Source organism: Mustela erminea, chromosome 14 (assembly GCF_009829155.1).
Source record: "Mustela erminea isolate mMusErm1 chromosome 14, mMusErm1.Pri, whole genome shotgun sequence".
NCBI classification, from domain to species: Eukaryota; Metazoa; Chordata; class Mammalia; order Carnivora; family Mustelidae; genus Mustela; species Mustela erminea.
In genome coordinates, this window is record NC_045627.1 from 67,573,717 (window position 1) to 68,703,888 (window position 1,130,172).

The 1,130,172-nt window shown below is 43.2% G+C and overlaps 5 protein-coding genes, 2 long non-coding RNA genes and 1 other non-coding gene across 22 annotated transcripts; 5 read left to right on the top strand and 3 right to left on the bottom strand.

Annotated features, from left to right (window-relative positions):
- Positions 1 to 13,966: 13,966 nt before the first annotated feature.
- On the top strand, positions 13,967 to 24,866 carry GSTO1 (glutathione S-transferase omega 1). Its single transcript, XM_032312911.1, has 6 exons — positions 13,967 to 14,139; positions 14,369 to 14,477; positions 17,793 to 18,015; positions 19,895 to 19,993; positions 23,796 to 23,902; positions 24,637 to 24,866. Exons 1-6 carry the CDS (start codon positions 14,109 to 14,111, stop codon positions 24,788 to 24,790), a joined length of 723 nt encoding a protein of 240 aa, XP_032168802.1. The 5' UTR covers positions 13,967 to 14,108; the 3' UTR covers positions 24,791 to 24,866.
- Positions 24,867 to 26,100: 1,234 nt separating this feature from the next.
- Positions 26,101 to 51,142, top strand: LOC116573120 (glutathione S-transferase omega-2). Of its 2 annotated transcripts, XM_032312909.1 has the most exons (8): positions 26,101 to 26,178; positions 32,263 to 32,373; positions 32,639 to 32,747; positions 35,059 to 35,281; positions 36,212 to 36,313; positions 37,173 to 37,208; positions 49,596 to 49,702; positions 50,851 to 51,142. In XM_032312909.1, exons 2-8 carry the CDS (start codon positions 32,343 to 32,345, stop codon positions 51,008 to 51,010), a joined length of 768 nt encoding a protein of 255 aa, XP_032168800.1. In that variant the 5' UTR covers positions 26,101 to 26,178; positions 32,263 to 32,342; the 3' UTR covers positions 51,011 to 51,142. The 2 variants fall into 2 exon arrangements, with proteins under 2 accessions (XP_032168800.1, XP_032168801.1); XM_032312910.1 differs by lacking the exon at positions 37,173 to 37,208.
- Positions 51,143 to 59,690: 8,548 nt separating this feature from the next.
- On the bottom strand, positions 59,691 to 79,782 carry ITPRIP (inositol 1,4,5-trisphosphate receptor interacting protein). Its single transcript, XM_032312031.1, is given in 3 exon segments — positions 59,691 to 61,805; positions 61,808 to 63,446; positions 77,854 to 79,782. Coding segments are annotated over 2 exon segments (1,758 nt in total). The 5' UTR covers positions 63,434 to 63,446; positions 77,854 to 79,782; the 3' UTR covers positions 59,691 to 61,673.
- A 3,744-nt stretch (positions 79,783 to 83,526) lies between these two features.
- CFAP58 (cilia and flagella associated protein 58) lies at positions 83,527 to 202,765 on the top strand. Of its 8 annotated transcripts, none has more exons than XM_032312026.1 (20): positions 83,527 to 84,613; positions 90,979 to 91,050; positions 91,960 to 92,535; positions 111,411 to 111,692; positions 114,083 to 114,231; positions 117,180 to 117,336; positions 118,209 to 118,403; positions 121,056 to 121,193; positions 123,167 to 123,326; positions 127,752 to 127,834; positions 130,919 to 131,110; positions 144,958 to 145,119; positions 146,048 to 146,194; positions 151,974 to 152,114; positions 152,896 to 153,119; positions 155,848 to 155,959; positions 158,001 to 158,105; positions 195,553 to 195,672; positions 197,988 to 198,121; positions 202,044 to 202,765. In XM_032312026.1, exons 4-20 carry the CDS (start codon positions 111,549 to 111,551, stop codon positions 202,153 to 202,155), a joined length of 2,475 nt encoding a protein of 824 aa, XP_032167917.1. In that variant the 5' UTR covers positions 83,527 to 84,613; positions 90,979 to 91,050; positions 91,960 to 92,535; positions 111,411 to 111,548; the 3' UTR covers positions 202,156 to 202,765. The 8 variants fall into 8 exon arrangements, with proteins under 8 accessions (XP_032167917.1, XP_032167918.1, XP_032167919.1 ...); XM_032312027.1 differs by having other exon boundaries at positions 83,527 to 84,290; XM_032312028.1 differs by having other exon boundaries at positions 83,527 to 83,887.
- A 34,487-nt stretch (positions 202,766 to 237,252) lies between these two features.
- Positions 237,253 to 302,473, top strand: LOC116573216. 5 transcript variants are annotated; one of them, XR_004278661.1, is made up of 7 exons: positions 237,253 to 237,562; positions 243,347 to 243,435; positions 247,860 to 248,001; positions 275,126 to 275,182; positions 284,268 to 284,423; positions 288,339 to 288,445; positions 298,805 to 302,473. It is a non-coding gene; the product is annotated as an uncharacterized LOC116573216 (long non-coding RNA). The 5 variants fall into 5 exon arrangements; XR_004278658.1 differs by lacking the exon at positions 247,860 to 248,001 and adding an exon at positions 266,543 to 266,622 and having other exon boundaries at positions 273,871 to 275,182; XR_004278660.1 differs by lacking the exons at positions 247,860 to 248,001; positions 288,339 to 288,445 and adding an exon at positions 266,543 to 266,622 and having other exon boundaries at positions 273,871 to 275,182.
- A 63,209-nt stretch (positions 302,474 to 365,682) lies between these two features.
- SORCS3 (sortilin related VPS10 domain containing receptor 3) lies at positions 365,683 to 959,157 on the top strand. 3 transcript variants are annotated; one of them, XM_032313390.1, is made up of 28 exons: positions 447,325 to 447,457; positions 491,213 to 491,256; positions 538,601 to 538,668; positions 615,631 to 615,730; positions 666,311 to 666,469; positions 730,972 to 731,045; positions 789,620 to 789,684; positions 812,199 to 812,317; positions 841,990 to 842,079; positions 850,066 to 850,245; positions 859,321 to 859,467; positions 860,996 to 861,098; positions 866,297 to 866,373; positions 869,436 to 869,527; positions 880,093 to 880,200; positions 905,356 to 905,473; positions 906,482 to 906,615; positions 917,685 to 917,798; positions 920,807 to 920,978; positions 923,275 to 923,461; positions 929,224 to 929,357; positions 938,395 to 938,518; positions 939,885 to 939,997; positions 947,997 to 948,128; positions 949,815 to 949,914; positions 950,945 to 951,050; positions 956,502 to 956,662; positions 957,216 to 959,157. In XM_032313390.1, exons 1-28 carry the CDS (start codon positions 447,394 to 447,396, stop codon positions 957,278 to 957,280), a joined length of 3,150 nt encoding a protein of 1,049 aa, XP_032169281.1. In that variant the 5' UTR covers positions 447,325 to 447,393; the 3' UTR covers positions 957,281 to 959,157. The 3 variants fall into 3 exon arrangements, with proteins under 3 accessions (XP_032169280.1, XP_032169281.1, XP_032169282.1); XM_032313389.1 differs by lacking the exons at positions 447,325 to 447,457; positions 491,213 to 491,256 and adding an exon at positions 365,683 to 367,017; XM_032313391.1 differs by lacking the exon at positions 491,213 to 491,256 and having other exon boundaries at positions 447,399 to 447,457.
- Positions 793,227 to 827,641, bottom strand: LOC116573322. Its single transcript, XR_004278706.1, has 6 exons — positions 827,544 to 827,641; positions 817,365 to 818,227; positions 812,215 to 812,470; positions 810,953 to 811,008; positions 794,276 to 794,422; positions 793,227 to 793,531 (listed from the first exon to the last, which is right to left on the bottom strand). It is a non-coding gene; the product is annotated as an uncharacterized LOC116573322 (long non-coding RNA).
- A 94,790-nt stretch (positions 959,158 to 1,053,947) lies between the features above and the next one.
- Positions 1,053,948 to 1,054,111, bottom strand: LOC116573820. Its single transcript, XR_004279025.1, has one exon. It is a non-coding gene; the product is annotated as a U1 spliceosomal RNA (small nuclear RNA).
- Between the last annotated feature and the right edge of the window lie 76,061 nt (positions 1,054,112 to 1,130,172).

The window sequence follows — 1,130,172 nt, forward strand, 5'->3', positions numbered from 1 at the left end:
GCACCAAAGATGTCTCAAAAAATTTTTCTTGGCCGTCAGTTCCGAATCCCAATATCTTTCCTATATCAGTCTTCACCTAATTGGATGGGCAGTCAGAGGTGATTTCTGTGTGCATGTGTCATTTTCACTGAGAGCAGAAAGATGAAGAGAGATTGCTGGGGCTGGCAAGGGTCAGGGGAATAGGATGTGCAGAGGAGAGTTTTCGTAAAGGTGTGAAGCCAGGACAACAGATTGGATGGACCAGGAAGGGTAGTGTGACTGGAACAGAGGGAGATGAAAAGAAAATACTGAAGAGCCAGCTAGAGAAGGAGCCACAGGTCAGATAAAGGCCAAGTTCCTGTTTTTCTCCTAAGAGCCAATGCAAACACACTAAATAAGCAGGAAAATGACATGGTCAAATTTATGTGTTTAAAAGATTCTGGCTGGAGGAAGATTACCAACTGGGTAGGAGGGCAGAGAAAATAGAAATAGGAAGATCTGTTAGGAGCCCATTTCATGGTTCTAACAAGGGAAGCAAAGCAGGGTTTTTAAGCTTACTGCTATTGGCATTTGGATCTGGATTAGAGGGCTGGTGTCCCTGACAGTAGCACCTCCACAGCTGGGACAATCAAAAATGTCCATGGACATTGTGAAACATCCACTAGGGGCAAAATCACTGTTAGTTGAAAACCACTGACCAGGTAATGTCTTAAAAACTATTTTAAGAGGTGAAAATCTATAGGATATGGTGGTCAGTTGATAAAGAGGGGTAAAAGAGAAGGAAGAATCAAGGATGGTTTTGGATTTCTGATGATCACAGTAAGAAATAGTGGTGCCCTTCACTGCAACAGGGCAAAGAAAGCATGGGGACAAGTGTTTCTGCTCTAAAGGTTTCTTTTTTTCTGAAATGTAAGTGCCCAACACACTCAGTGCTTAGTGTTAAAGAACTACACAGAACTGTCTGACCAAATCCCACATTTCCCACAGAGAGAAGTGGCATGAAGGAAAGGCAAGATTTCCCCTCTGGTGCTTCTCAAACTCTGGGCAGTTTCTGTTGCTACTCCCTTACCATTTGGCTCATTTGTGTTTTGACCAAGCCCTCCCTCCAAACATACCTTTAGCCACAACCTGAGCATCTTAAAGCCAACAGCAGAGAAGAATGTGATGGGGCAAGTCCTGCCACTGCTCCCAGGGTTGGTGGTAGGTAGAGGACATAAGGTAGGTAGAAAATGTATATTCTGGAAAAGAGATACTGACGAGGCTGGCATCAGCCATGATCCTGGAAACCTGAACTTGCCCCGTGCTAGAGCAAAAGAGGAACTGAATAGAACCAAACTGAAAAAAAGCCATCTTATGGCTATCTCACTTCATAAAACCCTGACTGGGGTTTAGATGAAAAGGTCTCCAGCTGGGTTTCTGGGGTATCTGTTGTTGATATTTAGGAGGAGATGGCCTGGACTCTGCACCATGCCAGTTACAGGAAGATGAGTGGCCTTTCTTAGTCTGGAGGGAGGAAATATAGATTATATCAGAGGATGGGCTGATAGGGATGATTTAGGAAAATCTGTTCCAGGGCTCACTCTGAAACATTTACATATAGTAGAAACAAAAGCTTTCTCTAAAAACAAGTTCTTTCTCTAATCAGTGACCCAAAAGGGCAGCCCTAAGCATCCTAATGTGATAACCAGTATGCTCCAACATTTTTTGGGAAGTACCCAACCCCCCTAAAAATCCACCCCTCTCAACTCTCTTTCTCTTTGCAAATCCCCACTCTACCACCATTAGACCAGTCCTGTGAAGAATAAGCCTAATACTCAGCATTAGGTTTTGTACCTTTGTAGGAGAACTCATCTCAATAACCCCCCAAAAGCAGTGATCAATTCAAGTTCATTGAATCCTAAAGACGAAACCTGCCCACAACCAGCCACAGAACAACAACAACAACAACATGTTTATGTCCCAATGAGAGATTACTTCACTCCTGGCTTCTCTTGGATCCCAGCCAAACTCCATGATATCTGAAAGATGAATTTTCACAAAGTTCTTCACCCATTAACTAGATTTTCTAGGACCATTTAAACATGGAAAAAGATGATGCGGCATACTAGAAAGCATTTCATTTAGATGAATAAATGATCTCTAGTCTATTAGCTAATTATTTGCTTTTCATGAAAGGTAGCAATGTTTATAAGATGAAAAACCAAGAAGTGAGCATTGTGTCTCTTAGTAAAAAAAAAAAAAAAAAAAGTAAAAATGAGTGTTTTTAAGGTAAAGGAGTAACCATTTACAATTGGCAATGCCTTCTTATTCTTTGGTAGTTGGCCCATTTTATAGTAGTGGATGATGATAAGCCACAATTTATTGAGCTCCTACTATCTGTTGAGAACTTAACAAAATCTGGATTCTCCCAACAACCATGGTACAGAGAAAACCGGAACTCAGAGAATTGAAGTATGTAACTCATGTTGGCATGTTTAGTTCTGCACAGATTTCTTCTTGGCTCAGCTGTAATAACAGCTGTTATGCTGCTACTCTGTGTCTGCTACACACTTATGAAACATGTATTTTATCTCTACTGCATAAAGTGGGAAACTGAATCTCAGACAGGTTGGGAATTTTGTACAGGGTATCACAATCTCAGATGGATTTGAATCCAGGGGTTTTTTTGTTTGTTTGTTTGTTTATTATTTTTTTAAGATTTTATTTATTTATTTGACAGACAGAGATCACAAGTAGTGGGAGAGGCAGGCAGAGAGAGAGGGGGGAGCAGGCTCCCTGCTGAGCAGATGACAATGCAGGGGTGCCATCCCAGGACCCTGGGATCATGACCTGAGCCAAAGGCAGAGGCTTTAAACCACTGAGCAACCCAGGTGCCCCTGAACCCAGGTATTTTTAATTGTCTTAAAGAGCCCTTCTTTCCAGAGATGTGCAGACTTGAAATGTTAAATCAAATAGGCATTTAATTTGAGTAGAACATTTTTTTTCTAGAAGAAGAGGAAACATAGAGACTCCTTCATAATTCTGAGAAGTTTTAGAATAAAGAATATGGGACTAAAGTCACATTTTTATGGAAATACTGGGACAATTATTAAAAATGAGTGAATGTTATTATTTTGTGCATTTAATCTAACATTTTTGGGCTTTACTTTTACATTTCAAATATTTTTATAGTGTATGTAGAACATACTTTATGATTACATTTCTTGTCTCAAGTTGTCTCCTTGATACTGATACTAAAATAAATACTCTTGGTTGAAACATGGAAAGGATTTGTAACCAACACCCAAGTATATAATACACTGGGTATACAGTTAGTATAAAAAAAGGAGAGGGGAGATTATCACATCAGACCTTCCCTGAATTCCAAGGCAAGTTCCAAGAACGAAAATTAAAAGATCAAATCAGAATTCTTAAATAATGCCAAAATTGTTATTTCATTTTTTATTTTAATTAAATCTTTTAAAGTATTTTATATCAAAAACTGTCATTCTAATGTTCACTATCCATCTAGTCAAGGTAAAAAAATGGTGTCAGACTCCAACATGTTTCATCGAGACCTATGTACATAAGTGAACATAGGCATAATAAGATTTTGATTCTATTGTAAAACAGTCCTCAGTCTGCTGTGTTACTATTGCTAAAGTCACACTAATTCATGAGAAGCCCTGAAGCCACAAACTGGAGCCCAAAGAGAAGTAAGAAAATAGTTACTTGATTCGACTGGGAAAGGGTATTTAGTTATGAGAGCAGCGATGCACTCATACTCTCAGAAAGGAAGGACTAGACAAGTTTGTTAATTTGTCTTTTCTCTTATCCAAGCATTTCTGCCACTCCGCTCTTCCTTACACCCCCCAAATAGTTTCCACTCTGATGTTAACAGAAGTACGTTACACAAAACATGGTGGTCAAACACAGTATGTAGTCTGGTTTCCAGGACCCAGGGCAACGGTGGGGAGATCTGGGGCACGGAGAGGGTTCGTCACCCCAGTAGATTGTCAGGGTCGCCATGGTTCTGGGGGAATGTTGAGCACTGTATCTTGCACCACAGAGGCGTGGGCCCTCTAAAGCTTGGGGTCCCTGACAGGGGCACTCCTTGCAGTGTGTGTGGATGGTACTATGTCACATGTTTGAAAAACTATGTAGTGAAAGATAAAATAATGTGGGAGAAAAACTTTATAGGAGTTGATGAAAAAGGAAAACAATGGAATTTATAAGAAATATAATTTTAGGGGCGCCTGGGTGGCTCAGTGGGTTGAGCTGCTGCCTTCGGCTCAGGTCATGATCTCAGGGTCCTGGGATCGAGTCCCGCATCGGACTCTCTGCTCAGCGGGGAGCCTGCTTCCTCCTCTCTCTCTGCCTGCCTCTCTGCCTACTTGTAATCTCTCTCTGTCAAATAAATAAATAAAATCTTAAAAAAAAAAAAAGAAAACAAATATGATTTTAAAAAATTACAATGTAACAAAAAGTCAGGAATTTCCCCTGGCTGAAGTTACCAGGTTGCGGAAAACGTTGAGATGGGTGGGCCAAGGCTTCTGAGGTCACCTGGGGCCTTTGATTCCCCTGCAATTTTGCAGAGCACAGGTTATCTATGGCTTCTAGCATGGACTTCATTTAAAGAAATCCAAGGGCCATTAATAAATAGATAAAAATGAATCAATTCGTATTGTGCCATAAATATCACTTAAAATAGCGCTTTAGGAGAGCATTAAAGTTCCAAGTTTTTGAAGACTATCGTGCACCATCATTACATATTCAAAATTTGAGTTTGGATGTCCTCTTAAAAAACTTCAAGGTTGGGCGCCTGGGTGGCTCAGTGGGTTAAGCCGCTGCCTTCAGCTCAGGTCATGATCTCAGGGTCCTGGGATCGAGTCCTGCATCGGGCTCTCTGTTCAGCAGGGAGCCTGCTTCCCTTCCCCTCTCTACCTGCCTCTCTGCCTACTTGTGATCTCTCTCTGTCAAATAAATAAATAAATAAAATCTTTAAAAAAACAAAAAACAAAAAACAAAACTTCAAGGTTCATCCACATTAAAGTCTCCATTGAACCTTCTTACAAAAGGAAGCTTAAAAGCACTAAAATCCATCAACACATTCCATTTTATATCCTTTCATCTGACTTCCCTTTTGTTTTCTTTGCCCATGGGGTCTTTCATATTCCTGCTCCCTTAAATTAGAAGCAAGGAAACAGTGCTTTCCTAAAAATAAAAATTCTGCAGCCATATGTTTACACTGGTAGAAACCTGGCAGGACATGTCCAGGATCAGATGCTTCATTGTATTCTATGACAAATCTTGAGTCCACGATAAGAAAGTAGGATGAGGTGGTGAAAATACACCTCTGAGTTCAGATTATACTCTCAGAGGCTATGTGATTTAGGGAAAAGAGCCCCTGGCCTAAGAATTCATATTCTTATTCTTACTTCTTACTGAGTATACGGTAACTAGAAAAGCTGAAACTTTCTTTTCCTTTTTTTTTTTTTTAAAGATTTTATTTATTTATTTGACAGACAGAGATCACAAGTAAGCAGAGAGGCAGGCAGAGAGAGAGGAGGAAGCAGGCTCCCTGCTGAGCAGAGAGCCTGATGTGGGACTCAATCTCAGGACCCTGAGATCATAACCTGAGGCAAAGGCAGAGGCTTAACCCACTGAGCCCCAATGAGGGGCTCGGTCCCAGGACCCTGAGATCATGACCTGAGCAGAAGGCAGAGGCTTAACCCACTGAGCCACCCAGGTACCCCAGGCTGAAACTTTCTAAATTTTAACTTCATCAGCTGTTATGTGAATCTGATATTTTCCCTGCCTATCTTCACAGGATTATTTATGAAGATTAAATGAAATAATATACCTAAAATGACTTTATATGAAAAGTACAATATAGGCAAATGGTCCTCTTAAATAGTTGCAGGTCATTTCCCTCTGATATTGAGCCTGGGAAGGAAGGTGATTTATATGCACACTGAAAGCCTGCAATGCATGGTGGGCTAATTCTAAGAGGGAAGACCATCAAGCCCCCTTAAAGTGTTCATTAGCATTGGTAGCACATGTTTGTGTTCTAGCAAATTGTATGATCTGTTTACTAAGCTGTGACCAACAATTTTTTTTAAATGAAAGAACATAGAACACAAAATTTCACAAAGCACCCCACATGGTAGGGTAAATAATTTTTCAGGTGTGTGTGTGTTTTTATATTTTGTTGCTTTAAAAATGCATTTTTTCCTTAAAAAGTCAGTAAATACTTTAGAGGTAACTGTAGAGCAAGACATACTAGATTTCATCAAATCTCAAATAAAATATTAAGGGGGAGACAAAATATGAGACTCTTAATCTCACAAAACAAACTAAGGGTTGCTGGGGGAAGAGGGGTAGGGAGAGGGTGGTTGGGTTCTGGACATTGGAAGTGTATGTGCTATGGTAAGTGCTGTGAAGTGTTGGAAACCTGGCAATTCACAGACCTGTACCCCTGGGGCTAATAATACATTATATGTTAATTTTAAAAATGAAAAAAAAATTAAGGGGGGGTAATCTACCAAAAAATTACAAAACAATCCTTGCCATCATTCAGAATTTTTATTTTATTTTTACTGAAAGTGCTCTTTAAAACTTAGATTTTTTTTTTTAAGATTTTATTTATTTGTTTGACACAGAGAGAGATCACAAGTAGGCAGAGAGGCAGGCAGAGAGAGAAAGAGAAGGAAGCAGGCTTCCCGCTGAACAGAGAGCCCAATGCGGGACTCGATCCCAGGACCCTGAGATCATGACCCCGAGCCGAAGGCAGAGGCTCAACCCACTGAGCCACCCAGGTGCCCTAAAACTTAGATTTTTTATCATAAAAGAACTGAAACTTACTGGGACCTCTGGGTTGGCTCAGTCAGTTAAACATCCAACTCCTGATTTTGGCTCAGGTCAGGATCTCAGGGTTATGGGATGGAGCCCCACATCCAGCTCCATGCTCAGCAAGGAGTCTGCTTCTCTCTCTCCTTCTCTCCCTCTGCCCCTCCCCCACTTTAGCGTGCACACATGGATGAACCCTCTCTCTCTCTAACTACATCTTTAAAAATAAATAAATAAAGGAACTGAAAGTTATTTAGAAATATATTTTTATCCTATATGAGTGTTATGGAAATATAAAAAGAAAATATAGGGGCGCCTGGGTGGCTCAGTGGGTTGGGCCTCTGCCTTTGGCTCGGGTCATAGTCTCAGGGTCCTGGGATGGAGCCCCACATCGGGCTCTCTGCTCAGCAGGGAGCCTGCTTCCCTTTCTCTCTCTCTCTGCCTGCCTCTCCATCTACTTGTGATCTCTCTCTGTCAAATAAATAAATAAAATCTTTAAAAAAAGAAAAAAGAAAATATAAGTAACATGACTTACGGTCTTCAAATGACTTGTTCACTTTTACAATCCAGCTTTTTTGAATAATTTCTCAAGTCAGAGTCATAGGTTTTCATTTACCCCTACCTCACTTGCCACCCCCCACCCCCTGCATTGTCCTCTGTGCTAACAAGAGCATTTCATTTAATAATGGAACAAAGGCACTCTCTTGTTGTCTCTGGGATTCTCTTTCAAGCCAATGACATTCATCCTGCAAGCCCAAGCACAAACAGTAAGATCCATGTCAGGACACACCCAGCCTATAGTGATTTTAAGATATAGCCCGATTGGGGTGTCTGGGTGGCTCAGTTGGTTGAACAACTGCCTTTGGCTCAGGTCATAATCCCGGACTTCTAGGATCGAGTCCCGCATGGGGCTCCCAGCTCCTTGGGGAGTCTGCTTCTCCCTCTGACCTTCTCCTCTCTCATGCTCTCTCTCACTCATTCTCTCTCAAGTAAATAAATACAATCTTAAAAAAATTTAAAAAAATAAAATAAAAGATATAGCCCGATTTTCAGAAGTGTTCCAAAGTGGAGAAATGTACAGCCTAGAATTGATTAACTATGGCAGTAGTTAAGAGATCAGACTCTAATGTCAGTTCAGAATTGAAAAACCAGCTCCACCATTCAGAAGTATGTTGCCATGGGAAAGTCGCTTAATTCCTGTCTCTGAGTTTCCTCATCCACGGGATTCTAATATTAACAGTATTTCTTATTCAATTTAATTTTTATGTAGTTCTTTGCATGGTGGGAATTAAAATTTTTTCATGTAGAACATTTAGTAGACAACTGGAAGGCAGTGTACATTCACCAGATGAAATTATCTCCTATATGCTGTTTTACAAAATTTTCTTTTAGCAATATACCTTGAACATGTTCCTGCATCACTATATATAGACCTACATCATGCTGTTGGGGAGGAAAAATTTTTGTCTACCCTTTAAGATTCTTTTGGTTGGCCTAAGAATTATATTGACGAGGGAAAGATTAATAAGATAAAATCAAATTTAATTACATATGTTTGGGGAATCTACATAAACATAAGAGATTCCAAAGACAGTCAGGCAAAATGATGTCTATGTCATCCTGAACTGAGGAGAAGGGAAGGGATCTAGGGCTTCAAATGGGAGGAGGACTATTTACAGAAAGATGAAAAAGAGCAAATGCTTGGCCAACAAATGTTTGCTGGACCATATAGGAACAGTATGACATAGAGGGGAATTTTAACAAACAGACTTTCCTAAGTTTCTTCCTGTCTACCACACCTAGTTTATATTATATTGTCATTTATGGTGATAACTCCCTTCCTTGAACAAGTGCTTTATTTTAATTCTTTTAGGTAGTTAGGGGAAAAGTCAGAGGCTCTTCCTGAGCCTTCTGTTTCTTAAAAATCAGCCTAAAATCTGCATGCCAAAGAAACACATTTTGGGGTGGCAAATTTTTCTTCCCTACCACCCCTTTCAATGGTAGTTAGGTTGTTTTTTTGTCTTTGTTTTTCACCTGTTCTTCTCAAAATCAGTGTCTTAAATTAAAAAAAAAATTTTTTTGAGATATAGCATATAGTAATAACTCAGATTATATGGAAAGGTTTCAAATGAAGACAATCTCCATCTCATTCCTTCTCGAGAGTCTCACCCTTTCCTACCTCAATTTCATTGTTCAGAAGCCACCCTCCAGTGTAAGATATGGAAGATAACCAATACCCTAGAAGCACCTCACCATGCCATGTGCCTTCTCTTTTTCTTTCTCTTCCTTGGCCCAGAGGTATTCACTCTTCTGAATTCTATTTATTGCTCCTTGTTTTTCCATTCTACCATAAATGCATGTGCCATAACCTGCATGGTTTCATTCTGCTTGTTCTTTTTTTTTTTTTTTAAGATTTTATTTATTTATTTGACAGACAGAGATCACAAGTAGGCAGAGAGGCAGGCAGATAGAGAGGGGAAGGCAGGCTCTCCGCTGAGCAGAGAGCCGCATGCGGGACTGATCCCAGGACCCTGGGACCGTGACCTAAGCCAAAGGCTGAGGCTTTAACCCACTGAGCCACCCAGGCGCCCCTCTTTTTTTTTTTTTTTTTTAAATAGGTTCCACACCCAGCATGAAGCCCAATGCAGGGCTTGAACTCACAACCCTGAGATCAATACTTGAGCTGAGATCAAGAGCTGGACACTTAACTGACTGAGCCACCTGGGCACCCCTCATTTTGCACGTTTTTAAAGCTAATATATATAGTCATGCCATATGTATCATTTTGTGACTTGCTTATATGACTTAATCTTGTGTTTTTGAGATGCTTTTATGTTAGTAGCTACAGCTATAATTTATTAGTTTGTATTGCTGGATGGTTGGCCATTATATGAATATATGAATACTCCAAAAATTATTTTTTCATTGTATTCTCAGTGTACTTTTACTACCCCCTTCCTTTTTTCTTTCTTCCTTCCTTTTTTTTTTTTTTTTTTTTTTTTTTGGTGGCCATTCAAGCTCCTTTCTTTATGGATCATTTATTCCTTTTTTTTTTTTTTTTTAAGATTTTATTTATTTATTTGACAGAGAGAGAGATCACAAGTAGGCAGAGAGGCAGGCAGAGAGAGGAGGAAACAGGATCACTGCTGAGCAGAGAGCCTGATGTGGGGCTCAATCTCAGGACCCTGAGATCATAACCTGAGGCAAAGGCAGAGGCTTAACCCACTGAGCTACCCAGGTGCCCCAGGATCATTTATTCTTATATAGCTTCTTTTTGTGAGGGTTATAATAATTTTTTTCTTCTTACTTGACCTCATTCTGGGCCCTACTAAATCTTTCACACAGTCACTCAGCCTGTATTTTTCCATGGAATCTCTTTGATGAGGGCTACTATGGACTGTTATAGAATGTTAATTTTGTAAGAAGACAAGGCCCCTAATTTTTAAGGAAAATTTAAATATAACTAATTAAAATAATAACAAGAATGAAATACTTCATGGGACTTTCAATATCCCTAACTCACTCTATAAAAGTACCTTATTAATTTAAATTGATCATATACTAAAAAGTATAAGATTATTCAAATTACAGTCCTGATGTTTATAGCAACATTATGGACAATAGCCAAATTATGGAAAGACCCCAAATGTCCATCGACTGATGAATTGATAAAGAATATTACTCAGTCATCAAAAAGAATGAAATATTGCCATTCACTATGATATGGATAGAGCTAGAGTGTATTATGCTAAGTGAAGTAGAAAAAGAAAAATAATCATTTGATTTCACTTATATGTGGAATTTAAGAAACAAAACAGATGAACATAGGGGAAGGGGGAAAAGAAAAGAAGGAAGCAAACCATAAGAGACTCTTCACTATAGTGAACACCCTGAGGGTTCACAGAGGGAGAAGTGTGGGGGATGGGCTAAATGGGTGATGGGGTAGTAAGTAGGGCACTTGTTGTGATGAGCACTGGATGTTATATGTAAGTGACGAATCATTTGATTCTATTCCTGAAACCAATATTACACTATATGCTAACTACTTAGAATTTAAATAAAAACTTGAAACCAAACAAAAGACAAACGAAAAACCAAATTACCTTTCTAAAAAGTCAAAAGAATTTTGTTATCAAGTGGGTGTATATAGTCAGTAAAGACAGGTGGTACTTAGAAGATAGAAAACTGTTTCTTGGGTGCCTGGGTGGCTCAGTCGGTTATGCCTTTGGCTCTGATGTGATCTTGCGGTCCTGGGATCAAGTCCCTCATCTGGCTCCCCGCTCCCTCCCTCTCTCTACTCTCCCCTACCTCTCGGGCTCGAGATCTCTCTCTGTCTCTTTCTCTAAAATAAGAAAGAAAATAAAACTATTTCTTTTGTTGTTTTATTTTCATTTTTTAAAGATTGTATGTATTTATTTGACAGAGAGAGACACAGAGAGAGAGAGAGGGAACACAGCAGGGGTAGAGGGAGAAGCAAGCTTCCGGCCGAGCAGGGAGCCGATATGGGCATCGATCCCAGGTGCCAGAGATCATGACCTGAGCCGCTTATCGACTGAGCCACCAGCCACCCAATGAAACTGTTTCTTATCACTGGGACCTCGCCAACTCCTGACCTTTATCCAACAGGATCAGCTCAAGTTAGCCCCCTCAGGCTAATTATTGAAAATTATAGTTGTAAAAATGTGGCATACTGTGCCCTTTCACCTATGGCTAACAGCAGTGAGTATTTAGATGGTCGCATTATGTACACAAACACAAAGGGCCTGGAGATGATCCACTATAATCCACAGCAGTACTACAGGAGAGTAGTTTCCTGGGATAATATAGTTTCTTTTCAATTTCTTTCTTCGAGCAATTAGCCTTTACTGTCAAATTGGGTCTTTGAAATTATTACAACGAGATGTTACACTAGTCAGACTAATTAGGGGACAGGCCATTACAAGTAAAAGTGTTCGAATAATGCCTCGACTTCAAATTTTTAGGTTGGCCAATCAGAGATTTACAGTTGCAGGGTTAATTTGCATGATATCATAAATGTGCTGAAAGAACTTCCAAAAGTTAGTCTTCTAAAAAAGACTTAAGCAAGACCCATGTTATAGCAAGAAATGGGCCTTGCTTTTTTTCATTTAGTATCTGTAATAATTAACATTTATTTAACATTTATTTTGTGCCAGGAACTGTTCTAAGTGGTTTCTGTATATTTACTAATTTAATACAATTTTTTTAAACAATATTTTACTTATTTATTTGACAGAGAGATCACAAGTAGGCAGAGAGGCAGGCAGACAGAGGCGGGGAAGGCTCCCGGCCAAGGACAGAGACCCATGCAGGGCTTGATCCCAGAACCCCTAGATCACGACCCAAGCTGAAGGCAGAGGCTCAACCCACTGAGCCACCCAGGCACCCTAATTTAATAGTTCTTCAAACTCTATCAGGGAGACAGGAAGTCTTTACCACTGCATTTTACAGATGAGAGAACTAAAACATAAAAAGAACTTGTCCACATTCACACAGTTAATAAGGGGTTATTATAATTCATACAGTTTCATAATAAGTTCATATGTTGAATTATTAATTCATAAATCCATATGTTGAAACTCCAACCGTCCAGTACCTCAGAATGTGAGTTTACTTGGAAATAGGTTCATTACAGCTGCAATTAGTTAAATTAAGATGAGGTCATATCAGAGTAGGGTGGGCCCCTGATCCACTATGACTAGTGTCCTTATAAAGAGGGGAAATTTGGGCACAGATGTGCACAGAGGGAGGAGGCCATGTGAAGGTGAAGGCAGAGATGGGGTGATGCTTCTACAAGCCTAGGATGCCAGAGATTGCCAGTGTAACCACTAGAGGCAAGGGGAGAGGCATGAGACAAATTCTCCCTCACAGTCTTGATCTCAGACTTCTGGCCTCCAGACTGTGATCATAGATCTCTGTTGCGGATTTGTGATACTTTGTTAAACTAACCCTTACAAATTAATACAGTGGTAGAGTCAGGATCAAACCCAGGCAGGAAGGCTGAAAGTTGGGTGCGCTTATCACCTCATTCTCTGCCTTTGCCATAACAGAACTAATCAAAATAAAAACAGACACCAATGGCCTGAGCAAATCAATGGCACAGGAGTTACTGACTGGCTTTCCAAATCTAGGCAGAGGAGCAAAACACTGACTATTCTTTTTTTTTTTTTTTTGATTAATTTTTTATTTTTTATAAACATATATTTCCCGTGTCTGTACCTTGTGCCCTGGAGCCTTTTCTCTACCCCCTTCGGTTAAGGGACTGTTTCAGCATTGGCTCTAGTCAAACACTTTCCATAGATTTACAGTCTAAATGCACTGAGCTTGCGGGACTCTTGAGCCTATGTCCCCATTCGGCTTCAAAATCCAAACCTAACAGATTTTTGAAAGTGGCACTATCATTCTGTTAGTAATAGCCACATTTGTGCAGTTTTCTTTGGGTTAAAATTAAAAGGATGTGTCCTATTGGTGACAGAAGGAACAATGCCCCCCCACCCCCACCCCCTAGTCATACTAAGCTAATACTGCCAAGGAAAGGAAAAAGCCGTGCAGATGGCTGGGCGACCTGGCACCGGGCCATGGGCAGGTATCTTTGCAGAGTAAGTTCTGATGTGTGAGCGAGCTCTGGGCCCGGGGTTACAAGCCCTGAATTCAGGGGCGCTTTGGGGGCGGAAGGAGAACTGCCACCAGGCGGGTGCCACGTGAGAGCAGCGGCTGCGGGGCGTGGGAGGATCCAGGGTCTGGGTGTGGGTGAGGGTTGGACCCGCCTGGAGGCCAGCCTGAAGACCACCATCCTTCTGGAAGGGGGAATGGCCTGGGTGCCGAGCTTCTCCTGAGCCTCTGGAGCTTCCCCTGCGCCTCCGGACATGAGCGCCTCTCTCTCCTAGTACACTCTGGCACGAGCCCCAGCCGCGGTGTTCCAGCGCCAGCGAGGCAAAACCGGGGCTGCCGGCCAGAGGTGGGCGCGTGGGGTGGGCGTCTCAGCCGCGATTTCCCTGCAGGCCCTCGGCCCCAGGGGCGGAGCGTCCCTCCTTGCAGACAGCCGCAAAGGGAGCCTGGGCGCCGCGGGCAAGGCCGCCCACCGGAGTCGCCGCGCGCCGGGTTTTTTTCTTTAAGCGCCCGGGCCGACGCGGGGCAGGGGTACACAGTCCCCGCCGAGATGACCGCGGACCGCCGCGGGCACTTGGGAGAGGAGGGCGGGGAGAAACGACGGAGGGAGGGGCGACCCACTTCCTGAATCGCCTGCAAACCCGGACAGTGAGATCAGTCTGTGCTGCGCCGCGATGTCGGGGTCGGACAGGAGCCTGGCGAAGGGTGAGGCCGGCCGGGCGCGAGAGGCGGGGGAAAGCTCGGTGGCTCACAGTCGTGTGTCCTGATGTGGCTGCTCCGGAGCCACCTGTGGGGGGGGGGGGGTCCCCCACCCACGGGGATCGGGCCGGGCCCGTAGCGCGCGCGACCTCTCGGCGGCCTGGTCCTGGGAGGCGGCAGGATGGGGGTCCCCGCCACTTTCCCGGCGGTGAGCGCCTCAGCGTCTCCCCCGCAGGAAGCGCGCCCCCGGGACCCGTCCCTGAGGGTCTGATCCGCGTCTACAGCATGAGGTTCTGCCCGTACGCCCAGAGGACACTCCTGGTTCTGAAGGCTAAGGGAATCAGGTAAGCACCCGGCAGCTGCTGCGGGGGCGGCAGGGTGGGACTCTCCCGGGTAGGGCCCCAGGGGCTTCCTTGCCTGCAAAATAAACCATTCTCAGATGTTCGGGGTCAGGGTCGGGGGGAAACAAAGCAAATTTTGAACCCACTTCCCGGGGTGAGGGGTGGGAGGAATGCCACAGATTACACCAGTTAAGGAAACCCCATTTCTATCAGTCTAACCATTTTTATGGATTTGGAAAGCTGAGGCTCTCGTAAGGTTGGTGGTGACCGGAGAGCACAGGTAATGACCAGCAGCCAGCAGCGGCTCTTCTAACTCTGGTCGATCTCGGATTCCTGGTCCGCTGCCCTTTGGCTTTACCCCCACCTTCTACATTCACGCCTGTTTTATGTGATCCTGTTTGCTGTTACTCTGATTATACAGCCCCTTCCCTAATGGTTGGCAGTTTATTTAGTACCGAGTCCAGGCCTTACCCCTCCTGGCAGAGTCCTGAGTCAACTGTACTGTGCATATTTCTGTAGGTTGGGTTGTTGAGTCAAAGTGTGCATGCCTAAAAACTCAGTCTTCTGCGAAGCCTCTTTGAAATTAAAAACCAATTTTTTTTTGGTGTATTGGTTATCCATGGGAATATGCAATAGTCACTTGGTTCCTGACACCAAGTATCCATTGGCATTGACTCCCTTCGAATGATCTTTGGAATCTGTTGAGCAGACATTGAATACCTGTGGTACAGAAGTTTAAAACATAGCTCCCATTTCTAAGAAATTTCCCATCCATGTGCTTAGGATTTATAAACTAACTTTAGTTTTCTAGGGGGAGAATTTGGCAGACAGTACTTTTCCCTAAAAGAATGTGCGATGCATTCTAAAGGGGAAAAAAAAATATCTTCAGATTAGCCATCATTTCACTAGGATTTGCATCTTACTTGGATGAAATTGATCCTGAACACATAGCAAAATGCTCAACATTTAGTACCATTTATCCAGAACATTGTATTTTATCCAAATACTTCAGTATCTGTATTAGGATTCCTTTATTGCAAGTAAGAGTAATCTTGCTCAAGTTGGATTGAAAAAAGATGTACCCTTTGCAGGAGGAAGGCACAGCTGGATTGGGGTATATAGAGTCCTGGTTTCTGGGCCCTTATCAAACTCCGATTGAAAACAACCCCACCTTACTTACTGGGATAGTTTTCCAAGAAAAACTGAACTGGTCTTACCAAAATAGTGTGTGTATGGGGGTGAAGAATGGTAACAGCCCCAGGTCCTGCAAACAACAGAGATCTATATTCCTGGATCTGGTTTTAGCTGGCCGCCCAGAAAACTTTCATTAGAGAGGTGCTAGATTTTTGCTGTATATATCACCTAACAAAGCATGGTTTTCTCTAAAAAGTACATCATCTTCCAACTTGTTGTGGCAGTAGATTGACTTGTTGGCTCCTATTGTCAGGTTAGCACATGCATGTGTGTTCTAAGAACCTTCTTTATTACAAAAGCCCAGAATCTACCTTTTGTTTTCATGGTATAAAATTTCAGAAATGTTGCTAATTCCTTGGCAGGGAGCCAGCCTTGTATTTCTTTTGATGGCTCAGACCTGAGTGTCCAATAATCTGTCAACACATGAACCACTTGATACAGAAATATTTTCTAGTGTTCAGTGTAGCCCTTCCTGTTTCCATCAGGGATTATACATTTAAATCCTCAAACTAGGGGCGCCTGGGTGGCTCAGTGGGTTAAGCCGCTGCCTTCGGCTCAGGTCATGATCTCAGGGTCCTGGGATTGAGCCCCACATCGGGCTCTCTGCTCAGCAGGGAGCCTGCTTCCCTCTCTCTGCATGCCTCTCCATCTACTTGTGATTTCTGTCTGTCAAATAAATAAAATCTTTAAAAAAAAAAAATCCTCAAACTAAACACTGTTCTAATTACTGAGGTGGATGGGGGAATGGGTTTGCATATACTATTTTTGAGTAACTAACCTGTTCTATTGAACAATTTAACCAGCTTTACAATCATATGGACCTGGCTTTAACAATTCTATGAAACTTACCTCTTATTTCTTCTACAATCTCTCAGGCAAGAAACAAGTGTATCTAATTACAATTTGAATATAGCTTGGACTTATCTGTTTTCTTCCTTTTGGGTTTGCTTAGTGTGATTTACCTATGTAACATTTTAAAAAATACCAGTGCATGGACATTTAATCTGCAACTTTATTTTATGGGTAGATTTTTTGGATTCCTTAATAATCGTGTAAAAATGAGGAACTTTCTTTTCAAGTTAGCAAAAGGAATTGAATTTTATCATGTTAATTCTCATATACTAGGTAGTGAATACAGTTGGTTACCTCAGATAATTTACAATTAGAATAAGCCCAAAATAGAGTATCTTATTCACAGTCTTGAGGCATTTCCACTTATTCATTCATTCAACAAATATTTACTGAGTACCCTGAAACCATTTTTATTGTATTCATAGCATTTATATCTGTTTTAAAAATTTCGCTCTTTTATGTTTATTAATATGAACAAGGCACACAGAATCCCTGCTTTCATGGAGCTTACAATCTAGAGAGGTGACATAATGAACATGTAAATAAATGAGCGGTGTAATTTCAGATACATATCATCAGGTCAATGAAGAAAGTAAAACAAGGTGATCATCTAGTAGAGGCTCTAAGCAACTTCAGAGAGCATAGTCAGGGAGGGCCTCTTGGAGGAGGTGGCATTTGACCTGAGAAGACCGGCAGAGATCAGAGAACAAAAAATGTATATACTTTAAGGTGAGAACCTGTTTGGCAAATTCAAGGAGTATAAAAACGCCAGTGTGGCCAGCTTGTAATGACCAGAGGGTAAATCCTGGGAACAGATGTGACAGGTAAGAAAGGTCCAGATCACATGCTACAGAGGGCTTGAAGTACTATCCTCATTGCAATGAGGAGCAATCACAGGGTTGCAGGCAGGAGGATGGCCTGATCCAGTTCACTTCTGTTGTGCAACACACAGGTAGGGAGGGCAGAGTGGAAGCAGAGAGGCCGCTGGGAGACCATTGTAGAGGTCAAGCTTAAAGCTGGTGTTTTGGACGAGGAGGCAGGCGTAAGGCTGAGAAAAGGCTCTGATCTGGAGATCTAGCTGACAGATCTTGTGATCCATTGGACTTGAGAAAGAGGGAGCAAGGGAAAAGGAACCAAGACTGAATCAAATCCTAAATTTGGGATCTGGTCAGCTGGGTAGATGGTAGGGCCAGTGAAGATTTGCTCAGAAATAAAAAAATAAATAATAAAAAAAAGTTCCATGGTCTTCATTGTCTTCTGTGTCTCTTTTAGGCATGAAATCATCAACATCAACCTGAAAAGTAAGCCTGAGTGGTTCTTCAAGAAGAATCCCTTTGGCCTGGTGCCCGTTCTGGAAAACAGTCAGGGTCAACTGATCTACGAATCTGCCATCACCTGTGAGTACCTGGATGATGTATATCCAGGAAAGAAGCTATTGCCAGATGACCCCTATGAGAAAGCTCGCCAGAAGATGGTGTTTGAGTTATTTTCTAAGGTGTGTGTATAAGAAATTTCAGCTCGTTTGAAAAAAACTTTGTTTTTTAAGCTAAATCAGTGCTGTCATTTCTGATTCAGTGAGGTGGGAAAGGAAAACACAGCTATGTTCTTATCTGCAAGCCCTTCGCCATCTGGTGTCTGCTTCTTGGCTCTCCAAAGTCAGCCCTCTTCATTCTTCAGGCACTGTTCCTGCCACACTGAATGTTTTGTTTTCCCATACTCACTGCCTCTTCCTGAACGCTTGCTGGAAGGCTCTTCCCCTTTCTCACTTTGCCTGGTTATCTCCAAGTCCTTTTTCATTTATCTTCTTACCTTCTGCTGCCTTCCAGAAGCTTGTCCAGGCGGGGGTCAGTGCCCAGCTCTGTGGTCCCTCAGGTGCTAACTTCTCCTGGTCAGTGAGTGCCCACTTTCTTACCTGTGTGTTATACCCAGACTCTGAGCTCCTATGGGTGAGGCGGTGTTCCCATCACCGCTGGCTCACTGTCCAGGTCTGTGACCAGCCCTGCCACAACCTACTGGTGTGACTCTGAGGAAGTTATTCATTTACCTCTGTGCCTCAGCTTATCACTGAGGAGACAGAGGAGTATAATAATTTCTCTCTTCTTGTAGATAAAAAACAGTTTATGTAAAACACCTAGAGCAAAGTCTGACTCACGGTAAATGCTGTGTTGGCTCTCTGGCCAAGGTGTCTAGCAGCAGGCATGTACTTTGTGCTGGTCCTAGCTATTAGCTGACAATGTCAGTGGCATTCCTGTAGAAGAACTCTTTGTATCTTAATCAGTGTCAGGGTTGTAGATAATTCAAGCAATTGATACTAACAAAGAAATGCCCAACAGTGAACAATCAGAATGGCGTGTCTGGTTATCTCTGTAGCCTGTTATTTGTCAGGATATGTGTCAGCATATCTTGTCTTCTTTAAATGGTTAAAGAAATACCTAGAAGGTGAAACTTACAGAGAGAGCACGTTGTGTAAGGAGACATTACAAAGGGAAACCAGTTGGGGAAGAAAGAGGGAGTTACCTAGCTTAGCAGACAAGAGGGAAGAATAGCACAGATGCCATGGTTGAAGTCATGGAGAGGGAATGTGACAATTACAAGAAAGATTTTGGAGGATTAAAAAAAAAAATAGGAACAAAGATTCATTATGGGGACATCTGGCTAGCCCAAACGGTAGAGCATATGACTCTGGACCTTGGGGTTGTGAGTTCAAGCCCCACATTGGGTGTAGAGAGTACTTTAAATAAAAAAGAATGAGAGAGAGATTCATTGTTGTGTTTCAAAAGAAAGTAAGCTAAAAGCTGGAGATGCCCACCATTACTTCCCAGCTCACATTCAGGGAAGAGGTAGCTTTAGGTACTGTATGACCCCACCGTCATGGCTATAGCTCAGCAAACCAGAAATGCCCCCGCCTGCATCCCCAGCCCAGTCATCTTCTGAGAAGCTGACACTGAGACACGTAGACTAACAGTAAAGGTACTGAAGCTTTGGAGATGTGTGTGTGTGTATATATATAGATGTGTGTGTGTATATACACATAAAATTGGAGACTTAAAGCCATACAAAAAATAAATTTTGTCTATTTTGTCAGCCTCAATAATTCTGTGAGTCACTCAGTGTCTTTTTAAGACACATTTGGCTCAAACTCACCAAAGTGGGTTCTGTTAATCGCAACTTATCAAATTCTGACCAAAACAGCACCTTATGCCCCCAAACTGTTTCTAAGATCAGTACCCGACTTCTGTGAACATAGGAATTGGTGCACCTTTCAGGTTTCTTGAGCACCATGATCTGGGACTCTGAGGGCTTGATCATGCTTTTCTGTGAGGGGGCCGGTGTAGTTTGCCTCACTGGTAACTAAGAAATTTTTCTCTGTGTAGGTCCCATCTTTGGTAACAAGCCTTTTGAGAAAACAGAATGAGGAAGACTGCTCTGGCCAAAAAGAAGAATTGCGGAAAGAAATCAGCAAGCTAGAGGAGGTAATCTCTTCTCCAAGGTTCTGTCAGAGTAAATGATACACTATATCCCATCCTCCTCTTCTTTCTACACTGTTCTTTATACTGCCCTTCCCCAAAGCAGTTTGTGGCCATTAGTAATAACACCAAATAAGGAATTTGAGGTTAGGACAGATTGCTGTAAGCTGTTGTGTTTAGGATAGAAACCCAAACACCTAAAAATATTTTGTCATGGCTTGCTTTTTTTTTTTTTTAAAGATTTTATTTATTTATCGGGGGGGGGGGGAGAGAGCGAGCACAGGCAGACAGAATGGCAGGCAGAGGCAGAGGGAGAAGCAGGCTCCCTGCTGAGCAAGGAGCCCGATGTGGGACTCGATCCCAGGACTCTGGGATCATGACCTGAGCCGAAGGTAGCTGCTTAACCAACTGAGCCACCCAGGCGTCCCGTCATGGCTTGCTTTTAAAATATTCTGTCATGCTAACAGTAAAATAACAAGGAAAAAAAATGCACTAACATTCACCTGTTTTCATTTTTGTATGCCTGTGTCTAGTCTTATCCGTATATTAAAACAAAACGGGAGGAAGGAAGGGAGGAAAAAGTTAACATAACTGTAATCAGAGCATACATACCGTGCTGTGTTCATTTTTCTACTTAATAGTACATATTAAACATTTCCCACCAGCGTTTGTCATGACTCCTAAAGACACTTGGAGAAGACTGGATGAGTTTTTACCTCCTTTGGGGCACAGCTACCCTTTGGGCCTATTGATCATCAAGTCTTTCTCTTGGTTTTGAGACATTAACATGCACTCTCAGCCTTGGGTTTTTACTGAAGGAAGACATAGTTCCTGCCTTGTATGGGAATGCATCCTAATATTTTATCAGTATTAAGCTTGTTGTGGATTTTTTTGGAATTTTTTTTGCATTAAGAAAGTTAACTAGTTTGCTGATTTTTTTTTTTAAAGATTGTTTATTTATTTGAAACCCAGAGGTAGAGATCACAAGTAGGCAGAGAGGCAGGCAGAGAGAGGGAGAGAAGCAGGCTCCCCGCTGAGCGGAGAGCCCGATGTGGGGCTGATCCCAGGACCCTGACCACGACCTGAGTCGAAGGCAGAGGCTTACCCACTGAGCCACCCAGGTGCCCCACTAGTCTGTTGATTTTAACAAAAATCATAATGTGATTTTCTTGAATGTTTTATCCGTATCACATCTATTGAGATGTTCATGGAATTCTTTTCTCTTTAATCTGATGAATATGGTGTTGATTTTTCTAGTGTTGAACCATGCTAGCATTACTGAGATAAAAACTCAAGAACTAGTTAATATTTAAATAATTTGCATATTATTAATAAGGTTGGATTATTTTGTTTTCATAGTGTTTTTGTTTTTTATATTAAGGATAGTCTAATTTGATAAAATGAGTTGGGTTACTTTCCCTGTATTTTTTTTAAATTTTTTTATCCATTATTAACATGTATTGTATTATTTGCCCCAGGGGTACAGGTCTGTGAATCGTCGGCTTACACACTTCACAGCACTTACCATATCACATACTGTCCCCAGTGTCCATATTCCTTGCATTTCTAATCTCTGAAATCATTTGACAGGGTTTGGCTGTTTCTGCTCTTTTACTGACTAGCTGAGGAGTTCAGTAGCTAATGCACTTACTTTCAGTTTTTCTTGGTTGTATAATGCATTAATGACCAATATATTACTTCTAAATAATACCTTAGTTATGCCCAATTAAGGTTGTTTCTTTTTTTTTTAAGAGACAGATTTTTTTTTTTAAAGATTTTATTTACTTATTTGACAGAGAGAGACACAGTGAGAGAGGGGACACAAGCAAGGGGAGTGGGATCCCAGGACCCTGGGCTCGATCCCAGGATGACCTCAGCCGAAGGCAGACACTTAGTGACTGGGCCACCCAGGCACCCCTCAATTAAGTTTTAATAGGCAGGATGTTCATTGTTCTGTTCTAAATTGGCTTTTTATGCTGTTTCCCTTGTGATTTTCTCATTGCCTAGCTGTTATTTATCAGTGTACTTGTAAGTTTCCTAAACTTTTTGCTGTTTTCTAATTTAATTACATTATGGTCAGAGAATACATGTGGGATACTGTTTCTTTGAAGATTAACACTTCTTTTGTGTTTGGCAACCTACTAGAGCCTATGGACCCCTTCTCAGCATTTTTAAATTCTTAAGTTAAAATATATAAGATTAATTCTACTGTGGTTTATTTCATTATGGAAATATCTGCTAAATTTGGGGTTGGTAGGGGAGGAGGGCAGTATATACTTTTTCCCCATCTGCCTTCATAGACTCCAGATTAAGAACTCATGCCTTACAGTGAGTAGTGCCATTTCCGTGTTTTAGCCTGTTGAGCGGATTATTTCATCCTGACTGAAACTGCCATACTTAATTTTATTTATACATAATATAATAACCAGACATTACAGTTGAAGGACAGACCCAGTTAACATTGATTAGTTGTACAATTCTGAGTGCCTAATAATTGCAAGGCACTCTCCTGGATAGTGTGAGAGGTAGAAAATAAGATATGGTCTATACTCTTCGGATGATTAGCTTGGTTGTGGACAAAAGGTAAATACACCAGTAGATACAAGCCATTAGTCTACAATGCAGAATGTTATATGGGCCCTGAGGAAAACTATGAAAGTTTTATAAAAAGTTAAGTTGGTTAGGTGTTAATTAGTTCCTCTACTTTGGCAAAACCATTAACACCAATGCACATTCTTGAATTTCAGAAACATACTCTTTGTGTTTCGTTTTCAAATAATTTTATTTGACATTGGTCTAATGGTTAACCCAGTTATTTCCAGTGTATTTTGAGTCAGTTTTTTATTGAAGTGTTATATATAGAGAAGTACCCAAAGCACGAGTACAGCTTGATGAATTTTTACCAAGTGAACATAGTCATGGAACTAGCACCCATATCAAGAAACATTAGTTTGGGCTGTTTTTATACTTTATACATATGGCATTCTATAATATGCACTCTTTTGGGTCTGGCTTCTTTCATCCAGTATCAGCTTTGTGAGATTCATCTCTGTTATATGCAGTTCTTTCCTATCCTTTCAACATATGACTGTAGCACAGTTCATCCATTTTACTCCTGATGGACAGTAAATGTTTCCACTTTGGGGCTATTACAAATTGTGCTGCAACTGACATTCTTCCAACTATCTTTTGTTGAACATGTGTTCACATTTCCAAAGAGTAGAATTACTGGGTTAGAGAATGCCTTGCACTTGGCTCTAGTACATACTGTTAAAACACGGTTGCACCAGCCTAGACTCTGACCAGTAGTGGTTCCACACCCTTGTTAACTTTTGTCTTGTTCATTTTAGTTATAACGATGGATGTGTAGTCGTATGACATTTTGGCTCTAAGCTGCATTAATGTAGTTGAATACCTTTTCACATGGTTTTTGGCCATTAGAATATCCTTTTTTTTTCTGAAGATCAAGTCTGCCCCATTTTCTATTGAGTTGTTTGCCTTTTTTCTTATTGATTCCTGGGAGTTCTCTCTATAGTCTGAATACCAGTCCTTTGTTGGATATATGTATCACAAAGATCTCATATTCTGTTGCTTGCTTTATGTTTCTCTACTTTCCAGTTTATTTTGTTGGTTGTTGGCTTCATCCCAAACCAGGAGATCCTAAAGTTCAAACAAAATGCCAGCTTGAATATGTCAGGGTAAAAGCTGCTGCTCTCACTTGCTCTACTTAACTTGCTTTCATCATTTCTGATGAGGAGTCTTACTAAATGCACCAATAACAAGTACTCTTCTGCTGTTTAACGTTCAGGTTCTTACCAATACGAAGACAACCTTCTTTGGTGGCAATTCTCTTTCTATGATTGATTACCTCATCTGGCCCTGGTTTGAACGAATGGAAATTCTGGAGTTAAATGAGTAAGACACTTGAATATTTTGTGCATAAGTTAGAATAATGCTAATTGGAAGAGGATATATTGACCTTTTTTTCTGAACAAAAATTAGAATATTTTATATAACTGGTATAAAGGGAACAGGCAGACAGGAGGAGAGTCTTGGACTATCCAGGGCATGTACTCACCACCCTTCTCCACTCCTGGAGTGTGTGGGGGACGGGTGGACAGAGAGTTCCAGAACATGTAGTAAAATCTTTCAAAAGTAACTTACTCCTTCCCTTCTGGTTAAAGATCCATAAGGAGGTATATTTTTTATAACACATCATGCAGGATTGTCTGACCAGTGTTACCTCCCATTTACCAGCAGGATTCCCACACTCTTCCAAACTCGTGTTCTGAATTTGGCAGCCAAATCGGCTTACTATCAATTCTTAGAGCTTGGAGTTCTTCAGGGTTATTTTTAGTCACAGTCTGGCTGTAGAATAAATATGTAACATTCATGGTTGTCTTTCATGTTCTCCCTTTAAAAAGTTGCTAGTCGGCCTGGACAAATTCTCATGCTAACTGAGCAAGTCACTTCACTCTCTAAGATTCCTTGTCCATAAAACAAAGACCTTTACAATATCTTCCAAATCTAATATCCTGATTATGTGCATTTTAAAGAAGTACTTAAAAGATTAGAGGAAAAAAGAAACTGCAGAGTGCTAATGATAATAGGAGCCTTGGTAATGCCTTCTACCTTTTCCCTTCCCACAGTTGTGTAGACCACACTCCAAAACTTAAGCTCTGGATGGCAGCCATGAGGAAAGATCCTGCGGTATCAGCCCTCTTCGTGGAGCCCAAGGTCCATCGAGGTTTCCTGAACCTCTACTTGCAGAACAGCCCCGAGGCCTGTGACTATGGGCTCTGATGGGGACAAGAGTTGGCAGGGAAGAAATGTCTGATATTTTCCTTCCCTAATATGAATAAAATAAGCTTTAATTTTATCAAGGGCTCTCATGTCTCACTGGATCATCTTCTCTGATTTGACATCATGGCTAAACTGTGGGGTTTCCTTAAGGCCCTCCTGCGAAAGTGGAAGCACATTTCCTGTCTCAGGATACTTCTGTGATTCTAAGGGTTTTATCGTAGTCTATGCTAAAAACCTCCTAAGTCATCATCTCTGGTGAGAACTGGACTTCAACCTAGATTTTTTATTGCCTATAGGACACTCCACTTAGATACCTTGTTTCAAGAGCTGCCCCCTCCAGTTTTCAATTCCTCATTCTTTCCTTGCCATCAGCATCACTGCCTTTTATATTCCCATTGTCACTACTGAGGACCAGACTCGTATCACCTCAAAGTCAGGTGACTAGGTGTCCTCCTATTTGGTCTCCCAATCTCCAGTCTCAATCCCCTTCAGACTTTTCCTACCAACTCCAGTGCTGGGTACCTAGCAAGCGGACCCCGTCGATGTAATTAAATACTGTGAAGACCCCATCCATCAATTCAGCGCAAGTCTGGATGAGTAATTCAGAAATACTCATCCCATCTTCCAGACGCGTCCATGGCCCACCGGGCTTCTATTTAAAATTTTGATCATCACCTCACCTCCATGAGGAGAAGGTAGGTCGGAGAGCCATCATTTCATTCTACAGATGATTTCAACCCAGATCCCGAGGTTGTGAGTCCTTAAGAGGCGGTAAGATCTGGAGAACACAGCCAGCACCCGGGTCTTACTGTCAAAATCAGGGAGCCGTCGACCCGCCCCATTACTCTCTCCGGTACTTATTCTTAAACGTAAGAGCGCATAACAATCACCTTGAGGCTCGCCGCTGGATTTCCGACACAGTGGGGCTAGGGTGAGCCGCGAAGTCCGTCTTTGAAAGGAGCTCCCCCACCCCCCGACCCCCGCCCCCACCCCACAGTGATGCAGGCGGTCTAGGGACCGCACCCTGAGAGGCAGTGAGAACCGGTTGACTTCACAAAAGGCTTCCCGCAGGCTACCCTCGGCCGCCACCAACGCCCAGGCTCCAGGCGGCCCCATCTTTGCCGCCGTCCGCCTGCCCCACCCTCCAGGCCCGGGTCGGCTGCGGGCGGATTTCAGTCGGATGTAGACCCGGGCGCAGAGGTGCCAACGACCAGCCACTACCTGGCTTCCACTTTGGCCAGCCACAGACACCCGGAGGACTCGCGACTTTGGTGTCCAGCAGCGTGTAACGCGGCCGCCCATTGGCTCAGCTTCATACAGCTTGGCCGTAGGGCATCCAAAGGCTTTCAGAATTGGCCGGAGCTGCAAACGCCGGGGCCGGTTTACGGGTAGGAGCGCGTTCTAAGGGGCGGGATCCGCCTGGGCCCCGCCTCCCTCGGCTGCCACCGCCCTCCGCTGCGGCCTCGCTCGGCGCCCGGTTCCGTCCGCTGGGCGCGCGGAGGCCCCTCGGGGCGACTCTCTTTATCACCTCCCCCGGGTGGGTCTGTCCGGTCTGCGAGGCTTCGGAAGGGAGAAGGGCTTTGAGGTCAATTTTGGATTTGGGGGTTATGTTCAGGAATTTCGGGTTTGCCAACACTTTTAAAAGAAAAATACAATGACTTATCTTCATCAAAGTTTCATCAAAGAGTTCAACACCAAGAAAAGCGCGCAGTCTTATCATTTAAAGACCAGGTCTTTAATGAGAATGCCTTTAGCTTTAAGGGGGAAAAAAAACCTCACTAAATTGTTCTAATTTTTCTGCTTTGGCTGGAGACAGGTAAAGATGACCTCAAATCAGGAATTCTCAGCCCTGCATTGGGCACCGTTAGGTTAGCTACATTGCGGGTCACTGGCAGCCAGGGGAATTCTGTCCACGGGAAAGTCCTCACTTTGTGAGTACGTATGGGACTTTCCTGGTACATTCAAATACTAATAAAAATAATGGCTAAGGTTACATGCTTACTAGATAGAAAATGCCTCTCAACCAGCATCTGAAGTAATCCTCCTCAAACCGCAGAATGTATTGGTACTATTAGCTCTAAATTGTGGAAGGAACATCAGGGCATAGAAAATGGTGTATTTCCCAAGGTCACCAAGCTAATAAATACTGAAAAGATCATTCACATCCAGCCTGAACTCTTACAGTCATTTAGAGATGAGTTTACACTTGCTTCCACCAGGGTCTTTCTGTCTTCACTAGCATTTAGAGGTTGAGTCAGGAGAGGATAGTACCCACCTTTATGACACACCACTATTATGGGTGAGATTTAACAGGAAGTGTTGGTGTTCCTTTTCCAAACATAGTATGTTTTGTTTGGACTTTACAAACATTTGACTTGGGCTGATTTCAGGATCTTGAAAATCTGCCTTTGCTCATTCAAATGTTACCATATTAAAATGTTTTAAATTTTTTTCTTTGATCCCCCAAGCTGTAAAGAGAAATCAGAATAGGAAAGCAGAATCCAGTACTTAAAAACAGAGTCTCCTTTGACTCAGTTTTCCCTCATGGGAAGATGAAGTTCCACTTCTGATAACTTTAGTAATCTTATTTGATATGTTGCAGATGTTGAGGGGGATGAGGGGTGGAAAAAAGGTGGTCAGAGGGTACACACTTTAGTTAATAAGTCCTGGTGATGTAAGGTACAACGAGATGACTTATTAAATGCTCCTGTATGGTATATTTTGAAAGTTGCTAAGAAGTAGATCTTAAAAGATCTCATGGGGAGAATTTTTTTTATATCTTTATGAGGAGATGGATATTAACTAAACTTATTGTGGTAATCATTAAACATTTTCGGTAAATCAAGTCATTATGCTGTGTAACTTAAACTCATCCAGAGTTGTCTGTCAATTATATCTCAATAAAAATGGAGCAAAAAAGTCCCAAAGGCATTAGAACACAAGATTCCCTATGATCCTAACTTCCTGGAAACAATCCTGAGTTTGGGCCTATTTGAAAACCGAGCCTTTTCCCTAACTTACCTCACTCTTTGAACTTGGTGAACAATTTTTGAACACCCAGTAACATAATTTTTCATGTAAACTAGCTTCTGAAATATTAAGAGGAATGTCCTCCAGTTTCTGCTACTGCCAGAGATTGGTGTGGCAAAAAAATTTTTTTAAAAAACTGCAAAATGTAATTTCCACTTTCTCTCCTTTTCTCAAAGCAGAGACTTGTGTAATTAAAGAAATTATTTCTGCAGTAGCATTCTTTTCCTGGAAGGCTCGAGTCATTGTCACCCATGACTGAAATTTTCCGTATTTTCAAAACAGATCCGATTATATCTCAGGTAGCTAGAAATAGATTTAGAGTAGGTTTCATGTGGTGCTATTACTATTTGTTGTGTGTGGTGGTTTTTTTTTTTTTTTGCTTGAGTGAATCAGTATAATAGAGGTATAAACATGATATAATAACATTAGAAAGAAAGTTTGCTTATAGGATTTCAAAAAGGTACATATTAGTTCCTAAAAAGGAAGTAGGGATAAGTTTAAAGGTTGTAATTAAAATCTTTCCAGGGAAACCCTAGCATTCAGTGGTAAGATTAAAAACCACATTACTGAAATGTAGCCTACAGCATTCAACCCATTCAACTGGCATTAAATTGGTAACTAGCAAAATAAGTATCCTGAGTTGAATTTCAATTCCAATGTGCTTGGCAAAGCAGAATTGCAGTGTATTTGATCTTTATAGATACAAAATTGGAGTGCATTATGCTATTAAACATGTTCTTATTCACTAATGTTAGTCATTAGTTTTCAAGTACACTGAGCTTTTACTATACTGAGGATGTGCACAATTTCATTCAATATTCAAAACCTATCCGTTAGGTACTGCTCGTGTTTTCTTTTTACAGATGAGGAAGATGAAAGTCCAAGAGGTTAGAGAGCTTGCCTAAGTGCCAAAGCCAGAGTTTAGATATAGTGCCAAGTAAGAATCTTGACACTGTATTGCTTTCCTTCAGAGGAAGAAATATTCCCATTGTTCTATTTATTCTTTTCTAACTACACCAGATATTTTAGAATGTGACGTCCCATAACCAGATATACTTTTAATACATATCTTCCAAATCTTAGAGTTGGTTTCCCTTAGGGGAAGAAAGTTGGAAATATGTTCTCTTCTGGCATAGTAAAAAGGTGATCCACTTTACAAATGGAATTCCCAGTTTGTCCATAGCTAATTCAGTCATTGTCACTGTAGACCCGGATGGGCAACCTAAGGCCAGGAGGCCAATGCCAGTCCACTGCTGGTTTTTGTACAGCCCAAGAGTGAAGAATGGGTTTTACATTTTTATTTTTTAATTTTTATTTATTTATTTTTAAGATTTTATTTATTTATTTGACAGACAGAGATCACAAGTAGGCAGAGACACAGGCAGAGAGGAGGAAGCAGGCCCCCTGCCGAGCAGAGAGCCCAATGTGGGGCTTGATCCCAGGACCCTGAGATCAGGACCTGAGCTGAAGGCAGAGGATTAACCCACTGAGCCACCCAGGCGCCCCGGGTTTTACATTTTTAAATGGTTTTTTAAAAATCAAGAGAAGAATCATAATTTGTGCCACATGAAAATTATACGAAATTTACCAGGAGTGAGCCCTCATGAAAATTATGGACTTTGGGCAATATTGTATCGGTCCAAGGTTGTCAGTTGTGAAAATGTACCTCTCTGATGGGGGATGTTGATGGTGCAGGAGGCTGTGTTTGTGTAGGGGTAGTGAGTAAGTATATGGGATAACTCCATATATTCTCGGTTTTGTGGTGAACCTGAATCTACTCTAAAAAAAAAAAAAAGGCCTTTTAAAAATATATATAAAATTTAAATTCAGCATCCACAAATAATGTTTTATTGGAACACAGCCATCCCTGTTCATTAATATATTATCTATGGCTTTTTCACTCTAAAATGTAGAGATAAGATGGCTGGGAAAAGCCTCACGTATTTACTATCTCGACTTTTACAGAAAAGTTAGGCTATCTCTGGTAATAGGTAAGATTCTGGTTGCAGTCCTGCCCTAGGAGTTGAACTTCCAGGCTTCACAGTCCTCCCTCTTTTTCTTAAACTCGTTATAAGGTTTTTGACAGGTGACTTGACCTTGCCAACGTCAGCTTAGTCATCTGTTAAAAATGAAACTATAGGGGCGCCTGGGTGGCTCAGTGGGTTAAAACCTCTGCCTTCCGCTCAGGTCATGATCTCAGGGTCTTAGGATCAAGCCCTGCATCAGGCTCTCTGCTCAGCAGGGAGCCTACTTCCCCCCCCCTCTCTCTGCCTGCCTCTCTGCCTACTTGTGATCTCTGTCAAATAAATAAATAAAGTCTTTATAAAAAAATGAAATTATAGAATTCTAATAAGACTATTTCAAGGATTAAATGAGTTGAATACACATAAAGCATCAAATACATGTAAGTAATCATTTATTTTTATTTTAACAATTTCACATTCCTCTTATGGCCCTCCCCTTTAGAATCTGGATATATTTTCTCAATTCTTTGAAATCTGCTTTCTTTCTTTTTTTTAAAAGATTTTTACTTATTTATTTATTTATTTGACAGAGACATCACAAGTAGGCAGAGAGGCAGGCAGAGAGAGAGGGGAAGCAGGCTCCCTGGTAAGCAGAAAGCCCGATGCGGAGCTTGATCCCAGGACCCTGAGATCATGACCTGAGACGAAGGTCCAACCCACTGAGCCACCCAGGCGTCCCTGAAATCTGTTCTTTATGTGGGGATACATTTGTCTGCCTGGGAGTCTTCTGCTTGTCTACCAGAAAATCCCCCATGACAGGGTTATGTTTATTGCTTTAATTTTACCACCCAGTTTGTTCCTCTTGATCAAAATTAGCTCCAGAACAGTAATCATCCTGTTACTTTATCTGTCTCCAAAAGCACAAAATTGTTAGCGTAGCAAGTCAGTTTATCTTTTCCAATACCAGATGTCTTGCTGAGATACATGTATTTATTTTCAGAGAACACTTATTCAAACATTTTTGCCATTCTCCTATTCTTACAAGGAGACAGCTCCTCAAAATCACATGAAGTCACTCTGACTTAGCAAAAAATGTAACTGAGTCACTATCCTGAAGATTTTAAAAGATTCTTATTCAGTAGAAAAAAAATGTTAACCTATTAACCAAGAATTTCTAAATAGATTGGAATTCCAAAGGCCAATAGTGACCCATTCATAATTACATAATTAGGTTCTGTCGTTTTAACAAAGCTATTCAGATTCAGCTAACATTTGAGCAGCTATTATGGACTACCACTTTTCCAGGACTTACATTCTTTCCTGTTCATACTGTTAACCATCTTTAGAGGTCAAGACAGTAAGTCAGGCTTTAGGCTTTTAAAGTTCTTTGACCCCACTAGCTGATCACGTTGGAGAAATTTCATTTTTCTGAGGCTGTTTTCTATTTTGTAAAATAGGAATAATACTACCTGCCTAACTGAGTAGTCATGGGAATCTAAGAAGGTAGTCAGTGGAAATCAATTAGTGTGAGTGGGACATAATCAGTTTTCTTTTCTTTATCTGTCAATCTTATATAGTCCATCAACAAGCAATTCCCATTTCCACTAAGTCGTGTAAAATTAAAGGAATTATTTTATCACCCGATGAATTTCAAGATCTCAGCCTATCAGGGTCTGAGCAAAGGCCAGCTACCTCTTTTATCCAAGGTGGATGGAAGAGCTCTCCAAGTGGCACATGGCTGGGCTGTTGGCCATGTTTTCCCTAGCAATCAGAAAGAGTTTTCTCTGCGATGTATGCTGCAGGTGGAAAGAGTTCACAAATTTGTTTCTGCCTCTAGGTCAAGAATGTTTACATTCATCACCTGTTTTCCATAGCTGGGGCAAAGTCTCACAAATAGGGCCCGAACTAAAGGTGAAGCAAGTGTGGGGTCTAGGGCACCAAATTTAAGGAGGCACTCACTGCCAAGGTTACGCAAGATCTCAACGCTAACAAGGTTTTCTTCCTTATCTGCTATATCCTGAGGAAATTTGGTTTTATATACAGCAAACAAACAAGGCTTACTCATTATAGAGAGGTTGCGTCCAGCTGTCTTAGAGAGGCAGGAGGGAGGGCTTAGGATGGGAAAGAAACTTTCCCAACTTGACCAGGGAAACTTACCCGGGTCAAGTTTTATTAAACTCCCTTGAAAGACATGCTGGAGTTCAAATGCCCATTCTTAAGGGATTTTTTGATGTGGAGGAGACCCCCCACTGAATGAGCTGCCCACGTGTTCAAGGCAAGGAGTACTTTTCAGGGGTTTCTTCCCACTCTCAACTCTGGGGCCTCTAGATGGGGGGGAAGTGTGTCTCTTGGTTAAATTATCCTAGCTCCTATCCCAGATCACTTTCCTCTCTAACCCTTCGCCACCGACAGCCCCCCTCACCCTCACCGCCACCTCCACCCCTGAGCTCAGTCACTCAAAAATTGAATTTGGGGCAGGAGGGGCGCGCTGGAGCGCGGCTATTCTCGGAGCCTGCGGCCTCGGCGAGCGTTCTACGTCTCGCTCACGCTGGGAGATCATGGAGGATGCGACTAGGTCCTTTGGGAAAGGTGAGACCCCTCGACCACGGTCCCGGACTGGGGGCGCCGCGTAGCTGGGAAAGTTGGTTCTGGAGAGGGGGTTGCTCGGCCTTGGTCCCCAGGCCAGCGCGGCGGGGAGGGATTTGAAGGGATCCTTGCGCAAAAGACACATACAAATGTGTCTTCTCGGACGCGGGAGGCGGGGCGGGCGCACTTCTCCTGGGGTCCCGGGGGAAGCGAGTGAGCCCCTCTCCCCGTGGGCTTACGGGCCCCTGCTTCCTCGTCTCCCCCACAGGAAGCCTCCCCCCCGGGCCGGTCCCAGACGGCCTGATCCGCGTCTACAGCATGAGGTTCTGCCCCTACGCGCACAGGACGCGCCTCGTCCTCCGGGCCAAAGGCATCAGGTGAGAAGCCGGAGGTCAGAGCTGCGCAAGCGCGCGGGGTGTTCAGAATCTGGGGCGCCCTGCTCAGACTTCAGAGGGGCTCCTAAATGGTTAGTCCTGGGCGGGTTCTGTAGCAGGCGGTCCGTAACGCCCCAGCTTTCTTCCGAGTGGAGCCGAGTCGGTGCCTGAAACTTTCAGGACAGCTCAGTGCAGACCTAACGCTACTCCTGGTGAGAAGGCTCCCTCCCGTCCCGAAGCCGAAGGCTGGGCACTGCCGGGGCTCCCAAGGCTTTCCCGGACCGCTCCAGCCAGCCAGCCCCCCCGCTTCCATCCTTCGCCCCACCCCCCTCACCCCCGCCCCACCCCCGCCCCGGCGCCTTCAGTGCGCTCGCTTTCCTCCTAGCGCTTCCCGCCTCCGACAGTTTTGCTTGTCCTTCTTTTCTCCACTCTACCCAGCCCCACTTCCACCGCTCCCTCCCCCGCGCCGCCATCCCCCAAAGGCTAAATTGTCAGTTTTTGAGGGTAGGGCTTTTGTCTCTTTTATTCATGAGTTAGCAGAGAGCCTGGTGCAAGGTAGGTGTTCAAAAATATTTTTTTGAATGAATGGACAAATAGTTCCAAACAATGACATAGAAAAACTTCGGTCAAGAGGCCTCTTTAAGGTTCTGGCATACTTGAAAAATAGATCCATTTTCTTCTAGAAGGAATTCTGTAAAACCAGCACCTGCCGGGGAGGTCTGGATGTGGGAGGCAGAGCCACTTTGTTGGAGTAGGGACTGGGTTGGGGGGAGGCAGCTGGCCTCAAAGCCAAAGTGAGGCTTTTGACTCTTGAAGAGCCCATCCTTTTAAGGGATGACTTCAGAGTTTCAGATTCATGTCAGAGAAATACTAATATAGAGACGTATTAAACAAAATTACGTAATTCTACTTTGTTGAGTGTATATGGAATGTATTTCCAGATTCTTCCTTACTGTTCAAGTCTCCTTGTCCCCAAGGTTACCTATTTAAAATAACAGTTACGTATTTCAAATAAAATTTAGAGAACAGTAGCCCGATGTTTTACCCTTAGTGACAAAATGGTAGCTTAGGAACCAATGTAAATATTTCTTTAGGGCAGGGTTTCTCGGCCTTGGCACTGTTGACATTTTGGGGCAGGTAGTTTAGTTTTGTGTGTACATGTGTTTGGGTTGGGATGGGGCGCTGCCCTGTGCTCTGTTGGACTTTTAGGAGCACCCTGGCGTCTCTGCATTAGCTGTGACAGCCGAAAAATGTCTCCAGACATTGACTTGTGTCCCTGCAGAATGGGGCAAGATCACTCCCTGTTGAAAACCACTGCTTTATGATTTAAGACCATCTCCTTGATGGAGCAAAGAATATACTCATTTGTTTCCTTTAATCTTTTAAACATAGGTGAGCACTTCTGGTAACTTTATAGGCTTGAGCCTCTAATGATAATAATGAGAATAAGAAGAAGGTTATTGATGCTCATGTACCTAGGCACTGTCCTGAGCATTTCAGACATATTCACTTATTCAGTCCTCACAGCAGTGCCAAGAGATGGGTACCATTATTACCCCCGTTTTCCAATTAGGGACATTGAGCACAGAGAGGCTAAGGAATTTGGCCAGCATCACAAGCTAGACTGTCCAGACCCCAGGCGGTCTGATGCCAGAATTCAAGTCCTAACTCAGACATTTACCATATTCTGTTGTGACCTGTTAATATCAGATGTGCATTTGCAAGTGTTAAGATGTTGGAAACTCTGGAATGCTGTGGTTAAGTGCGTGCCCTCTGAGTCCGACTCCCTGGCTCTCAGCGCGGTTCTGATGTTTCGTCGCAGTGATAATGGGCAGGTGGTTGAAACTCCTGGAGCCAGGAATCACAAGGAGCACATGAGACAAGGCAGAGAAAACATTTAGCACATCTTAACTACAGGCATGAAGACAGTGACCTTGCTGTGTATTTTTCTCTGGAAAAACCTAAACTTTGGAAAACTTATGGCAAACTTAAATTTTATAAATTGATTGCTTCTGCTTTTGGGATGAGTGTCTGCCTGCCTAAGCCTCTCTTTCTTTTTTCTTTCTTTCTTTTTTTTTTTTTTAAGATTTTATTTGTTTATTTGACAGACAGAGATCACAAGTAGGCAAAGAGGCAGGCAGAGAAAGAGGAAGAAGCAGGCTCCCTGCTGAGCAGAGAGCCCGATGTGGGGGTCGATCCCAGGACCCTGAGATCATGACCTGAGCTGAAGGCAGAGACTTTAACCCACTGAGCCACTCAGGTGCCCCTAAGCCTCTCTTTCTAGTTCTGTCTTGTTTTCCCTTTGCTTTTTAAGACATGAAGTTGTCAACATTAACCTGAGAAACAAGCCTGAGTGGTACTATACAAAGCACCCTTTTGGCCAGATTCCTGTCCTAGAGAACAGCAAATGTCAGTTGATCTACGAATCTGTCATCGCTTGTGAGTACCTGGATGACGCTTACCCGGGGAGAAAGCTGTACCCATATGACCCTTATGAGCGGGCTCGCCAGAAGATGTTATTGGAGTTATTCTATAAGGTATACCCAGTTTTTTTTTTAAAACGTTACTTACATACAGTCCATTTTACTTTGTATGTGTTTCCCAAACTTGAGTTTATTTTTGAAACTAAGTCATTGGTCTGATCATTTTGTTGCAACATTACCTGTCTCTTAGGAGGGTAACTAGTATGGAATAATAGTAAGGCTGTCCCCTCTGATATTAAAGATGGAAAGTTTAACTGATAGGCTCTTTTCTATTTCGACCAGCAGTCTCAAGAGGTATGGTTATGGCATGGTTAGGACCATGTGACTCCAGGTAGGAATGTTGGAAGAGCTGAAAACTGGTAGTGTGTTAAAGGAAATATTTCTAAAGTTTCAGGTAGAAAAATTGTTGGGGTGTGAAGAAGGGAATGCATGAAAGGGGACTGCGCTTTATTCGGAGCAGTAGTCCCAACTGTGCAGGAAATAAGAAGAGAGAAAATTAATGATGGGGAAACTTTATGATAGTTCTCTTTGAAAAGAGATAAAAGGAACTCAGGGACATCAATGGCCGACATGGCTTGAGCATTTATGCTGTACTAAGCACTATTCTACCTGCTTTATAAAGGTTAACTCATTTAATGCTCACAAGTGCCCTTTAGGGTAGGTACTGTTACTGTATCCATTTTTCAGATGACAACACTGAGGCTTAGAGAGGTTAAGTGCCCCGCCTAAGATTGTACAGCACGGAGTAGCTGAACAAGTAAGGAGCACTGGAGAACCCCTTTTAAAGCACCCTGTTTTACCATGGTGCGGTGACCGTGGATTTCTGGAACCACAGGGATGACCCTCCGAGGAGGTGGGGAGCCTAGATGTGGGCATTGGCTTGTTAAGTTGGAGTGATAAAGCTCTGGCTGCATTTTTAGGAAGAGCAGGAGTGCCCAGAGTTTCCTCAGACTGCTCTACTAAGAACCTGTGTTCTCTGATTAGGTCCCACACTTGACCAAGGAGTGTCTGGTAGCATTGAGATGCGGGAGAGAATGTGCTGATCTGAAGCTAGCCCTGCGTCAGGAATTCTGCAACCTTGAAGAGGTACAAAAAGGGGCCCCTCTCCTGGTCAGATACAGTGCAAGAAGCAATGCAGGGTCCCCAGCCTGGGCCCCCTGACAACCCTTGCTTTCACAGACTTAGTCTTTCTGCCAGTCTTTGATAAGTTCAGCTACTAGTCATCTAATTTTAACCTGTGGGTGCTTGCCCTCCACTCACCTGCTATAGAATTATTCTTGAAAATGTGGCAAGAATACAATAGCCACAGTAGGGAAAGAGCCCAGATGTCCATCGACAGATGAATGGATAAAGAAGACGTGGTACATACATACAATGGAATACTACTCAGCTATCAGAAAAATGAAATCTTGCCATTTGCAACAATGTGGATGGACCTAGAGGATATTATGCTAAGTGAAATAACCCAATCAGAGCAAGATAGTTATCATTTGATTTCACTTATATGTGGAATTTAAGAAAAAAACAGAGGGGCATAGAGGAAAGGAAGGGACAATAAAACAAGATGAAATCAGAGAAGGAGACAAATCACAAGATACCCTTAATCATAGGAAACAAACCAAAGGTTTCTGGAGGGGAAAGGGTGAGGGGATAGGGTACTGGGTGATGGGCATTAAGGAGGGCACGTGATGTAGTGAGCACTGGGTTTAATAAGACTGATGAGTCACTGAACTCTACCTCTGAAACTAATAATACATGAAATGTTAAATAATTGAATTTAAATGGAAACAGTAGTGAAAAAAAACCATACATACCAAATTTTCTTCATCCATTCATCCAACACAGAACATTTAGGTTGTTCCAATATCTTGGCTATTGTGAATAATGATGCAATAAACATGAGTGTGCAGATGTCTCTTTGAGATAATGATTTCATTTCTTTCAGATAATATATCCTGAAGTGGAGTTGCAGGTTCATATGGTAGTTCTAGTCTTAATTTTTTGACAAATCTCCGTAATGTTTTCCATTGTGGCTATACTAATTTATATTCCTGGCACAAATTCCTTGTATCAATATATTTATGTCTGGGCTCTCTATTCCATTCCACTAACCTACGTGTCTGACTTTGTGCCACTACCATACTGTTTTGGTTCCATTTATTTTTATCCTCTCTAGTTAAATTTTTTTTAAGATTTATTTATTTATTTATTTGACAGACAGAGATCCCAAGTAGGTGGAGAGACAGGTAGAGAGAAGGGGGGAAGCTGGCTCCCTGCTGAATAGAGAGCCCAATGTGGGGGCTCAATCCCAGGATCCTGGGATCATGACCTGAGCCGAAGGCAGAGGCTTTAACCCACTGAGCCACCCAGGTGCCCCCTCTCTAGTTAATTTTAAAACTGTATTTTCAGTGTAAAAATCCTGCATTTTTTATTAAATCTATTCCTAGATATATTTTTTTGTATTACTGTACATGGAATTGATTTCTTAGTTTTTTTTCAGATTTTTCATTGATAGGGTATGGACTGCAACTGGATTTTTACATATTGATTCTGTATCCTGCTCTGATATTTATTGTATATTCTTTGAGGGTTTTTTTTTTTCAAATATATAAAATCGTGTCATTTCTAGGAAAAAAAAGAAAAAAGAAAAAATCTGGCAAGGAAGGGGGAAGGGCATGTGATGAGTTTCTTCCTTTCCCTGAATCACCACATTCCTTAGGTGGTAGCTCTGTATGGCTTCTGTCTGTACCCCCTGCCAATGAGGCTAAGATTTTAGATTCCTTAGGGATTTTATTTGGCTGCTAGTAAAAGGGACCTACCTACTGTGAACTTATTTTATAAGGATTTATTCTCTTATACAAAAAAGCCAGAGGTAGTGCAATTCAGGGCTGTTTTGATGGCTTTCTTATAGTTACTAGGGACTGAAGATCTTTCTCTCCATCTGTTCTGTCATCCTGAGTACAAGTCTTTCATCCTCAAAATGACAAAATGGCTGCTTAAACTGCAGCCATTACATCCATGCTCCACGTTACAGAAAGGAGAACAGAGGGGAAAAATGGCAAAGGGCCATGCCCCTTTATTATTCACAGGCTTTTGGGGTGCCTGAGTGGCTCAGTTAGTTGAACATCTGCCTTTGACTGGGGTCATGATTTGGGGTGCGAGGATGGAGCCCCACGTTGGGCTCCCTGCTCAGTGGGGAGTCTGCTTCTCCCTCTGCCCCTCCCCCACTCGTGCTCGTGCACACCCGCGCACTCTCTCTCACTCTCTCAAGTAAATTTTTAAAAAAGGCTTTCCCAGAATTCCTACTCAATGACTACTTAAATCTCATTGGCCAGAACTTAGTTGTAGCAGAACTATGTTCAGGAGAGGCTGGGAAATGTAGTTTTTTCGAGGGGGGCACCCTGGATAAAATCAGGGTCCTATAAGAAAGAGGGGAAAGTGACTATGGGTAGGTTAGTCAAGGAGCAATCTGGCAGTAATATGGCTCCTTAGCCCTTACCTCTAGAATAATCTGGAAGGTGGTTCTATGACTTCCTTTATCTTTGTTCTAGAAACTGATACTTTCCTTTATGGGTGGGTTGTAACTCTGTTGGCAGCCATCAGAATGCTATTTCCCTCTTAAGGGAAAACCGATTATTAATACTCTTCAATTTGACCTTTGTCAAGTGGAAGCAGATTAAATTTATTTACACTTCCAGCTGCCTATCTTAGATTTGTACAGTTGCAGTATTTATGGATGATAAATAATCGTCTGTAAGAAATTACTCTCATGGGGCACCTGGGTGGCTCCGTGGGTTGAAGCCTCTGTCTTCCGCTTGGGTCGTGATCCCAGGGTCCTGGAATCGAGCCCCGCTTTGGGCTCTCTGCTTGGCGGGGAGCCTGCTCCCCTCCCCACCCCCACCTCTCTGCCTGCCTCTTTGCCCACTTGTGATCTCTGTCTGTCAGGTGAATAAATAAAATCTTTAAAAAAAAAAAATGACTCTCAGAAGAAAAAGAAGCTCTGATTTATAGTGTTTTCTGTTTCAGGGATGTAAATACTCCCACCAGAGGCTGATTTTGACCTACCAGTGTTGTGTCTCCAAGCTCAGGGTTGAGAAGAGATGTCATCGGGGGTTGGTCAGCTCTGGCACATTCCTGAAGAACACAGTTCCACTTTATCTTCAGTAGCTGAGTTCTAGAAATAACCGGTTAACTAGCCTAAGTGTAGGTAGCTTTCACGGATGGTACTTAAGGACCTCTGAGTATTCAGCGTTGTTCTAGCAGATTTGAATGTGGTTTTGTCCCATCATTACCAAGAATTATAAATACCATGTAGGCAATATAAGAATCTGAACCCTGCCCAGTTAGCTGGAATTATTTGATCCAATCCTCTAAATACAGTATATCAACTCGAGGAGATTCTAGTGAAATAGAAACTTGTCAGAATAATTTTGGTAGAGAATGTTCCCTGACATGTGCAGCTCTTTTGCATGGTTGTGTGTAATCAGGATTTTGTTTGAGCTGAAAGTGTGTTACATCTACATGGTCTTTCTGAGGGATAAGCAAGTTGAGATACCACTATGTGATCTTCTGCCGTGCAAAAGGATCTTTTGCCAAGCAAAAAGCTCAGTTTACCTTTACAGCCTTAAACTCTGACAGTTTCTTGTTTTGCCGTAAATGCCCCTGACTTTAGAATTTTTTCTTAAAAAATAGTTTCATCAAAATGAAAGGTTGATTGTGCTTCTTCTATAATGGCATTTTTCTGTAATAGGTTCACAGTTGTTTGAGATGCATGACTGCTGTTTTCATGATCAAACCGGCCTCCTCTCTGCTCGCTTTCCCGTTCTGAACATTTTCGGGAGTTTTTTAAAATGGCGGGGAGGCCATTCTGTGAGCACGCTTTCTGTTTTCAAGCCCAGTTTCTCGTCTTTACTGAATCAGTGTCAGCGGTACTCATCTTTTTGAGCTTTATTCTTTTTTTTTTAATGTTTGTGACTGATTTCACCATATCAGAAGAGCACTTTGAGCCCACTTCCGTTTTATCCGTGTGGGTTGGAATGTGCCAGACCTTCCAGCCATGCTGCTGCTGTTCTTCTCCTCCTCCTCCTTGCCAGTGTCCTCGTTCTGAGTGTTTGCGTTGTGGAAGCACTTGGCTCAAGTACAAGGGCAGGGAAAGGATTCAGCCCGATTTCTCTGATGCTTCAGAATTTTGCTCTAGTTCAAGGTTTCTGTGCATAATGGATTCTGCCTTCTGGCTGGCTATTCCTTGATCTCCTGCTAGTCATCAGCGGAAGTCCATCCAAGGAGAAGAGAAGGGCGGTGACATCGAGAATTCTGGAAAAACGCTGAGGGAGTGACAACCTGCCTGAGGCCTTTGGCTCCTGGGGGCCACAGGACACTTGATGTTGTTAATTCTTGGCATTCCCCAAACTGCCTTGATGTATCTCCGTGCCAAATTTCCCATTTCTCCAAATTTGATTCTGTGCCTTGTGTAGCTGTTTGCCTGAGGTCAGTTTGTAGAAGTTGTCTTTACAACGTCCAGGAGCGTCTCTAGTGAAATATTTTCTTGATTCCAAATTTCTCCTCTAACCTTAATTTTTAATCTGTCCTTTCTCCTCTCCAGAAAGAATACATTTGTGCCCAGTTAGATCATATTGTCTGGGTTAAGTTTTGCTATTTTTCTTTCTTAATTCTTATTAACTCCAATAATGAAATTACTTACGTGTTGCTTAATTGTTTCTCTTTAGATGTCACTAGGACAGGAGGGAAGGAAAGTTTATATCTGGCTAATTGTTCACTGAAAATAATTTTCTATAGTCTTTTGTGTACAGCAGACTATTTATAAGCTAAGTTTATCTTGTTATCCACTAACTTACCATGTTACAAACTAAATTCATTGTTGCTACCTATTTTTTAATAAGAGCTTTATTGACATAATTCACAGACCACAAATTCACCCTTTCCAAGCATACAGTTCAGTGGTTTGGTTTAATATTTACACAGCTGTGCAACCATCACCACTAGTTAATTCTAGAACATTTCTTCGTCTTAAAAAGAAATCCCTTAGTCATTAACGCTGGCTTCCCATTTCTTCAGAACCTTCCCAGCTGCAGGCAACCCCTAATTTACTTTTTGTCTTTATGAATTTACCTGTTCTGGACATTTCATATAAATGGGAACATACAATGTTAGCCTTGCATGAGCTTCTTTTATTTAACATCATGGCTTCAAGGTCCATCTTTTATTGCTTTTTATGGCTGAATGATACTGCGCTGTATGGATATGTCATATTGTGTTTATCCCTCAGTTGATGGATACTGGGGTTGTTTCCACTTTTTGACTGCTACAGGTAATGCTACCGGGAGCATTTATGTACACGTTCTTGTGTTGGACATATGTAGCCAATTCTCTTGGGTTTGCTAGGTGATTTAGCATGTCTACTAATATGCCTTTTTTTTTTTTTTTTTAAGAGTTTATTTATTTGACAGACAGAGATCACAAGTAGGCAGAGAGGCAAGCAGCGAGACTGGAAGGGAAGCTGTCTCCTTGCTGAGCAGAGAGCCCGATGCGGGGCTCAATCCCAGGACCCTGAGATCATGACCTGAGCTGAAGGCAGAGGCTTAACCCACTGAGCCACCCAGGCGCCCCTAATATGCTGTTTTTAGTGGTAACCACCATCCTTCCACACCGAGGAACCGATGACCCTTTATAGACAGTGGCTAATGGAGTGGTTTTAGTGCTATTGCAACTTGAGTAACTTCATCCATTGTCCAATTCTGACAGCTTCTTTCTAGGTAAACTAATATTTGCTGTATTTCTGTTAAGAGCTTTCCGCTATACCGTCTACCACCATGTAAATAAGAGACCAGTAATTATTCCTATTATTTAGAGATTAATTTTACTCTTTCCAATTGTGAAGAAATACTTGTTCATTAGAGAGAATATGGAAAGTACAGAAAAATACAGAAACTCAGACCAAAAAAAAAAAAAAATCATAATCCCATTACCCAGAAGTAGCTGTGGGTATCATTTTGGACTTTTTATTTCTTGTCCTTTTCGGCTATGTATATTTTTATGTCGTTAAAATTGTAGTGTATATAGAATTGGGCTACCATTATGATGTAAAGGTCTTCCCATATTTTTATAAACCTTGTAAATGCTTGTTCATATGTATTAAGAGCATTTATTAAAGAAGCATTATTTATGAGGATGGAAAATTATAAACCTTAATGTACATTAGACAGGGAATGCTTAGATAAATTACATTCCTCTTGACAAAGTTTTAGAATATAATTGAGGTTCAGTGGGATGAGGCCCGGAGCCGATGACCAAGAAAGAATTCTTGAGCTATCTTTGGTGCAAAATGGTGGTTTATTAAATCACGGGGACAGGACCCATGGGAAGAAAGAGCTGCTGCCCTAGGGTTGTGAGGAGTGACCCATTACATACTTGCAAGTTGGGAGGGGTCAGGGAGAGCGTCAGTCTCTAAGGAATTTTGGAAGCAAGGTTTCCAGGACCTTGAGGAGTTAGCTCTTGTTGGGAAAAGGTCATTTATTACAGTCTAATAAAACCCTAGTTTTGAGGCCCTTCGGTATATATCGGTGGGCCATATGCTTAGGGATGATTGCCAACATGTTATCTTGGAGGGTTTAGAGATAAAGGAAGTTTCCAAAGGAATTTTTATATTTTAAAGTAGACCCACAGGATCCTGGTGTATGTGGGGTGGTCAGGCTAGGATTGCCTTTTGCCCTTAGCAAAGTGTTAAGGTGGAAACAGTTGAGTCTGTAGAGGAATGTCACTCTGCCTGTTTCAAGGGCTTGTCAGTGGGTAAGGAAATTTAATAACTTTACTTCTGCCTCTGTTTCCCACATCGCTCTTGTGGAATTTTATACAGCAGTTAAAAATGAAAGAGGTAGAACCATGTGTACTGACATGAAAAGATTGCCTAGAAATATTTGAGTGAATTACACAGTAATACAGATGGCACGATCCCACTTTTGTAGAAGAAAACAGATGTACATATGTGTATATATATATGTAAATAAATGTCCAGAGAAATGCCTAAAGAGATACACATCACACTCCTAATAGAGACTGCTACTGGGATAGGAAAGAAGAGTGGGCAAAAGCAGGGATGGGGAAGAGCAGGTCTTTGCCATTTAAACTACTCTCTAGTAGTCTGGGTGGCTCAGTCGGTTAAGCCTCTGCCTTTGGCTCAGGTCATGATCCCACGGTCCTGGAATCGAGCCCCACATCAAGCTCTCTGCTTGGCAGGGAGCCTGCTTCTCCCCTCTCTCTGCCTGCCTCTCTGCCTACTTGTGTTCTCTCTCTCTGTCCAATAAATAAATAAAATCTTAAAAAAAAAAAAACCTACTTTCTGTCATTTGAGCTTTTTTAAATAATGAGAATGTATTTCTGTATTATGGGTGCAATCTTTAAAAATAGAATATAATCACTTTCATTCTATGTAATTCTCCATGTGTATAAACTGGAGTTATTTATCCTGCACCCCCCACAAGGAATATTTAGGTTGTTTCTAGTCGTTTACCATTGTGAATGGTGCTGCAAGAAACAGCAGTCTGTTCCTCTATTTGAGAATGTCTGAGTCAGACTTCTAGGAGTGGAATTACCAGATCAAAGGGTAAGAACTTTTAGAGGCTTGAGCTGTGTTGCTAAATTGCTTCTCCAGAGACTTGTGCTGTTTGTCCCCCACCAGCAGTATATAAAAATTCTCTTTACACTTCCCCTTTTTACTGTGGGGAGATTTCATTAAAGAAGATATTTGCCTGCTTTGGAGAGAGGCAGTAGTTTATTTATTGTGGACTTCATTTGTTTATTTTTTTTTTTTTGATTGTTAGTGAAATAGACACTTTCCCCCCAAAGTATGCCATCTCTTTGTGTGTGTGTGTGTGTGTTTTAAAAGATTTTATTTATTTATTTGACAGAGAGAGATCACAAGTAGGCAGAGAGGCAGGCAGAGACAGAGGGGGAAGCAGGCTCTAGCAAAAAGCCTGATGCGGGCCTCGATCCCAACACCCTGAGATCATGACTTCAACTGAAGACAGAGGCTTAACCCACTGAGCCACCCAGGCTCCCCCGCATTATGTTTTGTTTGTGAAAATGGGCTGTTACCCATCTCTGTCTATTAAGATCTTCCTGATTTTCCTTGTTGATTTGTAAAAATCCCCCTTAATGAGCTCCTTACATATAAAGGATATTTGGCTATTTTTCAAAAACACTTGTTTTTTGTTTGTTTTCTTTTGTTTTTTAGTCTGGCTTATCTTTTTTGTACATGATAGAAATACAACGTTTAACAATATTGTGCTATGTAGTTCTTTCCTGTTGTGATTTCTTCCACAGCTTTTACGGATAAGAAGTCATCTTCCCCTTTAGGGGAAATTAAAGACATTCCTTTATATTTTCCTTCAACATCCATCACTTTATAGGTATTTGACCCATCACGCGTTGGCCTCCTGGCTTCCCCTGCTACTATTGTACACACACGTTGACAAAAAGAGTAAGTCCATTAAAAGGATTCCAGCATAGAACTTTCAGAAAGGTCCTTGAATCCCCAAATGTGGACAAATTGCATTCTGAATCTTCATCAGGGACTCCAGGATCATACCTGAATAGCAGCGGGAGAGGCGTGTTCTGTCCCAGACCCTATGTCGGAGGCTTTTTTCCAGAGGAAAAATGGTTTTATATGTCCTCCAAGTTTGTTTCTGTACCATTGGTTCATTTTACAGGTAATCACTTCATTCTCATTAGCTCAACCTCAGTCTCATTCAGTATAACAGGGACCTGAAATCTGAAATGTGGAGAGCCTTCTCTTATCTTTCATGGACTCGGGGTTTCTGCCCTGGAGTTGGGCACTTTTCTGTTGCTTCTGGAGAAGGGCCTGCCTTGCTCACGTGTTGGCAGATGGTTTTGTGTCTGGTGTGGGTTGCGGGGTGGATTCTGCTTCTTAGGAACCGTTTCCATCAAGAAAAAACCCCACTTTTTTGTTCTCTCCCAGAAAGGACAGCAGCGCCTCTGCAAGCCACCAGGCTATCTGTCCTCCTTGGGAGGCAGTGACAAGGGGCGTGCCTCGGACAGCGGCCTCTCAAGGTTAAGCACAGTTAGTGAAGCTGATCCTGAGCTTCACTACCCAAGACTGTAGAAGGAAGCTTTCATGGGAGAAAGTCCGGGTTTTGCTTCTCTTTATTATGTTGCTGCTTCTCTCTCCAAAATCTTACAATTTCTCTTACCTTCTTCCTTGGTGAACTTCCTGGGGGAGCCAGCCAGCGCGCCTCACCATCGATGGCCACAAGGGGGAGCCCGACGCGCTTCTTCCTTCCATCTGCTCTCTCACGCGAACCTCTTTTAGGTCCTCCTGGGGGAGCCCGAGAGGCCCTCCAAGAAGACTAGGGGTTCTTCCATCCGGGCTTTTTCACGCTTAGGGGAGGGGGCGGGGAGGGAGAGGGTGAAATCTTACCGTCTTATTTTACTGTTTATCCTAAAATCTGTCGTTGGAGCTAATGGGCTGTAAGCAAGCGACTGAGTTTAGACTGAGAACACAGAACTATTTCATTAAAGTTGCCTGAAGACGTTCTTATCAATGGAATAGAACAGGAAGGAGAGAATTTTGTAAAAAATTTGAGTTTTTTAGAGCACAACGTGGTGCTTGAACTGACAACCCCCGAGATGGAGAGTTGCATGTTCTACAGACTGAGCTGGCTAGGCATCTCCCAGGAGAGAATTTGGTAATTTTCTCATTTTCTCTTTTCTTTTCTTCCTCCTCCTCCTTCTTCTAATTCTTCTTCTTCTTCTTCTTCTTCTTCTTCTTCTTCTTCTTCTTCTTTTTTTTTTTTTGTCGTGATTGTGTCTTGTCTCCCAGTGGGGCAGGTGGCAAAGCCAGAGAGAGAGGACACAAGGGACTGGGGAGGGAGTTCGCACAGGGAAGCCAGAGGCTTTCAGTTTGCTGATTCTAAGCTTTTTGCTGATACTTAAATGGAAAGAACAAACAAAGAATTCACAAGAGACTTGGCAAAGCTGCCGTGATCAGTGTCCTGTACTTGCCTGTTTGATGTTCAGCAGCACAGAGTGGCTGTGGTCTGGGAATGGGGAGAATGCTGATTTTGTCTTCATTCTGGGCTACCGGAGAGCTCCTTTAACTTCCTGGGACTGTTTCCTCTCCCGAAAAGTGAGAGTCCTTTTGTGCTTCCACAGGAGAGGAAGAATCAGTCTCAGTTCACCAGCGCCCTTTCCTCTCCCCCTTGGCTCAGGAAACTCAAGTCCAACTCAAAGCTTTATTTAAGGAACTCTGCAGGACCCCAGGTTTGACATCTCGATGTCGTTTTCCTTCCTTGTTTTGACCTTCCGTTCTAACTTTTGTTTTCTCTGGTCTTAGTGTTTTATTATTTTCCATGTTTTATATATTATGGTATACATTTTTTTTTTTTAAACACCGCATCTTTTAATTCCTTGGTACTGAGCGTGGTGCAAATACATGGTAAAATGGGAGGGGAATCCCACTAGAAGAGGTCCAGTGGCCCCTTCCATACTGACGCTATGTGATTCTCAATGGAAAGGCCACTGCCTATGTCTGGAAGACACCAGGTTTGCATGGAAGGGAGCGATCCCACTGAGGGTCTTAAAGACTTCAAGAGGGGCTTTTGGGTGGCTCAGTGGGTTAAGCATCTGCCTTTGGTGCCGGTCGTGATCCTGGGGTCCTGGAATCGAGCACCGCATCGGGCTCCCTGCTCAGTGCGGGGGAGTCTGCTTGTCCCTCTCTTTTTGCCTCTCCCTCTCTGCTCCTGTTCTGTCTCTCACATAAATAATTAAGTCTTTGAAAAAAGATGAAAGTCCGAGGGAATGTGAATATGTATTTTGGGGGTGGGAAAGGCTAGAAGAGGATAAGTGATGCCTCATCTGTTCCATCCATGTGCTCAGCTTGACCTTTTTTTTTTTTTTTTAAGATTTTTTGTTTATTTGACAGAAGACACAGTGAGAGAAGGAACACAAGCAGGAGGAGTGGGAGAGGGAGAAGCAGGCCTCCCACTGAGTAGGGAGCCCGACGCAGGGCTCGATCCCAGGACCCTGGGAACCTGACCTGAGCCGAAGGCAAACGCTTAACGACTGAGCCACCTCGGCACCCCTCATCCTGACTTTTTATTGTACCGTGTACTTTGATAGGGCTTGAATTCCTTTGAGTGTTTATATAAGAACTAATTGTATCTGTAACATGTATATTAAAGACATACTCCTACTTTGAGTAAGTAAAAAGCTTTAAACAAATACACTAATACATACCAATTACTAAGCAGTTATTCATTTTCAAAATATCGCTTTACCAAAGGACCTAGCATGGACTCCAGTAAATATCTCTGTGTGATGTGTTTTGACAAGGACTTTCCCAAGAGCACCGCTCATCTGTAAACAGAAAAGCTATACTTGTTCCAGGGTCAGTCGATTTAGATTTCATTCTGATTTGTACCATGAAGGCCAATAATAAGCTGGAGGTATATGTTTCGAAGCCAGTGGTAAAAGTTTGCATAATTATTATCCATTTGTGAATATAAAGAAGATTTGATGCTGTCTGGAATCCATAAATACTGAACGATTTGTTCCTTCCTGCTGTAAGTCAGATCTATTTTCCTTATGCCTTAAAATAGCCTGTTTTGAGTTTTCATTGGCCAGATTCCACTGGTTTAGTCCATCCTGTTAGTTTTCTTGAACAAAGTGATGCTCCCTAACATTTTTTCAGACTTCTAGGACACTCATCACGGGAATTCCTCCATGCCATGTCAGGGGATAATGAAAACTTGGACTTGAGGGCAGCAAGATTTGGTTTCTCCTCTGAGAAGGGTCGCAGGTGGGGGATCTCGTTGATTTTTTTCTGTGAGAGATGCATCTGCTATCTGTAGATGTGAGGTTTGGATGTCTCTGTGTTTTCTCCTCATAAGAGCTTTTGTTTATTCATGCATGATTATGTCACTCCCCACCATAACATCTGAGGTGGGCACTAACTTACCACCATTTTACAGATGAGAAAACTGAGGCTTGGAGGAGGTGGTGTGTAGGTAAATTGCCTCGGATTCCATATTGAATAGGAGGCCTAAGCCTGGCCTAAGATCAGGTCTGCCTGCCCCTGAGCTGATGTTCTTTTTTTTTTTTTTTTTTTTAAAGATTTTATTTATTTGTTTGACAGAGATCACAAGTAGGCAGGGAGGCAGGCAGAGAGGGGGAAGCAGGCTCCCCACTGATCAGAGAGCTTGATGCAGGGTTTGATCCTAGGACCCTGAGATCATGACCTGAGCCAAGGGCAGAGGCTTTAACCCACTGAGCCACCCTGGCACCCCTGAGGTAACGTTCTTAACTACAGCTGTAGACTACATCAGAGTCCATAAGCTGGAGAAGGAGCAGTCAGGCCTGGTGATAGAGATAGGAATAGAGAAATCCAGACAAAGGATATAGAAATCTGGCTCTGTAACTATAGGGAAGTATGTAGTTGATGAGTTCTGTGGGTCCAAGAGTGTTGTTTGCTTGACTGAATTGGGGGGTTGGCACCATACTTTTCTCTTTGAAAAGACCTGGCTTGACAATAACCTCTACTAAGCATTTTTGCTTTTAAAATTTTCCACTACTTTTTTTTTTTTTTTTTACTGTATTTTGGCTATGAAGAGTTTATCTGTTTGCTTTACGGTCTGTGTAAATTTGTCCCATTTGGAAATGAGAAATTCTGTTTTAATGCAAAGAGTTGACAGTGTTAAGTAGCCCAAAAGTGTGAAGTTTGAAGAGCTCAAATAAAACAAGAAAATAGGATATACAGTGTTGAAATTTGAGGAAATCCACTAAATAGCATTTGCTCTTTCCTGTGTTCATTTTGAATCAAGAAATAAGTCTACAAAGAGGAAGACATATGGAAACCATGGTATCCCCTTAATTAGGGATAAAGTGGGTCCTGGAGAATGGGGATCACAAGGACAGCAAGCAGGGTTTCTAATGAGGTCCCCTCCCTCTCAGCCATGGGGGGTGTGGGGCAGGGCCCCTGTCTCCAGGGACTGAGCTCCTCCTTGGAAAGCTTAGGACTCTGAGGAAATTGTTTCAAGCCAAGAGGTCGGGGCTTCGCTCCCTGTCTGGCTTTTCCTCCAGATTCCCCAGTCAGATGAGCCACCTCGTTGTTCCAGTGTTGAAAGGGGGGAAGGGCTGAGCATGGCTGGGAGTTTGGCCCTGAAGGAAGTGGAAGAAACCTCAGGAAAAGGGCAGGACGCATTGTGTAACAGATTGGAAGGAGAAGCAGAGCCTTGGTTCTCCCTCTTCGGGAAGCAATTTGATAATTGTATTTAGCATCTATAAATATGTCAGCAGGTAAGTAAATTAATTGCTTTTGTTCTGTTCAAACTTTTAGATTCTTGGCTATCAGAATACCATCTTCTTTGGTGGAGACTGTATATCCATGATTGATTACCTCTTTTGGCCCTGGTTTGAGCGGCTGGATGTATATGGAATCGCCGAGTAAGACCTTTGACTATGGGGTTGCATTGGGTGGCAAACAGAATGGTCAGCCATTCACCATGGAAATGTAGGGATGTTTAAAGTAGAAGAAATTCCCTGGTGGACTCGGGGAGACCGTGTAGGGGCCCCAGGCAGAACACGTGCTTTGTTCCCATGATGCTCTGAGACATTGAACTTGGGTGGGCACCTCTTGGGCTCCCAGACAGTCACAGGGTGGGTGCTGGACAATTCTGGCATTGGGGAACTGGGTTTGGCGGAGGCAGAACAACATCTGTACCCTCACAGATTGAGCGTGGGCTCGAACCCACCCACCCACCTTCCACTTTGACTATCTCTGATGAAAGGTCAGATAGAACATATTTATTTGTTTATTTCTAAGATTTTATTTATTTATTCATCGGTGAGAGAGAGCACACAAGCAGAGAGAGAAGCAGGCTCCCTTCTGAACAAGGAGCCAGACCTGGGACTCAGTCCCCAGATCCCGGGATTATGACCTGAGCTGAAGGCAGACACATAACCGACTGAGCCACCCAGGTGTTCCCAGATAGAAAGTATTTAGATCTTTTAAACTATGTGTCAACATAAACATGACCAAAACTTGTCTGTTCTGGGGACAGAGTACTGAGCCATGGCCCGGGAACCCTCCCCTCTTGGATTTTCCACTAACCAGTTGTACTGTCTTGAGCGAGTCACGGGTATATCCTAGACCTCCACTCCTGGTCTGTCTTGGAAAGGGCTCAGTCAGCTCCAGTACTTCAAGGTTTGATGATGGTTTTGCTGACTTTTAAAAAGTGTTTTTGGAAACTACTTGTCTTTACTTTCTTCAAACTCCCTGCAGTAAAATCTAAGAATGACAGGGGGTTGTCTTTTTTGGGGTAAAGAGGGAAGCCCACACACTTAATTTCCCCAGAACAATCAGCCCACAGGTATTTTAGCAGTGTTGTTAAAAGCAACAACAACTTCCATGATTCAAAACACACACAGATAAGATTTTCCTCCAGGACATGATCATGATCAGTGATGATAAGGTAACTAAGATAACTTTATAAACCAGCCTTTTGTGTCTTGTAAATCTAAAAAGTCACGCATGCCACGTTTCCCGATGGCCTCCCTTGCAGACGAGCTAACAGTTCTTTCCTGTCCTGCAGCTGTTTGAACCACACGCCAGCACTACGGCTCTGGACAGCAGCCATGAAGCAGGACCCCACGGTGTGCGCTCTTCTCATAGATAGGAACATTTTCTTGGGCTTCTTGAATCTTTATTTTCAGAACAACCCTGATGCCTTTGACTATGGACTAGCTTGCTGAGCCTCAGTCCATCCCTTCACCATCCAGAATTCCCAAGCATGTCGTGACTCTGCATCAGGAATTGTTTTGGTGGGTCAGTCAATCTGTTCGTTTTCTTTGAGGTTCCCAATAAACGTGGAGACAGAAAATGTATTCTTTCTGATAATCCGTTGGTGTGACTCTTCTGGCCTATACCTTCTAAAGATCCTCTAGAAATCTCTAGTGCCCAGTGCTGATGCCCAAGCACCTTTGGAAGACTGGGAGCCTGTGTGCCTTCTGGTTCCTTGGCCTTTGGCCCAGTGTAACCTCCAGATTATTGGGGTTGATGCTGATGTGGAGGTTCAAGGCCTGTCCATTGGTGATGTTCATCACCACAGATCAGCACTGTCCACAACCTCCCTGGTGAGTGGAAAGCTAGAGAAGAGGAGGAAGAAGAAAACACTCCAGGTTCCCAGTCCTCTCCATTTGGCACACAAGAGCTGCCATCCACATGGGCACATGTGTCATTCACGTTCCCACTTTGGCATGGGCCTCTGAGACACCGAGGGTCTTATGACTCAAAGAATTCCAAAGCAGGAAATGAAACACCCGTTGTCCGCCCAGACTAACGACGTCAGGATTTCGCTGGTGCTGTCAGGGCTCAGGATGGCTCACAAAATGTTCTACAGCCAACATCCTGCCTTGAAAAAACAGACACGCCCCAAACCCAGTCCCAGGCAAAGGTCACTTTGTTGGATTTGCGTCACACACACTTTCAATTTGTCCTAACAAATGCCTCTGGTTGCCTGCTGTGTACCCGGACCCATGGCGGGTGAAGACGACAAAAATGCAGGAGCCTCCTGGTCATTCTACTCCTCTTGGTTGAGGTACTTTGGAGCCACTTGTCTTGGCCCCAAGTGGTGTCTCCACTGGCTCTGCCCAGTGTTGCTCACCACAGACGGTGACAAAGATCCCAGGAGGGTGGCCGGAAGTGCTGGCAGGTACCCAAGCCTGGAAGCTTCTCTCCCTTACCCCACAGGAGTGGAACAGGCCTGTCCGATGCTATTTTATCTCAGGGTCTAGGGACCAGCCTGTGATCATTTCAGCTGTGTTCACGCCTCTTTGTTTCTCAGCCTCTCAGCCATGCAGGGCACCAGGCAGTAGAGGACGTAATGTAATGTCAGTGCCCACTGAGGTGCTGTCTCCGGCCTCTGCCTCTGACTCAGCCCAACCAGCCCAGTTTCTCCCCACATCTCAGCCTGGCCTGGCCATCTGCTGCCTCTGGGTGGGTCTTGACTCATGTAAATAGTTACCAGTGTGACTTGGAGCCAGTTGGATGGACGCAAACCTGCGGTGAGGTGGCCTGGTGCGCCAGAAGAGGTTTCGCATGACGTGAGCATCTCAGGAGGGGGCGCCCCATTGCCATGGCACTGGAGCCAGTGCAGAGTAAAGTATGTGAGTCCCATTTTCCTGGGATCGTTGCTGGGCCCGTCTCCTCTCCTAGGACTTGGGGACCCATGGGTCTCTGGGTGTAAATCCTGTGTGCTGGCCAGCATTCAGCGTGAGACCGAGATTGTTGTTGACACCACAGATAATGGCATGTCTCTGGACGACCAAAACCAAAGATGTTCGTTTTGGGGCTCTACATACTAATTTTGAAGCTTGAAGAACCAGGCTCCATGGGATGAGAAATGTGCCCGCGGGGAAAGATGGGAGCTGGTGGCACACAGCCCGGTTTGGGGTGTGGAAGCCTTTCGTCCAGGCGGGCTCTCTGCAGCTTGCCTCGGTCACCTGCGCTGCCTTCCACGTCTCCCTTCTCCTTTACATCAACCTCCTGCCCCGCCGACGACTCGGTTGTCAACCTCTGGATAAAACTACAAGGGTTTAGCCTGGAGACAAGAGGCAATTAAATCATGCTCCGTGAGGAGCGTTTCAAATCCCGTGTCTTTTATCACAGGAGACGGCAGAAATAATATATCAGGGTTTTAAAAGAAATGCAACAATGAAAAAACATAGGGATTCTTCCACCCTCTGCGACATCTCGTGTCGCAGAGATAACCACTTTTAACAATCGGTGTATATCTTACAAAAGCATGTTAAGCCTACAGATTTAAGGTGAAAGCTGTTCTCTGTCTTGCAGAGCGGAAAAAGAGAAAAATAGTTGGAACCACAGCATTTGGAAGAGCCTCGTTGTCATACTTGAGGGTGTATGTGGACTGCGACCAGAGGAGGTCCTGGGAAGCTCGCTTCCTTCAAGGTTCTGAGCTGGAGCCCATCTGCACCGAGTCCAATGACATCCTGATGCGGTTGGGGGTGGGGTGGGGTGGCTGGGACAGCTGGCAGTGGATTGGGGGAGGGGTGGTGACTCAGTGTTCCTTGAAGTTCCTTTTCGCTCTAAATTTCTCCAATCTCAAGACAACGCAGTTGTCGACTGTTCATGTGCATGAAGTCTGAATTACAGGGTCCGAGCTGGAGTGTGTTGCTCTTGCGTGTGCCTCCAGGTCGCTCTCTGGAGCTTTGATGGCAGGTGGAAGTGGTGGTGGGGGGGGTGTCCCTCTCCCTGATTCCTCACTTTCATGTCTTGCCCAGTCCACGTTTCCTTTGTCAAAGTCAATGGCCTTCTAGATTACGGGGGTTCTGTGATGCTTGGCCTTCAGAACCAAGCTTATACCTCCCGTGGTTTATGTGGGCCTGGTTCCATTTTTTAGCTAAAATCTTCACAAATAATTAAATATCCAGCTCAAGGAGGGGGCTGGTTCTTGTAGATCAGCCTCCAGTCCCTTTCTCCCTTGCCCCCACATACCGAACACTCTGCCCCCAGGAGACTCATTTCCTATTCATCTTCCTCTGCAAGTCCCTGGAAGGCTGGACATTGTTGTTTTCAAACATTTTGCTCACTTCTGGCTCCTCAGAGCTCTTGAGCCTCTACTCATGCTGTTGCCTCTACTCTGTAGTCTTTCTCAGAGAAGACTCTGGTTTTCTTTGTTTTCAACCAGCCTTTTCTCTCGCAAGTTCAAATACAAAATTCTTTTTTGTGCCAAGAGATACTGCACCAGCGTGCATAAGAATAGGGCCGTTCGGTCAGACATACGGAGTTCCAGTCCTAGCTCATTAAATTCTGTTGCATAACCTCTCTGAGCATCAACTTCTTATCTGTAAAATGGGCCCGTGAGTTTCTATTTCATAGGGCTGTTGAAGAATGATGAGACCCTCGGTGAAAGGGCTCAGCACCTGCCAAGTAAATGCTCAGTGAGTGGCCGGCAACCCTGTTATCATGGCGAGACTCCTGCAAAAGATCAAATCTGACCTCTGCGTTCATTTTCCCATCACTTCGTGGGACAAGATGTCCTACGCTGCACATGGCTTGATTCATGGTTTGGAGTGTTTTCTGGTTCCCTGCGTGTGGGCGTAATCTCAAATGACCTGCGAGCCCTTGGAAACTGGGACTTTTGTCTCTCTTCCTCCCCTTCCTAGCACCTCAAACCTAGCTGATCACTGAATCCCCAAATCTTGCCACATTGTCGATGATGGGAGCATACAGATCCTTTCCCCTGTTGTGAAGTGCTCCAAATCCTGCTTCTCCGCCCTCCTGGAGTGTGTTAAAGTAGAAGCGTCTGAAATGACCAAAGTCCTGCATGGTGATTAGTCAATTTGAGGGCTGTGCTGTGCGCAACACACAGGCGCCCCAGGGGGCGTGCTGCTCGGGGGGAAAGGACAGGTGCTCCAGGCAAGCACAGTGGAATACTCTGTCTTGTCACTTCCTCCCAAGGATCCAGCACTTCAAGAATCCCTTTGCAGACAGTGGGGTCCGGGCACGGACCTTGTCCATAGCAGACAAGGTGTGGCTGAAGATCAAGGGTCTGCTTCCTGGCTTCGGGGCAGGCTGGCAAGTGGGTTTGCAAGCCTGTTGGGCCCGTGACAAAGCAGCCGAGGCAGGCTCCGACCTACAGCTTGCCCAGGGGAGCCGGAGCCGTTTCTGTCCGGGGAGTTTCCGAACTGGGGTTTCCGACTGGGGTTTCCAAATCTAGCATGGCGATCTGTTAGCAGGAGCAGGCTTTGATAAATCTGGGTTTATGCTTCCAAAGCCGGAGAATATTGGGTTATGCTCAGGGATTTAGGAAGTCTCTCAAAAGGGTGTGTGTGTGTGTGTGTGTGTGTGTGTGTGTGTGTGTGTTTCTGTGCATTTCTGCCATAGGAGGAAGGTACCAGGGTAAATAATTAGAAATGTATAGATAGTAAGGGCAGGATTCATTTTTTAAAAAGATTTTATTTATTTATTTGACAGAGATCACAAGTAGGCAGAGAGGCAGGCAGAGAGAGAGAGGAGGAAGCAGGCTCCCTGCCAAGTGGAGAGCCCAATGTGGGGCTAGATCACAGGACCCCAAGATCATGACCTGAGCTGAAGGCAGAGGCTTAACCCACTGAGCCATCCAGGTGCCTGGCAGGAATCATTTTTTAAAATTCCGTCCTAAAATAAAATGGTAAGTGGCCATTCATTTGCTCTAGAAAGGGCCTCTTTGGGGACTTTATCTGGGACAACCTGATGGCAGCAGGGGTAGGGTAGGGGACGACGGGCATCCCAGTTGTAGTGGAGCAAGAGCTGCCTAACCCGGAAGGCAGAGGAAGGGCTGGGTGGGGCTCTGCTCAGGCTTCTGGTGTTCCGTGGAGGAAGGAACCCAAGGTAGAGTCAACAGAAAACTTCTGTTTATGGTTTTTGTTTGTTTGCTCTGTTTGTGGTCTTTGAGTTTATTGTACAAGTCCTAAGCTAAGTGCTTCCCATGTGACCTTTTTATTCAGTCTTCTCAGTGGCTCTGTGAGGTGGATAGTATCATCCCCATTTGATAGAAGAGACTGAGACAAAACCAGGGCTCATAGACATTACAAGACTTGCTGAGCTAGGTCATGGCACAGCTGGGATTTGAACACACAGCCCAAGTTCTCAGCCCCTGTGTCACTTGTACGGTCTGGAATCTCAGACTCCTTGGTCTTTGCATGGCTTTGTCATGGGAGACGCTGGGTGTCTAGTGGGTGGTACCTCAACAGGCAGGTCTCCATTTTGGATGGGTGCATGCAGTTAAGGGCAGGGGTCCCTACTTCCTTGTCTCTCTCTGGATCTTGAAACATTCAGGCTGAGCGATCTTGCTGCTTGAAGTCTGGTTCTGGATGGGTGGAGTTTCAGTAGTTTCCCTGCCTGGTCAGATTATAAAATGTTGCAAGGAGGACACAGATGTGTGGAGAGGGCTTCTAGGAATTGGTCTGGACAAAGCGAGGGATAGCGAGAGGACAGAATGCCACCCACCTCCTGGGCCCTGGATCTGGCTCTACTCGAGGTCTCTGCGGTCTCTTGGTTGGCCCAGATTCCTGGGGTAGGAGGTATGTATGGGCTGACTCATTTTCTTTGGCTGGGATATCTTGGGGCTGATTCAGCACTAGCATTGCTTTTTGGAGGAGACCCAAGACAACTGTCAACCACTGGAGGTCTAACCACTGTCTTACTAAGAGACATTTGGTCCAACATAGTCCAGTCTACCCTCCGGAAGTAAATGAACGGTGAGGCCTTGGGGGCTCTGTGCTTCATCTCTGACCAGGTGGGAAGACAGGCCCAAGGGCAGCTTATGAGAAGTGGTGGGAAGTGGGTTTTTGCTTTGTTTCCATTTTAAATAAAGTTACCTTAAGAGAGACCTGAAAGATCACTGGTAAGTGGGTTTTAAACAAACAGATGGGACCAAATTCTTCCCAACCTCCTAGCCCACCCCTGTCCTGCAACTGGTACCTGGAACTTTTAAGACCTACCTTTTCCCAGCAAGAAAAGATGGCTTTGAACATCTCTGAGGTTTGTGTGGTTCCATCTTGCTAGAAGAGTCTGTTGCTGATGGCTTTATTTCCTGCTTTCTTTGTGGGGCTGCAGAGGAACATCAAAGGAATAGAAAATGCTGCTAACGCCAGGAAAGCAGGGGTCCCGCATTGTGCGGGAGGAAATAAACCAGGCCCGGGCCCAAATGAACAGAACACATGCATTTGGGGACAGGAAGACAATCATGTTGAGTAAATTTTCTTTGGGGAGGCCCTTCACGTTTTCCTGCATGTAAGGGAGCTGAAACGGTTACAGCCCAAACCCAAAGCTGATCTGGGAGTTCTCGAATCTCCTCTTGCCGTGCAGGCCCGAGAGCCACAGTGTTTCACTTTCAATTACTTAATGCTCTTTACTGTTCTCGGGCTTACTTTTTGGCCATCAGTTTTGTCTTCCTAATAGACCCACGTCCATGGGACAGAGCCCTCATCTTGTACTTCTGTTCCCCACATAGCGTCTGATCCAGGGCAGAACATAAGCTCTTTGCTCAATACTTGATTAAAAATGCCTTTTTCTCACTCGGGAGTCATGATGGTGGAATAAAATCCAGGCTATTGTTAACTTTCATGGTAAGATACTTGGTGGTGAATCTGTATGTACCAAGTTAGTGAGTACATTTCACAGCAATTAACTGTGGTTAATATCACAGCAGTTAACAGAAGGGAGGATCACTTGGAAGCAGACTTTACGCACTGAGATGTTCACTGAGATGTTCACTGCGGTGTTGTTTATAACAGCAAAAGAAGTGGAGATACTTAAGTGTCCCTCAGTAGCGGAGGCTGGGTAAATTAGGGTACATCCATACATACAGGGAGATAGTAAGGAAGCAACTCTTTTGAAATATAGGGTAGAACCAAATGTTCAAAAATGATATCTAAGAGACGTTAGACGGTATGATGCAATTCGTGTAAAAAGGAAAAGGATGCATGCACATGTGGTACATACATAGAAAAAATTTGGAAGAATATGCAAAAAACTTTGTATTGGTTATGGCTGGGGAATGGCAAATAAGGGGTGGGTGCTTTTATCTGTTACTTTTTCTGTCAGTGGTTGAATTTTTTTTATCATGACTGTATTGTTTTTATAAAATTTTTTTAAAAAAGCAACTAGTTAGAAAAACAAGCTATTTTTGGATGGCAAGGAGAAAAGTTAACTCTAAAAGATGCCCTTCCCAGGGTGGGGATCTGGGGACGAGGCAGAGGAGGGTGAAGTGGGGTGGGGACAAGTCAAGTGGTTATTGGCTCTCTCTGCTCCCGGTGTGCCGGCCATCTCTGTCCCATGAGGCGGAGATCGCTTTGAGCATGGGAATTTTCTGAATCACAGCCTATGCAGTGACTTAAGTTAGAACTTCCAGGACATTCACTGACCCTGCCCACCGTGCTGACCACATAGTTAGGGACTTCACGGTTGGGGGGCAAATCAGCAATGGCTCACCACTGCTTATTGTATGAAGTTCACATTTACCACGGCTCAGCCTTGAAGGCTTTTCTGTGATCAGCCCCAACGTTTTCAAACTCACTGGCTACAACTTCTCAGTGTCTATCAGCATATATACCAGCCCTATGTGGCTTCAGATCCTGGGTTTGCAACTTACCCTTTTGGGGTCAGCGTCCTCCTCTGGGAAATGGGAAGATGTTGACAGCACCCACATCATCATGTGGACATGGGAGTTGAATGAGTGAATGTACATAAATGCATGTAGAAGGGTGATGGGCACCAAGTAGGCACTACTACAATGTTGCCCCGTCTATCAGGCACCCCCCTCCCCTCACTCCATGGTTCTGGCTGGGACACTTTTCTGGCTCAATCCTACCCACATTTCAGAAGCTCTGTTAGGCCGTGTCTAACCCCTAAACCCCCAGGGAGCAGTAGTTCTTGGACTTTCAGAATCATGTGGGGACCTTGGCAAAATGCAGATTCTTGGGCTGGACTCCTAAAGACTCCTCGGAAGTCTGCAGTGTGGCCCGGACACCCAAATCCGGGTGACACCCATATGTGTAGTGTGGGGCCACCACAGGTGAAGCAGACGCTAATCGGGCTTCTCCTTCAGACCAGCCAGTGGTGTGCTCCCATCTTTCTTGTGGCCCTTCCCAACCTAATAGACATCTTGGCCTTGGGCCAACTGTCCAGACATGTGGCAAAATGGAACATTTTCCCCAAGCATCAGGCAGATGCCTGGTGGGGTCAAGCATGCTTGGGAAAGGAGAGAGCCCTCAGAGAAAGGGGCCTGGGTGTCCTCACTGGAAAGGCCTATAAAATGCCCTGATGGACTAAAGTCTCTATTGAAAGACATTTTCTGGGGCGCCTGGGTGGTGCAGTTAAGTGTCTGCCTTCGGCTCAGGTCATGATCCCAGAATCCTGGGATCGATCCCCACATCAGGTTTCCTGCTCCGTGGGAAGCCTGCTTCTCCCTCTCCCACTCCCCCTGCTTCTGTTCCCTCTCTCGCTGTGTCTCTCTCTGTAAAATAAATAAAATATCTTAAAACAAAAACAAAACATTGACTTCTACCTGCAAAACATAAGGGATCTTCTGAAATCTTTCAAAGAAAAAAAAAAAAAAAGACATTTTCTTTCCTCAAAACCCAAAAGCTTCATGTTCCTAGTAGCTCCCACATTTGTTTGCACATCAAGCTCTGTGAAAGAAGGTTTGTGCTGACCTCCCCCACGTTCCCCTTCTGGAACTCCATAGGCTACTTCAAAGATGGGCTAGAAAGGTTCTATTTTGTTGTTTTTTAAAGTTTCCTGAAAGCATAAGAATCAAAAGGGAGTGAAAGCTTCTGGGGGTAAACAGGAAACCCTCCCTGCTCCCTAACTCTGCCCAGGGAACCTCACAGACTTCCTGAAGTGAAAACAAACACCGTGACCAGTTTCTACTCCTTGCAAGAATTTAATTCTTCCTTCAATATAAATAAGGCAGCACGAAACACCGAGAGTTCTGCTGCTTTGTGCTTCAGAAGCAGCTTTGGTGCATAGAAGATCCAGCAGGAAGGAGGCGATCTGCAAGCAGCTGTCCTGCTGAGTTGTCATCTCTGGATAAACAAGAGGCCAGGAGGTCATTTTTCAGTGAACTTTCTCCTGGAAGCCAAGGGGAGGCCGAGGAAGGTTCACACTTGGTCTCAGCTTCTGGAGTCTGGTGTCCGCCTGTGGGGTCTCCTCCAAGCGCAACAACATAAGGATAAGGGGGTGAGGGCAGGCAAGGTATGGGCAGTAATAAATATGGACATTCACCCCGATTCTGGAAACAAATCACAACTGAACAAGGGGCTTGGGGCTATTGCTGGGGGCCATACGGGTATGATCCTTCCCAGCGCTGGGCAGACGAAAACCCAAGTCTGCGCGGTCTGACTCCAGCTCACACCAAAGGGTTCCTACGGCCTCAGTGCCCCATCATTGCTGAGCCTCCTGCTGCAAGTGAACCCTGTCGGGCAAATCGTCCATCTTCCCAAATCCTTGGGGCCAGGTGAGAGCACCCCTGGATGAGGGACAGGATCCTCTGCAGCTCCTGGTGAGCCCGATACCCCATGGAACAGGGTATTCTGCTCAAAGGCCTGGCCAGCTTAAACCCTGGAGGGAAACCCAGGTGCACTCATTCTTGCCTCTCCCTTGGCTTGCTGGGTCAGTGAGGCAGTACCATGGGAGGAATTCCCGAAGGGACAGCAAAGCCACAAATTGAGAAGTGGCTTCCCAACCCCCCTACCCACGCCCGGAAATGGGCCAGGTCCCACTGCAGGCTCTGGCGCCTGTCCCGTGACCGCAGCCCCCAGCAATGCCGAGGTGATCTCTTTGGGGCTTGGGGGCTGGGGCAGCACTGTTGTCCCTGTGTGTCCCCAGGCGGCTGAGCCTCTTCGGGTCTTGCTCATCTGTGTGGCCAGCAAGACCCATCCAGAAACGGGAGGTTCTGTGCCACGAGGGTGCCCCCCTGGAGTGAACAGGTCTTGGGGGCAACAGATGGAGCTAGGTCTCCTCTTGCCTCCAGGCATGCTTGGCTCTAGGACTGTGACGCCGCCGCTGAGGAGCACTCCAGGCTATGGCGTCCCTCCCTCACTCCTCAGCTCTGCTGTCTTCTCCGAACTGGGCACCCGAGGCAGACCCCAGCACCCTGGGGACACGTTCTACCCTGCACCCCCGTCACCCTGTGTCTCCTGCATCTTCCGCCTTCAGTACCTGCCCTCCCTCAGCACAGGCATGGCCAGAGACCAGCTGTGGAGCTTGTCCCCACTACGGTGCTCAGGGCACAGCACACTGTGGGAAGGGGTAGGGGAAGGGAGTGTACCCTGAGTGAGACATGTAGCTGGAAAAGCGGCCGACGGAAACTTCTCTCTGCCACCAAGTATCCACTTCTGGGCAACAGACATTGGCCCCTTGGGGCCTTGAATCTCTTCTAGGTCTTTTCTCCAAATAGTTTAAAAAACGGTAGCCGCATTTGGACCCTCGTAGTGCAGGCTGTGGATGGAAGGTGGCAAATCCCCACAACTGTCCCTGCTGGTGCCTTGGCTGCGATGCTTGGGGTCAAGCCATTACTGGGGACAGGCTGCAGGGTCTTAACATGCACCCCCGCCGGCATTCCTGCAGATCCCCTGTTGATATTTAAGTCAAGCCTGGACCCGGGACGTCAAAAATGACACCCGAATTGATGTTTGCGTTGTCTTCAGCTTGGCGTCCAGAGAGGATTTCGTCATCCTCTTGGCCGTTTGTGGTGATCCAAAAGTAAGACGCAAAGGATCAACCCAACCCAGACAACCACCTCACCAGCAGGCCCCAGTGGCATGAAAGCAAACCAGCTCGGCCAGCTTGGAATCCTGTCTCCTCCATGCCGTGGGGCCTGGCTTCCCCGGTGGGCTGAGCCGTGGCGCCCTACGAAGCCCGCCGTTCTCCTGGGACGGGGCCTGCAGGTGCTCCCAGAGGTGTGGGCCCATGGGGCGCCCTGCGTCCTGGCCCCCCAGGTCCTGTCCGCCCTACAAGACAACAGCTTTGTGGGGTAGGCTGGCATGGTCCGCGGGGATATGGAGGGAGTACTCGCTAATAAGCACCGGCGCGTTCTTGAGCATCTCGTAGAAGGAGTCCACCGTCTTCCGGTAGAGACTCCGCTGCAGGACGAAGGGCAGGAAGAGGTTGAGAGGCTCGGCCCTGCGAATGGCCTCAGGGAGTCCCATGCCCTCGGGTGCCTTGCGGTTGCCGATGAAGAAGTGACAGAGTTTCTTCTCCAGCAGGCTCTTCTCTAGGAAGCGGAGCAGCTCGTGCAGGCGAGCGTCCAAGTGGCTGGCCTTCCAGTCGGCCGGTCGCCGGGACAGCAGGAGGTGCAACAAGGCGGTCTTCAGGTGGTAGCTGCTCAGGCCGCTGGGGCCGGTCAGGCGGCTCTGCTTGGACAGCAGGAATGAGGCGATCTGCAAGCAGCTGAGGTGGCAGGCCCCCTCGGGCAGCGCCTTCGAGGTCATCCGGAGGAAGTGTCGCTCGTAGACGGCAAAGGACAGGAGCCAGTCGGTGCTGGATGCAGGGGTCTCCCCGGACGGCTCCCTGGGAAGGTGGGAGACGAAGTACAGGTCCGAGTCCTCGCACTGGATCACAGGAATCAGGTTGAAGGGCATGAACTTCCCCGAGCGGAACCTGATCTTGAGGGAGCCCGGGGAGTCCAGCTGACTGAAGGCCAGGTCGAACTCATACTTGTGGGCAATGCGGTGCCAGGCTCTGGTGAGCGCCGTCTGGAACCACGTCATGACCCGCAGTGTGTCCAGGTACGGGGAGCCTCCAGCGCACAGCAGGGTCTCCAGCTCGCCGCCGGGCCGCGCCGGGCCGTTCCTGCCGTGGAGGAGACACAGCATGTCCTCCCCCAGCGTGGTCTTGCCGCAGACGCAGCCCCGCGCATCCTCCGTGGCCCGCACCACCTCGATCCGGCCGTAGCCCTGGCGGCCCAAGGGCACGGGGCGGCGGGCGCAGCAGAGCTCTGGGCGGAAGTGGTAGGGCTCAGGCGGCACGAAGGGCACAAAGAGGTGGCAGAGCAGCGGCTTGTCCACCTGCCAGTTCTCGTACATGCTGTCCACGCCGATGAAGTCCTCCACCTCCATGTCCGTGTCCCGGTTGCAGAGGCTGCGCAGGGCCTCCAGCAGGTCATCCACGAAGCCTTCCACGAACTCCCGCGTGCGGGCCGCGTCGGCCGTGGCGCCCCGAATGCAGCGCTCGGAGAAGCGCTCGAGTGCGGCCTTGCTGGGCAGGGTGAGGCCCCGCAGCTGGGCGCCCTCCAGGCCGGGCAGTTCGTCCTCGTCCCCGACTGGGCACTCCGGAGAAGGCCCGTCCTGGTGGTCCTGCCGCCACACCTCGATCACCAGGAAGAGGATCATGCAGAGGGTGCTCCACAGGTCCCAGGCCGTGCGGGTCTCGTTCTGCTGCTGGCCCTCCTCCGCCAGCCGCTCCAGGGCCTCCTCCTCCGCGGCCAGCCGGGCTGCCTCCTCCTCCAGGCGGAGCTGCTCCAGCTGCAGCTTCTCCTGGTGCGCCTGCATCTTGAGGATGATCTCCTCCTCGCTCTCGGGGACCGTGGCGTTCTCCCGCGGGAATAGCAGCGGATGGTTGATGATGGCTGTCACCACCACCAGACACACCCGGAAGAGCCCCAAGGCCATGGCTGGAACCTTCCTGCTATACAGAGACATGGATCAGGATCAATGGTCACACCCAGCTTCCGTGCACAACGCTTCCTCCCCGGACCCTCACACCAACCTCTGTCCCATGGGTCGATCTGTCCCACCCAGTGGATGAAGGTCACACGGTTCTCCTGCCTGGCCCACAGTCCCCACCCCCTGTGCTGCAGCATAGCCTTGGAAGAAAGAACTGCAAAGTCCTTGCACACAAGCAATCCTGGCTGAGTGACTCGCAGAGGCTGTCCTGTTTCTGTCTGCCCAGTCCTTCCCCCTTCTGGAAGCAGCAATGCACTTTCCCCAGGAGCCAACCCTTCTCTGGCCCACGTCCTATGGCTTCGGTGGGGATAACCCCACCCCCAGATCCAGGGGAGAACATATAACCCAGGCCCAAGCCACTCCACACCTCCGCCTCCACAGTGTGGATTCAGCCAGAAGCACAGGACCTCCCTCCGGCCAATGGGAGGGACACAGAAGTGGGATTTCCTGGGACTGATGGGGAGAAAGACTTGGTTTGCCAGGGAACAGGATCATGGCTTGGGTGTGGGGGGACGACTCTCTATACCTCAAAGGGGGGGTTTGCTTGAGAAAGATGCCAACAGACAAAAGCAGTTTCCCTGGACCCAGCTATGCCTAAAGCCATTGCTTCGAGTTTTAAAGATTTTATTTATTTATTTGACAGACAGAGATCACAAGCAGGCAGAGAGGCAGGCAGAGGGGAAGGTGGGGAGGGGGAAGCAGGCCCCCGGCTGAGTAGAGAGCCCGATGTGGGGCTCCATCCCAGGACTCAGCTCATGACCTGAGCCGAAGGCAGAGGCTTAACCCACTGAGCCGCCCAGGTGCCCCTGCTTCTGGAGTTTTAAAGTCATGGAAATCAATAATGTTTTCGCTTTAAGTCAGTTTGAGTTGTTTTCCTATACTTCAACCCACCTCTCCCCAGTGAAGTCCTTGTGGTTAAGAACAAGAAGGTGGAGTCCCAAGGCCAGCCTTGTCACTGATCAGCTGTGCACCCCTGGGCATGTGAGCACACCTCTCGGAGACCCAGTTTCCTCACTGGATGAGAGGAAAGCCATCGTACCCCCAAGGGTCACAGTACTGAGGGACGTGGTGACCCACGCAGAATGTGTTGTGGCACAGTCAATGTTACAAAACATAGGTTCACTGAAGAGCATATGTTTCTGAAGCAGTTTTGGGCCCTTGTCTTCTCCTACTGTAAACCTCTCCTTTGGATTTGTAAGATCTCAGTCCAAATTCAGACACTGACCTCCCGGCCTTCTCCTGGGTCTCTCCCCAGGGCAATCTTGGAGAAAACCAGAGTGACCAAGTCACTGGGTTAAGTCTAAACATTAAATCTGACTTTCCTGAGTTGTCTAAACATTAAATCTGACTTCTTAATTGTGAAGGGAGACACTCCATTCCTCCAGGACAAATGGATTTTTTAGCTCTCAAATGATCTCAAGGGAAGGGCTAACCCCTTACAATCATGGGAGTTAGATACATAGAACCTTGGCCCCATCCCAAACCAATGGAACCAGAAGCTGCATTTTGATACCATCCACATTAACATCTGACAGCCACAGTCTTACAGGGTAGGCCTTACAGTATACCCTCTCCTCTCCCAGGCAGGAACCTTGGGGAATAACAGGGGCCTTTCCCATACAGCAGACAGCCAAATGACATTGTGGGACAGCAGAGAACACAGAGGGCCCCCGACCCCCTGTAAGCCAAAGCATGCTGATAGGAGCTTCTCCACTCTGCTTGAGCCCCATTCCCTAACCTTGAATTTACACCCTTAAAACCATTTTTTCCTGGTTCTTACCCTAATGGTGCCAAGGAACAGGGACATGGCATCAGGTAAAACACGTCTGCAGTTTCTAGCCAGCAGGGCCAGGATGTACGTGACCTGAGTTTCCACCCGTGGGTAGAACCTGCCGCTTAGATGTGATTCCATCCCGTACACGGCTGGACTCAAAGCAGGAACCAAAAGCGGGTCCACCGGCAGCAGAATTCAGCATGCACACACATTCAGGCCTCGAACTTGAGGAGGAGACAGAGGGCAGGAGAAAGTGTAGGAAGTCAGGCCGGAAGGGGTGTGGGGTGAGGAAAAAGTCCAGGGGTAAGCTAGCCAGCGTTTCTTCCCTATGACGAGGAGCGGCTTGCTAGATAATTGCAGAAACAGGTCAGCCCTGGTTTCCACACAAGGGAAACCTCAATGAAAAATTTTGCCAGAGTGGTCCGAGCCAAAACCGCGAGGCTGGCTTCTCAATGTGGATCAGGGTTTTAAGATCAAGGCATGCGGGGCTAAGTACAGCACCAGACAGAAGTCAGTTGGGAGAGAATTTGGAGGTTCTGAGGCCCTCGAGGGCCCCTGTACTATAGGCAGCCCCCTTTGGGCCCAGTAGACCCCGACAAGTCACAGTCCCAGGCCTGGGCAGCCCCTGACCAGCCTCCACGCCAGCTCAGGGTAGGAGGCTAGCCAGTGAGGAGTGGAGCCATCGTCAAGCCTTAAGACCAGAAGCCTTCCTCCTCTCTCCCCACCAGCTTCCACAGGGCTACCTGTGGGCACCCTCCTGCCTTGTTCAAGGGCTCTAATGGCCTCCTTACACTGGGAGAGGTGACGTTCAAGTCCCCAAACCAAGTGGGGCCACTGACTCTGTATGCTAGGGGTTAAAAGGATGGATTCTGGAGTAGACAAGACAGGGCTAGAAGTCAGCACGGGCACTTACTAGCCATGTGACCTTGGACACATCACTCAACTTCTTAGGCCCTCCTCAGTCTCTTCATCTGTGAAATCCCCAAGGTTGTAAAACTTGAACAAGATGATGCATATAAAGCCCTTGGGAAAATGCCTGCCCCTGTGCAAGTTTTCTCATGAAAGAGTGTCTGTGATGGGACAGGGAAACGCAGTGACCCTGCTGGTAGGGGTTCTTGAGGGGGCACGCAGATGCCCCCACAAGGGGTTCTGGCAGGATGCAAGCAGTAACACATACACACACCAGAGCACAGAGCACAAGGGACATGGGCTGGGCTGACAAAGCGGGAGGAGCCTGGGCTCTAGAAGCAGACAAGCCTGGGTTTGAAACCTGACTCTGCTCCTTGCCAAGGGGTCTTGCTTCTCCAGGGCTCCAGGGCTTTCCCTCAGAGACAGAGCTATCAGCAGACCCTCCTTCCTAGGAAGGCAAGAGTTACGGGCGAGAATGCATCTCAGGTGCTGGGAGCAGATGCCCTTCCGTATTCGCTCCTTCCCCCCAGGCCTCCCCAGGCCTCTAGCTTCTCACCTGCTAAGCACACCAGCCCTGCCAAGTCCCGGGGGTGTGGAGGAAAGCACGCTCAAAAGTGCTTTGAAAGCACAAAATGCTCCTCTAGTGTAGCTGTTCCTTGGCACACCACTCTGCCCACCCTGCCCCCCAGCACAGGGGAGAGGCCTTTGGAGCCTTGGATCCTCCTGGAGGTGGAGCTCTGACTCACTTCTTACTCGAACCAACAACTCCCTCCCAGGGATCAGATGAACTCCCAGGTGTCTTTTGGCGCCTTTAAAATCTGGACAAGCAGGCTCTGCCTGTGGATGGGGAATGGGATGAGGCCGCTCATTGATCACTAGATCGGACCAAGCTGGAACCTCTACTTCCCCTCCCCAAACCAAGCCACAGGGAACACTGCCCTGGGGGCCACGGGGCCAGAAGAATGAGAAGGAACCAGAGTGGTGTGACTTTTATTGGAGATCACGGGGACAGACTGGTACCTGGGAGCCTCTCCTCAAACCATGGATACATATGCATGTACACACACGCACACACACACACACACCCCTTTCCCAAGGACCCCGTTCCCCAATTTCAAAATTGTCCACCTCTGCCTTGGCCCAAGGCTCTTACCCCTACTGAAGCTGCCCCATACGTGTGGCCCGAAACACCCAGTTGGGTTCAGCTTAAAAATGAACTTGGGTCACTCGGAGGGCTTTGTCTGTCTGCTTGCCAGGAAGCCGGCAGGAAACCTGCTGAGTTCCTCTCCACCCCCGCCCCTGTCCACAGAGCGTGGTGGCCCATGCAGGTCACAGCTAAACTTAGCCTGGCAAAGAGCCAGAGTCACGAGGCAGCAGGGGCTGGGCCAGAGGGCTGCAGGTGGTCAGGCCAGCCAGTGGTTTTCTCTGACCTTTATTCTGCGCCTGGCCAGAAGCCTCAGACTCTGGGGAAGAAGCTCCAGATGGCCTCTCTGTTCCCTGGGCTCTGTCCCTCCTGCATCCCCCACAGCCTCCCAGCACCCCAATCAGAGCTTGGTCCAACGAATGCCATGCGGAGTTGTCTAATAGAGATATGCCTCCATTGACCAAGCCTTCACTAGGACGTCCTGGGTACACGGTGACCCCCTATAACCGAAGTGGGTGTTATCCCTGCTTCACAGGTGGGTAAACCAAGCCCAAGAAACAAAAAGCCATTTTCTAGCCACACGACTAGAAAAGGCACAGGTGCGTTGAGATACAGTCTGTTCTGTTTCCAGCTGGAAACCCCAAGTTCTTTCCACGGTGCTGTGTTTCCAGAGCACCTACAGCATGCAAGGAACATGCTGGATGCCACAGGGCTCACGCAGCACAGGAGCCCAACAGGATCCCAGGCAGGAAGAACAGCACCATCCACACGTGGAGGCAGAGAGCCACCAAGGATGTCACAGGACTGAACGGGCTGGGAATGTTAATGGTGCACGAGCAGCAGGGGACAAGAATGCAGAGAGAGTCTCATTTCTGTTCTTTGGGGGCCCCTCTTTGTCTGTGGACCTTCCCTGTGTTCACTGGCTGGGGAGATGTGGCTGTGTGAGCCTTTGGCTCCAATCCACGTAGCCCCCTCCTTCGAGACAGAATTCCTATAGCAAACCCGAAGAGGGGAGAACCTGTGTTCATCCACACTCCCGACCCATCACCCACCTACCCCCACCCGGGGCTGGCTGGCTGTGGCCTCAGCAGCAGGGGCGCCCAGGACCCATTTCTCAGCAGCCAGCAGTCCCCTGGGACAATGGTTCTCCAGATGTGGTCCCCAGTCAGCAGCACCACGTGGGACCTCATGAGAGAAGCAAATGCTCAGGTGCAATCCCAGTCCTGCTGATCCGAAGTTCCAGGGCTGGGGTCCAGCACCTATGTTGTCCTGAGCCCTTTGGGTGGTTCCAGTGCCTGCTCAAGTCTGAGAACCAGTCCTGCCCAAGCCTGGCAGGCCTCCAGGGAGGAGGAGGGTGCGGTTCCTGGTTCTTGAGGTGTCCCAGCAGCCCAAGCCTGCAGCTGTCATATGCAATTAGCTCTGCTAATTACAACCACCCAGGCACCCTGGCCCCGCCCTGGCTCCGCCCCAGCCTTAGCATCATCTTCGGAGCTGAAAGGAACAGCTGAGGTTGTTTCCTTATAATTTTGGAATAAAGGAGTTGGGTTGATGGCAGGGGAAGCCACCTGCAGCCCAGGCCCTGGGGGGTTCCTTGGGTCCCTTCCCACTGCTTAGGCTCTGCACCCTCTGAAGAAGAAGGGGCCAAAGGAGATGAGCAGTCAGTAAGTTTGGGCTGCACCCCTACTGTGCGCCTGGTCTTATGCTGGAGTCCCCAGTCCTTGGCGAGGTGGGGTCTGTTGGGGGCAATAAAGCCACACATTGAAGGAAGTCAGAATTTAGTGTTGTACTCATCTAAGCCCCATTTTACAGATGAAACTAGAGAGACCTAATGAGGAGATGAGCCTGAACAGGAGGGTGGGGTCAAAGTGGTCCAGGCAGACGGGCCCTCCCAGGAATTTCTGGACAGACAGACAGCAGAGAAGGGGAGGCAGGTGCTTGTGTGCCCGTGAACAGATGAATGTCCAAAGCTAAGCCCTCGGCGAGTATTCTGTCGTTGATTCTCAGAGCACGAGTTAGGCAGCTGCAACATCCTATCTTGTGAATAGACTGAAGGTCAGCAAGGTCCACTGTGTGGCTTCAAAGGTTTCCTGTCTGCAGTGGGCCTGTCCCCCTCCCTCTGCACTCCCTCCACCCTCCCAGGGCCTGAGTGAGCCCTGCCACCTACCAGGCATCAGAGTCAGGAGGGGCGACCACCCAGCTCATTGGCTGTGCCCCGAGGAAACAGGACTATAAGAAAGGACAGGTTGAACAGAGTTTGACCTTGAGCCTGGGTGGAGTTTGAGCCCCATGAGCCAGCAGTCTGTCTGCAGCCCTAGTGAGGCTCTCCTCCTGCGGTCTGGCCTGTCTGATCCCTGCTCCCATGCCTCTTCCTAGCGGAGCCCACGCTGCACACCAGTGTCAGCTTCCCCGCCCAGCCCAGTGGCACCTTCATTCAGGGCCGGCTCAGGGGGCCGTCTTCCGGGAGGCTGCCCCTTGGTGCAGGCCTCCCTTGCCCTTCTCAGAACCCTTATAGGTCAGGCCACCTTCCTGCTCTTCCCTTGTGTTTCTCTGCCTACCAGTCCCTGACTTCCTAGTTAAGAGTTCCAGCAAGTTCCAAAAGCTGAACGTCCTCCTGTCTCCTCCCAGGTACCAGGCTGCCCAATTTGTCAGGCTCCCAGTACACCGGTCAGAGCTGACCTCTCACGTGTTAGGGAGGAGATGGTCGCTGTGGGAGTGACATGTCCCTACAGACTCCTTCCTCTTCACCTTACTCAGGGATGGGGTGGGTAGGGGTGCAAACAGACTCAGCATAGATGGCCCCCACCCTTCCAGGACAGGGGTCCCCCGCAGGAGAGCAGAATGGCCTCGGAGACTGGCCCAGGCCCTAGCAAGGGGATCTCTTGCTGAGGTTCCTCTCTGCCTGCAGCCCCGTTGGGGGTGGGGACAGAAGAAGGGCTGAGCAGCACTGGGGAGGGTCTGGGTCCTGCGGCTTCAGGTCTGGGTAGGAGAGGGAGGGCAGGCAAAAAAAAAAAAAAAAAAAAAAAAAGGAAGTGAGGAAAGAGGAAGGAAGAGGACCAATAAAGCGTAATTGAGAAATGGGTTGAAGGCTGAGGTTCTGGGTCCCCCGTGTGTCTTCTCCTCCGAGTCCTTACAGCCACCCCCATCGCCGTCCACCCCACCCCCAGCCCTGCAGAACCTCCATCTTGGCCTCCAGCCAGGCTCGCCTTCCTCCAACCTGCCACTCACAGGACCACTGGGCTCCTTCCCTTCCCTCCTTTCAGCCATGCTTCCTGAAGGCAGAGCTGTGAGACCAAGTGTGGGGGAGGGGATGGGGCGTAGTAAACGGGCAAGGCTGCGCATGCGAGAGACCCAAGTGATGGGCCCGGGATCAACTGGTCCCACACGCGTTATCTGAAGGGACGAGCCACCACGTCGCATGCACTGTGATTTCTTTTTTTTTCTTTTTCCAAGAGAAGCCAGAAATCTGAATTTTATCAACATCCCTCAATTTTACAAGGTCGGTGCTATTTCAAAAATTCTTTGAAAACCTTGGAAGCTGAATAAAATATGTCAGTAGGCCACTTAAGGCCTGCGGGCCTTGGTCCCCGGCCCCCTCTCTGTGCCTCCCTTCTCTTGTCCATTGGCACTCCCCACCCCCTAGTAAGCATCCTCAAGGCTGCCCTTGACCCTGGTACTCTCCTCACTCTTCCCTCTCAGCAATACCACCTCCTACTATTTCCTCTGTGACAAGAACTCCCTGAAATAGCCCCGCCCCCGGCTCGACCCTTCTCCTCAAACCCAGTCCTGACAGAATTCCAGCATCTCCCAGTCATCCCAGCAGCCACCCCCAAGGTAATCATGACCGGCATTTATGAGGGCTGGCTGTGAGCCAGGCCTGGGCTAGGGATTTACACAAAGGCTTTCTCCCAGCCTCTCCAGAAAACAGAGACTGTAGCCTAATGCGTATACATTACAGAGCACCGCTGTTACTGTCTAAGGTCTTTGGTCCCCACGACTGGACAACTGGACCCCGAATGCTCCTCCCTAGCCCAGGGGAGATCCCACACTGGGCTCAGAAGAAGCAGTGGACTGGACCCTGATCGGGGTGGGGGAGAGAGCAGAGACAACCCCTTACCCAACCCTGCCCACCATGCCCAGTGGAGGAGAGCCCATGGCCAAGTTTATGCTGTGAGAGGAAGGGCCTTCTCGCCAAGGTGATCTCTGCGGTCATGGCTCCATGGCCCCACTAGCCAGACTCAGAGGGTGCCCAGTCACACCGGCTAAAGCACTAAGTTTCCTCAAGGCCCACTTTCAGAAAGGGAGGGGTTTCCAAAGTCACCAGGATGCCAACCCACCCTCTGGTCTGGGGTCATGGAGCTGGTCAGCCCACGTGCAGGAAGGTCAGGGGCCTGGACTCCGCTGATGGGGGTGGGAGAGCCCACATCCTTCCTGTTCCCGCTCTTCCATCAGCAGCTCATACACAGATGGAGAAGGCACGGAAGCCATCCATCTCCCAGGAAGAACATGGTGTCCTCCCGTCCAGCCGTGCAGCCTGATGTCCCCACAGCATGTCCTGGGAAATCACAGTGTTCTGGGACAGACAGACAGAGGCCTGGTATCTCAAGCTAGGGAGCTTATAGGCCCCTGAGACAGGAAGGGGCTCTCCTGGCCGCCTTTTGTCTGGGTCCACATCCAGATTTCTCTCGCCTGTTCTCCCCAGCACACCTGGAATCCAACAGCTGCTGTGATGGGTTGAATGGTGACCCTCAAAAAGCTAGGTCCACAGGCTAACACCCAGACCCTGTGAATGTGACCTTTCTTGGAAGGAAGGGTCTTTTAAGTAATTAAATTAAGGACCTTGAGCTGAGCCCCGCCTGCATTCCCCAGGTGGAATCTAAGTCCAGTGACAAGTGTCCTTATTAAGAGAACAGAAAAGGAGCAAACAGAGAGGAGAAGGTCATCGAGACCAGAGGCAGAGGCTGAGGCGAAGCTGTGCTAGGGCCCAGAAGGCCTGGAGTCACGGGGACGGGGCAAGAAGTATCCACCCTCAGAGCATTCGGAGGCCACATGGCCCTGCGGGTAACTTGACCACAGATTTCAGGCCTCCAGAACCCTTTGAGAGGTTTGTTTTCTGTTTCACCACCCAGTTAGTTTGTGGTATTTTGTTAAAGCAGCCTTCAGAGACGAACGCAGTCTCGGAGCACAGCCTCCTTCCCCACCCCCACGCCCCCGCCACCTCTGAGGTTTGCTCTGCACCGAAGCAGGGGGCTCCCTAGCCTGGCTGGCATAGGCCTCTGGAATCACTTCCTCTGAGCCTTCCCTCACTCCCAGCCACGCCGGTGGCCTCCTCGTCCCTGGAGGTCTCTCTTCATCTCATTGGGTTCTAGTTTCCATGTTACACGGGTCAGAGCTTTAAGACTGAGGTTCAAGGCCTGGCCCCACCTCAGTTCCTTCCCACCTGCCCTGGCCCCTTCCGACTGACTGTCCCCTGAATGTTTCCTATACTGCACCCAATTCCCTGCACTGTGTCCACATCGCACGACCCAAACCCTACCTGATGGTCCTCACGGCAAGCCTATCTCAGAAACTGCCTCTAAGAGCCTTCCTGATCCCTCTTCACTCCCCAATTCCTGAGATGAATCCTTCTTTCTTGAAAGGGCTTCATAAACAAGCAGACGGCCTATGTATTAAGCCCTTCTGAGTGTGGGTAAGCCTGGTGCCCTGTGCAGAGGGCATCTCTGGAGGTATCCCAGAGCAGGGACCCCACCGTGCTTGCCCCCCCCCCCCCCGCTCCCGTTGGGTAGCTCAGCTCACCAGAGCAGCAGCAGTTTCACAGGCAGGGGTCCACGGAGCCAAGAGGTGGAGCCTTCACTCCGAGTCTCACAGAAAAAGAGCAGAGAAGCGAGAGGCCATGCTAGGCCCGCAGCTCCAGACCCTGCCACCCTATCAGAACGAGCCCCTGAGCTCTGGTTGTAAGCCCCGACTTCTGGAGTTGGAAGGGCTTGTCCTGACTTTCCCCAAAACGCCTGGCAGAGACCCAAGGCAGGCCTGCCTGCTCAGGGCACCAAGGATGCGTGCCATCCTGGGGACCCACCAGGGTGCTCACATCCTGCACTCGGAGACACCCACTCTCAAAAGAAGCACCGCACACGTCCTCCATTCTCAGGAAGGATGCGTTTCTCATAGCCAGGGCGCACCCCATCAACCCCCTTGGCCCCCGGATTCCCACCTCCCATTTCCGGACCTGAAATCACAGGGGCGTGTTCACAGTGGAAACCCAGAGGTAACAAATTCCCACAGTGAAGCAGCCCTCACACACCATTAGATGTTGGCTTGGCTTCAGCTAGTGTTTCTCAGACTTTCCTGTGCCGCTGGGCCCCATCTTGCCCACAGGAGTGCTGGCGAGGAGGGAACACGAACACCCACCCCAGGCAGGGATGCCGAGGCTCCCAGACCCGTCGGGCCCCTTCTCTGCCTCCTCCCTGCGTACTCTACACCCCTGCGTCCCAGGAGGGCAGTGAGTGCTCCAGAGGAGCCACATGTAGGCTCGCAGGCTGCGGGGACAGAAAGCAGGCTCCAGATAACAGCAAGTACACAGGCTCAGTGGGGAGTGGGGAGTGGGGAGGGTCTTCGAGGGGGCTGTGCAGGAAACAGGGAGAAAGTACAAAGGAAAACAAAGTGGAGACAAAGCCCTCCCTTGGCCGGCCTGGCCTGCTTCCCCTCTCACAGCCGAGCTGGGGATGGATGGAATGAAAATGAAACAGGCTGCTGGGCGCCACCTTCCTTGTGATCCTTGGAGGAGAACAAAGATGGACCAGCTCACAAAGACAGCCCGGCCTCTCCGGGTCCCGGCCTCTCCGGGGAGGCAAGGGCCCCCCAGGACTTTCCCACAGTTCCCACCCCCCTCCCCATCCTGCCCCGTCTTACTCACGCCCAGCTTGAGGGATTCTGGCCCCCACAATCCCAGCTTGAAATCCCAGACTGTTTGCCCACCCTGGTCCCCTGGGATTTGGATGGTACAGGACACAATGCCTGTGCCCCAGCTGCGCAGGGGGACAGAGAGAAGGGGGTGGGGGAGACGGGGTGGGGAAGAGGAAAGGAAGAGCTCTCAACCTCCTGTGTTTTACACACACACACACACACACACACACACACACACACTCTGCGCCTGCAAAGATCTAAAACCCCTTTCATCTTAATAAAGGAGAACAGCAAGAGAAACAAAGGGAAGAAGGAGGCCGAGCCAGCTGTGCACCGCTCAGAGCTTGTGGGGGCCTCTCTGCTGCAGGAACCTGGGGGGAGCAGCGGGACCGGAGTCGGCCTGCCCGCCCGCTCCAGGGCGCCTCGGTCAGGGCGGACTGGCTTCGACTCTACGTTGGAGAGCGGCTGGCAAAGTTACCCCTGGAATCGTCCAGGACTGCAGAGGCCTCTTCCTTGTGACTTGGACAAAATGACGACGATGACCACAGCCGACAACAGGGATGGGATGATACCTGCGCTCTGCCCTGGCTTCTGCCTGAGGCTGTGCCTGGCGCGCAGCAGGGGCACCTGAACCAATGACAGGGGCGAGCTGGTCGGCTGCGGCAGGCAGCAAGCAGGCCCTGACACCACCAGGTTCACAGGGACATGCTCCGCCTCAAGCCCACCCAGAAAGAAACAGGCCAAAATCTTCAGCTCAGAAGAGCTTAACACTTTGCAGAGGCTTAGTGTACAGTGAAGAGACCAGACTCCACTGTCAGAGGGCCTGGGTCAGAATCCCAAGTCTCTTGCTTGGGGTGACCACACTACCTCCTTCTGGGCACAGTGGTCCCAGACACGGTCGTGCTCCGTAAAGGACACGGTTATCTGTCTCGCTATGGGTGATGAAGCCAGGTCTCCCCTTTGTTAAATCCTGCATCTTAGGGACTCCTCTGGGGAGATGGGGGTGACCGACATCCCTGCAGCACTCCCGAAGCCTGGGGACTTGGCCTGGTTGTCTCCCCCACCTCCCTGTTTCTTCAAAAGGCCCCAGGAGCTGCCACAGAGGGAGAGTAGGAAGCTCAGCACCTGGGGAGCTTCTAGTTTGCTCCGCACCCCCCCACCCCTGGTCTGGCAGTATTAACACTGATGATCCTCCAGGTCTTTGGAGGACCTGGCTGGAGAATCCACAGTGGGTCCCTGATGCCTGGCATTCAAGGTGCAGGGGTTCCTTGATGCTCGCTGAGTGAATGAAGTCAAGACTGGGGGAAAGAAAAACTTGCTGCTTTTGAAATGGGGGTGTAGTGAGAGATCTCTGATGAAGTCACTTCTAAGGCTTTTCTTTCTGGGAGCCACTCTGCCATCAGAAAAGCAAAGTGCTAAGAGTGGTAAGGGCCTTGGGGAATGGGAGCAAGAACCCTTCCAGATGCAGCCTGGAGACAGACCTTGGCCCCTTCAGGTCCGGATGGTCTTCTGCTAACTACAGGCTGACTCACTACCCGTGTTTACCAAGAAAACAGCCCAGGAATGAACCCTGGCCCAAGTTTATCTGACCCCCAGATGCCTCTCCCCTTGACGGCCACTTCCTTGCTTGAGAGTCTTACAGAAATATAAGATAAGCGCAGGATACAGAATCTGAAGCAAATTCAGGAAAAGAAGCAGAGAAGCAACCCTTGGTGGAGTGGCAAGTAGGTCTCCCTTTCTGGAAAAGAACAGACCAGCCCTGTGGCCCTGATGCCCCATGGGAGAGTTTAAAAAACAGCAGCCGATGCGTGACATTTACAGAGATTTAGGCATTGTGTGAAATACTTTACAGGTCTCACCTGCACAATAAACCTCAGAAAGAGGAACTATCTGCATTTTACGGATAAAGAAACTAAGGCATAGAGTCATTATCAGTGTCGGGATTCGAACTCAGGACTTTCAAGCCTCTGATTTTCCCATCATACTGTGCTGCTCAGTGCCTGATTATCCGTGAAATATTACGGATGGGCTTTCCTGTACCCTTTGGAGCAAGGCAAGTGATGGTTTAACTGAAATCTGGGCATGAGGCAGGGAATCAGACTCAACGAGCTTTCAAGGCCCCTCCCACCCAGAGATTCTGGGTGTGTGACCTGAGATGTCGGAGACGGCTTCTCAACTGAAAGGACAGTGTGCTGGGAAAAGGAGGCAGGGCCCTTCTGACACTGGACAGTACCTTTTGCTGGGAGGCATCAGTGGAAGTTTTGGGGCGGCAAGCAAGGGTCGGGCCTAGGCATCCCCTGTTCTTTTCCCCTCCAGCCCCAGCTCCGCATGGTCCTGGCTCTTCAGCAGTCCTGCCCTTTTACTGACTCTGGAACAAAGTCTAGCAGACAAAGGACCTTTTCATGAACTTCAGGCGGGTCCCCTGACTATTACCAAGAAGGCTATTGAAACAGGCTCCCAGGAGAACATTTTGTTACGAGCACATGCTTTTGCACCAACAAGCAACTAGAATTATGACAACGCCCTCTGTACCGTCTGGCGCAGGTTCGGAGGAGACTCTTGTGTACCCACTTCAGGGAAATGCCCTGGGGGAGAAAGTAGGAGCAGCCCAGAATGGCTGCAAAGCTGAGCCCTCCTCCCAGGCAGCAAGCGCACCACTATGTCATCCACCTGTGAATGAGTCATTTGAAAACTCTGGGCTTTGTATTTCTTCCAGGACTTCCATCTGAGGATCTTAAAGTGCCCTGCATATTCTCGGGTACTGGCTGCTCCTATGCCCATTTAAGAGGCGGAGAAACTGAGCCCAACTGCTAATACCATAGTCACAGCAGGAGGGGGCCTGAGTAGGCCGTCTGCCTGTTGTCGTCTCACCTCTGGCACTCAGCCTGTGGGATTCTGTTCTTGGACAGAACACAGCTGACACTCATGCCTGTCCTCTCTCACAGCACTCCCCAAACCCTGAGTGTATCTCAACCACCTCCAAACCCCTTTATGAACTGCTAGGGAGGAAGGGGTCCCATGGCTTTAGTTTAGGCCAACTTGAAATTCTGTGAGGCATGTGAGGCGAGGGGTGAGCTGTGAGACGTTGCTTCTGTTCCCAGCTGGCACCAACTCTTGGGGCAGCACATACCCGACACTCCTCTCCTCTCTGCGTACCGTTGGTTATAAAGTTCCATGAAGCCAGTGAATCCTGAGCGTGGTCACTGCTTTGCACCTTGTAGGTGCACAACCAATACTCATGCAATGAATGAAGGCTCTCTCTTAAGTCAGTCCCTGCAGCGAGGATGTGGGCAACCTTGTTTCCCACTTCCCTTTGGCGGTGAGGATGGAGGAGCAGGGAAAGCCACTTTTCCGATTGCCCTATCACAGATCCCTACCTCCCACTGTTCCCTACCAGATTCAGGCTGCAGAAGGGAAACCCAGGACCACGGAAGCTGCCAGAAGCTACTATAAGGGGTCATGCTCCTTGCCAGTCACAGCTGAGAGAACTCAACAAGATTGCAGCCCTCAGTGATGAGCTCTATTCCCTGGGGTAAGCCCTAGCGGAGGCCCAGAGACCTACCACCAACCAGTTTCCAGCCGAGACCTCTGACCTGCAGCCCCTCCCTCTTCCCCTTGCCCAGCCCCTGAGAAACACACCTGTGGATGTCACGCCTTCCGTGCTCCCTCCTTTCAACATGGGTCTTACAGTTGGGATGGATCTTATTCCTCCTGGTCTACCTTAAGGTGGAGGTGAGGTGTTGCCGTGGGCAACAGTGATGTCACCTTCCAGGTGCTTCCATTCTGCTGATGTCATGGGTTGGGCCACTCCACCCCACTCGGATAGAAGGGGAATACGCTTTCGATGAGAAAATATCACAGGTCCCAAACTGCTGCAGAGGGCCCTACAGACCTCTTAGGCAGCCCCAAACAACCCTCTTCCGTTCCTAGAAAACCTCACCCTTCTTTTCCCTCTGGAAGCTTTGCCTGTTCAGACCAAGCCTCAAACCTGACTTTCCCTCCCCCAGTTGGCAGAAAGGTGCGGACAGCAGCTTTGTCCTCAGCTGTGACCAAACCACAGCGAGGGCAGCAAGGAGATGAGCTCTTTCCTTCGAGGACTCTGGGGCAGTCTGGGTCCCCACAGCCTTGTTCTTTGGCCAGATGTCAGTGGCCCTAAGGGGAAGGCTGGGGGCCCAATTTGGCAAAGAAGGTGGATCCTCAAATGAACTTGACCGTCTCAAAGAGCGCATAGAGGTCTGTGCCTGGCACGGAGCTCAGTGCCTTCTACAGGTGTCCTGTGAGTGGTCATCCCCTCTTTACCAGTGAGAAATCTTGGGCTTGAAGGAGTCAAATCACTTGCCCAAGTACCAAGAATACCCATCAGTTGAGCAGGGGGGAAAAGACTCAACCCAAGCCCACTCTGCTCCAGAGACCACACGGATCATACCTCATCGGCGCGGTGGCACCTGGGGACAGTGGCTGACTGAAGATGAGCCACAAGGGGCCTGGACAGAGATCACATTTAAATCCAGAGAGGCCATGTGGGTGACCAAGCTGAGCTGAGGCAGCCAAGGCAAGCGGTGCCTTATTAATACTGCTTCCCACCCATGCTGGCACAGATGCAGCCGTAAGGGGCCAGTGTGGGGTCTTCCACTTCCCCAAGCATCTGTGGTGATTAGGGACCATTTTTCTTTGTTCTGTGCTTGGCTCACTGTTGACCCATCCAGGCCACCCCACCAAATCCTTTTAACTTGCATGTAGCGTTTACCCCTACAGCTGTGCCTCCAACCCTGAAACTGTGAGTGGTTAAGTTATGCAAAGGAAACTCTGTGTAGCTGGGAGCTAATGCTTATAAAGCACTAAACAAATTAAGTAAGCAGAATAAAAATCGCTAAATTATGCAAGAGGAAATGGAGACATCCTATCAGGTTAACAGGGTCCCTGAGACACTGGCGTTGGAGACCCACACAGCCAGGCTGACTGGAGTACTGGTCTACCTGGCAGGTATTTCTCCACTGATGAGAGGGCCATAGAAGTCAAGAGAGCTCCGTGCTATTAGACAACCCTCTTCCCGTACTTCTTAGCCAAGCGTGAGCTGCCTGGATCTTTGGATTCCCACGTGGTTCCCCCAGGATGCGGGGACCAGATACCATCCAGTCTGCATGATGGTGATGGTGACAAGTGTTCCAAATTTAAAAACTAGCATTCTAATTTGCACACCCACTTCTGGGAGTTTCTTGAGGTGACTCAATGGTCCAGGTCCAAACCACTTGGAAAATTGTGGAGATGAGGTTTCAGAGTAGGCACAGCTAAGAGCTAGACTTGGGACAGGTGACAAGATCTACATAAATACCACCCTTTATGGGAAATCTGCTGGGTACCAGCTGGTTCTTCCCAAGAGATTTTGAGGCATCCTCATTAGCTGAGAAGTTAGTTTATTTAAAATACTGTTTATAGGGACGCCTGGGTGGCTCAGTTGGTTGGGCATCTACCTTCGGCTCAGCTCATGCTTCTGGGATCCTGGGGCCTTGAGATGGAGTTCCACATCGGGCCCCTTGCTCATCAGGAAGGCTGTTTCTCCCTCTGCCTGATGCTCCCCTCCCCTGCCTGTGCTTCTCCCTCTCTAATAAATAAGTACATTAAAAAAAAATCTTAAAATACTATCTATAGATAGTATGTAGTAACAAGCTTCATTCCAGCTAATTAAGTGCTAAAATGTATGGTGTGGAAAATAAGCTATCATATATATATGAAGGTGTGAAATGGAATCTGGGTAAAGCTTTCCTGAACAAGCTTAGGAAGGGCATCTGTGGGTGAACAGGGCCTGGACAGGGAAGGGAAGAGGGAACAGATGGGAACTGGGGGGTGGGCAGTGCTGGGACAGCAGGTTTGAACACTTGCCACCTTGTTCCACACTTGGGGGCATTTCTTGCCTAGGTCAGGGGCCCTGAGTAGCTGTGGCCTTTTCCCTCTGCACCACACCCAGGTGGCACCTACTCATGAACCTCATGTCAGGCCCCAAACTGGATTTGCCACCTCACACTGCCCAGCAATTAAAAAGGAAAATCAGTTGCTACTTGGGCCAGGCCTCCTAGGAGCCATCAAGGCTGAGCGTGCTCTTTTTCGCCTTTCTGCCGCCAGATGAGTTTTCTGTCTTTCCTCCATCTGAGCAGAGAGTGGGTATTTCTGCCTTTGACAAAGAAAAAAGCAATTGCTTCTCCCTTCCTCCCACAAGGGCCCTCTACCAAAGCAGCATTCTTTTCTTTCTTAAAAAAGATTTATCCATTTATGAGTGAGAGAGTGAGTGCAGGAGAGACAGCATGTGAGCAGAGGGAGAGAGAGGATCCCAAGCTCCCAAGCAGACTCCCTGCTGAGCGTGGAGCCTGCCACTGGGCAGATCCCATGACTCCCGACATCACGATCTGAGCCAAAACCAAGAGTCAGACACTCAACCAACTGAGCCACCCAGGCGCCCCCCAAACAAGCTTTTTATGATTAACTTGCTTCTTGTTCTGTAAATGCTCAGTGATTAGGATTCAGCTTTCAGGCTCCTGAACACTTCCCTGCTCTGTGCCTTAGCTATCTATACGGGGATAACAATGCCTTCCTCATAGGACTACTATGAAGATTAAATGACTTAATGAAAGTAAAGTGTTTGGGGTAGAGGGAAAGCCTGGCAAATAAATGTTAAGCCTTCAGTAATGGTTATCAGGGCTGCTGTGTATGGTTGCACAGATGGTGTACTGCTCAAGAACACCTGGCCAGAGTATGGTAAGGATGAATCCAGCTGAGATGCACTTGTCCAGCTATGTGCCTTGGCCATGTCCATCAAGATGAGGCCCCAAGTGGTATCCTAAATGTCACCAAGGTGCCATCATCTTGCAGAGAGGTACATCTTATTCTTATTCATGTAAGGAGCAGAATATGCCAGCAACAGTCTTGGCGGTTATAATTAACATCCCTTGGCATTCTCAGATCCCCAGTAAGACTGAGACCAATCTATCTGGGATAAACTGCTTTCAGCCATCAATAAGGACCGGCTCCTCAGCTCCCCAGCACTCTAGGACACTTCTCTGTTAAAACCCCACAGGGTGCTCTTCTACTTCCTCATTACTGAGGGCACTTCTCAGCCCCAAATATGGAGCCACAGTTTCGCCCCCTGAAGGGACTTTCTCCTTCATAACTGATGATGGCCTGCGGTCTCTGCTGACAGGGATGGACAGTGCATTACCAACTGAGGAGTCCTAGTTGTTGGCAAGTTACTCCTTACTTCTGAGTAAGATCTGTCTCCCTGTTTCTCCTAATCAGCGAGTCTCTGAGGTCAGACAGAGCAGGTCTTCTCCTCTTCTCAAGTGACAGTGCTGGAGATTCCTGAAGGCCACAGTCTCAACCGGCTCGCCTTCTCTTCCCTGAGACAAATATTGCCAGTTCACTCCCTCCCTTCTCTCTCTCAAGATGTACTTTGCAGAACCTACTACCTTGCCATCCCCACTCCTCTGGACCAGTTTGGCTTGGCAGTGCTGTCCCTTCCAAGAGCTGGCAAGGACCACTGAGCTGGTGCACTCCAGTGGCCCAGCACTACCATTCTGGGGCCCTGCTGGCACTGCCTCCCACTGAGATGTGTACCTCCTCCAGGAGACAGAATCCCCCACCTTCTTTCTCTTTACTGACCCCAGGGGCTTCAAGAAGGGAAAAATACCAAACCAGTTTTCTCTCTTTCTCTTTTCTTCTTTTTAAAGGTTTTTATTTACTTATTTGAGAGAGAGAAGGACACATGTGAGAGGGCACAAGCAGAAGGGGGGACAGAGGGAGAGGAAGAAGCAGGTTCCGCACTGAGCAGAGAGCCCAATGTGGGGCTAGATCCCAGGACCCTGAGGTCATGAGCTGAGCTGAAGGCAGATGCTTAACTGACTGAGCCACCCTGGCGCCCCCCAAAAAACCAGTTTTCTCCCAGGCAGTACTTTCTCAGGTGGGCAATTTTGCCAGAAGCCTCTACTGGAAGTTCTTCCCTGTTCTTGCCCTCAGATAAAAAGCTTGCCCCCATACCCTCTCCTTTGTTTCCCTTTGAGCACTGCAGGAGCTGCGAGGCATTCCTGGTAAGGTGACAACTTCTGGGTTGATGGCATCGGGTTAAAAGTTCAGATCCTGACTCCCTGAAAGCCAGAGCTTAAAATTGCTGCATCTTCGAAAATTACGGAGCGAGGGTATGGCATTGGAACAAAAGCCTTTCCATCCATCCAGAAGAGAGCAGAGAGTCAGTGTAACCACTTTACGGTTACCCACAAGTGGAAAATATGAGGGCAGAATGGCCTGGAGCAGCAGCAGGCACAGGGAATTAGCAAACAATGAAAGCCACTTAGGCACGTAGGCTGGAAAGAGGACTCCAGAGCACAGCCCATTATGTTATTAATAAAGAGATGAAAAGCAGCAATTCGACCTGTTGCCATTTTCACAGCTAACCTGGACCTGTGACTACACCGGGCTCAGACCAGCTTTACCTGGCAGCCTCTCTGAGGCAGAACTGGTTTGTAAAAGGGAAGGGCCCTGGGTCAAATTCAAGAGTAACAAGTAACAGGATAGATCTCTCAAACTGATTTAGATCCCAAAGCCCGGAGTCTAGGATCTGCCAGTATCTGGAGCTTTTAGTTTTGAAGGCGGTTCCTTCTCGCATTAGGCAGAAGATGCGAAAGGCAACGTGTGGTCCCTGAGTGGCTCAGTAAAATCCTCTCCCTTCTCTTGGCGGCACTTTGGTTTTTTATAGAGGATCACTGCGGAAAGGGAGCTTGGCCCTGGAGCTTCTGAGACTCTTCACCTGGAAGCCAGAAAGCTAGAGACTCCGTGGAGGGGTGGGGAGGGAGGGGGTTAAGGGTCGGGCGGCAGAGACTTTGTGTAGCCGCCAGAGAAAGTTCCGCCCAGCGTGGGGTCTCCTCCACTAAGAGTCGAAAGAGGAAGCTGTGCAGGCTTCATCCGGCCCCCGTAACCCCACAGCTTCACTACCTTAAACCGAGAAAAAAATAAGCTGCACTCCTCCTGCCTCCTTCCAAGGCGGGGAAGGAGGCCGGGTGACGGTCCCAAGTAACGGATCGCCGGGGCACAAGGGACCACGTTGCGGCCTGGCTTCGGGCGCCCGCAGGCAGACCCGCCTGTCGCGCGGGGCTGCGGCGAGGGGCCCCCGGGGTCCGCGGCCCGGGCTGGAGCCGAGACACGGGGGCGCAGGACGAGCGCGCGCCGCAGAAGACCACGCGGTTGGGTCACCCAGGCGCCCCCGCCCCCGGCCGAGCAGCAGCCCGAGCCCCCCGCGCCCCCGCTGCGGCCGCAGCACCGCCTACCCGCGGTCCTCCCGCCCCGCGCCCCTCTTCCCCCCACCACGCGAGATGGACGTCCCTGCACTCACGCTAGCCTTCGTCCCGCTCGGGGTCGCGGCAGGGACCGCGCCAGCCCGGCTGCGCGCGCGGATCCCCAGGGCCGGGAGGCCGCGGCTCGCGGGCGGCTTCGGGCGAGCGTCCAGCCAGGCACTTTAGGGGGACGGGGGCGGCGATACCCCGGCCGGCTCCCGCCTTCTGGCCTCCATCAGCGCGGCCCCGAGGGCTGCGGAGTTACTCATTTCCTGGATGTCACAGAAACTTTTTCCTCCTTATAAGAACAAAACACCCGCCTCTACTCCTGGCTGCGGAAGCTTCTTAAGGAGGACCAGGTGGGTTGCGGCGGGCCCAGAGCCAGGGTCGCCACAGAGGTCGGCCCATTGACCCCCCTCCAGAAACTCCAGAAGGGTCAGCATAACTGGAGGGTGACGGGGAGAGCCGGGCTCCGGCTACTGGACCCAACCGGTGCGTGTGGACAGGGAGTCGGGGAGGACGCCCTTAAAAATCGGTCTGGGCCGGCGGGATGGAAGGGGTTAAAGCACTGCCGGACGGCCGCGCGTTTTCCCGCGGCGCGTTTTACGAGCGGCGGAATTCCAGGGGCCACCTCTTTTGTCCTCGGGAGGGAAATATAAATCGAGACCCGACGCCGGCCCTTTTCTTTTTTGCGGCCTGAACGGAATGAAGTAACTCACCAGATGGAACGAGAAGCCAACGCTTCGTCGCCTTTCTCCCCGAGTAAGCCGGCACAAAGGAGCCTGGCGACCGCCCGCTGCCGTCTGTAGAGGGCGCTGTGGCGTCCGGCGCGTGTTTACGTCCCGGGACTTAGACGCTGTCGGTGAAGTTAGGCGCGAGGGCACTGGGGGAGGCCGAGAGGGACAGCGGCCGCACCCCCCTGGGGGGCCTTCGTGGCTTATGAAGTCCATAAAGTCCATAACGTCGTCTTTCCCCCTTGTGGCCTCCTCCAGTGTCAGAGCCGGTAGAAGTGGCCGGCGACGGCTTGAATCAATCCTGCGTGAAGTGGCTTTGGGGCAGTCAGACACCCCTGGGAGGACCTTGGGGTGAGATGAGGGGAACACACCGTCCAAATGGTTATCACCCCTGCTACTGCTGTTGGGTCCTAGATCACCTATTATTGGCTTTCCTCTTGGAGCCCGCCAAATAACTTCCAACACTCGCCTGGAAGACATTAAGCTGAGTCTCAAAGATAAACAGGCAGTGAGACCAAGTGCTAAAAATAGACCCCCCTGGCCCTTGGCCCAGGTTACTCTTGTTTTCCAGCGTCTGCTGTTGCTCCTAGCGCTTTCCTTACGTCGGGGACAGTTGTGGCAGAGTCTGGGCGGCTGTTAGGGAGGGGTGGGGAATGGGCTTGTAGGGGCCAAGGACAGGCTGCCCCAAGATGGGCCAGTTTGGCAGGATCGTTATTTTGAGCTAGAAGCAATCAAACCCCAGGCAGATTCAGGAAAAGCTCCTACCTACCCCCCCCCCCCCCCCCCCCCCCCCCCCCCCCCCCCCCCCCCCCGTCAACAGCCTGCCTGCACTAGGAGGAGAGCTATTAACAGGGATTCCTCTTTACCTAAGAAACTTCTCTGCATAATAAGGCAAGTTTTGTTTTCCAAACTTTTCCTTTCACTGACCTGCTCATGGTCTTTATCCCCTTTATATCCTCTGGTTAGTTCTTCTCTCCTCAGGTCATTTTAGCTCCTGTTACCTCACGGTCTTTGCAATTTCCTCATCTGTGTGGGTTCCCCTTCCATAGGAACCTAAATTTGATTTTATCTCCTGTTAAAAAATCTGTCTCATGTCTGTTTGATTCTTGGTCTTGCTAGTGGGAGGATTTTAAGGGAGCAGAGGAAATTATTCCTTCTTGACTGAGTGATCTAGGGAAACGTGTGGAAGAGCTGTTTATTTGCCAAAATGTCTGCAAATTGGATGGGTGGGGTACTCATACTCTCCAAAGTTGGCAGAAGAAATTCTTGGAGGGTAGGAACACTGACCTAAGCACCCCCACACTGCCCTGTAATCCTTGGGGTAAGAGTTCAGGGTTACGTAGGCTGGAATGTGAAGGGCAGTACTTAAGTGCCCTCTGGGATTATCATCCTGTGTGCAAGTTTGTTTCAGTAATTTCTAACCGACCGTGTATACTTATTCATATGAGGAATATTTATTAGATTTGTCTTTCTTTTAAGCTTGATGATTTCACTCTGTGTATCCTGACGGTCACCTGAGTGGGCTCTCTTCTGCTCTCAGGAGAGTCCCCTATCCTAATTGGTACATAGGCCATTTACGAATTGGCCTTGACTTGTCTCGCCAATCTCCCATCTCACTACACGTTCCCCACCAAAGTCCTTGTAGTTCCTGGAACTTGTGCTTCTCAGAATGTGATATGGGATTCATTCCTATCCCCATACCATAGATATTCACATGTGCTCTATCTTCTGCCTGCAACTGTCACCCACCTCTTTCTGTAAACTGTCACCCCATGCACACACACTTTTATTTTTGTTTTTGGTTTTTTTTGGCCTGGCTAAGTTGCATTCAGTCTTCAAAGTAGGCAATTTCTCGTCCAGGAACTCTTCCTTGAACAACCTAGGTTACAGTCTCCCTCTTTGCCATGTAGTTTCCACAGTGCCTTGTGCTTACTCTAGAAAGGGTTTTAAAAGACTGGAAAGAACAAAGATTCAGCTTCCAGGAGCAAGAGGGACCAAAAAATTAGGGACCCTCTGCTTCAAACACAGAAGAGCTGGGGGGAAAAAAAACCCGATAGCAATGATTGAAAGGAAGAAAGTGGGAGCTCTAGGGGTGAGGCAAGAAGAGAGAACTCAGAAGCACCTTGGGAGAGTAGACTTATTTTAAATAAGCATGAATGAAAAAAAAAAAAACCAAACCTCGAATAGCTGACTGGAGGTGAAGATTCACTCAGGTCTTGGGTTCTAGAAAGGCAGAGGCCTGGACCAGGGACCCCTGCCCACAGCTGGAACCCCGCAGAGGACCTTAGGGAGTAGAGCATGGGGAAAAGAATTCTCCCACTTGTCCAGGACTCCAGCGAGGAAGTTTGTGGTTTGTCCGGGGCTCTGGATGAGCTGAAGTTGTCTGCTATAGAAATGGGGTGCCTGGGTGGCTCAGTGGGTTAAGCCGCTGCCTTCGGCTCAGGTCATGATCTCAGAGTCCTGGGATGGAGTCCCGCATCGGGCTCTCTGCTCAGCAGGGAGCCTGCTTCCCCCTTCTCTCTCTCTGCCTGCTTGTGATTTCTCTCTCTAATAAATAAATAAAATCTTTAAAAAAAAAAAAAAAAAAAAAAAGAAATGGAAACCACCAGCCTGGCTACGGCATGTGTAGGTGTGAGGCCCCAGTTTACATAACCCGTGTGGTGAGGGAATCCTGAAGTCAACACAAAATATCAAAGCTGGTTCCAAAGAGATGACTCTTTTTGGTCCTGTCAGACGTGATTGCAAAACCCAGTTGTTTCGTCTGATCTCTCGCAGCATAAACAACCCCTACTGGAGATGAGCTTATAGTAAGAAATTATAAACTAGGGAATGAACCACATGAGGGATGGGAGATTGGTAGGTATAACAAACAAGAGAATTCGCCTCTTAAGAACTCTATACAATAGAACAGTTTGAAAAAGACTATGAAATAGTTATGTTCAATATAATTACAAAAAATAAAATTATTAAAAAAGATAAAACAATAGAAATAGTACTATGAAAAAATAGGCAAATTCGAAGAGTACAAATATATAGAAATTAAAAAGTTAGTCATTTACACTAAAAAAACCTCAATGGTTGGAATTCTTTTCTTATTAGGCAGTAATAATGTATCAGTCAAAAATCCAATAATAACTTATTAAAAAGGGGAAGGGAGTGCTCAGTCTGTTAGATGTCTGACTCTTGGTTTCAGCTCAGGTCACAATCTCAGGGTCCATGCTCAGTGTGGCGTCTGCTTGGGATTCTCCCTGTCCGTCTGCCCCTTTCCCTGCTCTCTCTCTCTCTCAAATAAATAAATACAATCTTAAAAGGGGGGGGCAATAAAGAGAAGTGACATTAATCTCACAAATACTCTTTCAGAAATCCTGATTCAGATATTAATACTGAATTCCAGTGGTATATCAAAATATAATTAAAGACTCCTGTAGCATGATAAAAATAAAGAGTGAAGTTCAGTCCCAAAACCAGTATCATGCTTAATGGGGAAATATTGGAAATGTCATGTTCAAGTTAGTGCAGGATAAGGATGATAAGGATGCCTTTTTTCACCTCTTGTTTGTTTGTTTGTTGTTTTTAACTTGTCAATTTGGAATGTGATTGGTGGCAAGTGACAGAATACCTGACTGTCATTTTGTATGGGTTTGAGACTACAAGAGACTGAAACAAATAGGGGGGTTATTTTTCTCAAATGAGAAGTCTGTTGGTTGAATGTTTTGATAGTTTGGGGTCTAAGCGAAGGTGATGTACATATTGCAAAAGCATCCTCCAAAGCTGTTCTCACCCATTTAGGCTCTCATTGATAAAGCATGAGAACGATTGTTTCCCCACATCCTTTCCAGCACTGGCTATTTCCTAACTTCACCTAGGGTGCTTTTTAAAAATTTTTCTTCTTTTTTTGAAACAAGCCTTTTTAAAAAAAGGTTTTATTTACTTATTTATTTTAGAGAGAGATAGAGCATATGAGCAGGGGGAGCAGGGGGAAAGGGAAACAATCTCAAACAGATTCTATGCTGAACTTGGTGCCTGATGCAAGGCTCCATCTCACGACCCTGAGGTCATGACCTGAGTCAAAATCAAGTCAAGACACTTAATAGACTGAGCCACCCAGGTTCTTCTAGTGTGCTGCTTTCATAGGTACAACATATCTCAGTGTGTTGATGTGTACTTCTTTAATGACAAGTGAGGCTGAACGGAACATGATTATTGGCCATTTTTATTTCTTCATTTGTAGATAGAACGTTACCCATTTTTCTGTTGGCTTGTTTCTCGTGTGTGTGTGTGTGTGTGTGTGAAGGTAAATGGAATTCTTTCCATAACCTCAGGTGCCAGATGTCACCTCAAATTCCACATTGAAAGGGACAATAGTCCAATACCAGACCAGCTGCAGGGCAGTCTCACACTGGACTTTACAGTCAAGAATACTAAAAAAAAAAATCCAAACCAACAGGGGGACAGATTTCCTGTTCACCCCCAGCTGTGATTATCCCAGTATGTGGAATAAAATACATGACAATGGGAGAAACAGGAAGCCAGTGCTAGTCAGAGTGACGGATGGGAAAAAAAGAGCATTTTCCTTGATTTGGTCGATCTCTTGCCATCATCTTCATGTGCAGTTTCATGAGGTGATAACAAGTTGGTTTCCAGAGCATTTCATTGGAGCAGGCTGTTTTGAGACCACAGATGAGTCCGTTGAACAGCATGGATAATTTACATTTGGCTATTTCTTTGTCCAAGGTCTGTGCTGGGAATTCCTCCCTTTTCTAGGAATTTTGGAACCAGCAGATTAGAGATTTTTTACTAAAAAAAGTGAAACCCAGAGAGACTAGGTCATGTTGTTTAGTGACAGGATAGTAGGTAAAATTTTTACCATGCGGTTATGCAATCCTTTAAGCACGTTACATATAACGACTTGTTTCATTCTTGTAGTAACCCTACACAGAAGGGATCAGTAGCATTCCCATTTAACAGATGAAGAAAACGAGGCCCACAGAGGCCAAGTAACATGCTTGAGATTGCACACTAGTAAGTGACAGAGTCAGGATTTGAACCAGGGACTAGGCTCCAGAATCTTGACCTTAACCACTATGCTATATCTTTCTGTTCAAAGTAAATCCCCTTCAAGGGTACAACTACACTGAATTTCCCCAAGAATGAGATTACAATGGTTAAAATGTTTTCTAAACTTTTTTTGAAAATATACTTTACCTCAGAACCCAATATACTCACACATCAAAGTGTGTTATAATTGAAAGACAAATTCCTTAAAAACAATCCTCATGCTTATTACATGTGAGACACTCTGATATAGTCCCCCTTCTTTCTCTACACATCTCTTATCCTTTTTTGAAAATAAAAATGCAGGCTACAACTGACGAGTTATGATTCAGAGAAAGAGAAAAAAAATGCTTGTTTTAATTTTTTTTAAAGATTTTTATTCTTGGGGTGCCTGGGTGGCTCAGTCAATTAAGCACCGACTCTTGATCTCAGCTCAGGTCTTGACCTCAGGGTCATGAGTTCAAGCCCTGCACTGGGCTCCACACTAGACATGGAGCCTACTTAAAAAAAAAAAAAAAAAAAAAATTATTCATAAGTGATCTCTACACCCAGAATGGGACTCATACTCACAACCCCAAGATTATGAGTCTCAAGCTTCACTGACTAAGCCAGCTAGGCACCCCCCAAAAATCCTTCTTTAAACCACTCTGTTACGAAAGTTGTTAGTGGTTTATACATGTCAAATTTCCAAACACACAGCACTTGGAGTGGGGAAGTTGGTCAGATAATTTCTATCAAACTTATTTCTGGTCAGTAGGAATTCATTACTCTCCCTGTAGTTGATGTCTAAAGATGGTACACTGGGGCTTCTTTTTTTTTTTTTTGAAGATTTTACTTATTTATTTGAGAGAGAGAGAGTGAGCAGGAGCAGGGGAAGAGTAGAAGGAGAGGGAGAAGCAGATTCCTCACTGAGCAAGGAGACTGGGCTTCATCTCAAGACTCTGGGATCATGACGTGAGCTGAAGGCAGATGCTCCACCAACGGGGGCACCCAGGAGCCCTACGCTGGGACTTTAAACCACCAAGCTGTAATCCTAGGAAAAAATCTGCCTTTTCTCATTCCTTAGTCATTCATTTATGCATTCATTAATTCAATAAATATTTGAGCACCTACCGCATGCCAGGCATTGTGCTAAATCAGGAGTTGGCAAACAGTGGCTGGCAGGCCAACTCCGGAGTGCCACCTGTTTCTGTAAATAAAGTTTTACTGGATCAAAACCATGCCCATTCATTTCTGTACTGTCTGCGGCTGCTTTCACGCTCCAATAGCAGAGCTGAGTACAGAGACCATGTGGCCTGTGAAGCCCACAGTATTTCTTAATCTGGTTCTTTACAGAAAAAGTTGGCAGACTCTGGTGCTACAGTCGAAAAATACAATGTCGATTTAGACTGGTCTCTGCTGTCCTGGAGGTTTGAATGGTTCTGCTCAGCTTCAGCTGGGTTTCAAGCTCCTTGGGGGGTGGGAGGAGGGGCTCAAGGCTTTTGCCTCCTTCCCATTGTTGTCTCTGAGAACACCTGTTCTCAGTAGTAGCTCAGCGGTCATGTTCCGCTGCTGAAATCGTACAGTAGATCTGGCAGCAGAGATGGGAAAGAAAGAAACCTGCCCACAGAGTAGAAAGGAGAGTTTATTCCTTTAATATAACAAATAGTTTTGTTTCCTAGGTGCTTGTCTGCAGCTATGAGAAGGGAGTTGTCAATTTTCGTTGAGAACCTACTGTGCATCTGGGCATGTGGGTAAGAAAAAACATTTAGTTCAAGCTTTGGCACTTGTATCATGGATAGGGGAAGACAGGAGATAAATGGTTTTACTGTAATCCTTCATACTTCTGCTGGGGGACCTGCTGGGTACCTGGAGATGATTTTGGTTAACTACCTTAGGATCCCAAATGTTTGTGTTCCAATGGCTTTTAACTTCCTTGAGTCACTCCAAGACTAGCTGCTGTGTGCCTGAGTGTGTAAGTGAGTTGTGTTTTTCCTTCCTTCATCAAACTTTCTCTTCTGGGTCAGCACTATATATATATATATATATATATATATATATATATATATATATAAAAGATTTTATTTATTTATTTATTTGACAGACAGAGATCACAAATAGGCAGAAAGGCAGGCAGAGAGAGAGATGGGGGGAAGCAGGCTCCCCACTGAGCAGAGAGCCTGATGTGGGACTCGATCCCAGGACTCTGGGATCATGACCTGAGCTGAAGGTAGAGGCTTTAACCCACTGAGCCACCCAGGTGCCCCAAGCACCATAAATATATTTAAAGAAAAAATACTGGTCCTTTTAGCCTGGTGGGGAAGACAGAAATAAACACATGGATATAGTATTGTGTATTGACAGTGACACGGAGGTTTTCTAGCAACACAAAGGAGGAGTTCCTAATTAGGGAAGACTTCCTGGAGGAGATGACACTAAGCTGAGCTTTGAGAAGGCTAACTGGACATGGAAGGAGTCGTAGGATATTCCTGACGAGGAACCAGCATATGGAAAGGCTAGAGGTGTTCGAAAATATGGTGCTTTCGGGGAATAGCCAGTGGAAGAGCACTGGCCCACCGTCAAAGGGATTTGTGCTTGGATTTTTAATAAAAAATTATTTATGCTCACTCATTTATTTATTCAATTTAATTATTCATTTGTAGTGGGAACAGGTTGCATGGAGCTCCTCAGTCTTTTTAACTAATGTGGTCAGCCAGTGGGTTTGCGGAAGTCCTCACTGGCTCTCAGCAGGCATCAGGCTGCAGTCTAGGCCTGGCCTCTCTGGTAGGAGCACCAGCTGCATGAGCCAGTCAGACCCAAAAGGAATCCGACTAGGAGAAGCGCAGTTGCTGTTAAGCCAAGAAAATGCAAGGCAGGTTGGGTGACAGTGATACTGCCATCCCCTTCTGGTAAAAAACGATCGCCTGCAGGGGGGTTTGGGGGGATGGGGGTGGGGGGGTTGGGGGTTCAGGGGGGTAGGGGGTGTTGCCCACTGCTCCTACCTCATGGCCAATCTTTCCATCTTCCTGATGAATCTGCCTGAGCTTCGAGCTTTGTAGCTGGTGTCAAGAGGGGAGTTTGTATGGAGACGCTTTGGGAACCGATGTCAAATGCTCAACAAATGTTCTGTGAAGTTCGGTCTACGGCAGGCTGGAAAAGGAGCAGATTAAAGGAATAAAACATAGCCCGCGCAGTTTTGGAGAGCACCGGCCAGCTGGGACTCCGTTCTGCCATCCGAGGTGAGCAGGGGGTAGGCTGATAAGTGCTAACAGTTTTTGGTTACACGTGGGCTTTTAATCTTCTCAACAGCCAGGAGGAGAAATGTTAGATCGGATGACTGGAGCAGTTTCCACCCTGCTGTTTGGGGCCCCAAATACAGTGTTTAGATTTCATGGATTCTAAATTCAAGCAACATCAGAAGAATGTCTGCATAAACAGGGTTTGTGTTGATCAGGGCTTTGGGGTTTGGGGGAGTATAGGGAAGGGAAACTAACTCCATGTAGCTTAAAGAAATGAGGCGGGTTTGTTAGGAGGTTGGTTGTATCTGGCAGAACTCAAGTAGGTATTACTGGGCCTTCCTGGGATTGTGACCTTCTTCTCTTGGGCCTGTGGATTCCCCTCCACTTTCATTTGCTTTATTCTTCCCTCTACTCAGCCTACCTTTCTCTGCCTCTCCCAGGGTTCACAGGCTCGGTTCCAGGCTCCAGCAATGAGTGGCTGGCAACTCTTGACCCCAGTTACAGATCCCCAGGAAAATGAATGGAATTGACCTCTTGTGGGTCAGGTCTTCACCCCGACCCTTTCAGCTATGGCCCCAGGGAGTCAGATAGGGCCATCTATAATACTTTGACTTCTGGGAAGAATATACTTCCTGGTGGGAGTTACTAGTCTCAGAGAAGGGGATTGTGGGCTGTTCCGACTCCCCCCTAAATTGCCTCCAGGACCTCTCTCATCCCTTAGAGGAGTAGGTTTCCTTTAGGGCCCAGTTGCTTTCCTTTAGGGCTGGTTAGTGCCACGTTAGGACCACACCTCAGTGTTTCTTTCTGCTTTTCTGGAGTTTAACTTTATGTCCTCGCTGGCTGCTATGGAGGTGAACGCTAGTATATAACTCTGGAGTTAAGGAGTCACAACACATAGCTTAGAAATCCTAGGAGGATACTGTGGGAGGCACTTATATCCAGGTTTAAACAAAGAGCTTTGCAGAGGTATTACAGTTCATGATCATATATTCAAGTTATGTGGCAGAGCGAATGGGTGTGTCTTTGGCCATCCCTCATCTTCGAGTTTGCAGGCACTTCTCTGCGTTCACCCATGCCTTCTTATCAACATTAGTGTCCACTGGCCTCTGAGAGGGACCCCAGCTTCCCTGTAGCAGGAGTTTGCATTCTTGCCTTGTTCCTGCCCAATGCTCCTTCCCATACTTGGGATTCCTTCAATTTTCTTACATGTCTCTAATCCATCTGTATCATTTAAGGTCAAGTTCAGGGGCTAAGTCTACCATATAGCTGTCCCTTTTATGCCATCCCTCACTTTTCTTTCTTATTTTAGAACTAATTCAATAGACATTCACTTAATAGTTTTAAACTGAGAGGAATGATGGCCACTTATATTAGTTTGCTGGGCTGCTATGACAAAGAACCACCAACTGGGTGGCTTAAACAACAAGAAATATCTTTTCTCATGGTTCCGGTGGCTAGGAGACCAAGATCAAGGTGTCAGTGGGTCTAGTTTCTCTGAGTGACCTGCAGATGGTGGTCTTACTGTGTCTTTTCTCTGTGTACATGAATCCCCGGTATCTTTTTGTGGTCCAAATTTCCTCTTTTTATAAGGATACAATTTAGATTGTGTTAGGCTTACCCTACCCTAATGGCCTTATTTTTACCCAGTCACCTCTTTAAAGGCTGTATCTCCAAATATAGTCACATTCTGGCAAGTGAGGGTTAGGGTTTCAACGTATGAATTTTAGGGGGACATGGTGCAGTCTACAACACCAATGGAGACAGAGCTGAACAAGATATACATGATCTTTGTCTTCTTGTTATTTGATAGTCTGGTAGAGAAGACAGACATTAAGCAACTATTTCTGTGAATATTTGATTCATTACCATTTCAGGGGGCGTCCAAGAAACAGAATACATGGTACTTGTAAAGGTAATCTGGTGTTGAAAGCTGGTCAGAAAAGATCTCCCTGAGAAAGTGAGGTCTGAAGGAAGGGTGGGTGGGAGTCAGCCAGGTGAAGAGGACGCGTCGAGTATACGGGACAGAAAGATCCGCTTCTGTGAACTCCAAGCATTGGGAAAGAACATGACATGTACGAAGAATTTAAAGAAGCCACTGGGGTAAGAAGGGAGCTGTGGGAGAAGGAAGACACTAGAAAGTTAAAGGGTCCAGATTACACTGGATATTATATTCCGACATCCTCATTTCAATGCTTAGGACATCCAACCTTGGACTGTTTTAAAAATTTTTTGTGTGGGGGAGGGGTTCCATATATGTTTTGATTTTCCTATGCTCCCATAGGAGGAGAGTCTTTCTTCAGCTCCTTTTATATTCTCCACAAAGTATGCAACATAGGTTGGGCATATAGTAGACGGTCACTAAATAAATTAAGGGGTTGTAATGAGAAATGAAATTGACAGAAGCCTTCTTGCCTAAAATTAGGGGCTGGCCCAATCTTGGCGGACTGAGTGTCTCCTTGAGACTTTCAAAGGTGAGGACTTTTGGTAATATGTTGCCACCTAGTGCTCCTTTTTATTACAACAACAGAAGGGAAACGAAGCGCTCTCTTTCATCAGCAGCAATTAATTTGTCCAACCACCCATCCTTTCATCCATTCAGCCATCCAAGTTGATGTCCACCTGCATCTCTTCCCTGTGATTTGAACGTGGCATGTTCCTTTCCACTTCCTGCGGTTCCTTGATTTCCTTTGTTTTGCTCTCTCTCTCTTTCTCTCTCTCTTTGTCCCTATGCTGCAAGTGAAGCTCTCAGGCATCAGTGTCTAGATTGCCAGAGCACCCATTGTGCTCACTATTGGCATGGCATGTTCTAGATGATCTAGACCATCGTATAGTGTTAGAATTAATTGCAGACTTTCCTTTCTCTCTTTCCCCCAAAGCCAGATCCTGAATGCAAAGGGCTGTGTCTCTGCCTTAGTTAGTTCTGTGGCTCCCCTGGGCATTCTTGTACCTACAGTATAGCCAGCGCTTTAAAAAAAACTTTCTGGATTGAATTTCTGTCACCTTGGCAGGTCATCTGCTTGTAAAATAATCCTTCAGGGGATTGTTGGGAAATGGGAAGACATATAGCACCACAACGGATTCCAGGACAAGATATGATGGGTGGCCTGGGTCCTCTAAGTCTTTCTCTGTTTTTTGTTTTGTTTTTATTAAATATTTTATTTATTTATTTGACAGAAAGATCACAAGTAGGCAGAGAAGCAGGCAGAGGGAGAGGAGGAAGCAGGCTCCCTGAGCCCACTGAGCCACCCAGGCACCCCATCTTTCTCTGTCCTTATGCACCTTCCGGGATGTTATGGGGTCTCTCTGGATCATGGTGGTCCCACAACCTGATAGTCCCACAGTGTGAACAGATCTCCTGTAAACACACCATGCAGCCCGAGTTGTGTTGCAGCCCTATGCTTGCCTCATTTCTCTTAGCTGTGCTTGCAGTTTGGTTCAGGCCGCTTCTCCAGCTTCATCGCCACCTCACCCATCACCTCCACGCACAGTATGCCTCAGCCATATTATATCACGTTTGTCAACAGCTATACAATCTCCATTTATCAATGAGATATAATTGTACGAATGTGAATTTCTCCCATGTTCAGTAATGTTCCAATTAAGATTTCTCATGAGGAACTTGAAAAGCATCCTGAAAATTATATGGGGTGATGGAGGTTCATGAGAAGCCAGTGCAGTCTTGACAGAAGTAGGGTTGGGGGACTTGCCCTCCAATCTTGATGACTGGCTACAAAACCACCATACTAAAACCTTGCGGTACTGGTGCAGGAGCAAACCAGAGAGGTCAGAACAGACCCATCTATATGTGGGAACCAAGATGCTGAAAATGGGCTCACTCCATTGAGGAAAAAATTGGATCCTTAGCTCACACCATATGCAAAAGTGAACTCCAAATGGACTAAAGAACTAAATGCTAAAAAATAAAACTATGAAACTAATGGAAGAGAACAATAGAGAAAACCTTTATGGCCTTGGGGTTGTTGAGAAGGACTTGTTAAATTATCTGAAAGGGCATATAAAAAGGAAAAAAAAAGATGAAGGGCTACAAAATGAAGGATTATTATCTTCAGCCAAGTTTCTAGTCTTTGAAAGTAGATTAATGTCCAGACTTTGCAAAGTCCTCTTGCAAATCAAATCAAAAAGAAAAAGAGCAATTGAAAAATAGACAAAGGCTATAAATAGACAATTCACAGAAGGTGACCGCATGTAGCTTATGGATATGTGAAGAAATGTTCAATTTTACTAGTAGTTAGAGAGATGCAAAGTAAAACAAAAATATGTTGACATTACTTCCATGATAATTGACAGAATTTATCAAATTGGCTAATTAGATGAATCAGGATTTGTAAGGCACTTAGAATAGTATCTGGCACTTAGTAAACACCATGTGAGTGTTTATGAATAAACTACCAAGCGCTGGCAAGGATGGGAGTGGGGGGACAGAAACCCTTATACTATGCAGTGGAGCATAGTATAAGGCAGTAATTCTGGGGTGTGATCCAGCAGTACTTGGTGAAGGTAAGTACCCAGGACTTCTTCCAGGCTACAAGGCACCATTTGTTCCATTGGAAAATAGTGTCCACCACTAAGCAGATGAATTTTGAAAAGGCATACCCACTGGATGGTTATAGTCTTCTAGGTTCATGACTTGTCTGGGAACAGAGCTTTTGTGGGAAGAAAACGGCACGTCTTCCTTCAGCAGGACACATGACATAGCAAAGATAGGAACTGTGTTCCAGCCCCCACAGGCCCCCTGGCTGGATGTCTTTGTACGGGACAGATTGCGTAACCCATCGCAGTGGCCCTTTGCATCCCCTTTAACTTTACCAGTCTCATCCCTGGACATATATTTCCTAGGAATTGCATGTAGGTCCATAAAAGATCAGGGACAAGGATGATTATCGTTCCTCTGTTTGTGGTATCAGAGAGGTGGAGGGGACGTTGGTATCCATTTGGGGAATGGAAGTCACAGTGTGGATGTCCAATATGGAATCCTAGGCAGCAATCAGAAGTGATAAGCTAGGATTGCAATAAAAACAGCAAAAGGACAGATCTGAAAAAAGAACATGGAGTGAAAAAAAGTAGAAAATAAGGTGATCCGTAAGTCCAATATCATCGTCAAACATTTAAAAAATAAACTAATAAAAGTGTATACACTTTTCAAGAATACATATCCATGCATAGTAGCCTGAATAGCTATGGGACTGAGGAGAGGTGGCAGTAAGGCTGGGAATAAAGGGAAATGATAATACTAGAGAGGGGTCTTCCACGTTTCAAGGCAAAGCTGTTTACTCCAGTTGGCGGAGAGGGAGAAGATCTGGTCTTGAGAAAAGAGCCCCAGATGAAAGGTAGCTTTTCACGGTGTGGCTCCACATCGGTTTTCCTAGAGTGCTACGAGGCTGCACCCTGTTCTTCTCACCACTGGTGACTAAACTCTTTGAAAGCAGGGTCTGTGTCTTCTCTGCCTTACTTTCCCCTCTGTGTGTTGCACACAGAAGCTGCTTCATTAGAGTTGAATTAGAACTCAATCTGAGATTATTTCTTGTTCCTGCGACCGAATCTTTGTCACAGAGAGCAGAGTGGCTGCCGGTCCTTCCAGAAACCTCTGATCTACATTTCCATCTAAGCGTTGGTCCTACGTGGGCCCTAGCGTCCCCGGGGATCTGCCCCACTGCCCTCTCTCCCTAGCGCCTCATAAACGGACCTTGAGATTCCCCCAAGCCTCTCGGGTGCCCCGCCCCTTCCCATCCTTGGTTCCGCCCCATTCGGGATAATTTGCATATGCCTCTAAGAGACCCAGCCCAGGTGCCCGCCCCACAGGCTCCGCCCCTTTCAGTCCTAGGGTTCCCTAGAGGGCGTGGCGGTTGCCAGGCGACGGGAAGACGCGCCGAGCGCCGGGTTTCTGCCCCACCTCCCGGACTGGATACAAATAACGCCGCGCCCTTTTAGACGCTGGGGGAAGTGCACAGCCCCTTCCTCAGACTCGGGCCCAGTTTCTGCGATTACCACAGCAGCCTCTGAGGCCACCCCCAGAGAGCGTCAGGATGGCCGAGGTCAGGAGTCAGTGCCCCTCTCTCTGTCGTGTCTCGCTCGACTCCTCTCCATCGTCCTTTTCTACTATCCACTTGTCCCCTGTCACATCCACTGATCCCAGCATTCCCGGCCATCAACATCCTATTCCCCTTCGGCAGCCTTACCCCACCCCTCTGTCTGGATGGTTCTGGCCCCTTTACCTCTCCTTCGGTTGGGTAGGCACACCCCACCCCCACTCTTAAAATTGGCGCTGTGTCATACATAGTATGAAATTCATGAGTTCCCAGACTCGCGCATGACAGGCGCCCACCCCTAGATTTTGAACCATTAGGCGACAGGCACCACCCAATGGAGAGAGACGCACTGACTGGGGGCACCTGGAGGAAGGCTTCACAGATACTCACTGTCACCCTTATTCACTGATCTTTGTCCACCTGTCACACCATGATTCCTTATCATCTGATCACCTGCTGTGACACATTAAGCTCTTCACTCATTGCCAATGCCCTGTCATTGACCACTATGTTAAATCTTGTAGCGTCATACATCCCCCCACTTTGTAGTACACCCCATCTTCAGCCTCATGGATGAGGGGTCATTTCTGCAGTCCTTTATTGACCATTTGTCCATTAACACCCTCATTTGTAATTTGGACAACCTTCAGTCCCTGTCACCACATGCTGGTCACAGTCCCCATTCACCATGGTCCCACCCTATTCCTCCATCACCCCGTTAGAGTTATAGACGAGTCCTCCCTCATCTCACCTGTCACAGGCTCAGTCCCAACCAGGATCAGCTACATAATTGGTGCGGCTCAATGAAAAATGAAAATACAGAGCCCCTTGTTAACAAATTAAGAATTTCAAAATGAGACAGCAGAGTATTAAACCAAGGGTGGAGCTTATTGGGAGGGGCCCTGTGCACCCTCACAGGTTGTGCACCCACCAGAAGCCTGGTTCCCGCTTCTCTCATCGCCATCATGCCCCCATTCTATTCTACTTCCTTCTATCTCTTCTACACCATTCACGTCCCTCATCATTCCATCTCCTCTCCCACATCTATTTCCCCCTTATAAGCACCATCTTCCTTTGGGCAAATCTCCCTCCTTCCCTTAATACACAATCCCCTTCCCACCCTCCTCCTCTTCACTCCTGGGTTCCTCACTCTCCTGTCCCTCTCACCTCCACACAGTGCTGGCCACCACACTCACCCTGTTACCCTCACTCATTCATGTCCCTTTCCTCCTCATCTCCTCCTCCTGTTCCTTCTAGCTCTCCTTTATTTGTCCCTTTAAAAAAATTAACATATAATGTTTTGTTTGCCCAGGGGTACAGGTCTGTGAATTGTCAGGCTTACACACTTTACAGCACTCACCATAGCACATACCCTCCCCAGTGTCCATAATGCAACCACCCTCTTCATACCCTCCTCCTCCCAGCAACCCTCAGTTTGTTTTGTGAGATTAAGAGTCTCTTATGCTTTGTCTCCCTCCCAATCCCATCTTGTTTCATTTTTTTCCTCCCCTACTTCCCAACCCCCCCCAACTTTGCCTCTCATATTCTTCATATCCGGGAGCTCATATGATAATTGTCTTTCTCTGATTGACTTAATTTCACTCAGCATAATTCCCTCTAGTACCATCCATGTCGTTGCAAATGGCAAGATTTCATTTCTTTTGATGGCGGCATAGTATTCCATTGTGTGTGTGTGTGTGTGTGTGTGTGTGTGTGTGTGTGTGTGTGTGTGTGTATACCACATCTTCTTTATCCATTCATCTGTGGATGGACATCAAGGTTCTTTCCATAGTTTGGCTATTGTGGACATTGCTGCTATAAACATTTGGGTGCATGTGCCCCTTCTGATCACTACATTTGTATCTTTAGGGTAAATACCCAATAGTGTGATTGCTGGGTCGTAGGGTAGCTCTATTTTCAACTTTTTGAGGAACCTCCATACAGTTTTCCAGAGTGGCTGCACCAGCTTGCATTCCCAGCAACACTGTAGGAGGGTTCCCCTTTCTCCGCGTCCCCGCCGGCATCTGTCATTTCCTGACTTGTTAATTTTAGCCATTCTGACTGGTGTGAGGTGGTATCTCATTGTGGTTTTGATTTGTATTTCCCTGATGCCGAGTGATGTGGAGCACTTTTTCATGTGTCTGTTGGCCATCTGGATGTCGTCTTTGCAGAAATGTCTGTCCATGTCCTCTGCCCATTTCTTGATTGGATTAGTTGTTCTTTGGGTGTTGAGTTTGTTAAGTTCTTTATAGATTTTGGATACTAACCCTTTATCTGATATGTCATTTGTGAGTATTTTCTCCCATTCTGTCAGTTGTCTTTTGGTTTTGTTGACTGTTTCCTTTGCTGTGCAAAAGCTTTTGATCCTGAAGAAATCCCAATATTTCATTTTTGCCCTTCCTCCTCTTGCCTTTGGCGATGTTTCTAGGAAGAAATTGCTGCAGCTGAGGTCAAAGAGGTTGCTGCCTGTGTTCTCCTCAAGGATTTTGATGGATTCCTGTCTCACATTGAGGTCTTTCATCTATTTTTGTGTGTGGTGTAAGGAAATGATCCTGTTTCATTCTTCTGCATGTGGCTATATAATTTTCTCAACACCATTTGTTGAAGAGACTGTCTTTTTTCCAATGGACATTCTTGACTGCTTTGTCAAAGATTAGTTGACCATATTATTGAGAGTCTATTTTTGGGCTCTCTATTCTGTTCCATTAATCTCTATGTCTGTTTTTGTGCCAGAACCATACTGTATTGATAATGACAGCTTTGTAATAGAGCTTGAAGTCTAAAATTATGATGCCACCAACTTTGGCTTTCTTTTTCAACATTCCTCTGGCTATTCGAAGTCTTTTCTGGTTCCAAATAAATTTTAGGATTATTTGTTCCATTTCTTTGAAAAAGATTGGTGGTATTTTGATAGAAATTGCATTAAACATGTAGATTGCTTTAGGTAGCATAGACATTTTCACATTTGTTCTTCCAATCCATGAGCATGGAGCACTTTTCCATTTCTTTGTGTCTTCCTCAGTTTCTTTCATGAGTACTTTATAGTTTTCTGAGTACAGATTCTTTGCCTCTTTGGCTAGGTTTATTCCTAGGTATCTTATGGTTTTGGGTGCAATTTTAAATGGGATCGACTCCTTAATTTCTTTTTCTTCTATCTTCTTGTTGGTGTATAGAAATGCAACTGATTTCTGTGCATTGATTTTATATCCTGACACTTTACTGAATTCCTGTACAAGTTCTAGCAGATTTGGAGTGGGGTCTTTTGGGTTTTCCACATAAAGTATCATATCATAAGTTTGACTTATTTGCCGATTTGGATGCCTTTAATTTCTTTTTGTTGTCTGATTGCTGAGGCTAGGACTTCTAGTACTATGTTGAATAGCAGTGGGTGATAATGGACATCCCTGCCGTGTTCCTGACTTTAGTGGAAAAGCTCTCAGTTTTTCTCCATTGAGAATGATATTCTCTGTGGGTTTTTCATAGATGGCTTTGATGTTATTGAGGTGTGTACCCTCTATGCCTACACTTTGAAGAGTTTTGATCAAGAAAGCTTGCTCTACTATGTCAAATGCTTTTTCAGCATCTATTGAGAGTATTATATGGTTCTTGTTCTTTCTTTTATTAATTTATTGTATCACATTGATTGATTTGCGGATGTTGAACCAACCTTGCAGTCCAGGAATAAATCCCACTGGGTCGTGGTGAATAATCCATTTAATGTACTGTTGGATCCTATTGGCTAGTATTTTGGTGAGAATTTTTGCATCTATGTTCAACAAGGATATTGGTCTCTAATTCTCCTTTTTGATGGGGTCTTTGTCTGGTTTGGGATCAAGGTGATGCTGGCCTCATAAAATGAGTTTGGAAGTTTGCCTTCCATTTCTATTTTTTGGGACAGTTTCAGGAGAATAGGTATTAATTCTTCTTTAAATGTTTAGTAGAATTCCCCTGGGAAGCCTTCTGGCCCTGGGCCAATCTCCTTACTGGTTATGGGTCTGTTCAGGTTTTCTATTTCTTCCTGGTTCAGTTTTGGTAGTTTATACGTCTCTAGGAATATATCTATATCTTCCAGATTGTCAAATTTGCTGGCATATAGTTGCTCATAATATATTCTTATAATTGTTTGTATTTCTTTGGTGTTGGTTGTGATCTCTTCTCTTTCATTCATGATTTTATTATTTGGGTCCTTTCTCTTTTCTCTTTGATAAGTCTAGCCAGGGGTTTATCAGTCTTACTAATTCTTTCAAAGAACCAGCTCTTAGTATCGTTGATTTGTTCTCCTGTTCTTCAGTTTCTATTTCATTGATTTCTGCTCTGATCTTTATTATTTCTCTTATACTGCTGGATTTAGGCCTTCTTTGCTGTTCTTCCTCCAACTCCTTTAGGTGTAGGGTTAGGTTGTATATTTGAGACATTTCTTGTTTCTTGAGAAAGGCTTGTATCACTACATACTCTCCTCTCAGGACTGCCTTTGCTGAGTCCCACAGATTTGAAAACACAGTCGTGTTTTCATTATCATTTGTTTCCATGAATTTTTTCAATTCTTCTTTAATTTCCTGGTTATACCATTCATTTAGTAGGATGCTCTTTAGCCTCCATGTATTTGGGTTCTTTCCAACTTTCCTCTTGTGATTGAGTTCTAGCTTCAGAGCATTGTGGTCTGAAAATATGCAGGCAATGATCCCAATCTTTTGGTACCGGTTGAGACCTGATTTGTGACCCAGAATGTGATCTATTCTGGACAATGTTCCATGTGCACTAGAGAAGAATGTGTATTCTGTTGCTTTGGGATGGAAAGTTCTGAATATATCTGTGATGTCCATCTGGTTCAGTGTGTCATTTAAGGCCTTTATTTCCTTGTTGATCTTTTGCTTGGATGATCTGTCCATATCAGTGTGGGAGGGTGTTAAAACACCCTAGTATTACTGTATTATTGTCAATGTGTTTCTTTGATTTTGTTATTAATTGGTTTATATAGTTGGCTGCTCCTATGTTAGGGGCATAGATATTTAAAATTGTTAGATCTTCTTGTTGGGCAGACCCTTTGCGTATATATAATGCCCTTTCTCATCTCTTATTATAGTCTTTGGCTTGAAATCTAACGTATCTGATATAAAGATTGCCACCCCAGCTTTCTTTTGATGTCCATTAGCATGGTAAATTATTTTCCAGCCCCTCACTTTAAATCTGGAGGTTTCTTTGGGTCTAAAATGAGTTTCTTGTAGGCAGTATATTGATGGGTCTCATTTTTTTAATCCATTCCGATACCCTGTGTCTTTTGATTGGGGCATTTAGCCCATTTACATTCAGGGTAACTATTGAAAGATATGAATTTAGTGCCATTGTATTGCCTGTAAAGTGACTGTTCCTGTATATTGTTTCTGTTTTTATCTGGTCTACTGCTTTTACGTTCTCTCTTTGCTTAGAGGACCCCTTTCAATATTTCCTTCAGGGCTTGTTTGGTGTTTACAAATTCTTTTAGTTTTTGTTTGTCTTGGAAGCTTTTTATCTCTCCTTCTATTTTCAGTGATAGCCTAGCTGATACAGTATTCTTGGCTGCATGTTTTTCTCATTTAGTGTTCTGAATATAACATGCCAATTCTTTCTGGTCTGCCAGGTCTCTGTGGATAAGGCTGCTGCCAATCTAATATTTCTACCTTTATATGTTACAGACTTCTTGTCCCGAGCTGCTTTCAGGATTTTCTCTTTGTCACTAAGAGTTGTAAGTTTTACTGTTATATGCCTGGGTGTGAGCCTATTTTTATCATTTTGAGGAGAGATCCCTGTGCCTCCTGGATTTTGATGCTTGTTCCCTTTGCCATGTTAGGGAAATTCTATACTATAATTTGCTCCAATATACCTTCTGCCCCCCTCTCTCTTTCTTGTTCTTTGGAATCCCAATTATTCTAATGTTGTTTCATTTTATCGTATCACTTATCTCTTGAATTCTCCCCTTGTGGTCCAGTAGTTGTTTGTCTCTCTTTTGCTCAGCTTCTTTCTTCTCCATCATTTGGTCTTCTATATCACTAATTATCTCTTCTGCCTCATTTAACCTAGCAGTATGAGCCTCCATTATTGATTGCATCTCATTAATAGCTTTTTTGATTTCAGCTTGGTTAGATTTTAGTTCTTTTACTACTCCAGAAAGGGCTTTTATTTCTCCAGAGAGGGTTTCTCTAATATCTTCCATGCCTTTTTTGAGCCCAGCTAGCACCTTGAGAATTGTCATTCTGAACTCTAGATATGACATATTACCAGTGTCTGTATTGATTAGGTCCCTAGCCTTTGGTACTGCCTCTTGTTCTTTTTTTGGTGGTGAATTTTTCCACCTTGTCCTTTTATCCAGATGAGAATATATGAATGAAGGAATAAAATACCAAAAGGGTGGCAAAGACCCTGAAACATGTACACTAACAAAATCAGAAGAGACCCCAAATCAAGGGCAGAAGAAAAGGGGTAAAAAGAAGTTTAAAAAAAGTTAAAAATATATATATATATTAGACTGGTGAGTAGAACAGAGCCACCCACTTGATTTTGGATGTATTTTGGTCTCTTAGAAGAAACTACCTCCCAAAATTTTAAAGAAACACACACACAGGGGCGCCTGGGTGGCTCAGTGGGTTAAAGCCTCTGCCTTCGGCTCAGGTCATGATCCCAGGGTCCTGGGATCGAGCTCCGCATCGGGCTCTCTGCTCAGCAGGGAGCCTGCTTCCTCCTCTCTCTCTGCCTGTCTCTCTGCCTCCTTGTGATCTCTGTCTGTCAAATAAATAAATAAAATCTTTAAAAAAAAAAAAAAGAAACACACACACACACACACACATAAAAATAAGGGTAAACACAATGAAGGGATGGAATATGACTGTAAAGATGAAAATTTAAAAAAAATTATAAAAAAGGAATTGATAAGATAAGTTGGTTGGAAAAAGAAAGAAAAAGAATGTGGAGAGAATTTGCTGAGGCTGAGACTAGAACACAGCCCTGTGCTAGATATAGGGTATATTTTGATCCATTAGAAGAAATTGTATCCCAGAATTTTTTAGAAGAAAAACCCTATACGTATTCAAAAAATAAAATTAGATACAATGAAGGACAAAATATGACTATAATAATGATGGTTTAAAAAGTTTTTTTTTAAGAAAGGTATTGTTAAGATAAACAGTTAAAAACATTAAAAGAGGAAAGAGGAAAAGTTAAAAAAATAGAATAAGAAAAAAATAAAATTCAAAAAGTTTAATTAACTTTGTAAGACTAAAGAATCATGGGGAGAAAGCCATGAATGCCATGAATTCCATGCTTTGCTTTCCCCTCCTCTGGAACTCCACTATTCTCCTTGATCAGTGAACTTGGTCTTGACTGGATGTTCTTGCTGATCTTCTGGGAGAGGAGCTTGTTGCAGTGATTCTCAAACGTCTGTGACCGAGGCGGAATTGCACCGCCCTGGCCAGAGGCTGGGCTAAGTAATTTGCTCAGGTTCCCTCTCAGGAGCTTTTGTTCCCTGAGGGCTTTCTGTAGAGCTCTGGAGGACAGGAATGAAAATGGTGGCCTTCCAGTCTCTGGCCCAGTGGGGCCCAGAGGGGGAGCTCAGGGCCCCACTCCTCAGTGCAACCTCGGAGAAAAGTGCTCAGTCACTCCCGTCTCCCTGGTCTCCGGCTGCTCACCTGGCCTGTGACTGAGCATTTCTGTCTCTGGCACACGGCCCCATTTATAGTCTCCAAACCCAGCAGATTCCTGCTGCTCTGCTATTCTGGTGGAGGAAGGTGGGTCTCCCCAGATCTGCCACTTGTGGGGTCCCTGCTCAAAGAACAGTGGTCCAACTGTGCCGTGGATCATGGTTTAAGGTGACCCCAAGCTGAGAGCTCACTCCTCGGCTCTGTCTCTCTATTTGGCTTCTCCACTTCGATACCTGGGAGCTCTGCTACACTCAGACATCCCCTATCCTTCTGTGACCCCACAGGACCTGAGACCACAGTGTTCCTGGGAGGGCTCCACCCCTGCTGAGCCTCTGGAGTGATGTCCCTCAGTGGAGCAGACTTCTAAAAGTCTGGATTTTGTGCTTCCTTGCTCTGCCGCTTGCTGGGAGCCGGCCCCTTCCCCCGCAGTCTATCTTCCCATTGCTTTGAATTCACTTCTTCACATGTCCTGCCTTTCAGAAAGTGGTCGATTTTCTGTTTCTAGAATTGCTGCTCTTCTTCTCTTCAATCTCGTGTTGGGTTTGTAGGTGTTTGGAATGGTTTGGTAACTATCTAGCTGAACACCTGCTGTCATCTCAGTCTGCTACTCGTCTGCCATCTTGACTCTTCTAGTATTTGTCTCTTTATTTGCTTTTGAGCATTCCCTCCTTTTCTCCCTTGCCAATTATCTTGGTTTATTTCATTCTTTTTCATTCTTCACACATAAGCCGTAGATAACAACATCAATTATTATTTCCCGGTTTCCCTTCCCCTTCATGATCTCTCATTTCTTCTCTTCTTCTATTTTTCTTCTCACTCAATGTCAGTTAGGTTTTCCTCATTTCTGCTTCCACAAGCCTCTATTAACACTCTGGCCTCATTTATCACTGTAGGTCTCCTGTCTTTTTTCCTTGTTGTTGTCCCACTGATTGGTATTCCCGGTGCCTAACACAGTGCCTGGTAGATAGTAAATGCTCACAAGATAGGTAAAGCCTGTAGGAGGCAGCAACGTAAGGAATGAACAGCCCTCCCACAGGGAATTGTAGCATTAATAGTTGATGGGTTATGTTTTCAGATAATGCAAGTAAGGAATTTGATACCTGCCATAAAATGGGTTCAAAATTCTACAAGGGACCTATAGGAAGATGGAATTACTCCCAGCAGCCAGAAAGAAAGCAAATTTCCTTAAGGAGGAAAGCAAATTTCTTTGATTAGCGGTAAAGTGTTGATGTTGAAGCTCTTTTTAAGGTAGAATACCAAAGTATAATGTTGCATACATAAATAAGGCCTTTCAAACTTTATCAGTTCCAAAGTCTTGAGTGGGTCTGTGTGGTCTACAGATTAATCCACTCCATTGCCTTTAGAATTCCAGTCAAGGACTCCAGTCCATCCTTAATTCCATGTCTAGTCTTCTCTTTCCATCTCCCTGTCATGGTTCTTACATGTTAGCCAACTTGAAGGAACACCATAGTTCATTTCTGACTGATTCGTGTTAAAATGGTGCTTCCAAAATAGATACCATTAAATTCTCTGACAGTCAGACACCACCTGGTTATTGGTCACAGCTCAGAGACTATTTTTGCTGTGCTTTTGGTAATGGTATATTTTTGAAATGACAATATGAACAAATCTCATAAAAATACTTTTTAAAAACTTTTCTTTCTTTGATATTTTTTCATTCCTGTGCTAAGTGCCAGGTGTACAGGGAAAACCTAGTCTGAAAACAAATCATTAGCTAGCGATCAAGTGTTGACATTAATACCATTTACAGGGATAGAGTTGAGAACATGGCCGTGATACATTTTGGTGTGTGCTCATGTTTAGCATCAACAAGGGGAAAACACAGGGCAGCAGCAGCACCACATTTTCTTAATACAATTTTTCTCTTCTTTGTGGAATTGCTATATTGTGGTATTGGCAATAGCTGTTTCTAGTTAGGAAGAAAGCCACTGTTGAGTTTAACGTTAGTACTAATGTTACTATACAAATTGTAATAGATTTGCTTGTTACTCCATATCTATTTTAAGATGTGGATTCTTTTGCTTGGGTGTCATCTTTGGAAATCAACAGTACAAGTGTTTTTGAAAACCAAAAATATGGGGCGCCTGGGCGGCTCAGTGGGTTAAGGCCTCTGCTTTCGGCTCAGGTCGTGATCCCAGGGTCCTGGGATCCAGCCCAACGTCACGCTCTCTGCTCAGCAGGTAGCCTGCTTCCTCCTCTCTCTGTGCCTGCCTCTCTGCCTACTTGTAATCTTTCTCCATCAAATAAATAAATAAAATATTAAAAAAAAAAAGAAAACCAATAATATGTAGACTTGTAACTGTCCGTCAGAACAATGTACTGACCAAACATGCTTGAACACGTAACAACAACAGGCCTCTGGGGGAGAGGATGATATACACAGTCCTTGCAGCCGAGCAGCTGGGAATGCCCGGCCCCCTCAATTGGAGGCAGCCTGCTTCTTTTTTCTGTTATCTCCCCTTCTCCAGAGATCACCTGTAGTTAATCAGATGATTCCTTAAAATGCGTTTACCAATCCTATACTGCTTGATCAGGCATATCTTGTTTATCTATAATCTCCTTCGACTCATTTGTTGATTATTATCTTGTATCTAATAAATACAGGACTGAGGAGTTGTTCTGGGTGGCAGTTTCCTCAACTGCCGACCCCTGCTCCCATTCTCTTGAAGCTGAATTGTTTGTACCTCATTCTTCTCCCGGGTGCTGTTGGAAAGCAGCATAGGCTTTCTCTATATTGGGCAATACAGGCTTGTCAAGGCAGAACGTAAACAAGATTGCTTACCCTAAATCTGCAGGATGAATTTAAATTTTACTTTATTTTGGGGATTAGAGAAATCATCTCAGTTGATTTCTTTGATTAGCGATAGAGTGTTGATGTTGAAGCTCTTTTTAGGGTAGAATACCAAAGCATAATGTTGCATACATAAATAAGGCCTTTCAAACTTTATCAGTTCCAAAGTCTTGAGTGGGTCTGCGTGGTCTACAGATTAATCTACTCCACTGCCTTTAGAATTCCACTCAAGGACTCCAGTCGGTCCTTAACTCCCTGTCTAGTCTTCTCTTTCTGTCTCCTTGTCATAGTGCTTACACGTTAACCAACTTGAGCTTCTTAACCAGTCTCAAATCCTGGATATTTGCTGGGCCCTGAGCACTTGTTCAGGCTTCACAGTGGGCCAGGCATAACTTTTCTCTCCATATTCACTTGTGAAAATTTCGCTCTTCCTTCTGGGGCTGCTCAAATAACACCTTCTTAAGGAAATTTGCTTTCATTCTGGCTGCTGGGAGTAATTCCATCTTCCTATAGGTCCCTTGTAGAATTTTGAACCCATTTTATGGCAGGTATCAAATTCCTTACTTGCATTATCTGAAAACATAACCCATCAACTATTAATGCTACAATTCCCTGTGGGAGGGCTGTTTATTTCTTACCTTACTGCCTCCTACAGGCTCCCTCATGCCAACTTACACACAACAAATGTTCAGTAAGCATTCGCTGAATAAATAAGTATATTAACCATCCCCATTCTTTGTTATTATTGTGCTGCGCCTAACAAGAAGAAGGTGTCTTAGTCTGCTAGGCCTGTACAGAGTGCTGTAAACTGGCTTAACATAGTTGAGAATTTTCCTTTCGCAGTTCTGGAGGCTATAAGGCTGCAGTCAGGGTGTTGGCAGGACCACGCTTTCTCTGAGACCCTAAGCAAAATCCTTCCTTGCCTCTTCCCTGGCTTCTGATGGTAGATAGCCGTCCTTAGCTTTCCTTGGCTTGTAGCTGCCTCAGTCTAATCCCCATGTCTGTCTTTGCGTGGTGTTTTCCTGTGTTTGTGTCTCTGTCCAAATCCTACTCCCTACTTTTCTTTTTAAAATTGAGATATAATTGACATGTGACATTATATTAGTTTTAGGTATACAATATAATGATTTGATATATATATACACACATAGATCTCTCTCTCTCTATATGTATATGTGTATGTATATATATTTTAAAACAATTACCACAATGAATTTATTTATTTATTTAAAGATGTTATTTATTTATTTGACAGAGAAAGATCACAAGTAGGCAGAGATGCAGGCAGAGAGAGGCGGGGGAAGCAGGCTTCCCGCTGAGCAGAGAGCCCGACGTGGGGCTTGATCCCAGGACCCTGGGATCATGACCTGAGCTGAAGGCAGAGGCTTTAACCCACTGAGCCACCCAGGTGCCCCTACCACAATAAATTTAGACATCCCTCACTATGCAGTTATAATTTTCCCTCTTTTTATAAGGAGGCTTATAGGGCCCACCCTACTCCAGTATGACTGCAAGTTAGTGGATTACATATATAATGACTCTACTTCCAAACAAGGTCACATTTATAGGCACTGGGGGGTAGAACTTCAACATAACTTTCTGGGGGACAAATTTAACCCTTAACACTAGAGAAATGAAAATTCTGTCATAACTGGTTCCCAGGTTCTCCTTAAAGTCATAGCCACATATGTTTGAATTACATCTGTATGTCTGGGCTTTAAAAAAAAATGTTGTCTAGCTGAGCGTGGGAAGCAAATCTGGAGAAGGCCTGTGAGCGTGGCATGGGGCATCTCAATACACCTGTGGAGGGCACCTCCTTATTTATTTTAAAAGATAAGAACGATGGAATATCTTTTTGGAGACTACTCCATATTTCAGATGGGGTTCATTGTCAGTGTGTGTGATTTCATGGGATTGACACCAAAATCTCCTTATAACTGACCAGGAGGTGCCATGGCTTTCTGCTGCAGTCCTGGGGGCAATAAGAAGCAAGATGAAGTGAAAACAAATCAGGGCTTGGCGTAATCATAGTAGCTTTCAAAATTTATTGCGTGCCTCCTGTTTGCCAGGCATGTGGTCAAGTGTTCAATGTGAATGATCCTATTTAATTCGCTCTTCGACACCACTATTTTATATATATATATATATATATATATAATATTATAAACATTATTATCCTAACATGTGTACATATATACATGCATCAGGGGATGAACAAGATGTCTTGTCAGGGGCTTTTATTTTCCTTTGGTGAGGTCTTGTATTCATAGCTAATAATAGCACTCCCCGAATAGGAATGGTGTTTCACGTTGCAATACTCATTCCTCTCCCTGATCTTGTGCACAGGAAAAGAGTGAAAAGCTAGCGCTGGAAGAAACTGCCTATGAAGAAATCGAAAGGGATTTTCAGGATGTTCTCAGTGAACTTTCAGGGGACAAAAGTCTGGATAAATTTCGAATTGAATATGAGAAGCTTCATGCTGTTATGAAAAAGTCTTATGACAATGAAAAGCGTCTGATGGCCAAATGCAGAGAGCTAAACGCAGAGATTGTGGTTAATTCCGCGAAGGTCGCCACTGCCCTGAAGCTCTCCCAGGATGATCAGACCACCATTGCGTCCCTGAAAAAGGTTAGTGCTCTTGTAGAAACGAGCTGAGGCTGAGCTGCCACAAACGCATCCTATATTTAAAACGTCTTCCTTTCCTTGTATTGGCAGCTCTAGGCTGGTAGTAAATGAGTTATTTAGTAAAAATTTACATGATTTATGTATTCATTAAGCCTAGGGAATAAAGTTCATTTTCAAAGGAAATAATTAGCCTGGGTGAATTTCTCGATGCAAAAATAATATAGAACCTTCCTGGCTTGGTTTCTAAGAAATACTGGGTTAGCAAAAAGAATTAGCGGGAAGTAAATGTAATATTAGGGAGCTCTGTATGTCTTGTTTGATATAAGTAGAGTAATTAGATATCTCATGATGATAGCTTGTTAAGGATTTTTTTTAAAGGGATGTTTTAATGTTTTTGCTTTTGTCACTGCTTTAGGAGAAATTACCTTGAGAATTCTTAGATAGTAATTTTTATGATCTTGCTTTCTCCTTGATCCTCCCGGTCCTCATAATGGGAGACCAGGGAGTCAATCTGGGGGATGTTGAGGAACTATGCCTCCATTTTACCCTTTATTTTTTCACTCTCAAGTGTGTTACATTATTTTGAGAGTAAAATGTCAATGTTTCTTGTTGATCTCAGGATGATAAAAGGTTGAGAGATTTTAATTTATAATTAAATTATACACCCAAACCCTGGTGATGAGAAATAACTCATGAACTTTTTAGTTAAGTCCCTCGATATCATACAATGAAACATCACCCGATTTAAATGAATTTCTAAGACCAGTGCAAATTATGACATCTGTTTTCTTAGAAACGACCTTTTTAAAGTGCCATTTTCTCTCTATTGTCATTTTCTTCTTCTTTTTTAAAGATTGTATTCATTTATTCAACAGAGAGAGAGAGAGAGCGAGCATAAGCAGGGGGAGAAGCGGCAGAGGGAGAAACAAACTTGATCCCACAACCCTGACATCATGACCTGAGCCAAAGGCAGACTTTGACTCTGAGATCATGACCTGAACCGAAGGCAGACTTTAACCTTCTGAGCTACCCAGGCACCCCTCATTTTCTTCTTTTTTGCTGAAATCCAGTAAAAATAGACTTTAATTCATCTTATGATGAGATAAAAGTCCCATTTTTTAATTGTAAATTAAAAAACTGGAAATGGAAGTCATGAACAGATAAAAGTATAATTGATGGTTGATGGGGACAAAACTTCATATAATCATAGTTTCATTTAAATATCCTTCATTTGTTTTGCTGAAAATAGTACATATGGTTGCTATAAAAAATACCCCATAAGACTCCTCTCTCTAATGTGATAGCATGAATTTATAGAAATCCTCTCTTCCACTCATTTTATGCCTTGTCAACATGAAACTGGAATATTGTCACCTAGAGCTTATAGGTTCTTACGTGTATAAAGGACTCACATTCCACTGGACAAAATTTTGCAAGAAAATTGAGGGGCAGGGTAAAACGCAAGGCTGTTGCAACATTACTATACTTTGTTTGTTTATTTGAATGGCTGCAGTTCCCTTCTAAGTACTTATGTTAATATTCCACATTGCATTTCATAACAGTAAGATGCCCCAAACTGCATGAGTTGTTTCCACTCCACACAGGGTCATTGTTTTTCCCCTGTAAGCATTTGAAGAGAAGGCCTGGGTGTGGATTTGGGATGGGAATCACCAGGGCTGTTGTGTACAATTTCGTGACAGTGAAGACCACCTTCCTCTGAATTATTCTAAGGCTGACATTGCCATTCAGGACTGCTTACTTGGGACCTGAGATCAAAACAGGTTTTTAAAATTTGGAATCTAACAGGGGCTCCAAATTTAGGACTTGGATCCAGGGCCACTCCTAATTTTTTTTTGCTCCAAAAATATCTGGGCTTGGATAGCACATAAAATTTCATTTTTTTAAAAAAGATTTTATTTATTTATTTGACATAGAGAGAGATCACAAATAGAGAGACAGGGGCTGGGGGGCGGGGAAAGTAGGCTCCCTGCTGAGCAGAGAGCCCGATGCGGGGCTCGATCCCAGGACCCTGAGATCATGACCTGAGCCGAAGGCAGACGCTTAACCCACTGAGCCACCCAGGCACCCCTAAAATTTCATTTTTAATTTCATAAACCTATCTTAACATATTTATTAGAAATATCCTCCTAGTCATAGCGTCCTTGTAGGATATGAGCCAGGACCCCTCCTAAACCTGCTGTTCGGTATTGACTAGTTAATGTTGAGCAATTCAGTAAGTCAATATCAATGAAATGCATAATGTGTAATGTGGAATCCTCTTTTCCCTTAAATGACTACTCTGTTGGAGTTGTTTTATTATTCTCTTTGCTCAGTGTATCTTGCATCTGGATCCTAGTTTGGTTTTTCTCACTGATGTCCTGTGACCCATATAGGAAATTGAAAAGGCCTGGAAGATGGTGGACTCGGCCTATGACAAAGAGCAGAAGGCAAAGGACACGATCCTTGCCCTGAAAGAGGAAATAGTGAACCTCACCAAACTAGTGGAGCAGGGGTCTGGACTGTCCATGGACCAGGATAGCAAGTAGGTGATGGCTTCTTGATGGATGTTGAACTTGCTCTTGTGGAGGCCCCCTTCTTCAGCAGCTGGCGGGGGGCTTGCAGAGTCATCTTGAATGTTCTTTGTGATATAAGAGTTTCCTGCTGTGGTGGTTTCCTGAAGATTGTTTTCCATATAGGGCTTTTTGTTTGTTTGTTTGTTTTTATTGCTCCCTTTCTCCATACCCAAGAATCCTAATTTGTGGTTCCATTAAACTTCTGGCTATGCAGACTTAAGTACTACAATTTCAAAATGAGTAAGTATTTTAGGTTTCGTTCTTTCTTTTGAACTTGTGTGGAATGGTTGCTTTTCTGCTCTGATTTCCAGCTTCTTCCCCAAGCCCCCAACTCCTGTGATTTGTCCCATCACTATCTTTCCTACTTCTCAGGTTCTAGGCCACGCCTTTATTCCTTAAAGCTTCACCTTGTTGATTCTGTCTTCTAAGCATCACTTCTGTCTTTCCCTGCTCCCTAGCAGCAATGCTAATGCCTTGCTTTGGGCCCCATTCTCTGCTGGATTTGGTGATGGATGACTCAATGGTCTCCCCGCCTGTAAGGAGATATCTCCCCTCTGCACCATTTTCCACATATCAGATTTAGGTTGCTGAAACATGTTACCTGTGTGCTTCTACTTCCAGCACATGTTCCAAACACCTTCAATATTTTCCCGTTCCCAAAGGATGCAGTCCAGTCTTGAACATGTCTTTCAGGGCCCTGCATAGATCTGCCCGTCAGCCTTGCCACAGTCCTGTCCAGAAACACCATGCTTGCTTATGGCTCCACACCTTGAACATGGTGTTTTCTATGCCACAAATGCTTTTGCTTCCTTTTGCCACACCAGAAACAACCATGCACCCTTCAAGACCTACCTCAAACACCGTCTTAATTTCATCACTCTCAGTATCTCTGTCTCAACCTTCTTCCCACTCCCAGAACCAATAACTAAGCACAAGAGTCACTGTGTTCTCTGTTGCCATGGAACCCAAACAACATCTATCTCAAGTATGGCACTGGTCACATTTTATTGAAATTATTTGTTGATATGCTTCACTACCCATTAGGCTGTGAACTCCTTGAAGGAAGATGCCTTTACCTTCCCTTTAGGAGGCTAGCACTGTGCAGGGCACGCCAAACCTTTAATTAATTAATGAGTCAGGGATGAGCACACCCACCTCCTTAGCCATTTTTAACCATATCTAACTGCTGCCTAGGTTTCTCATGCTTTCTAGGTGCATTTATCCAATGTTGAGAGATGGTTCTAAGTGGAGGCATTGGGGGAGGGGACAGGAAAAACTAACAGAAGGTGCAGTGTCCATAATAATGGGCTCTATTGTCTCATTAAAGAAGTCAAGCATTATCAGAGCAACTACTGAAGAGCAGTGTGAGGGAACTGATCAATTAAGAGGAGCAGTTTTGTTTTGTTTTAAAGATTATTTATTTATTTATTTGAGAGAGACAGAGAGAGAGAGAGAGAGAGAGCACAAATGGGCAGAGGGGCAGAAGGAGAGGCAGAGGAAGAAGTAGATTCCCCAGAGGTGTGGAACCCGATGCAGGGCTTGATCCCACCACTCCAAGATCATGATCTGAGCAGAAGTCAGATGCCTAACTGACGGAGCTACGGAGGCACCCCAGTTAGAGGGGGTATTAATGAGAATTGGAACACGGCGAGGAGGAGAACTGAAGAAACTATCCAGGCCAGAATTTCATCTTCAACAGTGAGCTTAGGTGTAACTGTCTTCATAGTAACCTTGGAATTCAAGGTTTTGTTTCTGGAGAAGAAGCTGAATGCAGTATTGAAGTCTTCTTCTTCTTTTTTTTCTTTTAAGATTTTATTTATTTATTTGACAGATAGGATCACAAGTAGGCAGAGAGGCAGGCAGAGACAGGGAGAGGAGGAAGCAGGCACCCCGCTGAGCAGAGAGCCCGATGTGGGGCTTGATCCCAGGACCCTGGGATCATGACTGGAGCTGAAGGCAGAGGCTTTAACCCACTGAGCCACCCAGGCGTCCCAATCCTGAAGCCTTCCTATTAAATAGTTATGTTCTATCAAAGTTATTGGTAAATAAACATTGTCAGATTGCTGTGCTTCCAACAGTCATTTGATGGCTAACAATGGGAAGTGCCTCAAGTTCAAGTTCTCCGCTTTCTTGGCTCTCACATAGCTGCCTTGCTCTAGACCTTAATTCCGCTGCACAGGTCAGATCAGACATAGTCTTTCTACTTTCAAAACACTAATTCTGTGGAAAATCATGCCAGATCATATGTAATGGTTTTTGAGATGTGGAAGTAACTTGTTTAGAGTTCAAATCAACAAATATGATCACATACTCTCTAAAAACCAGCATCATGAATGATTTTCCAAATTTTGTTCTTTGGAACATTTTATCTGGGTTGCATCCCTTTGGAAGAAATTAATCTCTGTGGTTGATGGATAGAAAACTGGCAATGTGTATTATTTGTTTATGTTTATGCTTCATTTTAGACATTATGGCTGTGATCATAGCCCTCCACTGATATATTAACCAAATAATGTCTTCAATTAATACCTCCTTAGGGTCAATTATAAGAATTGATAATAGCAAGTAGTCTTGCTTTTCAGAGATTACCAGTTACCAGTGTCAATCGACTTTCTGGACTTCTATAAATATGCCTATAAAACACATACACACACGTATACACAGACACTATAATTATTTAAAGATCAGAAGAGGGATCATATTATATATATTATTATTGGAACTTCTTTTTCAGTTAACAGCTCACAAGCAGCTACCATGTCAATGGTCAGGGCATAAAGATCTTTCTCTTTCACACCTGAATAGTGTTAGTCCTTGACCTGGAGTCTTGCCTCTGAATACAAGCTCAGAAGGTGATAAGGAGGACTCCTGAGCAGGATGGCCTTTTAGTCTGACTCCTGTGTTCTTCTTTTTCCAGTATCCGAGATTTACTGAAGTTCAAAGAAGAAGTGACCAAGGAGCGAGACCAGCTCTTGTCAGAAGTGGTGAAATTACGAGAGTCCTTAGCTCAGACCACTGAACTGCAACAGGAAACAGAGCGAAGCAGAGAAGAGGCGGAGCAGACCATCAGTCAGGTCTGCTCTGCCATGGAGGGCAAGAGGAAAGATCGTTACCTTCCAGAAGTCTTTCCCATCTTGCTCCTCTTTTAGATTTACCCCCTGGTGTCCAAACAAAGCATCCACAGTTCTGCTTGTTTCTCTGGTTTGTTTTTGCAAGAGCAGTTTGACGTGCACATTTCTTCTCAACATTCTGTGTCTGAGAAGTCACTAAGACAGGGCACTGCTTACAATTTTGGTCTAAGAAGGTGTCCCTGGTAAAGGCCAGGATGCCCTTCCACCATCTATCTGGGAATGGTGGAAGTAGTTTCCTGAGCTCTTCTCCTTTGTAAGGACCCTTTCTGAACCCTTTTATATAAGTCCAGAAGTCAAATAGATGATTCACATGTGCAATCTCCAGGACAAAAACACGAGACTCCTTTGAGCATGAGATGACAGAAAGATTTTTCAGAGATTTTGGCCATCATGATAAAACTATAATGCTTTGTTTAGTAATATCCAGGACTCATGTGAGACAGAATTTCATATTTGGGGTAGCCGGTGACATTTTTTTTAGAGCCTATTGATAGAGAATTGGATGAATTCTTTCCATGCTTAACATCTCTAGAATTCTGGGCTTCCATATTTAATTGGATTTTACACCATTCTTTGTGGATTCATTCCCACAATCTGGGTGGATGTTTGGTGTTTAGGCTCTGAAAAACAATACAGAATATTCTTACAAAGTTTAAACATTGGGGTTCAAAGATGACCATCCTACAGGGCAAAGGCTACTACAAGGTGACTGTCCTGAAAATATAAGATTTGAGAAAGGGAGAAGTCCTGGCTGGTTGAGACGTGTCCTGGCGTGGGCTTCATCTCTTTCCTCCCTACCCTTTCTGCACCCCTAGTTCCAGCAAGAAATCCAGCAACGTCAGAATGAAGCTTCACGGGAGTCTCGGAAGAAGGAAAAACTAGAGAAGGAGCTCAGGCAGGTCCAGATGGACATGGACACCAGGCAGACAGAAATTAAGGCCCTCCAGCAGTACGTGCAGAAGAGCAAGGAGGAGCTTCAGAAGCTGGAGCAGCAGCTGAAGGAGCAGAAGGTGTGCTGGGTGTGGGCTGCATGGCGGTCCCCGCAAAAACAAGAAGGGTGCCTTTGGAGCTCTTTGAATTTTCTTTGGAAAGCAGCAAACTCTCTTCACGAGAGATGTGGGTAACACAATGCTTAGCTTTGCCTTGCTCTTTGAACAATTCGGTTAAGTAGACATGACCGCCTTTTCTTTTCTTTTGTATTTTTCAGCTCCAACGTGTTAATTTCGTTTGAACTTTCTATTGATGTGTATAATAAACACATAGGAAAGCATGTAAGTCACAATTACATGCACATACATGTTCTCCCTCTCTCCCTGTCCCACTCTGTCTCTAAAATAAATACATAAATCCAAATAAAACAAGTACAAAATACAGCTGGATGAATTTTCTCCATTTCAACACATCTTGGTCACCTGCACCCGACCCAAGAAACAGTACCCCGGATGTCCCCTTGTGGCCCCTCCCAGCCATTCTCTTTCCCAGAGTTCACCTCTGTTCTAGATTCTTAGCTATTTAGTTTTGTCTGCTTTTGTAATTTACAAAAATTCAGTCATAAAGGGTGTACTCTTGTGTTTAATGTCTTTGGCTCAATATTTTGTTTATGGGATTCATTTGTGTTGCCACCTAGCAATAGGGGGACACTGTCCTTCGGTAGCCACTAGCTACATGCAGTGATTTAAATTTAAGTTAGTTAAAATTAAATACAATGAAAACCTTAAGTCCTCAGTTGCTCTAGTGCCATTTCAGGTGCTCACTAGCCTCAAGGGCTGGTAGGTAGCCCATAAGACAGCACAGCTAGAGAACATTCATTGTCATGCAGAAAGTTCTGTTGGACGGAGCTCAATAGGCCAGTCACACTCATGGTATTCATTGTGTGACCATTACATGATTTATTTATTTATTTATTTATTTAAAGACTTTATTTATTTATTTGACAGATAGAGATCACAAGTAGGCAGAGAGGTAGGCAGAGAGAGAGAGAGAGAGAGAGAGAGGAGGAAGCAGGCTCCCTGCCAAGCAGAGAGCCCGATGCGGGACTTGATCACAGGACCCTGAGATCATGACCCAAGCTGAAGGCAGAGGCTTAATCCACTGAGCCACTCAGGCACCCCATATGATTAATTTTTAATAGGCTTATTTTTAAATCTCAAGTTTAGAGAGCCATATTCAATCTTTATGCATTTTAAATATGGTACTATTTTTAACATTTCTCCTGTGATAGCAGTTTAAGGTAACTCAAATAATTTTAATTCTGGTCTGTCTTTTTTCATTTTTTTAAAAAAAGATTTACGTACTTATTTTAGAGATGGAGTGGGACAGGGAGAGAGAGAGAACGTGTGTGTGCAAGCTGGGGAAGGGGGGGAGGGAGAGGGAGAGAAGCAGGCTCCCTGCTGAGCCCAGAGCCCTGGGCTGCCAAGCCTGAGGCAGGGCTTGATCCCACAACTCTTGAGATTGTGTCCTGAACCAAAATTAAGAGATACCCAACCGACTGAACGAAGCAGGCCCCCTTTTTCTCTCATTTCTTAAAGAAGCAATTCATGTAATTGAGAAAAGTCACTCCCTGAAAATATTTTCTCTTAGGAAGGTTCCAAAGAATTGACAAGCCATACAGCATTTTGCCACTTAAAAAAATAGATATTAGAACACACTTCTTTTCCAATGGCCTCATTAATTTCGTTAAAGCCAGACATCAGATAGGTACTTTATAACGTGCAAGTATCCACCAGAAAAACGTGAGACATCGTGGAGCATGGAATATGAGAGGTTTTTAATATCATGATCAAACTACAGTGCTTCGTTTAGCAATACCCAGGGCTCATGTAAAAGACAATTTCTTTTTGGCAAGGCTGGCTATATTTTATTTAGTCCCTATTGATGGGAAATTGGTTGGATTCTTCCCATGTTTAACTTCTGCTTACATCAGGTTATATTTTGGAATAATTGTCTAAAGCATCTTCTCTCTTTTCCCTTCAGCATATTTGCTATCCCTCTGTCCTCTCACTAGTCTGCCAATAGAAATGATTCCCCCCACCCTCAATATATTCCTTTTTTTAAAAAAAATAAAACTGTGTCTGCTCAGGATAGTCAAGGTAGGGAAGAGGAAACCTGACTGACCCTGAAGTCAGGCAGACGGAAATCACGGCTCTGCTCTTGCATGGTTTTGACTTCAGTTGGATTTAAGGGGAATTGTCTCTGTGTTGGGGCCTGTGAATTTCTGCTCATGAAAATGTGGTAGGCATGTGAATGCAGGATTTGCTTCTGAAGATGTAGCATCCCAGCCCCGCAGCGGATAAAACCCGTTTGAATCTCTAGCTCATTTGCAATGATTATAGCAATTGTTGCGTATGTGAAGCTTGCCAAACGGCAAACAGGCATTAAAATATTTATCCGCCACCTGTGAACAAGACTTCCCAAGGCTCTCCGGAAAAAAATTATGCTCTCTGTGTTATTCATTAGAAGGCTTCGTTTTCCTCAGCCATCTAACGTTTGTCATATTTGAGTGCATTAGTGCTTTCACGGGGGATAAAGAACAATTTCTACAAAGACAAAGAGAGTGTGCTTGCTGTGACTATCCCAGGAGGTTGGTGGGGGTCTCCTGTGTGCATATGCAGATATTGTAATCAGATTAAAAAGCATTAACCGGCTCGTTCTGCGCCTTTCAGATATTGAACGAAAGAGCCGCAAAGGAACTGGAGCAGTTTCAGATGAGAAATTCTAAACTTCAGCAAGAGAATGAACAACACAGTTTGGTTTGTGAGCAGCTATCCCAGGAAAACCAACAGAAGTCTTTGGAGCTCAAAGTAAATACCAAGTGACCTATCTGTTCCCCAGCACGTGTTCCTTCATTCCCTATTAATATAGGTTTGCCTTTGTGGCTGGAGCCCTTGGTTAGGTAACCTGTACTAGCCTCAATATGTCAGAGGCAGGCACAAGCTTTCGGTGGCGGCTTTCCGCCTGGAAGGAAATACTTTGATGACTTCCATTTTTCTAAGACCACAAACCTGAATGTTGATCATATGATTATGCCAAGTGTTTTCTAAAATGAGCTCAGATGCTCATCTCTGTAACTTAGCCTTGGCAGTAACTAGTTGCCCTCAGCTAGAAACCATTTACGTGGGTGAGTAGCAAAGAGGTCAGGTTATATTTTACAATTTGTCCGGAGAAGGTGGAATGGGAGCCGTCGGGAATGGGTTGGCACTTTCGGGAATGGATTGGCTCTACTGTGTATCTCCTTCCAGGAGTGTGGAACCATGATTCTTACTTTTGTCCTGCAAATTTCAAGACAGTCTCCATTCTTCTCCCAGGACTCAATGAAGACTGCTTGCAGATTATGTTAGATAACAGTTTTTTCTTGGGTACATATTATATACCTACATGCATAATACAGCAGGTTTATGTTTATCATTGATTCTGAAAAAGAATCCATAAAGCCTCCGGTTATGTTTAGGATACTAGGCACAAAATGAGTGACCAATCAAGAATGATACATGGATTTGATCAGTGAATCATAACAATTTTTGCATCACAGGCCCTTTTGACAGTCTGCTGACAGCATGCACATGCACACACACACGCACACACACACTTATGCATACATCTTGCATCTTGTTTTGAATGCTGTCTCAGGTTTCCAGGACTTTTCCGACTTCTAACCATGGGGTCTGGATTAATAACTACTGAGTTAGAACATTCTAATGTTCTAATTGGAAAGGGCCTTAGTTCAGCTAATTTAGACCATGTAAATCTGAGACAGAGGAGCATTTAAAGCAGTCCAGAATGGTTTGCTTTGAAACCATTCTTTATGAGAAAGCTGTAAATGGAAGCAGAAATGAAATGGCTACTTAAGGAAAAATAATATATTAGCCCCTAAGGTGAAATTAAAGTAAAAATACTTATGCCATTAATTCTCTTCTTTGATAACAAGAATGGGGGCACCTTGAAAGATGGAGTATTGTTGTTATCAGATTCTGAACTTACAGAATTCTATTTCCAGCAAGAATCTGAGAATAACATGCCCAGCTCAGTGCAATTTCTTCCTTGTCAAGAGCTGGGATAATTGCTAATGTTTATTTGAGGAAGAATCACCGGTTGCTTTTCTGGTAATTTCTAAAAATGGCAAATTTAAAAAAAATGAACTTAAATTTAAAGAAGTCACAAAACTCAAAATCCATTGATGAAAATCTAGTGCTTTCTTTTGCTAGAAGAATTATTTTGGTACTTTTCACCATTATGTAGACTTGCCTGTTTGTGTTGCCCTGTCCGTTTATCTCTAGGTACACCCACAGACCCACATCTGTTGAGGAGGGAGGGCCCTTCCACTAGTGTATGTTATTGTCCTATACTGGCCACGTGGGTTCACAAGAATATTTGAATACGTTATAATATGTTAGTAATCTTCTGAGAGAGATCAGTCTGCGAGTCCATAAAAATTGTCCATCAAATACAGCATTTGTACACAAAATTCACACATTTATGATACATACAACTCAACATTCTTATCCTGTTGGATTCAACAACTCAGTGGTGCCTTGAGCCATCAGGTCTGATCAGTCTTTTCATTATTTTTTTGCTTATATTGCCAACTATTTTATTCAGAGAATAGTTTTTCAATTTCTCTCAAGACCAAACAGTGTGTGTGTTTTTTTAACCCGTAGAGCAACCTTGCACTGACACAGGAACAATTTCGTTTTATTGGTTCTGAATTTACCATCGTGAAATCACTGGTCCTTTATTTACTGAGTGTTCCCGGTTAATGCTGTCTCATTAATTACAGGCCAAAGAGGAGGAAGTCCATCAGATGCGGGTTGACATTGGGAAGCTCAACAAAATCAGAGAACAAATCCATAAGAAACTGCACCAGATTGAAGATCAAAAGTTAGAAGTGGAACAGCACAGGGAAACTCTAAAAAATCAGATCTTGGGATTAGAGAGAGGTAAACCAAGAACGATTTTGTGCTTTGTTTTATTCCTTTGTAAACATTTCATTGATGGCTAATGGCATTTGGTGACCAAGGGCTCTATGCATACAGACACAAACCATGCCTAATATAATCAGTAAAACAGCTTTCCAGCTGGTGAGCAGCCAATATGCTGGGGACATCATTTTGAATATCTTTAACTTTTTTACATTAAAAAATTCTTCAGCAGGCTATATTGGTACAATGTAAATCCAGCCAAGAGTATTGCTCTGTACTTGTCACTGGAATAAATAACATCTGTACTCATAGTTCTTGGTTCTCCATGACCTCCTGCTTTAGCTCCTTTTCTCATGGAAGATAGGAGATAGATTAAAACAAATGTCCCCCACTAGCAATATTTGGAACAATATTGTACCAAGAATCTAGAAGGCTCCTAACTTCTTTCCTCTGTTAGTACTTTACCATGTGGTGAACACTTGTTTAACCTGCTATCACATTTCCCTGTGCAGGAATAATTTAAGTGCCATGGAAGGCCATTATAGTCAGAAAAATCATTAAGGATACAAACTATAGGGTCATGTCTAACTGGGTTCGGATCCCGCCTTTGTCGTATTTACTCTTGGGGAATGAGATGGACTAATATCCATAAAGCACTTGGAGATAGTACTTAACACATTGAAAGTGCTTACTAACTGGCATCAGTTATTCTCCAGGTTTATTATTATTAATATAAGTAGTAAGATAAAATGCCATCTCATTCTGAAAAAGAATAGAATTGAAAATAGGATTTACTAGTCGAATTTGGTGTGGGAGAAACTGCTCCAAACTTGAAGACGGGGATCTGGGTTTGAATTTAACTACACCAGAGTATGTGAGGCAGGAACACGTCATTGAACTTAAGTGGGCTACCGTGAGTTGTAAGTCACTGGCTGAGGCAACATAGATCAGAACATAAACATATACACTGCTTCACTAAAAGTTAGGTAAAACCTAGATCTCTAAGTAAGGTTTTCAGAAATCCACTTGATCCTAAACAACATATGTTTGAAGTGTGTGGGTCCACTTATATGTGGATTTTTAAAAATAAGTATAGTACAATATAAACGTATTTTCTTTGTTTTCTTAATGCCTTTTCTTTTCTCTAGCTTACTTTATTGTAAGAATATAGTATGAAATACGTATAACATACAGAAGATGTGTTAATTGACTGTTTCTGTTATCAGTAAGGCTTCTGGTCAGCAGTAGGCTATTGGTAGTTAAGTTTTGGGGGAGTCAGAGTTTTATGTGGATTTCAGCTTCATGGGGGATGGGCATCCCTAACTCCAGTGTTGTTCAACAGTCAACTGTATTTGTTATGTAAGACTTTGAAAAGTACAGATATTTTTCCTTCTCAGACATGAGGAAATAATCTTTTATGGAGGTACAGTTGTGGCTTATCTTGACAATTCGTCCATTCATTCCCTCAATAGATTGGGTGCCTACTATGTGCAGGAAGTAAGGTTGGCATTAGGTACGTGAAGGTCTCTGCCCTCAGAATGCTGGTGGTCTTGCATGAAGTTTACGATCTAATGTCTTCAGTGACGGGAAGAGAAACGGAATTACTAGACCCTATTTTGTGACTGGCTTAGTGACTTACAAAATATTCCCACATTTACATTTCTATATTTTTGCTTGCAATAGTTCTACGTTTTGGAAAAAAATTATTCATACTGTGTTGGACCCAATCCTTCATCCTTAAATCATGTTCAGAGAAATCATCATGCTCTCTCCTCTGGTTATTTTATAGATTTTTTTTTTTTAAGATTTTATTTATTTATTTGACAGAGAGAGATCACAAGTAGGCAGAGAGGCAGGCAGAGAGAGAGGAAGGGAAGCAGGCTCCCTGCTGAGCAGAGAGCCCAATGCGGGCCCCGATCCCAGGACCCTGGGATCACAACCAGCTGAAGGCAGAGGCTTAACCCACTGAGCCACCCAGGTGCCCCTATTTTATAGATCTTGTTAACATTATTATTTCTTCTTAGGTTACTCTTTCTTTTAATGTGCCTGATCAAAGAGTGGCATTTCAGCCCTTACATCTCCAAGTTCCTGAAGTCAGTCTGGTCCAAAGCTGAGGGAGGGGTTGTGGGAGCTTAATCCCTGGAAAGCCTCCATTTATGGGAGGACACTGACCCCCACCCCTTTCTTCTCCAGACCAGTCCAGAGGATTCCTTCCATTGACTGTCACTCTTAAGAATTTAACTAGTTCCAAGAATTTAGGGTAAACTTTCCTTGGACAAAATAGTTAGGAGCTCAAGTCCTCCATGTGTTACGATTTTCTGTCACAAAACCCAAGAAACTAACTGATAAACTGCCGGAACTAATGAGAGTTCACTGGGGTGGCAGGTTATAAAATAAATATATACATATCTTTTGTGCTTCCTTTTGTACAAAGAACTGGTTAGAATATATGATGGAAAAACCCCTTTTCACAATAGCAACTAAAGTAATAAAATATCTATAAATAAAGTTACCGGGATACCTGCAAGACATGTATATAAAACATGCTACAGAATTCTATTGAGGGGTATAAAGGAAGACTTGAAAAATGGAGAGATACACAGACTTCCTGGATGAGAAAACACAATATGATAAAGATATAAATCTACCTAAATTAATCTATACATTTAATATTTCCAATAAAAATTTCAGTAAGTTATATTGTTGGGACTTGAAAACTAATTCCAGAGATCCTCCAGAAGAATAAACAGGTGACAGTAGCTATAAAATTCTGGAAAAGAGGAGTGATAAGGGAGCATTTGCCTCACTGAGCATTTAATATTATAAAGCTTCAGTAATCAGGGGCACCTGGGTGGCTCAGTGGGTGGCTCAGTGCCTTCGGCTCAGGTCATGATCCCAGGGTCCTGGGATCGAGCCCCGCATTGGGCTCTCTGCTCAGCAGGGAGCCTGCTTCCTCCTCTCTCTCTCTGCCTGCCTCTCTGCCTACTTGTGATCTCTGTCAAATAAATAAATAAAATCTTTAAAAAAAATAAAAAGCTTCAGTAATCAAAGACTGTGGTGAAAATGCCTGATAAACAGGTCAGTGGAAGAAATTGGAACAGCCACAAAAAGACCCAAGGTTAGCATCAAGATAAAGGTGTTTCACACCAGCGTGCAGTAGAATGATTCTTAAGATGGTAGTATGACAATAAGTTACTTTTTGGGGAAAAAAAAGTTAATACCTACAATGTAGAAACCAGAAAGCCAAGATCGAGAAAATTTAATGAAATAAAAGCTGAGGGTTTTTTTTTTAATATATCAAAGTTTCTCTATATAAAGACAAATTGATGAAAACATTGCCAAAGAGTTAGTATTTTTGTTATATATAAAGAGTTCTTACAAATCCACAAAGGGGATAAACAATTTGTGAGAAAAATGGACATAGGGAAAGTGTGGGCAATTTTAAAAACAGAAATACAAATATATGGTCATTAAACATGAAAAAGTAATAATATTACTACTAATCAAAGAAATGTAAATTAAATACAGAGATAGGGTTTTAATAATCTATTGGATTGTTAAAGAGATCGAAGAGCATGATATTACCCAGTGGTGATTTGGGTGTGGATTTAAACTGCTATTAGTTTTCTGGAAAGAAATTTGGCAGTAGGAGAGAAATGCCTTTTTTTTTTTTTTTAAATCGCCTTCGATCCAGGACTTCCTCTTCTAGAGTAACAAATGAACAAGAACTTTCACAGAATTATGGCTTATAATTGCAAATAAATAAGTAAAATGGAAGCAATTTAAATGTTAAGGTGGGGCATTGGCTAAATAAATTATGCATTTTCATATAGTGAAATATCATGGGGCCATTAAAATTCTGTTGTAGATGCACATTTATAATATAGAGAGGCATTTATTTTATGTTAGTTAATTATAAAAGCAAGCTACGAAACAGTATGTGTCATATAATTCACTTTTGGTATATATATATGAATGTGTATATATCTGTATTTTTATGCACACACACATTTGCATAGGAAAAAGTCTGGAAAGACATATCAAAATCTTAAGTAGATTCTGGTTGACTTGAATTTTTTTCCCTTTTGCTTATTTGGATGCCTCATTTGTTTCTGTATTCATAATTACTTGTATAATTAAAAAGATTTAAAAAGAGCAAGGACTTTTGGAGTCAGAGAAACCATGCTCCCAGCCTCAGCCCTTCTTGGTTGCAGATGGGTAGCATGTGTCTCAACCCCGCTGAGACTCAGTTTCCCTGTGTTCAGTGGGACGGGAGACCTCCTGTACTGAGCTATAATGAAGATCATGGAACACTCAATAAACAGGAATTTTATAGCTGCAGATAAACCTGTAAAGCAGTTTCTCTATTGCATTGGCTTTGCCCTTGACAGATTCTTTCTTGGGTCGGCTCCATATTTCTTCTTCTTCTCCTTGGTCATTTAGAGGTGGAGGCTTCAAAGAAACAAGCAGAACTTGATAAGAAAGCGATGGATGAGCTTCTGAGAGAAAGGGACATATTAAATAAGGTAAGTATGTTCCCATAGTACCAGTAAATAAATGTCCTTCTTTAATGCTATGATATCTGCCTCTAACCGGCTGTGCAGGGTAAAGAAAACTCTGAAGCGAACAAAAGTAGATTAGAAATAAATAATCGTGCTCTGTTTTCTTCCAAGCTGCCAGGCACAGTTCACCATTCATGGGCTGAGAACTGAAACTGCGTTATTACCTGTGAGCACAAAGGGATGTGGGGGGAATTATCATATAAACGAGCAGGGGATTTAAGAGCGTTTTGTGGATTTTGATTTTATTGCTGGTGTATTATTTGGCATCCTAAGCAGTTGATCAAAATTTCTGAATTTAATATCTATAATCTGCAACTTTGGCTAATCCAGAAGATACAAGTGAGTGCTGATACAATATTACCTTCGAGGAATTTGGTGTAAGAAAGCCCGGTTGATGCCATAAAACTTCCCTCCATCTCTTGGGGACTGTTGTAGGTTTTAATTTTTGTTTTCAGCCCTTACATCTCCTAGTTCCTGAGCTCAGTCTGGTCCAAAGCTGAGGGAGGGGTTTCAGGAGCTTGAGGCCTGGAAAGCCTCTATTTATGGGAGGATCCTGACCCCTCTCTTCTCCAAACCGGCCCAGAGGATTCCTTCCATTGACTGTCACCCTTCGAGTTCCAAGAATTTAGGGTAAACTTTCCTGCTCAGGGATTTTCTCCAGGGAGGAAAAAAATCAAAAGGCCAGATGGAGAGTGAGAAGGCTCCTTCCAGAACAGTCTATGGCTTTTGGCCAAGACAGTCATCTCATCAAGTAGAAATAGCCTATATTTTTTTACTCCAACTTTCATTATTTCTTTAGGTTTTGCAGAATCGAACAAATATTGACAAAATGGACCACTCTGGAAGCTTGAAGAAGACTATTTAAGGATCCTGGGAAATAATAGGAGATTACCTATCTTTACATGCTGAGCGCTCCTTAGAAAACCATTGTTTTTTTGCATAATCCTGAAAACTATTCCTTTATTTAATAAATTTGCACATGCAAACAATGTTGTTGGATTTAGAATTTTAAATGTATTTTTAAGACATGCCTTTAACCTGTTTATATTTTATGAATACTGGTGGCCAACCAATAGATTTTCTGCCATAATAGGACACGTAGCACAACATTAATTTCACTTTTATTTGTTTGATTTGACTAACATCAGTTCCTCTTCCAAGACAGGGTATAGTTTTTTCTTTTCTGGCTAGTATGCCTCCTTTCTTAGTGCTTTGCCCAGCCAGCGTCTGACCCTCTGCAGGTACGCAACCCACCATCACTAATAATACAGTCTTGCCCCACTGACTGGAAATACCCCATACCCCCTTCATTAAATGAATAGTGACATGGTTTTGACAGGCAGCAATGTTAATACATTCTCATTCTTTCAGTGTCATGTTAAAATGGCTTTGTCTTTTATAGAGTGGATGTTGAATTCAATACTTGAAAATCAAGTTGACCTTTTCTATTTTCTGCCTCATCACCCATCTGAGGTATAGTGTGTTTATATTCCAGTGGTTTTCAGACCTGGCTGGGGGTCTGTGTTGCTTAGAGATTTGGGAAGGGACAACAAGGAGCCTTGTGGTACCCGAGGATACTTCTGGGCCTCGGGAACTGATAGGAAACTGACTGACATTCTTGGGATACACAGAAAGCCCTCTCTCACCAGCACTGGATTTCCTGCTGAGTTTTTGCTTTCGTTCTTCTCTTTTGGGGAAGAATGCCTCCCAGTTTCCTGGTCTGTTTGGCAAAAAAAAGATGACTATCACCACCAGCTCCCAAGTTTACGTCCTCTATTGAGTTGCAGAAAGCTAAAGGCCCTTTTTCAAAAGTTGCAGGTCCATTCACCTGCGGCCAGAGAACGGAACCCTCCTGGATGAGCTTGCCTGCCACAGCAGCACTCCTCTGTTGACTCCTTGTTTTCGGGGCACAGGCTGGCTTCTGGGGCAGCCAAACTTGGAATTTTCCACTGAATTGGAATCTCTAGAGATGGGGCACAGGCATCTGTATTCTTTAAGAAACTGGGCTCGTTGGTGTGTTATTATGGTAAAATAAACACAAGACAGAATTTATCCTGAGTGACCATGAGTACATTGACGGTGTCATGTAACTGTCACCAAACTTAGCTGCAGAACACTTCCTTCATTCCAGAAGGAACCCGTGTACCTGCAAAGCAGTTATTCCCCCCACATGCCCCACTACCCGCCCCCGGCCCCCCCGCCCCAGCCAAGGACCACGAATCTGCCTTCTTCCTCTGTGGATCTGACTCTTTTGGATATTTATAGAACTGGAATCCCATTATGCATGAACCTTTTATGTGTGGCCTCTTCCACTCAGAATAATGATTCTAGGCTTCAGCCATGCTGTACCCTGTATCAGGACTTTGTTCCTTTTTGTGGCTGATGAATGTTCGCCTGTGTGGATATACATTTTGACGACCTGTTCATCAGCTGATGGACTTTTGGGTTGTTTACCCGTTTTGGCTCTTGTTACTGGTGCTGTTGTGAGCATTCGTATACTGATTCTTGTTCGATCACCTGTTTCCAGTGCTTCTGGGTTAGGTACCCTGGAGTGAGATTTTGGATCATATGTTAATTCTAGATAGTTGCATTTTTAACGAGTTGGTTTTATTTTACTTTGTAGTCAAAGCCCTGTTAGGTGAGTAGGTTCTGTTGTTCTAGGCTCCCAGGAACAAGACTAGACCTGGGATGGAGGTTATCTTTGGGGTCAGCTGGACCTGGACTCAAATCCTGGCTCTGCCACTGCCCTGTTGATTGAACTTGTAAGCAAGCACCTTAACTTCAGAGTATCAGTTTCCCACCCTTAAAATGGGAGCAAGATAGTGCTTACTTCCTTGGGATGTTGTGGTCACGTAATGTACCTATGCATGTGTTTGCCTTGTGCAAAATTAACAGATTAAGCTCGAAATAAGCTGTAGAGAATATGATTATCTTTATTTATCCAAAAAACTATGTGTCTAATTATTTTAGGGATGAAACGGGGTAGATTTATCCAGAAATCCCCACACATTTTGAGTAGCGTGACTGCTCTGTTGTCCTTATTTTTAGAATATGCTTAAGGCGGTCAGTGCGACCCAGAAGCAAATAGACCTGGTAAAGCTCCATGAGCAAGCCAAGAGGAACCTGGAGGAAGAAATCCAGAACTACAAAGATGAGGCTCAGAAGCAGAGAAAGATCATCTTTCAGCTGGAAAAGGAGCGAGATCGGTACATCAATGAAGCCAGTGAGCTTACCCAAAAGGTAAGAGCACTCCTTGATGATGTGAGTGGAGACCTTCTCTCTGAAGGTCACACACTGTAGCAAAGAGGATTGCTTCAGATCTGAGCTGGTGGTTTGCATGAGAATTTAAGAGGAACAATGTTGATGGAAGAAAAGCTGTCCTGGGGCTGATCTGGGTCAGACTATGAAACAGACAAGGTCAGTGTTTTGAGGGTCTCCATTTCCCCTTCGAGGGCCCTCCCCTGTTGCCCTGCTGTGCAATTTCCCTGTGTTGGATGCTTGGGTTCGGGGTGGTGGGGTGCTGTCAGCATCCCCATCTCTGTACCCTTTGTTCTCACCCCCCACGTCTATCCCTGAAACCCTTGTCCCCTCAGACTGAGGATTCCAGTCCTCAGTTAGGAGAAAGGCTTCTAATTAAATGACTTCAAATTAAGATGTGAGTGACTCCTGGCATCAGGTAAATAGTCACACATTCTAAGGGCATTTAAAAAAAAATTATTATTATTATTATTTTTAAAAAGATTTTATTTATTTATTTGACAGACAGAGATCACAAGTAGGCAGAGAGGCAGGCAGAGAGAGAGGAGGAAGCAGGCTGCCTGCTAAGCAGAGAGCCCGATGTGGAGCTTGATCCCAGGACCCCATGGAATCATGACCTGAGCTGAAGGCAGAGGCTTTAACCCACTGAGCCACCCAGGTGCCCCTTTAAGGGCATTTTTATTTCCCAACTATTGGGAACCTGGAAACCTCACCAGTGGTAGAAATTCACAGGTTGAGTAGCTAAGTCCCAGATCTCTACTTCCTGTAAACTGCGGAGAAGGGAGAGTGCTCATGGCAGCGTCTTGAAAATGACTTCAGGGATTTCAGATCTGCTTTAACCCATTGTCTTAGCACATGGTCAGCATTTAGCATGAGTGGTTAGACTCGACCGCCTTCAGTGTATTCCCAGATGGCATAGAACAGGGGGTTTCATGGGGTCAGGAGGCAGTGTTGGGGAAAGAAGGAAAGTTTTAAGTATGAGGCTAAGAAGAGGGTTCGGGGAAAAAAGACTTGTTTAACGAGACTCTCCCCACCCCCACCCCGGCCCAGCCCCTTGGCAAAATGTTATCTGCTCTGCGGTGTAAGCCCTCTCTTTCATCTCCTCAGTGAAATCTACAGTGTTTCCCCGCGCTCTTGCGTGTTTCACTCTGTTTTGTTTTGTTTTGGAGTGGAATCTCAGTGAAGATGACAAGGAGGACAGCCAACATTTGAATTATAAACATTAAGAAAGAGGGAAACAAGCTTCACTGTTGGGAAATCATCTTCTTTCCGCTTAGACTAAATAAACGCTGAGCAGATGTTTGTAGCATGTAAGTTTGGACTGGGCTATGCTCAGTCTAGCCCAGGCTGAACACGTCTTCCGTGTAAAAGATCCCCCCTCCCCCCCCCCACTCTCCCCACACCCGGTGATTTTCACAGCCCTGATTGGGGGCCATTGGAATACAGTGTGTTTCTTTTCTCACTTAATCATCTTACAAGCACGGTTGATTGATTTCCTGACTCCCAGAAAGCCAGTGGTCGGTCCAGGAACTCGTATTCTCCAATCATATGCTCCAGCCTGGGCTAGCCCATCAGGCTGCACATTCGTCAGCCTTGGCTGTAAGAAATAACCCTCAAATCTTAGTGGTTTATAGCAACAAAGATTCAATCAGTGGCCTTGGGGGGCTGCTGGTGCCCTGCTTTGGGTCCTCTTCATTCCACACTGATTCTGTTGGGATGTGCTGGCCTCTTTGAGAGCGAAAACAGGGTAGTAGTGGACCTTGTGATGCTTTCAGAGCTTCTGCTGGGAAGAGGAAGGCACAGGGCTTGTCCACACATTTCCCCTCAGCCAAAGCTAGTAACATGGCCAAGCCCAGCATCCCTGGGTAGGAATATAATCCTAGTAAGGGGGAGGTGCTGTATGCCGAGACATGTATCTGAACGTGTGATCTTCCTGCTTCACCTTCCTGGTCATCAGTGTCCTCCACCTCTGGCTGCCATCACACTATCGAAGTTCACTGTTAAAAATCCCAGCGTGGGGGCGCCTGGGTGGCTCAGTGGGTTAAGCCGCTGCCTTCGGCTCAGGTCATGATCTCAGGGTCCTGGAATCGAGTCCCGCATCAGGCTCTCTGCTCAGCAGGGAGCCTGCTTCCCTCTCTCTCTCTGCCTGCCTCTCTGCCTACTTGTGATCTCTCTCTGTCAAATAAATAAATAAAATCTTTAAAAAAAAAAAAAAATCCCAGTGTGATACTGGTATCACTCCTGGCCTTACAAACCCCACTTCTCACTTCTCAGCAATCTGGGTCTGTGCTTTCTAACTTTTTTTTTTTTTTTGCATCCTTAGCACATATAGAAAATATGTCTATAGCTTATGGGAAATAAGGGGGGAAACTGTTCAGGTGTGGGAGGCCTCGCTTGAGACGAGGACCCAACCAGGCCCTGACTTGTGCCTCCTTTAAAATCCGAATAACCTAACAAAAGGTTTAGGATGGGAAAAGTTGAGTAGCACTGAGAAAGGGTCTGTGCTATGTGTTGCGCGCTCGCCTACGTGACTTCCCACACGCTTGCTAAACAAATGAGAACAATTCGGTTGGGGTCATAAGTTCATGGCTGGTCCTTGCTGCCCTAATACTGCTCATAAATTACTTTCAGTTTTGCTGTATCAATACAGCAAAACTGCATTGTACTAGCATCAGCCGTTTGGCATCACGAGGTCTGCTTATAGTTAAATGTGAAACTTATTATGGGAACTCGTGGTTGTTCAACTAGACACAGGTGTATTGCTTCTCCTATTATCACTAGATATATGGCCTTAGTGCTTTGAATAAACTTAGCACTGTTGGACATCCTCCTCAGTGCTCCTCCTGCCCCCATCTCTTTGTCTCTTTAAGTTCTTTTCACCATCCTCTTACCCTCACGTTCCTGGTCGATTTGTCGCGCCGGCCGCAACACTCAGGGTTGCAGGGCACTAACCTAGGGATGCTAGCTGCCCTGGTCCCACCTGATAGAGTGAGTCAATATTTGGGTGCATACCTATAATCCACACAAGACGATGCAGTGGTCGACTGTGATTTATGGGACAGAGTCCAAGCCCTTTGTTCTCCCTAGAAGGTCCTTCTTTTCCTTTTCTGCCTGGAAAATTCCTCTTTATCCTCAATACCCCGCTCAAAAGCTCATCTCTGAGCTCAAACCTGCTCCGACTCTCTTCTTTATGGCTTTGTTTGTATCTTTGCAATGGTACTTACCATCCTTAGAGTAATTATTTTCTTTACACATTTGTTTTTCCAACTTTACAGTGAGCTCTTGGGAATAAAGTTTTATCTCATTCATTTCTTCATTTCTAGTGTGCCGGTAAATAGTAGGCACACTAGAAGTGTTTGTTAAACAAATGGATGGATGATGTGTGGTATAAAGGAGGCTGTCACTGATTTTAATATAGGATTATTGATTTTTCAGTTTCCTTGTAAAAATGTAGACGTACCAAGTTTTGCTGGTAACTGTTTTTCATAATTCTGATGTTTAACTTCACAAGATTGTATAATGTGTCACTAAATCATTTAAGCATAAGTTCTTAACAAATTCTTTATCAATTGTAATTTTTCTATTTCTTACTTAACCCCTGACAGCATGTATCAGTTGCTACAGCAACCTGGGTTATCTCTAGATGAATTCTTCTTCTTCTTAACTATTTTGTTTATTTGATACACAGAAAGAAGGAGAGAGCAAGCACAGGTAGGGGAGCAACAGGCAGAGGAAGAGGGAGAACCAGGCTCCCCACTAAGCAGGGAGCCCATGTGGGACTCTATCCCAGGACCCTGGGATCATGATCTGAGCCAAAGGCAGACACTTAACTGACTGGGCCACCCATTTTAGAGAAAAAAAAGAGAGAGAGAGGGAGTGAGCTCAAGGGGAGGGGCAGAAGGAGAGGGAAAAATTAAATCTCAAGCACACTCTGCAGAGCCCGACTTGGGGCTTGATCTCACAACTCTGAGATCATGACCTGAGCCGAAATCAATAGTCCAATGCTTAACCGACTCAGCCACCCAGGCACCCCTGGACCACTTATTAAGGACCTGCATGTCATTTTTTTTTTTTTTTAAGATTTTATTTATTTATTTGACAGAGAGAGAGATCACAAGTAGGCAGACAGAGAGGCAGGCAGAGAGAGGGGGAAGCAGGCTCCCTGCCAAGCGGAGAGCCTGATGTAGGGCTCGATCCCAGGACCCTGAGATCATGTCCTGAGCCGAAGGCAGAGGCTTAACCCACTGAGCCACCCAGGTGCCTCTGCATGTCCTTAATACATATCAGAAATATGTCCTTCCCCATATTTCTTTCTTTCTTTTCTGCTACACACACACACACACACACACACCTCATTCCCATAAACAGAACATTCCCTTTCCTGAACTCTATTTGATATCAGGGGCTGGGGATAATGTCAGGATACTGATGTTTTCATCAACTTCTGGAGTAAGTATATGTTGTTCCAAGTTTTAATCCAGCAATTTCTTTTGTAAGAACTCAATCTATGGAAATAGAAGAAATGCAAAGCTTTTTATAAAAGGATATTCTTTAAAATAAATTGTGCTACACTTATCTGATACAATATTATGTACCATAAAGACCACGTGTTTGAAAAATATTTTTTAAAATGGAGAACGTGTTCACAATATGAATCTGATAAAGACAGAATGCAAGACTCCTTCCATGGTTTGCACTAGTTTTATCTCTGTGCACAGGAGAAGGATTGGTATTCAATTTTGAGCTCTTCTTATTACTTATTTCTTAAATAGGTATCAAATATTTTTTGAAAGAATGAATGGAAAGTATAATTAGAGATCTGAATTAACCACTCAAAGACTTACTTTTAGGTTTTTACATTAAATTCTTCTTCACTAATGTATTTATCATTATGGGTCTTACCCCATTTTAAATTCATTTGAAACATGTTGTCATAACGGACAATCTTATCTGAGTTATCCTCAGTGATTTTAGCTGTGGCGTGGGGACTCGCGGCGTGGTCTCTTCTGCCTTCTGGGCTGCAAAAACAGTGTCAACATTTGCCTTCTGGTTCTTTCTGTTTAGAGAAAGAAAGGTGAACTCTCAGAGACCGAAAGCCCTACGTTACGTTTTATTAATTTAACTTCGCATTTGCAAATGAGGAAGAAGATCCTTTTCTGTGCCAGAATCGGTTGGCTCAGAATCCTAAACCTTTTCTTATGTGCCTGTCTCAGTCAACACTTGCCATACTAATGCGGCACAATACACAACCACCAAATCTCACTGGCATGCAGAAATAAGCATTTTCTTCCTTCCTTCCTTCCTTCTTCCCTCCCTCTCCTTCCTTCCTTCGGATTTTATTTATTCATGTGAGAGGGAGAAAGTGCAAGAGAGAGCACAAATGGTGGGGAGAGGGATAGGGAGAGAAAAAGGGAGAAACAGACTCCCTGCTGAGTGGGGAGTCTGACATGGGCTCTATCCTAGGACCCCAATATCATGACCTGAGCCAAAGGCAGACACTTAACCAACTGAGCCACCCAGGTACCTTGACACTTAACTTCTCACACCTGTGCAGTTGGGTGGAACTCAGGTGATCTAGGTTAGGCTTGCTTGCACTTGGCTGGAGGCTGAGTTTGGTCTGGTTTTGCTCTACGTGTTTCTGGTCCTCCAGCATGCATGGTGTTGTCATGGAGGAAGAAAGGAAACAAAGGAGAAACCCAAGCACACAAGCACATTTCATGGCTCTCTCCTCTGACATCCCATTGGCTGTGGCAAGTCACATGTCCAACAGCAAGGGGAAGGCTCTTCCCATGGAAGTGGTACTGACAGGAGAGGGAGTGAATATTTGCAGAACCTTAACATAATCTAGTAGAGAGATTCAGCGCTTTTTATCCCATGCTTTCTCCTCTGCTGCACTCAGACTTTCACTCTGAGGCACCAGGAATGGCATTATAAGTTGCAGTCCACCGTATTTACTCAACTTCTGTAAATTCTGGGTAAAACTATTCCTGGTTAATCATTAAATCTGAGGCACATGTTGCATATTATGCACTTGGCTCATTTTAGAACCCCTCCATTCTCATTCTAAATATTAAACTTCTGGCCATTGCCTTTCCAGACATTTTATACACCAAAAAGCATTCTTTCATAATGAATCCTTACCTTCATGTTCCTTAGCTCTCTGCTTATTTGCTTATAACAGTGGCAAGCAAAACTCTCCTAGACAAAGCTCCCAAGAAATGAATAATAATGTGCTTTCGAGGGCTTACAAGGAAGTGAAGAAAGAAAGTTGATCAGAGAAGTATTGATTGAACTGGTACTTCATAATGAAATGGAGCTCCTGTTTCTTTGGTCTTAATTTGAAGTTTTATACAGGGAATCTTTCCTAGACAAATTATAAGCTTTTTGTGTTATTATGAAATTACATATGTCTAGGGATTACTCTTTTCCTGCCGGACGGAATTTGATCCATAGAAAACTTGAATTGATTTGTTAAGTACTAGTATTATATAACATGACAGAATACTACCTTATCATGATAATCTATTATTTAATAACTGATAAAAGTATGATCTGCTAAGTACTTACATGATGGTGCAAATATATGTATCTTCTCACTTAAATCCTCATAATAGCCCTTTGAGGTAGACATGATTATATCCCTCATTTTATAAGATAATGTAATATGTTATTTATTATTTTTTAAAAATGTTATTTATTTATTTGACAGAGAAAGAGCAAGTGCACAAGCAAGGGGAGCTGCAGGCAGTGTGAGAGGGAGAAGCAGGCTGCCTGTGGGAACCGGACACAGGGCATGATCCTAGGACCCTGGGATCATGAACTAAGCCAAAGGCAGACACTTAACTGACTGAGCCACCCAGGCACCCCTAATGCAATAAGTTATTAAGAACAGAAATACAGTGGTGCCTGGGTGGCTTAGTGGGTTAAAGCTTCTGCCTTTGGCTCAGGTCATGATCTCAGGGTCCTGGGATCAAGCCCCACATCTGGCTTTCTGCTCGGTGGGGAGCCTGCTTCCTCCTCTCTCTCTGCCTGCCTCTCTGCCTACTTGTGATCTCTGTCTGTCAAATAAATAAATAAAATCTTAAAAAAAAAAAAAAAAAGCACAACTAAAGAAGAGAAATACAGAGGTGCCTGGCTGGCTCAGTCTTTTGATCTTGGGGTCATGAATTTGAACTCCATGTTGGATGGAGAACTTACTTAAAAAAATACATTTTTTCGGGGGGGAGGGTGCAAAATGGTGGTTTATTAAAGCACAGGGACAGGACCCCTGGGAAGGAAGAGCTGCTGCCCCGGGTTGTGAGGGGTGGCAGGTTATGTACCCTGTGGTTGGGGGAAGGTGAGGGGAAGAGAGAGGGGAAGGGAGGTTTCAACGGAGTTTTCATATGCTAAAGAGGGCCTACAAGGTGCCAGGATGTCCGAGGCCTACCAGAGGCCTTGCCCTTGTTGCTTGATCAATGTTGTCTTTAGACCAACCATTAACATTAAGATAGTTGGGAGACTTTTTGGTGGGGTGTCACAATCCTGTTATCAATCGTCTTCGTTAGTAAGATTTAGAACATTTGTAAGCCAAGGGAGACTCCTGTCTAGCATGATTGTGAGCTCTGCAAGTTAACTATTTGCTCAGTCAGGGCTGCCTGAGGGATGCTACACGTATGACTGAGGGGGAGCGGATGGAGAAGGGGGTGCAAGGCACCAGCTTTTGCTTTGTCTTCAGCCAGCCTCGTGCTCCCTCATCATTCCCCCCTGAAAAAATGCAATCTTAAAAACCGCCCAGAAACATAGATATGCCTTTCTAAATTTAAGGTAGGGAATAAGATAAAAAAGCAAGAAAAATAGAGAAGACTTAAAAATCTCACGTGCCTGGCCACATAGGTTTTTTTGTTTTGTTTTGTTTTGTTTTCCTGAGAGTGAGTTTTTCAGTTTCATTATGAAGGTAGAGGCATTGTCAGCATTCAAATCATTGACATTGAGTCAGAAAAACTTATTGGAGGAGTTTATTATACTGATATTTCATCAAATGTAAGTTAAAGGGCTCCAAATTCAGTGACCTACTTTCTTATCCTGCCTTAGTTTATGTGATGTTTTGACTATGCTGCAGATTTCCAGCATGCATTATTGATTTTTTATCTCACTCTTACTTCTATTGGCAGGTTGTTTTAACAGAAAAAGAAAAGGTAGTAGGTTATAAACTGGGACTGTACCTCAGACTGCTCTGTAAGCATTTTCTCAGTTAGTTTGAAGGGGGTTTCTGAAGGCTGGGGTCTCCAAGTCTCCAGCTCTAACAGAGCTTTTCATGTTTGGATATGACTTCTCTCATGAGTTGGTTTGAGGTATCTAAAGTATAATCAGTTAATTAAGCTCCAGCCCCACAGCTGGCATCCCACATTCTCTGATATGCCATTTTCAACAGGGGACTGTTGACTAAAGGTTTTGCTCCTACTCAACACCCCACACATTTTATGAATTTTCAGGATTTGACATTGGTTTGAATGAGTTCCACTGAAACAAATAGAGTTCCGACACTTACAAATAAATTGCTTCGTAGATTGTCTTTTCCCTTAGTTTCAGTATTTTTTTTCATTGTCCTGTAACTAAAATACCTTTGATCTTCTTGGTATCGTGATGAGTTCTTATTATTCCTAGTTTCAAGAATCCAGAAGCAAATGCACTGTGATTTCCTGCACTGTTGTGTGCACAAAGATAGACCCTACTAGTTGGATGCCCCCCAAAGAAATGCCCTTGGCTGCATCCTTTCTCCCGAGCATTATTCTGTCTATGCAAAGGATGATTCTTGTTACAACATCTCTCAGAGTGATTGAACAAGCAATTTTTTTCTTTTCTCTGATGTACTGCTTGATATTCTGAATGCTGATGATGCTGTTCAAAGTCTTTTCAATCCATTCATTTCACTGAGCCCAAAGAAGTGTGATCGTGTCCATAGAAAGGCTAAATTTTAGTCAGAGATAGTGCCTTTCTTTTTTTCTTTTCTTTTTTTTTTTTTAAATTAAACAAATACCAGATCCAGTAATAGATATCTTATTTAGGTTTTACATTTATTTTATTTTTTTAAAAAGATTTTATTTAGGGCACCTGGGTGGCTCAGTGGGTTAAGCTGCTGCCTTCGGCTCAGGTCATGATCTCAGGGTCCTGGGATCGAGTCCCGCATCGGGCTCTCTGCTCAGCAGGGAGCCTGCTTCCTCCTCTCTCTCTCTCTGCCTGCCTCTCTGCCTACTTGTGATCTCTCTCTGTCAAATAAATAAAATCTTTAAAAAAAAAAAAAAGATTTTATTTATTTATTTGAGAGAGACATAACACCAGCAGGGGGAGTGGGAGAGGGAGAAGCAGGCTTCCCACTGAGCAGGGAGCCCAATGTGAGGCTCGATCCCAGGACCCTGGGATCATGACCTAAGCCGAAGGCAGCTGCTTAATGGGTGAGCCAGCTAGGTGCCCCTATTTTTTTTTTTTTTAAGATTTTATTCATTTATTTGACAGAAAGAGAGAGAGAGCACAAACAGGGGGAGCAGCAGGCAGAGGGAGAAACAGTCTTACTGAGCATGGATCCCTGCATGGGCTATCTCCCAGGACCCTCTCCCCCATGACCCATGACCCGAGCTGCAGGCAGATGCCTAACTACTGAGCCACCCAGGTTCCCACACTTATTTCTGACTTATAAATTTTAGTTTGTGGTGGTGGTACCTTGAAAGACTGCCTGCTACTCATTTTTAAGGATTCTACAGATATGGAGAGAAGAAATGATGGGAAAAGGAAGGGGTTTCTTTTCATTTCAGATCTATGCAGATGCCTTTTCTCCAGACCTCCTTGTTTCAGATTTTCTAATTTTGTTCCTTCTAGGCCCTCAATCAACCATCCAAACCATTTCCACAGTCTGTATTTATTCTTTCTTTGGGCTGTTCTCTTTCCACACAAAGTAGATGATCTCAGTTAATAATGATAGAACAGTAAAAAAGCATGTAAAAATACTTTGTACAAATCTAGTGGCATAAATTTTAAAAATTGGCTGAATAGGTAATTCTCTCAAAAATATGTACGTACATCAAGGTTTGACTTGTAGAGAAGTAGTAAACGTAGGAAGATCAGTAACTATGGAAGCCACTAAACAAGTTGAGGGAGAATTAAATCCAACACTCACAGGGCCAAATAACTTTAGAATGGAGTTTCTTCGAACTTTTGAGAATCAGATAAGTCTCAGGCTATGTAACTTCAGAAAAAGTGCTGCTCCTGCACTTTGCATTTTTTTTGGGTAATACTGATTGACATTCCAGCACTGATATATATAACCCATTCCTTCTGCAGGGATAATGAGTAAAGACTCCAGGACTGGGAGAGAGCTTGGGGTCCGATGTGAGTCCTTGGTTGGGATGGCTGAAGCATAAAAAGGAAGAAGTAGTTTCCATAAATGGTGCAAATCCCAAATATCAACGGCTTACATTGTACATGTAGGACCGTCCTCAGAAGATACTATCCGTTAGCCTTCCAGTGTTTGCTTCTCCAACACCCAATACATGCATGAGTTTCCTGGTTCTGTTTATTCCTTGATTACCTGTTGCGTGCCACCATCACTCCCTAGAGGTGTACTTGAGGGCGGGAAATGTGTCTTACTGTTCTTTACATCACTAGTGCTTGCTTATACAGTGCCTGCCAGTGAGAAGTCCTCAGTACATGTTCATTGAGCGAGTGAATAAATGGGTGAGTGAATGAATGGGTGAATGGAAAGGTACTCTGTTCGCTTTATGAAGCTAGCAGAAACCTTGATGTTGAAATAGAACGGAAAAGAAAGTTATTGACTTTGATCACTTGTGAATATGTGTGCAGAATCCTAAATGAAATTCTCGCAAACCAAATTCAACAGTAAATTAAAAGAATCACCCAGTATGGCCAAAGAGGGTTTATCCTGAAACCGCAAGGATAGTTTCCTAGTAAGAAAACTATTGCGGGCGCTATGGGAATGTAAAGTGTTACAGCCATTTTGGAAAGCAATCTAGCAATATCTATTAAGGTTGAAAATACATATGTCTTTTGAGCCAGATAGTCCGTTCCTGGGAATCCATCCCAACAGAAGTGAACGCAAACCAGGACACATGTACCAAAATGTTTCGTGGAGCAGGGTTGAGAATGGCAAAAAATGGAAACCAAGCTAATGCCCATAGAGGTGAAGAGCCGAGTCTGTGATGACTCAGCCACACGGTGGTGTGCTAAACCACCCTGAAAGAGAGTAAATTCGAGATACTCCATATGATCCCCCAAAGTATTACTGAGTGATTAAAAAGCAAGACGCATACAAGCATATATAAGATCACATTTGGCTAAAAAATAAAAACAAAACCTAAAAAGCAAGACAAAAAGAGACAGACAAATCCCTGTGTCTGTCTATTTACTGGTTGAGGGGGTGTGGATGGTATTACTTTCTTTGACTGAGATTCCTTCTTTGTAAAATTTAGGTTATTCATAGCGCACATCTCGTAGGCGTTTTGTGAAGATTAAATGAGTTAATATATATAGGACGCCTGGTACATAGAATGTAAGAACTATTAGCTGTTATGCCAGAAGACTTGAACTGAATATGTAGAATTCAAAGGAAAATGTGGATGAACACACACTAAATTGTTAACCTGGTTGCTGTATGGGTCGATGAGGGGTTGATATGGGTAGAAGAGAGAAGGAAGGTCGCAATAAATAAGTAAGAGAAAAAAAAATATTTCACGCTGATGTGTTTATTTAAAATGATGGCACATGGGGCTATGTATAAAGAAATAAAATTAGGGACGCCTGGGTGGCTCAGTTGGTTAAGCAGCTGCCTTCGGCTCAGGTCATGATCCCAGCGTCCTGGGATCGAGTCCCGCATCGGGCTCCTTGCTCCGCAGGGAGCCTGCTTCTCCCTCTGACTCTGCCTTCCACTCTGTCTGCCTGTGCTCGCTCTTGCTCGCTCTCTCTCTGACAAATAAATAAATAAAATCTTTAAAAAAAAAAAAGAAATAAAATTAAAATGCTTGTAAAGTGAGTCATTTATTAATAAGTATATCAAATCAATAGGCGTAATAAGGAAAAAAATGCTACAAAATAATATATGCCCAAAGGGAATTTACTATGATTTAGTTCCATCCCTTCTTAAATGTGTCTTGGAAAATTTTGAAAGCTGTTTACTTAAAGATATAAAGGATAATTGGATGCCTGGGTGGCTTAGTTGGTTGAGCGACTGCCTTTGGCTCAGGTCATGATCCCAGAGTCTCAGGATGGAGTCCCGCATCATGCTCCCAGCTCCACGGGGAGTCTGCTTCGCCCTCTGACCTTCTCTCCTCTCATGCTCTCTCTCACTCTCACTCTCTCAAATGGATAAATAAAATCTTAAAAAAATATATAAAGGATGAACATATTAAACACTAGCTATTATTACCTCTGATGGCAAAACTTTAGAACAGGGTTTTCTTGGAGTGTACTAATTCCACAGGTGGAAGAAAGGATTGCGTAGGGCAATGATTTGGGAACGTGCTGCTCACAGGTAGCCCACAGTTGAGAATAGTAGGAGCATGGCAAAGGTCTAAGTACTTTCTGACCGTTCAGTTCTAGGAACAATGCCTCTTCTTGAGAGGAACCTTCCCTGACTGTGTTAGTGCAAGGACCTGCCTGGCCTTCTGTTCTCTGTTTACCCCCGCCTTAAGCTGTAAACCATTAAGAGAACATCACCACGATGCAGTAAAACTCTGAAGAATTTTCTCCTTGTGTGTTCCAGCTTTTGTCCAGACCATAACTCCATTGATTCAATCAATGCAAAAGTTTTTCTTCTTAAGGAATTTTCGAAGAAGTTTGTCCTTAAAAAATCAATTTCTGTGGACACTGCAGCTGAGAGTCATGATTATGTAATTTCAGCTGTATGGATTGCTTGTTGAGAAGTATTGGCTTGCGGTGGAATTCTGTGCCTCGGTTTTTCATACTTGCAAAAAACAGGCAGTTATTCTCACATCTCATCTTGCCTTGAAGTGTTTGGTGCACAATAGAATGCATTTTTATGAAGTCCTTTGAGTTTCCCGGATGGAGCGAGTTTGATATTGGCGAGACAGCGTTTTGATTGCTATCGATGTCCAGAGGCCCCTTTTCTTTCTCACGGTTAAATTTCCAAAGCTATGAAGGTGGCCAAACAGCTAAGTTATTTCTTTTTTTTTAAATTTATTTTTTATTTGTTTTCAGCATAACAGTATTCATTATTTTTGCACCACGCCCAGTGCTCCATGCAATCCGTGCGCTCTATAATACCCACCACCTGGTACCCCGACCTCCCACCCCCCGCCCCTTCAAAACCCTCAGATTGTTTTTCAGAGTCCATAGTCTCTCATGGTTCACCTCCGCTTCCAATTTCCCCCAACTCCCTTCTCCTCTCTAACTCCCCATGTCCTCCATGCTATTTGTTATGCTCCACAAATAAGCTAAGTTATTTCTTATCTTTCTTAGTGCTCCTTGTGAAGATCTGTTTAAACTGGTGCCTTTTCTTTTTTTTTTCTCTTTTTTGCTGGGTGGGTGTTTGGGAGAGGTTTTCAGAACTGAAAGAATTTCTTTATTTTTTTCTTCTTGTCATCACAAAATAACTGCACTAAGCCTTCATGCTTGGGCAGAACTCTAGCGTAGATCAAATGTATGTTTGCCCCTAATCAGCTGGGCTGAATTTCTGTGTTGTACCGCAGTGATTATAACCACAGTAAGATTTTCTGATTGTGAGCATTTCTACCAGCTACCCTTAGATCAAAATCTCTGTGTGTCCCGAACTGATAAAAACAGATCGGCTCTTTAACCATTTAATATACTTGTTTCTTCTCCAGGTCCTCATGAACATGGAAGACATAAAAATCCGGGAAATGCAGATTTTTGACTACAGGAAAAAAATCGCTGAATCAGAGACTAAGTTAAAACAACAACAGAACCTGTATGAAGCCGTGAGGTCAGACAGAAATCTGTATAGCAAAAATCTGGTTGAGGCTCAGGTAAAGAATGTATTTAGTCTTTACGTTTGGACTCCTCCCCCCTTCTGGGTTTCAAGCAGTTTCTGTTTTTCTAATGGCAGAATTTAGAACAGGGCAAACCAGAAATCTCATGGAATTCACCTGAAAGAGAAGATCAGTTTGTGCTGAACTATCAGCTTGTTTGAAGTGGAAATGACACAGCTTGATGGGATGTGAAGATCATGGTCCTGCTTTAATTATTATGTAGAATTGTAGAATTGCTGTTCTCCTGTTTCTAATTTTTAGAACTGCTAATAGCGACCATGACTCAGAGGGGAGCAGCAGGCTCTTGTCATTTAATTGCAGATCTTTGCTTTGTGACCTTTAGTTATAATGTTTGTTGTGGGGCCAATTCCTCCCTTGTAAAACAAGGAATAAAGCTTGTGTGTTGTATGTGCATGTTTGTTGTATGTGTTGTGTGTACCTGCTGTGTTTGTTGTATGTGTTGTCTGTGCCACGTGTGTTGCAGGTCACGTGTGCTGCATATGCTGTGTCATGTGTTGTGCACATGTGCTCTGTGTACTGTATGTGTTATATGCATGTATTGTGTTGTATGTGTGTGGTATTGTATGTGTTGCATGTGTTGTACATCATACGTGTGTCACATGTATGCCACGCCTGTACGTGCTGTATATATGTATTGTGTGTTTTGTATGTGTGTTGTGTGTGTGGCATAGTCATTTTGCATACTTTGTGAATATTGCATGAGAGTATTTTGAGAGTTAAGGCTAGGAAGGACTTGGAGGTTGATGGGCACAAGAGACAAAGGAATAGCCCAGTGGTCATTGTTCAGGAGACCGCTGTTTGGAGAAAGCTTCCCTTAAAAGCTCTTGAATATGGATGGAACTTTTATACAAATGGTGTTGTCTATTTAATTCACTTTCAAACATTTCTCCTTTTATTTTATTAGGATGAAATAACAGAAATGAAGAGAAAATTGAAGATTATGACCCATCAGGTAGATCAGCTGAAAGAAGAAATCTCAGCCAAAGAGTCAGCCCTTGTGAAGCTGCACCTGGAACAGCAGCGGATAGAAAAGGAGAAGGAAACTCTGAAGGTATAGAATTGGCGATAAAAATGGTGGTGGCAGGACTCTGTCTGTCTGCCCCCCGCCCCCCACCCCGTGAGGCAGGCTCCGCGCTCACTGAAGGAACGAGGTGCGGGGAGAACAACAGAGGAACCATAGGAGGAGCCACACCCCCTCCAGGGCAGGTCTCCTTCTGGGCAGTGCTCCCAGGTAGAAGTGGGGAAGAGGCTGGTGGAGACGCACAAGCAGCTAGTTCACCAACTGCTGTCATCCCATCAGCAGAAGAGAACGGAGCACGTTGGCAGTGCCCAAGAAGGCCTGGGGCTTGCTGGCTTGCCACGGTCCTTTTGCATTTACAACTTGCATCCAACACCCATGCCCAACCCACCCAAACTCCTCCCTGGGCCTTCCATAAGGTGCTGTTGGCAAGACCTTTTGTCCCACTGCCCCTAATAGGTGATTGCTTTATGTGCACCTGACTTTTCTGCCTGCACTCGCCTTAGCCCCTCCTCCAGGGAATCACCTCTGTCTTCCTGTATATTCCTAAGACGTACCCTTTTAAATTTACCAACTTGGCACATCATATATCTACTAATATAAAGACCTTTTCAAAGAATACATACCAAATAATTATACCATTTCAAATCCTCGAATGAAATGTGTTTTATTATACACATTCACTAAACCTGAAATATTTTTCTTTTCCTATCCAAGCCAATAGATTTCCCTTTTAATCCATTTGACCAAGGAGTTAAAAAGGAACTAAGGGTATGCAAGTATCACTTTCACTTGGGAAATGTATATGCAGAATAGTCATGGGTGTTTATGAGCCACTTGGAGGAAGTCTCTATAGCAAATCAGAGACTGGGTGTCTCTGCATTTTAGTTTTCAAAGATAGTTCCTGTCTTGAAAGTGTGTAGCTCATGTTGGACAGCTTTAAAGCCAAATTTCCTTGATTCCAAGATGCCATAGATTGAAATATGCACTCTCAATTTCATAATAGGTTTTGTCAACTTAATGATAGGTCTTCATGGAAATAAAACTACTACATGAAATCAAGGCACATTTGGTTTGAGAAAGATTAAAATATAACAAAAGTGTCTGTACAGAAAGGATATGATAATTGATATTTACCTGAGACTTTCATCTCCCCACTCTAGCTTATGATAAAAAAAATGAATAAAAAATTCTTCATTAAAATTTATTTCCATATAAAGAAATATAAATACATAATTTTAAATTAGAAAATATCCTGCATCTTTGCCCCTGTTTTCCTTGTTTGAAAGAATCATTTTGTAGATGATAGCAAAGCCTGTAGTGGGATGAGTTTATTTACCATTGAATGAATCTGAAGAATCTTATTATAAACATTGCTTCACCATGGGCCACATGGACCCATGTTAGCAAGGCTTCAGTACAACTATTTGGTCATCTCTTTCTTTTTATAGGATGACATCGATCTTCATCTTTTGCTTTCCCGACTAATGTTCTTTTCCAAAAGATTGTTATCCCATAATGAGGTCCAAGGTAGAACTACCCCCTTTCTTCAAAATTCTGCTTTAGAAAAAGCAATGTCCTAGGCAAAAGATCAGTTATTCCTAACTTCCTAGAGTTTGACTTTGGTTAATATTTGTTTCAATTATGCCTTCCATCATCACGCATATATAGCTCCAAAGAAGCATCAGAATAAAAGAAAAGAAAGGGCAATAGGGCTCTGTTTTTTGGTCCTGGACCAGTAGAACTGGCAGCGGGTGAACATGGAAGATTAGTTTAAAGGGCTTCTGCCCTAGAGAGCTTGCTGTAAGTGGGGAATCCTAGGTCTGGAGAGCTTGGGGCTATCGATTATAGAAAGATGATTGCTTTGGACTTACTGTGAAACCAGGATGACTTTTTCCCTCAGCATTTCCCATGGAGGTAAGAATGAGGAACAGAGAAAGGATGCCTACTTGATTTATTATTTGAAGTTATCCAAGGGTGACTTGTAATGGTGCTTCGACTGGATAATTTTGGCCTATCACGAAGCTTGTCTGACATTCTTTAGAAAAATATGACAGCGCAAATGTTGAGTTTCAGCCTCTTGACTTTTTTAGCCTCATATTTGAATCACAATTCGCACAGATCTCTGGATATCATGCATCTGAAGTTCGCAAACCAAAACCCAGGAGGGAAGGGCAGATTTTCTAGTAACCTTGCTCCAAGAGACATTTAGCTTATTATTGTTGTGTTCTACAAAGCTCTGTGGGCACGGAATGCCTCTGGAAGGGCAAGTCCCCTCCTGTGTGGCAGATTGAGGGACACCTTTAGACAGGACCACCCAATTGACTACTTCTCCAAGATGACAAACTGTTGTCCTTAGTAGATCATCTTCATCCTCATTCATTCCCATCAGAAGAAACCTCTTGCTCCTTCCATGTTTCTGTTCCTCTCTCAGTTGCTACCAGGCTCTACTGACTCCTCAGTATTCTAGACATCGTCAGCACATTATGGTTATGACAGAATGTCAATAGTCCTTGTAGATATTGCCGCATGTGCGTTCATCTGCCCATTCTGTCCCAGTCTTGTCTCATCAGCGCTGACGGAGCTGTCTCATTTGGAGTGTCCTAACAAGCCCCTGATTCTGCCTCATCACCTCCAAATCATCCCACATCACTGTGACAGCGCTTTGATTCCTGGTGAATAATTCAGTAGCGGATTCTCTTTGTCCAGAACCCGGCATCACATTAGCACCTGGCTTCAGGGCACCTTATCCTTTTACTAGGATGACCTGGCTGGGAGCTGCCACAGAGAGAGAGGGGAAGCCCAATTATTCCCATGGCTGGAAAACTTTGGGTGGTCCTATTTGTTTTAGATGTAAACAGATGGTTTCTGTGACACCCAGTGAATGTCGGGATCATGTACGAATGGGTGAAACACCGGGGCGTATGGTTCTTGAGTTGCGATGTGTACCTACAGCCATATTGGATGATAAATATTCTGTAAACCCCATCACAAAGATAATTGCGGAGGCAGAGACTAAAGAGTGTGTCCTGTGAGTGTATTACTACTTCATACCACCAGCAATGCTTTGAGAGATTAGGATACCTCAGATCCCCTCTAGAACATTGTTTGATGGGCTTTTGGGCACATAGCAGTTACCATCTCTCCTGGGTGAGACAGCTCAGATTTATAGCTGCTAAATGCATTAGACTCAAGGTATTTTGTTGATGTTAACATTTGCTGCCATAGTCTAATGCCACATCTTGTTTACAGCCCATAAATTTATGACATAAGGAGACCACTCAGAATTTTGATATATTGTGGTAAAAAAAAACACAAACACACAGCAATGCCAAACGCGTGAATGGTTTTACATCTCAGACAGATACCTTTACACACCGTTGATTGCATTTTAATATAACGGGGGTTTCATTTTGTTCTGCTGATGGATTCTGATCAGCTCTTGGCACTTAGGAACAGGGAAGTGAATGTTGCACATCTGGGAAAATAAAAGTTTTATTAAAGAAAACATGAGCCACGCAGGTATTTTATGGCTGTCTTCACTGTCACCTTAACTGTTGATGGAAAGAGAAAGGCTGGTTCTTTGCTCTCTTCCCCAGTAGGCAATCCCCCAAAGTGGTAAATACTAGACCAGATCTTGTCTCAGAACACCTTTCCTTTCGCTTATTCCCAAACCAAAATATATTTCATGGGTGAACGAACCAAATGTCATAAAAGAATCCTTCGATTTTACAGTAGCCAGAGGCATTTAGTCTGTGACATTACACGTCTATTACTAGGCGTGCAGTATCTTCTACTATTTGGACAAGATTGAGGTATGAAATTCATGACTCTTGGTCTCCATGAGTCCAACCCAACTCAAGTTGTGTTGGGCACTTTGTAAGTAAGAGGTTTTCTATCATCCTGGTCAACTTTCTGGGTGGGTGGGTGGTGGTGGGGGTGTCACAATACTTCCTTGAAGAAAAAAATGTATCACTTTTTTTTTTAGTTTTTTATTTTTTATAAACATATATTTTTATCCCCAGGGGTACAGGTCTGTGAATCGCCAGGTTTACACACTTCACAGCACTCACCAAAGCACATACCCTCCCCAATGTCCATAACCCCACCCCCTGTATCACTTTTTTTTACTGTCATTTGCCAACTTGCAGGTCACTGAGCCTTAAAATCATCTTGTCATCTCCCTTGTGTTTCCAGGCATGGGTGAAATCAGAGCTCTCTTCTCATTTTCTGCTGACCTGGTCTGTGATAAAAACCTGTCCTTCCCATGTGGGCATGGAACCTCTCAAAGACATACTCTTCTTCCCTTTAATGAGAATACTTCTGTGGCTCCTTCTTGCATACTCTGTACAGTGTGTGGCATATAAAGCCCTTCCCTGTCTGGCTCAGTTTTACCTCCTGCTATTCCCTACCCCACACTCCAATAATCAGCCACACCAGATGCTCAGCTGTATGGTGAACATACTTTACAGTTTGCATGCTTGTCTGGTTAATGCCTTCCCCCAACACAAGCCTCTTCTCTTAGGAAATATCTGTCAGTTGCCAAGGGTCTCGCTATTTCTTCCCTCTAACCCCTAGGCAGGCAGGAATTAGAAACTCATCTCTGGGTACTCCCATGTCTTTTTTTCCACAGTAAATACCATTTCCACGTCATAACATAGTTGGTTATATTTGCCATTTCTAATGGATGATGAGTCTTTCAAGCCTTACTTTTTGTATTTTGCCTGAAACAATTGGGTGGTGCTAGCCACCCCTGCTAGGAATCAAAAGATTCCACAGGCTTTGGAATCAAAAGATCTGGGTTGCAATCTAAACTCTGCTCTTTACTAGCTGTGTGACCTTGGGCAAGCGAATTTGGTTTTCTTTGTCTCCTACACATTGTATTTGTAAAATGGGATGAGAGTAGCTATGCAAAATGCCTGGTATCATGCCAGAGATACTGTAGGTCACAAACATACTCATGGGGTTGAAGTGAATGTGTCCTTTGATGAGAGGTATTTTCCTTCTGAAACTGACCAGTCCATGGCACCTCGTCCCCATCACTCTTACCGTTTCCATGTAACCTCAAGAGCTTCAAGATCTGAGCTCTTCCAGGAAGCCTCCCTGACAACCATAGTCCTTTGACCTCCTGTAACATCAGTACTCTGTGTGCTAATAAAGATATTGAAAAAATCACTGCCTAGAATTGTTAATATTCACATAATACTTGTATATCTTATCTTCTCATCTAGATTGGAGGCGTCTGAGGAATAGAATCTATATATCTTTTTATGTCATGACATCTCTTCTGTTCCATCAAGATAGACACTTGGTCATTCTCTTTGTTAATTTATTCTTTTCTTGCAACAGGCTTTATCTTTATGGTTGATGTGCTGTTTATGTTGGGACATTACAGGAGGTAGTGCATACAAAGGCCCTCCCCTATCCTCACCCCTACATCCTCCTCTGCACTATTCTTTGTGAATTCTCACCTTGTTTAGCTGGGAAGAGAAGAGCTGCTGAATGCCAATGAAGCCTCTGCTATCCGTATCTAGAAAAAGGATGGAAATCCCTCAAGGGCACAACACATGGAATAAACATGATCACTGTGATGTACACTGTTGTTTCTTTACAACACTATTGCAAGGCCTGTGTGTGTGTGCATGTGTGTGTGAGTGAAGCTGGTTTTGCTTGGGAGAGTGATCAAACCACGCTAAATGAAACATCAGGGGGTCAGTGTAAGAAGAACAACTGTGCATCTAAATCTGGGCCCGACGTCCAGGTCTGTATTGCCACAGAGCGAAATCTCTCTGTATCTTTCATTCTTTGTTAGGCTGAGCTGCAGAAGCTAAGACAACAAGCTCTGGAGACCAAACACTTCATTGAAAAGCAGGAAGCGGAAGAGAGAAAACTCCTGCGAATCATCGCTGAGGCTGATGGGGAAAGGCTGAGACAGAAGAAGGAATTAGACCAGGTAGGAACCCCTCCTCACCAGACCTGCAGGTCTCCTCTGCAGACACAACTGTTTGCTTCCACTTTTCATGAATCCTCATTCTTTTCTAGGCTTTGCATTCCATCTGTTGGAAGAACAGCAGTAGAAACCCATCTTCTGTTGATAACTTATGAAAGTCATTCATTATTCAAGTCATATTTATGAGCACTTACTATCCTTTAGGCATTGGGGATACCCTGATCAATGGGAAAATAAGGTCCCTGTTCTCAGGGACCTTATATTCCAGTACAATATAATTGCTCACATGTAATTGCAATGAATAATTATATAATTCTGGAGTTAGAAACTCAAATGCATAATTAGGGGGTTAGGAACTTAAATGCTTTCAGAGATTTGGCAGGTTGAAAAAAAGAGAAAGTGGCTAGTGTAAGACAGTAAGGACTGCTGGAAATGGGCAAGAGCTAGTCCACCATAAAGTCATTCAAAATCTAACATTTATAAAATAATGGGTTGGGAAAAAACCCAAACACCCAGAGGCCAAGAAATGTGGGATGATGATGATGATGATGGATGATTTGTTGTACTCTTTCTCTTTCCGATGGGACTGCAAACCCATGGGAGGAGCTGTGCTGAACGTCTAGCAGGATCTTTCCAGTGCCCTGCCCACTGGATGCCTAGTACACATACATGGACATTTGAGGGATGGATCCATACATGGATCTTTGACAGGATGAAAGAGGCTGCCATGATGAAAATGAGACTTTTGTTTCCCTAATGGCCATGCTTTTCCCTGTCTTTCTAGGTCATCAGCGAGAGAGATATCCTCGGGTCTCAGCTTGTCCGGCGTAATGATGAGTTGGCTTTGCTCTACGAGAAGATCAAGATCCAACAGTCTGTGCTAAATAAAGGCGAGAGCCAGTACAACCAGAGGGTGGAGGACATGAGAATTCTCAAACTTGAGATTAAGAAACTCCGCAGAGAAAAGGGGATTCTTGCCAGGAGTGTGGCTAATGTCGATGAACTCAGGTAATAATAATAATAATAATAATAGTAACAGGCTAATGTTGATGAACTCAGAGGTAAGGGCACCATGGTCTCGGGGGACCTCCTGAAATGACCTTACATGTTCATTGCTTATTGGTTGTGGAAGGTCTATATCAGGTTGTATAAATCAGTTTTCTCATATGATGAAATTATGAGCAAATAATGAGAACAAATTTTCCATAATTGAGAATCTACATTGTGCCCTTTCTATGTCACCAAAAAAGTGAACTAGTTTGTCCTCAAGGAAATATAAGTGAGTGCAAAAATATTTTTTTAGAAACGTATTCTGGCTTTTAAAAAAGAAAGTTGGGGCACATGGGTGGCTCAGTGGGTTAAGCCCCTGGCTTTGGCTCAGATCATGTTCTCAGGGTCCTGGGATCGAGCCCCACATTGGGCTCTCAGCTCAACAGGGAGTCTGCTTCCCCCTCTCTCTGCCTGCCTCTCTGCCTTCTTGTGATCTCTCTCTGTCAAATAAATAAATAAAATATTTTTTAAAAATTAAAAAAAAAGAAAATAATAAAAAAAAGAAATTTCAGGGCAGATCACAGACACAAGCTAGATATAATTCAGAAAACCATTTCCCCCAATGAACTTTTCAGAATTTCTTTAAGTAGGCAGCATGCAAGTGATCGAGCAGCAGTATTTAAATTTAATCCTGGTAACATTTGCACATCTTTTTCTTGGAATTATATACAGAATGAAAAGAAGGGAAAAAATTTAATTTTATCACTATTTGAAAACTCTGTTTCCTTAGAAGGCAGCCAAATTTTATATCTCACTCTTGATTTATCTTCTGCAGCTTTTACTTTAACTTAGTGGGCCTTCTTCCGGCCTTAAATCTTGTATTATACAAGATCTACTTCCCCTTTGGGAAAACCTCACCATGTTTTATATAGGCAATTGCAGGAAACCAAATAAGAGGCTTGGTGTTGTCTCTGGAGCTGTCCTTATTCCCTTTGGACTTGTAGATGAACAGTATCCTTGACCACCTTGGGACAAGGACAGGGGCCGCATCTGCTTCTTAAATGAATTGAATTAGAAGATAGTGTTGATATTTAGATGCAGCGATTATATTCAGGAATAGCAAGGGAAGTTGCCACCATCGAGGAGGGATCAATACTTTTTATTTTTTTCTAGAGTTGCTTGTATTTCAGATGATGAACGTAGAACACACTCACTGTAGAAAATGTGGCAAATGCAGAAAAAAACATAAAGGAGGGTTTAAAAAATCACGCATGGAGTTTACTATCCAGAAATACCATCACTGACATTTCTAAGACAAACACGTTCATTCTAAGGAGCTATTGAGTGATTTCGAAGATCATCACTAAACTTGCCAGCCATGAGTTATTTCTATTATATATACAAAGGACCATATTCTACCCATTCCTAGTCAGTATCACTGGCTTGTGGATAACAGCTTATATTTTTCTCTTCAATGGGAAGACAACTCACTGAAGATACTGGAGGCAAGCCAGCATGAATTCCAATCTCAGCCTGGCCACCCACAAGCTGTGTGACCTTGGGCTAATCTCTTAACTTCTCTGAGCTTTCAACTTGTAGCTAAACATCAAAACCAACACAATGTGCCTAGCGCAGAGCCTAGAACAAAATAACCTGTCCATAACAGTAGCTAACACTCCCTCCCGCCCTTCTCTTCTGACAACATTCTAGAAAATCGAAGTGTTAAAAATATGCTTTTAATTCTAAGCAGCTTGTGCTGAGCTCCCTGTTGAGTGAACATCATGCATTTAATTCTAATGGTTTGTCTTGCTAATGAGGGGAAGTTGTATTATTGGTTTAAATGAAGCAATTAAGTAAAAGAGATGGCTTGGTATTAGTAATCTGCACACCCACAACAGACGAGGACAGATAATAATATCCTTATTGCCCATGTCAACGTGAGTGTTTGCCTCTTCTCCGCCCCGCAACAAAGCGCCTTGTTCCATAGGGTGGCTGCCAGCTCCCAGGGTCCTATGAATGGCTGATGTGCAGGCCTATTAACTAGAGATTCCCGCAGATTGGAGCAGTAGGTCTGAGCCAGAGCTAGTTCTTCAGGACTTCTGCAGCCATCTGTGTAGTTAGTTGTGGACCATCAAATAAAATATCACAGCTAACTCTATCTTTCTCCATCCTGGCTGTGGATTAGAATTATCAGGAGGACTTTACAACCTATGAAACCCAAGTAACATGCTTGACCAATGAAGATTTCGGAATCCCTGCAGGGGTTGGGTCCAGGCGAAGGTGGGTTGTGCAGCTCCCCAGGTGACTCCAGTGCACAGTCAGGGTGAAATTCACTACCCTGATTGGTGTCAGGTCATCACCGGAGCCTCGGTCTCCTGCAGTCAGGTGGCATATTTGGTGGTAGAACATACAAGATAGATTGTTCTTTATGTAGAGATATTTAGAAGCATTGAAGAGCATATTGAAATTCTCATAATTCACTTCCACCATGTTCTTCTTATATACTTGTAAACTCCTTGGGTATTCAGAATCATGTTTCTGAAGCTCCGGTACTTTCATTAAAGATAACGCTGAGGTTTTGTGCCCTGCAGGGACTGGTAACATCTGTGTCTGGCTGGAGGCTGGCCTATGTTCACAGAAGTCTCCCTAATGCCAACTTTTTATGTATGGTGTAGTGGGTCTATAGCCACATAAATTCTCCAAATGGTGGAGAATTTCTTAATAAGACAAAGCTTGTCTTACTCAGGCAGGAACTTTTCCACATGCAAAGAGAATTCTTGAAGGAGAGGACACGATGTCGAGCCCTGGAGGAGGAGCTGGAGAACCCCATGAACGTGCACAGATGGAGAAAGCTTGAGGTAACACCTGACAGAGCCTTCTTCTCCTACCCCACACAATCTCCTACCTAAAGCACAGGAAGAAGCTCGGTTTTATTTAATGCTATGAAAATTGTCACCTAAAATGTAAGTCTGGATCAAATGTAAATTGGGTTGTTCCAGAACCAGATGGTTTACTTGGGTTTTGTTTAAAAAGTCTTAGACAAAATCCCTTCCATTTAAAGAAGACCCAGGTGAGTTGTGAGCTGGCCTCACCAATTGAGATTTTTCCTGGTAGGTAGTTTTTGGTCAACCAGTACTCCTAAAGCTACCTGTCTCAGATTGTTGATTGCCTTTAGCCACCCTGGCTACCAGCAGCTGTACCTTCTTTCAGCTCGTCTTTGCATTTTTTGCTGCAGGAAACAAGGCTTTTTTTTTTTTTTTTTTAAAGACTAGCATTGTGTGAGCCAAACCCTTTCTCTGAGGATCTGGGGACACAGCACATTCCTCACTGGTAGCTGATGGATAACAACTCTCATATTTTATTTTAGGACTTCCTGATAGACGTTACCACCAGCCCTACAGATAACAGTTAACGATAAACTCTGCTTATTCAAGGAAAAGATGGCCCTCTCTCAGAGTTGTGGCCAGCCCTGTGGGTGCAAGGAGGAGCTTTGACGACACCACCAGTTAGGGTTTGGGGAGGGTGAAAGTATAGGACATAAGAAGGAGCCATCAGCCAAGTCAGTTTTTGGTTTTCATTTCTACCTTTTCCTTTTAATGAAGAAAGCATTAAAGATAATGCATTACAAATTGCTATGTAAACATGAGGCCTGCATTTTAACAACGTCCATTCTTGCCAGATGAATGTATGCCAGATCTAGTCCCAGTATGTGGATGTCAGTTGGCACTGCTTAGTATTTCTTAAGCAAAGTCAAAGTCAGTGGAATGTTTTCTCTCCGTGGTTTTGACCCTAATTTATTCCTCTTTAAATGCCAAGAGTGGTGTCATTTACTAAACCAACAATAATATGGATGTGTCTGGGAAAGTAGAGCTGAAGACTTAAAATTCATTTACTGTCGCGTTAGTTTATTCCATGTGTTTTCAAGCAGATCTTTAAAGTTTCCAATTCCGTGTCAATTTCTATTTAAAAAATTAGAAAATATTGTGGAAGCAGATGAAAATATTTAGCTGCTAGATTAATTCAAAATGTCAGTACAGTTGAAAGCAGAACTTTGGCTCAAAGTCGAGAGGACAGATTATCAATTTATAACTGTAGCGTTTGTTTGAATTGTACACAGATAGTTATTGAAGTTGCCTCAGAGCTTAACGGATTGATAACCCCATTTGAGAGCTAAATGCCATGGTCGTGTTTTGCTGCCAATTATTAGCAGAAGTCTACATCCTAGAAACCTTCCCCATCATAAGCTATAATGAATCTTCTTGTTGGCAATTACCAAAGGAGAATCCTGAGTTTGAATAAATTAGGGAAGCCTGTCTCATTCATTCGGAAACAGAGGGCATAGGAGGAAAAGCCTCAGAGCATAGTAATGAAGAACGGTAGACTTGAGAGCCGGGCATATCTGAGCCGAATCCAGCTCTGACTCTTACCAGTGTGGGTGGACGACTTATTCCTCAGAGCCTCAGTTGCCCTCTCTGTAAGAGGGGAAGACCAGTGATGTCTCTTAGGACTGTCGTGGGCCTAAAACTTGATATTGTATGAAAAGCACTTAGCAGGGTGTTGGGACGGTGGCAAAGAATCAGGTATAATGCATAGTAGCTATCATGATTGTTATTATTAGTATTATCCTTGTTCCCCCCGGCAGAATACATGTGTTCATTTTCCATTTATTGGCCAACTAGAGCCAATAGATGAGACATTAGCCAAACTTCAGCTTTTTTTGATGGCCATCGCAATCTGTTATGCTCTTTTATTTTTATTTTTATTTTGGTTTTAATTCTCTCTGTGTGGGGTCTGCAGGTTTATGATACATTTTAATAAGAAAAGAATTATTTTACATAGAGACTTCAGTGCTTTGAACTGGGGATATCTCAGCTGCTTTATTTTGTTCCCTTTGAACAGGCCAGTGACCCCAGTACCTTTGAGCTGATACAGAAGATCCACACCCTGCAGAAACGTCTCATCAGCAAGACGGAAGAGGTGGTTGAGAAAGAGCTTCTCCTGCAGGTAGCGTCTTTCTTTTCTGGACTCACTGAGCAAGCGTGTTTTCTGAGCATCACCATCTCTAGGTGCTTTAAGAATGAGCTCTTTGGCAGCGCTGCATGGCCCCATCTTTAACTGTAGATGGCAACAGTGACTCACACACAGAGAACAAACAACATGATTAATTGGTCTTTTATGCTGCCATCACTGATATTTCAAGAATTCTGGAAAATGAAGTTGAAGGCTAGACTTACTGCATTGGGTGATGTGAGCCTTCACTCCCCCCCCACCCTCACCCCCCCCACTTCTCTGCAGTTTTATTTGTCAGATTCTTTTAAATGCTTTTCTTTATGTCTTTATATGGTGGGAAATGCTATGATCTTGATTTTGAAAATAAGCTTTCACATAGAAAGCACAGATGATCTGTCCTCTTGAAGATTTGTGAGATGAACTGGAAGGAAAGGCTTCTTTTTGTGGACTTTATGCATTCAGTTATTCTGGAACAATCAGGAATGGTAAAATCATTTTAGGTCCGTGTCTTTGCAAGTGTCAGCTGTCACCACCATTACTGCCATCATGCCAGACTGTGCTTGTGGCTTTCCCTACCTGTCTCAGTTCCTCTTCAGAGTTTGGGGGGTGGGGTGGCTATTGTCACCCCCAATCAGTGGATGAGGAGGTTGGGCTCCCGGAGTGAAGCATGGATAAGAATGTAAGCTCTGGGGACACCTGGGTGGCTCAGTGGATTAAGCCTCTGCCTTTGGCTCAAGTCATGATCTCAGGGTCCTGAGATCGAGCCCCGCATTGGGCTCTCTGCTCAGCAGGGAGCCTGCTTCCCCCGCCCCCTCTGTCTGCCTCTCTGTCTACTTGTGACTTCTCTCTCTGTCAAATAAATAAATAAAATCTAAAAAAAAGGACGTAAGCTCTGGTGTTCGGTGGACAGGATTCGAATCCTGCTTCTGCCAATTTATACCTGCGTGAGGTTAACTTCTCGGCACCTCAGGTTCTTAATCTGTGTTATGGGACAATAACAGAACCTGCAGAAAGGGAGGTTGTAAAGATGGAAAGAGCTTAGTATTATGCTTGGTACATAATGTTTAATAAATATTAGCAACCGTTCTTATTATTTCTAACTCCAAAGCCCATGATCTTAACTGCTGGGTTACCGTTAGGAAGAGCAGGAACTTCTATACCCAAGCAAGGGACTTCTATGCATTTACCCCTTTTCTTTTATGTTTTACCTTCAAAGACGTTGTCTCTGAGGTTGGGTATATATAGGAAGTAACTTTCTAGAGCAGGGCTAGGCTGAATGACCCTTTGGGATCGGCCTCTTCTCTTACAGATAAGCCTGGTGGTTGGGAGGGCAGTCTTTGCAGCCAGAAAGATCCCATCTTGAGCCAGCTCCAGGGTCTTATATTACATGACTTTAGGGAGATGTACATAAATTTTCCAAACCTCAGTTTCTCCATCTGTTCAATGGGGACAGTAATCCCCTGTTTCTTTATAGGAGGAAGCCACTCCCATCAGAGTATAGAACTTGGAAGTCCTGTTGTAAGGGTAACCAATCCGTGCATGGGCACAGGGGTCTGGTGGGTAGTCCGGGCTTTAGGCTGTAACTCCACCAATGCTGCCACAATTCACGTCCAAAGGCCACGCCACTGGGAAGTGGCAGAGCGGGGACTCAAACCAGACCCATCACCTCCAGAGTTCACACTTTCTATCAGTGCAATACCTTTATGGTTATTATCACATTGTTTTCTTTTAAAAAGAAGGAGATTTTGTTATAAGTTTATATTTCATTGACTGCTTTAATTTTATTACTTCTTTCCTTCTATAGGCTTTGGATTTATTCTACTTGTTTTCTACCGTCTTAAGACTGAAGCTCAGCTCATTAATGTTAAATCTACTTTTTTATGAGAAACATCTACAGCTATAAAATGTCCTTTAAATGATTTCTTGAGTTCTTCCCCACCGGGTTTGAAATATGGCATTTTCATTTTCTTTTAGTTCTAAATATTTTCTGTTTTCAGAAATATTTCTCCTTTGAGAGTAAGTCTTAAAAATATCTGCTATTCCTCTTATGGTAATTAAAAGTACAACTTTAAATTCCCCAATATATATGCATTTAAGTTATCTCTTAGTTATTATCTCTCATATTTTTGCACTGTGGTCTGTATTCTGCTGATTCTTTGGAATTTGTCGACACTTGCTTTGGGACCAATGAAGGTAGTCAGTTTTTGTAACTGGTGCCTGTGTGCTTGAAATTGTTACGTACTCTCTAAATGTTGAAACTTCAGGAGTCTCTGTGATGTTCATTAGATAAACCTCGCTAATCGTGTTGTCCAGATCTATATCTTTCCTAATATTTTTTGTCTGTATAATCACTGAAAAAAAGTTTGGAGATTTATCTATTTCTCGTAGTTCTGTCACTTTTTTTGCTTTAAGTATATTTTAGATTAGGTTCATAAGGTAAATAAAAAGTTGCAATTGTTATTTCTTCCTGGTGAATTGTGCCCTTAATATTACGTGAGAACCTTCTTCAGTCCTTAATGCTTTTACTTACAAAATAACCTGTTATTAATACAACTCTATCTGGGATTTTTGTGCATAAGTTCTCTATACTTTTAAACTTTTGATGTCTTTATATTTTAGGTGAGTATCTTGTAATTAAAAAAAAAATCCAATCTGATATATTTGTCTTTTGATTGGTATATCTAGTCTATTTGTATTTATTGATAATTTTACTTATTTTCTATGATTAACCCTGATTATTTTAATGCTCAAAAAAAGCCTGTTCCTGCTTTTTTGTTGGACTGAGTTTTCTTTATTCCCTTTTTTGTCCTCCACTGGTTACTCTCTCCTCATTACTCCCTATTCTCCTTTTCCTGGTTTATCCAGTTATTTTCTGAAAAGCTACCACCATTCAATGTAATTCTCACTCTGTCTTATAGATTTCCTCAAAAGTTGAACACACATTGTAGACATCATGTCTAAGCCAATCCACAGCTGATCCATATGCTTATTCTTAACAACATAAGGATCTGATGTTTTTAACTCCAAATACCACCGTGATCCTGTCAGCAATCATGATTTTTATAGAGTCAATGAATATTTATTCAGATTCACCAAGATGTTTACCAGCTCTTTTGTTTTCTTTGTTTTTCAATTTTTTTTATAAAGCAAGCCCTATGTCCAACATGGTGCTTGAGCTCACATCCCTGAGATCAAAAGTGACATGCCCCACTGACTTAGCCAGCTAGGTGGGCTTGGTTCTTTTGTTTTCTATTTCTTCATATCCCCAATTCCTTACATCTAGGTTCCATCTCCTTTTAAAAGTGTATCCTTTCATAATTATTTCAGCGATACATTTTTCAGAGGCTAATACGCTTGTTTGTTTACCTAAAAATATTTTTATTTTTGCCACACTCGTAAGTGATTAAGTTGAAATTCTATTTGTACTCTTAAGTGGGCAGAACCCCGTGTGAGCACCTAGTGGCGCCGTGGAGAAGTCTGCTGTCAGTCTCGTGATTCTTGCTCCCCTTCAGGCATCCTGCCTTTGCTTCTGTTTGGTTGGTAGAGCTTCCCTTTGTCTTTGGTGTCCTGGAGTTTTAGCACCATGCATTTGGTCTGAATGTAGTTTTGCTGACTGTGCTTAGGATTTGCCATTTCCTGAATCTGAATCTGAATTTGTCTTTGAATAGTGTCTCCTTTGTCAGGGCGCCTGAGTGGTGCAGTCACTTAAGGGTCTGACTCTTGATTTTGGCTCAGGTCATGATGTCACGGTTGTAAGATCAAGACCCATGTAGCCTGGGGTCTTCTTGAGTTTCTCTGTCCCTCTCCCTCTGCCCGCCCTCCCCCCCTCGACTATGCGCACGCACGCTCTCTCTCTCTCAAATAAGTAAATAAATCTTTTAAAAAAATAGTCTCTCTTTTACCTTCTTTATTCATTCCTTCTGGAACTCTTAACCAGATATAGGTTGGATTTTCTCATTCATTCTTCTTTATCTACTGGCCTCTTTGATATTTTCTTTTTATTTCTTATGTTACATTTCTGTAGCTTTGTCTTGTTACTCACTAAGTCTCTCAAGGTGTGCTTATCTGCTAATAGCCAATTGAACAAGATTTCCTTTTCAATGATTTTATTTTTATTTTATATAGGTCCCCCCCCCCCATATGACTGGTCTTGTTGCTAGTATCCTTTTTAATTTTTTTCCTTCCCTTATATCTTCAATTATTTTATTTTTATTTTTATTTTTTTAAAGGTTTTATTTATTTATTTGACAGAGATCACAAGTAGGCAGAGAGGCAGAGAGAGAGAAGAGGAAGCAGGTTCCCTGCTGAGCAGAGAGCCCAACGCAGGGCTCTATCCCAGGACTCTGGGATCATGACCTGAGCTGAAGGCAGAGGCTTCAAACCACTGAGCCACCCAGGCGTCCCTCTTCAATTATTTTAAACATTTATTTTATAGTCTTCATTCTATTGGCTGAAGGCCTTGGCAATCTTTCCTATCATGTACTGTGACTGCTGACTTTGATTCAGGCTGGATCTTTTTTCTTTTGTGTTGTAATTTTGGATTGTGGACTAATTTCCAGAAAGGCTTTATTTCTAGGACTCTGGAATGGTTCAGGTTCATTTGTTTCAACCAGGTGCCCAAGGAGATACCACTTGCTTAGGATGATTTTTTGTATTGAATTCTGACCTTGGGGTTTCTTAGACAACTTGGTTCATGTACCCTGGAACCCCAAACTCTTGTGATGGAAGAGTTGTCAATATAAATTCTCCAGGCAGCCCAAGTGTTTTTCCTCACTCAAAGCCCAGGAGATGTTGTTAGATTTCCTTTGGGTCTTCCTGTCCCAGTGATTGGACTTCTATCTATCATCTCTTTTCACTGAGGGTGTAGCCCTGTTGAGTCCTAAGTTTATGTGGAGGAGTCTCAGTACCAGTTATCCACTTCACACAGACCTAGCACCTCATTGTTTATCCTTTTATGGCTATTAAAGCCCAAGAAACTTGTTCAGTGAGTCCAGCCACTTGTCCCACTCAACCCCCAGATATTTCTCAACTTATCTAATCCCTAGTTTTTTCATCCATAAAAGGAGGACAGTGATAGTACTTACCCACAGAACTGAATGTGTTAAGTCTACATAGAGATTTGTAGTGTGCTTGGTTATCCTTAACAAAGTTCTCATTAACATATTAATACCATTAATGTTATTAACCACAAAACAATACAATGTTTTATAGTTCTCCAAGGTTTAACATCCAGCCTCATTCCTCTTTATTCAGTCCTTCGTTGAACCTTTCTTTGGGATGGTTGGGTTGCCCTGTCCCAGCTGTGTATTTCCTTCTGAGGCTTACATATCCCCATACAACATGCCTTGTTATCTCGGGGAAGCCCCAGGTGCACCATGGGCTTTCACAGTTTCTCAGTGTCATCTGTATTTTTTTTTAAGTATTTGAGAAATTCTCTGTCCTTAGAACCTTTTGGAATTAGGAAGATTTTTGGTTGAATTTTTCTGAGCATCAGAACATTTTTGAAATGACTATTTAATTTGTTACATGGTGATGGAGAGACCCTGTCATTTCCCAGCAGCAGATAAGATAGAAGCCTATTTACTCCCAGTAGACTATGAGTTCTTTTCGGAAAGACACTTGATAATTTATCTTTCTAACCCTAATGCCTGATATGGTAGCAGGACATGTAGGAAGTGCTCCATAATGATGGACAGGCTCTTTGCCTGGGCAAACCCTACTCAACCTTTAAGCCTTAGCTTAAATGCTATTTCTTTGGGGCGAAGTGTCCCTGTTCCTAGGTTTGGTCTCCTGGTACATGTTCCCATATCTTGACTTCTCTTTCATGCCCTCCTTGCACTTATAATTAACAAAACAATTGTAATTATGTGTTTAATGACTTCTGCTAGACCATAAGCTTCACAAAAGCGGTGCCTGTGTCTGTCTTGATGATCATTTCATTCCTAGTTTCTTGCCCACAGACAGATACTTGTTTGGTGTCTGATTAGATGTTGGAAGAATGGTGGTCATTCAGTAAGTGGTAGGTCTCATAGCTATTTAAGTTCTGTCTTTGAGCTCTGAGAGGTTATGGGAATTATTCTTCCTGTTGTCTTTGCATTTTTGTTACTAACTTCTAACTTTGTAGGAGTCTGGTATTTACTGTGGGTTTATGGATCTATAAACTTAATGCAAACTGTCAGTGTCCTCTTTTTGTGCCAAGGCATGCTGATTCATGGGGTGTAGTCAAAGTTCTGCCCTTGCTCGGGGTTAAGGTGAAATGGTTCTTGAGCTTGACTTTACAACTTTAGTGGTAAGATGAAGAAGTCTGCGTTCTTGCGAGAATTGGAATCCAAGGTGTGGATAGGAAGGATTTCTTTTTTTTTTTTGCCTACCAGTCTACCCTTCAGGGGGGCAAAGATAATGCAATCATACCTGAGACGAGCCTCTTGGTATACTCTTCTTTGTTTTTAATGCATTTATTCCTCATCTCTTCTGAATCCCTCTGTGTTAATGACTTCTTTAAAAATCAGAACAGCATCTGTAGGATTAGGCAGGCATATGTGCTATGAAAGACTGCCATCCATTCATTCCCCAAGTATCATTACAACATCATCATCATCATCATCAAGATGGTATTCCAAATAATGGTATAAGGCATAATGGCACTAGAGTAGGAAGCCTTAACCTTTTGCCAGAGGCACTTAAACACACAAGAAACAGACACAGCAGTTGGGACTTGTTTTTTTCCAAGTGTTTAAATATGGAGTAGCAAGCTCAAATATACTCACACTTAAGACTAGACAGGTAACAAGAAAGACCACAGTAAACGGTGTGTCATGATCAGAAATGGCAATATGAAATGGACAGGAACCTCCAAGTCAGAGGCAAAAGGGAGTGCTGGGGACTGCAGGCCATGGGGGTCTGTGGGTCCCATCTCTAGGAAGCAGCTAACCCCACCCTAGTTCATTGTCCTCTCATGTCATCAGATCTTTAATTTTTCAAGAATAACTTGAAATGTGGATTTTTATGTTTCCTATACTAAATTTTGAGTATCGGTGACTTTAGAACATTGTATGGACTTCCCAGAAACACATCTACCACCCTTAATCCACAGGAGGCTCGTTCTCAACCCCTAGCTTCAAGGCCTGGGGGAGAAAGAGATTTAAAGGAACAGCAGCAGCACAATTAGCTTTATTTGTTTCAATTTCTTTGATCTAGTCCTTTGTTGTGATTCCTTGATGGAAGTACAGAGCTTATAAAAATCAAAAGAGAAAGAGGAGATGAGGAGGGAAGAGGAGAGCCTGCAGGTGGTTTATGGTGATAGACAGAGGTGAGTGGAGCTGGGTTCTTTCCGAGGAGGCAAGCAAAAAAGATGGAGAAACCTGGGGTGTCTTTCATGGGGCCAGCCATGTCTGGATGTAATAGAAGTGGACCTTCTTTTTCTTTTTAAAAATATTTTTATTTGTTTATTTCAGAGAGAGAAAGTGAACACACAAGTTGGTGGGGGCAAATAGGGGCAGAGGTAGAGGGAGAAGCAGACTCCCCGCTGAGCAGGGAGCCTGATGCAGGGCTCCATCCCAGGACCCTGGGATCATGACCTGAGCTAAAGGCAGATGGTTAACTGACTGAACCATCCAGGCTCCCAGAGATGAACTTTCTTAAGATGTCCTTTCCCCTGCTGCTGATGTCTCTGTCTTAATTGCATTTTATAAGCTTTTCTAAAATAGAAGAGGAATTCCCTGAATTGTTAGAAAGACCAGGGGTTGCCTCTTGAACATCTGATGCACAGGCAGCAGGTGTATTGCCGGTGTCCACTCAACTAATAGTTTCTGAGCGCCGTCTATGTGCAAGGGCACCAGGGGCTCCAGGTTTCCATTTGATCTTCGCCTTGGAAGACCTTGGGGCTCTGCAGCCACAGTGCAGTATAACAAGGGCTGTGATTCTGTCCAGGATATTACAGGACTCTGAAAAAAACTTCAGTGTGGTCAGTAGTCCCAGTGTGGATTTCCCAAATCAGAAAATGAAACATGGCGAGGGTTCCAGTGGTTTGGGCGGTGGTCTCAGAAGGCTGGAATGAGGGAGCAGGAGAGTGAGACTGGGAAGGAGGAAAAGCCAGTCGAGGGAGGGGACAGCTGGTCACCTTGTGGACATCTGAATTCCAGTGCTACTGGAAGTTCTCTGAGGATCCTCACTGAAACTACTGCAGAGTTGTCTTGTCAAAGGAGGGGAGACTGAGACACTGTTCATCGACTCCCATTCCCCACTGGTTGAAAGTCATCCCCAGGGGCACTGGGCTCCTTCTGAAAGCAGATTGAAATCCTTTAGTTGTATCCATGCCCACGTCTGAGGAAGCCCTGGCCTGAGGCAGGAAAGCTGACTCCATCTGCACTTGAGGCAGAATCCACCAGTGTACTCCAGGAAATGAAGGACGTGCCGGTGTGCCAGGCCCTTCATCCATGGCTGAAATTTTGAGATGGTCTGAGAGGATGAGACTCGGGGCTGCTGTAGGGGATGAGGTTTCCTGACAGGTCCTGAAGACCAGCAACTAGTAGACCCTCTTCCTCCCAGTCCCTTACTCACTTAGCTTCTCACTGAGTGGTAAATTGCCAGTCCAGCTTCAGGAAAGGCAGTGGCCATTTCCCCAGCCAAGTTCCTGCTTGGCCTTCCCCCGTTCCACAAACCTCCTGGCATTTCAGTTGACATCCAGGAACCAGACGACACGGTCCTACTGTGGTTCATTTAAAAGATGGTGCCCTGATTATGCTCTAATCACAGTCATCTTTTACTGCATGATTCCTGTGTGCTGGGCTCTGTGCTTTTCCTTAACACAGACCTTTGGTGTGGTTGAGCGCACAGTGAACAACAGCTGGCCCGATGGGAGGGCGACATAATGCGTGATTCACCTGAGGAGGAGGTACAGTTTGGGGGAAAGGAAATAAACTCATCCTTCACACCATGAACATTGGGTTATCTTACCCAGAACACTCATTGTACAGATGAGAACACGGAAGCCTTGCCCTTGATAGGTAGATTGGAAGAGTTAATTACTTCAGGGGGCTGTGATGCATGGGAGCACACCCCCTGCCAAAATGACACACTGAAATGACCCAAGTGAGCAAGGTACTTTGGTAACGTTCAGGTTTGTGTGGCTTCGGGAATTGTCATCTGCGTTCTCCACTGTTTCCTCTGCCTAGCAGTCTGGGGCACGGGCCTGCCCCTCAGTTAAATAAATAAGAAGCCGAACTGGAAATTGCTGCTTCTTTGTTGGCATCTGGGTCCTGCCCTTTCAAGGTGAACTTTCTCCCTAAGTTAATTTTATGACTGACTAGATGCAAGTCTGGTTTACTTAACTGTAAAATGGACTGAACGGTAGGAGGGTTTGAATAGATCAACACAAGTCCCTAGCTGTACAGGGGAACAAGCCACCTACAGTACATTTTAAGATCATTCTTTGGTAAAGATCTTTATTTTTCCTGATCTTCTGATTATCTTACATTTATAGGACATTTACAGTGTGTTAGGCATTCTTTTAAATGTTTTATATATGGATTATTTCATTTAATCATCCTCATACCCCTATTAGATGAGAGCTGTGACCTTGCCCCTTTACCAGCAGGAAATGTGAGGCACAGGAAGGAAGGTTGAGAGACTTGCCCCCAAGGCCACACACCTGGCACCTGGTGGACTTATGAGTCTGACTTCAGCAGTCTGGCTCCAAAGGCTCTTCATCATGGAAAACCATGGCCATTGATTCATCCCACATAGACCACTTTCGTCACTAATGGGCAAAATTCACATTTCTCACTGCATGTAGAGCCTGACTACTCCAAGCCTGGCCCTAGGACCAATGGTATTGCAGCATCTAAGAGATTTTTAGAAATGCAGACTCTCAGGACCTCGCCAAGCCTAATGAATCAGAATCTGGATTTTTAAAAAATTAATTTATTTATTTTCAGCATAACAGTATTCATTATTTTTTCACCACACCCAGTGCTCTATGCAATCCGTGCCCTCTATAATACCCACTGCCTGGTACCCCAACCTCCCACCACCCCCGCCACTTCAAAACCCTCAGATTGTTTTTCAGAGTCCATAGTCTCTCATGATTCACCCCCCCTTCCAATTTCTCCCAACTCCCTGAATCTGGATTTAAACAAGATCCCCAGGAATGCAGGATACTGGTTCTTTGTAAGAGCTATGGTTCGGGAAGGAGCCTTATGACTCCTGGTTTTTAGGTGCGTGGTCTTGCTTTTTGCCTACGCTTTCAACACTTCAGATCCTCTCTGAAACCTGAAAGGCTTGAGGCGTGTTTTAGGGTCCCATAAACTCTCGATGGCTAGTGTTGTTAGTACAAAAAGTCTAGAATGTGTCTTTGTTGATAGAGACGTGAAAAACCTTGATCCTGTTTGATGGTAGCCTGGTTGGATTTGGCAGAAGCTGCAGAGAGCTTTGAAGAGTGGAGGGGAATGGCAGTTGCAGCTCACGTTTATAGCACGCTGAGTATGTGCCCAGCTGCTCTGCGCTGAAGCATTTTGCTTTCACCGTGACCGCAGGAAGCCCAGATGAGCTGGTGTTCTTACTGTTTCTGTTTTACAGAGGGGGGAACTGAAGCTCCACAAGAGAACTTGCTTAAGAGTTTATGGCTAAGAATGACCAGAGCTGTCATTATAAACCAGGGTTTGGTAAGCGATGACCCAACAAGGCCCACACCAAGAATGTTATTTATACATCTAAGGGGTTGGGAAAAAAATGGAAAGAATGATCCCATTCCTTGACATGTAAAAATGAAATGAAAAGCGCCTCACATTTCTGTGTCCACAAACCCATTATGGGCGCATGTCACATTCATTCATTTCTGTATCTTGTCCCGTTCCTTTTGTGCTCGAGCAGCAGAGCTTCCGAGTGTGGCCCACAGAGCCCATGAAAGTTACTCCCTGGGCTTTTACAGAAAAGACTCATCAACTGCACTTCTAAACCTTCGTCACCAGAACCAATCACCACGGTTCTGCGGGGCCTCCTGGGAAAAGCCCCCGAGCATTTTATTTCTATGACTACATCCCCCTCCCCCAGTTCCAAAAGGAATTGTTCAATTAGGAAAGAACTTCTTTAAGATCTGGAAGGCAGAATTTTACTATCGCGGCGCAGTTGCTGCTGGGATAGCCTGCACCAGACATAATTCTCGCCTGCTCCGTGGACAGATAACGAAGTGCTTATCTTCTGCAAACCCGAGCTGATGGTGTCAGAGATGCTCCCTCCCCAGCCAGGCTGAGGGACAGAAAGGCACGGCGAAATCTGGCTGAATGCCCACCCGCAGGGTTTTGGTCTATTTCAAAATTGAATGGAAAGAGAGTAAGAGGAAAAAGGGAGACACCTTCCACCAAGTCTTGCTGACCTCGCCAGAGAATAGTGAAAGTGTTGGTTGAGGAGGCTTCTTCCCCAGCCTGCTCCTTGCGGGCTGCTGCCCTGCCATCCCCTCGTCCTGGGACTTCCTGGGGGATGTCTGCTGTCCTGCACCTGCTCCTCATGTGTCAGGGAGGTTGGGAGGAGCAGCGGGAGATGGGCTGTGCAGAAAACAGAGTGCCAATGCCAGCCATAAACCGAGATGTGCATACATCCCTGTTGGCTGCTTGTGGGGCGCTGTATGCCTGCCTACATCAGGTGTGTGTAAGGGCATCAGTGTGAACACTCGAAGAGCTGGCTTCCTGTGTGGCTCGTGTATGACCGTCTAGCACTACGGCGACCACGAATGTCTGCTGGGCACGTTCTCGAAGTGCTTTCTGTGCTTCGTGTCTCCGTAGTTCCCAAATGCTGATCTGGGGGACCAGAGAATGTGTATGTTCCCAAACATCAGTGTTTCATTGGTTTGTAATGTAACGAGCGCAATGACGGAGTAGCATGAGGCCAATTTTACTTTTTAATTTTGGGGACTTCATTGTTCACCCGCCGCGTTCTTCTTTCTCTCTTTTGGAGATGGAAAGTGTTACGTAATTTTTGAAATGGCATTCTATTTTTGTACATTCCTTCCCTTTATGAAGTGCTTGGTGAGTGCTCCTAAAATTTCCTATTTGTTGAGAGCGTGGATCCTATTGCTGGAGGACTACGGTTTGAATCCTGACTCCACTGTGAGCTCTGAACCCCTGGCTGGGTTACTTAACCTGTCAGTGGTAACTCGGTTTCCTCATTCATCAGGGAGGGATAATCATAGCTATCTCATGGGGTTGCTGGAGGGATTATATTAATATATGTAAAATATTTAGGGTAGTCCCTAGACCAGAGCAAGCACTGCATTAGAATTTTCTAGTAGTCTTTTTCTTTTTCATGTTAAAATTTAGCAGCAGAAGAAATTAAAAAGACTATGCTGGTGTTTTCAAGAGCTAAGCCGGGGGGTGCCTGGGTGGCTTAGTCATTAAGCATCTGCCTTCAGATCAGGTCCTGATCCCAGGGTCCTGGGATCGAGCCCCATATTGGGCTCTCAGCTCGGGGGGAAGCCTGCTTCTCCCTCTCCCACTTCCCCTGCTTGTGTTCCCTCTCTCTCTGTGTCTCTGTCTGTCAGTTAAATAAAAAAAAGAGTTAAAAAAAAAAAAGTTAAAAAAAAAGAGTTAAAAAAAAAAAGAGCTAAGCTGAGGGGGCGCGGTGGAGTTATACGCATCTGAGACATCTAAAACGAAGGCGTTTATCTCTTCATCTTTGCAACAACCCCATTTAACAGATGAAGGAGTTAAAGGCCAGAGAGATCTACGGGCCTCAGAAAATGTCTGCCAGCCTCAAAATAGGGCAATTGTGCAGGACCCGCTGGTCACTTTGGTGGGATCAGGCTTTTCTTATGCCCATGTTTGGGGCTTTTCTTAAAATTGTGTTCTGCTTCATGTAAGGTGAATATGGTGAATATGGTTCTAACCTGTGTCCCTTCACGCTTGCCTAGGTCTACTTAATGCGCTCAGTTATCATCTGCTTTCTATTCCCTCTCACTAGTTCTCTATCAATGTGCCAGGAATAACTTCCCCGGGCATTAGAGTCCTGCAAGCATTAAGAGTTTCTTAAAAAGAGATTAGCTCTGGTAGGCTCCATTAGGCAGACAGAGGTTAAAAACCAGTTTATACCTTTAGCCACGAGTCCCTTAAACACTTGTGATTTTAGCCAACCCAAGGAGATACTCAGCTCACGCGTGTACTAGAGCTTTGATTGGCTTTAGGAAGGGTTTTGTTCATGTTACTTGCTTTGAAACAAGTGGTTTTCAAGAGGGGCTGTGTGGATGGATTCCCTTCTCCTTGCTCTTGTTTTCTTCTCAGTATTAAGAGGATTGAGGCAGTTTAAATTGTCAGGAATCCAAGAAATAGCGGGCCTGATTCCAGAGGTTTCATTAACGAAGGACAGACAGATACTTAATGTGCAGCAGACATCAAACCTCTCTCCTCTCCTCAAGGGAACACTTTCTCCACCTGCAGGAAACAAGGGACTTCTGCCCAACCATCCACCTGTTTTTCCAGCCCTTCCATGACTCTCTTCTCCCCCGCACCCCACCTGCATACCCCTCAAGACCAGGAAGGGAGGCATTGCTAATCTGATGGGCACGTAATCACAGGAGGCCTGGGCCATATATTGCTGGCCAGGCCACGGTGTGTTACAGAGGCCCTGCCCATGTGCTGAAGCTCCCTTACTCTCCCAGTCTCTGTCAAGGTCTGCGGGCCAGAGCAAGACCCACCGTGTCCACCGCCCATTCCAGTTCCTCTATATTTTTGCCTAGGTGGGTCAGCATCATTGAGTCTCTTCTCGCTGGTCCTCTGGGATTCAAGAAGAAGAGAACAAGTCTCTTGGTGCAGGCAATTTCTCAGCCCAGTGGACTGGAGAGGCCTTTCATGGGGGATGCGGTTAGGGAGATATCATGTAGAAAAGCCTACTGATTAGGAGCTCGGACTCTTGAGCAAATCAGGTTTGTGAGTTCAAGCTCCTTCCTAATACCATGCAGCCCTGAGCAAGTTGCTTAACTTTCTTAAGCTTCAGTGTCTGATTTGTAAAATACAGATGGTAATAATCCCTTCCACATGAGGTTTTGTATAGATTAAATGAGATGGTCTTGACCAAGCCCATAGGCCAAGGCTTACGCTAAATAAATGTTAGCTGCCAATGTCATGGCGTCACATTTTGGATGAAGATTTTGGAAGGATCTCCCCAGCAGTGGCTTATATAAGTGGCTTAGTATAACAACTCAGCATCTCACATGTGACCTCACTTTCAGGAATAATTGCTAGAGCCATCTATCCTTAGGGCAGCCTTTCATTTCTCCTCTATGGTAAGCAGGCCATAAATCGGTGTGTTCATGGAATGGGTTCTGTGGTAACCTCAGGATCAGTTAGCTTTTGCTGTACAACAAACATCTAAAACTTAGCAACTTAACTTAGACCATGATTCTATCAGTTGACCGTTTGGACTGGGCTCACTTAGCCAGTTCTTCTGTTGGGCTTGCCTGGGCCCACTCATGTTGCCATGTTGGACCCATTCAGGCAACAGGATTTTGGGAGCTGGTTGATCTAAATGACGTCATTCACATGGTAAGAGGTTGGTGCTGGCAGCTGGCTGGGATGATGGCAGCAACAGGACCATGTCTCCATACTGCTAGCTCAGGTTTATTCTCATAATGACAGTATCAGGTTATCTAAGGGCAGCAAGAAAGGACAAGCCCCAACATGGGCTTTGAGCCTCCATTTCTGTCAACTTGCTCATGCCCCATTGGCCAAAGCAAGTCACATGGCCAAGGTAAATGTGGGAGACAACTGTCTAAGATCATTGATACATGCAGCCATTATTGCAGCAATATTCCCCAGTTTCTTATCTTTGGTGAGTTTGAGTGGAAATATGTTGCATTTAAGCATTCAAGTGGTTCAAGATTTCTTTTTTTCAATCCTTTGTCAGATATGGTATTTTAATGTGCCTGGCATCTGGTTGCTATCCTTGGATTTTATTGCTGACATGCTTTTCTTTTCTTTAATCTTTTATTCCCATTATTTGGGAAATTATAGTTTGCTGCAGGACATAGTTCTTTTTATAGGAGGAACAGCTGTGATGTCATAACTGAGCATATTTCCTTAGGGATATGCATTTATCCCCATGCATTTGGAAAAATGATCCACAATCAATTTGTTCATTTCTATTTTGGTGTCTGACTTCATATTGAATTAGAGCAAATATATGAGCTAAAAATGTATTAGTTGATAAATTAATCTCTAAAGAATGTTATTTACCATTTTCTTTTGATTTCTATTATTGAGCTCTAATAGGTGATGGGATTTTAAAAAAGAATTAATTTTCTCTCTTTTATAAGGGTCAGTTGGCAGTTTCATAAAACCAATTGAGAAGGAGAATAAGGAGTTTCTGATATCAGAAAGTATTCAAGTCTTTTCATTAGAGGAGTGTTTAAGCAGGATTTTTTTTTTACTAAAAAACCAAATGCAATAATATGACTAGTAACTGAAAATGGAAATAAATAGATTACTTAGAGTCCAAACAAAACATTTTCAATAAAGAATTTCTCAGTGGAACATTTAGATTCTTATTGAATCTGTATATAATTATATTTTACTCCCCAAACAAAACGGATTTTCAGTGATAAATGTTTTTGGACAGCAGCAAGATTCAATTCAGTTGATTTCAAGATGCAGATTTATTTGTGAAATTAGAAGAAAACAGGCGCCCACCTGGGGGGAGTCCTGTCTATTTTAGCTACTCCGTTGGTGTTTCACCCAGAAATACCTCAGAGATAGAGGTGTTTCTTACAAGGGTGAGAAAAATTGCAGCTGGAGCAGAAATTAATTTGTATTTATAGTCCAAACACCTACATGAATCCTTAATCTGCTTTTTTATGATTTTAGGGGAATTTATAGAATCGTTTAGATTGGAAGAAATCTCCAGTGGGTCATCAAGTTTCCTCTCCTTATAATGGCAGCACTGATTTTATTATCCTTAAGCAGCTCTGATAGATGGGTGTCAAGTCTGGCTCATGTTTCATGCATTTAAAAATGTATATTCCCGAGCCTGAGTGTATTTAATGTGTAGGAGACAGACCGAGAGCTGCCTATATGCCCAGGAGACCTTTTCTGAGTTCCTGACACATAGTCTTCTCTGGAACAGATGCCAAATATGTAGCATATTAAGCATTATATTGATGCCATCAAACTAAGTTTGCTTTTGGCTTCTGACAATGGGAACTATTTTTCCCAGTGTGGATAGGCACTGAGCATGCTATCTGTTCTGAGATGGGAATAGAAAATCGTTCCCTCTTGAATGCTTTTTGTCCTGCATAATCCAGGGATCTACCATCCCCACAATTAAGAGAGCCTTTTTGGAAGACCAACTATGAATTAAAAGGTATTTGGGGGTGTTTCTAATGTCTGACGATGTCTGTGAGACACAAAGGAATATGGGACATGGTCCTTACCTGCAAGAAATTTATATTCTGGTTCAGAAGATTTCTGAGGTATATCTGGGGAAAAAATGAGACTGGTCTCTATGAGCAGTGTCTAAAAAATCCAGACTCTCACTTTGCGGTTCCCCTTAGTGAACAATGCCCAATTATGCATCATTATGTTATACTGGATACTGACAATAGTCAGTGTCCAATTATGCAGAAGAGACACTGTCTGGGAGAAAATATGATGTGGCGTTTGTTGTTTAAAACAACTGTAAGGCCCAAAGGGGTAACAGTAGGGGAGATGAGTAAGAACTGGCTTCCTCACGGACAAAGAAGATATGATTGGGCCGGACTTTGACCTGTTAAAATTACTTATCCAACCATTTCCTAAAAATATGTCTTGAAGAGGAATGGGGTGGCAATGGAGAGCTCAGACCTAGTTTTGAGTCCTGGTTTTGCTGACGTCCAGCTTTGTGACCCTGAGCAAGCAACTTACTCTCTCAAGGCCCAGCGGTAGAATGGTCAGAGTAATTGCACCAGGTTTGTCGGGTTGTAGTGAGGACGGAATGAGAGAACTCATTCAAACTCTCTCGGCTAGTCACGCAGGGTAGTAAGAGCTAACTGCACATGACAGTGATGGCTCTGGTATAGGAAAGTTTTCTTGAAGGAGGCATATTTGGAAATAAGTGAAAGGGGCATTTTGGGTGGAGGGAAAAATGAAGAGTCATAGTTCTGAGATGGGTTGACTCTGTTTGGGGTGTGGACGTGGGGTGGAGTAGTAGGGACGTTCAGCTAGCTATTTGGTGTCAGAGTACCTTTGACTATGTTAGGTGGGGACCAAATATGTGGTCTTAGAGAACAAGGACAGACGTTCAGCCTGCTCCCAGAGGCAAGCATGGACTAATTGTGGTAATGACCGCAGCTCCCGTGGCAGAGGGTGGTAGATTTTAAATGTCTGTTGTATTATGGCTGTGTCCAATCCTGTGATGGATCCTCTAGTTTATGTATTATTTTTAATTCTCACAATAATTTTTACTATTTGTGTGTTAGGCCAATTTTGAAAATGAGGAAACGGAGGCTCAGCATGATTAAGTAATATGGTCTAAGTCACAGAGTTAACCAGTGGCAGAAGTGGGTCTCAGACCCGTGGAGTCTCTGGTGAGAAGTGAATCTGTATTCTAGCCCAGCTCGGTTAGTCTTCCAGGCCTGTGTTCTGCTGGACATTAACTAGTCAGAGGAGTGACACAGTATACCTGACCGGAAGGAAAGACTGAAAGGGACAAGGGACTGGGCTGAAGGAGCAGCCAAGAGGCTGTTGTAATTTGGACCCAAATTACTGAGTATATTGGTAAGAGACAGGCATTGACAGTGAAGAGAAAGGAATAAATCAGTGAGATCTTTAAAAAGACCTACTTAAAGAACTTGACCACTGAATGTCTGTGAAGGTCAAGGGAGAGGAGTCAGAAGTGGTTTTCAGTTTTCATCCTGGTCAGTGAGAACTCCAAGGGGGCTGCCGGTGACCCCCTGACTTGGGGCCCAGTGGCTACACCACACCACCCCTCTTGCTCCTGCTGCACCCCCGCCACCCCACGGTTGCCCAGGCTGAAACTTGGACCGGGAGACTCTTTGACACTTAAACAGAAGACGGAAATAAAACAAAACAGGGAAGAACACCTGTGTCACACAAAGGCCGCAGATAGTCCCTCTCACAGAGAAAGAGAAGACATCAGTAGTCCTTTAATCCTGTTTCACTCATCCTGATTATACTTCTGGTAGGGATTGGCAATTACGGGCAAGAGAAATCTTCCCACCATTATGTGTTCCAGTTGATTACTGCTGCCATGTTGGAAAGCTATTGATTTTTACCCACTTATTTGTAACTAGTCCATCCTATCTCGTGGCTTCTCAGTTAATTTCCTGGGGTTTCTAGTTATATAATCCCATCTTCTCTAGTAAGTGATGGTTTTCCTTTTCCTTTCTAATCAGTATTCCATTTGCTTTTATTTCCTGACTCATCACTTTGTTTATAATTTAGTTATTTTAAGAAATTAATTGGAATAATGAAAATGATGTTGGGTTATTGGGTACCTGAAGGAAGGATGGGTTGGAAATCATAGAGGCTGAGATAGAGTGAAAGGCCCAGAAGCTACTTCAGTGGAAACATGAAGTTATAATGCCCAGGGAGACTGAAATGGAAAAAAACTGAAAGTCACAGGAGAAAATAGAATGGAAAGGACATAAAAGACGACTTTCAGGCCTCAACTCCCAAGTCCATGGTCTAGTTAACAGTCGACAGAAGCTTTGACTCTGTTGTTAATAGAGTTTGAAGTTTATTGTGATCACTTCATTTGAAAGGAGGTGAGAAAATGGAAATTAATTAGAATTTGCAGTTTTTAAACAGCTCCAGGAATGTGGATTTAAAAGAAATTAGCAGGTATTTTAATTTTCTTCAATATTGCCATGGTCTGACTCTTAATCTAGCCTGAGGCAAAACATCACATAATAATTACCATTTAAAAATGCTTTTTCCAGTTGACAAAGCAATTTTACATATATTGTCTCATTTGGTCTTCAACAGCTCTGAGATGGATGATGATGGAGGCATCTAGCCTTTGTCCAGCAAGTTACATTTTGCACAGAGTCCCATCTACACCAGCTCGTTCAAAGCTTACACTCACTGATTTCCAACATGCACTCAAGTGTTTGTCTCATTGTCTCCACACAGAGATATTCTTTTCTGTTCCTAAAAATAAAATCCCTCAGAGAATGTCTGTTCTTGCTTTGTCCCTGCACTGAACCCCTCTTTGTTTTTAGAAATCCTGTTCAGGGTGTGCCTGGGTGGGCTTGAACATCGGACTCTTGGATTCAGCTCAGGTCATGATCTCGGGGCCATAGGATTGAGCCCTGAGTTGATTCTGGCTCTGTGCTCAGCAGGGAGTCTGCTGGAGGTTCTCTCTCTCCCTCTGCCCCGTCCCCCACTCTCTTTCTCTCAAATAAGTAAATAAATCTTAAAGAAAAAACAAATCCTCTTCAGGTAGGAAATGGTTTTTGCCCTCTCCTCACAAGAGAGAGTTAAGAGACAGAGGTGGAGTGGAGAGAGGCTGAACCAATCAGCTCAGGAAGGGAGGACCCAACCCTGTGGCCCATGTGGTGGGGGTGTATGTAGAAGATGGCTGGCAAGAAGTCCCCTTGGAAGCTCTGAGGGTTATGGGTGACATTTAGGGTCACCTTCTCATCTTTGGCTTTTCCTCAAAGTGAGGACAGTATGGAGGGTGGCTGTGTGAGAGTGTGTAGTGTGTTCTTTAGAATATAACATTTGGTAAGCAAACACACATACACACATTTAGAGGCTCCCCATTCTGCAGTGCCTGTCACGTCCCTCAACTTTAGAAGAAAAAGAGGCTTGTTTGGCTGTTTGCAGGGTCTTTCAGTGAAATGTGTCCAATTTTGCAACAGAACTGAGGGCAGTCTCACAGAGGCCAAGAAAGGAGAGAATTTCAAGGAGGGAGTAGGTTATCACTGTTGGCATCTGCCAAGAAAGTTAGAACTCAGGGAAGGATGTGGCCACTGGTGCCCTTTGAAGGTCCAGTTCTAGGAGGTTTTTGGGCATGAAACCTGACTGCTGGGGCCTTCAAAGGGAAGAGATGGCATGAGAGTGGGGTCAGTAGACTTAGGCTACTCGTGTAAGGTATGTAGCTCTGAAAGACCAGAGGAAAAACACTAAACACGTATAATTTAAATACATTTTTTTTGTTCTAAAAGATTCAAGGTATCGAGAAACATAGAATAAAGAAGGCAAGGCTTCTGTTCTTTTTTGTTGCAGCCCCACTCCTCTAGTGTAATGGAGTGATACGTGCTTTTCCAAGCCTCGGTAAACATTTTATTTATTTATTTGACAGACAGAGATCACAAGTAGGCAGAGAGGCAGGCAGAGAGAGAGAGAGAGGAGGAAGCAGGCTTCCTGCTGAGCAGAGAGCCTGATGTGGGGCTCGATCCCAGGACTCTGGGATCATGACCTGAGCCGAAGGCAGAGGCTTTAATCCACTGAGCCACCCAGGGGCTCCCTTGGTAAACATTTTAAAGGCAGGGTGAAGGGGTGCCTGGGTGGCTCAGTGGGTTAAAGCCTCTGCCTTCGGCTCAGGTCATGATCCCAGGGTCCTGGGATCGAGCCCCACATCGGGCTGTCTGCTCCACAGAGAGCCTGCTTCCTCCTCTCTCTCTCTCTGCCTGCCTCTCTGCCTACTTGTGATCTCTGTCTGTCAAATAAATAATAAATAAAATATTAAAAAAAAATAAAAATAATAAAAAAAAAATAAAGGCAGGGTGAAGTTCATGTCGATGTCAGGCAATGGCGGGCATGAGTACAGGGGAAGCACAGAGGAGAGGAGATTCAAGGTGGGCATGTGTGTTTGCGCGTGTGGGGGGTTGTAGAACGGGTGGGTTTCTGCGTGTGGGTGGATGCCTGCCTATGTTATTCCTGTGCACAGACCAGGAAGGAAGATGTAGGCCTCCAGTTCTTCACTGGATATGGACAGGAAGGGAGAGAGAACTTATGTAGCACTGGTGTCTTGTGAGGATGATTGGGGTCTCTTAAGATCCCTTCTGTCTGTTCAGATCAGGTCATCTGGTGAGAGTGAGGGTGACCACTGTGAAGCCAGGGTCCAGAGGAGACAGGTCTGAAGAAGCTGCTGAGCAGATGATATCTGGGTGTTCACAGAAAATAAAATGAGAACTTCTGTGAGGAAAGAAGGACCAAGTCAATGTGCCTAACTTGAACTTGTAATGGCTCCGCTCAGTACCTCCTGCGTTGCCCTCCCGCAATGTAGCACTGCTGGGTGGCCCGGGAGCTGAGAAGTGGTCGGCAGGAGAGAGGTAGCACTAGGAAGGTGCCTAGCGGGTGTAGCAGAAGGTCAGGGAGGAGGGCTGAAAGTGTTGTGGAAGGCGCTCGGGAGTATTTGACTCTGGGGTAGAGGAGAGGGAAGCAGAACCATAAAGCCAGGAGGAAGCTAATGGGCCGAGCCGTTTGGGAGGGTTGAGTGATTGCAGGTCCCAGGGCAGGGTGAAAGAGGAAGAGAAATGGTGAGCTAGTAGCCTGCATTCAGAGAGGGGAACACCGGCTTAGGGCATTTGAAAGCCAGCTCTGGAATTAGCGGCATTCAAAGTCAATTGGTTATGGAATTTCAGGTAGCCTATTTCAATCAGATAAAAGGCAAACAAAATAGGTAAAATCTTTAAAAAAAAAAAAAAAAGCCAAACAAAAAACCACAACCACACCAAATAAACAAAAAACCCCAGGGCCCTTTGTACTAAATCTGACTCTATCTCCCAAACTTATAAAAAAAAAATTCCTTGTTATTACAGCCCCTTTCTAAATGTCATGTCCGAAAATCAGTATGTCTCCGAATGGCAGCTATTTGAAGACGACTTAATTCCTCTTTAATGTAGACGATTACTGGTGTTCTCTGACTCGTGAAATCCTTCCATGCTGCAGGGCCTGATCCCACTTGAATTACTCCTCAGTAAAACTCTACTCAAGGTACATTTTTGTACCTCTGCTCACCCCACCCCCACTTTTGTTTTATAAAATCTGATCTTTTAATCAGTTGCTCTCCCCATGTTGAACCTTCACCTACACATAGATTTTGAACTCCTGGCTTTGGCTGGTTGGGAAAGGACACCAAATGTAAAAGTGGTTTTTGTTATTGTTGCTGTTTTTATTGCAGCTTTTGCCAATTCTGTCTGCTAGAGGTGCTTCTGGCTTTGTGGTCTCCTATCGGCAATCCCGCTTCCACTCGGGGGAGAGGTCTGCCCTTATCAGAACAGTTCTCCTGGCTTTTGAGATACACAGTTGTGACAACAATGAAGGAAGGACTAGGTGGGCAGTTCAGGAAGGAAGTTCCCCTAGGAATTTTGGAGTTGAGGATGCGAGAGCAGTTGGAGGTTATGGGAGAGGAGGGGTTTAAGTATCCATGTGGATAATATACCCCCTTTACAGTCTTTGATGCCAACGAAGTACTAAAACTAGTCTGAAATTACTTTTTGGTAGCTTTCTTTGACCAAGATACTTCTCCATGACTGGTCCATGCCTGGATCTTAGCGTCAGTACGGCTACACTAGAATCATCACTGTCTAGGCACGAGGAGACTGTGTTAAAAAGAAAGTAACCCCAGGACCACTGAGTATACGAGCTGATTCCGTGGTGGTCCATGAGGCAGTAAAAACATTAGGAGACGGACAACAGAATGTCATTTCTTTCTGGTAAGTATACTTCACATCACCTTCTCGCCTTATGGTTTACTTTTTGGAAATGAGCCTATTTTGTATTATAGAACTTAATAGAAATTTTTCCACTTCCCTAAAATTTTATTAAGTGCTTTATGGAACAATTTGTGTAAGGTCTAATTTTCCAAGTTGTCGGCTGTGCAGCATAATGACCTCATACTTTTTCATCTAGTTTCATACCATTATTTATATAAAGAGGTGGCTGGTTTGCATTCAGATTAGGCATATGTGAAAACTGGGCATGTTTTTTTCTTCTACAATTTTAGATCTAAAGCAACATTGTTGCTCTATTTTAGTGTTATCCAGTAAAAAATAAATAAAAAGCCATATCTGTAATTGTAAATTCTCTAGCTGTCACAGTAACAAGGTAAAAGGAGTCAGGTGAAATTAACTTTGATAATATACATTGTTGAATGTAATTTATCCAAAATAATTATTATTTTCACATGAAATGAATTTTAAGTTATTAATGTGCTATTTTCGATTCTTCTTTTGTACTAAGTCGGTCATATCTGGCATGTATTTTACACTTAGAGCGCATATCAATTCAGCCTATCCACATTTCAAGTACTTGGTAGCCACATATGGCAAGTGGCTACCATACTGACTGGGGCAAATCTACTTTTTGGCCGTGATTACTTGAGTATCAGCTTGACTACTAAATTCTCTCTGATTTGCTGAGTCTGTTTATGTAATCTGAATGATGGCACTCATAGAAGTGACAGAGAATTACTTAGTCATTAAGAATCATGTATTCATTCTTCTTTTCATTTATTTGCTCATTCACTCACTCATTTTCATCCACTCATTCATTCATTAGGTTGGAGTTCTACTTCATACCCATACCATACCCAAAATTTTATGACATATTGCAAAAGTTATAGAATAAAATAAGAATAAATTTCTATATATTCTTGGAGGGTGGAGGAAATCTCCCCTTTTTCATTTGGGGACAAGTTATAATGCAGAAAAGTGAAGTGTAATACAACGAATACACCTGCCACCCATCCAGAATGGTGAATATTAATGTATTGGTACATTTGTTTTAGACTAAAAAAATAGAGTAGGTCTTTCAGTTTAGGTGGACCCCTTGAAGTCCTATTTCCTTTCTACCTTTTCTAGGGGCAACAACTCTCAGGAATTTGATGTGTATTCCTTCAGTATATTTTTATACTTTTATTGCAAATTGATGCATCTACAAACAATGTAGAGAATTACTTGGTGTACTTTACATTTACCCAAGTGGTGTTACAGTATCCATATTAATTTTGTTCTTTTTCCACACTCAACATCATATTTTGAGAAATATCCATGATGATATACATGGATACTATGGATAGTTCTATTGTATATTTCATTCTCTCTCTTTTTTTTAGGGATTTTATTTGCTTGAGAAGGGGTGAGTGAGTGAGAGAGAGAGAGAGCTTGAGCGGGCCAGAGGGAGAAGGAGAAGCAGACTCCCCACTGAGCAGAGAGCTCAATATGGAGCTCTATCCTAGCACCTGGGATCATGGCCTGAGCTGAAGGCAGAGGCTTAAACCAACTGAGTCACCAGGGCACCCTCTACTGTATATTTCTACTATATTTACCTATATTTTAAGTGATGGATATTTAGGTATTTTCCCCCAAACTTTCACTACGGTAAAAGTATTTCAATGGGCATTCCTATAGAAGTCTCTTGTACATACATATAAATATGTCTCTAGGGTATGTATCTAGGGGAAGGGCAAAGACTTTCTAAGTATAATATCAAAGGCAGAAATCACAAAGGAAAGGAGAGATAGTTTCGTTGTCTACATAAAGAGTTGAGAACATCCTCAGCACAGAAGAAAATACTTTGAAAATGGAAAGGCAAAAAAAGTATTTGCCACAAATATAACAGAGAAAGGGTTAGTATCCTTAATATGTAAAGAATTTTTGCAAACTGATTTGAAAAAGATGATCACCTCCATGAAAAAACTGGTAGGGGTCATAAGCAAACAATTCACAAAGAAAAAAATACAAATAGCTAATAAACATATAAGACATGATTACATTACTAGTAATCAAAAGAATGAAAATTAAAAGAATAATTATCCCTTTTTTTTGGCCTATGGAGTTGGCAAAGATGAAAAACAGATCGATGATGCCTAGTGCTGGTGAGAATGTAGGGACAATAGGCACTGTATACACATTATATATACTGTGGGTAGAGTTTGCATTGATGTTAATTTCCTTTTTTAAAAAGATTTTATTTATTTATTTGTTTGTTTATTTATTTGAGAGAGAGAGTGGGAGAGAGAGTGGGAGAGAAGGGCAGAGGGAGAGGGACAAGTAGATTCCAAGCAGAGTGTGGAGCCTGATGTGGGGCGTGATCTCACAACCCTGAAATCATGGACCTGAGCTGAACTCAAGAGTCAGGTGTTCGACCAACTGAGCCCTCCAGGCGCCCCTGCATTGATGTCACATTTCTAGATGAGAGTTTGGTAATATATATTAAATATATTAAATATATAAATAATGTGACTCAGAAATTCTACATTAGGAGTTAATTCGGAGAAATAACTCAGTTGTGCGTAACTATGCCACACTGACATGCTTATTGTGGTGGTATTTATGTTGTATGTAAAGTTAAAGAGGAACAAGTGACGATAATGCACCATCAACTGAAGAGTATAGTAGTTTCCCCTGATGTGCCATTTCACTTTGTGTGGTTTCAGTTACCTGTGGTCGGCCAGGTCTAGAAGCTAATGAGCCTCTTCCTGACATGTAGGAAGAAGGTCGGTATTAACCTAAGGCTACGTCACAATGCCTGCATCATTCACCTCTCTTTGTCTCTCTCACATCAGCACAATAAGATGTTTTGAGAGAGATCACATCCACATAACTTTTATTACTATATATTATTGTCATTGTTCCTTTTTGTTTTTAATCTCTGTACCTAATTTATAAACTCAACTTTATCACAGCTAGGCATGGATGGGAAAAAAACACAGGATGTATAGGGTTTGGTATTATCTGCAATTTCAGGCATCTCCTGGGGGTCTTGGAACATATCCTCTGCATGAAAGAGAGGACTACTCTGTGACTAAATCCACCCAAGGTTAAAATCCCTAAGAAGGCTGTGGTAACACTAAAGATATAGTTAATTCGAGGAAATTGGAAAAGCCCCCCTCCCCCAATGGAAGTTACTTTGAGCAGCATTGTAAAAGCTGAGAGGTGTTGGACAAGGGTTGGGGCTGGCTTTTGGGGAAGGGCATTGCGGAGGAATGGGTGGCTGGTGCAAAGACAAGGAGGCTTAAAAGAATCTGGTGGATTAGGGAAGGAGAGTGACTTAGTGGGATGCGCACACAGGAAACAGGAGCGGAGCAGGACAGAGCCCTCTCTACTCTGAGCCCGTTCTGTGATGTCACAATCTTATGACTACTTGGAAGCTCTTTAGGTTTCAATCACAAAATCCAAATTACTTGGAGTTATTTCAACTTGAGTATGTAATTCCATCAGAGTATTTCTTGTTTTAAAATTTAATTTGGCTTATTTGAAAGTATGTACTACCCTAAAGAATTTTCCAAGTTAGCAAGATTTCCCTCAGCTGCCTTTCATTGGTCCCACTGCACATTTTAATAACTTGATTGTGTAAGGCCCTTTCTTTATGCAGCTGTCATTGTCGATGTATAGTTACACAGCTGCTCTATTCTCTCCTGATTCCTCTCTACCTTGGCTGTCCCTCTGGTTTGGCTGGTGACTGAGAATGGTGGAGGCAGGGTGCTTGGTAATGGGTTGGAAGAAGCCAAGAGGGTGCCGGTCCAGGCTTGGAGTCATACCATCGTGGGTTAGAATCCTGGCTCTGCAGTTTGTAGGTATGCGGTCTTGGACAAATTCCATAGCCTTGCCGAGCCTCAGTTTCCTTAATACATGTTTGTCAAAGGGATGTCCTCCATGTAAGGAGCTCTCCATCTGCTTCCTGAAGCCAGCTCCTTCCCTGGGTCAAGTAAACTGCATCTCCCCATGCTTTTGCGTCTATTTCTAATCTTATGTGTTTTGTCCCCTGCCCACTCTTCTGATGTAGATCCTCACTTCTAATATGTTAGACCAGTGTTCTCCAGTGTAGAGCACCTAAGACCATCCACTGAGTGTTGGAAGAAAATATCAGAACTTCTACATATATGTGCATTTTAATCTCAGTCCTTAAAATCTTCTATTTTATATGTGTCTTATAAATTATTATAGTAGTACATGGATATGATATATGATAATATATTAATGTTATTAACATATTACTCACCAAGAAACCCACCATGGTTTCCTCCTGCCTATTAGGTTGAAAACAAACTCATCTGTCTATCATTCAGGACACATACATTCTTCTTTTCTAGTCTAGTAAGATCATCGCTTGCTACTTTCCTTACTGCAGGCTTACTGGATGCTTTTATACTCTCACCTCCTGACCTTTATACTTTTGTTTATATTTTCCCCTTCTTTTACTTTCCACCTGCTATAGGAAGCAGTGTGAGTAATGCTTAAGAATGAGGATGGAGGTATATACACACACGCATACATATATACACACGTATTTTACATATCTATAGATCTGTGTATCTCTATATACACACATATAGGTATAATACATGTTCATCTCAATCTTTGAAATGTTCTATTTTATATAGGTTCAAATCTTGGTTCTGCCACTTTCTAGTTGCTTTATTTAGGTAAGTCACTGATGCTTCCAAGTCTCAACTTTCTCATCTGGAAAATAGGGATAATAACAATCAATTCTCGGGTTTGTTGTGATGAGTTTTTGAAATTTCACATTTCAGGGGGTGCCTGGGTGACTGAATTGGTTAAGTGTCTGCCTTCGGCTCGGGTCATGACCCCAGCGTCCTGAGACTGAGCCCCATGTTAGGCTCCCTGCTCAGCCTCCCTCCTCTTCCTCTGCCCTTCCCTCCCATTAGTGCTTGCTCTCTCTCACTCTCGCTCTCAAATAAATAAATACAATCTTGAAAGAAAAAAAAAGAAATGCCACATTTGAGTTGGGCACCATGCCGGGCACATCCATAGTACCTGCTTTATATGTGAGAGCTGCTGGGATGACTTCTATTATTCTTCTCCAGTATTTTCTGCCCAGTTCACCCAAATTCTGAGATCATGCAAGAAAGTGAATATTTTCATAATATAAATATATTCCCTAAAGAACTTGCCATTTATATGACTGTTATCTATCCTCAGACATCCCAGTCAGCATCATGTGACTAACTCCTGCCCATCTTGATATCACTGGTCTCTTTTTCAGTAGGATTGTCCAGTGTTAATATCAGCCAACAAGAAATGCAAATACAATGCAAAGTAATTATAAGCTTTGTAAAAGATGCCAGATCGCTTGAAGTCAATGCAAGTGATTTTAGAAAAATTCTAGAATCATATCAAAGGCAATGGCAAATCAGCATCTGGTAGGAAAAGAGAAAAGTCAAACAATTCTAAGTGTAGCTACCTCAAAACAGAATGTTTTAAATTATCAAAGGATTAGGAGGGGATTTGGGAGAAATTAACGAAGGCTTTGAATATTTCTGCTAACGGAAGTCTTTTAAAAATAATTGGCCTGAGTACTTAACTAAGATACAAAAAGCATCAACCATAAAAGAAATTATGGATAAATCTTACTACATTATCATTAAGAATGTCTGCTCCTCAGAAGGAGTCATAAAGAAAGTAAGGCACAAATTTTATATGTCTTAATCCAGAATATATAAAGAATTATAAATCAGTAAGAAAAAATCAACGGTAGAAAATAGGAAAACAATGTGCGTGAAACAGGCATTTCTCAGAAGAGGAAACACAAATGATAAATAAACTTTAAAATAAAAATGCTTAACCCTACTTTGTAAGAAGGGAAATAAAACATATGTCCACATTGAGATACTGTCTTACTATTTCTAGAGGAATGACAGTTATAATGTCTGTATTAGTTATTTATTGCATTGTTATAAATTACTACCCATTTGGTGGCTTAATATACAATATTTTATAATTTCAGTGTATAAGACTCTAGGTATGGCTTTAGTTACATCCTTTGCTTAGGGTTGCCTGGTGACACTAAAAAAAATAGCAAAGATGTGGATCAGAGGGGATTTTTGGAGAGCACTTTGGAAAATCATTTAACATTCTCTTCCAAAGTTGAACATTTATATTCTTTTTTTTTTTTTAAGATTTTTTCTTTATTTATCTGACAGAGATCACAAGTAGGCAGAGAGGCAGGCAGAGAGAGAGGAGGAAGCAGGCTCCCCACAGCGCAGAGAGCCCGATGTGGGGCTCGATCCCAGGACCCTGGGTTCATGACCTGAGCCGAAGGCAGAGGCTTAACCCACTGAGCCACCCAGGTGCCCCGAACGTTTATATTCTTTAAGATGCAGCAATCCCACTCCTAGGTCTACATGGTGGGAAGACTTAAAACTGGGGACTAGGGAACACGCATGAGAATGTTCATGGCAATGTTGTTGATAAAAACAAAACCCTGGAAATAACTCCATGGACAGGAGAATGGGTAAATTGGGGAATTTTCACCCAACAGAGTATCAGATGAAATACATGCATAGAGGCACACAACAACATTAATCAACCTTTTATTATGAGTTATGTTGAGTAAAACAAGCAAGTCAAAGAAACTAGGTATGCTTATTTTTATAAAGCTCAAAGCAAAGTAAAATTAAATAATAGATATATGTTCAAGCTATATGGAAAAAACTAGGGAATGACAACCGCAGGATTCAGATGGTGCTTCCCTCGGCTGATGGTGGCAGTTGTGTAGGCACAGGGATGGGATGGAGAAGGGTCTGCACAGATGCTAGGTATTGATGATGATCTATTTCATAATATGGGTGATGGACTTACCATGAGCCTTCATTTTATTATTATGCTTTATAGTTATTTTTACTATAGATTCTTTTGTATGGTTGTTACATAATAAAAAATTTAAAAACTGCTGTACTGCAGAAGTCAGATATATGCAAGAAGTCAAATTGCACCATAATATTGTCAGCCATGTAAAAAAGCCCGTAGGGTGCCTCGATGGAACAGTTGGTTAAGCATCTGCTTCTTGGTTTTGGCTCAGATTGTGGTATCAGGGTTGTGAGATCAAGCCCTGTGCTTGACTCTATGCTCAGGGCAAAGTCAGCTTGGAATTCTGTCTCTCTACCTCTGCCCCTTCCCCCCACGCCTCAAATAAATAAATGCATCTTTAAAAAACCCAATAACTTTTTAAAGTTTATTAAGTAATCTCTACACCCAGTGTGGGGCTTACATTCATGGCTCTGAGATCAAAGAATTGGGTGCTCTTCCAAAGGAGAGAGCTAGATGCCCCCCAAACCCAGTGATTTTAATTGATCCAGTAATCATACATTATTACAATTAAAATGCGAATTTTAAAGTGATAAGGTAAAATACTCAAAAAAATTAAACTCTTAAAATGAACTTTAGATCGGGGCACCTGGGTGGCTCAGTGGGTTAAGCCGCTGCCTTCGGCTCAGGTTATGATTTCAGGGTCCTGGGATCGAGTCCCGCATGGAGCTCTCTGCTCAGCAGGGAGCCTGTTTCCTCCTCTCTCTCTCTCTCTGCCTGCCTCTCTGCCTACTTGTGATTTCTCTATGTCAAATAAATAAATAAAATCTTTAAAAAAAATTAACTTTAGATCTGTTTTTCAAGGAAAAAACAATCTCAAACTTTGTTCTGTACTGTTTATTATGAAAATTGATCCCATTTTCAGTGGATTGACTTCAAGTGGCTTTGTCTATTCAATTTGTCCTTTGGTAGTGAGGCCCTTCTCTGATTCATGAATACAAATATTACAGCTATGACTACTATTCCCACTGAGATCCATCTGAAATACTTCCCTCTCTGCAGTCCACCAGATGAATATCATCTCTCCTTCTAGATCTACCCACACACTGCACAATACCCCTAGCACCTCTTTGGGGACCTGGCAATAGTCTGTCTTATTTTATGACTTAGTTATTTGTCTTCCTTCTGCTGGAAAGTGAGCTCCTTGAAGTTTGGACCTTATTTATCTTTATATTAAACTAGCACAATCGTATGTGTCATACTGGCACTAAAGAAGAACTTAGTGGACTTGAATTTTTCTAGACCTGTTTCATTATAGGTTTTAAGAACAGCCACCACCACCATGACTTACGTGCAAATTCTTCACATATGTTAGGTTGGGAGGTAAGGTGCAAGGGTAAAACCAGCCAGCAGTCTTGGTAATGAAGTTCAGGCCAATCTAGGCAATTATGTACCCTGTCCAGGACTTCACAAACATCTATTTGCATTGGAGGACAAAACCCGTTGCAAAGAGATCTCCCAAGAAAGTTTGCGTTGTTTATATCAGAAAGTACCAGAAACATTTTTCCTATTATTACAAAAATGGTGAAGGTTAGTGTGTGCAGATTTCTCCTATGCCTCATAAAACACTTAATCATCTACATCTAGAGCCAAGAACCACTGTGTAACCAAGCAGTTTCCTGCTCACGAGGAACTCAGCTGTGTAATTCTGTTTCATCCCCCAGTCCTGCGTGTCTCAGCCTCTCTAGGGGGCTTTACCACTTCATGACATCATAAACAAGATAGGTCCAGAGTTCAGGTTAGCTGACATTTTCGTTATAAAGCTAATAAACAAGAAAGCCCCAAGGTATCCACCATTACTTTCCCTTTCCTAAAGCTAGATAGAAATGTAATATGTTTACAGTGTTTCTAATTTATTTTCCTACTAACGAAAAGAGTCATTTCTAGATAAATTGGGGATTGCTCTGTAGTTGCCTTCATATAAAGAGGGAAGCAGTTTTGTTTAAAAATTTTAAATTTGGCTTTAGTCTTTTGTTAAGGATTATGAGTGGGGGTGGGAAGGTGGAAAGGAAACTAAAATTAAGCAAACAGGAAAAAATGTAATGCATTTTTTTAATTATAGAAAAGAGTTATGTGTGCTATTAGAATTCTTGTGTTTAAGGAAGCTGTTTAAAAAGTGCACACATTATTTAATTTAGGAGTTAAGCTTGCATTTTCATGTGTCCGTATGCACACGCACATGTAAGCAGGGCTTCAGAGCCAATTAATGTGAAGACATTTGCTAGTCTTATGAATTAAAAAAGGCATTTGAAACCACTTGCCCTATCAGAAACTGCTATAAACATTTTACTAAGAGATCAAGGTTGTATATCAAGTATTTGCATGAGTTTGACAAAATATGCATGGTGCAAAATTTCACTCAAAGATATATGATTTATAGGAGCAACTAGCTCATTAGGGTGAATTATATAAGCTCTGCTAACCGGGAGTTGTTACAGTGATCTAATTAAAGCGAAAGTTCTCAACATATGCATATCTCACCTCTGCTGATGTGCATTACTGAGATATGATGGGCATAGTTTGCTGACAATATAATCGCAAGCAACAAAATTATCGAGCATCTAGAATGAGTAGAACACAGTAGCAGGTATGAGGGACACACAGAAAGATCCAGCATAATTCTGAGTTTAAAGGCTCATAATGCAACTGGAAAGGATGGATTGATAAGGAATAAATACTGAAGTAATATAAATGGCATCTTGCTATTTTGGAAAAAAAAAAAAAAGATTTTCTGTGTATTCTGGGAAGTTGGCTCTCCCAGAGGTAATGATTGGGGCATTTTCTTTTCTTTCTTTCTTTTTTTTTTTTTTTTAAACCAACTTCATCTTGAACCCATCGGATGAGCTAGAGTGAAGATAAGGTGGTGTCTCTTTCTTTGGAGTACATCGTATCCAAGCATCTCAGTGCGTGGCTTTCACCCTGGTGGGTATAGATAAGCATGTGACTCTGGATCAGGAGCCAAGCTGCCTGATTCACATGAATTAGCTGGTTCCCAGGGTGAAGTTATTATTTGCAACACTCGCCCAAGCAAATTGATGAATCCAGGGTGAACAGAATCAATGCACTGGCATTTGCCAAGCACAGATTCAGATTAAAACAGAATATATTAGTTCCTCTTAGTCAGTTATTGCCTCAAGTAGGCGAGCTGAGGAAGAAGAGGGGTTAAGGTGCACGTTGAATGTGAACTACCTTCTGTTTTCAGTTGAAGATGCAGAGCTTAAGACAGGGAATATAAACAGACAGTGAATATAAAATTGTAGCTCGGTGGGGAAAGGAGTTCTGAGAGCAGCTTGGTTTCTTCCTCCATATTGTACCCAGAATAGCACTGACTCCTATTTGCATAGACTGTTCAGAATGTAGACTTTTAATTTATTGTCAGATAAAATACAAACACCTGAAGGTCTAAGTGACTTCGTGTCTGGAGTTTCCAATCTGGGGTTACAGATTGTCACCGTGTAATGATGGCATTATTTGAAGCTAATACTGTAATTAATTTTGTACCACTCTACTCAGCCGGTGTTAATAATGAGCTGTGCTCTTATCCAGAATAACTTGGAGACTCTTGCAGCAAAAGAATCCATAACCATGTCTGATAGTCTATCCGACTGAGAGGATGGGATGTCTAGCCAGGGAGCATCATTGCGAGGATGGACATAATAAGTTTTATGCTTGCAAGTCATGCTCAGCCAAAGTGGGAGCTAGTCTCCTGATGTTAAGAGTCTAGTTTTTTCCAGTATAGCTGTTCACAAAATAATTTAGAGAGTGAGGCATGGTACGAAGTAATATTGATGTGCATTAAGAACAAACTCTGAATAAATAAAGAAATGTTAACCTGAAGATGCAATCTTTTGTTGGTGGGGAAGTAATAAACTATTCATGATTTTCTTACAACCTTTCATTGACATATGGTGCTTCTAACCCAGTGACAAATTAATTGACTTGGTTTAAAAAGAAATGAATGCAGCTTAACGAAGAAGGACAGGGTATGTTTTACAAGGCAGCTGGTTCTGCCACTGCTGGCTTATGGAGACAATGTACACCGGACAGCCTAATGAGTCTCTCTGTTGCATAAGATAGATTCTCTTTATAATAGAATTGCACGCTTTGTCTCTAAATGGGGTTATTATACACACCATTGCACAATGTTTGAAGAGCTTGGTTGGCCCTTGTAGAGGGTTAGGAGAGAAATAAATTGGAAAACAATCGTACTTAAGACCTTCAATCCATCAAACACTCCATATTTATCTAAATTACCAGAACGCTCTCCCAAAATACAAATCTGTAGGATACACACAGCTAGAATGTTAATGTTGACCGGCCTTCACTTTGGTTTTATCAGTTAGGTTTTCTATTGTAAACACAGACCAAAATTCATGCACACTGAAGCCTGGTAATGCATTTCAGCCACTACCCCCCAACTCCTTTTCCCTCAGCTCTTCCCATTCCTACTGTCTCAGTCCCTGAAGTTTCACTTGGTGTTCTCTCAACCCACCAGGAATACACATGCATCGCTTGGCCTGAGTAGTCTAACTCTTAGAACTTTTTGACTTTGAATATTGCAACCGTTTTAATAGTAGTTCACTCAACTTCTTCACTTTTCTCCACACTTATGGGTCCTCACTATTCAGTCACTCAGTTATTCTTTAGAATAAATCCATTTTGGTTCCTTTTATAGCCTTGGGAAAAAGAACAGGAAGTGGAGACAGGGGAAGATGGGCTAAATGGTGGCCTGGTTCACTGTTGGTGAAGGTCACATGTCCTGTCAGAGGGGGTGGGTGGAGCCCTTTCAGCAGGCCTAGGTCCTGAGAGCTGGGAGCTGAGTCATGCTCTTACCTCTGCGTCAAATCCCCTGGCTGCCAACCCGATTTTACCTTCTGGCTCCATTCTACTGATAGTATCATGTAGCCTTTAGGAATTACATAGCACAATTTCCTCCAGATTCTTTCAAGGTTATAACATGTCTTCAAACCCCAGAGGAGGTGTTGCATGGGAAAAATGATTCTCGCGTATATCATGACTGGGTTTTTGACTTGTCACATTTTGGACTTTGGGACACACCATTCATTGCCGCTGACCTTGGGATTCTCGCTTATGAGCCAAGGTAGCAATATTTGCTTCTTCCAGCCTCTCTCCTCTGTGTCTCTTTCCTCCCTGCCAAGAGCAGTTGAAAAGTGTTCCGCCTGGGAAACATTCGAAGGTTCTTGGAGTAAGATGATCTTTTCAGTTTAAGACGTTATTATATCCCAAACCAGATTGCTTCCTCCTTGTCTTCATGGGGTTCTTTACTTTTCACGTCTACCCATATTCTGGTAGAGAGGAAGGGGAGCTGAAAGAAATGGACAAAACGGTTTTGTGGGCTTCTCCACATATTTATTACCCTCTCCAAATTGAATCTTGAAGCCTTGTCAGAAGTGTTATTTCTCCAACAGAGCAGGCATTAAGTGGCTATAGAAAATAAACTCACCTCCTGACATCTTTCCCATTGCTTGCTACATCCATTTACTGGGAAGATTATGTTGTAAGGTGTGACGGGAGGTGTTGTACAACAAAGGAAAACCACCGCTTTGTAATTCTATTTGTTCAAGTTTTCTTCTTTTGCACGGGCTTTTGGATTTCCTTGTCGTTTCTGGAATTATTTCTTAAATGGTGAGTATTGTTTGTGGATACATGTTTCTCCAGAATCTTAATCCATCCAACTAGTTCTTAAGTTACATACATTCTTTTGAAAGTAGAGTCATGTTATTTGTGATAAAATTTCTGTAATTTGGCCAGAGGGAAGAAAAATCTAAAACAAATGGTGACAATGAGTAGTTAATGAATTTTCTTCTACTGATTTTTTTTTTTTTAGTGATTCTCATGTTCTCTGTCAAAAACACTATTTGATGACAATGCTAAGAATACTTAGCTCTAGGTAAAAATTTGTTTCCATTTGCTTGGCCATGTCATTTATTAAGAGGGCTTTTACTTATTTTTTCTCTTTAACATAATTACCTTAAGGAAATAAATACATACAGAGACAAATGAATAGACACACTAGTCTTTATCAATGTTTGTTCAAATTGTTGTAGTTTAGAGAAATGGGAATCCAGAACTGAGGTGCCTAAGAAATAAATCTTCCCTTGTATGTAGTTTCCCTAGTTCAAGAATCTGAACACACATTACAAGCAATTAACCTTTAGGGTACAAATGGGAATTCTATATTGTTTGTTGGTAAAATTCAGTTATGAAATTATGATTTGCTGTGGGTTCCTAGCAAGCCCTTTCTTTTAGTTCTATGAATGTGCACATCCTAGTTTTCTTGGCTTTTTACCTGTTCTCTCAAACTACTTCCAGATCTCAGTTCTACCCATGTCATATTTCTTAAATGACTTGCTTTCTTTACTTCCTACTTCTGATTTGTTCTCTAGCCTCTGTGACTTCCGCTCCCCCAATGTTATTGCAGTGGTATCATCCTAAAAGGCCTTCCCCAAGGCCATTTTCAATACCCCTTCTGTTTCTTCTCTTAGCCTAGTGGATATCACTGACCACTCAAATCATGCTTCCCTTTGTAAACGCTGCCATTTCCTAGCTGGGGGGCATTCAGTTACTCTCCCTTGTTCGTTTTCTCTCAGTCTTTCTTCTTTCCCTCCCCCAATACATTGGCTCTCCCAAAGATCTCATTGTTCTGGCCCACCCTAAAGGCCATCCCTTGTTGAAGGAGCCATTTTCATGGCTTTAGCCATGACCCACCACCAGTTCCAACTTGCTCTTTATATGTTTTTTTTAAAAGATTTTATTTATTTATTTGACAGACAGAGATCACAAGCAGGCAGAGAAGCAGGCAGAGAGAGAGGAGGAAGCAGGCTTCCTGCTGAGCAGAGAGCCCGATGTGGGGCTTGATCCCAGGACCCTGGGATCATGACCTGAGCTGAAGGCAGAGGCTTTAACCCAGTGAGCCACCCAGGAGCAAAGTGGGGGAGGCCTTGCTCTTTAGTTTGAACTCTGGGACCTCATTTTCAACTCCTCAATATTCCACAACACCTCAAGCTCAACATATCCAGACCCCACTGATAATCAGAAGGGAATATGGAAACAGTTCTTTCCCCCCCTCCCCACACCGCTTCTTTCCTAGCCTCCCTGCTCCATTACTATCACCCTTCAGCCCCCAAGGTGTCCATATTAGAAGCCTTGGAGTCTTTTAGGTCCTGTTCCTTCCTTCCTGGACTGATCTTTCACCAGATCCCACTGATTCTATCTCAGGAATGTCTTCACATCTACCTCTTTTCCATCCTAGTTGCCTTAGGTCCATCTGTTTTCATCTTCTGCTTATCCTAGTGCCCTGAGCACCTCACTCTGTTCTCTGTCTTCCTACTGGAGCTATTCCTCTGAAGACAAACCCAGACACAGCTCATCCTTTCCTCCCAAACTACACAGCCTAGAACCTACTTATGAGCCCAGCCTCTTCTCTCCACTTCTCCCTCCTTTGGTCCAGTGCTCCTACTGAACTAGAATCACTTCTCCCCTGTCCTGACTCTGAATCTTGGCCTCAAAACCTTTCTTTTCTTGCTCTGGGGAAAACTCCTACTCACTCTTCAAACAACAGTTCAAAGGACATTTTTGCGAAAACTCCCCTATGTCCTACTTTTACTGGCCACAACACATGTCCAAATCTTCCATCACTGCCCTTGTCTCTCAGTCATGTGATCCTAAGTTTAGGTAGAGAGAGGCTTTCCCTTGCTGGCCCAACCTAAGCCCTTGACCGGGGTTGTTTGGACGCACTCCTGATCAGATCTATGGTGCATGTGATCAGTGTGGCACTCTGAAGTGTCTTATGATGGTCCCAAGTTCTCCTGACCATGCTGGTAAAGGCACTTTTCCTGACTTGACGGGGCTGTTTATCTCCTTTGTGGTTTTGCTTTCTGCCAGGAAAAGGAGAAACTGTATGTGGAGCTGAAGCACATCCTGGCTCGACAGCCTGGTCCCGAGGCCGCCGAGCAGCTACAGATCTATCGCCACACGCTGCGGGAAAAGACAAAACAGCTGAAAGTAAGTGGGAGCCTCTGCCTTTTCCTGGCCACACGTGAGGGACCCAGACATGTCTGCTGTCTCGGTACAAGGAGCCGGTCTCCCAAACGTCACACACCATAGAGGTTGGCTTTTTTAGAATTCCAGTCCCAGGAGGAGCAGGACACATCCCAGAGTGGCCCTCCTGCAGCGAGACTAATAGACCCCACAATTCTCTGTTTTCTGAAAGAGGGAGGAGAGCAAGGGAAGAGTTGGAGAGAGGATGGTGGCACCTGAACGGAAATTTGGGGGACAGGTATATGGCGATGATCTCAAAATGAGTGAGGGCACTTGGAATGGGGGGGAAGAAGAGAGGAAATGTTTTAAAACCATCATCTCCCGAAGCAAACCACTGTGCCAAGCAGGTTTGTGCTATTCGGTTCCCCCTGCGAAGCACAGGTTATTCCCCCGTGCCCAGGGCCTGCCTTCATGACCATCTCTTGAGTTAGTCACTGTGAAAGGAAAGTAAAATCACTTTAGAATTCTGTTAGCATAAACTCCCTTCTAAGTGACTTCAGAAACTCAACTGGGGGAGATAGAATGTTATATTATTACGTGTGCCTTTTAAAAGTTTTCTTGGAAACGGTGTGTTACCATTGTATCCGGAGCTCTACCTCCTAAGTGAGTCCTTAGGTATTCTGGGCATGTCGGGGAAGTCTTACACACACGCAAACACGGAAGGTAGCACACGCCAGCTGAATTCCGGCACTTACCAACACAACGAAGGTGATAATCATTGCCTTTCTGCCTGGGGTAATATAGATGCCGTGCTCCTCCTACGGTTCTGATGCTTTCACAAATAAGACATTGTAAAATCACATCCTTCTACTTAAAAAAGGCAGATGAAACAGACGTGTAATTAGAACATTAATTTTCAACTTATCCCTCAATGTTGATTTCACCAGAGTATTCTGAGATGTAGTTCGAATTTTGCATGAGGCATAATCTTTTTGATTATTTTCATCCTTTTAAACAATTATATATTCCCAACAAAACAAAAGCTCATTTTCTCAGGAGTGGGTATAGATTAGAAAAGTACATGTCTGTCTTCACACTGCTGTCAGCCACATTCTGCTTTGGATTGCATTGCATGGCTCGCTGGCGCTTTTGGCATTTTAACCCTTTAACTCAGGAGATCCAGAATTTTGCTCTGATGAAATGTGACCCCTGGTGGAAGAGGTTCAGAGGTGGTGGTCTCAGCCTGTCTCGTCTGCCAGTTTGTCCTCATTATCTGGGCTCTTTTAGGAAATGTGATATTCGTTGTTTGGAAACAGACCCTTTGTTCCTAATTGTTTAGCTATTAAGGCAGGTTTTCTCTCAACATGTAGTTCCTATTCTTTAGCTCATGATAGCATAGTCAGAATCGTTTTCAAAGCAATGAAGGGAACACGTTCAGAAGCAGATGAATACCTAGAAGACAGAGATGTCCCTTTTGTGCAAATTTTTCAAACAGTGAGCGAGAGGGAAAATGAATCTTTCTGTTGCATGCCCCTTAGAATGGTAACCTTCTTTCCTTCCCTTTGGTTTCTGTGGGGTGCACTCCTCGCTTGGGCATGCTTTACGCGGCCTGTTCAGATGAGAGAATGCCCACTCTTCTCGCTCGAGACCAAGAGCATCTATGGGACACCAGAGTGGAAGAGGCAGCTGATCAGGGCTCCTCTCACACAGGCTTGAGACTCTCCCATGCGCATGTCGGCTCCCTGCTTCGCAGAGGGAAACACTGCGGTGCTGGGAGAAAGAGTGAGCCTGTGAAGAGTCCCAAAGAGAACAGCGAAGGGGTGATAGACATTAGCAGAACAGCAACCTAGGAAAACACATACACTGAAGGCCTACTTGGTGGTGGTGATGGCGGGATGATTCCAGAATAATTTTTAACCATAATCCTCAAATGAATCACTCTCCCTAGTGATGACTTCCCTAAAGGCTCTTTAAAAAGGCTTTAAGTGCAGTTTGATACTGTATGCCTGAGCATATTTCTGTCTCTGCTCACAATATACCTGAAACCCATTACTTCATTCATGGGCGAGCCTGCTTGAATATGGCCCAAGAGCTCTTCCAAGCAGAGGATTCACCACATTTGCCCCTGGATTAGGAGTCTGCAGACCTCAGTCAGATTTTTACCTAGACGAGACCTTGAGAACTGGCAAAAGCCAGTTAAAGCTGTTAAACTGGGGCAGGGTTTTGTATTACTCACCCCATGGAGGTAAATGGCAGCAGATGAGAGAGAAAAAATTTCAGGAAAGGGTATCGTTTCACTGTGTCTCTTTCTGCTAATGCTATTTTATTTGTCATGTTAGGTTTTGTCTTCAGAGCTGAATATGTATGAATCACAGAGCCAAGAATATAAATACGAGATCGAGAAACTTACCAATGAACTGATGAACTTGAAGAAGAAATACCTAGCCCAGAAACGTAAAGAATACATTCAGAAGTAAGAATTAGTCAAATGTTCTTCTAATCTTGTTGTGCCTATTATCTGCTGATAAGATAATTGGCAGACAGTCACGGAGTCATGGAGTCCATGGGGGTAAACTGAGGCATAGGGTGACCAAATGACATTCTACACATCCCCACTGGTTTGTGTCAGAGCAAGTTGCATGTCTCATCTGATACAAAGGCCTCTCCTTAGGACCCGAGCAGGGATCCATTAATATCTGCTCATTGGTGGACCTCATATGGAGCAGAAAAAACATAGTAGGATTCTCCCCATCTCCCCCCACCCCCGCCCTACCTCCCCCACGCTGTTCTCATGGCTTGGAGATAATCATGCCATAACATTGTTTGCAACTGAGATTCAGTTGCAAGATTTCAGGCTTGAAAGCACATCCACATTTACAAACATAGGTAATTCTGCAAAGGAGTGGAGGGTGGGAAAGCTGTTCTTTCCAAGAACACAGCTGTGATGAGTAACTCGCGGATCATTTTTACCTATGTTTAGATAATCTGTCTCTGAACCATCTTTACGTCTAGCACTAGCTTCAGCATCTGCCGGGGGCGTGACGTGAGCTCTTACTCTCCAGGTTAACATTTTGGGTTTCAGGATGCCTACACATGGAAAGACAAATGTCTCTCCACTCGGGTATCATCATTTGCCTAATGCTAGGGTGAGAGAACGGGCCCCAGTGAATCAGTGGGTTCGAACCTCGGCTTGGCTGTGGGGCATTGCCCAAGTCATCCAGTTGATTCTGTAGTGGCTCACATTGGGGGTTTAAGTCAAGTTGGATGTTTCGTCCACTTGGGCATTGCAGTGACCTGGTGAAAGAGGGGTATCTGCCTGTGATTCTTGAGGGGCAAACAACAACAATGAAGTAATGGGATGCAAATAGATTTGCCAGGAAAAATTTGCCCTTCTTGTAAATCAGAATAGTCCCCCATTCCACATTCAGAGGGCAGCTTCTTGGTAGAGTCAAATCCTGCCAAAAATTAGAGCTGATTTCAATGGGTCTGTCTTGATGTATGGGACTGGCAACCATCTGGTTCAGAACCATTGGTGGGATTGGGTGAACATGTAGGTCTCCAGGCCCCATTCCCAGATGTTTAGATTCTGCGGGCTCTGAAGAATTTGCAGTTGAGTCACTCCTCACAGAAGCTGGAGAATCACTGGTATTAATGGTGTGAATCAGTGCACGATCGGTGGAAACACAGTGGTTTTCTCTTAAGACAGTATGTTCGTGCCGATGGCTTGTTCCAGTGCGAGGCACACATCCAGTTCAATGGCTTTCAAACATTTTGATTACAGTTTCTTAACAGTAAAACACTTTTGAACTTGTAGCTGCCCATATATGCATGCATATTAAGTACATATTTGTTTTAGGTATTAAAATGAAATTTTTATTTTAAAATAGTTTTCTACCTCCAACATATTTTAACTTGTCTACATTGCATGCAAAATACTATTGTCACTTTGTTGGTAACTCTTAGTAAACTGAGATTTTTTTTTTAATTTTGAAAAACAAAATATGAATAGAATCTTAAATATCTTCTTTGCACTTCCCAGTGGGTCAACTTAGTCATCTTATAGAGTACATGTAACCATTCTGGAGAGCAGCAGTCTGGTTTACACAGTTATGAACAACCAGCTTAGCTAAGCAGTTGCTTAATTTTCTAGAGCTGATGAACTTCCCCACCTTGGTCCTGTTAGTTTGGTCTGTTGTCCTGTTTTGGTCTTGGTCCTGGAGTTTGGCCTGTTGACCTTACTGATCCCCCTCCCAAACACCCTCCATACAGTTTCCTGGACACAGAAGCCTGTGGAGCCAACAGAAATGCCTCTCTGTTGGCTCAGCCCCTCCCAGTGGTACATCCACTAAAAGGACCAGTAGGTCCCTTGTAGATGCTTAAATTAAAATGGATTATAGCTAAGTCAAATTAAAAATTCAGTCTCTTAGGTACACTAGTCACATTTCAACTGCTTAAATAGCCACATGGAAGTAGAGGGCACAGCACTGGTCTCTAGATAGAGAGCTTTGCCACCATCGTGGAAAGTTCTATTGGATAGCACAGCTCTAGAATCCTTGCTTTTACTGGTCCTGTTCTTGCCCTAACATACTCATAACTGTAGCCACTCTGACCTGGTGTGGGTGTCATGGGTGGTTCCATGTTGGTGGGGATCTATACACTGGAGGTAGACAGAGAGAGGGGTTCGCAGGAGAAGAGCAAAGGAATTAAGGTGCTGAAGGAAAGTATGCTGAGGCGAGAACAAGGGTGCGGAGGGGGTGTGGACTGGAAGGGAGGAGGCTGAAGGGGGCCACGGTGATGGTCTACGAATATATTACAAAGGTGATATAAGGGAGGTATCATTCCCATCAGTCACCTTTGACCAAGCCAGTGTTGGTAAGCTGAAGTTCCTGCAGAGAGGGAAAGTTATGTTACTGCAGGCAAGAGAGGGATGGGGGAGCGGGCTGCCTTCATCCACCAGGCATCAGGTGTGTGGGTTGCCAAGTACTAGAAAGAATCCTCTTTACCGGATCCAGTCATGGATTGTCCTACTTATGGAGGATGATTTTTTTTTTTATATAATAATGAAATCAGTCCTTCTAAGAGACTGCTGGATTGATTAGCCAATCCTCTACAGGTTCTTTCCAAATGGAATAATTTAGAGTAGTCTCTGTGGATGATTTCCCTATACTTGCCCTTTATAAAATAGCAACTCATACCATTTTTGTCTTTATGCCTTCTTTCACTTTTCTCAAACATGTTTTTCATCATATTTCCATCCGGATCTGCACCCTCACCCACCAGCCTCTCACTGCCCTGTCCCAGACCCCCAGGCTGGTCTTGAGTTTGCAGAACTAGTCAGATTCTTTCCCCAAAAGTGGAATTCTCACCCCCTAAGGTTAATCAGTTCTAGTTGTCAAGTCTAATTTGAGTTTGGTCTTAGAGGTTAGCTTGATTTTTATTTTTAAAAAGGGATTCCAAAGATGTTTTCTGTAAGACCCTTAAATACACAATAAGGAATTTGTGTAATTTAAGCTACCTCTGCAGGAGACCTGAATGTGTATGTGTGCGAATGTGTGTGTATATGTACGTGTGTGTATTTTAAGGAGATATATTGTAGATTTTCCTTTATTGCTGAAGGTGCTATCTTATCCATCTTTCTTAGATTTTCTTGTATCTTAAACTATTTCTAATAATAACTGCTGCTTGTCTAAAGTTACGGGAAAATTTGTATTTCATAAATATCCAGGTTTGATGAAGATAAGTCTGTGGTAAATATTTATAAGTTTCCACTGAAACTTTGGGATATAGAAGTTGATAAATGATGAATTAGTCATTATAACTAATAAATAAATAAAGCCAAGAGAAAGATTCTTCTGACTGATTTTGGAGCTAAACAAATGTTTTATAAAACAGGATGATGTTACAAGTCAGGAGTCTCAAGTCCATAGTGATTGAGTTATAATGAGGTCTTATGTCCACATTTAGATCAACATTAGGAGGGCACCTTTAACTGTGTCTTTCCCTAATTCTTTGTGTTATCAGTGAACACCTAATTAGATTTAAACAATCACTTTGTCTAAAACTGAAAGCTTTTTTTTTTTTTTTTAAAGATTTTATTTATTTATTTGACAGAGAGAGATCACAAGTAGACAGAGAGGCAGGCAGAGAGAGAAAGAGGGAAGCAGGCTCCCTGCTGAGCAGAGAGCCCGACACGGGACTTGATCCCAGGACCCTGAGATCATGACCTGAGCCTAAGGCAGTGACTTAACCCACTGAGCTACCCAGGCGCCCCTAAAACTGAAAGCTTTAATCAAAGCAGTTTTCAGTGGCTAACTCACCTAAGGAACTTAAAGAACACCAAACTTAGAGGAAGAAAAAGATGCTAAGGAAGTTAACTTTTCCTTCCTGTCTTGCAGAAATAAGGACAGAGTACCCATGGATAACACCTTCTCAATGGCCAAGCCAACTGGCCCTCGTTTTACTGGGGGTGGATTTCCCCTCAACAGACCATCCCAAGTGAAGTCCTAGCCCGAAGCTCTTGGCTGGGTGCATTTGAACAGCTCATGACATTCGCTTTGGAACATTTTGGAGGAATCTCTTTCAAATGTCTTGGATCCCAAATATTTAGAGAAATCAGTGCTCAAATTCCAGGATAAAAAGAAATGCAAAACTATCATCGTCATGTCCATTTTAGAGTGATGACATTCTACTTGGTCCTCATGGCTATTAACAGACTGTAATTATATCATTCAATTAAGCTAATGCATTGCAAAAAGCCAATCTTTTGTGACTACCACACTGATTGATTTGAAAGGCACCACATTGCCAAGCACTCGGTAGAGATGAAATTTTGGATCTGAATTTCTCTATTATAAACATTGGTGTATATGCTTTACATTTAAAAATATTTTCAAAATGCAGTGCGTTTCTTATTAATAAGAATCTATTAATTATTCCTCATTAACAAGTCATGGCATGAGGTGAGAAAAAAAAAGGACAAACTCTCAAATATTTAAAACGTGTTTTGAGAATGAATTCTATGTGGAATTTCTTTTCAGGCCTGGGGTATGAAAATCTATTCCAAAGAGACATACTAATAAATACTTCATCATAAAAAATAAAAAAGAACCTTTGTAGAGATTTTGGTCTTTGCTTTGGTAGAGTATGTAATTAAAGTTTAAAAACTACTTTGAGAAATGTTTAACATAAGGATCAGATTCAGAGGAACCAAGACTTTAAAATGAAGGGTTTCGGCTGGCTTCCTCTGATGGCCTTGTGTTTCTTAGACCTCCCACTTGGAAAACGGAGTTATGTTAGGACAAGGGTCTGTTTGGTTCAGGCATCAGGTCAACATTTAGGGTCATTGAATCCACTGTATTGTCTTTCTGGTGAAGCCACAGTTATGTGCACTTCAGTTCAGAGTTGTCCTACTAAGAGAGTTCCTTCAGGAATGTTATGTGAGGACACTCCGGTCATCTCTCTCACAAGAGCTTGACCTCTGCGATGTTTTAACCAAAACAGAGTAAACCACTCAAGGATAAGGACAGTATAAGTGGATCATTCCATTTGTGCAATGCGACCAAGGCTCCCACTGCAAGGAGCAAAAGACTTAATGACCCCAAGATGCTTGTTCATGTTATACAGAGGGGTGGGATTTTAGAGCGATCACCTACCTGCATGTTCTGCTGTCCTTCTCAGTTCATCTCCTGCAGCAGATCCAAAGCAATGAGGACTGTGAAGCGATTTATTATGAAATGATCCCAGGAAACCCTCTAATAGTGGGGAAGTAGGTCAGAGAAGGGAAGGAAATCAAGCTCGGGTGCAATTTCAAGTCAAGTTCCATGGTGGGAGACTGGCTGCATTTTGCAGTGGGCCCTGGAGACCATGTAATCACAGGTCAGAGTTGTCCCTGTTGGGGGGGTAAGGGAGCTAGAGTATTTATGAGATACATGCCGGCGGTGGATGGTCAAAGACTGCCCTGCAGGGGGCCCTTCTCCCTGCAGGCAAAGCAGGGTCTGGCAGCCTGTGAGCATCCATGAGTCAGAAATGGCATTTGTTGACTGTCAGCGGTGGAAATGCTAAGGGCTGGGGCAAGAGGGTTAGGCTGTGCCATCCTCTGTTGCTTTTCCTGCAGGGTCCCAGGAGAAGGACAGATGGGACTCACCCTGCACTGGAGCTGGTGACCCTGTGGTAAGGGGTGGTCATCAACTCTTTGTGTACCATATGGGAGGGTAGAGGATAGGTATGGACCTTAGAGAATTTGCCAAGAGAACCTTAAACCTGAAGAATCACACTGGGACCATATCCATTATTGGAAAATCATTGGTGATATCTTACCTCAGCACCATATTTTTTTTAGACAAAGGACATTTGCAGGTAAGGTCAAGCAAAGTAAAGTTATGACACATGTACAACACTGGAGATTTTCCTGTCCATTCAGGGACATTTTGCAGTCTATCCATAGCCACTGTCCTTCCAAGCCCTTGGGTAGCTTCATAAGAGGTTCACTTCTCTGGGAAAGGGGGTCTATGATTCTTGATCTATCCCAGTATGGCAAAGACTTAGGAGGCAGATGCTGAGTTTGAGTTCTGGTATACCATAACAATGAGTTGTTTTGAGGATTAAATGAATGAATACAGAGGTAAGATTAGAACAATATCAGGCATATGGTGACTGTTTAGTAAATATCTGCCATTATTATTATTACATAGAAATAACTGATGTTTTGAAATTAGAGAATAAATGATGTTTATGACACTACAATGTTGAGATGGAATTGGACTTGGTAGTGTGATTTATAGTTGAATATCTTGCAGAAATGCCTCATTGGCCACCTCGTGAAAAATTCTGTATATTTCTTTTGTAACCGTGATTTGCAGGCAGATTCTCCACCTTCAGAAATCAGAGCTTCCAGAGGGAAAGATCCTGGTGGCCTCTAGCTGCCACTGTCTTGTTTTTCCTCCATGGGATGGAGGAGGACAGTGAGTTTCTGTGGATGACAGAGGTCCCATGAACCAAGATGGCGTGGGCTCCGGGAGATGACAGGGCAGCTCAGGATGGCTCAGTATGCTTATGTTCAAACATAGGAGGAGTAAATTAAGGCCTGAAAAGGTGGAAGATACTGTCGCTGCTTTTCATTTCCTGCACACCCTGACAGCCCAGGGTGTTAGAAGCAATAACTATTTAGGTACAGGTGTTCCTTCCATAGCCACAGTACAAAAATGAGTGGTTAAAAACACTGGGATTTGCAAATCATTAAAGATAACTGTGAACTCACAGTGGGCTGAGGTGCTTTTAAAATCACAAATTTGAGCTGCATTGTAAAGCAACATTAGGAGATCATACAGTAGCATCATTTTACCCTGGGGTTTTCAGAGTTTCATAAAGAAGTCATGTTGCTAAACCAGCCACTGACTCTCTACTGGGCTGATGGGGAGCTGGCATGGTTTCTCTGTGGCTGGAGAGAGACATGATAAAAGGGACTCCCTGGTCATTATTTGCTGATCAGAGCTTCTCAGTGACTGCTCTCATGGACAGGTTTTTATTGTGCTTACCTCTAAAGAAATTGCCCAGAGCAAAGGTTTGTTGCTGTGATAAGCCCTAGAGATGGAGGTAGTTATGCTAAGAGGAGGCAGTAGCAAATCTCTGGTCATGGGCTGTAATTTTGCTATAAAAATTTGTCCAGGGTTGATAATTATCGTTTGATCTCCTGGCCGGCTCAGTCAAATTCTGAAGTTTGACCTAGGCCGGGATACCAATTGGAAAATGCTCTAGAATGAATTTTGAGCAATGTGGCATTTCAGAGTCTGGGCTATTTGAGGAAAGATACTAGGCCTCTTAGGAAACACAATCAATTATATGGAGATCTAGCTGGAAGAGGAGCAAAGGGAGGGCATTTTAAAATATTAAAATGGTAAACTAGTTTAAAAATATATCTCACTATTTTCTTTGTAGTGGATGGGAAATATTTTTATGGCATTATCCATTTTTAACTCCTAATTCAATGCTGTTTTAGTACACCATTTCTCATATCTATTATTTAAAAGTTCCATTAGGATTTTGAGACCTGTTAGAATTTTATAACAGTATGAAATGTGATACCAATAGGGTACCATTTTTCTTTTTTATAATTAAAGACAGGGTTTTTTTTCCCCTTTATTTTAAAGTACCTGATTGAAAATATGGATAGAATGTTAGAAGATACGAATGAGCAAAAAGAAGAAAAGGGTATCAACCATCTCACCATCTGTTGGTAACGTGTTTCCTGGGACCAACACTCCTCTCATTCCCATGGGTTGGCTGTTCCAGTCGTCCATGCCCACCATTTCTTCTGACCTACTGGTGCTTATAATTCCCAATTGTTAAATGTTTTGAATATTACCTTTGAAATACTACCGTTTTATAATCTTGAGTGTGTCTTCCTGGACTTCTAAAATGAGTATATATAAATCTATTTTGTTTCTAAAAATCAAAGACAAAATTGAGATATAATTTACTTATAACAAAAGCACATATTTAAAGTGTAAAAGTTGAATAGCTTGTGACAAACGCAAATACCCAAATAACTACTGCCACAATCACCACCTTTCAAGAATGCCCTTATGTGGGGCACCTGAGTGGCTCAGTGGGTTAAAGCCTCTGCTTTCGGCTCGGGTCATGATCCCAGGGTCCTGGGATCGAGCCCCACATTGGGCTCTCCGCTCAGCGGGGAGCCTGCTTCCTCTTCTCTCTCCCTGCCTGCCTCTCTGCCTACTTGTAATCTCTGTCTATCAAATAAATAATTAAAAAAAAAAAAAGAAGAATGCCCTTATGTCCCTTGGCAGTCTATGGTCATAGCCCCCATCCAGCCTAAGCAACAATGGATCTGTTTTTCATCATTATATGTTAGTTATGTCTTTCTTAGAATTTCATATAAGTGAAATCATACCCTATATACTCTTCAGTGCCTGACCTTTTCTCATGTAGTATAATTTGAGATTTACCTATGTCGTTGTGTATAATAGTAATTTATTCATTTTTATTGCTGAGTAATATTCCATTACACTGGCATTATACAATTTATCTATTAATTGACCTGTTGATGGAAATTCAGATTGTTTCCAGGGCTTAGTTATCATGAATCAAGTTGCTATGAACATTTATGTACCAGTCTTTATGTGAACGAATAATTCATTTCTCTTGGGTAAATGCTGAGGAATGAAACTGCTGGATCCAAAGGTAAGTGTAGGGCACGTGGGTGGCTCAATGGGTTAGGCCTCTGCCTTCAGCTTGGGTCATGATCCCAGGATCCTGGGATCGAGCCTTGCATCAGGCTCTCTGCTCGGCAGGGAGCCTGCTTCATCCTCTCTCTCTCTCTGCCTGCCTCTCTGCCTACTTGTGATCTCTGTCTGTCAAATAATAAGTAAAATCTTAAAAAAAAAAGGTAACTATGGAGTATTATGCCTCCGTCAGAAAGGATGAATACCCAACTTTTGTAGCAACATGGACGGGACTGGAAGAGATTATGCTGAGTGAAATAAGTCAAGCAGAGAGAGTCAATTATCCTATGGTTTCACTTATTTGTGGAGCATAACAAATAGCATGGAGGACATGGGGAGTTAGAGAGAAGAAGGGAGTTGGGGGAAATTGGAAGGGGAGGTGAACCATGAGAGACTATGGACTCTGAAAAACAATCTGAGGGGTTTGAAGGGGCAGGGGGTGGGAAGTTAGGGTACCAGGTGGTGGGTATTATAGAGGGCACAGATTGCATGGAGCACTGGGTGTGGTGCAAAAATAATGAATACTGTTATGCTGAAAATAAATAATAAATAAAAAAAAAAGGTAAGTGTACATTTAACATGATAAGAAACTGTTGGACCGATCAGACCATTCTACATTCCTACCAACGATGTGTGTCAACGGTGATTACCCCAATCCTTGTCAGTATTCAGTATTGCCAGCATTTTTTAAGTCATTCTTTTGGATATATAGTGATATCTCATATTTAAATTTATATTTCCTGGGACGCCTGGGTGGCTCAGTTGGTTAAGCAGCTGCCTTCGGCTCAGGTCATGATCCCAGCGTCCTGGGATCGAGTCCCACATCGGGCTCCTTGCTCCGCAGGGAGCCTGCTTCTCCCTCTGACTCTGCCTTCCACTCTGTCTGCCTGTGCTCGCTCTCACTCGCTCTCTCTCTGACAAATAAATAAAAAAAAAAAAATTTATATTTCCTGATAATAATGTCCAGCATTTTTTCATGTACTTTTGGTCATTCGCATGTGAAGTGCCTTTAAAGCTTTTGCCTATTTTTTTTATTAAGTTGTAGAAATTTTTTGTATATTCTGGATACAAAACCTTTGTCAGATAGATGGATTGCAAATATTTTCATTCAGCTTGTGGCTTACCATTCCATCTTCTTAACAGTATATTTTGAAGAGAAGACATTTAAAATTTTAATAAGGTCTAATTTATTTTTATTTTCTTATGTGGTTTATACTTTTCTAATTAATTTGTGCCTCTTCCAAGACAGTAATGATTTTTTAATCTGTGTTTTTCTTTAGAAATTTCAGCTTCTATGTTTGTATTTACGATCTATTTGGAGTTAATTTTATGTTTGGTGTAAGGTTAGAATAGAGGCTCATTTTTGTTCCATATGGATATCTAGTTGTTCAACACCATTTGCCGAAAAAACTATCCTTTTCCTATTGAATTATCTTGGAACACTTGTAGAAAATCTATTGACTATTTGTCTAGTTCTGTTCATGAACTCTCTGTTCTGTTCTGTAGTTCCGCGTTTGTCTCTCTTGATAATAATAGCTTTATGTTAACTCATAAAATTAGATTGTGTAAGATCTTCAACTTTTTTCTTCTTTAGAATTATTTTTATTATTCTAGATCCCTTGCATATCTGTATACAACTTAGAATCAGATTGTCGATTTCTCCAACAAAGTCTGCTGGGAATTTGGGTGGAACTGTGCTGAATCTATAGATGGATTTGGGGAGAACTTTCATTTTAACAATATTGAGGCTTTTTTTTTTTTAAGATTTTATTGATTTATTTGACTGAGAGAGCACACAAGCAGGGGGAGCAACAGGCAGAGGGAGGAGAGGCAGGCTCCCTGCTGAGCAGAGTACCTGATATGGGGCTCCATCCCAGGACCCTGAGATCATGACCTGAGTCAAAGGCAGATGCTTAACCGACTGAGCCACCCAGGCACTCCAATATTGAAGCTTTCAATCCATGACTATAGTATATGTTCTCATTTGTTTAGATAGTTTTAAATTTCTCTCAGCAACTTCTTGTATTTTTCAGTGTACGGATATTGCACATATTTTATTAAATTTATGTCTAAGTATTTTGCATTTTCTGATGTTGCTATAAACAGCATTTAAATTTTTATTTACCATTTGTTATTATGTAGAAATGCAACTAGGTTTTTTTTTGATACATTATTTTGTATTCTAGGACATTGCTAAATTAATTAGTTTCATAGCTTTTTGGGGATTATGTAAAATTTTCTATGAACATAATCATGTTTTCTACAAATACAGATAGTTTCTCTTTTTTCCAATAAGTATTCTTTTTTTTTCATAATACTATACTTGTACTGGCCAGGAATTTAATATAATGTTAAATTGAAGTGGTGAGAGCAACATCTCTGCTTTGTTCTTGATGTTAGGGGGCAACCCTTCATCATGAAGTATGTTAGCTGTAGGATTTTCATAGATGCCTTTTATTGGGCTGAGGAAGTTCCCTTTTATTTCTTGCTTGCTAAGATATTTTAATCATGCATGTATATTGAATTTCATCAATTTTTTGTATGTATTGAGATAACCATACTTTCTTCTATATTTTGTTAACATGGTGAACCACTTTGATTTTCAAGTGTTAAGCCATTTTTGCCTTTTTTGGGGTAAAACCTACTTTGTCATATTAATGTATTCATATTTTGTTGAATTAGACTTACTAATATTTTGTTAAGGATTTTTACAACTATACTTATGAGGTTCATTGGTCTATAGTTTTCTCATGATAGCTTTTTATGGTTTTGGTGTTAAGATTTTGCTGGCCTCATAAGCTGAATTGGGAAATGCTTCTCTTTCTCCTGAAACAGTTTGTGTAGAATGGATATTATTTCTTCCTTAAATACTAAATATAATTTGCCAGCTAAAGTCATCTGAAATTATAATTTTTCTTGTGTGAAGGTTTTTTTTTTAAAGGTATATAGATTTTTTAAATGATTTTATTTATTTATTTATTTGATAGACCGAGATCACAAGCAGGCAGAGAGGCCAGCAGAGAGAGAGGAGAAAGCAGGCTCCCCTCAGAGCAGAGGGCCCGATGTGGGGTTCAATCCCAGGACCGTGGGAACATGATCTGAGCTGGAGGCAGAGGCTTAACCCACTGAGCCACCCAGGCATCCCTCTTGGGTGAAGGTTTTTAAATAGACATAATGTTATTCAGTTTTCTCTTTTACCTTCTGTCACTTTTTATAATTTGTGTCTTTGAAGGAATTCATGTATTTCATATAAGTTGTTTAATTTATTGACATAATATTGTTCAAAAATATTCTTATACTACTCCAAACACTGATAGGATCTGAACAAATGTTTCCTATTTCATTCTGGATATTGGTAATTTGAATCTTCCCTCCTTTTTCATATTACATTACATTACATTATATTATACTGTATGTTGGGGGTGGGGAGGCAGAGGCAGAGAGAGACGCAGGCTCTCCACCGAGCAAGGAACCCGATGTAGGACTGAATCCCAGGACCCTGGGATCATGACCTGAGCTGAAGACAGACATTTAACTGAGCCACCCAGGCATCCCTCTCCTTTTTTCTTTGTGAGAGTCTAGCTAAAGTTTATCAACAAACTTTTATTGATATTTCTAAAGAACCAGCTCTTTATTTCTTCAATTATTCTCTAATGTCAGTTTTTTATTTCATTGACTTCTGCTCTAATACTAGTATTCCAGTCATTTTGGGTTTAATTGGGTTTAATTTTCTCTTGTTCTTATAGCTTCTTAAAGTAATTGATTTTAGCCCTTTCCTTTTTTTAAAAAAATAGCCTTTAAAGCTTCACATTTTCCTCTAAACTCCACTTTTAATGCATCCCACTCATTTTAATATGTTATGTTTTCATTGTTACTCAGTTTAATTAGTTTCTACCTTTTTTAATGACTATTTCTTTTACTCATGGGGTGTTTAGAATCACGTTTTTAAATTTGCAAACATTTAGGTACTTTTCCAGGTAGCTTTTGTTACTGATTTTTAATTTAATTCTGTGGTCATCAAAGAACATGTTCTGTATACTTTATTTCATTTTACTATTTTATTTTATTTATTTCCTGTGTAGTTGACATATAGTGTTGTATTAATTTCAGGTGTACAATATAGTGACTCAACAATTCCATATATTGCCCAGTATTCGTCATGACAAGTGCCTCCCCTTAATCCTTATGACCAACTTCACCATTCCCTCACCATCCTGAAACATTTGAATCATTTCAAATTTATGGGCCAGAATATGGATTATCTTGTTCCTTTTTCTATGTGCACTTGAAAAGGATATGTATTTTGCTTCTTCTTCTCTTCAATCTCCTGTTGAGTTTGTAAGTGTTTAGAATGGTTTGTTAGCTGTCTAGCTGAACTTCTGGGTCCTGATGATATTTTAGGTCCTCCACCATCTTTCTCCTCCACCATCTTGCTCCTCTCTCCTATCTTGAACTTTTAATTGGAGGAATTAGACCTATTACATTTAATGCAATTATCAATATTTTTTAGGTCTACCATCTTACTATTTGTTTTGTATTTGTCCCATCTGTTTATTGTTTCTCTTTTCCTGTTTACTTTGTGTTGAGTTTTCTTTTCAGCTTTATTGAGGCATAATTGACAAAGTTGTAAGATATTTAAAGTATACAATATGATTATTTGACATGTATACGTTGTGAAAGGATTGACCCCATTGAGTTAATCATAACATCCCTTTTGGAAGGGATGACAACATTTAATTTCTACTCTCAGTAAATTTCAATTATACAATGCAGTGTTATTAATTACAGTCATGTTGTACATTAGATTCTTAGACCATATTCATGTTATAATTAAAAGTTGTATCCTTTTGCCAACTTCTTCCATTGCTTGTTGTTATATTGTTTTCTTGTTTGTGTTAGACTGCAAATATTCTTATATTTGTTCCCGTGAATGTAATGTCTTTTGCTTTATAAAATTTGTCTTTATAATCGGTTTTTAGGATATGACTATGATGTGCTTTGGTGTGGTTTTCTTTATGTTTATCCTGCTTGGGGGTTATTGAGATTCTTGGATCTACAGATTATAGTTTTCATAAAATTTGGAAAAAATTTGGCCATTCTTTCTCAGATTTTTTTTTTTGTGTGCACACTCTGGAGTTACTATTATTTTTATGTTATACAGTTGGATAGTATTGAGTAGGCATTAAATTCTCTATTTTCCCTCCTTTTTGTTTTGTTATTCATTTTGATTAGTTTCTTTTGCAGTGTCTTAAAGTTTTGCTAATATTTCCTTGGGCAGTATGTATTCTGTGGTTAAACCACATTTAATAAATTTCTTATTTTAGATATTATATTTTTCAGCTTTAGAAGTTTCATTTGGTTATTTTTAGGTCTTCTTTCTCTCTCTTTCCTCTTTATATTCATTCTTCCTTTACATCCATGAGTGTTTTTAGCATGGCTGTTTTGAAATTCTTATCTACTAATATATCATCTCTGTAATTTGTGACAATTTCTATTGAGTAAATTTTCTCCTGGTTTGGGTTGCATTTTCCTGCATCTTTGCATGTTTGGTAATTTTCTATTAGATGCTAGATAATCTGAGTATTACATTATAGAGTGTCTAGAGTTTGTTGTCTTTAAAAAGTGGGCAAGTTTGTTATGGTAGATAAATTGCTTGTGGATTACCTTAGAGGGTTATCCAAACAATTTTTTAAAGGATTTTTAAAATTTCTTCTTGCGAGTGAGAGAGGGGCAGAGAGAAAGAAAGAGAGACAGGGGGAGGGGCAGAGGGAGAAGCAGGCTCTTCACTGAGCAGGGAGCCTGATGCAGGACTCAATCCCAGGACCCTGGGGTCATGACCTGAGCCGAAGTCAGGTGCTTAATCAACTGAGTCACCCAGGTGCCCCCAAACAATTTTTTATTCTTATTTTTTAAAAAGATTTTATTTATTTATTTGAGAGAGAGAGTCCTTAAGCAGGGGGAGAGGCAGAGGGAAAGGGAGAAGCAGATCCCCTGCTGATCCAGGAGTCTGACTTGGGGCTCAATCCCAGGACCTGGAGATCATGACCTGAGCCAAAGGCAGATATGTAACCATCTGAGTCACCCAGGTGCCCCAATTCTGCCTTACTTTTAGAATTACAGAAAAGTTGCAAGAATAATTCAAAGAATTCATTGATATTATTCATCCAGATTATCCAATTTTTTTATTATTTTATTTTATTTGCTTTATTCATTTATCTATGTTTTTTCTGAACCATTTAAGTAAATTGTAGAGATGATGTCTGTTTATTTCTAAATATGTCAGAATGTAAAAATAAATAACTCTGTTACATAACTCTAATAAAATCTCAAAAAATTAACATTGATATAACACTATTTTTCTAATCTATAGAATTTATTGAGATTTTTACAAGTTGTCCCATTTATGTTCTTTATAGCAAATGAAAATTCAATATTGTATCTCTTTAAACTCCTTTAATCTAGAAGGGATCTTTAGTCTTTCTTTGTAGTTCATGGCACTGAAGTTTGTTTTTGTTTTTGTTTTTAAGATTTTATTTATTTATTTGACAGACAGATCACAAGTAGGCAGAGAGGCAGGCAGGAAGAGAGAGGAGGAAGCAGGCTCTCCGTGGAGCAGAGAACCTGATGCAGGGCTCGATCCCAGGACCCTGGGATCATGACCTGAGCCAAAGGCAGAGGCTTTAACCCACTGAGCCACCCAGGTGCCCCTGTTTGGTTTTTTTTTAAACTCAATTTGATTTTGTTTAATTTTTTTAAAGATTTACTTATTTATTTGAGTGGGAAGTGGAACAGAGGGAGAGGGAGAGAGAAACTCAAGCAGACTCCACACTGAGCAGGAAGCTAAGACGGGGCTCTATCTTACCACACTGAGAAGGTGGGATGTGTTTTGGCTCAATCCTTCCACCCACGCTAGTATACAGCAGGTGACAGCATGAGAGAGGGTGGATGGGCAAGGCTGTGGGGTTCTGCACTCGGAGGCTCTCGCCACTCAACCCCCCCCCTTGGCCAGCATCACCTTGGGCCCCACTCCCTCCCACCCTCTGAGGCCAAGTATGGGGACACGAGTTGAAATCAAAAGTTAGATGCCCAACCAACTATGCTACCCAGGTGACCCACGTTTAATATTTTCTTATGGCTACATTTAGGTCATATACTTTTGGGCAGAATATCACAGAAGTGATGTTGAGTTTTTTTCAATGCATCATATCAGGAGGCAGATGACTGGTCTCATTATTGACCATGTTAACTTTGACAGTTTGCTTAAGATGGCATCACCTTATTTCTCCACTATAAATTTACTCTTCAAGTCTTGTGACTAATAAATATCTAGTAGGTAAATAATCTGAGACTATGTTAATATTCTATTCCTCCTAAACTGTACCTACTAGTTTTAGTGCCATTGATCATTCTTTCCTTAATCAACAACAATTATATTTCGTCAAATGGTGATAGTCTGTCATTCCTTCTCCACTTATTAGCTGGCTTTTTACTGGTAGGAAGAGCCCTTCCTTCCTCCTTCCCTCTTTCCTTCCTTCCTTCCTATACTTATATTTTCTAAGCTATTTGCATAAACAATATGATTGCAATAAATATGAGAATTTTTAAGATGAACAAAAGCTCTCAGAATGTGAGCCCTTTGGCAAATCAACTATTTCCATTAATTAAGATTGCTCATTTAATATACAATGACAGTTGAAAGAATATTCAGTCAACAATATGTTTTGAGTTTCTATTGTATATAACTTATTATTTCTAAGTACCTTAGGAAATATAAATTTTTTTTTAAAGATTTTATTTATTTATTTGACAGAGAGAGATCACAAGTAGGCAGAGAGGCAGGCAGAGAGAGGGAGAGGAGGAAGCAGACTCCCTGCCGAGCAGAGAGCCCGATGCGGGACTCGATCCCAGGACCCTGAGATCATGACCTGAGCCGAAGGCAGCGGCTTAACCCACTGAGCCACCCAGGTGCCCAGGAAATATAAATATTAGTGACCTTGTAAACTTTAGAATTTTTAAATTTTCTCTTCACTTCCAAATTCCTTTATATCCTTTTCCCCAGATGCCTGTTCTCTATTTTATTCTGTCAAGTAAAAGTCTCCACTTTTTATCGAAGGCTGATTCCTCCATTTTTGCCACAACCCTGTTCCCTTTTATGTCTTACAGAATCTTTTAAGTAGACAAGATGGCATGGTGTTTAAAAGCACACAGATTTTGGGACCAGACTAACTTTTTAACTTGAATCCGTATTCTTCCAAGTATAGCTTTTTGATCCCAGGCAGGTTAAATAAGTCCCCAGACTTTGGACTCTCATTTGCAAAATGGGGATAATAACCCATCTCAGAATTATTATGAGGATTATAGGGGACCACATGTGATATTTGCACAGTGCCTAGCATATAGTAAGTACTCAATAAATGTCAGCTTTAATTATTATTATTTAAGAATCATCTCTTTGGCCTAATAATAGCCTAGAAAGTTTTAAAATATTGTTCTATGTGGTCAGGGGAATGGATAATAATTGTGAAAACTGCTTAATGCTGTCAGAATGGATATGGTCAAGAATCCTCCCTGGATTGTGAAGTCTTCTATTATGCTCTTTAAATAGGTATTAGAGGATTGAATGGCTATTAAAGTATATTGTGCCAATTCTGTCTCTTTCACATAAGTGATTAGTCTTTCTTACACTTAATCTGAGACAGAATGCCAGGAACTCTTTCCTGTAGTTCCATAATAACACTGTTCTTTTCTATTTAAACAAAGACAATTTCTTTTCCTCCTTCCCATTATGATGATGCATGGGAACTTATTAAGTGTAACAATAGTTGTAATAGCTGCCATCACAAAGGCTTTTAAGAACCCTAATGCTGAGGCCAGACCCCTGACTCTTTGGGAGAGGAATTCGTATTCTCAAACCTGGTTGCACATGGGAATCAATTGGAAACTCAGAAAAATACTGATATCTGGGTCCTTCCCCAGAAACTCTGATTTCACTGGCCCAGTATATTGTGGACATTGGAATTTTTTAAAGCTCTGAGGTGGTTCAGATGTATAGCCAGACTTGAGAATGCCTGCTTTACATACAACATCTCCTCCTTGAGAGAAGCCCATTTTTAGACCCACATGGCCTCTCTCATGAGATAGGAAGCAACCTCCTGAAACATGGCACTTGATTTCAGAGGCAAGACTTGAACTGATAAGTTTGACTAATTCTAGTGTGTCCCCCCATCATGACATTGGGGTTTTCATCAATCTCTGATGAATGCACAAATACCTGGCCATTCTATTCTCATACTGCTCAAACTGACACAATCCCTTATCCATTCTCTCCTTCATCACACCCTCTAAACTCTGACCTATGACCTGCAAACTTCCTCCATCTTCAACCTTTTATTCTAAATGGAAGTTCTTTCATTCCCTTGTCCTGACGCACCCTTGCTTCCCCTGCAGCCCTCTTCAATGGAAACTTTTCTTAAATCTCACAGAAGTTTGTGCTCTTTGTTAAGGATATGGAGTATCCTTGCTCTGCCTTTTTACTTTAATTCCTTTTTTTTTTTTTTTCTCCTTCAAAATATCAGTGTGTTTGAAGTTGGGCCATCCTACTATATCACCCACCCGCCCTCCGAATTTCATTCACTATCTGCCCACTTTCTGGGTACTTTCCTTGTGCCCCAAAGGCCTTAGCTTGAGTCTCATTGTGTGATTAAAAAAATATATATTTTATTTATTTATTTAACAGAGAGAGAGAGATCACAAACAGGCAGAGAGGCAGGCAGGGAGGGGAGGAAGCAGGCTCCCCGCTGAGCAGAGAGCCCAATGCGGGGCTCGATCCCAGGACCCTGAGATCATGACCTGAGCTGAAGGCAAAGGCTTAGCCCACTGAGCCACCCAGGTGCCCTACATCTCCTCTCATTGCTTCTGGTGACTTCGGTAACTATGTGCATGACTGACACAATGCCCTGGAACCTCAGTTCCTTGAGTTCCTCACTTCCAGCAACTTTTCCTCCCTTCCATCTCAGGTCACTATCCAATTATTCCACCAGTCTTGAAATCTTGATTTTAAATATTCTGTTCTCTGACAGCAGCTTCCTATTCTTCCTGATAATATAGGAAAACCAATGCAACAGTTTCCCAACATCATTGAGCTCTTTCAAACTTAAACTCCACTGCTTTGTCATTTTTCATCTCTTTTCTTCCTTTCCCTCCTTATGTGGTTTAGATTTTATGGCCCACGGTTACGATTGTTTCCTCACCAACACTATCAGCTCCCTTGACCCTCTCTCTGTCTCTCTCTCTGCTGCAAGGCCTCTAGTGGCAAGGCCTCTAGTGAATGTGTGCACCCATTGCCTTCTTTTTACTACCTTCTTCACTCCTTACCTTCTTACTTTAAACTCATGGGTTGCCTCATACTTAACTGGGACCATAGACGCCATAATCTTTCCACCAACAAATCTGGACATATACTTGGAGTTTTACCTGTCTCCAATTTTCTCCTGTTAGGAGGTAAGAAGTATCTCCACTTCAACCAAAGCTTACCTCTCTTTTTGTGCTCTGGATCCCATTTCCTTACTTCCTCAAGGACTCATTGTTTCAGGAAGGCTTATTACCCCTCCCCTTCATCATCGGTCTGTCCTACTCTACCTTATCATTCTCAATAACATATAGATATTTACGTGCATGGCTCATTAAAGACAAATAAAAAATCCTACTTGATTTTACATATCCCTTTAGCTTGTATCCCAATTTCTCCTCTCTTTTCCGGAACACCCTTGAACCCATTATCTATCCTTGTTTCCACTCACTCTTCAGACCTTCAACAATGAAATCCAATCTAGTTTCAGTCTCCAGCCACACCTCTGGAAACACTCAAGGCAGCAAAACTTTCCTGTCCTAATCTTAAATAGTCCTTCAGCAACATTTGACCCAACTGGCTACTTCCTCCTCCGTAAACACAATTCCAGAGATGTCCTCCAATATGAAATTGTCTAATATTTTTGTCATGATTATATGGGAATTATGGTTTTTGAAAAAGAGTACCATAGAGGTGCAGTGCCCTTCTCATCCCCTCATATCATACCAGGTGGTAGATGATAGCCACATGGCATCACAGACAATGGGCACCTTTAATATTTGGTTAAGGTAGTGTTGGTGAGGCTTCTCCACTTTAAAACTGCTCTTTTTCCCTTCCCTTCCTTTGGAAGAGAGTCACTAATTCTAATGCAACATCAACCTGTGAAGGAATGGTAATAATTAAGTTCCACCAAGAAAAATATATTTATCCCAGTTTTCAGATGAGGAACTTGAGGCACAGGGAGGTTAAATGAATGTCCTAAGGCCATACATGAACGGATGATGAATGATGTTGGCTAATTATCTAAATAACTTAAAGCTATCCAACTCGTATTTATGCAGCCCAGCTTGCGTGAAGGATGAGTTTGGTTGAAATTGTTTAAAAAAAAAAAAAAAAAAACCTCTAGGTAATTGCAAATAAATGTGCTTAGCAAGACACTTAATCATTTCTGCAGGCCAGTGTGTACAACAAAAATAAAAAGGGATAACAAACAACATTTGCCATTGTCATCTAAACCTCCAATATGCCTAATTCAGAGAAAAGAATATTTTAGAGAAGTGGTTGCAACTTGTCTTGTGTGGTTTGGATCTGGCTCGCATATGTGTTTCATTCGGCCTGCATGGTATTGAAAATTATTTTTTCTTTCGGTTGTCAACTTTTAAGAATCGAGAAAACTGGGAAATTTCACATACAAATACAGATTTCACACTTCTCTCAGAAATTTGAAGGATTTGGCAGCATTGGATCTTCATTTACTTATGACAAGGGTCGTGTTGTGCCACGTCACTGACAGTCCGCTTGGATGATTCTCTCTCTGGTTCCTCAGGGTCCCATGTAACCACCTACTGTGATTTTTGGCTTTTGCAGCTGTCTGAGCCCAACACTCCTGCTAAGAGATTCCAAATCACAGTCTCTAGTTGACTGAGGGGTTACCAAGATAGAAGGGGAGCTGACATCTTCTGTGGAGCTCCTGAGAATGGAACCAGAGTCAATTACCCAAGCTATAGGAGACAGTCTCTAGTGAATGTAAGGCAGAATGGTCTGTAGGTGTCTGCAGTCTGGCAATGTAGCAGGTGGTCCCAAATATGCTGACTTCCTTTTCCCCCAAGTGTTTAAGCAGAGGGGAGAAGATCATGACTCAGGGCTCTCAGAGACAGGATTTGTGCATGGGAGAGAGTTTGGAGCAGACACACTCGAAGAAGCCTAACTCCAATAGAATGCAACCTTGTTTTCCTAAAGAATTAATAGAATGGATGGAATGGCAATTCTACTCATGAAGATGTATATTATACTTTATAACTGATTATACAGGGAAGACCACATTAAAGCTCCCAGTTATTAAAAAAAAATAATAAAATGGGGCACCTGGCTGGCTCTATCAGTAGAGCATGTGACTCTATCTCAGGATATAGAACTTACTTTTAAAAATATGGGAAACAAAAGGTACAATGAATGACTCCCATATATAAGCTACAGGGGATGGTGAGCAGGACAGAGATGTAGGGAGAAAACTGGGCAGTGGCACAAGGTAAAGGGACTGGCAGCAGATTGTGTTTTGTTGTAGATGGAAAAAGAGGGTTGAGGATGTGATGGAATGATGCAGGTAAAGGTGTAGCATGTTTATCAGTAGGCAAGCTGCATGCTGGATTTTATTTTCTGATTGAGCAGCTTTGGCTTTCTTGAAAGAAAAGGAGAGCCAGATATAATATAAATAATTTGCACAGTCCCATCTAAGCACAGCCTGCTAAAGGTAAGTGTTTTGGTCTTTTTTTGTTGTATGGTCTTATGCAGAGGGCAGAGCGGGTTTTGGTTAGGTGGCTGGATAACAGGGGACTCACTCTCTGGTTTGTTACCAATAGAGATCATTCTAGCGTGGCCCTGAGTTGCAATCACCCATGGTCACATGGCTTGTAATAAGGCTGTTTATGTTTACAGATGGGAAGATTTTCCTGGGGAAGTATTTTGCCTCTGTGACTCTTTTCATCTATAAAGAAATCACTCAGAAATTAATTTGGGGTGTGGTGTTACCGGATCAAGACAAGCGGAGCGCACCTATCCGTCAGGTGGGCTTATTACCCGAACGGTGATATAGACATTAATCTCCTTGGCGTCAGTGGTGTTTGAGATGAGAAAGAAATGCTTGTGGCAGCTAATTATACCTCCCTGTATTAATTACCATGTTAAGTGACAGTTTTGTTCACACACTGTTGTTTGGCTGAGGAGAAAGGAACAGAACAATTCTGTGTCGCTCTCCGAAGATTTAGAACAGGAACCCTGGCCCTCTGTTCAGAACAGAATTCAGGTCGAAATAAGGAAAGGAGAGAACTATTCCACTTGTGTTTGGTGGCTTAATAGAAAAAAAAATTAATGACTTTCATCTTATTTTGACTCAGACGCCTACCTGAGATATGATTTGAAATGAGTTTCCTGTTCCTGACTCCCCTTGTTGAAGACCCAGGGATTTATCAATACCTCACAACAACAAAGAACATTGCTCAGTACAATTTGACACAGATGCTGCTTCCTGCTCCACAGAGCCAACCACACGTCTTCTTAACTTCTATAGATTTAAGCAGGATTTATTCTTCATGAACCCAAGTGTGTATCCAAATCCTCTTGTTATTATAAAGAATGACAACAAAGAAGCCATCCTCTGAATAAGCCAGTCTTGTTTTCTATAAACCTCTAAAGAAAGATTTGTACTTTCCCCAGTCTTAGCTTTAGAAGAAATAAACCCTGTCTGGCCAGCACCCCTCCCAGAAAGCAGCATCCGAGAACAGCCCCTTGGGCCCTGTAACTTTGCAGGCACTAATAGCAAGGACTTGGCAAAGTAGCTAAACTGAATTTGTCACTAGCTCTTCTTTTTGTAAAGTAGGCAGCAACTTATGTTTATGTTTGTCTTTCTGGAACATTGGCACGCCGTGCTGTTATCTAGTCAGAGACATTTTTATTATTTCTTTATGGGATTTATGACCAGTAGGGTTATTTCCCTGCTGACGTGTAGCGTTGCATTTTAGAGTTATGCCCACCTGACACTTCAGGAAATTTCCTCTGAAGAGGTTGTATTTAAGACAGAAATGGCCAATCTCGTCCAGAGCCCACTGCTCAGTTGCTACTTTCTATGCAGCGGAAGAAGGACTCTTTAAGTTAGATTGATTTTACTCATTCAGAGTTAACTCTACCATCTCTTTTCCTTTCTCATTTGAGTTATTCTCGGTTGGCATCCTTGCCTGCATATTAACATGGAGTCAAGGCAGAAAATGTGGCACCTGAGCATTGCATGAGCATATCACACACACGACACCCACAGATGTGCACGCTGTGTGCAGGGATGGCTGGGGGGCTTGCTGGGAAGGGCACAAAGGTGTCATGGAAAGAAGAAGAGCACAGAACCGAGTTGAAAGATGCTTAGATTAAACTCTGGTTCTTCCAGTTACTAGTGCTGTTCATTGATTTCCCACCTTCCAGACATTGGAGGGTGATTGTAAGGGACTTCTTAATATATATGTATAAATCATAGGAGATGAATAGTAAATGTTAGCTTATATCTGACTGATAGTTGTTTTCCTTGGGAATTATATTGGATTCAGAGTCCATGTGAATATTATATGTGAAGCTTGCTGTTCAATCATTTAATGGTTTCACATCTCAGAAGCACTAACATGCTTTCAAAAATTGTATTTCTTATTTGATCAGCAATCCTACTTTTTCCAAGATGGGTCTGGGTATAAAAGTTTAAAATACTTTTGACTGGCATATATGTATATTTCTATACCTGGGTGACAAAGCACTCCATGAAAAGTACTGTACTATCCCAAGACGTTTTGATCCTATTCAAAATATTAAGATCTAAGTTTAAGCTATTTCAAAGAGCTGATAATTTCCACTTTTATTCCCAACCCAGAAATGACTCTTTATGGGGCCCCCAACCCCAGCGGGAACCTTTCTGCTGCTGTTCGCAGGAAGGGAGCATTCCTTTCATGCTCAGTGTGGACAATCGCTGATTGCATCAAAAGATTACCCCCTGCCCCAGTGTAGATGATAGAAAGTACACTGTCTTTTACTTAGCAGCTAATGAGTAATGGCTTTGTGGCCAGCAGCCTCAGTGGCTGGCCACTGCAGGGCTATTGTGAGTAGGCAAACACTTTTATCCTCCAGGGTCTTGGGTGCTGCCTTCGGGTTTTGCCAAGAAGAGGCTGGGTGTTGGGCCAGCATCTTGTGAGCAGTCTGAGGTTCAGGAAAGACTTGCTAAATTAGCATGGCTAAGTAGTAGTATTGTGGAAAGATATAGCTGCTGGGTGCACTGGAGGATCATACTGTTCTGTCTTTTGTAGCTAAGTTGACTTGGGAAACTGGTCTGTCTCAAAGGGTTGCTTGGTACATAGAGAATCAGAGGAAAGAGACTGAGAGGTTTTTAGCATTACTTTTTCCTTTTTCAAATTATGTAAGCAATACATTTTCATTACAGAAAGACTGGGTAACACAAAATACAGCAAAGGAAAAAAAGGAGCCACACATACCACCTTGAGATAACCAATGTTAACATTCTGTTTTGTAGTCTTCCATACTCTTTTGGGCATCCTCATTGCATTTTGCACATTCCAGGGCTGGAGGATAATTCATCCTTTTGGAGACTTAGACCTGGGAAATAGCATTTGGTTTTGTTTTGTTTTGTTTTGTTTTGTTTTTAAGATTTTATTTTGAGCAGGGGCAAGAAGGAAAAGATCTTGTTCCTATAAAACCAGCTCTTGCCAGATAAATGGATGAATGGGCAGGAGAAAGGAGGGATGAATAGAGTAATAAAATTTGGAATGAAGACACCTTAAACTAACTGGTTGAGTGCATTTCGATGTTGGATAGCTTTCTTTGGGTGGCAGGATTTTGTCTGCCAGCCTCTTGACCTTGTGGGAATCTCCTTTCTCTCTACTTGATGTGATCTGGCTAATTGTCAAATATGTTGGTATGCTCTCACTCTAGACCTCCTAGCCATGGGTTGGGGTGGGGAAAAGCATGTGACCCAATCTGAGAAATCCTATTATTGTAACCTCATGGATAAAATGATTGGTTCAGGAGGGGTGGTCGTGTGATTCAAACAGGGCTAACCAAAGTTTTGTTTTGTTTTCCTGGAATTGATATGTGAACATTAGGAGAAAAAGTTCCTTTATAGGGAAGTGGCTTACTGGGGAAAATGGGCAACAAGGGCTGCCTGATGCCTTCTTGCCGCCATGTGGCAGAGAGCTTATCCAGGAGGAGGGACCAGCAGTGCAGAGACAGACAAAGATCATAGGTAGGTAGGTAGGTAGGTAGGTAGATAGATAGATAGATAGATAATAGGTGGACAGATGATTGATTGGTAGATAGATGAGAGAATAATGAGAACTTTCTGTCATCAGTGAGTTGACATTCTTTGAGCCCTTGGATCCAACCATCCTTAACATTTTGTTGTGTATGCTAACTAATTTTTCACTTTTACTTAAGCTAGTTTTAGTTGGTTTTGGTTAATTATAACCAAGAGTCATGACTATCATATTTCTCCAGCTCTTTGGGGACAGGGGTCTTATCTCTAAGCATACCACTTGGCACATAGCTTCCCAACTTGCTGAGTTATCTCTTCTTTTTTTGTGTTCAGCATGTAGTTTTTCCTCCTTTGAAGACTTCAGCTTCTAGCTCTGCATTCATGGTGGTGATGGGCCAGTCTCTTCTGGGGAAATGAGGAGCCCCCAAACATCCTTTTGGCAATCAGCATAAGGTGGGACCTGTGACTCCTCTGACAGCTGACGGGGTCAGATGGGGAGGGCAGGCCCAGTTTTGATTAATATGCCTATAAAATGGAATTCTGGGACTGACCTCCACTCAACTCAAGCAATGCAAAGATAATTGACCTTTGGAAACTGCCTTTGTCAGTCTTTTTATTATTTTTATAGGAAAGTCCTGCAAACCAATTACATCTCACAATGGGCCTTTTATAGTGCTATTAGTTTAATGCAGCTTTCAGAGAAATTAGTCCTCAGGGAGCCTGAAATTCTAGGGGAAAAAAAAAAAAAAGCCCTCCATGGACTTATTTGACTTTTGGATTAGCAGGAAAGATGGATAGGTAGCATGATATCCCCTATAGTAACTTCTGACATTTGAGCCATCTGACTAAGGTACCAAATTTCCATTTGGGGCCTCTGGCGACTGCCCCAAGCAACAGGAAAAAATAAATTTAAAAGAGGACAAGCTGGCTCTTTAAAAAATCCAATCTACAAATCAAAAAGGGTTTATTCCCCCACAGTCTGAGGTTAAGGAAGACCAAAGTAAAAAAATTGAAATAGAGCTTCTGCTCGAAGGTTTGCGTTTTTCCAAATTTGCAATTATGTCTGTCTCAGAGCCTCACATTGGCTTCTGCTCTTCTTGCCCTGGCCACAGTTATTTGCAGAGTGACAGTCCTGGGGCCACTGTTACAGAGTCATGCTGGGCTGATAGAGAGGAGGTCTCATCTCAGCGAACTCACTTTGCCCTGGCCCAGGGATCAAGTGTATGGGGGACGGTGGCTCTAAGAGCAGAGCAAGGGTACAGAGAAAGCTAATCAATGGCAAGAGGACCAAGGACTTACAAGGTGTCCTTTCATTGCTCAGGGTCTGATCTGCATGTTGGTTGCCCAGCTTATCTCTAGGACAGGCAAGGAGTCAGACGATATTCCCATCAGCCCAGCCCTCACCCTTGAAACCCCAGCCTTGCCTGTCCCTGTGTTGTGTGGTCATTAGACAGGCTACACTTAGGAGCTCATAGTCCTTCTGTCCCCTGTACCTTGAGGACTTGTGCTGTGTTCTTATTCTCTTTCCCTTCCAGTTCCTATGTGTTCTGGCTTTGACTTTGTCATATGCTCTCCGCATACCCAATCAGAGCTTTTTTTCTGCAAGTGTCTGTCACTGTCTGCCTGTGGGCTTCCTCTGGTTATAGGGGGAGCTTGCCTAGCCTGAGGAGGTGGGGCAGGCTGAAGGGCTGTGAGTCATGTCCCATGGGAGTTCCCCTTAACTATTTATGTGAACGTGTTGGTGGATGGATACCCCAGCTCCCTAGCCTCTTAGATGGAGAAATTTTGAGGTATGTTCCACATCTTCTCCTGGAGTTCCCTGGGGCAACTGAGCTTCAGTTGCCCCAAATGGTAAACTTTTTTTAAAAAATTAACATATAATGTATTATTAACCCCAGGAGTACAGGTCTGTGAATCATCAGGCTTACACACTTCACAGCACTCACCATAGCACATACCCTCCCCGATGTCCATAACCCAACCACCCTCTCCCAACCCTCCTCCCTGCAGCAACCCTCAGTTTGTTTTGTGAGATTAAGAGTCTCTTGTGGTTTGTCTCCCTCCCAATCCCATCTTGTTTCATTTTTTCCTTCCCTCCCCCCAAGCCCCCCACTTTGACTCTCAAATTCCTCTTATCAGGGAGATCATATGATAATTGTCTTTCTCTGATTGACTTATTTCGCCCAGCATGATATCCTCTAGTTCCATCCCGTCATTGCAAATGACAAGATTTCATTTCTTTTGATGGTTGCATAGTATTCCATTGTACATATATGCCACATCTTCTTTATCCATTCATCTATTGATGGACATCTAGGTTCTTTCCATACTTTGGCTATTGTGGACATTGCTGCTATAAACATTTGGGTACATGTGCCCCTTCAGATCACTACATTTGTATCTATAGGGTAAATACCCAGTAATGTGATTGCTAGGTTGTAGGGTAGCTCTATTTTCAAATTTTTGAGGACCCTCCATTCTGTTTCCAGAGTGGTTGCACCAGCCTGCATTCCCACCAACAGTGTAGGAGGGTTCCCCTTTCTCTGCATCCTCTGTCGTTTCCTGACTTGTTAATTTTAGCCGTTCTGATTGGTGTGAGGTGGTATCTCACTGTTGTTTTGATTTGTATTTCCCTGGTGCTGAGGGATGTTGAGCCCGTTTTCATGTGTCTATTAGCCACCTGGATGTCTTCTTTGCAGAAATGTCTGTTCACGTCCTCTGCCTATTTCTTGATTGGATTATTTGTTCTTTGGGTGTTGAGTTTCATAAATTATTTCTAGATTTTGGATACTAGCCCTTTATCCGATATGTCATTTGCAAATATCTTCTCAAATTCTGTCAGTTGTCTTTTGGTTTTGTTGACTATTTCCTTTGCTGTGCAAGACTTTTAACCCTGATGAAGTCCCAATAGTTCATTTTTGCCCTTGCTTCCCTTGCCTTTGGTGATGTTTCTAGGAAGAAGTTGCTGTGGCTGAAGTCGAAGAGGTGCTGCTTGTGTTCTCCGCAAGAATTTTGATGGATTCCTTTCTTATGTTGAGGTCTTTCATTCATTTGGAGTCTATTTTTGTGTGTGGTGTAAGAAAATGGTCATTTTCATTTTTCTGCATGTGGCTGGCTGATTTTCCCAACACCATTTGTTGAAGAGACTGTCTTTTTTCCATTGGACATTCTTTCCTGCTTTGTCAAAGATAGTTGACCATAGAGTTGAGTGTCTATTTCAGGACTCTCTATTCTGTTCCATTGATTTCTATGTCTGTTTTTGTGCCAGTACCATACTGTATTAATGACAGCTATGTAATAGAGCTTGAAGTCTGGGATTGTGATGCTACCAACTTTGGCTTTCTTTTTCAACATTCCTCTGGCTATTCAGGGTCTTTTATGGTTCCATATAAATTTTAGGATTATTTGTTCCACTTCTTTGAAAAAGATTGGTGGTAGTTTGATAGACATTGCTTTATTAAATGTGTAGATTGCTTTAGGTAGCATAGACATTGTCACATTTGTTCTTCCAATCCATGAACATGGAACATTTTTCCATTTCTTTGTGTCTTCCTCAATTTCTTTCATGAGTACTTTATAGTTTTCTGAGTATAGATTCTTTGCCTCTGTGGTTAGGTTTATTCCTAGGTATCTTATGGTTTTGGGTGCAATTGTAAATGGGATTGACTCCTTAATTTCTCTTTCTTCTGTCTTGCTGTTGCTGTATAGAAATGCAACTGATTTCTGTGCCTTGATTTTATATCCTGGCACTTTACTGAATTCCTGTATGAATTCTAGCATTTTTGGAGTGGAGTATTTTGAGTTTTCCACATAATGTATTATATCGCCTGCAAAGAGTGGTAGTTTGACTTCTTCTTTGCTGATTCTGATGCTTTTTATTTATTTTTGTTGTCTGATTGCTGGGGCCAGGATTTCTAGTACTATGTTGAATAGCAGCGGGGATCGTGGGCATCCCTGCCTTGTTCCTGATCTTAGCAGAAAAGCTCTCAGCTTTTCCCCATTGAGAATGATATTTGCTGTGGGTTTTTCAAAGATGGCTTTGATGATGTTGAGGTATGTACCCTCTATCCCTACACTATGAAGAGTTTTGATTAAGAAAGGATGTTGTACTTTGTCAAATGCTTTTTCAGCATCTATTGAGAGTATCGCATGGTTCTTGTTCTTTCTTTTATTAATATATTGTATCACATTGATTGATTTGTGGATGTTGAACCAAGCTTGGAGCCCAGGAATAAATCCCACCTGGATGTTGTGAATAATCTTTTTAAGGTAATGTTGGATCCCATTGGCTAGTATTTTGGTGAGAATTTTTGCATCTGTGTTCATGAAGGATATTGGTCTGTAATTCTCTTTTTCGATGGGGTCTTTGTCTTGTTTTGGGGTCAAGGTAACGCTGGCCTCATAAAATGAGTCTGGAAGGTTTCCTTCCATTTTTATTTTTTGGAACAGTTTCAGGAGAATAGGTATTAATTCTTCTTTAAATGTTTGGTAGAACTCCCCCGGGAAGCTCTTTGGTTCTGGACTCTTGTTTGTTGGGAGATTTTTGATGACTGCTTCAATCTCCTTACTGGTTTTGGGTCTGTTCAGGTTTTCTATTTCTTCCTGGTTCTGTTTTGGTAGTTTATGCATCTCTAGGAATATATATGTATCTTCGAGATTGTCAAATTTACTAGCATATAGTTGCTCATCATATATTCTTTGGTGTTGGTTGTGATATCTTTTCTTTCATTTGTGATTTTATTTATTTGGGTCCTTTCTCTTTTCTTTTTGATAAGTTTGGGGGTTTATCAAAGAACCAGCTCCCAGTTTTGTTGATTCATTCTACTGTTCTTTGGTTTCTATTTCATTGGTTTCTGCTCTGCTCTTTATTATTTCTCTTCTCCTGTTGGGTTTAGGCTTTCTTTGGTGTTCTTTTTCCAGCTTCTTTAGGAGTACAATTACTTTGTGTACTTGAGAACTTCTTTGTTTCTTCAGAAAGGCTTGTATTGCTATATAATTTCCTCTCAGGACTGCCTTTATTGTGTCCCACAGATTTTGAACAGTTATGTTTTCATTTTAATTTGTTTCCATGAATTTTCTCAATTCTTCTTTAATTTCCTGGTTGACCCATTCATTCTTCAGTAGGATGCTCTGTAGCCTCCATGTATTTGAGTTCTTTCCAACTCTTCTGAATGGGAGTTAAAGTCCCCTAGGACTATTGTATTATTGTTGGTGTGTTTCTTTGATTTTGTTATTAATTGGTTTATATAGTTGGCTGCTCCCACGTTAGGGGCATAGATATTTAAAATTGTTAGATCTTCTTGTTGGACAGACTCTTTAAGTATGATATAGTGTCCTACTTCATCTCTTATTATAGTCTTTGACTTAAAATCTAATTTATGTAAGATAAGGATTGCCATCCCAGCTTTCTTTTGATGTCCATTAGCATGGTAAATTGTTTTCCACTCCCTCACTTTAAATCTGGAGGTTTCTTTGGGTCTAAAATGAGTTTCCTGTAGATAGCATATTGATGGGTTTTGTTTTTTATCCATTCTGATACTCTAAGTCTTTTGAGGCATTTAGCCCATTTACAGTCAGGGTAACTATTGAAAGATATGAATTTAATGTCATTGTATTGCCTGTAAGGTGACTGTTCCTGTATATTGTCTCTGTTCCTTCTGGTCTACTACTTTTAGGCTCTCTCTTAGCTTAGAGGACCCCTTTCAGTGTTCCCTGTAGGGCTGGTTTGGTGTTTGCACATTCTTTTAGTTTTTGTTTGTCCTGAAAGCTTTTTATCTCTCCTTCTATTTTCAATGATAGCCTAGCTGGATATAGTATTATTAGCTGCATGTTTTTCTCATTTAGTGCTCTGAATATGTCATACCAGTTCTCTCTGGCCTGCCTGGTTTCTGTGGATAAGTCTGCTACCAATCTAATATTTCTGCCATTGTATGTTACAGACTTCTTGTCCCAAGCTGCTTTCAAGATTTTTCTCTTTTTCACTAAGACTTGTAAGTTTTACTGTTAGATGGGTGTGGACCTATTTTTATTGATTTTGAGGGGGGTTCTCTGTGCCTCCTGGATTTTGATGTTTGTTCCCTTTGCCATATTAGGGAAATTCTCTATAATAATTCACTCCAATATACCTTCTGTCCCCCTCTCTGTTTCTTCTTCTTGTGGAATCCCGGTTATTCTAATATTGTTTTGTCTTATGGTATCACTTATCTCTCAAATTCTCCCCTCATGGTCCAGTAGTTGTTTGTCTCTCTTTTGCTCAGCTTCTTTCTTCTCCATCATTTGGTCTTCTGTATCACTAATTCTCTCTTCTGCCTCATTTATCCTAGCAGTACAAGCCTCCATTTTTTTGGTTGCCCCCATTAATAGCTCTTTTTATTTCAGCTTGGTTAGACTTTAGTTCTTTTATTTCTCCAGAAAAGGCTTTTATTTCTCCAGACAGAGTTTCTCTAATACCTTCCATGCCTTTTTTGAGCCCAGCTAGACTTTGAAAATTGTCATTCTGAACTCTAGATCTGACATATTACCAATGTCCATATTGATTAGGTCCCTAACCTCTGGTACTGCCTCTTGTTCTTTTTTTTGTAGTTAGTTTTTCAGACTTGTCATTTGATCCAGATAAGAATATATGAATGAGAGAATAAAATACTATAGGGGTGGCAAAGACCCCAGAAAAATGTATGCTAACCAAATCAGAAGAGAACCCAAATTAGGGGCAGAAGAAAGGAGGTAAAGAAAGTTTTTTAAAAATTAAAAGAACACATATATATTAGACTGGTGAACAGAACAGAGCCACCCACTTGATTTTGGGTGTATTTTGGTCTCTTAGAAGAAACTACCTCCCAAAATTTTAAAGAATGAAAAACTTATACATATGCAAACATAAGGGTAAACACGATGAAGGGATGGGATATGACTGTAAAGATGAAAATTTTTTAAAATTCTAAAAAAGGAATTGATAAGATAAGTTGGTTGGAAAAAGAAAGAAAGAGAAAGTGGAGAGAATTTGCTGAGCCTGGAGACTAGAACAAAGTCCTGTGCTAGATTTAGGTAGATTTTGATCTATTAGAAGAAACTGTATCCCAAAAAGTTTTTAGAAGAAAAAACCCTGTATGTATATAAAAAATAAAGTTAGATACAATGAAGGGTAAAATATGACTAATAATAAAGGTTTAAAAAGATTTTTTAAAGAAAGGGATTATTAAGATAAACTAGTTTAGAAACACTAAAAGGGGAAAGAGGAAAAGTTTAAAAAGATTAGATTAAGAAAAAATAAAATTAAAAAAATTTTTTAAAATAATTTTTAATTTGTTTATAAACATATAATGTATTATTAGCTTCAGGGATACAGGTCTGTGAATCGCCAGGTTTACACACTTAACAGCATTCACCATAGCACATACCCTCCCCAATGTCCATAAAAATTTTAAAAATTTAATGAACTTTGCAAGATTAAAGAATCTTGTGGAGAAAGCTATGAATTCTATGCTTTGCTTTCTCCTCCTCTGGAATTCTGCTGTTCTCCTTGATCAGTGAGCTTGGTCTTGGCTGGATGGTCTTGCTGAACTTCTGGGGGAGGGGCCTGTTGTAGTGATTCTCAAATGTTTCTGACCGAGGCATAATTGCGCCACCCTTGCCAGGGGTCGGGCTAAGTAATCTGGTCAGGTTCACTTTTGGGAGCTTTTGTTCCCTGAAGGCTTTCCGTAGAACTCTGGAGGACAGGAATGAAAATGGTGGCCTCCAATCTCTGGCCCAGAGGAGCCGAGAGCTCAGGGCCCCACTTCTCAGTGCGCTCTCAGAGAAAAGTGCTCGATCACTCCCATCTCCCTGGTCTCCGGCCATGCTCCAAGCTCACCCGGCCTGTGACCTTGCGTTTCTGTCTCTGGCACACAGGCCTGTTTGGAGTCTCCAAACCCAGCAGATTTCTGCCTCCCGAGGAGGAAGGTGAGTCTCCCTGGATCTGCCACTGTGGGGTCCCTGCTCAAAGAGCAGTGGTCTGACTGTGCCACAGATCACAGTTTAAGGTAACCCTGAGCTGAGAGCTCACTTCTTGGCTCTGTCTCTGTAGCCAGCTTCCCCACTCTAATACCTGGGTGCTCTGCTACACTCAGACACCCCAATCCTTTTGTGACTCCACTGGATCTGAGACCACACTGTCCCTGTGAGGGCTCCATCCCCACTTAGCTTCTGGAGCGATGTCTCTCAGTGGGGCAGACTTTTAAAAGTTTGAATTTTGTGCTCCATTGTTCTACTGCTTACTGGGAGCCTATCCCTCCCCTCCGTGGTCTTTCAGTCACTTTGGATTCACTTCTCTGCATGTCCTCCCCTTCAGAAAGTGGTTGATTTTCTGTTTCTAGAATTGCTGCTCCTCTTCTCTTCGATCTCCTGTTGGGTTTGTAGGTGTTCAGAATGGTTTGATAGCTATCTAACTGAACGCCTGCTACCTGAGGTCATCTCCGTCTGCTACTCCTCCATCTTGACTCTCCCCACAAATGGTGAACTACTTATTAACCACCTGTATTTGCTTCCTTTCTCTCTTGTCTCAGCCCTCACTTCTCTCCCACCACTCCTCAGAGTCAGATCCCAGATAACTCTCAAACTCAGTCTTGTCTCAGAGCCTAGCACTGCGGCTCACACCCTAAGTCAGACCTCACACCATATTTCCCATCTGCTCTGACTCTTTCCCTCTTGGTCCGAGATCCAAAATGCCTTGTCCCGTACTGTCCTGGGCTCTTTCTTGCTCCCCTCCTTACCCTGAACTCATACAACTTCTCGGATCATATCTGTCTCCAATTCCCCCACTCCATGACCAGGCTCGAGTGCAAGGACACTCCCCTGGGAGTGGGGCTGGTATTCATGCTGGTTTTGACCCAGTCCTTAAGTGGAAAGAATGGAGTCTCATTTTTAAGGGAGAAAAGAGTAGAAAGAAAGAAAGAAATCCTGAAAGGACCACATCCTGGGTAGGCAATGTAGGGATGGGTCTCTAGAGGAGAACAGGCTAGATGGAGAGCTGTGTTCACCACTCACTGGTCCTGTCAGTCTCTGGTCCTAACACCTGAAGTGGCAGATGGATTGGCTTTATTAGCAATGGGGCTGTGTCTTCTCTTTCCTTTCTTGAAAGTGCTCCCTTTGGAAGCAGAAGCCTCTTGCTCACAAAGCAGCAAGCTCTGGCTGCCACCACAGCTTGTGTGATGCTGGGCAAGTTTTTAATCTCACCCATAGCTCAGTGTCTTCATCTGAAAAATGAGGCTCATCACACACACCTCATAGGATAGTTGCGAGGAGTAAATAAGAAGATGTGATGAAGTGCTACGCGGAATGCCTGGCACGTAGTAAGAGCTCCGTTAAGTGCTAGCTGTTCTTATTAACCTGGCATGGACTGCCTGGCTCTGTTCATTATCTTTTGATTTTTTTACCTCCCTGCAGGCAGGAGGCATGCAGGAGCAGCTTTCTTCCTCGTGGTGTCTATAGGGTGTTTATGGAATAAACATGTAAAAAGATAAAGGTGTAGGGACCAAGTAGGGTCACATCCTAGCTGTCTGATCCTTGCTTTTTCATCCTGACCTCTCAGGCATGCCACAGCTTTATCCACTGCAGAAACATCCAGTTGCCTCGAAGACAAGCTGGTGCTAGAGGGTTTCTGGAGTATAGTCTCTGCCATGAGGCCACCAGGAGGTTAGGGAACATGGAGAAGTGGTTCTGGCTGTGAGGACGGGCTCGGTCCCATGCAAGTCCCCTGCACTCCTAAGAATGCAGCCCAGTTATGATGCAACGCTTCCGTCAGCAGCCTCTCTTTATCATGTTTAAAACCCACAGACAGTGGGGGGGCTCGTCCCTGTCCCCGGGGGAAGGCCAGTGCAGCAGTGAGGGTATTTCACACTCTGAGGTGCAAAAGTATTTAAGCTGAACAAGTCGCTTAAATAATAGTGTTATCTGTTGCTTTCCCTTCAGTGTTCCGGACAGATAAAGATAAAATAGCCAAGGTAATTGTGGAGATGGAGTGTCGCTGGCAAATGATCTAAGCACAAAGACCATTTCCAGAGACAGATGGAGCGGAGGCTCCGGTAATTTTTCTTGAATCATGTTTAAAGTGGCACAGTCTGAAAAACCAATTCGACAGGAGGGCCGCTCCGGGGTTCCAGGGCCCTCCTGAACTTTGGAAATATTAAAGTCCAGTGCGGTTTACTGGTAACAAAGAAAACACACGTTCCCCCAAGCAGCCTGCTAGAGGGGTGGGTGGCTACGGGGAGCTCAAGGGTCACCCCCTGGAGAATTCCACCCACACGGCGCTGGGGGCCAAGTGCCACCCGTGTGATCACTGGTGGGCCTGGCAACACGGCCATCTGGGCTTGGCTCGGCTCCAGGGCCAGGAGAAGTGATTTCACAGATAGGGGTGGGATCACCCCAGTGTCCTGGGAAACTTCCTCCCACACAATTCAGTTTGTTTGGGGGCATGGAGGCAACAGAATCTAGGAACCGGGCTCTGTGCATTCGAACATGCTGGGAGCATCCTTGGGCCCAATGCCAGCCCCGCAGTGGAGATGAAGCAGGTAGGGGACTTCTCTTGACTCACTCCCAACCTGCTAATGAAGGAAGTAATGGGCTCTGAAGGTAAAATGACAACTTCTTATGGAACACTTTGCAGCCATTGAAAACCATGTTGTAGAAAACCATCTAATGATGCAGGGGAATATTTTGTGATATATTGTTAGGGGGAAAAAGTAGAATATGAGACAGTATGCAGGTATGTGCTAGGAACCCATTTTAAAAATTACAGACATGCACCCCATGTAAGGAAAAATGACGGAAGAGACAGCTAACACAGTACGTTATTTACAAATTTGTTTTGGCTTTGAATCTTTCTACATTTTCCAATTTTTCTGCAATGGGTGTGCATTTCTCCTGGAGTGAGCCAAAGAGATACTAAAATTATACCTTACGTTCATATAGTATTTATAGTCTTCGAAGTTTTCTAAATACAGACTTTCCTTTGACCCTCATAACAGTTCTGTGAATTAGATAGAACCATTGCTCCTGTTTTACAGATAAGCAAACTGAGGCTCAGAGCAAATGCAGGGCTTGAATAACACACTGCCCAGTGTGTGTGGCCCTGTGCCAGGGCTAGAACCCAGATCTCATGTATTCTCGCTGTAGTGCTCTTTCCACCACGTACTAGGGGTCTCGAGACTGGACTGTGCCACCTCATGTCACACCCCCAGGAATGGGAATGCCCACCTGCCCACCTGCTCCCCTACCTGAGACCAGCTCCTCTGTTTCGTGTTCTCAGATCTGAGTTCATGTTTCTCTATACCATCCAACACAGTAGCTGCTAGCCACCTCTGGTTATTTGAATTTGAATTTCAGATAATAAAAATTAAATAAGATGACACATTTGGCGTTTCAGTTACATTAGTGACATTTTCAGTGCACACAAGTCATATGTGGCTGTGCTTATGGGTATCCATCACCACAGGGTGGGCTGCTGGGCTATTTTGGATTGTTTATCTCCCATCATGATTACGCATTGGTTTATTCAGTTACTTTTGGATTCTTGTCTCTTCCCTGTGTTACACTGAAGTCCATGAGGGCAAGGATCACCCCTGATTGGCTTCCTTCCATATCCCCAATGCCAAGTCCAGTTTTTTTTTTTTTTTTTAAGATTTTATCTATTTATTTCACAGAGATAACAAGCAGGGGGAGTGGCAGGCAGAGGGAGAGGGAGAAGCAGACTCGCTGCTGAGCCAGGAGCCCGACACAGGGCTGGATCCCAGGACCCTGGGATCACGACTTGAGCTGAAGGCAGCCATTTAACCGACTGAGCCACCCAGGCGCCCCTGAAGATCGGTCTTGACACATACAAGATGCTAAATAAATGTCTGTTAAATGTTCTCCATGGCTTTAGGATGAAGTCTACTCACCTTAGTGTGGCTTCTGAGGTCCTGTGTCCAACGGTCTGCTCCCCCTTACCAGGCTCTCTCCAAACATTCACCTCCTTGTCTCCAGCCATCTGGTTCCCCAGGTCTCTTTCTGTTCCTTTGAGGTCCCATCCTGTCTTGAACCCAAGCCTTCACAACACTCTTCCCTCTCTGCCTGTGGTCCCCTCCCCATCACCCACCCTTCTCCTGGATGGTTCTTTTTCCTCCTTTGTGTCTAAGGATTAAAGATTGAAGGTCCCTGCCTCCAGGAAGCCTTCCCTGGAGTCTGAGTTAGTTGCTTCTTCTGTGTGCATTCTTAGCCCTCTGAACTTCCCCCAGCCACCACTTAGCATGCCATAGTGTAATGGTCTCTTGAGATCTTTATCTCTCCAGCCAGATTGTAAGCTCCATGGGACAGAGGCTATGCTTCTTTTACTCTCCATGAGGTCCCCTCAGGCCTAGATCAGTGCCTGGCACAAAGTAATCATCTGGTCAACAAATGTTTATTAGCAACCCACTAGGTGCCAGGACCATGTCAGGCACTGGGCAGGCATCAGTGGATGAAAGAGACATAGTTCCGACCTTGAGGGGCTTCCCCAGTTTTTAGAACCCTGCCAATGTGTGTTGAATGACTACAGGACTGAGGCTGTGTCTCGTGAGACTGGCCTAAGGCGCCAGCTATAGGGACAGCATGTCAGGCCAGAGCCGTTTGATGGGGATTGTGGACAGGGGACATTCTGGTTGTGGGCACTCATTTTCCTAGAGCCTGCCTTGGATTTCAGGTGAGGTCCAGGTGTGAAAAGACGGCTCCAAGATCTACTTCTGTGTGCTGCTGTCTCTCTGCCTCTCCATCTCTCTGTCATTCTCTCTCTCTCTCTCCCTCTGGATCTCTAGCGCTTCTACTTTGTTTTAAATCCCTGTTCAAGTACTCTCAGTACCCCACCCACTAGCTTATTAAAACTGCTGGGGCTTGGTTCCTTTTTCAAAGCATCTCAGGTCTTTTCTCTTGCTCGGTGAGATGAAAACAAAATTATTCTAGTGGAACACTTTATGTTAGATGCAATCTAAGAAAACAGCTCACAGACCTGAGGGCTCATTTGGAAGCAGCCAGGGCTCCGAGGGGCGGGTGGGGAGAGGGAGCAGACAGCACATTCTCTGCAGGGCAGGGAGGGTGGAGCCTGGGGGGAAACCGTGGCACCAGGTGCCAGCTGGGGTGGCACTGGGATAAGTCACGGCACAAATTGACCCTGTTTACTGTTTTTATCCCCCTGGGATTTAAATCTTATTTTAGTCCAGAATTACATGCCCCTTCAGCCAGGAGCCTCTGTCCCTCTCTTCCTCCTTTTATCTCCCCATCCTCTTGCCTTTAATGTTTTTTTTTCCTCCACTTCAAGTTTTTACTGTGTGCCTGGCCCCAGCCAGAGCCTCCCCTTCCTCTGACACCCACCCACCAGGCGTCTTTGGTGGTAAATGAAACGCCCCAGCAGGAGACAGAAATTTCTAGCTCTTCTCCTTCCTGCTGAGGCTCCGCGGCTGGGAGTTCTCAGCGCAGCCTGTTTCTTTTTCTTTTTTTTTAAAGTTTTTATTTAAATTCCACTTAGTAACACACAGTGTAGTGTTAGTTTCAGGTGAACTACAAGTTTGTTCACACAGCGTACAACAGCGGGTGCTCACTCTTTAATCCCCATCCGTGATTTCCCCCATCCCCCCCCCCCCACACCTCCCCTTTGGTCACCATCAATTTGTTCTCTGTGCTGAAGAGTCTGTTTCTCCATCTGACTCCCTCCCTCTCTCTTCCCCCACCCCCTTTTACTCATTTGCATTTGTGTTGTTTCTTAAATTCTACATATTTAAGAGTGAAATTGAATGGTATTTGTCTTTCTCTGATTTATTTTACTTAGCAAAAATGTCACTGCGAATGGCAAGATTTCACTCTTTTTATGGCTGAGTAATATTCCATTGTACACACATACCATCTCTTCTTTAGCCATTCCTCAGTTGATGGACACTTGGGCTGGTTCCATAGTTTGGCTATGGTAGATAACGGTGCTATATACATCAGGGTGCATGTATCCCTTTGAATAAGTATTTTCATATTCTTTGGGTAAATACCTAGTAGTCCAATTGCTGGATGGAAGGATAGTTTCATTTTTGACTTTTCAAGGAACCTCCTTCTGCTTTCCAGAGTGGCTGCACAAGTTTGCCTTCCCGCCATCACTCGGCCTCTTTCTGATAGGACGAGCTCTGAGCTCTGAGCCAGGTACTCAGGGATAGCCTGGGGCTCCATCCCGACTGAACCAGACCATCAGTGACTCTGCATTATGACAAGGCAGCGCCAACGTAAATCTCCGAGTCCCACGTATCCAGGTGTCCCAAGTCACAGGAGAGAATGAAGTCCAGAGAGGTGAGAGGGGAGGATGAATTCACACACAGCCCAGGTGCCAGACTCCCCACCCAGTGCCCTTTTCCTATGGAAAAGTCTGGAGGGCAAAACACGGTCCTTCCTCCTGTGGCATTGTGCTAAGGACTTCAGGAAGCCCATGCTGTTGGTCTTCTTACAGAACAGAAGACTTACGGAGGGTTAAGTATGCAGCTCTGACCCCTACATGGCAGATACCTTGGGGCCAGGCCAGCGATGGGAAGCAGCAGGGAGCAGTGAGGACTGTGGCAGAGTGGAAAGTCCTTGCCTCATCTAAAAGAGGAAGGAGAGCCCAGCACGGCCTCTTGTCTGACTTCTCAAGAGGTACCAGAATTCTGGGCTTTTAAAAACAGACAATCTGGTTGGTTGCATTAAAATAGGAGACCCAGAGTCATGTGACCTGAGTTCAGGCTATTCTTAAGTGGACCAAGTGCAGCCCGTGCTCTAGGCACAGCGATGGACCTGGGGGACTTGACAGGGGACCGGGGGGTAGAGGCAAACGATGAACGTCAATGAACGCTGACCCGTTGCTTAGCACTTCCTTTCTGGCTGCTTTCCTTGGACAACTTGCGTAGATGAAGACAGGAATTATAGCAGAAGAATGCTGTGGAGTTTCTGTTTTAAGAATAGAGGGCTAAGGTTAATGCGGGTGGGACCTTCTAGCCTATGCAGACAGTGAGGAGTTGGGGGAGTAGATCTTGTGGTAGAAACTGACAGAATCCCCAAGTCCAGTTGAATTAAAAAAAAAAAATAGCCACAGTGAGTGCTTACTATGAGCTAGGCATTACATGTTAGGTCATTCATTTAACCCTCACGATGACCACATGGGGTGATTTATCTCTTTCTTTTTTTTTAACGGGTGAAGAATTTGAAGTTCAAAGAGTTTAAGTAACTTGCTCAAGGACACACTGTAAATGGCTTTTTCTAGCATTATGCTTTCCCTTCCAAAGAGTTCTCCCTGTCCCCCACAAAGCCCACACATGTGTGCACATAAGCACCCCCACTCTAGATGCAGACACATAAAATTTTGTAAGTCATCCTAAGACCCCTATGAAAAAAACCATGACTTTCATATCTTGCACAGTTTTTCATTAGTGAAAACCGCCTTTGGATGAGCTTACCTTTCCCACGAACTGCAGTTTATTGGCTTGGCAAAGGCGTCAGTGAGGGCTTGATTGTGGTTTATTTCCCAGCTCCCGGAGAAGTGCTCAGCCCGGGAAACAACCCAGCCCATCTTTGTGGCAGCCAGCAAGCTGGCAGCGGGCGAGGGGCAAGCACTGAACCGAAGTCGGCTCCTTTTCCTTTCTTTCCATTCCCTTTGGGGCTAAGCCAGGCTTTCTGCTCTCACTCCTGGCTCTTCCCTCCATGATGGAATAGGACCAGCCTGCGGCCCCCCTGCTCTCTCTCCCTTCCTCAGCCTCGGCCACATCACTGGGTGTGTGCCGGGAACTCAGCACCTACCTGCCTTGGGAGTTTGGTTATAGTCTGTGCATGATCGGAAGCTCTGAAGACACTCTCTGTCATAGTCCTGTGAATGACGTGCATTTCATTTTTGGGGGGAGCAAAATCAGTTTATCTTAGAGAAGTCCCTGGAGTTAGCTTAAGGAAGGGCCAAGGGCCTGCTGGAATCCAAGTAGAATCTGAAGCCACAGGAAAGGCTCTTCCCAGGCATACGGTGGCAGCAGAATGCCCTGACCTCACATTAGTGCTTCACCAGGAGTGTGATTCAGCTCAGCTCCACTGCTGACCTGCTCCCTTCTATGGCTCGATCTCAAAGTTTCCATTTCAAATTCCCAGAAGTGACAAGCCAAAGGCCATCATCTGGGCAAGATGGCCATCACGGATGGAATCAGCTGTGGACAGCGTGCCCCCAAATGTTTTGTGCCCCCTGTCATTTTTACTGCAATATTATTATTATAGCAAAGATGACTTCAGAATGCCCAGAAGGGGTGAAGTCATCCTTTCCAATACCCAGCCTCAAATGCCTCTGCTGTGAATTTTTTAAAATTAAAATACATTTAATTAAAAAAACTATGATATGCACATGCCTGTACGAAAGCCAAGTGATCCTTCCTCCATGCCCCCCCCCCAAAAAAAAATGAACATGGGAGGAAATCAGAGGAAATCAGGAAGTCAGGGCTCTAACCTGTCAAGAGCAGGTGACATCAGGGTTTAGGTGTCAACTCAGACTCTGCACTCTCCTAATTTCTCTTGGAAAGAAAATGATGAAAACAATGTAGAATGAAGGACATTTTGGCAGTCAGTTACCAAAACCGGAATAATAATGCCCCTGTACTGAAGCAGTCAAGAACATCCAGGACCGTGACTGGCACATAACAGATGTTCAGTAAACGGCAACTGTGATGATCAACTCCCGAAGGCAGAGCTCGGCAATGGCGTGGGACTGAATAATGAAGTTGTTAAGGGAGTAACTGATGACCCACTGTGACCCACAGAGTGGAAGTGGCTTGTGTGGAACGGACTTGTGAAGAACACAAAGATAGTCTGGATTGGCAGAAAGAAAGCTGGAAAGGAATGACCGTGGCAGCTTTTCAAAAACACTTGTAGACGATAACCAATATGCTAAGAAAGAAGAGAGAATAGAATCATATTAAATGCTCAGTTAAAATCACAAGAGACCAAAAAAAAGAGTAGAAAGCAAAAACAGGAACTAAGAATGAGGACAACAAATAGGAAAACAGTAACAAATGTGATAGATATTAACCCACTTATATCACCTTGAACATCAGTGGTTTAAAAGAAGCAATGGAAGGGGGCACTTGGGTGGCTCAGTGGGTTAAAGCCTCTGTCTTCGGCTCAGGTCATGATCTCAGGGTCCTAGGATTAAGCCTCTGATCAGCGGGGAGCCTGCTTCCCGGCTCTCTCTGCCTGCCTCTCTGTCTACTTGTGATCTCTGTCTGTCAAATCAATAAATAAAATCTTTGGAAAAAAAAAAGCAATGAAAAGACATAGTCACAGCAAATGAAAAAACAACACTGGACTATCGATTAAAAATGGATAGAGGAAAATAGACCAGGCTAACACGACTCAAAAGAAAGCAGGAGTAGCTACATTAATCTCAGAGCACTTTTCCAGACTAAGGAAGGTTGTCTGGGCTAATGTCCGGGCTAGGTCATGAGGATTGTGAGTTTGAGAACCCTCAATGTGTCTCCAAACTCAGAGCTTTGGAAGCACCTTCTCAAAATGTTCGAAAGAGCCATTTTACAAAAATCTGAAATCACAGAGAGCATCTCTGAGAGGCGGTTGGGCCGATTTCACTGTCTCTTGTGGGGAGCAAGAGGACAGGTGGGTGGTGGGGGGTGGGTGGGAACCGAGCAGGCTGGACCGGTTTCCACAGAAGACTCAGAAGATCAGATCCCTCCAGGCACCTGCCCACTCTCCTAGGAGCTTGGAGAAGGCAGGTACCTTCGGAAGACATGCTGCTGGGAACCCCAGCTCCCTGGTGGAGAAGGGCGGCAGTGACAGGATTTAGGGGCTGAGCCCAAGTTCTGCTTCACTCCCACGAGGATCCAAGAGAGCCAGAGGTAGGTCTGATGGGGACGAGGGCCAGGTCTAGCTCTTCTAGCCCCAAGGTTTCTATAGCACAGAACAGGGGTCAGGGAAGAGGACCTCCCACCCCTGACCCGTCCCTGCACCTGATGAGTGTTGCCTTTTAGGCCCGCACAGGGAAGGATGAGCTTGCCTCCTTTGGAGACAGACAGGGCTACACTCCAAGCTCCGCTCTACCTCCAATTATCTGCATGGCCTTGTGCATGTTTCCCTCTGCATCTCAGTTTCCCTCATTTGTCGGATGGAAATTGCAGCATGAGGTTGGGGTGCCAGTAAGTGTGCAAGAAACATCAGTCATTATCATTAGCCAGGAAGCCTCACCAGAGCAGAAGCCACATCTCCTTCCTCAGCTGATCTCTCTAGGGCAGCTTGGCCCCAAACGGGCTCTCTGGCCTGATGGGCTGAATGACATCCGTCTGTTTGTCTTCAGACCTCAAATCCATTCACCCGTCTCTGCTCGCTGGTGAGCTCACCCATCAGTTTCTAGTGTCATGGTGAGGATTCTAGAGTTGGAGGTGTTTTTGTTTTGTTTTTTTAAGATTGGTTTTATTTATTTATTTATTTATTTATTTATTTATTTATGAGCTATAGGGAGCATGAGAGAGTGTCAGAGGGAGAGGGAGAAGCAGAGTCCCTGCTGAGCAGGGAGACCCCAAGCCAGGGCTGGATCGCAGGATCCTGGGATTGTGACTGGAGCTTAACCACCTGAGCCACCCAGTGCCCCTGGAATGCCCGGGTCTTAATCCCGGTTCTGCTACTGAATAGCTGTATGACCTGAGTCATATTATTTAATCTCTTTGTGCAAAATGACATTCTCACTTTTTTAACATTCTTGCCAGCGGTGAATGAATTCATACAGGTAAGGTGCTGAGAAAGGCTCCAGGTGCTCTTCCCCTCCGAAGGACGGACGGCAGGGGTTGGGAGCTGCGGCCTGGCAGGGAAGTAAGAGCTTTTCCTGGGAGCCTGCTTCCCTTCAGACCGGCCCCTGCAATCAGTCCAAGGTCCTACATCCCCAGGTCTTCGTCCTTGGACAGGTGGCTGGCTTTCCGGAGCCTGGAGGTGTGGACTGCCCTTCACCGGCCCCGTGGGGATTTGCTCAGCCTTCCAGATTCCCATCCAGATTCCCATCCAGATTCCCATCCAGGTGTGAGGGGAGTGCAGTTGGCTAATTAAGCTGAAAGCAGCGTGAAGGTGCCAGGGAGGAAGTGGAGACATCTGTTCTCCTCTGATTGTCAACTGGCTCCTTTGTTGCTTCTTTGTAAGAACGGCTCTCTCCTCCCAGCTGCAGACTCCCTCCCCCCCAGCTGCAGACCAGTGGGAGGGCTGTCAAGGGGAGCTGTGATGAGAGATTTTCTCCTCCTGTGTGTGCTTTCCAGGCCTGGGCTTCTTACTCAACATCTACCTTTGGTGGAGTGGGTTCCATTTCGCCTTGAAGATAGCATGTGGAGCTGATTTCCTTTTCACTCAGTTGACATGTTTCTGCTGTATCCCCCCCCCCCCGCCCCCCGCCCCGTTCCCTGGGCTCTGTGTATTTATTTTTATCACGTAAGGAGAGCTCTGTCTATTGCCCCGTCCAGTGGGGGAACGCACTGCCACCGTGTGCATTATGAAGGGTGATAAAGCGCTACAAAATTTGAACAAAACCCTTCGTGTGCCTGGGTGGCTGAGGCCAGCATGGTTCATTCAGAGGCAAGGACCGCTCGGCTCCTCTCGGGGACAATGGATCCACAAACGGAAAGACATTCAAAATCCTTTGCTTCTTTGGTCTGTAGCGAAGTCAGAGATTGGACACACGGGTTCATCAACATTCATCATGTCCCCAGCACGCTTTGGTCACGTAGATGAGGAAAGAAAGAGGAGACTAGAGGAAAGGTGACTGAGGTTCATATACTGGATGCTTAGGAAGTACTACGCAGTGAGCAGTCGCTTCTAGATCCTCCCTAATCAAAGCTCAGACTGATGGCGTGGTCCTATATGCCAGATGTTGTCCTAGCACCTTTCTCTGCAAGCCACCAGATAACTGACTTCGGAGTCATCTTGAGCTCAGGTCTCTGACTCCAGCCTGCATCGTTAGCCCATGCTACACTGTGTTTTCTATTTTACGTATTTTATAAATTTTTTTTAATTTTATGGATTTTAAACTTGTTAATTATCCTAGACCTCACACTTAAAGGCGGTTACTACCATCTTCATTTACAGGCTGGGACACTCACTAAGACCCGGGAAGGTGAACTTCATCAGTAGCGGGGGAAGAATCCGGTTCCTGGGTTCCTAGTGCGATTACTCAGGTAATATCAATACGCATTGGAGAGTGTGAATTTGCCTCAGTTTCTGCTACTCATTGAAAGCGCTGTTGTCTCTGCTTCGATGTTGTGTCTCCAGTGCTGAGAGCAGGTGGCCCGATAACTACCTGTTGAGTGCCTAAATTCCACAGCCACCTGTGTCCTGCTCCTCCTCCCGACTATAACCTGTGAGTGGGACTGTGCAGGCAGGGAGGCTCTGGTCCTCCAGGATTGCCGGCCCCAGCACCCTGGCAAGGTTCCCCTCACGGGGCAGCCTGCAGACCTGCCTTTTTGCTGCTGTGGCATGTCATTCTATTTGGAAGATATGCAAAGGAGTAAGTGAAATAAAGATATGCCAGTGAAATAAAAACTCACCCAGGCTTTATGAATTTCAACCTTCAGAAATACTTAGAAACCATGATAATGTTTCCACCAAGGTCAGAAAGTGTGTGAATATATCAAATTGAAATCAGGTTTTCACAACTGGTGGGGTTCTGTGATGTCCTCAGTCACAACACATCAAAAGAAAGGTGTATTGCACTAAGTGAGGAAGAAACATTTTGTTCTCATAATCACCCAGTGTTGGCCACCCTCTGCCTACAAGGGAAGGGGCAATCGTTGCTTATTTCAGGGTTTCCCGAGGCTCTGTCAGGGGACCTGCTCCGTCCGGGTCTGGCCAGTTCTTTTTCTAGATACCCTTCTCTCCCTGCCTGCCAGGGTGTGCTCTGTGCTCTCAGAGAATCTGGGAAATAGTCGAGGAGCCTCCAGGATCTACTTGTGGTCTGAACAGGGTTTTAGGTTCACGCAGTCAGGTGGTAGAATCAGGCACACTCAGCCTATGCTTCTAGCTCAGTCATGAGCTAGGTGAGGTTGGGCAAGTCATTAAGCCATTATTATTATTATTTTTAGAAGATCCTGAAATGTAACCCTTAGAATTGTTAGATAAAGACAAAATAAAGATATGTTCTGTTTGTCCCCTGATGAACCCCAACTCTAGATGAGACTGAGCTTGTGCCCTGGGGTCTGGGAGTGTAGCTCTAATCCTATAGTTTTCTGCTGTTTTAAACATTCTTGGGGGGCACCTGGGTGGCTCAGAGGGTTGAGCCTCTGCCTTCGGCTTGGGTCATGATCTGGGGGTCCTGGGGTAGGCCCCCACATCAGGCTTTCTGCTCGTCGGGGAGCCTGCTTCTCCCTCCCTCTCTGCCTGCCTCTCTGCCTGCTTGTGATCTCTCTCTCTGTGTCAATGAATGAATAAAATCTTAAAAAAAAAAAAAAAAAGTTCTTGGGGCACCTAGATGGGTTCGCCGGTTAAGCATCTGATTCTTGATCTCCGCTCAGGTCTTGATCTCAGGATCATGAGTTCAAGCCCTCCCTTGAGCTCCAAACTGGGCATGGAGCCTATTTAATTCCCCCCAAAATGGAATTAAAAACCTTCTGCAGAGTTTGCATTGTATTCCATAATATGCCCATACTCTCTGCTCCTGCACCATGGGATAGAGAACCAACATTCCAGGGTTAATAGTGTATTTTGTCCCTTGTGCTAAGCTCTGGGACTTTTGGCATCATCCGTCTGTCACCACTCCTCCCCTGTTTCAAAGGCACGGGTGTCTGAGGAAAGCATGACCACAGTGCCTCGTGCTTGGTAAGACATCTTCATTTTTCAGTTTGTTTTTAAATCATACAATTCAAGTTTCCAAATTATGCTTCCTTTTTAAATGGACGTAGAGTTGACCCACAATGTTGCATTAGTTTCGGGTGTACCAGGTAGTGATTGGGCGAATTCCCCATGCTGTATCTTTCATCCTTCCCGACTCCTTCATTCTGTAACTGGAAGCCTGCAACTCCCACTCGTCTTCACTCCTTTCTGCCCATCCTCCCCGCTGGCAAGCACCAGCGTGTTCTCCATATTTATGGGTCTGCTTCTGGGTATGACCTCTTTAATGTTGCTTGAAAATTATCTCTGGAATAAAGGCTGAAGAGGTCAGTAGGTAAAGGGCTCCTTGGAGAGCACCTGTTTGTCCTTCCCCCGCCCTCAGAACTGCTGCCCCTCTGTTCTGATATAGTTTCACCCCCCACCCTTGGGGGCCAGGCACTTGCTGCTTATTGAGTTCATCAGCATTTCCCCCATGGATCTCAGACTGACTAATTAGCCTACCCTGCCTGATGGCTGAAGCCACAGGGCCGTGCCAGGCCAGCACTTTTCCACATGGCATCTGCTGAGAAAAAGCAGAACCTTTAACCCTGTCTTGTCTACATGGTATGGGTACGCATGAGCTCGTGTGGAGGTGGATGTGGGGATATAACCCCCCCTGGCTTGAGGGATCGGGGCTGGGGGTTCTTCTCCTAGAGCCCGTAGATATTTCCCTGCATGGTCAGAGAGGGTCAGAATGCTTGGAGAGACTTAAGCCAAAGATTCTCATCAATATTGAGGATGATTTAGGGGGAGAGTGGCATTGGGTAACTGAAACGATTACCCTCATTTTGAAGCACATTTTATTCAATTAATTTTTTTTTTTTCCCATCTAACTTAGCCTTTTGTTTTGAAAGAAATCAGGATCAGTCAAAAAAAGATCTGATAGTTCTCTCTTCCTCTCCCTTGGGTTGACTAGATGAGAAAAGTGGGTCATATCACCAGTGATCTATGCTTTCTTGGCTCACAACCCCTCTTGCTAATGCAAGACCCCAGTCCTTGCCAGAGCCCCTCAGGTGTTCCCAGGAAGTTTCTTATGAAGCTTATAAGCAAGTCGGGTCTTATAAGCTCATAAGCAAGTCGGGTCAGCTGCTGCAGGTTTCTATTGGACTCTGCTGTCCCTGGGCCATCTGTGCCTGTCCACCTCTGCTGGACATGACCACAGGACACTGCCTTCTCCCCACCTCCACCACCTTCCGCCACAGAGCATCCCAGTCTCCCTCTGGGAATACCTGCCCTTCCACGGAAGCATTGGTAATGCCCAGAACCTTCGAGGGACTAGCACATGGCAGCCTGTGGCACAGTTTGAGGGAATAGCTGTCTCTACTTTGTGCTTCCCAGAGCAGCTCTGCCCGAAGCTCCTGCCTTAAAAAACAGCCAGAGGTAGGGCTCTTTCATTTTTTTTTTTTTTAAGATGTTATTTATTTATCGGTGGGGGGGAGAGCGAGCACAGGCAGACAGAGTGGCAGCAGAGGCAGAGGGAGAAGCAGGCTCCCTGCTGAGCAAGGAGCCCCATGTGGGACTTGATCCCAGGACGCTGGGATCATGACCTGAGCCGAAGGCAGCTGCTTAACCAACTGAGCCACCCAGGCGTCCTGCTCTTTCATTTTTTATTGAAGGCCCTCTCTCCCCAGGGGATCGGGATGGTGTGAGGTTAGAATCTGGGTAATGGGTTCAAACTGATTAGGCTTTGAAGCCTCGTTCTCCCACTGGGGAGTTGTCCATGCTGGAGCAATTTCTTGATTTCTTTGAGCTTTAACACCATGATTTGTGAAGTAGGACTAAAACAGTGGTACCTGATTCAGGATTGTTTAGAGGCTAAATAGGCGAATACACCCAAAACTACCTGTTTCCCATAATGCTCTCTAATGCTAGCTAAGAGGGCCCAAGTGAGACCACTAGGGGCTGGGCAAGGACAGGGATGGTGACATTCTGCACTCTCAGCAGAATCATGCCTTCTCTCTCACCTTGAAGACTTGACATTAGGTCAATCTTCTCCTCATCTCCCTCTTCCCTCAGGAGATTCCTTGCTGGAAACTCCTCAGTTCTCCTAACGACCAATTTGTCAGATATTCCAAAACACCTGTGAGTCCCAGCGGTGATACTGCTTCGGCTCCACGTGGGACCATGCTCCCCATTCATCTGCTTGTATCTTTTTATCTATGCATCTAAGCAAATGGGTATTTATATGTTGCCATTTGCTGTATTTGTGTGTGTGTGTGTGTGTGTGTGTAGCTTCTGGCTGTACACACACATACACCCCCACACACATTTAATTACAGCTACCCAGTTCCTTGATGTGGTGGTCTAAAAATCTCCCCCGTGAGCAGAGTTGCCTCGTGGACTCCATGAGAACATGCTAGTGAAGGTGGAAGGGACTTGCCATGGTTCCTCATGTTCAAGAAGCCTTCTCTGAATGGGGCATCAGAGGATGTGGACTTGCCTCCAGGAAGGCCTGTTCTGATAACAAAGGCACAGCAGTGCATCTCAGAAGAGCGAGGTTTCCCAGAACAATCCGCGAGAGCCACTGTGAAATACACTGATGTTCTCTGAAAGCAGGCATCTCCAGCAGACCCACTTGGCTCCAACATTCCTGGCAATGAGTACATATTCTATTTCCTTTCCTCTCCCACCTCCTCTGCCATATGACAGAACTTTCTACCATCTTTTTTTTTTCCTTTTTTTATTAACATATAATATTTTTATTAACATATAATCTATTATATGTTATATGCCCCAGGGGTACAGGTTTGTGACTCATCAGGCTGCGTTATAGACACTGGCGGGGGTATGTGCTACGGTGAGTGCTGTGAAATACATAAGCCCGGAGATCTTTCTACCATCTTGATGTCCTGTGATGCTCATGAAGGAAGTCTGCGCAGGTTAATAATGAACCCAGATGGGATAGAGCTTGGTTTGGGGTGTGGGATTTTGTATCTCCTGGGGTTACTTGGGTTTCAAAGTCTTCAGTGGTACTTGGGCATAGGAAGCAAACCCTTCCTTGAATCTCTTCCTGTACCTTCTGCTCAGTTCTCGCCTGAAGTTCAGATGCATTCTACCTACAGAGACTGACAGTTCTATGTGAGGTCTGATCTGAGTCAGGACTGGTCCAGAGAAGAAATCGTGTCTTCTGAAACCCATTTCCAGCCCCTTTTCCACGTTGGGTGATGAGGTATGGGTGCTTACTACTCCCTTATAGGCATTCTAGATCTTATGGGCTATGGCAATACCCACCTTTGATACTACATGTACTGTTATTCCTTCTCTCCTACTCAAGGAAGGATGTGGGTAGGTGTTATGAAGGATCCTTGGGAAAATCCTATAAAGGATTTATAAATCCCCAAACCCCCCACGTTGCATCTCCCCTTCCTTGTATCAGGGAGATCATATGATAGTTGTCTTTCTCTGATTGATTTATTTCACTAAGCATAATACCCTCTAGTTCCATCCATGTCGCAAATGGCAAGATTACGTTTCTTTTGATGGCTGTATGGTATTCCATTGTATATATATATACCACATCTTCTTTATCCATTCATCTGTTGATGGACATCTAGGTTCTTTCCATAGTTTGGCTATTTGGACATTGCTGCTATAAACATTCAGGTGCACGTGCCCCTTCAGATCACTACATTTGTATCTTTAGGGTAAATACCCAGTAGAGCAATTGATGGGTGGTAGGGTAGTTCTATTTTCAACTTTTTGAGGAACCTCCATGCTGTTTTCCAGAGTGGCTGCCCCAGCTTGCATTCCCAACAACACTGTAGGAGGGTTCCCCTTTCTCTGCATCCTCGTCAGCATCTGTCATTTCCTGACTTATTAATTTTAGCCATTCTGACTGGTGTGAGGTGGTATCTCACTGTCGTTTTGATTTGTATTTTCCTGATGCTGAGTGATGTGGAGCACTTTTTCATGTGTCTGTTGGCCATCTGGATGTCTTCTTTGCAGAAATGTCTGTTCATGTCCTCTGCCCATTTCTTGATTGGATTATTTGTTCTTTGGGTGTTGAGTATGATAAGTTCTTTCTAGATTTTGGATACTGGCCCTTTATCTGATACGTCATTTGCAAATATCTTCTCCCATTCTGTCAGTTGTCTTTTGGTTTTGTTAACTGTTTCCTTGCTGTGCAAAAGCTTTTGACCTTGATGAAGTCCCAGTAGTTAGTTCATTTTTGCCCTTGCTTCCCTTGCCTTTGGTGATGTTCCTAGGAAGAAGTTGCTGTGACTGAAGTCGAAGATTTTGCTGCCTGTGCTGTCCTCAAGGATTTTGATGGATTCCTTTCTCACATTGAGGTCTTTCATTGATTTGGAGTCTATTTTTGTGTGTAGTATAAGGAAATGGTCCAGTTTCATTTTTCTGCATGTGGCTGTCTGATTTTCCCAACACCATTTGTTGAAGAGACTGTCTTTTTTCCATTGGAAATTCTTTCCTGCTTTGTCAAATATTAGTTGACCATAGAGTTGAGGGTCTATTTCTGGGCTCTCTATTCTGTTCCATTGATCTATGTGTCTGTTTTTGTGCTAGTACCATACTGTCTTGATGATAGCAGCTTTGTAATAGCACTTGAAGTCTGGAGTTGTGATGCCACCAACTTTGGCTTTCTTTTTCAATATTCCTCTGGCTATTCGAATATGGCCACTATTCATAAACATGGTAGCCAAAGCCACTGCTTCTTGTAAGTCACCTGCTTATCTGCTTTGAGGGAGAATGTGGAACTTCTATACACCCTGGGCTTAGGGCTTTGTGTTTAGGTATATTTTTATACAAGGACACACATGAGCATGCACACAAATCTTCAAATATATTAAGTAGTCCTTTTGTAGCTTTTAAATAAAGCAGAATGTTGTAATATAAATTCACCATGGGGTTGGGTTTTACCTGGGGGCCCATAATCTTTTACAGGGATCTCCATAGGACATCGATAGGAGTTGAGCAAATGACTATTGTGTGAACAGTGAATCAGACTGAGATCAGATCTCAGGGATGGTACACGTTCCACATGGAAAGGCAGCCAGAATCAAACCTTAGGAAACCGCTGGCCAAACATGTATGGGTTCTTCTGAGTGGGGAAGAGCCGTGTGCTTGGACCCTGACCTTGCCCTACTACAGAGCACCCTTGGCCTCTCCCACCCATGATCTCTCCCTCCTTGGTCCCACTCGTGCTGGTGTCTGCATGGTCTGGTTCTTTCGTCTATTATTCTGTATGCTTACCTCATTGTTCAGTTAGGTTTTGAGCCCTTCAAATGCTGGAGCAGGCAGCTGTGGCCTTCAGTTTCAACTCTACCCATTCCTATATGCTATATGGCCTGGCTGTTTCAATTCTCTGAACATCAGTTTCCTGATCTGTAAAACTGGAATAATAATGCTTTCTTTGTGGGCTAAGGAGAAAAGGTAATAGATAGCCCTTAGCACAGAGCCTAGCATCTGACGTGGGTTTAGCAAATGCCAGTTTTTATTAAAGTTGTTATTAAGATTCAGCACTCATTCACTCATCTGACATTATCCTCTGTGTCTGTACCTCCTTGTTTGCTGACACAGAGTAGGAGCACAGCATGGGTTAGCTGAATGAATCAAGTCAAGACCTTGTTTAAGACCTTCCTCCTTAGGTCCTGGGATGTGGCAGGAGTCAGTGCGGTCTGTACTCAATGGCAGGGCCCAGGAGAACTTGGAGAGTCCAAGAAGGAGCTCGGATTTGGGGAGCAGGCATCCGCTAGGATGTGGGCTCCTCTGGTTCCCTGGCTCCATTCTGAGTCTTGGCTTGACTACTGTTTGGATCATGGAAGACCTCTCATGTCCATGGATGGCATGGAGAGGGTCAGGGTCAACTCTGCAGACCCCTGTGCCTGCAGGAAGTGCTGCCATACGACCCTGAACATCGGTATGGAAGACAGAGACCCTAGGCATTTGAATGAACATTCCAACCTCTTGCCTTATGTTTGTGGAAAACCGCGGAGGGATGTGAGAGATGACCAGCTCTCTGCTCCTCCCTTGAGATGTGACCCGTGGAACCTGCTCCAGCTTTTGATTTCCGTCTCCTCCAAAATGACCTTCCCTTAGCAGCTCAACACCTCTCCTTTCAGCCCTCCCCTTTCCTTCTTTCTTTCTCTGCTAATGATTTTTGTAGTTAATGAGCCCCCCCCCCCCCATTCTCTATGTATGTGACTCTGCCGTCAACGTTAGTAACCATCAGCCATCTATTTATAACCACTGGGCCTCTCAGCTCTCCTCCCCAAATTCTTCCACGGCCTCTTTATTTTTTCACAACTGCAGCAAACAAAGTATGTCTCGGCGAAGATGGTTATTTCTCTAATAAGGCGTCTCAGTATGGGAAGAGACACTGCTGTCGAATAATTAACAACAACTTTGCTGGGACCCTTGGCCTTACGACTGAGTGTTCGGCAGCTCAGTTAATGCTCATGTGAAGGCATCTAATATTCTATGGAATTTTCTCGCGATTACAATGGAACCTGATAATAATGATGCCTGCAAGGAATTGTCCCTCCCTGTCCATCATAAGGATCACAGAACTCTGCATCTCTATCGATTGATTAAGTCCCTGTTGAACATATGTTGAACTCTGTGTTGTGCTGTTTGCTCCAGGGAAATGGCTGGGAGAGCTCTAAAAGGATAGACACTTGAGGCTCCCTCCAGCCTCTCTGAGCATCCGAAGCTGTGCCTCAGACTATCCTGTGCAGCCAAGCTTGAAAACCAGGTCTGGGGGAGCAGGGGAGAGCAGGTGCTCTTCAGTGTCTGGAAGATTTGCGGTGTATTCAGAGGGTAGCTGCTGGGTGCCTGAATAGGGCTGAGCACTCTCTCGGCTCCCCTTCTCAGTTCTGTACCTTAATTGCTTATGTGTCTTAAATTCTGAGCACAGATGCTGATTTCAAGATTCAGAATCAAAGTTGAACAGCCGGCAGGTGCAGGGCGCATCTCCAGCCTGAAGCTCTCTGGCTACCAAACCCACACCTTTTGCATCACTGTCAAGTGATTTATGCCAGGAAAAGACTCAAGGCCATATGTAATTGAGTGCTGGCTCCTTGATTTGGTTGGTCCAGTAGGCACTGAGGAGGGAGAGGGTGCGAGGCGTGGTATTTGGAGAACTCCACCATTATTCAGCTGAGGAGGTTCCTTTATAGTGGGACCAGACAGAGCCTCTCGATGATCTTGGAATGCGTAAGCAGGCAATGCTTCTTCCGTTCCTGGGCAAAATGAGAGCATTTCCTATGTTTGACTTAACACTTTCATTATAAACAGGTGTGTGTTGGGGGAAGGAGGTGGATGGCATTGACAATTTACTTGCCAGGCTGGGGGATCCTGGAATTTGGGATCCCCTAGGGGGTCATTTGCTTTTTTCTGCTTTGCAGGTTTAGAACTTCTGCTTTTTTCAATTGGTTTGGCATATGACGTTCTGGGGAACAGATCTGTGGCGGCCAAATAGGACTCTGCTCCCAGGGGAGTGGAGCATGTAGTGGAGTGTGGAGTGTTGGGTGTAGAAATTTACAACAGAAAGCTTCCCAGCCGCAGGCACTGCGGGAACCAGGGCCTCCTGGGGACAGGGGGAGGCGAAGGGTGTTGCCTGAGAAAGCCCCCACTGTAGATCAGAATACTGTCGGAGAGCCCAGAAAAGAAACAAAGGGTGTTGGCTATGCACCAGGAATATTGCTTCCTATTTATCCTGAAGATCTTTTGCCTTATTCAGTATATGCTATTAGAATCAGACCACCCATACAAGTGGGCAGAGATATCGCGAAACAGTCTCTTCGGTCTTTCTGCACTCCATCCAAAACCTTTTGACAACATCAAGAGGATAACTTGTAACTAATCAGATCCAACTTATCTCATTGATTGCACGTTTATCTTCTTGATGGGTCTTTATTTTTTTTTAATCATTGTCAGGTATACGTAACAGAAAATGTACCACTTTCACCATTTTCAAGGGTGGAGATCTGTGGCGTGGAGTCCATTCCTGTTGTTCTGCATTCATCATCCCCAGCCATCTCCAGAACTTTTTCATCTTCCCAAATGTCCCAATCTTCTGATTGCATGAACCACAAAGTGCCCACTTGCCCTTTGCCTGCCCCTTGCATCCTTAAGGACACTGGCGTCACCCCAGGGAGGAACTCCTTAATTGCGCAGCATTCTGAACTGGAATGGTGTGTCCCCAGTTGCAGAGCGCCCCCTCGCAGACCCTGATTCTGCAGGTGTGGAGGGAGGTCTGAGGGCCTGAACCTGCTGTGCTTGTGAAACAAAATCGATCACCGGATTGTAGAGCTGGAGGAAGAGGTTCTTTCGAGCCCGGTACACTGACAACTCCCTATCCCCAGTCCCCAAAGCCCACTTCCGCCTCAAACTTCTCCCTGGCTAATGCATTCAGAAAATGCGTGCTTCCTCTTCCTCTTCTCCAGACACTCCCAGGCTTCTTTCTGGTCCTATGAGGAACACCAATTTCTGAGCCTTTGAAATATTTATCCTTTCCTCTCTGCTTTCCTTTATAATCACTCTGCTGCAAGGCTGCTTTCTTGATAGCCCTTGGAGACCTGTAGAAGGGACAGTTTAAAATGATTTATAATTTCCATTGACTAAAAACTGGGAAAATTCCAGAAAAATCTGAATTCATGTATTGTGTGTGTGTGTGTGTGTGTGTGTCTATGTACGGATGTTTATGTTTAAGTTTCGCCTATGTTATGTGAATGGCTTTCTAGGTGTGGTCCCTGGGCCACGACCATCAGTATCATCTGGGAACTTGTTAGCAGTGGAATTTGGGGGCCTCATTCCTGACCTACTGAAACTCTGGGATGAGCTCCAGAAATCTGTGATTTAGCAAGTCCTCTAAATGATTTTGATGTGCAGCAATGTGTGAGAACCGCTACTTGAAATACATCACCTAATTTAACTTTCAAAAAAGTGCTGAGAGAATCTCCATAAAGAGAAGACAAGGGAACTTAGAAAAATTCAAGATATGGGGGTGGACCAGGTCCCACCTCTCCCCCAGTCCCATTGTCAACTGATTTAGGGACTCCAAAGATCCTGGCAGATGGCACTCTTATACACTCCCATGTTTTCCAGCAGCCACTTGCTGCCTAGAAAGTTCCCTCCGGCTCTCACCAACATAGACAGGGAGGGAAGGACAAAGAGACCAGAAGAGCTTGCAAATGGGAATCAGAAGCTTGGTGTCAGGGGGCCGTTTGTGCAAAAAGCAGCCAGGAGGCATCTTCCTGCACTGTTTCCCTTTGTCCCCTATGTAGCCAGCTTGTGCACCCTGGAGGGGACCCCTGGCTTCCTCTGGCATCAGCAGCTGGCTGTGCTCTGCAGGAGGTGGCCGCTGAGGGTCTGCTGGGGAAATGTCCTTTCTCAGGGTGGGCGAGCTCGGAGCGGAGCGCAGCACGCTGGAAGGGAGCACAGAAGGCCAGCTGTTGGCTCCGGGACTGTGCAGAGATCAGGCGCGGGGGCCATTTGGTCTCGGCTGTTGCGTCCCGCGACCCCTGGGGAGCTGCAGTCTTGCTGCTGCTCGAAAGCCAGCTGTTTCTGGTGCTTCTGAACAAGCATGAAACTCCTCACTAATGGTTTTTCTTTAGCCTTTAAAAGTTTGCTCGGATGCGTGCGAAGTTTGTTAATGGACAATCAACACGTCTTCCTGACTCTCCCTCTGGCAGCATCAGCTCAAGGGCATTGGATTCTTAGCTTACATTTTCCCCGGTCCAGCCTGAGGTTCAGTGGAGGGGTGGTGAATTCATTCAGCCAATACTGGGGAGCTCTGGCTCTGTGCCAGGCAAGGCTCAGCGGGTGGGGATGCAGCATAGAGCAACCAGCCCCTCCTCCCGGGGAGCCTACCTTCTAGAGGAGGCGGTCAGAGACTTTCTGTTTCTTTGTAATAATGGCATGAAGAAGGTGAAACAGAGGGATAAGGTATCAGGTATCAGTTGGTGTGTAACACACTATCCTAAAACTCAGTGATTTAAAATACCACACCTGGGGCGCCTGGGTGGCTCAGCCAGTTAAGTGTCTGCCTTTGGCTAAGGTCATGATCCCAGGGTCCTGGGATCGAGCCCACTGTAGGGCTCCCTGCTCGGTGGGGAGCCTGCTTCTCCTTCTGCCATCACTCCTGCCCCTGCTCATGCTTTCTTTCAATCTCTCTTTCAAATAAATAAATAACGTCTTAAAACACACATACACACACACACACACACACACACACACCCTGTTCCGTTTGCTTACAGTCCTACAACCAGGGCTGAGCTCAACAGGTTGGGCTCCTTTGCACATCCTGCTGAGGGTCACCTGTGTGGCTACATGGCTGGTGGGTTGGCGGAGTCTCTCTTTCTATGTCGTCTCGGGGCCTCTCACTCTCCGTGCGGCACCTGCACTTACTCTCTCCAGGAGGGGAGTTGGACTTCCTAAATCAGGGTCCCAGGCTTCCACCAGCACAGAAGAGGGAGCTGCCAGGCCTTCCTAAGGCACAGCATCACCTCTGCCATGTTCTGTGGTTTAAACGGGTCTCAGGAGCAGCCTGGAATCCAGGGGAGAAGACCGTGTAAGACATTTGGACCTGGAGGCATGGTAGATCGGGGAGCATCATTGAAGGGCCATCCCAGATAGGCCAGACGAGGCTAGACTGGCGAGGTATCAGGTGGGCTGGTCGGGTGAGACCTGCCAGAAGCGATGACATCTAGCTGAGGTCCGCCTGGCCATGTGGAGCGAGCCAGCCAGGTGACGATCAGGCGGTGAGCTCTCCATTCAGGATAGTCCGGCTTTCTCTACCGTAATGCTCTCCATGCCTTCTGTTTCCCAGACGGGAGCACCAGGCACCCTGTTGGGCGGGGATGGAGGAGATGAGGTACGTCCAGCTCAGGGAGCTTGGTCACCACTCGGCAGGGAGGGACCAGCTGAATGGCTTGGGAACCTTTTCCCAGACTGCTTCAGGGGTGCCTCTGGAGGACAGATGCCGAGTCCCTGGCCCTTTGCACAGAATGAATGGAATATGGGCACTCAGCTCTGAAGAGGCTCTTCATGGCTTTTGGTGGCACCACTGGTGTCAGGAGTGGGTAGTTTGCTTCTTGGGAGGGGACGCCCATGTGGAGGTTTCAGGAGTTGTCAAATGTCAAGTGTCTTGTCAAGTATCTGAAAGCAGCCCTTAGGATTTTGTTTTGTTTTGAACAATACAGATAGAATCAGGAAGGATTGCACCAGTCCTTTCTCAGAATGTGGCCCGCAGGCCTACTGTCCCCGAGTCGCTGGTGAGCCTGCTAAAATGCGGATTCTCAGTCCCAGTCCCAGATGGACCGATGGGACCCTGTGAGAGATGGGCTCCAAGAATGGACATTTTATATGTGCTCCCCAATGATTTGTGTGTTCAGAAAAGCTCAAGGAGTGTTGCTTTAAACCCTCTGTGGCCCCAGATGGAGCTACAACTGAATTGCTTGGAAATGAAATACAGAGTCATTCTTTGAGGCCCAACTGAAATGTCACCTCTTCCAAGAAGTTGTCCCGATTCACTTGGAGTGAACCTACTCATATGTGTCTTGCGATACTTAGAATCCATCATTAAGATGATCTGGCTGGGGTGTCTGGGTGGCTCAATGGGTTGGGCATCTGCCTTCAGCTCAGGCCTTGATCTCAGGGTCCTAGGATCAAACCTTTCGTGGGCCTCTCTGCTTAGCAGAGAGCCTGCTTCTCCCTCTCCCCCATCCCTCTCCCCTGCTTGTACACACACTCTCTCTCTCCTCTCTCTCTTTCTCTGTCAAATAAATAAGTAAAATCTTAAAAAAAAAAAATAAAGATGATCTTGTTACACATTCTTTGCTCCTGGCAAACTGAGAGCTGCTGATTGTGGGAACAAGTTTTAGTTGGGTTTCTGTTCTTAGTGCTTGGCACACAATAGGTAGAGGAAGTGCTTGTAGTGAATGAATAAATGAATAGAAGGAGCCTCACCTGGTCCAATTGTCTCTTCTCACAAGCACCTGCAAGGAGAGGCGACTGGCTCCAGACACAAGGCAAGTAGAGTAGAGCCAGGACTGGTGCTTAGGCTCCCGGACTTTTCTTCCAGGGCTCATTCCTCCCACCCCAGCCAACTTCTTCCTTCAGGGGACAGACGTACCGATGCCACACAGAAGTTAATCCTGACAGTTTCCACACCTTTCCCCCAATTCACTATACATTTGATCCAGATTCTTCTTTGCTGACCTGGGGACAGGGCCGGGACTATTGCTAGAAGAGCTCTGAGGAGCACCCCTAGACCCCCGGCCCTAACTTCAGCAGGACAGAGATTTACTTTGCTCCCCTCCACTTTCCTTCAGTTCACAGCCTGCAAACCCCATTGGGGTGCACCCATCTGGGCCTCCTCCAGATGAATGCAAATGACTGCTTAGGGCGCCTCCCCCTTCATTGTGGGCAGTAAAGGGCTCAGGGTGGGATTTGCATATTGCTAATTACTGTTGATTCCAACTCCAGAGGAAATCATTGATCCATTTATAACTTACAGTAATTTGGAAAGCAATTACCTTCTGGCATCTCCTTGCTTGCTAAAAATGTGTCATTATTTTTTTTTTCCTCTGCTTTTTTGAAAGAAAAAAAAAAAGTGTCTGGTCATTATCCATGAAGGTCCAGTATCTCTGTGTGCCTGAAAGAGGTACATACAATCTTGGAGGGCTAGAACGGCAACCAAAATGTCTAAATCTCGTCCAGTTCCCATGCATATAGGTGCAATCAGGCTTGGATGGAATTGGAAACATCTTTGTGTGGTATATGTAATTAACACAGATGTTGTGGGTATTTGCTGAATCTGGGCTCTTTCTCCTCTCAGTGTATGGTGTAGTGATGGTGGGTATAACCTCTGGAGGCAGGTTGTTCTATTTGGAATTTGAGATCTCCTCTTTACTGACTTTGAGACTTTAGACAGATCGTAAGTTTTTGTACCTGGTGTATTTCATGTGTGGAAATAGAAAGGCCAGCGGTGCCTCCACCCCCAGATTTGGTACAAAGGTCAAATGAAAGGATGTGGTTGGAGTGAGCCTCGGAACTGGTAAATTTAAATTAATGTTAGCGGTTGCTTTCCCTTGGTTCTAGTTATTAGGATTCATCAACTTCTTCCAAACTCCTATCAATGTTGATATTTTGACCTCTTCCTAGAAATCACGGTATCTAGAATGGTAAATCCTTTCCAGAAGGTTTTCAGTGGACTTTGCCCAGATCCATCAGGGGAATCACCATAGATGGCAGCTATAGTCTCACAAAATATATTTCTAAAATAATAAAACTTGAAAGTCCAGATGATCCCTTGATCTACGGAACGGCTACAGAATGGATGCTGCATCGGCAGGCATGAAATCAACATGAATTTTGTACTATATCTTCATCAGAGCTCTTGGGTGACCAGGTGCATTGTCAATGAGCAGTAACACTTGGAAATAAATCTTTGCTGAGCAGTAGTCCTCAACAGTAAACTTAAAATATTCAGTAAACCATGTGGTAAACAGATGTGCTGTCATCCAGGCTTTCCTGTTCTTTTTACAGTGCACGGGCAGAATAGACTTAGCATAACTCCTAAAGGCCCTAGGATTTTCAGAATGGTCAAAGAGCATTGGCTTCAGCTTGAAGTTTCCAGCTGCATTAGGTCCCTAACAAGAGAGTCAGCCTGTTCTTTGGAGCTTGGAAACCCGGCACTGACTTCTCCTCTCTAGCTATGCAAGTCCTAGAGGGCATCTTCTCTAATAGAAGGCTGTTTCGTCTGCATGGAAAATCCGCTGTTGAGTGCAGCCACCTTCGAGAATGATCTTAGCTGGATCTTCTGAACGCCTCGTTATAGCTTCTAAAGCAGCCCCTGCCGCTTCCTCTTGCACGTGCGTGTTGTGGCGACGGCTTCTCTCCTGAAGCCTCAGGAACCCGCCTCTGCTAGCTTCAAGCTGTCCTTCTCCAGCTTCCTCACCTACCTCAGCCTCCCCAGAACTGAAGAGTCAGGGTCTTGCTCTGGCTGAGGCTTTGGTTTAAGGGAATGTTATGGGTGGCTTGATCATCTATCCAGACCAAACTGTCTCCGTATCTGCCATCAGACTGTTTTGCTTTCTTATCATTCGCGTGTTCGCTGGAGGAGCACTTGTAATTTCCTTCAAGACCTTTTTATTCACAGCTCGACCAACTGTTTGCTCCAAGAGGCCTCACGTCCACACTGTCTCAGCTTTCGCCAGGCCTTCCTTACTGAGCCCAATCATGTTTAGCTCTGGATTTAAAGTAAAAGACCTGCGACTCTTCCTTTTACTTGAACACCTAGAGGCCGTTGCAGGGTTATTAATCACCCTGATTTCAATACTGTTGTATCTCAAGGACTAGAGATGCCTGAGGGGGAGAAACAGAGGAATGGCTGGAGTCCAAACACTTACTTTATCGGTGGAGTTCTCCATCTCATATGTGCGCAGTTCACGGTGTCCCACAACAATTATAGTAGTAACATCAATGAACACGGCTTGCAGACCGTCATGACCAATATAATAATAGGGAAAGCTTGGAAATATTTCAAAATGTGGCACAGAGACATGAAGTGAGCAAATGCTTTTAGAAAAATGGTGCCAGAGGACTTGCTCAATGCATGGTTGCCACAAACCTTCAATTTGTAAAAAAAAAAAAAAATGGAACATCTGCGAAGTTCAATAACGTGAAATGCAATCCATGAGGCACGCTCATGGGATATAGAGCCCTCTGGACCATCTGTGGTCTCAGACAGCCACCGGGGGGCTCGGGCGGTATCCTCTGTGGGTTAGGGGGGACCACCATAGGTTCTGAATGAACTGGAAATAGAGCTGTTTCTTGCTGGCAAGGAGCTGCAGCAAGAGAAGCCACGATGCAATGAAACTGGCTCTGCTTCTCCAGGCTTAACGCCGCGCTCAATTGTCTTTAATTTTCCTGTCAGAGCAGACAGTTTAAGTATCCTGTCTCGTTCGCCCACCGCCCGCGTGGCCCAGTCTGCGACACTTGTGCTGCGGTTAGGTAGGTTTTAGCTGGAGCGCTTTTGTTTCTTTTCTTAAAAGATCCAAGTAAAGAGTAAACATGTTATTTCTCCTTTTTTCCGTTTAAGTAAATATACCTCTTTCATTTCCAAAAAGCTCCTCACTCCAGTAGGTTCGCATCCTGGCGTTTATTCTATCAGCTCAGAATTCTCGTGCCTTCAGAAGAGGCGTTAGGAAATCGGCTCTGCCTCTTCCACTCTGCCTGAACCCTCAGCGGGTACGACTAAAAGCCATATCGGCACAAAAATGCAATCATCTTTTGGTCCCACGCATAGCTGGGAGCCTGTTTGGTTGTTAAAATGCAACTGGTTAATTTGTATTATGCCGTTTCGTTCCTTTCTCGGTCGACAAAGGCCCTTTTCTCTATCGACAGCGCTGCCCAAACACTATGTTCTGTGTCTGCGCTAATACTGCAGCCTCAAGCCACAGGTGAGTGCTTGAAACATGGCTTGTGCAACGGAAGGGCTGAATTTTAAACTTTATTTAATTTTTAGCTAACTTAAATTAAAAGTAGAAAGAACCCATGTGCGGCTGCTGGTCACCACTGTGGACAGTGCAGGTCTGTGAACAAGATCACTCTTGGTTAGAAGAGAACCCCGGGACACCTGATAAGGATTTCTGTTTCCACTGGGGGTGGGGTGGGAAGGAGGGGTGTCACAGGCATCTCCCAAGGCCTCCCTGAACTGCTTCAGACCCTCCCCCGCCTTCTACCAAAGGTACTCATTATTCTCTGCTCAGTGGTCTCTGAGCACATCTGGCCACTGGGGACCCAAACACATCTGGAGGCGAGTGGTAGGTCTGCTGAGCCATAGGTGGGGAGCGCTGGAACCGGCTGTTCAAATCCCTGGGATCATAGGATGTTTGAGCACCTTCCTTAACCACTCAGGGTTCTTCCTCTGGAGCACAGTCCTGTGGATGAATTGCAGGGCAAGTAATAGACCAAAGCAGTCTTAGCCTTTGCCTTCCAGGCTCGACTAGGGAGCCGGTATCATGAGGAGGAGTCCAACCAGGAAAGTAGACATGACTGTGAATTTTCACAGGGCTGGACATTTAACACAACATGATGGAGAAGCTTCAGGCCAGAAGGGATAGTGAGGCAACTCAGAGCTGAGCAACAGCAGGAAGTAGCTGTCCCGCTCTAGGCTGGAGGGTCAGAGGGAAGAGGTGGTCTTACCAGAGCCCAGGGGTGGGGACAGGCCTGCCATCAGGTGGAAATTGGAGCCATGGGGCAGGTGTTTCTGATGGGAGAGGGAGCCAGTTAGGAGAAGCGTCTGGTGCCCTAGACACCTCCTGGGAGACAGAAGGAAGAGGAGAGAGCTTCTGACTTCTCCCTTTTGCCCACCCTCCGGTTTCCTACTAATGCTTCCCATTGGGTCAACCCAGCCAGAAGCCAGCTGATAGAGGAACCTGGGAGCAGCTCCTCCAAGGTCTCCAGTCTTAGAGAACAGAGCAGGGGAGGGCCGAGGACAATCTGTAGTCTCCGTGTGTGTGTTTTAAATAACATGAGGCTTTGTGTCCCCAGCACAGTTACAGAGGGCAAGAACCACCCATGTCTATGTTTCCCCTGCCCCCTGCCCCAGTCTTCCCTTCCCTAGCACCACCCACCTCCACCCCAGTGCCTGGGTCAGAGCATAACTGGAGTGAGGGTCAGTGGTATTGATGGGGTATAGACCTCTTAGAAAGGAAGCCGAGGAGTGGAGTTGACTATTCATGGTGGTGATGGTTTGAATGGAGTTATGTTTTTTGTCATGAATTACTGTTTTTTAATTTTACTTAAATTTAAAAAATTTTGCCACAATTTAAAAAAGCACAGCATACATTTTAACCAAGTTCAGGGTCATTAAGTACATTTGCTTTGTTGTGCAGCCAATCTCCAGAACTCTTTTCGTCTTGCAAAACCCACGCTCCCTGTCCCCAGCCCCTGGCCACCACCATACTCATCTGTTGCCATGAGTCTGACTGTTCTAGAAAGTTCTGAACCGGATGATTTCTGAAGTGACTGCCATTCTGGAGATTCTGTGATTCGATCTTAAAAAAATCTGTGTAGTAGAATGTGCTTGCAATTTAGAACAAAACAAAGGAGAGCATCTGGGTAGGATTGCTGTGGCTGGCCTGTTTCCCTTCTGACATATGGAAGGGACAGAAGTTCAGGAAAGCCTGTGCTAGGGGCTGGGTCATTGCTGAGATCCCACCCCTAGAGAAGAGATGACAGGATGGGGGCTATGAGGAATTTGGCTGAGAGTATTTGGAGTGAAAAGTCAAAGGCAAGGCTGTGTCCCCAGACACTGGTCTTTCTGATCCACAGCAGGGTTCGGACACAGGCAGGCCTGCCCCTCAGAGGCCCCATCATGTCTGAAGAGCCTGGGACTGTTTGAGTTCTGCTGGTCTAGCCCTATCACTGCACAGGCGGGAAACTGAGGCCGACCTGAGGGGTCCCAGTCCCCTGATGGCAGAGGTAGGACCAGAAGCAAGCATGTAGCAGCTGAAGGAAGACAGGCCAGCCTGCTGTGGAGGACAGTTTGCTATCATAGAAACTCTGGGTAACCTCTCTCTGCTAGTCTGGACTGACGCTTTCAGACACCTTGTTCATTTTGACCTATTTATTGGGAATTTACAATCAGATGGACCTGGAACCCATAGACCTTGCTGAGAAACAGGGTGAAATAAGTCACACGGGTTGGTAAGTAGTTGGCATGTAAGTAGAATATACTGGCTTAAAGTGGATCAGAGCCAGACTGCTCTGCCTGGGGTAAAACCCGGCTCCATTGCTCACTAGCCCTCTGACCTTGAGTAGGTCCCATCATCTCACTGAGCTACTTTCCTCATCTGTACAATGGGGATTCTAACGACCCCAACCACCTGCTACTTAACGTTGTTCTGAGGACTAGATGAGATTGTGCACAACGCCTGGCCCATGACGAGTGCCCATTGTAAGTATTAAGTAGGATGATTATGCATTAAGAAGGACTTATTATTTTATATTGTGAAGTTGCAATAATTTGCCTCATTTAATGTATCACCATCAGCTGGTTTCCTTGTGGGAAATACATATTAAAATGCAAACTTACGCCACGTACCATCTCTTCCCCCCTCCATAACTTTCTGAGGTCCTAAGGGGTTTTAAACAATTACCAGGCATCTGGAGGGCCAAGTAAGGCTTGGTAATATTAATATTTATAATAATAATAGTTAATAAGAATATTAACTATTAGATAACATTTAAGGAACTTTTTAAAAAAGATTATATTTATTCATTTGACAGACAGAGATCACAAGTAGGCAGAGAGGCAGGCAGAGAGAGAGAGAGGAGGAAGCAGGCTCCCCGCTGAGCAGAGAGCCCGATGCGGGGCTCGATCCCAGGACCCTGAGATCATGACCTGAGCCAAAGGCAGAGGCTTTAACCCACTAAGCCACCCTGGCGCCCCAATTGCCAGACATTTATTAAGTGCCTCTTACATGCTTGGCTCTGTGTTGAGAATCGATCCATGAAGTAAGAGTAAGGGAAGACTTGTTTCTTGACTTAAAGGAACTTGAACTTCCTGGGGCACCAAATGGTAGTGAGAGTATGTGAAACTGTTCTGCCCTGAGGGGTGTACATGTTAGCAGTTCAGGGTGGGTGGTGCTGGGGGCCCAAATCCTTCCATCACTTTTAAAAAAATAATCTGATTTTCAGATTTACAAAAAAAACTGCAAAGACAGTATGAGAGAGTTCCCGCAGACCCCACATAGTTTTCCTATTGGTGTGTCTTGTATTACTGAGGTGTGTTTGTCCTGAGCAATGAATCAGTGTTGATACCCAGACTTTGTTCAGAGTTCCTTATTTTTTTGCTTAATGTCCTTGTTCTCATCCAGGATCCCACTGAGGATACCCCATCCCATTTAGTCATTGGGTTTCCTCAGCAGCCCTTGGTTGTGACAATTTTTCAGACTTCAGTTGTTTTTGGTAACTTTGGCAGTATTAAGGGGTACCATTCAGGTGTTTCAGACATTGTCCTTTGGGGGAGAAACTAGGGAAAGATGCCCTCTCTGATGGGCTGAAGTCAAAACATGAATGAAGGAGAGAGACAGTTTTGCCTTCTCTGCAGGGTAGTCAGAAGGTTGCAAAGGCCAGAGGAGGAAATGGATTGGATGGGGTGGGGTGGGGGGGCTGAAGAATCAGGGAAGCCTTATGCGGGGGTTGGGCTGTGGGTTGGGCAGAGTTAAGGCGGTGGAAGGAAGCACTAAAAGGACCATACCAGCATTTCCCCAAGGACAGAGCCTGTTTTCCTACATGATTTTAGCAACCATGTCCTTGCGCCTGCGATGGCATTGGGCTGCCTCATACTGAACTTGGCAGAAATGTTTGTGTCTCCAGGGTGGTTGGAAGAGGAGGTTGCTGGCTGGGCTCAGTGTAGGCTGCACCAAGCCTGGTGTGACCTGTTGAGGGCTCAGAGGGAGCTCAGGGGGACAGGCTGCCCAGTGCCTGGTAAAGATTCAGGGTAAACTTGAAGGGACCAGGAGGCCAGAGAAATCCCCCCAGAGTAAGGTCATCCTGTCCATACATCCATGTGTCCATGCATCCATCCAGCCGGCCAGCCAGCCAGCAAGGCATCATTCCAAACATTCACCCATCCTCCAGCCATCCATTATCCATTCCCCCCGCCAGCCACCCATCATTCCATCCATCTGTCTGTCTGTCCGTCCATCCATCCGTCATCCCCTGTATGTGTAGGCAATGGCAGACCACGTTCTCAGTACACATTGAGTCAGTCCTCCCTTGGCCAAGCCAGTGGACTGACTGTTCTGACCACAGGCCCCTCCCACCTCCATGATCGGGCGGTTAAACACCTCTTGCTTGATTCTGCAGCCTGTGCGTTCCCCTACCAGATCCCAGAGGGGATCAACAGTAAGCATAAAGGCAGCTTCGCCCTCTGGACTCTGTCCCTGTAATTAAGGAAATTCATATTCTGAAAAGAATATGAAACGATTTGATGGCACAACAGAGGTTTGTGCACAGTAAGCTGTAGTCGCAGAACCTAGGAGGTAGAGGGTAGACAGCTGAGCTCTCCACGCAGGGGTGAGCGGTGAAAGAGTCGCGAGAGGGAGGGAAATAATGTTCTGCTGTGGCTGTGAATATCCGCATTTTACAGATGAGGCAGTGGAGGCACAGTGGGAGGAGAACAACAGGCCTCATGCCACAAGGGCTGGTTTGGGGCCCAGGGACTCAGCCCGCAGGGCTCCTGTTGGGTCCGCCACTCCGGCTCCCGGGCCACGCCCCCTGGCGATTCCCTCCCTCTCCGCCCCCCTCGGAGGCCCACGACCACGCACCAGATGCTTAGTAAGTGTTCGTTCCGCTGTGGACTAAGATGCCATTTCCGAGTTGTTTGTGATCCCACCCGACCGATCTTTGATATCCATTTCCTAACACCCACCCTTTTGCAGCAAAGAGGAAATGAGGTGGGGTGGGAATATCGGGGCTATCGTTATTTCGGTGGCTCTCTGAGAGAAAGCAGGGTCCTTTAAGTGCAAGATAGTCATCCTGCCCGCAGCCGAGCCCCCTGTGGAAACTGTGAGAGCTCCTCTGGGATGTCTGCTGTGACCCGGGTGCCCTGGTTTCTAGGTAAACTGAGTCTCCCAGAGGTGGTGGCCTGAGTCCAGATTTGCTCTTCTTCTGGCCCCTCCTGGCCCAGTCCCTGCCCACTGGGGTGTAAGTGTCCCTACCAAGTGATGCTTCCCTGGGGTCAGGGGCCCTCGGAAACCACTCTGAGCCTTCTCTGGCCTCCATGGCCAGCCCCATCTGACCCCGGAAGGGAGTGAATGTCTCTGCTACACGCGTGACATAAAATAATGTTGGTTGTCTTAGCGAGAAGAGACAAATAAATCACTGGGAAGAGTTTTTTACAGGTCAGCAGGTTTGGGACTCAGATACATGAATATGGAAAGTTCCTTTTCCTTCTGAGCGGGGGCTGGGGGTAGGTGGGCACTGGGCTTGGGCTTCCCTGTCCAAGGGGCAGGATGGACCTGCAGCCCCCGTGGGAGCCCTGAAGCCCGCGTCAGCATGACCACAGGGAATGGAGGAGTGATAAAAAAAGAGTGAAAGTTTTGGGGTCGGAGGCCCCCAGCACTTTCCCTGCAGGCCATTTGGAAACTGTGTGGAGAGGCTGAGGGTCAGGCCCCAAGTATCCCAGTGTCAAAGCTGGGCTCGGCCATAGGGGAGCTGTACGAGGTCGGGCAGAGTGCCACGTGTGACAGTGTGTGCCTCCATGGATTGGTCAGGGACTGTGACAGCACAGGGCAAGCATGGTGCTTGCTTAAACCGGTGCCTGCCCTGGGAGCGCCGGCAGTAAGGAACGCACCCATTGTTGTTAACAAATGCAACCTGGTTTCCCCCTTCGCTATGGCTCCCGGTACTGGGTTCCCCTGTTAACTCCCACTTTGCCTCTCCAAGGTCCCCCGCCCAAAGATGTCTGTGCCTGCAGGAGCTGGGAGGGCAGAAATCCAAGCCTCCCGCTCTGGAATGGACAACAGGTGAGCCCTCCCTCAGGCCCATGCAGGTGGTCTCAGGATGAGACCCCCGACTGTGGGGTCATTCAGACGGAGGGGCCGGGTAGGGGGTGGAGGAAGAAAGCGAAGAAATACGAGTGCGGAATCATTCTATTAGCAAGCCAACAGCTTCGTCTGCCATCTTGTTGAAGAAATGTATCAGTTTCTGGGCTCTCTGAAAGGAGGGAGACTCACAGTTGTGGCCACAGGGATGACGGTGTCCATTCGCCAGGCATTGCACAAGCACCTTATCTTGGTGCCTGTCCCCACAGTTCCATAGGGTCAGCACTTGTGTCGTTCCTGTCTCCCCAGTGGGTGGGGAACTGAAGCACAGAGAGGTTAATTGAGCATCTTGCTGGATTCTTATCACTCTCTTCTGGAGAGTCAGAATTTGGACCCAGGCAGCCGGACCCTTTACAACATATCCCACTGCTTTGCTCTCAGGATGCTTACCGATGCCCTGGTTTTTAAGGAAGGGAAATCACAGTTCAGAGAGGCAAAGACACCTTCCCTAGGACACAGAGCAGCATCAGGACCCTGGTTGCCCAGTTCTAGCTTGGCCTGGTTCTGTTTCAGAATCAGAATGGTCTCCTGGGGTCCACCAGCCCCCAAGCGAGAGGGAGTGCAGGGCTGTCCTCAGGCAGGGTCTGCAGGGACGGGCCAACCCTAGCGGCCAAGCTTGCTGCGGCTGACGATGGAGGGGCTGAGATGAGGGTCCCGGCACCAAGTCTGGGCGTCCTGCCAGAGCCGCCGACACCCAGTTGCATTTTGTCATCTGCTTGCTCCGCCTGATTTAATACAACCTTAAATAATACGGGGCAGGGGGGCAGGGGGGGATGAGGAAGGAACAGCCCAACCAAGAGTCGGTGTAACAACCTTATCAAGCCTGGTGTTTTCCCTTTGCTGTCTGAGAAGCAATTTCTCCTCTGATGTAAACATTTTTTTTTTTTTTTTATGATGATTCTGGGCTGAGCAGCACCGGGGCTGCTGCTCGGTGCTTTCCTCCTGCTCCCTCTGGTCCTCAGATGCAGGCAGAATGGGGCCTGTAACCATGGCAATTCTCTAATGTTCTCTCTCCATAAACCATAAACATAGGGGGAGTCTCCATTATGGCTTCTTCAAGGAGAAAACAAAGCTTTCCCCTGACTGGGGCAGGGCAGGGTGGCCGGGAGAGGGGCGGAGAGGAGATGACGAGAGGTTTTCAATTTTTTTTTTTCTTGTCATAGAGATGAATTGCCTCAAAATTAGCTCAGTCCAAACCACAGTTTCAGTAATTAAACAAGAACAGCCAGGGCCAGGCACAAAACTTGGGCTCCTTAAATATTCTTTGAAGGGATGAAGGGACGGAGGGAGAGAGGAGGTGGGGGGGAGAGGGATTTGGGAACAGTGAGGAAGGATGTTGGACATAAGGAAGGGGTATAAAGTGCTGCCAACATGTCTAACAGACTTCTTGGAAGATGTAGATGATGTATAGATGGTCCTACCTGCAGCCTGGGGGGATGTCTTGCCTTCCTTGTATTCCTATGCTGGGCACATGGTCTCGGGGGGTGGGGTCAGCATCAATAAGTATTTGTTGAAGAAATGAGGGAAGGAGGGATCAAGATTTTAACTCCTTGGGGGGCAGTCCTAATTGTACGGAGGTTGTAAATAGAATGAAAGCTATGAAATCTTGCTCTAAAAGCTAAGAATTCCTGCTCACTGAAAATGTATGTCTCCTATGTCATTCAGGGTGTTTACAGACTCATCCCTGGCCATCTCTGGACCCAAACAGGGAGAATTCCTGGCTATATTAACCTCCAGGTGCCCTTGAGCATTTGTTAGGTTCGATCATCCGTGAGAGAAGCGTCTACTGGGCTGCCTTGGTTTCCTCAATGTGACTGAGAATAAGTGGGTCTGAAGAGGCAATTTTACTTTCAGGTGTTTTTTAGAGATTTTATTTATTTGAGGGAGAGAGAGCATGTGCATGCATGAGAGAGAGCAAACACTGGCAAAGGGGAGAGGGAGAAGTAAGTTCCCCCCAGAGTAGGAAGCTAGACACAGGCTTCCATCACAGGTCGCTGGGATCAGTACCTGGGCCTAAGGCAGATTCTTAACCAACTGAGCCACCCAGGTCTCCTGCTTTTAATTGCTAAGTTCCGGGAAGATCAACAGGGTTTGCCATAATGCTTTGGATCCTAGGGACCTCAAGAGAAATTCTACTCCAGACACCTGTGCTCAGGGAGAGAATTCCTCTTCCAGGAAGTCTCAGAATGTGGACCTTGAGCTGAAGTTCGTTGGCATTTCTCTTGTTCTTAAAGCTGCCACATTCATCCTCTCCCTGCTTTGTGTGGTTGGGTACCACAAACTTGTCCTGCTGATTCCTCTCAATCACAAGCCATGCACCTGTCTGCCTCTGTGCTGAAGGGAAGACTGGCTCTTGTTCATCCTGGTGTCCTCAGGGCTTCGTGGCATGGGATCCTGATTAGATGACCCACGAATCCTCTACAGCACTCTCCTGCTGGCAATCTAGAACCCTCCATGTCTTTGGGATCCACTATTATGAAAGCAATTTACAATCCAAAAGAATACAATGTTAGACATCATGGCTCATCTTGAATTTCTTCCCCTTGGCTTGAGAACTAAGGGTTCTTTCCTTTTTTACCCAACAAAAGCATTCTTGTACCTAAAGTGTTCCCTCCCCTGCAAAGTATTCCAGGATGTGTTACTTCCTCCCCTGTTCCCCAGCTCTTTGCTTCATATTCAAATGTCACCTTTTTATGGACTCACTTGTTTCCTTTATTGTCAATTCCTGGAGGGTGGAGACTGGATCCAATTCAACTTGGTATCCCATCGTGCTTTGCATGTAGCAGAAACTCAGCAAATGGGGGACCTGGTGAACAGCAGGAAAGCAGTCAGTTCCTTAGGACAAGGGGTGGGCTTCCCCCTCTCCAGGTCCATGCCCTGTACTGTGTCACTTCGCCGTTCCTTCCACCAAGCTGGATCACCTGTCCCTGCCCTTCCATGTTAGGCTTTGCAAGTAGGATGTAGTGGGATGTGAGCGGACCAGATGTGCAGAGGCTTGGGATGTGCTCCTGCACTTGGTCTGACCTCTTGTGCCTCGACCGTCACCTGATCCGACTGGGTGCCACGATGAGGATGGGAAAAGCATGGAACCGAGCTGCCCAGCCCACCTGCAAACCTGTGAGTGAAAGATCTGCGTCGTTTCTGCCACCGGGATCCAGAGGATGTTCGTTATGCAGCAACAGCTTTTTAGTACAATTGCTAACCTAAAATACGGGCTGAGAAACATGGACGGCTTTGAGGCATTCGTTCTTTTTAAGGGATGGCATGGACTTTTTAGGGGGAAAAAAAAAAGGAACATCAAGTAGCAACATGAAGACCTGGTTGGTTACGCCCCCAGGGGAAGACTTGCTGGGTGGAGGAGGAGGGGTAAGATTTCCCGCAAACATCTTCCTTTCTAAGCCAAGCACATTGCTCTTAAAACCTGAACGATGACAGCTTTTATGGGTGAAAAAAAAAAAAAAAAAAAAAGAAACCAGGCTTCTTTGAAAAGCGGCCCATTTCCCCCACCATTACAAAAGGTGTTGTTTACTGTTGCAGATGTCGGTGAGTGACTCTGCAGCTGAAGTGATGTCCACGTGTGTGCACGAGGGCGTGGGTTTCAGACAGTCTGACTTCGATGCCTTTTAGAAAATTGGGCTGCTCCATCATTCTGTCACGGGGTTCCCTGGCTGGCTCGTTGCATTACCAGCGACATTAGAGATGGGCCATGAGAGGTGAGGGAGCCTAATCTGGTTTATACCCTTGCCTGTGGCTTGGGGGTTTTCACACGATGCGCTGTCTTCAAAACCTGCAGGTGCCGGAGCGTGGCTATGGCCCAACTTCCCAGCCCCTTCTAACTCACAGCAAGTCTCCAAGGAACTGGATCACGGTGCTGGAGAAAGCGATGGGGGCCCAAAAGTCATCCTGCAGAACTTTGTGGTGACCCACAGCTGGGACAGTGGTTTTCACTTAATAAACCTTGGCTGATCATTTACTATGTGGCAAGCACTGCTGGGCACCAAAATAACCCCTTGCTCCCTGCTCTCTTGGAGAACGTGATCCAGTGGGAAGACAGACATTGATAAATATTCATACAAATAGATGTAAATTTGTAAATGTGACAGGTGCTACACATGGGAGCTACTCAGGCTATGAGAACTAATAATAGAAGGATTTGACTTTGGAACATCAGAGATGGGAGACGATTTCTGAAGCAGCTTAAAAGTCTGTCTTAGCAGGGTCCTAGCTACTCCATATGAAGCCATTGTGCAAATTAGGAACAGACTTCCTGGCTCCCAGAAGCCCTTGCGTGTGAACGACCCACAGGAGTGTGCACCGTCGTCCCGCAGCTCAGCCCCATCCCCCATTCGACCTCAATCCACAGCTATGCTCCCACAGCCCTGAGATGCGGGTCTGGACCTGCCTCCCTGCCTCGTGTAGCCAGGGCATCCCGAGCCCCATGTGTTAGACCCAAGGGCGGAGTTCTGTTCCATGTGCAGGGGATAAAAGGTAATATTGTAAGAGCGTCACCTTCTCTGGTACAGAACTAGAAGCTTTTCCATTCTGATTATCATAGAGCTGACACTCTGATGAGCGGAAAACGTACTTTCGGTGGTCTGATCTGGGCTCTTTCTCATTTCTCTTCTTCCTGCCCTGTCCAAATGGATGCTGGGAAGTATGGGGGGCCTCTCTCAAAAGATCAGGCTACAATTTTCAGACCTTCATGGTTTCCATGATGTGACTAGCCCACCGGATCACAGCTCATCTTGCTGGCACTCGAGGAGGCGGAAGGCAGAGACTAGTAGAGTTCCTAGGTTCTGGAGCCAGTAGACATCCTGACTTGGCCTCCCCTTAGCTCTTCCTACCACGGCATTCTGCGTCCTTGCCAAGCCCTCCATCTGCCCCCAGCCCAGCTGGTCTATTTCCAGCCTTTGCAGCCTTTCACCTCTGCCTCAGTGGGCCCCACAGAAGGCCAAATAATTCTTGACTTAGAGCCTGTGCCACATGCAAACTGAGAGGCTTGGGAGGCAGCTCCCAGCGGGTTTTCTCAGCTCAGAGAGAGCGCGCCTGCGTTCCACGGGGTTCCCTGCACAGCGCTCTCTTGCCTGCACCCCCCACACAAACCCATTGGCTCCACAGCATCGCTGTCAAAGTCCTAACATGGGGTGTGTCCAGCTTGCAGTGGCCTGGGGACCCGGCTTCCTGCTTCTAATCTCCTCCCTTCCGACCCAGCCTTCCACACTGCGGTCACTTTCCTGATCATAAAACAAAGCTCTGGTTCTAATATCTCCTGTTCAAAAACTTTCAGCAGCTCTTCACTGCCTCTTAATTAAGCCCAAACTTTTCAACACGTGGCTGACAAGGTCTTCGCTCCTGGCCCCAGCTCACCTCACTGACTTTGCCTCTCATTCCACTGCCCCTGCATTCTTGGTGCTGGACCCTGGAGCTCCCGTGGGTCCCAGACACACCAGCAGCTTTCATACTGCTGGGCCTTTGCTCTCCCCGTGTCTCTCGGCTGGGATTCCCTTTCTTCATGCTGCCTGGAGACATACTTCATTCCTTTCACTCCTTGATTCAGATGCTCTCTTTACTAGGAAGCCTTCCTTCACCGCTTCCCTCTGCCATGGGAATTAGTATGTTGCTTCTGTGTGCGATAGCCCGTGTCCGTTCATTTCTTTTCCTGACTGTTTTTCTTTCTAGGTTGAAAACCTTGATTCCTCGAGTTCTGGGAAAGGCTCTTGGTCCTCTTTGGGACATTTGTCCCAAATGTCTTTGGTCCTCTTTGGGACATTTGGTCCCAAATGTCTTTGGTCCACCAAAGACATTTCAGAATGTCTTTGGTGGTTGGTAGTGTCTCTCTACAGTGGGGCCTCCATGAATGGTCATTGCTGTCAAATCCATAGGCCAGAGAAGGTGTTGTTCTTGCCCTGGAGGTACTGATTTTCTGGATGAGGAACCATCACGGGAACATGAAATGTCATGAAAACAACGCCGACCAATGAGTCAGCAATGGCGGGAAAGTCAAAGCGTGTAGCCGCTATGGAAAAGTCGGGCAATTCCTCAAAAAATTAAACAGAATTATCATATGGCCCCACAATCCCACTTCTGGGCACATGTCTAAAAAAATGGAAAACAGAGCCCTGAAATGCATTCTGTACCCTTGTTCCTAGCACCATCATTCACAATACCCAAAAGGTGGAAGCAACCTAGGTGTCTGTCTGTGGAGGAATGCAAAGCTGAAGTGTGAGGGAGGAGATTAGATTATACGTATAGTGAAATATTATACGTATAGTGAAATATTATACGTATAGTGAAATATTATACGTATAGTGAAATCTAGTCCATCTTAAAAAAAAAAAAAAAAAAAAGGAAATTCTGGTATGTGTAACAAGCTACATGCATCTTGAAAAATTTATGCTAGGCGAAATAAGCCAGCCACAAAAGGATAAATGTTGATGATTCTACTTCTACCAGGTACCTGGAGTTGTCCAAATAATAGACACAGGAAGTGGGGTGGTGGTTGCCAGAGTCTGGAGGAGGACAAGTGGGGGAGGGGCAGACTGGTGGGAGGACAAGTGGGGGAGGGGCAGACTGGAAGGAGGACAAGTGGGGGAGGGGCAGACTGGAGGAGTTGTCCAAATAATAGACACAGGAAGTGGGGTGGTGGTTGCCAGAGTCTGGAGGAGGACAAGTAGGGGAGGGGCAGACTAGAGGGAGGACAAGTGGGGGAGGGGCAGACTGGAGGGAGTGCTAATGTTTAATGTTTAATGGGGGCAGAATTTTAAAATACTTGGAAAGGGATAGTACTCAAGATAGTTACACAACAATGTAAATATACCTTATGCCTCTGAACTGTACCCTTAAAAATGATCCATTTGGTAGATTTTATGTTATGCATATTTCACCACAATAAAAAAAGGAAACACAACCACAAAAAGAATCAGCAAGTACAAATAATTGTATACGGATTGGCTGCAGACTCAATTGTCTTTGATTGCAAGTGCTGAGGTGGGTTTCAACGGCAAAGGGTAGGGGTTCCAGCAGAAATGTTATGAGCTATTTGGATCCTGCCTAAGGGGGGAGTAGGTGAGGGGTCTTCTGGAGTCAAGCCTGCCTTGGTGGTAGGTTGCCTATCTGACTCCCAGGGATCAACTACTAAGGACCATGCAGCTCAAGTCTTCTCTTTTCCAGGTGCATCTGGCAAACGGGAGAGATGAGCAGGGGATAGACAGGCAAGAGAAGAATGAGGTGGCAGGGGCTCTGGTCCTCTCCTGCCAGCGTATCTTAGTACCAGGCAGCAAATGGGAAGAAGAGAAGGAGAGGAAGGCTTACTGGAAGTTTCCCAACACTCTTCTGCTACATTTCCTGTGGTCAGAACCCAGCTGTCTAAGGAGTCTTTACTCCTGGGTATAGGGGACAGTGTATGGGCATAAATGTCAGGCTTCTGTGTCTAAGGAAGAAGGGGGGACAGATACAGGTGGTCTGCTGGCTGGCTTTGCCAAGGGCTGCGAAAGACCCTTTGGGATGGGGGTGGACAGGGTCAACTGAGTCTTTTTACTTCTCCCACGATCAGGTATCTCGGCTTTGGTCTTCTTTGGCTGACTTGGCCCCTTCCCTGTGCTAAGTGTAGAGGAGGGCACCTTGTGCCTGGTATCAAGGGAGGTGGTAAAGAACCAGAACAGAACCAAGCACAGACATCTTAGATCAGGCACCTGAAAGTGCTGTTTCAAACTTGCTCCGCCCACCTGTCCTCTTAGTTGTGTTGGGATATAGGTTGCTATATTGATAAGATAAGGGAGAGGATTGTGGGTGCTGAGATTGCTTTCACCTACACATAAAACTTTGTAAAAATTTCCTCCAAGGAGCTGGATCTGGCATAAGGCAAAGCCTCTCTCTAGATGCCAGAGAGCGTCCCCACGTTTCTGTCTACCAAACAGGTCTCGCAAGAAACCAGTGTGTAAACTGGGGAGTCTGGCAACATTCCAGGAGGGATAATAATTCTGTGCAAATCCTAAAGCTCTGGGATGAGCTGAGAAAGCTCTCCTGCCTTGGACTTGGGAGTGAGGGCAAGAAGAGCAGTGACCAGGAGTGCAACCGGGGAAATGGCCCCATCTCCTGGGTGAAAATGGACAGTGGTGGCATGGAGCCAAGGCTCTGGCATTTCCCAGGGTTGGGTCCTTCCTCGATCACTTTTTTATCCTATGACCTTGGAATAATTTCTTTCATTTTCTGAACCTCTGCTTCCTTACCTGTATGGCATGGATAATACCAGCTCCTGAGGGAATTGCATGAGGGAATGCACACAGCATGCTTAACCCAGTGTCAGGTGCCTGGTGTGGGGTCTATTGGTGGTTGTCTTAACTGGCATTTCCAGGTGATGAGAGCCTGTATACTTCAGTGTGTAGAGAGTTACAATCTTTTTTTTTTTTTTTTTTTTTAAATCAAGAAGTGCTCCAGGAGCGAGGAAAGGATTAGAGTGGAGGAGGGGTGCTGTGGCAAGCAGGTAAGGAGCCCCAGCTTCTTTGCTCCTGAATTATTCATGAAAACAGGCTTTGAATAATTGGAGGCCATTTTTCATTATCATTATTACCCAGAGAAATGATTCGGTAGCTAAATTTTGAGGCCAGGAAGTACACTTGATTCCGTTTAGATTGCTTTCTTAAAAACTGCTTAGGGATAGCCCCAAACCAGCACCTCAGTTTGGGATGTGTGAATGCAAGGGCAAATAATCCCACCTTGTCAATTACTTCCAAAAATGTAAGTGGTTGTGGGGGGATGGGAGAGGACTGAGGGGGATGGGGGAGGAAGAATGGCTGTGGGGCTCTCGAAGGACCTTGGGCCTGATGGACGTGGGGCAAGCCTGGGCAGAGGAGTAGTTCTCTGTGTCTGTACCCAGAAGGGCTCTAAGGAGGCTGTCTGGCATCTGTCACCATCCCCACTCCCATGTTTTGTCCCCATCAAGGGATAGAGTATTAAAAAATGCCTCCCCTCCACCGCTGGGTCACCTGGGGCAAGCCCTGTTCCTGTCTCCGTGCCTCCGTTTCTCTTTCCGAGAAATCAGACTGAGAATGTATGTTTTGCAGAATTGTTATGAAGGATGAAAAAGATGATGGACATGATTTGCCCGGGACTGTGCGTGACCTAAAGGAGACTTTTAAAAACTGTTGGAAAGGGGCATCTGGGTGGCTCAGTGGGTAAAAGCCTCTGCCTTCGGCTCAGGTCATGATCTCAGGGTCCTGGGATCAAGCCCCGCATCGGGCTCTCTGCTCAGCAGGAAGTCTGCTTCTTCCTCTCTCTCTGCCTGCCTCTCTGCCTACTTGTGATCTCTGTCTGTCAAATAAATGAATAAAATCTTAAAAAACAAAAACAAAAACTGTTGGAATTCCTCTGCCTCTCGCTCTATATCCCACCTTTAGAGATCTAGTCCTACGGGAGAAGCGTTGCCCCCTTTCAAAATGTAAAGACGAATGCTCCCGTAAGGTAAGAGCTTATGCCTTTAATCATAATAAAGCAGTTATCTCTGGGCCTGGAGGGAGGCCACTCGTTCTTCTTGTGTTGTGGGTGAGCAGTAGAGGAGGTGAGGGTTGGGAGGTACGGGGTGTTGAGGAGAGGGGGAGAAGGCCACTTCAAATGGAGGCAGGGACAAGCCTGCAGTTGGATGTTTTGGGCAAAGGCCAGTCTGAAGATGTTCACACATACGCACGCCCCCCCCCCCCCCCCCAGGACCCACGCACATGCTCAGGCACGCGCATGCCCACACACCCACACACACACGTAGTTGCCGAGTCTGGGTGTTTTATGAAGACTTCTTGGACCGCCCACCTCCACCCCCCTGCTCCAGCCCAGCTGACGCAGTTCAAGGCGGACACGTTCATATCTGACAGATGAGATGTGAACAGAGGTGTCCTGTGCTGGTTTCTGGGACCTGCCTAAGACAGCGGGCATCTGCCCTTGGTGGTCATTCAATCACTGTCTGGGAGATCTGTTAGGATTACTTCCGTCTAATGAGTTAGTAGCTCTCAGAGAAAGGAATACCTACCTCTTCTCTGTCATGCCCCTATCTCCCACCCAGGGTCAGGCCCAGGGATCTGCGTGTCCTCCGTCTGTAATACTCCACAGGCTGTCGATTGCCTGACTGATGGAAGCAGATGCTGCCCACGGACTGGTTTTGAACCTGGTTGAGCATTAATCCTGGGGACCCTCTGAGTGAAGAGAACCCAGCCCAGAGTAGAACAATTGGATCCGGTTTGACAAAAAAAAAAAAAAAAAAAAAGTAAGCAGGGGCCCACCCTCGCCCCACTCTCAGAGAGAGCCCTCTGCGGATCCTCTCCATTCCATTCCCTGTGATGACTTCATCTCTAGGTTCTCCAGCCCTGCTCCCCTTCTCTGCCAAGGAAGAAGGTGAAGAAGCTGCCGTGTACTGAGTAGCGCGGGTGTTGTCCCCTGGTCATTCCCAGAGGTCTGCAGAAAGACAAAGCCTTAACCCAGCAGGATAGACCCTGGGGTACCACTCAGCACCTAGAGGTCCTCTCCAGAGCCCCTGCTCTAGAAAACCATGCAGGGGCTGTATCTTCACACTAAAGCAAGGCCTTCGGGGGCTGTGGGTTGTGCGTGTCTGGATGCTTTTGCTCGAGGCAGAGGTTGTTGTACTTTCCCTTCCCTCTGTCAGGCAACCGAGATGTCAGATGTCACACCCAGACAGCCCCGAGTCTGAATCCCAGCTCTGTTGCTTCCGAGATTGTCACACAACCCCTGTGGGGGTGCCTTTTGTCCATTTGTGAAACCAGGGTGCCAGGAGAGGCTTCTTCCTGGATGATCCTTCTTGCCAAGTGAATCCTTTCCTCTGCCACTGTCTCGGACTAGCCTAGCCTCTTTGTGGCTGCCCGTGCATGGCCAGAGAGGACGTGTGGCAAGTGTAAGTGCATGGTCTGTTTAAACTTCTTATGACTTATGGCAGAGGTGACAAGTTGTCCTCAAATACGTATTTTTTTCCTGTCTTCTGTAGAACATCTGATTTTCCTCTGGGCATGTGGCCAACCCTTAAAGATCATATTTCCTAGCCTCCTTTGTGGATAGGTGTGACCGACCATATGACAAAGTTCTGGTCAATGAGCTGTGAGTATAAATGTCATTTGTCAGTCTAGGAGCACCTTCATTAAAGAAGTGGGCACATGCTCATTGCCCCTTCTTTATTTTTTCTCTTTCTTGTTGCCTGGAAGACATAGATGTGATGGCTGGAGCTCTAGCTGCTATGTTGGACCATGAGGACGAAGCCATACTCTAGGGAGATAGAGCAATTAGATGGCAGGAGCTTTAGTGTGTGAGGGGTTTATGGAGCAGAACCACTGTACCACCCTTAGATGACTTACCTCTAAACTTTTATGTAAAGGAGAAATAAACTCTTATTTAAGCCATCTCATCTAATCTTAGCCTCATAGCTGAACCTAGTGAGGACCAATCCATTAAGAACCTCAACACATTCTTACCCTTAGCTACATATTTTAATTGCCTGGAGGACAGTTAAAAAAAAAAAAAAAGTAGTCCCATCCAAGACCAAAAGACCTAGAACTTCTGGGGGTCGAGTCTGGGCGGTAGTACATTTTTAAAGCCAAGGATGAAAAATCGCTTCTCTCCATCAACTAATGCGTTTGTTTCATATCTCTGCTCCCAGCTCCCCAGAGGGAGGGGAGGGACCCTTTGAAGGAGCTACCTAATATGTGCTGGTATTAGAAGGGTTCTGAGGATGGCAAGTCTTATTTCTGTTTACCACTGAGAAGCTAAGAGGAAAGTGTTCTGTGGTCAAATAGGCCTAGTTACACGTTAGCCTATTAAAGGCTCTGAGAAGTACTAATGCAAAGAAACAGAATTAACTTTGTTAAATCCTTTGTTTTCCAAACCTATTTCCCAAAGTTCACCCTCCCTTTTTCTTTTCTTTCTTGCATAGTCCATATTAAAATTTTGCAGAAGGATTTTCATATGTTGGTTTGGGCAAAAGCCAGAGATTGGCCAAAGCAAAGCTTTGCTTTGGGGGTACTTCTGGGATTTTCATAGTTGGGATTTTCCTAAGACTCCTCCATTAGAATTTCTGGTTATAGATTTAAAAAGATACGTCTTGGTTCTAGGAAGGAAAAGGAAAGAACCTCTACCTCAGGGATAGAGTAGGAGAAGCTGTCTTAGAGGGTTTCCAGGTGTCCAAAGCCTGCTCTTGCATTGCAAGGGGAGGCTTAGGGCAGGGTGTCTGAAGCTGTGTGGGTGGAGGGTATCCACAGGTAGGTGGTGGGAGCCCATAAATCCTGTGAAATTTGCTTGTTGGCTCACCATCTAAAGGAGAGTAGAACACTCCAGAGGGTCTAACACTCAAGGAACCACGGACTCTGACAAAGCCAAGCTTCAGAGAAATTCAGAAGGCTGAGCTGATTAAATTCAGCACAAATAATCCACATGCTGCTCTGAGGTTGTGCCGGGGAAGGTGAGTGGGTCCAACGAGGGGACAGGCCCCTGTCCTTGGTTTTGACGGGGCCACTTTTGATTCTGGGAGTTCCCCATGTGGGGGTGGGGGAGACAAACCCTGGGCGTCTCCAGCGGTGGCGGAGCCAGGATGGTGGAGGACTGAAGAGCAGCTCGCAAACCAGGGAAGCTTTGTCCCCAAGACAGCCTCCATCATTCCCATCCTTATTTGGAACTGTGCTCTCCCTCACTCTGGACTTGCTTTGATTCCCAGAAAAGAATTCTTCCAACAAATCTCATCTGTGTTTGCTGAATGACAGAACTTAAAGAGGTTTCCAGAAGTGGAATTGGAGCAGGTAGGCACTCATGTGGCCCCAATGGCCAGATGGGCTATAAGGTGGGTTTTTTTGAGGTTTGATTCTGGTGTAGAGAAGGGGCTATATAGGTCAGGGGACAGGAGGGAAATGGAAAGTCAGGGCAACGGCTGATGTCTCCCAGCTGGGCCAGTTTTATGAATGGGTATGTCCATGGAGAAGGTTCCGTACACAGGAAACTGGGCTTTGAGGCATTTTTGAAGGGCCCTGCCAACCTTTCTTCTACTTGCACGATAAGGCACAGACCCTCTGTCTGACTAGCAACCCCCCACGTTGTCTGGTAGCTGTGTCCCCTCCTGTCTCATCGTGCTCCCTCTGCCCCTGGTGTTCTCTGATTCAGCCACGGTGGTCTTCCTTCAGGTCCTGCAAGACCCCTTGCTTCCTCCTGCCTCAGTGCTATGGCACAGGCTGGAATATTTTCTTCTGCCCCTTCTTCTGGTTGACTCTTACTCATTCTGTCACTCTTGGCCCAGGTTACCTCCTTCCCAAAGCCTTTCTCAGGCTCCTGCATTGCTCGGTTCCAGGGGGAGGCATTGTGTGAGTGGTCTTTTACATGAGAGGCAACCCCTGGGGTACAATCCCATAGGAAAGGCTCTGAATAAGGGCCCCTGAGCTGTGTCCCGCTGCTTGCTTGCCCTTCCCAGAGAGGCCTCTTATGGCCTCTGTCATAGTTATAATTTTATAGGTCTTTGAGTTAATCATTAAGGTCCATCTTCTCTGCTACACTGAGGCACCAGGAGGCTGGGACTATGCCTATCTCGCCGTGGCACCTAGTCCAGGGTCTGGAGCAGAGTACTGCTGACAGTATATGAGCGAAATAACTGAATGATGAGAAGGGTTGCAGTGCTCTGTGCAGTGTGGATCCAGAAAAGCAGCCTCTGCCGGCCTCCCCAGAGGCTTATCTCTGCTCTCCTTCTATGAGGAAGGCCTCAGATGCGCCTAGACCGTGCATATGTATGAGAGGGGATGTCGCGGGAGGAGTGTGTGACTGTGTGTAAAGAAGAGTCGATGGGAAAAGAATATTAATATTATTTAATTGTATTAATATTAATTAATCCAAGCAGAAAAGCCCATCCTATGCAATTTTTCTCCTTTTTTGCTCGTTCATTCATTTATCAACTACTAAGGGCATATTGTGTGCCAAAAAATATGCTGGACAATTAGAGGGATCCCAGTAGGAACAAGACATTGTCCTGTCCTGAAAAAACTCACTCACAGCACAGTTAGAGAAATAGAATATTTATAGTAACACCGCCCCCCCCAACAGTGATAACACACCTGCTGGTTTTTAAGCAGTCACTCTATGCCAGATATCGTCATATATACTTTAAGATACTGGCCCATTCATTTTTTTCAGCAACCCTCTGAGGTAGGAATACTATTCCTATAGATTAGAAAATTCAGGCACAGAGAGGTTGAGTCATTTTCTCAGGGCCACACAGCATACTTTTATTCTAAACTCCATGCCATGCTATTGGAATACAAAGCAGAAAACGGGAGGAGGGGTGTCCACAAATGCACCAACAGTGCCGCAGGAGTTCAGAGGAAGGGCTCCCACATGAGCTTGGGTACCTGGGGAGGCTTTGTGGGAGAGTGATGTTGGAGTTTGCAAGTTAGGGATAAGCTGGGGAGCTGGTGCTTCTCGGTGAGGGATGGTTGGGGGAGGAGTCAGGGAGTGCAAAGACCTAGGGATGAGGAAGGGCATCTGGGGAAACAGAGGGCAGTTCAGTGTGGCTGGAAGTAAGTCTCTATGAGAAGGAGGGACAGGAAGCCTGAAGAAGAAGGTCCAGCATGGGTAGGATCTTGGGTACCACTGAAGCCTCATCATGGGCCATGAGTAGGGGACAGACAGAAAGACTGTGAGGACAATAAGGACCGGGTCTGCCCTGTGCCTATGGTTGCTGTGGTGTGAGGGGTGGAGAGGGGGCTCTCACTCAGTGTACGAGGGCTCTGTGAGTCCCAGGTAAAGCTGCTCACTGCGGGAGGGGGCAACACTGACCTCAGTGATGCTCCTAGGTTGCCCCCAGGAAGTCCCGGACAAGGTTCTCCATTGCTCAGGGGCCCCACCCAGCCAGCCAGCAAAGGTCACTCATCACATTGAGCCATCCCTGGAACCTCCTGGACCAATTGCTGGCAGAGTGGGCAAATCCCTGTAAGGATCCTTGAGTAACCATCCTTTCCCTCCACACACACAGAATTTAGCCCTGCCAAATGATTTCCTTGCTTTGACCAAGAGTTTCCAGCATGCACCAATTAGAGAGAGCTCTAGGTGGGGGGCAGAGGGAAAGAGGAGATTGTGAACATATCCGCTGTGCGAGCGCCTGCGGGAGAGGTCTGGGGAAGGAGGCTCGGTGGGGGCTGCCGAGAGCAGCAGAGAGAACATATGAATTCTGTCATTGTAAGTGAAGATTAAACAGTGAAGAGAATGGGGCTTCGCTGGCAGCCACCGGATTAACAGCTTGTAGATTTCAATAGTCAGTTTAAAGCTGAGTTTATCACGCATGCCGCGAAACCTGGCTCTTTAAGATGAGCTATGCCGTTGTCGCTGGAAGTGGTGAAAGTCAGAGGGAGGGCGATTTGCAGCCTCAAGAGTCTGCCCCTCCGAGAGGAATCACGAATCACGCATGGCTCCCGCAGCAGCAGCCAGGGAGGAGAGATCCTGCCGATTTCCTAAAACTGTGAATTCGAGTTGCTACGCCCCAAGGAAAGGCAGATGCTGTTTTCAGGGTAGTGAGTGAGAGGACCTGGCTCAAGAAGTAACAGGAGAAGGGAGTTGAGGGAAATTGGAAGAGGAGATGAACCATGAGAGACTATGGACTCTGAAAAACAATCTGAGGGTTTTGAAGGGGCAGGGGGTGGGAGGTTGGGGGAGCCAGGTGGTGGCTATTATGGAGGGCACGGATTGCATGGAGCACTGGGTGTGGTGCAAAAATAATGAATTCTGTTACGCTGAAAAGAAATTAATAATAATAATAAAAAAAAGTAACAGCAGTGCCCCAGGGCCAACAGAACAAAGCTCTAAATCCTTGACCCACAAGCCTGAACCTTCCCCCACCTCCTCAGGGGCCTCCTGAGCCCGTTTAGGGTCCTGCTTCACAGGCCTGTCCTCGCAGGACACACCCACCCCACCCTCCCCTGCAGTGTAGTCTTCCTGCCTAAAAGGCTTGTGCTTGTTTTCACCGTCCAAACTCTTCCCACCCACCAATGCCACGTGGAACACATAGTCTTCTTGTTAGAGACTTCTGACGCCCTGCTCCTCCCTAGGTGGGAAGGCATCCTCTGTTGCTGCAGGAACATCTCCCTCGTGTCATAACATGTGGATGGTTGTAACAAGACTTCTACTAGTTTGTAAGCTCCAGAAGGCATCCAGCCTTCTCCATGTGTCCATAGTGTGTAGACCAGTTGGCGAGTACCTTTCCTGTGGCCACCACCTCACATGTTGTCTGTCCGTTCTTGGCTTTCCCATCGCATTCTTTGACCCACAGTAGGCAAGTCACTGATCACCAATGCACTGTGAACTTTCATATCTCTGGGCCACTCACTCATTCATACATTCCATGTTCCTTTTTTGGAGTGCCTACTGTATGCCAGACTCTTCTACTTCCAAGACTCAGGGGTGAGCACATGACAGACCTGGCCAATTGGAACATTCTACTGTCCTTGTCACAGAGATTGGTGACATACAGATGGGCAAGCGACACACGTCACACCACTGAAACTCAAATCTAACACTGGTGAGGGCACTCTTGGGAAAACAGCTCGTACTTTCCTCTGGAGTTGTTTAGTAACAGGTACCAACCTGAAGCTTCTGGGGGCTGCCCATGAACCATAACAATCAAGTTCCACAAGGAAAGCAGATCTGAAAGGCAGAGAGCTGGAGCTTCCTGGTGATGTCCATTGAGTACCTAGATCCAGCTATGCCTGAAATACCCCCAGAATTTTCAGTTTGATGAGCCAGTCAGTCCTGTCTCAGCCAGTTTAATATGGAGGCAGGCAACTAGTTGTTCTCATTAAAATAAAGGTAACACGTTGGCCTTCATGGTTGTGAAAAGCAGTCCTTTATTCTCCTGGTTGTTCTGAGCCTGGTCTAGGTCATCCTTTGTTTTCTTGCTGCCAGGAGAGCACTGGGTGCTGGTGGAGGGGTTGTTTGGTTGTGTATCACCGTCTGAGTCTGGCCTTCAGGATTCACTTGGTTGGAGCCTCCTGCTTCTTCTAGAAGAAGAGGGGGCATGGGCCCCCTCTCACATCTCCTGGAGAGCATGGGATTAGTAGCACACATGAGATGCGAGATGGGCTCTGGACGGTGGAAGGAAGCTGATTCAGAGGCCATAGCTCACTCTGGCTCATCTTGATTAGTAACTAGGTGTTAGTATCCCATAGGATTTGAACGTGAACGGTTTGGGGTTACTTTTTGTATTGGGTGTATATTTTCGTCATTACTGCTATTGTTCTTACACTGGTTTTACTCGAGCTGCTGTTCCTCTTCTGCCTCCTGAGATCCTGAGGTCCCATCATTGCCCCAGGGACTGAGAATGTTCCCGCACATTTAACGAAGTCTGCAACGGGTGTATTTTTAGTTGGCTTGTTTGCATCTGTTCTCTCCCTGTTCCCGGCCTGATTGACACCTGCTGGGTGAGAGGCACGGGAGCAGAACTTTGCTCTGGGAGCGATTTGGCTACAGTGGCTGGCTTCACAGCACCCCTGTTTCTAGCCTGTGAGGGGGCATGGAGATTTCCATCTCTAAAGCTTGCCTGTTCTTTTGTTCAGATGGACTGCCAGGAAGTAAACTGGGCTTATTTACCATTTCTCCATGGCTGGTGGATGAGATAAATGAGAGGCATCATGGTTCGGAACCGCCACCCCGCCACCCCTCCACCCCCCCCCCAGGTTCAGGACAGTCTGCTGGAGAGAAGAGTTTCCAAGGTGGGTGTGTCTCTGGCGCAGAGAAGTTTCTCACAGCAGAGACCAGGTTTGCAGAAAGCCCTTGCTCTGTGTTGGAGCCCCCACAGCCCTTTGCTGGTGGCAGAGAGCTGGGGAGCTTCTCAGAGTCCAGGCAGGAAGCGGATGGCACATCTACAAGAGGGGGATGGAAGAGAGGATAGTGAAGGGGCGGCTGGCCATGGCTCAGGTTAAAGGAACCAGCAAGGGATAGAAAGCCCCTTGGGGTTAAGAACAGTGAGAAACAATTTGCACACCTGTCCCCCACCCAACATGAGGCCCAAACCACACCGAGGGCAAGTAACAGCTGCAAAAGGAGCTGGCGTTTTCAGTAGAGTAATACAGCTGTTGTCAAGCCCGGGCTGGGCTGCTCTGTCCTCTTGCTCTCGGGTCTCCTGTTGGCTGAGCCCAACCCATCCAATGCATGGATGGCCGCCTCTGGGGGCCCTGAGCAAACTGGAGGGGAGGGAGAGCATTCCTGGGAAGAAAAACAGCTCTCGAGTGCCATCTCCCATTTCATACAGGGCTCTTGGGATTCAAGAATCAGATCTGCTCATGGTGCCCCCAGGGAGAAGCGAGGGTTGGGATGGAAGCTCAAAGGTAGCAGTGCAGGGGGCCATGGAGTTCAGAAGAAGATCTGGGGAGACCGTGTGTGGATGTTGCATGAGATGGTAGGGGGAGTGCATGATCTGCCCGGCCCCTCCGTACCCCGGCCTTGGCCATCAGCCTCACAGGAAAGAGGCAATGTTCTGTGGGTTAGTGCAAAGTCTGACGTAGCTGGGCTTCGTACTGTTTGTACCGCTTACAGACTCCCCTGCAGAGCAGAAAGTAATGAATGCTCATTTCAACACACTAAGCAGCACAGAGCCCTGCAAAGGGAAAGGCTGACTCCTTCCTCCATCGCCCCCTGACCCAGAAAACAAACGTTAATGGTTTGGTGTCTATCCTCTTCTCTGCACTCACACACATTTAAATGTTAACAAAATACCCGGGCCAGTATTTTTCTTCAAACATGGGGTCACACAGTGTACATAATCTCACAATCAATTTTTTCCCATTAAAACTAAAATGGGTCTCTTTCCAGATAAATCGATATATATAGCCCCAACTCATCTTTTTAAATTGCTTCCTAATATTTCATAATACCCATATATAAAGATTTTGCTAGAAAATTGCACTTCTCTTTCAATTAGCCAACATAGAGTTCTTGGTGACCTAATGGGTCAAATCGCCATAAATACCACTCGTTTTTAGTCTTTGTGTACTCCTAGTCTAGTCCAGGCTCTAAGGGTAGGTGTGGGATGGAACTCTCAGTTCAAAGGAGCCTGTGCATGGCACACAGTGGCCCAAGCTGAGGCTGCTTTAGGGGAAGTTGCGTGGGCTGAGAGGTCCTGGAAGGCCCCATGCAGAGAGAAAGGAGGGTGATTGGGTTGGACCTCGGAAGGAGGGAGAGTCGCCATTGCTATTTTAAGCAAGTGTAACAGCAGGGATTAGCCACCAACAACGCATTAGGGGGCGGAGGGTCTGCTGGGTCTGTGCTGAGCTGAGCAGCAAACATTTGTTAGTGACGTTGTTTGGATGCAAAGAGAGAAGAGCTAATATCGGTCCAAGTTCCTGAAATCAGTGGTTTTTTTCCAAGTAGATTAATTATCCCTCTTGCCCATCGCCCTTTTCACATTCTCGATTCGTGTAAAAACTCTGTTTTCATTGAAAGCTCATATGTCAACTCGAGTCTCGTCTCTGTCCAAATGATCACAGATTTGAAATCGGGCATGTTCCTGTTAATGAGGTTTGACATGAGGCCCATTAACCAGCGAATACCACTGGCCCCCCTGGGCTGTGGCTCATCCCATGGGCATCTTAGCACCAGCTGCCATCAGGTCCCTGTGTAGCAGAAAGAGCCTTCGCCGTCTGGGTGGTGTGGGAGAGCGGCGACCATGATCCCTCCTTTCCACATAGTGGGTACACCTGTCTTTGGCCTGGCCTCCCTCTGGCTGTCCCCTTGCCTTGGCCTTCACCCCTCTGCTGCCCCCTCACAGCATCCTGGAGGGTAATTCCCTCTGCTTCTAAGCCACCAGTCATTCTCTTGGACTGGCCATTTGCACCCTCTTCCTGAGCACTCTCTTGTCTACACTTCCTTTAGGTTTCTGACCAGCTCACAGAAACCTTGCCTCTTAGAGTCCTTATCGAAGGGTAGAGCACTTTGACCCAGCCCCAGTGTATTTCTCAAGGTCTCTGCCCTGGGGACACCCACTTTCTCTCCACGCCCCGTCCCCCATCTCTGAACTCCTGGAACACTCCAGAATTCCTCACCTCCTTACCTCTCTGTTGCTGTAACTCTTGACTCTTCCAAGGTTTGTGGGCATAAAAATTCACCACCCATCTCCAGCGCAAAGTTGCACTTTATGACTCTTCATTCAGAAGCCTGAGGACTCATTACAAGCTCTGATGAGGAATGAAAGAGAAACGGAACTTGATGCAATCCCCTTTAAATGGGAAAAACTCCCAGTTATGAACCATGCGGGGGAGGCAGACTCTCGCCTTAAAGAGGTGGCACCAGGAATTGCTTTTCCTCTCACGGCACACTCCGAGCTGCTGAAATATCTCCCCTCATTATTGGGAACCTATATAAAAGTCGGTAAACTTTTATTGCAGACATATTATAGCTTTACTTCAAAACACTGCCTACCCCCCTGCACTTGGCAGCACTGAAGGATGGATTTCATAGGCAATTTGCAGCTCCCATCCAGGCCCCCTGTGAGCAAGGAACGGGCTGGGGAATCACTCTGGGAGCCCCTCAGACAGCCTCATCCGGTCCAGGCTCACTCACCCCAGAGTTTGCACCTGACCGAGCCAAGCCTCTTCCAGGGCCCTGTGTGAAGGTCATGGGACCACTTGCGTGGAAGGAAGAAAGAGCATCTTCAGGGTGAGAGAATGGTTCCTAGCGGTTCTCAATTTGGGTAGCTGCAAGCAGAAGATTCTAGAAAGAGTTGGAGACTAGCTAGAGTGGTCCCAGTCGAAATGGAGATTGTCCAGAGGAGAGGGGCCGCTCTCTGGATTCGACTCTCGCAGGAACAAAGCCCCAGCCCTGCGAAGTGACTCAGGTCTTAGAATACGATGGCAGTCGGGGAGCTGGGGTGGGGAGCCCAAGCTCTGGCACTCAGCTCTTCTCTATTTTCATCTCGATTTCCCTACTCATTGGCTTCATGTCCTCAGGCAAAGACTCCATTTCTCTGCTCATGTTTTAGAGTAATATTCTGCTGGAGGGAGAGGTGGGGAGTAATAAGAACAGTAACATAGGTGGGTCTCCCAGTGCTGGTCCGAGCATGAAGTGAATGCCCACTGGGGCCAGGCCTTCTTGTACTGGACTCACGCTGCTTCCAAGGCAGTCATGGTTTGCTGCCTCATTTGGTTCTCAGTGGTCTACTCTTGTTCATGATTATTGGAAATACTTCTACTGGGTGAAGCCCTAGGTCTCTTGCAAAGCCAACTCTAAGACACTACATGTCCATGGTTCTCTTTTCCATATATGTTTCTAAATCATTAAAATAAAATTTTTTTTTTGCCTTCTCTTGGTCTTTTCTGTATTCTCCACTCATCGGCTTGGACTACCTGGGCTGTCCCAAATGGATATCTGGCATAAAGGCCAGAGTGGAGGTTCAGGATAATGAAAGGTTGAACCAAACCAAATGAAAGGTTTGGTTCTTATATACAACCAAATGGGGTCGTGTATTGGGTGTATAATAGTGAAACTTTGTCTAGTCCTACCTAAAATGATTTGCAACTGACCTGGGGTCAGATCAGGGGTCAGTAAACAACAGCCCATGGGACAAATCCATTCTACTGTCTGTTTTTGTAAATAAATGTTATTGGAATACAACCATGCTCACTTATTTACAGATTGACTATGGATGATTTTATGTTATAACGACAGCACTGAGCCTGCAGAGTCTAAAATATTTACTTATGGAAGAATGTTGCCAACCTCTACTCTAGATCATCTGCTGGTATGTTTCAAGGTTCCTGCCTCAACTCCAAAGGGATACTGAGGAATTACCTCCATGCAATCCATTAGGCAAGCTTCCCAGCAGAACCAGTCATTTCCTGGGAAAACACATCTTACATGCAATACACGTATGTGGCCTGGGTGCCACACCGCATGTATGTCTCATGTGTATTTTAGGCAATTTGGACCTATTCTGACAAATTCTTTAAATCTCAAGATTCATTTCAGGGGTAAGGCCAATCCTGGAAGACCCCACCAGCTGAAGAAAGACCCAGAAAGCAGTTAGCTCAGCTGCCAGCTGTCCTTGATGGTGATCTCAAGCCCTGATTGAGTCTAATACCTTAATGAGTAGCATCTTATGTTTGTTAGACATTTAATTGTCTTCAAAGGACTCTAAAATGTGTTTTCACTCGATTCTGCTATCGTTTCTGGGAGATAGAGAAAACAGAATTTTGTGTATGCTAATGGTAGGTCCTGGAAGAGTTCAGACTCTTTCTACACCGTGCCTTAGCTATATTTTCACAATTACAGCTTGATTTTCAACCTCTCATTAAGCCTTATTCTGCCTTGCCTGCAGATCTTGACGGGCTTTGCTGGAATGACAAGATCTTTTGCTTTTATTTCAGTATTCATCTTGCCCAGACCTACACTTGACTCCTTGAGCTCCTTAAGTCCTGGGCCAGGCCCTTCCATGACCTCCTTCCCTGTCTGCCCTCTGCTCAAGAATTTGCCTTCTTGTGCTTCCTGCTCAAGTTCCTGCCATTTGCTCAGTGTTAGACAACTTGCTCCCTATTAATACATTCTCTGGACACAAATTATAGCCTTTAGGCAGTTGGTAAGTGTTCATCTTCTTTCATAAAAGGTAGTCCTGAGGTTAAGGATATTTACTTTTAAAGAGAAATGATGTGGTCTTTAAGATCCTATGAAACTCCAGCTCCTGACTTCCCATTTTGGAAGATACTTCAGGGTCTTTGCACTAAGGTTGATAGGTCACTTTCTGCTACTTTCACCCTCCGACCAAAGCCATGGCTTCATTCCCAGGATGCTTGGAAATGACTGATTTGTAGCATGTTCCATTCTGCTGCATACAAGTACCCTGATGTGGACCAAGATAGCATATGATGATATGTCTTCCTGTATTAGGAGCAACTGCAGCTTGGTGGTGGGGGTCTAGCGACCTTGTGGACCTCTAGGATTATGCCAACTAATAGTCATGCAGCATGATCAGTTGGGGTAGACATGGAAAAGAGACAGGAAAACAAATAATCAGATACAGTAACCAGAGTTTTCCTTGAGTTATAGAAGTCAGTGCATCATTTGTGGTCACACACCCCAAGCTCTTCAAGGTAACATCTTCTGATTCATCCTGCACCAACAGATCCCTAAGGGTTTGGAGGCACTCGGGAGACCCTTCAGGAGAGAAGGGGACGATGGGACTGGTTTTATCTATGTGATTTATTTTGAGGAAAATATTTTGCTCCCTAAAAAGATTTGAAAGTCACTGCAGCAAAACACGCTGACTCTTGGTTTCGGAGATTAAAAACCCTTAAAGGAAAACTGAAAAGTCATTAAACAATTGGCTACCATTTACTGAATGTCTATTGTGTTCCAGGTACTTGACACTCGGTGGCTCATTGAAGCTTAATAATATTCCCTTGAGGCAAATATTATGATCTTATTTTAAGTGGGGAGACTGAGTACTGTACAATTTAGGACTCTTGTCTAAGATACACAGCTAGTAAGGGGGAGGAATTGGATCGCAGACTGAGGTCTTTCTGATTTTAAGCTGCACTCTTCCTCATGACCCTCAGACTTCACGTCATCTAGTCTCTTCCACAGCCAGCTCCCCGGTGAGAGTCCAGCCTGCCCATGCACCTCATGTTCCTCTAGTCTGGGGAAGACGCCTCCTTTTGTTTCTTCAGTAGCATTTGCAAATTGGACTGCAGCCATTCCTTCTGGCTCACTCTCTTGGCTCTTACCCTCTCCATCCTCATCTCCCTCCTGAGTGCAAGCCTCTCCTGTTCTGTAGAAAGGATAGTGAGCAGCACACAGAAGTGACACATTCACCAAGAATGTAGCTGGTACTAATAGAGGATATGAATGAGACAATATTTTGAGATAAGAATCTATTGTTTTTCTTTCAACATCACTGATTTTTTCCCTCGAACAGTCTTGCATTTCCGTAGACTGTGGAGAGGGAGTGAGTCTGTAAGCATGGGGAGAGAGAGAGGCTTCTGGGTGCTATTTGCAGATAGGCTGATGGCCTAGAGATCTGTCTCCTCCCCTATATGTCATCTCTTCTTTTCTGAAGTTAGGTGTGACTATACTGAGGCTCTTCCCTAAGAACTGCTAGCCCTGCTGTGGCTGGAGGTTTCAGATGGTATTGACACTGGAATAGAAGCTCTTCAACCAGGATCATCTCCCAATGGCAAATAAGCTTTTGTTTCTGGGGAAAAGTTGTAGCCATGATAACCTGCCCGTTGTCAGAGGAAGGGACAAAGCCTGCATTAATAGCAGGAAGTACACTGGTAATGGTATCCAGACAGATGGGGAATGCATGCATAACCAACGTTTCATGGCTCCAGAGGCTCAGGGTAAAGTCAAGATGGGGGGAGAAGACCCATTAATGTGCAGGCTCACTGATCCTTCCAGTACCTGTTGTCAGTCGCCACCAGAAATGACCTGTGTGAGGTCCCCCAGTAGTAGAGCTCTCGGCAGGAGAGAGTAAAAGAGATTTGGGGTCTGGTCCTAACTCAGCTGCAGGCTCACTGTGATCTAGGGCAAAGAGAAGTCTTCTTACTAAGACTCAGTGTCTTTTCACTTTGTAAAAAAAGAGAGTTGGGTCAGCAGGTCCTTTCCTGCTCATGCGTTTTCACCACAAAGATGGCATCCATAGCACTCAGGGGCCAGAGCTGCTTCTGCTGTGTCTGGTGTATTTGTGGTGTCTTCTGTGGTTGTCTGGGTTGTGTATGGTGCATGTGTGTCTAGTTATAGGACATAATGAGGGCAGGGAGAAAATGTCAGAACTCTAGGAAGCCAAATGAGTAGGGAGAGATAGGAAATAAAATTTTACCTCTTCTTACTGGACCCCTGAACCACCCTTGAGTGGGGTCCGAGATGCTGTTTAGAGGAAGCCTCCCATTGCCCCAGCCATCCCTCTATCACTTTCTTTCCCCCAACGCTTTCCCCTACACATGTGGTCTGCCCTAGAGAAGGCAGGGCTAATGCCGTTAAGCCTTCCTGCTGTTAGTACCATGTTTCCCTGCACACGGAGGGAACATGTTTTCCTTGGATAGAGGTGAGAAAATGGTGGAGATTTTGGCTGGTTTATGCCTGAAGATTTCTCAAGGAGGGTCAGCTCATGGAACTCACTATGCCGATGGGGACTTTACCCTTAGTGGTAGAGGTGGTAGCTCTAATTGTAGGAGGACTACTTGTTGGTGGGATGACTGAGACAGAGATGCTCCTTTATGCTGTTACCCAAAGGGAAACTCTAAGTTCAGGAATAGGGAGTTAACCAAATCATATATCTGCCTTGAAATTCCTTCTGGAACCTCCTGGTCCTCTGATACTGCAAGAGCAGGGCTGTCCCCAAGTTGGGCATTCAGGTTTCTCCCTTCATTTATTTTAAAAACACCGAACTGCCTGATCTGGGACTGTGCTGGGAATTCCAGTGCTAATAGTCCCTTTTTGCAGAGACATTGCTATCTTTAGGTTCCTTTTTAAAGAGCAAAGTTCTGTGCCTTTAAAAGAATATAGACACGGGGCGCCACGGTCGCTCAGTCATTAAGCATCTGCTGTTTGACTCAGGCCATGATCCCAGGGTCCTAGGATTGAGCCCTGCATCAGGCTCCCTGCTCAGCAGGAAGGCTGCTTCTCCCTCTCCCACTCCCCCTGCTTCTGTTCCCTCTCTCACTTTGTCTCTCTCTCTGTCAAATGAATAAATAAATAAAATCTTAAGAAAAGAAAAAGAATATAGACATCCATAAGTCTGTAACACCTCCATATAAATTAGATTATCAAATACCCTCCTTCCAGTTTCCTGAGAATATACCCCAAAAGGATGAGAGAAGTAAAGAGTAAAATGTCAGAGGGCACTGTTTTCTTTGAAGCATGAGATGCTGCCTTGTGCCAGGTCTGAGGGATGTGCATGGAAGGATCTGGGTGACCCAGGGTAGCATTCATAGAGTGGGCATAGAATGAGATGTGTATCGCTGGGTGGGCTCTGGAAGGTAAGGTGGGCAGGAGTCAAAAGCAGATACTAATTGCTAACATTTGTTGAATATGGAGTATGTTCTAGGAACTCACATATGCATTAGCTCATTTGTCCCTGGAGCACTCTGTGAAATAGGGGTTATTATTATGAGCTTCCTTTTATTGACAAGGATCCCAAGGCACAGAGAAGGTAAATTATTTGCTCAAGGTCACACAAGTAAAATGTGCCAGAGCCAGGATCTGAAATCACAGAGTATCACCCCAGTGCCCATACTCTCTCTCTCTCTCTTTTTGGCAAAGTTCACAATGTAAGGCTGTGAAAGAATAAATGTACAGAAAATATCTATGACCCTTAAGATTCTATTTGAGGTTTTTCTCATCATACAGCAATGATGATTCTTTGCACAGCACATCTCTTTACTCTCTGCAAAGTACTTCCACTCACATTAGTTTTGTGAGATGAGCCGGAGGTGGGGAGGGTCTGCAGACTGACCGGTCAGAGCCTTTGAATACTGCTAAGAGGGAGCATCTTGACTAGGGGAGAACCAACCCTCTAGAGTGACTGTTACCCCATCCTATAAAATTTTAGGCAGGGCTTCCACACCTTCTCTTCAAGCCTTATTCTCTGCTACTCTTCCTGGGATTCATCCGTGAATGTTGGGGCCACAGACCCTGGGGTTCTCTTCAGATTAAAGGGACCCCAACTGGTTAGCAGCCATTAAGACTTGGGTGAATTTTGAGATAATAGGTTAAGTTTTCTTTTTTAAAGTCACGTCCTGTTATTTGTGAGCCCAAGCCTGAATTTCACTGGGTCAGCTTGGGGTGGGGGTGATGAAGAGGGGCGGAAGGGAGCTGGACTCTGTGTTTTCCAGGTCTGGCTTTAGTCCTTCCTTGTTCATTTGGTCACTCATTTATTCATTCAAAACTGTTTGGAGTGGTCATTCTGGCCTGGTCCCTGATGGATATGTACAGGAGACAGGGCAGGGAGAGGAGACCATCCCTGGCCTCAAGGAGATCCTAAGCCTATTGGGGAGAGAAGATACCCACCAGAAACAAAGGGTCTACATCCAGAGCTTAAGGCAGCAGAGGTGGCAGAGGGCTCCCAGAGGTGAGAGGATGAATGCTGCTAGACAGTGGCAGGGACCCTTTCTAAATATTTCCTCTCCATACATCCTTTAGCACCCAACCCAAAGGCTTCCTTCTCTCCAAAGCTTTTAGGCTCTTGTATTTACATGGATCTCCCTCCTTTCTGGGACCAGACAGCATTTCTATCCTTTTACACTACTTGACATTGTTCTTTTCTTGAGGTTTCCTTGTATTTCTGATCTGGACCATGGTAGACCCTGCTGTGATTTCCATCTTCTGTCCCATCTTCTCTCCAATAGGACTTTTCCAAAAGTCATTGTCAAGTAGAATCACCTGGGGAACTTGTTAAACTGTATATTTGGATCTAATAAGTCTTGTGTGGAGCCTGAGATCCTACATTTCTTAACAAGTTCCCAGCTGTTACTGATCCCAATGCTATAAGCACCTCACATTGAGTAGCAAGGTTGTACAGTATTAGACGCAGACCAAACGCTTCCAGCTACCTTGTTGATATACTGACCTGGCTAATGGCCATGTCACTTCCTTTCTCTGGCTCTCTTTTTCTTATAAGCCTGATGAAGAAATTTTTTGAGGCCTGACAAGTGCTCAGTTTCAATACCACCATTTCTCTCTTCTGCTTTCTTGGCTGGCATTGATCCCAGAATATGGTATATTTTCCCAACACATCCTGTTAAACTTTCTCTATACAGTGCCCCAGAGAATGACTTCTGGTCCAACAAAGTTGGCTTGAGGATGAATCCTATTTGCAACCCTGGATAAGATGTGCCTTAAGGTATTTTCTAACAGAATGATTTGGGGTGTGTGGGAAAGCTGTCGTGGGGACCATACACAGATGCCTCAGGAGCCGTTGCCCACTCTAAGAGATGAAGGCATTGCTGCCACTGGAATCTCTCATCCTGCAAAAGCCCCTCAGCACAGGTCTGGGAACTGAGAGGAGGGATGGGAAGACAGAGAACAGGTGCTGGAAGTGCATGATTAAGCTAGTGGTTCTCAACCATGACTGCACATTAGAATCAGCAGAAAGCCTTAACCAATAGTGATGCCTAGGCCGACTCCTAGATACTACATTTAATGGGTCTGGGACATGACCTGGGCAACAACATGGAAAAAAGTCTCCCAGGTGAATCTAATACTCAGTCAGGGCTGAGAACCACTGATTAAGCCCATACGGTGGTGCTCAGCAAGTGGCAAGAGATTGAGATCCGGGCTTAACCTTCAACGATGGGCTTGAGAGAAGGAGAGCTCTCACCTCCTTCCCCCAACTGGCCATTTCCAGGCTGCGCTAAGATAAGCTCTTAGAAGTAGCTCTGTTTCAAGGGCCTTCTGGTTAGAACAGATCCCGTCTCAGAGGCCAAGTCAAAGGTAAAGGATTTGAGAGAAAAGCAGCAACTCCTAGCATTTTTTTTTTTTTTGCTTAGAATGGATCCATCCTTTAGAAAACAAGGTAAGGGAATCCCTTTTGAGACGATTCTCTCTTGGTGGGATGTTGTTGTTATTGGCCCTGTTAAACTAGATTGGCTTTTCTTGTTGTCTAAGTGTGATGAGGGGGCCTCTTCTTCTGGGCTGGGGCTTGGCGCTGGGAGGTAGTTTTTTTCCCATTGCTGTCACTTCCGGTCTGCCCTTCTCTCAATTTCCTCTCTGGCACACATACCCATCTCCTCCACCCCCAGAGCTGCAGAGCTCATCAGCTCTTTGTTCAAGTGCAAGGACTGGATCAGACTGACTATGGTGTAGGGGACTAAGCCCTAATTCCCACTAAGGGTAAGGGACTAAGGTGTAGGGGACTGAGCCTTGCCTATAACCCAGCCCCCTTGTATTTTGAAAAGACGCTGCTTGCTGTCCTAGAATACCTTTAGTTTCTAGAATTCCAGGCAAGAGATGAAGAAAACTGAAGTACTTTCCCCATTACCGTTGGGAGAGATTGGCTGGTTTTTTAGAGGGGAAAGGGATGGTGTTCCATGCTCTTCCATGTCTCCTCTAATGGTGAGAACAAGGCATTGTTTGGAATAAGCCAGATACCTGAAGAAGAGCAGTACCTCTTCCATCTTAAAAAAAAAAAAAAAAAAAGACAAAAGGGCGTCTGCTTTGGGCAGCTTTGGCATCGTTCTAATTATACTGCCCATTTGTAACCAAGACTTTGGCCATCCAAGAAGGCTTGATTGCAACATTCATAATTCATTGGCAGTCAGTCTATTACTGATTCAATGATTTCTCCAGCCAGGGAGAGAATTTTGATCCTTTAAAAACTGATTTTTCACATTAGAATAGCAAAAGCAATTAGCTTTATTTTTAGCTTGGTTAAGCAAGAGCTCTAATGAAGCTGAAAGGAGGTTTATTCCCTTCTTTCTTTCTTCTGTTATTTCCCCTGAGCTACTTTGGGAGAATTCAACACAGAAGTTTGTCCCCTGCTGCTGCTGCCGGGTCTTTGTGGGATGCCTCTGGCTGCTTTAGAAAAAGCTACAGGTGATGAGTTTGTGAAGGTGGAAGGTGGTTTCTAGAACTTTGTATGTAGCCCTGTATCTCCTGAGATCTAGACACTACCTCCACTCGTTGTGAAGGTAGGGGGTGGAAATGTGTGTAGGGGTGAGCTTGGCAGCTTTTGTCCCTAAACCCCACGTCGTATCTGGAGTTTGTGGTATGAACAGCTGAGAATAATAGTACTTGGCATTCAGGGCCCTTGTTCCAACAGTGTGAGCTCAACTTATCACTCCCTGCTTGACTCCCCCAGCTCCCCTGTACTAGAAAAAATGGTTTGCATGTGGACTAAAAGTAGGATCACACACATTTCTAACTCATTTCCTTGACCCCTCTCCCTGCCCAACCCCACACCCTGGAGTTCTCTTTCCTCTGAATTGTGGAGGCCAGCTTCTGCCTATCAGTGTAAATTCGTAGCAAGTGGTGGGCACAGCTGCTGCAGGCCACTAGGTGATCTGGTCAGACTTTTACCCACTCAGACAACTACAGGGTCCAGAGAGGTGGGTTAAAAGAGGAAAGCTGATGGTGGTAAGAAGTGTGGTGACCTGTAGAAGCCGGACTCAGTCTCAAGGGCCCAAACTATTCTTCAAGCCAATCTTACAGAAGACTATTTTCAGGTTGAGCTTCTGCTCTGGTGTAATCAGATTTTCTATTTTTTAAGAGCCGCTGAAAATCCAGATTTTAAAATGTAAGATCTCCTTGTTTTAAAATGTTCAACGAATTCACTTTCCTTTAAAACCCTGTGTGGCCCCCACACCCATATCTGGGGACCACCACTTTGTTTCCTCAGCTTCAGGGTTTTGAGAGCATAACCCACAGATCCCAGGTCAGAATCTCTGTTTTAAAGCATCGTGGAGGGGCACCTGGGTGGCTCAATCGTTAAGCATCTGCTTTCAGCTCAGGTCATGATCCTAGGGTCCTGGGATCGAGCACCGAGTCGGGTTCCCTGCTCAACAGGAGGCTTGCTCTCCCACTCTACCTGCTTATGTTCCTTCTCTTGCTGTCTCTTTCTCTCTGTCAAATAAATAAATAAATGAAATCTTAAAAAAAAAAAAAAAAGGCATCTTTGAGCTCCTGCTGTCTCTGGTATCCTGATAGATGGGACAGAAGACCCAGCCCTACACACACCAAGCTCCGAGCTGTAGGGGCTCCACGGTCACACGGGGACCTGAGGGCAGAACCAGCGCTTACTGGTGACCTTCAGGCCAGAATCCCCTCTGCTGGCACCACCCACACCCATGGTGATGTTGTCTGATGTGTCGTATCAATTTCTGTTGCATCCTTCCTGTCGTCCGGCTTCAGTGAAAAATGAGAAAAACACTCCCCTCGAATGGATTAGACAAAGAAAAGAAAAGAAGACTTGAATCCTGTTGGCTTCTGTATAATTTTTTGTGGGACGAGAGCAACTGAAACTTAGCACTGAAGGGGCACCACGGAGTGGGCTAGAGACTGGGGAAAAGCCACAGGACAGAGTGAGTCCCCCAGACCTAGTTCTGGTTGCTGGTTCGATCACAGGACTCCCAGCCCTGAGCACGCAATAGAGAATTGATAAGTTGAATTAGAGAGCAGGCAACCCCAGGGAGACCCAAAATGGAGAGGCGAAACAAAGCTTCAAACTAAACTAGTCACACTGTTTCCTCTCAATCTGGGGATTTTATTTCCCATGAGTCTAGTCTGCTCTTGCATGTCACGACATTATTTTCTCTTGGTGGGCAACATTCCGATGTGACCAACTCGCATCTCAAACTGATATGGAATAATACACCATTATTCAAATTGATATTGCCCGGAACACCTGAGTCGGGGCCAGGGAAGGGAGGCAGTAATGGCAGAAAACAGGCAAAAATCCACGGTTGATAACATTCCTTCTGAGTCTTCCCCTCTTTTCCCTCTTTGTAGTTTACCCTCCCCCCGGCCTCTAAGCTAGTCCCAGGACAAATGAAGCACTGCTGTGTGTCTCCCCATCTCGAGGCCCTGAAAAATTGCCTGCCATTCTCCGGGAGAGAGTATACAAATTGGACTGCAGTGGAGGCCAGCTCAGGGTGTTGGATGAGCCTCTGACAGAGGACATGAATCTGGGCCCCGGGTCCCCGTGAAGGATGGCAGGGCTGACAAACCTGCGTCAAACATGCCTCCGTTCTGGGGGAGCCATCACTCACCCCTCGGAGCTCCAGTGGCACATGCTAACGAGGGCTCCGCTCAGGTACTATCCCTGCCTGAAAGCTGGGGTGGGGAGGGAGCTCGGCATCCGGGCAGACCCTAGAAAGGGCAGCCTGTGGTGGAACTGGGAAGGGGACAGCATCTGGCGCTACCCACTTGTAAGGGACCATCTCTGCCTCTGCTTCAGCTTCTCATTTATCCTTCCTTGGCATGGACCCCTCTCGAATGACTAACGGATGCTCTTCAGGACTCTATCCGTTACTCATTCCTCTCGGTGGCTTTGTTGTTCTCCCGGGGATCCTGGGCACAGAACAAATACTTCACCTCAGGAACAAGTGGCCCATGGTCACATGGGTGCTCTTGAGAGCCCTTGAGGAAACAGAGGTTCCCTTTTTACCAACAGGTGGCCCTGTCAGCCGAGGTGTAACTGAACCCACGCGGTGACCGTGGTGATGACGGAGGATGACATGATGATGGCAAGTGAACATCTCTTACATGCCTGCCACGTGCCAGGTGCTGTTAAGACTTTCACATCCACAGACGCACTCACTCCTCCTGCCGTCTCCATGGTGGGCACTATAATTACTCGGAAACAAAGAAACCAGGGCTCAGAGAGTTTAAAAAAAACTCACCCATGTAGCTAAGAAGCATCGCTGGAAGATGCTCCAGAAATCCTGCCTTTCCATCATAAAAATGTGGAGGCTTTGTCTGTCCGAATGCCACTTCCTTTGTGAGGCGTTCCCCAAATCCCATCCGCTCCCCCCCGGTGACGTGGCATGTAAGGGTGTGGGACGTAAGACCTGAGTTTGCGCTGTCTTTGACGAGTCGAAGCTGTGTGGTCCGAGGCCAGTGGTTTAACTTCTCTGTCTCCCACCTGATGACAATGGGACAAGCTGACCTGGCGGTTGTGAGGGTTAGATAGGAGGATGCAGGCAGAGCCCCTGCGGGGTTCCAGCACCTACAGCCCCGCTCCCCCCATGTGTCTTCCCACACTGCATGCATTTGTCTTCCTCATATGACTGAGTATCTGGGGGGGCAAATTCCATGTGTTACTCCTCTCTGGAAGTATTTCCTGTGGAACTTTGGATAAAGCCAGTCGATCAGGTGACTAGAATTGGGATAACAGCAGCTAATGCTTATTGCTGTAGACCTCCCGCTGTGCTGGGCTGAGTCCTTCCAGCCACCCAGCTGCGCAGGTATCCTCAGGCTTGTTTTGCAGGTGAGGGGATTGTCTGTGGGTCAGTTAAGTCATTTCCTTGGGATCCCACTCTCGGGAAGGGGAGGAGTCAGAGGTGGACTCAGGGGGTATGGGTCCCAAGTTGGTGCTTGTAATCACTATCCCAGAGGGTAAGCTGCTTCCTCCCCATCAGGCAGATGATGTAGCCGTGGAGCCGGAGCTGGGGCCGAGCTCTGGGGACTGCCAGTCCCGTGCTCCTCACGGGAGGTGTGCCCTGTCATATGACGCTGTGATTAATTGGGAGAGAAGCTGTAGGAGGTTGACATTTCCCAGCCTCATCTGTGTTTCCTGCCCACACACCGGGCCCTGAATGTCAAAGCCCCCCACGCTGCTTTGCTGGAGGGGAGGAGGGAAGCCCACTCACTATTATTAAGCAATTAAAAATATGGGCTAAGCAGACTGGGACAACCCCCCTTCCCTGGTATGTCGGGCAGCAAGGTAGCTGGCTGTATCTTGCTCACGCTGAGAGACATTGCAGCGACTGAATAGAAAGTGGCTCCTCTCAGCATTCAGGGGAGGCGGCTCTGAGCAGCTCACTCATCACCTTTCCAGGTCTGTGACCCAAACAGCCTGGATGTGTTGAGGAGTGGGGACTAACGGGTGTACCCAGTGACCTCTGAAATCCGTGGTTATATCATTATTTGCACAAAAGTGAGGCGGAGTCTAAAATCTTTCTCTGGATCTTTGGGTCTGTTCCCCAAATGAATGTGTTCCTCATCCCACTCCCCTGCAATGGTCTAGAACCTCAAAAGTCAAGTTCATGTCAAGTTGGACCCAAATCCTTCCTATGTTTCATTTCCACCTATAAGGATGAGTCTAGGACTTAATCTATTACAAGAAGAAGTAGGGACAGAAGAGGTTGGTGGTATGGTCTGAGTGCTTCAGAATTCATATATTGAAATCCTAATTCCAAGGGGATGATATTAGGAGGGGGGGTCTTTGTGAAGTGATTAGGTCATGAGGGCCTAGCCTCATGAATGGGATTAGTGTCCTTATAAGAAATGCCTGAGAAAGCTCCCACAAGGAGCAAAAGCTTCTAAAAAGTTTTTATTTTGAATTAATTTTACCCTTACAGAAAAAGTTGCAAAATAGTCCAGCTCTTTTCTGAGCGTCCCCTGATGTTAACAACTTCTGTAACCATAGAGCAATGATCAAGATGGGGAAATTAACATTGGGCCAATCTATTAACTGAACTACAGGCTTTGGATGTTCTACTGCTGCTGTCCCTTGTCTACCCCAGGACCCTCTGCAGCATCCCACACTGAGTTTAGTTGCGATTTCTCTTTCATCTTCCGCAGCCTCTAACAATTCCTTAATCTTTCCTTGCCTTTTATGACCTTGACCCTCTCAAAGAGTATAGCACTGAGGGCACAGCTTCACTTCCGTGGAAAAATACCACTTCTGTGGTTATTTTTGCCCCAAACACATAACCTCAGTCCAATCAAGAGAAAACATCAGACAAATCCAAGTTGAGGGGCGTTTAACAAAATAGCTGGTCAACTGATACTTTTTTGAAATAAACTTGAGCCTCTGCTTTCATACTCTGTTGATCTCGAAATAGGTTTGGGGACACTGCTCCCTGGGGTTAGAAAAATAGGACACTCAGTTGGAATTCTAACATGCAACCTTGTGAGGGAGCAGTGGGTCTTCTCTTGGGTGATGGGGATAATCCTTGACAAATGGTTGGAGCCATGGATTCTGGTCTCAGCTCTCTCCTGACAGTCAGATGCCTCCTAGATATCTTTCTGTGAAATGGTGCTACCTCTTCTCCAGCCTCAGAATCCAATATGATCATGCAGAAGGGCTTTTTGATTCTCCAGGGATGATGTGCACGGAGCGCCTTATCATCCCTAAACTTTGCGGGGACCCAGTTAGGTGAGAAGCTGGAAGCTTGAGCTTTGTTGGTCAATCAACTTTCCCACCCTCCTTGTTAGCTGTAATGTTGGGGGGGGGGAACCAGGAAGAAGAGAAGAGGCAATGTACCAGATATATATACCCTCCAACTTTTGCTTGAGGGACGTAAGCTTTATAAGAGATGTAGTATTTCTTTCAATGAATACTTCCAATCATCTACTGTGTGCCAGGCAGGTATGCTAGGTGCTGGTCATATGACCTTGAACGAAACAGCTGAAAATCTCTGCCCTGTGGAGGTAACATGCTAGTGGGGGAGCCAGACAATAAGCAAAATAAATAAGTAAACATTAGAAGGTGATGAAAATCCATCTTTGAATTGATAAAAGTCAAAATGCCTTTGGATAAAATCTATGCTGGGGAGGCTGACAAATTGGAATGGTTATAAAATAACAGATAGCTTCCATTAGGGGTGGGAGAAAGGGTATTGCCAATGTCTCACCCACTTAAGCTTTCTCACTTCAAGTCTCAAATCAAACTCTTACTTTGTGTAATTAGACAATCCATGTAGCAGTGGAAGTGTCATTCCTTTGACCTGGGAAAACGCCTCCTGATCATTCCCTTTTGGCCCCCTGCATCTTGGGAGAGAATATGAAGGATTAAAAGCACCAGGAGGCATTCATCCTTGGAATAGGAACACCAGGATAATAACTGAGAGACGGATTACACACATCATTTGGGGGACATTTGAAAGAGCATGAAGAAAACGGTGGAAAGATGTCCCAGACTGTCAATCTGTTAATATCAGAAACCTGGTGTTTTAGAAGAATGCAGGGTGGCAGTGTTGGGGGCGGGGTGCGTGAGGTGGGTAGGTGGTAGGAATACTCAGGATACTTGTCTGTTTGGCTTGTAGAAACAAGTGAGTACTGCTTTTATCATTGAAAAAAGAAAATCGAAGGAAACATTTTAACGGACAAATAAAAAGGGTGAATGAAAGGTGAGAAAGAGCTTATGAGACTTCTGAGTCTCCAAAGTTTATAGCTTTTCTTCAAATTATTCCTTCATCCAAGCTGAATGTTCATTGTCTTTCTACGCCCGCCTGTGCTAAAGATCAGGGGGATGAGGGCACATAAAGATGAATGGACTTGATTTCTACTTTCGGTAGCTTTATTTTTTAATAAACTGCTTCTTATTGGTTTATCTGATTTATTCCTTCTTTAACCGAGGTGAAATTCACATCATATAAAATTAACCATTTTAAAATGAGTAATTCAGTAGCACTAAGGACATTTACAATATTGTGCAACCACGACCTCGGAAACATTTTCATCATTCCCCAAAGAAGGCAGTTACCTTCCACTTTCTTTTCCTCTCTAGCCCCTCGCAGCCACCAATCTGCCTTCTGTTTCTGTGGATTTACCACCTCTTCTATTTCATATAAATGAAATTGATACAGTCTGATCTTCTGTGTCTGGCTTCTTTCATTTAGCTTATTTTCAAGGTTTATCCTGTGTGTAGCTTGCATCAGTACTCCATTCCTTTATTTGGAATTCCTAATTTTCTTTTATATATATATCCATTCATCGTGGAAGAACATTTGGGGTTCCACCTTTTGGATATTGTGCTGCTATGAACCTGTGTGTCCATATATTTGTTTCAGAACCTGTTTTCAATTATTTCAGGTATGTACCTAGGACGGAATTACTGGTAAATACCGTAGCTATATTTAGTGGTTTGAGGAACCACAGCAGTTGAATATTTTACATACCCACCAGCAGTGTAGAAAGGTTCTAATTTCTCCACATCTTTACCAACACTTGTAATTTTTTTTAAAAATAATCATCCTAAGTGGATACGAAGTACTATTTCATTGTGGTTTTTATTTGTATTTCTAAAAACGTTGCTCATCGTTTGATGTGCTTGTTGGCCATTTGTACATCTTCTTCTGAGAAATGTCTGTTCATGAACTTTGCCCATTTTTAAATCGGGTTTTTCGTCTTTCTGTTCTTGAGCTCTGACTGTTCTTTGTCTGTTCTGGCCCCCAGACCACTACATGATTCGCAAATATTTTCCCCCTACCATGTAGCTGTCTTTATACTATCTTGATGATGTTCTTTGAGGTTCAGAGGTTTTTAGTTTTGACGAAGTCCGGTCTATCTTTTCTTTGGTTGGTTGTGCTCTTGTTGTCATAATTAAGAATCCATTTCTCAATCCAAGGTCATGAAGATTTGCTCCTCTTTCCTTCTAAGATGTTTATGCTTCTGGCTAAGTTCATTTTTCTTCATTTTTTCCCCCTGTTTCCTTAGACCGAATAATTTCATGGGCTTATCTTTAAGTTCACTAATTTTTCCTTTTTCCTGCTGAAATATGCTATTGAAACCCTCTAGTAAGCTTTTTATTTGCTAGAATTTTTCAGCTCCAGAACTTGCTTCGTTCTTTTTGATAACTCCTCTTTATGGATATTCTCTGTTTACTCATGCATTATTCTCCTGGTTTTCTTTAGCTCTTTGAACATATTTAAAACAGTATTTTTAAAGTCTTTTTCCAGTAAATCTGAAGTCTATGTTTCCTCAGGGACAGTGTCTGTTAATGTTGTGTGTGTGTGTGTGTGTGTGTGTGTTTGAGTGTGTAGCATACTTCCTAAATTTTTGTGTGAAAAGTGGACATTAAATATTATAATGTGGTAACTCTGTAAATCATATTCATCTTCAGAGTTTATTTTTATTGCTTGCGGTTAAGACTAGCTATTTGTTGCTTAGAACTTTTTCTAAACTATTTTTATATATTTTTTAAAGTGTGGTCTCTGAAGTTTCTATTCCTTTTGAGTTCAACTAGTGTTTTGACATAGATTCTTCTGAATTCTAGGAGCCAAAAGGAGAGCGTGTGTGAGGAGGAGTGAGAGAGAGGGTAGGAGGGAGAGAGAGAGAGGGAAAAGGAAAAAAAAACCTCAAAGAATCAAATATTAAAAATGTATCCCAGTCTATGGAGATGTGCTCTGTACAGGAGTACTCCCTCAGCGCTCAATTAGACCATTAAAAAATTTGCCTTAACCTTCATTTCCTACCTGCACTGAGCTTAGAAATTAGCCACGGGTCAAAGTGTAAGGTCTTTTCAGGTCTTTTCTGAGCTAGCATTTCCTACCCTGAACGTATGTATGCATGGCTTTCTTAAATCCCCAGTACACAAGGGGACTTCTGAATGCCCTAATTTCTCAAAGAAACTTCCTCCCCAGCTTTAGTTCCCTGGCTTTGTCGTTGTATGTCCCAACTATAACCTTTTGCCTTAGATGGCTTCAGATTTTTTTCCTATGCTTCACAGTATCTCTAAAGAATGCACACTGCCTTTTCCACCCTGAGTGGGTTCTGTGTTAGGCTAATGAAGGACTTGCAGCTTGCAGCAGCCCTGTGGAGAGCTCCTAATAGGTTACAACAGAAAAAAACAGTTCCATGTGAACAAACCCTGTTCAAAGTCCCTCAGAACCAGGGAACCCCATGGGTAACATAGGCTAATGTCTTTTTTATTTTTCAATTTATTTTTTTGAGAGAGAGAGAGAGCTTGATGAGGGGAAGGGCAAAGAGAGAATTGGGGTGCCAGCTGAGCAGGGACCCTGATGTGGGACTTGATCCTGGGCCCCCAGGATCATGACCGGAGCCGAAGGCAGATGCCTAACCAACTGAGCCACCCAGGTGGCCCTTCACAGGCTAATGTCTTCAAGACCACTGTCAAGTTGGGTCAAAGGGTAACTAAAAAGTCACAAGGCTTTCTTACTATTTTAAAGTTGCTCTTTGTTGCTTCAGAATTCACTTGATTGTTATAAACTTTGGCTTGTTTTCCAGAATTCTGACGAAGTTGATTCTGAAGGCCTTTCCTTGATTTTTTAAAATATTTCTGTGGAAGGATGGGCTCTTAGAACTACCTATTCCACCATTCTGCTTCTTAATAAACAAATTCATAGTATACAGCTAGAATTTTCACAAGGCATACACATCTCTATATTCACCCTCCAGCACTTTTTGTGTTTTAAAACATATTTATATCTGCTCTCATTTCAAAAATTGCTTGCAGAAACTTATAAAGATGCACAGCATGTCAATGAGAGAAAAAAATAATCTTCACTGAGGAAAGTGGGGGCAGGAGAAGTGATGAAATAAGAAGGAAAACAAAACCAGGAGTAAAATGTTTCCCCAAGTACATGGAATCCTGTCTCACCCACTTAAGAGAAGCAGGATAGAAACTGGTCCCCGAGTTCCTAGTTGGGGAAGCAAAAAGTAACATGCCATCACTTGTAGATCTTGCAATGTCTGCGGGAAAAAAATAAACCTGTGGTTCAGCAGACATGCGGCTATATTAGGTCCTGCAGCTGGAAGAAATATCTCTTGGAGTTACTATTAAGAAGACCTTGATGGAATTCATCAGAGGTGGGACCTTTAATATCTTCTAGAGCAAATAAATCCCACAGTCCAGATCCCAGGACTTCCTGTGTATGCACAGCAAGGGAGGCCAGCGCCACAGTGACCCAAGGGAAGAGAAATGCCAGCAAGCCTATGAGGGGCCCAAATGTTGCTGATTGGATGGGTGGGGAAGAGAGCTATGGAAATAAGGGGGTGCAGTGAATTAACTGCCCTAAGCCTCAGTTTCCCTCTCTGTAAAATAAGAATAATAATAGTATTCAAGTATATAGAAGAAAAGGAGAAATTATATATGTGTCTGGTGTGTAGAGAGTGCTTGCTCGATCTAGTGATGATTATTGTAATTCTAAAGACTTGTTTTGAGATTGCTGATGACCTTTGGTTGAGTCACTCCACATCTCTTTCCCTGCTCCTCGATTTCTAAGCCCTGAACCAAGCAACCAAGGCTTTCAAATGGTTAAACTGTACTCAGAGCATTTGATCCTAAGAACCTAAAGGATGGTCAGGGTGTGCAAGTCAGGATGTTCCTAGCTCTGGAGCTTCCAGTCCTGCAGGGGATCAGTCCCAGGACTCAGTGGAGGCAATTCTTTTAATGGAGAGGAGGAAAAGACGACTATGTCTACCCCACTCCGCCCAACATCTCAAGGCCAGCTGCTTGAAGTATGCCTCCCTCCTTGTATACAAATCTGGTTCAGAAAGGTACAGAACAAGCGTATCTCCTTGCCATGGATAGTAAGAATGCAATTCTTTATGTCAGCAGCACAGCCAGTCGTTGCTCCTGGGTTGTGATAAATGCACATGGCTTTTGTCCTTTTCCTTGGATGATGACCACAGCCCAAATGGGTGTGACTTCCATGGCTCTGCTGTGGTACTGCCCGAAGGGCAGCGAGGTGCCCTCAGACCTCTGATAGGAGGAGCATCTGTCTACAGTTACAGTCAAGTCCCCACTGGTGTCTTAGGGAGAAGCACCTCTTTAGAGCAGGTCATGAGCCTTTAATATATGACCCCTAAATCATTTAAAACTGGACTAGTCGGAGCAGCAGTGAATATGCCAATACAGCTGGGAACAATCTCCGGCAGGCCCAGTGAGATGGCTGAGATGATCTAATAGATCTTGCTTCATCTCCAAAAGTCTATCACCCTGCCTCTCTCCTCCTTATTAAACCAAAGCTCCCCACTCACAGGAAATAAAACTGCTACCCGATATTTATATATCTTCAGAGAGCAGTGTAATTCAGAAAGCAGGGGGAATGGTTTAAAACTATTTATTGAAAAGGAGACGTGTTCTTGCATGAAATAATCTTATTGGAAAAGTTACCTTCTCTCTTCTACTGCACTTGGAAAATCCAGACCATTTGTAAAGCAAAAGGCAAAACAGAAATTGATTTTTGTTGACATGAGGTTAGCTTTTGTACTTTTGATTAGTGGTTTGAAGCTGATGAGTCATGTGATGGCTCCGGTATTTTGGGGAGGGTATTTGGACTGAGATCATAATAGCTATTTCTAACCTTGACTTTGAGCAGAATATTGCGGGAAGTCTTATGTCACCCCAGGTCTCCAGCTATTTGCAACCTTACGATACTTTTTGATTGGTGTTGTGCATCCACCAGGCCCCTCCTTTCCATCACTGTGACATTCCTAGACTTTAAAGTTCTGAATGGATTTACACCTCCGGGTAAATTTTATACTCATTGTTCTAGCATTCGTGTGCCTCTGAGGTTGGACCCAATCTGACTTGACTTCTAGACTTATCTCCCTCCTGCCTCCATGGAGTGAACCCTCTGCCACCTTCAGTCCTTCTAGCTCAGCACATCTGCACACACACCCTGGCCACTCCACCCTTCATGAGGCCCTTTGCCCTAGTCTCTCTGTGAGAACATTTACTCCTTTCCAGGGTATCTCTTCAAAGATACTTTCAGAAGTCACACCCCCTTCTTGCCTATCAGTGGACCTTCTCGGTTCTCCATGAGGTCACGATCCTCTGAGCTTGATATATTTACTCTGCTTGCCATCCATTCAGTGTGGATCTTGAACCTAGAAACCTCTCATGCTGATGGCCTGTGCATTGACCTTATAAAAATTCAACTCTACCTGCTGGAGAGGGAGATGTCATCCACTCCCTCCAAAATTCATCAGTTGAAGCCCTAACTCCGGTACTGCAAGATGTGACTGTATTTGGAGGGTTAAAAAGAAAACCACAGGTCCAAAATGGTGTCACGTAGGTCAAGGCCCCCAAGTCAGCAAACCAAGACTAACCTAATTGCAATTTCAACCCCCACAAATGTAACCTTCAACCAGTCACCATGGGATTTCTTGGTCAACACTAGGAAATATATTGATAGACCCTTTCCACTCCCCTTGGGAGGGTCACCTTGTCTAAACAATAAATATCTCCTTAACAAATTCCTTTCTTTCTTTTTAACACCCTATCTTTGCCTTTAAAAACCTTTCTTTTGTTTAGCTCAGCCAAGCTCCCCTCTACTTGCTAGATAGGATGCTGCCAGATTTATGAATTGTTTAATAAGGTCAGTTGAATCTTCAAATTTACTTGGTTGAATTTTGCTTTTTAACAGGACATAGGGTCCTTAAAGAGGTGATTAAGTTAAAATGAGTCTGTCAAGGTGGGCTGGAATCCAGTCTGTCTGTGGTCTTTGTAGGAAGAGGACATTAAGCTACAAAAAGGGCCACCAGGGACATGCACATATGGAGAAAAGCCCATGTGAGGACATAGCAAGAAGGCAGCATCTGTAAGCCAAGGACAGAGGCCTCAGGCTTCTGCCAACACCTTGATTTTGAACTTGCAGCTTCCAGAACTTTGAGAAAATAAATTTCTGTTGAGTCCCCTGATCTGTGGCATTTTGTTAACATTAAAAACTCACCGTGAGCCTATCCTGGAGGAAGGGTGAGGTCAGAGGAGTGAATTCAGTCTCGGCTCCTCAGCCTTCCAGGAGGGTGAGCATCTCCTCAGGCTGGATGGACAGTGAGTATTTGAGGATTGTCTATGTCTGTCTAGTTTCTACCATCTCTCTTTTTGGCCATATGTTATCAAATCAATTTCTTCTAATATTCCCCCCATCCAAGCACAGGTAACTGCATAATGCGGGGCTCCATCGAAGAATTGGTGATCTATTCCAAAACTGGGTTGGACTTGCTGTCTCTCTAGCTCCCTGGAAGCATCACCTCAGTAAGGTGGGGCACACTGGCTGGAATGGGCTCCAGCAGAAACCTACGGACACAAAGGAGCAGGAAGGTGGTGTAGGCTGTGTCCTGATCGATCTGCTTCCCTGTGGGGGGTGCCATGCATGGGGGGCCCTGGAGGGGAAGCTCCAAGACGGAATTCTTGGCACATTCCATGCAACACGCTGTTCCATTATTCACCGAACAACATTTATCAAAAGCTTTCTGTGTGTGGGTCTCTGTGATTCTCTGCTTTTAAGGTCCCTCTTCCACCAAAGAACAGGGTTCATATAAGAAACACCTCTTAACGACAACTTCTGTTCATATTTTAGGGAGTGGGAAAAGCCCTATCGAGACTAATGTTTCAGATTATGAGCTTATAATGAATGAAAGTTCTGAGCAAAAATTCTATAGAAGAGGAGAATCTATCCTAGATTTCCTTCTCTTCTGTCTCACAGGTTAGCTCTTAAATGGAGGATTGCTTATGTGGTGTTTGGGAATTTTATTACAAATATTGACTGGATGTTTTTTCTGTGGCAACCACATTTTGAGGAGGGGGGTGGGGAGTGCGGGTGGAGAGGCAAGAGGAAGTCAAGGCTTTTAAAAAACATAGACTAATTTCCTGCAGATCCCAGGGGATGGGCCCTCTGAAAACTAAAGTGAGTGGTTCTAACTCATTTTCCATGGAAGGGCAGGGCAGTTCACCCCCAAATGTGCCACTTTGGCCTATTGATTATTTTAAATAAAAGTTACTTTTAATTATTTTAATAGACATTACAGTCTGTGCAAGAGGGGCACTTGAACCCTTTTCTGTCCCCCCGAAGGCAGGAAATAAATCTCCCCGTGAAAGGTCCCCTCCCTGTAGCAGGAAATAAAGACCTCCTTGTCACCAGTGATGGGAAATTCAGGGCCCAGAGTGCTGTACAAACAGCACTTGTTGCTTTTTACTAATTCACTTCTGCAGCCCAAATTCTGTTGAAAATTTCTTACGAATTGAAGCTCCCTATGTTAAGCTTTCCACAAATATTTATTGCCTCTTTATCTAGAAACTATGAAAACTACCTTGTTTAGGTGTTACTGGGCCTCCTTATGCACTTAATAAAACTTTGGGTTTTCTTCTGTTCATCTGCGCATGTAAATGTAATGCTTAATCCAGCTGGAAGATCTTCAGAGCGGAAGAAGAGTTTTTCCTTCCCTATATCCACTATGGACTAAAGTGCCTCTTGAAGGCCCCCGCCCAGTGCAAGACGCCCCAGGTTGGCAAGCACAGGGCACCTGCTTGGAGCTATCTGATGCTGTCAAGATCAATGCCAGTCTGCCTGCTGTCCTTTGAGCCCGTGCCTCCCGATCTCTGGGCTGCCAGTCAGCGCTGCTAGCCGAGAGCCCTAAAGCATGGCCCTCTCCCCCATGTATCCCTCCAGACACAAAGGGCCCTTCTGGTGATGCTTCTGTCCATCAGTGACAAGCAATTGGTACCCCACGTCTGGGGTGGGACTTCTGATCTCAGCTTGGAGCTTGTTGATGAGCGGATGACTGCTGTTCTCACTGAGAGCCAGCAGGACATGGTCAAATCACCGTTTGAACGTGGCAAAGTGATGGCTCGTGCTCATATTTAATCCGTGCTTTCAAAGGTGGCCATCTAATGTTTAAGACCATGGAGACATTAGAGGAACAAACAGCTGGGTGGAGAGTGGAGGAAATGGACAAAGCCATGATTTACTCCTTAATATACAAACCATCATAAATGGCTCGGGTGCATAGCTTAAAAAGACCCCTAACCTGTAGGTAAGATTTTAAAGTCTCAATCATGCTGCAGATTTGGGAAGCAGTGCCTTATGCTAATGACAGTTTTTGTAAGAAGATGGTCTTCTTTCTGTCACCAGCTTGTCCCTTCAATTAGTTGAAACCTGAGGCCATAAATTAAAAAGCCAGAAAATACAATGCAGCAGATTGAATTTAGGTTAGTGTGCTGCATTTGAAATATATGAGTGGCTGCTGGAGACATCATTGAAAATCAATGGTGGGCTCCTTATGCAGAATCCCCTTGACTGTGTGGGTATTTGCACAGGAAACCCAGTTTCTGCTCAGCACCGTTAAAGTAGGATCTCCCTCCCCGCCACCTTCACCATGACTATAGCTTGCTTTCTAGGCTTCCTTGAGTAGGCAGGCATCTTAGACTTTGCTGATGCCACTACACTTGTGGGAACCTGCTCCTGGACTGCTGTCCCTGCTCAACCTGGAGGAGGCAGATCTTGCTTGCGGTCCTTCTTCCCCTCTGCCATCAACAAGAGAGGTGCCCAAAGAGGAGTGAGGGCTGGAACTCTTTACCAGCCCTGGGCTCAAGATCCTTTCTTCCTGGCCTGGCTCTCAGGGTGTGTGGAAGGTAACATTATAGCCAGCTTTTGCTTCATGCATAATTGGCGAGTCTCTGCTCTCTGGGCAAAGGCCAGCTCATTTGCAGCGGCTCTTAATCCTGGATGCGTGTTAGAACAAGCTGGAAGCTTTGGTAAAACACTGATGCCCAGGCCCTGACCCCTAGAGATTTTAATTTAATTGGTCTGGGATAGGACCTGGGTATTGAATGGTGGGTATGTGTGTATGTGTGTGTGTGTGTGTGTGTGTGTGTACGCTTCTTAGTTTATTCTAATGTTTAGCCAGAGTTAAGAAATACTGGTTTGGAATTAGGCAGATTTTTTTTTTTTTTTTTTAAATCAGACTAAGGCAGTGTGATAGGCAGACAATGCAAAATTAGCTGTGTAGAGAGAGGGAATTAGACACTCTGGGCATGCATGACAAAATTAGTCATGTACCCTCTTCACTATACTCAAAATAGGAGATGGGAGAAGGCTCTGGAAAGGCTCCTCAGGGCTTGGATAGGACTAGGAAGTAAGCAGCTTCAAAGCTAGAGGCTACCCATGTTACAAATATTTGCTCAATCAAGTTATTTCTTTCATGCATTCATTCATTCATGCCTGCGCCTGTGCGCTGTCTACTTACAAGGTGCTGTTTAGTGTCAAACACTGTAATAGGCTCCAGGTGGCAAAGAGAAATATCTTTAAGATAGGAGCTCTAAGGGGCGCCTGGGTGGCTCAGTGGGTTAAAGCCTCTGCCTTCAGCTCAGGTCATGATCCCAGGGCCCTGGGATTGAGTCCCGCATCTCTGCTAAGCAGAGAGCCCGTTTCCTCCTGTCTCTCTCTGCCTGCTTCCCTGCCTACTTGTGATCTCTGTCAAATTAAAAAAAAAAAAAATTCTTTAAAAAAAAAAAAAAAGATAGGGGCTCTAAAAGTGTTAGAAACCCAAGAGATTAAGGTTAGTTTTCTTAGTCGTAGATACTTGACTTTTCACCTGGGCTCCCCTTCCCTTGCAAAGGCTGGGACCCAACCTTCTGCCTCCTGGAGGTGATACCACCCCTCCCCCCTTTCTGCTTCCCCACTTGCGAAGTCTTCCCACTGGCGTTTTCTCCAGGACATCTTTGTATGACGATGAGTGGCATATGGGCACGTCTTTGTCAGACACACATTATCTTAAGTACACCCTCATTCCCTTTCGGCTTGATTCATGTGGTGATTGCAGAAGGTTTGTATTAATAGGCAAGTGGGCAGACGCAGAAGGAGTGGTTTAGAACTGATCAAGATTGAGTACTAGAATATATGAACATGTATAATATCTGTTTCTATGCCTTTTTTTAAAAAAAGATTTTATTTATTTATTTACCAGAGGAAGAGAGAGCACAAGCAGGCAGAGGCAGAGAGAGAGAGAAGCAGGCTCCCCACTGAGCAAGGAGCCAGAAGCAGGACTTGATATCAGGACCCTGATATCAGGACCTGAGCTGAAGGCATCGGCTTAACCGACTGAGCCACCCAGGCATCTTAATATATCTATGCCTTTTTCAGCAACAAAAAAGTACAGATGATCTCATGGTAGCTTTGCAATACACTAAGTAGAATGTTGGGCAGGAAATTACACCTATTTTACCCAGCAGGAGGCTGAGAGGCAGAGAAATTGACTGGCAAGCATCTTTTTCTGGATTCTTCTCCCTGTGAGTGGCGGACATCTATGTCTAGGCTCGGCATCTGGAAGTACTTCCCTTTCCAGCTTCAAGCTCCTTTTGCAAAGTCCCCAGCACAACCTTCTCTCCACCTCCCAAATGGCAAGAGCAGCTCACATTCTAGGGGCGCTCCTCCACCGGCGACTAGACATGACCACAAGGGGGCACCAAAGAGTTTCCATTACTTCTTTGTGCTGGGCCTCGCCTGCGTTTTCCTGGGTGTAGGGAATAGTGTGAACTAAGAAGGGATGATGTTTGAACATAAAGCCTGTGCCCCAGCTAGAAAACCGTGCCTAGATAGCTGAGGCCATGCCTTTGGTTTTTACTGTGGTCGGAGAGGTGGGGGAATGCTCCTGGGTGGGGTGAGGTTCTAGGGCTCTCAGGAGCAGAAAGACCTGCTGTGGATGTTTTGCTTTGCCTTCCTAAAAGAAGACAAGGTCCATGAAGGAGGTGTTTGTTCAGCAGGTCTTCCCCGGTGTGGGTAGCACATGAAGTGTGAAAGGTAGACTGTGGGTTATTAGGGCCACATGGATGGTGGAAGGCAGTCTGGATTTTATTCCAAGTGCCACGGGAGTCTGTGGAGACATCCAGGCCACGGGGTGCTTCACCTCTGACTGCTCTGTGAGGAGCAGACAGCAGAGCACACAGCAGGGACACAGGGGAGGCGGTGGTGAGGATGGAGAAAAGCAAAGAGAGGGGCGCCTGGGTGGTGAGTGGGTTAAAGCCTCTGCCTTCAGCTCAGGTCATGATCTCAGGGTCCTGGGATGGAGTCCCGCATCGGGCTCTCTGCTCGGAGGCGAGCCTGCTTCCTCCTCTCTCTCTGCCTGCCTCTGCCTACTTGTGATCTCTGTCTGTCAAATAAATAAATAAAATCTTAAAAAGAGAGAGAGAGAGAAAAGCAAAGAGACCCAGGACAGCTTTTGTAGTCAGGATTGGAGTCAGGACAGCAGTTGGAGTCAGGACAGCCGTTGGACTGGTAGGATTTTTTGGCAGACTCCCACCAAAGGTGTGAGAAAGAAAGGTGGATGGTGTTGAGATTTACTGAGGAGAAGGGCTTTGAGAGCACCAGGAGGGAAGGAATCAGTGTTCTCTTCGGTCATGCGGAGTGTGTAACACTACCACATTCCCACATGGACATGTCCAGTGGGCAGCTGGAGTTCTAAGTCAGAGCCCCGGTGAGAGGCATCGATTAACAGGATAATTAGCACACTCAAGGGCAAGAGCTAAATGCCTAGAGGCCAGGTGGAGATCTTCACCCGTTTGGAGAAAGCAGGAGGTATATGGCTGGCCCCTGGGATTCCAGAGATGGCCGCCATGTTTCCTGGTTGGAGGGTTCAGGGTGGTGGAGGCGCAGGGGTTGGGGTTGGGGTTGGGGTGTCCATGAAGGCAGGACAGGGCTGGTCGGAGGACCTCATTCAGTGCTAAATCTCATTACGGGCTGAGAGTCAGGAGAATGAGTGAGAGCTTTTCTTGAGAGGGAAGAGCTGGCTAGAGGGAGAAGTGTAGACGTCCAGAAAAGCAACCCGGGGAAGGAAAGTAGTGATAGACGGAATCTAGGGAAAGCTTCCTGGGCCTTTTCTGTCTGCAGTGTCGCACTCACCCTTCTCTGTCTTCTTCAGGAACTGGCCCTCTGGGGCAGAATAATGTAATGTGTGAGCGCTTGTTGGGGAACAAGGAAGCCAAGCCCTGGACAGCCACCCAAGCAGCGTCTGAGGGATGAGGGAGACTTTTTGCTGGTGGGGAAGCCCAGGGAGGTGCTAAGGGCATGAACCAGCACGGGCTCCAGAACACAGGACAGGAGAACATCTGAGGCCGGAAAGCAGGAAGCCAAAGCTTGGGGGGGCCTTGAGCTTTGCAGAGTGGCTTCAGAAAACCCTGGCATGGGACTGGTCATTTTAGAGAAAAATTGTGAAAAGAACAGAGCCTGGGTAATTTCTCGGTATGGGCAGGTCAGGGCATCCTTAAACCAAGCTCCCCTAAGACCTCTCCAATCAACAGGTAGGGCATGTCTCCGGGCTGCCCTGGGCTCATTCTCTGTGTCCGTTGCCCCGTCCTGCATGGAAGCCCCCTGCCCTCTGAGCACCTGGCTGGCTGGGTCAGCACATTGGTGGCACTGGCCCTGGGTGGGTCCGATGGCAGCCAGGGCAGTTACCCGCTGCCCATCGTAGCCCCTCTCCTGGGCTGGCTGTGGGGATTCGCACTTGTGTTGTTCCTTTGCCTTACGTCATTGCTGAGAGGCTGTTGGAAGAACCGGAGCCAGGAACTGTACTTTGTTTATCTGAAGGACGCTCAGTAGTTTGGAAGCAAGGAACAGAACCCCTGGGAGATGGGAGGTGGAGGCCCGGCAAAGAGGGAGAGGGGGAGGCAGTCCCGAATAGAGAGCAGAGCCACCAGCAGCTTCTAGAGAGATGGAAGAGTCGGGGTGTCTCTGTGGACACGCGGGGGGGCTGGCCCCTCCCTCCTTTCATGGTCGCATTGAGACAGGCTGGACTTCGCCCACCCCAGTGCAACAGAGATGGAGAGGAAAGGAAGCACCTGAAAGGCGCTCTGGGGACTCAAACGAGCCGTCCCGCAGCCCCTCCAGGTGTGTGGCCCTCGCCGGATAACGGAGAGCGCGCCGCACAGCGAAAGGCGTGTTTTCAGGAGAAGGCTGTCTCCCTTACAGCCGGCGAGGGCTCACTGTGTACCAGAGAGGAAGCAAGATAGATAAATATTTGGGGGAATGAGTGTGTGGGAGAGATGCGCTGTCAGGGAGAGTGAACGTTAGGTGAAATGGATTGCGTCGTCTTGGTAACTTTCCCTTCGCTCAGTAACCGGATCCTCCTCGCTGCTCCTGGGTCTGGGCTCCTGGGCGAGCCCCCCCCCCCCCCCCCCCCCCCCCCCCCCCCCCCCCCGCCCGCCCCGTGCCATTCCTATTCATCGAGTTCCTTCCGATCAGATCAGCGTCACCTGGGGAAGGAAAGGAGAGCACAGAGGGGGGACGGGTGGTGCCAGTTTCCTCCAGGGAGAGGAGCTGACACCCCTGTCTTCGGGGCTCGAGGTCAGCTGTCCCCACCCTGGGACACGGAGCAGTGGGGTGAAGCGTGTCTTTATTGAAGGAGCGGGGCGGGGTCAGGCGTGTTTGGCCCAGACTCTAACTCTCAGACACTGGGGAGGCTCCAGCCCGGGTGTGAATCCATCAACCATACTTCCAGAACCTTGGTAACTCTCCTGTGGTGGTTATTTGTTCGTATCGAAGCATGAATTTCCTTTTCGTGAAAGTCCCTCACTGTCCGGCGGGTTTTAGTAAACGTGTGGGGTCGTACCACTGTCACCGTGACCCTGTTTTAGGACAATGTTTGCTTTTATTATCCTGTTTCTCTGACTGATTCGCCTGGATGGTTATGGGAGGAGAGGCCATGTAAGACATGGAGATGCTGGAGTGGCTGGGAGAGGGACGTGTAGGGCTGGTGAGCTGGGGTGGTGCGGACCTCGTCGAGGGAGGGACCACATGTGCTTTCGACAGGAGCCCAGGGAGATGGGCAAGCCTCTTATTCCCATTTCACAGATGGATAAATGGAGAAAGGAAGCTAACAGAGGTCCAGTCACTTGGACCTGGTCTCACCCCCAGAAGGTGGCCGAGCTGGGATTTGGATGTATACCAGTGGGCGGCGTTCTCCCCCAGTACAGCGTGGGGCATCTGGAGGCTTTGGTCTAGAGCGAGGACCTCCGCAGCTACAGTCGGATGACTTTTTTTTTAAGGATCTTATTTATTTATTTGAGAGAGAGTGAGAGTGTGAGAGAGAGAGAGAGCACAAGACAGAGAGGCAGAGGGAGAACCAGGCTTCTCGCTGAGCGAGGAGCCTGACCTAGGACCCCAAGACCCTGGGATCATGACCTGAGCCGAAGGCAGACGCTCAATGGACTGAGCCACCCGGGCGGCCCAGTCGGATGACTTTAAATGTGACAGATCCTGACGGCATGCTGTAGTCCTCTGATTTTGTGACACTTAACTGATTTGAGTTTATGAAAAATGGAAAATGCATTCCTACCCCTGATTGATTCCGATTCTCACCCGGCCCTGGGTTCACTGTCCTTCGGCTTTGACAGCACCTGGGAAAATAAGCTCCAAAGCTGGGTTTGTTTGCTCTCTGACCCTCAGCAGGAGGCAGCAAACACAGGGTGCCTTCCTTGTGCCCAGGAGTAGGGCCCCTGCACACACGGCCTGCCTGCCACCAAAGTCAAGATGTTTGACAAAGCCACGGTGTCTCTCCCTTTCAGAATCAGTCTTCCAATTGTAGGCCAGAAAACCAGGCGCCTCCGTCTTCTGATGTCATGCCAGGGCTTAGAAATGAATGCTCCCCACCACATAATGTGTGAAATATGATCTCTCTGTCTGGGCATATATGAAAAGGAAGAAGGAAAGAAACACCCAACAACAACCCTCTGTTGAATTTTGAAATGTAAATGTTTGCTAATGCTTTGCTGGAGACAGCTTCACTTGGGCTGAGAGCTATGTGTAAAGAAACATTAAAATGCATCATTTGCTCAGGGCTAAAAGTCATCAGCTTGTGATATTAATGCCCTTTAAAAAATAATTTGTCGGCATGAAATCAGAACATGCCTTGTGCAAAGGATTGGCTCTTGTCACTTTTCTCACGGATCTGCTGAGTTAGAATTGCATTTAGATCTTGCCAAAAATGAGTCCCCCACCAATCTCTCTCTCTCTCTCTTTCTCTCTCTGCTAGAAGAGAGGTAAAGAGGTTGACTTTGACTTCATGGAGTGTGTAGGGCCCCAGTCCCGCAGTCTGGCACTACGCTGGTCAGCTGGAAGGTCACTGGGTCACATGCTGGCTGCTTCTCTAGCCTCAGCCCAAGGGTTCCAGTCAGGGCTGGTCTAGGCTTAGGGACGTCTCAGTACCTACAACATCTAAATTCATCTAAATTTTTCAAGGCCACGATAGCCTCCAGTGGCCAACACCTTCCTCAAACTAGCTTATGCAACATAGCAGGAAATCTTGCCCGGTACAGGGCCAGGTTTTCATCCCCCTGGATGCTGGGGCTCAGTGCTCCTGACCCCCCCTCTCCTGGGCGTGCAGGGTGGGTCCATGAGAGGAGGGGGGCCGGAGTGTGGCTGGAGGAGAGCCGAAGAGGTGGATTCCAGGGAGCTCTGGTCTTCCCTTCCTGCCTCTTCCGGAGCAACCCCGCTTTCTCTCGCGCTGGGTAGTGGAGGATTCTGTTTGGAATAAGGATTCCGGCGTGAAGAAAGAAACTGAAAATGCCTGGACTACATAATTCCTTGGCTTCCTCACCTGCTCTGCTGCCAGGAGATTCCCGTATGTGATTTATCACCTAAGGCATCTAGGCTTTCCTTTTTAATTTCTTCCTTTGAAAAAATTTCAAACACTTTAAATAGATTCTTTAAAATACATGCATTTTATTCATCCAGTCATTCACGCGTTTGTTGAGTGCCTCACAGGGGTTCTAGGTTCCGGGGACAGAGCGGTGAACACAGCAGGAGGCACCTGCCACCCTCCCGGAGCTTCTGTCCCTGCTCGGGAGCAGGCGAGGTGGTGGCAAGCATGTCTGTGCTCCGCTCAGCCGGTGGGCCGCGGCCGGTCCTGCTCTTTCCTCCGGTGCGAGGGGCTGCAGCCGTGGATGTTTTTCTGGTCCCAGCTCTTCTATGAGGTCTGGGGTGGGCGTGTCTCCCAGCTGTGACCCCAGAGCTCAGGGAGCACGGAAGATGGTTTGGGCTCCTGGAGGAGGCAATCCTGTCTCACACCCTCGAGTCCAGAGTGGGGAGCGATGGGCAGCCAAAACGCCTGGCCAGTTCCCACAGCCACAGCATGTTTCAGAGAGATTCCTGGGGACCGAGGTGCCCTCTCAGCCTCCCTCGAGGAGTCCCGGGAGTGCCGAGAAGGGCAGGGGTGTGTTATGTCGTGAGTTCCAGCTGCTGGGCATCTCTGTTTCCAAGCTGTGGAGACCAGGTGATCTTTTATGGCTGGATCCTGGGCAAGGTGCACGGAATACAGGAAGGGGGTGAGGAGAGCCCATTACACTCCTGGGGCTGCCTCCTTTCCTAGGTACAGGGCAGGGAACGAACTTAACAGCAGAGTGCAGCCATTAAGAGCTCAGTTTCTGGAAGGAGACTAGGCTCCCAACTGGAGCCTGGGCTCTGCTTCCCTGGATATGGCTACTTCTGGAAAGGAGCCAGGGGATGTGTCAGGGAGACATGAGAGAAAGGCAGAAAGGAAAGGCAGGGCCAGCAGAGCTGGCTGGACCGAGGCTCCTCCACTTAGCAAAGCAGGCATGTTCCCCCCCGCCGGCTCTAGGATTTTCTCTCTTGCCTGGTTTCCCACCCACTTCCCCGACTCGGAGCAACAGGCAGGCCCAGCGAGGGGTGGGGAGAATTTGGCCAGGACTGGGGATGAAATGAGGTGGGAGACTCTCTCCCTTTGCTGTCACCTGCCAGAACGCCCTGTCCCATGCTAAGCTCCTTCTTATGCTCTGTGAGCTGGGGACCACCTGCTGGTTAGAGCTGGGGACCACACTGGCTGGAGGTACCTGGGAATGTGCCAGCCCGAGCCTAAGAGACCCATCCTGCCTTCCCTCTGGGAAACGGCAATGAGATGCCAGAGAAGAAAGTCCTGGAAGAGAGGGTAGGACCCTGGGACGGCACCCTAGGGGGCTTGTTTCCCTGGCACTGGGCAGAGAGTGCCTTGCAGGACCAATGACAGTTGGATGGAAGGACAAATGGCCAAAGCTTGCGGGGGTTGCAGTCAGGCTCCCGGTGCCCACTTCCCTGCCCAGCGCCCTCTGCACACCAGTGCACTCCTGCTGAGCCCTGTCCCTCCCATCCGCAGAGAGCTGTCCGCCAGCCCACCTGCCGGGAGGGTGTCCTGCTGAATGTGCTGCCTTCTGCGGAGGGTATGAGTTTTAAAAGGAAACCAGAGAGGGGCGCCTGGGTGGCTCAGTGGGTTAAGCTGCTGCCTTCGGCTCAGGTCATGATCTCCAGGGTCCTGGGATCGAGTCCCGCATCAGGCTCTCTGCTCAACAGGGAGCCTGCTTCCTCCTCTCTCTCTCTCTCTGCCTGCCTCTCTGCCTACTTGTGATCTCTCTCTGTCAAACAAATAAATAAAATCTTCAAAAATAAATAAATAAATAAATAAATAAATAAATAAGGAAACCAGAGAATAATGCTTTCTCCAGACTGGTATTCTCAAATGCGTTCTCCTCTCCCTGTTTGCTCAAGATTTTAATTGGTGTTCTGCAAAACTTTTTATTAAATCCCTTGTCAAATGAATTTGCCAAACTTTGGACATTTTAGCTCCATTTTGAAGATTTAAAATGCACCTCACCATATCCAGGGTTCCAAAAAGTCCCGTGGTTTAAAACGACCCATCTGATTTTTTTAAGCAATAATTAGTCTTCCTGAGGGCTGGCTTATAGACAATAGAATTCACTTATTTTAAAAGTGCAGCTCAATGAGTTTCCACAAATATATACACTCAGGGAACTAACTCCACCGTCAAGACATAGGACATTTCCAGCTGCCTGGAAGGTTTGCTCATGACCTTTTATGGCCATTCTCCCCCAACTTGCGAGCCTTGGCAACTCCAATCTGCTTTTAATAGCTTGAGTTTTGTCTTTTCTAGAGGTTCCCATAAGTGGAATCATACCGCGAATAGGCTTCCGGGTCCCTGGTTTCTTCCCCTTCGCACAGTGTTTCTTGAGGTTCAGCTGTGCTGTCTACACTCGGCTGCTGTTCACGGCCAAGCGGCAGCCCCTTGTCTGGACCACCCCCAGCTGCCGCCCAGCCCCCGGCTGACGGACGTTAGGTGACACAGAGTAAAACTGCCTGGGCATTTGTGTGTAGGCACTTCTGGGGACATAGATCATCATTTCTCTTGGGTAAACAGCTGCGTGTGAACTTGTGTCATTGTATTTGATCAAGGAACATTTCAACTGAACATCTGTGAGTAAATGTTCTGAAGATCTGTTTCGGAAACACAGCTCATGTTCGCTCGAAGGCTGGGCCTGTCTGCGCCCCCGGGGCGGCCCTCCTCACGTCCACAGGCAGAGCCGAGGTCCCTGGCCCCAGGGCCCTTGCCGGGCAGACATTCAGGTGACCCTGGGCCTGCCAGGCAGAGCTTGCCGGAGAAAAGTCCCCTTGAGCTGGGCATGGTGAGTCACCCTTAGAACCGCGGCAGCTTCTCTCCCGTCATTGCAGTAAACTCAGCCCCTGGGTGTGCTTTCTGCTGTCCCTGCTCTCGCCTGGGACACTTGTCGTGGGGGCGGGGGGCAGGCTCTGTGTTGCTTCCCCCTGGTTCTAAGAGGAACAGGAGCCACAGTATCGTGGTGGCAGAGGGAGGAGAAGAGGCTAATGGAGAACCCCGGGAGCATATAGAGCAAAAGCCAGCTAGAGGATGCCGCCAGGTAAATGATAGCATTACCGGGTGCGTGAAGGAAGCAGCATCCGTCCCCTGCCGTGGCGGGAACCTGGGGACCCGGCTCCTCAGCACACGTGCTCCTGCTGGTCTCCCCTGAGGAGAACACCACTTGGGGAGGGCTGGGTAGTCTGGATTTGAAATGTTTCCCGAGCAGCCTGATTGCTTTTGTTTGTTGTCACACTGTCTTAACAGACTCTTGTGACTTTCCAATTTGGTTGCTCAGTTAAAGTTGGAAATGGCGCGTTACTTCTCGCACATCATGCCTCTGGCTGGGGTGTCCCAGGCCACATGGGACAGGCTTGGCTGGCTGGGCAGCTTCTCTGACGCGGGCGCCGCAGCTGTAGGAGGCACAGGGCGTTTGCCGTCAGAACCAAGAATGTAGCTCCTTCGTTTCCCTATAGCTCCTCTCACTCTCAGGCCCCACTGCTATCTGGAAATATTCCGTAGGCATTCTGTGGTTCTATAGAAAGAGCACAAGATTCTGGAATCCGACAGACCCTGCTTCCAGTTCTGGCTCCGTTATGGGCCACGTAGCAAGGCCAGGCCTTAGTCTTGTCTCGTCTGTAAAACGAAGGAATATACCTCTTCAGTGGTGTTAAGAGGACTACATGAGATACAGTGTCTTCTGGAGAAGATAGACCGGCCAGTGCCTGGTGCGTGGCAGGGGTATAATAAACAGATGTTCATGACCCCAAACTCCTGGACCCACATCGCCCAGCCACGGTGTATGCCTGACCATGACGGGGAGGGGGAAGGTGGGGAGTATGTACTGAGAGGGCGGAAAACAGAAAGCTCACCCAGCATCCTAGAACCCTAAAATCCCAGGCCCTGTGGGTTTCCTGAAAAGTCTTCCATCCACCTGCCCTCCCTGTGCTGGAGACGGCTTCCCAAAGCCTTCCCCGTGCTGAATGGACATACGACTTTCCCCGGAACGTCAGTGGGTGAGGACGTGGTCTCTGTCACCTCTGATCCACAACCCTGGGCCAGTTCCTTACTCTCTCCCTGCCTCAGTTTCCTCATCTGTAAAGTGGAACTGAGTGAGATTGTCACTAGGGTGAAGTGATGGAGGTAAATTCCTTAAAGCTGTCCGTGGTGAGGGAATTCCCCCAGTAAATGCCAACTCTAAAAGCTTTCCATGGGGTGCCTGTCTGGTTCGGTTGGAAGAGCCTGCGACTTGATCTCAGGGTGATGAGTTTGAGCCCCACGTGGTGTGTGGAGCTTACTTAAAAGTAAAAAAAAAAAACCAAAGCTTTCCTTATTGTGCATAACCTTCTCTGTGATGAGGAACTTGCTATGGCCAGTTTTACCCCATATCCTTCCTGGCACCTCAGGCAGCTTTGTGTCCAACAAAGGAGGCTCTCCCTGTCTTCTGGAAATTTCCACTTGGGAGTCTCTTTATCATCCTTCTCAAGCTTCCTTCCTTCTTTCCTTCCTTCCTTCCATCCTTTTTTTTTTTTTCTTCAGAAAGCTATCATTTCTTCTCTTCATCTTTTCCCCTGTACTTTCACTCAGGAAACTAGCATTAGGTTGAACCATATGAAATTGCCAGTTTGTGCATCAAAAGCAGCTGAATGCCAGTGATTTCATATGGTTTGACCTAACAGTAGGTTAGCCCAGCAGCGCCATCTCTGGGCCCCTAGAACCACAATCACCACCGCCATGTTGAACACCTGTTGCTGGGGCCTGTCCCAGGTCTTGTTGGGGGCTGGTGCCCAGAAGTCTGTATTTCTAAGGTCTCCACTGACGCGGCAGGAAAAATACTGGCCTCGGAGACAGGACACAGACGGGGGATTGTCCTATGTCTAGCTGACCATGCAACATTGGGCAAGTCCCTCTCTGTCTCTAGGCCTCTGGTTCTCTAACCTCCAGGATGGAGATTCCAGAAGGTGATCTCTCAGATCACTTCCAACCCTGAACTCCTATGGTTTTATGAAATATTTCTTAGGGGCCCACTAGGAGCCGGAGGTTACAAAAAATACAGCCCCCACTTGCAAGGAGATTCCCAGGTGGGGGCGATCCCGGCCAGGGCAGCGGGGCTGAGCAGTGTCATATGGAAGGTAACGCAGAACAGCAGCGCTGAGGAATGCAGGCCTAACCGCAGCTGCAAACGGAGGGTGAAGACATGGCGGATGGGCTAGGCTTCCTACTGGAGAGGGGGCTTTGAGGAGGGTCTTGGGTGGAGAGAAGAAAGAGGTACCTTTCCTTTATTTCTCGTCGGTATTCCCAGCACGCTGGCTCCTACCATCTCAGCAGCCTTAAGGTACTTCATTCGCTCCCTTGCTCATTCATTCACCCCTCTATCCATTCCTTATGTCCATAAACAGATACTGGGTGCTGACAAATAGTAAACAAGATAAAATCAGTGTCTCCCCTTATGGAGCGTTTCAATGCGCCGGAAGGATCAGGTAAGAAACGAACACACAAATCAACCAAAATGTGAGATGTAGTGTTTTGCAGAGAATTAAAACAGGATGAAACCTTAGTGACCACATGGGGTCTTGAACTGGGGCAGGGATCAGGAAAGACCTCTCCGAGGCTGTGGCATGTAAGCGGAGATCTGAAAGTCAAGAAGCAGCCGCCAGGGCAGGATCGGCACAGAGGACTCTAGGCAGGTGGGTTGAGGTAAGATTGAAGGGAGGCGGCACATGATATATCTGGTAGAGTAGGCAGGGGTCAGCACGTAAAGGGTTTTGTAAACCAGGATAAGGATTTCATGCTTTATTCTAAGTGCAACAGGGGGGCCATTGAAAGGCTTTAAGCAGAGGAGCATAATTTGACTTATGCTTTTGAGAAATCTCGCTGGCTTCAGAATGAAGAATGACCCTAAGGAGGTAGAGTGGAAACAGGATGCCTGGTGAGGTTACTGCCGCGGTCCGGATGGGCAGCGGCGATGGTGTGGACTGGTGGAGTGGTGGACAAACAGTGCGTTGATATTTAAATACCCGGGGCGGACAGGGTGTGGTTGGGAGACACAAGGAGGTAGGGCACGTTCTCCATAGTTAAAGCAATGTTTCTCAAACATCTTTTTCCTGCTCTTCATGTGGGAAATGTTGTACATTTGCACCAGAAATAGTGCATCTGGGGCGTCTGGCTGGCTCAGCCAGGACAGCGTGTAACTTGATCTCAAGGTCTTGAGTTCAAGCCCGACGCTGGCATGGAGCCTGCTTAAAAAGAACAAAAAACAGTGTGTCAGTTCAGCAGTGATCATCAGCTGGAATCTGCTGGAGCTGGTGAGAGCTCCGCCCTGGGGGAGGACAGGGAGCACGTCCGAGCCCAGCATCCCACCAACTGCCACATGATTTTGTGGCCTGATGACTACACAGATCCTAACTGTGAGTGAGGCCTAGGGTAGCTGCCCAAGTGATGGGCAACATTTATAAACACCACTTGGGGTGACCTCCAGAAAGCTCGTTCCTTGCCATTTTGACCCCCTGAGAACATTTTGATTCCTTGTGTCTAAATAAATCATGTTAACAATAATTTTTGTCAAAAAATGATTTTCGAGAGTAAACTCCAGTAAGTACATTTAATTTCCTCATAATCTTCTGCCATGGGATGAATCTAAAAATATCTAATCATTTTAGTTTTCATTTCCATTTTTATTAGGAGAAATTCTATTGCATATATACTGTACAATGAATATTTGGTTTGTCACTCAGGGTTTTTCTTTTTCTTTTCTTTTCTTTTTTTTTTTTTTTTTGGCCATTATAGTTTTTGCCATGATGACTGATTTTACTTTTTTCGGGTCCAGTGTTCTCAGGCTTGATTTTGCAAATCTCAATTGTGTCAGGGAGATAAGATTCTTTCGTTACATTCTCATTATAATGAAATTTATTATTACAGTTTTAGCCACTGTCAGTTCTGTTTTCCATTCTGTGTTTTCCTCCAGAAGTATTCATTATAAACTGAGAAAAGCAGGAACACCTGGGTGGCTCAGTCAGTTGAGTGTCTGACTCTTGATTTCGGCTCGGGTCATGCCTCAGGGTCCCGAGATGGAGCGCTTTGTCAGGATCTGGGCTCAGCAGGGAGTCTGCTTGGGATTCTCTCTCCTTTTCCCTCTTCCCCCTCTGCACCTACTCTGCCCTGCTCATACGCTCTCTCTTAAAAATAAATGAAAATAGAAATAAACGGAGAAGAGCTGATGGTTATATTTACATTCTAGCTCATCCGTGAGGATATGATGAGCTATTATCTCAGGTGTATCAGAATTGTTCTCAAACATGGGCTGCCCAGGCTGCTGGTGAGTGCTCGGGCTCCAGAGTCAGGCTGTCTGGTTTCAAGTCCTGGGTTTACCACCTTCAAGTTGTGTGGCGTTGGCCCCAGTTCCTTCACCTGAAAATGAGCATCCACCTTCCAGGAGGCTGCTGCCTTGCATCACGGAATGCACGCCAGGCACTTGTTACTCTGCAGCAATTAGCGGACCTGATCCATTACTCTGATGAAGGCAGAAGCCAGCCCCTATTAGGAAAGCGGGAGTGGGTGGAGTTTATGTCAATTACCCCATGTCCCCACTGCATTGTCTTCACCTGTTTTACTATCTGCTTCTATCCCCCTAGAAGCCTCTTGGGTTCTCATCCTGACTGACTAAAGTTTCTCAAAATGCGATCCATAACCCGCAGCAGAGTCAGTCTGGAAAGTCGTTAAAATGCAGATTTCTGCTGAACCAGAATCTTTTAGGGCAACCTCCCACGTCCTTTTTCACCCACTCCCAGTGATGCTCCCTGAGGTATGAGAGACTTAGGTCCTTGGACCCGATGCCTCCCCAAGGGTAGATGGCGATCTGCTCTCCCTGCCAGGCCAGGCGTCCACAGCAAGAGAGCCCCGAGCTGCCCTCTGCCTAAGATTTTGAGCAATAGTCTCTAATCAGTGAGCACCCCAGAAGGGTAGGAAAACTTGGCTACCTTTCTGCAACTCCTAGGTTTTGAAAGCCACCATCTGTGTCAGAAGAACAGGCTTGGCCCCGTTCATAATTGTAATTGAAACCGAAAAGAAGCAATTCCATCGTTTTTAGCTGTCCAAGGTTAATGCCGTAGAATGACATGATGACCAATGAGTGCCCTGGTTTCACGTCAACAGGTCACTGGTGGTGTAAAACACATCAGTGTAACCACACCCAGTGTGAGTGTGTCTTTGGTAATCCTGTCAGCTTTCTTTTTGTATCCAGTCAAACGCGCCAGTGCCAACAACCGATGACCACCCCACCTCCCCCGCCCACCAAAACCCCAAGGAGAACGCAGATTTGCTAGGTCAAGTCTGCAGGCAGGGAGAGAAAATGCTTCACAGGATGCTGAGGCAGAAGAGGCTAAGAGGCTAACCCATCGTTGCCACTTCCCATGAGCCTGCGGGACAGACAGAGCCAGCAGGCTACCTGGAATCAGGTGGTTTAACCATCTTCTGCAGCCAGTGGTGATGAGTTCTGCCTGCAGACTCCCCTTGTGCCTGTCCGCACTAAGCCAGCAAAGAGTGAGCATCCAAGCCAGCGGGGGACCTGGAAGAGCCCAGAAGCCCAGGGTTAGGGTCAGGTTAGGGGGCTGTAGAGCCAGCGCTAGTTTGGCAGCTGATGTTTGTGCTGATTGGTGGGTTCTTAAATCTTTTGAACATCACCCTGGGAAACAGCTTAAAATTTCTTCTTAGTACAAGGCTGCAGGCAGTCCTTACCAATTATCAACTGTTGGTAGTTTAGAAGAAACTTATTTACCATCTGTGGATTAAGATCTTTCTTCCCCCAAGGGTGTTTGGTTTTCAACCGTGTGCTCTGGAAGTTAAAGAATGAGGGTCCAGGACTGGCCCTCTAAGGCTGTAACTTCTGTACTGGAATTGGAAGGAAGATGGGGTGGGGGAGGTTGTCAAATCTCATGTCCTCACGGGCTCTGACCCTTGAACCCAAGTTAGGGCAAACGGGACAGACAACAGAGAATCCCCCAAGCCCTCAGCCCCGTGCCGGCTTCTAGCAGAGCAGACACCGCCCGTCCAGGTCCGCATTCAGCCTCCGCGTCCTCCCGTGTAGAAGCTGGAGTTGGCCAGGGTTTCTCTGCCATACGTTTTCTTTTTTGCTGCCTAGAGATGGCAAAAGTCACTTAGCATCTAAACAGTGTGACTTGTGCCCTACATAGAAGGAATATTGCCACATTCATAAATTTTTTCCATTCTTCTAAGTAGCAACATGCCCGATTTTAAGAAAATTACAGTCACGCTACCCTCAGCAACAACTTGGGCAAACGTGGAATGGCTGCGGGGTAAGGCTTCTGGGGAGTGGGAGCAGAGAGGAAGCGGCGGGATGGCATCATTGGAATAAGCATCTAGACACAGATCGGATGGTCCAGCGGGACTACATGGCCACCCTCCACCAGAGCTGGTGACACTGGGGCGTGCCAGAATAATCTTTCTCCAGGATTCCTCAGTTTGCTTCTACACTTGGCTTTTCTGACTTTCAGAGTTGCCATAACCCTCATTTCAGCAGGGAGAAGACTGAGGTCTAGAAGCGTTAGCCGACTTTTCTGAGATCACACAGCTAGCCCAAGACCAAGGCAAACGCAATAGGGTCCTGACGCACCATCTATTCACTTTAGACAACGTGTCAGTGTCATTTATCCCTTTCTGGATAACCCAGGGCGATTGTTACGAGGGCCAATTACCATGTAACATTGCAGTGCAGGGCTGGCTGAGGTGCAGGGGTCCATCTGCTCCTACACTCAGATGCTCACGGAATGTTACTTTGTTGTTTGCTTTTGGTACTTCTTAGGTCTGTCTTCATCATCGTCAATCCCTTATTGTGTCTGCTTCAAACAAATCTTCCAAAATCTATTTCCCCACACGCTGTTGGCTGTGAAAGGACATTTGTAATTTAATTTTGCCTAATGTTTCTCCCAGCGTGGCTGGTGGACATCTCAGCAGGGCCATCTCGTCTCCTCCCTCTTCCTTCTGTCCTTCCCCTGGGCCCTCTGCACCTTCTTGGCCAATGCACGGTGCCAGGAGCAAGAAAGATCAGGGTCCAAATCCTGACCACAAACAGGGTGACTGTAGGGAAGTTTCTTAGCCTCTCTGAGCCTGTGTTACCCCTTGTGTCTCTCAGGCAGAATGTGAGGACTAAAGGCCCACATAGAGTTGTCTTTTAGCAAAATCTAGTTTCATCCCTGCACTTAGAGGCACATTCTACCTTCACTGTAGATTATGTTAAGGGCATGTCTGTGCTCTTTGAGGGGAAGAGAAGAGTCCTTGAGCTAGGTGACCGTGTTCGCAGATTCCGAGTTCCCTTGTGCAGAGCGGAGATTTCCCGCAGTCTCTCCATTCATGCCGGCAGAGTGGGGACTATTGTAAGACACTAAGTTCTGTTGAGGCAGTTTGCAATGGCTGTGTTGTCACCCGCAGTTTCAGGGACACAGGCCTTTTCCTCTTCTCTGTCTCCTAGGCGATGTAGTTACCGAAGCCCAGACATCCACGGAGATGGAGTATCTTTGTAAATGACAACCCCCTCTTTGGAAAGTGGCCCCATGGCAGAGGGTCCTGCTCCCAAGACAGAATCGGATTCAGGGAACCAGCTTCAGAGCCCATGGGAAGCGAGCTGGCCTGCTCCTTCCCCGTGGGTACGGAGTCTTCAAGGTGGAACCCCTTTCCCTTGGAAACCATGGTTTTGAGGGGCTCTGAGTGTTTCTCTCGAGCAGTCTCCGGATGGCCTCACAGCTGGGTTTGGTTGTCACATCAGCCACTCTCCACATGCCTGGCCCTGCGGAGGCGGAGTGGCTGGCAGGGAAAGGCGAAGTGAGAAGAGGCTGGAGAATGGAGATGAGAGTGTGAACCGGGGGTGCCAGGGAGGAGGAAGGGACGGGAACCGACTCGTGACGCTGCTCTTCCTGCCAACAAATCTCCCTCTTTAGCTTGGGTTATTTCCTTGGGGGCACTTGGGCTTGGATCTCCCTCAATAAATAAGCCCCAAGAAACTTCTTCTTTCAATAAGCCAGGGTGTCACATGGTAGGTTTCTTTTTCTTTTTTTTTTTTTTTAAAGATTTTTATTTATTTATTTGACAGACAGAGAACACAAGTAGACAGAGGCAGGCAGATAGAGAGGAAAGGAAGCAGGCCCCCCACTGAGCAGAGAGCCCGATGTGGGACTCGATCCCAGGACCCTGAGATCATGACCCGAGCCGAAGGCAGCGGCTTAACCCACTGAGCCACCCAGGCGCCCACATGGTAGGTTTCTTGAGGGCATTTTTCTTTTCTTTCTTTTTCTTTTTCTTTTTTTTAAGAGTGTGGGGCTGGGAGGGGCAGAGGGAGAGAGAGAGAGAGAATCCCAAGGAGGCGCCACACCCACACCCAGTGTGGAGCTGATCCCACCACCCTGAGATGATCTGAGCCAAAATCAAGAGTCAGATGCCTAACCTTAACTGACAGAGCCACCCAGGCGCCCTGGGGCATTTCTATTCTTATCTTTCCCTCCATGTGCAATATAGGGCAAGGCAAGTAAGAGATGCTGGTGGACAGTCATTGTTAGTTTAATGAATGATGAGCCTGGGTAGCACCAGGCTGGGCACAGGGAGTGTGTTTGTCCCCGGAAATGTCAACAATTATCCAAACATTTCAGGCAGAAAGGCATCCTCCCCAGCCCCCAGCCCGTTCCCCTCTAGAGCGTGAGTGTGTGTGTGTGTGTGTGCTTGTGTGTCCATGAGTCTGGTGCTCTAAACCATGTCATAAGTCCCATGTATGGAGTGTTCTGTTTTTGAACACTTGAATGTAATATTCTTAGATTGCCTGGTTCATTTAGTAATTAGAGTATGTCACTTTCACAGATTACTTGAACGTTATGCTTCCTCGGTTTTCAGCCCTCTCTGAGCCTCCTCCAGACCACTGCTAGTGAGACATTTGGACAAAGTTGTAAATGCATTTGCTGTATCTTTCTATCTAAGTTATTTGCAGCAGGTTTTATGAACCTTGTAAATATGAACTGATTTTCTGTTACATATGTGAGTCAGCCTTATTTTGGTCTTAAGTGGACTTTATGAACCTGCACGGATTAGAATAAACAGTGAAGCCAGCAATCAGTTTTATATTTAGCTCTTACACAGCTAGGATTTTCATGTGTGTGCACACATGCGCGTGCTGAATATTAAGGGGAAAAAAAAACTATATGTGAGTATTGACTGTGGCTATGTGTGAGGCTAGTTGACCTGGAGATATGCCTGGCAGAATTCCTGGTCAGGTGGGATCTGAGCTGATAGCTGAGGAGCCTCTCTCCTGAAAGCCATTCTTTGCTTACCTGCAAAATGGGGAAGTTACTGGGATATATCCCCAAGGGGGATATCCCATATTGGGCTGGTTTTGCAGATCAAACGGAACAGGGGATGCAAAAAAGACCCAGCACAGGGCTAGGGCCTAGCTGGTACTGAGTGAATACTACTTCCAGAATCTCAGCTTTGAATGAACTTCAGCGTTCCAAAGGACAAACGTATGTGTCCTCTGCTGTGTCCCTGACAGTTCCTGGGAAACTCTGGTCCAAATAAGAATATTTGGTTTGTGTCTCAGCTCAGGCCATTTAAGAGCTGTGTGACTTTGAATGTGTCAATTAGCCTCTCTGTGCTTCAATCTCTTCACTTGTTAGGAGGACACAATAATACGAATGTTCTGTGATCATATATAAAATGAATACACATAAAATGGCTAAGTTGCTTGGCACACAGTGTGTCTGCATCATCATTACCTTTATTATTGTTGTTAGTGGTTAAAAGAATGGATTTCGGTGGCAGAAAGATCTGGGTTTGAGTCTTGACTCTGCCACTTACCTGCTCTGTGAACTTGGATAATTTTTGAACCTTCCTAAGCCTCCGTATCCTCCTCTCTTATTTTGGGGTGTCTTTTATCTCCTGGAGTTATTTTGAACAAGATGTCTAAAGTACGTAGCATCTTGCCTGTTGTGGAGAAAGCACAATCAGTGTTTCCTTCTGCATTATCTTGAGAATTCCCCGCATTTACCACCACTCACTCGACACATAATAGTAAAGCCTGTGCTACGTGTGCACTCAGTAACGGAATAAAGTTTCCTCCTTCCTTAATGAGGAAGCACACCCATCTCTTCTGTTTCAGAGGAATGTTTCCTTCTTCCACCCGAGTCAAAACACTGTAATCTTGTACAAAAAACTCTGGAGGAGAAACTAAGGTATGGCCACTTAAATCCCCAAGGGGGACTTGGCGCTGGCAGTTGGGTTTCTCATGGGGAGGCCCCAGCTACAAAGCAGTTGCCCCCCCGGGGACCTGAGAAGGGAACTGGCCTGAGTAGACCGGGTATTAGGGCGTGGCCGCTCTGTCCGTCTCTGCCTGCTTCCTGATGTTATTGGTACCTGCGCCCCATTCCGCTGAGCTACACAGTACGTGAGTGCTTTTCCATTCCCGATCTAATTAAGAAAAACGCCTCCTTCCAGCTCAAACGAGTGTGGTTGAAGTACCACTTGGCCACCTCTGGCATTTGGGAAGGATGGAAAAGGCGAGAGGGCCTCTCTCGTGTAGTCAGGAAGGCCACAGGAGCAGAGGACCATGGCCAAGACCTCTCTTTCCCTCTCCTGGAAAAGTTACAGATGTTTATTTTTTTCCTGTCTTTTTCCAGGTCAGTACACACTCTAGGAACTTTGTCATCCTCCTAGATTCTGCAGGGGAGGGGCTACTTGCCAGAGGGAGACGAGGCAGAGAGGCCAAATTGAAATGACAACTGAGCAAGGACCCTCAAGTGAAAGGGCCAGGCAGGCCGCCTAGAGGAAGACCCTTCTGGCCTTAATTTGAATCCTGCTGTTTCTGGGTTGTTTGGCTGGTGTTTCCGTGTTGTCATTGGGGGAGGGGAAAGTGGTGGGTGGACAGTGCACAGCTGGGCTGGGGTTCTCACCCCTGTGTCCTCGCTCAGTTATTGGGACAGCTGGGAGGGAGGACAGGGTACCACAGGGAGGAGGCATTGGCTGAATATTTTGGAGCATTGTTCACCAAGACTCTTATTAAAAAAATAATTAAGTATAAAGAGCAAAATAGGGATGTCCCAGGGTTTATTCAATGCTGATGTGTTACTTTCAGTAGCAGGAAAAAAATATATTTTGTAAAGAAAGATAAGACTAATAGTAAAGCTCACATAGTGATTACTACATATCAGGCTTTTCTTTTTCCCCCTCCTAAGTGTTTCATGTGTCCTTTGGTGTGGGAAACAAAGGCAGAAGAAAAAGTATTAAATGTCCTTACTACCTACAGCCCATTGACAAGTCCTTGAAACAGGCAGAGTGACCTTCCTCTAGGGACTCAGCAGCCTTGATGTTGATACTTTGCTGAGGGAAAAAGGGCAATCTTAGCCCAACCCCCAGGACCCTGTAAGTCTACCCCCCAGGACCCTGTAAGTCTACTTTAATACTTAAAAATTCCTTTGGAAACTTCCTTTATCGCTGGCCTCCTCCCCCCAGACAATCACCCTCCAAGCCTAGGACCCAAGACCCACCGACATGACACACATCTGAAGGGTATCATAACTGAGGTTTTGACCAAACAATAACAAATGACCTTTCCCAACAATAGCTAGCCCCCTCAGGATCCTTGAAACCTTGTTTCCAAAATACCTGGGAGGCTTACAGTATCTCTAGCCCCCTCCCAGCTTCAAAGTATTTAATGGGCCCCTCACGGCCCCAGGGCAGCTCTCTCTGCCCAGGGGTCCTGTCCCCTTGCTTTACTAAAACCACTTTTTGTGCCAAAATATCTGAAGAATTCTTTCTTGGCTATTGGCTTCGAACCCTAACATCTCTTCTTACATCAGACTTATTTGTTTAATCCTCACAATTTCTGAGTTGGAGAGATTCTCATTATCCCCAGTTTCCAGAGTCAGCAACTAAGGCCCCAAAACATTAAGTGACTTGCCCGAGGTCAAATGGCCACCCAGGGGCAGAAATTCTACCTAGGCAGTCAGATGCCAGAGTCTAAACTCTTAATCAAGCTCTATTTTACCTCCTTGGCTGAAAGTCAGCCTAGGATTAGGAAATTGAGGCACAGAAAGGTTAGGTAATTTACTGAAGTCACACAGCTAGGAAGTGAGAACAGGACTCAAACTCAGTCAGCTAGGCAGACTAGCTCCAGAGACTCTACCCTTTAGTTACACTTTTCCTCGTTCCTTGAGTTCCTTAAAAGGATTTTCATGAAGATCAAATGAGACAAGGAGGTGGGTGTGTTTAGACACCTATAAAGCTCCCTCAATCATCAACTAGGTTTGGGGGCTAGAGGGCAAATGGAGAAACTCACCTTGTGTTCAAGGGAACCTCAGGCAGAGGCTGCAGAGAAGAAACACGCACGTTTTCAGCGAAGAGGTTGAACAGTAACATGTGTGAGGGTATCTTAAGACCAGATGGGAAGGAAGAGGGGAGCATTTCTCTCCTGGTGCTAAGTGTCAAGGCCAACAACCTGGCCCTTGTTACCTGAGACCCTGGCTCAGAGAACCCGACTCAAATAAAGCATCCTCATCCATGACAACAACAAAAATGTCCTTCAGTGGATGAATGGATAAGGAAGATGTGGTCCATAGACACCATGGAGTATTATGCCTCCATCAGAAAGGATGAATACCCAACTTTTGTAGCAACATGGACGGGACTGGAAGAGAGTATGCTGAGTGAAATAAGTCAAGCAGAGAGAGAGAGTCAACTATCATATGGTTTCACTTATTTGCGGAGCATAACAAATAGCATGGAGGACATGGGGAGTTAGAGAGGAGAAAGGAGTTGGGGGAAATTGGAAGGGGAGGTGAATCATGAGAGACTATGGACTCTGAAAAACAATCTGAAGGTTTTGAAGGGGCGGGGGGTGGGGGTGGGAGGCTGGGGTACCAGGTGGTGGGTATTATGGAGGGCACGGATTGCATGGAGCACTGGGTGTGGTGCAAAAATAATGAATACTGTTATGCTGAAAATAAATTAATTTAAAAAAATGTTCTTTTAGCCAGAAACCTTCCATCTCCCTCCTGCCAGCCCACTTTTCCTTCCTCCCGGTTGCTTCTAAGTATTTCCCCAGGTTATTGACTCTTTTCAGACACCGCCACAGAGGGGCCCTAATTTGCATCTCCAGATGGAAATCTTTACCTGGAGCCATTACCCCAAGCCCCACCAACTGTAAGGCAGATCCAGAGCTGCCCTTCCTAGTGACTGGAAGTGGGACAGAAACTGCAGCTCCTTCCCTCCCAATCTTTTTCCCCCCTCCAAATCCCGGCATCTCCGGAAGTCCCAGTGTCTTCCCATGGAAGGGCGCATGCGCCCGTCTTTCTTTTCAAGTCCACGTACCGCACATTTCCTTGCATCTGCTCAGAATTGACTTAAATGTGGATCCACGGATCACAAACCCCAGCCCTCAGAACAGTAACTTTGTTAAATTTTGCTCCATCACAACAGTTGTCTTCTTTTTCTTGTCTGCTTGTGGACGTCCTGTCAACAGAGACTAAAGGACAATGTTTGGAAAGCTAGCAACTTTAATCTCATGGAAGTGATTTATTTTTAACCCACCACACTGCAGGCTGGCCCCTCGTTATTTCTGAATAGGTATCAAGCCCAAACTTTGAAATTTTGGTAATTGGTTTCTTACAATTGCATTATTTCTCCTTTTCCTCTGAGTCTGATGTGTGTGGAAAATTTCCCAAGTATGCATTCAGTAAATGAAACCTATATATAAAGATAGGCACAGTGACATAAAGTTAAATAAAGCCTTAGTTACTCCTTTATTTAGGGAGTATTGATGGCACGTCTTCCTTGTGTCAGGTGCTGTATGAGGAGCTGGGGACGGTGATGGACATGGTCAGCGTCTGTCCTCAGGAACTTACTGGCTAGTGGAAAACAAGTCAATGAAAGAGCAAAGAGATGTTTCACATATTGTAATGAATCCTCAGAGTGAATCAAGTATGGGTATCGTGAAAGGAAAACATGGAAGGAAAAACTCATGAAGGGAGTGTTTTCTGATCACCAAACCCAAAGACCTCATTTTGCAGATGAGAAAAGTCAGGGAGGGATGAGTAATTACCCCCCATCCTATACAAATGACTTCTGGCAGACCCAGAGCTAAAGAAAGGTGCCGCCTCTCGGAAGGTAGATGGTTAGATCTATGGTGAAATGCACTGTTTTCTTGTGATGAGTTTTCTAGGAGGATTTATATCAAGAACATGTGAGTATATATAGTTAATCCATTTCTGGGGAAATGCTAGGAAGTATGCTGGTATTTCTCTTTTTTCACAATGCTGAGGGCAGGATGCTGTAGAAGAACGAGTTATTCCCTCTCCTTCCAGACTAACTCTGAATTCTTGGGGATGAAATTCACTCCCCTGCATTGAGCAGAACAGGCCCTGAACTCTGGATTCAAGATCTGTTAGGTCCAAAATCCAGGTGGTTTGTGCCGAGAAGGAATTGGAAGAAAAAGCATGGTCTGAGAGAAAAGGAGCAGAGAGTTGGAGAAAATAGAAATAAAGGTGGTACCAAGAGAAGAAGCCAGAAACCAGGACAGCAAATAATTGGCATATTAGGGACAAGTGACCCATCATTTGGTTCAGCATGTGTACCAGCCCAAGGGATGATAATCCCAGTTCACTAGTAAACATCACCCCCATTTGTTTGTGTCCCCTATTTCTGCCTGTGGTCCCCTTTCCACAAGGTCATTTTTTTATAAGATTTATTTATGTGAAAAAAGATTTATTTATTTGAGAGAGAGAGAGAGAGAGAGAAAGAGCAAGCATAAGTGGGGGAGGGCCAGAGGAAGGGAGAGATCTCAAGCAGACCCCTGCTGCATGGGGAGCCCAATATGGGGCTCGATCTCATAACCCTAAGATCACAACCTGAGCTGAAATCAAGAGTTGGGTGCTTAACCAACCAAGTCACCCTGGCACCCCTCCACATGGGAATTCTTGAGGATGGAACCAACATGGGTTATCTTTGTGGTCAGGTCTTCCTGACAGGTGGGAGGTAGCAGCTTATTACAGACCTGGAGGTGTCACCTCTGAGCTTGTCTTAGCGGCCACCCACCCCTCTGTTAGCAACAGAGCACTTATCATGAAAGGCAAGGTAACTTCTCTTGCTCAAAAATCCCTAGTCTTTCCCTATTGAATATTATACTAAGGTCAAGTTAGCCATCACACACATTCTGATTTTCTATTGCTTTGTAACAGACTGTCCCCAAACACAGTAACTTTAAGTGACTATTATTACCTCTCATGATTCTGGGATTGATGGGCTCCTTGGGAAGATTCTTGCTTGGTGTACCTCATATGGTAGCAGCCAGAAGTTGTCCAAAGTCTTCCTCACTCTCCTGTCTGGTGCCTGGGCACGGATGACTGGACCAGCTGGGGTCTATTCAGACTTCTCTCCCTGTACATGGCCTCTCCACATGGATAGCTTGTGTTTCCTCATGCCTGATGGACATAGTGTAGGCACACTTCTCACAAGCCTACTGGCTTTGCCAGAAGACTGGAAGAAGCAGCTGCCAAGCTCTTAAGGTTTGGGCCTAGAAATGGGCACAGTGTCACTCTGCCATTTTCTGTTGATCAAAGTAGTCACAGAACCATCTACATTAAAAGAGAGGGGACGTAGATTCCCATCTCTCAATGGCACAAGTAGCAAAGAAGTCATGGCCATCTTTAATCTGCCACAAATCTGCTGTTCCTTCTATATGGGAATGCTTCATTTTTATAATGAAAGCAAACATATCTCCATTACTTTTTTTTCTTTACAGGTCGTCCTTGTGAGTTTCTTTAACCTTCAGATCACTCACACGCTTCCTAAACCCCATAGGAGTCCAAACTGTGAAAGAGTTCCTTTAAGACAGGAGGTCCAGGACTTGATTCATTATCCCAGATATGGCTGTCCCCCTACAGAGTGCAGGGAACTGATCAATATCTCTCTTCTGGGAAATGTAATTCTGTGTATGCCGCTTAAGTCTGCATTCTTTTTTGTTCTTATCAGCCATGTTACATTGTTGATCCATATTGAACTAAAATGGCATTTTTATTATAAAGAATAATTGCGGCAAATGTATAAAATATGAATCAGCACAAAGAAGAAAATAAGATCACCTATATTTTCACCACTGAAAGTTAACTGCTGCTACCTTTTGAGTCCTTTTTCTACTAATATCTGTGTGTGTGTATTTTCAGTAAACTGGTTTTTATCCACTGAAGAAAATGTAATGAGGATATTCCCCACATCAGGGAATTCCTTCCATATTATCGTCCATAGTGATGATGACATATTATACTTTGAAAATCACCTGTATCTTTTTCTTAATGAAATGTGGTTAAGCCAGGTCTTCTCCATTCTGTTGTTCTGGTGGTTTTTTTTTTTTTAAGCTTAAGTATAGGACTAGCTCTTTTTATTTTATTTTATTTTATTTTTTTAGATTTTATTTATTTATTTGACAGAGAGAGAGAGATCACAAGTAACCAGAGAGGCAGGCAGAGAGAGAGAGAGAGGAGGAAGCAGGCTCCCTGCTGAGCAAAGAGCCCGATGCAGGGCTCAATCCCAGGACCCTGGGATCATGACCTGAGCTGAAGGCAGAGGCTTTAACCCACTGAGCCACCCAGGTGCCCCTACTACCTCTTTTGTTAAAAGTTATCTTGTTGCTTTTAGGGCAAATTATTGTAGCCTGTTATGATCTTTTAAGTCCTGGTTTCATCAACCCATATCTCCCAGGTTTATATGATTTTAAAATCAATAATATGAAAATCACTGATATATCATTTTAAATAGGATAGATCCTCATAGCATTCCCTTGGAATCTACTCTCTACGTTTTCATTACTCCATTAATCAAACCCTCTCTGGCTTTGGTAATTAATCATTTTATCTGTACTAACATATGGTTTGTTTCCACTTTTGAAAACAAGAATTTTCAAAAACAGGGGGAAAAAAAGACTGCCAACCGCTTTACTATTTGGATTAGTTATGTCTGCTATGGTCCTGTTTATGCCCATATTATCATTTTATTAAAGAAAGGAGATTGGAGTGGTTTGGTGTAACTTTTCCATAGAACCCATGCTATTGTTCTGGAGGAAAAGAAATGCATCAACTACTAAAATCCAATTCAAATCTCTTACAATTCAGGACTGTATGGGTTGGACCTAAAAGTCTCATCCTGAGATATCTCTCAATTTGGAGATTAAAAATAAATTTCTTTTTCAGATTAAGTTTTTTTTTGTTGTTGTTACTGTTGTTTCTCTCTGTCATATGTAATTGTTGGTGGGAAAAAAATGGGACTAATTAGTTCCTTCAAAAAATATTTAATTGAAAAATGAACACATTTTTCTGTGTTCAAAAACCAACTATTTAATTTTCCAAGGATTAAATACAACTCATTAGACTGTAAATAATAAAAATCCATTTTTAAAAATCCAGATTACTTCGCAGTTCCCCGCAGTCCTTCCAAGGGTACCCTCAGGGGCTCAGCATTCTCATCTTTAAGCACTGGAAACACACTTCACCGTGTCTCAGTTGGGAAAAGCGATTTGGACTCATCAAAGCAGTGATGAGCTTTCTTCTTTTTCCTCATTTGTCTCAGATTTCTGAACCCCGAGAAAACATTTGTTCTGCCCTCTCTGTATGAAGATTAGTTTTCCTGAAATAATGGAGGCAAAAGAGAAGTGGACTAGTTGTGCTTTCTATCTGCTGTTCTCATTACATCGTCTACTTCAACTGATGGACCCATTTCTTTCCTTTGTAAACTACCCGAGAGCTTGCTCCTCTTATGACCCTCCACGGTGCCTAATGCAATGCTTTACCCGTTGTAGGTATATTTATCAGAACTCTTGGTTGCAAGGGATAAAAATCAAACTCAAACGTCTTTAAACCAAAAAACATAAAATTAATAGACAATCCAACAGCAGGCTAAGTTCAGATACAGCTAGACAAAAAGATCCCAATTATGCCATCAGGACCTGGATTCTCTCTATCATCTCTCCTCAGTGCATTTCTCTCTGAGGCAGTCATCCTCCACGTGGGAGCTTAAGGTCTACCTCTTCACAGCCCTGAGCTGGGGGGAAAAGGACATTCTTTCTTGGTTGCTCAAGCATAAGTCTCAGAGTCAGCTCACTTTAACCTGATAGGCTTGGATTAGGTCATGTGCCTATTCCTGAGTCAATTAATCACCATGGCCGTGAGCACGTGGTACTCCAGTTGGACTTACCCGCATCACGTGACTACCCATGGTGCTTGGGGTGTGATCAGCCCTACCTGAGGGACAGTTGGGAGAGTGTGGTGCTGGTGCTTCCTCCAGAGGAAAGTCTGAGTTTCATTATCAGGAGAATTTAGGAAGGACGCCAGATAGGCAGAAAAACACCTAATCATGACAAGTTTTTAATTAAATATTTGTTGAAGAAATTAATTAGTTCCATTTTTTTTTCACCAGCGGTTGACAAAGAGAAGCAACAATAATAAAAAACTCAGTCTGAAAAAGTTTATTTTTAATCTCCAAACTGAGAAATACCTCGGGATGAAGACCTTCGGTTCCAACTTTATGACTGGTAAGGGATTGGAACTGGGTTTTAGTATTTGACTAATTTCTTTTCCTCTAGAATATGTGAGTTATTTTTCATCTCATGAATTTTCTAGACACAAATACAGCACTTCCTATCATCTGCCCTTTAAACAAATGAGATTTCTCACTTCCAGCTAAAATAACAATGTTACAGCAGGACCAGGATACACATTGGAAAAGATGGGCTCCTTGGTTGTGGTGGTCTTAGCCAAGTTGGGACCTTAAGGATGACATCTTGCTAATGCACTGCGGTCCCTCTCTCGGTGGTTTGATTTTACCTTCCTGAAGTGCCACCAAAAATAGGAGTCCAGAGGCTGGTGTTCTGATGATGAGATAGCCTATTTGAAACAGTCAATATCCAGTCTGAAAAACAGAGAAATTGATTGCAAAGGCGTTTGGAGAACTCAAGAACCTAACAGGACCATGAAGCAACCCAGATATTAACAAAGCAGGAAGCCTCTACAAGCTCTAAGGTGCAGGGGATAAAGGGAGGAGACGATGTGATGGGATTTGGGGTGCTGGGGCCATCTGCCCCACAGGAACTGGATCTATGAAAAAGACTGCCTGATGTGAGCTGGAACCAGAGTGGAGATGCCAATCGAAGCAAAAAGAAGGGGAAAAATACCTTAATTTCTTTCTCTCATTTGCCCTTCAGTCTCCCAATATGGTCTCTCCCTGGCTAAACCAGAAGGGAGCTAGCAAGGCAATCAGGGAAGTGTAGCTTGCAGGGCAAAGAAAGGAATGCCAAAGCAGTAAATGTGTGACGCAGGACTTGTAGCAAGATGTGAAGGCTGGGGCTGTTTACACGTGACAAAATAACAGCTTTCTTTCTTTCTTTCTTTATTTTTTAAGATTTTATTTATTTATTTGACAGACATAGATCACAAGTAGGCAGAGAGACAGGCAGAGAGAGAGAGGGAGAAGCAGGCTTCCCGCTGAGCAGAGAGGGCCATTTGGGGCTCGACCCCAGGATCCTGGGATCATGACCTGAGTCGAAGGCAGAGACTTTAACCCACTGAGCCACCCAGGTGCCCCAATTAACAGCTTTCTTATTAGTCATTTTCTTTATTGCAGTAAGAGGATTTGAAGCCTTTCTGCTTTGAGGAAAAGGAAACTCATATTTGCTGATTCTAACCATGGATCTACTAGACTATAAGGGACCAAAGGATGGCGGGGACAGAGAGGAAGCAGGAGTTTAGCAGAGGAGGGAATTAAAAGAAAATGGGGTGATTCATTGGTGTGACTCCACACAGTGGGGAGTGTGGAGATTTCCCTCCAAACTGGAAGTGTAGGGGAAGAAAGTGAGTATTGTCAATGGTTTCTTTTCTTTTCTTTTTTTTAAATTTTTTTAAAAGTTTTTTTTTTTAAGTTTATTCATTTGACACAAGATCACAAGTAAGCAGAGAGGAAGGCAGAGAGAGAGGAAGGGAAGCAGGCTCCCTGCTGAGCAGAGAGCCCGATGCAGGGATTGATGCAGGGCTCGATGCAGGGCTTGATCCCAGAACCCCAGGATCATGACCTGAGCCGAAGGCAGAGGCTTTAAACCCACTGAGCCACCCAGGTGCCCCATCAATGGTTTCTTAATCGGATGACTCCTGCTTGCTACTTCTCAGCCCTTCTGCCTGGAGAGTGAAGAGCCTGGGGGGTGTATCTGTACTGTTGGGACCACAGTGTGCCTTACACAAGGCCCCTGAGCCCCAAGCATGGCATGAGATCAATAGAAGACAACCAAGAGGGGACTCTTCGGAGGGACTGGAGTCATTCTCGGTAAACTCAAGGGCAGGTTGTAATAGGTGACCCTTCGGTTATTCTGTTGAGGATCCTACTAGATTTGCCTCTCTCTAGGGCGGCCCTATGGAGGAGCTGCTCCATGGTTTCCCCAGACTTGCTCTCCTTTCCACTCACCCTCTGTGGGCATTGCCACCTGCTGGGTAAACCCAAGAGAATAAAGCTCAAAACTGCAGCTCTGAGTACTTAGTTTGGGTACAGAGTTTGAACAGTGTGCGTTTAGGTAGTAAGTTCAGATCACAAGAGCTGAACTGTCTGAATGTCTGTGGTTTCAGACTTTTGGATAGTGAGGGTTTGGACAAGAGAGCAAATCCTCTATTTCAGTATTTTAACAGCTGGCACAATCAAACCACTGTGTTCTAATTGAGTGTCAGCGCTGGCCATGACCCTCCCTCCTCCAGGAAGCCTTGGGAGGTTTGACCACCCACAGGCAGTTTACCAGATTCATGGCTGCTCTGGAAAGGCAGTTGTGGTAGGAAGCCATATAGAGATTTCAATTTGTGCCTTACGTTGTCGTTAGAAGCTACAACATAGATTTCAAAAGCTTGTCCAAGAATACAGAACACAGACAAACCTCTGAACTCCTGTGCCTCCGGAACTTGTGTGTTGCCAGGCTACAGCAGACTTGTCCTCTGCTTTTGAAAGCCCAGGCTTTGTGAAAGGGGAATGCCAGAGCCGTTGTGTCTCACAGAAGCACAGCCCAGGGCCAACGTCAGTGAAGAGATGTGTCTAGTGGAGTCTGAACAGGATTAGTCGGTACAGAGTTTGATGGTTGTTAACATGTTTTAAATGGAGAGATTCTACATCCAAACCCGGATTTCAGGCATTTTCTAGAAAATTGAATGTTAGTCAATAGTAGCTCCACATCTGCAGTGTCAGCTATGGTTGTGTCCCCTTCAGAAGGCACATGTGTCTGGTTGGCCATGGTCCCTACACTGCCTTCTTGTTGTCCTGACCCAGACTTGAGTTCTTTGCCATTCTGTCATCTTCTGTCTGTGAGGTACCATTCATTTGCATGACCTGTTGGGCTTCCTAAGTCATTGAGCCTCTGACTCCTGGGCTACATCAGGGCTTCTGGAGTGAAAGGCAGAGGCAGCTGGAGGGGAAGCCAAGCTCAGATTCTCTGAGCCTTGGAGACGACTGGCTTCTTTGGGTCTTGTGAGGGGAAGAGGCCAATTCCCCATGTTAGGACAGGTGGGAGGTAGCTTGGGGATGCCTGGGTGACCAGAGAACGTGCCCTTTGTCATGGTGTCAGAAGAGCTCTGGGCTCAGGCTTGGATCTGTCACCTCAGATGACCAGACGAGCTTAGACCAGGATCATCCAGTTGTAATTGTGAGGACTGAAGACAAGGGGATTTTCATCTGAAAATTTAAGATGTACAAGAACCCTGGAAATTCTGAACAGCACTTAAAGAAGGCCCTCAGGATTACAGAACTGAATATCCTCTGGTGATATGGGAGAGAGTTCAGCACAGAGTATTGATTTAGACACAAGACATCAACTGTTATATATTAGCCTTGGGGACGTCTGGCTCTATCTTCATGTCTCCCTGTATCGAGAACTGGGATGAATCCCATTCTTCTACCTGCAGGGCTGGATTTATGTGGTTTGCTTATGCGCTGTCACCAAGGAGCACTTTCTCTTTGTTTTGTCATTGTGTGAAGTTGCATGCCTGAAATGATCTGGTGATGATTTTTCAAAAAGCCCCAAGCACAGAGCTCAGTATTTTTTTTTTTTTTTTCTTAACAGCAGATGTTCTAATAGCCTGTCTCCTTCGCACGGAGAAATATAAAGAACATTATGGAGCCACCACATATCTCTGAGCATGAGCTGATGTTCTTATGGGATATTGTGGGAACTTCCTAAGTGACTTCCCATATTTTACTTTTCCAGTGCATTCCATACGCCAGTCTCAGAGTTCTTTTCCCAGCTCCTGGGAGACTAACCTGTTGATACTCAGTCTTTTACAGTCGATCTCTGGATCCCTACACCTTCATATGAAGCCCAGTGTCTTTAACAGAGCTTTTAAGACTCCTCCTGGATGACCAGTTTTATCCCTCCACCACGATGTGCTCTACCCAACTTCCTGAATACTCCATTTGCTGCTTCTCTCCAGGCTTCAGCTCAGCCTGCTCCTTCAACCGAAGGTGTCCTTTTCTTTACCTTTGTCTTTGAACCTTTTAATTCCCGTCAAACTCCTGTTCTATCTTCAAAACCCATCTTGAATGCTGCCTCTCTCCAAAGTCATTTCCATTTATTCCAATAGGCATCACAATGCTTTGGATCTCTGTCCTAGCACTTTCCCTAAATTACTGTGTTTATATCCCCTATCCCCTGCTTCCTCATTCCCATACCTGAAACACTTTAAAAGCAGCAGAGTAACGTCCCTCAAGAGAATTTGGACAGAAGGCAAATGAGAGGAATCTTCTGATAATTAAATTACAAAATAACCTAATGGGCCAGGAAAGTCACATATAAAGACAACTTAAGTGGTCAGAATGATTCCTGGTTCAGAGCGTAACTTGATTGAAGCTGTTCTTAAAATAGCATTAATCGGACTGTAATCTGGGGCTGGTGGGGAGGCATGTGTGCATGGGAGAATCCACTGTCATCTTATATCTTCCTCTGGATGGTTTGCATCATGAATCAGCATATTTATTAAGGTTCTAAGAAGTCCTATACTAATGATCCCTTCATTCACTTTGTTGGATAGAGTATTTCTTGAATTTATATGACATATTTTTCATACAATTTTACAGACCATTTTTTCATAGAATACTATTACTATCTGCTGAACTAAAGAAATGATGTAACACTCAGAAGGGGAACTGGCCTATACTGAAGCTGGAAAAAAGACAAACAGAAGGACCAATGGTGTCAGTGTCCATCTGAGGGCATTTGAAGGAGATGGGTGTCTTGGCCCAAAGCCTGGTCCGTTGTATCCTGAGCTGATGGGCTCTTTCCAGGGAGATAACACCATGTGTCCCCTTGACCTGATACCATAGGGTCATTTGAGTTGGACAACAAATTTCCCTTATTCTCACTTTATGGTCACCAGACAATCTGATTATTTAGTTTCCAAAGTAAATGACTTACATGAAAGAAATAATCTGGCCTGAGGGCAGAGCACTTAACCCCCTTGCCGGTCTGTTATGGTAGTAAATTGGCATTCTGGGCTCTACATCAGTCCCTTGTAACCTTGATTCATGACAGTCCATCCTTGAGATGGTGATTTACTCTCTCTGGAATAACACAAGATGCCACTTCAGAACCTACAAGGCTGTGGATGATATCCTAGTGCTGTGGTGAAGGACACGGTCAATACTCAGCATTTATGAGGCACCATTTCCATTATCTTTTGCTGTGTAACAAAGAACTACTTAGTGGCTTAAATCAAAAGCAATCATTTTTGCCACCCAGCCCGACTCTCCCACCGTTTCGGTGGATCAAGAATTTGGGAAGACTTAGCTGAGCAGCTCTGGCTTGGATTGTGGTCAATGACTAGAACATCTCGGGGTCAGCTGGCATGTCTCTGTCTTCATGTAGACTCAGGACTTCTCTGTTCTCCAACATGAGCTGGTTGGAGCTTCCTCACAATATGGCATCCTCAGGGCTCCAAAACAAGATTCTCAGTGAACCAGGTGGAAGTGCTATCAGCTTTTCTGATCCTGCCTCAAGAATCACATCTGTGCCACTTATCTGATATTTACAGAAGAGTTACAGGAGAGTTGCAGAAGAGTTACAGAAGAGTTACAGGCCCATCCAGATTCAGGGTGAAGGGAACTAGACTCCCCCTTGGGAAGTCTAGTTGGGAAAGTCTAGATGGAAACATGGCACGGTTTTAAAGAGCACGTGGGATGGGAGATAATGTTGTGGTTTCCTTTGGAAAAGCAAAGTTTTCTTTTGATGTAAGGTCTTACTATATTCAGTGGCTTTGCTGAATCTCTCCCTCTCTCTCTTTCTGTCTCTCACTCTCACACAGCCCCCTTGTTTATTCCTCACAGCAAATCCATGAGATAACTCTTATCATTCCTCATTTTTACACAGGTTAAGCAATTGTCTAGGGATCTATGGTTGGTTAGTCATAGGGTTGGGTGTTGAAACCAGTGTGCGTTCTTAAACAATATGCTCCACCACCTCCTGATGAACCAAGGTAAACGGCACCTGAGGAAGAAGTTCCTGGCAGTCTGTCAGCCAGCCTTCCTAGCAACTCCCACCTGACTGTGCACGTTAGGTGTGGCGGGAGGGTACTTCATGGTGTTGATCAGAATGGCTTCCTCCTTAAACCACCACATTCCTTTGCCTGTACCCTGAGGGTCTTCCCCTCATGGAAACCCTGACTGCTCCTCACCACCTCTGTCCAAATAACTATGGACAAGTCCTCCCTTCACGGATCCAGAAAACAAAAGGCTACATTATTAGGTTTTTGAGTTTTTGTTGATGGAATAAAAATGTCCCAGTACTTGCGTGCCTCAGTGGTGGCTGAATGGGTTAAAGGCTCTGCCTTCAGCTCAAGTCATGATTCTAGGGTCCTGGGATCTAGCCCTGCACTGGGCTCTATGTTCAGCCAGGGAGTCTGCTTCTCTCTCTCTCTTTCTCTCTCTGCCTACTTGTGATCTCTGTCTGTCAAATAAATAAATAAAATCTTTTAAAAAAAAAAGTGTCCCAGTACTACTGACAATGTTGGTGCTCTGCCCAGGTCCCCCTGTTGGTATTCCTGAGTTTCTTACAGTCAGCACCTGTGGCTTCTTTTCAGCGGTCTGCCCTTGCCCACCCTCTGCCCAGTCATATGAAGAAAGAGAAGAGAACTTATGCCCCCCAAGTTGGTCCTTGGCCAATGCCTAGAGTTTGGATTGTGAGGGCCAAACCCTCTGTTCTCGGGTTGGGACAACCGTGAGGAGTAACTTACCCTCCAGAGCACCACTGAGGAATCAAGGCCAAGGTGTCCTCCACAGGACTTTCATGAAATTGCGCCCTTGGCTTCTTTCCCCTTTTCTTTTATTTCCCGCACTTCCCTGAAAGCACCACCTTTGAAAATCACTCCACCTGCTTCTGGGGAACCTGACCCCTCAAATGGGAAAGGAGAAGGGGAAGGAGCTAGAGAAACTTCTTCAGGACAAGCCCCGTCCTTTGCCAGATCAGAGAGCTACAGGGAAGGTGGGCCACCCTGGCTTGTCTCTTGTTCTTCAGAGCATAGACCCTCCCCCTTAGCCAAATAACAGGAGCTGTGTGGTCTGACCGCCACAGGCATGGTGCTCTGGACCAGCAGTCTAACCTGCCTTCTTACCACATTCAATGAGACAAGCCCCCTAGAAGGCGGCTTAAAGGAGTGGTGGTCATCTAAGGGACCGTCTCCCATTATACTTGACCAGGGTGATACTGGCTGGAACTGACATGCCACTTAGCCAGGGAGGGGTTGGAACCCATATGGAACTAGGTGTTAGACATCTTGAACCTAGCTAGCTCAGCCCCCACATAGCTCTGTGACCTGTTTTTTCATGTGCAGTGTAGTCTTTGTGATCCCTCCATCTCTAAATGTCTGTGCTTTCAGACGATGGGTTCAGTGCCTCCCGAGAGCTTATAATCTTGTTAGGGAAACACGACACAATTAGAGAACCGTGTATGACAGACTATACTATAAAGCTGAAATCAGTCCAATTAAGAGGAAAAAGGCATGGTGCAGAAAACAAGTACAGGGCTGATTAGGATGGTGGGTCTCTGTGAGACAGTCTTCAGCAAAGCGTTCAAGGAAGAATCTGAGAAGGGCCTTGGAGGTTGACTATTGCTTGGAGGAAGGAAGGGAAAAGCCACCATAGTCTTAGTACCTGTGTGTGCAATGAGGGAGAGGCAAGAGAATGGAATCCTAGTTATCATCTAATTGCGGTTCCAGCTCTAAGTGAATAGAACACACACACGGCTCCGGTTATAATATGCTAGTTATTTACAAGGCCGTATTTCTATTCTCCCTGGCTGAACACCCATCACTGGAAATCTGACATTCAGAATTGGCTTTTCCAACCCCCTAAATTTTAATTAAAGTAATTATGTTACTAACAGAAGCTGTAATTTATCTTTTCCCTGTGTTTACAAAGAGGAAAAAGAGACAACTTTGGCCAAGCACATTTTCCCTGCATCCTATTGCTGGTTTGATGGTAGGGGAGGGAGGAGATGTCTTTGTTTTGGGGGCCCAGAGACCATGCTGCTCACTGGTTTCTTCTCTCTGCAATGCAGAGGACCCTGTTACAACTGTGTGGACTGACTGTGCTGGTGAGAGCCTTAGAATGCGCTGAGCTCTGTCATTCAGAAGCAGCATCTGAGCTAATGGGCAAGTCCATGTTCTAGCAAAGTCCTCTTGGCACAAGGCACTCTGTGTGAGTGCATGCATGTGCATTTCTGACATTGGTGCGAATAAGGAGCTCGGTGATTGAGATGAGAACTTTCCATGCAATTAACATCTTCCATCTGAAAGCAGGTGCTGAAGGTTGGAACCACTGGGGCAGTCTGCTTAGTAAATACCCATCCCCAGATGTAGAGCAATTCAATGGAAATAATTATACTGGGTCAATTAAGCAGAACTCAGACCTCCTCCTGTTAGTCTGTTTGAATTTTCTATTTCCATGAGTCAGGTTTGCTCAGGATGTAAGCTGCTTTACCTTTGGGAAAGGGAGCCTCTGGGGACACATTATTGATTTGTGCTGTGGTGGTGGTGGCTAGAGAAGGTGGTCCGGTTCCCAGGCAAGAGCGCTTGGGCTGGGCCTCAGGCAGGCCTGGGCTGGAGTGCTAGCTACAGCCCTGAGCAGCCCTCTGAGCTGAGACACGTTACTTAGCTCTCTGAACCTCCGTTTTCTCATTTTAGAAGTGGGGATGGGAAGACAGCTTCTGTCCCCGATTCATGAGGATGAATTGAGAAAATGCTGGCCAAGCTCTGAAAAAAAGGTCCTGGGATATAATCAATGCTCCATAAGCAGCAACTGTTGTTGTTATTGTTATCAACAGAAAAACTGGGTATTAGTATAACTGGGCCACCTGTGATGACCCAATGGAAAATCTTCATAAAGGCTGGCATGCGAAGACCTAATTATGCTCATCGCCAAACATGCTGAATTTAAAGACACCAATATGTGAAGCTGTGAAATGGGACAATTAGGGGCTGATGTAAGGGCTGGACCAAAGAAGGAACACCAGAATTCAATGAATTCTAAAGACCATTGGCTGCAGAGGCCGTCAGTCCATTTGTAGATTACTGATGGCCTGTCACAAAGGCTGGGAGAGAGGCTGGGAGACTAAGTGTTGGGGACCATTGTCAGGTTGAAAATGAATCAGAAATGAAATGACATCACCTCTAAAACGATAAGGCAAATCAGTAAAAAAATGCAATCTAATGGAAAAAATTCTGTCTTTTGCACAATAATAGTATTTATTGAGAGCTTACAGTTTGATAGAGGGATTTATATGGATTCCTTATTTAATCCTTACCATAACCTATAAGGTGGGTTCTATGATTATCTCAGTTTTAGAGACACATAACCCTTCAGAGATGTGCTTACTACAGAAAATGAAAGGTCACTTACTTCTTAAAGAGGTTCCTCTATAGCCTAGGAGAGTGTGGACCCACCAGAAGCTTACATGTGGGAGGGGTTTACTTCAGCTCTGAAGAATGTGGATTTAGTTGTGTTCATACAATCATTAAACAACCATTTATATAGGCTCTACTACAAGATGCTAGGAACTGAATTTGGTGTGGAAGATGTAATGATGAACAAAAAAGTCGGTGTGATCAGCTTCCAAGAAGATGGAGCAGGTATACTTTTCCTCATACCTCCTGCTGCTTTGTACAACAAAACCCCTAGACATTGTATGTAAAACAAACATAAGAAGACTTTGAAAGGTGGGAAGAAAATTGCAAATCAGTTAGAGACTTTGGGACCCAAGGAGTAACATGTGAGTTCTCTGTTTTTGTTTCTGGCTCTTGGTTTTATTTTTTATTTTTTTTTTCTTTGGATTTTAGGGTTTGTTTGTTTTGCCTCATGGATCCCAGACTTGGAGATGAAGAAGCCATCAACTTGCAAATGCTCATGCACACAGTATAAATCCCATTCTCCCTAGCCAAAGGACTAGAAAAGGGGCAGTTTAGCAAAACAGAGAAGTTTTAGACTATAACAGCTTTACTCCAGCCAAATACCACAGAAAAAACTCTGGCCTCACTTCCAACTGCAAAGGCTGAAACTTCCAACTGCAAAGGCTGAATGGGGATCCTAGACTCCTACCCTCCTGAGGCTGTAACAGGGCCTCCAAACCCTGCAGGAGTAGTGTCAGAAAAGGCCATAGAGGAAGCCAAGACTTTCATCTACTCTAGGTGATAATGAGCCCCCCCCCCCCACCAGTGGAAACTACTTTCACCCTCACACAGCAGTAATAAGCCACCCCTGTTGCTCCCTGCTAGAGTGGTCCCAGAAGATGCCTAGTGGGAAGTCAGGATTTTTACTTCTGCCTGTGGTAATGAAGCCAGCCCCCTCCCCCATGTTTTTATATTAGTGGAGGCCACAAGGGAAGCAGTCATGAGACAAATTCCTAACCCCTCCAGCCAGAGAGGTATCAGTGGAGGTTTGGGGGGGGAAAAGGAAGCTCCCACCCTTGCTCAGCCCCACCCCTCAGGTACCAATGGAAGCCAAGAGGGAATGTGAGCTTATTCCTCTACCTGGCGGCACCAGTGTACCACCCCCCTTCTTCCCCTACCAGGGCTATATTAGAAGCCAGCTGAAGCAGAGGTTCAGATAAGATCCAGAGTCCCAAAACATATAGTCAAAATAGCTGGGTTTCAGTAAAAAACAAAACAAAACAAAACAAAAATAAGAAAAACAAAATGAACAAACAAAAAAAAACACTTGTTATACCAAGAACCAGTAAATCTCACAATGTCAATGTATAAAGACAACAGATACCAGCATAGAGATGACAGATAAATTAGAATTATCTGATAACAATTTTAGAGCAGCTATTATAAAAATACTACAATAATCAATTAAAAACAAGCTGGAAACAAATGGAAACATAGAAAGTTTCAGAAAAAAAATTAAAGATATGAAGAAGAACCGAATGGAAATTTTAGAACTGAAAATCATAGTAACTAACAATAAAAATCTCAAAGGACCAATTCAACAGCAGAACAGAGGAAACAGGGGAAAAAAAATTAAGTTGAAGAAGATAGAAAAATAGAAATCATCCAATCTGAAGAACAGAAAATAGATTGGAAAAATAAAAAAGAACAAAGTCTTTGGGGTTTGTGGGACTGTAAGGAAAGATCTAACATTCACATCCTGGGACTCACAGATGGAGAGGAGAAAAAAGATGGGGAAAGAAAAGTGCTAAAAGAGATAATGGTTGAAAACTTCTCAAATTTGTCAAAAGACATACATCTACATATTCAAGAATCTGAGTGAACCTCAAACAAACAAACAAACAAACAAAAAAAACAAAACAAATCCACAGCAAGACACATTACAATCAGACTTTTGAAAACTAGAAACAAAGAAAAATCTTGAAGGCAGCAAGAGAGAAATGACACATAGTCTTATAGGGGAAAATAATCCAAATGACAATGTATTTCTCATCAGAAACCATAGAGGTCAGTGCTGAAAATAAAGAAATACCAACTCAGAATCCCATAGCCAGGGAAAATATCTTTTAAGAATGAAGGGGAAATGAAGAGATTCTGAGATGAAGAAAAACCAACAGGATTTGTCACCAGCTGACCTACCCTAAATTGAATGACCATGGGAAGTATCCTAAAAAAGAAAGAAAGGAAATGATAAAAGAAGGAACTCTGAAACTTCAGGAAGGAAGAAAGAATGTGGTAAGTCAAAATAAAATAGGCTTTCCTTTTCCTCTTGAGTTTTCTAAAAATTTTTGATGGTTGAGACAAAGTTTAGAACACTGTCTCATATGGTTCTAAATGTATGTGTAGGAAATTTAAGGCAATTATAAATAAAAATTATAAAGAATAATAAGATATTTATACTTCACTCAAACTGGTAAAAGGAAAAATGGATAGGCTATGATAAATTGTGTATGTTTAATGCAATACCTAAAGTCAGCACTAAAAATTTGTCCAGAGATATATTAAAAAATGCTATAGATGAAATCAAACTGGAATTTAAACAATGTTCAAGTAACTTACAGAAAAGCAGGAGAAAACAAACAGATAAATTAAAAACAGAGAACAAACAGAAAACAAAAAATAAAATAGTAGAGTTAAGCACTAATATACCACTAAACACATTAACTGTAAATGCTCTAAATATCCAAAATAAAAGACAGGCAGAGTGATTAACAAACATGACCCACATACATGCTGTCTAAAGGAAGCATACTTCACAGACAGAGACCTTCTATAACGATAAATGGGTCAGTCTAACAAGAAGAGATAAATCTTAAATGTGTAAGTATCAAACAATAAAGCTGTGAAATACGTGAAGCACAAACTGACAGAACAGCAGGGAGAAATAGAAGAATGCATAATTATAATTAGAGAATTCAGCACCCTTTCCAATTGTCCCTTGATAAAACTAGATAGAAAATCTATCAGAATATAGCTAAGATAGACCATATCCTGGGCTGTAAAACAAGCCTCAATATTTTCATATTTTATTATTTTAATAAAATTATTTAATATTCTAATAATAAAAAAGTTTAAATCATGTAGAATGTGTTCTCCTAACAAAATGGAATCACACTGGAAATCAACAATAGAAAGATACTAGGAAAATCTCCAAAAAACATGAAAATACAAGAACATACTCCCAAATAATCCATGGATCAGAGAACTCTCAAGAGAAATTTCAAAAAAATAATGAACGTAATGAAAATAAAAACAACATATTGAGATTTGTGGGATGCAGCTAAAGTAATACTGAGAGGGCAATTTATAGTACTAAATGCATATATTAGAGAAGTAGAAGAGCCTGAAGTCAATAATTTAACCTCCCACTTCAAGAAGCTTGGAGTAGATTGACAAAGTAAAAAGAAAGACCTTAGTAATCAGGAATGGAGGATGTCACTACTTATTCTGCAGATATCAAGGGATGATAAAGAAATACTACTAATAATTCTACACACACAAATTTGACAACTCAAACAAAACAGAGCAAATTTTTGAGAAACACCAATTACCATAACTTATTCAGTATGAAATACATCATTTGAATAGCTCTATAACTATTAAGGAAATTGAACTCCTAATTTTAAAAACTCCCCCAAATAAATTTCCAAGCCCAGATGATTCTACTGGAGAATTCTATCACGCTTAAAGAGGAATTAAAAGCAATTCTACCTTCTCTCTTCCAAATAATAGGAGGGAGCAATTCCTAATTCATTTTATGAAGTTAATATTATCCTGATACCAAAACCAGATGGGTAGTACAAAAAAAGCACCACTGTCCAATATGATTCATAAATATAGACACAAAAATCTGTAACAAAATATTAGCAAATAAAATCTGGCAACGTACAAAATGAGTTTTATACCATGACCAAGCAGAGTTTATTGCAGGGATGCAAGATGGGTTTAATGTAACAATATCTATATTAACAGGCTAAAGAAGAAAAATAAACTGATCATTTCAATTGATGCAGAAAAAGCAATTGAAATTTAATACCTGTTTGTGATAAAACCATAGGAATGGGGGAAACTTTCTGAATGAAGAGTGCTACAAAAAACAAATAGGGAACATTGTACTTAATGATGAAATACTGAATGCTCTTTCCCCAAGGATGTACTTACACTCTTACCATTTTTCTTCAGCATAGTTGAATTCAAATGGAAGTTCAAGCTAGTGCAGGCTCCATGTCCAGCATAGATCTAAATGTGTGGCTCCATCTCATGACCCTGAGATCATTACCTGAGCGGAAATCAAAAGCCTGACATTTAACTGAGTCTCCCACATACCCCCAGCAAGATTCTTTAAGCTATAGATAAGGTTATTCTAAAACTTATACCAGAAGACTAAAGCTTTTTATCAAAAGTATTAAAATAGCTGAAACAATTTTGAAAAGAAGAATAAAGTAGAAGAAATCAATCTACCTGATTTCAAGACTTAATATATAGAAGCAATCATGAAATCTGTATGGGTCTGGCACATTTGATGGGTCAGTGGAACAGAATAGAGAACTGAGACACCAACTAGCAATATGCCCAACTTATTTTTGATGAAGCTACAAAAGCAATTCATTGGAGAAAAGGTAGCTTTTCAACAAATGGTGCTTTGGCCGTAAAAGTGAACCTCAACTTGTTTCATACTTTATACAAAAATGACATCGAAATGGATCATTGACTAACGTGTAAAATGTGAACTATAAAACTAATAGAAAAAAATTGTAGGAAGAAATCTTCAAGACCCAGGGCTAGGCAAAAAGTATTACTGACACAAAAAACATGATTCATAAAAAAATTGATAAATTGGATTTCATCACAATTTTTTTTTATTTTTTAAGATTTTATTTATTTATTTGACAGAGATATAGAGAGTACAATAGGCAGAGCAGCAGGCAGAGGAAGAGGGAGAAACAGACTCCCTGCTGAGTAGGGAGCCCTATGCAGGGCTCCATCCCAGGACCCTGGGATCATGACCGAGCCAAAGGCAGCCGCTTAACTGACTGAGCCACCGATGTGCCCCGATTTCATCACAATTTAAAAATTCCACTCTGGGAAAGATCCTGTTAAGAGGGTGAAAAGACATGCTATAAACTGAGAGAAAATATTTTTAAATGACATGTTCAATAAAGACCAGTATCTAGAATATGTAAAGAACATTTGAAACTCAGAAAACAAACCAACCCAAGAAGAAAATGGGTCTAAGACATATTTCACATATGTGGACATATGGTTGGCTAACAATACATTAAAAAGATATTCCAGGGGCACCTGGGTGGCTCAGTGGGTTAAAGTCTCTGCCTTCAGCTCAGGTCATGATCCCAAGGTCCTGGGATTGAGCCCCGCATCGGGCTCTCTGCTCAGTGGGGAGCCTGCTTCCTCCTCCTCTCTCTCACTGCCTGCCTCTCTGCCTACTTCTGTCAAATAAACAAATAAAAATCTTTATTTAAAAAAAAAAAAAAAGATGTTCCATTTCCAGGCATTCATACTCCTTGTCTTTGGGATCTCGGTTGCACGGTTTTGATGACTCTGCTAGGATGAAGCTAATGAGCTTTTTGATGAAACTGAGTCACAAAACCATAGCCACTGAATTATAGAACAGAACACAGATCCATGGCACAATCAGGTATAGCTGTCAACATGAATATGTATCTCAAAGCTGTAAAAATGACTTTGAAGAACAGAGAACCAGGACAGCTGGAAACACCAGGTAATTGAGGAAATAACATTCGATATTTTATTCTGCCAGACAGCTTACTTCTGGACACACTACTCCTGGATGTTAAGCTGAAGGTGAACTTTAAGAAAAGGAAAGCTGTTGCCGGAAGAGACTGAGGAAGAGGAAGAGGACGTCCTAGCTGATCATGTCTCTCAAGATTACTATTTCAAAGTGATATGTACTTTTTGTACAGGTTTTGTTTGTGCCAGTTTTTGACAAACATAAATGTAGAAAAAAAATAGAAAAAGAAGATGTTCCACATCCTTAGCCTTAGGGAAGTATGAATTAAAGTCACAAGGAGATTTCATTATGTATCAACCAGATTGACTAAAATAAAAATAGTGATAATACTAAATGCTGGAAGGGATTCAGAGAAACTGGATTGCTCACACATTGCTGGTGGGAATGTGAAAGAGTCCAGCCACTCTAGAAAAGTGTAGCAGTTTGATAAAACACTAAATACATGGCTATCATGGAACCAAGCAATGGCACTCCTAGGCATTTATCCCAGAAAGATGAAGATTTATATTCACAGAAAAACCTGAACGTGAATGTTTATGGCAGTTTGATTCATTATAGTCCCGAACTGGAAACAACTCACATGTCCTTCAAAGGATTAAACAAACTGTGATACATGCATTCTGTAGAACATTACACAGCAACAAAAAAGAATAATTACTGTTACCAGTCACAACCTGGATGAGTCTCCAGAGAATCAGGCTGAGTGAGAAAAGCCAGTTATATGCTATATGATTCCACATAGAACATTCTGGAAATGACAGTTACAGTAATGGAGAACAGATTAGTGGTTGCCAGGGGCTAAGGGGAGGTTGGAGACAGGATAAAAGTGGGTATGGCTATAAAATGGCAACATGAGGATCCTTGAGTGATGGATATGCCCTGTAGCATGTCTGTTTCAGTGTCAATATACTGTTGATATTGTATTGTAATTTTGTAAGATGTTACCATTGTGGGGAGCTGGGCAAAGGGTACATGGGATATCTTTGTGTTATTTTTTTTAAATTTTTTCTTTTAAAGATTTTATTTATTTGACAAAGAGAGTGAGAGAGCACAAGCAGAGGAAGCAGTAGAGGGAGAGAGAGAAAAGCAGGCTCCCCGCTGAGCAGGTAGCCCAATGTGAGGCTCTATCCCAGGACCCTGAGATCATGACCTGAGCCAAAGGCAGAGGCTTAACCTTCTGAGCCACCCAGGTGCCCCTCTTTGTGTTATTTCTTATAACTGCATGTGAATCTATGATTACCTCGAAATTAAAAGTTTAATTAAAAAATAGGTATGACCCCTTTGCTGATGGAGTTTATAGTACTCTGGAAGAGAGAGTCATTCATTAAATCTCTATGTGAACATATGTGTAAACATATAATGCATATGTAAACACATAGCATTCTTTCAAATGTTTGAAAGAAGAGTTGTCTAGTCCCAGGAGAACGTGTAATAAGATGGGTGATCACAAAATTTAATGCTCAAACTGGGACACTTTTGAGATTGAAAAGAGGTGCTATTATTAATTAGTCTGGGAAAGTAAGCCCAAGTTGGGGCTCATGGTCACCCTAATAATGGAGGGTCCTGACGTCGGGGGGCTCCTTGAGGAGGTAAAACTAGACCTAAGATCTGAAGGAAGTTTGAGAGTGAATTAGGCAGGTGGTGAGGGGAAAGGCAACATAGGTAAAGACCTCCCAGCCGGAGAGCCTGCAACTGTAGGAACAGGAGCACCCAGGGTGCTGCCAGGAGTACAGGCAAATCCCTGTGTGGTTTTTGGCAGGAGACAACTCATCCGGGCTCTGGTTCTTGTGACCTGAGCAGCACTCCCCCTTCTGCCTTCCTGATGCTGAACTTGGGTGTAAACCACATGGTTGTCTTCAGGCTATATTTAGTTCCCTGGTTTGCTCTCTCTGCTGTGCTTGAACAATTTTCCAAGAACTTCCAGCTCTCTTAGTTCTCCTGTGATGCTCCTCATTCTGAGCGTGAATGGGTGAAAGAGTCATGGCCCAAGTGCGGGGGTGGGAGGGCCCCAGGGCACCCATGATATGTCATCTCCTTCTCCTCTGGCTGCAGCTAAGTGGCCTCAGGCCATTCTTGAGGGCGTCCACCCTTCTCCCCAGTGGGATGCTTCCTCTGAGGCTCAACATGGTCTTTGCTCTTTACTTCGCTGTTCTTGCTCCTCTGGAAGCTAACCCCTGCCTCTTCTTTCACTCCACATTTTTGCTTCTCTTGTATCCACACTTGCACTCAGGAGATACCACTGTCCATGGGCTTCCCTTATACTGCTCAAGCTGCCCCTTCCCGGCTCCTCTGTGTGTCCTCCTCGTTCCCAATCTTACCAATGTCAAGGGTCTCAGCTGGATGTTTTCTTGCTGTCTTGAAGAGACCACCTTTTCTCTAGAAATTTAGCATCACTTTGAGAGTCATTGGGGAGAAGAGTAAAATAAGAACCTTTTTCTTCCAACCTTCTTTTTCATTGCACCCCCCTCATTAGATTGATGCCCTTCTTTTCTTTTGGAGACATGAGTAGGGGGCAAGTGTTGACAAAGTTGTTGATGACTTTCAGCAGCTCAATGAGTATGTTCTTTCCTGGAGGTTGTTAGGTTTCCACTGTTGGCTTTACTTCTTTTTCTTCTCCTCCTCCCCCTCCTCCTCCCCCTTCTCCTCCCCCTTCCCCTCCTCCTCCTCCTCCTCCTTCTTCTTCTTCTTCAAGATTTTATTTATTTATTTGACAGAGAGAGATCACAAGTAGGCGGAGAGGCAGGCAGAGAGAGAGAGAGGAAGAATCAGGCTCCCTGCTGAGCAGAGAGCCCGACACCTCGGGGGCTTGATCCCAGGATCCTGGGATCATGACCTGAGCTGAAGGCAGAGGCTTTAACCCACTGAGCCACCCAGGCACCCCCCCCCCCCACCCCGCAGATTTACTTCTTCAATCTCAACTTGCTACTTGAATATAGGCCTGGAATTCACCGATCACAATTTTCTCTTCCTTACTAAAAATGTCGTTTAAAGATAAGGATGTCACCAATTAAATCAACCACCTTCTTCTCAACTGCTAGGTATGTTTTGGGAATGTGTGCCCCATCAGAACCACCTACCGGCGTTAGTTGTCATTGTGTGTCCTTGTGTGGGGACAGCAGAAAGAACCCTGGCTTTAGAGCCAAAGAGACCTGACTGTAAATATTGCCTAGGTTATGTTTTATGATCCAGAGCAGGAAGATAGTATAAACCATTGTGTAAGAACTTAGCTCTAACATCAGACAGATCTGGATTCAAACCCCTAGTTCTGTCACCTACAAGCTGGGCAACCCAGCCTCTCAGCATTAAGATTTCCTCATCTGTAAAATGGGGACAAAGTACTGACCTCCTCAGGACTGTAAGAACACTTACAGCCAAATTTACCTAACTCTTTATCTGTACCACACTTTGTTCAACTGGCATTAATTTATTTAATATTTACTATGACCCTGTACTGTATTTTACCATCCCCATTTACAGATGAGGAATAGAAGCACAGAGAGGTTAAGTAATTTGTCCAAGATCACACAGCAGGGGTTGGGATGGTTGGCATTTGAACACGGGTAATTTAGCTCCAAAGTATGGACTCTGTTTTCTTTTTTGAAGATTTTATTTATTTATTTGACAGAGAAAGACCATGAGAGAGGGAACACAAGCATGGGGAGTGGGAGAAGGAGAAGCAGGTTTCCCGCTGATCAGGGAGCCCAATATGGGACTTGATCACAGGCCCCTGGGATCATGACCTGAGCTGAAGGCAGACGCTTAACGACTGAGCCACCCAGGCGCCCCAAAGTTTGGACTCTTAATCACTCATTACTACACATCTGGTCTAGAGTTAGTGTTCGGGGTATGTTAACACTTATCATTAACATCGACGTGGTGGCCTTTATCATCACAGCTTCACCTGCATGCATTTTTGTTTCTCAGTCTATGGACTGGAACCAAGAAAACCTACTTTGGCAGAATTAAATAAAGCGATGGCATAGAAGGATGCTGCTCCTTCCTTCCTCTTTCTCTTCTGCTTTTCCTCATTATAAAGTCTTTGATGCCTTTGTGGCCAGGCTTATTTTTTTTTTCTAAATTTTTTTTTTGAAGATTTTATTTATTTATTTGACAAATACAGATCACAAGCAGGCAGAGAGGAAGGCAGAGAGAGAGAGAGGAGGAAGCAGGCTCCCTGCTGAGCAGAGAGCCCGATGTGGGGCTCCATCCCAGGACCCCAGAATCATGACCTGAGCCGAAGGCAGAGGCTTTAATCCACTGAGCCACCCAGACGTCCCTTTTTAAAAAATTTTAATTAAAAAAATTTTTTTTAAACAATGACCAAGCTTCTTAATGTTACGTCCTATACCTGGGTGACTGGGTGGCCCAGTTGGTTAAGTATCTGACTTTGGCTCAGTGTCTTGGGCTCCAACCCCTCATTGAGGCCCTTGTCGAGCTTTATGCTCAGTGAGGACTCTGCTTGTCCCTCTCCCTCTGCTCCTCTCCCTGCTTGGGTGGTCTTCTCTCTGCCATAAATAAACAAACAAACAAACAAAATAAAATCAAATCTTAAAAATAAAAGTTATACCTTATACCTATAACTGCTGGGCATATTGTCCCTGTGGAAAGAAAGAGCTTCAATCAAATCATAGAGCTTTTCCTCTTTAGAAAGTGTACACGTGCTAAAATGAACAGACGACTAGAAGCTGCACGCAGAAGTGTTATTATTTATACTCATCTGTTTCACCTGTGATTGTACATTTATTGAGGGTCAGGGCTGCGCCCAGGACTGAGCAGGTGCGGAGTTTATAGAGAGGAGCGAAACAGACACTTCCTGCCTTCAGGGATATACAGTGGTAGGGAGTTCTGATTCCAGTGGTCTTCTGACTGCTTTCATCTGCATTTCAGGGTTTGTTTTATATTCATTTACCTCTGTAGAAATTCAGAGAGTTACAATGTGAACTGCTGTTTTGATGTTAATCAATTAATTAATTTCCTAGTTAGTTCCAAAAAGGATGTGGAGTGGCTTATCAACACTGCACAGCTATAGTAAGACCGGAGAGTATCAAACAATAAAAGCAAACAGTATTTAGTAAAAGGGGAACAGAGGATAAAGATCTTGTTCTGAAGACAGTTAGAGCAAGTGAACCTGGTACTCAGCTTGACTGTGGAGACAAGAGGAAGACAAAGTGAGAAGACAAAGCCACTTTAAGAAAGTCTTTAAAAAAAGGATGTCAGTTTCACAGGAGAAATCCACTTTCCTGGCTCTAAGTTGTATGAGGAATTTGTGTTTAGATCCTCACCGAGGGGCACCTGGGTGGCTCAGTGGGTTAAGCCTTTGCCTTTGGCTCAGGTCATGATCTCAGGGTCCTGGGATTGAGCCCCGCATCGGGCTCTCTGCTCAGTAGGGAGCCTGCTTCCCTCTCTCTCTCTCTCTCTGCCTGCTTGTGATCTCTCTGTCAAATAAATAAATAAAAATCTTTTTTTTTTTTAAAGATTTTTATTTATTTATTTGACAGAGAGAGATTACAAGTAGGCAGAGAGGCAGGCAGAGAGAGAGAGAGGAGGAAGCAGGCTCCCCGCTGAGCAGAGATCCCGATGCGGGACTCGATCCCAGGACCCTGAGATGATGACCTGAGCTGACGGCAGCGGCTTAACCCACTGAACCACCCAGGCGCCCCATAAATAAAATATTTTTAAAAAATTCTAGATCCTTACATAAGGACTGCTGAACATGTTCTAAAATATGAGAAATGGGCATAATTGTAATACTTCTCTGTATGTGCTGGCCCTGGGTGCTGACGACAAACTCTGTTAAAATATTAAAGGTTTGGGGGTACAGGACATCAGGGAGAGATAGAGAGATACAGGGAGAGAATGAATATGAATGAGAATGTATCTGTGATGTCAAGGAGAAGAACAGTATTCCAAAGTGTTATTTCACTGCGATGGTTTAAAAAAAAAAGAAACCAAACCTGAAGGAAGTCACATTAGGGTGGCAATGGTGTAATCTCATGGGTAACTTAGAAGATAGTGTTTGCTTTCTGCAGTTGTTTGTAACAGGGACAGGAGCCTGGAGGGAAGATGCATTCTCAGGAGGGCCTTCTTTGCTCTCCTCATTGGACCAGGGTGTGAGGGCTAATCCTGGCTCCAGACATGCCTTTCCCAGCTGAAGTAGGCATTATGCCAGCACGGGAAATGACAGTCCATTCTAACCCTAGCCTCTTTTTTTTTCTTCCTTTTTAATTTTTATTAACATATATTATTTGTTTCAGGCGTACAGGTCTGTGAATCATTAGTCTTACACAATTCACAGCACTCACCATAGCACATGCCCTCCCCAATGTCCATCACCCAGCCACCGTATCAGTACTCTACCCGCCACGCCCCCCACCCCCCAGCATCCCTCAGTTTGTTTCCTGATATTAAGAGTCTCTTATGGTTTGTCTCCCTCCCTGGTCCCATCTTGTTTCATTTTTTCCCCTCCCTGACCCCTAGACCCCCCCCCCCCCCCCGCCTCTCAAATTCCTCATATCAGAGGGATCATATGATAATTGTCTGTCTGATGGACTTACTTCACTTAGCATAATAACCTCTAGTTCCATCCACGTTGTTGCAAATGGCAAGATTCTGTTTTTTGTTTTGTTTTGTTTTTTGTTTTTTGATGCCTAGGTTCTCTTTTAAATTCCAAATAGATACTGGACAGCTCCCACCTTATAGCAGTAAAGTTTGGAGATGGTGATGAGGATGGTGGTGGTGACAATAATAGATTCAGTATCAGGTACCATGGGATAGTGGGGACAGACTTTAGCGAAGAGCTGCCATTTAAAGCAGGCCATAATGGAAACTGTGGCAGAGGGCAGATTACAGACTTAAGGAATATGGTTAAGAAAGTTCAAGGAGGTAAGGCAGGGCATGGAGCCTTCATACCATTATGAGAAGCTCAGACTTTATGGACAGTGGTTGGTCATGAAGAATTGTGAGGAGGGCAAGCCATGACATAACCTTCCTTAAGTTTTAGAAGGCATCTATAGGGACACCTGGGTGGCTCAGTTGGCTAAAAGTCTACCTTCAGCTCAGGTCATGATCCCAGGGTCTTAGGATCCAGTTCTAGATCAGGCTTCTTGTTCAGCAGGGAGCCTACTTCTCCCTTTGCCTGCTGCCTCCGTTACTTGAGCTCTTTCTCTCTCTGACAAATAAATAAATGCTATCTTAAAATAAATAAATAAATAAATAGATGGAACTGTGCTGTCTAAAACAGTAGCCACTAGTCACATGTGGTTATTGAGCTTGTGAAAGGTAGCTAGTAGTTGAAATGTCAGTGTAAAATATACACTGGATTTTGAAGACCTAGTACAAAAATATGTAACAATACTTCAATAATTTTTATGTTGATTATGAGTTGAAATGAAACTATTTTGGATGTATTCAAATCAAGAAAGTATATTATCAAAATTAATTTCATTAGTTTCTTTTTAATTTTTAATGTTGCTACTAGAAAATTTAAAATTACCTACGCAGCTGACTTTCTGCTTTTATTGGACCGTGCTGGTGTAGAGGCTGGCTTGAGGAAAGAAAGAACTGAAGACCAGGAGAAGCCAGAAAGTTAGAGTAAAATCCTGAGACAGAGGAGGATGAGGATCAGATCTAAGGCAGTGACTCTGGGAATAAGCAGGAGACAACAGATGAAAACGCTTCTAAAATAGGACTTTGCAATGATTTTTCTGGATGTAGGGATCAGAAAGAGGGAAGAGACAGGGTTGCATGTTAAGTGTCTCGTCTGGGTGACAGAGAAGATGAGGAGGATGGTTTTTGCTTATGGGTTTCAGTGTGGACCTGCATGAGTAGGAAGCAATGGAGAATTCAGATGAGAAGTTCCAGAGAGAACAGAGTTGATTCAGGAGTCAACAAGCAAGAGGTGACAGATGAAGCAGAGAACCGGGTGAGATCTTTTAGCTCACTCACTGAGGGAATGAGAATGAAGCACAGGAAATTGGGGTCATGACGGAGGTTCGTTCTTAGAATTTAAGACATGGGCAGGAGCAGAGAGGTTGGCTGATCTTGACTGAGGCTTGTCAGGGAGGACCCAGGAGACCCTGGTACCACACAGACCAAGGGAGATCTTTCCAGATGGAACACGTTTACAAATTCAGGAAGTGGAGGTTCTTGGCCAGGCTGTCTCAAGGAAGCCACCAGGTGGTGTTTGTTGGGAGTAAGGCTTTGATGAGTCACCTGAAGGCAAATGCTAGCAGGGAGTGGCAGCGGAGGAAAGGGAGACTCCTGGGGGAGGGGAGAACACTTTGAAGAGGTTTGCACACCAAAGAAGGCTGGTGGGGACTGGAACGGTGCCTAGGGAGAGCCGGCACAGGGCTGAGGGCAAGAATTGTTAGGCAAAGGGTGAAGGAGGGAGAGAGTGAAGACAGAAGGAGGAGTGATAATTGACAGAGCAAGGCCAGGAGGATGAATTGGGGACAGGTGTGTGAAAATAGCACATGTTAGTCTTCCGTTTTTCTCCAAATTCTTAATAGCCATATCTTCCAGATTCCACCTGGAGGGTCCAACCTTTCCGCAGGCTCGGTCCAGGTCCAGGTCAGATGGGAGAGGGCACAGGCAGGCTCCAGCATTGCTCTTGCTCTCAACTGTCCCCCAAGGGCTTGGACAGCACACCTCCCTTGTAGTCCTGCGACTTGGGAGGCCTTCCGCTCTCGGGCTCTGTGAACGTCCACTCCCGAGGGCCTGCCTGAAAGCCCAGACCTCTTCTACTCTGACATCTGGCACCTCTGCCCAGAGCCCACGCAGGAGAGAGGCCTCGCGTCCCTCCCGAATCCCGAGCTTGGGTTCGGGCTGCAGCGCCCGGCCTTCCCCGGCAGGGGCGCTGGGAACCCGCGGATGGCCGGCTCCCGTCCAGCGCCCGATGCCCGCGCCCACTTCAGCCTTTGGTGCCACAACTTTTCTTGGGGCGTTTCGCCGCCAGAGGTCTTTGGAAACCCGGACTCCAAGACCCGCCTCACTCTGGGCTGTCTCCGGCTTGGTTCTCTGGCCCAGCCTCCTCGGTTCCCAATTTCCGAATTGAGCTCCGGTTGGAAAAGCCTGTTCGCCAGGTTCGGGGCTCCCGGGGAACCGGCTCGGATTTCCAGGCCGCCTCGGCCTCCTCCATCCCTCTTGGCCCTCCCCTGGCGCATTTTCGTCTCTTTTCTCTCGCCTTTTTCTTGGCCCAATATCTCGCCTTCCCTCCTCCATCTAATGTTTCCTTTCTTCTTCCTTTCCCTTTTTACTCTTCGCCTCCGTTCCCTTCTTAGCTTCGCCGAGCCTTTCTCCTCTCCACTCTTTCCGCGTTTCCCTCCCTCTGGCTATGCTTTAACCGTCACCCGCAAAAGAACTCTTTCTCTAATCCCGAGGAGGAGAGGAAGGGGTTTCGGAACTCACGCTCTCCAAGCCCCCTTTCCCTATCCTCGTTTCTTAAGAACCCCTTCTCCAGCTCCGCGCTTCTCGCCTTTCCAACCGCCAAGAAATCACCGGAACTTCTTGGAGGCGGCGGGCGGCACTACGCGCCGGGGCCTACAAACCACATCTCCTCGTCCTCGAGTTTAATTTTCATCTCTCCGAAGTCTCCCTTTTCCTACAGGGTCCTCGCCCAGATTGCGCCCAGGCTGCGCTTCTGGTACGGCGTGGGTGGGGAGCGCTGATAAACCCGCGCTGCGCCGGGGGTCCTCTCACTGGCAGTCAACGCTTTGAAGGAACAACTGAGCCCGCTCAGAAATGAATCTAGGAAGAGTGAGGGCACGACCTCAGTCCCAAGCTAGAAGATGGGAGCTGGATTCCGCCCCCGCAGTGGGAACAACCGATCGCCACTGCTTTTCCTAACCTCCTACCAAGGGTCCCAGGAAGGAGAGCCGTGGATCGGGGTAGAGCTGGCAAACCCCTGACCCTGCTGCCGGCGCCTCCCTTTGCTCTCTCCTCGCCCTGCAGGAGGCTTAAGGAATAACCAGGTTCCATCCGCCGGTGGTGGGGGAGCATGGGTACGCGGAGCGCCTGGAGGAGGGGGCTCTCCAGGGCGGTCGCCTTCTCAATATTGCCTTTCGGAGGACTCGCAGGCTCAGGAAATGCAAACACAGCCTGTGCGTGATCGGCGCGCGCCCACGGCCCGAGCGGACCCCTCCCTGCCCCACGCCCCGTGGCTCACACTAACACGCACACATACGCGTGCAAACGCGCACGCACGGAGCCGCGCGCCCCCGCACACCGAACCAGCCCCGGGCTCTGCCAGGTGCCCCCACCCTGCGGCGCCCTCCCGCTCGCCCGCCCGCCAGCCCCTGGCGCACCCCTGGCTTCACCCTCTCCCGCCTGCGCGCACGCACGCGCACGCACGCAGTCCCCGCGCCCCCGCACCGGGCGGAGGCGCAAGCCGTGAGGGGCTGAGGGGCGGGGGGGACGGCGGGGGGGACGGCGGGGGGGGGGGCGGGCCCGGGAGCAGCCAGCGGAGTCCCGGGTCCATCCCGCGCTCGGCTTCCGCGCGCTGCCTCCTCACGCGAAGGCTCTGGTCTCCCCCTCGCCTTCGGAACCCGAACAGTTGGCGCTGAAAACACTTTACTCCTCCTCCTCCTCCCTCGAGACCCCCCCCTCCCTGCACGCCATCTCCCGTTCCCCACAACAGGCCCGAAGAGTAAACCCCCAAACGCGGCCAGAAGCGGCTCCCAACTCTTCGGCGGGAGCAGGTTGGAGGCTGGATTTCGGAGAGACTCTGGATTGGGGTCCGTCGCCAGCCCCTCCTCCTGGATCCGGCTTGATTTTCATGTTTTAAAAGAGGATTTTTCTCATTACCTTTGAACACTCCTTTTAACAAAATTTCTGGAGGAGCTCGGTGAGGAAGATTTGGGGGGTCTTGTTTTAAGGGGGAAAAAGCACCGAGGGGGCATTTATTAATTTTTCCCGGGTGTTGGAATCACCCTTTTTCGGAAGAGAGAGCGAGCGATCGAGAGCGTGGAGGGAAGAGTGGAGAGGACCCGCGAGGCGCGCCAGCCCGAGCCACCTCCTTCCCGGCCGCCCCCTCCCCACTCCCCCCGACACACACTCGCTCGCTGGCTCGCCGGCGCGCGCACACCCCCCGCTCCGGACCCGCACCTCGGCGGGCGCCACACTCTCGGCAGCCCGAGCCGCGGCAGCCGCAGCGGGATGGAGGCAGCGCGCACGGAGCGCCCCGCAGGCTGGCCCGGGGCGCCTCTCGCCCGGACGGGGCTCCTGCTCCTGTCGACGTGGGTCCTGGCCGGCGCCGAGATCACTTGGGGCGCGACGGGCGGTCCTGGGCGCCCCGCGGCCCCGGCTTCGCGGCCGCCGGCGCTTCTTCCTCTCTTCCCGCGGGCAGTGGTAAGCCAGTGGCCCGAGGAGCTGGTGACGGCGCGGAGAGGCGCCGCACTGGGGCGCCGGCCCGGACCAGAGCCTCTGCCCCAGCCAGGCGGCGGCAGCGGCAGCGTTGGAAAGAAGCAGGGAGAAGCCGGGGGACCATCGCCGGTAGGCGCGCGGTGGGGACCAGGCGCCCCGGCTCCGGGCAAACCTGGCGGCGCGAGGAGAAGTCGCCGGGAGCAACCCTCCAGTGGCCTGGAACGTGGGGACGCCCGAGCCACTGCCTTGGCCGATGGTTCCAAAGGAAGCCGCCCTGTGGCCAAGGGTCTCCGGGAGGAGGTGAAGGCGCCGCGGGCCGGGGGGGCGGCGGCCGAAGAGCTCCGGCTGCCCAGCACCTCGTTCGCGCTGACCGGGGACTCGGCCCACAATCAAGCCATGGTGCACTGGTCGGGACACAACAGCAGCGTGAGTACCCGCCCCGCGGCGGATCTGTGTGTCTCCTGACACCAGGGCAGAATGGAGGGCGGGAACCGGGGACAGATAGTTGCTCGAGGGTCGAGGCAGAGGCGGGGGCGCCCTGACTTGTAGAGAGAACAGATTCATCCGGCTTCCCCCACGCCCCCAACAGGTTAGTGGAGTTTCTTGTAAGATGGAGTGTACGTTTGTTTGCTGGAGACCCTAGATTTGGGGCCGCCCGGAAGGGAGAGGGGACGTGTTTTAAAGATGAGCAGGGGAGGGATCTGTGGTCCCTTTCCCTGGTACTCGGCTCGGGGAGTCAGTTTTCCGGTCGGGAGCTTGGATTCGTGGGTGAGGACGCGGCCTGAATTGGCGAACTGACGGATTCCTGCGACCGCCAAGCTTCCCCCCTTCTGCCCTCCACTCAAGCGAAAGGGAACCCAGGAGCTGGAGGCCGCTCGGACACCCAGACTCCTGCCGGCCTTACGGTCGCTGCTTTCTGCTCCAGGCGCGCTTTCTCCCAGCCCGGGGGGAGGCTGCGCCTAGTCCGCCCGAGCGCGGGCCTTCAGGTCAGCTAAGCCCCCTTCGAAACCCAGGCAGCTGCTTGGAAATCTTGGAAAGAGGCAGTTTAAAAAAAAAAAAAAAAAGTTTAAAGCGTGAAGTGAAATTCACCGCCCATTCTTCACCCCTCACCCTTACGCATGCACAAGCACACCTAAGTCTCTGAGCAAAAACAAAAACAAAAAACAACTCGCCTCGGCTGCTGCGTCCCGCAGCACAAACGGCTCCGGGAGAGGAGTTGGGTCCGCGTGCTTTCTGCGCACCTCTCCACCCGCTCTCTCTCTGCGGCCCGGTTCCCCTGAGAGAAACTGTACCGACAGGTGGCGCCCTTGAGTCCACTCCGGCGGCCCCGGCGCATTGGCGGCCGGGCGTGGGGCTCGGAGCACCGGCGGCCCGGGCAGCTACTGCAGCCGGCAAAGCCAGCCTCCCGCCGGGCCCCAACGCCGTGCAGCCACGCCAAGAAACGGCTGGTAACGCGATCTCTGGCGGAGGTGGTGGTGGGGGGCGGCCTCCCGCGATCTGCCCCCACTCCCCTCCAGTCCACGGCCCCCACTTTCAGCCTGTCTTGCAAAAATCCTTTCCGCTTCTCTGGCTCTCCGGATCAAATCAGAACCCGGCGCTGGGCAGAGTCTGGAGGGTGATGGATGTCTATAGGCAGCTTTGGGGAACTCATTTGATCGGAAAGCACCGCCCCTCCCCTTTGTGTTTCTCTTATGACTGGCATTAAAGATTTCCCTGGAAAATTCTAGCCTTATTTTAAAAGGGCCTGGGGGTGTCACAGGGGTAAGGAGTGGATAACAGGAAAGGCACGAGTCCGCAGAGCGTAGACGTCGGCGCTGCTCATGCAGATTTCCTGGTTCTTAATGACACACAGGACGGAGCGGGCAGCCCAGGCAGGGTACAGAGGCGGGGGTGGAAGGATGTGTGCGGTCTGGCTCCCCAGCGGTGCGGTGGCTGGCGTCATCTGCCTCCGGCGAAGACCTCCATGGCTTCGGAGCGCACAACTCTGGGCAGGGGGAGGGGGTGGGTATGGCGTGCCCTGGCAGGGATGGGTGATTGAAGACTTGCAAGTCCCCAGAGGAGAGAGGGAGAGGGAATTCTCTGACAGCAGGTGGTGTGAATCTCAACTAAGTTTTAGTTTGATAATGAGGAATTGTGTGTGTGTGTGTGTGTGTGTTCACGTTCACACTGGGCAAGAAGGATGAGGAGAATGTGTGGAAGTGAATGTATGTCTAGGAGGAGGAGGTGCTGTCCTCACGTATCTATGACTTTATTACTGTCACATTTGGACAATATAAATTCACTCCGCCTAAAGAGTTTTCTTCTGTCTGTGCTTTAATTTTATGGATCATTTTTTCGTATGTTGACTTGTCGATGGCACTTTAGAGAGGATCCTTTTTGCAAACAGTAACATGTGCATGACCTTCTCTGGTCATTTTCCAGGCAGATGTGCAGCAGAGGAAGTGAGGGGACAAGTCTAGTCCCAGCCACCCAACCAGGGGAAATAGCTTGTAGGTGAAAGAGGGGCAGAAGCTCCTGGGGGTGGGGATGGACCTGTTGGCCTTGGAGCCCTTAGGGGCAGCAGTGAGATTTGGGCAATCCAGGAACAGCTCTCAGGATGCTTACTGGTTGTGTTCTTGGCCAGTCTTAACTGTTCAAGCAAAGGACAAGGCAACACACGTTGGGTACAGGGACCCCATCTTGTTGTCCTGTCCTTCCTTTCTGGGGGAGAGGCACTACTACCTCCTGGGACCATACTGTACAGACAGTATCAGCAGGAAAGGCTTCATTGAGGATCAGGTCTGTGTTGCTCTGAGGGAAGAGGGGGAAACATGTTCATGTGGTTCTGTCTTTGAGAGATTTTTAAGGAAATACCCTGTGGGAAGAACGGGGAAACCAGTGTCTGCAACATTACTAGGTTGGTTTTATTCCCCATCCCCCTTTCCTGAAGACAACGAAAGAAGATGCTGTAAATAAAAGCCAGGGTGAGCAGCGAGGAGGATGATGAACTTTCTGGAAGCTTCCTTCATCATTGGTTTCAAAGTGGAGGGAGATGTCCTGGCACTAGGCTCTTTTGGCATGAAAAGAGAATTCCCTCTTCTCTTCTGACTTTCAAAGTACTAAACATGTCCTTTTCTGGGAAGGCTACCAGTTTAATTGTGAACATACTGGGGTTTCCTGGCCTCCTTCCAAATGCCTTTGGTGGACCTCATCCTTGACTTGAATTCCCACTGGGGGAGGGTTTTCAGTCAGTCTATATAACTGAAATCAAAGTCCACTCTGACATTTTGGCGCCAGGCATGCAGAGCTGGACATGGTCTGCGCCATTTGTCCAGGTGTGCCCAGGGATGTCAGGGGGCAGAGGGAAATCCTTGTCCAAGGCTGTAGTCATGGATTCACTTTGGTTCAAGGACTGTGGTCAGATAGCTTGGGGGCAAAAAAGGAAGTGCACAGAAGGCTTGAGCCACGAGCTGTCAAGAAGTTGCTGGAGACTGTCCCTCTCTGACCCTTACTGCCCTGCCAGGGGTTCTGGGGAGATGTGAGGGGACTTGGGCTTGGAGCCTCTACTCTAGAGGGACATTTGCCACCCTCTCTCTGGCAGTCTCCAGCTGGGCTCCTGGTGATTAAGGGGCAAGAGAGTGTTTCACAAACACCCAGAGGGAGTTCCATCCCCAGGGCTTGCAAGGAAACAGAAAAAAGAAACATCATTCTCCCCTTCTCCATCCAATGAAGGAGAATGCCTTCTGTTTGCTCTGTGAATTGGCAAAGCATGGCTCTGGAGACTGGAAAGTTGTGAAGGCGACAGTCCACTTCTCCGTGCCCCCTCCTCCTTGGAGTAACCCTGGCCGGGGATCCCCCTTCCTGGTGCTGAGCTGAGAATGCTGATGTCTCCCTCGTTCACCCCCCTTTCTTGCCAGCAGCTCACTGGCAGTGGAGCGCGATTTGCAGGCTTCTACCCCTGCAGTGTGTGTCTGGTAGGAATGACTTGCCAGATACTTTTCAATTAATGTGCCCAACAATGCACCTTGGTGAAGAGAAGCAGGGAATGCTGATGATTCCCGGGTCCTCTCCGGTCCTCTCCGGATCCCCCTTCCCTAGCACTCCAGGAGGTAGAACACACAGATGTTCCCAGGCGGGATTTCATACCTTTAACTAATTCAGCTGGACTGTGTTCTAAAATATTTACTCCTAATGTGCAAAATAGTGACAGCTTTGATCAGATTAATTGTATTTCACTCACTGGAGCAGCTAATTGTGGCTCTCAAACAGATTTTTCAAATGGCTTTTGGCTGCATTGTCTTGCCTTCATCCTCTCTGTTCACAGTTCTCGTGTCACAATATCTTAATGCATTTTGCCTTCGCAGAGGCTTAATAAAGAAGTCTGCCACTGAAACTGTTCTTCTGGGGTTTGCCAAAAAGAATCTGTTTTTAATTAATATTACAAGGGGAGCCTCTCCTTTGGGATGGAGCTGGGACAGAACAGTCACCGTTGGCCTGGGGTTGGGGGTGGGGGGGCGAGGAGGGGTCTGGACTCAGGCTATTTGTCTCTATTTGTCTGCTCTGCCTTTCTTCTGATGGCTGGGTTACAGGGTGTGATTTGCTTCTCAGATCCTGCGGTGATTTCCAAGGTGAGCAGAATTTGCAAACTCCTTAATTGGGAGGTCTGATTTAATGATTGCAGAGTTGCAGTGGTTGGAACTTGCTTCGTAGTTGGCAAAGAAGGAGTGCTGGGAAGTGGCTTCCTCAGTTGTGTTGGATTTAAGAGAAGGGGGGGAGCAGGTTGTGGCTCCAGTGGCTAGAAGGCTCAGGGGGCACAGGGGAGAACTGCTTTTTCCTCGGGCTGTGTAAATCTCTTATTGTCACTGGGGAGTTTTGGAACTGGATGATGGGTGGGGCCTGAATCACCCCTTAAGGAGCAGAGAGATGCACAGAGCCAGACCTGCTGAGTGAGGGTCTGTGCCAGGGGTTCATCCAAGGCTAGGTACATCTGAGGGCTGGTGGCTTGACTCACCTGTTGATTTCCTGCTTTCTTTGGCCTCTGGGCAGGCTCGAGACTTTGCTTATTGCAGGAAAACGTTGAAGGGTCATTTTTCAGCAAGCTCTGGAGGAAAGGGGTCTTATGGAGTTGGAGGTGGAAATATGGGAGGTGAGCATCAGCCTGCCACCTTGGGTGGGAGGAACCGGCATGGGGGGAGGGGGTGGGTGGAAGCTGACAAGCCATGCTCACCTGCTGGTGTGGGGGGTGACAGAGAGAAGGGTCTGCATGGTGCTCTGGTTTTGCCCGCAGTGAGTGAAGATGAGAGGGCTCTGCCTCCCATGCAGGAGGGACTCAGCCTTATTCCACCAAGTGGGTGAAGAGTGACAGCCTCAAGTCTTCTTGGGCAGAAGCGACCAAGGAATTAGAAGTTCTTGTCCCTTGGGATGTCAGTGATTTCATTCCTGGGTTCTCCATCACTTGACAGTTTCTGTAACCAGGCGTTTTTCAGGGAGTATGTCTACTTCCCGGCTCCAGTGCCTTCCCTTCTTGGATTCAGACCCAAAGTCCTTTAGCCTGGCGTTCAGGGCCCTTCACTGTGTATGTCCTGGGTTTACTTCTCTGCCTCTCTGTCTGACTCTTTCATGTTGAGTTCCTTCACTCTAGCCAAGGGAGCGCCTTCCTTGTCCCAAACTCCGCTGACTGCGAGCCTTTGCCCATGAGGTCTTCTCCACTTGGATTGCCCTTCTTCCTCTATTGAGATGCCCCTGTGTTTCATAGCTCTGCTCTAGATTCAAATGCGGTGTCTCTACAGAACTTTCCTTAAGAGCCTTTGTTTCCCTTTTTCTTGATTGGAGAATTTAAAGACTGTACCACACACAGAATTATGATTCAGTTGAGTACTTGTTTATTTTAATTTTGTATTATTTTGTTAAGTGTTTTCGAGGTGAGGGATGAGGGGTGAGGATGAAATAACTACAACCACCCCTCCCCCACCCCGCAGCGTGAGTTCTGCTCTTCTCCTCCTGGCATGTGGCACAGGCCTTGTCCATGGCTCAGTATACACTCGCTGAACTGACTTCAGGGAACCAGGCAATGCCTTAGCTGCATGGAAAGGACAGGCTGACACTGTCTCTCAACAGCATTGAGTTTATATACCTGATTGATTATTTCGTATATAAATTGTAGCCCAAGATCTGGAGGCATCTCTATGCCACTAAGTGAGAAGATAGAAATAGGGACTAGACAGTAATCCTGGCTGCTTCCTCTTGGACGTCGGAGATCAGATGGACTTACAGAAGATATTCAGCCATTCGCTGAGTGTTTCCTATGCATGCGGCAGTGTTCTGGGCAATGTGGGGCTGGTAGGGGTGCAGTGGAGGGACAGACAAACAAGGATCAGACAGCATTTGCCTCAAGGTCCTTCCAATATGCTTTGGATGTGAGATTGCTCTCAGTAAAGTTGAATAACACATGACACCAAGATAGAAGCCATGGGGGGTGTGTAGTTAATTGTCAAGCCGTCATTTCAGGCTATGAGCTCAGAGGACAGAGGGTCCCTGGGGGAGGTACTACAGCACTGAGACTCACAGAATGTCAAGGATACAGGTGCACATGGGTAATTGTCTTCATCAACTCATTCTGCATAGAGATGAGGGTTGAGAGGCTCAGACAGAAACATGGCATCCTGTCGTCTGGACTCTACTCTTCCTTTTCTCTGTATAGCCATCCCTTACTCCCAGGTTTCTCCTTTCTCCTGGGGCTTACAAGCCATTTTTCTTCTAAGAGGACTTATGCATTTTTGCTCAGGAGAGGTAGGATGCTGTCCATTTTATAGGTAGGATAGACTGAGGCTAAGGACAAATATATATGAGGCTACCCAAACAGGCCCAGGATTAGTGTGTCCCTCTGATTCCCTGACCATGTCCTACATCCATCCCGCCCACCCGCCACTGTACACCATAAATACCAAACTCCTCAATGTTGGACAAGCTGTATCTTCCTAACTGTCGTTAATGGGGGCCTCTTATGAGTCACCTCGTTATTCGAGTTAGTGAGTGAATCAAGCCTGGTTGCATCACCAGGCACATTTTGCTCATTTATTTTGATCAGTGTAGTTGGGGTTTAATTATTTATGGAAATGCTTTTCTTTAGAGTACGCTAATAAATGTGCTGTAGTAAATTTGGAAAAAGTAATGGAGTCTAAGAACTTCAGGATTGCGCAAATAGCTTTCTGCTGTTAACTCCTTGCTGGGGAGCAGAGGAAACCATCCCCACGGGGTTGAGAAGAGAGGAACTTGGAGCACAGGGGGGCTGACCACACAGGACTGTTGGCCAGCAGAGCTGCCCGCTGCTCCGTGGGGGGCCTGTTGCTTGGCACCCACTGGATAAGAACCCAGTTTAGGAGGGAAACTGGAAATAGAGCTAGATAGGGCAATCCAGGATCCTTTTAGGCTGCACATTGTGGGTTACTTGGTCTGGGTGTGAATTCATACTTGGGGAGTGTATTCTCACAAATGCAATCTTCTTCAGAACTTTGGGGGAGCAGTCGCATAGTAAAGAACAGCATGGGTTCTGGAAACAGGTGCCTGGGTTCAAATCTTGCCTCTGTCTCTTCCTAGCTGTGGAAGAGCTGGCAAGTTGTTATTCTTTCTTCACTGTTTGTTCATCTATAAAAAGAGATGGGTCCTAATAGTCTCCCTTGTATTGGGCTGTTGGAAGGATTCAGTGAGATCATGAACATGGCAAAGTGCTTAAAAGAGGTGTCAGGCCCGTGGTAAGCCCTCCATTTCGGCGGTTTGCTTTGGTTGTTATTTTTATATGGGAAACAGCTTTCCCTTCCTTTTCAGATGGAAACATTGAAGTGGAGGAAGGAGGTTCCTGCTCCAGGTTTTCCAGGGAGCCGGTGGCAAAGCCGTGGCCAGACCCTCCAGGAGATGCTCACTTCAGGCACCTCCCGTTGGGGTCCTCAGGCAGATGAGCCTCTGTGATATCTCTCTGAGTTGCGCTGACACAGACAGTGGAAGAGATAGAGAAGCGAATGACTGGGGCCTTTGAAACTCATTTTCAGAATTTGTAGTAGAAATGGTTAGAGTCACATAGTTAGAACAAGGTTAAAGATCACGCTAATAATTCTGGTACACTGAAAAGCAATGAAAAAAATTAAAAAATTTTTTTAAAAATCACACTAATGAATAGCTTATTTCTTGGCCATTTAGGGCGGGATTTCATTGAAGGGTTAAGGAAGGTGCCCAGACAGGTGAAGAGTAGCCTCTCTTGGCTTGGGCATCCCTAATTAGGCCTCACAGCCAACCTTGGAACACTTCTTGAAGGAAGCAAGTGAGATGTGTAGCTTCAGGAAAGTAGGAGAACCGTGGGCTGCTGGCAGGCTGGGTGGCAAATAGAGCCCGCAGGGCCAAAGACTCATCTACATGGAAACCATAGGATAGACCTCAGTGTTTCAGCTTTGCTCCTCCTCTTGATCTCCTGGCTCTCTCTGCTTCATGCCTGGTGTAAAGTGGGACTAGCCATGACCAGAACTACCTGCAGAATATCTGCAGCCTCCTTCCCAGAAATATCACACTGACCAAGCCACTAGTTATCTTGTCGTGATTTCTACTCATCAAGATCAGGCTCGAATTCCCTTCCCGCCTGCACCCTAGGTACCAAGACTGGAACCCGAGATCCCTCCACAGACACTAGAGGGAGTGTTGTCCTGGGAAAGAAGTGAAAATAAATAGGACGAAATAATAAAAAACAATGCGGCACAAGGAATTGTCCCAAAGGAGAGAAGAGGAGAAACGGCATCCTGCAGGTGCATTGTGGGAGGGGGTGTTTGCTGACCCATAGATGCGTGTTGATCGACCACCGGGCATTTCAGTCCTGGGAGGTTGATCATTCAGCCGCTCTCCGCAGAAAACAAGGAAATGGGTGTTTTGTTCAAATACGCCCATTCTGCAGTCATTCAACCCATCCCTGACCCAGTGAAGACTCTAGAATTATATTCAGCAGGAAGTGGTGCTCAGGCTTGGTTCCCCTGTCTCTGTGCGTTTTCTCCCTCTGGGTCCCTTTGCTTCCTGTGCCTGCGTGATGTGCACAGGCTGCTTCAGTCAGTAGAAGCCTACTGAGTTGAACGGAATAAATACTTTCTTAAACACTTAAAGCTGCCTGGGTAAAGAATGAGTGTCTTGAAGGGGTGGGGAGGCCTCTTCTTGCTGCTCCCCAGTCCTAGGACCTGCACCCCTGGGCGTCTCCGTTCTCTCTCCCCAGGGCTCAGATCCCACGTGCCTGATTCGGTAGTGCCCAGGTCTTCTTGGCGTCTCTGGTGAGGTCGGCACTTTCTCTTCCAGATGGTTACAGTCAGGTTAAGGATTACACTGCTGCCTCAGAAATGAACTTTTTCTTTCTCAGATCTGTTCTCAGTGGGAGACGGAGAACAATTACTGAGTTGAACATTTTTCAGGGCTCGAAAAGTAGCTGAAGGCACCATATCTGAATGTGATTACATGTAGTGGAGGGACTTGTTACAGTAAGAGTCTCAGAACCAGAAAACTGGAGATGCAGAGAAATGTGTTTTCCAGGGTGGTGGTAGGTAGAGGAAACTATTTTGAGAGGCAAAAGAGTGGCGCATATCACTGTTCCTGTCAGTGATACTTATACTCGAAAGCAAATTTTTGATTGGAAGATTAATCATGACCTTGAAATGTCTTTTGGGTTATGAGAAGGTCCCCCAAGCAACAGTGACTTTGAACAGATCTCCGAGCCTCAGTTTCACTGGCTGTTAATTTGGGATAATGGTGAACTATTGGATTGTTTGTAAGCTTAGAGACAGTGCACATAAAGGGTCTAGTATTGTAGGCTATTATGTTGGTTAAGAATGTTCTCATGATTTGCCTAGGCAGGAAGTGGGATAGGTTGAGTGTCTGTCCATTTGCGGCAAATCTGTTGGTTCCCTGCCTGTATCCTTTTGGCACGCGGTGTTTATCTGCATGCTGGCCTGACTTCTAACCACCAGTACCAGCGGCTGTTTGCCTGCTGGAGCTCACTTTGATCAGTGTCAGGGAATTTATTCCCATCAAGGGATACAGAGCAGCCACTTATCAAAGATCAGGGGAAGTTGGTGGATAAACACCCAACTCCCTTACACTTCGAGGTGGAGTAAATCTGAGACTTGTTTTCCACTGGGATTAAGCCCCACTTGCCTACTGTGGTAATTTATTTGCATTATGAGCTACCTTCCCATCCCTCTCTCATGTCCCTACCCCCCAACAGTATTTCTTGGGGTCACCTCCCAGAAAACCTCCTTGAATTCAAGTCTTCGTTTCAGGGTGTGTTTCTAGAGGAATGGAAATGAAGATACCAAGGTTATTTCCAAGTGTGTTAGTGTGGGCTTTCTAGAGAAAGAGAAGCAATAGGATATGTGTGTGTGTGTGTGTGTGTGTATATATATGTAGGATATGTAGCAATAGGATATGATGTATATGTAGGTAAAAGAAGTTGCTATAAGGAATTATCAGACACTATAACGGGAGCCAAGTAGTCCTAACTATAGGTGGGAAGTGGGAGACCCAGGAGAGTTGATGTTGTAGTTCCAGTCTGAGTCTGAGTTTGAGGGCAGAAGACCAGTGTCCCAGTTTGAAGATAGTCAAGCAGAGAGAAAGAATTATTTATCACTTAGCCTTTTTATTCTAATCAATCCCTCATGGCTTGGATGAGGGCACTCACATTGGGAGGGCAATGGGCTTTATTTACTCAGTCTACTGATTCAAATATTAATCTCATCTAGAAACACTCTCGCAGATACACCGAGTCATGTTTGGCCAAATATCTGGGTACCCCACTGCTTAGTCAAATAGACACATAACTTTAACCATCACACCAAGCCAAGAATTTCCCTCAGACTCTTCTAAAAGCCTGCCCAGGGCTCTCCCATGGTATGTATTGGATGTGGGGAGGGAGATGAAATCATTCACCCTATTTCTGTGAGGGTCCTCCTTTTGAGTTGGCCCCTACCAGAGGAAAGGGGCCCATACTTGAATTATACTGAATGGCAGGAACATGGTGCTGGGACTCTGAGGAGGGGATGACATCTCCAAATTAGTGTTCCCTGTCATTTCTCAAGGATGAGGAGCCTCATGTTACCGCAGAACCTGTGTGGGGTCTTCATAATACACAGAGGCTTCCTCTACCATCATCTTGGCAGATGATGTCCTGCCTGGGAATGGGCGCAATTCTTCTTTTTCTAAGATATGGTCAGGATTTGGGCAGGGAGCAGCTGAGCTTGCCTTTATTATGTTCCTTTCTAAGATCTCATCAATGAGGGGCATCATAATATGTTGGAAAGACTGTTGCCTTGGAGCTGAGACCCCTAGATTTGGGTTTCTGATGTACACTAATTGTCTTCAGCCAGGTCACCATTTCTTAAGTGTAAGGGAATAAAGACTCTTCAGTATATGTCTATGAATACAAATTGTGTGTGTGTGTTTTTAAGATTTTATTTATTTATTTGACAGACGAAGATCACAAGTAATCAGAGAGCTAGGCAGGGTGGGGGGGGAAGCAGGCACCCTGCTGAGCAGAGAGCCTGATGCGGGACTTGATCCCAGGACCCTAAGATCATGCCTGAGCTGAAGACAGAGGCTTTAACCCACTGAGCCACCCAGGCACCCTGTTTTTTTTTTTTTTTTAAATGGGTGCATTAGTAAGGAAAGAGTCTAGAATGATGATAAAAATATCGGAAAATGTTTCTTTCAAGGGTGCGTAAATTTGGTCTTACCCAGGCAGGTGAGCATGCATTCATTCATTCATTTCTTTCTTTGTATAGTGTGATGCTAATTAAGGCATTGAATTTTCTGGGATTCTGATTCTTTATCTACAAAATGGATAAATTGCATAAATTGAGGCAGGCCCATCTCAGCACAAGGTAGATGTGATATTAGGTCAATCATTTCTTTACGTGCGAAATGGGGACAATCCTGCTTGCTCTCTTTATGTCACCATTAAATAATGACATAAGGCACCTGGAAGCACTTGAAAAAGAACACTTCTCAAAGCAATATGAACAGGGGTGATATGCATTCAAGGTGTTAGTTCACCTTACCTCTCCTTTACTAAGCAGCCAGACATCTTCCCACAACAGATTTGAGACCATGTGCACCAACCACCTTGTTTTGCCTTTTCCCAGCAGAAGTGATCCACTTCCATTAGTACACATACCACGGTGTGAAAAAACTCAGGCTTCTTATTCCAGGCATGACGTACAATTTATTTCAGGTCACATCTGATATAATAAAATTCTCAGATGGGAGTGTCATTTGGATGTTTAAAAAAACATTTGTTCCAGGACTTGACCTGGATTGATTGCTCAGTCTTATTCCTTTCCGATAATCTGAAGTATCTGGGGAGCATCTGCTCTAATATCTGGTGATGCAGACTGGACCCCCCAAAAAGCATGTAGTCTTGAGTGTGGGAAACCCCTACTGGGAGAATGTTAGAGAAAAGAGAATAGTGTGAGATGCTTAGGAAATGCATCAGATATAATCTAGACCACAGTGAATGAAAACCAATAAAATATTGAGAATATTGAGATTATTATGCTTGTTTGATTATTGACAAAACAGTCAAATAGCCTGGTTGACAGTTCTCACAACCAGATCTGTGTGACGTGATGAGACGCGTCCCGAGCTCTGAGATCAGGAAGATGATTTTATGTTCTGACAGTTGCTCAGGATTCTGCCACATGAGTAGTTTGGGCCATAACTTTGTCATATAGCTCTGTTTTTGTCTTGCATTTCTAATTGTTTTATCTTCCTCCTAGACAGAAGAGACATCTGCTTCTTTACCATTGTGCTAAGATATTCCAGCATCTTAGTTGTATTATTGGATGTTCTAATTTGTACTGATTTCTTTCTCAGTCTGCCTTCCTGTTGCCATTTACTCTTTTCTATTTGTTCTACTCCTGCATTAGTTGCTTCTGTTTCTTGGGCTCCATTCCTCTTTTCTTGGGGTCTGATTTTCATTTTCATTTTCTTTTTGTAGACAGGGTACAGTAATGTCCTGGCTTATTCCTGTGTCCTGATACAGATATAATGATTTCTTTTAATTCTCAGAAGATCCTGGCTTGGATGATAAATTGTATGGCCACCAAGTGCTTGAGCCTTAGTTTGTTTGTTTGTTTCCTCATTCTTGACATGTCAAAAATGTATTTGGCTCTCACACTGGTTTGATGGTTTATCTAGACATAGAAATCTAGGGTCAAAAAAATTTCTGTTGGATCGTTGAAGGACTTAGATTACTTGCTGGTTTTGTATCATTTGCTAATTTTGGAGTTATATGTGTCCCTCTCCCACTCAGGATGGATGAGGGTAGGGAAAGGAGGTGTCTAGCATGGGCCACCTGTGGCTTTGTTCAGGTTAGTGATGCACAACCTTTAAGGAGACCTGATGCATTACAATCAGATTTATCCAGAATCAGCAACAAGGTTTGGGGGATGGAATACTACAGAGCAATGTGCCATAGACACTTATTGTCTGAATACCTTTAATATAAAACTCAGCCCCCAAAGAGTAGTGTTGGCCACTTTTCATTTTAAAAATATAAGATAGATTTTAAAAATGTCATCAGAATTCAACAAGTATTTGTGGAGCTGTGTGCCAGGTGCTGCTGGGCTCTGAGTATATAACGGGTGATCAGTGCTTGGAGGGAGAGGTTCATGATATTATCAAGGATTACACTAGGCACATTTAACTTGGAGAGGACAGAGAGGCAGAAGCAGATGAGCTGGGATCTCAAAAATGCACTGGGTTAATTAGGTGAAGAGGAGAGGGGAGAATGTTCTGGGCACACAGCTTCTGGGACACGAGGGAAGAAGGTATATAAAAGAGACAGAGAGAAGGATATTGTGGCTGGGGTACAGGATTTGTGGGCTGGAGAGAGAAGCAGCTAGACAGGCAGGTATGGGGATGGGTCCAGGAGAAGGAATTTATTCTATAGCCCAAGAACAAGGAGGTAAGCCCATTGGGAGGGTTTAAAGTAGAAGAGTCATATCATTAAATTTGCTTTAAATAAAACTACTCTGATCACCCTGGGGATTAGACAGGGAAAAGGAGACCAGACTGTCGCTATAGTTAGAGAGGGTGACGGCTAGCATGGTTGCCATGGAGGTGGGTGAGGGGAAGCCAACCGAAGAAGTATTTAGCAGGTGGAGTTGATTGTATTGTTGGTTTCTCTATAGAATTCTTCACTCCTCCTTATAATTCCTTTTGTACTGGGCCCTGGGAACGCCCTTTCTCTGGGGGTGGGGCCTTCCTTCTCCGCCTCCTAACTTTGGGTTTGGCCTTGTGACTTGCTTTGGTCAATGGAAGAAGGGCCAGTTCCCAGCTTAGCTAGCAAGAGGCCTCATGTGTCTACCTGCTCCCTCGTGCCTCTGCAGTAGCCATGAGGAAACGTGCCCAGGTTAGTCTGCGGGTCCTGGGAGAAGAACGTGACAAGTCCTATACAGTCACACCCAGCCAAGCCTTGCCTACATGAGCCCAGCCTAGCCAAGAGCCACAGAACTGCCCAGTCAGGCCTAGCTGTGTCTGCCAACCTCCAGCTGCCTATACAGTTATGAGCATAAGTGATTCTTGGGAGAATAAGCTGTTGAGATTTGAGTGGTTTGTTTTGTAGCATTTGTGCCGCAAAAGGAACTGATACAGCAGGTAAAATCATCAGAACTTGATAGATCGGATGGAGCAAATTTGTGCAAACATAACTAGAGTATCAAGGTATCAAGATAGATACCTTGTGCAAATTTGTGCAAACATAACTAGAGTATCAAGGTATACTAGAGTATCAAGTATCACCTATATTTCAAGGTCATTAGCCTCATACGTGCTCAGGGCTATACTTAGGTGTGTCTGCAGTGGTTTCCTGCCCCTCACCTCTCTTTATAATTCATGGCTTTTCCCACAGCCGCATGAGGTAGGTCAGAGGTCATGGTCCAAAAGAATTAATCTTCCCCCTTTCTCCCTTCTCTCTCTTTCCAGCAGCCTGCTCTGATTCCAGCAGAGCGTCGGAGCCCAGGGGTTCTCAGATCCCTCAACAGGGACCTTCCAGCCACAACACTTAGTATCTTCTTGTTGGCTGAAGTCAGTTTCTGTTCTAGCTGTGAAGATGGGATTTCACTTCAAGTGGGGAGAAACGAGGGGCCGGGGATTTTTCTCGGTCTTGACTGATTATTTAAACTATATTAGTTCTGATAAAATATTTAGCTTTTAAACAACAAATTTAATATAGGGAATTGTGTTTTATTTATTAATTGCAGTTGCAGGGAGATTGGTAGGAGTTGTGCTAAAGTGCACTGTTGTGATTTTGCAAAGTATAGTAATTACTGTAATATTTTGTTGAATTATTAATATCTACTATGCCTACAGGAACATAAGCTTCTGCAGTCAAATTCATTTCACGATTGCCTTTTCCCCCTCTGGTTCTGTTTTGTGTTTTCTTCTCTTTCTTGGTATGCTTATGAATTTTTTAAGAAACAGAGTTGGAAGGGCAGGGTTGATTACATGGTGTGAAACACCATTGTCACACCCCATAACTGAAAGTAGGCAGGCAGTGGAGAAAGCCTGTGGTTTCCTGTTGGTCTCTGGCCCTAGCCAAACCTGTCAGCAGTACCAGACTGAGGGATGCTGAAAGGGCCATGTCTGGAAAGGAAGGACTCGCCAGTACACCTTTTCAGGAGTTGAGACGAGGAGAGGAGAGAGCCAGGAGGCCATGTGTATGCACATGGGGATGTGTGCACGTCTCCAAGCAGGACTGATCTTTCTTGTGGGTGGAGTTGGCAGGGGTTTGGATGCAAGTGTGGAAACAGCACTAGCCTCCTTTATTAATTGTTTCAGCCACTATTACTTACTGTCTGTTATATTCTCCAGCAAGATCATTGTGGATGATAACGGTAACGATGCTGATGGTGATCGCTTAGGTGTGTGGATGGGCTTCTGCTGCGGTAGGACTCCAGATCCAATCATGAGGCACTTATAGGAGTATCCCTTTGGTTGTGATTGTATTGATGTTGGAAGACCAGCCTTCACATCACCATCTCCCAGCTTTTTATAATGGCCCAAGTCAGTCAATAACCCAGACTCAAGTTTCCTTATCTGTTTCATAGGTGCAGGAATCAAAATTCAATCATATTTGAAAGGGTGTTTATATACTCTCCATTTCCAGACATATTTAAGGGAATGCCTTTGTTATTAGATCATAGGAGAAGTTGCCTGTACTTATGGCCTGATTTCAGAGGGACAGCAGGAAGTAGTCTCTGCTTGATTTTTGTTTTTGTTTTTGCTAGAAACTGCACAATGCAGAGTCATTCCTTTGGGTTAAACATTATCCTCTGCAAGATCCTCTTAAAATACCAGGATTTGAGAGACAATATTTGAAAGCTGGAAGGAACAAATAATGATCTGACCACTTCCTTTTCCAGATATGGAAAGCATGACCAAGTGAAGGTGCGGAGTGATCAAATTCACCAAGATGGTAGAAGCACTCACACCCATGTCCATCTCTCTGACTCCTCATCCAGTGCTCTTCCTACAGCACCTTGAGGCTTTTCTATTCTCCATGAAGTTCTCAGTACAGTTTAGGGCTCTTTCTCCCAGAAGGGAGCCTTGAGCAGAATGAACACATTCGGTGACTTTGGGGAGACCCAGGGGAAGGGGTGCTCTAGATAGCATAGTAGTGTTTGGGTAAAGTAGACCTCACGCCACCTCTCATTGGCTCTGTCATGTTGGGCAGGTTACTTTTTTTTTTTTTTTTAAAGATTTTTAAAATTTATTTGACAGAGAGAAATCACAAGTAGGCAGAGAGGCAGGCAGAGAGAGGGAGAGAGAGGAAGAAGCAGGCTCCCTGCCAAGCAGACAGCCCGATGCGGGGCTTGATCCCAGGACCCTGAGATCATGACCTGAGAAGAAGGCAGAGGTTTAACCCACTGAGCCACCCAGGCACCTGGGAAGGTTACTTTTCTGCAACCTTTATAAGGTTGGGATTATAAACCTGGGATTATAATCCCTATTTTATACTGGTATTATGAGGGATTAGTGAACTCAAAAGGCTTGGCACAGTTCCTGCCCTGTGGTGGAGGGTACTGGAAGGTGGTTTTTAGATGGTAAGAGGTCCTGAAGATTAACGTGGTCTACCTCATAGTTGGTCTCCTCCTGAGAACCATTTTGGCCACTGTGAGTGTGTGTGTGAAGGGGAGAGGGAAGTTGCACTTTTCAACCCTGCCAATTGCCCTTCCCCAGGGTGTCCCAGGAGAAAAGCCTGTCATGGCCAGGGGGAGGAGCTAAGACTTACCAACTGGCCCTTCTTTCTTCTTTTGTCTCAGACAGCGCAGATCCAGCCCCATTTAGATGTCCCCCAAAAGGAGTGGGGATGGTGAGAGGTGAGGATGACCATCTTCAAAGATCCGCAGGTGACTCAGAAGAAGGGACAAAAGGACTTGTATCTACATTTTGGATGTGGTTCTGTGTCATATGGGGCTCCTGTCCTTGGTTTAAGTTACTAGCGTGGTTTCCTGAAAATAGGTTTCAATTTTTTTTTTTTTTTTAAACTGAGAGTTTATCTTGCTTCTAACAAGTCCATCCTGAATCCCTCGTGAGCTGGGTAGGACCTGTTGTTTCTTGTGAATTTATGGCAAGTCAAGCAGGGACCCCCAGAGGTTAGCCCTTGGGCAGAGGATGGAATTTCCAGAGACAGAAGGACATCTGAAACACCCCAGAGACCATGTATGCTCGCAGGCCCTGGGGCTGGTCCAGCATTTGCCTCAAGTGAAATAGGAAAAGAAAGGGACCAGGGAAGTGTGTTCAGGTCCCCTTCCCTGTTCTTTTCCTCCCCTCTGCCCAGTGCCATCCACTGTCTTCCTTCTCTCCGCACTGGGATAATAGTCTAACATCAGTCCTGCGCTGCTTCAGTTCCCTTTCCTGAGGCCTTTGTGTTTTATTAGACCTTTTTCCAGCTTTACTGAGGTATAATCGAAGAATAAAAATAGCATGTATTTAAGGTATACAATGTGGTATTTTGACACCTGTATACATTGTGAAATGATCAGCAAAATCAAGCTAATGTATCATCACCTTGTATAGTTAGAATTTTTTTTTTTTGTTGGTGGTGAGAATGTTTAAGATCTATTCTCTTAGCAGATTTCAAGTATGTAATATGGTATTATTAACTATAGCCACAGTGCTGTGCATTAGATACCCAGAACTTATTCATCCTGTATAATTGAAACTTTGTACTCTCTGACCAAGCTCTCTCAGTTTCTCCTACCTTCTAGCCCCTGGCAGCCCCCTTTTTACTCTCTGCTTCTAGGAGCTTGACTTTGAGATTCTGCATGTAAGTGAGATCACACAGGATTTCTTTCTGCGCCTGCCTTATTTTACTTAACATCGTGGCCTCCAGGTTCACCCACATTCTCACCAATGCCAGGATTTCCTTTAAGACTGAACAATATTTCATTATATATATATACACACATATACATACATACATACATACATACCACATTTCCTTTATCTAGTCATCCTCTGACGGGCACTTAGGTTGGCTTTATATCGTAGATATCGTACATAATGCCGCGACGAACACAGGAGTGCAGTCTCTCTTTGAGATACTGACTTCTTTTCCTTTGGTATACCCAGAAGGCGTTTTAGGGATAGGGACTCCTGAAATCTTAGCCTGTACTATTTGTCTAACTTTTTCACCTTCAGGACTGGGACTGGCCTCAGGAGAGGGAGTCTGGTGCCATTTCTAGCCAGAGATACTTGTTTCCTTTCTGATCCCCCTGAGCCTCAGAACACTACTAGGAGCTGAGGGGGATGGCTCAGACCGGAGGCTGCCTTTCATCTCTCTGCTGGTCACCTGCTGCCTTTTTTTTTTTTTTTTAAAGATTTTATTTATTTATTTCAGAGAGAGAGTGGAGAGAGAAAGCATGAGCTCGTGGGGGCAGGGGCAGCAGAAGAAGAGGGATAGAGAGGAGCAGACTCCCCGCTGATCAGGGAGCCTGAAGCAGGGCTGGGTCCCAGGACCCTGAGATGATGATCTGAGCCAAAGGAAGACGCTCGACCGACTGAGCCACCCAGGCGCCCCTTGGTCACATGCTTCTAATACTGTGTTTTCTTTGGTTAAGGAGGCAGGGAACTGGGGAGAGATCTACTGTTTCCCCTCCCCCTCCTCAAATCTTATATATTTAAAAATATATGTGGAATATAACAATTGCCATTTAAACCATTTTGAAGCAGCATTGCTGAGCTCCTTTCGCCATTATTCACTCGCCGAGCTCTCTCACTGCCCAGACAGAAGCTCTATACATATGGACCCTTGACTTCCAGACCAACGAGAATTGGTCTGAATTCTCGTTGTCAATATCTGAGCAGGTATGGGGGCTTCTAGTTCATTCCTTGATTCTGCCTTCTACCCCATCTCCAATCTCTCTCCCTTTTCTCTTTTCCTCCACCACAGGGGCCCATGTTGCTGGGGATGAGAAGAAGGCTTGTAATATTCGGGGCTGAGAGATGGGTACTATCGCCTTCTCCACCCCCCTCATTTGCCATGTTCTTTATTTATGAAAATCATCACAGTTCTGACTTCCAGAGGTCTGTGCCTTCTTCCACCTCCAGCTTATTCTTGGCACAGGGGCATTATGCGAAATCACTGACAGGCTGACCCCTGTGTCCAGTGCAGTCTTGTTCTTGGGACTTTGTCTCAGCGAAGCCTTTTTTATGGGAGTCTTGTTTCTTTACAGCTGAGATTGGAAACAAACACACTCCGTAGTTGAGCTGTTACCGCCTGTATTCTTTATTATCTTTGTCATTAGAAGTAGTGAATGATGATGAGCAATGTGGTTTGGGCACTTTTATGTGTTTACAAATAACGTATATCATCCTGCAACAGTTCAGAAACCACTGTGAGCAAATTCCGAATTGCGCTCCTGCACTGTGAACAGAGAACAATTCAGCTTTGATCTGGTCTTCTGGGAACTTTAAACCTAGGATAAGGACATGTAAATAGAGGCAGAGGAAAATGTTAAACCAATACTGGCACCCAAAGCGAAGCCTTTGGGGAGGCGATGTAACAATTACCAAGGACCTACTGTGTGCCAGGTGTCTGTCTTGGGTGCTTCGTAAGTGCCGTCTCCTTTCCCTGTGCCAGTGAACGATGAGTTGGGGCCACTGTTGTCCTGGTCCCTTACAGATGAGGAAACCATGATGGAGAGAGGTTGCACAGATCGCCAGGGTCACGCAGCCAAGAAGCTATAGGGTAGGTAATGAAGTAGAAGAATGTGCCTTTTGACAAGGACAGCCCACTGAGTCTGCTATAGTATCGACATAGAAAGGAAGGGGTGGTTGAGTTTGGGTACAGGATGGACTGAGAGAACCACAGCAAATGGCTGGGTGGAGGGGTAGGGAGGCACTTCTATTTCATTCTAGAATGATATAACTTTATAAAAATCACTGACAACATCTAGTGTATTCCCACTGTGTGCCGAATGCTGACTTGTGAACCCTGCACTCAGAATTGCATTTAATCCTCACCTTTCGGAGGTTCTACTATTATGAGCCACCCCGTAAGGATGAGGAAATAAAGGCACAGAGGGGTTACATTCCTAGCCCAGGTCACACAGCTTCTGAGTGACCTTAGCCACAATTCCTGCATGGGCCTGGACTGCTTACAGCTGGGCCCAGAGAGCCTTGCTTTAGTCCCCTTCTCTGCCTGCTCCCAGCAAGGAAGGCCAGGCCTCAGGACCCTTAGGTTCAGCGACGGATCCCACCAGGGCCAAGATGCATTTCCAACTCCTAAACCTTTCCCCAGTTAGACCATCCTGTTCTTCTGTAAGCTGAGCATTTCTTCTTAAGTTCTGGCGTTTCTAGGTCAGGAGCAGGAGGAATAAAGACTCAGAGGTAAAAAGTAACATGGTGTGTGTGGGACCCAGGAGAGAGAGGGATAGGGTGAGGTTAGATTATGGAGGCATGGCACGTCCTCCTGGCTTTTTTGGCTTTATTTTTGTTGGCAATAGGCAGCCCTTAGTGATTTTGAGCAAGGGCGAGATGCAATTAGCTGTGGCATCAGTCCTTCTCATTCCGCCACAAAACCCATCCTCCTCCTTGGTGGGAGGGAAAACAAAGGCCCAGAGAGGCGTGGCAGCTTGCCTGGAGGCTCCCGGGGAAATGTTTCAGGCACAGCAAAATGAGAAGCCCGCAGGGCTGTCTCTCCTTCTCGGAGACCAGAGACCGGGGCACCGGGAGCTGCTGGTCCCCTTCCCCCGCTTCTGCTTCCTCCCTTCCCACCAGCAGTGCCTCGGGCCTGCTCCCTGCTCTCCACCAAGAGCTCTGCACAGTCTCAGGGCCCTCTCCATCATTAGAACAACCAGTGGGGTTCTGCTGTAATTAAAGGAAGCCAACAGGAGGAAGTAAAGCAGAGCAAGGGGAAAAAAACAATCACCAACAAAACATCTTATTTCCCACACAAGCTCCCCACAACTAACTGTCTATGGGCTTTCGTGGGAACCTGCCTGCTTTAAATACAGCAAAGGGAAACCCCACGGGATGATGTGGGAAAGCAGGTTGTTAAGATACCTTCAGGCTGCCAGAGTTGGGATTTACTCCTTTTTTTCTGCCCTCCCTACCCTGCAGGGCAAACCCCATCAAAGGTTAGTGTTGAAAGAGACCCCATCTCCTGCCCCTCCAGGGACAGCATCTCTGACACACTGTCACCTCGCTCCTACTCTCCCCTGGTTCCCCAGATTTGCTGGACGGAAAGCTCAGGTAGGGAGAGGAAGACACTTCAGCTATCAAAAAACTGGCCACCCACGCCTGTTGTCATTTACGGCCTGACTCCGGAAATGTCTAATTAATTCATTTATCCAATTAGCCCCTTGCTCTCTGAAATGCTTTTTCTTGGTTGCTGAGCAACCAGGATAGACTTTGAACACATGCCTGCTGCTGCTGAATGAACCAGTGGTTCCTTCTTCACCCTGCCACCCCCCCCACCCCTCTTTTCTCCTTTTATTTTTCTGATGCACAGTAGTGAAGACCATCTCCGCCAATCTCCAGCCTTCTTACCTTCCCCAGGCCTCTGGATGTGTGTGCTGCCCGACTTAACACATTTCTGAAGGTAATTTTGATATCAGGCATTTGTCAGGGACAAGGAGAATGACAGAATATACAGGTACACAGAGTTGCGTTTGCAAAATAATGGGATTAGCCTGGCTGGGGGAGGGCCCAGGAGAAACCGGGCTGGTGCCTGGGAGCTGGGGCTGGGGGCGGGGACCCTGGCCAAAGGGAGGCTCAGAGGTGGTTGCAAGAGGAGGGGCAGACTGCCTTTGGGGGACCATGCATAAACAGGGCTAGCTGAACGAGGCAGGTGTCCCATTGGTTCTACAGGCTGACCTTCATGGGGTGTTGTCATCCCTCCCCAGCCGGGAATGCACAGTGAGCAGTGAACAGGAGAGGGGGGGGTTGGTTAACGGAGGCAGAAAGGGACAATTTCAACCTAGGAGGGCAGTGACACACCTTGAGGAATCACGCTTGAAGCCGACCGTACTCCTGCTTCAGGGTGTGAAAATGCCACGTCCCGTTTCAGTGAGCTAGAACATCAGAACTGGACTTTGGGCCCCAACATCCGCCCTTCCCTGTTTCTACAGAGGAGCACATTGGAGCTTTGGGAGGATAAACTGTCTGCTCAGAGCCAGTGTTTGGGTCTCTCGAGTCCCAGGCCTTCTTATTTGACCACACTGCTCTTCTCTCATCTTATTAAGGGACCTTGTCCATAACATTAGTCACTAGAGTCACTGAAACTTTTTAAAGTCAGTTTTTATTTTGGCAGAGCTGAAGATTTGCAGGACACAAGGATCTTGGCATTGGTCCCACTGTTCACCTTGGCCTAGGTCTACTGCAGACCCCAGGGCATATGATCCAGCCCCATAGTCAGTATGAATAGGTCTGGTCCTCGCCCTCAAGACGGTCCCACCATAGTGGAGGAGAGGGATGAGAGAGGGACGAGGGGCTCCTTCTTAGAAGGAAGCGTTTAGAGAGGATCTGGGCCATTTGACCTAGACCCAGATCTTATGGTTGAAGGGGTTGTTGGGGGAGAATTGGGGTGGGGGGGACTGTTCCCCACCAAGCAGCAGCGTGGGTCACAGTCAGGAGGTGTGAGAGACTATGACGTGTGTGGGGACTGGAAAGTGCCTTAGGAATGGAGCCTCTGGGCCATTTGGCTTTTCTGGGATTCACAGTAGATGGCTTGGTGCTGCCCATAATGGCATCTGGAAAACATCACCTCCCTTTCGCCAGAATAGTGAGAAAGCAGTTACCTTCTCTTCTCTATGCATGGATGGGGATGGAAAAGCATAGGTCAGGTTTTCTGGATGGAAATGACTTCCCCTGGAGGTGAGTTCATAAATAATGACGAAGGCCATAAAAGTACACGCGTACTGCACATGTATTTAGCTATCTACGTGGACCCAGCTCGCCAGGAGCAGAGTGTGCAGGAAAAGCAGCAGCCTAGAGAAAGAAAGAGCTATGCGTTGTCTCAAGCACTGGCTCCCAAAGCCTCCTGCAGGTGGGACCAAGGGAAACTTTTTATTGAGAAGGACCTGTTCTTTGGCACTCACAATTGTGGCAGTTGCTCAATCTGCAATATCAAGAGCTAGTCAGCGAAGGAATGGGCTGCGGACAACAGTCAACTCGATCAGGTTCCTCCAGTTAGCAAGTGCTTTTGTGCTTCCAAGCATTGCTCATCAGGGTCAAGTTCTCATTCCTTCAGCCATCCAACCAAATTCCCCTGGTGTCAGGTTTTCTTCCCCCCCTCCCCCCCAAAGGCTGGGCTTGCTTTTAGAGAACCTAGAGATGACAGACAGCATTATGGGATGCTCTTTTGTATAAAACATCCCTGGGGATTTTCTTAACTAGGTGGTTGAATTCCTCTAGGAATTAAGCTGGGGGTGACTGCTGTTTTTCTGGGAAGACTTGTTCTCATAAAAGGCATGCTGGGCTGGAAATCGCATTGGTTTGTCTTTGGAGCAATGAGACGCACATGGTAATCTAAGGCTTAGGTAAGAAAGAGTCTGCGGCTTTTTACTCAATAAATATTTGATTCACTGAGGCTTTGCTGGATGAAGCCACTGTCTGCATGGATGGATCTTCCTAGACTAGAAGGTGGAGTCTCCGGTGGTCACTGCCTCTTGTTCGTTCCTTTGATTTTCTTTGGTGAAAAACGACTCTTGTCTTGGTGAGGTCTGTGAAATCCGTTCTTTTCCAGATGGGGCTGCTAGTGTGTGGAAGGGATTGGAACTTTCTCTCCCTCTGGTCACCCCTCGCCATCCCTTGGGTGATTCGGTTGCCCATTTTCTGGGACGCGTCCACAGGGTTTGTCCCCCGCCCCCTACTTATATAAGGGGGCAGGGTGCATCTGGTGCCAGATTTCATTCAGCCCCATAACAATCACTCCTTTATGACATCACTGCTCATCGCCATGGAAACAACCTCCGAGTCACAGAGACTGGATTGTGGCATCATAGCCTCAGGCAGGAGGAGGGGGAGAGGAGAGAAGAGGAATGAGACTGCCCAGTGGGATGAAATTCCAATAAAATACCATGTGATGGCAGGAATGTAGGACTTTCCTGTGTGGATTCTTGAATGGAGAGTCTGACCATGGCTTGCCAGAGTAAACCTCATCTAACAGAAGGAGGAGGCACTGTTAGGGAATGCGGCCCCTGGACTCTTAATTCTTGCTCAGTGTTAGGGAAAGTTAAATAATTTTAACGAGAGCTATCCCAGGTTTTATATGTATTTCTGATTTGATCCTTCTAAAATATTCATGAACCCTTGGACCAGAGAGGTCACGTAACCTGTCTAAGGTCGCACAGCTGGAAAAAGCAAAGCCGAGAGTTGGAGATAGAAGCCCTAGTCTGTGCTCTCACATGGCTTGAAGTTTTTTTTGCATGTGTGCACATAGGCAGTTATTAAATAAATAAGATATAGTTAAAACTGTGTGGTAGATGTGGAGAGAATAGACACGGTGCTTCAGTGAGGAGGTATTAGAGACTGAGCAGAAATTAACTCTTGTCTATTACTAAATTTGGAACATGGCTCTCTATCTAGCAGGTGTGCGCTTAGACACAAAAGGCACTGTCCTCACAGAGGTTCTCCCTTGCCTGAGCTTGTCTGCTGGGTCCTGTGGCTATTACCCTCTTCCCTGGCTGCTTGCTTCTGCCTCTGCCCTGCTTCTCCATTTTCCTGAAAGATGCCTGCCAGCCCTCCTCCCTTGATATGCTGTGTTCCACTACCAATTCCCCCTACCTTCTCTTTCTCTAGACCATAAACTCCTCGAGTTTATGGTCTAGAGAGAAGCGATTCTCATCTGATATAAAAGATCCTTGGTTTGCCCAAGGATCAAGCTAGAAGATCTGTTGCAAAAATGAATGAGCAGTGGCTCTTTCTATAGGAAAAAAAATATGGCTAGGTTTTACATGGTTAAAATATATTCTTAGAGACTTATCACATTTTGGCTACTAAATGAATGGATAAGTAACAAATGAGCATTAAAAGAGAACTCCCTCCCCCCAGTGAAATGGCCAGCCACATTTAGTTCAAGATTTATTTATTTGAGAGAGAGAGAGAGCGCCAGCACGCAAGAGCAGAGGGAGAGGGAGAAAAAGAATCGTCAAGGAGATTCCCCACTGAGCGTGGAGTCTACCACGGGGCTCAATCCCAGGACCTTGAGATCATGATGTGAGCCAAAACCAAGAGCCCAACCAACTGAGCCAGCTAGGCACCCCTGTCCTGTTTAGTTTAATACCTTGTTTGTTGTTGTTTGCAGGGTTCAGGCTGATTGTGATTTCATATTGTATTCATGTGGTCCAGCAAGATTTTCTGTTAGTAAAATTAGTCCTAGGCTGTAAGATGGTGACAGGTCACTTAATCCTCTCCAGGTTTCTACAAGCTGTAGGTGCTTTGCCACGGGCCACCTCTGAGCACTCCTAGCCTTGTGCCCCACTTGGGCAATAGATGGTCTAAGAAGTCCGCTGCTCTCCATTTGTGCCACCTTGCTGAGCTTTTAGGAATATTGCTGCTTGAGTTCAAGTCCTCATCATTGCTTTCCTAGGACTTAGGGTAGACCAGTCTCTGGTTTCCAAAGTTCAGGCCACCCATCTAAGCTGGGCATCTTCCTGATTGGAGTTCTGCGGTTATACTTCCCTGTGACAGGTGTGCGTGCACGTGTGCACATGCATTTGTACAGTTTTTAATTAGTAAACCATATGAAATGTGTTTCTAATCTGTTTGTTCTTTCTAGGACCTAGGCTATCTGGGTCTGACTGATAAGGGGTCCCTTTGTCAATTCTATCAGAACCATTTATGACTGGCATGTCACAGAATGAGTAAGTGGCTTATTTTTTTAAGTGATGCATGAAGAGTCATATAATAAATTAGTTAAAACCCCAGACTTGGGGTGAGATAGACGTGGTTTGGGATCCTGGTTGGACCTCTTACTTGCTAAGTGTTCTTGGGCCATTGACTTAGAATCTCTAGGTGTAAATGTCTTCATTTACAAAACAGGCATGAATCTTAGTACTTACCTGAGTTGATGTTCAGATTCCATGAGCTACACCTGTAAAGGCTTACAGCATGCCTGTCTGGTCAAAGTTAACTGTAATGAAGTGGGTTAAATATACTCTTGGGGCACCTGGGTGGCTCAGTGGGTTGGGCCTCTGCCTTCGGCTCAGGTCATGATTTCAGGGTCTTGGGATCGAGCCCTGCATCAGGCTCTTTGCTCAGCTGGGAGCTTGCTCCCCGCTCCCCTTCTGCCTGCCTCTCTGTCTGCTTGTGATCTCTCTCTCTGTCAAATAAATAAATAAAATCTTTGAAAAAAAATACTGTTTACATTTTCTCCAATAATTTGTTAACACTTTTGAACTCAGTGCAAAACTTTGACTATAACCTAGATCGCATCTAGATTTTTCAAATATTGCATTAGAAGGATCAGAATAATTGGCTTTTTTCCCCCCCATCATTAACAGTCTCCATAGGTGAAAGGGACCCCAAAAATGCAACTCCTGGGATGGAACTGATTTCCAAGAACTGTGTCATATACTAGAGATGGTTTCCCAAGTGTGACCTTGACCTTGGGGCTATCAGAGCAAATTAAACAGGTCTAGTCCTCTGCCTGCAAGAGCAAAGGGTTGTCTTCACATGGTGCTGCCAGAGGAGAAATTCAGCCGGATGTGTATGTGGATTAACATTAACACACTGACCGGGTGAGAGAGGTTACTCTGACCTTCAGGAATTGAGGTCATCTTTCCATATCCTCAGATATAAGAGTGGAGAAGGTAAGGGCTACTAGATCCCCCCCATGTATTTATTGATGTGTAATATACATGCACTGAGTGCACAGATTTTAACCATACATCTAAATTTTTTTTACATATGATTACACTGATACTACCCCACCAGGTAAATGAGATCAAGCTATAGAACTTTCCATTTACAGCACCCCAGAAAGCTCCTTCATTACCCCTTCACATCAATAGCCTTTCTCCCTAGAAGTAATCAATATTTTGATTTCTATCAAATTTTGCCTGCTCTTGAAATTCACATAAATGGAATAATATAGTGTTGTAGGCAGCTTCTGCGATGGCTTCCAGGAATCTCTGCCTCCTGATATTCGTGCCTTTGCGTAAAATCCTCCCCTTGGGTGTGGACTGGCCCGTGCAGCCTGCTTCTAATGAATAAGGTATGGCAAATGTGCTGGGATATCACTTCCAAGATTAGGTTACAAAAGACTAACATGAACGCTGCTTGCATTCTTTCTGGTCCTTCTCTGGCTCTTGCTCTGATGAACCCACCTGCCGTGCTGTGAGCTGCTTTCTGCGTAACAGCTGGTGAATGGAGGCCCTTGGCCCAACAGCCCTGTGGCTGATCCTGGAAGCACATCTTCCCCGGGCTAAAGGTTGAGATCACCAGAGTCTGGCTGGCACCTTGGTCATAGCCTTGAGAGCAACCCTGAGCTGCAGGACTCAGCTAAGGTGCACCGGGATTCCTGACCCACAGAAACAGTTGAGACAGTAAATGTCTCTTGTTTTCAGCCACTAAGCGTTGGTTCAATTCATTTATAACAGATAACTAATATGTATAGTATGTTCTGTTTTTTATACTTTTTTTTAAGAAAAGGTTTTATTTATTTATTTGACAGACAGAGATCACAAGTAGGCAGAGAGGCAGGCAGAGAGAGAGAGGAGGAAGCAGTCTCCTCAGCAAGCAGAGAGCCCGATGCAGGGCTTGATCCCAGGACCCTGAGATCATGACCTGAGCTGAAGGCAGAGGCTTTAACCCACTGAGCCACCCAGGCGCCCCTTGTTATACTTTTTCATTGAACTTTATGTCTATGAGGTCTATCCTAGTTGAAGTAGATAACTGCAATTTGTTCTCTTCTATTTCTGTAAAGTATTACATTATAGGGATACACCCCAGTTTTTTATCCATTCCTACTTGATAGACATCTGGATCATTTTCGTTTTTCGGCAGTACGAACACTTACTTATGTGCGTGTGTGTGTGTGTGTGTGTGTGTGTGTGTGTGTACGCTCTACTTTCTCTTGATGTATATCCAAGGGTAGAATAACTGGATCATAGAATAGAATTCAGTAAATACTACCAACTTTTCAAAATGTTACACTGATTATTCTCCCTCTAATAATGTAGGGTATTTCCAGCTTTGCCACTTCCTTGCCAAGGTCTGGTATTTATAATGTTTTATTTGAAATTTTTATTTTAGCCATTCTGGTGGGATGTGTAGTGGAATATCCCATGTGGTTTTTAATTTGATGACTGTGGATGTTGACCATTTTTCATATGCTTAATGGTCATTTGGATATCCTCTTTATTGAAACACCTGTTCAAATATTTTGCTCATTTTATACTAAATTGTCTATTTTAAAAAAATGGGTTTGTAGGAGTTCCTTATATTCTGGATATAAGTTCTTTGGCTGATACATTTATTACAGATACCTTTTTCTGGTCTGTGGCTTGCTTTATTATTCTATTACTGCCATTTTTAATAAAGGGATGCTCTTAATTTTCATGAAGTTAAATTTGTTAATTTTTTCTTTTAAGGTTATAAATTCTTTGCTTGTTCCTGTGTCAGGAACATATTTTCCTTTGTTTTCTTCCAGACATGCTGTGTTTTAATTTTTATATTAAGCCAGTGATCCAGCTATAATTTTTTTTTTTATCTGCTGAGTGTCTAATGTGAAGAAGAAGGTCAAATTTATTTCCTTTTTTCATATGTAACTCCCAATGACCCAATGTCATTCACTGAAAGTGTATCTTTTTGCAAATTAGAGGTCTTTACTAGTGTGCATCAGTTTTTGAGTACTCTATTTGGTTCCATTGCCCCCCACACCCGTTTTTCTTTTTGCAGTTGTAACACCAATGTTATCTGTCTTGATTCTATAGTGTTATAATCTATTTTATTATTTGGTAATTTAAGTTCATCATCTTGTTGTGTTTTCTTCATTTCTATCTTGGCTCTTGGCGCTTTACATTATGTATGTAAAATCCATATTCATTTTAGAATCAACTTGCCAATTTCTATATTAAAAAAAAGCCTGGTAGGATTTTTTGGCTAGGGTTACATTGTATCAATTGGTGAATTTGAGGAAAATTGACACTATTTGGTTTTCTTAATTTCTTTTAGCAGTGTCCCACAGATTTTAGTGGAAAGGTCTTGGAAATCTTTCAATAGTTTTATTCCTAGGAATATCGTGTTTTTTGATGCTATTTTAAGTGAAATTTTAAAAATTTAATTTTGTGTTATATTAAGCTCTTTTAAGTTTTCCTTGCATACTGGATGCCTGGGTGGCTCAGCCCTTTGAGCGTCTGCCTTTGGTTTAGGTCATGACCCAGAGTCCTGGGATCAAGTCCCAGATCAGGCTTCTGGCTCAGCGGGGAATCTGCTTCTCCCTCTATGCTTCCCTGTCTCGCTCGTAATCTCTCTCACATACACATTCTCTCTCAAATAAATAAATAAAATCTTAAAAAAAAAAGTTTTCTTTGCATACCATCATGTCATCTGTAAATAATGAAATGGTTTTTTCTTTGTACCTTTTACTTCATTTTCTTGTCTTATTACTCACTTATTACTAACATCCCTACAGTGGGGAGTAGAAGCAGTGATGGCAGACATCTTTCTCTTGTTCCTGAGTTTAGTGGAAAACATCGAATATTTCCCAGTGAGACATCGTGTTTGCTGTGGGTGGTTATATCTTTATTATGTTAGGGATAAAAGTCTCTTTTTTAAGTCTAACATTTGATGATTATCTCTGCCTATATGAGAAAAGTAAAAGCTAATCTTTAAGAGGGAGTAATAATGATGACACCATGAGTAAGAATCAGACAGGCCAGGGAGAGAAGGAGATGACGTATGCTGACAAGAAGAGTAAAAGAAGAATTTTCTAGATGCCTCCTATGTTTCAGGCACTGTGAGAGCTGAGCTGAGTTGTGATTGATAGGTCACCTGGCCAAGAAGGGCTGGAGGTTGGATGAGAACTCAGGTCTTCTGGGAACCAGGGCTTACTCTGTCTGCTGGACCCAGAGTGAGAGTAAACTAAAGGAAGACCTGTAAGCAAGACAGCAGCTACTGTAAAGTCCTCCTGTGGGTTTAGGACATTGGTGTTCCTTGCATCTCTCCATCTTTGTTTCTTTCTTCCTGTCTCTTTAGCACTCTGTGTCACTACCTCAGTTCTGATCTTAATCATGGACTCCAACTCAATCTCGTGCTCTCTACAGTGAGGAAAGGTGTTATGTGTCCTCCTTCCTTTTCCATCCAGATCATAGGAGGCTCTTCTGCTCCTGGCTACCTCTTATTTTAAATCAGTTTTTACATAATGCCAGTTGACCTGTCGCTCAGATCACAATGGCTGGGGCATGAGATTAATGCCATGGTTGGTGCGTCCCTGGTGTCTTGGTGTCCGTGCTCTGCAAGTATGGCCATCCAGCCTTCGCTGGGAGTAAGAGGGATGAGCAAGCTTCAGCCTGGAGTGGAGACTGCACCCACCATTCCACACCCCAGACAGGCCCAGACTTTTGTGGTGACAAGCTAAGCTTCTCTGCAGTGGCTAAGGCCTCTGTCTTGGACCTGACCTAGCTGTGTTTGCAAGCCAGGCTGCTTCTGTGCGGCTCCAGCTTTCCATAGCTGGCCCCGTTCTCCTGTCGGGTTTGCCTCCCCTTTTGCAAAGTCTATCCCGAGGCAATTGTTTGGTTTTCTAGTCCTGACTGAATTAGGATGTTTCCATTTAAGGTGAGAACAATACAAAACAGCCACCAAAAAAAGCACCAAAGAAGAAACAGAATAAAGAAGTGTTTTTTACTCTTTGAAAGATGAATGCAAATGCGTTTTTGCAGTGTTTTAATATGTTCGAGATGCTCCCCTAACATTAACCAGTCTACCGTAGCCTGCCTGGGAATCTTGGAACATTCATTAGATTGCAGAAAATTTTTTAGAGGAAGAGGCTGAGGGTTGGGCTGATAAGGTACCTGCCTGAAGGCTCCTAAGTCATCATTTCCGTTCCTGAAACAGAATTACCTGATGGTCCCGCAGACTGGTCATTGGAGAGGAGGTTCAGGGGGCAAAGCGTGGTGGGAATGAGGTCATTATCTGACATTATCCTGTTGTTCTGTGCAGGCGTAACCTTTATCCCATCCCCGGGCTACAACCTGTTTCCTCTGAGCATGACCTCCTGGGGAAAGTGTGGATGAGTCAGTGCTGTCCATTTCTGGTTCCTAGACACAGAGCATTCAGCGTGTGTATGTAGACGTGTGTGTGTGTGTGTGTGTGTGCGCGCGCGCACGCACATGTGCATGCTTGTGTGTATACTTAGCAAAGAGGACCATTGAAATTGCTTCCAACTCGGAGGTTTTTCTCACTTGTTCTCTTAAGTGCAACATTTTAAGGTAGGAGAGATGGTGCATGACCAGACATTTGTTTAAAGTAGGAGGCACTCTTACTTCCTAGGAACATTCCAGTGATATAATGGACATCAGTTGTAGACAAACGCACACGGTCTTAGAACAAAAATGTGATGATGTCAAAATTAAAGTTCTTACCTGGACATCGATAGACCCTTGGAGTGTGCTTTAAGAATGAGCAAGGACAGGTCTTAACATTTTCACGCCTTCCTGCGTTCTGCCCCCAGGGTGTTGAGTTCAGGATGGTGGGGTGTGACAAGGGCATGAGGCTTTAGGAGTAGTGACCCCTAGTGAAGTGAGGGGACTCTTTCACGTGGGGTTGACTGGTTGGGTGGACTAGACCCAGTCTGTACCAGGGACTTCCAGAGGCAGCGTCCAGACTGGCAGAGGCTGCTGTTAAATGAGTTCATACGTGTGAAGCTGTATCTGGCCCGTAGTAAACCCTCCATCAATATTAGTGAACACAGGGACGCCTGGGTGGCTCAGTTGGTTGGACAACTGCCTTCAGCTCAGGTCATGATCCCAGAGTCTCGGGATCAAGTACCGCATCCGGCTCCCAGCTCCACGGGGAGTCTGCCTCTCTCTCTGCCCTTCTCCTCACTCATGCTCTCTCTCACTGTCTCTCTCTCAAATAAATAAATAAAATCTTAAAAAAAATTATTTAAAAAAAATATTAGTGAACACGAATGCTATTGCTTAACAGCCATCTGGACAGGGAGAGTCAAGGGCTGGGGGCACGATCGCCATTTAGGATGAAAGAGGGTATTCAGTGCTGGGAGGTATGCACTGAGGTTGACAGTGTTTACCTGCCCCTGCGGGGTTTAACCTGGGTGGGGGGGTCATGTGCGCTCTGGAGTGTGTCCCCACAGGTAGTCTTTTGAAGGTAGGGGCCATGCCCACTGCAGCAGTCTCTGGGCTGGAGCACGTGCTCAAAATATGTTGTTGGAAAAATGATGCTCGTAATGCATATAATGACTCAGCAGTGAGCTGTGCTAGCCCCCGGAGGTCTACATGCTCCGAGATAATGGCCTTGTGTCCACAGTGAGGTCCTGCCCTGCTGCTGTCTCCACCTCGGGGGTGTCTGCCGTGTTATCCTCGGGGCTGGGGACTCCAGACATATCAGAGCATCATGCCCGAGAGACAGGGAAGGATGCCCAGGACAGGGAAGGATGCTGGAACCCTACTGTAAAACAAATTGTTACAAAGTTTGGCTCATTTAGCCTGGAGGAGAGAAGCCTTGGGGGTCTGGAGCTCTTAATATTTGAAGGGCTTCTGGGCAAAAGGAGAAGAGTTGTTCTTTTTAGCCTTACGGATGAAAGTTAGACGGGAGATGAGAAATTGCCAAGAAGCTGCTTTTGTTGCTCTGGAAGGAGGAACTTTGCCCCGAGGAGAAGTGGTTAGCGCAGTCTCAGGGGAGCTTTTCAGGTAGCTGTCTTGGAGTGTACGGAGTACTTTGGAATCTACGTTCGAATTTCCTTCCAAAGGAGAAATGAGATGGGATGAGAACTGGCTTCTTTTAATGCTGTTGGGCTGGCTCATTTGAGCCAATCAGGGTCGGTGAGGACCTCATCCATCTTGAAGGAGGAGTGAGGGGACCCACGATTTACTGACCACTTCCTCTGCATCGGGAGCACTGCCAGGACCTTCCTTCCCATGACTTGCTTGTCTGGGAACACAGGTGAGCAGTAGAGAAGGGAGCACTCTGGCAGAGTAAGTTAGCCAAGGCTCACATTTTCCTTTCCTCATCATCTCCTGGAACCCTGTGCTGTTAACTTGATCCTTTTTTTTATGCTAATCCTACCTTTTCCTCACCTAACTAAATGATATGCATGTAGAACAAACCTACGTCTAACCCTTCAAGAACTTTCTTCAGTGGCTTGGGTGGCCCTCTAAGCACGGACTTTTGCCTTGTCAGCCAAGACTTTCTTTTTCCTGCAGAGTCCTTGCCCAAGGCTCTCGATTGCAGTGTCCCATTTCTCCCCCTTCCCCTTGATGGAGAGTTCCAGAAAGCCTTCTGTTGACCTTCTTTTAATTGCTAATAATTATTCAATTTTATATAGCCCAGAGTGATAAATATTCATGAATAGCACAGTGCATCAGGATCCAACACTTAAAGCTATTGTGTTTTTTTAATTAAACTGAAACATGGAATTAAATGCAATAAAAGGGAAAAAGGGAGAGCCTATGTATGTATCTATTTCAGTCCTGCTGTGGGACTGTGTGGGCGCCAGATAGGAAGCTTTGACCTGGATGTTGTGATCTTCTGTCTTAAAGTTTCTAAAGGAGACACCTAAAATATGTGGACGTGGCCAGGTCCATTCATTCATTCACACATTGTTTCATTAATTCACTCAGCACATATTTACTGTGATGAACCCTCACAGTGGTTCTCAGTGGGATGCAAACAGACTAGAACAGGGACCTCAAGGAGCTCCTGGCCTAGTCCTGGAAGAGAGAGGCCCATAGACCAGCCATGCTGGAGCTGCTTGGTAACTGTAAGGCAAAGGCATGAACTAGAGCATTCCCAGAGGAGCCGCGGGTACCTGCCTGGGGTGTTCGATGAAGTAGCTTAGAGGTGGTCCATCCCTCTCGGGACTCATTAGTTGGTCCTGCGTTTAAGGCTTCTCTCCTCAGCCCCCTGAGTCTCATCTCTGGCCATGTCCCAGAAGAGGGTGGGCCTCCTCCCTTTCTCTAGAGAGGCTGGGCAGGGTGTGGACTTGGAAGGGGGACTGTGTGGGTTCCCATAGCAGCTCTGGCACTTCCAGTGGGTAAATAGGACTTGGGGTGGGTCATTTAACCTCCCAGGGCCTCAGTATTCTTGTCTGTAACATGGGAATTATCACAGAACCCACTTTACAGGGCTGTTGTAAGGACTGCACTGCTGGATGCATGGGAGGGGTCCAGAATGGTGCTTGGCACGCGGAATGCTATCCTCACCACACGCCCGCTACTGTTGCTCGTTGCTCTGAGGCCTTGGTCCGTGAATGCCTGGGGCTTTTGTCCTGCTGTAGGACTTTGAGGTTCTCTAGAGGCCCCATAGAAGGTCTGGCTCCTTGAGGAGGCAGGAAAACCACAGGTGAGCCGTTGAGAGTTCTGAGCTGCTCCGCAGAACCCACCTGGGGGCCTGCGCCAGGAAGGCAGAGGCAGGGCCCTCACAAACATCTTCGAGAATGTCCCCTCAGAGATACAGCGGGTGCCCCGGTGGGCACCCTGGGGATCAGAGAGCAGGGGGGACAGGGCGAAGGGAAGGTAGCACACCTTCCTGCAGAACCTTCTCTCGCTGGGGAGGAAGACGTGTTCACGCGTGGGAGGAACACATGCTGCACTCCGTGGGTCGTGTTTTCCTGCTTTAAAATGGGAAATGTGAGTTATTTATTTGTAGCACACGCATGGGGGAGATGCTCATGAACCAGCCTGGGGATTTTCTCCAAGTAAACAAACCCACTTTCTGGAGAGGCGGTTTCTTTTTACAGCCGGAGAGATAAAGGAGCCCGGGGAAAGCGCACCATTGCCAGAGAGTCGCCAGCACCTTGGCGTCCCTTCCTTGGCTCCCGGAGGCCCCTCCCTGCCGTCCTCCCCCGCCCCTGACTGCATTGTCAGCCCTCCCACTCAATACCACCCAGCTTGCCTTTTTGCGTCAATTCATCCTATGGCTGTTTTAAGTCGGGTGGGGGTGCCAGGTTCAAAGAGGTAGTGGGCATGAGGAAAAGGCCCTGGGGTCTCTGTCTGATGGGATGGCCTGTTAGGGTTGATTTTGTTTCAGAGCCTTGGTTTAAACACCAGCTCCGTGTGGTTTTTAACAAATCACCAGCCTTCTCTGAGCCTAATTTCTTCATCCATCCCAGTGGGACTGATCCACAGTCAAAGCCAGAGTCCTTTATTATAACCTCCCAAGCTGCATGATTGGCCCTTGTCAGTACCCTCACTTTACCTTTTACTTGTTCCCCTGGTTCACTCAGTCTGGCGGTTCTCTGTTCCCCAAGACACCCTCGGGGCTCCTGCCTCAGGATATTTGCACTGACTCTTCTCTCTCTCTTTCTGTCTGGAATGTTCTGTCTCTAGCTAGCTGCATGGTTCATTCTCTCACCTCCTTGTTTTTGCTGAAAACTACTTTCTCAGTGAGTCCTGCCCTTGCCCCCTAATTTAAAATTGTGTATCTCTCCTCACATTTACCTCCTTTCCATGCTTTAGTTTTCCTCAGTAACCCTCTTGCATATTACACATTTTAATATCGGATCTTCTTTATTGTCTGTCCTTCCCATGGGAATGCAAGCTCCATGAAGACTGAGAATTTTCTTTTGTTTCCAGCTCCCATGAGGTGTAGCCGGCAGGGGGCGCTGGTAATGACAGCGATGGGGAAACTCAGCTAAGCAAGGTGGTAGAAACAGTTTTGTGATTGCAAGCTTTCTGGCTCTTCTTTATCTCCTGAGATGTGAAAAGCAATGGCCTCTCCAGAAAGCAGTTTGTTTACTTGGAAAACAAAATCTTTGTGCTGATTCTATTCCTGATTTTATTGGGTGCCTAATAGATGTTTGCTGAATGAGTGAATACGAAGCCAGGCCTCGGGCGACGTGGCCAGGATTCCTCTGCTCACAAGCTCTGTGAATGTGGGCCAGTTCCTTAGCCTCCCTGACTTTGGTTTCCTTTCCTGTAAATGGTGTAACTGCCTTGTGGGGTTTCCAAGCAGCCCATGCAAATCTGAAGAATGCCTCCTTCTTGTCCGTGCTTAGCAGGTCAGCTATTGCTTTTATATTTATTTTTTTAATATTTTATTTATTTATTTGACAGAGAGAGAGATCACAAGTAGGCAGAGAGGCAGGCAGAGAGAAAGGGGGAAGCAGGCTCCCTGCTGAGCGGAGAGCCTGATGCGGGGCTTGATCCCAGGATCATGAAGGCAGAGACTTAACCCACTGAGCCACCCAGGCATCCCTCAGCTATTTTTTTAAGAGTACTTTCAGCTCTCCCATTCCAGGTCCAGGCAGAGGGATGGCTTCTCTTGGGTTAAGGGTCTTGATTCAGGCCTCGGGAACCAGCTCCTGCAGGCACTGATACGGTGAGCACATTCTGCCTTTCACACCGCCTGGGAAGCGGGGGTGGTGGGGGTGGGGAGGGTTTGGACAGACTCTCAAGTGTCGCCTGGTTAGGAAACTCGGATGCCCTAAGTGCAGTACCTGGAGGGAGGTTGGGATGGAGGGACCTTGTTCTGGGCCCTGGAACAAAGTCAGGAGCTGCTTTCAAGGGTGGATGTGGGCAGCTCTGGTCTTCTCTTTTCTTCTCCAGACTCTTGCTCAGTCTTCCTGCAGGATCTTACCCATTCAGATCCTCCCTGGCATCACCGCCAGTCTGGGGGGTCTCTGACTTTTAGGTAGTGTTCTAGGGACTCTGTTTACCTGTGATGTTGAAACGTGCTTTGGCTCAGGTCCTTGCAGAGCTCAGAGGAAGACCACGAATGTCCCAGTGGTAGGGATAGTTACGCTTGCCCTGTCTACCGCATTCCTTGCAACGGATTTTTCAAATCAAGGTGACCTTGGAGCTGGGTCTTGATGGGTCCAGAAAGCTGAGGAAGACTTGGAAAGAGAAAGCCTTTTTTGTCTGGGCACAGTGATCAAACGGGAAGCTTGAGCATGGACCTATGTTTGCCCCTTGGTCTTAGACATGTACTTCTCTGGGCCAGAATGCCCGAGAGTCTTAGGGCCCTTGATTCAGAAATAGCAGATGCTTTGAAGGGTGCCCCAACTGCCTGACCCTTGCTGACCTTCCTGCTTGCTTGTTTATGGAGAGGTGGAAGAGAAGGGGCCAACCAGGAACCAAGGCCTACAAGTCAGGGAGACTTCCAGGATGATTTTGTTGGGATCACCGTGAAGCTGGGAGGGAGAGCTGACTCAAAATGGAAGAGAAAGGTCTTTTTACCCTTTTGCTGTTGTGATGGCTCATTGTACTGATGCTGTGGGTAACGTTTGGTGCCAGCTGGTGTTTATCACCTCTTTTACCGACCGAACAGCAACTCAGAGAGGGATGGGCCGCCAGTTAGAGGCCTGGTCATTCTAGGGTGGATCAGCACCAGAACGCTGGCTTAGTATTACCAGTGGCCAGTGAGAGCTGGAATGGGCCTGCCTTGGTCAGCTTGGGTGGCCCTAGCAGAGGCCATACACTGGCCCTTGTGCACTGGCCACTGTGTGGCAGTGTGCCATGGTACTCCCTCCCTAGACTTCTGTACTGGCCAGCCACGCTCCCCACTGACCACCTGTGGGACCTCTGGATGGTTTCTGACTCCCTTGGCAGCTTATCGGTAAAATGGGGATGCTGGGGATACCTATCTTATGGGAGTTTTGTGGGGACACGCACAGTACCAAGCATTTCTTTAGAAATGTGCTCAGGAAATGGCATGGATTATGAGCTTGAGAGATGGACGGGGTATGGAATGGCCATGCAGTGAGGGGGGGCTCTAGGGAAGAATGTACTGGGCATTGCCAAAACACGGAGGAGGCCCAGAGGGTGTCTGCGAGGCAGAGAGAAAGGGCACCACCCCTTGTGTCCAAGCATGAGCTCGGTGCTCATCCCTGGCGTCGCCTCTTAAAGTCTGCAGCTTCATGGCCCCAAGGGGCTCCTCTTAGTGGGCAGAGGCTGCTAGGACCAGCCACCATTGTCCTCCTGGAGTGAGATCACAAGGCCACGGGCCTGTACTCTGCCTTCCCTATTCTGCCAGCAGCGGGAGGCAGCGGCTGCAAGGGTCACGTGCACACTGTAACCCGCACATCCAGACCCACAAGACATCTTCCTTCTCTTTGATACTCAGCCCTGAGGCCCGGAAGCCCAGTATGGCTTCCCCCAGTTTATTGGAATTCATTATCCTGCTGACTCCAGCCCAGGCCTAACTTCTGTGCCTCTGAGCCCTCCCCAAACCTTATACATGCCTGGAAATAACGCACGAGTCCATGCAGTGTTTTCTCAGTAGGGGGCACTTTGATTTTTTGGGCAGAGAAAACATTCTTTCTGGTGCCAACGATCCTGCGCATTGAAGGACTTAGCATCCCTGCTTCCTGACCCTTGGGGCGCTACCCCTCCCCACCCCCAGCAGTCATGGACATTCTCCCATCCCTCCCCCACATGTGGCCTCGGAGGCTGGCACCTAGCCCAGTGAGACCCACTAGTGTGGACGTGGGATAGGTATTTGCTTCTCCTCTTGTGGATTTCTTTGCTGACTTTCCTTCCTGTTTGGCGTTGGCTGACCCCCCCTCCCCCTCCCCCTCCTGACCTTTGTTTGCTCCTCCTTTGCCTGGTGGCAGTGAGGCCTCGCAGCCCCCGGGGTGGGAGGGAGGTTGTGCCAGGGAGGAGCCCAGCTGGGGCAGCGAAGCGAATGCAGATGGAGTGAAAGTAGGCAGGCACAGGTGGGCCCGCGGCACAGGGCATCCCTGCAGGGGCCTCTGGCTCTGATTTCTTTCGCAGACCCCACTTGTCAGCTTTCCTGTGGTGAGAGGAAGTCAGAGAGGAGGGTACCATGTCTTGAAGTAAAGCTCTGACAGGGGTCCGGCTTTCTCTGAGGCCACAGGGGCTCTACAGGAGTGCTCTCCAGGTCTCAGTTCTGGGGGGTGGTGGGGGTGGTGGCAGGTGCAGTGGTGACCAGGTGGCAGGTGCAGTGGTGACCAGCTTGGGGTTGGGGTCCGGAGTATGGGAGACACCAGCTGCTGCCGACTCAGGCTGTAGAGAACGTCTGCTTTACTCACCCCTACAGCCAGCCTCCTGGGCAAACAAAGTGACAAAAAGCTGATCATCGTGAGCTCTAGAACACCTACACTTAGTAAATTGCAGAGATGAAAAGCTGGGGTCCCCACGGGGCTGGCTCTACCCTTGTGTAATAAGCCTGGAAGGTTCAGGAACCTTGGGAAGGAACCAGATGAATTCGCAAGGACGCGCAGTTTTTCCTTCTGCCCTGTTTTCCTGCCTCGCTTTCTCCCTCCCGCCCTCTCCTAGTTAGGCTGTTGCCATCCCTTATGTTTAAAGCCTTTCTCCATACCTGATGGAGAAGACCCGGGTCTTTCTCGGAACCACAAACCCACCCCTCTCATGCTCTGCGTTCATCCGTCCACCCACCCACCCAACCTTCCGTCTGCCCATCCGTCTGTCCGTCCGTCTATCCATCCATCCATCCGTCCGTCCCAGTCCTGCTTAAAAGCCTCCCTCCACCAGGGTGGCCTCTCTTTCCCAGCTGGATAGTAAACTCCATCAATCAGAGCACAGGACTCACACTTTTAAAAAAACCACCTAGCCTGTGTGGCCTGGGGAATGAAGTGCTGATTGAGACGCTTGGGAACTCTCTGGGTCTCTTGCCTGTTCCTGCTGCCTCCAGGCAAGGAGTGGCTGAGTAAGCAGAGAAGCCCTTTCCTGATACCGGCTGTCACCCTTCAATGAGCCTTTTTTTAATGGTGCACATCTTTATTCTCTAATATGAGACAGCCCAAGTTCCTATGTCTGGGAGAAGTCACAGCAAACAGAAATTCACATCAAGGTGTAAGTGACTGGTGGGAAGTTCTCCCTGGAGTGTGCTTGTGCACTGGGAGCAGGGGCTCAGAGAGAGAGAGAGAGAGAGAAAGAGAGAGAGAGAGAGAAACTGGAGCGTGGATGGGAGGGACCTAAGCAAGAGTGAGGCCGGAGAGGAGAAGCCCTTCAGGATTCTCCTGGAACAGTGGTTTCAAACTGAAAGGTAGCAATTTCAGCCGATCAGTGCTTTGGCTCACTGGTCTCTCTGGATCCACTGTGAGTCTGCCGGGGACCACGGGGTGGGGGTGGGGGTGGTGGCAGTTTAGGACTGGAGGTCATAGACTTTGGAGCCTGACTTTCCTGTTTCCAGTCTTAGTTCCCACTTCCTAGCTGTGTGCCCTCAGACAAATTCAAGGCTGAGGTGGTTCATCTGTGCAACGGGGATAGTAATGACACTGATCTCATAGGGTTGTGTCAAGGATATAAGGTTTGTACCTGCGCCTGGCACGTACCATCTCAAAACACAAGTCCCCATCCTCCTCCTCTTCCTCCGTAGCTTTGGGATAGGAATTTGGAGGAAAAAGTAAGAGGAACTCACATAGCTGAACCATCGGTCAGAGCATTGCTAGGTTTAGCAAAGGAAAAGTACAAATACATTGATTTGTGACTTATTGGAAATTCAGATTCTGCTGAATGCCCTGTATTTAATCTGGGAGCCCTAATGAGTCAAGCCTCCCAGAAGCCGGGTCTGGATCCCCTCCTGCCTCTTGGTGCCACTTAGATTAGCCACAGAAGTGATCAGGGAGGAAGTGGGGGGGGGGGCAGCGCTGCCCATCCTTTCAGCAGCCTCTGGAGGCTGGGGCAGGAGGGGTCCTGGGGGTGAGGGGCTGCCAGGCAGAGGCACTGGCGCTGTGAGTGTGTGTGTGTGTGTTTGTATGTGTGTGAGTCTGTGTGTGGGGGGGGCACTCAGCCGTGACGCAGCACTGCGTGCTTGGTGGAGGCAGAGGGCGTTTTGAATCAGAGCGCGTAGACTCGGGCGCCTGCCAGCAGGCCGTGGGCAGAGGGAGTAGCAGCGCGTGCGGAGCTGCTCCCCTGCCGGAGCCCAGGGGCTGCAGCGCGGCGGCGGGGACCGCTCCTGTTTTCTTCTGGAAAGCAGCAGCCCGCGGAACTCAGGGTTTTCCCACCCTCGTGGGTGTGTAGCGCACCTCATTCCTCTCTTCTCCGGTTCCTGCTCTTTTTCTCCTTCTCTGTCCTCTTTTCTATCCCCCAACCCCCCTCTCCCCCCTCACTCCCCCCCCCCCATAGGAGCCTTTTTGAGAGAGCGGATGTGGGTGGGATTCTGACGCATTCTTGGTTACCTGCTGTTCTACACCCACAGGCTTCTGCCCCTGCGCGTGCTGACTCCCTGACTCCCATGCAAGGGCGGGTGCTTTGTGACCTGGTGGGGAGGAGCCCTGTCCCCACCGCTGCAGGTGGGCCTGGGAGGCGAGGGTGTGACAGGCAGAGAGGCCTTCATTTTTTGTGTTAACTAGGAGGGTCCTTTTATTGGGTTAATGTTCTGTTGGATCTATTTAGAGGGCTCAGAACTCTGGCCCCCATTCTTTTTGCCTTGACATAAAAGACTTTTCCTGACCCTCCCATTTCTCCCCTTCTCTCACCCCAGCTTCCAAGTACATGGAAGTGCTTTTAGTTCTAAGAAAGCTCTGTGCCCCTCATACTTTGAGGCCTTTGTCACTGTATTTTTTTCCTGTTTCAGTGAGATCTCATCCTTCAAAATTCAGTTGAGGTACCTCTTCCTCTGAGAAGCCCTCCTGACCAGCCTCTGGCAGACTGTACCTTCAGGGCTGTTTCTGTTGTCTGCTTTGTCCGTGGTACCTATGACACCCTTGTTACCTTGAGAAATTGTGATTGCATATTTGTCTCTTCATCCACATTGAAAGCTTCTTGAATAATGTCTTATAATTATTCCTGCCTCAGAGCCTTTGCACGTGTTGCTGGATCTTCATGTTAACACCCTCATCCTGTCATTGTTCATGCAGCAGTCCCATATCAACCCTCAGGTCTTGGCTTAAATATTACCTTGTCAGAGAGGCCTGCACTGACTCATCATAAGCTCTAGACAACTATTTTGTCGGTCTTCACCACCAGACGATAGCACCTAGGAGGGCAAGGTCCCGTTAGCTGGCTCACCAGTGCGTCCCCACATTTAAACTCAGCCCCATTTGCTAGTGGACTGGAGAGTGAGAGGCATGTAGAGCAGAAGTCCTGAAGGCCGGGAGAAAAGGAATTTCAGGTCAGGATTCCCTAGATGTGGTTCATGGAGGAGGGACCTGGGGGCCGATTTCTCTATAGCTGTCCAATTCTGTCTTGTCTGTGACTACCGCAGTTAGATTTGGAGCAGCTACCTCTGGTGTGTGCCATTATCATTTCTTTCCCTTTGCACATTTTAATTTTAATATATGTGACTTTGAAATTCTTTGGTTACTATGTAGCCAACAGAAGGTTCTTCTTCTTCTTCTTCTTTTTTTTTTTCCTAAAAATATGTAGGATGTTTGATGAAGAACAGCTACAGTACCTGGGTCAGCCTGGGTCTTAGCACACCGAGGGGCTCGAGTGTCCTTTGTCGCTCGCCCGCAGGTGGGAGATTCCCTATAATTATATCTGGCCCTGGGTGGCAGCATTCACAAAGGCCCATTCTTGGTGGTGAAGCCATTCTCTGGAGTCTGGAAGTCCTCCAGACAAGGGGACAGGGAGTGGATTTGGGGATCCGGAAGTCCAGCCCCTGGAGCCCCAGCTAAGCGTGAAGCCTGGCCACCTGGGAAGGAACCCGAGGTTTCTCTGCTCAGAGCCTTACGCTTTGTGCTGGAGGAATCTAAAGCTCATGGAGAAGAAGTGCTTTGCCAAGTCACAGAGCTGAGGCAGGACTAGAACCCAGGTTTTATGTCCCTTGTCTGGGGCACCCCACCCTCCTCCAGTGAGACCCTCATGTGACACTGGAGGTTAAGTCAGGGGTGTGCACCTCTGTGCAGCAGGGAACTTTACCTTTATTTTCATCACGCAGACATACATTTTTCTACTTTCGCATTCCTCCTCTCCCTCCTGTTCAGCAGTGGAAGCACACTGTGCAGATGAAGGCATAGTCTTGGGTTCGAGGCTAGTGGGCGGGCAGCAGGTGTTTCCCTGTGATCCATGAACCAAACAGGCCCTGCTGACCCCTCGCTGTGCCTCTTGGGACCAGACAGACTGTGCCGAGGGCTCCCTACTGTTAGCAAGGATCCAATGGTTTCTTGATGGAAGAGAGCACCTACGTGTGTTCAGAGCACTTTGTTTTTTCACGTACAGATTTTAAGAGCCCTTTCCATGTAGTGAAACTTCTGCGGGGCCTGCCGGAGAATTCTTTGGCGGACTGCTTTGGTTCAGGTGCGTGGTTGCAGCTGGCTCTGACCACGGCGTTCTTCTAGGCCACTGTCCAGGAGATGGGCTTGGCCAGCAGCCCGTGGACAGCTTGCTGCCAGTGCCGTTGCCCTCCTGACATGCAGTAGGGGACGGGGAAGGGAGGATTCCATGGTAACGGGGCTGGAGGGCCCTAGCACCGTGGTGTCATGGCAACCAAAGAGAGGAATTCCATCCACATCGGGACAGAGGGACCCCTGGACCTCTTGCTCTCGGCTGGCCCACTGCATTAGCAATCAGGCTGCAGCCTCCTATGACAGGAGCTGGTGGGAGGATGGTGAGAACCCCTAGGATGGGAAGGTTGGAAGAAGTTGTTTTGTGTGTGGGTTTAGAAGACTAAAAAAAAAAAAAAAATTATTAAAAAAACAGAAATAAAGAAGGCTGTGCTGGATAAATACCAACAAAAAAGAAAGAAATCAGGACTGGATTTACATGGCATACTTTGGGAAGTGTGTCCTGATTCATCCCCCTCCCCACTCTGGCCATTTCCTTTTTCTGTTTCATGTCTGCTCTGGAGCATTTAACCCTGGCCTTGGAGACAACACTCATTTCTGGTTTTCCTTCTCTCTCTTGTAACGTTCTTTTTCTCTGTTCCTTTTGCTAACTCAGGGTCTGGGGTAGATGCCGCGTAACAGTCATTGGCTGTTCTGTCCCTAACCGTGTGGCTTGTGATGTTTCCATGTGTGTCAGTTTGGGTAATTGCATGGACTATGGCATCTGGTTTCTTCCTGGACAGTGTGGACACAGGCAGGTGTTTGTGAGTTGATTAGGATCGGATTTGGGGTCAGGCGATTGAGTGCAGCCTCTCGTGCTGGGGTCGTTTAGCATCCTGGCAGTCTTTTTGAGATGGGACCAACTCAGCATGGATCCGAGGAAGGATGTGAGCCTTCATTCTCCTTCCTCATCAGTGGCAGAAGGGTAGGGAAATTGGAGGAAATAGGAGAAAAAATTGGAGGAAAATGTGGAGAAAAAACAGAGGGAAGCGTGGGCTACAGCAGGAAGCAGCAGAGAAAGGATATGTGGTCTGTGACCTTCCAGCTGTAAGTCTGGATTACATACAGGTGCCTCAGTGGTCAAGATGCAAAGTATCTTTGAGGCTGTTGGGTGTGATTGGTCGAGTTTTCTGTGTATACACAGTGAGTTCCTGTAAGGTTAGGCCGTGACTTAGTCTTCTCTATCCCCCATGCCTCCTGCACAGGGGTGGGCCCCCATTTGGATGCCTTGTATTTGTTGAATGAGCTCTTGTTCTTGTCCTTGTCAAGCCTGCACTCTACCTAAGAAAATGAAATATCTATTCATGGATTACCAAATCCAGGGACATTAATAGATTACCCGTTTTCAAGTGTAAAATAAGGATTTACTGACTACTGGGTGAATGTTTGGAATATAGTGGGGCAAGGGTTAGAGATGTAGAGATTGGGGAAGTTCAAAAAAAGATCACAATCACCAAGGCTGGTGATCTAGGCTGAGGGGGAAACCATGTCTGTATCCCAGGGGGCCTCAAACTTCAGTTGAATCAGAATCATATGGAAATCTGTTTGAATACGCAGCTTTCAGGGTCCTGCTTCAAAGATTCTGGTTCAGGCATCCTGGGAATCTTCATTTTTAAGATAGTTTGGTGACTCTGTTGGAGGTTGGCTGGGGACCACACACCTTGAAACGCTGGTCTAGCTCAAGGGCGGTCCTTATGCAGCAAAGCCTCTTTGACCCACTTGAGCTTCGAGGTTTACTCTCTGTAGGGAATTTGCAAATAGGTTTAACAACAGTAAGATAGCGTCTGTAGGACTGGCAGATCTGGGAACCTTACCATCTCCGGTAGAGGAGAAAACATCGATTCAGCCTTTCAGCTGGTGAAGCCAGGCAGCAAAGGCTGGCGGGTTGAGCTCCAGTGTCGACAGGGAAGGGATGCAGCCCTCGCTAGGCGTGTGAGCTCCCCACTGAGGCAGTGAGGGTGAGCGCCTGTTGTTTCATGGGCCACACCGTGGGAGCTGTGAAATGCAGGAGAGGATGGAGAATTTCGGGGGAGGACTTGCTGTTTTAGGGGGTATCTCTAAATAGGAAAGCCATTTATAAGTCAACCTACTTCACAGAGGTTCAGAAAAACCCAGTCCATCCACCACATTCCATTCATTCTGACTTTTCCTGCTGCAGTGGGTTATGTTCACAGCCATGATTATGTTCACAGCCCTGACAGTGATAACCGAGAGCGAACACTTGCCAAGTGCTTTCTGTACATGCACAGGACTCAGCACTTCACGTTCGTCATCCCATTTAATCTTCACACGGACCCTCTGAGGTCTGTGCGTCATCAGGTTCCACTTGACAGCAGAGGAAACTCAGGCGGCCAGAAGGACTTGCCTCATGATTAGAGCTGGTGATGGATGGAGCTGAGGTTTGATGCCCATCCCTCGGTTGGAAGTAGTACACAAGGAGATACTTTTTAAAAAGATTTATTTATTTATTTATTTGAGAGAGAGAGAGAGTGCGCGCGCACTCATGTGCGTGCACACAAGTTGGGGGGGAGGGGCAGAAGGAAAGAATCCCCAAGCAGACTCCCTTGCTGAGTGTGGAACCAGACGTGGGGCTTGATCTCATGATCTGTGAGATCATGATCTGAGCCAAAACCAAGAGTTGTATACTCAGCCGACTCTCCTCTTAATATCTCCTCTCATGTGCCAAAACATGCATTCTTGTCTCAGCCAGTTTACCCCATATAGCTTCTAGTCTTGATCATTTGTTATGGAACACGGAGAGCAGAAATGAAATAGAATGAATGGGTTTTTTAAGCATGAGTTTGGAACAAAACCTTTCGGTAAGACACACGGTGCCAGTGGGATGAGCACAGATTCTGTGGGAGGTCATGGGGATTTGAAGTGATTACAGAGCAACAGGGCCTTGATTAGCCATGTGGTTTTTAGCGAAGCCCCTCTTCTGTGCTTGGGGCAGGTATGCTCGGCTTGACAGATTCAAAATCCAACCCCCCCACAGTCCTCTTGGTGGGTAGATGGATATGCTCATCCGCATAAAAGTCCAAATGATAAGGGTCTGATACAGAACCTGAAATTACCCTTGTCTGAGGCAGATGTCCCAAGGGGCTCCTTGGTTTGGGGAGGCAGCAGGGTGTTAGGGAAGGAGTTTTGGAAGTAGATGGTACAAATTCAGCCTTTGTGTTCACCTTGGGCTAGTTAATTGCTCTTGGTTGCTGTGAATATGGTTATTCTAAGTGAAGGCAGTGGATATTGTACCACGTCACCAAGACTCCCCCTTCTGGATGAGCCTCTGTTTCCCTCTGTTTCCCCACTCCTGCCATGAGTGTGGGCAGTTGAGTCCTCCCCAGGAATGACCCTCGCCCAAGAGAGCTGCTTCGCCCAAGGTCACACCAGTTCCTGCAGGCAGCCTGTATCCTCCTCAGAGGTATAAGGGCCTGCCATCTTGACCTAAGACTGGATGACTCCGGACTCCTGTGGACAGACTGAGTCCCCTGTTGGGGCTACATCATCTCTCCCTCTTCCCAAAGACAGAGACTTCTGCCCAGTCCTCAGACTTCACTTCTACCTGAGCTTTTGTCTTGGGTCTCTCCCCTGAAAATCCTCCGGTATGCAAATCTCCAGTTCAGAGTTCAAAAGACCCAACCTAAGACCCTTCTGTTTTGTGATAGTTAAATGAGATCGTTGATCTAAGTGCCTAGTGTGGTGCTTGAAAAGCAGTAGATCCTCTGTAAATGTGCCTTTCATGTTATTAGCTTTAACATTTCATAAAATTTACAGCTGTGCGATTTCAAGCCACTTTTCCGTATTTTGCAAAAATATTGAATATGCAGTTGTGATCAGGGCTTAATAAATTTCAGTGAAGGTAGGAATTCTTTGGAGCTATGAAGGAAGCCTTCCTATTGATTCATGTTAAACTTCATTATAAGAAGCGGTTTGGGACATTTGGATCAGCTCTGTGTAATGAAATTTTATTATGGTGATTTTTTTTTTTTAATTTTACTAGAAGTTGTATGCTCTCTGAAAGATCTTCCCAAAGATATTTTTGCTTTTAGGAACAGGTTAATCAAACTCAGTCTTTTAGTGGGGAATTAATGAGGAAAAGAAGTATTATAAACCTGGTAGGGAAAGAGGGAATGTTATCACATCTGCTCCTTCAGTCTTCCCAGTGTGTGTGTCTGTGTCCTTAAGAGTATATTTGTGGTTCCTTATTTGCTGGAGCATTAGGGAACTTAGCTGATAGTCATCAGTGGGAGTGGTTATTGGGATACTGGAGGCTCCATTGAGGGAAGAGCGTCTAGTTTATTGTTTTGAAATAAACTTTTACAGATGATTATAATGGAAGTAGAAAAGGACTGGAAAAGAGTGGAAAGAAATTCATGCATTACTGAAATGTGTAACATAAACAGTGAAAGGCCTTTTTCCATCCCTGCCTCTCAACACAAATTCCATTCCATAGAAGTAACCAATATCATAAATTTGGCACCTGTCTCCCTTGGATGTGTATGTGTATGATCATATTCATATAGATTTATAATGATATTATGTGTGTACATATATGTATGAACGTGTGTGTGTGTGTGTGTGTGTATTTTCTAAGGAGGTCCCATCATAGATTCTCCTGTGTCATTTACTTTTTCACTTCCTCTAATTGGGCATCTTTCCAGATCTGTATATACAAACCCCCTCCAGTCTTCCTGATATTTGTGCACAGTGCTCCACTGATGGCTGCCCTAACCTTTATTTAAGATGACCATTGGTAGGTATTGAAGTTGTTTCTCTATTTTCAACATGGTGAACCAAGCTGCAGTGAACATCTTTGTTCATACATCCATTCCACCATTGGAACAAAAGACCCTCAGCTTTCATAGGGTTGGATGCACGATAGTAGCTGAGTCAATAACTGTTGAATTGATTCCAAGGCTCAGTGCAGTTTGAAGAGTGATTAAAAGGCTGAGCTCTCTTTAGGACACAGCCAGAAACTGACTTTTTGGGGAGATGTTGACTATCAGATATAGATTAGGACAAGAAAGAGTGTGGTGCCCCAAAGGCTTCCTTGTTGAGAGTTTGTTTTGGCCTGATTGTCCAGGCCTGGTCCTGCCAGCCATTCGTTTTTATGTCACAGAGAACCTTTCCTGTACGGTGCTGAGCCTCCAACATGTAAATACACTTTGAAAATGATCCCCTATGAATAGTTAATTTTCAAATGCATCCCAAACACACTCTGTGACATAAATAGTTGATCTATAGCCCCATTAATGCATCTAAGTGAAGGGTCTAGGTTTAATGATGCCATTGAGCTTATTCATGGGCCTGTCTGTGGTTTAATTCTATCACTCAGGAGCCCACGCAAGCCCAGGGCGTCTGATGCTGCCTGCCCCGTTGTGCTTTCACAAAGGGTGACTTTTTAAGGTGTGTTTATACCCTGTATTCCCTCCAGTTCAGCAAAGGAGGTTTTCGCGAGGGTTCCTGATTGGAGCATCTCTCCAGGAAGTCAGGTACCGTGAAGATCCAGTATCCAGCACCATCGTTTTGTCAGAGCATTCTCTCATTTCCTCTTCACGACACTCTTATGGAGCGAGGTGGACAACAGCAGCCCCATTTTACAGGTGTGAATCCTGAGGGTCTGAGTTTACCTGCTTATGCAAGGTCCCACGGGATCAGTGACAGGGCCAGAACCTTAGGCCAGGCTTCCTGTTTTGAAGTCGCTGGACTCCTTCTGCAAACAATAGCCCACTGGACATATCTAAGTTGTGTACACAGACTGTGTGCACTGACACACTTCACTTTGAGCACTTTGAGAATGGATTCAGTGTGTTCAGATTCCTCAGCGAGAATTTTTAGGGTTTCATTTACATTCGATATTCAACAGACATTTCCTGCCCCTCCCCCGGTTCAGTGTATTGCTGATCTTTAGTCAGGAGCATATGTGCACATGTGTATCAGCTCTCACAAATTACATATAAAGCCATTTAGGAAGAGATACGAGTGATGTAATCATAAGGAGACTTATTTAGATCTGTCACAAAACAAATGGCTATTGTATGCCCACCCTGTGTAATTCTGGCCTTCACACAGGGAAGGAAAATAAGCTGTGCAAAGAACTGACCCTAGCCCCAGGAGCTTGCAGTCCAGGTGAGGAGAAGAGAAGACAATTAAATAACCCAGGGAAGTGTGTATCAGTTGTCCATCCTGAGTCATGGAATTCCTCCCTTCCCTAGGATTTTGGAGGAAGTAGGGTCCCTGTGGGAAGGAGGAGTCAGGGAAGCAGCATGGGTGCCTATAGTCTCATAACAGAAGAGTCTTAGAGGCTAAGTAGCACTTAGATGAAAGGAATGGGAAAAGGAAGGGTGTTCTAGAACCCTATGAATGCCCAGAGTTTGAGGGTCAGAGGAAATGTCAGGTTCTCTAAAAAGAGATGATGCATCATGTGACTTTGGATCATGTTTGTTAGCCTCCAGGGCAGCCAGCAGAAGTGGCTGAATCACTGATTCCCAGGACTTATTTGCCCAGGAAAAGGCCAAGGGTATATGTGTAAAAGAGTAAATACTTCGAACTACAAAAGTGTCTTTGCAAACTGAATACTTTGGGCTGTAACGTTGATGTCCCTGATGACTTGGTCATCACCCCTATGTCCTCACCTTATCATGGTCATCCTTGGATGTGGGGGCAGAGGTCTTGAAGGGGGGGGTCATGCTTGTCTGGGGAAGATTTGTCCTCAGGGCCCCTCCTCAAGCTTATAAAACAAGTCCTACATCTAGATCACTGTTCTACCAAGTGTGTGCCAGGTGGCAAATAGGTCTAGACTCTGAGGAAAGAGCGTGAACTTGAGGCTAGGATGTCTGCTCTTGTTTCAAAGAGGAGGTGGGAATTGACTGTGGAAGAATGGCTGGGATCAGGGTGACTGGATGGGTGAGTGGGATATGGGTGGAAGACCATTCCGGGCCAGAAAAGCCATCTGCCGAAATGCAGGGACAATAATGTGATGGTCTGTTTGGGAAAGAGTGGGCCCATTTTTCTGGAGGATAGGGTCCTTGCGGGGTATTAGGAGAAGGAGAAAATCCCTCTAATGTGGGAGTCTTTAATATCAGCCTAAGAGATTTAAGACTTTGGGTACCAAGTATTACAAGTTATAATCTGGAAAAAAATAGATAAAAAGATAATCAGGAAATTCGTGATTGTCAGAACATAACAGGAGCTAATAGATTTTTAAAAATATGCACGATTTTAAAAGATGGATGGTTTACAGTTACTCATTAGGATAATTGCATCTGGGTGCAGTGTGAGCTTTCCTCCAGAAATAATATATTCCAAGATTCTTTTAAATTATTTTCTCACCCGGTGTTAAATAAAAATGTAATAAATAACCATGCAAGAGACTGTTGACATATTGCAAACATAACATGCTATGGAACAGAATGAAGTCAGAGACCGCCCAAGGCTATGCCTTGGATGTATGAGTGTGGGGGCAGGTGCTGAGCTGTGATTTTAGGGGTGGGGTGGTCCATGCAACTTCTGTCCCTTGAGCACTTCATGAAAGTAAATGAGATGTGCGTTCACTGTACTGGTCAGGAAGCTTTGGGTGGACAGTGATGGAAACTCAATTCAACAAGTCTAACCAAACCTAAAAATTAACTGAAACTCCACCAAGAAGTCTGGGGTGGGTGTTGCTTCGGTTGTGGTGGGACGCAGAGGCTCAGTTGGGTGAGTCTGTCTTTTTCTATCTCTACTTCTAACTCTGCTTTCCTCATTGTCAGCCTTCAGTTTCCAACAGGCACTCTTGATGTGTTGGGTAGGGTGGTAATTCAGAGCTTGGGTGGACGAAAAGAGAGTTAGTCTCTTCTTATTCCCCTCCACCTCCTCTCCCTTTCTTTATTTGTGTTTCTGAAAAAGTTGTTCCTGCTTGATTCATGGGTCCACTGTACCACTGGACCAATCACTGGTCAACTTGAGGAGACAGTGCTCTCTGATTGGTAGCCTCATCAGAATAAAATGGAGTGGGAGAAGTAGTTTCCCGAAGGTAAGTATATGGACCATACTAGAGAGAGAGAGAGATTAAAGAAAGAGAGGGAGATTGAGAAAGAAAGAGGGAGAGAGGAGAGAGAGTCTCAGATCATGGTGATACCAGCTGATGGCTGCTGTCATGGGTTGGGACCCTATGGTCCTATGGCCTTAGGTGCTCTCTGCTCCGCACCATCAGCCTCATACCTGGGGACATTGCCTTAGGTCTGAACTGCAGCAAAGGAAGTGGCCATCAGAGGCAGGGACCTAGTGAATCTCACAGCTAACAGCAAGCCAAGCTCTTTGGCTGGAGAAAGTGACTTAACTCTTTGAATTTCTGCCCCAAATTCCAGAAAAAGCTATTCATATCGATAGAAAGCAATACTTGCTGAAAGGACAGAGATGTTGAAGTTCTTCTCTTAGAAGCTATCACAATGTAATCCATAGAGAGTTTTCCATTGTGCATTGCCATCCTTGGAATAAGGCTCTTGTAAGAGATGAGTTAATAGCTCATTTGCTTTTGACACTCTTGTTCTACTCTGTCATGTTCCTATTTACCGAGCTTCACCTCCCTGGAGAACAATCTGAGCTTAGAGAATATACACGTAACGATTAGCCTTTCCCTGTGAGGGCCTCTTAAAAAGCTCCCAGCAAACTGTTTTGTGCGTCCTTTCCACATCACTGGTTGGGAGGAGGGAGACAAGGGGTAGGAGACGGGTAAGATTTTCTCCATTTGGCAGGTTAGGAAAGTAAGACACGGGGTGAGCTAAGAGATTTGCAAGGGAATATCAGTGGCAAAGCCTAAAGATGGAAAATGGCACTCCTCATTTGAAATCCGTTTTCCTGACAATTGGTCGTCGTCTTTTCTGATTTCAATATGCCATTTCCTTTCAAAAGAGTAGCACCTTGCACATTGTTTCACTGGAGAGCCTATTCAGACCCATTGGTGAGCCCAAAGGATAATAGCCAAGAAATCATTTAATGAGATCTAGACCATTTTACAAGGCATGCTGAGTTTCCATTTATTTGTAGCATTGCATTCAATGCGCTGTTCTCTGATTTTTCTTTTCAAATAAAGTAAAAAGTTTGTTTTCTGTAGCTTTCCCAATGAGTGCTAATCCTCAGGGGGGTGGTAATGAAAGGAGGGGATGTCTAGTTCAAAAGTTTAGGTAGGAGTAGATATTATTGACAAGAGGCTTCTAAGCAGGTATCAAGTGCAGAAGTAATTGCTTTGTGATTTTTCTTTAAATTTTTTTTAGGTATTGGGTGAAAAATGATCCTTTCCAGCTCACCGAACATGGTAGAACATGTGTAGCACTTTGTTTCATTTCTGCAGCGGCTGCTGATGGTGCTGGGGGTGTTGTTCCTAAGTGAGTCTAGTACCCCAGGAGTTGACAGACTGTTTCTGTAAAGGGGCAGGCAGTCAGTAATCTCGGGTTTGTGGGCCACAGGGTGAACTGCTCGACACTGCTGTTGTAGTGGAAAGCTGCCACGCCCAGTATGTACATGGGTGGGTGAGTCTATGCTCTAATAAAACTTTATTTACAAGAACAGATGGAGGGCCAGAGTCAGCCCACGGACAGTAGTTTGCAGATCGCTGGCGTGCACAGCCTGATGGAGCTTATGTGGAACTTCTCTGCCTGAGCACACCTGAGGCACGTGGTGTTCTCACACTGTTTCTGTAGCCTCCGTCCCACTCCCTTCCTGTTTCCTGTGCAGGTGTGTTACAGGATTCAGTTTTTTTTTTTTTTTTAAAGATTTTATTTATTTATTTGACAGAGAGAGATCACAAGTAGGCAGAGAGAGAGGAGGAAGCAGGCTCCCTGCTGAGCAGAGAGCCCGATGCGGGACTCAATCCCAGGACCCTGAGATCATGACCTGAGCCGAAGGCAGCGGCTTAACCCACTGAGCCACCCAGGCGCCCAACAGATTCAGTTTTAAGTGGTGTTTTCCTAAAGCCCCTTATCCGATCTCTGCATTTCCATCTTAAGAGCAGCAGACCTTGGACTGGATCCAGGGGCTTGATTTTAGCTCTGTAGAAGCCAGGAAAAGTCTTCCAGTTCTAATGCTGGAGTTCAGGCGCCGTGGTCCAGTAAAATGGCTCTAGACAAACGTTGATGACTTCTAGGCTGTGTGACCCTCAGCGAACTCCCCAACCTTCATGAGTCTGTCGTCAACTCTAAGAATATCTACCTTGCTTACTCCATGGGGCTGTTGTAAGGATGATACTTGATTATTCCATTTCTCTTTACTGAGCACCTACTTTCTGCCTTCACTTTTGCTAGGCATTGGGGATATACAGGTGAACAGAGCATTACCAAGCTTACCTTCATGTGATCAAATTCATTATGTTAGAGGAGACGATCAATCAAATTGATTGATTACACAAGAGTTTAAACTTTCCTGATCCTTTTAAACAAAAATCATCCCAAAGACCAAAGGAGATTTTTGGGCTTCTTGTTTAGAAGCTAAACTCTAAAGAAGGCCAGTGGGAGGGTAGTTGAGATAAAATGATAAGGGTTGGAGGTGAGGGCAGGGAGAAAATGAAAGTGAAATGTGTTAGAGTAGCCTGATGGAGCTGCTTCCTACCAAAGTTCCCTTCTGAAAGAAATCAACAAGATTTTCAACTCCATCTGGGCTCTCAACCTGAGGAGATTACCATTAAAGTCAGCTAGTCGAGGGTAAAAATAAGAGTGTAGGAGGATTCATTTTGAAATGTTGTCAGCAACCAGCTGGAAAAGATAGCAGTTGCTGTGATTACTAGGAAATTTCTTGGAGGGTGTAGAGGTGTTTATCAGGTAATCTAATCTGTCATCCATTTCAGTGGCATTTGGGTAGTTGGGTAAGTGTTTCAGTTTCAAAGGAAATAGCGCCCAACAGGAGAGAAAATGACGTGGTTATTTTCAACTCTGGGTCATCATGGGCTGTGTGGATTCCTTGTCAATCAGAACTGATAGCCTGTTTCATTCAGTTCACTTCCGTGCTATTTTCTGAGAAAGAACTTTGGGCCCGGCATGGGTTTGGAAATTGAGGGTGGGGTGGGTACCTAAGCACAGGAAGACCCCGGTTCCAGCCCTCTGAGGATCTGCCACCTGGGGAGAGCTGGCTCCCCATCTTCACACAGCTGTGTTAGTTGGGATGGATCACCTTCTCCCTTAGAGCAGCGGGGACGCGAGCCTCATGAGTGCAGATCCCAGCACAGTCCTGGCAAAACCAAGAGTGTACAAACGGGAATGAATGCCACTGTTTGTTCGGTCTTCCAGTCATGCCAGATCATGCGAAGATTCACAGATGCCCCATGTGGCTTTGTCGATGGCGCTGTGTGTGTGGGATACCCTTTACCCCTGACTTTGCCAGGCTAGTTCTTCTTCTTCAAGACTCTACACTATGTTTCTTCTCCCTGAAGGTTGTTTCTCTTCCCTTTTCTCGCCTCTTCCACCACAAGCCTGGTTCAGATGTCCCACCTCTTACCCCCTCTGCCTCCATTTTCCCATCCCACGTGCCTCCATGATTGCCCCGTGACTCACGGGGTTGACGTTGCTTGTACTGCAATGGAGACCAGTTTCTGGTAATTAAGAAATGTGTGTGAAATTTGGGGAATCATCAACAAATACACATATAGCCTGAACGTAGTATTTTGGTGCAAAACTGAGAAATGTATTTTTTTTTTTTTACCCTTTTTTAAAAAGCATAGACAAGTGTATGTCTTTGCATGTTAGTCTGCTGGTTAGTGTTCTAGGTCTTTGTTTTTGTTTAAATTGCACCTGTAACACATCGACTCTAATTTCCAGTTCCTAATTTTATTTTTTTTAATGGGGTAAGCAGACATTGGAAAAGAAATTAAAAGGTTCTGGAGCCTTCCCCACACCCAGTATTTTATATTTTTACTGTTCACAGCTGATTCAATCACATTTTTAAATGACTCACCTTTACCAAGTCTTGGCAAAACATCCAAATCAACTTCTATAGAAAATGAATTTTTTTTGGTATTCATTCTCTCTTGATTTACACATTGTTTAATAATCTAGTTAATATAGGTATGACAGCTATACATGGTTTTGGGAACAAATGCAGTTAGCTCTCAGGGGAGAAGTAACGCCTGGGTACACGAGGTGGGTGTGACATGTGACTCCGGTGGCAGGCCTTGAGGGAGGTGGGCATCAGAAGCAGTGAGAACAGCAGTCAGTCCAGCAGGGCGGGTCAACAAAGTTTGGTTGAGGGAGCATGTTCTTGATTGAGTTAGTATGGTGCCTGTTCAAGTAGGAGTTCAATAATTTGTTAAATGAATGCATGAACGATCCAGGAAGGAGAGAACTTGTGGGGATAGGACTTTTCTAGGGCCACTGGGATTTGAACTCATAACTGGCCCTCTCTAACAGTAGGAGTGCTGAACCCATATCAAAAGGCTAGAACTTTCCCCACCGCCTTTGAGATGAAGAGGTGAACAGAAATCTATCTCCAATGAACAGGGCACAAATTTCTGGGTGTGCCTGTCGGTGGGCTCCCCAAACTCCTGCCCCACGTTCCAACACAGCGGCTGTCTTGCTGATGAATGATGTGTGTCCTTTGCTCCCTGGACACTCTCTCTGCTATGACTTCTTATTTAGGCACCTTCTACTTCGGCTCTGAAACCTGTGACCTGTTTAGGGACCAGGGTTTCTAGAGAGATAGACCACCACAGGAAGCCTTTCTATTAAAATTCTGTGTGTTGTAAACCCTTTAATGAATCTGGTTTCAGTGCAGCATATGGGGCATCAGCTGGCGAGGGAGGTTGCATGCACATCAGGGCCTTATTTCTGATATAGTCCCGCTTCTCCGTGGATAATTTTCCCTTCCCTGGAAGGAGACATGGACATATGGGTGAAACATATACCCCACCCCATCTATCTATCTATCTATCTATGTATATATATATATTATACATACATACAGTCATATGTCTATATAAAAGTATTTTTCCCTTAAACATGAAACAGCTAAGTATGGGTACATAGAAGATTGCTATGGAGATAGGGGTCACCTCTTGAAAATCAGGGATCATGGAGAGACAAAGACTAAAGCTTTGAGAAAGAGAGAGAGCGAGAGGCAGCGAGCGAGAGAGAGTAGTGGTTAAATTAACAGAAAGAAGCAACATCTGTCTGAGCCATGGCATAGAGATAGGACACTTCAGGGCTTATCCACAAAATGCAGTGGTCTGAAGTTAGCTCCAAGAAGCAGAAAAAGGTGGTGATGTGGTGGCTAAAAGCATATATGCTAGTTTCAGATAGTTCTGGGTTCAAGTTCTAGCTCTGCCACTTGCTAGCTACGTGGTTGGTCACTTATCTTACTGCTTGTGTTTTAGTCTATCGAAAGGAGATCTATCTTCACAGAGCTGGTGGAATGATTAGAGTTTTTAAATGGAAAGTAGTTCACACAATGTCCTCTCCACAGTAAACCACTTAAAAATGTGATATTCTGGGCGCCTGGGTGGCTCAGTGGGTTAAGCCGCTGCCTTCGGCTCAGGTCATGATCGCAGGGTCCTGGGATCGAGTCCTGCTCGGGCTCTCTGCTCAGCAGGGGGCCTGCTTCCCTTCCTCTCTCTCTGCCTGCCTCTCTGCCTACTTGTGATCTCTCTCTGTCAAATAAATAAATAAAATCTTTAAAAATAAATAAATAAAAATGTGATATTCTTGGGGTGCCTGGGTGGCTCAGTAGGTTAAAGCCTCTGCCTTCAGCTCAGGTCATGACTCCAGGGTCCTGGGATCGAGCCCCACATTGGGCTCTCTGCTTTCCTCTCTCCCTGCCTGCCTCTCTGCCTACTTGTGATCTCTGTCTGTCAAATAAATAAATAAAATCTTTTTAAAAATGTGATATTCTTCTAAATATTAGTCGTATCTGGAGACAGCACCATTATGTCCTGCTCTCAGGGGACTCTTTTGGGCTGCTTGGGATCAGGAGACCTCCACGGAACTAGACTCTCTCTGATTAACACTGTGGGGTACAAAGTGTAGTGCTAGGTATTTTGGAGGTGGGGGATCAAAGACGTAGATTTCAAGATCGCAGGATATAGATTTGCTCTATAATAGGAGAGGGGCCTAATATCCATAGAGAAGGGCAGAATCACGTTCAAAGAAAATGTATAAATGGGTATTACTGATGAGCTCCTATCCCATGCAGGGGTCAAAATACCTTAGGCATTTTGTTTCCTCTGCTTTTAATCTCTGATATTAACACTCAGGGACTGAGAGCTGGCAAGGATGTATCTGCTTCATGTCTGTTTCAGAAACCAGAATAGAATGCCTGTTGCTTCCCCTCCCCCTCCCCAGTTCTTCTTTATCTCTTATATTGGGAAAGATTCGCCTATGACAGTCTTGAGACCTAATGTCAGATACACTCGGGATGCAATTCTTTTATTACTGAGAAGGTTGGGACTTTACACGTGAGAGAGGTTGAGATGAATGAGTTTCCATTGTATTTATAGAAACTCAGTGCAATATCTCCCAAGGTATAAATAGAACAATGGAGTGTTGACAAAGGAGCTGGTTTTCTGTAACTGTGAAAAACCTGCAATTATTCCTGGAACTATACTCATTGTTTATCTGCATCTGAATTTTAATAAACAGGGCTCTTGCTGCTTATTCATGAATTTTCAAATGGAAATATATCTCCCATTATTATCCCCTTCTTGTGAGTCAGGCCCCATCTTGCAAATTTGCAGCTGAGTAAATATACGGAACATTAGCAGCAATTAGATAATTGGTGCCCTGGATAAACCCACCCGCAGCTGTGAATGAATATGGACTGTACCAGTGTCACCTGGTGCAGCTTCCCGATGGCACTGCGTGCCACCACAGGCTTTCAATTAAGAATAGAAACTTACCAGCCCGTGCCCTGGCCATCCTTCCTCCTAAGAGACCCAAGGTAGCAAAGTAAGGGAGGTTCCTTGTTGTCCACGTGAATCGTTGTATGTTGAAAGAGGAGATGCTAGAGACTTTAGTTAAAAAAAATAAAAAATAAAAAGGAGAGTAGGCCCCTTTCTCTTTGCTTGACTGATGCGTAATTGCTTATGGTGACTTGTTTGGTGCATATAGACAGCAAAAATTCCTGCTTGCATTCCAGGTTAGGAAGAAAGGAGGTTGGGTTAGGACTGTTTTTCTGGAAATCTCCTCAAACTTGCTGGGTTTGGGCTGGTCATTTTTTTTTTTTTTTTTTAACCCCATCCTTGTTTGGACTCTGCCATTGATTTGAGTTCCCTTTCCACCATGATCTTTTCCTCTTTCTTCCCTTGGGATTCTATTGCTCCCAGGCTGAATAAGATACCTTTTCCAGCTCATTCTTTACTCTTGCTCTTCAGGCAATCACAATAACCCTTTTGAGGTGGTTAAGCTGCCTTTTTTTTTTTTTTTTTTTAAATTGCTAGTGACTCCAGGGAGACTTAGTCATCTTACGAAGGGGAGAGTGTCAAGAGGGCTTTTCCCTCCCATCGTATCACTATGATGGAGGCTCCTTACGGCGTGGTGGAGCTCACCCTTTCGTCCTCCTTTTTCTCCCCCTTGCTTGCCTGTCCCCTCGCTCTCGTTCGTGGTTTGAGAGCAATTCCCTGTAGACTTCCAGTCTCGTTCTCTTTCTTGTTCTGCAGGCTAGCAGCCCTCCGCACCTCCACGCTTTCCCAAGTCACTGCTCTGCTTTTGTGTTGCGGGTACCTTCTGTGTGTTTGGAAGGAAGGGGTTGCAGTGGGATTTGAATGTCCCAGGGTAGTGGGGGAGATTTGGACTGGGTGTTTGGGTCTATGAATGAATCACATGAAATGTATTCATCTCTTGGGGATCATTCCAGGCCATCTCACTCTGTCCCTGCTTAGAAAAGGAATGCTGGAACAGAAGGGTTGCGAGGAAAGCTCCAGGAGAGGTAGCAATCCTGGTGGGATTTGTTGCTAGTCCTACTCTGTGTTTTGGTATGTACCATCCCCCTTTATAAACTTAGGTAGATTATCTTTTATGCTTCCTATTGTCATTGCTTTCTTAACATTGCTAATATTAGATGCCATTCATATAATAACGGATGTATATTTCCCATAGGGAGCACCCACTCTGCCTTATATATAATACATACTGTATATCTACATTATTTCAACATTCCATGAGATAAATTTTTATTATCCTTACTTTATAGACAAAGAATTCAAAGTTAAGGGAGCTTGGCAAATATCTCAAGGTCACACAGCTAGTAAGGGGCAGGGATGGAGTCCAAACCCTGGCTTGTCTAATTGCAAAGCCCGTATTCTCAAGCACTGTGCTAGATGGTGGGATTCAAGTCATTGGTGGCTACAACTGAAGTCTGAATTCTCCTCTGCTTGAGAGTGAGATGGTAACTGTATAGCTTTCATTGTAGCTCCTTAAATCATTTGTCCATTTTGGAGAAGACATTAAAAGCATAGACTTTAGGCAGCAGTGCTTGGTGATTGTGTGTGTGTGTGTGTGTGTTTTCATACCTTTGCTGAATTTTCCCTTCCAGCTAGAAACTAGTTTTCCCAATACTCTCCTTTTTGGTTCTCGTTGCTGCCAACACATCAGATGCATCAACCACCTGAAACTGGGCTGGAGGGGTAGAATTTATTTGCAGACATTTTAATTTCCCTGGTGATAAGCAAATTAATTTTGTTGCAACTCTTTAACATTCTAATTGAATGATGGAATGTCTCTGAGTGTGTTTTCTAAGATAAAAGGCAGTCAAAGTCTTACCATCCACCAGAAATAACACAATTGGGACCCAGATTTGCAGTTTCCCTTTGCCCTACAGCCCAGCCCAGCCCATCCTCCTGGGACAGCGAAAAGTCATTTAGCAGAAGGGTGTCAACGCTGTGATCTAGCCAGATGGCTGGCGGTCGCCTCTGCTGGGGAAGACCTTTATTTTGTTCATTCATTGATCAGGTTTTTCTTGAGTACCTACTAATATATGTAAGAGGCACTGTCTGAGGCTCAGTAGTGAACAGAACAGACAAGTCTCTGCTGGTTTTTGGAAGCAGATGATAAACTGATGAATAAACGTCAAATAAAGTCCTATGAAGAGAAAGTAAACCAGGAAAACAGATACATAATGTTGAAAGAGCTGTTCCAGAAGACACCTCCCAGGAGGCAATAATTGAGAAAAGCTGGAATGAAGGGAGGAAGGGCATTATTGTTGCCAGAGGGAACAGCAAATCCACGAGTTGTGTCCTCATCATTAGACTAGATTACCCCCCCCCTGCCACCACCACCACTCTATTCAGAGCAAAGAATTGACCTGAACTGGTTCTTCCGTAGCAGCCCTTTCTTGTGACCCTTGTGGCTTCCTCCAGACCTGCTCCTTCAGAGAATGCTTCTAACATCTGTGTCTCGCACTCATTAAGAAATCTGTTGGAGAAGTAAGCAGCATCCCCACCAAAAGGCAGTAGGCAAAGCATTAGGTCGAAGTGATAGTAATGTGGGTTCACACTTTCTGCCTTTTTTTGGCTAAGAAACACAACCTATGAGCAGATTGAACATAGCAGTGGTGGGAGGTGAGGCGGATGTCACCAGGATCGTTCACTGGACGTGTTTGTCCATTTTCTATTATGTGCAAGAGGCTATGGGATGGGCTGGAGCTGCTTTGGTTTTCAAGTCTTTCAGCAGTAATTTCCTATTATTATTATTTGCTCTTACATATTTGCTCTGATTATTGGGCACTTACAATATAGTAGACACTTTTTAAAAACACTTTACAGGGATTAATTAATGTAATCCTCACAATAAGTCCAAGAAATAAGTTCTTTGATTGTCCACATGTTATGATTGAGAAAACAGAAGCATAGAGAAGTTGGTCATTTGCTCAGGGTGCACATTAGCTAAGTATCTCATCTGGGTTTCAAACCTGGGAACCTGGGTGGTCCAAGTGGACATCTCTAGCTTACTGTGGGCCAGACCCTGTGGTCAGAGCTGTAAGATAAGTGCTCCTACCATCCTCATATAAGAAAAGCAAGGCTCAGAGATGTCAAGCATCTTAGTCATGGGTACATAGTGGGGTAGTCGTGTAGAGGCTATACTCTAACTTCGTCTTTCTGACCCAAAGGCTGTGTTGTTAATGGCTTTGCTAAGCTTCCCCTCCCATGGCAGCCCAGCTAAGGCCACACTCACTTTCTGGGATCCAGAGAGGACCAAAGCTGGTGCCAGCCTCTGTCAGTTTGCCAGCACCAAGCTGTACTCTCCGCTCAGCCCAACATTTCTTCAGGAGTTAGGATCCAGCCTCTGACTATGATGGTAGAGCAGTACTGGAAGGATTTTTGGAAGCATCACAGGCTACGGAGTTCAAGGAACCTCTTTTTCACCTAGGTGTGGTTCTGGGAAACCTTGAGGATAGTTCAGAGATGGGGATGTTCAAGCTAAGGTGGTACCCTATGAGTTCTGTAACCAGCGGAGATGCAAAGGGAGACAGGAGCTGGCTAGCTACCCCTGGCTTTCCTGCCTTCCCACGCTTCTTGTGATGTGCCCGTGGTCCAGTTCAAACAGCCACGTTTTTTCATCCGTTGTGAGGTCTTCATTCTCCCTGAAATGCATCTCCAGCACCTGGAAAGCCCTCCACTTTCCTTCCCTTGTGATTCTTCCAGTAGTAACAATAATAAACTGAGAGTAACAAATAGATTTCAGTAGTGCTTCCCACTTAACGAGGAAGAAGCAGATGTTCAGAGAGGGTCTTGTCCTGCCAGAAGCCACACAGCGACTTAACTGTGCCAGAACCCGGTCCTCCTTGCTTGACTCTTCCCCACCACTGCCCCTCGCCCCGCCGCCTCTCCAGATCATTTCCTAATTAGTCTACTTAACCGTTCCCTGTCAAGCTGGCTTCAGTTGCCCTTACAGGGACAAGCCTGAATGAAATCAAACGATTTTGCTGTTGAATGAAAACGTTCACACGATGCTGTTTTCTAGGCCATCCGCCCATATGGTTCTCTTGGCTCAGGGAACCACTCCAGGTTCGGGGAGGGCTGCGGAGGCTGAGGATGGATGGGATGTCCTTGCTACAGGTGAGCCAGCTAGCGACTGTGGAGCCCGGCAGTCCTCTCCCTGCAGGGTGGGTGGGTCCGCGGGAGGAGGAGACGGGAGGCCTCCGGGGTGTGGTGCCCCTCTCTCTGAGCAGATGCCCACGGTGGCAGGATGGCTGTTGTCCTTTCCATCCCCACCCTGTGACCTCCTTTCTCAGTGTTCTTGGCCCCTGTATAACCTAAAAGATCACAGAGGCCTGAACGGGTCCATTCACTCAACAGAAATAAGCACACACCCACTGTGTGGGGCTGATACGGTGGTTAATAAGACAGCGACACCTCCTGCCGCCCATTCTCGTAGGTGAGAGGCAAGAAGCTAGATTACACAACACCGCGGCAGGTGCTAAGAGCTGTGGAGAGCACACAGAGTGGAGGACATGCTGTGGGTCGGCGTCAGGGGCACTGCTGTGTCACCCTGCCTCATCTCAGCACCCCACCCCCACAGTGAGGTCATCATCCCTATTGCAAGCGAAGGGATGGGAGCTAGGAAGGAGCCCCAGGCCGCCTCCTCGGCCTGCTCGAAACCTCGGGAAAAACGTCCCCTGTCACTGTCCTTTCCTCAGGATTCTTTTCTGTTTTCTCCTTAGCTTATGGGATCCTATTAGCAGTTGTTTTTTTGGGTAGATACGCTTTATGAAACTGAGGAAGTATCCTTTTATTTCCAGTGTACTGAGGATTTTTATCATGTATGGCTGTTGGGTTTTCTGCACTAATTGATATTATCATGCAATTCGTCTTCTTATGTCCACTCTTAATTTTTTCTCCTTTAAGTAGGCTTCTTTCTGGGCGGGGCTTGAATTCATGACCCTGAGATTAAGACCTGAGCTGAGACCGGGAGTCAGAAACTTAACCCGCTGGGCCACCCAGTCGCCCCTCTTCTTAAGTCTATGAATGTGATGACTTTAAGTTGATTAGTTTTCAAATGTTGAACCAGCCTTGTATACCTGAGATAATCTCATTTGGTTGTGTTGTAGAGTTCTTTTTATACATTGCTGGGCTTGATTTGCTAATATTGGTTGAGGATTTTTACATGTATGTTCATGAGAGATATTTGTCTGTAGTTTTCTTGTAATTTTATTTTTCTTCCTGCTTTCGACATTAGGGTAATTTGGGCCCCATCAAATGGGTTAGGAAGTACACTCTTCTGTTTTCTGGCAGAGGTTGCCAAGAATTGGTATACTTTCTATCTTAAATACTTGGTAGGATTCTCAGGTAAAACCATATGGACCTGGTGATTTATTTTCCTTTCTTTTTTCTGGTGGGGGATGGTTATTTTTTCTTTTTCTTTAATAGATACCGGGCTCTTTAGGTTACTTCTTTATATTTGTGTGAGTTTTGGTAATTTGTGCCTTTTTTTTTTTTAAAGATTTTATTTATTTATTTGACAGACAGTGATCACAAGCAGGCACAGAGGCAGGCAGAGAGACAGAGAGGAGGAAGTAGGCTCCCCGATGCGGGACTCGATCCCAAGACCCTGAGATCATGACCCTAGCCAAAGGCAGAGGCTTAATCTACTGAGCCACCCAGGCGTCCCTTGTTTGTGCCTTTTGAGGAGCTGGTTCATTTCATCTAAAGTAACAAATTTATGGATACTTATTTATCCTCTTTTTATAAAGATTTCATTTATTCATTTTAAAGAGAGAAACAGAGAGGAGCAAGCAGGGGGAGGAGCAGGGGGAGAGAGATAAACCGACTCTACACTGACTGCAGAGCCCCTCTCAGGGCTCGATCCCATGACCCTGAGGTCGTGACCTGAGCTGAAATCAAGAGTCAGATGCTTAACAAACTGAGCCACCCAGCATCCCAATTTTTTATTATCTTTTTAATATCAGTGGGACCACTAGTGATGATTATTCTTTCCTTTCCAATATTGGTATTTTGTGTCTTTTCTTTTTTTCTCGGCTATCCTCACTAGAAGTTTGTCAATGTTATAGATCTTTTCAAAGAAGCAGCATTAGGTTTTAATTAATTTTTCTCTATTATTTTCCTGGTTTCAAGTTCTTTGACTACTGTTCTTATTTTTCTTATTTCTTTGCTTCTGGCTAGAATTGCTCTTCTTCCTCTACTTTCCTAAGGTGGAAGCGTAAGCCATTGATTTTAGATCTTTCTTGTTTTTAACACATGTATTTAATATTCTATAAATATTATAAACTTACCTCTGAGCACTGTATTTGCTGCATCTGATGAATTTTGATCAGCTGTATTTTAATGTAGTTCAAAATATTTAAAAATTTCTCTTGAAACTTCATTTTTATCCAGTGTTATTTAGAATAGAAATATGTTGTTTAATTTCCAAATATTGGGGTATTTCACACCTATCTTTAGGTAATTGATGTCTCGTCTGATTCCACTGTGGTCTAAGAACATACTTTGTATGATTTCTATTCTTTTAAACTTGGTGAGTTGTGTTTGTTTGCTCAGAATGTGGTCCCTCTTTGGTGAAAATCCCATGCTTCCTTGGGAAGGATGGGCATTCTGCTGTTGGACAGAGTATGATGCCAGTTTTAGACTTAGGCCAAAAAACTCCAGGGTTCTCCATCTTTTCCTCCCAGCCCAGAAAGCATTGCCTTTCCAGGTGGGAACCTTTTAGGATTGGTGAGAGTTACACGAGGGTGATCTTCGTCAGACAAGCAGCCAAGTCATAGGCAGCAGCATCGGGGGGGCCGAGGCAAGAGGATGGTAGGGCAGGAATTCATAGACTAAGTCAACTAGGGGTTGGCGCAGGAGGGACCAGTGTAATTGAGTGTGTCCTATGTTCTTACACCTGTACTTGGTATACTCTACACATATTCTTCTGCATCATCTACAGGGCTCTCTAAAGTGGGGTTTATCCAGGGAGTGGACAAGGTATTCCACTGAGTGGATGGAACACCATAGTAGATCTTCCATTTTTATTTTTGAACATTTTCCGTTTATTATTTCTATTTTGGGGTGTATTTTTAAATGTCTGTCACACATTGGTGCAGAGCTACAAAGTAGATAAAATCTGCTTCTCCCCACCACCACAGCTAAAACCCTGTTCTGCGCCATCATGATCTCTCGCTAGCATCAAGGCAGTTGCCTCAGATCCCAGATCCACTTTCCTTGTTTCTGCCCTTCTCCCTTGTGTTCACACCAGGTGATCCTGTTACACATAGAACAGCACCCCGCTCCCCCAACTCTGGGCACTGCCAGCTCTGGCTTCCTGTCTCATTTCAAGCAACTCCAAAGTCCCTACCACTTACCCTCTCTCCTGCCTCTCACCTTGCTCACAGCCACGCAGGTACAAGGCCCCTTGCTGCTCTGGCCTCACGATTTTGCCGTGCTGTGTGCTTAGCCTGGGTGCTCTTCCCCAAGCCTGCTTGACCTGCTTCCTTTGTTTCAAGCTCTTTAAATCTGTACCCACTGCATTTCGGTTCCTCCTCCCTGCTTCATTTTTTTTCTTTACAGAATTTTTAACTGCCAGAATAAGAATTTGTTTGTTCATTGGTTTCCTGATAATCTTCCTCCAATTAGAATTTAAAATGCACAAGGTCAAGGTTTTGGTCAGTTTGGGTAATGCTCTATCTTCCACATTCAACAAACATTGGAGGTTCTCAGTAAAATACCTGTTGAATGCATGAAGGCATAAATATTTCAGGGGGTGTTAAATTTTGTTGACTGTTGGGGTACAGAGTGAAAACCTGTATCCTCAGAGAAGGGAGGCCGAGCCATGCCACTAGAAAGAAGTAGAGCCAAGTGTCAAATCCTGGGCTTTCTGATGCCAAAGCCCACACTTCCTAAAGTTGCTTTTCAGGAAGAGAGTCGGGGGAGGGTGTGGAGAGACGAGAGTGGGTTGGAGAGAGTGGAAAGAGGAAGGTAAAGAAATAAGGAGAGAGAGAGAATGAGATTTGAACCTAAATAAGAGAAATGATCAGAACTAAGGAGAGCAAACATTAGCCAGTTCTTTTGGGACAAGAAACTATGTTTGTTCCTCCAGGCCCTTGATGTCTGGCCTTTGAAATGTTTTTGGAGCAGGAATATGGTTCCTTTATCTTACCCGAGTCCTCTGAAGTTGAGTCTCAGGTCAGTGGAGCCAGATCCTCTGGTTCCTCTCCACTCTCATCCCCTCCCCCCACTCCCCCCCCCCCCCCATAATGGACCACTGTCATCTTTACGTGGAGGGCTGTCCTCCGTGAGATAGATGCCAGTTGACTGCAGTTCTGCCTGACTAAAGTGGGGAGAAGGATTCGAAGGGCTTCTCTGGCCTCGGAAGAGGAGCCATCCTCCTCATCCTGTTCCTCACCAAAGAAGAAATATATTCTGGCCTTAAAGATGGCAGCACATAGTAAAATGGGAAGAAATAGAGGTCTGTTTCCCTCTGTTCTCCGGTCCCTTTCTCTTACCCAGAGCATCGTTTTTCCCTTCCAGCCTGTCACCGGTACTGCTTTGTTGCCTGCTGTCTGTGATCTGGTCCTTTCCCCTGAGTGAGAGGGACCAGGTGTCTGTCTTTCTCTTCCTCCCATTGGGTTGCTGCCTTTGCTTATGAGTATCTTCTCTTTGATGATCACATATAAAAACCCAGGGGCAGTGGCAATTAGGAGGCCCTTGAGGGCACCACCTGCATATTATGCTTGTGAAATGGTCACATTGTCAACCGGAAGCAATTTCAGTGGGAAAACAGGAGGCCAGAGCTGGGCAGGGTGATGAGGGGAAAGGTACACCGTCTTGGGATGGTGAATTTTGTTACCACAGAGGAAAAGTTCAGGAGGTCACTCTGAAGTACAATTAGGGTCTCCCAGATCTGATCGTGCCCTAACCCTCTCCCAGTGACTTCTGCTCTGGGGAAGAAATATGGAGGCCAGGAAGGGAGGGACTCTCCAGCCACAAACTCCCGCTCTGAGGAATCAGGTATGTTGAGTGTGGCAGTTCCATCAAAGACTGTAACCCAGAAAACTCTGATTGTTCCTGAGAAGTGAGTCAACCTGATGGACAAACTAGGCCAGCGGCACTGGGAGAAGTCCAGGAAAGTGGGACAGATGTCAGGAAGATGGTGTTCTGGAACATCTGTTTACCTGCTATTAAGAATGTCAGAAAAGCAGGACATTTTGGTTTTATTCCATAAAGATAATGAAGAAAACTTTCGAGAACAGGGCTGGCTGATAGAAATATAATGTGAGCCATACATGTAACTTAAGATTTTCTTTTCCTTTTTTTTTTTTTTTTTTTCCTAAAAGTAGGCTCCACACCCAACATGGGGCTTGAACTCATAACCCTGAGATCAGGAGTTGCATGCACTATTTTCTGAGCCAGCCAGGTGCCCCATGTAATTTAAAATTTTCTAATAGCCCAGGTAAAAACCAAACCAAACCAAACCAAACCAAAACAAACCAAAACAAAAAAACGTAAAGAAGAGATGAAATTGCTTTTAGTAATACATTTTATTTTACCTGATATCTCCAAAAAGTGTAATTGCAACAGGTAATCTATCTAAAATATTAATGCTGTTTTATTATTTTTTCATGGGAAGTCTTTGAAGTCAGGTATATATTATATACCTGCAGCCCATCTCCATTCTGCTGAGCCTCATTTCTAGTGCTCAGTTGTTACACCTGGCTGATGGCTACTGTATAAGGCCATGCAGATCTAGAAAATCCTTCTTCTTTCTCGAAAATCTCTGTTCTTTTATTTCTTCATCATTATAAACGTTTCCTGTCTTGCTTCCCTTTGATACAAGAGCGTCTCCTGGATGTGCGCTCACAAGTGGGTTGGGTTAACTTCAGGTCTTTAGGTTTCATTAGCGTCATTGAATGTGAAGCTGGAATATCTCCCTTCACTTCTGTATTTCATGACTCAGGCCCTGAGGGAACGGGGAGTTTGTGGAGACTGGATGATGGTTGCAGCAGAGAGAGAGACACGATTGTGTGTCATTGTCTGATCTGAGGCTAAATCATGCCACCTCTCCATTTCTCTGTTTCCTTCCCCATAAGATGGGGACAGTGGGGTCATTTATACCTGCCTGGGAGACCGCGGTGAGGATAAAGGCACAGCGGGTTAGAGGACACTTGAAAAGGTACAAATATCACATGCCCATAAGACAGGATGTTTTTATCATTATTATTATTATTTAAGGTGATTGAAATTAGCTTGGTCCTCTCTTCATTTTGCATGAAGATAACCTTGTTGGCAGCAAGAAACCGTGGGAATTATTCACTCATGTTGATATTAGAGCAGTTTCTTTGTGTATGTGTTGGGGTGAAGGAAATGTATGGAATTGGGTTTTAGGATTGAGGAACCTGTGCCTCCGTCTCCTTCTGCTTGGATGTAAGACCACGTCAGGAAGCTCTTCAGCCAGGTGAGTGTCCTGCTCAGGGAGGTCTCTCAAGTAAACAAGTCAGCCAATTTAAGCCACCAGAGGCAAATTTACCTTAATGTTCATTGGCTCTGAATTCCAGAGACCCCCTGCGTTGGGATCCCATCCTCTGCTTAAGAGAGCATCTTGCCCCCAGGAGAGGTTGCACACATCTTGTCGCGTCCTCTCAGAAGGGCTGGAGCCTGGCGTTTCGTCATTGCTGCGAAGACACTTGCGGAAGGTGTTTTACTGTGTTGGACAGTGTGTTCTTGCTTGGAGTGAACACTGGGTTTATTCATTTGAGTTCTTGCTTTAGGCAGATGGCAGCTGAGTTGGGTGGAGCCCAGAGCCAGAGCCCGAGCCCTGAGGAGCCTCTCCCCCCTCAGCTGTTCTGCACATTTGCAGGTAAATGACGATGGTGCCATCCCGCCATGCTGCCTCCCCGGAGGGAGTCTCTTGGTACCTTTCTGGCGTCTCACTTTTATTCCTCATCTCTTCATCTAGCTTTCCAGGGAAACCGTGGCCAGGTTATCCTTCCAAAGTTGCTCTTCCTGTAAAATCCTCAATAGCGCTCCATTGCTGCTGGATTAAATCCGTTCCTTGTGTCTAGACTTCAGAGCCATTTGGGGTTTGGGTCCTAGTTATGCTTTCTCCAGGTGGGCTGCCTTCCTTCCGGGGGACAAGCCTTGCCTCATTCTACCACCTTCACCTTTGCTCAGCCAGAGTTCCCCTCAGAGAGGGTGACCAGTAGTCCCCATTGACCTGGGCCTGGGGATTCCTGGGATGTGGAACTTTCAGTGCTCAAGCTGGAGAAGTCATGGGTGAACCAGGGCCAATGGGTTACCCCCTTCCCACACCGTCTCCACCTATTGAAATTCTACCCACTTCCAGGGTGTTGATCAGTTCCTTGCTGGGCCTCCGAGCTTGGGCACTCATGATCTGAACATTCATATGAAACTGACTGTTTCTGTTGTTGTTGTTTTTTTCTTTGTCATACATGTTTGTGCTCCCTTGTTGCTTCCCCTTCTAAGTGTAAGTAATTTGAGGGCAACATCGTGTCTCATTCTTGACACACTTTGGAGGACCTGGCACAGAGCCTTTCACGGGGTAGGTGTTTAGATCTTGTTTGAGGCATGAGTGAGGGAATGAATTCTATCCTTGAAGTGAACGTTTGTATCCTAACTACATTGATTTTTAGTTTTATCAGTTACAAAATAATAAATATTCATTGTGTTTTTGTAGAAAACATGGAAAACAATAGAAAAGCACACATCTGTTGTTTGAAAACCCACTATCCAGAAATAACTACTGTTAATATTTTTCTTTACTATCTTCCCTCCCTCCTTTTCATCCATTTATCGAATCATCATCTGTTTATATATCTTTCTTAAAATACTCGGATCTTATGGTACATATTAGGATTGTTTCATAAATTTTACTCTTGTGCCTCTGTCATTCCTGATTATTTCCTTAAGGGTAAATTCTTAGAGGTTGAATTTCTAGGTCAGAGCCTTCTGAGTGATTTTAAAACTTAGGAAGGGTGAAGCTTGTTTCCAGGTTATTCTTGCTTGAGGAAATGAGCTCTGGTGGTTAAACCTTTAGATCTCAACTTTGGTTGCACTCTTGCCCATCAAGACCTGAGGGGTAGAGGTGTGAGGAGACAGAGTTCTGTTGCAGGGCTGAGGCTGAGAGATTCCAGGTGAGGCTGAGAATGAACCGTGTTCTTGGTAGGTCTGAATTCTGGGACTCTGGTGTGTCTGAGACAGTAATAGGAGGGTGGTGGTGGAAGCTAGGGAAGGCTTTGGGAGTTGGGTTAGGGCAGTGCACATGGTTAGATTAGGTCAGATCAGGTCAGAGACCCTTGGCTTTGGGGATGTAGTACAGTAAACCAGAGGACCTCCATGCTGCAGCGAGTCCTGCCTTGGGCACGAAGCCCTTTTATGCCTGTCCTACTGGAAATTGAGGACTAATTTCTGTGATGGGGCTTTCCTGGGGGCTGCAGGCTCAAATAGCATCTCAGTATAAGCCCTGGAAAATACTATCTGGCTGATCTTTCCTAGCCCCAGCTTGTCTGAGCTTAGCAAGTAACGGTGGAAGTCCAGGCTCACCTGGAGGCTAGTCCTGCAGGTCACAAGCCTGTGGTAGATCAGCACTAATAAGTGTGGATGACCAGGTCTGGTGATCCAATTAGTAAAGAACTCCATCTGCCTTAAATGTGCTCAGGCCTCTTGATCTTGACAGTTACATCCCAGGTTAGATGTCAGACTTTGGTGTGATATCCTATTGCTGGCGATATTTGAGGAAAACACTGTGGAGTGAGAATGTTCTAGAAGATGGGAGACAGGAAGTTATTCTTATTTTCCAAGTGGTCTGTATGAGCTAGTTTATAGATTCATGAGCTGGTTTAAAATCCTGGGCAAGTTTCTAAAATAGAACCATTCAAAAGATGGTTTGTGTAACCTTGGAAAAGCAAAGAGTCATCGCTAGTAATCATTGTGTGCTAGACAAGAAGCAAGTCTTGTTCAGCTAACTTCCTTCCCTTTGCAGTGGGCATAGTGTATCCTAATTTGAGCAAGGTATTAGATAAGCCTCTCCATTAACCTTGGGCTCAAGGCAGAGGGCTTTGGGGTAGATCAGTTATTCATGGAATATATTCAGAGTACTTTTTAATGAAGCATTCGTAAGCCAGAGATAGGTTTCTAGAGCTACAAGGTTCTATTCTTGATCTTGCATTGTTAACATTTCCTTTAGTCAATGACAGAGAAAGAAATATGTAGGTGACATGAAGATGGGAGAGATAATGGATATGTTGGATAAAAAGATTCAGATCCAAAATGATTAGTTCAGGCTTGAAAAAACGAACTTAATTTATCAAAATGATGGTTAATAGGGTCATATGTTAGGTTTTATCCTTGCATTAAAAAAGTAAAATAACTGCTCAAGCACAGGATGGAGAGGCTTGGCAGACTCATATTTCAGGAGATACGAAGTGTCAAGTTCGATACATGTCAGCTGATGTGAGTGCAAGTACAGAGCTGTGGCAAGGATGGAGAAAGTCCTTCTTCTCCCTTGGCACTGGTTCTGCCACACCTGGAATGAGGTGATTTGTTTTGGGCACAGCCCTTTGAGAGGGACACAGCAGAAGGCAGATGGTGTGCTAGAGAGGAAAAACATGGCGGCCTCCAAATCTGACAATGACAGACTATGTGTACCTCAAGGCAGGTGATGAATCTCTCTGAGCCTCAGTTTCCTTGTCTGTCAAGTGGAGCAATAAATAATATAAGCAATAAATAAATAAGCCTTACTAAGTTGCGTAAGGATTACATACCTTGTGAACATCCCTTAGAAGAGGACTTTGTTCAGACTCGGTGCTCAGCAAATCTTGGATTTATTTTTGTTGTCCCCGCTAACAGAGGGAACTCAATTCTAAGAAGAGTTGAAAGTCCTGTCTTCAAGTGAAGATATGTAGTCTGGAGAAGAGTCAGCTTGGAGGCATGTGAGAGGGATGTGTATTATCTGCCAGACATTGTTCGCTCATGAGTGCTTTGCTTGAATTAATTCATTTGCCCTTCTGGTCAGCCCGTGAGGTACGCATACTGTTTTGTTGGCATTTTACAGACCAGGAAAGTGAGGATCAGGCAAGATGTGTTTAGACCAAAGCTAACCCAATAACTAGGTTATCAACCTAGTTAGTCCATCTGCCTCCCTGGCTAAACTACTTTGTCCTATCTCTTGCGTTCTGGAACACTGAAAATTGGCAGGGCATTAAGGGAAAGCATTTCGGGGTAAATGGAGGATCCATCTACACTGGGCACCAAGAAAGAGCAGCCATAGTCCTCCCCCCCCCCCCCCCCCGCAGACCTCCCCCACCTGCCTCCCACTTTTCCACCATGGTTTCCTCAGTTGGGTCCTTCAGGCATTTTTCTGGGTGATCACCAATATCCCTCCTGGAATGAAAAAAGTAGGGCGTCCAGGCTTGTCGTTCTACCCTGTGGATGACCCAGAGCCAAGGAGTATGTTTAGTATGGTTGGGAGGGCAGGGACTCGGTGGGGTTTGACCATGGGTGAATGAATTCCCAAGACAGCCAGAAGCTGTTTGCTTCTCTGGTCTCACCCCCTACCCTGGCTCCTGCTGAGCCAACTGCCAGGTAAGAAGGTCTGGAGGGGCCTTTGAGAAACATCATCACCCTCCATACATTCATGTCTGCGACAGACAGCTACTTCTCTGGGATGGAACATAACGAATGATCCGTGGGAATATCTCGGTGACCTTTTCAAAGGGTGTTCTTGGGTCCCAGCCAGAGGCAGAGATGCAAATTGATGTGTCTTCTTCGTCTGCATCTTCATTTACTGAGTCATGTTCCCTCTGTGACAAAGAGTCGCGCTTGGGGACTAACTGTAAATCCTCTCCCTCCCAGGAGTCACTGCTCAGGATTCTTCCAGAAAGCGCTGCCTGATTCCTGATTCTTCTTCCACTCTGATCTTGGGAGTCTCAGTTTCCCTGTGCCCTTGACTCCAAATGCCAGGCTCTAGGACTTGCCTCCCATTCTTTCTCCCACTGTGATGAGTGCCTTATGCCCCATGTATTTTTCCAAGTTTTCCTCTATAGTGTGCCCCCTCCCTTGTTTGGCCCAGGTTGTTAAGCCCATGAAGATTGACTGGACTGAGTAATGGAAGGGAAGGGACATTGATCCCTGTACCTGGAATGTGCCTGGCCCTCTGAAGAGGGCTCAGTAGACCATTGATAGAAGGAGAGCAAAGGAAGGGAGGAACACAGGTGGGTACCATTTGGCCTTTTGGAATTCTCTGGTAGTTTCACATGAGTGATTAATTGACACTATCTTCAAGTTATGGCCACAGAAGTCAGAGGCCTGCATTCAAATTTTAGCCTCTCTAACACAGGGAGATATCTCATACGGTTGTTGGGAAGCTGATATGAGATTATGGACATATATATATTTTTAAAGATTTTAATTTATTTGAGAGAGAGAGGAAGAGAGAGAAAGAGAGCATGAGCAGGGGGAGTGGCAGGCAGAGGACGAGCAGACTCCCCACTCAGCAGGGAGCCTGATGCAGGACTTGATTCTAGGACCCTGGGATCATGCCCTGAGCCAAAGGTAGACACTTAACTGACTGAGCCGCCCAGGTGCCCCTGGACATAATATTCCGATTAGTCATAGCAAGTGCTCCAGAAATCCTCACTGGCTCCAGTCAACGTATTGGGAGGGCAGGACCCCACCTTGTATCACTACTGTTGATTTGGTGTTTAATTGGCCCCCAATCAACCCATCTTGAGTGCTTATTGGATAAGGACCCAACATACAAAGAAAGCAAGAAAGGACTCAGCAAAGGAGTCTGACGCATTTATAATAAAACACGATATTGTTTTACTCTCACAGAATTGTGCTAGCACACGGAGGCTTAATAGCAGACATTATGGGAACAAAGAGAGAACTAGAGAACCATGAGGTCAGGGCCACTGTTACGTCAGTGTTCTCTGTTGTCTCCGGACACAATGTTCCTAAACTGTGGTGCTTGGACACTTGAGAGGCGAGTCACTCCAGCGCGACACTGCTTTTAGAGATTATGATAGATCCTGGTGAGAGAGGAATACTCTGAGCCAGGCTCTGCTGCAGGAAGTTAAAAATGCCAAGTGCCTTTGCCATTCAGTCCCCCAAGGGGGCGGGTGGGGGTGTCGGTATCAGATTATCAGAAGGATGGTCTCTGATCTCAGGCTCTTAGCTTGGAGCAGCCTCTGCATCTGCCTACGTGCTGCTGTCCCTTTGCAGATGCCTTTGTCTTGAGCTAGCCTGCATATCCTGGAGCAGAGATATCTCACCCCTTGCTTGGAAAGAGATAGCCATGCTAATAAGCAAGAACAGTAAGCGGGGCGCAGGGTCCTAGCAGTGCTTTGTCTTCTAGAGGGGCTGTTTGGCTGGGGAAACTTGGTGTAGGTGTTCTGGGTGTAGCCAGGAGGACCCAGAATGGAGGTGGATATAGAGGGATGGGTGAGCAGACCCCATGCAGGCAGGGGCTGCTGGGGCCAAGGAGGCCCTTCTCCAGGCCCCTTTCCTGGCCCTGGTATCGGAAAGGTAAGGGTCTGAGCAGTAAGCAGTGGAGGACAGAGCTCCAGAGCCAGAGTGGGGGCAAGTCAGGCTACAATCAGCCTGCAGTAAACAGGCTGATTAATCAGGGATGGATTCAATTTCCCTACAGGGACTGCCAGGGATTGTCACGGGTGTCTACCGAAGAATGGTAACAACCCTTGAACTTGATGTGTGCTCTATGCTTCTGAAAACGCTCTGGAGGTCATGAGCTTCTCTGATGCTCCCAGGAGCCCTGAGAGGTGGGGAAGGGAGGGCCAGCACTGCTCTCCCCTCGGCAGGAATGCAGAGGGGCCGAAGGACTTATACAAAGCCACCGCCTAGACCAAAAAGCGGGGGACCTGATGCCCACCTTAATTTCTGTTAGGTTACGAACTTGTTTGTTCCTTCGTTCACATATTCACCAACCCTTTGGGCACATTTTGTGTGTGTGTGTGTCAGGCATTGAGTTTGGTTTAAGATATAAGGAGATCTGGAGACTTGCCTTCAAATAATCCCATTAACTTATGAGTTTAAAAAAAGCAGCTTTGCAGTGTTTCCCTTTCAGTTTCTCTTGGGAAGCACCAGGCTTGGCACTTTGCTGCTGTGTCCAAAGGTTTCCCTTTTTCAACATTTCCTCAGTCCCTGTTTTGTGGTGGGTGAGAACGATGGGAAGCCCCATGTTGAGCAGGTTTGCAAACTAATGCCATTGAAACCAAACAGCTGAGCTGTCCTATTCCTCAGCAGCATCTTCAGATGCATGTCTGTCTCTAAATTATAAGCCTTTCTTTTTTTTTTTAAGATTTTATTTATTTATTTGACAGAGAGAGATCACAAGTAGGCAGAGAGGCAGGCAGAGAGAGAGGGGGAAGCAGGTTTCCTGCTGAGAAGATAGCCCGATGCGGGGCTCGATCCCAGGACCCTGAGGCCATGACCTGAGCCAAAGGCAGAGGCTTAACCCGCTGAGCTATCCAGGTGTCCCCCTAAATTATAAGCTTCTTAAGGGTCCTGTTTAACTTTCCAGTCTGCCCTCATACTCTCACCACAGTAGGAGGCACTCAGCATATAATAATTGGATTGAGATGGTGGAGATGATAAACCATTTTTAAGGTGTCTGTGTGCCTACATGCATGTTTTTGTGTTGTGAGTATGTCTATGTTAGGTTGCTTTAATCTAAAATGTGAAAAAATTGTCTGCTTTTGGTTTTCAGGGATGCAAGGATCTCCCCTAGAAATAAGTCCCATTTTCTATTTTAGTGTGCAATGGTAATTTTTATCATGAAAAACACACTTCTTTACTATAAGGATGAACATCTGTAGTCCTGTACACTTTAGTATGAATTAGTGGTCTTTTCTTTTAGCTGTAGGAGAAATGAGAGTAGCGAGAGGTAGTTTGGAGCTCCTGGGGATGAAGAGGAGACAGACGAGGGCACGAGGCAGAAGAGGTAGCGAGAGCCCAGGCACCAGACACAAAGTGCTGCTTTTGTAATCTGGCTGAGAGCTCACTTTGGCCCTGTCTTCCAAATAGATTGAAAAACCTTCCTAGCAAGCATTAACTAAGCAGTCAGATCACAGGTGACATGGTGTCTGTGCACAGGAACTCAGGAAAGGTGGGTTGCAGCGTACAGGCGTGATGGCCTTAGCCACTGTCACTATGAGAATGAGTCATGGTGGGGGACACCTGTGGGCAGAGAGGCACACCTCTGATATCCACCTCCATAGCCTGCACTGGTAATGCTAGGACCACTTGACAGGAAAGACTTGACAGGAAAGACAGAAAGGATTTTGACAGAGCTGGCCAGACCTGAGTCTGATCCCACCTCGGGCACATTATACCTTTGTGACCTTGACTGAATGATTTAGCCTCTCTGGTCACCAGAGATAGAAACAACACTGACCTTGTGTATGCGATGGGAGTCTAAATGATGTGTATGTATGCAGGGCTGGTTACTAACTTAGTATTAATAGGCCTGTCAAGGGAGGTCTCTTTTCCTTAAAAATAAGCATATATATATATATATATATATATATTTTTTTTTTACAGTTAATTAAAGAGTGTATACTTTTAGGTATTCAGTTTAGAAATTCTTTCCCTGGAAGGGGTGGAATACACATTTGAGAGTCGTTGAAGAACATGGAAAAAGAGAAGGGCTCCCGGAGGGGGCTGTCCCCCTGCTGCTAGTCTTTCAAGTGTTCTCCTGCCTGGTGAATGTCTGCGGGCAGGGGGCGGGCTGCTCCTCCTCGGGAGCCGTGCCACTGCATTGTTCCGGCCACTGATGCCAGCCATTCAGGGCTCTCCAAAAATTGGCTTAGGAAATAGTTTGAAAGTTATTACTTAGGATTCAGGAAACTCCAGGTGGCTTTTGAGAGCTGTCCCCAAATGCAGCCAGAGATGCATCCTCAGCTGTTCACTTCCAGGACTTTCATTATTTTTCATGTTTGTTTCTGGCTGGAGCCCGCGCTGGGGTATTCATGAGCTCTCACCGTCTGGTTTTCTACCAATCCCTTTGTTTCTTTGGGAGAGAAAGAAGCTTGCTCCCTATCCCCTCTGCCCCATGGTAGGGTTCAAGGAAACTGGCCCTTGTAATTGTAAATTACGTATGAAAAAGACAAAGCCCTTGGCTCCCTTCCTGGCTAAAGCTTCAAGATCAGCGGTGATAGCAGAAATTAATGAAAGCTGCTGCTGAGCCGCTGGCCCGTTGGAGGCTTCAGAGATGAAAAGGCAGCCCTGGAAGCCGGCTTTGGGGATGAGCATTCTGATAAGGATTTCTGTTTGGGATACGGTTATTACACATGCCACGGGCTCCAGCCAGGCCTCAGCTTTCTTGGAACTAGTTCTCATTGCTCTCTAATAACCAGTTTTCTTTTCTTTCAAAATGTGACCTTTCCTCACCTGGCATCTGACCACCACCTCCCCCAGGAAAAAAAAAATGCAACCCTCCAAACACAATAGGGTAGTTGCTCAAGGTGAAGACAGCCATCTGCATCTCTTTTCATCTCTTTTTCTTTTTCTTTTTCTTCCTTTTGAAACCAGAATGAAGCTTGGTGGAACTCCCTGTCCCTTTCATTTTATAGTCCCCTTTGGGCTGGTGTTAAATAGCTGTCATACTTGGGCTGCCCAGGAACCCACTTAGGAAACAGACCATCTAGCCTTCTTAATTGTCCTCTTGCATTGGGACTAAAATTGTCATTCTAATTTTTGAACACTTGAGTTCCTGGGCCTCAGGTGTCATCACTGAACATGGCCCATCATTTGTCCTTGGCCTGATGTGAATTGATTCGATGTAGTGCAGAAGCCTAGTGGTTGGAGTCTGACTTCAAACAAGGATGGTTGAAAAGGAATGAGGCCATGGAAGGGGTGTGAGCTCGTTTAACACAAAGTGAAGTTTTGTTCATGGGCGAGGGATGGTTTCTTGTCACAATTCTGTTATCTTTCTAAGAGAAATAAATACTCGAATGGAAGGTACCCTCTGGGGAACATGCATGCACCCAGTCCTGGTATGTCATACACATGTACATGTGTGTTTTGTTGCATGGGAGGGCTGTGTTTCAGAGCGCACAGTGACACTATGTTATTCTGTCAATTTAGAAATCTATTTTGGGGGCACCTGGGTGGCTCAGTGGGTTAAGAATCTCACTTTTAATTTTGGCTCAGGTCCTGATTTCAGGGTTGTGAGAACACACCTTGTGTTGGCCTCTACACTGGGCTTGGAGCCTGCTTAAGAGTCTCTCTCTCCCTGCCTCCCTCTGCCCCTCCACCCTCCCTCTTGTTAAAAAAAAATATATATGCATTTTAAATTGACGTAGATGAAATTAACAGTCATGGTTTTGGATATTGTTGTCGGCATCTGCAAAGAGCTATGTGTAGTGTGAGCCCTGACAGTTTTTTGTTTTTTGTTTTTTGTTTTTTGTAATATGAGTGCCTCACTGAAGTTTTGATCACTGGGCATTCACTTAGAAGAGGCATCTGCTTCAAAGACAGATGTCTGAATAAACACATTGGCGGTAACAGGTCACCTCTACCCACTGAGGCTTCTTTGTTTTAGAGAGAGTGGTTGATTTCTGTAACTGACCATGTGGACCACTTGCTTTTTTCTTCCTGCTCTTAATGTTTTAAATTCACCAAAAAGGGGGAGCCCTCAACACCCTAGGTCCCCACCTTGAAACCCCAGTGAAAGCAGCACGCCTGGCCTGTGTGCTTTCTCTCTCTCTGTTTGCGATCTCACTCCAGGGCCCCTGATGTGTTGTGTAATTCCAGGTCTTGTAAGTAAAAAATTTTTATTTTTTCCAAGTTTCCTGATGGTTGTTGCTGAAGGACATCTGGCAGTCATAAGAATGAGAAGGGTCAGTCCACAGCATTCTTAAGTGACAGGCTGAGACCCATACCAAACACTGTGGCATTATATTCATTTTTAATGGCTTTGATAATTGTGCATATTATTCAAATTATTATATGTTCTGTGGAGAATGAGCCCTTCTGAGGTCTGTCTCCCTTGCACCCTTTGCAAGTGAATCTCTTCTTTTCTTTTCAAAATGTTTCTGGGTCTGAGTCCTCCTTTGGCTTTTTCAATTGAAAACTTGATTCAATTATTTGTCATCTTTCTTGCGTGGTGTTCAGACTTTTAATGTGATGACTTTTTCTTTGTTCACAACTCACCCACTTATCATGACATTTTACACTGATCCAACCCAGACACTTGCCTGAAACAGGTCCTTGATGCATTTTGAAGCAGCAATTCACAGATGTAGCCTCTTACAAACACCTGGTAATATCAGAAGAATTAGGAAATATTTGAACTGGGAGTATTCTCCTGCTTGCTCTTTCTTTCTGGACAGAGGTAACATTCCTTCTTGAGGGGCCTCTGGCCGAATTGCAATATTTGTTTCCCAGTGACAGATTTTCATGGGTTTTACCTCTCTCTTCCTCTCTCTCTCGGGACCCCAAAGCAGAAGAGTGGATGTAAAGACTCAGGCAGACACATTTGTGAGTGCACGTAAATGGAAAGAAACTATCAGAGACATTGAAAAATGAAATGGCTTTTAGGTCATAGTCCAGGAAAATGCTCACTTTGTGTGAATTTTGATTCACATGAACAACAGTGTACAGTTTGGAACTGACAGCAACTTCAAGTCTTCCCGGTAGACTCACAACCCAGCACCCAGGTCTGAAGATACAGAGGGAGTTCTCCGACAACGCACAGATGCCCTGCAAGATTTATTTATTTGGCAGATTGAGTTTACAAGTAGGCAGAGAGGCAGGCAGAGAGAGACAGGGAAACAGGCTCCCTGCGGAGCAGAGACCTCCGATGGGGGACTTGATCCGGCGACCCTGAGAGCATGATCTGAGCCTAAGGCAGAGGCTTAACCCCACTGAGCCACGCAAGCGCCCTGGAGACCGGCTTTTGTTTCTGGAGAAGGTGAGCATCCAGCCGCGCATGCTCAGTACAGGCAAAATCGCCATTACCGGCTGCCGCGCGGCCATGTTGACCTGGATCTTCTGTGTCTGAGAGATGTCAGAGCACGGGTCACAACGGAGAAGACCGTCTTGGCTCTCTCCCCGAATGCCCGAGACAGGTGAGGCAGAGGCTGTGTTTGCAGAACAACCAGCAGGGGTCTTTAGAGTAGTTCAGGCAAATGGAGGCAGTCTCTTTTGAGTTTGGCCGCCACAGTCCCATGGAAGTTCGCCATTCCAGGGTCAGTTCTCAGGCCTGGGCTTGTTATTGGCTCCACTCTGATGAGGATGACCACATTGCCCCCTGGCCAGGTTTGCCTGAATTCTTCTTCTTCTAGGAGGACTGAAATCCCTCTGGGGCCCATGTGAAGTCTTTTATCAGTGTCCATTACTGAAAAAGGCAATTCACCTGAGACCTACACAGTGTCAGTACTTCATAGAGAAGGGCTCTCAGAGTTGTCCCCAGAACAGGGGTCGTCAGTGCTTTCCGGACTCAGTCCTAGGTGCTCCTCAATGAGGTCCTCTCCTCAGGCTTCAATGCCGAGGGCTCCCAGAGTATCTAGAGAGATCCAGAATCACTGCTGCCCGTTTATTGCGACAGGTGAGATCACCCCTTCCTCCTCCAGCCTGCCACACCTATTTCTCTTGTTGGATTGTATTTCCGCTAAAAGCCAGTCAGAATAAAACATGGCGTTCAGGCACCTCTGTAGGACTCCAGGATTCCTGGATGGTAATTTGCAGGTTTTGTGTTTGTTCAACTATCCAGCAGCGTTCCACTTGGTACCTCCTTTGTGTAGGAAGTATGTAAGGAGATGCAGTGTGTATGTGGTCAAGAGGAAGACCTTGGACCACAAAATGGTAGTTAGTATTGCTTTTGACAAGATGGAAAGTATTTCCTTTAAGTTTTTTTTTTTTAAAGATTTTATTTATTTATTTGACAGAGATCACAAGTAGGCAGAGAAGCAGGCAGAGAGAGAGGAGGGGGGAAGCAGGCTCCCTGCTCAGCAGAGAGCCTGACGTGGGGCTCGATCCCAGGACCCTGAGATCATGACCTGAGCCGAAGGCAGAGACTTTAACCCACTGAGCCACCCAGGTGCCCTGGTATTTCCTTTAATTTATGTAGAGAATTTTTTTGAGCATGATTAAAAAATATAAAATATTTCATATTTAAAATTTTGCAGTATATCCTAACAAAGAAACACTGAGTAGTATTTTCATGACATGAAACTAAATAATTAACACTAATTATAGCAAATTCCTTAAAAAACGTCTGCCTGTACCCTATAGTCCTGAAATCTGCGAGGCCTTCTTTCCTTACTCATGTATCATTGAATCAAATACTTGATTCATAAGTTGGTGTCCCTTGGTACAATGAAGGGTTCCTAAGATGAGGTAATTTCCTAGATCAGATAGTGATCAAGATATGTTGAATACCAACTCTCTGCTTTGCCTTACCTCTTCCTTCTGCCTCGATGCCACCTTTCCTTGGAAGTCTTAGCTGATCTCCCAGATGAAGGGGCCCCTTGTTTATGTTCTCATAGCCTTGACCTAGTTTCCTGCAGCTACTTCTCTTGTCACCTGCTTAGGGTCTGTCTCCCAGGTAGCTTTCATAGCGGTATGGACCCCCGTTTCCTTGTCAGGTGTGGATGCCTGTGTCAGGGTCACACAGGTGCATTGCTCCCTGGAAGAGCAGATGATTAATGTGCATCACACAGAGCGTTTATAAAGGAAGGATACCTACTGTTTTTTAGTTCATTGTTTCTGTGTGGGCAAATGGTTTGTATGGAAAAATCACATAAAAAGGGTGCAGTTTTTTGATTTGAGGCTTAACTTTCTTCCAGGATCTTGCCAACTGCTTGGCCTCATTAAGTCAGGACAAAGTTTACCTTTCCATCCACACAATAATATTAGCTTCTCCTCTTGACAGTCCTGGTTTCAAAAAATAAGTAAAAGCCTTTCCTTTGTTTAATTACTAGAAGGCAGTACCAGTATTCACTGTCCAGCCATCATAGTAGTGTACTTGCCCTCCGGGGTCCTAGTGGCCATATTCATCTTGTTATGTATCCAGACTTGATTTTTACTTTTTACTTTTTTTTTTTTTTTAATAACTAAGCATCCACCATATGTTAATGTAACATGTTGAGGATGTAAAAATCTTTGTTCAAATGGTTTCCCCACTAAGGGGTCTCATAGTCCAGTGTTGGGCTTGACGGAAGCTCCTGGGAGGCTCTATTAAGCTTAAGTTTAATGCTGGAATGGTGTAGTTAGAAGGCAAGGTTGGAGGGAGGCTGTGACAGGCACTCACCCTGTGCTAGAGGTTCTTGACTGGATGGATCCTCATGGGGTTGAGGTGTGTTACGAGCTGGGTGCCCCAGAACGGTGCCTGATTATAGAAATTTACTCTCTAAGTGTGTGTTGGGAGAGTGGGCTCCCAGGACAGCCTGTGACCCGAGTTTTTCCTCCTGCAGAGCAGATGAATTTCTTCTGAGCTATCCGCGTGCCCTCCTAAGCCCCTCCGTGTGCATGAGTGTGATTCTGTGAGCTAAAGGCCCAGGGCTGGAAAACACAGGCCATCTGCCTGGTCTGTACAGATGTGTACGTGAAAGCTTGAAAGAGGTTCCCGAATGGGAAAATGAAAAGTACCCGTGATTTAGGCATATGTGGAAAGGCTAGAGCTTCCAGAAAAGGATTTCTCAGTGAGCTTCCCCAAACCTTCGATCATTAATAATGACGCTGCTGCTGCTGATTATGCAAATAATAACCGCTGTAAGCTCCCGTAGCAATGCTTTCAACTTCACCCAGTTCATCACCTCAGCTGTCCCTCACAGTGCCATGACATGGACCCTCTCATCTTCGTATTGCAAGTGGAGAAACTGACCCTTACAAGCTTGCTGGGCCTGTGCACAGTGTCTGGCTTTCACCGCGGAGCTCTCCCTGGCCTCGTCATCACTCTGCCCTTCAGATGCCATCTTCTGAAGCCGTTTCTTCAACAAAACAAAACAAAACATTGAAAATGAATAGACCATCAAAATATCTTTGCCTTCCCTCCTCTCCTCCCCCTGGGACCCCTTGACACTCTGGGCCTGCTTGGGTGATATTCATGCAGTGCTTCCTGTTGGATGAGAGTCCTAGCTTGTAATAGTAATTTTTCTATCGCAGTAATGATGATTACTAATTATGGTAGTGTGATTTTTTTTTTATTAAAACATAAAATATGTGCCAAGAATAGTGCAGCATTTGCTTTTTCTTCTGTAATCCTCTCACAAGTCCTGTGAGGAACACATTATTATCTCTGCTGTTCCAGACAGAGGAACTGAAGTTTCGAGAACTGGAACTAAAACAATATGGCTAGTGAGGAGCTGAGCCAGCCTTTGGGACCAGGTCTGTCTCATTCCAGAGCCCAGGCTTTGGCTTCCAGACCTGATTTTTCTTCCTCATGAATGTTTCCTAATGCTGGATTTGCAGAGTCTGGACTCCCCCTGCAGCCCCAGAATGCATCACGAACACCATGAAGTGAAGGACAAGTAGAATTTTCTCCCTGCAATTTCTCTCTTGCCTTTTGCCTCTCTGCAGGCTGCGGGTTTGGTGTCGCATGCCTGGGACCCATTTTAAGGCTGTGCTGCCCAAGACGTGAGTGGCGTATTAAAACTGGAGACTCATTGTTCACTTCACGGGTGTTAATCAATGGCAAATTAGAATGGAATTGATATATGCATATGACATGCACATTAATTCCAAATGTGTTTATCGTAATTAATGCTATTACAATGAATACCAAAGGAATCAGGGAATGATTAGCTACACTTAGTATTTGTTACGGTTTGTTTAAAAAAGTTAAACATAAAATTAGTTGAGGTTTGAGAAGTGATGTTTCATTTTCACGGTGAACATGGCTGCAAGCCTTGGGTTTTTGCAAGATAGGAGGTTATCAGGGGGGCTCCCCATGCAAGATTTTACAGCAAACTGAGTTAATGAGGCTATCATCCTCAATTAATGCTGTGGTTTTCCTTTTGAATCATTTGTATCTCACAGCTGCTCCCTGTTGTCTTACCTATATTAAAAAACCTACCAACACAGAAAGACGCAATTGGAGGAGATAGAAAAGTAGCCTATAAAACATTAAAAAGGATCAGTGTATACTTCTAAAAGATGTATGCTCTATTGGTGGGGTGGGCTGTTCATATCCGTTGACATCTGTGATGTTCCTGCACTTTTGTGTGATTTCCCATCTTACCCTCAGAAAGACTCTGAGGCAGATATTAAAATCAGAAGACTCAGGCTCCGAGAAGTTGACTTGCTCCAGGTTACGTGACTGCTGGGTGGAAAAGCAGGGATTTGCCGTCAGGTCTGCATGAGTTCAAATCCATGCTTGCTTCACTGAGAGTGGCATACTTCCTCCCAAGTGGCAGGTTTCCTCTGTCTGTACCCCTCGTCTGGTGGACCACCTTCCGGTTGGCTAGAACTGGTTATAAAGAAGACAGGAGGAAAGAGAATGGTTGGTTCAGAGGAAAAGAGAATGGATGGTTCAGGACAAACCCAACTCTGTCAATGGACCAGCTGCTCAAAGTGTTTGTCCTACTGTGACTCTTATTTTCAAAGGATGGGCTTTTGAAGAAGAAATAGGTCATATGGAGGAATCTGTTTAACAAACATTTGTTGAGCACCTACATATGCTGGGAATTCTTCCCAGCCCTAGGGAGACAGATGAGCAGCATGGTCACACACACAAATAGCTTATATTATAGGAGAGTAAATTGACACACAGATACTTCCAAAGTGCTGTAACAAGTCTGTGATAGGTACATGCGGTTCCTGGAGCATCAGTGAGGAGTGCTAACCCAAGATGTAGAGTGTAGGGAGGCAAGAAATACTTCCCATATGTGGTGTGTGGGTTGAGCCTTGAAGATGACAAAATAAACAACCATGCTACTCTCTATGCATCCTGTAAGCCTGGGGACTCATGGTCTACAAGAAGGGTACTGCTGGGACTGTTCTCAGTGCCTAGCACAGTGCCTGACCGGAGGCTTCAGTAAGAATGAATAAGTGCACTGGTAATTGCAAAACAATTCCCCCAGACAGTTTCCTCTCTTTTCCTTTCCACTTCTACACTGAATATGCCAGCAGCTGGAGGAACACAACTTACTGTACATTGATAAGAGCTGTGGGTTTGAAGCCTGAATCTGTTGCCTTGGGGCCATGAGACCTTGGGAAAATAGCTCATCTCTTAGTCCCTGAGTTTCCTCCTCTTTAAATGGGACTGATCATAGCTCCATATCACATGGTTATTGTGAAGATGAAATGAGCTAATGTGTGAAAAAGCCCGTAGAACAGTAGCTAGAGCATAGCAAGCCAACATTGGCTCTTCACTTTGCAATGACATCATGATTCCTCTTCTCAGACAAATCTCTCTTTTGGCAAATGCTGGCTTTTCTTATCCTGTGGTCTGGTTCCAAAGTCTGTAATCTCGTGGAATTTGATGATACTTTTGATGACCCGATTCCATGGTTTTTTTTCTAAGTAACTTTACCATATCCCATTGTGGCTGATTTTACACATAGTAAATGATGAGATACTGTTTTGGTTGTTTGTATCAGTCAGAGCAAGTGTGGCCATGGGGAGGGCCGGGATGTTGAAACCAGTGGTCTCTTTTCTCATTTTTCTCAGTATATTTGTTTAGGTTTTTGTTCTTATTGTTTTTTAGGATTTATTTATTTGAGAGAGTTAGAGAAAGAGCATGAAAGCACAGCAGGGAAGGGCTGAGGGAGAGAAAGTCTTGAGCATACTCCTACAGAGCGCAGAGCCCAATGTGGGGCTCGATCTCAAGACCCTGAGTTCATGACCTGAGCTGAAACCAGAAACCAAGAGTTGGACACTTAATGCTGCCTACCTTCCTGCTCCCTATCCCTCTCTCTCCCCCTTTGGCATTAAAGGCAACAGAAACCAGCTGGAATTCACTTAAGAAAAGGAAAGTTGGGGGCACCTGGGTGGCTCAGTGGGTTAAAGCCTCTGCCTTCAGCTCAGGTCATGATCCCGGGGTCGTGGGATGGAGTCCCAAATCGGGCTCTCTGCTCAGCAGGGAGCCTGCTTCCCTTCCTCTCTCTGCCTGCCTGTCTACTTGTGATCTCTGTCAAATAAATAGATAAAATCTTTAAAAAAAAAAAAAAGAAAAGGAAAGTTGTTGGAAAGATACTGTAGTACTGTAGGTGTTTCAAGGAACAACCAGGCCTCAGAAAACGGTGGGGCCCAGGAAATTCCACAGCCTCAGGGGCAAGAGTTTGTAGACCTTTCTTATGGACGTCTACCAATAGTGTAACTAGATTGTTTTTGTAATATTTATTTTTTTATTATTTTTGTATTTTAAAAAATTTTAAATTTATTTTCTCACCATAGCACATAGCCTCCCCAGTGCCCATCACCCAGCTACCCTATCCTCCCCACCCCTTCCCCTCCAGCAACCCTCAGTTTGTTTTCTGAGATTGAGAGCCTCTTATGGTTTGTCCCCTTCTCTAGTTTCATCTTGTTTCATTTGTCCCTCCCTTCCCCTATGATCCTCTGTCTTGTTTCTCAAATTCCTCTTATCAGTGAGATCGTATGATAATTGTCTTTCTCTGAATGACTTATTTTGCTTTGTATAATGCCCTCTAGTTGTTCCATCCATGTTGTTGCAAATGGCAAGATTTCGTTTTTTGATGGCTGCATAGTATTCCATTTTGTGTGTGTGTGTGTGTGTGTGTGTGTGTGTGTGTGTGTGTGTATGTGTGTGTATGTGTGTATGTGTATGTATGTGTATGTATATATGTATCACATCTTTTTTATCCATTCATCTGTTGATGGACATCTAGATTCTAAACAGATCTAAACAGATCTCTAGAAGAAAGAATCCAGTTTTTCAAGGTCTGGCCAGGTGTCCACCATTAAAATATCTGCTGTGGCCATCGGGGCCAAGGGTCATGAAGCAAAAACAGGAGTGTGTGGAGGCCACTACTTCATGTGGGCTGGGCAGTTCCCAGGAGAGGGTAGACCGTGTATTTGCAGTTAATTTCTGTGTAGCTTGAAGCATTGTTAATTTCCTTCTTATTTTCCCAGTCTGGGAGATCACTGCCCCATCAGGCATGGTTACTGAGCACCTACTGTGTATCTCACTCTGCAGGGCCCGGTGTTTGTGTGAGCAGGCGTGCACACATGTGTGCGCCTGGAGGTAACAAAGAAACCTGCGTTGGGAACCTTGTTCTTCAGGAGGTTACAGCATGAGGCCAGAGCCAGGCTGAGAAGGTTTTGTCAATTTGGACATGATTATGACCAGTTGTTTTCCTGGTTCCTTTTTTCCTAAGCTATTTATATCTACCCCATATTTTGTGCACCTTACAAATGGGGACACTTTTGGCCCAAGTGTTTAGCATTAAGGGTAGATTTCAAATGAGAACACAAAAATTAGCATAGAGTTTAATGAGTGCTTGTTGTATGTCAGTAACTGTACAAATTCGTTATTTCTCTTTTCTCATAGAATTCTCTCAGCCCCCGAAGTGGCAGGCACTAGGGTTATGCATGTCTCTGAGATGAGGAGCGTGAGGTCTCAGAATAGTTAGCCATCTCAACTATACCTAGTGTGAGCTAAAAGAAAGCATTTGAATAATTTCAAATGCAAAGTTTCAGCTTTGCAAAACACAAGCCAGCATTCTTCACCAGTATATTCTCCTAGCTTTTACTTTTTATAGGATTTAGTCAATTATTTTGCTTACTTTTCACATTTTGATGTTTTCCATTTTTTCCCCTTATATTTCCACATGGGAAGATTCCCCCCCCCCTTTTTTTAAACTGTAATCTTATTGGTGTTTCTTGAGCCTTTCTAATTATAGGTCCCTTGCAAAATAATGGAGTTGAATGTTATTCTTTGAAAATCCAACACATGAAAAAAAAATTAAATTTATTTTGCCTTAGTCAGCATCAGATACAATTCTATTTTGTCTTAATCTGCATCAGACATAAGTTTTAAGCAGTCTGTTTGAAAATATGTTCAAAGGTAAGGTGTGTGTGTGATATAAACTAGTAGGTGGCATTGAACTAAAAGAACACTTTGGAAAGAATAACTTTAGACTCTTTTATGTTTAAAAAAAAAAAAAAGAGAGAGACCCAAGGACAAGTATGAGATTTTTGTAAATATTTGGGATGGTCCTTTATTTATTTATTCGTTTATTTATTTAGTTTTTTTAAAGATATTATTTATTAGAGAGAGAGCACACACATGTGCAAGAGCCCGTACTGGGGAGAGGGGCAGAAAGAGAGGGAGAAGTAGACTCCCCTCTGAGCAGGGAGCCTGATGTGGGGCTTCATCTGAGAACCATGAGATCATGACTTGAGTCAAAGGTAGATGCTTAACCGACTGAGCCACCCAGGCGACCTAAAGGAAGGTCCTTTAGAATGATACATTGCAGAGAGGAAGCAGAGCACTTTAGTTCCCACTTCACTTTTGTCTTCTGTGTCAAGGAAAATGATCTCTGGACTGAATGAACTCTGTGGAATGAACATGTATAGATGAATATAGATACATGAGAAAAGCCACAAGGTGTGTGAAGAGACTTACAGAAGGGGCATCTGGGTGCATCAGTCAGTTGAGCTTCTGGCTCTTGATTTTGGCTCAGGTCATGATCTCCGGGTCGTGAGATAGAGCCCTGTGTTGGCTTTTGCACTGGGCATGGAGGCTGGCTTGGGATTCTCTCTCTCCTCCCTCTGCATTCCCTCTGCTCCCATCCTCCTCACACTCTCTGTTTCAAAAAAAAAAAAAAAAAAAGACTTACAGAATATTGTATTGATCTAAATAAATCCAAGTCCTCTATCGTGGAGATTTAGCCAAGGCTCTGAAAGACGTTGCATGGGAGATCACTGTTAAAGATTGAAGAGTCTCAAGAATGAGATAGACAGATGTCAGATGATGGGTGTCACAACCCTGAAGCAGTCAGCGGGCTTAATGAGGAGGTGGTGATGATCACTGGAGTGTCATGAGGCTTTGATGTGACCAATTCATTCTAGCATAAATCATGCCTTTTTTGGTAAGGGTCACTGATCTTTTAGGTGAGGAAAAAAAAATAACATGAGCAAAACAATCTCCATAACATATCTGAACACCGTCCTTGTGAAATCTTTGTGATCAGTATGGATATGTATTTGTATGTAAGGGGAACTGGATGGATGAGTAACTGTTCACACATCATTCTCCATGGATCCTGGCCTATGTTGGAAAGTTAATCTGGAGATAGTCTCCTAGTAGCCTGCTGTAAGGGGCTGTCTTTGGCTCTGTCATCCTGTCTACCTAAGAGATGCTGGCATTGTTTCCCTCGGTTTGGAGAAGTTATTTCCCAATTCATCCAGTGTGCGAATAATACAAAGACAGGAGGGACAGTGAATACTAAGACAAAAACAGGATATAAAATGATATTTATAGACCAGAGATCTGGGCCAAGTCTAACAGAACAAAATGTAGCAGGGATAAATGTAAAGTTCTACAAATCCCAAAATTAAACTGCACCAAATCGGATGAGCTCCCTCCTGTTTCAGAGAATTAGTATCATGAGTGAAATATTATTAAATGGCTGGGGAAACAGTAAGCTCAAGGATCCCTGTGAGTCAACTCTGATATGATAAGCCAAAAATCACAAAACCATAAGCTACGTTGATACATGCATGGTGTAGAATGAGAGCGGGGATGACTTGTTTGTACTCCGCACTTTTTAGTTTGGAATATTGCATTTGTAGTATTTTAGTGGGGACTAATTTTTCTCTTTGGGTAAATACTTGGTAGGATATGGACACATTGGAAGACGTGTAGGAGAGAGAGAATCTGATGATGAGGAGACTTCAAGCCATGTCCTATAGGGGATGTTTGAAGAAACGGGGACTTCCTTATATGAAAAGAGAAAGAGAAGGCAGAGAAGAGACATGATAGCAGCCTGTAGATACAGAAAGCGGCATCATGTACAAGAAATATTAGGGCTGCTTAATATAGTCTCAAATTGCAAAATAAGGAATGAATTCCTAGCAGGAATGCCTGGTCATGAGATGAGTTTTCTTAAGAGGAGGTACTGAAGTTTCTATTATGGGAAGTTAATCCTTGGCTGGAACACCAAGTAGGGTGAATCTCAACAGGCATTCCTGTAGATTGCTGGTGTATCGTGCAATGCGGGGACTAAGCTTTTGAGTGACCTGGGTTCTCACTGTTCTGCAAGAGGTAAGCTAGCCTGCAGTCAGGGAGACTAGTCAGGAGGCACTTGCTATTGTTGAGGTGAAATGAAGCTTGGCAGCTGTTTGGATGTAAAGGTTAAGTAGATGCGGAAGAGTCTAGGATATATCCATGGTTCCAAAGCCCTTGTAAAACACAGTGAGTGAATCCGATGTGGCTCCAGCTTGCTGTGTGATCTGGGCCAAGTCATTAAATGGCCGAGGTCTTTAGCTTCCTCATCTGTGAAATGAGAGGCTAGAATCAGGATCCCTTTCATTCATGACATTCTGGGATGAAAACAAGCTATAAGAATCACATTTTCGGAAAAACGCATTAATGGCTGTGTGGTTGCCCACTTTTTTTTTTTTTTTAAAGATTTTATTTATTTATTTGTCAGAGCAAGCGAGCGAGCGAGCGTGCGCACAGCAGGCAGAGTGGCAGGCAGAGGCGAAGACGCCTGGTCCCTGGTGATCAAGGAGCCTGATGCAGGACTGGATCGCAGGACCATGGGATCATGACCTGAGCCTAAGGCAGTGGCTTAACCCACTGAGCCACCCAGGTGTCCCGGTTGCCCACTTACTTAACATGATTTGAGGAGGCAAGTGGAGGTGGCTCCTGCCCAGATAAGTTTTCTCATATTTTCCTGCAATGACTTTATATAGTGACTGGAATTTCACCATTTAGGTTTTATTCAATTGAATTAAGACCTCGTCTTCTCTCTTAAAAGCTAAAGGAATGCTAATGGAAAGACCATATGTTAAACCACGGTTAATGGTTTAATTCTAGCAGGAATTAGGTTTTTGGTTCATTTTCTTTAAAAGCTCCAGATTAAACAGAGGCTCCTAAGGAATTTTTGGTATTAAGAAAAGGAAAGACCATTGTGGAGCCTGGGGCAGGGTATGGATTGCAGAGTTGAGTGTGGTGCTGTAGATGATAGATGGAGGGTGGTAGGGAATCACCGTTGGGGGTAAAAATGGAAGGACTTCAAGGGCACACTTAAATCATTTTAGTTTTGCTGTGGGTTTGCCGGCTTTCTGGCTGGGTCACAGATTTATTTAGCTCCTTCCATTTTCTTGAGAACAGCGCTCAAGGACGTGAAGTGTGTTCCGCGGTCATTGTTCTGTCTGCTCCATCACTGGATACCACCTCCTCCCACCAGCACCTGAGCCTGTGATGTGGAATTAATTATGCTCTTCTGAATATTTCCTGTTAAAAATCAAAGATCAGAGAAGCCTGGGTGGCTCAGTCAGTTAAATGTCCAACTTCGTCTTGGTTCATGATCTCAGGCTCCTGGAATTGAGTCCCGCGTCGGGCTCCCTGCTCAGTAGGGAGTCCGCTTCCTTCTCCCTCTGCCTCTCCCCCTACTTGTGCTCTCTCTCTCTTTCTCAAATAAATAAAAAAAGTATGAAAAAATATCAAAGATCAAAGAGTGGTCTGAGGTAGTATATAATAATGAAGTTACTGTTGGGTTTCAGATGGCTACTGTGGGCTTAAAATAGAAAGTTTAAATATTTTCCAAGTATCTTGAATACCTATAGACAGCTGCTTGTTTTTGTCTCTTTAGCAACCTTGGAAAGAGTTTGCTGGTGGAATTCAGTGACAGTTTGAAGAAAAAATAAAAAACCTTCATGGAAACAGGGACTTTGGCTTCAAAAATAATTTATTAAACTCTTTCTAACAATTAACTACTCAAGTAGGAGTATATCTACTCTATTGACTGACCTTTTTTTAATTAAATGCTGTACCTGGCTAGGTATCTTTTTAGAATCTGGCATTGACTTTAGACAACCATGGGGAATCTATCCAAATAAGATTTGCTTAGGTGTCCCCCATAGAAAAAGGTTTAGGGCACCTTCTAATATTTTAAATTAAGAGTGAGGAATCCATTTGATGGATGGAACCAGGGCCACCTTCACTGTATGAGAAAGGTTAAATGATATTTACTAGCAAATTTTCTTGCCAGGAAGTATAAAAGGAAAAGTGATCTACATCCACGTAGAATGATGGGCCAAATCATGTCAGGGGGACTTGGGCACTGACGTCCTGCCTCGGTTTTCATTAATGCTGGCTTCTGAAGGGCTGCTCAGACTATAAAATGGGTGTAAGAACAAGAATGGAAAGAATGCATGTATTTGCTGAGAGTAACACTTAACTTCAACCCAAAGCCCATTTCCTAATACTATAGGAATTACTGACTTTAGTAATAGAAGCATAAGAAGGTTCTAAATGTGTGAATTTGTTGATGGCTTTTCCCTCTATTCCCTGTAAATGTGGTTTTAAAAGACTTTCATTATTCTAGGGTAGAGTTTTCAAAGGACTTCCGGGTCCATGATCTTATTTCCTAGTGTGACATTGTCCTTGGGCTTTATGTTGTGGCACAGTGTTACTGTGCATAAGAAGGCAGCATTATCATGATACTTACTCTTCAGAGATCAGTAGCTTAAAAGTTCAAGACTGACTTAGAACTAGGGAATTTTATGCCACCTGTTATGGTAACCATATTTTCAGAAGCCCCGAGTATACTTTTTCCTAATTATTTATGTATGTGGAATGACTAAATCATATTTACATCCTGAAATAGAGCCTTCATTTGATAGACCTAATATGATTAGTGAAATGTAGACTGGGCCAGGCAGTCTGGGAGGTAGGAGTTCAGGCTGTATTTGTTCAGGACAGTTCAGGACAGTTTCTCTTTACTAAAATTCCACTGTGTGCCAGGCCTTGCACTACTGATTTTGTGTTATGTGCTTAAATTCCTACAACAGCTCTTTGAAGAAGCTATTCTTACCCAGAGGTGAGGTGACTTGCTTTGGTTTACCATAAATGATGGTGCTGGGATTTCCTCACTGTTCAGTGAGGCTTTTCTCACTGAACAGCACATGCGGTTTTTTATTTATTTTTTATTTTTTTGTATAGAAACTTCCTTTATTTTTTAAATATTTATTGACTTATTTATTTAATTTAAATTTAGTTTATATGATGCAAAGCCTCCATGTTGTTTATCAGTAAGTCATATGGGTTGGCTACATTTGAATCATCTGGGACCCATGTTAAAAATCAGACTGTCAGGCCTGTCTCAAGACCTACTAAGTCATTATCTCTCCAGCTGTTGTTGGCCAGCTCTGCAGATGATTTGGAGTGTGGCCGGACTTGGGTCATGGCTCTTCTGCCTTAATACTTGCCTTTGACAATAACCTTGTAGAGGGCAGGATTTTTGCTATGTACTTAATACCTACCAGCAGATGGTAGAGACAAAGTCCAAAACAGTGGGGGAAAAAATGCTCTATCCACCAGCATTTCTGGTTTTTCAGTGCTGCAATGGGAGAAGTCAAGAGACACTGAAATATTAGCTTCCCTGGGCTTGGTGGTTGAGCACAGTGTTTGGGCTTGTGGTCTTGCATGCTGTGCTATGACACGGAATTTACCTGGGAAATGATTCCCATCCAGCCCGCCTGTAGCTTGGGATATTCATAGAGGAATGAAAACCGATTACAGAAGTCAGTCCCTGCTGAGGCCTCACCAGGCTGGGCCGTGACCTCCATGCCCATGTATCAGCATCTCGTTTATTACCATCAATAAAGAGTTATTCCCCTCATTAGTGGATGGCAGTTTGAACCGCAGAATTATACCCCATTCCTGCCAGCCCGCTTTACTCATTTTCTCCTTTTCCCCAAGCACTAAAAAAGTCCAGATGGAGTCAGGGCGGGTTGGAGGGGGAGATGCCAGAGAAAAAATTAAATTAGAAAAGGTGCTATTGAAGTAACCTAGCTAATCTTAGCAGAGATCTGTGGCTAATGCATTCCAGGTGAACTCATTCTGTTTGACTGAAAATAGTATCATATGTCTGTGTGTGTTAGTGTATAATGGGGAGAAGAGACACCCAGAGGACAGATTTATCTGGAATTGTTGAACAACAACTGCAAGCTGACTGTTGATGGGGCAAATTCATTCATTCACTCATTCCTGCCTTCATTCTGCAAGGAGATATATTGACCACGTGCTGTGCACCAGAGACTTGTCCATGTGTGAAGTCTCTGCATAAGAGAACTTGGACCCACCACTAAGGAATTTAAAAATTTAGATCAGTAACCAGTGTGCATGAAAGTTAAGTAAGGTCACAAGAATTGGACAAGAAATGCCATAAGAGGCCAAGTAAATGTTGTTGCAGAAAGCGAGTGGTAAAGTAGTTGAGGAAGAGCCTGGATGAAAGTAATAATCCTAAATAACTTAGAATTGAACTTGAAACTTGAGTTGCAAAGATGAGTGAGATTTACATTGGAAACAAGGACATTTTGGGCAGGGAGAATGTATGTGGAGGTGTGTTGGGGGCTTTGGCAAATATTCATGCCAGTCATGGTGTGTTCATGGGGAACATGTAGGTGAGTCAAGAGAGAGAGGGATAGATTTTCCTTTTATGATCAAGAATGATACTCCTTTGCCTTTTCTCTGTCATTACGCTTGTCACATGGAGTCATCATGTTCTGTGATCTTACCTGTCCCATTAGATTGAAACTCCTCAAGAGCAAGGACTGTCTTATTTTTTTGGCTCTCAAGTGCCATCCTTTATACAAAACTGGCAAATAATGTGCACCCAGTTAGTGTGTGGGAACTGAGTTTTGATATATCTGGATAAGGGTATAAGACCTGACCCTTCTCCCTTCCTTGTTGCCTGCTACGTGCAGGATGCCAGCCAGAGTAGTGTGCTCTTCTATAAAATTACTAGGTTATTATGTGGCTCCTCATCAGTGTGGTTAGAGGAAGTCAAAGTTATTCTGAGCTCCACAATACTATTATTGGAGTTAGGTCATTAATAAACCACAGAACAAAGTGTCCAGTGATGGACAGATATTTATGAAGGATCTACTTCTGTCTGGTCCTATGTTAACTACTATGGGGTTATATAGAAGATTAACATAGAATAATACAGGAGCTCTGCCTTTTGGAAATATATAGTCTACAGTCTATAGACAGACGAAAGTCCAGGACATGAAACAGAAATTAGCAAAAGAATGTCTGGATAAGCCAAGTAACCTAGCCTGGGCCTTGGTTTATTGTTATCTCTAACCTTGGACTGGGTGATCTCTAAGTAGCCTTTGAGTTTACAGTTGACTGGGGGCTTGGGGAGTGTAGGAGGGGTAGAAAACTGTGGGGGCAGCCAGTGCTCACTCAGTACCTTCTTCATGAATGGCCTTTCTTGACAGGGTAAGGCTGGAGTCAGGTGGAGCTTGGAAGGTACCAAGTGGGGTTTGAGTGGGAGAGGGGAGGAAGACAGAGCAAAAGGTTGGAGGCCAGAGAGTGGAGGCTTCCGTGGAATCAGAGTGGAAATCCCTTAGGAGGTTAAGTACTTCCTTCATCAGCGGCTGGCAGAACATCAACTAGGATCCTTGGTGTTCCTGCTTGGTGCTGGTGCCTAGGAAATCTTCCCAACTTTCACATTAGTGATTTCTGGGACTGAATGTTAAAGATGTGACCTCTTAACAGTTCCACCTGCTTTTAGGACCCCCTTGAGATAGTCACTTGGCTTTTCCTGAAACTGGAAGTTCTGTATCCACGTTCAAGATCAACCATTGTCTTCAGACATCTAATGCATTCCAGCATGGAATAGTTGCTATTGTCCAAGTTAAGGTGGTTTTTTTGTTTGTTTGTTTTTGGTTTGTTTGTTTTTTTTTTTTTTGGCTCAGTTACAGCTCACAAAAGTTTGTGCCTGCTTTGTCCAGGTGGGTGTGCCAGAAGCCCCCTGACCCAAATGGTCTGTCCCCACATCATGTGGCAGCACAGCCCAATTACAAGTGACCAGGGCAGCAGCCCACTTAATTTTATGCAGTTAACACCTAACCCTTGGTTTCCTTGGCAAAGCAAAGGCATTGGCCTCTTGGCCTCTGCTGGTCTGGTCAGCAATTACCCAGTTATTAAAACTAAATAATTGCCATTAGTGCCTGTCCTCAGTGCATCCCAAGTCTCACTGCAAGCTCATTTCCATCTCATTTGCAAAGTTCTCAGAGGTCAGCTTGGAATGCTTGTCCTTCAGACACCAGGCAGGTGCAGCAGCAGAGTCGGAAGGGGGGGGTGGTGGCGAGGGGGGCTCCTCACGCCGTGTTTTGCTCTTAGAGGTGGCACCCTGAATTTTGTGCTCTCCTCCACGCTTCAGCTCCAGCCCCCGCCCCGCGCGTCTGTGCTCCTGTTGTCTGGCGGGCTGGGGTTTTATTGTCGGGGGAATAGGTTTTCCTCTTGCATTTTCTCGGCTGGATGTTATTACCCTGTGGTGGCAGTTTGAAATTCAGTCTGGGGCACATGAACTTTCTCTCTCCATTTCTTTCTCTTTCCCTTTCTTTCTTTTGAGTTCTCCTTTCTGAAGCGGTGTCTCTTCTTAAACTCTGGCGTTAAAGGGAGGCGTTTTCATTTTCTCTGGGAGATGACTCCTACAGGTGTGTGCCTGATTCTTGCACTTTCGACTTTCTCCTCTCCCCCAACCCCCCACTGCCTTGATGCTGGTCCTGTTGTCTGAAGTATAAAGGGGAAGTCAGGATTATAGTTTGTCCTTCTCTTGGTTGTATTCTTGGCTGTAGTTTCTCAGCGCTTTGCGGGAAGAACTCACATCAGGCTGGGACGTGGAAATGGGAGAATTCTCAGCCCCTGAAATAAATGCTTCTCAGGGCAGATTGCTGGGGAACCCTCATGTCAAAGAATGTATTTAGACTGAACCCAAGCAACTGCTAGGTTCTGGCGGGGGAGAAAAGGTCTGAGATCCATGTTGAGGCAGAGAAAATTTTGACAGGGCCAGTGTGCATATGTATTCAGAAGTCTAATTAGGCCCTCTGTGTTAGCCCTACTCTGTTGCGGTGGCTACAATATTATTCTATTTTAACTACTTCCAGGGGGCAATGATCTTTGACCCAGATTCATTCCTGGTCTTTTTTTTTGTTTGTTTTTGTTTTTGTTTTTGTTTTGTTTTAGGGATGTTAACTAAAATGAGGGTTACTGCATCTTATCCTTCTGGTTATGGGCTCATTCATTTATTCCTTCCTTTCTTCAGCTATTTGACGATGACTACCGGGTGTGAACTCTGCCACAGCTAGGACCTGATGGTGTAGATCATGATGACAGGAAGGGTCCAGAGGCACCATTGTCCAGCATCTCATTTTGCAGAGAAGAAGCTAATCTCCCATTTCCCCATCTGTCCAGGCTCTCTTCAAGGCTCAACCTCCAGGATATATTTTTCCAAATGCCCTGTGCCTCATCACTTTAAAATGACAGTAGGACTTTATGGGACTTATGAGCTGATCATGTGATCTGGCTGGCACTCTTGGTTACGTGGCCCTCCATGAGTACAAGTAGAGCGCTCTCTCTTGTGGTTCTTTTCCAGGCTGCTTCTTACACCTGAGGGGCCTGTTCTTTTTGTATTCCCTCTTGGTGCCCTGATAAGACCAGGGGTTCCTAGGGTGACCCTGATGTGACTTCGCCTTGCTGAGGCAGCCCCTGCTAGGGGAAACTGATTTTAGCTTATTTTTATTTTTATTAAAGTTTATTATTTTTAAGTAATCTTTACACACTATGTGGGGCTCAAACTCATGGCCCCAAGACCAGGAGTTATATGCTCCTCCGACTGAGCCAGCCAGGCGCCCCAGGGAAAACTGATTTTAAATCTTAGGCTTTGTTATGGATTCAGCTGTGTCCCCCTAAAATTCACATGTTGAAGTCTCATGCCCGGGACCTCAGAATATGGCCCGATTTGGAAATATGGTCATTGCAGATATGATTAGTTGAGTTCATATTGGAGTTGGGTGCGCCCCTAAAACTAGGTGACTGGGGTCTCTATTAAAGCGAAGTTTGTACACAGACAGAGAGGACACGCTGTGAAGATAAAAGGACACCAGAGATTGCCAGCCAACACCAGACACTATGGGAGAGGCACGGAGCTGACTCTCTGAACTCTCAGAAGGAGCCAACCTGTCCACACCTGGATCTTGGATTCCAACCCCCAGAACTCTGATACAGACATTTTCTGTTGTTGAAGCCACCCAGTTTGCAGTACTTGGTTACAGTAGCCCTAGAAACCGAAATGGGCTCCATGCAGAGTGACAGTGAGGTCTCCAATTTATGGAGGGGACAATCATCACCTGCAGAGGGCAGGGACAATGGAGTGGCTTCTGTCGCCTTACTGTGATCCCTGCAGTGAGGGATTCTTGGCTATGAAATCGTGGGGCTGAGATTTTGTATAGGGGTTATTTTCATAGATATTTTTGGTCTTTCGCATGTGACCTCTTCTCTGGGATGCCACTGCACTCTCCTTGCCTACATGCTAGAGGCACTCTGTGAGCTTCAGCTCAGAGCTCATCTTCTTGAGATCTTTTTCTCCTCCCAGGCTTGGGTGCATGTTCTCTGCCCTCCTTCCTCGTAACTTGCCTTGTATTCTAACCCCGATTTTAAATCTTAGGCTCTGTTATGGATTGAGCTGTGTCCCCCTAAAATTCATATGTTGAAGTCTCATGCCTGGGACTTGCCAGTTCAGCAGGTGCTCCACAGAGGACCTGGTGCTGTCCTGGGGAGTCAGGGCTGGTGGCGGCCAAGTAGGAGGCCCTGTACTCAGGGAGCTTATCTGCAGTGGGGCAAGCAGGCATTAAATATGTGAGTGGATCCGAATATTAGCAGATCATGGAGGGTTGTATGAAGAAGATAAGCCAAAGTAATGCAATAGAAGGGGGTGGGGAGCCTTGGACACAGGGAAGTTAGGGAGGCTTCTCAGAGGGGTATAGTTGAGCTGAGACCTGAAAGAGCAGAAGGAGCCAGCCAGGCAAAGATCTGCAGGAAAAGTCCTGGGGTGGGGGGAGGGCAAAGTGCACAGCTCCAAAGGGGGCAGGGGGCCTAGTGCACTCTTGCTGGAGTAGTTGGAGAATGGCAGCTCAGCAGGAGCAGAGTGGGGGACTGAGGTTGAAGCACATGGTCAGTGTGTGTGTGTGTGTGTGTGTGTGTGTGTGTTTATGAAAAGCCATAAATACCTGTATGTACACATGCTCATTAAAAATCACTAACCACCAGTAGTCACTAGGCATTTATTAAGGATTGCCTCTCACGCAAACTCTGCTATCCAAGATGTGTCAGGAGACAAAAAATACATAAATAAATACGGTTTAGCAATGTGAAGGCAAGATGTTGAGAGTTTTAATGTGCTCAAGGTCACATGGTTTCCTTAGCCAACACTGCCTTTGGCCCTTGTTCAGAGCCTATTAATTCTCTTTCTACATAGTGTTATAATGATGTTGGTGGTTGAAGTTTCCCAAGCCCTAGCACACTTAGAGCAACAAATTATAATTGGGAAGCAAGTAAGGGGGCGAGTGGACACTAGAGGCAAACAGCATGATGGGGGCATGACGTGACGGCAGGCAGCCTGGCTGCAGGAAAGTTGGACAGGTGTGAAGAAAAAAAAACACAGAACCGTGAATCCAGAATGCTCATCCGTGTGAGGCTATTAATTCAGGGCAAGCAGCCCTATGCATCACAATAAGCCGAGACACCCTGTATTCCAACGTGGCAAAAATGCAGGCTGTTCACAATAAGGGTTCTGAAGCACTACAAAAAAGGTTACATTTTGCTCCATGTATTTGGTCTAAGAAAATAGGGAAGTGAGTACCATTCTAGAATAATTTCCATTTGAAATGGTTCAAATTCAAAAACAAATCTGCTGCTTAAGGGTAAGCTTCATTTATCTGGAAAATGTATGTCTGTGGAATTCTACCTGCTTGAAGGATGCCAAATAAATGAAAATGTGATTGTTTAGCCTTTTGATCTTCAAAAACCTTCGTACAAGTGGTAGATGATTTTCTGTGACCTCCCAATCAGAGCAAGGAATTATTATTTCTGGTTTTCTCCTCCCGAAGAGCCAGGTAGAAAATGACGAGCAAACAATGACATTATTATAGTGGCACTTTAATGGGTGTTCAGGGAACTAAAGAGTCAGCAGAGGCACTGCATGAAATATTCATGGGTATTTTTCTTTTTCTCGCCTCTTCCTTCCCCAGACACAGGAGTGGAAAGCTTCCAGGGCAAGAGTTCTGGGTCCAGGAAGCTGGCAGAAGTGGCCTTGCAAGCCTGTCTTTGACCTGTAGGGGGAGGGAGAGACGGAGCTCTTCCTCTCCAGTGCCAATTCTCTTTTTCTCATTCTGACATCTTGGTTTTTCAATAAACTGAGATGCACCTGCTTCTTACAGAGGCTCCAGGATCCTGAATGGATATTGACAGTTCCATCTCCCCTTGGGAATGAGTGCAGGATTTGGAAGATGCAAATTTGTCCCCTAAAGTCTTCTGGGAGGAGGTGCACAGAATCAAATAGACTGGTATATTAACGGGAGAATATGGAGGGTGCTTCTTAGGCACTGTCTGCAAGCTGTTGACTAGTACAAAGTCAGGGGGTCCTCAGGAAGCACTGGTAGAGCTGGATAATTACTCTCTGGCCTGCTTTTGTCTTAACGATCCTTGCAGAAAGTATGGCCAATCTATGATCCTCTACTGCGTGTATGCACTTTTCTATGGAAACCCATTTTGTGAAATTCTAAACTTTGGAAGTCAGTTTTTCAGAGAAACACTTTTCTGCAACAAGAATCCTCACTCTTCCCAGAGGTGCCTTGCCCTGTCCCACCTCCAAACATATACTCCTGTTTTCCTCCCCAGGCAGATGGCCTTCTTTCCACACAGATCCTATCCATCTTCAATGGTCCACCCCCAGCCTCACCACCTCCATGAAGTTCTCCATAACCACACTAGCCCAATGGCATTTCCTTTTCTTCTCATCTTTCTGGTATTTGTTGTCTGACTGTTCATCTGGTGCCTGTCACATGTACCTTCTCATCAGTGGTGTGCTGGTAGGTGTTTAAGTATTGGTTCTCTAGGGATGCCTGGGAAGCATAGTCGGTTGAGTTGCTGCCTTTGGCTCAGGTCATGATCTTAGGGTCCTGGCATTGACTCCCGCATCGTGCTTCTTGCTTGGTGGGGAGCCTGCTTCTCTCTCTGCTTCTGCCTGCCACTCTGCCTTCTTGTGTGTTCTCTTTCTCTCTCTCTCCGACAAATAAATAAATAAATAAATAAAATCTTAAAAAAAAAAATGGTTCTCTAAGGAGAGGGGGGAAAGCCCTGATTTGTAGCACTTGCCAATTTCTGAAGTGTAAATACCCCCAGAGAGTCCAGTTCAAGCCAGTGATGTGATGTGACTCAATTCAGAGCTTGGAAGAGGTGCGCATGCTTGGCTTTCTCCAGCTGGTATCAGCTGCTTTTGGCACCCGGTGCCCTGGGACCCCCTCTTGCATATCTCTCTTACCTTCCCAGCTAAACTCTAAGGCTCAGGGGTATATAAATCTGACCTCACATTAGATATACCTGGGGAACCTATAAAAAATTTCAGTGCCCAGGCTCCACTCCCAGAGATTTTGATTTGCCTGGTCATTGGAAGGAATCAGGCATCAGTATTTTTAAAAGCTTCCCAGGTTATTCAGATATACAGCTGAGGTAAGAACCACTGTTCTAGAGGCAGGGAGGATATTTAAGTCCGTTCTTCCCAAAGTATGATCCTTTGGGAAGTATGACCCATCATCCTGGGACTTGTTAGAAATGCTAATTTTTGGTCTATACTCTAGACCTACTGGATGAAAGACTTGGGGAAGGAGGGTTAGATCTGCAATCTGTGGTTACATAAACCCACCATGTGATTCTGGTGTATGCTAAACATGAAAGCTACTGTCTTATGTCTTCTGAATCCTTATTAGAACTAAGAACAGTTATAGGCACACAGCTGTGCCCAATCAACACTTGTTGATTAAAATCTATCAAGGAGAGTACATTTTTATGAAGCAAGCTTTTTTTTCCTCCTCTCTTTGTGAAAGGATTTAGTGCAGAGTACCTTAAAATAGAGATTTCTTCTTGCACACTGAGTCATGTGGTTCACAAATATTCAAGGATCTAAAATTTAATGTTCATTCAGCTCTGCAGAAACCAATTTCTTACATAAAACTAAGTACAATGATATTCATCCGTTCGTCCACCAAGTATGTGTTGATGGGGGGAACTTCGTGCAAAGTACAGTGAAACTCATTCATTCATCCATCCTTCCAATATCCATCCATCCATCCAGTATGTTGGCTGGGAGCCTCATGCTAGGCATGAACAATTTGTTATCAGTTCTTCTTCACCTGTGATGGGAGGCCAGCACGAGGGCAGCAGAAGTATGGACTTTTGTGCTTGCTCTGTTACTTACAAGCTGGCTGATGGCAGATACTTTAACTTCCCTAGACCTTTAATTTTTTCATAGTTTTTAGAATCCCATAGAATTTTCTGCCTTAATGGACATAGGATGTCTGTCAAAAACTTAAAATAAGCATCATAAATGATGTTGAAAGAAGAGACACATTCTCATTATAATCAGAATAAGAATCAGGATAGCTTTTACTATTTTTATTTCTCAACTTTAATGTGCATGAAGTCACCTGGGGATCCTACTAAGATGCAGATTCCTCGCAGTCTGAGGTGGGGCCTAAGGTTCTGCATTTCTCTCCAGCTTCCCATGAGGCCAGGGCTGTTGCATCATGGACCATACATACACTGAGCAGCAAGGCTCTGGGCTTCTGGTTGATGCAACAATAGGAAAAAGAAACGAAGGGAATGAGAATTGCAAAGGTGATTCCCTACTTAAGAAATTGACAAACCACTAAAACTAATAAGGGATTTATGCTTTACACTTTATAAGGCGCCAGTCTGCCTAGTGAGGTGGTTGTGAGAGTCAAGTGATGGTAATTTGTAAATCATAAAGTGTTCTAGAAGTTTCAGCTGGGATAGCAATGAGTTATTAGTGTCTGAAAGCATAGTTAATTGTACTGCATTGCCTAGACTATTGATTTTTTTTTCAGACTTCTTAACTAAGAATTACCTAGGAAATTCTAAGAATATATAGTATTACTTGTTTCTTGTGTCCCAATCATTCCTTAAGTAGATTCCCCATCCTTTGAAGACTGAGTGCTTCTTAATCTCTTTTTGACAGCATGGTGAAGAGAAAGGATGGCAAATAGATTTTATCTAGTAGTCAACCCTGGTTGATTGGCAGGGCTTCCTGGAGTGTGAAGTCTGGGACTACTTCCAGACCTGAAGGCATGAGGGCTATGATCGATTATTGATGTCTGCCTTTGACAGAACACAGGAGAAGTGATGTGCTGGTCGTTAGAACAAGATTGACTTAGGTTTGAATCTCTACCAGGAGTCAGACCCTGCCAGAAACTCTTCTAATTAAGCTGTAGTACCTCTTCCTAGGTCCATGTCAGCCCCCTAGTTTTACCTTTCTTCTGGTCCCATGAAACCTTATTTTTTTCCTCTCTACCTCAGACACACACACACGCACGCACGCACGCACGCACACCTCCCCCTGCCCATTTCCTGATTTCTCTCTCCACAGATCTGAACAGAGAGAAGTGATGTCTCCCCAGCTCCACTCTTCCTCATAGACCCTGTTTCCTTTTGGAGTCAATTCCTGATCTTTCTGTAGAAACAGACAAATGAAGAATTTAAGAGGTTTATGGACCGTTCCAAAGCTTTATAGTCATGGAGATGGTCTCTAGTTTCTAACCAGGTCAGAAGAATTTTTGCAGCTCTGTTTCCTTATCAATAAATTAGAGATAAAGATTTTGACATCCCAGAATTGCTGAGAGATTAAGTGATGTATAATACATGTGAAAATACTCACAACTGTGGCTGGTCTGCAGTAGGCAGGCAGTCGAGTTGGTTCCCTCCTCTACCTGGCCCTCTGCATGTGGTGGGCAGTGTGTCAGTAATATTGACATAGGGTGGGAACTCTGACCTGACTTGCCGCACACTCTAAATGACCTTCATATATGCTGTTTCATGGGAAGAAAGAAGAAATTATTTTATTGAACAAAAATTTCCAAGGCTCTTACTCTGTTTCAGGTATAATTTGAAGTGCATTATAAATATTGCCATTTAATTTTCATAGTAACATAGTGAGTCAGGTCCTTGTTTCACACATGAGGAGACCAAGCCCCTGAGAAGTATTTCTTTTGTCTAAGGTCACCAAGCTAGTCAATGTCAGAGCTCAGGTTGTCACCAGGGAGTCTGGTGGCAGAGTTTGGGCTTTCAGCCACTGTATGTGCAACCTCATTTAGGCCCAGGGTGGGGGACATCCTGGTATCCACAGCCACCAGCTTGCATTTTGGAGCCAGGGATGGTGGCGATTTGCTTTGTTTCCTGGAGTAGTCCTTATCTTCTGGAGTATCTGGAAGCAGCTCTTCTTTTTGATGTTGGCATTATCCTGCTGCTTTCAGGAGAAATGACCCAGGAGAAAGTCCACATGGGAGAGAGGAGAGTGAGACAAAGTCTGGGGAAGACCCACTAAAGCTATAAAGTCAGGCTGGAGAGAACCAGGAGGGTTAGGCTGATGTCCATGAGAGCAGTGGAGAAGGTGGGTCACAGAAAACTGGTGGGGTGGAAGACTTCACCAGATCTGGTGGATATTTGCTTCGTTGTCCCGGTGCTGGAGCCCCATCCTGACTTCCCTGCATTGAGTGAGGAGCACTGTGGGAAGTGCTGGCGGACCTTGTGGGCATCCTTGCATACCTTTCTCCTACTACATTGCATTCACAGGGCTGGCTTGTCTGTGTCCTGTGTAGGCTCTGTGGGAGAGGTAGGAGTTTTGTCTTGCATCTTAGGCACAGACACAGTGCTGGGCATGCAATAGGTAGATAAAGTTGGATGGATGACTTGTTAAAGGCAGGGTCCTTCAGACTGCTGGCGATTGGGGGAGTCTGGTTTCCAACCTAGCGGCAAGCTGGGCCTTCACCTTGGCTTTCTCTTGCTGCTGGTGTTAGAACAATGACAAAGACAGGATTTGGGGAAGTTGTAAGTGGAAGGAGGAGCAAATGTTATCCCCTGAGCTCAAGGAGATGTGGGGCCAGAATACACAAAGAGCATTAACTCTGCATTATAACTTGAATGATACTTCCTTCCTCTCCCCTCCCCAGATGTCCATAGTGGCTTTCTGTGACATATTCTTCCATCATTTTCTCCACCATAACTGCCTATGGGTTTAATTTAACATAAATATTACTTGTACTCCATTATGGTGGGTAAGACTCATTATTACTTAGGTAACAGATGTCAGATTTCTGGTTTTAAGGGGTTTTAGAGGAAGGATGGGAAAGTGGCCATTCTTTGAGTTCACATTCCTCCAGGTGTTTTTTTTTTTTTTTTTTTTTTTTTTTTTTGGTGGATAGCTTCATGTCCAATCCGCCTCACCCCCATAAAATGTGGTTCTGATTCTCAGGGTCTTATTTTCCCACCTCGAGTGTATGCCTTCCAAGAGCTGGTTCTGTGACTTGTTCTGATACAGCCCATGATTTCCATAGAGAAGATGATCAGCGACTACTTGTTGAGTTAGTGGTCAGTGTTGGTATATGTACTCTATGCTGGAGCAGCTGAGGAAATGACCCTCCCAAGAAAGTTGGTGAGGTCTGCTTCCTGAAGCAATGATTAAATGAAAAGCTCTAAGGAGCCCTGGGATCTCTAGCCTATATGCTAAAAAAAATTTCACTTTAAGATGTAGGTGCAACTAGCTCCCAGGCCTGTAGAAATAATACCTTTTTGTAAGGCTGACTCTAGAGGACTTGACTGTGGCAAGCCCTTAGGTTCTGCTCTGAAATCTTAGTGTCCCCCTTTCTTTAGAACTGTGGCCCTTCCCACTTTCCTTTGAATCTTCCTGATTTACAGGTCTTTTAGAGCTTGGCTGTACTATTGACGATGGCCAGTAGGTGCCACTCGCTAAATTCCTTTACTGCAGGTAAAGTGGCATCAAAGCTCAAGGCGGTCCAGGGCAGGACAGATGCAGGGAAGGAGAACCCAGGGCTTTAACTGGATAAAGCAGAATGAACAGTCGAGTCACCTATCTTCTGAAAAGGAACCTCTAAGTAAGTTCTTGTGACCTGATCACCTAAAACTGTTGGAGCAGAGCTTTTCACAGTGTGCCTGACTTGGTACCAGAATGGCTTCCTGAGCTCTAGAGCAGATGTGCAGAATCAGACGTGTAGGGAAGGCACCAGGAATCTGCTGTTTCATGAGCTTTCAGGTGATTTTTATGTGCACCAAAGTTTGAGAATCATTTGGTGTAGGCACTCTCCCTCCTTCCGGAGGAGATAAGTAGGCATGTCAATTGGCATTCAGTAGTGAGGAGGTGGTGAACAGGCATCCTTTGGAGAAATCTGAGAATTTGTTAGATTAAAAAAAGAGAAAAAACCAGAGCCCTACTTTTTCTATCTGTCAATTGCGTTCTATAATGCAAGGAATATTTGATGAGAGGTCGTGCTCGAGATGGGGCCAGGAGAAGTGGATGGAGGAGAGGAAGTCTTGATACACAGGAAAGGAAAAAAGAAATCCTTCTGCTAATCTGATTTTTTGTTTTCCTCGACAGTGTGGTATCCATGGCCACCACACAGAGCACCTATAATAAGCCGCTGAGGTGCTTGAAGGCAATGGTGAAGTTTTGTTCTCTGTGGTGCTTATTAGTCATTCAATGCTTGTTGAGCTTCTCCTGGTGGGGAATTTGCTGCGCAGGAGCTTCTCGAGTCACCCCTTGCTCCCTCCAGTCCAATTTTCTATGCAAGAAGCATCTGCTTCTCTGCCTAATTGGAGGCCCTCCTCCTCCTGAGCGACACTGGAGTGACCTGACGTCGGAGGCACACTGTGAGAGCACAGAGCGTGTGGACAAGCGTGTAAAGGCCTGGGCATGGAAGGAGGTTCTGGGGCAAGGGCAGCTCACGGAGTCCTCCTCCCTATGGGGATGGAATCCGAATGGCTGCGGAGAGCAGCTCCACCCTTGAGCACCCTCCTGCATCGGTCGACATCAGGCCTCACTCTGTTCTTTCCCCACTGCCGTGTCTCCTGGCCTGGCCCTCTGTCTCTCAAACCTCCGGTCTCCGCTGTGTTCACGAGAGTCAGAAGGAAGGGTCAGAGAACCACCAGTTCTCTTGCACGTAAGGAAAAGATCTATGTGTGAGGGAATCCAGATGGTGGGCTCCTCACAGCTCCCCAGGGAGAACGCAGAGAGGGAGAGATGAGGCACCCCCAGGGAGCTTCTAGACGGCTGTGTGTTGGGCTTCTGTTAGCTTACAGCCGGAGGGAAAGCCAGGGTGAGGCCAATTCACAGAGTTTGGGTGTGGAGGCTGCTTCAGGCACCGTGTCCAGAGGGGCGCTTCTGGCTGTTTCCGTTTTTGGGAGAGTTTTAGGACATAAGTATCTGGTCAGGTATTTGGTATGCTGCAGTGGACATTCCCACCACCCCTTGGGGCGAAATCAGCTTCTGTCCTAGCTCTGGGAATGTGCCCGGGTGGGTGAGATGCCTGCTGGGAGCTGGGGGCCCAGGTGTAAGATTCAGTGTCACATGGAAGAGGATGGCAGGCATAACCGGGGTCTCATTCTGGTACTTAGAGAGGGTGGGAGGGGTCTTCAGGAAGTCTTGTTGGAACTAATGGATTGCCCACCAGGACCTGGCACCTGGCCTCTGGGGGGAGGGGCGTCTAGGAAGTCTGGTCAGAGTCACAGGGGCATTTTGCTGCCAAGGTCTGAGGCAGGGTTCTCGGGGGTGAGCACTTACTTGGAGTCTCATGTCTACTTCTGTCTGCATGTGTGACCTTGAGCACGATTTCCCGTTCTGCGTGTCTTAGCTCCTTAGCTGTAGAAGGAAGAATTTGGCTTGGCAAGCTCTCAGTCCTGACTTGATCTTATAAGTTATGATATTATAAGTTTATATGATCTTGTAAGTTTGGTCAGATGACTTTTCTTTTGGGGACCATTTAGGGTAATGATGCTAGTGATACAATATCACCAGTGGGTAATAGCTGTTACAATAGAGTTATCTGCCGAGTAGTGAAACAGGCTGCCTTGAGAGGTGATGAGCTCCTTGTTATGAGGGGTATTTAAGCAGCAGTCAAAGATCCTTTTAAGTGGCTCCAAGGAAACTTCATCATAATCATCTGATCATTAAATTAGATTCCTGGACCCCACCCCCAGAAACTCCAATGTGGTGAGCTTGGGATGGGACATGGGAATTTGCCTGAAAAGTGAGTCTGGAATAGTTTGCTGCCGTAGAGAGGTCAAAGCAGTTTGAGAAACCCCAACTACACTGTAGCCTTTGTGGGAAGTTCACAAGGGGCAGGAGCTAGAGAAAGGTTCTGAGAAATCTGCTAGAGAAGGAATCTATTTGATTTTGATGAACTCAGCGTTTTCAGAGTTGAGTGTGGGTCCTCATTGTACATAAGAAGAGCAGGGACTCCTATGATGAGGCTGCGGTACAGTTCCATGGGACTCTGTGGGGATGCTGCTTTGTGGGGTTTACTGTGTTTCATGGGAAGATCTGTGACAGCACTGTTCCGTAAAAATGTAACATGAGCTCCATAGGAAATTGAAAATTTCCTAGTAATAACCATATTTTAAAAAGTAAAACAAAAAACAAAAAACCCCCAAACCCATTAAATTATTTTTCATGATTTATTTTATTTAACCTACTATATTCAAAATATTGTTATCTCTTTTTAAAAAAATTTTTAGAAGATTTTATTTGTTAGAGTGAGAGAGAGAACCCATATGAAGGAAGGGGGCAGAGGGAGAGGGAAAAGCAGACTCCTTGCTGAGCAGGGAACCCAATGTGGGACTTGATCCCAGGACACTGGGGATCATGACCTGAGCTGAAGGCAGATGTTTAACTGACTGAACCACCCAGGTGCCCCCCAAATGTATTTGGTATCTTTTTTCCCTACTAAGCCTTTGAAATCTGGTGCAGACTTTGTACCTGCAGCCCGTCTAACTTGGGCCTGGCCATGAGCCAAGTGGTCAGTAGCCACAGTACTTGGATGGGCATCATACTGGACAGTGCAGATCTGGGAGAGCTTTGCTACTCACCATGTGGTCCAAAGCTCAGCAGCATCAGCATCACCTGGGAGCTTAACAGAAATTCAGAATCGCAGGTACCACCCCTGACCTACTGAACTGGAATTGACATTTAGCACTATCTTGGGATCCTGTGTATATTCAAGTGGGAGGTTTGTCAGACGACCTGCCTTCCTCTTCCAAGATTTCCTGTCCCTCAGATTCCTTGTGATGCAATTAAGTATAGGTATACCTCACAGGAGAAATGGGAGGCCTGTGCATGCAAAAGTAGGGAGGTTTGCCTCATGGGATAGCTGCTTGACCCCCGACCCTGTAAAAGGTCCCAGGAATCCCTGGACAGAGGATGGACACATCACATAACACTGAGTTATTGTAGTTGGAGTCTTGATGTTGTGAGAGTGTTTTACGGAGAAACCTAACCTCAGAGAAGACTTCCCTAGAGAAGCAATGTTTAGGATGAGAAATGAAGGAATAGATGTCTAGGCAGTGGAACAGCATAGGTGTGAGCCCTGAGGCTTCCGGAGGAGGTCAGGAGCCTGGAGAGGTGGCTGGCGGGGGGTCAGATCCCTTAGGACCACTGAGGCCTGGCCCTTCATCCCAGCATGCCATTCTCTCACAGGGCATCACCGGGCTGTGAGCTCCGGGCAGGCAGGCAGTGCGCGGAGAGACCTCCTGTCCCTCCCAGCAGTGGTGTGCTGATGCTAGTGACTTTGAGGATTGACTGATACATTTTTAGGAATTTTTTGAACTGAGTAATGCACATGAGTTGCTTGAAATTGGCCGTGATGACAATATTTACACTATGGAAATTAGTGAATGCCATAAATCAGGGCTCTTTTATTTTTTCTTTCGGCGAGCCGGTGTTTAAACATTTACCAGTGCATCATTCCAGCTGACACAGTGCGGGGTCTGCAGAGTAGGAACTCAGATCTGGGAGCTAGACACTAGCTGCGTGTTGCCGGTCAAGGTCTTTCACCCTCTGAGCTCAGGTTCCTCATTTTCCACATGGGCATATTGAGACAGATTTGAGAAATGAGTGAGAAGAGCTGCTCAAACTGCAGGCCTCAGCTCACGGCACACAAACCAGACCATGCTGATTTCCTCCATCTCTCAATGATCTGAGTGTCTGCAAGAACTGGAAATGCCTGTTCTCTGCTCCTTTTGAATGGTTTTTTGATTATAGTTTTAAGTTTGACCTTATAAAAGATAATATTCTATGTAGTGTTTAATTTCGTAAGCCAGTTCCCATCCCTTTTGGGAGAAGGTGGGATCTGTGCCTCCCAGTAAAGCAGAAACTCCATGAATAATTGGCCCTCACAGACCACCCCTCCCTCCCACCAGCCCCTCTGCTAACCCTTTTGCTGCCCCTGTGCTCACAGCTCTCGGTGGGAGAGCCACCTTTACTTTGGACTGAACGGATGGTCCCGACTCTTCCCGTGCCAGCAGGAAGAAGGCTCTCCTGGTCCTCAAGGCTCCCTGGAGTTTATGACTTGATTTTGCGAGGCTGTGTTGTTAACCCCCATGTCTCAGAGGCTGAGCAGCCTCCCTGTCTCTTTCTGTAGCCTGTGCTGATTTTAACATTTCCCCAGGAAAAAGGAAGACGGTGTTGTCCCTCGCGGGGTGTCTGCCGTGTATTGATTATTTAAGGATAATATTTCTGGCAGTGGAGCAAACGAGGCGGGAAATAGCTTTTGCGGGTGATTAAATGCTGAGATGATGTGGCAGCTTCTGTCTGTGGCCTTGAGTCCCAATTACCTGACAAGGAAGGGGGATTTGGCCAGCAGTCCCTCTGCGAGCCTGGGTTAAAGGCTGTGGGCAGTGAGAAATAGCAGCCAGGCATTCAGACTCGGGATCCTGGGATGCAGAGGGAGCAAGGAGGGACAATCATGGATTCTGGTCCTGTCATGGCTGCAGCTTGATGGGTGACCTTGAACAAGTCATTGTCCATCTGCGCCTGAGTTGGCTTCTCTGTGCAGCATCGACAGGAACTACATGATCTCCAGCATCCCTCTGAGCATGGCAATTGTTTGATTTTACGAACTTCACCAGCCAGCAGAGACATTCCTATTTAGGCTTGTTTTATGTCCTAATTCCCAAGGACATATTTCTAGTGGACTGTACTCCAGAGACTCTAATTATTTCTTGTTAGCCAAGAATAATTTTAACAAGCAGCAGTAAGCTATGAGGAGCCTGGTCTGTGTGTTTCCATCAGTTTCAGAGTGTTCTGGGTGTTTGGTTCAACTCAATGAGCATTTATTGAGTGTCCGCTCTGGAGATGAAGTATGGTGCCTTGGACGCAACGTAGGATTTAGAGCTGAAAGCCTGGGTCTTGATCTGTGATTTGCTATTTGTTTAGCTGTGGCCTTGAGCATACACTAAAACTCTCTGAGTCTCAGTTTCTCCATCTGTAAAATGGGGATAGCGAGAGCTCCTCCATCACTGAGGAATAAATGAGAATGTGTTGAAAGTGGCTAGCACAAAGCTTGAGGCCTTGATTAGGTGTTAGGAATACAAAGATGCATGTAAGTCAGTGGATTCTGCAAGACTGCCACTGAGCTTCAGGCAGACAGACACTGAGTCCGTGATGAGGCCTCCCTCGGTACTTGATGTGGGCATGTACTGATCGGGGGTGGGGGGTGCACAGAAATGTTCAGCTTGTAGAATCATGACCTAGCAAGCCAGTGGTCAATGAGGAGATGCAGTCCCAGTGCCCCTGGGACCAGTTCTGTAAAGACACAATGACTGCCTGCAGGGCTGCCTTGGCCTTGGGCATGGCATTTAGACTGCCTCCCTCTTGGTGCTGCTGTCTTCTGGACAGAAGGGCTCTGGAGTTTCTGTTTCCAGTGCCGGACTAGTACCGTGGGAGCAGGATGGGCTTCCAGAGATGAAAAGACGCAGCCCTGAAGCCAAGAATTCTCACTTAGCTTGGAGACAAGGTGTGCTCCCCTGAATAGCAAGAAGCTGAAAGCAGAGCTGAGTCGTTGCTTCTGACCCCGGCAAGTGCATGATAATGTAGCACTTCCCCTCCTGCCCTTCTCGCCTTTTCTTTCATTAAATAAGCAGATATTGAACACTTGCTGGTGTCAAGTGCTAAAGGTCCTGGAGTTAGCGAACCTAGTACTTGGCTCTGGAAGATTCCAGTCTGACTGGGAGACAGATACATAAACAAGTAGCTCAGCAAAGTCTCATAGGTGCTGAGGATTTGGGGACAGAGCTGGGGGCCAGGTAGGGGGTATAAGGCCAGGATCTACCTGGCTGTGAGGGGCCTGCGGTTGCACCAAGGCATGTAAAGAGAGGGTTGGTAGGAGTCCATAGTGGCGGGGGGAGGTTTTCTGGAGGGAGTGAGCTCTGCATGGTTTTCTCAGGTCTCCTGTATGCCATGGAGTGCCCTTTTAACACTCCGTGGACTTCTCTGGCACTCCCCTGGGCTGGGAAATTCTTAGGTCTGTTTTGGGTTCTTTCTGCTAGGCCAGCCTGAATGTTGCCAAGACGTTGCAAGGGTAGTTAGAGTTGGCATGAAACCCTCATCTGAAAGTCAATTGCATTTGCCTATTGAAAATGGGACAAGACATTTATGCTTAATATTTGGGTATTTTTGTTGTTGGCTTTTTAAAACATTTTCTTTTTCAGGTCACACTCTGCTAGTGAAATAAGATTAATTTGAAATGGAATTAAGTGGCCGCTCTGTGTAGGACATCCTTGCCAAATAATTACATCAAATATAGTTTGCACGGAAGGTTGTCTTTTTATCTTTTCATAAAGGACAGTCCAGAATTCAAACAGGCACCATGCCTGCCTCTGAGAACCAGCCTGTATTTGGTTCTTTACCTAAGATCGCTGTATCAGCTCATCCTTCTCCGAGAACCTGGGTCAGGCGAAATAGTAATAATCTTATATCTCAGGACTCAGAGAACTTTTCTGTACTGTCTTCACTGAAGGTATCAGCTTTAATCAAAATAAAAGTACCTGGGCTTACTCTGCAGTGGGGGAAAAAAAGAAAAAAAAGCCTCACAAAGCCTTGATTAGTTCCTTCATGTTATATGGCACTGGAGACACAAAGAAAAGCCTAGAGGGAGGGAGACATGGAGATGCTCACAGAGTGAGGGAGAGAAATGGGGGTACCAGGGAGCAGAGACTTTGACTCACTGCACACGGCCAGGCCTCAGTGGAGCCCTGGGCTTGCAGGTGTCTGCGGCCCTGCCCTCCTCCTGGGAGCCCTGGGGCTGGGGAGGGCGCTCCTGGTATCTAGTGGGTGGAGGCCCAGGGAGGCCGTCACCTATCCTGTGATGCACTGGATAACATCACGGAGAGTTATCTGGTCCCAAATGTCGATAGTGCTGCTGTTAGAAATTGTCTGATTGTGTGTGTGTGTCTGTGTGTGTCTGTGGGTGTCTGTGGGTGTGGGTGTGTGTGTTTGAAAGGGATGAGAGTTGACTATGACTGCAGAGAGTATACTGTTATTATTTTGGGGGTGGATTAGGCTTCTGTTTTATAAACTTGCCCAAGCATCCAAATGAACATGGTTAGCTTGTGAAAAACACACACACAGTTGATGGTTGAACAGTGTAGGTTTATACTGCGTGGGTCCACTTACATGCGTTACCCCCCCTCCCCCCAGCAAGTACAGTATAGTGCTATAGACACATTTCCTTTCCCTTATGATTTCCTTAAGAACATCTTCTTTCCTCTAGCTTACTGTATTGTAAGAGTACAGTGTATAGTAGATACAGCATACAAAGTATGTGTTAATTGACTAAATTATCCATAAGGTTCCTGATTAACAGTAGACTGTTAGTAGTTTTGGGGGGAATAAAAACTTAAATGCAGAGTTTTGGCTGCACAAGGCATTGGCATTCCCATGCTGTTCAAGGGTGAGCTGTCTCTCCAGGCCCCGCTCCCTCTATATGAAATCAGGATCACCAGTGGGGGTAGGGAGCCTGATTTGGTAATATAATGGGCTGGGTAACAGTGCCACTTGAACATTTTTTATTTGCCAATTCAGATCAATCTGGAACTTAACCTTAGCTTGGCCCTTTGTCAACTTGTTGTGAGCTTAGACAAAGCCACATACTCTCGAGACAAAGCCACATACTCTTGAGCCTATTTTCTCATCCTCGAAAGAGGGCCAATCACATACATCTCGCAGCAGGCAGTGAGCATACAGGGAGATAATCTGCATCTGAGCTCCTGGTCAGCAATGGGTGTTCAGACCTGTCCCATGAGTTCCCTGTGTTTGGTGACTGGGATGCTGACCAGTCATCCCCAACCGATACGCCAGGCTCCCTGTTGAGTGTTTTTACAGTATCTTTTCCACTTGGCTTCACGGTGACCCTGTTTTATAGCTGTGACCCATTTAAGGTACTCTCACTGTGGTGGGCCAGCCCTCGGCCCCCCAGGGTCACATCCTCATCTTTGGAAGATGTTTATGTTATCCTACGTGGCAGAAGGAACTTTGCAGAGCTGATTTAGTGAAGGGTCTTGAGATGGGGAGATTATATGGGATTATCTGGGTGGGCTGGACACCATCACGGGATCCTTATAACAGGGGAGAAGTAGGAGACAGGACAGTGGAAGCTAAAGGTTGGAGTGATTTGAGGAAGGGGTCACTGGCTAAAGAATGTTGCCGACCTCCGGAAGTTTAAACAGGCAAGGACTCAGATTCTCCCCTGGACCCTCTAGAAGCCTGGCTGGCACCTTTACTTTCATTCAGTATGACCCATTTTTGACCTCTGACTTTAAGAACTGTAAGAAAATAAATTGGGAGGTTGGTGCCTAGATGACCCAGTTAGTTAAGCATCTGACTCTTGGTTTTGGCTCAGGTCATGATCTCAGGGTTGTGAGATCGGGTCCCACCTTGGGCTCCATGCTTGGTGTGGGGCCTGCTTGAGGTTCTATTTCTCCCTCTGCCCTTCCCCTCTCCAAAAAAAGAAAGAAAGAAAGAAAGAAAGAAAGAAAGGAAAAGAAAAGAAATTGGTGTTTTTAAGCCACCAAGTTGTGGTCATTTCGTAGAGCAGCCTTCTGGCACTATTATACTTAATATGTTCTCATATTCAGAAATTCTCAGTGATAGAAGTGGAGGGGGGGTCCGGCGTCTGTTGTCTAAGCAGTCCGAGGAGACACACACAGCTGAAAAAGCTGGGAGAATGTGCATCAAGGAGCACATAAAAACATCTGAGAGAAGGAGAATGTTAAGAGCCCTCCTAAGTGATACTGTCAATCCAGGAGAGCACCCCCGAGGGCGTGGGGTGGCTGCCGGCTCCTGCGGTGTCCAGTTGCTGTCTCAGAAAGGCATTTGGGGATCTTGGAAATGGCTTCTCCCTTGCCTCGGGATCAGTCAACCCCTGAGATGTTGATCCTTCCTTCTGGTCGGCTGCCTTCTCCTTTCCTGCGGGGGCACAGTGACCCCTGCTGCTGGTTGTCATGTTCCTGAGCAGCTTTTGCCTCCCGGGTGTCTCTGATTAGAGAAGATAGAAGGGGAGGCCCTTTGCACGCCTTGTCTTTCCCACTCACAAAAGCTTCACCCTGCACTACCCTGTGCCAGTTGACGAAGGCGGTGTAAGTGCTGACTAACATGCTTATTAGGAGATGTGCACATCATTAACCTGTCATTCGTCAGCGGGAGGCTTGGCGGGCATGTTAACCTTATGCACATTGCTAGTTTGCGTGTGGGAAGGAGAAGGGAGGCGGGTGGTGGGATGGGGTGAGGGAGGTACAAAAAACTGGCTGTGTCGTGGCACATGGGAAAGGGTTGCCCTGAGTACAGAGGCAGAGGGGAGAAAAAGCCGAGCATAATTTGATAACAGGAGTACTTTCGGCTGGAGTCACTGAATTATAGACGCAAGAGAAGCAGCATGTCACAGGTCCAGCAGCATCTGTGAGCACACACACCAGTACGATCATTATTATAATAATCAGTGCCCTCTCGGGCTGTGACTTGTGGAGGTCACCCTGAGTTGACAAGGCAACAAGAAAGAGGTAGAGAGGGAAGCATTAATAACTTTGGGCACGACCCTCAGCTCTCTCACCCTTAACCCTGAACCTGTCCGTGCTCGGTTTTGCCCAAACATGAATGACATGCGCGCCCATGCCACATAGGGTCAGGGGCCCTGGTGAGCTTCTCTGGTTTCCAGATGGACCAGATAGTTCAATGAGATGGCCAGGTCTGCTTCTTTTTCCTCTTTGGATCTGGAGGGGCTTCTGATCCAAAAGCCCGTTTTCCTTTTGTGGGGTAATAGGCTTGGACCTGGCTCTCCAGGTGGGATGGGAGATGAGGACTGTCGGCCAGTATATGCTGAAGGGAGGCTCTCGGACTAATTCCCTTCCAGGGACCAGGCCCACAGCCAGCCAGGTGGTGTCCTCCAGGAGTTCCCTGTGACTTTTGTCAGTCACACATTTACTGAGAGCCTGTCAGATGATATTCATCTTATAGGGTACATGGAAGCGTCAGATAGGATCTATGTTCAGGAGATCAGTGTCTTCTTAGGGAGAGAATAGCAACAGGTGGGCACAAGCTAGAGAATATTGTGATTAGTACTGTTGCCAGCACTGCTCAACAAAATACCCTCTAGTATCAGGCAGCAGTGGCATTGCTGTGAGAGATGGTATGCAGCTTTATTAGCTATACACACTAGTACTAGTAGTAATAAATGGAGAACACTGTCGTACAAACATAGATGTGTTCTGCACAGAAAATGAGTGTCCCTGGAGATTATAGGTAGTAGGAAACTCTATAGGCAGGTTCAGCTATAGTCCTGACACCTAACATCTGTAGAAGTTTCCAGAGCTCATATGCATGTTTAGATGTCATGGGATCTCCCAGTAGTCAACTGTAAGTCAGCTGAAACCCAGAGATGTTAAGTAGCTTGCTTATATCACACAGCTGCTAAGTGGAAGAGCTGGAGTTTGAAACCCTTGTGAGGCTGGGAGAGGGGACTTGTCCCCTTCACCACAGCTGCCTACCCCACAGAATGTCACCTGTTTGTATGTGGTACGTGTGACCCAGAACTTGACATTTCAGAGGCCCTTACCAGGAGCCCTCTCTGAGGCTCCCAGAGAGGGAGTGCATGACGTGGGGTTGGCTGTATTGTGGTCCTTTCAGAGGAGGGGCTTTGAGTCACCCACTAGCTTGTGTTAGGAGAAAACATGCACACACACACACACACACACACACACACACACACACACCATGGAAAAAAGAAGACAAACACACAGAGTGAACCAAAAAACAGTCCTAAAAGCCATAACAACTAAGGACATTTGGCTATGTCACTTTCGCTCGCTGATCACCCAGTATCAGGATTCCTTTCCTATCTTCCAGAAGGCAACAGCAGATGATTGGTAGAGTTCATCTGGGGCCCCCATTTCCTTTTGCCGACCCTCAGGCCTGGTCTGGGCACATATAGTGGGCCTGGTCTTTGGTCTCGGGGCAGATCTTCCTGCTTCTCTTCCCTGGGTCTGCCTCCTTCCACTGCCAGCTTTGCAGAGTGGGGTCTCCTAACCTCAGGTGAAGGAGACGCACTGCTGGTGGTGTTTCTTCAGGTGGACAGGGTGCTTGTGTGTCTCGGCCTGCATGAGTGCCCATAAAAACACTCCGAAGCACATTCGGGCTGAGCTACCCTTCCACAGCTCGGTAATCTGGAGCAGTGGCTGCCATCTTGTTCTTGGATCATTTTTATTACGAGTTCTGAGGCAGCTTTATTAGTTTAAACCTCCCTGATGATATTTCCTGTGACTGACAGTCATTGTCCTATTTCTGCCTTACACGCACTGAGCCTGGAGTTGTTGACTTGGCTTAGGGGTGTGTTACCTGGTGGTACACCATCGCTCACTCACACCGCACACACTGTTCATGTCAGCTGGCCTGCTTCCATCAGAAGGCCATGGCTTGGGGGCCAGGGAGAATGGGCAAGGGCTCCCCTTGGTGTGGGGCTGCGTCGCTTCTTAAGAGTGGGTTTCCTTGGGTATCCTGTGACTCCTGTGAGGTAGGAGGGGACAGTGCTCGGAAGCCTTTGAGAAGAGACCACACAGATGTCTAGCTCCGCACACCAGTGAGGCCACCAGACCTTGCACGTGGCCTCCAGTCCCTCCTGGCGTACCTGCAGAAAGGAGATCACTGCATTCTAAGGCAGCTTGTTCTCTTGTGGGGTTGGTTCTCTCTTTCTTACATTAGTCAGCATGTGGTGAGATGAAGAGAGTGTTAAGAGTCAGTTCTTCTCCTGACTCTTACTGAGAAGTCTTGGGGTCCCAGACAAGTCACATAATTTGAAGAGGCCTCCCTTTCCTTGGCCTGTGAAATTTCCAGTGTTTCCAGTGTTCGCTGGGGACCTTGGGCTTTCTAAAAGGTTCTTCAAGGGAGGATAAGGTAGGGGTTAAGGGTTGGGTGAGACTCCAGCCCATACTAAATGAGAATATTTACAATTTTGTGTTTTATGTATTTGACTTTGAGTAAATAGCTGTTGTTTAAAAAAAGAATAGGATCAGGGGGAATCTGGGTGGCTCAGTTGGTTAAATGTCTGACTCTTGGTCTTGCCTCTGGTCTTGATCTTAGGGTTGTGAGTTCAGGCCCCACCATGGGCTGCATGCTGTGTGTGGAGCCTACTTAAAAAGAAAAAAATAATAATAATAGGGTTAGATAATCCAAGGTCCTTCTCAGTTTTAATGTTTATGATCTCTGAAATGTGTGGAAATCACAAGGAAATCTGTTTAGTAGAATAATAGTATTTTAAATCTATTTTACAGAGCACAAATCTAACCCCTCTTACAAGACACCCTTCCCACTGAGTCCGACCTTTCTGAAGGCTGTGCTTGTGGGCTGTGAATGTGAATATTACCCCAGCGGCAGCCCTGGCCAGAAGGGTGAAGTAGGAGAGGTTCGTTTCGGTGTCCTCTTCCCTTATTTCTTTCCTCTGTTACTCTCTTTCCAGCCCAAGTGCCTCTGGGGTTTCCCATTCCCCATAGACCTTCGGACATAGTCATCTGTCACTGTGGGGAAAGTCTTGCAACCTTACCTGGGTTGCAAAGTGTCAGCTAATGGTGATTTATCGCGTTAGTATCTTCCAGAATATTTGGGAACTTTTGAAGACTGAAGGTCTAAATTGGTTCTCAAAAAATTAATCTCTAATGATGAAGTCTGGAGTTGTGAGATAAATTGTGTTGAGGAAAGTTCAGTGTCCGTAGGCTGCTCCTGGCTTCTTCATGCCTTCCTCCAGGCATGTCTGCCTCAGAGGTACATTTCCAGTTTTGCCTCACAGGAGTGTTTCCAAAAGTAAATCCCTTGGAATACTAATCCTAAATGCTCTGAGATAAAAGGACTGTGCAGCCAAGTGTCTTTGGGGAAATGCTGGGTATTATGTTTTCCACTCAGATTCTTGGTACACCCTGATCTGTTTCAGACTCTGAGAAATCCACCAAGAAAGGGTCCTGTTTATCTTTGTTTAATACTGTGTTTCCCCAAACTATTGACAAGTATCCAGTTTTCCTCTAAGTAACACCTAACATTCCTTCCTACTGGTGGTCCCTGAGACAGAGTTGGCAGGTCTTAGAGCTTCTGTTCTCAAGCAGTTTTGTTCTTTAGGGCACCTTTGACAAAGGCTGGAGACATTTTTGGTTGTCACAGCTTGGGGTTGGACAGGAAGTGCTCCCAGCATCTTGTGAATGAAGGCTGCTTTATTGATAAAGGATGCTGCTATGTTGCCTAAATGCCCAGGATAGCCATCCACAGCACAGAATTACCTGGTCCCATGCCGGGGCCGCTCAGTCAGTTAAGCATCTGCCTTCAGCTCAGGTCATGATCCCAGGTCCTGGGATTGAGCCCCACAAGGGGCTCCCTGCTCAGTGGGAAGCCTGCTTCTCCCTCTCCCTCTGCCCCTTCACTCTGCTCATGCTTGACCGTGTGCTCTCTCTTTCTCAAATAAATAAAATCTTAAAAAAAAAAAGAAAGAAAAAAAAAGAATTATTTGGCCCGGGATGTCAGTAATGCTGAGGTAGAGGAGCGCCTGGGTGGCTCAGTGGGTTAAAGCCTCTGCCTTTGGCTCAGGTCATGATCTCAGGGTCCTGGGCTCGAGCCCTGCATCGGGCTCTCTGCTCAGCAGGGAGCCTGCTTCCTCCTCTCTCTCTGCCTGCCTCTCTGCTTACTTGTGATCTCTGTCTGTCAAATAAATTAATAAAAAACTCTTAAAAAAATAATGCTGAGGTAGAGAGATTTTGTTCTGGAGATAGGCAGGACAGGGGCGGGGGCCAGTTTCAATGTGGGGCAAGGCCTTGCTAAACCAGGTACTCAAGCCAGGCCTTTTATGATGAGAAATATTTTCTGGATGATGCCGAAGGAGATGCATGCAGGGGCTATTTTTCTGAACAGAAACGCAGAGCTGAGGGCTCCTTCAGGCTCAGAGGCAGCACCCTGCTCCCCTGAATTCCCCTGTGTGAGTTGGGATGAAAGGCCCCTTCTCAAAGCAGAGCATCTGGGATCAGGGCTGACAAGGGGCATCACCTTGTTCTTCTCCTCCCTTCCCAGAACCAAGCAGGTTAGTACCATGATAGGATGAGCCTGATTTCCCAGCTTGCAGATTGTACTTTATTTATTTCTTTAATCTTGCTCCAAGCCTCTTTTCTTTTTCTTCGACAGGGCTTGGCTGCTCCTTCTGGAGATGTTGACTTGGTAGAAAAAATGTGCTTGCTGTCAAGCGCAAGAGCGTTCTGAGGACTGGGATTCTTTAAATCCTGGTGATTTATCTGTTCCCATAAAGCAGAGCAATGATGCTTGTTAGTCAGCAGAACTCACACCTGCAGTGCCCCCGCCCCGCTCCGTCCTGCTCGGTGTCAGGGAGGGCAGAGGAGACCTTTTCAGGTCTCAGGTTTTCTGATTCTTTAAGTCTGTGAATGTAGAGCTTTTGGGGGGGCCATGGATCCCTTTCAGAATCTGAGGGAAGTAAAGGATCTTCTTGCAGAAAGGGCCTGCAGATGCATGCACAGTTTTGCATGTGATTTGTTGTGGTGGATGGACTGCTGTGTTGGTGAACTCAGAATCTGACATGAGTAATTTATGAGACACTTCTTGGAGACTGTGGCTCTGTGTTGAGCGTTGTCTTTCGGGAGGACAAGGAAAGCAGCCACCGCAGTGCTGGACCCCAGAGAGTTCTTGGGGAATCAAAATCACCGCAGTGAGTTAGTGACTCCTTGTCTTTTCGTTCACTCATTCATGCGGCACATATTTTTTAGTTCTTATATATCAAGTACAGGATTAACTGCTGGGGAGTCAAAGATGAAAAAAATCTTTCTCTCAAAAGTAAAGGATATAGGAATTAAAACACAGAAAATAAAGAAAATGGCAACTTGAAGACAGAAGCTGGGGGGAGTGGCTTCAAGCTCCGAAGGAGAGTGTGAGCTGGGTGAGAGCAAGCCAATGAGACCAGCGCTTCTGTTCAGTGGGCACTGGCTCTCCGGGTCTAAGATCCACCTGCCAGGATTGATGAACTGTACAGCATCAGGTAGGGTCTGCCTGGGTGCCTGGCACTTGGTCCTGGACTCAATCTTGGCCTGAAAGGCACTAAGAAGTCAACCAGAACTTCCTAGCACTCCAAAAGACCACTGCCCACGTCCCCTTTTCAGCAGTCTCTGCAGAACTGGGGCCACTTTTGTAACTTTCCATAGTGGTTCTAGGCAAGAACAGAGGGCATAGGGTCTTCACTTTGGGGTTTTAGGACTTGTCTCACAAGCTATGATCCACAGCCCTCACGGCCTCTCCCGAGCATAGCAGTGAGCATGGTACAGGATAAGGCTGGCTTTTCTGATCTCAGTATCCTTAGTGGTGGGGGTCACTGCTGTGGAAGTCTCTGTAGAGAAAGAATTCTGCAGAATGATGGACACCTTTGCAGTGAATCCTGTTAATGCCATGGGTTACCTCTGTTTGGTCTGCGTGGTTTGGGCTCCATCATGAATTGTAATGAATCCAATAAAACAACTAGACTCCTCACTTCTGGCTAGGACATGTACTTTGGGCAGCCTGGGAAGAGGACGAGCTGGTCTGTTTGCTTTGAACTGGGGTGTGCTTGATTTCAGCTATGATCCAGCCTAAGCAGCTGATGCCCCCGGGATGGGCAGCTGGGATTTCTTTTTCCCTGAAACAATTTCTGCTTGTATCAGGTTGTGATAGTCTCACCTGAAGGGGGGACAATGAAGTTCAGAGCAGTTGAATTCAAAAGGAGAAATCACTTTTCCATAATTGGTACCTTTCCATTCTCCTTTTAGAAATGCCTAACACCACTCTTCAGCTCTGAATCCCCAGAAAACTGCAGTGTAGGGAAGGAAAAAGACCACACAGAAATTACAGTTGTAAGCAGGTAATGAGAACCAACTACAAGCAGGCAGCATTCCGTCGTGAGAATGGGGTTGCAATTACAGATTTATATGGCTCCGTTCTCTGCTTTCAATATAGCCTGTCGACATCTCAAACCGAGAAGCCCATCGCTGCGGCTTGGGCAGCCTCCTCCCAGCTCCTGTGTCAAGAGAGATTTATTATTCTTCCAGACTCTGCTCAGAGCAGCACCCTCCAGATGGGCCTATGGAGGGAAGATTTTATTTTATTTCATTTTGCTGAGAACCACGGCTCTGCAGAGATGTTTGTTCTGTCTCTCAGGGTAGGCTCCTGAATCTAGGTGAAGAAGGTGGGGACTTGAATCAGGCAGTGGCTGCACTGAAAGAAAATGGAAATGGAGCCCAAGGACCACTTACTGCCCCATTGTGGGAGCAGAAGTGTGGAACAATAACGGTAATACCTGTCAGCTGGGAACTGGTTAATTATGGTCCAGCCACAAACTAGAATACTATGCAGCTGTTAAAAGAAGTGGGGGGGGTGCCTGGGTGGCTTCATGGGTTAAAGCCTCTGCCTTCGGCGCGGGTCATGATCCCAGGGTCCTGGGATCAAGCCCTGCATCGGGCTCTCTGCTCAGCAGGGAGCCTGCTTCCTCTTTCCTCTCTCTGCCTGCCTCTCTGCCTACTTGTAATCTCTGCCTGTCAAATAAATAAATAAAATCTTAAAAAAAAAAAAGCGGGGAAGATTTATTTCTATGGATGAGGACTGATCTCCATGTTACAATGTGAAATGAGAAGAATGAAGGGCAGTGCAGTGTAGTGTAGTGTGTTTCCAGTTATTCAAAAGTATGAATGATCTCTGAATATGTGCTTAGTGTCTAGAAGGGTGATCTCTGGGAGATTACCCTTCTAGACACTGTGATACTATTCTAGACTTCTACATTTCTACACTTCTAGACCTGTAATATTATTTGCTACTAGGGAAGGCCTTTACTGAGGAACAGGGGAGGCGGGAAAGTTTTTTTGTAGAAGACCTTTTGTGCTACTGGATTTTTTTTTTTCCCCCCATGTGCTTGTATTACTTTCTCAAAAATCACTTAAGGCTAAAAAATGAATTTTAAATCTAGTAATGCCTAGCAAGCTTTGCTTTTGGAAGGATGAGCAAATTGTGGTTTGAATGTGACTAACCGAAGCTACCCAGAAATGTAAAGTTGTCTCCAGGAACTCCCATTATTGTGTGGGATTTATCACTGCTAATGATAAATAAGAACTAGAACCTGTCAGGTGAGGTACGATTTTACCTTCATTTACGGGGATGAATTGAGTACATTATGGTCCCCATAAACTGCATTTATACCACACCAATTTGTTATGTGCCATCTATTAGAAACTCAAACTTCCTTCCTAATGACATCATTGTTTCCACCAACAGGTCTCCCTGCCTTTTCTGCCAGCATCTTGTTACTCTCCAGCAAGGTTGGTGTGGACAGTCTGTTTCTCAGGGCTCTTAGAATTTTCTGTGAATCTAAGGGGTCAGAGAGGTATCATAAGTGTTTGAAATGGCCAAGTACTAGGCACTGAAAGTGGTGAGGCCCTTGGCAACCAGAGGGAAAAAAATTAAATACAGCTTGAAAATAATCTTTGGCCATACCTTGTTCGAGGATCGGCGGTGGGGGGGCATTCTATAATCCTTTTCCTGAAACTTTCTCTCATGTCCCATCTTCCTCCTTCAGAAATGCCCAGGCCTGCACATTTGGTTGTCAGAAAGTAACCCCCTGAGCGTTGACATTGGGAGTCTGTAGGGGAAACCTAGCCAGCTACCTGGAGGTAACCCGACTCTTTACATCTCCAGGCATTCTGCCCCAAGTTATTAAAAAAGGCATCTTTTCTTTTCTCTTGGTTATCAGATTCCTGGGGGTGAGGACTTGTTCGTTTTACTTGGGGCAGAGGCTAACACATCTTGCCTTGGGCTTTTCTTCGAAAACCCGGGTCATGCAGGGTGTTATTGGGATATAGTGTTGCAACTGGGAGGCTCTCTTCCCGGAGCATATCTGTCTGCCAGGAAGTGTAGAAACCAGAACAGAGTTGCTGAGAAAATTAAATAAATCACCAGAATCATTTTTAGCACAGTGTGAATTCAGAACAAGAACTTGATAAGCATTAAGAAGAAAATGGTTGCCCTTTGAAAGTGTAGCTGTATGTGGAGGTGAACACGTGGTCGGTCCCACTCTGAGCCTTCTGCTGCCCTCCCACTCCATACCCCATAAAAAGAGTATATGGTTGTGTGACTTGTGGAGCGATGTTAAGTCTATCTGGCTTTCTCTGGCTAGTAGGGGTCTTGGCGATCCCAGTTCCTAACTTTGTTGGATAATTCAGGATTTTCTCTCTCATCCTGTCTCTTTCTAATGGGTTGGCATGACTCGTGGATTCTGTGCCAGCGCTGCCATAACTCTTCTCAGTAACTCACCCGTACAGGAGTTGCTTCCCCAGAACAGGAGAGCGAGAGCCCATCCAGGTTCCATATAACACTGCTTCTGTCCTCCACAGAAGCACCACTGTGCAGACTATATTCGAAAGCCATCCACAGTATTAAATAACACAATGCAGCAGACAGCAGTTCCTATAAATTACTGAAAATGGTGCTGAAAAGACAATGTAGGGTGCATAAATTCAAGTATTTAGCCAGAAGCCCATTAACTTAGGGCTGACAAAAAGAAAGGAAGAACATTAACAAACCACTTCCCGGTAGGAGTTTGCAGTGGCTGGGGAAGTAGGTGAAGGGGGAACAAAAAATAAGCTACATTGGAAAGAAGGCCAGAGAAAAGGAAAAGAAAAAAGGACAGAGGTTCTTTTTAAGACAGCAGGAGAGAAAAATCTCTAGTCTTGAGTTGGAATCCCCAGGTAGACTGATTGCCATTGAAAGGTCCCCTTGTTCTCACTGCTGGGACAGACCTTCCCTGTCTCTGAGTGTAATAGTTTATCCATCTAGAGCCTCATGTGCTACTTCCTCCCTGAAGCTTTCCTTGATGTTTCAAATGAAAACAATTTTCCCTCTTAGGATTTAACTCTGTTTCATTGCTCATCTCTCCCTCAGTGCTGCTTTTCTATTCTGTGATGGTTATTGGGTTATTTGTGTCCATTTTTTCCTTACAAATGTATAAATACTCAGAAGGCAGAGATTATAACTTGGTGGTTGACAGTTTAGCAATTCTTTTACTGATTGCTTACTGTATACTATTCCCAGTGCTATTTGGGGATACTCAGATGAGCAAAATGTGGTCTTAGCACTGGTGACATTTACTTTTAGCAGAATCAGTATGTTCTTTGCATAATGCATGTGGAATCTCTACTGAGTGAACCAAATTCAACCCTCTTGTCCCTGTTTTAAGGATGAGGAAATCGAAGTCGAAGTCCCTGGCTACCTGGTCTTCATAAGATGACACTTCTGGTTTGCATAAAGATGGAGACTTCAGCAACTCCATTCTTACCTCCAAACAACATCACTCTCCTAGCCAGTTGTGTGATAGATGAAAAGTAAGAGTGGGAGAGTCTGTAGCCGTAGCCTCACCTCAGATGGGAATAAAACACTGAGATCTAAAGAAAGAATATGCATGAGCTATTCAAAGCAAGGTCAGTGGGTGTGTCTGAGAAAGGCTAAGACAGGACTTCCTAAAGTAAGGGGGAGGCTGTGGTGGATTGGAAGGCTGCAGGCAGACCATGGGCTCAATGACACAGACACCTTCCTCTTTAACTGGTCATTTTGCAAGTGTTTGTAGAGTACTGGAGGCAATATGGACTTAGAGCCCTGCAAGTCCTACAAACAAACATATATATCTACCCAAACTTGGCATTAAATAGTCCCTTGTCAAACTTGGAAAACAGCTTTCCCTTTTCCTGGTTGTTATGTAGACGAGTTGGAACTGGGAGATAACTTCAGAAGCCAGCTGATCTAGCCCCCTGCCTTTATGCTGTTAAGATACTGCCTCCATTAACAGAAGAGTTAAAAGAGGCTCAGTGGAGTTTAAAGTTCTTAAACCACCCAGGAGAGATGCCTAGCCCAATGGTAGCCCAGTGGTGATCAGTGGTATGTGGAGTGGCCATTTTGTGAACATTCTTTTCAGGTTGGATTTGGGTGGAATAAAGCACTTCATTCTTTTGAAATCCAGGCTCCTCAAGGATGGACTCTAAGCCACCCATTTGGTCCTCAGCTTGGAACACGTGACTCCTGGAGTCTAAGATTTTGCATTCTGGCCACTGTGTTTTGGTGACATAGGAAGATTTGGAAGGGCATTCATGCTGCCGCGATGTGGTCGGGAGCTGCAGGAGCTGCTGCAGACACACAGGGTGCCATGCCAGGGTGTCTCCCTTAGTTTTTCTCTCATCACTTGTAAGCAGAAAAGCTCTTCTGTTGATGCATAACGGATTTTCTAGAGTTTTCTGCAACTCTGGGAGAACTGGAGCTCTCCAAATTGGTAACCTTTAGGTGGCTGTGATCAGAGCAGATATTCATATTTTCTACACCTCTTTCTATAACAAAGCCAGAGATTGTAATCTTCTGCTGGGTTGTCGTATTTCTGCTTTGGAATCAAATCAGAAAGAAGGGAGGGGAATAGATTAGAGGGATAAGCCTAGAGAGAAATCTGGATCAGTGTCTACGTTTCCTGCAAAGATAAGCTCATGTTTTGGGGATAGTTCAGAACACAGGGCCCAAGAAAGTCAGAGTTACCCTAAAACATCATAAGCCTATCCTTTAGCGGTATGTAGGCAACAGGGCGTAGAGGGAAGAAGTAAGGTAGAGAATGTGTGATGGTGTGTTCACACTGACCCGGCTGGCTGCTGCCCTGTTGTCAGGTGTGGTCTTGTTGCCTTGGAGTCTCCTCCCCCTGTGGCATGTGATTGCTTTCTCTTTTCCACTGTATCCCTTTCTGCTTTTCTTCACTAGGTAAACATGCTACCAGCCTTATAAGACCATTTGGCCTTGAAGGCAGTGAGTGTTTTATTCCCTGTGGGTTGCTCATAGCATTTGTGCTGTTCCTCATGGTGAGAGGAAATGCAGTGAACGTTTGTCCAGGTGATGGACTTGGCAATATTTCCTGCTGTAGAAGGTGAACTTCTTACAGTTCTTCTTCACAGTTATTATTTCCTTCAAAAGAATTCTAATGACTGTGACTTACATGGCCTACCTTTCAAAATTTTTACATTTTTGTAGGTTGTGTAGTGTGTTATCCTGTGGGTTTTTGTTGTTGTTGCTGTTGTTGTTGTTGTTCTTCTTCTACCCTCAGGTAGACTGTGGGTTCCTTGGGTCTTTCAGAACAGTTGTGTCCCTCCTCTGAGACTGAGTGATTTTGGGTCATTGATTTTCCAGGTTTCTCTCTTAATAAGGAGTTTTCCCACATCAGTATCATGGTTAGGCAAAGGAGGAGAGGAGCCTTGGAATTAGTGCTGGAATATATGCACATATACCTATATACACACATAAAATGTATATGTGTATAAATGTGTACACATTTACATATGAATATCTACATGTATGTGTATATATGTAGTATGTACATATGTAGAAATGCATATGTATGTATATATGTGTATATACTGTATATATATAATTCTAAATAAATGTATGTGTACGTCTATAATATATATAATTATGTAAATAGTGTGTATGCAATATATAATTACATATAAAAGTATATGTGTATATATGCAAAATGTATATGTAATTATATATAAATGTATATGTATATATATGTATATATGTAGCAGGCATATATATTTTCTTTTTAATCCTCACAACAAACCTGGGATAAACATCATTATTATCTCCATTTTTGATAAAAGAAGAACTTTTTTATCACTTTAGAAGTGACTCATTTTGAATATCAGATAACATAACCCTGTCTCCTACAGATGCATTTTTTTTTTTTTTACATAAAGTGGCTGAATAAGAAGTTGAACTTTATATACAATAAACACAGACGCTACAATTAGGATAATTAAAATAATGAGTCTACACTCTTGTTCTTGTCCAAGGTCACACAGCCGGAACTTTGAACCTATAATTCAACCTCAGATCTGCCTGATTCAAGTGCTTCTAGTCCTTCTCAATTGAAAGGAAACAGTCATGGAGGGCCGTGTTGAGGAACTTGGATTCTGCACCATGGGTGACTGTTGAAAGCTTGGTAGGGAGTGAAGTGTGAGATTTGACTAGATGCTATAATAGGATCATAGTGTTAGGAATTGGGGGATGGGTGGGAGGCTCTGAGGAGGAAGAGCCATCAGTGCAAGTCCATGGTATCACCATATTCCAGGGGAAAAGTGAGAAACATCTGGACTGACATCGTGGGAACCAAAGATGCAGTAACACATTACCATTGCAAAGATAGAGTTCTTAGGACTTAGCCGTGAGTTTGGGGAATGGTTAGGTTAACAATATGGCAGTCAGGTTTCTGTTATGGGTGCTGGGAAAACAGTGATAACCATTAATTGAGATAGGAATACAGACAGGAAAAGGGACTTGATTTAGTGGAGTGGGGGAGAGGAGAATGTGTATGATTTTGACATATTGTGGTTGAAGTACCAGTGGTTCAAAAGGTTGGATTTTTCTGGGAGGCAGTTAGATTTATAGGACTAAAGAGCAGGAAGGAGGTCTGAATGGGAGAGGGAAGGTTTGGATCCATTGGCACTTAGGTGGTAATGAAACTGTCATAGTGATTAAATTTCTCAGGAATGGAATGTGGAGAGAGAGGCGAGCTGACAGTGGACTCTGGCAATAACCAAATTTAAGGGGTAGAGTGAGGTAGGGAAGCAATGGCAAAGCTAGAGAAGATGCTGGCAGAGTGTTTGGAGGGATCAGGACTGGACCTTATGCTTCCATTCACAGGCCATGGAAAAGTAATACGCAGCTGCTGCTGTTTTTGGTAGCTACCTCCGAAGAGCCCTCATCTTCCTTTCTGGATCATTCATCCTGGAGTTTCTGGAACAGTTGTGATTCTCATACTTTAGTTCTGCTGTCAGACTTCATGCCCATATTTTCATCAGGTGTTGTGTCCGGGATATTGGTTTAGAAGATGTCGTACGTGTGTTGCTCACCAGCTCTCTGGAATATGGGCTATGCCCCTGTGTACCTGTTTCCCTTTAAGGGTTGATGGTAGAACATTTTCTATCATGAGGCAAAAGTGGTGAAGAGCCAAATGGCTGCTTTTGATAGGAAAGACAAACAGTGATAAACGGGGCTCTTGGGCTCAGAACAGATGCTACAGTCTGGGGTGGAGAGACGTGGGAGCTCCAAGTGAAATAGCGACAGGAATGTAGGGGATATGGACCAAAAGAGCCTCTATCAGGATTTAAACAAAAGATCCAGGAAGGATACCCAGGTAGTGTGTGTGTGTATGAGAAAGAGGGAGAGAGAGATATTTATATTATCTAGCATATAGTTGAAGAGGAGGAGATTTGGAAAGTTACTTCAGTAGACAACACCTACCAACATACCTTCTTATAGATTTTTCTGCCAGGACAAGAAGGTTGCTGTGGGACTTAGGAGGGACCATACTGAAATTGGACTCCTTGCCTAAGTACCCTGTCCTTCTGGATGGCTTAGCCTAACACCCACATAGGACTTGGAAAGGATGATGAGCCTGTTTCTCTCTTCCCTAAGGAGGGTCCTCCATGGACTTGGTGGGAGTTACAGAGACGATGAAGACAGGCCACAATGGGGCTGATCACTGAGAACAGTATTCTCAGGCATATCAACCCGTTTTCCCCTTTTTATAACAAATATTTTGAAACACTCACTTTATAGTACTGAAATGAAATTCAGAGATAATGTAACCTGCCTACACACATAATTAAAATCAACATAATGCCCTGACTCTAATATAAAGGAGAAATAAATGGAGAGTAATTTATAACAAAATAGCATGTATTTCAGTAAATGCTTGGGTATGACTACACTGAAGATATAATGAAGTCATCAGCTGTTTGCTCCTATACCTAGAATCACTGAGAGGCAGGTACAAAAGCAGGCTGATACAAGTGTGTGGTATTGGCAATACAAACACTTGTGTGGTGTTGCCGTTGACAACATGATTAAAAAATAGCAAATATCTTTTTTGTAAAATCCTTTATAAATCAAATGGCAGTCTTCTTATAACCTACATGGTTATATGTGCTTAGAAAATTCAGTCTGTTAATACTGTGCAAACCTGCTTGTATGTAAAATGAATTTAGTTTCTAGGTTTGGTTAATGACAAATAGGTTCTTCCTTATAAGAATGTCTGATGGCTGTTTCAAGCTGTGTGAGATGATTTTCCATGGTACAACCCAATTCAGAGTGATCAGCATTCCTGTTTCTGCCCACTAAGTCCAGTATTGATTGCCTCATATCCCCCAATTTTCAAAATGCTAAGGGCCAGTAGCTGCCCTGCTGATACCCATATGAGGTACCCAGTAAAATGTATATATATGTTTATGTATGTATATGTATTTTTTTTGCAACTTTTTCTTTTATTCAGCTTTATTATGCAGACTTGGAAAGTGCTGTGATTTTTTTAATTCAATTTGGGATCCTGATTAGGATAAGAACAGTGTGAATTATGCCTTACAACCATTGCATTAGTACTACATCATTGTGATATGGCTTCAAATTGATTGTATATAGAGAAAAAAAATAACATTGGAATTAAGGCAGTGACCACATTTATATATATATATATATATATATATATATATATATATATATATATATATATATATATATCACACACACACACACACACACACACACACACACACACCTGGTGGTAGCCAGAAAAAGACCAGTTCTACTGGGAACTGAAAAACTATAGTTATCTGTAATCAATCCTTGGGAACCACAGGAGCTGTCCCTGGTGCTGCTTAGCCTTTGGTGCAAGCAGCACCAGGGACAGCTCTTGTGGTTTCCAAGGATTCACTACAGAACCTAAATGCAGCTTTTTCACCAATTCCTGCAGCTTAGACCAATTCCATGTCTTACTTGCCACCATAACACTTCTTTGACCCTGGCTTCCTGATTCAACGCTCCAGTTACCAGCGTTAGCTTTCTCCATGATGTAAGTTGTGTGTCTAACGACCAGGCCATCGGTCAGGCCTCCTTGCCCTACTTTGGACAGAGAAACATCCTGAGTGATGATGTGGCTTTGGCTGAACCTTTTTGGTTGGACCCAAAAGAGGAAAGGAGCAAAAACTAAGATATTTCCTAGTAATGTTCTTGGGCGGGGTGTGTTCCATGACTTGTCTACCTTTCAGCTAGGTGGAATATTGTTGTTTTCTCACATTTGGATTTAGCAGGCTCTGAGATTCCCATAGTTTGTTCTGTGTTTGTGAAAAGCCTGTCAGTGCCATACTTTCTGTAGCTAGAGCTCTTAGTAGCATTTTCTGTAGTGTGAGACTTGTGGGAGTTCATCTAGTGCATGGATGTGGCTGTGAGTAGCGGTTGGCTCATTTGGTGAGATACTTAATTCTTTTCAGTTTGCTTTTGATCCCTTTAGGACATCAAGGAGAGAATCTCAGTTTGGGGCTTGTGTGTCTTAACACCTTTCTAACACTTGATAATCCCCTATTTTAACCAAAAAAGGTGGCTTCAGTCTCAGAGCCCACAGCAGGGGACAGTATTGACTAGATTTTAATGGCCTTGTTTTCCTTGCTTAGCAATTATTTTCACGATTCCTCTGCATTTATGGCAGGTGATATAGATTTTCCATTTTGGTAGCAATACCAGGTTTTCTTTTGAAATCAATTAATTTTAGTAAGAAGAGCCAGTTTAAAGAAATACATTGCATTTAGTACAACTGTTACACTAATGTAACTTGCAAAGAAGGTAGGGCAAGAAAGATTGAAGTTTAGGAAACACTGACATTTTGTATCATTCAAGGAGCAGGTGCTGGGTGTAAAACAAGTTCTAGGGCAGAGGCAGGCCACACTTTGAGGATATTGGCTGGTTGTCAGGTCATTAAATTATGGTTTCTTGCACAGACCCACTTCAGACTATTTACTATTCTTGTTGCTGTCTTTATCCCTGGATAGGAAAGCAGCATGTTAATGCCTCATATAATTGGTGATAGATGGCCCCAGCCTGTCAGTCTCTGACACTTTGAGTGTTCAGTAATTTCATTATCTGCCCATTTCTCTACTCTTTGCAGCCTAGCACTTATGACAAGGTGGCACTCATCCCTAATAACATGGGCTGTGCTGGGCTGGGATTCCCAAGAATCATTTTGTCTTTAGGAGGGGTGAAATTCTTTGAAAGAGGCATTCCCCCCACCCCCTTTTTAATTCCTCAGTTTAGAACAAAGCAAGAATCTGGGCCAAGAATATTTGCTGCTGTAAAAATAGAAAGAAAAATAAATAGCATAGGTAAGAAGGCTGTACAATGAAATTTTAGTGGCCGATGACACTGCTTGAATTAAATGTTCTCTAATTCAAAATGGAGTCAAAGTTTTTTTTTTTTTCCTTCTGAATGCATATTTTAAAGCAAACATGGATGTGGGTTGGATGTCCACTGAATAAATAAGATCAAAGGAGCCACATTTGACATTGGCTTGATGGAGCCATACTGTTTGCTAAACATACTGTTTGCCAATTTTGCTGCTTATGGAAAAGGTACCAAAACCCTGAGTTTGAGTCAAGTACGATTTTTTTTTTTTTTAAATTGAGAGACAGTCCACAAGTGAGCTAGGTACTAATGATGTTGAGTGTAATTGTTGGTCTTACTCTTATGGGCCACATACATTTATTTCACCTAATCTTTACAGCAAACTGTAGCTATGGAGAAGTAAGGCTTCATACAGGTTAAGTCAATTGCCCAAAGTCACATAGCAGGCAAAGTAGGACTAGGATTTGAATTTCACATCTCTCACTAATGTTTCTACAATCAAAACCCATGCTTTTGGGACTTACCTGCCTTTTTCTTAGAAGAATTTTTCTAGCCTGGGTGGTGGAAATATTTCTCCCCATTGCTTTTTTTGTTTTAATTGGAAAACTCTCCCAAAGATAAGAATTGCCCTGGGAGACCGAAAGACAAAAACAAAAATGAAAACCCAACACCTTGGATGTTTGAATAAAAGAAGAAGGAAAAAACAACATATATGGGTTTCTGGGCCCCAACCCAGATCTAACTGAATCAGTGATTCTGAGTGTGGGGCCCGATTGTCTAACAAGTCCAGCAGGTGTTTACAGTTATCAGGAAAGTTTGGAAAATGGTGTATAAATTCATAGGGTAATCCCAGCGGTTATAGTTGAAATATTTAATAACCTTGAAGAGACTAGGCCTGATCAGTTAGGAAGGACACTTGCTGTCACTGGAGCATAGTTCTAGAGGTCTTCTTAGGGTCAAGCCTTAGCTCCTTGGATACAGGATGTGGGAAATGCTGGAAGATCTAAGCAAGTGGGTTTGGGGCTACATGGGTGGTGGCGAGGCATGGGGAGGGCTTGCAGCAATAGCACTTTACTAATGGGCCTAGGACTATGTCAATATTTTAACTGGCAGGGCTGTGCCGGTGAGCACCCGCTGAGTATCAAGCCTGGTAACCCTCACATGAGAAACTGCAAGCTGGCAGTAAAGACTTCTTTTTCTTTAAGGTTCCTATTTCTCAACCCTGAGCCATCTGCAGAAGAATCATGGGAAAGCTCTTTTTAAAAAAATGCATCTTTGGTGCTACAACACACCTATCAGAATGATGAAAATCCAAAACACTGACAATACCAGCTACTGGTGAAGGTGTGGAGCAACAGGAACTCTTGCTTACTGCTGGTGGGAATGCAAAATGGTCCTTCCATTTTGAAAGGCAGTTGGGCGGATTCTTAGAAAACTAAACATACTCTTACCATCCAATTTAGCAGAATTTGGTATTTAACCAAATGAGTTGAAAACATATGTCCACACAAAAACCTGCATATGGGTGTTTATAGCAGCTTTGTTCATAATTGCCACAATTTGGAAGCACCCAAAATATCCTTCAGTAGGTAAATGGAAAAATAAACAGTGGTACATCCATACAATGGAATAGTACTTGGTGTTAAAAAGAAATGAGCTACCAGGCTGTGAAAATCCATGGAGGAACCTAAAAGGCATATTATTAAGTAAAAGAACCCAATCTGAAAGGCTGCATACTGTATGATTTCACACTATCACATATGATTTCACACTATCAATTCTGTGATATTCTGGAAAAGACAAAACCATGGAGACAGTAAAGAGATGAGTGTTTGCCAAAGTGAGTGGGGAAGGAGCAGGGCACAAGGGATGTTTAGGGCAGTGGTAAGATGCTGTATAATGTTGTCATGGCGCATACATATTATTGTGCACCTTTCAGAACCCTCTGACTGTATGACACCAAGAGTGAACATAAACCATGGGCTTTTGGGTTAGACCTAGTCAGTCGCTGAAAGAACCTGCACGTATATATATTTCCTTCCTCACACCTGGTTACTCTAATAGTGAGGCTAATCTTTATCTTAAACTATTAGTTTCAAAAAACACCTCTGCTATGAAGCATTCCCTGATTCAGCTAGCCAGGACTGACTCCTCTTTCTCCTAACTTTGTAGAAATTGATGACCATGCTCATTTTTAATTTGTGCATTTTCACTGATTTTAGTAGAAGGAGGCAGCTTTAATGTAGTGGCAAGGGGCATAGCCAGATGGCCTTGGGTTCAAATTGCATTTGAGCCACTTATTGTTGGTGTCATCTGGGGAAGTCACTTCATCTGTCCATACCCATGCTTCTTCATCTGTAAACATGGGGAAATTAAAAAGACCTGTCTCATTTGGATCTTAGGGCTACTAGGTTAAGGCACCATTGCTTTTATTGTTCATTTTCCATTTTATCTCCTAAACTGGAAGGAGATAGTGTGGGGAATGGACAGGCTCTGTAGCTAGACAGGTCTTTGATTCTGACCTTGGAAAAATTCTTTAAACTTTTCAAACCATAATTTCTTCATTTGTAAAATGGAAATAAAAATGCCTACCTCTGGTATATATGTATAAATAAATATAAAAAAATTTATGTATTTATTTGAGAGAAAGAGTGAAAGAGAGACCATAAGCAGGAAGGGCAGAGGGGGAGGGAGAGAGAATCCCAAGCAGACTCCTCACTGAGTGCAGAGCCTGACAGAAGGCTTGATCTCATGACCTTGAGATCATGACCTGAGCCAAAACCAAGAGTCGGATACTTAACCAACTGTGCGGTTCAGGTGCCCTTCTGGGTGTACTTTTTTTTTTTTTTTTTTAAAGATTTTATTTATTTGATAGAGATCACAAGTCGGCAGAGAGAGAGAGAAGGAAGCAGGCCCCTGCCAAGCAGAGAGCCCATTGTGGGGCTCCATTCCAGGACCTTGAGATCATGACCTGAGCCCAAGGCAGAGACTTTAACCCACTGAGCCACTCAGGCGCCCCCTGGGTGTACTTTTGAGAGTTGAAAAATACACCAGTAAAGGGCCCAGTTCTGTGATTGGCTCAGTCTGTGCTAATATCTCTTTTGTTCCCGTCACTCATGCTGCCATAAAGACAGTATTGTGTATTGTGGTGCAGTGCAAATGGAATCTTGGAGGGTAAGATACGAATCTGCTGCGAAGATAATTTTTACATCTGAGGACTTTCATCTGGGCATGTATGTTTTGAAGCAGAGCCTGAAAGGAGGAACTAACACACCGAGGCATACGTTTAGTTCTAACACCAGAATTGTACATGAATTTACAGATATGTAAAAGCTTACAGTGTCATTGTAGTATATGGCAAGGGCAAGCTTCAGATCCTGTTTAAAAATTTGAAAGTTTCACTTCTGAAGGTCTTAAGTTTAAAGACGGATAAGAATAGAACGTACAATGATTTTGAAAGATCCTGGCTTCTTTGATGCTAAAATGGGATTTGTATTCTCTGAGATCTACTTCCCTTTGCCAGCTCACTAAGCAATTGCTCACATTCTCTCTTTTCACTTTATTATGTTTTAAGACATTTTAAATATTTTGGTGAGTCATTCTTCTTGGTAATTAGATGTAGTGATTAGAAGAGCTTTTATATTTCAAGGCATTAAGTTTCTTTTATACACCTCAACATCATCATTTTCAGTAATGATCTAGTATTTAACAGTGGTTTGACGAAGATTCTGGATCTCTGAAGCCAAGAGAGGGTGAGTCTGTCAGGTGATGGGAACAGAGGACGAAAAATCTCCCGATTCTGGCTATATTTAACAACTGAATCATCTAAGATGAGAGAATAGAAGAGAATAGAAACTGAGTAGCACTTGCAATGAAGTTAGGACTTAGGGGTTTATACAACGGTTAGTTTTCAGCATCTTGTAATAGTTCTTGGGATTGAGATACCACTTACAGCCTGAGCTGATAGATCTCTTTGGGATTTAAAGAAAGAGATACTAGGCTGAGGTTTTCCCCAGGAAGCAGTGGGCTTATTCTGGGAGAGGTCTGGCGGCAGCAGTGCTAAAACATAGAAAATGTATAGGACTGTGACCTCCCAGCTCCACATCTGAAGTCCAGATGTAGGAAAGGCAAAGAGAGGGAAAGAACTCTGTGTTGCCATAGTCCAGCCCCAGGACCCATTTAGGACCTACAGAGCATCTGCATAATGGTTTTCCCTAAAAAATGAAGCCTAAATAGAATCTGTTACCATTCAAAGCTATGAACAACTTCTGGTCATTCGAAGAGGTTGTCATTCTGGTGTTGGGGGCAAGTTGGAGAAGATCTTGGAGGTGGGGTAGTAGGCATGAAATTGAGGGTTTTGTTCCTTCCCTTTTTCTCCTTCCCTCATACACACTTGATTACTTAGGTCATGGGGGATCTGTAGCCATGACACTCAAGAGTGCTGAGCGTTGAACAAGGTGGAGATTTGTTTCTCTCCCATGTCCAGCTGTGGGTGGATTATCCAGGGAGGGGGAGGGGCTGTGCTCCGCAAGTTCATTCAGAGGCCTAAGCTTCTTTTATCTTGTTGCTCTACCTCTAAGTTTGTCCTTCCCCCATGGTTGAAACTAGCCATTGTCATGTCCATGCCCATAGTGAGTGAGAAAGGGAGCAATTTCATTTTAAGGAAGTGACTCAGAAATGGCACACACTGCTTCTACTCACATTCCACTGGCAAAAACCCAAGTTTCACGGTCACTTCTAGCTTCAAGGGAGGCTGGAGAATGAAATATCTAACTGGGAGGAGACAAAAAGGTGGTAGGAGAAGTTTCAGCTTTAAAGGGAGAGAGAGAAACGGGAGTTGGTCATCTTTGTCACAGATCCCATCCCTTAAGTCAGTGGCTCTCTGATTCTACTGTCAGATTCCAAAGGTTTCCTCACATTCCTTGGTGAGTCTGCCTTTGGGGGATGGAAGGGCTGTGGGGCTGAGCATTCAGGCTCCAAACCTTTCCTCACCTAACTTACCTTGATTTTACTTTGTATTAAGCATTGGATTTCCACATCGATTTCCTTTAAAGAAAGAATGGGCTAAAATATTTTTATAAACCACTGCTGTAAGCACTTTCTGTAATCCTCTATACTACCCATCACTGGCATGTTTTTTTCCTTCTACCTATCACCTTTCTCTCTTTCTGGGTATCTCTGGGTTGCTGTTTATAAGGAATGCATTTAATGTTCCTGCGTGAGTTCCCCAGGCTCATTTACTCACTCAGGCTCTTACTGCAGGTGAGTGACCCCATTATTGCTTCTGAATTCTCATGAAAGGCAGTATTTTGTTCCTGATCGTTTTCTCCTTTAGCTTTTCCTTGGAGGGTCCTCCTTCAGGGCTCAAGGTCTCCCTTCTTGACTAAATTTACTGCTGTCACAGAGATCTTCAGCTATCTCCTAAAGCTGGTTTCAAACCCCAGGGAAAGAACCATCTGTCCTTGCTTACCACACAACACTGGGACCCAGATCAAACCTAAGGAATTAATTTTGGGGGTCAGTCCCCCAGTTGGTGGGTGTACATCTCTCATTTGCCTCCAACGATGTAATTACCTTGTTGGGATCAAGCAGTCTATTATCTTACTAATAATACCTAGAAATTGTTTAGTGCTCTATGGTTTGCATAGCTTTTCCACATGGGGCGCCTCATTTGATTCTAACAAGCACTTGGGAGAAGGGATTTTCCTCATTCCTATTTTAAAGTTGAGGAGACAGTTGATAATCAAAGGTAAGGGGCTTGGCCCAAGGCAACACAGCTCCTAAATGACAGAATCAGGATTTGGACTCCATTCTTCCAGGCTATCCCTTCATGAGCATAAATTCTTGTTTATACGGACTGTAGAGAGGATGAAATAGGTTGTTGAAAGTTTCTTTCATGGTTCTTGTTTCATGGGAGGGGCACAGAGTGAATAATTTCCTTCCTTCTTTATCAGACCTGGTACTTTTATGAAGGTGCCCTCATTTACAGTATTTTGTATGCTCTTATAGCCCTGGAAATAGGCAGAATATGCATAGTTATGTCCAATATATAGATACAGAGGCTAAAATAGACGAAGTGGCTCTATCACCATCACATAATTAGCAGCAAAATCCACCAACTGAGACTTAGTGTTGTCCCTTTCCATGAGCTTAGCTGCATCTTGGAAGTGGGATCCTAATGCACTTATTTAATTTTTCTAAATATTTATTTATTTATTTTAGTGGGGGAGGGACACACACACAGAGAGAGAGAGAGAGAGAGAGAGAATATCCTTAAGCAGACTCCCTGCTGAGTGCAGAGCCTGACATGGGGCTCAGTCCGAGGACCCTGAGGTCATGACCTGAGCTGAAGCCAAGAGATCTACGCTGAACCTACTGAGCAACCCAGGTGCCCCTAATGCATTTATTTTAAAAGTTGATAGTTGATATTTAGAAGTTAACAAAGCTCCTGGTAGAGGTAGAATAAGATTTGGCAAATTAATACCAATCAGGAAGCCAGAATAGATGTCACATCATATGAATTGGGCAGACTTATTTGATTTCTACCAGAAATACTAGAGGTGGACTGGGTGGTAGGTGTTAGCTTCCTGTGTGCCTTATGAAAAGATCAACTCTAGACACTCAGAAGTTTCATTAACTCATTCCAACAAGGAGGGCTTAAATAGGTAGATAAATAGGGGAAGACAAACCATGAGTTGTCATCCTTGGCTGATTCTTAGGTGCTGCATGGGACTAATTTGGTTTTCCAGTAGAGCCCACCCAAATCCAATGAACACCTGTTCTGTCTGAGTCATTGGGGTCTACAAACTATGGTCCCTGTGCATCAGTTTTGTACTCTTGAATAGAAGAAGAGTAAGGCTAGGGTTCTAAACAGAATATTTATGACTAAGTCCAAGTCATTCCTCCATTTTAGGTTGTCTCCTCTGAGTTGATTTTCTGTGTGCCCAGAGGTTGAGTCTACGTGTAGAGAGTTTAGGAGCTTAGTTAGAAATGACACAGTAGAAGTATGGATAAATGCCCTCAAGTAATATCAACACTTGATTGTGACTAATGAGGTTGGGGTGAAACTGGAATAATTACTTCTTCAGTTGGGGTGAAACTGGAATCATTACTCTGGTGGCATTGTAAATCACAAGAGTTGCTTTAGAAATCAGTAGGACAAGTTGTACCCAAAGCTACAGCATTGATCATGGCTTTTGATTCAGTAATACCACTCCTTGGAATTTATTCCTAGAACTTGTCCTAAAATGAAAAGAGGCTACATCCATGGCAATAAAATCCCATTTAAAACAAAAAGGAAACATAATAAGATATATTCTTATAAAAATAATGATCAGGGACGCCTGGGTGGCTCAGTTGGTTGGACGACTGCCTTCGGCTCAGGTCATGATCCCGGAGTCCCGGGATCAAGTCCCACATCAGGCTCCCAGCTCCATGGGGAGTCTGCTTCGCTCTCTGACCTTCTCCTCGCTCATGCTCTCTCTCACTGTCTCTCTCTCAAATAAATAAATAAAATCTTTAAAAAAAAATAAATAAAAATAATGATCATTTAGAAGTCTTTGTGGAAAAATGAGAATACATTTATGATAGATTAGGTGAATACAAAAAGGTAGCTCAAAATGGTATAGGTTGATCACATACAGACTTCATCACAAGTCTGTACAAAGGTCTACATTTCATCCGACCAGAAAGGAATCCTAAGGCTAGGAGAGGTAACATGATGATGGATGGCTTTTTTTTTTTTTTCTTCCCAGAATTGTCTTTGGTGTTCTGTGGTTTTCGTAATGAAAGCATATGGCAGAGAACTAAGAGATGTTCACCAGAGTAGGATTTGCCCTCAACTGTTGAGACCGCTCCACTTTAGTTGATAACAAACTCTGGAAAACTCCATGGATCCCGGGGCTCTAGGGGCAGAGCCAGTTTCCATAGAACTTGTAACTGGACCCTTTTCTTTTAGCATTCTGAATGCTTCCAGGAAAACATCCCAGGGCATGCACCTCAGGGAGCATTACAGACACTTCTGGACTCTTACTCTTTTTAAGAAACTTTTACATTTTTAATTGAAATATTGTTGACATACAATCTGAACTATTGATCTTAGGAAGCTATCGCATCCTAAAATCTCTTCACTAAGTTCCCTGTACTGTGTGTGTGTGTGTGTGTGTGTGTGTGTGTGTGTTGGGGGGGGTTTGGTTTTGTTTTTGGAGGCTTCAACCTACCACTGCTCATTTTTTCAGTCTTTTTTGAGGGACAGTGTAGAACAAATTAGCTTTTGGGGTTTCTTGATCCATGGTGAAGTTTTAAGGGATCCCTGTACAGCCTGATACTGAGTGGAAAATTATGCATTAAGTGTACGTTTCTGTGCAGCGAGGATCCATCATTTCATCATTTTCCTTTAGAACTCTTTGAGCCTCTGAATTAAGGTGAACTGAAATGAAGGCTCAGGGCAAGGAGGCAAGTAAAGAGAAGAGCAGAAGGAGGCCACATGAGCTGCCTTCTAAAAGTTTAAGAATCGCCCATTCAGAGCATCTCCCACTGGTGGGGGTGGGGAACAGCGTCTCTCTGCTGAGTGCCTTCTCCATCTCTCTGATCCTTATTTTTTTTTAAACTTGAGTTTGATTTTTATAGCTGAACTTGGTGAATGTGAGGGTGACAGCCCAGAAGTTAGAATCATTCTGTGGCTTCCAACACTTGCTGTTCTCCCAGCTTGTAACAGATGGATTTATCGCTATTATTCCATAGAATATGATGCATGATGAGGTCGTCCTCACACCAGAAAAAAAAACCTTCATAATTTACCTTCAAATCTGGGTTTGAATGAGTACTGGAAGGCCTGACTCTGCCATGGTGTGAAATGGATTCCCAGGAAGGGGTATGGCTCAGTTTTCTGACCTTTACAGCATATTTAAATACATATTATGGTGTTCACGGTAGTAAATAATATAGCTAAGGTTATGCACAGAGGAGAGCCGAGGGAAACATTTGCAGTAAAGCTGTGGGCTGCCCTGGCGGGGAGACAGGCACTTGGCTTTGAACTAGAATTTGGAATCTGGGTGGGGGAGTGACAGCAAATATTTTCCACATGGGTGCCAGTTACTTTGGCACTGAAAGAACTAAGACTCCCAAAGCTTCTAGACAAAGTTGGTTTCATTGATTCAGGGTATGTTCTGCTTCTACGAGGTGCTGGAGGACATAAGAGTGGATCTTCATTTATTTTGCAATTCGCCAAGCATCTGTTTAGCACCTATTGTGTACTTGGCACTATTTTACATGCCTGGGATATAAGGGCATGGCTTCTACCTTCAACTAGCTAACAGTAAACAAGATGGATAGAAAGAAGAAAGTTATGTTAATGCACAAATCAGTGGAAGCACATACGGAGCATGAAGATAGCATGAGACTGAGTAGAGGAGTTCTTAGCTCTGTATGGAGGACCCAGGGGGAGGTGAAAGTACAAAGGTAAAAATATGACTCAGGTTTTGAAGGATGGATAGGAGTTCACCTGTAATGGTGGGTGGGAAGGACATTCCAAGTAGAGGACAAAGCATATGTAAAGGCCTGGAGGCAGAAGAGAGAATGGGACAAGGTAGTTTCCATTGCTGTTAGGCTGAGTGAGATGGTAGGAACTGTTGGCAAGTGAGAAAACTGGGTTTCCTCATGAATAGGCCTGGTGTGCTGTATTATGAAGGGAAACAAACTAACATTTACTCAGTGCTTACTTTAGACCAGATCTTCTGCTGAGCGCTTCAGATGCATTATGTCATCAAGAAGCAGGTGCTAGTATTATCTCTACTTTACAGTCAAGGAGACAGAGGCTCAGAGAAGTCAAGTAATTTGTCAGAGATCACACAGCAGAAATGGGCTGATGGTAACTTAGGGAAGTGTTAGTGATAAAGGCTGAGAAGTAAATGGATTGGAGAATATTTAGGTGAAAAAAATCAACAGAACTTGATGCTTTGGATATAGAAACACGTGGGAGAAGACGAGGAGGGGATTTGAAGATGATTTCTAGATTTTTGTCACACGCAATGGGAAGGATAATCATGTCATTCCCAGAATACTAGAGGTTCCGGGAGGGAGCACAAGAATTCCATTTTAAGTGTGCTGGGTTTTAGATAGCTTAAAGATATATAGAGATTCAAAAGCTGAAATAAAGGTCTATGTGTCACACATCTCCCATGACTCAGTGGCTTAAAAAAACATGTAATTGGCTTAGGGCTGTGTGAGTCAGCAGTTTGGGCTGGGCCCAGCTGGTCAGTTGTTCTGGTCTTGGCCAGGCTTCCTCACGCATCTGCTTCCCGACCACGTCGGCTGGCCTCCTGGGTGGTGGTCGGCCGGGTACCTCCGCGCCCCCCTCCCCCCACCCCTGCAGCAGGCTAACCCAGGACTGTGCTCCTGGTGACAAGGCAGGCAAGGATCTTAAAGGGCAAGTTGAAATGCAGTGTCTCTGGGGGCCCAGGCCCAGAACAAAGGCACCATTGCTTCTGCCATAGTCTTTGGGGGAAAACAAGTCCAAACCAATCCAGATTCAAACAATGGGGTCATATAGCTTCTGGTTCTCAATGACAGAAGCTGCAAGTCACAGCTGGAAATGTACGTGGGTGCTGGGGTGCGTGACAGGTGGGGCCATCACTATGGGCAGCCACCCTCGTGTGTCCTTCAGGAAAGCAAGACCCTTCTGTACTTTCAGAGCCCACTTCCCTCTTCCACCTTCCAGCTCTTACTCACACCTCAGCCACCCTCCTCTAACAGGCATTTTGTGGCTGGCTGTTGTGTGGGTTGGCCACGCTGTGAGCTGCTGGGGATGCAGAAGGGAAGGAAGCATGGTCTTAGCCCTTGAGGCTTAGGGCAGTCAGGTACCTGTTCACGGTGAAGGCGAAGCCACTCCATGTATCCCAGACCCTGCCTGGTGTCCTGTATCCAGTGTTCCTCTGGTGTTACCACCGTGGCAGCCTCGGTCCCCTGGCACGGGGTCTGCTTCCTGTGGGGGTGCAGGAAATGTGTCACCCACCAGTGGGCTGGGTTATTTCTGAACAGGCTTCAGACAGAAAGCACACTCTCATGTAAGCAGAGCCATATGCCACATCTTGAATGTGAAAATTTAGCCACCACTGAATCATCTAGAGATGAAATAAAGGTTATGAGACTTTTAAGGCAGAAATAAAGGCCTTTCAAGTCTATTTTTGTAACATTTCTGATTATAAAAGAAATAGGAGTATTGGAGTATCTATTATAAGAAATTAGAAAATATAAAACATGTAATGAAAATAAAAATCCACGATCATGCACTGATGATTATGTGAACTTATCTGAACATTCATTTTGTAAAATGAGGTTAATATCATAGATAAAAAAAATTTTGTTGAACATTATCTTTATAGAGAATGTACATATATGCATATGCATTTAAAAACCTTTGTTGGTATTATATATTGTGTTTTAGAAGTTGCATTTTACACCTGACAGGGCACAATTATACCTTCCATACTTTAAAATAAGAATGTGAGCCTACAATTTTACCTTGTCACCTGGAAGTACCAGAATGGACCTTTCCTTAACTGTTGGTGTTTATGCTGTGCCTGGTAGTTTGTTGTTGTAAACAATTGCTGTTGTGTCCTTCCTGGTCCCTAAACTGTCCTGGGCATCTGATTGTTTTGTCTGGACATTGTCCTAGAAATGGACGTAGTGGACCAGAGGCTACAAACATTTTTATTTTTTTATTTTTTTATTTTTTGTAAACATATATTTTTATCCCCAGGGGTACAGGTCTGTGAATCACCAGGTTTACACACTTCACAGCACTCACCAAAGCACATACCCTCCCCAATGTCCATAATCCCACCCCCTTCTCCCAAACCCCCTCCCCCCAGCAACCCTAACATTTTTTAAAGATTTCGCATCAATGTTGAGGAATTGCTTTGTAGAAAGGTGCTGGAGCAGTTACAATGTCTGGATTCGCTGTGATTCAAGAACTCTCTGGGTGGACTTTGTAGAAGCTTTCCCAGAAAGTATTTGTTTATCATTTCCTTCCTTAAGGTTTTGTTCACTTATTCGGTAAATATTTATAGAGAGATAAAGTAGGTAGAGAGAACCAAAAATAGCAAAGGTGGGTCATTATACAACTTGATGCATTTGTTAAAACTCAAAAGACTGTGCACCAAAATAAGCATGTTTTACTATATGTGAATTTAAAAAAAATAAATAAATGATTAAGGTATGTTCATCACTTCAAGGAACTTAAAGTGCAGTGAAAGACAAAAAAATGCAGTGAAAGACATAAGATAGGCACACAACAATTCCAATACCAGACAACATATTAAAGTACCATATAAGGAGGGAAAAGAATACTGGCACATTTTGCGTGCTAGGGGCTGGGCCAGGTGTTTGGCACATTCCTTTATTTGCTCCTTTCCTGGGAACACAGAGATGGAAAGTCAGAGTGCTTGCTCTCAGAGGCCCCAGCTTCCTGAGGTCAGACCTGCAAACAGTCACCACCGCCACAGGATGGTCATTGTAGCAGGTGCGTACACACAAGGGAGGAGTCTGCCTGGGACAGTGGAGGCTGGCTTCTGAGAAGAGAGGCAGTCTGATATGAGACACAAAGGAAGAATAGTGCTTCACCTCATTTCTTGCTCACAGTTGTTTGAAAGGCAGGGACCTCCGACTTGGTGTACAGAGGAAGAAACTGAGGCTTATTGCAGAGGTTAAGGGACTTGCCCAAAGCCACTGAGCTTAAAGTGGTAGAGCCACACATTCCACCTAGATCCATTCTTTCTGTCCTAGTCACTGGGTCCCTAGAGAGGGACTGGGGTTGAAGATGAGCCTTGTGCTGCAGGGCAGAAAGAGTTAGAGCTGGACGGGGCTCTGTGGCCGGGAGTCGATGGGAGAGCAGAGGTTCATTTACGGGAGTAGTGCGGGCGGGTAATGGGGGAGCCAGACCTCAGAGTGCATTCTATCTAGATGGAGGGCTGCAGGCCTTAGGTGGTAGGTAGGGAAGCGATTGATACTTTTAGAACAAGGAAGTTGCCTGCCTGGGAGGTGTGCATCAGGACAGGTGAATCTGCTGGTAGTGGCCACAAGGGTTAGATGAGGGGGAGCGGAGACTTCTGTCTCTCTCAGAGAACTGTCCTGCAGATTTCTGCTGTGCTGGGGAAGGTGGTGCCTCCTAGCCCAAGCTCAGTTCCACCTCTTCCAGGATTTTGTTTGCTGTAGAAATTCTTTTACTAATTTACTCAAAACAGTGAACTCGGACCTAGATTTTGTTGTATTATCTCAGTTAAAATAGCAACGAAACAAAACCTCTTCCACTCACATATAGATTTCCTTTCTATTTTCCTTCTCCACTCCTGGTTCATGATTCCAAAAATAAAAAATTTTGTTTTCTTAACTGATAACAACACATGATGTTGAAATACTCTGGGAGTCATGAATGCGGTGCCCGGAGTGCATAAGAAGGGGAGAGGCTAGGCCTGTGAGTCCCAGGCCCCAGCAGAAGCCATTTAGGTAAGAACCAGATCCGTCCTGTCAGGTGGTCTCGGTGAAGCTGGAGCCAGTGGGTGCCCTGGGAGGACATAGTGGGGCAGCGCTGTGCTGCTCCCCAGGAATCTCAGGTGGGAAACGGGAACATGGATAGCTTCCCAAAGTATAGTCAGAGTTGTTGGCTGTTGGGAGGAAATAGGGGCCAATTCCACTTCCATTTCTCTGTTGATGAGGGTATTTTAGGTGGGTGGTGGGAATCTGAATTCCAAGCTTTTTTTTTTTTTTTTTTTAAGCAACAGAAAGAAGGACCCACCTTTTTCTTTAGTGCTATGGTTTGCCTCTACCTTTAACTCCGGGACACCGGCAACTTGGTCTTGAGCTCCAAAATCATCCATCGGAGAGTTTTTGTTTTCATGTTCGACAAGGCCCCTGCCTGTTTCACCCCCTTGCCAGTTTCATCTCACTTTGATCTGCCACCCTCCAGCCTTGCAGACTTTCCTTTGGTCTCATAAACGTGCCAAGGTCTTTTCAGCCTGAGGGCTTTCACCACTACTGTTCCTTGTGAGGGCTGTGACTTTTGTTTTTCCCCCTGCAGTTCTTTATGCCGCCAGCTATCTCTCATGGTCTGTTCTTGATTTAGAAAAGGCAGTTCTGATCTCTGGATGTGACAGATAGCCCCTTTACTTTTTTTTTTTTTTAATTGAGAAAACTTCACTGTAATTTGTAATTATACATTCATTTCTTTGGTTAGTCTACAAGTATCATCTTTATTATAGATTTAATACTCCCTGAGAATGGGGATAGCATATTTATGCACTAACATATATGTGTGTGTGTATATATGTGTGTGTGTGTGTGTGTGTGTACACACTAATATAACATATATACACTAATATATATTATATGTAATATGTGTGTGTGTGTGTGTATAAACATACATACGTAGTTCAGTGGCTCCAACATAAATGTAGCAATATAAAGGAGTGTCTTTGATGTCATGAGCGTGATTTGTCAAATGATTGAACCTGAGGTATTCCATTTCTGTGGCCCCACTAGCTCATTTCTAGAGTGAATGGGCGTGAGCATTACATATCTCCAGAACAGGGAGGCTTTCTTTTGAAGGTTGGGCACAATGGATTAGTCCTTCCTTTACCCCTTGGTCTCTCTCTTTGTGGGTGGGTGGCACTGATGGCCCAAATGTGATTATTCCACTGAAGACCCTTGGGACTGGCAAACAATTATGTTAAAGGGAAATAATTCAACTCTGCCATGAAACAAAATTTGGAACTAGGACGTGTTTCCATTGGTTTGTTGAGGAAAAAAAAAACTATTTTCCTTCTATCATGATCAATATTTTAGACCCTCTAAAACCTGTTTCTTCAAGCAGGAAAAAAAAAATTCTTTCATTGATCAAGTATATCTGGGTGAGTTAAATTTTTTTCAGGGGGGAGGTTTCCACGAGTAGTTTAGGAAAACATTTTTTTTTTTCCCCACCATATTCCAGAGTAACTTTGCAAGTTACCAAGTAGAAATCCGTCTGTGTTCTCTCTCAATCACGTGACATGCCGCTAGACTCTCTCTTGCCTGAAGAGCTTCCTGATGCCGGTCACTCAGTGTAGTGGGGGTGGTGGTGTTCTGAGTCTCAAGGCATATTGACGAAGCAAAACCAGCTTTCCTTTCATGTTGGAGACGGCGTTCAGATGCTTTTGGCTGTCTCTCCCGACCCGCAGTGATGGGTGTTGCTGGCCTCTTCCGTTCTCCCCTCCCATCTTCCTGCCCTCCTTTCCCATTCCAAGGACACACACCACCGGAGTAATGGAGCGAGAGCCTCCTCCAGAGCTAGGCTGTTACGGTGTCCCAGCCTCAGCTGCCCCCACTCCAGCCCTATGCGTGAGATCATCTTGCTCTTCCTGACCCTCAGGCCTCTGCCTTTGTATGTGCGGTTCCCTTTGCCTGGAATGCGGCTCCCTTCCTCTCCCACCACCAACCACTGTCTCCTTATGGCTTCCCCTTTTCATCCTCGGAGGGCCCAACTCAGATGTGAGTCCTCCTCCCGGAAGCCTGCCGAGAGAGAGCCTTCTCTTTACTGACAGCACTTCATGTGACGCCCATCAGAAGCACTCTCTGTATTGCGCTCCTATGTTCCTCTAACTCACCACAATGTGAAACGCTCCGTGGGAGGCGCAGCACCGGCTTTAACAGACTCACCTACTAGATCCAGCGTATCAGTGAATATGCAGACTATTTTATTTGCACCAAGACCTTTGGCAAAATAAAACACAAGTTAATTATTCGTACCTAGCTCCTATTTTAAGTATTTCAGCATTATTACGTCTTGTAAATATAGTTGGTAACTATTCTTCCTTTTCTCTTTATCTTCATCATTAAATCCAAATTGGGCTCCGGTCTGAATGAGAAGTTCAGAGATACTCTCCATGGATACATTTGAAAGAAATGGGAAGATACAGTCCCTATTTTCAAAAAGCTGGCAGTCTCAAGGAAGAGACAGGACAAACAGATGGTATCAGGAGAAGGATATATGTGCATGATGATCGCTGACAGGTCACGTAATCCACACAGAGATTAATAATGGCCACAGCAGTGAAGAACAATGCGGAAGTCAGCCACGGGGGATCCTGTAACATAACATTCTCAGATAACATTTAAATGTAAATAAATAAAGATTTGAAATTGATATACAAAGTAGATTCATCATGATCATTCATTTAAAAATATTATTCTGCCTTGATTGTCATTTATGACCGTATTTAAGGGGCATATATTTGTATTGCCACAATTACATATTAAACAGACACACTTTTTAAAAGGTAGGCCTTAGGCTAAGTCAATACCTAAAGCAAAAACAGTTTTTCATTATGTATATAACTTCATAGAATATGATCTCATTAATACCAAACAGGTTTCTCAGTGGATATACATATTTATAGGTAGCTATAATAAGCATCAGCATATTCTTTGCTCTAATTTGTGACTTAAGTATGTTTCTACATTTTCCCCCTGTATTAATAGAGGCATGTAGTTTCAGTGTTCAATTTGTGGGAACAATGTGGAATCCATCATAGAATATAATATTAATTGCTTGAATATGTCTGTGCTGTTGGGTATGTAGGTTGTTTAATTGTTTTTTCTCCCCCCTGTGAGGGATGGCAGTGTTAAGAACATTTCCATACAAATAGCTTTTTTCTTTTCTACTTTTGAATGATTTCTTTGGAATGTAAAAGTATATTACCGGAAGTGGAATTAGCAGAGTAATGGGCATAAATAGCTTTGTCATTCTGCTAGAATGTTCCCAGCTAGGCCTGGGCCAGCACAGGGTAGAGAGGATTCTTGTTTCTTTAGACTTCATAACTTCAGAATTAATTTTTACTAATTCAAATCGTATCCTGGCATTTCAGAAAGGAGTTAATTTGCTTTTCTATATTCTGTTGGAATTGGACTGCTGGGTAGTTGTCCTGCCTTGGTTCACTCTATGTTCCTTTATGGAGAAACTACCTGTCTTTCGCTTTCACATATCCTTGCTCTGGTGCCTATAAGCACAGCTTTGGGTCTTAGACCCAGATGGTTATCCTTTCCAGTATAAGGAAGAATAGAACTGAGCTGTGTCACTTTGTTAATTGTTTCTCTTGTATTTGTCCTTTCCCTCCCAGCTATTTTCCACATCACACTAATGACACCTGTCCCAGCTCCCATGTGCAGGAAGCTTGTGAGCTTAGTGGATTCTTAGCTAGGCCCATGGAGCCAGGAGGGGACTGAAGCAGAAGCTCATTCACCTTCCAGACCCATCAGAGGCTTTTATAAATTGCCTTGTGTTGAGTAAAGAGCAAAGCTTTGTGGTTCAGCTGGACTTGAATCCCAGTTCTGCATTGTGTGACTGATGGAGGCTTCTTGGCCTCTCTGAGCCTGAGCTTGCACAGCTGGATGCTGGGGAAAACAGAACCTGGTTTGGGGGGTGGTTTGGATCATCCGATTAGTACTGCTTAGAGTGGTCTCTCTATCTACTTTCCACCTCCTGGCCCTTACATCTCATCCTTCTCTCTTCTTCTACCTTTTAAGAGAAGTGGAACCTTCCAGAGCTAATTCTAATACCAGCTAATGTTGCTCAGTTTCTTTCTATGTGCCAGCCAGTGGGTTATTGATTGGTGATTTTATTCTTTGTTCCTTACTGCGGGCCTGTGAGGTCGGGGTGCCTGTGGACACATGTAGAGACAGGGGTTCTTGCAGGGGAACATAGCAAGTCGTTTTGGAATGTGAATCCAGAGCTGTTTGTTCTCAGGATTTGGGCTTTAACTACTAGACACTTAGTCCTGAGGGCATTTCTCTGTTAAATAGTATATACACCAGAATAGACCCCAGGAGCTCAGGGGTGCGTTGCTCTTTTCTTTTTTTAAAGGGTTGCCTTGCTGTTGCATGCATACAACCAACAAAGGTTTGTTGAGAACTCCCATTAGCCTGGAGCCCTGCCATCCTTAGCCTCCAGTTGAGGTTCTCCTGCAATCCTTGCTGTCTGGTGAAGATGAGCAGCACTGGAGTGTCCTGTCAGTGGTGGTTTGTGGGCTCCACTGTCTGCCCATACTGGGCAGCTGGGTGTCCCATCTGGGATGCATTGTGCTTCTGTGCTGTACCTCGTGCAGCTCAGGGCTAGGGTCATCAGAGACTACTGGAGAATTTGAGTGATGCGCACTAGTAAAAAGGAACCTGGGCTCCTGCTGACCCACAGATCTCACTGCAAAAGGCCCTTAAAGCCAAAAGGCTGCTCGTGGAGTTCTTGATTAGCTTGAGTCATGGGCGCTGCGGAAGTAAACCTAGCTTTCCAAGAGGTGATTGTACCATCTGGTCTCCTGGAGGTTCCTGTAGATGATTCTGGTCTGCTTGGGAACAGAGGCCTTGAACAACTGTCAGCCCCCTGCAGTTTTGGAGGGAAGACCACCTCTAGACATAGATCTCAGTGCACGAAGGGGAAGAGGTGGAATCTGCATTTTTTCATACATTTCTTAAGAGAGTCTGATTCCTGTGATCCACGAACCACTCTTAGGTATGTATGTTACACGTGTATGTTGTATATATGTATACAAAGACACACACACACACACAATACAACTGTATCTCCATCTCGCTTTCTCTCTCTGACCTTCCCCCCACTATATCTTCCTGCCCTCAGCTTTCCCTTCATTCACCTATCATATGTCCATAATACCTGAGAAGCCCTTGGCACATTTTAGGTATTGAGTACATGCTGGTTGGTTGAATGATCCCTTTCCTGTAACTCTGGGCTTAAGTCTATGGAGTAGAACCAAACCTGTACTGTCCACCTGGACCCTTCAGTGTCTTGGATGGAGGAAGACAGGGGTGTGTGTGTTCCTTCCCTTTCCCCAGATCCCCTGTGACCCGCATGGAACCTACTCTTTTGAGTCAAAGTTCTAATTTTAGAAGAAAAACCAGAGCCTGCCATGGGAGCCCTGCAAGGCAGGTGGCCTGGAGGCAGAAACTGAAAGTGGAGTGTGACTCAAAATGTGGAGGTGGAGCCTGGGTGTTAGGAGAGTAGAGAGGCGGGAGGAGACGGTACAAGGAGTGTCAAGGTCCTTGCTCCCAGGGAGCTGATGTCACACATGTGGCCATCATGCCAACCTGCACTTTCTCGTGTCTTCCTTAACCACTGAGCTTGGAAGAAAGAGTTGGCTTGAGGTTGAATGTGTGGTTCCATCTTGAAGATTTTGTTCAGTTGCCTTTGAACTTAGCTTTGAGAGGCTTAGCCAGCAGAGAATTTAGTATATACCAAGCTGCCCTGTTGCTGAAATTGCTGAATTCATTGACACCCTTAATCAGGAGGGAGGGGGGGATATGGAACATTGAAGGGAACAGCCACATTTTTTAGTTAGAATATATCAAGTGCTGTCATTATGTGTCATGGGACTTTGCTTAGTTATGTAATCTTCCCAAGACTCTGGTTGATAGCTAAAAGAAAAGGGAATAATGGTTGTGACATTTCACAGGATTGCTCTGCGGGTGAAATGAGGTTAGTGGAGGTAGATGGTCCTACTACCATTACTGTTATTAACTGAAATTTATCAATTGGCTACCATTTACCCTATAAATATTTACATCTTAATAGATACTTAGAAGCATCTAGTATGTATCAGGTAGGGTTGTATTTTTTATTTACTTCTTGGTAAGAAAGATCAAGAGGCTCAAAACTTGATTTCAAGCATTTTCACAATGTTATATATTATCATCCCAATTCAGTAAGAAGTTGCTGTAATACTAGGATGCATCAAGGGTCATATAAAAGGAGTGATGGTCTGTTTGGAGGTCAGGGTAGGCCCTTGTGGAAGATCTCACTTTGACCCGAGGCCTACAGGGTGACTGGAGTAGTTCAGGTGTAACGGTTAAGAACATGGATGAATGCAGACAGGAAGAATTTACTGACTGATTTGACATAAAAGACTAGAGATAGTAGCTTCAGGTCAGGCGTGATATAGCAGCTCAAATGGTATCATCAAGGACTTAGATTCCTGTAGTACTTCCACTCTGTTTATGCAGTGTTGGCTACATCCTCAGGCTCCATATTGTGTTCCCTCAGCAGCTTCAGGCTCTCCTTTCAAGATTGCAGAATGGGGTGGTATTCTAGTACTCACACCTTCAGTCCATATTATTTAGAAGACAGTGGTCTCTTCTGATGTTTCCTGAGGAAGGAAAGGGATGCTTCTATTTCCCAGAAGCTTCAGCAAGACTCATCTTGGTTGTTATTGGTTCTAGTTTGGTAACACATTTTTCCCTGAACCCACCACTGTACCATAGGACTGGTGTGGATGATTGGCTTAGGAGAAATAGTGCCAGCTCTTCGAGCTGAAGATAGGGTCAGTGCCATGGTCCATGCCTCCTGAGCAATATGGCTCATCATAAGGAGAAACTGGTTCCCCAAAGGGGTATTACCTTTCCCAGGAAAGGGCATGGATTCTGGGCAACATGGAGAAGTCAGATCTCCACCACACAGGTAATAGGGGATTTAAAGTCTGCATTTTCAGCGAGAAAATAGAGAACTATGTTTCAAGAACAACTCTTAGTTGAGAATCTCGGGATCAGCACTATTCAGCAGAACTTTGTGCAACAATAGAATTGTTCTGTGCCCTGCTGTGTCCAGTATATTAGTCACCAACCACATGTGACTGCCGAGTGCTTAGAATGTGACTAGTGTGGCTGAGGAACTGAGTTATTAATTTTTATTTACTTAATTTTATTTATTTATTTAATGTTAATTATTTAAATTTAAATAGGCATGTGTAGCTAATGCGTATGATTGGAGAGCACAGCTCTAGACTCTAGGGAGGCTTCTACAAGATCATTCAGCCAGGAGACTAGACAGAAACAGAGACAGAGAGACCGAGAATATGAGAAAGAATAAATTAAGCCTGAATGCAATCTGGTTATGCACCATTGTGAGGAGAATTGAAAAAAGTCATTCAAATCATGTTCTTGGTTCTTTGGTTCAGATGAGTAACCCAGAAAATAGAATCCAAGGGGAAGGGCTGGTGATAAGAAATAAGGATAGAGACAGAGAGACCTAGGTCAGGGTCAGGTGGGTAAGGCCCTTGTTCCTTGCCAATCACTGTGGATTCTACCCTGGAGGCAGTGGGGACTCAGGGAGGAGTCTGAGAATGCTGTATCATATTTGGATGTTGGGAAAGCAGCCTGGCACTTTGCAGAACAGAGGCTTGTGGGCTAGAGGCCGGTAGACCAGAAGGAGATAGTTGCAGTAGGACTCATGAGAGGATGAGGGTTTGATCTTGGGGTGAAGGAGTGGGCCTGCATAGAAAGGTGGAAGATGAATATCAGCAGTGAAGAGTAGGGGGTAGGGTTGCATGTCGTGCGGGGAGGAATACAGCAGGGTTCCTGGCTCTTTGGCTTTGAGGAAATGACCATACACTCTTTGAGATGTGGCATTCCTCAAAGAGGGCATAGGCCAGAGGGGTTGCTTGAGGAATGCTCTGCAGGGCATGTGGTATTTAGTACGCCTTTGGGAAGATGCCTGCGAGGTTCTAATGCATTCTCCAAGGAGTGTACGTTCTGCCTGTGGAGGTTAGGGCTTCATGAATCAAATCATTTGAAAAATAATTCCATGTGCCTAGTGAGTGTCTGCCTTAAATGCTGCGTATGTTTTTTTGGAGGGTGTTCTAGGTACATTTTCTGCATAACAAGTCACTCTGAAAGTTAGTGATGCAAAAGAAGAATATTTCATTATGTTTTTGGATTCTCTGTGGGTCAAGGAGTTTGATAGGGCATGAAGTATGCAATGTCTGGAGCCTTAGCCAAATGAATCAAAGACGAGACTGACTTGTTAGCTGGGGCTGTAGTCCTCGGAGGATGTCTTCCCAAATGTCCATCGACTGATGCTTACTCTTGCCACCAGGTCCTCGGTTTGTCTGTGGGCTGTGACACTGTGGCTCCTGCATGTGGTCTGTCCTTTTGTGGGCTGAGTTGTACTTCCTCATGTGTGAAATTTGGACCTGAGAGCGACCATCCTAAGGGCACACAGTGTAGCCTTGGAAGTCACTTAGTATCACTTCCCCTATATGCTATTCGCCAGGGCAGTAATAAAAATCTGTCCACTTTCAAAGGGAGGGACACAAACTCCATTACTCAATGGAAGGAGTGTCAAGATCAAGTTGTAAGAGAAGTTTGTGAGATGGGAGAGAGTGAGAAATAACTTGGCCACAGATGGAGAGATGTGTGTCCCCTGGGGTAATGGATGATTCTGCCAAGTGTGATAGGCTTGAGCTGATACTTGAAGAGTGGGTGGGGGGATTCTGGCAGGCAGAGAGAGACAGGGAGTGGAGAATACATGACAGAAGGCAGAGTTTGTGGTTTTTTTTGGTGTCTTCTAGACCATTCTCCCTTATGCCAACCGCCACCAAATAGGCTAAAGGTGGAGATCTTATTACTACCACATCTCTGTGGGACACCTAGGGATATAGCAGTTTCAAAGCCAATGGCTCTTTTCTACATGATTACTCAGCACATTCAACATTTGGTTTGAAGTTTTCTGTGCCCATCCAAGTTCATCAGCCTTGTCAAAGTGCAAAACCATTTCTTTCTCTCCACTGTTTTCTGTTCTATTCTGGAGTAGGAGGAGCCTCTACACCATGGGATTATAAGGTTCACAAGAGTCCTTGAGTTAGTGCAGTTAAGTACCCTTGATAGTGCAGAAATCACATTAAATTCTTGTTTATTTGTCTGTCTCCACCCCTCCTCCCCCATTAGATTGGGAATCTCTGGAGAGAAGAAGCTGTGTCTAACCTCTTCCAGTTTCTGGAGCAGAGCCAAGTGCATAGTAGATGCTCAATACAAGAAAGTTATTCATTCAAGGTTAAGTGGAAACAATACTGAACACCTGGGCATTCTTATGTCACCTCAGTCTGTCATGAGGTCCATACTTGTTTCTGCTTCTCACTTCCTGTTTCTTCTCTTTGTCTCAGAATCTGACCAGCTTCTCTGTGCTCTTTATTCCTCTAGAGCAGGAATCTGATCTGCTCCCAATTTCTGTTTCTATATCTGACAGTTCCTGTCTGAAAACTGAGGCTTCAGTTCCATGCACACTTTCTTCTTTGTATCGTGGAGAGAGATTATTTAGACCAGAGTGAGGATACACGGAGGACTGCCAGCTACCTTTCCCCTTTCCCTTGGCAAGTCTCCCTGGCTGGACTCTTCTGCCGTAGCTAAGATATGTGAGGAACCTATTTTTTTACAGAGATATTTTACAAAAGATAAATTTCTCAAGACTGTGGCCATGGATTCTTAGCAAAAGGAAGGACAAGGAGATATGACCAAATGTGTGCTGGTGAATCAATACAAATAAATTATGTGTTCTTTGTTATTATGTCTGAGGCTACATGAGAGAGGGCTCTTAAATCATCCACCACCAGCCGCTGGAGGTTCTGCTCCTTTCCAAGGAGTTATATGGAGACAGTCTAGACTTGTGTTGTTTTAGGCAATCCAGATAACTTTCTAGTGGGGACATTGGTTTGGCTGCTAGGGCAATGCTGGTGACTGTGAAAGACCAGAGGGGAGCAGTTCTTCTCTAGGTATGGTGTGCGGTCCTGATTACACACTAAATATTCTCTACCTCTAATGTCTGGGATTTATGAGCGCTCTCTTGCTTGAATGGTTGGTCATTTTACTAGGATATATGGTATAGACCTCTGGACAATGACTAAGTGCTTGTCTAAGAGCTTAAACAGATTAAAATCTTCTTCCCCTTCCTACTTCCTACCACATGGACTGGGCAGCTCTTCATCTGTTATGTCTTGAGATGTGGCTGCCATGACCCAATTCTCAGCCATTCTGGGTCAAGATCTAGAACAAAACCAACTCAGGAAGAGCATGGAAATCCCTGTTTTCCTGAGAAACCAGGCATTTGGTTTGTGAATGTGCTCAAGAGAAGATGAGATATGTGGGTGAGGCCAAGAAATGTTGATCTTGGGAGGGAAATTCTTAGAAATTCAGGCAGTTGGTCAGGCAATAACAAACATTCCCATCCATCTCTTAGGTAGATGGACAAGAGCAAGAGTGGGCAGAGGGAGAATTTTGGTCATAAGCATGTATCCAAAGAAAGGGAGGGAAGATGCATAGATTCAGACAGTTAGATTGGAAACTCATCCAACCAACCTGGGGTAAGAAGTGGGTGTCAGGTTATGGTAGCATGCAAGATGGTCCTCTAGTAAGTGTTAGAGCTGGATTCAAGTACAAACCTTCAAATTACAATGAAACACACTAACTTCTGGGAGACCTTTGAGGCATCTTTGACTTCATTCTTTTCTATTGTGCCCCATTTGCAGTCCTTAGCAATGATTTTCATAGGTTTTTTTCCCTCCTTCTTTTCTTTCCCATTGGCATTGCCTCAGTTCAGATCTTTTATCTCCTAGATTTGGGCTATTGTAGCATCCTTTTCAGTGGCCTCTCTGTTTTCCCTCTTCGCTGATCCACCCTTCATATTCTGGACAATTTTATTTCCAGAATATGGTGCCAACAAATCATTCACCTGCTCAAGCACTTAGACATCTCTTTACCCTGGTGCAGTAGGCAGCATAGTGTCCTCCCAAAGATGTCCATCTGCTAATGCCTGAAGCCAGTGACTATGTTAGGTTACATGATGCAGGGGAATTAAGATAGTAAAAGGAAATAAAGCTGAAATCAGCTGATCCAAATATAAAGAGATTGTCTTGGGGTTATCTGGGTGGACACAATGTAATCAGAAGGATCCTTAAATAGGGAAGAGGAAGGCAGAAAGAGTAAGAGACTGATACAACATGAGAAAGAGTGACTAGCCATTTCTGGAAAGGAGCCACAAGAAAGGAATGTGTACAGCCTCTGGAAGCTGGGAAAGGCAAGAAAATGGTTCTCCTGGGATGTAGAAACACAGCCCTAAATGGCACCTTGATTTTTGCCACTGAAACCCATTTTGGTCTTCTCATCTCCAAAATTATAAGATAATACACTGTATTATCTTAAACCACTACATTTGTGGTTATTAGTTACAGAAACAATAGGAAATTTACATTCCTTGCTTTTAAAACCATTATCAGACTCTAGTCTGGGTCTTCATCTCTGTGTACCTGAAGCAGACCACCTTCTGGTCCTGAAACGTGACTGGCAATTCCTGCCTCCTTTTGTTTTCTTGTGAGGGTTCCGTAGCCAAAAACAAAACAAAACAAAACAAGCAAACAAACAAAAACCCCGTGTTCTTTGCCTACTAAAATAAACCAGCTCAAGTGTCCCCTTTTACAAAAATTTTCATGGAGGGTAATCCTCTAGTTCATCCCAGTTTGGAAATCACATTACTATTGTATGTCAACTTGTTGCAGGGTTACTACAAGACTCACCTGAAACGTTAGGTAGAATGCGTCTAGCCTGGTGTAAGTTAGGCCATTTCCAATTTTCACCAGAGGTAGTTGTATAAATATTAATCTCTCTTCTTGCACTGAAAATGCCTTAGGTCAGGAACTTTGTGTCTCTTGTCTTTCCATCTCACAATAGTTAGTGCAGTGAAGAGCCCATGAAAGTATTTTGTAGGTTGGATAGGAAACATGTTGTGATAAATGCCAGATCATGGGTTGGGTGATGGATCATTTACTCCACCATTGTGTACATGGGATGGGGGCGGTGGAGGGGTGGGGGGCGGCGTCGTCCAGGCCCTCTCCCAGGTGCTGAAGTTACAGTAACAAATAAGACAGTTGTTGTATTTACCCAGAGGCATCTTACAATCTCATGGAATCCCTGCTCTTGGTCTCTTTTGAAACATCTCAGTCTGGTAGCTACTTCCAATCTGGGGAATTGCTGATTCCCAGAAAATCCACTGGGGTCAGCAGCTAAAATGGTTTGGCTGAGAGCTCGTTCAACTCCTGAGACCAAGAGGAGATGATGCCCCTGACTAGAGTGGCAGGAGGGAGGGGGAGTGTGTGCGCCTGCAGGCGGGACTCGCAGAGACAGACCCTGAAATGAAAAGAGACAAGTAGGTAGGATCACACACCAGGCAAAATGGACTTGATGGACCTATGATCTTTCCATTGCTGAGGCTGTCAATGTGTGTCCACATAAAGCAAGCACCAGCACTCAGGGAATGCTCTGGGCTTTCATCTCCACATCAGTGAGAGGCCTGGCGAGGTTGCTCTTTATTTTGTAAGCTTCAAGTTGTCATCACTAAAGTAGTGACATGCTCCCTCTTGGGACATGGCATTTTTCTACTCTGGTGGCAAATGACCTGGTTTGCTTAGAGACAAACCAGGATGGAAGGGACCTAATGCATGCTGGGGGCTTTCTTTTTCTTTCATCTAATTCTCAGAACAACCCGACGAAAGAATTGATATTGGCTTCATTTTCCAGATGAGGACACTGAGGCTCCATAGACTCAGTCTCTTGTCTAAGGTCGCGGAGAGTAAGTGGCAGAGCATGGATTCCAATGAAGACTGGTTTAGAGCTTGTGCTCCTTTCCCAAGGAAACGGATTTCTTACATTTTCCTTTATGCTGATGATTATCTCTGAAAGCTTCACTTTGGAACCAGCATTTCATCTTTCATCTGTTCATATCTGTTCCTGTCCTCGGCCTCCTCCTCAGGGGTTACTGGTGGTGGTTGGATGAAGGGAGTAATGGACACACAGAGAGAGGTCTGAACTTGGACTCCTACTTCACGGCAGACCTTGGGCTAATGAACTCTGGTTCTGGTGAGCTGTCATCATGGAATACAGACTTCGGCAGGGAATTCTGGGGTCATTTGGCCCCACCCCTCTTACTGGACTGCATGCTACCTAAATCGTTTCCAGGAGATGGCTGTCTCTCTCATTTTCACAGTCCCTCAGGGAATGAGAATGAATGGATTTTTAATTAATTTTTAATAGCTCGTTATACAAAACCAGAACAACCCCCTACTATTCAACAGCCATTTTCCACAAGCTCCTTGTTTCAACAACGCTGTATTTCCATTTCCTTGACCTTTTGCTTACCTTATTCAGCAACCAAATTCTGCAAAGTACTTTCTTAACAATAGCCCTGTTTTAAATGGGGATGACTAATGCTTGTTATTTTTTAAATCTCTTATCCTGTACTTGGATCGTGCAGGAATAGACAAACCTGTGTTGAGTGCTGACCTGGACAGTTTCCTCATTTAGATAATGTGGATAATGGTATCTACGTTTTATTGTGGTTATTTTCACTATCTGTGTAATGCACATAGAGCACCAAGCACAGTGCTAGGCACTTAGTAGGTGCTCAGTACATATTCATGTTCCATCTTTGGGTTTTCTGTATTTGTTCTGTTCTTATCTAACTACTGTACTTGAGCAAGTCCTTTTTTTGTGATTAGATCTAATATCTTTATTAACCTATATCCCATCAGGTATAGGTATATACATTTGTCTTTCTAGAAGTCCCTACAGAATAACAGCTCTTGAAAATTTAATACAGTCATATTTAGAAGATTGTTTTCACTATCTTCCTTCTTGCCCTTGTGTCTCCTTTCTCTTACCCTCTTGTGGATATTGGTGAAGTTCTCTCCTAAACTACCTTGAATTCTCCCTCCTGGAGAGACTTGCAGACTAGGTTATCTAAGGAAAAGACACCTTTGAAAGAGTTTACAAAATACTCCAGAGTGAAGAGGGCTGGAAATGTCCATTTTCCTCCCATTTCTTAAGAACTGCACTGATACCTCTCTTTCTCTCTGAGGACCTTGATTACACCAGTCCAGACTCATCTTCTCCTCATTTGAACACCTGTGGCAACAGTTTCAATGCAGTGAATGTGCTGTATCTCTGTTGGTTATAGGTGCCATGTCAAGGAATCATAATACTACTCTTACAGCATAATAACGAGACAAGCAGGGTCCCTGTCCTGAAGGAGCACGTAGCCTAATGGTGGATACGCAGATGCAAATAGAAAATTACAATATAATCTGGTGAGCAGCATCATTGGAAGTATGTGGAACAAATTAGGAGAGTCTTAGAAATACAATTCTCAGGGTCCTGGTTACCCACAATACATAGGCAGGAAAGAGATCAGGGGGTACATGGCATAATCCGCCCCCCACCTTTGCTATGGTGGGCATCCATTTCTATCCCCTATTCTTTTTATTTTTTTTAAGATTTTATTTATTTGTTTGAGAGAGAGAGAGAGAAAACATGAGTGTGGGGAGATTCAGAGGGAGAAGCAGGCTTCCCACTGAGCTGGGAGCCTGAATGGGGTTCTCTCAGATCCTGACGTCTGTGAGACTAGGGCCTGAGACAAAGGCAGATGCTTAACTGACCGAGCAACTGAAGTGCCTCTCTATCCCCTATTCTTTTTTTTTTTTTTTTAAGATTTTATTTATTTATTTGACAGACAGAGATTAAAGTAGGCAGAGAAGCAGGCAGAGAGAGAGGAGGAAGCAGGCTCCCTGCTGAGCAGAGAGCCCGATGCAGGTCTCAGTCCCAGGACCCTGGGATTATGACCTGAGCCGAAGGCAGAGGCTTTAACCACTGAGCCACCCAGGCACCCCTGTGTCCCCTAGTCTTAAATAAGCCCTTTTTCCCTTCTTTTCAGTGGTAGCATGAGAAGCTCAAAATAGATGGATATTAATTTCTCCTTCCTATTCAGTGGATCAGGTGCTTTGTCTCCTTTTTGATGATTCCCTCCTTAGGAAACAAGAGTTCTCTCTCAACACAACCAACAGTTGTGGGGGCATGAAGTTGATACAGTGTGATGGCTTACTGGGGACCATAGTGAGAGGCCCATTACCACGTTTGCCCCTTGATTCTCAGACTGTTGTATTTTGACCTTGTATTGGTCAAGTGCACATCATGGAAGACAGCACCACAACTTCATAGCATTGGCTCCCAGCTAGGGTGCTCACTCAATCTTTGAAAGTCCATTCAACCATTGCACCCAGCCAGCTGCTTCTGGGTGATGAAGTTTGTAGGAAGACCAGTGAATTCCGGGGACATGCTCATTACTGCTCTTCATTTGCTGTGAAATGAGTTCCTTTGTTGGAAGTAATGTTGTGTGGGATACCATGGCAGTGAAAAAGGTATTCTGAAATGGGAAGATTTTGATTCTGGTGTAAGCACTGCAGGTACGGAATGCAATTGCAGAGAAGAAATCGCTCCGTGTGTGTGTGGTGGGAGGGGCGCAGTGTAATCAACCACCAGGTGCTATAATGATGCTCAGCCTTGGTTTCTGATGTTGGCAGGTGGGGAGTGTAGCAGTGGGAATATCCGCGTCATCTTGGTGAGAGGAAGTCCATGTCAAGCCCAGGCAAGCCTCCATCTTTGCCATAGTGGTGGCCACAGCAAACACTGGGGATATGCGAAAGGAGTTTAAGATGTTTAGATGGCCTCAACTGAAGGCCATCTAATTTATTTGATTACTGAGAGTCTGCCCTGTAGTAAATACAATTTGGTGAGCATTCAGGCAGAACACACATGCCCAGTGTGCCAATTTTGAAAGGTCTGAACACATGCTGGTTTCCTCTTTCTCACTTCCCTGACCTCTGGATGCTGGAACACCCCAGCTTTCAGTCCTCATGTCTTTACTCCATTCACACTCCGTCTCCTGGTGATCTAATCTAGTCTTGTGTCTTTAAATATCATCTAATTACAGACAGTTCCCCAATGGATATTTCTGTCCTAGATTCTCTTCCCTCAACTCCAGACTCATTTATGCAGGTGACTATTGGACTTCCCCATTTGAATTATCTTAGGCACCTCAAACTTCACGTTCAAAGTTAAACTTCTAATCTTTCCTCCAAATCTCTTTCTTCTATAGTCTTCATCTCATAAAACATCAACTCTGTGCTTCCAACTGCTTAGTCCTGAGCTCTGAGGGTCACCCTAATTCTTTCATTCATACCGCAGAGCCAATTTGTCAGCTCTTCTGCCCGACATTACCTTCAGTTTATATAAACATCATGTCCCTCATGTCCCTTGCTGTAGCTCTGCTCTAACATACACTGTGGTTCACCTGATGATTACAACCGGGTCCTAATTCACTTTTGTCCCCTTCCTGCCTTTTTCAATCCCGTTAAAAGTAAAGTCCTCTATGAAAATCCTTCAGCAGCTCCACATCTCACTCAGTAGAACTGGAATCCTTATAATGGTTCACATGTTCCAGCAAGATCGAAGTCTCCCAATACCTCTCTGACCTCCTTTCCAGCTCCTCTCTGCTCCAGCCTCGTTGGTTTCCTTGCTCTTTCTTTCTTTTTTTTTTTTTAAAGATTTTATTTATTAACTTGACAGAAAGAAATCACAAGTAGACGGAGAGGCAGCCAGAGAGAGAGAGAGGGAAGCAGGCTCTCTGCTGAGCAGAGAGCCCGATGCGGGACTCGATCCCAGGACTCTGAGATCATGACCTGAGCCGAAGGCAGTGGCTTAACCCACTGAGCCACCCAGGCGCCCCTCCTTGCTCTTTCTTGAATATACCGGGGATACTCCTGCCTCAGGGTCTTTGCATTTGCTGCTCCCCTACCTATAATGTTGATTACCCAGCTACCACATGACCTAACCTCTCGTTTCATTCAAGCTTTTGCAGGAGAGCCAGTTTTTCATAAAGGATGTTCCTGGGCTCTTTCATCTTCTCCTTTTCTTTAATTAGTCCCCCATCATGTGACTATGTCATTTACGGACTTATTTATTTATCTCCCCTGCCAGAATGTCAAATATATGAGGGCAAAGAATCTGGCTTATTTTCTTCAGTGCTGAATCCACACTACCTGGCAAATAGGAAGCATTCTATATGTATTTGGTTAGTGAATGAGGACAATAATTATGAGGACCGGAAGTTGGGTGCTACAGTGCACTGAAACATATTTCAGAAGATTCAGTGTTTGTCTTGCTGTGTGTGGGATGAGGATCATGCTGAGGTTCTGTCTTGAGTGACAGAGTTTGTAAAAAGGCCCTTATAAAAAGCAGGAAAGGGAAGAACAGCTTTGTCGAATTCCACACATTATATATGACAAAGTTGCTATATTTTGTAGTATTTCCTTGTTCTCTTAACTAGATTTTAAACTCATAGCAGGTAGGGACACTCTTTATGTCATTTTTTTTTTTTTTTTAAATAGCAGGTGGATTGGGGAAGAAATCAACATTTTTTTTTTAAGATTTTTATTTATTAGACAGAGAGAGAGGCAGCCAGAGAGGGAACACAAGCAAGGGGAGTGGGAGAGGGAGAAGCTGGCTTCCTGCAGAGCAGGGAGCCCAATACAGGGCTCTATCCCAGGACCCTGGGATCATGACCTGAGCTGAAGGCAGACGCTTAGCGACTGAGCCACCCAGGCGCCCCTCTTTATACCATTCTGAATTTGGCATACGTCTAGCACAGTTCAGGCTACCAGTTGGTGGCAGACATCCTGGTATTGGAGATCAGTCAGACTTTGGACTGCAAGGCCTCAATTTCTGTTTTCTGGCTGGGGGGCAGAATGCTCCTGGAGGTGTGAGAAGGACCCTGGGACTCAGACTCTGCTGGAACTGAAAAGTACACTCTTGTAGGTGGTCCCAGAGGGGTATATTTTAGCATCCTTGTTAGGTTCCCATAGTCAACTACTTCTGGTAAACAAAGCCACTGTTCTTCCTGTCAACAAAGAACTACTGGGCTATCAGGTAGGGGCAGGAATGAAGGGGTGGGTTGTGGGGGATGTGTAAGGAACTCCATGGATTTAAAGGCATCAAGATTTCAGGAAAGCTTAATGAACTAAAGTAATTTTCCTTCAGAGTAAAATTTTACAGGCATTAAAGGTCCTCCCTTCATTGAATGTGCTCACGGGCGAGAGCGTCCTAGTGATTTATGAATTTGCAGATTATGCATTATCCTTTCAGAGGACAGGAATCCCCCCGGGCTGCCTGCCTGCCTTCTGAAGCTGAGTGGTGGTGGTTGGGGGGAGGGGCGCGGGCAGGTGCAATGCGCGGGCTCTGATCTGTGGCCACCTGTATTGCAGTTGGGGTCTAGAGTAGATGAGTCATTTTTTGGAGGAGCTTAGCAACTCTAGAATCTGAACTTCCCCTTTGCCCCCACCAAATAAAAATCACTTGGAACTCTTCGCTCCTAAAGAATAATGATCATATTAATAACTCATATAGCCATAGTACAGCTTATAGAGCAAATCAGCTTTCCTTACTTGATTTGAATCAACAACCCTGTGAGGTTGGCAGGGACAGGTGTCTTTATCCCCATTTAAGGAAATTGGAACAGATTCCAAAAACATAAGTAAGTTGCTCAGGCTCACGCAGTAGCATATGGCTGGGTTTGGGGGAAGCCCTCAGGTTGCTCATGTTCTGTTATTTCCAGGCTGCCATGCAAATCCCATCCAGAGGACTGATGGCTGGACCCAGAGGGCAAGTGAATCTAGACACAGGGACATTTGGAAGGGTTCTGAGGTGGAATAGGGGCTGAGACTTCTTTCTTTGTCTGCAGTTCTGAGTGTGGGTACCTCCTCTCTCATAGGAAGTTGGTGGGAAGAGGGTAGAAAGCTCCCTTGCCCCCACATACCACTTTCTCCAGCTCTGCCAGAGACTTGGACTCCTGAGTTCAAATAAATGATCCTGGAAGCAGCAGGTTGAGGATGACTCTGCCTTTCATGAGGACAGAGGTATTTCTCTTTTGGTCACTTTATCACCAAGAATCTTATGTTGTGCTTGGCGTAAGTTGGGAATAGATGAATGGAAGAGAAAAGGGAAATGGGAAATAAAGACATTAGTTACTGCTCTTTATGTGTCTAAAGAGCAGGTCGTTAGCTGAGGGCTGGCCTGAGCATCTGGGGACAGCAGAAGACAGTAGATGCCTGGGGACGAGAAAAGTGTAGGTGGATGGTCACCGAAGATGGCACCAGCTGATTTTGTAAAAGGCTAGCCATGTCCTTTATTGTCACCTTATCATGTAAGTCCCTTATGATAATATAGTCCCTTAATATATTATGTATCGTAAACCTCCTATTTTAACTAGCCCCCTTATATATATTATTTATTATATATATATATATATATATATATATATTATATATACACACATAGTAAGTCTCTTGGTATAATATATTCCTCCCTTGATATCGGCCTCTTCACTCTTATAAAACTTTCCATCTACCCATAGTTGACCTCAGGTTGAGTTTCCTCTCTCTTTCCTGCATGATCCCATTGTCCTCTGTGCCTTCTTTCCCAACCTGGCGTTGCGCATGTCTCCAAGTGGCTCATGTATACATGACATTGCATTCAACCCATGACTGCTCCTGCCCCTAATGGCCCATGCTGCTGCTCCACGCTGCTCCTGGTAACCCCAGTTACTCCTTTCCAAAGACACTCCTCTCCTTTTTCCCCATCTATCTCTGTTCAATTAAAAACTTAAAGAAAGGGAACCAGCTCCATTTTAGTAGATCCAAATTCCTACCATACTTGGAGTTCTGGCTCATGTAATCTTTCCTTTGTGGAGACTTTTCTGGTCACATTCTATGGACTTAATTGCTTCTTTTCAACTCTTATAGCACATTATCTGTACCTCTCAAATACATTTATCATCTCATCTCTTCTTTTATTGTCCTGCATCCATAATTCATTCGGTGGGCCGTGTGTGGCGCCTGCCAAGTGTCAGGTGATGTGCTGTGCATTGGGGATGCGGAGTTGAAGGAGACCTGATTTCTAACCTCAGCAAGGCCACAGTCTAACAGACAAGTTCAGACATATAGAAAAGTCACATTGATCCTATGCAATGGAAGTTATGAGAGGAATAACTGGAGTGTAATTCCAAAGAGATCAGATGCCAATTTAAGGTTGGGTGTGGTGTGTGAGTACTCATTCTATATACGTAGGCCTTTGTAGCTATATTTATACACACACACACACACACACACACACACACACACACACACATATCTAGGGACTTCTCTCCATACTCTCTAAATGTGTGTGTCTGTAGGTATATGGCTTATAAAAAAAAAGATGCTATTTACTCATGAATTATTCCTATTTATTTTCATTTCTTCTGCTGTCTAAAAGCCCCCAGGACTGTAGCCAGTTAGGTCAAAAATGAGCTCATTTGACAAGCCTGGGTTTCCCAGCAGTTTGTCTAGTTCTTTTCTCATTCCATATCTCTGTTTCCTATTACCTTCTCCAAGAACAAAGAAAACAAGTTACCTTCACCCTCGGGCCTTGAGCTCTGGCTCTCTCCCTGAGTCTCAAAGTTTAGCAGGTCCCTTTCTAATTCACTGAAGTGGAGGCCAGTAAATATTTGTGAAATTCATTAGTAAATGCTCAGCTCCTTGTGGTTAGGGATGTGCTTTTCTCCTCTGTGTAAGACTGCTCATTGCCTCACACACGACCAGCTCACATCAACATTTGCAGAATGGAGGAGCATTGCATTAGAGCAGGGCAAGTGTGCTGTGTCCCATGGGCGGGAATGCTGGCTCTGTCTCCTATTAGTGGTGTGCCTTGGGAGGCAACTTGCTTAGCTCCTGGGACTCAGGTTTCTCATCTGTAAAACTGTGATATTATGTTACACTTGCAAAAGTTTGTTGTGAGGATTGAGAAGCACCTAGTATAGTGTTCATTACACGTAGGGGTTCAGTGAAGGTTTGCTCACTGCTTTTCCTTTGTTGGAAAATTTCCTGTTGTTCCTTTGTTGGAAAAGTTCCTGTTGTTCCTGTTGATGCCTCCTCTGGGGGCATCTGCTGGAGAGAAGTCAAGTCAGGCTTTGCTATGGTCCTGGATTAGCCCTGCTACCCCTCTGTGCTACGTGCCATCCACTGGTGATCCCTGTGGCACGCACACTCATGTCTGCCCCTTCTGATCTGTGTATTTGCCTAGCAGTCTGGAGCTTAGTGGGTTTACTGTATCTGCTTTCAGTTTTCTTCCCTGCGAATTCCCTCCCCTCTGGAGGCCTTTGGAAGGCCCTCAGTGATGAGAGAAGCCAGGGATGGGCAGGTGTTGTTTCATTCTTAGTTTTGTTTGCTTGGCACTGAGTATCTTAAGGCTAAAACTTACACGATCATCTCCTCATAGCTCTATTATTGTCCTTCTGTGCTGGCTCCTGGGGAAAGAAAGCTTCCAGCCCCTAATTCTCAGTGTTTGGGACCTTTCCTCTAGGGAATTCAGGGGTGTTTTTGCTGAGACATCTTCCTCCTGTATCTCTTACTGTGTGCTTTCTTTGTAAGGTTCAATTCAATTTAAAGGAAAGGATCCTTCTCTAAATGAGGATCTCAACATGGTGGAAGGGTAGGGTCACCGCAGCACAGAGTTGGGAGAGGAATCATGGTGGGATGGAACCTTTCTTGTGTGTGATTCTCCAGTTACCACAGGAAGATATCTGGACCCTAGCCAGGACTCGCCAAGTCAAACCTGCTGGAGTGGGACTAGGGAGTCTGAATTTATAAGGCTTTCCAGTGACAGTTAACCTCCAGCTCTACTTATAGAATGGGAGAACAGTGCTCTGGCTACTTGGTCAAGGTCACACTTTATTAAGACTAACTTGTGTCCCGTCATCTCTCTGAGCATCATTTCCCTCATCTGTACAATGAGGGAAATAGACTAAATGAATACTATCCCCGTCTGAAGACTATGATTTACCACTAAAACTCCATTATTCTTCATTGACTCAAAAATCATTATTTTTAGGAACTTTTGACATGTTGAGCTTACCTGTTATGGAGACACAAGAACAACACCCAAACCCTGCCTCAATCTAGTTGAGAAGGCAGATCCTGTGTGATCCAGAAAGGATCAGGATAGTGTTTGAGTAAGTACCTAGTTAGGTCATTCTGTTTTAATTGCAATAGGACTTCAAAAGAGCAAGAATTCTGATGGCTGGGCTGGTCCTGGGAGGCTGCCTGGAGAACGTGGGCTTCAGGTTGTTTCTTGAACAATAGGTAGGTACATGCAGGTTAATAAAAGGCTGAGGCATAGATGATACAGTGCAGCATGGAAGAAAGCAGGCGGAGTTGTGAGAACAGGTATGGTTTATTTGCAACCCCTTGAGAAACTCGGATTATTAAAGCAGAAGACAGCATCTCGAGAACTGTAGGAAAGTGGTTGGAGGAGTATGTGTTTGTGTATATGTGTGTACATCTGTGCATGTGAATATGTGTATGTGTAGTGCCTTACATAACAGGTCAGGAGTCTGGAGTTCATCCTTAGGCAGAGGGAACCAGCAATGATTTCTGGCCAAGAAAGGGCACGAATCAAGACGCAGAATTGCGACTGCCTACCACGAAGGCAGAAGTAACAACCATAGAGGTGTGGAAGGATGAGTCTGTCTGGATCCCCCAAGAAGCAGACACCAGCATGAGATTAGATATACGAGAAACATGAGGGACAGGGAAGGTGGAGGCAGGGAAGAAGAGGGTCTGAACTTTAAGTAAGGAGACTGATACAATAAGAACAGCCCTGAGTTCTTTCCAGGGCTTTCCAGACCCAGTTGTTTGTTAGAAGCTCTATTGGTTAAATGGAACTCTTACCCCCTACACCTCTTTCTTCTCTCTATGTGGACTTTGTACTTTCTGGAGATTGTTTGATGTCCATGAAGGCTTGATATTGGGAGAAAATGAAATGGCCTGATTTTCTCCTGCAGAGCTTGGGATGGGTGTTCTGACCTATTTCTAGAAGAGTAGTTTGGAGTTTGTTCGTCCAGAATTTGGGTTCGCCAGCACATAGCCAACCCACATTTTTACCTCGTGACTTTGAGAATGCCTTTGTAGACGAAAGAAGGTAAAATGAAGGGGAGATGAAGTCTGCTGTGTGTGTAGGTGTGTGTGTTAATCCAGAAAACAGGAATTATCAGTGCATTCCTAGGCATGTGGTTGGGGAGGGTGGGCTTAAGTTTTTTGCTTTCATATGCCCATGAATTTTGTAAATGAAGAAGCTCCCTGTGAGTGGGAGAGGCAAGGATCACTGAGTGCCTGTGGGGAGCAAGTCTCTGAACTGGGTACACAGTCCTTGCCATTGTGCTGTGTTAAAAGGACAGGTAGTTGGTAGATTTTCCTGTCCTACAAATAGCCATGTCATTGATGTTTTTCTTGGCTGTTTCTTGCCCACCCATCACTCTCCATCAAAGAGGGCACTTGGAGAAGAGTCCTCCAGTCATGGCCCTGCAGAGAAGTTGAACATCCCAAACCAACTTCGTCAGGGACTTTCTCTGACCTATAATGGGTCACATCCTTGCCTCTAATTTCTTCTTAGCTTACATAAAGGGAATGGAAATGGTGCTGACCGACCCCCTGGGGTGTTGGATGAGACTAAATCTCAAAGTGAGCGTTCTGTTGTCAGTGAAATGCCATAAAAATGTTCAATATAATGGCTGATTATTTTTCTTTAATCTTAAATAGATACCTAGAATGGGAAAGTTCCATCTTGGTAGCAGAAATTCATTATCTTGGAAAGAGTCTAATGGCTGCTGTGCAAATGAACTGGAGGAAGTTAAATTGTGGAATGGGAAGGAGCTGAGAAAAGTGAAATGAGTTGTGCATTAAATTTAGATAAACACAATTATGTGTAACTGGATTATCACGTGTGCAGGCAGGCGCTGTATATTAGGCACCTGCGTTTTGATTAAAATCGATTCAGGTGCACGCGCTTGAAATCCTTGTAGATTCTGAGTCATGCCTGAGCCACTGCCCAGGCACATAAGGGGCAGGCAGGGAAACGTCTGGTATCCGGGTCCCCTGCTGGAGAAATTTAAAGGCATAAGACCAGACCGAGACCATTTCAGGAAACTGCTAAGACTATTACAGATAGTCCCACTCCCTTTCATGTACAGCTTCCTTCTGGGTTTCTTCATTTCAACGGAGTCAGGAAAGTGGTCCTGGAGCCCAGTGCAGTCCAGTGACTTGTTTATTCCACGACGAGGACAGATGGCTAATGGTAGATGGCAGATGACATCAGAGGATGTTGGGGACTGGGCCTGCCTGCCGTTCACGTTTCTGTGGCTGTTGAGGCCTTAGTGATAGAAACACAGAATCTCTTTGAACCTCTCTGTAGATGGGTAGAGTTAGGCCCAGTTCCTTCTTACCCTTTTAGGTCCAAGTCTGTAAGTCAGAGTCATCTTCAGATCAAAAGCGAGCCCAGCCTCAGATCCCTGAAGGGCCCTAGGAGTGATCAGAGCCAGCCGGCCAGTCCTTGCCTTGAAGGAGGACAGATGCAGAGAGACAACTGTCGATACCCAGTTAATTCCTGTTGGCATGTTTTATTTCAAATGCAAAGCATCATCAGGATTAAAATAAATGCTACCAGTTACAGGGATGCGTTAAATTAATAATTGTTTTTCCTTGCTTGATCCTATAATACCTCTCCACTCAAAGGATAAGCACTAAGCCCTCCTCTGGGTGGTTTGAGATGCACTGTTTATTGTTACACAAACTAAAGGAAGCTTCCTTTTTTCTCCCCTTTTGTTCCTCTCCTCTGCCCTCCTCCGCATGCCCATCGCAGGTGATACTCATCCTGACGAAGTTGTATGACTTCAATCTGGGGAGCGTGACTGAGAGCTCGCTGTGGAGGTAAGTGGATTACAGGTTCTTAACAAGCTACTCTGGCCCCACTCACTTGAAGAATGCCAGCCACACGGTTGGGAAGCATGTTTTGGAAGAGACAGAAAACAGCCCTCCTCCTGGAAGGCCTCTTTAATGCCCAGGGTGGAATGGATGGCCCCACCGGCGAATTCCCCTAGCGCTCTGCTTTTCTCTTTTGGGGCCTGTCACACCTTCTTCTGGGCATCGCCATTGCTTTTGCATTCCTGCCGTGCCTTGTTCTGCTTGACGAATGCACGTCTGATTGGAGAGATCTGACGAGCCTGCCCAGAACAAGGAGAACCTGCTGGAGGGAGGATTCTTGCCTTGGGTGTGAGTCTTGGCCCAAGGACCGTTTCTAGTCCTTTGCATCTGTGAGATGCTGTGGTGCTTACCTGTGCTTGTGGGAATAGACACATGTGGGGATCAGGTCCACACGGTGGCCCTTGTGGGCTCCTTTGGGGGGGAAATATATATATATATATATATATATATATATATGTTAGTAAATTTAATGTACATATTTAATAAATATTTAGTAAATATTCACCAAGTTTATGTATTTAATGAATGTTTACTATACATTTAATTTCATATATATTAAAATGTATATTGGTAATACATATGTTTTAATATAGGGAAAAATGTATATTTTACAACAGCATTGGTATAAAGATAAATGTACTAATATAGTATATGAAAACTTTTTTCAGCCTAAAAGTTCATCAGAATCTTGCCATTTACAATGATGTGGATAGAACTAGAGGATATTATGCTAAGTGAAATATGTCAGTCAGAGAAAGACAAATACCATATGATTTCACTCATACGGAATTTAAGAAGCAAAACAGAAGAACGTAGGGGAATGGGAGGAAAAATAAAATAAGATAAAGACAGAGAGGGAGGCAAACCATAAGAGACTCTTAACTCTCAGAAACAACTGAGGGTGGCTGGAGGGGAGGTGAGTGGGGGATGCAAGGCTGGGTGACAGGCAGTAGTAGTGAGGGTACGTGATGTAAGGAGCAGTGGGTGTTGTACGCAGCTGATGAACCACTAAAGTTTGCCCCTGAAACTAATATTAAGCTGCATGCCCATTGCACCTACTGGTTAAGTCGGCTCCGGTGGCATGCTGGTCACAGGGGACAGGGAGGAGGGCGTGGGGGGTTCGATCAGAGAGAGCTTGAATGAAGCCATGACATGAGGCATTGCTCTGGGTGGGAAGTATCGGCACACTAGCCCTTCTGTACTGCGCACACGCACCCGCACACACGCATATGCACACGTCCTCACTGCCAGCAGTCACACAGGGCAACAGCCAATGGCATCAGTCGCCATGAGTCGGCTCTTCACACTCTGGAAAGGCTGTGTATGTCCGTCCTGTTTGCTTCATCGTTGGTGAGCCCTGGGGAGGACTGCTGTCCCCAAAGGCCATTCACCTGGTGGCATCATCATCCCAGAGTCCTGTCCTGAGGGTTTCCTGTGGTCTTGGAACCAGAGTGGGCTGGGGCGTGAGTATCTCTGTGCTTCGCTGCTTCTCTGTCTGAAATGTTTGTTTGCAGAGGACTAGCCAGAGTCTGTTTCTCAGGGAGGGGAGCAGTCAGAGCATCTATTAAATATTTAGGGGTTAATTGCTCACATCGACTCAGGCCTGCCTCCGTTTGCACAGGACGTCCAAAACCTAATTTGGCTGCTCAATGAAAATTGGCAGAGATATAAGTAGTGGGGGGTTGTCTAATAGATGAGAGCACTCCTATTTCCAGTCACATGGGACTCTCAGCGAGTGAGAGCCTCAGAAACCTTCCCCTCAGGTCTAGTGACAGTGATGCTATGCTGATACCTTAAGCCCAACTCCCATGCTTGCTTCTGGGGGCAAGTAATAAAAAAAGAATCCAGAAAATCCTGTTCATACAGTGGGCAAGAGCTCTACCTGGCAGCCTGTGTTTGGCTAGTTCTAGGGGTGGGCCAGCTGAAGCCAGGGATCCAAGGCCTTTAGGCATTGAGGCCCTTATGTAAGGAAGTGTGGCCCTTGGTCAGACAAGCCAGTATATTCCCTGGTGTACGGCAGAGACTGCAGATTGCCGAGTGGCCCCCAGGGCACCCTGATTGTCTCCTTGCCAGGATTCAGGTCATACCTCGCCCACTCCAAGAGCTCTGTAACTGTAGGAACCTTGCTTAACCTCTCTGTATCGGTTTTCTGGGGCTTCTGTTGCAAAGAACCCTGGACTGGGGGCACAAAGCAGCAGAAATGTGTTCTCTCCCAGGTCTGGAAACCAGAATTCTGAAATCAAGGGGTTTTTAGGGCCACACTCCATTGGGAGGCTCCAGAGAACACCCTTGCCTCTTTCAACCTCAGGGGCTTCCGACAGTCCCTGTGGCTTGCGGGACTCCCTCTCTGCCTCTGTAAGCCCCCACGGCCCTCTCCTCTGCACCCATGACTGCTCCTCTCCTGTTCCTTTTGGGGACACTTGCCGTGACATTTAGACCTCCAGGATCATCTGGGATGATCTCATCTTGAGATCCTTAATTATACCTGCACAGAGCTTTCTTTCACACAAGGTCCATTTCAGGCTCTGGGGATGAGGATGTCGAATGTATTTTTTGCTGGTGGTCACCATTTAACCCATTTCTCTTACCCTGAATATAAGTTGGAGATGGTACAGAAGCTACCTTTGCCCCAACCATTTTATATTTGCTGTAGCTGACTCAGGCCCCCTTCTCCCCTCCCATGGCTCTTTCCCTTGGCTCTTCCCACTTCTTTCGGCAGGGCTGCCCAGCCCCTCTCTTCTTCCCCTCTCTGTTCACCTAGTCAGGAAGGCCTTTCCCAGGACTTCACATTCCATCATTCAGCTTGCATTTTCCTCCTTAGTACTTACTACCATCTGGCATGCTAAATATTTTACTTATGGATTGATTTATTTTCTGCCTGCACCCACTAACATCTAAGGTTTAGGGGGAGAATTTTTGTGCATTTTAATTCAGGACTGTACTCTTAGCACCTAGAACAGTATCTGGCACACAGGAGATCTTCAGTGTTTGCTCAGTGAATGAATTAATGGATGGATTGCAAGGATTAAGTGAAATAATAAATGTACAAACCCTTAAGACAGTGACTCACATGTAGAAAATTCACTTAATTGGAATGACTAATGATTACTGTGACTAATGACTAGTGATTAACCCTCTGTGTTTGTATGGTGTTCGTTCCATTATTGTCTTTGTTTATGAGGATCCACTGATGTCAGGGTTCGTGTGGTGGAAATTGTAGGGCACCAAGGAGATGTATTCTGTTTTATGGATAAGTTAGCAGAGATCCCCAGGGGACTAGGGAGGGATGAAGAGTGATTTGGATTCTTGTTCCTTATGCTGATTGGAGACAATTGAAACATCAATTTGTAGCAACCCAAGGATGTTCTTTTGTAGAGAAGATACTCTGAGCCAAGTGTTGGCTTGACCAGTGGGATATGATTTGGCAAATGAGAAGAGGAAAAATGTCTCTAACAGAGGGAAATGGCCAGGTAAGGTTGGGCTGCAGGGGAGAGGGAGCCAAGCAGGTGACAGAGCCGCTAGTCTTGGACCAGGGAGGGAGGGTTTGGGGTCTCATGTTCACAGGAAGGGGCCAAACCAAAGTGGGTAATGCAGAGTGTAATTTACATATGATAGATTCATGCGGTGTGATTTGGGATTTGGAAACCTGGTGGATAAGGTAGGTTTTCCCTCTGGATAGTTGTTAAATACAAATGCATTATTGTGCTGTGTTTCCAGGGGTCTGTAGATCTGATAAAACCATGATTGGCAATCCTTGGGTAGGGCTGCAGCGAGAAAAGAGGCTACTTCTAAACTTTGGGGGAATTGTGCTGGGGCCTCCAGTGTGCTGGGACCTCACGGAGTTTTTCAAACCTTTCATTGTCTTCCCTACTCATCCCCTAAAGATCTGTGTCTCCCATCCTCTTTTTCTGTCCTAATAATGATGATGTATTTTGTAGTTAAAGCCTAGAGCACTGTGATCTCCCTTACTAATACAGTGTGCAGAGAAAAGAAACTAAATTAAACACACACCCTTTCAGTTTCATGATTTGGCCCAACATGCTTAACCAAGTTGAAATTGAATTTGGGGATCCTTCAATTTTCTGTACAGCGGAGGAGCCTGGAGCAGCAGCTGTCATGACAGGATGGCATTCCCTGCCAGGTTACAGTGAGATAGAATTATTCGCCTCACTGGATTAATAATTCAGAGGCCATCCACTTCTAAATAGACAAAAGACTGTTTAAATGCATTCAATTGGGGGGCAGTACCTTGTGCCCTTGTGACATTCTTTCTGAAACTCCTCAGTGCTGTTACACTGAAGGGGGTCAAACTGTTTTCTCTGCCACAAGGATGGCTGTGAAAGTTGGTTATTAGCTCAACTATCTGTTGTTTTCCCTTAGTCAATGGACATTTTCCTTCTAGGGTTCAAGCTTCTAGACTAGTGAGGTTGAGGACTGACATTTTTTTTTTTTTTTTTAAACCCAGGGCTTCACAATCAAGGCATTTTCAGCCCATAATATGTCCAGTCTGGAGGCTGCCCATCAGTGAGGAGGGATGGTGGCACCTAGCACTGTTAGATTTTCTAGAAGCCTGACCCAAGGTGGAGAGATGAGTTAAAGGCAGGGGTCCCAGCATCAGTGGGTTGGTCTCCTCCTCATCAGAGTGATTACAAATGTGGCTGGGACTGATGGCCTCGGTTCAAGTCCACAATCCTCCTCTTAGCCACTGTGTGACCCCGAACACATATCTTCACCTCTCTGTGCCTCTGTGCCCTTAGTGTACGATGAGGATCCTGGCTCGCACCTCACTGTGTGGGAATGATGTTTTGCATGAAATAAAATGCAGAAGTTGCCTAGAAAACGCCTGGTGTACAGTGACTACCCATGGAAAACATGCAGGGAAAGTTGGTCACCACCATGTCACTTGGTAGTTGAGCTGCTTCTCTCTGACAACAGTGGGAGACACACTGTGCTCTTAGAAAAGCAACCAGCCTGGGGCGCCTGGGCAGCTCAGTGGATTGAGCAACCGACTGTTAATTTTGGCTCAGGTCATGATCTCAGGGTCATGAGATCGAGCCCCATGTTGGTCTCCGTGCTCAGTGCAGAGTCTGCTCCTCCCTCTTCCTTAACTCCTCCCCCTCAAATAAATAAAATCTTTAAATTAAAAAAAAAAAAAGTAAAGAAAGAGGAAAAGGAACAACTGGGCTTCTCAGCCATTTCTCCTGGGGCCCACGGAGCCGACAAAGGGGTTCCTGGTTAAGGTAATTCCAAAGCTTACCACTTCCTATGCACATCCTCCCGGGTGCTTCCCTGCCCCACCTCCCTGAACGGGGGATCCCTCCTCTGCTCACATCTAGCATCACTGATGCTCCAGCCTGGGAGCCGCTCAAGAGCAGGGCCCGTGTGCGTTTCTTGTTTCTAGATCTACAATGCGGAGCCCTTGGTCTGCATTAAAGAAGGGCTTAGAGATGGGGAACTGAAGCACTGTGTCTCCAGATCGTGTCTCAGCATCAGTCTGCCTCGGCCCGTCGCTTTTCCTGTATTGAGTTGTCTCATCCTCCTGCCACTGGGGAATCCCATGACTTTTCATCTGGTCTGCAAGCTGTTGACTGGACCATTTACTCTTTCCTCCCCTAATTGTTCCATCAGTGACCTTTCTGGGGGATGCTGGTTTTTTTTTTTTTTTTTAAATAGAAAATGGAGACCTTTGGATTTATTAATTTTTTGTTTGCCAAGAAAACCCTGATAATAATTGCTAAGACTTCCCAGAAGTTATTAGTTTACAAATTCTAATGACACTCATGATTTATTTATGTGTTTCCCTCCCTCTCCAGCTGCTCACCCCAATTCCTTAGTGGAATTCCTGCTGAATCTGAGTGAATTAATGGAAACAAAACTGCAGATTGGAATGACATTTTTTTTGGTTAGGCTGTTAATTAAAAACTTTCTGTCCTATTTGCTAGGTTCTTCATATGCGAAGTCCCGAAGGCTGGGCTGATGATACAGGCTGTGAAATCCTCTCTCTAGAATGGGGGCCTCCTCCTATTTGCTTTTGGTAGTAATAAATCTAGTGAAAGCTCCTGAATGGGTCACAGAGCATTCAATTGGACAGATATTAATTGAGCATCAGTTATATAAGCAGCGTGTGCTCATTGCTGGGGGATGCAGGATAATTATGTCATGCTTGTTATCCTCAAGGAATGTTTCATTTGGTTGAGAGGTAAGATTAATGTACTAGGAAACAACGTTGGGCATATGCAAGAATAACATGTATATACAAAATACAGTGCGCTTGGCAATGAGTGGCCTTGCTACAGCAATACTTCTATCTTCTATGTTTTTTATTATTATCACCTGCCTCATTCTATAAAGGCTTTAAATAATTCTAGGAAGGAATTAGAGAAGTGATCAATGGACATCTATTTTGTTTGTTTGTTTGTTTTGATGTTTAGGATAAAATGTCTTATTTCCCTGCTAGTGTGTAAAACTCCCAAGAGGAAAGACTATTTCATATACTAGTGGTTCTCATGTTTCTGGGAAACACCTGCTAATAGGTGGGATTGAATATGGGTAGTGGTTACAGGAGTGGGTCCTGGATTCCAGTTGCCTCGATGTGAATCCTAGTTCTAATGCTTATTAGCTGCACCACCTTGAGCAATGTTTTAATTTTCTAAGCCTCATTTACTCACCTATATAATAGGATGAAAATAAGGGAGCTTTGTGGGAAGTTAGTAAGATGGAATATGGAAAGCAAAGTGCCTGCAATCTAGTTATTACTGAATAGAACCATTACTGTTTGTTCGTAGGTCCACATCTTCCTAGCCCAGCAGCTTCTACCAGGTTCTACATGAGTGTGGTGCTGGCATCTTTAGGAAGGTGGCATACAGAGGACATCTAGAATCCTAAGGGTATAATGCCTGGACATGATACACTTCTTTAAAAAAAAAATTATTTATTTAAGAGAGAAGAGAGGGGCAGAGGAAGAAGCAGGCTTCTCGATGAGCAGGGAGCCCAACGCAGGGCTTAACACTGGGACCCTGAGATCATGACCTGAGCCAAAGACAGATAGTTAACCCCCTGAGCCACCCAGGTGCACCTGGACAAGGATACACTTCTTCTGAGAGAATAATTTGGAATCTTCTTTAGATACTCATCTGTGCTTGGCAAAAGGGGAAGGTTAACACCTTTCTTGGTTTTTCTACATGAGGTGCTGATAATGATGGTTTTGGGGTACAGGACACAAAACACCATCTGATTTAAGTTCCCCTAACATAGTGTTGAGTTAACTCATCCATTATTGGTCACTTTCTTCTGTAATGCAGCTATAAGGGAATCTAAATCCATTGAAAAGTTTGGTTACCTCCCAGGTAATCAATGAAGGTGAGATTGAGTGTATGCCTCAGACTTGGCACATCCTCAGAATTACTTGTGGAATGTGTTAAAAGTCTAGATTCCTGGGCCCTATGTGAGATTCTGGTTAAGTAAGGCTGGGGATTACTCAAGATGTAGAATTTCCAATGCTCCTTAGTGGCTTCTTGTCATCAGGTAGGACCAGGGGCCAGTGAGTTCAGAGCAAGCTGAGGCTCTGGGCAGATCTCCGTTACCACTAAATTGGATTACTCTTGGCATCCTTTTGTTTCCTCATAAATAGAGGTGTGAGATAAAGTGATCTCTCATGCCTCTTTTAACTCCCAGGTCCACTGATTCTTCCAGCCTGGGAAATCAGACAAGAATCACACTACACTGGGATTTATGATGTGCATAACCGCTTCGGCCCTGAGCACAACCAGCTCCCTTCCCAAACTGGGCAGCGTCAACAACACAGACAGAGCTCCGCCACCGTGCTGCTTCCCCGTGGACAGCGGCCATTTGGCGGCTGTTAGCTAGAACACCTCCCCAAACTACTTCATTTAAATTCATTAAGCAGTGGGAGCATCGTTAAATCTATGAAAATCTTTGTTTCAAAAAACAGGATGAGAAAGGGGTTTGCCCTAAATATTGAGCCCTCAAACATCTTCCTGTGTTAGAGAATAGAGAAATGAGAACACAGGAGAAGGGGGTCTGGATTACAGATTTATTGTTTTCCTATTTATTATGGGAAAGAGGGGTTCTTTTTATGGCCTAGTCTTTTTCTCTTCCACGAGGCAGGACCCAGACATGTATAAATCTTGATTTTTGTCCAGTGGCTGAGAGAATGTAACACTTTTCTATGGATCGTGTCTGTTGATTGTTATTTTATATCGTTTTCACTTTCATCCAAATGCGGTGCCACTTTATCACAATCATAAATAACCTCACCATTTGGAGAAAGGGTGTGAAATTCTGCCCATCCCTTTCCCCAGCCTGGGCTCCCTCTCATTTTCTCAGCAGTAGATTCATTAGCCTTCTAATGAAGTTAATAAGTAAACAGGATCAGACAGTCCCTTCTAAAATAACGTTTATAAATGGATGCATTTCCCTACTCTCTAAGGTAAGCCTTAATTTATTTCCCTGCCATATGTCCATGTGTGTAAAACTATGATAGGTGGGTCCTTGGAGTTTGGTTTGAGGCCAAAAAGGGGGAAAAAAGAGAAAATTTTCAATTCACACAGAGCCTATATCCAAGTTTACAGGAGAGTGGATTTTTACATACCCCATTCCTGCTTTTATATATATAAACACCTATAAAGATAAGCTAGTCAAGCTTCATAAAGCTTCATAGTTACTTTCTCATCATTTGGTAGTCAGTTACTTTGTTGGACATACACTGTAAATGTCTTTAGGAGGCTTTTGGCAACTTCCCCAAAGACCACTGCCCTAGATATTATTTGGGAAGCAGTAAACTGTTAAAAAGGCCTCTGCTTTTCTTTCGCATGTTGTGAGGTTTCTTTTCAGGAATTGCTGAACTTAGAAAGGAAGCATTTCACATCTTGCTATTGCTTCTAAATGCTTTGTGCCCAAGTTAAAGCTAAAGTCAAGTCTTAAAATGCAATACATAGCGTGTATCTTTTAAAAGCTCCCCCTTTCAGTGGTACTTATCTCTTAAACTGTTATTATAGTTGTAGTCACTGCTCACATGCATGCCTGGCACGTCTCCTCTTTCTGAGGAATGCGAGGCCTGCTTATTGAACATTTCATTTTATGAATGGATGAACTAAGGTCCTGAATGGGTTGGTGCTCAGTGATTTCAGATCTGGGACCCAAATCTAGGTCTCTCCATTCTCAGCAGCCCCTTGCTCCTGCTGTTACATTAGTAATCACTCATTCCTGGCCTTTCTAGCTCAGCCACCATTCATATTTCATAAGAGATATATAGCCAAGTGACTGCCCTGGGGACTAGGAATGGGTTTCTTGGATATTTGTCTAAGTGATTTTCAATTCTGGTGGATCATGAGAATCACCTGGGAAATATAAGAAAAGCCAGTTTCCTGGGCTTTATTCCAAACCTCTTGAGCCAGTTTCTGGGGTCAAGTTCTAGTTGCTTATAGTTTGAAGGTGCTGCCCACTTGATTCTGATGTAACTGCCAACTTAAGAGATGTCATGGCCGTCTTTGCTTCTGAAAGGTGCACGACAGCTTCTTTGGGGGAATTTGTTCTCAGCATAGCACTTTTCGCTGTTACCTGTAGTCTTTATGGCTGGTTCAGAATGAGAAGCGCAGTCATTCATGCGAAAATCCATAGTTGCACTCTTGTCTTTATAAATGACAGCCATAAAGGTTAATAATTAGAATGAGCTCTGGCACTTACTAATTAGCTCACATTCTGTCAGCATCAAGCTTGTTTAATTGGCAATTAACATTGATTTTAGAGAGTGGTGCCACAAGAGGTTGGTTACAAGGTGCTGCTGTCCATGGAATTGTGCTTGAGGTGAACCCTACTAGGGTGAGTTGGTGGTTGGGAATCCAGGTTTCCTGGGGGACCGGAAGGTACAACAAATGAGAAATGGTTTCCAGGTGACTTTGGAAGGATTTCTATTCACAATTTTTGGTTGCAAGGCACAGAAGTAATCAGTAATGTAGTCAAGTAGTAGGATTTGTTGGGAGGATACTGGGATCACTCAGCATTTGGTGGAAGAGATAACAAAAAATTAAGGAAGGGATAACAAAAAGACTCAGGAAGGACAAAATCTTAGGCATCTTGAGGGACCATGGTATGTCATGGCTCGATTCTCTACGTCTCCAGGGACCACGGCAGCTGTATGTCACAGCTCTGTGCTCCAGTGAGCCGCCATCACACGACAACAACCTTCCCTGTGATATAAGTCCTGAGAGAGGATTGAAAGGACCACTTGAGTCGAGCAGTCGAAACTTTAACTATGTTTGGGGGTGAGACTTTCCTGGCCTAGGCTATCTTTCTTGTTCACTTCTATGCATAAGGAGACTGGGACCACCAGAAAAAAGCTAGGGAATAGCCTTCAAGGGTATCACATATTTTCTGATGAATTCTAATGTAAAGAAGACTTAATAAAATACACTAAATTTTAAAGAGCACGCCTTCACTTTTACTACTGATTTAAAAGACTCATTTATAACGTGTCAGGGAATGTGCTAGGAGGTTATGTATAAAGATATCTCTTGTAGCAGCCTTGCAAGGATTGTATCCCATTTTGGTAGAGATGAGTGTGAGGTTTTTACAATCAACAGGTAATGGAGATGAAGTTTGACCTCACGGCTGTAAAACTAAAGTCAATGCTAGTCTCATTTGGCCATACTGTCTCCCCAGATATTAGGGTGTAGTTAGTACTGTCTCAGTTTTTGATACCACATTTCTGTGTCTGTTCTCTGGAACTTTAGACAATGTATTGTAGTCCCCAAAGACTTTATAGATGATGGCATGTGATTGATTAGGTATGTTGTCTAAAATTCTTAATATTTGGAACTACCCCTCCCCACAATTGCACTCAGGGAGGCAGATAAAATGCTCTTAATCATCTGCAAATTCTCACATGTTCCTTTTATGAAGGATGGTTGTTGATTATAGAATATTATTTGGAATGAGTGCACCAATGCAGTCACATACATTTATTTTTTGTCACACACATTTTAAATTAAAATTTTTACTGAGACCAATTGAAGATTCACATGCACCTTAAAGAAATAATACAGGGAGAACTTGTGTACTCCATACCTGGTCTCACTAATGGGGATATTTTATCAAACTATAATATAATATCACAATAGTTATTGATACTGTTACAGTCCACCAACCTTCTAAGTTTCCTTTGGATTTATTGTCCTCATTTGTGTGTGAGTGTGTGTGTGTAGGTTTGTCTATCCATCACTGCAGTGAAGATACTGAACACTTCTATCACAAGAATCTCTCCTATTCCCCTTTTATAATCACAGCCACTTCACTTTCCCCAGACCCTTTATTACTAAACCTTGGCAACCACTAATCTGTCCTCCATTTATAAAATGTTTCATTTCAAAAATACTGAAGAAATTAAGTCATACAATATGTAACTTTCCAGGGTTACTGTTTTCACTTAGTATACTTCCCTGGATACTCACTCAGATTGCTATTTGTTTCTATTTGTTTCTATTTATTGCTGAGTAATATTTCATGTGTGTATGTGTGTGTGTGTGTGTGTGTGTGTGTGTGTGTGTGTGTATGTATGTATGTATGTATGTGGTTTAGCCTTTTACCTCTTGAAGGACATTTGGGTTGTTCTCCATTTTAGGTTATTGCAAATAGTGCTGTTATGAACATCTGAGTACAGGTTTTTGTGTAATCATGTTTTCATCCCTCTGGGATAAATGCATAAGAGTGTGATTTCTGTGTCACATTGTGGTTGTGTGTTTAGTTTTAGAAGAAACTGACAAACTTTTTCAGAGTGGCAGTACCCTCTTATATTCCTACCAGCAATGTATGAGTGCTCCAGTTTTTTATAGTGTTGCCAGCAGGGATGTTTTCACTATTTTCAATTTTAGCCACATTAGGAGGGAGGCAGTAATATCTCATTGTGGTTTGAAGTTGCATCCTTGGTAGGTAATGATGTTGAACATCGTTTTATGTGCTTACTTGTGCAATCTGTATATTGTCTTTGGTGAAATGTCTGTTTATGTCTTTGGCCCATTTAAAAAATGCTTTACAGATATTATTGAAATACAGGAAGCTGTACTTATTTAATATATACAACTTGGTGAGTTTGGAAATAAATGAAACTGTCACCACAGTCTATGTCATAAACTTATCCCTCACCTCTAAGCTTCCTGTTGCCCTCTTTATTCATTATTATTATTTTTTGTGATAAGAACTCAACATAAGATCTACGTCTTAGCACATTTTTAAATCTGCAGTGCAATATTGTTAACTATAGCTTTATGTTGTTCAACAGATCTCTGGGACACAATTATCTTGTATAACTTAGAACTTTGTACCGTTTGATTTATACCTAACCATTTTCTCTTCCCCCCAGGCCCTGACAACCACCATTCCATTCTGTTACTAAATGTTTGACTCTTTTAGATTCCTTGTTTAAGTGGCATCATGTATTTGTCCTTCTGTGTCTGGTTTATTTCAGTTAGCATAATGCCCTGCAGTGTCATTTATGTTGTTTCAAATGGAAGGATTTCCTGTTTTTAAAGACTTGATAATATTCCATTGTACATATATACCATTTTCTTTATTCATTCTTCTGTCAATGAACATTTATGTTGCTCCCATGTCTTGGCTGTTGTGAATAGAGATTCAGTGAACATGGGAGTAAAGATATCTCTTTCAGATTCTGATTTACATTCCTGTGGATGTGTCCCCAGAAGTGGCATTGTTGGAATATATAGTAGTAAAAGGACCATGCTGGTTTCCATAGTGGTTGTACCAGTTTACATTCCCACCAACAGTACTTTCCACCACATACTCACCAGTATTTACTGTCTCTTGGTTTTTTTTTTCCTTAATCTTCATCCTAATAGATATGAAGTAATACCTCATTATCACTGTGACTTGCATTTTCCTGGTAATAAGTGATTTTAAGTAACTTTTCATATATTTGTTGACCATTCTGCATGTTTTCTTCTTTGTTTCTTCTTTATTTTCTTTTCTTCTTCTTTTTTTCTTTCTTTTCTTCTTTTTTTCTTTCTTTTGCTATTGGGTTGTAAGGCTTCTTAATATATTTTGAATATTAACCTCTTATTATGATGTTACATGACTTACAAGTATTTTCTCCCATTCCATAGGTTGCCTTTTCATTTTGTTGATGGTTACCATTGCTGTGCAGAAGCTTTTGAGTTTGATGTAATCCCACTTGCCTATTTTTGCTCTTGTTGCCTGTGATTTTGGTACCATACACAATAAATCATTGCCAAAGCCAACGTCAAGACACTTGTTGCCCATTTTTTTTTTTTCTTCCAGCAGTTTTATGGTATTAAGTCTTAGGTTAAGTCTTCAATCCATTTTGAGTTGATTTTTGTGTATGGTATAAGATAAGGGTCTAGTTTCATTCTTCTGCATGTAGATATCAAGTTTCCTCTAAACTGTTTATTAAAAACTCTATCCTTTCTTAATCCTGTATTTTTGGCATCTTTGTTGAAAATAAATTGACTGTGTATGGTCTCTACATGTCTGTACCATATGCCAATACCATATTGCTTTGAATACTGTAGCTTTATAATGTATTTTGAAATTAAGAAGTGTGATGCCCCTACCTTTTTCCTTTTTGCTTACAGTTGATTTGGCTGCTTGGGGTCTTTGTGGTTTCACATGAATTTTAGGATTTTTTTTCAATTTCTTTATAAAATTCCATTGGGACTTTGATAGGGATTACATTTAATCTATAGATCAATGTAGTAGTATTTTGAGTAGTATGACATTTTGACAGTGTCAATTTTTCCAATCTCAGCATGGCTGCTTTTCCATTTATTGGTATTTGCTTTCGTTTCTTTCATCAATGTTTTATAATTTTCAGTGTATATGTCTTTTACCTCTTTGCTTAAGTTTATTCCTAAATATTTTGTTCTTTTTGATATTACTGTAAGTGAGATTGTTCTGTTAATTTCCTTTGTGGATAGTTCATTACTAGTGTGTGGATGAACCTTGAGGGCATTCTGCGAAGTGAAATAAGACAGAGAAAGAGAAATACTATAGGAAACCTCAAACAAAGAAGCCAAACTCACAGAGATAGAGAACAGATTAGTGGTTGCCAGACATAGGGGGTGTGGGGGAGGGTGGACAAAATGGGTGAAGGTGTTCAAAAGGTACAATCTTGCAGTTATAAAATTAATAAGAACTGAGGATATGATGTATAGTATGGTGACTATAGTTAATGCTATATTGCATGTTTGAAAGTTGCTAAGACTGTAGATCTTAAAAGTTGTCATCAAAAGAAAAATAGTCGGTAACTGTGCAGTGATGATTGATATTCACTAGACTTACTGTTGTGGTCATTTCACAGTATATACAATATCAAATCATTCTGTTGCACACCAAGAAAATTTTTTTTAATTTATTTATTTTCTTCAGCATAACAGTATTCATTGTTTTTGCACCACACCCAGTGCTCCATGCAATCCGTGCCCTCTATAATACCCACCACCTGGTTCCCCCAACCTCTCACCCACCGACCCTTCAAAACCCTCAGATTGTTTTTCAGAGTCCATAGTCTCTCATGGTTCACCTTCCCTCCAATTTCCCTCAACTCCCTTCTCCTCTCCATCTCCCCTTGTCCTCCATGCTATTTGCTATGCTCCACAAATAAGTGAAACCATATGATAATTGACTCTCTCTGCTTGACTTATTTCACTCAGCATAATCTCTTCCAGTCCCATCCATGTTGCTACAAAAGGCGGGTATTCATCCTTTCTGAGGGAGGCATAATACTCCATAGTGTATATGGACCACATTTTCCTTATCCATTCGTCCGTTGAAGGGCATCTTGGTTCTTTCCACAGTTTGGCGACCGTGGCCATTGCTGCTATAAACATTGGGGTACAGATGGCCCTTCTTTTCACTACATCTGTATCTTTGGGGTAAATACCCAGTAGTGCAGTTGCAGGGTCATAGGGAAGCTCTATTTTTAATTTCTTGAGGAATCTCCACACTGTTCTCCAAAGAGGCTGCACCAACTTGCATTCCCACCAACAGTGTAGGAGGGTTCCCCTTTCTCCACATCCTCTCCAACACATGTTGTTTCCTGTCTTGTTAATTTTGGCCATTCTAACTGCACACCAAGAAAATTTATATGTTCATTAGATCTCAATAAAGAGAGAAATGCAACTGATTTTTTATATTGACTTTGTATCCTTCAACTTTCCTGAATTTGTTTATTAGTTCCAGTAGTTTTTTTTTTTTTTTGAGACTTTAGGGTTTTCTTATATATGGCATAATAACAGCATGTCATCTGCAAGCAGATAATTTTGATTTTTCCTTTGGGATTTGAATGCCTTTCCTTCCTTCTCCCCCTGCCCCCCGCCAATTGTTCTGGATAGGACTTCCTGTGCCATGCTGAATAGTAGTGGTGAGAGTGCTTTTTCACCATTGAGTGCAAGATTAGCTATATATGGCCTTTATTGTATTGAGCTAGGATCCTTCTATGCCTAATTTGTTGAGAATTTCTTTTTTGTGTGTGAAAGGATTCTGAGTTGTAACAAATGCTTTTTCTGCATTTATTGAGATGATCATGCAATTTTTATGTATTATTCTGTTACTGTGGTCTGTCACACTGATTGATTTGCATATGATGAACCATCCTTGCATCCCAGGGATAAGTCCCACTTGGTTATGTTACTTGATCCTTTTAATGTGTTGTGAATTAGGTTTTTGTTCGTATGTTGTTGAAGATTTTTGTGTTTATGTCCATCAGAGATATTAGCCTGTGGTTTTTTTTTCCTGTTTTGCCATATGTGCCTGGCTTTGGTATCAGAGTGATACTGGCCTCATAAAAATGAGTTCGGAAGTGTTTCTTCCTCTTCTCTGTTTTGGTATTGATTGGTATTGATTCGTCTTTAAATGTTTGGTAGAGTTCACCTGTGAAGCCATCTGGGTCTGGTTTTTTTCTCTGTTTTGGTATTGATTGGTATTGATTCGTCTTTAAATGTTTGGTAGAGTTCACCTGTGAAGCCATCTGGGTCTGGTTTTTTTCTTTGTTGGGAGTTTTTTGATTATTGATTCAATCTATTTGCGATTGGTCTGTTCAAGTTTTCTATTTTTAGGGGGTTCAGTCTTGATAAGTCATATGTTTTAGGAATTTATCCATTCTTTCTGTTTTTTCCAATTTATTGGCATGTCATTTTCATAGTTGTCTCTTAACAATCTTTTTTATTTCTGTGGCATCAGTTGTCATGTTTCCTCTCCCATTTTAGATATTATTTACTTGAGCTTTCTTAATTTTGTAATCTAACTGAAGATATTTTTCATGTTTTCTAAAAAATCAGCTCTTAGTTTTACCAATTATTCAATTATTTTTCTGTATTTCAATGATTTCTCCTCTAAACTTTATTATTTTTTTTGCTTCTGCCAACTGTAGGCTTAGTTTATTCTTTTTTTTTTTCTAGTTCCTTGAGGTATAATGTTAGCTAGTTTGAGATTTTTTTTTACGTAGGCACTTTCTGCTATGAACTTCTCCTTTAGTGCTGCGTTTGCTTCATTCCATAAGTTTTGCTGTGTTCTGTTTTTGCTTTTCTCAAGATACTGTCTCTCTCTCTCTCTCTCTCTGTCTCTTTCTTTCTTTTTTTTCTTTTAAGAGAGAGAGAGCTCATGTAGGAGCAGAGGCGGGGGTCAGAAGGGGAGGGGGAGAGAGAATCCCAAGCAGGCTCCACAGCCAGTGTGGAGCCTGATGCAGGGCTCAGTCTCACCACCTGAGATCATGGCCTGAGCCCACATCAAGAACTGGATGCTTAACTGACTGAGTCACCCAGGTGCCCCATCTCAAGATATTTCCCAATTTCCTTTTTAAAAAAAAAAAAAAGTGTTGATACATTTGTGAATTTTTAGTTTTCCTTTTGTTATTGATTGCTAATTTTATTCCATTGTGGTCAGAAAAGATAATTGGAATGATTTAATCTTCTTAAGCTTGTTAAGACTTGTTTTGTGACCTAGCCTGTGATTTGTTCTGGAGAATGTTATGTATGGTGCTTTTGGGTAGAATGTTTTTTATATGTCCATTAGGTTTATTTGGTCTGTAGTATTGTTAAGGTCTGTTTCCTTATGGATTTTATGTCTGGATGATCTATCAACTATTGAAAGTGGGAGATTGAAGATTCTTACTATTATTGTATTGCTGCCTATTCCTTAAGATCTGTCAATATTTGCTTTATATATTTAAGTGCTCCAATGTTGGGTCTATATAATGTTTGTATCTTCCTACTGAATTAGCTCAGTTAAAATTATGTAATGACATTCTTTTTTTTCTTGTGACAGTTTGGGCTGGTGTATACATAGCCACCCTGATATTCTATTTTGGCTACCATTTGCATGCAATATAATTTTTCATCCTCTGCATTCAGCCTGGTTGTGTCCTTTAAAAAAATATATCTTTTAAAGTTTGTTTATTTATTTGTCAGAGAAAGAGAGAGAGAAAGCAGAAGCAGAGGGAGAAGCAGGCATAGGGAGATGCAGTCTCCCTGCTGAGCAAGGTGCCCGATGCGGGACTCAATTCCAGGACCCTAGGATCGCAGGATCATGACCTGAGCTGAAGTCAGCTGTCCAACTGACTGAGCCACACAGGAGTCCCACCTGGGTGTGTTCTTAAATATAAGGTTGGTCCCTCCTGGACAGCATATAGTTAGATCTTTTTTTTTTATACATTCAGCTACTCTTTAGCTTTTGACAGTGAGTTTAAAACATTAAAGTAATCATTGATAAGTAGGGTCTTATTATTGCCATTTTGTTATTTTTTTCTGTTTTATAGTTCTTCCTGTTCTCTTTCTGTCTTCCTTTCTTATTTGATGATTATTTGTACTTTGTAGAATCAAATTATCCTTTGATTATTTTATTTTTGTGTTTATTAAAGGTTTTTTTCATTGTCCTTACTTTGATGTTTGCATAATACTTTTTATCAAACTTTTATAAAACTTTTTACAGCCTATTTTAAGCTGACAACAACTTTTATCTTTTAACTCTTATACTAGGGTTAAAAGTGATTCATATACCACCATTATAGTTTTGAATTATTCTGTATGTTTACTTTGCCAGTGAGATTTCTATTTTCATATTTATGACATCTTTTGTATGTTGAGTCTTTTAGTACATGAACATGGTACACCTCTTTGTTAATTTAATTCTGTGATTGTTAGCGTTAGCATTTAAAAATTTTTACCTGCATATGCTTTGTTTAAGTATGTAAGTATTTCATTTTCTTTGTAGTGATTGTAAAAGGTATTGTGTTTTTAATTTCAGTTTCTACATGTGTATTAGTGAATATAAATAGAAGTGAATTTGTGGTTTGTCTGTTTATCTTGTACCCTGTGACCTTGACCAACACATTTAGTATTTGCTTTTGAATGCTTTTTGTGGACTCAGTGCTCTGCTCTGTGCCCTTTCTACATCATGGGATAAATACATCATGGGACAGAGTGAAGTTCCCCAGTAAGGGCTCTGAGTCCAGGAAATTTGTTCCTTCTGTGACCAGGCATTGGATCAGTTAATTTAATGAGACTTACCAAATGTAATTTCTGTGCTAAGCTCCATGATGGACCCTGCAAAGATGTAGAAGAGATTTTCCCTTTTAGGAATCTTCAATTGAGAGAGACAGAGCAAGGTAGAGATAGAAAATACAAGCCTTCCATATTATTATTTATTGTAAGTAGTAAATAGAATAGAAGTTTAAAATAGAGGCCTGAGAAAGGAAGATACTATTTCTAGCTTTGGGAGATCAGAGGAAGCTTAATGGAAAGAGCAGCGTATAAGGTGAGTTTTGGAGGAGAGAAGGACTTTGATAGGTGATGTGAGGGGATGGGCATGCTGGATAAAGAAATAGATTAAAATCTAGCGCAGAGAAAATGACCAGGACAGGTTTGGAGATTGTTCAGGAGACCGGGAGTTAAGTGTAGATGCCAGGCAGGGAAAGAAGCTGAGGAGGAGGCTGGACAGGAAGTGAATGCCACACTGGGGGAGATTTGGGTGCCTGATTGAGCAGTCTGGAACCTTTCCTGTAAAGAGGAAAGAGTATAGGCGAATGAACAGCAACTGTAGATAAGAGCTGTGCTTTAGAAAGGGTGATTTAGTGTAGGGGAAGTTGTAGCTCGGGAGGATCAGTTTTGATATGGTTAGAACATTTGTATTGTTTTTTTTCCTCTTTTTTTTTTTTTAAATTTATGAATCCACCTATGTGTTTGATTGTGTTTATTTGTCTTACCCTCGTAGACCCTCCGGTTATCTGATGAATCTGTTTAGTGGGTCAGGAATGAGGAAGGCAGGTGTGTAAACTTCAAGCCCCTTGCTTTGAAGGAAACCAGAAACTTCCTCCCCACACCCCTCACCCCTGCATCTCTGACTGGCTTTCAGATGTAGGAACGTGGATTCTATACCACTGAGGTTAAGATGTGGTGACTGGCTTACGTGTTGGGACTGGTAAGGGGGCCATCAGGGACACGGCTTGCTTCACGGCCTTCCTGAACTCACACTAAGGTCAGACTTCAGTATTCTGAGAGCGTCTGGCAGAGGATAAAGAAGGTGGCCAGACTTCGTAAGATTATTCCATTTAATTCCTCAACATGTACTCACTGTGGGGCTAGGAGAAGGGGGGAGTAACAAGGCAGACTGTGAAGAATTTGGAATTGCACCTAATTCTGATTTACTTTGATAACTTACAGTGTCATTCTCTTTAAACTTATCTGCCCAATTTCTCTAAGATTTGAGAATTGAGATGTTATAAAAAATTGCCTCTGGCCAACAGGGAAGAAAGAGTGAGTTTCATAAGCTAGTACTCCCCCCCCCTCATTTTTGCATATTTAAATTTTTAGGCAATAATTTCACTAATAAAAATAATTTTCCAAAACTTGAATAATGAAGTGTACTTTAAAGTAATTGTCACCATCTATAATCCTGTTCAGAAATATTGTTGCTTCAGGGTACATTTACCTGTCCCTGTTTTACCTATCCATTTTCCCATAATTGAGATCCTCTTGTATCAGTGATTTTGTTTCTTATTTTCATATAACATTTGAGTAAGCATATTTCTATGTTACTCAAAATGTTTTGCAAATATAATTTTAATGTTTGCATAATAGTGTATTATATTGCTGTTCTGTAATTTACTTAACTATATTCATTCATCTATTTTTGGAGATTCAGATCATTGTACAGTTTTCCATTATTTTAAAAATGTTGTAACGAATAACTAGATACATAAATCTTTGTTTTCGCCTGCATTTTATATTATTTCCTTAGGACAGACTTCTGCGGGAGAAATTTTGAGACTTTAGTATACATTGTCAAGTTGGTGATGAGAAAGTTGCCTTTCTGAAAGTCTCAGTACTGGGGAAAAAAACAACCACAGCAACTCTGAGACTGAAAGAGAGCAGTTAATGCACTGCTGTGTGTGTATACGTGTGGGGTATGTGTGTGTGCTGTGTACGCACATGTTCACACCGTTTGGGGGTAATGAGTAGGCCTAAAATTATTGTGGAATTATTGGAACAAGACTTGGGTAATGAGATCCTTGAAAGTGATGTATCCCTAGAGTCCAAGAAGAACATGGATGTCTCCTGCGGGCTGGACATGTCCAGGCTGTTCTGAATGGATCAAATGGCAGCGGAATAACCACATCAGCACGAGCAGCCGCTCACCCTTGCTGAGCACTGATTATGTGGCAGGCACTGGCTGGAGTGCTTCCCATGTGTTTAATGTAGCCTTACAGTCCAGTGCGGTGAATACTGCTGCCATGCCCATTTGACAGCTGAGGAACCCGAGAGTCGAGAGTCGGGGAGTGGAGAGAACTCTGCCCCAGGCGGTGCTGTTGGTAGGTCATAGAGCAGGGATTTGGATCCAGGCCCTCAGATCTAGAGCCTGTGCACTTAACCCTCTGTGGACAGTCCTTCACTTAGACCCGACAGAGGCTGGAAGTTGTTTGGGGGGTTCCCTTTTGTCAAGATTTACAGCCCCCTGGGTGCAAGACTCACGCAAAGGAAGGGTACCTCGTGGATTAGACCCAAGGCCCTATCTGTATGGGATTGTCAGGGGAGCAGCATGGGAGGGTCTGTTCTCCTCCTTCTACGAGAGTTTGGCATAGTGTTTAACCTCTTCTCTCTCCCTCTCTCTCTTTTTATAAGATTTTATTGATCTGTTTGAGAAAGCACAAGTGGCGGGTGGTGGTGGGGGAGAAGGAGAGGGAGAAGCTCCCCTGCTCAGCTGGGAGCCTGACATGGGCCTCGATCCCAGGACCCTGAGATCATGACTGGAGCCAAAGGCAGATACTTAACCAAATGAGCCACTCAGGTGCCCTTCAGTGACTTCTCTTAATAACCCCTAAAGGACTTGTTGAACAGAGCTTACCTGTTACCTGTACCTGCCTACCCGTACACTCCTGAGAGTCGCTGTGCAGACAGGTTCAAAGCACAGATGCTGGGTTCGAATCCCAGCTCGGCTGCTTCCCAGCTGTGAACATCAGGCACTTCTCTTGGCCCCACTTTTTAATCTCTAAAGGAGTGAGGAGAGTTACCACCTGACTGGGCAGCTGAGAGGACCCCGAGTTGGTAATGGTAAAGTGTTTGGAACAGTGCTGGCTCCCAGTAAGCATGTGCTTTTTTTTTTTTTTCCCCAAAGATTTTACTTATATATTTGACAGAGAGAGATCACAAGTAGGCAGAGAGGCAGGCAGAGAGAGAGAGAGAGAGGAGGAAGCAGGCTCCCTGCTGAGCAGAGAGCCCGACGCGGGACTCGATCCCAGGACCCTGAGATCATGACCCAAGCCGAAGGCAGCGGCTTAACCCACTGAGCCACCCAGGTGCCCCAAGCATGTGCTCTTTATTGGCTTCCATTCCTGTTGGGACTGCTCTGCCTTTTGTCCTAATCCCTCAAGGTTCCAGTGAGGGCTCCTACCTGCCAGGGCTTCTTCCCGTGTTCCCCAGATAGGATCAACACAGGCTTACGGAGTGGTCCCACCTGCTCGAAGCCACAGGTATAGTGGGGAAGCAAACAGACACGCTGCCTGAGCCCTTCATTCCTTCCATCCAAAGTGGAAGTAGACATCATGTAATATCTACAGGGATTGAAGGATAGTGCAGTTTCCATAAGACAGTGAGGCAGCAGGAACTTTCCCAGTGGAAGGATTAGGGAGGGCTTTCCTGGGTGTGTTAGTTCCTAGCAGTTGCTGTAACAAAGTAATTAGTAACTGAGTGGCTTAAACCACAAAAACGCTCCGACTCACAACTCTGGAAGCTGGAAGCCCAAAATCAAGGTGTCAGCAGGTTTGGTCCTTTTTGCTACAAGAAAGGATGTGTCCTATGCCTCTCTCCTAGCTTCTGGTGGTTTGCTGGCAATCCTTGGCATCCTTGGCTTGTAGAAGCATCACACCACCTCCGCATTTATGTTCCCGGGGTGTTCTCCCAGCGTGCACATCTGTGTCCAAATTCCCCCTTTCCAGAAGGCTGTTCCAGTCCAAGGGGATTCGGGTCCCATTCTATTCCAGTATGGATTCATCTTAACTAATGACGTTGGCAAAACCTTGTTTCTAAAATGGGGGGGGGGTTTGCACTGGGGGTGGAGTATGAGGCAGAATTAATCAACAGATGAGGGTTTGGGAAGAGAGAGGGAGAAGATTCTATGCAGGTCTGTGCAAAGATCCTTGGGTAGAAGAGGGAGGAGTTTACCTTTTCAAGGAGCCTAAATGAGCTGAGTAAAGCAATGGGTGCAGCCTGAGTGGTCTCCAAAGGGAGGAAAGGGGCATGTCCTGTGGTGTCTTGTTAACCATTTTAAATAGTTTGGGTTTTACTTGGGGCACAATGGAAGACAATTAAAAGGCTTTAAGCAGGGGTGTTTCATCTTATAATGAATGTTTTAAAGATTTATTATTATTTAACCTTAATTAAATTTTTATTACAGATTCTGTATTAGCAAGAATGGAACTTCTTTTTTCCTTATTTGTTATCTACTTGTAGCTCCTCAGTGCATTTTCTTCCCACACATTTTGTATGGTTATCTACTGGTGACTTGTTTTCCTTATCATTCTGTACATTTTTTAATATAATACATAAACTGAAAACATGGAATCTGATGCCAATATTCCCCCATTCTATTTTTTCCCCGTTATCATAGTTTTATTTTTCATAAAGCAGGAGTTTCACATTTTGTAAATAATCAAGTCTGCTAATCTTTATTTAAAATCACATTCCTTCTTACTTCTGTTTGTTAAGATTGAAGAGCTCTCACCTTCTTCGTGTATCCTTACACAGCAGCAAATCTATCCCTAGGTGGGAAATGTGTGCTGAAAATTGTTGAATAAGCTGTGACATTCATTTGAGGAAACATCTGCTTGTTTTGTTCTCAATTATCTCATTAAATCCTCCCCCAAACCTTATGAGGCAGGTACTATTGTACTTTTCCTTTTTGCAGATGGGGAAACTGAGTTTTTAATAAAATGAGTAGTTTGCTGAGGTTCACACAGGTGGATTTGGGCTTCTTACCTCGGATAAGCAGCCTCATGACTTCTTTATAACCAAGGAACTTCTCAGCTGGAAGCTCTGAGTTGTTTCTTGGGCAGCCTCCACCCAGTCACTCTGGACCTTGGTACTTACCTTGCAGATGGAAACGAGAAAGTTCCCAGTGGAGCAAATGCTAAGTTCCCAGCGAGGCTGGGTCTCCCTTCCCAACAGCCCTGCCTTTCCTTATGCCACTTCCCATTCTGGAATTCTCTCTTCTCCCCTCCTATTCAGTTTTTCTGATTTCTCCTGGAGACTTTCTTGAGCACCCTCTGTCTTCTTTCTTTTGAGTCCTTTAGAGTCTGTTCTCCCACCTACTCTCAGCTAGTTGGCCTCATCTGGCCGGAGATCACTCCGGGCATCTGGCTGCGTGCGCTGGATGTCCCATGTGCTCCGTAAACGTCTTTTGGGGAGAGGAAGAGCACGATCCGGCTGAGTCTCTTGAGTCTTCATACTGGGAGTGTGTGGAAGGCCTGCCTGGGTCTAGCAGCCTTGGGTCCTGCGGGCACACTGAGTGCCAGGCAGCCTCCTCTGGACCCTTGGTTCTTGGTGTCCCCTTTGCTCCTGCCACCAGCCTCGCAGAGGCAGTGTTTTCTGCTCTGTAGCTTGTCCTCTGTCACAGTTACATGGTGTAGGTTGGGACAAATGGATATTTTGGAGTGACAGCAGAGTTGGAAGGCAGCCAGCTGATAACTGAGAATGGCACACATGGAATGCCACGGTTATCGAAATTCACCGGCTGTTGTGGGGCATTTGTCAGATTGCTTATCAGGGTTGACAAAAGGAACATTGCCAAGAGGGTGGGGGTAAGTGGGGGCAATATGTGCTTGGGGGCAGTTATCACTGTTAGCACATGCTGAATGGCTACTCTGTGCCAGGATTAGGTAGTTCCTGATATCCTAGTCTCTAATTGAAACATCCTGCTGGCAAGATGTTTCGGGAGGTGCTGGGTATCAAACGAGCGGTGTAGGATGGCATGTGTGTGGGGCTACTGCATGGCTTTCTGGCTTTGCTCTCTTGCCCAGGTATGTCAGGAGTCATTACATGTTTATAACAGCCTGAAGATTAAAGAGGAAAAAAACAACAAAACAAAACTTTGAGACATTTTCCTCCCATAGGAGCCCATCGGACTGAGGGAAAGTTTAGTGTCATTGCAGCCAGAGCCCAGAGTTGGGCCTCCCCTGGGATCACTGGGTGAGTGCAGTCCCAGAGGGACCCGTCTAGCCTTGGACTCCTTAGGACACCTCACTGACCTCTTCATACACACTGTCCTTTCATGGTTCTGCTTATACCTGTCACCACTGTGCCACTAGAGTGGTACCCAGTATCAGGCTTTAGGAGTTTTGTCCATTAGGGTCTCCCTGAGTGATACCATCCTCCTGTCATGGCCCTTTGGTGCGTCGTGATGGGTGGCATCTGCCGGGAGCGCCGGACCAGAGCGTACCCGACATCTTTGCATCAGTGATATCATTAGACCCACCATGATGCTCCCTGTGGTCCACTATGAAAGTGTCAGTGATAAGGCAAACACACCAAGTTCATAGAGAAGCAAAGTTCCTGTAGGAGCGGATCCTGGGGTGCTGATGCATGCTGCCCCAGGTCCCCAAAGGCAAGCTGGTTTCTTTCAGTCTCTTTGGAACAGACGATACTTTTTCCTGCCTGGGGTCTCCACATCTGTCTGGAATGTTCTCCTCTCCATAACTCCCCTTTTCCAAAAGGCTGCCCCCCAATCTTATTTTTCACAAGCTTCACTCTTTTTAATTTTATTCTTTTATTTAAAAAATGTCTTCAGTCTGAACATCTCTTGCCCAGGGAGGTGTTGCCCAGCCGTGCTGTCTAACTGAGGTTTCCGCACTGGCCCGTCTCTTGTCTCTCATAGCACAACGTAGTGTACCTCTTGCAGTCATTTCATTTTATGTCTTATGTGGGGATGTTTATTTCTCGATTCTTCCACCTTCCCCGCTCAACAGATTCCCTGAGCTCAGGGTTGTGTTTGTCTCAGACATCCGATTCTCATGGTCTCTTGTGACCTTTTCTCACCACCAGGCACTGCTGGGCACATGGTAAGAGCCATGTGATGGCAGAAAGAAGTAGGGGGAGAAGGGCCAGGAGGCAGGCAGACAGGAATCCGCAGACAGGAGCCAGAGGAGACAGGTAGATGTGTGACTTCCAGTTCCCTGGGTGGCACTTCTTGAGTGAACCCCTTGGACACTCCTTCCTTTATATGTTCTCTCACTCAGATTGCTGATATTTTGTACTAAAAGAGACAGATTCCATCACCGTCTTCCATACATACTACAGAGATGAGGACAGTGAGACTCACAGAAGGGAGAACACTTGTTCCTTATCACTTAGTTAAGTTAGTTAAGGCAAGAAGTTGAACCGAAAGTAAAACCTGTACACTTCAAATGGGAAGGTAGACAACCCTGAAAAATCTCAGGACTTGTGACTCAACCTTTTGCCTTTCAGAGGAACAATAAAAATCATGGGAAACTTAAGACATGGAAACAATCAAATGCTGGGCTTTTACCCAGAAGCAGTTGCTGAGTCTGAAAAGCCTTTCTCTGAGAGGGACCTTGAAAGAGCAGGGCTTTTTTCTGTTCCCTACAGGGAACCTACAAGTTGCACACAATGGACCCGACAATGAGTCAGGCTCTGCCTCACAACAGTCCCTGGGGGGTGAAGGCTCGTGCCCCTTTGGCCTTATGTGCAGGGCAGGGCTTCCCGCCGGGAGGCTGACGCTAGGGTGCCAGTCCTCGGCCACGGGTCTCCTCAGGAGGGAAATGTGTAAGGGATCAGACAAGAGTCCTCTGTTTACTTCTCACGCTCCCTAGATGTGGCTGACACCTTCCTTCTATGTATTATCCCTTGAAAGGGGAGGGAGCGAGGAAATACAGGTAGAACCTTGCTTCAACAGGAAACAGTGAGTTTCGACAAAGGTCTCAGAGGGCAAAGGGAGGCTGTGGGGTGGTTCCTTCGAGGACCTGTGCTGAGGCATGGCTTTCTGTGTTCACAGTCAGGGACTTGAGGTGTTAAGGTCTGAACAAGAAGACAGATTCAGTTAAGGGAAATGCGTTTCTGTAAGAGAAGTTAAGGCCTTTCGGTGTGAAAGGGGCAGGGTGGTCCTGTAAAATATGTAAAAAGACATGTGTTTCTGAAAAGCAAATTTTCTAATTATGTTGACTACTCTTCAAGGATAGATTTGTTGGGTGTGTTGGTCTAGGAATTCTTGGGAATAGCCAAAGTTGGGAACAATGAGTCGTGCCCATCAGTCACTGTTAGGTTTATAGCCCAAGTCCCTGAAGTGAAGTCTGTCAGGTGCTTTGTTAGGTCACATGAGAGAGCAGTTTCGGTGCTGCAGAAACCAGAGTTTGAGTGCCGGCTGCCTCAGTTATCTGCTGTGAAATCATGGACAGGCTATAGAACCTCTTCGGTCTCCACATTGATGTCTTCATCCGCAAACTGGCGACAGAGTTGACTTCTGAGGGTTCCTGTGAACGTTAACTGAAATAACCCCGAAGCGCCTGTTGTAAGAGGGATTCATTCATTATTTATTTCCCACTTCTCTCTCAGTGATTTGGGGAAGGTGTTCCTAACGCTTGTGGAGTTCATATTTTCTGAACTGCTCTTTAGCACATCAGGGGCTCTTTTGGCCCCAGATTTCTTTTGGAGTATCTCACTCTTGTACCCGTGACACCGGTTCGCTCTGTATACTTTAATGTAAGTAGGAAGAATGAGGGCTTGGGAGGATTCTGTTGGGCTGTCCGGGGTCACTGGACATCGTTCTCTGTGGAGGTATTCCCATGCTGGTTTTATTCCCATTCAGCACACCGTCTCCTGGGCGCTGGCTGTGTGCTGACACCGTGGGAGGTGGTGGGGACTTCAGGCAGGGGTGCGGGGAGATAGATCACATTCCTGCACTCATGCAACTGACAGAATATGATAGACAGTTGATGAATAACCAGGTAAGCAGGTGATAACCAATATGGAGAGGGCCGCAGGGTTGTGTGATAGGTACTCGGTGGGCATGGAGAGGAATTCTGGAAGGTGCCCTTATTAGCATGGTCGGGGGAGATGGCCCCTGGGAGCAGAGACAGGGGGAGGCCAGGGAGGCCTCTGGGGTGCCTGGGTACCATGTGTAAGGAGATGCTTCCTCCGACGATCCCACAAGGGCCTCCTTAAAATTTGGGACCTAGACACCCTGCTTGTCTGTCTCCTGCTAGTCCCAGCTCTGCCCAGGAGGTAATAACTGAGCTGGGACCTAGAAGATGAGGAGGAGCCAGGCCTTCAAAGAGCCGTGTGGTCATCAGCTAAACAAGAAAGTGAAGCTTGCCTTTGCTGTGGCTCATTTCAATGTGGTGCAAAGATATCCACGTAAATTCTAATTGCCAAAATTGACCCATCAATGTTAAAGACCCTTTTTAAGTGGATCATTTTCTTCCTTTTACACAGCCATCAAATGCAGCACTAATGAGGGGTGGTATTCATCTTGTTTTACAACCCCAAGCTCCTCTGTATTCATTAGCACGCAGGAATCTGGCTGTGCGTGGTTCTTAGAAACGCCCCTCCCCCACTCGTGTTTTCATGTGTGGTTGTTTTTAATTGCCGAGGAGCCTTGTGGTTCAGCCCAGGTGACTCCTTCCACTTCCTCCTCTGCTCTGACTTCGCTGTGCAGTGGGGTTTGTTCTCTGACTCAGGGATGGTGTCTTGGCTTCCTTCTTGGGGAAATGTCTCTTTATCAATAACATGTATTACTAGAGATCATTAATTAAAAGCATGTCCATGATATTAACCCATCATTGAGAAATGCCACATTGCAACGTTCCAAAGCTGCGAGCAAAGTTCTGCCTCCTGAGCTGTGTCTGATGCATCGCTCTTTCTAGTATGGTCTGAAGGAGCGCGTCCCTCACAGAAGCTTGCACTGTTGCAAAGCTGTGCATGGGACTGCCCGCCTGTGCAGCAGGCTTTCCCCTCCCCCTGCTTTCCTGATGGCATCTCTCCGACCGAACTCTCTGGGCCCTACCACCAGCTATGTCTTTCTTCTCAAACTCAAAACAGAACACGCCCTGGGCCGTGTTTAAATATGTTGGCATGAGTATTGGAACCCAGCACTCAGTCGGCCGGTCAGGAAGCACACATGGTGTGGTGCTCACTGCCTGTGTCTTATTAGCTGCATGTCAGTGTCCTCATCTGCAGAATGGGCATGCCCGTGGTAGCATGCACTACAGAGTTTTTATGCGGAGAAAAGGTTTTGTTACGGAGAGAGTTCTTGAGATAGTGCCAGTATATAGTAAGAGCTCTAGAAATGCTGTTGTTATTATTATTATTTTATCACACAGTTGATGCATATTCTGAATGCCAACAGCTCTTAAGGGATGGCACATTTTACCCTATTTTTATCTTGCAGATGAAACTAAACAAAAAAGACACAGTTAAATTGATATTTATTGTTTCTATCATTGGTCCTATGTTCTAGAACTGTCCTTGACCAATCTAAATCCATGGGAAAGAGAAACACTGGGTCCCCTTTAGTAAGTGGCGGTGAGCAGGAATCATGCGTTCATTCATTCACACTCATGTGCATCTATCCTGCAGGTATTTCTGAGCCCCACTGTGTGCCAGGCTCTAGGCCAGCCCCTTGATGAAAGTGACATATTATTATTATACCTAATCAATGTGTTTGTTCTTGTTAAATGCTGTTGTGACCCCCTTTTTTTTTTAAGATTTTATTTATTTATTTGAGAGAGAGAGATTGAGAGAGCATGAGAGAGGAAAAGGTCAGAGGGAGAAGCATACTCCCATGGAGCTGGGAGCCTAATGTGGGACTCGAGGATCCTGGGACTCCAAGATCATGACCTGAGCTGAAGACAGTTGCTTAACCAACTGAGCCACCCAGGCACCCTGCTGTCTTGACTCTTCAAAGAAAAGTCCCATCCAGAACTGCCATAAGTGCCTGGCGCATCACCGTGAGATGGTTTTGAGAGGGACTTTAGACAGGAACCTGGGGAAAGGGGGAAGGTTCAGGTTGCCTTGGACCTGAGGACAATGGAGGGCATAGGGAGCTGGGCAGGAGGGCAGACTCCGGGTTGGCCAAGGTGTGAAGGGAATGAGAAACAAGTTCACTCCAGAGAGGGAGAGCCTGACTCTGGTAAAGCTGGCATTTTGCCATGTTGAGAATGACTCCACTGGGCCTGTGCCCAGCTTGGTTTGGTTGGGACAGGCCTGTCATATACTCTTCTCCAGCCATTGTTCCTCTCCCTTCCCTTGGATATCTGCCTTGGAAGGAATGTTGCAGTGAGCCCACCTTGGAGGCATCTGTCTGCCTCTCTTGTCCATCAGTCTCCTCCTGAACATGAGGTAGAGTGCGAGGCCAAAGGCTTTAAGGCTGTGGGCTCTCAAGGAGCTTAGAAACCAACACAAAGCTCAGGAATGAGCAGAAACCACAGCAGGTGGAACAGCTCTACATGCTCATGTGAGACTCTGTGGGTTTGGATGTGAAGATATGATAAGTCTGAGAAGAAACAAGCCTGTGGTTGTCATATATGGTGAATGATCACTCCATGCTGTGCGATGTTCAGAAATGACACATAGATTAACTTTTAAATTCTCACAGCTATCTGAGGAGATGGATACTATAATGATCCCCATTTTGCAGATGAAGAAATAGGGACACAGGGAAGGCTTCACAGAGAACTCCATTGTGGATTAGGCCTTGAAGGACAGCTAGTGTTTAATTATGCAAAGAGAAAGGAGGGAGCTTTTCCAGGAGGGGAGGAGGGAAGGCACACAGTCTTATCTACAGCATCCCTATAACTAACTGGTGCCAACCAACTTTTCAGAGTCCGTATTCATCAGTGGTCCAGTGTCGTGTTTAGAGTTCTGCTTTAGAAAAGCGGAGGCCCTGCCCTCTGCCCCATTGTGAGCACTAGCTCTGGACCTTTGGCTATCCAGGTGGACCTTCAAATGCAAATTTCCATAAAGAGAAATGAGAATTGGCAGCTGTATTTAATTATGCAGCCTTCTGCAACATGTCTACAACAGACATTTTTCTTACAGAGAGTAATTATTCTTAGCATGCCCATCTGAGTGAGGTTATGCTTTGGTAATTGGTTTTGAATCCTTGATCCATTTTTATTTGAGCTGCCTTGCTGGAATCCTTTCTTGCAATGTCTGTAAGGTGAGGCTACTGGGCTCCTGTCTCTGAGACCCAACTTAATGGTGATCTGGTTTCTGCCCTTCCTGGAAACCTACAGAGGGAGGGCGGGAGGCCCCAGGGCGATGGGCAGACTCTACTCTGTAGGATATGCTTGCTTAGTACTCTCAGACCCTGCTGAGAGGTCTTCATTTGGCCCCTTTGCCTTCCAGTTCTGATTATAGTCTTGACTGATTTGAACACTTGTGCTGTAGGCAAGGAGGTGACTTCTGCTCTGTCTCACGTTCTCAGGCTGCTCTGCTGACCCACTGACTCACAGATTTAGGTGGACACTCCTCTACTCCGCTGAATAAAGACATGAACCTGACACCCTAGTTGACCAGATCCTACTCCAATTCTCTGTACCCATGTCCGTCATAGAAATATAATAATTGCTGCATGAAACTCGTAAGATGCCGGGAGCAATGCATGTGATAATAGTCAGAAAATGCTTTTAAATTAGATGCTAAATTATAAATGGAGCTATTGTTACTGGACTGAATTCTACTGGTGACTCCTGCGTGACCTTTGGCAAGTTGGGTTTCCTTCCTGGACTTTCATTTCATTGTCAGGAAGATCAGGGGGTGGTGACTAATGATAATGCTGATTAAGTATTTTTGAGAATCTATCTGCATTCAGGGCCTTGGCCCTAGGGAAGCAAACAGAGGTTCCGTTCTCAGACTGCGGGGGAGTCCCATTACCTGCCATAGCAGAATGTAATCATGCTAAAACACCAGCTTTGGGGGACCCGCCCTCCTGGGACTGTGGTTCAGTTCTGAGGGATAGGAGTATGGGATCCTCTCTCTCTCTCTCTCTCTCTCTCTCTCTCCCTCTTTTTGCAGCCATCCCAAGGGATTCTGCTGCGGTTTTTCCGCCAGCCATCCCTGAGGAATTCCTGCAGCACAGGAAAAGCAAGGGAGAGTGAAGCAGAAGGCTACTTCCACCAACCCTCCCTTCAGGGTGTCTGGGTTTCTGATGAGCTTCCTTTCTTGAGCTCCCGGTCCTCATGTGTGTGTCTCGTGTGCTCGCCCAAATGTGCGCAGGCACGCCCACGCCACACACCATTACAAACAATATGGGTTGAAAAGTTTGTTTTCTGAAAAGCACAATATGCTGGAGTCTTGGCAGAAGGAAAATGGTGTTATGTACTGAACGCATTATCATTTGCCATGCGTGAAAGCTTATGGCTAGAAGGGCTGATACTCAGCTTGCAAAATGTGATTTATAATCACGTGCGCGCGCGCGCACACATACAGACGGACAGACACACACACACACACACACACACTTGAATATGTTCCCACACAACAAATGTGTTAAGAAAAGAGCAAAGAAAGATCCAAAGAATCCTTACCCTCTCTGCAGCATCGGCCAGGGGACGCCAGTGTGTCAGTCATTCTCACAAGAAGAGCTTTGGCTTCTTGTTTTCAAAACTGGCAGGAAATAGAAACAGCGACGGCTTCTGAGACGGAAATGCAGTCAGGAGTGTGGAATGCTGGATTTCCTTGTCCCGGACCCACTTTCCCTCAGTGGGATGAGACCCCTGGTTCTTTGGTTTTCCTTCATTGCTGGCCAGATTCCTTCTTCCCTGGAATCTGTCCATTCCTTAACGGGGTGGGCGTCCTGTACTCACTCCAGAGCCCCCCCTGCTGCAGCGAGCAGGATTTGAGCAGCGGGGCCTAGTTCTGAGCCTAGAGCTGTCAGTCCGCAGCCCCATTTGGCTTTCCCCGACCATCTTCAGAAGCACTGCCCCACCTATCCAGAAGGAAAGTGTGCATGCAAGGTAATTCCTCCTCCTCTTTTGTAGCAGAAACAATTGCCTTCGGTGGTAGAGCCTCACTGTTCTCGTTTGGATGCAGAAGTCCTACAATCACCGTTTGCAGATGCACGATCTCTCATTTTTATTATAATTTTGGCATATCTTTAATTTGCGTGGCCTAATGCACTTAATCCATAATTATAAAATATGCCCCTAGCCCTTGGCTTCATTCTGCTCTCCCACCACAAAGGCAGCTTGGTGGTTTTATTAATTTAACTTTATACAAGCTAACACATTTGCCATAAAGGAAAACAGAATTTCTCAACCAGTGCATCTAATAGCTTCAGGAAGGGCCCTGTGGTATGTGTGGAACCATAAGTACCTCTCTCTAGCTCTCCTTGCAGTTTTTAATTGAATTTCCATCCCATGGATATCATGTTGGAACTATTCATCTGCTCCACTAAGTCTTCTGATGCTAAACAAGTTCTTCCAGGTTATTATTGTAATACAAATACTGTTAGACAGTTGATTTGCATTAAAAATTCACTGCCGTGGTGAGGCTAACACAGTGAAGGGAGTTTATCCTGAACATGGCCAAGCAGAGAAATCCCATTAATAGGGGTGAGAATGTAGCCTGCTTATCTTGTTTGCTTCCTTCATACCCCCCCCCCCCCCCCCCCCCCGTTCTTTGTTTGCGTGAGAGGATTTGGTCATGCTGACAAAGTTTGATAAATGGTAAAATACCAGGCATTTTCAGATAGTGCTTGGTTTGGTTTTAGGTATCTGCCATTCAGATCTGCCACTAAGAGGCACATACATTCAACTGGGTTTCTCTCTTACCTCCTTTCTCCTTCACTATCTTGTCGCTGGCACACGTTGCTGTTTGGGTTGGCGTTAGGACTATCTGCCTCTGAGAGCTATTCTAGCTGTTAGGAGGAACATTTTAAAAGGCCTTATTGTCCCCTGAATTGTGTGTGCTCTTCCCTTTCCAGCATTTGCCAGTTATACTTCCTGATTTTTGTAGACTAAGAAGTTCACTGAAGTTTCAGGACATTTAAACTCTGGGGACCTTCTGAAAAATGCCAAGACGAATTTTCTTAGTAAATGGAAGGAAATCTTACATGTAATCAGGATGGTTGAAATTAGGAATGGCTTTACAGTGTTCTCTAGCTTTGTGAAGATGTCACCATGGAGGACAGCTATCTTCCTGCCTGCTCTTGTTCCTTTAGATTATAGCACCCGACCTCAGGAATAACCCACCATGTTCCTTGTCTTGTCCCTAGCTTACACCTGTCTTCATCATTATGTCCTTTAACATCCTTTGCAGTGTCTTCTCCAACCACGGTAGAAGACACCTTCAGTGCTCTGGCCTCATTGTGTTCCGCTCTCTTCTTCAACCACCTATTAGCCTCATCAAATCTTGATCTTCCCCTCATTTCCACTGCCTGACCTATGATAACTTGAACCTTGAAATTCCCCTATCTGATCACACATTCACTTATTTCTTCAGTTTTCTCACACTCTTACGTCTGCTGAATTTGTTTTTGAGTCTATAATGTCTTCCATTTTCTCAACTACTCCTTACCTTCAAGTTCTGAAGTCATATGTCTTCTCTTCCTTAAAAGACTCTTTTCTTCAAAGGCAGAGATCAAGCTTTCTATAGACAGTGCTTTGCTTGGAATAGATAGATGCTCAGTGAATGTTTGCCAAGTGGTAGATCTTTTCAAGTCAAGAGTGTTTGACCAATCAATAAGAAAATTACACTCTGACTTCTATTTTGGGATAGGCATTGGATCAAGAATGCCATCTTGACACAACACCATTATTTGCACTTTTGTTTCACAAAAGTGATTTACATGAACCATCAATTCTTACTTCAAGTTCTCACTCTCACTAAATAGTTGTGTGACCTTGGGAGAGTTACTTCTCTTAACTTTAATTTTGTCATCTGCAAAATGGGGCACAACAATAGAGTCCACCTTATACCGTCACTCTGATAATTACAATAATTAACGTTCGTAAAATGGTTAGCATTTTTCCTGGAATTTAGTGAACTCTTAAAAAAAAAAATACTGATTGTTACTAGGAATCATTGGCCTGCCAAAGTTTTAAGCCTGTAACTGGAAGATGAACCTCTGAAATTTCAGGTTCGGCTCTGAAGTGTTGGAGAAATTTGAGTCTATAAATTGTGGCTGAGACTCGGTTGCTCTAATGAAATTCCTAGTTAGTTATTGCCGCTGGCCTGCCCATGTCCATGAGAAAATAGATGGTCTCACGGGCTCAATGGTGCATATTAGAAATGTTTCTAAATTGTAAAACCTGCATTCCTGTCTGAGTGAATAAGTGCTAGGCTGACGGTCAATGCAGAGCTCTACATTGGACATAATTATTAGTGTTTTTGAATCTCTAGACACTGTAACACTGATAGGAAGGCCTTAGAATGGCTAAATAGACTACTGTGGCAAAAAAGTGACTCTTTTTCACATAATACAGCAAATGGGAGCTCACAGGTTCCTAAAAAGTTTATTTGGGAGTTTTGAACCATGTCTTTTCTCGCTAGTTAGTATTACACTGGATGTCAAGGTTAGATGCCAATAAATAGCAAATTGTATTTCTCACCTTGGCTTGGTTGTTAGACCTGATCTTTCTTGAGAAAAACAGCCAAGCCTGCTGATAGAGGGGGACTGTGACTTCAGCTCTAAGTCACTAAGGGCAATAAACATTTCTGAAAGAGATTGTGTTCTGAGGATTGTAATCATCTCTTTTTGTAGCTAGTTTGTCTTGGATAACTGTGTCATCAGATGTTAATTACTTGTTTTGATTTTTTTTTTTTTTTTGGGTGTCGGAGGGTGGTGCTTATTTTTAATACCATTACCCTTTATCTTTGGGTTTCTGTCCTTTATATTAGCTGTTAACAAGTTAGATTCCAAAATACATTATACTTAGGCAACTTCCAAATTAATCTGTAGAAGCATAGAAGCTGTAGATCAGTTACAGGTCTGTTTCCATGGGTGTGATACCAGAGACCCCAGAAGAACTTTTGGTCCTTGTAGGAAATGATCCTACCTCAGTGTGGTCTAAAAGAGAGCCTGAGTTGGAGGTGAGGGGGTTTGGTCAGAGTTTTTCATGGCTCCCACGCTTGTTGACCATAGAGTGGAAGGGGTATCTCAACCAAGTACCACGCAGTGGCTCCATGCTCACACACCACATGGCTCTGCACCTGGGCCGGCTCCCTGTTTCTGTCACCATACCTACCATTCTTGGTAACCTCCAGCCCTGCTTTAGCTGGTCTGTCCACTTCCATCCAGCATGCCCTGGGGTCCCTCACATTGTTGTTTCCCCTGAGATGTTTCCCTCCTCATTCCTTTCTTAGCCTTTTCTACTTACCACCTTTCAAAGCCCAGCCCCAGCAATTTCAACCCACAGTGATCTGTATGACCTTGAGCGATTTTATTTACCCCTCAGAACCTTTCTTCATCTATAAGATGGACACAGCTGTATCATGTCTGATTAGGATTAAGTAAGTCAGTGGTTAGTGCACAGGTATTTGACCCATAAAACATGTTCAAGAAATATAATTTCCTACCAGGATTAATTTAGCGTATCATTGTTTATCCCTTCAAGCCTGTGTGGAGGGACCTGGACTAAGCACTGGGGATAAACAGGGTAGAGCACTCTCAAGGGCTTGGAATCTAAACAAGAGAGGTGTCCATTAATAGTTTCCAAGGCAAGGCCTTGGAAAGGATGCCACAGGAGAGAGAGAAAATAGGCTAAGAGAGGAGAGGAAGGCTAGTTTTATAGGGGCATGAGAGGGAGGGTCCCTGGGAAGAAATCAGATACCACAGAAGGTGTTCTTGCTGTGTTGTTATCTGTAATTTTCCACAGTTCTAAAACATATGCAGATTGTATTTTTAATATTTTGACTTTGAAATTCTTTTAATTTTTGTGTTACACAATTTGTTTTCTTAAGAGGTCTTTGAGATAAAGACATTTGTTTTTTGAATAATATTTATTTATTTTTACATGCCTTTCTATTTTCTAGAAAGGATTTCAGGTGGCCCAGTGGTATCTCGACTGTCTTCCCAGTGCCTCTGTTAACTCCAGATTCTAGGAAATACAGAGTTTTTTCAACTGCATTTGTTTATGAAATTCTTCTGTCTCTGTTGAGCATTAGCTCAGGGACAAGGGTATAACCATGGAGAGCTTTATGGAGAACTATGTGTGTCCACTTACTCTCCAAAGGTATTGTATCCATATTCTGGGAACCACTGTGCTATGCCATTGGAGGTCCACATGGATAAGACATGCATGGCATCTGCCCTTGACAAGCTGACATGCTAGTGGGAGAAGCAGCTAACAACAAGATTAGTTAATAAACAGTATAGTTATAGCTGATAGTCAATCCTGTGAAGGAAATAAGCAGGTATCATGATAGGGAAAGGAGAGTGAAAGGGCAGAGAACTCCATTTTGGCAAAGGACGTGGTTTGTCATGGCAAGTACTTGATGTTAGAGAAGATTAACTCAAAACCTGCAAAGACTATGAACTCTCATCTCCAGTGTTTCTTGTCTTTAACTATAGATGTACATGTGTGTGTACACATGGGTGTGCATGTCTCTACTAGGAAAAGATGTTCACAAGAGAAAAAAAATGAACTCTTCAGTTCAGAGGATGGTTAAGTAATTTGTCTTATAGGCTGAAATACTATGTTACCATTCAAGTGATTTTTTTACAAAGGTTTTAAAATAACGCGATGAAATACTTTTGTGAAGAAGTTTAGTAAAATGATGTAGGTTGGAATGTAAGTACATAGAATTATACCCCTCAGTCATGCTTTAGTCTCTGGGGAATACACTCTCTGTCCTCCAAATATGGAGGGATTTATAAAGGGATTAGAGAGAATTGCATCATCTGCTGGAAGGGCCAGGAACAGAGGTGGGGAATGCCCCCCTGCCTGCAGCCTGCAGCGCTCTGATGATCTCTTTTAAGGGCTCAGCCTGCAGCTCTGACAAATCTCCAGGAACCTCTGGGAAGGGCCAGCCTGTTCCATCTGTTTCCATCAGCAGAACTGGTGGTTTTCAAGGATGGCTTCATGTTACAAGAGACTGTTCTGAACACGTTTTTCCTGAGACTTCTGCTGCATGTGATGACTCCGTTTTGGTGAGTTTTCAGATGGACAGGCTTTGATGGAGAGTCATCATATCCATCATGTTAATTTCCTATTACTGCTGTAACAAATTACCCCCAGTTTAGTGAATTAACACAAGTTTATTATTTCACAGTTCTGTGGGAGAGGTTAGACACAGGTCTCACGGGTCTCAAATCAAGGTGGAAGCAGGCTGTATTCTTTTCTGGAGGCTCTGGGGGAATCTGTTGCCTTGCCCTTTCCAGCTGCTAAGGCTGATTGTATCCCATGGCTCATGATTCCATTCCTTCAATTTTAAAGGCAGCAGTGACAGCCAAGTCTTTCCCGTGTTGTATCTGTGAATCTACCACCGCTGGGGAAGTTCTACACTTTCCAGGACTCATCTGATTAGGTTGGGCCCACCTGGTAATCCGGGAGAGTCTGCCTATCTCAAGATCTGTGGTGAACCACATCTACAAAGTCTCTTTTGTGGGTGATGTATTCCCAGATACTAGCGATTAGGATGTGGGCATCTTTGGGGACCATTATTCTACTTTGCCATGTACATAAAAACAATGGTGAACCAGGCCACCACCAGCCTACTCTCTAACACATGCGTTTGTCTAACTTGCACAGAGGCACCTCCTCCAGTTGGACATGGCCCCTTGATGAGAAGATGGAGCCTACATGTGATTTTGAGAATTTGCCCCTTCTGCTGAAGGACTGTGGCTCTGAGCCGGCACTCCCAGCCTGCCTAGCAGAGTACAGATTGGGTTTCAGACCAGTTTTTCTCTCAGCAGGATGTGTCTAAACTGTACAACACTGTATTGAGGCCCTGGGAAAGGTCAAGGAGTAGAAACATCTAGAAGGTTGTGGAAGTCTAATGAGTTTCACCTGCCACTTCTTTCTCAGGATGGTGGAGGTGGTGGTAGTCAAATTGACGGATACCTGGGGGCAGGTGAAGATTCCACAGCCCATTCCCCAGGGCTCAAGCCACTCTGCATTCACTTCTTCATACTTCCATCTGTACTTTTCAATCATTACAAGTCCCTGCCTCAGCCAGACTGTAAGTTCCTGGGGGACAGCAAGCCTACCTTGTCTTCTTACATTCCTCACAGCCCAACCTGATTATTAGATGCTTAATGACACATGTGGCCTAAATGAGCCAGTGACTGAAATAAAATGTGATGGGGGTTGTAAAAGATCTCTGAGGCTTACCAACACATGCTGCCATGCTCTTCTCCCTATAGTCATACAGAGAAGACGTATCAGACATCAAAGTTTATCTTCCTTCCCTGAGCACTTCTTTCTTCCGTGGCGTCTCCCTCACTCCCTCCCCTGTGGCTGCTCCTGGCTCTCTGCCTTGCCTTTCCTCTGTCCACATCTGCTGGCTGGTATTGATGCTCAAGTGTGACTGAATTTATGACTGTGGTCTGCCTTTCAGTGACACATGCCTTCAATGCCTAGTTACAGAAATTTACAGAAGTAAAGATCATTCATTGTCTTGCGGTCAGGGGCTTCCTTGATGCCTCAAACATCTTGTCATATGGGTTTGTCACCTCCTTCACTCCTGCCTCTATTGGCCACCCTTCAGCCCCTACCCATGGGAAGGAGGCAATCTTGTAGAACATTCGAGTACATTCTCCAACCCCAGATTAGAAATTCTGCCTCTCCCCAGGTGGGCCTCCCTGCCTTGCTCTGTAATGTTATAAATGCAGATAAGCAGGGAGGGGGTCCATATTGATGGGGATATTACTGAAAAGATCACCATCACAGACGATTCACTCTGCAGCAGAAATGTCATGATGTGAGCCACAACTGGATTTCAAAACCACATGTTTGGTACTCTACATTCAGGGGAGAAAGAGATTAATATTTCAAAATTCCCAAGATGGTTTTCTGAATCTGACTTGTTAAAATATACATGCTCTGTAGTCCAAAAGATAATGCCTTGAAGTTGAACATGATTACTTATCTGCTCCAACTTTAGTGTCACTTATGCAGCAAAGTGTAAAAAATGAGTTACACTCTTCAGCAACGTCACTAAACCCGCATTTAATGCAGGTTTCAAAGGACAGCTGCTAGTTTACTGGTCTCCCTGATCATCACAAACACACGGAGGGTTAGCAGCTCTGCAATAGCTTTGTGTGGAGTACAAAAGAGATACGAGTATGGGTGAGTGCCTATAGATTGTGGTTTACTCTCCCGGAATATTTCTACTGATCAGTTACTGCAGCATAATGGCACACAATTGTCCTCTTTAAACCAAAATGGCCCACCTCTTTGTGAAATCCAGCTCTGTGGCTTGCTGGGGGAAAGGAGTGGGAAAGCAATGTGTTAGAAATGCATAGAGAAATACTTTGTAATCAGAATATTAACATTTTGATTGAATTGATGGAGCATTTAAATGGAAATACTCAATTGCAAAGACCAAACTTGGGAGGGAACCTACAACATGCAGACTGAGTTTGAGTCTTTTTTCTTGATTGAAGTGAATTCTCTTAATAGAGAAAAAAGAGTAACAATCTAGAGAACTTCATATGAAGAATAGAAGGGCGGGCAGTGTTCATTGTTCAATTGCTTCTATTTAAATATAGATAAGTACACACATTGGCGGCTCTAAAGGCACAGTCTTTGATTTGGTGACGATTGAAGAACTGTATCGTAATTTTATCAAGAACCAAGCAGAGTGACGAAGCAGAAAGACCCTGGGATGTGGGGTGTTACCAGGTTTGGATGCTCACTCTGCCTCCATTCTAAAGGAGCTACTGTAGTGCGAGCCAAAAGCACCTTGCTGTCTGAGCTCAGTTTTCCTCACTGGTAAAATGGGAGCAACAGTACTTACGCTAAGCAATGCGCACGTTTCTCATGGGACCGAATGGGATAAAAGCTGTTTGTATCTTCAGCAGCTGGCAGCCCTCTCTGTTCCTGGATGGGAAAAAGTCAATCCCCAAATGGAATCTGAAGCCAGAGGTGCTGAGTTGCTCAGGGGATACACAGTACATTTAGAAGGAAGATTCTCCTTTGAAATCGTAGATACTCCTTTGAAGGGTTTTCACGGATCACACTCACCTATCAGTACACCAGGTTTTTTAGAGTAGAGGAGAAAAATCTGAAATTTCCTTTGCAACAAATTGTGGACAGAGATCCACCTGATTCTATTTCTACCTCTCCTTTATTCTCAACCCAACTTTGAAACACCCAGATTTATTATAAAGGTGGTTCCCAAGTCACTTTTTTTGGGGGGGGGCTTCAATGCATGATTGCAGGTAGGACTATATCCTGAGTCAAAAGAAACCTCCTGGCTTTAGACACTTTTAAAACAGAACCTCTTATTTGGAGTGAGAAAGAAAAAAAAAAGTGGCAATTAGAGCATCAGCTTATGAAGCAAGTATCCTCAGAATACTTTTGAAAGTTTTGAAATGAAATCCTGGTGAACATGGTCTCCTTCTTTGTGATGAGGAAGGAACATGATCTTCTAGAACTATAGAATTCTACAGAATCATTTTACAAATAAAGAAACCAAGGCCCAAAGGAAGAAAGCACATTCTATTTAGGGAAGAAGCATCCAGATGGCCACTCCCTTGCTCATAACATACACTGTGATTTGTATTTTTCCTTTGACAACCTTCCAGTTTGGTGCTGCCCCCTTCCATATTATCGTTGCCTATTCCCCCAGCCATGGCCCTCTCCCAGCCACAGCTTGGGATGAGAGAATCTTTGCCAGTATCACAAGAGCTAGTGAATATTTGGGCTAGAGAAAATAATGCTAATCTGCTATTTCATTGTCACCCCTTGTTTCTCCTCTTGACTCCTCTCTTCCACTTCAAAGACAATGCTGCTGATTCCAGAGAAAGCTGAACTATAGAAGAAGGTGTCCTGGTCCTCAGGAGACCAACATCATGGAATTACTTGGAGGAAGGGCACAGTTCTTAAGGTCACAGGAGGCTGTACCATCTGCTTGGTTCATTCTCAGTAGATAGCATAGGGGCTTCATTTTTCTATTCCAGAGGAGAACAGTGGGTGTGGGGGAACTTTTCGGGACCTCATTCAATCTGACAGCCACAAGGTCTGGGGAGCCCAGGAGTCTCCACATTGGGGTGAGTGGGTTTGACAGCAGAGGCGGGGAGGGCATCTACGGGAAAGAGCTACCTAATTAATCACAAGCTATCAGTGCCTGTTGGCAGAAAGAGTCTCTGAGGTCTTAACGACACCCCTCAGTAATGTTAAAAACCAGCTTGGTATGACTTCATTTTCTTAGAGACACATGATTGATCTGGCTATTGGTGAATGGAGACACTGCGGCTTCTTTCCGTAGATGGTGTCATTAGATGAGAAGATTAAGTGCTTTGTGCAGAGGCTATGAGGAGACTGTAAGTGATTCACTGGCAATGAAGGGAAGATAAAGAAAATTCTGAAATATGTATTTTTAAAGGCAGAACTTTAGACTTTACCTCATTTATTAGCATCATGCAAAGCTTGGTGGAGAGTCTGAGCTAAGACAAATGGCTTTTTAGGTCAGGTCTTTCAGGGATATTGTATAGAACAGCCAACTGGGGCTAGTCTTTGTGGGGAATGTCTTATTTCTTACTGGTGGGTGATTCTACTGAGCTTTTCAGGGCTCTGAAAAGAGGTGGGGTCTTTTTACTTGGAGCCTCTTATGTATTATGGGGCCATATTGGGACAAGTCAAGTTCTTTTATTCCAAGAAGGCTGGGAAGTGGGTTTTTTAGTGTAGTCGCTGAGACTGATACTCTGCCTTTCCCAAGAGTTCCTGGACTTCCTATGGAAGGTATGGCCCCTTTTCTTCAGGTGGCCAGCAGCTACACCTTCAGTTCCTTCTGTGTGTGAACCACGGGGAAGAAGCCTCTTTATTCTTTGGTAGATTCTATTGTCTGGTTGGGGATAACGGCTGACACTACTTAACTATGAAATGCATAGCACCAGGCCCATGGTGTTGACTCCTGGATTGTGTAAAATGCAGTACTACATGAAAAATACCTAGAACATGTTCTGGATCAAGTAAATATTCAATAAATGTTAGTTATTATTATGATTAAAATGTGTTTTGGTTGAAGTCAAGGATTACAGTGTCAAATGTACAGAGAAGAACAAATGGGTAAAGCAGGATAAATACTGGGCAGTGGGGCAGGGGTGGGCCTATGGTCAACAGAAGCATTTGTATCCCCTCTGAAGTCATTCAGGTTCAAATTTTTACATCCTTGTTAGGAGGACTTAGTTCATAAGCTTCCAGTTTGCAACCCTACAGATGTAGATCTTTAGTGAAGAGATGATTTAGTGCATGTGTGCTTTCATCACTCCATTCATTCATTCATTCATTCATTCCTCAAACATGGAGGGATTACTACCTACTGGGTTATGCTAGAGGAGATAAAACAGATAAATAGGACCTAACAAGGGGCGCCTGGGTGGCTCAGTGGGTTAAAGCCTCTGCCTTCGGCTCGGGTCATGATCCCAGGTCCTGGGATCGAACCCTGCACTGTGCTCTCTGCTCAGCAGGGAGCCTGCTTCCCCTCTCTCTCTGCCTGCCTACTTGTGATCTCTGTCTGTCAAATAAATAAATAAAATCTTAAAAAAAAATAAGACCTAACAAGTGATACAAAGCAACCCAGCATTTAGGATCTATGATGTAAAAATCAATACGTTTGGGTGCCTGGGTGGCTCAGTGGGTTGAGCCTCTACCATTGGCTTGAGTCATGGTCTTGGAGTCCTGGGATCAAGCCCTGCTTTGGGCTCTCTGCTTAGCAGGAAGCCTGCTTCCCCTTCTCTCTCTGCCTGCCTCTCTGTCTACTTGTGATCTCTCTCTCTGTCAAATAAATAAATAAATTCTTAAAAAAAAATCAATATGTTCTGTGAGAGACCTTGAGATATAATACTGTAAAGTCCAGAGAGAAGGTAGGACACCATTTTGGACACCAGGTTAAGGAAGCAGTCAGCCGACTTTAGGGAGCTGTCAGAAGTTTTGAGCTGGCTGTACGAGGACTAGATATAAAAGCTGGGAAAAATAATCAGGTGATACTGTATGAGATGTTGTGATGCGTTGGTCTTAGAAAAGAGGGATGAGTTTCCATTGGGTATAGACAGAATGTGACCCTTGCAATAAGTGATATAGTTACAAAATCCATCACATTTCATAACACCTTCTGGTGTAAGGAAAGTAGACACTTCCAAAATCAAGTACTGCATTTCCATAAGTAGTAATTTGGGTGAAAAAAAAAAATCATGGTGCCCATCAACAAAACTCTCCAGAACTTGGTCCCATGTACCTTCTAGCTTTTCTTTCTTCCATGTTCATCCAGGCATTCTTGCTACCAATCACAGAAGACCTAGATTGGCTTCTTCTTTGCCAAGTATCTCTTGTGTTTCTTGCTTATAGATTGTTTTCTTACACCATTTCTTCTGCTTCATGGAAGTTGGTAGGAGGTTGGGAAATTGCGGGTGGACTAGTAATATATTTCTAAGTCAGTATTTTTGACAGAGTTCCCGAGAATCCACTGAGTGCCAGGCACCATGCTAGGGGCTGGAGTGCAGTGACCAGGGTGATCTCTGCTCCAAAGCCCATCTGACGCCTAGGGGACTGATGTGCGGCTCACCCACAAAGGAAAGATCATCTCCGTGTCCCCTTACTGATGCTTATCATTACTGTCAAGTGGGCTGCAGTCTCCCATGTCAGTTGTGTCTCTTCACTGTGCATTCTGGAATCACATGTTAGGGTCACTTTTATCAGGGTCTTGTTAACAAAGATCTCAAGGACAGCAGATTTCAGCTTATGCTGCCAGGGAGACTTTGTAGCTTTCTGAGGGCACACACACTTGAGTTTCAAGTGCACCAGAAGCATTTTAAAGATGTTCAAAACATTCCTTTCTCTTCCACAGACTCTGCTGTGTAGGTGGTCCTTGTGGCAATAGAGTCTTAAGTACTCAGCGGGACTTTTAAAGTATATTTTTATGTACTTTAATTCTGTTAGGATTAGAAAAATGTTAATGGCCACCATTTTTGAAAATGCTTGCAGGGTGTTAAGGCTCAGGAGAAAAGGGTTCTCCTTCAAATATAAAATTCATAACTGAGAAATGATCTTTTTTGCTTCTTTTTCTTCTCCCCATTCCTGTGCTACCCTATTTACTTGAGGGGTATGAGGTAAAGCTGATGGCTGCATCAAGCCAGCCAGAACATAGGAAGGATGGATAGCCCATCATTCTGGGAAAGTTTTGGATACACCTTAGTGTTCTCTGAACATTTTAGGATTTCAACTTTTATTCTTAATCATTCTAAGAGTTTCTTTTAGCTCATGGGATCTGAAGCCAAACAGTAATGGAAGCAATGTCAACAGAATGGTTAGAAAAGAGGGAGCAGGGGCGCCTGGGTGGCTCAGGTGGTTAAGCTTCTGACTCTTGATTTCTGCTCAGGTCATGATCTCAGGGTCGTGAGATCCAGCCCCGTGTTGCTCTGTGGGCTCCCTCTCCTCCTGCCCTCCTCCATTCCCCATGCTCTCCCTCTCTCTCTCGCTCTCAAATACATAAATCTTAAAAAGAGAGAGAGAGAGAGAGAGAGAGAGGACATAGTTTTAACTATTCTCTTTTAACAGGTTATTTTGTAATGTTTAAAGTAAAGCAAGAACCTCAAAGCCAGTGAAGACAACATAGGTGTTCCTCCCATTTAACAGGTTGAAAAACTGAGGATGATGGTCTCACAGATACCCCAGCTGGATTGCAGTTGTGTGAGGACGAGGGTTTATGTCTTTTGGCTCCCTGTTTTATACTCTTTAAATACATCTTTTTTTTTTTTTTTAAAAGATTTTATTTATTTATTTGACAGACAGAGATTACAAGTAGGCAGAGAGGCAGGCAGAGACAGAGGAGGAAGGGAAGCAGGCTCCCTGCTGAGCAGAGAGCCTGATGTGGGGCTCCATCCCAGGAGCCTGGGATCATGACCTGAGCCGAAAGCAGAGGCTTTAGCCCACTGAGCCACCCAGGTGCCCCTTTAAATACATCTTTAATAATTTTTTTCCGGTAAAGGTAAGTTAGTCCATAGTTTTATACAATGCAGTTGGGGTGGGGACTTTTATTTGGGGACATTCCTGTAGGGAGACAGTAGAATCTATTTGGATCCCTTTCTCATCAGCAACTCTAAAATTCTTATTCAAGTGCTGCTTCTCTCTTTTCAGTATTCCTGGAAATTGAATTTGAATACCTTTGTTAAAATGATAATTGGTAAATTCATTCCATTTACTTTATGGTCTTAATTTTCTATATATTTCCATTTGTTTAGAATAGACACATACATAGACTATGCCCCGAGGCCATGTAAGTATAAATTATATATATTTATATGTGTCTAGTATACATTATATATGCAATAATGTATACATTACACAAAAATACTACATGTACATGTATGTGTGTGTATACATGTCTTTTTTCCCTAAATGTAGATTTGAAATTGTAATCCCTACGTAAGTCAGAGTAAATAGTCACTACATGTTGACTGGAAATGGCACGTGATTTAGAACCTATTTGCCATTGTGTTATTTGTTTAAATTAATATGTACAATTTTTAACATAGGGGAGAAAATTTTTTCCCTAGATTTCCTGAATAAAATGTTTACTTTTATCTATGGTGACAGCTTTCAGTCTCACTTAAAGAGTTTCTTTCTTTCCTTCCTTCTTTCTTTCTTTCTTTCTTTCTTTCTTTCTTTCTTTCTTTCTTTCTTTCTTTTTTTCCCCTTCCTCACAGTCACCTACCACCTTCTTCATCCACTTTTTCGAGTAATCTGACTGGAACACAGGCAGGTTATTCACTTCCCTGTCTGTGAGCTCAGTGGCCGTGCTGGTTGACAGAGATTTTCAAAAGGAATTTGGGTGGGAGGATCCGGGTAACCCTAACGACTCAGATTTCTTCGTTTAGCAATTAATTTAATGAATACCTCACTAAGCATAGTAGGGAAAATATTTATTCTAGAGTGTTTTATAGGAATTTAGGATTTTAGTTGGGTAGATAAAGGACTCACATAAGCAGTAATTATAGGAGAATTTAAAGCCCTGTTTGAGCAAATGGTATAGACACTCCATTGTTTATAATAATGCCAAAGGACTTCAGAATAGAAAACATTCTGGGTGGGCTGGTTGGGAAAGTCTCCCCAGGTGGGTGCAGCTTGAATGAGAGCTGAAAGGGTAGGCCAGGAAGAGCTGGGCAGAGACGAGTTATGGAGAACATTCTAGAAAGACATATGGCAGAAGCAAGGGAGCCATGTGGGAGAATTGGGCTCATTTGGTTCTGCTGGTGTGGAGAGGAAGTGCAGAGGAATTGCCAGACATACATTCACAGACACGTAGGCTGGGAAGATGGAGATTTTAGAGGGCTTTCAAATTTCTGGTGATGAGTTAGAATGCTCCTGTGGGCTTGTTACGTAGAACGCCACTCCTAGACAGGAGTCCAGTTATAGGCGGGGGTAGAATTGCCACTCAGGGTCACATAGTGGGCTGCTTACCTGAGGATTTTCCCTCTGCCCCAAGACCTCTGGGTAGTGATATGATGATGTGTGACTCCTATCCAGAATTTTTTTGGATCCCATGGGAACTGGGGATTGTTTTCAGATGGTACCACTTTTGATCATCATGCTTACCTCCTCTGTGTCTTTGTTACTTTCTTGTTTTCCTCATGTGCCTGTGGATGTTTTAAGTTCTGCAGCTGTCAGGATTAGTGGTGGCCAGATCCAAGGTCTGGGCTGTCCAAGCACTCATGCCTGCACATTTAATGCCAGGCGGACCTCCTCTCTTATCTCCTTTACCTTCCCAGCAGCATGGGGAGTGTGGCAAGCCCGCGGACACAGCAGGAGACCAATGAGAGTGCTTCTAAGAGTTTGAGTTTATGGTCTGCTTTTTTGAAGGTGGCTGGGAAGCTGTGCTTTCCCCCAGGACCTCTTTTCCTCTTGCTTGCAGCATTGAGACATCATAGATTTCTTTTAGTGAGCATTGTAAAACCATTCCCCTTCCTTTCACTTTTTAGAGTCTCATACAATTGTAACAGTTAACCTCTTTTAAACGATTTTACTCTGACTTTTATCCCCCTGCTTCTGAGAATAAAACTGAAAATTAAACATTGAAATCAAATCCATAAATCCCTAGCCACCACTGAGCAAAGTGGCTGAGAGGTTGGTCCAAGAGCCTTGTGGGCTGGTTGAGCCCAAGGATTGCACTTACTTGAGTTTTCCTGCAGAGTATCAGACCTTGTGGTAGTCAGTGAGAAATGCAAAAGGAAGAAGCCCTGTTTTCTGTGTTTTCCAAACACGTGCTCTACACCTACTACCGAACCTAGTGAGGACGTTGTCCATTCTTGTTTTTTTTCTTTTAAATACCCTTCTACCACTCAACGTTTTCTGTGTCGAGTCAGCTGGAATAAATGCAATGATAAAACCTTGTAAATGGCAAGGTATTTGGAGATGACCTTTATCCAAGCCCAGAGGTTATATTTAAAATACTGAAGAGCTGATAGCAATCAGTCTGTGTAGATAGAGGCTATAGGGTTGGAATAGGGTAAGGAAACGCTGTGGTGTACAGATGTTACTCTTTTAGTTTCTGAGATGGGGAAGATCCGAGGGGAAAGGCTGGGGTGGCTGGGAGATGTTTGGGGGCCTAGGGCATCAGCAATTTACCAAATTCCATTATTTTAACATTATTGTGGTTGAATACCAGCTCTGCCTGTGCCTCATTATACTTCATATATTTTGCAATTCTACTAGAAGACGTAAACATTAGGAGTGATCTATCTGCTGGAAAGATTGAGTACTCTGTCATTATGAAATGGTCTTCTTAATCTATGGTAATATACTTTGCTCTGAAACTCACATTTCCTGATGTCAGTGTAGCCACTGCAGATCTCTCTTGATTGGTACATGTTTTCCCATCATTTTGCTTTGAATCTATTTGTGTCTTTATATTTAAAGCATTATTTCTTGTAGACATCGTAGCTGGATCTTGCTTTTTTATCCAATCTGACAGTCTCTGCCTTTTGGAATGTTTAGACCATTTCCTTTTTTAAAAAATGTATATTCAATTAGTCAACATATAGTAGACCATTAATTTCAGAGGTAGTGTTCAATAATTTATCAGTTTTATATAACATCCAGTGCTCATCACCATTTAGTTTTCATGTGATTATTGATATGTTTGGATTTAAGTCTATCACCTTATTCTTTATTTTCTATTTGTCCCATTTTCCCCTTGTCCCATTTTTCCTTTTTCTTCCTCCTCTGGATTGAGTATTTTTTGTTTATTTCATTGTACCTTCTTCTTCTTCTTCTTCTTCTTTTTTTTTTTTTTTTGCTTATTGGACATAACTCTTCGATTGTCTTATTTTAGTGATTACTTTTGGGTTTATAGCTCATGCCTTGAAATGTTCGCAGTCTAGACTCAAGTGGCATTTTACCATCTCACATATGGCCTGAGAACCTTTTGACAGTATACTTCCATTTCTCCCATTCTAGCCCTTGGACCATGGTAGCCATGCATTTACCTCTACATATGTTATAAACCTCACAACATGTTGCTATTATTTTTGCTTTAACAAAGTGATTTTTAAAAAAGATTTTCTTTATTTACTTGAGATAGAGACAGAGAGAGCACGAATGGGGAGAGAGGCAGTGGGAGTGGAAGAGTGGCAAGCAGACTCTCCTCTGAGCAGAGAGCCCACTGCAGGACTCGATCCCAGGACCCCGAGGTCATGACCTGAGCCAATGGTAGATGCTTAACCAGCTGAGGCACTGAGGTACTGCTTAACAGAAAGGTTTTTAAAAGAGATTTAAATCAGAAGAAAGATTTAGCTTTATCCACGTAGCTGCCATTTGTCTGTTCTTCATTCCTTTGTGTAGATCCAGATTTCTGTCTGGCCTCATTTTGTTTTGTTTTGTTTTTTGTTTGTTTCTTTTTCATTCAGCACTTTAAAAATACTGTTTCACTTTCTCGTCTGCTGTCATATGTATCTTTACACCATTCTTTGTGATATATCTTTTAGTCTATTTTTATGTCTTTGTTACTGGTATTAAGCACTTTGATTATGATGTTCTTTGATGTTGTTTTATTCATGATTCTTGTGCTTGGGAATTTCTGTACTTTTTGGATGTTGGTTTATAGTTTTCATTAAATTTTGAAAATTTTCAGCCATTATTTCTTCAAATATATTTGCTTCTCCCTTTCCCCTATCCCCCTGTTCCCTTTGGGGACTCTAATTACATTCGATGTTGTCCTGCAGCACACTGATGTTCTATTTATGTTTTTCCATTTTAAAAAAAATTTCATTTGTACAGTTGCTATTATTCTGGTTTCAATTTCACTTGCCTTCTCCAGTGTTGAATTTGCTGTAAATCTCATTTAGCTCAGACATTGTAGTTTTCATCTCTGTAAGTTTGATTTGTGTCTGATTTTTAAAACCTTTCAAATATGTAATTAACATGTACACCTTTTTCCTGGCTTCTTTGACATACGGAATCACATTATAATAACTGTTTTAATGTCCTTTTTACTAATTCTATCATTTGTGTCATTTCTGAGATGGCTTTGATTTCTCAGCAGTTGCAATATTGGCATCTTGGTTTGGCCAATTTTTAGTTAAGGGGGGGTTTTCTTTCCTTTTTAAAAAAATTATTTTTATTAACATATGTATTATTATATTATATAGTGTATTATTATATTATATAGTATAAATATTATATTATTATATATAATCTATAATATATTATACAAAATTATAAATATTATATATTACAATATATTATTTGCCCCAGGGGTACAGGTCTATGAATCATCAGTCTTACACAATTCATAACACTCACCATAGCACATACCCTTCTCAGTGTCCATCACCCAGCCACCCTATCCATAACCCCCAGCAATCCTCAGTTTTTTTTGTGAGATTAAGAGTCTCTTATGGTTGTCTCCCTCCCAATCCCATCTTGTTTCATTTTTTTAAGGGGGGACTTTCTGTGTGCTGTAGGATATTTAGCAGAATCCTTGTTCTCCACCCACTAGATGCTAGTAGCATAGAAATTTCTCCAGACGTTGACTAGTTGGAGGTTGGAGGGGGTGAGAAATCACCCCTAGCTGAGAACTAGTCATTTAGATTGATTTTTTTTCTTCTCATTATGGTTTGCATTTTTCTGCTTTTGTCATGCCAAATAATTTTTTATTGGATGCCACCTGTTACAATTCTTACCTTACTGGGTATTAGATGAATTTTTGAATTCCTGTAAATATTGTTGAACTCTCTTGTGGGACACACTCAAGTCACTCGGAAATGGTTGAATTCTTTCAGGTGTTGATTTTAAGCTTTATAAGGTGGCATCAGATGGCAGTTTGTTTAGGGCTGTTTTCTTCCCGCTACTGAGGCAGAACTTTTCTGAGGTATTTTCTCTGATACTCCATGAAGAGCATTACTCTGGCTCTTGGGAACATGAACCAGTGTTGACCCTCTGTGACCTTCTGGGAGTGTTCCTTATCCTTTGAGGTGATTCTTTCTCCAACGTTGGGTGGTTTCTTCACATGCATGAACTGATTACTCTGTCATGTCCAGATTCAGAAGTGCCTGTACCTTATTTTATATGTGATAGAACCAGGGTCAAAAGAGGTGAGTATTTACCTGAGGTTCACTCATCCAGTTTTGAGGCAGAACTGGCATTGGCCCCCAGACTTCTTTCTTCTGTTTGTGCCCTTTTAGTCATTTCATGCCCTGCACCTGCAGACTTCAAAGGCAAAGGCTTGGCTTCTAGATCCTCAGTGACAGTATTTAAATCACAAACAGAGTGAAGCTTCTGGAATTTCCCTGCCTCTTCCTTGCTCCTTCTTTGTTAAATGCATTTTTCTGGAGACAGAGTTGTGACCCCCTGGGAAGAAGATGTAGACTCTGTGTCGGCATGACTATTCTATGAAGATTCTCATTTTAAGTTTTACAACTTTATATTGTTTGACGTTGTAAAGATATGTACGTGTTGTTGAGATGTCCCTTTAAAAAGATCCTAGTTTGATGGTTAAGATGTCCATCCATTCAGGGTTCTATCTGTCTCTAGTGTGAGGAAACCTGGATTTTAAGTGGAGAAAAAATAATAATGGACTAGCTGAGCACCATGCTGAGGGAGATGAATCAGGCTCATTGGGATTAAGTGTTACTTTGGCTGAGGGACAGTGCAAAATGATACATCTTACCTGCAGACTCTTACCAAATCAAGATTAATAGAAATATCATCAAAATGACTGACCATTCTCTCTTTTTAAAAAAATACTTTCAAGTACTCTCTACACCCATTGTGGGACTTGAACTTATAACCCCAAGATCCAAAGTCACATGGTTTACCAACGGAGCCAGCCAGGCTACCTCATGGCTGACCATTCCATCCTGTGTGTGTTAGTTCTCTCTGTAAGCTTCTACAGGCAAAAGCAGAGGCCATGGTTGAAAGATCTCTCTCCCCACTTGAGACACAGGTGCAGTCACTCTGTGTTAGTTCCTCCCTTCTGTTTTGTGTCCTTCGTGTGAAATGCAAAGCTGGGCCACATAGCTTGCTTTTTTTTTTTTTTTTTAAGATTTTATTTATTTATTTGACAGAGATCACAGGAGGCAGAGAGGCAGAGAGAGAGGAAGGAAGCAGGCTCCCTGCTGAGCAGAGAGCCCGATGCGGAGCTTGATCCCAGGACCCTGGAATCATGGCCTGAGCCAAAGGCAGAGGCTTTAACCCACTGAACCACCCAGGCGCCCCCACATAGCTTGCTCTTACCACGTGTCTTTCACTCCCTTGTTCACTGCCTTTCTTAAACTGGGCAACCTCTTTCCAGCTTCAGGGCCCTGACTCCTGCCTTCCCCACTACAGGGCTCAGGTGCCATACGTGCCTCTCCTCTTTAGATCCAACCTCAATGGCATCTTCTCTTAGAAGCCACTTGTCCCCACTAGCCTTGGCCTTAGTTCCTTTTTATTTCCTTCGGCGTGCTCCTTAATTCATTTTGTATTTACTTATTAGTACTCTTGTTCACTATGTATCTCCCCCTCCCCGCCGACTGTGAGCCTCACGTGAGCTGCAATTTTGTTTGCTTTATCGCTCATGGAGTGGCTGATTCGGGCCAAGAACAGTGGGAAGGTGTATGCCTCCCACTTTGTTTATGACAGAGGATCTCCATGGAAAGCTGATGGGATACTCGGTACATCCGTGGGGAGCTGAATCTCTAAGGGCAGTGAGTCAGTTCCCCGGGCATCGCCAAGTACAAAACACAACTGCATTCGGAGTAGAAAGCATCTGATGGCAGTGGCCTCTTCCACCCAGTCCCCACGCTGTCTGCATTGTCGGCTCTGGCACTCAGAACGAGGGAAGACACAGCTCACCCGAGTCTGATGTCACTTGAAGTGTGATTTCCTGACTTTAAAATGCTGTCAGTGGTAGGTACTGCTTCTTTTCAATGCCCTTTGCCCCTCCTGCCCCCTTTTGTACCTTGTCTGACATTTGGTCCCCCAGGGCCCTGGTATGGGACCTTTCACGAGCACTACTATAGGGTCTGTTTCAGTGAATCAGGGCTCATTTCCTCCCAGAGGCCCAAGCCTCCTTGCCCTCCCTGCTCTGCATCCTGAGAGGCAGCCAGAAGTCTCCATGGCTGCATGAACAGCGGCTCCTTGCTTTTCCAATTATTTCTTTCTCAGGCAAGCCCTGTCACACTTAGTAGTCTGGTCGTCCTGCTGCTCTTCTGAGACTCTCCTTCACCCATTCTGATAAGGGCCTCGGGTTTTCTCCTGTGGCAAATTTATGCCTGTCTTCAGCACCTGTACCCTGCTACCTTTCTGCAGCACTCCTAACCGACTAATTCATTTCATTGTTTAGCTACGTCTCTACTCCTGGTCCATAAATTACTTTTCCCTGGCTCACCTGGGCCCTTCTGTTTTATTCACAGCCCTTTCGGGGTCATCCTCCTAATTTTTCTGGCTGCTCCCTGACTGGGCTTCCTCCCTGTTATTTGTCATGAACTCCACTGTAATCTCCTTTCTTCTCTCCACCCTCTGTGTTCTTATCATTGTTTTACACACTTGTAACTGTCAAATCAGTTCAGTTTTAGAAGCCTACAGGTTCTCTCAATGGCAGCGTTCCTCCCAAATAGCCACAGAGGAAAAGAAAAAAACAAACAACATACAGTGCTTCTCAGCCACCAACCACTTCAGCCTCAAGCAGTTACCGAGGTTGGACTGTGTGCAGGCCCTCCTGGGGTGGGGGTGAGTCATGGCGGAGGCGAGTGCAGACAGGGTAGAGAAGACCAGGATTCCACTGTACAGCGAATATGGAACCATTCTGGTTCTTGAGCTGGAAAATGACTTTGTGCTCACAGCTAAGCTTTAGGAGGGCAGTTTAGACACCATTTTCATCCCTGGCCCAAGGAGGAGGCTGTCTGGAGGTAGACAGCAAGCTTGGGGAGCAGGCCAGCAGCCCAGGCAGCCTATGATGTGGAACTTGGAGTATTCAGAAGGAAAGACCAATGCAAGAGGTGTTTCTGATGCACAGTTGACAGGACCTAGCCAGGATTAAAAGTGAGGGAGAGAATATTCTCAATGATTATAATGCTTCCAACCTGGGCAAGTCAGCAGGTTTGGTCCTGTTGTAGAAGTGGGGAGTGGATGAAGACAAGGAGGTGGGGGGCGGGAAATGGGTACAGGCGTGCTGTGGTGGGGGAAGTACCCGGCTCAGTTCTAGCTTCTTGAGATTGCAATGGTAGTGGTCCTTCACACGGCATTTGGGATGTGGGACTGGAGCCCGCAGGAGGGACCAGTGCAGAGTAAGTTTTGGGAGTCATCCAGACAGAAGTGGGATGTGAACCAGAGGAACAGCCAGCCATATGTGTATGAAGAGGCAGCTAACAATGCAGGCGGCAAGCATGGAACCCCGGGGTGGTGTGGACAGGTCCTGCGGGCTGTGGACACTTAGGTGGGGGGAGCACCATGGCCAGACGCTGTCAGCAAGGACTTTCTCAAGGAGCTGGGCTTTTCCTCTGTCCTCACCTATCATGTCATTTGTATTTTTGTTTTTCTCCCTTTTCAGTGCTTTCCCAGCTCTGGATGCTATTTCATTGGTATTAATAGTCTTCAACCTCAGTGTCTTTCTTTCTTACCATTTGTCATCAAGTCTGAAAGTGGAAGGGAGAACATAAAGGAAAACCATCAGGTGCAAACTTGTATCTTTTTCTTAAAGGCGGTGAATGATTGCCTTCTTTTGCAAAACATGCTGGGCAGCAGAAACGGAATCAGCAATTCCTACTTCTTTCCACAAACATCAAGAAGGAGGCGAATTGAACAAAAGAGTTGTAGGGGCCTGGGTGCATTTTGCCTTCCTAAGAACTCTTGGGTGCTGTGTGTCTGCTTTCCTTGTCCAGAGAACTGGTTTTGCTTCAGGGTCTCTGGGCCCTTCTCCTCCTTTCCGGTCTGATTCTCTGTGTCTGTGTCTCAGTCTGTTCGAGAATGGAGAAATGAGTCCCCTTCCTCAGCTGGTCTCATCAGCTGTTCTCATTCCCGCCGCACTGAGTTGTGGCTTTGCTGGCAAATGAAGGGCTCCCTGCACTCTCTGCATGTGTGCCTCCACGTCTGTACACGCTCATACATGTGTTGGAGGTAGACTTTGGGATGCTCTCTCTGCCTGCTAGCTTTGCCAAGGCCATTGAATTAAGCAGGCAATTTTCTCTCACTTTGTCTCTCTGTAAATTTCCCAACCATATGGTATGAGGAGAGTTCTTGGCTTATAAATAAACAACACTGCTCATGAATCTCAGGGTTTTTGTTTTTCCCTCCAATGGGAATAAATAGAAACCATAGATTCGTAACTTCAGAAAAATGTGTTGGAGAAGAAGATAATGTCTTTCTTTCTCTCTCAGTACATAAATATTCCCTCCATCTCATTTCTTACGCACAGTCTCTTTTTACCGAGAGTCATCTTTTTGGCTGGATTCCATTTATTTTTTATTGCTGCCATTTTCCAACCTGGAAGTAAACTGTTGCTTTAGGCAACATGAATGTAGGCACATGGGCCTGACCGGACTGCACTGACCAGATGGGTTTGGTGCATCTTTTTCTCCTGCTGAAAATGTCAGTTTCTTTCGTTACGGGACACGTACTTCCTCACTGGTCTTGTGGCAAAAATAAAGGAAGTGGTAGAAGCTTCCCATTCTCTTCTGGAAGAAGCCCAACTTGGGCATCTTGCACGTCCTTCCATTGGGTAAGCTGCAGCTTGGCCACTCCAAAGCTGCACATCTTTTTAAGGCATGAAGAGCCACAACATTTGGCAGCCCTTTTGTTTGCTTTCCTATTACTAAAGCTACGGTGAATCACATGGACATACCAATGACCAGACCAATGCCAGGATAGCTTCCTGGGACTGGGGTGGTTCAGGTAAGGGACAGCTCAAGGAAGACATGGCTCCAAGTGTGAGTGCAGATCTTGGTCTAGGAGAAGATCTGAGTGTCAGTGCTGCTAGGTCAGCCAAGGGTAGTGGGAGCTTCTAATTGGGAGGGGACAGGTAGGGGGCAGAGGTCAGCAGACTGTGACCCCTCAGCCAGATCCACACTGCCCCCTGTTTTGTAGAGCCTGTATGCTAAGAATAGCTTTCACATTTTTAAATGGTTGAAAAACAAACAAACAAAAACCTAATACTACATTGCAATATGTTAAAAATAAGAGGAATTTGAATTTCAGTGTCTCTACATCAGGTGTTATTGGGACTTAACCATGCCCATTGTTTATGGGCTGTCCAAGATAGCTGTGGTGCTAGCATGACGGAGTAGAACAGCTGCCCCCTAAAGCCTACAGTACTTGCTCTCTCACCTTGAACAGAAAAAGTCTACCATCCCCTGGCCTCAGGTGCTAGGAATTAGGATCGGAATGGTGGAAAGCACCTTTGTTGGGCGTTAGGAAACTACGGTTAATTCTTCAGACAGAGTTTGCCTGAGAGGAAGAGAGGTCTATGAGTCCATCATATTTCACTATAAACTTGGTCCTTGTTTTATTTGAATTGTTTGATATCCGACCCAAACAACTTCAAATAACATAATTCATATAAAGGCGTTGACTATCCCAATACCTTGCCCAGGATTTTGGCTTTTTCAACAACGATCTCAGTGAATGTGTTTTTGCTTAACTCAAACAAATGAATGTCTGAACATAGAAATAGAAGGAGTGGACAGTCTGTTAGGGGACATTTTTGAGATGGAGATACTTCATACATCATAACATATCCTGCCATTAAGATCAGTTCTGCCATTAAAATCTGTAAGATTCTTCAAAAGGCAATTCATAGATAGTGGATGTTATTCATTTACTTTTCTTGAAGGGAAATAACTTTTTGTACTCTGGAAAGCTGGATTAAATGTCAAGATTTTAATTTCTTTGGTATTGTTCCCCTACAACTGGCTTAATGTCTTCTCTCACCTGTTATTTTATGGTCTGGTAAACTATGAGATGACAGGGCTCAGTGATGAAAGTTAGGGAGAAGACTATTTCATCTTTCTCTTGTGAGTGAAGAACATAGTCTTCTTGCCGGTGAGGCTATTGTTGGGAGGTCCTGGGAATGCAGTGCTTTGAGAAAATCCTGCTCTGGTCTCTAGGCACTGGAGTTGGTTGCCTCATGCATGCCAGCCAGCCATTAACACACACCCAGAAAACGGCAGCGCATACTGACTTCTCATGCTCAGTCTGGCTGGTTCTTCTAGTGGAGTTGGAAAATAGGGAGCTGAATCTCCTTGGATGCACATCTCTTTCACATGGTTGAGAAGCTGATTTAGAATTGGGTTGCAGTGGCCTGTGTTGAAGGAATCTACCTGTCTCTTTGGCTCAGAGAAGTGTTTTATTGAGAGCTAGTATGGCATCTGGAGAAGAACCATAGTTCCAAAGTAAAGTTCCAAAATAAAGCAGACCTGGTTTCAAGCACCCACTTTGCTACTTACCAGATCTGTGAATTTGAGCATGTCACTTGGCCTCTCTGAGCCTAGTTTCTTCCTTTTCTTTTATCTTTTCTTTTCTCTTTTTCTTTTCTTTCTTCTTTCTAATGAACATTCTTTTATTTTGACAGAATATGCATAACACAAAATTTATCAATTTAACCATTTGAGGCTATAAATCATTGGCATTAAGTGCATTCACAATGTGCAATAATCATCATTATCCACTTCTAAAATGTATATAGATTTTAAGTAGAAGTTTTAACCTGTGATAAATCCGCAATTTTATCATTTTTTGAATTTTTTATTTTGTGGTGGGAATTCTTAAGTTGTACTCTTTTAGTAGATTTCAATTACATAGCACAGTATTACCAACTGTGGTCACCATAATATACATTAGATCTTCAAATTTTATTCATCTTCAGACTGAACGTTTGTATTTTATTACCAGCTTGTCCCTATTTTCCCTACCCTACTGCCCCTGGTAACTACTCTTCTGTTCTCTGTTTCTGTGAGTTTGACGTTAAATTTTTGTTTGTTTGTTTCTGTATTTAAGTGATACGGTGTAGTGTTTGTCTTTTTTTGACCGCTTATATCACTTAGCATAGTGCCTTCAGTTTCATCCTGTTGTCACAAATGGCAGTATTTCCTTCTTTTTAAAAAATTGAATAGTATTCTGTTGTGTATAGAGACCACATTTTCTTTTTCTGTTCATTGGGCATTTGGATTGTTTCTGTATCTTGGTGATGCGAGTAATGCTACAATAAATACCCAGTGGGAATCCTGATTTCAGTTCTTTCAGGCTGAAATGGAGTTACTAAAGTGGAATTACTAGATCCTATGATGGTTTTATTTTTAATTTTTTAAGAAACCTCCATACTGTTTTCCATGGAGGCTGCACCAGTTTCTTGCCCACCAGTGGCGCAAAAGGGTTTCCGTTTCACCACATCCCCACCAGTATTTGTTATCTGTTGTCATTTTGTCTATTATCATTTTGATAATAGACAGCCTCACAGGTGTGAGCTGATATCTCACTGTGGTTCTGATTTGCATTTGATGATTAATAATGTTCATTATCTTTTCATGTACATGTTGGCCATTCATATGTCTTCTTTGGAAAAATGTTTATTCAGGTCCTCTGCTGGACCTGGATAAATAAAAAAAATAAAATATTTTATTGGGTTATTTATTTATTTATTGACTTATTTGCTACTGAGTTGTACGAGTTCCCTATATATATTTGGATATTAACTCATTATTTGCATATATTTTTCCCCTTTCATAAATTTCCTTTTCATTTTGTTGTTGGTTTCCTTTGCTGTGCAGACATTTTTCAGCTTGATGTAGTCCTACTTGTTTCTTTTGCTTTTGTTGACTTCACTTTTGGTATCAAATAAAAAATCATCATTGCCAAGATGATGTCAAGGAGCTTTTCCCCTATATTTTCTTTTAGGAATTTTATGGCTTCAGGTCTTACATTCAAATCTTTGGTACATTGGCACTTGATTTGTGTGTGTTGTAAGAAAATAAATCAGTTCTATTCTCTTACATGTGTATATCCAATATCCTCAGCACCATTTAGTTAAGACTCTTCTTTCTGTCATTGTATATTCCTGGTTCCTTTGTTGAAAATTAATTGACCTGGATGCCTGGGTGGTTCAGTCAGTTAAGCATCTGCCTTTGGTTCAGGTCATGATTCCAGGGTCCTGGGATCCAGCCTGCCATGAGGGAGCCTGCTCCTCCCTCTCCCTAGGCCAACATTCTCCTCTCTCCCCCATCCCCCACCCCGCCCTGCTTGTGCTCTCTGGCTTTCTCTATCTCTCTGTCAAATAAATAAATAAAATCTTAAAAAAAAAAAAAAAGAAAAAGAAAACTAATTGACCATGTATGCACAGGTTTACTTCTGTTCCATGGATCAGTGTATCCGATTTTATGCCGATACCACACTGTTTTGATTGCTATAGTTTTGTAATATAGTTTGAAATCAGGAACTGTGATGCCTCCATCTTTGTTTTTCTTCAGATTTCTTTGGCTGTCTAAGGTCTTTTGTTTTACTTATTGACACAAACTTTAGTTTTATTTATTTTTTGAATTTCTGTTCAAAGTGCTGTTAGAATTTTGATAGGGTTTGCATTGCATGTGTAGATTACTGTGGGTAGTATGGACATTTTAACAATGTTAATTCTTCCAGTCCATGATCACAGAATATCCTTCTGTGTATTTAGTGTCTTCAGTGTCTGTCATCAAGATACTGTAGTTTTCAGTGCACAGATATTTCACCTCCTTAGTTAACTTTAGTGCAAAGTATTTTATTCTTCTTGATGCAATTGCAATGGGTTGCTCTCTTACTTTTTCTTTCTGGTCGTTTTTTGTTGGTTTATAGAAGCACTCCTGATTTTTGTATATTGATTTTGTACCCTGCAAATTTACTGAGTTCATTTAGTATTTCTAACTATGTTTTGGTAGAATCTTTAGAGTTTTCTATATATAAGGTTATGTCATCTACAAAAACCGTTTTACTTTTTCTTTTCTGATTTGGATGCCTTGTATTTCTCCTTCTTGCCTTATTGCTTTGGCTAGGACTTCCAGTACAATTCTGAGTAAGAGTTGTGAGAATGGCTGTTTTTGTCTTATTTCTGATCTTAGAAGAAAATGTTTCAGCTTTTTACCATTGAATAATAATCTTTGATGTCATTAGCTTGGGACTTGTCATACATGACCTTTATTATGTTGAGGTACATTCCTTCTATACTTAATTTGTTGACAGGTTTTTTTCATTACTATTTTTATTTTTTTATCATGAAGGGATGTTGAAAGGACCTAGTTTCTTCATTTGGAATATTGGACTAAAAGTACAAATTCCTGTCTTAATATGAAGTGCCTGACACTTGCCTGGTTTGCTTCTCCTATAACGGGGTGTTTTGAGAACCTAGAATAATAGTATCTGGCACGTCATAGGCACTGCATGAATATTTGTCAAATGAAGAGGTATCAATACGTTATATTCCTGTTCTTTTAGTGAGTAGGTTGTATTTCTGGGTGTTTTAATAAAGTGAGCTCAGACTCTCCTTAGGAAAAAGAAGTCATTAACTGGTCAATCATTTATGTGAAAAGACAAAATACTAAATTCAAAATTCTGAAACTTCACCATCATCTTCTGGTGGCAGAGACTGAATGGGTAGATATTCCCTACACCTATCTTATCTTCTTCCAGGACAGACAACTGGACTACATTCTTTCATTTACATGTAGGCATGAGACTGAATTCTGGCCCAGAGAAGCAGGCTGGAAGTTGATAGGTGCCCCTTCCATACCTGATAAAAACACTTATTACAGCATTCTCCATGCTCACTCATTTCTTCTTACACTAGTTCAGCTGAGCACTCCTAAGATCTGTAAGACAGCAGAACCTTGATCTGAAAGGATCTGGGTCTCTTAATCATTGCCCTAACTCATAGCCCCCTCTGGCCCCTTACTTCCCTGCCAGTCCATATTGCACTATGATGTGAGTGAAGAATTCACCAACGTAGTGTTAAGACACTGAAATGTGACTAAATGTCAATGATGTTAGCTCCCTCGATGCACACAGACTCTGAAAGGCTTATCCACTTCTTCTCCTACATTACCTTTGTTCTCTAGCCATTATGTCTATTTACTATTCCCAGGATATGCTGTGTTTTTACAGCATCTAGCATAGTGCCCTTCACACCATCAGCACTCAATAATAAACATCTGTTGATTGATTTGGGGGTCAAAAAATGAAACAGCAGCTTTCTATACACTGAAAGCGTGTTTTATATTAGATCTGATACTTCAGAGGAAATATGCCTTCGGGTGTGATTCTCTATTGTAGGATTTAGTATGCAGCTCTTAAACAGGGTTCAGCTTACTTGTAACATTAAAACTAACATAAAATTACACAACACTTTCAGGGAGATTCCTGCCATATGAAAGGAAAATGCAGCCATAGTGAATCCTGGAAGTGGTAGAGTAGCCTTGCAGATAGGCTTCAGCCAAGAAAGAGCTTCTTTGACTAGAATATATAAACTAGCAGTGAATGGGAAGGGCCCAAAGAGATAGAGCATCTATGCCAGCTTTTTCCATCCATATTCAAATGTTTAAAATAGAAACAGCCTATCTCTTCCACCTTTTTAGAAAGCCTCACCTATAACTTTGCTTTTGTACTTGTGATGCATTGCATGGCCAGTGTTGAAAACCCAGAAAATGACCAACTGCTTAGCTTTCTGCTGATTACACAGAGCATATCAAGAAATGGAAGGGAAGCAAGGTATATTCCAGGGTAGAGGTTGCACAGGGGCGGAGAACTGGAGTTGCTCAGAGTTGTTCTCTTTCATCCATGAGCTGTTGGACATCTTGCCATCTTCTTCATGCTAGAATTTATAACAATAATAGAAAACATTTGTTGAGTCTTATGTGCCAAGCCTTGGGTCGACATTTCCTTTATCCATCCATCAGCTGCTGTGGGAGCAGTGGTCACCATGTGCAAAGGGAAGGCATTACCTGGATCAGGCTTTACGTGGAACCACATCTTTGCTGCTTTGCCACTCCTTGACTATCTTGCCTTCTTATCTTCTGATAGGTTTTGTCTAAAAGCACTCCTTCAGTACTTTCTGAGCTTCCAAATCCTAGACGCAGGCTCTGACTTTAAGGAACTCAGCCTAGAAATGTTTTTCTTCTTTCTCAAAGTCCATTCATAATCTGCACCAGAGGTGTTAGCTCCTCTCTTATTTCTGCCAAAGGCAACATGATTCTCTTAGGCTCTCACGTGGCTTGGAATCTTTAAGTCACCACCACTAGCCCCTTCTCCTTCATCTCTGTCCCCTGTCTGGGAAACAGATTATGCTTCTTCTCTGTGCCCCTGTTTCATTTCTTACAATCTACTGCCATCAGCTAGTGAGATGGATTGCTAATAACTAATTTCTTCCTCCAGGAGGACACGCTTCACTGATCCATCATACACATCACCAAAAGATTAGGCTTCCCAAACAGGCTTCCATCATGTCCCTGCCCTATTCAAAAGCCTTTGGGGCCCCCATTGCTTGTAGGTAAGGTTCAAGTTCTTCAGCAGATATCTAAGACCCTTCACAAGGTCTTCTTCTACTAATCTATACTAAGACCCTTTTGTACCTATGTAAGAACATTACTTTCAGGCCAGGTTCATCTCCCAATTATCTTCTGACAGTATTTACCTGGTTAAGGCTGGGAGCCCTTGGGCATGCCCTTTATCTTGCCTTGCCTTTCCATACTTCACCCTTTCCTCAAGGGTCCCCTTTCCCATGAAGTCTTTCTTCCTTTCCACTAAGATCCTTTAGCGCTAATAAATGTCTGTGTCTTCACCATTGTAGTCATCATCATTGTATTAATAATGGCACTTTTTAATTAAGAACCTGTAGTATCCACACTGTGGTAAGTGCCTTATGTGCATTTCCCCACTGAGCTCTCAAACACCCTGTGGGTAGTTGCCTTGGATAGTTTTGCCTCTTTTATAGATGGGAAAACTGATGTGCACAGAGGTAAAGTGACCTGCTCAAGACCAAAGAGTCAGTCAGGAGTGTGGAACCAGGCCTTGAAACCATCATGTCTCTGACTCCAAAACCTGTGGTTTAACCACACTGCTATCCCACTGCTTTTGTTCTAACTCCTTCCTACCCATTTGTCTCTTATTATGTATTAAAACAGAGGGGTGCCTGAGTGGCTCAGTTGGTTGAGCATCTGACTCTTGGTTTTGGCTAAGGTCATGATCACCCAGTTATGAGATCAAGCCCTATCTCAGGCTCTGCGCTCGGCATGGATTCAGCTTCAGGTTCTCCGGCTTGCTCATGTTGTCTTGCTTGGTCTTTCTCTCTTTCTCTTTCTCTTGATCTCTCTCAAATAAATAAATAAAATCTTTAAAAAATAAAATAGTGATTGAGTACCAGGGAGTGGGCACTAGGGACTTAGGAGGGTCCTTGTGCTCACAGTGTTTTATCTAATTTCCTTCTTGAGCCCTTTTCCTAATCACCATCTCCCTCCCCAAGCTTCTCCTCCTCTAATCTCTCCAGGAGAGGAGTTTTTCAGAATTTCACCTATGTGCTGCATCATTTTGCCTGTTATTTTCTAATGGTTCAGGTGTTGGGCTTTATCCCTTGGCTTTCAGTACTCACTCATGCCCTGATTTCTAGTTATTTAATGAGAGATGATCTTGCCGCCCCAAGACCATATGCTTCTTTCAGACTGCTGTCCTGTAGGTGCCTAGAATAGGGGATCCATAGGCTGCTAGACCTTTGGGAAGCTGAATGCTTACTTCAGGCACATGTTTTCACTCAGGCAGATTTTGCAGGACTTCAGTGACACATTTGCATCCTTAGAGCATAGATCTGCATTTTGGAAGCAACCGAAAGCCGTTTGGAGCTTGGTCAGATGCACAGAAGGTTGGAGATGGCAGGAGCTTTTGAGATCATTGATTCCAACCCTCTCATTTTATAAAAGAGAAGAGTGATCAAACTGTGATGCGTTGTTCTGGGTTGGAAACAAGAAGTGTCTGTAACAAGATTCTGGAAACCCAGTAGACCAGAACTTATGGTGCTGGCTGAATGCTTTAGTTTGAGCCACTGGAGACACTGAGTACATCATGTTGCTGCCAGTCCTAGTGTTTGTTAATGTGCTGGGAAACACTCCGTTCCTAATCAGGGCGCTGGCTCCTCTCTGCATCTTGACTTGTCCAGTTGAGTACTACCTTTCCCCCATGGGAGAAACTCATCTCAGCAAAGATACTGACTTCCAGCGACTCAGAGCGAACATGGGCCTGACGAATGAATGTTGAGGGGGATAGGCTGTGGCGGCTGGCTTCCAGAGCCCAAACCCCTGCAGGCTGCTGCAGGAATTGGCAGTGAAGGTCTTTTGGTAAAAACCACTGTCCTCTCTTTCCAGCCGCACTTTTGGCCTGGGCTTCTGCAGCTTCCCTGTTCCCGAGACCCCAGATCCAGGTGTTCAGGATAAAACGTTTTTCTGTTCAATCAATTGCTCAGGCTGTAGGAAGTACCTGCTTTCATTTCATGAAGTCATTCTTTGTTTTTGAGAAGGGAAATAGGGAATGGTGGGAAGATGGCTTTAGGAAGGAATGGGAGGATTTCAGGGAACTCAGCTGGTTCTTGCACTGTGCATTATGCAGATTTCTCATTTTACACAGAGGGTCACCAACGACTCTGCCTGGTGGCAGTTGTTATGCCAGCATTAGAGATGGGGAAACCGAGGCCCAGAGAGACAAGGCAATGTGCACATTGTCATAAGTGGAGTAAGTGGGAGAACAAGGCCCCTGACCAAATTTTGACTCCAGACTTTTTCCTTTCCTCTTTAATACCTGTAATGCCTCCTCGTAAGCAATGCCTTTGGAGATCCCATGAAAGGCTAAGTCAGTGAACCCCCTACCTCGTGAGACTTTGTGAAGCCTATGCTCCCTTACCACAGCTTAGGTAACTAGCCTAGCACTCGTGTAGAGCCCAGGGGATTTGGGATGGGTTGACCTTGATTGCCATTCCGACACTGTTGTTTACTGAGTCCCTTCACCTCTGAGTCTCTATTTCCTCACTTTATGACAAAGATAAAAGACAAAGGAACTTCTTGAGAACTGAATGAAATCTTTCAAGGGAAAATGTTTTGAATAAGGCCACATGCACAGACATTTAGAACCTAAATGCCACAGTGACTTAAGGTGGTACTCTTCTGAGAAATCAATCACTGAGCCCAAGTGTGTGCCAGAGGCTTGGTCTGTGACCTCAAGAAGCTTCTAGTTTGGATGGGGACACATACAGTGAAATCTAGAGGGTAGAAACCAGGCGGTGCTATAGTGACCCAAAAGCAGCAGAACCTCAGAGAAGGGAAAGATCACAGGGCAGGGTGGAAGGGAAAGCTTTATGCAGGAGGCTGGAGCTAAACTTGAAAGGGTCTAGGGAAGAAGAATGTGTGAAGAGGAGATTTTCAAGAAGTCCATGGCTTTAGTTTAAAAAACAAAACACCCCAAACCATCTTTTTCTGTGTTGTGGTCCCTTTTGGGACACTGCCGTCCTTTGGCATAGGGCCGTGGCTCTCCAAGGGTGACCATGGAGTCCCTGGGGAATGTCTGTGACCCTTCCAGGGGATTAATGACATCAAACTCTTTTCTAATAATAAAATATGATTTGCCTTTAATTTATTCTCATTTTCTCAGTGGTGTGCTGTGGGGTTTCCTAGAAGCTGTGTGATACCATAACAGATTAAATGCAGACAAAAATAGGAGAATCCAGTTGCCTTCCAGTAAGCCAAATATTGAGGAGTTTTGCAAAAAAAAAAAAAAAAAGTGTAGAATGCCACTCTTCTCCCCTAAATTGTTTTTGTTTTGGAAACTGTAGTTGTTTTCCATAAAAATGTGGTATTTCTGTTGAATCGTTTTTATTTTAGAGTGAGTTAATAAGTGTAAAGTTTTATCAGATGTCATTTCTAATACAGTACATATTGATATAATGTGTGAATTAAATCTCCTTGGGTCTAGTCCTCAACAGTGTTTAAAAGTCTGAAGGAATGTCATAAACATTGGAGAGCAGTTGTTAAGGACATGGTATTCTGGCATAAAGATGCAAACAAGGTCTCATATTTTCACAGTCCTTTGGTGTCAAGATGTAGGTTCTCTAGTATCTTAGAACATGTATGTTTGGAAAATTTAAAATGGTAATGCCCAGTGTTGGCAACTATGCGGTGAAACTGTCCTCCCATATATTATTAGGGGAAGTGCAGATTGGCCAGAATGTTTCTAAAGGGCAGTTTATAACAAGAACCTTAGTGATAATTTGTACCCTTTGAACTAATAATTGCACTTACATGAATCTATTCTAAGGAAACAAATAAAGATGCACACAAGGATTTATGTACAAGGATACACACTAAAGTTCTATAATGTAAAATAGTTGGCCAGAAACTGACCAACTGGCCAAGAAGAGTCAACATAAATTTTGATACATTTACATATTAGAATGTTGTGAGGCCTTTAAAATGATTTTTGAAGAATAGTTAACAACATGGGGAAATAGCTTAAATTATTATGGTAAATAAAAAAGGAGGACACCAAACTATGTGCAAAGAATGACCCCCGATTTTTATAAATGTACATGTGCACATAAACTACAGAAAGAAGCACATCAGATGTTCACTGAGGTTTTCTCTGTAGAGTGTAGCTATAATTGATATCTATGTTATGCATTATCTTTTCCATATTTTATATTCTACCATAAATTTTCAGTACTTTTAATCGCATAATCTTTATGCGACATAATTGCTTGCATGTCACAAGGACCCAACCTGCTGCATTTATTTTTTAAAACAATTTTTTAAATTTATTTTCAGCATAACAGTATTCATTATTTTTGCACCACACCCAGTCCTCCAGGCAATCTGTGCCCTCTCTAATACCCACCACCTGGTTCCCCCAACCTCCCACCCCCCGCCACTTCAAACAATCTGAATTGTTTTTCAGAGTCCATAGTCTCTCATGGTTCACCTCCCCTTCCAATTTCCCCCAACTCCCTTCTCCTCTCTAACTCCCCTTGTCCTCCATGCTATTTGTTATGCTCCCTCAAGAAATTAAAAATAAAACTTCCCTATGACCCTGCAATTGCTGCATGTATTTTTAAAGGGAAATGGTAAATATCTACTCTCCAGACAGAGATGCCTTGCTAAAACTGTCCAGCACCTTCTAGTTCATGCCTCATTATTTTTTTCCCCAGGAAAAATTATTAAAAAAAAAAAAAAAAAAAAAAAAAAAAGAAGTTGATTCTGTTTTCCCTAGACTTTAATTTGCAAGTGTTGGCCACCTCCTGGAGGCTATCTCTGATGTTGTATAGCAACCCCTCCATCTTCCCATGTGCCTTTTGGTAGCTTACTGCAGATTTGGTGGGAATGGGCTGGCACTTGCCCATCCGTTGGTGACTTGTAACTTGGCTGCTGTTTGCTCAAAGCTGTACGGGACAGATTCTCCTCCAGTGATCATTGCTCTACCGTGGGGTCTCCTAACGACTGACAGTGAAGTGAGCTGTGTGATATTAGGACTATTTAAGCTTCACAGTAATCCTGGGAAGGCAATATTTATATTCTCATTGAGTGGATAGGAAACACAAGACTTATGTAATTAGCCTGAGGTTCCACAGGCTGGATTTGAAACCAAATCTGCTTGACTCTGAAATGAATCCTCTTATGATTATGTTGGGCTGTCTTTTTGAATGCAAATGATTATCTGTAATAGGGTTCCTCTACAGATGAGTCACAATTTACTAACTACATTGTAACTGCTCAGTAACAAATCACTTTATTGCTGTTGTTTTTACTTATATGAGTGATACATGGATACCTTTTTTATTTCAAAACATTGCAATGTTACAAAAAGACTCCTGTCCCAGTACCCAAGGACCCCTCCCTAGTCTTTTACTCAGAGCTAACTTCTATTACCAGTTATTTGTATTTTGCTCTAGCATTTTTAAAATGCACTGTGTACACACTTATAAATTTAATGGAAATATATTGTTTTGTTTTGTCTGGGTGTACCATTTGTGTATTTAATATATTATTCATCAGTAGCCCTTTGCATGTAGTCATATATATTGGGTACTTTTCTAGGTCAATCACTTTCAGTTCTGCTATATTCCTTAATGTCATTATATTGTGTGTGTGTGTGTGTGTGTGTGTTGTGAAACACGCTATATCTTCATGAGTCTTTCTCTTAATGATTGTCATTTCATTATAGTCCCATGAACAAAGGTGCAGTGAATAATGAACTGTCACCTTTGTGGGGGGGTCTGCTCCTGCCTTTTTTCTGGAGGACTTCTTTCCTTTCCTTACCTGTATGACATAAACAGGCCTCTTGGCCGATAGGATTGAGATTGTCCTTTTGAATCCTCAGAATAACACCCCGGCAACCTTAGTGTCTGAACTGAGGTTCTTTAGTGAGAACCAAAGTGCTCACACAGTGAGAAAGACCAAGGATCTGAGCGTTTGGCCAACCCCACACTCTTCAACCTTCCTTCCTAGATCTGTGTGGGGATGGCGCTGCTGTTGGGTCTCCATTTTATCTGATATAAACCATGAATTCTGCATGATCTGGTCTTCAGGGTCAGCTAACCCTCAATTTTCTGTATTTGAAGCCTAGTGGTGGCTCTCACTGAAATAGCCAGGGCAGAAGGACATAAAGATGAATTAATTATTCTGTGTCATTGTGCCTCTCTCTGAGACTGGATAATGCAGCTGAGGAGTCAGATAACACGAAGAGGTCACTGAGAGCTTTGTGAGCTTCTGCTTTGGCATCAGCCTGCCTGTGATTTTTTTTTAAACAGAGGATGGGACCAATACCCACTTGGAGAATGAAGCTATTTAAATCACTTGCTCTTGGCTTGAGGCCTAAAATTAGTTATATGACTAGTTACTTGTGGTCAGGCTGGGCTCCTGCCATTGCAAAGATACAAATTAATATGGCTTGGAGCAGGGGCCTTAAGATGAGAAGTGGAATAGGCCAGAGGGGTGCCTCCCTAGCTTTCCCATTTAAATCATAAAGACTCTCTGGGCAGCCATTGGTCTGGAGCTGTGCCGTGGAAACTCCTGACCTTGACCCTAGAATGCTCTGTGGTTCACCACACACCAGAGCACCTAATTAATTACCTGTGGCTTTTGATTGTTGACTCTCCTCAGGGTAGTTCACTGGAACATACTCAAGGGGAATGGCTGGTGGGTACTTCTCCGAGGCATGGCAGTCTGAAGCTTGGTTCTGTCTTCTGATTTCCCAGACTGCTGGGCCAGATTGTCCTTTCATGGTAGCAAATTGAAACCGTGGCCAAAGATTCTTTAATGCTTTACTGGCCATTCATACGCCTTAACCCTCGTTAGTGTAAGGAGTGTAAATCAGAGAAAAGAAAACAAGGTGATTGCCCTTGAGGAAAATACAATCTGGGGCATTGATAAAAATGACAGTCATAAGCGTTTATGGAAAAAAGGGCTTTTATCAGATCCTAGACTAGGTATCTCCCTCCTCTTCATTGACACAGCAACCGCTGTATTGTCTGAGCGGAGCTTTAGGGGAGCAGAACACAGCGAGTTCTTCCAGCTCTGTGCCTAGTGTCTTTGCCTCTATCCTGTCTCCCTTGTTTTCTCTCTCTTAACATTCAGAGACTCAAAATTCATTCCATTTGTTATTTTTCTTTTAAGGAGCTTTTAGCAATTGCTGAAAAGAAAATTTGCCCATTTGGAGAATAAATAGGGAACTTTGAGGTGCCGTTGATATAAATGAAGAGGAGGGTGTGGGCTGAAATTGTAGGAAAAATCCCCAGCATGTAATCAGCATCAGGAGAGCTGAGTGTCAGAAAAGGGGCGAAGTCTGGATAGTTGCCAGCTGTCCACTCACTGGGAGAGTGGAAATGGAAGATTGGCGGGGCAGACCATGAAGGCCTGAACACGGGGCTCAGGCAGGCATTTGGACCCGATGGGGCAGCTGGGCTGGGAAGGGTGAGTTAGGGTATCAGTGGTCCTGGCTGGATGTCTCAGAGAGAGAAACATGGTAGAAGTCAGGCTGGTGGTGGGGATGGTATGGGCTGATGCTTTGATCAGCTGCAGCAGAGGCCATGGAATTACACACCACCTGGGAATAACGTACTGCGTGCCCTTGTAAATTCAGTCGTATGGGCACGCAGCCACACCCACGCGTGGACTCGCTGTGTTTGTCTGTTTTGGCGCTGAAGGGCAGAGTTGAGTGGTTGTGACAGAGATCATGGAACCCTAAAATATTCACTCTCTGGCCCTTTTACAGAAAAACTTTGCTAACCTGAGCTGGAGTGACTTGTAATTATCTGAGAGGGGAAGCAAAGCCCAGTGATTGGCACACGGCAGTGGCCACAATGGATAATAGATAGATAAGTGTTAAGAAATGAATAAAACAAAATGAACTTGCTAACAGGAAAAGGAACACTCAAGCATGTGATCGCTGAATTTGGATGACCTCACAGAGAAAGGAGTCCATGGAGGAGAAAAGAGATGGAGAAGAGAATCCAGGAATGAAAGACTTGTGGTCTCCCCACAACTTTGCTTTACAGAATCTGGGGCAAGGGTTGCAGGTGGCAGGAGAAAGGAGCAGAGGAGCTGGGTGGTAAACTGGAGAAGGCGGCTGCCTGACTGAGGGAAGCGGTGTGCCCACTGGCGGATCCTGAACATCTGCCGGGCCAGTAAGAACTGGCAGGGTGCCTTCCAGAGTCCTCTTACCTCTGGCAGGAACGTGGTATTGGAACCGGAGGTGTTGGGTGGCAGCTCGGCTCTCCCGGGAAGCTGACTTGGCTGTGTTGGCTGAAAGTTTTTCTTTTCTGTTCTTTTACTTTTAAAATAGCAGCCCATATGCTTGTTGCCACCAGCCTCTCCCCCAGAAGCTCACTAGAGGAATGGGAGCTTGCTGGGTGGATGAAAGGATACCGTATTCTCAACTCAGCTCTGAAGTTGTCCTGGAGAGAGGGGCCCAGGCGAACAACTGGGGTTCTGGGAGATGATGCTGGCTCACACGGAGCTCTGCTGGAGGACTATCAGGATAGGACAAGAGACCCTGCATAGTCGAGGGACTCCGACCGGGAGTCAGGTCCGGACACAGACCCGACTATGTCTGAGAAGTTAAAGACAGAGGGCATCCAGCCTGCCGGGCAGCACTGGGTACCTGGGGGGTGGCATGAGTGGTTGACAGCGGGAGGCCCTGCTAGATAACAGGCAGATCCCTGGGTGGCTGAGGGAGCCATGGAGTGGGGGACCCGCTGTGATACAAATGGGAAAACCAGGGTTAGCGTTAGTGGAGCCAGGATTCAGGGCCCCGGATGCTAATTCAGTTCAGGTGCTCTTGAATTAGGACTCTGGAGTCAGAGATAGATGGGACGAGAGATGTCAGAAGCTCTGGACTTAGGCCCTGGGAATAAAGAACGACTTAGTTGTTGGAGCTGGAGAGTAGGTGATGATCTGCAGCCTTCTTGGAGAAAATTTTGCCAATAACCAGCAAAATAGAAGTTATGCATAGAGTATGTTACAGTAATTGCACATCAGGATGTCTCCCCTGAAACTTTTCTTCATGAATATGTGAGAAGCCATGGACAAGAATGTTCATTGAAACATTACTTACTCTCACAAATTTTAAAGGAAAAAAAACCCAAAATATTTGTATTAGTGGTTGAAAGGATAGACAGTGGTTTATTCATAAGCTATAATTCTCTATAGCAGTTAAAAATAGATGAATTTGGTGCACCTGGGTAGTTCAGTTGGTTAAGTATCTGACTTTTGATTTCAGCTCAGGTCAAGATCTCAGGGTTGTGAGATCGAGCCCTGTTTTGGGGGCTTGGGATTCTCTATTTCCTTCTGCCTCTGCCCCTTCTCCTGCTTTCATGCTTTTTCTCTCTCTCAAACAAATAGATATATTTTTTAAAAGGATGAATTATGGCTAGGTGTGTCAGCATCAATAAGTCCCAAAACTTGAATGTTGGGCAAAATAATCAAGCTGCAGGACATACATCCTGTATAAGGCTTATGTAAATGTGAAAAGCTCCAAAATATCCTGTTTATGAACACAAATATCTGTTAAATCTAGTAGTGGGCATATGATTGACCTCCCATTGTATTTTCCTGTGTGCTGGAGATAATTCATTAAAAAGACAGGAAGAAAGCAGGAAAACATAGTGGAAGAGTCGGTTGGACTTGGATAACCTGAGCCAAGGCATAGAAGCCGAAAGCCTGTGGCCTTGCGCCTCTCACCTGTTGCCTTCCAGGTCAGCTGTGTGTTCGGAGCAATTCAAAATGGTAACTGATATGGCACCAGGCTCATGGCAGGGGCTCGCTGCATATGTTTGATGTTTCCTGCTTTCTGGATATTTCAGTATTGGAACCCTAGTGTCAAGATTTGAGAGGCTCGCTTTGCGATAGGAGAAAGGAGCCTGTTTCCTCCAAGTGACCCCACTGGAGGGTCTGGAGTGACAAGGTGGATGATGGTTGGCTTTCTTGTGACAGTAAGCTCAGCAGGTGCAGCTGTCTCTGGCAATGGGGTGGAGGCCTCTTGGCAAGCTGCCCCTCCCCCCAGGCAAAGGGGCCCCCAGAGCTCTGTGGTCAGTGTGTGTAGCATCCATGCTAGGAAGGACAGAGTCCAGGGCACCTTTCGTGCCACAGGTGTCGTGGCTTCTTGAGGTGTCTTCATTGAGTGAGCCCTTTTCGGTCAGTTTGAATGAGCAGAGGAAGTTAACATGTGGAGAATCCTTTGTAGGAAATTCCCTGCACTGGGTGAAGCAGCCACTCGTAGGGAAGAGCGGAGTGGCTGTGAATCTTCAGGGCAGCCTGTGGAAAGAGACCATGTGTGGTGCTAAGCTGACTACCTTTGAGGAGGCTTATTTAGATTCTGGGAGGAAGTTTGTTGTGACATCAGTCATGCAGGGAGCCCTGAGAATTTAGCTCTTTATAAAAGTAAGATGTTTGCTCTGTACAGAGTGAGGAAATGTGCTGCTTGGAGAACAGCTTAGCTCCCTGTTGGTGGCATAAGGATATTTGAGGTCCAGATGGGCCCCATGATTTTAGGAGTTAAATCTCTTGTGTTCATGATGGAGAAGGGCTTGACAGACTCTCTTCTTTTCCAAACTCTAGTCAGGACCCTCTGAGCTCTTTGTCAAGTAGGCTCTGCCCTTGGGTGAGTCCTCAAAAGCCCAGTTGTCCCAAGAATCCTAAGTCAGTCTAGCCAGAATCCCCTGCCCTCGATATCTGACTGATCTCCTCATCCCCTACCATGCCCTGGGTGGTATCTCATCACACTGTCCTGCCTTCAGTAAGGATCCGGTCAGGTCCGTTTATAAAGGAATTACTCTACCCTCTAGTAGTAGTCCATCCACTCACCCCACCATTCTCTTTGGCTATAAATTCTCTGCTTTTCCTTGTTTTCAGTTGAAAACCCGATTGTGGTGGTCTCTCTACATACTGCCTTTGTCCCATATGAAGTCTGCCTTATCATTTTAACAGGTGTCGGGGTAACTTTTTTCTTTAACAGGTGTGAGGAATTGGTTTATCCAGGGTAGCACTTTGCGTATGTTTCAGAGTCAGGATTCCTAGACTCCAAGTTCAATGTTCATTCTCCACACCATGCTATCTTTATGCCTTCAAGAGTGCAGAATCAAGAAGGGATTCATCCTGTAAAACCTTTTATTTGGATTAATAAAAGTATGCAGCTGACTGCCTCTAGAGATTAGGCTCTCTCCTTCCCTGCCTTGGAGAGGATAGGAGATTGGAGTGATTGGTCACTTAACCTTGATGCTAGTGTGAGTGAACGGTAGATCCTTCCCTGGGGCCAGAAGCTGCTAGACCTTTTCTTGTGTTCTAGCAACCAGTTAGATGAAGTGTGTTTTCTAGGTGTGGCTATGTGTCGAATGGCCAGTAGAATTTAGCAGCTGGTCAAGAACTTGACCAACCAAGACCAAGGATGACCATTCATTCATTCTTACAAATGAGGACAAAGCAAAGTGGAATAATACACAAACCAGTACGTTCAGCGCTTGCTTTGCATGAGACGTGGTACAAGGCATTGGAGCTGTTAGAAGGAATGTTTCTTGCCCTTAGGGAGCTATAGTCAAGGAGGAGATCCCAGAATAAAAATAGTATGACTGAAGCAATTGGATGTATGCTAACATAGAAACACATACAAGGTGGTATGGGAATGGACAGGAAATCACGATTAATCCCTGTGGGGAAGCTGGAAGGAGGGTGATATTGGTGGTGTCAGAGGTTGGAGAGAGATGTCCCAAGCAGAGAAAGTAGCACAGGGATAGTTCAGGTAACGGGAATGATATTAGTAGAAATGGAGGGAGTGAAAACATAGGACATTCAGAAAATTTGGGTGAGGCTGGAGAGAAAGGGGCAGGGAACAGGTGGCTGGAGATGAGTCTAGTGAGGAAGACTGAAGCCATATTTGACAAGACTAAGCTTGGAAGCTACAACCTCATTGTGTGTAGGCAGAGGTAATTACTACAAGGGATGAGGTGGAGAGACCCGGAGGTTGAAATACAGCCTGATGACAGCATGGGGGAAGGAGGGAGGGGGAGAAGGCTGGAAGAAGAGCATACAGTTGGGGAACTATTGCAAAAAATAATGATGCATGAGCCACAGCATTGGCATGAAGATGGAAAGACCAGGGGTCCAAGTTATTTAGGAGATAGAATCATTAGGACTTGGAGACTGAGCTGGGTTTGAGAGATAAAGGCAACAAGAAAGATTGGGAGTGATTCCCTGTGCTTAAAGGTAGACAGGATACTGAAGATAAGAAGTCAGCTTTGGGGGGACTGGTTATAAAAGTTACCATAGACACTGACCATGTGGAGCCAGTAGCCTAGGGAGGGATTTGAAATACTGATGTTTGTTTATTCAGTAAACATGCCAAGTGTGTATGATGTGTACAACCTGGTTCTTTACATTTTGGGGAAAAGAGAAGTGCATGTCCTTTTAATTTTCATATATATTTTTTAGCATTTCATTATATCTCCATCCTGTCAGGAGGTTTCCCACGTGTCATATTTTTGCATCCTTAATGAATGCCTTGTGAGATCAAATCTCCCTGATTTTTTCAGTTCAGAAACCTGAGGTTCTAGGAGGTTAAGTAACTTTCATGTGGTCATGCAACCAGAGAGCTGCGGATCTAGCAATGAAATAGAGATTTTGTGGGGCACCTGGGTAGCTCAGTTGGTTAAGCATCTGCCTTAGGCTCAGGTCATGATCCCAGGCTGCTGGGATCGAGCCCCACGTCAGGCTCCCTGCTCAGGGTAAAGTCTGCTTCTCCCTCTCCCTCTCTCTCTATATTTCTTATGCTTCCCCCCCCCCCTTCTCTCTCTAATAAATAAATAAAATCTTTAAAAAAAAAAGATTTTTCTGTAACCAAATTTCCTATTCTTTCATCTCACCATAGCACTCTCTGTGCTCCCTTGTCCTTCAGGAGCTGATATTGTCCTACGGAGACCAGAACTTACAGAAACTAATCACAATGGTATCAAAGAGCCAAAAGGAGGCATGTGCAGTGTGCTTTGGGCACACCATGGGCTGGGAAGCTTGTTTCAGGGCAGAGAGGGGGTGAGGGTGACTGGGAAGAGGGCTAGGGAAGCCTTCACAGGGGTAAGGGTGGGCATCTCAGCTGGTGTGGGGACATGGAGTTTGCTCAATCAGAGGGGCCATCACACGTTATGAGCCTTGACTACTAGGCTTGTGAAACTGATCTGTGGGCCTGAGCAGGAAGGTGGGGGAAGAACCCGGGAAGAGGGAGGAACGGGCAGGTGGTTACTGGGGAAGCACCCAGCTGGAGCCAGACCCTGGGATCTGAGGCAGCACACAGGCTCCCATGAGGTCAGGTGACCACAGGGAAACTAAACTGACCTCAGACTTTCGAAAGCCTAGGTGGGAGACGTTTCGTGACCTAGCCAAAGAAGGCAATGGAAGAAAGACAGGGCGCCGAGCTGATGATACTGGTGGTTTGGAAGGGGAGGACGGTACGTGTGGAGTCGGGTTGGGGAGTGAGGCACAAAGCGTGGCGGTGAGGCGGGGCCTCCCTGTAGCCACCTGCTCTCCCTCCTCCACCGTGGAAAGGTGGGCCGGAGTGGAAGGAGCCTATGGCTTGGCCTGCCTTTGCTCTCCGAGTCCTGACTTGTGGTTTTGGTACAAAATCAGAACCCTGGAAACTGGGCCCAAAGGACAAGCCGGTAGCCAGCAGGATGGTTGGAATGATAAACTGTTGGTAGCACTTCCACAACACCTGCTTTGACCCTGACACACCACAGCTCCTATGTAAAGCCTCCCACCCCCTCCTTGCTGTGGCCCAGTGCTGCCGCTGCACCCTCCAGCCTCCTGCAAATGGGGCTTTCTTCCACCCGGAGCATTCCCCAGCCTCGGGCTCTGTGGAGGTGGTATGAGGTTGGCTGGACTCCGGCGACCTCAGGAGACAGTCTAGCCTGTCCCACAGCTCCTGGCTGGAACTTGCGTCCATCTGCAGCAGCACGTGGAGGACCCTGGGCTGAACCTGGGGGCAGGCAGGCCCTGGCAGCAGCTTTCACAGACAGCTTCACACAGGGCAGAAAAGTAGATCTCTGAGAAAGGCAGGGAGCAAAGGGGAGTGAGGTTAGGTAGTAAGCAGATGCACTAGTCTAATTGCTCTTCTGAAATTAATGGGGCCTTTTATCTCTGAATCACTCCTGTGATTTGGGAAAAAAGGTACAAGTTGAAGGAGAACTTGGCTCCCCTCTGAACATAATCCACCATTTGGTAAAACAGTCTCTTCCTTTCTTTCTCTCTTACCTGCAGATCAACGGATTATGGCACCACCTATGAGAAGCTGAATGACAAAGTAGGATTGAAGACTGTCCTCAGTTACCTCTACGTCAATCCCACCAACAAAAGGAAGGTAAGACTAGGGGTCAGCCGTGCTGAGCAATCCCCATGGGGTAGCAGGGCTGCCAGGAACCAGGCATGAAGAAGAAAACCAGTATGCGTGGAATCTGTTAGAGAGTGCCTGCTTTCTGGGCCAGGAACATCACAGATGATCCTTGAAGCTCTAACTGCCTCGACACTGGCAGTAGCACTAATAATAATAATTTCAACAACAACAGTAAAATGATGTAGCTAGTAAGGTGTTCTCTGTGCCAGAGATGCCTTATCTCATTTATCCTCACAGTGAATCTGTGCGCTAGAAGTCACTGTTGTCCCCATTTTATGGATGAAGAAACCGAAGGTCTGAGAGATTAAGTAGTTTTCTGGCCTAAAGGCAGACAATGGTAAGTAATAACTCTGTGATTTGAGAGTGGCTCTGCTTGTCTCTGCAGTTGAGTTCTTCCAGCCTCCCTCGTGCTGGTCTGTTTTCAGAGAACCCCTTGTAAACAGAGGTCTGTTTCTGCCATGGGAAGGATAGGGAGTTCTTGGATTCACCAGCTTGATCTAGAGCTACCGTTGGGCACAGAGAGCAAACCGGCTGCTGGCCCCTCTGCTGTCTGACTTTCCAGTTGACTTAATAGCCAGGAGGTGGAGGAAGTCATAGAAAACCACCTTGTGGTCATGGAGGCCCCCTGGGAGGAGGGACCTTTGAGTCCCCGGAACGACGGATGGTTTTAGAAAATAAATACTGTGTAATATCTTGGTTCTGGGATGGGTGATCTTTCTGCAGCCAGAAAGGCACTGCTGTTTAGAAACTTAGGTAGGCCTAGCCCCTAGAAACACACCAGGAATCTAAAAGGCCATTTTAGTGTTTCTCAAAGTCTGACAGTGGCACTCCCTAGCTTTCCTCTTGCAATCTGATTTGCATTTCCTTGTAGGTGTCTAGCCCCCCCCCCCTTTTTTTTTGTGAGAACAAGTGCAGGGGTGGGCTTCAACCCACTGTTTAGATGTCCCTGACCTCTGAGTCCAACCCGGTAGAGGCCAAGCTGGGATGATGATGATTTATGCCGCTCAGAGCAGAACAGCTTTGAATCAGGCCCATAGCAGGAGTGCCATGTCCCACTGTCTTCTCCCTCCCACCTCTGTCACCCCTAATCCCCAGCAAAGGGAGGAAGCAGAATGGATGACTTGTGGTTCATCGTTGATGATTGGATGCCCAGTGATCTAGCTAGGAGGCTCCAGACCTGAGACTCTGCCCACCAGTCAAGAGCCAAAACCCAGGTGATCATCAGGTTGGCCTTTGGGACACTTGTTACTCAGTGGAGTAGTTTCTGTTTGCTTTGCCCTGAAGTGCTGTCATCTCCATAGTTTTCAGTATTGTCATGTGACTTGTTGGATGTCAGAGCAGGAAGGAATCATAGATTTGTATCTGTAAGAGTAGTTCTTATTCAATGATTCTGCAAAAGTGAGTAAAGCTCTAGATGTCTTCTCTGGAAACATACCCCTGCCCACAAACTGTAAGTTTAGCAGTTTGTGAACAGCTGGAATCCCACTCACGGACCCAGGATGTCCATGGAGTCTCAGTTAAGAATCCGTTATCTGTACCAGTAACCTTGTTTTACAGAGGAGAAAACGGAAGCCAAAATAGCCCACAGAGCTGGGTGAGAGGTCAGGACTCTGGAATCTCAGTCCAGATTTCTTTGCTGCAGACCACAATTGGCACATTTGCCTCCTATACAATCACAGCCTAGTAGTTCACAGTGTACAGTCTAGCCCTGTCTTGGAAGCTTGAGGAAGTTGTTCTTGACCCAGAGGAAAGCTAGGTGCCATGTCCATGAAGGACCCTTGATAAACCTGGACTGAATGTAATCAACAATGGTCTGTCTCAGTTCTTCCTCTGCCCTGCCCCCTTCATTATGAAGGAAGCTGAGGTCTGCAGAGGACAGATGTCACCGGTGTCACTCAGCTGGTTGGTGGTGATGTTGCCAGTTGGTCTCATGACTCTCAGTATAAAGCTTTTTCCATTCTACACAAGTGACTTGGGGTCAGATGGACCCATGTCTTGGGGTATATGCCCTGTGGGAAAAGCAGGTTTTTGACCTATGGCAGAAGCCCTTCAGCATGGTTTTTGACTTTGGACCACAACAAAGTTGATGTTATTTTCTGAGACAGTAGGTCAGCTGTCTTTCTCTGAAGTGGGATGTAAAGGGTCACAACTATTGGCATCTGTTTTGGTGGCATTCTGTCATGTCTGTTTCCTGTTGAGCTTTTACTCATAATGATGTCACTTTTTTTAAAATAATGAAGTCTCCTTTGGTCTTTTGCTGTTTTTTTCTACCCCTGACTTCTTTATCTTTCTGTGGTATAACCTAGATGTGATTAGAAGTGCAGGAGGGTTGTCTGGGTCGCTCAGTCAGTTTAGCATCTGACTCTTGGTTTCAGATCCTGACCTCAGGGGTCATGAGATCGAGCCCCATGGCAGGCTCCATACTCCATACAGAGTCTGCTTGTTCCTCTCTCTGCACCACCCCCCTGCCCTGTCTCTTTCTAAAATAAATAAATGGAGTCTTAAAAAAAAAAAAAAAAAGGTGCAGAAACAAAGGCTTGGTTAACACAGATGCTGAGGGTCAGAAAGAATGGAAAGCTGGGATTTAGAGGCCCCTGGTGCAGAAATTCTGTCTCCATTTCTCCCGCCTAGTGGTGATATCCACACCATGGGCTCTCTGGAGCAGTTTCTCTTGGGAATTAATTCCCACTTAACTAAAGTGGAGCCTATTTTGTCTGTCTTTTCTGAGAAACACCATCAAGGCAGTTAACTCTTACTTGGGAGTTGCTGCTACCCAGCAAGTTAGACATAAAAGCATAGACGTTTTCCCATTCCGATTGGGGAAAGACAAAGTACAGACTATTGCCATGTTGTTGTTGTTGATTTTAGATTTTCTTTATTCATTTGACAGACATAGCGAGGGAAGGAACATAAGCAGGGGGAGTGGGAGAGGGAGAAGGAGGCTTCCTGCCAAGCAGGGAGCCTGATGTGGGGCTTGATCCCAGGACCCCGGGATCATGACCTGAGCTGAAGTTGGACGCTTAACGACTGAGCCACCCAGGGACCCCTATTGCCAGTTTTTTTTTCTTTTAAAGATTTTATTTATTGAATATATAGAGAGATCACAAGTAGGCAGAGCAGCAGGCAAGAGAGAGAGGGGAAAGCAGGCTCCCTGCTGAGCAGAGATCCTGATGCAGGCCTCGATCCTAGGACCCTGAGATCATGACCTGAGCCGAAGGCAGAGGCTCAGAACCCACTGAGCCACCCAGGCGCCCCTGTTGCCATGGTTTTATTTATTTTCTTTAATAGGAGTAGAAATTAATTCATAAGGAGACTGTGTGATCCTGAAATGCTTTCTGAATCATCCAAGGAATGATGAAATTAGATTCTGTTTCATTTTATGGTAAATGTGTTTGATTGTCTTCTGAGCCTCTGGGTGCTGACAGTTCACAGATACTCTACATGATGACTTTTCTTTTAACTGGACTGACTGGTTTACTACAATGACCCTTCTCCAGCCCCTTATGCGAAATGGCAGTTAGATATAAATGAAAATCCTCAGTTTGTTGCTCTATTGCTTAGTGCTCTGGGTCATCATGACCTTGTAATTCAACTTCTATGTTGCCTTCTTAACTATCTCTTAAAGTTTAAACCTGTGGTCTCCAGATTCTTGTCTCTGCTTGCATTATGCCAGATCTTCGGCTCCTCCAGCACCCAAATTATCTGTAGCTGCCCATGTTCATTGACAGCCAGTGAAAAATCCAGCAGATTTTCAGTTAATCTTGTGGAAACACTTGCTTTTTCCTTAATGAGTTATTTATTTTAACAGATGGCTACTACTGTCCTTGGAGGCTATGAGAACATCAGAGATCTCTGGCCTCTGGTGAAACAGTAAATTGTGCTTGTATTTATACAGTAGCTGGGTTTCTAATGCATTTTTGACAACATAAAATCTTCAAATGCAGATAGCCAGTAAGCCATTAGGTTGAAAATAGAAGTGTTAACATGGGTATATGTTAATTAATTGAGCGCCTACTATGCTAAGCTGTCTTTTAGGAGCTTAATCTATATAACCTCCAGTCCTCCTTGCCACTTTAAAGGCAGGTAAGATTACCCCGTGGCTGTATTACTTGTAAATGATGAGTCTGCAACACGTTTCCCGTTGATGAGGGAAATGAGTGACAGATTTGTCAGGATACATCCCGCGATGCTGGACTCCCTTACGGAAACTGAGATTTGCACTGGCCATACTTACTGGTCTTTCCTAAATGAGAGTGTTGATATGAAATGCTGGGAGCTCCCACTGAAGTTGTTCTAGACTCTCCTTTGATGTGGTGGTATCAGTATTATTTTAATGACCTTGACCTGCCCTGACTGTATTTGATGTGAATTCTACATCCCTTCCTGTTTGCCTTTCTCCAGCCGTTGGCTGAATGGTTCATTACCGGGGTGATGTCTGAGCCTGGAACTTTGAACATGAAGAGTAGTGTGTTCGTTTTAGAAGCAGGTGTATATGAGGTTTGTGTCCCGAGGAGGGGCTCTGCTGCGGTGGGAGTGGGGGGTCTGAGTTCCCTCTCACAGCTTCTGCTCACAGGAGACAAACATCTCTGGGTTCCTAGAACTCGTTACTGTCACCCAGGGCCTGCCCTCTGGTCCAGTCAGAATGGCACGTGCCAAGGTCAGGCTTGCATTTAATGGAACTGTGCTTTGTACAATACAAACATGCTGAGGGCTTTGTGCCCTAGCAAGAGAGGGGTTTGGCTCCTACAGGAGCCTATTTGGGAACAAATCTCTAGGTGGGTAGGGAAATGCAGGCATGCTATGGCCTAACTGCTTTGGCTCAAAAGTGGCTGCCACCTGCAGATTTGGAAAGAGTGCTTTGGAAGTGGCAGAGAGCATAGGAAATTCTGACTGCCAGGGAATTGGGCTCAATTACTGCAGAGTAGAGGTGGGTGTGCCTGTGTGCATGGGGGCGGGGGTGGGAGGCTGTACGGTCTGCTACCAGAATAGGGTAATTAGTTCTTATCGAGCTCCTCACAAGTCCCAAGTATACCCTATTCTAAGTTCCAGTCCTAATCCCCTGAGCCTGGTACTTTTATTCCCATCTGAGAGGTGAAGAGACTGAGGCTCAGAGATCTGAGCCATTTGTTTCTTGTCAAGGAGGTAGCAAGCGTGGCCCAGGATCCCCATTCGCCTCCATCTGCCCACAAAGGCCACGCTCTCTGCCCTGGTCTATAGGTTGACTGCCTGTGCACTGACAGAGCAGGTGCCTGCAGTCAGCACCCTAATCGTGTCGGTTGCTTCAGGTTTTCTGCCCATTAGTAGTAGAGAATTCACCGTTTCTTGGAAGAGGAGGGGAGTGCCAGATCTTCCCTTCCTAATTTACTTACCGTTGCAGAGAAAAATTATTTCCAGGCTCCCCTGCAGAAATACAGTGGGAACCGCCAGTCGGATTTCTCTGGCAAGGAAGCCACTTCTGTCCGGCTGTTGAAGAGGCATTGTCAATGTGTCGGATGAGGGTTGTTCCCATAACGTTCTCTTAACTCAGCAGCATAACCCTGAGCTCTGTGACCCATGGGAATACCTTGTAACAAAACAAAACACAGGATTTTAAACTACCTGCCTCCCGTGTTCCCTGACCGTGTCACCTGCAATTGTTGGAGGATGAGGGAAAGTCCACTTTCAGCTCACAGATCGTAAAGCCTCTTACACTAAAACAAAGCAGTTACAATCATGAGAAGGAGGAGAAGGAGGAAAGATAATTTCAGGCCCTTAAGCCGTTAAATGTCTAGCTCTGAGCAAAGTCTTTTTGGGGGTGGGGCGGTGTTTCCTGCTTTGAGAGATGTGCAGTCGGCTGGGGCGGGAACTGCTGGTGAGTGATAGGGCCCGGCGCAGCGCAGACAGTGATCGCCACTCCGGAAAGGGGGTTTCTCCTGATGCGCTCCAGAAGACTGTGGGCTTGGGGGTGCTGTGACGTCACTGTCATCATTTCCTCATTTTCTCTGCCTGTTTCCATATGAAAATTTTGTGTTCTGAAATGTTTTAGAGGGGCTAGGGAGTGGAATTTAGAGTGTGGGGCCTGGCAGGCTATTCCCAGATCCTTTTCAGTGCCTTGCGTTCAGGTGGCCTTCCGTTGTTCTCCAGCCCAAAAGTTGGTATTTGCAACGTGGCCTTTGGGTCCCCAGTATAAGGATAGTGCTCAGTGGGTGCTCTTACTGAGAGCCGACCACACAGTGACACCTCTGTGGCCTGTGTGACCTATCAGCTGAGTGTGGCTCACGAAGGCTTTTTTGCTTTGACTCCAAGGAATCATGTAGTAGGTCCTACAATGCAAAGGGACCTTTGGGGTCATTGAAGGGAAAGACCTTTAGAATAGGGATAGAAGGCAGACCTCTGCTTTCTGGTCCTGGTTCTGCCCCTGTGCAACTGTGCGTTCTTGAACAAGCCAGACCCCACTCAGAGCCTCTGTTTCCCTCTGTATAATGGCAAGCTTGGCTCCTGTACTCTTTGAGGTTCTTTCCAGCTCAGTTTGTCCGGATGGCCACCATTCGGACAGTGCCTCTCAGAGGGTTACATCATAATATGTGGTGACGTATGGACTTTGGGTTCATGCCCAGCCAGTCGGGTAGTCCTTGGAAGGTGTGATCTCCATAGCTCTTGGTTTTAAGGACACCTGTTGGCCAATTAGGCTCTTCCATCAGGCTAGAAGCTTCTTTTCTGAAGTTACAGCATCCTTCTCTGTGGCCCAGCAGTGGGCTTCCATCAGCATGAGGTGATGCAGCTTCCCATGAGCGTCCCTGTCCCTGACCAGGCATGCACATTTCTCCTCTTGCAGGAGAGGGAACTCAAGGTGCTGTCAGAAGTGTGCTGGCAGCCCAGGTGTGAGAACACCAGGGGGAGAGTGGGCCGTGGATCAGCTCGGCTGCATCCCAGTTCCTCTTTCATGTCTGCCTGCTTGTTGTGTCCTTAGCCAGGCAGCGCCTCGCTGTGGGCCCTGATTTCTCCCTTCACAAAATCTGCATAAAGCCATGTGTCCAAGAGCAAGTAAGACAAGTCCCTCCTCGTGCAAATAATCACTTCTGTTTCCAAAGGTGACAAGTGTCCGGGATATTAATGGCAGTGGTGTTGCTAATACAATAACGATGACAAGCAGCTAGCATTTTTTTGAACAGTAACAATGTGCCCCCAAATTATTCTAAATGTTTTCTGTGAATTGACTCATTTACTACTTCACCAGCCATCCTGGGATGTTGGTACTATTGTTACTCCATTTACAGATGGTGAAAGTCTGGCATGAAGAGGTTAGTGATATGCTTGGGTTCAGTTGTTGATAGTCCCTTGGTCTAATGTGCTCACCTAAGTCACTCCTGCCCATATTTAATTTTAGGCTTGATGCATAGAGGGGCTGAAAGGGCCCTCTGAGACTCTCTGTGCAGGTGCCCACTTGGCAGAAGAGACCACTTCCGGGTCGGGGAGTCACTTGTGGCAGAGCGAGGGAGGAACTGGGTCTACTGACTCCAAATCTGGTGCCGTCTACAGGTCTGTAGGCTGTCGGCCGCCGGGGTGCTCAGGGCCGATCGCGAAACCCGGCTACGTGTGAACGCAAGTAGGGGACGGAGGGGAACTGGAACTCCCTTCCCTGTCTCACTGAACATGTGTCATAGTGGAGGGTCATACAAGCTTCCATAGCTTCTCAGCTCTCTGGTAGCTCCTGCTGGAATCCCATTTCAGATGAACCTGGCTGAGAAACCAAGGGCCTGAAATCCAAATTGCCTTTTGCACAAGACAGAAAGGTTGAGTAACGTGCTCCTGGCTAAATGAGTGTACTCAGGCTGGCACCCCTGGGGAAGAGATGCTGGGAAAGGAACTAGGTTTTCTGGTCTAGGTCTTTCTCTTAGCTGTGGGGATCAGGAAAATAATTCAAATTCGCTAAGCCTCTGTTACACCAACTGTAAAATGGGCATAAAAGATCATTGACATATGCCCTCTGTTGGGAGCAAAATGAGGGTAAAATGAGAAATGTAATATTGGCTTGGAGGAAATAAGCTACAGAAAGGGGAGAGAGGACTGTATCCGCTCAGATGGAGCTGGCATTATGATCACAGACTGGAATCAGCCTCCCTGTGCATAGCTCCTTGGTTGTGCCTCCCTGCTGACCACGGGGGCTGCCAAGCCTCTCCTGCTGGGCTGCCTGCTTCTCCACTTCCTGGGGGAGAGGCTGCAGGCCCCAGAACCCGGGGTTTCCAAGGGCCCCACATCCTGCCCTGTCCAGGAGGCAAACTGCCACATTTCCCCCTGCAATCTTCCTCCCTGTCTCTTAAAACCAAGCTTGCTGACAGCCTGAGGGAGATGGATTATTCCGCGCATGGAGAGAAATGGTCCCTTCTTGTTAATTTGCAACCACCTTGTTTTTCTTGCCTCATAAATTAACAGTTACCAGGAGGCTAGAGCAGTGTTTATGGGAAAATGTGTGAAAGGAAGGAGTGAAAAAAGGAAAAAGAAGAGAAACCTTCATTTATGGATCCCATGTCCAAACCTTTTTCCTCTTAGTATATCTGGAAAGTGATCCAGAGAGTAATGCCCCACCCTCCAGAAAATGAAAGCATCAAACTTGTTGGGGGTTGGGGAATGCCCATAAAGGAGAACTAGGACATCAGAAGAGGGTGTAGGTATTAGGGACAAACCCTGGTTTACAGGTGTCCACCTGCCTTTGCAAGTGGGCCCAGTGATGGAGTGGATGTGAAGTGTGGTTCAACTCAAACTAATCACTTAAAGGAAAGAGAATCTAAAGTAATTCTTGGAAATTCACTCTTTAGTCACAAAGTCCCTTTCTCAGCAAATATATGTATGTGGTTCCCCGTATAAATTACTGCAGTGTGCTCTAGCCAATAATTTATTTAAAGGCTCATTAAAATGATTACTAGTTTTTTTCTTTTGCATTTTATTTGAAAATGGGAAGAATATAAACCTGTAGCCTGGCTTCTCTCCAAAGTGCCCTTTGGGGTTGGCATTAAGTATATCTTATATTTTTTTTAATAAAGATATGATTTGCAGTAAGATTATTCAGGCATTTAAGAGGAATAATAAAAATTAGCCATTTGCTGCACTTTTTAGTGGCTTGTTTGTCTAACCTATTTTTTAAAATTTGATTTTTATTGGATTTGGGTTTTGTGTGTGTATTTGTGCCCCTCTGTGTTCAGAAGATATCAACAAAGAGCATTATGGGAACTTTGGAGTTAAGAAATAAGAAAAAAAAAGCCCTTTTCCTATTCTGGGTGAACTTTGGTTTGGCATGCACTCAAGGCCAAAGGAAAGCCTGTGTTTCTGGGAGTTCATATGAGATGCTGGTTCTGTTTTGCTGCCTGGCTTATCCCAGGGATCCTGGGACCACTGTAGTTGCTCTGTGAAGCCTCTGAGGAGGGATTCTGTGCAGGGGGAGATGCCAGGCAAGGGGACAGGCGAAGGCAGAGCCACTGATAGGCGTGGAAAGGCTAAGGACTCAACCCAAAGGAGAGGGCATCAGACTGGCACATGAAGGAGTCTCGTTGGGTATGAGAAAATAACACGATGGGCTGACAAGGTCTTCCACACCAGGCTCGGATGACCTGTGGAGACGGTGGGAATTTTACATGTTGAAGGCTGTTAAAAAAAGACACAAGGTAACCCTATCTCCCAGTCTGAAAGACTTAATAAAGCACCAAGCTTTGAGGAAGCTATCCCCCTGTGGCATAATCAGAACCATCGAAGAGTAGAGGCAAAACCCGGGCCAAATTTGGAAGAAAGCTCGCATCTTGGACAATACATTAGGGGAGGCCAGCCGTGGGGGTTTTAACAGACGGGGTTTAGCAGTTGCAAGTCAAGAGAGAGATGGCCTGGGTTTAAATATTGTAGACCCCCCCCAAAATCTCAGGGATGGAGGCAGGACTCAGGAAGGGGTCCTGGGGAGTCCCAGCAGGTGTTTGAGCAGGGGCCAATGGCGTGAGAGCTGTCTGTGTGCCTGAGGGCTGGCGGGAACCCACGGGCAGATGAGGTGCCTGTGTTAAGTGTCGCACGCAGCTCTCCATCCTTGCCCTGCCCTCCCCAGACCTCTGGGAGTATTTTCTGAGCATCCCAGGCAAGAGCAGTTTTAACAAAGAGCTTGGGATGGCAGGGTGACGTGTTCTTCTTATTGTTCCGACGCACAGTTACAGGGCGAATGGATCCTGCTGCCCCCGAGGTAAAGATAGCTGTAACAAAAACCGCCACCACCAGTGAGAGAAATGACTCTCTTTTTTCCTTCCTCGGTAAGCTCAGTCAAGCAGAGAGATTGCTCCTGGCATGTATGGCTTGCCCCCCACCCAGCCCCCCATTGCTGGCCTAAGGTCAGCACGACAGACGTCCGTGCTCCGTGCACGCTCGGTTGGTGAGCGTGTCCGGGTAATGAGGGGCGAGCCTCCTGGGATCCTCGGGTCTGCCAAATGGCCCCGGGGCAGGTCTGCAGTGAGGAAGTAGCTGTCCTGGCCCACTGGGGGTCTGCGCCGGCAGTGCGGAGTAAGTCGCTGACCTCCGTGACAAATGGAGGCCGAACTTGGTGCTGGCAGTTCCATGTGGAGGGCCCCCCGCGAGCAGATGCGGACAGTCAGGACTGCCATCCCGCAGCATGAGTCTAACTCTGAGAAATGGCTCGGGCTGTCTTAGGGTGACCACAGAGAGGAAAGAAATGAGCCAGAGAGGAAGCAGCTCTGAGAAATATGCTTGAGGGTCTCCTGGCTTCCAGACAGGGAGAAAGATGTGTTGTGTGTAGAAACTTGCTACCTGTTCCTGATTCTTCCCTGGTGCCCCGCAAGGCGAGTGATTGCTGGGGGCGGGGGAGGGGGGGTGGGAGGCCGGAGGGGAGAGGAGCTTCACAGCACAGCCTGAGCCTGACTGGCTGGGTGACTGTGCACATGTCATTTCACTTTTCTGCACTTTTCTTTTCTCATCTGTAGACAGGGCTCCAAAGAGAATTAAAAAAACACTTTTAAGAATTAAATGAAATCTGCATGCCATGCACAGAGTAGGGGCTCACACTGTGCCCTTCTTTCCCCCAGTTAAATGAACGTCTTTGGCTTTGTCCCATGCTCCGTGATGCTTCCCACTCCTCATGGACCCGGTGCCCATCTAGCTGACCTCGCTATCCTGTGAAAAGGCATCTGTATTCCTCGAACATGAGGCAACATCCTTTCAACTTCTAAAACGAAAGAATCGCCTCCTCGGCATCCCTCCTGTTTTTCTCTCTCCAGCTACCTGCCTGGCATGTCTTCTCACTGAGGCATTGATTACTTCTACCTCCTTTAATGAAGTTTAAATTAAAAGTGATGGTTGCCACCCCTGGTCCCACCCATTATCACCCAAGCCCAATTAGGCAGATGGAGCTGGTGGAGCTGGGATTTGGATTAAGGGTTGCCTGGCCTCAGAGCCCCTCCCCAGCCCTGCCAGCATTGTACCCCCACGAAACACCACAGCTGTCCATGCACATCAGACGCATTGCTTCCTCTTAGTGGCGCTCAGATGGTCCGTCCCTCCTCATGATGGTGGATATCCTTGCTGTGTGGCGCCAGGTCCAGGAAGCACACAGGCCCTTCAGGCCTTGGTCCACGCGGGCAGACATTGTGTTTCCGTGGCACTCTCTTTTGGGACTGAGCTGGAGAGGAGGCGGTGGCCTGCCCCTCAGAGACTACAGTTAGGGCAGCGGGCCCAGGTACCCGCGGACACCCCCTAGAGGCTCAGCCTGCTGCTCGACGTCAGGAACAGGGTCTTAGTCTGACGTGAGTGTTAGAAAGACAATGTGTGCCATGCCGATGGTTTCATGTGAACATTTTTCTCACACACACAAATATGTATGGTAACACAGTTCTCTGTGTTTTTGGAGGAGGGCATGGGGAAAGGGAAGCAGAATGACTGCTTCACGAGCGAGCAAGAGAGAGACTGTGGGGAGAGAGAGAGAGAGAAGATGAACACATTGAGGCAAAAACACTAAGTTCTCCTGGGTGGACAGTGGTCAAACCAGATTTCAAACCCACATTGTTCTTCAACTTTAAAACATAAGGTCCTAAGACAGTGTTCTTTTGGCCTTCTAGGCTTAGAAGGGCACTTCTAGAACCTTTCTTTGCTGTCTACAAAGGAGTATAGATATGCAGAGAGATGTGTTTCCTTCTAGTTCAACAGTGCCATGGTCCCATGCTAAGAAGTTCTAAAGAATGTTCTCTACTGAAGTGAGAAGTTAGAGGAGTGTAGGGTTGCTGAGTTTTCTTAAACATGAGACAAATGATAGGCTGGGGTGGCTGGGGGCAGGAAATAGCCTGTGGCAAATGCCTCAGCATTCAGTCCCTCACAAGAGCAAGCAGCAGGACCAAGCTCTAGCATTCCCATTTGGAAGCCCCCAGAGGGTAGGGACTGACCAGGTTCCTGAGGGGCTCCTTCCACGTAGGCAAGGAGCCATTTTGTTCAAATCCTGACTCTGCCTCTTAGCAGCTGGTGGCTTGTGCACATTTTTAAATACTCCAAGCTTTTGTTTCCTAGTTGTAACCAGAGTAATATTTGTATTTTCCTCAGAGGCTGATAGAAGTATTAAATGAGAAATGTTTACAAATGCTTTGCCTGTGATTGAACCCTGGTCCTTAGTTAGTAATTACTGTTGATTATTACTCTTATCACTGCCCTACTTTCAAGACAACTGGCTCCTGTGGGGTAGTTTCCTGTTGTGTCTGCCCCTTTATGAATGGGCACTCAGTCGAGCTGGGTACTCTTGGCCTCTCTTTCTCAGATATTGGGTGCTCTATTTGGGGATGAAGGTGGTCAGTAGCTCAAAGGTTGTCTGGTTCAAGCGTCTCATTAAACTGGTAAAGAAACCATGTCCTAGTTAGGGGAGCCACTTATTCAAGGTTATACAGGCACTTAATGCCAGAACTGTGGTTTTTGAAATTAGATTTCTGGCTTCAAGCCCAGTGCTCTTCCTATGCAGTTCCGCGGAAAGACCCTGCATCACGCAGGCAGACCTGGGAAGACATGTAGTTACTGAGGATGCTGTCCAGTATCCTTTGAGATGTTCTCTGTCCTTGTCCAATAAACCTGGAGTTTCCAGGGCACTGGGATTGGAAGAGGCCAGGTCAGTCTTTTAGCTCAGTGGGGAGCCATGGGTCATGGGTAAGGCCCCCAAGGCTAAGGTGAACCCAGAGCAGCCAAAGGCAGCAAAATGAAAGAAGAATCTGAATCAAGACTGAATAAGGAGAGAAAAGGTTAAAATTGGAGAAGGTCTGTTAGAGTCCAAAAGGTGAGAAAAGGCCCCAGATGGGAGGACCAGGCGGAAGGGATGAGAGCAGGAAGATAGGCTGCTGAGTACAAGATGACCTTGGACGCAGGGACCTGGACTCAGACTGTGAGGTTGGTAGCAGCTCATTTTTTAGGGTACCTTTCGCTTGTCGGGGGGATGGTAACAGGGGAGGCACTTGACAGATGAAAGCAGTCAGCCTGGGCCAGAAAAGAAGGACAGTCACACAGAAGAGTAGCAGAGAGATAGGATGCAATTATCCAAAGTGGTCTTTGGCCTGAACCTCCAATCTTCAATCATCCCCGGGGAGGCAGCGACGGCATATGTATGCGTGGAAGGCTTCCTGACTGCGCTGGACCTTCACAGAGGAGCGAGAGGATGTCAGGGCGGCCTCTTGCCCACAGGTTAGCTCTGCAGGGGTGGCTTGGAATAATAAACCGCCGGTTTCCTGGTCTCAGCTGCCCCACCTCGATCGCGACACACGGAGCATCAGCGTCCAGCAGCTCAGAGCGCAGCAGCCTCGCAGACACAAGGTTGTAAAAAGTTATTTTTCGGAGAAGATTCCCTCAGCATTAATCATTAATGGCTGTGTGACGTGGCTGTCTGGGGGAGCTGTCTCGCCTCAGCTGGACCCGAAGCCAAGTGTAATTGGTTTCAAGTGCTCCCTGTCACCCTCTTCTCTTGAGCAACTGTAAGAATCATTTCTCTTTGGTCTCACAGATGCTTGCTTATGAACTTCTGCATGCCGAGCTTCCCCTGAAGTCTTAGGGCAGGTACTTGGGGCCTGACCTTCCACCCTGGAGGTAAGGGAGGAGGAGGTGGGAAGGAACCAGACCGTTAGCACAGTCATCCTCTCAAAAAATGATAGAACTTTTCATTTGGTGTCAGGTATCCCCCTTTGATCTGGCCAGTCTTAATTAGAAACTTTCAAGAGCTCCCTGGTGTCTGGGGAGAAAATCTGTATGCAGGCGTGTTCCAGCATGTGTTGCTGAGCTGACTTGTCCACTCTTCTCTGGGTCCCTCTCAGCCCTGTCAGTTCTGTGACCTCGGACAAGTTCTCAATGCTCCAGCCCTCAGGCCATGATCCTTAAAATGGAAATCCTCACATTTGCCCCTGTCAGTTAGGATGCTAGGGTTCTCATGGTCACAGAAAGCCCCACCTTGCCCTGCCATAGGATGGGAGATTTATTACTTCCTGTGACGACGTGTAAAGCTGTGGTACTTTCCAGATCCTTAATTCACTGGTGCCGTGACCTCGTCAAGGGCCAGCTTCTTGAACTGTTTCTACTTTGCCATCTAGAGTGTTGGTCTTTGTCCTCAGGCCACTTTCCTCATCTTGGGAAAAGATAGTTGCAGTTCTAGCATCACATCCAGACATGAAAATGTCCAGAAGAAGAATAGGAGACAACAGGTTTTCCAAGTGAGGGAACCGCTGCTAGATACTCCCAGCTCCCAGCACCGCGTCCCTGGCATGTGCCTGTTCCCAGGACTGGACAGGCCAGGGGAGCCAGTGTGCAGCTGGTCTCTTCAAGCACATGCCCCCACGTAGAGGGGGAGCTCAACAGAATTTGTTAGGTGGGAAGAAGGAGAGGCATGAATGTCTGTTGTGTGGCAAGCAACAATGCCTGCCTCACTGCCTCACAGGGGCCTTTTGAGAATCAAACGAGATAAGCCAGGTAAATCATATAGGCGTTAGCACCCTTCCTGCTTGCCATCCTTCCCATCTTTATGTCCTGGCTCTCAAGGATACAGGTCTACTGCACCTACCAAAACCTTACTACTCTTATAAGTTCAGCCTGTACCTTTTTTCCTCTGGGAGGTTTTCCCTGACACCCCAGTATCTCACTTCCTCTTTCCCCTTTTCCACCTCACTTCCTCCTGGAGATTCTGATTCCATAGATCTGGGGCATGTTGGGGATATGCCTGGGGATATAAGTCTCCCAGGCATTCTTGATGGAAGGTCAGGCTTGGAAATAATTTCTGAACCTTAACATCAGGGCTTCATCACCCACTGCAAAGATGGTGGGTAAGTTTTCCCAAGGCTTATCCTTGGATGGAGGGCAGGAAACCTACGTCATATATTTTTGGGTGCTGCTTAACACATGGCCTGGGCACAGGTATGCTATAAGTAGTTTTTAAAGTGTGTTTTCATGGAGTGTTTTGAGTGAGAGGAGTTAAAAAAAAAAATTCTGTAGTTCTTCTAGATGTGTGGGTAAGCGCACTCCTTTCGTCTCTACCTCTAGTATCCTGAGACTCACAACCAAAAAAGGCTTGCTGGTGTGTTCCTCTGCCCCTGCCTGCCCAAGGGATAGAGGATCTTCCAGCTCACACCCTATTCCAGTCTCCCTGCTCAGCCCTCCTCTCTTCCTTCCAGAATTATAACCAGTTGAGAAGATCTGACTGTGGTTGCCTTTGTAACAGCGGAGGCAGAAGTCAAAATTGACTTCACATTATCTCTGAAAACAGCCAACACTGGGAGAGGGCACTTTGCACTGCTTCCTTGTCACCAGTAATGATCTCTGCAGCAAGTGACAGCTTTAAGTTTCCAGTTGGAGTTCCAGGGAGCTGATGGGGACCCTGAGCAGCCCAGCTGTGGTCTGTTCCGTGGGCCTCCTCCACCTGCCTGTGGTGCATTCTGGCTTGCTTTGGGCCTGAGGAGGACTCTGAGGGGATAGCAGGTCGCCGCCCATAATGAACTCACTGGGTGCTGGGGCGGGAATATCCTCATAGGCATGGTGTGATTCATCCTTAAAACTGCCCTTTGACTCTTGTGAGTTAGGCGCTATCATTACTCCCATGGGGCAACTGTGGGAACGGAGACTGGGAGGGGTTGAGAAATCTGCCCCACTAAGAAGTTGATGACCTAAGTTTTGAACTCAGGTTTGAATGACTCCAGACTCCAGACTCTGACCCGCTCACTGTTCTGAGTTCTAGAAAATACATATGGCCGCTTTCAAAGGGTCTGGAGTCACTGCCATTGATTCTGAACATTCTCTGGCCGCCCTTCAGACTTTCTGAGGAGCTGGCTGTAAAGCCGCACACACCCAGGCATCAGCTCAGGGACTGTTAAAAGATCTAGGGTGAAGCTCTGGATTTTATATATAAAGTTTTCTAGATAATTCCAGTGTGCTTCTAGCATCAAGAACTGCTGGTTTAGTTGGAGTGAAGGAAATTTAATCCATTGACTATGTTGGAGTGTGTCTTATGCCCTGGGCCTTTGCTTTCATGGAGGCAGGCCCAGGATGGTGAGAAGGGCTGTGGGGCACAGAGGAGGGAGGCACTGATTCTGCCTAACAGCTTCCGGAGGGCTCTGAGTGAAGCTAGTATTTAAGCTGAGTGACCACATGAGTAGGGCTTTACTGAGGATTGATGGTGGTGGTGTGAGGGCTTTCTGGGCAGGAGGAGTAGCATGAACAGTGGCAAAGATGTGTGCCGGAGGGAAATGTGATCAGGAATGCACAGGAAGTCAGTGAGGTAGGGTGAAAGCACACGGGAGGGGGCAGCAGAGGGGAAAGAGTGGTGGTCAGGGGCCGCATGATTAAGGGTCTCCTGTGTTGGGCTAGGGAAGTTTTTGTTTGTTTGTTTGTTTGTTTCCCTTGATGAAACAGGGAATCATATGATCTGATCAGTGTCTTAGATCACTGGGGGCATAGTGATTTAAGAGGATGGGGAGGCTGACAACAGAGTCTAGGATGATTTTTCCTTACAAAAGCAAAAAAGGATTAGAAGCCACCTGAATGCCCAACCATGAGAGATACATTAGTAAATTAAAAACATTAGTATAGTGGAATACTATATGGAGATTAAAGATTGTTTTTGTTGATATGGAAACTTTGTTATCTATAGGTTTTAAAAATGTGATAGAACAGAGCAAAAAAAAAAAAAAGTTCTAGGCAAAGGCTGACATGGGCAGGGACTTTTATGGTGGTTGAAGGATGCCGTGGCAGTTGGCCATGAGAAGTGCTACAGAGGTAAGGTCAGCCTTACCTAGTGCTTGCTTGGATGTGTGGGTGCCAGAGAAGAAGGTCTTGGGATTTCAGTTGAGTGGCCAGGTAAACGCTTGGGGGCTGGGATACTCATAAGCCATGCATGGACCACAGAGCAAGAGGCTTTGAACCACAGATAGTTTGATTGGGGTACATTGAGTTTGATACTCTGGGACATTCAGGTAAGAAGGCTTTTAGGCAGTTATATTGATGAGTCCAGATCCTGGGAGATAGGCTTATGCTTAAGAACACACACAAGTCTTGGCAAACAAAGATAAATTCAATAATACCGTCTGTTTGCAATTCTTGTTGTTGAACCTAGGATTGAGTGCATATTGGCCCAGCTAGCCATCAATTCAGCAAACATTTATTGAAAACTTACTCTGTGCTCAGCACGATGCCAGGCACTGGGGTCACCAAGATGAATGGGACTTGGTCTCTGTCCAAGAAACATATTATAATAGAGAGATGTATCAAACGTGTTGGTAACACCAAGGAACAGGCAATTGATTGTACTGTAAATAGTTAGAAGAAGAGAGAGCAGAGGTCACATTTGACTAGGCCTGAAAAGATGAGTTTGGGTTTCCCAGTGGACAGTGTTTTATGGATTGCCACTGCAGCTGAATTTCACTTTAGAAATTAAGCATATTTGAGAAAAAGTGGGTATTAATTTGAATGCCAGGAAACAGAATATTAAATCCATTAGAAGAGTCCACTGTAAAATTCAAGAAGTTACTTTCTAAGAAGATAGCAAACACCCGCTGTGTTTTGCAAACCATTTTAAGTTCTCTCTCAGGTTGGCTGAAAGGTCCTATCGCTTGGACTCAACCACGAGGCAAAGTGACATTGAATATCTGATAGGTTTTCCTCCAGTCCATACTAGCCAAGTCAGGGTTGGGTCTTGGAAGGACAACCCTTCCCCAAGCTCTAGGCAGATGCCCATTTCCCATGGCTGCTTAAACAGGAACTGGTGAACCAGTTCTTGCTCACCTCAAGGGGCCTTACTGAAGGTCATACAGCAAAGTGGTGGCAGAATCCCACTGATGTATGCACCTTGCCACGCCATTGGGCCCTTCCAAATGATACTTCCCCACATGTTGGCTGCTCTCCTTTGGCAGTAGTTTTGTGTACTCTTACCTTTAATTACAAGGCACAGCAGCGAGTAGTGGTTTGCATTCAGATGCCAGTGGGGATGGAAGCCAGCCAAGTGGTAGATGCTTGACCTGGTGAAGGATGACTGATTGGCAGAGTTCGGACTCCGGGCTTTCCCTTTCATTTTGCTGCAGTTTAATGTGTTTTCTGTACTTCCAGGGCTCTCTGTGCTTTAGGAGCCCATTCAGCCTCAGCCTGTCTTTTTCCCTACTGTTGTTCATGACTTCAGTTTTTGACTGGGAAATAAATAGAGTGCAGAGACCCAAACCGTCTCAAGCTGATCTGGCTCTGTTAGTTGGCAGGTAAATTTATAACCTGAGACTAGTCCGCGCTTTGACATCTTCCAATTGAATGGCCTTTATTGGTCAGGGAGGAATGGTTTTTAGGGAGAAGCGTTATGTGAGGTCATTTGCTTGTGTGCAGTCCCTACCCTGCTCCAAATCGGCCAGCAATTACCCATGATCTTAAGGATTCAGGCCAGACTCCATAGTATAAAGCTCCCCTGTAACCTGCACCAGGTGTTTTCTCCTGTCTCGTGTCTTTTGGACTCTCTTATGTTCATAGGATTCAGGCTCTCCATGTTCTCATTCAGGTCCCCAGGCAGCTCGGGTGCTTATGTTCATGGTGTCTTCTTGGAATGATCCTTCCCATTCTCTCTCTGCTACCTAGATTCTAACCATCTTCGGGGCCCCATGCAGAGGTCATCTCCCATAAGAGGCTTTTACTGACGAACTTCCTCAGTACTTCCTCCCACCTTGCATATGATCTCTTGACATTTCTGTCTGTAAACATATGGCTTGCTGTCTTGGGACAGACAGTGAGTTTTTCCCATTCTTGTACCTATTGTCCTGCCTGGTGCACCATCTTGCAGGGTTTCAGAACACAATGTCCTTGTTGCCTTTTTGAGGGAAACTGTGGTGCAGGTGTTCAAGGCTGTTCCAGGATAGCTGGATCTTAGCCACCTATAGATGGTTCTCAGTCTGTCCCTAGGCAAGGCCCATGGAGGGCTAATGAATGAAGGGGGCTTTTGCTTCAGATTTTTATCCTAGCTTCCCAGATTGGCTTTCCTGGTCCAGATGGCACCTGAGTTTGGCTGTTCCATCCTGGACTCACCTTCTGTGTTCAGCATTCTGTTGGCCTCTCCTGTCATTGCAACAGGACTAATGACTTCCAGCTGTAATAGCTTATAGTCTTCCTCCAGCATCTTCTGCCAGAATCCAAAGCCTAGCACCTTCTGCTGGAGGGAGAGAGCTGAGTAAGGGGGACATTTATGGTGGAATTGATGGCTCCCTCCTTGGTGCTTTTACAGCATTCTGTTTATCTTTTGTCTAGCATGTATCTCCCTGCAGCTCAGCCATTTATGTTTCTGTCTTCCCTGCTAAACACTGGATGCCCTAGGGCTAGAACCATACATTATCTGTTCAGGTTTCCTGGTACCTAACACAGTGCTTGGCACTGGGTTGACATTCATCTCAACTAAGCTAAAATCAAGAGCAATTAGTAACTGACAATGGCCCAGAGAGTGCCCAGTCCAAGCAGTGAACCATCTGAACCCCATACTGTGTTCCTGCCATTCTACCTAAAATCCTGAGAGAACCCCTTAGACTTGATGCTTCTGTATACTGGATTTTTATGGGGCTATTTTCTGTCCTTGAGTGGAAATATCATGGGGGAAGAGGGACATCAAGGCAGGCCAAACTGTCTTTGAGGCTCTGTGAAGTGCCTGCCCTTCCTACTCAAAAAATGAATTTACCTGTGGGGTTTCATCTTAACCCTATTCTATAATGTCCAAAGAGATGTGGGCATGGATTTCTCTTGTTCCACAACACTCAGAGGGTAGAAGGTAATCCACTTGTAAAAAAAAAAAAAAAAAGAAAATGTCCTTTTTTTCCTGTTAAAAACGAAAAAAAAGATAATGGGAGATTGAGTCCTTAAACACTGGACTTACTGATGCAATACATAGCAGTTACTCTTTCTGGCTATCTCTCTTGGGTTGTGCAAAATGCTGGATTTTTGATAGTCCAGGGAAGAATGAAAAAATCTTTGACCTCATATGGTGGTGCTCCTCACTACAGTTGGCCCTGGACAAGTGTATGTCTGGTCCATGCTGAAGTAGCTGACTTTGAAGCCATCTCTACTCCCTCTGTGCCTCTGTGTTGAGTTGGGATATCCACCCCTTCTCCAGGGTTCTTAAGGTCACCATCTTTGTTCACAGTTTATGTGGGCACCCAGAACCACCCTCATAGGAATTTCTGCCACTCCAGATATTGCTTATCAGACTCAGAGGACCTCCACCTTTCTTACTGCTGTTGACCAAGAGTCTAAGGACGTGGACTCTGCTCTTTTCAGCCAAAGCACCCAAACTCAACAGTCTTGACTAACTTCACTGGACTGGACTGGTCTAAACTCTGGAGAAGAAAGTAAAGATGGTTTTAGGGTTGGCTTCCAAGTACAAGCTTCTTTCTCCTCTTTCTCTGGCTCTGAAACCAAGTAGCAAAAAAAGTTGTAACATTCCCACTGGGAGAGAAGAGAGTCTGGTCCTTGCAGACAAAGACCTAGCTGTCTGTCTAGCAGGGTTTATGTGGGGAATTGGGACTTCGCTTTTGTTTCATGCTGATTAGTCTGAAAGAAGACACAATTTTATGTCTTAATAGTTTATTCTGCTGTGTTAAATTCTCAATAAATTACCCTGCTATAGGGACAGGGTTTTTTTCCTTAATGGAAAAACATCTTGCATTCATCAGAGAGGCAATGCAGGTAAAGGACGAAGGCTAAGAGGATCTGTTTGAGATATGAGGACTGTGGCGGAAGATTCATGGGTGGAACCTACCCAGTGAGGTATGGTGCAGCATTTCCCAAGGACTGCTGGGAGGCTGACACCGGAGCTTCTAGAGCAACTGTTGAAATATTTTGGAATACTGAAAATTTGAAGAGTCCAGTATCTATTAGAGAAATTGAATTTGTATTTAAAAATCTTCCTACCAAGAAGTCACTAGGCCCAGTTGTCTTTACCAGTGAATTCCTCCAAATGCTAGGGAAAAAAATAACACACGTCTCAGAGAATTCTTCAGAGAATAAAAAACTGGGGTGGGTGGAGACTTTCCAACTCATTGTGAGGACAGCATAACCTTAATACCAAAGCCTGAGGATGACATTAAAAGAAATAAAACTTACCTATTAATTACTGTCAGGAACATAGATGTAGAAATCCTTAAGAAAACATTAACAATTCAAGCCAGTAAAATATAAAAAAGATAATACATTACAACTAAATTGGGTTTATTTCAGGAAGGTTATTGCAGGGTTATTTTAATATTAAAAAACATGCAATTTAACACAATTGCATAATAAAGGAGAAAATCATATGATTATCTCAACTGACGGAGAACAAGTATTTGGTAACACTCAACATCCATTGTAGTAGTAATTTTTAGCCAATCAGAAAAGAAGAGAACTTCCTTACTATGATAAAATATATTTTTGAGAAAAGCCTACAGCAGATGCCAAAATTTTGAATGTTTTTCTCTAAGATTGGGAACTGGATGAGGATGTCTACTGTCTTCTCTCTTACTCAGCATTATAATGAAAGCTCTAGGCAGTGTGCAAAGTGCATGGAAGAAATAAAATATATAAGGATTGAAGAGAAAGAAGTGATAACATAATTATGTGGAAAATTCAAGAGAGTCTACAAACCACTAGAATTAGTAATTAATTATAAAAAGGTCACTAGATACAATGTCAATATATAAAAAATTGTGTCTCTCTGGTTGTGATGACCAAATGTAAAATTAAAAAGATATGAAATTTTTCTGTTTATAATAGCATCAAATATGTGATAAATATATATGTAATATAATAACATATTAAATAGGCAATAAACAATGAGGAACACCTTAGTACAAAAGACTACAAAACATTGCTAAGAGAAATTAAAGAAGTCCTAAATAAATTAGAGAGAAAGCAATGCCTCTGGATAGAAACAATATTATAAACATGTTAATTCTCTCCCATGGTAAGTCAAAACAATCCCAATAAAAATTTCAGCAGATATTTTCTGTAGAATTTGACAAGCTGATCTCAAAATTGATAGAAAAATCTGAAAGGCCAAGAATATATAAGACAATCTTGAAAGAAAAAAAATGATATTGTCAGATATGCAGACTTATTTCTAGCTGCAGTAATTAAGACAGCATGGTATTAGCACAAAGATAGAAAAATACAGTGGTGGAATAAAGCCCAGAGTACTTAGATATATATACGTGTACACACACACATACGCGTGCGCTTGCTTGATTTATAACAAAAGTAATGTGAAATGTGGTGATAAGAAGGTGATCTTTTAAAAAATGTAATTTGATCTGCTGAATATCCCTATGTATTTTTTAAAAAGATTCTTAATTCTTGCTTCACTCTTTACACAGACCCATTCCTAATTTATTAGAGAAAGAAATGTGAGAGTGAAAACCATAAAGCATCCCCAGAACAACATCAGAGATGGTCTTCATGGCTTCTGGATTGGCAAAGATTTCTTACACAGGCCACAAAAAGTGTTGACCTTAAAGGGAATATTGCTAAATTGAACTTTAATGACATGAATAACTTCTGTTCCATAAAAGCCTTGTAAGAGAGTAAAAAAGGCAAGTTACTTGAGAAGAGAAGATATTTGTAATACATTTATATGACCAAAAACTCATATCTAGACTGTATAAAGAACTCCTAGTCATTAAAAAAAGACTGACAACTTAATAGAAAAATGGGCAAAAGATCTGAACTGACTTTTCACCAAAGAAGACATCTAAGTGTTCCATAAACACATGAAAATATGCTGATCAGTCATTGGGAAATGCGAAATAAAACCACTCTGTGATGCCTTTATATAACCAACATACTAGCTAAAATGAAAAAGATAATATTGAATGTTGGCTGGGATGTGAAGCAACTAGAATTTCCATACACTGCTGAAAGGGATGTAAACTATTATAACCATTTTGAAAAACTGGCAATATCAACTAAAGCTGAACATATACATGGCCCACCAATTCTACTCTGAGTTGTATCATAGAAAAATGAATGCATATGTACACCACATGGCACACAGAAGAATGTTCATAGCAATAAAAGCCATGATCTGGAAGTAATCTAAGTGTCTATCAGTAGTAAAGTGGATAAATAAATTGTAGAATTTTCATAGAGTGGAATGCCATGCATTAAAGAGAAAGAATGAATCACTGCTATAAGCAAGTGACAAGATGGCTTAATCTCATAGAACGTGGAGCTATACCGGCAAGACAAAAAAGTAATATGCTGTATGGCTGTGTTGATATCGCATTTTAGAATAGTCAGTACTAGTCAATGTTGGTAGAAGAAAGAATAGTGGTTACTTTTGGGAGAAAAGGGACACAAGTTGGGTTTCTGAGGTCTTGCTAATGTCCTTTATCTTTATGTTGAAAGGGAATGCACAGGCACAGTCACCTGTAAAAATTCATGAGGCTGTGCTTTATGATATGTGAACTTTATGTATTTTGACTTTAAAATACATATTTGTTTACATTATTTTATTTACATTATTTTGCAAAGATAAGAAAATGACTGTTTACATTATTTTGTTTACATTATTTTGCAAAGATAAGAAAATGACTTGTTTTAAAAGGGGGCCATGACTGCCCTATTTAAGCAGCACATACTTGTTTCACAAAAATAATCACACACATGTACACACACCAAAAAAAAAAAAAGGATGTTTGCTCTATGCTGTGCTCTGTCTTCAGACCAGCATGTCTTCAGTCATGTTGGGGATGTGGGGTGGCATAGCTGACCCTTCAGGGTACTATGGGAATGGATTTTGACTTAAGTTGTTACCATATTGTGGCCATTGGTGTGGGTTTTTTTGTTTTTTTAAGGATTTATTTATTTATTTAGAGCATGCATGAGTAGGGGGAAGGGCAGAGAGAGAGAGAGAGAATGTCAAGCAGACTCCATGCTGAGCATGGAGCCCAACATGGAGCTCATTCTCAGGATCCTGATATCATGACCTGAGCTGAAATCAAAAGTCAAACACTCAACCAACTGAGCCACCAGGCATCCATTTCTGTGGTTTTTAAGAGCCCCCATGTTGGCTTCAGGCAGACCTGAGTTCTAGGATCTGCTACTTTTTAACAGTGTTATTTAGAGGGAGCAGGTTGAGTTCTGAAAACTTTAGTATTGTGGAGGAAGAAATAATTTCCCTCTGCCTTCTGAGATTCTTCTAACTGGACTAGGAATGAAATAGATATAAGACAGATTAACAGAAGAAAATAAAATTTATTTTTGTATTCAGGTGGAATCCACATAGCCATGAGATTGCAAAGACAGGCTTAATGAAGAATATATGTCATTTTGAACTAAGGAGAAGGAGATAAGGGTCTTGGACTTCAAAGAGGAAGAATACAATGTACAGAAAGATGAAAAAGAGTAAATGTTTGGTAAACGAATGTTTGCTGTGCCACTCAGAAACAAAGGAACATAGGGGGACTTGGATCAAGCAGGCCTTCCTAGATTCCTGCCTACCACACCTAGCTAGTTATTACAATGTAGTTAGTTGTGGTGATAGGTCTCTTCCTAGAGCAGGTCCTCTGTCCAAATTCTTTCAGGCATTTCTTGGGGTGGGTCAGGGTGTCCTCCTGAGTCTTTTGGGCCTTAATTATTTTCAGTTTAGCATAATCTGCCTGCCAAAGGAGCCCATCTTGGGGAGCCTGCCTTTGGCCTCTACACTTCTCTTACCTGTAGAATGGGAATAATATTAATGCTTACCCTCTAGAGTGTTACTGAGTATCAAGGTAATCCATGAAAGTGATTTGCACAGTGACAGGCACATAGAATATCTCACAAATGACAGATTCGGTGGTGGTGGCAATAACTGTGAGTACTGGTTAAGGAGGGGCTGTGGGGCTATTGATGATACCTTTAGGGGACGGAGAATAGAATCGCAAATACAGATCTTCCTTCTTGTGGTGCTCAGTTGCCTGTCTCTTCCTTTGGGGCCCCATTTTCACAGTCTCTCCTGAGCTCCAGCTACACTGCTCCCTGTGTGGCTCACACTGCCTTTCTCTCCCCAGGGCTGTGTGTGATTATTGTGGAGGTAGTTGTATACAATTTATCAGCAGAAACCGAAATGGTTTGACAAATGCTTTGTCGTCATCAGACCATTAAAGGGGTTTGGATGTGGGGACAGGCCACTCACAACTCTACAATTGGTAGGGACCCATTTTTTGCTTTGACATGATGTTGACTACAGGTTGGTAGCCTTGTTGACTTTCTGACTTCATGGTTTCAAAAGGAACCAGAAGCTCCATTCCCACTGCTAGAGAGTGTTCATTCCCATGTTCAGGGACTGTGCAGCCTTGTGCTTCTCACCTGTGCCCCACTCTCTCTCGTGGACCAACTTAGCTGAGACATTCTCCATCCTCTTCTCTTTCTGTGTGAGAACCAGTTTTTAAGTCCTTCCCCGCAAAAACAAAAAATAAAACAGAACAAAACAAAAAAAACACCAAACCAAAACAACAACAATAACAGAAGAAGAAAAAAACAGGAATGCTCACCTCCTCTGAGCTCCCAGCCTATTCCTTGGGGCGGGCTTAAAGGAAGGCACATGTTCCAGCAGTGGAGTCCTCAGGGGATGAGTCTGTGCTGAAGTTAAACTCAACTCTGGGGGTGGCGAGTTGGGGTTGTTTGCGATCCCAAGCATGGTAGCTCCCATCCCACAAAAAGCAGTCCTGTGTCCTATAACAATTAGCACTGCTACCAGTTCTAATCTGCTACCCCCATCCTCATTGCCACATCACTTTTCCTCTTTCTTCTGTCAGGAGGGAAAATGTGATTGACCAAGGAAGGACTCTATTGGAAAGAGGGGCACTTTGACCAAAGAAGGTTCTATGGCAGAGATCAGCAGTGAGATCCATGCCTGCTGTAGTTTATGCAGAGTGGGGAACAACTTTCTCTTCTCCGTGGATACTAGAAAGAATGACTGATACCCTTAGGGATCCCATACTCCATTCAGGACAGAGGGAAGCTCAGAAAATGCTGGGATTTAGAGAGAAGAGGCTCATTCTCTTTCCTCTCAAGGGATGCTCAGTGTGTTCAAAAGCACAAAGGCTCTGCCAACACACAGGGGCCGTCCATTTGTGGACAGTGAGGCAGACCTCTGTGGCTGTGATAGGCCATCCCCATGGACTCAGAGAAAGGCAGCGCTTACCAGGACCCTCTTCTTGACCCAACACTGGCTTGTATGGCTTTTACTGACCTTGGACATACACATTCAAAAAACAAAATTACCTTTGCCAGGACACCAGAGCTATTTTTGTCATTGTAAAAATGAATGAGGATGTTTAAGGGACTCTTTATAGAGGACTCCCAACAGGGCTAAGAATGGGCTTGGCACTGAGGAACAGACAACACATATACAACCTTCTCGCTCTCCCCAGCTACACTGTCCACCTCTCCGACTGATCTGGGATATTGATCTGTCTTGACCTATCTTGAGGACCCCTGGGTTTTGCCTTCTCCCAAAGGGTGGGTAGCTGTTGCCCCCGCAGCCACAGGGTTCTGCTGTGCCTCATAGAGGTTGCAGAGAATGGCCTAAAAAACACAGAAATGAGGACTTTACCAAATTAGTGAGTTATTACCAATACATTCTGATGTGGGTGCTTGCCACAGTGATGGAGAAACCAACATTAAGCGACTGGGAAACCAGCCTTACCTACCACATAGGCATCCAGTTGGGCATGAAAACCTGAAAGACCCGGCGAGTATGAGGGTGATTACAGAGAAATGGGCAGTGGGAAGGGAGGTGGAATGGAATGAAATGAGGAACTTCTCATGGGGGAAGTGGCCCAGCTGGGAACTGAGTTGGCATGTGGAGCAGTTCATTTCACGGCATCTTCAGGGCCAGGCCCTGGGGGCATAGTAGCTAATACCTAGATAAAGCCCTGCCCTCATGTTGTTGACTTTCTGGTTTGAAGTCTGTCAGCAGCTACCTTTTCTTTGACCCTGACATGCCTTAAACGCTCAGAGAAAGAGTCTTAAATGAAAGGGAGCTCCTCTAGAGGAAGAACACACAGGACATGCATGAGCGAAGATGGGATGTTCCTCTTCTTAGGGGTTATCAAACTGGACAGACAGCTGCAAACCCAGCATGCCCTCCGTCATGCCAGGGTTGATAGATCACGGTGGTGTCTCTGGGAGAAGTACCTAGTTATTGGCCAATGTTTTCCCAGCCCCATGGGCAACCACCCACATTCCTTCTGGCCACCCATTAAATATTTGTCAAGGAAGGTGAAATCATGCTAATCGTAGCCCAAGCTAATTCAAGCTAATATTTTGCAGAAAAGACCACCATTGAGGATATAAAGGAAAAAAATTGCTTAGATTAGCCAGTATTTGGTATCCCACAGCCCTCCAGGTCGTCTCTGTGGTATGAATATCCAAGCTTTGACGGTAGAAGCCCAGTTTGTTTTTTCTCCCGTGTTTACAGAAATCAGTAGATCCCTTTAGCACACATAATCTTCGCCTCACTCCAGAGGCAGAAAATTGAGAGTTGGCTTTATTTAAAATTGCTATGTTCACTTTGTCTTCAAATTGCTGTGTTCTCCACAGATACTATGTTTGTGTTTGGGCATCAGTGGGGAGACCGGGGTGGGTGTGTGGAAGGAGCTTTTTTGCTTATATGCCATAGGAGAAGCAAAACAGTTTTGAATGTAGCAGAAAGCTGGCAAGTTAGGCTCTTGGTTTGAATTGGCAGTTCAAGAGAATGATAGACATGCTGAATTATTTCTCTCAGTAAGAGAGTGAAATGCTTTAACAGAGAAGGCTTTCTCTTAGAGATTCAGCATGTGGAGTATTAAGAAAAGAAGTTAAATGTGGCTTCCATCTTTTACTTCTTAGGAAATTTGATGCTGTCTCTTGGAACTTCTTTGCAGCAATGCATACATCGATTATATTTTCCTTCACATAGGTGGCCTATAAAGAGATCTTAGGGCAGTGATCTGACTTGGTCCAGGTTTTGGATCTTTTTTCGTTGTGGCTCGTTGAATAGAGCAAAGTGCATTTTAAAATTTGTATTCCCTTTAAGAAAACTCACTCCATAAACATCTGAATTGTAAAATACATAGGCTTTGAGTTTCTGCGCACCTATGGAGGAGGGCAGGGTGGAGAGAAGAGTGAATTTATTGGTCAGTTCCTTGGTGTATTTCACTGTTCATTTGCAGATCATTAGCTACTTGGCGGAGAACTGAGAGGAGAGAAACTTTAAATTGCACATTGAATATCAATTTGAAGTGAAACGGTAATGAGTCAGTGGAGGAATAAGATTCGATTTACATGAGTTCAATTTCTTCAGTTTTTGTTTAAGCTGCACACGCCCGCCAGTACCGGTGTCAGGTGAGTCATGGGAGGCATCTGTCTAAGATGCAGAGCTAGAAGCCAGGATCAAGGGAAGGCTGAGCAGAAATAAAGGGTAGCAGCCGGCAGAGTAGGACTCCTCTGACCGTGCCCACCTTTATACCTCTGTTGTCCTCTTTGCCACACCCTTCTTCTTTCCTGTGAACCTTCTACCCCATTCAAGGTCCTTTTCAAAACGTCACCCTCTGGAATGAAGCCATGTGTGATCACTACCCACAACCCATGAGATACTGCAAATTGCTTGTTTTCATCCAAGAAAGAGAGAGAGAGAGAGTACGCACGCTTATTTTAGGATTGTGCACAATAGTGAGTTTGGGGGCTAGAAATATTGGATTTTAGTTCCTGTGATATTACCTACTAGATCTTGGTTTCTCTACCTTGCTGGACCTTTCTCTGAACCACTGGATAAAATAAAGAGTCTTAATGCATGAGGTCTTTGCAAGGGTTAAATGAAGTGCTGCCTGTAAACAGTTCTTAGCATCCAGCTTGGCTCATAGCAAGAGTGAGGAATATTAGCTATTATGATTGTAATTATGATTTTAAGGCTATTTTTATAGATCTGGTTTAGTTACAAACATGCTTCATAAATTGGTTTTGGAGAAAACCTGCTGGAAATTTCCATTTGAATAGGAGGGCTAGTCCAAGTGGCTTGGGGAAAAGCAATCATTTCCTCTGGCTCAGACAGGGGAAATGCTGTCTTAGAAGAGAAGGGGAGTGGTGGGGAGGTAGGTACCTGCAGCACAGAGCTCCAGAATCAGCATCTCCAGAGCAAGGAGCATGGATTTTGAATGTTCTGTCAAGCTCTCCAGGTAATCTTATGCACAATAAAGGTGAAACCTATTCTCTCAATGGCCTTGTAACTAAAAAGCTGAGTCCTAAATGTATATAATTTCAGGCAAGTGGTGTTATAACAGAACCATCTCAAGTTGAATTTTTTTTTTTTTTTGGTGAATATTTTTTTTAAAGATTCTTTTAAAAGATTTTTAAAGATTTTATTTATTTATTTGGCAGACAGAGATCACAAATAGGCAAAGAGAGAGAGAGGGGAAGCAGGCTCCCTGCCGAGCAGAGAGCCCGATGTGGGGCTCGATCCCAGCCCCCTGGGATCATGACCTGAGCCTAAGGCAGAGGCTTCAACCCACTGAGTCACCCAGGCGCCCCAAAAGACTACTTTTTTAGAGGAATGATAATTCCCATTACAGAGCCTATCAGATATTTCTAGTGGGCTCTGCAATATATTTACATTTTCTGGTTATCTTTGCTATTTACAGTAGTTTCTTTCTTTGCCTTCACTAATGCTGTTTATACGTTCCCTATGAAGCGTCTAGCATATAACAGCCCCTTAGTGCATGCTACTTAGTACTGACTCTCCCCTTCTGTTTAAGATTATGTTTCTTGAGGACAGAAGCCATCTTGGTTAGTTCCCGGTTTCAGATGCACCATTCACACTGCCTTGCACATCTAAGACTCAAATAAGTACTGCGCAATCAGGTTCACCTGCCAGTCCATGTATCAAAGGTGGAGGTCAGAGATGGGCAAATCAAAGCAGACACAACATACAGATTCATGATTATGGAATCCTGGACAGGTATTCTTGTAATTCATCCAATCTTCATTTTGGCTAATCTTGACAATAGTAAGGAAGCTCGTTATTGTCCATTTTTAAGGTCCTAACAGGTTGTGCTAAATACTGTATATACATTATCTCTTTTTAAAGATTTATTTATTTCTTTGAGAGCGAGAGAGTGCGAGAGTGAATGAGCCCTTGATTGGAGGGAGGGGCAGAGGGAGAGGGAGAGAAGCAGACTCCCTGTTGAGCATGGTGCTCCACGTGGGGCTCAATCCCACAACCCTGAGATTACAACCTGAGCCTAAAACAAGAGTCAGATGCCTAACAACCGAGCCATCCAGTTGTCCCCTTTATATACATTATCTTATTTAACCTGCACTTAAGCCAACCAACCAACCAACCAACCAACCAGTCAACCAACCCGTAGATCTTATCTCCATTTACACCAGGTTCAGAGAGCTGCACAGGTGAGCCCCATCATGAGATCTGAATCCAGTTCTTCCTGGTGCCATGTCTGGTGTCGTTCTGCTACACCAATATTTCTCAATGTGGTTCCTGAAACAGCAGCTCATACATCTTGAGAACTCATTAAATAATATAAATTCTGAGACCCTACCCCAGATGTCTTGAATCAGACACTGTAGGGTGGGGTGCAGAAATTGGTGGTTAAATAAGCCCTCCTGATGGTGGTTTTGATGTACATGAAAGTTTGGGAACCACAGCAGGAGGCCGGCTATGTCTCACAGTCCCCATGACTCTGAGGCCTTGCTTCTCCAAGTGTGGTCTACAGAAGACCACATGGGCTTAACTTAGGAGCTTGTTGCAAATGCAGAATCTCACACCTCTTACTGCACCTATAGAGTCAGAATCTGTAGATGAGTAAGATTTTCGATGATTGGTGAGCATACTGCAGTTTGAAACACACCACTCTAAACTGTATCATTTCTCCTCTTAGCCTGAAATTGGCCCTTCCTAGTCTAGATGTCTAGGATCCTTGGGGTTTGCATTCACTAGCGGTACAGGACCAAATGCTGAGGGACCTTCCATTTTCTGTCATGGGACTCAGCTGAGAGCCGTGCGTGTTCTTTTCTGATCAGGTTCAAGTTTCCTTCTGCATGTGCTTGCCTCCTAGCCTAAATGTATGCATATACTGACACCCTTTAATATCACCTTAAGCTAGGCACAACAGCCAGGGAGTAGCTAGAGTGATGTTAACATGTTGTCAACTAGCAGGAATGGCAACGCTTGCCTATTAATGAGGAAAGAGAATGGCTAATTCCTGCTCATTTCTATTCTGGAATCTAAATGTAGAATCTGAGAGCAGCAGCTCATTGCTCCTCGGTTGATGCTAATTACTTTCCAACCATGGTATGAGTAAATAGGTGATGTTTAGAAAGCCTAAAATGTAAGATCTTTAGGGGGAAAGACACACACCTTCTGGGGGCTTAGTGTGTAGTTATACAAGTTACAAAAGGAATATTTGGGGGCCCCCACCTCTGATAGTAGTGGGGGTTAAAGGTGATTCAAAGAAGGATATTAGCAAATGGTGCCCTGATTCCCTTGTTGTAATTAGTTCTGTCCCTGTGGCATGCGGAACCCATCATTCTCTCCTACAGTCCTTGATTTCCTTTTGAGTCCGAGGAAACTGACCCATCATGGTGAAGGCTGCATGTACATTTCACAGTCCATTTTACTTGTATGAGTCCTTCAGACTCTCCACGGCCACATCCTTGATGAAGGACTATCAGGCACTAGCAGTTTATTTCCATTCTGCAAGGAATTTGAGAATTGTTTTCTTGCTGCAAACACCTCACAGGCGTGATGCCCACACTCGTGTATTTGTTAGAATAATCTCAGTGCTTGTTAGAGGCCGCATTTCCTTCTCCCTGAGGTAGAAATTCCAAGCCAAGATGTCTGAGGTAGGAAGACCCAGTGGTTAGCAAGCTTTTTAGGCGATTCTGATGATCTTTTTCATGGTGCCACTGCTGGCTAACAATGATCTCAGTGATAACTATGGGATTTTAAGAAGATGGCTGAATTTCTCCAGTGCCCTGTTGAAATCGTTGGAATGGATGAGCTTGCTCTGTAAGAGTTTTCTCAGAGTTAGTTAACTATTATTTCACTCAGAGCATATCTGTTAACATCTACAGTGTAGCAGATATTGTGCTGAATACCAGGGATAAGAGTGATAAATCAGATAGAGTCTGTGTTCTCAGAGATGTCACAGTTTGCTAAGGACACAAATATACACAACAGTGAGTGGCACCAAGCAGAGTACTGGATGGTAGTGATAGGACATTGGACCCAAAAAGATGTAGAGTTAGGAATAGTGACATAGAGGGAATTTCTACTGTGTTTTAGTAGCTTTCTGTATTGGGTTCTCTAGGAGTATCTCTCACAAGGTGAGACCAAGAATCTTGGGGAACTAACTCTTGGTCATATGGGAAAAGCAAAGTTGCCCTTAAAAAATTCCAGTCTGATAGAGAGGGCAGGTCCAGATATTTACCTAACTGATTTTACCCCAGCTGATAAGGGTTTGGTCACTAAGAAACAAAGGCAAACAAACAAAAAACTCTTAAGAAAAAACTCATGTTGCCAAGAGGGAATCTTAAAAGTGACTTTGGGGATTTGTGTCACTTCCAAAAAATATGGTGGTCTTATTATTAAAAGCTTAGAGGAGATGTGGTTCACTTCATTGCCTGGAGTTTTGAAGGCTATGTGTCCCATTTTTCATTATCCAATAATAAATATCATAGTGAAAGTCACCTTTAACACTTAAATATTGCTTGGATTTTATGAGATTGGATTGAATGGACTGCCATGGTATTAAAAAGCCGTATGGGTGAGGTACTTTTATCACACATGCTTCATAAAGCTGTATATAAAGCAAGCACCTGTATACCATCCTTTAAAATGAGAGCATTCAAGCATGGCATTTAGGCATGAGGGGCCTCTGCTTGTGGATTAAACCTGTTGGTAATGCTAATGTTTAAGAAATAAGAAGAGGAGGCTTGAGGCAATTAGAATAGGATTTGTTGCCTGGAAGGGTAATCCACCTGGAATGGTGGCTTCCATAAGCGGGACTTGTGGATTGTAGCCCAGCTGGAACGTGGGCATCGTGGGAGGCAAGCAGATCTGTAACAAGACTCACTAGCCAGTAGCTGACTGTGAGGTCCGTGCAGCTGTTCCGGCTGTCCCGATGGTGGTGGTCTTGGCACCTGTTTAGACCAACTGTACTATTATAATTTTCCATTCAGCACAGGGATTTACAGCAGTGTCACTGTGCAAGGGAGGCAGGGATTAGTCTGGTGCTTCCTAGCATCTTTAGCTTGATATTGTCATCCTAGCTTTTCTTGCCAGGCAAGGGAGAGGCAGAAGCTGACCAACTCTAGCCACAACTTTCGTATTTTATTTTTTTTTATTGAGGTATAATTCACATAATTTAAAATTAGTCATTTTAAGGGAACAATTCAGTGGCATTTAGTCCATTAACAGCGTTGTACAAATATCATCTCTGCCTAGTTCGAGAACATTTTCATCACCCTAAAGAGAAAGCCCAGAATCATTAAGCCATCACCTCTCCCTGCCCCTGGCAAACACAAGTCTGCTTTCTTCTGTCTCTATGGATTTACCTGTTTTGGGCATTTCTTAAAGATGGAGTCATAGACTATATGACCTTTGTGACTGGCTTCTTTCTCTTGGCATATTTTCCACGTCTATCCATATTGTAGCCTGTATCCCTACATTGTTCTTTTTATGGCTGAATAATGTTCCATGTGTACGTCCCATAATTTCTTGATCCGTTCATCTGTTGATGACTGTTTGGCCTGTTTCCACATGCTGGGGCCACATTTTTTGAATAGTGCTACTATGAACATGAATGTACATGTAATGGAGTATCTGCTTCCAATTCATGCACATGTAGGGGTGGAATTCGAGTATATTGTTTGTATAAAATACTCCTGGCCTCCACGCTGCCACTGGGGTTCTGCCCTGGGGGGATGGTACCCCTCCCCTCAATGGGAACAGGCTTGTCCACACAACTTGTTTGGGCCAGTGAGTGTGGTGAGAGCAGAGGTGACTAGCGCCCCTTGTGAAGAGAAATCTAATGAGCTATTCTGAGGCTCTGGGAGACTCCTTTCCCTCATTTGAGAGTTCTGTAGGTACGGCAGGCCTCACGGGGTAGAGCAATAGGTCTTCAGAGCTCCTTCTGTAAGATACTAAATTGGACTGTGTGGGGGACTAAGTAGATGTGGGGAAATCTTTCTGCCTTGAAAAAGCTTACAGTTTAACTGTAATTTAAGCAGCTAGTTGGAAGCTCTACAAAGCACTACAGAGTGAAGGAGGAGGAATCCGCAGAGCTTTCTAAGAGGACTTTCAGTATGGCCGTAAGTGAGAGATCGGGTTGAGGTGTACAGAGTGCAAAGAACATTCTAGGAAGTAGGATGGCCTCAACAGTGGCTTCAGGGTGGGCTAGCAAAATGCCTGAGGAGCAGTGAATTGGGTGATCCTTTTCAAAAGTTGGGCACTCTGGGGACGTTGGGTTGGAAAGTTCTGTTGGAACTGGTGTGTGAAGCACTGTGGCCTCCAGGCTCAAAAAGTAGTTCTCTGTAGTCTGCCACTGAAGAGACCAAACATGGCACAGCACGATGGCTGTCCCGCTGTTCCTTCCTTGTGCACTAAAGGCTGGACACCTCCTTCTACCACAGTGGCTATCAGTCTTTGCGTTTTTGGTGTTTGCTTTACATGCATCTCAGCTGCGCAACCTGAGTGACCCCTCTTCTTCTACAAATGGATTATCTGTTTTTGACCCCCCTCTCAGATGAGAACATCTGTTCTCAAATGTCTTGGGGAGCAGGTGGGAAAGAAAGGCCCTGACATTTGCCAAATGCCAGTATATGTCAGGAGGTTTCCGAACATTAGTGCTCTCTCATCTTCTCTAAACCCACCACTGTGTTGAGGGTGGGCAAAATTCCTTTTTTTACCCCCAGAGAAAAACTGAAGTTTTGCCCAATAAATGAGCTAATAAATGGAGATGGGCTATGACTCTTGCTCACTCTCCATGCCTGTCCTTAGAATCTGGCACATGGAGTCTCCTGTGAGTGATGAACCGATTGGCATCATGGCTGACTGACTAAATAAAAAACAATAACAATAACGTCTATTCGATTCCAAACCTAAAAGGGATGAGATTCTGTAAGGTGTTGGTTCCAGGACTCTTTTTATCTCATAAACACTAAAATAAATACTAAGGAGCTGTGGTGAATGTGGTCAGGGGCTAAGATGACACAGCTTTGGCTGAAGGAAGGAGAGAGGGGCTCCGCGGGTTCCTGGATAGAGTTGGCTCAGCTAAGAGTGTGTTCCCATTTATCTCTTCTCCTGCTTCTCTGGACAGACTGCTGGGTGCAGGAAAATCCGTGGCCTGATCCTTTTCAAGTACATTGTCAAGGACGTTTTCTGGCCCTTTGCTGTGGGATGAGAGCTTTTTGAAAACCCTAGCTAGAAAGGAGGGAAAAGTGAAGAAAACAAGGTGAAATGTAATTTCCTCTTTAATACGGACTGTCATCTAATCTAATATTATGGAAAATGATTAGATCTTAAAAACCTATAAATTACGTTTGACAACTCTCTGGTGTGCCTCTGCTTTCCCTCTCGGCAATTATACCCTGCAACAGTGGGCTGAGGAGGAGCTGGGCTCCTGAATGCAGTTTGTTTATTGGCTCTTAATGAGAAGCAATTAATCTAAATCACCATAGGGGTGGATCCTTTGCCGAGCTTTGGAATCAGAAGTGGCAGTTGGACCTTTTGACAAATGTGCTGCTCTATCCTGAACCACACCAGAAAGTTGGTGAGGGGATGTGGGGTGTTTGTTTTCTTCCTCTGAGCCCTGAGGAAAGAAAACACACACACACACACACACAGAGCAGTCACAGAGGGAAGAAGAAGGCCAGTGTCGGGCACCTCCATGTCTTCCCCGCCATCTCTCCCTCTCTCCTGCCTCTGCCCACCCTCCCCGACTGAGGCAGCTGTGGCTCCTCATGACGTTGTTCGCTGTGAGGCCCTCCACTCCGCTTATTGCTGTGATTGTGGCTTTCTCTCTCCTGCCTGCCTGGGGGCCACCTGGCACAGGATGAGGGGTCATTATGGAGAGGACCTGCCTGGCGAAATTGCTACCTCGCTGTCCCCCCCCCACCCCCACCCCCTTCACATGGGGAAAGAGGAAGCATCGCCAGCAACCAACAGGAACTCTTAAAACCCCTACAGGAAACAAAGGCACGCAGTACTGCCCTGGCCTCTTTTGTTTGGGGAGGAGGGGGCCAGATTTGCAACTGAAAGGACGAAAACAAAAGGGGGAGAGGATGGTGGAGGAAAACCTTTCCAGTAAAAGCTTCAGTTTGATTGTTTTCTGCCTTTGTTCGCCTGCACTCTTTGTCATTGCATTGCTGTGTCCTCCTGCTCACTTGTACTGTGCCTCCTGCGAAGGAAGGGCAATGCAGCAAGTGAATTCAACTTGGGAGGTAAAGTTCTGAGTTTGAGCCCAGTTTTCCCACTTGGTAACTAAATGTGACCTCCAGTAAGTCACGCAGCACCAGCTGGAGTGGTTCCTTGCCTACAGAATGGGGTGTGAGGGGCAGGATCCTGGCCTCCCAAAGATGTCCTCACCCCCAGAATCTGAGAATGTGTTAGGTCACATGGCAAAGGGGAAATTAAAGTCTAGATGGAATTACAGCTGATGAATAAGATCTTAAATTAAATCTTAAAAACCTATAAATGGCTGATGCTGAGTCAAGCCAACGTGTCAAAATAAGGAGAGAACTCTGGATTCTCCAGATGGACGATTGTACTCACAGGATTCTTTCCAGTTGGGAGAGAAGGAGAAAGCAATCAGAGGGAAGCCATAGGACAAAGACTGGCCTGGCCATTGGTGGCTTTGAAGACGGGAGGGGGCCAGGAGCCAAGGAATGTGGGCAGCCATCTTCTAGAGGCTGGAACAGGCGTGAAAACAGATTCTCCCCCATAGCTTTCAGAAAAGGGCTGAGCCTTGCTGACCCCTTGGTTTCAGCCTAACAAGACCCATTTGGGGCTTTTGACATCTTAATTGTAAGATACAAAATTGTATTGCTTTAAGTCACTGAGTTTGTGGTCATCTGTCCCCAGCACTAGGAAACGAATTCAGTAGGTAATAGTACCTGGCTTGATTTTCCCAGGGAGGAGAGAGAGAGGATCAAGGAGAGGATATCTGTGGAAGGATTTGGCAAACAATAAAATGGACAATACAGCCCAGAGCCTGTGATCTTGTTTAGCCTGTCCCGAAGGTGAAGGGATGCAGAGCTGGGGGTAGAAAGGACAGACCAAGTGCTTCAGGGGTCTCCCAACTCCTTTCATGGTCTGGCTCTATTTTGTTTTCTCTTTCTGGTAGCTGAATGTGCCCTCCGTGGGAGAGTGGGGTTGGTGCCCCCTTTCCCTTTCCTTGGGCCCATTCCCATGCTGTCAAAGGACTGTAAGGTGCCATCAGCTATCACGGACTGGCTCTTATGTGGGTCATTGGCTCAAAGGGCTGTTACCTTTAAAAGTTGCCTTGTTCATTGTTGATCACATCCAGCATTTAGCTGTATGTGAGTCCCCTCCTGCCCTTCTGAAGTGTGGCAGTGAGTGGGGGGTGGGGGCTTGAGTTCTAAGCTGTGTTCACATGATCAGCAGTGCTATAGAGCAAGGTGGGGCTCCCTGAAAGCAGTGAGCTTGCTGCTAGGACCAGTGATGCTCTTGACTGAACAGTTTCTTCCAACCCGACCAGGACATGGGATATTATCTATATCCCATCTAATAGTTGTCTTCCCTCTCCTAAGTAAAATAATCTTTCCCAAATATCTGGGGTTAGATCCCTGAAAATTGCGTAGGTCAGGGGCTTCTCATACGAAGAATAAGATCCATTGTGGGGAAAGGGAGGGGAAAAATGAGACAAGATGGGACCATGGAGGGAGACAAACCATAAGAGATTCTTAATCTCAGGAAATGGACTGGGGTTGCTGGAGGCAAGGGGGTGGGGAGTGGGAGGGATGGGGTGGCTGGGGGTGGACATTGGGGAGGGTATGTACTATGGTGAGTGCTGTGAAGTGTGTAAGACTGATGATTTGCAGACCTGCAACCCTGAAACAACTAATATATTATATGTTAATAAAAAAAAAAAAGACCCAAAGGGAAAAATACAATTAGCAGGTGAATTTACAAAAACCCTGTTCCCCCCCGGCTATTTTTTAATATTCGCCAAATTAAACAGTAAAGATAGCACACTAAATAAATACTATATCAGTGACAATCTGCAATTCTTAAATTAGTCATAATGGGTACTGTGCAATTACTTTCCATTTACCATCCTTTGTACCCTGGAATCTTTTCAGGATGTCCTTCCCACGCAGATTTAACGAGATGCTTATGAATTAGGGTTTGTTTTGTGGCAGACAGTATGCGTGCTGGTGGGCATTATTTTCTGTGTCTCTTCATATAGACGTTGCATTTGTGATTTTAGGATTTGAAGCAGTGAGTGACTCTTCACCCTGGGGTTCCACCCTTTTCCCAGACATGCACAGTAGCAACTTGGATGCTTGAAACAGTAAACACCTTGGATGATCTTGGTGCAACTGATTTGATATCTATCAAAAACTCCCCCAAAGCACCTGGTTATTATCTGTGCCCATGACAACGTTGTACCATATCTCATATCTGCTCCCCATCTAAGCCGTGTCTCCGCACACTCCATCTGAGGGCGGGAGTCTAGGGGTGGGTTTGTGTCTTTAGTGTTCCTAATGTGGCCAGAGACAAAACGAGGCAAATCAAAACCCCTTCATTGAAACCAAAACAAAACCTTAAAAGTAATTCACCAGAAATAACGAAAATTACTCCTAACCCCAATTCTGTAGACTTTGGTTTTATTATTATTATTTTTTAACTGTGAAACTTCTTTGTCCTTCTTTCCCTGAGGTGGGCTTGCTTTTTAAAAAAAATCGGAAATAAACACGCCGAAAAATTGTACAGCTACTGATGCGTTTAATTTGTCTGTATTTCCGCAGACAAATTTGTCTGTCTTTGTCTGTATCTCCACTCCACTGGAGTGAAGAGGGGCTGCTATCCTGGGTGGTGATACTGTAGGTGGGGCCGGTAGTGCCTGGGCCGCCCGCAGTGCTCCCGATAAAGGTTTTGGGGATGACTTTTATTCAGGTGGAGTGAGCTTCTCTGGCTAGGGCACTGGTAAGCCACAAACAATGCATTGATAGTTGGTCACGCAAACTTGGAGACCCTTGGATGACCTTCTCCTGGCCATGCATCAGATGTTTATTGAACGTGGGCTTTTCTGAGTCCAGCAAAGAAAATCAGAGTATGAAATGATTGATGCTTTCTGCCTTTGAGGAATGGAACATCTAGGCGGTCAAGTGAGATGAAGACAAGGGAAACAAAATGTAGCTCATGTTTTTAAATATATGAAAATACTTAGAAATTTTCAGGTTTTTGTTTTTTTTTTTAAAGATTTATTTATTTATTTTAAAAAGAGAAAGAGAGAGAGTGAGCATGATCAGGAGGGGTAGAGGGAGAAAGACTCTCAAGCAGACTCCACGCTGAGCCTGGAGAGCGGCCCGGGGCTCGAGCTCCTGGCCCTAAGATCACGACCTAAGCCAAAACCAAGTGTTGGGCACTTAAGAAACTGTTGCTACCTAGGTACCCCAACATTTTCGGATATTTTAAACATAAGACTGTAGTTCAGTATGATGATAGATTTGCCATCAGAGTTCACGGAACACAGAGATTGTTCTGTGGGTGTATTCAGGAGGCTTCATGGAAGGGAAGGAATGAAAATGGGCCTTAAAGGAAAGAAGAGGCAGGGAGGATGCTGGGTTTGCCAGGCTCACGAGTGGCATTAGCAAGGATAGGAATGTTAGGGTAAGGCACAGTGATTTGAACAAAACTTTCTGGGGAGTGTTTGATAGATCATGTGGTTGTGTTGTTGTGGTCAAGCCTGAGAACAATATGGGAACCCAGTTGGGAAGGGTCGTTGGTGCCAGGCTTGGTTTTCATGACATAGAAAGTGTACTGGAGTTTCTTCTAGAGAGGAAACCTCATGTGGTGAGCGGAACTTGGGGGGGACCCATGCTGCAGTGCAAGGTGGGATGGATGGTTTATAGTGTGGAGAGAAGGTGGGCACCAGGGATTCCTGCTCCAGAGAGCAGGTCGGGAATACCAGTCCTGAGTTGGGAGATACCCTCACTGCCATTTCTATTGATGTCCCCTCACTATCCTGCCTTCCCCCCAACACTTTTCCTGTGCTCAGAGCAGTGCTTACGATGTACACAGATAGTTAACCAGCTCCCCAGTTTTTTCAAGAGCAGGCAGTGGGTAGCATAATCCTGCTGAGACTCTTTAAAGGGCTGTAATGGGAAAGACTGTGTGTGTATGGAGAGAGAGAGGGAAAAATATTATTATGAAGATAATATCAGCTCATTGCAGAATATTGGGGAAGAATAGGAAGGTGTAAAGAAAATATGAAAATTACTTATGATCTTGCCCCACAGTGGTAACTACCGACATGTAGTGAATATTCCTTCAAGTTGTTTATGCATAAATATAGGCATGAGATATAAACAACATTTAACAAAATTGAGATTATGCCTTATGTGTTTTCAGCCTGCTTTTATACACACTGCTTAAGCATCCGATTATTTTTCAAGTGTCATAAAACTATTTGAATTCATACTGAATGGCTGCATAATATTCCATTGAATGGGTTTGGCTTACTTTGTTTAATCATTCCATCAGATATTTGTGTTGTTTCCAGTTTTTGATTATTATAAATAACCCTGAGATGATCGTATAGGTGCATTAGCCTTTTATTGGGTCCCTGATGGTTTCCTTGGACAGATTCCTAGAAGAGAAATGACAGGATCAAAGGAATGAATATTTATAAGAGTCTGGTTCCATTTTGCCACTTTGCTTTCCAGAGCAGTCATGCCAGCTTCTACTCGCATCCACACTGATTATCTGCATACTTCACTCCACTGCCTTTGCCCTGGTCAGCGGTGTCCTCCAGGTTGCTGGAGTCAGTGGTCAGTTCTTGGCGCTCATCCCACTTAATGGTCAGCCTCATTGCCACAGTTGAATACTCTCTTCCCTGAGAGCCTCTCTTTCCTTGGGTTCAAGGTTTTGAGGACACCATACTCTTTGGGGTTTTCCTTCCTTCTCGTGCCTCCTTATCTCTTTGACCCTTCAGTAGGGCATGAGATCTCAGCTTTCCATTTGCTGTTTGTTGATCTGCAGATGCCCATCTTTCAATGCTATTCAAACAGAGGTGCCTTGTAAATTTGTATCTGGAGGCCAGCCTACTCTGAAAATGAGCCTTGTCTACCCGTTGTCTCCTTAACAGCCCCTTTTGGATGTCTGGAAAGTGTCTTAAATCTAGCCTTTCCATAGCCATGTTTCTTCTTTCCGCAAGCCCCCAGCCTGCCCTTCTACTTGCTTTCCTGTCTCATAAATGCTAATTTTGTCTTCCCAGCTGTTCAGGCCCAAACCCTATCAGACAACTTGAGTTATTTCCAACTTTTGATTATGATAAGCAACACTGAGATGAACATATAGGTAGAAAACTTGGTAATGGGTCTCCTTACTTTCTCTTATACCTCCCATCTATAAGCACACCCATTTGACTTCTCCTTTAAAGCATAACCAGAGGGGCGCCTAGGTGGCTCAGTCAGTTAAGTGTCTGCCTTTGTCTCAGGTCATGATCCCAGAGTCCTGGGATAGAGCCCCACATTGGGCTCCCTGCTCAATGGGGAGCCTGCTTTCCCTCTCTCCCTCTGCCCCTTCCTTCCCACCTAATGCTTTCTCTCTTGCTCCTCTCTCTCTCTCAAATGGATGAATGAATGAATGAATGAATGAGTCAATCAATCAACCTATCTTTACAAAAGAATAACTGGAGGCGGAGACAGAGCACATCGCAGTACCTCAGCACTCTCCTCTCCCTCTGGATCATTACAACAGCCTCCACCTGGACTCTGACCCTGTCCTTGCTGTGCTCTCCCTCCAGTGATGCTACATGCAGTCAGAGTGTAGCTGGACTGAAAGGATCGAGATACAAGCCATGGCCTGTCAGTGCCTTGCTCAAAGCCTGCCAGTGCTTTCCACATCACGGGGGACAACGCCAGGGCGCTTCTATCGCCCACAGTCCCCATCTCCAACACTCTGCCCCCATCCCTCTTACCCTAGCTCACTGGACTCCTGCACCCTTTTCCTAAGGTCTCCTTCTCAGTGAGCCTTTCCTGACTGGTAAAACTGTGGGCCTTCTTCTGTAGCACTTCCTGTCTCCATTCCTGCTTCATTTTGCTCGGAAGGACTTGCGCCATCTGATAAGTGACATATTATACTTATTTGTTAGCTTATCGTCTCTTTTTCCCCCACTAGCATGTATGCTCTCTGAGGGCGGGGATTCTCCTTTGGTTTGATTATTGCTCTTATTCCAGTCCTTATAATAGAGCCTGGCATGAAGACTCAGTAAATAATAGTTGAGTAAATAGTGTTTCTGTGTGTGTTTGATTAGTTTTAAATCTTCCTCACACATTGCTTTGTGTCATGTCATGCCTTATTGTATATTTTTATTTTTGTGGATTTTTCAGAAGGTTTTATTTATTTATTAGAGAGAGAGAACCAGTGCAAGCAGGGAGGACAGAGGGAGAGGGAGAAAGAATCGGAAGCAGATTCTGCCCTGAGCAATGAAGCCCAATGTGGCACTTGATCCCATGACCACGAGATCATGACCTTAGCCAAAAAGAAACCAAGAGTCAGATACTTAACTGACTGTGCCACCCAGCACCCCTACTTTTGTGTTTTTAAAAAAATTGTGGTAAAAGACTCATAACATAAAACTGACCATCTTTAACCATTTTTAAGGATACATTCAGTTAAGTGCCTTCCCATTGTTGTGTGAATCTCCAGACTCCTCTCATTTTATAAAACTAAGAGTCTCTAACCATTAAGCAACTCTTCATTCCTCATTCCCCTAGTCACCCATCATTACAGACTCAGTCTCTATGAACTTGACTACTGTAGGTATCACATGTAAGTGGGCTCATAGAGTATTTGTCTATTTGTGACTGGCTTGTTTCACTTAACATAATGTCCTGGTATTTCATACATGTTGTAGTGTGTGTCAGAATCACCTTCCTTTGTAAGATAGAATAATAGCTCATTGTGTGTATTTGCCACATTTTGTTTATCAATTTCTCCATCAGTGAATCCTTGGCTATTGTGAATAATGCTTTTATGAACATGGGTGTACAAACATCTCTTTGAGACCCTGCTTTCAGTTCTTTGGGGTATATATATCCAGAAGTGAAAATGCTGGTTTGCTTGAAATTCCATTTTTAATGTTTTGAGGAACCAGCATACTATTTTCCATGGTAGCTGTACCATATTACATTCCCACCAAAAATGCATAAGGTTTCAATTTCTCCACATCTTCACCAACATTTGCTGTTTTCAGGTTTTAGTTTTTATCTTTTTAGATCATGGCCATCCATCCCAGTGGTTTTTACTTGCATTTCCCTAATGATTACCGATGATGAACATGTTTTCATGTACTTTTTGGCCAGTTTTTATATGTTTTTTTGGGGAAAATGTCTATTCAAATTCTTTGTCCATTTTTTTTTTTTATCCAGTTTGTTTCATGTTATTGAGCTGTTGTTTCTGTGCTTTTTCCGCCCAAAAGGCCACAGTGATTGTTGCTTTTTTGGTGATGCTTATGTTAAATTCTGAAGGACAAGGAGAAACATGCTGAATACAGTGGGTTAGGGTAGAAAGACAGGGCGTCTAATCTTGGCAAAGTGAGCGGCATGTATAAATGGTAGTAGATGAAAGAGATGTGTAGAAGCATAAATATGCATTGATGCATATCTGTAAAATTTGTATGTAGTTTACATATTTTTCTCAAAAGGATTTATATGTATATGTATATTTATGTGTGTATATGTGTGTGTATAATGTGTATATTATGATAAGGTTTCTCAACAACAGTACTATAGACATTTTGTAATTATTGGGTAATTACTCATTACCCAATAAAAATTGGGTAATTATTCATTGTGAGGTGCTGTTCTATATATTGTAATGTGTTTAACAACATCTCTGGGCTTCATCATGAAATTTCAGTAACACCCTTGCCTGTTCCAGTTGTGGCGTTTAAAAATGTCTCTATACGTTGCTCAGTGTGCCCCTGCGGGCAGCAAGGCCTCCACTCCTGTCCCAGTTGAGAACCACTGATACAAGAGATGTTAGATAGATGGGTGGGTGGATGGATAGATAGATGTACAGATGGATGAGGGTGGTGGTGAATGCTGGTATATTGTTAAATCATGATTAAAAGGCTTATCTATAGCAGGCTCTATTTATGTGTAAGTCAATACTCAACAACCTATCAATTATGTCAATTGGTTTGGGGGTCAGCTTAAAGAGCATCTTCTTATATTCTTTTGTGAGCTTGTATTGATATTATTGTTATTTCTTATTGAGCCCTAACTGTGCTAAGCATCTCCCATTAAGACTCAATTATACAGTAAATTATAGTATTTCTCCCTTTCTATTCAGAGTTTTGCATTCTGCGACCATTTTCAAAGCATTGAACTACAGTTTATTCCTTTGCATTTCTGAGCTCCCTGGCAGAGTGAGAGACGAGAAACCTTTAGCTTTCACCCATTTTATAGATGACAGAGCAGAGAGGATACAATTGACTAAAATAACATATTCCTCAATGGTTTTGGAAGACATGCCAAGCAACAAGAAAGGGTACATTGTAGAAAGGTTCGTGAGAATGATTTTGAACTCTTCAAAATTAATTTTGACTGGTTTAGATACAAATAAACCTAACAGGCTTTTAAAAGCATAAGCTGACTAAGCACAGCCCCTGTCTGATTCCTGAATACCTTGTATGACCTTTGAAATTTGCAAAACCCCATTAAAATTAGGGCTGCTGTTGTTCAACTTTCCAAGGAATTTCCTGCAAAAAAAATTACATGATTAAAAAAAAAAATCCAAATGTTGGTAAACTCTAAAACTTGTCCATTTCTAATCTGAGCTACAGACAATTCGCATACAGTAAATAGCCAAATCGGTAGAGACTGGTCGTATGAGGTTCTCACCCCTACCTCAGTGATGCATTTAATTCCTTCAAGGGTTGGAATCTTTGAAGAGAGGAGAGTGGTCATTCAAATCACAAATACATTTAGCAAATTGACAATAATCTACTGATAGGTGTTCATGGTGGCAGTGTTTGATATATGCAAATAGAGTGCATTTTTCTTAAAATATTCCCAGCAATGTAAAATGCATGTGAAATGTAGCTTTTTTTCCTCTTTTATCCTTTCATGGTTTTTCGAATTGTGTTTAAAAAACAAAACAAAACAAAAAACAGCTCCTGGGAGATCTGCTCTCTCATCCAACTCTTCAAATGGTACAATACAGTATCATTAACTCGAGCATGATTGTTGAACAGCAGCTCTCTAGAACTTGATCATCTTGCGTGTCTGCAACTCTGTTCACTGAACACCAACTCCCCTTTCCTCCACCACCGATCCCTTTCATTTTTTTCCACAAAGCTCAGGAATGATGGGAGCCAAGAGGGAGGCATATAATCCCCAAATTGCTTCAATTTGTCTCCAGCCTGCTTGGCATCGCTTCTGACTTCAGCTGTGCTCTTACCCGGGGTGATTTAAAGATAAAGGTTAATGTTTATTTAGCAGTTATGCATCTCTGCTAAGCTCTTCGAATCATTATCTCATTTAATCCTCTCAACAGCATTGTGAGTTAGATACAGTTATTAACTTCTTCTATTTTAATAGATGAGGTAAGAGACTTGGAAAAACTGAGTGATATCCTCACCTTCACACACAAAGTAGTAGACGGAGGATTGGACCTCAAGTCCCGTGCCCCCAGAGCCTATAGTGTTAGTAACTCTCCTAAACAGAATGTGAAATACCCTTTCCCCCTCCCAGTACACACATATACTCCCACTGCAGATCTTAATGTCAGGAAAAGCTGGATAAAGAATCAAAATGAAAAGAAAGCAAATGCAAAACAAAACAAAATCTCCAATGGAAACGCTTCCCCATTCACATGGTGCAAATCGCACAAATGCAGAACTCACGGACATCTAAAGGCATCACTGTAGGTTTTATACTATATACATGGAACTAAAAATTAAGGGGCAAAGGTTGTACATTTCTTTGTTTCAGTAGAAACAAACTATCATAACTTCATAAGCATCACCTGCCTAGTTCATAAATTTGGTCCACAAACACATTTAATTTGGGTACAATTAAAAAAAAATCTAATTCTACATGTTTCAAGGAAAGGTGTGCGCCTTTCGTGTTGGCAAATTCCTCGCTACTCCTTGTCTTGCCTTTTTCTCTTCATTCACTTATTTTACCTGCTTTGCCCTCTTAAGCATTTGCATTTGAAATCTCTGCTTAATAGTAAAAATTGGAATGGATGTGGGATGGTTTTATTTACATATGTCCTGTATTAATATACAATACCTGTATTTTACCTTAAGAACAACTTCTGACGAGGTATTTGCTCTCATATTATATTTGTCTTAATATTATGCCCTCCCCTTTTTTTTTGCACTAACATTTTATTTCCTCTTTGGATTCCTATTTATTTAATTCTTCTTAGTCTCTAGGCCAGGGGTGGCTATGAATGAGAGGAAGAGAGGGGCTTTCTTGAAGCTGCCTTTTCTGTGTGTGTGTGTGTGTGTGTGTGTGTGTGTGTATTTCTCAGAGATGCTTAAAAAAAGGATGAAGCCATCTTCTCTGACTCCTACTTGCCCCTTGGTAAAGACAGTAAAATGCTGTGGTTTCAAGGTCCAGGAGGTGTTAGGGTTAGGGGCAGGTGGTGGCATTTGGGCCATTCAGAGGAGGTAGTCAGCGAGTTGCTTTCCTCCCTTGGTCCTCAGTTTCCTTGTCTATAAAAGACAACTGATGATAGTTCACCTGATCTGTGTTGAGGGTTTGATAAACTAGCCAGTGACCTGCCCAGGATGGATCGAAATCCAGAACATACGGGTTTCTATTTCAACTTCATTTCATTCTTCTCAGAAACTGGCATTGAATACAGACACCGCCAGTGACATCAAAGTATATAAAAGGATTTCTGATGAGAATGTCAGAGAAAGGTTGCAATAAAAATGTGCTCTTGCCAACAGAAGCTCTCTAAACCCACCACGCAGTGTCAATATGCCTTATGTATGAATTCATTAATGTCTGCGTGTGTGCTACTATATGTGGCATCCGTGTATGTGGTAGCGTGTATTTTGTGTGGCACACATACACGCGGCATTTGTGTGTGGATAAATGTGCCTGTGCGGGGTGTGTGTGTGTGTGTGTGTGTGCGCGTGCACCTGGAAGGAAACCGCTGGCAAGAGACTACATTGCACTAGATACTTGATGGTACCCCTTATTCAGTATATAATCACTCATCGTATATAAAATGAAGTCCGTTTATGATGTTGGTCTTATCTTCTAATTAAAATCATAGGCATGAGGCTTCTTTATACCTGCATAAAATAAGCAGTTTAATTTCTCTACTCCAGGGGAAAAACGATTTCATTGCCTGTTATGTATCCCATCAGCACATGGTGGGAAGCAAGTCAGGGTGGTGATGAAAGCTTCATTCCTCCTCAGTGTGTGTGTCCTCTCCGACTTGGGGAGGAGCACAGATGCATCCCCTGAGGTGTTCTCAAGGGTAGTGGGGGTGCTTTTATCTGCTGTCCCTACCCCTTCACAGTCTCGGGGGGGGGGTTGAAGCTATTCTATGAAAAACCCATCGTAGAACATTTGCCCCCAATTATTCACATATGAATGAAAAAAATAATACTGCATCCATTTCTTAAAAATTTGCTGATAACTAGTAATAACTTATTTCAATGAAGCCAAAGCAAATATTTGAGAAAAAGCTTGTTTTGGAAGCTATAAAGGAGTAAAAGAGGAAAAGGACTACGAATCCTTGCAGTGAAAGGGATTGAATCTGTTTTAAAGCTTACTTTATAATAGTAATATATACTATGGGTAACATTTTAAAAATCCTGCTATTTAATAATTTTATTTTATAAGGTATGGGAATGGTTTTTGGCTTTATTTTGTACTTTGGGGCTTGTGGTTCCACCATGTGTAGAAGTACCCTAACGATTGGTGGCAGTATAGCCAAAGGCAGGAAAAACTCTAAGAGGAGATAAACTCATTTGCTCATTCAGTCGGTCAGCAAACATGAGGTACTCGAAGGAGCTGGGTCTCACTGGATAATAAAGGTCAAAAGGGCAGTGATGCTGATGAAGCCAGGACAAAAGTAGGGGGTAGAGTCTGTTAGGCTGCTTTAGGGTTTTTAGAATATAGGAAAAGCCATCTAGTGCTTTTATGTAGGGGATGTTGGAATAAGATTTGTTTTATAGGATAGCTGTTTTGGCCACAGTGTGATCAAGTGGATTGAGGGGCAGGAAGGGACAGCATTGAGACTGACTAGGGATGTTTTACAGTAACCCAGTGTAGAGATTATCACGTTTTGGACTATGGAAGTTACAATGGCAGGAAGAGAATGGATCTGATTTTAGAGCTAATTAATAGGTAAAATACATGGGGTTCAAAGACTAAGTCATTTTCAGAGGTGAGTGGGAAAGTAGAGTCAAGGATGACTCTCAGGTTTTTGGTTTTATGTTGAATCATTTGTAGAAACATGAGCTGAACCAGGCAGGATGTGGTGGGAGAGGGATAGGAGTGGGATCAGGTCCATTGTGGGGCATGGTGAATTTGAGGTGTTTGTGGACTTCCAAATAGAAGAATCTGCCAGGAAGCTGGGTCTGAGACGTAGAGGAGACCTGAGATCCAGATTGAGTTTTTGAGTCATCCCCAGAAAGATGGTAATTAAAAAAGAAAGAAAGAAAGAAAAGCTTGGAAGAAGTCACTGAGGAACAGTGCTTTGGATAAAAGAAAAGAGGGTCTAAACTGATGGGTTAGCAATATTATACAAGAAGATCCAAGAAGGATCAAAACAAATCTAAAGGAAGACAAGATGAGTATGGTGCTATGGAAGCCCGTGGAAGAAAATGCTGCAAGAAAGATGGAATTGCCATTGGTATTAAAGACTGTCAGGATTTCAACTGTGGGAAAGGTCTAAGTGTCTAAGTTCTGTTGGATGAAATACTGGAAAGTCAGTTGCGTGTTTAATGAGACCAATATCATTGAGGTACTATAAGTAGAAGCCAATCTGCACTGATGGGAGGGAGCTTTTAGGTAAATACTGAAAGGTCAATGATAATTATAGCGATCACTTGTAAGACTCTGTTATGCCAAGTACTCAAAGCCATTTTCAGATATCAAGATACTCAATTGTTGCTGTGGAAACTGAGGCCTCTAGAGTTAAGTAGGTTTCCAAGGTGACTCATGATGAACAGAGAAGCGTTGAGTTTGAATCTCCTTCCCTGGATGCCAAAGCCTTTGTGCTACACCATTCTGTCCATTTGGCTTGGGAATGATGCACTTTTTGGAGCAGCAGTCTTTGCCCCTGGGGCCTTTGAGGATATGGGCTTTGGAAAGTATGTAGAACAAAGGGATCATTGAAACCACTTAAGTCAATTAAATCTCTCAAACAATTAATTCAGAAAGAACAAAACAAACAGTGGGATAAGATGGGGATCCTTTTCAAGACTAAAGGGCAGTAAGAACAATAGTGTGATGAAGAGTGCCTTGGAGAACTGAGGGAGGGGGCAAGGGAAGGGGCTGTGTGTTGGTCTCAAGGTCAGGGGACAGAGGACCCTAAGAATATGCTCCCAGTACTTAAAAGATGGACATCAACAAGGAAAGTACCTGTAAGACGGACATCACAACATGAAGCCTCATTTGTATGCAGACCTAACATGCATAATATTCCAGCTCCATTCAGCAACGAAGGACTAAATCAGGGGAAAAAATGCCAATATTTCAAATAGAGACCCACATACCCCTTTCTGTGCTGTGATATACAAGTACAGATGACTTTATATTTATGCTTCAATTTCTTGTATTTATTCTCTCATGCTAACTCCATCTGTATTTTCTCCCCTCTCCTTTCTTTAGATCATGCTTCTTAGTGATCCTGAAATGGAGAGCAGCATATTAATCAGCTCAGATGAGGGGGCCACCTACCAGAAATACCGGCTCACTTTCTACATCCAGAGTCTCCTCTTCCATCCCAAGCAGGAGGACTGGGTGCTGGCCTACAGTCTGGATCAGAAGGTGAGCATACACGGTTTTTATTCACATCTTGTCACCCAGGTACCACCTGGTGAGAAGCTCTTGTTTTCGTAGTCCTAATTTTGGAGGGTATTCAGTGACGTTTCATCATTCCCGCCAGGCTCCTTTGGTCCACGGCAATGAACTTTCCTTCCTGCTGTGTAGTATCAAAATATGCAGGCAGGTATATGTCACTTATTGGCAGTGCTGTTTATCATTTCATAGGCTTAAGATGGTTTCCTCCATAATTTTAGTCATTTGACCTGAACAACCCTGTGAAGCAAGTAGGAAATGTGTATTCATAGCGATTTTATAGTGATTTTAGTCAATGCAGGTGTCGAAGGGCTAAGCTGTCTGTTCAAGCCTGCCCAGCCAGTAGTTGGAAGAGCCAGAGCTGGAATGAATGTTGTCAGATTCCAAGTCTAGGGAGTATTCCCACATACCACATTGAGTAAAATTTGAATAGACCATTGTTCGTAGCTTAGCAAAGGAAGGAGTCTCAAACATGTCCATTTTGTTGTTTTCTACCAGTACCTTTAAGATATAACAATCCAGTAAGTCCTCCTTTTTGAGCTCAAGATCCATTTATCCATCTGTGTACTTGACTTTGCCTCTTGTATGTATCCAAAGGCTCTTAATTCAAGGTTTTCCTAAAACGGACTTCTGCCCTCCCTTCAACAGAGCTGGTTCTCTTCCAGTGTTCCCTGGTATCCATTTGGTTGTATCCATTTGGTTGCAAAAGTCCAAGACCAAGGAGGAATCCCTAACACTTCCTTGTTCTTAACCTAGCATCTGTAACCTATCATTCTGTCTCCATCTCTTAATTCTGTGGACTTCTGTTTCCACCACCACTCAAACATAGGTCATATCTGTCATTTGAGTAATAACCAGAGTCTCTTCTAGTGTGTTGGTACTATAACCCGGATGATCTATTTCCCAAATGTAGATCTTTGGATCTCCGCATTTTTTCCTTGCTCACAGAAGAAAGACCACAGTCCTCTGTAGAAGACCTCATTATCTGGTCCCTCCTCTGATTTGACTCACTTTTACAACTTGCCTTTGAATGGCCTTCTTTTAGTTCTCCCCAGTTGCCTCCCTGGCTCCATTTCCTGGGCCTGGAATCTTCTTCCCTGAAGGCACCTTCATTGCTGTCAGATCTCAAATCTAATATCACTTCCTCAGGATGTCTTCCCTAGAGTCCCTGACAAAGTTCAGTGCTGGATGGTGTAGTGCCATCCACTTCCCCTTCAAAGGTGTGTCATGCATGGGATTTGATGTTGACTTACGTGATCTTCGAATTATCTGTGCTTCTCCCCAGACTACAAGCTCCAGGAGGGCAGGACCAGGTCTGGTTTTGCTCTGATGTAGCACCGGTACTAGCACAGTGCCTGGTACTGGATTTGTGAGGTGAACGGATTAGTGGAGGAGTGCAGAAGTGCTGTGGTCACGAACCTGGTCAACTTGTACTTAAGAAAAGGGACTTTAGATTATCCTTCTTTGTATTTCCTTAGTAGAGAACCTTAGTACAAACTATTATGTAATCATGTTCAGAAATCAATCAGGGGAAGAAGATAGATAATTCTAAGCACTGCCTTGTGTAGGGATATCCACAGATTAACCTTAATTGAAATAGCTTTGCTTTTTCTCTCTTAAATCCTGAGACAGTGGCTCTTCGGTATGTATTTGAATATGTGATTGCAAGTGTGTGTGTGTGTGTGTGTGTGTGTGTGTGTGTGTGATAGAGATAGAGAGAGAGAGAGACAGAGACAGAGAGACAGAGAGAGAGAGAGATGTCAGCACCTTTAAACAATAATTTCACCATAACCTTTATATCTCTCATTAATGGAGCTTCATGGTGGGTGCCGGGTGCTTAACGTAATCCCCTGAGGACAGCCACATGACATTTGCAAAGTACAGCCATTGCAAATACATTTCTTTCATGGCATCAAGTGGATAGTGTTTGAAAGACTTAGTCAAATGTCAGGTAGTCTGTGATTTTGGATGTTTTCGTACTGCTATGAATTTTGAAGCTGTATTAAAAAAAATGGGGGGCTCTTGTTAGAGGCTGGATGGTAATTTATGGAAATGACACTCAGAAGTCCTAAAATATGTTTTTATTATTACAGAGACAAGCTAGATTAGACATCTCATGCCAAGAGGTTGATAAACCAAGTGCAGGGGTGTATCTAGAAGGACTATCTTTTTCCCCCATCTCCATAGCACTGAGAACATCTGGGGTATTGCTCATGAAGTAGTCTTGTGGGTATAACGCCTTCAAAATACTTTCTGGCTTGGTGGCTGCTTTTTTACATAGTAAAAATATTTGGAAATGTGGCAGTGGGTGTTGATGGATTTTCCTAATCACACTGCACATTTCTGGATGTATTATTCCTTAGGTACTCTTTCTTGTTGACATCTTTTGCATAAAGTGGCTGAATGTTCTTCAGGCCCATAAAGTTTCTAGCTGGTGCCCTGCCATTCTTTTAAATAAATGGTGTGAGGAGGCAGACGATGCCCCTGGCAACATTTGCAGAGTTGGCATAAAACACCTAGCCTCGATCGTCCAGGGTTTAGAGGAGTTTTTCTTTATTTTGGAATAATTTATTGGTTTAGACTCAAGGAGAGGGATGTTATGCAGCAGCGGATGAAGAGTCAAGATTGATACACCAATGTCTCATTTGAGACTGGAACCTTCTCTGATGTGCATGCATTGAGGCAGCTGGTTTCTTCTAGAGAAAATGAAAAGTGTTAGTAGGAAGGTAACTGCAGCATCAAAGGGAGATGTTTGTGGTGAGGAGTGAATCGATGTTTCCATTATTGTGCCTTTGATGAAATGCACTAGCAATTTCTTTAGAATCGGTAAGGCTATCTCGTTATGTTGTATGTATTACAAAAGACCTAATTGAATGATATTTTAAAGGGACAATATCCACTTGCTTTACCTTCCAGATTGCTACCTCAAAGCTGCAGGAGACTTGCCAGGAGATCTCACTGGGGAAAGGCACTGCTGGAGAATTAAGGAAATACCTTCTGCATAGAAAAAAATTATAGCTAGAAATTGAGACATGCATATAACATTGTGTTAGTTGAGAAGCTGGATGGCAGCCTGTGAGTCCACTAGGAAACATGGCTACCTTGTACTGGTCAAGGTCAGGTTCGGGAAGATCACCCAAGCCTCCAGCCTCCAGAGCTGCAAAGGGGGGCGGGGTGAGGTAGAGACCAATGCACCTTGCACATGACCCTTTGGAGGGCCATGGCTCTCCACCTTTGATGTGTCATAATATAACAAAGTTATTCTTTTTTTAAAAGGTCTTATTTATTTATTTGACACAGAGAGAGAGAGAGAGAGAGAGAGACAGAGCGCAAGAGAGCACAAGCAGGGTGAGTGGCAGGCAGACGGAAAGGCAGAAATAGGCTCCACGCTGAGCAGGGAGCCCTATGTGGGCCTAGATCCCAGGACCCTGGGATCATGACCTTAGGTGAAAGCAGATGCTTAATCAACTGAGCCACCCAGGCATCCCTAGCAAAGTTCTGTTTCCTGTTCAACTTGACTTGGGATTTTGACCAAATCCTTCATTCTGGCTATCACAGGAGTTTCCCAGTTCCTGCTAATTCTTCTGCCGGCTCCTCTTCCATCCTACAGATTCTCTTGGCACTTTGCATTTTGGTATAAAGGAGCTCAATACTTACTAAAGACGAGAAATTCTTTCTTGGCTATATGAATCTTTGAAAATGCTTTATGAGAATCTTTGCAGAACAACCGGCAAAAGTAATAGGTTATGGTTGATCAAACTGGAATAATAAAAGAAAAGCTACTCCTCTCCTCTCCTCTCGGAATCAAAGCCCTAGACCGTCTTTGGAGGGCTGTGTATTTACAGTTATTTAAGAGGCAGGATTCTCTTTTGTTTCCATCAGGCTATGGCCTCAATGATGACTGAAACGACACTGTGATGTTTTGGATTAGCTGGAGGGCTCAATAATATTATTCCAACTGAGATTTTTTTAAAAAAGACTTTGAGATTGGTTTTGAGGATGTTACAGTCCTCTAAATGGATAGGTGTTGTTCTCATTGCTGTAGGAAGCTGGATTTTTAAACATTCTTCATTTTGACAAGAGACTTGGTGTAGTTTTTTGTTTTTCTCCTCCTCTTCTTTTTTCTTTTTTTAAAAGTGGGTAGGTACATGCTCATGTGTTCATGGATACATCCATACTGGCACAGCGGGGGGCCTTCCACAGGAGACAGTGTTGAAAACAGCTATTTTTCTGCAAGAGAGGTGGAGTTAACAAAACTCTCTATTATCATTTATCTTCTTGGCAAAATGAAACTTTAACAGATACAACTGGCTTTGGAGATCAGAGATGAGGAACTCCATGGGATTTCAGACTGTTGTTTTTCAGAGACTTCTGGGCTAGACTGGTCTAGGATTAACAATATTTTCGATGTAAAAGCCACTTCCTGAAACACTAGCACATGTAAAGAAGGGTTGCTCTTGTAGAAGTTGGGTGGAGTGGGCTACGATGTGTGTTTTTCTGTCAGTTCGTTTTGCTTTGTTTTTGATCACCTGCTACCAGCGAGTTCAATAGTAGCTGACAGACTGACAAGCAGGTTGAGGAGCTGATGCAGTTTTGGGCAGGGTCACTGGCCAAACAGAGTCCACAGCTGAGGAGGTGATGGTGGTTCCATGCAGGCTTTGCTGGCTGGACCCCATTTGGGGTCCTATATGAACAGGGCACTGGTGAATTAGAGTATCTGGGGTGTGTAGGGCCTGAAAATTCCAAAGGAAGTTTAAACCCGTACTTCGGGAATGCTGGATACCAATGATGCTGTTCCTTTCATTTGTATTCTCTGGTAAACCCTCAGATTAGAAATGTAATTGTATTCAGAGCTCCAGGATTAGCAGGTGATGACAACGTTCCTCAGGAACCATTGGCAGAGACACGCTTTATATCTCCCCACCTGGTGGGGATAATGCTTCTGGGGATTAACTAGGGATGACCGTGGTTTTGAAGCGTATCCTCCATAGAATGAGAGTACTACTGAAGGGCACCTTCTGTTTAAAGAAAAACATTGCAGTTTCATTAGGTCCCTTCCATGCCTATAAAGCCATTTGTGTATCATTGAAGGAAAAGAAAATCCAGAGCCCCACTCACCTGTGGCAAGCTGACCATGCTCTTGAAGAGATCTCGTGGGTACAGTGGGGGTGGGCTGTCTCCATCACCATAGAAACACCAGTTTCCATGAGGCCACTTTCATGGAGGTAAGAACAGACCCAGTAGGCCAAGAATAGCCCTATTTCTTATTAAGGAGGTGGGGCGACCTCTGGGTTATTCAGATAGGACCATTAACCTGTCTGAGCTGGGTTCTGAATTTCAAAACAAGTGGAATGTACAATAGTAACTTGCATACAGTGAGGGTTGTGCAGTAAAAATCTCTCCCCGTGGCAACTTGGCTCATGAGAACATTAGCTCAAAGGAACAACCTTCAACACAGTTATGGATCTGGTGGCCTTTGTCTTCCCAAATCTGCTTCTCTGTATCATGTCTCAGAGTTTCAACGCTCTACCTCGACCTTCTAGGTGTCCATTTTGGTAAGCTGACACATTTCTGTCAGAGAAAAGAATATTTGCTAGAATAATTAAAGATGATGCAGCATATATGCATATTAGCTAGGGTATTCATGACCTTTTCTCAACACCTTTCCCAAAGCAATTAAGCTCTCATGGTAGAAGTTCCACCAAGATGGTATTTTGGGGAAGGAGGTGACTGCAGCTTATAGGTGGGAAGGATGTGGAGCAGCTTCACAGCCCTCTCTGCCTTTGTACACCCATTTCCTGTATGGAGTGACTGTGTCTTTACACATGTCCTGATCCTTTGTGTCCACACTGCTGCCTCTTGTCCACAGTTCTGAGCCTATGTTTCCAGTTTTCCTGTTGGACTCAGGACTTCTGCTTGTCCCTTACTGGACAAGCCTCTCTAGACTTAGGAACATGTCTGCCTGACCCAACTATACCTTCTATACTGCCTCCGTAGTCTGCCTCCATTTTGGCCACTCACCTTGGTATGATAGCTCCTGACCATTTAAGTCAGGGTCTGTCTCCAGACCTTTGAAGGCAAGGTATAACATATATATAGGAAAGTACACATTTCATGGGCTTGATGAATTTTCATAAACTGAATTCTCCTATCCTATGAAACTTGCAACCTGATTAAAGGAGCATGTGACTGGCTTCCCAGAATCCTCTTGTGCACTGTGCAGTCATTATCCTCTACTCTCGGGGGGTCACTATCAGTCAGGGTCATTTTTTTAAAGATTTATTTATTTACTTGAGTGAGAGAGAGAGAATGAGCAGGGGGAGGAGCAGAGGGAGAGGGAGAGAGAGAATCCTCAAACATACTCCCCTCTGAATACAAAGCATAACCTCAGCTGAAATTAAGAGTCAGATGTGTAACTGACTGAGCCCCTGGGGTACCCCTGTGGATGTCTCCTGATACATCTTGTGGAGATTCTTCCAGGAAGGTAGAGTCACTTGCATGACCATCAAAACTATGTCAAAATATGGGTTTTGCCTCAACTTTGCCAAAATGATATTTTCCTTATGGCACGGAAAGGAACACGTTTTTGGAAATGAAACCTGTGAAATTAATATCAAAGGGGCATTTTTGAAAGTTTCCTTATGAATGCTCTGGATGAATTGGGCTTATTCAACATCATTGGAGTATTGTCTTTGGTTCAATCTAATTCTCTAAAGTTAATATTTTTGAAATTCTCCTTCTCTGTCAATTTCCCTCACCTGCCGTCTCCTAATCTTTCTTCTAAGGAATTCATCTTTGTCTTTTCCTTCACCAGTTTAGCCAGAAATCAGCTGCATGACATTACAAATGATGCTGACTGGGGCAAAATATACACAGGGACCTGGGTGGCTGAGCATGTTAAGTGTCCAACTCTTGATTTTGGTTCAGGTCACGATCTTAGTGTTGTAGCATCGAGCCCTTCATCAGGCTCCTCATTCAACTGGGAGTCTGCTGGAGATACTCTCTCCTTCTCTCTCTGACCGTCCCCCAACCTGGCACATGCTTGTGTTCTCTCTCTCTCTCAAATAAATAAATAAATCTTTTTAAAAAAGGAGATCTACATTTCATAACTTTGATCCAGAGATTCATTAACTCCAGTTCTGAGGCTGTACCACAAAAATCATACCAAATACCACAGAGTTTTAGGTAAGATGATGTTTATTACAGTCATTCATAGTGGGGAAAAAAAGCTATGATTCTTACTGAATGCCTAACAATAAGAGACTTTAAATCACGGTTCATACATACCAGAATGCTATGCAGACATCAAAGTGATGGTTATGATGACCATGCAGCAATGTGAATACACATCAGCTCCCATTTGATACATATATATCTCATATTACATGGATAGTATATATATACATATATATTCATTCTTGAGAGATGTTAAGTAGTACTATTTTTTTTTAAGATTTTTTATTCATTTATTTGACAGACAGAGATCACAAATAGGCAGAGAGGCAGGCGGCCGGGGGGAAGCAGACTCCCTGTTGTGCAGACAGCCCGATGTGGGGCTTGATCCCAGGACCCCAAGATCATGACCTGAGCCGAAGGCAGAGGCTTAACCCACTGAGCCACCCAGGCACTCCTAAGTAGTACTATTTAAATACAAATGTGCAAAAAATAAAGTAAGAGAAAGGGAAGAAGAAAGAAAGGAAGCAAAGAAGGAGGGAAGGAGAAAAACTTTAAAAGGAATGAAATTTGGATTATTCCCAAGTATTTCCTGCATTCTCTTCAGATGATGGAATTATGTTTATTTTTTTCCCACATCATTTGTTTTCTAAATTTTCTGTTATTTCATTAGATTAATTTTATAATGGAAAAAATTCTGAAAAATACTTTAAGTAGCTTACATTCAGTCCCTAGTTATAGGATAGTGCTCTTAAAAAACATTTTAGGTGTGAATAAGATCACTTTAGGTAAAACTGTCTCAAATCGTTATTTAAATACCTTTTTAAGAGGCAAAGGGAGGTGTGGAGCAGAGAGGGAAGTTTCCCTGAACTCGGAACACACTGAGTCTAAGATTTCTCTTTTCTTCAGCTTCACTTTTCACTCTGGACCCTTTTAAACTATGAAGCTCTAGGAATTATGTTTTCTCTCCTCACAAAAAGTGCACTCTTGTTGGATAGAACCTCCATCTGTGTTATTTACAACTCCGCGATAGATACAGGTTTTATTATTTAGAGGCATCCACTATAGATAGATAGATGTTAAGGAAGTGACTCATTCTGGTAGTTTTTCAGATGAATTTTGTGACTATACCCCAAAATTGAATTAGTATTTGGTTATTTGATTTGACAGCTGTAATGGAAACAGATACTCTGGAGGCAAGGGGTAGAGTCATACATGGTGAATTAGGTCTGTGCTGAGTAACTCTGACACGCCCGTGTTACGTTATTCAGTGCCAGACACGTAGGTGCTTCTCAGAAAGGGAGGCCTGTGTCTTTAAATAACTCCTCTGCAGGGGGCAGTGACAAGTGCTTTTATGTACATTATTATATTGAATCCTTGTAGGAGTCTGCAGGGTGGAGTATTATTTCCAAGTTACAGGTGAGCGTGTGACTCTTGAGAGCAATGTTAACTTGCCCAAGGTCACATAGCCAGTGAGGGGCCTGGCCTGCTCTCTATCCTAGGCTTTGCTGAGATCCCCCACTACGACTCACCACCACACCTCATCCTCCCTAGTGGGTAGACAGATTCACCACCACATCCGGACAGAAACACATATGGGCCACTTCACACTGAATCTCAGCCCCAGAAAGTGCTGTAATAATGAGACAACAAAATCAGCTATGCCAAGGTTCGACCTTCGGAGGAATCCAGTGGTTCTTCTGTCACATCCCTCAGCTGATGGCACTTTGCAGGATGAGACCTTGAGGCCGGAAGCCATCAAACTGCTTACTGATGTTAGGCCATAGGACTAATTAATTCTGCCTTCAGCAGAAAAAATAAACAACAAGGCAGTTGTGTTTCTTTTTCAGGTTTTGTCCATTTTTACTCTCTTTTTATTCCAACATGTGGGTTAATATGTAGATTAAACCAAAGAGTTTGCCATTTAAATAGGTAATACTATGATTTGAAGTTTTTTAAGGAAGTTTATGGAGACAACATCTTTAATATGGTAATGAAGATAGAAGTTGAAATCATTTAACTTCATTTACAAATCATGAATATGTATTATGCTTTAAATGAAAAGAAGGGCTAAAACAGATATAGTGTTTGTTCAATTTACTAAAGAGAAGACAATTTGTCAAGATTTTTTTCCCCAAAATTCAAGCAATATGCAAATGTAAGAAAATCAGACCCCCATGTTAATTCCATGGCATGATGAATATTTTTATAATCCTAATTAGTACCAGTCATTTAGTCTAGCAATTTCCCCCAATCTAGCCAATTTGAAATTAAAATAGATGCCTTGATTACAAAACTCATTAGCACAGAAGCACCCTTCTCACTAACCAGTTCATTTAAAATGCACAAACTGAATGAAGTGTGGAACACTTGTGTTGTCAATTGGCATAAGTGAAGTGAGTCTTAATTGGAAGCATTGTGAAGTATTTGTATTGCTGCATGTTTCATTGCAGTATAATATATCATTCATTAAATGTAACAAAAGCAACTTTTAAATGGTTTAATTAAGCGGAGTTGGTGCACTTGGTAATTTTTATAAAGTCGAATGTCACAATTGTTTGCATTTGAAGTCCTGATGGGTATTAATGTCAGGAAGACGAAGTCTGACTCTGCATTCATCACTCCGATTATGTGAAGAATGGCAGGTTTAATGTGAGAGGAGAAAATTAAATTCTAGAACATTGACTTCTTACTTAAAAGTACCCACATGCGTATTGTTGTCATGCATGTGGCTGTGGAAACTCCCAAAAGTGCCTGATTTCTGGCCGGGGTTGGAGAAGGAGGGCTGAGGATTAAGAGTGAAATGGAAGGCGCAAATAACAGTTGGAGATTTTTCTTTTTGTCATTTCTTTTTTAATTTTCTTTTTTAATCAAGGGAGGAAGTAGTAGGTGGAGAGAAACTCTACCCAATATATTTTCATCTACTCAAAAGAGCAATAGAGATGTGTGGCAGTGCAGATTGACGTTCTGTCTAAGCCAAATGTGGTGGGAGGGGGACCGGTGGGGGAAACTGGCTCCAGACCAGGGAAATGCTGGAAATGGGGACTCCACAGAAGTCCTGAGCTGGAGCCAGATAACAAGGAGTATGAGGCTTCTTTTTGCGTAGAAGTTTACGGAATGAGTTGCCATAATGGTGGTCCTGGATGCTTCAGGTATAAGACAAGCACAGATGCCACTGCTATGTTGATATTTTTTCTCCGTGTATTCCTGATGTCAGCTGTTACCTCATGTTTATGGACTATTTCAACCCCACATCAATAGGGATGCAAAACTCAGCCATGTCATTGGTCTAATCTAATTTTAACAGACACTGTTGATGTCCTGCCCACATGCATTTGGTATTTCCACTGACATCTGACTGCTAGGGTTTGCATTCCTTGCTGGAAGCCTGTCTCCAGACCCTCTAGAGGCTACCCCACTCCTCTGCACGTTATGCGGCAGAAGGGCCAGGGAACCAACCTGTGGGAGTGGGCCTCAGCCAGTGACCAACAGAATTTGGTATGTAGATCCTCTTGTTCCCTCACTTCTCCTGCGGGACAACTCTGAGCCAAGTGTTCTACACCTTTTTTTTTTTTTTTCCCAGAATTTCCCACTGCACGTAAGCCTTGGTTGCCCAGAGTTAGCTGGCTTTATAATATACTGTGTATTGACGGCCTTCCATTGCTTGGGTAATTTCTCTACTCCCGTATTGTCTCCCAACTTAATACTTGGGTCATTGACTGCCCCCAGAGGGAAATAGAACCAACTATGCCAAGTTTTTTTTTTGTTGTTGTTTTGTTTTGTTTTTTAAAGATTTTATTTATTTACTTGAGAGAGAGACAGTGAGAGAGAGCATGAACGAGGAGAAGGTCAGAGAGAGAAGCAGACTCCCCATGGAGTTGGGAGTCCGATGCGGAACTCGATCCCGGGACTCCAGGATCATGACCTGAGCCGAAGGCAGTCATCCAACCAACTGAGCCACCCAGGCGTCCCCAACTATGCCAAGTTTTGTGATAAGGTGATGGTAGCTGAAGAATTCTGGAGTCAAGGATTGTAGCCCATGGGTTTCCACTTAGGAAACTCCCTTCAACATTTCTGCATCCCTAATCTCTCTTCTGTCATGACACCCTCTGCTGAGGAAAACCAGAAGCTGAATGATGCCCCCTCCCCCAGTGAGCTCCACTTCTCAATCCCCAGAATGTTTCCCGACAGGGCAGGAGGACTGGGCAGATGTGATTAAGTTAAAGACCTCGAGATGGAGAGAGAATCCTGGATCACCCAGGTGAGCCCAGTGTAATCACAAGGTTTCTTATAAGAGGAGGTCAGAAAAGGAAGAGTCAGAGAAATGTGACTGTGGAAACGAAGTTGGACTGATGCTCTTTTTAAAGATGGTGCCGTGATGGGACGCCGGGGGGCTCGGCCAGTTAAGCAGCTGCCTTCTGCTCAGGTCATGATCCCAGGGTCCTGGGATCGATTCCCTCATTGGGCTCCTTGCTCAGTGGGGAACCTGCTTCTCCCTCTGCCTACAGCATCACCTGCTTATGTGCATTCTCTCTCTCTTTCTCTCTCTGACAAATAAATAAATGAAATCTTAAAAAAAAAAAAATCATGCTGTGAGGGCAGGGAATGCAGATGGTCTGTAGAAGCTGAAAAAGACAAGGAAGTGGATTCTCCCCTGGAGCCTCCAAAAGGAATTGCAGCCACATGGATACCTTGATTTTAACCTGAGACTGATTTCAGATTTCTGACTTCCAGAGAATAATTATAATTTATATCCTATAAATTCTATTTATATTTATAAATTAAATGTATTCTGTAAATTATAAAAAAATAATAAATTTGTGTTGTCTTCAGTCACTAGTTTTGTGGTAATTTGGTATAGTAGTTATAGGAAGCTGATACCCTCACTGACCCTTCCCACAGCCTCAGTAAGTCTTCTGTCCTGCAGCAGACAAAATCCTCAGCTTGTCTGCACCTGCTTCTTGGATGCCCAGGTGTCCACAGACCCAGACTCAGGCCATTCAGGCTATACTTTGATTCCTATCTACATTGGCCCATGAAGTCCTGAAGTAAGAAGAGATCCTCCTGAGAGGAATTGTGGTGGGAAAACAAACAAACAAAATTCTTTCTCTTGTCACATATTGTCTTATTTTGCTACACTTATTATTTTGCTTTGCCTTCATGGGTATCATAGGCTAGGTGGATTAAACAATAGAAATATAAGGTCTCATGGTTCTGGAAGCTAGAAGTCTGAGATCAAGGTGTCGGCAGGATTGGTTTCTTCTGAGGTCTCTCTTCTTGGCTTATGGATGGCTATCTTCTTCCTGCTTCTTCCCATGGGCTTCCCTCTGTGTGTATCTATGTCCTGGTCTCCTCTTCTTATAAGGAGACCAGTCATAGTGTATTAGGGCCCACCCTAACAACATCTTTCTAAGTTAACGAACTCTTTAAATGGCCTGTCTCCAAATACAGTCACATCCTAAGGTACTGGGGTGAGGACTTCGACATATGGATTTAGAGGGAACATGGTCCACCTATAACATATACATGTCAAGGTTGGTGAGTGATGGATGTCTTATTGAGCTTTGGGTCTCTACTGTCCTGTGTGAGGGAGAGTAGGAGTCCCTTCCTGCTTTGTAGCCTGAAATGTTCCTGAGACATGTGGAATGGAACCAGTCACCAGGAAGGATTTTCAATGGTGGGGAGGGCAGTAATGAAGTAAGGGTTGGCCTTACCCCTAAGGTGAAAATCACAGCCACATGAGAAGTCCTGAGACTGGTCAGGAAGGTTTCAAACTGATCTTTGGGCTTAACTCTGGATAAAGTTAGGAAATCATAAAGGGCACAACAGAAAAGATGGTGCCCAGGCCAAGGAAACCACTGAGAAGAACTTTGAGGAAACAGAGTCTGAAAGAAATCTGAGATGGAAACTTATCCTTTAGAATCATAGCTATGTGCTTGTGTAATCTAGATTTGTTTAGTTTGGTTTTATTTTGGTATTTTATTTTTATTCTTTCTTTGCACTTGAAAATGTCAGTAGATCTCAGATGTGCCAGAAGTTACAGAAAGAGGTTTGGTTGACCTTAATGTGTTACAGATCTTCCTCTTCCTCCTCTGCCTCCTCCTCCTCCTCCTCTTCCTTCCTCTCCTCCACCGCCTTCTCCTCCTCCTCCTTTTTCGTCTTCTTTTTTGAGTATAGTTGACACGTGACATTACATTAGTTTCAGGTATACAACTTAGTGATTTGACAAGTTTATACATTATGCCATGTTCATTACAAGTGTAGCTACCATCTGTTCCATTACATGGCTATCATAGTATCATTGACTATATTCCTTATGCTGTGCCTTTATTTCTGTGATTTACTCATTTTCTAACTGGAGACCTGTATACCCCTCTCCCCTTCACCCATTTTACCCAACTCCCTACCCTTCCTCCCTCTGGCAACCATCAGTTTGTTCTTAAAATTGATTGTTAACTTCCTTGAAGTTTGGAGGATAAATTTAGCTTAGCACATAGACCATCAAAGTTTGGATCCTGTTTAACTTCCTACCCCTCTTTCCTTAACTCATGCCACAGGGCCCTCCTGTTTCACACCAGAATACCTTGGCACATGTGCTTCCCTTTCTTCATCTAGCTAGTCCTAAAACTCAGTGCAAATATGACTTCCAGAGAAAGCTTTCCCTGGCCAACATTGTCTGTGGAAACATAACTAAACTTACCAAATTTTTGAGAAAAATCTGGAAAGAAACTCTTCATTTCAGCATTTGGAAAGCTTTTTATTTTATGGTTTTACATAAGTACCTAAGAGATGGAGGGACTAATGTTTTTCTTGGTGTTTACAACACGCAGTGATCTTAAATTGTTCCCAGACAAGAAATAAATAAGACTTGGATGAAGGTAATCATTGTGGGGTTGAAAAGAAAGGGGACAAATGATACAGTGATTTGAAAATAGCAGCAGACTTTGTGACTGCATAAAGTCACAGGGAGGAAGAGTGCCTGATGACTCTGACCATGACAAGAGCCAAAAGGACACCATCGATCAGATAGTCTGATTGCCTGAAAAAAAAGTCTAAAGCCGAGGGCTGTGCCACAGCATGTTTTATTCTTGACAAAGGAGATGCCTGTTTCTCAAAGCACAGGGTGGTAGAGGGGAGGCCCCGGTAGGCATGGCTGCCAAGGTTTACCATGGAGGCGATATTGACCTTCCTTTGTGGTCGCTTTTCCCGTTAGCTGCTTTCTGACATTTTGCCCCAGTGCCTCCCTCAGCTGCTAAGAGTGCCAGAGGCAGCAGCCAGCACTGTAGCTGTCTAAGTTATTGAAACAAGGTTCTTTAAAATGGAGACTTTTTAATTTAAAGTGCTTGGTAGAGATACCAGAGGTTGTAATCTAGAAGCTTTGTAATAGGCAGCTGGGGAATGAGCAAGGGAAAAAGATGTATTAACTTTCCTTTCTTCAAATACTGTTGTACTAATATTGGACTTGAATGTTTTCATAATTAAGATGTGGGAAGGTGGCTGAGGAACGCACTTTCCCCTGTCTATCAGTCCTGGATGGTCTCTGAAAAACCTTCTAGCCCAGAGGCTCCAAACCCCGAAGGGAGCTTTTGAGTTTCACCAGTAGCTCATTACTTGTGATATAATCTGTATACCCTAAAGTTTATAGTCTCTTTCCCTTTTTTGATGCTGACAATGCCAGTTTAATCATCAGGTAAAAAACTGATATTCTTTGTGTAATCTCCACGGGTGGTATCACACCATTAGTCATTAAAAGTCACTGAAATTATGCCACAATGTTTGTCTTTTTTTCCTTCCTGGTGACTTACTAACAGAGACCAGAGCGTAACAAACCCCAACAGATCCCTGTTTCAAAATACTGAAAAAGGCTTTTTTTCAAGTGAAAATATAAGATAAATGAGAAAATGAAATGCATAGAGAGCAAAACCCATTTCTTTGCTTTTAAGTGTATGCCATTGAAGGTATCCACAATCTGCTCTTTATCACACAGACACCAGGTCAAAGATACTACATTCACCACATATTTACTGAGAACTTACTTGGTGCCAGGACCTAGGGATTCAGTAGTGGAGGGTACTGATACTAGCTCTGCAGTCATGGAAGGAGAAACATTGATCAAATAAGTAATTGGTGGCAGTTCTGACAAGTGCTACAAAATGGAAGTATTGATTGTTACAAGAGCATATATTGGGGGAAGATCTGACCTAGCCTCAGAAATGTTTGACATTATTGCTGTACTCAGAGAGTTAAGATAATTCTTTTGAAGTAAACATTTTTAAGTGCTCATAAGCAATATTTAACATAAAGCTAAGACCATTGTACGAGCTGCCTTCACATTTCTTTTTCTTTTCTTTACTTTTTTTTTTTTTTTTAAAGAGAGAGGGTGATGGGGAGGGGCAGAAGGAGAGGGAGAGGGAGAATCTTAAGCAGACTCCATGCCCAGCCTGGAGCCCAACACAAGGCTCAATCTCACAACCCTGAGATCATGACCTGAGCCAAAATCGAGAGTTGGATTCTCAACCCACTGAGCCATCCAGGCACCCCTAGATGCTTTCAGATTTCTGTAAAAACTTTATCTAGGTACAATGACATTCAGTAACCAACTAGTTAAAGTGTACGCACTGGACGAGTTTTGACATGGATATACCCACACAGCTATAACTACAATCAAGAAAATGAGCATACCCATCACCCAACCCCACTCTGGAGTTTCCTCGTGCCCCTTCATAATTCCTTCCTCCCGCCCTTCTTCATTACCCGACTGCCACCATAGTCCCAGTTGGGGATTTGCTCACAGTGATGATAGAATAGTTTGCATTGTAGCATTTCTGTAAAAGGAATCATACAGTATATACTCAATTTTTTGCATGACTTTTTTCTCTTATCGTTATTTTGAGACTCATTCATGTTGCTGTGTGTATGTGTATTTATTTATTTGCTGGGTAACATTCTATTTTATGGATATGTTAATGTTGGTTTACTTACTAGCCTACGAATGGACATTCGCTGTGAATCAAGGTTTTGGCTATTACAAATAAAGCTGCTGTGACCATTCCTTGCCAAGTATTTCTATGGAAAAATGTGCTCTGATTTCTATTGGGCAAATGCCAAGTGTGAAATGACTGAGTCTTATGGTAGATATAGCTTCCAATTTTTATGAAAATGGCAAACTCTATTCCAAAGTGGTGGTACCATTTTACACTCAACGAGGAAGAAATGCAGTCAGTGTTCAGGTGCTCCACATCCTATTGATACTCATTATGGCCTGGCTTCTTCTCAATTTTAGCCTAGATTCTAATAAGCGGGCAGTTGTATCTCACAACTTTCACTCTCTTAGTAAGTCAGCTATTGAGAGCATCTTTTCATGTGCTTGAATACAATCTCTGTATTTTCTTTGGTGAAGTCTCTGGGCAAATATTTTGTCCAATGAAAAATTGTTTTTGTGTTATTATTGAGTGTTGAAAGTTCTTCTATATTCTAGATAAAAAGTCCTTTATTATATATGTGTTGCAGATATCTTCTCTACTATCATAGCTTGTCTTTTAATTCTCTTAACAGTGTCTTTCACTGAAGAGAAGTTTGTAATGTTGAAGTGTAATTTTTCAGTTATTTATTTTTGGGTCATGCTTTCAGTGTCATATCTAAGAAATCTTTGCTAAGTCAAGGTCACAGGGGTTTTTTTCTTCTCATTTCTTGAAGTTTTACAGTTTTATGTCTTATATTCAGAACTATGATCTATTCTGAGTTAAATTTGTATATGGTGTGAGGTATGAGATAAAGTTTATTATTATTATTATCCATTGAATTGCATTTACACTTTTGTCAGAAATCAATTGTCCATATACATGTAGGTATTTTCCTGGACTCTGTTCTATTCCATTCATCTAATGTTCTGTCTTGACATTAATAGTACATTATCTTGATTATCATAGTTTTATTAAAGTCTTAATGTCCAGGAGTGTAAGTCTTCCCAGTTTTTCTTTATGGAAGTTGTTCTCATCATTTTAGGTATTTTGCATTTTCATATGAGTTTAAGAATCAGCTTGTCAATTTCTACCCTCAGAAAAACCTTCTGGAATTTTTATTGAGATTACATCAAGTCAATAGATCATTCAGAGGACAATGGACTTTTTACAAACGTTGAGTCTTCTAATTCATGGCCACATTATAGTTCTCCATGTATTTAGGTTTCCTTTAATTTAATTCAGTGATATTTCATAGTTTTTAGTATAGTTTAGTTCTGTATATTTATAGATTTATATATAGTTCTATATATTTATAGTTTAGTTTTAGATCTCATACCTCTTTTGCTAGACCTGTCCCTAAACATTATAATAAATGTGATTTGAAAGAAAAAAAGTATTTAAAATTCAATACTTTAATCTTTATTGGTACTTTATACAATAAGTTGAAAGAAAAATCAGTAAGGATGTGGAAAAATTGAACAACACAATCAAGTAACTTGACCTAATTGATTTTGATAGAACATTTCACCCCAAAAAAGCAGAACACACATTCTCCTTAAGTGCATATGGAGCACTTACCAAAATCGGCCATATTCTTGTCCTTAGTGACTGACTACACTTACCATAACTCTTCACTCATAAAATGGAACAATTTTGACTAGTTTGAGAGAAGTATGAAAATTACCTAATGTGTGAAAAAGTATTTTGAAGCCATTAGAGAGACTTTGAGAATCAAGAATTAATAGTAGAAAAAAAATCCTTACTACTAAAATGTGACTTTAAAATGTCAAGTAAGTACAAACCTCCGCCCTGACATCCCATTGTGTACTTTAGTTCAGTGGAGAGAGACTGAGACAGCGCAGTGGAAGATGAAAAAAGTGGCTTTGGGGAGGATGGTTCTTGGAAAAGGTGTCATATTAGTACACGGAAAAGATACCCTCCACACTGCAAACAGCAGCCTAAGTAAATTTATGAAGGTGGGGAAAAATAAGTACAGCTAAGATGAATGAGTACTTTAATTTTGCTGGGGTGCAGAGTGCGTGATGGAAAAAATAGGAAGTGTGGTCAGAAAGTGAGTCTGCGGTCAGTCTGGGTGGGGGGTGGACTCGGTATTGACCTAGAGAGTTTGTGCTTTATTGTATTATAGATGGGAAATTATTCCTTTTCTTTCTAACACAGTCCATGTGTGGGGGTGGTGAGAACTGTCTATTTAAAATAACACAGGGTATTTGAATAAGTCATTTCTTGACCATGAACTAACCATTAAAAAACTAAAGAGAACTTCAGTTTTTGTCTTTAATCAGTGTCATGTGAACCTCCAATTTGTTTCAGAATTTCAGATGCAAAGGTTTTTTTCTTTGTTTCTCTGGTGTGAAACTTATTTTTCCATCGATGGTCTTATCCCAATGAAGAAATCAATTTTAGACCAGGTGATAACCTGCCTCTAACACCCCTCTAGTGTTGTCACCAGAAACAGCCCTTTGTGGATGCTTCCAGTCCTTGAAAGGAGGAGAAAGCACATCAGAGATTGAGGACAGGGAGATGCAGATGTGTGTTATTTGTTTTCTGGGGATTGTCCCTTAGAGATTAGTTCTATAGCGATGAAAATCCAGTACACAGTTTAGCATTTAATAACTTCCCATTCTTCAGCATTTGTTTCATGTGTACATCTTGGCTCTGTAACAGAACCCTGACTTCCTCATGCCAGAGCCTACTTCTCCATTCTGCAGACCTTTACAGAGGACTCGAAGGGTTTAAATAATTGTATGCAATGCTTATGTGGCTATAATGATGAATCAGACTCAGACCTTCCCTGAAGTAGCTTGGTCTGGTGTGAGGTAAAAAGTCATGAACTGTTAATTGTGTCCAGTGCCTTTGGAACCATAGGAACTTTCTGAAGTCACCAGTGGGGGAGGGTGTTTGAAGACTACAGAATATTAGGGGGAGGGAGGAATCTGAGTTTTAGAGGATGAAGGGGATTTCACCAAGGAAAGGAAACTGCTAAGTGTACTTAGGTACAAGTATGCCCAATGCATGTGGGGTGAAAGGCCAGTTATGAAGAAAGAGGTTCAGTTAAGAAGAATCAGTCCTTAGGGGACACCTTGGGGACACCTTAGGGGACACCTTGCACCATATGCAGCTGAAAATGGGCCTCCTTGAAGGAAGTAATCCTTGGCTCTGGGCAGAGAATTGGACTCAGAAATTCTGAATTTCATCCTGTGCTTCTCTTTTTCCAGATGCATTGCCTTGAGTGAATGGCTTAGCCTCTCTGAGCCTGTTTCCTTTTCTGTAGAATGAGAATAATGGTGGGGAACTCACGGGTGTGTTCGAGAGTCCTATGGGAGAAGGTGTTATGGGTATGGGTATGTTAAGTCCTTCCTCTGTGTGACATTCTGCCTGCTGCCAGGCCCCAGAGCTGAGTAGATGACATCACTTTTCATATGATTTGGTGTCTGAGCTGGCTGAGCTAACTTTGATCTTCTTCTCCTTGGGGCAGTTATTTGCTTCTTTTTAAATCTCTTCTTTTGCTACTTTGAATTTTAACTTCTCTAAGACTTTAGGGGGTATGTTTTCTTGGGTGAAGTTATCTGCCAAGATTCTTTGGAACTTCAGTCTCCTCAATGCCTGGTTGTCCAGACTCAAAACTAGAAAGGCCAGAGGTCTCAGGCAAAGGAGGCCGACTGGGTAATAGTTGACTAATAGGACTATATATCATTGAGGACACTTTCCCAGCAGAAGTCATCAGCCATTGATTAATACGGAGTGTGGACGTCTGTGACTGGGCTGTCTTTGCTCGTTAAGTCACAAGCTGGGCTTCTGACTCCATTTGCAATTCATCAGGGTCCATGTTCTCTAATTACAGAGTTGAAGACAGCAGTCCTCAGATTATCCAGCTCTTTCTCTTTATCATGGAAACATACACAGAGGAGGAAGTTTATGACAACGTGCAAACTATGACCATTTTTAGCATTTCAATTGTGCCACCGTCTCTTGGTGGTGTTCTCTTGGATGGCTTATGTGTGTGCATGAACTCACACTCTGCTACAAAATGAAATGGGGAGAGAATAAAAACCATACTTACCGTTTCTTTAATTAAACTCTTTTGTTTTTATTAATTCGTCTAGGTGTAGGAGTTCACTGTACATAATCTCACTGGTAAATGTTTTGTTGTAGTAGTAGTAGTAGTAGTGGTTTTAACTTCTTTGCTTTTTATTTTCATAATTAATTCTTATAGAATTTTGAGCTGGATAGGCCTTGAGTCCAGCTCCCCAGTCCTCCATATTTTAACTCTGGCCAGCAGCCACACAGCTTCTGCTTACATACCTCCAGCTTCAGGGAGCTCAGTCCCTCAAAGCAGCCAGTTCTGGTTTTGGAGAGTTCTGATTACTAGCTAAGGCCTTACATGCAAATATTAAAATATTCTTGGGGTGCCTGGGTGGCGCAGTTGGTTGAGCATTCAACTCTTAGTTTCAGCTCAGGTTGTGATCTTGGGGTCGTGGGACCAAGTCCCATATCTGACTCCATGCTCAGCACAGACTCTGTTTGGGTTTCTCTCTCTTTCTCCCTCTATCCCTCCCTACCATGTTCTCTCTCTCTCTTAAATAAATAAATCTTTAAAAAAATGAAAATATTCTCTCTTTTAGTTTCCACTGGAAGTAGTTTCTTTTTATGTTCTACTTTGTTCAGATACTCTGTTCTTTGAAACTTCAAAGTCCCCCCATCTCCTTAAGTAAGTCCTCCAAGCCGGTGACAGAGCTCAGGACTTGCTTTACTCCTGTCCTCTAAAGAACTATTGTCTCTTGTTCTACATAGTAACATCTGAACATGCCAGACTATGGCCCTGTTGGTAATAAGTCTGGAGGGTTCATGTCCCAGTGGTCCAATGTTGGCCTTTGAAGCACACACAGAATTTTTGGAAGAATGCCTTTTGCACCTAAACTTTGGCTTCAGGTCATGGATCCAGCCCATTAAAGTCCACTGGCAGAGTTGGGCATTCCTAAATGGTTCTGAGCTCTTTCCCACTATGCTACTTCTCTCATCCTTTTTTGATTTTTTAACCACATGGCCACCCTCATGTGGTAGGCAGAAGAATTTCCTTTCCCTTGGACCTCCCTCCCTTTTGTTTGGTCCTTGGTCCTCTACTATTGCTTCTGATTTTTTAAAATATATATATATATATATATATATATATATTTTTTTTTTTTTTTTTTTTTTTTTTTTTTGCAGTAGTGAATCAATATGGTGATAGCATAAAGTAGAGTCTTCCTGAAATTCAATTCTGGTCTTGCACTCCCCAGCTGAATCAATAAATGAATGAATGAATGTATCAATCAATCAATGAAATGCAACAAAGCCAAAAATAAATGTCTAAAACCAAGAGGAGACAAGGACAGAATCTTGGAACCAGTATTTAGGGTATAGAAGAAAAGATAATGGGGAAAATTAGCTAGTGAATACCTAATATATACTAAGCTCTGTGCTAAGGTGCTAAGTATTTTACATAGGCTAGTTTTACTCCTCCAGCCTCTCTCTGGTCCATTCATTAATTCCATTAATTTCAACCTCATAGTAGTTTATGTGTATGTGTGGTTGTGTCTGTCTTTCAAGGGTAAGTTCATCTTGCCTAGTGTGCTTTGTTACAAGCTGCCCTGGATTATAAAATATCCTCCATAGGTGGTTTCCTTTTGTTTCAGCTTAAGCTCTAGGAGTATCAGTGGACATAGACAAGTTTACATATATTTGTCTACGGTAGATTTCTGCATCATGCAGGTCAGATACGTTCAGACTTCAGATTCAGCGCTGTAGCTAACCATGGGTTTTGTTTTCTCTCAAGTGACTCTTCCCATCTCCCCAACCCTAATTCAAGGCTCTGGTCAGAAGGCAGTTTGTTTCTACTTCCCTAGATAGTGGCTGACATATTTCAAGGCTCCATGTCAGATATCTGATAATACTTCATACTTCATATATACACTGTTTCCAGCCATTTACCTTGTAGGGCCTAAAGACCAGAATTTTCTCCTTGTGTAGATATTAGAACCCTCCCCTTGGTTCCCAGAGCCTGTATTTGTTTCACGAAACACCACGGATCACGATCGAGATTTACCACTTTGGTTTTGAGTTCCCAGTTTGATTCTGACATGCAGGGATTTACTTCCAAACTCAGAAGTTATTTAAGACTTAGAATTTTTCTTTATTTACTATGTCAAAATGTTTGTTAAGAGATGAGGTCCCATTTGGTTGTGGCCCCTCTCTCTCCTGTATAATCTTCAAGCTAACCCTATGAGGTAGGTATCATTACCTTGATTTCATGAATGGTACCAAGGTTCAGGATGGTTGGAAGAGTTTTCCGAGGTTACACAGCCATTAAGTGGCAGAACAGAGGTATACAGCAGCTAGTGAAGAAGACAAAGGCAGAATGTTGGTAAAAGCAGGAAGAAAACTAGGAAAGAGCAATGCCATGGAATTTAGGGAAAGAGAATGGTTCAAGATTTGGAGAAGAATCGAATGCTATTAGAGGGATAAGGACTAAGAAAATCATTGGGGTTAGCAATTTTCTAAAGAGAACAGATTGTGTTTAAGTGACTCTTTGAAGCGGACCTGGAGGGCAGAACTGTAGTTCTGTCCTCTTCCTTCAACACCACCAGCACTCCAAAAAGCACTTAAGTGCTTTTTGATGGTGATGGTGATTATCCAAAATTCTCCTTGAAATTGCTCTTCCCATTTGAAAAATTTATGCAAAAGTGTGAGATCAGGTCCAGCCTTGTGCTCACCCTTTGAATACATGTTTTCTTTGGGAATTGCCTACAGAACCCCTTCAGGAGAAAATCACTCAAAGGAAGGGTCAGTTAGGACTGGCCAATTAGAGGCAGATAAGGTCATTGTAGCCTTGTAGGGGGAGGCAGAACATTCTTTAGGAACACAGACAACACATTGGGCAGTGCACAAAGCTCTTCATACTCAAGGTCTCAACCCTTTGGTAAAGGGCACTGTTAGTCTAATTTTATTTATTTTTTTATTTGTTTAATTAATTTCTGGGGTGCAAAATGGTGGTTTTATTAAAGCACAGGGACAGGACCTATGGGCAGAAAGAGCTGCTGCACTGGGGTTGTGAGGAATCGGCTGATCATACACTTGGGAGTTGAGGGTAGGGAAAATGGGAGGTTTTCAAAAGAACTTTCTGATGCTAAAGAGGACCTACAAGATATGGAAAGCCTTTGCCAGTGTCAAGTTAAGGTGGTTTTTCCCTCCAGTAAAGCATTAACATTTAGGATGGTTGGGAGCTTTGCCCTCAGGAGCGAAGTTGAGGGGTTGGTTTGCAGGGTATCACTGGTGCTTTGTCCTCAGCTAGACTTCTGCTCCCTCATCATTTCCCCTCCTGAACAATTTTTTTTTTTTTTTTTAGATTTTATTTATTTATTTGACAGAGAGAAATCACAAGTACACTGAGAGGCAGGCAGAGAGAGAGAGAGAAAAGGAAGCAGGCTCCCTGCTGAGCAGAGAGCCCGACGCGGGACTCGATCCCAGGACCCTGAGATCATGACCCGAGCCGAAGGCAGTGGCTCAACCCACTGAGCCACCCAGGTGCCCCCCCTCCTGAACAATTTTGACCCTTCTTTAAGGTCGTTGAAGGTGGAAGGTCTCATCCTCTGTAACTTCCTCCTGCTGAACAGGGGTGTAGAGATGTCCCTATCTATGGGTCAGTCTTGGTTAATTGCGGAACCTATAGGGGAGTTGGAAAAGGTGGAGGCAGCTGAATCCAACATGGACGACATATATGAACCTTCTTGAGCAGAAAGGATGATCTGTCAGCTGGAAGGTGTGGCAGCGAAGGAGTCTTGGCACCAGGCAGGGAGACTCTGGAAATGTCAACAGAATAAGGTTAATACTATAATGAGACAGAGAAGCCTAAATAAAAGACCTCTGATAGTTGATCTTGGATAATTTTCCTCCTGTCCAGGAATTTAAAGCAATCACTAAAGGAAAGAGAGAGCTTTTAAAGCGCCATGTTAGTCTCATTTTAAAGACGAGGCGGCTAAGGTTTTAGAACATTGAGGTGGCACAAGCTTACAAGAGCCAGAAGTGATAGAGTTGGGATTCAAACAGAGGTTTCAGGTACTAGAGCAGGATCTGTTTCAAGTGGTTCTTGAAATTTCAAGGGGCACATGGGGGACTGTGACTGCCAGAATCAAAGTGAGAGATTGGGGAGTTCCAAACCGTCTTCTAGATGTGTGCCCAGGTGGAACTTAGGTCACAGGGGATTTGGGACGTTTATGGCCTCTGAGTTTGGCTCAGTGGTCTCTACTTAAGAGTAGACAGAAGCCAGAATCTGTAGGCTGGGTGTCTGCCTCATGATGGAGGAAGGGAGATTGGGAGATCCAGCTGCACCACATGGAGCCATTTCTCAACTGAGCTGAGGTGAGAGTTTCATTCATCTATTTATTCAATCATCCTACAGGCATTTATGAATTCATCTGAGGTGAATAACCCTTTATTGAGGACAGACTTGTGGAGGCAATAAAATCAGAAAAATGGGAATGAGTGCTTATAGCCTGCAGAGTGACACAAGAGTACCTACCATATGCTAGGCACTGAGCTAGGGTAAAATGACAGCAAAATGGATAAGGTAGTGAAGAGGTGAGCTGTCCAATGTAGTAACTGCTAGCCACAAATAAGATAAAATTCATTACAAATAAATAAGACTTCCATTTTTTAAAAAAGAGTTACTTCTTTATTTATTTATTTTAGAGAGACTGTGTGCATGAGTAGGGGAAAGGGCACAGGGAGGGAATCTCAAGCAGACTCTCTGGTGAGCTTAGAGCCTGATGTGGGGCTCGATCTCACCACCCTGAGATCATGACCTGAGCTGAAATCAAGAGTCAGATGCTCAACCCACTGAGGTACCTAAGCACCCAAAACAATTCCATTTCTTAGTTGTACTAGCCACATTTCAAGTGCTTAGTAGCCACATGTGACTGATGTCTACCATATTGGTTAAAATGGCTTTAGTCCATGTCCATCATTACAGAATGTTCTGTTGGATGGCATCAGTGAGACCAAGCCTTGGTTCTGGAATCAGAAGGCCTGGGTTGGAACCTGGTTCTGTCCCTTTGCAGTTGTGTATTTGTGTGAGTTCTTGAGTAGGTTTAAAAAAAATCTGCCTGCCTTTCTTCCCTTATCTGCAAAACAGAGAACAGAGTACAACAACAAACTAGGGAATGTCTTAATAGAGCACTCACTATGTTCTAGGCATCATTATAACTGCATTATGTGTATTAATTAATGTCATCTTTACAACTGCCCCCATGAGATAAATGTTATTGTGATCGTCATTTCATAGATGCAGAGACAGGAGCAGAAAACTCTTGCAGCTCATTAATGGTGGAGCTGGATAGGAACCCAAGACAGTAAGGATCCAGAATCAATGCTCTCAATCTTTATTGCAGTTCCTTAATAATGGCATCAACATCACAGTGATGTTGGGAGAATTAAATCATTTATTCCATTAAGATCTTAGTATCTTCCTGGCATGAAGTGAAGGCCCAGGAAACGTTAGCGGTTACCATTCTGGCCTTCGAGGTAGTTAGAGAAATTCTTATTTTCTTCAAGAATCCAGGAGGGGTGGATACCTTGTTCTCCCTATTCATAGAAAATAACAAAATATGGCAGAAAAAGGACTGTCGTTGGAGGTGGGTCCGGAGCCCTTGCTCTGTCCTGCTTTGGACGTGTCCCCTTTCTATGCTTTAGTTTCCTCATCTCCAGCACGTGGGGGTTGAGCTGGAACGCCCCTGGACTCTGCTTCCTTTTCCAAATCCTTCGATTCTATGATAAATGGGACCTAATTTGCGTGGCACGTTGCAAGTCATGTATAAATATTAGCTTATGCAACCGGTTAATCACTTAATGTCAGATAAATGAGCAGAGCAAGGTGTTTAGTGTGTTTACATACACTGTACAAACCACTTTGTCATTAATGGTGCTTACCCGGCATCCTTGCGTGAGCGCGTGGAAGCCTGGAGCTTGGCCTGGGTGCACCGCCCCCTACCTAGCCATTCTGACTGGCCTCTGATTCATGCCGGGGGCTCCTGCCTACACACCTGGGAGCTAGGGTTTTGAAAATGTTTGTGCAAACAGCGCAGCCCTCAGAGTTGGAAGTGCAGATGGCGTTATCTCTGTCTTCAGACTGGCTGAGCTCCTCGTGGGCACTTCATTTTTCATCCTGTCAGGGAAAAAGAGGGGAATTACCACCAGTGTACACGTGGATGTCAGACCTCCCCCCCCCCGCCGCCTCCCCACCCCCGCCACCATACTTTCCTGAAGTTTTACCACAGGCGATCCAGGACAATTTCAGGGCAGTTATGGGAAATTTCTCAGGTGTGATAAAGATTCTCTGGGTTTTTGTTCCATTGATTTTTATGGGACTGTGGATGGCTATAAAGTCAGAGCAGGCACGAGGCTGCAGGCTGCCTGATGGCCTGGACTGTGTGCAGGATGCTGGGAGGGGTTGGGCCGGAGCAGATAGATGCGGACAAGGGATGCACTTTGACCTTGTACCCAGAGAAGATTGGTGTGCCTGAGAATTTTGGTGAGAACTGAGTGAAGGGACTCTATTTCAGAGAGACGGGCAGGGCTATGGGAACCAGCACAGCGTGGCCTGGCGCCCAGACCAGCAGCACCAGGAGGCAGCGGTAGCAAGCTTCGAGGACCTGACATCCAAAGGACCCAGGACAGGAAACCGCTCTGAATTCCTGGAGTGAGCCCAGGTGGCTGCATGGAGGCGGGGGCATCTAGCAGCTGACATCATAGCCTAAGTTGCTCATGCAGAAATGTGGGTCCCCTGCAGGCAGGCAGGCAGTGTGGAGGAGGGAAAGGAGGTGGTGACTTCTCTTTCTTCTCACCTGCCGAGCTCCGGCTAGTGCCTCCATTTGCCTGAACCCACCCCGGGGAGCCAGGGAAGCCAGGTGGGCTGATGCAGCCTATGCAGGTGAGCCCTGCAGGGGTGAAGGACAGGCCAGAGAGGGGCCGACAGTGGCTGTGGAGTGAGGACAAGTGGAAGATAATTGGCACAGACAGATGGAGACAGTGGTGGAGTGTGAGTGTGAGGTAATAGAATCCACGGGGGGGGGGGGAGGAAGAGGGGTGTCTGGGAATGTGAGGCTCTAGCTTACCAAGTCTCCTCCTTCCGCTGTTTGTAATCCGCTGCCCTCTGAGCAGCCCTGCATCCGGTATTTACTGAGCTACTAACAGCCAGGACGGAAGGGTGTCTGCCTTAACTTAGAGCTGGCTTTTCTTTCCACTACTTACTGTACTTTCTCAGCTACAGTTTTCGTATGTGTAAAGTGGAACAGATCCTACAAATGTCACAGTGTGGTTCTTCTGTTACAGTTAGGTAATGAATGCAGGACACGCAGCCGGGGGCCGGGTGCACCCTGGGTGAATGGAATCCATGGGACCCTCGCATGCTGGTAGCACCTGAGTTGCTAAAGACAGGTATGCGCAGCGTGTACGTGCGAGCAAACACGCAGCGCTGTGAGTTGCCGTGTGTCATGTAGCAGTGTGTGCAGAGATTTGTATCCGAAGTGTTAAGGAGGCAAAGACCAATGTGATACGACAAGGGGGGCTAGTGTTTGTATTAGGGATTGGGGAAGTCCTCTCTGAAAAATTAGTACAAAGGCTGAGATTTAGAAGATGAACAGAAGCTGTCCAGCAAAGCCAGTGAAATGTGTTCAGGAGAAGGAAGAGGAGGGGGAAGAGTAAGGGGGAGGGGAGGGGAGGCGGAGACGAGGGGAGGGGAATTATGTGAAAGAGGGAATGGCTGTTCTCCTTGGTGTCTCTCCCTCCCTGGGTCTTCCTTCTCAGAAGCCTCTCATGGCTCTTCCTCGTCTTCCTGAGCTCTCTGCATGTTGAAGAACCCATGGGCAGTGTTCTTAGGCCATTTCTATGTCTGTCCTCACTCGTTTATTCCTGTTATTATTATTACGATCTCATCAGGCTTGTGGTTTTAAATGCCATTCGTTCACTGTAATTAGTATCCACCTCTCTCCTCTGTACCCCCCTTGCCCATCTCCAAATGCCTGTTTAACTGCGCAATATGGATGCCTCCGAAATATGCCAGATAGTCCGTTCTAAAATCCAACACCTGGTTTCTGTTCACTCTCCTTTGCAAATTTACTTCTCTCACAGATTCGTTCTTCTGGTTTTTTAGGAAAAATACTTCGGAATGTTGGCTCATCCCTTTATTTCACACTCTACTGTCAGTCCCTAAGCAAATCATTTTGGCTCTATTTTTAAAACACATCTAGAATCCCACTACTTATCATTCCGTCTCCCACTGCTCTGGTGGGTCCTGCCACCATCGCCCTTCCCTCCCATGGCCTGGGCTTACAGCCTCTTCCTCCCCTATCCACCTACTCTCGATTCTCCCTAAAGCAGCCCAAATGATCTGCTAAAATGTGAGGATTATGTCATTCCTGTTTGCAAAGCCACCGGTAGATCCCAGCACACTCAGAGTAAAACCTTCACTGTTTTCTGTGGCTCATGAGATCATCTGTCATCTCCCCCATGTGCCTGCCTCCATGCTGCTTAGACCCTGTCTCCCATTGCCTTCCTGTGTACTCACTGTGTCCCACCCACTCTGGCTGCAGTCACCAAACATAGCCCTGTCCAGGCCCCTTCACTAGCATGCTGATGGGGATGCAAGTTACTCACTTACCTTGGGTTCTCACTGCCCTCAAGTTTCTACTCAAACACCATCTTCTTAGCAATGCCTTTCCCAACACCCTGTGTAAAGTTCAAGTTCTTTCTGACCCATTCCTGGCACCATTTATCCTACTTTGTTTTGATTCATAACAAGTTGTCACCATTCGACATGTTGATTCTTGGGTAACATGTCTGTCTCTCCCACTAAAATTAAAGTTCCAGAAAGACAGGGACGTGGGCTTGTCAGTCGGAATGGGACATCAGTACCTTGAACAAGGCCTGGCATAAGACAAGTGCCTTAGATTCACCTGCTGACCAACTGTGTCAGTGGGCCTGAGAAAGTCCCATACACGATCCTCATGATTGTGACGAGCCATCCTTGACAGCTTGTTCCCCAAGAAAGAAAAGGAAGTTACTCCAGTCTGGAACTGAGGGTTCCCATTCATCCCAAAGTCCTCACTAGGGGCTGGGCTTTTAAACCAAGCGGTCAACTAATAATTACTAGTGATCAACTTTTTGTGCAGCTCTTTGTTGGGTGCTGTGCGAGACACCAAAAATATATGATATAATTTCTGTTCACAAGGATCTTTGTAGTCTAATTGAGGGGAAACACACACACACACACACACACACACACACACACACACACACATAGAAGTAATGAATGATACCAGGTGATGCCAGTAAATACTAATAGCTGTGTTCTAGGCCCTGTATCAAAATCTTACATTCAGAATATCATTTAATTTTTATAACACTATGAGAAAAGTACCACTGTTATTCCTACACCTGCCCCTCCAGCCCCCTCAAGAAAGACACAGACAAACTGGTGAGTGAATGGATGGCTAGAAGGCATGCGTAACTTTTCCAGGGTGAGTGTTGGGTGTAATTCCTGAGGAAGGGCAAGTGACTGAAGCAGCAGAAGCTGGATTCAAAACCACCCGCCTGCCTGTCAGTGGTATACTTGCTAACATGCTTTCTGAACCAAAAACAATCATGGCATAAGCTCAGTTCGTTACAGGTACACTGTTGGGATAGTTTTTCACTGGTTGTCGATTTATACAAGTGCTACTGGACAGGTGCTTTGTGCAGGACATAAAAAGATGAGCAACCCCAGATGACAATCTTGCCTCAAGGGCTCAGAAGGTCGAGGGATGTAAACTTGAACTCAGGATAGCAGCCAGGAATCTAGAAGTACGGTGATCTCCTTCCAGGGAAGAAGCCCCTCTGTGCCGAGATGATTGGCAGTGTCACAGAGAAGGAGAGATTTTAGGCTGGCCTAGAAAATAGAAAAAAGAAACCGAGAGGGATGGAGAAGAAAAATAGAGAAGTCAGTGGCTAAGCATGATTCTGGTTGCATAGTATGGTTTCTGTTTAGCAAACTTTCTCTCAGCTGGTATATCTGGGAATCCTTTCTGATCCCTACCAGACTGTCCGAGGTCACTTCCAGTTGTTGCAGATACTTGTCCATCTGAGCATCTACCACATCACACTATAACCATTACTTTTTGCTCTGTGAGCAACAGGGAAGAAGACACCTGTCTTCTCTTGTGTGAATCCCCTAGTGCCCACCACATACTAAATACCCAATAACCAGTTCTTGGATGAAGGTCCACATTTCACTGATGTCTTCTAGAAATTCTCCATGAAAGGATCTGTTTCTGTCAACATCTCTGATCAAGGAAATATATTCAAACATGGCAGAATGTGAAGGCTGTCACACCATTCTGGATGCATCTAGCTCTCTGATGTGGCTTTAAGCTATGATCTGATGCATGATCTATGGTTTTTGTTGCATCTGTGTTCTCAGAAGTGGTGGTGGTGAGATACCTCATTGCCAGGACATTTTTTAGAGGACGCTGCCTATCCTACTGAATATTACTGACAGAACAGTGTTGGGTGGTTTGGAGAAGGTAGCATTGAAGCAAGTTTTGACTGCATTTTTTTTTTCTTCTTCTCCTTACCCCTTTAATTCTACGAGGGTCTACCAACAGAGATGTATTGTTCATATTCTCTCATCTGGCACGTATTCACTGAGCACCTTCTCTATTCCAAATACTGTGTTAAATGCTTCCAGGTGCCTTGTACATGGAAGGTACAAGGGCAGGTATCTCACAATAACCTGATAAGCTTGGTTATTTTTTCTATTTGGATACTGAAGAATTAAACACATGGCACGGAGAGGTAAGTAAGTTGCCACTATATGGAGAGCGAGGTGAGAACCTAAATGAGAAAGGAATTCTATGAGGAGAATCTGAAAAAAGAAGGAGAGTTTTAATTGTGGAAAGACAAATTCAAGGAGGAGAGAAACATACTATAAATGTGTGTCAAGTCCTTCTATACTTCTAGCAGGGAACAGTGAATGCCAAGGAACATCCAAAGAGGTGACATTTAGGTTATCTGTCCTCAAGAGGCCTATAATCCAGGTGGAAAGGAAAAGTTTAGCAGGATGTACAATTTTAACCAGAAAGAAGAAGGAAAGGATGTATCTTATTCCCTGTCAAACAGTAGTTAGATGACATTGGACATGAATAGATGAAAGTTGGCAAGGCCTGACAGAGATCATGGAGAATTGAAAACAGTGATCTCTTGGAGTTATTGATTAATGATTGATTTTTTTTTTTAAGTCTGATACTTTTTTGGTGACATTTTTTTTTTCCCCCCTCAGGATGTTTGAGAGAAAACCCAGAAATGATGCTAACAGAAAGGCTAGCCCTGGCTAGGAAGAAAATTAACCAACCTTCCGGGTGATCAGTATATGAAACCCCCTTTCCTCTGGTTTCCCATTTCTCATTTTATGGAAGCATATATAAAAGACTCTTGGAATTTAAGAATTGAAGGAATATTAAAAAAAATCATCTCTGTTTACACTTATGGAGACTGAAACTCAGAGAGTGTTCCCTAAGTCAGTCATAACTCTTGGCAGAAGCAGAACAGTCCTGTATGTCAGCTTTGTGCTGGTGGAAAGAGCACCAGCCTCAGAGTCAGAGGCGTGGATCTAACGCATCTCTGCAGGTTTCTGTGCAACGAGGGCCCTCATTTATTCTCTGAGCCTCAGTACCTAAGTTGCTAGGGGAGGTTATGGTACTGACTTCATAAGCTCCTTAAGAAGAGTCCAAGAAGAAACATAAAGGTGTTTCAAAAACCATAAAGTACAATATGAATGGCCAAGATTGCTGATTCCACTTCCCTGTACCACTGTTTGAAGATGGTAGAAAGTATCCAGCTCCTGCTGTTCTCTGCCTGGTGTTCAGTGTTTCTTTCTGGAAGTGAAGGATGCAGTCTGAGATAGACAACAAGACAGAACCAAGAAAGGGATTTGGAAAAAGAAATTGGCCTTTCAGACCAGACCTATTCAAACTGATAGAGGGCCTCTTATCATACTCGGCCACGAACCAAAATCACCTTGAAGATTATCTACTTCTTCGAAGCTCAAAAGATCAGGGAGCTATCGCTTTAAGTTCCACACCAGCTAATATGTGAGTTTCTACCGCATTGCCCCAGCTACTCTTGCATTCAATAAACATGAGGGATTGCACTGTAATAGCAACCAATGCACCCAGACTCACACTTTAATTAAAGGAATACATCACACAATAAAGTGCATTTAAATGAAAAATCTTTCTGTTGGAAGTACACTTCCTATTTTTTTTTTCTTTCTGTGGTACTTTTCTGACATTTAAACACTTCTAAGAGAATAGGAAGGGCAGGCTAGGGTCAAAGTGAGATTCTCCATAGAGATGTTGGGGGTTTCAGCAGCCTTTGCCCAAATTGTGTTAGGTCAACCTTCTGTGGTGACACATGGTACAAACAGTGTCAATTGTGGCCACACAGTTAGCGGGATGGACGAGTGAGTGGAGCTGGGGCATGCATGGGATACCGTTAGAGAATTTCTTTGTTTCAGGGGGAGGAGCCACAGCTGGCATAAGAGGGAGGATGGGGTAGAGAAATTGACAGAGTTGATATCGCGTGTTGTAGATGTCTAGCCTGATGACTATATACAAAGTCTAAATGCCCGTGCTGCTTGGATAGGAGACTGAGTGGGAAAGCCATCTGCCTCTCTGTGTGCCCATTATGGCATTTTTCCTTATCAACTTTGTTAAAAAATAATTTAGGTGTAATAAACCACATTTATTTAAATTATATAGTTCAATGAGTTTTGACAGTTGTAAGCTCTTGTGAAACGATCATCAAGATATAGAACATATCCATCGTCTCCACCAGAGATTTCTTATGCCCCTTTGCAGACCATCCTTCCCTCATCTCTGGCCCCAGGCCCACACTATTCTGCTTTTTATCATTATTGATTAGTTTGTGCTTTATACAAATGGATTCATACAGTGTGTGCTTTTTATGTATGTCTGGCTTCTTTTACTAAAGCACAAGGACTCTGACATTCCTCCTTGTGGTTGTGCCTCTCTGTAGTTCATTCCTTTCTATTGATTATGGTATTTTAAAGTTAACACAGTTCTTAACCTTTGTTACATGGCTGTAATCGCTAGTTCTGTATCTGGAAAATTCTCTATGCATATCTGTGCTGAGGTCATTTGTCACCACATTTTAGGGGAAAGGGAGCTGCTTCAGTGACCAACAGTGGTGGTCATCATTTTCTAGTCTGGTTTGTGCGGTGAGGGATGGAGGCCAGCGTCCCCTCCTTCCCTCCCTCCCTTCCAATTACCCCTCCTTCTCCCATCAATATTGATTGCACACTAACTATGTCCCAAACACTGCTGGAGGCACCCGGATAACCAAGAAACAAACCAAAGAAAAACACAGACAGCTAGAATCTCTCCTATTATGAAGCTTGCCATATCTGTCAAAATAAAAATAAAATTTTAACATTTATTGTTATAATTGGTTTTATGTAGTTGGCCAACTATTGCTGTAGGTGGTCTAACAATAAAATATGTTGTTCATTGGCCATGAGGGCCATAAGGAAAATAGCACAAGGAAGGGAGTAGGGAGAGCCAGGATGAGAGAATGGCAGCTCAGTGTGGCCAGAGAAGGACACATCTAGATGGCTGTCTGAGAGAACTAGAGACCCAGAGCCAGCACTGTGGGTCCACAGTACAAAATGAATATTCAGAACATGATCTCTTGAAGGTGGACAGGCTTTTTAACAGCACATAAGGGATGAATCTTCATGACATCCATTCTTGAGTTTCCCTGGAGTTAGGTATTCTTCCTACTTCATTTAAGTTCTCTATGGTGTTTGGTTCTGGTGGCTAAAGTTAGAAAAAGGATGTGGAGAGGGGCACCTGGGTGGCACAGTTGGTTAAGTGACCGACCATTGATTTTGGCTCAGGTCATGATCTCAGGGTTGTGAGATCAAGCCCCGTATCAGGCTCCACATTCAGCGGGGAGTCTGCTTATTCTTCTCCCTCTGCTGCTCCCCCCACTCATGCTCTCTCACATAAACAAACAAATAAATAAATTTTAAAGAAAGTAAATAAAATCTTTTTAAAAAGGGATATGGAGAAACGAGCAGGCTGAGAAACACATGTTCAATGTGAAAACTATCCTTGGGAAACAATCAAATGGACTTTTGGACATTGGATGGTTTGGGAGAGCTTGCCAGTATTTTCTGGTGAATGTCCTTGCAACCTGAAGTTAAGTATCGAATGACTGACAGTAGTGAAGGCTGGAATGAAGGAAGTGTGAACTCTAGAGCTAGGTCTGGGTAAACAGATTTGATACATTCACAAGTCCAGACGGAAAGGAGGTAAGGAGGCCCATTCCCATTAAGATAGGAACTTGGAAACTTCTAGCCATTCCCCGTAATAGTCCTAAAAGACATTTCAGTCATCATTGACACCCATGCCTTCTGGTCTTCAAGCATTTTAGTGTCAGCAGTTCTAGCCTCTTCCCTTTACACACACACACACACACACACACAAACACACACCCCTACAAGATTGACTTTCAAGGTCTGCCAATCAAGTGTAGTTACATTAATTGGTGGGGATTTTATTCTCCTAAGAGTAAAAACTTGGACTAGATGCCTACTAGATCCTACAAAAATGTATGTTGAGATTTTATCATGACTTGTCAACTTCAGAGTACCCAGAGAGCTATAGCAAGTGGTTAAAATCTTGGAGTTTGGAGTCATACAGGCTTGAGGTCAGGTTGTACTGTTATCTATGGTCACACCACTAGTAAATGACACTCTATAAAGAGATTATAAGGCACCTATTTCATGATGTGAAGATTCAGAGAGATAAACTGAACCCAGCCATGTATGCACAAGGGACTATATTGAGATTGAGTTTGGTTTATTTCTAGCATGCAGATCACTTAATGTTACAAAAATCTAAAAATGTAATTCACTGTATTAAAGGCTTACGGAGAAAAACTACAGTGACATCTTAATTGACTCATAAAAAATTCTTGAGTAGAATTCAAACCAATTAGTGATTTATAAAATGAAACTAGGAAAAGAAAACAAATTTTAAAAAACCTTAACAAGCAAAAGAGGAGTGCTTCTTTAACCTGATTAAGATTATTAATAAAAGCACTATTTTTAATTATAAAATATTAGAAGCATTTCTTTTAAAATCAGGAGTGAGACAAGGATACATACTGTAGCTTCAAGTCAGCACTCTGGTTGGAGTCTTAATCATCATAATATGAAAAAGAAAATCATTCTCTGTAGATAGATACTATGATTCTCTACATAAAGACTCAAAAGAAACTACAAATTATTAAACTTAATAAAGCCTGGCAAAATCAAATGGATTTTTATTCCCTAGCAATAATGAGTTAGAAAACAATTTAAAATGTAGCTTTTTCTACTCTACAGAAGGAATAAAGTTGTACAAGATCTTTACAAAGAAAACTTAAAAACTTTTTAAAAAGACATGAAAGGAACCAAACTAAGTAGAGAAATATACCAGGCATATTTACTGGAAGCCTCAAAAGCATAAAAATGTCAGTTCTATTTCAATACAATTCAATCAAATAGCAGCAGGTGTTTGTAGGAACTTAAACAACCTGATTTTCTAATGCATAAAAGCAAAGATCCAGGAATAAGATGGACCGAATGGGAGAAAGTGTGTGATGCTGGGCTGGGATGGAGAACGTACCAGATGTCAAAATTTGTAGTCAGGGATGTCTGGTGGCTCAGCTGGTTAAGCATTTGCCTTTGGCTCAGATCATGATCCTAGGATCCTGGGATTGAGTCCTGCATTGGGCTCCTGCTCAGCAGGGAACCTGCTTCTACCTCTGCCTGTAGCTCCTCTGCTTGTGCTCTGTCTCTCTCTTTCTCTCAAATAAATATAATCTTAAAAAAAAGTTATAGTTAAATTTGCATGCACACACACACATATGCACACACACACACACACACACACACACACACACACTCCCCCAGAGGCATAGGCAGATTGGCAACTGGTACAGAATGGAGAGCTCAGAACAGATCCAGAAAAAACAGGTATGGAAACTTGATAATAAAGTTTGCATAAAGGAATAGTGGATATAGGGTGGACTCTTTAATTATTATGTTGAGACAATTATTTATGCTTGAGGACAAAATACATTTAAAGTACATAAAAGTAAAATTCCAATGTATTTTAAGACTTAAATATAAAGAAAAATATTACCTTTTTGTTAAAAGATTTTATTTATTTGAGAGAGATCAGGGGAGGGGTTGAGGGGCAGAGGGAGAAGGAGAAGCAGACTCCCCACTGAGCAGGGAATCCTTCATGGGCCTCCAGTCCAGGACCCCAGGATCATGACCTGAGCTGGCAGGCAGTTAACAGACTGAGCTACCCTGGCACTCCAAAAAAGATTAACTTTTAAGGAGAAAATTTTGGAAGCTATCCTTTATACCCTATGATAGGTAAAGGATTTCTTTTTTTTTTTTTTTTAAAGATTTTATTTATTTATTTGTCATAGAGAGAGCACAAGCAGGCAGAGTGGCAGGCAGAGGCAGAGAGAGAAGCATGCTCCCTGCTGGACAAGGATCCCGATGAGGAACTTGATCCCATGACCCTAGATCATGACCTGAGCCGAAGGCAGTGGCTTAACCAACTGAGCCACCCAGGTGTCCCAGTAAAGGATTTCTTACTTAAGACATAAAAAATGCTAACCAAAAATTGAATACATTCAAGTTATATTAATTAAAGTTCATAATAATGAAGAATAGTTGTTCATTAAAAGATACCATGGGGTGCCTCATTGGCTTAGTTGGTTGAGCATCTGACTGTTGATTTCGGCTCAGTTCATGATCTCCGAGGTTGTGCGATCAGGTCCCATGTTATGTTCCTTGCTCAGTGCAGAGTCTGCTCAAGATGCTCTCTCCCTTCCTCTCCCTCTGCCCCTCCACTACTCTCTCTCTCACAAAATAAATAAATAAAATTTTTACAAAAAAGATACCATGAATGATTTGTGCAAATATAAGCCATAGACTTGGAGAAGATATTTGCAGTACACATCAGAAAAAGGATCTGTTTTGTATAAGAAATATTACAAACTTATAAAGAAAATACAGCCAAATTAGCCAAATAATTGCCAAAATAAATGAAAAGGCATACAATTTAAGAGAAAACATAAAATAATAGCAACCCAATATGAGAAAACTACTTAGTCTTATTAATAATCAATGCCATGTGCATTAGAATGACAATAAGATACTATTTACTACCCACCAGACTGACAAAATTACGATACCGTGTAATTTCAAGTATGAGGGCGGTTGAGGTTTAATGGGAATCTTAGTACATCCTGGACAGCAGTTGAGATTTGAACAATCTCTTTGGAAAATGATTGGCAGTACTTTTCACTCCAACTAAGTGCAAATCCTACAACTGAAAGATCTACTCCTGGGTATAAACCCCAGGGAGATATTTGCCAGGAGACATATGCATGAATATTCTTACATAATTCCTATGACGTCAAAAAAGCTGGAAGTAGATAGGTGAATGGATGAATAAATTGTGTTACAGTGACGCAGTGGACTATTATTCAGCTGTGAAAATTGCATTGAACATGGATGGATCTTGGAAAAATAATTCTATGTGGAAAAAAAAAATCCCATCCAAGTAGGGCTTTATACCAATATATCATTTTTATAAATTTCAGAAACAACCAAGGCCTAGCAATAGTGTGGATAGAGTTACAGACCTATGGAGCAGAATTATTTTTAAAAGCAAGGGGTCCATAAAGGGCCAGTTCTGGGGAGGGCTTACCTTGAGCGCTCAGGGGAATGAACCCACAGAGAGCGTCAGTGGAACCGGTGAGGCTGTACTTCTTAACTTTTGGTGCTGGGAGTACAAGTGTGTTGCTCCACTTCTTCACTTTCTGTTACATATTACAAATATCACATATATATTATAAGAATAAAACTTATTACAGGAGTTTTTTAAAAAGCTGAAACCCAGTGTTGGAGAAGGTGAGAGAGACCTAACAAACTCAGTACCCTGTCTACGATCCAGTCACTGAAGAAGAAAAAAAAATAGCCATGCTTATGGTAGCGGTAACTCTTTTGTCCAGTGAGGATTGTGCTTTTCGAGTTCCGCCTCCTGTAAATTGAAGGTTGCCAAGCGCTCTGTTACGTTGACTGGAAGGCCGACCCTGACAGAAGTCAGTGTTAACCTGCCGGCCACTCCCCTTGCCTGCGGTCCTGGAGCAAGGTTGCCATGTCCCTGCACTCAGCATGTGCATGGGAAGTGGATGGCTGGCAAAGCTTGCAAAATCAATGTTATTCTGAGTTGCAGGGGAAAAAAAAAAAGCTTCCTAAAACAACATATACAATATTATTCATCTTGAACATTGCCTCGGGGGAAAGATGTGTTGAAGCTGACTTGACTCTTGGAATCAGGAAAGCCGTGTTTTCATTTGGAGGACAGCATTTTTAACAACGACTTTGATGCAGTGCAAGAGACTCCATTACGTCTCATTTAAAGATTAAGTTGTGCTTGTTCTCCCATGCTGGCAATATTTTTTTTTTCTGCCACTTCTGGGTAATTATCGAGGTTATTTGTTGTTGGAACAAGGGGGGTTTTTTTGGAGGGAGCCATCTGCTTCTTCTGCAGGTCTCTGTGTGAGATGGTTGTACGGTTAGGAGACGTGTAGCCTGGGGCAGGTTGGGGGAGTCTGACACAGAGGTGGTCCTGGGGAGCAGGGTAGAGAGGCTTTCTCTTCAGTGAGCAGTCCTGTACCCCAAGAGGCAATCAAAGCATAGGAAGGTAGTTTTCTACTTCCAGCTGATGTCGAGCAAATGAAGAATTTTCTCTGCAGCTTCAGGGCTGAGTAAAAAGATCAGTTACCCAGAAAGTCCATTTGGATCAGCCAGACAGTGAGAGGCTGCTAGGTTGTATAGTATAGTGGTAAAGGTGTGGACTTTTAGATTATACAGTCCAGTTTTTAAAAAGGGGGAGAGAAGCCATCATGGGCTTTATGGCTTTTATTATTATTACAGTTGCTTTTGAGAACACAGCTACAGAGATAGTGAATGTGAGTTCTGGCACATAGGACGTTACTCAGTAAGTGCACACTTAAAGAAAGAAAACAGTCCTTCTTAATTTCATTTGTTTCACAAGCACGGATCCTTCCCTGTTAGGCTCCACTCTTCATCCCCTTCAACTTGGTTCACCCATTGTTGACTTTGGCAAACAGCTGCTTCCTACGTGAAATCACGAGGTCCCTGACTAGCAAGAGCTGCACTGAGATCATTTTTTATATTCCCTGCAGTGCCAAGGAAAGACTTTCTTAGTCCAAGCACAGGGAACCAGCCTCCAGGAACTGGCCTCTGGCTCAGAGTGTTTTTGCAGGCTTCTGTAGCTATAGGGCATGTGCTTCTCTCTAGACTTAGCTTCTCCAGGATGCAGTGTGACATCTAGTTATGGGCTGTGTATGGTAGCAGTATTTTGGATGAAAGGACAAAAATCCTGTCTCAAAGTGGCATTAAGTGAAGGGGAGTTTTTGGGTGAAAATAGCTGTGGCATTTAAGGGAAGACCTATCTTCACACATGGTTGGGTCTGAGAGCTCAGACCATGCCAGCAGCTATTTCTTTTTTGGTATATTTCAGCTCTATTTTTGTTAAGACACTGTCTTTGTTCTTGGGAAACTTCCCCCGCAGAGTGGCATGGTGGGTGCTGGTAACTTCAGGCTTCTGTCCTAGTGTTTTAGTGACCTTGGTGGAAAGAGGGATCCTTTAGCAGAAAGTCATGGGATTGGTTCTGATTGCCTTTGATTGCTCTACCTGCCCACATTTTCAGCTAATTGCCAAGGCCACTGCTTTTGGTCTAGACCTGGATGGTATGCTGACCCTGATATCAGGGTAAAAGTGGTGCAGGTTCCACACAAATTCCATGAACTAGTTCTAGGAGGAGTGGTTGCAAGGAAGTTCAATGTTACTGGGAAACATCAAAATGTAGGGAGTAGGAAACAGGTGTTCAACACAGAGGTTCTTATGCTGTCTTGTGAAGAAACATGGGTTTGGCCTTTTTTTTTTTTTTTTTTTTTTTGCTGCATTTTGAGGTTATTACCTGTGAGGCTATATTTTCTTTTGTTTCTCTCCTAACTTTTAAAACAGAATGTACAGTAATGATTTGAGACAGACTCAACATGATCAAATTAAATTGTTTCCCTCAGGAGAGTCTAGAAGAAGCCATAGCTGCTCATCCAGATTTTCCCTTGATTAATTATAGTAACTTACTCTAAAGTCAGTTTCTCTCTCTCTCTCTCTCTCAAACTTATGTTCATGGGGGTATGGAAGAAATATTAAAACTCTTCCACCTCATCTGTCAAACTCCAGTCTGATTTTTTTCTACCATCTTCCCTTGTCCTATCAAAGACCCATCCATTCTTCCTGCCACGTAAGCTTTACCTTCTCTCCTTTCTCACCTGTGTTGAAATCTTGTACCTTGGTGGTCTGTCACTGACTTCACCTTCTTTCCATTCCCACTGTTACCACCTCAGTTTTTGTGTTTATTGTACAACACTTGTTTTGGCTTCCTAAACATGCTTTAGATCTTGTTCCAAGTCTCTTCCTTCTCTAGGCAGCCCATGCCAAGCTAACATTCCTAAGAATGACATGTTTGATCATCCTCCAGATGTCATCCCTTTCCTTATTTTACACATGATACAACTGAAGAGAGATTGAGATAACTGTTGACTGTCATTCAGTCTGTGGATTCTACATGATGTCGTATGCCATCCCCACATGGAAGAGTAACCAGTTGTTCTCCATTGTTCATACTTAGAGTTAGCATTTAGGTCTTCCATTCTAGAAGAGACTTTCTGCTTCTACCATTTCTGCTTCTCCTTTTTACATGCTTCATGTTCTAGACATGTTTGAGGCATGTTCATGTCTATAAATATTTATCATTCTGCCTCTTTCTCCCACTTCTTTCATCTCTCCAACCCACCTGCTAACCTACTTCAGTGATCATGCTGCTTTTCCACGAAGCTTTCTGAAGTCATCCAACAAAAAGTGATCACGCTTCCTTTGAGGCTTGACATTTCTTTCTTCCTTTCATCAAATGCTAAGTGGAGCTATCTATCAAGTGTATAGTATGTGCCGTACCCTGTGTTCAACACTGATTTTGTCTTGCTCAATGATGTGCACTCCTTTTTAGCATCTAAGAAACATGAATGGTTAGAATGAATCCATCTCATCATCTTTGTTCTCCTTCGAGCATCCAGAACAATACCCAGCACACAGAAGAGCAATGATAGGCATTTGTTGAATGGGTGAAAAACTGAATAAATGAGGGAATGTACTTACTTCTGAATTAAAGATCAACTTGTTACAGGGGCCCACTCTTCCTCACTGAAGTAGCAGCTGATTTTTTTGTTCTGTGACAGGATACTGGTTACCATAGAAATGCCTTCCTTTCTCTTTCCTTCTCTTCCCTGAATTTTGCACAAGCAGTAACTACTAACATTTGAATTTTGAGGCCTTGGAGCTCTAATACTTTATGACTGCACTTAACTCAATTGACTAAACTAGAGTCCAAGTCTGTCTTCTGAGAATTCTCGTGTCTGGTTTCCAAGACCCGGTAGCATGCTCTTGTTACTGCATCAGGGACCTTTGTGGCTTGTCATTGGCATCCATGGGGCTGCCCATACTTACCTGTTATTGAATATCTTTAGGGAAAGAGAATCTTTGAGGGCAAGGGCCTTGTAAATATTGACTGTATAAGATAGTTTCTTCCAAAGTTGTCAAATCTTCAGCGGCTCTCCCTTGCTATCAGGGTGAAGTACAAGCTTGTAAACATGGAATTCAGCCTTTCTGCAGTTTGTATCATAGATGCATCCAACCTCTGATTCTCTGTTCAAATCCTATATCCCAGGTTTATCTCAGATGCACATTAGTGAGGGGCAGATTATATGTAAGAATGATTTTAGACTAATACATTGGTGTTGGACACGCCCTCACTAAAGATACTCAAATTCACTAAAAATGCTATTTTAGTAAAAGAAGAAGAATAAGGAGGAGGAGGAGAAGAAAGCAAAAGCAGCTCTCCTTTAAAAAAAAAAAAAAAAAGGCAGGGGACACCTGGGTGGCTCAGTCAGTTAGGCATCTGCTTTCGGCTGAGGTCATGGTTCCGGGGTCCTGGGGTTGATTCCCACATCGGGGGGTGTCCCTGCTCAGTGGGGAGTCTGCTTCTCTTTCTCCCACCTCCTCTACTTAGGTTCCCTCTCTCATTGTCTCTCTCTGTCAAATAAATAAATAAAATCTTTATTTAAAAAACAAAAAGGCAAATAACAAAAGCTAGATTTAAATCACAAAGCTGAGAACCTGCACCAGAACCCCTCTAAAATGCAATCACACACATACAAAAACAAACCAGATACCTGATCTTCACCATCACCCTCATCTTCCTTATGCTGTTCTGTCATCATGCCATTGTTAATGTGTGACTTTTTGCCCCTCCTTAAGGGCTCTGAGCTCCCATATCACCCAGTCAGAAAGGGTTTCCTTGTCTGAGCTCTCATGACACCTGTGATGTGTACTTCCCCTAGCTTCAGCACTCCATGTCTAACACTGTAGTGGTTACTGCAAGCATCATACTTAACCAGATCGTATGCTGCTAATGCACAGGGTGCATATCCAAGATATCCTCTTGCCCAAAGTGCATTGCACAAAGCCTTGTCATTACTAAATTATCAGATAGCATCTACTGGCTGGTACTTGATCCATCAGCATGTACCTACACTAAAATGGAATTAACCAATTAGTTGAATGAATACCTCTTCTGTGCTGTTTTTATAGAGTTCAAATACTCTTTATTTTTTCTACCTGAACTCTGGCACATTCTCATTTTAATAATGAATAATTCTAACAACTAGTAATTATAGTAATGTTCCCTGAGATGGGATAATTTGGGTTGGCTTACTTGACATATTTATAAATATCCACCAGAGAGTATAAAATGAATCTTTGTGGTTTTGCCCTTACAAGTATTAGAAAGAACCAAGCTTTTGTTTGCTTTTTCATGACGTCCCCAATCTGCTTCAAAGATTACCGTTGAGAAAGGAGAAACTTGGGAGATGTTTTACAAGTGACTAGTTTCAGGCCTGGGCTTAAAAGTTACTAGTTCTAGCAAACAAACAATCAAAAAACAAAAACCAGTTCTTCCACAAAAAGACCTGGAAGAAAGTTAAAATGAATGTTGCTAAGTGAAAGGGGTCAATTTGTAGAAGCTACATTACATTTCTTTCCAAATATATGGCATTCTGAAAAAGGCAAAACTATGGCGATTGCCAGCAGCTGGAGGAAAAGGAGGGGTCGGCAGGTGGAGCACAGAGGATGTTTTTAGGGTGTTTTTAGGGTAGTGAAACTATTGCCTCTCATACCGTAAGGGTGGATGCATGTCATTGTACATCATAGAAATGCCATACATTTATCCTTTGTCTAAACCCATAGAATGAACACAAAGAGCGAATCTTAATGTAAACCATAGACTTTAGTTAATAATAATATATCAGTATTGGCTCATGCAAGACCTTAATACTAGGCGGAGGTGACAGGATGTATGGCAACTCTCGGTCTGTACTTTCCACTCATTTTCTGTAAACCATAAACTGATCTCCCCCAAATAAAGTATATTAATTAAAATTTTTTTTCATTTAAATAATTAAGACAATAAAATACATCCCAGTTGTCAAGAGATGAATTCTTAGATATTTTACCCAGAAAACCGTCTTGGACATTTTGGGAGGTTGGTGAAAGGCCATGGCCAACAGTATGCTGGTGAAGTAGGTGGAAAGGACCGTGAGCAAGCCAGAAATGCCAGTTTATTCCTCTGAGCACTCTTACCAAGCAAGGAGCTCCTAAAACAATAATTTCTAAGATGCCGTGAAGATCGCTAAGTCTATAATAAAGAGATTTTAGTGGAGACTTTTAGGATTAAAAAAACCAGGATTGGAATGTCTGGGGAAGATAGTCCAAGAATGACCTGGTTTTTAACCTGCTTCCCCTTCTACCAACCAACAACATGTGTGAGGTTACCCCAGGCTCACTCCTGATCAGAGCGCGGGGGTGAGTTATTCCCCAAACTCCCGTGCTTGGTGAAACACTATTTTGGAGTTTCCACCAGTTTCGAATCAACAGAATAAAAGTGAAGCCAAGGACAATAGATAAACGATTTTTTTCATTTTATTTATTAATGTTAAATGAAAACTATTTGTTTTCATTTTAGTTACTGGTTTCATGTTTTTACTATGAATAAACAAGGGCTGGAAATGGAAGCACATAGGCAGACTTAATGTTTAATCCCCCAATTCCTATCTGCTGGCGGTTCCTGAAATTGCTTGGCCCGTAGCAGTGGCTGCCTCTCAGCTCCCAGCCCTAGAAGAAAGGGAGCAGAGAGTTCCTAGTGTCTGTTGGAGAGGAAAGTTGCAGTGGGGAGGCCACTTTTCAGGGTTAGGAAAACAGCTCCCGGTCTTGCCTTCTTTGGCACTGATGGATTAAGTCATTGTTTTTGGCACAGCGGCTTCTTGTGTGTGTGTGTGTGCCTGGGGCTGTCGGCAGAAAGCTGTTTGAGTCGGAGTCTGTGTACCGTGCCATCTTGGCAATTCTGTATTTTCAGCATTTTGTCAATGCAAGGAGTAAGAGAAATTGTAATTGAGGCTGCCTTTCTATAAATCATGCCACAGAGAGTGAGCACATCCAAGTGATGAATCCAATAGGAACTTTTGTCCCTTGCCTGGAGACAGGGGTGGGGGGTGTTGGAAAATCAGTCTGAGGTACCTCTGGAGTTGCTGAGCAATGCAGGGAGAAAGAAGTGGAAGATAAATTCTACATTTCTTGGCATATTATGAGCTGTGCATGGGGATAGGCTGGGGGAGACAAACAGCAAGAAATGATCAACTCCTTGAATTCAGGTGAAAATGGAAGGGCCCGCTCACATGAGGAGCAGTTCCAGGGCGCCTCCCCAGGCAGGCAAGGAGCCGGGAGTGCCTTGGACTGCTGTCCTTCACTGTTCTTGGAGTGTGAAATGCCAGCATGGGAGGGTTGTAGGACCACTTTATGACCAGATGAAGATACCAAGCCCATCTTTCAGGGTTACTGGCTTCAAAGGGGATGCTAGCTAGCATTGATCATGTGAGCCTTCTCAGCCCTGGACTGCAAAATTTTCCTGAAACAGGGATGCAGGAGGGGCAGGGGAAAAGGAAAGAAGATCAGCTCTTGGCCCAACCCATGTCTTTGTGGTCATATGCCTGAAGAAGTATGAGTTTTGCATTGTTTTCCTGGGGAGGGAGGACTTCAGTAACCCCAATACGCATACATTTTCTCTGGAAACTGCCACTTGTCTGGAGTTTCCACTCCAGGCATTTATCTAGAAAAGAGGCAGCCAAAGAGTGCGTCAGCATGTCTGTGTGGGCACGAGCTGCCTCCTTAAGAATTCAGCAGGTGTTTTCCGAACCCGTTGCTTTCAGACAGGATGTGCAACGAAACGGGGCCTGTGTGCCTGGTAAGTGCCAGCTCTTGTAGGGTCAGGAACCTCTGTTTGGTGACAGCGGTGCTTTCACCCTTCTCACATTTTCTTTATTACCCTTTTGTATTTCTAGAGTAAGTTCTTTTTGAAAATGCTGGTCTTTAACAGCTGTCCTGAGGGGACTAGGGAAAGAATTGTTATCTTATTGTTCAGTTTTGTCTCTTTTGCTGGGACCAAAGGAAGAAGCAAACGCAGAGGAAAAAGTATCCTGCCTTCAACAGGGATTTTCCTCAAGAGAGCTGTCTCTCCCTGGCTCAAACCTTGGAGGAATTTGTGTTTCATTTGTTTGTGGAGGCAGTTCCCTTGCTTAAAGGCTTTTCATTTTGTTGGCAGTGCTCCCTGAGAATTACTCTTGGTTGTACATTAAAAGCAACAACCACATCTGGAGATACATCCAGAAGGTTGAAAGGAAGACTGTGCAGATGCTGGTCCTCAAGGCTGTTGGCTGTCGTCTGAGTGGAGGAGACATTTCTGTGACACTTACTGATGTCATGGCTTGTGGCCTGCCCGCTTGGGTTTCTCATAGACTTTCCCCAGGTAGTCGTCAGCTCAGCCACTTGGGCTGAAAACTTCCAACAGTGTGTTTCTGTGACCAGCAGAATCAGCCGGCCTCCAGTTTTCCTTTGGAGAAATTGGGAGTTTCTGCACATCAGGATTTGAGAATCTCTGTCCAATGTTCTTTCTGTGTAGCACTGGGCATTGCCTGACATTCTCCGGCTTCAAAATCTATATTGAGTTTGTTGTTGTTGTTGTTTTAATAATCACCTGCAGACTTGTGTGTTTCCCCCATTAAGCTCCTGGCTCCTCCCGGGCCGCTGTGTTTTGTTTCAGTGTAATCCTGAACACTTAGCAGAACATGCACGATAGGTAGTTTATCAATATTTGGTGAGTTCCTGTTACTTCCTTCTAATTCTCTCTCTCTGTCTCACACACACATACAATCTGAGGGCTGCGTTCATGCAGGCAACTCCTGACACACTCACAGACTCATTTCCTTCTCACATTTGAGTTGCAGTAAATGACACCACTTCCCATGCACTCCCGGTCTTGGAGTCGTCTCTTTCTCGCAAACCCACCTCCAATATCGCAGCAAATTGCTCTTCAGAATATATCCTGTCTGTTATCCATTGCCTCATCTTCCTCCACAACTCAGCGGACCGAGCCCCCAGTCTCAGTTATCTGCGACTCTTTGACTCTCAGACTTCAGAGTCAAGCCGTGACCAGACCTGCCTGGCATCACCTCCAGCTCCCCAGCCCCAGCGCCCTTCCGAGCCGCCTCTCATTCCCTGGAGCACCGCCGCCATCCCATTGGTCTCCAGGCTTTCCCGTTGCCTCCACACTTCTGCTCTCCACTTAGTAGCCAGTGAGCTTGAAAACTTAGATCATGGCCACCTTCCCCTCAGACACCTCTGGTCACTTCCATCCTGCACAGGACACCTGGGTCCTATCGTAGGCAGCCATGCCTTGGCACATGATGCTGTCCCTGATTTTCTCTCTCACTTCATTCCCCCCACCGCTTCTCCCTCATGAACATGCTGCAGCTCCAGAGGCCCGGCCACTTCACAGATACACCTCCAGGGCTGCCACTTCCCAGTCTTCCTCCTCGCTCTTCTGCTGTCTTAGGTCACTCCTTGTCTGATGGTCACCTCACCTGCTCCAGCATTTCATTCAGCTTTCTGCCCAGATGTTCGCCCTTAAGAGAAGTCTTCTCTGCCCACCTTAACAAAAATGGCACGGCTTGTCATGCTCTGGTTTTCTCCTTAGCTTTATCTCTGCGTGACATTACTCAGCAAACCCTCGTAACATGCAGATTCTATATTTGGGATTTACTTACGCACTAAAATGAATAGGAATCTGGGCGCCTGGGTGGCTCAGTGGGTTAAAGCCTCTGCCCTTGGCTCAGCTCATGATCCCAGGGTCCTGGGATCGAGCCCCACAGCAGGCTCTCTGCTCAGCAGGGAGCCTACTTCCTCTCTCTCTCTACCTGCCTCTCTGCCTACTTGTGATCTCTGTCTGTCAAATAAATAAATAAAATATTTTTAAAAAATGTATAGGAATCCCCAAATGAACACTCAGATTATTTTCATGGTCATCTGTGGACATGAGCAGAGGAGCAGAAAAGATGAGTCGCCCCATGTACATGTTCTCAGCTGAGGTAGAGGAGACACTCTACTTCCCTTCTAGTTCTTACACTGCAAGCTGTTGTCCTTTCTGTAGTCTTTTTTGTGCCATGGTTCTGGTCATTTTTGTGCTCTCCTGTGGTGGTTCTACCCTTTAAAATGGCCTGCAAGTATGGAGCTGAGTGTCTGGCTGGTGTTTCTAAGCAGAAGGTGGCTATGATGTACCTTCTTGTAATGGCATGGCCATGAGTTCAATGTTAGTGGATCAACAATATGCATTTAATAATGTGTCTTTAATTGGAGACACATTGATGAAAATGTGACCAGAGATTCCCCCAGGAGCGATGGCTTAGTATTTGCTACAACAGTGTTTGTGATGATTTTTTTTTATAGTTATGAAAGTTAGTTTTTATTGAGAATTTACTATGTGCCAGATATTTTACTAAGCACTTAAATTCTCTAATTTAACCCCCAAACAACTCTATGAGTTAAGTATTTTTATTACTTTAATATTTTATTTAAATTAAATTTACAGCATAACCAACATGGATGAGAAATATATTTATTTAATAAATTAATAATACAATATATATTATTTAGTATCTATATAACATATATATATTTGGTTATTTATGTATATATAAATATCTTTCCCCCACTTCCATATAAACCCCATGAAGTCAGGAGCTGGTAAACTGTGTTTTTTAGCATCTTGTTCTTCACTATATGTTTAGCACCAGAAACCACACGTGGCCTGTGGGAGGTGCTCACTAAATTATTGAGTTCATTAAATGGATGCCAAAAAAAGGAGTGAAATATAGTCAGTAATGTCTGGAGAAAAACATCCAACAAAAGAATAGTTTCATTGTGCCAGACATTCTCATTTTATTAGGCATCATGTTATCTCTGATCTTACCATAGCCCTCTAAGGTAGGCATATTAGAACCCCCAGCCCCACCCCTTGAAGTGGCCTGCCCAAGTTCCCAGTACAGTGTGGCTCAGAAGCTCTGTCTCCATGTTGTGAACCTTGGCTTGTATGGTTACTGAGCACATGGGCCAGAGAATCAGACAACTTGGTCTGAAGATAACCTTCACACTTGCTGTTTTCAGGAAGTGACTTAGTTTTGTCCAAATCTCTGTTTTCTGTTTTTTAAATGAAGATAACCAGACTTTTTCTACTTGGTAGTTGTAGGGATAAGGTAAGATGATGCAAACCACTTAACCTAGAGCCTGATACATACTAAGTGCCTGTTACAATTATTATAGACTTTGAGCTCCTGATATTGGAAAAATAGGTCAAAGGGATGTGAAACCAAGCCAGGACGTACTCAAGATAAAACTCCTGTCAGGACCTCTTAACCAGTATTAAAGATCAGTACCTAAGAGCAAGGTTGGCAAATGTTCTGTAAAAGACTGAATAGTAAATATTTTAGGTTTTGCTGGCCATATGATCTCTGTTGCAACATCTCCATTCTCAATAAATGAGTGTTCCAGTTTGCCAACCTCTACTTTAGGTCAATAGTACTTAGCCGTGTCTGCACATTGGAATCACCTGGGGAGCTTTAAACAGACATATACCCAGGTGGTATATTCCCAGAGATTCTGTTTTATTTGGGTGAGGTGGGGCATAAGCATCAGTATTGCTTAAAAATCCTAGGTGACTGTTGCAGAGAGGTGAACCACTGATTTAGATCACTGAAGCCACGAGCAGAAGATCCTCAGAGCAGTCCCTATCTTTCTGCCCCTATCCTATCCCCCTCCTCTCCAGGGATCAGCACTCTTTGAGAGCTTTGGGCGAGGGTTGGCTATGCTGTGGTAAATCTTTTTTGCTTAGTGCATAGACCATATCACTTTTGTATCTAGAGGGAAGTCTAATTATCTGTGTAATAAATGGATTGTACTTTCAGGGAACACAGTCCAGCTGTTACTGTGCATTTTAGCTGAAGATATGCTTTTTGCTATTTAATTGTATTGCAACATTGGCAGTTGGACAGAATGGTATTTGAGTGGAAATACTCTGCCTTTTCCTTTGTCAAGGCCACGGTTTCTGTAATGGAGCTAAGAATAGGTTCCCAAGAGTCGAGAGGTATCTGACTTAGGGTCAAGTCACTCTTCTCTTACAGGTCCCCAGAGCAAGCTTATATTTCTGTTTCTAAGGAGCTCTGAATTTTCAGCTGGACATTGTCTTCCTGTGATGGGGTAGAGCTTAGCTGAAGACAGAAATGAGTGTAGTTATAAATGTTTAAGTTTTCCTGAGAATTATCTGGAGCAGAGTTTCACAATGTGTGGCTCCTTAGCACATACATTAGAGTCATCTGTTACTTGGTAAAATGCAGATTTCTGGGCTCCACTCTTGACCTCCTGATTCTAGAGTTTTTGGAGGGGTGCTTGCCTAATGCATTTTTAAGCAAGACATCTGGATAACTTTGAAATTTGAGAGCTACCCTTTGGAGAACACCCTTCCTCATACTTACATAAGACTAAGCTTGGGGAATTTAAAGTCATTCTCCAAACAGCCCAGTGACATCATCAATACAGCTAAGACTTGAATCTTAGTTCTTTGTATCAGCTAGCTAATGCTGAACCAACTCTTCCGAACATCCAGGCTTAAAAAAACAGTAAACATTAATTATTGATCACAACTCTTTGGTTTAGTGGATGGTTTTACTGTCTCAGATTCATTCAAGTGCCTGTGGTCATCTGTGGTTGAGTAGGAAATGTACTGATGTCAGCTCACTCTCTCTCTCTTATGTTTAGAGGTCAGATGGCTGTGCAGCGATTTGAGATGGCCCCCACTGGAATACCTAGATTATCTTCTGTGTGGTCTTTCAACCCCCATCAGGCCAGTGTCACTTGGGTGGTGATAGCACTCCGAAAGACTGGAAATATTCATGGCTTCTTAGAGACCACATTCAAAACTTGAACACTGTCACTTCCACAGCATTCTGTTGCCAAGATAAGGACCAAGGACAGCCTTAGTTCAGAGGGTGAGGAAATAAATTCTAGTGCTTGGGGGGAAGGGCTGAAAATTGCTTTATAAAGGTGGTAGATACAGGGATGCTGAATGAATCCACCAAAGCCTGCCACACAGAGTCCTGGGCATTTCTCATCACGTTTAAGTGCCTTCAAAAGAAAGTTTATCTGCCAGCTTTTATAAATGTTTAGGGAGCATGAGTAGTAATATTCTCTTGGTTTCTATTCCTAGGATAACCGTTCTCAGATGAAATCCTATATCTTAAGGGACCCACAAAGTCATTGCTTTAAACGCCATCTGGCACTTTAATTTCCTGATAGTATCACCTTAGTCAAAGTGCTCATCCATCTTCTACTCAAACACATCCCATAAGGCCCTAGAGAACTTGCTGCCCTGTGAGGCAGCTTTTCCACCCTCAGAGAGTTCTTTCCATTAGAATATGATTTCTTACGTCAAGCCAATATTTACTTCCATTTAGATTTGGCCTTTAGGTCCTACTTCTGCCCTCTGAAGCCGCATAGAAGAAAGTTCCATTGTCCTTTCATGGAAGAGTGTTTTCCCACATTTGAAAACAGTTACAAAACCTCTTTGCTCATTGGTCAATTTTCTGTGCCAACAATCCCAAGTTTCTACAACTTCTCCTGGGATGTAGATTGAGCTGCATCACACTTCAGGATATTTCCTTGCAAACACTCTTTCCTCAATGACGGCCAAGTAATTTAGAATGAATAGTGGTTAGGGACCCTGAGTGGCTCAACTGGCTAAGCTTCTGACTCTTGGTTTTGGCTCAGGTCATGATCTCAGAGTTGTAAGATCGAAACCCATGCCAGGTTCTGCCCTCAGCGGGAAGTCTGCTTGAGAGCTCGCTCCCTCTCCTCCCTTTCCCTCCCCCACCCCATCTTTGTAAATAAATAAATAAAATCATGGAAAAAAAAAAAAAAGAAAGAATAGTGGTTTGGGAATCAGATGTTCTAGAATTTGCTTTGAGATTTAGCAACATGGAAGGGGGACAATTTGAATTAATATGGAAAGAAGGGTTAACTCTAGACAAATTTGGCAAGGGAAATGTGGGGCTTTGGGGTGGGAAAAAGGCCTTCAGGTTCTCCTCCCAGATGAATAGACAGAAATAACCATCAAATTGGTTTTTTTGTATTATTTAAAGTAGAAAGCATATACAAAAATGCTGGTCGGGGCAAATCCTCTATAAATGTTAGTCACCCCCCCCCATTCTTCTGAAAGAATTGAAGTACACACTGTTTTTCCTTTAATATCTTGAGTTTGAATGAACTTTAAAATTTTATGGCTGTATATTAATACTAAAATCATGCACATGTTGAAATGTCTACCTAGAGATATGCTTGAAATGGTGTTTCATATGTTAGGGAGAGTGAAATCTTCATTTCTTCCAAACCGAAGGCAAGTATTATTGTTTTCATACTTAGAGAAGGTAAGTTAAATTAACCCACTAGGCAACCCAGGTGACCTGAGAAGGTAAGTTAAATTAACTAAATGACCTAAACTAAGAGATTTAAAAGTGTTCTTTATGCCTTTTTTAGACTCAGGCTTTTAGGACGGAAAAACAAACCTGAACTTGGAAAGGAGTTAAGGACAAATTGGATGCAGTGAACAGGCCAGGAAAATAGGTGACCAAGTGCATTTAATAATAAGCTATGGTATGAAACCAAAATCGTTAAGGAGAGAGAAAACACAGGTAAGGGTGGAGGGATGTGAGTCAGAATAACAAAGCCAGCTCACAGAGGAATACCAACATTTATGTTCAAAGGGCACTGCTTAATATGAGATGTTTCTGAATCAGAATGTATAAAAATGAATAGAATCTGATTGCAAAGGAAAATGGTCAGGAGGGTAGGCTTGTGGAGACAAAAGAATGGATTTAGGTAAATACTATGTAAATTGCTTAGAAGATTGTTTTATATGACTGTTGGCTCAGAAAATGCTCGTTGGTATGGAAGAGGATAAAGTGAATTGTGAGAACGAGTTGTAAATAAAAGTGCTGGATAGAGTCAAGCTAAGGAGTCATTCACGCGTGGTGCGCCCAAGTGAGCCATTGTTTCTGTGAGGCAGTGCTAACTTGTTTTTCTTTTAAAGTCTTGCAGTTAATTTAAAAAAAAAAAAAAAAAAAAAAGATAGCACATGCAGTAAAAAAGAACATTGAGACAGGAGTCAGGACCCTGGGTTTGAATCCCAGTTCCACAGCTGAGGAGGTGTGGGACCACGGGCAGGACACCTAGGTGCTCTGCAACGTCGCTTCCCCGTATGTAAAAACAATTGTCCAGATGATTCAGTCTCAGCTACAAAAGTTTTCCATTCTCTGATTCTGTGCTGTCAAGCAGCCCAGGGACAGTTTCTTTGAAAAGGGGTCAGATCTAGATTTCAGAAGGGATTCCTGTCATCCAGCAACCTCTTAATCAATGATCAATTTGAAGAGACTACCCAAAGTTTTGATGTGTAAGTGAATGTGTGACTAGATCCCTGTTTGACGGAACTAAATAAAAAACAATTCTAGAACTTTAAAGAGAAACCTGTTATTAGAATCTGGTTGGACACTGGATTTTAAATATGGGAAAAGAGATAGCGGTTTATGGAATATTCTTTCTTTCTCCCCAGAATCTTATAGCAATGAGTTGTATGAATTTGCTCTTCAAAGTAGTTTTTCAGTTTTTTGTTGTAATCTTGCCTCTTTTGGCCAAGTGTGGCCACAGATGGCAACATGGAAGGGAGACAATTTGAATTAATATGGAAAGAAGGGTAGACTTTAGACAAATTTGGCAAGGGATGTGTGGGGCCTTTGGGTGGAAAGAACAGAACTTTTATAAGACTTGGAAAGGAGGGGTGCCTGGGTGGCTCAGTGGGTTAAAGCCTCTGCTTTCAGCTCAGGTCATGATCCCGGGGTCCTGGGATCGAGCCCCACATCGGGCTCTCTGCTCAGCAGGGAGCCTGCTTCCGCCTCTCTCTCTCTCTGCCTGTCTCTCTGCCTGTGATCTATCAAATAAATAAATAAAATCTTAAAAAAAAAAGACTTGGAAAGGAATATTTATGGATTCATTCAGCGAATATTTATTTATATGAGCATGTAACTTCCTGTACTTGACATAGTGTTAAATAGTTAGAAGTATTATGGTAGCAATACCCACTACCTACAAGGAGAGACAGACATCCATCATATAATTACATGAATATGTAATTCCATATACTTTTTAGCATTTTAAAAAATATTTATTATTTATTTGAGTTGAAGAAGGACAGAGGGGCATGGAAAGGGACAATTAGACTCCACTGAGCCTGGAGCCTGACACAGGGTTCATTCTCATGACCCTGAGGTCATGATCTGAGCCAAAACCAGGAGTCAGATGCTCAGCTGACTAGGTGGCCCAGGTGCCCTTGTAATTTCATATTTTGATGAATGTTATGAAATAAGAGACTAGAAGCCCATGGGGGCAGGTACATGGGCAAGAGGTAACCAAAGAGGGCTTCCTCTAGGAAGTGTTATTTCTGCTGATACCTGACGTGAATAGCAGTTCAGTACATGAATGGAAAGAGAGAGAAATGCAGAGTAGGAGGAGAGTATTTTAGGTCTCAGACGGGACAACATATTCAAAAGCCCTGAGTCTGGACAGCCCACAACATGTTTAAAAAGCCAAATGGAAACCAATGTGGCTGGAACTTAGAAAATAAGGGGGAGAAGAGAATCCTGAAGAAACAGGCAGGGGGAATATGAACATGGCATCACTGCTTTGACAGAGTGTAGACATCAGTCCCATTATAAACTAGTTTCTACCTGCCCAGTGGGAGGAAAGCACTCTGTCCTGAGGGGTGAGGGGGCCCTGGGGGAGAATAGGGGTAAACATCATCTGTGCTTTGTGTTCTCAAATGGACCTTTAAGTCGCTAGCACTTCCAGCAGAGAGTAGGATACTGACTTGGGAAATATAGAAGGCTTTGGTTATTTATATGTACATGTGACCTCTGACATTGGAGAATAAGTCTGAGGAGTCATACATGTGCACCCGACGGTCTTGGTCTCCCTTCGCCCTCTTTTCCAAATTTGGCTCAGCAGTGCACCCCTGGGGGACAGTGGTGAAAAGGAATAAGTATGATGAGTATAGAGTGTCTTTCTAGAGGGTCCATTTCACCTGAAGATTTGTGAAAAAATTTATCTTGCATTCTAAGCACAGATATATGGCATCGTAGACTACAAAATGTCCATGGAAATTCAAAGTAAGAGTTAAGAGATTTGATGATCTTAACCCTTCTATCAGATTGCTTAAGGCCAAACCCTCAGATTCCTGGTGGGATGCTCTGTTCTCTTTGGCTGTGGGAGATGTTTTGATGAACAACTTTGGGAAGCATCAAGTCTTAATTTGTAGGTGATGCGGTTTATAGGCTTTCCTGTGCCTTTCTCACCAACTTCCTACAGTAGTGAATTTTATGAGCTCGCTTTTTGAAGTAGTTCCTCATCTCCAGTGTTTTAATCTTGCCCCCCCCCCCTTTTTCTTTTACTCTTGCCCCTTTTAGATCTTGAGGGAGGGAATTTTCAAATTCAAGGAATGGGTGTGTATCTGTCTCCACTTCCTGCTCTTACAGACCTCACTGTTTCCGCTCATCTTGAAGTCTTCATTTTACCCACACCCCACACTCTGATGCAGTCGTTTCTTCCTCTTCCTCTTCCTCTTAAATCCTTTAGATGACCTTGTTTTGCTCCTTTTCCTTCTCTATTCTTTCTCCTTCTTGATGTGGCACTTAGACCAATGTGCACTGATCCAGGGCCAAGCAAATGATACTTTTGGAGGAGGATGAGATAATGTTTCTGTTTTATTTCCAACATCTTTCCTAATGACCAAAATTTTTCACCTTTGTTAGCTGCAGTGTTTGGGGGGAACTTATCCTTCAGGCCAGCTCCTACTCATTCATTATGACTCAGCCCATGGCATAGCGCCCGACCCAGCAGCACTGACCACTCCTTCCGTGCATTCCCCTAACCGTTGTCTACCTTTGTGGGTATGGGTCTTGTTCAGTTGTGTGCCATTTATCTGTTGACATGTCTGTCTTCCCACCGAAGTTCTGAGTTTCTGGAGATCAGGGAACTTGGTGTTACTCATCTTTCGATCATCACACCTGGCACTGAGCCTAGCACATGCTAGGTGCTTAAGGAATACTAAATAAGTTGAGTAAAGAGATGTGTTAATAGACTACAGGGATTATTTACACTCTTTTGTTCACTTGGGGACATCCAATGTCAAAGAACAGAGACTCATAGCATAAGGGGGTATATATCTCATGATCCAGATGCTTAGAAATGGAATGGGGAAGACTTCAAGGGAGGGCTGCCAGATAAAACACAGGACACATGGATAAAGCACAGCTAAATTCAAATTTCAGGGAAATAACAATTAAAAAAAAATACACACAAGCAAATTCCTACTGTTAAATGGGACATAGTTACACAAAAAATTATTTTTCATCTAAAATCAAATTATCTGGGCATTCTATATTTTATTTGCTAAATCTGTTAACCCTCCATCAAGGTCAAATAGTCACATTCAGTCCTATAGACATCCATATGTCTACTATGGTAAGAATCAGGTCACAAGTGGTGGCCCTCAGGCAACCCCTGGCCAGCTGGATCAAGACATCTTATTAGTTAGCCCTGTAATACATTTTAAACTTTTAAATTTTTTGCCCAAACTGAAAAATACAGAGATTTCTCACACAAATCTGAACTTTCAGTTCCCTTGAAAAATTACAGAGCCTGACCACATTAAATTAGCTCTCTTTGTCCAGCTAAGGAACAGCTAAGCCCATTTTTAGATGGAGCATTAGCTTTCCGGAGTCCCTGTTTCTCCCCAGTGTTGTGGGGAAATGTCATCTGCCAGATAATTTATCACCCTTGTACCAGTTTTCCATAGAGTTGAGAGAAAAGTAACATTTTTTGAGCTTGTGTCTCTATCAAAAGCAGGAAAACAAAAGATAACCCTAAAGTGGTATTTTAATAAAAATGAGGAGAATCATCTTCTTGACTAAATAAAGTTGCTTCATGTGTGAAGTGCTAGCAAAATGATCACGTGTCTAAAACACACAAACCATGGTGCCATTTTTCCTACACGCCCCTCACACATTCACACTGCAGACTTGAGGACTTTCAAGTTCCTGACCTCCCCTGGAAAGTAAGATCCCTGCGGCCAGAGAGTTTTGTCTGGTTCACTGATGTATCCTAACCGTGAAACAGTGCTTGGTTGTTAATAGACATTTGATCAATATGTGTTGAACAAAGGAATGACTGGTGTAAACCATTTGAGAGAAGGAAAACCTCAATGGTTAGGAATCTTCAAGAAGAGAAGAAAAATGTTGCCTTCTACAAAAGTATGGCATGACTAGGTGAATTCCTGGTTGGTTGGTTTGTTTATTTGTTTCCTTTTTTAATTTTTAACTAGTTCTTTCTTTCTTTCTTTTTTGTTTCAGGGGCACAGGTCTGTGATTCATCAGTCTTACACAATTCATAGCATTCACCATAGCATATACCACCCCACAATGTCCGTCACCAGCCACTCCATCCCTCTATCCCCTTCCCTCCAGCAACCCTCAGTTTTCTGAGATTAGGAGTCTCTTATGGTTTGTCTCCCTCTCTGGTTTCATCTTGTTTCATTTTTTCCCTCAGCCAAACTGTGAATTCCTATTTTAAAAACAAATATTAAAAAAAAATTAAAAAATTAAAAAATCAATATATTTATGGTAGAGATGCCTTGTATCTATCAAGGGCAAAGGAAAAAGGCTGCTGAGGATGGAAGTTCTTATCTATGTACCCAGGGCTTAGGGAGACATTGGATGGGGTTGTCACTACCAGTTATCAAGGGAGGGGTTTTTTGGAGACTATCTGAGGAAGGAACCAGAGGCTTATGTTGGGAAGGACTCCTTGTTACAGTGTGATCCTTATTTTTCTACTGCCTACCATAAATACCACCACAACCTAGGGGATTCTCCCTGTGGTCCTATGTAGCCCAGCCGAGCCCTACTACCCCCTCTGTGGCTACCAAGGAAATAAGTGAAGAAACCTTATTTTTACCAGGAACCAGCCTCATTTTATTTGAAAGACATAGACCATCAGGACCACGATTCAGCAGAATGCTACCAAAATTCCATAGGCTTTGAGAAAAAAAAAAATCAGGACAGCTGTACATTAAGTTTGAATTTGCTGCAGGGGAGAGCTTTTATATAAATGTGTTCCAAACCATTCTTCCCTCTTTATGGACAATATGCTGGCTCTAGGGAATCTGGCCGTATCACCAAAAGCTCCCATAAAACGCATAGTTTTTTGCCTCTTCTGAGTATGTCTGGCTACCGCCATATGGTCATTATTAATTCATATTTATTCTTAGAAAATACTATCCTTAGGGGTGTGGTGAAAATGTATAGAAGAGGAAAATATAGGCAAATGAGATTTTGGCTTTTAATCACAGATTCAACAATCTGGTCATACACTGGACTTTTGGTCTTACAACTAAATGCCTAGGAATAGAGACCAGACCAGACCAAAACAAAACAAAAAATAGAGAAATGTAGCAAGATCTGTCTTTATTACTCTTGGTGGTAGGTATAAGGTGTTTGTACAGTTGACTCTTGAGCAGCACAGGGATTAAGGACACTGATCCCCTGTGCAGTTGAAAATCCATGTACAACTTTTGACTCCTTCCAAATTTAACTACAAAAGCCAATTGTAGACTGGAAACTTACTGATGATATAAACAGTCAATGAACACATATTTTGTATGTGACGTGTATTAGGTACTGTATTCTTTCAATAAAGCCATCTAGAGAAAAGAAAATGTTATTAAGAAAACCATAAGGAAGAGAAAATACGTTGACAGCACTGGACTACATTTATGGAAAAAAAGAATCTGTGTGTTAGTGAATGCACACAGTCCAAACCCATGTTGTTCAATTATATAGTTTCACACGGGCTGCTGTACGAGAGTACCTCAAATTAGGTGACTTAGCACAATAGAAATTCATTGTTCTACAATTCTGGAGGCTAAAGTTCCAAAATCAAGGTGTTGGTGGGGCTGTGTTCCCTCTGAAATTTAAAGGGGAGCCCTTTTTTGCATCTTTGTTGTTTCTGGTGATTTGTCCTTAGTCTTTGACATGCCTTGGCTTGTGGATACCTCACTTCAATCTTCTGTCTTCACATGGCCTTCTCTCTGTCTCTCATGTTCTCTTCCCTCTGTTCCCGTCTGTGTGTCCATATCTATCCTTATGAGGGCATCAGCCATATTGGATTAGGGCTCACCTTGAACCCATTTTAACGTGGTTACATCTGCAAAGACCTTCTATCCAAATAAGGTCACATTCTGAGATGCTATAAGTGAGGACTTCAACATATCTTTTTTGGGGGACACAGTTGAAGCAATAACCTCCTGATACAATCATATCATTCTTTGGACTTAAGCTTTCCATATACAACTTGTTGTTCCTCTTGTGGAATATTACATTGATTAAATTGCCTCTCGTTCTTCAGCTATCAGATGCTTTTCCCTGGCAGGCTGATGTAATTAGGGAACTAATAACTGGATCAATAAGGAAAAGAGCCATGTTAGTTCATATTTTCCATCTGTTCCAGTGATTCACTTAGGGCTTTCTGTGTGTGTGTGTGTGTGTGTGTGTGTGTGTGTTGCTACTGAATACGTGGTTGTAAGAAATAAGAGACTACGACACACAGGGGAAGAAGGGAAGGTAGAGGATCTGGATTGTTCTCTGGTAGAAATCCAGGTATGTCATCCTTGCAGGAAGGGGGCATCCTGAGGCAGGATATAGAGAAGTCTCATATATGTAACTTTGTATAAACAAGAAGTTTTTTTTAAGATTTTATTTATTTATTTGAGAGAGAGAGAGCACGGGGAGAGGGACAATCAGACTCTGTGCTGAGCACAGAATCTGACGCAGGCTCCATCCCATGACCCTAGGATCATGACCTGAGCCGAAGTCAAGAGTTGGATGATTAAAACGAACTGAGCCACCCAGTTGCCAGATCTTGTTTAGAAACAAGAAATGTTTCTAAAGATGTTTATTGTTTGGAAAATCTACTTTATTTTAGTGTTGCATGAAGCAGGTTGGGTTGAAGCCATGCAGGACTATTTAAAGAACATGTAAGCTAATATGTTGTTTTTCCTAGGAAGGATTCACCACTATCCTTGATGATCTCTGTGTAATACCACTTTGTGGAAAATCCCATATTGCCTTGTCTGATTCCAGGTCCCTCATGAAAAAATTGCAATTTTAATTTTTTGGCCTTTTAAAAGGTAGTTTTAAAGGTAAATATAATGTATACTTTATGATTAGAAATTATTATTATAAGAATGCAAGTAGAAGAAAACACTGGCTTATATTACTATTAAAATATTATATCCATTGTAAAGAAATCTGAAAATGATGGAAAGCTTTGAAAAGTATGTGTTACCCATAGTCCCACAATTTAGAAATAACCCCTGCTAGTGTTTTGCATATTTTCTTCTGATGTGTTTCAAGTTTTTACAATACTTTAAATAAAATTAGTGTCAATGTTTTGCAATGTATTTTAAAATAAATATCATAAACATTTGGATATCATTAACTGATCTTGTAACACTACTGAGTGGTTATCTAAATTCTTTATTTCTCTTTGAGTGTCAGAGCTTTTCTAATTACTAAAGTAATGCATGTTGCTGGTAATTTCAAAGATCCAGATAACCAAAAGAAAAAATACTGGTGGCCTCCAATTCTACCCTTGCAGAGATAAGTAGTAGTAATATTATGACATAACATGCATGGCAGTGTAATTTTCTGAATTTCTGTCATCCACTGTTCAGGCATTTTTAACCTTTGTAATTCCAGCACTCATTTCAGTGCTTAAAGCATAGTGGTTTCTTGATACACTTTTAGTCAGTGAATGAAGAGACGGAGAAATGGATGAACACGTATGTGAATGGGGAGGCTGCAAAGATGCAGCTTGCAGTAGAATAAAATTCATTTCAGACTCAGCAACTTCCTGTGGATGGAGAGACAAGGTAGCTAACCAAAGGCTCTTAATGAATAGGAGTCTGCTCTTTCTGTTCATCTGAATCAGCCTCTAGGCAGAGAATTCAATTTAATTTTTCTCCCATCAGTCAAACAGAAGAGCTGAAAAAGCAAAACCAGAGACAAGGGAGGCAGTAGGTGGAACAGACTTGGATGAGGAGATCATCAGCTGATCTCTTGTTCTTTCTCTGTTAGGAAGAACATGAGAGGGGAGGAGCAGTGCTTCTCCCAAGGGTGAGTCCCAGCCAGAACTGTGGTGGAGGCATTCTGCCACTACTGGATGCTCCAGTGTGGAAGGACGGATGATTTCTCTGGAGTACTGGGACTCCAGCAGTGTCATTGTGACCCTCCTGGTTCTTCCCCAGCTTTTGTCTAGAGTTTGCAGCAGAGAAAGATGCAATCATGCTGGGTTTTATTTGAAGGGATTTGGGGCTCTGCTTTTATATTGGTATCTGGGCTGACAGAGAGTCTGGTATCTTTGCATTATGGAAGGCTCCAACCAAAGTCTCTTCTCTATTTAATTGGCAAACGTGTCTTCAGTCTGAGCATCTGTCTCTCAGACACCTGCCATGGGAAAGAGAGTGACCCATTTCTTAAAACTCTGCATGGAATTCTCAGTTCTTGCAAAAAAAATTATAAGGATATATTCTTTCCAGTGCAATGATCTGGTCCTTACCAATTCTCTTCTTCCTCCCCAAACCCTCCCCAATATAAATATACATACAGATAAATATAAAATCAGCCACAAATAGTTGGGTGTATGGAAGGAGAGACAGGAAAATGGACAGGCACTCCCCACTTCCTTTTAGCCAGTGACTGTCATCACATCTCTCCTTCCTTTTAAAAGCCTCCCCATAGGTCAAGTGCAAGATCTTAACCATATCAACACTTTTGTTCTTATTGTTTTCTTCATGCTCTAATATCTCTACCTATCTTCTCTCCTGTCCATACCACCTATCTTCAAAGGCCTAGCTCAAGCTGTGTTGCTCCAGGAAGGCTCATTGTTCCACGTCTATTCCTGTTGATCTTGTCTCTTTCTCAACTTCTAGAGCTCTAGCCTTTGGCCCATTTTCCTCCTTTGGTGTCGTGTATGTATATCTGACAGTCATCTGTGTTTAAGTTGAGAGATGGGCAATATTAATGGGTATATATATTCAACACACACATGTACATATTTCTTTGCTATTTTACTGGACAAAAGATTTTTTTTAAAGATTTTATTTATTCATTTGACACACAGAGAGAGAGATCACAAGTAGGCACTGAGGTAGACAGAGAGAGGGGGGAAGCAGGCTCCCTGCTGAGCAGAGAGCCCAATGTGGGGCTCGATCCCAGGACCTTGAGATCATGACCTGAGCTGAAGGCAGAGGCTTAACCCATTGAACCAACCAGGAGCCCCAAAAGAGATGTTTTTATGTAGTTCATGTTGCCAATGTCTAACATATATTTGAATTAAATTGAAATGAGCTAAAGCTTCTTTAAGTTCCCCACAGCTTACTTGAGATTACCAGAAGTTCATTAAAAAATTATTTCTAGGGGCACCTGGGTGGCTCAGTGGGTTAAGCCTCCACCTTTGGCTCAGGTCATGATCTCAGGATCCTGGGATCAAGCCCCGCATCAGGTTCCCAGCTCAACAGGGAGCCTGCTTCTCCCCCCACCCCCTACCTGCCTCTCTGCTTACTTACGATCTCTCTCTCTCTCTCTGTCAGATAAATAAATAAGATCTTAAAAACACATTTCTATATGAGTTGCAAGATTGTGGACTCAGAACATTACGGATGGCAGCTGTTACCTGGGTGTGGTATGCCAGACAGCACATCCCTATAGCGGAGCAGTATTGAGGATATGATAATGGGGAGCTCCTTCACCTGACCCCATTTGTATAAACTTGAGGCCCAACTACTTCTGCTTTTCCCAGTTTCCCCAGCTGTGGAAGTGTGGAGAACATAAAAGTAATAAGGATTCTCCTTATAAACTCGGCACCATGATTCCATGGAAGAAGAAGGGAGAAAACTTAAATACTTGTTCTTTTGACCAAAACTTAACTTCCCCAAGACCAAGTTTCATTAACTGTGAAATAGAATTGTGTGCTTACCTGTATATGTATTCTGTAACCACAGATACACAATGGTGAGTTGGGCATTATTCCTGCCCCTTTTATTACTTACAGCCTAATGGTAGGAGGGGCATACCAACAACCAGTATTGTCTTGGTGTAAACAGCTTCTTAGAAGCAGACAGTAAAAATAGTGATGATACCTGGAGGGAGTGGTTGACTCTACCTGGTAGATGAGAAAATACTTGAGAGCAGGGGTCCGAGTAGTCATAACTGCCTTGCCTTCCTTTCATTGTCCTTGTAAGTCTCAAATGTATGTGAAAGAGCAGTGTGGTCCACTTATTATTATTATTATTATTATTATTATTATTATCATTATCATTGTTTCCGTAAGTCAGAGCTATTATGCTTCCAGGCATACAATTAAAAATAAGCTCCTTACTCTTGGCTAGCCTTTTATAGGAATGTTGGCCTTTCCCTTATGTGTTAAAAAGGGGTCAGACTCTACATCTGTAAAGTAAGTGAATGTGGAATCTGACTTTATTAGCTATGCTGGGGGTCTCTTTATTTTTCTGAAGTCTTGAGGCTCTTCTAGAATTTTTTCTTATTCCATGAGTTACTATCCATTCTTATGTGCCCATTTTAATTATTGATATATTCAACAGATATTTTAGTGAACACTTTTTTTTTTATGTACTAAAGGAATATAAACGCGGCTAAATAATACAGACAAATCTGAAAGACATGGCCACATATTACTTCATGGTAAGTGCCATGATGAGTGCAGTGAATTGAGAAGGGAGAAAGATGAGTGGCTTGAGGTGATTGGATAAGGGTGTGTGGAGGGAACCACCCATGCTTGTGTAATGTTTACCTAGGCATAGATATGGCCTTATCTCTGTGAAGACTTGAGAGTATAAACAAGTGTGGTATCCTCCTGGTCAGTGAAGAGTCCATTTCACTTAGATTATATATAGGAGAGATAGATTTAAGATTATATATATAAGAGAGAGAGATTTAAGCAGTGAGAGATAAAACTCAAATAACACAATATTTTGTGCATAAGATTGGCTCAGATACCAGCTGATGAGTATTTTTACCTGTGTTTTATTTCCCTGAGAACACAGAATCTACCTCTTCTTTATCTTCGTATCTACCAGAGTGCCTTACATGTAGGAGCTATTCGGTAAATAAATTTTAAATAAATTTTGCTGAATTGTTTTGAAAGGAGATTTACACTCAGCTCAAAAAACATCAGTTGATTGGATATACGTGGAGCACCTCCTTGGTTCCAGAAGTCACCACGATAAGCACAGTACTATCATATTCATAGAGTTTTATCAAGATAAAATGGATGCCAACTTGGTTGTGTTAGGCACTCTGGTGTGCGAGAATGTCCTTATCTAGGGCGATGCCATGTGTATTTATATTGACACGTGTCCTTGATGCTTATGCTTCCTCATTTCATTGTTTTGCAGCTCTACAGCTCCATGGACTTTGGAAGACGGTGGCAACTCATGCATGAACGTATCACACCCAACAGGTTTTATTGGTAAGCCCCATCTGCAGACCTGCTACCCTCTTGGATAAAAGAATTATTGGAAAGCATAGCACTTGGGATAATACTGGACATCTTCAGCGCTTGAAGACACGTGTGTTCTAGTGCTTTGCTACTTGGTGTGATTCATAGGACCAGAAGCATCAACATCACCTGGGAACTTGTTAGAAATGCAGAGTCTCAGGCAAGACTTCCTAAGCAGGAGTCTGCATGTAACACGGTCCCTAGTGATTCAGTGTGTACATTCAAATTTGAGAAGCACTGGGCTGGGGTGCTCCAGGAGAAGGTCTCTTGGCTGGTGCTGTTTGCTGGGTGCTAATCTCCCTTTGTTGGGGCAAAGTATATATTTTGTGTAGCTATTCTAAAGCAGTATTTCCTTAAATGTACTCTTAAGTGCACTAGTTCCATAAAATACTTCACCTCTCTGAAGCATTTCTATGGTCAAGCAATTTTAAGTAATGATTATTTAACTCTGCCTTACTCGAGATGCAGGATTCACTTTAGGATAGTTAAGGCTCTGGAGAAACCCAGAGACTGAAGAGGCCTCCCAAACTTCTTTCACTAAAGAATCCTTTTCCCATGTCACACATATAAATGCTTCAGAACAGCTTCTGTGGAGCACATTCTGAAAAGCCTTTTTTAAGAGTGAGTATACGTGTTCCAAATGGAAACTTAGCCCTCCCCCATCAGAAAGTCTTTTTTTATTAATTGGTGTTCCTTTGTATGTGAGTGCTATTTTTACCTGGGTTGTAGCAAGCTGAGCATGGTTTGGTGTAATTTCATATTTTATTCTTTCCTGCTGCAATGTGAAAAGCTTCTTACTTGCATCCTGCTTTCATCAGCAGAGGTATGGCCAAAGGAATAGAGATTAGGAAGCATGCACCCAAGTGTTCAATGTGCTTCATTATATGCTGAATTAAAACAAAACCCAAATTAATCTTTGGAAGTAGTCCCTATTTCCTCCCTCTTTTTAAGCACCTTAGTTCAGTGCCTTTAAAAAGTCATGAGATGGCCATTTTTGTCTTCTCTAAGGTAGGGGTGGGGTGTGTGTGTGTGTGTGTAGTGGGGGATGGTGATGAGTACTTTGTGTATATATATATATATATATATATATATATACATATTTTTCACACCAACATCTTTGAAAGCAGTGTCTCCACCCAGTCCCCATCTGTATGCACAAAACTATGACCACCATCCAGAAAAATAATTGCAGAAGCATCCTATAAAAATGCACTGTGTACCAACCTACTGATTGCACATGGTCAGTGGGGGGTAGTGCTGTTGACTCAAAACCTGGCCTCTCCCCACTTATTTTGCCCTTTTCAGACCAACTATTATTTGGTCTGTACTGTTAATTACACTTATTACTGGATCTGTATTTAGAACTATTAAGATTTTTAATAGACTAAGGCAGAAAAAGGAAATTTGTTTCTCTGATACTCCAGCTCTGTGACTAGAGCCTTCTGCTCAGCCAAGAGAGACCAGTTTCTTGGTGTGCTATCACTCACAGGTCCCTTGAAAAGGAAAAAAAAAAAAAAAAAAAGCCCTCTGCTATTTCTGGAACAAAGTCTTGAGGTGGCGAGGCTGTTGGCTGACTAGGAAGTCAAGTTGATGGAAAAGGAAAGTACAATAGACTGGATAAGCCTTGTCATCGTTTCTGAGGGAAATTAAATTAAGTGGATGAGGGGCAGCATTTTCCCATGTTTTGCAAGAAGAGAAGTTTCCAACTGTGGTCTGCCCTCCCCTTTCCTTTGTGTAGCAGAAAGAATAAATCCCCAGGTCCTGATAATTGTGTTTCATCTCTCCTGCACTCTGTGATTCTTTCATATATGCCCCCATGGGGAAATATAAAAGTTAGTGTCCTTGCTGGCTAGCCAAGTGGTAGTTGGCAATTCCATCTTCATAATTATCACTTCTTCGTTTCTGATGTATAATTGCCATGATTATTCTTCTAGGCATCATAGGAGTTGCAGTGGAAGAGCTCACTTTACACTGACATTTTTTTTTTTCCCTAATGACAAAATCCATGTCTGTCTAAAGCTCTAATCCATTTATGTTGAAGAGACATGGCCTGTATGGGTTAGGAGTAGAAACATTTACTCGGAACCTCCTTGAGAAAAGACAAAGTGTACACCTGTCTGGTGTAGAGCCTTGCTCTGGCTGACACAAGGACTCTTGAAGTTGTGGTTCCCTCATCTGTAAAATGGGAACAAGATTCTTCTTGTCAATTTTGTAAGAGTCTATAAAGGACCAGATATGATCAGTTGGGCACTTGGCAATTTCATCTCTTCAATTTCATATCAGATTTATCAGTTGCACATTATAAGTCTTTAAGAATTATGCTTATTAGCATTTCTAAAGGCCATGAAACCTAAGTGATTTGTCATTGTTCTGGGACACAAAATTGTATCCCATGCGAAATCAGATTTGTATAACTGTAGACATCTGATTACAATTGATTGGATCTGATTTATTAGGAAAGACCCACTACTTAGCCTAACCTCTACTGCCTCCTACTCTTTATTGAGTCATAATTCTTGTGAACTGGTATAGCCAAAACAAATCAACAACAAAAAGCCCTGAAACTATTTCTCTTGGAGAGAGGATGCAGTGAAGGTGTGTTGGGGACAGCGTGGACACACGGGAGGGAATGCAGTCATGCTAAAAACAAGACATTGAGGTGAGGATAGTTGATAATATTTTAATCTTGTATGCAGACAAAGAGAGTGAATGTGCAATTCACAAGTAATATCACCCATATATTGTTATCTATAATTTGGAGATTTGCAATTGTCTAGGGATAGATCCTTCGTGAATGTAAACTTTCTTCCTCATGCTGCCTTCAATTGATGGAAAATAGCCCCTGGAGGGGATTTGTGAGAAAAACGCTGTGATCCAGAAGTGGTTTTTGCCAAGGGTGCAGGGGAAAGAACTGACCACACAGGCTTATATTTGCTGTAATGGCTGTGGACATGTGTTGGGAATAGAAAGGGGCTGCTATTATTTACCATTTCCTCCTTAGAGCCCCACAGTGCCTTTGAGTTAGGCAGGACATGGGGCATAATCTTCATTAGCAGCAATAACAAAAGCTTCATCTGGAGGTAAAACTTTCTATGTGAATTCCAGATGCTCTAACCCCACCAAGAGGGGTCACCTAGGAATCTTATATTATGGACTGATTCAGCTATCCAGTGCATGCCCCAATAGTACTAACTGACTTGAAAACTCCTTCTTTATATGTGACTCTTTCACTCATTGATACCTGGTTAACAAGCAGATCACCAGGCCTGTCCCATGTTACCATTTATCACCCCAGCTGCTTTAGCAATAATAATTTGCAAGCAGAGCACAAAAGTGGAATGTGTTTCTTAACATAATCCCTTTATTGTATGCTTGGGCAAAGCTATCATGAGGAGAAAGTATGTGTTTTCTTTTCTTTCTTTCTTTTTTTTTTTTTAATATCCTACTGAGCTGCAAATGAATAGTATTTCCACTCCTCCACTGGGAGGTATTTAAGAGGCAGGAGCATTCTGCAGTGGGAAGATTGTTTTCTTTGCACATCCAACGTGAATACTTGTTGTGGTTCACAGCTTTGCCTTCAGGGCCCCTCTTCCTCCCTAGGTGTTCAGCTTTTTCGGGTGTAACTTGGCTGGCCTCTACATGCATCTGGTCTGATGGCATTTGCTTGTATAGCATTGTGAAAGAGAGAAGTAATATCTACAATATCTCTTCCTTATTAACTTCCCCCTCATTATGCTGTCTCCTGAAAGATCAGGGTCTTTTTTGTTCTTATTTCTTGCCATCACTGCAGGGGAGTGTGTTGATAAAGTAATACACCCTAAGGTATCAGGGACTTTAAACTCTTAATCCTTTTCTGGGATGTTTGGGTTGCAACAAATGACTGGTCTTGAGAGTAAGAAACACTGTAAGAAGTCAATAGATGTAGTACTGGTTTAATTTACTTTATTTTATTATGATTTTTATTTAAATTCGACTAGCCAACATATTAGTTTTTTTTTTTTTAATTTATTTATTTGACAGACAGAGATCACAAGTAGGCAGAGAGGCAGGCAGAGAGAGAGGAAGGGAAGCAGGCTCCCTGCTGAGCAGAGAGCCCGATGCAGGGCTCGATCCCAGGACTCTGAATCATGACCTGAGCCGAAGGCAGAGGCTTTAACCCACTGAGCCACCCAGGTGCCCCCATATTAGTTGTTGATGTCATGTTCATTGATTCATTAGTTGTGTAACACCCAGTGCTTATCACATCCTGTGCCCTCCTTAATACCCATCACCCACTTACCCAATCCCCCCACCCACCTTCCCTTCTGCAACCCTCAGTTTGCTTCCCAGAGTCAAAAGTCTCTCATGGTTTTTCTCCCTCTCTGATTTCTTCCCATTCTGTTTTCCTTTCCTTTCCCTATGATCCTCTGCACTATTTCTTATATTCCACATTTGAGTGAAACCATATGGTAATTGTCTTTCTCTGATTGACTTATTTCACTCAGCTTAATATGCTTCAGTTGCATCCATGGCAATTTTAAGTGGTAATATTTACAATAAATGGCTGTGTAATATTCCACTGTATATATGAACCACATCTTCTTTATCCATTCATCCGTTGAAGGACATCTCAGCTCATTCCACAGTTTGGCTCTTGTGGACATTGTTGCTATGAACATTGGGGTGCAGGTACCCCTACTTTTCAGTACATCTGTATCTTTGGAGAGAATACCCGGGAGTATAATTGCTGCATCATAGGGTAGCTCTATTTTGAACTTCTTGAGGAACCTCCATGCTGTTTTCCAGAGTGGCTGCACCAGCTTGCATTTCTACCAGCAGTGTAAGAGAGTTCCCCTTTCTCCTTACATAGTACTGGTTTTAGATCAGCCCACTTTAGAGGAGCAGGAAGAGGGCCCCTTGAGGACTGCTCATTTGAGCTACTATGATGCCTAGGTGCAGGCTGATCAGTGGCTGGCATATAGGGACAGTCAGGGTGGGCTCCATGTCTCTCCTGTACTTTGATTAAGGTCAGTGTACTCACTAGATTTCTAGCGGTGGTTTGTGCCAGCAGCTTTTCTCTTTTGGTTTTCAGAAAGGCAATGGGAGAGGGTAGGAAAAATGGAAAAATACACAGGAGTTCCTGAGAAAATGCCTTTTAAAGGAGAAAGGGATGGCATGGAAAAAGATAACAGATTAAAAGTCTTCTCATTACAATCTTGCCTTTTCAAGCTTCTATTCTTCTTGTTTTCCCCAGTTTCTTTTTGTCTGCATATGCTCATTCATTTGTAGCCTAGCACATTACATGTGAATTTCTACAATCTACTGTTTCTCCTCTTAATGTTCTATTATAGCAATTTTTATGTTATTATAAAATCTTTATAACCATCATTTTTAATTGTTGATGTAATACTTTATTATATAAAGATACATATTTTATTACTGTGTTTTCTTTTTATTGGGCATTAGAAATTTTCACATTTTTGATTACCATAAGTAACAGTTTCATTATTATTTTGTGCATATCTATTTAATATCTAGAGTTGTTTTCTTGCACCAGTGTCTAGGTAGCCCAAGTAAGAACTTCATGTTTTTCCCAATCTCAGCAGAGTGTCACATTTACGTGATTATGACCCAAATTCAATACGGAAGGCATTTCAGAGCAATGCTGCTTTTTTACTGAACATTTTCTTAGATGCAAAGAAGCATTATATCATAGAGCACACAGTGAGTCTTTCTAAAACTCCTTTACTGCTATTTGTCTCCTAAAGTTCTGATCATCTGGGTTACTTTCTCATCTCAGTCACAGAGGCTTGTTGTCAGAGCAGTACTCTGCCAGAGCCCCCCTCCTCTCTCCACCTACACCTTCCTCCCCGAGTATCATGGGCTTTTCTTATGTATGGTGACCTACCCTCTGTCCTTCACTGCTCCACCCATCACTCTCACCCCACTCCTCTAGCAAATCAATGTAATATTTTTAAGACATACATCCCTTAGAATGTGGAAGAAGGGGAACTGGTTATTGTTAATATTTTTGGTTTGATCACCACCAGAAGGGAAATAATTATATCAAAATACCTAAATTTTGAATATTTTTAAAACCTGTCATTAAAAATATTACACATTGGGGCACCTTGGTAACTCAGTCAGTTAAGCATCTGACTCTTGATTTCATCTCAAGTCATGATCTCAGGGTCATGAGATCGAGCCTTGCATTGGATTCTGTGCTAGTTGTGGTACCTGCTCAAGATTCTCTCTCAGCCACTCCCTCTGCTCCACCCCCTGCTCATGCTCTCTCTCTCTCTCTCTCAAAAAAAAAAAAAAAAAAGATCAAAGTTGTGTGCTAACATACATTCCCACCTATAACATATGCAAAAATAAGTATTTATAGTTAATATTTCCTCTTGTGGCAAGCAGCCTCCAAAATGGTCCCCAATGGTCTCTGTCATCTGGGGACCATGCTATTGTGTAGTCTCCTCCATTTGAGCTTGGCTGAATTTTGTGACTTGATTCTAGTGAACAGAATGTGGCAGAGGTGATGAGGTATCCCTTGAGAGATTTGGATACAAAAAGACAGTGGTTTTCATCTTAGGTGTGCTCTCTTGCTTGCTTGGCCAAAGCAAGCTGCCATGTTGTAAGCTTCACTGCGGAGAGGCCCATGTGGCAAGTATCTGGGTGCAGTCTCCAGCCAGAAGTCAGGGAGGAACAGAGAGCCTCAGTCCAACCACTTAGTTCCAACAAGGAACAACTGACCCTTGCCAACAATTGCATGAGTGTGCTTAGAAGCAGTTCCTTCTCCACTCATCCTTCAGCTGAGACTACAGCTCTGGCCAGCACATTGATTGAAACTGAGTGATGGACCTTGAGGCAGAGGTACCCACTTGAGTGACGTCCTGATTCCTGACCCACAGAAACAGGAAGATAATAAATATTTGCTGCGTTTAGCCACTGTGTTTTATGGTAATCTGTTACACAACAAGTGTGCATGTGCTCTCTTGGACAAGTGTTAATTTCACTTAAGGCAAAAACTTCCATGTGTCTGAGTCCTAGACCTACCCATCTCAGTGTAGTAGCAGCTGTGGGTGTAGAAGACATTGGGCAGAGAAGCAGGAGGTAAAAATGGGGAGTGATTACCTTGAGATAACATGATTGGTATGAACTCTCTTGCACCTTTACCTCTATTTTAAACTTGGTAGATCTCCCCTGGCCTGGAGCTGTATCCTGTTTTCCTTCAAATATAGGCTCCTTTTATTCATCCAGGAACTCATTCAGACCCTAAACTATGATTCCTGAAGAACCACTTGGCGAGTCCTCTTTAGGCTATTAATACATTATCCACGACAGAGCCAGAGTTAAGGAACAGGCAGAATGACCTGAGATTGCTTCCTGGAAAATCAAGGTCTTTTCAAACAAAGTTAACATGATGGGCTGAATTTTTGAAGCTGCCTCTAAATGTGCATCTACAATTTTGCAAACACAGTCATTTGCAATCTCAAGTAATGGGATTTAGGCATCGACCTGATATAAGAGATCAGATTTAGAGGCCCTTTGCAAACCAGGGTACGCCACAAATAATATTTAATTCAGCTCTCCCTTACATTTTTAAAATGGTGCGGCAATTTAAAAATGCATTACATTCAAAATAATACATGCAAGGTCAGGAGGGTAGATGTGAAAACTCAGCTTGCAAGCAGAAATCAGTTTCTACTTTGCTGGTGGGGGCTGCCCATGCTGTGTGTCTGGTTGCATCTTGGCCTTGGAAGAGCTATGTTAATGCAGAGAGCAAGTGCAATGCTCAGAAGCTACCCATGGTAGTCAGCCGAGGCACTGAGGAAGACAGAATGCTCACCAGTTTGAATGAAATCGGGATGTGTTAGACTCTTGTGATAATTATTCTTAGCACATATGTGTTCTATGAGCGACAGGAGATAAGGGGACATACAGAGCTATATCCTTAATGACTTCTCTGTTATGAGGAGAAGACCTCATTATTTGATCAGGCCTTGGGATATCTGAAAATACTTGTATGTGTTAAGCAGAATTAAAAAATAGCCACATTATTCACCTAATCCAGTGTAAGAAAAGTCCAGGACACGGCAGAAGTACCATTCCTCTTTCTTTCCTTAGCCTTGGCTGGTGTCTCTGAAATGAGAGATAAGTTATTTCCAAATGCTTATTCCACCCTGATGGTTACGCGGAGGACATGAGAATATCCATTCAGCTCAAAGACCGTGGAATCTCACTGACAGATAAACTTGCAGAGGAGAGCAAGTTTGATTGTCCTCACAGTGGGTGAGATTTGAGTCGGTTATTGTCCTGTGAAGGCCGGGATAGGAGAGCCCCCGCGAAGAGTAGAGCACCTTGACCACTGTAGTCTTCCCAAAGCCCAGATTGCTCGTGCAGGACCTATTCCTTACATGAAGAAGTGGGGAAAGTGTATATATGGAAAGTAATGAACCAGTCTGCAGCCTCAGAATAGGGGGTATGAGAATTGGTGGCTCAGGAAGAGGCTTAGGGAGAAAAGGAAGAGAAGAATGGTAAGCCAAATAGCCCAAGGAGAAAACACCAAATGGAAAGCTTGGAGCCTATTGAAATGCAGGTTGGATGCAGGGTTGTGAACTGGAGGAGTCACCCTTTTTCTCACTGAGGAAATGGGGGAATTTTCTGTTCCAGCTTGGGCTAGGGGAATGTATTAGTTTGCTGGGGCTGTCATAAAGAAATACCATAGACTGGGCAGTATAAATAACAGAAATTTATTTTCTCACGTTCCTGGAGGCAGGAAGTCTGAGAGCAGGGTTCCAGATGCTCAGTTTCTGAAGAGAGCTCTCTTCCTGGCTTGCATATGGTCACCTTCTTGCTGCGGATGGAGAGGGAGAGCAAGCACTGGTCTCTTCTTCTAAGGACACTAATCCTTAGGGGTTAGAGCTTTAGTATCTGAGTTTGGGGGGTGGGAGGGCCATGGTACAGATCAGTCCATAGCAAGGTATCAAGCTGGGAAGAGCTTGGAAAGAAATGAGAACTTTCAAGAGAACCCCTTACCAGAAGGAGTTCTGGAGCAAAAAGGGCTAGACATGTGAGGCAAGATGGAGAGGCAATGCCAAACCTACACGAATAGTTTTAAGAAGAAACACATTTTACTTTTTTGTTTCTGATTGTAGATACAATGAAAGCTTATTGAGGTATTTAAGGAAAGGTCGGAAAATAAAAAAGAAAATAATTATCTGTAATTTCGCTGTCCAGAGAATACCACTTAAAAAAATCAAGTACTTTTTCATAGACTTTTCCCCCATTATAATATATTTTTGAACATAAATACTTAAGTTTTCATCATAAGTGAGATCATGTTGTTTATAAGATTTTGTGTCCTTTAAAAAGTACTTCAGCATTTTCCTGTACTATCCTCTACACTTTCCAAACACAACTTAAAACTCGTAGTATTGGGCGCCTGGGTGGCTCCGTGGGTTAAGCCACTGCCTTCGGCTCAGGTCATGATCTCAGGGTCCTGGGATCGAGTCCCACATCGGGCTCTCTGCTCAGCAGGGGCCTGCTTCCCTTCCTCTCTTTCTGCCTGCCTCTCTGCCTACTTGTGATCTCTCTCTGTCAAATAAATAAATAAAATTCTTTAAAAAAAAAAAAAACTCGTAGTATTGTATTCTAACTGGTGATATATAATAAATAATCATTCATTCATCATTTAACATTGATCTTGCTTCTAAACTTTTACTATTAAAAAAGGCATTGGAATGTTGTTTTGAAAACTTTAAGTAATTATTTGTCCAAAGTCCAATTATTAGAATTTTTAAGGATAGAGTACCAAAACAATATATATATAATATTGTCATGCCAAATTATTCCCCAGAAAGTTTATGCTAGTTTCCACTCCAACTAGTAAAATAACACTTCACTACACCTCATAAAAATTTAATTTAAAAAAGTAATCTAATTCAATATGCAAAAATGGATTTTCCTTGTTTTAATTTGCATTTCTTATCAGACCGGTGAGTTTAGACATGTTTTCAAGTATTTATTAGCCATTGCATTTCTTTTATGTGGCCATCTGTTTTTTCTTCTTCTTTATTATGAGTTCTTTATATGGTCTCTCATTTTGTTTCAATATTGTATCCAGTTTGTTCTTTGGGTTTTAACTGCCTTGTGGTTTTTAACATACTTTTCAGTTTAAAAAACTGATCAAATCTTTTTACTTTTCCCATTGTAATATCTTCTATTCCTTCATGTTCAGGTAGTGTCCTCAACCTGTGACCATGTGAACATTATTATGAGGTTTTCTGATTTGTTAATACAGCTTTATTAAATAATATGCACAATATATTTTTATATATTAGATATATATTAGATATAATCTATGCATAAAGTATTATACTATATACTAGTATATAGTATATAAATTACATAATATATAGCATAAAAATACTGTGCTTTCTTTGACACTATGCTTCAGAAATCTCATATTAATAGTTGTCCATATCATCTTGTGTGACCGTATTATAATCAGTTTAATAAATTAATCATTTTATTCATACTGTTGGATAGTTTGAGAATTTATAGGCTTTCTAGTTTTTTGGAGTAAAATCAAATCCAACAAACATGTTCCCACTTAGTTCTGTGCCCATGAACTCTTTCCTCTTATGATTTCCCTCAAGGAAAGCTCTCGTCCATGTTAGGTACTTTGATGTTGGTGGCATTAGCCAGCTTTTATTTTACTGGATTGGTTGGTCCTCTGTGCCCTGAGCTGGACCTTACTGTGTTTAATTACTGTTTATAACACAGCATAGTGCCTAGCTGGGCAAGTCCTCTCTTCTGCAAGACCTAACAAAATAAAACAAAAATAGAACCCTGACTTCGTTTTCAAAATATTCTTGGCTTATCTTACTCATTTATCTGTCCCAATGAATTGGAATCACTTTGTTATGTTCTAAAATCTCCCACTCCCCCTACCCCACCAAAGCAGCTAATTAGACTATTGATTAGAATTGCAGCAAAGCTATGAATTCATTTGGAGAGAACTGGATCTTTTTCGATATCCAGTTTTCATTTTTGGCCTCATGATTTGTCTCTTCTTTTATTTCACTTGTCTTTGTTCTTCGGGAGAACTATATGATTTTCTTCATATGGGTCATACGCATTTCTAGTTGATAGTTTTTCTAGGACTTTTCACTTCTGGTGCTATAGTCGGTGAAGCTGTTTGGCACATAGCATCTCTCTGCAGATTGGCATGATTGAACTGGGTAACCGTGATGCTTGGCTGTAATCTGCCTGCATGCTATAGAGTTGGTGCCGTTAGATACTTTACATTGTAAAGAAAATGGGTCTTTTAAACTTTAAGTGATTAAGAGAGTACAGTGGGACTAGAGATTGATTCTTCTGGGGGGTTGGGGATCTACATAGGAGGAGAGCTCTGCCCTTAATAGCCATGTGACAATGGTACTTGATCTCTGACAAATGCCCCATTAGTCAGAAAGGGCACCAACTGGTAGACCCTATTATCGCCTTCTGGCTGAAAGCCAGTCTTCTCAGCCTGGCACATAATAAGTACTTAAAAATATTAGCTATAAAATTAATAATTAAAACAACTTATAAGATAATCAGATAATTGAAAGCAATGACCTTCCTCATTAGTTTGGCAGCAAATAGCACTTAGCATCTCTTTGAAACTAAACAAGGTTGGGTGTGTCTGAATATCTTTTTTTCCCACATTCAACTCTAGTTGAAGTGTCTAATAGTTAATGTTTGCATTTCTGATCTGTTTTTCTGGCTCTCATCATATGTCTATTATTATAAGTGTTAAAACTATTTTTAGAGAAAATTATTTCTGGCTTGATGTTAACAAAATTAAACAAAATTTGTAACACCATAAATTAAAGATTGTGCTGTATCAGATGATGTGCGCTTTAATGGATGTGATGCTGATGTTGAGACAATTCCATGAGGATTGCCCAGGGACCATGGCCAGAAATGGAAAACACTAGAAGATTATTAGAGCGAGTGTTATCCCTCAGAGGCTTAGCCTGGTATGCTCAGCATAGGCTTCTTTGAGGTGTCGGGATTGAAGAATCCCAAAGAGTGGGTTGAACTGTGAAGAAGAAAGGGAGGCAATTATTCCTCTCTGGTAAGGAGGAATAATTGCAACAAAGCGGAAGTCATGATTGGAGGCCATGTTTGGAGAGCAGTTAGTGGATCTTCTAGAATAGGGTTTCTCAACCTCAGACTTGTGGGTGTTTTGGTCTGGATGATTGTCCTGTGCCTTATCAGGGTTTACCTGGACCCCTGATCTCTGCTCCATCAGTGCTCCCATCACCCCTCCCCAAGTTGTGACAACCAGAAATGTCTCCAGCTCTTCTGTTCTCTGAGAAGCAGAGACACCTTCCCAGGCTGGCCCCTGCCAGGGATAACCACTGAGCCAGAACAACAGGATTTGCAGCGAGAGGCAGTGAGATATTAAACTAGAAGTAGACTTGATTCGGATTGTGTAGGGCCTCACATACCGGGAAAGTGATTTAGACTTGTCACTCTGGCTAATGGAGGGCATTCGTCTTTTGTGTAGGTGAATGGCATGTATACATGTTTTATGAAGATTTATTAACATATGGTACTTTTTTTGAGATGCTTAAGTGCATTTCTGTGCAACTCACTGTCAGTAGATAAGCTATTGGTTTTTCTCAGGACTGATGCAAATCTTCTCAAGTATCCTGATCCCGAGTTCCATTCTGCAGTGAGAAATTAAGGAATTGTAGACTTTAAAAAATATGTATATCTTGTATTTGTTTTTTTAAAAAACCACATTTTTATGTATATTTTAGTTGATACAATGACATTAAAATTTTTATTAAAGATTTAATCATTTTAACATGACACTTTTTATTCATGTCACCTTATAATTTTTGTATAGATGAAAGCAATTTCTCACAAAATTATAGTCTAATATGACCCCCATTTTAGGTCTTTCTCTTTTTTTCTTCTACCTAATCAAAACAGTTTTCTGTATGTATACATAATTTCATAAAGATCATTTTGATGGTGACAAAATATTCCAGTGAATTAATGTACTCTTGTTTAGACTAAGGAATTATAGAAAAATTATAGTGGAAAGGACCCTGTAATGTTACAGAGTTTTTCTGATTTCTCTGACAGTGCTCTTGAAAGCTCTATAGGGGCTTCCATCATTTGCCCCAGGGGCTACATGATTCACAGGAAAACCTGTAAGGTGCTTAGTGATCAGGTCTTTGTCCCTCCCTTTTTTGCTTCAGCCAGAAGAACTACTCAGCTTCTTAATTAGTTTTATATACTAGGCTTCTGCATACAATTTCCTTTGAAGGTGGAAGATCATTTATTAAAGAAAAAAAATGTTTACAAAATCATTGATGTAGACCGGTCTTTTCATTTTACACCAGCTGCACATGGACAGAAGTCTTCTAGATATCTTTCCTCAGTGCTTATAATATCCTGACAAATCAGGCTTCATAGTGTAGCCACTGTTTAAATGGTGGCAAAGGACTTAAACCATTGTATTAGTGAGGACACTCCCTGGTGACCCTCTTACCTGTCAATGGGTGTACCATGTTTTAGTGAAGAGATAATTGCGCACACTTACAGAAACATGGTTTTGTTTTGTTTTGAACTTTTTTTTTTTTTTTTAAGATTTTATTTGACACGCAGAGAGAGAGAGAGGGAGCACCCGAGCAGGGGGGAACTGCAGGCAGAGGGAGAGGGAGAAGCAGGCTCTCCACTGAGCCGGGAGCCTGACATGGATCTCAATCCCAGGACTCCGGGATCATGACCCGAGCTGAAGGCAGATGCTTAACCAACAGAGCCATTCAGGTGCCCTAAACATGGTTTTGATGAGTGAAGTGCCAGTTCACAGAGCTGGGTGGTTAGAGGAGGGAAGCCTGTGGGGACTAGATTGGAACAGATAGACCCTTTCATCTCTGGGGGCAAATCGCCCTGAGGATCATTCATTCAGTCACACCCTAACTTGTTTTGTTCTTTATTTATTTATTTATTTATTTTTAATTTTTTTTTCTGTTATATTTTATTTTATTTTATTTATTTTTTTTTAATTCTTATTTTTTTTTCTTTATTTCCAGCATAACAGTATTCATTATTTTTGCAGCACACCCCGTGCTCCATGCAATCCGTGCCCTCTATAATACCCACCACCTGGTACCCCAACCTCCCACCCCCCGTCCCTTCAAAACCCTCAGATTGTTTTTCAGAGTCCATAGTCTCTCATGGTTCACCTCCCCTTCCAATTTCCCCCAACTCCCTTCTCCACTCTAAGTCCCCATGTCCTCCATGCTATCTGTTATGCTCCACAAATAAGTGAAACCATATGATAATTGACTCTCTCTGCTTGACTTATTTCACTCAGCATAATCTCTTCCAGTCCCGTCCATGTTGCTACAAAAGTTGGGTATTCATCCTTTCTGATGGAGGCATAATACTCTATCCCCAGGGGTACAGGTCTGTGAATCACCAGGTTTACACACTTCACAGCACTCACCAAAGCACATACCCTCCCCAATGTCCATAATCCCACCCCCTTCTCCCAAACCCCCTCCCCCCAGCAACCCTCAGTTTGTTTTGTGAGATTAAAAGTCACTTATGGTTTGTCTCCCTCCCAATCCCATCTTGTTTCATTTATTCTTCTCCTACCCACTTAAGCCCCCATGTTGCATCACCACTTCCTCATATCAGGGAGATCATATGATAGTTGTCTTTCTCTGCTTGACTTATTTCGCTAAGCATGATACGCTCTAGTTCCATCCATGTTGTCGCAAATGGCAGGATTTCATTTCTTTTGATGGCTGCATAGTATTCCATTGTGTATATATACCACATCTTCTTGATCCATTCATCTGTTGATGGACATCTAGGTTCTTTCCATAGTTTGGCTATTGTGGACATTGCTGCTATAAACATTCGGGTGCATGTGCCCCTTTGGATCACTACGTTTGTATCCTTAGGGTAAATACCCAATAGTGCAATTGCTGGGTCATAGGGCAGTTCTATTTTCAGCATTTTGAGGAACCTCCATGCTATTTTCCAGAGTGGCTGCACCAGCTTGCATTCCCACCAACAGTGGAGGAGGGTTCCCCTTTCTCCGCATCCTCGCCAGCATCTGTCATTTCCTGACTTGTTGATTTTAGCCATTCGGACTGGTGTGAGGTGATATCTCATTGTGGTTTTGATTTGTATTTCCCTGATGCCGAGTGATAGGGAGCACTTTTTCATGTGTCTGTTGGCCATCTGGATGTCTTCTTTGCAGAAATGTCTGTTCATGTCCTCTGCCCATTTCTTGATTGGATTATTAGTTCTTTGGGTGTTGAGTTTGCTAAGTTCTTTATAGATTCTGGACACTAGTCCTTTATCTGATATGTCATTTGCAAATATCTTCTCCCATTCTGTCAGTTGTCTTTTGATTTTGTTAACTGTTTCCTTTGCTGTGCAAAAGCTTTTGATCTTGATGAAATCCCAATAGTTCATTTTGGCCCTTGCTTCCCTTGCCTTTTGCGTTGTTCCTAGGAAGATGTTGCTGCGGCAGAGGTCAAAGAGGTTGCTGCCTGTGTTCTCCTCAAGGATTTTGATGGATTCCTTTCGCACATTGAGGTCCTTCATCCATTTTGAGTCTATTTTTGTGTGTGGTGTAAGGAAATGGTCCAATTTCATTTTTCTGCATGTGGCTGTCCAATTTTCCCAGCTCCATTGATTGAAGAGGCTGTCTTTTTTCCATTGGACATTCTTTCCTGCTTTGTCGAAGATTAGTTGACCATAGAGTTGAGGGTCTATTTCTGGGCTCTCTATTCTGTTCCATTGATCTATGTGTCTGTTTTTGTGCCAGTACCATGCTGTCTTGATGATGACAGCTTTGTAATAGAGCTTGAAGTCCGGAATTGTGATGCCACCAACGTTGGCTTTCTTTTTCAATATCCCTTTGGCTATTCGAGGTCTTTTCTGGTTCCATATAAATTTTAGCATTATTTGTTCCATTTCTTTGAAAAAGATGGATGGTACTTTGATAGGAATTGCATTAAATGTGTAGATTGCTTTAGGTAGCATAGACATTTTCACAATATTTATTCTTCCAATCCAGGAGCATGGAACATTTTTCCATTTCTTTGTGTCTTCCTCAATTTCTTTCATGAGTACTTTATAGTTTTCTGAGTATAGATTCTGTGTCTCTTTGGTTAGGTTTATTCCTAGGTATCTTATGGTTTTGGGTGCAATTGTAAATGGGATTGACTCCTTAATTTCTCTTTCTTCTGTCTTGCTGTTGGTGTAGAGAAATGCAACTGATTTCTGTGCATTGATTTTATATCCTGACACTTTACTGAATTCCTGTATAAGTTCTAGCAGTTTTGGAGTGGAGTCTTTTGGGTTTTCCACATATAGTATCATATCATCTGCGAAGAGTGATAATTTGACTTCTTCTTTGCCGATTTGGATGCCTTTAATTTCCTTTTGTTGTCTGATTGCTGAGGCTAGGACCTCTAGTACTATGTTGAATAGCAGTGGTGATAATGGACATCCCTGCCGTGTTCCTGACCTTAGCGGAAAAGCTTTCAGTTTTTCTCCATTGAGAATGATATTTGCGGTGGGTTTTTCATAGATGGCTTTGATGATATTGAGGTATGTGCCCTCTATCCCTACACTTTGAAGAGTTTTGATCAGGAAGGGATGCTGTACTTTGTCAAATGCTTTTTCAGCATCTATTGAGAGTATCATATGGTTCTTGTTCTTTCTTTTATTGATGTGTTGTATCACATTGACTGATTTGCGGATGTTGAACCAACCTTGCAGCCCTGGAATAAATCCCACTTGGTCGTGGTGAATAATCTTTTTAATGTACTGTTGAATCCTATTGGCTAGTATTTTGTTGAGTATTTTCGCATCTGTGTTCATCAAGGATATCGGTCTATAGCTCTCTTTTTTGGTGGGATCCTTGTCTGGTTTTGGGATCAAGGTGATGCTGGCCTCATAAAATGAGTTTGGAAGTTTTCCTTCCATTTCTATTTTTTGGAACAGTTTCAGGAGAATAGGAATTAGTTCTTCTTTAAATGTTTGGTAGAATTCCCCCGGGAAGCCGTCTGGCCCTGGGCTTTTGTTTGTTTGGAGATTTTTAATGACTGTTTCAATCTCCTTACTGGTTATGGGTCTGTTCAGGCTTTCTATTTCTTCCTGGTTCAGTTGTGGTAGTTTATATGTTTCTAGGAATGCATCCATTTCTTCCAGATTGTCAAATTTATTGGCGTAGAGTTGCTCATAGTATGTTCTTATAATAGTTTGTATTTCTTTGGTGTTAGTTGTGATCTCTCCTCTTTCATTCATGATTTTATTTATTTGGGTCCTTTTTCTTTTCTTTTTGATAAGTCGGGCCAGGGGTTTATCAATTTTATTAATTCTTTCAAAGAACCAGCTCCTAGTTTCGTTGATTTGTTCTATTGTTTTTTTGGTTTCTATTTCATTGATTTCTGCTCTGATCTTTATGATTTCTCTCCTCCTGTTGGGCTTAGGGTTTCTTTCTTGTTCTTTCTCCAGCTCCTTTAGGTGTAGGGTTAGGTTGTGTACCTGAGACCTTTCTTGTTTCTTGAGAAAGGCTTGAACCGCTATATATTTTCCTCTCAGGACTGCCTTTGTTGTGTCCCACAGATTTTGAAACGTTGTATTTTCATTATCATTTGTTTCCATGATTTTTTTCAATTCTTCTTTAATTTCCTGGTTGACCCATTCATTCTTTAGAAGGATGCTGTTTAGTCTCCATGTATTTGGGTTCTTTCCAAACTTCCTTTTGTGGTTGAGTTCTAGCTTTAGAGCATTGTGGTCTGAAAATATGCAGGGAATGATCCCAATCTTTTGATACCGGTTGAGTCCTGATTTAGGACCGAGGATGTGATCTATTCTGGAGAATGTTCCATGTGCACTAGAGAAGAATGTGTATTCTGTTGCTTTGGGATGAAATATTCTGAATATATCTGTGATGTCCATCTGGTCCAGTGTGTCGTTTAAGGCCTTTATTTCCTTGCTGATCTTTTGCTTGGATGATCTGTCCATTTCAGTGAGGGGAGTGTTAAAGTCCCCTACTATTATTGTATTATTGTTGATGTGTTTCTTTGATTTTGTTATTAATTGGTTTATATAGTTGGCTGCTCCCACGTTGGGGGCATAGATATTTAAAATTGTTAAATCTTCTTGTTGGACAGACCCTTTGAGTATGATATAGTGTCCTTCCTCATCTCTTATTATAGTCTTTGGCTTAAAATCTAATTGATCTGATATAAGGATTGCCACTCCTGCTTTCTTCTGATGTCCATTAGCGTGGTAAATTCTTTTCCACCCCCTCACTTTAAATCTGGAGGTGTCTTCGGGCTTAAAATGAGTTTCTTGGAGGCAACATATAGATGGGTTTTGTTTTTTTATCCATTCTGATACCCTGTGTCTTTTGACAGGGGCATTTAGCCCATTAACATTCAGGGTAACTATTGAGAGGTATGAATTTAGTGCCATTGTATTGCCTGTAAGGCGACTGTTACTGTATATGGTCTCTGTTCCTTTCTGATCTACCACTTGTAGGCTCTCTCTTTGCTTAGAGGATCCCTTTCAATATTTCCTGTAGAGCTGGTTTGGTATTTGCAAATTCTTTCAGTTTTTGTTTGTCCTGGAAGCTTTTAATCTCTCCTTCTATTTTCAATGATAGCCTAGCTGGATATAGTATTCTTGGCTGCATGTTTTTCTCGTTTAGTGCTCTGAAAATATCATGCCAGCTTTTTCTGGCCTGCCAGGTCTCTGTGGATAAGTCAGCTGCCAATCTAATATTTTTACCATTGTATGTTACACAGACTTCTTTTCCCGGGCTGCTTTCAGGATTTTCTCTTTGTCACTGAGACTTGTAAATTTTACTATTAGGTGACGGGGTGTGGGCCTATTCCTATTGATTTTGAGGGGCGTTCTCTGAACCTCCTGAATTTTGATGCTCGTTCCCTTTGCCATATTGGGGAAATTCTCCCCAATAATTCTCTCCAGTATACCTTCTGCTCCCCTCTCTCTTTCTTCTTCTTCTGGAATCCCAATTATTCTAATGTTGTTTCGTCTTATGGTGTCACTTATCTCTCGAATTCTCCCCTCGTGGTCCAGTAGCTGTTTGTCCCTCTTTTGCTCAGCTTCTTTATTCTCTGTCATTTGGTCTTCTATATCACTAATTCTTTCTTCTGCCTCATTTATCCTAGCAGTGAGAGCCTCCATTTTTGATTGCACCTCATTAATAGCTTTTTTGATTTCAACTTGGTTAGATTTTAGTTCTTTTATTTCTCCAGAAAGGGCTTTTATATCTCTCGAGAGGGTTTCTCTAATATCTTCCATGCCTTTTTCGAGCCCAGCTAGAACCTTGAGAATTGTCATTCTGAACTCTAGATCTGACATATTACCAATGTCTGTATTGATTAGGTCCCTAGCCTTCGGTACTGCCTCTTGTTCTTTTTTTGTGTTGAATTTTTCCGTCTTGTCATTTTGTCCAGATAAGAGTATATGAAGGGGCAAGTAAAATACTAAAAGGGTGGCAACAACCCCAGGAAAAAATGCTTTAACCAAATTAGAAGAGATCCAAATCGTGTGGGGGGAGAAAGGGGATAAAAAGAGGTTCAAAAAGGAAGAAAGAAAAAAAAAAAAAAGAAAAGAAAAGAATTAAAAAAAAAAAAGGAAAACACCTAAGAAAAATGTAAAAAAGAAAATATATATATATTAGATAAACTAGTAAAAAATCATTAAAAAAGAAAAAGGTAACAGTTAAAAAAAAAAAATTTTACCCGAAGACGAGGAAAAAAAAAAAAAAATGAAAAAGAAAAAAATTAAATTAACTGCAAGACTAAAAAAAAATCACAGGGAAAAAGCCATGAGTTCCTTGCTTGGCTTTCTCCTCCTCTGGAATTCTGCTGCTCTCCTTGGTATTGAAACCGCACTCCTTGGTAGGTGAACTTGGTCTCGGCTGGATTTCTTGTTGATCTTCTGGGGGAGGGGCCTGTTGTAGTGATTCTCAAGTGTCTCTGCCCCAGGCGGAATGACACCGCCCTTACCCGGGGCTGGGGTGAGTAATCCGCTCGGGTTTGCTTTCAGGAGCTTTTGTTCCCTGAGCACTTTCCGTAGAGTTCCGGAGGACGGGAATGGAAATGGCGGCCTCCTTGTCTCCGGCCCGGAGGAGCCGAGAGCCCAGGGCCGCACTCCTCAGTGCGCCCTCAGAGAACAGCGCCCAGTTACTCCCGTCTGCCTGACCTCCGGCCGCGCTCCGAGCTCACCGAGCCTGTGACCGGTTCAAGGTAACACCGAGCTGTGAGCTTACTGTCGGCTCTGTCTCTGTAGCCGGCTTTCCCGTTCCAATACCCGCAAGGTCTGCGACACTCAGACACCCCTGATCCTTCTGTGACCCTGCGGGACCTGAGGCCACGCTGACCCCGCGTGGGCTTCGCCCCGGTTTAGCCTCTGGAGCGATGTCCCTCAGCGGAACAGACTTTTAAAAGTCCTGATTTTGTGCGCGGTTGCTCCGCCGCTTGCCGGGAGCCTGCCCCTCCCCCCGGGGTCTATCTTCCCGTCGCTTTGGATTCACTTCTCCGCTGGTCCTACCTTTCAGAAAGTGGTTGTTTTTCTGTTTCCAGAATTGCTGTTCTTCTTCTCTTCGATCTGTCGATGGATTTTCAGGTGTTTGCAATCTTTAGATAAGCTATCTAGCTGATCTCCGGCTAGCTGAAGCAGTCTCAGCCTGCTACTTCTCCGCCATCTTGACTCCTCCCCCCCTAACTTGTTTTGTTCTTAAAGGGAGGCCTAAAACAGGCAGTTCTCCTAAGCAGTTATACTATTTTTTTTTCAGCTGTCAGCATAATGCCTTTCAAAAACAGCAGTTTTCTGCCTGTGTACATGTTTGTGCGTTTCTGAATCTAGCAACTGGCTTATTCTACCACCTTGATCCCCTTTGCTTACAATGAGGGACAAAATTTTGATTCAAGAATCTATGCTGTTTCCCTTCCAGTTCCCCCACTCAGGATACGTCATCCTGCTTCAGGCATCTGACTCACGTTTGCTCTTTGGGAAGACAGCCTGGATGATGAATTAGGGGCAGGCCCCGCCCCTTTTCATCTCCCCACTGGCCAGCTCTGTCCTATTCAGATGTTCTTCAACCTTTTCCTCCAGCAGTGTTGAAGGGAAGCTGTCAAGTAACTTGGGCAGAACTGTGCACAGTGGAGGCCAAGAGTGTGCCCCCCAGGGGAATCCCTGCTCTGCCCACTCAGCATTTGGGATGGATGCAAGGAGACTCAAGTGTTGAAAAGGTCAGACCCTGGATCCAGGCTGCTCTATAAAGGGCACCAAAGTATGCAAGGATTGTCAGAGAGCCAGGCCAAAAGCATTGTGGGGTAAAAATGGGATGGCCGTGCACTTGTCCACATGACTCTGAGGACAAGAGGTCCAAGATCCGGCTTCATACATTTCTTAGCATTATTGCCCCTTCTTTAACAAGTGTCATTAAAAGAAGCAATGGTGAAATAGAATGAATGGAGTTTGGTTTCATGACTATTTTCTACTTTCATGGAAGAGGAGATTGGAACATGGATTACATAATTGGGAGAGCCATGCCTCCTCCCTCCTTCCTTCCTTCTTTCCTTCCTTCCTTCCTTCCTCCCTTCCTGTGAGATTTGTTAGGATTTTTCCAGAGCAGAAATAAACTCAGTAAATTCGGCAGAGAAAAATCTGTGACTTGTGAATATTGCGGGAAGAGGGTTTGAGTAGGAGTTAGGACTTCTGCCCCTGGAATGGAACCAGACCTTGGTTGTGCTCAGAGATTTCTCAGGTCCTCTTGTCTTCATCTGTAGAATTCAAAGGGCTGACCAGAAGGCCTTGGAGGCTTGGCCCAGTGCTTTCCCTGGAGGAGTTCATGATCCTCTTGCACCCTGGGTATTGGTTTCCGGCATCAGGTGGTGACAGAAGAGAAAATCCTGTACACTCCTTTGACTGTTAGGAAGAATTTTCTCAGTTGATGATCAAGGGAGAACCTGCAGTGGAATGACCTGAAGTGCTTATTAAAAATGCAAATGCTTGGGTCTCACTTGAGAACTCTTGATCTGAATCTCTAGACCTGGACTAGGAAATTGATGTGAATTGATATGATATGAATCTTGATATGAATCTCTAGACCTGGACTAGGAGATTCCTGGGAAATTTAGGAATCTCCACATTAGTTCTGTCTCCTGGCAACTCCTTTGCACCTGAGGTTTTCAAAACCAGAGAGGGTCTTTAAGAAATGGTTTTGAAAACTGGGGAGGCCAGTTAATGGACTACCAAGTGTTGTGCTTTGAATTTTACAGACTGGGTCCCCCTTGCCAAAAATCTCCCCCTTTCTCTGCGGCACTTGCCAGCCCCAGGTAGTGAGTAGTTCCAGCCAGTGGAGACAGCCACCTTTGAGCATCTTTGGAAATGCACGCGCTCCATGCTAAATGAGATAATATATTTAGGCACGCTTTGAAAGCTGTAAGACATTACTAAAATGTTTTGTAACTGTAAAATGCTGTCCTGATGTTAGTCATTATAAAAATAATGCCTCTCGTTTTTATAAACACTATGGCACGAATGAGGTTATTGATTTCTCTCTATGTCCATTTAGATGTACTTACTGAGCAATTCTGTTCAAGGGATGGTTTTGCATACCTTCTCTGTGAACTCTCTATCCATCTAAAGGGACATAAAGGGCCATTGATGTGGGTTGTTCCCATTCGGAGCTCTCTGAAGTAATAGAATTATACAGCCAAACCTGCTGCCATGTAATTTTGTGGTACATGGCAAGTACTTCCTCACCCCTTGATTGTGGGTTCATCCATGTGACTTGCTTTCTCTAAGCTTCATAAATGTGACATAAGTGGAAGCTTTTAAAGTACCTGCCCTGTTGGCTGTGCCTGTCTTACCCGGGTCTGGGCATGGCCGCTGTGGCTCCCCAGCCCTGGGCTCCATAATGAACAGAGGATGCATTGCCTAAGCCCACACCTCTGAGAGGAGCCAAGCTATGTTGGATTCGTAGCATGGAGCAGAGCCTCCCATGAAGCCCAGTCAAGAGAAACCAATCCTCAGATGGCTCCTAGATGTATGAACACAATGGAGAACAACTGTCGTGAGCCACTGAATTTGGGGATGGCTTATTATGCGGCAAACGCTAACCAATACAGTAGGAAAAAGGAAAGTTGAGACAAAGGGACAGATATTTGATACAAAGGACAATGGTGAAGTGGCTGAGAGAGGTTCAGCTTTGACAGAGGGTGGCAGCAGTGAAGTCTTCAGCGAGGAGGTGTCATTGGGGAGGAACCTGGAAAGATAGGCTTCGTTCCAATAAGCAGAGTTTGTGTGTGTGCTCCTGGACTTTCTGGTGTAATGTGATGGTTGGAATTTCAGGCAGAGGAAGGAGCAAGGGGAGAGCTTCAAAATGGGGGAGCATGAGATGTGTTTAGAAAATTGTTAATGGTTGAGAGTGTCAGGAAGTTCACATTCTGTGCTTATGGGAGAAGAGGTGCTGATAAGGCTGGAAGAGAAAATTAAAGCCATCACTGAGAGGCCCTAAATGGCATGTGGAAGACTTTGCCGTTAATACTGTACACCTTGAAGGGTTCTGCTCAGGGCCAGGGCATGCTCAGAATTGGCCTTCAGGAAGGTCATTCTTACAGTGGGATAAAGGGCAAGTCACTGGAGACCAGGTGGCATCTTAAAAGGCTATTACTTGGAGTAGGGAGCACTAGAAAGAAGAGGCAGAACTCTAGGAAATTCCAGAAAATGTGCTTTGAAATTAAAAGAGGAAATGAAGGGAAAAAGAAATAAATAAATGAGGAAAAGAACCTCCTGAAGAATAGAAAATAAATCCAAATCCTTCTTCGGTCCTAGAATACTGTTTCATGGTTTCTTAATGTCTAAAAACTCAAATCATACTTAGAAGTAAATGGACAAGTTATGATAACCACAGATTTATAGACATTAGAAATAAATCTTTTAATGCATGACATCTACACACTGTGGAAAGCCATGCTCTAGATTTGGGTATGATTTCCCCCAACATAAAAAGGCACCGAAACAATGTTCTTTGAGTCGTTTTGTTTGTTTCTGTGGTTTTTCATTTTCTTTTTTTCTAATTTTTTGTTTTTTGTTTTGGCATGGGTGGATGTTGTAGATAGTATTCCCTTGGTAAGTAGACTTTACAACAGAGGTTTGTGGCATGTAGGAGGTTTCTTGGGAGCTCTGAGGTACAATGTTCCTTTTGAGGATAAAGGGAACATGGCAGGCAGGGAGGGGGTGGGGCCACTATGCAGTTGCCACAACTGATCCCAGGGGGCTAAGTACCCGGGATGGCCCTTCAGACACAGCCAGTCTTGGGCCAAAGGATTTGGCCTTCCTACCTTTACATTGGCCAGCCGTAATGAGGGCTGCCACTCAGGAAGGGGTGTGACCCCATTCCCAGACAGCAGCGGAGCTGGGAATCATCAGCCACACATAGGTTTCCAGCACTGGGGAGGGAATGCCTAGGACAGAGCAGGCTGTGGACCATACACCACTGTGTCAACTTCAGCAGGGAGAGTGAGGTGTACTCCTCATCCTCCTCCTTGTTCCTATGAGGGAAATTTATTTTGATAATAGCAATAAATAACGGTCCAATAATAAAAAATAAGATAAGAGAATAATAAACATGTATGTAAACACCAACTATAACAACTTACCGTCTAATATTGTGCTAAGTTCATGGCACCCGTTAGCGAGCATGCAGGCAGAATAACATAGTAGGCCAATGTTGGGTTGGCCACAGACTACTTAGGTTGGACCTGTACTTGTCCTGGTTATTAGGTGTGTGATCCTGGGCCCAGGGCCTCAGTTTTTTTGTTCATAAAACAATGGGATTAACACCAGGGGAACTAACACCAATAATCTACTCCCTAGGGTTGTAATAAGTGTTCACGTCAACCAGAAAATCGCAGGGCTGGGCTTTCCTAGTTCAGAGCTGGTACCATCAAGTTTGGTTTCTGGTGTTTGTGGGAGGGTGGGCCAGAAAAGCGTGCTGTAACAGGGACCCTGCTCAGCGAGGGGGTGTCAAGTACTTTGAGGATGGGAGAGTCAGGGCTAAAAGCGCAGGGAAGGGCAGAAGAGTGACAGGCAAGAGGGTGCAGAAAACTCTTAAGCTCCCAGTGTTGGTATGCTTCTCCCTGTAAGGGTGATGCAGTCACACGAACAACAAAACCCAGGGAGTCAATCCCGGTACCGAACACCCACCCTTGGCAGTTTGTCCAGGAAACTCCATGCTTTCTGACTTTGGTCCACGCTGTGGATTGTGTTAATTTCAGTGGTTCCGTGCAGCCCCACCACAGTGCCAGGCCCTGCTGGACACTCTTTGATAGAGGGGATGGTCTTTTGGGCTCAGAAATCTACCCCAAATATAAAAAGACACTCATCACTCCAGGTACAATCGCCGCAATGGGAAGTGGGTGAGACCAGAGAGAAACAGCAGGGGGGAGGTGACCACAGAGAAACTTACCGTTGTATGTCGTTAATCACTAATTGCTGAATGATTTTATTATATGGCAGCCATAAAATATCACTTGGGGTTTTACAGCCAATTCTAGCTTTAAGAAAACAATTCCTTATGTCAAAATGACTATTAAATTAAGTGATTCCGTATTAAACATCCTATGGACTCCAGATGATTTATGGAGCTGGGTAATGAATAGGAACCTTTTCCTTCCGGCTGCTCAGAGGAAATCAGCAGCCATTTCAGGAGCAGCCATTGACCTTGGCACCCAGGAGAGACAGGCTGATTCCTAAGAGACACCTGGATGATTAGAAGGTTGGGAGTCTAGAGAAAGCAGGCCTAGCATGCTCATTTCACGGATAAGGAAACTGAGACCGGGAGGAAAAGTAAGTTACCCACAATCACTATGTAGACATTGTATGTACTTTAGACATTGTATGTACTGTGCTGCTGTTCCTAGTAATTATGTAGTTTTCCTATTATTTCCAGCTGTCCTATTGTCCGCATTATATGTATGTATGTGTGTATTTACTATACCCATTTTACAAATGGCAAACCAAATCTTGGAAACCTCTCCTGTGTGTTAGCTCCACGTAACCATTGCTGAGGGAAGGCGCGATGCCTTTCAGTGACGCTGTCTGTATTTGTTGCCTTGGATTTGCTTTTACGTGTTCTAGATGGGATAGACCAGGAAAATGGCCTCAAACGATACAGTTTCGGCCTGCCAGCATGTTTCCACGGAAGCGTTCACAGTTGCACACTCGGAGCCCTGTGGGGTCACCGAATACATACCAGCCACAGTCCCTTCCTTCAAAGAGCTTATAATCCAGCTGGGAGGCCTGACCACGAGTGTCAGACGCCCTAGCGTTCACCTGTGTGCTGCAGGTCGTTTGTGCCCCAGGAGACCGAAGCAGAGTCTCCCAGGTGATGGCACTTGAGCTAAGTCTGGCAAGGTGAGACCTAGCAGAGCCCAAAGAAGATGAGGGGAACGGTTCAGGCAGAGCAGCAGCAGGAGCCCGAGGTTCAGAGACAGAAGCCACTGTGATGTCTGGAGGTGCTGAGAAGTTCGGGCTTTCTGAAGCACGTCAGCTAAGCCTTGACCAGGCCGGACACGGTCTGACTGTGAAGGGCTTACGATCCTGGCAGAGGAGTTGAAACTCCTGGAGCTCATGTTGTCTCGGTGTTTAGTTTTGCTGACTTCTCTCATGACCTGCCCACGGCACTTGCCTCTCTCCGCTACTAGATGAGAAACCTTTTCTAGGCAGCAGTCGTGCTAGGTTGTCTCTGTGTACATTGCCTCCCACAGTGTTAGCTGCGGGGATAGTTACAGAGAGGCAGGAAGGACGAAAGGAGGGAAGTAGGGAGAGACAGGACCAGAGGCAGGGCAAGGAGGGAGGAGGGAAGTGACGTCCTGCCTGCTGTATTAATGAAGGGCCATAGAAGTGACTAGATTTGAGGAGCTACCCTGGAGAAAATGTAGCAAGTCAGCCAGTAGCTTGAAGAGCCAGGCTCTGCTCTGTGACTTTGCTGGTGTTCCTCACCACGGCAGCTCTGGGCAAGCTGTTGCTTCCCTGGTGCCTGCACATGGTTCTGGAGTGCTGCCCCAAGGGCTTCTTCCCTCACTGGTTCTTTCAACAAACATGGGTTGTATGTCACTAGGAGCCAGGCACTGTACTAGGCACTGGGATGTAATGCTAGGTCAGCCCTGCTCCCTGAGTACGTTCCTGTAGGGAAAACAGACGATAACCAAATAATCAGAGAATTAAAGATGGGTTTGCAGACTGCGCCAAAAGCAATAAAAGACAGTTAAAAGGTTGCCATACGATTGTCAAAATGATAGACTCAGCATAATCTGGGAGTCTGAAAGGCCTGCCTTCACAGTGTGTGTATGTGTGTGTGTGTGTGTGTGTAACCTAACATAGTAAGAGACACAAATAAACTCAACAAAAATCAAAACATGTGGGTGCCTGGGTGGCTCAGTAGGTTAAGCCGCTGCCTTCGGCTCGGGTCATGATCTCAGGGTCCTGGGATTGAGTCCTGCATCGGGCTCTCTGCTCAGCAGGGAGCCTGCTTCCCTTCCTCTCTCACTGCCTGCCTCTCTGCCTACTTGTGATCTCTCTCTCTCTGTCAAATAAATAAATAAATAAAATCTTAAAAAAAAATCAAAACATGTACAGTGTAGGTAGGGAATCTTTGGGCTGGGTCCATCGGTCTGAATCTATACGTGAGTGACTATGACGAGGTTCAGTAGCTCTGGCCAACATCAGTAGTCCTGGTACTAAGCTAATTCTCCAGCTAAGAAACTGTGTGTTTGTGGTTAATTGCCTCCTCATTCACATCAGCTTCTTTGCCTGAAGAATGAGGAGTTGGTACGAACATCATCACTACCCTAAGTGTGGTCCAGGGACCAGTGCTGATCCACAAACTGTCACTGACCTGTGATGAGATAAGTACAGATAAGTACATCCAGCGAGAGTTTTTTAGAAACTTGTAGAGCAATTTGACATTCTGTGATATTTTTATTGCATTTACAAAAATATCAGTTTGCAGTAGTTTAGGGAAAATATATTCTTCTCAAGTAGTTTGAAAACCAACCGTACAAGATGCCCTCTGAGAACTCTTCCAGCACGCAGAGCCTTTGTATTTAATTGGGTGGGTTGGAAACTTCTAGGTCAGCATTACAGAATACCCAAGGTGAGATCTAGGGCCTGGAGTTGAGTGATTATAAATGACAAGATGTTATTCTGGAAAACATTCTTCTTCAGCCTGGGTCTCTGAGACATTTGGCAGGTCAACTCTGGTGTACGGACAGACCCCAGAAATCATGGTCTCATCAGAGTCAAATGTTGGTCATTCTAAGAAGATAGCCACATGTCCTTTTCTGGCAAAACATCTGGTCTCCAGGCCAAAGATGAACACACCAGACCTAGCTCAGAGCATCTCCATTATAGAGGTCAAAGACAAAAGATTGAAAAATCTGGTAAACTCAAATGACCACATATATATGTACTTGTTGATTGTTCTTCTTAATCCATTTCACTCCCATCAAATTGCTCAAAAGCTCCTTTGATTTATAAGTGGAATTTAGGAAGTGAGTAGTGTGCGATGTAAGCAATTTAAACTTTGAAAAGTAGCTCCCAGGAAGCAGAGTAAAGGTACTTAAAGGATTTCTATTTCCCAAGACCCTAGAATACAATGAATTAGAGCATCTCTCTTTAACTGCTGTTATGCATGGTCCCCTGGGTAAATATTGTACTTTATAAAAAGCTAGTACTCAAAAGGGTTTTTAAAAAATTAATATTCATTCATGGGCTCATCCGGTGGAAAATCCACAGCTGACATTTTGTGATCGTATTGCACAAAAGACGTGCCTTAGTACTAAGAAGCAGCCCTTCCCCCTGTCCCCCATCCCGTCCTGGCTGAAATCTTTCCTTATGAACAATTCTTTGGCTTCCCCTTCTTCACTGTTCAAGGCAGGAGGATCTGTTCTGGACTTGATCTTGCTAGGAAACAGTGGATTTCAGCAGGTGGAGATGGGAGGAGAAGGATGTCTGGGTTTACAGGTTGGAAGAGCTGGAGACAAATTAGGGACAGATTGGGGCTGCCACCTCACTGGCCACAATAGGCTGCTGCTCCTTCCTTGCCAGGAGCAAAGCCTCTGTGGGATTGGGGATTTGCCACATTGAATTTGGATCATCATGTCCAAAGATCTAATTGAATTTGTCCTCATTCTCTGCCACTTATTTTGTGGGCACCTACCGCATGTCTCTCCATGCTTAAAGAAAGAGGATCGTGATATATTGCCCAATACCAGTCATGACCTGCTTCCTTCCATTCTCTTACGTGATGAGCCAGATGGCCCTTGCTCTTGCCACAGTGTTTTTCTCTAATTGGCTCATCTCCTGTCCTTTGGTGGGTTTGTCCTCATCTTTACTGGACCCTCAGCACTCACCTTTGCCCCTCTTTTCCCTGTCCCTTCCTTTCAGGGATCACTGAGCCTCTGTCTCACCAAAACAAGAGGCCATGGCATTTAAATACACCCTACTTTCCTTTGTCCCTCCCTCCCCAGAGTTCTCTGTTTGGCCCTATTTCTCTGCTATGTTGACAGACTAGCTGTCCCTTCCAAGTCAACTTAAATTCCCAGTTATACTTTTGTCCTGTCTCTTTCCCCCATTTTAGGGACTTTGCTTCATCAGTTACCTTTTCTGTCCAATAAATTCAAACTCTTTATTCCTTTCCACCTAAACACATCGTTAATTCTCTTCCATCCTGAAAATGAAAGGAAAAAAGGAAAGGAAATTGTCTGGTCTTCTATCCAAGAGACTTCCCTGTTTGTCTCCTTTTTCCCATTGCCAAATTTAATGAAATCATTATAATGAGTATACTTCTTTCCCTTCATACCACCTTTAAAACCCCTCCCTCTGGTCTCTGGACCACTGCTCCCCTGGACTGTGATCATCAGGGACCTCCTGCTGCCAAATCCTGTACTTCCTCTTCATTCTTCCTTCTGCCTGACTTCAGCAGGGGTTCTCACTGCTGTCTGCTTCCTTCCAGAGTTGTCCTTCCCTGACCCTTGTGATTTTCTTGTTTTCCTTTCTGTCTTCTTGACCATTCTTTTGCTGCATCCTTCACTAGCTCTTCCTGATTTGGGGACCCTGTAAATGTCAGTGTTTCCAGGATGCTCACGTCATGGTTAGTTTTGAAAAGTTCCCAGAGAAGCGTACCCACTGCTAGTCATCACTGCTGTTAGTTCATGTAAAGACCACCAAACCCTTCCCCCACTCTACTCTCTCTAGAATTTCAGACTCTCTCTTCCCACGCCCCTCTAGCCATCTCCACCCCAGTGTTGCTCAACCACGGCCAGGCAGCTCTACTGTGGTATTTCTTTTATACCTCAAAGCCCAAAGTATCTATCACAGTACATTTTGCATTCCCCAAAGGCACAAACATCTCATCCCTCCCTCAAATGGTTAAATTATTCCTCCCAATCTCACAGATTATCCGGTGACAATATCATCCTCCATCTCCTTGTCTGACTTAGAAATCTCGAATCACCGTGCACCCCGCTTCACGCACCTTCGCAGCCATCCCACGCCCTTGATCCCCATGCCATCTTCTGCCATCTGCAAGACCTTTTGCTCTTTTTTGTCCCTGCTGGTGTTTTCTTACACCAGGTGCTCCTCATCTTTTGCTTGGACCAGTTTCTTCTCTGCCGTCAGCTTTGCTACCACTTGAATCGGTCCTTTGTATCGTGTTGTAAGTTGTCTAAAATGCAGACAAAATGATGTTATCTTCTGGTTAAAACCTGATGTTGAAGTCAAGAGAGAACCATGAAAGAATTTTAAATAAAAGTGTAATGACACACTGGTGAGTCCTGATGACTTGTGAAGTGTGTCACAAAAATCTTGTGGCCAATAATAAATACCTGATGTTGATGGGCGCGCTCTCTTCTGATTTTTTTTTGAGGGGGGGAGGGGTTGGAAATTTGAGACAATTCAAGGTTATCAATAAAATTATGTCATTCTTACATACTTGCATTCCTAAATGAACAGAAATTGAAAAACAGCTAATGTGTCCCTGTCCTCTTCTGTCTCTCTTACGCACTGTAGTAAGCTGCCTTTCTGTGCAGGACATCAAGAGGTGTAGTGAAAGTCTGTCATTGCTGCTCAGGGTTTCACTAAAGATGATCTGAGATTTTCAAATCACGGTATGCTCACCTGATTGTGTCTTTTTGTTTTTTTAAGATTGTGTGTATGTGTGTGTGTGTGGGGGGGGAGCACATGCACGAGCTGAGGTAGGGGCAGAGGGAGAAGCAGAGAGCCCGACGGGGGACTCCATCCCAGAATTCTGGGATCATGACCTGAGCCAAAGGCAGATGCTTAACTGACAGAGCCACCCAGGCCCCTGTCATCTGATTGTGTCTTATATGACTGGCATCCAACACAGATTTTTCAGGGAATCAAGGTTGAGAACTACCCTACACATTAAATTCTAAACCCTTTAGCAGGCTGTAGAGTGCCTTCTCACACCAGACACTTTGGGGAACTATTTCCAAATTCACAGTGATTACTGCTCCTCACCTCCCACCTGCTCTCTGCGCCCATCACTGCTCTGCGCACATGTTCTGATGCTGTTTCCCTGCGGATCTTCAGGCATGCCTCCCTTTGCCAGGGCAATGGAGGCAGGGTCTGGGGCTCCAGGCAAACTAGTTACTATCTTCTCAAGTTTTTCTCTGGACTTACCTTACTTTTGCAATGACCTGAACCCCCTCTCACACTGAGGTGTTGAGTGGATCTTTCCTCCAATAGACATCTTCTCTCCTGCATTAGAGGCTCTAGTATTTGGGGCCAACTTTCTAAGCCTCAGTTTCTTCATCAGCCTAATACCAATAATAGCGCTGTCTACCTCAGAGAACTGCTGTGGAGAGTCTCTCGGGAAATGAACCATGCGTGTGGCCCTTCCATGCATTCGGCTGGTTAATATCTGCCGCTCATTCAGACAGTACACGGTAATGCCACGCTCAGCTGGGGTCAACCTCACTTTGCATCTCTCCACAGCATCTAAGCTGTGGAGTAAATTAATTTTCAGCAAGTTAGATGTTGTCCCAAGGTAATTCTCTGTGATACTTTCCAGCAGGGAGGCTTTGAAATGCCATCCCTCGTATAATTAATACGTTGTACTGTGCTGCACCCATCGGCAGATGGTTTCTCCTTGCACATTCGGACTTGACAGAGGTCAGCCATCAACTCTCTCCAGGTGTCCTTGTGTGCCCCCAGCAAGCTGGCCTCTTTCTTTCCCTTCTTTCCTAGCCCTCCCCATCCCAGCCTGCCTCCTAGTCTAGCCAGATCCTTAGCTCACTGGATGAGCGTAATTATGATGTCAGGCTGGAGTTTTGAGGCTTGGAAAGGCTCCACTGTCTGTTTAGATTTCATTTCTGACTGGAGTCACTGAGCCATCGCACTGTCAAACATTCTTCTTTTACTCCTTCCAGACTGTGGAGGACATAGGAGTCCCGCTCTTCCCAACCTTCTCTCTGCCCCTCACACTCATTTCTGGGTTCCGTTTCATTTAAAATCTTCTCAGAGGTGTGATTAGCATGAATAGTGTGAGCATTTATTAGTGTTGTCAGCATCTTTGGTTTCCGTGTCATGATTAGACGTTATTTTCACAGACGAAGAAACTGACATTGTCGGAGGTTACCATAGCAGTCTGGGTTCACACAGTCAGTAAGCGGCAGAGCTGGGATCCCAGCGAGGCTTGCTCCAAAGCGGAAATCTACCACGCACAATGCCCTACCATCTCGTGGGTCAAATGAGCATCTCCTTCAAGGCTGTTTTCAGATTCATCACCAAGGAGATTGCTGGATTAAATAGACCAAATCGGAAATACCCACATCATTAGAGAAAGGGAGACATCCCAAGTTGTCTGTCAAAGAGCCACTTGCCAGCCTGGGATCAAGGAGACTCACATAATTTCTTTCAGGGGAACCACCATCCTCAGCCCTTTTGTGAACTCTCCATGGGAGGGAGGCAGCTCAGATTTTCTCCACAAGCCATGAGACCCTCCCTTGATAGTTAAGCAGGATGATCTCAGCAAAGCTGACAAGATGTTTCCATGTTTGTTAAACAAGAACCATTTGTTTAGCTCAGGAGCATCTGTTGAATAAACAAGATATCTGATGTGCCATTTGCTCATTGGAAATTAACAAACCCTTTAAAAATGGCAATTTGTCAGGAGTTATATGAGGCAGAATTCATTCTCAGCAAGTGAACAAATTGAAACTTCCTTCCCAGCCTTTCTAGAATCCCCCAGAGCCAGTTGTGCAGAAAAAAAGTTCAGTTTAATTCTGCCATCATTAAGGAAAATATGCAGACAATGATGGGGGAAGAGAAGCAAGTGTCCTGTTAGGGAAATTGAAGAGTCCTGGAGGATGGATCCTCCAGAACAAGTGGTATGAGCTATTCCCCTTCTGGGCTGTTTCCTTTCGGAGAATGTAGGCCTTCTGAATGGGAGGCTGCTATTGCTTCTTCCATGCTGTTTCCAGGCATCATTTGGCAACACTGTCATCAGCCAGCATTGTTCCCGTCTATGGCTTCCTGTGGGGAGGGATTGGAGGAGGGAGGGTTTAACTTACTGCGGGAATAAAGGAGATCGGGGAAAATAATAAAAGGAATCAAAAGGCTGTCACTTCTCTCTAGGGAAGCAGCAGCTACTAGGGAGCTAGCAAAAAGGAAGTCTGATTACAGTCCAGTTTTCCCTGTGAAACATGGGAGCATCCTCGTGCTGGTCCACTTTTTACTTACTCTCCAATGAGCCCAGGAGACCGGCCCCAGGTGGCCCCAACATAATGGACAGTGATGGTCACTGGCATTTATTAAGTGCAGGTGCCATGCTAAGCACCTAACTGACATTATTTAGTTGTGGGCCCACAGAGCTCTGTTGGGACTCGCATATACAGACAAGGAAACCACGGCCTAGAAAGACTAGAAGTGGGATGTAAATCCGTGCATCTTGAGAGCTCAGTGACCAGATCATGATGATGCATTGCATCAGAGAGCCTTCGGAGGGGCAAGGCCCCTGGGATCATAGGTGTGAAGACTGAGAGAAGCAGGCTTTGGACTCACAAGCCCATCCTAGGCAGAAGCCGAAGCATGTGAAGTAGGATCTTCCCGAGGTTCCTGGGAAGTGCAGGCTGGCCTGGGGCTGATCTGCTATTCTTGCTGGGTTGCAGTTCAAATTCTTTATATAAAGGAAGATTTGGAATGGGAGGGTGATTGAGTGAGGCAAGGCAAGTTCTCAGGCTTTATATAAGTGGGTCCCTGGGGGCTTTAGTTAGAAACTAAGGAATTAGCTGATGCTGGGCCCAGAGAAACTTGCTGCCTCATCTCCTCACATTAGCCTGCTTAGCAATTGATCTTAAAAACCTTCTGAATCAGAGAAATTAAAGATGAAAAAGCGCCCATTAAGTGATCTTGCCCCCGCCCCAGGCTTGGCTGAATGACTCCCAAGAGAGGATTCCAGAGTGTCTGGTTCAGTTGAATTTTAATTGTCCCGGAGGGTCTGACTTCTTGCTCTTCCCTTGGGCAGCCCTTCTCCGGGTACGGGTTTCAGGTGTGAGTGGCATCTCAGAGGACCATGTTGTCATCTTGGACTCCGATTTCCAGAGCCAGAGAATGTTCACATGTTGCCTCTGAAATGTGCTGGGGCCCCAGGGAGAATTCTTTTGGGGGACAGATTAAATAGCTCTACCCGTAGATAATGTCTACTGATTTCCTCTACTCCTCCTCCTAGCCAGGAGAAGTGGCCACAGTGGTGACAGTGCAGGTACAATGTGGAGATGGGGGTTCATGACAGTAGTGAGGGTCAAAGGCTGGTCATCCGTGAGGAAGGCTAGAAACACTCATGGCTGGAAGGTGGGGACTATTCCTAAGCCTGAACTAGACATTTCATTCTATTATCGAGTTTAATTCTTATGACAACACTCTGAGGTAAGGATTGTTTTTATCCCCCCTTCAGAGATGAGATTCTGAGGGCTCAGAGGAGTCAAGTGCATGTCAAGGTCACTTAGCCTGGTGCGCAGTGGGTCTGGGTTTGAACCCAGGTCTCTGAGCATGAAGCGCATGCTTTACCCTAGTACCCTCTGTCACTAGCTCATAGTAAAAGGTACTGAACAAGGTTGGAGTGAGACAGAGGCAGGAAGGGACCAGTGCTGACTTTGAATTGAGGACAGCTGAGCTTCAGACTTTGTTCTCAAAACCTGTGGCGTGAACTCTTGTGCAGGCCCCAGGTGTGGAGATTTTGGGCTGTTAGCCTATGTGTGTGCACCTAGGCTGTGATCCCTTCTCGGTGCGGACAGAGGGGGCATTTCAGTCCTGGGTCCCCTGCATAGAGAGTGATGCTGGGCAGAAGGTGTTCGATGTCTGCCACTGGCCTCGTAAATAGAACTGATTCTTGTTGTTTGTTGTGCTACCTCCCAGGAAGACCTTGCTTGTTCCTGAAGGAGGTCTTTACATTCATTTAGTTGCTTTCCTTTGGCTGCTGTTGCCTGAGGGCCTGGGCATATCCGCAGGCTACTGGTGGCTGATCTTAGAGCTGAGACTATTACCCACGAAGGTCAGGCCTAAGTGGGGGACTGTCTTAGGTCCTGGGGCAGGAGAGGGGCGCATGAGGGTGAGAGGCAGGAGGCTACTGGCTGTAGACGTCGGAGAATAGAAAGCGGGGTTGAGTCAGGGATGGAGGGGTTATCAGAGAATGATCTACAGCAAAATTTGTCCCCAATTTGTTCTAGAGGATTTGTTTGAAGGAATGGGAAGCCATACAATTTTATTTTCTTCCTCTCAGTGCCTGGTGTTTTTAGGATGTAATTTTGTCTGTGTGGTGTCACTCTCTGGAAAGCCATGAAGTAAAGGGGAACTCTGTGAAGGTTAAGTTATGGAGTCATTTGAATCTTCCCTCTTCTCCTTTGCTACCTGAGTCTTCTTAGACAAGTCACTCAAGTAGCTGGGGCCTCTGTTCTGCCTTTACAATCTGTGGGCCATGCGTGCTGCATAGTTCCTTCTCAGGATTAAATGATGTAAAGAAATAAGTTCCCTGGGGCAGAGTAGCCGATTAGTACGTGTTGGTCATGTTCTGGCCTACCTCCCTTGGTCTGGTCAAGCAAGGTGGCCTCCATGGTGCGTCACAGGGTGTGGTCCAGAGCTGGCTCCACCTGACCTGGGTTAGAATCCCAGGGCTACCATTTATTAGCTGCGTGACTCTGCTCCCTGTTAGTAAAATGCAGATAAATACTGTACCTCCCTTGTAGGAGGTTTTTTTTTTGTATTGTTTTGTTTTGTTTTTTGTTTTTTCTTCAAAGATTTTTTTTCTTTTGGAAAGAGAAAGAGAGAGAAGGGGCACAAATTAGGAGAAGGGGCAGAGGGAGAGGGAGAAGTGGCTCCACGCTGAGCCAGGAGCCCAACGATGCTAATCTCCATCCCAGGACTCTGGAATCATGACCTGAGATGAAGGCAGACACTTAAAGGACTGAGCCATCCAGGTGTCTCCTCCCTTGTAGGAGTTTGCTCATTTGTTCAACTAACATGACTGAATGCCAGCTTTGTGTTAGAAAGTAAAATGACTGTCGTGGGCAGGCAAGGCCCCCTTCCTATAAAAGAAGCTTACAAACCAGAAGGGAAGGGAGGCAGACATTATTCACATAGTCACACAGGTTATTGTAAGTGTTAAAGAAGATCACACACACGAAGCAAATATAACAGGGACAGGCAGCCACAAGACAGCATAGTGCACACATACTAGCTATCATCACATCATCGCTGAGGGTGCTGGGGGCTTACTGTCCTCTTCATAGGGCCTGCACGAGATTGCAGCCTGTCCCGTCGCACGCTTGCCCGTTGCCCTCCCCACCCATCTGTACTCCTGAACCCCTAACACAGATGCCCTTTTCCTCACTACTTTCAACCCCACTTCGGCTGGGACAGCGGCGGGGAGGCCTCCCCAGGCCAACTCTGGGCAGGCATCTCTACACTGGTCTAGTATCCCCGAATGTGTGCCCCAAACAGTCCTGAGGCAAAGACTAGGAAATTCTGTTTTTATTCTCTTCAGAGCTAAGATACAATTAGAAATGTTACCACAGTAATTGGCAACATCCATTAACTTGATGAGAATTGCCAGGGGTGGCGCATATTTCCCCTCTCTTGCACATTATTAGTCTATAAATACACCTGGTTCCCTTCTCTTTCTTCTCCAGAACTTCCACAGCACATTCTCCCAAGTCCTCTCCTTAAAGCCCTTTGCCTTTTTTAATTAACTCTCCGAGTTCTTCCCGCACTGCCAGTCAGCAGCTCCTAACCCCCGTCTAACTCCCTCTGGTCTTGGGGCTTAGCTGAGGGGTGCTGGGGAGCACTGGGCACAGAGTCCGCAGGGCCGGCGGGGAGCCCCAGTTCTGGCTGGTAATTTCCAGCGACATCAGCCTTCTGAGTATGCTCCTCTGTGAACTGGGAACCATGACATCCACCTCTCAAGATTAAAGCATTAAAATGTAGCGATGTTGTGAAAGTGCTCTGTGAACCATCCAGTGTGGGGAGCCTCCGTCACTAAAGCCCACGGGCTCCGGAAGCTGCCAGGCCTTGCTCAGCCTTTACGGCCCCATGGAGGTGCAGGTGCAGGCTATCTCTGGCAGCACGAGGATGCCCACAGAAGCCCTCCCCAGCTGGCTATGGGCCCTGCCAGGGGTGGGCAGCAACTTGGGGATGTCCCTAGCAGACTTCTCTGCCTTGCAGGGCACTCACCTTATTACAGAAGTTCTCCCTTGGGGGCGCCCCAGTGGCCCAGTCAGTCAAGCATCCAACTCTTGATGGCCCCACAGATCATGGTCTCAGGGTCGCAAGATCAAGCCTCTCATCGGGCCCCATGCTGAGCGTCAAACCTGCTTAAGATTTTCTCTCCCTCTCCCTCTGCCCCTCTCCCATCCACTTCCTTTCTTCCCCTCTCTCCTCTCTCAAAAAAGAAAAAGAAAAGGAAAGTTCTCCCTCAGAGAAGGGTCAGGGTGGGGTGGAACAAGAAGGAATCTGACAGGAGTGGAAGAGCTGTCTGTGCAAAGAAGGAGCTCATATCCCTGAGTCCTCGTCAAGTACAGAGTTGACCCAACCTGAGAGCCCAGAGACCAAAAGGATCCGAGAGCCCCACAGCCCCGTCAGCCCTTCCAATCTGCAGAGCAGGAGACTGCCCGGGGAGTCAGGTGTTGAATTGGGTCAGTGAAGAGACTAGGACCAGAATCTAGGCCTTTGTCCTTGATTCAGTTCAGGGGTCTCTCTGATACCTTCCAATGCAGATTTCTGTTAGACCTTTTCTACATAGTCAGTAGGTGTTGAAATGAGTCTACGTGTGCATCTTTGTCATGCACGTATGTGCACATGTGTGTGTCCCTCCCTGGATGCTTTGTAGGATGCCTGGAAGCTAGTATGCACATTTATGAAACATGTGCATTGGTCAGTTCACCCTCATCAAAACCAGATGAGGAAGTTTTGGTGGTTTTGGAGAATGGAAGGCTTAGGGAAGTTAACTCACTTGCCTAAGGCCACCCAGGTAATAGGTGTAGAACCAGAATTAGGATCTAGAACCTATGGCTCCAAAGCTCCTGTCTTAACCCCTGGAATATTGAAGAGACAAGTTCTTGTCCCCAGAACACATTATGAGTTTAAAATAGTACTCCATTTGGCCGGTGGAACCCCAGTAAGCACTAAGTGTGTCATTCCAAACTCTAGCTTGGGAGATGCGGGGCATTGAGGGCTTTGTTCATTTCTAATTGTTTTGTTTAACTGATCTCTAAACCTTTGTAAGTCTATTTCTCTGAAGTATGTCATGCGCCACTTGACCAGTCCCTGCCCTGCCTCTGGCCCCCTGACCCTCATTTTATCTCCATGCTGGATGCACAGGAAGCTCTTGAAAAGACTTGTTTTGGGAACCGCGAGGTCATACTGGTGGACCAGTTAGGATCTGTTTGTACCTCATCCATTTGTACCTGTCTCTCCTTCTTACTTAAAAACAAAACAACAACAACAAAAAAACCTACCCATTTGTGGACTCCCTCACCATTCTGCTAACATTTCATGTAATTTCTCTCTGCCTGTCTCTTTCTACACATCAGCCTGGGCTTCCAGAGAGCTGGAACTTTATCTTATTCATTTCAGCATCTTTCCTCCATCATCTTTTTGGTACTGGACTTATAGTTGGTGCTCAGTGTTTGTGTGTGATTAGGAGAATGAAAAACTTAGTTTGGTGCTCTACCTGGAAAAGACCATATCATGTGACCTTGGTGATGATTGAGAAGTGTTCCTTCTTCTTTTTTTTTCTTTAATTTATTTATTTGACAGACAGAGATCACAAGTAGGCAGAGAGGCAGGCAGAGATAGAGGAAGGGAAGTAGGCTCCCTGCCGAGCAGAGAGCCCAACACAGGGCTGGATCCCAGGACCCTGGGATCATCACCTGAGCCAAAGGCAGAATCTTTAACCCACTGAGCCACGCAGGTCCCCCCAAAGTGTTCCTTCTTAATCCAAATTCCTGCCAACCAAAATGTCCTCTTCCACTCTTCTCACAAGGCAGACTTTGGCTGTTTTGGTGTAGTTTGGTATGCACTACTTTAATTCTGAGTTTACATTTCTTGCTCTTTGGCTTGCATCCCACCTGAGTGGCCATGGGTATTGACTCGGGCCCTTGGCAAAGGAAGGAGTGAGACGGTCTCCACAATCACCACTATTTGGGAATCATACTCGCTCCAAGTTATAATATTTTAAGCACAATACGAACACTGAAAAAAGAAAGAAAAATTTTAAAAAGCTTGGACTTTTCTAAATCAGTTTACAAAGGTGTATTTGTATGAATTCATTTCTAAAGAAGTAGAATGTGTATACCTTCAGACACAGGAATTTGTTCAATGATGCTATCAAAATGTTCCAGACACTTAGTTTGTAGGAACCAATAGGAACCAATCCATAATTCCTGGAATGTTGGCTTTTCATTGCCTTCCAGTTCTTTCTTCTTCTGTCTCCAGACTGATCGCTGATGACCTCTGCCCAACATTCCACTCCTACAGCATGTCCATTTCCCCCACTGTGCCTGGCATCATGTTACCCCTTTCTTCTTCCTGACTTTCCAATCTCACACATTCTTCAAGAGTATCCCTTGTTTCCCTTTATCTATGAAACCCTTCATGATCGAATGCCTTTCCAAAGGTTCCTTTATATATCACCCTATTAATACCTATTAAAGGAATAGTATACAGTTAGCTGGCAGTTCCAAAATCAATTGTCTAGGATAAAGGACTTGACCCATTCTCTCTGACCACTCTGCAAATGTTGTAATGCACTTGGACTGTTTTATAGGATTAATAGGTCTTCTATGAGAAATATTTATCTTTTTGGGCTGTGTCATGTAACAGCATCTTGTTTGGAACTATATGGCTATTCCCTTGAGCTGTGCCAGGCTATAGCCACGCATATGCAGCAAACACATGGTCCAAGTGGTGAACTGTCTGGCAATTCCATGAATGCTCGCATGTAGTAGGTATTCAGTAAATACTTGCCAGGGGATTATTGTTTCATTTATATTTAGATAAAGCCTCATGAATTGCCACTACATTAGCAGAATCATGCCTCAATGACCAAAGCTCAGCTTCAAATTACTCCCGCCAGCATATAACGTGGTGTTGGCTATGCTTGCAGGAGACTCTCCAGTTAAGTTCAACCTCCTTTTGGAGGTTGGAATGACCTTTTGGTGTGTGTTTGCCTTGTCCTGAAAGTGTTTCATGGGACTGCTAGATTTGGTTCCAAATATTTATAGAACTTAAAAAAATATATAGAATTGGACCATATTGGTTTTTTTCTTCCCTTTTTAAAACTGTTTCTCTAGTAGGCAATGTTATTCTTATGATCCATTATAACCCTATGTCTTTTTATGTATCTTAAATTTACATAAAAAATACTCAGTCTACCACATTAGGTGCTCTCCAATATTTCCTATCCCATTTCATTCTATTTGGTAAAAAAACTTGGGGTAGTGATCCACCAAATACATTTTATGACCCACTAATGGGTCATAGCCCATAGATTGAAAGACACTGGTCTAGTAGTCAGGTCCCTTTCTGCTGGGAGAACCAGGAAGCTGGTTCTGGTGGCGTATTGGTAATGACTCTCGGGTTGCAAGAAACAGTAACTAACTTAAGCTAGCTTAATGAGAGAGAGAGAGAGACAGATGGACAGAGAGAGAAAGAGAGAGAGAGAGAGAATAACAATAAAGGAGTTATTGGGATCCAAGAAAATACATGCATTCAGATCTTAAAAGGGACTCTATTCCAGATCTCACAGAGTGCTCTTCTTCTGTCTCTTATTTCTGTTCCTCTCTTCTTCCTGGCAGAACAAGTAACTAAAAGTGTCCAAGACAGATTGCTCCAAGTCTTATGTGGAGTCTCTCACACCAATCCCAAACTTCGGGAAACAAATATGTTTGACCCAGCTTGGGTTGGGTGTCTCTCCTTAGTCTAATGAGCTGTAGACCAGGGATGGAGCCATAGAGTCCAGGCGTAAGCATGGGGGTGTGCACCTAGAAATCTATGAATATTGGGGGAGGTGGGATTATTGGTGATTTGAGAGGAAAGCTCCCAAAGTGCTCACAAGGGGGGGTCGTTGAGCTGAGCTGGATGAGAGCCCTCTTTTTGCTGCCTTAGCATTTTCACAGGATGATCACATTTGTCAAGCAAATCACAGATGACTGTGTTTGACAGATCCGATATTGCTTTGAGGATGAATGGTAAAAAATAGCAGCATAATAATATAAAATGAAGACTTTGTTCACTTAATTGCCTAGAGATTAATTAAATGAATGAAATCTGCTTCGCCATATTCTGGAGCTATTTTCAACATTTATCTTATATATACTCCCCGGGTTCTTGTTCTGATTTGTATATTTATTTATCTACTCAGATGATACTTAGAAAGTAAAGAAAAGGAGCGCCTGAGTGGCTCAGTTGGATAAGTGTCTGCCTTCGACTCTAGTCATGATCTTAGGGTCCTGGGATCGAGCCTCATGTTGGGCTCCCTGCTCATGGGACGCCTGTTTCCCCCTCTCCTTCTGCCTGCCTCTTCCTCTGCCTGCTACTCCCCCTACTTGTGTTCTTTTTCTCTCTGTGAAATGATTTAAAAAAAAAAAAAGAAAGTAACGAGCAAGGCACAGTACTAGGCACTAGCGGAAAACATGATTTAATCAGCTCTAGAGCCTGTCTTTGAGGATGGAACAATCAAGAAAGAGAAAAAATTCAGGCCTACAAATAATTGAAGATGGAGTAAGAAAGACCATGTCTGAATCCAAGCTCCATCTCTTTCTTACCCTGTACCAGTGGCTAGGTGATTTGACGTCTGAAAATCTCCATTTCCTCCTCATCTGGGTGTGTATGTGTGTGTGTGTGGAATATTATATATTTCCATCCAGTCTCAAAAGTTTGCTTAAGGATTAAGTGAGATAACATTAAATTGGTAGTATAATTCTTGGTCCATTAGGCACTCAATAAATATTAATTGTACTTAAGATAATGGGAGCAGTATAATGGTAAGCATTATACATGGTGTTAAATGTTAACACATACCTCTCTCTCTTCAGAATGCTTTACGTGCATTTAATTCATTTGGTCCTCATAAAAATAATGAGAAGGGTGCTATTATTATCTCCCCGTTGTGCAGATGAGACAGTTGAGGCACAGAAAGGTTAAATAAATGGCCTATGATTCCACAGTTAGTACCTGGTAGAGCCAAGACTTCACCTCCGAGTCTAATTCCAAATTCGTCCTCTGACACATCAAAGGAAGGGGCTGTTTCAGGTTGAGCTCATGGAGGCTGTTTTGAGCTCTAATGAGAGATTCTCAGCTCCGACTGCACATTTTTTATCTCCTGGGAACATCTAAAAGCTATTGATTCCTGAACTATACTCTAGGCTAGTGGTTCTCAGACTGTGACCCCAGACCATATAATGACATCATCTCAGTATTTCCCGAGAATCCAGATTCTTGGGCCCCACTCCAGACCTCTCGAATTAGAAGTTCTGAGGGTGGAACCCCAAACCATGTTTTAACAAGGAGCTCCTCGTATAACTAAACTCTGTGAAGCCCGTGGCTCCAAACCAATTCAAACAGAATTCCTGGGGTAGGGCCCATGCACTGAAATTTGGTATTTTTAGAAAGTTTTCCAAGAGATTATACTATTCTGTCAGGGTCAGGAGCTTTCATGGAAAGTAGGTATTGAACTGGGCCATGAACAGGGAATATGCAGAGTGGAGTGGAGGGAACATTCCAGCGGGGGTGGGGGGTGGTCTGAGCAAAGACATAAAGGGGGAGAATGTGATGTGAATTAGAGAAATCTTTTGAGATAAGATTGTTTTTGTAAATTTAAAGGTATAGCTGACCAGTTCGCAAAAGCATTTGTACTTTGGCCTTACCACTGTTTTACCCTCGGTACCATCCTCCTGAGTCCCCTGTGTCTAATTTTCTTCTTTCTGGTGAAGACTTTGCTCTAGGATTCACATCCACAAAGAAAAAAACATGCACAGAAGTCTAGCCTTGTCGCTTCCCCCGGGCACCTGAGTATGTTAGGAGAAGTTGGACTGAATGAAGTTCCAAATTGGCATGTAAGGCCACAGGATGCAGACTTGCTGTATCTTTGGACAGTTGGGGAGGCTCAGTTTCCTGTGAAGGGGTTGGACGAGATCGGAGTGTCTCCAAGGTGGCTGCATTCAGCCCTCTCAGACACTGTCGCATCTGGGGGAGCAGCTAACAGTTCCTGAGGAGTCCTTGTTTGACCAGCTTATATGTTAGGACTCGGAGACTGCCTTTGAATAGATGGTGTAGTTGCCAAAAATACATCTGAAAGCTACTTGACCTTTTTCAAGTGTTTCCATCAGTAATACCTGTGAGTATATGGGTCCTAGGCCCTGAAGTGGGTTCCTTCCCTGGAGGTGTGGCTCTGGCCTGGCTTCTTACTGCCTTTGTTCTCTGTGTCCTTGGTCTTGGCTCAGAACTCAGAAGACTGTCAGTTTGGAAGAATAACCATAACCCTTCCTTTCACATGATCCTTGTGTGCTGATGTTAGGCTTATTAATTTTAAGAAAGTTAAATATCCTCAGGAGGATGGCATCATCATCAAATGATCCTTACACATCATTCATGCCTCATAGATTCTTTTCTCCTCTTTAATACCTGTTGAGAGATCTACATGATAACCATTATCTGGGGCACAGGCAGGAGAGTGAAATCTCTTTTGGCCTGAAGAGAGGTTGGCCTTTAAGACTCAAACGTGATCTCCAGGCTTACAGAGGGCCTTACAAGGTTTGTCTGACTGAAGGGGAATGTTGTCATCATTCATTCATCAAATATGTAGTGATGGTCTACCATGTGCCAAGCACTGTGTTGGAAAATACGAACAGAAGATCCAGCAGAAGCCCATGAGATCAAGCATTGGGTCTCACAGGCAGAACAAGGTGACCATAGTTCGGTGTCATGGTTTCTTCCCTGGACAGGAGAGCTGGCTGTTAAAGGGACCCCAAACAAGGCTTGGTCCCCAGGTTTGTGGTGTATAATACATCCAAAGAGAGGGGGCAAGGGGGGAAGATGCTTACACTGAATCTCCCAGCAGGGCCTTTCCAGATCTAGTGCCTGGAACAATGCTGTGTTGTTCAGTGCTCCACAAACGTGGAGCTGAGGTCTGAGGGCACGCAGGAAAGCAGATTCGTTTATCCTGCCCTTCTAATGAAAAATAATGATAGCTAAACTGTGAAGAATGCTTTCTGTGTCAGGTACTGTTCTAAATGTTTACTACTTAGCTCATTTAATCTTTGTGAAGTCAGTGTTATGATCTTCCCATTTCACAGATGTAGAAACTAAAAGTCATTACTGGCACATATGTGCAAGAGGAAGATTGCAGAAAAGGGGCCTGATCTTACTTCTCTTGAGGAAGAATGGGAAGATCCACTGGAAAAGATGAATTTTTCCTCAATCATGGGTGTTAAGTTTCAGGAAAACTTTGTGATAAGAGAATTAGCCGTTGAGGAATTTTTACATATTTATAAGGGCTTTCATAGATTCTTACCTCTTCTTGATACTGGTTTGTTCTTTTAAATTCTGTTTTGTAGTCAATTCATTAAAATCAGGAATACATATCACTAGATAGATGCACTACTGATGACTTGTTTTCAGTTGACATTGGTAGTAATCCACACATAGATAATTTCTCTTTATTGTCTATCTTTATTTTTTGACTTTCAAAAATTTTTTTTATTAATTACAGAAGTAACACATGTTCTCTTAAAAACAAAATATTTCAAAAATTTATGGTAGAGAAAAAAATTAAAATACCCCATTTTTGCACTTCCTGGGGATAATCACTGTTAATATATTGCTTCATATTATCTCTATCCCCCTCAACACATATTAGTAAAAATATATTATTGTATCTTTCACAAGGTGAAAGAACATTATTTATACCATAACTTGATATTTTCAGAGTATATCTTAGCTTTATTTCCATATATTTTGATTTTTTAAAATTTTTTACTTTTTTAACATATAATGTATTATTTGCCTCAGGGGTACAGGTCAGTGAATCATCAGTCTTACACAATTCTCAGCACTCACCATAGCGCATACCCTCCCCAGTGTCCATAACCCAGGTATTCTATCCCTCTGTGCCCCCCCAACCCCCAAGCAACCCTCAGTTTGTTTCCTGAGATTAAGAGTCTCCTATGGTTTGTCTCCCTCCCCGGTCCCATCTTGTTTCATTTTTTTCCCCTCAATTCCCCCCACAACCCTCTGACACTGCCTCTCAAATTCCTCATTTCAGAGAGATCCTATGATAATTGTCTTTCTCTGATTGACTTATTTCACTTAGCATAATCCCTCTAGTTCCATCTGTGTCATTGCAAATGGCAAGATTTGGGGGGTTTTAATGGCTATATAGTATTCCATAGTATATATATACCACTTCTTCTTTATCCATTCATCTGTTGATGGACATCTAGGTTCTTTCCATAGTTTGGCTGTTGTGGATATTACTACTATAAACATTCAGGTGCATGTAGCCCTTAAGATCACTACATTTGTATCTTTTGGGTAAATACCCAGTAGTGCGATTGCTGCGTCATAGGGTAGTTCTATTTTCAACTTTTTGAGGAACCTCCATACTGTTTTCCAGAGTGGCTGTACCAGCTTGCATTCCACCACTAGTGTAGGAGAGTTCCCCTTTCTGTGCATCCTCACCAACATTTGTTGTTTCCTAACTTGTTAATTTTAGCCATTCTGACTGATGTAAGGAGGTATCTCACTATGGTTTTGATTTGTATTTCCCTGATGCCAAGTGATGTTGAGTACTTTTTCACGTGTCTGTTGGTCTTTTGGATGTCTTCTTTGCAGAAATGTCTCTTCATGTCTTCTGGCCATTTCTTGATTATATTATTTGTTCTTTGGGTGTTGAGTTTGATAAGCTCTTTGTAGATTTTGGATACTAGCTCTTTATCTAATAAGTCCTTTGCAAATATCTTCTCCCATTCTGTCAGTTGTGTTTTGGTTTTATTGACTGTTTCCTTTGTTGTGCAAAAGCTATGATTTTGATGAAGTCCCAATAGTTCTTTTTTGGCCTTTCTTCCCTTGCCTTTGGCAGTGTTGCTAGGAAGAAGTTGCTGTGGCTGAGGTGGAAGAGGTTGCTGCCCTCATTCTTCTCATGGATTTTGATGGATTCCTGTCTTACATTGAGGTCTTTCATCCATTTAGAGTCTGTTTTTGTGAGTGGTGTAAGGAAATGGTCCAGTTTCACTCTTCTGCATGTGGATGTCCAGTTTTCCTAACACCATTTGTTGCTGAGACTGTCCTTTTTCCACTGGACATTCTTTCCTGCTTTGTCAAAGATTAATTGATCACACAGTTGAAGGTCCATTTCTGGGCTCTCTATTCTGTTCCACTGATCTGTTTTTGTGCCAGTACCATACTGTCTTGGTGATTAAAGCTTTCTAATAGAGATTGAAGTCTAGGATTATGATGCTGGCATCTTTGGTTTTCTTTTTCAACATTCCTCTGGCTATTTTGGGTCTTTTCTGGTTCCATATAAATATTATTTGTTCCATGTCTTTGAAAAAAAAAGATGATATTTTGATAGGGATTGCATTTAAACATGTAGATTGCTTTAGGTAGCATAGACATTTTCACAATATTTTTTCTTCCAATCCATGAGTATGGAATATTCTTCCATTTCTTTGTGTCTTCCTTAATTTCTTTCATGAGTACTTTATAGTTTTCTGAGTATACATTCTTTGCCTCTTTGGTTAGGTTTATTCGTAGGTATCTTATGGTTTTGAGAGCAATTGTAAATGTGATTGACTCTTTAATTTCTCTTTCTTCTGTCTTGTTGTTGGTGTATAGAAATGCGACTGATTTCCATGCATTAATTTTATATCCTGACACTTTACTGAATTCCTGAGTTCTTGCAGTTTTGGAGTGGAGTCTTTGGGGTTTCCACATAAAGTATCATGTCATCTGCAAAGAGTGAGAGTTTGACTTCTTCTTTGCTGATTCGGATGCCTTTAATTTCTTTTTGTTGTCTGATAGCTGAGGCTGGGACTTCTAGTACTATGCTGAATTGCAGTGGTTATAGTGGACAACCCTGCTGTGTTAGGGGAAAAACTGAGAGTTTTTTTCTCAGTTTTTTTTCTCAGTTTTTCCCCATTGAGGATGATACTCTCTGTGGGTTTTTCATAGATGGCTTTGATGATATTGAGGTATGTACCCTCTATCCCCACACTGTGAAGAAGTTTGATCAGGAAAGGATGCTTCACTTTGTCAAATGCTCTATCAGCATCTAATAAGAGTATCAAAAGATTTTTATTCTTTCATTAATGTATTGTATCAACAGATACAATAAGATATTGAACCAACCTTGCAACTCAGCAATAAATCCCACTTGGTTGTGGTGAATAATCCTTTTAGTGTACTGATGGATCTTCTTGGCTAGTATTCTGGTGAGAATTTTCTCATCTGTGTTCATCAAGGATATTGGTCTGTAATTGTTCTTTTTGATGGGGTCTTTGTCTGGTTTTGGCATCAAGGTAATGCTGGCCTCATAAAATGAATTTGGAAGTTTTCCTTCCATTTCTATTTTTTGGAACAGTTTCAGGAGAATAGGTATTAATTCTTCTTTAAATGTTTGGTAGAATTCCCCTGGGAAGCCGTCTGGCCCTGGGCTCTTGTTTGTTGGGAGATTTTTGATGACCCCTGCAATCTCTTTACTGGTTATGGGTCTGTTCAGGTATTCTATTTCTTCCTGGTTCAGTTTTGGTAGTTTGTGCATCTCTAGGAATGCATCCATTTCTTCCAGATTGTCAGATTTGCTGGCATATAGTTGCTCATAATATGTTCTTATTATTGTTTGTATTTCTTTGGTGATGGCTGTGATCTCTCCTCTTTCATTCATGATTTTATTAATTTGGGTCCTTTCTCTTTTCTTTTTGATAAGTCTGGCCAGGGTTTTATCAATCTTATTAATTCTTACAAAGAACCAGTACTTAGTTTCGTTGATTTGTTCTACTGTCCTTTTCGTTTCTAAATCATTGATTTCTGCTCTGATCTTTATGATTTCTCTTCTCCTGCTGGGTTTAGGTTTTCTTTGTTGTTCTTTCTCCAGCTCCTGTAGGTGTAGGGTTAGGATGTGTACTTGAGACCTTTCTTGTTTCTTAAGAAAGGCTTGTATTGCTATATACTTTCCTCTCAGGACCACCTTTGCTGTGTCCTACAGATTTTGAACAGTTGTGTTTTCATTATCATTTGTTTGCATGAATTTTTCAATCCTTCTTTAATTCTGGTTGACCCATTCATTCTTTAGTAGAATGCTCTTTAGCCTCCATGTACTTGAGTTCTTTCCAACTTTCCTCTTGTGGTTGAGTTCTACATTCAAAGCATTGTGGTCTGAAAATATTCAGGGAATGATCCCAGTCTTTTGGTACCAGTTGTGACCTGATCTGTAACCCAGGATATGATCTATTCTGGAGAATGCTCCATGTGCACTAGGGAAGAGTGTGTATTCTGTTGCTTTGGGATAGAATGTTCTCAATATATCTGTGATGTCCATCTGGTCCAGTGTGTCATTTAAAGCCTTTATTTCCTTGTTGATCTTTTGCTTGGATGATCTGTCCATTTCATTGAGCAGGGTGTTAAAATGCTCTACTATCATTGTATTATTATTGATATGTTTCTTTGATTTTGTTGTTAAGTGGTTTATATAGTTGGCTGCTCCCATGTTAGGGGCATAAATATTTAAAATTGTGAGATCTTCTTGTTGAACATAGCCTTTGAGTATGATATAGTATCCTTCATCATCTCTTATTATAGTCTTTGGCATAAAATCTAATTTATCTGATTTAAGGATTGCCACCCCAGCTTTCTTTTGATGTCCACTACCATGGTAAAATGTTTTAGAACCCCTCACTTTAAATCTGGATGTGTCTTTGGATCTTGTTTTTTTAATCCATTCTAATGCCCTGTGTCTTTTGATGGGGGCATTTATCTCATTTATATTCAGGGTAACTACTGAAAGATATGAATTTAGTGCCACTGTACTGCCTGTAAGGTGACTGTTACTGTATATTATCTCTGTTCCTCTCTCTTTGCTGAAAGGAGCCCTTTCAATATTTCCCATAGGGCTGGTTTGGTGTTGGCAAATTCTTTTAATTTTTGTTTGTCCTGGAAGCTTTTTATTTCTCCTTCTATTTTCAATGATAGCCTAGCTGAATATAGTATTCTTGACTGCATATTTTTCTCACTTAGTACTCTGAATATATCATGCCAGTCCTTTCTGGCCTGCCAGGTCTCTATGGATAGGTCTGGCAATCTAATATTTTTACCATTGTATGTTACAGACCTCTTGTCCTGAGCTACTTTCAGGATTTCCTCTTTGTCACTGAGACTTATAAGTTTTACTATTAGATGATGGGGAGTGGGCCTAATTTTACTGATTTTTGAGGGAGGTTCTCTCTACCTCATGGATTTTGATGCTTGTTCCTTTTACCATGTTAGGGAAATTCTCTGCTATAATTTGCCCCAATATACCTTCTGCCCCCTCTCTCTTCTTCTGGGATCCCAATTATTCTAATATTCTATCATCTTATGGTATCTCTTGAATTCTCCCCTCATTTTCTGGTAGTTGTTTATCTCTCTTTTTCCGGTTCTTTATTCTCCATCATTTGGTGTTCTATATCACTAATTCTTTCTTCTGTCTCGTTTATCCAAACAGTAAGAGCCTCCATTTTTTATTGCACTTAATTAATAACTTTTTTGATTTCAACTTGGTTAGAATTTAGTTCTTTTATTTCTCCAGAAAGGGATTCTCTAGTATCATCCATGCTTTTTTTGAGCCCAGCTTGCACTTTGATAATCATCATTCTGAACCCTAGTTCTGACATATTACCAATGTCCGTGTTGATTAGGTCTCTTGCCATTGGTACTGCCTCTTGTTCTTTTTTTTGGAGGTAATTTTTTCTGCTTTGTCATTTTATCCAGATAAGAACAGGTGAATGAGAGAACAGAATACTAAAAGGGTAGCAATGACCCCAGAAAAATATACACTAAACAATTTGGAAGAGACCTAAAACTGGGGGGAGAAGAATGGGAAAATGTGTGTGTGTGTGTGTATTAGACTGATGACTAGAACAGAGCCACATACTTGATTTTGGATACATTTTGGTCTGTAAGAAGAAACTCTGTCCCAAAATTTTATAGAAAGAAAAGCTTATATATATACAAAAATAAGAGTAAACACGATGATGGATGGAATATGACTGTAAAGATAAAAACTATAAAAGATCTAAAAAAGGAGTTGATAAGGTAAGAAGTTGGTTGAAAAAGAAAAAAAAAAAGAGGAAATAATGTGATCAGGCTGGAGACTAGAGTAAAGCCATGTGCTATATATTTTGATCTGTTAGATGAAACTGTATCTCAAAATTTTAAAGAAGGAAAAACCTATATACATACAAAAAATAAGGTTAAATACAATGAATGTATAGAATATGACTATAATGGTGAAAATTTGAAAAGATATTTTTAAAAATTATTGATAATATAAAACAGTTAGAAAGGTTAAAATAGGAAAGAGGAAAAATTTTTAAAAATAGAACAGAAAAATAGAGTAAGAAAGTAAGAAAATTTTAAAAATTTAACTTTGAAGACTAAGGAATCATGGGAAAAGAGCCATGAATTCTATATGTTGCATTGTCCTAGTTCTGGCATTCCGCAGTTCTCATTGATTGGTGAACTTGGTCTTGGCTGGATGTTCTTGCTTATCTTCTGCGGGGAGCCCGTTGCAGTGATTCTCATGTGTCTTTGCCAGAGGTGGAATTGCACCATCCTTGCCAGGGGCCAGGCTATGTAATCTGCTTTGTTTTGATCTCAGGAGCATTTGTTCCCTGAATGCTCAGGTTCCCTGAGCCTATCCAAACAGGCTCTTACTGTTTGGGTAAACGAGACAGAAGAAAGAATTAGTGATATAGAACACCATAGAGCTCTGGAGAATGGGAATAAAGATGGCGGCCTCCCAGTCTCTGGCCGGAGGGCCGAGAGCTCGGGGCCCACTCCCAGTGCACCCTCAGAGAAAAGCAGTCAACCACTCCCATCTCCCAGGGCTCCGGCGGCACCTGAGCTAACCCAGCCTGTGACCAAGTGTTTCTATCTCTGGCGCATGGCCCCGTTTGGAGTCTCTAAACCCAGATTCTTGCAGCATGCTCCTGACCTGCTCCTCGGGGAGGAAGGTGAATCTCCCTGCATCTGCCACTTGTAGCGTCCCTGTTCAAAGAGCAATGGCGTGACTGTGCCTTGGAGTATGTTTTAAGGTAACTCCAAGCTGAAAGCTCACTCCTTGACTCTGTCTCTGCAGCTGGCTTTCCTGCTCCCATACCTAGGACTCTGCCACCTTCAGACACCCCTGCTTTTTGTGTCCCCACGTGTCCTGAGACCACACTGTCCCTGCAAGGGCTTCACCACCCGCTAAGCCTCTGGAGCGACATCCCTCCATGGAACAGACTTCTGAAAGTTCTGATTTTGTGCTCTGCTGCTCTCCCCTTTGCCAGGAGCTGCCCCCCCACCCCCACCGCCCCCGTGAACTCTCTTCCTATATATCACCTCATATTCACTTCTGCGCACTTTCTACCTTCCACAAAAGTGGTCGTTTTTCTGTTCCTATAATTGCTGCTCTTCTCTTTGCTCTTCTGTTTAGTTTGTAGGAGTTTGGAATGGTTTGATAACGGTCTAAGTGAACTCCTTGGATCCGAGTATTTAGGTCTCCTATTCCTCCACCATCTTGCTCCTGCCTGATAATTTCTCTTTATTATCTATTCATTTTAGAAACTTTCTGGTAGTTTCCCTTCATGTAACTTTGATAGGGTGCTTGCAAATTCATTTTTACATTGTTGCAGACATTAAACACAGGCATTAAGTTTGATGTGTCCCATGGTTAGTTCTGTACCTCACGTGGGTCCTGGAAATGTGAAGGAGCTTGTATGGTTGCAATGGAAGAGGTGTTGGGGGCTATGTTTAACCTTGTGGGCCTACCTGAGCAAGTATGCCTCTCACCCTCCGCTCCTTACTCATGGCAGTTTCATAGTACCTCATATATGTCTTGGCTCATTCCATCCTCTTAGACCCAAAGGAGACTCAAGCCCAAATGCCACATTTTCTTTTCCTCAACTGTATTTATCCTCCTGGGGCTTCTGCAAAGATCTCCATTTATTATTTCTCTATTATTGACCCAACCTCCTTGTTCTGTTCCCAACATTTCCTTCTTAATTATTATCACCTATAAGAAGGACTTCTGGTTCATGTCATCTGAAATCAGAATTTTCTGAGACACTGTATTGATAATTTACACAGAGTGCATGTGTATTTCCTACAGTGCTGCCATAAAGAACTTCATATGGGAAGAGAGGAGGCAATGGGGCAAGATGTTTCTGGTCTTTTTGATTCTGGGAGAGATGGTTGTATCCAAACCTCTTACCAGCCAGGAGAGGCAGCTTATGTGGGAAGTTAATCTTCTGGCTCAAAACCACCTAACTGCTTGAGTCTAGGTTTTTCTTCTTATTACTAAATTCCATGCCTCTTGCCAAGTTGCTTAATCTCTAGATGCCTAATTGCACCCTCTTAATATGGAAAATATGGATATGGATTGGTTCAGGACTCTTCGGATTGATATGAGGATTCAAGATCAACATTTAAAATAAGGTTTGACCCATAGTACTAAGTCTATCAATTGTTATTATCATATGACTTTAGGCACGTTACTTAATCTCTCTTATTATCCCCATTTACCAAGGGTGAGAGTTCGATGAATGTTACCTTCCTTAAAGAGTCATTTTGAGGATTTTTTACAATAATATATTTAAAACACCAAACAGGATGCCTGACATATGAATGGTCTCATTGCCCATTAGCATTTATCCTTATTACCATATGCACTTTTCCCCAAATTTTCCCAGATTTATCCCTTACAACTTCTGTCTACCCTCGGAAAAAATCACAAAATATATACATCTAGTATTTCTTTTCTTGCTGTATTTGTGTGCACTTTTCTTACTTTAAGTTTTTAAATGCAGGGTTTTTAGGGGGCCTTAAGATTAGGGACTGGATGATTGTCAGAGAGTTTCCTGATAAGATGATGTGGCCCTAAATAATAGTAGTTCATAAGCATCTCAGCAATGTTAGGACTAAGGGAGGAAGGGAAATCTGTGTGTCCTTATTTTTGCTGCCTTGTTAGCAGGGGAGACATAGAACCCAGGCAACAATTAAGTGTGTACAGGTAAGGCACTTGTTCTCAGCTGGGGGCAGTTTTGACCCCAAAAGAGAGTAGGCAATGTTTAGAGACAGTTCTGGTTGTCAGGCCTGCAAGGATGTTACTATGTGTAGTAAAGGCCAGTGATTTTGCTAAATATCTTGCAATGTCTAGGATGGCCCCCACAACAAAGAATTATCCAAGCCAAAATATCAAGTGTCAGTATTGAAAAACCCCAGGCTAATGCCAGCAGTATGGCTGAAAGTAGGCAGTGGCCTTCCTCTATTGCTGGAAAAGGGCAAGAGGATTCTTACTGATAGTACCCAAGGTCCTCTCCTCCACCTCTATCCAGCTGAGCCACTTAATCCCTTCTCCTGTGGATTCAGATACAGAGCAGCTTTGAAGTACGAATTTCTTATCCTTATCATTTAATGGAAGGTACCCCTAATCTTGAGCTGTGTGTGGTAGTAAGTATTAGACAAAGATAATTAGGGTCTCTAATAGATTTCAGGAAGCCCACCCATATTGGAAGGGCAATCTGTTTTACTCAGTCTACTAATTCAGATGTAAATTTTTCCAAAAACATCCTAGAAGACACATCCATAATAATGTTTTGCCAGATATCTGGGCATCTCATGGCCCAGTCCAGTTGACACACAAAATTAAACATTGCACAAATGGATTCAGATTGAAATACCTTCTGATGCATCTAGCTGCCAGCCTTCTATCTCTCAGTGCATTTCTCGGTTTGTGTGAATCCCCCAGCTCCACATTTTATGGTTTGATGTCACAGTTTGGGTCTTTTTCCATGTATATCCATTAAAAAATTAATTATAGTTAATTTAATATTTTTTCTTTTACCATTTGTACTAGGCTTATCAGTGATTTATCTATCACCATTACAACATTATTCTGAATTGACTATATATTTGCATTTACTAGTGAGTTTTATACTTTTTTTAAAAAATGTTTTCCTGTTACTAATTAGCATCCTTTTGTTTCAGCTTGAAGAACTTCCTGTAACATTTCTTTAAAGACTGATCTCTGCGATGACCTCCTTTTGCTTTTGTTTGTCTAGAAAACTCTATCTCTCCATCAATTCTGAAGCTCGGTTTTGCTGGGTAGAGTATTCTCAGTTGACTAGCAGGGGTTTTGTTTCTTTGTTTGGTACTTGCATATGTCATCCCATACCCTTCTGGCATGTTAAGTTGCTGTTGAAAAATCTGCTCATAATCTTATGGGGATTTTATTGTATATAAGAAGTGTTTTTTCTCTTGCTGTTTATAAGATGTTCTACTCATGTTTAACTTTTGATAATTTAATATAGTGTGTCTTATGTAGTTCTCTTTGGACTCCTCTTTTTTGGAACTCTCTGGGCTTGCTGGGTCTGGATGTTCGTTACCTTCCCCAGCTTAGGGAAGTTTTCAGCCATTATTTCTTCAATGTCCCTTTCTCTCTCCTTCTGAGACCCTTACAATAGGAATATTAGTCCACTTGATGTTTTCCCATAAATCCCTTAAAATATTTTTACTTTATTTTTTTAATTCTTTTTTCTTTTTCACTCTTCTGGAGGAATTCCACTTCCATCCTAGAGTTCACTGATTCTTTCTCCCACGTGATCAACTCTGTTATTGAACCCCTCTATTGAATTTTTCAGTTCAATTATTGTACTCTTCAGATCCATGATTTGTCTTCAGTACTTTTTAATATTTCTATCTCTGTTGAAATTCTCATTGTTCTCATGCATTGCTCTTCTGACCTCAGTAAAGCATCTTTATGACCATTATTTTGAACTCTCTATCACGTAGATTATTACCTCTGTTTCTTTAAGCTCAGTTCCTAGATATCTATCTTGTTCTTTTGTTTGGAACCTATTTTTTTCTGTGTTGTTTTGTTTGTTTTTCACTTTCCTTGACTGTTTGTGTTGGTTTCTGAGCATTTTTTAAGTAACCACCTCTTGCAGGGGCACCTGGGTGGCTCAGTGGGTTAAAGCCTCTGCCTTTGGCTCAGGTCATGATGTCAGGCTCCTGGGATTGAGCCCTGTATTGGGCTCTCCCCTCAGCGGGGAGCCTGCTTTCCTATCTGCCTACTTGTGATCTCTCTCTCTGTGTCAAAATAAATAAGTGAAAAATCTTTAAAAATTAAAACAAACAAACAAACACCTCTTCCAGTCTTGACAGAGTGATCTCATGTAGGAGAAGAACCTCACAGACCAGCCTGATTGAATTCTTAGCTGTCTCTCATCTCTGTGATTGTCCAGGTGTTCTTCTTTGTTCTTAGTAGCATTTAGTAGTTATGGATGTCCCTAGACCTGTCCGTCAGGATTGCAGTCAGCATCTAGAGACAAGCTGAGAAGCTGCATCCTCAGATACAAGCTAGGAAAGTATAGTTAAGCTTTCAGGGAGAATCTTTTTGGCCATCTCCCTCAGAGCTGGGCCCAGGCAGGTAGCCACCAGGTACTGGGGGTGCTCTTGTGCCCATTAAGAACTGCCTCTTGGCTTGCTGCAGTCTTGCTTGTGTCTCATTAATGCAAGGCGCATTGACTGCTAGCACCAGGTGCTCCAGGGGCCTATCCCTCAAGTGTTAGCAGTAAAAGCTGGGGTGCCAGATATGTGTATAACTTCCTTTCAGGGAGGTACTGCTGACTTGATTTTATTATTGGAGTAGGCTGGTGGGAGAAGGGTCTGCTAGCTTCCCCAGTCTGTAAGGAGGGTTACCCATAGCCTCCAGGTATCTGCTAATTTAGCTGCTGGGCCCTCAGGTGGTGACTTTAATGTATGCAGATGAACTCCTTTCAGGGAAAGACTGAGAGATGGGTGTTGTTAGCTTGTTGCCTCTGCACTGAACCTTGGGGAAGTAGATGGTTAAGAACTTCTTCTTTGTTTGCTGCAGTCCTCTGGGACTCATGAGTGAATCCCTGTTGGCTATCAGAGCCCAACGATCTGGGGACCCATTCCCTGGGGGGCAGCCCTAAAATCTGGGGTGTGGTCATGTGCACAACTCCTTCTAGAGAGCTACTGGCAACTTGGAGTGGGCTACAGAGAGAAGACGAGAAAGGTGTCAGTGGGCTTCTTAGGTCTCTCGGTAGGATCACAGTCAGCCCCTTGAAGCCTGCTAAATTAGAAGCCTAGCCATTAGCTAACAGCTTTTAAAGAATGCAGATAAAGTACTTCCAGGGAAAGATGAGGAGAAGGCGCTCTGAGTTCTAGGGCATCGTTGCAGTGAATGCTTGTGCACCCATGATAAATTGCTTCTTTGTTTGCTATCCTCTAGTGGACTTAAGCCCCATTGGCTTTCAGAGCTAGGTGTTTTGAGAGCCCTTCCCTCTGGTGCAAGCCTTAAAAGTTGTAATGTTGATGTGGAGACCAAAACCCTTTGCTCATGGGTGAGAAGCTGGGAGTTGGACGTTCCCTCCTGGTTGTGTGCCACTATGGTGGACAGGGCATGGGGAGTATTATTCATAGTGAGAGTATGCCTAAGCCTTTTCTACCCAATTTGATGGGGGAATCCTATTTTCCCCCTGCTTCCTGTTTTCTGTGCCTTTCTCCCCTCAGCACAGGTGTCAGATACTGAACTCTGCTTTAATATAGTAATGGCCTCAGTGCCAATGAGAAGTGTAGAGATTTATGGGGTGGAAGATTGGGTTTTGAGTTCTTAGGTCTGTTTTTCATAGGTTTTTCTATGTTCTTGCTGTATGGGTATCCGCAGTTGGTTCTCACTGTTTAAATTCTACTTTTCTTTCTGATTTGCCACTTCTTACCTCCTGAAGATAGGAAAATCAGAAAGCCCTACTTAGAATATTTAAAATAAGAGTAAATAGATTACAAAAGCTTGCTAAGAGAGTGGATTATGTGATCTCTCTAGTGCATGAATGTTTTAAGGTCTATGTTGCCTCTTTTAGCTGACTGTTTGGGTCATCCTCTGGCCTGGATATCTCACATGGGGGATGGCTGACTAGGCTTTATGTGTGCAAGGTCAGAGGGCCACGAGAATTAGTTTGTAAGGATTCTCAGCCTGCATTCTTTTGGCTATTAGCCATAGACCTTAAGCTTTCCCACCCTCATCCCTAGGAGATTTTTGTTCTTGTCAGATCAGATTTTAAATGTTTTGTTACCATACATTCATTGTTTCTGGGGCAGGAGGAAGGAAGGGCAGACAGCATTGAACTCAGGAGGGCAACAGTGCCCTAAGGCAAACAGTCGGGAGTGGAGTCTAAACCACCCTCCCCAGAGGACAGGACAGGGAGGGCAATAGCACACACCCAGAGGGAGGACAGAGCGGGGCAGTATACTGGAAGGAGTCAGGTGCAGCAAGACCTGGGGGAGGGAGGATGTGGGCGGTGGGAGTTGGGGGGAAAAGGAAGGTGGTGGGAAGAGAGAACTTCTTAGGTGCCAGGTGGTGAAGAAGAGTCAAGGCCAGAGGTTTGGTCCTATATTACTATGGACTCTGTCCTCTTTCATGGTTATTTTTTTTAGAGAGTCACCAACTCCCTGACACCATCCCAGGGCTCCTGAGTTGTGAGCATTACAGGTGACAGCTGTATCTGCCCGGCTCACCAGTGGCCATACTCTGTGGGTCCCCCCCTGGAGAAAGTGGCTTTCTGAGTAATAGTCAGCCCTGAATGCTTTCCCGCTTTTGCCATCTGCCATCCATGTGGTCACTGAGCTTCTGTGTCTCCTTCCTTCCCCAGGTCGGTGGCTGGATTGGATAAGGAAGCGGACCTGGTGCACATGGAGGTGCGGACCACCGATGGATGTGAGTGCTGAGGCCGTGGGTGAGGCCAGGGGAGAGCTGTGTGCAGGTCCCTCTCCTCCCCCAATTTGCATTTTAATGGCTTGAGAAGATGAAAAGCCCTGAGCTCCATTACTGCCAGATCCATCCTATTTCCCAGAGTAGGGGGAGAGGCCTCTGGTCCTGAGGGAGACGTTTCATTGAAATAAACCCTCAGGAATGAATTTTCTGGGGATGTGAGTTAATGTGATGAATTTTGAGGCTCCTGTTAGTAATTTCCTGGCATCTTCAGTGTAATTCGGATAGGAGTGTCCATAGCTCATCGTGGTACTTTGCATTCACACAACGAATTGCAGGGGCTGCTGGCTTTAAAAATGAACCTTACATATAGTCAAGCTTACCAGAAAAAGTCACTGGGAAATTTTTTTTCAAACTGTTTATTCATTCATTCCACAAATATGTATGGACAGACTACTGTGTACCAGGCATTGTTCTAGGCCCCAGAAATACAGTAGTGAGCAAACCTTTATTGTCCCTACAGACAAGCAGTAGAATCCCAGGATCTTGAACACATGACCCCTTTGTACATTGTTTACCTGTGTACTTCTGACTGAATTTTACTGATAGTATATCATTTTGCACTGCTTTAAGCAATTTATTCTTCCCAGAGTTGCTCATATTATTATAAGGCTCTTCCCTACCCAGGAAAAATCAGCTTAAAGTCAATTTAAACATACATGATATATGTGAAAATATATGATCTATATGAAATAGCTAAAAATATAATTAACATAGGTCAACAATAGAGCCAAATAATCTATAGAAATAGTAGTGATGGAGGAATGCAGCAGAATAGGCCTCTGCTTGGGAGTTGGGGTCTTGGGTTCTGTCACCCACTAGACATGGGGTCTGGGCAACTCCCTCTGATCTCTGTGCTAAATCCCTCCATTATTTGAGAATACTTAGCCTTGCCCTTCCCACCTCAGAGAGTTATAGGCTGACCAAGTAGAGGATATTATAGAAATTATAAAATGTAAAGATGTGAGAGAGTTCCGTTTTGACTTGGCTGTGGGTGATGGGGATTTTTCAGAATACTTTAAGTAAAACTACATATGCTTTGTCCATGAAAAATCTACTGGTTTTGATACCAAACACAGGTACCTGCCAGAAACATGCATTCTGGGGAATATTTCATTTGCTCTGTTTTTATTTCTAAAAGACTTAGAAGATAGTCATATTTGTTACTGTATGTCTGACATTCTGCTGAGTACTTGATTTTTGTCTTTTTCTGTACTCACTGTGTGAGTACATGTGTGTGCACGTGCGCGTGCGTGTTTTAATTGGTCTTATTTGGTTCTTGAATAAATGCAAGTCTCTGAAGCAGGCAAGAATGAGGGGTGGTCCACACTCTTAAAAATAGATTTTTTTTTTTTAACAGAAGAGCTATTTAAGGCTTAGGAAAATAGAAGCACCTGGCTGGTTTAGTCAGTTAGGTGTCTGACTCTTAATTTTGCCTCAGGCCTTGATCACAGGGACATGAGATCAAGTCCCACATCGGGCTCTGCACTCAGCCTGCAGTCTGCTTGAGATTCTCTCTCTCCCTCTCCCTCTACCCCTCCCACTTGTATGCATGTTCTCTCTCTCTCTCTCTCTCTCAAATAAATACATAAATCTTAAAAAAAAAAAAAGACTTAGGAAAATAATACCACATATTCAAATTCACTGGTCATAAGGGTAAAACTTGAGCCCAAAATTATATGCTCTGACTCTTACTGCTGTGAGAGAAACTGGGGGAAGCGTGAGATGTAAGGGTATGAAGGAACAAGCCAGGACAGCAGCAGGAGAGCAGATAGTCGCTCTCAGATGACCCACTGGCCAGTTTTTGGTATGATTTCTGCCTTGGCATTGCTTCCCATGTCAAACTTGTTTATGCCTTATATGTGATCTGTGCTGACTATAGCATTTTAGAGTTGGTAATACTTGATAGGATTGTCTGACCTCCTACCTGGTATAGGAATCTCTTCCCTGAAAACTTCTGACAGTCTGTCCTCAGGTTCCCTGGCTTCAGCCTTAATTAGACACATCCTTTTCTGCTGCTGGACAGCTCCCATGTTTTGTTTTATTAAGTTAATTTCTTACATTAAGCTTAATCCTATTTTCTGAAAGTTCTAGAATTCTGATCCAAATTTGGATAAGCCCTGTGGTGCAGGACTGCTGCAAAATTTTATGAGATTAAAAATGTAAAACACATAGAATAGTTTCTGGCCTATTGTCAAGAATCAAAGAAAGCAGACAGAACTAAAACAGGGATAAAAGTCATGTGCCACACCTAAGTTAAATTATAGTATATATGTTATGTTCCACTTTCTAGGTTTTTTTAAAATCAGAGATGCATAAATTTAGAGATGCATATAAGAAGACTGCATTAACCTGGAGACACTGTATTTTACATATCCTAATGAAATGCATGATGTCTTTCATTGGTGATATGTGGTGAGAGCTTTCTTACTTATAAACTCACACATACACACACGTCTTCATCTTTTAATCATCACAAAAAGGCATGGCATGTATTTTAATTCCTCCTTTTTTTCGGATATGGTAGTCTGAACTAAGATTTGCCCAAGTTCATGCAACTAGCAGTGACAGAATAAAAACAAAAACACAAAACTCTTAATACACTAGAAATAGAAGGGAACCTCCAACAAAAGATGTCTACCAAAGACCTACAATTATATTTAGTGATGATATACTGTATCCTTTCCATATAAGAAAAGGAAGAAGGAAGGATGTTTATTTAGTCTTACCACACATATTCAACATCATGCCAGAAGTCCTAGCCTGTGCAGTAAAGAAAAATGAAATGCAAATGCACTTCATATAGATTGCAAAGGAAAAATTAAAACTCTTCTTATCCTCATTGACGTAATTGCCTATGTAGAATATCCCAAGAAGTCTACAAAAATAAAAAACTCCTAAAACTAATAAGTAGGTTGAGCAAAGTGGCAAGAAACAACAAATTCAGTGGAGAAAGGATGTAATTTAACAAATGGTATCGAAAAAAATTGGACAGTCATATGGGGGGAAAGTGACTTCAACCTGTGATTCACAACTTATACAAATTTAACTAAAAAATAGATATTTCTAAATATAAAATATAAAATTATGAAACATATAAGAAAAAACATAAGAGAAAATCTCCACAGCCATGCGTTGGCATCAAGAGCAAAGTTGACAAAATAAAGAATTGATAAATGGACTTCATCCAAATTAAAAAAACATTTGCTCTGCTGAAGACACAGTGAAGACACTAGGAGAAAATATTTGCAGATTACATATTTAACAAGGGGCTTGTCTTGGAATGTATAAGGGACTTTCAAAACAGCAATAAGACACAACCAATTTTTTAAAAATAGGCAAAAGTTTGAAGAGACCACTTACCAAAGAGGATCCAAGAATGACAAATAAGCACATGAAATGATGTTCAACTTCATTAGATGTTAGGGAAATGGAAATTAAAACCATAGTGAGATATCATTACATACCTATTGGAACTGCTAAAATGACAAGACTGGTAATACCAAGTGCTGGTAAGGATGGAAAGCTCTTAGAGCTCTCATATATTCCTGGTGGGGATACAAAATAGAACAGTCACTCTGGCAAAACATTTTGGCAATTTCTTATAAAGTTACACAAACCTTATGATTCAGCAATCTCACTCCTGTGTATTTACCCTAGGGAAATGTTATAATCACACAAAAACCTGTACACACAAGTCTGTAGCAGACTTAATAATCACCCAAAACTGGAACAACCTAATCATCCTTAAATATCCTTGAATGGGTGGCTGGACAAGCAAGCTGTGATACATCTGTAAAAGAAAATAGATGAATTTCAGAGGCATTATACTGAGTGAAATACGCCAGTCTCAAAAGCTTACATACTGTATGATTTCATTGATATGATCATATGGAAAAGGCAAAAGTGTAGTGATGGAGAAATAGATCATTGGCTTCCCTGGTGAAAGGAGTATTTCCCAAGAAAGCAGCCTGAGGGGATTTTTCAGGATGATGTAAATATTTGGCATCCTGACTGTGATGGTCACATAAATCCATATATCTGGTAAAACTTAAGAACTGTACACCAAAAAAATTACTGTGTATAAATTGAAGGAAGTTTGTGTTAAAAAACAATACTAAAATAAATATTTAAGAAAAAAAGGAGGATGCATGACTGGCTTGGTTGAAAAAGCATGCAATTCTTGTTCCCTGGGTCATGAGTTCAAGCCCCATATTAGATATCAGAGTTATTTAAATAAATATTTTAAAATAATACTAAAATAACCTATAATGAGGAAAAACTAGAACATAGAGTTCTTGACTTTTTGTTCTGTAGAACTTCCTACCTTTTGGGGCACCTGGGTGGCTCAGTCGGTTAAGTGGCTGCCTTTAGCTCAGGTCCTGGGATCGAGCCCCACATTGGTCTCCCAAATCAGCAGGGAGTCTGCTTCTCCCTCTCTGTCTGTCTGCATCCCCCTCCCCCCGCTTGTGCTCTCTGTGTCAAATAATTAAAATCTTTAAGAAAAAAAAATTATATATAAAAAAGAACTTCCTACCTTTTTTACTTAGTCAATTAGTCTCTTGATCCATTTATTTCTTCTTTTATTCAACCAGTATTTATTTAAAATCTGCATATTCTGGTCCCTGAGGGGGAATAGAGGCGAATGTGATATTATCTTCACCTCATGGAGCTTGTAGACTGGCTGGGGAAACATAAGCATTTGAGTAATTCTAGCACAAGCTGACAGGAACATTCATAGAGTTGGACATATGTTCAGTTACAAATGGGAGTATGGCTAATAGTCTAAGAAAGTTGGGGGCACCTTCTCAGAAAGACAGAGTGATCTGGCACTTCAGGGATTATTAGTAGGAATTTATCATAACATTCTAGATAGAGAGGAGAGACTCACATTAGCTAAGAGTTCACCCATAAAGAGTGGTGTGTGCAAGGTTGTGAATTATGGTCAGTGGCTGTCAGAGATGGAGAGAGAAAAGGCCAGTACAGATACGCTGGGGTCGTCCCATGAAGGAATGGGTAGGTAATGTACTGAGCCAAGCACACGAATGCCATTTTTACTTTTATAATGAAATAGCTTTCATGTTACAATTATAATTTCTTAGCTGTGACCTTAGATATGGATTATACTAGACAGTCCCACGTGGTTGCTTCATGTTTCTTTCTCTCTGCCTCTTCTGTTTGTGTGTTTAATGTTTAAGCCGTAGCAGCTGACAGATGAAAAGCAAGCACCCATTTCAGCTTATTCAGAACACAGCTCTGAGAAGTTTCTCCCAACACTTCCCCTGCCTCTGTTGGGAGCACAAGGCGGCTTTGCTATGTTTCCCTAGTCCCCCATGCTGCCTAATTTGGCTTCTAACTCAGGAGTGGTGCTGGGAGAGACAGAAGGGCTGGCTTGTGCCTGATCTCCTTGACCCCGACAGGGGAAATGAACAATGAGAGAATGGCATCTTCGATGAGCCCAGATGGTATCCTGCACCCTGCTTCTTGGGGTTGGTGCATTGGTCAGAGAGACTTCTTAGTCATTCCCTAGCTCTGTGTCCAGGTCTTCTCTTCTCTGGTGACACCATGGTTGCTGAGATAGCTAGTGCTTTCTACTTGCCAGAGAGGCAGGTGGGCTGGAATGAGTACACTCTCCATGCCCTGGGAGAGGGTTGAAAGGTCCTCGACCAGGGGTGGGGGTTGGGGGCAGAGGGATGAAGAAGGCACCAGAGGCACTACATCCCTCCAGCTCTGTCTCCATGGGGACCATGTGTGCAATTTTTGTTTATCCTTTTGAGAAGCAGGGAGAAATGGTCTTTCAGATATTCACAGGCAAGCAAACTGGGAGAATAGAAATGTAGATCTCAATTTCAGGTTTTCCACCGAGAGGCTGTATTTCCAGGAAGCAATTAAAATTGTTGAGGTTCCTGATTCCTCATTGTAACATGAAACAGGATTAATACTTTATTCATTTTTCTTTCTAATTCCTTTATAGGATATTTACTCAGCATCTACTGGTTGCCCAGGGAATAAGAGGGAATAAGACCTGGTCTCTGCCCCCAAAGTCTGTATTCTAAAGACGGATGACCCAACAGTTCCTGGATAGCTGAGAGCCTTGTAATATTTACACACAGGACATGTTAGAAACTCACAGGAGAGGTTACTTCTTTATATATGATATATTTGAAGTCAGTTGAAACTTAGATTTTTATAGCCCTTTTGTTTTGTGATTCATGTGTTTAAAAGGAAAACTATTCTCTGAAAAAACTTAAATCAAAAGAATTAGTAGATGTTAGATAATTGTTACTTTCCATTCTCTGACTTTCCTTTGTTATTCTCCCTTTTTTCCGCCCCCATGTTGGAGAGCCTGTTCCTTAATCAGCCCCTTTCAGGCCATTTACCCCGTGTTCTGAATTTGCCAATTACTATTGAGCAAATTACCCTCAAAGGTGCCTTGAGCGATAAAATTCCATTCTCTGTTTCTTCTTGCAACACAGTTCGTGTAGCTGTTTCTCTCAGCTTCTAACATTCATAATCCTCTGGCAGCCTGGTTCCTGGATTCCTGGGATCCATCCCAAAGATTTGGGTTTAGAGGGTCTGCTGTGGGAGTCTGTGTTTTGTTAAGCACATCCGGACATGATTCTGATCCAGGTGGCCCATTCAGAAACACTGCTTTGAGGATCCCTGACCTCAGCTGGTGCTGGGATTACGCACAGCACAGTTCCATCCTCATAAGCATAAAACAGGAGCCTTGATGTTGGAGTCTGGAATTACCCTGTTGTGGAAAATGCATGGGCTCACAGGGCTGAGTGAGATGTGGAAAGTGCATGGGCTCACAGGGCTGAGTGAGAACACGCAAGTAGGGCAAACATGTCTTTCTTTGCCTTCTTTCTTTCCCTTTTGTCTCTCAAGACAAAATCACAATAAATCTTAACTCATTAGAAGTGCTTTCCAAGTCAAGATAACTTGCATGTGTCTAAAACCATGTTACTGGTTGGGGTGAGAGGGAAAGATTCATAAGTAGTAGTAGAAATGGTTTGAAACCTGTAAGAATGTTCAGAGAAGAGAAACAAGATATGACTATGAAACAACAAGTAAATGTTTACTCTCCGTAATTCCCAGAGTGAGAGAGGCATGTGGGCATTCATACATGTCATAGAAATGTGTGTTTCCTGTATATTCTCTCTCTCACATTCAGTCCAGTGAAATGGAGGACTTTCCCATGTGTAGAAGACAGCTTTGTCAAAGCCTAGCATTATTTATAATCATTGGAGAACTTACATGTGTATGCACCACACATGCACACACACACATACACAGAAGGTCCTGGGTATTGGCCTTTTACAGTATTGTTCTGGTGACTCCAAAATGCAAGCAGGACTGCAAACCACTACACTAGGTCTGAGCTTCCCTAAATGTAACATTTAATATATGGCCATCTGGAGAGCTTGTTAAAACACACATTCCATATTCTGACAAGCTCCCAGGTGCCACTGCTGGTCTGTGGGCCCCACTCCGATCAGCACTGTGCTGTGCTAAGCTGTGGGGGATATACTGATGAATAGGACATGATCAGGACTGAGAAGTGCACAGTGGAGGGGAGAGACAGAAAGATACACAGATTGTTATTATGCTTTAATGTGCTTAAAGCCACTGTTTGTTTGACTTAAGTCTCCTGAAGAAAGTGCTACAGGAAGCAAAAGGAAGGCTACCTCCCTGTTGAGGAGTGACCTTGGGCCACACAGAAGAGGCTGTGGTGAAACTCCCTCTCTGGATAGCAGTTGGATTTTCCCAGGAGGATGGTAGAAAAGGGGACAGGGACCTGTCCTGTCCAATGTAGCAGCCACATCATCACAGGGAGTTGCTGAGCACTTGAAACATGCTGTCTGGATTGAGATGTGTTGTGTATGCAAAACACACACCAGATTTCAAAGACATACTATGAATTCAAGGGTGGAAAATAACCCATTAATAGTTTTTATATTGATTATATGATGAAATCATATTTTGGCTATTTGGGGTTAAATAAACTGTGTTACAATTAATTTCACTCTTCTATTGACTTTGTAGGAACGATTATTTGTGACTCACATTGTATGTGTGTTGTACAGCCTTGTTCTAGGCTGGAGGGTCTGCTGGTGCCACAGGACAGAGGGTAGCTCTTCTGTACCATGTGTGACATTGAGCATCCTCTGTCAGCCTGGCTCCCACACACCAGAGAACAACCAGTGTTAAATTGGTCCCTGTTCTTGTTTTGATGTAGGAATTTCCACTCCAGCCCAGTCCTGTCCCTTCTTTATGGGAGTCAGACTTCCAGATTATGCTGAAGCCATTGAATTCTCTCTTGCCTTGGCAGGGCTTAAACAAGGCAAAGCCAGCCAGTTTGGTTAACAACAGTGTGAAACCCCATGCTGCCATGTAATTCAGGATTCAAATGACTTTTAATTCCATTGTCTTCTGGAAATCATTTTTCTCAGAATTTCCCTCATGAGTTCTCCTTACCACCCTCAATATACACTCAGACACAAGCATGTGCATGTGCACACACACACACACACACACACACACACACACACACGTACACCCTGCATCCTCCAACCAAAAAACAATTAGGTGTCACTAAAAAAGCATTGGCTTGGTGCCATAAGAGTTGAGCTAGAGAATTAACTCAGTTATTTAGAAGCTGTTTGACCTTGGAGAACTTTCTTAACTTTCTTTTTTTCTGTGATCCTTTGTCTTCCAGTGCTTTATATATTTGAAAAAAAAAATCCTAACAAATATAAGAAGTGTTTTTATTAGGTATTAGTTTTTTCATCAATGAGCTAACAAAGGTATTACTAGTAGAGTAAAATTTACAGTGAGGCATATCTCAGTTCAGTGAACAAAAGAGCAACAGTTAAGAGTGCCCAAGGGACTCCTCGGTGGCTCAGTCTGTTAAGTATCCAACTCTTGATTTCAGCTCAGGCCATGATCTCAGGGTGATGAGGTCAAGCTCTACCCTCAGTATGGAGTCTGCTGGAGATCTTCTGTCTTTTTTTGCCCCTGCTTGTGCTCTATTAATTAATTAATTAATTAATTAATTAGTAAGTAAATAAAATCTTTTTTAAAAAGTACCCCAGAATGCCAGGGGCTGCAATGTAAAGTAATGAGTTTTTCTTCATTATAAATTCTCAAACATAGACCATTTGGATGTATCATAAGGACACTATAATAAGTGAACCTGGATATAAACAGAAAGTTTTTGACATCCAGGCACCCTAGAAATTTCTAGAATCAAAATTTGGAGTACATATGCCACTATTTCTTGTCCTGGTGTCATCATCACCTGTCATTAATCCATCACTGCACTTTCTCACTGAGCTGAGATAAAGCCCAGCATTTCTTAACATACCCAGGGAGTCGTAAGTAATCAAATGGGTGTGGTGCACAAGGCAAAACTATTAATCTGCAGCCTAAACTTCGGGTTCTAGACACATAGAATATTGGCTTATAAAGAGATAGATATCAGAAGATAAAAGGATGGGGGAAGGAGCCTCCCAGTTCTTGTGTAGGAGCACAAAAACCTCCCATGCCAGGGAATGGGCATAGACTCACAGACCAGTAGTGGTAGGGAAAGGACTTTAGGGCAGTCCCCCAGACTGAAACCTGAAGGTACAAGGGCACGTGGGTGAACCAGGCAGCTGGTGGTTTTAGAAGCACAAAAGGCAGAGTCGTGCCTGGACCTGGAAGGATCTTGCTGCTGTGGTGGGGTGCAGAACCCAGTAAGATGCGGTTTTTAGCAGCACAGACAGAAGTAGAGACGGTGTGGCCTGGAGAGCTCAGTGAAGAGCAGACAGTGATCTCTCTATCTGGGACAGAGGGTTGGATATAGTCACTTCTGCTCTGACTGTTGGAAGAGACATGGAAAGCCACCAGGGAAAGCCAATGGAGGACAAAAGCCCACCAAAACTGGTTTTCACTGAGCCCATCTCCCCCCTGCCCCCCCTACCACCATGGGGGGCAGGGCAACTTGGCCAAACAAGGTTGCCTAAGTAACAGTGCAACAGGCACTTACCCAGAAGACAGGCTAGAAGAACAAGAGGTTGACGGTCTCTATAAAGTAGGTGCATCTTGCTTGGGTTGTGGTCAATAATATGTACTCTACATTGCCTCAACCACCCCTCAACAGAATGACTAAGAGGAGGAACCCCCAACAAAAGGAAGAACCAGAAAATGTGACCTCTGCCACAGAACTAATGAATACGGGTATAACCAAGATGTCAGAAATAGACTTCAGAATAACAATTATCAAGGTAATATCTAGGCTTGAGAAAAATATTAATGGCAATATGGCCATCTCTAAGGGCAGAAATGAGATCTAATCAGGCCAAATTTAAAAATGCTATGAATGAAATGCAATCTAAGCTGGATACTCTGATTGTCAGGATAAACAAGGCAGAAGAACAAATCAGTGAGCCAGAGAATAAGATGATAGAAAAGAAGGAAAGAGAGGTGGCATGGGAAAAACAAATTAAAAACCAAGGAATCCAACTGAGAGAGATTAGTGACTCAAGGAAACATTCCAATATCAAAACTATTAGGATCTCTGAGGGGGTGGAGAGAGAGGTCTAGAAGGTACATTTTAGCAAATTGTAGCTGAGAACTTCCATAATCTGGGGAAGGAAACAAACATTTATGTCCAAGAGGTAGAGAGGACCTCTCCCAAGATCAATGAGAACAGACCAATGCCAAGACATATAAGAGTACACTATGCTAATCTTTGATCCAAGGAAACATTCTTGAAAGCGGTGAGGGAGAAGAGATTTCTTACGTAGAGAGGGAAGAACATCAGAAAATTGTCAGACCTGTCCAGGATACTAAATGAGAGGAACATGCAGCCAAGGATACTTTATTCAGCAGGGCTCTCATTCAGAATGATGGAGTGACAAGGAGCTTCCAAGACTGGTAGAAACTGAAAGAATATGTGACCATGAAGCTGGCCCTGCAAGAAATATTAAGGGGGGTTCTACAAAAGGAGAAAGACTCAAGGGTGATACAGAAAAGAAATCAACAGAGACAATCTATAGAAACAAAGACTTCAAAGGCAACATCATGACAATAAAATTGTATCTTTCAATAATCACTCTCAATATGAATAACCTAAATGCTCCCATGAAATGGAACAGAGTTGAAGACTGGATAAGAAGACATGACCTATCCATATGCTGTTTATAAGAGACTCATTTTGAACCTAAAGATACATCCAGACTGAAAGTGAAGGTATAGAGGACCATTTTTCATGCTAACAGACCTCAAAAGAAAGCTGGGGTAGCAATTCTCATATCAGACAAATTAGATTTTAAGCTAAAGACTGTAGTTAGAGATACAGAAGGACACAATATCATTCTTAAAGGGTCCATACAATAAGAGGATCTAACATAGATGTAAACATAGAGCAGCCAACTACATAAGCCAACTGTTACCAAAATAAAGAGATATATTAATAATAATATGCTAATATGCTAGGTGACGTCAACACTCCACTCTTGGCAATAGGCAGATCATCTCAGCAGAAAATTAACGAAGAAAAGAGCTTTGAGACACTGGAGCAGATGGACTTCAGAGATATATACAGAACATTCCACCCTAAAACAACAGAATATTCATTCTTCTCATGTACACATGGAACTTTCTCCAGAATAGACCACATACTGGGTCACAAATCTGGTCTCAACCAATACCAAAAGATTGAGATTATTCCCTGCATATTCTCAGACCACAGTGCTTTGAAACTGGAGTTCAATCACAAGAAAAAGTATAGGAGAAATTCAAACACTTGGAAGCTAAAGACCATCCTGCTCAAGAATGTTTGTGTCAACCAGTAAGTCAAAGAAGAATTTAAAAATCATGGAAACCACTGAGAATGAAAACACACTGGTCCAAAAATCTATGGGATATGGCCAACGAGGTCCTATGGGGGGAAATACATAGACATCCGAAGCTCACTTAAAAGCCTAGAAAAATCCCAAGTACACAAACCATCTTTACACCTTAAAGAGCTGGAGAATCAACAACAAATTTAAGCCTCACTCATGCACAAAAAGGGAAATAATTTAGATTAGAGCAGAGATCAATGAATTAGAAACCAAAAATATAGTAGAACACATCATCAAAACTAGAGGCTGGTTCTTTGAAAGAATTGATAAGATCAATAAACCAGTGGCCAGACTTATCCAAAAGAAAAGAGAAAGGATCCAAACTGAAAAAATTATGAATGGAAGGAGAGAGATCACAACTAACACCAAAGAAATAGAAATACTTATTAGAGATTATTATCAACAACTATATGCCAGTAAATTAAGCAATCTAGAAGAAATGGATGCATTATTGTAAACCTATAAACTACCAAGACTGAAACAGGAAGAAATTGACAAACTGAATAGAGCAATAACCAGTAATGAGATTGAGGCAGTGATCAAAAACCTCCAAAAACCCCAAGAGTCCAGGGCCTGATGGATTCCCTGGGCAATTCTACTAAACAGGCAAAGAAGAAATAATACCTGTTCTCCTGAAGCTGTTTCAAAAAATAGAAACAGATGGGAAACTTCCAAACTCATTCTATGAGCCAGCATTACCTTGATCCCAAAACCAGGCAAAGACCCCATCTAAAAGGAGCATTTCAGACCAAAATCCCTGATGAACATGGATGCCAAAATTCTAACAAGATCCTAGCCAATAAGATCCAACAGTACATTAAAAGGATTATCCATCACGACTAGGTGGGATTTATCCCTGGGATGCAAGTGTGGTTCAACATTTGCAAATCAAGCAATGTGATAGGATAAATCAATAAGAGAAGAGAGAAGAACCACATGACCCTCTCAGTTGATGCAGAAAAAGCATTTGACAAAATACAGCATCCTTTCCTCATTATAACTCTTCAAAGTATAGGGATCAAGGGAACATTCTTCAACTTCATAAAATCCATCTATGAAAAACCCACAGCGAATATCATTCTCAATGGGAAAAGCTTCCCCATTAAGATCAGGATGACAAGATCAGATGAAAAGGATGCCCAGTCTCCCACTATTGTTCAACATAGTGATGGAAGTCTTAGCAACAGCAATCAGTCAAGAAAAAGAAATAAAATGTATTCAAATTGGCAACTAAGAAGTTAAACTCTCTCTCTCTTTGGAGATGACATGACACTTTATGTGGAAAACCCAAAAGTCTCCACTCCCCAAATTACTGGAACTCATACAGTAACTCAGTAATGTGGCAGGATACAAAATCAATGTACAGAAATCAGTACCTTTCCTACACACTAACAATGTAACTGTAGAAAGAGGAATTAGGGAATTGATTCCATTTACAATAGCACCAAAACCCGTAAGATTCCTTGGCGTAAACCTAACCAAAGAGGTAAAGGATCTATACTCTAGAAAATACAGAACACTTACGAAAGAAATTGAAGAGGATGCAAAAAGATGGAAAAACATTCCATGCTCATGGATTAGAAGAATACACATTTTCAAAGTGCTGGACCAAACAATCCTAAAATTTGTAAGGAGCAAGAAAAGACTGAATCACCAAGGAAATGCTGAAAAAGAAAAACAAAGCTGGGGCATCACGTTGCCTGATTTTAAGCTATATTACAAAGCTGTGATCACCAAGACAGCATGGTACTGGCACAACAAAAGACATAGATCAATGGAACAGAATAGAGAGCCCAAATATGAACACTCCTCAACGTTATGGTCAACTAATCTACAAATCGGGAAAAAATATCCAGTGGGAAAAAAGACAGTCTCTTCAATAAATGGTGCTAGGAAAATTGGACAACTGTATACAGAAGAATGAAACAAAGATAAACTCTAAATGCATGAGGGACCTCAATGTGAGACAGGAATCCATCAAAATCCCAGAGGAGAACATAGGCAGTAACCTCTTTGACATGAGCAACTTCTTTCAAGACATGTCTCCAAAGGCATGGGGAACAAAAATGAAAATGAACTTTTGGGACCTCATCAAGATAAAAACCCTTCTGCACAGCAAAGGAAACAGTCAACAAAACAAGGAGGCAACTCATGGAAGGGAGAAGATATTTGCAAATTACACTACAGATAAAGTGCTGATATCCAGGATCTAGAAAGAACTTCTCAAACTCAACTCCCCAAAAATCAGATAACCAAGTCAAATATGGGGCAGAAGACATGAATAGACACTTCTCCAAAGAAGACATACAAATGGCTAACAGACACATGAAAAAAATGATCAACATCATTAGCCATCAGGGAAATTCAAATGAAAACCACATTGAGATACCCCTTTACACCAGTTAGAATGGGAAAAATTGACAAGGCAAGAAACAATAAATGTTGGAGAAGTGTGGAGAAAGGGGAACCCTCTTACACTGTTTTTGGTACAGCCACTTTGGAAAACAGTATGGAGGTACCTTAGAAAGATAAAAATAGAGCTACCCTATGACCCAGAAATTGCACTACTGGGTATTTACCCCAACAATAAAGATGTAGTGAAAAGAAGGGCCACATGCACCCCAGTGTTCATAGTAGCAATGTCTACTGTAGCCAAACTGTAGAAGGAGCTGAATGCCTTTCCACAGACAAATGGATAAAGAAGATATTGTCCATATATACAATGGAATATTACGCAGCCATCAGAAAGAATGAATACCCAACATTTGCATCAACATGGATGGGATTGGAGGAGATTATGCTAAGTGAAGTAAGTCAGCAGAGAATGTCAATTATCATATGGTTTCCCTTATTTATGGAACACAAGGAATAGCATGGAGGAGATGAGGAGAAGGAAATGAAAAATGAGGAGGTGGCAATCAGAGGGGGAGTTGAACCATGAGAGACTGTGGATTCCAGAAAACAAACTGAAGGTTTTAGAGGGGAGGGGCGTGGAGGAATGGATTAGCCCAGTGGTGGGTATTAAGGAGGGCACGAATTGCATGGAGCACTGGCTTTTATATACAACCAATGAATCATAGAACACTACATCAAATCTAACACTGTACTGTATGGTGACTAAAATAATTATTTATTTATTTATTTAAAAAAATTTTTTTAAAAATATTTTGCTTATTTACTTGACAGAGAGAGAGAGAGAAACTATAAGAAGGGAGAGTGGGAGAGGGAGAAACAGGCTTCCCATTGAACAAGGAGGCTGATGCATGTTTTGATCCCAGGACTCTGGGATCATGACCTGAACCAAAGGCAGACACTTAATGACTAGGCCACCCAGGTGCCCCACATAAGATAATAATTAAAAAATAATCATTTTATAATGAAATCCTCACATACCATCCTTGATGGTAAGGAATTTTGGTGTTCTAAAAATAATAAAATGAAGTTTTTAATGAGGGAGAGAACGCACAAGCACAACCCCGGGGGAACAGCAGGCAGAGGGAGAAGCAGGCTCTCTACTGAACAAGGTGCCTGATGTGGGACTCAATTCCAGGACCCTGGGATCATGACCTGAGCTGAAGGCAGATGCTTAACTGACTGAGCCACCCAGGCATCCCAGACTGATTTTTTTTGGTTCAAATACGTAATGGTTGGGATCACTAGTTCTGGTGTCAGTATGCCTGTGTATCAATCCCAGCTCTGTCATTTCCTAGAAACTGTGGAACTCAGGCAAATCACTTAATTGTTGTGCCTTAGTTTACTCATCTATTAAATGGGGATGGTAAAAATTTTAACTCCTTATGGCATTGTTGCCACAATTGAATCAGTTAATACGTGTAGATCCTGCAATACTGGAAGACACAGTGAGCATTCAAAAATATTAGTTCTTATTTTCTCCATCGTCATCATTGTTGTCTTTATCATCATTGTCATCATCACAGTCATCATCTGTCATCATAATTGTCACCATTATCATCAGTATCATCATTACAGTCGTCATCACTGTCATCTGCATCATTCTCATTATTGCCACATTGGCATCATCTATGTCATTGTCACTGTAATCAGTGATAGAGGCTTATGGTAGCTAAATGACTTTTCAAAGTTTCCTGGAATCTGTTTGTTTGTTCTTATTTTCATCAGAGAGTTAATGTTATTATTCAAAATAAATAGCACCTGAGTATTTCTCTAAGAGATCTAAGGAGCTGATTTGCTTTTCATTCATAATTTTAATGCACTTCTTCAAATTTTGACAAAATGTATATTACCTAAAGGGATGGAAGTTGAATGATTCATGGAAAGTTTTCTCTGAAGTGGTAAGAGGCAAGATGGCTAGGAGAATTTGAATATTTAGTAATCTCAAAGGTAAACCATTACCACAAGTCACAGTATCATTCAACATAACAAAAAAGTTTAGGTTTTTAATGTAAATCAATTCAATTAACTAGCATTTACTGAGGCTTTATAAAGTTAGCTTAGGAGACAAACAAAGATGACTAAGACTCTATTCATGCTTCTAAGGAGGTGTGACCCTTTTGGAAAAGTTTGACAGAGAGAAATGCTGGATGTAAATGGATGAAAAGTTTGCCTTGCTGGTTGGGTGAAGTTTGAGACTGCCTCCCTTGGCCTTATAGAACTCCTGGCAAAAATATAGTTCCTTAGGAAGAAAAGAAGGTGAAAGATGCCAGATTATCTCCTTCATTCTCTCTGTGCATATTTTCTGTACATGTTCTCAGATCTTCCTCTGTCCAATGCAGACCTCAAGACAATGTTCACTTGGGAATATTCTGTTTCTTTCCCTGGTGTGGGATTCTTCTGAGAATGTTCTCTGCTTCCTGGAACTTCAGGGACTGCCTGACACCTAAAGTTTCATGTACACCTTGACCCACTACAAAAAAGAATGAATCAAAGACCACCTCTTTTCACTATATGAGACCTTTGGCTCAGCATCTGCTACGTGGGAAGGCATGGAGACTGGATACACTAGGGAAACGTTCACACTTTTGGGTCCCCCCAAAATGGGTACCCCAATAATGGGTCCGTGATTAAAGGAGTGAGATTGATACAAAGTGAAAGTCAAGCAAAGCTTTATTTCACGCCAAGCATCAAGAATCAAACCAACTGTCCAACAAACTAGTCGGGTCCGCCCCTTACAGAGAGGAGACCCCTCCCTGCTTTCCAGACTAACTTTTATAGAGCAAAGGCCATGTGGTTGGGCCTGGCCCCACACAGTTGGCCAATTAAATTGTAACACACAGAGAAAGCTGCACAGTCATGCTAGGTGACCAATTGAATTACCCTAGTAGACATTTGAACCAGCCTATCACCTTATTCAGAATTGGCACCCAAAAGGTGCCCAAAGGGCAGGGCCCATACTCCTTGGTAGCTAGGAGACAGGTTGCGCCCCCACTGATTGAATACCTCCACCTGGCCTGACCCACCCTTGTATTTGGATTTTGTTACCTGGGACTGGTTTCTGGGACTTGTTTTTAAGTAAGTTCCCCTTGGGGGGGGGGCAAGGTCAATTTAAGTTTTACAACAAAATGGCAGTTCAACCGGGGTGGGGCCACTCTGGCTGAATAGGCCCTTACAGCACCATCCCTAAATTGTCTTCCAGTGCTAGAGCTAGTTCCAGCAGGGCCAGATATTTCTAAAGTTACTGAGTAGATCCCTCTATTTGCTTGCAGGGAACAAAGCTTTTGACTTTTAACTCTTGTAAGTGGAGCAGTGAATACACCAGCTCTTTGAGACACACTAGGAAGACATCTGACATTTAGAAATACATTAATCATCAGGGTAATGATTGACTCTCAACCACTGGGGAAATCACTCTCTAATTTTCTTACAGAGGTATCCAAATGAGTTCTTCATTCAATCTGGTCTTTCTAGTTTTTCATTTGAAAACATTTCAAAGGAGAGGATAGAAAATAAAAGTTCAGAATATGGATTAGTCAAAGTTAATCCATTAACATGTGATTATATAGTGCTTTCCATGAGCTTTGCCTACCTAAAAGACCATGTGTAGTTTTTACTCCCTTTCCAGGCATTCCCTTCTCATGTACTATACTTCTCCACCTTAGCTGAACACAAAGGCTGCTTCCTCCTTTAACTCCTTGGTTATTTGAGCTCAGACATGTTTTTGTTTTTGTCTTTTTCTTATCTGCACACCCAAAGTACTTCAAGAAATTAAACAGTGGTATAATTTCAGAATATGACTTTCCTAATACAACCTGTAATATGACCTTTTGATTCTCCATAGTCAAACAGAACATTGCCTGTTATTATTTGAAGGTATGAGAGATGCCGAGTGTTAAATTTCCTTCTCTTTTCATAATAACAGAGGGATAACATTCATTAATCTCTTAAAATGTATCCAACAATGTGCTAAGCATTTTTCTTACATGATCTTATTTAATCATGATGACAGTTCTTGGAGGCAGATGTTGACTTGTGAAGAGCTGTGCTACTTAGTCAAGGGTGACCAACAAGAAGCAGGTTCAGGACTTGAACTCAGCCCATTCTAGCTTCAGAAGTCTTGCTCTGAAACATCATGCTATGCTCAAGAGATCTGGCCTTCTGTCATTTTATCATGCATCTGGTGTTTTTATTAAAAGCAAATGAAAAGGCCACAAGTGTTAGAAGCCTAGTTTGGAATTCAAGTGAAATGACAAGTATCTTTCAGTTTCATCTTTGAATGTCCATGGCTGTATCTGGCCTCATATCATGATAATGTCCAAAGCCCAAATTTGAGAACTTTCACAAATGTGAGGTTCTTGGTGTCCCCTTCTCACCTTTGACACCCATAGTCCCTTGTCACCCTCAATCACTTCCATCTGGTGGTCAGGTCTACCTGCTAATTTACTCTCCCATCCCCCACATTCTATGTTCTCACCAGGCAGTGGGTGCCATTATGCTTACTATCATGTCTCTGTGTTTTGAAAAATAAAAGCATTGAGACTTCTGAGTCTAGCTAAAGACTGCAAGGCCCCTGAATTTTAAGTGGATTTGAAAAATTCATTTTAGAGCTGCTTTCCTGTTAAATTGGACCTTTCGTTTCATGCTGGGCAGTAGCAAGCAGGGGAAGAGCCAAGAAGTAAGATGGGTTTGGCACAATAGCTCACTTGCTGTGGGCCAAGGTTTAGGTAGGTTTTGATTTTGTTTGGGGTGGCCTTGAATACACTTGGTTCTTTTTTTTCAAAGTGTCCAAATGTGAGAGTGAATAGGAAATAGACAGGGGAAAATGAGCCTGTTGTGGGGAGGCGGGGACAAGCAGATGTCTTCCTATGTGTACCTTTGATTCGTGGTGTAAGGAGCTTTCTGGGACGTTGGCTGGCAAGAAAGAAGCAAGTTGTCATGTCAACACTTGTGGTTTCCTCATATGTGTTTACTATAGCTTTTTGCTGGGTTTTAGTGCCTTATTCGAGGAGAAAATTACTCTGGCTTTGTGGGTCCAAGAGTATTCCTGGTGGCAGGCAATGGGCTGCCCTGCCCAGCCTGGGCTCCTTGCCTTCCTTTGTCCTCTCAGCCAGAAGTGGAAAGCCTGGCCACTCCTGGCTCTTTCTGTGAACGGAGACAAAGAGGACGGCATGTGTAGGCTGTACGTACAGAATGGCGAACAAGCTGGTCTTGCTAACAGGTCAGGAAAGGTGGGGAGAGGGTCTGTCTCTTCTCCAGAGAGGTAGGGAGGAACAAAATTACAGATAGAGATGGGGAATGAGTGGCTCCTGTGGCAGCTTGTTTTGTTTGGCTTTTTGGTGTTTGAACTGCACCCTGTTTTGATTTAAAATAGCTGTTCATTTTTTCAAGATGTTATTTGTCTGAGAGAGAAAGAAAGTGAGAGAGAGCAAGTGCACACGATCCGGGGAGGAGCAGAGTGAAAGGGACAAGCCAGCTCTGCACTGAGCACGGTGTGGGGTTTGATCCCACAACCCTGAGATCATGACCTCAGCCAAAAGCGAGAGTGGGACACTTAACCAACTGAGCCACCCAGATGCCCCTAGCTGTCCTTTTTTTTTTTTTTTAGATCAGGAAATTTCACCTTAAAAAAATAAGGACAGTGGATTTATAAAACACAGAATGTCTTATTCCTGCATGTCAACAATAAATGGACCCTGAGCAGCCGCTTCTCTTTCAAAAGTCTGTGTTGGCCGTTTTGCTGCAGTCACCAGCGCTCCTCAGTGACCCCTGACACCGAGGCCGTGCGCCAGCTGCCATCTGTCATATTCATCCAGCTCATTTTATTCCTACACATGATTTGTCTGGCTCCTTGGGCATTTGATTTTATTAGGCTTCTTGTAAAAAGCCTTCCGTTCTATAGCAAGATGTCTGGGCTTTGTCCCAGGGCCTTCAGAACTGTTTGGAAGCCAGGAGAGATGAGCTCAGGTTTGGGTTTTAGAGATGACTCTGGCTCCTTGCCTCGAGCCTGTCCGGTTTCCAGTCCGTCACACACATGCAGGCTAGTCGTGAGACAGACGCAACAGGGCCACGCGGATGAGAAGGTCTCATCCCAGGCAAGCAGCAGGGCTTGTGGAGAGAAGGGGAGAGACTCTGGAAGCACTTCAGGACAGAACTGTCAGGGCTAGGAACCGTCTGCGGTATATGGCATGTGGAGAGAAGTAAAATGAAGAGGCTTGCGCTCGTGGTCAGGGGATACGAACGCAGACGGAGAGAAGGAGGTGGATGTTTGACGTGATCTGAGTAAAAATAGCAACAAAAATAGACTGTGTTCAGCTCTGGACGCTCAGGAAGTCACAATGTAGCCCATAATAAATTCATTTCTTACCCAAATATGTTTCCTTGTTAAAGCAGCACCATCTGTATAAACGAATGTGTGTAACAGCTGGCGACAGGTGATGTGATGATCCCTCTCCGAGTCAGCAGTGGCCCTTGTCTCGCTCACCGCTGTATTCCTGATACTGCGCAACCCCAGGACATTGTGTGCACACAGGAAAGATGCAGTGAAGCCACCAGTAAATTAATTAGTTAAAGATCAACAGAGATAATTTAAAGTGTACTCATGGTTTAAACTCAATTGTCACAGGTTTTTGCTTAGTTAAGCCTTTTGCCTTTATCTCTGCTTCCCCTGAGCCCCCTCCACTGTAGCTTGTGACACCTGGGCACACCTGGGCACACATCCCAGGTTACAGTCGCTTGAGATACATATAGTAATGAACGTAGTTTTAGGTGATAACGAAGACCTCTCTGCTTTTAATACTAACATGATTCCTAACTTTTAATTTTGGTCATTTACTATTTTTAAATACTGTTCAATTAAAACTATTTTAAAAGCCAGTGTACACGCAGGTGTCTTCACAGAGACTCACCTGTACTTCTTCCTTAAGGAGCAAACAACTGAGCGGAGTGCCTTTCTGGGATGGCCCTGCTATCAGAATCAAAACCCATTTTATAGTCAAAGATTCAGCTACAGCTTCTGCTATCATGTTCCTAGGTTGCTTGAGGGGCTGTTCACCTGCTGAGATTTTCAGAAGATTTGACAAGTAATCATACAAGTTTTATAGATTTTATGCAGGTAATAGGTGAATACATTCTTGCTGTAAAAACCATAAAGGTGTATATAATATAAAAAGCAAAGGTCCCACTTCAATACTACCTCCTCAAGTCCTTTCTTTTCCTCCACAAGTAATCATAGCTAATTTTTAATGGGTTCCTTTAAAACTTTCTACTATGCACAGAAGCGCCTGGGTGGTAGCTCAGTGGGTTAGGCACCTGACTCTTGATTTAAGCTTAGGACATGATCTTGGGGTTATGGGATTGAGTCCTGAGTTGGGCTCTGTGCTCAGCGTAGAGTCTGCTTGAGATTCTTTCCCTCTGCTTTCCCCCTGATCTCTCTCTCTCTTTCAAATAGGTAGATAGATAGATAGATAGATAGATAAAATCTTTCCAAAAAAAAAAAACCAAAAAACCCCAAACCTTTTTTCTATGCACTATGGCACAAACCTATACATTTATAAAGACAAAGCTTCTTGGGGACTTGAGTTCTATCATGCTATCATATTGGCAAATAATTTGTCAAAGGTTACTTGAAAAGGACCAGGGATCTTAGAGAAATCAGCATGTGAATGTGTTTCTACCTACTTCTTTTAATTGCAGCTAGCCCTCTGTAATATGTGCACCTTGCTTTCTTGAAATGTTCAGGGACATTTAGCTTGTTTCTGATTTTTCACTGCTGTGAACAATGCCACAATGAGCATCTTTGCCCTTGACTCTTTGGGAAAATATATTAGTATTTCTCTAAAAGACATTGCTTGCTTTAGAATTGGTGGTATAAGATATGCGCATTTAAAATTCTGATAGATATTTCCAATTTGTTCTTCCAAAAAACTATACCAGTTTACCCCTTTGCGAGTAGGATGTAAGATTAACTCTTTCCCTACTCCACGCCTCATCTAGACTTTGCCATTTTAAAAATTATTATAACTCGTGTGAACATGAATGAAATCTTGTTGTTTTAAGCTGCATCGTTGCTTTCCTGTGAGGTAGAGCCTTGGGTGCTGATGAGAACTTTGTCACCATATGCCCTTGTATCTAAGTGTTGCTCTCCTGTTTCAGATGCTCACTACCTCACCTGCAGGATCCAGGAATGTGCCGAGACCACTCGCAGTGGGCCTTTCGCCCGTTCCATTGACATCAGTTCCCTGGTTGTTCAGGATGAATATATCTTCATTCAGGTGAGTCCAGAAAATGCAGTCAGTGGTAGAGAGGGGATGCTCAGGTGATGTCAGGAAAATGAGGGTGGCTTTCCCGCGGTTGTGAAGATGGGCTGGGGTGTGGTCCCTCATTTGCTGCTCTGGTGACCTGTTCTCTGGGGGGATCCAAGACTTCTGGTGAAAGGAGAAGGGATTATGTGTCAGTAATATGTAGAGGGGTCTTCAGTGGCCCACTGAATCCTCAGTTGGGTTGCTGTTTTATTATACCAAAAAGGGTCTGGAAATGAGTAGGACTCAGTCTACGGTTTGGAGGTTACTTAGAGCCACATCTCCCATGGGATCTGGGTTTAATTAGTTTATCAAAGCTCCAACCCATTTCTGTCCAAAGTGACCTGTCGAACTTGGGAATGAGAATCCCCAAGAAATGTGGCATCTCTAGGATTTTCTTTCTAGAACAATCTAGAATTCACTGAATTTTGCCCTCCCTTTCTAGCACTAACTACTCCCTAATATGTGCCAAATCTAAAATCCTACACTCCCAAAAACTCTGACTCAAAAAGAAAGCTAGGTGTGACTCGCATTTATAGACAAGCAAGGGCAGCTTTGTGTTAGGTCTTGAGTTTCTCTGGAAGGAGATGCAGAGAAGAGCAAAAAAGAGAAAAAAATGAAAGGTGATTCTCCATTGAATGACTGTGAGTGTGTGTGTGTGTGTGTGTGTGTGTGTGTGTGTGTGTGTGTGAAACCGAACCTGACCTCCGACTGAAGCTTTGAATTCCCCCCACTCTGCCTTCCTACCCTTCCGCTGTCCATTCCTTTGCAAACTGTTTCCTACAGAAACCTTGATCTTTGGACTCTCCAAGAGTTTGCTCAGACCTAAGCACCTGAATGATACTCTCTGCCCCACTCCTGGTCTCTTAGTCCAGCTCTGCCCCACTCCTCCTGAGCTGGGCTACCTCTCTTCCTCTGAACCCTTGCAGCTCTTCTTGTCTGCCAGTCCTCCAGCACATGGACTATTAGGAATTGTTACTTAAATCTTTGTGGATTTGTCCTCTTTCTCAATTGTATTTTATACCATCTGAGGATAGGGACAATATTTTATACCCACATTTTACTCCTCATCCTTGGTCCTAACACGAAGCCTTTGTAAATCCAGGGTGCTCAGTGACTGCTTGTTGTATGGATAGATTGTAGACAGAGAGGTTACTTCTGTTGAAAAATCAGTTGTATAGACTTTTGAGGGCTTGTAAAATGTAGGAAAAGTAAACAGCCACTCAAAAACCAGCTTGAAAAAGGGAGGGAAAGAGAGGTCTTTTTGGCTCAAGAAAACCAGCAGCAATGGCCACAGTCACTAAACTGTGGAAAGAACCAAGATGCCCTTCAACAGACGAATGGATAAAGAAGATGTGGTCCATGAATACTATGGAGTATTATGCCTCCATCAGAAAGGATGAATACCCACCTTTTGTAGCAACATGGACGGGACTGGATGACATTATGCTGAGTGAAATAAGTCAATCAGAGAGAGTTAATTATCATAGGGTTTCACTTACTTGTGGAGCATAAATAATAACATGGAGGACATGGGGGAGATGGAGAGAAGTGAGTTGGGGGAAATTGGAGGGAGAGACAAACCATGAGAGACTGTGGACACTGTGAAACAAACTGAAGGTTTTTAGAGGAGAGAGGGGTGGGGGGTTGGGTGAGCCTGGTGGTGGGTATTATGGAGGGCACATATTGCATAGAGCACTGGGTGTGGTATGTAAACAATGAATTCTGGAACACTGAAAAGAAATTTAAAAAAATTTAAAAAAAAAGGAAACCCCCTATTTCTTAGTTCAAGTAAATGCCAGAATCTCAGACTGTTTTTTCCCTAAATCTTGGCAGGTCATGGGCACCATTGTTTCCTTAATCATGAGTATGTATTGAGCATATACAATGCAAAATAAACAATGTTAGGCACAACCCTTGGTTTTTCCTAGCTTTGGCCCTTGGCTTGCTTCTCTCTGCACCTGGTACTCACTGTCTGGGAGATCCTGTGATCTTAAGTACCATCTCTATATTCCCATGACTCTCGAGTCAGGGAGTGGTGACCTCTACCCTGTACTTTAGATCTTTATGTCTCATAGTCATCCTGGTATCTCAACTTGGATGTTGTATGGCTAAAATAAAATCAGCATGTCCCCCTTGAACCTGACACACTGGTGGCACTGCCCTCTACCAGGTCACTCAAGGCAGAAAACTAGAAGTTTGTCTATGTCGCCAAATTCAGTGAATCAAGGCTCCTGTTCTTACCACCCTGACTTATTTCTCAGCTGTTTCCTTTCATTCCATTTGCATTGCCATGGTCCCAGTTTAAGGCTTTATATTTCTTTATCTATATTTAATTTTTTTTCAAGGTAGAAGCACAGAGATGATTTATGAATTTACCAGTCTGATTGCCCTTTCCTTAATGCTAATACTGTATATAATGATGAACATGGCAGAATCGTTTCTGGGAAACATGATGTAGAATTTTTAAATGTTCAGATTTTTTAAAAAATTCATTTTTCCTTTTATTGCATGAAGTTTTCTGTAACTCTGCAGGCAGACATCCAGGGTTTTTTTTTTCCTAACTATTCTGAAATATCTTTTATTATTATTAGACTGGAAGCCAGTAGTAGTTTCTTCGTTCATAAGCATCAATTTTTATTTTGTTTGAAAGATATGAGTTCCCATTAGTCAATAAAGTTTTATTGATTGCCGGCTACATTTCAAGCCCTTGCTCTAGGAGCTGAGGTTAAGACAGTGAACATAATAAAGTTCCTGCCCAAGTGGTGTTTGTATTCTAGTGGGAGAGGGGGAAATATATATATAATATATATAAATATACATGTTATATGTATTTGTAATTATATATAAAATATGCATATTTTATATATATGTAGATATGAAAGCCTATAAAGAGTGGTGGTTGAGATCCTGTAGTTTGAAATCCAATGGCCAAGAATTATTCTAACCTCTGCAGGCTCCACTTCAGCTGCATGACCTTGAGCTGTGCCTCATCTATAAAAAGAGAGTAATTACAGTTCTCACTTCATGGGTTGCTGGGCAGATTCTATTTGTTAATTACATCTGTAAAGTCCCAAAACAATGCTATAGAAATGTTGCTCTCTATCTTTCTATCTATCTTGTTCTATTATCTATTTATCTATTTACAGAATATGTCAGGTAATGATAATGGGCTGGCTGAAAACTCATGAGGAATGTGAATGTTAGGTATCAGTAGGTATTGTTGTTTTATTTAGGATGACCTGAAAAGGACTCATTTGGTGAGTGGCAAACCAGGAGTGGGCAGCAGAAGTCAGCAGTGAGAGCAGGACATAGAGCTGGGTGTGTTGGGCCCTGTACTTTCTTGATCCCCACATGAGGACATGGAGTGAACAGGAGAGATTGGAGTCTGGCTTTAGGAGCAGAGGTGATGAGGAGACCAAGGCTGAGGGATATACGTTGGGAGGATGTCAGCATATCCATGTTATTTTTGAATTACAAAATTGAAGTCACCAAACGAGCAAGTACAGACAGAAAAGAAAACAATGCAAAGACCGCAGGGCACAGGGCACTCTAATATTAGGGATGAGAAAGAAGGAGTAAAGGAGACCTTGTCACAGAGTTTATAGACAGCCACAGGAAGACCTAGGGTACTAGATCCCACAGGACCTGGAAGGCTGTTTTAGGATTTTTTTTTTTTGTAAACCATGAGAGAGATGGGAAGCATGGAGTAACAATTCCCCCAAATAATGCAAAAGGCCAATACTCTTGAGAAAAACATGGAATTTCATCAATCACTAAGTAAACACAGATGAAATGTGATTATTTGCAACTCTCAGTTGACTAAGTTTAAAATAAAGTGAAAGCATGTCCGTGGGTTACACATGGACAACTGCGCACATGACAGGTACAGATGTGTGTCGTTCGGCCAGCAGCAGCTAATGAGTCCCTGCCTTCACATTGATCAGTATATGTCTTAGTTCTGACAGTGTATGCTTAGTCTTTAGTTAAAATTGCTTCTTTAAAAAAAGATTCATTATATGATGTTTTCCTTGCTTTTCTGACACTGTGTTTCTTTGATGATTTTGAATACATGTTCTAGCTACTTTGTGAATATAACAGCAGATCTTCTAACTTTTGGATAATATCTGTTGATTTCCTCTATGAGCAGTGACACAACTAATAGATTTCCATGCATTTCTCTTTCCTCCCCTCTCTCTTAAATTCCTCCCCTGGTTTTAGACGGTCATATTATCTCTTTGTTTACTTTTCAAACTTAAAATATAATGCTGTTAGACTTAAATATTTTATGAAGCATGGCTGAACAAAGATAGAAAAAAATAACCTGTGTTTATGACCTGTATCCAACTCCAGTTTTGTTAATTAAATCATTCAGAGCATTTATATACTTCTGTAAACCATGATTCCTGCATTTATTTTGATTTTAGTTTTACAGGTAAATCTAGGCCCTTTATTGTAGTTTTCCTATTTGTTTCTTGGTTGTCTGCAGTTTTTCCTTCAGTAAAGTTTTCAGGAAAGGTAAGTTTTTGAATGTTGAAAATGTTTGTCTCTCCCTTTAGGCTATAAAATATGTGTGTCATTTGATTTCCATGAGAACTTTGCTCCATTAATTTATTGAATCTTATGATGTCAGGCCAGTCTGATATTTTCCCTTTTAGGTGTCCTAAGTTTTTTTTTTTTTTGCCCTTTGATACCTAAAAGTCCTTTTAAAAATATATATTTGAATACTATTTGCTTTGTTAGTATATGTTTTGTGGTTGGTCATACTGTGTCAATTCCTTTTCCTGAAATGTAAGTCTCATTCAGTTGGTTCAATTTCCCCTTACCTTTTAATTTCTCAAAAGTTTCTGATACATATTTTGAAATATATATTGTATTTCAGTTTCATTATTTTGGTTCTCATCCTCTAAAACACTTAGGATGTATACAATAGACAGGATAAGCAAAGGAGAGTCATCATTTTTTCCCTTCTAATGTTTTAATTCCCTAAGCAAAATGATATTAAAAAAAAAAATCTTACCCACATTGTCCGTGAATGAGTAGTTAGCAGTGTCCAGGCTTCTTTTTGCATTTTTTTTGCTGTTATTGTTGAACTTATTTCCTGAACTTTGATAGCTTATATTTTATGACTTTATGTTGTCTCAACATAGCTACCCTTAGCTCTTGTATTTCTACTTTGAATTCTTCTCATACAGAGGTGATCTCCTCATCATACAGATTATTCTTAATCAGCAGTATGGTCACAACTTTCGTTTGCTTCATGGAAGCAGTTTTTATTCTGTTTCTGCTATTTATTTTTTCTGTCCCTTACCCTCTCTTATTTTGCCATATTATTTTATAATTCCTGTGCTGTTTTCTTTTTATGTTTTTCACCATTATTTATTTATTTCATAACATGAGCTCTTCCTGGACAGACTGAGGAGGTTCCTCTTGGTGATGGACCAGAGCTCTATTTCAGCATAACAAAAATCTTCCTTTTTTCTCAGTGAAGTTCCATATAACTCCCAATAGTTTGTGTGTGATAGGGTCCTTCACATAAGGTAAAAGTGCCTGGCTGTTCTTTATCCGGCCACACCTCTCCAGCTTCTTATCACCACCGAGTTCCTGGAAATGACCCACTGCCAATTCCTGGGGCACACAGTCCTTTGGTTTCAAATAATAGATTGTTAGTTTTGTTCCTGGGGAAATGTCTCTTTAGAGAATGCTATTTCTCTGACTTGATCCATGATTTGTAGTTGTAGGCATTTTTGCCTGGGTGCCTGTCTGTTCCCTGTTTGTTCTTCACTGAATTTGGCTTCCTTTCCATGTATATATTGTGTTTCAGGGCTATATTTTCATTGAGAATAGAGTTTGTACTTTTAGTTCTTGTTTTTCTTGTTGTTCCTGGGTGATTTATGAGAGGAAAAAAGGAAGCACCATTATTACTTGGCTATTTAAAACCGTTTATAAAGCTTTATTATGTATTTTCTGAAATGTTGCAATATCTTCCTAACTGATTTTCTTGTTCCTTGACCTGCAACCCCCACCCCCAGTCCACTCACAGCACTACTTCCAAAGTAATTTATTTAAAACAAAGATCAATGTTCCTGCCTCCAGTGGCTGTTCACCACCTGTAGGTTAAAATCTAATTTCCTTAATATTAGTATCCTGCATACTCCCATCAGCCTCATGGGAATTCTTTAGCCACTATGGCTCCCTGTATACCTTCCTTATTATATTTTACCCTTTCATAAACAAAAAAGCCTGTTCAGTGTCCATACATACAGGATGTCATTTGTTGCTTAACATGCCTTTCTTGAATGACAAACCTGCTTGGAATGTCCATTTATTAGACAAACTTATCCTTAGATTCAACTTAAGCATTGCTAGCTATAGAAAATCTTCCTTGACATCCTCAATTGGGGCAGCACAAAACTTCTTTGCTGACTACTTAACCCGTGTGTATTATGTCTTGCCAGCCAGGTCTGTAAACTTTAAGAGGAAAAGACGATGCCTTACCGTACATCAGTGTTTCTCTTGCATAGTGTAATGACTGGTTCTCAGTACATGTTTGTTGAACGGAACTGAACTGAGAAGATAAGACACCATCCTTATTCTCAGGGAATGCAAGTTATCTTTTTAAAGCAAGGGAATCTTGTTTCTCCAACTAACAATATAAGACAACTTAGGGTAATTGGCAATTGTTCACTGCATAAGAAATGACCATATGTGGAATGTCTCTGCATTTTTATAAAACTGCTGTCCAACAATTATCCATTATGTAATTCAGTACCCTTTTTATATTCATTCATTTAAATATATTAAAATACAATCAGCCCAGTGGGGAACACAGACAGCTAAACAATTATAATGTAGCTTGATGAGAGCTGTATTAGTGCAAAGCACTGTTGCTCTTGGAGTAGGCAGGAAGAGCTTCGGGAGGCGGGTTAATACGAGCTTCCTGTCAAGGGAGATTAGGAATCCCAGTTAGGGAGGTGAAGGAGAAAGATCATTCCAGGTGGGAGAGAAGCAGGCATAAAGTTAAGAAAGTGAGAGAACTTAATACTTGGGGACCTTTATCCAAGGACAGGTGTAGTTGTGGGAGGGAATTAAGTGGCAGGAAAATCAAGTAGAAGATTGTCTAGGTGAGATGAGCCTTTTTTATTTCCTTCCATCTGGGTAATTTTGTGTTTCCCCCTTTATAGGGCCGAGAAGCTCAGAACTAATTTTTTGCCCATTGCAGCACCTTCCTTTCTCCTACTGGCCATTTGTGATCACGTGGCTGCTTTCTTTTCCTATTTATTTTTTGTTGTTATTTATTGCTTTTTTTTTTTTAAATTATTGGAAGCCATCTCAGAGCAATTTCTGCAACCAGTGTGAATTTTTAATCTTTTTTGGAGGATCTGAGTTTTGAAAATTGAATTGGAGCTCAAGAAAGGCTTTAAGGGGGGACGCCTAGGTGCTTAGTGGGTTAAAGCCTCTGTCTTTGGCTTGGGTCATGGTCTTGGGATCCTGGGATCAAGCCCTGCATGGGGCTCTCTGCTCAGTGGGGAGCCTGCTTCCTCCTCTCTCTCTGCCTGCCTCTCCACCTACTTGTGATCTCTGTCTGTCAAATAAATAAATAAAATCTAAAAAAAAAAAAAAATGGCTTTATGGAGGTCAGATTTGTACTGCAATGATTAATGTCCATCTCAAAAGCAAGGAAAAGGCAGGGATTCCTCATTCTGTTCATTGAAATAAAGCTGCCTCAGAAGGCTTTTGTGAGGGCAGAAAATCCTCAGACCAATAGTAGCTTCTCCTCCAGGGTTTAAACCCACAGATTGATATCTGCACAAGGAAGGCATCTGGGCATCAGAGTAGGTAGTATCTACCTCTCCTGCCAATGTCTACTGAAGAATGATCCCAAGAGAAGAAGCTAGAATGTGTCAAGGCTCATGTCCAGCCCAGCCCTTATGGGAGACATCCCCAGAGAGCACTGCTAAGGCAGAGCTGGGCTCTGAGGACTATGTATTTTCTGAAGGATGCTTGCTGTCACTCCAGAATTTGGCTTTTAAAGGGGAACCTTATAAAGCCACATTATTTTCTTCTTTGCCTACAATCTGAGCAGCTGAATAATAGCTGAGTGGGCATAAAGGGCTCTGGTGGCTTTGGTTTTTCATAATTTTAAGGGTTTTATCCATTTGAATTTTTTAGTTTTGTAAAGTATTGATATCCCTTATTATTAGTGCCATCAGAGACCTACAACTGGAAAAAAAAAAAAATCTTACAGGAAAGGATGCCAGTTGATCCCCTCATTCTTACAGGGTTTTTTTTTTTTTTTTTTGGCCAAATGTGATTTTTGGCAGGTTTTATTTACATTGAGTGTTAGGGAACTTGTTTCAGGAGCTACTGAAAAAGATTCTTAACCTCTCCTTAAATAGAGTCACTCAGTTTTTGTTTGCTGGGTTCTTTCTCATTTGACAAAAACAATCTGCTGCTAAGATGTGTTTGAAAACCGATGACTTTCTGTAGCACAGTTGGTTCCATGGGTCAAAGGTCAGATGTTTTTGCATGCAGACAACTGAACCACCAGGGAATCAGATGACATGCAGTTCCGTTTTCTTTCTCTGGAAATTAATAAATATTATGTATGTGTGTAAGGCATACTTATTTATCCACGAGTGAGCCATATACAAATGCATATGCATTCGAGATTAAAGTTTCAATAACCAAAAACCCAGTAACCTCTGCATAGTAAACTTCCCATGACATTGATTTTGCATGAAAAATTCACCCTCAAAAAAATTTGTCCTTCTAAAGGAAAGCTCCCATGCCCAGTTATTTCTTTTTTCCTAAACATGATTAGTTTTGATTCTGTATCCTGTGTGTGCTTGAAGGGTCCATCTACTACTCACATGGCTCCTACAGTTTAGGAGAGACCCCAAAGGTTCTGCCTCACCTTTTATTGTTCTGTTGACAAAGAGGTAAATACAGTCATCTTGATGGTTTTGCTTGAGGGGACCAAATGTTTGATCTCCTGCTTTCAGCTGAGCTGAAGATATACAGAACACTGTGAAATTTGTTAATCTGTCAATGCCTTTTCTATGCAGGGGGCCCCAGGGCCTGGGGTTTCATAGTGAAATCAAAAGGAGCTAATCCTTCCCAGAAGAGCCCTTGTTTTAATGGGAAAGTGTCTGCCTGAAATGTCTCCGTTCCACATGGATAAAAGAGAAATCTGCTTTCCTCTGTAGGGGCAGGGGGATAGAGATAAGTTGGTTTCTGTGTTCTGAGCCAAGAGGGTTGGAAATCCTGCCTTTTCTCCTTATGGAGTAGCTTTTTTAGTGATTATCCTGGAGAGTAGGTGGTTCAAGAGTGGTAACAATGCAATCCCTTCAGGGATAGGATTCATACCCTGGCTATTAGGGAGTGTGATGAAGAAATATGAATAGAGCCCTAATAAGTCATCTTAAGAGAATTGTGTGTCCCTGCTGATCTACGTGGAGCCTGGCCTCATTCCTTCCTCAGGGCACAGGAAGTGGCCCTCAGTGAAATAAAGATTCATTACTCATTGAACAGAGTTTCACTGTGAGTACAATTGTACTAAATGATACAGGTCTATTACAGATATCTAAAACACAAGAGAAAAAACAGATCTATAGTTAAAATACAAACAAAATACTCCAGAGGCATGAAGAAAGCAGAAAATTCAAAGGGAATGCCATCCTCATTCTGCCCAATCCTTAACATCCACAACTAGACCAGTATCAGTGTATAGATCCACACTTTCAGCTCCTGGTAATGTTGTGTAGATGTAGTCCAAAGAGGTGTCCCCTCTGTAGCAAGGAATCCTGTGGGCAGAGCAATGATATGCAGAAGCGGGTTCCTGGGATGATTCTAGTATTAACAGTGGAGCCGCTCAGTCAGTAATTCGGATACAAGCTGTTATTGTTCGGAGTTGAAAGGTATTCTAGATGTATTAGCAATTAATAAGTACTAGTAGCTAGTTAACAGGTATTTCTTGATGTCCTAGAAGTATGCCAGATACTATGGAGCATGGCAGGCTGGAAGGTGTTGTCCCTGCTCTCAGGCAGTTTATGACTCAAGTAGCTGGTGGTCTGATGTGGGGCAGAGGATCCTGAACTTACGCACTTGGGGTGATAGGGTTCTGCCACCTACCAGCCAGGGAACACGGGACAGTTCACTTGGGACTTTGAGAATGCTAATTTCCTCATCTCTGTAGAATGGAAGGATGCCCCTTGCCCTGCCTAAATTGAAAGGTTTTTATGAGGATCAAGGGAGATGATAATGGCTTTGAAATCCTCTGAAAGCTACAGAGCCCTATCAAATGCAAGAATCAAGAGATTAATCCACATGCAAAAGTCAGCCTCCCTACTTCTGTGTATGCACATTCTCTTTGAAGAGTTTTTATAAGCCGGTCATGGAAAGGATTTTGAAATCTTTTCCCCAAATTCATTTTGTAATCACTCATGGGTTCAGCCCATGTGTCGACATATGTGTGTGATAAAACCTTCCCACATGCCTTCCATAGTGCTAGTTATCGGAGAAACCAACTTCTCATGATAGATATGTAACTGTAGATATGCTGGGGTTTAATTCTCTTTCAAGACTCTTGAGTGCCTTCTTGTAGATGTTGGTCCCTAGCTCTCCCAGGTGTTGATAGTTTAAGTTCCTGGTTTAGGCAAGAGAGTGGGAGTTAGCAAAGTCTCTATGGCATGTCTACTGTATCCCTAATAGTTATCTTTCTGACAGAAAAAAAGCCCTGAGGCAGAAATTAATAGAGTGTAATTATTCAAAGAAAAACTATTTGGCAATATTTTAAATGATGTTAATTTGGCCTTAATGGGAGAGATTTGAATGTTAAATAAATAGCAATTTCATCATTAGGGACACATTTACAACACAGGAGTTTAAAGGAAAATGAAAGAGTTGCAGAGACTGTCTTCAGAAGAAATTCAATAAAGACATCTTCAGGTGAATATTCTTGAAGCGCTTTCAGAATCTTAAGTGAGGTGTTTTCAACAGCCAGCACTAATGGAAGTTCTTTAAATAGCATGTTGCTGGGATGTATCTCCTATACAGGCAATGATTTTAGGGCCTTATGCTACTAGTATTTGAAATAGTTCCATGAACAACCACAAATTAGTGTAAGTCATGATGTTTAGTTGATCCTGGCGTTGAAGAGGTCGCACCCCATGTCCTTCTGGCTCATGTTTGCTCAGTTGCCAGCCCAGAAGCAGAGGTGACCTAATATCACCGTGCCTCTACTGCACTGTGAACCTCTTGCTTTTTGTTCTGATTTCTGATTTGGGCTGATTTCTCCCAAATGAGATGCTTGCGAGAGACCCTATTGCCATCGTGGTGGAGATAAACAAACCTTGAAGTACCAAGGTGTCAGGCTCTTCTGGGCTAATTTTGCCTCTTCCTATGTCGGGAGGGCGATGCGGAGCCTCATTCTCCATGGGTCTTCATAGGGTCCCCTGTGGGCCTGAACTATTATTACTCATAGTAATTACCAGTTCAGTAACTCTCCTTGGGATGGCTTTTCCTCCCTCATTTCCTACTTTCTAGTTCTACCTCTTTTATTCCTTCTTTTGTTGAGAAATTGATCATTTCTCAAATGCAAACAAACAAAACAGCCCCCCACTGAAAACTGAGCAAAACAAAACAAAACTACCTGCATAAAACCCCTCATCGCAGTCTCTACATTTCCAGGCAGAGGGAACCCAACTCAAGGAAACTAAGAGACTCTCAAATTTATTGAGCGCCTATTATGTTTACAGTAATGTGATCAAATTGAACCATCCAAGAAAATTAGAATCAACTGCATGCCCGTATCAAATTTCTCAATCCAAACCCTCAGTCCCATCCCTTCTAACTTTTCAGGGACTGGCTTTACCTATTAGCCTTCTTCCCCTATGTCTTCAGCATGTTCATTCCTATTTTAGACTTCCCATCAGTATTGAAATACTTTAAAATATCTACTCTCCTTAAATCAAAAAAAGAAAACAAAAATTTCTTTGAACCCCATGTTCCTCTCTATAAATGTCCCATCTTTTGTTCACAAGCAGATTTCTTAAGAGCTATCTATGTTCTTTCTTTTTAAGATTTTATTTATTTATTTCACACAGAGAGAGACATCACAGGTAGGCAGAGCAGCAGGCAGAGATAGAGGGGGAAGCAGGCTCACCACTGGGCAGAGGACCCTGAGATCCTGACCTGAGGCGAAGGCAGAGGTTTAACCCACTGATCCACCCAGGCTCTCCAAACTGTCTGTATTATTTATCCTACTTTCTCATTTTCTTCTCTTTAACCCACCTGAGACTGACTTCTGCCTTGTCTACTCCATTGAAAGTACTTACACCAGTTCATCAAGATGTCTTTGACTTCCGTCCAGACTACACCTCTCCATCACTCACTCAGCGGACCCTTCTGCAGCCCCAGGGTCTCTAGCTGCAGCGCATCCCTGAGCACACTGGGCTTTGCTCCTTTCACAGTGTGTGCTTCAGCTCCTCCTCCTACCTCTCCGGCATCTTCTTCTTCCTCTCCTACTCTCTGGGCTCTTCCTCTGCCCACCCTTTCAATATGGGCTGTTCTCAGAGCTTTTCATCGGTTCCCTTTCTCTGCTCACTTCCCAGGCTCTCTGAGCAATCCCATCTCATTGATTCTCCAGGCACCAGTTCCCATTCAGATGCTGATAAGTCCTCTGTGCCTCCTGCTGAGACAGAGCGGCTCGCGGAGGGGCTGTTCCTTTCCTGAATGCCCAGCAATCCTTGAGGCTTAGTGATCTCTTCACGCCATTCAGGGCTTTGCGGTTCATGTCCCTAATGAATGATGAAGACTTGTTTTTCCCCAAGAGATCTGCAGAAGCTCCATGAAAGTTACAATACTTGTTACTTGTGAGGCCAGCATTGTACAGAATCTTTTCCCTTAATCTCCGAGAATTGTTCTGTCATTTGCCCCGTTATTATAGCACAACTATTTGCTTTTCTAGTAGTACATGAATGGGATATGTCTGGCTTCAGGGTGTCAAGTTGTTTTCGTTTTGTGTATCACCTTTGGGTAATTAGTAATAGCTGCATAGAAGGCTGTGTTGTTGTGGTTCAGTAGGAAAGACTGCTGCTGTTAATTAGTGGTGTCTCCATGGGCTTGAGAAGGAAGAGTAGTGGCATGGATTCTGGGCGCAGTATATTTTATAGGATGGGTGGCACTCGTTGTGTTTAATTATCCAGGAGCCTCATGATTAGATGCGGCCTGTGCATTCTGGTCTGGAAATTAGATATGTTGTCCGGGGGACCACGAGTGTTTCTGTAATTCAGCCCAAAGGAGGCAGATCAGCCGCTCTCAATCTCTTCCATATTGGAAAATATGCAATTTCCTGTTTTCAAAGCAGTGATGCATCAGAATGCTCTTTCCAGGTAACCCCACCACCAGTTTTTAACCCACCCATCAGCAAACTGAAAGAATGGTTGTCACAATTGATTTGTGGTGTCTCATATTTATTTCCTGCTAAATGGTTGACTGCTAAGCTTGCATTTTATTTTCTTTAATTCTACTTTAATCTTCACAGGATCTCGGTGTGATGGACATTATTCTCTTTAGTGTTCCATGGAGAATTTCAGAGAGGTTCAGAGAATCCCCCTTTGTCCTGGAGCTCAGTGACGGCAGGGTTGGGATATGATATCAGAGCTGCCTGGGTTCATAAGGAATGACAAAAGAGGACAGTGATCTATTTCTCATTTTGTTTTCCCAGTCTGAAGAATCTTCACATTAACCCTGCATCGCCTGTTTTTCCCAGAAACTTTTCCAGATGCTGTAAAAGTGGAAGAGAGGTAGCTGTTGCCTCTATGGTGGTAGACACCAGGGGCAGGGAAGCCTTCCTCCCTCCTGGTTCTGTGGATTGTTTGTCAGGATCTGTTTCAATTTTGTTTCAGATCAGAAACTTTCTGCACCATTAACCCAAGAAAGTCTTAATGGGATTCAGTGCAATGCAATCATGCCTGTACCTCTGAGAGCTGTCCCTCAGAAGCACTTAGAGGATTATTCAAAGACTCATCGCTAGGGTGGGGGCGGGGGGGGGGTGGCGGGGTGAGTGGCAGCATGGTTAATCTTCGTTACCATCTGGGGCTCCACTTTCTTCAGCTTTCCCCACTTACCTTGTACCTCTTGCCATGAGTTACCCAGTTTCCATCATGTGCTTCTTGGCACAGCTTCTCTGGAGTCCCATTCCTGGGTGCAGAGGAGCTACTGAATCATGACCCAGCTGGGTCTCCCCATTGTCTTTCCCTTCCAAGTCCCAGTAAGTTCCCCACACCCTCTCTTCGGAAGCATAGCTCCCAGGAAGATGCCTTTCCTGGGGCCTTCCCCTATTAAAGATAATTGTATTGTAAAAACGACAGTGCTGATAATAAAGGCATTTGGGCTCTGGACTGAGAAGAAGACTATTAAGTCCACTCCTCTCCCCATTACCATTCTAACTAGGATACAGATCTATTTATTTCAGAGTTTCAGCTTTTAAAAATTTTAATTGCTCTGCCTTTACCTCTGTAGCTAGCTAATGGGGTAAACAAATGCTTTGGATTTAGCAAGCAACTTTTAAGAATCTGATTCTGAAACCCATCATAATCATCGGTTAAGAACTAAGGTCTTTTTAGAGTTTAATAGTGGCAGAGCCAGTGGCTGATCGATCTGCTTAATTTGATTGAGCACCTACTGAGTGCTCTGGGCAGTGATAGGTTCTGAGACAGAAGGATTAATAGTTTGTTCATTCATCCATTCAACAAACATTTGTTGAGCACTTAATGTGTCCCTGTTATTCTAAATGAAGGGCATATATATATATAATGGTGTCTTCATTTTGTTTCAGACTAGGTGAGTGGGTGGGACTCTATGGCCGGACTCTTACCCTAAGCAATGTTCAGAAGCTCTTGAGAAAGTGCTGGGCTTTTTCTCAGGTTAAGAGAGACTCATGAGGCTTGATATGATCAAAGATACTTTTCTGGAGAAGGTAAGGCTCGAGCTAGACCTCCAACTGGAGAATTGACTTGAGGAGTCTAAATTTAGGACCATCCAGTGCTCGAAGGAAGAGACCATTCTGTGGTAGGAGACAGTGCGCCACAGGATGGGCTGGGCAGGTCGATGGAGGAGAGGGGTGGGCAGTACAGCATTCCTGGGTTTAAGTCTGGTCTCACCATTAACTCCCTCAGTGACCCTGGGCCCTCACCTTTATAAACCAGATACAGGTGGAATGGATCCAGTTTCAGGAGCGTGAGGGACTGGACGAATTCTCCCAGCCACTCAGCCTCTTCATCATCCATTGTGGACACCTCCAAGGTATCACTGTAGGATTCCAGAACTTCATGGAATCCAGTGTGGAAGGCAGTGGGGTACATGACTCCAGAGTTCCCTCCTAATGCTACTGTTCCACAAGTCTGCTCACTCTCCAAGATGCTCCGTTTAGTTAAACATGGCAGGGATGGGCAGGGGACTATTATTCAGAAGTATTTCCCAACTTATTTCTCCAATGTCAGAAGCAAAACGAAAGATATTTAGGTTGTAGCTAATCCCTTAAGAGAGCTGCTGAACCGGGATGCCTGGGTGGCTCAGTTGGTTAAGCACTGCCTTCGGCTCAGGTCATGATCCCAGCATCCTAGGATCGAGTCCCACATCGGGCTCCTTGCTCGGCAGGGAGCCTGCTTCTCCCTCTGCCTCTGCCTGCCATTCTATCTGCCTGTGCTCACTCTCTGTCCCTCTCTCTGACAAATAAATAAAATCTTAAAAAAAAAAAAAGTTGCTGAACGATTCTTTCCTCCTTTCCTTTCACACACATCTACTGAGGGCACAAGGTGGATAGTACAATAGATCAAAAATTAAAAAGCACAAAAGTAAAGGTTCCTAACCTAGGGGGCCTTGTAGTCTAGTGAGAGAGAGAGATCATACGTATGCAGAACCATGAAGAAGATAAATAATTACATGCTGTGATCCAGCAATGAAGAAATAAACATAATTGCAAGAGCCAATCAGAGCGAAGAAGGGACTTCATCAATTCATTTATTCTGTCAGTCCCTTGACAAGTATTTCCGGAGTTACTGCTATCCACAGAGCATGGGACCCCACGTCGGAGATTTGATAGTGAAGGTGATAAACTCCAGCCCTTTTCTCATGGGAGTTTATGATTCACATGATTCCCATCTCTGATAGGTATTAAAAGGCAACAATAAAATAAGAGCGTAAATTAGAAAACTCTGTGCATGCAGACCTGTGTATTTGTGTGCATACACACCTGCATATGTTCATGTAAAATACCTCCAGATTCTGCTTTTGAGATGGGGACATATGAAATGATTTCATGACAGGTGGATCCGTGCACACTCTTCCCTCCCCCTTTCTAAACTGGGAGTCGGAAGGTCTGAACAGAAATCAATCCCAGCAATTTATTTTTAACTTCTTTCTCCTTAGCCGGGATTGATTTTTGTCTTTGTGATCAATGGCACAGAGAAAAGCTCCATGGCCCGAGCAGCTGTTCAAGCACTTGGTCTGGTCGGCCCCACATCTATCGAACAGAACATTAGAAGCCGATTATGGAAGTAATAGAATGAAGATGTTTGAAGGATGGGCCTGATTACCCCTGCCTTCCTGGGAGGAGTGCCTACAGGCAGGGGGTTGCCTGTGCTCCAGCCCAAGAGAGCGGCAGGGCTGGGAGACAGCAGGATGCTGCTATCCCCAGTGGGCAGAAGCCAGTAGGAGGAAGCCAGGAAGGGCAGGAAAGCACTGGGGATTCACTCCCCCTTTGCCAGCCTGACTCCCTCCCGCCTTTCGCCTTTCATTTTTAGCACTCTTTTTCTTCCTCCAACTATTTCATCTTTACTATACCAACTGCTGTTAGGTTTCGGTCTGCAAGTGAATCATCTGTTGCAAAATAGAAAAGAGAGAGAGAGAGAGAGAGAAAACTGCTTGGCTTTTTCCCTCTCCCTGCTTTAAGATTTTTTAAAGTTGTCTGATTCTTTCATCTCCATTCTCTCTGTCCTTGTTTTCTCTAATCCAGTGTGTATGTGACAGGACCGTGAATTTAGCCGCTTCCTTTCTCTTCCTGGCCTTGTAACCTCTGGAGGCCAGGCAAGATTGCTTCCACCTTGTCCCCTGAGAAATGTCCTCGGGAGGGGTGCACACCTCATTGCAATGCACAGTGGTAATGGCAGCGAACGCAGTTGGCGTGGAGAGCCTTCGAACCCCAAGGCCTTCTGTCCGAGGCTCCGGAATAAACGCCTGCGGTTTTGCTGCTTGCCCCAGGTGGCGATTGCTTCCAGATTGCAGTAGGGAGAAATGATCAAAGTGCTCTTAATATGATTGTGTTTATTATTTTGCTCTGCTGTGTAATTGGTTCTTAGGTATTCCATGTGTGCGTGGGAGGGGAAGCAAGGAAGTGGAGGCTTCCTTCCTTCCTCTGAAATGTCTGATAGGAGTCCTTGTGAAGTTGATTGAACAAAACCCTTCCATAGATAAAACACTATAAGCCTCATCATTTTCTTATTTAAGATGTGTTTTCTGCCTTCCTCTGTGATTTTTACCTCTTGGCTAATTTTCTTATTGAATAATCTGTAGTTCTTGCAGAGTCAATGTCATGTAATAGTACTAGTAACACCTGCTGAGTGGCTGGTGTGAGCGAGGCATGGTACTAAGGCATTTTGTTGTCATGATATCCTAGGAGGGAAGTCCTACGCTTACCTCCGCCTCACAGAAGAGGCACAGAAAGGTGAAGTTCTTTTCCTAAGGTCACACAGCCAGTGAAGAGTGGAGCAGAGATTTTGACCAAGGCTGTCTGATACCAGTGCACTCATTCTGCTTTTTAAATGAGAATCCCAACCTAAATACCCTTATACTTTGAGCCAATTAGGTCAAGGCATGTGTAAGGGGCAGTAAGTAGGAGCAGAAACCCTTCACATGAAGTAGCAGCACAAAACATGTTTGTGGAGTTATTGAATGACAACAGAAGAAACTGACAGCAGAGAATCTTGGGATGTGAATTGAAGAAGATGCTCGTGCTGAGGAAATCAGGACCTGGGATATGAAGGGATACGGAGCAGAGGGGCATGAGATTCTTAAGTCCCCACTTTGTATCTGGTGCATGTTGGACCAGTATGTTGTGAGTGTGCCCACTCATGGGAGGATGAAATTGAGATCTGGAAGCAGTTAAGTGCTTTTCCCAAAGACCCATGGTAGCCAGTAGGGAGGGGTGAGGAAGGTACAGAATCCATGTCTAGGCTTCTGATGCAAGGCTCTTTGTGAATTTTCACAACAAAGAACTAAATAAGTAACCAAAGAGGTCCAGAAAGATAAATTTCTGGTAATCCAGCTGTAACTCTTGGGCATTTTCTTGAAGCAGATCTACATTCTTGATATGAACCTCTGCAACGAGAAAAAAAAAAAAAAATCGTAATAAGGTTATTGAGCAGAGTGGTGTAAACTTTTTATTGGAAATGTCAAGCAAGAGTGAAGCATAGTGTTTATGTCAGATACTACACAGCAAAAACCCATAATAAAACCTACACACACCCCCTGTTTCTTGGCATACTTTCTTGAAGCAGCACTTTAGGAACCAATAACCAGTGACCCACCGTCTTGCATCTCACTTCCTGCAGTTTCTCCAGATGCGCCGCGATCTTTCTCTTCCTTCAAGATCTATCCCCATCATATCCCCACCTTTTCTCTCCATCCCACCCTTGCTTATGTAGAACACTGTAGTGGTATCCTGGTTAATCCATTGCTCCATCTTCAAATCCATCATCCCACTCAGCAAACAGAAAGTCCTTTAGTGGTGAGAACCCATTCTTCTCCAAAGGTAGTGGGACTGTCAATAACACTACATCCATATATATAATATGTATTACACATATATACATGTATATTATACATACATGCACATGTATATTACACATATATCCACATATATATGTATATGCTCTGTATTACAGGGTATGTGTGTGCATGTGTGTCGTGTGTACACTGATTTTGGTGATCTTAGAAGGAGCATGAAAATAAATATAGTCAATCGCTTCTCGGCCTTTTGGCTAAGATCAAGTGAAAATAACTAGAGTCAAATACTGTGGCTCTGAGGGGTCACTTGTCCAGCACCCAGCCTTTAACTGGCTCAGGGTACCAGAGCACTATCACCGGTGTTATGTTGTCATTTGTATATCTTATATGTTAGGCTTGCTTTTACAAAGAAATGGTAAACTCCTTGAGGTCATGGTTCTATGACTCCCATGGTAACTGATATAGCCTGGGCACAAGAGTGCTGGATAAGTTTTTGCTCATTGAATGGTATGTGCAACATATAGTAGAATTGGGGCCAGGACCCATCATGAGATGTCTAAACATGAGCAGTGTTCAAGGAATGATGGGGATTTGGCCAGATCCTTAATTAACATGTGGATTCAGCAGTAGGTGGAGAAGATTATCTTGAAATCTGCTTCCGTTCCCCACAGGAAAGCACACTCTCTTATCGTCATGTTATGTCGCCAAGCACTCAAAGGAGTATTTGATGTAAAATCACGACCCACTTGCAAAACCCATGCAATTATCACCACTTTGTCTTTTTCTGATCTTGACTCAGCAGACACAGACTGAAGCAGCCTGGCAACCTGAAAAGAGCCTGGGGATTCAAGGCAGACGTTCTGTGGTTGGCTTTGAGCCTCACCTTTTAGTAGCAAGGTGACCTAAAGTCAGGCCCCTTCATTCTAAAATGGGGATGTAATTAGACCTCCCTCACAGGGTTGTGCCCTGACCAAATGAGATTCAGTCCAATAGTAAAAACTAATGGCAGGGAATAGAGTCCTCTAGAAATATTAGTTGTTATGACATGGGTGCCAGTTACTAAGAGAGGGCAAAATGGGAATATAGCACATTATCTACCATAGAAAATAGTACAAGAGAACTGAAAGGTACCAGTTTCCCATAATTTAGAATAGCAGCTGGTAAGTGCAGTGAGAAGGCGACAAACAAAGAGTTCTAAAAATCAGAGGAAGAAAAGATGAATTCCCACTGGGAAATTGGGGTGGAGAGGCTTCCTTAGGGAGGTAGTTTGTGATGCAAGTCCCTGCGATTTCAGTGATGCTGCGGGCTTCTCGTGATCTGGGTCATGGTAAGTCCCTCAAGGTAATTGGTCCTAAATTAACCATTCTTTAGAAAGGCTCTGTAGGAGACACTTCAGGTTTGTTCGGGGTTGTAGTGTTAGTGGGTGTCGTCAGGATTTTGAGAGCCAAGTTCAAATCCAGGCTCGGCCACTTTGGAGCTGCGTGATCCTATGCAGTCAGTGAACTCACCAACAAAGTGGGACTGCAAAGGATCTCCTCCATGTGGTCATTGTGCATGAGAGCAGAGAGCACAGAAAGAGTGTGGGTGCAGAGCCTGACTCGCCAGTGGTGCTTCCGCCGATGGAGGACCGGAAAGGCCTGACACGAGGAGTACAACGGGGAGGCTCCAAGTAGCAGTTGGCATTTCACAAATATTCACGGCTCTCTTGGGGAAGTGGTGGTGTTTCCTGAGAAACAGCTTGACAGATGGTTTAAATCTGTCCACTGCTGTCCCAAAATTCACTCATGAGGCATGCGAGTCCCATGTTGAAGTTTTGCTGTCGTATCTAGCAGCCCACACATATTTCCCAGGCCGCCTGGAAATCCCAGGTCCCGAAGAAGCATCCCTGTTTCTCTAGAAAATTAATGACTTTGTTTGCCTTGCCTTTTTAGGAAATGGAAAATATCTTGAACATATCGGTAAAATTAATCATTCTCTAAGTGGCAGTATAGGGCCACCATTCATCTTGGGTGGCTAAATACACGTCTCCTCTTTATCTCAGCCTATCCATTTCCTGCTTCCTTTGTGACATCCTTATGGCCCACCAGTCTGTGGATAGCTATAGCCCCACTGGAGAATTTAAATTCTTCCTGCCCTCCACCCCCGCCAAACAATCAACAGAGTGGACCCGTCTGGATCATTGGCTTGATTTTTGTCTTAGTCTCTTCATACTGCTAGATACAGCACACAACAGGATCCTACATACAGATAACAGAATCTTTCCCACAGTTCTGGATGCTGGAGGTCCAAGATCAAGGTACCGGCAGATTTGGTGGCTAAAGGGAACCCATTTCCAGGTTCATAGACATGGGGCAGAAGGGGCAGGGGAACTCCACTGGAGCTTCTTTAATAAAGGCACTTATCCCTTCCCTGAGGACCCCACCCTCCTGACCTAATCATCTCCCAAAGGCTCCACCTCCAAATGCCATCACACTGGCGATTAGGTTTCAACATAGGAATTTGCGGGGAACACAAACTTTCCATCTACAGCAATTTTCCAGTGAAAAACTTCTAACATCTTAGGGTTTTTAGGTACATACCATAGGTCAATTATAACCTTCTGGTCATTACATTGTAGAACACTTTACAGTTCCATGAAAGCATTTTATTATCTCATTTACTGCTCTGTAAGAGAAGGGTAATTATTTGTTCCCTTTTTATGGAACAATAGCCCTGAAACTCCAAGAGATTAGTTACCATGCCAGTTGCCTCTCTGATAACCAGTGGAGCTGAAACTAAAAGCATGGAGGTCGCGCACACCAGGACCGCACACCCTTCTTCCTTCTTCTTCTTTCCCACTATTTTGTATTTATTTTCTGAAATTCTGGAAAACTAGAGAAAAGACAGAGACTGGTATCTGGCTTGGGAAGATTTCAGTCACTGAGCTAACTTCATAACGTCAGCCTATAGAGAGGAAAAAGGCTGTGAGAGGTCTCAAGTCAAAGAGAAAACTTACTTAGGAGGAAGAAGACTATAGATGCTAGACTCCTTGCAATATCTGCTCCGGCCTCCTTGGCCCCATCTTTCCTGAAGCCACATGAAACTTGCAGTCTACCTAGACCAGGGCCATTTCTGAGAGGGGGAGCGAGGGGATGTTTTGCTGATGAATTTTTAACATGCCACTGTAGGGTTTCCATGGGTAGTGCTCGCTTGTTTGCTTGCTTTTTTTTTTTTTTTTAAAGGCAGCTCTGGTATCCTGATCTGGAACACTCAAAGTAGACTGTTTAGGTTTTGGCTTTTTAGCTATTATATTAATTATATTAAATATAATTATACATAGGTAGGTAGATAGATAGATATTCAAGGGGCTCCCACCTTTTGTGCTCCGAGATGACAATTCAAGTCCTTATCTGTTCTTTTTTATTTCTCTACTCACCTTTGCCTTTTCTGTCTCCCTGAACCCTCCCCCCCCAAAAAAAAAGAATGTTAGGAGAGGGAAGGCAAGGACTTCCATTCTGAAGGGTCAAATGTACATTCCAAGAACTTCTTCCCCTCCCTCTAAATCATGAAAGCCAGAACACAAAGATAAGTCTTGCAGCCATTAATGGTTCAATCTCTAGCACGAAACACATTGGCTTCATTGGGTTCATAGGTGTTGTCTCCATGAGATCATCCTGCCCAGAGGCCCCAGAAAAAATTTCAGTCCTCTCTCCCTGGTCTCTTCTGACCAGGTAGCCCATGTGGCGACACCAGCACTTCCTAAAGCCTCCAGTTGGCATATATAAACTGCCACCGTGGTCAGCCCCCAGTCAGCCCCTGGTCAAGGGGTGCAAGCAACTGCCTTCTATCTTGGCAGGTGCATGTTCTATGCAGTGAGCATGTAGCATGTGGCAGTTTCAGATCTAAGGCTCTTTACATCGGTACTGTGTTTACTCCTCATGATAGCATGTTGTTGGGTTGAATTGATGTCTCCACTTCCCAGAGGAAGAACTGGGAAGGTTAAAGTAATTACCTGTCCAAGATCACCAAACCAGCAAGTGGCAAAAGCAGGACTGAAACACAGGTCTGGGATCCCAACCAATGTACTATAATGCTAAAAAATCAGAGGGAGAGCCTTCTTTGAAAAAATGTAATTGGAAATGTACCAAGTCTGGACCTTGATTGTATTTGAAAAAACAGACTCAGAATCAGGCGACTGATTTTTCTCCTAGGGCCGTGGGTAGACCTGACATGAGTCTTTCCCCCTTTGCTTTTCTGACTCGCCACCTTTACTCTCCCTTCCTACCAATCCGAGTAGGCAGTGTAGGTTCCAAGAAGTCTTGGCAAGGGTCGGCCCAGGTGACAGTTCTTTGTCAGTATGTTTTGGCCAACCTTAGTATTCACCTTCTCTCCAGCACACCCCCGCCCCCACACATACTACAGATTGAGAGAACAATATTGGCTTCAGTGTCAACCATCTTCTTCCAAATCTATTCTTGGTGAGGTTATTTTGGGGGTGGTTATGTTAGGGCCCCAGTTAAATATTTTATTGTGTTAGGGCCCCAGTAAAAGATTTTATGTGCAAATCTGTTCCAAAGAGGTTTCAGCCTCAGCACAGTGTACAAGTGGTAGGTAATAGATAGACCCACTCTTTCTAGAAACAGGCAGATAAAACTGCATATTATGTTAATATCACACAGCCTCCAGGACATAAAATGAACAAACATCAGTTTGACAAACACTAAATTCAACATCAAGGAATCTAGCAGAGGAGATGGCTTGCTGGTAAGATGTCATGTGGTTCCAGAACTCTAGTGTGGTGCCTTAGCAAAACATTTCTGGAAAACGAGCGTAAGCTGGCAGGGGCAATGTAGCCTGCTGTGGAGAAGCCCCCAGGACCATCCCAACACTTAGAGCAACTTCCTAATGAGACCGATGGTTATTTATTGACTTTGTGGTCCAGCAGTGAAATCCTGCTCCTTTGTTCTTGAGAGAGAACTGTGATCTTTGAAGGAATTATGTAGGTGGAGAGGAAGAGAAAGGCCTAACAATGTCAAGATTTATTTTAAATAATCTGAATAGAATTAATGAGCAAAGAAATTGGAAAAGTTAATTGTGCATCCTAACAACTGTGCGGTTCCCTTTTGTTTCTTGAAGGAGGAGGGGCTGCTGCAGGGGCTGTGTGGGAGTCGCTAATGGAGGCCTGTACAGGTGGCCACTTCCCTTGTGTAGGCAGATTATTCACATCATATTGGGCCCAGCAAGGTCCTCTAGCTAGAAAACCTTCTAAATGTCATTTCCTGCTTTTCTTGTGCCAGCCAGAATTCTTTCCACTCTGGTCCCTCTTATTCACAAATGCTAGTAGGAGCACTGTTCACTCCCGTGCAACAATAGAGCATTGATTTCTGAGGGCTGAGGAATGGATATGATTCCTCACATAAAAAGATTGGCTTTGCTCATAGGCATCTTCCCTGGTGAAATGGGAAGTTGAGTGACACGGGATCCATTCTCCTCCACAGAGGTCTGGAAACCCGACGTAGCCTGAGGGACCAGCATAAGCTTTGCAGTCAGACAGACTTGGGCTCAAATTCCAGCTTCACCATTTACTTGCAGTGTGTCTTTGAGTATGTTGTATAACTTCTTGAGGTCTCAGTTTCTCACCTGAACATAAAATAGAAGGTTAGTGTGTGCAGAGGAACAGGGTTTGGTATATACTAAATACTCAGAGTATGTTATATTATTAATATTTATGCTTTGTAGGGTACTGCTAATGTTACTAAAAATAATAATAGTAATAGTAGTCATTACTAGTGTGGATATTAAATAATATCATGAATGTAAAGCACTTAACATAATAGATACCTGAAATGTTAAGTTTTGCTTCTCTTTTCAGATTACCTATGCCCAATTACAAGCTCTAGAGATATTACAAGTTTTCTTCTCTCTATGGCAGAAACAGACTCAACATGACTCCAGGCACTTTGGTTCCATCTTTCTTTCTTTCTTTCTTTCTTTCTTTCTTTCTTTCTTTGGCAGATTTCTCTCTCTCCTCCAGGGCAAGCCATCTTCCAGAATCAAGGAGAAATTAAAATAAGTAAATAAATAAATAAAAGATATGTCAGGTTAGACTTGGTTACGGTAAGAATGAGAACAAGTCAGAAGAGACAGATGTGTTTAATGGTCAGTGCATTTGTCCAAAGGAATCATTTTCACTGGCCAGGAGCCCAATTAAACCTGTAAAATGGAAATCCAGAAAATCAGATTAACGAGCCAGTCATTAGAGAGGAAAAGACCCAGCTAATTCAGTATTTAGCATGACGGATGGACCCAGAGCAAATAATTGGATGACATTCATCATATGTAAAATAAAAGGTGTCACTGAGAGGGAAAGTGGTAATAATCTCTGGGATTTACAATGCCAGCGGATTTGCTTGTGAGGAAGAGAAAAGTTCATCAAAATAGATTAATAGTCACTAAACTTTATTCTTTCTTTGTGTGTTGCCAGAGAGTTACACAAATAACAGTGGAGAAGCAGCAAAAGCATCAGCTTGGTATCCTTCCAACACTGTAAGGATTTGGTTTCCAAGTGGGGAGTGCTAGAAACAAGTTCCTGTGACCATCTAGGTACTTGGTGGGAATGGAGAGTTCTTCTCTCCATCCATGGATTAGTCTCTAAACAATGGAGGAAATCAAACTCCAAGGATCTCTGGTTGAGTGGATTAATCCTCACAATTCATTATTGACAAGTTAGTCAATGAGTGTTGAGCCCCTGCTCCGTACCTGACATTTTGGGGTTGCACTTATTCCTCTTTAAGGGCTTAGACATGGGGGAGAGTCACAGATGGGCTGTAACAATGAAAAGCTGTGTGATATCAAGCAAATTAGTTGACCACTCTCAGCCTCAATTTCCTGACTGGTAGAGGTATTATGTATTATATTATGTATAATTAGAATCAAATGAAGTATGGCGTATAAACTGCTCATTGTCCCATTTTCTGTGTAATCAGCTTTCATTGCATAGTAGCTATTATAAATCTAGTTATTACCTCGCGCTCTCTCTTCTATGAAGATTTCATTTTTAAGATACACCATCAATGTCATAACAGATTTTCTGGAATATGAAGAAAGGTTATATACACATGCTAATTACAGAGACTTTTATATGTTTTTTAAAAACATCTTGGAGTCAAGAAAATGTATTGCTGTTATAGTGAGATGAATGAGGTGAATGGAGACCCTTCTTGGTCATAGGAGGGGGAGAATAGGTCTAGAGCCAAACTTTGCTGGGTTCAAATTTATCTTATCTTGGGCAAGTCACTCAGTATCTTGTAGTCTCTGAAGGGTTGTCATGAGGATGAAACTGGATAATTTATATAATGGCTACATGCAGTTCTGGAGCATGGTAGATGAAACTCAATCAATGACCGTTGTGTCATTACTTTTATTATTATGTATTCACCAATCACTTGGCCATGAGGCCAGCACTTCCTAAGAATCAGGGAGGTTGAAACCTTATAAGAAGACATGGAGGAAAGATTGAAGGAATATGTGTCCCACAAGAGTGAATGTTGAGAGGGCTGTAGGAATAGAGAGAACAGAGGCCAAGAGTTGAGAGAGAAATTGTAATGAATTGGTAGCATCCAAAAACCCATCCATGAACCCATTGGCCTTACAGTGAGGTTAAATCATGAATTAGATGGTAGAAGATACAGAGAAGGATACAACCAGGACCAAGCAGAACTATGGGAGCCAGGTTGATATCACTGGGAGACACTCTGATTCTTAGATACTGGAAGAACCTCTAGCCTCCTGGGGCTTCATCAGCCCCTTAGTAGTTTGGATCTTCCCATCGTGTACCTGAAGTATAATCTCCATCTTGATTGCTCAAGCACAAAGTCTCTCACATGTGTGTGTAAGCGTGTAAGAGAGAAGGTCTGGGCTCTCTCACTCATTAGAAAAGACAATTCAGGTCAGGCATAGCTGGGCTGAGTTCCCAGATTGGTGGTGCCCATCACCCTGTTGAGGAGACCACTCTGTTCTGCTTTGGCTCTTGGTGATTTGGAAACCCCAAGGGACACAGTTTTGTTTGTGGAGCTGGTCAGATGCTCAGTGGTGCTCTTACCTTGTTCCCTATGGAACCTACTAGGTCTTCTCAGGAGAAGTTTCTTTTATTTGCTGTACTCTTGGCCAGCATTCACTAACAGGACTAGCCTTCTCTGATGCTGCTTTATTTCCCCAAGGCAAGCTTGGTGACATTCAGCGTGTCCTGTAGAGAGCTATTTTTTAAGCCTATGATAAGTGACTGGAGCATTTACTTTGGGATTTAAAAACGTTATCACTGGGTATGAAATCTCCTTTACGGGTGATGAAAATTGTTTAGAATTGGGTAGAGATTACGTAACACTGCAAATGTGCTAAATGCCACTGAATTTTACATTTTCAGATGGTTAATTTTATATAATAGGAATTTTGCCCCAATTAAAAAAAAAAACCACTTTATCATCATTTTCAACACAAAATCAGGAAAATAACTATATCTCAGAGGGAGGCCAGGGTCAGGATGGGTGTAGGGCACGGAGGCACAGAAGTGTATGTCAGTTGTCTTTAAAGTTCTAGTTCTGAGCTGCTCGGATTGGGGTCCCTGAACCAGCAGTATCAGCATCACCTGGAAACTTATTAGAAAAGACAATTCCTGGACCTCACCCTAAAGTGATCAACTCAAAGACTCTGAAGGTGGGGCCCAGATGTGTGAGTTTTAAGCAGCTTTCCAAGTGATTCTGATGCAGCTTAAGTTTAAAACTACTGTTCCAGTTCTTCGGTTGACAGGCGTGCATGTGTTGGTTTTATAATTTATAATTAAAACACTAATTCAAAAAGATGATACGCATGCCTATGTTTATTGCAGCATTACTGACAATAGCCGAATTATGGAAGCAGCCCAAGTGTCCATCAGTAGATGAGTAGCTAAAGAAGATGTGGTATAGATCTCTACAATGGAACATTACTCAGCCATAAAAAATAATGAGATCTAACCATTTGTAACAACGTGGATGGATCTAGAGAGTATTATGTTCAGTGAAATAAGTCAGTCGGAGAAAAACAAATACCATATGATTTCAGCCATATGTGGAATTTAAGAAACAAACAAATGAACAAAGAAGAAAAGACAAACCATAAAACAGACTCTTAACTATAAAGAACAAACAGATGGTTCCCAGAGGGGAGCTGAGTCGGGGGAATGGTGAAATAGGTGATGGGAATTAAGAGGATACTTATCTTGATGAGCACTGTGGAATATATAGAATTGTTGAATCCCTATATTGTATTCCTAAAACTAACATAACACTATATGTTAACTAAACTGGACTTAAAATAAGAAAGAGAGAGAGGGGGAGGAAGGGAGAGAGGGAGGAAGGAAAGAAGGAAGGAAATTAGACAAACAAATAAGATTAAGCAAGGACTGGTGATAACTGTGTATTTAGTACCAAAGGTTATATTTTAATCTGATTCTATGCAGTTGAAATTTATTTTAAAAAGAAAAAAAACTTCTGAGCAACTCATTGATCTTAATGTGAATGCCCCACCTCTAAGCCAGTGCAGAATGATACAGATTCAGAATAGATGTTTTATCAAAAAACAAAAACCAGGGGCACCTCAGTGGCTTAGTTGGTTAAGTATCTGCCTTCGGCTCAGGTCGTGATCCCAGGGTCCCAGGGACCAAACCGGTCTCTCCTCTTGATTCATAGCTTAAGTCTTTGCACCAAGTTTTTTCCAAGGTTCTGCCTTCACTCGGACTCTTAACATTTTCTCTGCCTGGCAGTCTCTGTGCTTCCAATCTGTGCAGAAATACAGGGAGCCATAGGAGATGCCATCTCTTGGAGGGAGGAGCAATGGGTAGCTTTCCATAGATGTGGCACCTCGCCTGCTCCCCGCAGCCACTGTGGATGGCCACCAGGTTTGGACTGGTGTGGGAGGACTGGCCTGTCTCCAGCAAGTGTGTGACGAGAACAAAGAGGGGGCCTCCAGCAGTTGCCTCCTCAGTATGGCAGCCAGGTTGCTGTTGTCCTGCTATTTTCTCTGAACAGGCTATGGTGACTTCCCTGGTGAATATTAATGTCCCCCCAAGTTAGGACGATTGGGCTGAAGCACCATCTGCAGAGCTGTGCCATGTTGACAGGGCTTTTCAACAAGCCCAGACCAGAGGACCATTTCTTGGAGTGGTTTCCAGGTTCCTATAAGAATCCATCCTTCCCAGGATTACAGAGCTTGACTCCCCCAGCCATCAGACAATAGAGCTGGGACTCACACTCAGGATTTCTCACCTTCCAATCCAGAGTTCTTCCTCTGACCCTTGATTCCTTTAGATCACCTGCACATGGAAAGGAACAAAAACTACCTTCTCAGTGCATGGATTTGTAAATATGAAGGGAAAAAAATGTGCTCAGAACAGAAATGAAATTAATTTCAAGTAACAAGAGCTTTTGAGCAATAGTAGTTATTCTGATTCAGAAAAAAAAAATTTCACAATCATGTCATGATTGCAATGGAATAGAAAATTATTTTAAGGCAAAATAAATTGATCATAGGTACATCTCACGTGAGTAGTTTCTGTTTGCAGTTGAAACTATGTATTATGTGTGTATGTAGGCAGAGCACAGTGACCAAATTCTGAGTGTCAACCATTGGGAAAGACTGTTGTCATTGCTTATTTGTTATCTGAGTGTTGTGACTTGGGAATACCTCAGTGCTGTGGGACTGGAGGCTCAGTGCCAGCAAGGGATACTCTCTGAAAGGTTATCACAAACCTATTGTGGCTGTTGATGGAGAAGCTAATACCTTCCAACTTGGCCATGATCCCTGGCCCCATCTGACTTCTCTGTGTTTCCCTTATGATCCAGGTGACAACTGGTGGAAGAGCCAGCTACTACGTGTCCTATCGGAGAGAGGCCTTTGCCCAGATAAAGCTGCCCAAGTACTCCCTGCCCAAGGTATGTCCACGCAGGGAGAGACTGCCATGTTAGACTGCAGGGAGGTTTGACCTCTGCCTGGGGGACAGCTGGCATTGAGCCTCACTTGCAACGGTGGGGCTCTGGCCTCTGCTGATGGCCCAGCCTGGGTGCTCTATTCTCTTCTCAGCGGGGCATGTAGGCAAGAGCTTTGATTCCCTGTCTCATACATCCTGTATAGTCTGGAGTCATTTCCCAGTGAAAGGAGAGCTATCACACAATCCCTTCTGGGAGTCCCTCCCTCATGCAAGGGCCTTACTGCCAAATAGAGGGACAGGTTCAGAAGGGCCCCGACAGGAGTCCAGACGCTATAGGTGTGTATGCACAAAGGTGCCCAGGTGAGTCTTGTGGAGTTCATGCTTCTCTCTACATTTTAATGCAAAATGTAAATGCACTGCCTATGTTTCTGCTCCCTTCTGCCATTATGAGTAATTAAAAAGGAATAATTTACTATAATGTTAATATCAAATGATGGCATTTTAACTCCTTTGTTGGAAGATCTTAAAACTTATCCTGTGGACTCCATCCCTTGTGAACAATGACTTCCTGGAGAAGAAGGATCTTAGAACTTCAGTCTAAACATGGACAGGATACAATTGCATCACCTAAAAAGGCTCCAAAAAAAGGCGAGGTTCTGGTTGGACACATATCAAATGTAATGTTGTAAAGCATCGGGTCTGTAAGCTGGTGCTGGGAAACAGCATGAAAGGCTGAATGACCACAGAGGTGGGAGGGATTATGGGACAAGAGGGTGGGTAATCATCACCCCTGGTTGTTTCATTCATTCATCATTCATTCATTCATTCATTCATTCATACATGCACACATAAATCCATTCATTCGTTTGCTCCTTCTTTTATTCAACTATTGAACTGTTCTTTCTCCCATTTTGGCTTTTACTCTGTGCCAGGCACTAAATTAAGCTCTATGGAGAGAGTACAAAAGAAGCCACAAATGGTCCCTGCCTTCGTGGAGCTTATATTCTGGTAGAGAAGAGAGACACTGAACAAGCAATTGTAGGTGTAGGGAGTGTTATAGGTATAGAAGTTCAAGGACCATTGTGACATAACGGGTAGAGCTTACCTATACAGATACTGAGGTCAAATTTCCTAAGAAAGTTAGGTTTAAGATGATGTAAGAGGATTAAGGAGTTAACCCTGCAAACATGGGTTGGGAAACCAATAGAAAAGGCACACATAGGCCCTATTTTAAGAGAGAGAATATGGTCCATTCAACAAACTAAACACCATCTCAAGAGGCTGGGTTGCAGAGAGAGGGGTAGAGAGGCTGATGGGATGAGCAGGGACTGCATTAAGTAGCCCCAGGGGCCATGGGATCAACTCCTCATTTTCTCTCCCCTGTCTGTGACTGGCTGGTAAGGGACCATTCTATAACATCGTGGTTGCAGGATGTCCCCATCAGATGTTCTAAACCCAGGCAGGAAAGCAGTATCTCTGCTAAGAAAAAAGGAGGATGGAGAAGTTTGTAATCAGGCTTTTTCTGAAGGAGAAAGACCTCTTGCAGTTAACTTGATGATTTCCACCTATTGGCTCAGGAGAAGTACTTCGGGAACTTTCCAAACCATATCCCCAGCGTAAGGCCTTTTCTGTCTCTGCACTGTGTGCATATCTCATGTATTTTTAACCTTCCAAGATAAACAAACAGTTTGCTCCCCTGGGCAGTGTGGCTGCAGGTGGGGACAAATGAAGCCTGGGATTGATCACAACCCTGGAACACTCCATTAACGGTCAGCAACCCCATGGCAATTTATCGTGGCAGAGTACCATCCGCGTGGCCCCTTTTATAGAACTCCATCCAGAGCAGCTTCATTAATACGAGGGCTGCTGTGAAAATAGCTGGATGGTTATCGATCCCCTTTATTAGCCAGCATTGGCTAGGATTTTCCCCAGCCTAGGCCAAGGAGGTGAGGACAGAGTGGGTGGGAGTGTTTAAAAATGGAAATGGCTTTTAAGCAAGTAGTTGCTGTTCCAGGAGCTGCCTCTGCTGTTGGGCGTCTTGCTTACAAAAACAAGGAGAACCCCCCTGTCATCACTGCCCTCACACACCTCCTCCCAGCCTGTCTGTTCAGAACACGCTCCCCTGGGGTGCTCTGTGGCTCGGAGCGTTTTGCAGAGAATGAAATGAACACCATTAATAATGAGTGGCATTATTAGGAGTGACAACCTTGTGCTGAGTCCTCCGTAACCAGTCCCTGGGCATGGGGGGAGGCAGGGAAGGGGCATGGAAGCCATGCACCAGCAGGGGGTGAGGGCACAAATGACGGAGAGCCGTGGTATAGCCTGGCTGAAAGGCAGTGGAGCTTCTGAGCAAGAAACCCTGAGCTTTCTTTCTAGCTCTGCCACTTGCTTATCCAGGAGCCCAGGTCTTTTTACCTGTGAAATGGGCATCATGATACCATTGAACTTTACTGAGCCCAGTGCTTCTGGAGAACAGCGAGATTTAAGAAATAACCAGCTCTTTTGTGTTCCTAGAAGTAGCTCACTGTAAAAACCCACTCTTCCCCAAGCCCCTCGCTAAGATACAGAAGCCTGCCTGTTTACCTTGGATAAGACCAAATTCTCATTCCTTATCTATAAATGGTTAACTGAACTCTTTGTCCCCACTGGGGGACAAACTGGACAAAATGCAGGCTAATTCAACTTGACCAGACTTTGGCTGGCTTTTCACCTCCTCCCCACCCCAGCCTCCGAACTTGGAGCCACTCTTGGGCGCTTAAGCAGGCGCTAGAACTCAGGACAACCCCTATTAACAAGCCTTCTGAAAATCGGCTAAGGAGGATGGTTTCCTGTTCAATGGCCCCTCTCCCACCACTTGCTCACCCTGCTCCCCATATCCAGTTCTCTCTAGCCTTGTTTTACTTTCTGTCCATAAAAATAATTCTCCCCTGCCATCACCCGGAGGGACTTGCAGATAGGATAGTCAGAGTGTTCTCCCTGTTGCTATAGTCTTGCACATAAAGGCTCTCGCTACCTAAGTCTGGGTTTGCTTTTAGTTGACAGTAGAAGATGTTTTATCCCATTTTGAATAATAAAAGGAAAGAGAGGGAAATATGCTTGAGAAAATTTATTATAATGATAATGACAGTGATATTAACCTTTTCTTTAATTTCCTTAGGACAATTTCCCTTAATTTTTACATTTCCCCAAATACTGATTTATCCTTCTTTGCTGTGTCACAGCCACACTTCTTAAAATGTTATCTGTAATTCTAATTTCTTTTGGTGCTTCCTATCTCCACTTCAACTCACTGTCAGCTGTATTCTGGTCTCCCACACTCCTCTCTCCTATTCCACCAAAATCCTCTAGCCATTGCTACCCGGGAACACCTCCAAGCCAAATCCAATGAACATTTCTACAACTTTTCTTTCTTTCTTTCCTTCCTTCCTTCCTTCTTTCTTTCTACTTTTCTGGAGCACTTGACACTGCTAGAAAAAAAAAAAAAATCCACACCTGATGCTCCTCCTCGTGGCATATTTTATTCTTTTTTTTTTTTTTAATGTTTAAGTGTGAGCCCCTCTAACCTCACATTTCATCTTTTTTTTTTTAATATTTTATTTATTTATTTGACAGACAGAGATCACAAGTAGGCAGAGAGGCAGGCAGAGAGAGAGGAGGAAGCAGGCTCCCCGCTGAGCAGAGAGCCCGATGTGGGACTCGATCCCAGGACCCTGAGATCACGACCCGAGCCGAAGGCAGCGGCCCAACCCACTGAGCCACCCAGGCTCCCCGTGGCACATTTTATTCTAATTCACTTTTCTGATTCCCCTTCTCCTGCCACCCTTAAATGTTGATGATCCTAAGTTCTCCTGGTGTTCTGCATGGTTCTTGGGTGACCTCCTCCCTTCTCGTCATATCGGTGACATCTATGTTCACAGTCCCATCTCATACCCATTGAACCCTGGACTACTTTTTCGAAGTACTTCCCCTGAAAAAAACCATTTTAAAACTCTAGACCTAAGCTCAGTATCTCTACCTTATATTATATCTCCAAAATTTCATCCCTTTCCTGTGTTTACTTACTCTACTCATTCATACAAAAACTTTTATTAGATATCCCCCATGTGCTACGGATATTTAGTAAGTGCTAGAAATGCAGTGATACATAAGAAAGACACAGTGTCTGCTCTTTGGGAGCTTATGAGCTAATGAGAGAGTGATGTAGAATAAATAATTATGCACATTAATTATGAGTATTTAATTATGATTGTATGAGCATGCTAATGAGAGAATTTTGTAGGTCACATACCTGACATATTAAAAATATGCCTTTTTCCTTTGTCGCCCTGTGGGTTCTGCTTCCCTGATATCTCACCAGTCCATTTCATAGGGTTCTCATAGAAAACCTGCTTCCTTAGTCCAGGCCCTCATGTATCACTACTGAGATGTTGCAGCCACCTTGTAAGCCTTCCCCCTGCCCCACTGAAATCCACCTTGGACTTTGTGATCTCACAGTTAAGCTGGCTTAGTGTAGCCAAATCTTTGCACTGGGCAGTTCTAATTATCCCCTTTTCCTCCTCAAAAATCTTGTGCTAGTTTTGTATTTCCTTCTGGGTAAAACTTAGGTGGGCCAATGCAGGGCCCCTTATGGTGGGGCCACTCTGTCCTCACCTCCCTCAGGGAAAAACTGCTTTCAAGCAAATCAGGTTTCACGCATTTTGATGGATGCCCCCTTGACCGCCCCCGTCTATAAGCCTTTGTATTCCCATCAGTACCCGTACCAGGGACCTTAGTCAGATTCACAGAAGGCAAGGAGGGCATGACATTCCCACCACCATTGGGCATCTGCTTGAGGTCATGTTGTACATCTTGGTTCTCTCTGTATTTCTATTATAATGTCTGGCGGATGGCAGATGCTGAATAGCGTGTGTTGTTATAGTGAATGAAGTTACATTCAGCCCAGATTACATGAAATGTTTCGATCACGGGGAAGTGTTTTCACCATTGTTTACCTATGAAGTCTCACTTTAGGTTTGCAAAAGGCAACTATGATTCTTCCAACTTAATGGGAGGGTATGAGGGAGTGTTATTTATAATTGTTCTCCAAATAAAAACATGATTGTGGTTATGTCTGATGCTGTCCAAAGTCCAGTTTATTGAAGTGCCAACCAGAATTTACTTACTGCTTTTCCCCCCTCTTCAGTCTCTCTCTTCATCACCCGTCAGATCTCGCTCTGCTTGTTCTCAAGAGTAGCAAGCACATCTTCGTTTTCTTCGGAAGGAGGTGACATATGCTTTGGGGTTAGATTGAGGTTGCAGGATTCAAGAAATATGGTTTATTATCATTCAGCTCTCTATTAGACCAGTATACTGAAAATGAATCATTTGTTCTTGAAGACATAATATTCTGGTTATTATTGGTTGATTCGTATTCAACTAGAAGATCTATTTGGAGAGAGGACACATAGCTCAGAGCTTTTTCAAGGAGTGATGACCCAGACTGCATGCACCTGACTTGTCTGGAAGGCTGGTCCAGATGGTAGGACTTAAGCCTTCCCAACCAGACACATTGACTCAGAACCTCAGGCAGTGGGACGTAGGAGTCTGCCTGCTTTTAAGATCTCCAGGTCATTTTGATGCATATTGAGTTATATTCCCACTGATAACAGAGTTCAGATAGTCTTGGGTTTAAATATTAGTAATGTCATTTATTAGCCAAGTGACTTAGGGAAATTAAGAATTTTTCAAGCCAACTTCCCAGGGTCCTGGTTACTAGCGAGCACCCTGTCCCCCGAGCCTGCTGTACGTGTAAGTCAGGTGATACACCCCACAGGCACAACAAGCCTGGCTGCCTTCCATCCTGACCGTGCCCCAGTGTTTTCAGTTTTTTTTCCCCCACTTCTTTTACATTAGTTTAGTCTAAAATAACTTAGCTCATTCATTTTTATAACCAAAACATCTGGGAAAAGCCCGGCATTTCTATTGCATTTTTAACAGGGTAAGTGAATTTAATCTGTATTTCCTGCAGCTGCTATTTCCCCTCCTACTGGGTTCTTGGGCTTTCATTCCACACCAACACAACACAATTTCATCACAGGGTTTTTAAGAGGAAGCCTTATTTCCATTTTCAAGCAGCTCAGCGGGATCCTGTAATTCTATAAGGTGTGTAAGCACAAATGAACTAGAGAAGTCTCAGTCAAAGCGACCTAGGGAGTTCAAGGCCAGATGATGAGATCTGGCAGATCCTCCAATAAAAAGAGCCAGAGCGCTTCTCACTTTTCCCACCTCCTTGTTGTCCAAATCGAATGAGCTTGCTCCTTCCAAAAAACGTCCTGGAGAAGTGCTCCACGGTTGTGAAATCCAGAAAGGATTTCAGCAATAAAAGAAGACATTGCTACCCTCTTTTATTGCTGAAATCCTTTCTGGGAAAGATTGGGCAAACAAAGTAAAAGCTAGACCCGGCCTGGTGATTTACTGTCAACTTCAGTTGCCTGAGCCCCTACTACAAGAGTTTGCCACCACGGTGACCAGGGTCTTCTCCTGCCTTCTCGGGTTGCCATTACTTTTTGGCGTATCTACCTGTGTAGTTACGCATTTTTTAACTCTTACATTATGTCCAGCATTTGTTGGTCTGTGCCAACAGTTCCTCCAGACAGCATGAATTCCTTAGCAAAGGACTTGAGTTTGTGATCATCTTTGTATAGCGCCTAGCCATGTATGAAAACTGGCTTTTATAAACTCTTCTGAGTTGTGAACTGATTAGATTTGATTGTAGAAATGTCCTAATCCAGGTATACAAACTAAAGTGACTTCAGGGACCAGGGTGTTAACATGAATATGTAAGGGGCAGGTCATAAGAACATTTGGGCACTTAAGGCTGAGGCTTCCTGAGTGCTGACTTCACCTAAAAGACTACACCGCTCAGGTATTCGGTAGAGGCTATGGTCAGACCGAACATTTATGATTCCCATTCATCTCATGGGTCATAGGGTTGCAACTTCCAATCCAGAGGCTTTCTCCCTCATATATATCCAGGTGGTTAGAAGCTCACAAGTAGGTTAGAGCTGTATGACAGGCATTCAACACTTGGTTCTGCCACTTACTGGCTTTATAATGGGAAGCAAGTTGGCAAACCCCTGTGTACCATATTTTATTCCTCAGTAAAATGGGACTAATACCGCCTCTATTGTAGAATTATTTGGATTTTTAACTGAAATAATACATTTAGATGACTTAGAATAGTGCTCAGATTGTAGATATTTTTAGCGGTAGCCCAACCTCTTCAATACATTGGTGAGAAAGTTGAAGCTCAGGGACACAGACACATTCTACACCATAGAGCTAACTTCTAGCTAAGACCCAGAACACTAAATTCAAGGTTGAGTTTCCTTTTTGGTATTGTCAATGATTTTCAAATATTATTTTATTAGTGGAAACTCCCTCATTACTCCCCAAATATCATGCAGAACTCTAGGATAAAACAGATTCAAGTGGTGCCCCTCTGGTTGAAACCGAGGTGGAAGCCAAAAGCCCTACCCACTGGCTCTGCCTCCCTGCCACCCTTCTTGCAAAGGATGACTCTGAAGATCCCAAAGAGAAGTTTTGCAGCCACTACACTAAAAAGTTTGAAAACATAAATGAAGATCTAAAGAAGGGATAAAGCCCTGTCTTCTCTTCATGTGTAAGTTTCCTGCAGCAAGGCCGTATGTCTCCGTTAGTGCTAACACTAACTTTCAGATATAAAAATAAAAAATGAAAGTGGATGAATCCCTTGAAGCCATGGAAAATGATACCCACCAAAGCCCCTTACACCCATCTTACTGTCACTTAGCAAGGAACAAAAATCACAAAGCTCTTAATTTATAGCCTTGGTCTGACACAGAATTGTTTAACATTGCCTATAACTCAGGCTTTTTCTCCCCCATTCATAAGTCATGGTAATTACCCTGGGCCCCCATGGGCAGAGGGATATGGAGATCTGCTGCCTTATAGGTGTTCCATCTTCTTCCAGGACATGCACATCATCAGTACTGATGAGAATCAAGTGTTTGCAGCCGTTCAAGAATGGAACCAGAATGACACGTACAACCTCTACATCTCAGACACACGTGGCATCTACTTCACTCTGGCCATGGAGAACATTAAGAGTAGCCGAGGTCTAATGGGAAACATTATTATTGAATTGTATGAGGTAGGTAGCCAAGTTGGTCCTGCACCAGGGTCTGCCTCTCTTTTGCAGGAGTTTTAATGGGATAAACATGAGCATTGCAGTCAGCCAGTCCTCCGGCAGAAGGCAGCTATACCCTTTATCAATTGTATGACTTTGGGCAAGGGACTTAGTTTCCCTATGCCTCCATCTCCTCACCCGTAAAAGGGGATTAAATATTTGCCAATGAGACGGTTGTGAGAATGAGAGAGAACATACGTAAAGCATCTAGTATGGTGGGTGACTCAGCAAACTTGAATAGATGGTGGCTGAAGTGGACATTCTTCTGTGGATGAGCACGATGACGAGCCAGACACCCAAGTATTTGACCTACATGGGCTCGCTTGAGTCCCGTTCTCACTTCTACGGACTCTGAATGGAGGTACGTATCTATTAGTAGATCTTCAATTGTTTGGAAATTTACCTCTCGTGAACAAGTTTTACAGGAAAAGAAGAGTGAATATCAGTGCTGGGGATGAGGGTTTCCCCGAAATGCCACCACATGCCAACATAGGTGCAGGGTGAAGAACTGACCTTGACTTACATTGAGTTGTTTAATATGATCACTGTACTGAGTTTTCAGTTAATATTGAGGTTTTGTTTTTAAATGTGATCACCAGTTAAAGAATAATTTCTCTAGGAAACCAAGTGACTGCCCAGAGGCACTAAAGAAAAACGAATTGTTTCAGTGACCCTAAAGCTGGGTCACTTTTTGTGTCTCTAGTGGCTGTGTGTGACCTTTGATGGCCTGGCCACAGTCCTCGCCTTGTTGGGATGATGGATTGATTTGAGTAAAGGGGTGTATTTCTTTATCCAGCAGTTATCAGTGATTGATGGTCAACCCTACACCTGCTGTGCTGGTGGAGATCATTCATTCGTGGAGGGAGGAGTTGTCTGTCATAAGTGGTACCCCCAGATGGTGTGGTGAGCTGCTCCCTTACTAGTTTTCATCTTTGAGGAGTGGGAGCAGCTTTCAGAACAGAAGGATCAGTGTAGGGGTTCCTGCTTTATAGTGGTGTCTTCTGAGCAGTGCCTGGCAGTGTTCTAGCATCCCTGCACTGGTGTCAAAGTTACTGAAGAGTAGTGAAAACATCAAGTTACTTTTTTAGGTAAGAGGACCACACAAAGGTCTGGGGGTGAATAGAAGTCTACTAAAAAGAGAGAGAGAGAAGTGAATGGCACTGGGTATAAAACAAATCCAGTAGAAATACCGTAATTTCCTAGGAGGTTGTTGCCAAGTGCTGATTCCCTTAACAAGATCCCCATTTGGGAAATGGCCCAGATTTTTTCTTAGAATTACAAAAACTGGTAAAGATGACTAAGGTGTGTAAAGAGATTTGGGAAGCTTAAATTTCCTTGACTCTAATCATACCTGGAGGCAGAAATATACTTTGTTATTGGGCAGTAAGTCACCTCTGGTTTGGATGAAATGTTCTTGGGACTGAGGTCATTGTAACCAGGTTCCTGTTCTTATAAGTGAGGCTATAGAGATGAGAGGATTATTCATACTTCTGTGGTCAGACTTCAGGAGAACAGGATAGACATTTGCAGCAGATGACCTTTCAATTTAGAGATCCCTGTGTCTCTGACCCTATTGATAAGGCAGGTGCATTTGGCACTGTGCTGTCCCTTTTGTAATAAAGAGTATATTGGTTTGCTCTGAATAGACACTCTGATCTGAACTGGAGCATGGATAAAAATGAAGAATGTGCCTAAATATATGTATATTTTGGTCTTGATCTAGCCAGTCTTGCATTCTTAGTCTTTTGGTGGAAAAATGCATGGTGTCATTTCATCTCTACAAAAGCAAGACAGACAACTTCTCTAAAACCAGTTCTTTTGTGTTTGTTCTCCATTTAATTTTATCAAGTTTCATTGTGCCCCTGCTTTGTGTTAAAGTCCATGAAGAAGGCAGGAGAGAGACTGATTCTTGCCCTGAGGAAGCTTGCAATCTAGTTTGTTGGGCTTTGAAGAAGTCGATGAACAAATTTCCTTTTTTGACCTGCCCAGATTGGAGTCAGTTGAGAGAAAGAAAAAGAGTGAGACAAATGGAGATCAAATGTCAGTTTTAATGCTTTGAAAAGTTATGTAGAAGCAGGTGGGCTTCCTAATCCTGCCTGACAGACCTGGATATACCCTTTTAGTCATATGCTTAAATAGCAAATCAAAAGCTCTCCCGTGGAAGCTTCTTCCTAGAACACCACTACAGTGGGGTACAGAGTATGTGTTCTTTGCAAGCAGATTCCCAAAATAGTGGACATGGGGATGAGTTGTATATGCCCAGTTCTTTTTTGCAATGTTACCAATCTGATCATCAGTCTTTTTGCCCTACAGAGGAAGAAGTGGAAGGTATTCCATATTTTAAGACCAGTGTGAGTCAAGAACTAGATGGATGGTATGTTTTGTAAGACCTTGACCCAGCCAATATAATTGCATAGAATAGATGCTCATCAGGTACAAGAATGAGTGCCAGATAGGTGGTTGGAGTTCAGATTCTAGAAAGCATTTAACACCAAGAGAATAAATTGTATCTGGACACTCTCTAGACCATGACCATATTGAAGGCTTTTAGAGGGTGATGCTATTTTGCACCTGGAGATGCATTCTGTGATTTGGAGATAAAGCTGAATTTAATTGGTCTCTAGGGGTCATTGGTTTTAACCTCCTTCACTAGAGATTCTCATAGAAACTGAGATTGTGTACCATATGGCCAGTTAGCGAAGAGACTATAATTTTTCTGGACTCTGAATGCCCTTGAGTAATGCAGCTGGGAAAACTAGTAAGCTTTCACATTCAATTCAACTAAATTAATACACTTCCATAGAGTGTGTTTTGCTTGATGAGATGAAGCTGGTGCGTGAGACTCACAATCTACTGGAAGGAAACATGACCCTATTAGGGTAAGACAGTGATCACTGACTAACTTGTATTAAAGCTGTGACTTTCTGTGTTGTAGAATCAGTAAAAAGGAAGGTTAATTCTAACTTGAGGAATTTGCGGGGGGTGGGAGGGACTTGAAGATGAATTGGCTTAAAGGATGAATTACTGGAACTTGGGAGAAAGGCATGTCTGGTGGAATCCCAACGTGATATGAGAACTAGAGTCTGATGAGTAGATGCCCATTTTTATGGAATATTCAGTGACTTTCGGACACAGTGGGGATAAATATTGCAGAGATCCTAGTAAAGAGCTGGATTGAAGAATTGGGCATTTTCTGATGGGCTCATATTTCTCTCTCTTTTTCTCTTATATCTACATACCTAGAAAATGATATTGGCTGTATCATGCAGTACCCTACGCCAAGTTAATGTATAACTTTATAGTATGATGTGATAGAATATTATACCTGTTGAACATTGCTGAAATGTCAGAGATGCTTTTAGGTCACACAGATGTGAATTGGCTTGGATGAGCACAACCACTTAAATCTACTTCCTAGTGTATCACTCCATCTTGCATGTGGCCTCCTCAAGCTTCTACTTGACCATGGGAAAGGGGCAAAGAAAATTAGAACTTACTTGAGAGCTCATCTTACAGTCTTGGCACTAAAAGACCTTGGAAACCATTGGATGGGAATCCACCACCACTGAACTCTCATTAAACTGAGTAAAGCAAAGACATTGTCTGTTTCCTGGTCTATTGGAATAGTCTCCTGCTATATAGAGTCCCTTCTCATTCTTCCTTTAATCCCCCTTTTTTTTTTCTCATTGTGGTTTTTTTTAAATTTTTTATTTTTTATAAACATATATTTTTATCCCCGGGGTACAGGTCTGTGAATCGCCAGGTTTACACACTTCACAGCACTCACCAAAGCACATACCCTCCCCAATGTCCATAACCCCACCCTCCTTCTCCCAAGCCCCTCCCCCCAGCAACCCTCAAGTTTGTCTTGTGAGATTAAGAGTCACTTATGGTTTGAATCCCTTTTTTCAAGTACAATAGTGACATGGATGTAATTATATAATCAGGTGAGAAAATAATTCTTGAAGTCCAAATAATAATCTCTTTTTTAAGGTGTCAGAGACTGTTCCATCAAAACAAGTCTGATGAGGACAATGAATATAATCTATTATGTGTGTTCACCATTATTCTGTGAAACTCTTTTCACACAGAGCTTTGTCATAGTTTCTTCATATCACTAACTCCAACCTACATTTCTTCTTAGTTGCTTTCCACTGATAAATCAAGAAACAAATATTCTTTCCAACACCCTCAATTATATTATGGAAACATACTCTGAGCTGCTGGTCAGGTGCATTTTCTTCAATATTTTCAAGGATATGAAGCACCCAACTCATACCTCATTATAACGATAACAACAGTGAATCAGGTAATGCCCAAAACCAGCGATGTTGACTAAATATATGAAGCCAACCACAGATGCACTTCTAAATGTTCCACCACCCACATTTTTTAAAAGTAGAAGAAAATGGTGAAGTTAATTGTAATAATATATTTTATTTAACCTAAGTATCTAAAATATTATCATTTTAGTATGTGCTCCATTTGAAAGATTACTAATGAGATCTTTTACATTTTTCTGTACTGAATCTCCAAAATTCTGAGTGTATTTTATACTTCCTCCTCATCTCAATTCATATGCTAAATTTTCACCAGAGATACTTGATCAGTATTTACATTTCATAAAATTTACAGTAGAAAAAGTAGATTCACATACCCAAGTTATTCCAAACATATTAAAAGTTTGCCAATAATAGAATCGGGTATCAGTTTTTAAATTGAAGTTCAAATTGATTCAAATAAAATGCAGTTAAACTTCAGTTCCTTACTCCCACCGGCCACATTTCAAGTGCTTGGTAGCCATATGATGGGTAGGCCATAGTATTGGTTTGGATAACTCTAAATTTTATATATATATATATTTTTTTCAATCATTGATATCATTGAGATATATATGTGTATACATATATAGTCAATCATTGGTCTCTCTCTATATATAGTCTAAATTTTATATATAGTCAATCATTGATCTATTGCCATATCTTTTTTTTTTTTTAAAGATTTTATTTATCTACTTGACAGAGATCACAAGCAGGCTGAGAGGCAGGAAGAGAGAGAGAGGAGGAAGCAGGCTCCCGCTGAGCAGAGAGCCCGATGCGGGGCTTGATCCCAGGACCCTGGGATCACGACCAGAGCCGAAGGCAGAGGCTTTAACCCACTGAGCCACCCAGGCGCCCCAATTGCCATATCTTTTTGTGGCAGGTATCATTCCCCCTGGTGCCTATGAGAGTACAGCGAGTACAGAGAATTTAGTAACTTGGCTTAGATCACGGAGATAGTAAAATGGTAGAGCTATGTTTGAACCAGTCCATGTATATTTGAATAAAAAGCCCAGGCTCTTCCCACTATGCATTTTTTAACATTAATTTTTTTAATTGAGGTCAAATTTATGTATAGTAAAATTTACCCTTTCTGTTATGCAGTCCTGTGAGTTTTGATAGGGGTATGCAGTTGTGTAACTACCACTATAATAAAGATAGAGAACTATCACCTCAAAATATTTCCTCTGATGACCTTTTTGTAGTCAACCACTCTCCCACCCCAAATCACTGCCAGACCAGTCTGATTCCTTTCTCTCTCCTATTTTGTCTTTTCTGGATTTTCATGTGATTGGAATTATACAATATGTAGTCTTTTGAGTTTGACTTCATTTACTTAGAATCAGGCATCTGAGAATCACCCATGTTGTTGAGTATCCGTACACATTCCATTTTTGGTTTTTAATTGCTGAGTGGTATCCTATTATGTGGATGTGCCCTAGTTTGTTTCCTCATTCACCACTGAAGGACATTGAAGTTGTTTCCAGTTCTGTGTGACAATAAATAAAATGAATATAAACATTCACGTGAACACAAATTTTTCTTTCTCATGGGTAAATACCTAGGAGTATGATTGCTTTGTTGAATGTGAAAGGCTTTGTTTATAAAAAGCCACCAAGTTGTTACTAAAGTGATATTCTCATTTTGTATTCCCACCAAAGATGTATCACATCTTCACCATCACTTGGTGTTATCAGGGGTGTGTGTGAGTGTGTGTGTGTGGCCACTGTGAGAGGAGCCTAGTCATGCCTTAGTGCCTTAGTGTGGATTTAATTTGAATTTCCTAATGACTACGTGGATCTCAGGAGGATGGGTAAAATGAGATTCTCTGAATCATCCTTAGTGTTCTGGTTTCTTTGCCCATCTTAGCGATGTTCCCTTGCTTTCTCTATCTCTGTTTTTGCTCCACACCCTTGCTTTATCATGAACTCGAGTGACCCATCCTTGGCCAGATGGACAGCTGCATACAGACTCCACAGGGATATCTTTCCGAGACTCACCTTCATTGGTTCCTCACCACCGGTTCCACTCTAGGGACAGCCCAAGGGAGACTGTGGTAATTGCTTTTCTCAGCAGAGCTCTGGTTTCTTTGTCCTAAGGGCCCAGGAAGGTGAGCAGCAGATGCCCGTGCCACCTGGACTCAGTGCTCTGCCAAGAGGCTGCTTTCAGCTTCCCTTCATACCTCAAATTGATTCCAGAAGGAAAGTGGGCCATGCAGACCTGTACTTGTGGGTGCCATCCCAAGCTGGTGCCCTTCTCTTTGAGCTGTGGGGCCCGCAGCTGCAAGCCATGCTTCTGATTTCAAACAACAGTAGGAGGAAACACAATCAGAGTTTATCAGATGCCTGGTACCTCCTGGGTGGAAGAGTTAAAATGGGTGTCTCATCCTCTAACTGCTTCATATCGTATGCAGTGAGGCTCAGTAGTGTTTCATGATGCTTTTGCTTTAGAGACATACATGTGCTTCCATGTGCACACATGCATGGCTACCTGGGTATGGGGACTAGGTTGAGGCATACATAACGTGCATTTTGTACTGGGGTTGCAGTCAAGAACTGTGAAAGCTGTTGGCCTAGGGCACACAGAAGCAAAGTGCCCTCTAAACTTACAGCCTATGTAAACATGATATGGACCCAAGAAGCAATATGGGTTTTGAGCAATCCGAATACAAATCAAAATTGTTCTGGTTCTCTTGGACTGGAGGGAGATGGCCGTGGCTCATATGCAACTTCAGGAGAAAGGCCTTCAGAGCTGCAGAAGGCTTCCTTGGAAATCTCTCCTTCCTGTGTCTTTTTAGACCCCATTCTCCAGATTTTGCTCTCAGAATATGTGGGGAATGCAAAAAATGCCCATCTGAGTGGTGTGGTGCTCAGGGAGAAAATATGGTAGTGACCATTCCGTTTGCCAAAGACACGCATCTGGAAGAACACAAGAGGCAGCTGAATGCCTAGTAATTCATGCCAGGAGGCATCCAGGGAGGAGGTAGTGGATGGGGGTGACAGGAGCCCCACAGGCGCAGGCTCAGAAGTCTGAGTTGGACTTGTGTATATTTTCTCCTGGGAGAGAGACACCAAGGCCCTGGGTATGTTTTGGAGGGGACCAGTTGAGTCAGCAGAGAGAGTTCTCTAGAAACATTATCTGGTGGTCCAGCAGAAACTGTACCAGCTGTGTCTAAAGAAAATACCAAAAGGCCTCCATCAGACAGACAGTTTGAAAGAAATACAGATTCCATTCTCTGTGAGGAATAATCGGTAGTCAGGTTTAAGAGAAATGCTTCTGTGGTTAGTTTTAAAGACTGAGGTGATGAGAGAGCCTCAGAGTCCCCAGATTACCATAGAAGATCCCAGTCTTCCTGAAATGACACTGATTTTAAGCTGCCAGGGTAGGGAGGGGTTTTCTGGGAAAGGACAGAACTCTGACACCAGTGCCCCCCCTCCTTGGCTTCTGTCCTTGCCCACCCTCTGTTCAAGTTAGGAATCTAATCAATTCCTTAGTTGGCCCTTTGTCAAATTCCCCTGGTGGTGTCCTTCCCAGATAACTTCTGTTCTCCACTTGACATTCTTTGTCTATGTTTTGCTTGTTTGTTTGTTTTTATCTGGGTTGGCATTCTTTTTCAAGGGCAGTCAGGTTACTTTAAAAAAAAAGTGAAAACAAAAACAAACTTCTCATTTCACCAACTAAATTATGTCATTAAAAAACAGTAAAAGAGCTCACTTCCACGAAATTCTTTTCCACTGGTATTCTATCCGTTAATTACTATCCTCAAAGAATGGAAAATAAATGCACTTAAAATTCTGAGTTTATATACATTTAAGTGATTTGACTTGCCTTTTGGCTTTGGAGCACGCTGGAATTGTACAGGAAGTTAGGGAATTTCTTTGACGTAGTACTGTCATTCACAGTATCTGTTCTTACTGCCCAAAAGGTAGACATGGAAGGAATCAAAGTTTGATTTGAATCTGCACTTACTCTAGAACTTTTCTGGATCATAAATTTCTTTTAATTCCCTAGCTTCTTGTTTCATGGTGATGATCTTCTCCCTTCTAAACATCAAGGGTATGCAAATTCATTAGATAGGAACTCTGGGAAGAGGGCTCTGCATCATCTCATGTAGCCATGGTTAGGCAGCTGAGGAAAAAGAGGAAGGGCAGGTTGATTCTGTCTGTTTCAAAGTGACCATTGGCTGAGACACAAAGATGACATGGAAGTTATGCAGGATCCCCCAGAGAGCCAGTGGCACAGCCAAAGATGGATGCCAGGTCACCAAGCTGGGTTAGCTGCCTGAAAACATCTGCTTCACTACTAATCAAGAAGTGAAACTTCCGGATTTAAGGATCAGAACTTTATGCTTCCAATATCTACCTACAAGCTCCTCCTGAGCAGAAGCACAATGCTCCCCAGAAAGGGGTAACTCCTTCAGTTGTTATAAACCAATGCCACCTCAGAGGGAATGTTAATAATTAAGGATAAGATCCTATGAACAGAATGTGGAAACACATAAAGTGGGAAAAAGCAGATGGGTAAAAGGGCGGTGGGACATCTGGGTCGGGGCAGGTGGTAGAGGGTGCAGAGATGAACTTAAACTTCTCTCAAAGACCACATGGTATATGGTATGTCTCACCATGTTCCTCTTCTCTTCTTTTATACCCCCAACACCCTGTCCCAGCACTTACCAGCATTTGGCCCAACATGGTTCTCCATCTCTTGCCCTTTTTCCTAGGTAGCAGGTATCAAAGGGATATTCTTGGCAAACAAGAAGGTGGAAGACCAGGTGAAGACATACATCACTTACAACAAGGGCAGAGACTGGCGCCTACTTCAAGCCCCAGATGTGGACCTGCATGGAAGTCCAGTACACTGCCTGCTGGTCAGTCGCCCAGTCTCACATGAAGTCCACAGGGCAAGCTGGTCACCTGGGGATGTCCCATCAGGGGCTTTTTTCTATCAGGCGGTCTTAGGAACTTAGCTGGTACTGGGCAGGGATTTCCCACAAGTCCCAGGGCGATGATCTATGGCCTCAGACTGCCAAACCACTTGGATGGAAAGTTCAATGGAAACTCACAGGCTTGTACTTAGAATACACTATGTTCTCTAATTCTTAGTACAATAAAGACATGTTTAAGAAATAGTGCCTGAGTTCCAGGGTTCTAGACAGAGCTCAGGAGTAGAAAACACACCTGCTAACTGATACTGATATGAAATAATTTGATGAGTGTGTGACAGATGTCAAGGTAAGCAGAAGTTGCTTTGCAAGCCCAGGAGAGATCAGGCTGGGGTGTCCCTGTGGGACAGTGGTTAATCCGTCAGCATTCTCAGGGTGTCCAGTATGTGGAATATTGGGGTAGGCACTCTGGAGGACATAATAAATAAGTAATTTCCTCTGCCCTCAGGTGTGGCAGCTCTAAGGTGGGGAGGGAAGACAAATCATTAACAGTGAAATTCGTGACCCTCAGTGCTTACAGCGGACCTATGTGAGAAACTCTTCCAAGGTCCCAGAAATGGTTACATTTCTCCTGAGCAAAAAAGTTGCCTTTTGCCATCGCTAAAAAGCTTTATTACCAACTTACCATACTGTAGACATTATGTTAAAAACCAGGAATATGGGGACAGATAGGGCCTTTCCTTTCCTTTCCTTTTTTTTTCCCCCTGTAGATTTTAATCTAACCCCCTCTTTTCTGCTGGTGTTCAGGAAGATCAGAGACAAATGCACCTCCAGGAGCTGGTCACAGTGTGGATTTCCTTTTTTCCTAGACCTTACCCATGGCTTCATCTTATTTTCTTAGCCTTATTTTCTCCTTTCCCCAATATCATCATTCTCTTGTATTTATTTATTATATAGGATACATCTCTATAAATCCCTCATCCTTTTTAAGAACACCCAAATAAGGATAAATAAGAAAATATATTTCTATTAGTTTTAAACAATGTCTTCAAACATTCTAGGTAAAATTCAAGTAACATTATAAACAGGAATCAGATAATAAAGGAGAAAGAGAAGCAATCTGGTTGAAGAATAGTATGGGGGCCTGGAGACTGTTCACTTAGCTTCCCCTCCGCATCCCTCCCAGTGGCCGCCTATAGCTCTAAAGAGCTGGATGTCATGGTCAAGATCAGAAACAAGGGAAGGTCAGGATCATTCTGTGGGAAGGAATGGTCAGGGAGGCTTCATGAGGCTGACTATGGACTGGACCTTGATGGATGGGGCGGAGATGAGGAAGGGAGGCCTACAGTTGGGATGGAGGCAGCTTCTGACATGAGCATACCCGCTGCCTCAGGCAGAAATGTCTCCTACCCAAATTTTAGTGGGCGGCTCTTTCTGGAAGCCTCATCTCTGGTGGGGCAGGATTGTGGGTCAGAAGTTTGCTGGAATGAAGCTGTTTTCTTCTCCGTTTCAGCCCTTCTGCTCCTTACACCTGCACTTGCAGATCTCTGAAAATCCATACTCCTCAGGAAGAATCTCTAGCAAGGAGACAGCCCCGGGACTCGTGGTGGCTACAGGTAAGAAAGACATTCCCTGTGCTTCTTCCTCCCTGATGCCTTCTGGAATACATTTATCACTTCTTTGGACTCATTTGAGCATTTTGGTGACAGTGATGAGCACTCTCCCCAGGAAATAAGCAGGGTCATGGCACCCCAGGGCCAGTCTTGTGACCCAGGAAAAGAGCTCAAGACACTTATAACTTCTAGGTTACCCGCTTTGCACACAGTCACAGAGCTGTCCCCTGTGCTTATTTAGCAAGAAGCGAAAGGTTTTCTCAAACTAAACTGACTGATCAGAAAGCTTGTTTGTCATGGGGAATTCTCACTTTAAGACACCTTTGGTATATGAACTTGCCAGCTCACCAAATATAAGTTGGGGTCGTTTTCTCTTTAGACAGAGGATTCTTTGCAAAGGCTTTCACCCCAGAGCTGTTTTTAATCAGGAGGTCTCTGGTGCATGTAAAGGTTTGTTTACACATGATTAACCACTTGGCTGAGAGCCTGGGGGAAAGGGCAGAAGAAACCTAAGGTTGCATTGTTGGAACCACTGTCCACTGAACATCAATCAGAAATGAAGATGAAGCAACTCTGAAATGAAAATGAAGGTGCCCGGGGAATGTGCTCTGATTAGCCTGCGTCTGATTTCTAGGCACCTTTCAGGAATACGTTGGTGGCATAAAGCAAGGCGGGCTTCTCATCTCCGAAGTCAGAGCTCTGGTGTTAGGCTTTTCTCTAATGAAAGCAGATAAATTCACATTGACTCCCTGAGATGGTACATTCTGTCTTGTCTCGTTAACCTGAAATTCTGGCTCCTAGAGTCACCACTCTCTTAGACACGACTTCCTTCCCTGTGCCGCCAGTGGCAGGAACTTTGAAATGCCACTGGGGACTCACCATGTGGATGAGATTTGCAGTGAGCATTCTAGGTCCTTCTGTCAACCCCGTAGGAATTGAATCCCCATATTGAACACCACTGGCTTCAGGATAGGCTTCAGCCCTGGTTAGTGAGAGATGAGGGCAGGTTCTGTTGCTATTCTGGCTTGGGGAGTGATCCCCACACTTCTTAATTGGTTCGGACCTCCCAACTTGTGGGTTGGACACCCTGGCTTGGAGTAGAAGCAACATAGAAAACAGTAATCAAAAAAAAAAAAAAAGAAAAGAAAAAAAGAAAGAAAAAGAGTAATCAATAATGAAAGTTAATATTATTTACTATTTAGTATGCCAACTGTATAGCCAGGCATTGTCCTGTGTGACTTAACCACTCTGAACTTCAGTATTTTCAGTGGCAAAGTGTGGTTGACAGTACTGACATAACAGAATTGAAGGGTTAAATGAAGAACTGCATTTAGGGTACTCGGACAGTGCCTGGGACGTGTCGAATGCTCAGTACACATTAGCTCTTATCATCAGTAATATTACAGAAATTTAACCCTGGTCGTCTCGTAAAAATCAAAGATAGGAGAGTCCACAAGATCCGGAAGAGTGCTCAGAGCATAGTGAGGTGGGATTAGCTGTAGATTTACCTGAGACTATCATGTGCCCTTAAATTAGTCAAATATTACGTCTTTATAAATGAACAAACATGGATACGTTAAATAAACATTTGTTTTTGAAAGTTTTTGTCCATGGACACCCGACCCTTGAACAATGTGGGAGTTCAGGGTGCCAACCCTCCTGTAGTCAAAAACCCACATATAATATTTGAGTCCCTGAAACTTTACTAATAACCTGCTGTTGACCAGAAGCCTTACCAATAATATAAAGAGTCAATTAACACATATTTTATATGTTATATGTATTATATACTATATTCTTACAATAAAGTAGACTAGAGGAAAGAAAGTGTTATTAAGAAAATCATGAGAAAGAGAAAATCCATTTACAGCACTATACTGTATTTACTGAAAAAGAAAATCACAAGTGGACCCACAGAGTTCAAATTCATGTTGTTCAAGGGTCAACTGTATATCAGAATTTACCAATGCCTTTTACTCTGCGCTTTGTAACTCTCATAACTTTGTGTGGCTCCTTGCCATAAAAATGTCGTGGGGGCGTTGGGAGGGGTTTAACACAGCTGAAGCGATCCCGATGAAAAGCCAGCCCTAGATCGCTGGCACATGCCTCCTCATGCCTGGCTTCTCCTTACCCTGCTCACCAGCTCTCCCTGAGAGGTGGTTCGCTCGTAGGAAAATAATTATGAAGTCAAGCAAGGATGTCTTCAGTGGCCGGCATGGAGCCTGTCTCTCCAGGGCCCTCTCAAACATCCGGTCATTTCACCTGCTTCTGGGCGTCCGTGACCCTGGGCTCCCTCCCTTCTGCTCGCGCCTCCAGCTGCTCACCGACCACCTCTTCCCCTTCACTCTGAGGTGTGGTCTCAGGGGAGCTGCGCGGAGGCCAGGATTCATCTCTAACTCCTGTTGAGGCCGTCTCAGAAGGCAGATGGAATTCTGGTCCGGAGAGTCGGACCGTTGCTTTTAGCCAACAGGTGCACGAGGGTTCTAAATATTCTTACCACTGTGCTTTGAAGCTAGGCATTTTCACAGTGCCTTACAGTGTGCGGAGCTTTCACTGTGCCTCAACTACACAATAGCTCTACGACGCCGAGAAGGTGATGACTCTTCTCAGTCTACAGATGAGGAACTGGGGGATGAAGAGGAAGTGGTGTTGGGCCCACACCAGTCCTCACTCGGACTCCAGTTCTCTTCTGTCCCGCCAGCCCTGGTCCTGAGTCCCTTCATGTGCCTGCCCCATGCTACCCCTGGCTCCCTACCGGGCTTCCCAGAAACTGAAGCTCCTCGGAGGCACATTCCTCCCTCCAGGGCATTGTGCACTGTCTGCTTCCTCTTTCCCCAAGCCCTTAATCCCCTGAATGGGTGTCTGGGCTGGTGAGAAAAACATCTCTTACTCTAGAGGACTCCAGAATTCTCTCCCTCTCTTTATGCTTTTATTTTTGCCCCCAACCCATGTCTTTAACTAAGGAGCAGAGAAGGATAGCCCTGAGAGGAAATGGGAGATTTTACAAGTTGTTTAAAGTTGCCAAAAAGGATAGTGGAACCTCCAGGATTTACCAGCTAAGCCACTGGTGAGAGAAGCTCTGTGTTCCTCCCTGTGTGTCTCCTTCCTCTCTCTCATTGTACCACGTAAGTGGGGAACAGCTACCTCTTCTTCCAACCTGACCAGAGACTGCTTCGGGGAGCCTCCTGGTTTCGAATTTTCCTTCTCTGACACCAGAAACCAAATTATTCCTATCCAAGATTCCCCATGGGGCCACTTAAGGACTGCCCACGTTCTAAGAGCCAAGTGTCCTGCATACATCTTTTCTGTTCCTCCCTCTGGGAATGAAGGTTCTGGTTTCTGTGGTCAGCAGCATTTCTTTCAGGGCTCCTTTCAACTGACAGAAGATATGTCCAAAAACAGACTTCACTGGGAGCCTTAGATTCTCATTACCACAAAACCTCCAAAATCAGTCTGGTGAAACTTTGAAAGGGGCTTAGGGAGTTGACCGAAACAGCTTCTGCAGAGGCTACAGGGTAATGAGACAGGCCCTAAGAAGCCATGATGAGGACAGCAGATTCCAGCTCAAGAGTGACTCTGCCCCTGCCTCCGTCTCTCGCTCTCTACCGTGTTGGTAGACATTACTGATTGATCACCATGCTCTGTTCTTTGGAAACCAAATCTGGCTTCAGAATCCTTCTTAACAGGCAGCCATCACCAAACGATGGGAGTTGACATTTTCTGCCCCATCCCTCTTTTCTTTCTTCATCTGTGCCTTCCAGAAACTGTTCTGGAGAGTTGAATTCCAGATTCCAGACAGATCTCCACAGAGCTGCTCTCTGTGCCTCTCCCGGCTCCTCTCGTACCTACTGCCTGAGCTGTGAGCCCCGGGGTTATTTTTGGAAGCCTGAGTGTCAAAACAAGTTGGCTAGCTGTGTGCGCCCTGGTGCTGATGGGAGCTTGACAAGCTGTAGCCTGGCTTTAATTTCTCATTTTGAAGCATTAAATGTCAGGAGCTCAATTAACATTTTCATTATTGCATTTTTATTGTGCTCTTATTTAGGCTACAGATGTGTGGGAGCTAACATTCCCTTCCTGCTATTTTTAAAGAAAAAAAATATCAGCCAAAATGATAAATTCTTACATCTTTAGGGTACTTTCCTTGTTCTTGATACCTCCCCAAATGCTCATCAACATCGGAACATGATGTAATCATTTGTTGATTCATTCATCCATTCCACAATTATTTATTGAGCAAATGACTACTACATTTGGGGCACTGTTCTGGGCTCTGAGGTGGGGGAGTGCTCATGGGGTATCATTGGGCAATGTAGGTAGACTAGAAAATCTTGATCACTAACTTTTTTTAATGAACATAATCACAAGGTAATTTTGTGCAAGGGGAAGAAAAAGAATGGGAAAGATAGAATGAAGGGGTGATACGATGGAGGCATTTAGATTGGCACAAACCAGGTGCCACCTTCTCCTGTCATCCTTGATGGCCGTGATCTGCTGAATATTTTCATTTTATTCTGGGCAACCTGTAAACTTGCTTACATAGTCTATAATATTGGGTCATACAACTGCCTGGTACTCAAGGGACAAGTGGACATGTTTAAGTTCAATACAACTCACATGTATACGCATGGACCCACACACAGGCACACACACAGACACACACCAGTTTTCCTTAGGTTACAGTTATACATGAGGAGGAGGGTGACCTTAGGTCCACCTTCTCCGTGCATGTTTACTGTTCCACTTTTTGCCACCTTCAGGGAACACCTATCACAATCAATTTTAAGAGACTGTTGGTAAGAGCATGAATTGTTCAAGAGATCCAAGCTCATTGATATCGAGTCTTTGAGTCTTAACCATTTAAAAATGCATTCCTGTCCTATTATTTACTTTGGTTTCCATATTGTTTTTTTCTTCTTGCTGTGTTTTTGATATGGCACCAAAAAAGCACTACACACATCAACTTTATTTTCATTTATTTTAAAGAAATTCTTAACAATTAATTAATCATTGTTTTTAGTAGTTTCTACACCCAACGGGGAGCTCAAACCCATGACACCAAGATCAAGAGTCACATCTTTTCTGACTGCGCCAGCTCCACAGCCCCACATCAACCGTAAACATAACTTGGAAAACCTTAACTCTCTGCCACCTTCCCCCCAAGTCCCAAATCAGCGATTACAAACAATCTGCTTATGTTTCAGGCAACATTGGCCCGGAGCTCTCATATACTGATATTGGTGTGTTCATCTCTTCTGATGGGGGCAACACATGGAGACAGGTAACTGGGAGAACTGGGGCAGGGATGAGGCATTTAGGGCAAGTTCTGCCAACATCTCTTTTCCTGTAAATTCTCAGGCTCAGTATGACTGTGGTTGCAAAAAAACATGGAAGAAGCTGTTCAGTTTGGTCCATTTTTGCTGACAGATGGGCAGTGGGGTAAAATGAAAGCATTGGGCAAGGAACAGAAAGAGCTGGAATTTTTTAATTTTTTTCCATTCTTTCATTCAGTGTAAGTATGGGACAGCCATTGGATGCTAAGTACTCTGCTGGTCCTGGGGATACAACTGATGAAATGATGTGCTATGGATCTGGGTAGATGGGACCCTTTACCTTGCTGGATCTGTTTCTTTATTTACAAGATGAGTAAGTTGGAATATTAAAAACACAAAGCTGTGGAAGTCTCTGGTGGGTTAAGTATTATGTAGGCCCAACCTAAAGGAAGTATGAAACAGATTAACAGATACATATCTACATGAAAAATTAATTCAGTTTTACAAACATTTGTAGCACACTGTCCAATAGAACTTCCTTCAAGGATGGAAATCGTTCTGTGTCTGTGCCATCCCATGTGGCTATTGAACATTTGAAATGTGGCTAGTGTGACAGAGGAACTGAATTTTTTATTTTATTTTAATCAATTTAAATTTAAATAGTCTCACGTGGCCACTGTATTAAACAACACAGATTTATACAATGTCAGGTAGGTGTCAAGTACAAACCTGAGGAGGCAATTGAATACTTTGGAGTCCCTTTCTTTAAGGAGTACAAAATTAAGTAGAGAAAACAGCTTCATAAATAACTAACTATAGTTTAGAATGATTTTTTTTTTTTAAGAGAGAGAATGCCCATGAGCAGGGGGGATAGGCAGTGACAGAGGGAGAGAATCTTAAGAATTTTAAGAGAGTCTTATGTGGGGCTTGATCTCATGACCCTGAGATCATGACCTGAGACCGAATCAAGAGCTGGATGCTTAACTGACTAAGCCACCCAGGTGCCCCTGATATTTTAGTGGCATTTTTAGCCTGCAGGGAAAAGGGAGGAATTGATTCTACTTGAGGAAACTGGGAAAGACTTCACAAGAAGAGTTGACTTTTCACTAAGTCTGAAAGGTGAGAAGGTTTTCAGCTGAGGAAGATGAAGGAGGAGCACTGAACATCTTGATGCAGGTGCGACCACCGTCTACTATCTAGTTGGACAAGTTCCACTTTTGGATCTCTTAGTGAAGCTGTCATCACCATCACCAGCATCACCAGCATCACCCCCATTGCTACCACTGTCACCACTACCACTATCAGAAGAAAAATCTACCAAGCCCACCAGATGCAACCAGCTATTTTAAGTACTATAAGGCATACAACAAAAAATAGTTAAGGTTCCTACCCACGGGCCATAATTAGGTAGATGAGGAGCAGACACATCATTCAGAACATATCTTCAGAATATAAGATAATCTCTTAAGTGTCAAATGAGGATGGAAACTGGAACATCAACTCTTCTGGTACGGAAACTCCCAACAACAAACCATTGTCTCTCCAACTCAAGAAATAGCTCACCTGGCCGAGTGGCCACTGCAACATTCCTTCCTTATGTTGCCACTACTTTGGTTTTCTTTTTCTTTTTCCTGTTAGCTAGGGATTCCAGTTTCCACCCCAGTTTTGCACAGGGCAATTGTTAGCAGTGGCCAGAGTGATCGAGAGGAAAGTGAAAAGTGAATGGTGTCCCTGTCTTCCCCATGCTGAGACTCTGAGACTCCTCATCCACAGACTTCAGTCCAGCATCTCCATTATGTGTCTTATCACAGAGCCCACATTTGAGCTTTGGAGAGAAAATGCTGGCTTTATAGGTTCAGAGTCCCTGTTTCTATTTGATATACAAATGAATCACCCTGAGGTCCTTTTTGCATTAAGACTACCATTAATGTGGACATTTTTATTTCCTTGAAAGGCAAATGTGAGAAAGGAAACCAGTTGAGAGGTTAGGCCTGAGAATCCATTTACTTTTTCTCTGTGGTGTTCCTGGGGGCATATGTACAGGGGACCCCATTCCTCCTAATCTCTCTCTTTTAAATAGACTTCCTTACCTTTTCTACTATGGTTCACTTAACCCACCATCCCAACCTCTCCATCCAGTCTATAGGAAACACCCGTAGTGGTTAAGAGCCAGAGGAATTGTCCAATTCCAGTTTCCTCTAGAAATCTAAAGAAGGGTTGGTTTTCTGCTGCAGAAATGTTTTTTCCTGTTTCAGGTTGGAGATATGATAGTTGTATATAACAGAAGCATCGATACATGTGGGATTACATTTGGAGTTCTCATTGCTCAGAGCCTAGCATCATAGTAGGTGCTTAGGAAATGCCTCTGGGTAGATGGATGGATGGATCTCTGAATGTGTGAATGAATGAGTGGATGGATGAATAAGTAAAGGACAAAGAGATGAATCAAGAGTGAGTAACTCTAGGTCTCTTGAAGCACTGTGTTGCAATGTACCTTCAGAGTAAAGATCCTCAAGGGTCAAACTTAGGCCTTCATCCACCTTGCATGGAAACCTAGGAGGTGGTGGCTCAGTGTAAGAAATTGGTCATAATGTATACATTAGTGTCTACAGAAATTATCTTTACATTCCTAGACAGTTTATGAACAACACTGTAAGACACAGACCAATTATAAATTAGCAAAAATCTGCTTAGATGCAAAAGAAGAAAGAGCTGAGTAGTAACTTACTTGGATGCAAAGATGGGGAAACATTTTTGAAGTCATATTTTCTTTTGTGTTATCTAACTGCACATCTTGTTATCTCAACTCTTTGTAGCATACTGGTTCATAGTACTAGTGGAGGGAGCCCTGGAAATGCCATTTGAGTGGACTTAGGAGAATTATTTGTTCTCTCCAAAGCCCATGTCTTCATCTATTAAGTGGGGATGATAGTACTTGCCAAACTACCTGATAGGGTTGTTGAAAAGCTCAGAACCTAGATGAAACAATGTGAAAGATTTTGTAAACTGTCAAGCACTATGCAAATGTAAGGTGTTGCTATGATTGTTGTTGTTGTTGTTGTTGTTCCAGATCTTTGATGAAGAGTACAATGTCTGGTTCCTAGACTGGGGTGGCGCCCTCGTGGCCATGAAACACACACCTCTACCAGTCAGACATTTGTGGTAAGGACAGCTCCCTACCCTATTAATGAGCAATTTTTTAGTGGAAAGTGTTGGAATAAGTTTTTCTGCATGACTTTGTACCCATTTACCGATTTCCTCTTTCATTTATTCATCCATCCTTCCATTTAATATATCTCCCATCATCTAACTCTTAGGTAGCAGTGATAGGCCTGCAGATAACTTAGATGGGAAGTGTAACGATTAGAGCGAGGTAGTAGGAATGGGGACTCATATAAGCAGAAAAGACCAGGAATAGCCTGTGAGTTCAAACAGCTGAAATTAGGAATCCAAAATACAGGAAATGAAAATTGCTGCAAGAAGAATGTTAGGTTCATATATATATGAACCTGTTATATAGCAGACACAAAATTCAGTTCTAGGTAAGTTGTGTTTGCAATGTCTGTGAATGTTCAAGCAGAGATGATAGTTTCTCAGGTATATTCATCTGAATGTCAGTACAGAGGTCTGGGCTGACACTCCAGATTTGGAGTCATTAGTCATTAGATGGTAGGTAAAGCCATGGCAGTGGGTTCAATGCCTCAGAAGAGTGGGTACAACAAGGAGAAACCAGTGGGACATAGTTGAGTGTCAGCACAGAGGACAGAAAATAAATTATGGAACAGACCAAGAAGAAGTAGACAAAACAATAAAAACACAGGAGAAATATTTTCATGGTTGCTGAAGAAAAGGATGATCAATTCTATAATCAGACCAAATTAGTTATGGAATGAAAAACAATATAGGATTAAGCAATATAGAGGAGTAAAGGAGGTCATTAGTGATCTGTGTCAGAGTAGATTCAAAAGAGAAGTGGGATTGAAAGGTAGATTACAATAGATTTATGAATGATGAATGAATGAATGATAAGCAATGGAGTGAAGTGGGAACACTGTAGATAATTTTCAATAAAATTGATTATGGAATGAGGTTGAGTGTGTATGTGTAAGACCCTCCAGTGAGGACAAAGATCTGTGAAAATATATTTTGATGGTGATGGTGAGAAATATCTGTGAGAATATGTGATGATGATGATGATGATGATGATGATGTTGATGATGGTGATGATGTTGATGATGATGATGATGATTCTGTTGTTGGTTTTTTTTTTTTTTTTTTGGCTTTTGGCAGGGAATGAATGAGTACAATATGTGTTTATATGCCGAAGGGGAAGAATTTCAGGCTTCCAATGCAGCAAAGTAAATATTTGAGAGTGAATATTTGACAGTAAGGGTATGCCAGCTAGAGTGCTGTTGTTGGGATGAGCCATGAGCTGGAGGATGGACTCTGGCTTAACTCCCAGATCCTTGATTTTGGGAGACTAACACTTTTAAAGTCAGAGGTTTACTGGGAAACATCAGACTGTAATCAGGAAAAGCCATAGGACTTCTAGGTGCCAAATTCAAGCTTCAGTCACCTTGGCAAGGACTCAGGAGGGTTTCTCTCAGTTATTAAGTTAAACCATATCATCTTGCCATTTTTTTGGTCAAAAATGGTTAAATACATCAGTTTCTTAGAGCTCAAGCTAACATAAATCCCTGTGGTTTTTATCTATCACTCTGTCTTCAGAGAGATAATGAGGTTAGGGGCTCCAGTGGCGCAATCGGTTAGCGCTCCGTACTTATACGAGATAATGAGGTTAAAGTTTTTTAAAAAGTACATGGAGTCACTGGAAGGAAAAGTGCTCTATCAACTCAAGAATAAGCATATACAAGTTCTCACTGTTATTCTTTACCATCCTTTTACTACTGATTATATACTTTTTGGGTAGAATCAGAAGTGTGTAATTACTTAATACTAATGATAATCAGGAGTTTTTGAGGAATTATATTCCAGGCACCATTCTAAACCCTTTACATGAATTATCTCAGTTAGTTCTTTAACAATCCAACAACCTTACGTGTGTGGATACTCTTTTTAATCACATATTTATAATGGCATTGAAATGCAGACATAATAAATTCTTGGCTCAAGGATACACAGCTAGTACCTGGCGGCACTAAGTTGGATCTCTGTTACAGATGTTCTTTTGTTTTAAATGAATTTTCCAGATACTTTAATGAGTACTCAGAGGCTTATCACATGGCCCCAGCTCTCTGGGAGGTCATAGTTAAGATAAGGAGCTTAAGTAGTCCACATATCACCAGAAATCCAAACAATGCCTGCTAAAGGATGCTGGCCATATGTATTGCTGGGATCTTAGCAGAGGATGGAGTCCTGCCTAGTGTATAAGGGGGTCTTCAGGTAGCTGCTGACATGAGAGTTAGTTCTTGAAAAAGGCTGCCAGGAGTCAGAGGGCTGATGAAAGGCAAGCCAAGGGAAGAGAAACTGTGACCAAAACCTGTGATTCAGGAAAAGTAGGAAGTGTTCAGAAAATATAGTTGATTGGAATCAAAGGTGGGAGTAAATTAGGGTGCATAGGACTCAGAAGAACTTAAATGCCAGGTTGAGCCTGTAGGTAATTCCTTCTTCTGCAAAGACCTGCCTCCTTGTGGAGGGAAGAGCTTCTCTATTGAGGACTGAATAGCACTTGTACTCTCAGACAGGATAACTTGACTCTTAAAACAAGTTCAGTTGTTTGTTTTTTAACCAAGAAAGGCAACATTTTTTAGCCCTTATCATGACATTCTAAGAACTTCCATTGATGTCTCAATAAGAAAATTGGTAGATGACCTGAGGACAGATATAGCTGAGCAGAATTCTTCCAGTTATGTCTCAAGAGAAGGGTGTGGCAACCTCATCTCACACTTGACCATCACCCTCCTGCTCTTTCTCCCTCATTATGGTAGGAAACTGGTACTTACTTAGTGATTGATTTCTAGAGTCTTTTGCACAAAAGTTTCCTTGTTCTAAGGAAAAGAGGAATTTGGTGGTGTTATTTCCTTCTGGGGAGAGGAAAAGCAAGTATATCTGGCATGGAACAGAGGGACTAGAGAGTTTTGGTTTTGGTTCATCTTCCATCCTTACACCTGACCATTCAGTCTGATCTGTAGTAGTTTCTCACCCAAGACCTGATCACTTCCAAAAGGAACATTTGTCTGGGAATTTCTGGAGGGTAACCATCCAAGCTGTGAGAATTGTTTAAATTTCTCTCAGGGATATCTAAGTAGGATAAAATTGTGCCTCTCTAAGTCAGGAATACAAAGCCTTGCTCCATGAAATCTTTTTTGTTGGTAGAAGATGTTGGTAAAGCTCAGAAAAAATAGCTACATTCCCATTCAACTTCCTCTTACGATAATGTTAACACCTCCCTCCCTGTGTTTGCCTACTCCAACTTACAAAGTATTAAACGTGATTTTTCACACTAAGCTTTTGAGATAGAATTTTCTCCATTTAATGGATGTCGACACTGCCATTTGTCATAAATGCTACAAATGTTCCCTTGAACTTAACCACCACCCATGATTTCTGCTTACTTGCCTACCTGTGAATGCCATTCTCTGAAATAATCTCTGCGATGGTTAAAGCCAGCTCTCGAAGCTGTGTGTTGGAACACAAATAACCCATTCAAAAATTCTCCTTTGCACTTCTCTTTCAAAGGCTAAGTAAGTGTTTTGGAAGGATTTGACCATACCATTATCACCAGTGTTCCTTATGAGATTCGGGACTGATTTTTGTCTCATGCATATAAATTGCAAGCTTGTGAAACTCAAGCAGTTTCTTCATCACCAGTGACTTCTAATTAAGTCACAACCTTCAATGTAAACAAATAGCTCATTTTAAGTGAGAGAAAAGTTATCAGTTCATTGTTATTTTCTGGGTAGGCCTCAAACTGACATTATATTTAACACAGATGTATATATATATATATATATTTGCATAGAAAAAAAACCCACACCAGCCTACCCACTCTTACACAAGGGTATAGTGGTTCTCGAATTTAAATAATAGCTACATTGCCTTTCAGAGAAAAGAGGAGTCATAATTGAAAAGCTGAGGAAATGTTAGCTAGACTAATAAGGCATGCTGTTTCCCATAAATTGAAATGATAGGTAGCTAGATACACATGAAGACAAAACAGCATACAAATGAGCCCATCTATTTGTGACCGTGTACATTTGGATGCATAGAGATTAGAGCCTAAGTGCTGTTTCAGGTAAGCCTCCATCCAGTGTTATCTTTAGACCATGAATGCATTAGGGTGAAATGAATAATGGAACCCTATGGAATGCAGTGCTCTAATGAAGACTCACAATAGACAGAGCTACTAATTGGCAGGTAGATGGGGGTCCTACCACTTACTTAGCCTTGACAAGCTGTCAGTGTCTCCTTTCAATAAGATGTTCTTGGAAACAGGAAATGAAATATCACCTGGCCCTTTGTGTTCCTTTGGTTTTCTATAACTGGTGGTGAGCATTGGTGTCTTGTCCAAAGGCACATTCTGTAAACAGTAGTCATAACCAATACATGCCTCTGAAAAGGGAAGTGCATGTGCTGTTGTGAAGAACTTCCAGGTCTCTAAAAAGAACTTCCAGGTCTCTGATCAAATAAGACCAAGTGATGCAACTAACCAAAGGGAGGAATACTGATTCACCGTGACCACTATAACTCTATTTCTGTGCTAGAGACTTCTGGGAGGACTTGGTTATTCTTGGAAGATTCTGTTCCTTTTAGTGGATTTGATGTCAATGTCATAAAGTCATAGATGCTGGAATAAGAAAGGGTCTTAGAGAGTGTGTAGTTTGGCTTCACACCTAGCGTAGCAGATACTTCCGTGACACCCAAAGGATCACCCTCCTTCACCACAATGGCGCAGGGCTGAACAACTCGCATATACCCAAGACAGAGTTCCCATCTCATATAATGGCTGTAGCTGTTAGAAAGATTGTTTTTATGCTGAGCAATAGTGAATCTACTTATAATTAATGTCCATTAGTATCTGTTCGGCTACCCAGAGCTATGCTGAGTAAGTCTGATCCAGCATTCCACATGATTTTTAGAGCTGGAAGGGACCTCAAGAGATCGCTTTGTCTAATCTTCTGAGTTTTGGAAAATGATCAGATATGCAACTCAAGATCAGTTTTATGCATTTATGCATTCATTCCTAACACACTGAGCATAAATTATCTATCCAGCATCAGCTTAAGGGCTGAGTTGTAAAAGTGAACAAGACAAAAAACTTGGAAGCTTAAATTCTTGTGCACAAATATTTGTTCTTTTTAGAACAGTTGTGAGAATGGAAATATTTTCTCCTTTATTTTATCTGTATTTTTCATTAATATCTTTATGCATCCAATGACTGATTTCTTTCACAGACATTTCCCCTTTTCAGTTGTTAAAAAATAGGTTTTTTTATATGTTTAACTACATTTTTCCTACTAAAGAGAATTAAAAGGCAATGGTAATTAATTCAGCTCTGTTCTTCCTTTCCCTAAGCTCTCTTCAATTCATATAAACCATTTCTAGAACAACCTGTTTTTTACCTTTAATCACATTGTTTGTCAGTTTTTCTACAATGATTGTAACTAAACATAGTATTTAGGATTTAGTAGAAGGATGATTTCTTCTATTATGCATGTTATCTATCTGTGAACACACTAGATTTACAGTGGCTTGATTACCTCTCACAATAGTGTCATTTTTAGAAAAATAACTTAATGATTGACAGTGACCCCAGTTGTTTTCAGCTTGAACTTACCATTAGTTCCTCATTTCTCTTCTCTGGATGTGGGGCTTTTTTTTCTTTCTAGTTAAACATTCTGCTTTAAGTTGGTCCTACCTTATGAGTAACTTCGAAATCTTTATTCCCAACTTTGATTACTTCCCAGAAATTTGGATCCCTCCATCTAAAGTTCTTCTTGACAGTGTGTCACAACATGCGAGTCCAAAAAACATCTAAACCTTGAAGTGGACCAATAAAAACAAGCAAAAAGCTTTGCTTCTCGGGTTCTTCCCATTTCTCCACCTCAACTGCTTAATCATGAAAATCTGTGTTGTCCATGATTTCTTACTTTTGCTCAAACAAACCAGTGTACATTTTATTACCAAATCCTATTGACTTCACTTATAAAAATATTCTTTCCATCTCTTTCTTTTTAGACTACTGTAACCTTTACCCAGACCCCTTTCTCACATGGTCTTTTACAATTGTTACTCTCCCCCAGTTCATCTCCTTGTATTCACTTTGAATCTTGAGAATCTATTCCCCATAAAGAAATGAAAATTGTGTTTTAAAGTTTAAATCAAAACATACCTCTTTCATTTCATCTGGAAATAAGGTCCCTCATATTCTGCCCAGCCTAATTTTCGGACTCCATTTCTTTCTCCTAATCTACTTTCCCACTGATCTACAGCCACTGACCGTCTTTCTGCCCTTCCCACACAGCAGCCTCCTTTCATCCTTTCCATCTTCCCTCTGGAATGGCTCTCACCTGGGTCTTTGCATAGATTGTTCCTTATTATCCTTCAGATCTCAGTTTATTTAGTTATTTATTAGAATATTTTATTTATTTGAGAGAGAGCATGTGAGTGAGAGAGCAGAAGTAGGGGAGCAGCAGAGGGAAAGGAGAAGCAGACTCCCTGCTGAGCAGGGAGCCTGATGTGGGACTCAGTTGAAGGATCCTGGGATCATGACCTGAGCCAAAGGCAGATGCTTAATTGACTGAGCTACCCAGGTACCCCTGATCTCAGTTTAAATGTCACCTCTTAAAAGACGACTCTCTTGAATTTTCAATACAAAGTAGTTACTCTCTATCACTATCACATCACTCTGTTTTAATTGTCTCATGATGTGTATTTATAGCTCATATTTTCTATTTCTCATATTTTTTAAATAAGTATTTTCTTCTTTTTTTTTGTTTTTTTTTTAAATTAATTAATTAATTTTCAGCATAACAGTATTCATTATTTTTTCACCACACCCAGTACTCTATGCAATCCGTGCCCTCTCTAATACCCACCCCCCCCACCCCTTCAAAACCCTCAGATTGTTTTTCAGAGTCCATAGTCTCTCATGATTCACCTCCCCTTCCAATTTCCCCCAACTCCCTTCTCCTCTCTAACTCCCCATGTCCTCCATGCTTTTTGTTATGCTCCACAAATAAGTGAAACCATATGATAATTGACTCTGTCTGCTTGACTTATTCCACTCAGCATAATCTCTTCGAGTCCCATCCATGTTGCTACAAAAGTTGGGTATTCATCCTTTCTGATGGAGGCATAATACTCCATCGTGTATATGGACCACATTTTCCTTATCCATTCGTCCATTGAAGGGCATCTTGGTTCTTTCCATAGTTTGGTGACCGTGGCCATTGCTGCTATAAACATTGGGGTACAGATGGCCCTTCTTTTCATTTTCTTCTTTTTTAAGATTTTGTTTATTTTTCAGAGAGAGAGAGCACAAAGCAGGGTGAGCGGCAAGCAGAGAGAGAATTAGACTCCCAGCTGAGCAAGGAGCCCGATGTGGGACTCAATCCCAGGCCCTTTAGGATCATGACCTGAGCCGAAGGCCGATGCTTAACCAACTGAGCCACCCAGCCTTCCCACAACTCATATTTTTTAATCCATTTGTCTGAATGTTATTTGTCTCCTCAAGTTAGAATATAAGTTCCACTTGAGCTAGAGCCTGCCCTTTCCTGTTCACCACTAGATCCTTTGAACAGAGGCCACTGCCAGACCAGGCACATAGGCATCAACAAATATTTGACAAAGGAAACTTATTTTATTTTGATATTATAGTCTTGTCTTGCCACTATTCAGAGATCCATTGGAACTTTACATCTGTCTCTCTGAGTAGTGGCAAACCAATTTCACCTTCACCTATGGACTTAATAAAGAATTCCCAATTCCTTTGTCTCTGCCCTCAAGGGGCTACTACACTGAAATGGGGGAAAGAAGGTGCATCCCTTGGGGATACCATTCACTGTAGTTACTTCAGAGCATTAAAGAAAACTTCTAGCAATCAGAGAAGACTAGCTCTCACAAATGGCAGGTCGTGCAGACCCAAATTTCTGATACCTAAGAGATTAAATTTTCTCATGTCATATTTTGTGGAGTTTGTTTAGAGAGTTTTATTTGTTTTGTTTTTAATAATTACCTCAACTCAAATATTCAAGAGTTAGAAATTACTGATCTCATAAAATCACCTGATTTTATGAAGCACAGTCCTGAGCTTCCAAGTTGTTGGTTGACCGTAAGTGAAAACCATGGGATCCATTCTCGCCCTGGCTCTGTAGGGCTGTCCCCTTGCTTATGCCTTTAAGCATGGGTTATAACAGACATTGGACTTCAGTTACTGTGTATGCTAGCTTTCCCACCTGGATTTTGGCATTTCTTAGTTTTTCTTCTCATCTCATTCTTCTATCTAACCCATGCTGCTTCTCCTTCCATATGAGTTCATTTCATACAACAGACCTTATCTTCCACTTTTTCTTTCTAACTTGGCCTTGGCTTTTCCTTGGCACCTCCATCTCAGAGCTAGAAGGCTGTGATGGTCGCTCCTTGTCTACTCTGTGGTATTTTGTCTTTTCATTGTACAAAGTAACAATGACTATCTTCTGCCTCATTCTCAATGGCAGTGGCATGAAGGCTTCTCCTGCCCTGGGATGCTCCTAGTACCCACTGCTCTTTACTCTCAGAAGAAAGGACAGAGGCCTTCAACTCACTTTGGCTTCTTCCTATCAATACAGTAACTAGTTTATCCCAAGTGACCCACACAGAAAACTAAACAAATGATTTCTTGTCTCCTAGGCTTCTCTCGTAGTTAACTATTCAGTGGCCACAGCATACTAAAAAAAAAAAAAACAAAAAAAAAACTGTAATTATTTTAGGAACTAAGCACGTCCATGGCAAGAAAGGTAAAGTCCATTCCCAGTCATGCTTTTGTTTTCCCTTTTACTATAAGAAACTCATTTTTAAGAAAAACCATTCAGATCTGCCCAACATTCTCTGCGTCAGCTTGATGGTCATGTAAGCTTCAGCCTATAAAGAAAAAAGTCTGAAATGACCAAATTCTTTAAGAAGTTAAGACAGTATTGTTAACTGTCATCATGTTGTACATTAGATACCTGGAATTCGTTCCTCTTGCATAACAGTAACTTTGAACCCTTTGACCAACGTGTCTTCATTTCTCCCTCCTGCCCCTACCCTGCCACCCCTGTTTGATCAAACCAGTTTGATTGTGGTGATCTTTTCACAATATATACATATATCAAAATATTAAGTTGTACACTGTAAATGCATACAATTTTTTCATGTCAAAAGTAAGTCAATAAAATTACTTTAAAAAAGTTAAGACAGACACTGATAATTTGTGAACTCATAAAACCTTAGTGTCCGACTGTCTGCTTTCTTTTTTTGGTGAATATAGACTTAGGTGTGCCACAAATTTAAAAAAAAAAACCATATTGAGAAAGTATAAGATAGAAAGCGAAAGCATGCTTCAAAAAAAATGGATGGATTGGAAGGGTGTGGTAAATCATTCTTTTGTTTATTTATTCATTTAACATTTATATAGTGCCAAGGAGGTTCCCATTTTTCTACTAGGTACTAGGAATGCAAAAATAAATAGTATGACCTTTGACCTCAACTCAAAGTTTACTGGAAAAATCAGACCTTTATTTATTAAATATCAGGTAAGAAACATTATAATAAAGATGTATGGGTGGTTTTAAGGAGTCATTCGAAAAAGCAGACATATATGACCAGTGAACTCCCAAGATTATACTTTCGAATGGGTGGATTTAAAGTCCATTAAGAAGTCATCATTCAGCATTATTAAGGGGAGAAGCCTCAGAGTTCCTACAGTTGAACTCAGAGAATCCTGAGTTATGGAGTCAGGGAAGAATGAAGATTTAATTTAGCCAAGAAGGATCGCAGCGACTGAAGCAAGTAAAGCTGCCTTGGGGAAGGAGGAGGGTCAGGTACTCGATAATATCAACAAAGGGAAAAAAGCCCGCACTCAAAATTGCCCCAGTCTCCTCCACTGGTAACACTTCCCTTTAAAGAGTTTCAGGTGTTACAACCACAAAGGGCTGGACCTTTTCTTGCCATTGGACAAAAGTTAGCACAGCATTGCCTGGTTCATCTTAGACACTCAGCACTCATCTCTAAAAGCTCCTGAAAGTAGCACTGGGGAGGGAAAATGATCCTAGCCTTCATTCTGAACAAATAGGAAATTTTTTTTTTTTTTTTTTTTTTTTAGTTTGATCTGAAAGACACACACCTCCCCTCCCTTAGGGTACACCCTGCACTACTCAATTTATCTGTGTCAGAAACTCCAAGGACTGAATTGATTGTGCTGTAAATTGAACCTCGGGTTCTATTCTGAGTACTTGAAACGTGACACTATCCACTCAGCCCTCATGTTTGGGCTGGTTTTTGTTGTTTTTGATTCTAATATGTTGAAATATTTCTGCATCTTTGGTGCTGTCTAAGACTGGGCCAGGAAATGTAGTTTTGATCAACTCTCATAATAATGTGGGGAGATGTTAAAGGTGAGTATCTATTGATAATTTAGACTGCCAGAAAGTGAGAAGCAGAGGAGACTTTAATAACCTGAAAAATGGTTGCAAAGGAGTGTGGTTTGATTTTCAGCTGTCTCTTCCCTGTATTTGTTTCTAACCCAGGGTGAGTTTTGACGAGGGCCACTCCTGGGACAAGTATGGCTTCACTTCGGTTCCTCTCTTTGTTGACGGGGCTCTGGTGGAGGCGGGAGTGGAGACCCAAATCATGACGTGAGTACTTATTCTGCTGTGCTGATAGGAGCCTGAGACATGGGTTCTTTCTCCGCTGAGGCCACAGGTTTTCCTGGGGAACCCCAAAACATTCCAGTCTGGTCCCTGGTTTCCTCATCTGTAAAGTGGAAATATATGTTCTTATACCCACCAACTCAGAAAGCTACCGACAACATCTAAAAAGCTAGGCTCTTAAGTGACCAGTTGCTTCTAACAGTATTTAGGATATTCTTTTTCTTTTTTTTTTTTAAGATTTTATTTATTTATTTGGCAGACAGAGATCACAAATAGGCAGAGAGGTAGGCAGAGAGAGAGAGAGAGGAAGAAGCAGGCTCCCTCCTAAGCAGAGAGACCAATGCGGGGCTCGATCCCAGGACCCTGGGATTCTGACCTGAGCCAAAGGCAGAGGCTTTAACCCACTGAGCCACCCAGGTGCCCCTTTAGGATATTCTAGCAAATTTACATGTATCCCAAATCCAAGCAAACAGAAAGCTTCAGTCTTTAGACATGTCCTGTTTCTTTCCAGAATGGTCCAGTAGGGATCAAGGGACAGGGACAGCTATAGCAAATAAAACAGCCAGCATACTGGAATAAGGGAATATTTTAAGGGAAATTCCTGGAGTCTGTGACACACATATACACACACACACACAGAGTTGTCATTCTGTATTTTTCTCTGTTCCTTTACACCGAGAATAGATGATCTTTAAGTTATAAAAATCCTCAGAGTGCTTTCTGAATATTAAAGAAAAATTTAATGATTTGGTACTAGTTTTTAAAAGTCTAACTCCATCTCCCTATGTCCTCCATGTTATTTGTTATGCTCCACAAATAAGTGAAACCATATGATAATTGACTCTATCTGCTTGACTTATTTCACTCAGCATAATCTCTTCCAGTCCCGTCCATGTTGCTACAAAAGTTGGGTATTCATCCTTTCTGATGGAGGCATAATACTCCATAGTGTATGTGGACCACATCTTCTTTATCCATTCGTCCACTGAAGGGCATCTTGGTTCTTTCCACAGAAAGAACCATTGCTGCTATAAACACTGGGGTACAGATGGCCCTTCTTTTCACTACATCTGAGGGTAAATACCCAGTAGTGGGGAGATGGAGAGGAAAAGGGAGTTGAGGGAAATTGGAAGGGGAGGTGAACCATGAGAGACTATGGACTCTGAGAAACAACCTGAGGGTCTTGAAGGGGCAGGGGGTGGGAGGTTGGGGGAACAAGGTGGTGGGTATTAGGGAAGACACATATTGCATGGAGCACTGGGTGTGGTGCAAAAACAATGAATACTGCTACACTGAAAAGAAATAATAAAAAAAAGAAATGTTATAAATGTTATAAAGTTGTTCAATTAAAAAGTTAAAAATAATCTTGAAAAAAAAATAAATGGTTTTATATCTGTAAAAAGAAGGAAAAGAAGTCTGTCTAACTCTAATTCCTAAAGAGCTAATCACCTATGTGTGTTTGTGTGCACATGGATAATGAGGGGAATATGGGGGGATGGTCATGGTAGCCCTCCACCAGCCAATACCACCATCACCTCCTGCACTTTGAAGTGACTAGAACATTGTACACCTTCATCTTCATTGAGCGGACTGAAGGGAGTCACTTGGCAAGATTAAGGAAACCTGCCATGTTGTGGGGTTGACACAGAGGCGCCCACAGAACACTTCTCTGCTGGTTTGAGGGAAGAGTGGTAGTCTTCTTCCCCTAGGGAATCCTGCTATTCTTTGGGAAGCTTTGCGTTCATGAATGTCTTTATAGTTTGAATCAGTCTTTTCCTGAATGAGACTTACGGGCTTGGAGGAGGAGGCCAATACAGGGCAAATGGCTAGTTTTGTACTTTCTTTTCCTGAGAGTATCAGTTTAAAAAAGTCTGTGACAACTGCAGCTGTGTGTCCAAGTGTCATAGTCTGGACCCCAAATTGACTTCTTTGCCATGTTCCACCTCTTTAGGTCCATTCTGACACCCAGAGTGTTGACTGGCCAGTCCTCTGGGCTTTCCAAGTAACAGAAAATACTCAGCTGTGTTGAAAACTGGTGCACAAATTGGGAAGAACAAAGGGACAAAAATCTCACCCCCCGTTTCGGGTACCCGAGCTCAGATTCTGTGCAATCCAGTAGCTATGACTTACCTGTCTGGTAGCTAGCCATGCTGGATCTTCATTTCTAAGATTGAATCAATCCTTCTGCTTCTTTTTAAAATGTTGAAATCCTAAAAATCTCCTTTTTAGCAAGCTTAGCAGAAGCCTGCAAGGATCTCATATCTATAGGACTTGTCTAGAGAAAAAGTCCAGGATTCCCAGTGCCCTCATTATTACAAAAAAGGTTTATAATAGAAAACCTGAATGGTTACACAGAATGCCTTTAAAACACTTAGGACAGGTGCAAGAAAGAGTGATTTTAAATTCTCTTCTTTAATTCTCTCTGAATTTTCTAAATTGCCAGGGAAATATTTTCTTTGAACTCCAAGGGTGGTGAACGTGTCTTTTACAGACTTAACACTCATTTTTGAGCATCTGCTATGTTTTAGGTGCTGGGTTGGGTCCCAGAGCTCTGTGGTTGAAAATGGAAAGATAGGATATCAAGCCCTAGGAAAAGCTGCTCTGATCCTCCCAAGGGGTATATTGCATTAGTAACTGATATCTGTAGATGTGCACCTGTGTTATGGGAAGACTTCTCTGGGCAGTTCTGTTGTAAAATGTGAGCAAGGATGTCCCATAGAATTTGCTGCTCAGGATGTAAGGCTGTTTTTTGAGTTTTGTCCAGTACTTTCTTCCCATTTTCTTAAAATACACCCTCTATAGAATTGTCTCACCAACTCATTTCTAGTTAAAGTTTCTGAACAAACAGACTCTTATTGTTAGGCTGAGAAATCACTTTATTAAGAGTTAACAATACTGTATGCAAGTGTAGCCATATAAGCATACACAGTATTTAAGATACAGCATATTATTACTGATGCTTAGAGCCTAAAGTTTCATCATTGGGCAGATACCCAGCAATAATGTGTAGCCTAAGTTCTGGATGTTTAAAGCAAGTATTGTAGTATAAATATTATTTCTAAAATAGAAGCGATTTGGTAAATATATAGATATACCTGTATCATAAGTATATATATGCAAGTGTATGTGTATACTGATGCACACACACACACACACATACATGTATGTATATACAGAGATAGGTAACAGAGATACAGTGAAAGAGAAAGCACAAGGATTTAGGGTCCTGGCAAGATCTTTGTAAGGTTATACTGTAAAAGAATAATAATAATAAACCTTAAAAAATTGTTACCTGTATGGTAGAGACTGTTCTAGAAGGACAAATCAGAAATTCCTGTCTTCGTAAAGTTTGTGTGCTTGTGCATTAAATAAATGTAAATACAAATGACTCTGTTATTTTACCTAGAATACTCTGCCAGGAGATTAAGATGTTTTCTTAAAAATTCTGGGATGCATATGAACTACTGGGAATACCACCATCTTTGTTCAGGAGGATCTCTGACAGGAGCTAACTTTGGCAAATTATTTCCTGTCCTTTGTTTGGTCACTAGCTATGAAAAAGAAAACCTTCCTCTTTTCTAGGACTTCCTGATACTGCCATCAAAGAGTTAAAGTATTGAATTCTAAATTCCATAAGGCAAAAGGTATACACATTCAAGAAGGTTGTATAGTTGGCCTGAATTTATTAAACCAGATGTGGCTGCTCATCACAGTCAAACCTGACATGGTCCTAGAATGCCCAGTACTTGGGTAGTGAAGAGATATATATGGTTCTAAAGTAAGGTATTCCTTGATTTTGTGTGAAAGACACATACTGGTCCCTCCTTTTTTTTTTTTTTAAGCTTTCTCCTCCTCCTGTAATAAGACTTATCCTGCATCTTCTTGGATGGAACCTCTTTAAACTCATTGCATGCTTCTCTTGGGCATTACTTTGAATAATATCCCATGTACACCAACCTCTACATGACCGGGCATTCCCTAGCAAGTCTAAGGGTACAGTTTAAATTCTGTGTTCATCTAATCTTAAATGGTAATAATTTTTTTCTCAGCTTCAGATGGAGTTTAGCTGGTCACATGGATACGAGGGAGATTGACCTCAGGGCCAAACCATTTACTGAAAAGACGAGATAACACTCCTATTTTCCTTTCCTCCCCACTACAACTGCACAAGAGCAGGAAAAGCTTCTGCCCCCTCTACCTTCTTCATCAAGATACTTTAAATGCTAGCAAGTAGAAAAGGTGCGAGGGTAGAGCATAACTGTCTTACATAGAATTTGGGACAGACAGGTACTTGTCTTCTCATGAAATTAAGATGAGTTTGGATGCAGTTGTCCAACCAAGTATAAGCAATTCAGGCTGCCTGTTTTCAACTTTTTATTAAATCCAAGTGTCTCCAGTATGAAAATGATCCAGATGTTGTCAGGGCTCTTCAGACAACCACAAGTATGAGCCCTGGAAAGACTGTCATGAGGCGATTTCTGTCTCTGCCTTAGATTTGAAAATGACTTTAAAACGAGGTGACCCAATAGGGCCAAGCAGAGCTTTTACCTCGTGGAATGACAATGACATGGATTGAAGTAGGAGTTCAAAAAACTTGCTATATCCCCTAAGCACTATGAGGGCAAGGGGCCCATTTGGGGACAAGTATGCTTACTCTTGGCCATTTAATCAAAAACTCGCTCATGATGTAGGCTATTTGACTCTGTATTTTTCTCCTCATGGCTAACCCTGACTCTCTGGCTCAGCTATGGTCAGGGAGGAAGAAAGGCTTGCTCATTCTCACTAAGGTTTGATTGGCTTATCTCGTTACCTTCATTTGGAGGATTTAAATATTTATCAGTTTAGAATAGTTCATTTTATATGTCCTCTTGACAGGGCTACAGGGTACCTAGATATTTGGTCAAACATTATTCTTCATGTTTCTGTGAGCGTGTTTTTGGATAAGACTAACATTTAAATCAGTAGACCTCCTAAAGCAGATTGCCCTCCCTAATATGGATGGGTCTTATCCCATCAGTTACAAGTATGAATAGAACAAAAAGCCTGACCTTTCCCTGAGCAAGAAAGAATTCTGACTGCCTGGCTGCCTTTGAACTAGGAGATGGCTTTTTCTGGCATTTAATTCCAACTAAAAAAAAATCCATTCTTCCCGGGTTTCAAGCCTAGAACTACTCTTATCAGCTCTCCTGGGTTTCTAGGTTGCAGACTCACCCCACAGATCTTGGGACTTGTCAGCCTTCATAACTGTGTAAGCCAGTTGCTTATAGTAAATTCTTTTTTCTCTCTATCTATATATATTTATGTACACACACACACACACACACACACACACACACACTTGACCTTTTAACAATACAGGTTTGACCTGCATGGGTCTAGTTACACATGGATTTTTTTTTTTCAATAGATATGGTACAGTACTATAAATATATTTTCACTTTCTTATGATCTTTTTTCTCTAGCTGACTTTATCGTAAGAATACGGTCTATAATACATATAACATACGTAATATGTGTTCGTTGACTTCATGTTATCGGTAAGACTTCCAGTCAACAGTAGACATACTAATAGTTAAGTTTTGGGGGAGTCAAAAGTAATACACAGATTTTTAGCCATGCAGAATCTTGATGCCCCTAATCCCTGCATTATTCAAGGGTCAATTCTATATACATATCTTATTGGTTCTGTTTCTCTGGAGAGCTCTGAATAATACACAGTTCATTATTGAAAATTGTGTAAGAAGATTCTAATATCTTTCAGACTCTGTTAGAGAGAATTAAAGAGGTAAATACCATTCTTTTTACCTACAGGGATCACTTGGGCCAATGTGTTGGGGGAGAGAGATGCACCAACCATCAAAGAACCCTAGTTGTATAACTGGGATATGAGTAAAAGGAAGTGAAGACTTCACATACACAAAAGAGTGTCAGTTGAGTTGGTCTTGAAATTTCAATAGCAGTTTACCTGAAAAGCCAATCAATGGGTATAGAATGAAAGCTCAAAGAAAGCAGAAATTTTTCATCATTTTGTTGAGGACTTTGACTTCAGTACTACTCCTGAAAGGGGAATTACCACATTGTAGGAAATCAGTAATTATTTGTTGAAAGAATTACTGATTTGAAGACAAAGAACAGAAACAAAACAATGAGCCATGGAAGAGCACATGGCTAGGTGTCAAGGGATTGATACTGGGAGGGTTCTTAAGTTATGTTTAGGTATTTGGTCTTATCCAAAGTGATGTTCTTGAAATTAAAAATGTGGTAATGCCCTCCTCTTCTCAAAACCCATGGAAGGCTCTCCATTGCCTTTATGATAAAATCCAAACTCACTGAATGGCCTAGAGATATCTACACTGACCACATGACCGGGACCTCACTTCTGGCCCCACACTCTGATTGCCTTTCTCTGATCCATTTGCGCCTTCCTGCCCCAAGATTTGTGTGTGTGTGTATCTGCCTGGAAGTTGCTTGCACTCCACACTTGAACAACCAAACTTCTAGGTATCTTTCAGGTCACAGCTTAAGGGTCAGCTCTTCTAGTGTACCTTCTTTATCCCATTAGATCACACTGGGGACCCCCTTCCTATATCCTGTCTTACCCCTCAGTAGTTTACCTTCACAATGCTTTCAACAATAAATATTAATGAAAATGGCATTTTTGTAACTTCCTCCTTCACCTTCAACTGCCCTCAAGACAGAGACAGACATGCATGTGTATGTGAGTAAACACATACATGACTTTTAAACTTTATGAGGGAGGATCTTTGTGTATTTTGTCCTGTGGGTGCCATATGTTTATCAGCTTTGTGCTTGCACTAAGGATTTAATGGCATACATGTATTGAATGAGTAAATGAATGAATTAACAAGCATATTTTATGGTCCCCAATAATCTTTTTTTAAAAATTGTATTTATTTGAGAGAGAAAATTAGAGAGAGAGAGAGAATGAGTGGGAGGAGGGGCAAAAGGAGAGGCAAACTCCCTGGTGAGCAGGGAGCCCAACTTGGGACTTAATACCAGGACTCTGGGATCATGACCTGAGCTGAAGGCAAACACTTAACCAACTGAGCCACCCAGGTGCCCGGTCCCCAGTAATCTTACCACTGTTGTGATTGTAGAGATCTCCCGGGACTCTGAAGTACTATGATTAGAATCTAGTAGTTGCAAGTTATGAGGATGTAGGGGTTGGGTCAGAGTCAGAGTCTTGTGTATGCAGTCTATGGAGGATGGTGATGCAGGGGGTGGAATGATGCATGGGTGCAACAGGACAGCTGGAGAATGGGGACCCTCCTGGGAGTGATCCCTGATTTCCTCCACCTTTCACAAGAGTCCACCGGCTTCCACTTCACCTGGAGACCAGTGCTTGGGCAGCACAGTACCTTCCAACACTAGCTCGACAGGGGAATTTGTGTGAGAGAGACGGTCCCCGGCTTGCAGGCATGAGATTTGCTTACTTTCATTGCTCTTTTCTCCACTGTCTTTTCAAATGTTATTATTTCAACATTTCCTTGGTAACCTTGACAGGAACCATCTAGTCTAGCCTAATTCATTGTGAAATGTGACCATTCATATTACTTCAGGCTGAGAATAGGGCTGGATGATTGACAAGCCAGAGGGCCTATTGCCATCTCAGGCAGTGGCTCTCTAGTTGCTGAGATCCTATGCTGCTGGGGCATTCCAGCATCTTCGGTGTATTATTTGCCCCCAAAATAGTCCTTTAAAGAAAACTCTTTTTGCTGTGGCTTAGATGTGGAATCAGATGGGAAACACTGCTTTCCTGCATCCTCAAAACTACATTTGAAATCCTTTCTTGGTATGAAATATTTGACCTCATGGGCTGTGATTCAGCTGATCTTTTATAGGAGCCAGGGACCACCTGGCAGCCTCTCAGAGTGGAAAAAACAAAAAAACAAACAAAAATAAAACCAAGGAAACCAAGAGGGAAGTCCTGCCTCCCTGGAAGAAAGTGGACACTTCTTGCCAAGAGTAAGAAGTATCTTCTTACCAACCTGTGTCTGCCCAACACCCACTTTTGTGCCAGGTATCTGAGCACTTTCCCAAATTTAATTGCATAGATTTCTCCCAACAACCCCACCAGATACAACAGATTGTTATCACTGGGCAGATGTGCTCTGAGAAATTGAGGCTCTGAGAAATTCAGTGCTCAGCTCACACATTCAGGAAGAGGCAGATTGAGAGCAAGGAATGTGAATTTCAAACATCAGGCTCAGAGCTGAAGTTGGAGGAAAGATACTAGAGTTCACCAGTGTTTGTTCAGTAAAGGGGCATGGTGTGTGGGGCTAGAGTGGCGGGACGTTATTCACGAAGTATGGAGGGATGGCCAGTGTGCTTGACACCAAGTCACAGCAGACTCATTCAAACACAATCTGTTTGAAAAGATATGATGAACATGTGCTAGACATGGAGAACAATGAGATTGGAAGGTATGAGACTAATTGTAGTTGTCATTGGATATCAAAGAAGGGATTGAAGATAAAATAGCTAGAAGAGGCTTTGTGGCTCTGCAGTGAGGAAGGAGAGAGGGAGAATTATGAGCAAACATGGAACAGTAGACCATGCCTGGCCTGCAGATGGGAGAGTGAGTGGTAAGAAGGTTAGAGATGCTTATGGCAAATTGTCTAGGCCAAATGCCTTGTTGACTCCTTGGATAAATGCAGTTCTAATTGGCATAAATCTCTGATCCATTGTTCTACCAGCAGAACTAATAGCCATAGTGAAGGGAGAAAGAGAGAGAACATTTTGCCTAGAAAATTATGCACATCCTGAAGATGCTGAGGTTAAAAAAAAAAAAAAATGAAGACCTTCTTTCCACCTAAGAGACTGTGACCACATGCTTAGCAGGGAACGTGCTCTCAAATCTAGCCTTGGCGCCACACCAAGACCCAACTCTGAGCATAAATGCATTGTTTAGCCTCTGGTAACTGCATCCGATAAAGTCATTGGAAATGAACTAGCGCTGCTTCCATTGATCTGTTTTTCAATTCTCTGTTGTTTGCTGGAAGAGTCCGATTTTACTTTGCCCAAAGTAAGTCATTCGAGTAATTGGTAAATCCAGTGGAACTCTGAAGTCATTGCCTCTCAGGCCGGCTGCTGGGTTCACATCCTTCACATTGTCAGCTGACTTCCATCATCCCACAAGCACCCTCCTGTGTGTGCCAAGGAACACAAAAGCAGCATGTGTGCCAGCGTGGGGATTTTGGGGGTGTCCCTGGGATGGACGGGAGGCTGGCTACAGCCTGGAAGGAAAAGCCTTATTCTGAGTAACAAACTGCTGTGTGGGCTGGAGTGGCGGCCAAGAGCTTGAGTGTTGGAGCACCACGCTCTGGGGAGAGGGCTCAGGGTACCACTTACCACCCATGTGACCTTAGAAGCTTCACTTGCTCTCCCTCTGAGCTTGGCTCTCCTGACATGGATTTGGGAATTAAGTGAAATAATCTCCTCAGGGGGACATTAGAGATGTTTATAGTCTCTGTCTTCTAATGAGCAAGAAATGGTTCATTTTCAGGGAAGAATTTTGGCCTCCTAGACAGGGGTTGACAGAGATTTTCCCTAATGATTTTCGCTTTTGCTGGTCATGGGGTCTTTGATGCACCTACTTGACTCCCGATCTAGGGTAAAAAAAAAAAAAGCCACTCACTCATAGCCATTGATTTGGTCAACAGTGTGTTCCAATAAAACTAGAGAGGGCACGGATTGCATGGAGCACTGGGTGTGGTGCAAAAACAAGGAATACTGTTATGCTGGGGGAAAAAAAAGAAAACTTTATCAGTGGACACTGAAATGTGAATTGCATGCGGTTTTTACATGTCAAAAATACCATTCTTCATTTGCTTTTCTTTCCCCAACCATTTAAACTGTAAAAACCATTGTTAGCTTGTAGGCCTTCCAGAATGGAGAGCAGGCCAGATTTGTCCCACAGGTTGTAATCTGTGGACCCCAAATGAGAAGGTACATGGAACTTAATGTATTGTGACTTGTTACAAATATAATTTGAATTTTTGACCCAGTTTTTACAAACTGCCCCCGCTCACAACCTATATCTCCAGTCATACCCCTTTTTGAAAAGATTGAACAGGCAGATCATTGGGAATGCCTTAGAAGTTGCCTCATTTCTTACCCTAACCACACAGGCAGGGCACCTCTTTCAGGAAGCCCTCCTCAATTCCTTCAGCTCTTACTGCTTTTCACTGGATTTCTTTCTTAAGCTTCAGGGTTTGGCTCACAGGTATGCTTAATTTGGTCTTCACTTTTTTTTTGTTTTAATGCAGCCCAAATTTGCAAATTTGGAAATATCTGGCAGCATTGAATCCAAATGCCTGTAGTCTGACAATTTTCTAGAGCTGCAGAAAAGTTGCCCGCTTTGGTCTGGGCATACCCTACCTCTCACCTGATGTACAGGTGTCTACTCCCATGCTTCAGCTCACTCATGGTCCATTTAAGCTGCCCTTCTGGCTCCTGTGAGATTTTCAATTTGTGATTTCCACAATAGATGTAGCCACAGTTTCATACCTATATTGTTTCTTGCCGTTCTCTTTGAGAGTTTCATACATGCCATAATAAAGTATAAAGAGTAATTTCATAAGCATCAGTGTACTAACCACCTGGAATTAATAAATATTAACACACTCTGACCTGGGATTCGGATTTTTTTTTAATGAATATGCAGGGAATTCCCAGGAGAACCGGTCTTCTCATTATTGTTCCATTTGAGATCCTTTCCCTTTACTCCCTACAGAGATCAGTGACTGCTATGAATTTGATGCATATTCTTCTAGCGCATTTGTTGGTACATTCAGTACGTATTTAATTATCCACAGAAATATATGTAGTGTTGCTTTATGTGTCTTTAAAGTGTATAATTTATTTAAGTGCTGTCATTCTCCTACAGGGGTCTGTCACTCAATATTATCTCTCTTGGGGCATATCCATCTGGTCCAGACACTTTTAATACTATATGGCATTCTTTCATGATAGGAATACACACAGTTTATTTCTCCATTCTCTTATCAGTGGACATTTAGGTTGTTTCCAGTTTTGGACTGGTTTCAGCAGTACTGTTCTGTCTCTGCACATGCCCCCAAGTGCCTACATAGAATTCTCAGAACCTTATACCTACAAGTGGGATGGCTAGGTGATGGCGAATTGCCATTGTTTTTGTTTTTGCACTGTTATCTGAGTGTTTTTTATATTGGTCACCTCTGCAGTGGGAGTCTGTGAGAATCATAGGGTTTGCAACTGTCTTATTGGTCATCTCTCAGAGGCCTGAACATGGAGACTTGTGCACCACTGGTGCTCAGCAGATACATGGTGAGTTAATAATGCCATTGGACCACACTCCAAACATTTAAGGGCAAGGGCTGAATTTTATGTCTGTAGGGTTCCTTTCATCTCTTGCTTTGGAACTTGACATGAAGTAAGAGATTGGGAAGTGTAATGCCATGGGGAAACCAGGTCGTTTTCCTTCTCCTTTCTTCGATCTCTTTTGATTTCCATATATTTCCTCCTGTTTGGAACGTCCACCTTCTCCCTCTGTGTCATCTCTTAGATTCCCCTTCTTACCCCAACTCCTGACTCTTCGTCTAGTTTCGCAGACCACAGGTTCCATAGCCCACAGTTATGGACTTCTAACTTTCAAACCCATTGAAGGAACTTATTAAGATTTGAGAAAAGAATTGAGGTTGTTTGGACATAGAATGATTCTTTAAATTCATTGTAAAAACTCAGCTTTCTTTCCTATGCCTTGTTGTTGCCTTTTAGTTTCTTTCTTATTCTCCCCTCCACTCTCTGCCTCTTCCAGGTCCTATTTTCAAACCTTCTATGCCCTGCCTCTGTCTGCCATCTCACAGATCAGAGCATTTTGCTGCAGGGACCAGCTCTGCTCACAGGATCCCTTGCTGCTGGTCCCCTGCCTATTTCTATTAAGGTCTGGTTCATGTCTCACTTTCACTCAGTGCACTCCCACTGCAGCTGTTGACCTCCTTTAGTGCTAAGCCCATCTACACCCTAATGGGAGAACAATCAGGTGACATGTACACACACCAGTAGCCAAGGATGCAGCCTGAATTTCTGGAGACTGACAACTGTGGGCTGCTGATGGCTGGCCTTCCCAGATCACGGCTTTCAGCTTTGATATGAAATCGGTCCTCAGCAGCTGCCTCCGTGCAAGCAGAGAGGAAGGCTCATGGAGCAGGAGGCAAGAGGAGGCCTGGGGAGACTTGGCCTTCCAGGGAGAACTAGGTATTTAGAAAAAGGACTCAGGGATCCACATGTATCAAGCCCCTGTTGCAAGAATATTTATTACTTCTTTATTCAGCAGGGTGCCTTGCATGCCCACTACAAAGCAGACACTGTTCTGAGAGTTCCAGGAGCCGGGCTAAGGCATACACAAGACAGTCAAGGGCTCTGCTGATGGGACGTTTATGTTCTAAAGCCTCTTCCACACTCTAGAGAAGAAAGATAAGTTTTGTATGAGGTTTATTTCAGGCTAGGGTTTGTGGAATATGTTCTATAATCCAGTTAGGAGCTTTTAATGGTGTGATGGTGGTGAACCACATGGTGGCGGGGGGGAGGGGTAGAGAGAGAGAGAGAGAGAGAGAGATTGCTATAAACCTCAGGGAAACTCTAACTTCCAACAATTCCAACCCTGGTTTCTGATTATTGCTTACATCCTAGTCTGAGAAAGGACAACACTGTGAATGAATAGAAGAGAACCTCGCAGAATATTAAAAAGAGTGGTTACCTCCAGTGGAGCTTTTATTTTCTCATCTATACATTTTTATAGTTTTCGATTTTTATATAATGAGAAAAGGGAAATCATTTATCAAATTGTACATGTGAGAAAAAATAAATATCTCCCAGATAAATAAAGGGAGGAGCTGCATTTAAGTATATTTAGGTGATTGTGTGAGTCACACTTACTCTATCTTTGAGGTTATGACCTACAAGAAGGGAGAGTCTTAACTACCCACTGTCACTTCCCAGTGCTAACTAATGCTCTGAGCAAATTAATACAAAATCATTTCAAATAAACAGGCGACTGGCATCCAATCAAAGACCAGAATGGAAAATAGACAAATCCTACTCATAAAATGAAAATTCAGGAAATTGCTAGATAGTGGCTTCTGATGAAGCGGTGCTCTAAATAATTTCTTCAAGGTCATCTGGTTAATTTATGATGCATTTGTAAGTTATTGTGTATTTAAAAATTAATGAAAGATTTAATTATAGCAGGGTTGCCTGTGACCTTTTCTGAAATGACTTCATCATAAATCTGCAGGCATTTCAGAACTGTTTTCCAGGTTTCTAATAATTTGCTCTCAAATTAATGACATCCAGCCAGTGAAAGGAGTCAAGGCTGAGTAAAAGGATTGAGTTGGGATTTGTGGTTTCCTAGCAATGGCTAATTCTGAGTCCTGGACGGAGGTGGCAGAGAACATGGTTTGTGACTCACCGGAATCCACAGCAGGTTTAACTGTTTACTTAGAGGAATGAGAAATAAATCCAGTGTGTCAATAGGGGAAATTGCAGGTAGCCAGACGAGGTCATTGCAGAAGATTTGATTTGGGGCACATTTATCTACATGTCAGTGTGGAGGTAGTACCTGGATTGGTGGGAGAATTCTTCTTCCCTGAAACCCATGGGGGTTCTCCCTCATTTATAAATTGAAGGCTTATGCCTGCCCTCCAGCTTACCAGCCCCCTGTGAAGCTCAACTTAGACTCCATCACCCTAGTGTCTCTGACCTTCCTCAATCTGACTGAGACCTGCTAAATGGTCTTTGGAGAGAAGCAGGCTTACTTCCCTGGAAACCAGGGACATCATTGTCTCCTGTTATTCTGATGATTCATTTGACTCAATAAAATATACAGAGGAAAATGCTAAACCTTAACAAATCAAAGAAAATCCTCTCTCTTAAAAGAAGCTGGGGTGTACATCTGTAGTTCTAGATTAGCAGGCTAGACTTTGGAAAATCCAGAGCATCCTTTAGACACAGAAGCCTGAAGGAAAAGCCAGCAAAATGTAGAAGGTGAGCCTTGGCTGAAGACTTCCTTTTTTGCCATAGCCCCAGATACAATCTCTAGTCTACTCTGAGTTGCACCAAGTAATGACTCACAGCACTACTGTTATACATGGCACACCATGACTCAGCCTGCATCCTGCAAAGGTTTCCCATGAAAAGAAATCAGTGTGGGAGGAAGAGTTGGGTTTTTGGAGACTTGGGTCCTAGTTCCTTGTGTTCTTGAGCAGGCTACTACTTTGTTTTCCCCAGCCAACTTGTGGAGGGGTTGGGTCAGATGTTCATCCCTAAGGACCCTTGGATGACTAAGACTTTATAATTCTGTTTGTCTTTTTCCATGCCCCGTAGACTCCCAACTAGAGTTGGAACCAATAACAGTGGTCATAGTTCAGGTTCAAATACATAATTGCCCACATTGTAGATGCTTAGATCTTGAGACAAATTGGGTCATAATTGAAGCTCTCTGGATACATCTTCTCTGCAGATTTCTCTTTTCTTCCTTCCTCCAACTGTGCTTTCAGTTTTATATATTTCATAGGGTTTCTGCCTTTTGTGCAGGCAGACTATAATGAGCTGGTACTAAGAGGACCCCCATGCCCATATCTCAGTGCCAAACTGTGCAGTCAAATGATTTCTAATGAATCATGAAACACTTAAAACGGTGTATGAGCCTTGCTAAAAGTATAGTGCTGAAACTGTGTTATTATATTAGTAGCAACTGCCTAAGTTGGACTGGCCTTGACACCTACTTGCTGTATAATTCTTCTTGGGTGAGTTAATTAACTTCTTTGAGCCTTAGTTTCCCTTTCTATAAAATGGGAATAATAAATGAAGGAAGGTAGTCTATACAAAGTAGTTAATAAATTAGAAGTGTTCAATAAATTACCACTATTATTAGTATTTCTAATTATTATTGTTGTTATTTGATTGTCTTTCCTAGGGTACCTACTGTTCATAGTCTTGTAGAGATCATGGGGATATAAATGCATTTGGCATACTATCTGCCCACAAATTTCTCAGGCATCCAGCAAAGGACATAAAGTAAATTATCATAATTAGGTACTAATATATAAAACTATTAACAGTTGGTTAAAATTATTTACATCTTCACTTATATAAAACACTATATATGCCACATATTTAAACCTCAGATCTCCATTAGGTACTGTTATTATCCTCATTCAGGAAACTGAAGTCTAATTAATCCAAGTAAGGAACTTTCTTTAGGTTTGGGATTGGCACTCACATCTTGCTCTCTATCATGCCAATATCTTTGTGTTTGATTACTTCATCCTACTGGCTCTCAGACAATAAATATATGACAAGTACTTACAATGTGGAAGGTACGGTGTATGTAAGTTGCAAACTTCCAAGAGTTTAAAATCTAGCAAGGAGGATAAGACACTTAAGTATATAGTATATGTATTTTGATCCCTATTGGAAGTACTAAGGCTAATATGCAAAATACAGGAAAAAAAATGCTATCAGAATTCAGAGGAAAGATAATTTATTTTTCTTCCTAAGGAAAGGATTGCAGAAAGAGGGAAGATCAGGGAGAACATAAGAGAAAAGCTAGCATTTGAGAGGCACCTGGGTGGCTCAATTGGTTAAGCATCTGTCTTCAGCTCAGATCATGATCTCAGAGTTTGGAGATCAAGTCCGGCATGGTGCTTCTTGATCAGCAGGGAGTCTCCTGTTTCCCTTGCTTTACACACACACACACACACACACACACTCTCTCTCTCTCTCTCTCTCTCTCCCCCTCTCTGACAAATAAATAAATAAATATAATCTTATTTTTAAAGTTAGCGTTTGAGTTAAAAGTAAAAAGAATAATCCATCGAGAAGATAAAACAATCTCAAAACCTGTATGCTGTTGTGATTACATAATACAAAAAAAAAAAAAACATAAAAAAACTCAAAGAGAAATGGAAGATTTGTAATCTCACAGGGAAATATTTTAAAAATTTCACATGGAAACCAATAGACCAAGCAGTCAAAAGTTGGTATGATTTTGATAAATAATACTACTAGCAAGCTTTATTTAAAAGACCTGTATATGACCCTCCACTCAACAAATAGAGAATATGTATTTTTTAAACCAACACTTAATTTTTTTTAACTGACCACACACTGGGCCACATGGAAATTCTGGACTAATTCCAAAGAACTGAAATAATTGAGATTATGTTCTCTCTAAATGTTATAATACTCCATAGTGTATATGGACCACATCTTCCTTATCCATTCATCCGTTGAAGAACCAAGATGCCCTTCAACAGACGAATGGATAAGGAAGATGTGGTCCATACACACAATGGAGTATTATGCTTCCATCAGAAAGGATGAATACCCAACTTTTGTAGCAACATGGATGGGACTGGAAGAGATTATGCTGAGTGAAATAAGTCAAGCTGAGAGAGTCAATTATCATATGGTTTCACTTATTTGTGGAGCATAACAAATAGCATGGAGGACAAGGGGTGTTAGAGAGGAGAAGGGAGTTGGGGTAAATTGGAAGGGGAGGTGAATCATGAGAGACTATGGACTCTGTAAAACAATCTGAGGGGTTTGAAGTGGCGTGGGGGTGGGAGGTTGGGGTACCAGGTGGTGGGTATTAGAGAGGGTACGGATTGCATGGAGCACTGGGTGTGGTGAAAAAATAATGAATACTGTTTTTCTGAAAATTAATTTAAAAAAAATTTTTAAACAAAACGATAAGGAAAATAAAGCGAAAAAAACCTCATAAGTTTGGAAACAAAATTCTGGGTTATTTAGGATTACTTTTATTTTTTAAAGAGGAAGTCAGAATGGCTGCTATGAAATATTTAAATTTGAAAAGCTCTTCCTCACCGTCTTCCACCCTAACCCATTATTTCCCATCACCATGCCCATTATTTGACTTGAGACTTGTAGAATGAGTAGGATTTGGACAAGATAAGGTGTGGGAACAGCGTCCCAAGTGGAGGAAAAGCAGGCACTAGGAAATCCTGCTACTTTTGGTGAAACAAATGCAATTCTCTTTGAGCACAAGTAGCTTTGGAGAGTAGCAGGAGGCAATACTGCAGAGGTGTCTGGAGGCTATTGCAGCGTGGCTTTTGAATCAAACCCAAAGGTCTTAGCATGATATTCATGACTATGTCTTATGAGAGTCCGAGGACAAGAGTAAGTACCTTGGGAGTTTTCTGCATAGAGGTTGAACTTGCCAAAATGAAAGGATGGCCATGGTTAAGTGTAGGAACTAAGAAAAAGAAGGCTTAAGTTACAACATTCAGAGATGGGAAAAGGATGAGGTGGTTAGAAGTACATTTAGAGAAGTAAGAGGAAGACAAAGAGAACATGGTGTCACTGAAGCAGAGGGGTAGAGAAACTGAGGAAAATCCTCTGCCTTTGTAGAAGAAGGTCACCATCTGCTCACACAGGAAGTCAAAATGTAGAAGGACAGATCACTTAGCCTTGCAATATCTAAGGAATGCTTCTAAGAGGAGGTAGCATTTAGAATGAGCTTGGGACAGGCAGAGAATGGAAGAGTGAAGAGCATGGCAAAAACAAGGTGTTGAATTAGGTTTCTAGCCTGATGACTGAGAACTCAGTTGAGTCAGCCACAGGGAGAGGAAAGTCAGGAAGGAACTAGCCTTGTTCTCTTTCTTAAGATTTTCTTCAGGCAGATAGAAGTGGGGGAAGTTGGTGATTAGAAGAGTTTGAAATTCAAGTGCAGGAGTCTCTGAGAAAAATAAAGGAAAGGGCAGGGTGGTTCTAGGGCAGGTGGAGAGCAACACAGTATTGTCCTAGTTGAGTTCCATCAAATGTTCTCTCAAAAATTAGTCCTCAGTAAAGTACAAATCTGATTCTCTAAGCACCATTTGTTCTTTCTTTTGCACCTGTCTAGTGGTTTTCTAGTAATACATCCTTGTTCTTTTCCTCTCTGAAGGACTGTGATCCACCACTCTCTCTTAGAAACTTGTGTTGGCTTTCACAACTATGTATGAAGGTTGGTATAATTGGAGGTGGGGAGAAAGAACTACACAGGAGAGAATCAGGTGACCCAGAATTGCTTTCCCATAAAGACAAAAACATCTTTACAGGGCCTGCTCTTCTAATTACATTTAGTGTGGCGTTGTTTCTACCTAAATTATAGCAATTATATACCAAGATCCCCTTTGAAATCATTTAATTAATGAGTAGCTAACCCTTGGTGTGTATGGAATTCTAATGAAGTTTTTTTTTTTTAATTTTTGTAAACCACTTCCCTCCCTCAGATTAATCACTCACCTCCCCAAAAATCTCACTCAAGTCTGGATTGTGGATTAGACAGAGTATGTTAGTTAGGGCTCCAGAAAATCATAGTTGTTTGTGGAAATACACTCACAGTCCAGGATAACAAAGACAGAAAAATCACTGCTGTTTCTCTCTTAAGAAGGAGAGAAATATGTTTTTGTCTTTCTAAGCCCCAAAGGACATGCAGCTCAACCATGTTCTTTGGCCCAGAAATAGGGGCAGTTAAAGCTATTACCCCAATTTTGGAAGAAGTGAATGACTTTGATAGATTAATTCTATCCATTAATCAACCCAGAACTATTTAATGAGCATCTGTTATATGGAAGAAGTGTCAGCGGAGACAAAGATGAATGACTCTAGTAGATAAATCCTTTGTGTATGGGGTCACCAGGAGATAGATGACTTATACACCTGGAGTTAGATATAGGGAGTGAAAGAAAAGAGAAAAAAAAAAACTCTTGGAAATTATCTTGATAGTGTCCTATTCCACCTGGATTCTTCATCCCATCCCTGGGAGTGTATGTGTCACTGATTAAAGTCATCTTCCGTAAGGAAGCTGAAGGCTTGAGAGATTAAGTGATTTGCTCAAGGTCGCCAAGCTAATTTAGTGGCAGACCAGAACTAAGGAAAGATGTCTTCTATTTCTTTGCCTCATAATCTTGCCACCATGACCATCTATATGCTAGAAGTCAAGTAATAGCATAAGAGCATAGGAGGACACTGTCTGACCCAGAGTCACATTTGTAGTATAGACAGCTGTCACCAGAGGAGTTTAAAGAAAGAAAGAGGTGGTCTCTTAGGTTTATACAGCCCAAGAAAGTGAATCTGAAGTGGAGCCAAGATCTCTCATGAAAAATCCAGGTGGCAAGGTAAAAAGAAAAAAAAAAAAACAGAAATAATAAATTTTAATTGATTTTTCCTGAAAATCCATATAGTGAGAAAATGGCTTAGAGAATTCATCAATTTTATTCTGTGGTTGGGAACAACCTCTTCAAGGGATCTAAAGGGATGGCTACCTGTTTCCAGACAGTCATTTGTATTTATGTAGGAGGTATCTACTTTCTCCTAGGCTCTGTATCAAATATCACACATGCGCCCACGTGCGCGCACACACACACACACACACACCACAAAGCCCTGCATTTGAGGTTAACACATACCTTGAAAAAAGGATATTGAGCCCAAACCTATCAAAAGCTCTTGATGAGCAGGGCCTTGGTTATGAGTGTGGGGGAGTTCCAGCAATATGCTGGTGATGGTAATGAACATTTGTTGTCCATTGGAATTTTCAAGATTTCCCATACATTATCTCACATGATAGGATTTTGTTACGTTAGTGAAAATACACTTCAAGTTAAGATGGGGGTCTAGGAATGCATTTCCATAGAAGAGGCTGAAAATAGTTTATCTCGGTAATTGCAAGGAAGTGGAACTATGGAAGATAGTGGATTTGGGCATACTGGAAATTACCTTTTTTTTTGCCAAAGACTTGAGAATGAAACCACACTCTCAAATTCCTTGTTCCTCAATAAACAATTACCATTCTTTGTCAAGCATCTACCATTGAAAGGCCATATGGCATACAAAGAAGTAAAGGAGCATTGCCAGCCTTACGGAGCTTTCTAATTGGTTGACATATACTAGACCAAAGATGGAATTAAATTCTAGTTAAGTGTTTCTAGAGGTGTGTTTCTTAAGGTTGGTCCTGGGACCAGCATGGGCATCACCCAGGGAGTTTTTAGAAAGGCAAATAATCAGGCACTCGAAACATACAAGTCTGTGTATGAGATTATCTGTATTTAACAAGCCCTCTAGGTGATTCCCATGCAGACAGTGGAGATCCTCTGGTAGAGACGTAGTAGGACTATTTGAGCTTCTGAGGAAAGAGCTGTTGTTGCTAGAACAGTCACAGAAAACTTTCTGAAAGAAGTAGCATCTGATTTGGGAATTATATTATCCTTTTAGAGATATTCCATGTCTTTGGTTCCTCCACCCTGCCTCTCTTGGGTTTCATATTAAACTGGTGTATAAACCACAGTACTCCCCCAAAGCATACCATGAATGAAAGGAGTATGCTGTGCCTACTTTATTGGCGATGAGCTTTGTAACTTTAGAGAAACATTTCCAATGGGCAAGAAACTATTATTTGGGAAATTCTTTTATTATTAATCAGAAGTAATCTGGGCTTTCTCTATCCCTAATCCACCTTGTAGGTGCTTATCAACCCAAAATGAGGACATAGTGATGGTCACCTTGGTTTCTCTGCTGGGTTCTCACTTTGACAAATCCTATTGTGAATGTTAACATCTGTTCTAAGAGTAGTTATGAAAAGGGACGAGAAATGCTTGAATTTAAATTAGTCCTTATTTTTATCTCCTGCTAAGTTTGCTGCATTTCTGTCATTTCCTTGGCTTCCATGGGCTCTAATCAGAAGAGCTGTGAATGAATGTGTATTGGGCAGAATTAGGGAAGCCAGATAAATGCAAAAGAGAGACCGTGTATCAGTTGCCTGTCCCCTACAGGAGAGGACCCATGATGAACATTTTTCTTCCCAGAATTGATCATGGATGGAGAGATGGGGAGTACATTAATGTCTGAAAGTTGCCAAGGGGTTTTAGCAGGTCTTCCTGACCATACTTGGGGTCCAATGCAAAAATGAGCAAAGCTCATAATCCTAACACTAGATATTTAAATGGCATGTGAAAGTGATCACATGGAGGAGCAGATGAGCACTCACCCAAGTAAAAATATTAGCGTATCAATTTACAATTTGGGGAAAGGCCTGGGAAACACCATTGATCATGGATGGAGAGATGGGGAGTACATTAATGTCTGAAAGTTGCCAAGGGGTTTTAGCAGGTCTTCCTGAACATACTTGGGGTCCAATGCAAAAATGAGCAAAGCTCATAATCCTAACACTAGATATTTAAATGGCATGTGAAAGTGATCACATGGAGGAGCAGATGAGCACTCACCCAAGTAAAAATATTAGCGTATCAATTTACAATTTGGGGAAAGGCCCGGGATAGACGCCAAAGAAATCTAGATGAAAGGATATGCCTGGCAAGACTGCAGGAGAGAAGAGACTAGATTACACATGTCCTAACTGGGCCCCCATTTTTGTGTTCAGTTCTGAAATGAGCTCTCTGAGCGCAGAAACAGATAACCCAAAGAGTTGGGAAGACAACATCATGGACATCCATAGAGGGTCTGGGTCAGTGAGGCTGGACCCCTGAAGGACACTTGCATTCTGCTCAGTAGCAGCCCTGGGAAATGGATAAACCTGAGTTTGAGGTTCTGTGTTTATTCAGTCTGAGCATTCCTTTCCTCTGTGGGCAATTTTGTCCATTTGAAAGCTCTCTCACTTTTTGTAAATGTTTGCAATTTTCCATTTTGTTAGTTTTTTATATTCAAGCGATCTCCCCAGGGTGCCCCCTTGTTGGTCTTCCTTCCCCTGCCCCTTCCTGTGTCATCTCCTGGTTAACTGACCAGTGTTTTCACACCACTCCATAGCTAGGTAGATGAAAAGTGGTCTTGAATCATATCACCATCTGTACGAACTTCCTGTGGCTGCTGTAACAAATCACCACAAATTAGGTAGCTAAACAACTAGAAATTAATTCAGTTCTGAAGGCCAGAGTCCAAGTTCGAAGTGGCAGTAAGGCAGCACTGCCTCTAGAGGGAAGGGAAGAGGTCCTCTGCTTCGTCCATCTTCTGGGGGTTCCAGGAGTTCCTCGGCTTGTGGTCACAGAACTCCAGTCCTCACTTCTTCTTCGCATGGCCTCCTTCTCTCTGTGTGTCACCTTCTTTGTATCACTTACAAGGATGCTTATCCTTAGGGCCCACCTTGATAATCTAGGATGATTTCCTCTCAAGATCTTTAACTTACTTATGTCTGCAAAGGTCCAGATAAGGTCACAGTCACAGTTTACAGGGAATAGAACATGCTCATGTCCCTTGGAAGAGCCACTCTGCAATCCAGTACTCTCTTTTCAGTGGTCCTTAAGCTTAAGGAACTATGAACTCCTTTGAAAATCTGATAAAATAGATGTAATTTCTCCATAATAAGTACACATGGGCCAATAAATGCATATTTTTATTTAAGATTTCAGAAGATTGAATGGTGACATCCAAAACTAACTACCATTTTTCTTTGCGATCTAGTTAATATAAAATCAACCTGGATATTGCCTGTTTCATTCTTGGTAATATACAAAATGTAGTAATTAATGCATTCTAAGATCATCTTAAATATTTATGGTTTCTCTGAATTATTTACTTATATTAATCAAATTATATATGAAAAACCTTAAGCTGCCCCATTATCATTATTATTATTGTTGTTGTTGTTATTTTTTATTATTATTATTATTTAACCTGAGTTGCATCAAGCATTATTGTTTCCTTTATTCAATACTTATGTAGTTGCCAGAGGGAGGACCTGACATCTCTCTCTGTGACTCCACATGTTATTCAATTCAGCCTCTCCCTTCAGTCTGTCAAGATCTTTCTGTGTCCTGATTCTGCCATGAAGCATATTGACTGTTTCTTCCAGCTTTGTGTCATCAGAAAATATGATTTCCAATGATGACCATTATTTTCATGTCTTCAAGTCATTAATAAAAATGACGAACAGGAAAGAGCAGACAGCAGAATCTTGTAGCTGACTACTCACGCCTTCCCTCCTGGTTGATTGTAATGCTTTAATTAGGTACCGTTCAGCCACATAATTTTACTGGCACCTGGCTCATATTTTTTCATCTTTTCTTTAAGACTATTACGGCAAACCATGTCAGATGCCTTGCTGATATCTAGGTAAATCATGTGCCTCATATTTCCTTCTTCTGTCTGCCTAGTAATCCTTTCATAGAAAGGAACAGGATTAATTGGGCATGATGTATTTTGTGATCCATGAAATTTAACTGTAAACTATTTGGAGTAGGTGAAAGTGTTTCGCTTGACATCACTAATATTCTTCTACTCAGAGTGTACCAATCAGGGAAGACTTACTAGAGGAGGAGGCATTTGAATGTGGGAGGATGGGCTGGATAAAGACAGAAGAAGACATTCATCCAAGTCTCCTCCCCCTGTTTTTGTTTGTTTGTTTGTTTGTTTGTTTCTTCTGATGGTCTTTCAATATAACTCTCTCTTCAAACAAGTAGAAATTTTTAAGGTATAACTGCTTTGTTAGAGATTTAAAAGGCACTGACTCCTGTCATCTTCATGAAATGAATTGAGACTAACAGGTGAAAGTACTTCAGTGGTGACCTGGCATGGATGTATTGGATTTGGAGACCACTGGATACAGCACGAATGAAGGAGAACAGAGAGAACCCAGGGAGGGGGTGCTTCCATTCACTCTGCTTCACACGATATTGGCCACAAAACCCATGATACTCTAGCCCCATGGCCTCTGCTACTCAGTGCTGAGCTAAGATTCCTATAAAGACCATATGTTTTTGGTTTTGTTCTTTTAGAATAGTTGGCACACAGTTTGCGCTAGTTTCAGGTGTACGACATAGTGATTCAGCGTCCCCATACGGTACGCTACCATCTGTCACCATGCTACGTGATTATGGTATCCTCGACTGTATTTCCTATGCTGTGCCTTTTATCCCCATGACTTATTCACCTCAAAGCCTGTTTAATCTTTTAGACAAAACTCTGAAAAATTGTATTTAACTTCTAAACTGATAAAACATTAAAGGCATTTCCCAAGGTGTAATGTAAGCTAAACAATCCTATTTATTTGTCCATTTCACAATTTTCGTCCACTCTTACCCCTCCCAAAGTGACTGAACTCATCCTTCAGATAGCAGCAGGGGCTGTCCCTTGAGGAGAGTTAGTCTCTTAGGTGTCACTGTGGGAACATCTGGCTGTGGGGAGAAGAGAATCCAGGGCTGGGAGCGTGATTAAGATTTGCTCACATGGAAGCTGTCCAATGCCCTGAAAGGCTCCTGTTGGTTCAGATTCCCAGAGTGATTGGTCTCCCCTTCATAGCACTATGATAGATGTCTTGTGTCGTAATTATAAGATGTGCCACCCGAGTGGAATACAGATGATCAGTCTTTTTTTCTATTTTTCTAGAAACAATTGATCATTCGTATGTACAGGGCTATCAACTTCTGGGCTTTGAAAAGGGCAGTATTGATCATCTAAGTCACACAGATGGTATGCTTCTTTACCATACATAAATATGAGATCCTTTCACGAGGCTACTGTGATTTTCCAGGGAAGGAGGAAGGAGTGATATTCATGTGAATTAAGCATTGGAGATTTTAACTAAAACACACTTAGATCTAGTCAGAATTTTGGAACTGGCATCCATGCTTGAGATTAGCTAACTCACCCCCCTCCAACGTACATATGTACAATTTACTTTGCAAATGAAAACTTGAGTCCCTGTTAGTAGACATCAGTAGATAAAACACCTGTGCTTGCATTAAGGAGAAAAAAAAAGGCTACATGTCAAATTATGCACAATGGTTCTATCTGGGTAGAAAATTTTGAGCTATTGGGTGAATTTTTTCCTTCATATCTTTCTGTGTTTTCCTTCATATTTTTCTGTGCTTCCTATAAAGCACATATATTACTTTTGCAATTGAACAAATGGCCAGTTTTAAACTCTCTGTGAATACCATGTCATTTGGCTAGAGTTATAAAATAGTGCGCTTTGCCCTCGGTGACCCTCAAAGACCTCGTTTTGGAAGAACCTGTTGAATCCAGACTGCAATACAATCCTCTCTCCCTCTAGTCTTTGTGCATTAGTGACTGACTAGGAGGCTCTCTCTGCTTGTCTCTCCCATGCCTCCCCTAAACACTTAGAGTTTTTGGCCACTTCAGCCTCCGTTCTGAATGGCAGTTGGTGAAAGTGGACTACAAATCTATCTTCAGCCGGCGGTGCACTAAGGAGGACTATCAGACCTGGCACCTGCTCAATCAGGTACACCAGAGGGCAGGGGCACACTGGCTTCTAGGGGGAAGAGCTACTACAAGCCCTGTTTGGTCATTTCTGGGCCTTCCTATTCGGAGGTGGAAAGTAGCGTGCCATCCAAAGATAATAGTAGATTTGGGGGGAAGGGTTGGAGTCCACATATCCAGGTCCAGCATAGACAGATGGTATTTCAGGACCCCTTTTCACCCTTGGATCCCCATCGACCCATTGCAGTCACCAAATCACCTAGGAGTGAGGTAACAATGATAAGCTGGGGCTTTAGCTCTATCCGTGGAGAAATAAGCCCGGACAGCCGGGAGACCTTCTAGTAGTTTCACCATCTCATCTTTCAGTGGGGCGATGAGAACATCTGTTAGGCCAGCCCCTGTAAGAGTCCCTGAAGCACTGGAAACAAGACCACAGAGAAAGGGTGAGGGATGGAAGTGAGTAGCTCTAGGAGTAGCAGATATTTGTAGCTATGCAACATAAGCAGAATCCTACATTCTCAGAACAATTAGGTTCATGTAATTTGTACCAACTTCTCCTCTTTTTGCACTTGCTTAGAAATAAGGACTTGGGCATGGTTGCTTATCAGAGAGAGGGAACTTTTGGGACCAGCTTTAATTTTACTCTGAAGATGGTGTAAAAACTATGCCGGAAGTAGGTTCTTTTCCACTAGAATTTATGCTGAGGTCATTTAGGTAATTTGGAGATCTGTGAGGATGGCTTAGAACCTTTGCATTCTCTCTGAAGGTGGAAAAGAAACAAGAGGAAGTAGACATCATTGGCTAGGTCGGGTGAAGGGTAGGGATGGGACAGCTCCATGGTCTTCCTCTTGAGTGGTAGTAAAAGACTGGCCCCTTTGCCCTTGAGGCTCCTAAATGGTTACTGGGAAAGAGATTGCTACACGGTGTAACTAAAAGAGAATTAAAAGGCTAATGTTTCTTATAGAGAAGCTGGTTTATGTCATCTCCTTTGTGTTTTCCTGCCTCTCTCACTATGGACTTTCTTTCCAAGGGGGAGCCCTGTGTCATGGGAGAAAGGAAAATATTCAAGAAACGCAAGCCAGGAGCTCAGTGTGCCCTGGGCCGAGATTCCTCAGGGACGGTGATCTCAGAACCCTGTGTCTGTGCCGACTGGGACTTTGAATGGTGAGTCTCTTGGCATCTCATTGTCAGTTTCAGCCAGACATTAACTTGTTGCGGGATGGAGATGAGGATGGAGGTTTGGGAGAAAGTCATGACCCAAAGGTGAGAGGTGTGTTTGCTGGCCTGTGGGTCTGATGGCTCCAGTTCCTGGGTCAGACAAGAAGTCCACATCCCTGGAAGGAGGACAGAAGGAGACATTTTCACAGGGAAGCTCAGTGTTCTATAAGAGCAGCATGTCCAAGGGATCTCATTTTCAGTTAGCAGCTCTGGGAAAGTACCAGAGAGGTTGGGTGGGGCACTGACAGAGCTCTGAGGGCTGCCGCAGACAGCTACCTCCAGACACATTAGCTCAAACAGTGATTTTTCCACAGGAACTCTCTCTCTTTTCATCATTTTCCCCTCTAATGACAACCATAAAGACCAACTAAATCGCACGTACTAACCAAAGATTCACAAATTTCCAAATTTACCTCCAGCTCTGACCTCACTGACCTCTAGGATGGAGACATATGTGTTCATGTTCGTACTCAGTCACCATGTCCCCTGGAATTTGCTAGTAGAGATTTCAGACTCGGTGTGGCCCAGGGTGAGATCTTCCTGAACCTTTACTATTGGGAGAAGTTTTTCAGCTCTTGTTTGGACCGGTTTTCCAAACTCTATAAAACATGCAGTTGATAAAATCAAGATCCCAGGAGAGCTTGATTTTTCCCTTACCCTCAGGTTTAGGCCATCTGCAAGTCCTTGTGAGTCTTTATGTCTAGAACACATTCATTCATTCATTCATTCATTCATTCATTTGTATTTATTTATTTACTTGTGAGAGAGAGTGTGGGCAGGGGAAGGGGTAGAAGGGACATGGAAAAGGAGAGAGAATCTCCAGTAGGCACCCTGCTGAGCGTGGAGCCCAAAGCGGGGCTTGATCCCACAGTCCCGAGATCATGACCTGAGCCAAAACCAAGAGTCAGACACTTAACTGACTGAGCCCCCCCTGCCCCCAAGGCATCCCTCCAGAAAATATTTTAACCCAAAGCTCCTCTGGCCATATCTACCGCAACCTGGCCACTGCAACAGTCTGTGGTCTCTGTTTCCACCCTCATTGCCCTAAAACCTTTCCTCCTCACAGCAACCAAAATTAGACTGTAGAAACCCAAATCAGATATTATCACTCCTACACTTAAAACATTCCAGTGGCTTCCACTCTTGCTTAAAATATCATGCCATCTTCCTTCCTTGCCTTGCTCCTCTCTAGCTGATGTGGCCTGCTATCATTGTGCCTTAATTTCTCACCATTCTCCCCTCATTCACCATTTTGCAGCCACATTACCATCTTCTTTCTGTATCTTAATTAATCCAGGCTCATTGCTAGCAGAGACGACAGCAACTGTAAGGATTTCTTCCAGATCTCAGCAAGACTGGTGCTGCTGGATAGCTCACATCTCGACAAAAATATCAGCTTCAGAAATGCTTTTTTTTTTTAATTTATAAATTATTTTTATTAACATATAATGTATTATTTGGCCCAGGGGTAGAGGTCTGTGAATTATCAGGCTTCCACACTTCCCAGCACTCACCATTTTCAGAAATGCTGTCTGAGACCACCTGGTCTCACCTACACCCTGTCACTCTGACACCTCCCCCAATTTCATGGTCTCCGTGGTAATCATCATGTGGAGTGATCATGTTTCCTGATTGCTTTATTATCACCTGCCTTCCCCTGACAGAATGCATGTGCCATGAGGGCGGGGACTCTCGACTCGCCCATAGTAGATTAAATAGTTGCACCATGTTCCTAAATGTTGCTCCTTTTAGGAGAGTCAACAAATGTCCCAAGTCTGGGCATGGGTGATCCCCTTGGTGATCCCACTCTGATCCCAGCTGGGTGAATTCCTCTTCTACATCACAGTCAGAAGTTGAAATTCAATCTGGATATTTCCATAAACAGTTCCAGGTTAAAAGACAAAGCTAAGGGCTTGGGCATCAGTATATAAACACAGCAGGGCAGTGACAGAGTTGCATTTGGGCTTTTCTGGTGTTGAACGGCAGAAGTAAATCCAGATGGGTGCAGAACAGCTACTCCTACCCAGCAACCTCATCCAGCCTGTTTCTGAAGCTTGCTTTGTGCTGGAAGCCATCCGTGGTTCCCCTCTTTCTACCAGGGCCATAACTGGTCACTGCAAGCCAGCTAGAAGACTGTGGCTGCTCCCCAGCTACACTTCATCCCTGAACTCATGCCTTTGAAAGCTTGACCTCACTGAGAATCATTCCAATGGGATACGCTAAATGGAATTAAATTTGAATGTCAGCGTCCTATCTGTGACACTTCTGACCCTTTGGAGACAGAGGATGTTTTCACACTTGGGAAGACTAATTTTCAATTATTAACCACAATCCAGCAAAATTGTCATAGCAATGTACACAGTAGGTTCCTGCTAATTATGCTGCATGACATATGGATGTCAGCTTGAATATTAAGAATATGAGTTTCAGTCTTCCTTGTGTCCCTTCTGTCCCTGTGCCTCCTGGAGGCACACTGTCTTCACATGCCTAGCTACGTTTTCTCCTGTGTCTCTCTGAGCTGTAATAGATTCTCACCTGCTGTTGGGAAACCCCAGAATGGAGAAAGAAGAATTGTAACATATTTTTTTTTCAGGAGTTCCATTAGCATTTACTAGTCTGGAAAAAAAAAAAAATCCCAGCTCTGATATTCACAGTTTTTGACCTTGGGAAATTTTCTTAATCTCTATGATTTCGCCTTCTTGGCTGTAAAGTACAAATACAGATCATGTATCCTACTGGTTGCTAGGGATCTCACTGGTTGCTAGGGAGGAGTCAGTGAATTAATCTGCATCATTAATGTAGGTAAGGGGTCCCTCCTAGTGGTGTAAACATCCATATGGTAGCTGTTGTTGCTGCTGTTGTTAATCTTGTATCCCAGAGTTAAGTGGTCCCCATGGTATTTTTACCAAGTAAACCAGAGCTTATAGATCCAAATGGGTCCTGTCTACAAAGTAGTACCTTTGGGTGTCATCTATTCACTCATTATTGGCGGCATTGCTTAAAATATTTCTGATTTCTTCCTTGGGAACTGCTATCAGAATGCATCTGTGAGGAGTGCCTGGTGGCTCACTTGGTTAAACGTCTGCCTTTGGCTCAGGTCATGGTCCCAGGGTCCTGGGATCAAGCCCCACCTTGGGTTCCTTGCTCAACAGGGAGTCTGCTTCTCCCTCTCCCTCTGCTGTTCCCCCTGCTTGTGCGCTCTCTATCTCTCTCTGTGTCAAATAAATAAAATCTTTTGTTTAAAAAAAGAATGCATCTGTGAGTGAAGCAGGAAAAAATAAAAAGGCTTTGCAAGGTACTCTTTGGTTCTCACACTTGTATTGGTAGAGGTACCAACTGGATCCAACACTCTGTAATATCAACATTGTTACTATGGCATTTTAATGAGAAGAAAAGGAGCATCTGGAATGAAAGTTACTTGGCTAAGATCACCTAACAGAGAAATCTGGAGTTTGAATGCAAGTCTAGCTAATCCTATGTTCTCTCCCATATATCATACTATTTCTTAAGAAATCAAACAAGTCTTTGTTATTAGAGTCACCTATGTTTCAGAGGAAACAGTTCCCAAAGTTTAGTTATTCTAAAGTTACAATTCATCCTCAAATGACTTAGGTTAACTGCTGTTGATACAAATTAATCTGGAATGTCCTGTTAACTTTAACACAATCTCAGATAAAGTAGTTTTGACCATTGGTACTGAAATTCTAATAGGCATATGGTGTTCAAGAAGACTTTATAGAATTTTGAGGGGAGGTGGTATTTGAAGTATTATATGGTAGGTAGTCTTTCTACTGTCAATTGTATCTCATGAATGTAGAAGAGAATATGGAGGTTCCTAAAGAAATTTTTTTTTTAAAGATTTTTATTTATTTATTTGACAGACAGACATCACAAGTAGGCAGAGAGGCAGGCAGAGAGAGAGGAGGAAGCAGGCTCCCTGCCAAGCAGAGAGCCCGATGCGGGGCTCGATCCCAGGACCCCGAGATCATGACCTGAGCCGAAGGCAGAGGCTTTAACCCACTGAGCCACCCAGGCGCCCCCTAAAGAAATTTTTAAAATAGAATTACTGGGGCACCTGGGTGGCTCAGTGGGTTAAAGCCTCTGCCTTTGGCTCAGGTCATGGCCCCAGAGTCCTGGGATCGAGGCCTGCATTGGGCTCTCTGCTCAGCGGGGAGCCTGCTTCCCCTCTCTCTCTGCCTGCCACTCTGCCTGCCTGTGATCTTCATCTGTCAGATAAATAAAGTCTTAAAAAAAATAGAATTACTATATGATCCAATAATTTCACTACTGGATATATAACTGAAGAAAACAGATAGAAACACTAATTGAAAAAAATATATATATATATACACACACCCCTATGTTTATTACAGCATTATTTACAATAGCCAAATTATAGAAGCAGCTGAGATATGGCCATCAATAGCTGAATGGCTAGAGAAGATAGAGGATATATATGGGATATAGGATATATCTAGGCCTATATATCTCTGTCTATATAGATAGATAAAGGATATCTCTATTTATAAGACTATTACTCAGCCATAAAAAAAAGAATAAAATCTTGCCAGTTACAACATGGATGGACCTAGAAAGTATAATGCTAAGTGAAATAAGTCAGTCAGAAGAAGACAGATACCATGTGATTTCACTCATATGTGGAATCTAAGAAACAAAACAATGAACAAACAAGAAAAAAAAAAGGCAAAAGGACTCCTAAAAATAGAAAAAAACTGGTGATTGCCAGAGGGGAGGTTGGTGGGGGGATGAGTGAAATAGAAGATGGGGATTAAGAGGACACTTATCTTGTTGAGCCCTGAGAAGTATATACAATTGAATCATTATATTGTGCACCAGAAACTAATAGAACACTGTGTTAGTTTTACTTGAATAATAATAACAAAAAAGAACCACTTGAGTTGGAGGTAGGATAAACAGACATACAAGACTTGAGGCTGGGTTAGTGGTCAGAATCTGCGAGTAAGAGCAAAAAATAATCATGTGACCTAAAGAGTATTTTTGCACTACTTTTGAATATGGAAGAGACAGTTTCATTTCTGAAGTTTCTGTTGTCTTTCTATAGTGGTTTTTATAGACAATAGAACTGAATATTTGAGATTGTTTTGTTTTTAAGTGAACGTCAATAAGCATAGGTATTGATTTAATAATACAGTTTTTCCATCAAATATCGTTTGTTTGTCTCCAGTGTCCTTGCTGGAAATCGGTGCCTAGCAACAATCTCATAGCCTTGTGTCCTTTTCAGTGGTCCTTCCTACTAGAAAGTATTATTAGCTAAAGAATCTGAAAAGCCTGGCTCAGTTAGTGTAAGTAATTATGACGCACATTCTACCTACTTGTTTGCCTAAGCCAAATCAGGTCATGTTCCTTTGATTGGTTCAGGCAACTTTTAGGTGTCAGAGACAGCAGGGAGAGGGAGTAACCTACTTTGATCAGATGGATGGAGGTAGGATGAGGGGATGAGAAGGAGGGAGTAAATGTCTTCATTTTGGTGGAAAAGTTAAAGAGTATAGCCTGGGATCCAGAAAGGGAGGATATCTTTCTTTTTTTGAAGAGGGAAGTTGTATAGATTCTCAAAAGCCTTTATTTGTAGGATAACATGCACCCTTCTACCCAGAGTGCATGTCAGAAATAAGCATGACTTTTGCATGAATAGTGATGTTTCTGGTCAGCAGCTTCATGCTTATTCTAGAGTGCCACTTCCATTGTGGCTTTGGTGAAGAGCCAGGGATAAATCCGCCCTGAGAATTAAGTTTGTCAAGGACTAGCAGGTAGTCAGAAAAAGGAGCTTAAGGGTCCTGCTCTGAAGTCATATGAAGCTCCTAGAAAAGAGCTGCCTTCTGAGAGAGGCAAATACCTTTCTTCAGCAAGAACCAGGTTGAACCAGAAATTATGCCTAGTCATTCCTTTTTCTTATTCATCCCACCACTCACTCAGCAGTAACTCTTGCTCAATACCTACTATGCACCAAGTCCTTTAGATGGATTATCTTACTTAATCTTCTCAACCAGCCTCGGGAAGGTGAGTCTGTTATGGTAGGCCTTTTATAGATGAAGACTTGGAGACACAGAGAGGTTAAGTAACTCCTTCAAAATCGTAATATTCTGACCCCAGAGTCCTAAGTCTTGGTGTTTCCTTCCATGGGCAGTATGGTTCCAGATCCACATAGTGAGTTTATCCTGTGGTAATGCAGAAGAGAGGGGGAAGAGATAAGGGAATGCTATTGTCCATAAGTGCAGATGTGTCTGAAATCCATCCAACAACAAGTATTCTGCATATAGAGCCCAATTATATGTTTTTTCTGTAGACGAGCATTGTAGAAAAGGCAAAGATGAACCAGAATTTTGAACTCAAAGAAAACATAACAGCAAATAATGATATAACTAGGTACTAAATTGTACAATCCAGGCCAATCCTGTCTAATGTAGTAGTCACCAGTAACATGTAGTTATTTGCATTAAAATGAAATAAAATTAAACGTTCCATTCTTCAGTTGCACTAACCACATTTGGTATTTAGTGCTCACATGTGGCCAGTGGCTACCATACTGGATAGCATAGATGTAGAAGAGGTGGTTGTTTCAGACAGCACTGGTCCTATCTGTAAGTGCCAGGGATGATGCAAGCAAAGAGTGTTGAAGACTGGAGTAATGGTGGAAGCCTTCCTGTAGCAGGTGATGTGTAGACTTGCTGTCAAGTATAAGGAATAAGGGCAGCACCTCAGAAAATGCAGATGTATGAGACTGTTGAGTAGAGGAATGAGTTGAGGGTTGAGTTGTTGATGAGTAGATGGATGGGGGAAGATGGCCAGCATGGGGTTTGATAAGGAGAAATATCTGAGGGGTGTTTGTTGGGTTATTCAAACAGTTTCTGAAATAGTTTGGATGTAATCATCTTTCTCTATGCCTGTATTAGGCTTATGCCCTAGTGAAATGCTGATGGTGTTCATTATTATTCCATTGTTTGTGCTGATGTTTTTGTTGGGGTTGCTCCAGTTTGTTGAGTGTTCACTCTGCACCTGCCAAAAATTTCTATCTGTCCAATCCCAAACCAGCAGGCGATCCTGTCTCCCAAAATGAGACAGAAACACCCGAGGATGACTATTCCTGGAATCTCAACTGCCAAATGGGAGAATGGAGGAACTGGGGGTCCGTGAAGCAGTGATAGGGCTGCGCATGGTCTGAGAGTAGGACAGCCCCAAGAGGTGGGCCAGAAGAAACCATGACTTCTGGGCGGCCTCAAAGAGTCTCAGAACGTCTTTCCCAGGGACCACGTCCTCCCTTATTAAGTGGGTGCTCCATGAGTGTGTACAAATGTTTTTCGAGGGTTGGGAGTCTCCATTATCACCTCCATGTGCCATTGTAAGCTGTGTACAATCTTGAACATATCACCTCTCTTTTGCTTCTCCCTTCCAACCTACCAACTAAGAGGATCAGGACCAAGGAATACCAGCGTGGCTCCCAGTTCTGATATGCAGAAGTTTTGTGATTTCTGAAGTTTTCTGTTCCTTCTTTAGACCGTCTAAGGTTTTTCCCTGAACGGGATTTGAAGGACATACATCTCCTGGAAATGGACACGTTCCCCCCTAATTTTTTAGAAGTTCTAAACCCTTTTATAGTCAAGAAAGATGCAGAGGTGACTTATTTCTGGAAGGAAACTGCTTATGTGTTTGCAGAAGCTGTGGCAGCATACTTCCCTGAGGCAAATCAGACTTTCTGGCACATTCTTTCCAAATGTCACAATTCAACAGAAAAACACCTTTTCCCCAGGAAGTTGGAGCAGCAGCTGGAACTGCTTATTTGTTGAAATCATGCAAACTCTAGAGCTGGGGGGTAGGTTGGGCAGTATGAGATTTTAATATACATTTAGCAGAAGTTAATGAAGAAATCCACAGCTCAGGGGCAGCCAGTGATGTTTCTGTTAATGTTATTAAATATTAATGAGTTGCTTTTTCTCTTTGGGGCTAAACAGCATGCCTGATGCACCTTTTTAAATTACTGCATCCCTAACAGGTAGCAGAGCTGAACAGAACTGCTTAAGATGGTTACATTTAGGAAGGAGCATTAAGACATTTCTCTTCTTCCCAAAGCTGTTTAGGAGGGCACCCTTCCTTCAAAGGTTACTAATATTTCTTAGGGTTAGCAGAACATTCAATAGCTTTAGCTCATAGAGCAACTGGGGAATTTTCTGGAAGAAGTGCAGATAACACCACAGCCCAAACGTTTCTACAGATAAGCAATGTTTAGAAATCAGATATTCAGTGCTGTGCTGGTAAATATTTAACTACAGGCTCTCTTAGAACAAATAAATAAGTAAGCCCTCATTAGTAGCATTTGCTGATTGTTATAAGTATCCCCAAATGTGTCCGATTTTGAGACACCAATGTAACATTAGTGAATACAGAATTGAGAAGAGCTGTCCAGTAGCACAACATTATATAGTATTTCTACCATACAGGCACATAAATGTAAATAACCTCAGGAGCATAGATAAAATAATAATACATAATGTTTTATATATAACAATATTTTTATAATAATAAATGTAGCAAAATCATGAGGCATCTGTGTGTTCACTACCTTTCAAATATAATTTATTTAAAATGTGAAATAACTTTTAAGTTTTTTTTTTTTTTTAAGATTTTAGTTATTATTTGAGAGAGAGAGAGTGAGAAACAGCATGAGAGGGGAGAGGGTCAGAGGGAGAAGCAGGCTCCCTGCTGAGTGGGACTTGGTTCTAGGACTCCAGGATCATGACCTGAGCCTTTGGCACACACTTAAACAACTGAGTCACCCAGGTGCGCCCCCCACCACCTTTTCTCAAAAATATTTTATTTATCTACTTATTTGAGAGAGAGAGAGTGAGAAACAGCATGAGAAGGGAGAGGGTCAGAGTGAAGTAACTTAAGTTTTGGTACTGGCTGTGTTTAACAACCATCAATGATCTTGCAAAATTCCTGAACTTTTAAGTCCATTCTCATGAGCAGTTACAAGCTGCTACAAAGTCCCCAGTGAACTTGCCAGTTGGGAGATCTGTAATCATTGATCAGGACGCACGGCAAAAGATTTGCTTGACAGACCTCTCCCTTTCTTCTTTTCTTCCAGTTTCGTATAAACATGCCATATCTTGAGATACGGTCTTGAGATTAATGGTCTTGCCTGCTACCTTTCTAGCCCAGGCCTCTGTAGCACACTTGGGATGCTTTCTCTGGTCCACACTGGAAGGTCAACTATGGGCTCATATCTGCCTGCAGAGATAGACCCAATGCAGAGGCATAATTAGTGTGATTACTTTTAAGCATAATTGGAGTATTCATTCACTCAGTAAATATTTAGCACCCCAACATCCTAAGTACTGTTCTGAACTCTTACATGGGCAAACAAAATGAACAGAGGTCTCTGTAGCTTCAATGTTTCCAACATGCTATGGTCACAAATATTTTGTCTGGGAAATCAGGGAAGGCCTCATCTGACCTAGATATTGAAGAAGGATACTTAGCAAACTACTAGACACAGACAAGGTAGAGTGTTTCAAGGCCAGAGACTAACACATGCAGAGGCAAAGAGGGTTGAAAAGTTGGCCTCGATTGTTCAGGTAGGTGTCTGGTGTGGAGGAAGATGGTGAGGAGGTAGAATGTGGTGACGCTGGGAGGACATTTTATATAATCTCATCAGTGAGGTGGTGCTTCTTGTTGGTACCACTTCATACTGTATTACCATGTTCTGCTTCCTGCTGTATGTCCTTTGGTTGGATTTGAGGCATGTTGTATCCCTCTCCCCAAAGACTTGAAGTCCTTGAGGGCAAGGACTGTTGCACTTCTTTCCCAGGACAGTGCACATATTGAGTAATAAATAAACATGGACTTGAACTTGTATTCCTATCTCCTTTCCATTCCTACCCTAGTCACACACATAGACCAAAATTTGCCTCCATTTTCATTGGGCTTTAATTAAATCTTGGCTCAAAGAACATTGGAGCAGAAAAAGAAAGGAGGGGTAGGTCTGGAGAGAGTGATCTTCCTTGCTGTTTTATGTTTCATTAACACTCAGTGGATCAATATTCAAATGTCCAGGCTGTTCTGCCTGGCCTGTGGGTTTCAGGAAACCCTTGGATGCTTAACTTAGAAGCATGAATTCTCCTGCCAAGTGAAGCTACCCTCACTGACCTCTGGTTGGTTTCAAGAGCAATAATACTTACTTTATTACCTTTTTTCTACCCTGACATTTATGCACCTGGGAGCCTTATGAAACTCCCAAGAAGTAAGGAAACACCATTCGCATTTCAGATGGGGGCCCTCCTCTCTACACTGGTCTATTACTTCTTCATTTTGAAATGGGAGGGAAGAAGGGAAAATCATACCTGACTTTCTTTTTTATTATAGCGAGGCTTTTATGAAAACACAGAAAAGAACCATGATTTTGTGGTGTTCTTATAGGGAAACGGGAGCTGTGTTATATGTATTTGAGACAGTTTGAATGGCTGTTTGTTTTACAGGAATGCAAATGTATATATTTGTTTGAGGAAGAATTTGTAGGAAAAGTTAAAATAAAAACTGTGAAATTAATTTTGGAATAACACCTGTGGAATCTTACCCAGAAATGAATCTTGACCTTTAAAATCATCTTGGTTGTCATTATCACTTACTTCTGTCAGTAATTTTACTGTGATCCAGAGGATTCTTTTAAGCTTCTAGCATCCCTGATACCCAACGTCAGCCACTGTACCTGCTATAGGATATACATCAATACCTTTTTTAAACCTGGAATCTTCATTTGATAATACAGTTCTGCACACTGGATTTCCAATGATTGAGGATTATTTCTAAACCTCAAACTCCATTCACAAAGTCTGAATATTTGCTCTTTGCCAGGAATATTTGAAAAATGCATTGTAGCTTTTTGGATGGCTGTAGGATGTATTTGTGTTTGTGTATGGGGGGGGAGGGTGTTTTAGCGTTTATGCGTCTATACCAGTGAGCAACATTCATTTTCTGGACAGTGACTATGGCTATGAGAGACATGGAGAGAGCCAGTGTGTCCCAGCTTTCTGGTACAACCCAGCATCCCCATCAAAGGACTGCAGTCTTGGTCAAAGCTACCTAAACAGCACTGGGTAAGTAAAACACCTAAAGAAACTCTACTCACTATTCTTCTGTTTCCCTAGATTGCCATTAAAGGTAGCATTTCTGTTGAAGCGAGTTGGAGCATAGAGAGTTTGTTTACAAGGGGCTTCTGAGAAAGGCTGAGGAGTTCTTTACCTTTTTTGGAAATACCTGAAGAGATTTCTGACTACTATATTCAGTGCCTTTTTCCATTTGCCTCTGACAGACCATAGCTATGGTTTTGGTCAGGCCTTCTCTTCTGGAAAGAGATGCCACTTTATTTTGGGGGCCCTGAGGGAAATAAATTAATACAAGTGGTAGCCACATATTACAGGGCTCTCCAGGGATAGATGGACTAAGGCTCTTCTTGGCTGGTGCTAGAAACTGAAACTAAAAATTCAAAAGTCCCATTCTAGGGCTCCCTGGGATAAGAAGATCAAGCCCCACACTTTCTCTAATGGCCCAATGACGTGTGTGTTTCTCTTCCTGCTGACTTACAATTATTCAGGTGTTTGAAAAAATATTGCCTTAAAGACTTGTTGTCTTCTGCTCTCCTTTGCTGGAAGAGAGTTGGAAAATGGATCGGTGGTCTGAGACAGCATTTTTCAGATTTTAATGTGCTATGAATCACCCAGTAGTCTTGTTAAAATGCAGCTTCTGATTTGGTAGATCTGGGCTGGGACTGAGATTCCTCATTTCTGAGAAGCTCCAGAAATGTTATCATTGGTGTCCTGGGACGACTCTTTTGAGTAGCAGAGGATAAAGGTGTTCTGGACTCCGGCCTCAACTCCTTCAATGGGTATTCTGCCATTTCACGTCGGTTACTCACCATCTCAGTACTTTTACCTTCTCTGGTTATAAAATATTGGTTGGTAGGTACTGTCTACTCAAGTGATGTCTAAAGAGGGTTAAAAAAAAAAGTGATGGAAGAGATGTACTGAGTGGTGTAAGCTACCACCAAGAATTTTTAGCTCAATATTTGGTTCTAGGGGACTGTTGCTGGGCCTTGAACTGGGGCTTAAGCACTTTTAATGTAATTTTATTGTAAATGTCGGGTTCAGGCATTGAAGCCATTCACATTACAGATCCAGCAGCATGAACTTAGAGATACAGTATCAGAAAACATAGTGTTATGAACTTTGAGGAAGAGGAATATGATGGGCACAGGTGGTCAGCTAGGCCACCAAATTACATTTCAACATCTCTTATGATCATGTGACACGTTTAGGTATACCCAATTTGAAGTGACTTAGGTATAACTCCAAATAAGGTAAAATCCCAAATAGCCAACCAAATAAATCAGGGAGCTTAAAAAGAAGGATAGTTTGTATTTTTTCAAAAGACTCACAGCAAATATCTACACACATCTCTAGTTTGCTTAAATGTTGGCTTATATGACTTATATAGTTGTCAACTATAGTTGACTATAGGCTTATAGTTGTCAACCAGCTGGCCAATTGAGGTTGAAGAAGAAGAGTAGAGGATATCCAGTTTGCTTTAGAATATGATACCCACCAAAATACCTGCTAGAAGTAAAAATTAAATATCTTGAAAATTACTGGAAGTTAGCAAAAAAGTGTATGTTGATCACAGAAGTTTGATGTTGTAGAGTAGTACTGACCAAAAGAACTATAATATGACCCACAGATGTAATTTAAAATTTTCTAGTAGCTACATTAAAAAAAAAAAATTTAAAGGCAAAGTTGATTTTAATAGTGTATTTTCTTTAACCTGATATGTCCACGATAGTATCATTTCAACATGCAAGACTAACCACATTTTAAGTGCTCAGTAGCCACAGGTAGAAAGTGGTTAGTGTATTGGACAGCACAGCTCTAGACCCATTATGAGTTCAGCAGGCAATTAAAAATAATATGTATCTACAAGGGGATATGTTGTAATTCTATCTGAGGCAGTTACTACACACAACATTTGCTTAACATCCTCCTGAGATCTTGGGATGGAGATGTAGGGCTGGTAGTTCAGCAGTGTTTGGGGGGTGGGAAGTGGAGAAAGGACCAGGAAGAATATCAGGTATAGTGGAAGATAAATGTCATTCATAAAAGATTTTGTTTTGTCTGCCTTCAACTGAAGGGCTATCAGAAGAAGGCAATGTGGATGGTTGGGTTAATTACTCCTGACATATAGGGTAAAAGAAGACGGGATATGATGATGGTGGTGGTGCATTTATATTATGCGGGTTTACCAGAAGGTTGATTACATGACGCCTTATAGATAGTGGAAATAATGTCCGTCCTACAGGTCAGGATGGTGGACAAGCCATTGGCTCAACTTCCCATGCTCAGATCAGTGGTCAAGTGACGTGATGTGTCATCACTATGCACAAAGAGGCCCTTGTCCTAAAAAGCCACAGTGCTTTGTGGGGAGGTTTCCCATGCTAATAACTTCTCTGAGCAACGTCCTTCGGATCTGGCATTTGTGGGAAGTGAAATATTAGCAAGAAGAGAAAAGAGGCTATAAAATAGCCCAGTAGCTCTGGAGCCAGGACTAGTATGTACGAAAGGATGGGTTGATGTCCTGGGGGTAGAGGGAAGGCAGGAAGAGGCTTCCCAATGAATCAGAGTGAGGGGTCTGACCTTCTCGCTGCTGTCGAGCTACAGAGAGAGCTGGAGACGGCCTTAGGGAAATACCAACAAGGCCCTCCCTCACAGAAAGGAACACCTGCTTTTCTTGCTCCGCTAGTCCAGTGGCTTCAGCTCCTTCCAATGCACCTGTGAGTCAGGCATTGATTTTTCTTGGCTGGTTTAGACACTGATCTGATCCGTGGCTCACCAGGTGGGATCAATAATAATGTTGAAAGAGCTGCTCTTCCTCAGATGGAGGGGTAACAGTTCCTCAGCTTTGTTAGTTGAGACTCCGTTTTTAGGAGCCACTGTGTGAAACATCTCTCAGTCTGGTTTTCTTGCACTCTTTTTCTAACCTGTGCACATGTACACACGCACACACGCACACACACATACCCCCCCCCCCACCACGGACAACTGTCAATACTCCTCAGGTACCGGCGGATTGTGTCCAACAACTGCACGGACGGGCTGCGGGAGAAGTACACGGCCAAGGCCCAGATGTGTCCCGGAAAAGCCCCTCGTGGCCTCCATGTGGTGACAACTGACGGACGCCTGGTGGCAGAGCAAGGGCATAACGCGACCTTCATCATCCTCATGGAGGAGGTTGGTGTTGTCCTGGGTCTCTAAGGTCATAACTCACTTTCCAGAGAGGGAAGAAAAAGATCACGTGTCCCCATAAGGCCCAATTCCAGAGTCAACGGTGAGAAGACACATGGAGTGAAAGAAGGCTTAGATATTCAGGGACCTCGTCCCTTCATCCCACATCATGGACCTAGGCTCCAGGTGGCCCATTTGTGTCTGGAGGATGCGGGTCTGGATATATTCTTTGAGGTCCTCCCTAAGGGTCTGCTTTGTTGAAGGAATGTTTACCACCAGAGGACCATATAGTCTAAATCTGCCAGAAGAATGGAATTCTTTTTTCTTTTTTTTCTGTTAGTTCCAGAGCCTCTTTTGCTTTATTCTAACGCTTAAATCCCCCTGATTAAAAAAGCCCATAGGGCTTTCAAAGGGTCTTGAAAGTATGAGTGTGAGTGTGGGGGAAGATCATTGCCATCCTTTAAACTTATTTGTATAGAGAATGTCACATTAGTTGCTTTTTCCATCAGCTAGTTGCTCCATTATTTCACTTTTTTGTGTCTTTTGCAATCGGGGCAGTAAAATCAGCCTGCATTCATTCATTCCAGGATGGAAATAGCTCTGTCTTATGCTTCTTGCTCCCTACATGAGCTATTTCATCTCTTTCCCAAACCAAGGAGTTTTTCAGGCACTCCTTGTTGAGGTGGTGGGGCAAGAAAGCTTGCCTGATTTACAAAGCCCTCTAAATTTGTATGCAAATTGCTCTGTGCTCTTCAGATCTTGGAAAGAGACCAAAGCAAGCCAGTTTTTTTTTCCCCAAATGTGAATACTTTAGAAACCTTTAAAGTCTGGCCCATACTGAACAGGATGGTGAAGGTTCCTTATCCTGGGTTGACAGATTCTTCAGTAGTAACCCACACTGGGGGCTTGAATTAAAGGACTTTAAGATTCAGAGGAGGTCATTATCACATTTCCACTAGGGAGTTTCCAGGACCAGCATTATAAAAACCTTCTCTTGAATGGATGTGAAAAGCCACGATCTTATCCATTTGAATTGCCTCCAGTTCATTTCCACTTCAATTTATATTCATAAACTCAAGGGTAGTCAACATTGTGCAGGGGGCAAGGGAGCACATATCAATATTTCACTCACATCTGGGTTTCCATGGGGGATGAGGCAGAACATGAAACTGTGATCAGTGCACATTCACTGGACGGGAGGATTGGCTCATAATTCCAAAATGATGTGTATCCCTTTTTAGTCCATCAACCCTCTTTGTAAATAGAGAGAGCTGATTCTTCTTTTTTACCTAGGATCCTTGTTTTGTGGTCAGGTTGAATTGCATTTATTCAAAGTCATTGACCTACTATAGTGGGAGGAGGAACAAAGAAGGGTGGAGTTCAACATCACCTCTTAAGAAGCCAAGTATTAGCTTGGGATGGTAAGATGTACTCACCTGAACCCATGCCCCATGCAGCCAGCGGGCTCTTGGTCTTCCAAAAGCAGAGATGGGTGAGCTGTGATGGTGGAAAAAGCTTCAGGGAAGAGGGGCGTAGGCAGGTTTAGGGAAATCCAAGGTCAACAGAGTACAGATGTAATTTTGACTGGTAAGCAGGATTCATGTCTAGACTGGGAATAACCATCCTATCTCACAGACTTATTTTGAAAGTGTTGTATAGCGTATGTGTTAAGTGATTAGCATAATGCTTAGAATAATAAATCTCAAATCATGAAACAATTATAATTATAGCAATATAATTGAGAGCATCAATGTTGAAACCAGACTGCCTGGGTTCAAAACTTGTCTCTTCCACTACTAGCTGTGTAACTTGGGTCTACTTACTTAATTTCTGTTTGTCTCCAATTGTAAAATGGGGAAGTAATGCTTTTTGCACTATAAAGTTGTGAGCTTAATTACTTGGAACTGGAAAGAAATTTCTTAAGTGTCAGCTGTTACTATTATGATTTTGACACAGGAGAGAAGTAATTCAACCAAGTGTGTGAGGGAGCCAGGGAATGCCTCGGCCTTCCCACTCCAGAGCTCCCTAGAGGCTTTATGCTATCCCCTAGTGCCCATTCAACCAGCTCAGGCTGCCCCAAGCTTGGGTATGCAGGGATAACAGGTCCATAGTACTGCCCATAGTGCCTGCTAGATATCAGATAAGGGTCTGATTGCTAATTGTGTTGAGGGTACTTCAGCCTCCTGGGAGTGGCTCTGGGTCCCCAGAAGGGTGATGCTGAAGACACAGGACCAAGCATCCAAAAGGAGTCAGACCTGACCATGTCAATGAGCTCTGGCCAACTGCTGTTCCTCCCATTCAGGGTGATCTCCAAAGGACAAACATCCAGCTTGACTTTGGGGATGGAATTGCTGTGTCCTATGCTAACTTCAGCCCCATCGAGGATGGCATCAAGCATGTCTACAAGAGTGCAGGAATCTTCCAGGTGACGGCCTATGCAGAGAACAACCTGGGCTCGGACACTGCTGTCCTTTTCTTACATGTGGTTTGTAAGTAGTCTGACCCATCTTCTTTCTTATGCTCCTTCCAGGGGACAACTCCCGCTGTCCACAGACTTCTAGGACGCAGAGTTGAGACTAGATTTGGCGTGACTACTACACCAAGTAATGACCCAAATTGAAAGACTGAGATAGATGTGTGCTCATCCATGTTTCAGTTTTCTGATACTGAAGTAGATTATTTTGCAAGTTGGGATAACATTGCCAACTGGGCCCTTCTTTTCAGTTTCACTGTGTACTGATGGAAGTGTACTCAGGCAGATAAACATTCAGGTCAAAGTCCCTTCCCTTTGCTTTAGAGACTCATAAGGATCTAGGAAGAAGAAACTCATCTGGTTCACAGTCACAAGTTCACTTTCAATCTGCTATGAGTGAAGGCAGCCCAAATCAAAGGAAGTTTTTAATCTCTGTTGGAAGACCCAAAGAAGGATTAAAGAGACATGTTTAGATTTTTTAAATGTGGTACTGAACACAAAAAAGAGCTTAATTCTTACATACAAGGTTACTGCAAGTTCATTCCTATTATGAACAATTCTAAAGACTCTCCATTTTTTTTTGTTTTTGTTCTAGAATATATTTCACTGCTATTGACCATTGCTTGGCACAAACCAAACAACAGCTGAAGTTCTAAACTACTTTGTTGGAGATACATTTTGTGTATCTGCTATCCTGGGACTTCAGTCATGTACACTAAAACTTAAATAGTATGATTTTAGAATGTTGGGTCAAGACATATGCTTATGAGTCTGGTATTGATTTCCTATGTCTTTATCAGTGATATTCATGAACCTAAGGGATTCCATAGTTATAATTTATATACCCCATGATGTTTTGGGAGTAATATGCTACTTATGGTGAAATGTATATTTAAAAGGGTCTAAGTGAATACAAGGAGTACTTCTAGCTCAGTGACGACAAACTCCACTATATAAACAACCCACATTTAAAAGGTTTCTGGAAAACTGTAAACCACCTAGTCTCCTAGCATTTTGATCCTAGTTGTATCACAAGGATGGTGGGAGGGGATATGCATAAGAGGACACCCAGATTATAGATCAGTTCTGTCCCTAGAGATGCCAGGCTACATGGCCATGAGATAAATTTTTTCTTCTGTGGGTCTTATGAACTCCAACTTTAAAATGGCTTAATTCTAACTGGTACTTTGCCTCATGGAGCTCTTATTACAGCAAATAGGGACTATAAATAAAACACCCAATTATTTACTAGTTTATTCAACAAGTGTCTGTTGATATATATATGCACTCTGCAAGGACCTGGGGAAGCAACAATACATACATGAATGGCCTGGGCCTGGAAGAGCTTGCATTCTGGTAGGGGAGGCCAGGTGCTACTAGAACTAGGGGCCACGCTCCACCAACTCTACTCATTTTGTGTAGGAAACACCAGGTCAAAAACCCAGGCAGGTGGTGTCCCAAGTATTCATAAGCCAGAGTTTAGAACAACAGGACCTCTGTTTGAAATCTGATCATATGCCTTTGTTAAACATATAATATTGGTCAAATTTTGTACTCTTTACAAACTTATGATTCCTCATCTTAGTACTTAGGTTATAAGAAAGCTATGAGAATCAGATTGGATTATATGTATGGCTCAGGGGTCCCCAAGATCACACCCTCATGTTTTTGCTTCACTAAAAAGACTCATAGGACTCTACATATAATAATACTCAGACTCTGATTTATTACAGGGGAAATAGCAAGATCAACAAAGGGAAAAGGGCCATGGGGCAAAGTCTGGAGGAAACCAGTTGTGCCCTCTTCCCCATGGTGTCACACAAGACATGTGTAATTCCTCTAGCAAGGAGTTCCAGGAATATGTGAGGAGGGCTATTTACCAGAGAAATTCCTTAGAGACTCAGTACCCATGTTTTGTTTTTATATTAATTAATTTTTAAATTTAAATTCAACTAGCCAAGTTATAGTATGTCATTAATTTCTGATACAACGTTCAATGATTCATCATTTGAGTACAACACCCAGTGCTCATCATGTCACGTGCCTTCTTTAAAGCCTATCATCCGTTATCCCATTCCCCCTACCCACATCCCTTTTCTTAATCCTCAGTTTATTTCCCCAAGTCAAGAGTCTCGTATCATTTGTCTCTCTCTCTCTCTGATTTTTTTCCCATTAATTTTCCCCTCCCTTCCCCTATGGTCCTCCGCACTATTCCTTATATTCCACATGTGAGTGAAACCATATGATAATTATGTTTTTCTGGTTGACTGATTTCACTTAGCATACTACCCTCCAGTCCTATCCATGTTGATGTAAATGGTAGATATCCATCCTTTCTGATGGCTGAGTAATATTCCATTATATATATAAACCACATCTTCTTTATTCATTCATCTGTTGAAGGGCATCTCAGTTCCTTCCACAGTTTGGCTATTGTGGACATTGCAGCTAAGAACATTAGGGTGCAGGTGCCCCTTGTGTTTACTACATCTGTATCTTTGGGGTAAATACCCAGTAGTGCAATTGCTGGGTCATAGGGTACCCATGGTTTGTATTGAGGACTAGTCAAGTAGGCATTCTCTGCCAAGTGTCTGCCAGAATTCCAGACATCTCAAGGAAAGTATGTATTTAGAATAAACCATATTGTTGATATAAATAGTCTAGGCATAGTGAACCACTCTTATCAGTTAAATGTTGACTGGAAATACTCTCAAAGCCAAGTTTCCAGGTGCTAGCAAGGACCAGTCTTGCATACAAGACTTTCTAAGGATGACAATTTCAGGTCTATGTTAACATTTTCCTGCACAGTGTACAAAATGCCACTTACACCCAGCTTGGCTCATGATGAATGTGGCCTGTTATAGTAATTACTAAATACTACCCACTAACTTTCTGTCTGATGCTACTGCTGCATTTAAAAATGAAGACAAAGAGAGAAAATTTACTTTCCTCTCTCCCAACCACCTTCCCCACCCATATTCCTAATTCCACCAATAGTGGACCTGCCTGACGGGTGTAAAGCCCAGTGTATCTTAGTGGCAAAAAATACAACAGCTAGGAACCGATTTATACTGTGGGTTATGTGCTTGAAGGAGGAAATGTTCCTTGAAACTTTTATCATGCTCATAATTCCCTCCACATCAATCATGGCTGCATTTACCAGACAGTTATTATAGTGGAAACTGCTCTTGGCCTCACCTTGGGCCATTAGCTAACAAAAGTAGTTGTTAGCCACCCATAATAACCAATCTCACACAGATTATTAGATTTTTATCAAAAAGAGCACTATTTGACAGGGTTTTAGACATTTTCTATGGTCTCTCTTGAATCCCCTCAGCTTTCTTCTCCCTGTTCTATGGTGTGTTCGTCCCTAGGTTGAAACCTGGAGCTTCTGTCTCAGGTTCTTTGCCCTAAAAAGCTGTTACATGTTGTTGTTCCTTGAGATTCTATTTAGCCAAACACGCTTGTCTTAAAGCTGGAATACCTGTTTGTATGGCGTGCCAATTCATGGAAGCCATATCCTTTTGTTTGGCATGAGTCCAGGCAGAAGGAGATCTCATTTTATCTTTTTGGGCATAGGTCCCTGACAATGTGTGGCTGGACCAAGGCCGCTGAGTGACAGAAAGCTGAGAAGAATTTCCAGGGCCACAAGACATTAGCAGCATCATCACTTAACTGAGGAAAGGCCCAGGGTTCTGAAGAGCTGGCAGGGGAATGAGCTTCATGCATTTTGAGAAGAGAAATAACAGGAATTTTCACTTTAAGGGTAAAGCGCCCTTTTCCCAGCAGGGGAAGAATGAACTCTGCATCTGGGCACCAAGAAAGTCTCTGAGGTGTTCTTGTAAGACACAAAGTTCTCGCCTTCCTGCCAGGACATGGCTGGTCAGGGGCTTCTTCCTGCTGTCTTGTTCTCTTCCTCACGGATCAGCAAAACACGAACAACAAAGAAAGATAAATCACATAATGTCCTACAAATGAGTAAATAAAGTCACAAAAGGAGCCAGTGTTTACTCATACCTTGTGTTTCATTTTTTATTGTTTCACGAACAATCAAATCATAGAAAAATAATTGAGCAGACTTTCTTATTGAAAATAACTAACCCTTCAGCCAAATGTGTTTCTGAAGCAACAAGGTTAAAATGATTTGCTAAAAGAAATTATTTGCTGGGAGAAACCTTCAGGGTCATCTGTCTGTGGTCAGATAGATGTAGGCACAGATTATTCCCAGGTGGTAATTACACAGATTCTCAAACACTTGCTGCTTGTTCTGAAAAATGCAGTGTGGACAGGGCCAAGCCGACCAGGCTGCTCCCTTCACTTAAACATCAGTCTTTGTCCCAACATCTTCTCCCCCAGCATATATTTACCTACAACACAGCGAGAGTCAGACGAACTCCCACTGTCTTTGAGGGACTTCCACCCAATGATACACGGAGACAGTGATAGTGGCAATGGTGATGGTAGAAACAGTGACAACCCAAATCTAATGCTATAGTACTTTTAACATCCGTACGTCCTAGTCATACGTTTTTATTCTTATAAGGAAGGCAGGGGATGCAGTAATGGGCTGTGTAGTATCACGGCTCTGGAAGATAGAGGAAAAGATCATACAGCTAAATTTAAACCAGACCAGAAACGAGAAGAAGCCATCTGTCGTCTTCCCTTTAAACTGAGCTGTCCCCGGAGTGACCCATGATGTAAATAGTGAAGCCTGAGTGGTCAGGAAAATGTCCCACCTGTGAGAAGAACTAGGGGCCCCCAGGCGAAGGAGACGTGTGGACTTCAGTCTAGACCTTTAGCCATGTTCCCACATCAGCGCTATCATAATGGAAACTATGTACTAGCAGCGTGTGAACAGCTGATTCGAATACTTTAATTTGATTTGGTTAAGTAGGAGGGATATATGAAAAGTTAAGAAGGGAGAAGGAAGGAAGGAAAAGAGAGAGAAAAGAAAGGGGAGAAAGGAGAAGTTGAAAAATCACATCTCATCTCCCTCCCAGAGTGTGACACGGACATGTTAATGTTTCACATCAGCATTTTCTTTCCTCTTCTCATTTTATTTTGGAAGTGAGTTAAATGACAGCCCTCATTTATTATGGGTAGGGTATGTTCATGCATGTTCTCTCCCTACTTGTATCGGTTTTCTAAGGGAAAAGGAGATAAATTTGGTCACCTTTTTGCAAACAGCTTTTTTATTCTTTGGGAACATGGCCTTTGTTTCTCCTTTGATTTAGAGAGATACACATTTTCCTTTTTGTAAAACAGCCTTGCCAGCTTCTGAATGACACCCACTGAGTATTGCAGATGACAGGCACAATGGCGGATTGTTGAAGAGGATGGAACCAATTAACAATCAAGGATAATGGAAGAGCCCTCCACATGATGCACTGACCCCACATCACAATACAGGCTAATTGTCAGAAATGAAAGAGACTGCTGTTTTTCTTCCTATTTATTGGCTAAGTGTCTAGTCAACTAGCTTTGTCCTTGGATTGGAGGTTCATAAGCATTCATGGCTGGGCACATCAGATGTAAATGAATTTCAGATGTCACTCAAAAAGTCTGAAGGCTGGTTTGAGTTCCCTATTATACAAGGTGATTTGTTTCAAGCACACACACACACACACACACACACGTACTTCAACATTTGTGAGTTTGTGATCCTTGTTTTATTATAGTTGATGGTAATAAGGGTTAAGATTAAGAATCTGGGGGTGTGATAAACTTTGTTTATTCGAGGAACAGAAGCATTGACACTGTTTCCCATTGTTCCCCCAGGTCCCGTAGAACATGTTCATCTCCGAGTGCCATTTGTCGCCATAAGAAATAAGGAGGTCAACATCAGTGCAGTTGTGTGGCCCAGTCAACTGGGGACCCTTACCTATTTCTGGTGGTTCGGCAATAGCACAAAGGTTTGGCCCTTTCTGGTCTATGTCTGAGTAGATCTGTACTGATATCTCCTGGGCTCCAGCCGCCATGTTGATGTTGGGGGCACCAGGGATGGGAATAATAGGGCACACTTAGTGAAGCTATGAATCCACAGAATTGGATACCACATTCGTCTCTGTACTAGGTTCATTATTATAATAGGGAAAGTTCAAATGATCCGAAAGAAGAAAGAGTACCTTGAGAAGCTCCACAAACTTGCTTCCGTAATCAATATTTTTAAAACTTCATTTATCTTATATATATATTTTTTTAATCCTGGGCTTTCTCCCACTAGATATATAATGTTAAGGGAGTCACTTAGCATCTCTGGACCCAGCGACTCCATCTGGAAATGTGAATTCTTTCTCTAAATGCAAGGCTATGAAAATCAAAGGGGGTAATTCATACAAAGAACCCTTCTTCAAGACCTACTAGGTGATCTACAAGGCCAAGTTTCATTTAAGGAATGGCAGGGGATGCTGACAAGTCTCGAAGAAGGAAACTCAGAGGGCCAGACTCTGAACTTGACACGTCCTCCCTACTGGTGATGGTGACATTTGTGTTAACAATGCACAAGCTGATATAAAAGGATTTGGAAGCAGTTAGGCTGAGGGTCCCTAAATGTAATGGCTTAATGTTTTTCTCTATTCCTGGTTTTGTCTTTACATTTTCCTTGGCCATTCTTGATGTGATTGTCATTTCTCATCTTAGACTTTTTATCTTTAAAAACTATTTTATTTATTTATTTATTTGAGAGCGCATGTGGGAGGAGGAGCAGAGGGAGGGAGACAAGCAGACTTGGTGCTGAATGTGAAGCCTGACATAGGGCCTGATCTCACGATGCTGAGATCATGACCTGAGCTGAAATCAAGCGTCAGATGATTAACCAACTGAGCCATTCAGAAACCCCATGATCTTTCATTTTTGAAAAATAATTTAAGAAAGATATCATATCAGACTTGGAAATGCTGGACATCTTGAGAAAAATGAAATAAATACTCAGTTCTGGTATAGTAATTCCTTTGAAAAAGGAATGAACAATGATGGTTTTGTTTGTTTCAGGATGACTGAAGATTGAAAAGAACTTCAGGCCCTGCATGGTAGGAGTGGGAGAAGGTTCACCCCTGCTCTTTCTTAGGGAAGCAATGATATGGTGGTGTAAACATGGACCTTGCAGTCACAGAGACACTGCTGGTTTATGTGAGCTTGAGGAAGTCATCTGACCTAAAATTTAATTTGCTCAACACAAACTAGAATGAATAATGCCGTTATCATCTTGACTGTTGTGAAAGCTAAGTGAAATACTATATAACTCCCTGACACACACTAGGTACTCACTAAATGGATGCTTTTCATTTTGATATAAAACCTAGGAGTTAGGATGGGTTGAAAAAAGAACTACACTTATGGACACAAGGGACCTTTTTTCTATTTGCATTGTTCATGCTATACACTTTCAAGTCAGTTTCTTAGTATAGGTTACAAAGCTTTTGCATTTCTGGAATTACTGTTCACCAGGAGAAGAGATACAGAGGTTGGTTATTAAGATCCCCATTTGGTACGTTAGAGAAGTAAAGCTCCCTGTGTGAGAAGAGCATCCCAAGTTCAAACATCTGGTTAATTGTAGAGCCAGGTCTCCTAACTCCCTGCTACCATGTTCCACCCCCAGTCCCAGGATGCTTTAGCTGCATCAGTCTGTTTGTCTTCTGGAGGTTACAGACCCTAAAATCCTAGTTCAGTCACTGGCAGGCATACATGGTGAACGAGAAAGAGAAAATGATTTGGGAAGAGAAATTAGAACTAGAGAATTTTAAGTTCATTTCTCTGCTGAGAACTTTGGCTGTCCAGCCAGGGAATTCTTTTCTGTTAGTGTCATTTACCTGGTGATCTTTACTGAGGCTGCTGTGCACAAAGAGGGTAGTTCTTGGTCATTGTTAACACAGTGATTTACTCAGAAACGCCGCGGAGCTAGAGACACAGCATTTCTCTACCGTGCCATTTTTCCCCTTTCATTTTTTTCTCCCTTTGAGTATTCTAAGATCTGAATTTGAAGACCCTTACTAGATTAGTATCTTTGATAAATAAACACAGAAGTGGATAAAGGGACTGCAGAGTCAAGTTTCTGCTTCTCTAATGATTATCTGTGTTCATTTGAACAAATCACCTGATCTAAATCTCAGTGTTGTTGTTGTTTGTTTGTTTGTTTGTTTTTTTCTGTAGAGCAAGGATACTAATGTTGAATCCATGAACATCACTGAGTTATTATTTCAAATATCTCTCTAGCTTATCTATATTATGCCATATTAAAACAGAAAATTTTGAATTACTGATTGACATTATAGTTTGTTTTTGGTTTGGTTTGTTTTGGTTTGGTGTGGTGATGACCTGAATGTTCCTTCAGTTAGGAATTTCCATCTCTAAGCTTGAGCATGAAGTGTTGCTCAAATACCCAGCATAGAGTAGTTTTGAAATAATGAATCTGGGTTGCAGTCCAGACTCAGATTCCTTTTTGCATATGGCTTTAATCAAGTCATGTAATTTCTCTGAACCTTGGTTTTGGTCATTATAATGCTAGAATAATAATAGCAGTAACTATTAGTAACTAACAGTAAGCAAATGATAATTAGGAATAGTAAATATTAGTAACTTAGATGTGCTTAGAATCTAAGCACTTGAAAATATTAGTCACTGTTGAGCTCATCATTTGCATCAATGGCATCTACATCTCAATGGTGTGTCTGACTTGGGTTCCATAGATTTCTTTCCCACCTCTGAGAGTGGTCATTTGGTTCAGTGAAGGAGGTATATTTTCAGTGTTCTTTGCCAGCACCATACCAGATACACATTGAGGTGATTTCATTGCCCAATAACTGGTCCAATGAGCACCATATTTGGCTGGCAAATTAATGAGTATCTTGGAGTATTCTGGTGAGCTCTCTGATTTTGGAGCTATTTTAGTTCCCTTTGACTAGCAAACTGATCTGTAAAAGGAGCTAATTTGGAGCATTTATTCCTACTTCTGCTTTGTAGAAAGCTCTTCGTACACATTATTTAATTTAATCATTAAAACATTACTGATGGAGAAATTATCCCATTTTTCAGAGAAAACACTTAGGCTAATAACCTTGGAAAGTAATGTTTTATGAGTGTGTGTGTGTCTTGTGACTAAGAGAATTGGGCAGGTTCACCCAGATGGTTGAATTAAATCAAGTTCTCAAAAAGAATTAATTTACCCAAACTGTTATATCGAGCCCTTTACTTGGTGCTCTCCAGACTAGAGGAGCTCATACAACATTGTCCCTACCTTCAAGGAGGTTATAGTCCAAATAGAAGGCATGATGGACACAAATGCAAGGATGATGAGCGAGTGTGACGTATAAGTAAACAGAAGAAAGTGAACATTCCTAAAATTCAATAATAGTCTCACATGCCAACAAACTGATCAGGAGAGATGTGAATTTGCATCAGTAGCTCTGTGGATCTTTTTCAAGAGCCCATATTTTGTGCTAGACGTTGTGAGAAATACAAATCAGGGTAAATTCCATTTGTTTCCTTTAAGAAATAATCTGTTTGAGAATCTGAAGTTGTATGATGGTAGGAATGTAATGTTACTGGCCCAGTCAAGCTGCGTCAGTGGTGATGGATGCACACCTTGCTGATCATGGAGTGAGTCATGGATGAAGTTGGTCTTAACCTGGTGTTGAAAAACATTTGAATTGAGACAGAGGAGGGAAAAGAGATTTGTATGGAAAGGTAAGACATGGTTGTGTTCTGTATAGACAGATACAGACAAAACTGAGGATTCATTTGGGCATAGATTTAGAGAAAGAAGAAAGAACTGGAAGGTAGGGGGGACACATAACAGGTGGCTTTGAATGGCATAAATGATGCTTTTTGTTTGAAGTTCATATTTATGATGGGGTGACAGAAGATAGAACCAGATTCACCGACAGTGATTCTTTAGACTTTTGAGAGAGCTTTTGATATGTCTGTCTGTGTGTGTGTGTGTGTGTGTGTGAAGGTTTGAGGGGATTTTTTTCCCTATGAATTTTCCAGTTAATCCCATAGCCATAACACACCTATAGATCCTCTTTTGCTTTACTCCATTTTGGTCTTTGTATATATTTCAGGTTGTTTTACATAGTTCTAATCATAGTATATCTGCCACTACGTATCCTGCCTTTTCCACTTCATCTGGTAAATGCTTTTTTACATGTAACTGTATAATCTGCTGAAGGCTTTAAGTAAGGCAAGCCTAGTGATTGCATAGTCTGTCCAATTTGGGAATGGTAGCTTTTATCAAGGTATACATTTAAATTGTGGAGGTTTTATAATGTTCAATATTAACTTGACTTACAGCGTCTGGGAAACTGGTGTAGGCTGCATCCAAAGATTTCCCTGAAGCTCCTTGTTCAATTAGTCAAGTGGAAATCTCATAACTAAATAGTCACCCTGAGCTTTGTTGATATTTCTCTGGGTTCAGTGGATAATATGTGACCTGTTGCAGTAAGGGAGTTTGTGGGCAAGGATGTAACCCACAACCTAGGCAGGGAATGAGGTATATTATTCCAAGGGGTCTTACCATGGGCTGGCCCCGCAGCTTGGACAAAGCACAGAGGCAGAGAAGTCAATCAGCTGCCTGTTGGATTTGTCGAGCTCTGAAAGGCCAATTTGCTTGGATTAACAGAGGTCTGGCTTAATAAATGTGTCTGCTTGCCTAATAGATTTAGTAAATGAACCTTACAACACTTGATTTAATTTAGCATTACACCCTAGATATTGGTGGCCAATGAAGAATTCAGGAATCCTGTTGAGTGTTCCAGCTTTGCAAGGAAGGTGAAATCAGCCATGGTAGCATATCAATTGATGAAAAACAAAGGCAATTTGGAAAACAAAATTAGCTCCTATCTCTTCCCTAGCATGGAATCCTGTGGCCTGCCACCTGAGAACCGTGTGTTCCCATTCAGCACTATTTGGCATAACTCAGAGCCTTAACTGTCTGATTGGATGACACACTCCTTCCCACCATAGAGGCACCCCCTTTGTCTTACCGCCCTGTACCCTTGTGTTTGGCTCCTGGATCTCCTAGGGAAGCAGCCCAAGGGAGAGAAGTACAAATCTTCAGGGACAAGAAGAATTCCACTCCTGCAAAAGAGATTCCTTTAAGGGTGCCTGGGTGGCTCATTGGTTAAATGTCTGACTCTTGATTTCAGCTCAGGTCAGGAACTCAGAGTTGTGAGATCAAGCCCCGCACTGGGCTCTATGCTTAGTGGGGGTGTCTGCTTATGATTCTCTCTTTATCTCTTGCTCTGCCCCTCCCCACCCCACTCTCTCTCTTTCTTTCAAGTAAATAAATAAATTTTTTTTTAAAAAGTGATGCCTTTGCCTAGAAGAGTACCAACTACCCAAGTCTAAGGCTACAAAAGCGTGTAAAGAACGGGAGGCATATGGACCAGTGAGAGCTGAAGAAGATGTCATGGAATTTGTGAAGGTTTCATGAAAAGATAACTGTTAAGGGAGAAAAGCGCCTGGTGGTGAGAGGTGTGACGATGACAGCAGGGATGGCAGGAGACCAAAATGGAATATAGTCATGGTCAGAGTCATTCATGGAATCAGGAAAAATGAAATCACATTGATTACTTCTTTCATGTTTCTGTCCCAACATTTTATTATGGAAAACTTCAAACATACACTAAAGTTGAAATAATTTTACAGTGAACATCTATATACGACCTGTAGTCTGCCATTAACCTTTATTATTTTTGTTTTATCACATGTCTGGTTATCTGTCCTTCTGTCTATCCATCAGTTAATCTTAATTTTTTTCACTCACTTCAAATTTTAGACACCAGTATACTTGGCGCTAAATGCTTCAGCTTGCAAATCATTAACTAGGGTTCAGTATTTCCTATCACTTTTTTCCCCATGGTTGTATGAGTGATTAAATACATACATCTGAAGTATGCACTTTTTGAGTTTTGACAAAGGCATTCACGTGTAACACAAACTCTTGTCAAAATATCTATACCAAAATAAATACTACTGTCACTCCAGAAAGTTCTCTCACTGCCTTTCTCAGTCAATACTCACCCCCAAGCCTCAAAATCAACCACTCCTTTTTTTTCTATCTTAGATTAGATTTGACTGTTCTAGAACTTCATATATAAAATCATACCACATGAATTCTTTCATGTAAGCCTTCTTTCAGTTCTTATAGTTTTGGGATTTATCCATATACATACTGTTGTATATATCATTTTTTTTTAACTTTTATGTTCATTGTATGGATATACTATTCTTTTTCCCGTTAATGAATTCCTGGGCTATTTCCAGTTTGGGGCTGTTATGAATAAGCTTCCATGAACATTTGTGTTTGTTTGTGGACATATATTTTCTTTTCTCTCGACTAAATTCTCAAGACTGCAATTGCTAAGTCATAAAATATAAGATGGTACTTTTTGGGGAAAAATTATTGCAATTTCTTGTAAAACTAAACTTCTCCCTAAGTTTATATCCCACCAAAAAACATATGAGAGCTCTAGTTGCTCTGCATCCTTAGTCATATTTTATATTATCATTTTTAAAGAAAATTTAGCTATTCTGTTGGGTATATAGTGGCATCTCATTTTTATTCCAAAGAATATGACTAGATAGTGAAGCAAACGAAGGTCTCCTAACAGCTAAGATTGAATGGGTTGACTAGTGGAGACATAAGAAAGACATAGGACATTCATCAATCCTGTATATTCTGATTGCTGAATAAAGTGCTCAAAGATTTTCCAACCCAGACCTTTCATTTAACAGATAAAGAACTGAGGTTCAAAATGGGAACTAACTTTGCCAAAGGTAATTTATTACACTAGCAACTAAATAAAGCCAGAATTTCAAGTCTTTGTTCTTACTACACTAGAAATGGCAACTCTGTGTTACGCATTATTTCATTGCCATGGCCAACATTGGTATGCTGAACCCAACTTGATTTTAGCTTCCTTCTCAACCCAGGACACTAAACAGCCACTATCAGCTCATGGAAGTTGATATACATCATAGAACCTATTTGCAACTCATTCATTATTTAATTTAGAAGGTCACACCCTTGTGTGTATTGTCACTGAGCCTTAAGAATACTTGAACTCTGGGGTCTGCCCTTAGTTAAGTGAAAGAGTGTTTCTCTTTCTTTCTTTCTTTCTTTCTTTTTTTTCAAAACTTTATTTAAAGGTCCTGTTAGTTTACATGTAGTATAATAACGATTTTAGGAGTACAACTTACTGATTCATCCCTTACCTATAACACCCAGTGCTCAACACAAATACCTTCCTTTCTACTCACATCTTTCTTTCATATAGCAAACAAAGAAGAAGGTATGTCACATGCTTACAGCAATGTCTCTCCTCTTGCCCAACTCCAGCTGTCAGCCTGGTCAAAAAAAAAAAAAAAGGGAACTACAGAATTTTATTTTATTTTTGAATCCCAGTTAGGTAACATACAATGTAATATTGGTGTCAGGTGTACAATACAGTGATTCAACACTTCCATCCACCATCCATTGTTCATCACAGCAAGTGCCCTCCTTCATCCCCATCACCTGTTTCACCCAGCCCTCCCGCCACCCCCCACTCCCTTCAGGTAACCATCAGTTGCTTCTCCGTAGTTAAGAGTCTGTCTTTGTTTGCCCCTCTCGCTCTCGCTCTCTTCTCTTTGTTCATTTGTTTTGTTTCTTAAGTTCCACATATGAATGAAATCACATGTATTTGTCTTTCTCTGACTGACTTATTTCTTTTGGCGTAATACTTGTGGTGCAACGGTAGCCTGTCTGACTCCAGAATTTTAAAGAAGAAGAAATCAAATTATGTTTCAGAGGCCCAGTTGGAAATTCTGAGCTAGAAAGCAATTCTCGTTTTGCAGCAGGGACGCTGTCAGAGAGCCACATCTGTGAGTCTCTGCAGGGCTCTGACACACATATCTAGACCATGTTCAGTCAGGAGAGCCTGAGTGTGCTGTGTAAGGGCTGGCCCACATGCACCCCCTTCAGGAACTGCTCTCTGCCTCCCCAACTGGCTGCCTTCTTGGTCTCTGTCCCATGGCTATCCTGACATACAAAGAGGAGAGGGAGTCTGCTCACCTGTGCTTGTGACATCTCTTTGAGAGCTGCCTCAGAGCAGCTTGCTACTACTGGGTCCTACCTTGCAAAACAGCAGGAACTTGGAAGGACGCAGGCCTTAAGATGACCACTGAATAATGACTCTTCAACCTCAGGATCTGCATTCTTCTCTCCCAGAAGCACCTGCTTTCATCAAGTTCCAAATTCTCAGGAAAGTAATAGCCTCTGTTTCTGTCTATCCTTGGAAAACCTGTATATGTTGTGATCAGGGAAATAAAGCAGAAAAAAGAAAAAAGGAATTCAGATGGTCACAGATATGTGTGTTTATTATTTTCCAACTTGTTTAAAATGTTAGAAATGCTTTGCAGTGGAAAACACAGATATAATAAAATGTCAGTGATTGGACCATGCATCCGACTAACATGTGTATTCTACTACACAAAAGTAATATGCCAATGATAGGTGATACAAAAGTAAATAAAATGTGACCACCTCTCTGAAAGGTCTTACACCCCAGTGGAATACAGGAGGAAATGCAAGTGACACAGAATATTGGAGGAGAAGAGAAATAAATGATCTATTCCCAGAGCCAGCTGAAATAGGTTAAAAATGTTGCTTCTACTTTGCCCCAGGAGAAGGAAGAGGGTGACATGCAAAATCCAGAGTGTCCAAACTTATCTTCATCTTTCGGGATTACACTTTACAGTGTATTTTAAGGATATTACTATTCTTCCTGGATACTGGGTATAATCACAGTTTTTGGAAGCTACAAAAAGTCATTCTCTCTTTTCTTGTTTCAAGTTAGGATCCCTTGGGGACACACAAATACCATGCAGATTTGTGACAGTCTGAGATTTGTAAGAAAGGAAGAAAGTTTGATATCCCACAGAGGACTAAATGGGTATCTTTCCTTCTTTTAGCCTCTCATCACCTTGGACAGCAGCATTTCCTTCACATTCCTGGCCGAAGGCACCAACACCATCACTGTCCAGGTAGCTGCTGGAAATGCCCTTATCCAGGACACAAAAGACATTGCTGTGCATGGTAAGCCCTGAAAATTGTTCTGTGTTGCCCCCTCCTGTCCAATCAATGCCATCTGCCTACCCTTAGGGCAACCCCTGACCGCTTTGAAAATTCCCCACACCAGGGGGAAATTATGTAGGTCAACAAGAGATTTATAAACGTATCTTCTACCTTGTTCCTGAATAGACACTGAGGCTGCAAGAGAAACTGGCACAGATGGACATAGACAAGCATCTATTATTCCCTAAGATGATCCTGATGGGGCTCTCTTTAGACAAGCACATATCATAAGTTGAAGGATGCTAAACTAGAAAGACTGTCATAGAGGCAGCTAGATCTGATGTCCTGCTGAGGTATCTACAACATGTGTGCAGCCCCAACCCTTTGTGACCATGGGGACCAGTGATTTCAAAAGAGGAGTCATGGTTCCCTATCCTTGCAGAACTCATAGCTGAGTTACTGAGATGAAGTCCATATAACCAATTGTTGAAAAATTCTAAATCCTTGGCTGCAAAGGCTCAAGAATAAGGCTAGGATGGGAAGGTAGAACTAGAAAAAAGAGTGGATAATAAGGCTAACTTCCTGTTCTCAATCCTGGAAAACCATTCCCAATTATTAAATCTATTTTAAATCAAGTTTTGCTTTCAACACCATCTCACACAACCTCCCCCAGGCCCCTAAAGCTTGCTACTATACCTGGGGCTTTCTAAAAAGTCCTCTGACTCAGAACATACTTCTTCAGCCTCCGTTCAGGTAAGCACCTTTTCCTACATCTATGCTAATTTGATACTCTCTCATCAGGCACCTGGAGGACTTTTTTAAGCAAGCATTTTTACTAAAGTGTAAATTTAATGCAGAAGAGTACACACATAACACGTGTTTAGTTTCATGACTTCCCACAAATTAAACAGACCTGTGGACCCACCAACTGAGTCAAGAAACTGAACATTACCCACACTCTACACACAGGATTTTGATCTAGTCCCCTGAGATGGTTTCTAGGAGGAAGGTCAGAGGAACTAAGGGGAAGATACTTGGCAAGGCCTGATTCCAACCAAGCCCAGCTTGTTAATGCTTTATCATCGGCACTGCACAATACCGCCAACAATAGTAAATACTTTCTTCTTCTGGGGTTCATAATTACCTTTCGTTTCAAATAATTTTCTTTTACCAGAAGAAGGGCTTAAGATGCTAGGAATCCTACATGGTAGGAGCATAAATCCCCTTCCAGTCACCAAGCCCCACCTTCTTTCAGAAGCCAATTAAAAGGAATTGTAGCTGAGGCCACATGGAAGAGTGGACGATTTCCCTAAAGCACAGTGATGACAGCATCTGCTAGTCTGCCATCCCTCTCTCAGCCCTACTCACACACCTTCTGTCCCTGCAGAATATTTCCAGTCCCAACTATTGTCATTCTCTCCAAACTTGGATTACCACAACCCTGACATTCCTGAGTGGAGGCAAGATATTGGCAATGTCATCAAGAGAGCTCTGGTTAAAGTAAGTTGGCTTTATCTTTGCTTACAGGTTAGTGTGTAAAGGAAAGAACCAAATGATCTGGTCCAGACTAAATTTTCATGGGTTAAAACCACCATTCTACAGTTACGTAAGGATTCTCTCTCTGTTAAGAGAGAGAGGAATGAGGAGGGCAAGGGAAGATGGAGGGAAGGAGGGGTGGGGGAGAGACAGAGATAGACAGGAGGAGGGGAATTGGCCCTATCTTTATACCGAATTTTCCTAGGACAAGAGGTGGACCTCTTTAATGAACTAATGGAGGGAGCACTCATTGAGTCTATACAGATCTCATTCACTAGGCTTGTTCTTTGCCCACCAAGGGGGTTTCTTAACCAGGTATTCAGACTCACAAGACTATTGGCTTGCTGTGAGTGTATAGCCAGTGGCTATACATGACAATCCAAAGGCTGCAGGCCAGAAAACAGAACATGCCATCAGGGTAGTAGAGTTCTAGAGTTAACTCAAGGTCAGATTGGCCTTAGAGAGCTTTGGAAGGGTTTTGTTAATGCATTGCTTAGAACAAAGTGCTAGAACATAATGACAAATGCAACATGGGTTTCCAAATGTAGAGCTAAGTCTAACATGTGACTCGTTCTATGAAGGAGGCATGGCCAGCATTTCAAAAGAGCCTGGAGAAGAGTATAATTCACTCTATCCAGGGAAAAGCAGGCTTAGCACATTATTCGTGATTCGTTAAATACTTGTGAGCTGTTAGGATGGCCTTTGCAGGGAATACTTGAGCTCGGTTTTATTTATTTATTTATTACATTATGTTAGTGACCATACAGTACATCATTAGTCTTTGATGCAGTGTTCCATGATTCATTGTTTGTGAATAACACCCAGTGCTCCATGCAATATGTGCCCTCCTTTATACCCATCACCAGGCTCATCCATCCTCCCCACCTTCCCCTCTGAAACTCCCAGTTTGTTTCTGGGATTCCACAGCCTCTCATGGTTTGTCTCCCCCTCTGATTTCCCCCTCCTCATTTTTCCCTTCCTTCTCCTAATGTCCTCCATGCTATTCCTTATGTTCCCCAAAAAGTAAAACCGTATGATAATCAATGTTCTCTGCTTGACTTATTTCACTTAGCATAATCTCCAGTCCCATCCATGTTTATGCAAATGGTGGGTAGTCATCTTTTCTGATGACTGTGTAATATTCCATTGTGTATATGGAATATATCTTTTCTTTATCCATTCATCTGTTGAAGGACATCTTGACTACTTCCACAGTTTGGCTATTGTGGACATTTCTGCTATGAGCATTGGGGTGCAGTTTTCTTTTTACTACATATGTATCTTTGGGGTAAATACCCAGTAGTAATTTCTGGGGCATAGGGTAGCTCTATTTTTAATTTTTTGAGGAACCTCCACACTGTTTTCCAAAGTGGCTGTACCAACTTGCATTTCTAAAAACAGTGTAAGAGGGTTCCCTTTTCTCCCCAGCCTCTCCAACACTTATTGTTTCTTGCCTTGTCAATTTTTGCCATTCTAACTGGTCTAAGGGAGTATCTCAATGTGGTTTTGATTTGAATTTCCCTGATGGTTAACAATGATGAACATTTTTTTCATGTTTCTGTTAGCCATTTGTATGTCTTCTTTGGAGAAGTGTCTGTTCACATCTTTTGCCCGTTTTTTTAACTTGATTATTTGTTTTTTGGGTGTTGGGTTTGAGAAGTTCTTTATAAATCTTGGATTTTAGCCCTTTGTCTGTAGTGTCATTTGAAAATATCTTCTGTCATTCTGTGGGTTGCCTCTTTGTTTTGTTGACTGTTTCCTTTGCTATGCAGAAACTTTCTATCTTGATGAAGTTTATATTCACTTTTGTTTCCCTTGCCTTTGGAGACATGTCTTGAAAGAAGTTGCTGTGGCCGATGTCAAAGGGGTTACTGCCTATGTTCTCCTCTGGGATTTTGATGGATTCCTGTCTCACATTGAGGTCTCTCCTCCATTTAGTTTATCTTTGTGTTTGGTGTAAGAGAATGGTCAAGTTTTATTCTTCTGTATATAGGTGTCCAATTTTCCCAGAACCATTTACTGAAGAGACTATCGTTTTTCCATTGGATATTTTTTCCTGATTTGTAGAATATTATTTGACCATAGAGTTGAGGATCCATATCTGGACTCTCTTTTCTGTTCCATTGGTCTATGTGTCTGTTTTTGTGCCAGTACCATGCTGTCTTGGTGATCACAGCTTTGAAATATAGCTTGAAATCAGGCAACATGATGCCTCCAGGTTTGTTTTTTTTTTTTCCCCAACATTTCCTTGGTCATTTGAGGTCTTTTCTGATTCCATACAAATTTTAGGATTGTTTGTTCCAGCACTTTGAAAAATGCCACTGGTATTTTGATCAGGATGATATTGAACGTATAGATTGCTCTAGGCAGCAGAGACATTTTAACAATGTTTATTTTTCTGATCCATGAACATGGAATTTTTTCCATCTTTTTGTGTCTTCTTCAATTTCTTTCTTGAGTTTTCTGTAGTTTCTAAGGTATATATCCTTTACCTCTTTGGTTAGGTTTATGCCAAGGTATCTTATGGTTTTTTGGTGCTATTATAAATTGAATCAATTCTCTAATTTCTTTTCGTACAGTTTCATTGTTAGTGTATAAGAAAACAACTGATTGCCGTGCGTTAATTTTATATTCTGCCACATTACTGAATTGCTATATGAGTTCTAGTCATTTGGAGGTGGAGTATTTTGGGTTTTTCACATAAAGTATTGTGTCATCTGAGAAAAGAGGGAGAGTTTGTCTTCTTCTTTGCCAGTTTGAATATATTTTATTTCTTTTTCTTGTCTGATTGCTGCTGCTAGGATTTCTACCACTCTGTTGAACAAAAGTGGCAAGATTGGGCATACTTGTGTCCCTGATCTTAAGAGGAAGGCTCTCAGCTTTTCCCCATTGAGAATGATATTTGCTGTGGGATTTTCATGGATGTTTTTCATGAAATTGAGTAATGTTCCCTTTATCCCTACACTTTAAAGAGTTTTAATCAGGAAAGGATGCTGTATTTTCTTAAATGTTTTTTCTTCATCAATTGAAAGAACAATGTGGTTCTTCTCTCTTCTTTACTAATGTGTTCTATCACATTGATTGATTTGCAAATGTTGAACCAGCCTTGCATTCCCAGTATAAATCCCACCTGGTCATGCTGGATAATCCTTTAATATACTATTGGATCCTACTAGCTACGGTCTTCCTGAGAATTTTGGCATCCATATTCATCAGGGATATAGGTCTGAAATTCCCCTTTTTGAAAGGGTCTTTTCCTGTTTGGAATCAAGGTAATGCTGGCCTCATAGAAAGAGTCTGGAAATATTCCTCCTGTTTCTCTTTTTTGAAACAGCTTCAAGAGAATAGGTATTACTTATTCTTTGAATTTTTGGTAGTATTCCTGAGGGCATCAGTCAGGTCCTGGCCTCCTTGTGATCGTTCTTTTCTATCAGTTTGTCTTCTAGAGCACTAATTTGTTCTTCTGCCTCATTTACCCTAGCTGTTAGAGTATCTAGATTAGATCGGATCTCACTGATAACATTTTTAAGTTCTGCCAGATCAGCTCTCACTTCTGCCCTTGGAGAATCTATATTGCCATTAATGTTTTTCTCCAGCCTAGCTATTGGCTGCATAACTGTTACCCTGAAGTTTATTTCCGACATCTCGCTTCAATGCATACACATTAGTTCTGTGGCAGAGGTCATGGTCTCTGAATTTTTCCTGTGTTGGGTGTTCCTCCTCTTAGTCATTCTGTTGAGGGGGCATTGAGGGAATGTACAGAGTCCAAACTATTGACTACAACCCAAGCAAGATGTGCTTGTTTTATGGGGACATTCGGGTTGGCGGCCTCTTGTTCTTCCAGCCTGTCTTCTGGGGGATGGTCCTGCTATGCTGTTACTCAGGCAACCCTTTTTGGGCAGAGTTGCCCTACCTCCTGTGGGGGAGATGGGCTCAGTGAAAACAAGTTTTGGGGGATTTTGTTCTCCCTGGCTGGCAGCTTTCTGCATCACTTCCAAGAGTCAGAGCAGAAGTGATAGTACTCAAACTTCTGTCTCAGAACAGAGAAATCACAGTTTGTTCTCCAGAAAGACCCTCCAGGTCACACTGACTTTGTTTTTGTCTGTGCTGGTAAAAAAAAAAACACAGCGTCCTGGGTTGTGTGCCCCACAGCAGCTCTCCCAGCCCTTGCTTCTAGCTCCAAGTACGTCTCTGCCCTTTGTGCTTGCAAAACCACCAGATGTCCCCAGTCCACACACATGCCCCCACAGCTCCAGGATTCAGCCTGGGGGGCTGTCCTAAAGTCCTTTCCTGCCACTGCTGGTCTTCAAGTCTGTGCCTGGTCTGCAGCATGGGAAACTTTTACACTCCTATGTTACTTCATCTTCCCAGTGCCAGCACTTATGACAGCTCCCTTCCCCTTCTGTTTGTCTTCCAATATCTGCCCACAGAATTACGGCTCTCTGCTTCACACCTCAAAACCAACCATCGGAGATATTCTGTTTGTAGAGATCCATATATATCTTCTTATATCTCAGGCTGATTGGTGAGGGTTCAGAGTGGTCTAATAGATATACAGCTCAATTCAGGGAACTCATTGAAATAGGGTCCCCTACTCTCCACCATCTTGCCCTCCTCCCTTGGAGCTCAGTTGTAAAGGATACATATGGTTAACAGAAAGGTTATGGTGTCATTCAGGTAGAAGGAACAGTATGCACAAAGCCATGGACTATTGAAAGAGTACAGCATATTGGGGAAATGGCAGAGTTTAGTGTACCCAGTCTACAAGTTGTAAGGCCATTGTAGCTAGACTTGAGCTAGCATGGTTAGGGCAGCTCAAGAAGTATTGGAGAAGCCTGCAGGGGTCCAACAGATACCCAGTGGGCACAGGAAGTTGGAAAAACTCTTTCTTCTTCAAGCAAAAAATGCTGACAATAGATTTATATTCAGACACCCATTCTGGTAACAGTACAGAGGATGGGCTGTAGGAGAGAGAAGTGAATAGGTGGGGGAGAAATTTCACAAAAGATGACCAGTTAAAACACTATTGCAGTTCTCTAGACCAGAGGTAACAAAATCTTGATGAGGAAGGATTCAAAGGTTACTTGAGAAATTGAACAGTAGAATTGGTGACTAATAGTATGTAGTGGGAATAAGAGGAAGAGAATCTTTCTGATTCCAGAGCAGGGAAGAGATGGTCTTGTCCTTAGTTGGACTATGTCAGATAAACATGCTTGAGGAACAGTAATGGTGTGATTGATTGATTGATTGATTGATTTGAGAGAGAGAGAGAGAGAGAGAGCAAGCACATGGTGGGGGGAAGTGCAGAGGGAGAGGGACAAACAGACTTCCCACTGAGCACAGAGCCTGACATGGGGCTCCATCTCATGACCCTGAGATCATGACCTGAGCTGAAATCCAGAGTTGGACGTTTAACTGACTAAGGCACCCAGGTGCCCCAATTATGTGATTTTTTTAAAAGTGAGTTTGGAACACATGAGGAACAGTTGGGTGAAAATAACCAGGGGGATTGAAAATGTGGATCTGAAGGTCAAGTGGCTGTACCCTGACTGAAGGCAGAGATGTGGGAGCTGCAAGTATGGAGGTGATTAGACACCCCCAGGAGGTGGGGGGCAGGGCACATGTGAATGCTGATGCTCCCTAAGGCAGAGGGGGATGAGCCAGGGAAGGACTTCAAGAGGGAGCCAACAAAAAAGAAAAAGAAGAAGGAAAAGAGAATGATTCAAGAGAGCATTCCAGTGGGACATTGTCTACTGGATGATCTTCATCTTAAATCATTTTACAAAAAGATTATTCATAGAAAGGGATGGAAATGTGACTGCTCGTGCATCCCTGTGACTGTGAAACATCCAGAATTGTGTATATTTTGCATGATTGTGCTTATTAAAAAAATACTAGCTTTTTAATAAATAACTTAGTAATTGTAATAATTATACTAATAAATAATAATCAGCCATGTCAGTTGATGGCTGGGCCTTAAATCTCACGAGGACCTGTCCCTCAAATATCCCTTCGGATGGGATTAAGTGACTCTAGACACATAGCCGCAGAGTCTCCCCAAGGTTACTAACTGATTGACACCCACCGCACCCCCCCCCCGCCCCGGCCACTGAGACCGCTGTTCCCTGGGACAAACGGTCAGTGCAGCAGTGGCACTCACAGGCTTACCCTCTGCCCTCCATTGGGTGATTATGTGTGCTTTGCCCTTTGGAATGGTCTCCAGAGACTTACTTCCTCTGGTTGGTTAGGATGAGGGATGAGACCTTTTTGCCCCATAGGCTTGAACACAAAAACTTCCAGCTATTTGGGATCATGCCTTCTAGCAGGAAACCAAGGCATTTGGCAAAGCCAGTTCTAAGGATTCCTCTGTGTTTGGTGGACTTTTCAGGTCTGAATGTTACTTATTAGTTTCCTGCAAGTTGGTACTCTCACTGTTATCACATCCCTGAGAATGAACTCCAATCTGTGAGCCTAGTCCCAAATAGGAAACAGAGCTGAGCCAATGCGAAACAGCCCCTCCATTTCTATTCAATCCAGCAACTCTTTATTTGGTCTCTACTCTGTGCAAGCATCTTCAGAACAGTGATCTATCCACAAAGACCCCCAGGAATGTTTGAGTGAACATTCATAGGAACCTTTCAGAGAAGAGATTATATCAGCCAGATACATTCATGTCACAGTCAAAATGATTGAAGTCCTTGAAATGTGGTAGACATGGTATCTGGAAGTGCTTGGCATGAGAGGCTAACTTGGAGGAGGTCACTGCAAGTGGCGATAGTCAGGGGAGACTTCTTGGAGGAGGCAAAGTTTGTTTTTTTGTTTTTTTGTTTTTTTTTCCAAATCAGAAACTACCCTATTTGAGTTGGCACAAATTTGAGTTGTTCAGGAGACACTTAGGGAAGAATAACCATACTCTACAGCAGGCGGTGTGTGACTCAGCGTTTTGTTTCCTTTAAGAGTTTACCTCCAGACAGAAGCTTCCTTTAAGTTCTAAACGCTCAGGCATAGGAAAAAACTCACTCATAATCTCAGCATCTTAACACAACTTTTAGTATTTTATTTTGCTTTTTTACTCTTACACATTTCTATTTTTATAGGGCTGTAACCAAAGAAATGTAAGGAAATAGATCAGAATGTAGTGATCATAAGTGTTTTTCCATGTTGGCTGACTGTACTAATTATCATCATAATGGTAAAATAGCATTCTATCTGGTGGGTGATCATACCATTATTTACTTAAGTTTTTGCATATGTGAGTTTTCCCCATTTATTTGTTATTATAAATAATGTTTTTCTTCCTGTTTGTGGCTTTTTCTATATTTTGGATCATTTCCTTAGGGCAAACACTCCGAGTTACAGTTACTGAATAGGTCTGAATATTTTTATGGCCTTAAAGTAAGTCTTTTGAAAAGCAAACTGGCAATGTGCATTGATTTTTTGTGCTGCCAGCCACAAATGAGAGAGCTCTTAACTGAAGCCTCACCAATATCAGCGATTTTAACTTAATACAAAAATCCTGCTTTAGTAAGTGAAAATTGTGCTGCTTGTCTTGTTCTTTTTTAAATTTGCATTTCCCCATGTTTGCTTGTAACCTCCTATTCCTTGCTCGCAGCCGGTATGTTCATGTTTTTACCAAAAGCTCTCGCTCTCTCTGTGCAGAAAAAAGAAGAAAAATATGGGAGGAGCTTTAGCCAGTGTTCCAAGCAAACAATATTTTAAAAACCGCTGTAGTAATATTTTAGTTTTGGTAAAAATGTGTGTAAGAGCCAGAGGAGGTAGTGAGACTAACCATGGCACCTCTAATGGGAAACAGAAAGGAAGCCTGGATATATCCTGGGCTCTGTGTCTCCCATGTCGGGTAAGGCAGCATACACGTGAGCCTTGTACGTGGGTGTATTCCGCTCCTTGTGATGGGACTCCGGGAGGCTGGCTGGTCCACAGCCTCACTCTGTGGTCTCTGCAGGTAACCAGTGTCCCAGAAGACCAGATCCTGGTGGCTGTGTTCCCTGGGCTCCCCACTTCAGCAGAGCTCTTCATCCTTCCCCCCAAGAACTTGACGGAGAGGAGGAAAGGCAATGAAGAGGACCTGGAACAAGTAAGTAAGAGAGCGCGTGGCTGGGGTACTGCGTGCTTGCACCTCCCAGTCAAAGGGCACACAACCTCATCTCCAGCCACAAAGGGAAGGGAGCTTCCTCCCATTGGCCCAGTGGCCTGTCCATCTTTCTGGAACCTGGGGCTGTGAGGAACAGCAGGCTTGCCCAGAAGGTGCCCAGGTGCACACTGACTAGAGCATCTGGCACACAAGAAGGGAAGGCATTCCAGCAGTTGGCATTCCTGCAACTTCCTCAGGTCTCCTGCCCAGTGACCTGCCCCTCCCCCCCGGGGATGGAGGGGGGCGGACACTGGAGAGAGAGGGAGGGATTTGAGTGTCCCTGTCTAAATCTGGGAAAATAGGCTTCTTGTCCTTAAAGATCCTGGTCAATCTAAGTTCCTGCTTTAGGAGAGAAAATGAGCTGCTTTTAAACATGCTTCTGTGGAGAGAGAGGGACTGCATCATCGTGTTTTGACTAAGGATCCAGCATGTCCAAAGGGACTGTGGTTCACCATCCTCGTCAAATGAGCATGTAGCTCCTGTGATGGGCATGCCGTCTCTGAAGTAAAGGAGCTTCTCTCACTCCTAGCTCCTACTGGGCTCTCCTGGGCTGTGCTCTGCCTCACCTTTCCCTGCCTGCCTGTGACACTAAGTCAGAGAGGTAGAAAAAAGTGAGTCCGCACAAAGCACACATCTGCTCCCACATGAGGCAGTCGCGCAGACATCTTCTGTGTCCCTTCGGTACTCACCTGGCTGTCACCTCATCCCTATGGCTGTCCACAGCCATCCTCGGGCAGCAGAGATGCCAACACAGTCTGCTCCTCTGGAAAATGAAGCAGATAGTTGTAGTGCAGGGCTGCATATCCAAGTCAGCCAGAAATAAAATCAGCTTCTCAATGCATGCATCACTTTTATAAGACCTCTTTATTCTGAAATAGCAAGTGGCATGTGTGAACTATATTTGGAAGCTACAATATCCATTCGTTTAGATAAATAGGTAATTACGGTGATGAATAGCAGCTGTGATGTTAAGGCGCGTCCAGCCAGATAAGAATTAGGGACCACAGCCCAAGTCAGCCTCGGCTTTCATGTGGGAATTACAGAGTGATTAAATCGGTGTTATGTGTTCCGAGACTTGCTGGGGAAAAGTAAAGAGGAAAAATTATCCCATAAAAAGAAGGCAGCTTCTGCCTTGATGTCTGCCTCCCATTGTCTCCAAAAGAGCAAAAGCAGAGGAGTGGGCTGAGGACCTACTTCCCCACTTTAATCCTGGCAGGGGCCGCCCTATCCTGTGTGTGTACTTCATTCGATTAAAGAACCAATGACGGGTTGATGTCCTTTCATTGGAAACCACAATAGGTTGCGCTACGGTGAGTTATAAAGGCGTGGATGAGAAAGCCCTGATCCAGGGACTGAATGAGACATGGAGGCCTGTTTTCAACTATAATTCACCTTTCTCTCCACTCTCCATAAGCAATAACATATAGCAAATAATACCAACTGCTTCCTTGGCCTCGCAGGGCTCCGAGAGCTGCGAGAACCAGATGGATGAAGATGTCCCAGTATCCTGTCTCCTGATTGAACTTGGTCACTGTTTGCCTCTTGACCCTGGTTTCTAGCTCCATGAGGGAAGACTGTCTCATGGCATGTCTCCTGTGCATCTCTCCCACTCTCTCTCTTTTTTTCCAGATTGTAGAGATGTTGTTTAATGCTCTAAACCAAAACTTGGTGCAGTTTGAGCTGAAGCCAGGGGTTCAAGTCATAGTGTATGTCACGCAGCTGACATTAGGTGAGTGCCTGCCGGGTTCCAGGGGGAAATGGGGATGTGATCTGTTAGCCTGGGGAGAAAAGGGAGGAGATCACGATCAGACACTTCTCCACAAATGCCTGAAAATAGCTGTGTGGGCAGGGCTCTTGTGTGTAGTGATGGTTACGAAAGATTAATCACATCTTTCTTGGGGCTTCCTGTTGTGGTAGCAAGAAGACTTCTCATTAGAAGTGGCTTTGCTCTTGAATCCCTGGATGACCTTGGGGGGAAAAATATACAGTTTCCTTGGGCTTCAACTTAATTGTTTTTTGTTTGTTGTTTGTTTGTTTTTATCTGTAAGTTGGGATTATAGTGGGTAGTCCTCGGGGTCTCTTAATTTCTCCAATTCTCCAATTCTGTGAATCTTGGTTGGGAGGCCACATGAGATAACTTGAAAAACTCCTTTTGATTTACAACAGATGAATCTAAATTGATACAGAGATCAGCTCTAGTGATTGATTTGTAAAAGGAATTTGAAAAGGTATGTCCCATTGGGTGTCCCCTACTGGGTCTCCAGGAGTGACTATTTGCTAAATATATATTATTAATCTAAGACTTTTCAGATTGTGGAGGTTCTAAATGTGCCCACCCAGCAGTGTTTTAGCAGAACTGTCTAAAGGAAGAGAATGAAACACTGCATGACTATTGGGTCCAAAATTCCCAATGGATAAGCCATAATTATGTTGGTTATGTTGGCAGGCACTCAGGCCATCCAAGAGAAAGAGCACTAGAGCCCCTCTTCAACTCCCCCTAGCTAGATCCACATTACTCAGTTTACACCAAAAACAGTAGGTTTATCCTGGCAGAGCAGAGGAGTTTACTTGCCCTGAGAGGCTGTGATTGAGGGCACAATCTCCATTATTGAAACCAAGCTTCCTATGCCCAGGTAGCACACAGCACAGGAGAGGTGGAGACTGGATTTAAGGATGGGGCATCAGCTGGCCTCCTTTCTCTGATGAGAACTTCCTCCATTTAATAGCTTCCAAGTGAGCTGTCTGCTTTTTCCACCTAGCTCCATTGGTGGACTCCAGTGCTGGCCACAGCAGCTCAGCCATGCTTATGCTCTTATCAGTGGTGTTTGTCGGCCTGGCTGTATTCCTGATCTACAAGTTTAAAAGGTATGTGCTAATATTGCTCAATTTTGATATCAGGGCTAGATTCTTTGGAGCTGATTCTTCCTTTAGCCACCATTCCTAAACTCATCCCACATATGTGAAATTAATTCTCTTTGAAGCTCTGTTTGGCATTGGGGGAAGGGGAAGGCAGGAATGCCTATTCTTTGAGGATTGAAGAATAAATGGGTTTAAGAATCTGAACTCTATCCAATTTATAGGTATATTGAGTCAAGAAAATAAAGGATAGCTTATGAAATCAATTTATTCTCTTTAAGAGAAATGCAAAGAATTTTCAGACCTTACCTAAATTTCTAAAATAAGGTCTTAGGTAGTCAGGAGATCTTTTCTACAGCTTACCACCCATTCAGGGGGGTTAAATAGAGGAAATACAGCTGAAATCTAGTGCAAACATGGACACACATGTGCGCATGCACGTGCGCACACACAGACACACACAGACACACACACACACACACACACACACACACATATTTTCTTATACTCTGTGGCAGCTACCTGGTCTCTCTTGTGTAAATTCGCATGCTAAAAATATTCCACCTTTATCCCTTTCCCTCTGTTTCCTATTTCTAAAGGGCAATTGATCAGGAAAACCAAACTTGGCATGTACTCAGATTATGTTTGAAGGCCACAGAAGGGGTGAAATAATAGGATACTTACTAAAACATGGAGTTGAAAGCAATAATTCTGGACCATTAAGTACAGAATAAGGTCATACTTCCTTCTAGAGGTGTCCTGGTTCAGAGTATGACCTTTGCAATGAGACAGACCCCCAATTTTAACTTAGCATTTTTAGCTTTGGGCAGTTGAATCTGTCTCCCTACGCCTTCATCTCTTTATATGTAAAATGGAGAAAACAATACCTAATAGGCTTGCTGTGCAGTTTAAATATGGTCCCATCTGTCCCTGGTACATACTAAGTAATCAACAATGCTAAGCTATTATCGATAACAGAGAACATGAGTTCCCAAGGTGCCTTCTGTATCACAACATGGCACGTGGTAGGTTCTCAAAAGATCTTATGAGTGGCATGGAAATGTGCTTCATACAAAGACTGGTTAAAGTGAAAATATCATTAACCATTCTGGAAGCAAAACTTGGTCCTGGGAGTCTTTCTAGACATTGAAGGTAATGCTTTTAGATTGTGAAAGGGATCCATGGTAAAGGCTGTGCTCCTCCCCCAGGACTCATTAGCTGCCCTCTCGTGGACAGCTCAGGCTTCAGAACACTGGTTTTCCTCAGTACACATCTCCGCATTATGTAACTAGCAGGAAGCCTTCAATACCCTCTGTATCAGGATGCAGAGAGAGTTACCTTCCTACTCAGTTAATAGACCAGTATGTGAGTTCATATCCTTATGGATCAAGACCAGTGAACCCACCTACCCATTTGGCCTTTGGAGATGGGAACAAACCCTCGTTATCACCATCAGAGAACAAAGATTCCATATAGAAATGGTTTAGTCAAGGCAACGCCCATTTGTGGATGTACTTCAGTTCCATACAAAGCACACTTTAATTCAACCAAGGATTTGATTGTGGGGAAGCCCAGTGGTTGCTGGAGCTTGAAGAGCAACTAAACCAAATGTGTCACCTTCTGGCTTCTAGATCCTCATGGTTGCTGAGGACAAGGGCCAGTAAAAGTCCTACAGAAGGGTATTTGTGTCAGACATCTCTTAACAAGGCATCCCTGAGACTTGGGAAGTTTTCTGTTCTCTTGCAAATGCTGCTAAACTCTCTAGACAGTCAACCTATTAATGTAGGCATCTTTAAACGTGTACACTAGATTTCTTGAATCTCTGCCAGGTAATGACATCTCTGAATTATTCTACCTCTGTCATTTCCCAATATCAGCCTACTCTTCCTGCATCCCTGACAGTGAATCGTGTAGCTACGGCCACAGGGAACAAACACGACTCAAAGTGGGTAAACAGGAGAGTCAACTAAGTACACTTACAATCATCTGTTACCTTTTCTTTCCTAAGCACATTTTGTGGAAGTTTTCTTCCCATTGCTCAAGCTCTTTGGTCGAGGTCCTGTTGGATCTTCTTTTATTTCTTCGGTCTTTTTTGCCCTCCCCATCACCTGGAACTCTCGTGATGGCTTTATGGAGGGTGCCAGGCTTGCCGATGAGTAAAGGTCAGGGTCTTATCTGTGCTTCCCAGAGGCTCCGTTGTTTCTTTAATGACTGTCCAGTAGAACTTTCTGCAGTGATGAAAATGCTCTGTAATCTATACTGTCCAATGCAGTAGCCACTAGTATGACTGAGGAGCTGAATTTTAAATTTTATTTAACTTCATTTAATTTAACCTTAAACATCTGCCCCTGGCTAGCAAACAGGCAGAACATCTAGAGAACGGGCAGCTCTGTTTCTCTTTCCGGATCACTGGCGACCGTGAGTTTTCAGACCCAACACTTTCTCTGTGTAATCATCAGCATCTACTCATTAAACCAGTTATTCACCCAACAAACATTTCCTGAAGGCTCAGTATGTGCCAGGCACTGAAAACAATCTCAGTGCCCCAAGTAGTCAGGTAACAGGGGAAAAAGAAGAGAGCTACCATGAGCCCCAAGATTCCTTTATGTAAATACCACCCTGTTTCTCGTATTTGATCTTATTCTTGAATAGTTATTTTCTGAAGTTTTAGACAAGGTAATTAGAAATCATTATGACTTGGCTTTTATTATCTGCCCCAAAAAACTTCTATTTTCTATTCTGCCCAACAAAACTTTCCATCTATACTGTAGATCTTTTTCCTTTTTTTTCTTCCTGGCTGTCCAAGAAAATTTTTGAGCTTTTACATGTTTTTTCAGCCTTTTCTTTCTTTCTTTCTTTCTTTCTTTTTTTTTTTTTTTTTAGCAAGTCTTTCATTGCAGTCTGAAGCCTACTTGCTTTAGAAAAATTTAGAGAGACCTAAATTTCCTCCCACAGACTCCTAACACTTAGAGCTGGAACAAACAAAAGCTAAAGTTTTTTTTGGAAAACTCGGTTGATCCATCTTCCTTCTCTTATTAAAACATATATAAATGTGTAGGCCAAGAAATGCCTCTAAATCTCTTTATTTCCCACGTTTCTTACCTGCAAAAGTGGGGCTTAGTCTGATATTCTCCCATAGTCCTTCAAGTGCACATGTTAGGAGATGTAAAATAACTTGACAAGTTTTTAAAATGTGCACATGAGGATGTAAAGTGGTATCCCCTCCACCCCTCTATGAAAAATGTTAAAGAATTTTCTGCCTGTTGTTTAGAGATTGAAATAAAGTGAACAATCTTTGTAAGGGCGGATTTATTCAAATCCTCCCAGGATCGCTGGGAAAGCAGCAAGGGGGAGGCAGTGAACTCTGGCTAAGTTCTGAAATACACAAACTTGTGGGATCAGGAAGAGTTTAACCGCCTCTGACACCTGATAACTATTACAGCTGATCCTACCATTCATGAGTAACACGTACTTTTATGATTAAAAGAAATCTAAGTCTGTAGGTTGCATTTCTATTTAGATGAGAGGGAAATAAGGACCAGCGTGAATTTTTAATTATACATATTTAGAGAGCCTGGGATCTGCTGCCTCACATGCGATCTATTCATGTAAGGTCCTTGTAGATTATGTTAAGCTGGTTTAGACCAGTAGGAGTCATGAGGACACTTCTCTCAATGTATGAAAAGCAACCATTAAAGAAACAAAAACTAAATGTGAAGGAGTGGTAGGAACCACCCATGTTTCCTGCCTCTTTTGGGATCTTTCATAATGAATTAGCTACAAACAAACCTCATTGGATGCCCCATACTGTACCTCATTGGGGTTGGATTAGGGAAAGGAATGTAGAAGCTTGAAAACACCACTGGTCGATCATAGGGAAACAGAGTGATTCTTCTTTAGAAATGCACAGAATGTTCTGGATTGAGGAAGGTGTCAGATACCTTAAGTTTTAATAATACTCTTCCTAGTGATCAGCTTCAAGAAATGTCTGGATTCCTTCTCATTTAGCGGGGTAAGAGAGGTCTCTTCTAGAGATAATATTCCAAGGTAAAATTGTGGTCTTTTTGTTTGAGAATCTAATATCTGAAAGTAGAAAGAGCACGTGTTTTGAGGTCATCTATTCATTCACTCAGCAAACACTTGCTGACTATGAACCATGTGCCAAGCATGGTGCTTCGTTGCATGTGCAGCAGAGAAGACAGAGAATATAGACCTGGCACATGTGGGAAGCAAAGTCAGCAGGCTTGCCTCTGACGTCATCCTTAACCCAGCATCCTATTCATTTATTCCATAAACACTGTTCCATAATTCTGTATTTTTCATAGGAGAGGTGGGGTGGCTAGGAGAGGCTCTCAGAGCTAAGTTCTGAAGGACAAAAGGACACCATCATGAAAAGAGTAGGAGGAGGAGTGTAAAAGAGGGCACAGCTGGTTCCAAGTCTCCAAGGTGGGGACAGGTTTGATGTACTAGGTTCCTGCAACTCAAAGTTTGGGGCTCAGACCAGCAGCCTCAGCATCACCTGGGAGCTGGGCAGAAATGCCCTATTTCACTCCATCCTGTCCAGACCTATTGAGTCACAAATGCATATTAGCAGGAACTTGGGTAAGAAATAAGCACTTAAAGTCTGAGAAGCACTGGGTGAGAGGAATTCACAGGAGACTACAGGCCTGAAACCCAGTGGGTCAGGGGATATGAAGAGGGGTCAGAAGATGAATCCTCTGAGAAAATTCCAGTCCCAACTGGCTGGTCCTCCAAGTCCTCCAACCTTAAGTCTTTCTGTCTTATTTCCAAACCTAAGCCTTTGTGTCTTTGAAGGAGATTATTTAGCTTCTCTTAATCCTCGCCTTAATCCTCTCCAAAATCATACAAGGAAGTTATTGTTAACTCCCATCGAGCAGATGAGGAAACTGACTACCCAGGTATTTAAGATCTTTGGCCCACAGGTGGTATTCTGACGATAGTAGCAATGGCTAGAAGCCTTTTCTTTCTTGGCTCTTCATAAAGGAAACCAATGTGAACTGATTAAATTGATGCAAACTTAGAAAAAGATGTCTTTTCACTGTGATATAACCGTGTGCATCTCAAAGTCCAGCTCCTTGAAAAACCTAATAAAGGATAAGTATTTTAAGGGTTTTAATGCCTATCTGCTCAATGGCATTGCCCTTCTGTTGACCCCAATTTGGTTTACCCCAGGTAAACCTCTAGGTTTACCCCAAACCTATTTTGGTTTACATCAGAAGAAGGTGCATTCCTTATAGAGTTCTATGGTTTACATCTGCCCTGGGCATCTGGTGTCTGGCCTTGTGTTGCTTGGCCTCACAGCTACAGTGTCTGGGTAACCAGCCCCTTTCCTAGATGTTGGCCTGTCCTGCAAATAGCTTCTTCCTCCCCCTTATGACCCAGAATCTCCTAGTGGCCCAAGTTTGGCATACCCTGTGATCATAATCTGATTTTTTAAAGGAAAATCCCCTGGATTAACATCTATGCTCAAGTGCAACACGACAAGGAGCAGGAGATGATTGGGTCAGTCAGCCAAAGTGAAAACGCCCCCAAAATCACACTCAGTGACTTCACCGAGCCCGAGGAACTGCTGGACAAAGAGCTGGACACCCGGGTCATAGGTATGTGTGCTGGTACCACCAAGCTCCTGTGTCCTCTGTCCTCCAAATGCGAGGGCAGTCAGCCCATGTGGCCTGTCCTTCAACTCGTGCCAGACTGGAGGGAGGGCTGGGAAACAACTGGCTACAGAGACACGATTGTGTTTTAAAATTTGGCTGCCCACTCTGGCCACATGGAAGTGTCAGATTTTTTTTTTTTTCCTCAAAAATAGACCAACATCAGAAGTGCTAGAGTCAGAGTCTGGGAGGTTTGAGGCCAACTCTCCATTGCTGGCAATATGCATTAGCTTGTTCTTACTGTTGTCGTCAGTGGCGTGTAAGATGACACACCATTGCTCCCACCTCGTGCGCTGGTGTGGGAGGTAGCAAACTTTCAAACACAGGTGACAGAAGCCAGCGAGCTGGTAGGATAGACTAGCCAGGTGTCCCATGTAATGAAAACCTATTAAGCACCCATTCAACGTGGCCTTGGTCTATAGCAATAAATAAAACACAGAGTCCTGCCCTTGTGAAATTGACATCCTCTTTCCATCTGTCTGTCCTCTCTCCCCCGCAGGAGGCATTGCCACCATTGCAAACAGCGAAAGCACAAAGGAGATCCCCAACTGCACTAGTGTTTAATACCAACCAGCCACATGGTCAACCATCTTTCTGACTTTCTTTTTGATGATTACTATAACTATTATTATGGAAAAATGAAAATGTCTTTTTTACCTTTTGTTTACCAAGGGCCCCTTCATAAATAGCAGGCAGATGCTTAGCTTTGGGAGGCAGAAGGCATTCTTAGCTGATTAAAGTGAGACAAAAAGAACAAATAGCTGCATTTGTGCTAAGGGCAAAGGATGCATCTTCCCGTGGCCTTTCTGATTTATTCTGCCACTGACCGTGTGAGGACTCTCTTTTTCCTTGTGGTCTCTGTTCTTCTTTTTAAATTTTATTTTCTTGTTTACTTTTTTAAGTTGGGTTGGCTTCTCATTAACCTCCCATGCCCCCCTCCACATCACCCACACCCTACCCCCAGCACACACACCCTAAAACACAGAACATTTCCCAGTCAGATGTGCAGGAGGTGGGTTGGTGGGGAGTGAAAGTAGCTGCAGAAAGCGTGCACACCTTTATGAAAGAGGCCCCGCCTCGTGCATGCCAATAGCGAGGCTACAGATGGCTTACTGTACATAATTAAAATGTAAATAGCTTTTTATTTCCTAAGAAATAATTTAATGTTTAGTAAAAAAGAAAACAGAAAAAAGAAAGATGCGTGTGTTGGCTTATGCACTCACCCTCAGAGCTGACCAACCCCCAGGCCTGCTAGATGTGTTGGGTTCTGGATGCTCTCCAGTTGTCTGTCACACTTAACTCTTGCATCTCCGTGTCCATGCCATAGCTGGTTTCTGCTTCTGTATATAAAGCGGGGGGAGGGCTTCTTTGGGACAAGTCATCAAGGAAGGACTAGAGTGACATCCTAGAACATGGGGGGCTCTCTGTGCCATCGGTGATCCGGATGAAGGTGCGAGATGAAACCCACCAGGGACTTCAGACTGCAGGTGAGGAAACAAGGCTTCCCCTCCAGAAGGAAGGCATGGAGGAGATTTATCAACCTGAGAAGATGGGTTTTCTCTAAAGAAGCTTGGCTGCGGATCAGATAAGGGGCAGTTATTCTTTCTGGTTGGAATCCATGGAAAGGTATAATCCTTCTGGAGAATTCTGGCGCTATTTTGAGCTCAGAAAAGTCCCCCAGTCACCAAGTGAGGCCTAGTGAGTGCATCTCAGCCCAGGAGGAGTGAGAGCAGTCGGGAGGGGTGTGGCATTTGTGGCATCCCAGATCTGTGTAAGCCCTTGCAGGCCAAATAGGGGGCTAGCCTTTCACGATATTAGTCAAAGATGATTTTAGCAAAGCTGTGCTATTTGCTTGTCAGATGTACACAACTTCCTTAAAGTCAAATGTCTGCCTTCAGTTCCCTTAAGATAGTTCTTGCCTCTGGGGCGAGCGGCTTTCAAAGCCAGCCCTCCTGTTCCCAGCACCCCGGCCCCTCCGCCCATTCGCACACACCACTTCTGTTCCGTAGGGTCACTCGGAGCCATGCCGTAAGCATTGTTTTCTTTTCAGGCTCAGCCCGAGTACACTTGTTTTATAAAACGATATACTGTATATATATATATGGGAGGAAAGGCCGGATTTTGTACCTGTTAACTTTGTGAGGTATCATTCGCCTTCTCTGGGAGACCCTGAGAGAGTGCAACCTAGAGAACTCTGACTGGCTACAGCATAGATAAGGAGTGCTTCTAAAGATCCTGCTTTTTCTGTTTCAAGGGTTAAATGGGGCAGACAATTGCAATACTTGTACTAAATACTGAAATACAAATGCATGAGTCATGTCTATATATACAGTATATGTACATATACTGTTCTTGATTTTATTGTTCCATTTGAATATTTCTACTGTAAAAAAAAAAGACAGTGGTTTTGAAATTGTTGAAAATAAATGTATTTTTGTACATCAAAGCTATATACCTGCCTGAGATGTTTCTCTTTGGGCTGTTTTCTTCACCTATTGCTATCCATCAGCTATTATTGAAATAATGGGGGGGCCCAAACCCAAACCGAACAAATAGCTTATACCCAGATGTTTATGTTTTACTCATGGATCTCCAGGTTGGTTGTGGTTTGACCGAATGCCATTGAAACTGACCAGGCTCTCCTGAACTACTCCGGATGCTAGGTTCAGCTGGGGTCCAGGCTTGCTTCATAAGCTGTCATCTTCCAGTACTAGAAGCCACCCAGAGCATGGTTTTCATGGTGGATTGCAGAATTCCAAGTGAGGCCAGCAGGATACTCTTAGTCTGTAAGGCCTTGGCTCAAAATGGTCATTCTGTTTACCATCATCTCCATTCTGTCGACCAGAGGAAAGCACATGGCCATGTCCAGCATCCATGGGTCAGGGAAGTAGGCTCTGCCTCCTCTGGTGTAAGGCACCACTAAGTTGTATGGCAATAGTGTGATAGAGGATTCGGCTCTAGCGAAGGGCGTGATGTGTTGAGAACAGTAGTAACAATAGTTCAATCTACCCATTCATTTCCTCTGGTCCTGTGGCTTTCATTAGATGGTCCATTTTCAAGTTTCCCACCAACACTTGTGGCCAGGACTTCTGATCAGAAGGCCTGGTTAACACAAGGCCTTAGACTTGGTGTTGGATCCCACTGAATGGTAGATAGAACTGCAACGCAGGCCTTGTAGCCTTTAGCAGGGGAAATGAAAAGAGGAGAGGGAACCAAGAAGACATGTATTCTTGTTTTTTTCACTATTATTACTATTATTATTATTAACCTTCTTAATACTGTTTGACTCATCAAACCAGCAATAGCGCTGATCTTGCCCGCTGCCGAGGAAGGAGTTTGGAAGGATAAGTGACAGGCTCTTCTCCACCTTAGATAATAAGGGAACGTGAATAAGGGCTGTAAGTTAGATGTTTTAATCTTTGTAGTGTTCAAACTGTGTAATAAATTACCATGGATCCCAGAAACCCAAGAAACCAGAGAGCTTTGGTCAATAATTTGCTCCTGTGTTTTGAATGCTAAGCTGACCATTCCAGAATCATATTTTCTGAACTCAAATAACTAAGATATGGGATGAAACAGAGGTTTTCTTTTGATTTGTGAATGTATCTAAAAATTAGTATTATTCTTGGTTGTAACTGTTCTTGGGATATACTCACCTTTTAAAAAATTATAATATATAATCAACTTCTTCAAATATTGAGGCTGTCATTTATGGTACCCCTAAAAGAAATAGGGTTTTTTTTTTGGTCCAACTAGTGGTTTGTAACATCAAGTGCCTACACATCCTGCAGGGGTGTGTAACGAGCTTCCCTGGTAATGTAACATGTCTAATATTCTGATCGCACGTCAAAAGTGATTTTTCTAAACGCAGTAGTTGTTGCTTTCCGATAGGATCTGAGTTCTTCCCATGTTTGTTTACGTCGGGGTTGATAAAAATCACTCCACTGGATTAGAAAGGACAGGAGTGAAATACGCGGTAAAGCTGCATTAGTCAGCTGGTTTGTTTGGGCTAAGCCGTGGTGGGAATAGAGCCCGTGCCTCCCCCACCAGCACCAGTCTGCCAGATTTCTCGTAGCAGACAGGCAAAGGCAGAAGGCAGAGAGAGTGATTGGCTTTGTGGTTATTCTCTCCCGGGTTTCTCATCAGAATGTCTTCCTCTCTCTGGAGATTCTAAACCTGATAAGCAAGCCCACAGCAGTCCTCAGGGTGGGGCCCAGCTATCAGCACCTGAAGCGGAGCTTCTGAGGATTCTCCTGTCAAAGTTAGAAAGAAACCGTTCTATCCGCCACTGAAATCGCTCAGGGAGAGTTCCTGGGGAAAAGGTACCTCCCCTGGTCCGTGTTACCCTGATACAAGGCACCTTCATCTGCAGAAGTGAGAAACACTTCCAAATTGGCTCATTTCCTCCTGGGCAACAGCTGCAGCTCTGAGAGAGCCACCCAATTGAGTTATCTGGAACAAAGACACACTGCGAGTCAAGGTGGTGATGGATTATGCCTTGGGAAGAGTGGTAAGCCAGGAGTTAGGAGATCTCTGACTCTCAGCAAATCACGCTGGACCACGATTTCTTATTTGAAAAAGGCAACCACTTTATGGCCTGCCTCACCGGCTACTTTTGATTTTCAGAGGGGCAAGGAGCACATTGCCGATTCCAGAATTGACAGATGACTATGGCAAGCATACTTAGGAGACCTCTTTTCTTCTTCTGTAGACGGGTCAGCTGGGAGGCAGAGAGCAAAGTGACTCCCTAAGTTAGACAGCAAATGAGTGTGGAGCTGAAGACAGAACCCATGTCTTCTTGCTATTAGGGCAGCGCTCTTTCCACCACATACCCTCTGGATAAAGGCAAAATCGAGCCACGCATCACGGAACATCAGCAGACATGTCCCCTGATGGTTATGCCAGCGTGGCTCCTGTATTTCGAGGGTCTGGAACGGTTTAGAGTCTAACTTCCCAACTGTGTTCATCACCCAGTGGCTCACAGCCCTCCACTTGTCATTGCCCCGCTGACCCGCTTGCATAGCAGCCCATGGCCTGACGCCCTTGCTTCCCTCCCTGGGCTGAAGGAAGGCTGCTCAACAGACAGCTGCCAGACCCCAGATTCCCAGGCTGTGCCGCTTGCCTTTTAAAGCAGTTGGCCTCGTTCAGAGGGAAGAAGGCCAGAGAGCAGACTTAAGCAGTGGGAATGCCGCGTCCTGACACATACACCAGATCCTGCCAAATCTCCTGTCTGCTCCAGCGGCACTGCCGAAAGGGACCAGATATAGCCCAACGATTACCTCCCAAGTACTACTACATCTCGATGTCCCTTAAACTTGGTATAATTACCATTAACTTTATAGGAGCAGAGTGCCCTTTAAAATGCTCTTTGCTTCTGTGTTCTCGGGCCGTATATCATGAGAAGATATACGTTCATTCAGAGCGGAATCAAGGAGACCTTGTATACAAAATCAGGAGGAGAGCCTCAGCCAGAGTTCAGTCTATTCAAAGACTAGAAGTCTCAATAAAACTCCCATTACTTTTTCATTGTCCGAGGCCGAAAGGGGTATAATGACATAATCAGGGTCCAATTTCCCTATCTATAAATTGACAATAATGACATCTATATACCTCACAGGGTTGCAACCCAGATCAAATGAGATAATTTGGGTAAAAAACACACAAAATAACTAGGGCTTGAAAAATAATGGATTGAAGCTGAGAGGCCCAAGTTCTTTAATGCTGAATCTCCTTTCTCTGTCCTCCCTGGCCTCAGGTTGTAAAAATTATCTGACCAGTCTCTTGCCTACTCTCACCTAGGCCTGCAGTTTCAGGGAAAGAATCAGAATTACCTGGTCCTCCTCAGGTCCCCCTTAGAAGGAAGAGAATTTTCGTTAAAATCAACTATTTACACCTTAATCCCCAAGGTCACAGCTCTTTTTATTGCTTTAAAATATAGATGATAGATAGATAGATAGATAGATAGATAACTGATCTAATTTTCCTTGTGAGACAGGGACCATGGGAGCAAGCCCCAAGTGAAAAACATCATGCACCTGGGGCATTTTCTATTGGCTGTTATTGTCAAAAAGTTTCTCCTGCGAGCAACAGAATCAGGACGCAGGCCCAAACGCAAGCCAGACTTGGTTTTGATTCCAAAAACCACCAATGAGCTGCCTGCGTTGCCTGTCAATATCGACCAATCAGGATGAGGCCCTTCCAGCCAATCAGGATAAGGCTTTTTTTTCTTTTCCCTTATTAGCATATTGCACCAGAGTGGGAACTTGGGTGGGGACTTGATTTAGGCAGGGCCTCTGCTATTCTCTGGGAAGTTAGTCTAAGAGGGTTGGGTGTATTTCTTCTTTTTGTTTTTAATTATAAAGGCGGGGGGGGGGGGGTGTTGCCATAGCTCCTGTAAAGCTTTTCCAGTACCTTTGACTTTTGGATCTGGCCCTAGTTGCTCTCATGGTGGACCGAAGAACCTGACTGTGGTAACATACCGTATAGAAGGGCCAAGAAATGGATACTTCTAAAAAGGGCTGCCAAGAGCACGTCATAAAATTAAGGACTAGAGGCTCTCGGGTTCTGAAATAGGCTCTGTCTTCCCAGATGTGGTGATATCCTTGAGATAGCCATGCTGCCGGGACCAAAATAATTTGGCCTTGTTCGTTCATGGTGGTTTTGGGTCCAGAATTTATAACCTAACTTCTTGTTTATTCTCCCTTTTGTACAAAGCTTGTGTGAGGATGTGTGCTGTTCCAGGTTCTTGGGTCCCTCAAAGCTTCTCTGAGGGTCACTGACTTGAATTCCTTTATTGTCACACATTGGAAAACAAATGAAACAATTATTTGTAAAAATATATATTTTATATATCTGAAGGAACCGAGGACATGTTTCTTGCCTTCAACTCCAATCACGGCCCAAGGAGAGCTCTTTCAGAGATGGAGTGCAAGATGCAGATTCTTTTCAGAACATCAACCAAAGACAGAGGAAAATAGATCATGACAGGCACACATGCCATCTGTCATTATGGCTCAGTATCTGGGGAACAACACTGTTTGCAACTCAGAAATGAACCAGATAAAGTGGGGCCTTCAGTGATTTGCTCCTGAGAAAGTATGTGGTCTGCTCCCTAAGAATAGAGACTTCTTGTGCTGAAATATCTGTGCCCTAAGTGTCCCATGGGCTGGAGTCTGCTAGGCTCTAAGGATTTCTCCCCACTAAAGTCCTACTTCTCCCTAGAGCCTCTCACAGTAGCCTCTTCATATGATGCAGAATCTTTTGTTGCTTATTCTCCCTTGCGGAGGGTTATTGCTGTCAGTACTCCAGGAAATGGCTGCAATTAAGAGTATGTCCAAACATGGTGGATGGAAAGAGAAAGGTGGCCATACAAAAAGCAACAGAGAACAGAATTGTTTTTCTTGTCACTGATCTATTTTCCTTGGTTTCTGGGTAGAATCACCTGGGAAGCACTTAATTGTCTCCATAAACACACACCTGGTCCTTGGAGCGCCGGAATGGTTTTCATGCACTGACCTTCCAAAATCTCATGGTTCAATTAGAGAATTGCTGGGCTGCTTCCATTGGCAGCTGGGATATTTTGTGGGAGGGGCACCGAGGGAGGAAGATGAGAGAGATGAGTCTAGAGAAATAAAGTTAATCTTTGTCAATTACAAAGCTTTACTTGACACATTCTCATTTCAACCTGTCAATTTCAGATTCTCCTCTGTGAGGGGAAAATACAGATGCTCCCCAGATTTCTAATCTATTTATAATGGTAACAAGACAACTCTAGGCAGTGTGTGCTCATCATGAGCTAATCATCCTCTGCTATGCCTTGTGCCTCCTAATTAGTGGCATGTTGGTTGCCTACTGATCAGGTTGGAGCCTCATCCAGGCAGTAGGGAGGGATTGTAGGGGGAGATCGAATTCTGAGCCCAGTGGAGCTCAGATCTTGGCAGACTTTCTAACAACAGGTGGGCTTCACACCTCGCCTTGCAATGTGTCCCATTTAAAGAGGCAGCCACCACTACCATGGGTGCTAACAGGAACATGGCAGGCTTCCAAATGTGTCTCTAAGAACCCCCTGTAGCAAGAGGCAGTCCTTCCAAAACTTCTTGGCTTAATGTTACAGACACAGCAAGTGACATCTAGTAGAAGAAAAATAAATAATTAAATGTGCATCTATAGATGATAATGGGGCAAGATCCATTTTGTTCGTTCATTCACTTAAAAAGTATTTATTGAGCTCTATAGTTAATAGTCTCATGGTTGCTGGAGTGGAGGTGGGCAGTGGTATAGGCTAAATGGGTATTAAGGAGGGCACTTGTGATGCGCTCTGGGTGTTATGTATGAGTAATGGATCTCTCATATGTGAATAATGAATTCTACTCCTAAAACCAATATTACAGTATATGTTGAAAAAACTAGAATTTAAATAAAAACTTTTTAAAAAAGAAATTAAAAAGTTTTATTGAGAACTTGCTTGCTTTCCAACAGACTCAGCTCTGGATACTGAGGACAATAAAAACACACTTAGTATGAGGTGATCATATCATTTTTTATGCAAACTGGGACATAGTTGGGGATGAATGGAGTACTGTTCTTAATTACTCTGGGAAAACGAGCATGATGCAGGACTGTCAGCAAACCAGGATGTTCGTTCACCCTAACTTAAAATTCAGAGTCAGAGATGTGTCAACGTTCCACTCACCCCTCCCTTTTAATTCCTGACCCAGGGATAGAAACCCAACCTCTGAGCCCAAAAACTATGAAGATCTACTATCCGCTTTTCAGCCTTTTGAGGGCCTCTCATTGGGGTGGTGAACCCCGACATGGTCAGAGGTCAGTAAGCAAAGCCTTAGATGGTTTTTTAAAAATTATCTGAGGGGTGCCTGGGTAGTTCAGTCAGGCGGCGAACTGTTGGTTTTGGGCTCAGATCATGATCTCAGGGTCCTGGGATCAAGTCCTGTGTTAGTCTCCTTGCTCAAGTGGGGAGTCTGCTTGGGATTCTTTCTTCCTGTCTCTCTGCCCCTTCCCCCACTCATGCACACACAGTTTCTAAGATAAATATTTAAACATTTTTAAAAAGATATTTATTACATTATATCAATTAGGTTTCTTGGTTGCAGAAAATAGTCACCGCTCCTGACTAATTCAAGCAAAAAGAATTTATGGGAAGGTTATTAAAAGCCAATGGAATCAACTCAAGTTTGAAGAACATAACTTGGAAAGAGGCAGGAGGTAGGACAGCTTTGGAGGAATGGAAATCAGGAAACATGGATAGTATCCTACCAGGGGCTCCTGGCATATAGTATCTTACCAGGGGTTTCCTCCAAAATGAATGAACTCCAGTGATCTCTTCTATCCTCATGTTACTGAAAATTTAAAGTTGCTGATAAATTTCCCAGTTGGTGAAGTTTTGTTCACATGCTCACTGTATGATCCACAGACTGAAATGTGTCACCCTGAAATTTATATATTGAAGCCCTATCCTCCAGCCCCTCAGAATGCAACCGTGTTAGGAAATAGGGCTTTAAAGAAGCGACTAAATTAAAATGAGGCTGTTAGGATGGATACAAGTCCAATTGATTGATATCGTCGTGAGAAGAAATTAGGACACAGTTTACAGAGAGCTCACCAGGTGAAGACACCAGGGGAAGGCAGCCATCTGTAAGGCAAGGAGAGGGGGCTCAGAAGTAACCCACACAGCTGACCGCTGAGCTCTGACTTTTAGCCTCCACAGTTGTGGTAAAATACGTTTTTGTTGCGTGAGCCACCTCACCTGTGGTGCTTATTAGGACAGCCTTAGAAAACGAAAGGGGAGGGAAACTAGCCGGGGAAATAAACCTATAGATACTGCTCTGGCTTTTGAAGTGAGATTTCGAGACAGTCGGATTTAGCCTTCCATGAGGACTCCCCACACCAGGCGACACGTCCTTCCTCCCCCACGACCGGGGAGAGTAAGAGGATGGTAACAAAGGCAGAACTGATGGTGGTCAGAGGATGAACATTCCAGTCATTTTAAAAGTCACTCTTCTTTCCTCATTTATTGAACACAAACCAAGGAATGAAGAACGTGGCGCTGTAGCCGCTGGAATTTCAGGTATGAATCTGTGGCCCACATCCTGCCCTGATGGAACTTAGAATTTAAGCAGCAGTCTTGTAAGTATTTATTCAACTTCCTTATGCTTTGGGGGAGGGAGAGACAAAGTACTTGGATCATTTAGAGAAAAGTAACGGGTAGGTGGGACCATCACCCCCCGCCCCAGGGGAAAGCTGGTGGTGAGGTGAAGGATGAATTCTCAAAGAAAATGGCAGTTCCACATGTTGGGGTTTACACCTTCTTTTCCACCTAGAATATTCCTTTCCCTTCTCTCCTGGCACAGTGATAGCACTCCAAACAAGGAGGAAATGGCAGAACTGAGGGATGAATAGGAACACAGAGATGGTGAGAAATGGACTTGGAAGGCAGCTATAAAACCAATTTTAAAGTTAGAGATTTACGGGGCTCCCTGGTGCCTCAGTTGGTTAAGTGTTCGACTTTTGATTTCTGCTCAGGTCATGATCTCAGGAGTCCTGGGATCTAGCCCTGCATCGGACTGGGTGCTCAGCGACGAGTCTGCTGGAGATCATCTCTTCTTCGCCCTCTGCCCTCCCCCAACTTGCTCGTGCTCTCTAAAAAAATCTTCAAATTTTTTTTTAAAAGTCAGATTTGGATTTATAGAAATGTGGACCTTCTAATCTGCACACAAGTTTGTATTTTCCATTTTATTCCAAATTCTTATGATGAGCATATGTTCATTTCATAATTTTTTCAAAAATAGGAAAATTAAAAGTCATATCAAATGTCCATAATGTGGAGTCCTGGGATTGAGCCCCACTTTGGGCTCTCTGCTCAGTGAAGAGTCTCCTTCTCCCTCTTCCTCTGCCTGCTGCTCTCCCTGCCTGTGTTCTCTCTCTGTCAAATAAATACATTAAAAAAAAAAAAAAAAAAGTCCACAATGGTTTTCCAGATGTAGCAGGTTTCTGGGTATTTTATTCAAGTTCTTTTAAATAAACTTTTAAAAAGTGTAATAAGATTGTTCTGCAATGCCAGTTATTAAGCATAGCTAAAATAAGAATATTCATAGGTCAAAGATGGACAATAACTTCAAAAGAGACTTGTGGAGGCATAATATCTGCTTGAGAATGGTATAGTGGTCTTTATAAATGGAAAAAGAAACTGTAATTACTTAGGTCCTTCACAATGAGTATTAAAGATACAGGAAATCATTACTCAAGATTCTTGGCAAAGGAAATGGCTCTTATGTTGCTCTCTGCTACTCTTTTATTTCTTTCACAAAAGTAGAGAAACTTCTCTGCCTAGCAATTTTACTGGCGATGTCCCATCCATAAGTAATTTGCTGTTGTTAACAAATGTTGGAACAAAACAACACCAATTAAGGTTCTGAGTGGTTATCAAACGTGGCGAGAGATTGTGCATGAACTGTGGGATGAAGAACTTAGCTTAGGGAAGGCATCGCCTGCTGCTGAAAGACATTTTAAACAGAAAGGAACCTAGGACCCAATTTCTTACCGGAGCTGTAAGCACACACCTGATGCTCTGATACAGGGGGTTAGCTAGAGGGTTCTGAACTGGAATTCTAGAAGCCGTGGGCCTGGGTGAGATCACCCGGGGAAGACATGGAATGGAAGGTGAGCACGTTCAGATGGGCCCTGCCAGCTTTGGAAAAGAGTCTGTTCTCCAAACGATTTTCCATTTACAGTATATGCTTTTTTTGTTGTTGTTGTTAACATATAATGTATTATTTGCTCCAGGTGTACAGATCTGTGAATCATCAGGCTTACACACTTCATAGCACTCATCATAACACATATCCTCCACAATGTCCATAACTCAACCACCCTCTCCATCCCCTCTCCCTCCGGCAACCCTCAGTTTGTTTTGTGAGATGAAGAGTCTTTCATGGTTTGTCTCCCCTGCAGTCCCATCTTGTTTCATTTTTCCTTCCCTACCCCCCAAACCCCCCACTTTGCCTCTCAAATTCCTCATATCAGGGAGAGCATATGATAATTGTCTTTCTCTGCCATTGTGTGTGTGTGTGTGTGTGTGTGTGTGTGCGCGCGCATATATATATATACATATATACACACATATATGTATATATATACGCACACACACACACACACACACACACACACACAGGGATCATGACCTGAGCTGAAGGCAGAGGCTTTAACCCGCTGAGCCACCCAGGTGCCCCTTCTTTGGATGTCTTCTTTGCTGAAATGTCTGTTCATGTCCTCTGCCCATTTCTTGATTGGATTATTTGTTCTTTGGGTGTTGAGTTTGATAAGTTCTTTATAGATTTTGGATACCGGCCCTTTATCTGATATGTCGTTTGTGAATATCTTCCCCCATTCTGTCAGTTGTCTTTTGGTTTTGTTGACTGTTTCCTTTGCTGTGCAGAAGTTTTTGATCTTGATGAAGTCCCAATAGTTCATTTTTGCCCTTGCTTCCCTCGCCTTTGGCGATGTTTCTAGGAAGAAGTTGCTGTGGCTGTGGTCGAAGATGTTGCTGCCTGTGTTCTTAAGGATCTTGATGGAGTCCTGTCTCACATTGAGGTCTTTCATCCATTTGGAGTCTATTTTTGTGTGTGGTGTAAGAAAATGGTCCAGTTGCATTTTTCTTCATGTGGCTGTCCAATTTTCCCACCACCATTTGTTGAAGAGACTAGACTGTCTTTTTCCATTGGACAGTCTTTCCTGCTGTGTCGAAGATTAGTTGACCATAGAGTTGAGGGTCTATTTCTGGGCTCTCTCTTCTGTTCCATTGATCTATGTGTCTGTTTTATGCCAGTATCATAGTGTTTTGGTGATGATAGCTTTGTAATAGAGCTTGAAGTCTGGGATTGTGACACTGGCATCTTTGGCTTTTTTTTTTTTTCAACATTCCTTTGACTATTTGGTTTTTTTTCTGGTTCCATATAAATTTTACAATTATTGTTCCATTTCTTTGAAAAAAAATGATGGTATTTTGATGGGAATGGTATTAAATGTGTGGATTGCTTTAGGTAGCATAAACATTTTCACAATATTTGTTCTTCCAATCCATGAACATGGAACATTTTTCCATTTTTTTTGTGTCTTCCTCAATTTCTTTCATGAGTACTTTATAGTTTTCTGAGTACAGATTCTTTGCCTCTTTGGTTAGGTTTATTCATAGGTATCTTGTGGTTTTGGGTGCAATTGTAAATGGGATGGACTCCTTAATTTCTCTTTCTTGTGTCTTATTGTTGGTGTATAAAAATGCAACTGATTCCTGTGCATTGATTTTATATCCTGACACTTTACTGGATTCCTGTACAAGTTCTAGCAGTTTTGGAGTGAAGTCTTTTGGGTTTTCCTCATAAATATCATATCATCTGCAAAGAGTGATGGTTTGACTTCTTCTTTGCTGATTTGGATGGCTTTAATTTCTTTTTGTTGTCTGATTGCTGAGGCTAGGACTTCTAGTACTATGTTAATAGCAGTGGTGATAGTAAGCATCCCTAGCTTAGGGGAAAAGCTCTCATTTTTTCCCCTATTGAGAATGATATTCACTGTGGGATTTTCATAGATTTCTTTGATGATATTCAGGTATGTACCCTCTATCTCTACACTTTGAAGAATTTTGATCAAAAAAGGATGCTGTACTTTGTCAAATGCTTTTTCAGCATCTATTGAGAGTATCATATGGTTCTTGTTCTTTCTTTTATTAATGTATTGTATCACATTGGTTTATGGATGTTGAACCAACCTTGTGGCCTAGGAATAAATCCCACTTGGTCGTGGTGAATAATCCTTTTAATGTACTGTTGGATCCTACTGGCTAGTATTTTGGTGAGAATTTTTGCATCTATGTTCATCAAGGGTATTGGTCTGTAATTCCCTGTTTTGGATGGGGTCTTTCTCTGGTTTTAGGATCAAGGTAATGCTGACATCATAAAATGAGTTTGGAAGTTTCCTTCCATTTCTATTTTTTGGAACAGTTTCAGGAGCATAGGCATTAATTCTTCTTTAAATGTTTGGTAGAATTCCTCTGGGAAGCCGTCTGACCCTGGGCTCTTGTTTGTTGGGAGTTTTTTTTTTTTTAAAGATTTTATTTATTTATTTGGTGGAGAGATATCACAAGTAGGCAGAGAGGCATGCAAAGAGAGAGGAGGAAGCAGGCTCCCTACTGAGTACAGAGCCCGATGTGGAGCTTGATCCCAGGACCTTGGGATCATGACTGAGCTGAAAGCAGAGGCTTTAACCCACTGAGACACCCAGGTCCCCTCATTGGAAGATTTTTGATGATTGCTCCAATCTCATTGCTGGTTATGGTTCTGTTCAGCTTTTCTATTTCTTCCTGGTTCACTTTTGGTAGTTTGTACATATCTATAAATGCATCCATTTCTTCCAGATTGTCAAATTTGCTGGTATATATTTGCTCATAATATGTTCTTATTATTGTATTTCTTTAGTATTGGTTGTGATCTCTCCTCTTTCATTCATGATTTTATTAATTTGGGTGCTTTCTCTTTTCTTTTTGATAAGTCTGGCCAGGGGGTTATCAATCTTATTAATTCTTTCAAAGAACCAGCTCCTGGTTTTGTTCATTTGTTCTACTGTCCTTTTGGTTTCTTAATCATTGATTTCTGCTCTGATCTTTTTGACTTCTCTTCTCCTGCTAGGTTTAAGCTTTCTTTGCTGTTCTGTGTCCAGCTCCTTTAGGTGTAAGGTTAGGATGTGTACTTGAGACCTTTCTTGTTTCTTAAGAAAGGCTTGTATCACTATATACTTTCCTCTCAGGACCATATTTTCTGTGTCCCACAGATTTTGAACAGTTGTCATTTGAACATTATCATTTGTTTCCATGAATTTTTTCAATTCCTCTTTAATTTCCTGGTTGACCCACTCAATCTTTAGTAGGATGCTCTTTAGCCTCCTTGTATTTGAGTCCTTTCCAACCTCCCCTTGTGGTTGAGGTGTAGCCTCAGAGCATTGTGGTCTGAAAATAGGCAGGGAATGATCCCAGTCTTTTGGTACTGGTTGAGACCTGATTTGTGACCCAGGATGTGATCTATTCTGGAGAACATTCCATGTGCACTAGAGAAGAATGTGTATTCTGTTGCTTTGGGATGGAATGTTCTGAATATATCTGTGATGTCCATCTGGTCCAGTGTGTCATTTAAGGCCTTTATTTCCTTGTTGATCTTTTGCTTGGATGATCTGTCCATTTCATTGAGAGGGGTGTTAAAGTCCCCTACTATTATTGTATTATTGTCAAAGTGTTTCTTTGATTATGTTATTAATTGATTTATGTCATTTGCTGCTCCCATGTTAGGGACATAGATATTTAAAATTGTTAGATACACTGGCTGGTCAGAGCCTTTGAGTATGATATAGTGTCCTTCCTCATCTCTTACTATAGTCTTTGGCTTAAAATCTAATTGATCTGATATAAGGATTGCCACCCCATCTTTCTTTTGCTGTCCATTAGCATGGTAAATTGTTTTCCACCTCTTACTTTAAATCTGGAGGTGTCTTTGGGTCTAAACTGAGTTTCTTATAGACAACATATTGATGGTTTTTTTTTTTTATGCAATCTGATACCCTGTCATTTTTGATGGGGGCATTTATCCCATTTACATTCAGGGTAACTACTGAAAGATATAAATTTTGTGCCATTGTATTGCCTATAAGGTGACTATTATTGCATATTGTTTCTGTTCCTTTCTGGTCTACTACTTTTAGGCTCTCTCTTTGCTTAGAGGACCCCTTTCAATATTTCCTGTAGGGCTGGTTTGGTGTTTGCAAATTCTTTTCATTTTTGCTTGTCCTGGAAGTTTTTTTATGTCTCCTTCTATTTTCAGTGATAGCATAGCTGGATATAGTATTCTTGGATGCATGTTTTTCTCATTTAGTGCTCTGAATATATCATGCCAGTTCTTTCTGTCCTGCCAGGTCTCTGTGGATAAGTCTGCTGCCAATTTAATATTTTTACCATTGTATGTTACAGTCATCTTGTCCTGAGCTGCTTTCAGGATTTTCTTTTTGTCACCGAGACTTGTAGTTTTATTATTAGATGACAGGATGTAGACCTATTTTTATTGATTTTGAGGTGGGTTCTCTGTGCCTCCTGGATTTTGATGCTTGTTTCCTTGCCATATTGGGGAAATTCTCTACTATAATTTTCTCCAATATACCTTCTGCCCCTTTCTCTCTTTCTTCTTCTTCTAGAATCCTAATTATTCTAATGGTGTTTCATCTTATGGTATCACTTATCTCTCAAATTCTCTCCTCATGGTCCAGTAGTTGTTTATCTCTCTTCTGCTCAACTTCTTTATTCTCTGTCCCTTGTTTTCTTCTATATCACTAATTCTCTCTTCCTGCCTCATTTACCCTTGCAGTATGAGCCTCCATTTTTTATTGCACCTAATTAATAAGGTTTTTTTTTTTTTCCAGCTTGGTTAGATTTTAGTTCTTTTATTTCTCCAGAAAGGGCTTTTATTTCTCCAGACAGGTTTCTGTAATATCTTCCATGCCTTTTTTGAGCCCAGCTAGCACCCTGAGAATCATCAATCTGAACTCTAGATCTGACATACTTCCATTGTCTGAATTGATTAGGTCTCTAGCCTCGGTACTGCCTCTTGTTCTTTTTTTTTGGTGGTGAATTTTTCTGCCTTGTCATTTTATCCAGGCAAGAATATATGAATGAGAGAATAAAATACTAAAAGAGTGGCAAAGACCCCAGAAAAATATATGCTAACCAGGTCAGAAGAGACCCCAAGTCAGGGGAGAAGAAAGGGGGTAAAATGAAATTTAAAAAAAAGTATATATATAATATATATATAAATAAATATAAATAGCAATATAAAGAAATCATATAAATATAAATATTAATAAATTTAATATATAAATATTATATGTAATGTATAAATATTAACATATATTTATAATGTATTATAAATATATTTGTGTAGTAATATATAAATATTAATATAAATAAATATTTATATAAATAAATAAATAGTATATGTGTATAAATTGTGTGTGTGTGTATTAGGTGAGTAAAACAGAGCCACCCTCTTGATTCTGGTTATATTTTGGTCTCTTAGGAGAAACTACCTCCCAAAATTTTAAAGAAAGAAAAACATATATATACATATATATACACACACACACACACACAAAAGTAAGGGTAAACTTGATGAGGGGATGGAATATGACTGTAAAGATGAAAATTGAAAAAAAAATTTTTTAAAGGAATTGATAATTTGGTTGGAAAAAGAAAGAAAAAGAAAGTGGAGAGAATTTGCTCAGGATGGAGAATAGAAAAATGCCTGTGCTATATTTGGAGTATATTTTGATCTATTAGAAGAAATTGTATCCCAAAATTTTTTAGAAGAAAAAAATCCTATGTGTATACAAAAGAAAAAGTTAGCTAGAATGAAGAATAAAATATGACTATAATAATGAAGGTTTAAAAAATATTATTTTAAAGAAAGGTATTGTTAAGATAAACTAGTTTAAAAACATTAAAAGAGGAAAGAGGAAATGTTAAAAAAATTAGAATAAGAAACAAATAAATTTATAATTTAATTAACTTTGCAGGACTAAAGAATCATGGGGAGAAAGCCATGAATTCCATGCTTTGCTTTCCCCTTCTCTGGAATTCCACGGTTTTGTTTGTTTGTTTTTTTGTTTTTTAAAAGAGCTTGGTCTTGGCTGGATGTTCCTGGTAATCTTCTGGGAGAGGGGCCTGTTGTAGTGATTCTCAAATATCTTTGCTGGAGGCAGAATTGTGCCACCCTCACCTGGGGCCAAGCTACATATTCTGGTCGTGTTCACTCTTAGGAGCTTTTGTTCCCTGAAAGCTTTCCGTAGGGCTCTAGAGGATGGGAATGAAAATGGCAGCTTTCCAATCTCCCACCTGGAGGAGCTGAGAGCTCATGGCCCCACTCCTCAGTACACCCTCGGAGAAAAGCTCTCAATCCCTCCTGTCTCCCTGGTCTCCGGCCACCCTCTGGGCTCACCTGGACTTTGATCAAGTGTTTCTGTCTCTGGTGCATGGCCCCATTTGGAGTCTCTAACCCCAGCAGATTCCTGCCTCCAGAGGAGGAAGGTGAGTCTCTCTGGATCTGCCACTTGTGAGGTCCCTGCTTGAAAAGCAGTAGCCCGACTATGCCTTGGAGCACAGTTTAAGGTAACCCCGGGCTAAGATCTCTTTCCTTGGCTCTGTCTCTGTAGCTGGCGTCCCCACTCTGATACCTCGGAGCTCTGCTACACTCAAACACCCCTGATCCTTCTGTGACCCTGCAGGTCCTGAGACCACACCGTCCCTGCGAGGTCTCCACCACCGCTTAGCCTCTGGAACAATGTCCCTCAGTGGAGAAGACTTCTACAAGCTTGAATTTTGTGCTCCTTTGCTCCACCACTTGCAGGGAGCAGGCCCCACCCCCCTCCGTGGTCTATCTGCCCATCATCTCGGATTCACTTCTCCACACATCCTTCCTTTCAGAAAGTGGTTGTTTCTCTGTTTCTAGAATTGCTGCTCTTCTCTTCAATCTCCTGTTGGGTTTGCAGGTGTTTGGAATGGTTTGATAACTATCTAGCTGAACTCCTGTGACCTGATGTCATCTCACTCTGCTACTCCTCCACCATCTTGACTCTCCCTGCCAGTACAGTATATACTTTTTATGAGTGTTTATTGATGTATTACACAAATGTCCTTCTTTTGAGTGGAGTCTCTTCTGCTCAGTTCTCAGAATTAAGGACTCCCATCCCATTCCAGACTCATCTAGGGCACCGCTTCCACCAGTGGGGACAGGCTCATAATGTTGTTCCAAGGATCTTGCCTATGAAAAGCTATGGATCCAAGTTCAATGTCAGCTTTTTCATTTATTAGCTGTGTGGTCTTGGGTGAGTCTCTAACCTCCATAAGCCTCATTTTCCCTTTTGCTCTTTTGAAGAAATTGAACTAGAAAACATCTAAAGCCTCAAAGGTTCACCATAAAGGAGCATTTCCTTCATCCCCACCCTTCCTCTGAGCTTCCCTGGAACACCTATGTAACAGAGGAAAGAGACTCCCTCCCAGAACAGCAACAGGGGATGGTTCAGACATGCCAAAACATGATTCTTGTCCCCCTAAGCCACATGTGCCCTACTCTAACCCATCTGACAAACCCAGTGTTGTCTCTTCTCCCTTCTGTAGGAAACAATGGAATACATTTAGAAAAGACAACCTCTAAACCATTCCCACCCTCCCATGAATGTTTACACCTGTTCTTTTGTCAAGTCTCAGAATAGAGGCTTGATACCAATAATTTTGTAGGGGGGTGGGGAAAGGGGGCTGGGAGGGTGCAGGAGACAAGTAGCCAGCTCCAGACGTGGCTGCTAGGCTGCTGGGGATGAATGCCAGCATTGCTAAACTCAGCTGAATGGCTCCTTTTCTTTACAACAAATCTGAGACCAAGGAGGTCCTTCGGAAATCCTATCATTAACTTTGTTATTATGGTTATTATCAACAATGTGCCAATTTCCCTGCATCTTTCAGGATCTTTCAATTACTACATGCTGAGTTTTTCCTCCCCTTCTTTTTCCTGGTCTCTCCACCTCCCCCCACTCCCTACACCAAGTGCCCAAATTTCTTCTCTTTCTTTCTCCCTGATTGTTTTCCCTACACAAGGATGGCAGTGACAGGGATGGAAGCTCAGCAGGATTTGGAACATCTCTGACTGAGGAAAGAAATATTTGTGTATTATTCAACATCCCCCAAGTTATTCATCAGAGGTTTCATTTTTCACCAAAGTCTTTTCCTTATCTTAAAGCCACTGACATGACTATATATCATGAAGTTAAAAAGATCGAATTACACTTCGGTAGCTACTGCTAAGATTCATGGAGGCTCAAAACCCAGCTAGTCCCTGGGTGAACCAAGTGGTGGCATTTTACGTTTGTTTTGTTTTCTTTCTCTGCAAACACATGCTAACAGGGTTTGTCTCTTCATTGTGATATGGGAATGATTGAAAATATACTCTGCATCACTTGATAAAAGACCTTTGCCAAAAAGGAGAACGGCTTTGTCATTTATTTGAACATATTTCCCAGGAGCCCAGAGAAAAGCTTAAGCCTGGCTTAATGGGGTGTTCTTGAACAAGGATGCTGGCTGATGGGCCAAAGGCAGAAGCTTCTGTGTGGGGTTCCTGGCCCCAGGGGACTCTGGAAACCCCCATGTTTCAGTGCAGATTACAATGCTGGTTGATAGGTTTCTCCCTGGTAGCTGAGGTCTGGGGGTGGGGGGCAGTCTGGTCGTTCATCCATCCATATGTTGCTAAGAGTGGTCCTGAGACAGCACCTAACAAGCTGCAATCTGCTACAGTCACTACAGCAGGAGGCTGAAAACAACCACAATTTATTCCATCACAGTTCAAAATGAAGGTGTCAGTAGCACTGGTTCCTTCTGAAGTTTCTAGTGAAGACTCCATTTGCCACCTCGCTCCTAGATTCTGGTGGCTAGTTGTTCGGGTCAGTGATGTGGCCTTCCCACAGCAAAAAAGAGTTTTCTTTTTATGCATTCTTGCAGCTTTCCATATTTTCATGGACTAGACTGAGCCGGATATCTTGGGATTCCCCTGGAGCTTGGAGCAGGGTGGGTGATGGGAAGGGAGGCCATCTCAGTGTTTAGGCTAGGCCACATGGATCCTGCACATTTCTCACCACCTTCTTCATTATGTTTTGTGGTCCAGGCCTGAGGAACAAGAAGGTGACAATTTGATTCCCTTTGTCTTTTTCCTTGAGACTCTGGGGAACATTTTGGATAGGAGTGTTTGAAGCAAAAGTGGGGCATTTGAATACTTTGACCTCATCTAAACCATGTTCATTCTATGATATCCTATCTTGACTGCATAGAAACTGCATGTTAAGTTTTGAGGGCTTTCTTCTGCTTCATCTGATCATGGAAAGCAATTTCACACCATTCTCTGTAGTCTCGGGCCAACTTATTTGGGACTAAACATTCAGAAACTACAACTGAATTTACAAGCTGGAGAGGGTGTGGGATGCCACATGGAGAGACCCTGTGAGATAAATGAGCACGAAGGTGGGATTCCAAGATTGAGGACCCACTTTCCAACACACACAGGGTGCAACATTGCTTATGCAAATCCAGCCCCTCCCCAGAAAGACTCAGAAACTCTACTCTGGCTGCACACTGGATAATTCTAGTCTCTGGACCACCTGAGCCTGCCAAGCTCTCATCCCCTCTTCATCCAAATCCTCACCATCACAGAAGAGGCCTAGCCCAGATGGGACCCCTCATCAAGTCTTCCTGCTCAAGGCACCTCAGGTCTGCTCTTCTGTCCTCATGCCCTGTCGCATTTGTTTCCTCCACCTCTGCTATCCTTGTGTCATTATTTGACTTTTCTCACCTTTAGCCATGAGCGGTAGGAAACAGACATGGCAGAAAAGGGCACAGAACCTGAAGGCAGATGTCTTAGATTCTGTTTCCAACTCATCTCCTATTATCTGCTTCCTTTAGGCTAGTAATTCAGTCTATCTGGGCACATTTCCTTCTCTAGGAAATAGGAGACAGTACCAAAGAGAAATTGTGTTTGTCCTGCCTATCTTATCAGGGCCTTGTATGTATCAAATGAGATATATCATCCTGTAATGAATGTAATGCACCGACTCAGAGCTGCCACCACAATGAGATGAGTGGGAAGGCAATTTCCTGGTTTCTCCCTCCACCTGTATTTGCACTTCTTTGCCTGCCATGGAGTCTACGTACCAGTATCATGAGTGTTGGCTGCTAAACGTCTCACAACCGCTCCTGCCCCAGGGGGATCCTCGACTCTCCTGGAAGCACCACCCCAACCCTCCACTTGGATGGGTCATGTCTATGGTATCACTTATCTCCTGAGGCCTGTGGGGCCAAGTCTGAACTATATTCAACCTCACACTACATCCTTGCTTGATTCTTCCTCTCTTTCCATCCTTCTGCCTTAGATCACCCTCTTAACAAATTACCTGCCCTAGATCTCTGTCTCAAGTTCTCCTTCCTGGAAACCCAACTTAAGACACTGTCCTCTGGTGGTCAGATCACAACACAAGACATCCCCCTTCCTGTGATTGAGAGGTGCCCCCACAGATATAAGATGTAGAGGACACCTACACTTTCTTCAATATACTGTCTCAAGGAGCAGAAAGAAGCAAGTCTTCTGACCCCTTCCAACCATGGAGAGCTGAGGGCTACAGTCACAGCCTCCAGGCCTGAGCCAGGTTAAGGTGGGGTGGGGGTGGGGCTACACAGCACAGTGGAGCCCCCTGACCCCAGACTAGAGTACTGCCCCCTCTTCCAGCAGTGGGCTGTCAAGGGTAGCCATCCCTCTACCAGGAATTCTCTTCTGTGGCTGCTGAGTCCCCAAACTCAAGAATGATTATCATCTATACAAGCTGAGCTTTCTTGAAAGTGATTGTTTAGCAGGAACATCTGGTGTGTGAATGGCTTCTGTGTTTTTTTTTTTTTCCCCTCTTTTCTCCCACTGGTCAACACTAAGTGAATCCTTGGGAAAGGCTGCCCTGCTTCCCTCCCAAGGACTGGAGAACTGCTTCATTGTTTAACTCTGTGCTTTTGTCACTGCACAAACTGTTTTCACATGGCACTTGCCTGGTGGGAAGGGATACAAGCCACAACTTGGGAGATTTTCTTGCTAATTAAGTTTCCAGCAACTCTGTTTGCCTGAGAAAACACTGCCATATTACCTTGTGCAAATTATTGCTAATTAAGACCAGCTCACCATTCCCAACAATGGCTTGAAGGCCTGTGTATTTCTTTTTCTTTTTTCTTTTTTCTTTTTTGCTTCAGTAACTCTGAATATATTCACACAACTGAATATCCACTCATCTATGGTCTTCTTCTTTTGAATAGTTGACATACAATATTATATTATCTTCAGGTTTACAGCATAGTGATTTCCTTCCAGACATTCTGTGCATTGGACTGCCCATCGTGATAAGTGCAGCCACCATCTGTAATTATTACAATTGACTACATTGCCTATGCTGTTCATTTGTTATCTTTTGCTTGATTACATCCCACCTTTTCTAGCTCATTCTTTACAATGGTCCTTCCCATACTCTGAGGCTGATCTGTGAACATGTAACTTAGACTGGGATCATCTTGCTATTGTCAATGTTGTGGGTTAGTTTAGGTGAGAAGCCTGGATGACATCTTCTGGTCAGTGTACTAATGGAATGTTCTCTGCCTGGTGACTTTGGCAAGGGATTTAACATCATTAAGCTTTTGTTTCTTTTCTTCTCAAAGTACAAATAATACTTTGTACTTCATGGTACTATTTGAGGATTTTAAAAGCTAATTAATTATTGATTCCCATTTAGCTCCCTTTTATCACATGCTAATCTGGGTGCTTCTGACCTGTGTGTTATTCTTGTGTCTTGGGCTGGGGATCTCAATGAAGAGAAACACATTTGCATATTATAGGAATTAGCTAAGCCAAATCAACATATTCCTCTTTGTTGTGTTCAGACTATGGGTTTTGTACCAGAGAGAAACTAACCAGTCTGTCAAATGGACTAAATGGTATATACTGTCTGAAATGAGGAACCAATGGTCATAAATACAGAGAAGCTGCAGGTACCCTGTGGTTGGCTTTTGGAGTGTGAGCTGTCCTCAATTTGTTGATAGAAATTCAGACATTCCTTCAATTATTGCAGTCATGTTCTACCCTTATGTTGTGACTTCAGCTGCTGTTTCAAAATTTCCTCTTCTACTTTTTTCCATAAAACTCTTAGCACAGAAGCTTTTCTTTTCTTTTTCCCATTTTTGAGAACTATTTGAGGCCACTGTAGTTAAGGTTTAATGCTCTGTGTGTTTGGTATAGAGTAAGCTCTTTATTATTCAAGTATAATTAAAATATAGTATTATGTTAATTTTAGGTGTATAATATGATGATTCAGAAATTCTATTCATTACTCAGTGCTCATGATGATAAGTGTACTCTTACTCCCCATCACCTATTTCACCCATCCTCCACCCACCTCTCCTCTGGTAAGCATGTTTATTTCATGTATTTAAGAGTTTAAGAGTCTTTTTGGGGAGGAGTCTCTTTTTCTTCTTTTTCTTCTTCTGTTTCTTAAATTTCACGTATGAGTGATACATGAAAAGATTCTCAACGTCACAATCATTTAGGGAAATGCAAATCAAAACCACAATGAGATATTACCTGTCAGAATGGCTAAAATCAAAAACACAAGAAATAACAAGTGTTGATGGGGATATGGAGCAAGAGAGACCCCGTGCATTGTTGGTGGGAATGCAAGCTCATGTAGCCACTGTGGAAAGCAGTATGGCAGCTCCTCAAAAAAGTTAAAAATTAGAAGTAAAGGAAGTTCTTAGTAAATATTTGTGGAGGCCATCAAGGGTCAACCACGAAATATAATATCTTGGCTAAAACTCATGTCTGTGTTATTTAAGGCTCTGGTCATGAGCTGAGATCTTGGGCAAATGATCTCTGGATCAGACTTTGTTCTTGGTTTCTGACTTCCCAGCTCTAAGCTCTTATGAGGCTCAGTGGTCGTCTCGTCCTCTCTATCTTTAAGGCAGAGCATGGTCTCTCATTGCTGATTTCCTTGGCCTGCCTACACCTATTCCTCCCTCTGTTTACTTTCCCTTCCAGTCCATGCTCCTGCAGCTAGAAGGATTCAAGTTAAGACTGTTAGAGAAATTTCAAAGAGGAGGGATCTAATTACTCCATCTTGTCTTTTTTTGAGCCAAAGAGTCCCTCTGTCCAGATTTTGAAATGACCATGTGTTGAGTAGTTGTCCACCCAATTTCGTCAGTTGATATCCGAATGTGGGATATCCAGGCACAAAGCTTGACCCCCTTCTCAGTGCACCTGCTGATAAGGCAACTTCTCAGAGATGCAGATGGGGTGGTGGCTTCTCAACAGTCAGTGGAAATCTTCCACTTTTTTCTTTTTCCTCCTCTCCCAAAAGCCTCCTGAATCTTTTATGAGTTAAAAATGAGCAGAGAAAATACTCCCTTTTGGAGCATATGTTCATGGGTAAGAGAAAGGTACTCCCTAAGCATGAAATTTAGATTACCTTCTGAGCAGAAAGCTAGGAAAAATTCAACATGCGGGAAATGAGATTAGCCATCTGTAGAAAACCTAGCCTAAACGATAAGCAGTCAAACTTCCAGGTTCGGTGATTTGGGCATCATCAATCTCAGGAGAGTACGGTTGCTTAGCAGAGCTAAAGCTGTTGCCTTCCTCATCCTCATGTGAAGAAGGAAGATGTTAATAGAAGGGTATTTCCTGCATCAGTAAAAGAAAATAAGATCAAGGGGTAAGACTTGGAAAAGAATACCCAGCTCTCCTTTTTCCAGAGGGAGGGCCCCCCATTATCAGACTTGCACTGTCTCCTTGTTATCTGTCTCCTTGTTATCTCCACTCTGGTCTCCACCTACATTCAATTTCTGCACCCTAATTCATTCCCCCTTCCTCCTTAAAAATGTCCAAGTGTATCACCAGTTCACCTCACCTCAGTTACCAAAATTGTGGGACACTTGCTAAACTTCAGACAAGAGTTTAAAAAGATTAACAAAGCAAAGTGACACTCTTCCTTCTAGAAGTGTCTTAGTACACTTTCCCTTGTGAATCTCTTTCTTGATACTTCGAACTTAACAAATTTCTTTTGGGGCCATTTGTTTTCTTTGCTCCACCCCTACCATGGCTGGTTGCGTTTTAAGCTTTTTTCTCAATCTCCTGCTCTTATGACTCTTCCCTAAGCTACTGTATCTACCCTAAGGCTTTTACTACCATGTAGTAGAGTAATAATTCCTAAACCTCATTACAGGGTCTAGAATCTAAGAAAGTTGAAGTCTTTCTCCTGGTCTGCACACCCAGTCCTCCACTTCTGTGTCCAGTGATGGGCCAGTGAGTCTTTAACAACTGGTTCTCCTAGAAAAAGGAAAGAAGAGCTCTGATTTGAACTTTGCCAATTTCCATGGCATAAATACACTGACTGTGACATCAACCCACTCACAAAATAACGGAAAATTTAGCAGTTGGCTCTTCAGAGCTGGCATGAGCCAACTCCAGCACACACTGCCTCCGCTGGAAATGTCCTCTTGATTAACCCATAGACACTTCAAAGTCTACGCAGTCAGTATGAACATCCCACAGCTTGCATGACTGTTTCCCCCTCAACTAGCAATTTAAATCGTCAGGACAAATGATGTAATCACCATGAAAGTGAGGGCCTTTCTCATATGTACCATCTTATTCCAAGCATCTAGAAGCCTGCTGACACCTAGTGCACAATAAATATTGGTGGATGGATGAGATGCTATGCCCAACATTCCCATCTGTCTTCTGGGGCTACTTAAAATAATGAATTAGAACTCATGTATCAATCAGATTCCTGTGCAGCTAGTAAATTGGTTTTTGATGATGGAAAAAAAAATGAGTTCTGAACCTAAGGACTGAGAACCCAAAACTATTAGGAATCCAGCAAGGACCTGTGAAGCCACATGCTATCCTATTATTCTATTGCCCTGCCAATGGGCCAAGGATAATAGCATGAACATGTTTGCTGAGTTTCTATAAACAAGGAAGCATCACTATATAAAAATCACCTAAAACAATCTGAGTCATCTGAGTGGAAGGTGCATGGGTTTGAGATATTTCTAAAACTGTTCAAATTACAGATGGGACAATTATTAGGCTGGTGGCTTGGATGAATTCCTTCACCTTCATTTTGCCAACTATAGAACACTTATGATGTTATCTAACTTGCATTGTAAGGAAGGTTAAATGAGTTGTCCTACTCAGGATTCAAGAAAATGTTTTTCCTGGAGAATAAGGATTGTGAGGAGGCTGTCTTGAGGCTAATGGGAATGATGTCATCTGAACCGCTCACTGATCTTACTGCCCATGATAGAGAAGAGATGACATTCTTTCTTATTTCCCAAATGGGCGCTGATTCTGCTAATGGAGAAAAGGTCAGAGCCTCTGCAGCTGGCTGTTGTCTGTGCCTGTGCTGAAGCATGTTGCAGGAGGGATGGAGGTCAGTCTGCTCTGCTCTGCTGGGGGTGCTTCTACCAAGAGGAGCCAAATTCCCCCCTGCACTGGCAATTCCTAGATTTCTGCCTGGTGGAAATCTGCCCCCCTATGCTTCCCGACAGCCCTGAGCTTGGAAACTAGCCCTGCAAGGCAGAAACACCAGATAGGCCTCCAAGTGGGCTCAAATTAAATCAAAAGATGTGATTAGAACAAAATTTTCTTTTATTCCCAGATGTGATAAAGTCATCTTGATGATCTGGGGTGGCTAGAAAATTTCTCCTGGGTTTTCCTGTATCTTTAAACCAGAGGAGTCCCTGAAATTTGCCTCTAGTTAATCCTATTGGCCACCACTAACTCAAATGCAAAGCTTGATAACAATGGGGGCCCAAATATAAAGTCTTCTAGAACCCTAAGAACAGAGCCCTATACCTGAGAAATCTCCCTAACTTTGCAGGGCCCAGTGCTGGCAAACTGATTGTCACTCAGTGGTTTGTGACAAGGTGGGTTAAGGGAGTTGACCACAGCAGTATGGTTCTTCAGGAGACTAATTTCCCTCAAATCACCAATAGAGACAGAGAAGGAAAATTCCTTCTTTCCCCACCTGCCTCTCATAAGTACCCTAACTTGGATCGTTCTGGGACAGAATCCTAATTATCTGACTGTCCTTCTGCCTTTTATGATAATCATGACATCTGAGAATTTAAACTGTTGGACCACAGCCAGGCCTCCCTGGCTGGAAGATGTGCTTTGTGGGCCATATCTTTGTTCAAACAGCTTTATGGAGACATAATTGAAGTGCAATAATTTCAAATTTTAAAGTGTACAATTTGATAAGTTTTGACATATGTATACACCCATGAACCATCTTCACAATTAAGATAATCTATTTTTCTGTTAACCCTAAGAGTTTCCTCATGCCAGTTTGTCAACCATCACTCCCTCCATCCCCACGCACACACAATCACTGACTTGCTTCTATGTCACTATGGATTCAGTTGCCTTTTATAGAATTTTATATAATATAATCTTAAGTCATTTACTATGTTTTGTCTGGCTTTTTTCACTTAATGACATGCCTTTGAGAATAAACCATTTTGCTGTATATGTCAGTAGTCCATTCCTTTTATTTCCTTTTATTTTATTTTAATTATTTTTATTAACATAAATTGTATTATTTGCCCTGGGGGTATAGGTCTGTGAATCGTCAGGCTTACACACTTCACAGCCCTAAACCACACCCCTAAACCACATCTTCATCATGTCATGTACCCTCCCCAAGGTCTATAACCCAACCACCCTATTCCAAACCCCCCCACCCCCCAGTGAACCTCAGTTTGTTTTGGAGATGAAGAGTCTCTTATGGCTTGTCTCCCTCCTAGTCCCACCTTGTTTCATTTTTTCCTTCCTTACCCCCCAACCCCCTCACTCTGCCTCTCAAATTCTTCATATCAGGGAGATCTTATGATAATTGTCTTTCTCTGATTTACTTATTTCGCTCAGCATAATACTCTCTAGTTCCACCCATGTCATTACAAATGGGAAGATTTCATTTCTTTTGATGACTGCATAGTATTCCACTGTGTGTGTGTGTGTTTGTGTTTGTGTGTGTGTGTGTGTGTGTGTACCACATCTTCTTTTTTTTCTTACATTTTATTTATTTATTCATTTATTTGACAGAGAGATACCACAAATAGGCAGAGAGGCAGGCAGAGAGAGTGGGGGAAGTAGGGTCCCTGCTGAGCAGACAGCCTGATGTAGGGCTTGATCTCAGGACCCTGAGATCATGACCTGATCCAAAGGCAGAGATTTTAACCTACTGAGCCAACCAGGCACTCCTAAACCACATCTTCTTTATCCATTCATCTGCTGATGGACATATAGGTTCTTTCCATAGTATGGCTATTGTGGATATTGCTGCTATAAATATTTGGGTGCATGAGCCCCTTCGGATCACTACATTTGTATTTTTAAGGTAAATACCCAGTAGTGCAATTGCTGGGTTGTAGGATAGCTCTATTTTCAACTTTCTGAGGAACCTCCATGCTGTTTTCCAGAATGGCTGCACCAGCTTGCATTCCCACCAACAGTGTGGGAAGGATCCCCTTTCTCCACATCCTCGCCAGCATCTGTCGTTTCTTGATTTGTTCATTTTAGCCATTCTAACTGGTGTGAGGTGGTATCTCATTGTGCTTTTGATTTGTATTTCCCTGATGCCAAGTGATGTGGAGCACTTTTTCATGTGTCTGTTGGCCATCTGGATGTCTTCTTTGCAGAAATGTGTGTTCATGTCCTCTGCCCATTTCTTGATTGGATTCTTTGTTCTTTGGGTGTTGAGTTTGATAAGTTCTTTATAGATTTTGGATACTAGCCCTTTATCTGATATGTCGTTTGTGAATATCTTCTCCCATTCTGTCAGCTGTCTTTTGGTTTTGTTGACTGTTTCCTTTGCTGTGCAGAAGTTTTTGATCTTGATGAAGTCCCAATAGTTCATTTTTGCCCTTGCTTCCCTTGCCTTTGGCAATGTTTCTAGGAAGAAGTTGCTGTGGCTGAGGTCGAAGAGGTTGCTGCCTGTGTTCTTAAGGATATTGATGGAGTCCTGTCTCACATTGAGGTCTTTCATCCATTTGGAGTCTATTTTTGTGTGTGGTGTAAGAAAATGGTCCAGTTGCATTTTTCTGCATGTGGATGTCCAGTTTTCCCACCACCATTTTTTGAAAAGACTGTCTTTTTACCATTGGACATTCTTTCCTGCTTTGTCAAAGATCAGTTGACCATAGAGTTGAGGGTCTATTTCTGGGCTCTCTACCCTGTTCCATTGATCTTTATGTCTGTTTTTGGGCCAGTATAATACTGTCTTGGTGATGACAGCTTTGTAATAGAGCTTGAAGTCTGAGATTGTGATGCTGGCATCTTTGACTTTCTTTTTCAACATTACTCTGACTATTTGGGGCCTTTTCTGGATCCATACAAATTTTAGGATTTTTTGGTTCCATTTCTTTGAGAAAAATTGATGGTATTTTGATAGGAATTGCATTAAATGTATAGATTGCCTTAGGTAGCATAGACATTCTCACAATATTTGTTCTTCCAATCTATGAGGATGGAATGTTTTTCCATTTCTTTGTATCTTCCTCAATTTCTTTCATGAGTACTTTACAGTTTTCTGAGTACAGATTCTTTGCCTCTTTGGTTAGGTTTTTACATAGGCATCTTGTGGTTTTGGGTGCAATTGTAAATGGAATTGACTCCTTAATTTCTCTTTCTTGTGTCTTGTTCTTGGTGTATAGAAATGCAACTGACTCCTGTGCATTGATTTTATATCCTGACACTTTACTGGATTCCTGTACAAGTTCTAGCAGATTTGGAGTGGAGTCTTTTGAGTTTTCAACATAAAGTATCATATCATCTGCAAAGAGTGATAGTTTGACTTCTTCTTTGCCAAATTGGATGCTTTTAATTTCTTTTTGTTGTCTGATTGCTGAAACTAGGACTTCTAGTACTTTGTTGAATAGCAGTGGTGATAGTGGGCATCCCTGCTGTGTTCCTGACCTTAGGGGAAAAGCTCTCAGTTTTTCCCCATTGAGAATGATATTCGCTGTAGGTTTTCATAGATGGCTTTGATGATAATGAGGTATGTACGCTCTATCCTTACACTTTGAAGAGTTTTGATCAAGAAAGGATTCAGTACTTTGTCAAATGCTTTTTCAACACCTATTGAGAGTATCATATGGTTCTTGTTCTTTCTTTTATTAACGTATTGTATCACATTGATTGATTTGTAGATGTTGAACCGACCTTGCAGCCCTGGATTAAATCCCACTTGGTGAATAATCCTTTTAATGTACTGTTGAATCCTACTGGCTAGTATTTTGGTGAGAATTTTTGCATCTGTGTTCATCAAGGGTATTGGTCTGTAATTCCCTGTTTTGGATGGGGTCTTTCTCTGGTTTTAGGATCAAGGTAATGCTGACATCATAAAATGAGTTTGGAAGTTTCCTTCCATTTCTATTTTTTGGAACAGTTTCAGGAGCATAGGCATTAATTCTTCTTTAAATGTTTGGTAGAATTCCTCTGGAAAGCCGTCTGACCCTGGGCTCTTGTTTGTTGGGAGTTTTTTTTTTTTTTTTAAAGATTTTATTTATTTATTTGGTGGAGAGATATCACAAGTAGGCAGAGAGGCATGGAAAGAGAGAGGAGGAAGCAGGCTCCCTACTGAGTACAGAGCCCGATGTGGAGCTTGATCCCAGGACCTTGGGATCATGACTGAGCTGAAAGCAGAGGCTTTAACCCACTGAGACACCCAGGTCCCCTCATTGGAAGATTTTTGATGATTGCTCCAATCTCTTTGCTGGTTATGGTTCTGTTCAGCTTTTCTATTTCTTCCTGGTTCACTTTTGGTAGTTTGTACATCTCTATAAATGCATCCATTTCTTCCAGATTGTCAAATTTGCTGGTGTATATTTGCTCATAATATGTTCTTATTATTGTATTTCTTTAGTATTGGTTGTGATCTCTCCTCTTTCATTCATGATTTTATTAATTTGGGTGCTTCCTCTTTTCTTTTTGATAAGTCTGGCCAGGGGGTTATCAATCTTATTAATTCTTTCAAAGAACCAGCTCCTGGTTTCGTTCATTTGTTCTACTGTCCTTTAGGTTTCTTAATCATTGATTTCTGGTCTGATCTTTATGACTTCTCTTCTCCTGCTGGGTTTAGGCTTTCTTTGCTGTTCTGTGTCCAGCTCCTTTAGGTGTAAGGTTAGGATGTGTACTTGAGACCTTTCCTCTTGAGACATTCTTCTCAGGACCACCTTTGCTGTGTCCCACAGATTTTGAACAGTTGTGTTTTCATTATCATTTGTTTCCATGAATTTTTTCAATTCCTCTTTAATTTCCTGGTTGACCCATTCAATCTTTAGTAGGATGCTCTTTAGCCTCCATGTATTTGAGTCCTTTCCAACCTTCCTCTTGTGGTTGAGTTGTAGCTTCAGGGCATTGTGGTCTGAAAATAGGCAGGGAATGATCCCAGTCTTTTGGTACTGGTTGAGACTGAATGTGACCCAGGATGTGATCTGTTCTGGAGAATTTTCCATGGGTACTAGAGAAGAATGTGTATTCTGTTGCTTTGGGATGGAATGTTCTGAATATATTTGTGATGTCCATCTGGTCCAGTGTGTCATTTAAGACCTTTATTTCCTTGTTGATCTTTTGCTTGTATGATCTGTCCATTTCATTGAGCGGGATGTTAAAACCCCTTACTATTATTGTATTATTGTCAAAGTGTTTCTTTGATTTTGTTATTAATTGGTTTATATTGTTGGCTGCACCCATGTTAGGGACATAGATATTTAAAATGGTTAGATATTCTGGTTGGTCAGAGCCTTTGAGTATGATATATCTAATTATCTGATATAAAGATTGCCACCCCAGCTTTCTTTTGTTGTCCATTAGCATGGTAAATTGTTTTCCACCCCTTTTTAAATCTGGAGGTGTCTTTGGGTCTAAACTGAGTTTCTTATAGAAAACATATTGATTTTTTTTTAATGCAATCTGATACCCTGTCGTTTTTGATGGGGGCATTTATCCCATTTACAGTCAGGGCAACTACTGAAAGATATTATTTTTGTGCCATTGTATTGCCTATAAGGTGACTGTTATTGCATATTGTCTCTGTTCCTTTCTGGTCTACTACTTTTAGGCTCTCTCTTTGCTTAGAGGACCCCTTTCAATATTTCCTGTAGGGCTGGTTTGGTGTTTGCAAATTCTTTTCATTTTTGCTTGTCCTGGAAGGTTTTTTTTTTTTTTTTAATGTCTCCTTCTATTTTCAGTGATAGCGTAGCTGGATATAGTATTCTTGGCTGCATGTTTTTCTCATTTAGTGCTCTGAATATATCATGCAAGTTTTTTCTGTCCTGCCAGGTCTCTGTGGATAAGTCTGCTGCCAATCTAATATTTTTACAATTGTATGTTACAGACATCTTGTCCTGAGCTGCTTTCAGAATTTTCTCTTTGTCACTGAGACTTGTAAATTTTATTATTAGATTACAGGGTGTGGACCTATTTTTATTGATTTTGAAGGGGGCTCTCTGTGCCTCCTGGATTTTGATGCTTGTTTCATTTGCCATATTAGGGAAATTCTCTACTATAATTCACTCCAATATACCTTCTGCCCCCCTCTCTCTTTCTTCTTCTTCTAGAATCCCAGTTATTCTAATTGTGTTTCGTCTTATGGTATCACTTGTCTCTCAAATTCTCCCCTTGTGGTCCAGTATTTGTTTGTCTCTCTGTTGCTCAGCTTCTTTATTATCCATCATTTGGTCTTCTATATCACTAATTCTCTCTTCTGCCTCATTTATCTTAGCAGTAAGAACCTCCATTTTTTATTGTACCTCATTAATAGCTTTTTATTTCAACTTGGTTTGATTTTAGTTTTTTTTATTTCTCCTGAAAGGGTTTCTCTAATATCTTCCATGCCTTTTTTGACCTCAGCTAGCACGTTGAGAATTGTCATCTGCACTCTAGTTCTGACATATTACCAATGTCTGTACTGATTAGCTCCCTAGCCATTCATACTGCCTCTGTGGTTTTGTTGTTGTTGTTGTTGTTTGTTTGTTTGTTTGTTTTTGTGGTGAGTTTTTCTCTCTTGTCATTTTATCCAGATAAGAATATATTGACAAGAGAATAAAATATCAAAAAGGTGGCAAAGACCCCAGAAAAATGTACACTAACCAAAGCAGAAGAAACTCAAAGCTGGGGGTAGATGAAAGGGGTGTAAGAAAAAAAGAAAAACATATATATTAGATAGGTGGATAGAACAGAGCCACCCACTTGATTTTGGGTGCATGTTGGTCTCTTAGAGGAAACTACCTCCCAAAATTTTAAAGAAAGAAAGAAATATATATATATATATATATATATATATATATATACACACACACACACATATATGTATATATACATATTTTTTAATTGTTTAAAATTTTCATCTTTACAGTCATATTCCATCCCTTCATCATGTTTACACACACACACACGTGTATATATATGTATATATGTGTATACATATATGTACATGTATGTACATATATACATATATATGTACATGTACATATACACTACACATATACATATATGTATATATGTACATATATATTACACACGTGTATATGTGTATATATGTATACATATATGTATCTATACATATATGTGCATGTATGTGCATATATACATATATATACACGTGTGTGTGTGTGTAAGCATGATGAAGGGATGGAATATGACTGTAAAGATGAAAATTTTAAACAATTAAAAAAAAGGCATTGATAAGTTTTTTGGAAAAAGAGAAAAAAAAAAAGAGGAGAGAATGCTATCAGGCTGTAGATTAGAACAAAACCATGTGCTAGATTTAGAGTATATTTTGATCAATTAGAAGAAATTGTATCCCAAATTTTTTAGGAAAAAAAATTACATGTGTACAAAAAATAAGTTTAAATACAATGAGGGGCTAAAATATGGCTATAAGAATGAAGGTTTAAAAAGATTTTTTTTAAAAGAAAGGTATTGTTAAGATAATTCCGTTAAAAAAACTTTAAAAGAGGGAAGAGGAACAGTTAAAAAAATAGAATAAGAAAAAAATAAAATTAAAAAAGTTAACTTGGGAGAAAATCCATGAATTCTATGCATTACTTTCCCCTAGTTCTGGAGTTCCCCTGTTCTCCTTGATTGGTGAACTTGGTCGTGGCTGGATGTTCTTGCTGATCTTCTGGGAGAGGTGCCTGTTCCAGTGAATCTCAAATGTCTTTGCCTGAGGCAGAATTGCACCACTCTTGACAGGGGCCAGCCCTAAGTAATCTTCTCCAGTTTGCTCTCAGGAGCTTTTGTTCCCTGAACCCTTTCTGTGGAGCTCTGGAGGGCTGGAAGGAAAATGATGGCCTTCCAGTCTTACACCTGGAGGAGCTGAGAGCTCAGGGCCCCACTCCTCAGTATGCCCTCAAAGACAAGCAGTCAGTCCCCCACTCTCCCAATCTCCTTGGTCTCCATCCACACTCTGTGCTCACCTGGCCCGGGACCAAGCATTTCTGTCTCTGGCACACAGTCCATTTGGAATCTCCAAACCCAGCAGGTTCTGGCTGCACTCTCTTCCCGGAGGAGGTAAATGAGTCTCCCTGGATCTACCACTTATGGGGTCCCTGCTCGAAGAGAAGTGGTCTGACTGTGCCTTGGATCATGGTTTAAAGTAATCCTGAACTGAGAGCTCTCTCCTCATCTCCGTCTCTGTAGCTGGCTTCCCTACCCCAATACCTGGGAGCTCTGCTACACTCAGATACCCCCAATCCTTCTGTGACCCTGTGGATTCTGAGACCACACTGTCCCTGCAAGGGCTTCACCCCTGCTTAGCCTCTAGAGCGATGTCTGTCAATGGAGCAGACTTTCAAAAGTTCCTATTTTGTGCTCTGTTGCTCCACCACTTGCAGGGAGCTGGCCCCTCCCCCTGCAGTCTATCTTCCCATCACTTCAGGTTCACGTCTCCGCACATCCTACCTTTCAGAAAGTGTTCGATTTTCTGTTTCTAGAATTGCTGCTCTTCTTCTCTTCAATCTCCTGTTGGGTTTTTGGGTGTTTGGAATGGTTTGATAACTATCTAGCTGTGACCTGATGTCATCAGTCGACTATTCCTCCATCTTGCCTCTCTCCCTCACAACCTTTTTATTTTATTTTAAGGAATTTATTCATTTATTTGAAAGAGAGAGTGTGAGTGGGGGAAGGGGCTGGGGGAAAAGCAGACTCCCTGATGAGTGGGAAGCCTATTGGGAACTCAATCCCAGGATCCTGAGATCATGACCTGAGGTAAAATCCAATGCTTAACTGACTGAGTCACCTGGGCACCTGGGACTACAGGTGCCCAGTAGTCCATTCATTTTAATTACTTAGCAGTATTTCACTGTATAGATATACCATAATTTCAAAATTGAAATCCATTCAACTCTCAATCGGTATTCATTCCACCCCCCTCAAGTGTTGGTTATCACAAATAAATCTGCCAAGAATATTTGCATACAAGTCTTTGGATAGATAGATTCTTTTAATTGTCCGAGGTAAATATCTAAAAATGGAATAGCAGAATCACAGTAGCTGTCTATTCACATTTTTAAGAAACCGCCAAACCATTTTCCAAGATGTACTTCTTTGCTTTCCCACCAATAATGTGTAAGTATTCCACTTGCACCATGATCTCCAACTCCTGGTATGGCTGATCTTTTAAAATCATAGCCATTCTAATCGATGTTCAAAAATAGCTGAATATATGTGTAACTTGAATCGTAATGACTCGTGGATGTTGAATATGTTTTTATAGTTTTATTGGGCATTTTCATATCTTCCTTTGTGAACCATCTGCTCCAATCTTTTGTCTACATTTAAAATTGGGGTTTTTAAAAATGTAATTGTAGGAGTTTTTTATATATTCTTGAAACACACCCTTTGCTTAATATGTGTGATGCAAATATTTTCTCCCAGTCTGTGATTTGCCTTTTCATTTTCTGAATGGTGTCTCTTAGTTTTCTATTGCTGTGTAAGCAATTACCATATACAGAGTGGCTAAAAGCCACACCTATTTATTATTTCACTGCTCTGTAGGGCCTAAGTCTGGTGCTATGTGGCTGGATTCTCTGCACAGAGTCTCATGTGGCCAAAACTAAGGTGGGGCTGTGTTCCTTTCCAGAGGCTCAGGGGAGGAACATACTTCCAAGTACTTTAAGATTGTTGTCGGAATTCAGTTCCTTGTAGTTGTAGGACTGAGGTCCCTGTTTCTGGACATGTGGCTCCCTCTGACCAGGAACATTAAATCATTCTTCTGCTTCAAATCTCTTCAACTTTCCCTACTTCCTTTCTATTCAGCTTTTAAAGGCTCATGTGATTACATGGAGGTCTTCCCAGAAATCCAGGACAATCTACTTATTTTAAGGTTAGCTGATAATCTAATAATAATCTAATTTAGCAGGGCGCCTGGTTGGCTCAGTGGGTTAAAGCCACTGCCTTCAGCTCAGGTCATGATCCCAGGGCCCTGGGATTGAGCCCCACGTCGGGCTCCCTGCTCAGCAGGGAGCCTGCTTCCTCCTCTCTCTCTGCCTGCCTCTCTGCCTACTTGTGATCTCTGCCTGTCAACTAAATAAATAAAATCTTTAAAAAGAAAAAAAAAATAATCTAATTTAGCAACTACAAAGTCCCTTTTCCTATAAAGTAACATATTCACAATCATCTTGGGGATTCGAATATGGGATCTTTTTTGGTGTGTGTGGGGGGTGTGTGTGTCATAATTCTGTCTACCATAATGTCTTTCAAAGAGCAAAGAATGTTAATTTTGATGAAAGTCAATCTATCAAAATGTGTTTTGTTTGTTCTTTTATGTTCTTCGAAATCTTTGCCTACTTCAGGTTGCAAAGATTTTTCTCCTATGTTTTCTTCTAAAAGCTTTATTGATTTAGATTTTATGTCTATGACTCATTTCAAGTTAATTTTTGCATATGGTATGAGATGACATATGCCCCCTTGTTATATCATGGATGTACTGTTGATCCAGCACTATTTTCTGAAAATCCTTCCTTTTCCCCATTGAATTAAATTGGATTGTTTGCCTATTTATTGAGGTGTTGATCATTCTTTATGTATATTGGATACAAATGTACTTTTAAGTATTTTTCTCCCAGTCTACAGCTTATCTTTTAATTTTCTTCACAGTGTCTTTCCAAGAGCTTCAATTTTAATTTTGACTAAGTATAATATATACATTTTTTCTCTTATTGTTTATGGGTTTTGTGTCTTATCCAAGAAATATTTGTCTAATGCAGGGTGACAAAGTTTTTCTCCTGTGTTATTGTGGAAAGTCTTATGGATTTAGGTTTTATATTAGGCCTACAATTTATTTTGAGTTAAATTTTATATTAGTATGAGCTATAGACTCAGTTTTTCTTTTTTAAAATATGGCTATCAAATTATTCCAGCATCATTTGTTGAAAAACTTACCATTTTTTAAAAGATTTTTTATTTATTTATTTGACACAGAGAGAGAGAGATCATAAGTAGGCAGAAAGGCAGGCAGAGAGAGAGAGGGAAGCAGGCTCCTGGCTGAGCGAGAGCCTGATGCGGGACTCAATCCCAGGACCCCGAGATCATGACCTGAGCCGAAGGCAGAGGCTTTAACCTGCTGAGCCACCCAGGCTCCCAGAAAAACTTACCATTTTTTGATTGAAATTTCTTAGCGCTTTTGTCAAAAATCCATACGTGGGGTTCTGTTTCTGGACTTTTTTGTGTTCTTTTAATCTTTGTCTTGATTACTATATCTTTATAACAGCCTTGAAAATAGATAATTTGAGACTTCCAACTTTATTCTTCATTATAAAACCTGGGATATTTTTGTTCCACATAAACTTTATTTTTCCACATAAACTTGATTTTATTTTAATTTTTAAACAGGGTTTATAATTTTTTTTATTAATATGCTCAGGTAGCCATTATATAGTACATCATTAGTTTTTGTCGTTATATGTTAACAAATGAAGCATTGAACACTACACCCACATAAATTTTGGCATTTTACATAATTGGAGTTACATTGAATCTATTCATGAATTATGGAAGAATTGACACCTTACCACTATTAACCTTCCAATCCATTAATGCAGTAGATCTCTATGTTATTGAAGTATTCTCTGATTTGTCTCAGCAGTGTTGTGTAGTTTCCAGAACAAAAATATTGTATGTGTTTGGCATATTGAAATATGTAAGTATTTCATGGGTTTTTTTTGCATGCTTTTCTAAATAGTACTGATTTTAATATTAATTCCCAATTGTTCCTTGCCAGTATAAATCTAACTTTTGTGTGGATTAGAGCTTCTGTGAATAGGGCTCCCCTGTTATATGATACCCCACATTCCAAATTCCAGCCATCTTAGCTCCCCAAATTCTGATCACTGTTCCCTCAACTCAGAGGACTGCCACAGCCTGCATGGATACCAGCTGTCTGTACCATGGTCAGGAGATTTTTCCCAAGTAGAAGGTTGCACCACTGTCGGCCTTGCCTGTTTCCTCTCTCTTGTCTCATGGGTTACAGTCTTGTGGTTTTGTGGTCCACCAATGAAGAATATTACCGCATATATTTTTGGGAAACTAGCTTATACTAATTACAGCATCATGGCTGCAAGTAGATGGTCCTCCCATAGTTTATTCAACTAGGTATCTGTTGAATCAATAAACCCTTGTTTCCTATCCTATTTTTATCTAAAATGCTGCAATGAAGGTATTAGAAGTATGTCATGTTGCACATACGTGAGTTTGTCTGTAAGGTGAATATATCAGAGTGTCACTGCTGGGAACAAGCACTTACAATTTTTTTCTCCAGATCCTGACAAATTGCTGAACCCATTTATACTTCTACAGTCATCATATGAGGACCCCCATTTCATAACTCTACATAGCAGTTTGTGGGTCTCTGCTCAATGGCATGAATAGACAGTTCATGGAAAAGGAAACGCAAATGCTTTCTAGCATTTGCAAAGATCTATCTCATAACTCTTCATTCACATACTCTAAAGATACTATTTCTCACTTCCATCAGATCAGTAAAATCATATGAAGCTTTCTTATTAAAGTGAGAGTCTATATGTGGATGTAAAAAAAAAAAAAAAAAAAGGTTAAAAAAAAACCCCAAAAACAAAAACCTAAAGTCTGGGCAGATTGGGGAATGGCAGTCCCATTTTCCCCTGCCACTTGCTGCTAATAGTTATTTGAGAAGAACACTAGCCACAGACAAAAGGTCCCTAAAGTCTCTATAGGTTGCTGCCAAACTTTGGCTACCCATTCGGTACCATACCATCGTCCCTTACTGCATTCCAGGAACTGACTTATGTCACCAGCATTGCCAAGCACAAATGATGAATTGCCTAAGCTGCTTCCACCAACACAAAATGTGCAGAGCAAAAACAGAACCAAGTCCCAGGCCAAATTCTCAGCACACTTTTTAATTACCCCATTAAATCTTGTGCAGGGCTGTGGTGAACTCACTCTGTTCCTGGCAGCCAGATGCTAGGAGGAGGAAAACCTGTTGGGGATTTAGAAATTGAGTCTCATTTTGGATAAGGGAGTTTGGATTCTTTCCACCTACTGGTTTTCAAGTTCCCCTTTTGCCATTAGACATGTTAAACTCGGAAGAACACAGTTAAGTTTAAACTTGTGATTTGCAATGTAGACAGTCCTCAAATTATATCCTAAATATAGATGTGCATGGCCAATCTCTATTTAGATTAGAGAGTCCAAAAATATTTTTAGAAAGCATATAGCTTTTCTTTCTTGTGCTCTTAATAAAAGATATCTTGCCTCATCAAAACTCAAGAATCAAGACTAGAAAATCTAGATTAGGGAGCTTGGTAAGTAAGTAAGCAAACAGCCTCTAGAATCATCATGCTTGCTGGAATTTGAATTCCAGACCCATCTCCAATAGATGGATAGGCCCAGGTAAATATTTAACCTAGTATTTAACCTTATCTGCCTCCCTCTGCATTTTCTTATATATAAACTGCACATAATAATATATATCTTATATAGTTGTTCTTAAATCATTTGATTCATGTTGAATATTAATAATACCTTGTTTATTTGAGACTATTATCATTTGTGTGATTATTATTTGTACTTTGATAACTATGAGTAGAGACACCTTGGAGAATTGCTGTGAAAATACAGGGAGAATGGCTGCTTGCAGATTAATGAGTAAATTAACCAAACATTTTGAATGGCAGCTTTATCTTCAGCACTTTGCTAGCCTGTGATCCTAAGTTTCATGGAGTCAGTGGCCCATTTAAAATTCAGTGGATAATGTATGTGAAGGTCTAATGAAAGGAGGAAATTATCTGAAAAATGTCAGTTATTATTTTTATTATTAATAGTTAACATTTCAAGAAATGTACCTTTAAAACCATGAACAAACAAGCCAAGATTAGGTATATAATAGTTAGACTGCTATAATTTTACTTTACTTAGACTTTTGTAATAGACTCATAATTACTTTTGGAAGGAATTAAAAGGGCAAGGCTTAATTTATATCACTGACATGGTCTTACTCCAATCCATCCTGCTGCCCAGGCTGGCAGATTAATCCTCTAAGAGTTCATTTCTGATCTTGTCAACCCACATTAAACACCTTTAAAAAACTTAGCAATGACCATATGACTAAGTTCAAACTTCTTAGCACATTTTTCATGTGGTTTGTGCTGCTGTGTTCTTACCTACTATGCTTACCCACCCCTTTCTCATGTCAAACCAAACTACTCACTCTTGTCCTGATAAGGCTCAGGTTAAGTGCCATAAATCTTATTTCAGATAAAGTTATTTTGCTTCCATCCCCAGTCTTATAGCACCATGCCTATGCATTTTTTATGCTACATGTGACATTTGAAATATAAATGTCACCTTACATTTTCCTGAATAACTATGTCTACACACATAGACAGATACATGGAAATGCATATATATAATACAATTATCCAAAGACATTATAGCTAAGTGGGCAAGAGCTTTGTTTCTGGAGTTACACAGTTCTGGGTTAAGTCCTGCCTTTGCCACTTACTAGTAATGTGACCTTGGAGCACAGAGCTGCACTTCATCATCGATAAAGGTCTCAGAGATGGTATCTATAAGATAACAAATGTGACTTCCTTATTCCTTAGTGCATTGATCTATCATGATTCTTCAGGACTCTCTTCTGAAACGCTATTGGATCTTTAAAACAGGTGGTGGGTATTATAGAGGGCATGGATTGCATGGAGCACTGGATGTGGTGAAAAAATAATGAATACTGTTATGCTGAAAATAAATAAATTTAATTAAAAAAAAAACAAGATCGACATATGATTGGTTTTATATCAGCAGGGTAGCTAACCTAGAAATAGACACAGGGAATGTGCTTAGAACATTTTGATGAGTGAAAGAATGCATGTTGTTGATTTTGGACATTGACTGCATCAGACTGTAAAATTCTTTGAGTTCTGGGGAAAGAGTGAAAGGTTGACTCAAAGCATGGGAGATGTCTTCCTAGAGTAGTTAGGAAAACAGAGTTGGGTTTTCAAGACTGAGAAGGATCTGAAGAATTAGAGAAAAGGTCAAGAATAAGGCAGATGATTCATTTTCCTTCAGGAAGAGACAATCCAGAGGACTGGAGTGGTCTTACATCTTTGGCTGCATTTGGCCCAAGTGGAACAAACCATACAGCATCCAGCTGTAGAAGACTCTCCTACTCCATGCGCAGGAAAAGAAAGCATTTGGTACACTAGCACCAGTTCATGCTAAGAACTTTCTCAATGAATATGTGGCTCCAGCTTGAGAACTGCTTTATGTTCTTGCAAAAACATCTCCATTATAGTGAAGTCAGGAATCTTGAACCTCACGAAGGATTTTTCAGTTGTGAGTCAAATCTTAACTCACGTGGAGGGAAGTTGATACAGTCCTGGACTGAGTTGTTGTTACCTGGAGACTTTTCAGCAAAACAACTACTTCTATTTCAAGTTCCTCAGCAACAAAACAAAAGGAATTGTATCTGAGCGATCTACGTGGCAAGTGTTTTTGAGAATTCTAAATATAAATGCACTTGATATAATTAAAACTATTTGCAATTTTATTTGAAATGATAATTTGGGTGGGAGGGCAGTAATGTATCCTTTAGAGAGCAGAAACTGGAATTATTGTGGTTATCACCTTTTATTAGTTGCCAAGGCTAAGAAAATGCCTGCTTTTGCTAGGTGTTCAAAGGTATTTTAGGCCAATGTTATAGCTAAGAGTTTGGTACCCAGTCTGTCCTTATATCTGGTTATTGAATTGTAAAAATGTCCCTTGTGGGCAAATCAGATTTCTTTGTTGAAATTGCCGCGGATAAGAACACCGTCAGGGTGCTCAGTATGGTAGATTAAAGATGCCCATAATTCTTTGACATTCCTCTCATTAAGAGGTAAACCTATTTCTCCTCCTCTTGAATCTGGGTGGGTCAGTTACAGCTTTGACCAAAAAAAAAAAAAAAAAAAAAAAAAAAGAATTAAGGTGACACTGTACCTATTCTGGGTTTACCCTTTGAGAGAACTGTCAGCCTCTGTCTTGGTCTCTTGAAGTTCTTTGTCTTCCCATTAATAGCTTGACTACCCTGCTGGAGAATGACCCATGAAGATGCCCAGAACTAAATGGGGACTCAGCGGAGCCCAGCCTTTCAACTGACCCTGACCAGGCACTGGGCATATAAATACAGAGATCTGGGATCTCCAGAGCAGTCCACCTATGGGCTGGATACTAACAAGTGAGCCTTGTCAATAGCAGAAGAATTTCCCGGTTGAGCTCTTCCCGAACTCCTGAGCAACAAAATCATGAGATGTAATAAAATGATGGGTTTTGTTTTTAAGCCACTAAGTTTGGGGATTGTTAAAGACAGCATATTTTTGTGAACCAAGTGCATGCATAGAATGTCATGTGTCAAAATTGGGGAAAGTTTGGACAAAAAAGAAGTTCGATACTTTTGTCATATCTGTGGTGGAACCATCAATGGAAAGTTTATTAACACGGTTCTAAGTGAGATGTTTGCTTCTTTACTTTTTTTAAAGATTTTGTGTATTTATTTGTCAGAGAGAGCGCACAAGTGGGGCAGTGGCAGGCAGAGGGAGAAGGAGAAGCAAGCTCCCCACTGAGCTGGGAGCCCAATATGGGGCTTGATCCCAGGACCCTGAGATCATGACCTGAGCTGAAGTCAGATGCTTACCTGACTGAGCCACCCAGGTGCCCAAGAGGGTTGCTTCTTTAGAACTGAAGATCATTTAAAGTGATAAAATGATGAAATATTTTGTATAATTCTAAATTCAGGTAATACCAGTTTTGATAATGATTTTCTTATTAAATTTAAGCAGGAAGTATTATAATATAAGCAACATATCATCCCCAGATTCCACTTTGAGATGAAGGCAGGTGCAAAACTCTCTAAAAAATGCTTAATAATGAATGTCTGCCATCTTTACCATCATCCCTCACATCTTGGAAGCTGTGCACGTCTTAATTAATTAAGCATCAGAATGCCTCTGTGATGGCAAAAAGAAATAACAAGGAATCATTTTACCCACTACTGAAACGTAGTCACCTCTTGGGTTGAATACAACAGCTGTTTAGCAGCTGTAAGGGAATCCTGAACTATCATTCTGGGCAGCCACGCTAAGGAGGATAACATATCTGATTGAAATTGCAGAGGAAATTTGAGCAGACAGGATGCAATTACCTGAGTGGGAGCCCAGCCAGCTCACCGGGGCTAAGTGGCGAGTGACTGGAGCTGGAGTGCGTGCCTGCTGCATATTTCACAGATTACTGGGGACATTCGGCCCCCTGTGTAGACAATGATCGGAGGCTATGTAAGTCTGTCATCCTGATCCTGTGTTTCATCTCCCCTAAATACGTCTCTTCTAGGACAAAGTGGCCATTCAGTTAAATCTATCTGGAAAAGGAAGGCTCATATAAACCCCAAATAAGAACATAGCCAGGAAAGATGAAACAACTGGACATTCGGCCTTGAAGCTACTCATCCTAAGGTCACCTGGGTGGCTCAGTCAGTTAAGTGTCTGCCTTTGGCTCAGGTCATGATCTCAGGGTCCTGGGATCAATCCCCGCATCAGGCTCCCACCTCAGCGAGGAACCTGCTTCTCCCTCTGCCTGCCACTCCTTCTGCTTATGCTTCTACTTCTACTTAGTAAAGTTAAATCATATGTACAAAAAGTTGGGATGAAAAAAAATCTTTAAACTTCTCACTAATCTGTCTTCCCACAAAAAAGTATGCTGTATCAAAAACGCTACACTGTAGGTATACAATTTTCTCACATAAACTCTGGATGCATGATAATACTTTTCTTCTCCAAGTATGGTACTCAAATCTTTGGTACTGGCATCACATGGAGAATCCTAGGCATAATCCTAGGTCCCAACTTAAACCAAAAGAGTCAGTATCTGGATCTTCACCTGACTGCGCAGGTTATTTGTTTTCATTTAAATTCAATTCACCAACATATAGTACATCATTAGTTTTTGATATAATGTTCAATGATTCATGAGTTGTGTATAACACCCAGTGCTTGTCACATCACGTACTAGGTTGTTTTTAATCACATTCAAGTTTGAGATGCTTGAGGCTAGCGTGTTAAGTTTTGGGGGAGTCCTGCACCTGTATGAATTATTTGACCTTGTTTAACTTGGTATCTATCTTCCAATATCATCAAAGACCCTGACCTAAATATACAGTGGCATTTGACTATTGCCAACCAGATTCACTTGAGATTTCCAATAGTTTTGTATACTTTACTTTTTCCAAGTAAATATTGAAATAATTTCCTTATCTTTGATTCTTCTGGGTATTATATATAAGGGAGAATTAAAACTAAGGACCCAATAAATCAAAGACTCCTTTTGTTATGCCTTCAGTGTCTCAACCACAGCAAGTGTTTCCCTCATGCTAAAGGATTTACATGTTTGGGATCCATCACCACTCTATGTAGGCCTGTTGTGTGCTATAATTTTACATCAACTTATTCCATTTAGCTTAATAATATCCATTTATAGCTCAGTGTATAACACATTCTCTACTTGAGAGTAATAAAATTGCATTTTGTTAACAAAATGACTGTAATTTACTTTTGTTAGTGAGTCATATTAGTCTCATTATTCAAAATTAGTGAGACTTTACCACGTATGGCATGGCAACGGACATCAGCCAGAACAGCGTGACTCACACTAACACCGAATCTCATACTTGTGGTTTGTTTGGAGCTCGCACTGTTCAGGGATGTGCTAAGCATGTCTCCTCAACCCCATGGACCTGAACTCTGCTCGAGTCTTGGGGTTGAGGGTGTGGAGTCAGTTTGACTTCAACTCTGTGTGTTGGGCCTTTGTGTCCACTTTTACTTAAGAAAGGAGTCTACTGCCTGAGGAGACTGAGACACACTCATTCTCATTCAGAGCCTTGTGCCCCCTGAATGTGTCTTGGTGAGGAGTGACAGTGACCAAGACCCCATGTGCCATCACAGCCCAGAGACCTTCAGAGTTGGGACAATGCTGAACATTAGCCCTGCAGCCCACCCTGTGTTTCCTGCCTCAGCCACCAACAGCAACCCTGATGGGACTTGGGCTCACTTTTTTGCCTGCCATGCAGGGAACACTAGATGTCCAGTTTGACCTGGTTACTTACTACATCCTCCTAGGACAGTTCTGGGGTTAATCTAATCATGCCTCATATCCCTGTTCTCTTTAGTCCTTACAGCAAATAAACGATTCTTTTCCAGGAACCCCATACTCACACTACTCTCTGTAGTTACTAATTACTTCTTATTTCTGCCAGAGAGTAACTTTCTATTGTTCTCTTTTTATTTAGGATCTATGGGCTGTGAGTTACTCTATCCTATCCCCCTTTCCCTAAACTTTCTCTTCACTTTCTTGCCCTCATAGAAATTTGGATATCCCCTTGTAAATTGCAATAATAGTCTCTTCTAGAAAAAGCTGCATGAGAAGCAATGCTTTTACCCAAGAACCTCAGAGCATGAAGACATGCTTTAGTCTTCTTCAAAACCATGGCTTCTGTGGAATTCAAGCCATCAGAGCTTGCCCTGTATCCTGCTTCGATTACCTTATTCCCTCATTCCTTCATAAACTTCTTGTGGCTAGCTCACTGTCTTCTTTTCCATCGGGACTCGTGAGATCATTCTTAATGATTTCAGTGGATTTCCTCTTGGTTCCTTGACTAGCTTAGCTCCCTCTTTCTGTTCTTGCCCTCCAGAGAACCTCCGGAAAAGAGCCATAGTATGTGACAGCCATAGTGAAAATCTTCTATTGACATTTCACTGCATTTAGAATGAAAGGATATTCCACCACCTTGCAATGAAAAGGTTCATAGACTGATAAATCCCTACCCAGTCTGGGTTCTGCCCAACTCTTGTTCTTACTTTCTATTCTATCTATGATTCACAGCCACACTGGCCCTCTTTCTGTTTCTCTGCTATGTCCAGCTTCTTTCTGCTTTTAAGACCTAAAAATTGATATCCTCATGTCTTCAAGGCCTGGTGCCTCTTGTCAGTACTACAGTCGATATGTCATCTCCTGATTGACCCCCCCTGCCCCACACCTGATCTACAGGGATCTACAAGGTCAACACAATCACTCTCTGTCATGTCATCTTGTTTTAAATTTTTGCATAGCTAATATTACTTTTTACTTGTGGGGTTATTTGCTTGTCTTTTCTCATTAGGTCACAAGCTTTCATGTCACGTCTCTGTCTTGTGCACTGCTAACCCTCACTGCCCACAGTATGCGCCAGCACAGAATGGTACTTGCTCAAGTCCTATGGAATGGTTTGGGAAAACAAAAACAAAAACAAAACTAATTAATTAATTTCTTCTATGACAATATTACAACAAAGCCAAGGCATGCCCATCCTTGACCTGTTTCCTTTCAGATCTGTTCAATCTATTGAACATTTTCTCTTGGTGGTTATACAGGTACTTTCTGCTTTGGATCATTAACTTTTAAGACTTGAACTTATTCTAGACCCTGGGGCAGAACTACACTGTATCCCTCCTTCTTCCCTTAAGCTTAGGAATGGCAATGACTTTTTGTTGTGGCTATAATCTGGAATTCCCTACTGATTTATATGGTTTTTTTTTTAAATTTTTCCATAACCTTTGTCACCATCTACTTCTGTTAAATTCAAATACAGTTTTTTTTTTTTAAAGAAATATTCTCTGTCTTTATTGTGTATCTCATAGAGGGTTGTAAGCACCCCAAGGATAATAATATTGATCTGGTCTTCTTTTCATAGAGTTGGTATATGAAAAGTAGCAAGTGGTAATTTGTAAGGTACTTGATTATGGAACTCTGGACATGATATTATTATTATTTTTAAATTTAATTTTATTTTTTTTCAGTGTTCTAAAATTCATTGTTTATGCACCACACCCAGTGCTCCATGCAATACTGCCCTCCATAACACCCACCACCAGGCTCACCCAAACCCCTACCCCTCACCCCTCCAAAACCCTCAGTTTATTTCTTAAATACAGTTCTAAATACATATAGTGACTTTTGTTAGAAGGACCTGATCTGATACACAAAGAGAATAAAAATATATAAATTTTATGTTTTCAAACACATCTTTAATTTTAGGTTACTCACATAAATTTCCTATTATTAAATCACTGTAGGTAAAACTTTACCTTAGAGCAGATGTAAGTGTCGTGAATTATTGAGATCTTACAGGTTGTTACAGATACAGAGATGATTTAATTCTGGTCAATATTTTTAGTAAACCCTGTAATGGCCAAATTGTGGGGGAAGGGAAGAAGGCCAGAACATCAAGGCAAGGCAAAACTATACTACATGAAGAGGTAAATAGGTAGGGATAGATAGATGGATGGGTAAGAACAAGAAGAAGAAGGGGGCAGGGAAAGGGAAAAGATTTCTTCAAAGAACAAATTAGTACATCAGTTTTCAAGGTGTGGCCTGCAGACCTCTGGGGTCCACAAGGTCAAAACTGTTTCCACAACTTCACTAAGACATTACTTGCTTTTTATCACTCTGTTGATATTTACATTCATGGTGCAAAAAGCAACAGCGGATAAAACTCTTAAGACCATCACACAAATCCAAGCCATGGCACCAGACTATATACTTGGAATAATGATGTGTTTCACTACTTCGCGATTATAGTGAACAAAAGGGAGGAGGGGCAGTCACTAAAAATGTTCTGATAAAGCAGAAAAAAATAATAAATGTATTAAATCTCAGACCTCGAGTATATGACTTCTAAATATTAGGAATGCATGAAGCATGTCTGTCGCCATGGGAAGGTCTGTGGTTGTTTCCAGGGAAAGCCCTTCCTTGTACAGTTGTTGGAATTGCAATCTGAATTAGGCACTTGATTCATAGAACACTGTTTTTCCTTGAAAGGCAGAAAAAAGAAAAAAGAAAAAACAACTAAGATTATTCAGCTGAAGTATTTGGCAGACATCTTTTCAAAAATAAATGTTGTATGTCATTTCACGGAAAGCAATGGATAATTATTTGTTACCAATGGAAAATTTAAGAATATAGAAATTTGGAAAACTTGCTTAAGCCACCATGACCCTGACAGATTAACAAAATTTGAAGACTTCCCTGGTGAGATCAGAGGTGATATTAATGGAGGTGACTTGTTTCGTATTTTATGAGATGTTTCAATATTTGGAATATCTGCATAACCCAGTGAACCAATATTTTGATAAATAAAATGCAAGATAGACTCATCACTTATAATAGAGTTATAAAATTTCATTGATACGGTTTCAGATTCTACATTGTAACTAATCTATAATATACTACCACTTTTCTGGTTTGGGTACAGTATGAAAGAAGAACATCTGCAATTATTCAAAGGGCTATTTATTAAAAGACTTCTTCATGGGGCACCTAAGTGGCTCAGTCAGTTAAGTGTCCAACTCTTGATTGGGGCTCGATCTCAGGGTGGTGAGATGGAGCCTCAAGTCTGGCTCCACACTGGGTGTGGAGCCTGCTTAAAATTTTCTCTTTCCCTCTCCCTCTGCCCCTCCCTGCCCCTGCTCACTCACTTGCTCTCTCTCTTTCTAAAAAGAAAGAAAGGAAGAAAGAGAGAGAGAAAGAAAGAAAAAAGAAAAAAGAGAAAGAAAGAAAAGACTTCTCCATTTTGTAAGTGATCATCTATATGAGGCCACATTTTCTTCTTTATATTTCAACCAAACAATATATTGCAAAAGAATAACAGAAGCAGATATGAGAATCTAACCATCTTCTGTTTAACCAAACTTCAAACTTTGAAGTGATTTGTAAACTGTAAAGCAATATCACTCTTCTTACTATATTCTGTTTTGTTTTAGAAAAAAAAATAGTGATTTTCATTAAAAAGTATTATTTGCGTTAATGTGTAATGGGATTCTTAATATTGTTTTACAGCAATTAATGCATTAATATTTAAAAATCCTTAGTTGTCATTTGTAATATGTTAACCAATGGTGCATATAACCAACACTGAAACAAAAAGCTCTTTCGGTCCTCAGTAATTTTTAAGAGTGTATAGGGATCCTTAGACTTAAAAATTTGTGAATCACTTTTCTCTATTAAATGCGACCAAAGATAGGAGACAATCACATGCAGTATGTGAAATTGAACTGGATCTTAGTTAAAGATATCAGCTACAAAAACTTGTTTTTTGGAAATTAAGAAAACTGAAATATGCGAGCAGTATTAGATGAGGATATTAGGGAATTCTCTTTACTTTGTTCAGGTATAATCATTGTACTGTGTAGCAGAGTGTCCCTTTTGAAGAGATGATCAAGTGTATAAGGGCTAATTAGCCAGATGAAGGTAACTTATTTTAAGATAATTGAGTAAAATATATGAGTGGAGGTGTATGACTGTTTATTATACTTATATTCTTCAATTTACCTGTATTTTTGAAATATTTCTTAGTCATTTTTTTAAATTATGAAAAGTAAAAGTGCTATGCTTATCTGTAGCTTTTAAGTCTATGTAAACTTATAATATTGGGATATGAAATATACTTTTAACTTATAATAAAATGATATAGGCATGTCCTGCTTCTCCCATGAAATACAACAGGAAACATAAGAAGGGGGGAAACAACCAACTACCATTAGGTATCCTGGAAATGTCAGCTGTCACTCAGTCTTTGTTACAGCCTTTGGTTCAGGTCCTAAAGGGTTGTCAGTGGTGCAGACTCTCAGAGATGGGAGTGGCTCTTGTATTTTCAAACAGCCAGAGGTCATGAGAGGTGGGAAAAGCTTTCCTGAGAGGCAGGGTGTTTTCTCTCATAGAAGGGGTCCATGAGTAGGTGTAATACCTTGGACCGATGCTTCTCACATATTAAGCAGCCTCACCTAAGTTCACTTAAAAATGCAGATTCTGATTTAGGAGGTTGGAGGTAGGGCCTGAGATTCTGAGTTTCTAACAGGTTTCCAGGTAATGTTGATATTGTTGGTCTGGGGAACACACTTAGGGGTTCTAAAGTAACTAAGAAAATGGAACTAAGTTAAGCAGAGTTTCCCAACTTTGGTTATAAGAACCCCCTGGAATCCTTCCTAATACAACTCTTTAGTACCTTCCTCTGGACATTGATGACACTGTTTTATTATCCAGACTAGTTTATACAGTAGACTTGTTTGAAAATGCAGTAATTGCATATAAAATTTTAGGTGTTAGAATGTGAACAGAATCTATAACACAGTAGAATGCTGTTGCATAGACGTGAATATATGTTAGAGCAGGTTGTGTTCACTGGTGTAAAGTAACTGCTGTGCATTGGTATTGATAGACCAGAATAGCCTATTTTTCTCCCATGTTCTTTTCTTTTCTTTTCTTTTCTTTTTTTTTTAAGAGAGAGAGAGTGAAAGGAGGGCAGAGGGAGAGGGAGACTCTTAAGCAAGCTCCATGCCTAGTGCAGAACCTGGCATGGGGCTCAATCTCACAACCCTGAGATCATGACCTGAGCCAAAATACAGAATCAGATATGACTGAGCCACTCAGGCGGTCCCTGCCATAGTCTATCAGCAGTACAAAATAGTATCACACAGAATATTATTTTAGACTTAAATATCATGTCCCTTGTGCTGCTATCCCATAATGGGGCCATATTTTTAAAAGGGCATAGTTCATGCAACAAAATTAATCATAAATTAATTAAATTTTCTAATTCATATTTCTAGAATATTGTGAAAGTGAATCATAGTTTCTTTCATGTCCCTGAAAAGTCCCCATGTCACTCTCTTTTCCTGAATCACTTTCTAAAAAAAAACAACCCTCCTGGTTTTTACCTGATTTTCTAACCACAAAAATACGAATAATTGATCTGGCCTGACAAAATTCTCCTTCAGATGGTGCACTTCAAAATAAATGAATGAATAAATAAATAAATAAATAAAGACTAAGAAGTCATTCAGGAAAGGGAAAGGCTTGGCTCAGCATCAACTATATTTGGTTTTCCCCACATCATAAATATAACTGGAGCTTCACTGAGGTTGTGCTGGACATACAATGTTCATGGTACGTGGCTCTACCCGATGCAGATGTGGGATAAGGCTCTGGATGACAGCAGGCTGGCCAAGGAAACCTACCTAAATTTAAGTTCAGAAACACAGGAATAATGACTCTGAAGACCCTTTCAAAATGTCATACCATTGGAGGCACTTTTCTCTTTCTTTTATTCTTTATTCATTAATTCACCAGGAATTAATATATTGTATACTATGGCAGCCTAACTTCCTTTCAAGATACCATGGGGAACATCTTGAGCAATTATGTCCTGTCCTTGACATCACTGGTCCCAGTCAGGAATGGGTCTGAGATCCTCTGTATTTCCTACCCAGTCTTCTGGTGGCCACTTTACCAGTCTTTGCTCACCAGACAGATTGGTGCTTTCAGCAGTCTCTTGAAGGAATTCAGCGCTTTATTAATTAGAAGTAGTAACAGTATCCACTCGCTGTTTTGTTTTTGAGCTGTCTCTTAATTTTTGTGTCTGTCCTTGTGACCACTTTTTGATTTACTAGCATACGCTCATCAGAATTCCCAGAGGTAAAGGCAGATGATTGCTTAGAAATGCAACCATTTAAATTCCAAAATGATGCAATTAAGCACCAGGCAAGAACCAAGGCACAGGGCTCTGTTCTGGTCTGAACTCTGTAAATCATTTAGGGTGACCAAATGTCCTGGTTTACCCTGGGCTGGGTGGGATGGGGTAGGATGCGTGGGTGAAGCTGTTGCAGGATGAGAGATTTTCTGTGATAAAACAGGATAATCCCAGGCAAACAGCGATGCTTGGTCATCATATAATTGGCTGCAGTTATCATGAGGGACCCTGGGCTAAAGCTGTCCCCTGCACAGCATTCATGTTCTTGGAAAAGGCATGCTGCTTTTAAAAATGTTCTGGCTCTTCTTTCTGTTCTGGGATGGTCACTGTGAACCAGAAGAGATCTGTTCTTTACATGGCTGGGTTGGAAATAGGGAGTCCCTGCCCTTGGCTTTTTGGTCCTTTAAGATTTACCATGTAGATTCCTGTTTACACAGAGAAAACCATGCGAAAGAAAAATGCAAGTCAGTTAGTGCGCCAATTATTTCAAAAAATCATAGTCCACTCTGTAGAATGCAGACCATTACAGAGAACATGCTGGAACTCCAAGGGAGAAATAAGCCGTGCAGACCATAGAGCCCATTATTGTTCACCTTTTTGGACTTGAGATTGGGTCCGTGCCCTCATTTAAGGTGGACAGGTTACCGACATAGGTCTCTAGCATCCAGATGGGGACAAGTGTTAGTTTTTCTATATAACTTGGGGGCACTTCAAGTTATCCTGGCAAGAGCTCTCAGAGTAAGTTCTGCTATTATCCCCATTTGATGGGTGTGTCATTATTTTTGTGTCCACTTTCCATTATTCCCCATTCTGCTGGGATACTTGGGAGGGCAACCAGTGTGAATGGTATTCTTTTTTTCTGGCTTCTGTTTCAGTTCCACCAACAGGGATTAGGAGATGACTTCAGGAAAGCGTGAGAGTGAGGTTGGGGTACTTTCTGTCCAGCTCCCTCATGCCTTTGGGTGAATGCACTTCTTGAATGAAGGCTGCATCTTCGGCCAGGCAGTCCTCTCCGCGTAGCTCTCCCTTGTCCCCCGGGTTCCAGCATTCTGCCCCCATCAGCTTCAGCAGCCTTCAGGAGGCAGCAGCTTCTGGTACTGTTACTTGCTGGGGATACCATGTCTTTCCTGCTGGTTTCCAGGAATGCATGCACACCTTTGTAAAAAATGGCTTTACTAAACTCCCATTAAAGCCTTTTCTAAGCAGGACTCTGACATCTGACTGATGTAACAGAGACTCAGAGTGGGGAAAGGCATGCTTGCCCCACACGACTGCCAACAGGTTAAAGCAGGCTCCAAATCACAAGGATGGATTTCAGAGCCCAGGTTGGTAACCACTATGTGACATTACCCTATAAAATCAGTTACAGTCTAATTGATTTGGAACTCAGTTTAACTTGTCTCTTATAGACTAAAGCCTACTTTGACAGATTGGATAAAAAGTAATTTGGACATTCTGGGGAACGTATTAGAGCTCATGTATATATATATAATTCTTGCACCAATGAGCTATTCGTGCAGATAATGAAAAGTGTTGGGCTTTGAACCTGGATTTCAACCCCAGACCCACCCTCTAGAGGTGAGAGAATGGGCAAGTTATTTCATGTGATTAAACTCTTCTGTATCCAAAGGCATATAGAGTTTAAAGTACATTCATACTGAAAATAGTGTGATGTTAATAGAACATCCAATTCAAAACCTTGGTCGGAGTAGGGGCTCAGCGGATGTTCATTTCTCCTATTTTCTTCTAAACTTTTATTCTTCAGTTTCCTGGAGGCTACTGTGCTGTGACCGTGTCCCATGTGTGTTTTCACGACCACTCTCCAATTTGGGTCTCTGCATTTCCCATTTGAATGTAAAGACTGAGACATACATATACCATCCCTGTAGTAGTTACATGAAAACTGCTTCCTGAATAAGTAAGTAAGTGAAGTTTTTGGTAAAGTTTCTGACCAGGATCTAGATTTCAAAAGCTTTCTCGTCTAGATTCCAGAAGGAGCTATTTTTTTTTTTTTAAATGAAAGTCACTGATAGATACATCTCAACTCATTGCCCTGGGGCGGGGCACCACTTTGTTCTCTACTATTAGCAGAGATAGAGAGAGCAACAAAGTATTATATTTCTTGTTTACAAAATAGCCCTGTGAAAGACAAATGTATTCACCTACTAACAGATATTTCTGGGAACCCCTGTTTCATAACCAAATAGAGGAAGAATTGATACTAACAAAAGGGACATATATAAGGATTTCGAGTCATATCATCGGGGGGCTCCCTTTCTCTAATAGTCCTCTTGCAAGGTTGCCCTGTGGAATGTTACAATTTCATGGTGTGACTTTCTCATCTCATGTTTGCTGGTGATAGTGACACTAAGCCCTTCAACAAAGCCCCGGCTTTCCCCTAACTGTTGTCATAAATGGGGATTATACATCTTGTTTTTCTCTTAAATTAAATTAATTCAAGTACCAGAGGCTGCTCACTCCCGATTTATTTTATTTGTAAGTCTCCCAAATTTGGGTTGTTATAAAGCCCAACTGAATTAATGAATACATCAGATTAAAAAAAAAAAAAAGAAAGAAAGAAAAGGGAAGAAAGAAAGAAAGAAAAAAAAAAGAAAGGAAGGAAGTAAGGAAGGAAAAAAAGAACCCATGGGTGATTCAATGCATTGTTCTTTCTGTGATGAAAGTGGGATTTATGAGTAATACAAGTATAAGAAAAATACCTCCCGGTTTACTCGCGGTGTGCTGGCATGTGAGCTGAATTACTCTGAGTATCAGTTTCCCTCTTTATAAAACACGGGGCTTGCCTCTGACAGTCTAGAGTATTGTCCTCAACTCCCATCTGGAGAGTGTGATTTCCCGGAGATGCTGCCCTGTACGCATTGTTAGGAGACCATAAAATAAGGTCCATACAGGCCCCCTGCCAACTGGCTCTGAAGATTAAAAGAGCCTCAGCAGTAAGTTTCTTTGAAAACGTTACACATTTAAAATAAGCACTCTGCTCAGAGAGTTATGTGGCTCTGTGATCAGAGGCTGGAGGAGACAAACCCAACCCCCTGCAGACTGAAACTGATCTCTGCAAGAGAAAACCAGGGATCCCCCTGTCACAGCGCTCCCTGAGTGTGAAGAGCAGCCTGGGATATTTAAAGAACCCTCTCCTTGTTCTCTCTGGGTCTTTCTCTTCTCCCACCTCCGAGCATGTCACACCCGAGTTTCTAATGACAGAGTTAATGTTGTTGCAAGCTGGTGGCATCTGACATCCAAAGGCTCCTCTGAGGATGTATTTCCAAATCCTTTACGACCTTAGGGAGTGGTACGTAATTGTTGCTATAAAGCAAGGCACTGCGGTAACCTTGGGAATTTGAAATCACTACAGGAAACTGAAGAGTAAATTCCTCTTAATAAAGCAGGGCACAGCATGATGCTGAGGAGCAAGAAATGAACTCAGGTGGCACTTGGGGCTTAGAAGAGAAGAGAGACCTCTGCAGCCAGAACCCATCGGGGTAGGCTTGGAACAGGTTTTCCACCAACAGACCCCTTGCCCCATTCCAGAAGTGGCCTTAACTACATTCTGGATGAAGAATTTGAAAAATGAAAGGATTCCTCCAGCCTAAGTGGCAGAGGCAGCAAGCGGGAGGTTGGGGGTAGAATATGAGACCCGAGGACCAGAATCCATTCCACGATTTGGTCCTTGTTGTTGAGGATTCAGTTCATCCCCTGTCGGCCTCAGTTTCTCTGGAATTAAGCCCAGCATTAGAATGCATGGTGGTTTTTCTTTCCCTATCACCTAGGGAGAAAGATAATGTCTATTGTGTTAAATGTGTGAGGTCTACAAGGGAGAAACAATGTTAAGCTTGGGCAGGGAGACACGACATCAATACAAATCACGATATTGGTATGATAGCCCTGTTTTGGAAGCACTTTGTATGCGCTCTTAATGATTTTTTTTTTTTTTTCATTAAAAACTGAGTGCAGGGGTGCCTGGGTGGCTCAGTGGGTTAAAGCCTCTGCCTCCGGCTCAGGGCAAGATCCCAGGGTCCTGGGATCAAGCCCCGCATCGGGCTTTCTGCTTGGTGGGGAGCCTGCTTCCCCCGCCCCGCCCCGGCCTGCCTCTCTGCCTACTTGTGATCTCTCTCTCTCTGTCAAATAAATAAATAAAATCTTAAAAACAAACAAACAAACAAAAAAAACCTGAGTGTAGACAACCTGTCTAGGCAAAAGAAGTTGAAAACACCTCTCAAACAGAGTGATATTGCCCCAAAAGGGCATGGATATGAGCCTGTCTGAGAGGCATTTGTCTCAAGATATTGATAGGTGGTGATTAAAGACCCCACCCTCAGGAAGGGTAATATTAGCTGGAGTTGATTACAACCATGGCTTTCCAGAAACTGCCATATTCCTGATCATTCTGGTGACTTGTGATTGCCCGTGTAATCACTCTTCACCCAGAACACTTGTGTCTCCAGCCCAGTCCTTACTAGAGTCTGCCAGCTTCTCCCCTTGAGCAAATACCTCCCTTTCTTGGCCACATGGTCTCTTGCCCTTCTGCCCTAACCTCCTGATATGCTCCTGTTGTGTTGTTAGAGCAACAAGCCGTATCTGGAGTCTAACCCAGATATGGCTCAGTCTCAGCCATACACAGACGAATTACTGAATTTACTGAATTACGCGTTACTGAATTTCCCCTAACCTCAGTCTTCCGGTCTTTAAGGTGAAGGAAGGGTTTCTAGGATGATGAAATGAGACGGGTAATGGAGTAAAATAACCGTAATGCACTTTTACCTGCAATTATTTTTGTCGATGAGTACCTTTTTTTATTTTCTGGGTTTTTTGAGAGAGGCAGAAAGATGGAGCACAGGAGTGGGGGGTAGGTGCAGAGGGAGAGAGAGATTCTTAACCAGACTCCTCACACAGCACAGAGCAGATGTGGGGCTCCATCTCACAACCCTGAGATCACGACCTGGAGTGGAACCAAGATTCTAATGTTGAACCAACTGAGTCACCCAGGTGCCCCAAGTCAATGAATACCTCTTTGTACTGACTTCTAACTTGCTTTTTGAAGCTTTCCATAAAATCTTTCATGGACTCTACTTTTCCTTGCTTTTGATTTATTTGCCAAGCCCTTCCTTAACTCAGGCTAACATTACTCAAACTGTCTAGACCTCTGTTTTCTCATCTGAAAAATGGAGACCAAGAACAATTCTTCCTGCGTAGTTTCCACTTCTCGTGCCCAGTGATCTCATCCACTCCCCGTCCCCCCCACAATCCCCAAGATGATGTCATGCCACGTCTGTAGGAAGCCTGAGGGCTAAGAACAACTTGTCAGCTGTCCTGAGTCTCATCCGCCCCAAAGTCAACAACATAGTTTTATTAATTTAAGTTTTGACTCCGCTTCCTTTGAAATTATTTCCAAGCATTTACCATCCTGCTTCTCTCCTCCAAATGACTCCATTGTTCTCTATAGAACCTCACAAGAAGGTGCCACAACGTGCGGAATACCGTGATTCCTCTTTCCAGATAGATGGTCAGCTCAGGTAGAGCAGTGCTGTCTCCTCTTTCCTTTGTTTTATACTTTTTTTTTCCCTGTATCTTACACGTCTCAGAGTGAAGCACAGATCTCATGAAGGGTTCTACATGTCCCCTTACACTCTTTCCACACCTTGAGGGTCCCACCCAGAAAAATTCCTCTGTCAAAATGTGAAATGTCGTCTCCCCAGCTCTATATACTGTTGAAACCCTGAACTCAAAGGCAAGGCTTCATGTTCATTTGCATTACATCTCACATCAAGAGATGCAGACCTCGGTGGCAATTTTTGTGAGCCCTGATTTTGTCAACCAACCTATTCGCTCCTCTCTCGGCATTGTTGGTCCACCCATGGGATGAACCGTCCTCTTTCATCATTTTCCTAGGGCCACTGACAAACTATTTCAGACAGGACCAAGGACAGAGCCCTAGGCAGATGCTATTACCAACCCTCCTCCTTTTGCCATCCATCAGAAAATCTCCTTTGGGTCTGTGTGTTCCACCAATTAGCAATCTACGTAATTGTTCTTGCCTTGTTTTTGCCATTCTCTCTACATCCTGGGTCCTGTTATGACACGAGACAACCAGCTCTCAGTACACCATGTCTACTACAGTTTCCTGAGGCAGTAAGCAATCAACATTGTTACAAATGTGATCATTAGAGTCAGATGGACTTGTGTTCAATTCTGTACCCATGACGCCCTGTCCGTATGATGCTTACGGTTCCATAAGCACTCTGTCCCAAACTCACAAATGAAGAAACTTAAGTGGATTGAGAGTAGCTATTTTATAAGGCTAATATGGTTTCTGTGCAGATATAATATGATAAAACATATCAAGTACTTATAAGAAACCAGCTGTACATAATAAGGACTCAATAAATGTTAACACTTTTTATAACTGTAAACATCACAACTCTGTTAAGGAAAAGAAAAGAAAAAATAAGATTAACCTGATCAGATCTTTGCTGATTCCTACCACACATTTGAGACTTTATTCCAACATTGGTGCTCTCTTCTTTCACAGCCCTAATCCCTATTTGTAGTCGAACATGGGCTGTTTTGAGTATTTAATTAAAGATAGCTTCCTTGGGGCACCTGGGGTGGCTCAGTCAGTTAGTTAAGCAATCTGACTCTTGATTTTGGCTCAAGTCACGATCTCAGGGTCCTGGGTTCAAGTCCCTCATGCTCTCAGCTCAGTGAGGAGTCTGCTTCTCTCCTTCTCCCTCCTTCGGCCCCTCCACCACTCACATGCATGCACACTCTCTCTCTCTCTCTCTCTCAAATAAATACATAGATCTTTATTTTTAAACAGATTTTTAAAAGATTGTATTTATTTATTTGAGAGAGAGTGAGAGTGAGAGAGGGCACAAGAGAGCACAAGCACAGGAAGCAGCAGAGGGAGAGGAAGAAGCATGTTCCCTGCTGAGTAAGGAGCCTGATGTGGGACTTGATCCCAGGATCCTGGGGTTATGACCTGAGCTGAAGGCAGATGCTTAACGGACTGAACCACCCAAATGCCCAATATATAAATCTTAAAAAAAAAAAAAGTATCTTCCTCACAGAATCAGAATCTCCATGAGGACACAGCCTGTGGTCATTTGGGCTCAGTCCTGCATCTCCAAGTACCCTGAATAGTTCTGGGCTGGTACGCAATGCGTACCTTTTGGGCAAAAGATTTCCACGCAATTCATAGTAATGATCCCTGAGAAATAGAAAAAAATCAGCAAGTCTCTATTCACCACCTATGAGTGTGGGTTTCCCCACGCCACAAAGCCCCCTACATGGCTCTGCACAGAGCAGCTGGTTCTGAGTGAAGAATAATTCAGGCCATACAGCTGACTGCTGTTCTGAAGAGCCTACCATCAGGAGCCTCATTATAGCCTAGTCTGACTTTTCTTCCAGACCGAGATGAACGTGGATGTTCAAGAAGACCAGAGAGAGCGAGTCTGAACCTGACACTGGATACAATCAGGGGGCCAGTGCTAGGGGACTTGGGGAGAGCAGACGCAAAAGTCAGAGCGTGAAGTCCTAGTAGGAGGTAGATAGCCGAGGTAAATAGAGACATCAAGGAGACAACGGAGGAAGATGGGAAGAGCCTGCAGGCTCTGTACCTCACAACCATGCAGAGGGGGCGGCAGCACAGGGGATGGGGCTCTGGCCTCTGAGGGATTGGTCTCGGATTGGAGATGACAGTCAAATCCAGCCTCTACAACTTTGTCCTTCTGTATGACCTTGAGCAAATCACTTGGTCTCTATTGAGTTCTGTTTTCTAATCCACACACTGAGGGCAATAATGAAAACCTCACAGAGTTATAAAAATGAAAGCCTATCACTTAATGAACTCATCTAACCAAAGGACGATAGCAGGTTCATATGTAGAGTGCTTATTCTTGGTTATGAGCAATAAAGGGGGGGCAATTCCATGTCATAGAGATTCCAACATCCCTGGAAAGTAACAACACACGACCCAATGGTGGCAAGAGGTATCTATTGAAAACCTAGTCTACAGCTAGCCGGTAGGAGAAATATGGAGAAGCAGAATTGTGGGAAGTCAATACTAAGATCCATTTTAATGGTCATCTACTATTTCCCCCAATTAGCTGGTCATAAAAAATGATGAGGTTAAAATCATAGATACTAGATTGCCACTGAAGAGCAAATAAGGCGTCATCTCCAGGGTTGGGGCCTAGACATCGGTATTAATCAAGTACCAGGTGGCCTTAATGAATTCATGAAATGGGTATATACAGCATAGTTAGTTCAACCATTGCTAATTATTTGAATCTATTTACGCTCTCATGACTCCAAACAGCAGCTCAAGATCACCTGGGAGAGAGTGTTAGAATTGCAGAACCTCAGATCCCACTCCAGACATCCCGCCTTGGAATCTGCTGCTTAACAAGCCTCCAGGTGATTCTTATGTGCACGAAATTTCGAGAAGCGCTGGCTTAAACCACAGTCACCTCTTCTTGGACTATGGGTGGCTGAGAAATCCCTCTCCCAGGAAATTTTTTCTACCTCTTGCTGCTTCCGACTATTCAAAATGTAGGGGTCACAACCCTCCCTATGGAGCCAACACCATTGAGAGTATTCTAGAACCCGACAGCAACCCAGACTGGTATGAACGAACAATGCCAGGACATCTGATGAAGGTACGTAGTAATTTTCCTCTACAATATGAATCCTCAAAAATCAAAAGGTGTTTTGTGTTTTCCTTCTTTTGGGGTTTAAGAAATAGGCTAAAAAATAGATGATGTAAGTTCACCGTCTTAACTGTTTTGAAGTGTTCAGTTCAGTAGTGTTAACTGGGTTCACATTGTTGTACAAAAGATCTTTAGAACATTTTCATCTTGCCGGGCGCCTGGGTGGCTAAGTTGTTAAGCATCTGCCTTCAGCTCAGGTCATGACCCCAGGGTCTTGGGATTGAGTCCCATGTTGGGGGGTGGGGACTGCTCATCGGAGAGTCTGTTTCTCCCTACACTGCTCCCCCTGCTTGTGTTCCCTCTCTCTGTCAAATAAATAAAATCTTTAAAAATTTTTTTAATCTTGCAAAACTGAGACTATAGCCATTAAACAGCAACCTCCTAACCCCCCTCCCCCAGTCCTTTGCTGTCATTGAAGAAATAAGCTGCCATGTTGTGAGAGGTCTTTGAGAAGGTCACCTGACAATGAACTACAGGTGGCTTCCTGAGGAACATGGCCCAGGTGTCACCTTAACTGCAGCTTTGTGAGACCCTATGCTGCATACTGTGTGTGATTCAAAGTCACTAAGTTTGTGGGAATCTGTTGTGCAGCCACAGAAATCAAATATATCTCTGGAGTGATACTTAGAAGCTGTACAAATATTCTATTCCCCATCAACTTTTTATTTAACAATTTTATTATTATCTTGTTCCCTTTATATGATCATTGAAAGAATAATTCCACATTCTTTATTTTATTTTATTTTATTTTAAAGATTTTATTTATTTATTTGACAGAGAGAGATCACAAGTAGACAGAGAGGCAGGCAGAGAGAGAGACAGGGAAGCAGGCTCCCTGCTGAGCAGAGAGCCCGATAATTCCACATTCTTAATTGGCAATTTTCAGAGTGTGGAATTGGCATAATAGTTACCTCCAAGGGTAGTGAATGATATTTGTCCTTTTATTATTATTATGGACTCATGGGTTTTTATTTACTAAAAATATTGCATATAACTACAGTCACTCTTTTCATTCCGCATAGCTTTTGAAACCTATCATTTACTTAACGTAGATAATATATTCATTTGAAGAAACAGAAATTGTCCACTTAAGTTCTTAATGAAGTCACAAGTCTTGTGCTAATTTTCCCCTCCCGAAAGAAATAATATATGTTTTCTGTTATTTAGAAACCCCAACATTTGGCCTTCATTTGACCTTGCAGACTTCCTCCAAATGCGGGAAGGCTTTTAGCAGATTCAAATATGAATCTGGCTATTTTGCATTCATTAAAGTAATTCCTAGTGTTAGGTTTTGAGAAATTTGTGAATAATTACAGTTATATCATCTAGAGTGAATCTATAGGTCAGGAATTCTTTAAACAAGTGTTTCTTAGAGCAAAAACACTTCTGCCTAGTTTCATAAAGCATTACTTCACTTTCAAACACACAATTAGAGGTTGAGAGTTGGTTCCTGTAGCACTAAACTTTCTGTGTTTTCTTCTCTTAAGGGAGCCTCATTCAGAGCCTTAGTTTTGCTCTGTATGTGAGTGTGGGTACAAATTCTGGAAGGTCTTCCTTGGGATCCTTGAAATATTGCTCTCCTAAAATGCCCTCTTCTCTGCTCTTTTATGAAATTCATGAATCACTAGCCCTTGTGAGTTCTGCTCAAGTAATTTCTCCAAGTTGGAAAAAGGGAGAAAGTCTAGATTTCCCTGGGAAGTAGAAAACTCAGCATTTGCAAGTAGAATAGAAAGCACTATGAATCATTAATGGTCAAAATGCAGTAGGCAATTTTGCACCAAACACAATTACTTCGAGTCTTGGGAAGCAAGTCTATCGTATTGTTAAAGTTAGAAAATGTTCACTTCTAGCTTCAGTGACAGTAAAAATTAAACATTCTGAGAGCTCAGATGAGAGAAGCCTGTTCCAAAGGGATCTGAGCAAAGGGATAGAAGAGAGAAAAATTATACACCATCATTGCAAAATGTAAAGTCATTGAGAAAATGAAAGGGAAGATTCCTGTGAAGTTCAAGGATTTGTATTTTTTTTCTTAAGTGGAAGGAAGCTTAGAGACCCAAATCATTCAATAACACCTTCACCATTGATTAATGTATCTGGAAAAGAACAGAAATGGAAGAAATCATAGCAGAAATAGACCTGGGCTGCAACCTAGGAGATCTGAATTCTAGTCTTTGCTTTCTATCTGAAGTTTTGTGTCCTTTTCTGTATATGGCATCAATATTTCTTCTTCCACTCTTCATTTCCATAAACCCACATGGGAATTATTTTGCTACCTCTGTCAAAATGGTAAAGCACGCTTAGAATTTACTGTAGAATAAATGGAATAATAGAACTTAGAAGATATATATATATATATATAAAAAGAACTTAGAAGATGTTTCATAAATCCTTGAGTCAAATACCTAGTCCCTATTGATATTAAACAAGGAATGCGTGAAGCGGGCTGGGTTCATTTTATAATGATGACTTAAATTATATTACATTTTTGCCTACCTGTGCATATGGGAAAGCATGCTAAATTTCCACAAAAACATATGCTGTCTCCAACTTTTCTTGAAACATATGGTCACTCAGTCCTTTTTTTTTTTTTTTTGGTTTTGTTTTGTTTCGTTTCTTTGAATAGAATCCTGGGAAAAGAGCCCAAACACCTTTCTCTATTTTAAATGACTTGCAGCTTGCCAATCTCAGTTTCCACGAGACAACGGCGGCACGAGACTATGACAAACACAGGACATACGAGAGCTAGAGGAAATAGCCTCTTCTCAACTCTGCAAATTGTTGCACAGGATTACAGATCTTTTGAATTTTTAAGATAAAACTGAAACTCCGAAGACAGTGCTAGATTTTCAATGTTAACAATTCCAGTTTTTAAAGACCCTGCTTAGGCCAGTACTGCATAAACAGGATTTTATCCAAAGACTGCTAACTCATCAGTTGGCCATTTTGCCAGTTTGGAAACTTAAATGTCCTAAAGCGAGTTAACTACAAAACCTAGAGCAGCACTTTCCTCTCTGAACTCTGTGCAGGGAAGCATACAGATACAAATGGCCTCCTCCAAAGAAACAATGTCAGATGTGTCCCCCATGGACTCTAAATCTTGCTGTGTGATTTGTTCTTTCATTTCTTTGTTCTGAGAGAGAATCTGGTCGATCGTGGAGCAAAGCTTTTATTCAGTTTTTAAACTTTAATGTTGGTTAAAAAATAATAATGCCTCTTCACGGCATGTATTATAATGGTCTCATAAATCCACCAAGATGGATTCACAAGTCAGTGGAAGTGGATAGCAAAACTGAAATGTGCACACTCTCCCCCTGGTCCTCTCTTTTTAAGTTCTTTCCCTTTTGCCTTAGTTCAGGATTCCTCATTTTTCCAGGCAGAAGCGATCTTGGATGTTCACAAAGAGGCTTCCATTCATCTTCTATTCTCTCCAGCCTGTAGATTTTTCATGATCAAACATGTTAGGCAAGGGCTCTCAGCTATGGTCCATGGGAAAGATGGATAATCATCAGCTGAGTTTCCCTTGACCTTTTCATCTGGCCCTAAGGATACTCATCTCAGCCTTACATACTGAATTATAGATAAATCAGATCCTGGCTTAAAAGTTTAAAAAGTATATAAAAACATATGTAATATAGTTATATATTATATACATTTATATATATTACATATTTTTCATATATTTGGACATAATATATATTTTTCCTGGTTTTATTTTATGTAGACTATGTCAGTGTGTCTTTTCAGCATGCTCATTTTTTATTAAGCAATAAAATATTTCTCAAGTATGAGCATTGCATTATGGTGATTGCAGAGTATATGCGAGAAAGGGAGGTTCCCTCTTGGCTTGCTGACTCTTCACACATGGTGCTGTACACCTTGAGAAACTTGCTGGAAGGTAACATATTTATGAAATGCCACAGAAGAGAATGTAATGGCACAAGGCAACTTTTGAGATAACTAATGCAACTTATGTAAACTAGCTCCAGAGTCTATTGACTTGTATTCTTTTTTGTTTGTTTGTTTGTTCCTATTTCATTTATTTCTCCTCTAATCTTTATTACTGCCTTCCTTCTACTAGTTTCTGGTTTTGTTTATTCTTCTTTTTCTAGATCCTTTATGTATATGGTTAGATTGTTTATTTGAAATTTTTCTTGCCTCTTGAGGTAGGCGTGTATTGCCATAAACTTCCCTCTTAGAACAGCCTTTGCTCCATTCCAGACTTCGGAACATTGTGTTTTCATTTTCATTTGTCACCAGGTATTTTTTAAATTTCCTCTCTGATTTCTGATTTCTTAGTTGACCCATTCATTTTTTAGTAGCATATTGTTTGACCTCTGTGTATCTGTGCTCTTCCCAGACTTTCTTTTGTGGTTGACTTCTAGTTTCATAGCACTGTGGTTAGAAAAGATACATGGAATGATTTTGACCTTTCTGTTTTTTTTTTTTTTAATTAATTTTTTATTTTTTATAAACATATATATTTATCCCCAGGGGTACAGGTCTGTGAATCACCAGGTTTACACACTTCACAGCACTCACCAAAGCACATACCCTCCCCAATGTCCATAATCCCACCCCCTTCTCCCAAACCCCCTCCCCCCAGCAACCCTCAGTTTGTTTTGTGAGATTAAAAGTCACTTATGGTTTGTCTCCCTCCCAATCCCATCTTGTTTCATTGATTCTTCTCCTACCCACTTAAGCCCCCATGTTGCATCACCACTTCCTCATATCAGGGAGATCATATGATAGTTGTCTTTCTCTGCTTGACTTATTTCGCTAAGCATGATACGCTCTAGTTCCATCCATGTTGTCGCAAATGGCAAGATTTCATTTCTTTTGATGGCTGCATAGTATTCCATTGTGTATATATACCACATCTTCTTGATCCATTCATCTGTTGATGGACATCTAGGTTCTTTCCATAGTTTGGCTATTGTGGACATTGCTGCTATAAACATTCGGGTGCATGTGCCCCTTTGGATCACTACGTTTGTATCCTTAGGGTAAATACCCAATAGTGCAATTGCTGGATCATAGGGCAGTTCTATTTTCAACATTTTGAGGAACCTCCATGCTGTTTTCCAGAGTGGCTGCACCAGCTTGCATTCCCACCAACAGTGTAGGAGGGTTCCCCTTTCTCCGCATCCTCGCCAGCATCTGTCATTTCCTGACTTGTTGATTTTAGCCATTCTGACTGGTGTGAGGTGATATCTCATTGTGGTTTTGATTTGTATTTCCCTGATGCCGAGTGATATGGAGCACTTTTTCATGTGTTTGTTGGCCATCTGGATGTCTTCTTTGCAGAAATGTCTGTTCATGTCCTCTGCCCATTTCTTGATTGGATTATTTGTTCTTTGGGTGTTGAGTTTGCTAAGTTCTTTATAGATTCTGGACACTAGTCCTTTATCTGATATGTCGTTTGCAAATATCTTCTCCCATTCTGTCAGTTGTCTTTTGATTTTGTTAACTGTTTCCTTTGCTGTGCAAAAGCTTTTGATCTTGATGAAATCCCAATAGTTCATTTTTGCCCTTGCTTCCCTTGCCTTTGGCGTTGTTCCTAGGAAGATGTTGCTGAGGCTGATGTCGAAGAGGTTGCTGCCTGTGTTCTCCTCAAGGATTTTGATGGATTCCTTTCGCACATTGAGGTCCTTCATCCATTTTGAGTCTATTTTTGTGTGTGGTGTAAGGAAATGGTCCAATTTCATTTTTCTGCATGTGGCTGTCCAATTTTCCCAGCACCATTTATTGAAGAGGCTGTCTTTTTTCCATTGGACATTCTTTCCTGCTTTGTCGAAGATTAGTTGACCATAGAGTTGAGGGTCTATTTCTGGGCTCTCTATTCTTTCCATTGATCTATGTGTCTGTTTTTGTGCCAGTACCATGCTGTCTTGATGACGACAGCTTTGTAATAGAGCTTGAAGTCCGGAATTGTGATGCCACCAACGTTGGCTTTCTTTTTCAATATCCCTTTGGCTATTCGAGGTCTTTTCTGGTTCCATATAAATTTTAGCATTATTTGTTCCATTTCTTTGAAAAAGATGGATGGTACTTTGATAGGAATTGCATTAAATGTGTAGATTGCTTTAGGTAGCATAGACATTTTCACAATATTTATTCTTCCAATCCAGGAGCATGGAACATTTTTCCATTTCTTTGTGTCTTCCTCAATTTCTTTCATGAGTACTTTATAGTTTTCTGAGTATAGATTCTGTGTCTCTTTGGTTAGGTTTATTCCTAGGTATCTTGTGGTTTTGGGTGCAATTGTAAATGGGATTGACTCCTTAATTTCTCTTTCTTCTGTCTTGCTGTTGGTGTAGAGAAATGCAACTGATTTCTGTGCATTGATTTTATATCCTGACACTTTACTGAATTCCTGTATAAGTTCTAGCAGTTTTGGAGTGGAGTCTTTTGGGTTTTCCACATAGAGTATCATATCATCTGCGAAGAGTGATAATTTGACTTCTTCTTTGCCGATTTGGATGCCTTTAATTTCCTTTTGTTGTCTGATTGCTGAGGCTAGGACCTCTAGTACTATGTTGAATAGCAGTGGTGATAATGGACATCCCTGCCGTGTTCCTGACCTTAGCGGAAAAGCTTTCAGTTTTTCTCCATTGAGAATGATATTTGTGGTGGGTTTTTCATAGATGGCTTTGATGATATTGAGGTATGTGCCCTCTATCCCTACACTTTGAAGAGTTTTGATCAGGAAGGGATGCTGTACTTTGTCAAATGCTTTTTCAGCATCTATTGAGAGTATCATATGGTTCTTGTTCTTTCTTTTATTGATGTGTTGTATCACATTGACTGATTTGCGGATGTTGAACCAACCTTGCAGCCCTGGAATAAATCCCACTTGGTTGTGGTGAATAATCTTTTTAATGTACTGTTGAATCCTATTGGCTAGTATTTTGTTGAGTATTTTCGCATCTGTGTTCATCAAGGATATCGGTCTATAGCTCTCTTTTTTGGTGGGATCCTTGTCTGGTTTTAGGATCAAGGTGATGCTGGCCTCATAAAATGAGTTTGGAAGTTTTCCTTCCATTTCTATTTTTTGGAACAGTTTCAGGAGAATAGGAATTAGTTCTTCTTTAAATGTTTGGTAGAATTCCCCCGGGAAGCCGTCTGGCCCTGGGCTTTTGTTTGTTTGGAGATTTTTAATGACTGTTTCAATCTCCTTACTGGTTATGGGTCTGTTCAGGCTTTCTATTTCTTCCTGGTTCAGTTGTGGTAGTTTATATGTTTCTAGGAATGCATCCATTTCTTCCAGATTGTCTAATTTATTGGCATAGAGTTGCTCATAGTATGTTCTTATAATAGTTTGTATTTCTTTGGTGTTAGTTGTGATCTCTCCTCTTTCATTCATGATTTTATTTATTTGGGTCCTTTCTCTTTTCTTTTTGATAAGTCGGGCCAGGGGTTTATCAATTTTATTAATTCTTTCAAAGAACCAGCTCCTAGTTTTGTTGATTTGTTCTATTGTTTTTTTGGTTTCTATTTCATTGATTTCTGCTCTGATCTTTATGATTTCTCTTCTCCTGCTGGGTTTAGGGTTTCTTTTTGTTCTTTCTCCAGCTCCTTTAAGTGTAGGGTTAGGTTGTGTACCTGAGACCTTTCTTGTTTCTTGAGAAAGGCTTGTACCGCTATATATTTTCCTCTCAGCACTGCCTTTGTTGTGTCCCACAGATTTTGAACCGTTGTATTTTCATTATCATTTGTTTCCATGATTTTTTTCAATTCTTCTTTAATTTCCCGGTTGACCCATTCATTCTTTAGAAGGATGCTGTTTAGTCTCCATGTATTTGGGTTCTTTCCAAACTTCCTTTTGTGGTTGAGTTCTAGCTTTAGAGCATTGTGGTCTGAAAATATGCAGGGAATGATCCCAATCTTTTGATACCGGTTGAGTCCTGATTTAGGACCGAGGATGTGATCTATTCTGGAGAATGTTCCATGTGCACTAGAGAAGAATGTGTATTCTGTTGCTTTGGGATGAAATATTCTGAATATATCTATGATGTCCATCTGGTCCAGTGTGTCGTTTAAGGCCTTTATTTCCTTGCTGATCTTTTGCTTGGATGATCTGTCCATTTCAGTGAGGGGAGTGTTAAAGTCCCCTACTATTATTGTATTATTGTTGATGTGTTTCTTTGATTTTGTTATTAATTGGTTTATATAGTTGGCTGCTCCCACGTTGGGGGCATAGATATTTAAAATTGTTAAATCTTCTTGTTGGACAGACCCTTTGAGTATGATATAGTGTCCTTCCTCATCTCTTATTATAGTCTTTGGCTTAAAATCTAATTGATCTGATATAAGGATTGCCACTCCTGCTTTCTTCTGATGTCCATTAGCATGGTAAATTCTTTTCCACCCCCTCACTTTAAATCTGGAGGTGTCTTCGGGCTTAAAATGAGTTTCTTGGAGGCAACATATAGATGGGTTTTTTTTTTTATCCATTCTGATACCCTGTGTCTTTTGACAGGGGCATTTAGCCCATTAACATTCAGGGTAACTATTGAGAGATATGAATTTAGTGCCATTGTATTGCCTGTAAGGTGACTGTCACTGTATATGGTCTCTGTTCCTTTCTGATCTACCACTTGTAGGCTCTCTCTTTGCTTAGAGGATCCCTTTCAATATTTCCTGTAGAGCTGGTTTGGTATTTGCAAATTCTTTCAGTTTTTGTTTGTCCTGGAAGCTTTTAATCTCTCCTTCTATTTTCAATGATAGCCTAGCTGGATATAGTATTCTTGGCTGCATGTTTTTCTTGTTTAGTGCTCTGAAAATATCATGCCAGCTCTTTCTGGCCTGCCAGATCTCTGTGGATAAGTCAGCTGCCAATCTAATATTTTTACCATTGTATGTTACAGACTTCTTTTCTCGGGCTGCTTTCAGGATTTTCTCTTTGTCACTGAGACTTGTAAATTTTACTATTAGGTGACGGGGTGTGGGCCTATTCTTATTGATTTTGAGGGGCGTTCTCTGAACCTCCTGAATTTTGATGCTCATTCCCTTTGGCATATTGGGGAAATTCTCCCCAATAATTCTCTCCAGTATACCTTCTGCTCCCCTCTCTCTTTCTTCTTCTTCTGGAATCCCAATTATTCTAATGTTGTTTCGTCTTATGGTGTCACTTATCTCTCGAATTCTCCCCTCGTGGTCCAGTAGCTGTTTGTCCCTCTTTTGCTCAGCTTCTTTATTCTCTGTCATTTGGTCTTCTATATCACTAATTCTTTCTTCTGCCTCATTTATCCTAGCAGTGAGAGCCTCCATTTTTGATTGCACCTCATTAATAGCTTTTTTGATTTCAACTTGGTTAGATTTTAGTTCTTTTATTTCTCCAGAAAGGGCTTTTATATCTCTCGAGAGGGTTTCTCTAATATCTTCCATGCCTTTTTCGAGCCCGGCTAGAACCTTGAGAATTGTCATTCTGAACTCTAGATCTGACATATTACCAATGTCTGTATTGATTAGGTCCCTAGCCTTCGGTACTGCCTCTTGTTCTTTTTTTTGTGTTGAATTTTTCCGTCTTGTCATTTTGTCCAGATAAGAGTATATGAAGGGGCAAGTAAAATACTAAAAGGGTGGCAACAACCCCAGGAAAAAATGCTTTAACCAAATTAGAAGAGATCCAAAATCGTGAGGGGGGAGAAAGGGGATAAAAAGAGGTTCAAAAAGGAAGAAAGAAAAAAAAAGAAAAAAGAAAAAAGAAAAGAAAAGAAAAGAAAAGAAAAGAATTTAAAAAAAAAGGAAAACACCTAAGAAAAATGTAAAAAAGAAAAAATATATATATTAGATAAACTAGTAAAAAATCGTTAAAAAAGAAAAAGGTAACATTAAAAAAAAAAAAATTTTACCCGAAGGCAAGAAAAAAAAAAAAAAACAAAAAATGAAAAAGAAAAAAATTAAATTAACTGCAAGACTAAAAAAAATCACAGGGAAAAAGCCATGAGTTCCGTGCTTGGCTTTCTCCTCCTCTGGAATTCTGCTGCTCTCCTTGGTATTGAAACCGCACTCCTTGGTAGGTGAACTTGGTCTCGGCTGGATTTCTTGTTGATCTTCTGGGGGAGGGGCCTGTTGTAGTGATTCTCAAGTGTCTTTGCCCCAGGCGGAATTACACCGCCCTTACCCGGGGCCGGGGTGAGTAATCCGCTCGGGTTTGCTTTCAGGAGCTTTTGTTCCCTGAGCGCTTTCCGTAGAGTTCCGGAGGACGGGAATACAAATGGCGGCCTCCTGGTCTCCGGCCCGGAGGAGCCGAGAGCCCAGGGCCGCACTCCTCAGTGCGCCCTCAGAGAACAGCGCCCAGTTACTCCTGTCTGCCTGACCTCCAGCCGCGCTCCGAGCTCACCGAGCCTGCGACCATTTCAAGGTAACACCGAGCTGTGAGCTTACTGTCGGCTCTGTCTCTGTAGCCAGCTTTCCCGTTCCAATACCCGCAAGGTCTGCGACACTCAGACACCCCTGATCCTTCTGTGACCCTGCGGGACCTGAGGCCACGCTGAACCCACGTGGGCTTCGCCCCGGTTTAGCCTCTGGAGCGATGTCCCTCAGCGGAACAGACTTTTAAAAGTCCTGATTTTGTGCACCGTTGCTCCGCCGCTTGCCGGGAGCCGGCCCCTCCCCCCGGGGTCTATCTTCCCGTCACTTTGGATTCACTTCTCCGCCGGTCCTACCTTTCAGAAAGTGGTTGTTTTTCTGTTTCCAGAATTGCTGTTCTTCTTCTCTTTGATCTGCCGATGGATTTTCAGGTGTTTGCAATCTTTAGATAAGCTATCTAGCTGATCTCCAGCAACTGAAGCAGTCTCAGCCTGCTACTTCTCCGCCATCTTGACTCCTCCCCCCCTTTCTGTTTTTTTTTAAGACTTTGTTTATTTATTTGACACAGAGAGAGATACAGTGAGAGGGAACATAAGCAGGGGGAGTGGGAGAGGGAGAATCAGATTTCCCACTGAGCAAGGATCCTGATGCAAGACTCTATCCCAGGAACTGAGCCAAAGGCAGATGCTTAATGACTGAACCACTCAGGTGCCCCTCAACCTTTTTGACTATGTTGAGACTTGTTTTGTGGTCAGATATGTGATCTATTCTGAAAAATGTTTCTTGTGCCTTAAAACAATGTATATTCTGCTATTTTAGGATGTTCTTAATATGTCTGTTAAATCCATCCAGTCCAACGTGTCATTCAAAACCAGTTTCCTTGTTGATTTTCTGTTTGGATGATCTATTGATCTATAGGGGGTGTTAAAGTCCCCTGCTATTATTGTATTATTAGTGATTAGTTCCTTTGTGTTTGTTATTAACTGCTTTAAGTATTTGGATGCTCATGTTGGGTGCATAAATATTTACAGTTGTTATATCTTCTCCTTTGTTTGTCACCTGAATGATAATATAATGTACTTTTTTGTCTGTTGTGACAGTCTTTGTTTTAAAGTCTATTCTATTTGATATAAATATTGCTGCCTTTCCTTTTCTTTTCACATCCACTTCCATTTAAATGCGTCTTCATCCCTTCACTTTCAATCTGCATATGTCTTTATGTAGGAAATGAGTCTCTTGTAAGCAGCATATATATGGGTCTTTTTTTTTTTTTAATCCATTCTGTCACTCTGTGTTTTTCAATTGGAGCATTTAGTCCACCTACATTTGAAGTAATTACTGATAGGTAGGTATTTATTGACATTTTGTTATTTGTTTTATGGTTATTTTTATAGTTCTTTTCTATTTCCTTTTTCCCATGATCTCTTCTCTCACTATAAGTTGGCTTTCTTCAGTGATATACCTGGATTCTTTTCTATTCATTTGTTTATTTATTTATTTTTTACATATTGATCACTGGTTTTTGATTTGCAGCTACCATTCAGTTTGCATAAAACATCTTCTGTATATAACAGTCTATCTTCAGTTGATGGTCATATACGTTTGAACCCATTCTTTACTCTTCTCCTCCCCACATTTTAGGCATATGGTGTCATATTTTACATCCTTTTATTTCGAAAGTCCCTTCCCTACATTTAGCTGTGGAGTTTATTCTGCCAATCCTAAGGTCATTTTCTGGATTATTTACACTGCTGTGAGTGTAATCTCCTTATGTCTCTGGGACGAGGTGAGCCTAGGGTGGTTCTACTCTGCCATCTTCCGCAGAAGTCTCTGCATTTTATTTTTTAGACCACAAAGACTATAGGCTCTGTTTTTAGGGGTTCATAACTGGACTGGATAAGTCTTCAGGATCTCAGGCTTTGAAAGAAAAAAAAAAAGACACAGTTTGATTTAAAAAAAAAAAGATGAAAATAATGCAGGGAAAAAATGACAACAATCTAACATTTATAGAGCAATCTTTAGCTTACAGAAAATCTCTCCCTCAATCCTTACTCTTACCCTGAGGTTTGTGAATAATTATTCTAATTATTAAAGAGCAGAGCATTACTGATCAAGGATGTCAAGCAAACCTACTTTATCTGAGCTGTCTTAGTATGGGGTGGGGTTGGACACTGAGGGAAGACCGGCATACACTAAGAAGTTGTATAGCTCTTTGTGTAATTATGTACTTTGTTGCTTCTTCTGGGGTGTGGCGTAGGATAGACCATGCTCAAGGGTCTTGTTGGCTGAGAGTCCGGTAGATGCAGTAATATACAAAGTGGCAAAGAAGGTTTTTTGGTTTTTTGTTTGTTTTTTAGAGTGAGTGAAAGAGAGGGATCACAAGCAGGGGGGTGGGGGCTGCTTCCGGCAGCCATCCATTCGCTTAGTTGAAACACAAGAGAATATGCAAAGTGTCTGGTTATGTCTGAAGGGTTCAGAGAGTAAAGGGATGGGGGAGAGAGAGTGAGAGAGATAACCCAGACAGGCTCCACACAATCTCAGGACCCCAAGATCATGATCTGACCCAAAATCAAGAGCTACTCAGGCACCCCAAGAAGGATTTTTTAAAATCTTGTAATGCATACCTATTTGTAAACCAATAACAAATCAAATAATATATACAATGGAAACACATAGAAACTTGGGTTTTCAATTATTTGGCACAAGGTCTTATGGGCAGAGGCAAGTTTTATAGTCATAAAAAGATAACAAAACATAGGAGGCAGCACAGGTTACCTGCCAGATGAGAAACGAAGTTACCCTACTTCAGACACAGATACATTCTTCCATGAACACAACCTGAGGTGTCAGTTCAGGTCTGCCCAACAAAACTTTTCAGCATGGTCAAAGCCTGTCCGTTCCATATGCCTGGATCTCTCTTCATGCTGGGTTGCCCAGTGAAGGTTTACATTTGCTGGGAACCCAAATATTCACTCACTCATTACCTTGTTTTACTTTTTTTTTTTTATAAGGAGCAAATAAACATTGTTGGGCATGACAGAATGAGGGTGGGTCTTTTCTGACAATGTGGTCTGGGCTCTGAGAATCCATGCGGACTTTCTAGAAGCCTCTTCTTGGATGTATGGACTCCCGTATGCTTCCGGCAGCCATCCATTCGCTTAGTTGAAACACAAGAGAATATGGAAAGTGTCTGGTTATGTCTGAAGGGTTCAGGGCATCAGTGAACATTTAAGTATTTAGTGGGAGTAAGTTTCATCCAAAAGTAATAGGAGAAACAGAACAGGAAAAAAAAAAAAAATCAAGCAGTAACAACAAAACACCCCGAACACAAGCAGGAATGAATGAGGAAACGAGGGCTGATCTGTGTTTTCTTCAAAATAGTGAACAGAGACGAAGAGCCCAGGAATTTGAGTTAGTGGTTACTGCTCCCAAAATGAAATGAACCGATCCCACAAAAACCTAACTGAGAACTATGTGTGTGTGTGTGTGTGTGTGTGTTTCTGTGAGTGAGAGGTTTTCTTCTGAAACATAGACCATAAATTTGCATAGGTTTTGAGTGGGAGGGATAGACGGTAAAGTTTAGGAATAATGCCCATGGGTCCCAACAGCTGGCTGGCTGGCTGAGAGAGGGAGTGGACAGAGAATGGTATAGAAAGCCAAGAGGAAAACCCCCATCTCATTGGCTTCTCATCCCATAAGATTCTCTGACATGGTAGAGACTCTCGATTAGAAATTTTTGGGGGGGGGCACCTGGGTGGCTCTGTGGGTTAAGCATCTTCCTTCATCTCAGGTCCTGATCCCAGGCTCCAAGGACTGAATTCCGCATCAGGCTTCCTGCTCAGTGGGGAGCCTGCTTTTCCCTTTGCCTGCTCGCCTCTCTCCCTCTCTCTCACACACAAATAAATCAAATCTTTTACAAAAAAAGTTCTGTGTTAAGAAAAGAAGAAACTTTGAATGCATTTTTTTAAAAACCAAACTCTATGCATATTTGAAATGGAAAGATTAATGGACTCTAGGAAATAAAGTTACGTGAACATTTTAAAAAGCATTATGTATAAGGGTCTCATTGGACATAATGATAGACTGAAAACTGAACGTTCTTTCCAAATTAATCTTCTCCTGTAGGCTTATGATACTTTGGACTTAGGCCTAAAACTTATCATGATGTACAGTATATTATAGACAAAAAGAAAATTTGTCTTTTTTGAGAGACTATGATATGCCATACACTTTCTTACATCATTTCTCTCATTCTCTCTCTCTCTCTCTCTCTCAGTGCTTTTGACACACAATGTTCCATTATTTTCAGATTATAACATGGTGATTCTTATGTTGTGTCTTTTAAGTTACTCAAAAGACAGGGTATCTACTCTTTATTTCTGTTTTACAGAGAAAACAGTTAAGGTGTGAGAGGTTAAATAATTTTTTAATTAGTAAGTTTTGGTGCCAAGATTTGAACTCAGATTTGTCCATTCCCATTGCTCTGCATGGTTCGGCACATGCAACATCTAGAGAGAGGCAGCTTGTGTCTTTCTTGGTTTAAATGACCTACAGTGCCTAGATGATCAATAAAGTCTTACTAAATTGAGTCTTGTGAATACATAACAATTAGGTGTGTCATTTTGCAAGCTGGAGACCCAAATAATAAACTTGAGAAGCTTTATTCAGATTGCGCTGTAGCAAATAAACTTCAGACTAGAATGAGTTCAATATATGGATAATCCTTGAAGATTCACTGGAAAAGTGATTATTCAGAACTTTTTAATCTGTACATCAAGAATGGACTTGCTTTATAGATAAGTAGATTAGGGATTATCTGGTTCTTAGTCACTTTGATGAGTTCTGGAATGTGTGTCTGTCTCAGATTCTCTTCATATATGACCCTAACACCAATGGCATGTTTAAGGCTTCCACCGATTGGAGTTAATGCCTTGTGTAAAATTATAGTCAACTAGAGACCTCAATTAAATTGCTCATCTGCACTGGAGATAAATCAAACATAAACCTCATTTTATAGTAACACATACACACACAAACACAATAAAATACTGTTTTACCCAAAAGAATATCCAAGGATCCAGGGGATTCTACACACAGAGGAGAGAGGAGTAAAAAAAAAACAGACTCCAAAGAGGGTCTCACCAACATCATCATACGGCTCATGATGGTTCTGAATGAGAAGCACATTTCCCAGGTCTGAATGATGTAACTCAGTAGAATCTTAATCAATGTGACTTTGATAGAAATGGTGTTCTTTGCCTTCTATTTAATACTGTTGGAGTGCCAGACATGGCAGCTCTCCAGGGCTGCAGGACCTGTTGGGATCTTGAGTTGTCTTTGTGCTGAAGGTCCAATGGGAAATAAAGCTTTGGTGGTTAGTAAAGACAGTCTGCTTAGCTACCAATGTCCTAGCAAATGTTGTAAGCCGTGAAAAATTGTGAAAGCTATTGGAGAGAAAAAAGGAAGAGACAAGGTGGCCCATAGAAGTTAAGTTACTCCATGACAAACAACTGGAAAGTAATGGCCCACAATAAGCTTTCCCCTCCTAACTGCACAGATCATGGTTTCAGGTGGGCTATGCTCTCTGCTGCATAGCAATACAGACTTTAGAACATTCCACGATTTCAGTGCTACATTGTATCACATGGAATATAGAAAAAACTGGAACAGTCAAGGTTGGTTTCCTGGGAAAAGTGAGGTCTGACATAACCTGGACAGGAATTGGGTGGGGAGTTAAGAGTGGGCTTTGGAAGCCTGGGTTTCAGCTTTCACTTCTCCGCCATGTGAACTTGGCAAGTTAATTAATTTCTTTGTATCTCAGGTTTCTCCTCTGTAAAATGTGGATGAGTGTTGTGAGAATAAATGGGTTAAGATTTGTAAAGCGTCTAGAATAGTCCCTGGCAAGGGCAACCGCTCAGTAAATGACAGCATCATTGTTAATATCTAAGGGGAGAGTGGGCTCCAGGCAGGAGGAAGTGTTTGTTTATCCACCCTGGTCATTTAGTATTTATTGAGTCTCCATGAAGGCTAGACAGACACTGCCCATGATACTTGAAATAAATTACCTAATCTAGACTCTGCTGGCAAATCACAGAACAAGGCAGAGATACGGCTGTCACCACCTGAACCCACCCATCAATCTTCGCGTCACCAAAAGTGAGACAGACGCTGTGTACCTCCCTGTGCTGTAGCCTGCACTACACAGCGCCCCCAGTAGGCGTTCTGGCCAGAATGGCTTAACCTGGATCTAAGAAGGCTTTAGGAAGATTTAATTGTCTGCAGGCCGTAGAGGAAACACCGGCTAGAAGGACAAATGAATGATACTATGAGGAAATAATTAGAGAAATTCAGAAGGTACAACTCCAAGATAATCCAGTTTATTTAAAATATAAGAAGTGTTAAAAAAAAAAAAAGAAAGGAAAAGAGGTCCTGTTTTAAGTTGGAAGGGACTGAACGAGACTTCAGAGACAGCTTCCCAATGTAACAATGGACCTTTACACACCGATTGAAGAAACCACTCGCAAAAAGACATTTTGTGGACGATCATGGATAATCACAGGTATTAGATGCTATTTTAAAAATATAGCTATTGCTCTTAAGTTTAAAAATGGCCTTGTTATATAATACAATCACTGAAAAAAAAAGGGATCCTTGAATAAACCTTTATTTTATATCCTACTTGAGAGAATAAATTAATAAGGTAAAATTGGCTGATAGGAGATTTGAGAAGCAGGTGGAACTATTTAAAATTAAGTTTCCCCTCTCCTTTCCTCAAGACCCCAGATGAGCCCCACAGAGTATCCTGGACCTTTATGGGAGCTAGCATCTTCTCGGTGACCTCATTTTGCTCGAGTATCTTAAATGCTTTACCTGCAGAGAAGGGCTTATCTCCATGTAAGAACAGAGAAAGATAAGGAAAATGAGAGAAAGACCAGAAGGTGTTAGGATAAATGAGAAAAATGAGTGGCGAGGTGAGGGGACAAAAGAATCAAGTCACGGAAAATAACATGGATGGGAGGAATGAGGGGTATGTGGAAGGGGCAAACACATGAGAGACCAAGGGTCAAAATAAAAGTGAGGGCAAAGAATCTGAGAAGTCTGGGATATAAATTCCTGACACTTACTGTTTGCCAAGCCAAAAGAAGCAGAATTTATCAAGGAGGGAGATAAATACAAATAAGGCCAAGGACAAGGCTCTGTTCTGGGTGTTTTATTTAACACAACAATACCATGACATGTATATTATTCTTACAGTCTGGAAACTGAGGCATGGGACATGAAGCAACTCTCCTACGATCATACATCTCATAACTGGAAGTCTAGGATTCGAACCCAGGTGGTCTTGTTCTAGAACTTCTCTCCAAATTAGTACAGCGTCTGTGCCAGGGGATCTCCTATGCATAGTACTAGTCCATAACCTGAAATAAAATGCAGTGTGATTGAAACGATGCATATCTACATTTGCTTTTCTAACCAGACGGTTCACTGTCTCCGCGGTTATGAGTAGTCACTGTCGGCCATTCCTCCCTATCGAGGACAAGGGAGGGTGAGGGTGTGCAGTGGACCATCATGGATAAACCAAGTTCATTGTCTTCATCAGTCTGACTGGAGACACAGCCAGCACAAGTGTGGAACCGTGGAAAGTTAGAGCTAAGAGGGGCTCAGGTAATATTTAATCAAACTTCCTTTTTTAACAAATGAGAAAACTAGTTGCCTATCGAGTGAATGATACAAATTGGATGAGAATCCATGCTTTCTCCTTTGGAGTTCAAAGATCCCTACAAGAGAGAATCAGGTAGCCTTGCGGTATCCACTGAAGGATGAATGGATAAACAAGACGTGATGTCCTCTTAGAATGAACTAGGATCCTGCCTTTGTAAGGAAGGAGACTCTGACATGTGCTACAACATGCATAACCTTTGAGGACATCTGCTAACTGAAAGAAGTCAATGACAAAATGACTAGTATATGATCCACTTATGGGAGGTCATTAGAGTAGTCACATAGTCAAGTTCATAGAGGCAAGAAGTTAGAATGCTGGTTGCCAGGGACTTGGGGGAGTCATTGTTCATTGGCTAGAGTTTAAGTTTTGCAAGAAGAAAATCATTTAGTGGATGGTTGGTTGTGATGGTAGCACAATAGCACATAAGTACTTACTGCCACTAAACCCTGCATTGAAAAAAAGTCAAGATGGTAAATTCTGTGTTCTATGTATTTTGCCACAATGGAAAAAAAAAAAAAAAGTCAGCCTATGAGCAACAGCATCAAAAGACTAAGGCACTTTTAAAACATGACACATTTCAGGAGTCAGACCAGAGTCAACAACAAGGATCCCAGCATTTTCCCTATATTTTACCTAGATTGCATTCCATTGCTTTACAGAAACAAAGGTTCTGTGTTGAAAGAACTGTGGACAATAGTCAGCATCTTCATACCACATCTGCCTTCAGTCAACGCAGCAGAAAAGCGGAAATGTTCCCTTCTTAAAACACGGCTATGGATGGGCGCCTGGGTGGCTCAGGTGCTAGGTGTCTGCCTATGGCTCAGGTCATGATTCCAGGGTCCTAGGATGGAGCCCTGCATCAGGTTCCCTGCTCAGTGGGGAGCCTGCTTCTCCCTCTCCCCCTCCCCCTGCTTGTGTTCCCTCTCTCTCTGTGTCTTTGTCAAATAAATAAATAAAATCTTAAAAGCAAAACAAAACATGTCTACAGGCTCTTGCAGGAATTGTTTCCTCTAACTGGAGGTCATTCCCTTTTCTTCTGAGATGCGTATTAAAAGAACACACACACACACACACACACACACACACACACACACATACAATATCACATTGCCTGTTTTCCCAACTCCACTCTGTCTCTCAGAACCCTGCTCAGAACCTTCCAGATCTTTTCTGAGAAGCCAGAAACCTTCGCAGTTACTTGTTCCAGACGGAGCAAGCTCTGCCCTCCCCACACCTCCATTAATGATGCTTTTACTTTTAACTTATTTATTGATGTTTGCATCAATAATCACACTGAGTTCTTCCACAGTAGGTAGTGTCTTTCATCTCTCTGTCACTGACATTTGGAATGTGATACCTCACGGAATCAGTCTTAACAAATTAACTGAGTGAATAAACAAAAGAAGAAAAAGACTGAGGCCAGGCTTTGTGTGTCTGTTCAGCGTCTGGTACTCGCACCCCTTAAAAGGCTCTTGTCCCTTGAATCCACCCATCAGTGTCAGTTGAAATTGTCTGTGACATCTAATAAACCCAACATCCTGCCCTGTGCTCGCACAGTGCTGCCTTCAAATATGTAAAAATGTCATGAAAGACAGCTTGCCCTTCTGCAAGAGGATGATTAAGTGCATAATTAAAAATTGATGCAATTTTCTTTGATGCAACAGGATTTTGCTGTTTCTCTTCCTGCAGCATATAAATGGAGAAGAACAGAGAAAATAGATCAGTTCCCAGTTGTTGGCACCCTCTGCCCTCCTTTCCCGTGCTGCAGGGAGCAGACACTTTGATTTCCTCCTCTCCACTTTTGCAAAGAACCATGAGGTTACTAGACTGCAGCATCTCTGCTCAAATAAGCCTTTATTGCGTACATGTCCTGGGGTAGGAGGGTTCTAGACCTGACTCGTGCTATATGCAAGCCACGTGGATGGTCAAGTTTCATAAGGGACAAGGTATAAAAAGCACAGGTTTTCTGTCCGCGCCATCCTAACATTTTGCCACATACGTGTTTTCATAATTTGAAAATGATACATCCAATGTTAGGAATCCCAATCATACGAAGATGTCATAACGGAAGAATTATCATTACGTAGACTTTGTTTTTGTGGTTACGCCATACTCCAACTGCCCCCTGTGTTTCCTTTTTCAATTCCAGGTTCTTACCAGATTCTTCTGACGAAAAAAAAATATTTATTTTTCATTCTTGGAAGGTTAGGTAATAGACATGCCGAGGTGTGGGAAATAAGGAATGAGGCAAAGGAAATTATTATAAAGAAGAAAATAATATGGGAATCAATTGGAGAGGTTGAGCCTCATCCAAGCGGTTCTGCTGATGAGTCGTTCATTTATTGTCACGGTGTCCCTCCGGCCTTCCCTCTCTCTTTTCCTTTCCTTTCTCCTTCCTTCCTTCCCTCCCCGTGTGTGTGTTAGATATAGCTAAGTTATTGACTGCCGACTAGTGCATTGCATGCTGTTTGTATAAGAAACGAAATGAAGTACGTAACACGGTAGAAAAATGCGGAAGTAGGACTGAGGATGAACATCTAACTCCAAATCTTGTGACATTTTCTATGACCCCAGGAAACGCTAATCATCCTTTTGAGCCTCACTTTTCTATTGACTGTTGAACATCTGTCTTGCTCACCTTGTGAATTTGGGTGAAAGTTCTGGACTCAGGGAGCATGGACGTGGAGGGAGCCATGACTGGGTGGCCATGGCAGAGGCTGCGACATGGCTTGTAAGGTGGGGCTCATGGACATACTCCCCAGAAAGGCCAGTGGGGGAACTGAGATTCCTGAGGTTGATCAGGTTTAACAGAAAAAGAGGGCGCCGTGACAGGTCGGGGAGCTCATTGCGGGGGTTGGGAGAATCACCTAGAATACCATCCTTAGAATGCCGTGGAAAATAGGCAATTTGGGAGTATATCTGAGAGAGAGTTAGTTTAAAAAAAAATTAATAAAATGATCCTGCATCTCTTTGCCTGTCAGCTTTTCTTCTGTTAGAAAGAAAAGAAGTCACCGTAGCCAAAATGAAAGGGTATCAGGCAGCCCTGTTATTAGTTCAACATATAAGGGGAAGAATAAATGCAATTAAATTGTCAATAGAACTCTCTTTACATTTGGCCTTTCAATACATCCCTCCCCGTGCGGCCTCTCTCTGCAGCATTGATTGGGTATTGTTAACCTTTATCTATCTCTTGTTTACGTTTCTCTATTAGGGCCAAACATCAATAGGAAGCTTTTAGAAAGGACAGAGGCAGCCAGCAAGGAGACGGGAGAAAAGGTCAGAACTCTCAGAGATGAGGTGTGCTATTCTCAGCCAGGCCTAGAGAAACACACAGAGAAAGCCAGGCCAAGGCTCAGTGGCTTGCATCCTTGGCACCTGCTTTGGAGGAAGAAGGAGCTTGGCTCACAATCTCAGGGTCTCCTCGGTGAGGGCAGCTATCAGCAGCGAGGACCTAGCCTAAAGGAAAGGGGAACAGGGCAGCTACCCTGGGGAGGGTTGGGTGTGAAGGCAGCCAGAGGGCAGGCGGGGAGTCAGGACAGGGACGAGGGTCAAGTCAGTGGCGCCTACCGCTGCAGGGCTTTGTCCCTCAGACCTGCTTCTTCCTGCCCCTGCTCTGTTCCCTAAGGCTGAGGGACAAGCTTTCATTTCAGATGGGAGGAAACTGAGGCCATGGGAGTTCAAGTGACTTGTACAGGTCTCACGGTGCCAAAGCAATGCTTGGATTCCTTATTCTTTAATTCCTACATCTGCATCGGAGAAACAAAGGAGACTCCTTCCCTTTTGCAAAATCTGGCATGTACCATGCATCCCCAGAAACCATAACGATTTGGCAGAATTTCTCTTCTTTTGTGTATTACAGAGACAAAAAGTATATTTGCCATACTAAAAAATTAGAATAAAATCTAGTAATATTTATGATGTTGAATACACTCCCTCTCCTCTCTCCTCCTGCTCCTGTACCATAGTCCTGTTGCACCAAGCCCAGCCTGGCCAGCGGTGAGGTTGCCCTCCAGGTCCTGGTTTCTGAACACTTCTACTAGTATACTCTAGGACTACTCATGACAGGCTACTACTGAGGTTTTAGTGATCCTTGGATGCAGTCCCGGGATCTGTCTCACTCAAGACCCCCTATCTTAAATGATTGTGACAAAGGGCCTCCAGGTATGGGTGATGACATTCGGGCTGCATTCCTGACAGCGTGCTGTGAGCACCCAATGCAAAAATCAGCCTAAATCATGGTGGGAGATCAGAACTGCGATGGTGGTAGCTGACCATCGCCCTCAAGCCTGAGAACCGGAAGGCAGAAGTGGGCCCCAGGGCAACTGGGAGACTGTGCACAGACGATGAGTAAATTTGTGACCAGGCCATTGCCTGGCAAGAAATAAGAGCAAAGATCATAACAGTCTTTTAAAGGGAGCTGGGAAGTTTCTTAGGAACCGCGTGGTGCCTCCCCTCTACATATTGAAGGTGGAGAACCCAAGGTCCAGAGCCATCCCCTGGAATGCCCGTGATCACCCGCTATGTGTTGGCAGGGAAGAATGTTTTCTGATGAGGCTATTCAGGACTCGTGCTCCTCTCTCCTACTTGCTACAAAAAGGGAAGAGAGGGTATTTTGTGTGAAATCATACCCCCAAACAAACAGCCAACAAAACAATACAAAATACAAAAATATAAAATGCCCATCAGTGTGTGAGTTGGCATAACTCAGATCCTGTTCTAGGTCCTCTAGAAAATTCTGCATGACTAAATCCTCATTTTCATTAGCTGTGCAATGAAATTGATGGCAATGACAGAAGTGATAGCTCTGCCTTGATTACCACATCGATTTGTTGTAACCAAATGTAACTTTCAAAAAGGGTTTTAAAAATGGTGGATACAATTTTTAAAGGCATGAACATGGGGCTGCTCTGTCCTTAATACATGGGTAAGTGTGGGCAAACCACTTGAGTGGCCACAAAAGAAAAACCTCCCTTTCCCTCACTCAACACCTTTGGGAGTAGGAACATCCCCCTGTGACACGGATTTTGCTGAGTTTGCAGCATGGGACAGTGCCTTTGTGTCCCATGCTTCATGTAGGGCTGGCTGCACGTGACCAGATTCATCTCTGGAGGGGCTAATCCTGGAGGGCAAAGGCAGCCACTTTAGCTCTATGCAGGTGCAAGAGATTCCCATGTCCTACCCTTTCTGGCAAATTCTAGATTACAATGATCCCACTCTATGTCCCATAATTTTACTTCTAATTGTCAGTCCTTGTGGTTTGATTCTGGGTCTGGCTATACTCATGTTTGTAGTGACGGTGCTGTCCGGGGCTGGCCCTGGTCAGAGGAGAACTAGCTATTCAGTTGTAGGAAAAAAAGTCAGGAAGAGGTCTCCTTTCCCTCACCTCATATGGAAAAAAAGTCCAAATACCTTTCATAAGTGTGTATTTCAAGATGTTGGGCATATACTCCAACTTGGGGGCAGGCTTCTTTTTAACCGAGGAGGGAATAAAGCAGATTCGTGGATCTTCTGGTTCATAACTACCATTATACGTAAATGTATAATAGCATTTATAGCATAGGTGGGTGTGTGGTGGTTGTAACTGGCGGATACTATAGAAAGATCCAGCTTGCAAATGCTGAATCCTGAGAAGCCACGTTATATACCCATCCTTTGGTTAAGGCACTGTCACCGATTAAAATGCAAATATCTCTAAATGGGAAAATACATTAAACTGTGTTGGTCATTAGCAATTTAGTGCTAGTGTGGTTGTGAGATTGCACCTTTTTTTTTTTTTTTCTTACCTGGACAGCCAGTTGCCATTAGCTTTCTATTAGGAATAAGACACGTATTGAGTCTGATGACTACAGGAAAGAGAAAAAAAGAGACTAGACATTGAGCCTTATCTGAGAAGCACTGTCAAGACTGTACTAATAGAGTATCCTAGGGGTAATAGTAAGAGCAAGGACATTACCATTTTTATTCAGATTATATTAAGTGACCAAAACCTTACTGGCCCTTCCATCTGTCCATCTCTCTATCTGTCTGTCCATCCTCTCATCCATGCAATATGTATTTCTGAATACTCGTTCATTACTATTTGACCCCCAAGGGTCTAACCTAGAAAGAGCTAATTTCCCTGCTGCTCTAGACTGAATGGTTGTGTCCCCTTGAATTCATATGTTGAAGCCCGAATCCCCAAAGTGGTGGTATTCGGAAGCGGGGTCTTTGAGAGGCAATCACAGTTAGTTTAGTTCATGAGGACAGAGCCCTCATAATGGGATTAGTGCTTTTCTTCTCTGCCACGTGAGGATATGATGACAAGATGGTCATCACAAACCAGGAGGTGGGCTCTCACCAGACACCGGAGCCACTGGTGCCATGATCTTGGATTTTTCAGCTTCCAGAACTGTGAGAGATAAATATTGTTTAAGTCACCCAGTCTATGGTATTTTTGTTATAGGAGCCCAAACTTACTGATATATGTGCCCTCAAGAGCTTAGTCTCATGGTTGTGTTCACAAGTATATTGACAACTCTGATCAGAATTGGAAAGAGATACCACTGGGGCAGAGGGATCCATGAAGGCACATGGAATGGGAGCCTTGCCTTGTAACTGTGGGACATCAGAGAGAGTCAGGCTGTATTATCTCATTTAATCTTCACACTAGTTCTGCTTGGTTAAATTTTAGCCTGTTTTCGAGATGAAACTGAGGCCCAGAGACTGTAGCATCCATACTTATAATAGCAAAAACAGAGAGCCACCACTCATTAATCACCATGCCCAACACATATATCAATGAAATGCATAAAGTAGCAAAAGTTGATAGGGTAGAAAGTGTAGATTTCAATTAACTGTGGACCCGATTCTTTTTTTTTTTTAAGATTTTATTTATTTATTTGACAGAGATCACAAGTAGGCAGAGAAGCAGGCAGAGAGAGCAGGGTAAGCAGGCTCCCTGCTGAGTAGAGATCCTGATGTGGGGCTTGATCCCAGGACCCTGAGATCATGACCTGAGCCAAAGGTAGAGACTTAACCCACTGAGCCCACTCAGGTACCCCTGTGGACCCAATTCTAAATGAACATGTATTTGATCACCTTGTTCTCTACTTTGACAAGGAGAGTTTAAAGGGAACAGATAGGTCTGTGGCTGGTGGGGGAGCTAAGGGTAGGGAAGCTGAAGCAGAGAGGAGAGGGGGTCTTCACCATTCTTCAACCCAGTATCAGTCATAATGAAAACTATGCATAAAGAGGACTCATCATCAGGCAGTTTCTGTGTGGTGCCTTTTAGACAAAAAGCACAGCAAGACACATTTTCAAAATGTCACAGATTCCCCAACCACCCCTTCTCTGGCAAGAGCTTTGCTATTTTCCTGCATTCGCAAAGCCAACAGCCTGACTGGGGCTGTTTCCTGCTCCACCTTGTCAGCTAAAGAGGCCATGGGAACTGGCCTTTTAAAGTCCTTGAGACAAGGATCAGAAGGAGATACAAATTCCATCTTTATGAAGAAGACCCTCATTCAATAAAGACTTCATGTGTTCACCTGCCCCATGACCACCCTCGGCTAGGCACAGGAACTCTATATTAAAGTGGTTTTGCTGAGATTTTCCCAGACTTCTTAGGAAGGGAGTTTCCAGGCTGTCAGGAATCCAGTCCCAGGAGGACAAAGAACCCAGAATTGCTCTAAGAGGATTTGTCAGTCTTAAGAAAACCTGACTGCCCCCCTCTGGGGGCTCAGAGGAGGCGCCATCTTATTGAAGAGCCCTGCCCTGATTGCTGCGGAGAAAGTGGGATCATGAAGTCGGTTCCTGCTGACAGAAGCTGTTGATCGCGATCCTGGTCTTTATGTGACTTACTGGCTTGTTCCAATTGTGTGCTTGCTCCCCAAAGCCAGCAGTTTGCCAAGGGTACAATTTCATAAATCACAAATAAGTAAACACAAGAGTTTCCTCCAGGAGGCTGACCAGGCAGAGTTCCAGCTTTAGTGCGGGTCACCAGAGGTGACCCAAGCGGTGGCAGGTCTGTAGCGCTCTGGCTGCCCTCATCAGTATGGGCATGAATAATGCTCCGGGCAAGAATATTGGAGAAGTTCAGGTTTCATCCCCACCCCACCGCCACCTGACTTCTGCCCATCGTGGGGTATCGCTCAGCACAGAAAAGATTGCCAAGAGTCACGAAATGAGAACATGAGACTCGCCTTGGGCACTCCTAGAGCCTGACAAACCCACCCTGAACATGGACCTGTCTCATCGTTGTTTTAAATCACGGGAGACAGGGCTGAGGACTGTGAAAGCAATTAAAGGTCAGGGTTGAGGCGTCTTCGTGGAATTACTGGAAGCAGCCTCTTGCTACTCCTGACGGCCCGACACACTTAGGCGAAATGTCACTCTCAGCCTGGCCCTTCCTTCAAAAGTAACACAACAGGCAACATCAAGGATAATACGGAAGCTTCGATAAGGGAGCAGGGTACAAGGTCATGAGGCAAATAGTGGAAAATACATCACTCTTATGGATTTTCCTGTAGCGTTCTTCCCTCTTAACTCCCCAAACCAGCATAAAATTAGCAGAGAAGTAAAGAAGACTGTTGGGGGGAGATTATGGAAGGGTAACAAGTAGCAACTGAGGGGAACACGGTCATTTTGTGAAGTTGTTGAGAGGTAGGGCTGTGTCTGCATGAGATAAGACAAAGGATTCAGAGATTGACTCTTTGGTAGGAGAGAAAGGAATTGACCGTTGGGAAGATAAATCATGAATGAAGTCTACCTGCCTCCCATTTCTCCTGATCTAACAAGAATATCTTGCTCGGGGGTTTAATACTAGAATCCTCTCCTAATGCAGAGTTGGAAAATAAGAAGCTTCAGGGGCTAAGTCAATGTTTGCAAAAATCATGAGTGCAAACACAATCAGATTCATAATGCATTGAATAGATATAGCCCTTTTATTTTGAGGAACTATATAAATTCACACAAAGTAGCTCCTTAATCCTTACTTCTCTTTCTATGAGATGACGTTTTCAGCAGAAATGGGGCAAATAATTGAAGATCAAGCCAGTGGAAGTGTCTGAGGAATCAATATTGTTCCTACATCTATAGCTACAACTGGATACATGCAAGAAAAGTGACCATTCTGAGCTTCCTACCTTGGCCAACAAAGGAAAGTCTTATATTCATGCCTTGAAAGAAATGCATTTACAGAAAACTTTGTCCTGTCCTAACATATTTTCATCAAATTGTAGCAAGTAGAATAGAAATATTGCTTTATAAACTAAAATTCTAGCATTTCATGACTTGGTTATTAAACATATGCAGTGTTTCTACAGTAACCAAGGGAAATATCATATGAGTACCCTTGTGTAATGGGAGAATAAGAAATTCACATTTACCTTTTAAAGCTTGGGACTTTCCTGCCACCACCCCCTAAAAGTATTTTTTTAAACACAGCTTAAAAAATTTGAACTGGTATACCCTGAAGGTTAAGATAAAAGGAAATATGATTATGTGACCCAAGGAAAAGAAAGAGCAAGAGAAACTTTATAACATCGATCTTATGTGGAAAAAGATCTTACAGAATAAACAGTGATCAGAAATCTTTTATCCTCACAAGGGAGAAGGGACAAGAGGAAAGATTTTTCAGCAGCTGTGTAAGAGATTAAATAACAAAAAGCTTCGCCACCATGATTATTGATACTAAGCTCGCCCACCTCCATCCATCATGGCGGCCGCCTCCTGGGGTGGAAACCATCATCATCTCTCTCCTGGATTGCATTAACCTGCTAAATGGCCACTAGCATTGCACTCTTTTCTTCAGTTTATTCTCTAAACAGAAACTGGAGTTGTCTTTTGAGATTCAAATCTGATCCTTTCACTTCTCCCTTATAAAACACTTCAAGCATTCTCTCTCGTTTGGTTTCGGAGACAAAATGTCAAGGTTTTTTGTTTGTTTGTTTGTTTGTTTTTAAAGATTTTATTTATTTATTTGACAGAGATCACAAGTAGGCAGAGAGGCAAGCAGAGAGAGAGGAGGAAGCAGGCTCCCTGCTGAGCAGAGAGCCCGATGCGGGGCTCGATCCCAGGACCCTGAGATCATGACCCGAGCCGAAGGCAGAGGCTTTAACCCACTGAGCCACCCAGGTGCCCCCAAAATGTCGAGTTTTAAATGACCTGTGAAGCCTGACCTGTGATAACATCCCCTACCTCTAAACCCGGCACTGGGCTTCACCCCTGTCCTCAGTGCTGTCCCCATACCGGGATTCTTCCAGTTCCTCTAGTACATCCTTTTTCAAGTTCTTTGTATGTATGGTTCCTTCCTCTTATCTACATTGCTGCTAACCCATGACCAGTCATCCTTCATATGCTGGATAAATTTGACATTCTGTCTTTATCTCACCTAGGATTTATCATACTTGTAATTATTTGTTCGATTAGATGGAAGCTCCTTGAGGACATATTTGCCTTATTTGTCCTGTGTTACTTTATAATCTGGTTGGTGCCCTGTGTCTAGTAATTACTGATTCTCGTAGGGGCTCAATAAATATTTGTGGAATAAGTGAATAGAACAGAGACTGAGGAGAGAAGCAGAGAATCTCACACACACACACACACACACACACACACAGAGAAAACAGGTTAGTTGGATGTCTTCTCACTATGTGAACTTGAGGTTGTTCCAGTTTGACTCTTCGTCATTTATTTCTATCCCAAATTCTGTGGGTGGGATTCAAATTGGACCAATTAATGTACACAATTAATAATCAGCAAATAGATATATAGTAAAGCTGGATTAACTTCATATTGACCACTTCCAGTTTTATGATGATCTCGACCTTTTCGCCATTTGTAAAAAGATGGTTTCCTGGAAGGTTTCATTAATTGGGAACTTGAATATACTGATGGTGGGAGTAGCTACTGGGCCACCTTCTTGGAAAGTACGTTAGCATATCAGTATCCTTAAAGAAATGGACCCGAGAGCCCTATTTTGAGGAAGCTTTCTGAAGTAAATATTGTAATTAGAAGTGCAGAGGAAGACAAAGATTTACACATTATCATGTTCAATGCAACCACTTTTACAATAAGTGTAAATCTAAAGCTACTAAAATGTCAAACAATAGTAGGTTGTTTGAGGAAATTATGACACATCTACTTTGTGGCTGTCAATAAAATGATGTGTTTAAATGATTTCTAAAGATGAAGAAAGCTTATGATACCAATAATGGGTGTAAAAAGAAGAAAGCAGCTTTATACATCAGAAAGACCTTGACATTGCAAAGATTATACAATCAGAGAAAATAATCAGAAGGAAATAGGCTGATGTATTTTTATCTGTGTGTGGAGAGTTTATGGGCGGTTTTGACTTCCACCTTCTAGATTTTCTAATCTTTCTTGGCAACTGCCACACTAACCATGCCACCCTAAACACACACAAAAAAAGGAAAAACACAAAACACCTGAAATACAGATTCTTTAAATCTATTAAAAAAAAAAACATACAAATGATAGCTTCAGGAAGCAAAGGAGTGGAAAAGTGGGACACTGTGAGCATGTTTATTTACTGAGCCACGCCTGTTGGAGTGTATTTACGCTCCCTCTGCTGTGCATGCTGTCTACACTGATACTCCTCTCTAATGTTAGCTAGCTACACCAAGTGGAGTCTATGTCTGGTCCTTCCGAGATCCATGTCTGGCCATCCGCTCATTTCAATGGGGAGGCGCTTCTGGGGAGAATATATGTGGTATTGACATTCTAACCTGAAATAATACCTTAACCCCAAATAATAAATTCTTCATGCTGGATTCCCAAGGGCGTAGAGCAGGTCTTGCTTGGTCAGGATGCACAGATTTACCAGAAAGGGGAGACCTGTCCAGTGCCTCTCGAAGTCAACAGTCATGTTCACGTGCCACTTTTAGCCACCATCAAGATCATGGCTGGGCAATTTCATGTCTGCTCTCTCTTCACAGTAGTGCATGGTTAGTGCTCTCCTCCCATTTTACATCTGAGTTAAAAAGAGTTCTGTGACTTTATTATAGTCATAGGAAAGAAAGGGGTAGAATAAAGTTCCAACTGAGGTCTTTGTATTGTCAACTCTGCTCAGTTATCGAGGTGAGAACTATCTACTCTGTCCACACTTAGGCCATAGTTTTAGCTTCAAGAATGAAAAAGACAAGGGGACTTCTTTGATCCTCTAGGCAGCTGTGGTCGCTAGTTTACCAGGCGGAAGACTAGTGTCTTGATGATAACGAATAATCATTGTGTGCCCGGGACAGTCACAGAACGTGACGTGTGTTAGTTCGTCTCATCCTGCCCACGGTCAGCCTAATATCCAGTAAATGCTCAAGATGTGGGTATTCAGCAAGATGTTAAAGGATGAACTGTTATTTTCCTTCCTTTACAAGATGAAGAAACTGATACACAATGTAGACTAAGTAACTTTGTCGATCATGAATAGTTATTAAGTGATGAATTTATGTTTCCTAGTCAAGCAGTCTGGTTCAAGAGCCCCCCACGCATCAAATATTGGGGGCCAAAAGCCATTAAACAGAGGTTACCAGGGTATTATGGAGGGCAAGTATTGCATGGAGCACTGGGTGTGGTGCATAAACAATGAATTCTGGAAAACTGAAAAGAAATAAAATAAAAGAAAATTAAAAAAAACAAAAACAAAAACAGAGGTTACCAGATGAGCATGTGTGAGTATCATTTGGAGAGCTTGTAGATTTCGGGGTCCTGCCACAGAGGTCCTGACTGAATTAATCTAGGGAAGAATGTGGTAATCTATGTGTTAACAAGTGCCTTCAAGTACTTGGGAAGCAGACAGTCTGTTGGACTAATATTTAAGCCCAAGAATTCTGACTGGGGACTTGGACATGTGTGGGAGCCCCAGCCACTGACTGTATAATGGGACAAACTGCGTAAACTTTCTAACTTCAGATCTCTCATCTCTTACAGAAGTATGAGAATTTGATGAAAATAGAGATATATATTGTTTAGTACAATGCCTTGCAAGTAGGAGCTACTCCGTAAGTCAATTATCATAAAAACGACTGTCACTGTTATTAAAATTAGTTTATCACTAACCGATAAAGCAATCAATGATAAGTCAAAGCAAATGAATATGATTAGCCATAATATATTGTTAATTTATCATATTAACTTACCATTACTGTCATTATGAGGGTTGCTATTTTTTAAAATATAAAAGCCAGCTATTGTCTCTGAGTTATCCATGGAGCAGAATTCCCATAACTCTGACCCGACCAGTTTAGCTCCGGGAAAACTCAGTCTGCGACAGGGGCAACAGGAGGCTGCGGCTTGTTTACCCATAGCCCCCGGAGCAGGCAGTCACCACAGCCTCGGCATTATCAATATGGATTTTGAAATCACCCACGGCTAATAGCCCAAATTAATAGCCTCGGGGTGACTCCAGAGCAATTGAGAAAGAAAATCTATAACTTCACTGAATTCGCCAGCGGCTGTTCAGGCAGAGAGGTCTACATTAATTAACAGCTGTGAGCACTGTAAAAACTGGTGCATTCAGGAAAGAGTGAGGCGGTTGAAATGAACCAAACCCAAGAATCCCACCAGGCTGTCCAGGTTAGGAAGCAGAAGGAGCTTCCCCTGGAGAAGCTGGGCTGGAGGCCGCCCTGCTGCCTAGAGGCCTTTCCCCCATGGGGTCAGAGGCATTCTCCTCCATGCCCTGCATCCCACTGCTCCCAGCAGCCCCTGGGGAGAGGCCTGGCCTTTTGGCATCAGCTACAAACTGTAGGAACATTTAGGTTTGGGTTGTGCGTAAAACTGTGCGGTCCTTTTCTTCTGCCACAAAATCATTCTGTTCCAATGGCCTCCTTTCTTGAGGTCCCTGCTGGATACTTGGCAAGGTGGGAGACTGAATAAGATTCTACCAGTAAAGAGGGCTGAGGCTGTTAAAACAATGATCATTATCCTTCAGCAGCTTCTCTCGGATGCTTTGCACTTAGGGGACTGGTGCCTAAGAATACTTCTAATCTCAGGCAAGGAAAAAACCCGCATTTAGGATAAACCGCTGGTGTCCAGAGCCTACAGTCATCAAGGCAGTTGTCCCAAAGGAGTGTGGAGTCTTGGATCTGAGTCTCATTGTGTCATTTGCTACTTGACTTAATTTAGGTAAGCCACTTAACTTCCCTGCATTTCCCATTTGTGAGCTGAGATGAATGCTGCCTACCCTGCAGGGATATTATAAGATTCTTTAAACTAATGTATGTATCATACACATTATACATATACTCTCCTAAATGTATATAATATATATGCATGGTATTCACATTTTAATTATGGTTTTTTTGTCTGAGTACATTTCTCCCTGTGTGATTTTATTCAGTGGTATAGCTTTAAATACCATCAATATGCTAAAAAGTACAAATTTTTATTTCTAGCCAGGACATCCCTCCCAAACCACAGACTATATATAAACTTGTCTACTCAACATCTCCTTTTTGATATCTAATGGGGACTTCAAGCTTAACACGTCCGACACTGAGCTCTCACAATCCATTCCCCATCGCTGGTGATGGCTCAGGCCCCCAATCCTGCCACCATCTTTTTCCTCCTACTCCTCACAGCCAGTCCACACAGCAAATCCTGTTGGCTCTGTTTTCAGAGAGACCCCGAATATACCTCCTTCGTGTCTCTTCCATCACCACCCCTGGGGACCGTCATTTCTCCTGGGGATCATCACCATCGCTTTTAAAACTAGGTACCCTGCTTCTGCTTTCCCCCTCCTCACCGGGGTCAGTGTCTCCCCAGCACGGTGGTCAGGGTGAGTCTGTTCAGATCACACAGCCATTGTGTTCAAAACCTCCAACTCATTTCCCATCTCAAAGTTAAGGTCCTTGCTTTGGCCTACAAAGATTTACGTGGTGTCTGTGCCCCGTGACATCACCTGCCTACCCTTGTTCCTCACCCGCCGCACCTGTTTACTCTGCTCCAGCCACACTGGCCTCCTTACGCTTCCTTGCACATGAGAAGAAGCTTTGGCTTCAGGGCTTTTGCCCTTTGCGGGAATGCTTTCTGGAATTTTCTTCCCTTGGGTAAGTAGCTAGCTTAGTCTTTTACCGCTTTCAGGTTCCTGCCCAAATAGAACAGAGAGCTAAGTTTCCCTGATCCTCTATGAAAATAGTGCTTGGCTTGCTGCCCCACATTCCTTTTTGTGTTTACCTGCTTCCTTTTCTCCATGACATTGAACACCATGAGACACATTATACATTTAAGTCTCATATCACTTCCCAACTAGAATATCAGATCTAGGAGAGCATTACATTTTCTGCTCTGTTCCTTGCTCTAATCCCCAACGCACAGAACAGGGTGTGGTACTTAGTAGAAAGGCAATAAATACATAATTAAAAAAAAATCAATGTATGCACGAATGAATGACTATGACTAGTGGAGCTGGTGTATTCATGGAGCTTTTTGGAACTTATCACAGGTCCATAAGCCCTGATCTATAGTCTTTGTATTTGTTTTGTTCGTTTGCTTGTTTCGTGTTTATTCTTGCTTGGTCACATGAAGTTGGAGTCAATAGCAGGGGATAGAAGTTAGAAGTTCCTCGTCAGTGTAGTCCCCTCAACATGGCCCATGAAAGGAAAGCTACATCACACTCATCCAGCAATGTCTGGGCCAGGGTGGTACCTCGAGAGTCCTGGAGAGCCCAGCTGTCCCACTCATCAGGGGCTTGCTCTGGCCCCAGAGGACTCTGGGAAGTACCACTCACTCAATGGCCAGTTTACGGGTGCTCTCCTTCCTCCCAAGGTGAACTAGTGAAGAGAGACTCCATCTCGTACCCCTGCAAGCTGTGGACACAGACAAAGTACGTCCTTAACTCCTGTTAGCAGAAATGCTCTCTGGTAAAGCCAAGGTTAATGGCTATGAAGGGCTTTGGGATGTTATCATTTATAAAGCAAAGAGTTTTGCATTAAGAAACAGACAGGTTCTAGTATTGATTGTCCACTTATTACCCTCTAAGACCTTTAGGAAAATTTCTAGGCTCTCTGCCTTTGCTCTTCCCAACTGGTTAAAAGGGCAGGCTGGACTGATTAGAACTGGTGCCCAGGCTGGTCATGAGCCGTGGCCTAGAATTTACTTAGATTTGTGCTAAATCTTATTTCTGCAAACGAAGCTGTGTTGTCTCTGGCAAGTGACTTCACTCTCTAGGACTTGATCCTTTATCTGCCAAATGGAGGTAACAACAGATTTTAAGGTTAGTTATAGGGTAAATAGAGATAATGCATGGGATAAGCTTAGATTTAGGTCAGCCTTATAAAAAGTGATCATTATGTTTATTAGTAATGTGATCATCCCCATCAAAAAGATTCCCAAGTTTCTTGACGTGTGACATTGGCTTCCAGGATTTTCTTATGAGACATAATTTAGATTTAGAACTCCATCTATCTATTTACAATCTATTCCATTTGTCTATAGGTTAGCATTTCATAAACAGGCATTAGACAGATTTCTTAATCTAATTGTATCTGCTACCAGGAAAAAGGTAAGTGAGAAGATTGTCCTTGACAGGTCATCTGCCAAACAAACGGGGGTACTGCGAGCCCCAGGCAGTGAACTGGGGGGGCGGGGGGAGGGACAGCTGCCGCCATATGCCTGAGCTCCATCCGACCCTCTCGTGGATGGGACAAAGGATGATGGTGGGATGCAAGCTTTTCCAGACCAGCCCCACTGGTCACTGCCCAGGGTGAGGAGAGTGTCAATGGTCATGGGGCCAGGATAGAGTGGGGGAGGTCTGGTAGGGCCCAAGGTGCTGGGAGCAGGCAGCTGAGGCAGGGAGGCTGGGGGTGGCAGGACTGTGTGTCCTGTGCTTCCAGCCTCTGTGCATGTTCCATTGTCCCACTGAACTCTGCTTACAAAATATAGTCAATAACCAAATTACTAGGAATTTCAAGACAGACACCACAGAGCCTTGAGTCCCCAGTGCAGAGCCCTTGTGAGGGTCAGGCAATTTTTGACTGAGCTGAGTGTGGGGCCTTTGCCCATGAAACCAGCCCTGAGTCCCTGCCCCATGGAGCGGAGGCAAATGTTAAGAGAATTACTATACACAGACTGCACTGCGCATCCCATAGCCCGCTTTCGATGCCAATGAGGTTATCTTCAAATTGTCCCAAACCTGCTCTTCTATCAGTGCCCTGTTCTCCAAAGAGGACACCTTTTTTAAATTGCAAATTCAATCATGTTATTCATCTGCCTAAAATGTTTAAGTTGCTTCTCTTTGTTCTGAAAATAAAGTTCAAACTTCCCGTGGTTGTTGAGTCCCTGGCACAGTCTTCTGAAGACCTACCTGACCACTTCACCTGTCGGCCCTTTTCTCCTCCGTCACTGTCCTCCAAGCTCACTGCTCTTTGCTTTCGTCAGGATTCCTCCTGCCCTACGTCCTTGGCCATGTGTAGGGAAGGGACGAGTTCCAGGCAGAGGGAATCATCTGTGCGAAGCCTTACTCATTTGTAGGCTTGTAAACTCACTTCCTCAAGGGGGTTTTCTTTGAGTTTTTTCAACCAGCCCAAACAACCCTTATCTTGTGATGTGCTTTCGTAATATCCTGTTTTGTTTTCAGTTTCCTAAACAAATTAATTTTCTTCAAAAATGACTCAATAAGGGCTCAGGCTTAAACAAAAACCCACACCGACACAGAAAATGAAACATTCTTTCCTTGGGTAGAACTAAACAGGGGAAAACATGACACAGTCCCCCGCTCCACCACAAATGATGAAGCGGAGTTTCTCACATTTGGGGAAATCGCAGGTCAGCACCTCAGAGTCCAGTGAATAAGACTCACTCAGGAAAAAAACCACCTTTGTGATCATGGTATCTCCCCTACCGGGTAACTATACCTGTGTTGGTTTTTTGTTTGTTTGTTTGTTTTTTTAAATAGAACTTCTAAAAAATTCTAAATAATCAGCTACTTAATGAGTTTTTTCTTTCATTTTATTTTATTTTATTTCTTTTCAGTGTTCCCAAATTCATTGTTTATGTACCACACCCTGTGCTCCATGCAATACATGCCCTCCTTAATACCCACCACGAGGCTCACCCAAACCCCCACCCCGCTCTGCTCCAAACCCTCAGTTTGTTTCTCAGAGTCCACAGTCTCTCATGGTTTGTCTCCCCCTCCGATTTCTCCCAACTCACTTCTCCTCTCCATCTCCCAATGTCCTCCATGTTATTCCTTATGCTCCTCAAGTAAGTGAAACCATAGGATACTTGAATCTCTCTGCTTGACTTATTACACTCAGCGTAATCTCCAGTCCTGTCCATGTTGATGCAGAAGCTGGGTATTCGTCCTTTCTGATGGAGGCATAATACTCCATTGTGTATATGGACCATATCTTCTTTATCCATTTGTCCATTGAAAGGCATCTTGGTTCTTTCCATAGTTTGGTGACTGTACCCCAATGTCCACAGCAGCAATGTCTACTTAATGACTTTTGATTTAATGTGTTTTTTCTAATTAAAGTGTAAGCATCAGGTAGGCAGGCCCCACCTCTCTCTTGTTGACAGCTTCATTCTGATGCCTAGCTGAGTGTCAGACACATGGTTTATACCCAATGACTACTTATTAAATTACTTCTATTCAGTGCCTAACCAGGATGGATAAACTGATGCCCAATCTCTTGAGATTATTGTCTGGTAAAGAATGCCCTTAAATATAAGCAAATCCTAGTTCGGTGTCAGGAAGAGACTAGTTTCAAGTTTCTTTCAAATTCTTGCTCTCTTAGACCTCCCCATCTCACCTCTTTGGGTTTGAAAACCTTTTCTTTAGCCTTTTGCAGTATCTTCGCCCCTGTTCCCTAGATTAGAAGGTACATATATGTTCTTCTTCCCTGACATTTGTCCAGTCATTGAAACTTCTCATTTATTCAGGTGGTAGCATCTTTACATAAATATTTCCTAGAATTTTCCTTTAAACTGTCTGCTATTATGTAAAGGTGGAAGTTGGGGTGCCTGGGGGAGCTCTGTTTAGCATCTGATTTTTTACTTCAGCTCAGGTCATGATCTCAGGGTTGTGAGATCAAGCCCAGTGTTGAGCCCCATGGCAGGCATGGAGCCTGCTTGGGATTCTCTCTTTCCCTCTGTCTCTGCCTTTCTCCTATGCCTGGGCTCTCTCTCTCTCTTTCTAAAGTAAGGAAATTAATTAATTAATTAGTTAAAATAAAATAAAAAATGAAGGTGGAAGGAAAGAGTCCAGTAATGCAGCTTGCAAAATAAGCTTTGCAGAAGAAAATGGTCTTTCAAATAAAAACACATATACTGGTATATTTAAGTAACCTTGCCACATAAGCAGTACTGAGCTTCCTGTGAGTTTCAGCTCCCTGGACTACACAGTTTGGTAATCACAAAGTGCATATGGAAAGCAGAGCCCAGTGTCAGAGTCACAGAGTTTCAGGAGCATTTTGAGATGGTCTCTAATATATTTGTCATTGTCTACAGCCTAATAAGACTGTGCTTCCTTTTCACCTTTCATTTTATCATTGTCCGTAATAAAGGGATGCATTAATTTAATCCATAAATACAGATATGATGGTTTTATCCTGTGGCTATGAATGGTGCTTTAAAATAAAGAATCAAAATGATAAACCAGTGTAGTAATTTACCATAATTACAGCAGTGAAATATTACTTTGAGTTAGTCTTGACAGTAATACACAGCTCAGGAACTTCTGGTGAAATCCGCTAAGTAGAAGAGAACAAAGGGAGGAGGAAACGAGATGTGAGGTCGTGCAAGGTTTCTAGCCGCTAATCCAGACAGTTGGGAAAATAAATGCAAGCTGGAGGGCTCAGGGAAAGATCTGCCCTGGGAGGAGATGCCCTTGTTTTCTCTGGAAAGCCCGCCAAGTTTAGGAGACTTGCCACAGTTTAATTAAAGTCTGCAGCTGGTGTGAAAGCAAAGGAGAAAAAGAAATTAGGGCAGCAGAAAAACTAATGAAAGTCTAGAATCTCATTTTAAACTTTTCTCTCTATTATGAGAGAAATACGACTTGTCACATGTGCCTCCATTCATAGTGACAAAGCCCTTGGGGAAGGAACATTCTAGACTATGAAGAGAACAGACCTGTAGTCCAATCTCTTTGGATCTGACCACCACTGCTTTTTTCAGTGAAAACTCATCAAAATCTTTTTGTTTGTTTGTTTTGAAAACCAGATTGGTAAAAGAGAGCAGCACAAATTTAATATCTTCAGGTTTAACTACAGGAAAGTCCATCGAAACTTTGCACCAACCTTTGCAATCTGAAAGGGATTCATAATCAGCCTGCATGGCTATATTTGTCAGCGTCTCCAAACAAACTGAACCAAGAGGATACATAGTTCCTATTGTGGAGACTGGAAGTCCAGAATCCATGGAGTAAGCCAAACAGGCTTAAAACTCAAGCAGGGTTTCTATATTATAGTCTTGAGCCTGAATTCCTTTTGCTGTCAGGAAAACTCAGTCTTTCCTCTTAGGGCCTTGAACTGATTGGATGAGGCCTACCCACATTATGGAGGGTAATCTGTTTTATGGAAAATCTACTGATCTAGATGTTAAGTTCATCTAAAAAATACCTAGACCGCAATATCTAGCCTGATGTTCAATGAAATAAATGGGCACCATGGTCTTGTCAATGTGATGCATGAAAGTAACTGTCAAACCACCTCATATTAAAAATAATATAGTAGTTAATATTTATGTAACATTTCTTTTTTGTCAGGTACAATGAACTCGTTAATTCTCATAACAGCCATATGATATAGATAATGTTATTATCCTCAATTTTTGGATGAAAAAACTGAGATATAGGAAAGTATATAACTTTCCAGGTTCATAGAGAGTAGGGATAGAGCTAGGATTTGAACTCAATAGTCTAACTCCCAAATTTGGGTTCTTAAGCACTGAAACATGATGAATCTGGGCCAGTTAGTTAACTTCCCTGAGCTTTTATTCTTTTGTGGGAAAACATACATAATAGCAAATAATGTGTGGTTTGAGGAAACAATTAAATCAGAATACACATATAAAGATCCTAGTATTCTACCTAGTAGATAGTAAGTGCTCAATAAAATTTAGCTTTCTTCCCTGACCTCAAAATTGCTTAATTTTTAATTTATTTTTAAAGGTTTAGTTATTTATTTGAGAGAGGGAGAGGTGGCAGAGGAAGAGATAGTCTTAAACAGACTCTATGCTGAGCTCAGAACCTGACACTGGGCTTGATCTCACAATCCTGAGATCATGACCTGAGCAAAAACCAAGAGTCGCATGCTTATCTGACTGCACCAACCAGGCACCCAAAATTGCTTAATTTTTTATCATCATGTCTATGTTTGGAGATCCCTTCATTCTAGAAAGACTCACTAAGTATTAAGAACTTAGTGTTATTAAATAGGATTATTTTTATAATTATTTGCTTGATAATAATCTCACCTGATAATCTCTAAGCTTCATGTAGGCTAGAATCTGTTCTATTCCATACTGCTCTTCAGTACTGAATGCAATCCTTGGTATATAGTAAGGTCTTCAGTCCATGAAATAAATCAGTAAATAGATTAACAAATTATTGCTTTTCATTGTCCATTAACAGGTAAGAAACTAAAACAGAATGATTAAATGACTTGCTTAGGTAGATGCAATTTATAGATGATGTATCCAGGTCTCAAGAATTCCATTTTTTTTTAATTTGTCTCTTTCCAGAAAAGCAATGTTAGATGTATGCAGAGGCATATGCAATCTTAAGGTTCATCATCTCCCTGCGCAGTTGGAGTTGGAGAAGTTTTAAATAAAATTCAAGTGTTGAGTAATATTGACCTCCATGCCTGGGTGCCATAGATGGGTCCTGACCAGAATCTGAGAGTTGTTGACCCTAAGAGCCTTCATTTGGAGTGGACATCTTCTGATCAGGCAGATGAATAGCTTTGGAGCTTAATAATTAAAGGGTCAGTGAAAGCAGTTCCACGTTTAGACATGCATTACTTGCTCTTCAAAAGGAAAAAGGAAAAAACCCACACCTTTATCCAACTTTCACTTCTCCTGACCTCTCCCTTTTCTGGAAACTTATGAGAAGTACCTCTACCTCTATAATTTAAATTTAATGACAATGAAAGTGCAAAGTCATTACCTACTTTTATTCAATAGTTTCTGTCTTAGGGACTAATGGAAGGAATTACACATCACTACAGAAGTGTGTGTGCTCACTCCATCTACCCCTGCCTCCTCCTGCCCGAGATTTGCTGTCTTTGCTGTAAGAGACTGATTTTAGATTGAAGACATAACACATGGGACCTGACTTGGCCACTCACATGCCAAGTAAGCTCAAACAAATACCTGAACTTCTCTGCCTGACTTTCCTCACAAATAAAATGTGGGTGATAATTTCTACCCTGACACTATGGAGAAGTGAGATTTCAATGGGGTGATATATATAAGAGCTACTTGAACATGACGATAAGTAAAACATATAAATAAAAAAAACCAAGAAAATGTATAAACTATTATTATTACTGGGATTTTTTGAAAAAGAAATACGTTCTACTTGATATTGAATTTCCTTCACACTATAAATTCAAAGTCTAGATCTCAAATAAATAGATAAACAACTCACAGTCCTTGAGGCATTATCATCTTTTGGTAATTCTGACTTCTCTCTGAAAACCAGTTGGTCACCCTTTACCTCCTGATCTCCTATAGACCCTTGGTTGCCATTATTTGTACTTTCCTTCCCATTTCCATAGCCAACACCTCAATTTAAAACTTCATTGTTTTCTAAGAGGTCTTTCTGTTTCCTGTCTCTCCTAGACTGACTCTCATAATGGTTTTCCACTGCCTAGAGAAGATTCCAAATCCCTTAGATCTCTACAGCTTGGAACTATTGAGACGTTACTGCTTTATATTTCCAATTCCATAAAGAAACCCTGTGCTCTGAAAATGTGCTCATCTTACTATTTCCTCGAAGCTTCAATGTGGTTTAAGTACTTCACAAATTCCTTCTTTCACACCCTATAAACCATCACACCGGGGTTTTATTCATTTTACGGAAACTCCACAGTCATTTCTCTCCCTTTCCTGAAAACTTCTGAGATCACTTTGTTCTTAGACCAATACCCTTCGGATTGATTTTTAAGGTCCTTCAAAATGAACTTAGCTTATGCACTCCACCCCTATATTTCTTCCCCAAACGGGCTATTCATAACAAACTTGAATACCCCCTTGCTTCCTGATACTGCTCCCCTGTCGTTCTTTTCCTGGCTCAATTTCTCCTCCTGCCCCTTTTCTGTTTATTTAAATCCCAGCAGTCTTTATGAAAGCAGCTCCTGTAAAATCTCCCCACAAAGTTTTCTTTGTTGCTGCATATTTTCCTTCACTGACCTCCAAGAAAATGGAGGAGGTAGTCTAGTGTAGGAGAGGCAATAAGGCATTCTAGAAATAGAATTTCATTTGGAGTCACACAGACCTGGATTTGCAATCCCAGTTTGGCATTTAATATCGGGAAGTCCTTGGAAAAAATCACATAACTCCTTGAGCTTCCTTTACCTTATCTGTAAAATAGGAATATTAATTATAACTTTACATAGATTGTAGTGATTGAATGAGGCAATTTATATAAAACATCTGCCACATAATAGTCCCTCAACAAGTGGTAGCTACTATCATTATGAGTACTGCCTCTGTTGCTCATTTGGCATCTACCATATGCCACCTTGTGTTATTATTTAACTACTTTATGGGTTTATATCTGTCTCCTATAAAAGTGGCTTTCACGGACATGCTGTGTATTACACTTCTTTTGAATGTCCCAGAGTGGTAAGCACAATGATGGTGTCTTACCATTTATTAAAAATCTAAGAAGCTCATCCCTTGAAAAATTCATTTCAGTAGTATGCCTTGTTACTTTAAGCATATACAGTTAACTATATATTATCAATACTAATAAAGCGTTACTAAGTAGAAATCCTTCTGGATTCCTTTTGCATGTTCTGTGAGAATCACTTTACATTTCTATCTTCTTGCCTTGGTGCCATTATTTGAAACTTAAGGAGAGACTCAGACTGTCTCTTGGGGTGATCACAGATTACTGGGTCTCCTCACCTCAACCACACTGAAACAGAATATTTCATAATTTACATATATAATGGACACATTGGGTGACTCATAAGCCCTCTGAAGGATGCAAGTCTTTAACATGGGAGTTGAGAAACTTGGAGCCATAGTTTTTACCTCTCTGATCCTCAATTTATTTTGTAATTTTTAATTTTTTAAAAATTTTAAAAAGATTTTTATTTATTTGAGAGAGAGACAAATAGTGACAGTACATGAGTGGGGCGGAGAGGAGAAACAGGCTCCCCGGTGAGCAGGGAGCCCAATGTGGAATCTGATTCCAGGACCCTTGGATCATGACCTGAGCTGAACAAACTAAATTGAGGGTCATCTGGGTGGCTCAGTCGGTTAGATGTTTAACCAACTGAGCCACCCAGGTGCCCCTCAATTTATTTTTTAAATACAAATTATCATAGTTCTCCATAGAACTTGTAAACACACACACACACAAACACACACGCACCAAAACACCTCTTAGCTCATTGTTTGGTACATAGTAGTTACTTAAGAGCCATAGCTGTAATTATCCTTGTCAGATCAATAGCTCTAGGCACTGTTATCCTTGTTAGATTATTTAAAACACAGTCTCAGGATCTATGACTTAAAAACTCGATCCAAATCTTCCTTTTGGCAAAGATACTGAGATTATTGGAAAGCACAGTAAAGTTTGGGAAGTACTGCTCCAGATCATGTTCTCAATCCATAGGTCTCAGGAGGGACCAAGGACACTGCATTCCTGACAAGCTTTAGACAGTACCTGTACTGTTAACCCACAGTCAGCCCCACATCTAGCCAGTTTGGATCACTGGCCCCAAACCTGGCTACACATTGGAATTAACATGGCAAGGGGTTTCAGAAAATATGGGTGACTAGTTTTGAATCTCCGTTATTTCACTGGAATGCACCGCAGCCTCAGCATCAGAACTTCTAAAATTAAATAGCTTCTTGTAAAACATGGAAAAGTTTGAGAACCACTGCTGTAGATTAACCTAGTTGGGTTTTTTTTTCATACATAAACCAAAAGTAGCATTTCAGTCAAGACATTACATCAATCGTGGTTTAAAAAAATTCATCATTGAGATTTTACTAGAGATATTTTGACAGATAAAAATGTAAATATATATATACATAGATAAACAGACAGACATACAGATCAATTTAAATCCTTTTAACTCCTGACTTGGTCTTGCATAAGAATAACAAAACAAAGTTGAAAGCCTGTGAAAAATAAGAGTTCCAAGATAGAGTGAAGGCAAAGGCTGATGCTGAAATAGTTTGGAAGGAAGCTCCATCGAGCTCTCGAAACATGAGGGAATCTAGGCACCATGCTTCTGCATCGCCAGATTTTCACTTGTCAATACATCAGAATTAAGGTTGAGCCAGAAAAACTGTTAGTGATGTCAAATGGGATTGCTGCAATATGTTCTAAATCATGGTTGCCAGGGGTGGATCTTGCTGACTTTTGCAACTTCCTCCCCAAATCTCAAAAGAGTGATAGATGGATGCATTCTTTTCAAAAGGTAAACAAGAAATATATTTAGAAACAAGTGATCCTTTGGTGGGTGGGCTTGTGTGAAAATATTCCACCTACTGGTAAAGCCTGTGAAAAATCGCGTTGGGAATTTCATCCTTAAAAACGATTGTAGGATATCATCAGGGTGGGAGTTTTTTCCCAGGCGCAGGCAAAAGTGCTATTTTTTCAACATAAACTATTAAGGGATACGTCTTTGCTCTAAAAAATTCAGTGGTTGACATTACTCCAGATATGCCCTTCATGTGAAAGAAATCCTGAACTTAAAATCACTCTCAAGATTGTGTTTATTCACACTAACTAAAAATATATCAGAAGGAAACTTTGAACATGCCTAGTATGCTTTCACTTTGTAAAAATGGAATGGATAGCTCTGCAGGGAAAAAAAATATACAAAATACGTTGTAGCCCATTCATTCAAAAACATGTTTGAAAGCCTACTGTGTGCTAGACTTTTTAATTGTTTTTTTAAGATTCTATTTATTTATGGGACACCTGGGTGGCTCAGTGGGTTAAAGCCTCTGCCTTCCGCTCAGGTCATAATTCCAGGGTGCTGGGATCGAGCCCCGCATCAGGGGCTCAGTGGGGAGCCTGCTTCCCTTCCTCTCTCTCTGCCTGCTTGTGATTTCTGTTTGTCAAATAAATAAATAAAATCTTTTTAAAAAAAGATTTTATTTATTTATTTGACAGAGACAGACACTGTGAGAGAGGGAACACAAGCATGGGGAGGTGGGAGAGGGAGAAGCAGAATTCCCACGGAGCAGGGAGCCTGATGCGTGGCTGGATCCCAGGACCCTGGGATCATGACCCAAGCCAAAGGCAGATGCTTAACAATGGAGCCAACCAGGTGTCCCAATGTGCTAGACATACTTAAAAGACCTTAAAATAATGTTCTCTTCTCAATTTTAATCTTAAATTCCTTCATGCAAAATAATTTCAGTGTGGAAAAAGGGTGATGTGAGCAACGAGCAGTTGTTGAAAACAGAAATGGGTCAGGCACTGTGTTTGGCCCTTTACCTACAAACTTGTCTCTTCAGTGTTCATGGCAGCCCAGTGTGGGGTGGAACTGGAATTATCCAAGATGTAGGATGTAGCATCTGAGACCCAGAGAGATTATGTAACTAGAGGTGCTGTAAGCAATGGGCCCAGCATTTGAAATCTGATCATCTGAATCCAAACCCCACTTTTTAGTCATGAAGGAGGAAATAATTACACCTGAACTGAGTTGGGAATGTTGTGGGAGCTGAAGAACTCATCCAAGGGACACTATGCCTATTTTAAGAGAAAAGTGATGCTTGTTCACAGGAAGAATTATCTCTACTCAGTCCAGGAAGCTTTGATGGACAAAAGAACTCCATTGTATCAATGCCCTGCAGCCAAAACTCCTCCCGAACACACCAGTAGTTGAATGAGTCTTGTTTATTACTCATTGCAACAAAGGAGAGCATGCACCAGGGGAACTAGGAAGTCTCAGTAAGACGGTGCTACAAACTGTCTGTTAAAGGATCTGGGCTTTGGTTGGGTGATTTTTTTTTTTCCCCCAAGTTGAAGGAAGGAAAGATTTCCTGTAAATGGGATGCTTTTTGGAAACGGAGACAATCCCATGATCTGGTTTCTCAAGTTAAGTTTTGAGGGAAGCAGGGAGGGCTAGGATAAAGGGGTAGTTGATCCAGAAGCAGCTGTCACTCACAAAGGCTGGGAGGAGGACTTTGGCATTCGGTGGGTTGCACCTTGACCTTGTCTTGTCTGTGCTTATGGGAGGTAATGAAGGGGCCCTGTTGTGTCTCACTTTAGGCTGGTGTCACAGTGGCTTTGTCTGGTGTTGGTGTTAAGAGTGTTGATGTCTGGGACAATAACAGCCTTGCTGTGCGTAACAACCCAGCTTCTAGAAACACGGAGACATAGCTGTGTCAGACCAGTTCCTAGATGTCAGGGACAGGTGGGTCCTTTTTGGTTTTTTGTTTGTTTTTGGTTTTGTTTTAATAGCTTACTGACAAAGATAAGGACCCCCCCCCCCCAGTCCTAGCCCCTGGAATCTTTGGGGAAGAGATCTGAAATTAGACATAGGGTGTCTAATTGTGCGTCTGAGGGAGTATTTAAAAGCATCAGAGGGAGCTTCTGCATGTGTGGCTCAGGAATGCTTCTTAGGTCAGATGGTCAAGATGGCACCTTAAAATGGGAAGGAATTTTTGGAAAACTAAACAGATTTGCCACTTGAATTCTTTTTTGTTGAGTTTGATTCTTCAAACAGCACACATCCATCCTCACGGCAAGGGACTGATTTATTCCTTTCTCTCACCAACCATTCATCAAGCAGTCAGCAAGTTCTGTAGAATCGACCTCTATTATAACTCTTAAGGATTTAATTACAAAGCAATTTAAACACACAGTCATGTATAAGAATAGTGTGATCAACACAAATGTCTCTCTCTTTTTTTTTTTTTTTCAGTCCCCCATGTAAATGTCTTAACCTTCAGGACAAGAAGGTATCTACTGTTTTCCTCTCTTTTTAAAAAAATTTTTCTCCAGAAATTTATGAAAGTAGGACATGCAAATTAAGAATCAATCAGTACTATAAAACTTCCACAAAACACTTTCTCTTTGCCTCCTCCCTACTCCAATTTATCCCTGAATACCTTGGTCCCCAGAGTCAGTTACTATCAACTCTACATATAATTATATATATGTATCAATTATACATAGAACTGATAGTTACTGGCCATATATATGTCTATCAGTTTGGTTTGACTTCCATATTTCTAAGTGTTATACTATTAGCAATTGTTGATTTGAACTGTTGACCATCACCTCTTCACTTTGTAGTATGAAAAATGAGGATTTAGCCCTAGCTCTGCCTCAAGCCCTCTCCCACACCTCTCCTTCCCTCTTGTTCCTCCATTTACACAATATTATTGTAATCTACTTTTGCTTAATTGCCCGTTTATCCATTACATTACCTGACTTCATATGTATCATTCAATTGTAGGGCACTATGATTACCTTTTTCTTTCTGGAAACACTTTTTACATTGGAGTTAATAATTGCTTTTATATAAAAATGTGCTTAATTTTCAATATATAACCATTTTCCCCAAACTCTACAAAAGAAGTGGAGACTCCTTCAGAGTACCTTCTTCCACAGCAACTGAGCTAATATTTAGAAATGTTTTCTTTTGAAACGATCTGCTCTAGATCGGTCTTCTGCTCTAGACTGGTTGCCTTCTAATCTGCTTATCTAGTCTTTTAAGACTTTTTCCACCCCTCTTCTTGTGGTTGATCTTATATTGCCTGGAAGAAGTGGTCTGTTTTGTCCTTCTTAGTCTATTCCCTCATTTTGGAGAGGCACAACTTCAAGTGGTTTTCTGAGAATGACACGAGGGGAGTCTCGATGCCTTGAATTTCTGAAAATTGAATTTGCTATTCTCACATTGGATTTATGATGTGGCCAGGGATGGGGCCATCCATCAAAGATCAATTTTCTTTTAGAGTATTGAGGTAGGTGGTGGCAGGATGGAGTAACTGGGTGATGGACATTAAGGAGGACATGCGATGAGCACTGGGTGTAGAGGCAACTAATTAATCATTGAACACTACATCAAAAACTAATGAGGTACTATATGTTGGCTCACTGAATTTAAATTAAAAAACAAAAGAAAACATTGTTTCATTTGGCTTCAAGTAGTGCTACTGAAAAATCCTATACTGTTTTAATACCTATTCTTTTGTGTGTAACCTTGTTTGTTTATTTTCTAAGATATTGTAGAAACTTATTTCTTCAATTTCTAAGGCAGACCAGACACTAACTAATTAAATAAAAGTTCTGTTCTATGAACAGAAATTGTTTAGTGATTTGGTTAGTCCTGATAGTTACACCGGGGCGGGGTGGGGGGTGGACTCCAATGGCTATATCTTTGACTTTTTCTCTTACCTATCGTTCTTTGGAAAGATGGAACAACAAGCTTTGTCTGTAGCCAAGTCCAGGTCCAGAGTTTAGGGTGGGTGGTGATTGTTGGGGAAGTCAGTGCCAGCATTGTTGGGGGTGGGGACAATTTTTAAAAAGTTATGGGCAGTGGTTAGGGTAACTTCAACTCAACTGTGTTGTTTTTATCACATCGTCGCCCTCTCATTATGTCTTGTGTCTAGGGTCCCCTAGAACAGAACAACACTGGCTTACATGTTTTACAGAATAAGCCTCTCATTTGGGTGAAGAAAACATAGCTGCCTGGCGGGTTGGAATAGATAACAGGCCAGGGGTTCTGACTTTTCTACCAGCATCTCCCCCTTTATTTTCCCTCTAAGGTTTTGCTGATTTCTTCAGTGGTTTTGATGCCCAGAGTTCTGGTCTTCTAATTGGCTTACATTGTACTGGTTTCCCCCTGTGCAAGCATTCAGGTTTCTTAGAAAAATCTCATCCTTTCATCTGTTTTCTATATTCCAAAATCATCTTGAGATCGCCTCTCCTAGACTGTTCTTTTTATATATTTATAGCTCATTTTAATTTATTTTCTTTTATTTAATAGGGTTTCATGAGGGAACAAGGATTGAGTCAAACACAACACTGGCAATGGGAAGTTTTCAAACTTTTCTTACTTGCAAAAGCTCAGGTGTTGCATAATTAGCTAGCCACATATGCACTGTTCTTATAGGGGATGTTAGCTCTATCCTGTGCAACAGGTACATTTTAAGCCAGTAGAAATAATGCTCTAGCCACTTCCAGTAAGATTAATCTGATCACAGTACATACTATTTCCTTATTAATACACTCTTGCTAAGCTTCCTAATAGTAGTCTAGTAACTGCCTCAAATCCTTTGTGAAATATGTAGTAGGGTATACACAAATGAACAAATAAATGAATAGTATATGAATGCCTGTTGTTTATTAACACAGTAGAGCAACAAGAAAACAAATCCCCTATCCAATACAGCGTGGTCTTTGGACATCTATTTGAGTAAGAAAATGTTTCGACTTCAAGAGCTTTGTGGAAACTGTCACCACAATATCAGGTTAACTTCGAAGCTGACCAGTGTGAGTGATCCAGATGTTTTTCACATTTACTGCAGTGAAATTATCATACAGTTATTTACAAGAGTGAGGTGGGATTTCAGACTTCTGCTTATTGCCACGTTTTGACAGGGATGTGCAGGAAAAGGAAGAACAGCATGAAAAAACCCACATCCCCTCGGCAAGCATCCATCTTGCTCTAATATGCCGCAATACCTCTGGACTTCTCTAGTACTGATGGCCCTCTTTATACCAGGGAATTCTGAAAGCTGTCTCATTAATGCACTGAATGGATAGTGGTGTTTAGCCAATGCCATTTCCAGGTCTCCCTTATCAATGTGGAACGATCCATCATGGAGGTCCATTTCCCTCAGATGCATTTCTCAGTGTGGAATGCTTCTCCTAGGAACCAAAGCTGCCCTTCCACATCCCTTCACCATCGCTCTTTCTCTCTCTCACGGAGGAGGTGTGCCTTCCTCCCCCTCTCCCTCTCTCTGAATGAACACCCTCTGGGCTCATCTTGAGAGCGTGTGTGATGTGTTTGACAATCATTGATGCATTGCGAGGCGTTACTCCTGCAGTAAGCCATGTAAGGCATGAGCTTTCCTGACAGATTAGAAGGTGCTTTGTAACCAAGGGAAAATCAAATCAAATGCTTGTCATAGGGAATTCCAAGCTATGTAGGAAAGCAGAAAGGGCATGGAAAGAAGGAAGAGCTGGGAGAAGGTGAAAATGCAGTCTAATAAATTCAATGCAAATGCCAAAAACAGCGGCAGTTGATGAAACATTGCTTGAAGGCTCCTGAAGGATGAGTTCTGCTTCATGGCAAAGCACTGATTTTTAACAAGAAGCCTACACAAATTTAGAAAGTGCAAAAAAGGAAAATGGTCAACAAAGCCACGATATCTCTAATCAAAGGAAATTTATGTTGCCATTAAAAATGTTGGCTATGAAAAAATTGTAATAGTAGGAACAATGCTTATTGAGTTATGATGAGGGGGAGAGGGTTGTAAATTTACAATGATGACAGCTACATGAGACTTATGCCTAGAGAAAAGGATGAATCTCCACCAGTAAATGAAATCTAGTGTAGTGAAAGCTCAAGGGAAGAAATCCGGGAGGGAGAAAAACCATGAAGGACCCTCGACTCCGGGAAACAAACTGTGGAAAGGGAGGTGGCTAGAGGGAGGGGTAACTGGGTGACAGGCATTAAGGAGGGCATGTGATGTGATGAGCACTGGGAGTTAATGTGCAACTAATGAGTCATTGAACACATCAAAAAATAATGGTGTACTATATGTTGGCTAACTGAATTTAAATAAAAAATAAAAAATAAAAATCTAAGAAAGTAGTAGAACTTTGTATATCTTTCCTTTTTATAATTTTCATTAAAGTGCAAGTCACTCCCCAAAGGAACTCCCCAAAACAAAACAAAACAAAAACAAAAACAAAAAACCATGGCTACTTTTTAGAAGGAAGAAGTCTAAGCCAGCTTCAGGGTCTAGAGGAAAAGATTCAAACTACAGAAGCATGAGGGAGTACTATGGAATGTGTAAACCAATCTGGGGTTTTGGTCTAAAGGAAATGGAACCAAAGAAAAAGCTAAGATTAAAGAGAAAAGCAAAGACAGTAGTGGTTTATAGAAGTAAAGTCACAAAACTTAATAGTGGGGCTGGACAGCTGGGTAGCTCTGTCAGTTAAGTGTCCAACTCTTGGTTTCAGCTCAGATTGGGCTCTGCGCTTGGCATGGAGTCTGCTTCGGATTCTCTCTCCCTCTCCCCTTCCCACTCACGCTCTCTCTCTCTCTCCCTCTCAAATAAATCTAAAAAGAAAGCTAATGGAGTGTGACACACTTTATAAAAAGTATTTTAAAAACCAAGGAGAAAAACCTCTTTGAATGTCCTGAATATATAATCATTTTAAAAGTTAATTTTCCTTAATTTTTGTTTGCTTGTAAAAGGTTCTAAGTGCTCCAGAAACATCCTGAGAAGGGTCTAGGAACCAATTTGGACTAGGAAGATATATGGGAAGATATATGGGTAATATATTTATTTCTTAAGTAAGAATTAATTAAACTATGATACATGAACCTGTACGTAGTATGCACTCATAAAAATGATAAATATCAAAATTATAGAAGCATGAAAAATGCTTACAAAAGATGTAAATAAAAAAATGCCACACAACTTTATGTAAACACTGATTACAACGATGTGAAATTTTATGTGTGTATAGAGAGATGTAAATAGTTATGCTAAGGGGGATGAATCCTTATAAATATTTTTCTGTGCAACTGTTAAATATTTAACACTGTTTTAGTTTGTATGAAACTGATATAGGCCAGATGCATGCAAACACTGTGGCTCAAATTAATTGCAAACTAGACTAGCAAGGAATCCAAAGATGGCATCCTGGGGTATTTGGGATAAATTCGAAGCCTGGGGTAGGGAGCACAGACTTCACATGGGAACATTCAGCAAACCATGGAGAGATCTGCTTGGTGAGGAAGGGTGTGGAAAGGGGAGGGAACTTGGATAGAGCAGGAAACTTTGAAACACTGGGCAGTGTAGGATTCTGGTTGAATTCATCTGTTGTAACTAGCTTCCCCGCACCCAGGTCAAACACTCTTGAAGCTTCTTTCAATGCCTCTGGGTGCTGTCCTCTCAACTTGAGAATAGCACGCTCACTTAAAACGTCAGTAGCTTGCCCATGGTCCTTGGAATGAAAATCTTGCTTCATACCACCAGCCCCCAGCCCTCTTAGCACGTGGTCCTGTTGACCTTTCTGACTCATCTGCTGCCTCCGCTTCCCCAAGTTCGTGCTCATTCAAAGTTTTCTCCTGCTTCAGGCCCTGGCGGTTGCTTTTGCAGATCTGATTTTGCCTGGCTCTTCGTGGAAAGCTCTTAATCTCTCAGCTCTGTTCAAGTGTCATCTCTTCAGAGAGGTTTTGCTATTACCCTCCCTAAAGTGTGCCTTCGCCCACATCCATCCACCCCAAGGTGATATCCCCAGGGCCCCACTGTGCTTACTCCCTTCACAAACTCCGAAGCAGTACTTAGTTATGTGCTTGTTCATTTATTTATTTAAATTTAGCTTCTCTATTGTAAGACTACATTCTCTCCGGGTAGGAATGTTACCTGCTGTCCACCATTTTATCGGCAGTTCCCAGCATCATCTTTAGCATGTAGTAGGTGTTCAATAAATGTTTGGGAATTAATGACCTCCTGACTGATATATTAAGTGAATGAAACATCCTGTCCCTTCTCTTCCATCTTATCAAGTATTTATTAAAGACTATTATGCCTGGAGATACCACAAGCATTCTGAAACCATAGAAACGGTTAAAAGAAGTGTACTTCTTTTATTTGTGAGTTATCTCAACTTGCTTTGGATAGCTGAAGGTCAGTTGAAGACAGGATGACAGCTCTGGGTCACACAGATATGTATTCAAAGCCTACGCTAGCTGTGTGATTTTGAGTGAGTTGCTAAAACTTCATCTGGTTTCTTTTACCAGAACATAACGGGTTAACAGTAAATACAAAGCATTATAATAAATATTATTATATGATCACTATTATCCTTGGTATTACAGCTTCCATTTAAAAATGATCTCAGGTGGTGGATGACACAATCTGCCTATGCTGGGTTACTTTTATTCCTATAACTACTTGGTGTGGAATACAGTCAAATTTTATTATAACAACAGTATCAAGTCCACTATAAAACTATCGAACTTTAAGCTCTATTTAAGAGGGTTTTATTAGGTGAATACCCAGAGTGCCTCATCATAAATTCTCTCATAGCCCAGTTCCCAGCAACAATATTGTAGGATGGTGGAAAAGGGGAAACACAGACCAATAAGTCAGACAATCCAATCTGAAATAAACTTGGGTGCATCTCAGTAAAGAGGAAATCCCACACACTTTGTGATAGCACAACACCAGACTTAACTGGCAAGTCGGTCCTAACTGCTGCCTAGCCGATTGCGAGATAGGAAAGGTCAAATATTCTCTTATGATGGAGTAGGCAAAGGGGAATGTGGAAGTCAGACTGAGGCCTGATCATTTCAGTACCCTTACAAGAACGCTGTATCACCTCTTATATGAATTTTTGCAATATACTTATTAAAGTATGCAATACAGGATATTGATGTACTGATAAGAAAGCTATTGTATCTTCACCTTTCCTGAAGATATATCGCACATGAAGCAAACACCAAGATCCTACCTTAACCATGGCTTTCTAAGAGAACCATCTAAGGCCCTGGTGACTGAGCACCATTTCTGGTGTAGATGCTTGTCGCCTTTAGTCTGATCGTCTTAAGAAGATAGCTTCTTAAGATCACTTCGGTGTGGGCCTTTGAAGTGGATTGCCACTGGTTTCTGGGAAGGTAGTATGGCAACCGGGACAGGCTGGATTGTGCTGTGACAGCCAAGAGTCCCCAGTCCGTAGCAGCTTTACCCAAGAAGGTTGATTTCCCCATCACATCCCCACACGTCCCTAGAGGGGCAGCCGGGTAGCTGCTGCAGCTTTGTCTCTGTGCTCACTTCGAAGGGCAGGCTGACAGGACAGCTGTCATGGAAAACAGAAAAGACCGGACACAGTGAATTGTGTGCTGGCTCTTACCGTTCTCATTTCGGTTTCCTTCTCCTTCATTGGCCAAGGCAAGATGGGACACAGTCAAGCCTGACTGAAGGGTGGCAGGAAAGTAAAATCTCCCCGTGGAACTGAGAAACCAGGTAATGGCAAATAGGAAGACAGTCTACCAGGGAACTGAGTGGAAGTTACGTTCTTGACCACTGGGCTTGATTTGTGATGCTACAGGCACACACACGCACACACACAAGGGTGCATATGCACTTACACTCGTGTCCCCCCCACATGCACATGTATCTGTATGCACACACACATGCATATGCAGGTGTACACACACATGCCCACAGGTATGTATATACACACATACATATATGCCAAATCTGTATGCAGTGCATGTGTGTGTACATGTATGTGTGTATGAATCCAAATCTGGAAACCATTCCCTCACATTCCCCCTGCCCAGAGTACCATTTTGGTGTTGTATATATTTTCTTCTTTTTATATATCTCTATATTTTTAAGTTTTCTACAATGAAACAAAATGTTATTTATTATTTTTTAAAGATTTATTTATTTGTTTTAGAGAGAAAGAGCAGGGAGGGGGAGGGGCAAAGGGACAGGGAGGCAGAGTCTCAAACAAAGCTGAGTACAGAGCCCAACAAGGGGGCTCGAGCTAATGACCCTGACATCATGACCCTGAGATCATGGCTTGAACCAAAATCAGGAGTGGATCCCCTAACTGGCTGAGTCCCCTGGGCACCCCTTATTCTGTTTTTTTTTTTTTTTTTTTAAAAAACAACTGAAGGGCATCCAGGTAGCTCAGTCAGGTTAAGCCTCTGCCTTTGGCTCAGGTCATGACTCCTTAGTCTCAGGATCAAGTCCCCAGTCAGCTCCCTGCTCAGAGGGCAGTCTGCTTCTCCCTCTGCCCTACACCCCTCTTGTGCTCTCTTTAGCTCTCTCTCAATCTGTCTCTCAAATAAATAAATAAACTCTAAAAAATAAATAAATAAACAACTGGTTAAATGTTTGAACTCTACGTCTGGTCTTTGGTTCCGTTATCCAGGTGAGTGAAACAGATGGGCCCTGTGGTGGTCGTCAGCACCACGACTGCCCAGGTGAGTCGAGTCAGCGCCTCACGTGGTCAGCCATCTTTGCAATGGAGCCCGTTCCCCCACACAGGGCAGTCGGGACTTGTCTGAACTTGGTTGGAACCAGCTCTCTCAACATAGTTTAAGCAAGTGCTCTGGGGAACTGCCGCTAATGTTTGCTCGGGTTTCAAGGCTCATGTAACATGCCAGAGCGACCAAACAAGTGTAACGAGGAGGAGTAAATAGGACAACAGCAAAGTGCTCTCTGGAGAAAGATGCTGGAGTAAATGGAGAATGGCCACCACGTTCCTCACTCTTACTGCAATCTTTGGATGTCAGACTCAAGGTCCTTCCTGAACCGTAAGTGGAATGAATTTTAGACATGCAATTTACATTAACTGCCTTTTACTTATCTATCGATGACAAACTGGGCTCTTGACAAATTTTCTCCCGTGTGACGCACTGTGTGCTGAATGACTGGCTGGGTTAAAGCTCTCTAGCGAAGAAAGTATGTTTATGACTGAAACTCAATCCTGGCTCATTTTCATAATGATATTTTATGATGATGCAGCTGGAGAGGAAAGGTCTGTGGCACTTAGAAGATATATAGAAAGTGCTAGAGGTACGATAGGTTTCTGTCTCGTCTCCTGTAGTTGTATAGCATAGGCACAGTAGAACAATAAAAAAGTGAATTAAAACTGATGAGAAACAAAATGAGGTAAAATGAGGCAAAGGGAAAATAAGAGTAAAAATGTCATGCGGTGCCAGTATAAGGTTGCTCCACCACACACATGCCTCAAAGTTCTGTACACCTGCTAAGCCACCCTTGGGGTTGTAGGTGTTTGGGGTCAATGGGAAAAGGGAAACACACCCTTTTCATAACGTATAGTGAACAAAATATTTTAAAAAATAAGAAGTGGTTAGAATCAAAAATATTTCTGGCAGGGAAATCACTAAGAACAGTCCCTCGTGGGTATTCTTAGACAATTGATGATATAGAGGTTATAATTGTGAGCGGAGAGGTCAGGCTGCTTGGGTTTGAGTCCAGGCTCCAGGCTCTGGAATTGATCCCTCCGTGCCTTCTCGGGCAAGGCTGCACGAGACTATTTGGGCTCTTTTCCTGGTCGCTAACTGAGAATAACAGTGATCTCTTCATAGGATCCTTCCAAGGTTTATCTTGGGGGGTCTGTGAGAGCATTCAGCATTCTGCTTGTTCATAATAGTAGCTCAAATTTAGTGACTTTCTATCCTTGATGGTAAGATCAAAATTTCACAATAATTTCCCCACTGATTGAAATAACATGTTTCAAAGTGCATTGACAGAAAGTGAGGGGAAGCATCAAGAACTGCCAGAGAAGCAGGAGGACGGAGCGCACCGCAGGGCCTAGGGAAGAAGCCGTTGGCTGCAAATGAGGAGGACGTTTAGGAGCAGCTGGTGTGGCATTTCCCCTGAGTGCGTTACCTGGATTTTGCACAAAAACAGGTTCTTTACCAAATAAGTTTGGAAAATTCTAGTTTAATAAATGGAAGGCTTTTTCTTGACTTCCTGAATTCTCAGAGCACCCTGCTGTGTATTCTGAACTTCTGGAGGGGGACATAATATGTAGCATTTGCCAAACTTGGTGGACTAAAGAATTCTTTCTGCACTGGACTGGACATCTTGCGGAATTTATGTCCCAAAAGACACACTTAGGAAATGCTGGTTGAGGAAGGTGACAGAATGGCACTTCCTTCAGGCAATTGGTCATAAATATTGTTTTTATCAACTGAGTTTTTGAGTTCGAATTTAGAGTTTGAGTGTAGCTGTGGTCTGACTTGAGTGAAATGTCTTTTCTCAGCCTACTTGGAAGGAGAGATAGACATTCTATAAATATTGAGAGGCCGGAGGAAGGCAGGTATTGACTATTTATATCATTTTAAACCAACAAACTCGTTTTGATCAGATGTGTAAGTCACTTTGTCCCCCTGGATGTTGGTTCTCTGGGGTTTTGGTGGAGTCTTGCAAAACTTGAAGGTCCCATTCCTGCTTCTGAGTTCTCCATACTACTGATTATATAATCATATAAGTTTATACCATCAACCTGCATTTTCATGCTAATTGTAAAAGTCCCAAATTCCAAAGTATATGAAGGAAAAATTCTTTCCCATTGGGCCTATAATTTCTCAGCTCACTTCTTTAACTGATAATATAAAATATGTAGTTTTTTTTAAAAAAGCATGATAATGTGTGTATTTATGTATACATATACATGTCTCAACATATGAGTTGTCTGCTGGAGAGAGGAAGGCATCTTGTGATCTGCAGTAATTACGTGGGTTCAGTTATTTGAGTTCCTGAAATCTGGGTGACCTAAAGGTTAAGGTAATTAATCTTTTATATATATATATGTATATATATATAATGTAATATATAATATATAATGTATTTACATATATTAAATATATATATATATATATTTATACCTGGTTTCTGTATTTTAAAAAATCCTGTAGATCTTTCTTTCTTTTTTTGGATCATAGACAAAAAGAGGACCAGAGTAACTATAAAATGTTTTATAAAGAGAAATTTTCATAGAAGGGTACGAATTGGCGAGAATTCTGAGTTGAGGATTTGGGGGCTCTTGAGGAAATGGGGTCCACCTTGTTCTTATGCTGGCAAAAAGCTCGAGACAGCAGTGTTTTAGGTCAGTTCTGACAGCAAGGGGCACGGTGAACATTCGTTATGTGGCAAGTTCATTTTTTTTATGCATCGAAGGTCATGATTTGAAACAAACACAGATATATATTATAAAATGGTGCCCACCAAAGCCACACTTCAGTTTTTGTTTATTATTTGTGAGCATGCTCACAATCTTCTGAAACACTGGAGGATTACAAACTTCTGTGGTCTCTGGAAATGAGTTCACATCTCATACTTTACACAGCAGAGTGGAGGCCGGGAGTCTTTGGGAAGCATCTTCCCTCTTCCTGGTCCAGCGAGTCCTTGAGAGGCACAAGATGTTTACAGACACCTTCTGAGTCCATGCTCTGGGGCAGTAATAAACTTAAATTTTGCCTGGTTATTTCACCTGCTCCAAACATCAGGAGGTTTTGTCCTCCCTGATGCTGTGTGGCCAATCACATTTTCTGCCTTTCCAGCATCTCTCCGTAACTCACCGCCTGTCAGTCCTGATGAGCATTAATGAAGGCAATGACTTGTGTGCCGCTTGTCATGTTTGAAGAGGTGCCTGGTTCTCTACGGTTTTGCTAACCGGGGAAACGGACGACTTTTGTCCATACCCGCTAATTGGTGTCGAATCACATCACCTGCATAGCAGAGACAGGCACAAATCAGACAGGCAAAGGGTCAGCCCCGTCTCTGCCCCACCAGGGCCCAGCTGGCATTTCAAAGCTGCCACGGTCTCGCATTTAGGACCCCCACCCCCGTCCCCCACTGCCTGTCCCACTCTAGAACCAAAACAAATTTCGGCTTAAATTGCCTTAATCTTCAGGTCAAACAAATTTCAGGGACTCAAATAAGTGAACCCATATAATTACCGCAGATGACAAGATGCCTTCCTCTCTCTGGCAGTGAACTCTCGGAGAAACTGTGCTGAATGGAGAGCTTATGACGAGGGTTAATTATGACAAGGGAACAGCTTTGCTCACACGGAGTCCTTTTCCAGTGGTATTTTGTTGTTTGGTGCCGTGATCCTCAGGCACTCAAGCCACTCATGTCTTAAATTTACAAGGGAAGAGAGTAAACAATTCACTTTGAAAACAACCTCTCCCTTACAGAGCCCTTTGACATTTCCACTTAGAACACTTAGAAAAATGTGATTTCTTATTGAAAAGAAATGAAAAAAAAAAAAATAGAGGCAGTGGCCTCCAAGAGACAAACAAGTTGCTCTCAAATCTTCAGAGCACCGTCCCAGGAGTCTCTGCCACTGTCCCTTCTGCCAGGAACACACCTTCTCCACATTCTGGGCTCCTTCCGGTGCCACATGGTAACAGCTGAGAACACACCTCACCACCTCCACCCCATGGAAAGTCCCCTCTGTTATCCTCTTCACAGCATTTGGTTCTGTTGTTTTATAACATGTGTCCCAATTTTAGTTATTGGTGTTCATTGATTTTCTAATTGTTCATCCCTGAGGGGGCAGGGATTTTTGCTCTTTGGTCACCACTGATTCATCACGCCACCCACATGGTAGGTGCTTGACTAATTTAAATAAAAAGGAAAAAAGGAGGAAAGGAGAGAAGGACAGGAGTGAAGAAAGGAGGGCAGGAGAGAGAGAGAGAAAAGTTTTAAGATAATGAGAAGGAAGGAAGGAAGAAGGAAGAGAAATTACCTTGATCACCGATAGGTTATATAGAGAGAAAAATCTGCTGGTATATATGCTACCTCTTCTTTTTCTACTCATCAGTCAATGGACATTTGGGCTATTTCTGTTATTTGGTTATTGTAGATAATGCTGTTAAAGACATCGGGTGTATCTATCCCTTTAAATTAGTATTTTTGTATTGTTTGGGTAAATACCTAGTAGTACCATTGCCGGGTCATAGGGTAATTCTATTTTTAACTTTTTGACGAACCTCCATACTGTCTTCCAAAGTGGTTGCACCAGTTTGCATTCCTACCAGCAGAGCAAGAGGGTTCCCCTTTCGCCACATCCTCACCCACACTGTTGTTTTTTTGCCTTGTTGCTTTTAGCCATTCTGACAGGTGTGAGGTGGTATCTCATTGTAGTTTTGATTTGTATTTCCCTGGTGATGAGTGATGTTGAACTTCTTTTCATACCATCTGTATGTCCTCTTGGGAAAAAAGTCTATTCATGTCTTCTGCCCATTTCTTAATTGGATTATTAGTTTTGGGGCTATTGAGCTTTATATATATATATTTTTTAAAGATTTTATTTATTTATTTGACAGATAGAGATCACAAGCAGGCAGAGAGAGAGAGAGAAGGAAGCAGGCTCCCTGCTGAGCAGAGAGCCTGATATGGGGCTCGATCCCAAGACCCTGGGATCATGACCTGAGCTGAAGGCAGCGGCTTTAACCCACTGAGCCACCCAGGTACCCCAGCTTTATATATTCTTAATATATTATGGATACTAACCCTTTATCAGATAATGTCATTTACTCAGCCATAAAAAATAAAATTTGACTGATTAAAAAAAAAAGAATGAAATCTTGCCATTGGTAATGACTTAATTGGAGCTGAAGAGTATTATGCTAAGTGACATAAGCCATCAGAGAAAGAAAGACAAACAGCATGCGATTTCATTCATATGTGGAATTTAAGAAACAAAACAAGTGAGCACAGGAGAAAAAAGAGAGAGAGAGACAGAGCAAGAAACAGATTTTTAACTGTAGAGACAAACTGATGGTTACAGGGTTGAGGGGAGGGTTAAGCAGGCGATGGGGATAAAGGAGGGCACTGGTGAGGAGCTCTGGGTGATGTATGGAAGTGCTGAATCACTAAATTGTACACCTGAAACTAAGAGTACAACTTTTGTTAACTGGAATTGAAATAAAATCTTTTAGAAAGGATATATAGATAGAAATCCATAAGAGGAAATTTATTATAAGAATTAGCTTGCACTCATACATATTATAGAGATTGAGAAGTTCCACAATTTACCCTGCACGAGCTGGAGAATCAGAAAAAGCTGGTAGTGTAATTCAGTCCATATCCAAAGGCCTGAGAACCAGGGGAGTAAATGGTGTAGTCCCAGTCCCAGTCCTGAAGGTCCAAGAACTGGGAGTAACAATGTCCAAAGACAGGAGAAGATAGATGGTCTATCTTAGGCAAAAAGAGCAAATTTGTGTATATATACCACATCTTCTTGATCCATTCACAATGGAATACTATGCAGCCATCAAAAGAAATGAAATCTTGCCATTTGCGACAACATGGATGGAACTAGAGCATATCATGCTTAGCGAAATAAGTCAAGCAGAGAAAGACAACTATCATATGATCTCCCTGATATGAGGAAGTGGTGATGCAACATGGGGGCTTAAGTGGGTAGGAGAAGAATCAATGAAACAAGATGGGATTGGGAGGGAGACAAACCATAAGTGACTCTTAATCTCACAAAACAAACTGAGGGTTGCTGGGGGGAGGGGGTTTGGGGGAAGGGGGTGGGATTATGGACATTGGGGAGGATATGTGCTTTGGTGAGTGCTGTGAAGTGTGTAAACCTGGTGATTCACAGACCTGTACCCCTGGGGATAAAAATATATGTTTATAAAAAATAAAAAATTAAAAAAAAAAGAAAATGAAAACAGAAATTTGAAAAAGATAAAAAAAAAAAAGAGCAAATTTGCCTTCCTTTACCTTTTTATTCTGTTCAGTCCTTCAACACATTAGATGATGCCCATCCTGCTTTGATGGGGCCAATCGTCTTTCCTTGGTCTACTGATTCAAATGCTAATCTCTTCCTGAAACACCCTCACATATACACACTCAGAAATCATGTTTACCATCTCTCTGGGCATCCCTTGGCCCAATCAGGTTGACACATCAAATTAGCCATCGTGCCTGATGTGACTAAGCTCTCTGGACCACCTTCTGCTTCTGCTAAGGGCAGACCCCTCTGCTCTCATTGGCCGAAGTGCTCTGTCTTAGTCTGCTTGGGGTTATGGGATTAATGACAATTGTTAATGCTGTTAATCTTGTGGGTGGAAAATTTCTGGGCTTGTTTTTTATTGTTCATACACTTTTCATCCCTTATATATAACAGGAAAAAAAGTCAGCGGTGGGACTCAGGGATTTGGCCTGGGAGGTCTTGGCAGGCAGTCGTGTGTGGACTGGGGGTATGGAGAGGGACAAGGGAAAAGCAGTCCCCTCATTCTAAGCAGCAGATTCTGAGTTCTGTTCTAAGTTCACTGCCGACACCCCTCTTGCTGCACAGCCTCCTGTGTCAGGTTGGCTGCTGCTTTTAAACACCAGCTTAATTAATTTAGTCAGAGATTTACAAGAAGAAAAATGAAAGAAAACTAAGCCAAGTGCTTAACTTTAATGCAAAACGAATTACCTGATTTCTTTTAAGGAAAGCTCCTTAAGCTTCGCAGAAGCATTGGCAACTCTTTTCAAAGATACATCTTAATATGTGGTTATTTCCATGGGACTTTGAGAAACTGCTGTTCCTCCAGGAGGAGCCTGAGAAGTTTGCATGAGGACTTTTTGTTTTGTATTGTTATGTAACTGCCATAGAGATGGGGATGTAGTGCTTCTGGGAAATACTAAAACCCCTGCTCTGACAAAATATTACTTTAACGATGATACAGTGTACTATGATTTCTGTGTTTGAGTTGCTAGAAAGCACTGAGATTAGAACCCATCATGGTCACCCGAAGGGCTACTCTGAAAGGTACTGACAAGGTTACTTTGAAATGTCCTGGAAATGCTGGGCTGTGCATAGTGTGTGAGACTCACTTGAGGAACTTATTAAAATGTAGATCACTGGGTCCCAACCTGGGTCCCAATCTAGTAAGTAAGGAACAAAGCTCGGGAATTTTTATTTTTCAGTATCTCAGGTCACTGTGATATGATATAGTTTAGAAACACTGCTTTGGGGGATTGGAAAAAACCAAAACCATGTGATGTAATCTCTATGGTGTATAAATCTAATAAGTGAATCACTGCAATTGTCTTTTAACTAGTCCTTAATTAGTCAAGTGCTCCATCAGTGGGATCTGTCCTTCTCCTACTTAAGACACTACAAGGCTCTCTGAATCTTTCAAGATCCCTTTCAAATGTCTTTGCTCAACATTCAAGACTCCTCATTTCCCACAGCAATACCATGGGAAAAGAGCTTGTTAAAAATGTAAATTACTGGGCCCATTGAATCAGATTTTCTGATCCCACCAGGAATGGTTCCCTTAGTAAGTTCCCAGGATGATGTTGATGGGTATCGACATTTGAGACCTTCTATTGGAGATTTTCTCCAGCCTGTTTTCCCACCGCTGATTGCATTCTCAATGGCGACCACGTGTACCTGCTTTTAACCCCTTCAGCATGGCAGTGTTTTCCAGTGTTCTGGGATGTCCAACCCTATCTCCCAAACAGGTAGAGCTTTATGTCTCTGTCAAATTTAGCTGAGGACCCTTGTCTTCCTTGTCCACCAGGCCTGAAATCTCTGTACCTGCTCTGTGCTCTCATAGCATTCTCTTCATGTCTCCAGCTAGAACTTAACTTACTGAATAGACACTGTCAATTTACATAAAATTCCATGTGACCGGAGAGCATATCTCATTTAACGTGTTCTGTATCACCAGGGATCAACACAGGGCTTGCATGCCTATATGAATGCTTGACCTAATGGCTGCTGAATGAATGAGCCGAGACAAGAATGCAGAACAGTTAACAAACAGGTGGTCACAGAAGGTTGCAGTTTTATCCATACAGACTCAAAGTATTCTTGATTGGAAATGCTTTTGTAGATTAAGCTAATCTGGGGTTATTGTCTGGAGTTGGGGCATCTGGAGCCTGGCCAGGGAATATGGTAAGAAGAAAGGGACCAGTGGATACAGTCAGTGGGAGAAAGGTTGAGGAGCCTCCCATGTGGTACCTCAAGAAGAACTAAATATGAATAGAATAGAGGTCAGAATGAGGCTCAGAGAATCAAAGGTCTGGAGGGAGATTTTACTTAGATGTAGGGGTTGAGGATGTTGCTTTGCCTTATGGTTCTTAGTTTTAGCTCTGAGAATGTCACCTGAAGATTAGCCTTATCTGTGCAGCCTTTGCTCACACGGTATTTCATGTGAACCGTATGATTCTCTGCCACCATGGACAGAAATCAGTGACAGTGATCTCTCATCCTATAATTTTTCCTTTTCCTCTTACTCACCTTGAGGTAACTCAGCTCTGTGACTTACGGTCCGATTTTTCTATAGAATGTCAGTAAGATGTCAGACAATGAGGATTTGAGTTTGTTTATTCTATAAAGAAAGCAAATGTCTTGATATGGAAAAAACGAGAGGGAGATAGAAGAATGGGAGAGGTAGAGATAAAAAACAATGAGAAAAAGAAAAGTTTGACAGACCCTTGTCATATTTATTTCAAGCATGCTTATTTCTTAAAGAAAATTGAATTAGGGATGCCTCATATTCCCTCTTCCTTCATAAGCCTGAAGCTTTGAGAAGCATTGAGTTGGGTAGAAGAGTTTTCAAAGAGAGAAAAGAGGAAGGTATAGTAGAGAGATAGAGTAAATCCATAATTTAAATGTAGGTGGCTTCACATTTTCTAACTGCTTGTGTGAAAGTCAAAAGCCTTATATGATCTAAAGGGAAAACAGATTTTTTCTAATGGCTTTTGTAGCCAACTAGTGCCCTTCTATATCTTCGGTATAAGGTCACTTACACTGTCAGAGCTCTTTTTCAGACTCTGGAGCTCCTGAATATCATCGCTTCTTTCTTGTTGGCAGGAACCCCTTGCCAGTCTCTCTCAATCTAAGATCTCCCTCAGACCCAGGATTCAATCCTCTTTCTGACGACACCTTTTCAGGTTGCATTCTGGGACCTTACCATGGCCTTTGGGTTAAATTAGGTCTGTTGAAATTGAGATTTTTGTAGGACAGAAACATGGGATTTCATCATTTCAGAAGACAAAGAAAAAAACACGAGACAACTAACCTCAAGCAAATGCTCCTTGAACTACTGCAACGTTGGAAGGCCAGCTGGCTTGTAGGATAGATGTCTGGTAAATCACTGGTTAATATTCATCCTTTTCCAGCCTTCCAGATCTTGGTTCTGTTCTGTCATCGCTCTGTCCATCTGGATAAGAAACCCGGAAATCAATTTGAACGCTCTTTCAGCCTGTCCCATTCTTCCCCCAGTTTTGTCCCTCTGAACTTCTGTGTAGCTCTTCAGGTCAGGTCCTATCCCTACTGCTGTTCCTCTTCCCTGTGTGACTCCTCTGAGCTCAGTGCAGCTGCCCTCACACAGTTCTCCCGGCCCTCCCTTCCCCTAACTCTGGGTTCATTCTTCCTATTGTTCCTAGACTTACAACTACAAATATGTGCATAGAGTTATGTTATAGCTTTTAACAGCTTCCCTCTCTTTCCTCCTGTACCTTCCCCTTCGTTCCCAGGACTTCTAACAGATCCTAGGCTGTGTCAGGCAGTCTTGCCTACCATATTTCCTCCATGCTCTTATAATTACTTGAAACGTCCCTTCATCAGTTTTACCTGCCCAATGCCTAGGCATTCTACAAGATTTAGCTCTTCCAGGAATCCTTCAGGTAATGCCTCCTCTGATTTGCAGACATCTGTGCTCTAAGAACTCCCTGAGCATACGGATATTCTGTAATTGTCATACCACGTTAGAGCTGTGTTTTGTTGGGTTTGGTTTGGTTTGGTTTGGTCTGTTTCCTTCACTAGCCTTGAGCTCCTTATAGATAAGTCTTTCACCTCTGCGTGCCTAATAACTAACACAATGACTGGTTCATTGGCAGAGCATTACCTAGAACCCTTTCAGGAATCACACAGGCATCACTGTATGTGATTCTAGTATGTCTGATCTTGGATCTTTTAAATCTAGTGATGGGCATAAAACCAGGCCGGGTGAATCAGAGACCTCCCCCAAACTACTCTGAATTTTGGGAAAGATGTTCTCTTCTTCTAGAGTCCAAAGCTCTAAGAACACTTGAGTTGAACATCTTAGGTTTATTTTCCTTCTGTGAATGGAGGAAACTATCTTTAATAAGACACTGAGGACTATTTTCTAAAACAAGTGGAGCCTGCACTCACAGAGAGAAATGGAATTGAGAAAGAGAAAAGATGATTTTGCGCCTCTTTCCGACCTGCTGCATGCAGCTGTGTATGGGAGAGTACTCCAGACTCCTGAATTTCAGCTATCTGAACAAGTACATAATCAGAAATACTGCCCCTTGAAAACAAAAGAAATGAGGTGATCAATTAATGCTTATTGAATGGAGAAGTTAAAAAAGAAAAAAAAGAAAGTCTTTCACAAGATGGTTGAAGGGAAACAAGATAAGGATGAGGAAATCAGAAGGTGTATGGCAGTGAATTAAGAGAATACTTACCCTAGAATACCTTCTGTGTTTCTTTTTTAAAGATTTTATTTATTTGAGAGAGAAAAAGAGCATGAGAGAGAGAGAGAGAGAATGAGCAGGAGCAGGGAGAGGGCAGAGGGAGAATCAGGCTTTCCGATGAGCTGGGAGTCTGGTGTAAGACTCGATCCCAGGACCCTGGGATCATGACCTGAGCTGAAGATAGATGCTTAACTGAATGAGCCACCCAGGTGTCCCAAGTTACCGTAGAATAGCCTCTAACAAAGGCAGAAGGATGGTGAACACATAGAAGGAAAAAAATTTGTATAAATTAGTGGATTACGGGCAGAGGCTTACTGCTGAAGAGAGACCCAGAGCAATCTGGGTGGCATGAAATTTTAGGCATAACTATACTGCCTATAGACTGACAGGTCAATTTCTCTGAAAGGAGGAAAATCAGGATTTAATGTCATAAAATACATTTTGTTAATTTATCTTAGAGTTCCATTTCTAACTGAGGGTTAAATGTTCAGCATCTCTGTGGAATTGTATCCTGACAGATATATATTCAGAGTTGTACTTTCGGTCAAAGAACAATGATGAAACCCACCAGGAATGGGCTCAGAATACAGTGAGCCTGACCGGGGCCCATTTGTCATGGTGAGTGAAATGTTGTAAAGAGATATTACACTCAGCTAACTTCAGCTTCTGACCCTCTGTGACTGCAAACAGCCAAAGGAAGTCCACAGCCAGAATGAAAGGGGACAGCAGCAGACATGGGGACTATGTCCCCTGTCTGCCCTTCACAGGGCAATTCTGGGAATTCATATCCATTTCCTGACTGTCAGCACACACAGAGGATAGGAAAACCCCCTTCTCCTCTTAACAAGGGTGATAATAAATAATAAAAGAGTTGGTTCTAGGCAGTTACCTAGTCTGTGTATGGAAGTCAATTTCTGTCTTAACGACTAGGAGAATATGAAATATGCTTACACATCACACAGGGGTGCATATAGTTAACCATGATTCATTTGGTGAAAAAGCGAGTTACAAGAATGACAGAAATAAATATCCTTTCTACTAAGAACTAAGCAAGCAAGGAGGGAGAAACTGGGGAACAAAACAAGCAGGTAGTTCGGGAGGCAAATAGCCAATTACGGCACTTTATTTTATTTTAAAGATTTTATTTATTTACACGACAGAGATCACAAGTAGGCAGAGAGGCAGGCCGAGAGACAGAGGGGGAAGCAGGCTCACCGCTGAGCAGAGAGCCTGATGTGGGGCTCGATCCCAGGACCCTGGGATCCTGACCTGAGCCGAAGGCAGAGGCTCAACCCACTGAGCCACCCAGGCACCCCTACTTCACTTTTTTATTAAAGATTTTTATTTACTTATTTTAAAGAGAGAGAGAGCATGCAAGCTGGCAGAGGGGCAGAGGGAAAGAGAGAAACAGAGTCCCTGCTGAGCAGGGAGCTGGATAGGAGGCTGGATCCCAGGACCCCAGTATCACGACCTGAGTCAAAGATAAACGCTTAACTCACTGAGCTACCCAGGTGCCCCTATTTCACTTTTTGAGATCATAAAGTATTAACCACTTATCATCAGTTTCCAACATAGAGTAAGGAAGGGAAACATTTATTTAAAAAGATAATAACATATTTTTTCTAACATGCTCACACAAGGAAGAAGATAGAAAAGATCTGAGTTTTTAAAAAAAGAAGGTATGTGTGGAACAATGGAATGGTCTTGAAGTATATCAAAGTTTGAAGTGACAGAGGTCAGATGCTATTCAGTGGCTGATCTGGACTAATGGTGCCTGTTTCCTTGCAGGGGGAAAGCAAGCAAAGAGCAGCAAGTACTACTTCAACTAACGAAGTAAGAATGAATGAGATTTTAGCAGGCAAAAAGAACAGAATGTTGCCAAAATTTATTTCAAACCTATTTTACGTTTTCCCTGAATTTAAAATGTCCATAAATGTTTAATTATTTTTTTATACTTCCATAGGAGAAATGCAAAGTATTTTCCCATTCTAAAAGTTTTCTAAAGTGTGCACAGCTGTGGAGATGAAGTTCTCTTTCCATGGGGTGGCTATCTCATCTTTTAGAATTTTTAGGATCTTAGTGCTCAAGACTTGTTTCATGATGATAAACATTTGTGGGCATAAAGGGTTTCATGCAGTTGGCTGTTGTCCCAATGATAGAATTCCAATGCTGATAATTGTTTCGTAAAACAAGGGCAGTGGTGGTAGTGTGCTGTGATGTTAGAAGCCCCCTACCATTATCAAAGCAGCATCAACCCAGATCCTTCTATAATGAGGTACAAACCATATTTCAGCTAAAAAAATATCTTTTTATTTTGCATAACTTTGCCACCCTTCTTTAGGGAGATCATGTTTGGAAATGTACTCCAAAGCTTAGAGGGGAAAACTCTTGGATATTTTACTTTAAGAGCTCTCAGTGCCTGAGAAGTCCATGTGTCTTGGCAGTGGCTTACCTCTAGTAAAGCTTCGCTTCCGCTAGGAAGTGGCTATGCCGCTGAAGGAGACATTAGACAAAGCCTATTATAAAAATGTCACAGTATGTATATCTGTCCTCATACATTGGTCCCTCCTATCTGCCAGCAAGGTAAACCAAAATCTAAACCCACCCATCTGGCCCTTCTTATCCACTACTTCCCCAAGTGAAGATTTGTTTCTATTCACTGTCTCATTAACACCTTCAATTCCCTCCAATCTTCCTATCATTTCCTGCTCTGGACCATCCTTACATCTCTCTGCCTATCTAATTCCTATAACTATAATTTAATCCTCCATTAATGACTTTCAAACTACCTAAGTCAATGGTGACTATTAACTACCATCATGGAAATGCTTAGCATATAATTATTTTTTTATAATAATGGGTTTAAATGTCCCTGAATTTATCATTAGAAACTCAAGACCAGGGTCCAAGCCATGGAGATCTTCCATGTCTCCCACAGAGTTATGTGTTAGGCAAATACTAAAACAATCAGGAAATATTTAAAGGCATTATGTGGTTAGTATACTTGTGTGGGATGTGTGTGTGTTGTGGGGAGAATAAACTCTCTCTGCAACCTTAAATATTTTAAGTCATTGACAGCTCTGAGTGACAGCTAGATGTATCACAGAGAACACTTGCCAGATGTAAAAGCTGAATTATATTACTTTGTTGGATGTAGTTACAAGGCACAGGATAATCATTAGAAATTACTGCAATGAGTAATTTCTGTTTGTGCATATACATAAATATACATTGTCTAACACTGTGAGTAGTTTGCATCCTGCCTTTCTTCCATTGGTATGTGTACTTTGCTCTCCAGGAAGTCTGGAGGACAAAATGTGACCACTACTTTGCTAGTATTATTGTGATTTATGTTGCAATACAGAGAGTGAGAACAATCCTCAGAGCATTAAAAAATTTCATCACTTATACAATAGGTGTTCTAATAACAAGAGGTGCTAAAGTTTAAATGGCCAGAGCCATAACCTGATGACAATGCCTTACCAATGGCATATCTCTGATGACAATGCCTTACCAATGGCATATCTCTGCTATGGACAGAGGCTCTCCTTTGCCGCATAAATGATGACCACTTAACATGTCCAAAAAACCTCTCAATTTACTATCAGTTCAACCCAATGGGAGCCTAGTAGTTGGGTTACCCTTCAAAAGTCCCTATTTGTCATTTTAAAATGTTGTTGCCTGTATGAATAATCACAATAAATATGCCTTAATAATTAATTTGCATCCATTTAACATAAAATTATGCCATTAAACCTAAATTAAATGTCTAGTCCAGAATCTTAAGGGAGCTTATTATCATCCCTCCCCCATGCAAAATCCCCTTTCAATTAGAACTCTTTGCAGCAATAATTGTAATAATAATTGCACCAACCTGCTTACATTTCTCTCTTATCTTCTTGAACATGTCTCTTATCTTGGCATTGTAGGAAATCTTTGTTTTGGCAGGATATTAGTGAAGCATGTTGTAGTTAACACTAATTAATTCATGTTGGTCTCTTCACAATCTAATGAAACAAAATAAAACCTGTACTTTGTTGATTTGTTTCACATTTTCCAAATGAGACATTTAATGGAGACTTTGTTAAGGGCATGTCAACTCTATATAGCTAGTCTCTTTGTGATTTCTTTTAGCTTTCCAAAGGGAAAACCCTGAATATGCCAATAATAAAGATAATGATTATTTAACAAAAAGGAATGCGTTGCCATAGAGTGGCTGACGTTTTTTCAAAACTGAAACCAATTTTTAGCTAGGAATTCACAAACAGACAGCAGCTTCTTATAACTGACATTTAGAATGAAATTAAAGAGTTGAAGCTGTCCAAGGCTTTCTTGCTTATGCAACATAAGAAGGCTTATTTGCACTTCTAAAATAGTTGTGGAAATTCAATAATTATTCTGGTAATTAGACTTTAAAAAATATTTTTGGCATTTTTATGAGAATCTTCAAAATTAATACCCTTTTGGACATCATGGAAGTGAGATTTTCCCTATTTACTTTTTCATTTGCTTTATTTTTCCTTTTTATTTGGTTAATGCAGAACTTCCTTAGAAATAACAGTAGTAAAGTTGGTTGTAATATCAGATATTACATATTAGATCCTGAAAAATACAGTCAAAGGACAATTTAAAGAAGATTTATTTATTTTTTCTGGCTTATTCTCAGCAAGCATAATCTTATATATACTTTGGAAACTACCCTGTAATATTGGTCAAGTCACTTTCTGGCTAAGTTTGTTTTTTTTTTTTTTTCCCTTAAAAAGTGAGTATAGTTGTCCATATAATCTCTCAATACTAAAGATTCAGAAGTATGTGATTCAAAATACAGCCAAATAATAAGCAGCCAAAAACTTATTCAGAGGAAAATTCATAGTCTTATGAATTTATCAATTGATTCTAAAAGAAGTAGTAATAGTTAATATGTCACTCACTATATACTATGCATTATATAAATGTTTTAAGACAGGATCTTCTTTTTAAAAGGAGACTACAACTGCCTCCTTGGCTAAACCAGAAGCCCAAGCACTATGCCAAGATAGTGAATCAAGAAGAAAGAAAGTGAAATGGACTGACATCTGAGTTGATGGAAAAATACCTAAACCCAACCTAATATTGCACATTTTGACCCCTTGCCACTAGAAAAGTACGAAAACACATATAAGAAAATCTCTGCCATCAAAAGGCTTTATAAAGTAGCAGGGATGGTATGAAATCATTGGCGGTTTTCTAGGAATAAAGATATGTAAGATTTGTGTTGTGTAGAGAGCTCAGAATATTATTTGGGTATAACCAGTCACCTGCAACCCAGCACCATTCTCTGAATTCTCTATAGTGAGACCTCTAATATGTTTAATTGTATGACACTGTTCTCCTCCCACAATTAAAGTAGGAAACCTCAAAGGGAGCTTTTCTGCTTAGGAAAGCCCAACTACCTCAGGCTTCCTTCTCCAGAGATTCTTTGAGGTTGATCTCATTCAATATTTACACTGAACCTTCAAGAAGGCCTTTCTTTTTATTTAAAGATAAAAAGGTTTGGAGACTCCAGTCTCAGTGCCTTTATCAACAAGTTGTTGTTAATTTCCAGAAGGAAGATAGTAGCTAGTTTCCAAGATTCAGCCACTCTTCCATGAATGCCTTGGGTGTCCAGCACTATGCTGAGCACTTTGATGGATGGATGATATACTCAAGGGCTCTCTTATTTATTCAGAGAAATTACAGTCAAGGCATGGAAATTAGATATCAACAAAATGAAAACAACAGTAAGAAGAAGCAGTGAAAAAAAAAGTAATCGAATGTTAAATTCTAATTATTTAGATTATTTTTGTAGTATGAGTTCAGAGAAAGAAGATGCTAAGGATTATAGCAATCAAAGAAACCTTCCAGAAGGACTTTGCCAAAGGCAGCCATACTCACTCCTGTCACTGTATGGTACATGGCCATTGCACCCAATCAGATATGTTTCAGTTAATTAATGCAAGTATCTCTATATATAAGGTACTGTGCAATTTGTCCAGTATGACCTGATTTGACTATAATCATTGCAGAATCAGTATTGCCTAGCTCCATAAAGCAGACAGCAATATAAGTCTACCAAGCCATCAAATGGGAGCCTATAGAAACGTGGACTCTAGGCCTGGTGATGCTCTTTGACCCATAAAAGACCACATATATGGCCAGCAGGTGTCCCACTTCCCTGATAGAGAACTAGCTTCTCAGCCACTGTTCAGATCTCCATATTTTTGCTGGACCAGAAAAAATGAAAGACCAGGCTGGCTGCACTTTGTAGAGTAAACTCCATCTTCCCTAAGGTCTCTGGTAGTCTGATAGCCCAAGTAGATGCTGTAACAGGAGTCTGGGAAACCCGTGGTCCAGGAAAGCGATTTAAGGTTCTATTCTGCGAGTGGCACTAACTTTACCTATTCTTGGAACCCATTTCAGGCATGAAGAGAGGAAGCGACATGGGCAATCCTGTTATCTTCACATAGATTCAGAGTTATTCCAGGGAACCAACACAAAAAAATGTAGTGGGTTGTGGTGCCAACCAAATCATCCAGGAACTGCATTCCTAGCTGCCAAGTGGTTTTCTTTTTCACTGTGTTGTTAATCAAACTAGATGGGGGGCACCTGGGTGGCTCAGTGGGTTAAAGCCTCTGCTTTTGGCTGGGGTCATGATCCCAGGGTCCTGGGATCGAGCCCCGCATCAGGCTTTCTGCTCAGCAGGGAGCCTGCTTCCTCCTCTCTCTCTGCCTACCTCTCTGCACACTTGTGATCTCTGTCTGTCAAATGAATAAATAAAATCTTTAAAAAAAAATCAAACTACATGGATAGCTCATTGCTTAAGAGTTTGTTAGAAATATTAGAAGTACAGAAACTAAGATCCTACCCAACTTCTACTGAAAAGGAAACTGCTAAGATCCTACCCAACTTCTACTGAAAAGGAAACTGCATTTAACAAATTCTTGGGGAGTTTGTATGCATGCAAAGGTTTCAGAAGCCTTGCAGTAGTGAACATCTGAACCAGACCTTCATGCACTTGGTGTCTAGTGGGGAATACAAACAAGAAAATGAGCATCAAGAATGGTCATAATAGTGGCCAACATTTATTGAGCAATGGTTAAATATCAGACACTTTGTCAAGTGTTAATGGGTGTTCATGATGTTAACTCATCTAGACCTCATGATGGCCTAGCCCTACAGTACTACTAACCTCACTGCACAGGTGAAGAAACTGAGACACAGCCATTGTATTTGGGCCAAAGCTGCAGTTAGTACATGATAATGTGGAGATTTGAACTGAGGATCATTGGGCTCCAGAGATACCCCCTTAAAATACTATAGTCTTCTCATCATTTCCAAAAGTAGGCAGTCAGTCTTCCATAAGAGAATACTGAAGGAAGGAATGAATGATTCATAACTCATGCTTTCCAGAATGTGATGAGTAAACCGAGATATAAGAATGAGGAGGAATTGGCCAAGGCAGTGGTGACTGTTCACCAATATCCAAGCCGTCCTTCTGCTCTACTGACTCAGCTTGGCCAGTTCCATATTGAGCCCTTAGCTACCAGACGTTATCTCATTGGCGGCTTCTTTTTTGTCTTCTCTGCTTGCCCTACACAGGTAAACAGGATGGCCCTTCTCTGGATCCGTCCCTCTCTTCTGTCTGTCTCCTCACAGATGCTTGCTTCCTTCATTAGGACAATGATTTAAATCTCTTAAACATGTTTGGTCTATTATCCATAAGCTTTCAGTTTTATCCCTGCAGTAGTTTAGGCATTGAATAAAGTAACACTTTCAACTTAGATGGTTATCCAATGAGGTACCTCTCTAAACAATGTTCAATGGAATGCATGCACCATCCTCTCTGATTAACGTGCTTTCCTTCTGAAATCTGCCTCTTTTTTTGAGTAGTCAATAGCTTGTTAAAAGGGAATAAACACAATCTATGATACCGATCCCTGAAGGAGGATCTGGAAATGAGGGAACAGCAAAAGAGTTGTTAGCAGGGATCAGGGCATGGGTCAGGATGGCTCATAGCCCCCTCCTTTACACTCTGGCCTTCCCTTTGACAAGCCTGGCTTGCCTCAGTCTCTTCTGGTTATAGCAGTTGAACTTGATCTTGCCTTAGAGTTGAGTGATTTCTGTAGGCATGTGAGAATGGCCTTTGAGATAATTTACTTAATATGGAAAAATTTCATCTCTCTCAGTTTACCTTATCTCCTAGATCAGAGGAATTCTAACATATGCTCCCCCAAACTCTGTATTTCTCTTTCAATGTGTTAAACTGGGTGTCAGATTCTTTAGAACTTAGAACTATGAAGAACAGGGCCATGCCAGGCACCTAATAAATGCTGGGATTATACTCACCCTCCTAGAGTCCAAAACCATAGAGTCAAGCCTTCATTATTGGTGCCAGCCTTTAAAAGAGCAGAATGTCTTCAACTGATTTCTTTTTGGATTTGGATTTTATTATATTAATATATTTCACTGTCACTATGGTTGTTAGTTCACATTCTGAATAAACTTTATTTTCCCAGAACATAGACCTATATCCAGGCTGCAGATTCTAATAGGAATAGGGCAACTACCCTGATAATAAAGAATGGTAAATCGCTTCATATCAGTGAGGAACTGATAAATATTTATCAGACAGTTGATTATCAGATTTTAAATGCACTTAATAATAGGGAGACCTCTAACTCACAACATATTCGAGATTTTAGGAAGTTGAAAATAAACATATTCCTATTAGAAGAAATAAAATCTTTTTTAAAAAGAGTAAAAGAGATAAAGCATATTGTAAACTGTTTGGTACAATGTCTCACATATAAATACTAATAAATATTGTTACCTTCATCACACTTTGTAAAATGATGACAAGTTAGGATATCTAAAATTGCTATGAATAAAACTGAAAAGCAAATGCTAACAAGGGAAAAATCACTGTCTGCATGATTGGCAAACAGTTAATATCTTTAACCTCCAGTATCTCTTACAAACAAAAAGAGAAATACTTTGATTAAAAATGAGCATAGGACATCACAGATAATTCATAAACAAATCACAGACCAAAACCTACGTAGGTTAGCCAATACTTAAACTTAAATCTACTCATCCATATAGGCAATTAAACAAATACAAATTCTAAAATAACATTTTCCCCCATAAATTTGAAAAAAAAAAAAGTCCTATTTGAGATATGAGGAAGGAAGCAATCCTAAAATGGGTGAGACGGTCTACAGAATTATTCTTTTCCAGAACAATTTGCCAAGATATAACAAAATCCTTAGAAGTGTTCATACCCTTTAACCCTGCAATACTCCATCTAGAATTTAATAATAAAATCAGCAGAGATATGTCAAAATGCTTTTAGATGTTTCTGTAAGCATCATTCTTGATTAGACATGTCTTGATGAGACAACCTAAATGTTCAATACTGGATTAAATAAGTTAAACAAAGAAAGTCAACTATCATAAGGTTTCACTTATTTGCGGAAGTAGGGAATAGCATGGAGGACATCAAGATAAGGGAAAAATGAAGGGGGAGAATTTGGAGTGGGAGATGGACCATGAGAGACTATGGACTCCTAGAAACAACCTGAGGGTTTTAGAAGGGAGGGGGTGAGGGGAATGGGTTAGCCTGGTGATGGGTATTAAGGAGGGCACAGATTGCATGGAGCCCTGGGTGCTATACACAAAAAATGAATCATGGTACACTACATCAAAAACTAAAGACGTATTGTATGGTGACTAACATAACAAGAAAAAGGAAAAAAATAGTAGATTAACCAGTGAATAAGTCATATCTTATATTGAGTCAGTAAGTTATATCTATATTTATTGTAAATAATCTTAATAGAGTAGGAAAATATTAATGTTTATACTTCTAAAAAGTTATTAAATAATACATAAAACCTACTGTTACTCAAAGATATATGACATATATTACAACATTACCATTTTATTTATTTTATGAATAAAATACACAAGTAGGTTTGTAATGAGATAGTGTAATTACACATCACCATTCAATATATATGTGTTATATAAATTTTTCCTTTTATGGTTTACAATCTTTATACTTTCCAAATTTTACACAATAAACACTTATTTTATTCAAAGAGTAAGATTTAAGATGATAGCATTAACATTTTGTTCCAGAGAAGCTTCATGCAGATAAGAACTGATTGTGAATAATCTTTTTTTTTTAAAGATTTTATTTATTTGACAGAGAGAGATCATAAGTAGAGAGAGAGAGGAAGAAGCAGGTTCCCTTCTTAGCAGAGAGCCTGATGCGGGACTCGATCCCAGGACCCTGAGATCATGACCTGAGCTGAAGGCAGAGGCTTAACCCACTGAGCCACCCAGGCAGCCCCATGAATAATCTTATAGTAAGATAATCTTTATCTTCAATGAAATTTAATGATATTGATCATGTATTTCATCAATATATTATTTGAGACATTGTTCTGGTATATGTCACAAGTTATTGAGGAAGGATGGTTGTGGAATTTCTAGTTCTTTGGAGATCTACAATGTTTTCTTGATTTAATTGGGTCCTCTTATTCAAGGAAGGATTTGAAAGTCACATAATCTTAGAGTTGGAAAGTGTCTAAATCAGCTTTCTCATGATCAACTTTTTTTAAAAAATTTAAACTTTATTTTATTTTTCCAGTGTTCCAAGATTCATTGTTTATGCACCATACCCAGTGTTCCATGCAAAATGTGCCCTCCTTAATACCCACCACTAGGCTCATCCAACCCCCCACTACACCTCCCAAACCCTCAGTTTGTTTTCAGGGTCCATAGTTTCTCATGGTTTGTCTCCCCCTCCAATTTCCCCCAACTTTCTTCAGAAATTCATTTTTAGAACCGCTCATTCTTTAGAAATTGTCCCTATGCCTAGAACAATGGCACATGAAAGTCACTCAGTATATACTTCTGACTAATTCCCTAGAACCCTTTCCTTTAATATATCTGTCTATAGAATAATATTAAAACTTTTCCCTGAATCTGCTTTTGCCAAATGTTGAACATGGATCTGTCCCTGTCTTTTGTATCTTTCTTGATCTTCTCAAAATACCATATTTCTATCTGAATCATCACTTGTTCTTCCTTTTTGGTCAAATTATGAAGGAAAGGTAATTGATGCATTTATTTATCAGATAATTCGTTCACCAAATTCCCCCACTGCGTGCTGACACTTTTAAATGGATAGGAGATAAGGCTTGTATTAAGTTCAAAATACAGGTAAAAATAAATATTTATTAATTATTAGCATGTAGGTGATAATTGAATCTAAATTTTATACAGTTAGAGAAGACAAAAGTCCAAGGAAATACAACCTTAGAAAAAATTAAAAGCTCAGAAATAGGCATTTTCTCTTGCACTTGTTCATTCTTAATCATGGAGATAAGAATAGAAGTACATCACCTTTTTAAGTTTGTACTTTAAAGAAAAAAATGTAGCTTTGTGACTCTTGGTTTTTATATTGTTTTGTTCTCTTTTAAAATATTTGTGTTGTGTGGTTTTTTTTTTCCATCTCTACTATATTATGACCCCTCAAGGATAGAGTCTTATGATTTATTATAATTTCTACGATTTTCAATATAGTGGCATACCTAGAGTAGAAACTCAGCAAATAGTTGATGGCTGATTCGCTAGGTTAATTCCATGTTTTATGTCAAGATTCCTAGAAAATTTGGAACACTATTCCTAACAAAATTTGTATTTACCTGTATTTTATGCCATTGTGGGTGAAGAGGTATTTCTTTATGTATTTTTAACCAGATTTTATCTATCCAAATCCAATTCCTCTGCCTCCCAGATCAGTGATACTATAGAGGTAGTCGAATATTATTACTGGAGGCAAATAAATGCATTCGAAGGATCTGTTGTGGTTGAATAAGCTGAATGGGTTATAATTTTCATCCATAATAGTGGGTGGGAAATCCAAAAATGAGAATATCATTATTCTAATGGTCCAAATATTCAATTAACAAGAGACAGAAAAGATAGATTCAAAGATTTCAAGTGAAACAGTGAATTTAGACAATAAATGGAGTTTTAACAAATAATCAAGTTAAAAAGCTAGAAAATATGTCTTATCTTAGACTAACACTCCTTGTGCATTTACCAAAAATAAGAGTCTTCCGCTATATTTTGGAGCACCATACCCTAAATGATTTTGTTTTTCCTGTAGTCAAGTCATTAGCACTGATGAGTGTCCTTTGCTCTCCTCAAATGTAGTGGAATTGCTTTAATATTTTTACTTTTATATAAAGAAAGTAATACTGCCACTAAGTGCTCTGAAAATAAGGGGTAAATATATTTTTAGATGAAGTGGACTTGAACTATTCTGCTCAAAGATGGGCTACTTAGAAATGTTTCATCTTTTTCTTCAATTTTATTATTAATGTTTTCTGCATATTCTCTTTATAAAACTCATTTGAATATTTTCAAAATACTAAATTTCTAGTTCCTAATGTCCTTAGGGAGTTGCTATTATATTCATTTTATGTCAGCAAACCTGAAGCTGCTGGCTATATAAAGAGAATAAACCTCATAACACTTCAGAGTAGAAAGAGAAGAACCAGAAACTGAAGTCTTCATGCCTGCCGCAGGAGTGGACACCACATTATTTAGACTCAATCAAAGGCAACAAGGAAACTCCAGAGAGAGGTTTAAGCTTAAACTAGGCATGAAAGAATTTTTGGGTAGAAAGATTCATCCTCGGGACACCTGGGTGGCTCAGTTGGTTAAGCAGCTGCCTTCGGCTCAGGTCATGATCTCAGCGTCCTGGGATCGAGTCCCACATCGGGCTCCTTGCTCCGCGGGGAGCCTGCTTCTCCCTCTGGCTCTGCCTGCCACTCTGTCTGACTGTGCTCGCTCTCGCTCGCTCTCTCTCTGACAAATAAATAAATAAAAATCTTTAAAAAAAAAAAAAAGAAAGATTCATCCTCAAACCAACACTTTAAGAAAATAAAATAATAATACAAAAACAACACTTTGATCTTCCAATTCAACAAATACTTATTGAATACTATGTTTATTCCTACCATGCTAACTTCTTATTTGGTGTAGAAACAGAGGGTAGACAAAAAAAGTACAGCTCATCCTTATTCCATCCGTCTCAACAAGTAATTAAAAATTACTAGGGGTGCCTGGTTGACTCAGTGGGTTGGGCCTCTGCCTTCAGCTCAGGTCATGATCTCAGGATCGAGCCTCGCATCAGGCTCTCTGCTCAGTGGGGAGCCTGCTTCCTCCCCTGCTCTCTGCCTGCCTCTCTGCCTACTTGCGTTCTCTCTCTCTGTCAAATAAATAAATAAATAAATCTTAAAAAAAATAAAATAACAATAAAAATTACTAAACTTTTTTTTTTTTTTTTTTTTTTTTTTAAAATTACTAAACTTTTAACAAAATGTTGGGAAAACTGGGATTTCCCCATGCGGAAAAATCAAATTGGATCCCTAGTTCACAACACTTACGGAAATTAACTCAAACTGTATTAAAGTCTTGGACATAAGACCTGATACCATAAAATTTCTAAAAGAAAACACAGAGAAGAAGCTCTGTGATATTGATCTTGGCAATGATCAAAGAGCAAGAGCAAAGATCAACAAGTGAGACTATATCAAACTAAAAACACTCTGAACAGCAAAAGAAACAATCAGTAAAATAAAAAAGGCAACCTACAGATTGGAAGAAGACGTTTGCAAACCACATATCCAATGAGGGATTTAATATCTCAGATATATAAATAACTCATACAATTCATAACAAAAAAACCCCACAATCATTTAAAGAATGAGCAGAGGAACTGAATAGTCATTTTCCAAAAAAAGGCATACAAATCACTAACAGATACATGGAAAAGTGCTCAATACCACCAATCATCAGTAAGATGCTGATAAAAGAACAAAAAAACCACAATGAGACATCACTTCACACCTGTTAGATTGGCTACCTTCAAGAAGGCAAGAGCTAAGTATTGGTGGTGATGTGGAGGAAAGTGAAACCTTATGCACTGCTCGTGGGGATACAGATTGGTTCAGCCACTATGGAAAACAATATGGACCATCTGCATCAAATTAAAAATTCAGCTACAGTGAGATCCAGCAATCCCACTTCTGGGTGTGTACCCAAAGGAAGTGAAAACAGGATATCAAAATGATACCTGCACTCCCATTCTTACTGCAACATTATTCATAATAATCAAGATATATGGTAACAACCTGAGTGCCTATCAACAAACAAATGGATAAAAATGTGTGTGTGTGTGTGTGTGTGTGTGGTGTGTGTACACAAATAAATGTAATGAAATTTTATTCAGTCATTAAGAAAAAAGAAATTTTGCCATTTGTGACAACATGAATGGAACTTGAGGACATTATGCTAGGTAATACAAGGCAAACAGAAATAAATAGTGTGTAATATCACTTATGTGGAATTAGGAAAGCTGAACTCCTTGAAGCAGAGAGTAGAATGGTGGTCACTAAAGGCTGGGAAATGGAAGAATATGGGAGATGTTTAAGAATATAAATTTATAACTCGTAGATAAATAACTTTTGCAGCTATGATACACAGCAAAGTGATCAAAGTCAATAATACTGTATTATAAACTTCAAAGTTATTAAAAGACTAGATGTTAATTCTTCTCACCACAAAAAAGCAATGGTAAGTATGTGACCTTATAGATGTGTTAGCCTGACACTATGGTGGTAATCATATTGGAAAATATAAATGTAGCAAATCAACATGTTGTACACCTTAAACTTACAAAATGTTCTGTCATTTATATCTTAATGAGAAAATCCAAGATTAAATTTTAAAAAATTAAAGTTTCACACACACAAATTTACCAACCTGTTGGAACAGATAAAATGTTTCACATATATTTTCAAAATATGACCAAATGAATTTAACTCTAAATAACAAAGAGCAGACTTGTCCTACTCTAAATAAAGTGTTTTATAAAGGATACCATGGAAACTGTGCCCTAAAAAGTATTGTTGTCCAATAAATGATGTGTGTTCACCAGCACCTTTAATAGAAAAACTACCAAATGGTTAGATAAAGGGGCAAGATGCCGGCATCATTTTTCTCCCAGATAATAAACAAGCACCATAAAGAGGGAAGTGCTTTTACATTAACCGAATTTTACAATTAAGTCTCTCTCTCTGACTCATTTCCCTCCCCAGTCAGAGTTTATTGAATTCATCTCCGAACTTAGTAAAGACTTGCTGCCCACTGCCAGTTAGATTAGCATCTCTCAAGTGTGCTCTGAGGATCCTGGGGTCTCTGAAATCTTTTGGAGGATCTATAACGTCTTCTCATCCTCAGTTACTTGTCTGTGGAAGCTGTAATTTCTTCATATACTTCAGCCAAAATAACATAAATCACAATAGATTGAACACAGAAACAGATATTATGAGAATCCAGCTGTCTTCTATTAAGCAGGGCACAAAAGAAATTGGCAAAAATGTAAAGCAATGTTACTCTTCTACCTATTTTTTTGAAAATAGTTATTTTTCAATACATCTAGGTTAGGATGAAAGATTTTTTTCAAAAATGATAAGACCAAGTATGCATTGCAGAATCAGATACACATTTATAAAGAATTTTATGACACTATCTTCTCTTCAGTTGATACCTCTGGGTGAGAATATCTTTTAGTCTGGAAATATTGAAGCTCCAAATTGGGCAATAAATACAAGGAGTATAAAGGTGGCTTAAAGTTTATTCTAGAGAAAAGCTTTCCTGGAACATCATCAATACTAGCAAAACATAGAGCCCAGGGCAGTTGCATAGCTTTATTCTGAACCAATTTGGGAAAATAATTCCTGACATGATACCATAATTCTTGTGCTTACAAGGAAAGTCTTCAGAGATAATGGAAGAGCTCTGAGGCAAGCAGAAATCTTGGGTCTTTGGATTATTTTATCTAAGAGGGCCAGGAATAGCTGTAAACCCCCAAGAATAAAAATCGCATAGTGTTTTGTTGTTATCATCTGAGATCAGAAGGACTGGAAGATATTTCAAAAGAAGGCATTTTTTCCTGACCCATGTGTTGGAGACATACTCAGGGCACCAAGGAGTGGTTGGTAGCCAATGCATTTATGCCTAGCTCTCCTACTGCTATATACATGGTTTTCATTGGCTCAGAAACAAAAGAATCAGGAAGCTCAAATACATAGAGAATCTAAAAATAAGTGCCACCTATCCCTGAGTTTGAATTTTATGTACCTTGACTTTTTTGTCTGATAAACCTTTCCTGCATAAAAGAACCTCTGCACCTGCCCAAAATTTGTTTGTTTGTTTTTTTTTTGACTTCTCATTTGACAAGTGGTATTCAATCACTTCACAGATTTTCACTTACCTTCCTTGACAGAGTGCTACTGTCAATGTTCATGCTGACAGTGAACTTCTCTGACTTTTTGATAATCATAAATAATAAGAAGGTGAAATAGTCTCTCCAACCTGCTGTATCCATTTTTCCATTTGTTGAAGGTCTTGAAGTGACCACAGCCTCTCCTTCTCTTCCAAATGAGAGAAAGGCTTTATCTTCAGGCTGATGCCCATCTTCTTGATGCCATTACCTGTAATCTTTCTATCTGAAACAATTTCTCACAAGCTACTTATCTTTTAGATCTCAGCTCAGATATCATTTTCTCTTGGAACCCCCTTTTTTTTTAAGATTTTATTTATTTATTTGACAGAGAGAAATCACAAGTAGACGGAGAGGCAGGCAGAGAGAGAGAGAGGGAAGCAGGCTCCCCTTGAGCAGAGAGCCTGATGTGGGACTCGATCCCAGGACCCTGAGATCATGACCTGAGCCGAAGGCAGCAGCTTAACCCACTGAGCCACCCAGGCACCCGGAACCCCTTTTTGATTCTCTCTAGAATAAGTGACATGTTCCTACTCTTCCAGATGATGTACAGTTATAGCACTTATCACATTTTACTATTACTAATAATTTAATTGATTTATTTCTCTTATACCTTTAAGTTCCTGAAGACAGATATGTATAGATAGGTAGATACCAACCCTTGAGTGTCTATTGTCTAGTTCTTAACCCTTACCTTTGTAAATATTCGGCAAATACTTATTCAAAAAATGGATTAATGGTCAGATCGATGGATGAATACTAGTTGACCTAAGCTACTTTCACTCAGCAGATAATGTGGACAAAAGTAGAAAGTAGTATCTTGGTTTGTGACCCAAATTTTACAATGTATATTAATGAGCTTTCTTTTTTTATAGCATTTTAAGATTGTCTTTATTTATTTGAGAGAGAAAGAGAGAGAGAGAACACAAGAGGGGAAGGGGCAGAGGGAGAAACAGACTTCCAACTGAGCAGGGAGCCTGAGGCTGGGCTTGATCCCAGGACCCTGAGATCCATGACCTGAGCCAAAAGCAGATGCTTAACTGACTAAGCCATCCAGGCACCCCATTTCTGAGTTTTCTTAACTCTATGCCTGGATACTGGAAACTTCTAAATATCTGGGCTTCCTTGCCTTGGGTATTTATCTGGGATTCAACTTTCAGGATCTATCAGATCAGGTTAGTAGAAATCTCACTTATGGTTACACTTGGATTTTCCTGATCAGCCAGTCCTATTGCCTTATATAGCTTAATGGGATGATGCATGTATTTTTATTAAAATCTCAGAATTATTTTCAAAATATAAATGGCATGTTTTTCTGCTTTCACAATCAAAACATCTGTGGCATTCATTTTTTCCGGTAGTGTTTGTTCAATCTAAGCACATCAATCATCTATAATGTTAAGAATATTTGGTCCTGACCCTAATGAGACATATGGAATGTTCAAAATAAATCAAACATGGACAATATTATGCTTATTAGCTGTGTTTAGGGAGTTCTTATTTCTAAAGTTGTATATTTACCATTCTGAAACTACTTGATTTAACATGTACCAATCTAAAAGAAAAGGCAAATCCTCTATTTCCATGTAGCTCAGAAATGAGTTAATGATTTTAAAACAATGTGTAGAAGTCTATATCATAAAATAATAACCTAAATGAAACAAGAGGCTTGGCTGATATTATTTAAGCCATCCCATGGATTATATACCATTTTGAATCCTGCTTTTTGTAACATCTGGGACGTTTTTAACTTTTTTGTATGGGTTTGGGTGAGGAATTTTTCTCTCCATGTATAAGGTTTGACTCAATTCAGTCATTCATCTCTTTATCCCCTTTCCGCTGTCACTCACACATTCCACAAAGGTTTGCTGGGAACAAACATTTATTAGACACTGAAATTATAAATGTGTTAATCCATAAATATTATGTTCCAGGCACTGTGTTAAACACTGGGAATATAACAGTGAAAAACACAATCCAAGTTTTTAATGGAACTAATAGAAAAACCCTAAGTAGTTACATTTGAGGCACTTATTTTGCCTGGGAAAATAATCTGTAAGAAAATCAGTAGAACATGTCCTGCAGTTGGGATTTAAACAAAATGCAGTGAGAGTGTGAAATCAAGTTTAGCTATCTTTGGGAGCATAGTAAATGAGAAATGGCTATGGATGAGGCTCTAAAACAAAACAAATTGGAAATCAGGGCTTGAAAACTTATTGACTGGTAAACTGCCTAGAGATCATGGTAAACTCTTTGTTAATGCAAACATGAGCCCTTTGGGACTCTCCCAAATTCTGTTCCCAGTGTCTTCTTTCATACTTCACTTCCCAGTATAACTAACAACCCACAGAAATTATTCGTCTATAGTGATTGATATTTTATTAAGAAGAAATGTTTTACTTAATCAGAATTTGCCATGGAAACCACAATGAGCTTTTGGTTTGTATTGACCACTTTCAATAATTCCCATTTTACATATGAAAATGGAGTAGTAAGGAAGTTATATCACATGTACAGCGTCGTATAATTAGCAAGTATTGAATCCAGGATGTGAATATAGGAAATGTATTTTTGATGTTTGTGCCACCATGCTTCTCCTTCATTGGACTAATCATTCTTACTGTTGGTGTTTTAAATCCTGGACTTTCATTTTTATCTGGAATATACATCTCAAGTAATTTATAACTCAGAGTGAATACTGAGGTTTTACAATCACTTATTTTTATTAGAGTAGACTTAATAGCATTTGTTTAATAACACGTGTATTCTTTTTTTAAATTAACATATAATGTATTATTTGCCCCAGGGGTACAGGTCTGTGAACCATCAGGTTTACACAATTCACAGCACTCACCAGAGCACATACCTTCCCCAGTGTCCATAACTCAACCATGCTCTCCATACCCCTCTCCTCCCAGCAACCCTCAGTTTGTTTTGTGAGATTAAGGGTCTCTTATGGTTTGTCTCCCTCCTGATCCCACCTTGTTTCATTTTTTCCTCCCCTACCCCAACCCCCCTCCCCAAACTTTGCCTCTCAAAATCCTCATTTCAGGGAGATCATATGATAGAGGGTATTATACTGAGTGAAATAAGTCAATCAGAGAATAGCACTTGCATTCTGATAAACATTCCTAAATAATCTTTAGAAGTTGAATTCCAACAAATGCTATGGGGACATATGGTATATGTGAATATTTTTGGATCTGGGTATCTCATTAAAATATTATTAATGGGCTATGGTGAGTGCTGTGAATTATGTAAGACTGATGAATCACAGACCTGTAACCCTTAAACAAATAATACATTGTATATTAATAAAAATATGATTAATGTTATATACATACATATAATTTTATTACAGTATAATTAATTATAGGTAGATAAATAGATATAGACATATAATTTTAATTCCAGGAAAATGAACATACAGCGTTATATTCGTTTCAGGCTTACAATATATTGATTCCACAATTCTGTGCAGTACTCAGTGCTCATCAGGATAAACGTTCTCTTAGTCCTCTTCACCTGTTTCATCCATCACCCCACCCACAGATCCTCTGATATGCAGCAGTTCTCTATATTTGAGAGTATGGTTTTTTGTTTTGTTTTTTATTATTTTTCATTTGTTTTGTTTCATAAATTCCACATATGAGAACTCATATAGTATTTATCTTTCTCTGACTTACTTAACTTAGCATTATACCCTCTAGATCCACCCATCTTGTTGCAAATGGCAGGGTTTTATTTTGTTCTTTTAATGGCTGAATAGTATACACACACACACATACATACACACACCCCACATCTTCTTAATCCATTCATTTATTATTTTGTAAAGATTGTATGTATGTATGTATGCATGTATATCTCTATGTATTTAGAGAGCATGTGAGCTGGGGGAGGGGCCGAAGCAGAGGGAGAGAAAGAATCTCCAGCAGACTCCACGCTGAGCATGGAGTTTGACGTGGGTCTTGATCTCATGACCTGAGTCAAAACCAAGTGTCTAACGCTTAACCCACTGAGCCACCAGGGTGCCCCTTTCCATTCTTTTATTGATGGACACTTTGGCTGCTTCCATAATGTGGCTATTATCAATAACACTGCAATAAATATAGGGGTGTGCATATCTTTTTGAATGCGTGTTTTTGTAATCTTTGGCTAAATACCAAGTAGTGGAATTACTGGGTCTTATGATAACTCTATTCTCTGAGGAAACTTCAGAGTGTTTTCCATAGTGGCTGCTCTGGTTGCATTCTCACTAATAGTGCATGAGGGGTACTTTTTCTCTATATCCTTGCTAACGTATGTTGTTTCTTGTGTTTTTTATTTTAGCCATTTTGACGGGTGTGAGGTGATATCTCGTGGTAATTTTGATCTTCGTTTCCCTGATGTTGAGTGAGATTGAGCATCATTTCATGTTTCTCTTAGCCATCTGCATGTCTTCTTTGGAGAAATGTGTGTTCATGTGTTCTTCCCATTTTTGATTGGATTGTTCACTTTTTGGGTTTTGAGTTTTGTTAATTCTTTATATATTTTGGATACCAACCCATTATTGGATATGTCATTTACAAATATCTTCTCCCATTTTATAGATTACCTTTTAGTTTTGTTGCTTGTTTCCTCCACAGTGCAGAAGCTTTTCATTTTGATGTAGTCTCAATAGTTTTACTTTAGTTTCTCTTGACTCAGGAGATGCATCTAGAAAAATGTTGTTATAGGGTGCCTAGGTGGCTCAGATGTTAAACTCATGTATATTTTGGCTCAGGCCATGATCTCAGGGTGCTGGGATCAAGCCCTGCATCAGGCTCCCTGCTCAGTGGGAATCCTGCTTTTCCCTCTCCCATTCTCCTTGCTTGTGTTCCCTCTCTCACTCTGTCTCTCTCTGTCAAATAACTAAATAAAATATTTTTTTAAAATGTTGCTATATCTGATGTCAGATAAATTAGTGCCTGTGCTCTCTTCTAGGATTTTGATGGTTTCAGGTCCCACATTTTTGTCTTTAATCCATTTTGAATTTATTTTTGTGTGTGGTACAGAAAAGTGGTCCAGTTCCATTCTTTTGCATGTAGCTGTCTAGTTTTCCCAAGGCCATTTGTTGAAGATATTTTCTCTTTTTTCCCATTGAATATTCTTTTCTGTGTTGAAAATTAATTGACCTTCTAATAATGGGTTCATTCCTAGGTTCTCTACTCTGTTTCATTGAACTGTGGTTTTGTTTTTGTGCCATTACCATACTGTTTTAGATTACTACCACTTTGCAGTGTATCTTGAAATCTGGGATTATGATGCTCCAAGTTTTGTTCTTCTTATTCAAGATGCTTTGTCTATCCAAGGTCCTCCGTGGTTCCATACAATTTTTAGTATATATTGAAATGATCATACAGTTTTTATCCTTTTTTTATTGATGTGAGATATCACACTGATTTTTTTGTGACTATTGAACCACACTTACATACCAGGAATATACCCTCCTTGATCATGGCAAGTAATTTTTTTAACATATTGTTGAATTTTGTTGTGTCTTTATCAGGTTTTGGTATCAGGTTAACTTGGGTCTCATAAAATGAATTTGGAAGTTTTTCTTCCTCTTCTATTTTTTGGAATAGTTTAGAGGAATAGGTATTAAATCTTCTTTAAATGTTTGGCAAATTTCACTTATGAAGCTATCTGGTCCTAGACTTTTGTTTGTTGGGATTTTTTTGATTATTAATTTGATTTCATTGCTGGTAATCTATTCAAATCTTTTTCTTCCTAATTCAGTTTTGGAGGGTTATATGTTTCTAGGAATTTATTCATTTCTCCTAACTTGTCCAATTTGTTTGCACATAATTTTTTATTGTCTCTTACAATCATGTATATTTCTGTGGTGTTCATTTTTATTTCTCCTATTTCATTTCTGATTTTGTTTGAGTCCTCTCTTTATCTCTCTTTGATAAATCTAGCTAGAAGTTTATCAATTTTATGACCTTTTCAAAAAACCATTTGGGTGACTCAGTGGGTTAAGCTTCTGCCTTTGGCTCTGGTCCTGGGATTGAGCCCCACATCAGGCTCTCTGCTTGGCAGGGAGCCTGCTTCCCAACCCCCTCTCTGCCTGCCTCTCTGCCTACTTGTGATCTCTGTCTGTAGAATAAAAAAACAAAATCTTTTAGAAAAAATCTGGTATTATTCTGTTCTTTTCTTTTTTTTTTTTGGTTTTTACTTAATTTATTTCTGCTCTTATCTTTATTATTTCCTTCCTTCTACTTGTTTTGAGTTTTGTTTGTTCTTTGTCTAGCGCCTTTAGGTATGAGGTTAGGTTATTTATTCAATATTTTCTTTCTTTCTTTCTGCCTTTTTTTTTTTTTTTTTGAGTTAGGTTGGTATTGCTATAAACTCCTCTTAGAACAGATTTTGTTGCATCTTAAAGCTTTTGCACTAGTGTTTTTTCATTTCATTTGTCTCCATGTATTTCCTTTTTGGTTTCTTGTTTGACTTGTTCATTCTTCAGTAATGTGTTATTTAACCTTCATGTTTCTGTGTTCTTTCCCGATTTTTTTCTTGTGCTTGATTTCTAATTTCATAATGTTGTGATTAGAAAGATGTGTGGTATAACTTTAATCTTTTTGGATTTGTTGGGACTTATTTTGTGACCTAATACATAATCTATTCTGGAGAATGTTCCATATGTACTTGAAAAGAACGTGTGTTCCATTATTTTAGGGTGGAATATCCAGAATGTATCTGTTAGATCCATCTGGTTCAATCTGTAATTCAAAGCCACTGTTTCCTTGTTGATTTTCTGTTTGGATGACGGATGTCAGTGGGGTGTAAAAGTCCCCTACTATTATTGTATTACTAGTGATTACTTTCTTTATGTTTGTTATTAACTGCTTTGTATAATTGGATATTTCCAATTGTTATATCTTCTTTTTGGATTTTTCCCTTTATGATTATATGGTGTCCTTCTATGTCTCTTACTATACTCTTTTTTTAATATCTATTTTGTCCAAAACAAGTATTGCTATCCCGCTTTCTTTTCATCTTCCATATGCATGATAAATGCTTTTCCATCCCTTTACTTTCAATCTATTGCATATTCTTTATGTCTGAAATGAGTCTCTTGTATGCAGCATATAGATGTGTCTGGCTTTTTTTTTTTTTTTAAAGATTTTATTTATTTATTTGTCAGAGAGAGAGAGGAGTGAGAGTGAGCACAAGCAGACAGAGTGGTAGGCAGAAGCAGAGGGAGAAGCAGGCTCCCGGCTGTTTACCCTATGTCTTTTGATTAGAGATTTTAGGCCATTTATAGTCAAAGTAATTTTTGGCAGATATGTATTTATTGAACTTTGTTACTTGTCTTATGGTTATTTTTATAGTTCTTCTCTTGCTTCCTTCTCTCATAGTTTGCTGGTCTTCTTTAGTGATATACTTGGGTTCCTTTCTCTATTTTTTGTATATCTATTACTGGTTTTTGATCTGAGGTTATCATTAAGTCTATAAATAAGAGCTTATGCATATAGCAGTCTGTATTACGTTGATGGCCACTTAAGTTTGAATTCATTCTAAAAGTATTCAATTTTTATGCCTCTCCCCATCACATTTTAGGTACATAGTATCATATTTTTTAAAGTTAAATTTAATTTTTTTCAGTGATCCATAATTCATTGTTCATGTACCACACCCAGTGCTCCCTGCAATATGTGCCCTCCTTAATACACACCACCAGGCTCACCCAACCCCCCACCTCCCTCCCCTCCCAAACCCTCAGTTTGTCTCTCATGCTTTGTCTCCCCTTCTGATTTACCCCAACTCACTTCTCCTCTCCATCTCTCAATGTCCTCCGTGTTATATGGTATCAAATTTACATCCTTTCATTTTATGAATCTCTTCTCTGATTTTTATAGGTATATTTAGTTTTCTTGCTTTTGTGCTTCCTATGTTTCTTACTCCTCCTTATGGTCTTTCCTTTCCACTCCAAGCGTCCCTTTTAACATTTCTTGTAAGACCAATTTCATGGGTGGGGTTTGGTCCCTGTGCTGTTAGTGAACCAGTCTGGGGCCACCTTTTGCTTGAGGTGAGTCAGACCAGTGTTTACCAGATGTAGTAGCTCCAAACTGGAGGGTACTGTCTTTGTGTTGTCCCCCAACAAAATTTTCAGACCAGGTGTCTGCCCCAGGTCCACTGCTGCGGTTGCAGTTAGGGGTGTGTGTGTGTGTGTGTGTGTGTGTGTGTATGTGTGTGTGTATACGCATGTGTGCATGTGTGTAGTCATCTTGCCCTCTCTGTGGAACAGCAGTCACTTTGAAGTGGTTCTGGCCTCTGTCAGTGTTACTTACACACTGCCAAGCTTGAGGCACCACTTTTGATGAACTCCAACTGATGGCATGTTAGAGGCAGCAGATTCACAGGAGAATGCAAGGTCAGGACGTGCATTGCCAGCAAGGTTCAGACCAGTGAACTGCAAGAGGAGATCTGTAGCTGCCTGGGAAAACTTCTGCCCAGGCCTGGATGGAGAGGGTAGATTTTGAGAAATGTGCAAGGGTGGGTGTGTGCTGTTAGCAGGCTTGGTGAAGAGTGTTTGTACTGCCTGCTAGTTCCAGCAGGTGTCTGTATATCTAGGCCAGGGGTTAGGGGAGGGAAATGGCGCCTGCCAGCTCCTTTGTTCTTGGCAAAGTCTGCCAAAGATATCTGTCCCTCCAGCACACACTCTGAGATTAGTAAATAAATCTTCTGGCATACCCCAGGTTTTTTTCAAAGGGCTGCTTCTAGGCTGTATCTCAGTGGGATTCTTTTGTCCCTTTAAGGACAGGGACTCTGTTTTCTCACCCTCCTGGCTCTGCCAGAGCTGAGCTTGCTGATTTTTAAAGTTACAGGTGGTAAGCCCCACTGATTGCAAGAACTCACAAAATTAAGCCCCTCTGGTTTTCAAAGCCCAACATTATGGGGTTTTATCTTCCCCTTATGGTCTTCTGTGCCTGGAGTGACTGGTGTGCCTGGTGTGTGGTCTTCTCCTCTCTCTTCTTCATGCCCTTGGCATCCCTCCCTCTCTTAGACAGTCTCACAGATCAGTTTGTGAGCGGCCTATCTCCACCCTTATTACCCTTTTTAATGTGGCCTCTTTTCTACATATAGCTGTGGAGAGTCTGCTCTGCCAGTCTTTAGGTGATCTTTTGGGTTATTTACACTGATGAGGGTGTTACCTAGGTGTATCTCTGGGACAAGGTGAGCCTGGGATCCTCTCATTTTGCCATCTTCCCTGCAAAAGTACAAGTTCCAATTGCACAAAGCTACTGGGAGCCCATAGAAATTATTGGATTTAAAAGTGAAATTTTGTAGGAATGTACATTGGAAAGCATTATGGACAATTTTAATGAGATTGAGTTTGCAAACTACATGACAAAGCAAATATTCTTAATTAATAATACATTGTCTAGACAGATGATTATATGTTGATAGATTGATGATGGATAGATAGATAGATAGATAATCAACCATGACTCTTCTAGTCTGCATCTTTTTTTACTAAAATTTTACCGTGTTGATCCAGTAACAAGGTACACTGGAGACAATCAAATACATGAAAATGGAAAAGAGAAATATACATTGTATCATTTTAGATAAGGACCAGTGATGTATATAAGTGTACACCTTGGTGTAAAAACATGTATTATATAAGCTTTAGCACTGTATAGCTCTAACACTGAATGGGGCTTTAAGAAGTCAAAGCTAAGACATTCTCTTCTCCTGTCTGGAAACCAATGTTATACAGAGGCCACATGCTTTGCTCAAGATCACACTACTAGTGTCCTCTGTTGTCTTACCTGATATACTAATGCTGATCTGGTACTAATACCTAGCTAGAGCACATTTTGAGCATATTTGAGATGCCAAGCACTACGAAAAGGATTTTATATATGTTATCTCAATTTTTCTTGTCACTCTATAATGTAATGCTTTTATAGAGGAGGAAGTAGAGGTAGAGAGAGATTACATCATCAGTCTATGTGGGGATTGGTACTCAGATGAAGGGAAATCTCAAAAGGTTATGTTGGTGCCCTTTTTACCCTGCTGTTACCCTTCTATCATTAAAGGAAAAAAGGAGTACATGATGTGACTACAAAGCCTTTTACAATGTAAGTGCACTGGTGCTGTTTATATCCCCTGTTTGACTTCAGATGTCAGTAATATGTTGCCTTTCCATCCTTATAAAACTCCAAAACACATGATAGACATAGCGACCTTGCCCAGTGCCAGGTGTTCTTTGGGTCCTCAAAAATGTCAAGTTTCTTTTCCGTGTCCCTTATGACCAGTCTACAGAGATCAATGTCTTTCTATTTCAATACTTGGTACCCAGATCAAATCTTTACTGAAGACTTTCTTGAGCCAAAACTTGTACTTGGCAGTAGGAATAAATGAAAGATTGTTGACAAAAATGAATAAACTTGTTTACTGTTTCAGCATTTCTGTCAATATATGAGGCATAAAACCTTATAAAAATGCCTAGCAATCTAAGCAAAATATGCTAAAAATCCATACAAATTTGGATATAAAGTTTCAGTTATGCAAGATGAGTAATTCTAGAGATCTCTTGTACAACATGTATCGTTAAAATTACTGTGTTGTGTAACTAAAACACTTTTAAAGAGAAAATTTTATGTTGTATTCTTATAAAAAACAAAACAACAAAAAGAAACAAACAAACAAACAACTCAAGGAAGCACAAGAGAACTTTCAATGATGGATATATCTATTACCTTGATTGGAGATAATCTTACATGTGTTTGGCTATGTCCAAACTCATCAAATCATATATATCTAAGATGAACAGTTTTTTTTATATATCAGTCATATGTCAATAAAGTTGCCTTTAAGAAGACATTTTCTCATTTCATCTGAGTTGTCAAACTTATTGCCATAATGCTGTTCTTAATATTACTTTATTTTTTTTAATGGCTGTAAAATGTGTGGTGATGTATCTTCTATTCCTGATTTTTACTAATTTATGTTGTCTATTTTTTGTTGACCAGGTTAGTTATAGGATACCAATTTTATTCCTCTTACAAAACAAACAAACAAACAAAACAACTGGGCTTTTTAACTTTACACGGTGCTTGTCTCTCATATCATTGATTTCTGCTCTAAAATGTATTTCCTTTCATATTCATTCTAGGTTTAAATTGTTTTTCTTTATTCCCCCAACTTAAAGTGGAAGTTTAGATCACTGAATGTAGCTCTTTCCTATTTTCTGATATAATCATCAAAATTCTAATTTTCCTCTAAGAACTATTAAAATGCATCTCACAAATTTTTATGTATTGTATTGTCATCATTCAGTCCAAAACACTTCCTAATTTTTTCATTTCTTCTTTCATTTATGGACCATGTATGAATATGTTGTTTTGTTCCAGTTTTGGGGATATTCAGGAGATCTTTTTGTTCTTGGGTTTTAATTTAATTTCACTGTAGTCAATGTTCAGTATTGTAGTTCAACCAACTGAAAAATTTTAAGACTTGTCTTATGGCTCTTCATTGGTCTTTATAGGTGAATATTTCATGTCCATGCAAAAAGAGTGTTTAGTTTTCAAGATGCAGTAATCTATGAGTGCCAATTAGCTCATTTAGTTGATGGGGTTGTTCAAAACTTCAGTATTCTCACTGAGTTATTATTCTATCAATTACAAAGGAAAAAATATTACAGCTCTCTACAATATAGATTTGCTTATTTCTTCTGTTGGTTTGGCAACTTTTACCTTTCATATTTAAAGCTCTATTACATTTATATACACTTTGATTGGTTATGCCTTTTTGATCAGTTAACACTTCTGTCTTTCTGAAATGTCCCATCTTATCTCTGGTCTTGAATTATTCCCAAATTCTTATGCATAGTACTTAGATGGTTTATGTCTTTCTTTTATTCACTTTCAACTTCTATTATATTTTATGTATATTTGCTTTTTTATGCAGCCTAAGAATCTTTGCCTTTACAGTTCGTGTTTTCTTCGTCTTACAATCTCTGCTTTTCACATAAAATATTTAGTCTCTTTGCATTTAACATAATTATTGATATGATTGTGTTCAAGTTTACCAATTTGTTATTCATTTTCTATTTGTCCTATTTATGTTCTGTGTATATTCCTTGTTACTTTTGTCTAACTGTGTGTGCTTTTGAATTCTACTTTATCTCATTATTATAATGTATTAACATTTTGACTATATAGTTTGCATTAATTTTTAGTGGTTCCTCTGGATTTTATATATATATTTCTTTTCTCAGCCCATCTTTAGATAGTATGCAAGGAATATTACAATACTACAATAGTGCTCTTATACCTTATGCTCTTCTTTTCATATATTTAAATTCCATATGTTATCAGCTCCATAATAGACTTTTATTGCTTTTAGCTTTTACATTTAATGTTCAGTAGCCTTTGCAAGGTCTTAGAAGTTGAGCATTGTGAGTCTAAAAATATCTCTTTTACTTATTAGTCCAACTCTCAACTTCTTGTACTGTCATAGACTGATAATCTTAGTTTTATAAATCATGGAATTTGAATGAGGTTTGGCTACATTTTTGACTGGGCAAATTTTTAAAAATTTATTATATTCTTCTCCATTTTATTTTATTTTATTTCTTTTTAGTGTTCCAAAATTCATTGTTTATGCACCACACCCAGTGTTCCATGCAATATGTGCCCTCCATAATATCCACCACCAGTCTCCCCCTCCCCTCCAAAACCCTCAGTTTGTTTCTCAGAGTCCACAGTCTCTCATGGTTTGTCTCCCCCCAATTATATCCCTGGATTAAGTGCTTTAAATGTGTTTCAGACTTCTAGAAGGGCCTTGAGACAAAAGACTAAGTTTTCTAGATCTTAAGACTGTGAGATTTCAAGTTTGATAGACTTAAAAACTGCTCGATATTTTTGGATGTCTGGACCTTAGGATCTTAAGGACACTTGATTTTTAGACCATGAGTTGCAAAGTTTGGAGATTGTGAGAATGTAAGACTATGATTCCTGGAAACTTTAATATTACAATATTGTAGAATGTAGGACTACAGAACCATGAGATTCTAAGGTTATGTGAGTGCAAATCCACATGGCAACAAGATTTTGAGATTATGAGAATTTGAAACTCTGGACTGCAAAATTAAAAAATCTACTTCTACTTTTAAGCCTTGCCTCTCCATCTACTTACCCATGAAAACTTTTCTTGTAAGAGAATTGCTTGACAGAAGCATTTTTGTGTTTGACTCAAATTCTACAGGCTAATACACATACACACTCATTAGAAGTTCAGTTGGAGGTGCCTGGGTGGCTCAGTGGGTTAAAGCCCCTGCCTTTGGTTCAGGTCATGATCTCAGGGTCCTGGGATGGAGCCCCGAATAGGGCTCACTGCTCGGCTGGGAGCCTGCTTCTCCCTCTCTCTCTGCCGGCTTCTTTGCCTACTTGTGATCTCTCTCTCTCTTTGTGTCAAATAAATAAATAAAATCTTTAAAAAAAAAGTTCACTTGGTAGAGTGCCAGCGTGGCTTAGTCAGTTTAGCATTCGACTCTTAATTTTGGCTCAGCTCATGATCTCAGGGTGGTGGGATGGAGCCCCACATTGGGGCTTCTCGAGATTCTCTCTCTCCTCACTGTCTGCCCCTCCCCTAACTTATGGTAAATAAATAAACAAATAAATAAATTCTTTATAAAAAAGTTCAATTGGTTATAGACTTGCCTTTCCCTGACCCTCCCTCAACATTAACAGCTGCCTCTAATCTAAGCACGAAAATGTCTTTTGTGTTACTTAGTTTCACTTACTTACATCGTGTCCCCAGGGACTCACCAACAAGCTCCAAATAAGCTGCAATAAGCTAGTTTTCCAGCCCTGCTTAGGGGTGCTGCTTACTACCAGAAAATAAGGCCAGATGTCAGAAGCCACTAGTTCCAAATAAACCCTCCTGACCCAGTTTTTGACCCATTTGATTCAGTTCAGATGCTGTGCTCACTCTCTGGATGAGCTCAAGATCGTTACTATCTAATTGTCATAATAAAAAAAACACCACCACCACCACTAACAAAACACCTACTAGCCCATGACAGATCGGACTGTGCCCCTTTAAGAGAAGAATAGAGGTGGCACTCTAATTCAAAGACACCTCTTCCCCATTCCCTGGAAAACCCTGGCATCAGCTTGCTTACCAGCACCTTTATTGCTCTAACCCCATAAAACCCTCACCATGAGACCTAATGGAGAGAGAGCCTGTGACTTCACAGCATGAGCTCCCCTTCTCCACTCTCTGGCCATTGAATAAATTACCTGCTTGCCATCAGATACTGTTTTGTTTTTGGCTATTTGGTGAATGGTACTGAGTGAGGAAAGAACCTATCGTTTAGGTAACACTAGGAAGGGTTTGTTACTCTAGAGTTCAATTTTCTAGATATTTGCCCTCAGGTCTAATGGCTTTAAAGAGAAATGTGATTTTTTTTTTTCTGTTATTTCTTGAGTTTGGTGGAAGTGAAGGTCTTTTATATTCTTCTATTTGCTAATCATAAGTTGAACTTTCATTCATCAAATTTCTTAATTTCAGTTATTATGCTTTTTAGCTTTCATTTGATTTGGTTTTATAGTTGCCAGTTTTTGGCCAGAATTCTCTCCATCTTGTCATTTTACTTCTTGAGCATATTATTAATCACAATTATTTGAAAATAATTGTTCGACAACCGCAATATCTGGATCCCCTCTGATTCTATTGTATTGTCTGCTTTTTCACTGTCTCAGTCAATCATGCTCTTTTACATGCTTGTTACAGCAGTTACAGAACTATTTCTTCTCAGCCTAAAAACCCACCGCTCTGTACTCTGCTCTTACGGTGGGAATCTGCAGAAAAACATTTCTGAAGTGCCTGCTGACTTCCCTTGAGGCTTTGCTCATAAAGACACTAGAGGGAGATTGGAAGGCTGGAGAGAGAAGGGACTTTCTCTTCCAAGTTTGCTTCCTGTCTGCTCTCTGTTTCTCTCAGTATCCTCTTCCCAATGATTCTTTGCCCCAGAGCAGGTGTTTGTTTAAGAAGCAGCAATGGAATCCAGTTTCCGGTTCTTCAGACAAACACAGAACCAACCTTAATGTGACTGCTCAGAGAGTCCAGCATCAGCCAAGCAGGCTTGCCCCCAAAGTTTGCATCCACACAAATCCTTCTGCAAGATCATAGACACGCATCAATCCCTCCTTAGTGTCCTGATTTTTATCTCTAAGAGACCTTTCTTCCAAGCTTCACTGAAATATTTCCATCTCCTTTCTCTTGCTCTTCCAGTTGCAAATAAGGTAGCTGCTTCTGTTTTTGCTACCTTGTGATACTTTTGTAGATTGTAGGGTAAGAATTCACTTTGTTTCTACTCTTGGATCAAGGGAGCTATCAACCTGTGATAAGAGTGGCATAAGTCCTCTTTATTATTTTGTTCCTAAATTTGCTATAATAAATTTGTATTTGCAGGGATTTATAATCATCACTATAGTTTCAAATTGTAAGTTCAAAAGTGATTCTGAGATGAAGTCTGTGTCTACATATCCATGATAATCAGAAAAGAGTTGTGAAAGTAACAGAGAGGTACAAAGTGGAATGGGAGTTGCTATAGACTGGGATGGTGGGAAACAGGGAGTTCCTGTTCTCCCGGTATAAGATTTTAGTGATGTGAGGTGAGAAAGTTCTAGAGCTGCTGTACAACACTGTGCTTACAATAAGCCAATTTTAAATGTATAGTATGATATTGTTAAGAGGGTAGATCTCATGTTATATGTTTTCTTATCATAATAATAAAAAATTAAGAAACACATAAAGATCCATATATATGCATATATATATATATATATATATATATATATATATATATATTTTAAACCTGAAAAGAAATATAAGACAAATTTTCCAGAGGGGTTTCTTTCTTTGTGTTATTATAAAAATGTTTTTTTCCCCATAGTTATTTGAGATATTTTCTTCTCTAAATGTTAAGTCATAAACTTACTTTGAAATAAAAAGAGAGAAAGGGAGTAAGGCAATGGGGTTCTCTTCATGCTGTCAACTTACCATCTATTTAGCCAATTCAACTTGCAACAGCTTCATTAATAATTCTAATTTCCCCTCTCTATCCATCCACACACCTGTAGCCTTCTCCATTCCAGTTTCTTCTCTCTGATCACAGAGAATATGCATGTAAGTAAATTCATTAAGTAGATTCAGTGTTCTGCATGTCCCCTTGACAGAGTTGAAGCAAACCAGTTGTAAAGGTGATATTTGTTGGCAAAGGAGATAGACCGTAATTCATTGGGGTGAGAGCACAGAACAGTGTAGCTATTCTAGAGAGCATGATGATAGTACTTAGTCAAATTAAGTGTGCAGAACCCTATGACACAGCAATCCAAGTCTTATGCAGGTTCTTAAGGAGACATGGATCAGAATATTGAAAGCTGGAGGCAGACCATTATTTAAAAACAGGACCATCATAATGCGGAATATTGTATTGCTAGTAGAAGCAAAAATCACATACACACAATCACGCATATAATAAAAATGAACTATCTTAAAAATGGTGCAAAGAGTAAAAATCTGATATATATATATATATATATATATATATATATAAAATACTATATATTGAAATCTAAAAAGGAGTGTCTATGGTTGGAGAAGAATGCTGTTTATAATGGAGACACATGGGAAGAGTAAATATATAAAAAGTAAACAGTGGAGGGACCAATCAATAATAATAGTGTCCTGAATTAAGGACTATAAGTAACTTGCCATCTGTGCTCTTTTAAAAGAAAAATTAAAAAAAAATCTCTTTTAAATGAACAAACAAACAAACAAAAAATACTAAGAGAATTTTGGCTACATCCCAATTCTCATTAGGCTTAAGCCTAGCTACTCTTTCCTTTCATGATTTTCTTAATGCATTTCATATTTGGTTCTGGAGTTTGGTTCTTTTAACTGAAATATGTTCCTGCTGTTTTGAGTATGTTACATAAAGATGATGTGACTTAACTTTAAAGTATAGTTTAGTTTTCTTAAGTGCCCAGCTCCTCTCAATCATTATAAGCAGTAGCTTCTCTTTCAAATTGCCCTTGGATATGATTTTACAACAATTTTTCCAGAAGCCATACAAGTCACTGAGCACAACATCCAACAGTATTTAATTATACTTATTCAGAAGGAAGTTGGGTAGTAATTTTCTTTGGCCTTTCATTTTTAGGACAGAGCTGACACAGAGCAAATACCAGTTGAGGCCAGACTCCCTTCTTCAGTGTTTATTAAACAGGAGCCAAACCAGCCCTGCTATCCCTAATTATCATTGTGAGTGTTGGGACCACAGCCCATAATTGTTTTGTATAGGTTGTTCATCGTTCTTATGTGCAGAGCCAAGAGGTAGTGAGGACTGAAATCCAGCCTGCACCCTGCTAACCCAACTGTGTGCGCACAGGCTACATGTGTGCCTTGAGGGGAAATGCCTTGCTCTGATTCACGAGAAGGGGAAATGCCTTGCTCTGATTCACCAGAAGAGGCCATATGGACTAGTAGCGTCTCCATTAGCATCTCACTTTACCCCATCCCTTTGTGTCCTAGCTCCTCCTCATCTCTTTTTCATCCATATGTGTCTCTGAACTAAGAAGAAGAGAGAGAATCTACAGCACTATTCTTCACCATAGCGGCTGGGGATATTTCTCTTTATCAAAGCCAAGCAAGAGGGACTCCAAACTCTACAGAGAAGTAAAGCTTGGAGTATCTACCATAAGGGCAGATTGGCATGTCACTTCCTTCCTGGTATTGTTGAGGTGCGGAGTCCACAGGCACATCCGAGGAGTAGAAATGCAGTTTAGGTTCTTGCTGGAGGCTAACCCTTATTGCCTAGAGTTGAGAGAAGTTCTGAAATAGATATTTGAAGGCAGAATTATTCAGATCCAGAAGAGCAAGCTGGAACGATTTGGTAGTGTGCTTAGGAAGAAGGGGATAGGGACACAGCTGATGGCCTTGGATCAATTAGATCCCAGTTTTAGAGCAGAGGCAGAGTAAAACCTACTCTGAGTAAACCTATTACAGAGTAAACCTACTACAAATTCAAACCAATGCCACAAATGGCCCCATGACAATAAAGGAGGAATTGTTCTCTCAAGGAAAACCTAAGTCACGTTAATAAGCAGATATGGGTGAAAACTGAGAGAGATTTTCAGAGAGAATGCTGGAGTTCCATACTTGTAGGTTGTGAAACAGTATCTGGGCAGTCACTTGTGCCTTCAAGTAAAGTGAAAAGCCTTGAATGGAGCTAGGGCAAGAGCAACGTTGTTGCCCATGTGGCTTCTGAGAGAGAGGAATGGACTTATGGAAATCTCAGGGTTGTGCAGCTCTTCCTCTCAAGGTCCTCAGCAGGGAGGAGCCGGAGTAAAACCTAATTCCCACCTCATGAAAACCACTCCTGCGTTTGCAGAAATTCACCATATGGATGGATGGCGTCAGCAACCAATGGAATTAGTCTGACCCAGACAGATACCTTCCTGCCACGGGCACTCTTCCTTCTTTCCTACTCTCTTCTCTCCCCTGCCTCTACAGAGAAGAGCTTGACCTAGAGGTGGGAGGGGAGACCCAGAGATAAGGTTTTCCAGAACCAGAGAACCAGACCACGCAACCCTCCACCCCTCTAAGGTGTTGGAATGTGAGGGTCTAGGATTCAAGCAACACATCCCATTCGCATCCTGTGTCCCCTGCTGTGGGGCTGGTGCAGAGAAGCAGGAGTAGGTATTTGAGTTGTATGTGAGACTGGAGTCGTAAGTCAGTCTGGGCTGAGTGCATTTCCTAATAAGCTAAAGTGATTGCAAAGCCACAGAATCTACCTAATACATTGTTGAGGGATCGAAAAGAGGGGTCTGACAGAATATGTTTGAACACAGCAATGGGGAAAGGATAATTAAGCCATTCTATTTTTATATTTAAAGTTCAGAGGGTTCAATTAAATGGGAACTATCTAGTTATCAGGTAAACCTAAAAATACTTCCCCTTGAGCCTTAAGAAAAGAGACGTAGGAATAGAGAGGCGCTGTAAATTTAAAAGTGATGTATTACATTAGAGGGTTTTTCTGGCCTTTAAAAGCTTTCCTCATCTGTTGTTTCCCTTGAGAAAGCGCTTCGTAGGATTGATATGAGGGGAACGTGGGCCACTTTTCAATTCTTCTGCCGTTTGTTTATCCAGCAAGAATTGTCCACCACTCTTTGTGCAGACCATGGCGGAAAATCCCATGTATGTTGAAGTGAAGAGGAAGATTCAGGACAGCACGTGAAGATTCTCTGAGAGAGAGAGATTGGAATGCAAAGACTCAAAACTGAACAAAAAGCCAATACTCAATGACAGATGAACGAGTTCCAAATGGCATGAATAGGTCATGGTACTCTTGTATTAAAGCCTGTCAATAACATTCTAAACCTTCTAGAACAAAAGCAAGTTATACTCGCTTCACCCATGGTGTAACGATCTTTCATGATCTAATCATTTCATGAGGCTACCGTCGTCTTCTGCTATGCTCCTTCTCCATTGGCCCTATGGCACTGCTTAGGAAACTTTATTTTTTTCCTGTGTTAAAACTTTGTTCTTAATGTTCTTAAGGTTCACTGGGCCCCAAATACTTTTTCCTGGCCTCCCCAGAGGGAAAACTTATCTTGACTTTTGGATGGAGTGACCAACTCACCTTGGTTTGCCTGGGACTGTCGTGACTTGAATGCTTAAAGTCTCATTCCCAAGAAACCCTTTGGTCCTGGATGTCTGGTCACCCTACCTCCTAGTTTCTCAGATTTAATATATCCTCTGAAGAGAGACATTGCCTCAGCACCTTATTTTAAGTATTCTCTGAATAAGTAAGTGTAAATTTGATTTCATCACCAATGGAAAAAAATATCTGCAAGAAAAATACACTGTAATTAAAGCAGAAGGACAAAATGGCATGCTGGGGAAAAAATGTGTACCTTTTGTCACAGACAAAAGTTAGTATTTAAAGACCTTCTAAAAAGAAGGAAAAGCTCAATGACACCATAGCATGACAGGTTATAGAACTGAATAGGATTCATAGGGAAAAAATTATAAATGACTCATAATCATAGGAAGCCATGTTCACCCTCACTTACATAAGGGAAATGGAAATTAAAACTTCAGTGCCGTGCAATTTCTTGCTTACTGGCCAGAACTGCAAAGATTTTTGCAGTTTGTTTTCGAGGTGATGGTGAAACAGGTACTCTAATATTCTGCTGCTGAGGATGCAAAGTGATACCATATGTATGGTCAGAAATTTGGCAACATCTAGCAAAATAACATCTCTATCTTGTCTTTGACGTCCTGATACCACTTTTAGAAACCTATTGCAAACATTACATGGACAGAAATACAAATCACATTTATCAAAGGACTATTAGACGACAGAATTGGAGGTGATGAGCTAACTGTTAATCCAATCATTTTTAAGAGTAAACATCAGGTATCATTCTTGAAGCAGTTTCAGTTAAAACAACAGCTATGGTTAGGTTAGGCTTCCAAGTGATGCTGGGAAGACGAAGTCCTATAAGAAAGTAAGGAAGTGAGAGCCTATTTAAAAGTAATCTTCTTCCTGCCAACAGATGCAAATAGGAAGACTGCAGTTAATTCAAAGGCACAAGGAGTCTTTGAATTTCCCCCAAGCCAGGCAAGTGGGTCTAATATATGAAAAAATGGGGAATACAGGTATCTAGGCCAAGTCTTCTTGCATTTCTCCCCACTACATGCAGAACCAAATACAATGTTCAAGTTAAGTGAACCCATCTCTAGAGCAGGGAGGTTATTAGAATATTAAAACTGGAAGGGACCTTAGAGATGATGAAGTGCTTTACAATGAATGTTAGAAAGCTGCTAAGTTTATAAAGGAGGAAAATGAGACCCAGAGAACTCAATTTATTTTTTATACAATCACACATCTGAGGTTGTAGCCAGATGGCTTTGGGTAAGTTCAATAGTAAGTCAAGTTCAAGAGCTTTCTCCTAATATTAGGGGAAAGCTATGATACACAAAAATGGAGCAAAATAAAGAGAAAGTAGGTGTCGGTAAAATATAGATGCTCACTGACCCTGTGTCACTGGCCTCATAGATTTATTTGAAACCACTTCTTGCCTAAATTCCCACTCTCCATCTCATTTCACATCTTAAGTCTATCTTAAGTCTGAGAACTCGTGTACATTTATAGCCCTCTTAATCCCCAGCTCTAGCCTGCATCTTCCATGGTCTGCGTATGTATATTAGCCTCCAGACTCTGCTCATTTTGTCCAATGGGTGGTACCTTTGGTGGTAAAATAGACATTCATTCATTCGCTTTCCAGCTCATGTTTCCACCCACGTGCATTTTCTAATACCACTCAGATTTTCCTTGGCGGAATGCTTTCCCCACGTCATTGTGTAACATCTATAGGGTTTGAATTTGGGTGCAGTTTATTCTACACTGACTCCAGAACTGGGCTCTGATTGTTCCCCTGTAATCAGCATTAATTCAACTCTTTGCCATGGTAATAGGTAAAGAAATGGACATAAACACTGGTGAAAGCCAATCAGTACATGCTGTTACCTTAGTCATAGCACGTGGCTATGGCAAGGGCATTTAAATTACATCAGCCCAGTAGAACTAAATCCATGCTTATGTTTGTAATGGCGTCTCCTTCTTTTTCCCTGCCACTGTATTTCTCCCTGAGAAGCTGCTGAGAGTTACGCTGTGACAGTGTGAGCCATTCTTAAGACAGAAAAGCGGAGAGAGCCCTGCAGGAAATGAGTGAAGAAAGAGAGAAAAAAAAATTAGGTGACATTTGTGAACTACTAGATCAAACCAATTGTCATAACTGCCTATGCAAATTATTATTTACATAAATCAGTAACTTCTGTTAATATTGAAGTCAATTTGAGCTCAATTCTCAGTTATGTGAAAGTAAAGGCATTAAAATTGATGGTGAGGCCATTGTGATTCAGGGGCAAGATTTAGATGAAATAAGCAGACCCAGATTCTACTCTAGCAACCATCTGTATGACCTTAGGGTAATCATTATGCCTTTCTATACTACATTTTCCTTAGCTATACATTTGCAATGGAATATTGTACTTGACTGATATTACATGGTGTTGTGAGGCCACATGAAATAATGGTCTAGAGTGAGAAAACTAAAAACCCTGTGCAATTGAACTGTTGGTGATATTACTACCATCAAAAGATCTTGCAACCATCAACATGATTATTCTAGTACATTTCTCCTTTTTTCTACATTGCAGGAGACAGGAATAATTTATCAAGATTTGCACTTCTGCAAAGCACTTGATGAAAACAGGAGTGGAAGTTTCTAAAGCAAAGCGGATTTCATTAGGCTGTTTAATAAGAGTATTTATAGCCAAATTGTTTTCCAATTGACTTTGCAATCCTCATTTGTGATTCATAATTCTTGGTGAATAATTGCAATTATCATCTGCTTAATGAGACAATGATTTCTTCTCTCCCCCATCTTTATTTTCCTTTTGGTAAAACCTCGTATTCGATGCTATGTACATCACAGAAAGATGGTCCATTAGAAGCTGATTCCCTGCCAGATGACCCAGCAAGCCAGGCCCAGGGGCAGAAGAAAAGTTCCCAATGTGAAGAAGGACAATGCATATAAACTAATCTGTAAACCACCATCCTTTTTCAGATATATGCACAAACAAATTTTTTATGATTGAAGAAGGTATAAGTGGTTTTGTATGCATGAAGTGAATCGATTGTTTGAGCCCCCGACCACCACCAGGTTGGGTGTAAACCCTAATCCCAGTATGGTGGCATTCGGGTGTGGGGCCTTTAAGGGATAGTTAGAATGGGATTAGTGCCGTCTGTTGGACAAGAGGCCAGAAAGCTAGCAAGCTCTCTTTCTGCCATTTAAGGATTCAATAAGAACTGAGCAGTTTGAAACCTGGAAGAAGTTATATATGCAGTATGTCTGTCCCTTTATTTAACTTTGATTTGTTTGATCAATCTTTTTTTTCGTTTCTACCATACAAGTACATGTTTTGTTAGATTTACACCCAAGTATTTCTTTATTTTGAGTGATTGTGATCGGTAATAGATTTTAATTTTTAGGCTTTACATGTTCATTTTTAGTACATAGAAGTAAACAATTTTTGCATATAGATATCACATCCTATGACTTTATTAATTAAAGGAATTTTATTAGTTAATTATTAATTCTAGGAATTATTAATTCTAGGAGTTTTATTTTTGTAGATTTCTAGAAAATCTACACCACTTCTGTATTACAATAGGCTGCTGCTTGGGCCACCTGACCTATGACTTGCTTGGTCTGAAAGAATCCAGTTCCTGATGGGCAGCTCTGGCCTGCGGTCACTTAATGACTCATGTTCAAAAGCTCAGTGTGGGTGGGGGCCTCGTTGTGTGCCTCATGGTTTTCCAGCGGTGTGTGGTTCTCTGAGGCAGATAGACCTGCTCCCGAACCATAGACATTCGTGCCGTGATTATTCCTTTTGGACTTTCCATAAACTCCAGTATCTTTGCCCTTACCACACCAAGGTCTAGGTAATTCAGCCCATGTGACAGGGCTCCCTGTATCATAACCTGGGCCAGTGTGTGTGGAGCCATTTATTTATTTATTTTTTCCAGCCTCATTTTTGCTGGAATGTTAACATGTCATCTAGTCAATGAATGAGAAGGTTGCGTGCAAGGGTGGGATATGCTATCCCAAAACCTAAGGAAGGAATCCTATCATACTTATTTATTTTTAAATTTTTTTACTAATGGCAGTTATAAAATACAACTTGTCTCTTCCTGTGAAAGGGATGTCCTCACATCTCCTAGATCACTAAACTCTTAAAAATGTCACCAAGGTCAACCTCTTGAGCAAGTGTGCTTGACCACACCTCCGATTTGCCACTTCTTACTCCTCTGGTCTTACTGGAGGCTGCTCCTGATGGGGTGTAGCAGTGAACTCTTCTGCAGAATTGGCAGATGACCCAAGTGTCTTTGACAATATGATGACAAAGGCGAGGAGTGTTAACAGAATCCTGTTCACATCACCAGTGCACGATGTCCACATAAGGTGTGCTGCTCCTGGCTCCTTCCTGACAGGCCTGGGGAATAGGCAGTCACCAACTCAATGGCCACATTCCACACGCGGGAGGCTATGATCCATCTGCGGTTGGGATGAATACTTGGTTAATTCTGTAGTAACTTTCTGTCCCAGAGTATGATCCGTATTGTATTTTAGGAGCCAGAATGGTGAGTTAAGTGAAGGTTTGGCAGGAAGTATCTCCCTTCATCCTTTATGTCTTTGAAGGTGACACTGTATGTGTCATTTCACTTAGAATGCATTATTCTTTTTCATTTAGCATCTTTAGGTAGAGGGAATTTCAAAAGTATCTATTTAATCTAACCCAATACATAGCTCTTATCCTGGGTCTAGGAACCGATATTAGGATTCTGGCAATTACAAGTGTGTCCATTCGAAGTATACATTAAGAGACCAAGAAAATGTTCACCAAGTCGTCTGTGACCCAATAGACCCACCATGAACCAGACCTAGGTCAGAGCTTATCTATTACCTGCATCCCGTATGCTCTCTGCTCTACCAGGGGATCATGACTGTCAACATCAACACAGACCATGTGTCTAACGATCCGTGTGTCTAATACTCAAAGTCCCAATTGCCTGCTTTTTACTGATCTTTCCCCAGCATTCAATGGTTGCTTCTTGCAGCTGCTCTGATTTATATTCACCTAAAGACTTGGGAGTCAGGCCTCTGCATGTCTTCAGAGTGCTCTCTCTCCGCTCTCTGGTACTCCTTCTTATAAATGTAGCTGTAGAGGCCTCCTTAAAAACCCAGCATCCATACCAAACTCCGAAACACCAGTAATCACCCGGGTTCTCCTTCCCAGCACTTCAGCCTAGAAACACTCTCCAGCTGTAAGCTGAGGGGACAATTGTAGGTCTCCCCTCATCTATTGTTCCTCTTCTGGGGGTCTCTGTCCTGCGCTGCCTATTTTCCAGTGCTTCAGAAATAAATCTCTGTTTTATGTTTGTTTTCTAGGTATTTTGGGGTTTTTTTTGTTTGTTTTGTTTTGTTTTTAATTTAGCTAATGCAATTGGATAGTTTCAGTCCCACTTTATCTTGGATAGAAACCAAGATTACATTTTATTGTTTAATTTTAAAGAACTTAAATGTTTCTTTAAATAGTTATTTTATGGCTGTCCAGTTATTTTATAGCTCTTGTTTTATTATGAATAAGAACTCTTTTTTTTCCCATTAAGCCCTTTGATTTGTTATTACTGGCATATAAGAAGACTATTAATTTTCATGTGTTACTCCTATATTTGGATATATATACCAAATTAAAGTCTTTCATTATTCAAAGAACTTTTCAAATGAGTCTCTTAGATTTCCTAGGGTGATAGTTAACAACACTTGTAGAAAACGAATATTCCTACTTAATTTCCAAAAGCCTTACCTCACATTTCCTTTTGTTTTTATCTTACTGATAGTACTCTTAGCTTCTGATAATAGTAGTTTGAAGAAATTAAAATATTTAATTTAAATTCATTGATTCTAATATTTCACCATTAAGTATGAGGTTTGCTCTAGATTTAAGGAAGAAACTCTATATTGTTAATGGAATTTTTCTATTCCTAGTTTACTAAGAATGGGTGAATTTCATCAAAATGCTTTAAAAATTTTTTTAGATTGTCTTATATTCCTTCTATTTAAATTCCTAATATGGTGAATTATATTAATAGATTTCCTAATAGTGAGCTATATTTACTTCCTGTTAAAAATCCTTAATGATCATAATATGCCATTCATCTTTTTTTCTCTTTCTTCCTTCCTTCCTTTCTTTTTTCCTTCTTTCTTTATTATTTTTTCATTAACATATAAAATATAGTTGGATTCAATTTTATATTAGTCATCTAGAATATATGCATATTTATAAATCATTTTGGTTTCCAATCATATTTCTTAAACTGAGAACCAAAGACCCGAGTATTCTCCAGATTTATTTCTATAGTAAAAGACTTCCATATTGTATCCTATTTTGATGATACCCTAAATTTATGCACATGTAAGCATAATCTTAAAAATATGTGTCACCACCCTATAGCTGAGAACTTACATGCATCCAGTGTCCCACTTTGGCTTTGTGCTTAAGATGGATTTCTCACCAAGGATAGATTAAAAAACAAACAAACAGAAAAACAAGATTTGGGGTTGGGGGTTTAGTTCAGTGGTAGGGGATTTGATTGCAAATGATTACAAGGTACAAAGACAACAAGGGGTACAAAAAAAGTAAGAGAATTGTGTCATTTTTTAAAAGATTTTATTTTTTATTTTGTGTGTGTGTGAGAGTGCTATTTATTTATTTATTCAATTTTATTTTTTCAGTGTTCCAGGATTCATTGTTTATGCACCACACCCAGTGCTCCATGCAATACGTACCCTCCTTAATACCCACCACCAGGCTCATTTATGAATTTGAGAGAGTGAAAGAGAGAGAGTACAAGCAGCGGGAGAGGCAGAGAGAGAGGGAGATGCTGTCTCCCCATTGAGCAGGGACCCCAATGTGGGACTCAATCCCAGGACCTTGGGATCATGACCTAAGTTGAAGGTAGACGCTTAACCATTTAAGCCACCCAGGAACCTGAATTGGGACATTCTTAAAGAACATGTTAATATCGACAGATGAAGCCCATAAGAATTTAATCGTGGCAGTTAATAATTTATTAAAGTTTCTTGTGTGTGTGCGCCGTGGGGATGAGAAGTCCTTGGTACTTCATATATAGTTGGACCTTACTCTAGATTAAATGAACTGGAATCTATAAAGTTGGGGTGTATAAAGATATATATATATATAAAGATATATATATATATAAAGATGTGTATATATATATATATATATATATATCTTTATAAGTATTTGTAATATGCAGCCAGAAAGGAAAAGAACAGATGTAAATTTTGTCCTAATATATATTAATTTGCAAAAATAAATGAAATTACAAATAAGTAATGAAGGTTTTGTCTACTCTTATTCTAGCAATAAAAGGTAAAATAGCTATTTAATGCCTGCTTTAAGATTTTACAATGCTAATTTATTTTCAAATGAACTAGGCATATCTACAAGTGTATTATATGGCACCTGATTAAAATTAAGATTCATGTTTAAAGAGTGCAAGATTGCTCATTAGCAGCTTTTGGAAAATTATGAGTTCTGATGATTTGTAACTAGTAAATCAAACCCTGAAATTAGTAATTCTTTACAAAATATATTTATGTGAACAGGCATACTCATTATCAGTTTTATTCAACTTAAAAACAGAAAAAAAATAGACCTATCTTCTTTCAAATACTATCCCACTTAATGTAATGGTTGACATCGAGTGCCTAGGAACATATTACTTTATGCTCTCTTTTTTTAAGTATACATTTAATTTGTGTGCATTTGTTTTGGAGTTTTAGTTAAAACAACTATAACTAATATGGACTTTTAACTTACTTTTTGGTTGCACATATATAAGTAACATATTAAATATGTAAATCAAAATGGGGTTCTGTAAGATTTATTTTTCTTGAAAGGAATTCCTATGTTACTAAAATCTGAGAAACTTTCTGCCATGCATCTTTTGTGTGCCTGTGTGTGTGTGTGTGTGTGTGTGTGTGTGTGTGAATGCACAGACACTATCTTTGTTTAATTTTGTTTTTGACTGAGATTCTTTTTGCATTTTACTTAGTTCTAATAATTTAACTAGTGTAACAATTAGGTCATCATTGGTGGTGTGTTGCAGATCTCTGGTCATCCAAACTGGGTCTGTCTCCTTTTTGAGGGAGTGTGCTCAATCCATAACCATCTCTATCTTCATACCAACTCACTGAGATTTCTAACTTCTGTTATGAATAGATCCTCTAGATTTTATAACTTAGCCTGAGAAAATATCATTCATTGCTATAATTGTTCAAGTAGCTTAGGTATCAGCAGTCCTGTAATTTTTATATTCCTAATGTTGCTGGGTTGTGTTCCCTTTCCCTTTTTTCTCAACCATTGTTTTGAAGGATTGATCAAGTCTACTGGCTTTATTTTGAAATATATAAGCCATGTCACTAATTTCATTTTTTTTTAAAGATTTTATTTATTTATTTTAGAGAGAGAGAGAACAACAGCTGGAGGAGCATAGGAATATGGGAGAGAATCTCAAGCAGACTCTGTACTGAATGTGGAGCCCTGTGTGGAGTCTGATCCCAGGACCCTGATATCATGACCTGAGCTGAAATCAAGGGTCAAATCTTTAACTGACTGAGCCCCCCCGATCCCCCCCATATCACTAATTTCTACCTCAAATTTTTTTTTTTTTTTTTAAAGATTTTATTTATTTATTTGTCAGAGAGAGAGCAAGAGCGAGCACAGGCAGACAGAGTGGCAGGCAGAGTCAGAGGGAGAAGCAGGCTCCCTGCAGAGCAAGGAGCCCGATGTGGGATTCGATCCCAGGACGCTGGGATCATGACCTGAGCCGAAGGCAGCTGCTTAACCAACTGAGCCACCCAGGCATCCCTCTACCTCAAATTTTAAAATCTTTTTGTCTTTTAACAACTATTTTGTGTGTATTTTCTCTTCTTCTGTGCATCTAATGAACTAACATTAAGTAGTATTTATTTTCTCTTAGTCTAAATATCTATATTTAAAGAAGAGAGAAAGGATGAAGGGAACAGAAACAGATGGAGACATACATTATTACTGATCAAGAAACAGTGCTTCAGGGATGTGAGGGGAGAGCCCATAGGAACATAAAATAATATAAAAATGAAAGTGTTCAAAAAAATAATGCACTTGTCTATTAATTTATTAGTTCAAGAGAGTCTGCTTAAATATCCACTAAACTCTTTGATGGAGTGTTGTATCAAAATGCTTTTAGACCAAAGTCTATGATGATAAGAAATTTATACAGTAGGAACTATTGCTATTTATTTACCAAAATACATCACAATTAGAAGAGTAGAATGATAGTTTTAGAAGACAGAAATAGAAAGTCAGTTTGAAAAAAAAATCACTGTGATTTTCATAATTATAAAAACATTTTGGTTATATATATATATTTATACATATTTAAAGGAAATACCAGGGTGCAATATAATTTGAATACTAAAATATCCATCTGTGTTTTTCTTCAACAAATTAATTATTGTAAAGTGATTTACAAATCCTATGTGCCACATGCATACTAAATGATTAAACTCAAACATGGAAGCAGGAATATTGGTATTTAATGGAATTATAACTTAGAATATTTATATGTGGTCAGAGAAGAAAAAATTTAAATTGTCAAATGAATTAGTGGAAAATTTCTAAATATCCTTTCATCTGAACACAATAGAAAGTTTGAAGATATATATATATATATATACAACATACATACATATATATACATACATAAATATATATGTATATATATATTTAATCTTTTTTTGCTTGTTGGTTTCAAATATCCTCGGAACTTAGGTAACATTTTTTTTTTTTTTGGCCTCAAATAGTCCCACAAGAAGAACTTAAAAATACATATATATATGATTATTACTGACTAGGCAAAAACTGAGCCAACTGATAATTATCTTCACAATTACTTGCACCTGCAAGTAATTCTACTATAACTGCTAAACTAGCCTTGTTAATTGGACTCTTAATCACAGAGGAAGTGGAGTTCATACTACCAGAAGGGTCATCTCTGTTTCTAATTGTTTCCCTACAGAGAGTAACCTGCAACATTTTGTAGAAGTCTCTAACTTTAGTGTGAACAAATTGATCAGATTGTGTCCCTCTATGTTAGGAAAGCCAGCTCTAAAACCATACCTTCCTTGCATACAGTAGGCATTTGATGTGTAGTAGTAACGGAACTGGTTATTGGTGTGGGCACTAGGAGAGGTCCATCAGTTGAGCAGCCACGGAAGAGGCAGTAGAGAACACAACAGCAGAAGTTTTACTCTCTATGTGTATACTACAGTTGAAGTATCGCTGGAGATTTGACTTTAGAATTGTTTTCCCTAAGAGAAAGCCAGTGACTCTGAGATCCTGTTTCCAGTGCTCCACTAAACCCTGTGTGCTTAAACTTAATGTTATTAAAATTCATAGTAGCTTAGAGCTTCACAGACCTGTCATATGAATGCTTTTCTTA

Excerpts from the sequence above, each read along its gene's own strand:
- GSTO1 (XM_032312911.1), top strand. The coding sequence starts at position 14,109 with ATGTCGGGGTCGGACAGGAGCCTGGCGAAGG. Across the intron at positions 14,140-14,368 it reads GGACAGGAGCCTGGCGAAGG|GAAGCGCGCCCCCGGGACCC; the intron begins GTGAGGCCGGCC and ends TCTCCCCCGCAG. Across the intron at positions 14,478-17,792 it reads CTGAAGGCTAAGGGAATCAG|GCATGAAATCATCAACATCA; the intron begins GTAAGCACCCGG and ends TGTCTCTTTTAG.
- LOC116573120 (XM_032312909.1), top strand. The coding sequence starts at position 32,343 with ATGGAGGATGCGACTAGGTCCTTTGGGAAAG. Across the intron at positions 32,374-32,638 it reads GACTAGGTCCTTTGGGAAAG|GAAGCCTCCCCCCCGGGCCG; the intron begins GTGAGACCCCTC and ends TCTCCCCCACAG. Across the intron at positions 35,282-36,211 it reads TATTGGAGTTATTCTATAAG|GTCCCACACTTGACCAAGGA; the intron begins GTATACCCAGTT and ends TTCTCTGATTAG.
- CFAP58 (XM_032312023.1), top strand. Across the intron at positions 114,232-117,179 it reads TCCATGGACCAGGATAGCAA|TATCCGAGATTTACTGAAGT; the intron begins GTAGGTGATGGC and ends TTCTTTTTCCAG. Across the intron at positions 155,960-158,000 it reads ACAGATGGAGAAAGCTTGAG|GCCAGTGACCCCAGTACCTT; the intron begins GTAACACCTGAC and ends CCCTTTGAACAG.
- SORCS3 (XM_032313389.1), top strand. The coding sequence starts at position 366,385 with ATGGAGGCAGCGCGCACGGAGCGCCCCGCAGGCTGGCCCGGGGCGCCT. Across the intron at positions 866,374-869,435 it reads GGGGCAACACATGGAGACAG|ATCTTTGATGAAGAGTACAA; the intron begins GTAACTGGGAGA and ends TTGTTGTTCCAG. Across the intron at positions 938,519-939,884 it reads AAAAGACATTGCTGTGCATG|AATATTTCCAGTCCCAACTA; the intron begins GTAAGCCCTGAA and ends CTGTCCCTGCAG.